Here is a 1,059,144-nt window from a genome sequence, read left to right as displayed (position 1 = left end):
TTTCCAATATAACTGATTAACCGAACAAAATTGTGTACCATGTGTTTTATGTAAGAAGAAACATTTGAAACACCTTAAATTAATCAAGGTAGAACAATATATTCCATTGAGACATCCCCTGAAAAGTATGTGCCCGGTCTATGGATTGTATGTGCAGACATCATTATTTCAATGAGAATAAAGATTGGCGATCATTCATTGATTTCGCACATACTTTGCATATGCAAACCCCCATTGCAAAAATCCATGTAGGTTTGCACATGAATCAAATGAAGACATTATCTTGAGTGTACTGTACAAATTCCATGACTGCTACCGTAACTATGAACAAACTTCGAGAATCTACAGCACGTTTTGGGCTACCAGATGCAATTATCACCGACAATGGTACACAATTTGATTCCAGCTCGTTCGAGGCGTTTTGTAAGAAGAATGGTATCGAACACATCAAGATTCCTCCACACCATCCTTAAATGGACAATCCGAGCGCTTCGTAGATACATTGAAAAGAGCACTGAAAAAAATGGATGAAGACGGATTGGAAGAAGCACTCCAAACGTTTTTGTTCACATATAGATACACTCCAAACAAATCGATCAAAGATATGAAGTCACCTGCAGTGGCCATGTTAGGAAGAAAACTTAAGACGAATTTGGACCTGTTGAAGAAACCAGCACATAAATCGTTTCAGATCAATCATCAGCAAAACAATCAATTCAATCGAGCACACGGTGCGTTTGTAGCTGGTGAAGAGGTATATGCAGAGGTTTACGTTCACAATAAACGATACTGGGCTTGCGGAAAAATCATTGAAAAGAAGGGTAGCGTAACGTACAGCGTGATATTGGATGATGAGAGAAGAAGCGGATTGATTAGGTCACACGCAAATCAATTATGACGTAGATATGGTGGTAATCCAGCCACCCGGAGGAAGAACAATTACCAGTCCTTATGGTGCTTGCAGAGTTTGGCATGTATGACGAAACACCCGAAGTTGACCAATTGGGTTCTAAAATTTTAAATGAAATCTTGTTTATATTTAATAACACGAAAAATCATGTTACTGTAACTACTTTAGCAATTTTTCCCGCTCAAATAATGGCTATAACATGTTTAAACTTTAATTTAAAAATTTGGTCCATATATGAACCTTGACACTTTTGATCATGTTTGACGTTCGCTTAGTCGACAAAAACACCACAGGGGTTTTAGTTCGACCACTGGGGTTGTTCCTATCTGACATTTCGTAAGGGACACGGAAAACAAAATACACCCAAAAATTTGAGTTTAAGCCAAAGGATGTGACAAAATCTAAAAAAATGTTTTTTGGGCTTAAACCAACGGAAAACATTAGAAAATTGAGTAAACATGTGTTTTTGGCCTAAACTTAAGCTGTTGGCACTAAAATTGGGACAGGGCTTTAGGACCCTATTGGATCCAGAATATGAACATCCGTTGGAAGCTCCCGAGTTACAGGATAATTAATTGCAAAAACCGTCGTTAGATGATTCCGAAGTACTCATCAATAGTCCAATTGAATTAGCAGAGTACGGCGACGCAATAGAAGCATCACCAATAGAGTGATGCAAATTTTGAAATTTTTGCTCCCCTATGCTTAAACGATTTTAATTATGGTAAATAGCATCCTTTCAAAGTTTGAAGTGATTCGGAAGAAATTTGACTGTGCACACGCCATTTGAAGTTTATATGGAGATTACTATGGAAAACGCCAATCATCTGTGTTCAGTCCTCTATGTCTTCGTCAAAACATTTTATGGAAAAGTAAACACACTCATCCTATTTGAAAATTTCCCAGATACAACTTTGCCGAAGACCACTTTTTGATAGGACGTCAGGATAAATTGTTATTCATCATCGTAAACTTCGTTTGCATGTAGCATGCTTCACCAACTGTTCGGCAGGCAACAGTGGTACTCCTGGCGGGAAGAATTGATCAAAGTAATCCAGGCTACTATGTTCTACAGCAAAAAAGCAGTGTTGCTCTGAAAGTAATTGAATGATCATCTCAGCATGATATAGACTTTGTTATCAATAATAACCAATTATCCTTACATCCCATCAAAATGTGGTCTTCGGCAAAGTTGTAGCTGGGAAGTTTTCACATTAGATGAGTGTGTTCACTTTTACATAAAATTATATAACGAAGAGATACCCGGATAAAAACGTATCATTCAGTGAATGGAATAAACCATTAATGTACAATATCACGTATTGGATACAATACAGCGTATTGTAATTGAATGTCGAAGCAATATTATTCATGTTTGGATATACAATTCAAAAACAATATAATATATTGTAACAGAACATTGTATTATTTTTAATTGGTTTTATACCTTACAATTTTGGTCAAATTCCTATTTTCGCGTAAAACAACTGTTGCTTTTTTCTATGAAGCTTTGCTGAAAGAAATAAACAAAACAAGTTCAAAAAGCAAGAAATGTTGGGTGGAAAATATTCAAAAAGTAAAAAAAAGTAGTTTTTTAGAGGTCACTTGACATTAGCTGTAACGACGAATGCAACCATAATACAGTTTGTTGAATTGTTTTTGTATTGTACAACAATACACGAATTGCTTATCAAGACAATACATGAACAATATATCGTATTGTATTTTCAAAATGTTTATATGAGAAAATATCTATATTTGTATTGTTACGATACTTAACCACCCATACATTATATTGCAAAAATCTCATATACCATACAGTGAACTGTTCAAAACAATATATTGTACTGTAATTGTATTGTCATTTTACAATATACTGTATTGTATTTCCAATATATCGAATGGTACTGTTTCAATACGTTATATTGTTTTTGTATTGTATTTTTTAACCGGGTAGAGGGCTGAACAGAAAAGATTGGCATTTTCCATAGTAATCTCCATATAAACTTCAAATGGCGTGTGCACAGTCAAATTTCTTCCGAATCACTTCAAATTTTGGGAGAATGATTTTCATCATAATTGACATCGTTTAAGCATAGGGGAGCAAAAGCTTCAAAATTTGCATCAGTCTAATCACCAACATTAACAAATATTGTTATCCCGAATCCATCACCTGTAGTTAGAGAGTCCCGTATACGAAGGCTTCCTGCATTTTTCAAATACTACAGTCTTTTCTAAGGAGGGAGATGTTCTCAACCCAGGTAACCATTAGGCCGTAAAAATTGGCACAACATCGGTTCTATCCAGCTTTTTACGCTAGCTATAAAACAACGAGGGGTGAATGAGTTTTGACATTTCCTTCCTACAGTTTTTATGGTTTGATCTTAGTAGGCAATGAATTGCGTTTGTTGATTCATTTGTCAAAGATTTTCACGTCGTTTGTTATGAATTGCTCAGTATTCAAATTCTCTTAAATGTATAATATTTATCCTAATAATTGCATTTTACTTTATTATTTTAGGTACTCTATTGAAAGAATCATCGTTATTTTCAACTGAAGTCAATCGATTTATAAGAAATATTTGAAAATCAATGCAGTGCTCCGGGGTTTCGCTAGCATCCCCTGGCGAAGACTTGATAGGTTCGCACGGCCTATTGATCAACTCTGGCATGCTGTAGTATCCATTGATGTGTTCGAATTCTTGAACCTTCTTGCGGATCAAAGGCATGACACCGATTCGGGTCAGAACATGCTGTCGGCTTAAACTTTCCTGGAGTACTCCATCGGCAAAGGTTTCCACATTGTCTACTCCCGGTTCGCAGAGATGCCGCATGAACAGTGATACGTATGCTTTGAAGTTAGGTTCTGATTTGCCACGCAATTCACGGACCAACCACTGAGAGTTGAAGGCATCCTGAGGAGGCATTCCGTAACGCATAATCGCATTCAAGAAACTCTTTCTCTGACGAGATTTGAAGCCAAGAACTTTAGTGTTACCACCAACTCGAGCCAAAAGCGGCGGAAGTGAACGGTTATCCTCATTGCCCTGATCTTCTGAATTGCCAGAGTAATCACAATTGTAGTCGGAGACGTTTTCCTGCCAAGTGGAGTCTTCCTTGACCGGATCGGCTTGTATGAGCCCTAACATCATGAAGACACCCATCCACCCAGTGTTATGAAATTTGGGAATGGGCCCTAAGCAGGATCCGAAGTTTCCCCATCTTGCTTGATGATTTCGTTGTCCACAGTGCAGTGAAAATCAATCATTTCATTGCTTCCGATACAAGGATACGGTAACTCAGTGTTATCCATATCTCATGCCTCTCTTATACCGTGGAGAAAAACTTACAGAAAATGAGAATTTGATTTATTTTACATATTTAAAAAAAAAAAAAAACATTCTTCGTGGCACATACTATATTTCTCTCTGCCATAAACCTGGTAATTCTGGTTGAACGCCAGTTTAGATTGTAATAAAATCAAATTGAAATTGTCCAGGATAGCAACAGTTTCAAATCAGAAAAAGTATTACATTAGTTAGCTCTGTGGAAGAAAAATAAAAGGTTTTAACTTAAATGCTTTTCAAATCTTCACACTAAATCAATCATCACAAACTATTTGATGGGGTTGTGAGGATGCGATAAGGGCCGACTCGACACCGCACATTTTGAGGGTTAGAAAGACTTGGTAAATGGTCCTCGATGGTCTCAATCGCTTTAACATCTTCAAGAGGTAATCAAAACTATTCCATCATAAGCCACTTCACCTCGTAGCCACAATTGGCATTAGCTACTGTCCATTGCACCTCATTCAGCTAAAAAAGATTAGTAAATTCTTATTAGTAAATGAGAAATCTGTTTCGTGTTTCGAGATCCTGGAAACAAATGTGAAAAATTAGACATTACATCATCAACAATGATTTTTCTCTGAGAGAGACTCGCGAAGAGGAAAAATATCAACGTCATATGCAGCCCAGATTCCCCTCTCACGAAACGTCAAATGCAGCCCACCGTTTTTATGGCTGAAAAAGTGAAAAGTATTGTGTTCAAAGTAAACTGTTATTAAAAATCTCAGTCGGCGGAGCAGTTTTTTCCAAAGTTGCTGATAAATCTAAGCAGAAGATTAATTATTTCTAATGTCTGCTACGTTTGCTGGCATGAAATTTCACTCAAATGGCTATTTATGATTCGATGTGATGCAAACTTAATCATTTTTTGCTGAGAGGTTCATGTGAGGATTTGAACAGCATGCGCATAATTGGTATGCGCATGCGCATAATTGGTATGCACAAAGTGGAATAAGAAAAAAACTCAGCAATCACAGAAAAAGAAGACCGTCTTCGCGAGTCTCGTCTCAGATTTTTCTTACTTCCACGAAGCTTGCTTCGATCGAACTATAAACATTTATAGTGTAGGCAAGACATTTCAGAAAGGGGTGATTTAAAATTTATGGCATGCTAGCGTAAAAAGCTGGATAGTGTTATAAAGAACTTCTCTCACAGAGCCTATAAACACTATATTCCTCTAAAGTGCTGCATAACAGCCACTTTTGGCGAATTATTTGGCCCATATACTGGCTGCCCCCACTTTCAAACCACGCCCGTGCAATAGACGTCAAAACATTTTTCAGTGGGTAGCACCCACCACAGATAAAAAAGCAAAAAAAAAAGATCTGTTTGTTTTGTTTTTTATCCTACTTCAACCGCTATGAGTCAAAAGAGTGTTATTTTGTTTCCTTCTTTCTCGCACCAATTGCACTAAGGCCATTACATTTTTTCTGTAGTTTTTAGTTGTTTTTGGTAAGCTCAAACGATCGGTTCCAGGCTCGAACTTAGTACTGTTAGTTGTAGAATATTATGTTGCAGCGCTTTTCCAATTGATCCATCCTCTGGTCTGATTAAATCATCGTCTAAGAAGCGTTCTTAAAGCAGAAAAGCGGACGGACAAGTAAGTAAACTTGAAATCAATTTAATTTGCTAATGATTTTCTAATGCTTTTGTTTTTCACCATAGTGTCTGCCAAAAGAACAATCCAGAAAAAAATAAGTGCAGCTGCATTGATGCGAGCCATTCAATCGCAAAATGCTTCGGACGAGGCTACGGATAACTTGCCGGTAGCACCAGAGAAGAAAGATGCTTCATCGCAGACGGAGTCGAATGAATCCGTGGAAGGGAATGATAGCCTGGCTATCAAAATAAACAAATGCCTTTTGCTGTTGTCTCACTTGAATACAAAAGTGGATGCGTTGGGCGCGAACCAATATCAGCAGCCTCGAAGATCTTCAAATGAGCAGATCAATCTGTCGAAGATAACTTTCCAACCCGTTAAAAGTTTGGCCGATTTTGAAAGCTTGGAGGATCGCTGCCGAGATGAATCGTTTGTGAAGGGAATTGTTGCCTCCATTGGAAATATTCACGGTCGTCACAGATATACAAGTCAAGGAGCAACGGTGAGTCTTCGAATAATCGACTACTTCTTCGCTAGCAATTTCCTGCTACAGTGCTCGTGGACAGGTGCTACTCGTTCGTCCGGTAACAAGGAAGCAAAAAAGCAAAAAGTACCGTTCATGAAGTTTGATAGAACGATTGATTTGTTTTATCAAACGGTGCTTTATTCCGACCCATCCTATACGCTAGATGAATGCAAAACTTTTCTGCACCGCTGCTTGAAGAACGCACATCAACGGTTCGCGGAGGTAACCGGAATAAGAAAACCAGTCTCGAGAAAACGGAAGCAATTGACGAACGAAGTCGTTCCACCTGAAGACCGTATGACCGGAGGACAGAGTAAGGATTTCGACAACATTGCAGAGGCAGATACAAGTTACAACGAAGGATCACTGGTAGAAACCAACGGAAATGCATCGTGGCAAGTAGAGTTTCTGGAGGAAGAGGAGAATTTGCCGCCAAAGTGGTTAAAAATTGAAAATTAGCACCGTGGAATGGAACATTGATTGATTTTTTGTTAAACTTTTATTTCAGTGATGAACTTCTAAAAAATAAAACCGAAACGTGAATTCGACGAGAATAAATTGTGGTTTTTATTTATTTCTCAGGAAGAGTATAATGTAACGGTACAAAAATAGTTTCTTCGTGAATTTCTATCGCAACCAGTTTACAAAAAATGCTGCTGAATGGATAAAGCTTACAAGAACTGAAATCGTTGTTTGTAATTGTTCTATAGATATAAAAAACATCTGAGGGAAATGGTTTTTCAACGTGTGCTTCGAATTGTTTCAGTTCTGAACCAACTATACCATCTTCATTCGCGAAGTTCATAGCTACAATTGACTTATCATTTGTAAGGAACCATTTATCTTCGAACTTGTTTGTTAGCCTAAACCCTTCGTATATTGTACAGTACAGAAAGTTATCACCATTAATTCGAGAAGGCTGTTTTAAACTAGGATATGATTGAATGACTGGGCTGTTGTTGTGGGGCTGAGTTTTCTCGGAGATTCTGTTAATTATTTGGTTCAATGGTAACCGTCCAGATCGCACCATATTTTTAATTTGAAATAAGAAATTTTCGAACGGGTATGATGTTAACGAAGATAATGATCCAAATTTTTTGACCTCGTCCACAATATGAACGAGGTTGTGAGTGTTACTCGAAATAACGTGAAAATGTTTGTTGTAATTTTTAATGAATGTTTTGAAAAGGTTCTCAGCCACGGGTAAATATTTCCTATACACGGTGGTTTGAGAATACCCTTTAATGGGTAAAAAAATACCCATTTCCGCTAGAAGTGCCTCTCCCCATTTAATGAGTAAACCCTGTTTACTCATTAATGGGTAAACGCAGTCTATGTCAAAGGATGGGTAAATTTTTACCCATTTTGTAAATCGCGCTCGCGCCATAAAAAGGGTAAAAATTTACCCATTTTGTGAATGATAAACATATATAATTATAACCTCAATATGAATCTTATTAACATTATAATGAAATTAACAAACTAAAAATGTCAAAATGTTTTTATTCAAGGAATTCATTGTTTTTTAAACATAGTCAAAATAATGATACGTTAGATAGATTGCTGCTGGAATAATCTCTCCTTTTTTCTGGTCACTGGTCATAGAAGATGTCTGCGGCAGAAACAACGAGACTACCTGGAAGTATCGATTTTTTGTAAGCAATCAGGCAATCAGTTTATCTGAATAATAGCATGTGCGTTCAAAACTTACCGCTTCTCTAATTCCTTCAACGTGAATACATGGTGTACACAAAGGTTATACCAATGGATATATTAATAATTATTTAAAAATCAGAAATTGGGTCCTAAAATGTTTAATGAATTCTTGTTTTTATTTAATAATACGAAAGAGCATGTTATTGCAACTACTTTAGCAAGTTTTCCAGCTCAAATAACGGCTATAACATTTTTAAACTTCAATTTTAAAAATGGTTTCGAATATGAACCTTGACACTTGTGATCTTGTTTGACATTCACTTTTTCGACAAAAATGCCACAGGGCATATAGTTTGAACACTGGGGTTGTTCCTATCTGACATTTCGGAAGGGACACGGAAAACAAAATATACCCAACATTTGAGTTTAAACCAAAAGGTGTGACAAAATCATAAAAAAATGTTTTTTGTACTTAAACCAATGAAAATCAATTAAAAATTGAGTAAACATGTGTTTCTGCCCTAAACTTAAGCGTTTGGAACTAAAATTGAGACAGGGCTTTAGGACCCTATTGCATGCAGCTGCGGCCAACGACTATGAAATGAATCCCAACAATTTTTTCACCCATAAATGGGTTTAAAAACACTCATTTTTAAAGTGCCTTTCCTTTCTAAAATGGGTATTTATTTACCCGTTTAACATATCTGAATTCACCCATTTTGTGACAGATATCCGTTCTATTTCAAAACGAGTAATTTTTTACCCATTAAAGGGTATTCGCAAACCACCGTGAGTGTTCACTTGAGCAAATCGTGACGGCATAGAACAAACTGATGAAGTTCTCAAACTGAGTTTTATCAACAACATGTTTGAGAAGTGCTATCCCAATATAATTTAGGAAAGATGCGCATTCCGAGGCCTTCCAATGGCAAAGAAATCGCAATCCTCGCACTTTACGATGTATTTCTGACGGTAGCCTTATGTTAGCTAGCATATTGTCAATACTGTCGGTGGTAGATTTTGACCATTTTGCGTAATGCATTTGGCCTTCTTTGTAAATTGTGAGCAGTTTTTTGGTAATACCCAAATGTAACAGATGTAATGAATCAGATACTATTATATCCTCAACCATGTCAATTGGTAAGCGAAGCAGGGGCGATTCAACGCAAATCGTTTTAAGTTTCCCATTGTCTCGAATTTTGTAAGTTTGATGATGATCTCCATACAAACGCTTACGAAATCCTTCATCTGTTCTCTTGGGAGCCTCTGTTAAAGGATACACATTTACGCGTTGTTCCTTTGAACGTGTTCCAACGGCTGTGCACTTCAAACACCCATGGAATGAATTGAAGTTTACCGTTCCTGTAATTATACATGGATATGAATTCATGGCAATAGAGTATCGACTTCAATTACCTTTAATGAAAGCTCTTGCGGGTGAGTCACAAATAAAGGCTCGAATTTTAACCGTCAATAGATTGCTGTTGATTAGGATTCCTGATTTTTAAATTGTTTCCGCTTCATCTGCAAACGGCTTCAAAAACATTTCGACAGAAGTAGGTTTCACTACACTTTTTTATATTAAACTTTGGGAGGGATTATTAGAGTATGTTTAAAACTACAAATGAACTTTAACACTTCACTTTTTGCAAAAAAATAAAATACTAAAATCACTAAGGTGAGCAAATACCTTTAAACTCTAATATGTGTTGCTTATCTTGACAGATAGGCCTATTTCGTCTGCGACTTACAGACTTCTTCAGTGTCGAGCACTCGACACTGAAGAAGTCTGTAAGTCGCAGACGAAATAGGCCTATCTGTCAAGATAAGCAACACATATTAGAGTTTAAAGGTATTTGCTCACCTTAGTGATTTTAGTATTTTATTTTTTTTTGCAAAAAGTGAAGTGTTAAAGTTCATTTGTAGAAGTAGGTTTGCTTTTGCCATGGAAAATGCCAATAATCATTGGCTTCATGGCTGGTTCTTCGAAAACGTTGAACAGAATTGGCCATACTTGATCAGTACCATTTTTGTAAAGCGGTAATCCGTCAATGTTTATATTAAGAGAAATTTTTCTAGGCTGCTTAAGATCATAGAATGCTTGAACCAGACAATCACCTATAACGAATAGAAAACACACCATTTAAATTTTCTTTCATCTTATTTCAATACAAAAACAATATACCCAATCCTTGATGCCAATACTGGCCACCTCCAATTTGGATCAAGTTGGGTTTTAAGCAGTCTTCGCGGATCGGTGGGAAGGCATCGATCTATTGTGGAGAGCCGATTAAGCAGTGGTTTCAATGCTGAATGAGAAACATTGTATTCCAGGCTCCATTTTTGGATGAAAGTGGTTAAAGTTTCATTATCGTCAGTGCAATCCTGCTCAGAGTCTGAGGATCCAGCAGGACTATAGTCAAATGACTCTTCAAGGGCACCATGAACTTCCAACACGTCGGAATCATCGAAACCAAGATCTAGAGCTACTGTTCCCGAGGCTGTTGCATCGTTGCAATCGTTTGCAGAACTATCGATGGTTCCATCGTTCTCTCCGTTATTTTCGGATACTGTGTAACTAGTCGATGGTAGATAGCCATCGTCCAACAATAAATGCTCATACTTAGCTAATTTTCTCCTGTAACTACCACTTTTGAGAAATTTTTGCCAAATCTGACTTCCATCCATTGTGGCTATTTTTCTTCTAATGTTTATTTTGTTTGTTGATTTTTCAAAATGTCATTCACAACAAAGCTTCATATGGGCAGTAGTGAACATCAAATACGGCTTACATTGACTAGGCTTATAAGCACTGTTACATAGCGTTATATACCAATATGGAACCTACATTACTGCTTTAATAACACAAAGCCTTTAGGCACTTGAAAATATGATATGCGGTTTGTAAGCATTAAAAATCTGGTATACGGTTATTATCCAGCTTCCCAAGTAACATTAGTTGCTGAATAACAGTTTATACCACTGAAGTTAGCTTGAGAGTGATTTGTTCAACACTTATTCAGCAAAAATGTTTGTTGGGTTATCACAGTGCTTAATGGTTACCTGGGTACTTAAATAATTATGTAACTTGAAAACAGGTGTCTTGTACAATTATTTATGACTCCATAACAGAGGACATTCGTCACGAAAGATCATTCATTATCACGACGTGTCATAGGTTTTATTCACAAGTACTTCTTAGAACAAGGGCTCCAACTCCATTCAGGGTGAAGCACGACACTTTTCTTAAAGAGAGACTCGTTAAAATCGTCTTCCAGCTCATGCTTGTACCTTAATTAACAGCTCAGGTTTTTTTTTTTGGGAGAAATACTGATGTCCTGCTGGGAAAATTCGGATGGTTCGGCGACATATGCTGCGCGTAATCAAGCATCTATATAGTCAGCTAATGGCAATAACTGCAGAGCAGTGGTTGTGGAAGTTTATGAAATAAATACAGACTAGATTAAATCGTCGATTGAAAGTACACATGCACAGCCATGATGAACTTGGAGAATGACAGCTTTAGAAAAAAAAAAGATCTGATGATGTCTGAGGAAAATCGATGCATTCTGAGCAATCATGAGTAACACTCTTGTTTTCTGAGGAAATGCCGTTTTGAATTTCCCACCATCTTTTACCCAGAAAAGGTTGCACCAATCTGTGATCCGAGCAAATTTGATGAATTCTGAGTAACTCTATGAAGCAATGCATGAGTTCACTAATTTGACGTTTGAGCGGTGTCGAATTCACTCGATGCCATGGTCACGTAAATAACACGGCACCGCTCAAACGTCAGATAGTGAACTCGTGCATCGGTCCATTGAAAACATTCACTCATGTCTTGCCCAATGATAGATTTTCTTGGACATTGCTTCGATTTTGAACAAAAATAAACTGGTTTTGAAAATTTGTAAAACGATGATGGTTATTTCGCCGTTACGATTCGGCGAGGAATCCGATTTATTACGAATCAGTCTACTTCTAAACCCCGGTGGCATTTTTTGGTAACGTTTGCAATGAACCACGCGGATGAACACATCATTTTGATGATGACAGCCCAAAACGATGACGACATGCGATGAATCATTTTGTTATTTTTATTTTCGATATCAATCAACAGCTGCACCTTCCCCAAAGCAGAAAATCAACAAGGAAAATAGTTTTCTCCAGTTTTTATTCGTGTTTTCGGTGTTTTAGTTTGCCATTTCCCTAGAAATTTACACTTTTTACATTTCACGATAATCACTTGTGACCCAGCAGCATAGGAGCAAATCAAATAAAATGGAACAGGAACACATTTTGGCCACATTCAAAATTCTAATAATAGGCGAAAGTGGAGTCGGGAAATCTAGGTAAGTGGAGAAGCCTTTATGATTTTTTTGGGACTGTGGAGGACCGTTGTACCCCGCATAGTTCCCGGTTCTATTTTTAGGCTGGGTGTGACTTGAGAAACGGAAAGTTTTAGTCCAAAAAGAAGTGCAATTCGGGATGTAAACAAAGTTCTGAAACACAATCGGCAAATGCCCTTGAGGAAACATGTACGCAATTTCGCCATCGACTATCGTCGTCATCTATCTATCGTCTTATACGTTCATTCTAATTACGCATAATTTGATTTGATTATTACAGTTTGATGCTACGATTTACGGAGGATGACTTCGATAAGGATCAGGCGCTAACCATCGGAGTAGATTTCAAGACCAAGATTGTGGAGATTGACAACGTTAAGGTGAAACTGGCCATCTGGGACACGGCCGGACAGGAACGGTTTCGCACGTTGACCCCTAGCTATTACAGGTATGAGCCATTTCCAGCCGTTCATTGTTCAGTATTGATTTTTTTTCTTAATTTTCTTTTGATATCCTTTCAATTATTACATTTTTCTTATACCAGGGCATTTTTTATATGGATTCGTTCGGGATTCATCCATAGCTTTTCTTAGGAATAGCTTTAAAATTCCTCCAGCGATTTATTATTACAGTAATTCTCAGGAACTCTTCCAGGAATTTTTCAATAAATTCAAACGGTGAACATTGCATCAATCATTTGATCAATTCATAAGAAAATTGTACTTTATATTTGCAGAGACGCACAAGGCGCCATCCTGGTGTACGACGTTACCAAAAAGGAAACATTCCAGAAGCTGGAATCCTGGCTCAACGAATTGGAAATCTACGGCACACGGAACAACATGGCAAAGATGATCGTCGGCAACAAGATAGACTCGACGGATCGGGCAATCAGTCGGGACGATGGTTTCCGGTTTGCAAAGAAGCATAGAACCATGTTCATCGAGACCTCGGCCAAGACCAACGAAGGGGTGAGGGATGCTTTTGAGGAGGTCGTCAGGAAGGTATGTTGAAATGTTAACAAATCGGATAGGAAGATGTCATCTTGATTCGATTGATTCTTACAGATAATGGAAACGGATGGCCTTTGGGAACGCAACGAATACGGCGATTCGTTAGACCTGAACAGTCGAGGAAACTCGGCAGGATCCTGTTCGTGCTAGTAATCGTCGTCTTTGATCTTATTGTGTTAATATTGTGTGACCATAAGCCATAACAGCGATGCGAGTAGCTTGATTCGTCGTCGTTAATGCGATCATCGTTTAGTTCGACGTCGGTATGTATCAAACCAAATGGATACTGATGGATATTGTTTTATATAAAATCTGAAAAGCATGATACAAAAAAATTCGCATAAACCTATTAGCATTCTGTGAACTACTAATTCGAAGGTGTAGCTAAGGATTTATTTATTAAGCATTAATTTGTAATGGGTTGCATACACTAATATATATCATGTAGAATATAAATTTTAAATGATAAATAAAATATACTCTGTAAATGAAAAGATAGAACATTTTTCTAAACGGTGCCCATTGAAATCTGCCATCAATTTATCTGTCTTCGAATGAAACTAGAATGCTCCAGAGTTTTTCCTCAATGCTTCTCAAGTTCGTCGGATTATTTCCTGAAGATTTTTACTGAGATTTGTCTGCCCAGAGGTCCTTTGATAATTTCTCTAGACATAATTCAAACAATTCTAAATAAATTTTTGAGAATCTATCCAAAATTCTTCGAGATTTTCAACCGAAATCGTTTGAAGATTTATAAAAAAAAATATAGGCATCAGAGAAATTTCTTAGATATAGTTTGAAACCTTTTCTACAATACTTTTTCAGAAGATTTTTAAATAATTAAATAATTTATTCAAAAATGAATCTCTGGAGAGTATCTCCAGATCTCTTTAATTAGAATTAATTCCTCCTATGATGATATCTTCAGAAATCGTTTTAGAATCCTTTGATGCTTTCTTCAGTATGCATTCGAGGGTTGTGCATAAATTTGCCGAAAGCTTCGCAAGGAATTCTCCAGATATTATTTAAAATTTTTCCCAGATATTTTGTATGGAAATTCCTTAGATGTATTAGGAAATTCTTCCAAGGATTATCGTTTCAGAAATCGTTTCAGGAATCATTCAGATATCCTACGACGTCTTTTCCAAAAATATCACAAATCTTCCAGTGGGTTTAAGAAACCCACGTATCGTCTGAAAAGGTTTTTTGCAATCATTTCTCCAGATAAATCTTAATAAATAAGCATGACCAATTTGGAAAAAGTAGTAAATGGGTTGAAGGTTTGCGGAGGTGTTAATAATCTAAGCACAAAAGTCTTTTGGGATGGATTTCAAACAATAAAGAATGTATTTTTATGTGTTATAAATAAGTCGTTGATGCGGGGAGAATTTCCTTCATCTTGGAAAAAATCTTTGGTTGTGCCTTTACCAAAAGTGGCTCAATCAAAGAGACCAGAAGATCGTAGGCCTATCAACATGTTGCCACTATACGAAAAAGTGCTAGAGTTAGTCGTAAAAGAACAGCTATGCGAGTTCCTAGAGAATAAAAACATTTTGATTAATGAACAATCTGGCTTCAGAAGAAATCACTCGTGTGAAACAGCACTCAATTTATTATTATTGAAGTGGAAACGAGCAATTGATAGCAAAAAAGTGATCCTAGCAGTGTTTATAGACTTAAAGCGAGCATTTGAAACTATTGATAGGACTAAATTGTTAGGAGCATTGTTCAAGATTGGCGTGAGAGGTTCAGTCTTGAAATGGTTCGAAAGCTATTTGACCGGCAGACAGCAAACAACCTTGTATGATGGAAGAGAATCAGCAGCCATTGATGTGGAGTTGGGAGTTCCTCAAGGAAGTGTATTAGGACCCTTGTTATTTATTATTTATATAAATGATATTAAGGAGATTATGACGAACGGTGAAGTAAACATGTTTGCTGATGACACAGTAATATTCATTATCGCTAATGAATTTGGTGAGGCGTATAATGCACTTGAAGCAGAACTGCTCAGAGTAAGCAATTGGCTGAAATCTAAAAAGCTTTTGCTCAACGTTAAGAAAACAAAATATTTAGTCATAACTAACAAAATTAAGGAAGGAAATATTCAACCGCTACATATCGATGGACAAGAAATAGAAAGAGTGGATAACTTAAAATACTTAGGCCCCAAGCACAATGTGAACGGCAACGCGGTACAACGGCAAAATGACATGCCCATCTTGATCTACACTTTATGTATCAATCCAGTGTTGACTAAATCCTTTTCAACATTGACTTGACAAGTAGAGTGTAGCTCAAGATGGGCTTGCCGTTTTGCCGCTGTACCGCGCTGCCGCTTACATTGTGCTTGGGGCTTTAGGAGTAATTCTTGACGATAAGCTTTCATTCAATGATCACGTGGACTACACAATAAGAAAAGCTGCACAAAAGCTAGGTGTTATTTGCACAATTAATTCATTTCTAGATGTCGGATCAGAAATCATGCTATATAAAGCAATCGAGGCGTCACATTTTGAATACTGTCCGTCTGTGCTGTTCCTTGCCAACAGAAGACAAAAACGTCGAATGCAGAAAATACAGAACAAGTCTATGCGACTTATACTAGGGTGTCATCGTACAACTTCTTCAGCTACTATGCGTGAGTGTCTCCAATGGATGAATGTCGAGGAGAGGATCATTGTAAGAACATTAGAATTCGTATTCAAAATTAGGAATCAATTACTACCAACGCAAGGCACGGTAAATGGCTGGGCATGGCGTACCATTGGTACCTCGCGTACCTACAGGAATAAAATAGACCCCATTGTGTGGTCCTTAGCCTCTTGCCCAGCAAATCCTATCCCTACCTCCTCGTGGTACTGGCCGGGGTACGAGTAACCTTGGGGAAGATCGGGTAACCAACCCCCGGTGGAAACTTTGGTCGTATGCTGACAGGGAAGGGGGGGCTTGCTTTTGCAAACCTGGAGCGTCTGTACTCCACGTTAGGAGCGGCTCACAACAGCGTCTGTTCCCCATGTCAGGGGCGGCTGATCATCGTCCGAGTGCCAGAGAAGGACTCTAAGCTAAACTGCGCACTATGGCCCTCCGAACATATAGGGGGAATGGTCCTCCGGAAATCTAGGGGGTTGGTGTCAGGCCCTGCAAGCCAGCCGTAAAAATACACCAGCACAGAAACGTCAACGAGAGAATACGGACCGGAACAATCGGCAAAGACCACAGCGACGAAAATGGACTTGCGATTGGAAACTCGGTACGTGGAACTGCAAATCTCTCAACTTCATCGGAAGCACACGCATACTCTCCGATGTACTGAAGATCCGCGGTTTCGACATCGTAGCGCTGCAGGAGGTGTGCTGGACAGGTTCGATGGTGCGAACGTTTAGAGGTAATCATACCATCTACCAGAGCTGCGGCAACACACGTGAGCTGGGAACAGCTTTTATAGTGATGGGTGATATGCAGAGGCGCGTGATCGGGTGGTGGCCGATCAACGAAAGAATGTGCAAGTTGAGGCTCAAAGGCCGGTTCTTCAACTTCAGCATCATAAACGTGCATAGCCCTCACTCCGGAAGCACTGATGATGACAAGGACGCATTTTACGCGCAGCTCGAACGCGAGTACGAACGCTGCCCAAGCCACGACGTCAAGATCATCATAGGAGACTTAAACGCTCAGGTTGGCCAGGAGGAGGAGTTCAGACCGACGATTGGAAAGTTCAGCGCCCACCGGCTGACGAACGAGAACGGCCTGCGACTGATAGATTTTGCCGCCTCCAAGAACATGGCCATTCGTAGCACCTACTTCCAGCACAGCCTCCCGTATCGATACACCTGGAGATCACCACTGCAGACGGAATCACAAATCGACCACGTTTTGATCGATGGACGGCACTTCTCCGATATTACCGACGTCAGAACCTATCGTGGCGCTAACATTGACTCCGACCACTGATGGTGAAACTGCGCCAAAAACTATCCGTCATTAACAATGTACGGTATCGACGCCCGCCTCGGTATAACCTAGCGCGACTGGCCCAACCGAACGTCGCTGCCGCATACGCGCAGCATCTCGAGGTAGCGTTGCCGGAAGAGGGTGAGCTTGACGAAGCCCCTCTTGAGGACTGCTGGAGCAACATAAAAGCAGCCATCAACAACGCAGCCGAGAGCATAGTCGGGTACGTGGAAAGGAGGACATGTGACGATTGGTTCGACGATGAATGCAGGCAGGTTTTGGAGGAGAAGGATGCAGCGCGAGCTGCAATGCTGCAGCAAGGAACGCGACAAAACGTGGAGCGATATAAAAGAAAACGTAAGCAGCAAACCCGCCTATTCCGGGACAAAAAGCGCCGCCTGGAAGAAGCAGAATGTGAAGAAATGGAACAGCTGCATCGTTCACAAGAAACGCGAAAGTTCTACGAGAAGCTTAACGCATCCCGAAAAGGCTTCGTGCCGCGAGCCGAAATGTGTAGGGATAAGGACGAAAGCATCTTGACGGACAGACGTGAGGTGATTGAAAGGTGGAGGCAGCACTACGATGAACACCTGAATGGCACGGAGAACACAGGCGCCGAGGGTCACGACAGCGGAGGAAGTTGCTACGTCAGCACGGCGGATGAAGGAAACCAACCTGCCCCCACATTGATGGAAGTTAAGGATGCCATCAAGCAGCTCAAGAATAACAAGGCCGCTGGTAAGGATGGTATTGGAGCTGAACTCATCAAAATGGGCCCGGAGAGGTTGGCAGCCTGTCTGCACCGGCTGATTGTCAGAATCTGGGAAACAAAACAGCTGCCGGAGGAGTGGAAGCAAGGGGTCATATGCCCCATCTACAAGAAGGGCGACAAACTGGAATGTGAAAACTATCGTGCGATCACTATCCTGAATGCCGCCTACAAAGTGCTATCCCAGATTATCTTCCGTCGTCTATCACCAATAACAAATGAGTTTGTGGGAAGTTATCAAGCTGGTTTCATCAACGGCCGCTCGACAACGGACCAAATCTTCACTGTACGGCAAATCCTCCAGAAATGCAGTGAATACCAAGTCCCAACGCATCACTTGTTCATCGATTTCAAAGCGGATTATGATAGCATCGACCGCGAAGAGCTATGGAAAATCATGGACGAGTACAGCTTTCCCGGGAAGCTCACAAGACTAATAAGAGCAACGATGGACGGTGTGCAGAATAGCGTGAAGATTTCGGGTGAACAATCCAGTTCGTTCGAATCCCGCCGGGGACTTCGACAGGGTGATGGACTTTCGTGCCTGCTGTTCAACATCGCGCTAGAAGGTGTCATGCGGAGAGCCGGGTTCAATAACCGAGGTACGATTTTCACAAGATCCAGCCAATTTGTTTGCTTCGCGGATGATATGGATATTGTCGGCAGAACATTTGGAACGGTGGCAGACCTGTACACCCGCCTGAAACGTGAAGCGACAAAAGTCGGCCTGATGGTGAATGCGTCAAAAACAAAGTACATGCTGATAGGCGGAACCGAGCGCGACAGAGCCCGCCTGGGAAGCAGTGTTACGATAGACGGGGATACTTTTGAGGTGGTTGATGAGTTCGTCTACCTCGGATCCTTGTTAACGTCTGATAACAACGTTAGTCGTGAAATACGGAGACGCATCATCAGTGGAAGTCGCGCCTACTATGGTCTCCAGAAGAAGCTGTGGTCGAGAAAGATTCACGCTCGCACCAAATGTACCATGTACAAAACGCTTATAAGACCGGTGGTCCTCTATGGACATGAAGCATGGACCATGCTGGAAGAGGACCTGCAAGCACTTGGAGTGTTCGAACGAAGGGTGCTTAGGACGATCTTTGGCGGAGTACAGGAAAACGGTGTGTGGCGGCGGAGAATGAACCACGAGCTCGCTAGGCTCTTCGGCGAACCCAGTATCCAGAAGGTTGCGAAAGCCGGAAGGGTGCGCTGGGCAGGGCATGTTGCAAGACTACCGGACAACAATCCTGCAAAGATGGTGTTCGCGTCGAATCCGGTTGGCACAAGAAGGCGAGGAGCACAGCGAGCGAGGTGGCTTGATCAGGTGCAACAAGATCTGGAGAACGTGGGCCAAAATCGAAGTTGGAGAGACACAGCCATGGACCGAGTAAATTGGCGTAACATCGTTAACGAGGTTTTATCAAATTAATTGATGTAATACCAACTAAATAAATAAATACTACCAACGTACTTGACAGAAAATATTCAATATGGAACGGATATACATAATTATAACACAAGAGCAGCATCGGATCTACGACTACCGAACTTTAAGAAAACTGGAACTCAAAACTGTCTCTTTTTCAAAGGATTCCAACTCTTCAACCGACTACCTACCGAAGTAGAGCAGGCAAACAGCATTTATTCATTCAAGAGAATGTGTATAAGATGTGTCAAAGATGGATTGATATGAATCATGATGATGGACATACGCGGGAGCAAGAATGAAAGTTAAAAAGAAAATGAAGAAACATGAATTAAAAACCAAATATCACTATGATAACTCGTCCAATAAGCCTCCCAACTACTAACGAAGCGTATGGGGTGGAGGTGGGACCAAATACGGCCCAATGGGACCATCAGAAAAAAAAAAAAATAATATACATAAAGTCCTACAAAATTGTTTCTAGTTGTATGAAGATTTATTCAGAGTTGTTTTTAAGAAACGTTTCGAGAATTCCTCTAGAAGTTGGTTAAGGTGTACTCATACAATCGTGCAGGTATCTTTTCAAGATTTCGCCGCACATTCTTCAAAAATATGTTTTCATTTAAACAAAATCAAGATACTCAGCACTGTTGGTAAAATGTCAAAAAACTCATATCTCACGCTTCAAAGTTTTCTCGCGTAAGCTGTAGGATCATCACGCAACGAAATTCGAGAGTAAAAAATCCTGTATGAGCGTACTCGTCAAAGAATTTCAGAAATTTTAGGACTTTTCCTAGCATACTTTCATAAATTTCGAATTCATCAATAATTTAACCATAAATCATTCGAGGAATTCTTCCGATATATTTTAAGGATTTTTCCAAAATATTTTTCCGCAGGATCGTCAAATTTTCTACAAACCCCTCCAAGATTTTTCTCCCTGAAAATCATTGGAGATTTCTTTTTTTCTCAGAAGTCCTTCCCAACTAACACAGCTAGCTGTATAAAAGTTTAAAATTCACGATTCATACATCTTCGGTTGTATTTTTCTAGCATTATTGGCTCAATAACATACACTTGTACAGCTGAAAAAGCGCAAAAAATGGCGGCTTATATAACATCTTATCACAGACAAACAGACGTCACACTCTCATCATTGGGCATCGACAACCTTTTGAACGGTCGGTTCAAAAATATGGTAGGTGGCCGATCCACCACCCGCAGCGCTCGCATCGTTTTTGTTCGTGTTTGACGTTTGCACACTACCGCCATCTGTTGGCCTATCGGCCAAACACACCGATTTTAGCAATGGGCGTACATATCCTCGTGACTATGATTTTGATCGACATTGGTTCTAAGTGTTACGTCTGTTTGTCTGTGATCTTATAGATGTCTCGCAATGAATTTAAAGATGTAGTAAATGTGTTCATAAGTCGATTTATAGACGTATTTCAAACATCATAGAAGTAACGTTTGCATTTACATTCCAGTTAGTTATAATTGGGTGTTTGATCTACAATTAATTCTTGCAAAAGACATGCATATTACAATCACTTACATATGTTGAAATCAAGCTACATGCAAGTGATATAACTTGGTAAAAACATCTATATTACAGCAAGATGCAAAAGTTGAAATTAAGCTATTTGCAAGTTATCGAACTTGCGGAAAACATTTGTATTATAAACAACTCATGGGTAAATCCAGCTGCATGTAAAGTATAGTAAATTAAAAACAACTTAAAGAAAAAAAAATCTTCGGAATATATATGGCCTCTTCAACTCGAAAAAAATTCCACTAATGATGAAGCCAATGATCGCCAATTATAAGTCAAATTACAAAATCGGTTTGATTGAATATAAAATTCAACAATGAGAGTCATGTTTTCAATGCGGTTCAAGATACATGGCACAACTTTTCATTTAACTCTCCAATAATTCGTGCGCCATCAATGTAATTGGAAAATGAAATACGAAATCATCAGAATTGCAGTTTTCTTAAAACATTTGTTTTGATAGACAAAACAAACCAATATGGCACTGTGCCGTTGAAAAATATTTGGACAGTTAATATTTTCAACACATACTTGTATTGAAATTCCAAAATGATATGTGGACTGATTAAATTTATGATAATAAATTAAAATTCTACTGGTCACATTAATTTCACCTAATAGTTTTTTAATTTTGAAATTTCCATATTTGAATCAACTAACCAAAGTAAATTCAGATCTTTGGTCTCAAAGTTTAGGGTATTGCTTATTCGCTTTCACAGATTCATATTTTTGATCGGTAGTTTAAAATGCATTCTTTTCTTAACCATCATAGCACGGATGAAGAAATGTGTTATTATTACGTTTAATTTATGTTTTGACGACAGCCTTATAACATGTTTGCAAATATACTTACAATTTACTTCAGTAATACATTATAAAAGCATATTTACAACATACTCTCAAATGAGTTATTATTGTGTATTTCCATAGTCATTATAACACTAAAATAACTGAATTATAGCTTCTTTTCTAGAAAATCAAAATCAATCCAAACGTCAAAATATTGTTTGTTTGTAAACATTCCGGTGATAATTTTCGCGGCATTCAAAAAAAAAAGGCGTTCAATTAAGTTTAACGGGAGTGTGACGAACTGCTGCAAAGGAAATAGGACGTCTTGATACGGCAACAGAACGAATTTATAGAAGTTCAATTGTGGAATTCGAACGAAACAGTCTGAAGTAACGGCAAAAGCAACACGCATATCGATTGAATGCCGAGGCCACTTGAACATGCTGGTCGTTGAGCCACAGCCACCAATGTAGAACTCCATATAGTTTTCAGCTCCCGCAGAACATACCGCTAAAACACCAGCAGACTTGCTTCAAAATGGAGCACAATCATTGCTATTGTGTGACAGAACTTCACAATTATGGAAGTAAACACTGGTAAAAAGGAGCGATTAGAAGTTGTTTGAGTCAAATTGAACAATTTGCTGCTGGCAATCTATGTCGATGTTGACATTTGTGTGAAATCCATTTGATTTGATGATCAATGTCATCAAGTGAGAATTAAGTCTTTATGAAGTTATTTAGATGTACATGGAGCTATAATATTACCTAGACAATTCGTCATTCTTCAAACTGTTCAATAGCTTCAATATTACTCAAGTAGTTATAACTTCCACCAATAGAGCTGTTATATAACATCATTTTCTATCTGCTCTTAGAAAGATGTTTTTGGTGTTACTTGGGTTTGAGGCATAACTCCAACACTACCACTAACGATGCCCGTACTGTTATACCTACCAACGAATAGGACACTACAACTTCAACCGTTTCTCTAGAAATCTTTCAAGAATTTCACCAACAATTCTTAAGAAAATCCACTAATCCTTCATTCATATCATCTTATTAATGTTCGTGAATTTATCTTTAAAGAGTTTAAAAAAAATCGTGTGGTATAATATGAAGATTTTTTCATACTCTACCTGCAGAAGGCTAGTTGATTTATTATTCCAAGGATTATTTTCTCAAATAAACTTTGAGAGTTTCTAAATGTATTTTCCGATAATGTTTTCAAACTTATTCTAAGAATTTGTTTGTTTGTTTTTTGTTGAGGATTCGTTTGAATGCTGTCCGAGGATTTCTATAAAAATCCTTCAGAGGATTCTTACAAAATGTTTAAAAGTTTACCAACATATGTTGCTCCGTACATCCTTCAGACATTTCCTCGCTATCTTTTGATTCTTAAGAAATCCTTTCAGTGTTTCTTAGTAAACACGACGAAGAGTTCTCCAGAAATCAGTCTTGAAAATTCCCACATTTATTTAGAAATTCTTCCAAGATTTTTCTCCATAGAAATCCTTTGAGAATTTCTCCAGCTATCTTCCAAGGAATTTAACAAACTGTTTAGCACAGACAAACAGACGTAACACTTAGAACAAATCTCGATAGAAATCATAGTCACGAGGACATGTACGCCCAATGCTAGAATTAGTGTATTTGGCCGACGGGCCAACAGATGGTGGTGGTGTGTAAACGTCAAACGCGAACTAAAACGATGCGAGCGCTGCGGGTGGCGGATTGGCCACCTACCATATTTTTGAATCGACCGTTAAAAAGGTGGTCGATGGACAATGATGAGAGTGTGACGTCTGTTTGTCTGTGTGTTTAGTTTTTTCTTTGAACCTCTCGAGGAATTACTAATCTTCTCGACATGTTTGTAGACATCTTCGAGGAATTTTTATATATTATCCCTTTGAACATCCTTTCTAAGTATGCTTTTCTCGAAAGTTTTCGAATTATTATTATTATTCTTTTTTTAAAGAGATTTTCTGCCCACGGCTGGTTCATCTCCATGTCTTCGAGTTCCTTCGGAACATTAAAATAAATTGTCTCCTCAGATATCTTTATAACCACGTTTCCGACCATGTGAACAACTCGCTGAAACGAGAACCTTGCAGCGAGCGTTTATTCATGGCTACCAAGGTTGAGAAACAGTGCTTTATAGGATCTGTTTAGATCTTGCAAAGGTTTCTCCACCAAGCGTTCAAGGATTTTCCCATTCATCGAGATAGGGTAGGTGTACCAGTGTTCGTCACTCCAAAGAAAACTTTTTTTTAATCAATTAGAAAACTTCAACCACTCGATAGTTTCTGTAGACAGAACTCAGGCAAGTGATAAAAATGCAATGTCACCAATCAGGATAATCCTAAAAACTATAGTTTTTAGAAATAAAAATCGAAAGATGAAGTTCTCGAAAAGAAAAATAAAACAGTTTGGTCAACTGGTTTCAATTATGGTTGATCCCAAGCTAATTTGTAAAAGCAAAATAACTACCGTTACAATTCACGATGAGCTCACTCCATTATCAACTTATTTACCTTGAGGTTTTTTCAATAAAATATATGAGGGATAAATAATTTAGGTAAATTTGATTCTATTCTTTAATTTTTGGGCCAATGTTAGCGATCATTAGCGAAACTTGGCTTAAAGATAAAAGATGATCACACACAAATTCTTTCATCTGTAAAAAAAAATCAACAACAGTTACATAAACCATAGTAAACCATCGGCAAGTTGAGTTTGAATTTGAAACATTTTTAAATACAATTTATGCTATTGATAACACAGCGTAACAAAAATGACATTTTTGCGTGTCTCAAGAATCAAATTATGTGTCTCTAGTAGATTTAGGTCTGCTGAATCTGATGCCGTTCTCAGAAATGTTCCAGCACGTCACAATTTTTAGCTACAGGTGTCCAAAGTTGTATAAAATACTGGTTTCATTGATGTTTACTTCAAATTTAAACAATGATTTATCTAAAAATATTATGATATAATCTATCAAGCATGCCAAACAGGACTTTAACTTTCATTTTAGATATAATTTGGTTGAAATTGCACGATTAACCCAAGAAACATTTGCCTATTTTATAATCATTTATTAAGCAATTTTTCACAACTACATACTGAATATTTGCTTTATTATATTACTTTGCAGCTGCTACGCACACATTGTTCAAGCAAATCTGGCGAAATTATTAAGCTTCTTATCATTTAGTGACTGTAATCATATATTGTAATGATGTTTATTCAGGTTTCACTTAGCTTAATAAGGATTGATGATTTAACAACGCTAGTTTAACAAACTACATTATTGCAGTTTAATTCAGCATCATGTTTAACAACATTTTAATTATTTCCAAGTGAAGCCTTTGTTCAGGCGTTGTTCACACAAATTTGGAGAAGTTATAAAGCGTGTCGTTGTATATTGACTTTATTCTACAACTTCAAAATCGCTTTATAAGCATTTATCTCAGCTTTTATTCAACTGTCACAAAATTGATTGAAAACAAATAAATGACTAAAAATAGCTAACACTGTATACATCAAATGCAGTGTATACCTTTACCATGAATTAAAAACCACTCTTTTAATAATTACCTGAATACTGGATTCAAACTCGAGACCTTCCCATCGTCAGCGGTATACCTTGCCATCTGCGCCATCCTTGAATTCATATATCAGCCTTCCAGTGCCCAATATAAACCTCTTGTAGCTGATTATTGATCATGCTTGAGCTTCTATTCAACAATAACTAATCAACACGTGCTATGCTGATCAACAACTGAATAAGCACATTACTTCTGTTGCTGTTCAGTATCAGAGGGCTATTTATAGCGCACAGTGAGAAAATTTATTTCAATGCTGGTTAAAAATAAAGTTTATTCACAAAGTAAAAACAGTCTGAAATGATTAATCGAATTTCATAATAAGTTTTAACTTGTTAAAACTTTAATTAAATTGTTCATCTAACTACTAAAATTCATTTATTAAATGTATAATATTTCTACTAGGTTTTTATATATTAGTAAGTTAGTGACGAATTCGCCAAGGGCGAAAAGCCACTCAAAAAAAGATAAATAATAATAATATTAGTAAGTTGAACATTGCAATACATTAGGAATACAAAGCAATTTTTAGATATTTTGTCCGTTTTTCAAAAATTTGGCTATGGTGTGACCTATTTTGTAAGGCTTCTTTGTTGCTGAACAATGTGTTTAGTAATCGTTATTTTCGACTTCTTTGGATGACCTGCTCGGATGATATATCTATGTTGTATTAGGATTTTATAAAATACCTATTCAGCTTTTAATCATGTTCATGTTAAACATGGAAACAGCTGAAGTGCGAAGTAACCAAAACGTTAGTTCGTCTCCTGTACATCAACAATAATTAACTATGTATATGTTTATTTGTGACACTGGACTGTAAGTTGGGTAACCACTTTCATGTAACTATTGTTAAATTATTATTTATACTTCGATTATCATTAAAAATGTTATGATTAGTAACTTTTTCCGATATCAATAACGTCACAGATGATGATCACTACATTTGGAAAAAATATTTAAATTTTGATATTTTTAATCCAATGTGATTCGAACTCTACCCTCGTTGATCCATTTCGTCGCCATTACGTCCATTACGTTAATCCATTCATCGCATACACATCTTGGATTTGATTTGAAAAACATTTGAAACATTTGAAAATAACATAAAATGACATATTACGTTTTGCTTGAATAAGAGCATACTCATATACTGTTATTCACATTGTTTATAAGTTTTACTAATCATGCTGGTCAACATTTTAAGTATTAGACACTGAAACTTTTGTACGATTTGTTGATAATCAAATGTTCAATATTCTACTAAAATGATGGCTACAACCTATAGAAGCTTTTAATCAGTCAATTGTTAAACTTCTTATGTGTTGTAGAACAAAAGCTACTATATTTGCATTTTCGGAGGTTTATTCAGCTCTTATTCAAAACACAAACTGCAAAAGGAATAACAGCTTTTTTATAAGCGGAAAATAATATTGTTCAATTAATGATTCAACTAAAAATTTGTTCAGCAATGGTTGCTGCTATGCAGCTTGTATTAAGCACGTAAGTATCTTAAAAGCTACCAATTGTTCCTTGGGTAAATTGAGGGTCAATCGATTTATTTTTACATGCTTGCCGTCTCCATACCAAATTCTTCGTTTCTCTTATATGGCAAAATACAATACATTCCTAAACCAACAAAAAATGAATTTTGAGTATCGGATTATGAACTTTGTTGATAAGTATTGTTAGACAGATGAAGTTTGGGTTCTGAGGCAAATTAAGCAAATAAATGGCCATACAAGCTGACAAACTTGCATGCAAGTTGGATGAAATAGTCAAATTTAGCATTTTCAACAGCCAATATCTCAAAAACTAGACGTGCTATGATATTTCTGAAAATGGCAATGGATTTTGCAACCCTTAATTACCGCTTATATAAAGCATTGTGTTTGGATGGGCATCTAATTCTTCCGAAAGAGGTGCACTTTGCGAAAAAGGACCACGTGATTATTAAGCTGAAATCGAATTCAGGTTAACTTTTGCGTTCATGAGTTCTCTCATGGCGTAGGGGTAACGCGCCCCAACTAGAGATCGGGGAGTACTGAGTTCGATTCTCACTGAGAAGACGTGTAACTTTTTCGCAAATCTTCACATCAATTTGTCCATCTAATCCAATTGCAAATTATATGTAATGTTTAGCTTTTCGGTAGTTGTTAAACTTCCACTCGGCTGGTTAGCCGTAAACCACGATTCATAATTAAAAACAAGTAATATCAATAACATTTTTGGAAGAACAAAAGAAAAACAGAAAGTTTGTTTCAACAATGCACAAAATGTTCCATGAAGCTCTGTTGAAGAATCTTGTGAAATTCTCAATAATTACTTCACGACAGTAGGAGAGGGACTAGGGAAATTCCCATACTCCCATGAACAAGTCCATTTAACCATCTAACACCTATAAATAGTTCCATTTCCCTGCGTCCCACTAATCCCAACGAAGTGATTTCCATTATCAACGACCTAGATTCTAACAAATGTCTCGAAGCAGACAATATTCCACCATCATTACTTAAGATGAACTATGCCAAAATTTCAACAATTTTATCCGACATGATAAACGAAATTATTGCATCAGGAGAATATCCATATTGCCTAAAAATAGCAGGTATCTCCGATATTTAAGTCCGGTGGTCTTAACTTAGCCTGTAACTATCGTCCAATATCCACGTTTTCAGTATTTAACAAAATTTTCAAAAAGCTTATCGATAACACAATTCTTCAAGCTGTTCAATGTTCTATATCCACTCCAGTAGGGATTCAGGCAAGGTTGCAGTACCACTTCTTCAGTGGTAGAGTTAGTCGACTATGTAATAAGACAAATAGAAGCGAAGAAAACAGTTGGAGGGCTTTTCATTGACTTAAAAAAAGGCCTTCGATACTCTGAACCACAAAATTTTACTGAAAAAATGGGAATACTGTGGTGTTCGAGGTCTTCCCAATCGTCTCATTGATAGTTATTTAACCAACAGGAAGCAATTCGTAACAGTGGAGGTCAAAACTAGCAAAACGTTAGGAAATACAGAGGTGCCACAAGGGAACAACATCGGCCCACCTCTTTCTTGCAGAGATGCATTTGAACGCGTTCTGTTCACGTTCTGTTCAAAGCTTGTGCTCACCAGAGTGCCGTGTTTCTCATGTATACCTAAATGAGCTAGTGTGCCATGCGATACAGTCGACTCTCCACATCTCGATGTTCTACATCTCGATATCTCTCCCTATGTCGATGATTTCATAAGTCCCTTCAGTCTGCATACATTTTCACTCTCCATATCTCGATATCCTCCTTATCTCGGTATCTCCATATCTCGATGTGTTTCTGTTGATTTTTCGTTCTCAATTTTCTCTCCGTATGTCGATATGACCAATATCGAAGGTTACTAGACCAGAGTTTTGGGATTCGAAACAAACTAGAAGCGGAAAATGACGTATGTTTGTGTATTACTTTCTTGGCAACGGAGTGTTTTTCAATCTAGTATTCATCAAAAATTTGTTCTTTGTCTCGATCTCTCCCTATCTCGATGATCCCTTTGATATCGAGATGTGGAGAGGCGACTGTATTTCATATCGCAGCTCAAAGATTATGTGAGACACGAGGTGCGGATACGTACAAAATATATCTTAGTGAGCGAGTCTCATGAGACATCTCGTGAGGCTCGTCACATGCGCTTACTAGGAATACCTTTACGAAGTTATGTTTACCTAGTACAATAACCCTACGGCATACATACCCTATAGCATACGACTTCGGCCTATGCTATGCCTATGCTTATTCGGTGGCCAGCCCAAGTTTATCAATTCAAATTCTAGAATCTCAATCGCGTTGAACCACGTCAGTCCTTTGAAACTGCCTACGGGCAGTTTGATCCATATTTTAATCCCATTTCTTTGCTTCTGAAACCTTCGCCAGCGAGGCTCAAATGCACTGTCACATTGAGATTTTCTCATGAGACGGCGCATGAGCCAGTGCAGATGTGATCATTTGAGCTAGTACATTGTAACATGCGATCTAAAAAAATGTGTCTCACCATAGCACGTGCTCATGCGCGCGATTATTTTTGTGCGCTCATGGCAAGCTGATCTCAAGCTCTTGATATAAAGCGCGTATACATAATGTCTGGTGCCGAGAGCCGTGTTCAAGTTCAAACAATTTGCGATGTTTGATCACAGTGCGCTGTTCATCTCGTGGCAACCGTTACCGTCATTATTTGTTTGCCTATTATGTGGTGCACTGCAAACACAGAAAACCATTTCGAATCGTCTTTGGATTATTCCTAGCAAGTAAAAATTAGTTGTATGTAATACATTAAAAAATATATAAGACTATTATTTCTGTTTTAGGATCACACTTTTTTACATTGGATAGCGCTTGAAATAGGACAAAATTACCGGCTGAAACGGCAGTGTTTGAGACGGTATTTCTAAGCCTCGAGTTTCCGTTGGCTCGATGTATTGGGTTGCGGATCAGTGAATTCTGTCTTGGCACAAAATATAATAAACATCGTTTTACGTTCCTTCCGGATAACTTTAATGATTTTATGAATAAAAGTATGCTATACACATTTGAAAATTGCATTTGTTTTTACCACCCGTAGAACACCGGTGCTGACCCTATGACTGCCATCCGATACTCAACTGCGTTTCGTCAAAGGGCACAGCAGTTTATGTGCAAATATGTTATGATTGTTTTGAAATTATTTCGCTTTATATGTGAGATTCCGGAGCATCAATCCCAGTTGTAAGTTGCTATTCTAAACATCGAATCCGTGCTGTACCAAACTCTTGGTAGATGGTACAGTGGAGTTATAAGGTCGAAAAACTTAATCGCACGTTCGTCGAAATTTTTGGAGATCACAACTCCATGATCAATCTAGTCACCATTTGTGTGTTCAAAAAACTGAACATGAACACGAGAGCAATCAAAGGATCATCTGAGAACGCTCACAGAACATGAGCGTTCAAAATGCATTTCTGCTTTCTTGTATACATCAACGACATTGGGAAGCTCGATCTAAAAGGTATACCAAGACTCTTTGCCGACGACTCTGCTTTCTTTTACCCCGGAGCTGATGACTGATGAAATTGTTTCGCACGTTGAAGATGATCTTTGTATATTCAATGATTATTTTTGTATGAACCTTCTCTTGCAGTATTTGCATATAGTGTGGGGATACGCTTGCAAATCTAAACTCAAAAGATTGCAAATTCGTTGCCTAACACATATATTCAATTTCCCTTCTTTGTATTCCACAGTCAATCACAGAAATCATTGCATTCTTCCTATTCGTGGTTTATGTGAGCTTCAAACTTTCCTGTTTGTCTATGATGCAGTATATAATGATAATACGCCTAATACTTCAGAATTTTTATTGAGGATAATGCGCGACCTATGGCGATTTTTCTTTGCAAAAGTAAGTTTTCTCATAGTAAATCCCATACAAACTTTGAACGGCTGGCGCTAAAATATAGTTTCTCCGATCGAGCTGAAATTTTGCACAGTTGCTATGGGACCTAAATGCAATCCAAAAAGTGGACTGGAGCGAGAATCTAAATTTTGTCCCACACTAATAATCATATCTGTAGTCCTATAAACCTCCGGAGTTCCTTCCAGGGATTTTTATCCACTCTTCATCTTCAACTCACTTTACTACTCCTATTTCAATGTTACTCTGTCTTGTTTTTATCGTTATGATCTTTATCAATATCTAAGGCGAATTCAGGAACACCATGGCGTGAGAGCTAAAATTTTAAGGAAAATGTTTTTTTTGTCTATTATTTATTGGAGTTGAGGTTACAGCCCAATAAAATGCCGAGTTTGATTTAGTTTAACAAATTAACGGAACTTTATTCAACAACGATCTTAACTGTTCGATTTCACTTTTATTTTTGGCGCGAGATGCACAATGATGCTGCTGTTGCTAAAGACCTATAACAGAGAGAGGCGCAACATAAAGAGGTCACCTTAAAGAGGTGCAGAGTGGCATGCTCGTTATCTATATCAACATTATTTCCTTGAAAAATTTTAAGATTTCTGAGAATGTTGCCACATTATTTTAAAGAGGACTGTTTGCGCTCACATTACGGACGGCATCATCGGTTGCTGTTTCGCACCAACCGAGCGGAGTGCATACGAAAGTTGATTCATTCAACTTTCGTATTGTTCATTTCCCGCCTATCCATCTGCATTATCATCAGCCCAGCGTGATGCTTCTCTGCTTTGGCGGCAATATCCAAGTGCGCCAAACTACACAAAGCAGAACGCGCGAATGTGATATTGTTTTTCGTACTGTGCACCTATAAAAGGTGCACCCGATTTGTATGTAGTTTGTAGTTTCATTCGTTCCCCACCGAGTAGGCACGCTGCCTCTCGGTGGCAATAAATTAGTTCGAACTTGAAAAGTATTTCGTTGTTTCTTCGTCGCCTGGACTCCATCCCTTCCACAACACATTGTAGGGCTCCACCTTGGACGAAACAAGGACTAATAAACACTTGGTTTAATACTGGCAAGCAGTCATAGGGTTACCAGTTATAAACATAGTGATTCCCTATTTCGCCCTACGTGATTATTCTAATGTCTTCTAATTTTGAATATTTTTATGTGTTGTAGTAGTTAGATTTAAGATATATCTTGATGTTAAAACATTCGAAAATATTTAAAATGTTAAAGTTATCAAAACTTCACATATACCCAAATAGGGAACCACTATGGCCATAACTGGTACACTTTCCCTAAATCGTATAGTGTTTATCAGTCCTCTTTAAAAGAGAATATTTGGGGTGACGCATATTGATACTCTTGCGAATACCGGCGAGTCCACTCTATTTTTTCCAGTATTTATTCATTCTGACAGATATTCTTTTTAAAACTACGCAATTGAATGTGGAGCATAAGGGGTATTCGATCACCATTCCATCAAATAATCGAAACAGACGGAAATTTATATTTATCGATCTGAGGAGGTCATCAATTCAATTCCAAACCCGAATCATTAAATAATAGAACAATAAACAATTGGATTTAATGCACTTTTGAACTTCCATGTAAAACAATCATCTCCCTCACTTAACTTCAACTTTAATGCGACTATACGCATTGCCAACCACTCCTCTCAAGTTCCAAATATTCTTGAACGTCTCCGGCTGGGAGTTGTAGTTGTCATCCACCGCTCTGGACCAAATTTCCAACTTCTGTCCCGGCTTGGCAGGAATCTTCGCCGTCCACAGGGACCAAGACCAGTGACGTCCCCTGCCGGTGCCCTTCTCCACCTGGTCTAGATCGGCCACTATCCAAGTATTGCCACCGTCAGCCGTTAAATCCACTCGAATAACTTCTTGACCTCCACCGGACCAAGCATAGCCCTTCACAGTGATGAACCCATTGTCCGCCTTGAGTTGATCCCCATTCGCCGGACTGCAGATGGCAGAGGTCACCGGCATGTACTGAATTGCAGGAGCGGACTTAAAATCCACCGTGTCCCAATCGGTGCTGGGGCTGAATGACTTGTAGTCATTCTGCTGCCAATGCGATCCAGATTCCTCCTTGGAGACCACGATACGTCCCACCCATTTCACATTCCGCGATCCGACAACTCCGGGGACGATGACGCGCACAGGGTAGCCGTGATCGCGACTTAGGGGTTCTCCGTTCATTTCGTACGCTAGGATCACGTCTCCACGTGGGTCCATGGCCTTGGATAGAGGTATTGAAGCTGCATACGGAGTGGACGTCGGGTCTACGTCCAGGCCCTCGAAATGCACGTGACTGGTTTCATCCGACACGACTCCCATCGCTTTGAGGACATCCGACAACCGTGGACCGGCCCACTCGGCGTTCCCAACGGCCGAAGGACCCCAGGATAGCCCCTTGATCGGTTTGATCTCCATCATCTCCCCTCGACGGTTGCCTCCGCACATGATCGTCGCAACGACCTTGTGCTTCGGAAGCTTTCGCAGATCGTCGTACTTGAGCTTTTTGCTCTTCGTCTTGTCCGAAAGTTCGACGTCGATCTCCAACTCGTATTCTTTGATGTCCACTTCCGGCACTGGCAAATGGTTCCGCACGTAGAAGAACTCGTTCGGCGTGAGGAACGCATCCACCAGAATCGAAGCCGGTGGTTCGGCATTGAAAGGCCTTTGGGCAGTCGGTTTCAGGATGGCGTGCCGTTTGGGTTCTGCGGCCCATGGGTTGTCCTGATCTTGGGTTGAGATCACGTCGTCTTCCCTGAGGTTCCCGATTCGGAATGTTTCCAGCAGCGTGAGGACTTCCTTGGTGTTGTGCTGCTGGAAGATGTGCCAGAAGGGATCGATGGCGCTGCCTGGGTGATAGAAAGGGAAATCGATTTAGTTATTGGAAATTGAGACTTTCTGCTTAGCGTTGTGTATCGGCACTACGGTCGGACAGCAGTTAGATGCTCTTTACAATCCAGGATAAATAGCAAGTCACCTATTGGAGACTTGGTCACTATTTCGATGCATGTCTTTAGAACTTATGTCTCTAATTTAAACTTTTACGGTCCTCACCTGCAGCGAGCATCACCTTATCACTGCCCGGATGTTTGGGCACGAACGAGGTAATATCGTACACCCCGATGCCGTACGTCACCCAAATGCCCGTCTTAGGGGAATTGTGTTCTCCAACTTGATCCATCGAGTACACCGGTAGGTCCTTGCGTAGCTCTGTGTGGGCCTTACTGATGTCCTGTTGATCGGAGCTAGCCGCCTTGGCGTACACCGTCGCTGAATCATTCTCTGTGTGGGAAAACACGATCTATGTAGCTATAACCGTTTAAGGGTCCATGGAGGAGTTTTACTTACTGAGCTTTTTAACAATCCAGTATGTTAGGAGTGAACTCCCTACTAACGCGGCTGAGGTGGATAGTAGACTTCCACTGGTATCGTGCGATCCTTCCTGTGATCTTGAGCCATATTCGTCGTGGCTCGTTACTCTGCTGTTAACTTTGAACCATCTTAGCTGTTGTTTGTTGATTGTCTTTTGCGAAACCCTAATGATGATAGAGACACAATTTATAAATTTTAATGTGTATTTGAAACTTTGAGAAGTGGCACTCGAAAACTGTAAAACATCACTTCAAATCGCTAGTATAGAGTGAAGCACCTACATTTACATCTAACATATAGTGAACTAGTCTGATCAATATAAGATATTTTTCCGATAGTGAGAGTAGATATCGTGAAGTACGCATGTAGGTACTTATAGAGAATGTCAATATCACTCAATCGATTCCTTTTCCAACAAGTCGAGATTACGTCTCATGCTATCGTTTTGATAGATATTACGGACACTTAAGGTGAAGATGAACCGAAGTCATACTACAAATTTTCAAGAGCACAAATCTGGAGAATCCAACACACGTTTAAGCTGAAAACTTAATCGATTGGTCACTAGCTGGTGGTGACCAATCGATTAAGTTAATAGCTCAAACGGGTACTCGGTTCTACAGATTTGTGCTCTCGAAAATTTGTGGTATGGTTCGATTCATCTTCACCTTAAGGCTAAGTAGCAGCAAAGATGACTCTGCTGCTTGCAACTTCAAAGTGATAAAACCCAGCCTTGATAGTTCATATAGTGTAACATTTGTCATTGTCCCATTAATATAAACTAAAATAATTTAATAAAATTGTAATAGTATTGCGTGTTTAGGAGTTAGGTTTTTGTATTATATAAACTTATTAAAAATAAAACCGCCCATTGACACGCCGTCCGCTACCAACGTCGCTGGTTACCAGCTGCCACAACCACGATATGGTTGGTATACGTGGTTAGCCAGAAATGCGAGAGAGCGGGAGAGAAAACGCCCATAGCTGGGGGTTTTGTTGGAGCTCGACCTCGATGGCTGGGGCAATTGAAATTCAGCTAGCAAGGTGTGCGGATCACATAAAATCAGTCGAAGTGTTATAAATCGTGTCCGTGACAAGGTCTCGCGTGTGCGGTCGATAACCGGGAGCATACTGGGTCCCCCGAGTGCAATAATCCTTCAGAGGAGTCAGATAGTGCGACGATTGCGTTAATTTAAAACTACCTCCGAAACCGAGATACGAAGTGGTGTCTTAAAACAGCCAAAACTCCGCCCCTTTAACTGTGACGCGAGTGACCCACGTTTCGCGCCAAGAATTTCCGCAAGTGCCCTAAGTGTGTGGTGGTCGCTGAGACCGCGTCCCGGTGCCCGTATCCGACGCCCATTCATCCACCGGCGGCGGTGACATCGCTGCAAGCGGAGCGGCGGCGCGGGCGCAACGTAAACTGCTCACGAGTGGCAGAGTAGGCAGCCCCTGAGGTTAAGGTAAGTTGCATGAACCTCTAATTTGTTATAATAGGCTTGAAAAAGTATCACTGTACTCGCAAACATGCATAAAGTATGCTGATACTTTTTCAGTTGTGTCAGTACAAAACCAACTGATTTTCTTTGATTCGAAATCGTGAGATGAATTAGCAACAATCATCAACGACGCGTACAAATTTCAATGACGGCCTACCAGTGGTGGAAAAGTTCCCATCACGAAGCAGCTCACGAGTGTATACCAACGCATAACAAACATCACAGACTCGCGAACTGGCTAGGTGTAAGTAAGTCCGCACCCGTCTGCTCGGGAGAACATGTCAACAAGTTCGGGAACGTTTACTCGCGAGTAATCGAGCAAGGTGTGATTTATTATGATTTTGACAGACAAATTAATTGTATAACCATCAAATCAACAGTCAACTACTAGTTTGTAGTCAAAAACACCATATTTCCCAAAAGAGTCATATTGTCTCTGAACAGCTCCGAACACGTTCGCGAATCATTTTTAGCTTCGATTACTCGGGAGCACGACAGATGCGAGTCAACCAGCGCTTTGACGCTCGGGAGCGTTTAGTTTTGTTTTTGTTCCAGTTCAGCAGAAATGTTCGCCACTTTCCATCACTGCGGCCTACTTCGCCTTAAGGCGCAAGAGAAAATGGCACAAAAGTCAGAACTGAAAAAGCAGTTTTCTCCTTTTAAAACAACAAATTGATGAAAATAAAAACACACAGCCTTCTTATTTGGCAAATATAAGTGCTGTGTGTTTTTATTTTCATCAATTTGTCGATTTATAAAGAGAAAACTGCTTTTTCAGTTTTGACTTTTGTACCATTTTTACTTGGGCCTTAAGGCCTCTGTGAAGTATACTGCCATGAATCGCAAGTCAGTCTCATCTGCATTTTTGTTAAACTTGAATTGAGTTCAGTTTTTATCATGTCTTCCAATGCTTCACTATGCTTCACAGCCCATTTTCTCAATGCCTACTTTTTACAGATGGGACTGACTTCACGGCAGTATAACTCATATAAAATATGAGCATATAAAATAAATTGTTCTGTACGATTCTTCCGCGTTATCTTACTTTGACGACACTTAACTTTCAAATGGTGGGTGATGATTGTAATCTGAATAACCGTCGTTGGGGGTGACAATGGGTCAAAAAGGAATATGTGCGATTTATTTTTTGAATAACTATCGCAATTTAACTCCAATAAACTTCTAGCAATTTAATTTACTATCGTTCTTGCTTGACCCAATCTCACCCCCATTTTCAATGTTTTAGACACTGTACCGAAAGAAATAATTTTTTTGTGGAAAAATCAATTAGATTCCGGAAAATACTTGTGAAGTGTAATGAAAAGTCTTTCAACCTTCTACTAATACAACGATAGAGGTTAAAGTACATGCGTTATACTTTGCACAGGAGAAATTTAATGCTGTAAATTTTATTTAGTTTCAACATACAAGTTTATTGATATAGTAAACAAAAAATACTAATTCTAAAAATGTATATTGTGATGAATTATGTGTAATAATATGTTCCCCAACATATGAATTATTATTTCTAGCGATATCAGCGTTATTAGCTGATATATTACATAAATCATAATTTTCCGTTTTGACTCAATCTCATCCCCTAGACCCATTGTCACCCCCATCGACGGTAGTCAAGTCCATCAGATTATGTATGGTGAAATTCTTATTCGGAGATCGCATTTTCATCCAATCCAAAACATAAAAATACATGTAAAAAGTCATATAACTATCCAATTACTTTTCACAGTAATATAAAGCCAAAAAGTTTTATTTTTGTAATCCATGAATGTTATGGAAATGGTTATCTTCGGCAATATGTAAGTGGTTTTATCGTAGGCACCTGAATTTTGGGGTTTTCCGTAATTTTGAGTGCAAAATAATTTTGCTATATAAACTGACAAGAATGAGTTTAATCAAAATATTAAAATAAGTAGTTTAGAAATTTTATCACTGAAAATTCGGGTTTCCATAGACCCGACCAACAATAGAAACACTAGTTTACTTGTTCTGAAGTCTGGCTAAAAATATACCACTTTTTTTTTAAAGATATTCCCTTTCATTTTCACATAATTATCCCATCGAAAATACTTCTAATGTTATCTGTGATTACGATTTATTCGGATTTATGTTGTCTTTAAGGAATTCTTGTTTAAATTCACATGATCTGAAAAAACTGAATGCATAATGCAAACATTTTGTTTTTTAACAATCATGAAGTTTTGTCTGTCGTGGTTTGAAAATGAGCATGCTCAAAAGTACAGACAAGAAAATGTTGAATTGTTAGATGAGAAATTGGTATTTTTTTTCAGATCTTCCAGTAAATTGAGTGTTTCCTTCACAAGTTATGAGTCGTTGTTTCAAATTTCTCCTATGACTACTAGTATTTTCGCCCCCTTTGTAAATTTTTCGCCTCCACCAAATTAAACTTAAAAAGTTTTCGCCGACCTAGACGTGAAAATCGCCCCCGGGGGGGCGAATTCGCCCACTTCAGGAATCACTGCTCTAGTTTATACTGTTTGCAGAACTCATATGTAGAACATATATTCGGTAAGCTTATTCATAATCACGCAAATTATTTTTAGGGAAAATTGAAAAATTTTATGAGTCATTTTTTTACAAAAATCTTAGTTTTTATAGACTTATTACTATAAGTACCCAAACTACCATTCAAGAATTGCAAATGTTCAAAGAAAAATGCTTATTTTTAGAAAAGTCATCCCTATTAATGATACCCTGTTTTACGGTACTTTGTTACAAAGTTGAACCTTTCTAGCATGCCTACACCCAACCAAAGTGATTGAAAGATTTTAATACAGTTTTGCCTGAAAACCTTTCGAATATTGTATTCTACCGTTGCAGATACAAAACATGCAAGGTTTGTATACGGTATTGGTATTAAAATCTCACATCCCACAGGTTCGTTTATACCTTACATGTATATGCAACGATATTAAACAAATATATTCTACTTCGCCCCATTGTTAGTTATGTAGCATTCTCATTAACGTACAGTCACCCCACAGTTATGGATAGCACACAGATATGGATCAGCGTTGGATTAAAACGGGAATATCTCATCAAATAGAGTTGCAATCACGCAGAACACATGTTCTATATGAGGACCATAAATCTGTACAGCATCACAACCATATAATATGCTTAAGGCGAAGTAGGCCGTCATTGAAATTTGTATGCGTCGTTGATGATTGTTGCTAACTTATCGCACGATTTCGATTCAAAGAAAATTAGTTGGTTTTGCACTGACACAGATAAATTGTTGTTATAGTGTTTTGATCCATAATATGAGCCGATTTGATCCATAATAAGGATCCTCCTCTCCCACTGATCCTCGTCTGTGGGATGGACATCGTTTGAAATTTCTATCGAAATCGACACTTTTCCGAAAACAGGCGGGTATTTTGAGGTGTATTCTCAAAAACAACTATATTCTGCAGTGCCAGGGAGGTAATTTTATTTTGTACAGCGTCACCATGTTTTTTAATCATACTTTGTTCTGAAAAATGACCCTTAGTTGATCCACAACTGTGGGGTGACTGTATTGCCGTCACAACTGTAATTCTTCAATTGCATTTAAGGCTTAAAACAGCATATTGATCAAAGGATAAACATTTTTAGTTTCAATTAAATGGAAAAGTAATAAACTTGTTTATATACTTCCAAGTATTCTTCTTAGCGATGGGCGATTTTGAATCGATGTTGCAAACATCGATTTTTTTGTTCCAATTAATCGATTTTTTGAATCGATGTTAGGATCACTCAAAATCGAGTGAATCGATTTTCTTCTTTCAATTTTTTGTTTCGATTCAAAAGGATGTAATTAAGTAGAATTTTTCAATGATATTACGAACCATGAACCTTGTTCTGCATGAGCCTTGAAGTTTTTGATGCACATATTTTTTATGTCAGATGATGTTTTAATGGAGGAATTGAATAATCAAGTAATTGTATTTGCTCTGAATTCAAAAGCTTCTTTTTGTAAATTTTCATATGACTTCGAAAATCGAATCGATTCAAAAACATCGATTCAAATGTTTCGATTAAATCGGTGAATCGATACGACATATCAAATTTAAATCGATTCAGTAACATCGATGTTCTGGACAAATTTGCCCAACGCTAATTCTCCTACTCATTTTAATTTAAATCAATTCATTTCAAAAATTGAAATAACTTATGTATAACTTATATCGTTCATATCATTTCAGAATCATCACGAATATCATACATATCTTGACCTCCAAGCGCTTTCTCGAAGTGTTTTCTTCAAATGAATGTTCACAATGAAAGAAGAAGAGGTTTGACAAATGAAAGGTCAATCTTATCTTTCGCATTGCCTTATTATCACACAACCAAAACAAAACACCATCAAAGTTAGATAGTGGAATATGACGCGTAACATAACTCCATACATGTTGCATAAAACGCTAATATATCGAGATAAAGTCAATAAATGATAATCAGAAATAACCCTCATTGATATCAACAGTGAATTGACGCAAATTTCTTCATCTTCTACTAAAATCACAAACACAAATCGCCAGCCACAAAACCAACCTGCTCAAGTGGAGTACACCGCGAGACAACATCTTCACTTCTACGCGTTATAAAACCGACTAACGAACGAGCTAAGATAGGTGAAGAAACTCGAATCGCTCGAAAACAACACATTCAAAGGCAGTGACCGGCTTTTTTTTGGGAATTTTGCACACACTTCGTCGCACAAAATTGCCATTAAGTCAATAACAACATAAATGCCCTTGTACTCAGATGGTGGACGGAAAACTGGTTTTGCATCAGAAGGGCATTAGTGTATCATCATAGAATTCTCAAAGGAGTTCTATTTAGTTAGATAGATATGTTTTATTTGTATCTCCAACAACTTAAGACTGTAGCCATACCTTCGCTACTATCATTGTGCACGCTGATAGCAACAGAAGCACGACCGCAAACATGTATGACAGAGAAGGGGAACGCAGAGCAAGATGCCATATTTATGATTTGCCATGTTTTCTCTTATTCAAATAAAACTGTTAGCGCTTAAAATAATTATAAATGGGAAACTTTACTAGACATCATAATCTAAAGTGACCAGACGTCCCGGATTATCCGGGACAGAGCAATTTTTAACTTAGCAGTACAGTGTCAATACTTTTTGTTTCAATTAAATTAGTATTTAGTACATGTTTTAGATTGAATGTGAATATAAATTACACATCAAATATGGATAGCACTTCAATGGGGATGAGATCTAACATGCGTCCCGGATTTTTTTCCGGGACACATCTGGTCACATTATCATAATCATCAAAGACTCACAAAATGATGCAACGGATAAGGTTACTTTATTCAGTAAGCTCTAGTAAAAACTGTACGATCTAATTGCAAGAGAGCTTATGTTTTATATTGTATTATATGCAAATTTAATTAATGTATACTGTGAAAAAATAATAGTCGAATACTTTTCCTTTGGTCGAACTCCTAGACTTGTACTAGCACAAACCCTTTAGTAAACATGTCTTTTCGTCATTCATTTTGAGCCACTTTCCCTAAAAGATAACATAGAAATTGACTTACCTCCCCAGCAGTGCAGGAAATTATATTGATTTATTATCAGAGATTAATAATGCTTAAGATAAGGTTTCTAGGTGTGCCATACATTGAAAGTATAATGAAAGAATAAATTGATGGTATTGTTAGCTGAATTGATTATGGGCAACATAACATAAATTATGTCAATTGGTTTTCTTGCGTTCGTGGATTTATGGAAGGCTCATAATATTTTTCCATTTCAATCCACTTGTATGCTAAAGAAATCCATACAGAGTGTAACAAAAATGACATTTCTGCGTGTCTAAAGGATTAGATTTTGTGACTCTAGTTAATTTTAAATTGCCGATCTTGCCACTCTTAGAAATTTTCCAGTACGTTACAATTTTGAGCTACAGGTCAAAATTTGTCTAAAACACTAGTTTTATATTTTTTCATGAAATTTAAACCATGATTTATAAAACTTTTTAGTGATTTTGTCTACCAAACATGAAAAATAGGACTAAAGCTTTCATGTGAGATAAAACATAATTTAAATAGCATAAGAAAATCGACTTTTTCAAAATACTTGCAGTTTTATTTCAAAATTGTTTGTTTCTTCTATATGGTAAAATACAATACTTTTATTAACCATCAAAAATAATTTTTGAGCATCGAAGGTAGTATTAACTTTGTTGATAAAAATTATTTGACACAAGTTTGATTTATGTGACAAAATAAGCAAATATATCGCCATACAAGTTTAAACTTGCATGCAAGTTTGTAGAAATTGACAAATTTTGCGTTTTCAACTAGAAATATCTCAAAAACTTGACGTGCTATAATATTTTTGAAAATGACTATGGATTCAGCAACTCTAATTTAATTCAATACCGGTTTTTGGACCAAAAAAAAAAATCCGCAATGTTATTTATTAGTTACATGAAACTACTCATTGAAACTAGATGCAAACAATTTGTATTCAACTGAACTTGTATGATGGTCTGACCTGAAACCGTATTTACTGTACGGTACCAATTTATTCTACAAATAATGCGGATTTTTTATTTATTGAAATTAATCTCTAAGCCACTTTGAGCATCCAAGATCACAACGCTTTTCTTGTTAAAGCTCGGACTATAGTAAACAACATTTCATCGCACAAGCCGAGTGGTGTTGCTAAACTAGTTGCATGTAGTCTAGTAGAGACCTCTGTGTATGAATACAGATACTACATTGCGATGTATACTGACAGCCCATAAAAGCATAACAGTCCCATATGGAAAAAAGTAGGTATTAATATAAAATAGCTTCAATGTTAATGTTTGGCTTCTCATACAAACGTGTATAATTTGCTGATTGCTTTCTGGAAGCCTAAGCAATCAAGATGTTATATATTGTACGTTCGGTCAATCATTAGAAAATGCAATAAGCTACTTTCATACTCCGGAAGTATGGTGCATTGGAGCATATCGGGGTGCGAATCGAATGCATCATCGTTGCTAGGTGTCCTTTGATTGTTTTGTCTTACCGCATTTGAAGCACATTTAGTCAAGATTTGCAGCTCAAACGCAAACAGCAATATAAATCATGCTGAGATGATTATTCAATTACTTTCAGAGCAACACTGCTTTTTTGCTGTAGAACATAGTATTACCCGTTGCCAGAAAAATTTTGATTCCTGGAAACTTGAAACACTCAGGCTGCTAAATTTTCCAGGCTGAACATCAAAGTCAGCCTTGTTCGTCGTTGGGTGTGATTGTTTTGATTGGCGTGACAATCAGGAACAAATTTATAGATCACCTCTACGACAGTGATTAAATCACAAAATAGTGTGTGCTATGAAGTATGAACACACGAAGTATTATTGCAATTAATATAATTCTGAGACTAATATTCGAATACGGGTTGAAATAAGAATTTATCAACCACTGTAAAGATGGAACAAGAAACGAACAGTTTTTCAGGATAGAGAGACTATGACTTTTAAAAATGCATGAGAAAATCGATGCGGCCATATGTGGTCACTGACAGAATACGATCTTTTTTAAATTATTTCTCTTGCTTAGCTGAAAATAACAGCACAAAGAGTAGTGGTACTCAGCTAAAATTAATTGACCCTTTCACCAGTTTGGGTAAATATATAGAATAAATCATCAAAATTTGAGGTTCGTAATATTAGAGTGCTTCGAAAAGCCCAAGCAAGACAGTTCGTTTTCGGGACGCCGGCGCGCCGGGAGTTGTTTTTCGTTTCGCGCGTTTGCTGTGCAGTGCTTTGGAGAGCCCAAGCAAAACGGTTCGTTTTTGGAATGCCGAGAAGTTTTACGGTTCGCGTTGTGTGAGTGTGAAAAGATATCTGTCGGCATCATTCCTGTTTCATATTATTTGAAATATATTCATATTTTTTTTCCCCTATTACTAAAAACATCTTTTGAATGGTTCGGCATTATGGATGTTGACGTATTTGTTAAATCTCCTACCATAAACTTCTCGAGACAAAATGCAAAACTAGCTTTAAGTTTAATTTGTATATTTCCTCCTTGTTCATGGATCGCATCACTGACCAGATCTTTTCTTCCCTCACTAATAAACACCCTTCCCGTGATGATTGTGGAGATGCAGAGGTATTCTCGGTCTCTAGAAGCAACAATCATTACACCCTAACATTCCTTCCCCATCCCAACTTACTGTAAGGACTTGGCCGGCGCCGTTATTGATCAATAAGATAAGATCTGCTAAAATTGCACTTCGAGAATAAGCGGACACTCCCATCACTTATTCATTTGGATCGTAGTGTAATTCTTATCAGTTCCGATCAATCACGGAGTAGCAAGCATTGACATGTACAGTCAGTCTATGCTATTCTATGCTAAATTTGAGTTTCGTTATACTAAGCAAAGCTTCGCTGTACTATCAATAGAAAATAATTGGTGTGCATTTCTAGAAATCTAACGCGATTCCATATACAGTAGCGTTGTTGTAAAAAATCTCATTTTTTTCAAAACTGTACGAATATGATTAGAAAGATATGATTCGATCAAGAGACTGTGGCTTTTAACTGCCTTTTTTTTATTAAATTTTCTACAATCGTCATAAACTTAAGCATGCTAAACATGTCTATTTCAAGAATCTTGGGCAAAATGTCAAACTAAAACTTTGCCAGAGTATCTGAACCTGAAATACCAAAACCTTAGAGAATAAGATTTGTTGGTATGAGAAGAAATTTTTTTTGCGGCCCACCAGAGATTGGCCTACGACCCCCCTGGGGGTCGCGACCCACGGTATGTTTAGGTCATTAGTGACTATCTCGGGGAAGGGATTCGATCCCAGGTCCTTGGCGTCAGTTCTAACCACTACACCAGGCCCGTCCCCATTAGTTACTAAATTGTTTGTAACAAAATATATTGGAAGCTTCTTAGAAGATGCTGAAGAATTAGTTGGTTAATCAAAATCTCCTGTGAGAAATCTCAGACTAATCAGCAATGTATTGAATACTTTTTAATGCTGGCAAACATTTGTAGATTACTTATCTCGAAAACACCAAAGATTAGGGCACAGCAAATGAAGTTAAGGTGGAACAGCTTACAATGCAAATTAAATATATTAAATATTGTATCGAAACTTTGAAGGTAGAAATTTTCTGAAATAAGCAGTGAAATTTTCATTTTACGGCTTTGTGCACTAAAAGGAATCTTAAAATAAGAAAATTTGGATCGTTATCTTCTGTTAAATGCTTTTAATCGATTTCTTCTGTTAAATGCCTTTAAAAACAGTGATTTGGGTAGATGTCGGCCGTTTTTGGATTCTGAGATGTTTTACATTAAAACAACAGGATTCCACAGAAATATTAGTAGTATCTTCACACAAACCAGGGTTTAATTTCTACTAGAAAAACTTAGTCAACATTTTCACATAGTTTTGATTTTGATAAAATTTCTTTGTCAGTTTTGGGCGTTGTCATCACGTGGGTATGGACAATGTTCTCACGTGACGAATTTTCGAAGATTTTTTTGATTCTAATTAAATGTAGAGAACATTTCTCACATTACTCCTTGCTAGGTTATTAGATAAGTATTTAACATTGAAATGAAAACAGGAGTGAATATTACATAGTTTCATTAGTTATAGATGAATTCCATGTCAAATCGGTCGGTCGCAGAACTCATGCAAAAATTTATGAAGAAATTATCCATATAGTCATTATGATTCAGAATAATTTCAAGATTCTTATTGTATCATCAGAACGTATTTACTTTGACAAAAAATCAAAATTTTAAAAATCGGCCAAAAGTTGTCCTTAGAAATTTTTTTTTATTAAAAATCTCTTGATCATGAAACTTTGTCCCAATCATTTGTTTACTTTCTATGGTGAAAATTTAAAAAATATTAAAAATGGGATTTTTGAGTAATTTAAATTTAATTTTTGAATTTTTCATAGAAAAACATAAAATATTCTTTCAGTGTATATTTTTCTCTTAAGCCCCAAGCACAATGTGAGTGGCAGCGCGGTACAACGGCAAAACGGCAAGCCCATCTTGAGCTACACTCAACATGTCAAGTCAATGTTGAAAAGAATTTAGTCAACATGGGATTGATAAGTAAAGTGTAGATCAAAAAGGGCTTGCCGTTTTGCCGTTGTACCGCGTTGCCGTCCACATTGTGTTTGGGGCCTTATAGTCCAAACGGTTCATTACAACTTCTTCATAGAGCATTTTTCTCTAAAATGAACAATTTCGGAGTTAGAATTTTTCAAATAAGTTGCATGCAAAAATTTATAGGCCATTTTCAAAAGTTATTCTTGAGTCAAAAAGATCAATTTTTCTATGGAAAACACTTATTCTAGCATACCAAAAACATGTGCAAAATTTAATCCAAATCGAAGACTATCGAGATTTTTAGTTTTTACGACTGGAATTCGTCTATAGTTTTATTCGTAACAAGCAATAATTTCAATTGTTCAAAATAATGTTCTCACTCACTGTTATGAATTTGATTCATCAAAAAATAAACGAAAACGTTTTTATAATAACATTCCAAGAAGGCTCTTATCGAATCATAATAAAATTAGTCTATTAATTCCATGTTGCCATTTTTTATAGAGGTTTTTTTGTTCAAAGTATTAATAAACAGCGTTTTTATGATCCTTGAGGTTTTAGATGAACAATTTTCACAGAAGTCTGAAAAGAATTTCGAAAATAATTAATATAATACATTCCTAGTATAATAAAGTTTTGAGCTTTAAAGAGCGCTCAAATGTGAGTTCAGTGATGCATTTGAACGCGTTCAGTTTGCGTTCCAGTTCAATTTGTTGAACGCAGTGATCAAGTAGGCTTGAACATTGTTCAGTTCAAAAATATGAACCCGTGCAAGCCAAAAATTGAACCCAATAAATATTGACTGGTTTACGACAAAAATCTATGCCAAAGCTTTGTTTTTGATATGCATAACATCGAAGGCTGTATTTTTTTCTCCTCATGAAAGTTCACAGCGATTCATTCATTTATTTCCCAAGTGAGGGCGCCAATCATAACTGCCAACTGAACGGGCCGTTCTTGAGCAACGTCAAGCTCTTGCTCGTAAGTTCACTGTCTACTGCGTTCTCGTGCAAATTTGGCTCGGGATCCGTTCACTTTTGGCTTGCGTTCAGTTCAAAATGCATCACTGTGTGAGTTTGCCAACGGCACCATGAAACCACGCTACGGCTCTGCGTGAGAACGCATTTTCGCAGTGCTGGACGGGTTTGATATTATCGCACGTCTCTTTCTTCTGAAAAAAAGGCTTATGATTATCATCGTGACCGATAATTTAACTCCCAGCAATATTGCTAGCAATGGATCATTGAATGTCACTCATTTGACACTAACCGCATCATAACAGCGGCGCCACCGTATATGGGATTTAATATTGTGACAGCATTGCTGTTCTACCGTGGCTACCGTGGCGCTATCTATGCATTTCACAGCAGCCGTTTTGGTTATTCTAATGATCCATTAGAACGGTTATGCGTATGAAGATAATTTGAAGGGGAGGAGCTGAAACTGCCTGCTACAATATCGGCAAAGGAATTTCCTTGGGTAAATTCATTCGAAATTAAAAGATTAGAAAGGCTACCAGATGGAAGAAAATTTGCTTGATCATGATTACGCTTTTCGTAGATGGAATTCGCCAGGCCAGAATCTCCAACAATGCTCATTTTTCAATTAACGATCGCGTGCTTGAGGCGCACGTAAAAATGGTGCAAAAGTCAACACTGAAAAAGCAATTTTCTCCTTTTTAAATAACAAATCGAAGAAAATAATACCACATAGTCTTTTTATTTGGCAATTAAATAAGCTGTACGTTTTTATTTTCTTTGATTTGTCTGTTTAAAAGGAGAAAACTGCTTTTTCAGTTTTGACTTTCGCACCATTTTTACTTGCGCCTTAAGCACGCGATCGTTAATTGAAAAATGAGCATTGTTGGAGATTCTGCCTGGTGAATTCCGGCTACGAAAAACGTTTCCTTCATCTGCCTGGTACGAGTCTCAGCGATTCGTTTGTGCGAAGAGCAATCCCAAAACTTTGACTTTTGTTTCCTCTGTAATTCGTGCGTACAAACTTTTGGGTATCTACCTTCACAGGACAGACGTCCTTAGCGTGAGAAGAACTTCCGAAAATCATGCATTTAGCATCCATGCGACTATGTTTTCTATCATGACCCCACTTTTGGCACCGACGGCACTGAGTGGGGTTCTGGAAATTTTCTCCAGGTTTCTGAAAATGTTCCTGTGTCAGACGGACATTGAACATAAGTCCTGATTTTTCCAAAGCTTTAATATTATTTAAATCTTTTTTGTTAAAGTGAACTAAATAATATTTTTGAGAAAGCCTTTTTCGAAGAATACCAGATTGGGTTCTCTTTTTCATAATGATTACTTGGACTGGGGAAAATCCAAGTAAATCATTTATTCCACTTTTGATCTCTTCAAGTGACTTAGAATTACTTGAGAAACCCTTTAGGACGAGTTTGAATAAACGTTCAGTTTTGTCGTCAAAAGTAAAAGAACGTGCTTCTTCCCTTCAAGATGCTTGAGAAGAAGATCTTTAAGAACTCACTTGAATCACTGAGCCTGGGATAGAGGCTGCTTCGATTTGTTGTCCGGAAAATTTGTCTAAAGTATTGAACTGATTGCTCATTCCGATGCAATTATCAACATTAACCATTTTACCCTTGAAAGAAACCGCGTATTTCGGAGAAAGCTCTCAGTTAACAATTATGGATGTGCTTATTGGACACTAAGCTGAGAAGCAGGGTCTATCTAAGTAAGGATGTAATGCCAAGAAGAAGAACAAAATAGTTTATTCTTTATTAGTTTTCATACAAAATGTGATTTCGCCCAAGTTTTGGCCAATTATTTGGGTTCCAAATGGAATAAAAAAAGTCACGTTTGGAGAAAAACAAATCACGATGACCGCCCTAATGTAAGCTCATACAAGCATCATGTTTGAAAGAGCAATCAATTAGATTCAATCACCATCGATGATAGCCTACGCGTTGATGTTCAAAAGCAAACAAAGCACAGTGCGCATCGTACCTTCGTGCTGTGCGTACACGAATTCTCTCTGCTCTTGGAAGTTTTCTTAAAAACTACCTAAAGCAATAAAACAGTACTTTTCAGTGCTACACAAACAGTACTTATCAGTGCTAAAATTAAAAACGGTACTTTTCAGTGCTACTTAAACAGTACTTTTCAGTACTATTTTTTCTACTATTGATCCCTTTACGATCCTTGTTTGGACCCGTGCCTTCGATTTTTCGTTGGATCCGTTGGCGAAAGCTAGCGGTGGTAATCCTTCTTGGACACCGTCTAGGGAAAAAACCTCTCGAAGGTCACGTTTCTCTCTTTTATTAACTAAACATGGTATCAACAACTAACAAAAGGAAGGGTGAATCTCTGAATTCACTACTTCCTTCCAAAAAAGTGGGTTTTAAAACTGTCACTACACGTGGCAAGAATGGAAGAAAGGACGCTTCCCCGGAATGCGAAGTTTCTTCCAAGGGTGAAATGAATAATTGTATCGAAATGAGCAATCAGTTCGATGCTCTAGACAAACTTTCCGAACACCAAATCGAAGCAGCCTCTAGCCCAGGCTCTTTGATTCAAGTGAGGAAGCAAAGAGTGCCGCCTATCGTGGTCAGTTGTTCCGAATTTGGAGGATTTAGGCAGGAGATCTTGAACTCCATTAGGGGAATCAAGGTTTCCTTCCAAATCGCAAAGAAAGGAGACTGTCGCGTTTTGCCGGAAACTATTAAAGATCGTGAACTTCTTCTCAGACATCTTGAAGAGAAGAAGCACAAATTTTTTACTTATGACGACAAAACTGAACGTTTGTTCAAAGTTGTCTTGAAAGGTCTCTCAAGTGACTATAAATCACCTGAAGAGATCAAAAATGGAATAAATGATTTACTTGGATTTTCCCCAGTCCAAGTAATCATTATGAAAAAGAGAACCCAATCTGGCATTGTTCGGAAAGGGCTTTCTCAAGAATTTTATTTAGTTCACTTTAACAAAAAAGAACTAAATAATATTAAAGCTTTGGAAAAAGCAAAACTAATGTTCGATGTCCGTGTGACATGGGAACATTTCCAGAAACCTGGAGGAAATTACCAGAACCCCACTCAGTGCCGTCGGTGTCAAAAGTGGGGTCATGGTACAAAAAATTGTCGCATGGATGCTAAATGCATGATTTGCGGAGGTTCTTCTCACGCTAAGGACGACTGTCCAGTGAAGGAAGATACCACCAAATTCATATGCTGTAATTGCGGGGCTAACCATAAGTCCAATTTTTGGAATTGTCCTTCACGCAAAAGGGTCATTGAGGCTCGTGCCAGGCAGATGAAAGATTATATCCGTTACGATAACGGTCGTTTCCGGAATTTGCATGGTAGAGTATCGAACAATGCTCATTTTTCAGTTAACGATCGCTTGATCATGAATCATACCCATCAGGAAGATCATAATCATGCTCATTCACAAACAAATTTTAATCCGTCGGGTAGCCGTTCGAATCTTTCAATTTCGAATGTATCTACCCACGGTAAATCCTTTGCCGATATCGTAGCAGGAAATTCGAACTCCTCCCCTGTTCGATCCATGGGTACCCATTCTACTTGTTTCAAATCAAATGGAAAAAACCCTACCGCCACAGGTAACTCCTACCCCGCTTCTTCGTCTACCGGAAATTCCAATGGGAAATCACATGACATGTCTGCCTCTGATTTTAATTTTCTAACTGAACAATTGAATCTAATGATTGATGCAATGTTCAAAGCCACCACTATGACTGAAGCAGTCCAAGTAGGTGTAAAATTTACAAATCAAATTGTTATTGGATTACGTTTTTCTAATGGATCCAAATAATAATTTAAATATTTTAAATTGGAATGCTCGTTCTCTGAATGGTAAAGAGGACGAGCTGTTTAATTTTCTTATGGTTAATAACGTGCATATAGCAATTATTACCGAAACGTATTTAAAACCTGGATCTAAACTCAAAAGAGATCCTAACTTTTTTGTTTATCGTAATGATCGACTTGATGGGGCATGTGGGGGAGTTGCAATCATCATTCATAGGCGAATAAAACATCAACTGTTTTCATCATTTGAAACTAAAGTTTTTGAAACTTTAGGTGTTTCTGTTGAAACACAGTTTGGTAAATATACTTTCATAGCTGCCTATTTGCCTTTTCAATGCTCTGGGCAGCAAGTTAATTTGCTCCAAACTGACTTGCGAAAATTGACTCGCAATAAGTCAAAATTTTTTGTCATTGGTGACTTTAATGCCAAACATCGGTCATGGAATAATTCTCAAAGTAATTCCAACGGCAGAATTTTATTTGATGAGTGCTCTTCAGGATATTTCTCAATTCAATACCCTGATAGCCCCACATGTTTTTCCTCTTCTAGAAATCCATCTACGATTGATTTGGTCTTAACCGACTCTAGTCATCTTTGTAGCCAACTGATTACTCATGCTGATTTTGATTCTGATCATGTCCCTGTTACATTTCAAATATCCCAAGAAGCGATTCTAAATCCTATCAGCTCCACTTTCAATTATTTACGAGCCGACTGGAATATATATAAAACGTATGTTGACTCTAATCTTGATGTTAACATTTCTTTAGAAACTAAACGTGATATTGACAATGCTCTTGAAACTTTAACAAATTCCATTGTTGAAGCCCGGAGCATTGCAATTCCAAAATGTGAAGTAAAATTTGAATCCGTGATTATAGACGATGATCTTAAACTCTTGATCCGTCTTAAAAACGTGAGGAGAAGGCAATTTCAACGCACTCGCGATCCTGCAATGAAAATTATATGGCAGGATTTGCAAAAAGAAATCAAAAACTTGCTATGCAGTTTGAAAGTGCGCACAATTTTAATTTAGGACTTACTAGTCCAATTGAAAATGAAGTTACTCAGGAGTTCGAAAATATTCTCAATCAAGAGAACGTTTTCGAAAATGCCTGGGAGACTGATTTGGAAGAAGTGAGAACTATTATTAAAAAATTCAAAAACATGAAAGCTCCTGGCGATGATGGAATTTTCTACATCCTCATCAAGAAACTTCCAGAAAGTAGCTTATCATTTTTAGTTGATATATTTAACAAATGTTTTCAATTAGCATATTTTCCTGACAAATGGAAAAATGCTAAGGTTGTTCCAATTTTAAAACCAGACAAAAATCCTGCAGAAGCTTCTAGCTATCGTCCAATCAGTTTGCTTTCCTCCATCAGTAAACTTTTTGAAAAGGTTATTTTGAACAGAATGATGGCCCACATCAACGAAAATTCAATTTTTGCCAATGAACAGTTCGGATTCCGCCATGGACATTCGACCACTCATCAACTTTTGCGTGTAACAAATTTGATCCGTTCCAACAAATCTGAAGGCTATTCTACTGGTCTTGCTCTTCTAGACATAGAAAAAGCATTCGACAGTGTTTGGCATGAAGGTTTGATTGTAAAATTAAAAAACTTTAATTTTCCAACATACATTGTTAGAATAATTCAAAGTTATCTGTCAAATCGTACACTTCAGGTTAATTATCAGAACTCCAGATCTGAAAGACTTCCTGTAAGAGCTGGTGTTCCTCAAGGAAGCATTTTGGGACCAATATTATACAATATTTTCACATCTGACTTACCTGAGCTACCTCAGGGATGTCAAAAATCTTTATTTGCGGATGACACAGGCCTCTCCGCCAAAGGACGAAGCCTGCGTGTCATCTGTAGTCGATTGCAAAAAAGTTTGGATATTTTTTCTTCATACTTGCAAAAATGGAAGATTTCCCCTAATGCTTCCAAAACTCAACTAATAATATTCCCACATAAACCAAAAGCTCTTTATTTGAAACCTTCAAGTAGACATGTTGTCACGATGAGAGGTGTTCCAATTAATTGGTCAGATGAAGTTAAGTATCTAGGGCTCATGCTAGATAAGAATTTAACTTTCAAAAATCACATTGAGGGCATTCAAGCCAAATGTAATAAATATGTAAAATGTCTCTATCCTCTTATTAATAGAAAATCAAAACTTTGTCTTAAGAACAAGCTTTTGATATTCAAACAAATTTTCAGGCCAGCCATGTTGTATGCTGTACCAATTTGGACTAGCTGTTGTAATACCAGGAAGAAAGCTCTGCAGAGAATTCAAAATAAAATTTTGAAAATGATTCTGAGGCTTCCTCCCTGGTATAGTACCAATGAGTTACATAGAATATCCAATGTTGAAACATTGGAACAAATGTCAAATACAATCATTAATAATTTCAGGCAAAAATCGTTACAATCTTCTATTGCCACGATTAATGCGTTATATGTTTAGGTTAAGTTAGGTTAAGTATATTAAAAACGTTTTTTTCTCTTATAAGCAGGTGGAATCAACTCAGCTGTAAAAAAAAAACTGAACTGCTACGGCAAATGAAATGTAATATGTTATTAACAAAATGTTAATTAAATCTTAAATTTGTTTCACCAAATTAGGATGATAGTGTTGCCTTATAACACAGAACACCTAGATATAAGAAATGAATGTAATGTTTGGAATGATACTAATAAAGAAATTTAAAAAAAAAAAAAAAAAAGCAAACAAAGCACGTGATTGCTTCCCCCTTTAGTTCAGTGATAGATCATTCCTCTCTCTACTAAATGAAAAAATCAACATAAAAACATTACACACATGCTGGGATACGCCTAACGCTCATTCAAAATTGTTTGAGGAATGTCAGAGAGCAACTGTGAGAGACTACATAGATTATCCATACACCCCAAAAGCGAGATCATTAGAATGACGCTCTTAAAAATGCTGTCCCCATATATCGTGCCAGTGCCATTCAGACTATAGGATAGGACTACATCACAGCAAGCCGCGGCGCGATCACACGGCGATCGCGACTTTTGGCTGCGAGTTATTTTTACTCCCAGTGTTGCTCGATCGCAAAGCTAATCGCGATTTTTCAACTCGATTCGCGAATCTTTTTGGGAAGTTTTATCGGTTTTATCGAAAATTCCGGTGGATTTTTGAATTGCTCTACAATGGCTATTGAACAGCTTGGCTACAGTGTGTTTTTCATTGCGTTGACCAGCGCGATCGCGGCAGTTGCTCGCCGAGTGAATGATAAATTGTCCAAAGAAGGCCTTGTGAAGGAGCTCATTTTTGAGGCCATCGCCGCCGCGGAACTATGTGGATGTTGCTTCGAACTGATTATTGGTAGGATAGCTGTGAATTTGATTGGCAACTGCATGTTAAGGTGTTGATGAACGACTTATTTCCAGTTGCCGATAACTTTGGTGTGGCGACCTATGCGGTGTTCCTGTTCACGTTGACGATATGGTGGGGACTTCAGTGGGGTAATGCCACTGCTTGTCCCTACACGTATATGGAGCAGATTGTGCAAGGTTGGTTATTAGTTGCATAATAAACCATTTCAGGAAGATCCTTCATAGAGCTTGATTCTAAATGTGATACAATTTATATCTCAACCAAGAAGTGACATTTTGATCTTCTAGGGTAAACTTGGATTCTAATTTGAGAACGATGTTTCGAAACAAATAACTAAGTCTACGGTTGTGGTCAACGAGAGAGCGCGATTCTGTTGTTCTGTGAGTGAGAGAATATTGTAGAGTAGCTAGACCGGACGCATGGCTATGCTAATCAATCACGTTTCGCGAATTGTTTGTGACGTGAATTGAAGAAAATAGTGAGCGCTTTTGAATATTTGTATTCGAGTAGCTCAGCATTGCTTTTACAGTCAAACGTTCATAAGTCGGAAATTAAGTTACCATCGACTCATGGAAATATGGTCGGTTTTCAGACAGACCGGACTAGATGATATTTTGGCGTTCTAAAGATACGTCAAGGACTCCATCAGTTTTGATTTTTTCGATGTTATTTTGAAACAGATGTATCATTAAATAGATAAGTTCTATTATTACAGCAAATATCATCAATATTTTTATATTTTGAATGCCTGGGATACATTTTTCTGAAACCACTAAAAATCACTTGGTCCAGTCGGTCTTAACACCGACCATATCGAGTCATTGAACAGAGGGTCGATGTTCATCAAACTGGAACAAGTGTTTTGTAATGGTTTTGGGAAAACGTACTTGAAATATTGCTGTCAAATGTAATGAATATCACGTGACTTCAACAATAGGGTAACGACTGTTTTTTCGTTCTTAAACGCTAACAGTTGGCGCTAGCTGCAAAAAGTACAGACACTGATAATTTTATTCCACTCACTGATCGCGCTACGCTGGATTCTCAAATTTCTCAATTTTCCAGCACAAGCGCATGGAAGAATGGTAGTCGAAAACTGTCAACACCTATGGAAAATAATGAAACATTTGAATTACAAGCAATCAGGAAACTGGATCGAAAAAGTAGTGATTAGAAATCAATCGTAATGTGAATACAAAACTTTTTGTATTTTGTTCATGAACCATGGCGCTTTCTTTTGCTTTTTCAGTTTTGAATATCGCCCTATTGAATATTGCGAACATGTTCCATCCATGTTGAAAAGGTCATCAGAAAATGTTTTCCCTTGTGACCATTTATGAATTATTATCGGTTGGCCATATTTGATGGTGCTACAGTCAACTCTCTATAACTCGATATTGAAGGAAATTTCGAGTTAGGGAGGTATCGAGTTAGAGTACACATTTTGATGAATCTGAACGCAATTGTTGATGTAATTTCGTTTTATTATTCCGCAATAATTTTTGGGGTTCGATCATCTGTTTGTTTAATCATAAATTTTGCCTTCTTTTCAAATTAGGCTGTTCTTCATACATATACTGTTTTAAATTTCATTATTTAGTAATGCTAAATGTTAACCATTTTTATATTTTCCTGTTTTATCAATTTTTGCAAGGCATGCTATTATAATGATAATTATTTTAGAACTTGCCAATATTTGATCTCTTTTCGAGATATGCTGGAAAAAATATCTCAATCACAAATTTTCCCTTCTTTCGATAATAGACGGTGTTTTTGATGTACACTTCTAAAATTAAAATTTATATTGAATCGTTAAAAAGTTTTGCCTATTTCATTGTTATTTCCGGGCAAAATCATTATTTAGATATTTTTCTATAAGATTATATTCAACTGTTTTATGTGCTCATAATTAGCCATAATATTGTTGTTAATATAACTCTTACAGATTCTAATTTGAATTTGTTTAAACAATTAGTTTTCCTAAGTGTAACACAATGAAAAATGTGAAAGTAGCAATTAATAAGCCCGAAATTGCCAAATACTTTGTATGGGATAAGCAACAGATAGCCGTGACGGTAAACGCGCAGCTATTCAGCAAGACCAAGCTGACGGTTGTGGGTTCGAATCCCACCGGTCGAGGATCTTTTCGGGTTGGAAATTTTCTCGACTTCCCAGGGCATAAAGTATCATCGTACTTGCCACACGATATACGCATGCAAAAATGGTCATTGGCACAGCAAGCTCTCAGTTAATAACTGTGTAGGTGCTCATAAGAACACTAAGCTGAGAAGCAGGCTCTGTCCCAGTGGGAACGTAATGCCAGAAAGAAGACGAAGCAACAGAAATATTGTTTTTTTTTCATTTACCGAATATGTGACCGAATTTTGGAATCATCGCGGTTTGGGAAGTTCTGTACCTTGTATGTATGTAGTCCAGCTCTCTTCTTTGCATTCTGGACGTTGCTCTGCGACATGCCGATCTTTTTAGCCAAATCACGGTTTGAGACGTTGGGATTTGCTTTAATCATCCGCTTCACCTTTCCCTCCGTCTTTTTGTTCTCCGGTCCCGGTTTTCTTCCAGCTCCTTTGCCGTGGTTCAACGTCAACCGCTCCTGGAACCGCTTCAACACTCTGGAGACGGTTGAATGGTGAATGTTCAACATTTTTCCAACTGCCGGTGCGACAGGTCAGGAAATTCCAGGTGTTTGGGAAGAATTTATTCTCTCGACTCGGATTGGTTCACCGCCATTTTCGTTGAATCGAAAACCACAACTTCGAGTTTGACAGCATGTAAACAATACACATCAATGAGAAAGTGTGCAAAATTTGATTGATTTTTAACCAATGGTAGAAAAGTTATGCCTTATTGAATGTGTCGCAATAATTTCGTATTCGCCCTTTAGTGTCGCCCAGCGATCAAAACGTAGTCGTTTTGAGATTCCGTTTGCTGTGTAATCTATCTTTGTATAGATAAGTACTAAGCAGTGGCGCGGAAAGTGGGTAGGATAGGTAGGACATGGCCTACGCACAAAAAAACCTGGGTAGGACAGTCAAAGGGTTGTCCTACCCATGATTCAATATGAAGTGACATCATTACTACAGAATTTTTAAAGCCAGATGTAGATGTTCTTGGATGAATTGCCATCAGCATTTTGACAGTATTTCTTGACAAATTACAGAATTCATGGAAGAAATACCTAAGGAATCGTTAAAACAAGACCGGTAGCATCGTGTACTGAGTATACGCATCTGAAACAAAGCTCGTTTGTTATACACAGCACTAGTTGGCTATGGCTGATGATGCTCTTGATTTCTCCAGGCATTCTCAAGGAAGAAACTATTGACGATCTGCTGAGCAATTCCTACAGAACTTCCGAGGCACACTTTGTAGAAATTCTTTGTTAAATGGTCCTGATCATTTCTGCAATATAGTCCTTGATGAATTCTTATATTTTCCGTGGTTCATCAAAAATAGAGTATTTTTTCATCTCTTCTTCTTTCTGGCGTTACGTCCCAAAGGTGGCAAATCCTACTTCTCAGCTGTTCTTATGCGCACTTCTACAGTTAATAATCGAGAGCTTACTTTGTTCAGTTTTGCATTTGTCTGCGGGTGTAAGGTACGAAGACTTTATGCCCAGGGAAGTCGAGAAAATTTCCTTTATGAAAAGATCCTCAACAGGCTCAACAGGTTTAAATCCTAAACCCACGAAACTCGGTTTGATCTTGCTGAATAGCTGCGTGTTAACCGTTACGGCTACCTGGGCCCCGAAAAAATGATAGAATATTTTGGAGAAATTCTGAAAGAATTCTTGTCGCAAACACAAAAAAAATACTTGCAGAATTGTTGCATCCATATTTGATAGAGTTTATGCACGTTGAACCATTTACCAAGAATATTTAGCTTGTTAACCTTCCAGTCGTCGCGCGGTTTTCCACCGTCAAAACCACCACGCTGCTGTTGTGAACGAAAAGCGAGCTTGATTCACTAGTGTTGTACAAAATACAACAGCGCGACGACTGAAGTGTTAAGTAGTTTCTAGATTCTATGATATCCAGTTTACATCATTGCTATGAATTACAATTCCAATTGAGTTGATATCAGTTTTCAACATATCTGCCAATGACTTGCGATTCACGAAAGTACAGAAATTATTAGTTTCTTCCTTAACAGGGCTGGTACCCAGACAACCAAAATGTACGTATAACAAAATCACCTGGAGGCTTTGTATGTGCAACATTTCACTTATAAGATGTCGCGAAAAGGCCTTCTACGTACAAAAGTGGAGGCGATATGCGTGCATATAATATGTGATTAATAATAACATACAATGCGAGTGTATAAATATTCTACCGAACTAACTTGTGATCTTATGAGACTTAACTTATGATAACAATTGTCGATTTGACAGCTGCTACGGATTGATTCGACTTACTTTGTTTGAGTGTACGGGACGAAACAAAATGTACAAATGAACTCAGAAAAGAAGAAGAAGCTCATCAATCTGACGAGTTTATCAACGGTGTTTAGCGAGTTTGATATAATTAGTATGAATAAACGAGTTGCAACATGAGCTTTCATGCAATTTCTGGTTGTCTGGGTAGTGACTAAGTGTCTTGAAAATATTAACTTTGAAGACCTCTTGTCTGAAAAAAGAGACCTTAAAAAAACAGACAAGAATCAAAAGAGAGATCAAAAAGGGACCAATCTGAACCAAGATAACAAAATAAAAAAAAAGAATAGGAACCAGGAGATAAGATTGTTATTCTTACAAGACATTTTTCTAAGAATTTTTTGAAGATACTATTTTGGGAATTAATCGTATTACTGTTCGTATTTCTACATTATTTCCTCCAGGAATTGATTCAAGTAGAAGTATTTGCCCAAATATTTTCCTCCAAATATTTCTTCAAAAGATCATTTTGTGATTTTTATTGGCTTTCTAAGGAATCATTCAACAATAAATTGAGGAAATCTACTAAGGAAAATTACAGAAATAACCTCAGAAATTTCATCAGGAATTCCTCCAAAGTTCTATCAGTTTTCTTCAAGAAAGTCTCAAGTTATCCCAGAATTTATCTAATGATTCTACCATCCTTTATATTAAAACTTCCTCCAAGATTCTCGTTTAGAACATTTGTAAGACTTCAACCAGTATTTTCTCCAGGCATTTTCCAGGAATTTCACAAAGCTGTCAAGATTCAAGTTCAAGATTTCTTTCCTTCATGAATTCTTCCTTGAAACTTTTTCAGGGGCATCTCTAAGAAAATTACATGATTTTTTTCAGAAATTAATTCAGATTTTTTTCATTTAATTCGGGATGAATTTAAAAAAAATACCCTAAGGTAACATCTGATGAATCCTGATGAGTTCTAGAGTAGCCCTTGATTAACTCCCACAAGGTTGTGTGTAAGAAGTTCTAGACTCTCGAGGAAATCTTGTAGGATTTCCTAACCAAATTGCTAGTTGCTATACTATAGAAATAAACTAATAAAACTAAAATTATCGGACGCAGGAATGATTGATATGATTACAGAAATATTATCCGGTGTGAAATCCCAAATAAATATTACGAAAACCCAGTAAGATGTTACATGAAAAAATATTTGGTAGAAATGCAGAATTAAACCTTGAATTACTACTTCAATTCCTGGGTAATAGTAGGAAACGAAACGAAAATGCCAGAAAGGATAACTAGAGAAATTGGCGTTGAAATTCTTGTAGATCTTCCAGAGAAAATTCCTGAACAAAATCCTTCAAAAACTCTGAAATGAACCGTACTTGATTTTCTTGGAAAAAAAAAACTCTTGTAAGAATTTTTGGAAAATCTCCTAAAGTAACAACTGGGGCAATCCATGAAAGAGTTAGTCAACAAATATCTGGAGGTTTCACTGATTACTTTAATTACTTTCACCATAGTCCTTGTAGAAATGGCTGAACAGTCTAAGGTTTCCCTGTAGCAAATTAATCAATTATTCCTCTAAGCATCCCTCGAAAAAACAACTGGAAGATTTCCTTGGAGAATAAGTAAAGGAATCTGAAGAGGAATTTCTGGAGGGATCTCTGAAGAAGTTCTTAAAAGTATGCAAGATATCTTTATAGGAAACACTAGTAGAAATACTAAGGCTCTTTCTCGTGGAACCTGAGAAAAAAATTTAACTTTAGAGACCTTTTTTTTTTGTTAAAATACAGACTTTAGAGACATTCCGTAAAAAATAGAGACTTTTTAGGGACAGATCTGCTACCAGTTTTGCTGCAAGTTCTGTTAAGATACCTCGGAAATCTTTATTTCAAAACTTTGTGGAAAAAAAAAAACAAAAACTTAAAGTAGATTCACTGTCTTTTGATGTTTTCATAAGGAAATCATTGACTGTTGAGTTTTTCAGTTTGTTCTTGTTTTGGTCAAGACTGTCAAAAGTAAACTGGTCTGGAAAAGGGTATAAATTTTGATTGAATAATAAATCACTTATAAAGTTGAACATACTAATAATATTGCAGCTTTCTCAGTCTAGTGGTAATGACTGACATGAAAACAGTCACTTTCAATTTTCCGTCAAGGATTCCATGAAATTGAAAACTTTCTGAACTTCCTTGGACATACAGATTTTGCCAACATTTGGTACTGTTCTTGGAGGCGGTGAAACAATCAGTCGGAGGCAGACGCTATTCGTCAGCCGGTGGGCTCTGAACTTTCCAATCGCCGGTCTAAACTATTCCTCAGGTCCAAACTATTCTATGTAATGCTATGATCTTATGGAGTTTATCAATGATTGTACGATGCAAAGGTTTTCTTGCTTCCCGTCTAGTGAGCAGTAATTAGGCCACCTATTGATTTTGTTAATCTCCTCCCTTATTATAGTTTTACTTCCTTCCCTGCATAATACACTTAACTTACTAGAAACTTTTCTTTATTACAGGAGAAGTAAGCTTCAAAGAAGCTGCCTTGAAGATTTGGGCCCAGCTGATGGGTGGATGCTGCGTGTATCGCTACGTCCAGCTGTATTGGTGGCTTGAGATGGCTGAAACCCACGAGGGCAGGGCGTTTGAAGAATGCGCTGCAGATTTGAAGGTATTTTCAAAAACTATGGTACCTTAAGTCACATTACTATTTAAAGCATTCATATTTTAGGTCAATTTGTACTTGGGAGCGTTCATCGAGGGATTCGCCACTCTGTGCTGTCGCTTGGCCTCCAAGGTCATTTCGGAAAAGGATGCCAAGTTCGGTGCGTTCATTGATTCTTTCATCGGAACCAGCTTGGTCGTGGCCGCATTCAACTACTCTGGTGGATATTTCAATCCAGTGTTGGCCACCGCACTGAAATGGGGCTGTGCTGGAAATTCAGCCCTGGAGCACATCATCGTCTACTGGATTGGATCGTGTGCGGGAGCTGTGCTATCGGTTCCACTGTTCAAGACCGCTTCCTTCCGTAATATGTTCCTCGCCGATAAGGCTAAGGCCGAATAGAAGGCTTTGTAGTGCTGCACGAAAGGCAGCACTTTAAAATTCGACTCAAAATTATTCTAGTCAGAATATGTGAAAATACTCGAACGAAACATTTTATTTATTGTTAACCCTTAATTGCATGTGCATTTCCGTCCATGAATAACCGGATACTGGAAATTACTCATCTCCAGGTATCAATATTTGTCGAACCTCGAATAAATTAGATTGAAACAAGTTCAAACCACCATCTGTTCAATTTGGTATCCGAAAGTTTTTTTTAGTTTCTTTTTTATTTCTTTATTAGTATTGTTTCAAATATATCATTCATCACTTATATCTAGGTGTTCTGCGATGGGCAACACTATCATCTTAAAGTTATAAAACTAAATTAATCCTTTATTAACATTTTGATAGCAACATATAATATTTCATTTGCTGTAGAAGTTCAGAATTTTCACAAATGAGTTGATTTCACCTGCCTATAAGAGAAATAAATCGCTTCCAATTAATCCTTGAGGAACACTAGCTCTTAGAGGAAGTCTTGGAGTTCTGATAATTGACCAGAAGTGTACGATTTTTTATATAACTTAGCAATATTCTTACAATGTATTTTGGAAAGTTTAATGTCTAGAAGGCCAAAATCAGTAGAACAGCCTTCAGATTTGTTGGAACGTATCAAATTTATTACACTTAAAAGTTGGTGAGTGGTCGACTGCCTTTGTCGGAATCCGAACTGTTCATTGGCTGAAATTGATTTTTCGTTGATGTGGGCCATCATTCTGTTCAAAATGACCTTGCAGTAAGTTTACTGTAGGAGGAAAGCTACGACGATAGCTGGAAGCTTATGCAGCTTTCAAAATTGGTACAACTTTGGCATTTTTCCATTTGTCAGGAAAATAGTCCAACTGAAAACATATGTTAAATATATCAACCAAGAAAGACAAACTACTCTCTGAAATTTTTTTGATGAGGATGTAAAAACTTCATTATCGCCAGGGGTATTCATATTTTTGAATTTTTTAATAATATCCTTGATTGAGAATGCTTTCAACATCCTGAGTAGCTTGATTATAAATTGAACTAGGGAAAGCGTACCAGTTATGGCTATAGTGGTTCCCTATTTCGCCATATGACAAATTTAGCAAAATGTCCAATTTTAAACTTTTTTGAATGGTTCAATCTCAAGTTATAATTGATATCTTACTACTTACACGCGCAAAAATATTAAAAATTTGAAAACAATTGAATTATCACGTATGGCGAAATAGGGAACCACTATGGCCATAACTGGTACACCTACCCTAATAAGTACCAAATTAAAATAGTTAACGCTTCCAAACTGGCTAGCAAGTTTTTGAGCTTTTTCGCAATTCTCCTCTTTCATTGACAAAATTGGCTATTATTTTGAAAATATTAGATAATTTTGATAAATAATTATTTTCAAAAATTTAGATAACTAAATAATATTCGAACGGCTACCCGACGGGAGCGATCGGTAACTGAAAAATGAGCATTGTTGGAGATTCTGCCATTCCGGGGACGAAAAACGTTACCGTTAATCTGCCTGTTACAAGCCTCGACTATTTGTTTACGCAAAGGGCAATCCCAAAAGTTAGACTAATGGTTGCTCCCACAATTGGCGTATACAAACTTTTTGGTATCTTCCTTCACAGGACAGACGTCCTTAGCGTGAGAAGAACCTCCGCAAATCATGCGTTTGGTATCCATGTGGTAAGTATATCTCATCAGGCATAAATACGTTAGGCATAAGGACGTTAGGCATAAGAATGTTAGGCATTATGGACGTTTGGCATAAAACAAATTGCGTGTGTGCCATGATTTTTTGGGCCTATTCACAAATCCCATTAGAGTATGGTGGAGCAAAAGTTCGACCTTAGTGGTATAATCAAAGTTTCCAGAAAAACAATAGCAGTTAAAAAAAATACTCTACAGTGAACCTTCAACATATTGGCTATAATTTTGCTAAACATACTTGTGTCATAATATTTACCCATTTTTAGTTATGACAATTTCAAAATTGATTGTCTTAAACGAACTTTTGCCCCACCGGTGAGGCAAGAGTTCGAATCTAGTGTGGGGCAAAAGCTCGCTGGAAAGTGCCCACTTGAGCCCATAAACAGACACTGTCTCAGAAAGAATGAGAAGAAGATAGTTGCCAACAAGATATTTCGAAAGAATAGCTGACATATAAAGAAGGAAAATATATGATGAACATTTTACCGACGAATTTTACGCTTTATTAACCTTCATCCAGCCAACATACTTTTCATATGCAAAAATACACTACAGTGAAACCTCCATGAGTCGATATTGAAGGGACCATCGACTCATGGAAATATCGAGTCATGGAACAGCAATCCTTTGGAAAGTGGCTTCTAGGGACCATCATAGTAACCATGAAATTCTGTTTTTAGTATGGTTCCATGAGTCGATATCGAGTCATGGAACATCGACTCATGGAGGTATCACTGTAAAATGAGCATAACTTTTTTAATTCTCGATGGATTTTGTTGAAATTTTCAGAACTTACCGAAAAACTCTTCTAATTTATGGTCCAGAAAACTTGAGAATATGGTTCACGTGGTTCCGGAGTTATTCCGGATTGTCTTGAGGTACCAAAATTGGCCACATCGTCCATTCAACGGATATCTCAAAACCCAGATGAGCTAGAAGGTTGGTGTCTTCGGCAAAGTTGTTAATCAGACTAAGGGCTATCTGGCAATAACAAAATTAGCTGAGAATTTCTCCACTAGGTGGCGCTAGGTAGGTAGGTAGGTGCGGGGCCCAGATAGCCGTAGCGGTAAACTCGCAGCTATTCAGCATGACCATGCTGAGAATCGTGGGTTCGAATCCCACTGGTCGAGGATCTTTTCGTAAAAGAAATTTTCTCGATTCCCAGGGCAGGTACGACTGCCATTACTGATTATTACATTAATCTGAGAAACAGGCTTTGTCCCAGTTGGGACGTAACGCCAGAAAGAAGAAGAAGTGGCGCTAGTAACAATTTTCTTCAATCATCTATATCTCAAGATCCTGATGAGCCAGATGGTTGATGTTCAGCAGACTAAGGGCTGTCTGACAATAACAAGGTGGCGCCAGTTAAAATTTTTCTTCAATCTTCTATATCTCAAGATCCTGATGAGCTAGAAGGTTTGTGTCTTGGGCAAAGTTGTTCAGTAGACTAAGAGCTATCCGGCAGTAATAATCCTAATTGGAAATTTATCCGCTTGGTTACGCTAGTCACAATTTAAAAAAAAAAGACAATTTACAACGTCTTCAGCACATAGGCTGTCTTCGGTGAAGTTGTTAAGCAGACCCAGAGCTATCTGGCAGTTACAATCTTAATTGAGAATTTATTCGCTAGGTGGCACTGGTAACAAATTTTCTTCAATCTTCTATCTCTCAAGATCCTGATGAGCTAGAAGGTTGGTGTCTTCGGCAAAGTTGTTCATCAGACCAAAAACTATCTGGCAGTAATTATCTCAATTAGGAATTTATTCGCTAGGTGACGCTAGTTACAAATTTTCTTCGATTTTCTATATCTCAAGATCCTGATGAGCTAGATGGTTGATATCTTCGGCAAAGTTGTTCAGCAGACTAAGGGCTATCTGATAATAACAAAATTAGTTGAGAATTTCTCCGCAAGGTGGCGCCAGTTACAATTTTTCTTCAATCTTCTATATCTCAAGATCCTGATGAGCTAGAAGGTTTGTGTCTTGGGCAAAGTTGTTCAGTAGACTAAGAGCTATCCGGCAGTAATAATCCTAATTGGAAATTTATCCGCTTGGTTACGCTAGTCACAATTAAAAAAAAAAAAGACAAAAAAAAGACAATTTACAACGTCTTCAGCACATAGGCTGCACAGACTGAACGATCACTAACATTAGGCAATGGACAACACGAAACACTCAGTAGCCCAGTGATGATTTTTTTCGTTTGACGAAAAGTTTTCACCGACTGGAGCGGGAATCGAACCCACACCCCGTGGCACAATACGCCTAGTCGACTGACGCCGCTAACCGCAAGGCCACGAAGCCCACACCAATTTTTCTTCAATCTTCTATATCTCAAGATCCTGATGAGCTAGAAGGTTGGTATCTTTGGCACAGTTGTTCAGCAGATCAAGGGCTATCTGGGAGCAACAAATCTTATTGGGAATGTATCCGCTAAGTGGCGTTAGTAACAAATTATCTTCAATTTTGTGTATCAAAAGTTAACAAGCAGATCAATGTTGGGTGACTCCAGTTTGTCTTCGGCAAAATTGTTCACAGCGTGGCGAAAATTTTAAATTCTCATATTTTATGTTCGAGATTTTTCACGCTTGATTCGTAACTTGCGCAGCTCAACAGCCACAATTCATGAGTTGGATCATCAATTTGTTTTATATGCTTTTTTCGCTCAAAGCCTTATATTTTATTTTCGAGATTTTTTGGTGGAGCCTTCCTTCGCCGAATGGTTAGAGTCCGCATCTATAAAGCAAAACCATGCTGCAGATTGGGGCCCAGATAGCCGTAGCGGTAAACGCGCAGCTATTCAGCAAGACCAAGCTGAGGGTCGTGGGTTCGAATCCCACCGGTCGAGGATCTTTTCGGGTTGGAAATTTTCTCGACTTCCCTGGGCATAGAGTATCTTCGTACCTGCCACACGATATACGCATGCAAAAATGGTCATTGGCATAGTAAGCTCTCAGTTAATAACTGTGGAAGTGCTCATAAGAACACTAAGCTGAGAAGCAGGCTTTGTCCCAGTGGGGACGTAACGCCAGAAAGAAGAAGAAGAAGATGCTGCAGATTTCTGAGTTCGATTCCCAGTAGACCCAGGATCTTTCCGTAATGGAAATTTCCTTGACTTCTCTGGGCATAGAGTATCATCGTACATGCCACACGATGTACAAATACTTAAATGGCAACTTTTGCAAAGAAAACTCTCAGTTAATAACTGTGGAAGTTCTCATTGAACACTAAACTGAGGAGCAGGTTCTGTCCTAGTGAGGACGTGATGCCAAGAAGAAGAACGAGCTATGGGCTAGTTAATCTCGAAACCAACGGCTTTATTTCCCTTCAGAAGGAAGTCGTCACTACAATTTGTAATGATTATCTCTTAGATGGGTCGCATCCCAGGTCCTCAGCGTATGTTCTAACCACTATACCGAGTCAGTTTCCACATAGAGTCCTAATTCTTTGTTTTTATGCTAGAATTATAACGAACCTTTCTAATGTAAACAATAACATTTGACAGACACCAAATGTATTTCATGAATGAATATTTTCGACGGCATGAGCGTGAGCAAGTGATTTTGCATCCAAAAATCATTCATGAGTATTTCGAAGCATATCTCAAAAGATTTTGCTTTTGTGGGAGAACCTCATGGTTGAGATTTGAGTGTCAATGTACCAACACTGGATGTTCAATAGATCAAGGGCCATCTGAAATGGAAAACTGAACCAATATTCATTCGCAATATGGTGCTAGTAACCTCTCCAATATTCTGAATTTGGTGATCCTAAATAGTAAAAAATGATTTACGAAACAGTTCAGAGCCCTAATATCTGTCTGACAGTGATAAAATTGATTCCAATTTTGTTTCCTAGATGTCACTACTAGTGACACACGAAAAACAAAATTCCTCACAAACGTCTTTTTCAAACAAACGTTTTGATATTCGGGGATTGCTGCGAAGCTAGGGGATGAATTTTTAATAAGATTTGCAACTGCCCAAATATTCTTGATCTGCTGAACAACTATGTCGAAGACACCAACCCTCTAGCTTATCAATATCTCGTGATATAGGAGATAGAAGAAAATTTGTTACTAGACACTACCAGATAGCTCTTGGTCTACTAAAAGACTTTGCCGAAGACACCAACCTTCTAGCTCATTAGGATCTTGAGATATAGAAGATTAAAGCAAATTTGAAACTTGCGCCCCCTAGCGGACAAATTTCCAATTAGGTTTGTTACTGTCGTATAGCTCAGTGGTCCTCAGCCTAACTTATAGTGCGGGCCATATCATTTTTCTCAGAACATGATGCGAGCCGCACCATAAATAAGAATCATTGGCTTTTCAAAAATGTCCATTTCGTATTACTATAGCTCTTGGCACTTCAACATTTTCATGATCATGGACAAAAACTATAAAACTTCAAACATCCTAATTCAGTGCTATCTTTGAACTGAGGTCCTTATGATACTTTTGTTCAAGCTTGAATAACCATCGTACCTACACTTAACCTTCCAGTCGTCGCGCGGTTTGCCACCATCAGAACCACCACGCTGCTGTTGTGAACGAAAAGCGAGGTTTTTTCAACAGTGTTGTACAAAATACAACAGTACGACGACTGAAGTGTTAAGATAAAAGAATCGCTTAAGAAAATTCTCGCCGATTTCTTGCTGAAATGTTTTACAGCATTTCCGTTTAAATTTACATTTGTTCAATTGCGTACTGCGAAAAGTAAAAAAGCATTTTCTTGGGCTATTTTTCCGAGATTTTCCATGCAACAAGATAGGCCAAGAAATTGTCAGCAGCAAACCTGGCTTTAGAATAAATCGCAGTATCCTATAAAATAAATCACCGAAATTCAACTGTAAACAACAAAAATATATGTGAAATCTAATATTTTATCGACAAACCAGTGAAATCTACTATTTTACCGGAAAAAAATCCGTGAATCTCTTATTTTTCCGGAAAAAAAATCTGTGAAACAAAAAATTTTACTGTATCTTTGTGAAATACTAACGAACAGTTCGGTAACAGCATTATTTTTACCGAACTTCTGTGAAATCATGTGACAACCGCTCTGACAGGCATGAGTTCCTTTTGTTGCAGGTTTTGCGCACCAATAATAAGCAGTGGAAGTAGGCTCAGCAAGCCTGATTCCTGTCCGGTAGTTTGCCAGTTCGATTCCCAGTCTGACCATTTTCGAGTTTTTCTTTATGATTTCGTTAAGTGATTTTACAGAATGAATGGTTATTTTTAACCGAAACGGTGATTTTTCACCAATTGTTGACATTACGGTAAAATTTCACCGTTACCTGAATATGTTTTTGTGTACAGTGCTAAAACCTGAGAAGTTTGAAATTTTGCGTCTCATAGCTGTTCTGAGATATTGAAAACCTTATAGATTTGATGAAGCTTTTTATTGTGAAACTTGAACAAGCTTATCGGCATAGTATTCTCTGAGAAATCAATAAAAAAAAGTTTGAAAACAATTTAAGCAATTTATTTTTAATAATTACAATTCAGAGTTTCGAAGGTAATTAATTACTAATCAATCATTAGTGATCTGGATTTAAAAATATTTCTATGTTCCTTGGGGAACCGACATTCTTCATATAAAATGTCTTCGGCGGCCATTTTGTTATTGATCAATTCATCAAAAAATAAATAAAATAAAATGTAGACTCTACTATGCCAGATAATAAAAAGCGAATCTGAAAAAATCATACAAATCGGTGAAATATTCTTCGTGATTTCAGAAACCTCATGCTCATTACTCAAAGACGGTTGCACTAAATTGCTTCATTTTTTCATCAATGTATTGTTCAGAAGAGGGAATATCTGAATTCTATAAAAAATCTGTGTTGCCCGAGAAATTAACGTGGGATATGGCTACGCGTCAGTCCCTCAAGGAATATAGAAATATCTCCGGATACAGATGACCAATGATCAATATTGACACAGATTCAAAACTAAAAGATTTTTTTGAGAACATTTGAGAAATATGTACAAAAATATCAAAAAACAAACAAGGTATTACGATTTGATTTTTTTTTGTGATTAAGAATAAAGCTGCTAGTAGAGGAATTAAGAAAGAAAACTTGTCATCATGAAAAAACAACTTGCGGGCCAAACCACCCTTATGTACAAAATTTCTTCGCGGGCCGCACTTTGGTGACCACTGATAGCTTTTGGTCTGCTGAACAACTTTGCCGAAGATATCAACCTTTTAGCTCATCAGGATCTTGAGATATAGAAGATTGAAGAAAATTTGTAACTGGCGCCACCTGGTGGATAAATTCCCAACTAATTTTATTATTGCCAGATAGCCCTTACTCTGCTGAAAACTTTGCCGAAGACACCAACCTTCTAGCTCATCAGGATCTTGAGATATCCGTTGAATTGATGATGTGGCCAATTTTGGTACCCCAAGACAATCCGGAATAACTCCGGAACCACGTGAACCATATTCCCAGTTTCCTGGACCATAAAAAAGAAGAGTTTTCGGGAAGTTCTGAAAATTTCAACAAAATCCATCGAGAAACAAAAAAGTTATGCACATTTTAGTGTGTTTTTTGCATGTGAAAAGTATATTGGCTGGATGAAGGTTATGTACCAGTTTTCATGAAAGGCGCATTTTCGCCCGCAAAACTGTTTTTTTTTTGTTTTTTACAAGGGGGAAATCTGCAAACAGAGCCCCTGAGAAGGTAACTCAGGGAATGCGGGGATGACGCACCAACGACGACCCGCTAAAACTAGCCTATGTACTGTGCTTGAGCAATTATTTTAGAAGCAGTGCGCATCGTACCTTCGTGCTGTGCGTACACGAATTCTCTCTGCTCTTGGAAGTTTTCTTAAAAACTACCTAAAGCAATAAAACAGTACTTTTCAGTGCTAAAATTAAAAACGGTACTTTTCAGTGCTACTTAAACAGTACTTTTCAGTACTATTTTTTCTACTATTGATCCCTTTACGATCCTTGTTTGGACCCGTGCCTTCGATTTTTCGTTGGACCCGTTGGCGAAAGCTAGCGGTGGTAATTCTTCTTGGACACCGTCTAGGGAAAAAACCTCTCGAAGGTCACGTCTTTCTCGTTTAATAACTAAACATGGTATCAACAACTAACAAAAGGAAGGGTGAATCTCTGAATTCACTACTTCCTTCCAAAAAAGTGGGTTTTAAAACTGTCACTACATATGGTAAGAATGGAAGAAAGGACGTTTCCCCGGAATGCGAAGTTTCTTCCAAGGGTGAAATGAATAATTGTATCGAAATGAGCAATCAGTTCGATGCTCTAGACAAATTTTCCGAACACCAAATCGAAGCAGCCTCTAGCCCAGGCTCTTTGATTCAAGTGAGGAAGCAAAGAGTGCCGCCTATCGTGGTCAGTTGTTCCGAATTTGGAGGATTTAGGCAGGAGATCTTGAACTCCATTAGGGGAATCTATTAAAGATCGTGAACTTCTTATCAGACATCTTGAAGAGAAGAAGCACAAATTTTTTACTTATGACGACAAAACTGAACGTTTGTTCAAAGTTGTCTTGAAAGGTCTCTCAAGTGACTATAAGTCTCCTGAAGAGATCAAAAATGGAATAAATGGTTTACTTGGATTTTCCCCAGTCCAAGTAATCATTATGAAAAAGAGAACCCAATCTGGCATTGTTCGGAAAGGGCTTTCTCAGAAATTTTATTTAGTTCACTTTAACAAACTAGAACTAAATAATATTAAAGCTTTAGAAAAAGCAAAACTTTTGTTTGATGTCCGTGTAACATGGGAACATTTCCAGAAACCTGGAGGAAATTACCAGAACCCCACTCAGTGCCGTCGGTGCCAAAAGTGGGGTCATGGTACAAAAAATTGTCGCATGGATGCTAAATGCATGATTTGCGGAGGGTCTTCTCACGCTAAGGACGACTGTCCTGTGAAGGAAGATACCACCAAATTCATATGCTGTAATTGCGGGGCTAACCATAAGTCCAATTTTTGGAATTGTCCTTCACGCAAAAGGGTCATTGAGGCTCGTGCCAGGCAGATGAAAGATAATATCCGTTACGATAACGGTCGTTTCCGGAATTTGCCTGGTAGAGTATCGAACAATGCTCATTTTTCAGTTAACGATCGCTTGATCATGAATCATACCCATCAGGAAGATCATAATCATGCTCATTCACAAACAAATTTTAATCCGTCGGGTAGCCGTTCGAATCTTTCAATTTCGAATGTATCTACCCACGGTAAATCCTTTGCCGATATCGTAGCAGGAAATTCGAACTCCTCCCCTGTTCGATCCATGGGTACCCATTCTACTTGTTTCAATTCAAATGGAAAAAAACCCTACCGCCACAGGTAATTCCGCTTCTTCGTCTACCGGAAATTCCAATGGGAAATCACATGACATGTCTGCCTCTGATTTTAATTTTCTAACTGAACAATTGAATCTAATGATTGATGCAATGTTCAAAGCCACCACTATGACTGAAGCAGTCCAAGTAGGTGTAAAATTTACAAATCAAATTGTTATTGGATTACGTTTTTCTAATGGATCCAAATAATAATTTAAATATTTTAAATTGGAATGCTCGTTCTCTGAATGGTAAAGAGGACGAGCTGTTTAATTTTCTTACGGTTAATAACGTGCATATAGCAATTATTACCGAAACGTATTTAAAACCTGGATCTAAACTCAAAAGAGATCCTAACTTTTTTGTTTATCGTAATGATCGACTTGATCGGGCATGTGGGGGAGGGTTGTGCTACTTTTCCCCGAATGTCAGTTCCCCGAATGTCGTTTCCCCGAACTCCAGTTCCCCGAATGCCGGTTCCCCGAATATCCCGTTTCCCCGAATATCCCACTTCCCCGAAAATATTTCTGCACTCATATTTGTCATAACTTCCTACATGTTAGGGTGGTGAACGTATTGGTCATCTGTTATGCACCCTTCTTTATTTGATTAGCGGTTCTTACGAGTTTTACCGTCCTCAGCATTTTTGGTAACATATATATAGCTGAGAATGACCAAATACCACCTTCTTTTTTATTGCTTATCGTTCTTTCTAATTCGCCATCCTGCCACTGAAAACTATTCTAGCACCTATTTGAACTGCAGCCAGTTTTCGGGGAAACGGGCCATTCGGGAAAATGGCATTCGAGGAAACGGGTCATTCGGGGAAATGGCGTTCGGGGAACCGACATTCGGGGAAACGACATTCGGGGAAAAGTAGCACAATCGTGGGGGAGTTGCAATCATCATTCATAGGCGTATAAAACATCAACTGTTTTCATCATTTGAAACTAAAGTTTTTGAAACTTTAGGTGTTTCTGTTGAAACACAGTTTGGTAAATATACTTTCATAGCCGCCTATTTGCTTTTTCAATGCTCTGGGCAGCAAGTTAATTTGCTCCAAACTGACTTGCGTAAATTGACTCGCAATAAGTCAAAATTTTTTGTCATTGGTGACTTTAATGCCAAACATCGGTCATGGAATAATTCTCAAAGTAATTCCAACGGCAGAATATAATTTGATGAGTGCTCTTCAGGATATTTCTAAATTCAATACCCTGATAGCCCCACATGTTTTTCCTCTTCTAGAAATCCATCTACGATTGATTTGGTCTTAACCGACTCTAGTCATCTTTGTAGCCAAATGATTACTCATGCTGATTTTGATTCTGATCATGTCCCTGTTACATTTCAAATATCCCAAGAAGCGATTCTCAATCCTATCAGCTCCACTTTCAGTTATTTACGAGCCGACTGGAATATATATAAAACGTATGTTGACTATAATCTTGATGTTAACAGTTCTTTAGAAACTAAACTTGATATTGACAATGCTCTTGAAACTTTAACAAATTCCATTGTTGAAGCCCGGAGCATTGCAATTCCAAAATGTGAAGTAAAATTTGAATCCGTGATTATAGACGATGATCTTAAACTCTTGATCCGTCTTAAAAACGTGAGGAGAAGGCAATTTCAACGCACTCGCGATCCTGCTATGAAAATTATATGGCAGGATTTGCAGAAAGAAATCAAGAAACGTTTTGCTCAATTAAGAAACAAAAATTTTGAAAATAATACCGGCATTGAAAGAGGAAAACAAATTATTACTAACTAATTGCGAAAAAGCTCAAAAACTTGCTATGCAGTTTGAAAGTGCGCACAATTTTAATTTAGGACTTACTAGTCCAATTGAAAATGAAGTTACTCAGGAGTTCGAAAATATTCTCAATCAAGAGAACGTTTTCGAAAATGCCTGGGAGACTGATTTGGAAGAAGTGAGAACTATTACTAAAAAATTCAAAAACATGAAAGCTCCTGGCGATGATGGAATTTTCTACATCCTCATCAAGAAACTTCCAGAAAGTAGCTTATCATTTTTAGTTGATATATTTAACAAATGTTTTCAATTAGCATATTTTCCTGACAAATGGAAAAATGCTAAGGTTGTTCCAATTTTAAAACTAGACAAAAATCCTGCAGAAGCTTCTAGCTATCGTCCAATCAGTTTGCTTTCCTCCATCAGTAAACTTTTTGAAAAGGTTATTTTGAACAGAATGATGGCCCACATCAACGAAAATTCAATTTTTGCCAATGAACAGTTCGGATTCCGCCATGGACATTCGACCACTCATCAACTTTTACGTGTAACAAATTTGATCCGTTCCAACAAATCTGAAGGCTATTCTACTGGTCTTGCTCTTCTAGATATAGAAAAAGCATTCGACAGTGTTTGGCATGAAGGTTTGATTGTAAAATTAAAAAACTATAATTTTCCAACATACATTGTTAGAATAATTCAAAGTTATCTGTCAAATCGTACACTTCAGGTTAATTATCAGAACTCCAGATCTGAAAGACTTCCTGTAAGAGCTGGTGTTCCTCAAGGCAGCATTTTGGGACCAATATTATACAATATTTTCACATCTGACTTACCTGAGCTACTTCAGGGATGTCAAAAATCTTTATTTGCGGATGACACAGGCCTCTCCGCCAAAGGACGAAGCCTGCGTGTCATCTGTAGTCGATTGCAAAAAAGTTTGGATATTTTTTCTTCATACTTGCAAAAATGGAAGATTTCTCCTAATGCTTCCAAAACTCAACTAATAATATTCCCACATAAACCAAAAGCTCTTTATTTGAAACCTTCAAGTAGACATGTTGTCACGATGAGAGGGGTTCCAATAAATTGGTCAGATGAAGTTAAGTATCTAGGGCTCATGCTAGATAAGAATTTAACTTTCAAAAATCACATTGAGGGCATTCAAGCCAAATGTAATAAATATGTAAAATGTCTCTATCCTCTTATTAATAGAAAATCAAAACTTTGTCTTAAGAACAAGCTTTTGATATTCAAACAAATTTTCAGGCCAGCCATGTTGTATGCTGTACCAATATGGACTAGCTGTTGTAATACCAGGAAGAAAGCTCTGCAGAGAATTCAAAATAAAATTTTGAAAATGATTCTGAGGCTTCCTCCCTGGTATAGTACCAATGAGTTACATAGAATATCCAATGTTGAAACATTGGAACAAATGTCAAATACAATCATTAATAATTTCAGGCAAAAATCGTTACAATCTTCTATTGCCACGATTAATGCGTTATATGTTTAGGTTAAGTTAGGTTAAGTATATTTAAAGCGTTTTTTTTTCTCTTATAAGCAGGTGATATCAACTCACCTGTTTAAAATCTGAACTGCTACGGCAAATGAAATGTTATATGTTGTTAACAAAATGTTAATAAAATCTTAAATTTGTTTTACCAAATTAGGATGATAGTGTTGTCTAATAACACAGAACACCTAGATATAAGAAATGAATGTAATGTTTGGAATGATACTAATAAAGAAATTAAAAAAAAAAAAAATATTTTAGAAACTGCTTTGTATCTCATACTATTCGGGGTAATGGCTCATTCGGGGTAGTGGCGTTCGGGGTAATGACCCAGCCGGGGTATTGGCTTTCGGGGTAATAGGATGGAGCCAGCCTTTTTGACCCTTCCCCCCCTCCGTAACGCTTTTTGTATGGAAAATTTTAAATTTTTGTATGAACATCATCCATTTCGCCCTTGGAAGAAAGTGCGCATTGCGGAGAAACGTCTTTTCTTCCAAATCAAAGGCATGGGTCTAAAAAAGTTCAAAAAAGGGTCAACGGGTATAAAAAGCAACTCTGATAAGTAAGTATATTGTTTTAGACAGTTTTAAAACTTCCATCAGTATCCGAAATTTAGCTCAATGCTCTTCGAACTGTAAAAATTGACCTTGGCCCTGCCGAAAAATTGAACCGCCCAAAAGTTCAAATGAAGTACAAATTCTCATTGCAAAAAAAACTGCTCGAACCGTAACTTTGTCACGGTTCAACTGGGTCACATGTAACAGCAGCAAAGTCATTCGCAAACATAGAACGAGCCATTGTTCATGCCAGCGGGAAGTCTCTCCGATGCATTAAAATCAGAACATTTTCCTACATGGTGCGTGATATGACAGAGGAAAGCTTTCGATAAATGTCTCCAGAATGGTATATAAGCAATTAAATTCTAAGCAGACCGTAGTTAATTTCAACTTAGCCACAATTAGGAGTATTCCGCCAAGAAATGAGACTTTGTAGCGGCGCACTTCCCATTCTCTTGGCGGTGATATTCACTAACCACGTCTGCTCGAAGCAACTCTTCACCAACATGGAAACGTTCGACTTCGAAAGCAACGAAATCGTGGAACAACCGGACGACGAAGGCCTGAGGTCGAACCGTTCGAACGTGGAGCGTATCAACCTGACCTTGCCGGGTACGAAGTGGTGCGGTCCGGGAAACGTGGCCGACGATTACGACGACTTGGGGAAGCACGAGGACGAAGACAAGTGCTGCAGAGAGCACGATCACTGTGACAATATCGCTTCCGGGGAGGAGAAGTACGGTTTGAAGAACGACGACTATTTCACCAGGTGAGAACTATCAGTTAAAGTCGGTTGACAATTGATTGAGATGTTATTTATATGTTTTATCGGCAGGTTGCATTGTAAGTGCGATCGAGACTTTCAGCAGTGTTTGAAGAAGATCAACACCACCCTGTCGAATCGTTTGGGAAGCTTCTACTTTGCTGTGCGAGACAAGTGCTACAAGAAACAGCATCCGATTGTGGAGTGTGGCGAAAAGAAAAATATGTAAGGAGTTCTTGAGCTTGGTTTGAAAGGGTTAATTTTGATTATTTGCTGATGTTCTTACAGGCTATTTCTGAGGCGATGCACTCGGTACGTTCTGGACAGTTCGAAGGATCGTCAGTGGCAATGGTTCGATTTGCCATTCTATGATGATAATATGATCAATGATTTCTACTGAATATTAAGTATGATTGTCCAATAAAGAGACGTTACACCAAATCAATCAATTTATCGAATTAATATTTAGATGGGTTTCCAATTTTTTTCTTCTCCGCTGTAGTCGATCCTAAACTAATTTTACTTAGCAACCCGGAACGTTTTGTCACAGACAAACAGACGTCACACTCTCATCATTGGCCATCGACAACCTTTTGAACGGTCGGTTAAAAAATATGGTAGGTGGCTGATCCACCACCCGCAGCGCTCGCATCGTTTTTGTTCGTGTTTGACGTTTGCAAACTACCCCCATCTGTTGGCCTATCGGCCAAACACACCGATTTTAGCATTGGGCGTACATATCCTCGTGACTATGATTTTGATCGACATTGGTTCTAAGTGTTACGTCTGTTTGTCTGTGGTTATGTTTTTAAGTCGTTTTCAATGCGCGCGGCTTCTTACAAAGACAACAGCCTCTTGCTGAATACTGTTTCCATTTGAAGTTTTGCGACATACGAGCAACGTGACTATCCCAAGCAGTTACCGTCTTTCAATCGCTGCATAACTCTCAATCCTATCAGCTCCACTTTCAATTATTTTCGAGCCGACTGGAAATATGAAATATGAAACATTTATTGACTGTAATCTTGATGTTAATATTCCCTTACAAACAAAACCTGATATTGACAATGCTCTTGAAACTTTAACAAATTCCATTGTTGAAGCCAGGAGCATTGCAATTCCTAAATGTGAAGTAAAATTTGAATCCGTGATTATAGACGATGATCTTAAACTCTTGATCCGTCTTAAAAACGTGAGGAGAAGGCAATTTCAACGCACTCGCGATCCTGCTATGAAAATTATATGGCAAGATTTGCAGAAAGAAATTAAGAAACGTTTTTCACAATTAAGAAATAAAAATTTTGAAAATAAGATTTCTCAATTGGACCCTGGCTCCAAGCCCTTTTGGAAATTATCTAAAATCTTGAAAAAAAAAACCTCAGAAGCCAATACCGGCATTGAAAGAGGAAAACAAATTATTGGCATTGATTTCTCATGAGAGTGGCCAAATTAGGAGTGCCCTGGCCAAATTAGGTGTATGAGAGGTACAATTATAAGGAAAATTAATTGTGTTTCTTATGTTTTGAATCAATTTGGACGAGTAAATGAATGTAGTTCTATCATATGAATGTAATCTATTGAACACAAAAGGTTTCATGCTGATTGACTATGTAAAACGGTGTTTAATCCACTATGGCTACAACTGGCGGATGGCCAAAACCGGTGCTTCTACCCTACTAACCAATTGCGAAAAAGCTCAAAAACTTGCTATGCAGTTTGAAAGCGCGCACAATTTTAATTTAGGACTTACTAGTCCAATAGAAAATCAAGTTACACAGGACTTCGAAAATATTCTCAATCAAGAGAACGCTTTCGAAAATGCCTGGGAGACTGATTTGGAAGAAGTGAGAACTATTATTAAAAAATTCAAAAATATGAAAGCTCCTGGCGATGATGGAATTTTCTACATCCTCATCAAGAAACTTCCAGAAAGTAGCTTATCATTTTTAGTTGATATATTTAACAAATGTTTTCAATTAGCATATTTTCCTGACAAATGAAAAAATGCTAAGGTTGTTCCAATTTTAAAACCAGACAAAAATCCTGCAGAAGCTTCTAGCTATCGTCCAATCAGTTTGCTTTCGTCCATCAGTAAACTTTTTGAAAAGGTCATTTTGAACAGAATTATGGTCCACATCAACGAAAATTCAATTTTCGCCAATGAACAGTTCGGATTCTGCCATGGACATTCGACTACTCATCAACTTTTACGTGTAACAAATTTGATCCGTTCCAACAAATCAGAAGGCTATTCTACTGGTCTTGCACTTCTAGACATAGAAAAGGCATTCGACAGTGTTTGGCAAGAAGGTTTGATTGTAAAATTAAAAAAAACTTTAATTTTCCAACATATATTGTTAGAATAATTCAAAGTAATCTGTCAAATCGTACACTTCAGGTTAATTATCAGAACTCCAGGTCTGAAAGACTTCATGTAAGAGCTGGTGTTCCCCAAGGCAGCATTTTGGGACCAATATTATACAATATTTTCACATCTGACTTACCTGAGTTACCTCAGGGATGTCAAAAATCCCTGTTTGCGGATGACACAGGCCTCTCCGCCAAAGGACGAAGCTTGAGTGTCATCTGTAGCCGATTGCAAAAAAGTTTGGATATTTTTTCTTCATACTTGCAGCCACGGTGCCCCGACAGATTGCTATTATGCAAAATCATTGTCCATCAAATCTGAGCACAGGGCTCGATTCCTGAGGTCATTCTGCACCTCTGGACCGATTTAAAAAAAAAACCCCTAGGAGGAATCTCGAGAAATCTTGATTTGAAGCTTTTGACTAAAAATTTCAATATAATCCTTAATAAAGTTTTGCAATAGCACTGAAAAAATCTACAAAAACGTTCAAAAAGTTGGCCAGACTGTTCTCTATTAGTACAAAATAATAACCGTTGGTACAATTAGAAAATTACAACTGACTTAACATACCGGAGTGACTAATATATGTTTTTTTCATAGTTCACTGGCTTTAATTTAATTTAATTTATTGTTGTTTTCTATGTTGAACCGATTGAAAGATCAATCAAATAAATTAACAATTAACAATGTTGTTATTTCGAAAAATAAGGATCTGAGAATAAATATAGCACAAAAATATGTAGATGATAAGCCATGTGAATTCTTTTAAAGTCGATTAGAGCTAGTATCAACTGTTTGTTTCAAATCTGGAATGATTTGGTTGCTCTGGTATGCTCACGTCAATATCAGAATGAACATACGCGGATGTCTTCCACGGGGCCGCTGACCTCCACCTGAATGATGCAACTTTTTGTTACGGCATTTGCACTAAATGACCAGCTCACTGAAGTTTTCCTATTTTATTCGCTCAATAGTTTTCACTTATGTTTTCAAATAAATGTGCTTAAAGCCAAAAATAAGCGTTTTATACAGGGCAAATTTACAATGATGATTCATTTAGGCATGCTTGCATTCATTGTTGTTCTCTTTGCATTATTATTGAAAACTGATCTAGTTTTCGAAACACTTTTCACTGTTGTAAGATAAAAGATCGCGAGGTGTTTTGTCGAAGTTGTTAACGAAATAACCCAGGTAATATTGCCAGCTTTGAAGAGGATGTAATATTGCCAGCTTTGAAGAGGATGTATAAACCGCATTTTGGTTCAGTAAGCTATCATTGGGAATGGATCTATGAAGTCAGATAAGTCGTTTTACTTTGCAAGTTGCGGGTCGCTAACTGGTAACGTAATCCGTAAAAGGAGATATTCACAACCAGTGTTTTTGCTACACGGGAAAGATTATTATCATACGTCACAAGTGCTATATGGCTCTTCAACAAAATAATCTACATCTCCATCAAGCACTGCTTGAGCACCAACACATCTGAACTTGCTTCTTTCTCTACATGCAACCATATTCGTTTGGGTCCTAGTTGTCCATCTGTAAAACAGTGAAAACCTGCTTTACTACACTGCGATCAACTCCAATGAAGTCATCGTCTGCAAAATCAAGGAGTATTTGCGACAAAACGCAATGTTGAATAGTAAATTCGGAAACTCATTTCTTTCCATTCCATGTAATCTTACAAAAAATAGGCTCCTTGTCAACAATTCTTACACTTGATTATATTTACCAGCTTAATCAGCTTTAAGTCTTTGATATTACCTACAACAGCTAGATTTTTGTTACTGAGTTGAACGCGACCTATAAATCAATAAACAGATTGACGATGAATCCCAAAAAAATAAAACGAAGTAAATGGTTGCAGGTATATAGATTGAAAGTCCTAGTGATATTGATACTGAAGAAGAACTTATTGGGGATTTGTTTGAAGTTGTTAAAGATTTTCTTAATCTTCGAACATTTGTGACAACTGACAATCATGTTTCCCGTGTAGTTATCATCCTGTTGTGGCTAAGAATATTGAACAGGGTATTTTTTACGTAAAGTGCTGCAATACTCGGTGGAAACATAGACGTAAACATCAAATATAGTGCCAGATGGTCACTTAGTGTGAAAGTCGAAAAATAAGCTATACATTAAAAATATTCACCATTGAATGTTTCGAACGTTCCATCAATTGTATATTGGAATTTATTTCTTAAATTTCATTTCATTCAACTAAGCTTACTGGTTTAAGCCATGTTAAAACATACTTAAGTCACTCTGGTATGTTAAGCCAGTTGTAAATATTTCTATAACAACGGTAACCGTTATATACTAGTTGAGAAGAGTTTTGCCAACTTTTTGAGTGTTTTTGTAGGTTTTTTCAGTGCTATTACATAATTTTAGTGTGGATTATATTGAATTTTTAAGCCAGAAACTTCAAATCAAGATTTCTCGAGATTCCTCCTAGAGATTTTTTTTAAAATTGGCCCAGAGGTGCAGAATGACCTCAGGAATCGAGCCCTGTGCTCAGATTTGATGGACATTTTTTTTGCATAATAACGGTCTGTCGGGGCACCGTGTGCAGAAATGGAAGATTTCTCCTAATGCTTCCAAAACTCAATTAATAATATTCCCACATAAACCAAAAGCTCTTTATTTGAAACCTTCAGGTAGACATGTTGTCACGATGAGAGGTGTTCCAATAAATTGGTCAGATGAAGTTAAGTATCTAGGGCTTATGCTAGATAAGAATTTAACTTTCAAAAATCACATTGAGGGCATTCAAGCCAAATGTAATAAATATGTAAAATGTCTCTATCCTCTTATTAATAGAAAATCAAAACTTTGTCTTAAGAACAAGCTTTTGATATTCAAACAAATTTTCAGGCCAGCCATGTTGTATGCTGTACCAATATGGACTAGCTGTTGTAAAACCAGGAAGAAAGCTCTGCAGAGAATTCAAAATAAAATTTTGAAAATGATTCTGAAGCTTCCTCCCTGGTATAGTACAAATGAGTTACATAGAATATCCAATGTTGAAACATTGGAACAAATGTCAAATAAAATAATTAATAATTTCAGGCAAAAATCGTTACAATCTTCTATTGCCACGATTAATGCGTTATATGTTTAGGTTAAGTTAGGTTAAGTATATGGAAAGCGTTTTTTTTCTCTTATAAGCAGGTGAAATCAACTCACCTGTAAAAAATCTGAACTGCTACGGCAAATGAAATGTAATATGTTGTTAACGAAATGTTAATGAAATCTTAAATTTGTTTTACCAAATTAGGATGATAGTGTTGTCTAATAACGCAGAACACCTAGATATAAGAAATGAATGTAATGTTTGGAATGATACTAATAAAGAATTAAAAAAAATCGCTGCATAACGCAGTAGGAGATTTCATCATTTTAGCACTCTTTATAAAAAGCCAAATTATGCTTCCAAGAGTTTTGGTGTCTTCATAAAAGTGAAAATGCGGTTTCGAACAAATTGTTGAAGACACCAAGTTTATAAGTTCATTACTTTAAATACCTATTTGTTGTAAATTACTTTTCGAAAGTATTTTTTTTTTCGATATAATTTTTGCATTTTTGATTTTATAGTTTTAGAATGCTTTAGGAACATTTATATATCGTTAAAGTTCACACATTTTCAGAATACGGCATATAGCGGCATATAGTTTCGAAACAAACAATCTATTGCACACGAAACGCACTACATCGCGGAAATCTGTACAATCTCAAATAGGCAGACACACCGCTGCTTACATACAGTACTGGACAGAACAAAGTACGCATTGGCCGTTTTTCCATACAAAATGGTCAAATTTGGAGGCTTATATCTCGGTTTGTAGATGTCCGATTGACCTGAAATTTTCACCGCAGCTTGAAATTTTCACCGCAGCTTGAAATTTAGTAGGCTAGAAATTTACTAGGCTAGAAATTCATAGTTTTTCATTAACAAACTTTTAAGTTATCGCAAATCTCAAATTTTGATAAAAATGACAAAATTTTGAAATAGAAATAATTTTTTAATGAAAATATTTAGAGCAATATGCCCTTCTGCAAAAAATTGCAATTTGATAAGACACACAAGTTTGCAGAATATATTTTTTCTGTAAAACTGATTGTTTTCAAAATATTTTCAAAATAAAATTATGCCATTTTTTGCAAAATGAGAGATTTTCAATAATTTAAAAGATTGTGTTTCAAATATAATGATATTTCGATTGAGTAAAATCTATGCTATATCTAGGCTGTGGTGAAAATTTCATATCAATCGAATCAATAGAAGCTGAGATTCTTCTTCTTCTTCTTCTTCTTTCTGGCGTTACGTCCCCACTGGGACAGAGCCTGCTTCTCAGCTTTGTGTTCTTATGAGCACTTTCACAGTTATTAACTGAGAGCTTACTATGCCAATGACCATTTTTGCATGCGTATATCGTGTGGCAGTTACGAAGAAACTCTATGCTCTGGGAAGTCGAGAAAATTTCCAACCCGAAAAGATCCTCGACTGGTGGGATTCGAACTCACGACCCTCAGCTTGGTCTTACTGAATAGCTGCGCGTTTACCGCTACGGCTATCTGGGCCCCAGAAGCTGAGATTCAGATCCTCAAACTTGACCATTTTGTATGGAAAAACCGCCAATGCGTACTTTATTCTGCCCAGTACTGTATGTTCCCTGTTCAGTAGACCACATGCACGTGATAGAGCTACATTTATTTACCGTGAATTCGGGGGACATTGATAACCTTGTCAAGTGATTTTATGTCTTGCAAATAATGCACCAAAATTAATGCAACCTGTAGATGAACTTTGTTTGTCTTGAAATAGTGTCGAATTGTTTGTAGTGAAGTTTTTTTTTGTGTCAAAGAATGTTTATTTCCATGAAAATAATGTAAATTTTCAGAACCATGTTTGTTGTGGTGTTAATAGACATCGTCTATGTCAGCCTGAAAGTTTGTGTGGATGTTTAGAACATATACCTAAAACAGATTTCACCATTAAAATTCGTATCAATTTGCTCGTTTTATTGAAATAATTGAATTTCTGCCAAATCTCGCATAATCTGGGATAACGCCCTAAAAGCCATTGGTAACCATGTGTGTAGCTCGTTATTTCTGAGCAAATGAATGAATAAGCATCGAAGCCAACACCACTGGCAGGTAGAGAATGATCCTTTCTTCACCATAGCGTTGTTTAATAACGTGCAACTCCATTCAAATTCTCAGAAACAACGAGACACACATGGTTACCAATGGCTTTTAGGGCGAGATCATAAGTTATGCGAGAAATGTTAGGAAAATCCTTTAGAAATTGTCTACAATTAGGCGATTTCCGCGATATTCTTGGAATTTTATTATTGATCCAATGAAGTCATGCGATGCTCCATTGCGAGCTAGCTCGTCAGCCAATTCATTTACGCGTTTTGGCCGCCCGGCCGTTTTTTTTCTTTTATTTTTATTCGGAACAATCCGATGACTCTAAAGGCACAGACAAGCAGACGTATCACTGACGAAAGCTCCATCGACCACTCATTTAACGATCATGTCAAATTCGCTATGTTACAAATCTCACAACCAGAGGCACGCGTATCGTATTTCTTCGCATTTGAAGCTTCATACTACCGCCATCTGCACGTCTTGTTGCACGAAACAGTATTTTGTGCAACATGATCACCGGATGATGATGGTGTATACTGGGCGATGGATTTTGAATAAATTTGTTGTAAGTGTTACGTCTGTTTGTCTGTGCTGAAGGGATCGGTTCTGCTTTTTAACAAGCAAAAAGATTCTACCGTTCAACGCGTAATCGGTTTTATTTTCATTTTTTTCGGCGCGATATAATATTGTTCAAACTATAAACAAAACAATTTTGCTTTCTTCTGATTGCCGACATTCAAAAGATTAACTAAAAAAACAATTAAACATCAAATACTCTGGAGTTATCGCCGGCTTTTCAGTCTACCGGAGTCATACGGGAGCTTGGTAACGGCACTGGAAAGTCGACCAGAGGAGGACCTTACTCTCGAATTCGTTAAGGGCAAGTTACTGGAAGAGTGGAGACGTCGTGGGGAGCGCCAGGCGGCAGAGAAAGTACTGCGAACCGGTGAGAAATCTAACAGACCGTCATCTACAAGACCGAAAGTAACGTGCCACTACTGCAACAAGGAGGGACACTACCATCGTGATTGCAAGAAACTTGCGATGGACAGTAAGGTTGCTGATCAGAAGAAACCGAAGCAGAAGGTGAAAATGACTACTACTGACGACACGTGCCTTGCTGCAGAAACCGGCGATTTTTCTAAAGGACTGTTGTTCCTCAACTCCGGAGCTACTTCACACATGACCAACGATTTACTTTATTTATTTATTTATTTATTTACACATGACCAACGATGTGGATCTGTTGGAGACTCTGGACACATGACGGCAAGAGAATAGCGGTAGCGGACGGAAAGCGAATCAGGGCCTACGGCATTGGCGTAGGCATGTTTCAAGGCGTCAACGGTGAAGGAAACCCAATGTACATCAAGCTGAGTCAAGTTTATCACGTTCCGGCTCTAGCTGGATATCTTCTATCGGTAGGATCACCGATCAAGGTTTCTCAGTATTTTTCGACAAGCATTCATGCAAGATCCTCAAGAACGGAGATACCCGCATTCTTGGAGAACGGAGAGGCAACCTGTATCATCTCAAGAAACGATCTGATAAGACAATACTAACCACCGACAGTCATCTGAAGCAATGCGCTCATCTGTGGCACCGCTTGTTGGAACACATCAATGCTCCGATGCAATCAAGAAATTCGTTCGTGAAGGACTATGCAATGGAATCTTTATGCAAGATTGCGGCGTACAAATGATGTGTGGAACATGTTACGAAGGCAAGATGGCAAAGCTGTCATTCCCAAAGGCAACCGAAAGCAGGAGCAAAGCACTAGGAGATCTCATCCATTCGGATTTGGCTGGTCCGTTCGAAGTGAACTCTCCGGGTGGAAACCGTTACAGTATGGTACTGGTGGATGATGTTTCTCGCTACACGGTACTGTATCTACTGCGATACAAGTCGGAGGTAGATGAAAAGATCCAGCAATTCGTCAGTTTGATCCAGAACCTGTTAGGCCGGAAGCCGAAAATTTTCCGGACCGATGGTGGAGGTGCATACTTTAGCGACAAACTGAAGAAGTACTTCGCGGACAACGGCATTCTGCTACAACAAAACAGCACCATACAGTCCCCAACAAAATGAGACCGCTCAAAAGAAGAACCGATCGTTGGAAGAAATGATGCGGTGCTTACTGACGGAAGCTAATCTGGAGAAGAAGTTCTGGAGTGAAGCCATTTCAACAGCTAACTACATGCAGAATATTCTACGTACGACGGCAGCAAGTGTGACGCCCTATGAGCTATGGCATGGTCGCAAATCTTCGTATACCCATCTCCGAGTGTTATGATCGTTGGCATGGGGTGTATATTCCAAGCCAGTAACGAAAGAAGCTGGACCGGAAAGCTGAAAAACTAGTGCTGGTGGGCTACGCTGAGGAACGCATAGCCTACCGTCTACTGAATCCGGAAACCAATCAGCATCAGCAGAGATGTCAAGTTCGACGAGTCAATCGAAAACACCAGCAACATGAAGACGGAGAATGAATCGAATGCAGTGGAACTATATATTAAGCTCAATGAGCCGGAAATCGAATTCATCGGTGACGGCAATGAAGAGGATAGCGATAATGTTGCTAGCGTGGCGTCAGAAAGCACATTTCAAGGTTTTCCCAAGCAGCATGCTGATCGTATGAGTGAAGCTGATGTAGAACTGATGTAGTGGCGACTACATGCCAACCTCACGAAAATCTCAAAGATCCAATGAAGGCATTCCGCCAAGGCGACTGTTTCTGTGTACCGGAAATAATGGACTCCTTGAACCGAAGACATTCACCGAGGCCGGGGCAAGTCATGAAAGCGGCAAGTGGCGTTCCGCCATGCAGCAGGAGTTGCAGTCAATTGAAGATAGCGAGACCTGGAACCTGGTGAACCTACCACCTGGATGGAAGCCTGTCGGATCGAAATGGCGGTCGCAGCGAAGCATGGTATGATGTTGCGTCAATATGATGTCAAGACTGCCTTCCTGTACGGCACTCTTAAGGAGGAGATTTACCTCCGCCAACCGCCTGGATTCACTGTGCACGGATACGAGAACAAGGTGTATCGACTCAAGAAAAGCCTATACGGACTGAAGCAATCCTGAAACCACATGCTGCACACTGAGCTGCTTGCGACTGGGATTCCAGAAGTGTAATTCTGACCCATGTTTCTACCAGAAGATCGAAGGTAACCAGGAGTGCTACATACCTGTGTACGTCGACCACCTGATCATCGCCAGCTGCAACGAGCGTACCATCGAGGGAACAGCCAAAAGACTTCAGAAACGTTTCAACATTTCGTAAATGGAAAACGTACACTGACGAGACGTGACGAGAACGGTGATTTATTGTTAAACCAGAAGCGATACATCGATGAAATTTCCAGAACGAGTGGACTAGAGGAGCCCAAGTCGACCAAAATCCCTATCGATACTGGATACTTCGAGCAAGATGAAGGAGAGCTACTTTCGGACAACAAAAACTACCAGAAGTTAATTGCTCAGTTGCTGTATGTGTCGGTCAACACTAGACCGGACATATCGGCGGCTGTCTCCATCCTTAGTCGTAGAACGGGCTGTCCAACGCAAAACGACTGGAACGAACTCAAGCGGGTGGTCCGCAACTTGAGGGGCACCAAAGACTACAAGCTACGAATAAGTAATAACGCGAAATCGGAAGACCTGGTCGGATTCTCTGATTCAGATTGGGCCGAATGCAGAGAAGATCGGAAATCCAACACCGGCTTCGTCATGGTGTTTAACGGCGGAACTATTAGCTGGACGTGCAGGAAACAGACCTGTGTGTCATTGACAACCGCGGAGGCTGAGTTCGGAGGTCACACAGGAGCTGATTTGCTGAAGCGTCTTCTAAACGATTCCAACGAGCAGCAAAGCAACCCTATCATTTTCGAGGATAACCAGAACGTACTGAAGATGCTGGAATCCGAAAATATCAGCAAAAGAACCATTGGGGATTTTTTTTTTATTATCGTACAAATTGGGCCGAAGGGTCTCAGATTTTCATGAAACTTTTTCCACAGGCAGGGCTCATGGATATATGAATAAAAAAAATTGAGAAAAATTCAGGGTCGCCTATTTTTCCGGAAAGCTCAGGTGGAAATTTTTTGTTTTCCCTTGACACTACTTACTTTGAAAAACCATAACTCAAGAACGAAGCATCGTAGAAACAAAATTTTTATATGAAAATTTAAGCAAATTTTCTCAAAAATCCAAAAAAAATATGAACTGGAAAAAGTCCTTACTGATTTGTGGCCGTCCAGTCCGAAGGGGTTACAGCATAAAGAATTGTATTCGTAATATTGAACCACAGACAAACAGACGTAACACTTAGAACAAATCGCAACCAAAAACATAGTCGCGAGAACATGTACGCCCAATGCTGAAATCACGGTGTTTGGTCGATGGGCCAACAGGTGGCGGTAGTGTGTAAACGTCAAACGCGAACTAAAACTATGCGAGCGCTGCAGGTGGTGGATTGGACACCTACCATATATTTGAATCGACCGTTAAAAAGGTGGTCGATGGACATCGATTAGAGTGTGACGTCTGTTTGTCTGTGATTGAACTTTGTCCATTTCAACAGCTTCGGGAAAACTTTTTTCACTTTACAAAAAATAATAACGAGGAATATACAGCTGATAGACAACACTTGCCCTTTCTCACTGCTCTTTGTTAGTTTTTGGTAAACTTATGATTCTCAAGCCATTTCAACGCTTTAAACTTGAATTGGTAAATACCTATTTGTCATATTGTCTACCCATTTATTTAACTGTCAACTTTGTAGTTACCTAACAGGAAAAAATTGCCTACATTCTGATTGAAGAAAACTTTGCTTCTATGTAGTTTCGTTCTTAAGACATTTTTTTTATGAACTTATAAATTTGTAAATATATGGTTCAAACAGCTTATCCTAGCAATATTTGATCATGTTTTAGGAACGAAAAATGAGCGTATTGAAAAATATTGTAGGATTGGATCTTATTGATCGCTCTTTTCAAATATACTTTGTTTGAAAGCTGGAATAGCTAATCGGGTTTTCATAATTTGTTTTCATAAACAGTGAAAAATGTCCTGGGAAACTGATTCCATTTCAAAAATTTCATATTTTTGAGATACCGTAATTTCGGGTGCAATTGATCATTTTTCACGGTTTTTCTAGTCTGTTTTCTATAATGTTAACAATGCCAACCAACTAAATGCAGGAAAACAAGTACGAAGGTGTGCCTCATCGACTCATATACCGAAATTTTCTAACAAATGTCATTTTAGTGTTAACAAATATTTCTAAAATAAAAAATCGGGGAATCTCATTTCGGGGTGAAATTGATCACTTGTCAATGTCATTATTGTTAGTTTTCAAATCAACTCTACATGATACATTTGAGCTCCCTGAATCCAAATATGCTTGTAAAATTCTTAGCAATGCAATATTTATATAAATAACAAATAGTTAAATTTCATGAATTACGCGGAAAACGCCTAAATGTATGCAATTTCCTAAGGAATTCGATGTTATCTAACAGAAATTTAATTATTTCAACCATTTGAGCTATTTGGAACGAGTTTTGGTGATGAAATCTGGTTTGGGGATATATCTCAAGCATCCTCACAAATTTTCAGGTTTATACCATGTTCAAATCCTTGCTTAGAAATAGAAGTTTATAGGTGTTTGTCAATACTGCACCGTGCATGATTTTGAAATTTTACATTATTTTCATAGTAATTCACATTATTCAACGCAAAAAACTTCACAACACACAATTCGACAATAGTTACGACAAACAACGTTCATTTTCTGCAGCTCACATTGATATTTGTGATCCATTACGGATAAATAAAATCGTGTGATACGATGATCAATTTCACCCTTCTGATCAATTACACCCGATTTTACGGTAATTTGATTTTTAAGCGAAAAGGCATGTATGGCAAATCTTTGCATTACATCCAAGAATCAAAGAATCAAAGAAAAGTACATCCTAAAAGTTACCAGAATTGAAGTTTATAAAGTTTCTTTCTTAAAAATATTTTATTGAAAAATTTCCGCGAGTTCGGGCATAGATTATCCAGCTTTTCTTTATAAATTTCCCCAACGGTGGAAAATTTTGTGGAAAACTTTTTCCAGTTTTTATTTTTTGATTTCTGAGAAAATTTTCTTAAATTTTCATATAAAAACATTGTTTCTACAATGTTTCGTTCTTGAGTTATGATTTTTCAAAGAAAAGTCTTATATGGCACATCTGGACATTTTTCACAAAATTGGCCATAACTCAAAAATAAAAAAAAAGTGCATTCCAAAAATTTCAGTGATTAAAGCTTACAAAATTACCTTCTCGAAAATATTTTTTTGAAAATTTTCCACGAGTTCGGGCATAGTTTTTCCGGCTTTTCTTTACGAATTTTCCCAACGGTGGAAAATTTTGTGGAAAACTTTTTCTAGTTCATATTTTTTGGATTTTTGAGAAAATTTGCTTAAATTTTCATATAAAAATTTTGTTTCTACGATGCTTCGTTCTTGAGTTATGATTTTTCAAAGTAAGTAGTGTCAAGGGAAAACAAAAAATTTCCACCTGAGCTTTCCGGAAAAATAGGCGACCCTGAATTTTTCTCATTTTTTTTTTATTCACATATCCATGAGCCCTGCCTGTGGAATAAGTTTCATGGAAATCTGAGATCCTTCGGCCCAAACCCGTACGGTAATAAAATAAATCCCCCATTGCCACTCGGTTTCAATTTGCACGAGACGTGAGGGAGAAAGGAGAGGTCCAATTTGTGTATTGTCCCACTGAAGAAATGGCTGATGACCTGCTGACCAAACCTATTGGAGGAGTTCGGATGGCCAAGCTTCGGACGATGTGCGGATTAGAGGCCACGTGTTGAGGAGGAGTGTTCGTGGATCGAAGCAACACTGTGGTCCTAGAAATTCATCACAGCAACCTATTGTTTTATAGCATGTCAGATCAAATGGAAAAACTTTTGTCGTTCTTTAATAAACCGTTAACTAGAAAAGTTGTCTACCACTTCAGCTCTCACATTCTATCAGGATGTTCCATTTTGCATGAGTCTGCACATATTGATCGTTGCTGTTCTTTTATGCTCAAGATTGATCTGAGCTATCCTAACCGTAGCCACTACCCAAACTAGGCAGAATTAAGCTTTTTGCAATCTCAGCACAAAAAAGACCAGCAGCGAAAAAAACATTTCGGTACCTATTGAAATTCCCCAAAGGCGAAAGAGCACAGAATACACTGTGTGAAACGCATAATGCGAAACCATATAGATAATAATTTGATTAAAATATCAACATATTCAATATCCCACCATTATTTAGCTTCAGGCTTAAGACTGAAGAAGGGCAGCCGATTATCTCGGAAAAACACAAGGTCACCTGCACCATTGCTCCGGGTAGCACAGAAAGCGCACAATACTGCAGAGGGTGCCCTGGTACTCCACAGGCTCCGTTTGCGGTTAGGTTTTTTTAGACTCCCCTAACCATTCATTATTAGGCATGGTACGCATTATACCATAAGTTATGGGTCACCGGTGAGGTGGACTTTTACCACCGGAACAGCCAGTCCATCGTGTTAATTCTTAGCCAATTGGAACAACCACTACCGATACAATTCATGATTCATGCTTTCTTACTTTACGATACATTATTGCATGCAAATGTTTGATATAACTACACACACTAATGAGTAAAATAAAAAAAAATATTGTCTAAGAAACTGGTTAATACCGCCTTTGGGATCGTTCTATAGAAAATTTTAATTTAGGAATAATTGATCAAACACTGTTGCAATTGTACAACGAGGTAACTTTGATAATGCGGGTAACTTTGATAGTAGGAGACTTACAACATACTAAACAAAATAACATAATTTTTGTTAATCAGTTAAGCAAAACTAATGCAAAAGTAAAGAGTATTTGATACTACAATCTGAACCATTTTTTTTTGTTGAAAGCGATAACATTTGTAGCTTTATTTATAAATTTAAAAAAACGATGATATTTTACCATTTACCAACTCAAACAATCTGTTCTATAATCACTATTTGATAAAATTTTAAGGAGTTCGTCGTTCATCCCTGACAGCCCAATTATAGTAGAATATGCAAATCTCTTAGTGATAATCATTTTTACAAATTGGAGCCATTTTTGTAATCAAAGTCAGAAATTTACAAATAACGTTAAACGCCTAGAGGTATGTAACGCCCTATTTGCTCTGAGTAATTCATTCGGGTTTGTTCGAAATATGCGTGGTAAATGACTGGAAAATGCGTACCATTGGTACTTCGCGTACCTGCAGGTATAAAATAGACCCCATTTGTGGTCCTTAGCCTCTTGTCCAGTAACTCCTATCCCTACCTCCCCGTGATGCCGCCTGGGGTACGAGTAACCGTAGGGAAGATCTGGTAACCAACCCTGGTGGGACCTTGGTCGTATGCTGACAGGGAAGGGGGGCTCCTCTCTTTTGAGGGTGTAGCTTATCAGAGCGTCTGTTCTCCATGTCAAGGGCGGCTCAAAACAGCGTCTGTTCTCCATGTTAGGAGCGGCTGATCATCGTCCTAGTACCAGCGTGGGACTCTAAACAGTGCTGTGCACGATGATCCTCCGGCGAGACAGGGGGTTGATGCAGGCCTTACAAGCCAGCCGTAAAAACCATCAGTACAGGAAGCATACTGTTACCGTTGAGAAGAACTTAATTTGTTTATTTATTTTTCAGAATAATTGTTAGTATTTGTTGTTAGTTTGTTGTTTAGTTAAATTAAAATAATTATTAGAATTAAGAAGAAATGTTAGTAAAATTGTTATATGGTTGTTATTATGTTGTTAATAATTGTTAATTAAATGTATCATTCCGGAATTAGTTATAAAGAACAAAATTTGTTAACACACGAAACACATTGAACACGTCTAACACAAATCATGCACGTAGTGAGCCAAAAAGGGGAACACGGTCAGCCATAAGGTATGCCACGTCAAAAAGAGAATACCAGAAAGGGTACGGAAAAGGGATGGGCAGGCTACTGGATTGAAAAGCACAAAGCAAAAGGTCTATCTATTCCAATCTAGATCTCAGCGAGACCACACGGAAATATTTCTAAGTTAAAGTGACCGTTATTAGAAGAGAGTTTCAAGTGCATAATTGCATATGTGCAAATACAGTTTGAATCAGGTATGAATATTGCCGATATCTCCAGAATACCCAATAGCCAGTCTAACGCCCTACCCATAACCCTACTACCAGGACCCGTTATCGTTTGCCTGAAGGTTTTGGCAAAGGCTCCCACGGCCCGTCTAAACCCGTGGTGAACCCCTGAAGGCCCGCCTAAGGTCCAAGGATCACCAAGGACACCAGAAGCCGACCATTTGGAAACCCCGACGCCCTAGAAAGCTGGTACAACCCGTTAGAGTACCGACTCGGAGATCGTTGGAACGCACCAAGTCATCCAAGCCCCGTAGACTTCGCGTGCCGATCAACCCCCACGTGCTCCATTTTCGGCCGGCCACATCGAGACACGACACACCTCACACCCACACCACACCCAGTAAGTCCAATAAAAAGAATTAAAGAAGTTGAGTGCGTTTTACTTGGACCCTTGACGAGCTTAAGCCGACCCTAAGAGTCTCTGTATTTGAGCCAGGTCCCTCCGACCGGCCGGGTAACAATTGACGCCCAACTAAATAAGCTCTGGTCAAGGATTCAAGCAGCCACTCTTCCGGAGTGATCAGAATAATAGGTTATCAAATTAGTGAAATTCACGTTAAATACGTGATTGTGGAAAAAATAGGTTATCAAATTCTAACAAAAGTTTTCTCAAAAATCAAATTAGCAAAGGCAGTGAAATCAAACCGGTAGCACCAATTTGTTCTCGCCGATAACGTGAAAAGTTTCTAGAAAGCATACTACTAGTGCGCGTACCCTCACAAAAGCCCACAGTGTTGCTGTGTATTCACGAAATAGCGATTAATTAGGAAACGATTGAAATTTCAATTAAATTCTTTTGTTAATGGGTCTTGATTCGACTAAATAACCTCCATTGTGAATTTTTCATTGAAAGTGTTACTTGCGATTTGTATTGTGCATGAATAAAGCGATTATCTACACAATAGTCTGCATTGATTTCTTGAATAGCTCAATTCAACGAAACAATGGACCTACAAACAATGTACGCGTCCATGGATGTCTCCCATCTTTCAGTCGATGAGGTAGAATACGAGTTACTAATCAGGAACATTTTGTTTCACTTCGATGAACACGAGAGTATCAAGCGAAGAAAATTCAAAGATAAATTGAAAAGTGAGAAAGAATTGAAAACGTTTGCTTTTTCCCAGCCGTGGCGAAGCTTGGATGAGGAATTAGTCACGATAAGTCTGAAGCTTAAGGTCATAGGTGGTTTGCTCGAGAACCCTAAAACGGATGCTAGACAACGTCAGAAGTTAAAAACGCGTTTAGTTCATTACCGAGTTCGTAATTATATCTTGTCTAAAGCTTCAGGCGCGGATAAATGCAGAAATGAAATCGTAAAAGTGGGATGTCAAGCTACAGAACTATTTCGTAGATTTTTTCCCGAAGTGAATGAGGCTGACGTTCATTCAGAAGATTCCGAACGGCTTGAATCGGATTTGAATAACGTGCTAGAAGAAGTTAGGAGCGAAATCGAAATCTTAAATGAAACTACCGCGTCTGGTAAGGAGATAGAGGAGCATTTAGAGCAGGCAGATTTGCCTAACCAAGTGCTTGAATCAAAAAAGAAAGAGATGAATGAATCGATTAGGAGGTCAGAAGAAATTTTGAAAGTACTTTCGGAGTATGAGGAAGGCAAAAAGGAAAATCCATTAGAGCTTATCGCGGTTTTTAAATCGTTCGTTCAGCAAACGACCGAGCAGCAAAAACAGATGAGAGAGAAGCAAATTGCTGAAGAAGAGCGAAAGATAAAAGAAGCGAAAGATAGCATGGAACGGAAAAAAAGATTGGAAAAAGTTTTGATCAGTTTAAATGATCGTTTGAAAAGAGAGCCAGAAAGTGTTGAAGAGAAAAATCCGGTGAGAGATTTAGAGCAGGAACAAACGAAGGATCTGTTTGAGGATAGGAAGAAAGGGGAGAAAACGATCAGTTTTAATTACGATTCGGATAATTATAGGAATTATCGTAGGAAGGACAGTTTCGAGGAAAGTAAAGAGAAGACTGGTCGTAAATACAAAAAAGAGAGTAGAGCATCCAACATGCCTCATAAGTCGTCCAAACGCGGAAAGAAAAAACGACATCGTAGACCGAGCTTTTCGGCTACATCTAGTACTACATCCGGGACAGAAAGCTCCGAGTTTTCCAGTTCGGAAAGTAGTACGGATTCTTGCAAAGAGTTTAAGGGTAGGAGAGAAAGGAGAGAAGGTAGGAGAAACAGGGATCTGAAGAGAATACCAGTTGCTGAGTGGAGATTGAAATACGATGGGAAAGATCAGGGCCGAAAATTAACTGAATTTTTGAAAGAGATCAAAATGAGATGCATTTCTGAGGAAATTTCTGAGAGAGAGTTGTTTAGGAGTGCCATTCACCTTTTTTCAGGGCGCGCCAAAGACTGGTTCATTGAAGGGATCGAGAACAGAGACTTTCGGAATTGGCATGAGCTAAAAAAGGAACAAAAACGGGAATTTTCACCACCCGATTTGGATTTCCAGCTTGAGGTTCAAGCTACAGAGCGGCGACAGGCTAGGGGTGAAAAATTTACTGACTATCTGCATGATATAATGAAAATTTTCCACTCGATGACCCGCCCGATCTCTGAGCGCAGGAAGTTCGATATTATCTGGCGCAATCTTCGGTTTGAATACAAGAACGCCATGACCGGTGCAGGAGTAAGATCGTTGTCCAAACTGAAAAAGTACGGACGGATTATTGACGAGAATAACTGGACAATTTTCCACAAGTCTCATGACTATATGGCCCGTGGTAGAAATACTCAGGTCAGTGAAGTTTCTGCAACGGATTCGTCGAAGTCCAAAGCGCCTTTCCAAAATCCAAACTCTGCATCACGTGTTTTTACCAGAAGCAAATCTAAAAATGAACCTACAGAGAAAATCAAACCGTTATCGGAGACGAAAACCTCTGGGGAGAGAAAGGAAGAAAAGTCTGCTGATCCAGTAGAGGGTTCTTCTAAGGGCACTTTGATAGCGATGGCTGAAAATTATCGTCGACCTCCAATTGGAGTGTGCTATAACTGCAGATTGAGTGGACATCATTATGCTGATTGTCCCAAACCGAAGGGCAAATTTTGTCGAATTTGTGGCTTTGGAGATGTAATTACTCCCACTTGCCCAGTGTGCCAAAAAAACGAGGCGTTTTCAGCTTGAGGGGGCAAGCTGAAGTAGATCGCCGAAACCCCCCAACTAATGATCGTGTCACTGAAGTACTAGAAATGAGTGGATTTGAACCTGTCTCTGAGAACGACTACTCTCCCGTGTCCAACGTGGATGAGCTTTTCGTTCGTGTTGATGGAGATACCCGACCGTTTGTAAAAGTGAGTGTGCTTGGAAGGGAAATAATCGGTCTTTTAGACAGTGGAGCTCACCGCTCAGTCTTGGGAGCAGGGTGTAGAAAGCTCATAAAACTTTTGAGATTGAAAATGTTTCCTTCCGATACTCACGTACAGACTGCATCAGGGTCCACTGTTAATGTGGAAGGTTTCGTATATTTGCCGGTCATTTTCAACAATGAAAACCGCATTAAAAAAAATTTGGGGTGGGTAATGTCTATTACATTACCGCGGGGTTGACGTAGAACTACGATGATTAATAATTTGATTTGTCATGTGTATGAATTTGTAAGTGTACTAGTTTTGTGTTGTTATTGATCGGATGAAGTTTTCAGAAGTTAACTGTTTTTGGACTCATTTTGGTAGTCCTGAAAAGAACCATTTGTCGTTCTGTGGTTTCGAGAACCAGTGTATGGTGTTCCAGGAATAATCCCAGATGATTGAATTTGTTTGTTTGGTCGTTGCTTCCTTGTGTTGCTTGGTGGGGTGATCGGTTTCTGGCTCCAGCTGTAGTTCGCCAAACTCCTCCAGTAGATTAGATGTTTGATAGCTCGGGTGCTTCGATCGTGATAATCGATTGAATCGGTCCAGTGCTTTGGTCTGTAGCAATATCCATTGCATGAGCATTTAGGCTCTGTACATTGATACTCATCAATATGCAGGCTGGGCCAATATGATCCAGTATTTCACGTCTCAAAGCGTCACTAATCGATGATTGCCTAAGCGCTGCAGCTCATTCCTCAAGTCAACCCTTGGAATTGCTGCCTTTGGCGTGATGGAACTGGGAAGAATTGGTAGAGTTTGTCAAAAATAGTCCTTGCAGTGAAGTAACCCGCGACAAACCAACATATACCAATTGCTGATCCTGGCTTTTGTCATAGTCGTACACGACCTCGGGGAAAGTTCCACCTTGCGACTTATGAACAGTTAAAGCACAGGCACTAACCATCGGGAACTGAATGCGTTTGCATTTGATTATGCCGCACAGTTTGAAAGTAAAATAAAAATTCTCTATACAGGAGTGAAATTGGAATTTCAAAACTAAGAGCCTTACGTTGGCATGAAATATTTTGAACTCTTATAACTGTTTGCTGGTTTAACGAAATTCCTTGAATGGCACATCAATTGAAAGACAAGACATCAAAGGGTCATGTCGTTTACTTACTGAATCCCACTTAACTGTCCAAATAGGTTAATAACTGTTTTAAAAGAGAACGTTGATTTCAAGCAAATTTATAAATAGGGGTGCTAGAGAAAATTTGACGTCATTTGCTTTTAATTCTCCGCTTCGATCGCATCTCAGCAGGCAACAGATCGTCTTGCTCTGACCGGGAGTGCTTCTCAGGCACAGACATCGATAGCGAGGGACCTCCCCGTTTGTCTTGCTTCGCTCAAATCAAACTGTCGAGCGAGCGAGAGAAGATGCCGTCCGAAGCCAAAGTTATCACCGCTGCCGCCGCCAAGAAGAAGAAGAAGAAGAAAAAGCAGTCCACAGGAAAATTTGCGGTCGAACTGTGAACACGGTCGGGCGAGTCATTCTCGCTTTGTGGTTCACCGCTTGTTTGCGTTCACCCAGCCATCGTCATCGCCGCCATCATCAGATTTTGACTTAAGCCTGTTGTGCGCCATCCACGTCACGAAACTTTCGGTTCGTCGTATAAGCAAATAACTTGCTCAAATTTATACATTTGAGTTGAGGATTCCCCGTTTGACCATGGCAATCAACTGATAACATCCCGCAGTGTTATTTATCTGTAAGAGCATCAAAGCTAACAAAGCCATCGACCCTTTTCAGGGTCATCAAATTAGTAGAAAAGAGTTAAAAGAGAAATATTTCGGACTTTATATATGACTTCTTATATTCCTAAATCAATTCCACAGCTTCATACAAAATTTCATTTGTCATGAATAATTTATGACTCAACATTTTGAGACTGTAATCGCGGACGCTGCTGCAGTGCCATCGGGGTGAGTGCTCAACATTCCACAACAATTGTAAAATAGAGTGGCATTTCCAACAGCGTCTTTGATGTTCCATATTTTGTGGGAACACTTTGATTAGCAAAATTATCACATGTAACAAAATTGCGACATATTAAGAATGCTTTTTAAAAGACATTCTCATTGAACAATTGTAATAATTTTGGCACCCATGGATCAGAAATTTACCGTCATAATAAAGAAAACTATTGATTATCAATATCTCGTATTGAATATTTAGTTAATGTCAACCCTTCCAGCAATTCATGTTCGACCAATTTCTCACGCATTAGCATTCTCCGCAATTTTCAAGTAATTCTAAGCCCAACACATTATTGGCACATACCCATTTCCCAGATTGGTCGATCAGAAAGCGAAGAGCACAAATGGGAGGAGCATCGTCTGCTATTCTGAGGTTATAAAACATGCTTCCTTCGTCGGATTCAGTTTCATTCTAATTCCGCTTTCGAGCTGGTAAGAGCTCCTCCGAACTTGCTCAGCGAGAAATACCTCGCTGCTAGAAATCTGCTGAGCTGTCATTCTTCAAGCTGCCAATCCAGCATCTGGTCTGTGAAATCGCTCAAGATTTCTAGGTTGACCGATCCGCGCTTCTAGATTTCGCCTCGTGGTAAACTCGTGGTCACTGCATCCAAGCTCAATCGGCCCTTTTCTGGGCCAACATACGTTCATAAAAGGGTTTATTGGATGATATTTACTGATTTATCTATAATGATCTAAATATCGCGGTATACTATAATTTGGTTCACATAATTTACCCCACATAATTATATGAATTTGAGAATTTACCACTGCAGCGCCGTCGGACCGTAATAACATCATGCTACTCAGCATTGTATGGTATTGCTGTGTGCATTTGAAATGCAAATACCAAATGCGGGAACACCAAATGCGGTAAGATTTTCAACAAGGAAGGCGAAGTCAAAATTTGATTTTCTTTGCTGGGTTGGCGATGATATGCATCATGGTTGCTAAGAATCCTTTGGTTACTTGGTGTTACCGCATTTGAAGTTCAGTTAGACTAGATTTGCACGTCAAACGCAAACAGCAATATTTCTAACAGCATCGTTGATTTATCATATAATGGGGGAACACTTCCTAAATTCTCGAGTATTAAATTGGAAAATGTATTAAAATTGCGACAGATTTTAAATACTGTTCAATAAACTGTTTCCTGACCAATTGTAATAAGCAACTATTGATCTGTAATTTTTCTACATGTTAGTCTATTGCGTTAATATGAGAAATAGGCTATATGAAATTGATGTCTTGGCAAGGGATGTACAAGATGAGCATTATGTATTAATTTTCCAATTTCCGTACTCGAGAATTTTAGAAGCGGGGGCCGTGATGCTCGGGATGGATTGTCCTCCATGACTAGTCCTGGCTGGAAATATTCGTGGGGAGAAACTCGACCCTTTGCTGCTGGAATTTCATTAACAACTCTTTGGTAAAGCAGAAATTTCTGATAAAAGTGAACTTTTTCAAAACAACTCTTATTGATTGAAATATTTATCAACAACTCTTTGTTAAGTAAAATCATCCTTAATAACTCTTTGCTCCATCGCAAAACCAAACCATTTCATTGAATTCATCAAGTACAATAATATGAATGGTAAGGAGAGGCAGATGGTGTATATTTTGCTGGCGTTACTTTCCAACAGGTCGCCGGTTGGCGCTGACTACTAATCCGTCCACTGAATGATTTTCAGTTGTTGCTTTCACTCTCTGGTTTCGTTCGCTACTCGCACACTGCTGTGGCTTTCACGCGCTCTTCTTTGCTGCTCCGCTGCTTGATCCGTTCGTTATGCCGTTCGATTTGTGAATGAGCTAGGAACAGAACAACCAGTGGTTTTATTTGCTCGAGCTCCGTTCACCGATGGCGAGTGGTGGGGCTCTCGCTTGGTTGTTTCGTCACTTCGTTCGCTACTCGCACGCGATTGGTTATTGCTTTCGCGCTATTTTCGTTGATGGTGTGATTCTTCGCTGAGAAAAAAAAACTGCAACTCTTTTGATTTTTCATGCAAAATGACCAACTTTGATAAACTATATCTCAGTTATTTATGGACTGATTTGAATGAAATTTTAACAGAATATCAGACATAACTTAAATTTTACCATATTTTTTTGAGTGATTTTTCCAATCACACGTTGAAAAGCATTAAGGTGCAAGAAAAAATGGCACAAAAGTCAGAACTGAAAAAGCAGTTTTCTCCTTTTAAAACAACAAATTGATGAAAATAAAAACACACAGACTTTTTATTTGGCAAATAAAAGAGCTGTGTGTTTCTATTTTCTTCGATTTGTTTATTTTAAAAGAGAAAACTGCTTTTTCATTTTTGACTTTTGCACCATTTTTACTTGGGCCTTAACGGTTTGACTAAAGAGAATTTTTTGACGATTTTTTATGATTGACATAACTAAACATATTGAAGGAATAGCTTCATGGAATCTTCAGAAAAGTTGTAGATTTTGACGAGATGAATAAGTTTGTTGAAGACAGTTTTTGTGTAAGGCTATCAGATTTTAAGATAAAAAGTTTTGAATTTTTCGTCGAAAATTACAGTTTAGTCAAACCGTTATTACTTATAAACTTGTGATTGGAAAAATTTTCAAAAATATATGTTAAAATTCAAGTTACATCTGATGTTTTGTGAATGTTTCATTCGAAAATATTTCCATAAATAACTGAGATCTAACTTTCCAAAGTTGGTCATTTTGTATGGAATTTCGAAAAAGTTGCAAATGCATGCGAATAAGTTGGGGCCTTCCTTAGCCAAGTGGTTAGAGTCCGCGGCTACAAAGCAAAGCCATGCTGAAGGTGTCTGGGTTCGATTCCGGGTCGGTCCAGGATCTTTTTGTAATGGAAATTTTCTTGACTTCCCTGGGCATAGAGTATAATCGTACCTGCCACACGATATACGAATGCAAAAATGGAAACTTTGGCAAAGAAAGCTCTCAGTTAATAACTGTGGAAGTGTCATAAGAACACTAAGCTGAGAAGCAGGCTCTGTCCCAGTGAGGACGTTAATGCCAAGAAGAAGAAAAAGAAGAAGATGTGAATAAGTTCTCTGTTTATTCGACAAACAAGCTTAATATTTCATGGGTACACAACAGCAACAGAGTAGCGTACACAGGGATTTAGTTGAAATCTGGAAACGTAGCTCAATCTTGAAATCTTGAGCGATTTCACAAACCAGATTCTGGATTAACAGCTCAGCAGGCTTCTAGCAGCGAGGTACTTCTCGCTGAGCAAGTTCGGAGGAGCTCTTACCAGCTCGAAAGCGGAAATGGAATGAAACTGAATCCAACGAAGGCAGCATGTTTTATAACCTTGGAATAGCAGATGATGCTCCTCCCTTTTGTGCTCTTCGCTTTCCGATCGACCAATCTGGGAAATGGGTATGTGCCAATAATGTGTTTTGCTTGGAATTATTTGAAAATTACGGAGAATACTAATACGTGAGAAATTGGTCGAACATGAATTGTTGGAATGATTGGCATTCCCTAAATATTCAATACGAGCTGTTGATAATTAATAGTTTTCTTTATTATGACGGTAAATTTCTGATCCGTGGGTGCCAAAATTATTACAATTGTTCAATGAGAATGTCTTTTCAAAAGCATTCTAAATATATCGCAATTTTGTCACATGGGATAATTTTCCTAATCAAAGTGTTCCCATAAAATATGGAACATGAAAGGCGCTGTTGGAAAAGCCAACTCTATTTTGCAATCGTTGTGAAATGTTGAGCACTCACCCGACGGCACTGCAGCAGCGTCCGCGAGTACAATCTCAAATGGTTGAGTCATAAATTATTCACGACAAATGAAATTTTGTATGAGGCCGTGAAATTGATTTAGGAATACTAGAAGTTATAAATAAAGTCGGAAATATTTCTCTTTTAACTCTTTTCCACAAATTTGATGGCTCTGAAAAGAACCGATGGCTTTGTTAGCTTCGATGTTGTTACGGATAAATAACACTGCTCGGACCAGCAAACCTCAGGGGGCTTCTGGTATTTGCTCCTAACGGGATTGTTTCTTGACCACCAAAGATGATTTCATCACGAGTCGAAATTTTGAAGCGCGGGTCAACAGCTCCTCGGCCGATGAAATTTGCGGCGGCGATGACGATGGCTGGGTGAACGCAAACAAGCGGTGAACCACAAAGCGAGAATGACTCGCCCGACCGTGTTCACAGTTCGACCGCAATTTCTCCTGTGGACTGCTTCCTCTTCTTCTTCTAGGCGGCGGCAGCGGTGATGGCTTTAGCTTCGGACGGCATCTTCTCTCGCTCGCTCGACAGTTTGATTTGAGCGAAGCAAGACAAACGGAGGCGTCCTTCGCTATCGATGTCTGTGCCTGAGAAGCACGCCCGGTCAGAACAAGCCGATCTGTCGCCTGCTGAGATGCGAGCCAATCGGAGAGTGAAAAGCAAATGACGTCAAATTTTCTCTAGCCACCCCTATTTATAGATTTGCTTGAAATCAACGTTCTCTTTTAAAACAGTTATTAAACTATTTGGACAGGTATGTGGGATTCAGTAAGTAAACGACATGAAGCTTTGATGTTTTGGCTTTCGATTGAGGTGCTAATCAAGAAATTTCGTTAAGCCAGCGAAAAGTTATAAACGTTTAAAATATTTCATGCCAACGTAACGCTCTTGGTTTTGAAATTCCAATTTCACTCCTGTATAGAGAAGAGAGACGTACTTCTACGTCAAAAGTGAGTGGTCACAGAGTACCGTCCCAGTAATTAAACCCACTGGGGAAGTACGGTTGTGTTTAGATGCGAGACGCCTAAATGATAGAACAAAACGCGACGCTTATCCACTCCCACACCAAGACAGAATATTGAGCAGATTGGGTGCAAGCAAGTATTTAACTACTATCGATTTGACGAAAGCTTTCTTACAAATACCGCTACACCCAGACTCTCGCAAATATACTGCTTTTTCAGTGTTGGGGAGAGGATTGTTTCAGTTCACCAGGCTCCCATTCGGACTAGTCAATAGTCCAGCTACATTAGCGAGACTAATGGATGACGTCCTGGGGCATGGTGAGCTGGAACCAAATGTGTTCGTCTACCTTGACGACATTGTCGTGGTAAGCGATACATTTGAAGCACACGTCCAAACCCTCTCTGAAGTAGCTCGTCGGTTGAAGGCAGCAAACCTGTCAATCAACCTTGACAAATCTCGATTTTGTTTGAAAGAACTACCCTATTTGGGATATATACTCTCACCCGAAGGCCTGAAGCCAAATCCCGATCGTATCGAGGCCATAGTCAATTACGAGAGACCAGCATCTCTCAAATCGTTGCGCAGGTTTCTCGGTATGACAAATTATTATAGACGATTCATTCCAGGGTTGGTTGGTAAATGGCTGGGCATGGCGTACCATTGGTACCTCGCGTACCTGAAGGAATAAAATAGACCCCTCTGTGCGGTCCTTAGCCTCTTGCCCAGCAACTCCTATCCCTACCTCCTCGCGGTACTGGCCGGGGTACGAGTAACCTTAGGGAAGATCGGGTAACCAATCCCCGGTGGGAACTTTGGTCGTATGCTGACAGGGAAGGGGGGTTTGCTTTTGCTTTTGCTTCTGCAAACCTTGAGCGTCTGTACTCCATGTTAGGAGCGGCTCCCAACAGCGTCTGTTCCCCATGTCAGGGGCGGCTGATCATCGTCCGAGTGCCAGAGAAGGACTCTAAGCTAAACTGCGCACTATGGTCCTCCGAACATTTAGGGGGAATGGCCCTCCGGAAATCTAGGGGGTTAGTGTCAGGCCCTGCAAGCCAGCCGTAAAAAAAAAATCAAGCAACGAATAATCAACGAGAGAATACGAACCTGGAGAATCGGCGAAGACCACAGCGAAGTAAAGGGACTAGCGATTGGAAGCTCGGTACGTGGAACTGTAAATCTCTCAACTTCATCGGGAGCACACGCATACTCGTCGACGTGCTGAAGGACCGTGGATTCGGCATCGTAGCGTTGCAGGAAGTGTGTTGGAAGGGATCAATGGTGCGAACGTTTAGAGGTAACCATACCATCTACCAGAGCTGCGGCAATACACATGAGCTGGGAACAGCTTTTATAGTGATGGGTGATATGCAGAGGCGCGTGATCGGGTGGTGGCCGATCAATGAGAGAATGTGCAAGTTGAGGATCAAAGGCCGGTTCTTCAACTTCAGCATAATAAACGTGCACAGCCCTCACTCCGGAAGCACTGATGATGATAAAGACGCTTTTTACGCGCAGCTTGAACGCGAGTACGACAGTTGCCCAAGCCACGACGTCAAAATCATCATAGGAGATCTAAACGCTCAGGTTGGCTAGGAGGAGGACCGACGATTGGAAAGTTCAGCGCCCACCGGCTGACGAACGAAAACGGCCTACGACTAATTGATTTTGCCGCCTCCAAGAATATGGCCATTCGTAGCACCTACTTCCAGCACAGCCTTCCGTACCGATACACCTGGAGATCACCACAGCAGACAGAATCGCAAATCGACCACGTTCTGATTGATGGTCGGCACTTCTCCGACATTATTGACGTCAGGACCTATCGTGGCGCTAACATCGACTCTGACCACTATCTGGTGATGGTCAAACTGCGCTCAAAACTCTCCGTCGTTAACAACGTACGGTACCGACGGCCGCCCCGGTATGACCTAGAGCGGCTCAAGCAACCGGATGTCGCTGCGGCATACGCGCAGCAACTCGAGGCTGCATTACCGGAAGAGGGTGAGCTGGACGAAGCCCCTCTTGAGGACTGCTGGAGAACAGTAAAAGCAGCCATCAACGATGCAGCTGAGAGCAACGTCGGGTACGTGGGACGGAGTCGACGGAACGATTGGTTCGACGAGGAGTGCCAGGAGGTTTTGAAGGAGAAGAATGCAGCGCGGGCGGTCATGCTGCAGCAAGCGACCCGGCAGAACGTGGAACGCTTTAAACGGAAACGGCAACAGCAGACCCGCCTCTTTCGGGAGAAAAAACGCCGCCTGGAGGAGACGGAGTGCGAGGAGATGGAACAGCTGTGCCGGTCTCAGGAAACGCGTAAGTTCTATCAGAAGCTCAACGCATCCCGCAACGGCTTCGTGCCGCAAGCCGAGATGTGCAGGGATAAGGATGGGAGCATTCTGACGGACGAGCGTGAGGTGAACGAAAGGTGGAAGCAGCACTTCGACGAGCACCTGAATGGTGCTGAGAGCACAGGCAATGAAGGACGGGACAACGGAGGAAATGCCTTCGTCAGTACTGCGGAAGATGGAAACCAACCAGCCCCCACTTTGAGGGAGGTTAAGGATGCCATTCACCAGCTCAAGAACAATAAAGCTGCTGGTAAGGATGGTATCGGAGCTGAACTCATAAAGATGGGTCCGGAAAGGCTGGCCATTTGTCTGCACCGGCTGATAGGCACAATCTGGGAAACAGAACAGCTACCGGAGGAGTGGAAGGAAGGGGTAATCTGCCCCATCTATAAGAAAGGCGACAAATTAGACAGTGAGAACTTTCGAGCGATCACCATTCTAAATGCGGCCTACAAAGTATTATCCCAGATCATCTTCCGTCGTTTGTCACCCGTAGTAAACGAGTTCGTGGGAAGTTATCAAGCCGGCATCGTTGACGGCCGATCGACAACGGACCAGATCTTTACTGTACGGCAAATCCTCCAAAAATGTCGTGAATACCAGGTCCCAACGCATCACCTTTTCATCGATTTCAAGGCGGCATACGACAGTATCGACCGCGTAGAGCTATGGAAAATCATGGACGAGAACAGCTTTCCCGGGAAGCTCACGAGACTGATAAGAGCGACGATGGAAGGTGTGCAAAATTGTGTGAAGGTTTCAGGCGAACACTCCAGTTCGTTTGGATCCCACCGGGGACTACGACAAGGTGATGGACTTTCGAGCCTGTTGTTCAATATTGCGCTAGAAGGTGTTATGCGGAGAGCCGGGCTTAACAGCCAGGGTACGATTTTTACGAGATCCAGTCAATTTGTTTGCGTCGCGGATGATATGGACATCGTCGGCCGAACATTTGAAAAGGTGGCAGACCTGTACACCCGCCTGAATGCGAGGCAGCAAAAGTTGGACTGGTGGTGAATGCGGCTAAGACAAAGTACATGCTAGCTGGTGGGGCCGAGCGCGACAGGGCTCGCCTTGGTAGCAGTGTTACGATAGACGGGGATACGTTCGAGGTGGTCGACGAGTTCGTCTACCTTGGATCCTTGCTGACGGCTGACAATAACGTTAGCCGTGAAATACGGTGGCGCATCATCAGTGGAAGTCGGGCCTACTATGGCCTCCAGAAGAAGCTGCGGTCAAAAAAGATTCACGCCCGCACCAAATGTACCATGTACAAAACGCTCATAAGGCCGGTAGTCCTCTACGGGCATGAAACGTGGACGATGCTCGAGGAGGACCTGCAAGCACTTGGAGTCTTCGAACGTCGGGTGCTTAGGACGATCTTCGGCGGTGTGCAGGAGAACGGTGTGTGGCGGCGAAGGATGAACCACGAGCTCGCCCAACTCTACGGCGAACCCAGTATCCAGAAGGTGGCCAAAGCTGGAAGGATACGATGGGCAGGGCATGTTGCAAGAATGCCGTAGAGCAACCCTGCGAAGATGCTGTTCGCTTCGGATCCGGTTGGTACAAGAAGGCGTGAAAACCTTTTAATGTGATGTTAATAACTGTGGAAGTGCTTATTGAACACTAAGCTAAGAAGCAGGCTCTGTCACAGTGATGACGTATTTCCAAGAAGAAGAAGAAGAATAAGTCCAAAAATCAATGTTTTTAATCATGGCACCATTGCGTCTCTTACAAAGCATTTCTGTTTATTTCAAAAAATTTCTAAATCTGATTTGGCGATGTCATGTGTAAAAACTGTGATATACGTTATTTACAGTATTGGACAAAACATTTGCAACTTTTTCGATTTTCCATACAAAATGACCAACTTTGGTAAGCTATATCTCAGCTATATCAGACATAACATGAATTTTAACATATATTTTTTAATGGTTTTTCCAATTTCAAGTTCAAAAGTAGTAACTGTTTGACTAAAGTGAAATTTTTGACAATTTCTTATAAATTATATAATTAAATATATTGAAGGAATACCTTCATGGTATCTTTAGCACATTAATTGTAGATTATAACAAGAAGAACAAGTTTTCTGAAGACAGTTTATGTGTAGGGTTATCAGGTTTTGAGACAAATAGTTTTGAATTTTTTGTCGAAAATTACACTTTAGTTAAACCGTTATTACTTATAAACCCGTGATTGGAAAAATTATTCAAAAATATATGTTAAAATTCAAGTTATATATGATGTTCTGTGAAAATTTCTTACGAATCGGTCCATAAAAAACTGAGATCTACCTTACCAAAGTTGGTCATTTTATATGGAAAATCGAAAAAGTTGCAAATGTTTTGTCCGATACTGTATAAAATTAACAATTATGCTTAAGTCAGTTATGCAATTAAAATAAATATGTTTAAATTACAATTTTCTCGGACATCACATTGAACAAACGCATTAAGAACATGCACTTTAATTGATAAGGGATAGCAGGTTATTGAAAAGTGGGCAAAAATATTCGAAAAAAATGATAAAAATTGATATTTTCAAAAGGTTTAAAATTTCAAGTGCGGAAATATGCGGAAGAGTTTTATGCTGCAACTGATAGATAACATATGTAAGTTTCACACTGTGGTCGAAACTTTGCCGGATATTGCCGTATAAGGTAACTTTTTCAATACTGAAGTTTACGAAAAATGACTAAAAGTTTGTTTTGCAAAATTGTCTTAAAAATAAACAAATAAAAAATATGTTTTGGAAAATTTTATGCAGAAGCTCTTATTGTATTCATGAACAAAAAGTTCAGTAAAAAATATATGTTTATTTTGGAAAAATTGTCACTTGTTAACAATAATTCTGATCATATAATATTAAAAAATGAAAAAAAAAACATTGAAAAACCTGCTTTTTTGAACTCTTTTAACATTTTTTCAAGGTTATATGACGTCTTTTCAATGTAGCCACAACATGGGGCATACTGTTAGCTATGTTTATAAAATATAGCGGGGTCTAAAATCTTAATTTTTCAAATTCGAAATTATGGCCACGAATTTGTTCTAGGTGCTCCTCTGTGCTGCGGTCCGAATTAATGACATACGTTACACCAAATCCAATCATCCCAATCCAAAAAAACATATAATAGCCCAGAATGCAGAAAACTATTATCAATTCATTCGATCGATTTGCATCAAGTAATTTCGCAAGACTAGTTTTTTTTATTTTGGTTCATCTTTCACGAAACTTCACAGTTTGGATAAAAAGGAAGATGATAAGGCCAATTAGCAGAATCGGGAATTTGAAGCGGTACAAATAGCATTCCATGCATGAAAGGAATGAATTATTTGGTGATTACACGCGACAATGTCTGTTTTTGGGAAAGTCGAATGCATGAATGTTGCATCTCAAACCTGGTATGCTATTTAGTTAGGTAAACTTTATTAAAATGGTGGTGTTACCGTTGAGAAGAACTTAACTTGTTTATTTATTTTTCAGAATAATTGTTAGTATTTGTTGTTAGTTTGTTGTTTAGTTAAATTAAAGTAATTATTAGAATTAAGAAGAAATGTTAGTAAAATTGTTATATGGTTGTTATTATGTTGTTAATAATTGTTAATTAAATGTATCATTCCGGAATTAGTTATAAAGAACAAAATTTGTTAACACACGAAACACATTGAACACGTCTAACACAAATCATGCACGTAGTGAGCCAAAAAGGGGAACACGGTCAGCCATAAGGTATGCCACGTCAAAAAGAGAATACCAGAAAGGGTACGGAAAAGGGATGGGCAGGCTACTGGATTGAAAAGCACAAAGCAAAAGGTCTATCTATTCCAATCTAGATCTCAGCGAGACCACACGGAAATATTTCTAAGTTAAAGTGACCGTTATTAGAAGAGAGTTTCAAGTGCATAATTGCATATGTGCAAATACAGTTTGAATCAGGTATGAATATTGCCGATATCTCCAGAATACCCAATAGCCAGTCTAACGCCCTACCCATAACCCTACTACCAGGACCCGTTATCGTTTGCCTGAAGGTTTTGGCAAAGGCTCCCACGGCCCGTCTAAACCCGTGGTGAACCCCTGAAGGCCCGCCTAAGGTCCAAGGATCACCAAGGACACCAGAAGCCGACCATTTGGAAACCCCGACGCCCTAGAAAGCTGGTACAACCCGTTAGAGTACCGATCTCAACTTCGACTCGGAGATCGTTGGAACGCACCAAGTCATCCAAGCCCCGTAGACTTCGCGTGCCGATCAACCCCCACGTGCTCCACTTTCGGCCGGCCACATCGAGACACGACACACCTCACACCCACACCACACCCAGTAAGTCCAATAAAAAGAATTAAAGAAGTTGAGTGCGTTTTACTTGGACCCTTGACGAGCTTAAGCCGACCCTAAGAGTCTCTGTATTTGAGCCAGGTCCCTCCGACCGGCCGGGTAACAATACAATGTAAATTCGTACCGGAACAATCGGCATAGACCCAGGCATCGAAAACGGACTATCGATTGGAAACTCGGATCATGGAACTGTAAGTCTCTCAATTTCTTGGGAAGTACCCGCATACTTTCCGAAGTATTGAGGGTCCGCAAGTTCGATATCGTAGCGCTGCAGGAGGTTTGCTGTAAAGGGTCGATGGTACATACGTATAGGGATGGTTATACCATCTACCAGAGCTGCGGCAACAGACATGAGCTGGGCACAGCTTTTATCGTGATGGGCGAAATGCAGAGGCGCGTGATTGGGTGGTGGCCAATCGACAACAGAATGTGCAAGTTGAGGATCAAAGGCCGTTTCTTCAATATCAGCATAATCAACGTGCACAGCCCTCACCTAGCAAGTGACGATGACGATAAGGACGCTTTCTACGCACAGCTGGAACGTGAATACGACGGCTGCCCAAGCCATGATGTCAAAATCGTTATCGGAGATCTCAATGCTCAGATTGGCCAGGAGGAGGAATTTAGACCGATTATAGGGAAGTTCAGCGCTCACCAGCTTACGAACGAAAACGGCCTTAGACTGATTGATTTTGCCGCCTCCAAAAACATGGCCATACGTAGCACCTACTTCCAGCACAGCCTCCCGTATCGGTACACCTGGAGATCACCCCAACAGACTGAATCGCAAATCGACCACGTTTTGATTGATGGAAGACACTTCTCGGACATTATCGACATCAGAACCAATCGCGGCGCAAACATCGATTCGGACCACTACCTAGTGACGGTTAAAGTGCGCCAACGACTCTCCGTTGTGAACAACATTCGGTACTGACGCCCGCCACGGTACAACCTGGAACGACTCAAGCTACCCGAAGTCGCAACTGATTACGTGCAAAGCCTTGAAGCTGCGTTGCCGGAAGAGGGAGAGCTCACCGAAGCCGCTCTTGAGGACTGCTGGAGTAGTCTCAAAGCAGCCATTAACAACGCAGCGGAAGGTGCCGTTGTGTTCGTGGAAGGAAATCGACGGAACGGTTGGTTCCACGAGGAGTGTCGGATGGTTTTGGACGAGAAAAATGCAGCGCGGGCGATGATGCCGCAGCAAGGCACCCGTCAAAACGTGGAACGATACAAACAGAAGCGAAGGCAGCAAACCCATCTATTCCGGGATAAAAAACGCCGCCTGGAAGAGTTGGAGTGCGAAGAGATGGAGCAGCTGTATCGTTCTCAAGACACGCGAAAGTTCTACAAGAAACTCAATGCATCCCGCAAAGGCTTTGTGCCGCGAGCCGAAATGTGCCGGGATAAGGATGGAGGTATCTTGACGGACGAACGTGAGGCGATTGAAAGGTGGAAGCAGCACTACGATGAACACCTAAACGGCGCAGAGGAGGAAGATCAAGATAGCAGGAGGAATGGCTTCATCAGTACGGCGAATGAAGGAGACGTGCCAACTCCCACAATAGGTGACGTTAAGGATGCTATCAAACAGCTCAAGAATAACAAAGCAACTGGAAAGGATGGTATTGGAGCGGAACTTATTAAAATGGGCTCGGACAGGTTGGCCACTTGTCTGCACCGATTGATAGCCAGGATCTGAGATACAGAACAGCTACCGGAGGAGTGGAAGGAGGGAATAATAAACCCAATATTCAAAAAGGGTGACAAGTTAGAATGTGAGAACTATCGAGCGATCACCATTCTTAACGCAGCCTATAAAGTGCTTTCCCAGATCATCTTCCGCCGTCTATCGCCACTGGCAAGCAGATTTGTGGGAAGTTATCAAGCCGGTTTTGTAGACGGGCGATCGACGACGGACCAAATCTTTATGTTGCGGCAGATCCTCCAAAAGTGTCGCGAATATCAAGTCCCTACGCACCACCTATGATACCATCGACCGCGAAGAGCTATGGAAGATTATGGACAAGAATGGTTTTCCCGGGAAACTGACTAGACTGATCAAAGCAACGATGGATAGTGTACAGTGCTGTGTGAAGATATCGGGTGCATTATCGGACCCGTTTGAAACACGCAAAGGACTTCGACAAGGCGATGGTCTTTCCTGCCTCCTGATTAATATTGCGCTAGAAGATGTTATGAAACGGGCGGGGTTCAACATGCGGGGCACGATCTTCGATAAATCCAGCCAGTTCATCTGCTTTGCTGACGACGTGGATATTGTCGGAAGAACGTTCCAGGTGGTTTCTGAACAGTATACCAGGCTGAAACGTGAAGCAGATCGGGTTGGATTGAAGGTAAATACGTCGAAGACGAAATATCTGCTGGCTGGAGGAACCAAGCGCGATAGAGCTCGCATTGGCAGATGCGTGATGATCGACGGGGATGAGCTCGAGGTGGTGGACGAATTTGTCTACCTCGGATCATTGATAACGTCGGATAACAACTGCAGCAGAAACATTCGAAGACGTATCATTGCCGGAAGTCGTGCTTACTACGGACTCCACAAAACCTTGCGGTCTGGTAAACTTCACTTCCGTACTAAGTGTACCATGTACAAGACGCTGATAAGACCGGTAGTCCTCTACGGGCATGAGACGTGGACAATGCTCGAAGAGGACCTGCAAGCGCTAGGAGTTTTTGAACGACGTGTGCTTAGGACGATTTTCGGCGGAGTATGTGAGAACGGCGTAAGGAGGAGAAGGATGAACCACGAGCTTGCGCAACTCTACGGTGAACCCAGTATCCAGAAGGTCGCCAAAGCTGGAAGGGTACGATGGGCGGAACACGTTGTGAGAATGCCGGACAACAAACTGGCAAAAATGGTGTTCACCTCAAATCCGGCCGGTACAATACAAAGGGGAGCGCAACGAGCTAGGTGGTTTGACCAAGTGGAGCAGGATCTTGGAAGTGTGGGGCGATCGAGAAACTGGAGGTTAGTAGCCATGGACCGAGTTAGTTGGCGTAACATTGTGGCGCAGGTCATGTCTTGATGGATGTAGAGCCAGCAAAAGCAAGTAAGTAGAAATATACTTTTTTAATTACAAAAACGTTTGATTTATGTTGAATTCAATGTCGAAACGTGAACATCAATCGAAATCTTTTCAAGAATATTATTTGATACCAATTCATACAGACTTTTAACGGTGTTTTTCGTGCATGTTTGAATTAAAAACACTTTTGTAGGTATTTTTTTTCTATAAATGTTGTTAATTTTTGAAAACAATCTAATCCAAATTCTCTGTTAACATTCTTCAATCAAGTTCCAATTGCAATTAAATCGATAACTGAAATACGATGATTACGAACAAGTACTTGTTTCGAAAATATAAAATAAAAATCTTTAAAACAGAATGCACAAATATTTAGATTTTCTTTCAAAAACTTTCAAAGCTACACCGTTCTACGGTACATTCGAATTGTGACTCTAAAAATCAATCATTCACGATGGAGACTTATGTTATTAGTTGGTACAACCCCACAAAACTGTCAGCACGAAGCTAATAGTTTGTCACGAGCAAATACTGAGAAATATTCAACACGAGGCAGCGCTCTATGCCATAAAAACCATGCTGACCGTAACCTACATTGATCTACGTTAGATTGTGTCAAGGTCAGGCAAAGGTCGATGCCCTTCAACTATCATAGGAGAACACCTCTTAAATATGAATTTTCGCTGGAAAGATATGTGGCTTAGCTCTTCAGAGGATCTTCAACTGATTAGTTTGACAATGGCTCAGTATGAACAAGAATTTTACTAGAATTAATTTCCATGATACATTGGTTGCAATCAATACAATGCAGTCACCATTCTGTTTATATTTCTCCCTTTCTCAACAGATGCACATTATGGTGAGGCGGCCATTAGTTTGCCATAATCGCCTGAATGTCGACAATAACATAAAAACTGCGCAGGTCCACAGTCGACAACCGCTGTGATAACAATTGTGAGTCAGAGTGAATCTGGAATGTCCAGTCATGCCGTCCTTATCCTTAGGATGGGGAAAATCCACGACCATCGAACCAGACCATCGAGTATCGATTGAACATTTTCATTTCTACCGTCATCAGTGTTGCATCGCGATCGTACATTCTCTGCCTCTCATAAGCAAAAATTACATCAGACCAAAACCAAAAGCAGGAGATTTTTCCTCCGAACGCTTTCCGGAAAGGGATCTTTTCCCTAGGCCGATTAGAAAGTAAGCTTTTGCGTACGAACGCGTTCCGGTGAATGAATTGAAAAATCGTGTCAAAGTTAGTTAGTTAAATTGTGTAAAAATAAACGTGAAGGAAAATCGAAACCTTTATCTGTGCGAGAAAATCGATAACTAGGCAAAACGGGTGGCCAAACGACGGTCGTGTCGGGACTCGGAACGGAAGTTGCAATAAGACACACATTTTTCTATTATATAGGACTCCGCATCTAGACCAAATTTTACTAGTTGTTACTGTAGTTTTGGAGAACAAATATTGTCCTACGAAGCAGTTCAGTTAATTCGTTTAAAGGGCCCAGACGCGCTAAACCAAGTGTGAGCGAACAAAGATGGTCCTGTAGGAGGACACGACTGAACAACAACGAGGAAAATTGATTTTTTCTCATTGGTGAAAATCCAACAAAACGCGAAAAGGATTCAAAAATAGGTTAAAATTTAACACTAGCATTGAAGCCCATCAGTATTTTTCCTAAAATAGTAGTTCAGTTAAATATAAACCAAAAGTATTAATTGGAAACTAAGAATACCAAGGTGCTAAAGCAGTTACACAAATTTAGGCGTTTACAATAGTTCACAGCCTACGGGAAACGGTTATCGTCGTCGTCGGGTGCAAGAGGCTGCAAAATTTTAGCATCTCCCGTGACATCGCCCTCACACAAAAATCCAATGAAACCAAGTTTCAAAAACGGAAAATTTGCTACATCAATCTATGAAAAATGTCTTTGCCAAAAGAGTGGAATCTCCAGGTGAGTTTGAACTGTATTGTTTTTTTTTTCAATCGCCTAAATGTATACTAAATGTACCTACATGAAGTGCACTGACTGGGAGCAGCCATCAGGTAATTACGAAATAGGTCGTGAAAATTTCGTTTTTCCTTTATGGGGGCTTTTGTTCGGGTTTTCCCGACGGCGTATAGGACAATATGCGCGTTGGTGTTCGTCTGTCTGTCTCAGTTGGTCGACTTCACACACAGCCAGTCTGGTTGTGATAGGTCCCATTGCCGACGAAGGATCCGTCTGCAGAAACAGAGTGGCGCAAGCCAGGCATTGCCCATTACCATTGCGGTTGACACAATTTCCTTAGTAAAATGTGGTAATGCAATTTTTTCGTATGCGGTTGCTATGCAGACATTTGGTCTACGAAATGCATTGCTTCAACTGATTAGGCATTATGTACTCATACATTTATGGAAAATTTAAACTGGATATGTGCACTTCTCCAAAAAACATTAGTATTATTCATAATTTTGAAAATTTTAAAGCCACACGCCTCGTGCATTGAATTGAAGAGGAAGAAACTTTTTACACAAAAGCAATGGATTGATGTCGGGGGTGAACCTGCCTACGGCAGAAAATCCCTAAATAAGAAAAAGGAAAACAATAAAAAAGCAATGAATTGAGAAAAAACCTCATGTCAGCTTAAACTTGGACCAGTGAGCATTTGAGAAAAATTGCAATTTGTTCATCATGCAATAGTAAGATTATTGTTAATGTTCATCTCTTATGATTGCAGCAAGCGAATGAATATTTGAAAATCTGAAATAATGCATTGTTGGTGAACAGAGTACTTCTACAATTTCTATACACGTTTGAAATGGCTATGATTCATCGTGATTCATCACTAAATTAGAACATAGGTTCGATACACACTGGTGCACTGTCCATATTATGCGTTTGTAGATGAGCAATTCTTGCCAAAACTAGGCTGCCATCGGTACAATCCGTTAGAATTTCAATTTCATGTTACTGATCGGTAGTAGGAAAAGTGTACCAGTTATGGTCATAGTGGTTCGCTATATGTGAAATTTTGATTACTTTCAAATTTTAAATCTTTTTGAATGTTTTAACATCAAGATCTATCTTAAATCTAACTACTACAACACAAACATTTTTAAAATTTTGAGACATGAAAGTAATCACGTATGGCAAAATAGGGAACCATTATGTCCATAACTGGTACACCTACCCTATATGGCAAAACTAAAGGTGGTCGTTTCAGTTGGTGGACATATCGTACGTCAGCTAGCCAAACAGTTTGCGAAAATGTCAGTTTTTTATAAATCTTAGGTACCGTAAAACGGGGTAAATTCGATAATGCGGGTAACTTTGATAGTGCGAGACCCACAACATATTAAACGAATAAACGAAGTTTCTGTTAATCAGTTAAGCAAAACGAATGCAAAGTTAAAGAGTATTAGTATGACACTTTATGTCAAAGCTATTTTCGTTGGAATCAAGTGCATTTGAGGATTTATATGCAAATATTAAAAATTTATAACAGTTTAGCATTTTTGCAACGCTTACAAACAATCTGTTTTACTATCACTATTTGATGAAGTCATAATGAGTTCGTCACTTATCCTTGACAGCCTAGTTATAGTAGAACATGAATTCGGTCTCAAATCTTTTAGCGAAAACCATTTTTACAAACTGGAACCATTTTTGTAATCTAAGTCAGAAATTTCCAAATAGCGTTAAATGCCTAGTGGTAAGCAACGACCTATAAATGTTCCATAATTCATTCAATTTTGTTCGATTTATACTCCATTATCAAAGTTACCCCAAAACAGAAAACCGACTTTCGATTATAGGATAAATAATCCATTCAGAATACATCTTTTGGCAATCTTTCAAGTGCAATTGATTGATAATGTATATGGCTAGTGCAATCAATGTGAACATCTCTTTTGGACACGGTTTTTTTTTAAATCGAGTGAAGAATAGAAATATAAAAAATACTCGCATCTAGATTGCTGAGTTATTGCCACACACACAAAAAGTAAGGATCGAGCACACTCACAGCAACTGAGTTAGTAGACGATATATATGCTGCTATAGATTCTCGAAATACCAGCATAAATATTGCTGTGTGCGTTTGAAACGCAAATATCAAATGCGGGAACACCAAACGCGGTAAGATTTTTAACAAGGAAGGCGAAGTCAAAGATTGGTTTTCTTTGCTAGGTTGGCGGTGATGTGGATCATCGTTGCTAAGTATCCTTTGGTTACTTCATGTTGCCGCTTTTGAAGCTCTGTTAGACTGGATTTGCACGTCGAACGCAAACAGCAATATATACAATAAATACAGGTGAAAGTCTACATAATGTTCTGACAGCAATGACAACAGGAATGTTTCCAGTAATTAAAAAAAAGGCTTTCTGCGTACCGTAATCCGGGGAAACATTAATCAGCGGGGTAACATTGATCGGAATGACTCATCTAGTTAAAAGATCAAATAAAGATTTATTGATGAAGCATGTTCGAATCATGAATGGTGCCTCAATTTCTTACATTCATAAGCTAATGAAAACTAAGGTTTTTACCAAAATTGCGTATACTTCATGCATAAATTCGTCAACTTTTTGAAACAATGATTTCTATCATTTTCACTGACACTACCGAAAATTCATGTCTCACATGACTTCTGCAGATGATGTGATCAAGAAAAATGCGATTGTTACTAAATATGACATTGCCGAAAACGATTCCGTTGTCAAATCTTTTATAAGTATATTCAATTAAGCAACATTAACTAATTACAATTAAGAATGTAGAATTTCCTTAGGAAATTGCCTACTTTTAGGCGTATTCCGCGGTTCAAGGTGTTTTTAATTTTGAAATAACTCAAAAAGTAAATGAGTTGTAAGAGGTTGGTCTTCATATCGTCCCATTGATGCTACAACTAGATAACTCGAAATTTGAAATTTTTGACTTCAATATACCAAAACATTTTTCTTAATTAGATCTGTAAAATACCTACAGCTCATAAGCGTGTGATTCAAAATACACAAGTTAAAGTTTATTTTTGAACCATATCCTCTGTGATTAACCGTCACCTTGTAAAACGGTCATATTTTCAAAGTTGCACATCCCAAAATTTTGATTTTCTAGTTATCTAGTTGTAGCATTAAGGGGACGATATTCGGCTTCAGGGGCCATGATTTTAGTAAGTAACGACATTTCCAATATTACCGAACGTTGATCAATGTTACCCCATATCAGCTGAATCAAAAAATGACTTAAACATTTATTTAAACATGTTTAAATCTTTCGAAAAGCAAAATGAAGTATATAGTTAGGAGCGGTGGCTGCCAGTACTTGTTTAAAAAAATATAAAACTTGTAACATTTGTATTGTAAAATGAAAAATTTAAGAAAAACTAAAAAAAATGATCAATGTTACCCCGGATTACGGTACCCTAAAACGGGGTATCTTTGGTAAATGCGGGTAACTTTGATAGTGCGTTACCCACCACATACTAAACGAAATATCATGTGTTAATTGGTTAAGCAAAACAAATGCAAAACTAAAGAATATTAGCATGACACTTCATGTAAGAGCTTTTTATTTTTATTTAAACGTGATTGAAGCTCAGTTTTCCTTTCAAATTTTGAACGATGTCATGGTAGAGTGTTTTGGCGATCTTAAATGAATTATTGCAATTATAAAAAAATATGATTTTTCATTATGAACCTTAAATTTGTTCTCGTGAGCTAGATTTATGTGCTGATTAATTTTAACGGTTATTAATTTCAAAGAAGAGTGCTGCCAAATTTTCCAGTATTACCAAAATTTGACATTGGATTATTTTGAATCATTCATGAAATGAAATAAATTGATAACGTAGTGAAACACCTTACTGAAATATGAGCTCATAATTCAATAGAAAGTTTTAATAATTATCCTTGGTATGTTCTTACTTTAAATCAGTAGAACAGTGAACGGGCAGATATAAGTTTTATATCCTGTAAATAAATAATAAAATAATATGTTATCAGTCCACAGTTCGGGAAGTCTCTCTTCTGCGCTTACGGCCGCCAGTATTTATAGCTCAGAAATCCCGTAGGTACGAACAAGTAAAAGGAACCAGAGTCATAAGGAATACAGCTTGAGATAGGTAGACATGACAATAAGAATAGTTTCCAAACTCTTCGCGGGCCGCACAAGGGTAGCTCTGATCCAGGTTATGCATCGACCCTCCTGGTTTGTTCGTATTTTGATTGCATAGGACTCACAAACAGCAATTACTGCACCTAAGATATAAAAACATAAATCACGTAGTTCAGGACTGCTCTGAATACATGAAGTGTTGAATAAACTTGGCTTTATGATGGTACTCATAGTTTTTTTTATTAGAAATCTGAAATATTTTTTAATACCATTGTACTAAAGATCTAGATATGCATGGGTAATTTTAGCGCACACTATGTACAATCTTATGTAAAGTCGTTGACTTAAGTAAATCACAAACGTGCTCGCTTAGTGTTGCAACTGAGTGTGTATGCAGTTCGCTAATTTCTTTTTGTATTGTTGAAATTGATTAGGTCCACCGTTTGTAATTTAGCAGTTCCAGTAAATTCAACAGAATGTTGATGAATGGCTAAATGTCAAATATTTTTTTTATCACTGATATCTATTAAAGTTTCTGTTGAGTATTTTACCTGGACAAAAACATTGAATATATTTATTCTCAAAATCATCATAGATATTTAACTAAGTTACAATATCGATATTGAAAAATAATTTCGAAATTTATTCGGCTCCGTAATGCCATATGCCTTCCTTAGCCGAGTGGTTAGAGTCCGCGGCTACAAAGCAAAGCCATGCTGAAGGTGTCTACGTTCGATTCCCAGTCAGTCCAGGATCTTATCGTAAAGCAAATTTTCTTGACTTCCCTGGGCATAGAGTATCATCGTACCTACCACACGATATAAGAATTTTTACGAAGAAAGCTCTCAGTTAAAAACTGTGGAATGGGTCATAGGAACACTAAGCGCTGAGAAGCATGCTCCGTCTCAGTGGGACATAATACCAAGAAGAAGAAGAATGCCATATGCAACCTCAGCCCTCAGTTAAACGTAAAAAAAATGATCGATCTTCGATTTCTTCAAATCTGGTTAGTGTTGTTGTAGATTCATGAAAGTCATACTCATACTTAGTCTGATAAGTCGTCTTCATAGGGGTCATCCAAAAATGACACCCATCATTTGGAGGACGGGGGAGTCTATGAAAGCGTGACTGTGCATGTATTAGGTATTGGAAAATGCGTGACAGAGGGGGATCTAGGGGGAGTAAAACATAGGACGTAATATTTGAATACTTCCCTAGAAATTTTTAATAAAAATAATAAAACTTGAATACAGTGCCATCCCGATTTGACAACATCCGCTTTTGACATCATTTTCTTCCCGATTTTGACAAAAAAAATAATTCAATTGATAATTAGGTACTGAAACCTAAAATTTTGAGTTAAAACAAAGTGAAAATAATTGAAAATAAAGCTGATGGTAATCAGCTAAGAAATATAATGTGGAACAAATATACATATGAGTAGAACTCGCATACTTCAATGTTATTGTTCAACTATAGGAGAAGTCTTATGAGGCAGGCAAATTATATAAATTGTTGCTACATTGTTTAATAGGCATCATAAATTGCTGGAATAGGATGGTAATCGACAGTAAAAGCAAATATAATTAAAGCATTAAATGTTAAGATGATCAGCTTTACTGTGTTAATTACAAATGTTTTGTTGTTGTTGTTATTTTTAACATATCAATCGGATTGTGTGTGGTGGTCTGAAGAGCCTGAAAATGTTTTCAAATTATCCCTTGATAATTTATTAGTTAATCCGTATATGATTTTATTGAATAAGTGGTGAGTGATTTCTTTTGGATAAGTAACAGTTCTTGAGGAAAACATAAAGAAACTTTGTTCATAATTCTAGATGACAATTTGGGCAAAATGTTAATAATTGGTTTTGACGTAGTCATTGAAAAACGCTTATAGAGAAATTCAAAGAGCGAGTGAGCCCATGTTAAAAATTCATTGTTGAAATTTGTGTGGTTTCCTCCTTTCTGTAACATTTATCCAACACAGATATTTGGTAATTATATCTAGCAATCTAGACCAGATAGACGCTTTTACTGCAGTTAGAACTTTTTCTGACCACATCCTTGGTCAGTTGGAGAATACTATTGGACTATTGGAGAATATTTGGATGCCTACTTTAGACATTGGCAGGTGCCTACAATTGAAAATTTTATCAAAAATGTTTACTATAATCAAAAATTAGTCAACTTTGGACACATTATTATGCAATAAGAAGAAAGTATTGATGATCACTACAATTCTTTGTAACTTATTCCGCAAAGCTACATTTTTTTCTGCTATCCGTTTTTATTCAACGGATATTACAGAAAATTCCGCAGAAATAAAATTGTATCCCTACTTGTACCGATTGTATTTTTACCGGAAGCATCAATTGGTGAAATCCTTGAGAAAATTCATATGGGCCAAAGCGGTTTTGTAAACAATTTCTTGAAGAATTCGTAAAGAAAATCTATAACGTTACAAAAAAACGATCATTTCATTGAATGAAATTTGAAATTTCAGCAGCAAAATTTTTAATAATTTTCAATTTGTATATTACTTCTCATATTGCTTCAACAACTCCGCCACACATATCTTCTTTAACATGTTTTTTTTCGGGAAATTCCTTCCAATCCTCTAATCATTCATTCTGCAACTCTCAGCAAAATATTTCCCGAATCTCAGCAAACGAACTTAATACTTGATGAGATCTCGTCATTGACTTTATTACTGGGTACATGGCCTTGCCAGTCTCGATAAAAAGTATTAAAAAATTGTTATGATCCAGAAAAGGCATGAAGTTTTTAATGGGCCTCACGATAAATATTTGATGGAAATCTTTCATCTTCTCTTTTTCTATTCATTCCTGACATTACATTTGAACTGTGATAACATTGATTTTAGCATAATAATTAATAAGAACTTCCACTTTTTTCAATTTAGACCTTGTTCACAATGAAGACGTGTAATAACCAGTGAATCAAATTATCATCAAAATAGACAAAAAACAAACAACAAAGCAAGCTCGCTCACAACCGTTTGTTGCAACCGTTGCGGATAAGGACACAATTAAAATTGTTATGACAATCACAGAGTGTAATATTGTTGCAACCTTTTCAACTCGCGTTTAATCAGTTATTTTAAACACAAAACCAAATTTATTTTACGGATGCTGTTTGATAATATGTCAATGTTTACCAAAAAGGAGAAAGTTATAGAAAATTGCAATTCGAAGCCCAGCAAATCGCTGCGCACGTGGTGATCGATCTTTGTCATATTCTGTTCAAGTGATGATAAACTCATGTAGCGGAATAATATTGTTGCAACAAGAATAGGAGGTGACAATGTCTTTGTTGCTGCGTGTTGGGTGACAATTGATTCACTGGTAATAACCAAAATTGCACTCCATGTTCAAGAAATCAAAAAAATAAACCCACTCGAGAGGAACCACAACTGAACCTGTATGCGAAATAAGCTTCTTTCAATATTGTCTGGTTTTAAAGCTGCACATTTGGACTGTAGAACAGTCGCAAATGGTCACTGAAAGAAATAGCACGCTTGTACTGTGTACAACTAGTGTGCTTTTCAAATGGTGCATTTAATCAGTAAGTACATGGTATCTCTGCTCTTGAGTCAAAAGCTGAACTGAAAAAGGCTCACACACATTCGTAAAAATTGGCATGCATTTTCTGATACTTTTACATAAGCATTTCAAAATTCCCGAATTTAGCAACATAAAAATCGCACCATGTTGCCAAAATCGGTAAAGCACTGTTTATAAATTTTTCATCGGTAGAATATTTTGAGGCAAGGATTTTCTGAAAATTTAGACCGTAAACTAAAACCCGCCGGGAATGTATTACTTCGTCTGATATTCGTGATTCATGAATGACACAGAGCCATGTTCTGCACTTTCCGAACTCCCATAACTAAATTTTATATTGAAAATTGTTCATAAACGAGTAAATCACTTAAAATTCCACAAATTCTAGCGGGATTCAAAAATTGTGACTGGCGTGTTTATTTCCCACATATGTATTAAGAATCTCACGCAAATCTCTGATATTTCGCCTTTTTTATAATAACCATATTTATTGAATCTGTAAATGTACTATGGAACTCACTTTTCTACAAATATCTATGTATTAATTTTTAAAATGTCGTTCCTAGATAGCCGTTTAGAGGTATGCGTCTTACGAAATTAACTAAAACTACATCCTCATTGACTACAACAATAATTCATTGATTTATTTGGTTTTTATCATAATCAAGAGAGTTTTTATTGCGATGAAAAGCATTGAAATGGTTAAACATATGGTGTAACTTATCAGCAAAAATATTTTTGTGATGTTTTGTGATAAATTTCATTATATTTTTTTTCTCCTCAAATCAACTGAATATGGTGGGTGATTCAACTGTGTGGGGTGAATGTAACAATATTTTGAAAATAAATTGGAACGGCTAAATGAATGTGTATCTGAACACACAGATTTCGAGAAGAATCTATTTTCGGTAAATGGAAATTCTTAGCACACCGAAAATACAAATCTTCATATTGTTAATCTCTCTCTTGATAATATCAACATATATTTCATATTGCCCATTTACCTTGCGAATTCTGATTAATTTTTCGAATTCTGAACAAACACCATTGCTAACAGTTTCTATCTCATTTATTCTGCACTTGTTCCATAAATCAGCCTAGCTCTAATTGATATTTATAATATCCCAGTAAAACTGTTTGTTCAACGGGTCCTCCTTCTTTCGCCACGTGAACACCTTGTCTTTGGAGGGGTGATCCGACGCATACAGATACTCGCCATACTGCACACTTTCGATCAGGTAGTGCCCTTCCGGTGCGTGTTTTATGTCCCACAGACACTGCAAGCCAAGGGATGGTCCCGGAATCCAGGTCAGAACGGTACGACGGTCCTTGTCGTGGGCCAGATCATCCGGCGCAGCGACCAGCGGTTCGTTGTATTGGTGGTGTATGATCCCGTAGTATTCTCCATCACGGGATGGCACCAGACGCCACTCCTTCAAGTGTGTGTAATCCGAAGTGTCCTGTAGGTTGTTAGGCTTTCCGGTGACCACTCTTCGGTGTTCCGGATCCATCACATCCGTTGCGCAGAGATGAGTGTTGTGGTACACGCTAACGATATGTACCCGTTGGTGATCACTTCCTAGACGGATGGGATGATGGGCCATGTTTTCGGCGGAGACGTTGCACTAAAACTGATTTCAGATGTTCGCTTTCGGTGCCCTTCTGCATTCGTTAATCGCAGCACAATTGGGCTTATCTCTGCATTCTCTTGAGATTTATTTATTCTTCCGAAGAAGCAGCTGGTTGCGTCTAGATTTTTCTGCTGGACTCCAGGCTTTCTTTCCAGAGGAGATACGATTAGTTTGATAATCATATCTGCTCTAGGAACTATCTTGCTGTAAGAGAGTTGGAAAACTGTCGATGAAATGAATCACGCCAAATGTCTCGTAGAACGTCAAAGGCTCTCCAAGGTTGAGTTTTGAATAAATTGAGATTGGTACACATGTAGCTTGCAATATCACAAAACTTCACTCTATGCACATTACTTATTCTAACATATATTAATGATCTACAGCATATGGGTCGTTCCATGCCAAGTGCTCACAGCACGTGTAATCGACTATCACCGAATTGAACCAAATTTTGGTCAAATGATTATTTACTTGATATAGGTAAAATTCAAAGTGTTATGCCAATCAGACCACCACTCGGCCCATGGGACAACCCCCCGTGATAACAAATTTCACAAAAATCCATGATTTGGCTTACATTCTTCAATTCATATCTACGAAACTATTAGATTTATAGAAAAATAACCATCGGCATTTTTGAAGAAAATTCTTATACTATATATACTCGACTGATGCAAATTTCAAAGTTTCTGCTCCCCTATGCTTAAACGATGTCAATTATGATAAAAATCATTCGTGATTTGGAAGAAATTTGGTTGTGCACACGCCATTTGATATTTATATGGAAATTACTATGGAAAAGGCAAACGTTTTGTGTTCAGTCCTCTAACTGCTCGTCATAATAATCTGTAGAAAAGTGAACATACTCTTCTCATGTGAATTCTTCCCAGCTACAACTTTGCCGAAGACCACATTTTGATTGGACATAAGGATAATTTGTTATCGTTGATGACAAAGTCTAAATCATGCTGAGATGACTATTCAATTACTTTCAGAGCAACACTGCATTTTTGCTGGATTACTTTGATCTATTCTACCCGCCAGGAGCACCACTGTTGCCTGCCGAGCAGTTGGTTAAGCATGCAAAATGCAAATCCACTTTATGATTATGAGTAGCAATTTATCCTGACGTCCAATCGAAATGTGGTCTTCGGCAAAATTGTAGCTGAAAGGATTTCACATGAAGAGATTGTTCACTTTTTCATAAAATATTATGACGACGAGATAGAGGGCTGAACACAAAAGGTTGACGTTTTCCATAGAAATCTCCATATAAACTTCAAATGGCGTGTGCACAGTCAAATTTCTTCCGAATCACTTCAAACTTTGGGAGTATTCTATTTACCATAATAAAAATCGTTTGAGCATGGGGAGCCAAAATTTCAAAATTTGCATCACTCTAATATATACTTACATATCTACATACTTGTATATACTTATTTTCAATTTTTCCATCGAATGAGCATTTTTATTCAAAAAAAAAATGGTTCATCGTGTTTATTATAAATATAGAGTTCAGTGGAGGAAAAAAAAATAAAATACTACCCAACAGTAGAAGGATTAGACAACGAAGAAGGATTAAGTCGGTCTAATTCTCACGAGGACCGCATTCAAAGCGGACGTTAAAAGTAAAAAAAAAAGTAATCAGGAAGGTTTAACTAAGATTAACTGAAGTTAAGAAGTGAAGTGAGGAGCATTGAAGCAAATCAGGTATGCTTGTGCCTATAACATAAAAGGTTAGACCTTAGAAGGTATATTTGTGTCAGTACCATTGTACCTTCGTGCTGTGCGTACACGAATTCGCTCTGCTCTTGGAAGTTTTTCAAAAACTATCTAAAGCAATAAAACAGTACTTTTCAGTGCTACAAAAACAGTACATCAACATTACAGTACAGTACAAATGACGGAAAAACTGAAAGTTTGTTCAAAGTCGTCTTGAAAGGTCTCTCACGTGACTATAAGTCACCTGAAGAGATCAAAAATGGAATAAATGATTTACTTGGATTTTCCCCAGTCCAAGTAATCATTATGAAAAAGAGAACCCAATCTGGCATTGTTCGGAAAGGGCATTTATCGAGAATATTATTTAGTTCACTTTAACAAAAAATATCTAAATAATATTAATGCTTTAGAGACAGCTAGACTTATGTTCGATGTCCGTGTGACATGGGAACCTTTCCAGAAACCTGGAGGAAATTTCCAGAACCCCACTCAGTGCCGTCGGTGCTGGGGTCATGGAACAAAATATTGCCGCAAGGATGCTAAATGCATGATTTGCAGAGGAACATCTCACGCTAAAGACGTCTCTCCAGTGAAGGAAGATACCGATAAGTTCATATGCGCCAATTTCGGGGGCAATCATAAGTCAATTTTTGGTCTTGCCTTTCGCGTAGGGGAGTCGTTGAGGGTCGTGCCAGACAGATGAACGATAATGTCCGTTACGATAACGGTCGTTTCCGGAATTTCCGTGATAGAGTTTCGAACAATGCTCATTTTTCAGTTAACGATCGCTTGATTAAGAATCATTCCCATCAGGTAGACCATAATCATATCGTAGCAGGTAATTTGAACTCTTCCTTTTTTCATACTACGAGTACCCGTTCTAATTGTTTCAAATCAAATGGAAAAAAACAGGAACTTCTACTCCGCCTCTTCGTCTACCGAAAATTCTAACGGAAAATCATCAGATAATATACCCATTTCAAGTGATATGTCTGCCTCTGATTTTAATTTTCTAGCTGAACTATTGAATCTAATGATTGATGCAATGTTCAAAGTCACCACTATAACTGAAGCAGTCCAAGTAGGTGTAAAAATTGTTATTGTTATTGTTATTAGATTACGTTTTTCTAATGGATCCAATAAATAATAATTTAAATATTTTAAATTGGAATTATCATACTTTGAATGGAAAAGAGGACGAGCTGTTTAATTTTCTTACAGCTAATAACGTGCATATACCAGTTGTTACTGAAACGTATTTGAAACCTGGATCTAAACTCAAAAAAAATTCAAGCTTTTTTGTTTATTGTAATGATCGACTTGATGGTGCATGTAGGGTAGTTGCAATCATCATTCATAGGCGTATAAAACATCAACTGTTTTCGTCTATTGAAACTTTAGGTTTTTCTGTTGAAACACAGCTTGGTAAATATACTTTCATAGCTGCCTATTTGCCTTTTCAATGCTCTGGATAGCAAGTTAATTTGCTCCAAACTGACTTGCGAAATTTGACTCGCAATCAGTCAAATTTTTTGTCATTGGTGACTTTAATGCCAAACATCGGTCATGGAATAACGGCGGTAGGGGGGTCTGTAGCCTTGAGGTTACGCTTTCGCTTCATAAGCGGAAGGTCATGGGTTCGATTCCCAGCCCCTCCACAAAAAACCCGTCCAGCCACCAGAAGACGCCTCACGGAGGCACGGTCCTTGGGGAGCACATCCATCCTCCGTCAGTATCAGATGGTGACTGAGACAAACTGACCCTCTTCGCAGGCAGCTAGCCTCACTAAATAGCAGAGCTCTCTCCTACCTGCTCGGTGTGAGAGTAAAAGAGTAGGAGAGAGTGAAACAAGATGTAAATATAGATAAGTTGAAAATAGATCTGTATCGATAAAGAAGCTACAGATCAACTGAGTCCGGCACAGTAGGCGCCACGAGCACGGAGTGCCTATAAAATAAAAAAAAATCCAACGGCAGAATTTTATTTGATGAGCGCTCTTCAGGATATTTTAATACCCTGATAGCCCTACATGTTTTTCCTGATTGAGAAATTCATCTACGATTGATTTGGTCTTAACCGACTCTAGTCATCTTTGTAGCTAACTGATTACCTACTCATGCTGATTTTGATTCTGATCATGTTCCTGTTACATTTCAAATATACCATGAAGCGATTCTCAATCCTAGCAGCTCCTCTTTCAATTATGTTTTAGCCGACTGGAATACATATGAAACATATATTGACTCTTATCTTGATGTTAACATTTCTTTACAAACAAATTGTTGAAGCCAGGAGCATTGCAATTCCAAAATGTAAAGTAAAATTTGAATCCGTGATTATAGACGATGATCTTAAACTCTTGATACGTCTTTAAAACGCGAGGAGAAGGCAATTTCAACGCACTCGCGATCCTGCTATGAAAATTATATGGCAAGATTTGCAGAGAGCAATCAAAAAACGTTTTTCACCATTAAGAAACAACAATTTTAAAAATAAAATTTCTCAATTGGACCCTAGCTCTACGCCCTTTAGGAAATTATCTAAAATTTTGAAAAAAAAAATCAGAAGCCAATACCGGCATTGAAAGAGGAAAACAAATTATTATAACAATACTTACTAATTGCGAAAAAGCTCAAAAACTGGCTATGCAGTTTGAAAGCGCGCACAATTTCAATTTAGGACTAGTCCAATTGAAAATCAAGTTGGTCAGGATTTCGAAAATATTCTCCAAGAGAACGTTTTCGAAAATTCCTGGGAGACTGATTTGGAAGAAGCGAGAAATATTGTTAAAAAAAAATTAAAAATAAGAAAGCTCCTGGCGATGATGGAATTTTCTACATCCTCTTCAAGAAGCTTCCAGAAAGTAGCTTATCATTCTTAGTTGATATATTCAACAAATGTTTTCAATTAGCATATTTTCCTGACAAATGGAAAAATGCTAAGGTTGTTCCAATTTTAAAACCAGACAAAAATCCTGCAGAAGCTTCTAGTTATCGTCCAATCAGTTTGATTTCCTCCATCAGTAAACTTTTTGAGATTATCATTTTGAACAGAATGATGGTCCACATCAACGAAAATTCAATGTTTGCCAATGAACAGTTCGAATTCCGCCATGGACATTAGACCACTCATCAACTTTTACGTGTAACAAATTTGATCCGTTTCAACAAATCTGAAGGCTATTCTACTGGTCTTGCTCTTCTAGACATAGAAAAAGCATTTGACAGTGTTTGGCTTGATCGTAAAATTAAAAAACTTTCATTTTCCATCATTCATTGTTAGAATAATTCAAAGTTATCTGTCAAATCGTGCACTTTAGGTTAATTATCAGAACTCCAGGACTCAAAGACTTCCTGTGAGAGCTGGTGTTCCTCAAGGCAGCATTTTGGGACCAATATTATACAATATTTTCACATCTGACTTACCTGAGTTACCTCAGGGATGTCGAAAATCCTTGTTTGCAGATGGCACAGGCCTCTCTGCCAAAGGACGAAGTCTGCGTGTCATCTGCAGTCGATTGCAAAAATATGGATAATGCTTCCAAAACTCAACTAACAATATTCCCACATAAACCAAAAGCTCTTTATTTGAAACCTTCAAGTAGACATGTTGTCACGATGAGAGGGGTTCCAATAAATTGGTCAGATGAAGTTAAGTACCTAGGGCTCATGCTAGATAAGAACTTAACTTTCAAAAATCACATTGAGGACATTCAAGCCAAATGTAATAAATATGTAAAATGTCTCTATCCCTTTATTAATAGCTTAGCTTAGCTTAGCTTAGCTTAGACTGACTACACATATCAATGGTTGCTATTCCGTGATTGACCGAAGTCAGTGAAAATGCACAAAGAATCAACTAGAAGTTCGGCTGGGATTGGCCATAATCTTCTTCAGTGTGCATAATTCAGTGGCTCTATTTATACATGGTCAATAACGACGCCGGCCACGTCCTTGCAGTCAGGTGGGATTGGGGGAAGGAATGTTAGTGTGTAACCTTTGCTATTTGGAGACCGTGTTTGCCTCTGCATCTCCACAAAGGTTACTGGGAGGGATGTTTGTTAATGGGAAGGATCGTTGGGTCACAGGATTCACTTTGATAAGCGATTAGACCATGATAAATAATTATTTGTGAGATATAAACATGCTTATATGTAAATATAATATTTTCATTTGATATGAACAATATCTATGAAGAGAAAAAATATGCCAACACTTGAGGTGACGAACCTTTCAAAGTTTGTTGAATAAAGTGAACCTTTCGGAAGTCTACACTTGAAGTGTCGAAACATTCAAAGTTATATTTTTAATTACAAAAATTAAGGTAAAAATAAGAAGGTGTTTTGAATAAAAAAAAATTTAGACATAAATAATTTATGAATCAGAGTTTATGTCGACACTCACAGTGACGAACCATTCATATTTTTTTGAAACATCATATTCACATCTCATCGTTGAGTGATTCCAAGCAACAGCACCAAAATTTGGTAAATTTTTTAATTCATTTTTTTCTATTGAGCTGAAACTTTGCACAGTTTTTCAGTTCCATCTAAATCGTCATTTTCCGATAAATCTTCAAGTTGAGTCACGACTAACTTTTCAAAAGGGTGTATGTGAAAATGGTTCAAAAATATTCAAAAAGCTGCACAGCAAAAACGGTTCGTTCGATTGTTAGACAACTAAAGAAACAAAGTTAGACAACTAAATAAAGATTCCAAAAAAATACACACAGTAAAAAAAATTTTTTTTTTGCATTAAAAAACAAAATTTTTGACACAAAAACTCAAATATCTCAAAACCCTATCGGAATACCAACGTAATTTTTTGAGGGAAAACGGTCCATTATATTAGCTATCTACCATAAAAATTTGGTGATGGTAAACCAAAAAACCAATAAATGACATTTCAAACATGTCACAATTTTCACATTTAGTAGAAAAAAAAAAAATTTTTTCGGTGTAAATTATTACGGGAACCGCAGTTTGTTGCTGATTTTATTGTTAAGGGCCTTGCGTGAATTAAACAAGTCGTTTTCATGTATTCATTAGTATTATGTATATTATATGTATAAATATTATATGTATATGTATATATGTATAAATTAAAATGAATTAACAGATTACACGAAAATAATTTTTTTTTACCAGGATATTTTTTTTTTAGAGTATGATCGATGAGTTTCTAAATGTTATATATAAACTTTAAAAGTTTTGGATTTGGGTATGCGTTATGAGATCATGAAAACATTTTATTAATACTTATTTATTTATTTATTGTTTTTCAATTTTTTTACAATATCGAACACTTTTGCATCATTATCAGTACAGTTCGAGTATAGTTTTGCTTTAATTTTATGTTCTGACAATGGAATGAAACAGTGAAATTTTTGGGTTCCTTGGATCGTTTTCGCGTTATTATATTGTTCGCTGAGCTCTGATGCCGTTAATTCGTACTCTTCAGTAGTAGTAAAACAAAATGATAATTTTGTTAAATCTTCTTCTTTTCTGCGATTCGCCCAATCAAATAGTTCTTTTGCAGCTTTAATTGGATGCTCACGTTCTTTGGCTAAACTTGCTCTTGTGGCCATGCGCTTTATGGTTCCTCCAATAGCATCACAAGGACCTTTGCCATGTGACGTAGCAAAGAAATGCCATTCTGCATCAATTCCGTACTTTGATTTAAATTGGCATAGGCTCGAAAAATTCTTATGGTTTTTGTACTGCGATGCTGCTCCATCAGACATGAAATATATCTTTCTGATTTCTTTATCCTTATCAACGCGTTAAAAGTTAATCATTTTGGCAATGAACAAATTTACAGATACTGAGTCGTGTCTTAAATCTTCGGAAATTACAATAAAACTAAAATGTTCAATTTGCGTACTTCCATTGAAATAAATAACGAATGGATGAATTGTAGCTTGTTGTACGTTCCAGTGATGGGACTGCACTTCATCTTGCAATACAAAGCTATGGTTTTCAGAAAAATCACAAATGACTAAAAATTCACCATCTTGTAATGTATTTTTCGTATTTTTTAAAAAGCGGGATTGCTCTGTTTTAATAAAGTCGTGAGGAATTAAACTTTCTAATTTCAAGCAAAAAAATGACACAAACTCATCTACAGGTTTTACAATAGTTTCTAGGTCACACCTATCCGTGGTCACCCATTGCTCAAATGATAACTGATCAATATAATTTTCTTCAAACTCAGCGAATAAAGTATTTTCCAATGATGAAGAATCTGGACAATCCGAACAAGATCGTAGATAGCAATTTGATGTTGTATTTTCACACAAAAGACTACCAGTTAACATTTTAATATCCTTTGATAAATTGATTCTTTTCAAACTATGTAAGATTAGGTTAACATTTTCGTGTGTTGTGCACACACAAACATTATGTGTTCCTGAATTGGATAGAAGCTTGCATTGCCTTGGACGAAGGCTTGCAAATGAGGAAAAACCTACCTTAATATTTTCGTTAATTTCCTTGAAGCGTGTATACGCTTCTTTCAAAGTAGTCATCATTAATCGTTTTTGGATCGCTTGACGCTTTCCATCTTTTTTTACAGATACATAATCTTTTTGGCCAGGCATAGCTCTACTTACTTCACCGTCTTCAAAATATTGAATTATTTTTTCTTTTGCCTCATCTGTTAATGAAGTACTCGACCTAGCATTTTTGGTTGCAAGACAGTTATTTTTGAATTGTTTTGCCTCTTTTGCTGTATTTCTATTGGTTTTGAACTCATCAATGGCGTCTTGAATAGACCACGAGCTTGGCAGCATCGACAAAATCAATAATTTTTCTTTCCTTGTCGTGGCTAGATTCGAGAACCTTTCCTTCATATTCATAATTACCTCATCGTAGTCTGTATTTTCCACATCCTCAGGTCCTAATTTGAAGAGGTTTCTTCGTACAGCTTCGTTGATTTCACGGTATTTTTCTCGGGATAATTGACGTAACCCATCTTCGTCCATTTAATCGGAGTCACTTTTATTCCAGCTATCCCTTCGTTGAAGCGTTCGATGTTGACCTTCTGGATGCACTCATCTTCTGATTGATTTGTTGAAACAGATGTCGCTGATGGTACCGTGGCAAGACTATCTGCACTTGGTACTTCTGGTAACTCCTCAGTTGTTGTCGGTGCATCTAGTAATTCCTCAGTTGTTGTTGTTTTCGAACTTCCTGCAACCTGATCCACCGATGATGTACAGATTGCCCGTTTGTCAACGTTTAAACGGCAGGACGTACAAATGCGTAAATTTGTATTCAATGTAGACATTGGAGCATAACCAGCCGCTTTCAGTTTATCTATGGTGCTTTCGGTGAGATTTCGTAGCTCTTTCGAACACTTTTTTTCTGCAAACGGCCAGTTGAGAAAGCGACTACTCATGTTGCTCGTTAGATTTTAATAAACAAAATCACTTTTAAGTTTTTACTGACTAGTTTGGTGTCGTTTGCTTGACTGAAGAAAAATTTTACAATTAAATATTTTATAACCATAGTGGTAGTATATTTTTAGCTTTTTCGTGAGTATGTTCATGGTATGTACCTATCATGTTTTTGATGTTGTTGAAGTTACTCGCTTTCTCCCAAATATGATTAACAAAGTCTATTCTCTACCAAGGCGGGTCTATACCCAGGTGTAATCAGATTTTAACTTTGTGGAGAAAACCAGCGCCGAGAAAACCGACCTGCTTTACGTATACTAGATCACCAGGGTATAGACCCGCCTTGTTCTCTACGAGGTAAACTTTTTGCAGGTAAACTAGTCGTATACCTGTATAGAAAACTTTTTTTGTAGCTTTTGTCTTCAATATTAGATTTCTTATAGGTTTCTTTTATCAAAAGGTTTCAACACTATTGAGAGAATTTTTCTTCAGTTACGTACAATAAAAAATATGACACTATCAAGACTTTAGATCACAACACTGGATCGCGTCTAACTTTCTAATAGATGCTATAATAGTTATGAATAATTAAATAAAATATCATGAATACAACTTGTTAACCTCATGTGGTACCCTTAACAAAAAATTCAGCAACAAACTGCGGTCGTAAAAAAAATTAACAATGAAAAAAAAATTTTTTTCACTAAGTGTCAAATTTGTGAAATATTTTAAATGTCATAACTTTTTTGTTTATTGGCTTACCATCACCAAAAATTACGTTGGTATTCCGATAGGGTTTTGAGATATTTGAGTTTTTGTGACAAAAATGATGTTTTTTAATGCAAAAAAAAATTTTTTTACTGTGTGTATTTTTTTTGGAATCTTTATTTAGTTGTCTAACTTTGTTTCTTTAGTTGTCTAACAATCGAACGAACCGTTTTTGCTGTGCAGCTTTTTGAATATTTTTGAACCATTTTCACATACACCCTTTTGAAAAGTTAGTCGTGACTCAACTTGAAGATTTGATATCGGAAAATGACGATTTAGATGGAACTGAAAAACTGTGCAAAGTTTCAGATATTTTTGAAATGGTCGATCAGAATCGACTTGCATGCCTCCGTGGAATCCCTCCGTTGTAACGATTAACGGTACAGTAATACATATTTTATAGATTAGAAACAGTAGCATGAAACGAGCTCACCAATTGATCCGTCATCAATGAGCAGCAACAATCCTCTTTCAGCTTCAGTCGTTTGCTCGGCTATATAAAAGCACTCAGAGAAAAAAGGCGCGCGACCCGAGAGGGAAAACAACTGACGACTACTCGGTCTTTCTTGAAGCACTGCCCAGGAGCAAGCGTCAATGTCGGAAGATCATAAAGAACTAATCGAAAGCGGCACTTTTCACTTTACTCGATCGACGCGCGACATGTTTGATCCTGCCTTCATCGCCGGCCCCCGCAGGAGCAAGCGTCAAGGTCGGAAGATCAAACACAACTCTGTCTCTATCCCTTTATTAATAGAAAATCAAAACTTTGTCTTAATAACAAGCTTTTGATATTCAAACAAATTTTCAGGCCAGCCATGTTGTATGCTGTACCAATATGGACTAGCTGTTGTAATCGTTGTAATACCAGGAAGAAAGCTCTGCAGATGATTCTGAAGCTTCCTCCCTGGTATAGTACCAATGAGTTACATAGAATATCAATCAAATAAAATAATTAATAATTTCAGGCAAAAATCGTTACAATCTTCTATTGCCACGATTAATGCGTTATATATTTAGGTTAAGTTAGGTTAAGTAAATTGAAAACGATTTTTTTCTCTTATAAGCAGGTGAAATCAACTCACCTGTAAAAAAAAAAACTGAACTGCTACGGCAAATGAAATGTAATATATTGTTAACACTTCAGTCGTCGCGCTGTTGTATTTTGTACAACACTGCTGGAAAAAACTCGATTTTCGTTCACAACTGCAGCGAGGTGGTTCTGACGGTGGCTCACCGCGTGACGACTGGAAGGTTAACAAAATGTTAATAAAATCTTAAATTTGTTTAACCAAATTAGGATGTTATTGTTGTCTAATAACACGGAACACCTAGATAAAAGAAATGAATGTAATGTTTGGAATAATACTAATAGGTTAAATCGCCAAGTATTGAACGGTCTAAATGTTCGCTAATTGTTGAACACGCCATAAGGAATACACGGACTGTTCAACGATAGACGAGGTTTTTAACCGTTCAACATTAGGCGAATTGCCCTAAAGAAAAAAAAAGCTCACAATACTTTCGATGCTCAAAAGTTATTCTTTGATGGTTTCGAAAAGTATTGTGTTTTGCCATATATAAGAAACGAAGTATTTGGTTTGATTTAATCTAAATTTAATCGTGCAATTTCAACCAAATTATATCTGAAATGGAAGTTTAAGCCACTTATTGCATGCTTGGTGGATTAGATCACAAAAAAGTTTGATAAATCATACTTTAAATTTCATGTTAACATAAATGAAAACAGTATTTTATACAACTTTAGCGATCTGTGACTAAAAATTGTGAAGTGCTGAAACATTTCTGAGAATGGCATCAGATTCAGCAACCCCAAAATTATTCAATGTCTTCAAAACAAAGGCTATTAGCACTCCTACGACATTCAATTAGTGGGCCTTATATCAGATCTATAGTTCTACAAAAGATAATGTTACAAAAATCAAGTTTTCTAATAGAGCCACACAATTGCGAACGAATTATGCAATTGGTCTTTGTGTTATAAATGATAATCCAGTGCAGAATGTAGCCCAGCGGCGGAGCGAACAAGATCCAAATTTAATTAGAGAAAAGAACAATTAGCTCCCATGCGCATTCGTCGCTGCTTCGTGTCCTCCGGGCATTGCTGCTTGTCCTGCTCGGGACAATAGACATTTTTTTCTGCTGCTAGCTTTGGTTTGGTTCAAAAGTTTGTATGGTAAGGCCAAGCTATTCAAAGAAAAGTGCATCTTCATCGGTCGGCTATAAAAAGCTGTTGAAAGGCTCCAGAGGCAAGAATAACGGCCACCCACAACCCAACGACCATGGTCGTTGCTAGGATTTCCATCACAAAATCATTTACCAATTTTACGCGAAAAGATTACAATCTCAGGATATCTATAATGACGCCATTATAGTTATGATGCTGATTACACTTTTTGAAAATTTGTAACAACCAGATAAACCACCAGAAGGCAACGGCACCCCCTTGTCCCATTACCCCCTCTCCTAGATTACGCCCATGCCACCGACCGTGGTGCATTGGTCAACCCTCAAAGCTATTACTATACATATACAGATTCTTGAAAAATGAAGAAGAAAATTGCTTGCACCTCGGGGCTGCACATAACAGTAGAAAATAGTTTACTCCCCCTCCAGTCTCGGATGATATCGATTGGTGCCACAGCGCACGGTGAAGGCCAAATTCTGCAGCACGGCTTGGAATGCACATTCTCCGGGGAAAAGTGGAGATCCTGGTCGCTGGCACACCAGAGAAGAAGAAGATGTTCCGTAACATTGTGGGGGTATCGTTTGCTGCTGGTGATGTCTGATGATGCTTGGTGCACTCCGATAAGTGCACTTCTGCTACATTGTTGAAAGTTTGTTATCTCGGAATTTAAACCGTAATAATGTTGTTAACATTGTTTGGCTGTCCGTGTCCTTCTGGTAAACGTGCAATACATAATTTGGTGCTGATGTTGACGACACATGTAGTGTCACAATCAGTGTTGTAAGCAATCATGGTAGTCGACACGTTTTCGCTGATATTCGGCAGCGCTTCCCTTAAACATTCACAACACGAGCGATCAAACGAATGTCAAAAAGGAAAATGTCAATTGAATGCCGCTGACCACGATAGCTTCGCTAGGAAACGTTACGGTTTTGTTTGTTTCTGTTCTGCTTTCACTGTATGTGTGTCACATTCGACATAACAGGCGAGATCTAACTATTAATGTTGTTTAAGATCCTATGTCTGAATTCTATGCAAAACTTATGATTTATGCAAATGTCACCGTGTCAGACGATATTCAATTGACACTTTTTTGTGTTTGTCGACTTTCATTCTAAAGCTCTGCTGTGACTGCTGATCATGGCAACGCAATGAACGTCGCGCAAAGTGTCGAATGTTTAAAGCACTTGTCACAATCTCATATTTTCCAATATACAGTGGTATTCCGTTTTTGGCAACAAAATCAAAATTTTCAGTTGCCAAAAACGGAACCGTGCCTAAATCGGAACCCATTTTTTCCAATTTCAAGAATATTGTTTGGACGTTGTTACATCATCATTATGGATCCAAATAATAGCCAGACTTCCAAATGGTCCATTTCGAAGCGAATTTCCGTAGGAGAGGGCAATGCTATAAATTTGTATACCTGTCAAGTTAATTGTGACAGACGCTCCACACACTTTTGATTGCTAAAGCATCTTCAATGATGTTCTATAAGCTTTATGTATACAATTTGTATACGTAGGCCGTGTGAAAACAATATTCACATAAGTGACCTTTATTCTATAATTAGACAATTCCATAAAATAGTGGAAACATACAGAAATACAATACTATTCATTAGAAACGTATTCCCAAACATAATGATCTTCCTAATGAGCAATACTTAAAATAACAGTTTAAGTCCAAGCGTCAAATTTTACAATGACAATGGTCTAATGGCTATCGCTTATGCGGCCAAATTTGACAATATTCGATCAATTGGAAATGGTTCTTCATGTTCTTTGCATAGTATGGTATTTTATATAAAAATGATTTATTACAATCAAAAGGGCACACAGCAACAGCTGAAATCAATCGGAATATACAAACACTATAATGTTTATCGAAACAGAATATTGACTAAGCATTTATTTGGATTTTCCACAGAAATATGAATGGAAAATTCTCATAGAAATAATTGAAAAATGGTATAGAACAGTGATGCTCAACATGCGGCCCACAAATCGCTTGAGCACCCCAGGATCCTCAATTGTGGCTCATAATTTCTTAGAATACACAAATAAGCTTCTCATCACTTCAATTTGATATGAGTTTTTGAAGCTAAGCTTGCATATTATAAATTAACCATATGGATTATTTGATATTCGCAGTATCCCGCTATGAAACATTTAAATCGCGATAAGAATCTTCAGGTGTCCGTTAAGAATCCACAGAAATCCGCTAACATTCTAAAGTAGTTTGCTAGAAATGGACAGGATCTTGCCTAGAAGTCATATAGGAATATTGCTGCGATATTGCTGAAAATTCTCAAGAGTTTAAAAGGACTTCTGAAACTTCCAATAGCAATCTCATATTCCACTGGAAACTTATTCAGAATCCTCAAGATTTTGCTAGAAATGTTCAGAATACAACTAGAAAATCACAGCATTCCGCTAGAAACTTACAGGAAGTCTGAGACCTTAGGAATGAACAATAAATCGACAGATTTTGCACAGCGTCTCAAGCAATTAATTATAGCTCTTAAGGATCCCGCAAGAAACCTTTAATGACCGATAGGAATACCCAGATTTCACTCAGTAATTTCAAGAAGGACATAGGATCCAGTAAGGATTCTCCATAATATAGTTAGAAAACTCCTAGACCTAGCTGGTGATCCTTGATAGCATTAGGAGCATTCCTCTCCATGTGGCCCGCATGCAGCATAGACTTTTTGTTGCTCTTGTGTCGATGCTTGCGCGTCGTTCAAAAGAGGTTTTCCAAATTCGAAGAAGAATGTGTATCACCTACCGGCATACTCAAGTGGGCTGGTCATACAGCGGGAATGCCTGAGGAAAGATATTGAAACTCTAGTTGAGATACTCAAAGAGATTTATTACTTTATGAAACGTTGCAAACACACGACCTTTTAGAAGTAAATTTTCGCGTACGGTTATACTAGCAGTTAGGGAATATCAACGAAAATTGAGCTCTGGAATGCGATAAGCGTGAAGCTGACTTGTGTTTTAAATGACTAACACAAACGACACACAGATATTTGCAAAAGTTTACAAATTTTATTGGTTTTCAAAAATGTTGCCAAAAACGGATCCATTTTGTTGCCAAAATCGGGGGGTGCCTAAAATGGAACATACCAAAAACGGAGCATGCCAAAAACGGAATCCCACTGTACATGTGAGCAACATATGTACATTATTATTTGTACAACAGCAGGATTATCTCTCAGGTACAGTAAACATCTATAGAGTACGGTTATTTTTCAATGGTTCTGTTGTAGTTTCTCATCATAATAGACCTCTCTTCTTGAATCGAAATATGTGTACCATATAAGTTTACAATGCTAGTGATTTCTGTTACGCAATGCTTCATAACATGACGCTTTTTCAACTTCAACTCTGTGCAGATCTCGATTTTAACAGCACTCGTCATCATGAGCGAAGCGAGGTTCGAACGACCTCGAAGCCTGTTACAGTTAAGGTCCTTTACCCTATGAGAGAGGCTCTAGTTGGTAGAGAAGGTGAGCGCCCCAAGTGAGTACCCAACACTATGAAACAGCAAACATCTCCCATACTGCTGTTCGTCAAGAACTCTTAGAGAGAAACAATCTAGATTACTATTGAGATCGTAAATTGATTTTGATTATATTATTGTTCTCGAAAATAGTTCAGATTATGCTTATTCCACTGTAAAAACTTTCCTAAAAATATGTTTAGCTATTCCAAACCATATACATACATTTAAGATAGAAGCCTTTGATTATAACACTCAAACTCCAGATAAAGAAACGGTCAAGTTGAATGCACCAAAATTATATTACACCCACTAGGCATACACTTAAGCTACACATATCTGGATCGGGGAATAAAAGGAAAATGGACAAATCGGGATCAAGAAAGGGAAAGAAAAGGATTTTTCTGGAAAAAGGGAAAAGAGAGGTTTGCTACCGGTCCGAATCCACTCGAGAGGTCTTTTCCACTTAAACCGTCAAGGTGTTAAGAAGTCCAGCCTAATCAGTGACAGTTTATTAACTCACGTTATATAGTAGTGCTTTGGCCAAAGATAGTGTGTCAGCATAAAGAGAAGAGTGGAAGAAGAAGACTAAGTGTAGACCAGAATAAGAATCAGGTATGAGAATTGAGTGTGGATTCGGTAGCAAAACCCTATACGAGACCCTCTTTCCGGCTTCCACATGTAGGACCCATTGGGATTAATTCCTCGACGCCTTCGCCACCCAAGGCCGCCGCTGGGTTCCCAGTGTTTGCGATTGCCCGTGAACCGGGGCAAACACGTGCCACCAGCCCTTGGAACGGCTAACCATTCCAACCATTAAGGATCGAGCGACCACCCAGCAACCGCTCACCTACCCGCCTGTGAGTGCCCAGAATCGTGCCCCGCATCATCGTTGCTGAGAAGCCCGGTGCGCGTCTCCGACCGCATGCCCCCTCGTGGTTGAGAACGCCACCCACCGCCGTCACCAAGCCAGTCACCGTCCGTCAGCTCCCGTCATCACCGCCCGATCCCCGCCCACCATCGCTTTCCCCAAACGATCCACGCCGGCCGGCCCCCCATACACACACACAAGACTCTTGTAAGTAGTAGTAGTAAAGCAATAAATAGAGCAGTGTAGTAGAGTAGGAGACCTCGTGTTTTGCCTTCTTGATTGGTTTTCCCACGTTCATGCCGACCCTGAGAGAAAGAGAGTGAGTATCTCGAGAGGGAGTCGAGAGGGTAACAAGCCTTTTTTAGACTTTTTTGTATGAAGGGGCGAAAATTAGTGCAAATTTCTTGGGTGGCGAAAATTAGACCTTTACCCTAACACAAACAGTAGCGATATAAGCATTATGCACCCCACAGACGCTCAGACGGTTTGACCAACATTGACTCCGCCCCCCCGGTTGATGCTCATGTTGGTGCTATGTTTGACCGTGTGTGATGCTGCTTGACGAACCAATTGTGAAACCAATTTGACGGTTGACGAATCGGTTCGCTAAAATCAAACGAGTTTGATTTTGCTCAAACCACCGGTGGGCGGAGCCAAATGTTCGACGAACCGATCGTACCGTCTGTAGGGATGTTGCACGAACATCGACGTCATCATGTCAAATTGAAGCTTCGACATCCCATGAACTGCCGATGCAGATGGGTGCAAAATCAAAATGCGTGAATTTACGCAGCGTCGGTGCCATATCAAATGCGCACTATGAGTTTTTTTTTCTATATATTTCACTATCGTTTCCAACAATCTCTTACCGTTTTTTAGCAAATTCACCAGGGATTTTTTATCTATTCCTCAACCAATTTTTCCAGAAATATTTTCAGAGAATCAATCAGCAATTTTACCTGTGATTCCATCAAAAGTTAAACAAAAAAAATCTATCCAGGGATTGTACCAGGATCTGTACAACAGAGATTCCATCAGGAATTTTACCAGGAATTTTTCCAGGTAATCCTCTTGGAATATCTTTAGGAATTCTACCAAAATTCCTTTATAAATCCTTCCGAAAGTTCACCTGAAATTCCTCATGGAATTCTATCAGGAGTTTCTACAGGGATTCCATCAGGGATTCCTCTGAGAATCAGGAGTTCTTCTTCTTCTTGGCGTTATGACCTCACTGGGACAAAGCCTTCTTCTCAGTTTGCTATATGCTAACAGTTATAATGTGTTCAATGAGAACTTTCACAGTTTTCAACTGTGTTGCCATTTTCGCATTCGTATATCGATACTGATACTCTCTGCCCAGGGAAGTCAAGGTCCATTACGAAAAGATCCTGAACCAATCGGAAATTGAACACAGAAATCTTCAGCATGGCTTTGCTTTGTAGCCGCGGACTCTAGCCACACGGCTAAGGAAGGAATCTAGAATCAGGAGTTATTATTAAACACGATTTCATCCAGGCATTCCATCAGGAGAACTTGTAAAGATTCAATCATAAATTTAACGAAGGGTTAAATCAGAAGTTCCTTAGGGTTTTTTTTATCAGGACTCCCTCTAGGGATTCCATCGGACGTTCCCCTAGGAATTCCATCAAGAGTTCTTCTGGTGATTTCATCAGATGTTCGTTTAGGGATTCCATCAGGAATTCTTTCATGGTTTCCATCTAGAATTCCTCCTGAGATTCGATCAGGAGTTCTTTCAGGGATTGCACCTGGAACTCAACTAGGGATTTCATCAGAAGTTCCTCAAGGGATTCTATCAGGAGATATTTCAGCGATTCTAACTGGAATTCCTCCATGGACTCTGTCAGTAGTTGCTCTCCGGATTTCATCACGAATTCCTCCAATGATTCCATCAAAAGATCCTTCAAGAATATCTTCACAAATTCTTCCAAGGATGCCTTCAGGAGTTCCCCCAGAGAATCAATAGCTCCTGTAGGGATTCCATCAAGAGTTCCTTCTGAGATTTTAACCGGAATTCTTCAAGAGATTAAATCAGATGTTCCTCGAAGAATTCCATCATTTTTTTTTTTTTTCTAGAAATATTATCAACAATTCCTCTAGAGATTCTATCCAGAAACAGGAATTCTTTCAGGGATTAAATCACAAGTTCCTAAAGGGATTCCATCAGAAGTTCATCTATGGATTTCATCAGGAGTCCCTCCAATGATTATGAGCTTCTGCAAGAATATCTATAGATAATCTTCTAAGGAATCCATCAAGAGTTCCTATAGGGATACTATCAGGAATACCTTTAGGGCTTCCATCAGAGTTCTTCTGGGGATTGCATCCGGAGTTCCTCCAGAGTTCTTTCAGAGATTCCAAATGAATTTCCTTCAAAGATTCAATCAGGAGTTCCTCCAGAGATTATATCAGGAATTCCTTGAAGAATTCTAACAGGATTCCTTCTAGGGATATCATAAGGAATTCTTCTAGGTATTCTTACAGGAATTCCTCCAGGGATTCCGTCAGGATTTCCTTTAGTAATTGCAACTGGAATTCTCCAGGGATTCCATCAGGAATACCTCTAGCAATTCCATTAGAAGTTTCTCCAGCGATTACATCAGTAGTTCCTTCAGAGATTCCACCTGAAATTCTTCCATAGATTCTATCAGGGGTTCCTCTAGGGATTCCATCACTAGTTATTCTATGAATTTGATCAGAAATACCTGCATTGCTTCCATCAGAAGCTCCATCAACAATATATTTAGGATTTCCTCCAAGGATTTCATCAGGAGTCCCTCCAGGGATTCCATTAAGAGTTTCTTCTGAGATTTCACCCGGAATTCCTCAAGAGATTCTATCAGCAGTTCCTCTAGAGATCATATCAGGAGTTCCATCAATACTTCTTCTAGGAATATCATAAAGAGTTCCTCCATAGATTCTATCAGGAGTTCCTTCAGGAAACCTATCTGGAGTTCCTTCAGAAATTTCATGAGGAGTTCATCTAGATATTTCATCAGGAGTCCCTTCAATGATTCTATCAGGAGCTCCTTCAACAATTTCCTAATATTGCTCCAAGGATTCCATCAGGAGTTCCTCCAGGGATTCTATCAGAAGTTCCAATAGGGATTGTATCAGGAGTACCTTTAGGGCTACCATTAGAGTTCTTCTGAGATTCTGTTAGAAGTGCCTCCAGAGTTTATATCAGGAGTTCCCCTCTACGAATTCCATCAGGATTTCTTCTAGAAATATCATAACCAATTTCTCTAGGCATTCTATCAGGAGTTCCATCAGGAATCTTATCAGGAACTCCTCCAGGGATTTCATCAGTAGTTCCTGTAGCGATTTCATAGGGAGTTCTTCAAGGGATTTCAACAGGATTTCCTCAAATGATTTCATCTGGAGTTCGTGCAAGAATATCTTTTGATATTCCTAGAAGGGTTCCATCAGGGAATTCCTTATGATTTAAAAAGGAATTATAATAAATTCTTCAGAAATTTTAACAGGAGTTTCCTTAGAGATTCCATCAGGAGTTCCTCTAGAGATTATATCAGAATTTTCTTCAAAGATTTTACCTTCATCCTCCAGGAATTACATGAGAAGTTTCTTCGAGGGATAACATCAGGATCTCTTCTGGGAATTACATCAGGGATATCAAGAAGGGTTCCTTCAGAGGTTTCATTAGCATTTTTTTTAGATATTCCACCTGGAATTCCTTATGGGATTCTATCAAGAGTTTCTCTAATGATTCCATCAATGATTACTCAAGTTTTTCCAAGGATTCCATCCGAAGGAGTTCTTCAATATATTTCATTTGGAGTTTCTGCAGAGATTCCATCGGAAGTTCTTTCATTTAATCCACCAGTATATTATCCATTGACTCTATCAGGAGTTCCTCTTGGGATTCAAAACAGGAATTCCTTCAGGGATTCCACTGGGAATTTCACCAGAGGTTCCTTCGTGAATGCTGCAAAGATGAACTCCAATGATCCAATAACGAATTTCCTATGCGATTTGACCACAATTTCCTATATAGATTCCACTAGTTATTCCTTCAGATACTTCAACAGTATTTTCCCTAATTATATCACCTGTAATTTTTCGCGGGAGAAGTTTTTTAAGGAATTTCACAAGTAGTCCTTCTAGAGTTAACACTGAGTTTCGTTTGAATTACCACCAGAAAAATCTACCAGAGTTTCGCCAGAAGTTCAACCATAAAATACCTCAAAGATGTTACTAGGATTGTGCTTCAGGATCATCAGAAATTCCTCCAACTGATATTTACTCAGAGGATCAAACAACACATTTCTCTGAATGCCTTCAGGATGATACCCAAAAGTAGTCCTAAAATATTTTTTTTTAATTTCTGAAAAAAAAAATCCATGGAGTATTTTTTTAGAATTCCTAGGAGGTATCACCAAAAAAATCATTGGAGAGATTCTTTATTATATTTCTGGAAGAACTTTTAAAGCAATCACTCAAGGAGTTTCTTAAAGATTCTGGTAGATTCCTTGGAAAAAAAAAACTTTTAAGAAATACTGTACGGAATTGATGGATAAATTCCTTTAGGAATCCTCGGAGAAATTTATATTAGATTATTGAAGTAATTCTGGACGAATGCCTCGAAAGGTCCCTTCAGAGATACAAGGAAGAATCTTTGGAGAAAACACTGGTGGAATTTATAAAAGAATTCATTCCCTAGAGAAATACCGAAAGATCCTGGGGAATATTCTCAAAAAATTGCAAGTGAAATCTCTAAAAGAATTCTCTTGGAACCCTTGGAGGAATTCTTGGTGGAACCCCTGGAGGAACTTGATGAATCTTTGGATAAATTGTGGGTAGCATCTGTATAGAAATGCCTGATTTTTTGGTGGCATTCTTGAAGGATGCATTGCATGAACGACTGAAGAAATCCCTTGGGAAGTATTTGTATAGATCCCTGGAGAAATCTGTTAAAAAAATACTAGAAAGAATCGCTGAACAAATTCCTGGTGGATTTTCTGAAGTTACTCCTTGTGGTATTTAAGGAAGAATCCTAGGAGCAAGGCCTTAAAAAAGTCCCGGTGAAATCCTTGGGGAATATCTGATGCATTTCTTGAGAAATCCATAGAGAAGTATCTGAAAGAATTCGTGATGTGATTCCTGGTTAACGCATAATGGAATCCCTAAAACTAACTACTAGAGAAATTTCTGAAGAAATCTTTGAAAAAAATGTTATAACAATCTCTGGAGGAATTCTAGGAGGCAGCCTTGGAGTAAGCCCTGAAGAATTACTGAAGAAATTCCTTGAGGGTTTTTGGACAGATCTCTGAAGGAATCAGTGGAGGAAATCCACAATAATTTGTAGAGGAACCTCTAAAGGAATCCTTGGAAAGAATTCCACCTGAATGTATGCCTGAAGAATGTTCCATGAAGCAATTTCTGGTTGAATCCGTGGATAAATTTCTGGAGAAATTATTGACAAAATTCGTGGTAGAATCCCAAGAACCACTTTTGATGGAATCCTTAGTATAATTTATGGATTCCTGGAAAAACTTCAAAGCTGAATAACAAGAGGAAACCACTAAAAGATTCTGGCTAGAATGTCGAAAAAAATCCAATAGCCATTCCCATATCAATGACTGCTCATAATATTTCCCGAAAGAGATGATTTCAGAGTTTTTCCGGAATATTTCGTACGAATTTTAAATATTCATTTCTTCCGGTACTGCAATGTTGAAAGTTTCTCTCTTCCTTTCTGCGATTATTGCCAGAAAATCGCTAAAAGATTTTCCCTCACAGCCACAGCATTCAAAAAAATAACAATCACACATTCACTACACTCTCGGCAAGTCTAAAACCATGCGAAGAAATATCGTGTTGCTGCAACCAACCTTGACAGTTGGTCAAACGGTTGTATCAACATAAACTGGTTTGACTAACTTAGGGGCGGAGTCAATGTTGGTCAAACCGTCTGAGCGTCTGTGGGCTGCATTAGGTTAATGCTTCTACTGTCTAGCCGGAGGGAGATTGCTCGAAGATTTGCAATTGATTCGCACCATCAGTACACCGGCGGCCTGTTCTCTCTAGGAGGGGCTTTTCTCGGCATGAAGCATCACACGCTCGTGATATCACAGCAACTAGCTCTCAGTGCGCATCGTACCTTCGTGCTGTGCGTACACGAATTCTCTCTGCTCTTGGAAGTTTTCTTAAAAACTACCTAAAGCAATAAAACAGCACTTTTCAGTGCTACATAAACAGTACTTTTCAGTGCTAAAATTAAAAACGGTACTTTTCAGTGCTACTAAAACAGTACTTTTCAGTACTATTTTCTTCTATTGATCCCTTTACGATCCTTGTTTGAACTGTCACTACACGTGGCAAGAATGGAAGAAAGGACGTTTCCCCGGAATGCGAACTTTCTTCCAAGGGTGAAATGAATAATTGTATCGAAATGAGCAATCAGTTCGATGCTCTAGACAAATTTTCCGAACACCAAATCGAAGCAGCCTCTAGCCCAGGCTCTTTGATTCAAGTGAGGAAGCAAAGAGTGCCGCCGATCGTGGTCAGTTGTTCCGAATTTGGGGGATTTAGGCAGGAGATCTTGAACTCCATTAGGGGAATCAAGGTTTCCTTCCAAATCGCAAAGAAAGGAGACTGTCGCGTTTTGCCGGAAACTCTTAAAGATCGCGAACTTCTTCTCAGACATCTTGAAGAGAAGAAGCACAATTTTTTTACTTATAACGACAAAACTGAACGTTTGTTCAAAGTTGTCTTGAAAGGTCTCTCAAGTGACTATAAATCACCTGAAGAGATCAAAAATGGAATAAATGATTTGCTTGGATTTTCCCCAGTCCAAGTAATCATTATGAAAAAGAGAACCCAATCTGGCATTGGTCGGAAAGGGCTTTCTCAAGAATTCTATTTAGTTCACTTTAACAAAAAAGAACTAAATAATAGTAAAGCTTTAGAAAAAGCAAAACTTTAGTTTGATGTCCGTGTTACATGGGAACATTTCCAGAAACCCGGAGGAAATTACCAGAACCCAACTCAGTGCCGTCGGTGCCAAAAGTGGGGTCATGGTACAAAAAATTGTCGCATGGATTCTAAATGCATGATTTTCGGAGATTCTTCTCACGCCAAGGACGTCTGTCCAGTAAAGGAAGATACCGATAAATTCTTTTGCGTCAATTGCAAGGGAAATCATAAGTCCAATTATTGGTCTTGCCCTTCGCGCAATAGAGTCATTGAGGCTCGTGCCAGGCAGATGAAAGATAATATCCGTTACGATAACGGTCGTTTCCGGAATTTCCCTGGTAGAGTATCGAACAATACTCATTTTTCAGTTAACGATCGCTTGATCATGAATCATACCCATCAGGAAGATCATAATCATTCTCATTTACAAACTAATTTTAATCCGTCGGGTAGCCGTTCGAATCTTTCAATTTCGAATGTATCTACCCACGGAAAATCCTTTGACGATATGTAGCATGAAATTTGAACTCCTCCCCTGTTCGTTCCATGAGTACCCATTCCACTTGTTTCAAATCAAATGAAAAAAAACCCTACCGCCACAGGTAACTCTTACTCAGCTTCTTCGTCTACCGAAAATTCTAATGGGAAATCATCAAATGTACCCACTTCAAGTGATATGTCTGCCTCAGAATTTTCTAACTGAACAATTGAATCTAATGATTGATGCAATGTTCAAAGCCACCACTATGACTGAAGTAGTCCAAGTTGGTGTAAAATTTACAAATCAAATTGTTATTGGATTACGTTTTTCTAATGGATCCAAATAATAATTTAAATATTTTAAATTGGAATGCTCGTTCTCTGAATGGTAAAGAGGACGAGCTGTTTAATTTTCTTACGGTTAATAACGTGCATATAGCAGTTATTACCGAAACGTATTTAAAACCTGAATCTAAACTCATAAGAGATCCTAACTTTTTTGTTTATCGTAATGATCGACTTGATGGTGCATGTGGGGGAGTTGCAATCATCATTCATAGGCGTATAAAACATCAACTGTTTTCGTCATTTGAAACTGAAGTTTTTGGAACTTTAGGTGTTTCTGTTGAAACACAGTTTGGTAAATATACTTTCATAGCTGCCTATTTGCCTTTTCAATGCTCTGGACAGCAAGTTAATTTGCTCCAAACTGACTTGCGAAAATTGACTCGCAATCAGTCAAAATGTTTTGTCATTGGTGACTTTAATGCCAAACATCGGTCATGGAATAATTCTCAAAGTAATTCCAACGACAGAATTTTATTTGATGAGTGCTCTTCAGGATATTTCTCAATTCAATACCCTGATAGCTCTACATGTTTTTCCTCTTCTAGAAATCCATCTACGATTGATTTGGTCTTAACTGACTCTAGTCATCTTTGTAGCCAACTGATTACTCATGCTGATTTTGATTCTGATCATGTCCCTGTTACATTTCAAATATCCCAAGAAGCGATTCTCAATCCTATCAGCTCCACTTTCAATTATTTTCGAGCCGACTGGAATATATATGAAAGATTTATCGACTCTAATCTTGATGTTAGTATTCCCTTACAAACAAAACTTGATATTGACAATGCTCTTGAAACTTTAACAAATTCCATTGTTGAAGCCAGGAGCATTGCAAAATTTGAATCCGTGATTATAGACGATGATCTTAAACTCTTGATCCGTCTTAAAAACGTAAGGAGAAGGCAATTTCAACGCACTCGTGATCCTGCTATGAAAATTATATGGCAGGATTTGCAGAAAGAAATCAAGAAACGTTTTGCTCAATTAAGAAACAAAAATTTTGAAAATAAGATTTCTCAATTTGACCCTGGCTCTACGCCCTTTTGGAAATTATCTAAAATTTTGAAAAAAAAAGTAAGAGGTTGTTTCCGAGATACGACCGCCAAGTTGACGTTGGATAACGTTAGCTTCTTCTATTTCCTGATTTAGGACCGTCACGAACTTATAAAAGATTTACCCAGAAATCTAAAAATCTAATCAATTTTCAAACTATTTGTTGCATGTCAATTCTGATCTATTATGGATATTGAGTGTTATTATTTTGTTGGTTCGGTTAACATTTCAACACCGATAGAACCGGTCGATAGAAGAAGAAGCATGAGCGGTAACTTTTGCTCTCCAAAAAATATACCGGTAGAACATTAGGTCCATTCATGATCCACTAAGATTGGTTGCTTTAGTGGATTCCGAAGCCAGTTTGAGGTTGAGGTTCTTGTCCATGAAGTCTGCTAACTCTGTGTACTCAACTTTGCTCAAATCGATGTTGAAGTTACCTGTCACGATGATTGGCATGGTCTCCTTTTGATTCTCGAAGAAGTTCCGCGCCATGAAGAACTTCTTCTGCTTCATTGTGGTATCCGGAGAAATGTAGAGGCAAACCAGTAGTGCCCAGCAATTCATTATAGTGATATCGGCAGCGCAAATATCACCATAATCATCTGACAAGCCCAGCTCTACATCATAACAGGTGCAGAGTTTGCGAATCTTGTGCGCCACAGCAATCGTTGTTGTTGGCGGTGAAATCGATCAGGACTTCTTGATTAAGGCCGCACGGGACGGTGTTTTAATCACCCTCTCCATTTGAAAAGTTAATCTCAAGTACCACTCAATATATCGATGCGAAAAATGTATCCCTAGCATTATATATATGTAGTGCACAACCCATTAAATTTTCAGTTTAATCGGTTCACTAAAACTAGAGATTTGCTTCTGCAAAGTTTTGATGATAATTGTTAGAATGAGACAAAAGATAGGGAAAATAACACGGTCTCCCGTGTCACCTTAAGACCGATCTGCGATTCCAGAGCATGACCGTCATGGCCCTGCAGGAAGCGAGCGTGGCCTAACTAGTCAGTTTGTTTGAGGATACCAACCTGTACGCGATCCACGCCAAGCGTGTCTCCATCATGCCGAAGTACATCCAGCTGGCTCGTCGTATCCGTGGCGAACGCGCTTAAATTACATTGAAGCACAATTTCAAACAACAACCCTTTGCAGGGCCACAATTGATTAATTAATTTATTTAGTAATCAATTGTAATTTCGAATGATAAGTTTTCAACGGAGATAAATGGCAAACAAAGTTTTATCTAGGTTCCCAAAAAATCTGAATCAATCACATCCAATCACCAGTAATGTCGCTCTTCACGGTGGATAATTCTCACAACTCTTTCAAAATGAAATGGTCGTCCTGAAAAGGACGGTTGGGGCTACCCGAGCAGGTGGAAAAAGCTGATCAAGATCATATTTTGTTGTTCTAAAATAATTACTGACGATCATAACCAGCTATTGGTTTGTTGGAGATAAGAGATAAAAGATCAAAAATAATATCAAAAATTAATATGGAGAAGTATTTAACAATATCTTATTGAGATATTAAAAGATCAAAACAATATCTGGCAGTTTATTGATTGACCAACAAATCAACAACAAAATATGATCTGACAGATGGCGAAGAATAAAAATAATCAAAAGCCGGCAACCAGGATCAAATCATCGACCTTCAGATCTATGAACAGAGATACTAACCAATCGGCTATGCATATCATTCGAAAGATCAAGGAAATAAGAGCATCATTTTCTTCGCTTTCTGAGACTACCTTTTGCTTGCTCTCAGAGATTGTTCTGAAGTCACACTGTTCGGTTCCGCCATTTTGCTGTTGCATGTGTTTTGTTTCATGCCAAAGAACATATTTTGATCTTGTTTACATGTTTTCAGATGTTGAGCTATAGCGCTGAGATTTATAAAATTTTCGAACATCTTTTCAATATCAAATTGAGATATGCGATCATAATTTGTTCGTTTCGAGATGTCATTTTGATTTTTCTGTCTGCCCGGGTAGTCACCATCGATCGAACTGGGTTGTCAATCTATCGTTAGACAGAAACACACCAAAAGATTACCGAAGACGATTAAATCGAAATGCGGTCGGTAATTTTGTGCTTCCTTGTTTTCGTTGGTTTTCTCACTCCTTCGACGGCAATTTTCAAGGTTTCTAGACGCGTGCTCCACGAATTTGATGGTCTATCTGGATGCCCATGGCCATGATGAGCGATTTCACGGAACCCGCAGCATTTAGCTTGGGTTGGGAATAAACAAAGGCAGAAGCAGCGGCAGCGACGAATGTGTAAAATTTATTCCGATAGGAGTTCTTCTCCAATTGCTGGTCGACGATTGACTGATGTGCGCGGGGCTCATTGAAGCTTGGTTGGCTTCGACTGAACACGATAGAATAAAGAGGAGTAAGAAGAAGACCGAAAGGGGCGTGTCTCTTTGCATGACGAAAGTGGCTAAGATATCGAGCAATGATGTCTGTGCTAGGAATACACAAGAAAAATGTGCTTTTCTATGGAAAATAAGACATGCCTTGATATATATCAATTTTTCAAAAGTTTATTCATGAAAATTAATAGTTTTAATTATTGGAGTCGATTCGTAGAAAGATTTCTAATATTCAATGGTTAGCTATTGATAATCAATAGTTATCTTTAGTATGAAGGAAAATTTCTGATCCATGGATGCCAAAATGATGAAAATTGTTCAATGAGAATTTCTTTTCAGAAGCATTCTAAATATGTCGCAATTTTGTTACATATGTTACCATAATATATGGCAAGTCTAAGAAGCTGTTGGAAATGCCACTCTATTTTACAACCGTTGTGAAATGTTGAACACTCACCCCGACGGCACTGCAGCTACGTCCGCGAATACAGTATCAAATTGTCGTGCTATCAATTATTCATGACAAATTAAATTTTGTATGAAGCTGTGAGATTGATTGAGAAATATAAGATGTAATAAGGTCGGAAATATTATTCTTTTAACTCTTTTCAACACTTTTGATGGCCCTGAAAAGCGCCGATTTGCTTATACGACGAACCAGCTTGAATGTTTCGTGAACCAGACGAATGATTCGTGACGTGGATGGCGCACAAGACCAGCGGGTTGTTGATCACCGGGCATAAGTCGAAATCTGGAAACGAAGCTCATTCTAGACATCTTGTGCGATTTCACCAATCCGACGCTCGATTAGCAGCAGCTCCTCCGATCAGCAACTGCGGTATTTCGTTCCTAGCGGGCTTGCTTCTTGTTGTTGTTGTTGTTTGAGAGGGACTTTAACCCGAAGGTCATTTGTCCCTTTTGAATACTGGCTTGCTTCTTGACCACTGAAACTGAATTTATTACGAGTCGAAATCTGCAAGCGCGGATAAATTTTCGGCGGCGATGACGATGGCTTGGGCGCTTCTCTCAGCGGCAGTAGTTCGCCGCTCGGAGAAGCGCCCAAGCCTTCGGGCGCTGCCATAGTAAACGCGTCGAGCGACGCGTCCGCGTGTGCGAGCCCGCAAAGCAGAATATCAACAACAGGAAATCCTTTGATCGCATCGCGTTCGCGGACGCAGACGCGTTACTATGGCCTCACCGTTCGGCATCGCCGTCGCAAATCAATCTAGCGTCTTCCTCTTCCGACGACACAAATTGAACTGTGAACCGGGTGCAAACGCAAAGCGAAAATGACTCACCCGACCGTGTTCACAGTCCGACCGCAAAAAGAAGACTGAAGGAAGAAGCAGGGTGCGGTGCGCTTTTATAGTGGGAAGCGGAACCGAAAAATGTGCTTGAACGTGATTGGTTGGATAAGAAAGGGGTCAACGTTTTACGATATTTCAATAGTTTGTTGCTAATAATCAATAGTGTCCTCCATTTGAATCGACGCGTAGATAAATTTCCAATCGATTCATGGATAAATATTGAAAATCTATCGATAAATGACTGAGTTATTAGCGGTCAAAACCTGACCATTTTTCGTTACATGCTCAATTTTTCGTTTTTCTGAATTGTACCCCCATATGTTGCCGTAAGACGTTATCCAACGTCAAAAAAACCTCAGAAGCCAATACCGGCATTGAAAAAGGAAAACAAATTATTACTAACTAATTGTGAAAAAGCTCAAAAACTTGCTATGCAGTTTGAAAGTGCGCACAATTTTAATTTAGGACTAACTAGTCCAATTGAAAATCAAGTTACTCAGGACTTCGAAAATATTCTCAATCAAGAGAACGTTTTCGAAAATGCCTGGGAGACTGATTTGGAAGAAGTGGGAACTATTATTAAAAAATTCAAAAATATGAAAGCTCCTGGCGATGATGGAATTTTCTACATCCTCATCAAGAAACTTCACTGCACTCTAAATGACTGACAAATTGAGGTGATTTTCTGACATCGTCAGCTCATACTATGTGAATCTTTACTGTACCTAAACCAATTGATAAGTAATTCACTGCCTTGGTCCCAAAGGTGGATGTCACAACAGAAGGTGCAATTATCGATTATGCTTCATTGGCAGGATTCCACCCACTGCACTGAGTGAGCTACCAACTAAAGTCGCTATAGGTAGCTTCAGCTGTTCATTTTCCCCGTGGAACGGTGTACTTGCACCAGAGTTTCCGCAGGGTATCTACCTTATAACCTTGGCACTTGGCAGTGAAACGATGATGATGAACGAGGACAGGATGATTTGTGACCGTATGTAGGTAGAATCCCCGGAACTATGGCGACGGAGAAGGAAATGAAGTTTTCGTAAGGTGTTAAACCCATTAGCGTCCGATTTTTACATTCTATACTATTGTACAAAGGTCTGCTAGTAAAACAAAGTTTTTAGTGTAATTTGAAAACCTAACGTATTATTGTGAAACTTCGATAATGTGAGTAATATTTAGGACAGCTACCCGTTATATGATGAGAACTAGAAGGCAAACAATCAAAGTCTTCTTCTTGGTAACTCTAACGCCAGAATTACGTCCTAACTGGGACATAGCCTGCTTCTCAGCTTAGTATTTCTATGAGCACTTCCACTGAAAGCTTTCTTTGCCAATGTGCCATTTTGCCATCTTATAAGGATTATTTACACATATAGGGTAAGTGTTCCCTTAGTTGTGGGTGTTCCTATAGTTGCGGTAGTGCCCTTTTCACTAATTTATTGCATTAGCCACAGAACCGACACTACCAATCGACGTATTGGCTTGTTGATACACGGAATAGTTGAAAAGAGCGTCCAAATTGCTTGAAAACTGATGAAAAATCACTAAATTTGCTAAAACTGTTCTTGCTTGTACCAATAGTTGCGGTAAAGTGTTCCTATAGTGGAGGATCCCATAAGAAAACAACGGATACCCAACTATAGGAACACAAATTAAAAATATACCACAACTAAAGGAACAGTGTACCAATAGTGGAGGTATTATTTTTCACTGACATGCCGTGGATTACTACGATGAAATCATTTTTCTCATTAAGTCAATGGTCGTTACTTCCCGTTACAACATCAACATGTGCATTAATTGCGCTTCTTGAATTAAGGCGATTGAATGAAGTTCAATCACGCTTAGTACCTCCACTATTGGTACATCTACCCTAAGTATCGAATAAGGCAAAAGATGATTTAATTATACGTATATTCAGGCTGTCTAAGTAATGCTGTAGTAATTTAAAATTCTGGTCGAACCAATGGTGACAAAAATGGTGTGCAAAACACGAAGACACTTTATGGCCTGGGAAGTCGAGAAAATGTCCTTTACAAAAAGATCGAATCCTTTTCCGGTGGGATTCGAATCCATGACCTCTTGTATAATGACTGAGCGTTTACCGCTACTGATATCTGACCCCCTCCCCCTCAAACTTGATTATATTGTGCTCGAAAATTACATTTCACAAAATAAGGTTTAGGGGCCCAAATAACCGTAGCGGTAAACGCGCATTGAGTGTTTCCGAAACTGCCAAACAATATTCACATACAAAAAAGGTCGATTCGAAATGAAAGCTTTCAGTTAATAATTGTGAAAGTGCTCATAAAAATACATAGCTGGGAAGTAGGCTCTATCTCAGTTGGGACGTAAAATCTGAAAGAAGAAGAGAAAAAGTTTAAGAGAAAAATTACCTTTTGATTGGATCCTTATTTATTTATGTTAAAATGTCGCACAAGGAATTAAGGTGATTATAAAACGAAGCCACACCTCAAATTTTCAACAGCCCAAGACTTGAGAATCAAACAGCGCTTCGCGTTGAAAATCTATCCCAATGGTCACCACCAGCAAGCAAGCAATTTAATTGGTTTTCAACGCGAACTGTTGTCAGATTCTCCAGTCTTGTGCACTTGAAAATTGGTTTTATAATCACTTTAAAATACTTTGACCGTGAAATTACTGTCAATTACTGAAAGTCATGAAAGTAAAAAACTGAAAGTCATAAATTCCCCAGTACATTCGTCGACATCAGCATCGGAAAAGTTTTTGTAAGCAAATACCGATGGATCGTTTGATCGATGAAACATGTAGCAAGGGTTTGTCTCCTACATGCATCATTTCACTCAAGCAACACCGCATTAACATGTAATCCTCGGTTAGATATTGAATTTTAACTGTACAACTCGCAACTAACATAGAAAATCAACTTGCTATGGAATGGTAGGAGGTGGCTCTCTGGGGGTTTCTTTTCTTTTCTCATTTGAAGGCTATCAAATTGCGTGGCATTTTTCTCCACTATAGAGCAATGCGCATAAAAATAATATCTACGTCAATCAGCTTTTTGCAATCATAAATAACAAGATGTTTGCTGACAAGACGGGGCAATATGACTTCAATCCAAGAATCAAACAACACAAAAATGTTGTTCAAGTCACGAAACGACACAGTTTGATGAGAATCGCTTTGGGTTAATTTTTTGCGACATACCAATGCTAAATACCGCAGACTAAACGGCATCGATGCTTCATTAGCATGTTTTGTTGCTCGTGCTGCAAAGAGAAACATTTTGGTGTTCTAACTACAAACGGATTCAGATTGCGTGACAGACTGTCCTTTCATTATAAGCAAATTAAAACAATAAAGAGAATTGAAATATTTGTCATGAGATCATGGTCATAATATTGATGTGACAAATTACATCATAAACATGCAATGTAGTTGAATCTATTTGGAGAAAAATATTGGGAGCAACATGATTTCAAACAAATTAGGTTGTGAAAATGTATGCCCTTCATCATCTAGCTAGGATATAAACCATTTGATAGAAAACTAACAACTAGTAACAGTTTAAGAATAAGATATTCCTTATCTACTAAATTGGGTCCCCTGATTCAGAAAATGACGTCAAAATTCTTACGACTTACATACTCCAAGAGTTTATTAAGCAATCTTGCGATTAGGTATGTATAGTGGGGGACTGAAACCATACAGGCTCAAACTCCGTACACTTCATACAAATAAATAGTAGGCGTTTTGTATGAAGTGGATGGGTTTAGTTTCCATTTTTAGGTGTACGGATTTCGATCCCGCACGGTTTACGTACGTAATAGTTATGTAGAAGGAGCTACCCGGTCAATCAATGTTACGCGCGTTGTCAAAGATAACCCGGTTCACAGAATTAACTAATTGGCTCTGTAAAGCGTTATACGCTATTAAGCCGTAAATAAACGAACTAAGACGAATTATTGTATTTTCGACAGTTTAGTTCCCAGTCAACATTTTGGTCGGTATAACTTGAACTGAATCAATTCCATCGTATAGAATGCATGAAAAGGCTATATACCTACCAATTTTCACCAACGATTTTTCTAATAAAATTCAAAATGGCGGACAAATTCAAAATGGCCGCCAAATTTGTTTAACTTTAAATGAAAGCTATATCCTTTCTCTGTACGATGCCACTAAGTTTGCTATGTCTTCCAAGGGAAATATGAGACATATCACGTGAAGAAATACCCAAGATTTATCAAAAAATGGGGTTTTCAACAAACTGTTTAACTAGCTGGAGTACGAGGGGTCCACCAATTTGAGAAAACCGAAAGGACCACCCTCAAGTTTGATCGAAAACTAGCGATCAGTGACATAAAATTGGAATTCTAACGATGGGTGCCTGGTTTCAGCGAGAATTGCTCTTAGATATAAAAAGAATCTAAAGCAGTTTGATCTGTTTTCTGCAAGAACAAGCCTGAAGGTAATCTGAACCCACTGAACTGATAAACGAATGGAACTCTCGTAACATTATTCAACTAACGAGCAAATCATGATTGATTCCCTTCGTAATTCTGTTTTGTCCATTGCAAGCGTAACGGCACTACTAAGCATAACGGTGGTATTACTGTCCCATTGTCAAGACACCAGTCATTTCAGTTCGCCTATCAACTCGGAAAATCGACTCGTATCATCCTCCCATTTATGCATTGATAGCATTCAACTCACATTACATCCCACCCACTACGACACGATACTTCGAGTTCCTATTTCTACTTGGAGCAAATCCGATCAAGGCCTCCAACAAATGGAAATCGCTTTGTTCGGATACATCCAAACCTCTTTCTACGTAAATTTCATTTACGTTTACATTTACAATCATACGTAGATGTTCTTGGATAAATTTCCATGAGCATTCCTGGGAGTATTTCTTGACAAATTACTGGAAAATGCATGCAGAACTATCAAACGATTCCTACAGAATGCACTAATGATACAGCACGTCTGTTTAAAGTTATAGTAAGAAACAAACGCGCAAAAACTTCTAAGTAGGGTGCTGCTACCAATGCACAGTGGACATTTTTTTCAAAAAATGTCTTTAAATTCAATATCTCTGGATGCCGCTGGAATAAAATCGATCTTTTTACAGCAAAAGAAAGATTTTTTCATGGACTAAACAATAGTGAATTCACTACACGTTATTTTTTCGTACGGTTTTGGCCTTTAAAAGGTCATTTTACCATATTTTTAATGGAAATGATATATTCATAATTCAATATCTTTGGATTCCGCTGGAATAAAATCGATCTTTTTACCGCAAAAGAAAGATTTTTTCATGAGCTAAACGATAGTGAGGTGAGTGTTCACGTTATTTTTTTCGTACGGTTTTGGGCCTATTGAAAATCTGTTTGTATTTCACCGGAATCAAATATAATTTATATAAAAAACTCATTTCTATGAAAAATTAAAATCAGTTCTAACAAAACAAAACTCATGCAAATAAATCGTGTGTCGAGATTATTCAACAAACCATTAATTTGATCATTAAATAATCTCAGCGAAGTCAAGAGAATTGATTTATTGACATCTATTCCCCAGCAATAATAGGGTAAAACGTTTTTCCATTGGTCAGAACCGTACAAAAAAAAGCACGTTACGTCAATACTCACCTTACTACCGTATTGCCTATGAAACAATAGTTCTTTTGTGGTAAAACATCGATTCTATCCCACTGGAAACCAGAGATATTGATTTATGTTTAAATCTTTTCCATTAAAAATAGGGAAATGACTTTTAATAGGTCAAAACCGTAGAAAAAATAACGTGCTGTGAACACTTACTTTGCTCACTTAGTTTTGCCCATGAAAAAAATCTTTCTTTTGCGGTAAAAATTTAGATTTTTTTCCAGCGGAAACCAAAGATATTGAATTATGAATATATTATTCCACTCCATATTATTTCATTCCATACTATTCCATTTGATAAAGGGTAAAATGACTTTTAAAAGATCAAAACCATACGAAAAAGTACCGTACTGTGAAAGCTTACCTCATTATCCTTTGGGCCATGAAAAAATCTTTCTTTTGCGGTAAAAATAACGATTTTATTGCAGCAAAATCCAGAGATACTGAATTATGAATATATCATTTCCGTTAAAAATAGGGTAAAATGACCTTTAATAGGTCAAAACCATACGAAAAAATAACGTGCAGTGAACTCTAACCTCACTATCATTTTGCCAATGAAAAAATCATTCTTTTGCGGTGAAAAGATCGATTTTATTCCAGCGGAATCCAAAGATATTGAATTATTAATATATCATTTCTATTGAAAATAGGGTAAAATGACCTTTAATAGGTCAAAACCGTACGAAAAAATAACATGCAGTGAACACTTACCTCACTATCGTTTTTCCCATGAAAAAATAATTCTCTTGCAGTAAAAATATCGATTTTATTCCAGCGGAATCCAGTGATATTGATTTATGAATGTATCATTTTCATTCAAAATAGGGCTTAATTACCTTTAATAGGTCAAAACTGTACGAAAAAATAATGTGCAGTAAACACTCACCTCACTATCGTTAAGCCCATGAAAAAATCTTTCTTTTGCGGTAAAAAAATCGATTTTATTCCAGCGGAATCTAATCTAATCTAATCTGATTTATAAATGTATCATTTTCATTCAAAATAGGGTAAAATTACCTTTAATAGGTCAAAACCGTACGAAAAAATAACGTGCAGTGAACTTCCACCTCACAATTGTTTAGTTCATGAAAAAATCTTTCTTTTGCTGTAATAAGATCGATTTTATTCCAGCGAAATCCAAAGATATTGAATTATGAATATATCATTTCTATTGAAAATAGGGTAAAATGACCTTTATTAGGTTAAAACCGTACGAAAAAATAACGTACAGTGGACACTCACCTCACTATCGTTTAGCCCATGAAAAAATCTGCCTTTTTCGGCAAAAAGATCGATTTTATTCCAGCGGCATCCAGAGATATTGAATTCAAAGACATTTTTTGTAATGTACCAGTAGATTGGACTATGGAACAAAACGAACATTTTTCGATAAAAACGACATGTGCTATTTTTGGTGGATAGATCGTCTCTAGTTTAGTCGATTTAGCAAATTTTAGCTTTTTATTTTATCAAAAAGTCATATAAATAATAAAGTCTATGTAAAAAAATTGCTCCCTTGCACCAGTAGTTGCCGTCGTGCTCCAATAGTGCGTCAACGGATGGAAGCCGTTTTTAAAATGGATGTATAAAAATGAAGAAAAGCCCTAGAGATGATCTTTATGCTTCATTTGAAAGATATTAATTGCTGTTCCGAGGGAAAAATGTTAAACATTTGTAAAAATTTACCATTTTGTTTGAAATTCCTTGTCCGAACGTCTACTACTGGAGCACTAGCGCAACTACTGGAACACGTGTACCAATAGTGGCTCAAGCGATTTTATGTTGAAAAATTAGTGTTACCACTCTTTTTATATTTTTCCCATATAGTAGAGGTTGAAATCTTCCTGTTGACGCCAAAATATCTCTGTTAAGGCTTTTCGTTATTTTGTTATGATTTTTTATAGCTTAGGTAGTCCACTAATGGCACCGGCACTCTACATTCTCTCCATGCCTACTTTTTTACATATGGGAGTGACTTGCGATTCACGACAGTCCAGAAACTACAGTCGACTCTCCATATCTTAATATGCTATAACTCGACAGGAAAGTCAAGGAAATTTCCGTTACGAAAAGATACTGAACCGACCGAGAATCGAACCCAGACACCTTCATCATGGCCCCCAGTTTATTTAGTATGTATTTCAGAAATTTCATACAAGATGAATTTCGCGGGCTTGAATTCCATTTACATAACAGAAATTCAATTTACGTTAAATTCTTTTTACGTTCCGACCCATTATATAAAAATAGGTTTGGGTGTATAAAGGATTGCTATCCTCATCATCATCATCACCATCGATTCAATTTCCTTTAAGTCTAGACCTCAACGTTTTCCGCACAACCAGATAGCAAAATCAAATCTATAAAGGATATATTGGTCTCCCCTCAGGGCATGATTATTTTTTTGGTTTCCTATTCACTAGGAAGAAAAGCAGTTCTTGTATTCGTCGCCTACCCGTTTCCCACAGGATTCCCAACAGGACAAAAAGGGAGTTTTATAAAAAGATAGAGCTTATATTTAGCAGTGAGAACTCATAGAAGTAAAACATTTATTCCACCCCATGGTTTCTAAAAATAAACATTAAAAGTATATACTCATCATAGCGATTTTAATTGAAGCAGGCGAATTTAATCGATATGCGAAACAAAGCAAGCACTGAAGCACTGAAGTCATCGAAAATTTCTAACAAAATTACACATGCATTACGCAATCAGATATGCTGTAGCCCGGTTTTGGTCAGCCACTCCGCCTACTTGGGCAACTGGCATTTGATGCTTTTATCGTGGGCGAGAATATGCATTACGCGAACATAGTATGAAAATTTCTACCAGTGGCCTTGAATCAACAACGCTTTGCGATAAGGGAACTTTTTTTACGCTGTGATAGGCTTTCGTAGTTTGTTTTCCTTTGCGGGAAATTGACTTTGACCTTCCGACAAGGGCATTCACATCCAATAGAACCAGTCAGTGTGGCGGGAGCGGCAAGAAACGGAAGATTTTTGTGCTTCGCATCAGCACTGGAGAAGCAAGATGTGATGCGTCGCAACTGTAAAGGGATTGTATCATGTGACGAAATTAATATCAACGATGATAAGTTACATTTGAGACGTAATTGTGCCACTTGATAATTTTATGTGATTGTTTAATGTTAAAATTTTGAATGATTCGAATTTTGTCCCAAAATTTGAATCATTTTTTTCTATTCCATCTTTCAATATTATCTAGAATATTGTATTCCTAAGAGCATTTTTCTTCTTTTTATCTATTTGCATCTTTTTTTTAAAGGGTTAACGATTAATTTGTATGTGACAACCACAATAAACTTCAATGGATTTATTTTCAATGTTAGATTCTTTTCAACTTTTTTACGATTAAATTTTTGCTGCTATCACTTTTCAATCTAAATTGATTCTAGTTGCACACACATCTCAAAAATGTAATATATATTATCTAAATATAAAGATGTAAAAAAGTTTTGATACATTTTTTATAACTTTAAAATATGGGAAAAGTCGGATCCAAACTGTGTTTGAACTGTGTCGTCGAACAGACAAAAAGTCTAGATATATTTTGAATCAGCCTCATTTTAATCGAAAACATATTTCCAATAAACAAACATAATTCCAATAAATAATCGAATTTATAACTGAGCAATTCTCGCCGAAAACCAGGCCACCATCGGCTCCCATCGTTAGAATTCTAATTTTATGTCACTGATACTAGTATACGCTAAAACTATAGGGTGTTTCTTTCGATTTCTCAAATGGGTGGACCCTTCGTACGCCAGCTAGCCAAACAGTTTGTGAAAAAGTCCATTTTTTATAAATCTTAGATATTTTTTCGCTTAATATATCTCATATTATCTTTGAAACACAAAGCAAACTTAATGGCATAATATAGAGGAACAATGTAGCTTAAAAAATGTTTGTCGTCATTTTGAATTTGGCTGCCATCTTTAATTTTGTTAGAAAAGCGTTTTATACACCATCAGAAAGCTGAGAAAACACTGAGTAAGATAGGCTACAAAAACCCTATGAAATCAACGATTTTCTAAATCATGTTCTACTATGTTGACGAATATGGCGAGTGAAATCAATGCAAACATCATTTTTGCACAACAAAGAAACAAGTTTTCGATCGTTGATTCTTTCTTTAAGTCGACTGAAGAATAGGAATGTTATTTTGAATGAAAAAAATGGCGTCCATCTTGGATTTTGACGTCATCTTCATTTAAGAAAGTATAGTGAGTTTTTCACTTTGTTAGCTCTTAACATGTTGAATTTCCGAGGCTACCAATAAAAATACAACACACATACTCTTCTTAAAACTTTTTTTCCCTGGGGTTACATCCCTACTAAAACCAAGCCTGCTTCTTTGTTATAAAAGCATAATCTTTTCAATGCATTTTGTAAAGAATGATTCTTCGACATATCTTTGAATTCGGGAATAATGAATAAATTAATTCAATAAATGAAAACTGTCTAAAACCATTGACTAATATAAACAAACATTTTTTTCACCATATGTAGCTGTTCATTTAATGAAGTTAATAGATTGCGCGTTGGGACATTAGGTTACGATGAGATCTAAAGTTTCAATGTAAAATATTGCCAGAAGTGTGTTAATTGTTAATGGAAATCTTAAGCTTTTGAGCTAAAAACAACATCCATATGATAAATAGCGAAATTGAACAGCTGAGAAGCAGGCTTTGTCCCAATGTGGATGTAAATCCAATACTCAGGAGTATCATTCTGGCCATCTTGGAATTCGACGCCATCTTGTTTTTAAGTACACCCGATTCTGTTTTTGCACGGATTTTTTTTACACGGCCGCGCAAAAAAAGTTTCCATACTTTTTTTTCGCCAAAACCTTATTTTTGCATGAAACGTCAAGAAATGGTGTTACTTTTTTTGCACGGTTTTTGAAATTTTGAACTGAAAACTTTTTTTGAACGGTACGCATCCCCCATGCAAAAACAGAATCGGGTGTAGTTGAAATTCCTATAGAAATCCACGGAGATTGTTTCGAAGGAATTTTTGGAGAAATACATGGAGTTATACTCTCACCCATCCCTAAATTGATCTGCATTCGGACGCAGCCGGCGCCGTTATTGTTTGTTATAATAATGAGAGCACCAGTACTTACACATTGAGGATGCTACTGATCCCGAGTAGCGTCTGTTAGTTCCCTGTGTAACTACAGCTGTTCTTGCAATAACGGAGTAGCATCTGCGGGCGGTCAATCATGCTCATGCTCATGCTCAAATACATGGAGTTATACTCTCTTAAGAGAAATGTATGGAAGTGTCCTTACAAAAAACCACTAACGGTTTGCTGTAAGGGCTCTAGAGATACAGCAGGAATGATGAGAGCATCCTTGGAAGATTTCTTGGCGCAATCCTTGTTTGAATTAGTCTAGGAAATCCTAAAGGAATTTCGGGAGTAATTTCCATGCAAAAGCTCTTGGAGATGTATGAACTTTAAGAACAATCCTACAATTTAGAGGATATCTATAGAAATTCCAGGAAGAGTCACAGAAGAAACTGGAAAAAATTTCTTGAAAAATTATTGGAGCAATTCCAGGAAAAATGCTTAGAAGAAAAGCTAGATAAATTTCTATAGGAATTTTTGAAGATATTCCTAGAGGAATCTCTTTATAAATCCCTAAATGAATTCCTGGAGGAATTTCTGTGAAAATACCTAGATAAATGCTGGAGATTTTTTTTAAGATTAAATAGATAAATCCAACAATAAATTGCTTTCAAAATACCTGGAGAAATCTTAAGATAATTCCGGGAAAAATACAGAAGAAACCCTGGAGTAATTGCTAGGCAAAATCCTGAGGGAATTTCGAAAAAATCCTTGAATAAATTTCTGGAGCAATTCCTGAAGGTATCTTTGGAGGTATTCCTTAAGCAATTCTTTGATGAATCTTTGGAGAAACTTTTGTAAGAATTCATGAAGAAATAAATGGAAAAATTGTGGAAGAATCCATGGCAAAATTTCAGGACGAATCCATAGAGAAAAAGCAACAGAAATTCCTAAGAAATTCTTTGAAAAAAGAACTTAATAAATTCTTAGAGGAATCCCTGGAGGAATATGTTAGAATCTTTTAAGAAATCCTTGCAGAAATTCCTGAAGATATCTTTGTGAAATAATCCTTGAGAAATCCCTTAAGAAATTTTCCAGAGAAATTTGTGAAGGCATTTGCAGGAATATCTTTAGGAATTCCTGAGAGAATCCATGGAAAATCATTGAAGAATCTCTTAAGATTCAAATTCTGGATGAATATCTGAGGAATTCACTGTAATAATCCCTGAAAGAATCCTTGGAGGAATCCATGGAGAAATTCCCGGAGAAATCCCTGAAGGAAATCAAGAATGAATGTTTGGAGGAATCCCTTAGAGATGCCTTGTAGAATTCCTAAAGGAATCTCTTGAAACGAGCTTTAAGTTTGTATGAAGAAAATCGACCAAATATATGGGAAAAACAATTCTAATTACATTTTTGACCATAGGCGGTGCTGTAGTCTTTCATTATTGATTTGAAAGTTTTCCAAATTATAGAGGACTGTGAACAAACTGGAAGTCTTTCCGTTTAGAAACAAAAATGATGAACATAGTAAATGAAAAATACGAGTCTAATATTTTTGAATAATGATTTGACTCGCAAAATTTGAGCGAAATGAAACACTTTTAAAATATAACCTTTTATTTGCGAAGCTGCCTGGTATATTCCGGGAAAAATAAAATTTAGGTTTCCATCTCTACTTTATTCAGAGCGCCACCTATGGTAAAAATTGTAATCTGAACCGTTTTCCCATATATTTGGTCTTTTTTTTCATACAATCTTCAAGCTCGTTTAGGCCCACGAACAAATTTAGGAGGAGTCACTTTTTTTTAGTGTGATTACTATGGGCCATCCTATAAACTTAACAAAAAATGTCCAGAGTTCCTATTAAAATTTCAGATAAATCGGAAAGAACGAAAATGAAGAAAATCGGTTTAAACTTTGCATTTGTGTCTATTGCTCTTTTTAAACATTTGATGTATCATGTATATTTTTTAACATTAGGAAGATTAATTGTATGGTCACAATTATACTTAGTGTAACCCATCCCATTATAGTGGTAGTGTGTATAATTCGTGACAGGGTACAGCTACTGTTATAATCATGAATTATATATTGAATCTGCTAGAATTAACTTAAATAATACAATTTGTTTTATAAGGTTTCATGAAAAATCAAGATAAAAATTACTTTGAAGTTGCTGGTTTAATGGTTACCGCTTCTGCTTCATAAGCAGAAGTTCATTGGTTCTATCCTAGGCCCATCCCTTTCCTCGTACTTTGGTTACATCTTTCACTGGCTTCTATCTTCCACTCTTCATCTATTACATTTGAACTATTCGTTTATAGAAACATTATAACACGCCTTTCCTTACGCCTAATACATGGGGTGTGCTAACCAAAAGCAAGCCTCTCTGCCTCAAAATGACTTTTACCCCTAGACCATCCCGCATGAACTGGTGTAGATGCAGAGGTATATCTGGTCTACTGTGGGCCAGTATAAATGCAGCATCAGTTCCTCCCCCTACCCCTCATTGGTCTGCATTGTTGACTAAAAATAGAAGATCACCAGCACTTATACACTGAGGGCATCTGTAAGCCCTAAGCAGTCATCTGGTTGGTTCCTTGTGTAAGTGTAGCAGACCTGGCGATGCTGGAGTAGAACAGGCGGCCAATCAGGCTCAAGCTCAAGCTCAGTCCGTAACAGCTGTCAAATCCACTTTGTTAGCATAAATTAAGTCGAATAAGATTACAGTCTAGCTCGCAATAAAATTTATACACTCGCATTGCATATGCATATGTGACATATGTCAGCTGTTGGCAAATCTTGTACGGACACTTTTCACATATAAGCATCGCATAACGCAAAAGGTGATTTCGTTATACCTACATTCTGATTGTCTTGGACTGAGCTCTATATTTTCCCAAGCCAAGCATACAATATGACTTAAGACCTTTTATAGATCGTCCATAAATTACGTCACTTAAAATTTAGCCGACTGCTCCAGTACTATTTTGCTGTATTTGGCTTATTGATTATTTTGAACTACAATCTATCTATCTATAAACGAAAAACTCCAAATTTAGAAATCAAAAAGTAATATTGAAACTATTTTAGGACTTAGGATAGCTGCACCGGTTTTGACCACATTCCTATTCCAAGCACATTGATATCTTATGGTGTATCAAAGTTAAAACTATAAGGAAAAAATATTTTTCTTTTATCAAATTAACGACGATTAAATGAATATAACTCTATCATGTAATTATGTTCTACTGAACGCAAAATGTTTCATGCTAAATCGCTATGTAAAACTGTAAAACTGCGTATAATCCAATTAACAATTGGCGCTATTACCAAAACTGGCGCTTCTATCCTATGGAAACCTACTGATTCAGAACTACAGTTAGTTAATTGTGGTGTGACTAGTGACTGCAGCAGATCATGAGAGTTTGTTTAAAAGACACGGACACCGTCTTCAGCCATTTAGCTGCACAGACTGTAACTTAACACTAGACAACGGACAAGCATGCTCCAATGGTACAGCCGAGAAACATTCCTCACGAAAACTTTCAATGGCTGTAGCGGGAATCGAACCACACCCCATGACACGATACGCTCATTGCCTGACGACACTAACCGCACGGCCACGAAGCCCACAGAGTTTGTTTATCAACTACTGCTCTGATTAGATCGGGGGGATACCAGTGCATGATAAAACCCAACTAAACAAGCTCAAAACGTGGGGTACAGTATTTACCAAAGACAAAATATTGCTATTGCTATTGGATGTTTTGGGATTGTTTATTACACCTTTAAATTAAGGCACCTACCCGCAATGGGAAATAAAGCGAGATAAATTATTTTTTACATCGCTCTCATTTTGTGGTCAAATTCTGTAATGCCAGATAATCATTAATTAACTAGAAACTAAGCATTCCATTCTCTTCTCCTTCTTTTCCAGGCATCGCAGGTCTGTCTCGATCAACCCATCAGACCCCAGAGTCTCATATCGGACGACCTCGAGATACAGCCAAAGTACGAGAATAAGTTCCTCCATGCCGTGTATCACCCGTCGATGCCGGACCCCTGCCGGGCCCCACTCAATGCGGCCCTGCTCGCCGAGTGTGACAACAGTGGTTCGTTGTTCTCGATCCAGTCCGCACCGGTGGTCCCGACCTCACTCTCTGGCCCTGGCGAGTCCACACTCAACGGAGGCATTCCTGGCAGCCAGCTACCGATCGACCCCATGGGAGTGGACGCCATGCTGGACCGGCAACGGGACTCCTACCCGGGGGCCACTGGCCCTCTCATCAGCCCTCTGCATTGCAACACCCTCCCGAAGGAAGACCACCGTACGGACACCCTGTTGCGACCTTCTTCATTGGCCTTCGACACCGGCTACCACGTGGTCAAACCTCTTGGTGAGTCTTCATTCGACATTATTCGGAGTCTTGAATCTTATGTACCTAATCTTCTGATTCCAGTTGAACCCCAACTGTCCGCCGAGTTGGACGAAGACGACAATGAAAATCTTCTGACTGTCTCAAGCTTAACTGCTAGGCCGTTGATTGCCAAGTCCCGTGAACTCAGAAGCAAAAAGTAGGAAGGACGGATTACTGTTAATCGTTCGACACTAAACTGTTCTGGATCGTTTCAGGGAAAAGCTTATCAAACGCAGAAAGAAGGTATCCACCGAAACCAGCAGCGAGGATGACGAGGAAGGACCTCCGGACGGTGGCTACGGATGGGTGATCGTGTTCGGGGCATTCTCCGTTCAGTTTTGGGTCGCAGGTCTGGTGAAGTCCTACGGCGTTCTATACGTAGAAATCTTGGAAAACTTTCCCGACTCTTCGGCAACCACGGCCTCGTGGATTCCGGCTATCTTATCCGCTTTGTGTTTAGCTTTAGCGCCCGTGTCTAGTGCTCTGTGTCAACGTTTCTCGCCGCGAATTGTAGTGATCATTGGTGGCGTTTTCTGTGCCCTGGGGCTCACGATGAGCTACTTCGCCACTAGCCTGTATCATTTGCTGCTCACCTTTGGAGTACTCACCGGAATAGGTGGGGGACTATCCACCACGCCCGGCATCGTCATCGTTTCGCAGTACTTTGAGAAACGGCGAGCTCTGGCCAATGGAATCACGATCTCCGGTACGGCCGCCGGAAGCTTCATATTCCCCATGCTGATCGAGCGGTTGATCCAGCTGTTCGGCTTTCATGGCACCATTTTGATTTTGGGTACGATCAACGGAATGAGAACAACCTTCGTCCGCCCATCATAGTTTTCGCATGCTGTAAAACACACTAAAATGTACATACCTTTCTTATGGATTTTGCTGAAATTCCCAGAATTTCCCGAAAAAATCTTCTAGTATATGGTCCAAAGAATTTGTGAATATACAAGTGGTTCAGGAGTTATTAGTTACAAATATGATTCAGAATGCGTGGCGCTACGAACAATTTTTCTTCGATTATCTGTATTCCAAGATCCTGATAAGCTAGAAGGCTAGAAGGTTGGTGTCTTCGACAAAGTTGTTCAGTAGATCAAGGGCTATCAAGCAGATCAAGGACAGTGAAAAATATTATTAGGAATTCATCCACTAGGTGGCGCCAGTGATATATTTCAAAAAATTTCAATTTTATAAACCCCATGAGATAGAAAGTTGTTTTGGACAAAGTTGTTCAGCAGACCAAGGGCTATCAGGCAGTAACATTTGGAATTTATCATATTTCAAGATCTTGATAAAATAGGAGGGTGGTGTTTTTAGAGAAATTGGTCAGATGGTCAATATTTGTCTGAAAGTAATAAAATTGATTCATATTTTGTCTAGATGTCGATAGTGGCATTTTTAGAGAACTTATATGGTTCTATCCCGTTAGAATGCTTAACAACTTTGCCAAAGAGATCAATCTGTATCTTAGCTTATCAGAAAAAAAGAAAGAAAAAGGTAAAGGAAAAATATTAATAGCGCCACTTATCGTATAAGTTATCATTCATATGAGTCACTGTTGTATATCCCTTGATATGTTGAGCAACTTGGCCGAAGACATAAATCAGCTAGCTTTTCTGGATCTCGAGATACAGAAGAATGAAGACACGAACCTTCTAGATGATTTGGCCTGTTTTGGTACCCCAAGACAATCCTGAATAACTCCAGAAGCCACTTGGATCATATTCCAAATTCTTCGGACCATCAGAAGGCCGGCTCCAAAGGCTTATTTAACAAATTTCAACAAATCCATCAAGAAACACACAAGTTTACACACTTTAGTGTGCTTTTCAGCATCTGAAGAGTAAGGTTGGGTGGATGAAAGTTAAGTTTTAAGGAATGCAACTAAATTCCCGTTTGACTTCTTCTACAGGTGGATGCATGTTGCACGTGTGCGTGTCGGGAGCGCTCTACCGCCCGGTGGACGATTCAGCGCAGAAGAAGCCAAACCCGCGGGAAATCGCTCCGTACACTTCGCGGATGGATTTCAAGGACAACCTTGGCCATCTTAGCTCCTCGGAGGACCATCTGAGCCGGCGCTGCTTGGAAGATCTGTTCCTGGATGAAACCGTCCGGGCCGACAAGAACCGCAACAGCCTAAACCTAGACGGCAAGTTCGGTAAGTTTGAGAAGTTCCGAAAGCAGGATGGATTCCGCCAGAGAGGATGATCCCGTCATCCTCGCCAGGAATGGCGAAGGCCATTCGTTCCTGCATTTCGTAACACATCAGATGCTCATGTAAATAGTCACGAATCGTATCATTAGCCCATGGAAGATATAGGTCACAGAGACTTTCAGCAAAGTAGGAATGTCTAAAAAAATTTCGTCTTAGGTCAGGCTTAGGTCCAAACGTGCTTTTCACTCATCAGTTCGGTTTTTCTTTGTTAACTTGCAGAAACAGTAGCTAAAATCGCGATACGGGTAGGATACGTTTGGTCTTTCCAAAACTTTTTTTTTAAGTTCACTGTAATTATTTGATCCTAATTTTCGGCATTGATAGACGAGCAGGCAGGTCGTTGCACCCTGTAGGGACAGCAAAAGCAGATCCACCCTCTTGAAGTCTCGGTCTAGGTAAACGCTATTCAAGTCTAGTCGCAACATCTTTCGGTCCCCCTCTCGGTAGCACATCGATAACAAACAAAAATCAGCTGGAATTTTTTTTTAGCAACAACTCAGCAAATGCATCCTAAGCTTTAAGGGTTCTCACCAATTTTTGCCAAAGAAAATAAATTGCTTATAATTTTTCTAGATTTTTTGCAGATCAGATATCTCAGCTGTTCGTAATGACAGTAAAAAGACACATGAATCGGTATACGATCTGCCGAATGTGCATCGCGATATGCCTACAGCACTGCGGGTGATTTGAACCATGTGTGTAATTTACCTTTGAAAAACTGATTCGTATTGATTTTTCGGTTTGATAAGTTTCAGTAAACCTTTAATTCGTATTTTATTCTATTTTCGTTTCAATATTTATTCTATCAATTTATCAACTCTAACAATGACAAGACTTGACAAGAAATACACTCCTGGACATACTTAATTTCATGAAACTTCGTAACACCTTAAATTGCCATACTGTCATTGATTTTTTTCGAACCGGATGGCATATTTCGGTAATAATGGCCCAATTTGGATCCTATACTAAATAAAAGCGACCGACCTTTCATTAAAAAAGGTCAGTATTCACATTAGGGATTGAACACAAATTATGTCACAGTTACATCCTCTGCCCTTCCCCCTTGTCTCGCTTTTTGTAGGACACATTCAAAAATTGTGTAATGCTTGTCACACTATTTCTAACCTTCTTCTCATTTCCCATTTAGTGTGACATGATTTGTGTATGACCCCTAAATTTATCAATTACACGTGGAAAAGTATCAGTTATCTTATACAAATTTCAACATGTAGCTAACAAGTAAAACATTATCAAAACGATCATTTCTGAGGGCGAAATTACCAAACAGGTATTCTAAAGCCCCAGGTGGATAAAATAACTTGCACAAATTCCTCTAAAAATTGAGAGAAGGAGTAGAGGAATGAGGGGCATAATGAACACATGGGGTGAAAAGAACAACACTTCAATCTCTGAGAACTTGCAGGTTTTATCAACATTTTCTACATTGTATGAAATTTGTATTGCATTGCTGTTTGAATTTGAGGTGCAAATCTTCACTTAAATGTCCTTAAAATGCGGTAAGACAAAAAAAACAACCTAGCAACGATTACACACATCACCGCCAACCTAGCATAGATAAGCTTATTTTGACATCGGATTGCCTGTGGAAAATCTTACCGCGTGTGGTGTTCCCGCATTTGATATTTGCGTTTCAAACGCACACAGCAATATATGAACTGTTTGACCAGAGAAGAATAGAGACACAGTAGTCGGATTTAGATTGGGTATCACTTCTAATACTGCATTTACTATAGTGCAAGAGGTATCCAAGTTTGACAGATCGCATTATACTTTTCACGGCATTCTAGATTTGGCTCTATTATCTTATGTGCCATCAAATTTTAGGAAACTGCAAGGAAAATGGAGGTCTTTATTTCGTCTTCGGTTAGACGGTATAAAAGTTTGCTTTCAGGTTCGTTGTCCTTGGAAATTGGACTTTAACTTTTTCTATCTTTGAAATGTGTACACATTCAATCTGTTCGGTAAAAATAACTGGGTTTTTGAACTACCGAAAAAGTCAGTAAACTAAAAAAAAGTCAAAAATCGAAAAACAGAGATTTTTTATTGAAATTTTGCTGAGAGCTGTCTTTTTATATCATATATCGATAAAAAATAACATGGTGAAATTTGCTTTTCAATTACGCGTGGCGATAGTTTTCATTTTACTGACTTTTTCGGTAGTTCCAAAACCCAGTAAAATTTTACCGACCCCAGTAATTTAATCTAAGTGTGTATATATGAGCGACATTTCACGCGTAACATTTGAAAAGAACCTATCTAACATTGAGAGGCTCACTTTGTTTACTTTCTCTTTAATCAATAACTGAGCCACATGAACCTAATCTGTTACGTTTTTGTATGAAACGCTAGTCATGGACATTGACTTTTGTTCAATTTATCAAATGATTAGATAATTAACTAAAGACGCGTGAATCAATTTTCAGTTTTGTTTTCTATACAAAGTGATATGAAGCCGTTCGCTTGATTTGCCGTCCGTTGTATCGTAAAAGACACAACGTAGGAAAGACGTCCTGGGCGAAACAACACATTAACAATATATTCATAAGTTTTCAAAGAAAGTGGATCTTGAGATTTGATCCTTCAAACGTTACCATAATGATTGAGTGTAACAAGAACTTCCCGTGCGGCTTTCATAGAGGCTGTTAGCTTCAATACTAAATAACGTTGCTGATGAAGGGCACACAAAACACCCAACTGACCAATAGAAGAGTGCATGGTGACGTCACGAAAAATTCTCCTTCTCTGTCCCTCTTTCATCACGCTCAATTGACTGTCCTGCTCTTTGACACTCACTGCTGGAATTGTTTAGATTTTTTTTATATGGAGTTGACATTCACTGCTGGAATTGTTGACATTTTTTTTATATGGAGTTTCGAGGTTAGGTCAAGCGTGCAACGATCTATGGAGAGTGGTCCGATTGACGAAAAGCTTCTTCTGACAGGAAAGGAAAGGATGGTTTACTGTGTTACACTTAATGCGTGTAAATTACCGCCGCCGTTAGCGCACGGTTATGAGGCCCACAATAGAACACATTTTCCTATGGGAAGCGTGCGGGTGGTCATCGGTTTTTCAGTTATGTCGCCTAAACGGTAAAAGATACCACTTTGGCGTCTATGGACGAAAGTTAGAGTATGGATTGATGAAACAAAAAATATTATTTTGAAAATTTTTCATGATACAGACAATAGTTTTTCGCTATTTTTCCGACAATTTTCTCCATAGTGAAAAATTTTCCGAGAAATGTTTTTCTTTTTATATTTTTAATAGATTGCTGAGAAAATTTCCTTTCGATTTCACTAAAAAACTTTTGTTCTACGATGCATAGTTCAGGAGATATGAATTTTCAAAATTTGAGGTATATAGAGAAATCGTGAAAATTCATCTAGAGTTTTCCGGGAAAATAGGCCACTATCATTTTTATGAATTTCACTTTTGGTCATGTATCCACTAGCTTTACCTCTGGTGAAAATTTCATGCAAATCGGAGAACCTCCGGCCCAAATTGTCCGATAATTTAAAAAAATGCCCATAAGTATTATTGAGGTGTAGGTAAATTTTAGTTTTTTTTTCTTCTTATACTACCGAAAAATATACACTTGATACTTCATTTTCTCAATGCTTATTTTTGTCGAATGTTATAAATATGCGGTTATGGGCAGATAGATCATTTAGTAAAGTTCAGTGAGGTTTGAAATGATTTTTATCACCAAGCATTGCATGGTGATAAAAATCACGATGTATTACATAAAGGAGTAAAGTTCGGAATAGTGTGATAATTCATACCAAATTATCAAAGTCCTGATACAAAAAGTATATTTTTTTAGTTTAACCCTGTCTCTTCAACAATTTTAATCGACAATGTTGCAAATGGGCTAAGTCTTCCGAGATTGATTAATTATTTTTGTTGCGTTTTAATTGTAAATCGATTGTATTGAAACAGATAGTTTATCTGATCTATTTATCTGATGAGTATGGATTTCGAGAAAATTCCGTTGAAGTTCATAGGAATACTGTAAAATATTTTACCATTCAATTTTTTTCACATTTTTAAGGATTTTTAAATGGTGTTAAGCATTCTCTTTCAAATTTATGTAACCGTTCAGTTACAGAATTTCTAGATTTATTTTAATTTTGTGCATTTTGTAGGGTGAACTGTAGTGTTTTTTTGGTTTGTGTTTGGTAAAATTCGTAATTGTTTGTGACAAGCATAAATTGTAATTTAAATAAACTGTGGATAAAATGGGCGTTGGGTGGAAATCAACTGTGGTAGGAAATGTAGGCAACATGCAAGGTAATGGACGATGTTTATGCTACCAAGGATGGAAATATGGAAAAAAAAAAAAAAAAAAAAAAAAACTACTGTGGAGTGTCTATTGTGTTTATTGGGCTATTGTGGTTTTAAGGCGGTTCAGGATCGTTGGGTACGTACCGTTGCGATGGCGAGCGCTCGCTGATGACTGCTGATGGCAATGGCGGTTGATGGCGTCGGTTGCTGAGGATCGGGTCTGGTGACGGTGGACAAGTGGAATGGCGTTTCCACTGTGAATCGGCCACTTACGTGACCTAGGCTTGGCTAACGGCGTCTTCCTTCTTTGTCGGAATCGACGGACCACGGACGGGACCGTATTGGCCACGCCGAGAAGGGTCCTCCTTTATGTTTAGGGCTCAACGGCCCGAGGATGATCTCTCATACGGTCGGTAAGAATGAGACCTTTTATTAGTGCCTTTTGGTACTGAGCGATAATACGCCATCCTCACAGTCCACACGATTCGGCCTAGATCGGGTATCCGATCTACGCCTAACCGCAAAAGACTACTCTCAGGTCTCATTCTTACCGACCGTATGAGAGATCATCCTCGGGCCGTTGAGCCCTAAACATAAAGGAGGACCCTTCTCGGCGTGGCCAATACGGTCCCGTCCGTGGTCCGTCGATTCCGACAAAGAAGGAAGACGCCGTTAGCCAAGCCTAGGTCACGTAAGTGGCCGATTCACAGTGGAAACGCCATTCCACTTGTCCACCGTCACCAGACCCGATCCTCAGCAACCGACGCCATCAACCGCCATTGCCATCAGCAGTCATCAGCGAGCGCTCGCCATCGCAACGGTACGTACCCAACGATCCTGAACCGCCTTAAAACCACAATAGCCCAATAAACACAATAGACACTCCACAGTAGTTTTTTTCAATAAATTAGATCTTTTTCCTCCAAACACACACACTTCTCAATAGCCAAAGAAAGACCATAGTTCCCGCACACTTAGATCCGCGTAGCCCCTCCGAATTACCCAGTAGCATGCCGGCCCTGCGACACAGTTCAGGGGTCTCATGCTACTGAGCTAGATATCCGGGAGTCTTGGTTCTGCCGTGAGCCTATAGAGCTGCATCAGTGTAAGTCTCAAACAGTCTCATTTATCAGAATTTCAAAAAGGCGTCTGAGAGGAAACTCCTCAAACTTCTGAAAATTGTCTTAATTCTAGGTTAGGGTTTCTCGGCTTCTGTAGAGAAGCTTTCCAATCATATTCTAAATATTTTGAAGCAACTTCGGAGAAGTATCCCTGGACAATACTCTCACATGAAAGTAAAAACATATCACAAATTGAAATACAGCTCTTCTTCTGACCGTCAGAATAATGTTTTCTATTCAGCAATTCTCTTTTCTATGATTTGAAGAATAAATTTGGCACCACAGATGCTATTCTTTTTATTAGTATTACCTTGTTTAGAACTTGTTTCTAAATTTCTCTATGGTAAATTTCCATCGTCCAGTTCTACATCGTCTTTGAGCCACCTGGAAGTCATCGTCGAGCATGGCTGAAAATTTAACAGAACTCTATTTTTGTCATGAAGATTTTAACAATGACTCTATTTCCATCATGAAGGTTTTAAGGATGATATTTAGAAGGGTAATAAAGCCCCGTTCCAATTTTAGTACCAAACGCTTTATTTTAGTTCATAGGCACATGTTCACTCAACTTTTAAATGTTTTTCGTTGGTTTAAGTCCAAAAAAACATTTTTCCCTGTTTTTGAGATTTTGTCACGACCCTTGGTTTAAACTCAAGTTTTTGGTGTATTTTGTTTTCCGTGTCCCATCCTAAATATCAGATAGGAACGACCCCGATGTTAAAAAACTAAACCCATGTGGCATTTTTGTCGACTAAGTGAACGTCAAACATGATCAAAAGTGGCAAGGTTGAAATTTGGACTTATTTTGAAAATAATGTTTAAACATGATATAGTTATTATTTGAGCGGAAAAAATCGCCAAACTAGTAGGAAGAACACGCACTCTCGTGTTATTGAACAAAAACTAGATTTTAAAGGATTTTATATTCAAACACTTTTGAAATTAAAACCGCTTTTAGGTTGTTTGCGTTGTAGGCGAAAAGGTTCGAACAAAGACGAAATAAAGACAAATTCTCGCATAATTTGAGATAACGCTCTAAAAGCCATTGGTAACTGCGTGTGTAGCTCGTTGTTTCTAAGCAAATTAATAAATAAGCATCCAAACCAACACCACTGGCAGGTAGAGAATGATCCTTTCTTCACGATAGAGTTGTTAAATGACGTGTAAATCCATTCAAAATGATCAAAAACAACGAGCTACACACAAGGTTACCAATGGCTTTTAGGGCGAGATCATAAGTTATGCAAGAATTAGTCGGGCTCAGAATGGTTACCACTTCTAGTACTGCATTTGGTCCCATGGTACTACCCCAAGAACTCAAGTTTGATAGATCGCAATGAACGTTCCTCAGTGTTCTAGATTTTGTTCTACTACCGCATGTCCATAAAACTGTTGGTAACTACAAGGAACAAACTATTTTTTCGTCTTTGGTCTGAATTTTCATATACATTTTTGAAGCTTTTGGTTTGGGTTTGCTCTTTTTTTCTGTGATCGAACAGAAAAACGAACGGTCGTTTGCTGACTTTCAGACACGCACAGACTTAATGAGGATAACACGAAAGGTCATAGAACCAAAAAATCCTCAAAAACTGGAACACAATCCAGTTAAACGCGGGCAGTGTTGCATTTTTCTGCTTTAAAAGATTCGTGTTATTCCTCTTCAACAGACAAAAAATATTTATGTTTCAATTCTGTGTGCACTGATTTAAGTTTTTTTATTCGATATCACATTTTTTGCCATTAATATTCATCGGTGTTTCAGATATGATGTCCGTTGAAAATTTGCTATTTTTATCTTTATATAATCTATCCTTGTTTTACCTAGCGTATTCTAATGTGCGCAACCAACCTTCCGAATCCTCAGGATCTACAGATATTATATTTTATACAGGTTACAATATTATCCCTCCAGGTTCATGTAGTGCCATTTAAAAAAAAGCGCCCTTACCGAACAAGATCTCAACTGTAATGTGCTATCTCTTAAGGCATACGAAATATTCCACAACACTCCTAAATAGATGAAATCGCGTAAGCCCTGGGTCTCCTATAACGCTTTAGTGTCTTATAGCAGTGGGCGTAGTAGAAATTCGCGTTATAGAAACGCGTTTAAAAGGCTACCCGGCTGTATTTGAGTTGAACATGAAAGCATTTGTCTCAATTTGCTCTGCAGCATATCCAAATCATGAGCTTATAATTTAAAGTGAACAAGTTATAATTTATATTTTAATAATATTCCGTTCAGTAGACCTTGAGAAACAGTTAAATCTTCAATTTGGTCTATCCCAATATTTTAAATTTCGAGTTATCTACCTAGAGTAATTGATCCATTAGTTGTGGGTGTTCCTATAGTTGCGGTAGTGTCATTTACACTGATTTTATTGAATTAGCTGCAGATCCGACACCGCCAATCGATCATTATTGATACCCGAAATAGCCAAAAACATTGTTCATTTCACTTCAAAATTGATAAAGTGTTCCTATGGATCAATGCACGAGTTCACTATCTGACGTTTGAGCGGTGCCGTGTTATTTACGTGACCATGGCAACAAGTGAATTCGGCACCGCTCAAACGTCAAATTCGTGAACTCGTGCATAGGTCCATAGTGGAAGAGCCCATAAGAAAACAACGGATACCGCAACTGTAGAAACACAAATTAAAAATTTACCTCAACTAAAGGAACAGTGTACCAATAGTAGAGGTATTATTTTTCACTGACATGCCGATGGTTACTGCGATGAAATCAGTTTTCTCATTAAGTAAATGGTCGTTACTTCCCATTACAACAATAATATGTACATTTATTGCGCTACTTGAATTTTAAGGGATTAGATGAAGGTAAACCGTGCTTAGTACCTCCACTATTGGTACATTTACCCTAGTTGTAGCATTTACTTGAAACGTTTTGATAAAACAGCGTCCATTTATTAAGTAACGCAAAAATTGACAATTTTCGACAACGATTGCGTTTTATGCGAAGTAATTTGTCAATAAAATGATTTCATTCGTCGTGTTGTGAGAGTGCTAGGTAATTTTCACTAGTGTATATATGCGACTTCTGGTTGTTTAAGTATACTGAACATATCAACAATGAAGAAAAACTCCTCATCCCTTTCATGTGCAGAGAACATGTTTTTTTGTGCAATCGGGGTTAACACATATTTTCCAATAACTTGGCACATACTTTCCGAGAGGGGCCTTCCTTAGCCGGATGGTTAGAGTCCGCGGCTACAAAGCAAAGCCATGCTGAAGGTGTCTGTGTTCGATTCCCGATCGGTCCAGGATCTTTTCGTAATGAAAATTTCCTTGACTTCCCTGGGCATAGAGTATCATCGTACCTGCCGCACGATATACGAATGCGAAAATGGAAACTTTGACAAAGAAAGCTCTCAATTAATAACTGTGGAAGTACGCATAAGAACACTGAGAAGAAGCTGAGAAGCGGGCTCTGTCCTAATAAAGACGTAATTCCAAGAAGAAGAAGAAGATACTTTCCGAGAGAGCTACATATCAATGACTACATATACTTTTACAGCATATACTTGTCATGATTTTTTACGCATTGGGACATGTGTCCTTTGGCGCAAACAAATTTTGTTACCGAATACATGGTATAATTAAGAATTGCACCAAAGATTTTCAACAGACTACACAAATTTGATAGGTTTATTATAATTTGTAAAAATCGCTGGGCAGTGCAATAAATGTGACCAAGTCCAAAGTAGCCTCGACCACATAGCAATGTATATGAATCCGTGACGCATGACGTACAACACAGTATGGTCGAAAGAACTATGACAAATTTGTCAAATTAAACATAGTATATTAACCCCTGATTAAATTCGAATTTAACGAATATCGCAAGCACGTTGCGATACTGAACAGGGGTATACCACAATCAATTAATGGTCGCAGTGATTCAAATCCCAACGTCAAAAAAATAATTTCATGTGTAGTGATGTTGACTATGTTTTGTTGGAGATATCAGATTAGTGTAGTCGGTTGAAAATCGTTGGCGCAGTTCTTAGCTTTACCTTGAATTCAGTAGTTCTACGATAAAATTTATTTCAGTGTACTTTGAAAGTGTCAAACCATACGGAAATTTGCCAATAAGTCTGTGCGGATTTACCTGGGCGAACAATATAGCAAATCGAAAGTCGTTGTTTCAATTCCAATCAGCATAAATGGAATTGTGTCGACAAATAATATTTCAGGTTTTTATCCATTACAACAATTCGAAGCTGTAATTGATATCAGAATGCTTTATTCCATTAGCTTGCATAATGCTGTATTATATGCATAGCACGTTGCTTTACAATTTAAATGAATGCATAAATATCTGAAAAACTGAATGTAAAAATGGAAAAAATGGCAGATAAGACTCATTATTTTAATATAATCCTCAATCAATTATAAGTTCAATGATTTAGTTACACTTTCTACTGCACAACTTTTTAGTTAGTTACTTTAGTTTCACAATCAGCACATGAATTATATTATGAAACTTGTTGTGTCAAAACAAAATATTCAAAAACTGAATTTGATATATTTCAGTGAAACGCTGAAAAGACTTTATTAATCGGGTAACTAATTTAAATCAAATCTACAACGTGAAACAAATGTGTTCGGTTTTCAAATCTCGTCCCGCGATCAATGACTGAATTCGGATTTTAATGCGCGCATCCTAAGTGTCCCTGCATACGATTAGTGTTCAAAAATACCCTCGAATCACACGTAGAACTTCTATCGAACATAAATAACTCTTTATGTTGCACAAGTGCTGCGTAAATGACATCTTCTCAGAAAACTTCCCGAATCAAACGAAGAAGATCGAAGCGTTCAGTGAAGATGATCAACTCCTAATTACCTTTAGAATAAAAGTCGCGAAAGCCACACAGTGTTTCAAAAGACAGAACCTAACAAGCATAATCATGTGTGACCAAGCGACACTGTCCGTTTTGAACTGACGAATGTTTCGTTACCCATCCCCCCTCCCCCAACGATCTCACCCTCGACACGCCGCCCTCTTCTAGTGAACGTAACGGAAAAGACGCTCCAAGAAAGCGAAGACGAACTGAAAGACATCATCTCGAATGCGATCTTTCTGAAACCCATTGCCTCGATCAAAAGCTGCAGCATACTGCACTCGGTCGAAGATCTGAGCACCGATTCAACGTTCGTGTACAAGAACCGCGGCAGTGGGTACGACTCACAGCGCAACAGCAAACGGCTCAAGCAACGCAACGAAGAGATGTACAACCGGATTCACCAGCAGAAGCATCAGCAACAGGACATCCTTTTACCGCCAAAAACGGAACAGCAACAACAACCACAACAACTACCACCGCAAACCCAGGGACTGACGCAGGATGCAAGCCATGTGGAATCGACGGAGAAGGCCCCCAAATCGGAATGGATCATCGGAGGCGACGGAGGCGGTAACAACAACAACAACAACAACAACTGCCCGCTATCGCAGAACCGCGGCTTGAGCAAGAGCATGATCATTCCGACGCCGGCCAGGGATTTGTCCAACATCTTCGACGACGACGAGTACGAGGAGTACAGCGAGGGATTGTTGGACAAAATCAGCCAGTGAGTATCAATTGGTTGGACACGTTTTCATTCAAATAGTTGTCACAGATAAACAGACGTAATACACCTTAAGTTATATTTGCAACAGTACTGACACAGGCAAACAGACGTTACACTAAAAAAAAATCTATCGACTTTGAAAAGATCATTTCAAAATTATGTTCCATACCGTTTTGTCTTAAATTACGAACAGTCTCTTACAGAATATACAATACACACGGTTAAACAACTCTGTTTTTGTATGGCGATTTGGATGAAATGTTTCACTGAAATATGTCACCAAATTACCAGCAAATGGCAGTCCATTGCAATTCAATTTTAATGTCTTCTAATCTATTTTTATATTTTGGGAGGTGTAATTCTATAGTTCGAGGTCAACTAGCTCAGATAAATTTATTTATTTGAATACGATTTATTCGTGCTGTTCGGAATTTGGATCAATATGCTTGAAATATGAGACAAAATGGACACAGTGTTCGGCATTTTAATCAAAATGATGTTAAGTAAAAAATCCTAAAAAAAAGTTTAAATAAACATTTTAATCGGCACACCCAACAGTTAAAAGTTAAACTTTGCCAAGAAATTTAATCGTTCATAAATATTATTTATGACATTGTTAAGTAAATGTTAATGAATGAAAAAACTTAGAAAAAAATACCTTGAAGCACTGTTAAGAACTGGCTGGATAAATTCGAAGTACACCCAGAACGATTTGTGACGGAGTGATTATCGAAAAAAAAAATGAACATTTAAAAAAAAATCTTACCAAATTGCTTGACGTATACCTGGATAAATTCATTTCTATATAACCTGATAAATCCTTGATTCCAGCAGTTCATTTGTAATCTTTAGAATTTCATTCAAGGACCAGCGAGGAATCAAAAAGATCTCGCCGGTAAACCCAAGGATCCCGTTGAGAATCGTCAGCACTGAAAAATGCTCATAATATTGCTGAGAATCTCAAGATTTTGCAGGAATCTGGCCGCAAATGTTCAAGGCTCCGTTGGAGATTCCCAAACTTTATTACAAATCTTCAGAATTTTGCTTGAAATCTTCATGATTCTGCTGAAAATTCTCAGGATTTTCTTAATACACAACATATTTTAGCAAATAATCATATGAACACGCTAGCAATCAACAGATTTCCCTCAGCATCCTCATGAACCACTTTGAAAGTTTCTGAATCAAACAAATAAATCACAGGATCGCGGTAGGAATCCACAGAATCCAGCTTTAAGTCCCAGGAGTCTGCTAGGAATCTTTAGATTATTAGATTCAAGAATCCCGCTAGGAATGCGTTCGGATTCCTCATGATTTAGCTAATTTTAGCAAAACCGCACAGGAAGCAGTTAGCGGGGTTCAGGCTAGGATCCGCAAAATACCACTAACAATCTACAGGAGCACTCTAAGAATGCTCATATATCACTGAGATTTTGCTCATAATCCTCAAAATCATGTTAATCCCTCACGGATTCAGAATCCTCAGATTACGCTGATAATGCTTAGGATCCAACTTGATACCCCGCAAATATTCCGCTGGGGTTTCGTTGAGAATGAAGTCTCTTTCATTTGGAAATCAAAAATCTTATAATATTTATGTGGCCTGCAGCCGTACTGATAAATCTTGATTTGGCTCGCAGTATGTTCCATGCTGAGAACCATCGCACTAGCGCCTTTTAATGGTCTTGTGGCACTTATTCATGAAACGTGCAACATGGTCACCAGGTTTGGCTTTTAACCTTTCGGTTGTCGCTCGATTTTTTTGTAACGCGAGTAGTCGCGCGTTGTATTTAGTACAACACTTTTGGTTTTTCATGCTCAACACGAAATACCTCTCTTTATTTAATACAGTCGCCTCTTCACATCTCGATATCAAAGGGATCATCGAGATAGGGAGAGATCGAGACAAAGAACAAATTTTTGATGAATATTAGATTGAAAAACACTCCGTTGCCAAGAAAGTAATACACAAACATACGTCATTTTCCGCTTCTAGTTTGTTTCGAATCCCAAAACTCTGGTCTAGTAACCTTCGATATTGGTCATATCGACATACGGAGAGAAAATTGAGAACGAAAAATCAACAGAAACACATCGAGATATGGAGATATCGAGATAAGGAGGATATCGAGATATGGAGAGTGAAAATGTATGCAGACTGAAGGGACTTTTGAAATCATCGACATAGGGAGAGATATCGAGATGTAGAACATCGAGATGTGGAGAGTCGACTGTACTTGAAATTCAAGATTGGCTTATAAATGATAGCTCTTGAGCTATTGAACATTTTGGCGAAGATGCTATGTTTATAAATGATCAGGATCCTGAGATATTTGCAAAAAAAAAGTTTCATTCTCACTAGTGCTACCTGGTGGGAAAATCCCGAATTTCTTGGCTAAAATAAATAAATACGCCATCTTCCTAAGTGGTCAGGCAACTGAGATATCTGCAAAATAAATGTGTCGAGTCTAGTACACGACACACGACACTGAAGACGGCCTTACAATTGAGGTCGAAATACGCGTATCTGTCAAAGGATACAAACTCTAGTGGAATTCAATACTAAATTCGTATTTTTTATCTACTTAAAAGTTTCATGCTCACTAGCGCTGCCTGGTAGAAAATTTTTGAATCATCTAGCTAAAACGATGTTAGCCCTTGAGTTACTTAACAACTTTGCCGAAGACGCCATATTTCAAAATGGACAAGCTCTTGGGATATCTGTAAAACAAAAGTAAATTTTGAGTTAAATGAGATATCATCAGATAGCGCTCCATCTCCAAAAATACATTACTGAAGACACAAAGCTTCGAAGTTATCTGGATTTTTAAATAGACCGATTTCAAATTGTAGTCTATTCGAACCGCATATAGAGCTATCAATAATATGCGACTTATATGTACATAAAAGGCCATACTGTGAACAAAAACTTTTGAGTATTGAACTTTGGAAGATTCTTGAGGAATACATTTTGATTTGGTGTCGACAGATATATTTGTTGCAAAATGATAGCATATAAATCACAACTGTTGTACAAAGTACAACATCGCGACAGCCCGACGGTTAAAGGAAATTGTTCTAATTGTTACGTCTGTTTGTCTGTGGTACTGGAATTCATCTAACAGCAGTGGTCTTGCATTTCCCTCACAGGTACCTGGACATATCATTACTAAAGGATATCACGTTCATTCTAATGTGCCTATCTGTGACGTTGATGTCGGTCGGGTGTCCTTACATGCTGTATTATTTGCCGGCTTACGCTATTTCCACAGGTAAGTGCCACTATGCTGCACAATTTGATGGCGATGAGATAATTAACTGGCAAGATTTTACATTTGGCATATTCTATGTAGTTAGCAATAAGCACAAATGGTTTGATTAAGTTAAATGCGTTTATCTTTACCCTGTCCAAAATGGACGACATTTGTGACCTACTAAACCTGAATTCTGCAGATAAAAATACCTAATTTCCTGAGTGTGGTTTTACACGAAGTAGATACATATGAAAAAATAGTATGGGTCTCATTGCATCGAACAAATGTTTCTTTTTCTGCTAATTTATTTATACCTTCTTCTGTATTTCCTTTATGTTCCTTATGTTTTTGTTATTCTTCTTTTTTCTCTTATTTAAGTTTCATCTTTTCTTTCTGTTCTTTTTTAAAGTGTTCTTATCAGTAGGTTTAGATGTAATCCGAAAATGATCGTTAGTGCAATGACTAGCACTCCAAATACCGTGTTAATGCTCGTCGAATAGAAACCGCCTTTGGCACATATAGTCAGAACCAATGGGTCATTGAATGTAGTTTTTGCAAGTGTTCACCGCATCAAAACAAAGGCGCCACTGTATATGGGATTTAACATTGTGACAGCATTGCTGTTCTGTCAAACACACAAGGCTACGGTGGCGCTATCTATGCTTTCCATAGCGGCCGTTTTGGTTATTTTAATGATTCATTTTTATGGCTGTTCGCTAAAGTAGGCCAGAGTGGATTTAAATAAGAGTGGCGTCAATGTCAAAATTGGAACAGCAGTGAACTGTCATTTCCATACAAAAAAACACATTTCGTAATAAATCTCAGGTATTTCTTCAGGTAATAGTTCTTATATTTCTCTTGAAACACAGGAAATATAGTGACATCGTATAAAAAAAGGATAAAGCTTTCATTTGAAGAGGAACAAATTTTGGCCACCATTTTCAGTTTTATCCCGTCAACTTGTTTTTCTACTATTAAAACTACAGTCGAATTTCGTTCGTTCCACTATCTCTAAGTGGGCTACGTTTTAATTGGGCTCCCGTTAGTTGGGCTATAGTTCACCTAAAACGAAGGCAAACGTCATTTTCTGACACAAAACGCAATTTATCAATGTTGGTAGCTCTGTTTTTCTTTTGTTCTATGTTATTTGACAGCTCAAAACTCAGACCGATTAGTGAAAGTCTCACTGAGTGGGCTACAGGTTTAGTGCAACGAACGAAAGTTGACTGTATGTATCAGTACACGCTTTGCTTAATGTGCAAATAAAGTCTGTGTATGTGCTCTCTAGCCTTATGTGCAGGAGCCTCATTGCTTGCAAGCGCACGGGTGCGCTGTACATTGTCAGCCCAAGTTTTGTGCGCCTTATTTTTCTTGAGATGTGTCTCCATGCGTCCGTCACATGTGCTGTTTAGAATTCAGTGCATTAGGGACCGTTCAAATATTACGTAACGCAATAGGGGGAGGGAGGGGGTCTTACATAGTGTTAAGGCCCATACAAAAAATATAAATTTTCCATACAAAAGCTGTTACGTGGGTGGGAGGGGGTCTGAAACTGACAAATTTTGCGTTACGTAATATATGAATGAACCCTTAATGGATCATTGAAGGTAGTATTTGCAAGTGCTCACCGCATCAAAACAAAGGCGCCACTGTATATGGGATTTAACATTGTGACAGCACTGCTGTTCTGTCAAACACACAAGGCTACGGTGGCGCTATCTATGCTTGGCATAGCGGCCGTTTTGGTTATTTTAATGATCAATTGAAGCATACCGTAAAACGGGGTATCTTTGATAATGCGGATAGCTTTGATAGTGTGGGACCCACCACATACTAAACGAAATAAAATAATATCTGTCTAAGCAAAACGGACGCAAAAGTAAAGAATATTAGTGTGACACTTCATGTCAGAAATATTTTCATTTGAATTGAGAACATTTGAGGCTTAATATACGAATATTACAAACTTATGCAACTTTAGCAATTTCGACACGTGTACGAACAATCTGTTCTACAATCACTATTTGATGTAGTTTTGAATAGTTCGTTACTTATATTTGATAGCTATAATAGAACTTAGATATGGTCTCACATCTCTTAGCAAAACCCATTTTTACAAACTGGGACTATTTTTGTAATTAAAGTCAGAAATTACCATATACAGGTCGGACTCGATTATCCACAGACTCGATTATCCGGGATTCTATTATCCGGAATTTTAAACTCGATTATCTAGAGTATGTTTTTTGATATTCTTGTTATATTCATAAATTTGAGATAATTCAGTATTACAATACACAGGGGCAATTACGGTACTCGATTGAAGCATTTTGTTTTTTCAACAATTATGTCATTTTCATACAGTTTTTTATTAAATTATAATCTTAAAAAACAGTACTGTAAAACAGGGTAACTTTGATAATGCGGGTAACTTTGATAGTGCGAGACCCACATCATATTAAACGAAATAACGAAGTTTCTGTTAGGATAGAAGCACCGGTTTTGGCCATACGCCAGTTGTAGCCATAGTGGATTATACACCGTTTTACATAGCCAATCAGCATGAAACTTTTGTGTTCAGTAGATCACATTCACTTGATAGAGCTACATCTATTTACTCGTCCAAATTGATACAAAACATAAGAAAAACAATTCATTTTCCTACTAATTTTAACTCCCATACACCTAATTTGGCCTGGACACTCCTAAATTGGCCACTCGTATGAGAAATCATGCGATTGGCCAATTTAGAAACCGAATTTAAATCTCTGGCCGAAACTGGTTCCATTGGCCTATATTGACCAACGGGATTTTCAAAGCGAAAAAATGGTTTCCGTAATTTAATCAATTTTGTTCGATTTACACTCCATTATCAAAGTTATCCCTAAACAGGAAACCGGCTTTCGATTATATGGAAAATAATATATCCATTCAGAATAAATCTTTTGGCAATCTATCAAGTGCAATCATTAGCGAGGATATCAGTACTTGTTTTAAAAATATAAATTATAATTCTCTGAAACAGAATGCATAAATATAGAAGTTTTCTTCGAAAAAAAAACTATCAAAGTTACCCCGTTTTACGGTACTTTCATATTTGAGCAATTTTTGATGTGCTTTTCATTAGAAATCCTTTATAAGAGAGATTCGCGGAAGCTGACATTTCTGTCAAAGTGTGAGCCAATCGAGCAGCGAGAGCTGTCAAAGTGTGAGCCAAACGAACATGCGTTATGTTTGTTTTGAACTTTTCTTGAGGAGTAATGTTATCCACTTGAAATTATTTCGGTAAAAGTAATTTTGCATGAAGCAAAATAAATGAAATATTTTTCTTTTGTAATTTTTTTTCAATGCGATTTTTAGTTGTTGATTTTTTGGGCTGTTTATTAGTTTGAATGTGTAGCTCAAAGATCTATAACGAAAAAAAAAATATTTTTAGCGATGAGGAAGTCATGTCCGTGTTACAATATTGTTCTCGACGCCGAGCAAAATCAGCACTGCTGGTCTGTTGCCAAATATTTCCATTTTACTTCCGCGTATCTCTCTATATAGGATCACTACTTTTCATTGGCTCAGCCGATTTCTGCAATGTTTCAGTCAGATTTCAATTTAAATTGAATGCAAAAAATCACTGTTTCATTATATTACGATTCAGTATATCACATGAAAATTTTGTGGATCCGCGATATAATCGAGAAATTATTGTATACCGTAAAACGAGCTAACTTTGTTGTTTCGTACAATAAGAGTAGAAATTCTTTCGACAGAATTGGTTAAAGAAATTCGTATAGCGAGCTATGTTTGAAATAACATTTCTTTTCAACTGCATACAGCGATCAAGATATGCGTTTTTTTTTCTTTTCAGATGCATAGTCCTCAGAACCCTTTAAATGGTTTAAAGCGGTTTAAATATATTCATTCAGAGGACTATTGCATTAATGCAGATTAAGTGAAAAAAACAAATCAGTAAAATAATTAATTAATTAAAATATATTTCATAAAATAAATGAATTTTAATATAAGTTATTAATCAATTAATTTCAAGTTTTGAACAAAATAAAATTTAAGCCTGATTTACTGCTGAAAAGAAATCACTGAAAAAATTTCTCGCCGATTCGTTGCAATTGGGTCCTAAAATTTTTAATAAAATCTTGTTTTTATTTAATAACACGAAAGAGCATATTACTGCAACCACGGTGTGCCAGAAACCGTTATTAACGCAAAAAAATGTCCAACAATTTGGCACCCACCATTCGAAAGATATAGTATTCAAGCATATTCTCCATGACTTTGAAAATATTTTAACGAGGGAATCAAAAGTTATCGTAATTTGAAGGTTTTTAGGATATTTAAGGGGGATTTTCACATACTTACACAATTTTCCCCACCAGTGCATCATTATTAATTTGTAAACTAGCCAAGTAATCATCAGATTTGCATTAAGCATTCAAAACATATGATACCTAAGCATCTTCTCTGAAAATTTGAGATAATTTTTTTCGAAAAAATCAGAAGTTACAGTGATTTGTATTTTAACCATTATTTCTATGGAGTTTAATTATAAGCCTATTTATATGGGTTTGTTATATTAATGTACATAATTTACAAATAAAAACGTCTATAGGACTGACACTTGGCATTCAAAAGATATAGTTGACTACACCCACTCGTTGACTAGTATCTTTGCAGTTAGTCTGAGAAAATTTTATCAAAAGACAACATAACTAGAGCTTTTTGAAGTTTTGGAAAAGCAAATTTTGAATATTTTTCATTGGCACGTTCAATGTTTTAAACATTATTTAATCCAACAAATTATTATCAATATGTTAATCGATGTGATTAAAGAGCGTGATTGACCGCCCGCTACTGCTTCTTTGTGATTACTAGAGCAACTATACATGCACAAGAAATCAATGGATGCCACTTAGGATTTGTTGCACCACCCTCAGTGTGTAAGTAATGGAATTCTCATTCCATGTATTAAACAACATCGGCGCCGACTGCTTCCGACAGGTCAATTTGGGTTGTGGAATAAATGCATTACGTGTTGCTATCTCTGAGAAAGCCGTTGGGATCCTCTGCACTTCCGCGAAAAATCATGGGGAGTTTGGAAAATGGAAAGGGGTTATATTACAGCATTCGTCTTGGTAAACAAAACGCTTAGTTACAAGAGTCCTAGAAAACATCGCATCATAATCACTTTTTACACCTCCCTCCAAACATAATGAAGTCAGCAAAATAATAAATAAAATAAAATAAAAAGTAATTCTTCCATATGTACAAAACTTGAATGAAGACTCAATATGACGACACCTTTGATGATGAACCACTCAATGATTTTGCATGATGCAAATCATGAAACATCAATCTAAAACGTAATCTATCAGTATATAAAGGAGAAGTCGATATTTATAGAATCTAACACTTCAAGGATCTTGTGTTATTATGTAGAATAATCCGAATATGAGACATGTTGCATTTAAATATTCGAAAAACATGCAACAAGGTTTATTTCGACAATAATCGACTACGTACTATTATTTGAACAAATATATAAACGTGACGCCTTCGTTGTCCAAATAAATTCTGAACAATCATATTTAACCCATTTAGAACAGTAGCATGAAAAGATCTCACCAGTTGATAATCCATCCTCGACTGAGCAACAAGGAATCACTTTTAAATTGTTCAGGTTCACCAATATGCTTATTTGGGCCATAACGCAGCAAAACGCCGAAAATGCAACAATTTTTTTTTACACATGAACACATTCGCTTATGCTGTAACGAAGCACTGCCTTTCTTGAATGAAAGATACATGTTCAAAACAAAACTGTTAAGTTAATTTGTGTCGCAATGATAAGATGCCTGTTGCGAACATTATTTTAGACGATTGAAAAAAAAATCTTAAAGACAAATCCAAAACATCTAAATACTCCAGTTATGTTGTATTTTGATGAAGTTTTATCAAACTAACTCTGAAGATGCTTGACTACTATATCTTTTGAATACCGAGTGTCTTTCCTAGAAACATTTTATTTTTATTTGTAAATTATATAAGGTACCGTGGGGTAAGTGGATACAGCAAAATCAATCATTAACTTCATTGTTATGTACAGCTAACGTGAATAATGTAACTCAAACTTTTTTCTGTGGATAACATATAAGGGACTATTATTCTTCAAATCGTCATTTATTTCGAATTTTCTGATTGTTATGTATTGAGTATGAGAGACTTAAAAATTTGCGCCAAATGATCCACTTGCCACACCATGGTGGGGTAAGTGGAGCACCATTAAAAAAAATCTGTTCTCGAAACAAATGTAGTGTGATTATGTTTAATAAGAATGATATTACCCTTGTTCAAGTTATTAGTGCTAGTAATATTACATTTTAATACTTTAAAATTAAAAAGTATCTTTATTTAATCAAAATATAATAAAAAGTATGTATATATTAGTTCATACTAATTTGAACAAAAAAAAACATTGTAACTAGAAAAAATTGGAGAAAATTCATCCATTTATACGCATAAGTTATACAGAAGTATTGTAGGATTATTCCTAACGATATTTTCGAAAAACACTCTTGATTTAAAAACATTAGTTACTTTTAATTTTGAATAACAAACTGAAATCCTTCTATTTTATTTATGAATATATGTTTATCATCCGTCAAGAGCAATTTATATGGTCAAATAAGGTACGATACTTTGCTTTCGATTGGAAAATTAGTATATTTTGCTCTTATACAACTCAGCTTAGATAAACCACGAAAAGTTTCGTGTGAATTTGAAATTATTATTTATTTTATATTTTTTATACCCGAAAGGCTAAAAAAAAACTTTTAGGTGGATTAATTCAAATTTTCTACAAATTCAAGACAAATTCAAGCTGGGAATGGAACAAAATAAAGGAAAACAACATTTGCGGATATTGAAGTTTTTTAAAATTCTCGTAAGCAGTCTGCCAATAAATGATAATTATTCTTGTTCCACTTACCCCACCCCATTAAAAAGTAGGGGTAAGTGTACCATGTCCAATATATTTGTATTTATTTATAAAAATGACATATTTTTCCTTGTGATTCATTCAATTAGAACTGAAATGCTCACTATGTGTCTAAAAAAATAATAGAATTCGATTTTAGAATGAGATACAATGGATTTTTGATTGATGGAAAACAATTTTCAAATTATTTACTTTTTGCAGTTAACAAGTTTGCTTGTGTTAGTGTACGTGTAGTACCAGTTTTGCAATAGTATCAGTGTGGGCGTAAGAATATAACCTAAAACGAAGCAATGGTGCGAAAACATTCAACATATTCAAGTATTTATGCTTTATATTGACAAATGATCCACTTACCCCACTGATACACTTCCCCCACTGTACCTTACTTTAATATAGCAAAGCCATATAAATCAGCTCTTATTTGAACTTCATAGAAATAACGGTAAATATACAAATCAGTGTAACTTCTGATTTTCTCGAAGAAATTATCTCAAATTTTCAGAGAAGATGCTTGGATATCATATGTTTTGAATGCTTAGTGCAAATCTGATGGTTACTCGTCTAATTTACAAATTAATAATGATGCACTGGTGGGGATAATTGCGAAGTATGTAAAAATCCCTTCCAAAATAGCTCAAAACCTTCAAATCACGTTAACTTTCGATTCCCCCGTTAACATATTTTCAAATTCACGGAGAAGATGCTTGAATACTAAATCTTTAGAATGGTGGGTGCCAAATGCTTGGACATTTTTTTGCGTTAATAACGGTTTCTGGCACACCGTGGCAACTACTTTAACAATTTATCCCGCTCAAATAACGGCTATATCATGTTTAAACTTTAATTTGAAAATTGGGCCCATAAATGAACCTTGAGACTCTTGATCATGTTTGACGTTCGCTTAGTCGACAAAAACACCACAGAGGTTTTAGTTTTAACACCGGGGTTGTTCCTATCTGACATTTCGGAAGGGACACGGAAAACAAAATACACCCAAAATTTGAGTTTAAGCCAAGGGGTGTGAAAAAATCTAAAAATATGTATTTTTGACTTAAACCAACGGAAAACATTATAAAATTGAGTAAACATGTGTTTTTGACCTAAACTTAAGCGTTTGGCACTAAAATTAGGACAGGGCTTTAGGACCCTATTTTCTACGACGACTCCCGTTTGAACTGACATTTCGTTTCAACGGCGTATTGCGATTAGAAAAAAGCGCTTACTCGATCGATTCCTTGCAGGAATTTCCCATGCATCAAGATAGGCCAAGAAATTACTTGTCAGCAGCGAATCAGGCTTTATCATGAAACTAGATTAATCATTTCAGTCTGATTTTATTGTAAATGATGAAACCGTCGCCAAAATCGTCGCCAGCCAAGCAACCGCTGTGAATTTGACGTTTCACCAGTCTTACCAACACAATGGCAAATCACCTCCTTTGGTTTATTTTCTGGCATATAACATTTTACCAGTCTTGCCAACACAAAGGAAAATCACCTCCTATGATTGGTTTGCTGGCGACGATTTTTTCAGTCTGTTCGAAAGTTGGCGGCGCGTTTTGTTGCGAATGAAACAGACAATACTTTGTGTGAATAAACCTCGCTAAACATTACTAAAGGACCTATGTACAAATGAGAGATTCTCTCCTCTCTCGCTCTCTTTCAATTATAACAGTGGAATACTAAAACTTTTGGGAAGTTTTTCACTATAGATCGAAAGGCAATTTCCTTGACTAGCGTTTCATACAAAAAACGCAACAGAGGAGGTTAATGTGACTCAGTTATTGATTAAAGAGAAAGTAAACAAAGAGAGCCTCTCAATGTTAGATAGGTCCTTTAGAAAAGTTGAGCGAGAAACAATAGAAGTACCAAGTACCAAGTAATAAACCATAGAAGAAGAATGTCGCTGGCGTCGAAGTAGGAACATCTTTTGCTGGCGGAGATAGGCGGGGTTATAAATATCAACGCGAAAATGTATGTGGTTTGACACTTATGTATTGTCACGCGCCCACCAAATCGGAACGCGCATGTGGGACACGCGACGTGTGACTCGTTCCCGACATAACTGTCATAATGACATGTGTGGCGCTGCATTCTTACGATGTTTATGAACACAGCGCACTATGAACCGATGCTCGAGTTCACTATCTGACGTTTTAGCGGTGCCGTGTTATTTACGTGACCATGGCAACGAGTGAATTCGGCACCGCTCAAACGTCAAATTAGTGAACTCGTGCATGGATCAATGGATCATTAAAATAACCAAAACGGCCGCTATGGAAAGCATAGATAGCGCCACCGTAGCCTTGTGTGTTTGACAGAACAGCAATGCTGTCACAATGTTAAATCCCATATACAGTGGCGCCTTTGTTTTGATGTGGTGGGCACTTGCAAAAACTACCTTCAATGATCCATTCAAAGGGTTCATTCATTTATTTCATTACGCCGAAAATGGCCATTTTCGACGCCCACCCACCCCCTCGTAACGCTTTTTGTATGAACTTTCTACAAATTTTGTATGAGCCGTAACAGATTGAGGACACCCACCCACCCCCTTTAGCGTTATGACATTTGTGAATGAGCCCAAATGTTACCCGCGACGCTTGGAGATTGAGAAAAAATATATTTAAAAAAAAGTTTGTCCTTATTTCTGTCGGATCCATAATACCCAACATGTTTCTGAGCGAGAACAAAGGGAACACCAGCGACATTATTCTTCTATGGTTTATTATTTCTATTGAATAAACTTTGTTTTTGACCAACATAGGCCTTTTCATGTGACAGATCCGTCTATGCATTTGTTTACATTGGTGGAGGACCGGTGCTAACACGGGCCAGTCATTTTCATAGAAGAAATGTCAAAGTGCTTCCCGATCAGCTGATTTGAGACGTCATTTGAATAGGCCTATTGATTAACAATAAGGCAATCCATGAGACAGCTGCGATCAGCTGTTTTTTTTTTTGTTCACCATGTGCTTTTGACGTTTCGTGATCGGAGTGACTTTTCGATTACAAAGGAAAATGTAAAGCTCCGATAACACTCGCATGATTTGTTTACTCTTTCATTTCGATTGCATTCACACTTTTAGCTGTCAGTCCGATCACGAAAAGTCCTCATGGATAGCCTTATGGATTACCTGCTTTGCTCTTGTTCACAGTTGATCAGCAGGAGTTTTTTCATATTATTTTGTATGGGGAAAGACATCCAACTTCAAATATGTTGTGAATGAAAGCTTTAATCGAAAAAAAAAATTGGTAGGCGTGACAGCCATCATCATCACGCATAACCGGTACCAAATATTTTTTCGAAATTAGTTCCCAATTTTAAGAAATAATTCATTAAGAGGCATTTCGCCATACAAATATTTTTCGGGTTACCATTTAGCGTTTTTTCGTACATAGCGCATTTGCGTTACGGTGTGGCGAGTAGCGAATCAGGCCATGCATGTAACCCATTCCTCAGCTACTAATGTTACTTGGGTTGAATCCAGTTACACATAATAAAAGTCCAAGAAATTATATTTTTGTACAACTTTGATCAAGAACATAATGAAATAATATATTAGGTGTATTTTAAAATGATAAAAAACATAAAAGCTCGAAATCATTTTAGAAGTTATGGTCGCCTATTTTTATGAGCTCGACCATTCTCTTAGTCAAACCAAGGAAAACGGTGCGTGTAGAAATATGTCAGAGTGCTTCTTTTATAGTTTTTGTGTTCGTCTCCTGGTGGCGCTGCGCACGCGCATTTCGTGTCCACGCTATCCTTTTTTGGCGACCGAAGGCACACGTCAAATGACGTTTGCAAAATCACAAAAGGTCACCCGCGAAGCAAAACGTGAAAACAGCGAAAACAGCAGTGTTCCTTCGTGCGTGTTGTCCTTACGGTGCTTTCTTTTCGGGAAAAACGTCGATTTAGTGGTAGAACCGGAGTGAAAATCAGTTTTTCCGATGAAACGCGCCTACCCGAAGGACCCGGGTCCGGAATCAGCGGAAAGCAATGGCCATCCGTCGCCTTTTCGACAACCAGCAAGTACGGCACTAATCAACCAGCATCGACAAAGTTTGCCCATCTACAACATCCGGAAGACGATAGTGGACAAGGTGAGGGAATGCCAAACGGTGATTCTGATTGGGGAGACCGGTTCCGGCAAGAGCACACAGCTGCCGCAGTATTTGCACGAAGCGGGCATTCACGGAGGTCGGAAGATTGCCATAACGCAGCCTCGGAGAGTTGCGGCTATTACGGTGGCCAAACGGGTTGCCACGGAACAGGGCGGGACTGTTGGAGATGTTGTGGGGTACTCGGTGCGATTTGAGGATTGCACATCGGCAGCGACCAAGATCAAGTTTATGACCGATGGAACGCTACTGCGGGAAGCCCTGTCGGATCAACTGCTGAAGAATTACAATGTGGTCATTCTGGACGAAGCGCACGAAAGGACCATTGCCACGGATGTCCTGTTTGGCATTGTGAAGAAGGCGCAAAGCACCCGGAGATTGAAGATGTTGGAACCGCTGAAAATTATCATTATGTCCGCTACGATGAATGTGAACCACTTTTCGAAGTACTTTGGAAACTGCCCTACGTTGTATCTGAAGGGAAAGAACCATATCGTTAGGGTGTACCAATCTATGGAGAACATGAACTACTTGGAAGCTTGTATAACGACGATTTTCCAGATCCACGAGAAGGAACAGGAAAGTGGAGACATACTGGTGTTCCTGACGGGGCAGGAAGAGATTGAAGCTACGACCACTTTGGTGCGTAGGTTGGCCAAGCAACAGGTCAATGAGAACTCTTTACGGATGAGGGTCTACCCGATGTACGCTGCCATGTCCCAACAGGCTCAGATGGATGCCTTCACGCCAACTGCACCCAACGCCAGGAAAGTGATCCTAGCTACGAATATTGCCGAAACTTCACTCACGATAAGTGGTATAAAGTATGTCATCGATTGCGGGAAGGCAAAGCAACGGGCCTATGATCCACTAACCGGAATCGACACCCTCAAAGTTTCCTGGATTTCGAAGGCCCAAGCGTGGCAAAGAACAGGACGAGCGGGTCGCCTGGAGGACGGATTTTGCTATCGAACCTACTCTAAAAGCGATTTCCAAGCCATGAAAGAACACAGCACACCGGAAATTCTACGTTGCAGCATTTCTGCTTCCACCCTTCAGCTGTTGGCCCTGGGAATCGACTGCCGAGAGTTTGACTTTTTGGATAAACCACCCCCTGAAGCCATTGAGAGTGCTTTGCTCGAACTCAAAAACCTAGGGGCGATCAACACAGTCAAAGCACCTGCCCTAACCGCCCTCGGGAGGAGAATGGCCAAACTCCCCCTGGATCCCAAGTACGCCAAGATCGTCCTGAGTGCTCCGGACCACAACTGCCTCGACGAAATCCTCACCATCGTGGCCATGCTGTCCGGGGAGAACGTCTTCGTCAACACCAGCCAACGGCGCGAGCAGCAACTGGCCGCCCATTCCAAGTTCCACGCCAAGTGCGGCGATCACATCACCCTCCTCAACGTGTTCAAAGAGTTCCGAACGAAGGACAAATCTAGGAAATGGTGCGTCGACAACTTCCTACTAGATCGCCATCTGAGTCACGCGGCTTCCGTCCGGGCCCAATTATTCGAGATCTGCGCCAAAATGGGCATCCGATCCAATTCCTGTGGCAACGATCCCATCCCGGTCGTGAAATGCCTCCTCACGGGACTGTACCAGAACGTTGCCGAGCTGCAACGGGACAATTCGTACCTCTGTCTAAGTAATCGCACCTCAGCACGGATCCATCCATCGAGTGTACTTTGTGGACGGGCTCGGCCTCAGTATGTGCTGTTCACGGAACTGGTGGCCACCGGGAATCGATACCTCCGGACGGTGAGCGAGTTGGAACCGGAATGGATCGGAGAAGTGGCACCGCACTGTCCGTTTTTGGATCGAATCTCCAGCGGTGGAGGAGGACGAGGAAGTACTAGCAGTTATGCCATGAGTTCTAGCGTAATGAGGACTTTTTGAAGGCAGGTATTTGGTTGATTGATAATTTAAGCATAGGATTCTAATGATCATTATTTTTTGCAGGATTTGTAGAGAAAGTGATAAATGATACACGTACCTCCTAAGTGTATAAATGAAGCGATAAAATGTTCAAAACAAAGGCAATTTGAATAAATAGTACATAAACGAATGTGATTCGAGCCAACGTTGTTTTCAATTTCAGTAGCTTATTCGTTTTAATCGTACCGTCTTGTAAATTTTGGGGTGAATTAAACAGTTTTCGTTCCTGCAATGGACATCCCACCGGGCACCAACCGCAAACGGAAACAAAAAACCCTTACGTTGGTGGAAAAAGTTAAAATTATCGACGATTTCAAAAGAGGAGGTGGATCGCACGAGTCGCTCGCCAGAAAATATGGCGTAGGATCTTCCTCGGTGACTCGCTTCCTAAAACACCGAAAAGAATTACGACAAAAACTGTATCAAAAAAATAATGCCGAAACCTTATTTTGCATTTGCACGCCCCTCGTCAGTTACGGGATGGTGAAAGTTTTTGACGTTTAACTGTTTTTTAACTGGGCTACAGCCCAGTTAGCGAGCACCCAGTTAAAAAGCAGCCCAGTTAAATAGCACCCAGTTATCGAGCATTAGCTGTACAACAAAAAAAAAAAACATTGGCTACTAGTAAGAGGGCGGTGGTCCAATGACCACCGGTTCACTAAGCCAAAGGTCCTCAAGGCGTATCGTATGGCAATTATCTTCCCACTAACAATGCCCAACTCTCCGTGATGTCTATTAGAAGACGTAGAGTTCTCTGCAGTTCTCTTAAGGGGTTATCCATTTTTTGCGTAAGACATTTTTTGGGATTTTTGCCATTCGAAAGCCCATGTTAATTAGAGAAACAATTATAATCTATACTAGTTTCGGACGAAACTTAAATGATTTTGTCTATGATAGCAGCTGCCATTGGATTCCATTTCCATCGTCCTTTCGTTCAAAAGGTATGTGGTTTTCATAATGTGGGATTCCGTTTTTGGCAATAAAATCGAAATTTTGTGTTGCCATTTCAGATATCCATTTGATATCTGGGTGTTTTCCTGCGGGGCTTGCTGGTAATGAAAATGACCTCAGAATGTGTGTGTATTTACTGCCATTCTTGAAATGGGTCGTTGGAATTTCAGTAGAGCTATCACCTTCCATCTCCTGGGCTAAAGTTATCTGCACCTATAAGGTACCGCGGGGCAAGTGGGTAAATGGGGTAATTGAAAATTATTTGTATATCTTACTGAATATGTGAATTAACGTTTTTAACTCATGCGTAAAACTTTGAGGCTATTAAGAACATTACGATAGGTAAGAGATTTTTGAGATTGTTCAACCATTATTGCATATTAGAGCGAAAGATTGTTAACCAATCAATTGCTACTCCGTAACAAGCTGGCGGCGTACAATCTTCTTTTCATGTTTTCGATGTAAAAAAGTTTCGGAAAATAATTTCCTGTACCACTTCTAAGCAGTCTCCTCTGACAGTTTTAAACTACAATCAAAAAAGTTTTAGAATTAATTCGACGTAGACCTAAAAATAACTAAATTGAAACACCGTCATTTTTCTAATCACGTGGGGCAAGTGAAAAGTTTCTCATTAGAGATTGAATTTGTGTTTTCTCTGTGTGTAGCTATAAGTATATAAGGTGCGCAATTAGGCCGGAACAAATTTGAAATTTTACTTTTGTCTCCCCCCCCCCCCCCCCCCCCTTCAAAATTTTCAAAAAGTCAGAAGGGGAAAATAAATAAAATATCTTATTTTCAGTGTAGATTTTCATTATTCTCCGTGATTTTTAGCTAGCTTTGTAATTCGTATTTAATGTATTATATGAGATAACAGGTGTTATTGGATAATAAGTCCTCAATCTGTTTGTTTTACTGTAACAGAGTGGCCTATGAAAATAGATTTTTTTTTATGATTAACATGAATTCTTCTTCTTCTTAGCATTACGTCACCACTGGGACAGAGCCTGCTTCTCAGCTTATTGTCCTTATGAACACTTTCACAATTTTCAACTGAGAGCTTTCTTTGAAAAAGTTGCCATTTTCGCATTCGTATATCATGTGGCAGGTACGATGGCACTTGATGCCCAGGGAAGTCAAGGAAATTTCCATAACGAAAAGTTCCTGGACCGACCATGAATGTTACATTGGGGTTGTTCAAAATTTAAAAAAGTTCGAAAATTCAAGCTCCCATATCTTTGCTACAATTCTTACCATAAAAATAGAGTTTGGTGACATTTTCAGCTTTCTAAGTGGTGATTTGAAGGTGGCCCAAAAACGATGTTGGTTTATATGGAAATTACTATGAAGAAATGTTGAAAAATGTTCCAAGCACGTTAGTACTGGAATGTAAGTACAAATTTATTATCCCATAGTAGAAACTCATTCCTCAAACCATAATAAAGAAGTTTGTTGAAGAGAGTAATTCAATCCGACCGATAGGAGAAAAGATATTCATGAGTTTGTTAGCTATTATTTAGCTTCACAGCCCTGCAATCATCTACAAAAATCCCAAACAAAATTTGCTCATAATGGATTTGTTTCTTCACCAACTTCCGTCATTAAGACTTGAAGAATAATTTTTCCCTATGGGATGATATGTTTGTACTTACAGTACTAATGTAATTGGAACACTTTTCAGAATTTCTGCATATTAGTTTTCATATAAACCTACATCGTCTTTGGGTTAACATTAAATCATCACCTAGAAAGCTGCAAATTTCACAGAACACTATTTTCATGGTAAAGATCAGTGCTGGGAATGGTAATAGGAGTAGGCTTGAATTTTCGCAAAAATCACGTGGCTCTCCCAGTACAGTACCGTTTTGATTCGAATCCCGGACAGCTTCAAATTCCGGACACTCTACTGTGTATGGGAAAGATTTCATTCGAAATGTTTCAAAATATGCCGTCAAAAAGTTCTCAATTTGGAAGATGATTTTTATAAACATTTTGTATAGCAATCCATGAAAATGTATAATGTTTAACAAGTTTTGACGTCTTTCTAACGGCTTGGTGCGTTTAATTAAAGATTCGAATATTTTAATTGTGTTTTTCAAGAGTTGTCCGGAATTCAAATCAAAGTGTCCGGAATATGAAGCAAAAGTGTGGTTGTGTCCGGAATAAAAATCATGAAGAGGCCGAACATTTTTATTGATTAAAGTGAATTAAAGATGTGGAATCCGAATCTTCACCCACCATTCGAAATTTTAGTGTTTGCAAGGCCTGATTACGCTGAAGTATTGTACATAACGATTCAATTTATATCTGTAGTGATTAGTTGTACTTCACTGAAGCCTTAATTGTCCGTAATATGAATCAAAACGGTAGTTCAAAAACGTGAATCTCATCAAGTAGCCTCTGTTGGGTGCACGAATTTTCTAAATCATGAGTGTCATTGAAGGCTCTAAATGCGGGAAATGCAGCGGGAAATAGAACATTTTTCTACAGTAATTTTGGGTTGCCCTTAGCAACGGGTGTTTTGCAATTTTCAAGACATTTTGCCTACAGCAGCTATGGGCGTGAGTTTCACTGGCTTTGTTTGGCTACTGTAGAGTGAATTTCAGATTTTTTCCCAACCCTGGTAAAGATTATAAGGAAGATATGAGAGATTGAATTTTCAAACATTTTTAAAATTTGAATCGTCTCAATGTTACATACATGTTGGACCAAAATGATACAATCTAAATATGATTTTAAGTTGCATTAAAGTGCAACATTTTTGCAACTTCTTGAAATTGTTATTAGCTAGTCTCTAAGAGAACAATTTGAAAGCCGTGCTATGAAAAATGTTATGCGATCGATGTTACGAACATTGAAAAAATGTCGTGTTCTTTATTCAAACATTTTGATTTTACGGATATATGTGGCAAAACATGGTTTTTGGAATGGAATAAAAAATGATGGATTTCCTTGAATTTCCATTTTATTATTTTTGTCCCCCCCCTCGACACATTTTGATGGAAGGTGACAAAAGAAGATTTTAAGATTTGTTCCGGCCTTATCATAGAATAACAGAACGTACTGATAACTCAAGAAACACTATACTCAAAGCGTTAAAAGCTATTATCATGGCATTTCTCTGAAAAAAGGTTGTCAAATATTACGATATTAACATGTGTACTTCGGACAGACGATTAAAAGAAAGACGTTGATTGAAAAGTTCCAATATAAGAGAACGCACGGAAATCTAGTAGAATGTCTATGTAAAGCTAGTTGAAAACATAAAAAATGGAGTATAGGTCTACCCACATAAGAAAGTTTCGAAATACTTTATTGGAGGATTCCGTTTGATTTCTCCCGAAGAGTTATCCGACGTCAAATCGGATTTTTATAAAAACAAATAACGAGCGGTGAAAATTCTACAAAGCAGAAATGCAATTGCTGTCCTATGATGTAAGAAATACCATTGGAAATGTTGCAGTTAAAATGTTGTCGAATCATTTCAACAAATATAACTGAACCGAAGAAACTTCAAGTAACAAGAATAAAATGTTCCATTTTTTACGTGTTATTTATGTTATTGTTCATTGAAACGCCTTAACAAATGTTAAAAGTAATAGGAATCGTGAATATAACTGTTAGTTTTTGAATTTATTGCTCAAATCGATAAACTTTTCACTTGCCCCACTTGTGGGACAAGTGAAAAGTAAAGAGACGTTTTTCAAAAACTTTTTCTGTACTTTTTTCTTCAATTTTACATAAAAATCAATTTCAGCATACTGTTTATATTTGGTGGGAGTCAAGCTAAAAAATATACATGACCACATTTGTTTTAAATTAAAGTCTCTAGAATTTGGAGAAGCCCACCTATGCGAAATCCATTACCCACTTGCCCCACGGTACCTTATAGATATCGAAGGGTATCAATAAATATGTGCAGATAAATTTCTTCCATAAAAGCACTACCGGTGAGTGGGAGTTGGATTGTAAACACACACACACAAAATCGAAATTTTCAGTTGCCAAAAACGGAACCCTTTTTTTATTTTATAAAACACTATTAGGATGTTATTAAATCACTGCTATGCAACCAAATGATGGCCAGACTTCGAAACAGTACAAATCTCAATGTTTTTTTATTTAACATTCAAGAATCCGTAATCGCAATCATCGAACCAGCAAAAGCAGTTTTTCTACTCAAAACCTGGGATGGAGAAACCAATACAAAATTTCTCTACGTCACATTGAGCCGAGATTTTGCTGTCACGAGCTGTCACTGTGAACCCGGATCCTCAACAAACATGATAAAAGCGCGTAACAAGCCAAAGCATATTTTTGCATTTCATCAAAAGTAGCAAAAATCGAATTAGAATCAATTCATGCACATTCAAAAGTAACGTCACGAGCGCGCCGTTTATTCTAATTGAATGTAACGTACTGGAATGAGGCTCTTTTTACTGTTTTCAATAAAACCGATAATTGAACGCATAGAAAACCGTGGCCCTTTTTCAATGTTTGTCCAGAAAGATCGAAAGTACACAACAAATGAAAACTAGCGATTTGCACCAAGCCTGCCTTGATTGTCGTTGGCAAACTGGAGTTATCTTGCAGTTTGAAAAAAAAAGCATCAAATTTCGTGTGTAGTATCTGTGCCTCCCTCCCAGCTCAAAACTAGTCAAAATTTTATTTTCTTTGCTAGGTTGGCGGTGATATGCATCTTGGTTGCTAAGTATCCTTTGGTTACTCTGTGTTACCGCGTTTGAAGCTCAGTTGGACTGGATTTGCACGTCAAATGCAAACAGCAATATTAAAAGTTGCATAATTTAAATGTTTAAACCGTTTAAACATTTTACAGAACATACCCAACGAACAATTGGTAGCTTTTAAGATACTTACGTGTTTAATACAAGCTGCATAGCAGCAACCATTGCTGAACAATTTTTTAGTTGAATCATTAATTGTATAAAATTTCCGCTTATAAAAAAGCTGTACTTCCACTTGAAGTTTGTGTTTTGAGTAAGAGCTGAATAAACCTCCGAAAGTGCAAATATAGTAGCTTTTGTTCTACAACACATACGAAGTTTAACAATTGACTGATTAAAAACTTCTATAGGTTGTAGCCATCACTTTAGTAGAATACTGAACATTTGATTAACAACAAATCGTGCAAAAGTTTCAGTGTCTAATACTTAAAATGTTGACCAGCATGATTAGTAAAACCAGGCCCATGGCACGGGACGACTTTTAGCGTAGTCAACATCTCCATGTGTTTACTCATTTTCGGGTGATTTGAATCGAGAGTGCAATCAGAATGCGAAGTTTTGTTTAATGTTTATGATCCATAATCGAGCAAGTGTCGCAATCAAATCACTGATTGCTTGCTTGGAGGCTTGCAGGATGCCTTTTAATGTTTGCTCTCCTTCCAAAACCATCGAAATGTTGAATGTGCTTCAACTTTTTGGCACATTATTAGCTGATTTAACAATATCAACAATTGATAATCAAACCATAACAAACAATTAAACAAAACAATGGTCTTTATGAGCCTATGCATGCTATAAAACGTTTGACTTTTACTGTGCGCCTTGCTTTCAAGTTGCCCGTGAGAGAGAGCGAGACAGCACCAACACACGGCGTCAGTAAAAGTCATGAGAACAAAAGAATTTATGGCACGTACAGAGGCTCATTTTCACAGTTCTTACAACTGACAGTGGGCGATACTGAAAGATCGAAAGTACACAACAAATGAAAACTAGCGATTTGCACCAAGCCTGCCTTGATTGTCGTTGGCAAACTGGAGTTATCTTGCAGTTTGGAAAAAAAATTGTATCAAATTTCGTGTTTAGTATCTGTGCCTCCCTCCCAGAGTTGAACAAGTCATTTTTCCTTCTATTAAAGAGCCAATATTCCACCATACAAATATATTTGTGTAAACAGATGTATAGGAGACGAACTAACGTTTTGGTTGCTTCGCACTACAGCTGTTTCCATGCTTAACATGAACATGATTAAAAGCTCAATAGGTATTTTATAAAATCCTAATTCAACATAGATATATAATCCGAGTAGTTAATCCAAAGGGGGCCAAAATAACGATTAATAAACACATTGTACTGCAACAAACAAGCCTTACGAAGGAGGTCACACCATAGCCAAACTTTCGAAAAATGGACGAAATATCTAAAAATTGCGTTGTATTCCTGCAATGTTCAACTTACTAATATTATTCTTATTTATCTCTATTTGAGTGGCTTTTAGCCGCGAAATTGTCGCTTGCTTACTAATATATAAAAACATATTGGATACAATCATAACTGATACCACAGACAAACAGACGTAACACTTAGAACAAATCTCGATCAAAATCATAGTCACGAGAACATGTACGCCCAATGCTAAAATTAGTGTATTTGGCCGACGGGCCAACAGATGGCGGTAGTGTGTAAACGTCAAACGCGAACAAAAACGATGCGAGCGCCGCGGGTGGCGGATTGGCCACCTATCATATATTTGAAACGACCGTTAAAAAGGTGGTCGATGGACAATGAAGAGAGTGTGACGTCTGTTTGTCTGTGCTGATACTTTCTCAATACAATTATTCAATTATGTTTTGAAAATATTTCGAATTAGTCTTCTGATATAGGATTATTTTGAAAAACAAACATGTTTCTATAATTCTTAATAGATAGAAAAAATACGACAAATGATTAAAATATTAACATAATAAAAATATAATATATGAAATAAATGGATTTTAGTAGATGAACAATTAAATTAAAGTTGAAATTCGATTAATCATTTCAGACTGTTTTTACTTTGTGAATACACTTTATTTTTGACCAGCATTGACATAAATTTTCTCACTGTGCGCTATAAATAGCCGACTGAATTCAGCTTGCATCAGTACTGAACATCAGCAGAAGTAATGCGCTTGTTCAGTTGTTGATCAGCATAGCACGTGTTGATTAGACATTGTTGAATAGAAGCTCAAGCATGATCAATATTCAGCTACAAGAGGTTTATATTGGGCACTGGAAGGCTGATATATGAATTCAAGGATGGCGCAGATGGCAAGGTTTACCGCTGATGATATGAAGGTCTCGAGTTTGAATCCAGTATCCAGGTAATTATTAGAAGTGGTTATTAATTCATGGTAAAAATATACACTGCATATGAAGTACGGTGTTAAGCGATTTTGGATCATTTATTTGTTGTCAATTAATTTTGTGGCAGTTGAATAGAAGCTGAGATAAATGCTTATAAAGTGATTTTGAAGTTGTAGAATAAAGTCAATATACAACGACACGCTTTATAACTTCTCCAAATTTGTATGAACAACGCCTGAACAAAGGCTTCACATGGAAATAATTAAAATGTTGTTAAACATGATGCTGAATTAAATTGCAATAATGTTGTTTGTTAAATTAGCGTTCTTAAATCAACAATCCCTATTAGGCTAAGTGAAACCTGAATAAACATCACTACAATATATGATTACAATCACTAAATGATAAGTAGCCTAATAATTTCGCCAGATTTGCTTGAACAATGTGTGTGTAGCAGCTGCAAAGTAATATAATAAAGCAACTATTCAGTATGTAGTTGTGAAAAATTGCTTTATAAATGATTATAAAATAGGCAAATTTTTCTTGGGTATTTTGTAGTCAAGGAAAACAGTGCCACGTACACTGCCCATAAACGCATAATTGTCCCATGTGAATAGGAAACCAAGCAAACATGGGACTGACATGTGTTTATGAGCAGTACAGTTGTGTTCAGAATAATAGTAGTGAAAGCCGATTTTCATACAAAATGCTCAATTTTGGCATGCTGTAGCTTTGTTTCCTTATGAGCAATCGGCATGAAATTTTGGCAGTGAACTACAAATATATTCAATTTCATTATCACAAGATTTGAAAATTTTCACACTACCGGCTAAAAAGTTAAGCACCAGGTGGAATCGCTCAAAATAATAGTAGTTTTTCTTTTGTAAATTTTTGTTCAGCAACAATTTTATAAAAAAATGGCTTGTTTATACATTTATAGCATGGGTGGTGTGATAATGAAATTGAGTATATTTGTAGTTCACTGTCAAAATTTCATGCCGATTGCTCATAAAGCTAAGTATGCTGTTCCGCTCAAGAAAAGTAAAAATTTCTGCCCAAGAAATTTCGTGCAGTGAGCTCCATTTGAATTGACATTTCTTTTCAACTGCGTACTGCGATAAAAGAAAAATGCTTTTCTTGAGCATTTCTTGCAAGAAATTTCCCACGCATCGAGATAGGCGATTACTTTTCTGTTGAAGTGCATACTTCGCTTAAGGAAACAAAGTTACAGCTTGCCAAATTTGAGCATTTTGTATGAAAATCGGCTTTCACTACTATTATTCTGAACACAACTGTACTGCTCATAAACACATGTCAGTCCCATGTTTGCTTGGTTTCCTATTCACATGGGACAATTATGCGTTTATGGGCAGTGTACGTGGCACTGTTTTCCTTGATTACAAAATATGTTCTGTAAAATGTTTAAACATTTAAATTATGCAACTTTCAATATTGCTGTTTGCATTTGACGTGCAATTCCAGTCCAACTGAGCTTCAAACGCGGTAACACAGAGTAACCAAAGGATACTTAGCAACCAAGATGCATATCACCGCCAACCTAGCAAAGAAAATCAAATTTTGACTTCGCCTTCGTTGTTAAAAATCTTACTGCGTTTGGTGTTCCCGCATTTGATAATTGCATTTCACAGCAATACCGTGTATTTTTTAAATACGCCGTTTTCCAGGGCTGAGAGACAATTTGCAGGTCTTCTAGGCAATGATATATTCAGTTTGACAAATGTTGATATTGCCTAAGATAGGATATCTCGATATCAAACGTCATACTTCTCATTTACAGTGAAAACTAGATGTATGAATTCTAAGAAAGAGTCTATATTACTTAACATCAGCTCTATTCTGAACGTAGTACAGTAAGGAATGGCGTCCCTTACGGTATATAAAGCACATTAAATAATGTTAGTAATATATTTACCAGAAAATGGAAGTCATGCTATTTAAGCTTAAAATAATAAGAATAATAAACGAAGGAATGTTTTCCTTAGTTTTGGTATTTTGCTTTTTAAGCCTGTTTCGCTGCTGACAAGTAATTTCTCGGCCTATCTTGATGCATGGGAAATTTCTGCAAGGAATCGATCAAAAATGCGCTTTTTTCTGATCGCAGTACGCAATTGAAAAGAACTGTCAGTTCAAATGGGAGTCGCTGTAGAAAATTTCTGCAAGGAATCGGCGAGAAATTTCTTTAGCGATTCCTTTTCAGTAGCAAATCCGGCTTTAGGATTTACAAGAGAAAAAAAAATTTATAAATCTATCCATCTTTTTCATTTTTATTTTACAGCGTTTGGTGGGGCAATGAGAGGGCAAATCAGTCCAAAGCCGGTGGCAGGGATAGGTAATGGCCGTAATAGTCTATGCGGACCGCTTGAACACCATCGGAAAGGATAGTGTAGCACGCCAAAATCGTTTGGGAACGACTGGCGGTCTACTCCGAAAGAATTCCCTATATTACCCTATTAAGCAATCTAGGGACTACCGCATCGCATTATATTATTAGGCGAATGGTTTACGCGCCACCTCGATTGAGGACCATTCGCACGTGTTGAAATGCCTGGTATGAGACCTAACCTCAGGTAGGTTCAGTTCGATCCTTGAAAAGGAAAAGAAAACGGTTTGGCTGTCCCCAATTTCACCCACATGAGTCTTACTGAATGATACTCTTCTCAAAAGACCATAATTGACGACTCTCCCCTAATTGAAACGGTTCAGAAGTTCTCCATGAAAGCTTTCAAGTCTCATCATCGGAAGTTACCCATCACTCAAACCGAATATCGAAACCGTTCTGGAAATCGGTCTACCTTTCAGACTAATCTTCATACCTTCAAATTTAAATTTCGGCGCGCGCAATGAAATCTTTCAGGGAGCTAACCATCATGCTTCAAAATTGGATAAGGATTTAATCGGGAATTTATTGAATAACACAACATTAAAAAAAGGGGTTCTAATTCACAATTTGTATTCAGTTCTCATATCTACCAACTAATACGCTATACCCTATCCTATTCTGTGCGTGTCTTACTCTGCTCCATCCAACCTGGGAGGGAGAAACCGATACGAAATTTCTGTACGTCATAGTGAGCCGAGATTCTGCTGTCACGAACTGTCACTGTGAGCCCGAATCATAAACAACGGACAAACATGGAAAAAGCGCGTAATTTTTTAAAACATATTTTTGCATTTCATCAAATGTGACAAAAAATCGATTGATAAGCTATTCATGCCTATTCAAAAGTAATGTCACGATAGCACCTTTTATTCTGATTGAATATAAAGTACGAATAATTTTACTTTTTCTAATAAAAACGAAAATAAAATGCATAGAAAACTTTGGCCCTTTTTTCATGTTTGTCCGAAAAGTTCGAAGGTACACAACAAAAGAAAACTAGCGATTTTCATCAAGTCTGCCTTGATTGTTGTTGGCAAACTGGAGTTTTCTTGCAGCTTGAAAAAAAAATGTTTCATATTTCGTGTGTAGTATCGGTGCCTCCCTCCCAGCATCCAACCATCTATTGTTCTCCACAACAAAACGCTAGCAATAGCCCGTAGGCGAAATCGAGAACGCCGCAAATCACTGCTGGTCGTTCATTGACGATTCTTTCGTCGGTCACATGTGCACACGGACAAAAAAAATATTGAGCTCTAGTGGTACTTACAGGCGCCTGTTTTCGGTGATGATGAAGCTGGGACGATCGGTTTCGCTTTCTCGATCACATGCTGTCCTGGTAGTCGATCAGAGGGCTTGCTGGATGGGAGGCGCCAAAACTTCTTCTTCTTCTCGCGTTGCACGCTACTAGGGCTGTTGATTCGCTTGGGCACTAGGATGACGTTGTGGCCCCTTCTGACCTAAGCGGATGGTTGGTCAGGGAATTTGCACACCGGAAACTCGATGGAGCAATGTGGCTTGGATGATGGCGGTTGGACACGGAACTAGACTGGAGATAGAAAGCCGTCGTACGGCTGTACGACAAATTTTAAGACACACACTTTGCACGCACAGAATATATTTTTTTACCTTTCTGCTTTCTAACCAGCACACAATTTATTATTCTAATTTTTGCTAACTGATTTGGACTTCAGTTTCTGAAATGAAGCATTACTAATTAGCACCTGAAAGACTTCAATAATATCTAAGCACTACTTTGAACGTCGCGATCACAGGCAGAGCCACACTTCCAACACTTTTTCGAGTCAACGGGCAAATGACAGAGTCTACGGTTGTCCTCAGATAGGAAAGCTAAGAATCTAGATTAACCGGAAATCCATCCGTCCCGAACAATTACGAAAGAGTCGTTAATTATAATTCTTAAGAGAAGAATGCATCTCGCTCTTGTGAATTCCATTGGATCTTGCTTTCCCTTTCCCTCGTCAAGTCCAAGGACACGAACTGAAACCTGACCTTTGGACCTTGACCGAACTCTTAACCTCGGAATCGTTAATTTCTCTCCTGCTTCTTGACCTCGCGAATCGTAATGCATTGCGTCATGTCCTATCAATTGCATACCTATCAGGCGCAGTTCAACTTCTTGGCTTCCTTTGTGCTAATAATATCTTACAGTGGTGACCTAATTTACTGAACTATCGTTTCTTGATGAATTCAATTTAATTTTATTTTTTTATTAAATATTTACAAATTCTATGTACAAAAAATAATTGAAATATGTACATAGTAACAGACGCTTGGCGTACCTGTTACAATAGGAAGGGTTGGGGTAGGGTATAAGGAATTGGAGAAGACTTGACACAGTAATGCGATTAATGCTGCAAAATGTAAATGTTCTAGTACTTAATTTGAGTTTTAAAATTTGATTTGCTTATTAAAAATTTAAAATGGCCTGGCAATTGTTCAAGTTAGGAAGAATGAGCTGATCGTTTTTCAAAAATTTTATAAAGAACAAAATAATAACAATATGAGAGTGATGCTGAGGACTGTTCTTACGATGCTACAGGAGTTTTTGATAATAAATGAACATGACTGTAAAGAACGCAATTCAATCAATGATGATGACTTTACAAACTTTATCTGTTTTTTTCATGTACTGATATGAAATTTTAATTGAGTGCACTAATTGACAGTACTGATTCATATAAATTATTATTAGTTCATTTGTTTGTGTGATTCTGGAGTTGATAATGAATAATTGTAACTCACTCTTGATGATCATACTTATTTGACCAGGATAATCATATCTTTAAGCACCCTTTTCGAAGCTATTCTGTCGAGTTATCCATGTACTGCTAACAATCCTAAAATTATTCTTATTGTGCATGCTATGATTCCTAGTACCGACCCTTTTTGACTAGTACCGGTTCTACGGTACTGAAACTCTCAGTACCGATAGTACCGGTAAAATACCGGTACTGGAAGATTTTTTTTTGCTATAAATATGAAGCATGGATTGGACACCATATTTGAAATTTTTTTTTCAAATTCGTCAATAAATGCTGGAGCTTATTTTTCATTTTTATGAATTATGGCACTAACAAAAATTGATATTAAAATATCAATGAGAAAGCTAACTTAAAAACTCATGAAATGCTCAAAAACATGCGAAAAAATTCTAGTTTCCTCTGACGTGATGGACCACATTCATTCCAACCTGTCATTTGACCATCCGCAGTTGAACATTTTGTGTGAAATTAGGAAAAGTTGCGGATGTATTGTGTAACATAGTGTTTGTGATACTGAAAATCGTTCAAAATGCTTGCTTTCATTTATGAAGCAGGATTTAAAATTGCAAAGCATGTTCAAGAGCTATATTTGTGCGTATTTTTGTAACAAAACTTTCAGCTACAGAGAAAGCTATTTCTAGGTCTATCCGCATGTTGCTCGAATTGTTGCTCATGCATCATGAAGTGTCAACAAATATTTCGCTTTGAACTTGTCACACTCGTAATACACGAGTTATTCCAAATAATTACTATCCTATATATCCTGAAACCTTCCTATATATTTGTTCCTAGCTGTCTAGAAAGCTTAATATTCACCCCATCAGTAGCTTCATTTGTATTCGATAATCAATAATTCAAAAATCCTGTTGGAAACTATTGGATCCAGGGCTGTGCATTTTCAAAAGCATTTTGTGAAACACGATGGCTTGGTTGTGTCGTCTCGATGCACAGTGGTCGCATCCCATACAAATGCTGGCCAAGAGCATAATTCTTACTCAAAACGTTCGAAAATGCTAATTATTTGACAAAACATGATTTTTAGTGGTAATTTGATAGAAATAGACGCTGAAACAGGAAATCGATATTTCCGGTACATTTGACAGAACTAGTTTAAAATAGCACATTTTTTAAATCAATCAATGAAATTCGTATCCAGATCAAAATTGAATGAAACGTCATTATTACGATGCCAATTTGAAGTTAAATATCGTGGGCAAGCTCGATGTGGTTTTGAATCTATCCGGGAGCTTATAATTGTAAAAAACGCGATATTTATAACAAGAATGATGCTCTAATGGGCTGATTCGCAGTGTAACAAAGAAATTGTTTTTCTTATCTTGGCGCAAAGAAGCGCAAGTGAAGCCATAGTACATCGAATACTATGGAATATTTGCCACACATTGAGGGGTAAATAATCATTGACCTTGAAAAAATGCCATATTTTTTAAGAAACTCTATGTTATACACTTCTTAACATTCTCAATTAATAAACATGTCAAATATGTTTCAGAATATCTTCAGAACAAAGCCAAAAGTATATTCTTTGGAATGAGACCGTTTGAAAAAGATTTGGTCATGATTCAGTACAGAAACTGTAATGGCTATAGAACAACCTTCACGAAATTTGAAAAATTCAAAAGGGTCTATTTCAGCTGACATCTTTTCAGGTCACATGTTGTGAAAAATCAAAATATACACCGACCGATCTGAACCTTGAGGGAATTCTTATTCAATACTGAATTAATCAAGAAAAAATATTTTAGACAGAATTTGCAAACTTCTTTTTTTTTTTTTTTTGACTTTAGGCCAGCTTCGGGCCACTGTGCGATGATGACGAACAACTACGTTGTTTCGTTCTTCTTTTCACACTCATTCGTTTCGTTACCTAATTGAATGCAGCGAACAAGAAAGGTGAAATGAAAGAGTAAGAACTTCGTTTCATTTGATTTCATTGAAATCTATCAAAATGTTTCAAATTGGATTTTACCTATTTTTTGCAATAGTAATGTATGTAACTTGTTACGTTATAAATTAAGATAGATAAACTATGCGGGCCACCATGTTGTTAATTTGAAATAATCAGCCCCTAAAATTAGAGACTGCCGATTGAAAGACCAGCTCGCTGCGGTCAGGCTCTGATTTATGACGCGTGATGCACAAGTAGCAAGAAAGAAAAATGAAAGGCTACGCTTGCTGCGATGAAAGGAAAGGTTTGTCGGATTGAAACGAAACATTAGAGTTTCATTTGAAAGGGAAGCTTGAGTCAGTCAGTTGGGGACTGAAAATGCTTTCAATGAAATGGACGGCCCTGATTGGATCTGCTGAATCAGTTCCATTCAAAAACATCACTCTCAGTTTTTTTTTTTTTTTTTTTCAATGTTCCAAAACATGTTTTCAGAGGAAACAAGATGCCAACGATGAGCGTGATTTTAACAATATTATTCGTTGTTAAAAAATGACTAAAAAAGCTAAACAGGTAATATATTTCATTATGATTTACATTATGATATTTTCTTAGACCGAAATTAAGCCAAATGTACGTTGCGCCAGTATCACATAAACCTGCTCCTTTATTACGCTAATGAATCGAAAAATGTAATACTTTACTCGGCAGGTTACACGAAATCTGAGGCAGGTTATCTGGTAGCGGTCAGCGCAGCACTGGATTTGATCGGGCGTTTAGCTCTTGGCTATTTATCTGATTTGGATCTGTTCGACCGAAAAAAGGCTTATATTGTATGGTAAGAGTGTTCACCAAATATGCTCATCAAAACTTTCTCATCCTTCTCTTTCTTTCTCTCTTCCTTAGTATATTGGGAGCCGGCACGGCCGTGCTGACGATCCCCACGAGCGACACGTGGGTCGTGATCGTGTGCAGTGCCGGATGCTATGGACTGTGCCTGGGAAGCTGGTACTTACTGATGCCGGTGCTGCTGGCCGACCTGTTCGGGACGGACCGGATCAGCTCGAGCTACGGGCTGGTTCGGATGTTTCAGAGTATTGGTGCTATCTCGGTGCCACCACTAGCAGGTTTATACTTCGATCCGTTTCGGACCCCCTAGTGATCCAGTTTGAACGATGTGTTCACAGAGTGTGTGTTCAAGACACGAGAAACTAGGATCCGATTCGGTCGAAACCAAACACTACCACTGCCAAGCCGAATGGCCAGATTCTGTATCTTTTCCCTTTCTTTCTCTTTCCGTTCTCTCTTTTTTTCTTATATGCATATTGAAACCGTGTGTCTTCCGTTTCGCCCGTATGTGTCTGGTCTTCCTGGTCGCCTTCAACGTCGCCGTCGTCTCTTCCGCCCTCGTGTGATTCCGTTTGTTCGAAAAACCTAATAAAACTAACTATAATCAAAACCATGTTACACTTCTTGAACACATTAAAACCAAAAACTCTCCAGGTCTTCTGCGGGACTTGTCCGGTGGCTACGAGATCTGTTTCTACTGTATGGGTGTGTGCATGGTGCTCGGTAGTGTCCCGTTGGTTGTGGTCATTATCAAGGATACGTTGGCCCTCGTCGACAAGAAGCTCACGTTGGATCGGGTCGCCTAGATTGGAACTGCGCAACAACGACGGAACACGGCGGATGGAGCGATGAATGTGAGATAAGTATACACATATATATTATTAACTAGGTATGAGATGCTCGTGTTATCGTAATAGTAATAATTCGAAAGACAAGCAAATCACGAATAAACAAACCACAAAAAGAAAAACCCTAGCTAAAATATTTGATGGGGACATTTATTGGTTATTTCTTTTTTCTATTAAAAAGAGGGGGAACCTAAACCGATAATAAAAACGATGGTTCTTCAAAACCTTGTACGTGTAAGCGCGATTGTCGCGCACCTGACTTAACAAGTAACTCTAATTTTTAGCGTATCTAGGTTCTAAGAAATTTGAGGAAAATAAAAGACTAGCGGTAACCGGTTTAAGGTGATAAATTGTTTCCTTTTAAAGAAAGAAAGCTTTGTGTGTCATTTGTAATGTTCATAAAAAAATATACAATGCGCAGACAGATTTGATCGATACAAAGATGACGATCGGACATAATGTCAGCTCTACGTTTGTTGTTCACATCAAGAAAACTCCCTTGTTTCCGATCTCCATTCATATTGTAATTGCGGTATCATCTCTCTGTTATCACTCACGTGTTCACATGTTCCTTGTGGGGTTAGTGTGCACCAACTCTAGACAGCAAACGCAGGATTGGGTGTGTTTTAGCTTGAAGCTACAACAATGGAATTTATTAGAGTTCAGTATGTAATGAAATGTAATGTAAGGTCCAGGGAGAGGTTTACGTTCATCCAAAACATCTAGAACAGCTAGTTTGAAAGCTGCTCTTCGCATGACCCATGTTGATGTTCGTACCGAAGCTTGCCGTACTCAACCATCTCGAACTTCCCGAATCCATTTATTCATTGCTTTTCCGTCAACCACTAAGATCAGGCCTCCTACCCCTATGTCCTTGACGTCCTGGATCCGCTTACATCTGCGCGTGATGACTGGCAGATATTCCTTCAACCACCGATTCCATAATTCACTGGTTATATACCTGAATAGTTTCCAGCTCGATACTCGAACGGGTGTCTATGATCTTCGTAGGCAGGAATTTCAAGCTGGACGACTTCACGCTTCTCGTTAATACGTCCTGACTTTATGGCGAAAATTGTCCAATTCAGTGAAACGGTTGGTTGAATGCTGCCAGACGCATCTCAGGAAGCGGAGACATCGCGAGTGGCCTCGGGGACACTGAACAGTTTCGACCACTGTTGCCACCGGTCATTGATATCATCTTGTTGATCCCACATCGTACCTTTTGCCCAAATATCTTGCAGCAGGATCTTACCATGTACGAAGAAAAGGAGATGAAACCGAGAGGGTCGAATAAGCTCATCACAACACTAGCTATCTCTCGCTTTGCGGGGATGTGATCTTCGATTAGTATACACTACATGTCGTCTCTCATTCCGAACGTATATACGAAGACATCCTCGTGAGTCGGTGGTCTCGGATGGAATCCACTTCATGCCCAGAATAGACTCCATGTTTTCTCCTTGCTCTAGGTCCAGGTTCTTCGGTTCTACTTCACAGGATGCACTGATTCCCTTGAGAACATCAACTTCGTTGGACACGAAGTGAAGCAGCGTAAAACTAGTAATAGAGTGAACTTGCTTGATCTCGCTGACGACCTCGCTCGCCTTCTGGACTGAAGCTGTCTTGGTATTCATTCACGTAATGCTTGTTCTTATAGCTGCTGCTGCGAGAGGATATTCGTTGAAGAACTCCGCGTTCAGGTTCTTTATATACTGTGCGGAGGCGACATTCATCATGAACGCCCTGGGTGGATCCGACGGGTTGTCACGGGACAGAAACCGCTGAGTTTTGTTGCCGCCGAAGATCGTCCTTAGCACTCGGCGTTCGGAAACTCCAAGAGCTTGCAAGTCCTCCTCGAGCATAGCCCACGTCTCTTGCCCATAGAGAACTACCGGTCTTATGAGCGTTTTGTACATCGCCCAAGTAACAATTTCAGTGCTTTTTGATCTTAGATGTTGTGTATGGAGGTTTTATTAGAGATGTATTAATTCCTAACAGATTTAATAAAGCATTGCAAAGTGCTAAACGTTCTTTTCGGTAAAACCCACTTTAAAATACTTTGTAGATATCTATAAGAGCTCCCGTTAAAACTTATTTGCTGGTCATATTTGTTGATAATAAATTGTATTTTGAAGGAGCTGTGTAGTGTCTATTAAAACCTATACTTAAAATCTCATCTTGCTTGTCTTATCAAGGCATAGGTAAAACTTCTAACACTGCACTAAGTCATGTTAAAGCCTTCTTTAATCTCAATTGTCTAATGCATGTTATTGGAATGCAGTCTTCGTGTGGTTATCAATATCATTATGTTGATAATGATAATCATGTAGTGAATTATGAGTTGATCTGAACACATAGAACATAGAAATGGCAAATATTACTCTCGTAGAATTATCAGACTAGCGTATAAAGCATATTTTTTCCATGCTTGCTTGAACTTCCCGTTCTAGTGGGACAACTATGCTGTACACAACAGCTGAGCTACACGAAAAAAGCTCTCATTTTTCAGGCACTTATCACTTACCGTTTTCTGCATCAGCATAGTCGATCAAGTCCGACGGGATTTATTGTAAAAATTTATTCCAATAAAAACAGTTAGGTACATAACAACACCAATTTAATAGAATGAATTGCATCATAAAATTCAATCTTCCGATTTGTTTACGTTTTTGACAGCGCTAGCTTTCCTAAGTGCATTTAGTTTAAATCAAGGCTCCCAAAAAACCTATTTGTCTTAGTGCAGAACAAATATTCTGATTTAGGAATATTTTAGCCAGTGAAGGATTTTGCGCACGGGTTCTTAAGATCAAAAGCGCTTATGAATGATTAATTGTTCGGAATAATCACCATTTGATCTTAAACCATCCCCGACAAGACCTGAAAGATTTAATTGGATGGAATCCATTTTTATTGTCGCCGTTTCGGATTAATAATTACAATATGCGTGGGAAATTTCAATTTATGATTGAGATGAGCATGAAATCATTTTGAAAATGGAGTAGAGTAAAATATTAGATAGCCATTTATGATGTCGTAATTGTGGCGCGTTGCTGCAAATCGAAAAATTTCATGTCATTTCACCAGTAAATATTCATTGGCAGGAATTTCACGCGATCGTAAGGAAATTTTCTGCCACGCCAAAAATGATTATTTTAATTGATTATTATGAGTCGGCAGACATCATGATGGTTTCAATATAAAAAAAGGTTATGGTTTATAGAAAACTTATTGGTTGATGGTTGTTCAATCATAAGCTCTTAATATTGGTTTTATTCCGTGTATTAGGATATCGTAAAAGATCTAATACCGCTAGTTGTGCTTAATAAGGCAATGCAATAGCTCTTATGAATGTTTTTCTAGTATACTACAAGGGTAGATGTATTCATACGGTACAAAACGAAGAAGTTTAGAAACGGTTTTAAGGTATAGTCTTAACAACCTCCTGTAGTGTGGGCCTTTTCGGTCTTAACGGCGTTTTATCAAAAGTTTATTAAAGTTATTAAAAATAATAAGTTTTAAAATGAGTTTTAACGATATGGTGGTAACAACAGCTTGTAGTAAATGAAAAAACTAAAAATGTTACTTGGGCGTGCATTTGGTGCGGAAGTGAATCTTTCTTGACCGCAGCTTCTTCTGGAGCCCATAGTAGGCACGACTTCCGCTGATGATGCGCCTTCGTATTTCCTGACTAACATTGTTGTCAGCCGTCAACAAGGATCCGAGGTAAACGAACTCGTCCACCACCTCGAAGGTATCCCCGTCTATCGTAACACTGCTTCCTACGCGGGCCCTGTCGCGCTCAGTTTCGCCAACCAGCATGTACTTTGTTTTCGACGCATTCACCATTAGCCCGACTCTTGTTGCTTCGCGTTTGAGAAGGGTGAACAAATCTGCCACCGTTTCAAATTTTCTCCCAATAATATCCATGTAGTCCGCGAAGCAAACAAATTGTCCGGATCTCGTGAAAATCGTGCCTCGACTGTTAAGTCCGGCTCTCCGCATGACACCTTCTAGCACAATATTGAACAACAGGCACGAAAATCCGTCGCCCTGTCGTAGTCCCCGCCGAGACTCGAACGAACTGGAGTGTTCGCCCGAGATTTTCACGCAGTTTTGCACACCGTCCATCGTTGCTCTAATCAATCTTGTGAGTTTCCCGGGAAAGCTGTTTTCGTCCATGATCTTCCACAGCTCTACACGGTCCGTTGATGAAACCTGCTTGACTTCCCTCGAATTCGTTTGTTGTAGGTGATATACAACGGAAGAGAATCTGGGATAGCACTTTGTAGGCGGCATTTAGGATAGTGATTGCACGATAATTTTCACACTCTAGTTTGTCGCCCTTTTTGTAGATATGGCATATAACGCCTTGCTACCACTCCTCCGGTAGCTGTTCCGTTTCCTAGATTCTGACTATCAGCCGATGCAGACAAGCGGCCAACCCGTCCGGGCCCATTTTGATGAGTTCGGCTCCGATACCATCCTTGCCAGCAGCTTTGTAGTTCTTGAGCTGTTGAATGGCATCCTTAACTTTCCCCATCGTGAGAGCTGGTTGGTTTCCGCTGTCCGCTGTGCTGACGTAGCCATCGCCTTCGCTGTCCTGACCTTCTGTGCCTGTGTTCTCTGCGCCATTCAGGTGTTCATCGTAGTGCTGCTTCCACCTTTCGATAACCTCGCGTCCGTCCGTCAAGATGCTCCCATCCTTATCCCGGCACATCTCAGCTCGCGGCCCAAAGCCTTTGCGGGATGTGTTGAGCTTCTGATAGAACTTCCGCGTTTCTTGAGAACGATACAGTAACTCCATCTCTTGGCATTCAATCTCTTCTAGGCGCTTTTTGTCCCGGAAAAGGCGGGTTTGCTGTTTCCGCTTCAGTCTGTATCGTTCCACGTCTTGTCGCGTACCATGCTGCAGCATTGCAGCCCGCGCTGCATTCTTCTCCACTAAAACCTCCTGGCATTCTTCGTCGAACCAATCGTTTCTTGAGCTCCGTTCCACATATCCTAAAATGCTTTCGGCAGCGTCGTTAATGGCTGCATTGACTGTCCTCCAGCAGTCCTCAAGAGGGACCCTATCGAGCTCGCCCTCACCCGGCAGTGCTGCCTACGCGTACGCATTCGCGACATCCTGTTGTTTCAGTCGCGCTAGATTGTACCGAGGCGGGCGTCGGTACCGTACATCGTTGATGACGGATAGTTTTGGGCGCAGTTTCACCATCACCAGGTAGTGGTCGGAGTCAATGTTAGCGCCACGATAGGTTCTGACGTCGGTTATGTCGGAGAAGTGCCGTCCATCGATCAAAACGTGGTCGATTTGCGATTCTGTTTGCTGAGGTGATCTCCAGGTTTACCGATACGTAGGCCATTCTCGTTCGTCAGCCGGTGGGCGCAAAACTTTCCAATCGTCGGTCTGAACTCCTCCTCCTGGCCAACCTGAGTGTTCAAGTCTCCCATGATGATCTTGACGTCGTGGCTTGGGCAGCGGTCGTACTCGCGTTCGAGCCGCGCGTAAAATGCGTCCTTGTCATCATCAGTGCTTCCGAAGTGTGGGCTATGCACGTTGATTATGCTGAAGTTAAAGAATCGGCCTTTGATTCTTAACTTGCACATTCGTTCATTGATCGGCCACCACCCGATCACGCGCCTTTGCATATCACCCATCACTATGAAAGCTGTTCCCAGCTCGCGTGTGTTGCCGCAGCTCTGGTAGATGGTATGATTACCTCTAAACATTCGCACCATCGAACCTGTCCAACACACCTCCTAAAGCACTACGATGCCGAAGCCGCGGATCTTCAGTACATCGGAGAGTATGCGTGTGCTTCCGATGAAGTTGAGAGATTTTCAGTTCCACGTACCGATTTTCCAATCGCTAGTCCATTTTCGTTACTGTGGTCTTTGCCGATTGTTCCGGTCCGTACTCTCTCGTTGACGTTCCTGTGTTGATGTGTTTTTACGGTTGGCTTGCAGGGCCTGACACCAACCCCCTGGATTTCCGGAGGACCATTCCCCCTAAATGTTCGGAGGACCATAGTGCGCAGTTTAGCTTAGAGTCCTTCTCTGTCACAGACGATGATCAGCCGCCCCTGACATGGGGAACAGACGCTGTTGTGAGCCGCTCCTAGCATGGAGTGCAGACGCTCCAGGTTTGCAGAAGCAAGAGCAAAAGCAAACCCCTCCTTCCCTGTCAGCATACGACCAGAGTTCCCACCGGGGTTGATTACCCGATCTTCCCTAAAGTTTGTAACGTTTTGATGTATTTTTAAAATAAATTCGAAAAATATTATTAAAACAAAAAAATGAATTGCCTAACTTTGCTTTGCGCATATGTAAATAAGATTTAAAGCTATTTTTATATTATAATCGATAATTTCAATCAAAAGAACCTTTTAGCATTTAAAGAACCATTCACCATAAAGCCTTTGTTTGCTATAAAATTTTAAGCTTTACTGAGATAAAAGCTCTAGTAGTGAGTAGGATTAAATGTAGATGGCCCGTGAAAATTGTATTAGGTAAATCTCGTCTAAACAACTTATACTAGTATGCGTGAAAAGTAAAAAAGCATGAGATATCATTTTTAAGGCTGTTAAAAGATTTAGAATCGTCCATCTTTCACTTTCATCTAAACTCGGCTCTGAAGCAGAAGTTAGTTCCCGTGTTCTAGTGATTTTTTTCTTTTCCAATTAAGGTGTGTAGATTAGTTAGTTAGTTGATTTAACGACTTTTTGTTAAAGAAACTTTATAACGGAATAGTGGTAAAGTGAAATGGCATTTATTAATCTTATTTTATTAGTTACGTTGTTACGATCCAGATTTATCCACGAGGAGCGAAAACTCTGCTTCGTGCGTGTTCGCCCCACTTATAAAAAGGTAATCTACAATTTGAATTCATTTATATTTAATTTAAAACTAATGAAAGATTTGTGTCGGTCCTCAGCGTCCGATAGACGCTTTTTCGTGGGAGCTAGAAGCTCTGATTCAGAAATCCCCCATTGTTCTGCACGCTGTGCACCGTTGGTCCGTGCCGGTCCGCCATTACGGTAGTTAAACGGGAGTAGAGGTTTTTCCGACCTGCTGAGATTCCGAAAGGAGGAGACAGTAGAGTTTCGGACCACGAGCCGACGCCCTATCCCGCAACTTTAGTTCGACCCTCGACGCACGTAGACCCGGCCTAGCTACGCTACTGCTGAGCCAACCCGAGCACCCCTCATCTGGTGACTCCGTCGGCCGTCGAACATCGCATGCATCCGGCGTATCCCTCGGCGACAAGTAACGTAACGCCTCGAGCTCCAGTAGCATAAACCCTGCGCAGGTATGTCGACATACATGGCCATGTTACACACCACAACACACACACTGTACATATCACCCACCCGCATGAATCTTTCCGTAAATAGAAAATGAATACATAGATGAATTCAAGTTAAGTTTACGTTTACGTTTCTTTATTCACGTACGAGCCCTGTGGTATTTTGTAGTCCGCCCAGGCGTTTAGATACATCTCACGTTGCCACTATTGATGCGGTTTCATTCACTCGCTGCTTCGGTGCGTTCACCTCAGCCTTTATTCACTTTGTTTCGCTGGCTATCTACAAAATTCTCCGCTAGAAACCGTTCGATCATAACCCTGTAAATTGCGCTCATGCTTCAGAAAGCTTAGTCGGGCAATTCAATAAACACGACCAGTGGTCTCTCAATAGCGAGAGTGGCGCAAAAGCCACTGCGTTTGCTGCGATTTATTAGAAGATACGACGGACGGTTACAAGTTACTCGTACCCCGGCCAGTACCGCGAGGAGGTAGGGATAGAAGTTGCTGGGCAAGAGGCTAAGGACCACACAAAGGGGTCTATTTTACTCCTGCAGGTACGCGAGGTACCAATGGTACGCCATGCCTAGCCATTTACCGTGCCAGTGTATATTGATCAATGCTTACGATTAACGCAGACATGCTGACGAACCCGACATACACACCTGAATGAGACGAAATGGTCAAAAGTGACTTACTTGATACACAGCTTCTTACTGTTTTCTGTTCACCACGATTGAGTTGTCTGAAGTTCACCGCACGAAGCTCGTCTCACCAACAACGATCAACTCGCCAACATCATCCCAAAGACTCACGTCTCACCGATGCTCGTCCTATCCAGTGTTGGTCTGGTCGGCATCCTCTCACCCGTCGACATTCCATTGCGTGCTTCTCTTTCACTAACTCAGCTGCTTTTACGCTCTTTTTGTTCCTTTGGTGTTCTCACTTTCTTCTATCGCATTGCTGCAGATCTATCCCTATCTTTGCACCCCATGCTCCCCGATTTTTTCCGCACTTGTTCTGCCTCTACGCAACGAGCTCGCTGCGCTTCACGCCCACCAGAGTCGAAACAAACACCATCTTTTCCCTATTCTGTCCGGCATTCTTGCAACATGCCCTTCCCATCATATCCTTCCAGTTTACACCATCTTCTGTATACTGGGTTCGCCATAGAGTTGCGTGATCTCGTTGTTCATTCTTCGCCCAGATCTGATTCCCCGATTGTGCGTATCAGCCGTATCAACCGTTGCAGACAAGTGGCAACTGGCTAGCTCCTCCGGGACCATCTTGATGAACCAACGACACTTCCATTCTTTTGATTATAAACTTGTGCTTCTTCTCCTCTGATTCTTCTTCAATAAGTCCATCGTGTTGATTCTTTACTTTCCGAGCGATAGCTACGACTGAAAAGAAGATCAACCAAAAACGTGATTCGTTCCACATTTTGAATCATCGGCCTTTTGAACCAGTCAAGGGCTTTCTCGTACTTTCTACACAGTCAACCACATTAGGTTCCACACTTTCTTGACCAACTCATTCACGAATCGGCCGCCGTCCGCATGTGTTTATTATGCGTTTTCATGTGCGTCTGCAAAGCTACCAGCTGGATGAACCGTTTGCCGCACAGTTGACACTCGTGCGGTTTCTCACCGGTATGGATCATCACGTGATGCTTGAGGGTTTCCGCCTTGCCAAAGGCCCGGTCGCAGTAGGTGCACTTGAAGTTTTTGATGCCCTGGTGGACGAGCCGCACGTGGCGACTTTTGTTTCCTGATGGAACAGAACAATAATTTAAAAATTAGTTCAATTTACCTTAACTCTCTAATACCCAACCCCGCCTTTAGACGGGGTACACTTTGGAATTTTATGTATTTTTTTCATAGCTCGGATATCAAAATGATTTTATTTTTGGCTTAAACCTTAATTCATAACACGCATATAAGAAAAGTTTTTTATGACTTTTGAAACTTGTTTGTATTTTTGAAAATTGTTCGAAAAATTGTATTCTTATATGATCTACAAATGCCTGGGGTTCATTTAACGTATAAAATGAAAAATTGTACCTTTCATATTTTTCTACTATCAACTTATCATAGAAGAAGAGCCTGGTAGTATTAAAATCATTTCAATCCTGTGTTTCCGTTAATTACACGGAAAACAAAAATATTTCCAGAAAAATATTAAAAATTTAATATTTTTTCTGAATACTGTTAAAACTTAAATTTTTATAATTGCCAAAAATCAGTAATAAGAAGAGGATTCAAGAAAAAATGAAAAAGGATAGGGATGTTCAAAAATAAAAATTATAAAAATCAAAAACCAAAATTCATAGATTTGCGAATAAAAACAAACCATTGCCCAAAACGTGTTTAGAACGATTTTATATAACTAAAACTGATATTTAGATCGAAAAAAAATTTGGGTATTAGAGGGTTAAGTTGTGTTTGTTTGAGTTTACCTGTGCTGAGAAAAACGGCATCACACTGCCCGCAGGGATACTTCTTCTCGCGGGTATGACGGTTGACATGAATTTTCAACTCCGTGGGTGTGGTCTTCTTTGCTCCGCAAATGTGACAAGTATACTGCTTTATTCCTGGTCAAAAGAAGGAAATGAGTGAGTGATGGGTAGCTACAAATTTAGGATTGGTAACGTCTAAGCGTCTAAAATATAGGAACTTTAGGCACGTTATTCCCGTAAGAGAGCTTTAAAGAGACTGAACAACAATCAAAAGAAACCAATCAATTAGGAAATACTTCAGATAGTTTTTATAAGAATTCCTCAGAGAACCCGACCAGACATTCATCGTAGGCTGTTTCTAATAAATTCTTTGGGGAATTCTCGTGACATTGCACCAAAAATTACTCTTTGAATTTTTCACGATTTTTCCAGAAATTTCATCAAAATGTATGTAATTTAGAAGTAATCATTGGATAAATCGGTATAAGAATTACTGGAAGGATCTCTGAAAGAAATCCAGGGAAATCTCTGTGGAAACAATTGAAGATATTAAGTAGCATTTAACTGCTGAAGGATTTTATGAAGCAAATGGAGGAAATCATCTGAGCATTCCTTGAGAAATTAGTAGAAGAACTTCAGGACGAATTACTGTAGCAATATTCAGGAGAATTCCTGGAATGTATTTTAGCACAATCCTCTGGAACACCCCTGAAGGTTTTCCTCGATGAATCTGTTAAGAAATTTTCAAAGAAGCTATATAATAGTCTCGTAAAAATCTTTGGAGCCTAACAACATACTAACAATATTCACTGTTGGGAGAAAAAGCAAAACACTGACTCTTGAAACAATGTTGCTTAAAAGAGACTTTTCAGCGACTAGCATGACAAAATGGTGACCCAGTTTATAAAGAGCGACCTGACATTGCAATAAAACATTATATCTCACCTTCATGTCGCAGCATGTGGAACTTCAGCTTGTGCCGGCTGTCGTGTGACTTCCCACAAACGGAACACGTGTGCTTTCGGATGCCTTCGTGGTGTTTATCCCGGTGTAGTTTCAACATCGAAAAGCTACCGAACACCTTGCCGCAGTACTCGCACACGTGCTCCTGCTTGGGAACCACTTTCCCCAGATGTTTGACATTCTTGTGGGACACCATGCCGGCCAACGTGGCAAACGAGCGTCCACAGTCCGGGAAGTCGCACAAGATCTTCTGCTTGTCCTCCGAGTGCATCATTTCCATGTGTACCTTCAAGTAGGTAAACTTGGCAAACTCCCGGTTGCATTGTTCGCAGGTGGCCGGTTTCAGACCCTGGTGCACTCGCATGTGCGCTTGATAGCGTTCCTCGTTGTAGAAGAACTTGGGGCATTGATCGCAATGGATTTTACTGAAAATAAGAACATTTTAGGGAGTATCCCATAAATGACATAGGTTTATTCTAGATTCGATATGACTCAATACGCTACGTCCGTTAGTTCAGAACATCGCTCAAATCTCGTGAAACCTTCATTTCTTCTTCTTAAGGTGAAACATCTCGGAATCTGAAGATGGCCGACTTGTGCCCCTACTAACGATTTCAAAGGCACTAAACTGGAGAAATAGTTGACAAACATGTCTGGTATTCTTATTTTAAGCTCTCTGCTTGTGCACAAAACCAAAATAAAAAACTGTTGTTTGATAGTTTCTTCGCGAGATTAGTGCTTTGAAGTTTCAGTGCAATCTTAGAAGTTCGATTCCAAACTGTTTCACATTAAAATGCTACGTATTTTATAGACAATAAACCAACATGCTATCTTTGAGCTTGAAATTACTTACCTATACTTCGAATCTTTGGATTTCTTCTCCTTCGACGCTGATTTGGTACTCGACTTGGGGCCTTTTGATTTCGTTGCTTTCGCCTTTTGCTCAACGTTATCATCATCATCATCTTCGTCCTCATCATCATCTTGTTCGTCAGCTGACTCAGCATCCAAGGGTTCCGCCAAACCCGCCTCGAATGTCTCCACTTTTAGCTGCAGTACTTCGGCCGGATTTGGCGCGTTTGGTTCCGATTCATGGGGCACCTGATGCTCGATCTCGCTCTTGATGTGCTTTAGGTCAACAACCGATACGGCCTGGTGGTGGAAATGGTCAATGAGAAATTACTCACCGGAATCCACTGCCCATAATAACTAGGCATATGTGCAGCAAAGTAGCTACAATATTGGACAATACATTTGCAACTTTCTCGATTTTCCGTACAACATTGTCAATTTTAGAGGCTTAGATAATATATAATAACTCATATTATGAGTTGATTGTGGACCGATTTCAGTGAAATTTTCACAGTTCTTCAGATATAACTTGAAGCAACAACTTATACTTTCGAGTGATGTTTCCCAAACACGAGTTCAAAAGCAATAACGGTGAGCTTTTGGGAATTTTTTAAATTAACGTGACTCAAAAATATTGAAGAATAGCTTTATGGTATCTTCAGCAAAGTTGTAAATATAAACGAAATGAACAAGTTTGCCTCAAGTAGCTTTTGTATATGACTTGTCATTTTCAGATAAATCGTTCAAAATTTTCCTTCAGAATTTTCAGTTCATGTAATACGTTTGAACTCGCGGTCCTCAATCTTAAATATATGTAGAGATTCAGGTCATCTTTGACGCAGGTCAGGAAATTCAAGTTATCTCTGATGACTAAGTGGAACTTTAGAAACCATATGCTCGAAACCGGAAATCAAAAAGAGATCGAACAGAAACAAAAAAGAGATCAAAACTTGATAATCTGTTTTTATAAGAAATTTTCAGATATTTTCCAAAAGTATACGTTTATTGATTTCACCAGCCTTCTTAAGGAATTCGCCATGAAATTCGTTCAATATACATTCAAGAAGTCAATCTGTTTTTTTATAGTGATACTCCCAAAAATTACTTCGGACTCTCTCATAAATTTTCTTCGAGAATTAACCAAGAACTTTAGAAATTACTCCGGAGACTCCTACTATAATACTTCAGAAAGTCTAGCAGAAATACTTCAAGAAATTTCCCAAGGATGTTCTCAAAGAATTTATAGATGATTGATGTTTTCCAAGCATGTTTCCAGGTAATCGTCAAGGACACTTTTAAGGTATTGTTGGAGAAATCCCAGAAAAAATACAGAGATTATTGACAAATCAAATAATTAATCGAATCCCTGGATACAATCTTGCATAATTTTCTGGAGGTAATTCTTGAAAAACAGAAAAAACTATAGGAACAATTGTGGATGAAATGTTGGAGAAATTTCTAGATAAATTTCTAAAGGTACTTCATGATGAATCACTGGTAGAATTTATTTGGCAGTTCCTGGAAGAGTTCCCAATAGAATTCCAGGTATTATCCGTTTATGAATTTGGAGGCAATTTATGAGATAACCCGCATATGAATTCGCTAAAGATTCTTCGCACCTTGAGAGATTCTTGTACTTGGAGTACTTGGAAAAATCTCAAATGATTTTTTTTTTCGAGAAATCTGGAATAAATCCTCGGGGATTTTCTCAGAAGAACTCTTGTAGGGATCGGAAGATCTACTAAAGTAACTACTGGAAAAACGGTAAAAAGCTAGAATTTGTGGAAAATGATTTAGGGGAAATCCTGGGATAGCATTTTGAAGAATTTGCAGAGTAGGGTAATAGAGTAACGCCAAATGTTGAAGGGACAATGCATGCTATTTGCTGAACACGCCATAAGGAATACACACACTGTTTTCAACAATAGGCAAGGTTTTTAACCGTTCAACATAAGGCGAATTGCCCTAATCGCTGTGGATATTACTGGTTAGGTATTTAGAATCAGAATTTGACGGTGTTTCAACAGACTAAACCAAGTGTTTTAATGGTTTTAGGAAAACGTACCCCAAGCAATGTCATAATACTTGCATTATTTGCTGTAATCCTGCAAAATATCTATTGGTGATACGTTTGTATCAAAAAAGCATAGGAAAAAATAGAATTGATTGAGTCCTTAACGATTGTTAGGACACCGTATCATGTAGTTAGGTGTATGTGACCATCTGACCATTATTTACAAAAGTTGGGGCCCGGGAGCATAGTCGTTTGGGGGCCTTTTTTCAAGAAAAATATGTTCGTACTATTAAGTCGCCTAAAAAGTAATTTTCTTGGGTAATGTTCTGAGACAGGTTTCAATTACCAGAAGTTTTTGTTTTGTTTAATTTTTTTTATACATGCACTGTTAAAAATAATAAAGATTACATGTCATGTAAACTTCAAATATTACTCATTTACAGAAATGAATTTTCCAGATATTTCCAGGTTCTTTCTTCCAGGTTTAAAAAAAACAATTCCAGGATGAAGGAATTCTCTAAAATACATAAATGATTGACGATTTATTATAAATGACTAAATTACTATTTATTATAAATAACTAAACATTCATTTTCCAAGATAAGTTTTTGAACTCAAATAAAAAAACAATCTAATGATAAATTACGAAGTATTTAAAATTTTGTGATTTTGGTTGTTTCCACGAACTTATCAAATAATCTGAAATTGCCTTTAATCATCAAAGTCAGATATGAAGAAAATATTTCATTCGAAATTAAGAAAAAAGCATTTCTCTTAAAATGGACATCAGCGACGTACCCACAAAATTTTGTAGAGGGCGTTTTGTATTTTTTTTAGTAGAAAAAAAAAACAAACAAAAAAAAGCTAACAGGATTTCCTGGAACCACGGTATGAGAGTTTAATTACTTATTCCAACAGACATTTCTTTAACATATTCCTAATATATATATACAGTTACGACAAATATAACTGTTCTTTTAACTGTATATTTCATTCAGATACTAATGCGAGATCTCTTCAGGTGATTTATTTGTGATTTTTTACGATCTTTCTAAGTAATTCGTTTAGATAACTTCATGAATTCAATCTGGATTTTTTCAAAGGATCAGGACTCCCTCCAAAAATCGTTTCAATTTTCAAGGAAGTTTCAAGTTTTACAGAAATTTATCCATTGATTTCCCTAGGACTTTCTGCAGCATTTTCGTTCCGAGCTTCTTCAAGAATTCACAATTCCTTCAGGAATTCCCCCAATTAGAAAAAAAAGAATTGTCTCAATCATTCCTCAAGACAAAAAAAATCAACGAGAAATTTCTAAAAAACATTCTAGAGTACCCTTTGAATAAACTTGTGTGCGTTCTAAGTATACCTTGATGAATTCCTACGATGATCTCTGAAAAAAAGTCTGGATTCTTCTGAACGATCGGAACAACAAACTAATAATTGATGTAGTGTTAAGGGATGGTACACAAATTATGTCACGCTAAATTTCAACTTTTTTGACTACCACCCCCCCCCCCTTTGTCAAGTTTTTTGTATGAGCACTCCGAATTTTTTGTAAGGCTTGTCACGCTTGGCTTGGCTCCCCCCCCCCCCACTCGGAGCGTGACGTAATTTATGCATGACCCCTAATTGGTATGCAACCTTCAATGAATTTGTGAAGCATCGATGGAGATTTGGAATTTTAATTTGAAAAAATATTTGGGAAATGATTAAAGCGCAGCAATAATATTTTGATTAAATGCTGTTGGAATTTCTGGACAAACTCAATGAGGAAAACCAGATCGAATTTATTGAGGAATTCTTGGAAAGGTTTACAATAGATTTCAACGAATAATGCCTGAAGGAATTTTTGGAGCTATTCCTGAGAGCTCATCTACGATAAATATTTAGAATAATCCTTATGAAAATTCCTGAAATAAATGAAAATAATCGGCGTAGGAATTATTCTGGGGTTTCTTGGAAAAATGTCGTAACGATTTTTTTTTCAAAAACTATAATAAACCTTTGTTGAAGCACTCCTGTAGGATCTTTGGACAAACTCCTAGAAGTAATAAATTGAAAATCGGTGAAAGAACCAGTGAAAAAAACATCTGGAGGAAGTCCTGCGATAATTGCTTGGATTACTTCAGAGTATTTTTCTTTATTATTGAGATTTTCAGCCCTAGGCTGGTTCTACTCATGTTCTTTGGAGCTCTGTGAAAATGTGAAAAAAAAAGGTTTAGTGGGCTAGGATTTTCTTGACCAAATTCTGAAGAAATTCCTTTAATTATCCCTTAAGGAATTGCTGGTAGCATCCCTAAAGAAGGTATACCTGGAGAAATCACTAGAATTTCTGAAGCATTCTTCGAGATCTGAGAATAATATCATTGAGTACTTGTGGAGTAGTCACGTAATAGTCTCTGAAAGCTTTTGGAGCCTCTAGAATGTGGTACCAAGATTCCAGGTAGGCAGATTAGGGCGAAAAATGACTTTAGAGCCCGTCCTGAAACCTTAGAGACCTAGCATCAAAAATATACTTTTTAGAGACTTGCATTAAAATAGTGCCCAAGACTCTAAAAACAGACCTGCTTACTCGAAAAATCTACTATTTTTTGATCTTGTTGTAATTTTTGCTCTTTCCCTACAAAGTTGTTTTATTTTTGTTTTTGTAGAATAGACAAGAAAACATTTTTGAAAAAAAGAAAATGTGATGTTCTCAACCATGTTTTATATGCTCATGCACGACACCCAACTGGAACCGAGAACTGTACTTGCCTTTAAAAACTTGGCAATATAAAGTTCTAATTCATTGTCTTAACATGTTTTATGCTGAATAAATAAAAATAATTAAAACATTAAAGTACTAACTAAGGACATATTCCACCATGTATTACAAATTCAAAATAATTTCCCTGATTGTTGTCAAAATTCCCTGAGAATTCCAGGTTGAATAAAATTCCCTGATAATTCCAGGTTTTCCAGGTTTGGATTTTTAGCAACTATTTTCTTTGCTATTTCATACATATTTGTAGATACTATGTTTTATAATTCAAATTCGTTTTATTTTTATATATGTATCACCAACAGGCATTATTTCGAAAAGTTCGTCCTCGGAGGCTCCTCCATTTGGGTTATAGACAGTTTTATTCAAGTATTTATATTCATATAATTGTAGGCATGTCTGGAAGAGACTAAGTGTCTTGAAGGTAGGAACTTTAGAGCCATCTTGTCTGATAAAAAAAGACCAAATAGGAACCAAAAAGGATCGAATAGGTAGGGGACCTTTCGACTGTTTTGACATGAGAAGTTTTTGTTGACCAAATCCTTCTGAAATTCGGCATTACGAGGCGCTTAGATGCTAAACATATTGATGTTGATGACGAAGAGAAGAAAGCTGCCGAAAATACAACAAGTCACCCTACTAGGAAAACAAAAAAGAACAAGACATTTTTCCAAGAATATTACATACTAACTTTTTTATTTTTGAATTTCTCATGACATTACGACAAGTATTACCTCTTGTATTTCTGTGCCTATGTATTTTATTCATTATTTTCACCAGGAATTAATTCTGGTATTTGCACAAAATTTCCGTCAGATATTACTCCAAAGATATCTTCATGAGTTCATTTAGTGATTTTAACGCGCTTCCTAAGGAATCCCTCTCACAGTTTCGTTGAGATACCTTCAGGAATGTTGCTAAGGAAAGCCAAAAAAGTTACCTCAAATAAGAAGAAATATTTTTTCTTCCGGGATTTTTAACACTTCAGTCGTCGCGCTGTTGTATTTTGTACAACAGTGGTGAAAAAACCTCGCTTATCGTACACAACATCAGCGTGGTGGTTCTGACGGTGACAAACCGCGCGACGACTGAAGGGTTAATAGAAATCTTTTAAGATTTACTACAAAATTGTCGTTTGCGATTTTTCAGAGATTTCTCCTAAGAATTCTCCCAGAAAATCCAGAAATTTTGATGCACGCGATTTTTTTTTTGTTCTATGAACTTCGCCTGGCAAACGTCAAGGATTTGTTTTTTGAAATGTTTGATGATTATTTCAAATCCGGAAGCTATCTGATGCAACTTGACTAAGTTCTGAAGTAAAGTTTGATTCTTCGATGACAATATTACACAGTCAACTCTGGGCGCTTTCGGATATCGTGGGAGATTTACTAGACAAATTGCTCAATTAATTTAAAAAAAATAAAGTTTTAAAGAATGATAGGGATTTAAAAACTATTTTTTTCCTCAGGGATAATTTGTGTAAGAATGATCGGAGATACTGGAATGATAGCTGTGGTATTATTAGATATTAGTGTGAAACCTTAAATGAACTTTTGAAGAACCTATGAAGATCTTTCTTGGGATATTATACGATAAATTGTTTAGAAAAACTGTACGAATAATTTTCGAATGAAATGCTGAAGAAGAATCCCAAGTGGAAAATTTTAGGGGAACTCTTGGATGCGTGTTCAATATTATTCCTTGAATATTCTCTGTAGGATTTTTGGAGCATTTCCTGGGAGTAAATGTGAAAGAATTCTTGTAGAAATTCATATGAAAACGCCTGGAAGAATGGAAAAATTGGAATTACTGTAGATCTTCCGGGAAAAACCTAGACGAATTTATTAAAATAAAGAACTCTGAAATGAATCTTTTTGAATTAAATCCTGAATACCTGTAAAAATCTTTGGAATATCTCCTATAATAACAACTGGAGAAATCGATAGTAGAATTAGTCAAAAAGGATGTAAAAGAAATCTTGAGATAGGAAAATTACTGGGTAGCGTTTAGTGCTCAAAGACTTCCTGGAACAAGTTTAGATGAAATTCCTCTAAGCGTCCCTTGAAGCACCGCTGGAAGCATTGGCGCGTAATAATATCTAAAGATTTCTCTGGAACCTCTAAAATTTGATAGAAGGATTCTTCTTCTTCTTGGCATTAACGTCCTCACTGGGACAGAGCCTGCTTCTCAGCGTAGTGTTCTTATGAGCACTTCCACAGTTATTAACTGAGAGCTTTCTTTGCCAAAGTTGCCATTTTCGCATTCGTATATCCTGTGACAGGTACGGTTATACTCTATGCCCAGAGAAGTCAAGGAAATTTCAAGGAAACACCTTCAGCATGGCTTTGCTTTGTAGCCGCGGATTCTAACCACTCGGCTAAGGAAGGCCCCTGAGAGCCAATCATATATGACGCATATTCAGGGCAAATATGAAATCAGTCGCTGTGAAATAAAAACCCAATGACAAAGTGGATCAGAAGTGCCAAGAATAGGATCCGGCTCTCTTAACATGGATGTAAGCTATGTAAGAAAACGATGTTATCGATAAGGTCAAAATGTGTTAGTATTTACGCTTAAATCTTTGCCTGTAATTCGTTTAATCCAAACTGATTTTGAACCATTCTATTTTTTTTTTCAATGTCGTTTGGTCCATTAAATCCTATCCATGAAAATTGAATATTTTGTTTCAGTATTTGCCTTTAAACTTTGAGCTAAATAGATCTCGCCTAGAGATTCGAATCGCTATGAAAATTTTTAATTATTGTGTAGTAACCTTAGATCTTCAAAATCTTTTGATATGATTAAAAAAGTTGATACAACTTCATCGGTTTCCTAATTCCTAATTTGTAATTTATTGTTTTATTGATTACGTTAGCCTGTCAGTCATAATGTATATCAGGTCAAGGGAACTCTTTTACTATTTATTTTTGGGGTCCATGAAATGTGATGGCTCGGAACAATAGACCCCTCGTACCCCCAAACTCTCGTAAATTCGACCCTGCTTGCATTGAAAGAGAGACATAGTCTCTAAAAAGAAACCTGTTTCATGCCCTGCATCAAAAATGATAATTAAAACCCTTATCCTCTCTTGATACGTTTTGAGCATTAGTAAAAAGACTCAAAAAATCATATCTCCGTTATTTCTGGAGCGATTTTTAAAATTTTACCACCTATGCAACCGGTCACTTCTCTAGTTTCCATATGTCATCGAGAATGTGATATTGGCCACATGGTTCCGGAGTTATTCCGGGGTGCAGTGGGGTAGGTTTTTTCCCGGATGATGATCCACTCACAAAGTGCTTCAGAAACCTGGACTTCGACATGTCATTCTTCATGATTTATCAAGAGGAGGTCACTTTAAAACACTTTGGGCCTTTCTGGCCACTTTGGCTGCATTCCGGTAGTCTTCCGGTCACTTGGTTCCCCTGGGGAAGTGGCCATTTACGGACTGGTTATGAAGCAGGGCTTACGGCATATCAATCTTCAAGATTTAACGAATCAAGTATGTTGATGACCATATCAATTGATTTTGACCACATTGGCCACGTTCCGGAAGTCCTCCGGGCACCTGATCTCCTCAGGAAAGTGGCCATATACGGGCCGGTTATGAAGCAGGGCTTGCGACATATCAATCTTCAAGATTTCACGAATCAATTATATTAGAGACTATTCCAATCGTTTTGGACACATTGGCCACGTTCCGGAAGTCTTCCGGGCACCTGGTCCCTTCAGGAAAGTGGCCATATACGGGCCGGTTATGAAGCAGGGCTTGCGACATATCAATCTTCAAGATTCCACGAACCAATTATATTGGTGACTATTTCAACCGTTTTTGGGCACATTGGCCACGTTCCGGATATCTTCCGGAAACTTGATTCCCTCAGGAAAGTGGCCATATATGGGCCGGTTATGAAGCAGGGCTTGCGACATATCAATCTTCAAGATTTCACGAACCAATTATATTGGAGACTATTCTAATCGTTTTTGGACACATTGGCCACGTTCCGGAAGTCCTCCGGGCACCTGGTTCCCTCAGGAGAGTGGCCATATATGGACCAGTTATGAAGCAGAGCTTGCGACATATCAAACTTCAAGATTTTACAAATCAAGTATGTTGAACACTATATCAATTGGTTTTGGCCACATTGGCCACGTTCCGGAAGACTTCCGGGCACTTGGTCCCCTCAGGAAAGTGGCCATATATGGGCCGGTTATGAAGCAGGGCTTGCGGCATATCAATCTTCAAGATTTCAAGAACCAATTATATTGGATACTATTTATATCGTTTTTGGACACATTGGCCACGTTCCGGAAGTCCTCCGGGCACCTGGTCCCCTCAGGAAAGTGGCCATATATGGACCGGTTATGAAGCTTGCGACATATCAATCTTCAAGATTTCACGAATCAATTATATTAGAGACTATTCCAATCGTTTTTGGACACATTGGCCACGTTCCGGGAGTCTTCCGGGCACCTGGTCCCCTCAGGAAAGTGGCCATATACGGGCCGGTTATGAAGCAGGGCTTGCGACATATCAATCTTCAAGATTTCACGAATCAATTATATTAGAGACTATTCCAATCGTTTTGGACACATTGGCCACGTTCCGGAAGTCTTCCGGGCACCTGGTCCCTTCAGGAAAGTGGCCATATACGGGCCGGTTATGAAGCAGGGCTTGCGACATATCAATCTTCAAGATTCCACGAACCAATTATATTGGTGACTATTTCAACCGTTTTTGGGCACATTGGCCACGTTCCGGATATCTTCCGGAAACTTGATTCCCTCAGGAAAGTGGCCATATATGGGCCGGTTATGAAGCAGGGCTTGCGACATATCAATCTTCAAGATTTCACGAACCAATTATATTGGAGACTATTCTAATCGTTTTTGGACACATTGGCCACGTTCCGGAAGTCCTCCGGGCACCTGGTTCCCTCAGGAGAGTGGCCATATATGGACCAGTTATGAAGCAGAGCTTGCGACATATCAAACTTCAAGATTTTACAAATCAAGTATGTTGAACACTATATCAATTGGTTTTGGCCACATTGGCCACGTTCCGGAAGACTTCCGGGCACTTGGTCCCCTCAGGAAAGTGGCCATATATGGACCGGTTATGAAGCTTGCGACATATCAATCTTCAAGATTTCACGAATCAATTATATTAGAGACTATTCCAATCGTTTTTGGACACATTGGCCACGTTCCGGGAGTCTTCCGGGCACCTGGTCCCCTCAGGATTGTGGCCATATATGGACCGGTTATGAACAGGCTTGATAATTCTCCTCAACATCATCAGAGTTCGGTGACATACTCTAGAGCAGCGTGCTGCCAGTGCCTCTTTGCGAGGGAGCCAAAAAATGCGAAGCAGCGAGGCAACGAAAAATGAGCGAGGAAGATGCAGCACAAAAAAAAAACCGAGTTAAATTCCATCAAAAAAGGGTGCTCTCACAACTCCCCGAGGACTGTCTGTTCGGGCGGCAGACTCGAGAGTTCGTTTGAAGTGTGAGTGATGGTGAGCATCGCAACGAGAGAGAGAGAGTGTCTGAAAAAATTCTCGCATTTTTCTGCACTCTCACTTGAATCGCTTGAGGATCTGTGTTGAAAATTTTGAGTTTATTTTTTTCTCCTCAGAAAAACGGCAAAATCGCCTCCTCTTTGCATCGCAGAGGAGTTTCTATCAAGCCTGGTTATGAAGCAGAGCTTGCGACATATCAAACTTCAAGATTTTACAAATCAAGTATGTTGAACACTATATCAATTGGTTTTGGCCACATTGGCCACGTTCCGGAAGACTTCCGGGCACTTGGTCCCCTCAGGAAAGTGGCCATATATGGGCCGGTTATGAAGCAGGGCTTGCGGCATATCAATCTTCAAGATTTCACGAACCAATTATATTGGAGACTATTTATATCGTTTTTGGACACATTGGCCACGTTCCGGTAGTCCTCCGGGCACCTGGTCCCCTCAGGAAAATGGCCATATATGGGCCAATTATGAAGCAGGGCTTGCGGCATATCAATATTCAAGATTTCACGAACCAATTATATTGGAGACTATTTATATCGTTTTTGGACACATTGGCCACGTTCCGATAGTCCTCCGGGCACCTGGTCCCCTCAGGAAAATGGCCATATATGGGCCGGTTATCAAGCAGAGCTTGCGACATATGAAACTTCATGATTTAACGAATCAAGTATGTTGAAGACTATTTCAATTGATTTTGGCCACATTGACCACGTTCCGGGAGTTCTTCGGGCACCTGGTCCCCTCAAGAAAGTGGCCATATATGGGCCGGTTATGAAGCAGGACTTGCGACATATCAATCTTCAAGATTTCACGAACCAACTATATTGGAGACTATTCCAATCATTTTTGGACACATTGGCCACGTTCCGGGAGTCTTCCGTACACCAGGTTTCCTTAGGAAAGTTGTAATATATGGAATGGTTATGAAGCAGGGCTTGCGGCATATCAATCTTCAAGATGTTACGAATAAATATATTAGAGACTATTTCAAAGTCTTCTGGCCACCTGGTTCACTTATAGAAGTAACTATAAACAAATAAGCTATGAATAATGATTGCGACGGATGCAATCTGCAAGATTTGTTGGAGGCTATTTCAATTGTTTTTGTCCTATTGGTCACATGCCGGAAGTCTTCCGGGTATCTGATTCCCTCGAGATAGATAGGCAATAAACTTATAAATTATGAAATAGGACTTGCGACATATCAATCTTTAAGATGTTATGAAGCAAGTATGTTGGAGACTACTTCAAACATTTTTTTTATATGACGCATTCTGAAGGTCTTCCAGTCCTGTGGGTCTATCGAGAAATAATTATAAATGGATTAACTATGAAACAATACTCAGATTTTAGGATTTTATGGAATATATATGTTGGTGACTGTTTCAAACACAACCCATAATCTGAAAACTTTGTGGTCAACCGATTTTCCTCTATAAAGTATATAATGAAAACAAGAATATGCTCGCGATATTGAAAACCATTTTAAACAATTTTTGCCATATTGGCCATATTCCAGAAGTCTTCAGGATACTTGGTTCCTCTGAAAAGGGGCCATGAACAGAACAGTTATGACACAAGGTTGGGAACATATCAATCTTCAAGATTATGTGTATCACATATTCAGGAAACATTTTCAAACATTTTCGGTCACATTGCTATTTTCTGGAAATCTTCCTGATTCGATAAGAATCTTCCATAAACGGATCAGTTATATGACAAGACTTACAATACATAAATCATCAATTTTTTCCACCATTTTTTTAAGGTTCTTTTAGAATTTTTCTGCATATTTTTTCATGTTATTTACTAGTACAGTCGACTCTCCATTACTCGATATTCAAGGGACCATCGAATCAAAGAATTATCGAGTTATAGAATATACCTATGAAAAAATATCCAAAATCGAAAGAACAAATTTCTGTATTTCCAATACATATATGAGTACTTCTGTAAAAAAGAAATAATATTTTGCCGATATTGTTTTACAAAATTATTTGAAAACTGTTTTCGAAATGCACGAAAAATATCACTTATTTTACCGATAAAATATTTTTTTATTCTAATGTTTTTTTCTTATTTATTAAAACTTGCAAGTATTTATTCACGCCAAAAAAGCATTAGTACAAATTACCCCGAATAAGGAGGATTTAAAAATGGAAATCGAGTTATGGAAGGAAATTTTCCTCTCACATTACATCGACTAGTGGAGATATCGAGTTATAGAAATATCGACTTATGGAGAGCACAACGTATGGAAATTTGAAGGGACCAGAAAATCCATCGAGTTATTGAGTATATCGAGTTATAGAATATCGAGTTGTGGAGAATCGATTGTTATTGATTCAAGACCATCTGAAACAGATTTTTTTTTCTAAATTTCTCATATCAGCTGCTTGGCTATGATCAAAAATGTCACAACAAACTTGATTTAAAAAATTATGGAGATTGATGTTCCACTGATCCGTTTATAGTCACCATTCCAAGGAGCCCGGGGGATTTTTAGATCTTTAGTAACAAAAATGATCAAAATTGTTTGAAATTATCAAAATTGTTTGAAATTATCAAAATTGTTTGAAATTATCATGTAATCCAGCAGAATCCTGTGTGATTATATGAAATATAATACATTATTTCATGATTTCAGACTTAAATTTACATGACGACATGTTCACATCGCATGAATGAAGTTTACATGACGTGTAATCTTCATTATTTTTAACTGTGTAATGCGACTATTTAATAAAAAATACAGTCATCTCTCCCTTACTCGATATTTAAGGGTCCATCGAGTTAGGGAGGTATCGAGTTACAGAACACAAAAGCAGTGCAACTGCGTTCCAAGGGACCATCGAGTTAGCCATGAAAACCACCTTTAACTATGGTTCTCTAACTCGATATCGAGATACGGAATATCGAGTAAGGGAGAGTTAACTGTATATTAAAATAATCTCCAAAATACATGATCTACAAAAACTTGACCATAAGCAATTGAAATAATCTGCAACATATTTATTCGTACAATTCTGTAGATTGATATGTCGCAAGCCTTGCTTTATAACCTGTACATTTGTGGCCACTTTCCTGAGGGAATCAAGTTACCGGAAGATTTCCGGGATGAAGTCAATGTGACCGAAAAGGATTGAATAGTCTCTAACATATTTATTCGTAACATCTTGAAGATTGATATGTCACAAGCCCTGCTTCATAACCGGCCCATACATGGCCACTTTCCTGAGGGGATCAGGTGCCCGGAGGACTTCCTGAACGTGGCCAATGTGGCCAAAAACGATTGAAATAGTCTCCAATATAATTGATTCGTAAAATATTGAAGATTGATATGTCGCAAGCCCTGCTTCATAACCGGCCAATATATGGCCACTTTCCTGAGGAGATCAGGTGCCCAGAGGACTTCAAGAACGTGGCCAATGTGACCAAAAACGATTGAAATAGTCTCCAATATAATTGATTTGTAGAATCTTGAAGATTGATATGTAGCAAGTCCTGCTTCATAACCGGTCCATATATGGCCAGTTTCCTGAGGGAATCAAGTTTCCGGAAAATATATGGAATGAAGTCAATGTGACCGAAAAGGATTGAAATTGTCTCCATCATATTTATTCGTAACATCTTGAAGATTGATATGTCGCAAGCTCTGCTTCATAACTGGCCCATATATGGCCACTTTCCTGAGGGGATCAGGTGCCCGGAGGACTTCAAGAACGTGGCCAATGTGACCAAAAACGATTGAAATAGTCTCCAATGTAATTGATTTGTAAAATCTTGAAGATTGATATGTCGCAAGCTCTGCTTCATAACCAGTTCATATATGGCCACTTTCCTGAGGGGACCAGGTGCCCGGAGGACTCCCGGAACGTTACCAATGTGCCCAAAAACGATTGAAATAGTCACCAATATAATTGGTTCGTGAAATCTTGAAGATTGATATGTCGCAAGCCCTGCTTCATAACCGGCCCATATATGGCCACTTTCCTGAGGGGACCAGGTGCCCGGAAGACTTCCGGAACGTGGCCAATGTTGCCGAAACCAATTGATATAGAGTTCAACATACTTGATTTGTAAAATCTTGATGTTTGATATGTCGCAAGCCCTGCTTCATAACCGGCCCATATATGGCCACTTTCCTGAGGGGACCAGGTGCCCGGAGGACTCCCGGAACGTGGCCAATGTGCCCAAAAACGATTGAAATAGTCACCAATATAATTGGTTCGTGAAATCTTGAAGATTGATATGTCGCAAGCCCTGCTTCATAACCGGCCCATATATGGCCACTTTCCTGAGGGGACCAGGTGCCCGGAAGACTTCCGGAACGTGGCCAATGTGGCCGAAACCAATTGATATAGTGTTCAACATACTTGATTTGTAAAATCTTGAAGTTTGATATGTCGCAAGCCCTGCTTCATAACCGGGCCATATATGGCCACTTTCCTGAGGGGACCAGGTGCCCGGAAGACTCCCGGAACGTGGCCAATGTGCCCAAAATCAATTGATATAGTCTTCAACATACTTGATTCGTTAAATCTTGAAGATTGATATGCCGCAAGCCCTGCTTCATAACCAGTCCGTAAATGGCCACTTCCCCAGGGGGACCAAGTGACCGGAAGACTACCGGAATGCAGCCAAAGTGGCCAGAAAGGCCCAAAGTGTTTTAAAGTGACCTCCTCTTGATAAATCATGAAGAATGACATGTCGAAGTCCAGGTTTCTGAAGCACTTTGTAAGTGGATCATCATCCGGGAAAAAACCTACCCCACTGCACCCCGGAATAACTCCGGAACCATGTGGCCAATATCACATTCTCGATGACATATGGAAACTAGAGAAGTGACCGGTTGCATTGGTGGTAATTTAATTAAATTTTTTTCATTCGAATCGGTACTGTGATCTAGCTTAATAAGGGCCCATTCACAAATTTCATAACGCTAAAGGGGGTGGGTGGGTGTCCTCGTGGTGTTACGGCTCATACAAAATTTGTGAAATATTCATACAAAAAGCGTTACGAGGGGGTGGGTGGGTGTCGAAAATGGCCATTTTTGGCGTTATGAAATTTGTGGATAAACCCTAAGTACATAGTTGATCATTTTGCATGTAAATTAAAAATAGTTGCAAATGTGTTGTCCAATTCTGTAGCCTTAGGCAGACTGTATAGGCACCTATCTTACCTTTAGACTGAGTTGGTCGTACGCCTCCAGGCACATATTCCGGAAGCTGTCGAACAGATACAGCTTATCGCAACAATCTCGACATGCTCCTTCTGGTAGGTTTGCCTCCGATGGCTAGAATCAGAACCAGAGGGTACAATTAGAATGAGAATACTTATACTGAATATTGCTTTAAATATTTCAACACAAACCATCAGCGAAGTCAGCCTAAAGTAAATGCCGGAAACGTACTCAAATTTTTGCAGGTCTTCTTCCGTCGAGGAAATGTTTGCACATACACGGCACGTTAGTTTAGGGTTCATTGTGATGTAGCGAGCACCATGCAGGACATTAAAATAGGTGAAATTCCACTATTTATACAATAGTTTACAAAATTCTATGAACACTTCACTTTTCTGATAACACTTTTAAAGGTAAACACTTTGTTGTTGTTTTGAGCATCGGTCGGATGGCAGATCGGGGACGCGCGACACGATTGTGCAACGTGTCGCGCTACAGATGGAGAGCAGACGAAAAACTGGCATGTGAAACAAACTTTTCATATCGCGTAGTACTCTAGGGTAACGGTCACATTTTGACCCTTAAGGCCGGTTTGCTACTGACAAGAAAAGGAATCGCCTATCTCGATGCGTGGAAAATTTCTCCCAAGAAATGGTCGAGAAAATCACTTTTTTCTGATCGCAGTACGCAGTTGAGAAGAAATGTCACTTTCTTGACCCTTTCAGTCAAGGAATTTCTTTACTTTTCTTGAGCGAAACAGCATACTTAACTTTAAAGCTAAGTATGCTGTTCCGCTCAAGAAAAGTTAAAATTTCTGCGCAAGAAATGGTCAAGAAATTTTCTACAGTGAGCTCCATTTGAATTGACATTGCTTCCCAGAAATGGTCCAGAAAATCACATTTTTCTGATCGCAGTACGCAGTTGAGAAGAAATGTCATTTAAAAGTGTGGATACAGACATTTTATATGTTTGTTAAATTTGGATTCAATGTCCTCAATGTGGTTTTTGAAAGTTAAACTTGTATCTACCATTAGCCCTAGTATTTGAGCAATTTTATGGAACCTGGAGGGATGCGAGTAGAAAATCAACAAGCAGCCAAGCTGCTGTCAAACTAAAATGTTCATAAAATGATCAGAGTACGCCTAGAAATGTACGGTCGTGATTTAGACACGCTACAATTTGTTATACAATTTATGTGACACAAAGACCGCCAACTGTTCAAGAATTCTTGTACTTGTTCCAAATTATGCACAATTCTTGTACAACTGCTCAAAATATGTTTCTAACTCACATACGACCAGAAACTTTCTGATTAAGTCTATTCATTGGTTTCATTTCCTGCATTGAACTGATGGAGCTTTGTGTGAAGTATTTTGAGTGTGCATATTGAATGTGGTTTCCTGAGACAAGCAAACACACAACGGTCAGCACTCGTGGAAAAGATTGTGTTCAATTTGAACAACCTAAATCCTCGAGTCCGCACCCCCTAGATTGGAACCTCTCTCATCGTGACGACATGTCTACTTGAAGGTTTAAAATAATGAGGTTTTGGTTTATGTGGGACAATATTTATCTTTATTTTACTGTTCTCTATAACGACGGTCCTTTGCGATGTCCTTGTAGCAAGCTTCGACTGTATCTGTAATTGTGAATAATTAACTTAATTCGCCAAACGAAACAGAACCATTTTTATCTTCTTCTTCTTTCTGGCGTTACGTCCCAACTGGGACAAAGCCTGCTTCTCAGATTAGTGTTCTTATGAGCACTTCCACAGTTATGAACTGAGAGCTTTCTTTGCCGATTGACCAGTTTTGCATGTGTATATCGTGTGACAGGTACGAAGATACTCTGGGAATCGAGAAAATTCCCTTTACGGAAAAGATCCTCGACCAGCGGGATTCGAACCCACGACCCTCAGAATGATCATGCTGAATAGCTGCGCGTTTACCGCTACGGCTATCTGGGCCCCTTTTTTATTAAAAGAACAAATGGGAAAGTCAACGCATAGAATAATGACAAATGAAATTTCGCTTTTGGATTAAATTACTCTTTATTCACTCATGTTTTGTCTAAACCACATCATTAGACCCATATGCCTCCTGCTTTATGTCCACCCCGTCATCACCATTATCGGAAACTGTTTCTTCGTCGTAGCTGAAGTCACCATCGGTAGTGTCGTTTACGCCGTAAATTTCCTGATCCTGGCCCTGATCTTGTCCGGCACTGCTGCCACCATCGTCAGCTGCTGCCGGTGGCTGCATTTTCCTTCTTCGTTTCCGGGTACAAGCCTCTCGTTGAACGCCGTTCGAATGTAGAAACCGTTTTATTTCCGTCGTCTTCTGTCGCAGATAATCGCTGAAGGCTTTCTCGTTATCCTCGCTGGTGTACTCGAAATCTGCTGCACTCACAACGCGGTAGATGAATCTAACGATATTCGGGAACATATTCTTGAAGCTATAATTTTGATCATTCACAACGGCTGTTTGATCGCCTTTCTTCGTACGACTGTTCCCCTTCCAGGAATAGCAGACCAGCACGGTTGGGGCCATCAATCTTCTGATGACGGTCTTGAAGAACGGAAAGCCCTCACGTTTTCCAGTGAGCTTATAAACTGATTGAATATATCGGAAGAATTTAGCCTCATATTCAGGGTTTGATAGCTTCGCATCCAGCTCAGTAAGCTGTTCTTTAGTTACAATTTTAGGCATTCGCTCGAATTCATCGAAATTCTCGCCACTGCGCAGTCGAAAATCATCCCGATTATGAGGCTGCTGCTGTTCTGCTGGTTTGGAATAAGAGGAATTCAGCATAAACATCTCAATCCGATGCAGTATTGCACTGTGGCCATCCAACTTAGCTCCTAGCTGATCCAACCGATTATGTATGGCAGTCAAATCGGAACTATGAGTAGATCGAGACTTTTCCAGATGACTTTTAGAATGTGATGCACCACTGGGTTTTGGTGGAGACTAGAAAGACGAGATTTCTAACAGAAATAGGCCATCAATCAATTTAACTGGATTTACCTGTGAAAATTCTACATTTTCCGTACCCAAAACAGAGTTTGGTGCAACCATTTCAGCATGTGCTTGTGGGTTTGGATAGTTCATAATATGTCCAAGCGGCTCCAGTTGTTGGATGGTATTTGTTGAATAACTGTTTCTGTAATAGCACATTTATGTCAAGACTTGCTTCCATATTCTTTTTTTCGTCAATAGACAATCATACTAACGATCGTGATTTTATTTATTTATATGTGCACTTCTTATTCAATTTTGCTTGAAATTTTATGAAAATTTGGCATGTTTTCAATTCGCTTGAATAGAAAACTGTATATTGTTTAAAATGTGTACCGTGAGGGCCCCTAACTCTGCGCAGCTCCTAACTCTGCGCACTTTAACCAAAATCCACCAAAATCTGCTAAAATACTTAAATTTTTGTTTACATTTTTTTTTCATATATTGCTACAATAGTAATAAAAAAGTACGCAAAGAACTTTCATGACAAATTTACGTTTATTACTTTAATAAAAAATAAAATAGCTTTAAAAATATTGAAAAACGTCCAAATTGACTGGCCGTTAGCAAAAATGCTAAGGGAGAACCTCATCACTTAAGTCATTTGAAGCAAATTAAAGATAATATATTTTAGATTTTTAGTACGTAGGTACTAGTTTATTTATCGAGTAATCATCACTGGTAAAGTGCAACTTTTTATTTTATTCATTTTCTTATTCTTCTTAAGTGCGCATAGTAAGGAACCATTTTTCAACTATGTTCCTTACTATGCGCAGCAGTTATAAAACGTTATTTTCAACAAACAATCGACCCTCCAGTGGTCGATATTGAAGGGAACCATCGACTTGTCGACACCATCGTGATATGGAATAGGAGTGCTTCGGAAAATGGTTTGAGAGGACCATCATAGTAAGGGAAAATTAAAAAATGACGTCCATCATATTTTAAGGATTTCTACACTTCGTCCCCTCAATCCTTGTCGCGATTTTTTTTTACAGTACCTAATGCATGCATTGTGACATTTTTATAGACTCTTCCTTCCCTCAATGATGGACGTAATTTTTGAATGCTCCCTAACCATGCAATACAAATTTTAATATTTAATAATTTAGATTTTTTGTATAGCTCCATGAATCAATATCGAGGTTTAATCGTATTTGCTATATAGAAACGCCCATAAAGTATTGATCTGCAATAGGAATCGTTCATTAATCGGACCCGAACCAAACCAAAGAAAATTTGGTTTTTATATTTTTTAGTGAAAATACATAAACAGTCCAAGTTAATTTTCCTTTACACGCCAAGGGTGAACAGAAAAAGACGTAGTTTGTGCGCTTTTTGTATGTTGGTTTAGATTTTAGAAAACTAAGTTAATTACATGTTTTGGAAATCATATACACCCCCATTCTTGTTTATGTTCGAATGCGCTTTTGATCGAAAATTTCGCATTCTCGTTTACGCTAGCAAAACCAAATGGGCCATGGATTCGATCGAAAGTTGAATCCGCCGTAAACAAGAATAAGGGTGAAAATTATTAAGATTATTTTGAGAGTTGCCCTTGATGGCATTCATTTACAGTAATTATCATGGATTGAATTATAGATAAAATTCACTTCATTTAGTATGTTAGAGACATTCCACGCTTCACTAGGGACGTAATGCCGGATAAAGTATGAAAATGAAGATTAATTCAGAGTTCAACTGCTAGTAATGCTTTTAGTAAAATACTTCAACTGTTATAAAGAATTTATCGAGTGCGCAGAGTTAGGAACCTAAATGCGCAGAATAAGGAGCATTGCTAAAATGAGTGCGCAGAGTTAGGAACACGGACACCCTTAAGAAAAAATAAAAATTTGCAATAAAAATCATTACTTAGTGAAGCTTTTATATTTTTTCCTTATACATGAGATCAATAAGTATTTGCTCCCAAAATTTCAGACTATTGTGTTTTGTTTTCAATTAATTACAGCTGTTTGAAATTTGAAAAGCCTTAACTGCGCAGAGTATGGCGCCTTCACGGTATCAGCACGAATGTTGGAAAGATAAAGCCTGTTTTATCAGAAGTACAATCGTTAATTTTTGTCTACCTCAGAAAAAAAATACGGGATGTTATAATGACTGAAACATGAATAATTTCTACAGCCCCTATTTGCATAATAGTCCCATCACATGTTCCACGTTATATACACGGGAAAAAATTCTGTGGTAAAAATAACTATTATAGCAGACTACGCCCATTCTTGAAACTACCATGGAAATTCAGACGAATTTACTATGTTTGTGGTACACCCCACCACATTACTGGTACATTTGACAGAAATAATTTACAACAATCTGATTCCGACTACAGACATGGTAAAATCAAGCGCATTTCTGGTCTGCTGAAAATTGCCGATGCGAGCGCTTAAGTTAACCCCCTAAAATGGTAGTTTTTACCGCACAATTTTTTTGCGTGTAGGATTTTCAATATACATGGGACAGTTATGCGAATATGGACAGTATTGGCGCACATCAATTACCTTTGTTCATCCGGATACATATTAAATGCTGTTCTGTTGTGCTGTTCATGATCTGATCCGTACGGATACGTTGTTGTCTGCGAGTAAACGAAATTAAATAAGTCTGATTCAATCATTTATAATTTGAAGGGTTTTACCATTCGACCATACGACGCAATGCAATTCTTTCCAAACCAGTCTATTTCTACCAATTTGCCATAGCAAAATTGACAGACATTCTTGGGCAGCGATGATTCGTCAACGTTCTGAAATAAATATGATGCAAATTTTAGATTAAATAACCTGTGAGCTGAAAACTGCTAAACTACCAGGAAGGACATAGCCCGATGAACCAGTGTAACAATTTCTTTATAGACCTTTGTCCAGCGATGGCGATCGCCAACGATTCCAAACGAATCGATATCGATGGCTATCGACAATCACTGACTGGCTGATCGAGAGACTACGGATGCACCAGTTACTGAAAAATAATGTCCACTCTGACGGAACTCATATTTGAATATTTCTGGTCATCAATGCGCTGACCCTGTAAAACTTTAATTTCCAAGCTATCGTAATGCCACTGATTTTGGGATTGAAGATTTGGATTATTGAAAAATTCACAATGCTGATGTCGAAATATTGATAATCTATTTATCTTAGAGATAAGCACCCAGTTCGATTATGCAAGCATTAAACGATTGTTATTTTCCTAGAAATTGTTCAACCAGAGTGAACCAAATCACTGAACGGTTGTCTTTAATTCAGTCAGAGTGGACCAAGTGCAAATAGTCCATCAAAAAATCGTTCTATTAGAGGTTTGGGTTATGTTTTTTATGAGTATCATTTCATAATATATTGTTTGAAATAACACAAAGATGTGTAGAAATAATGAACCAAAATTTTACCGAGTTAAAAAATTACAAAGTGTTAGACTTTAATCCCATTTGTCTCAAAATATTCCAAATGTCACTTGGTCCACTCTGACTTAACGCCGACCAGTTCACCTTGAAATTTCTTACGCGTCATACTAATTATCTGAAATGAGGAGGTTGAAATCTTCAAAAATTGTTTTAGACGCCGTCCACAAATTACGTAACGCTCTAGGGGGAGAGGAAAGTAGGCTGAAGCGATAAGACTCACATTTTTGTTCATACAAGAAGCGATACGGATGCAGAGGAAGGGAGCAAAACTTGGCAATTCTAACTTTACGTAATACATTGAAGCTGCCTTACATATGGACAGCTTAGCATGAAGCATCAAGATTCTTGGTTTTGTTGAAAGGATCCATTTTTTTATATATATATTTTTTTTTATTAAACCGACAGACTCTGTTCATGTTTTTTGGTAAATATTCTCACTAGAAAACGGCTTATTCTTGACAAACCTTCGATTGACAAAATACGTCAAAATTGAAACTACAGAAAATAGACATAACACTAAGAGCGATTTCCTTCAAAATACATCGCCTATTGGTGTTGATATGTATATATCGCGTCTCCAGTTGAAAGCCGGAATCATCGACACGCGAAAATCCACCTACGATTGACTTGGTCTTTACCGACTCTAGTCATCTTTGTAGCAAATTAGTTACTCATGCTTATTTCGATTCTGATCATGTCTCTGTTACATTTCAAATATCCCATGAAGCGATTCTCAATCCTATCAGCTCCACTTTCAATTATTTTCGAGTCGACTGGAATATATATGAAACATATATGGACTCTAATCTTGGTGTTAACATTTCTTTACAAACAAAACTTGATATTGACAATGCTTTTGAAACTTTAACGAATTCCATTGTTGAAGCCAGGAGCATTGCAATTCTAAAATGTGAAGTAAAATTTGAATCCGTGATTATAGACGATGATCTTAAACTCTTGATCCGCCTTAAAAACGTGAGACTACTATGAAAATTATATGGCAGGATTTGCAGAAAGAAATCAAGAAACGTTTTGCACAATTAAGGAACAAAAATTGAAAATGAGATTTCTGAATTGGCTCTAAGCCCTTTTGGAAATCATCTAAAATTTTGAAAAAACCTCAGAAGCCAATACCGGCATTGAAAAAGGAAAACAAATTACTACCAATTGCGAAAAAGCACAAAAATTTGCTATACAGTTTGAAAGCGCGCACAATTTTAATTTAGGACTTACTAGTTCAATTTAAAATCAAGTTACTCAGGACTTCGAAAGCATTCTCAATCAAGAGAACGTTTTCGAAAATGCCTGGGAGACTGATTTGGAAGAAGTGAGAACTATTATTAAAAAAAAATCAAAAATATGAAAGCTCCTGGCGATGATGGAATTTTTTACATCCTAATCAACAAACTTCCAGAAAGTAGCTTATCATTCTTAGTTGATGTATTAAACAAATGTTTTCAATTAGCATATTTTCCTGACAAATGGAAAAATGCTAAGGTTGTTCCAATTTTGGAACCAGACAAATATCCTGCAGAAGCTTCTAGCTATCGTCCAATCAGTTTGCTTTCCTCCATCCGTAAAGTTTTTGAAAAGGTTATTTTGAACATTTTTGGACCATCATCAACGAAAATTCAATTTTTGCCAATGAACAGTTCGGATTCCGCCATGGACATTCGACCACTCATCAACTTTTACGTGTAACGAATTTGATCCGTTCCAACAAATCTGAAGGCTATTCTACTGGTCTTGCTCTTCTAGACATAGAAAAAGCATTCCACAGTGTTTGGCATGAAAGTTTGATTGTAAAATTAAAAAACTTTAATTTTCCAACATACATTGTTAGAATAATTCAAAGTTATCTGTCAAATCGTACACTTTAGGTTAATTATCAGAACTCCAGATCTGAAAGACTTCCTGTAAGAGCTGGTATTCCCCAAGGCAGCGTTTTGGGACCAATATTATACAACATTTTCACATCTGACTTACCTGAGTTACCTCAGGGATGTCAAAAAATCATGTTTGCGGATGATACAGGCCTAACCGCCAAAGGACGAAGTCTGCGTGTCATCTGTAGTCGATTGCAAAAAAGTTTGGTTATTTTTTCTTCATACTTGCAAAAATGGAAGATTTCTCCTAATGCTCCCAAAACTCAACTAATAATATTCCCAGATAAACCAAAAGCTCTTTATTTGAAACCTTCAAGTAGACATCTTGTCACGATGAGAAGTGTTCCAATAAATTGGTCAGATGAAGTTAAGTATCAAGGGCTCATGCTAGATAAGAATTTAACTTTCAAAAATCACATTGAGGGCATTCAAGCCAAATGTAATAAATATGTAAAATATATCTTCTTCTTCTTCTTGGCATTAACGTCCCCACAGGGACAGAGCCTGCGTCTCAGGTTAGTGTTCTTATGAGCACTTCCACAGTTATTAACTGAGAGCTTTCTATGCCAAAGTTGCCATTTTCGCATTCGTATATCGTGTGGCAGGTACGATGATACTATATGCCCAGGGAAGTCAAGGAAATTTCCATTACGAAAAGATCCTGGACCGACCGGGAATTGAACCCAGACACCTTCAGCATGGCTTTGCTTTGTAGCCGCGGACTCTAACCACTCGGCTAAGGAAGGCCCCCTTATCCCCTTATTAATAGAAAATCAAAACTTTGTCTTAAGAACAAGCTTTTGATATTCAAACAAATTTTCAGGTTAGCCATGTTGTATGCTGTACCAATATGGACTAGCTGTTGTAATACCAGGAAGAAAGCTCTGCAGAGAATTCAAAATAAAATTTTGAAAATGATTCTGAGGCTTCCTTCCTGGTATAGTACCAATGAGTTACATAGAATATCCAATGTTGAAATATTGGAACAAATGTCAAATAAAATAATTTCTTTTTTTTCTATCTTTATTAACGAGATTTTTAGCCCTGGGCTAGTTCATCTCGGGACCAACGGCTTTACTTCCCTTCCGAAGGAAGTCGTCACTGAATTTTTTTGTGACTATTTCGGGGATGGGATTCGATTCCAGGTCCTCGGCGTGAGAGGCGTGTGTTCTAACCACTACACCAGGTCCGTCCCCAAATAAAATAATTAATAATTGCAGGCAAATATCGTTACAATCTTCTATTGCCACGATCAATGCGTTATATGTTTATGTTAAGTTAGGTTAAGTAAATTCAAAGCGTTTTTTTCTCTTATAGGCAGGTGAAATCAACTCACCTGTAAAAAAAAAGTCTGAACTGCTACGGCAAATGAAATGTAATATGTTGTTAACAAAATGTTAATAAAATTTTAAATTTGTTTTACCAAATTAGGATGATAGTGTTGTCTAATAACACAGAATACCTAGATATAAAACATGAATGTAATGTTTGGAATGATACTATTAAAAAGTCCAAAAATAAGGATGGGGTTGGGTGTTGGGTAAATGGAATCGACTTGACATAATAATTGCTGCAAAATGTAATTAATCCGTAGGTCAAACAATTCTATTGATTATTTTAGAGCCTACAAGCAAAGTAATTTAAAATTGAAATAGTATTTTGAACACATAAAACTCGATATGTAAAAAAATTGAAAAAATAGATGAAAACTACTGATGAGTAGATGAATTCCGGAGAACAATTTCTTCGAAGAGAAAAAAAATTCTTCCATTACTTACCAGCCAGAAAATTTTCTTCTCCTCGAAGAAAATACGCGCTGGAATTCACCTACAGATCTAATAAATTTAAAAAATAAACTTAGAATAGCAACATGAGAGATGTGAGATTAAAATTATCTAATTGTGTGGCGAAACAAGTAGTAAAGCAATTAATCAGTCATTGCGTAACTATTTTTCGAAACTTAGTGTTGTTTTATTTGATATTATATATTGGCTTTTCTCGGTGACAACAGACAAAAACAGCATATTTTGCGTTACGCGTTTCGGCTTACTTCACTTCGGCCCTCATCAGACGCAACATGCTGAAAGGAACCTTACAGCTTGGTCTGTCACATAGTTGTGACAGACCAAGCTGTAAGGTTGCGTTCAGCATGTTGCGTCTGATGAGGGCTGAAGTGAAGTAAGCCGAAACGCGTAACGCAAAATATGCTGTTTTTGTCTGTTGTCTCCGAGAAAAGCCAATATATAATATCAAATAGAAGTTCACGGTGATCAATTCAACCAATATTAGTGTTGTTTTGTTGAATGTCGTTGTTGTACTCTGGCAAGTCTTTCAGATGAAATTAACAAATTAAAAACTTATTGGTCAGGATATATCTTAATTGTTATTTGTCGTTAGCGAAATTATAATTCCTTGTCGTCCAAATGCCTACACAAAAAACAAGTGAACTACCTGTGTAACTAACTGTTGAACCCCAGAAATGATTTTTCGTCTCCCAAAGTTTTTGAAGTCAATTTGAGGCGAATATGAACCGAAGCCAAATCTCAACCCTGTAGCTGTCCGGCTCTACAGATCTGTGCTCCCGGTTCATTCTCACCTTAATGTCCCCACTGTAATAACCTCAAAAGCTAACAATGAATGTAACGCAGAGCCCAACCACACCCACTCTTGCGTTACGCTTGTCACATGACAGTACTTATGAATACTTTACTTTCTACGGAATAGCATAGCTGAGCCTTTCGGTTCATAAGACCGATGTATAGAAATAATTTGTTTCGAAATTGATCCTATGACAAATATTTGTGTATGTATGGACCTGAGACGAGACTCGCGAAGAAGGTCTTCTTTTTCTGTGATTGCTGAGTTTTTTTCTTATTCCACTTCGTGTTTATATCAATTATGCGCATGCTGTTCAAATCCTCACATGAACCTCTCAGCAAAAAATAATTGAGTTTGCATCACATCGAATCGTAAATAGCAGTTTGAGTGAAATTTCATGCCAGCAAACGTAGCAGACATTAGAAATAATTGATCTTCTGCTTAGATTTATCAGCAACTTTGGAAAAAACTGCTCCGCTGATCGAGGCTTTTAATAACAGTTTACTTTGAACACAATATTTTTCACTTCTTCAGCCATAAAAACGGTGGGCTGCATTTGACGTTTCGTGAGAGGGGAATCTGGGCTGCATATGACGTTGATATTTTCAGTGTTGTAAGCAATCACGGTAGTCGACACGTTTTCGCTGATATTCGGCAGCGCTTCGCTTAAACATTCACAACACGAGCGATCAAACGAATGTCGAAAAGAAAAAAGTCAATTGAATGCCACTGACCACGATAGCAATGTTAGGAAGCGTTATGGTGTTACCAGACTAACAAGAAATTATTGCCGTGTGTGAGTAAACTGTGGAAATACGAGGCAATGATTCAAAAAGGTGAGCCAACTCACCCATGATTTTTTGACTGCTGAGTTGCGTGATTGACAACTCACGCATAAAAATCTCAAGCGTGAGTTATGAGAAATTGAGTTTTTCATAATACTGCTTAGCTGATGTGGCTAATTTAATAAGGCTGATACAAATATTAAATTTCTTTTATGTCCGAGACCACTTGGAAGGCATGAGGGGGGATAAAAATAAATAAGGAACAAAAAAATAAAAATGAAAAAAAAGTTATTTTTTCGAATTTTTATTTTTGACGATAATTGTTAAACCATTTTCAAACGTCTTCTAGATTATTATTTTACTTGTTTTTTACTTAAAAAATTGAAAAAACCTAACTGATGTAAAAAAAATGATGAATCTTTTTTTTTCTCCCCTTCAAAATTTTAGGATTTTTGCAGGGGGGGGGGGTGACATAAAAGAAAATCAATATTTGTATCAGCCTAAGTATTTCGTTCACACATTGATTTTCTTCAAAACCTTGTCAAATATAAAAAAATTATGGTATCAGATTTATTACTGCAGTGAAGCTGTTCTGTGTTTATTAAGCATCATCATTTCATTCTTTTTATTAAGTGAAAAATTAATATCAAGGTCAGAATTCCCAGAGAGTGAAATACTTTATACTACTACAATACCGATCACATAACATCACCTAATCATGGAACGGCATTTTGTTTTATTTTTAAGTGAATGCTATTGATCGCCTTTTGCTCCTATCCGCAACTCGGTGCACGCGCCCTGTTGGGTCTCGAAAAACCTCGTAGAAGATTACAAACCGTCAATGGCATTCGCATTAACCCACGTTGCACATTCAAGGGTCTGATTGTACTCATAACCCACCCTTAGTTTGTAATCTTCTCACCAGCTTGAAATTATACTTTCCTGGAGTATAAATGATTTCAATGAATGGTAACCATATTATGTAGTAGTTTGAATAGAATTACTAAATCAGAATACCCAAAAAAATCTGATTGTAATAAAAACTATGCCATTGTTTTGAAGTTCATGCAACCTCCAAGCAATACTACAAAATACAGCGATCAAATATTTAAAATCATCGCTCCCTGGAAAATATATTTTCAAGCCCAGGGATTTGCTCGGTCTTTAATTGAGCAAATCTCGCATAACTTCTGATCTCGCCCTAAAGCCATTGGTTAAGCCATACACACTAGGCCGTCCCTTATTTTTCAAAAATGCGAAATGTTATAAGTTCGTCATTGTAAAGTGCTCGCTTCAGTAAGAAAAAAAACAGGTAAAAATTTGAAGTCCATACGTGGACGCTAAGTGGTCCCCCAACGACCCTAAAGGTATTTGGTGTAGATGACCTCCGTGCGCCAAATCGTGCTCGCTGCTCTAGTGTACGCAACATGAGTGCGAAGAGCCACTAGTAACAAATTGATAATCAGCATATAATTTTGAGTAAAATAATATTTTATACTGTGGATATCTTCATAACACTGCATCCTGACATAAAATTCATAACTACAAAGGGATCGTTCAAATATTACGTAACGTATCAGGGGGAGGGAGAGAGTCTTCCGTAGTGTTACGGTCCATACAAAAAAAAATCATACAAAAGCTGTTATGTGGGGGAGGGAGGGGATCTTAATTTTTTTTTTTTTTTAATTGGTTTTATTGTGGTCAATTCATTGGGAATACAGTTTTAAAATTCTAAATCTAGGTGAAAATTCAAAGCGTTTACATCAATTCTATCGTTACATGAATTAACAAAGCAGATGTAATTAATAAATGAGCGCAATATTTTCACTCTCGTTGGACGTCCTAATCCTGCCAGAGCAGGTCTCGCCAGGTCTTCAAAAGTGAGTCGTCTCCATCCATTTATCAGTCCCGCAAGCCTCTGCTGCAGACTCGTCCATGCCGGGCCGACACGAGCACAGGTACTGAATTTGTGTTGGAGAGTTTCAGTCGTCTGGTTCCCACAATGCGTGCAATTTTCGTCTGCCACTCGCTGCATCGCGAATAACAGTTTGCGATGTTCAGTTTTGCCATTTACTAGCAGATAGAGATGAGTGCGCTGCGTTGATGTTAGCTTCTTGTCTGCTATATTTCGCCACACGCGTGGCCAGTTGCATGCTGGATTGTTGCGTTCCACCTTGGGCAATTCTGTTTGCTGAATGAAATGCCGATGGATGAGATCGGCGGAAGGGTTTTGTTGAATGAGGTGTGGAATTTGGGAATAATTTGAAAGGATTATTTTAATGTCGGGATGGTCTATGGGAATTGCTGGGCGGGGATGAGCGTGGAGAAGAAAGGATCTGTAGTAAGGAAGGGAATCGATCTCTTGATGGTGTCTGTTGATGGCGAGAGATTTCGCCTTCAAGGCTGGCAAATGCAGATTCAGTCCACCGTGCTCTTTGCTGCGAGCTAGCTGCATGATCGGGACGCGGGCGACTATCCCTCTCCACAGGAACGCACCCATCGTGGAGGTAATTTTCGCCGTGTGCACTCCTAATGGTGGTAGCACCGACGAAAGGTACCACAGCTTTGAGGTACCAAAGGTGTTCAGCATGATGACCTTCTGCTGTAACGTAAGCGGGCGCAAGGATTGCAGCCACATTTGCTGCGAAAATTTCCCCATCATCGCGGTCCAGTTGACCTGAAACGGATACAAATTCCAATGAGGTACCTTTAATCTTACGGTTTGGGAAGAATTTGCGATACGTATCTGCGGAAATTAAGCTGCGGCACGCGCCACAGTCCGCTTCGAATTCAATTCGACGACCATCGCATTCCAGCGACACGAATTCCGGCGAATCCAACTTGTTTAGCGATCCGAGAGTTGGACCACTGCTTGCCTGCTCCAGGATTGCCAGACTGACGCTAGACTGACATTTTTCCTCTGCTGATTTGGCTTCGAACGACGACGACAACGTGGACGCTGCTGCTTCCACTGGACCACCGAGCATGTTCAGGCGTAGAACCTCGACGGCCTCGGACATCTCAGCGACTCGATTACTTCCTCCGGGCTTCTTGGTTTGCTTATTCTTCGATCGACAGCATGTTGACACGTGACCTTCCTTTCCACACGAATAGCACGTCCAGCTCCGCGCTGGGCACGTGTTTGGATCATGGAGACGATTGCACCGAAAGCATGGTTTCGATGGTTGCTGACACGGACGACTTGTTTTGCTCTCCTCCTTCCCTGGGTTGCTTCGCTTGACTTTAAGCTTCTGGTGGACTTCTTTCCGAAACGTTCCAATTTTCTGCGGTGATTGGGTTGACATCTCTTTGTTTTGACTCAGAGCCGCTTCCCAACTTCGAGCTAGCGAACATGCTTTGTCGAAGGTTAGGCCCGGTTCAGTAAGTAACTTTTTCCAGAGACTCTGGTCACGAATACCAGCGACAAACTGGTCTCGCAGTGCATCCGACAGGAATGCAGCAAACTCACATGTTTGCGCGGTCGCTTTCAAGCTTATGATGAAATCGGTGATGCTTTGGGACGAAAGCTGCTGACACTTCCTAAACTTGTACCGCTCTGCGACGACGTTAGTGGTGGGGCCAAGGTGTTCCTTTAGGAGCTTGACTAGATCGGCGTACGACTTTGTACGAGGATCTTCCGGAGCACACAATCGGGTTGCGATCGTGTACAGACTGGGACCAGCGACTGTGACTAACACGGGGACTTTTCGATTGTCCTGCGTGTCGTTCACCAAGAAGAACATCTCCAGCCGGTTGATGTACTCCTCGAAATTTTCACCCACGACATATTGCTCGATTTGGCCAAACATGCCAGCACGAACGACAGGAACTACGCCGCCAGCTTCGAATTTCACTGCACCACTTGATTCACCTGCCTCATTCGCCATGACGACTAATCGAATGTGAGGTTATGTTCACGAACACGTGTTACCGACCGGTTCTTCACTTCGATTTTTTTTTCACTACCTACACACAACGCACAACTAATCACGTTTTAATCCTCGTCGCCAACTTGAAATGTTGGGAGGAAGTAATAAAAACACACGCGAGACTATAATTCGGTTACTACTAATTGATTAATTTATTATTCTAATAGTTTCTTCTTGTGCGTCTGCACTGGTCGACGGTCGGTCAGGAAAGGGACCGAACGGAAGTCAGCATGTGCTGAGCAACCTAACTGCTATAATTAATTCTATAGCAACTCACAGTACAATTAACTATTGCTTAAGGCAACACTATTTGCCATAACTCATCTAGATATACTACAATACGGTTTTGAGAAAATTAATTTAGAAGAATCACAGCCTGTCTTCTAAATCTGTATTAAAATAAATCCCCTTTTTAACATTTTTATACCGTGTCCATCGCTTAAATTTTGCATGCATTCAGCTCGCGTTGAAATACTAGATAGTTCCTATTGTTTCCCACAAAAATTGTATGACAAAATGATAAGTCGTTTCATTCAGTTACTTACGACGTTTTTGTACCAGTGTAAAATCGACTCAAGTAGTGTTTGGTTTTGATTCGTGGTTAAGTCATTTTGTCTCCCATACAACGGAGCGGCGAAATTAGCGGTTAGGTTGCGAAAGTTGAAAATCTTACTTTCGTCGTTTTGTAAATCCGGAAATTAAACGTTCTAAAACTGAAAAATAAAGTTGATTTAGAGCGGAACGTGTAGAATTTCGTCTGCGGCACACGTAGGATTGATAAAGTAAGTTTGTTAACGTTTCTGACTTGAGTCTGTTTGAATAAGTCTTCGAGAGTTGTTAAGAAACTATTAACAAAATTATATTGCTTTCTTACAGAAGTGATCATATATGTAACGGAAATACAAAAATTTGTTCCTTAGATTTTCGGATTTTTTGCGTCGATATATTCTATAACTTGATAATTCTATAAGTCGATGATCCCTTGAATATCGAGTTATGGAGAGTCGACTGTATATACCATGATTTGCTCTCAAACCGCTCTACCTTAATTAATACGATAAGATATCAGTCTGGTCAACATCTGTGACATTATTTACAAAACATGTCAACTTCAGAACAAAATTTGTTCAGCAATGATTGAAAATGCCCATAAATTACATCTAGTGATCCTATATATAAAGGATCCTATATTATAAAGGATTTCTAATTACATCGAAGATATTTCGATCTTTTCGTTAAATACCCAAACCTGGAACTGCTCAAATCTCCCCGTAGAACCATACCTGAAGATCCGTGATCTTGTAGTACACAGCGGCCACCTCGGCAAACGGTTTCGGGTCGTTCGGCACCACCAGCGGAACGTTCCCACAAACTCGACAGGTGAAGCTGGTCATACTGTTAAATTAGTTGTCCTCATCATTTAATCACACTGAATAAAACTGTTTCCGAGTGCTTCGCACATTCCGGAAACGGATGAGCACTATAAGACTGGATTTTTGCTGGTACTAACTCCGGAAAATCGATTTCTTCAAACGGCTTTTGATTTGGTGGCTTTTCTTCTTTTGCTGACGCTGTTTATTTACATTTTACGACCCGACGAGATGCGACATGCGAACGACGACCGCGATATTTCTTGCGACAGTGCGACAATACACAGTGGCCGTACTTCAAAGAAATGTTGACCAAAAGTGCAAACCTCGCTTAAATCGATTGACATTTCTAAAAGCCACAAGCATAATGATAGCGGAGTTGTCAACGAATGAAAGTGAACCAAAACACATATCTCGATTAATTTATGATCTCGCCCTAAAAACCATTAATAACACAGCGTAACAAAAATGACATTTTTGCGTGTCTCAAGAATCAAATTATGTGTCTCTAGCAGATTTGGGGTTGCTGAATCTGATGCCGTTCTCAGAAATTTTCCAGCACATCACAATTTTTAGCTACAGGTCGCCAAATTTGTATAAAACACTGTTTTCATTGATGTTTACATGAAATTTAAACAATGATTAATCAAGAAATATTATGATCTAATCTACCAAGCATGCAAAATAGGGCCTTAACTTTCATTTCAGATATACTTTGATTGAAATTGTACCACTAAATTGAGGTTAAATCGATTTTTTTAACATGCTTGCAGTCTCCATACGAAATTCTTCGTTTTTCTTATATGGCAAAATACAATGCTTTTCTAAACCAACAAAAAATTACTTTTGAGCATCGGAACTATTATGAACTTTGTTGATAAGTATTGTTATACACATGAAGTTTGAGTTCTGAGGCAAATTAAGCAAATAAATTGCCATACAAGCTTGAAAACTTGCATGCAAGTTGGCTGTAATAGTCGAATTTGACATTTTCAACAGCCAATATCTCAAAAACTAGACGTGCTATGATATTTCTGTAAATGGCAAGAGATTCAGCAACTCTTAATTCAGTAAATACCGGTATTTTGGTGCTTGAGACAAAATCGTGTTCCGCAGTGTAACCAAGCTTATTGATATTGATTAAACGAATGAGTTTTCACGTTATTCAACAATGATACGATGAAGAGAAGATACTTATCTGTCTCCCAGTGGTGATAGGTATCCATTCTTTTGCATAAAAACAACGAGCCACACAATCGAATACCAATAGGCGAGATCATAAGCAATGCAATATATGATGTCTATATATTATTACTTAATGACGAATTTAGATTAAATGATTAGAAATACCTAAACAACACATAATTAACAAAAAGTATTCGAGGTTGGCTCGTTTCGCATTTTCAGAATTGCTTTTACTGTTTCAGGCCAAATCCGTACCAATTCAAACTTCCGGATGAATCCTTAACAGACGTGACGATTCGATGTGAATCGAGCACTGGTGGAAAACTGCTGGCGCTTGTCACGTGTCCGATTTGTGGTAAAGGGATAAAGCTAGTGAGAAACCCGCCTAACTCGTGGCCTGTTTCAAATTTTGAGCAGCATGTAAATACACACGGAAAGAATTATCGAAGATCGCAAACAATACATGACAGACAAGCTTCTCTAATTTCTACAGAAATTAAACCAAGTGGTATATTAATGTCATATTATATATGCTGTGTTTTCTATTAATTTTAATTTGCTCAATTTGTATTATAGAACCAGAGATTCCTAATGAAGACAGGTATGATGATACTAATGATAACATTGGCCAGACAAGTTATACAAGTTTCGAGGAACTTAATGAGCTATCAGATCCAATATCAATATCCCCATCTATGCAAGATTCGGAAAACTAAAAAAATGGTACGATACGGGCGATTGTTCCATTTTGTCCAACCAAGCCCACCCTCTCCTTGATCAATATAATGCTATAGAAAATAATAACAAAAATCGTAAAAAATTTGGCGAAAGGTATAGCAATACGCAGAAAGATGTAGCTACTTACGAGTATATTTCGATGGGAAATTCTTGTCATACATTCAAGAAGGCAAACATGACCATTGCAAGCAGAAGCACAATTTTGCGGCATATTACGTCAGACACACAGAACGTTCAAGAAGGTAAATGATGATGATGATGATGATGTAAAATTTATCCTACTTTATGCAAATTGAACTGTTTTTTGATGTTTCTTTAATGAGATTTGTAAATCATTGTTCGTTTTGCTCTTGAAAATACAAGTAAATGTTGACAGTAAACAAAAATATACTGTCCCTCATTCAATAGGCATTATCGATGTAACAGGATTGAAAAACTACCTACAAGAAAATAACTTCCCATTAGTGATCATGCTGGTTGAAGATGGAACGAAGGTTTTGCAACAAGTGCAATATGATTCGAGATCGGATTCACTGACCGGTTGCGTGTCTCCATTAAATACTAACGGAATCCCGGTTCAAGGACATTATGATGCTGATGATGCATACGTGGTGGCAAACCACCTAAAAGATTACAAATTGGCTGATACAGCATATGTGCAGCTAGCATTACCATTGGCCATTGGTGCAGCGCCATTCGTTTTGTACTATGCAGGAACAGACAACACATTTCGTTCAACAGATGTTGTGAACCGGTGGAAATATACCGAGAAGCTGCTGGAAACTGAAGGTATTACAACGATTGGGTACAGTTCAGATGGTGATCCGAAACTGGTGAAAGCGATGATGTCCCGAACCGAATTTGTTTCACGCATGGAAATATCGTTGTGGGGAAGGTGGTTCATAATGAACAATGAACATGATCCAATTTATGTGCAAGATTCCGTCCATCTGATTAATAAAATCCGAAATCGAATCTTCAATACAGACATGATTATTGGTTAGTATATTTATTTGCTGATTTTTTTATTTTTTCTATTGAGTAGCGAGAGTGTATGTTTATTTTCAGGTAATTTTACAATCACTAAAACTCACTTGCATGATTTACTTGGGCATTCTAAGGACAAACATGGTCTTACCATTTCCGATCTCAACCCAAAGGACAAAATGAAATTTTCACCGACTGAAAAAATAATGAAAGAAGAACTGATCAAGTTTATGGAAGAAAATATCCCAGATTCTGACGGAACCGTTTTGATGTTGAGGTGCATGCAAAACATTCATGAAGCTTTTTCGAATGTCGATCTACCACCACTGGACAGAATTTTTAAACTATGGTAAGATTGATAAGAGTTAGTAGATAAGCAACAGACTCTTACTCACCAAGAGCAATCTCTTGTTCCACAAGTAGTCGCTCTTGGTGGCTATTAATGACTGTACTTGATCAGACAAACATGAGTTTATTTGATTATTTGTTTAAGATCAAAATTTAAAACATCATCTCATGGTATATAGCACTGAATTGCATTCAGATTTTCGAACGACGACTTTCGCTGCTGTTTCTATATGTTAAACATAACATTGAAAGTAGTCAATTTGAAAGTTAATACAGCGCGCTGATCCGGTGGATATGTTATACCGCGCACATGTTGTAAAGTTTCCGAAAAATGAACGCATTTACCCCAAATCCTATACGGCGAATGCTTCAGGAAAAGAAACAACCGTGTTTTATGAAATAACACAGTGTTATCTACCATAAGAATGAGGTAAAAAGAAAGCAAACCGCGTTTTTTCCTTTTCTCAAAGGAAGTTTTTATTGTTGTGTTTATTTTTTAGAACAAAAATAATATTAAAACCTTTACTTTTTTGCTCCTTTGCACTAGTTTTAGTGGTACGTTCCTATAACAGAAGTTAACAAGTATCACTATCACTATAATACAATGATTTTATCATTCTAGGATTATGTTTTACTTGAAAGCTTTCGAATCGCGTTTTCAGATATGACACACTGTTATTTATTGAAGACTTTTCATTCCTTAACCTGTTACTACAATCTTTATCACTGGCACATGCGATCTATATGGACTTATTTAAATTTGCACATTTGCGACTTAACTATCCAAGTGGATGTTCGAACAACTACCAAAAATCTAGACATTATATATACTTTGCTGTTCGACTAAATGTACCAGTTGTCCATATAAAATAAAACAAAAAATACTCATAATTACTGCTTTGTAGGTACGTGCTATTCCTATTCCGTGGATGGCGGAACTGGGTAAAACTGCGCTCCGGAAACTTGAAGAACTGCATCACAACCAACGTGTATACATGTCTAGAGTTAAACGCTCATGGTTTGATTTTGTTGATGGTCAGATGTAGAGAGCGTAATGCTCCGGAACAGTTTTTGATCTTGTTTTTTTCAAGCCAACCAGCGGAGGAGCTATTTCGGGAGTTACGTTCTATGACAACAACAAATCATACCCAAGTAGACTTTACAATGAAAGAGTTTGTAGAAAAGCTTCGAAGAGCTCAAATGAAACTTCGTATAGCGTACCGAAATAAAGATATACTAAAATTTCCTACAATCTCTCGGATGGAATCTAAGTACAAGCATATCTATCAATTGTCGTCCAATAGAGAAATATTGGAAACAATTGAGGAAGCACTTGAATGTGCTTCCGGATTGCTACAGAAACTGGGAATAAGCAAAACAGAGCTGTCATTCGAAGACTCATTGATTGAACGGCAATCATCTTTTGAATTTGTATGTACTGGAGACGATGTTTCAGACATTTCAGAAGAATTCTCCAGTGAAATGTTACCCTTGAACGAAATGAACGAAGCAGTGTTCGAGGAAGAAAGCGCATCAAATAGGATATACGACGCAAATTTATTATTCGCCAATTTCAATGGCGAACTTAACTTGAAAAGTAGCGCAACAAGAAAAAATACATTCAAAATTCGAGACTGTAATGGGAACATTTTATTTATTAAAAAATCGACATTAGTCTGGATGCTAACCAACGGTCGATATAGGCGGACTGCAACTCGAGTTGCAAGGTACAGGCAACCAAATGCAAGCCGAGAATTTCCTGAACCGACTATGCATTTCAATGTGGATGAAGCACTGACGGATACAGAACCAACCGATACAATAGAATAACTGTAGAAAACTTTAAGTGTACATCATTATTGTTACATTAAAACCTAAGAAAATATATTCAATAGAAGATTGTTTGAATGTTATATTCTTGCATAATTTATTGAGAGAATCCGAAAGATATTGTAGGAGAAGTGTGTATCTCGTTGCTTCATATCGGACAGGGTGTGGACCATTAGCGATTTCAGCTCCGACGAGTCCATGGTTAGCCAGGGGCTGCTGATGTTGATCTCGCCTATGCTGCCCGAGAGTTGAAACGAAGGAACCGCCTGAACGCCACTGGGTCCCGGCTGAGGCAGTAGATCCTAAGGGTCTATGAGATTGTTGGTTGTTCATGTTGGCGGGTGGTTGGAATTGTTGTTGGGGTTGATGCAGGTACATTTGGGATTGGCCATTGGTAGGGGGCAGTGTGGGAAAGGCGTACTGATTCTGGAACTGTTGGGTGCCCCCCAGCAGGAAATCTGGATTCATCACATTGGGTTGATAGCCGCCCGGTGTTGGAGTCACGCTGGTTCTGCCGGCATTGTAGGGAGACATTTGTCCGACTGGGGTGGTGTTGCCGTAAAGTGGGGATCGCTCAATCGGGGACGGGGACTCGTTCGGTTGACGGTAGTTGCCAATGAAGTTAAACGTTGATAGCTTCTCCCGGCACATTGCCCAACGTTGCATAGTACGGATGGCGGGCTGCTTCTGGCATGTGTACTGGGGTGTCCCCTCAGGTGTTAGGCTTGCGTTTCTTTCGTTTGGCTGAGTCAAGGGGCGTCAACTCGAATGGCAGCGGTTCGCTGGTAGCACCGTCCGATGGCCTCTTCAGTTGAATGTTCATCATGACAGGATGTTCCATTTCCAGCGTTCGGTATCGGGGCGTCCGGAAGCTGATCGCCACCTGCTTGTGCACGTTGGTATGCTGGAACTCACCGTATTCTTCCCACACGATGTTACCGTGCTGTTCCTCGTAAAAACGCACGGCGATGTCCTCTTTGGCGACCTTCTCACACAGCAAAACAATCTCTCTTCCACCGGCTACATCGGACACCAACTGGACAACTGGACGGTGAATCAAAGCTATGCTCCTGTTCAAGAAGCTCCAAATTATCATCAACCTTACTGTCCACATAGAGGTTGCTTTTTGATTAAGTCGATACCCAAATGCATCCGGTTCTCAACTTAGTGCACAGGTACTGAATGTTTCAAGCTCCTCTCCAGTTTGACACTTTGAAAAGAACAACAACCAATTGTTGGAGCAAGCCATGAATTTCGAATTTGTCGAGTGTGCATTTACGTGCATTTAAATGCATGAAATTATTCCGATTCATCAGATGCATCAGAAGTGATCCACCCCTTGTACCTGCCACACGATATACTAATGCGAAAATGGCAACTCTGGCAAAGAAAGCTCTCAGTTAATAACTGTGGAAGAACACTAAGCTGAGAAGCAGGCTCTGTCCCAGTGAGGACGTTAATGCCAAGAAGAAGAAGAAGGAAGTTTTTTCACCTTTTGGCATGTTCATTGACTTGGTTTCGCTCTGTGAATAATAAATTGAGACAAAAAATAAAATCTCTTGCTTAAAGGGTGCAAAATACGACCGGTATTCTAGTCCCCATAAAGCGTGCAACACGACTCCCGCGCGACAGTCCATGCGACAAAGCAATGCCGGGCATGGTTACAAACTGAGAGTTGCAAATACGCAAGCGCGAACAGCGCTCTGAGTTCGACTCTGGGCTACGCGTAGGGAAATGTCACTTTTCGTCTGCGTGTGTGGGTGGGCGACAAACAGCTGATCGCGAGTTTTTGGGATTGAAGATACCGCAGCAGAGCGGTCTTAGCCGTCCAAGTGACACCACAAACAAAAAAAAGATACCGCAGCAGGGGGTTTGTAGTCACTATCATTCCATTTCACAGTGTGTGTCCACATGCGAAGCCGTAGACAGCCAGCAGCCCCGTTCACAGAAGCCAAGTGCTGAGTTGAGCGCTGCGGAATAGTATCAGCATATAGTGAATTTCTAGTGCTAGTTCAATTACAATCTAGTTTATACAGGTTCGGTGCAATAATCTCCATAGACCAGTTACTGATAGTGCAGCAGTGCATCACCATTGCAGTTCGTTCTCAAGTGCAACAGGAAGCAGTGAGAACCAGCACCTCGTGAGCGATTCCTTCTTCCTTATTTGGTATAAATTCTCAGTTGAGAACACATTGGTTGATTTAGCTTTAATGATATATTTTTCACAATTTTTCAGAAGTACTTTAAAATATCAGCGTAACTATGACGGAATTCCAAACCAAGTATAACATTATAGATGAGAAACCTCCATTCAATGCCCCCCTCAAGGCTCAGTATAAGCAGTAAGTATCATAGGGGACATGATCCAATTACACTCCATAACAGCATTTTTTATTGGAAATGTAGAACGAACTTTCATTCTACGTGGGGTAAAGAACCTAGGAGTGTTTATTTTTTTTTATGAAGTGGACACCTTGTTGATAATATGGTAAGCGGAATAATATGGGCATACGGGACAGTATGGGCCACCTATGATTTGAGCTTGAAACACAGATTTTGACCTCAAAAACCTTAGAACTCCATAAAAAATGCTTCAACTAGCCACCACCGCGAAAACCGTGCAAAAATCTGATTTTGTACTTTATATATTCACCTACACAAATATGCAAATCTGTTGCTGCTACGAACATCTTATAGGATTTTGGAGGTAAACATAAGCTTAGCATAAAGTTTTGTCTATTGTATTGAGATTTTTTTCACAGCAGTTTGTTCTTCCACTATCGATGGGCATTTTTTTCACAAAACTCTATAGATTCTGGATTAACAAGAATTTATACAAAACTTGATGGAACGGGACATTTTGTTCATAACCGATCAAAGCTACCATAGCACGAAAATGGACAATAATTGTTGAAAGCTATTACCAGAATTTTATAACTCACAGTACATACAGCCTTCTTATATTCTATCTTAATTAAGGCTAAGTAGCCCGTCATTCGTTTTGGCAGCAATGATGACTTTGAAACTTGCAATTTCAAAGTGATATAACTCGGTTTTGAATGTTTATATTCACTTGAAAAAGTATCACTGTACGCTCTAACATGCATAAAGTATGCCTATAGCTATGTCTTTGCAAAACCAACTGATTTTCTTTGATTCAAAATCGTGAGATTAATTAGCAACAATGATCAACGACGCGTACAAATTTCAATGACAGCCTACTTCGCCTTAACGAGATTTTTAGCCCTTAGAACTGGCGTGTTTTACACGAGAATTGTCTCCTCGCTATACTGCCCATAACTGCATAACAGTCACATTCGACATTTTTGTCGATTTCGAGTTAATATCGTGGAGAGTCATCAAATGATAAATACTTTCGATCAACTTACTGAAATCTGTGAGATTGTTCTAGAAAATTCGAAAAAAAAATACCAAGTTGTTTTGTCACATTGGCAAATGTAACCGCATAAAAGTCACATTGAGATTACATGAACCTCGTAATGCAGTGGCAACGAAATTTCTATCAGAATTATTTTCTGACTATTCACCCAATACTCAATACGAGTTGTACAAAATTTCAGCCTCAAATACGCATTTTTGAATTTTTGGTGATTTTTTTAAATTTTTTTCGCTCCCATACTGCAATAAAATGCAAAGTTGGTATCCCATTTACTCAATGCCTACTTTTGTCGAATGTTACAAATATGCAGTTATGGGCAGTAATAAGAGACCGACACTTTTCACCTCATGCCACTCGTAGAATAACCCCAATTCAGTGAAGAAAATATGATAGGAATTGATCATGGAGCATAGAAATTGTGCGAGTAGCGAATCATTTGGCATAATGTTACATAAAGGACATTTGGAGTAATTGCCATTTGGTACAATAGTTATTTGACCTAATTTCGTATTATGTGAAAAGTACCTAAGGGTCCTTTGACAGAATATCGAAAAGTTGCATAATGCATAATGAATTTGTAGAAAAATATAAAAATAATCATTACGGTGCGGTTATTTTTAATTATGGGACCATTTAACTTGCTGTTTTTTTATTTATTTATTTATTTTTTTTTTTTTGAACAAATCATATTGTGTCAGGGTTTAGTAAAAAAAAAAAAGAATTTTGCTTTGAAATTCAAAGTGGGACGGTTATGCCTAGAAATACCGAGTTTTGGGGAATTTCTACGCATAAGAGCCCCACTAATTTTAGCAGACCAGTTTATGTACATTGCTCTTGACGATACTTGTGACGTAAATTATCGAAAGTGGATACACATACCTATTCCAATTCCCGATGTAAAGGGGTCTGAACGAAGGCTCATGTGACATGCTTTTTTTATTATTTATAGTAGGGTAAAAAAGGATTCAAATCCTGGCCTGTTGTGTGTTGGCACGGTATGGGACTCACGTTAGGCGTGCTTAACCACTAAAAAACTTTCCCTACTGCTCCTGTGCCTCGATACCAGATAGAGTAGTCCCCGGCGGTGGATCTATCCTACTCCAATGAAGATTTCCCCCGCGGCGGAAGATCTCCCGAACTGATGCTATCCGGGCAAATGCCCTGCGATTCCGGTGGTGGGAAGCTTCCGGTTCATAGGCGCCTCGACGATCATTTGCCGGTGCAACAATGCGATCTATTCAACTAGTCCCCGGCGGTGGACTTAGCCTACTCCAAAGCTGGCCGGGCAGATGCCGAGGTCGCTCCTGCGATTCCGGTGGAGGGAAACTTCCGGATCACAGGCGCCGCGACGACCATTTGCCGGTGCTATTACGCGAATTACTCACCTAGACCCCGGCGGTGGACTCAGCCTACTCCGACTCGACGGTGGTCGGCCAAGTGCCAGGGTCGGTACTGCATTTCCGTTGGAGGATGGCTTCCGGTTTGCTGTCGCCCCGACGACTAAAAACCGATACTAGGCTACGCCCGCTCTGCTCGGTCTAGTCCCCGACGGAGAATCTAGCCTACTTCGATCGCGACCCAGAGCTCTCTGGTCTTCACGCCATCTCCTTTTCAGCAACGACATGATCGCCGTTATTCCCCTGTTCACCGCATTCCAGGTGCTTTCATGGTGGCACATGTTCTGCACGATGTTTTCCGGATTTAGGAAGCTTGCGGTTTCTGGCATCATCTCGCTTCGTATATCCCTGAATTATCCGAGGGCAGTCGAATATAACATGCTCCGGTGTCTCCTCGATATTTGGACAGGCCGGACAATGTGGAGATTCTGCGTGTCCGAATCTGTGCAGATATTTCCGGAAGCATCCATGGCCTGACAGAAATTGGATGAGGAAGAAGTTAACTTCTCCATGTTTTCTGGTCGTCCACACCGACACGTTAGGAATGAGCCTGTGGGTCCACCTTCCTTTCTCCGAGTTATTCCACTCCTGCTGCATCCTGGCCATTGTGTCCAACCTAATGGTATTCCTCACATTCCTAGTGTCCCTTTGCTGGTAACATGCGATGTTCTCAGCCAGAGTGATGCAGATGGGGATCATTCCGGCGATAACGCACACTGCCTACGATAATAGCCATGAGCCGGCGCGTACCTACCAGCTTATCTCGGTTACGTTTGGTTCCCAACGCTGCAGCCCAAGCCGGGACTCCATACCTCAGTATAGACGATGAAACGGTCGCCAGAAGACGCCTCGTACTGCTTCTTGGTCCTCCAATGTTAGGCATGATCCTAGCTACGGTGTTAGCAGCTTTCGCTGCCTTTTCGCAGGTATAGTCTACGTGGCTGTTGAAGTTAAGCTTGTTGTCGACCATTACTCCAAGATGCTTTAGAGAGCGCTTCGATGGGATTGCGTGCCCTCCGACGTTGTTCTCCAACTGCTGAACCTCCTTGCAGTTGCTGACCAGCACCACCTCCGTTTTATGATGATCCAACTGCAGCTTGACTCCAGTCATCCACGATTCAATGGTGTCTAGCGATTGCGCCGTCAGCATCTCCACCTCCTCCGCAGTCTCACAAGTTATCGCAAGAACCCGACGATCTCGACTCCATTCGGCAAGGTTAGCACTCCATCGTACATCATGTTCCACAATGTTGGACCAAGTATGGATCCCTGTGGAACTCCCGCCGTGACTTCAAATGATATCCGTCCCTGGTTTGTGTCGTAGATCAGTACCCGGTTCTGAAAGTAACTTTGCAGAACTTTACACAGATATCCGGGAACCCTCTGCGGCGATAGCCTCCCAACTGGCACTGTTGAAAGCGTTATTGACGTCTATTGTTACAACAGCCTCCTCTGCTTACACGCTTTCTCCGCGCACGCGATGACTGCCCGAATAGCATCCACCGTCGAAGTCTTTTTACGGAATCCGAACTGCCTTTTCGACAATCCATTCCCGCCTTCCGTGAAGATCGTTAATCTGCCGAGGATGACCTTCTCCAGAAGTTTGTCAAGAGTATTCTTCTTCTTCTTCTTGGCATTAACGTCCCCACTGGGACATAGCCGGATACTCAGCGTAGTGTTCTTATGAGCACTTCCACAGTTATTAACTGAGAGCTTTCTTTGGCTAAGTTGCCATTTTCGCATTCGTATATCGTGTGGCAGGTACGATGATACTCTATGCCCAGGGAAGTCAAGGAAATTTCAATTACGAAAAGATCCTGGACCGACTAGGATTCGAACCCAGACACCTTCAGCATGGCTTTGCTTTGTAGCCGCGGACTCTAACCACTAGGCTAAGGAAGGCCCCAAATTGCCAAGAGTATCCAGCAAGCATATTGGTCTATATGAAGCAGGATCTCCTGACGGTTTTACCGGTTTAGGCAGTAACACCAGCTTCTGCACCTTCCATCTGTCTGGGAAGCAGCCTTCCGCTAGACACTTCTGCAACGCTGTCCTGAATATGTCTGGAAACGCCAAGATTGCTGCTTTTAGCGCTACATTAGGGATACCATCTGATCCGGGTGCTTTGTTCAGCTTCAATCCTTTCGCAACCGTTATCAGCTCGGCGTTAGACACTATACCGGCATTTTCTTCGACCGTTCACTATCGCCTTCAGTTTGTCGGGACACATTTCAGCTGGGGTAACTGGCCTCTTGATCTTCGCCATCACTACTCGATAGGCGTTGCCCCAGGGATTTGCGTCAGCTTCCCGGCACAACTCCTTGTAGCAGTTCGTTTTACTCGTCGCTATTTCCCGTTTGAACGCGGCTTTGGTCAGTCGGTAGGTCACTTTACGCTCTTCCATACTGGCTTCGGATCTAGCTCTCTGCACGCGTCTTCTGGCTCTTAAGCAGGCTGCGCGAAAGGTGCTGAGTCTGTCGTTCCACCAGTACGCAGGACGCCGTTGATTCCTTGGCTCCAGTTTTCTCGGCATAGTTGCGTCACACGCTCTCGCCAACGCTTCTGTCAGCTCTTCGGCATCCATGTTTGGAGCGTCACTTACTGCTCGGAGTGCTTCGTGGCTCATATGACATGTAGCAATGTGGAGCCGTATATGAGTATGCGAATGAATGTGGCTAAGAAGGACGCACAGGCGCTTGAATGCAAAGTTGTGGGAAAAGTCGTATGAAAGAGGAAGAAAAGGTGAGAGGTAGGAAGAAAGAGGGAGAGAGATACATTTAGCTATTCTGACCATGTTCGCATAGTGGACGTAAGCGCCAAATGATGAAAAATGCATTTTGTCATTGCTATATATTCTTTACCTAATGCTACACTTGTTGGACATGCGAACAGCACTTATTTGTTCGAAAATGTTTGAAATACAAGAGGAAAATGAGAACATATACCACCTTTTTTGAACAAATATGGGGTCCAACGTACCATGACAGTGACCAGATGTTTACGTGAATTAATGTGTTTAATCATTCATCAAACTAATTACTTGTTCAGATAAAATGATGTATGCTTTTTAACTGACAAAAACAAAAATTCTACGCTTCGTGCAGTAGTTCCTCAAAACAAAAGAGCCAATGAAACGAAAATAATCTCGGATTAAACTTTATATTTTCTTACCATGGTTAATCGTTTTTCTATGTCACATTCTATTTGCTGGGGGAAGATCAACATCACTCTATAGCCTACACTAGGCCGATGGTTCTGGAAATGCTTCCGGATGCATACCCTCGAAAATCTTGATACCTATATTGATATGAATCCGGACACATTCAGAATTAGCCACTCTCTCCGAACCTACCATAGTAATTCTGAAAAAAGCATCGCCTTAAAATCTTTACACCGAACAAAAAAAAAACGAGCGACAGAAGAACTGTGATTTAGACATGAACTTGGAAAACCCGGTACATCTAAGGTGTCCGGTGGCCAATTAAAACACGATCAAATTTGTTGTCGAGTGCTTCTGGAATTTGATTATTTTTCAAAAAGCTGCATATCTCAATCATTTTGTCTATCTCTATACTTAGGTACTTAGAACACTACCCAAGCAATCAAAAGTTCGGATTTCACTTAAGCAGTGAACTTTAGTTCTAGTAGGTTTTGAATTACCATTGAATAAGAGAACACAACGATTACTAACAGAACTTGATTCTCGAAAAAGTAACTCTTGTACTTATTAGCTACTAGAAAGTTCAGACCAAATTCGAGTTGAAATTTTGCCCTACTTCATGGTAAATGAATCATTCTATTTGAACAACTTTATGAACTTCAAGTTCGATTAATTATTCAAATAGTGAGCTGCTTTAACAAGACATGCCCTTTTATCTGAACTTTTGGTTGCTTCGGTATGGTGTGACACAAGAATGTTCCACATGGGATGTGAACCCTAAGTAACAAGATGATATGAAAAAGATTTTACACAAACTAATAAAACCTACAAATCTAGCACTTTATTTGAAATTGATGCTGAGAAATACATAGTAGGACATATATGCGTAGAAATTGAGTAGCGAGACAGTTATGCGTAGAAATTCAACAGTGGGACAAATTGACTTGGTATGCTTTTCATAGAGTCTTCAAACAAAGTATATTATATGAAATTGTTTTCTAATAATATAAGTTAAAATAGACTATTTGACAAAAAAAAACTCAAAAATGTCAAAACATGGGTCAATTATGCGTATAACGGCAGTTGACAAAGGTATAAAAATTGAATGCACCAAGAAAGCACATGGCTTGTGACGCTTTAGAATAGCCCGAACAAAGGCAAATTTAGGACGAAAATTATCCAAGAAAGTTCTAATACCTCCAGGAATTCATCAAGTGATTCTTCTATCGATTTCCCCAGGACTTGCTCTAAGAACAAAAATTTTACTAGTTATTTCGGTATATGGACAAAAGGTCGAAAGGACAAAAGGACGAAAGGACAAAAAATCGAAAATTATTTGCTTGGTTGGAAATTTTCCCTTTGAAAAAAGTTTTTCGACCTTTTGTCCCTCCTTTTTTGTTCTTCGACCTTCTGTCCTTTCGACCTTTTGTCATAGATTCAGTTATTTCTCCAGAGATTTCCTAGAATTTCCTACAAAATTGTCTTTCAGAATTTTATTAAAATTACAACCAGAAATATCTCTAAATATCTTCAAGAATTACGCCAGAAATTTTTCCTAATATTCCTTTTTTTTGGGAATTTTCCAACGAAGTTTTCAAAGATTTTTCCAATGCTTCCTTTTAGGAATATCTCCAGAGAGTCGTCAAGAAAATTTTCAAAATTATTGAAGATTGTTGTTAATCCAGGAGTAATCTCTGTTGAAACTTGCTGAGAGTAATGCTTGAATGAATAATTATTGAAATCGGCGTAGGAATTCTTGTAAGGATTCGGAAACGAATTTCTTCAAAAACTCTGGTATAAACTTTCGTGCTTTTCCTCTGATGAGCTCCCGTAGGAATCTTTGAAAGATCTCCTAGAGTAACTACTAGAAAATTTGGTTGAAGGATTAGTGGAAACATATCTGGAGGACACCCTAGGATAGTCCCTGGAAAACGATATTCAGAGTAATCTCTGTGAAAATTACTGGAGCTAGTAGCGTTGGAGTACTCAAGGACTTCCTGGCGAAAATTCTGAAGAAATACCTCTTAGCATCTCTTGAAACATTGCTGGAAAATTTTTGGAAAAATTTGGTGAGATATTTCTGGAGGGACCCCTATAGGAGTCCCTGACGAAATGTCCGGAAAAATCATAAAAAGAGTTTCTAAAGCTTTTCCACTAGAAATTTAAGAATAATTTCTTAAAAATCATATGGAACAGCCTCATAATTGTCTTTAAAGGTTTCTCTGAAGCCTCTAGAAGTTTGCGTCAGGGTTCACTACAAGTAAAATAAGAAAAAGTGACTAGGCCTTTTTTGATTAAAATAGAGATTTTAGAGACCTTCATTAAACATAGAGACTTTTCAGAGACTTTCATTAAAACAGCGATCAAGTTTATAAAAAAAAAAGACCCGGTACCGGCACCCTACCAGTCCTGAATAATGAAAATTAAAAAAAAGGTAGTTGTGTAAAAAAAAGTAACTTTGTACCGTGTCGCTGTTCGGTCATTGAGCATAATGTGTGTTTTTATCTTGAGGATTGATTTTTCACTAAGCATAAAATTGTAGTCTACATTAACGTACATCTTCCATTTCACAGAGGCTTCGCGTTCTACACGATGAAGGAACGCCTGCCGATAATCCTGACGCAGGTGATCGATCAGCTATCCAAGGACAAGGAGCAAATCGTGCAGCACTTTGGTGAGGTATACCGCCCTTCATCTCCCCTCTCGCAAGGTAATTAAAAATGCACCAATTTGTTAAAACTCCCATTTCCCACCTTGCAGGACGCCCGCGAGGAACTCAAGCAAGCGATCGGTGAGATCTCCAAGCTCAAGTACGAACTGCAGACGGATAAGGAGTTTACGCCAATTGCGACCGAACTGGGCGACGAGCAGGTGTGGAACGATTTCATCGCTGGACTCGGCAACGATAACAGCTACTACTCGGCTTGCTGGCTGTACGCGGAGACCTACATGTACCGGCGGTTGAACAACATCTTCGAGAGCACGTGAGCGTCCGGGGGTTCCGGGGATGCATGGTTGGATACGGAAGGTTAATTGGTTTTGTTGATTCTAGAACCTTGCTGAAGAAGCTGGATTACTTCCAACAGCAGAAGCACAAGTCGTTAACGAACTCCTACGATGCGATGGGCGCCGTGATGCAATCGATAGAACACTTCAATAGTGAGAAGGCTAGCAAGAGCGAGGCGGAAATTGGGGAGTTCTTCGTAAAGATGTTGAAGGTGAGTGCTAGTCGAGATGTAATCAGGGGGTTTTGAAGAAACTGAAGAAGTTGAAGATTTCGTGATTATTCTTCGCTAAGTGGTAAAGAATAAAGAAGTTATAATGACAAGCAAGTACTTGTTCGGCTCACATTGTCAAGATCGTCATTGGAGATGTAACTGCTCCATATAATCAGGAAGTGATGTTCAGTCCGACTACTGGAAAGTCCACCAATTGACTAGAACTTCATGCTAGAACTTCATAAACTTCATTTTCTAGTAAAACTTTCTCCTATTCTTTCCCAGCTCAACCTGTGGGGCAACCGGTGCGATCTCTCCCTCACTGCCGGCCAGGACTATCAACAGGACGGCGATCCTTTAAGCTTGCTGGAATCCTGCAACAGCTACATCGTCAGCGATCACAGTCCGGCCGTCTGGGACCACGTGCGACAGCTGAAAGCCAGTAGTCCCGTCGTGATCGACATCGTCAACGACAACTCCGGCTACGAGCTGTTTACCGATCTCTGCCTGGCGGACTTCATCATCGAGCACGGGCTGGCGTCGCGGGTCAACTTCAATGTGAAGGCAATCCCGTGGTACATCTCGGACGTCACTCCCAAAGACATGCAGTGGACGCTGAGCACACTGATGGCGCACGAAAACCCGCTTCTGTCCGCATTTGGCCATCGGTTACAGTCCCGGTTCGATGCCGGAACGCTCCATCTGAAAGAAGTGAACAACTTCTGGACGTCGCCCTACGAGTTCCACCGCATGCAGGACATCGAACCGACATTGTATCGCGAATTGGGCCAGTCCGACCTGCTGATCTTCAAGGGCGATCTGAACTACCGAAAACTGCTGGGAGATTTCAACTTCCCCTACACGACACCATTCCGGGACGCGCTGCGGGGGTTCCATCCGACGGCACTGTGCTCGCTGCGAACGGTCAAGGCGGACCTAATTTGCGGACTGACGGAAGGGCTTTCGGACAAACTGGACGCCAAGGATAGCTGCTGGATGACAACCGGCGAGTATGCCGTGATCCAGTTTACCGGCAAATGAGAGGCGTTTGAGTCGAGTTTTTGTTTTACTTTGAACGGAAGTTTTTAGTGTATTTTTATTTTTAAATATCATGGTTTGAAAAACCTGTTTTCAAAGATTTTTATAACAAATTTAGATATCTGTTGGTCAGTTATGTGTCTCTCTTCATATTAGTCAAACGTAAAACAAATTTGAATGTAATAGTTACGTGCTTGTCAGTGCAAATAAATTACTAATAAATACCAGACATCTTTTGCTAATTTATTGGAATCAGGCAACGGGTGAGAGAAAGCAGAAAATTGTACGGCTTTTGTTGCTTGCACTGTAAATTTCATCAACACTCCAATAAGCCAAGCTATTTCTAGAAAACGATCGTATCCTGATCTTCAACCGAGTAGAAATCCAAACTCTTACCGTGGTTGTCCAGCGGAATGCGTACGTCCCGTTTGCGATCGAGCAGGGAAAGCTGCAGCGGATTCGGGTGCTCCGATGGGCCGAACAGTTTCATGATGAGATTCTCCAGCGTTTGCAGATTGATCCTTTTGGGGACTTTCTTTTGGCGCGTCTCGCCGGTCCGTTCGTTCAGCAGGTGTAGGTTCAGCATGTTGGAAACGGTGCGGTTGTCCGGGAGGAATTGTTCCGGACTGCCAAGTCCTGGTGAAACATGGGTTTGAAAGAAAAAGATTAGGGCAGGTATATTATCTTGAATGGAAATAGTCAAATGGATAACATAGTTTGGACCACAAATCTCGACAAATTGATTTTATGGATTTTAATAGAATCCGACATTTAAACAAATGATCTTTCCATCGATTTCGCTAGTATTTCGTCCAAGAATTCCGTTTAGGACGTCTTCAAGAAATCAAGCAGATATGTATTACAAAGATGTCCTTCCAATTTTTTTTTTGTTTTGGATTTTAGCCTCGGAAGTGGCCATTCATCCTTTAAAATTTTATTTCTAAACAATGTCTTAGCTACAGTTCATAATTTGTTGATTAATTCAGTTTTCCTCAAGAAATTTTCCAATTTTTTCTCGTTTTCTTCTTCGTTTGTCAAAATATCACCTAAAGTTAACCCTAGTTCACATTCCTTCCTTTGATCTTCGTAAGCCCTACAGTCCAAAAGCAGGTGAGTTACTGTAACAGGAACTCCGCATGTTGGGCACACATTAGTTTCACGGTTGAACAGATGTTGATGGGTCAATCTTGTGTGACCGATTCGTAGACGACTGATGGCCCTCCTCAGCGTTGGGTTTTGTCGGTCCTTCCACTGGAGTGTTGTTGCTTTAATGTTTCTCAGAAAAGTTGTACTATTTCTCCACTGGTTTTCCCATGCTAGTCTTATTTCATGTTTGCAACATCGTAGTGCGTCCTCAGCAGGAATGTCGCAGTTATAAAATTCGTCATCTTCGCCTGCTTTGGCCAGAGCATCTGCTTTTTCGTTACCTGAAATCCTCGTATGTCCCGGAATCCAGCATAAGGTTAGTTGTTTTCCCTTTGCGACTGTTTCAATTTCTTGTACCCAAGAGTGACGAGAGTGGCCCTTTTCTAGAGCTGTCAGAACACTCGCCGAATCTGTGAATATAACTGTAGCTGATTCGTTCGAACAGGTTTTGGCGATTGCAAACCAATTGGCTTTTGCTTCCGCAGAGAATATAGAGCATTCTTTGGGTAGCTTTTTACTAAAACTTTCGTTTTCTGTTGCTACACCAAAGCCTACTTTGTATCGGTCCACTGAGCCATCCGTAAACACGTGTTGGTACAGCATGTATTTAGTTGAAGTTAAGTATATGAACAACTGTTGAGCTTTTGCTGGTGGGTCACCAACTTTGAATTTCTGCTTGATCTCCCAGTCGATTCTAATTCTTGGTTCATTCCACGATCTGTCACCGATCCGGTGCAGTATTGCAATCCTGGGTAATTCTTGCTGGGTGAGTTGTTCATAAGCGTTTTTGGCTCTTTCAACCGATGGGTAGGTTGTTATCGATTGTGATTGGGAACAGTTTTCAGGAAAAAGCTTAGTATCTCTCTCCAATAATCGAATGGCTTTGGTTATTTTTGTGAGAGTTAGAGTGTATTCAATTGTCCAGCTAGCATTGTTTTAAGCGTTCCACCGTTCATTCTATTTCCAATCACTTTGAGGAAGTTAAGCACAGTCTGAACGATGGTTCGCACGGCTGCTATGTGTCTTTTGAAGTTGAGTCGTTTATCTATTATAACTCCTAGTATCCTTGTATACGCTACTTCTGGAACTACAGTGCTACTAATTTCAATTGGTGGAACTGCTGGGTGTTTCCGCTTTCTGCAAATGTGCATACAACTTGATTTTTCAGCCGATATAATCATTTTAGTTTGTTCAGCCCATAACCCTAACGTCGAAGCTGCTTTTTGATTTTTTTGGCGCGCCAATTTAGGGTCCTTATCGATGGCCAGTAATACAACATCATCAGCGTAGACGAATATTCGTATCCCTTTCGGTATTTTCTCAAACACGGTCTCCATTAAAACTAGAAAAAGCGATACTGAGAGAATCGAACCTTGTGGGACTCCTGTTTCTTGAGTTCGACGCGTAGATTGCACGTCGCCAACCAGTACTCGAAAACTTCTGTTAGACAGAAAACTTTTGATGAAGTTGAGCATTTTACCGTTAACTCCCCAGCTCGTGAGTTTTGCAACGATTTGATTTCGGTCAGCTCTGTCATAGGCTTTTTGCAGATCGATGGACAGTAATTCACAGTGTTCGCCTTCGTCGAATGGTTTACGTAAGTCCTTCTCCAGTGCCGCAAAGTACGTGTCTACTCCTTTTCCTCTTCGAAAGGCGAATTGATAGGAATTAAATTTGTAATGGTTTTCAATGAAATCAACTAGCCGTCTATTCACCATCCTTTCAAGAGTCTTATTAAAGCAGCTTAGCAGTGTTATCGGGCGTTGGTTGCCAATTTGTTTAGGATCTTTTCCTGGTTTTGATAAAGGAACGATCAATCCTTCCTTCCATGCATCCGGTATGCGCCCGGAGTTCCAGAGATGATTGATTGTGTTCAACATTTGCATTTTTATTCGAAACGGGAGATGTCTTAGCATCGGATAACTGATGTTATCGATGCCAACCGATGTGTTCCCACCTTTTTCGAGAGCCCACATGAGCTCGTCGATGCTAAAAGGAATGTTGATTTCTTCGTTGGGGGTTGTAACCGGCTCTACACCGTATTCAATCGTCAAGCAAGGATCTGCAGATTTTGTAACTAATTCGAAGAACTCCGCCAGATGTTCGGCAACCTGTACTGGGTCTTCTACAGTTTCACCGTCGATAGCTAACACTTGTCGTTGAAAACTTCTCTTTCCGCAAAAGGAATTTCGTTGGCTGGACATTATGGGTTGAATCCAGAGACAAACTTGTTCCACGAATTGGTTTTTGCCTCTCTGACGATCTTTTTTGACGCGTTTCGTGCCTGTTGAAACTCACTTAAGGTGATTATAAAACAAAGCCAAACTTCGAATTTTCAAGTGCACAAGACTGGAGAATCTGACAACATTTCGCGTTGAAAATCAATCAAACTACTGGTTTGCTGGTGGTGACCAATGGGATAAATTTTCAATGTGGAGCACTGTTTGGTTCTCAAGTCTTGTGCTCTTGAAAATTTGAGGAGTGGCTTCGTTCTATAATCACCTTAAAGCCTGTAGTCTGCGAGGATCGTTTTCGCCCATCCTTTTAAGTTTCCGAAGTTTTTTCCGCCTTGCTCGTATTGCAGCATTTACTTCTTGGTTCCACCATGGAACAGCTTTGCGGCCGATTTTTCCAGTCGTTTGTGGTATGCTTTGCTCCGCTGCGTAGATGATGTGCTGGGTGAGTTCTTCAATCGATGGAGCGCTACCACGTGGAATTCTTTCCAACAGTATATCCTCAAACTCTACCCAGTTTGCCTGATCATGTAACAACGCCTACGATGATGAATGCTTGTGATGTTGGCTACAGTTTCGAGGATCAGTGGAAAATGATCACTGGTGCGGTTATCCTCATCAACCATCCACCGGAGTCGCCCTGCTAGGTTTGATGATGTTATTGATAAATCAATTGCTGACGTGTTTCCAGTACGAGGGTCCAATCGCGTGTGTTCCCCAGTATTAAGGATGGTTAAATTATGTTTCGCTGAGAGCTGTTCGACTATTGCTCCATTGGCATCAGTTTTATGCCTCCCCAGAGTAAGCTATGGGAATTAAAATCACCCAGCAGCACGATAGGAGAAGGTAGTTCCGTTATCAGTTGGTCTAACTCATTTTCTAACTGGTTTGGTGAAGTATGGCAAGGTATGTAGATTGAGACATAAGTAGCGCAGATAGGATGGTTGACTCTGGCGATGACTTGCATTGATGAATTCACATGCAGAAAACTATGCGGGACTGATTTACTAACAGCAAGGCCCACTCCGTTCTGAGATGGTGATGATGGCCCCGATAAAAATTTCCAATTGTACTCGGCATGAGAGAATCTATTCATTATTTCGTACCGCGACAGTGGAGTTTCTTGTACCGCGATTATGATTGGTTGATACTTTGTTACCAATAGTATGAGTTTAGCATATCGTTCTTGAAGACCATTTACGTTCCACTGAATAGCTACACATTTTTCAGCTGGGCTGCACGTGTTTCGAGTAGCACGTGTTGACTCGACATGTTCAGTGTTCTAAGAGGTCGACTGTCTGGTAGTGGTTCGCAATAGGTGTGAGTGGTTTTTCGAATGATCTGGAATATGCATTGGACCTGATGTCTGCCCGTAAGAAGATATTACATTGGTACTTGCCTGTAAGTACAGGCCCCCTGTACCAACTGCCGCCAAAGGCTCTTCAGTGATATCTGGGACTTCTCTGGTCGGGGTCGGTACAGGGAAAAGGCCTGGGGTTGTGTAAACCCTTGGAATCGCTGAATGAGTCACGGGGTTGCTGCTGTTATTCGGTGTGGGGCGTTTTGATACAGGTCGGGACACTGAAATGTGCGAAGCGTCTGTTGTCTGTTCGTGATTTGGTATTGTATGGGTACTTGCCTGTGAAAACAGGCCCCCTGTACCGCCAAAGGCTCATCAGGACTAGCTGGGACTTCTCCGGTCAGGGTCGGTACAGGGAAAAGGCCTGGGGTTGTGTAAACCCTTGGAATCGCTGAATTATCCACGAATATGTTGCTGTTATACGATGTGTAACTTGTTGATGGAGACTGGATGATTAGAATGTTCAGAGCGTCTGTTGTTTGTTCATAATTTAGAATTGAATGAGTACTTGCCTGTGAGTACAGGCCCCCCACACCAACTGCCGCCAAAGGCTCGTCAGAAAATTCTGGAACTTCTCTGGTTGTTGCAGGGAAAAGGCCTGGGGTTGTACAAACCCGTGGAATCGCTGAATGATTTGTGATGTTGTTGCTGACGTACGATGTGGAGCTTGCTGGCTCATGAGGGTTGCTGACGTGTTTTCCATTTTTGTACAATAACTTTTGACTTCCATTTTTTTGATTAGTTTTAGGATTCATTGTTTGATGTTGTGTTGGTAGTGTAGCTTGCTATTGCCAGCATTTTGATGGGGTTTAATTTTGAGACATTTCTTCATCCGGTCGTGCTTCGGAAAAGCCTTCTTCTGAAGCGGTTTCATCTCCTGAGACTGGATTCGAGGAGATTTCAACGTGTTTTTTCTTCCTGTTTGATTTTCGTAGTTTGGCCGGTTTTTTCGGAGGACTGGAAACGTGTCGCTTGATTTGCTGTTTTGCTTCGCTGCTTGAATATTGTGCACTTTTTCTGCTTTCAGACGTGTTACGGTGTTGCTGCCTTGTTTGCATTTTTGATATTCCCGGCAGTTGCACTGTAGGAACACTTGCCACTATGTCACTTGGGGCTGCACATTGGGGCTGCTGTTTGAGTTGTAGTTGTAATTGTTTAGTCGTTTCAGCAAGTTCGTTAACTGACTTCCGCAAGTTGGTGATCTCATTTCGAAGTTTTTCGTTTTCTACAATAAGAGCTCTGTTCTGCTCTTCCTGTAGTTTTAATTGTTGTTTAAGCTCGTTAGTCTCTTCACCGGCAGCTTGAACGTTAATCAAACGTTGCTGAACGATACTGGCGAAACTGCCTTTCGAGCTAGTGATTCTGGATCTATGTGCTTCTCTTGCTGCAGCATAAGTCAGACCCTCGTCGACCTTAATTTTGATGACCTCTTGCTCCCGTCGATATACTGCACATGTGCGACTGGTTGGTTTTTCGTTTTCTCCGCAATTTTTGCAGTAGGGTGTACGATTACAATTTTCCATTTCATCGTGTATAGTAGAGCAGTTCTGGCATTTTTCCGTTTCCTTACAAGCTGTCTTAGTATGACCATAAGACAGACACTTGTAACACAACAAAGGGCTGGGATAGTAAGGGCGCGTTGGCACTTGCAGGAGTCCGAGTCGAACGTAACTTGGTGGGGCAGGTCCGCGAATAGTGAGTATCATCGTCCCTGTGTTGACAACATTTTTGCCAATTCGTTGTGTAATCCTTCGAACATCCGTTACATTTTGATCCTGGAGTCTTCTGATGATATCATCTGTAGATGTTTCTGCAAAATCCCAACATGTGACAACACAGCGGCAAACATTACGCGTTGGATGATATACTACTTCTACAGGTATCATCGATCAATCGTTTGAGACTCAAGAGGTTCTCAACCTGTGATTTGTTGCGCACTTCAAGGGTATATTTCGTACAACGTGATTCTGATTTTGCCCCAGCAATCGGGCCACCGGCAGCCAGCTCGACAGACTTTTCTATGACCAGCGGTTTTCTCGCAAGAGGGGTATCATTAGCACCTCTTAGTAACAAGAATTGGGCATCACCGTATTGATCGTTCCTATCCATCCATATTGGCAATGTTCTCTTGTTTCTGTTTTGTTTATTTGGCAAATTGAAACCACTCGTGCTTGCTCCTGGGTCTATATCGGGAAGCACGGTTGGTGGTGTTTTGCCGTTCATTTCATTAGAGGTGAAGTACTATCGCAAACAGAGAGTCGACTTCTATGTGGATAGAAGTTCGCTCACAAACAGTCGCTCAGTCACTCGTCAATTGCTGTGGATGCTGCGTTTCTTTGCAGCGGTACAATAGTTAAAGCTAACTAACACATGCAGTCTTAACAATAATTGATTCGTCTCTATGCACAAGATGTCCACTGCTCGGTACGTTTATTGCAAAAATATTTTTTTCAACTCTAACCGACGCGTTTGGAGGAGTTCGGACTGAAATTTTGTGAATATACGGGCTACACCATCTGGCGACGTGTTAGTCGTAGTTCCAGCTATTATCGCTGGCTATTTGATGGAAAAAATAGTGAAAATAATCGAGGTAAGTCGCGCAATGTAACTCGGACCTGGATACACTGACAAAACTGTGTCCTTCCAATGATTTCTTTAATTATTTTTTTTATAAAATTGTCGTAAAAAAATAGACTTTAGAGACCTTTAATTAAAAATAGAGAGTCTTTAGATACTTGCAATGAAATAGAAACCAAGACTCTAAAAAGAGACCTGCTCTGCTACCAACCCTGAGCAGTGTTAATACATCGAATCTCAATCAATACGCTCTCCCGGGAGAGCAAACTTATTAGAGATCTGCTTCGCAAATTTAGATTTTGAAGCAAAATCACTCAATCAACTCAAACCGTAAAAAATGATTCAGTCGCAAAACTCGTGAAACCCGAAGTTGTTGTTTACGTTAGAAAGGATTAACATAATTTTACCAGACTAACAAGAAATTATTGCCGTGTGTGATTAAACTGTGGAAATACGAGACAATGAGTCAAAAAGGTGACCCAACTCATCCATGATTTTTTGACTGCGGAGTTGCGTGATTGACAACTCACGCATGAAAAATCTCAAGCGAAATTGAGTTTTTCACAACACTGACCCTGGGCTTAAATTTTTGGATGGTTATCTGAAGAAATCTTCTGACAAATATTTGGAGGATCATTTTCAGGTGAAATATAGTGTCTGAAACTCAAAGCTGAAGAAAGGTTTTGTTTCAGCGGGAACATAATATCAAGGAAAGCTTATAAGCTGAAAATTCTTGAATAAACGCTTACATTATACAACGTCTAACATTCTGTCTGATTCTAAATTCGGAGATCATTACAATTCGTTCAGTAGAAGGCAGTTCTTTTTAATCTACGATCATGGATTCAAACATTCACAACATATACTCACGTTCCATCACGCGCGGATACATCCGGTGCGCCTTGAAGAACGCCTTCAGCTGCTGGGCATCAGTCCTGACCTGGGCCCACTGGACCGCGTACATTTTCCACATGTCGCACTCCGAGTCGCGTCTCAGTTTCTCAGTGATAGCCGACCGATTGAACATTTTCAACCCGCCGATGGAACCAACGACCCGGGCCACCGTTTCCTCGTAACTCACCCGCGGATCCGGATCGATGGTCAAATGCTCCAGGGAGGCCAATTTGTCCAGCTCGTTAAATGCAGCACACTGGTTCACGATGGGATTTTCCCTCAGGTAAAGTACTTGAAGCTTTGGAAATAGCTCGGTCTTTTCCGTGTGTCGACAATCCGGAAATACGATTTCCTCGATTCCATTCGCATTCAGAGACAATTCTTGCAGCGCTGGAAGACGTCCCAATGCATGAATCGATTCCCGTCCGCTTATGTGATTATTCTGAAGATCCAAACTGCTCAACTGTGTCAGCGCAAACTCGTAGCTTTCCTCCGTTACCAGGCATAGGTCGTTATCTTCCAGGGACAGGCTCTCGAGCAGCGGCCACATTCGGGCCAGCCGAACGAGCTCCGGCCACGAGCCGAGGGCACACTTTTTCAATATCAGCTTCTTCAGATTGTGGAATTTTGTTACGAGTGAAGAAATCTCCTCCTCTGTTGGCCGTACCAAACGATTGTTGGACAGATTGAGTTCCTCCAGGGTCGGAATCTGTGCCGTTATTTGGCCGACGATTTTCCAGTTCCAAATCAACGTCGCGGAAACATCCAACGAGCGTAGACGTTTGAAGCTGGACAAATCTCCGGCGGAATTCACCGGAGAGTAAGCCACCGAAACGTCCACCAGGTGGCTCAAGTTGCTCTGTTTGCCACCGATTTTCTCCATTCCGACCACCTGGAATGCAAGCAAAGAGGAAGGATATTAAATTTTGATCATCCCAAGATACCCGTTTGACACATCTTCAAGAATATAATCAGTAATTTCTCCAGAGATGCCTTCATGGATTTCTTGGAAATTTCTCAAGGAAGTCTTCGAAGATTTTTTCCAGGTTTTGTTCCAGATATAATTGGTTGAAATTTGGTATAAAATTCGGGAGGTATTTCGAGAAGAAATCCTGTAGTAACCTCTGCCAAGTTAACTCTAAAGTAAAGTATAAATCTCTGAAAAAAAATACTGGACTCCTGATGAAATCTTTTAGTATTTACTACACAAATTGCTTATAGATAGTTATGACCGAATCTCTCCTGAAGAATTATTTTTTAAATTCTGTGGAAAACATGGGACGGAATCACGGAAGTAATTTCTGTACGAATCATCGGAGGTGTTACCAGAATAATTTCTGTAATATTTACAGGTGTGATGAATGAGCTCTTCAAGAATCCATAAAAAAATTACTAGTATGTATTAACCCTCTAATACCCAACCCCGCCTTTAGACGGGGTACACTTTGGAATTTTGTGTATTTTTTCGTAGCTCGGAAATCAAAATTATTTTATTTTTGGCGTAAACCTTGACTCATAACTCGCATGTAAAAAAAGTTTTTTATGAATTTTGAAACTTTTTTGTATTTTTGAAAATTGTTTGAAAAATTGTTTTCTTATATAACCTATAAATGCCCGGGGTTAATATAACGTGTAATATTAAAAATCATACCTTTTATATTTTTCTACGATCGACCTTTCACAAAAGAAGAGCCTGGTGGTATCAAAATTATTTCAAACCTGTTTTTCCGTTAGTTACACGGAAAATAAAATAAGCTCCGAAAAAAAATTGAAAATTTAATATTTTTAAAAGTACCGCAAAAATTTAAATTTTTATTATTGCCAAAAATTAACAACCAGAAAAGGTTTCAAGAAAAAATGAAAAAAGCTAGGGATGTTCAAAAATAAAAATTATAAAAATCAAAAACCAAAATTCAAAAATTCATAAATAAAAAAAATAATTGCCAAGAAAGTGTTTAGAACGATTTTAGATAACGGAAAATAATATTTAAATCGAAAATAAAAATTTGGGTATTAGAAGGTTAAGGTGAAACATCTCGGAATCCAAAGATGGCCGCCACAATGGCCAACTTGTGGCCCTACTCACGTTTTCAAAGGCACTAAACTGGAGAAATGGTTGACAAACGTTACTGATCTCTTTAATGAATGTTCGAATCCTCTGAGCAGAATCTCAAATAGAGAAACATAAAAGTAGATGGAGTACCGTGTACCTTTTAATTCCGCTCCTAAATGCTACGAAATACGCGTATCTGTCAAAGATAAGCATTTAGGAGCGGAATTAAAAGGTACACGGTACTCCATCTACTTTTATGTTTCTCTGTTACTGATCTTCTTATTTTAAGTTCTCTGCTAGTGCACAAAGCCAAAATAATAAGTTCATTGTTGTTGGATGCTTTCTTCCCGAGATTTGTGCCTTTGAAGTTTCAGTACAATCTTAGAAGTTGATTCCAAACTGTTTCACCTTAATAGAAATGTTATAAGGGACTCCGCTTGAATTCATTGAGGAATCATAAGGGGAGTTCTTAATAGAGAGGAGGATTTTTGAAGCTAATCCTGGAAGAACCCGTGGTAGAACTTCCGTATAATCTGTATAAAAATGCCTGGAAAAATCAGTGTAGGAGTCCTCATTAAACGAAACTCTGGCGTAAACTCTGGAGGAAAAAATCTCCTGTTGGCATCTTTGGAAGATCTCCTAAGGGTGTCAACTCAATTATGAAAATAAATTTCCCTGACCTTTAAATAATATGCTAATATTTTGTTTATGAGATGATCCAGCCTAGGCCTGAAAATCTCATATAACAAAGAAAGAAGGACGAAGATTCCTGATGTCTCCCTCGCATTTGTCACGCCTCCAACAATACGCTAAGGATCTAAAATTTAATCGAGGAGATTCATTCAAACAACATTTTTAGAATTTCTGCTTTTTATGGATTTTCTGGTTTATCAAAAAATGTCTTTGAGTACTTATTTGGAAAGCCTTTCTTTCGAGGAATTATTCCGAAAGGAATTTGATGAGGCACCTTTAGAAGAATCTTTAGAATTTCTGGAGGATTTTCTGAGTATATTCTTGGAAATAAAATGAAAAAAGCAGGAAAGAAAGCTCCTGATACAATCCTGAAGTAAAGCTCGAACCCTAATCCAGCAATTTTCTAAAATTTTAGGAAATTCAAAATTATAGTTATTGTTTTTTATTTACAAAACCTCATGCCTTAAAAATACGGTTTTGATTTATCTTCACCTAAACACAAGAAACCTCATTTGTTATTCTCTAGACATATATCGTTTTACCAGTTTTACTTCTAAATTTTGAGCAAGCTTGTGAAGATAAACATGATTGCATAGAGTAACCTCCATTTTGTTCTCAAGTTTTTAAGCAAAACTTGCAAAATTAGGCATCAACGCATTGATCTAGAGCACTTAAAAATTGAAGATTTTTAAGCAATCTATGCCAAATTCGAAGAAGTTGTTCGAAAGCACTGTTCAGAAGCTAAGTATAGGTAGTAGAGTTTACTCTAGTATGAATAAAAGCGTTTTCTCAATTATAAAGCTGCTATTTTGAACGATTGATTTACTCATTTCGTGCAGAAATCATATTAATATAATTATACATTATATATAAAAATATATTAAATGTTTACATGATTATTGTACTTCTGGATTAGCCTAATCGATTAAATTGTAGACGATCAACTCGTATGATGTTGTAGTATATTATTGATAGTTTTTCCCTGACCTCGAATGAAACACCCTACCTTTCCAGATCAACAATTGAATTCCCTGACTTTCCAGGATTTTTCAAATAGTCGACTCTAGACTAGAAGGAGCCTAGAGTAAGCAAAAATCTATGGTGAACATTTTTAGAGTATTTTCTGAGGTAATTACTGAAAGTAGTAGCGTTGGAGTGCCTAAAAATTTCCTGGAGCAAATTCTTAAAAAAAATCCTCTTGCCATCTCTTGAGGACTGGAAGACTAGTAGAGGAAGAAATAGTAGAGGGATTTTTGGAAGGATCATTGGAGAAATTTCTGAAAGTATTCCAGAAAATGTTAGAAAACCACTAATCACTAATCACTAATCGAAAAATTTCTGAAAAATTTGAGAGAAACATCCGAAGAACTTTTGAATTGTTGCGTAAGAGCTTCCGAAGGTGTCCCTGAAACCTCTAGAATTTGGCACTCGAATTCACTGCAACCAGCAAAAATACAGACAGACCATTTTGGTTGAAAAAGCAACTCTAGAGACCTTTCATTAAAAATATACTTTTTAAGAGTCGTGCACTAAAATAGTCTCTAAAAAAGGCTTTGATAATCTAGTAAGTTGGATGAGAGTGACAACTAAAGTAATTGATGAGAGAATTAGTGGACAAATCTGGTCTAAGCTTGGATAGTCACTGGGAAAATTCTCAGATGATTTTCCCTATGAAAATTGGGAAAATCTAGAAATTACTCCGAAGGTTCTTTCAGGAGTCTATTTAGTGATTTTTACGATTTTCTTAAGGAACATTTCCAGGAATTTATTTTTCGGTACCTTAAATAATTCAAACTGGATTTTTTTAGAGGATAACAACAGAATTTTCCTCAGAGGTTCCATATGGAATTCCTCTAATGATTCTATCAGACATTTTTCAGAAAGTCCTAGCTCATCCAGAAATTTATCAAGTAATTCCTCCACCGACTTCCCTAGAACTACCTCCAATATATTCGAATTTAAAACATCTTGAAATTCAACCAGTAATTTTTTCGGAGATGCCTCCTGGTATTTCTTATGATTTCCTACCAAATTGGCCTTCAGGATCAAGATTTCAACCAGGAATTTCTCTAAGTATACCTGCAGGAACTATTCCAAAAATTCCTTCACAAATTGCTAAAGAAATTATTTGACAAGTTTTCCAGTCTTTAAGCGGCATTCTTCCAGTGATCTCCAGGGAAATGTCAAAGATTTTTTGAATCCTGCAGCAGTGTCTGACGATACTGGAATAATTGCTGTAGTGTTAAGAGATGGGATCTTTATTGCTCTCTTTCAGATGCCAAAGAGATTTTAATTTGTGAAATCTTTGGAAGAACTGCAGGAGTAAAGCTTGGATTGAATGCTGGACAAAATCCTGGAAAAAAGTAGAGAAATTTGGAACGAATATCACAGTTCTATTAAAAAAAGTTCTTAATAGATTTCCCAAATAATCCCTGGATGAATTTTTCCAGCGATTCCTGGGAGGAAAGCGTGGATGAATTTTTGAAGGAATTTTCAAAAAAATGCGTAGAATAACTCTTCAATTTGGCGTATGAAATCTCGTAGGCCTTCTATCAAAAGTTCATGCAAGAATTGCTCTAAGAACTTTGGAATAAACATTCGTGGATGTTCTTGGAAGAACTTGTGCAGGAAATTATGCAAGATCTCCTGGACTAAAAACTTAAGTAAAACAAAAATAGTGGAAAGATATCTGGAGGAAAACCTGGGATAGTCTCTAAGAAAAAAAATGAAGTAATCCCTGTGGAAATGACTGGAGTTAGTAACATTGGAGTGCTCATCAATTTCCCGGAGAAAATTCTGAGGAACAATATCTGGAAAAATGGAGGAGGAATGTTTGCAGGAACTTTTAAAGGGATTTCGTTGAAAACAAGACTTTAAGAACCTCTCATAAATATAGAAACTTTTCAGAGGTATTAAAAACCTCCATGTTCTTTGCAGTCGTCCAAAATTTTATGATTCATAAGGTAGTAGAGCAAAATCTAGAATGCCGTGAAAAGTGTACCTACCAGGGATTGAATCCTGAGAAAATTGAGAGAATCTCTCTCGTATCGCTCTCTGTAACTATCATAACATGCTGCACATTATGAGAGACTGTTTATCGTATACTGCTACAACTTTGATCATATTGGGGGGATAGTAGTGCATGATAAAACCCCTCTAAGCATACTCCAAGCCTGGGGGACACTATTGCTATTGGAAGTTCGTGGATTGTTTGTCGTGCTAGTAAAGAAAAACACCTATCCCCAACGGTAAACAAGCGAGAAAAATAGATTTTATCATCGCTCTCTCATTGGGGCTCTCGCTCGCTGCTTCCATTTATCAGACTTGTTACACCTTGCGATACAAAGACGATCGTGGACCGCAACAGATGGGATGTTTTTCTTTGCTTGCTTTGATCGTGCTTCATACTCAAATGAGAGCGAATTCTGCAATGTCTGGTACCTACTGCGATCTGTCAAACATGGATGCCTTTTGCAGTACCAAGGGACCAAATACGGTACAGTCGCCTCTCCACATCTCGATATCGAAGGGACCATCGAGATAGGGAGAGATCGAGACAAAGAACAAATTTTTAAAGAATACTAGATTGAAAAAACACTCCGTTGCCAAGAAAGTAATACACAAACATACGTCAGTTTGCGCTCCTAATTTGTTTTGAATCCCAAAACTTTGGTCTAGTAACCTTCGATATTGGTCATATCGACATACGGAGGAAAAATTGAGAACGAAAAATCAACAGAATCACATCGAGATATGGAGATATCGAGATAAGGAGGATATCGAGATATGGGGAGTGAAAATGTATGCAGACTGAAGGGACTTATGAAATCATCGACATAGGGAGAGATATCGAGATGTAGAACATCGAGATGTGGAGAGTCGACTGTACTAGGAACCCAATTTGAACCCGACTACTATGTCTCTATTCATCTCTGTTAAAATAATGACCAAGTCTTTGAAAATAGACCTGCTCCCAACCTAGATTGGTAGAGAATCTTTTTCAGGTCATTCTCAAAGCCACCCCTTCTTTGTGAAAATCCTGACTACCCTTGATACCAATCACCTAATTTATCATTAAAACTTCACCCCCATCTCTTACCTCAAACAGTGACGCATGAAGCTGCTTCTGCACTTCCATCATCATTTCCGCGTCCAGACGGAGTGTGTCCTCGGTCACAATGTACTTGTCATGGATGGCCTCCAGCAGGGTCCAAAACGAGGGGATCTTCTCCGGACGAATCATTGACCCTGAATTTTCGGCGCTACAAATGGAAAGAAGAACAGAATCTCCGTTAGAAGAATGTGATCATAAGCTACAGTGACTCGAATCCATATTCGTACATGAATCTGTTTTTACATTCAATTGAAAAAAAACTATCAAAAATACGTTGAATTTAAAATACTTTATCAATAATGAAGGTCATAGGTGTCATCTATAATTCGATAATAATAAAATGTTTTCATTTACTTTCATCATTGCTGTGATGGAAAAGTATTAAATTCATACATTTTAATTATCATGTATCGGTTTTACGGCTTACAAGCCGACTGGAAGTTTGAACAACTACCGTAAAACATTGCATATACTTTGCAATTGAATTAAAAGGACAAATTAATGTGAAATTTGCGAAAAAGTTACACGTCAACTTTTCTCAACTTCCCAGGAAATAGAGTCACACGATATATACTCATGGCAAACAAAGCGCTCTGTTAATAACTGTGGAAGTGCTCAAAAGAACTAACTAAGCTGAGAACCAGGCTCTGTCCCTGTCTATGTGTGGTTGTTTAAGCATTCGTTGTAGAAACGCGTTTTTTGTTGTGTACAGGCCCTGAACCCGAGACGAGTTTCTAATGAAATCCTTTTTTTTAATTAAGTCTTTGTTGTACCTTCCCAAAAAGTTTCGTTGAAGTTGTCTCTGAAAGTAGGTTGAAGATTTCTGTGGAAAGTTTATTGTATTATTGTAGGAAGTTCTTTGGCAATTTAACAAATCTGCCAGATTGACTTATCCATCGGTGAACTGAATACACTCGGTCCAAGTATTTTAACACTAAAGCGGAGCCGGAACATACTAGGAAGAACACAGAAGCGTGCCCTGGTGGATAAGTCAATATTCGCCAAAATTTGTCCAAATATCCCGGCCAGAAAAATCATCTCATTGTTTACCAAGGTCTGCTAGGTTTGGTTTTAAATATATGGGAATTTTCCAACGTAAAAGTTTACATTGTCCTTATTCCATACGGAATATACAGAAATAATTGTTGCCAGTAATCCCTAATTTGGTTTCCTTCACACAGAGAAATCAAACATCGTTTTGACAACACAAAACGAATGGCCATGAAGCCTCAAAAGTTTGTCAAAAAGGGCTCAGAAACGATATATTATTGTTTATCTATGTCGTGCTTGAAAGGATCAATAGTTCCAAAACCATTTTCAAATTAGAGAATAATTCCTATTTCCAAACATTATACCAATGTGATCGAACGAATTTTGAAAATAGTAAAAAAAAAACATATTCACGTTGATATGTGCTAATCTAGATTTACATATATAACTTTGCCTTTCATTCATCAAAAGATTTTTTCAAATTTATTAAAGAAAACTCAACGAGGAATTTCTAAAGAAAATCCTAGAGTAATCCCTGATGAAACTTGAATGCGTTCTAAGTATGCTTTGATGAATTCCTACGATGATCTCTGATATTATTCTTGGTGATATTATTTTTATGATTTTTTGAATTTATTGCCATGATAACTGAAAAACATTCAAATATCTCAAGACTTTTTGAAGAAATTCCTTGAAGAAATATGAACAGAATCCCTGAAGAATTGTATGTGTTTCTGTAGTAATAACTGGAGTGGAACTTTGAATGTGGTTATGAAGATTCCATGGAGATTTGGAAATCTTATTAATTTATTTTGAATTATTCAAGAAATGTTTGAACTGCAGCAACGAAGTAATCTCTGTGAAAATTACTGGGGGTTGGAGTGCTCTAGGATTTTCTGGACCGATTTCTGAAGAAATTCCTCTGAGAAATCACTAGAATTTCTGAAGCACTCCTCGACATCTGAGAAAAATATCATTAAGAACTTGTGGAAAAGTCGGGTAATAGTCTCTGAAGGTATCTCTGATGCCTCTAGAATTTTGCACCAGGATTCAAAGAAAAGGACAAAATGGTGACTTTAGAGACCATTCTAATTAAAATAATGACCAAGATTTTAAAATGAGACCTGCATACCTGAGCAATTTATTATTTCTCGTACCAGTTGAAATTTATCTTTATTATTTATGACGAAAAAACAATCGAAATTTTAGGCTTCGTGACCGTGCGGTTAGCAGCGTTAATCTTTTAGGCGTATTGTGCCACGAGGTGTGGTTTCGATTTTTTTAAAAGAAATGTTCTTTAACACACTTGTTTTTAATTATGAATCGTGGTTTTACGGCTAACCAGCCGAGCGGAAGTTTAACAACTACCACTTGCACATTAGATACATTCACATTAGATGCTTTTTCGTTGATTACCTAAACTCCACATTGGCGATCCAGCCAGTTTTCTGCTTTTTGCGGAAAGATACCTGGCATTTATTTTTTATATTTAATGGGAGGAATCACCCTGCAGCGTTGCTAAAGTCAAATAGTGAAGGTGAAAAAGTGGAGTTATTTTGTTTTCGGCTAGTGCTAGTGTTATCCTAAAAGTTCCCTGGGTTGAAGAAAAACCGAGAATTTCGGTGGCGTGCTAAGAAAAGTGAACAGAGAAGGAGCAGGTTGAGTCGTGTTGTTTTGCTATGAGCAAATGTCAGATCGGATGATTCCAGCGTGTTGTTTGTCGTGGGGTAAGAGTAGCCCCCGGCAATGTCCGCTGCCCAAAAGACAGAGTTCGTTGATCTTGCTGTTTTGCTTTGTTCAAATATCGGATCAGAAGCTTACAGCGTGTTGTCTGTCTTGGGGAAGAGAACCCCGGCAATGTCCGCTAACGAAAAGCTAAAATGAATTGATCGTGTTGTTTGGCCATGCGCAAATGTCAGATCAGAAGATAAAGCGTGTTGTTTGCCGTGTGAAAGAGGAGTCCCGGCAATGTCCGCTATCAAAAAGTTAGTTTACGTTGATCTTGTTGTTTGCTATGTGTATATGTCAGATCAGTAGCTTAACGTGTTGTTTACCGGTGAGAAAAGAAAAGCCCCGGCAATGTCCGCTGACGAAAAGCTAAAATTCGTCAATCTCGATATTTTGCCATGTGCATATGTCGGATAAGAAGATTAAAGCGTGTTGTTTGCCGCGGGGAAGAGGAGTCACGGCAATGTCCGCTGATGAAATGACGACACATGCGTCGAGTCTATTGTTGATCTATTTACAAATGTCAAACCAGAAACTTTAAGCATGATGTATGCCATAACATAAGAGACTTGTTGACAGAAGAGTTTTTACCCCTCAATGTTGCTCTTTGCAAATGTAAAGTCCACTTATGGTACAGCTTGAATCAATCGATTATTTTGCTTAAAATTTGAGTGATAAACACAAACTGCTGAAAAACCAGCGCCCTCTGGTGAAAAAAATTCCAGTCATGTACTCTTGTGAAGTTTCTTAGAATAATAAAGTACCAAATAAAAATGATGTGAGGATTCTAAGATTGATTTAATTGCCGGCCAAACCTAAAACGAGTGAAAATTTAATACAAGATGGATGTATGACCAGTATTACACACTTAAACGGTTTCGCCGAGAACCCAACAGCTGAAATCTCGGTAATAATTTGACGATTCTCGGTAAAACTTTTACCGAGATCTCGGTAAATGTTTACCGAATCTCGGTAACGTTCGCCGAGATCTCGGCAAAAAATTCGGATTGCCGAAATCTCGGTAAAATAAGTACCGAGATTCGGCGTTAAAATTTACCGAGCTCTCAGCTGTTGGGTTCTCGGCGAAAAATTTTACTGAGGTCGGTGAAATAATTTAAGTGTGTACAGGATGAATGTAAAGGTGTCCCGGATATAACGATGAAAAGCACGGTCAAAACTAGAGATTGACAATATGAATCATTTCAATTGACGGTTCTGGATCCTTATGAAAATATTAGGTTGATAGCAAGAATTTATCTAATAGCGTAATACTATTTCGTCTTTGGTGAAATTTGCGTAATATAGAGTTTTGTTTCTTCGAAGTTGTGTGTAACCAAAATACAATGGAACACAAAAGTATTGTTTACAAAAATAAATTACACAAAAACGGGAAATTGGAGAAAAGGAAAAAAAGATTTTCTAAAATATATAACGAGTATGACCATTCCAAATTTGATGTTAAAAGTACATCAAGTATTCATGAGAAGATTTTTGTAATTAAGCATAGAATATGGATGATTTTGAATGGCATTACAGAATCATCAAAATAACTGTATTATCTTTTTAAAATGCAAATAAGAACTTTGAATGAATAAACTGATTGAAATAAATTCAAATGGAAAACTATGCTTTTAATAAGAATCATTTTCGCTTATCAATTTTGGAATTTTGACGTCTTTTAATTTGAAGAAATTCAAATTTCTTTGGAGTAGAGGGAGAATGTGGGATACAGAATCCACTGCGCGGATAAGTGGCATGAGGGTTAATCACAGCAATCGGTTTTAGACGTTCTTCTGTGATGCGGACTGTCATATTGCACATTAGATGCATTCACACTCTGCGTCACTTGCGATTCGATACTTGGCTGGGTAAGTTGTGTGAGCATCGTGTGGAGGGTGATTCCTTTCTCGTTGATTATCTAAACTCCACAGAGGTCTGCGATCACATTTTTATAGAGGTCAATGGGTGACCTCCGTTGATATTTTTTTTTTGTAAAAAATAGTTTTACCATAGTAAAACTCATGTAAATTTTGAACGGTTGACGCTGAATTATAGTTTCACCAAAGTTGTTTTGGGACCCAAACGGAAAAAGACAAGTGGCTTGGACCATTGAGCTCTCGCCGAGCGGTGTTACGAACACATGCGCAAATTTGCTGGTTGAAAATACAGCCGTTTGATTTTGCTGGGAACAGCTGATCTTTGTTTATATTTTCAACCAGCACTCTTTAAATAATGTTAGTGACATGTACGTGTATGTACACGAGCGCAGAAACCATAATGAATTTGATTGTTGTTCCGAACTAATGGACAGCTTGGTATAGCATAGTAAGGGTAATAAAAGATTGACCATCTGATGAAACAGACTGGAATATAGCATGCATGCATACTTGCAGGCGTATTTCGGGGATCTGATATTTGCTTGCATTAAAGGAAATTATTGATTATCACTTATAGGTATACACATTCAATAAGCGAAAAAATGCATAAGTCACATATAAACTCTTAAAATTGTATGATATGACCGTCTTTTAGGGAAATCATTGTAAGGATATTGAGATAACGCCCCTGTCCAAATTATATTCACATGAAACTGTCCAAAATGTATATTTGGTGTCTGAAATGTAAATGACGCTAAAACGCTATTTTGGAATCTAATTCTACAGTTTGTAAGCTTTTTCTCCCCAGAAACTCAAAATACAATGAGACATTAAGCATATAAATAACAAAACTTGATAAAATATAAATATCATATCCTTAGCCTGTCCAAAATATTTCATTTATTCTATTTGAATAACAAAACTCTCAGTTCAGGTGCTTTTCACAGACAAGTTTGAAATGAATCTTTTCCTATTGTTCAGAACAAAACGTTGCTATATGTCGATAGAAAATAACATTTGAAAAGAGTGTTGACGTTATGCCAAACTAATTTTGCGAATTTTTTTTTTGTATGGTATTCAGTTGGAGCTGCCTGACAGCTTAACTTGTCAAGCCTGAACCCTCGGTCTGGCTTTTGCCAAGTTTCCCCTCTACCAGGACCAATACTCAGACGAACTAGGCAATGGCGCCCACATGAACACTGTTTTTTATTAGTATTGTGACGTGGTAGTTTTTGAAAAGTACCCATATTTCCTTGCTTCTGAGAAAAGGAAGCATTATGAAAATCAGCAGCTCCATTAGAATTTGTTTGAAATAGTAGTGCATTACTAATACTGTCTAGTCGAAATGGTTTTGAATAATTTTTCATACAAGTGCTATTCTGATTACTATTGTCTTTTACGTAAGATTAGAGTCTTAAATGTCAAGTGTCGTCAAGTCTTAACAAAATTAGGCTGTTTAGTAGTAGTTCTAGTTATTTTCATTTTTTGTTGTTAAAAGTATTTATTGGTCATTACGTTCATATATCCTTAAAGAAAAAAGTCGCTTTCCTTGTCTGTTCAAACTAGCAAGTGTACCCTAATGATCGATCTCAGCGTCTTACTTTCCATAGTCATTTTTATAGTGCATATTGAAGAGTAAAGGTACCTTAGGCTTCTATTACAGTCTCCTACAAGATTCACTTGTCGGTGGCAAATGCAATGCTTCACAACTCCTACTTTCTACTTGTAAATTTTGCGAAAATGAAGCTGGAATTAGATTATTTATACCGCTGTTACAAAAGAGGTATTTCTTATTATGGCAATGTAAAAACCATATTAAAATAAGATTGTCGCCACGTATTTCTACTCAGTGAATCTACTAGTCATTTTCCTAAGAGTTCCTAAGTATTCCCTACGTCGTATATGATAACGATGTATCTAGCTAGCTAATAGTAAGAGTGGCTACGGATCATTCTGGTTAGCAAAAGGCAAACTGAACGTCACCAATAGTATTAATGTCCACTTCGAATAGATTAATTATTTGAAATGGGCATCAATTCTATCAATGACGCAGAATGTCCGTTGGATCACATCCGAGATATCATTGCGTCTATGCCATATGAGTTATGACGCGGCTTTAAGCAAAACATGCCGAAATGTGATACCACCACTACAGGTTACGCCTTTGGTTTCCATCATATGGGCTAATGGATTATGCTCTCCCATCGCGACAAGGTCGCATAACCAAGGGGAGGGTAATTTTGCGAACTTTTCTTTTAATCTTTATTAACAAGATTTTTGACCCGGGGTTAGTTGAAAATTCATTAAACCGAAACTTTTTCAGTACTCTGAATTTCATTCTTATAATAGATTCATCTACAAAATCATGGAAGAAGCGATAATTTTCATTAATGTGTTTAAGTTATAGATATATTTGCTTATATAAGGCTAAATTTTAGACCCAAATTCATTACTTTTCCATTAGGTATATCAAAGATCAAAGGAAATAGAAGCAGTTTATGATTGTCGAATAATAGATGGCACTTCTTCTTCTTCTTTCTGGCGTTACGTCCCTACTAGGACAGAGCCTGCTTCTCAGCTTAGTGTTCTTATGAGCACTTCCACAGTTATTAACTGAGAGCTTACTATGCCAATGACCATTTTTTGCATGTGTATATCGTGTGGCAGGTACGAAGATACTCTATGCCCTGGGAAGTCGAGAAAATTTCCAACCCGAAAAGATCCTCGACCGGTGGGATTCGAACCCACGACCCTCAGCTTGGTCTTGCTGAATAGCTGCGCGTTTACCGCTACGGCTATCTGGGCCCCTAAAAATAGATGGCACTTATGACCTTCATTATTGATCAAGTACTTTAAATTCGACATATCATTTGAAAGTTTTTTTTACGATCTCTACGTGCACAGTGCCTTGTACAATTCTGAATTTGAGTCACTGTAGGAAGAGGAAGATGACTCATTCCCTGCTCCCCTCCCCCAACGAACAGTTACCTTGTTTGGAAGTATTCCACTCCGTTCACAATTCCGGAATGTTTTCCTCGCTGGGGATCGTCCCATTCGACGCCAACCCATTCGCCCTCGGTGTTGGCCACCTGGAACATCGTCGCAAAACAATATTAGGAGTATTGTTAAAAAACCATCATCCGCCCACGAATGAAAACGGAACAAAACAAAATTGCACGTACCTCTCCAATGTAGCGGATGGTTCCGTAATGTTGTCCGATGCGGATTCGGACGCCCACCTCCAGATGATTGGGTGGAATCATCGATCCGTGTGACTGGTGTACCGTTAGCGAGCAGATGTGAAACGAAAAAGTGTCCTTTCACTGGCGATGCGGGGGGAATTTGAGATTTTTCTGAACAGTTGTTTCTGCACTTAGCTTTCTTTCGAGAATAATGAAAACGAAACACTGACTGATGATGGTTGGTATCCACTTCGTAAGTACTATGCAAAAGGATAGGACAAGTAATGGTCAAGAAATACTTCAGCTGTTCAAATTACTTGAGCTGTACACTGTAAGCTCAAAGTACCCTTTAAAGGGTAAAAAAGTACCCTTTATGAGAGAAACTAGTTTAACTCATAAAAAGAGTAAAGGGCCCGTACTCTTTAAAGAGTAAACGGCTTGTACGTCAAACCAACGAGTAAATTTTACCCACTTTCTGAAATACATCATTTTGAAAACAGGGTAAAATTTACTCTTTTTTTATGCGATTTCTGAATTAAATTTCAAAGTAATATTCAACAAATGGTAACGGAATAAAATATCGATTGATTGACACGTAATTTAACTTTATTCAGCAATGAAAATAATAATACTCGAAACAAACACACCATCTCGGGGCGGGAGAACGTTGACGACATTGGCTGGATCCTAGTAGACATCGTTTCTCCCTGGAAAATCATGGCGCAGTAGTTTCATCCTTCATTCGAGTTGTTCGGGAATCTGGTGTCCGGCCGTTATTTTAAGTTGAATATACACAGCCTACAATCACACCACAAAGTTAAGCTTGTGTTTAAATCATTAAGAAGATTAATTTATAGTACTTACTCGTTTTTAATGATTCGCACCATCTCTCCACATAAACAAACTGCTTCAGGTTACACTGATGCTGGTTTTATGAATAATCATGCTTAAGACAATTTTCACCCATTAAAGGGTAACCTCAGCATACTTGTATATGGGCACATTTTACCCTTTATTGAAAATTTTTAATTACCCGTTATTTTGACAGCTGCATATATCAGGAAAAAATGGGTATTTTTTACTCTTTAAAGGGTAATGGCGAGTTTACAGTGTATCCAGTTGACAAGTAGAGCTGATTTCGTAACATTGGTAACGCCTGCCGTACAAATCAAATGGAGCTGTCACTATTCCGTACGGATAAATGTGCCGCTCAATTATTCCGCAAGTAAAAGTGACACTTCGCTCATTCTGGATCAGCTGTCAAAATTACTTTGGTAATTAGCAACAAATTGTACTTGACCGCTTAACTTAGGATGTGGATACTAGGCTTGACGGGGGGATGTCATTGAACAGAGAAAGAAAACAAACACGGATTTAGGCGTTACGGAAGACGTTACTGTGAGTTATGAAAACTGATGACTGGTATCCTGGAGGAGCTTACAAAAATGTCGCGAGTCGAGCTGTTTATGAGCCATTTTACGAGACGTTTCGGAACAGCTGATCGCCGCAACGGCGTCAATTGACAGGAGACCTGGGATTAAATCCAGCGTGATTTTCAATAACGCCTCATCTTACCAAACGAGGACATGGAGAAAATGACAAAAATGAGATCCAAAAATGTTCGTTACTGCAACATTACACCTAGTTATTGTATCAGCTACCTCTTTGTTACCCATATTGCACATAAAAAAGCATTTTTGTGATCAGAAATATTTTAATAATTTTTCTCCATTTAAGTTTTCGCCTGGATGAAAAGCTACGCTAGAAATGCGCACAGTCATCAACCATCATCATCGCGAAAACTGACGCCGATGATTGAAAAATCCCAGGTCTCCTGTCATTTGACCAGGCTTCGTAAAATGGCTTATAATATTATAATATTCTACAGTTGAGGAAATGACGGTTGCAGCAGTTTTGATGTAATATTCAACAACTTTTTTCTTGCTGTTTATACTTCGCTATGAAGCTCTGCACAAAAATGTACTCCTCTCTTTCACTCTTTCATGAAATTTGTAAACAACAAGCCCAGTAAAGTCAAAATCCCATGCAAATTCAAAATTGTGTAGAGCCCCTATGGCCTCTGCACTGTATTGATTTTGCAAGGGATTTTGACTTTTATTGGCCTTGTTGTTTACAAATTTCAAGAAAGAGTTAAAGGGAGAGGTACATTTTTGTGCAGAGCCCCATGGGGTTCCAGACCGTTACACGTATATAATTTGGCCATTTATGGCCGGTACGCTGATCATAAGCTGAGACGAGACTCGCGAAGACGGTCTTCTTTTTCTGTGATTGCTGAGTTTTTTCTTATTCCACTTTGTGTTTATACCAATTATGCGCAAGCCGTTCAAACCCTCACATGAAGCTCTCAGCAAAAAATGATTGAGTTTGCATCACATCGAATCATAAATAGCCGTTTGAGTGAAATTTCATGCCAGCAAACGTAGCAGACATTAGAAATAATTATTCTTCTGCTTAGATTTATCAGCAACTTTGGAAAAAACTACTCCACCGATTGAGGTTTTTAATAACAGTTTACTTTGAACACAATACTTTTCACTTTTTCAGCCATAAAAACGGTGGGCTGCATTTGACGTTTCGTGAGAGGGGAATCTGGGCTGCATATGACGTTGATATTTTTCGTCTTCGCGAGTCTCTCTCAGATCATAAGTACTGTGCAAAAGGAACACGGAGAAATATTTTTACCTAATTTTTGAGTTTACTTTACCCAAAATTAAGTATATCGATTATAGTTTCAACCCAAAATCTCTCGGTTTTCTCTTTCTCCCACACGAATGTTGTCAAAAATAGAGAGAGCTGCATCTACCCAATGGGGGTACTTTGGCCCAATAAGCCAAATTTGGGTAAATACAACTTTTCTTCAGAGTCTATGAATGGAGAGTTGCGCGAAGAGACTTCTTTGAATGGTTTTTCTTCTTCGTCTTCGAAAATAGCCCCTATCTGTTTTGCTGGTCTGCTCGATAGGTAGACGGTTTGACAGTTCGATAGGTAGATTTGGTTTCACTCTTCGCGCAACTCTCCATTCATAAACTCTGCTTTTCTTATGTTTGGGTCGAAAGAACTCAATTTTGCGTTAAATCAACCCAAAATTGAGTATATTTTTCTAATGGAATTAAAGCCAAACTACCTAGTGGGGACCTTGGAAATTTAGCCAAAATTGAGTTATTGGGCTCAACTACGGAATTGCGTTGAAACAACCCAAAATTGAGTTGAATTGGGTCCTTTTTTAACATTTTTTAATGAAAACTTGTTTTTATTTAATAACACGAAAGAGCATGTTACTGCAACTACTTTAGCAATTTTTCCCGCTCAAATAACGACTACACGCAGCGAACTGGACTATCGAAATTCATACATTTTGCCTTATGAAAGATGGAACGATTATCGCAATACGAACGCTTTATGTATCGTTTTAGCATCACTCCATATCAAGGCGTCGATAGGCGCAGGATGTACGCACGAGCCTATCGATCGCAAGGTTCTTGGTTCGATTCCAGGTTGCCGCGAAAACTATTTTTGTTTTCAAATTTCGGTTTCATAAGGCAAATTTATGAATTTCAAACCGATTCCTTGTGGCGAATTTTCATAAGGGGTTCCTATGTTTATCGATAGTCCATTTGCCTGAGTGTATATCACGATTAAACTTTAATTTAAAAATTGGGTCCATGAATGAACCTTGACACTTTTGATCATGTTTGACGTTCGCTTAGTCGACAAAAACACCACAGGGGTTTTAGTTTTAACACTGGGGTTGTTCCTATCTGACATTTTGGAAGGGACACGGAAAACAAAATATACCCAAAAATTTGAGTTTAAGCCAAGGGGTGTGACAAAATCTAAAGAAACATAAAAAATGTTTTTCGGACTTAAACCAACGGAAAACATTAAAAAATTGAGTAAAAATGTGTTTTTGCCTAAACTTAAGCGTTTAGCACTACAATTGGGACAGGGCTTTAGGACCCTATTCCGTCTCCGTGAATGATTCCGCTATCGAAATTACTTTATGGTTGGTATCCACTTCGTAAGTACTGTGCAAAAGGATAGGATAAGTAATGGTCAAGAAATACTTCAGCTGTTCAAATTACTTGAGCTGTATCCAGTTGACAAGTAGAGCTGATTTCGTAACATTGGTAACGCCTGCTGTACAAATCAAATGGAGCTGTCACTATTCCGTACGGAAAAATGTGCCGCTCAATTATTCCGCAAGTAAAAGTGACACTTCGCTCATTCTGGATCAGCTGTCAAAATTACTGTGGTAATTAGCAACAAATTGTGCTCGACCGCTCTACTTAGAATGTGGATACCAGGCTTTAAGCAAGAGATTTTATTTTTTGTCCCAATTTATTATTCACAGAGCGTAACCAAGTCAATGAACATGCTAAAAGGGGAAAAACTTCCTTCCTCTTCTTCTTGGCTTTAACGTCCTCACTGGGACAGAGCCTGCTTCTCAGCTTAGTGTTCTTATGAGCACTTCCACAGTTATTAACTGAGAGCTTTCTTCGCCAGAGTTGCCATTTTCGCATTAGTATATCGTGTGGCAGATACGATGATACTCTATGACCAGGAAAATCAAGGAAATTGCCTTTATGAAAAGATCCTGGACCGACCGGGATTCTAACCCCGACATGGCTTTGCTTTGTAGCTGCGGACTCTAACCACTCGGCTACGGAAGGCCCCAAAAAACTTCCTCTACGAGATAATAATGCCTACATGGTGATGTATAGTCTAAGATACGTCGAAAATAATTCAATTGTACAGCACTGTTTCCCATTATGTTGGACCCCACAATGCATTTTAGATCATCAATGGATGTATTTTGGACACCAGGCATTTACATTCGATTGGAGACAAAGTCTGAGATACTGTTCATCCATATGCTTTATATAGGTTTTAGCTGTACGCTGCTGAGAAGTAGAGCTGATTTCATAACGTCTGTAACGCCTGCCGTACAAATCAAAGGGAGCTGTCACTTTTCCGAACGGAAAAATGTGCCGCTCAATTATTCCGCAAGTAACCCGAATAAAAAATACAATACAAAAACAATATAACGTATTGTAACAGTACCATTCAATATACTGGAAATACAATACAGTATATGTAAAATGACAATACAATTACAGTACAATATATTGTTTTGAACAGTTCGCTGTATGGTATATGAGATTTTTGCAATATAATGTATGGGTGGTTAAGTATCGTAACAATACAAATATAGATATTTTCTCATACAAACATTTTGAAAATACAATACGATATAATGTTCATGTATTGTCTTGTTTAGCAATTCGTGTATTGTTGTACAATACAAAAACAATTTAACGAACTGTATCATGGTTGCATTCGTCGTTACAGCTAATGTCAAGTGACTTCTAAAAAACTACTTATTTTTACTTTTTGAATACTTTTCACCCAAGATTTCTTGCTTTCTGAACTTGTTTTGTTTAGTTCTTTCAGCAAAGCTACATAGAAAAAAGCAACAGTTGTTTTACGCGAAAATAGGAATTTGACCAAAATTGTAAGGTATAAAACCAATTAAAAACAATACAATGTTCTGTTACAATATATTGTAAATTTTGCACCCTATCGGACGCGACGATTTGTAATCGTCGCCGGTGAAACCGTCGCCAAAATCGTCGCCAGCCAAGTAACCGCTGTGAATTTGACTTTTCGCCAGTCTTACCAACACAATGGCAAATCACCTCCTTTGATTTATTTTCTGGCATTTGACATTTCACCAGTCTTGCCAACACAAAGACAAATCACCTCCTTTGATTGGTTTGCTGGCGACGATTTTTTCAGTCTTTTCGAAAGTTGGCGGCGCGTTTTGTTGCGAATGAAACAGACAATATTATATTGTTTTTGAATTGTATATCCAAACAAGAATAATATTGCTTCGACATTCAATTACAATACGCTGTATTGTATCCAATACGTTATATTGCACATTAATGGTTTATTCCATTCACTGAATGATACGTTTTTATCCGGGAAAAGAGACATTTCTCTCATACTGAATCAGCTGTCAAAATTACTTTGGTAAAAAGGAGAAATTTTACTTGAGTGATTTACGTTTCAGGTCCGTACTTGGCTTTAGGCGGCATCCACAAATTACGTAACGCTCTAGGGGGAAGGGGGAGTAAGCTCAAGCGTTACGGCTCATACAAAAATTTGAAATTTTTCATACAAAAAGCGTTACGGAAAAATATCCAATTTTAGCGTTACGTAATTAATGGACGCTGCATTACGGCAAAATCATATGAAAATTATATACGCGTAACGCACTGTCCAAAATACATAAAACACCCTACTCGTGTTTTAGAGTGCAGAATAAATCATAACGTTTAATTCTCGCAGCTTGACGGCTGTTGTCTCTAATCTTCATTGAAGTCATAATGCTTGGTAACGCATTGCAAAAATAACAAAAAAAGTAGAAACGTCAAAAACAATAAAAACACAAACATTGTGTGCTTTTCTTCAAACAAATCCAATCCTTTCGGAAAAAAATCGCTTCAAAACTAGTTTTTTTATCGCTAAAATCAATAACTACATCTCCCATCCACGGCGTATTATTTCAACGGTATGTATTGTTTTTCTGGCCAAATATCAATGCTGAAAAATAATCAGTTTCACTGGTTGCAAAGGTCAGCGGCGATTTCCCACCAGGAACCATGAGCAGCGGATTTGTGACCGAAACGGAACTAGCCGAGGCCAGACGCATCCGGCAGGAAGAATGGGAAAAGGTCCGCACAGCAGACCAACCCATTGGTAGGTTTCTACCGCGATATCATTCATTATATAAATTTCAAAAGTTTTGATTCTGCAGAGGCACCGGAAGAGGAATACGATGCCCGCTCGCTGTTCGAGCGATTGCAGGAACAGAAACAGAAAAAGGACCTCGAGTACGAGGAGGCACACAAGCTAAGTAAGACGATTCGAAAATCGACCACGGATGGGTTCGCTTAAGTGATTCTTTCTTACTTGCAGAAAACATGATCAAAGGATTGGATGACGACGAGGTGGAATTCCTGGATCTGGTGGACAAGAACAAGATGAACGCCGAGCGGAAGGCACAACTGGAAGAGGCCAAGGAAATGAACGAGTTTCGGCAGCAGGTTGCTTCCCTGCAGGAGAAACGGATGGATGAGGTAAGGCGGAATCAGGGTGTGTGGACTCGGGAATATATGCGGGGAGAAGTTGGAAATTTTATTTTCAATCGGAAAATTCTTTTGGTATAAAAAATTTGCTCCAGGAAATCCTTGAGCACTCCAACACTCCTTGAGCTTCAGTAATTTTTCCAAAGATCTACAGCAACCAATCCAGTGATTCCTCCGATCACCGCTACACAAATTTCTTCAGAGACTTCTTCCAATAGCTTTGAAGAAATTCCTGCAGGGTAAAGATTTCTCCAGAAATTCATTTAGTGCCCGTGTAATACCTCCAAGAATTTTATTTCTGATATCTATAATAATAGAAATTACCTAAGAGATTCCATCAGGAATTCCTCCAAAGATTCTTTAAGATATTTTTCAAGGAAGTCCCAAGTTCTCCAGGATTTTATACGGTGATTCTTCCATCGATTTCTTTAGTATATCCCCCAAGATTTACGTTTAGAAAATCTCCAAAAAATATGAGCAGGATCTCTTACACTGAGCCAACTCCCTCGTTCAATGCTATATGGTAGTCATATAAATCTGCACTATTAGATTTTCCTATGAAAGTAACCGAAGAACGAAAATGTATATTTGAAGTTATATGCGTAACATATGAGATGGCTCTTCTGTATCCATGTCAGTGTTATATGCAAATATATTACGATCTACGAACCGCGCGAGCAGGTGAATATCATTTGCATATTTAGTAAATGCTATCGTAATCAAACTGAATATTTATATGTAAAAGCAATATCTTCTGAGTGCATCCAATGTACTTTTTATTGATACTTCGAGTAGTTGAAACAAAATATCAACAAATAACAAAAGTTGTTTTTTTTTTGTAAATAATTTTGTTTCCAATTCATTATTTACGTGTTATTATTAATAACTTCTAATGTTTAATTCCTTTTGTTTGTCCACCTATGAAAAAGCTCAGCATCTTGTCTAATGCATTGCCGTTCACGGAGTCGGGTGTCCTTGAATGTTCACTATTTTCCTTCAAAATAAACAAATTCAAATTCGGCGTCAACATTTTCTGTTCAGTAATATTTTGTTAAAAACATATAAAGCTTGAACTTACTTTCCATCGCCAATAAGACCTTAATCTCAAATGTTTGATCCTAACAATTTCCAATGCGCCGCTTCCATTTTTTAAATGAAACCTTGAGTAGAACATTCTGCAAACTTAAAAAAGAACAATTCAAACCAAACTTCATAATCAAACCAATGATACTAAACTTACCATTCTAAATTAAAAGATAATAAACAAACTATTCTTATTTTGCTAATTTTTCAGTAAATTTTCTGGTTTGCATCTGTTGCACTCACTGGGTAAAATCATAGTGATAATATGAAGAATACGCATATAACAAACGCGATGTCATTGTAGTCGTCGAAACTATGTACGAAACATGTACCGGTTATATGTCTGATGCATATAGCTTCACTGAAAGCCAATGACTATAATGTTCATTAGGACTCCATTGAATCAAAAGAACTTTGCAGATGATACGCATAGGAATCCATATAATTTTTAAGCAACAAGGATGCAGTTGAATTATATGAAGTTTCTAATAAATTTGCCTGTTCGTTTTATTTCAGTGTAGAGCAACAACTGGAGTATTCGGTTGAAGAATTAGTGAAAAAATACCTAGAGGAGCTCCTAGTATACTGCCCATAATCGCATAACAAACAGTCCCATGTCGACTTTTGACCGATTTGCGTTTTTTGCATAAATCAACTCAACATCGTCAGAAGATCGATAAAAACTGCTAAAAAAGTAGCCTAGTAGTAGTAGTTCCTAACTTGTACAAAAAAAAACCATTTGTGTTGTCCCATCTTGAAAATATTCGCATAACAGTCACATCAAAGTCCATATAGTGATCGGGCTCAGAATGGGTACCACTTCTAGTACTACATTCAGACTCTCGATACTACTAGCTATTCACTGATGTGTAGCGAAGTAAAGAGAAATCAATTATACAGTGAAACCTCCATGAGTCGATGTTCTATGTCTTAATATCGACTCACGGAACCATACTTAAACAAAATTTCATGGTAACTATGATTATACGCTCAAACAGCTTTCCAAAGCATTTATGTTCCATGACTCGATGTTTCCATAAGTCTATGATTCCTTCAGATATCGACTCATGGAGGTTTGACTGTATTTAACGTTGTTTGGACAATATTTTTAAATTAGTGGATATCACACATAATTATGTATTTTCAATTACGATGCATTACAAATTTTCATTTTAAATAAGGCTTATACAAATGTTAATCTTCTTTTATGTCCGTAGGTAACCATTTGGGTGGTAAGAGGGGAATAAAAACTAATGAGCAACACAAAATAAAATAAAATAAAGTTCGTTTTACATTTTTTATTTAAATTTTGTAATGATTCTTTGCTGGTGCTCAGGAATATCGAACTAAAACTTATTTTTGCGTTTTTCGATAACTGGTAAAATTGACTTAAGGAGTACTTGCTTGTAAGTGTGCAAAATAAAAACTGTTCAATGCGAAAGCAAGATTTCCATATAAAAACAATCAGAGACAACATCGTCTTCTTCATTCATCTGCTTATTAGGAGAATATAGAAAGACTTTGGCTCGGCACATCCTACGAGCCACTGTATTTTAGATCTGCGGTCAAGGCTTACAGAAGTTGCCTGAAAAATTTGTTTCGTCATTCTGGATCTCCCATATAACAGATTAGCTAAGTTGTTCTGGAACATCTCGAATCATTTCCATCGGATTCCATTTCCGCATTATCCAAAAGATGATCATCTGGGTCTCTCATGACTGGGACTCATGACTGTAAGCGCATTATACATCATAACGTGTGTTTTGAGAAATCATTCAATCCGATGTTTTTTTTTATCTGGTGATTCATCTATGGACATACAGTATACTATCCGTAACTCGCTATTCCGTATCTCGATATCGAGTTATAGAATGTGTAGTAAATGTGGGTTTTCATGGATACCTCGATGGTCCCTTTAACCAAAGTTACCCTGATTTTGTGTTCTTCAAAACGATATTTCCCTAACTCGATAGTCGCCTTAATATCGAGTTACGGAGAGTTGACTGTACTATAATAACTAAATTTTTACGGCCAAACAACATAAATAGCAAATGAAACAACCAGTGCATTAATAACAATGAGTGTTTTAGTAGCTGTCGAACGAGCCGATGAACACGATGGGACTGGTATGCAATTACATTGGTATATTATATTGTATATAATCGCATAACAGTCTCGCTACGATTTTTGTGCATTTTAAGGCAAATTTTCAACTTGAATTCAAAAGAAATTTATTAGGTTTGTTCGTGTACTCAACAAACAGTGATATGTAGCAATTTAACACATTTTAGGCCAAATAAAGACTCAAAATGGAGCGAAATTGTTTCCACATTTCAATCGTCTTTTTCTCAGTTTGTCGTTTTCCAACATGGGACTGTTGTGCAAAGAGGGGCAGTATAGTCTTTGGAAAAAAATCGGGGTCATTCTTGATGAAATAAGTACGTAGTATCGCTGGAGTGCTCATGGAATTTCCTGCATGAAATCCTCTAAGAATCTGATGAAGATTGAAATTAAACGAATTAGTCCACCCTAATCTGACCACATGGTGCGTCATCAATGTGTGCGGTGTATATACCTTCGATGAGTGACCGCAAGTATATTGGTCACTACTCAAGTGAAAGGTAGAACTAAATACTCCATCACCCAGTTATTTTTGAGCTCTTGCCCTTAAGGCACAGACAAACAGACGTAACAGCTGGAACAATAATCAATTTAAAACATAGTCATGTGAACATTTACGCCCAATGCTAAACATACTTAATTTGGCCAACCGTGAACTAGGTGGCGGTAGTTTGCAAACGTCAAGCTCGTGCAAAAGCAATGTGAGCACCCCTAGTGACCCGTCGGCCAACTACCAAATTTTAGAATTGGGTACTATTCTGCTGCGCGATGAAAATAATTAGAGTGTTACGTCTGTTTGTTTGTGCTGAAAGGTTGCCACCGATCCTCCTGCCGGTTGAACCGTGGAATAGTCTCTCCAGCCCGTCAGTCCAAGTTCCCAAAGTGCCGTGTTAACTCGCTACCAATCGTGCGTCCTCCACAAGAAGTGTGTGGCCGGCCGCCGTGGTGAGCCTCTATTGTTCCGTCGTCGCAAATCGCCAGTGAGTATTTGGCTCTTGGCCGAGAAGACCACTGCGGTGGAGAATATAGTGCCGTCGTACAATACCACCAACAACGTTCGCTACAAATCCGTCCCTCTGGTAAAAGAGGAGGACTGCCAAGATTCGCCGGAATACCCATGGACTAACAGGTATTGTGCTAAAATAAGAAAGTGGGCGCCATACCGATGGTAATCTAGTGACTCTATTATCACTAGAATCATCTCTCCATTTTACGGATTGACCTTCCGAACACCAAATTTAAACGGTGAAGAAATCCCTCGAATTGCCAGCATACCATAAGCTCGAACAGAATCTTTTGAAAAATCGCTGGAACAATTTCTGGGAGAACTGTTGGAGGAATCTCTAAAAGAATTTATATTTCTAGTTTATTTTAAAGTATCATTTTTTTTCTGGGAAAAGGGCCCCCACATTTGTAAATCCGGCCCTGATAACAGTGCATACACTGTAAGACCAAATTACCCTTTAAAGGGTAAAAAAGTACCCTTTTTGAGAGAAACTAGTTTAACTCATAAAAAGAGTAAAGGGCCTTTACTCTTTAAAGAGTAAACTAGTGATCCTATATAGAGAGATACGCGGAAGTAAAATGGAAATATTTGGCAACAGACCAGCAGTGCTGATTTTGCTCGGCGTCGAGAACAATATTGTAACACGGACATGACTTCCTCATCGCTAAAAATATTTTTTTTTTCGTTATAGATCTTTGAGCTACACATTCAAACTAATAAACAGCCCAAAAAATCAACAACTAAAAATCGCATTGAAAAAAAATTACAAAAGAAAAATATTTCATTTATTTTGCTTCATGCAAAATTACTTTTACCGAAATAATTTCAAGTGGATAACATTACTCCTCAAGAAAAGTTCAAAACAAACATAACGCATGTTCGTTTGGCTCACACTTTGACAGCTCTCGCTGCTCGATTGGCTCACACTTTGACAGAAATGTCAGCTTCCGCGAATCTCTCTTATAAAGGATTTCTAGAGTAAACGGCTTGTACGTCAGATCAACGAGTGAATTTTACCCACTATCCAAAACATTTGTTTTGAGAAACAGAGTAAAACTTACTCTTTTTCCAGATATGAAAATTCTATTTGATTTTAATATTTTCTTCTCGGTTATAAAAATATCAACTAAACAAACATTATCATAAACATAACTTTTATTGAATAAAATATTTGCAAATAATTATTGTTCAGGTGTGGGAGCATAATTAATTGGTTTACGTTGAAACCAAACTGACATCTACTTTTAGCGATTTTGACATGCATACGGGATGTATATGGCAGCAAAAGTATCCTGTAATCAAATAATTGTTTCTTTATAATCAGAACACTAGAGGGAAAGAAATTATACCTACCATTGATCTATCCAAAATTAAAAAACACTCATTTCATCGTGTTACTGCAAGAATGTTTCTGCTTCGTAAAGAACTATTATAAAATTGCAATATTTTTTTCACCCATTAAAGAGTAAGTCCGTGGAATATATAAAAGGGTATAAAATACTCTGTATCTGAAAACATAAAGTACCCATCATTTTGACGTTTCCATATATCAGCAAATAGTGGGTATTTTTTCCACATTAAAGGGTAATGCCGAGTTTACAGTGTAGGTGTTAGAGGGTTAAATTGAAAACACAACGCCACTTGATTTGTGCAGACTAAATTTCCATTTATTTCAAATATTTTGTGCATTCAATTTTACCATGGCACTATTTCGACAGTAAAAATTACTATATCATGGTCAAAAACTTACAGCAGGTTAGATTCGAACCGAGGATCTTGTGTTTGTCAAGCGCGAACGCTTACCGCTCGGCTATCGATGCGGTTGGATCGAGAGGGAGCAAAACGCAAATAAAAAGCTTTCTTGATAGCTCAATCGTGATTGGAATAGTAAATTTAAAAACTTGTTCATGGTTCAATGCTTGTTTCAGTGTATATGCAGAGGAGGAAGGGGAGGTCTAGAAATCCCGAAAAACGATGGACGTCATATTTGAAACTTGCCAAAGGGTACACATCCTGCGTTCACCATTGGCGTTTAGCTTTGACTGTTTATGAATTTTCCCTAAAAAAAACGGAACATTTAAACAAGTTAATAACAGTACTTTTTTATCATTTTCCTTTACTCGATATTGACTCATGAAACCATACAGAAAATCAAATTGTTTTTATTTTATGGGAACATTCAAAAATGACGCTCATTGTTCGGATGAGAAGGGAAGTCTACGAAAGTGTGACACTGCATGCACTAGGTACTGTAAGAAGCGTGACAGGAAGGGAGGTGGTGGAGTGTCTAGAAATCCCAAAAAATGGTGGACGTCATTTTTCAATTTTCCCTTACTGTGAGGGTCCCCTCAGACAAGTTTCCAAAGCATTTTTATTCCATATCTCGATGGTGTCGATGGCTCGACGGTTACTTTAATATCGACTTATAAAGAGTTTATTGTGTGTTGAAAATAACGTTTTATAACTTCTGCGCAGAGTAAGGACCATAATTGAAAATATATTCCTTATTATGCGCACTTAGGGGCGATTTCTTCACCTTCGCTTAAGCCGTAAACCAAGTTTACTCATATAGTTAAACTGGGTTTAGGGCTTAAGCGGGCAACTATAATTGCTTATTATTAGATTATTAAACTAATGCCTACGTACTAAAAATCTGAAATATTTTCTTTTTAATTTGCTTTAAGTGGCTCAAGCCTTCTTCTTCTTCTTCTTGGCATTAACGTCCTCACTGGGGCAAAGCCTGCTTCTCAGCTTAGTGTTCTTATGAGCACTTCCACAGTTATTAACTGAGAGCTTTCTTTGCGTAAGTTGTCATTTTCGCATTGGTATATTGTGTGGAAGGTACGATTATACTCTATGCCCAGGGAAGTCAAGGAAATTTCCATTACGAAAAGATCCTGGACCGATCGGGAATTAAACCCAGACACCTTCAGCATAGCTTTGCTTTGTAGCCGCGGACTCTAACCACTCGGCTAAGGAAGGCTCAAGCCTTAGAAAATTTTTGGTTTATTAAAGCGCATCTTTTGAGATAGAAAAAATATATTTTCATAACATTTAGATAGACATATGGTGTCTTCGGCAAAGTTATAGAAGTGGCAATTTGAAACAACTTTGTCGAAGACACGATTTTTCCATTTCTAATACTTTTTGAGATTTATACCGTTATATGTAAATGACCCTTGAAAATCACATTTTTTTATTCCAAGATTTTTATCATTTTTTGGTTTTTTTTACAAAGTCATTTGTCGCATGAAAAACCGTGTTTTTTGCTAAACTTGTCATTACGCTATGTTTAGAAATTACAAAGTTATTTAAAATTACTCGTTTTTGTGGGTTTCGTAACCATGCAGCTAGCGACATCAGTTCCGTTTAGGCGTGGGTTCGATTCCCGCTCCAGTTGGAGACAAATTTTCGTCAAACGGATAATTCTTCACTGGTCCACTGGAAGTTCCATGTGTCCTTTGTCTAATGTCTAATTTGAGTTATGTTCAGTCTGTGCAGCCTCTGGCTGAAAACGAGGTGAACTCAGTGTTGCCACATTTTTTCCGAATCTCATCTGTGTTTTTGGCCGAAAAAATCTTTTTTATCTTAGGACAACCTCCAAAAATCTTGGTAAAAATCTGTGTTGTCTAAAAATCCAGAAGGTAATGTTTTAGTTCAAAACGAAGCTTTGCATACGTGTTATGGATGTATTTGGCATGTCAACAATTATTATTTTAATTAATTCTGCTAAAAGTAAATTAAAAATGCATAATTCGCGCATAATCTGTGATAACGCCCTAAAAGCCATTGGTAACCACCTGTGTAGCTCGTTGTTTCTGAGTAAATTAATGAAAAAGCATCCAAACCATCATTACTGTCAGGTAGAGAATGATCCTTTCTTCACCATAGAGTTGTTAAATAATGTGTAAATCCATTCAAATACTCCAATGGCTTTTAGAGCGAGATCATAAGTTATGCGAGAATTGTTTCTGAAAGTTTAAAATACTTAAGCTTTTGAGGAAAACTAAACAGAGTAATGGCAATTCAGCTTTATATCTTCCAAAACTGTATCCTAAACTCGTGAAATGTTCTTAAATCTTAAAAAAAATTTATATTCTCAAAAATCTGTGATCTGTGATCACAGATATCTGTATGCAATAACAGGAAAAAATCTGTGTAATTACAGATAAATCTGTGTATGTGGCATCACTGGGTGAATTGTTTTTTAAGGTATAGTTTGGGCCCCAATATCTGCTTCCAGCGCAAAATGGCGCAGACAACCCTTACATAAATAGAGATAGAAAACTATAAAGGACGAATGTCGCTGCTGTTCCCTTTGTTCTCGCTCAGAAACATGTCGGGTACATAAGTGTCAAACTGCATACTTTTTCGCGTTGACATTTATAGCCCCGCCTATCTCCGCCAGCAAAAGCTGTTCCTGCAGCGACGCCAGCGACATTCTTCCTCTATAGTTCATTACCTATTATATTTGTTACGGCATCTCACACCGATCCCGTACGGTTAATCCACGATTGAATACCCCTCGAAAGAAGACGGATGAATGACAACTGACAACGAAGTGTCATGCAGCGCATAATACGAGGTTGAAGGAAAAACAGCCGGATAGAATTGAATCAAAAGGCACTGAAGCTACACACATTTTCTTTCTCCCAAAATAAGATAGTTTAGTGAATTATTGGATTTATTTCATATTATAAAAAACAGTGGCAAATAGCCAGAGAACAACTGTTCTCAATTCTTCAGTGGAAATCGAGAAATTGTTTGAGGTTAAAAGATCCCTGTTTGGCTCAATTTGAGTAATTTGAAAGGCTTTCGATTGTTGGGAAATTAGGAGAGTATCAAGAGACCGATCTTTTAGCTCACACAACATAAACGCAAAACTGTGTTTGCTTAAAGGACCTTGGAAGCTCCACCGCCCAACAAATCTAAAAGATCGTTCAAGATCGTAACGACATCAACATGTCGAAAAGCACCAAGAGTGTGAAAAGTACGAAGAGTAAGAGGAGCACTCGGAGCGCCAAGAACCACTGCCAGGCTTGTAAGGCAATCGATACCGATCGGATGGTCAGTTGCTGTCACTGCGGTTCCTGGTGGCATTTTGAATGCGTGGGCGTCAACGATAGCATCGCAGAGCCAGACCGGGTGTTCAATTGTCCAAAGTGCCAGAAACCATCCGTACAGGTCCCGGTACGGACAACAGTGGGAAAGGTGGCACTAAGCGTAAACTCATCGACTTCTAGCAGAGCAGCGAAGGCACGATTAGAGCTGGAGAAACTCGAGGCCCAAAAAGCTTTGGCCATGAAGCGTCTAGAACTTCAGCGACGGGAACAGGAGCGCAAGCATAAGGAAGCGGAGTTACTATTCCAGCAGAAGAAGGCGCAGGAAGAGGCATCACTCCAACAGCTGGAGCTACAATTGGAAGAGACGATGATGAACGAATCATTCCGCCTACGGGAGATTATCGCCGCAGAAGAGGAGGAGGACGACGACAACGAGAGTGTTGAATCCGTGCAAAGCTCATCCAGCAAGGTTCGACAATGGCGAGCTTTTAATTCGACAATGGTACCCTCGACGGAACAGGCTCCGAAAATTGCACCTACCGACATCGAAACTACGACAGCGACCGGAATAATCCCGGCTGGGCAGGACGGCACCAAGCAACCAACTAGCAATCAGGGATTTCTGGAAGAGGCTATGGCCTCGGCGGTATCAGGTATTTCGTTAGGGCAATCAGGTATGGAACCAACGTTAGGAGGAATAATTGGTCGGATAGAAAGCACCATTGCACCGACAGGTAGTATGAGCAACACGGGTCTTCCAGCAGCTCCCCCAGGGTTTAGCTTAAGTAGAAACTATACTCCACTAAAGCAGGCGTCTAATGATAGTTCTAAGACTCCCATTGTTCCAAATCCTGACTCACTCTCGTATCTCCGTCAATCCTTCGTGTCCAATCCCTCGGTCGGTACCCCGGTTGATATTCTGTCAGCAAACGCGCAATTGTCCGGTTTGAACACTGTGAACCAAATCAGTGCGAATCATAGTGGTAGTGCATTAGCAGTAGCAGATCGACTACGAGGATCATTACCACGGCAGTCGAATCCTGAACGACTTGAAGAAGGGCAACAAAGGGAACAGTCCGTAGCACCGAGTCAACTGGGACCGCAACGAAATCTAGATCCAGGACCATCGATACCTACTCAATCAAGGCAAGGACAACGAAATGCCCTGGCGGAACCACCGTGTGTACAATGGGAGCCGCCGAGAGATCCAGATGCGCCAATATTCGAGCGAGCTGTATTTCCAGTAGTACCGGCGTACTGCGGACCAACACCTCAACAATTGGCTGCCAGACACGTGATGAACAAGGAGCTGCCAATTTTTACTGGTAATCCGGAGGATTGGCCGCTATTCATAAGCGCGTATTACAACTCTACCCAAGCGTGCGGCTTCACAGACGCGGAAAATCTGGCAAGGTTGCAGAGGTGCCTAAAGGGTCATGCTTTTGAATCGGTGCAGAGCCGACTGCTATTGCCGTCAAGTGTTCCACATGTTCTCGCTACTTTGGAGACACTCTATGGCAGACCGGAGTTGCTTATTCATGCGCTACTGCAGAAGCTTCGACGAGTTCCTGCACCGAAGCAGGATAGATTGGATACGTTGATCGGTTTTGGTATTGCGGTGCAGAACCTCAGCGACCATTTAGAAGCTGGAAGACACGAATCGCATCTCAACAACCCGATGTTATTGTTCGAGCTGGTAGAGAAGCTTCCAGCAAACATGAAGCTGGATTGGTCGCTGTATAAGCAACGATGTGGCGAAGTGAATATTCGCTCGTTCGCCCAGTATATGCAGACTTTAGTACGTGCTGCAACCGACGTCACTCTCCAATACGATCCAAGACAGCAGCAGTCTCAACAGCAGCGGACAGCCAAAGAGAAGAGCAGCAAAGATAAGAACTTCTGTGGTGCCCACGCTGCAGAGGGTGCGGCGAAAATGGAAGCAGTTGGAAGTGCGACGTACTCATCAAAGGCAGCTTGTCTAATCTGCAAGAATCCAGATCATCGAGTTAAGGATTGTATAGAGTTCAGCAAGAAAAGCGTAAATGAGCGCTGGAAACTAATACAGCAGTTTAGCTTGTGTCGTCTTTGTCTGGGAGCACACGGAAGGAGACCCTGTAAAATTCGCAAGCAATGTGACATGTCTGGGTGCCAATTGCGTCATCATCCGTTGCTGCATTCTGAACAGAAACTAGGAGGCGAACGAAGCTTGGATGATAGCAAGAAAAGCAGACGAGACAACAACGTCAAGATAGAACGAAACAATTCCGTGCATGAACCATCTGAAGCGAAGCCGAGTGGATCAAAAGTCGTTACCAACTACCATTTCAGCGGGAAAACGACGCTGTTTCGGATAATCCCAGTGACACTCCACGGGAACAACCGTTCCGTGACTGTATTCGCCTTTTTAGACGACGGATCGGAGAAAACATTGGTGGATGAAGAAGTGGTGAAGCAACTCGGCGTTGTAGGAGAAAAGCAGCCGTTGTGCCTCCAGTGGACCGCAAACGTAAAGAGAACGGAAGCAAATTCTCAACGAGTCGCTTTAGAAATTGCGGGGCGCTCAGGTTCAGCCAAGCATTCCCTGTCCGATGTGCGCACTGTAAGTAAGCTGGAATTACCACGGCAGTCGCTACGATACGCTGATTTGGCGGAAGCATTTCCATACCTAAAGGGTCTGCCGATCGAAGATTACGATGACGCGCAACCTCGCATCCTCATTGGCAACGATAACGCGCATGTGACATCAACATTGAAGTTACGGGATGGACAGCCGGGCGAACCGATTGCCGCCAAATCACGGTTAGGGTGGACGGTTTATGGATCCAGTCTAGAAAAAACAGTGGACAGAGTTCACAGTTTCCACATTTGTGAATGTCAGGAGGACAATCAGACGTTACACGGACTGGTGGAGCAATTTTTCTCGGTGGAAAGCCTGGGAATATCCGAGACGCCGCCTGTAGAGTCCGCTGAAATTCAACGATCCAAGCGGATTCTTATAGAAACAACCAAGCGGGTTGGTCAGCGATTTGAGACGGGGCTTCTCTGGAAGTATGACTATTTCGAATTCCCGGACAGCTACCACATGGCAGTTCGGCGACTGCAATGTTTGGAGAGGCGCATGCAGAACGAAACAGTCATCGGAGAGAGTGTTCGGAAGCAAATGTCCGAGTATCAGGAGAAGGGATACATCCATAAAGCGACCAAGAAAGAGCTCGATGACTCGGATCCAAGGCGTACTTGGTATTTACCGTTAGGAGTGGTAATCAACCCGAAGAAGCCATCCAAAATCCGAATTTTCTGCGATGCAGCCGCAAAAGTGGATGGAATCTCCCTTAACACGATGTTGATGAAAGGGCCCGATCTTCTAAACACGCTACTAGATGTACTCTTCGCTTTCCGAGAAAAGCGTGTTGCTCTGTGCGCAGATCTGAAGGAAATGTTCCACCAGATTAAAATTCGACCAGAAGATCGACATGCGCAGCGCCTGCTCTGGCGTGAGGATCCCGCTGAAGCACCCGATGTCTATCTAATGGACGTCGCCACATTCGGAGCTACATGCTCACCGTGTTCAGCACAATTTGTAAAGAACATGAATGCAGAAGAACACGCCAAGGAGTACCCGGCCGCAGCAGAGGCAATCATTCGAAAGCATTATGTGGATGACTATTTAGACAGTGCTGACGATGAAGAAGAGGCTGTGAAACTAGCACAAGATGTCAAACATGTTCACTCACTCGGAGGATTCAATCTACGAAACTGGCTTTCCAACTCCAAAGATGTTCTCGCACGGGTCGGGGAGGGAGATCCAGTCCCAAACCTCGTCACGGAGAAATGCTTACAGCTGGACAAGCATAGCTCCACTGAACGCGTACTTGGGATGTTTTGGAAGCCTGAGGAAGACGTGTTCACGTTTTCCACCGCTGTGGCCAGCGAAGCAGATCACCCAACAAAACGACAAGCGCTACGAGTGGTCATGAGTCCATTCGATCCGGCCGGACTGTTGAGCTTCTTCCTCATACACGGCAAGATTCTGATACAGGATTTGTGGCGGGCAAAAACAGAATGGGATCAGCCGATACCAGAAAAACTACTCGGAAAGTGGAAGCGGTGGATCGATTTGTTCCGCTACATGGATCAGATCAGCATTCCGCGTTGCTACTTCCCCCAACGTTCGATACAGGACATCGGTTCATTGCAGCTGCACATATACGTCGACGCAAGCGAGGAAGCCTACGCGTGCGTTGGATATTTACGTGCTCTGTTTCCCGACGGGATTCACGTAGCGCTGGTTGGCGGAAAGTCAAAGGTGGCACCGCTAAAGGCACATTCTATTCCACGGCTGGAGTTGATGGCCGCGGTTATCGGCGTGCGCTTGGCCAAGACCATACTAAACGGGCACTCGCTAAAGGTCGATAAAGTATTTTATTGGAGCGACTCAAAGACGGTACTCGCTTGGATAAACTCGGACCACCGCAACTACCGGCAGTTTGTCGCATGCAGAGTGGGAGAGATCCTGTCAAAGTCGAGAGCGGAACAATGGCGTTGGATATCTACAAAAAAGAACGTTGCAGATGAGGCGACCAAGTGGGGCAAGGGTCCCTGTCTGTCTAACAATAGTCGATGGTTTCGTGGAGAGGAAGACTTGTATCTGCCGGAAGAACAGTGGATAACTAAAGTGCTTCCTGCCAATCAAACGACGGATGAAGAGCTGAGATCGTGTATGGTACACCGCGAAGCATTAGCGCCACAACTTGTCAAATGGGATAGATTCTCAAAGTGGACGCGATTGCAGCGATCAGTAGCGTACATTCATCGTTATGTGCAAAATTTGCGACGTACTGCGAACAAAAAGCAACGTATGGAAGGATTGCTTACGCAAGAAGAGCTAAGTAATGCTGAAGCCACAATATTCCGCTGGACTCAAAGCGAAATGTACTCGGATGAAGTGACAGCTCTTGTTAGTGCGAGGAACGAGCGTACAAATCAACAGGTGCGGCTGGAAAAGACCAGCTTAATTCGTAAGCTGTCGCCGTTCATGGATGAATCGGGAGTAATTCGTTCAGACAGTAGAATAGCTGCCGCCACATATGTTTCGTATGACACGAGGTTTCCCATCATTCTTCCCAAGGAACACCGAGTTACACATTTACTGGTTGAATGGTTCCACCAGAATTATCTGCACGCCAACGGAGAAACAGTCGTGAACGAGATAAGACAGCGCTTCCACATCTCCCAGCTTAGATCGTTCGTCCGCATGGTAGCTAGAAAGTGTATTATGTGCAAAGTGAAGAAGCCGATTCCAGCGATTCCCCGAATGGCCCCACTACCTGCGGCCCGGGTACAAGCCTACGTGCGTCCATTTTCTTTCGTCGGTGTCGATTACTTTGGACCAATCAGCATCAGAGTAAATCGTACCATCGCCAAACGGTGGATCGGGTTGTTCACTTGTATGACCACTCGAGCAGTCCATCTGGAGGTCGTCCATACGCTATCAGCAGAGTCCTGTAAGATGGCTATCAGGCGCTTTATCGGACGCCGAGGAGCACCAGTTGAGATTCGCAGTGATAGGGGCACGAATTTCGTGGGATCGAGTAACGAATTGAAGAAGGAAATGGGCAAAATCAACCACCAGCTGGCAGAAACATTCACCAATGCAAATACGAAGTGGGTATTCAACCCGCCAAGTGCACCGCACATGGGCGGGGCGTGGGAGCGTTTGGTGCGATCAGTAAAAACCGCACTTGCCGCGATGGATACCTCACGAACACCGAATGAGGAGACGTTGGCCACAGTATTGATAGAGGCTGAAAGTGTAGTTAATTCCAGGCCGCTTACATATATCCCTCTGGAGACGGCGCAGCAAGAAGCTCTCACACCGAACCACTTCTTACTTCTTAGTTCGAATGGAGTGGCGCAGACTCCACGGCAGTTGACAGACCCGCAACAAGCTTGCAGGAACGACTGGAACCTGTGTAGAACGATGGTTGATCAATTTTGGCGCCGATGGGTACGAGAATACCTTCCGACCATCGCACGTCGGACCAAGTGGTTTGAGGAGGTTAAGCCAATCGAAGTCGGGGACTTGGTCGTTATAGTAGAGGAGAAGATACGCAATGGATGGGTGCGAGGACGTGTAGCCAAGATCTCAGTAGGACGCGATGGACGCGTACGAGAAGCTGTAGTGCAGACTGCGGACGGCATGGTTCATCGACCGGTTTCGAAGCTAGCGAAGTTGGATGTAGCAGTGAGTAAAGCCGAGCCGGAGATACCGGACCAGCCTTACGGGTCGGGGAACTGTTACGGCATCTCACACCGATCCCGTACGGTTAATCCACGATTGAATACCCCTCGAAAGAAGACGGATGAATGACAACTGACAACGAAGTGTCATGCAGCGCATAATACGAGGTTGAAGGAAAAACAGCCGGATAGAATTGAATCAAAAGGCACTGAAGCTACACACATTTTCTTTCTCCCAAAATAAGATAGTTTAGTGAATTATTGGATTTATTTCATATTATAAAAAACAGTGGCAAATAGCCAGAGAACAACTGTTCTCAATTCTTCAGTGGAAATCGAGAAATTGTTTGAGGTTAAAAGATCCCTGTTTGGCTCAATTTGAGTAATTTGAAAGGCTTTCGATTGTTGGGAAATTAGGAGAGTATCAAGAGACCGATCTTTTAGCTCACACAACATAAACGCAAAACTGTGTTTGCTTAAAGGACCTTGGAAGCTCCACCGCCCAACAATATTATTATCTACCTATGTGTAGAAATATAAACGAGCTTGAATACATAGGTAGATAGTTAGGGATTTGTATAATATTATTATCCCCCTTTTCAATTTTTGACCAAGCCATGACAGGTATACTCCTGTCGAAATTTTCCTAAGTAGTTTGATTGTGTAGGTACTTATCTGGTGTTAGCATTTAAGGTAGAGAGATGCGACGATTTCTTCAGTGGATACGAGTAACTGACACTGAAGAAGACTGCAAGTGGTAGTCGATATACGCGTATCTGTCAAAGATAAGCATTTAGGAGCGGAATTAAAAGGTACACGGTACTCCATCTACTTCGAAAAAAATGGTTTTGAACATTTGTAAAACAATGGTGGTTATTTTCCTCTTACATTCCATTTAATCTCTTTACAGCAAATTCAGCAACAAATATCAAAACCGAAGCCAGCCAAAGCCCCCATTGTATCCAGTCGATTGTCACAGAAGAAAATCTTAGCCGGAGTCGTGGTTCCAAAGCGAAAGCGTGAGGATGAACCGGTGACCGCACCAGCTGAAACAAAAGAACCTGCAGCAAATGGCCAAAAGAAGGACGGTAATACCGCCAGTGCTTCATCAGAAGTGGCGCCCGCCGCGAGCAGCGAAATGGCCAAACCCGAAAGCCGAACCACCGGCAACAAGAAGCTGAAGAGTGGAGCCATGCAGGTCATCGGCATCCTTCCGGGGTTGGGATCCTATCGGGAGTCGACCGATTCCGAGGAGAGCAGTGATACGGACTGCGACTGCGACACCGGCCACTACGACTGGGTTGGGCGGAAGATCGTCAAGAAAGCGGAAGAGAAGTGAGCAGGGGGACATTGGAATGTGTGGGGATACTAAGTACTAAGTTGGAAAGGCGAGAAATATATGTCAAGCTTTGAATTGTGATTTATGAGGTCTTCTTTTTCTTTAATTGATTAATTATCATATCATATCCCATTAGTGTGTATTTGTTTGTGTATTTTCTACACCACCAGGAGGTGCATTCGTGTCGGCGTTGTGTAGAATTTATAATGTGTTGTTAGTACAATTCAATTTCCGTTACAATTGCTTGTACAATCTGGTATCATACAAGAATTACATTAGGTTACTTTTTTTATCATTTACGAGTGCACTCCGTGCGGCTTGTTGCTCAAAAACATAATTTTGTGTCCTTTTTATTATCATTTATCGGTTTTACGACTAACCAGCCGAGTGGAAGTTTGAACAAATACCGTTAAACCACAGACAAACAGACGTAACACCACAGACAAAGTTAAACTAAACATTATATACTTTGCAATTGTAAATGGAAATTTGCGAAAAAGTTACACGTCTTCTCGGTGATAATCGAATTCACGACTACCTGTTCATTAGATAAGGCGCGTTACCTCTACACCACGAGAGGACTCATGAACGCGAAGTTAACCTGAATTCGACTCAATAATCTCGTGGTCCTCTTTCGCAAAGCGCACCTCTTTCGGAAGAATTAGATGCCCATCCAAACAACGCTTTCAAAAAATGCGTTACAAGGGGGTGGGAGCCAAAAATTATTATTTTTGGCGTAATGAAATTTGTGAATGAAAAAGTTGAAAACTACTTTTATTTTTTAGCTCTTACCCCCTAAAGCCGACCCTCGTAAATGACATGCCCAACGGACTTGTACATTTTCGTTTGACCAACCACCCCACATGAAACAAACCGATCGAATTCCGTGCGCCAGAAAGAGACCACCCCAGGTCGCGAAGTTTTTCCAGCGAACTTCATTCATCAGCAGCAAACCAAACCAATCTCGAGTCGCAAGAAGTTCGTGCCGTGCGTGTTTTCCGTCGTCGTCTGCGTCTTGGTCCGTTTCGTTTCCTCGAAATTGAATAGCGTGTCACCGTCGGGAAGCCGTTTTCCGTCGCGAATCGCGTACCGAAGTGCCTTCCGCAGTGGGTTCCGTTTCCGGCGTGGGATGGGGCCGCCGATTTTGGGTGTTTTTTCGGCGTAAAAAGTGAACAGAAATTTTCTCGGGGGTGTAGTTTTATTTTTTGTTCTTTCATTTCGTGTGTTGGGGCTAGGCTGAAGAAGAAGAACAAACGGAGCAGTGGTGGAAGAAGTTTGAACGGTGGAGTGAAGAAGATAGGGATATAGTTGCCTCTCTGGTGGACATCACAAACTTTGATAGTTGCTTGTGTTGGTGTAGCAGACGCGTGTTGAATGTGTTGGTAAGTATGTTTTGACGTTGAGGGGTCCCTAAATGGTGTTGTCCGGTGCCAACAAATTAATTTTGCAATTTGAATTTATAAGCACTGCAAACTAAAAGGGTTTAGTTCTCACTACAAGATATCTCTTAATTTCATCGGTAATCCCTTAACAAGTTGGCTACGAATTATGAAAAACTTTTCCTTTCCTCACTAGTAATGAATTCCTACATGGAAATTGGAAGATTATCTACACGAATTCTTACAACATTTTTCTAAGAAATTGTTACTCCGTAAATTTTCCCCATAATACATTGCAAAAATATACCAGAAATTTTTTAGGAAATACTCCAGTGACGCCTCCACGAATTGCCTTTGTAATTCCTTCAGGGATTTTTTTTTTAGAATTCGTTCAGGAAGTTAATAAATATATAATTTTTGAGTTTCTCTAAGGTTTTTTTTTCAGAAATTCCTTCTCAACAAAGCCTATTTGTAGAACATAAACATCTAGGAATCTCTTAAAATTATTCTTCTAGATATACTCCAATTATTTATTCTAAAAATTCCTTCAGGATTTTTTTTAAATTCTTTTTAACATTTACATTTGACCAAGGATTCTCTATTTATGCATTGAAAATAAATCCTTCGTGTATTTCCTTCATAATTCTTCCGAGAATAACATATTAATTTCTTTAGGGGTCATGCATAAATTACGTCACGCTAAGGGGAGGAGGGGAAGGGAGTGGTCAAGCCAAGCGTGACAACCCTTACAATTTTTGGGGGTTTCATACAAAAAGCGTGACAAGGGAATTTAGCGTGACATAATTAGTGTACCACGTCTTAGAGATTACTTTTGATCTCTTAAGATTTCTTCAGAAATCACTGCACAACATTTATAAAGCATTTTGACATTGATCTTTATAAGGGCTTATCTGACGAAAACGATTTCTCATCAATCATTTTTTTAACTAAATACCTACATCGCCAAATTAAATGATGCCTCGAAAAATTTCTTTAATATTTTCCTTTTGGGTCTCTCTCAAAATTATCTAGGATATTTTTTCAAACATTTCATTAATACTTTTTTAAAACACGGCCACCGTCTGCAGTCATTTAGCTGCACATACTGTAACTTAACACTAGATAACGGACAAGCATGCTCCAATAGTACAGTCAAGAAACATTCCTGACGAAAAGTTTCAATGGCTGCAGTGGGAATCGAACCCAAACCTCATGATGTAATGCGCCTGCCTGACGACACTAACCGCACGGTCACGAAGCCCACTAAGAGAGAGTTTTTCTTCATGTGTTTCCTCTAGGAACTCTTCCAAAATTTACACCAGGAACCACTATTCAGTAATTACTTCAAAAGTGCTGAGTTTGCTTAGCGTTGACCACCACCGATGTAAACAAATGCATAGTCGGACCTGTCACATGAAAAGGTCTATATTGAAACACTGACATGAGTTCATCGTTGCTAAAAATGTATTTTGTTTCGTTTTAGATCTTTGAACTACATTTCAAAACTGACAAACAGCAGAAAAAATCAGCAATCTAATATTGCAATAACAAAAAATTAAGAAAACACATATTTCATTTTTTTTCTCTATGCATAGCAGCTTTTATCGAAATAATTTTAAGTGGATTACATTAGGTACTCCACAAGAAAAAGTCCAAAACAAACATAACGCATGTTCGTTTGGCTCACACTTTGACAGAAATGTCAGTTTCTGGCATCTCTCTCATAAAGGATCACTAGTTCGAACTCTCACCAGTGAGTGACCAGTGAGTTAAATTGTCAGCACAAATGGCTGTGTGGTTTTCTAGATTTGTGGTCTTGAAAGTTTGAGGCTTGGCTTCGATGAATCTTCACCTTAATCCAGTAACCATTTAGGACAGGGCTGCCCAACGTACGGCCCACGGGTCACATTTGCCCCGCCACCTCATTTTGTGCGGCCCGCGAAGAGTTTCAAGCTCCCTCCCATATCTGGTCCATTTGTAGCACAATCTACTAGATGTTTCAGAATTACAAGGCTAATTATTACAACTATACATTCTTCAATTTTAAGCTATTTTATTCTGAAGATTCTTCATCAAATTTTTGTTATCCTTCTGAATTTGCTTGCCAGTTAACGATAATGTACCGTCAAAAACTTTAGTGAGTGTGACATTCACGCATTGACTACCAATACCTTCATGCAACAAAAACATTCAAGCGATACTGAAAATAAAAGTCACGCGCGACTGTAACTTTTTTTTTGCTCAGCTATAAATATATCATGGTTGTATTGAATTACTGTACAGTGAAACCTCCATGAGTCGATATTGAAGGGACCATCGACTCATGGAAATATCGAGTCATGGAACAGCAATCCTTTGGAAGGCTGCTTCTAGGGACCATCATAGTAACCATGAAATTTTGTTTTTAGTATGGTTCCATGAGTCGATATCGAGTCATGGAACATCGACTCATGGAGGTATCACTGTAGTAGGCAAAGTGTACCAGTTATGGCCATAGGGGTTCCCTATTTGGCTATATGCGACATTTTGATAACTTCGACATTTTAAGTCTTTTTGAATGCTTTAACATCAAGATATATATTAAATCATACTACCACCAGTGCACCAGATTCCGCTCATTTAAGGGAAGTTATGTGTTCAAATGTTTATTATAAAATAGCTATTGTGTCGATCAATAATATTTGTATGTCACAATGTAGCTCCAAGTATAGGCAATAAGCGGCAGAAAATAAAAAATTTGAAAAACTTTCATAAATAAAATTTTTTATTGCATTTATTACTGCATCTAAGTGTTCCTATTTCCGCTCACGGTAAACAGATTTCGTGACGAACTTACTAAAAAATGCATTATTTCGAATTTCGTTTTTTATCCTGATATGTTTTATGGTCAAACCATAGATACTACTGCAATAAAAAGGGTGTATACTAAAATCAACATTTCTTTAAAATTTTGTTTAATTTTTTGAATGAGCGGTTATTGGAACACACAAAAATACCTAGTAATCAAATAACCGCTCACGAGGTCTTGTGTTTTCAATATAAAGAGTTATTCTATCAAATGAAAATATTGTCAGAAGACTTCATTTGAAAGTTGTTAATCTTCTATATAAATAAAAATGGAATGGTGTTTGTATGTCACGAAATGGGTAGAGAACGGTCCAACGGATTGTCACAACTCTTTCACTGTTGCATTAGCCAAGGGTTCCGACGTGTTCGTGCGTAGAAAAAGTTTAGGTAAGTCTTCGGAATAGTCTTAGAAACGGGAGGAAACTAATGTGCCATTTTTTTTTGGGAGATTGTATGACATTTTTCAATAGCCTACTTGATGGCAAGACGAAGTTTGCCGGGACCACTAGTATGACATAATAATGACACGAAAAATCAATTTTTACACTAGTGAGTGGAAATAGAGGCATGAGCGAATACTTGTACACTGATGGTACTACTACAAACAAAAAAAATTAAAATTTGAGGACAATAAAGTAAACACGTATGGCGGAAAAGGGAACCACTATATCCATAACTGGTACACTTACCCTAGTCGTTACCCTGTATTTTCATAATGTGCCGCTCAAAATGTGCACCGATGGCACCGATTGGTTTTTCTTTTTATCCTTGTGGATGAATCATATATTACCTAACAAAAAACCCCACGTAACAGCTTTTGTATGGAAAATTTTATTTTTTTATATGGATCGTAACACTACGAAAGACTCCCACCCTCCCCTGATGCGTCACGTAATATTTGAACGATCCCTAAAGGCGGCGTATGTGAGTTTAGAGCTGTGATCAAGTGGCAACTTGGATCACAAACAAGCGCGAGAAGAGTGCTTGCTACGATTAAAGCTGCGTCGTGATTGTTTTTTACATTCATTTTGCACTCCCGTCATGCTCGACAGCATAACGTTCATGGTAGGTTGAAAAGAATGGCACGCTACTCTTATTCATGTCAGGTGATACATTCACGACTGCAGTAAGAGCAGGTCCGTCACACTCGGGCTCAGATTGTGTACCACTTCTAGTACTGCATTTGGTCCCTCGGTAGTACAAAAGGTACCCAAGTTTGACAAATCGCAGTACACTTTTCACGGCATTCTAGATTACCTTATGAGCCATTAAATTTTGGGCAACTTTAATTTGTATCTTTAATTTGTTAAATTGTAATCAATGTATCAATAGCAACCCAAATGTCACAAGTGAATGTTTGGAAACCTCCTGCATGTGAATGTAACAGCAATGCGACAATAGCATAAAAAATGTACTTTACGTTTCACTGCCCGAATAAAAAATACAATACAAAAACAATATAACGTATTGTAACAGTACCATTCAATATATTGGAAATACAATACAGTATATTGTAAAATGACAATACAACTACAGTACAATATATTGTTTTGAACAGTTCACTGTATGGTATATGAGATTTTTGCAATATAATGTATGGGTGGTTAAGTATCGTAACAATACAAATATAGATATTTTATCATACATAAATTTTAAAAATACAATACGATATATTGTTCATGTTCTTCTTCTTTCTGGCGTTACGTCCCAACTGGGACAAAGTCTGCTTCTCAGATTAGTGTTCTTATGAGCACTTCCACAGTTATTAACTGAGAGCTTTCTTTGCCGATTGACCATTTTTGCATGTGTATATCGTGTGGCAGGTACGAAGATACTCTATGCCCTGGGAATCGAGAAAATTTCCTTTACGAAAAGATCCTCGACCAGTGGGATTCGAACCCACGACCCTCAGCATGGTCATGCTGAATAGCTGCGCGTTTACCGCTACGGCTATCTGGGCCCCATATGTTCATGTATTGTCTTGATTAGCAAATTGTGTATTGTTGTACAATACACAAAACAATAGGGTCCTAAAGCCCTGTCCCACTTTTAGTATCAAACGCTTAAGTTTAGGGCAGAAACACATGTTTACTCAATTTTTAAATGAATTTCATTGGTTCAAGTCCAAAAAAAATTTTTTTTTATGATTTTTAGGATATTGTCACATCCCTTGGTTTAAACTCAAATTTTGGGTATATTTTGTTTTCCGTGTCCCTTCCGAAATGTCGAATAGGAACAACCCCAGTGTTAAAATTATAAGCCCTGTGGCATTTTTGTCGAAAAAGTGAATGTCAAACATGATCACAAGTGTCAAGGTTCATATTTGGAATCATTTTTAAAATTGAAGTTTAAAAATGTTATAGTCGTTATTTGAGCTAGAAAAATTGCTAAAGTAGTTGCAAGAACATGCTCTTTCGTATTGATAAATAAAAACAGGAATTCATTAAACATTTTAGGACCCAATTCAACAAACTGTATTTCAATTAGGGTAGGTGTACCAGTTATGGACATAGTAGTTCCCTATTTCGCCATACGTGATTACTTTAATGTCTTGAAATTTCGAAAACTTTTGTGTGTTGTAGTAGTTAGATTTAAGATAGATCTTGATGTTAAAATATTCAAAAAAGATTTTAAATGTGAAAGTTATCAAAATTTCACATATGGCCAAATAGGGAACCACTATGGCCATAACTGGTACACTTTCCCTAGTGGTGAAAAGTATAGAATTTGTATTTTGTATGGATTGTCCCCCAACTTACCGGATATTCATGCCAAAAGTAGCAAAATAATTTTAACTTTTATAGAAGTAAAGATATATTCGTCGTTACAGCTAATGTCAAGTGACTTCTAAAAAACTACTTATTTTTACATTTTGAATATTTTTCACCCAACATTTCTTGCTTTTTGAACTTGTTTTGTTTACTTCTTTCAGCAAAGCTACATAGAAAAAAGCAACAGTTGTTTTACGCGAAAATAGGAATTTGGCCAAAATTGTAAGGTATAAAACCAATTAAAAACAATACAGTGTTCTGTTATAATATATTATCTTCTTCTTCTTCTTTCTGGCGTTACGTCCCAACTGGGACAAAGCCTACTTCTCAGATTAGTGTTCTTATGAGCACTTCCACAGTTATTAACTGAGAGCTTTCTTTGCCGATTGACCATTTTTGCATGTTTATATCGTGTGGCAGGTACGAAGATACTCTATGCCCTATTTTATGAATTTTATGAACTCTATGAATAATTGTAACAACCAAATTTCTCTAAATTTTTCGTATGTTGTTTACGCATTTAGAACAAACAGACTTATAGATTATTTATTGATGTAAGAACAACTTTGAAATTTATCGTTAGATTTTTTTGTTGTTTGAGTGTTTCGAAGCCAAACCACCTATTTTTGAAAACAATTTTTTAGTTATCTATATTTAATCATTCGTCAATCTTTTATGTATTCTGCAGAATTTCGCACAACTGGAATTATTTTTAAAATCTGAAAAAAACCTGGAAATATCAGGGAATTTCATTTCTGTAAATGAGTAGACACCCTGTTTGTACATAAGAATGATTGTAACAAATATGAAGCAGCTCTTAAGGCAGATTAAAAGATTATAAAATTTAATACAGGGTTCTCACATAAAAAGGTGAAGATGAATCGAAGCTAAACCTCGAATTATCAACAAATAAAGAGAACCAGTCACTGGATACTCGCTGGTGTTGACCAAACAATCAAATTTCCAGTGCAAACGGTTTCCTGGTTTACTAGATTTGTGCTCTTGAAAACTCGAGGTTTGCTTTCGATGCATCTTCACCTTAACGGCAAACTTGATCAGGATACTTACCAAATATTGAGCGAAATTTCACAAAGTTTTTCGTTTGTTACACAAAATCCTAGGCAGGTTTATTACCGAATCCAGGACATTATCCTGTGAAAGTTTCTCACACAATCCTTAGTGATTTTTTTTACAGAATTCTGAGCAGGACAAACTTCTTCAGATTCTAAAACAGGATTTTATATTAGGTTTTGGGTGGGGTTCTGAAGAAATCCTAAGGACAATTTTCACATTCGGGAATTCATTCTTAGAATACTCTGAAGAGGATTATCGAATAATACTAGATGAGATTCTGGAATCCCATGAAAATTTTTGATAGAATTCGGAGAATGTTTTTTTTTATATAAAATCCTGGACAATATTCTTACAGAGTTCAGAACATTTTATCAAAGAATGCTGGGCTGGGCGTCATCATGAGCACAATTCTCACAGAATCTTCGACAAGATTATCATAGAGGCGAATATCTATTTTCAGTTTCTTCAATGAACCGATGCACGGGTTCTGTTGGGTAGTCTCAGCTCCGGAATGTTTAGACACTTATTGACAGCAGATTCTGTTTGTCCTAAAGAAATCTTTAATTAAACGTAATTTCTACAGAAGTTAATCTTTAATTAAACTTTTGGATTTGTACTGACAATTTTCTGGACAGATCCCTAAACGAATTTCTGGAGTTTTGTTTAGAGGAGTTTCTGGGAAAAATCTCTGGAGTAATTGAGTTTGTGTTGTACACGTCGGAGTGCTAGACGAACAAAATTGTAAGAAAATTCGGTAAATCTGACGATCCTTCTTCGATGCAATCAAACATTCTGAAGTATGTGCTTCAAAGATGGAAAAAAATATAGTAATCTACGGAAATAATGGCAGCATCATAAATTTTACTGCAATTGACAAAACAATTTCCAAAAGATTTCCATTGACATATTTTTGTAAAGATTTTTCAAGAGATATTTCATTAGAAATGCTTTCAGCCTATTTCAACCAGATATTTTAATTGTTTGGATATTCTTGTGAGTAGCTTCATTGGATTTTTTTATGATTTTTTTTTTCTGAAGAAACACTTTTGGTGGAACTCGTATAGGATTTTCTGGTAGAATTTTGAAGAATCCAGAACCTCGAGGAAGAAATTCTGATAGTGAAATTTTGAAGTAATTACCTGAGAACTTCTAGAAGGTCTTTTAGATAAAATTTTCGAAGGAATGTTTGACCGAATTTCTTAGTTCTGATGGAACTCTTAGTGAAATACTTTAAGCAATATTATGTTAATTTTTTGAATTTTTTAGATGAATCCTAGATGTTTAGACAGAGTTCTTTATATGCACTTCCATCAAAAAATCTTACAGGTGAATGTTTTTCAAAAAATATTTTTAAATTTGTAACAGATATTTCACCAGTAATAGAACTTAGTCAAATGTTACTTTCTCATTTTTTCCAAAATAATTATTCTTGAACATACTTAAAAAAATTCCCGATTGGTAGTATGGATACTCTAAAGGCCATTCCTGGAAATTCTTTAAAAATTCTACCAGAATAATTTACACGAATTATGCCAGAAACTTCACCAAATAAACATTACCAAAAGATTTTACCAGTGATTTTTCAATAACTGTAGTTAAAAACTCACGAGCTTCAGCATATATCCCTCAATGATTCAGGATAACATATCTTCAGTATTAAGTTTCCCTTGCAATACAATTAATTGCGCAAGACGACACGTCGACAGGTAATTTAAAAAAAAAAAATCTTTCAGATGAACAATGCTGCGAAATTCTCAACTTTGGTTTGCTCTAGTGTTGTTCCCTTTTAAGCAATCGAACCTAAATTTCCTCTGCAAACTACAAAAGGTTAATTTCCATAATTTTTCTAAACCCCTGCCAAAAAGTGAGATACTAGGCGAAGTTGTTCGAAATAAGTCTCCCGGCAAGAATGCATGTTGATTTTTTTTTTGAAAATTACGGGGTTTCTGCAGAAATCTGCAATGGGGCTCTGCACTGTTTTGATTTTGTACGGGAATTTAACGTTTACTGGCCTTGTTTACTCATTTCGCAGAGGAGTGAAAGAAAGCGATTGATTCTTGTGCACAGGCCCCCATATACTTCTATGAAAAATAGAGGTTTTCCTAACGATAATGTAAAAAACATAACTGATTCATCTCTTAAGCGTTACACTGTAACTAGGTATTATTACCAGGTATTATCAGAATTTCTATGAAAGCATTGTTTGAACTTAAACAAAGGAAAAAAAGCACTGGACGAGAAAATTCTCTTTAATTAAAATACTTTCATTATCTTTGATAAGCGATTACCAGTGATTTTCTAATGGTGGTAAGCTCCATCGAAGTTAATACGCCAATCGCGTATTATCCTCGATTATACTATGGTAAAATCGAGGATAATACGCGATTGGCGTATTAACTTCGATGGAGCTTACCACTATAAGAGTTTTGAATAAATCTTAAGAACACCTGGAGGCTTTTGTGAACCTTCAGCAACTCATACAAATAATGTGCTGGAAATACATAAGCACGTTTAGGAAATTCTGGTAAACCTTCTGGAACTTCATAACATTTAGGAGTTCAAATTCTTCAATCTACAATAACACCTAAGACACGAAAGGTTTTCTTTTTGTTCAAAAACATTTCCGTAACATCAGTAAATTATAATATTATCTTTAATTCTTTATGGAGGACAATGAGACAACCTAGATTGTTCAAGTTGTTCAATGCGTTCAATCTATTTGCGCAACCAAGACTTGAAAGATGTTCCATTGAATCCAATTAGTTTAGGCTAACTGCACATGTCTGTGGTTGTTATTGCTTCCATAAATGGTTTCATGAATTCCATCAAGAATTTTTCAATGGGTATCTTGCTGAGCGATTTCTTTGAAGGTTCTTAATGAAGTATTTAAATGCATTTGCCCAAAAGTTCTTCCCGAGATATCTCCGAGATCACTTGTTGACCCCTAAAACGGTCATAGTGTCCGTAGAGCCTCATCACTTTCCGACGAATCCATCATAAACTTATTCAGCTCGATATTGTAAGGTATTAAAATAAGATTCTAAATTTATTAGAACACTCATACATCTTACTTGCTGATACAATAGTGTAAGAATTGATAAACAATGAAATAACTATTAATTGACAATCAAAACTTTCTTTTTTTTTTATTTTGATTAATTCAGCCAAAGTTTTGTTCAAGCAAATTATGTTTATAGCATTTATTCCTATCCAAAACATTGAAAGAAGTGGTAGGCGGGAAGTGGTTTGGAATTTTTGCAAACGAAAAATAAATATTGTGAAAAATTTCCTTAGGAATCTGTACACGAATTATTGCAAGTGTTCTAATAATTAAATTCCGGTAAAACTAGCTGAAGGTTTTCTTTTTTTTGTACCGCAAACATCTGAAGGTATCTAAATAGGCATACGAAGATGTTGTGGAAAATATACGGGAAATTCGACTGCTTTACCACTGACTTTGAGCTTTAGTGAACGTTTAGTTCACGAATACTAGTTTTATTCATAGAAAAATCCTACAGAGATGTTTGGCAGTTTTTTTTCTTACAATTGTTTTTGTAGAACTGTACGTTGGAAGAAATTGTTGCAGGAATCCCAATCGAGAATCGAGGCGATAAATGACTAATTACCAGTGGATTGCTAATGATATTTGACTGGATTATATAAAAGATCCTTGGATTTTTGTTTTGTTTTTGGGATTCCTAGCAAAAGCCTAGCAGTTGAAAATTCTTCTTGAAATTCTTCGTTTTGTAGGTAGAGCCCTGGAAATGTTAAGCCAAGATATTCAGAGCAACTACCTAAGCTTCTGGCTAAGGAGGGAATTACATGGGTGTATCAAAAAAACAGAATGTATAAAAAACCTTTAACGCATAGCTCAAGAATTCTTCACTCCAACAGACCACTCCAAATTGTATATCGAAACCTAACGCAGTGTTTCCCTTCATAATTTCTCTTCCCAAACGCAGATAACCCATCCGATATCGCCAGCGAAACCAGCCAGCAGCACAACCAGAAGCATGATGACTACACCAGCCGCCGCCGTCGTCGTCGTTGGGTGATGTGTGATGGTAAATTTTCCCCGAGATTGTGCTACTCCACCCCCTTGACCACCCCCGCCGTCAACCCACCCACCAAACGAAGTTCAGTGTGGTGGTGTTTATTTCCGTGTAAACAGATAAACACCGAACCGAAAGTTCCACCATCATCATCAACAGAAGAAGCAGCAGCAGCCAGAAAGGCCAGCAGCAATTTCTCTCTAGTTGTTCCCTGCCGGAGGAGGAACATACGTGTCTGCGTTTCGCCGGAATGGATTCGAAGCAGCAGCAATGGGAGTGGTAGTGGTGCGGGTTCTCCGGAATGGGCTGGCTGCATCACGACAACGACATCAGCGACGACTACACCGTCCAACAATTACTCAGCGAGTGCTGTAGAAGTGACAATGAGTATACGGTTCGTAGTAGGGATGGTGGCCTGTATTGGTGAACTACTGACGGTGGGCGAGTGGCGCACGCTATATTCAAAGGGGGTTTAAATGCAACTTTCAGATTTTCTTCCACAGTAATAATAACTTACTTGATCATAAAAAAAACAATCTAGTGAAAACCGCAAAATATTCTATTTTGTCTATTTTCAAAAAAATTCTTTTGATGTTTTCCATAGTAGCCCTTAAATTAATATTGGGTAATTTATGTATTCTCGGCAGTCTATTTGCTAGAATCATGCCTAGAATTGAAGCAGAATCCTACGCAGAATTCTGTAAGAATTGAGCCCAAAGTTTTGTCAGAATCTTGGTCAAGATTTATTTTGTTATCCTGTCCAGGAATCTGTGAAATAGATGTCTAGGTAACTATGAATACTAGCAGAGTTCATCTCCTAGATTTATAAAAATACCTTGCCGAAGAGTTTTGTTTCAATATTTTGTTTCAGACTCAGTGTTTATTATGTCGAATATACTGGTAAAGATACTGTATGAATCTTGCCCAAAACTCGTGAGAAGCCTACCCAAGCCTTCCATAAAATGCATGTCGATTCAGTTTAATTTTTTGGCAGGTCGTCGTCTCGTCGAAAGAATGCACGACTAATTTCAATCCAAAATCGTTAATGAGCAATTTTTTCTTCATTCCGTTTGCTACCCTTACTCACAAGAAGAAGTCTTTTATACAGTAAACGCTGGCTACGCACGAAACAACGAATGCCATAACATAATTGCTTTTATTGACAAGTAAACCCGATCTCCTCATGATTCTATAATATCTTGGTAAGCGCGTGGAGTTGGCGATTCAGAGATAGTTTGTTCGATTTCAGACGTGTTTTGCTTTATTAAAAAAATGCTCATAATCTGTCGAAGACACGATCCATATTTTTAGTCGGCTCAGTGCTCCCGAACGAAGATTCGCCCATAACGAAGGAATCCTATTTGTTCGTCATGGCGCCGATCCAATGTGACCGGATCTCTGCGACAAATCGTCATCCGACGCTGGTTGAGTGACGATGACGATTCTTCTTTTAGTTTCGTTGCCGACTTTTCCCATTTGACGGCGACAGGGTAGACACTGTTTGTGAGCATCCTACCCAAAGATCTTGGTTGAACCTTTCTATGAATTGTGCAAAATCATCACTCAAGATTTTATGAGACCTTGTTCATAGTTCAATTAGCTTTGACCACTCAGACCAACTACTTTCGTTGATTCTTGATTAAAATAAAGTATTTTTAATTAATTTGTGAAAAATGGGCTTTCATATTACAAACTTCAAAACGGTCTTTTCACTCTTTTTTTCTGAAGAACAGTTCTATTGGTCTCAGAAAAACTTCGACATTCGAAACATCAATATATTTGTATTATTTGCTGTAAACTTATCTATTTAATGATACATTTGTATTAAAATAACCTCGGGAAATTTAGAATTGATGGAGTTCTTCACGTATCTTGAGAGCGCCAAAATATCATCTGGTCCGGTCTGTCTGAACACCGACCATTTGAGATGTAGAGTGATTAGAATCCAGTTACTTCATTTTCAAAAATTATTTTTTTTAGCTTGAAATCAAATAAAAAAGGAAATAATTGGACTTGGCATGTTCTTACTTCATGTTTTTGTCAATTTACTACCAACTACCAAACATTAAAATTGATATGAGACAAGTTTTCGAACTATTCGCGGGCCGCAAAAAAATAAGCCGAGGGTCGAATGAAGAGAAATTTATTTATTTTTTATCTGAAATTCAGTGAATTTCAATTGAGGTCAGGGAAAGCGTATTTATTATGTTACAATATCAATGATTTTGATTTGACTGAACTTGTTTGATTGTCTACAAATAGAGGGTCTTGTTTCCCGGACTCGAAAAAATCCCGGGATTCGGGATTTTATTTTTCAAAATCCCGGGATTTCCCGGGATCCCGGGACAAAAATCAAATGATTCCAAAACTACTATAGTATGACTGGAGCGGGTATTGAAGCAAGGTTTAGTTTTATAGAGCAGTGTCATTATAACCGAACCTGTTTTTGAAGGTTAAGTCGAATTAAAATAGATAAAACCAATGCTATCTTAGATTTCATTCAGCAATATTCAACCTATCTGCAGTTGAAGTCAATGGGCATTTATTGAAGTTTATTTGAAACGAAATTCAAACCTGAAACATAAGGTATGTGATACAATTTTCTCTCAAATTTTAGCATTAATTATTTACATTCTTGTGTCATATGGAATCTTCATGCTCTTAAATTACACAGCGTAACAAAAATGACCTTTATGCGTGTCTCAAGGATCAAATTATGTGTCTCTAGTAGATTTTGGGTCACTAAATCGGATGTCGTTCTCAGAAATGCTCCAGCACGTCACAACTTTTAGCTACAGGTCGCCAAAGTTGTGTAAAACACTGGTTTTAATGATGTTTATAATAAATTTAAAATATGATTTATTTTTGTGATATAATCTACCAAACATGCTAAATACGACTTGAACTTTCAATTTAGATGCAATTCAGTTTAAATAGATAATGCATGCTTTTTTAACATGCTTGCAGTTTTTATATAATATTCATCGTTTCTCTTATATGGCAAAATACCACCAAAAAATAACATTTTACCATCGAAAATATTATGAACTTTGTTGATAATTATTGTTTTATACATGAAGTTTGAATTCTGTGACAAATTAAGCAAATAAATTGCCGCATAAGCTGGCAAACTTACATGCAAGTTGGCTGAAGAGTCAAATTTTGCATTTTCAACAGTCAATATCTCGAAATTTAGACGTGCCATGATATTTATTAAAATGGCAATGGACTCAGCAACCTTTAATTAAGTAAATAGCGGTATGGACCGATGCACTAGTTCACTATTTGATGTTTGAGCGGTGCCGTGTTATTTACGTGACCATGGCAACAAGTGAATCCGGCACCGCTCAAACGTCAAATTAGTGAACTCGTGCATTGGTCCATGGACTAATGCATGAGTTCACTTCTTGACTTTTGAACTGTGCCGTGTTATTTATGTGACCATAGAAACGAATGAATACGGCACCGCCCAAACGTCAAATTAGTGAACTTGTGCATCGGTCCATTTTGGTGCTTGAGACAAAAACGTGTTCCGCAGTGTTATTGGCATGACAACCACAGGTATGTTAGTCCTAGAAAAGTGTAAGGTACGCTGGGCAAACTAAAATGGTTATGGGAAGATAAATCGGCATCGATAAAATTTTAATGTGATGAAAAATTCAACCACCCAAGCATTTTTTAACAAACGGAAAAAAAACCTTATAGAAACCTACTATAGTTTATTGAAAATTACGTTACTAGTATACCAGAAAAAAGTATAAGCATAAGTGGCCTTAAACCTCAATTGAAACGCTTATTGAGTAAGCTAAATACAATTACTAAAATACATTCTTGCATCAACAGTCACCATAAAAACTTGCAGCTTATTTTGTACCATTATTAGAAAATAATACAACATTTTTTCTAGTTCAACATACAATTTCGGGAAATCCCGGGATTTTCGAAAATATCCCGGGATTCGGGATTTTTTGGATCCCGGGATTTCCCGGGATTTTTATCCCGGGATTCCCGGGACAAGACCCTCTATCTACAAAGCGTTTCATGTTTCAGAAATACAGTTGACTACTACTACTTTTGTTATTGTTATTGATTTAATATATTTATCTAACCATCTGGACATATCTTTGGATTGTTCTACAGTGATCCCTCCATGAGTCGATGTTCCATGACTCGACATCGACTCATGGAACCATACTGGAAACAAAATTTCATGGTTACTTTGATGGTCCCTTCAAACAGCTTTCCAAAGGATTGCTGTTCCATGACTCGATATTTCCATGAGTCGATGGTCCCTTCAATATCGACTCATGGAGGTTTCACTGTATATAGTTTCAAATGTATGAGTTAATACTGTTCATGTATAATCAAGGACAAAAGGTCGAAAGACAAAAGATCGAAAGAGCAGAAGGTCGAAAGGACAAAAGATCGAAGAACAAAAAGAAGGGACAAAAGGTCGAAAATATGTTTTTAAAGAAGGAAAAATTTCCCACCAAGCAAATCACTTTCGAGCTTTTGTCCTTTCGACGTTTTGTCTTCCGACCTTTTGTCCATAAACCATTTATGTACTCATGAGCAAATCGAAATCAAGAGCGAAATTGCCGTTTCTCCAACCAAGCTGGGTGTTTCAATTTCCAACGCGCATTGTACTTCTTTGCAGAGCGCTAACTTGTCGCGGCAAAAACGGCAACAGATTGAATCACTAACGATTCCGTTTGCCGAAGCTAGTCGATTAGAATAGCGAATGATTTGTTCTACATTCGTGTTTGAGTGCTGATGAGTGCTCACTGAATGGAAATAGACCCGAAGGAATCATTCTGTGAGTGCAAATCCGTTCACTCAGCTGAATGCATCCAGTGATTGAATGTCGGTTCTCAAACGTTTGCGATTCGTCGGGATTGCGCTGACCTGAGTAGTGCTCGGTTGTTGCTGAACATTCGGTGGCATCAGATACTTTTCTATTTTTTATCCGTAGCGTTCGGATGAGTGAGTTAATTTTCCAATGCATGCTCATGAGTACTCATGATGTTTACATTAATGGAGATTCCGAGATTTTTGGACGAAAGGATTAATCATTCATCTAAAAATAGCAAAAGCATCTTTGAGAGATCGCCTCATTTTAAATACTTATTAGGGTTAAATGTATCAATCATTCCTAGTATTCTTTAAATTGTATCTTTTGTGAATTAGCAAATCAAAGAATTTGCAAACCCGCAAATTTGGCAAATGTATAGACATTTTACAACTGGAAAAAATACTAGAGTTCTCTACAATGATGTCAAAACTGTTCACAATTTTCCTCAGAATATAATGGGAATTCTTGCATTATGATGCACGAAAATCTGTAGGGAAATAGTTTTACGGGTACTTCTCGTTTTAATATAATTTTAGTTATGTAAGACTACAGTGTGAAAATCCATGAAAAAATAAACCGAAAATTCCACAAAAATGAGAGGATAAATTAATATTTTTTTTCTAGGTTCTCTACAAAAAGTTTTTTTTTAAACTTCTTAAAACAATATTCAAATCCAAAAAAAGCATTTTAAGGACATCCATTGAGGATTTTTCCAAAAACCATCCGAGAATTCTTTCAGAAATTATTGCATTATTGATTTTTCTAACGGCTTCAAAACTTTCCTGCAAACAATATCAACCGTTGTTTTTCTTCAGGATTTTTTACCTAGATAGGGAGACTTACGGCTTCGGCACCTTGCGACTGTTATAGGCAATCAAATTTCAAACGGCAAATACACATTATTTTACTATTATTTTACTATCAAAACACAACAATGAAAACATTCCGATGATTCTTCGTTCTGTCAGTTACCCGCTAACAAGATTTCCGATACGGAACAAACAATTCTGGACAAACATTTGAAAAGGGCTCAAGAGGTCTTGAGCCTTTTTTCAGAAACGGTGCTGTTGAGCCCTTTTTAGCCCGCCCACGCAAACTAACACCACCATCAGCAAGATTGGTGTTAGCTCTTCCTGATAGTGGTATTGGTGAGCGTGATCGAGTTGAATTGGGCTCAACAGCGGCTTGCGAAGCCAATGTTTACCAATGTCGATGTGCCCTTTTGAAATGTTTGTCCAGAATTTCGCCAAAGATGTCAGCAATTCAAATGAACACGCCTCAAAATGCGACTGATTTGGAGCTGCTGAAGTGATTCGTTTGCAGCTCTTATGGGAAAGCTGCCGAAGAGAATGAGGCTGCCGACAATAGTCACACTGACAAGAGATGTTCGCAGCGTTGTAAAAACGTTTCCAAAAAGCTTTTAACAAGTCTGTCGGTGTGAATCGATAAAGGATTGATCAGCGCATAAATGTAAACAAACAAACAAAAGACTGATAGTAAATCTTCGAGCTGTTTAGTAGTATACCTATAAGTAGATGAAAAAACCGAATTTAGTACTATACCATTTAATTCCACAAGAGTTTGTATCCTTTGACAGATACGCGTATTTCGATTAGAAATCCTTTATAAGAGAGATTCGCGGAAGCTGACATTTCTGTCAAAGTGTGAGCCAATCGAGCAGCGAGAGCTGTCAAAGTGTGAGTCAAACGAACATGCATTACGTTTGTTTTGAACTTTTCTTGAGGAGTAATGTAATCCGTTTGAACTTATTTCGGTAAAAGTAATTTCGCATGAAGCAAAAAAAAATGAAATGTTTTACTTTTTTGAATTTTTGTCTATGCGATTTTTAGTTTTTGATTTTTTTGGCTGTTAATTAGTTTGGATATGTAGCTCAAAGATCTATAACAAAACAAAATACACTTTATAGCAATGAGGAAGTCATGTCCGTGTTACAATATTATTCTCGACGCCAGCACTCCTGGTCTGTTGCCAAATCATTCCATTTTACCTCCGCTTATCTCTCTATAAAGGATCACTAATTTCGACCTCAACTGTAAGGCCGTCTTCAGTGTCGTGTACTAGTGTCGAGTCTAGTACACGACACTGAAGACGGCCTTACAGTTGAGGTCGATAAACGCGTATCTGTCAAAGGATACAAACTCTAGTGGAATTAAATGGTGTAGTACTAAATTCGGTTTTTTCATCTACTTAAACAAAAGACTGCCGGGAATACGTAAGTTCCCCTATTTTCGATCATTCTTTAAACGAACTTTTGGGGGTCTGGTAAAGTTTTGAAATTCTAATGCTGCCTGATTTTTATGATGAAGGCACTTGAATTGGGTTTGACAGAAAACCAGGACGAATTCCTGACACAACGACAAAGAGATTTTTTTTATTTCTTAAGTTATTTTAAAAGTAGCTCAACAAAACTCTTTTACAAAAGAAGCCTGAAACTTCTGTGTAAAATTATTTATTAAATTTACCAGACACTTGCTCAGGAATTATGTCTATTAGTTCACCAATTAAAATGTGGGCTAATTGGATCAAAATCAATTTCATAAAATATTAATTGAGAGTCTTCAGCGCTATGATTGTTTTGGATACTCATACGAATAAAACCATTCTCTTATTACTGTGGCCTGATTTTTTTCTATCTTTATTAACGAGATTTTTAGCCCTGGGCTAGTTTATCTCGGGACCAACGGCTGTACTTCCCTTCCGAAGGAAGTCGTCACCGAAATTTTTAGTGGCTATCTCAAGGATGGGATCCGATCCCAGGTCCTCGGCGTAAGAGGCGTGTGTTCTTACCACTACATCAGGTCCGTCCCCATAACGTGATTTCATTTTTGTCCATTTCATCGAAAATAAATAGAGCTTCGGAAAAAAAGGCTAAATTTTACATACATTCTTATTAAGATTTTTTCCTCTTCTACTTTTTAATTCGCGATTCTGCCAAGAATTCCATAAGGAATACATCTTCTTTTGCAAGGATTTCACCAAAAATTCTGCCTGTTTTACCTTTGTAGATATATTCTCAAACTCTTCCTGGAATGTTTCAAAAAATGTCTAAAACTTTTATTTTAGTTCGTTTCAAAACTCTTTGGCATATGGAAAAGCCTCAATTCATTTTGGCGAATAAGTTCACCATTAACGACAAAGAATTTTACAATGAATTCTTTAGAGTTGATGAATTTTTAATTTTTTGGATCTCTTCTCTACTAATTGGAATCCGAGGTTTAAAATTGTAACACATGCCTTTTATTCGTTGTGTACCAGATTTACCAGTTTTTTAAGCACAATCTGTCTCTTTATGGAGTTTCATGTCAAATGTAATTCAGAGATACTATTTGTATACGTTTAAAGCTAACTATTGGAAAATATTTCAAGTTACTAAAGTTAGTTTAATTTTAAATTCTACATAATGTGAAGGTTTGTTAATACATATTCCTGATTATAAGGACCGTGTTCTGGTTTAGAACATAACATTCGGATCAATGGTTGTAGTTATGGGGTCGCTTGTTAGTCACTTTTTGATCACTGTTTTAATATTTTCAGTAACTAAAGTCATGTTTTGCTACCGTGCCGGAAATGCGCAAAGTATCTCTTCTTGGAGACAGCCCTACATAAAATCCCATCAGCAATTCGTCAGTTTTTTAGGAGTTATTTGAAGATGTCCTCAAAGTATTCCCAAGGACACTACCAAAAATCCGCGAAGGACTTGGCAAAACAATTTTCAAAAATATACCAGAAATCCCCAATGGATACATTTAGGAATTATCTTAGTCTTTATTTTCAAGCTCAAATGGTATCGAATTAGGAATGGCGCACGGCAATCTCTTATAGGAAGAGTGATATAAAAAGTATTTTATCACTTTTTTCATAAATAAAAAATAATGATTTAAAATTTTAAATGTCAAAAATTTGAAATTCGATAATAATGCTAGTAAAAGGTTCATCTCATCAATTAAAAAAGACTCTTATGACAGGGTGGCCACCAAACCGGAAAAAACGGGAAAACCGGGAATTTGAGATGGTCACCGGGAAAATCATGTTGAACAAACATCTTCAAGCTCTAAATCTATAAAGGAGCTGTCCATTAACAACGTGGTCATTTTTTTTTACCGAATTATAGACTCCCTCTCTCCCCCTCGTGATCATTTATCCATACAAAAAACAAAAGTAATTTGTATGAACCGTGGTCATTGACTGGACCCCGCTCCCTCCCATTAATGTCCACGTGGTTTGTGGACGACCCCAACTTACAAAAATAAGTTGTAGAAAGATGTTATGGCTGATGATATTGCCATTAAGCATTTGTAATTTTGGACAAATAACTTTTAAACATCATTTTATTTATTGAACAATGATTTAATTTAATTTAGAAATAGTCAATTTTTCTACACTATACTTCTCAGAAACTTTTCTCACTGATTAGCAATGTTTGGAAATATTAAATGATTTTTTCTCTTACTTTCAGGGCTTGCATTTTTCTTTAACTTATTTGGCTCGAAGTTTTGAATCAGAGTTTCAAAACTTCGTGCAAAAGGATCAGGCTCTGAAACATATTGGATTGAAAATTTGCTTTAGTCACTGAAAAAAAAATGAATCAATCCAAAAATAATCCTTTATTTATAAAAGTTTCTAATGTGTCTTCAGTTATCTATTTCTATGTCGATTATTCGATAGAATAATATGTACATATGTACGTTAACATGTGTGGCTTTGTTTGTCCTTATTTTATTAGGAATTGAAAAATTGTTTCAATGAGGTTACACAAAAGAGGCATATTATTGATTCATATAACCCTGCTAGCTTTTAAAATAAACCCCTGTCGAAGTGAATCGAAAGTGCCAATAGAAACCGCCCTATTAGCATAATTGAAGAGGTTAGGAGCAAAAGGGTGTAAGTGACAAAAACTTTTAAGTTTTTTCGGCAAGACAGAACAACAGTACGAATTATATTATTTTTCCTATTGAACGGAAAAATCACCTCAAAAAACCTTGAAAACAGTATATTTTAGTACATTCAACTAAACAATCGACCAAAATGTTACTCCTTTGGTTTTGGGCTACTCAATTAAAAACCTGGAGAATTTTGAAAATAAAACGGGAAAACCGGGAAAAAAATCGGGAATTTCAAAACGGATTTTTAGTGGCCACCCTGTTATGATTAACCCGTATAGGCCTGAGTGAAAGCATAAAATACTAAAACCCTTAGCACTCAGCGAATACTTAACGGATTCAAAAAGTTTTTTGTCAGTATACTGGCCCACATATCTAGTATCTAGAATCGGCCGAAGGAACTCGGGTATACTCTTGTAGCCGGAGTTATTGCGGTGAGTCACTGGGTCAAGTCGGGTTGAAAAAGGCGATTTTTCGGGACATGCCAAGTTATCTTTATTTATTTCCAATAACATTCATTTTATTTCCCATGAATCATTAAGATCTGATATTCACCATTATAAATGAATAGTTTTGCACCGTTTAGAGGGTAACAGATGCTGCCACTCGGACTTAATGTCCTGAAGAACCGGCTCTAGATTTTTTAGGTACTAAACCGTTTCAAATCTCTAAATGTATAGATCGAACATAATAGTTCACTAAAATGCATTCCCATAAGCTTGGCACAGTTGTTAAGATACAAACCGTTTCAAATCTCTAAATGTATAGATCGAACATAATAGTTCACTAAAATGCATTCCCATAAGCTTGGCACAGTTGTTAAGATACAAATTGTGCACTTTATCATAAATTTGAGACATCCTGGGGACCCGAAAATGGTCATTTGTAGGATCAATAAAATGCAGTTGACATAATTATTCAATTTAATAAATTATCAGAAGGTTTACGCTGATGCGTTTTTCTTAAAACTCCTTGATATAGTGGCCACATGTTATCCGGTTCCGGAAATTATCTGAGACTTAAAAGTTGCCTTCCTATAAGGGCACAGAAGCACAAAACCCTTGTCATCCGACCTGACCCAGTGATTCATCGCAATAACTCCGGCCACAGGAACATTTCCGAGATTCTTTGGCCACTTTTAGAAACTAGATATGCGTACGAATATACTGACAAAAAATAATTGAAATCCGTTAAGTATTCGCTGAGCGGTGAGAGTTTTAGTAATTTTTCTTTCACTCAGGCCTATACGGGTGTAAGACTTCGCAGATCTCCCTGAGAAATCGTCACGGCACCCTAGTGGTCCGCGGACCACCGTTTGAGAAAAAATGCAATAGATATGCACAGGCATTGCAGAATTCGCTCTCGTTTGATTTGGAAGCACGATCAAAGCAAGCGAAGAAAACATCCCATCTGTTGCGGTCCGTGATCAGCAATGTATCACAAGTTGTAACAAGTCTGATAAATAGGAACAGCGAACGAGAGCCCAAAGAGAGAGAGCGATGATAAAATCTTTTTTTTTTTGCAACTTCTCATCGTAATATGCTGTTTTTCATCACGTCAATCTGTCAAGATATGGCCTACTTTTCAGCACTGAAGTATGCAGTGCGGTAATAGTCATTACGCAATTGAAACCAATGCTTTAATGATTCGTTACGTAAGGCTTTCTCATTACGCAACTGTATTGAGCTACGTAATGAATCATTACACAACATTTTTTTCAGAAATGGTAAAATAATGGTGAATGCATTCCGATATAATTTCTGATACCCTCAAGTGGTCTTCTACGAAATTGCAAAAAAATGTTGTACGTAACTCGTTGCAGAACTGGATTTTTACAGCACACGTCGTAATTATCCTACTCGGCAAGCTCCGTATGATATGACTTCCGCCAGCAATGGGGACACTATCCCTAGAACTGGAGGGGGTTAAGGGTTTTTATCGTGCACTGCTATCCTCCCGATCTGATCAAAGTTGTAGCAGTATACGATAAACAGTCTCTCATAATGTGCTGCATAGTATTATGGATCCGACAGAAATAAGGACTAACATTTTATTTCAAATATATTTTTTCACAATCTCCAAGCGTCGCGACTAATATTTGAATAGTACGCTGTGTTCATAAACATCGTAAGAAAGCAGCGCCACACATGTCATTATGTTATGTTATGTCGGGAATGAGTAACACTCGCGTGTCCCACAAGCGCGTTCCGATTTGGTGGACGCGCGACATTATGATAGTTACAGAGAGCGATACGTGAGAAGAGAATCTCAGGATTTTTTCTCAGGATTAAATCCCTGGATATGCATAACGTTATGTATGTTGTAAAATGTTGTAAAAATCATTCTGTTTTTTTTTAGGAAATTTGCTTAAATGTCAGGAAAAATCAGGTAAATTTTTAAATTGAGTCGACATACTACGAAAAATTTCAAAAGAACATTAAATCTGAAACCATGTTCAATCTGAAACCACTGAAACCATGTTCAATCGAAGGGCTTAGCTAAAAGGGCCTAACTGGTTTGAAGATTCACAAAGGGCCTATCTGCCGATGATGTTGGAATTCAACAATTTTTACGAGTTGTTGTGTTATTTGAGATTTGAAACATTATGGGCCACGCAACAGACTTTAATGGGTTTCGAACACAGGTATGAAACTAGTAAAAATGCGATTGGGTTTAAAATAGGAAATATATAAATATGGTACGGAATCTTCAATTGAAAATTTCTCAATATTTACGTTTTGCAGATAGGCCCTTTTCAAATGTTACGCTAGATTTCTCAAAAAATCCAAGGTAGAATATTTTGCAGTTTTCACTAGCTTGTTTCTCCAAAACAAAAGCAACTTCTAATGAAACAAAATCTGAACTACTCGAAAGTTGCACAATAACCCCTTTTGGGCATAGCGCGATGCGAGACCTAGCAGCGCTTCCATCCGAGTGAATGCGTGTGAGGCAGGCCAGCCAGCCAGCCAGTCAGTCAGTCAGTCCATCGCGGTCCATGAAACGTCTCGTCGAACTCGAAGTCGTCGTCGCTGTCGTCGTCTTCGTCGCCTTAATACGTGTGTTTCTTGTTTCCCAGTAGTGAGTGTGATTTGCTATAACTGAGCGATTCAGGATTGGAATTTCGCTAGAGAAATTGAAGAAACGGGTGGATTTTGCACCCTCCTCACCAGTCCCCAGCAGCAGTGTGCGACGGGAGGGTCCTCCCCAAGCCGATTCCAAGAAGAATGTTGAATTTTTAATGTCCTATTTGTACTGGGGGTATCCAGAAGGAAGAGTGCGAAGAAGTGGGGGTAGCCCATCCCCCCCTCCGTGGATTAGTAGCGGAAGCGAGTGTTGTACGTTGACGGATTATCGCCCGGATGTTTCGTTTGATGGAGGTGAAAATGTAGACCACAAAGTGAAATTTTCCGATGATCGCCTCCGACAATTATTAGCCTCCCTCTCCATCTCCATCCCCCCTCGGGTGGAAATCCGAAGCGGAGATATCGAAAATAAGCGAAATTTATATGTAGGAAGAAAAATGTTGTGCGAGCGCAAATGAGTAAGATGTGAAAAAAGTTATATGAAGAAAGAGATGTAGAAGCAAAAAAATATTGTAGAGTGAGTATCCGTGTGTTGTCTGGCTGGCCACAACCAGCACTGGAGAAGATTTACGCGCAGTTGCGATACGAGAAAACGCGTAACGTGTGTGTTGGGAAGTGGAAGGAAAAGCCGTGAGCCAGTAGAGTTATTAGTGTGAAGGAATGGAGAAAAAATAAATCCAAGTGGAAAAAAAGAGTTTTTTGTGCCTCAAAGTTTATTCGGGTTTCGGGGGTTTTCCCCGGGTTGTCTTAAACCCCCATCTTTCAAAAGTGTGTCCGTACCTCCAAGTGTGTACCCAACTATACAGAGTGTTAGAAGAAACAAGAAGAAGACCAACCCCTCCCCCCTAAGAAAAAAGTGCATCCAGTGTACCAATCGAAATCCCAATTACAACAACCCGACCAGCCGTAAATAATTCCGTGGAATCTACGGTGGATTGAAACTGCGATTTCGCTTTCGTGCTGTTTTTTCACTGTTTCGGAACCGGATTTCAGCTGAGTTGTGCCCCGTGCGCTGCCTTTTTTAAATGGATAACAATATACCGTCGTCTGGACCGACTGAAAGGTAATTGGATTGGGTTGTTCCGTGGGGAGAATTACTATGTATATATATATGAATGTCTGTGCCTTCCGATATGTGTGGGTATGTAGGGGTACTACGAACGAACTAGCGAGCGTAGTTCGATCGATTTCTGTTTACGTTAGTTTACGATTACCTACGGTTGGATCATTGCGCTGCCACCCGTGCACTTGTTTGGTTGGTTAAGAATGGTAGAATGCGGTGAACTCCCGTTTCCACCAGTTTTTTCTGTCTCAAACATTATGATGTCATTATTGGCGCTCCAAGATGGCAGGAGACAAATCTCAGTAAATACGTTTGTGCGGATACTTCCCTAATTCATAGTGTTGTGCATCGATGCTACTTATCAGAGTGGCCATAGCACCGGGAAAAACGTAAATTCGAATAGACGATAAGACCCTTGATTTTGCGATGTCCACCGGGAAAATATTATCGGACTCAACATTTCACAGTTTTAAATTTACAAATAAATGAAAATCATTTGTAGTAAATCATCACACGTTCGATTCTCAAGCTGATCAATAAAATTTATACCACTCATTTTGAAGGAGCCAAACTTTTCGAAAAATCGAGCGAAAAACAAAACAAAAGGTTTTTGAGAAATTGAATAACGTTGCTTAGCATCCATGCTCAGGAAGCTTTCAGGATTTTGTCGGGATTGTAATTGATTTTTGCCCAGAGTTACGTCACAATTTACACATTTAGTTTATTTGAAAAAAAAAAAAAATGCTTCTATGGACTCTTTAAGAATGATGTCCTGGATATTACATATAAGAATGTTTCTTAGAATTATGTTTGAAATCTTAGCCTTGGCTGTTTGGTCTTCTGTCATATTCCCAGACAGTATATTTTGAAGAATCCGGTCCAGGGTTCTGTGAGAATCGTATTCAAAATTTCGCGAGAATCTTTTTCATGGTTCAGTGGAAATTTCATGCAGGATTCGTCAAAACTGACTCCGGCGGAACTCCGGTCAATGTACATTTTAAAATCTTTGAATCTGTGAGACTGCTGTGCTTAGTTTAATGTGAATCTTGTTCAGATGTCTGTCAGAAGCCTTTTTTGGACTCTGTCAAAATCACGCCTGTAATTTACGTAGAAATCCTGCCCAGAGTTCTGTGCGAATTGCGTCCTGGAATCAATGGCGATTTGCTAGGATTATGTGAAATCTTTCCAAATATTCAATGAGAATCCTGTCCAAGTTTTCAGTGAAATGAGATCCAAGATTCTGTGACGATTCAGCCCATATTTTCAGAGAAATCTGACAATTTTTGTGATAATTCTTCTTCTTCTTCTTCTTCTTCTTCTTCTTTTTTTCTGGCGTTACGTCCCCACTGGGACAGAGCCTGCTTCTCAGCTTAGTGTTCTTATGAGCACTTCCACAGTTATTAACTGAGAGCTTACTATGCCAATGACCATTTTTGCATGCGTATATCGTGTGGCAGGTACGAAGATACCCTATGCCCTGGGAAGTCGAGAAAATTTCCAACCCGAAAAGATCCTCGACCGGTGGGATTCGAACCCACGACCCTCAGCTTGGTCTTGCTGAATAGCTGCGCGTTTACCACTACGGCTATCTGGGCCCCATTGTGATAATTCTTATTTTGTCTAAATCCCTCTCAAGATGTGTCTAATTTATACTCAGGATTCTGTTTGAATCTACCCAATGATTGAGAAGATTGATCTACAATAACTTTTCCTAAAGCTTTTTAAAATAATCTTTCCGATGAAATAGCTAAGAACGGCATGAGAGAGATTTTGTTTTGTTTCCCTTCATTCCTAATAAATCGTAATTCTAAAGATTATTTAAATTCCATAAATTGTTTAGAATCCAGCTACTAACAAGTATTTTCAATATATGGATTTTTTTGATTACGTGTTATATTAATAAAATTTTGTATAATCGGAAAAAAGTTTTAAAAGCCACCAAACTTAATCTGTAATCTTCAAAATTAAATAAAAGGTTGAAATGGGCATAAACTGTGGTGCACAAATAAAACAAACACATGTGTGAATGTTGAAACTTCAAGTTTGTAGAGCACTAAAAGGGCCATATTTGAAGCCGTGGGCCGCGCAAAACGCAACGCAGATCTCCAAAAAGTTTCTATTGGAATTGTCCCAGGAAACCATTTAGAAATTTCCCCAATGGAAATTCTTAGATGAATTTCCCCAAAATTTGCTCCAGGAAATCTTTGAACACACCAAAGTTTTTGTCTTCAGTAATTTAGACAGATATCAATCCGAAAACTGAACATTTTAAGCAAGTTTTATATTGTGATTCACATGAGATAAAAGGTTCCAGTCTTCGGCAAAGTTGTTCGAATTATCAAGGACATGCGGAAGGCATACCTTTCAATAAAAAAAAATCGCTTGGTATCGCTAGTGAACAAATAAAATTAAAAAAAAATTCAAGTGATTTATATATTCTGATTTAAATAGGATAGAAAATGCGAATCTTGAATATCCAATGATTTAGATTAACCCCTCTACCGGCAGCTACATGTTCTACCGCAAAATGAATATTCAAATCGTTATAACTTTTTTGTTTTTTAATATTTTTGCACCATTTTTCTCAAAAAAATTCTTTTAATTTTAGGATCTGTGTCGATATTGATCATTGGTCATTTGGTTTTGAAGATATTCCAAAATTCCTTTTAGGGATCGACGCGTAACCAAAACCCCCCGGTAATTTCTCAGGCTACAAAATTTTAATCGTATTTGGATATTCATTCTTCGTAACAATTGAGAGTATGTTGTGAAAAAACGAAGCAATTTAGTGCAGCCGTCTTTAAGTAATGAGAATTTAGGTTTCTGGAACCGCGCTGGCCAAATAAAGATCTTAAAAACTTCAAAAAACATCATATCGTAATTTTTAGATATCTCCAAAAATCATTAATTGATTTGTATGATATTTTCAGAGGAACTCCTTATTACCTGGCATTGTATAGCCCACACTTTATTTTTTTTTGATAAATTGACCTAAAACAAAATGGCCGCCAAAGACATTTTATATGGAAAATGTCGGTCCCCCAAGGAACATCGGAATATCTTCGAAACCAGATCACCAATGATCAATATCGACACAGATTCCTTAACTGTTTGAGAACTTGTGTTTGAGAACTTGTGAAAAAATGGTGTGAAAATATTGAAAAACAAAAAAGTTATAACGCTTTGAATATTTATTTTGGGGTAAAAAATTAAGCTGCCGGAGGAGGGGTTAAATTTAGATTTAATTTAGCTGAAATATAGAGTGATTCAAACCTGAAACTTTTGAATATAATGTGAGTCAGGCCTGAATCATTTAATTATGAGGTAAATTAGACATGATTAGAAGATTCCAGAATCTCTTGGAAATGAAGTGAATCAGTACTAAATTATTTGAACACGAGAGAACTAGACCTGAATTATTAGAAAATGAAGTGAATCAGTCCTAAGCCGCTTGGAAATGAAGGGAATCATACATGAATCACTGGAAAATGCAGTGAAACAAAAATGAACAATTTGAACTCGGAATGAATCAAACCAGAATTGCTTGGATATGAAGTAATTCAGACCTCAAACCTAAAAATTGAAATCATCAGACCTTAGTCACTTTAACAAAATGTATAACATAACTTAATTACTTGAAAAAGAAGTAAGTCGGACTCGAATCACTGAAAAATGAATTGAATCAAACTCGAAACACTTGAATATGAAGTAAATCAGAGATACATCAGTTGTAAATGAAGTGAATCAAACCGGAGTCACTTAAGGCTGAAGTAAATCAGTAATGAGTTCCTCAAAATTGAATCAGCCCTGAATTTGTAGAAAATGAAACACTTGAATATAAAGTGAATACCATGAATCAGGTGAATATGCTGTGAATCCGACATGAATCACTTGGAATGAAGCGACTTAAACATGAATCACTGGAATATGCAGTGAATCAATCCTTAATCACTTAAATACTGATTCACTTCAGAACCAGTCCTGAATCATTTATATATGAAGTGATCCAGATCTGAATTACTTGAAGTGAAACAGACATGAATGACTTTAAATCACTAGATCATTGAGTGAATCAAAACTGAAGCAGCTAAATATGAAGGGAATCAGATATTAATCACTTGGATATGGAGCGAATCAAGCATGAATTACTTGAATATAAAGGGGTCGTCCATAAACCACGTGGTCATTTAAGGGGGAGGGGAGAGGTCTGGCCAATGACAACGGTCAATGCAAATTTTAAACATGAAGTGGTGATGATTTGAAGAGTTGAATATGTTGTGAGTCAGGCCTGAATCAATCGCTCATGAAGTAAATCATACCTGAATCACTAGGATATCAATCAGATCTGAAACACTTGAATATACAATGGATCAGATTTGAATTATTTGAATATGATATAATTCGTACCCTATTTACTTCGTTCTTTTTTATCAAAATTATGAGATAGAACTACTGCCCATAACTGCATAACAGTCACATTCGACATTTTTGACAAATTGGAGTTAACACCATGGAGTTAATACCATTTATCAAATGATAAATACTTTCGATCAACTTACAGAAATCTCGTGTTGTTCTTACGTTAGCACAAATCACACAAATTGATAGTTACAGAAATCTGTGAGATTGTTCTACAAAATTCGAAAAAATGACCAAGTTGTTTTGTCTCATTGGTAATTATAATCGCATAACAGTCACATTGAGATTATAAATGAGCCTCGTAATGTAATACCAATGAAATTTCTATCAGTATTTTTTTTTGACTATTCACCTAGTATGCGATATGAGTTGTACAAAATATCAGCTTCAAATAAGCACTTTTGAGTTCCTGGTATTTTTTAGAAATTTTAGTTTCCTCCCATACTGCCATAAAATGCGAACTTGGTATTCCATTTACTCAATGCCTACTTTTGTCGAATGTTACTAATATGCATTTAAACTTGATCAATAGCGCCACCTGACGGCAAAATTATTAAAAAAAAAACTGTCTGCCTTTCGGATGTCCAAGACTTTCCGAACAACTTGGTCGAATGTTTCACATATTTGATTTATATACTTACTAGTGCCACCTAGCGGCAAAATTGCGAACAAAATAGTTTGCCTTTCGGGTGTCCTTGACATCCTGAAAGACTATGCCGAAGACTCGAATTTTCTATCTCATGCTTAAAATGTTAAATTTTACGAGCTCACTAGCACCACCTAGCGGCAAAATTTGGAGTCAAATTGTCTGTCTTCCGAGTGTCCTTGACTTTCTGAACAACTTTGCTGCAGACTCCGAATTTCTATCTTATGTAGATCACACTATGGAATTAGTTTAGAACGCTTAATATTACATATTCACTGGCGCCACCTTACGGCCAAATTTTGAACCAAACAACTTTGCTGAAGATTCGAACTTTCTATCTCATGTGGATAACAAGATAGAACATGCTTAAAAGTGAAATGCACTCCTGAAAAATATATTCGGAAAAATATCTGAAGGAAACTTCTGGAAAAAAAATATTTTCTGACAAAATACCTTGAGAAAATCATGAAAAAACGTACAATACGAGCAGTGAAGCTTGTAAATGAAAATCATTTCTTATAAATATTCTTAGTAAAATTCGTTTATAAATCCTGTTACTATTCTTAAGACACTTATCAGCTACTAGCCCTGTATTAATATCCTTGGCAGGAACATGTATGATATCGTTTTCGTCAGTTTTGAACAGAAAAACCACTGTTGAAGTTTCGATGATGACGATGATTACAATGACGGTACGTTGCTAACGTTGCTTGGTAAATAAGGGCAGCGAACAGAACCATAAAGAGAGAGAGTGATGATAAAACCCGTTTTCCACGCTTATTTACCATTGGAAGTAGGTATTTATTTTACTGACACTATAAACAATTCCCGAACATCCTATAGCAATACTGCCTCCCAGGTTTGGAGCTTGTTTAGATGGATGTTATCATGCACTGTTATCCCTCCTATCTAATCAGAGCTGTAGCAGAAGATGATAAATCAAGCGTGTGCTAGAATAAGGGCGTAAGTCACATGATCGATTTCTCTTCATCGATCCTCTCTTCTGTGAATAAAAGTGACAAGATGCGGGTTTGTTAGCACTTTTTCACTTCAGACCGCTTGGCTGCGATGCAATCTTGCGTTCTGGCGTGAAAAAATGCTGACAGACTTGCGTCTTGTCACTTTTTTTCACAGAAGAGAGGATCGATGAAGAGAAATCGATCATGCGACTTACGCCCTTATTCTAGCACACGCTTGAAATATACTCTCATGATGTGTTGTGGACAGGCTTGAGAACTGTGATCACAATTTGTCACAGTTCATCGGTTCTGCCAGTCAACCAAAACACAAAGCAGAAGCAGCATCAATACCATCAGGTGTTGCGCTGCCAACGGTTCACACACTGCTTGGCTGTTTTTGTCTCTCCACTATGACCGTTTTCGGGCAGCCATCTCGAGGTGAATTCTCGAAAACTTATTCAAACAGACTCAAGTCAAAAAAGTATACAAACTTACTTTATCGATTCTACGTGTTTCGCAGACGAAATTCTACATATTTTGCTCTAAACCAACTCGGTTTTTCACTTTTAGAACGTTTACTTTCCGGAATTACAAAACGACGAAAGTAAGATTTTCAACTTTCGCTACCTAACCACTACTTTCGCCGCTCCGCTGTATGGAGAGACAGAGTGACTTAACCACGAATTAAAACAAAACACTACCTGAGCCGATTTTACACTGGTACAAAAACGTCGAAAGTAACTGAATAAATCGGCTTATCATTTTGTAATATTTTTTTTGTGGGAAATAACAGGAACTCCCTAGTTTTTGAATGCGAGCTTATTGTATGCAAAATTTAAGCAATGTACACGGCGAAAAAATGTGAAAAAGGTGATTCATATTAAAACAGTTTTAGAAGACAGGTTGTGATTCTTCTGAATTAATTTTCTCAAAACTGCATGGAAGTTACTTACGTCGATTTGAAAAAGTAATCAAGAATTATTGGAAAAAATGTTAAATAATTCAATCGCTAATATTTCGCTTGTGTTTTCAACTAATTGATATCTATTAGCGTTAACAGCAAGAGCACAATCATTCAGTTGCGATACATATAAACAAGTTCAATTTCATGCTGCCTTTATCGAGCAAAAATGCAAAACCCCGAAAACCGGAAAAATCGTGTCACCACTGTGCTCGAGTCATTTCGCATTCGGGTTTGAAAAAACGTTGCGAAGAAGAAGGTTACAGTTTTGAAGAGCCGTGACATTTTTTTGTTTTGAACGGTCATGGTTTGCTTCGGATTTTGATGGTCGTGTAGAAAAATGTGAATGTCGAGGTGGTAAATGTTCGCTACAGTACATTTCTCATCCCTGGTTGTGGATCATGATTTTTACAGAGAGCGATAAGTGAGAGATATTCTCATTGTTCTCTGAATTGAATCCCTGATGAGAGAAAATGATATCTATATCTGGTGCTAATCGAGGCTGTTCGTGGTTTCGAGAACAAATTTCAAGGTAATATTCAAAAATATAAAGGAAAATGACCAACGATAGATCATTTTCATCTAAGCACCAAATGAAAGGGGAGAGTAAGCTTTCATTCGGTGGGTATTTTGAGGTCACTTATTTTTTTTTTAATAATGTTTTTGAATGTTGTTAAATACCGTGACACCATGGCTCACTGAAAACAGCGTTTCGTATTTTTTCTGCTATCCATTTTGTTAAACAATTTAAACGTCCATATAACACCATTTTCATTCGAAATATTTGTACTTGACCCAATCTTGAGATTCAGCAACAAATATTCGTGAAATATTTGTGAAATACTCTTTGGTTTTCAACTAACATTACTTGCTCTAGATACAAACTGTTTAGTATTACAAAACTCATGGTTTGCTCAACAAAATCATTTGTTGTTTTCTGCAACAAAATGGTTTTGATGACTCATAGCATAGAAAATCTTGTATTTATCTCAGGCTATCGCATCTTTGGTAAAATGCATGAAACTGGTTCGTCAAATGTACTAAAGATCTGAAAATTCTTATTTTTTTTTTCGAAGAATTCTCACAATGTTGTTTTGTGCAGAAAACAACGAATAATATACGAGTATACGATTTCTTGATGTAAACGAACACTTTGCGAAAAAAAACAGGCTCTGTCACTGTAGTGACGATATTAACAATCCCAATTTCACCGCTGAGAAGTGCGCTTGTTATAAATCCCTTGTTTTTTTTCTGAAATTTCTGGTACACTGTTCTCTTACAGGAGTTCATGAGGCATTTCGCAAGTAGTTTCATCGGAGATTTTTCAAGATTTCTGTTAGAAATGCCTTCAAAATGATTGTCAGAAATTACTCCGAAAGTTACTAAGATTTTTTATTGGAGTTTCCCTGGAAGAATTTCTCAATAAATTCCTTAAAAAATCTTTGAAAAATGTCTGTTCAATCCTCGAACCAATATCAGGAGATAGTCCAGGAAGAATCTTCGGTGTAGTTCATGGATTTGGCGTGGGTTTAAAGTGGGTATTTGCTTAATTATCTACCTCTGATGATTTTCACTAAAGTTCACGTATTCATCAATTTTCAGTGGATCTGTGAATTGAAACACTCTCATACCATTCCGTAATCAGTTCAGGTAGATAGATGCAGTATATTATTTCATATAAGATAGTAAATGATAATCAACACAGACTTCTCAGAAGTCATCTGATTATTTCCGGATCTCAACCCAGTTCTTCTGAAATCTCGGCTCCAGGTGACTTTGAGTTAAGGCTCTATTTAAAATCGGTCATTTGCCAAAATGAAAATAGCAGTTTTCTTCCGAACGGACAAACATTCTAGTAAAATAAAAATGTCCGATTCTTCTTTTTAAATTATGGTTATTATTTTTTCTAGGGAGACTTCAATTAATGAATGTCTCAAACAATCTCTCAGAAATTCCACGATCATTGGCGGATTTCGATGAAGATCCTTGGAACTATGCTTCTGGCTAGATTCTGTGATGTACCCATACATGGTTTTGTGTTTTGTAAAGTTTGAAATAGTAGTAATTAACAGTAATACAGAAGAAGATTGTGTAACATTGGGAATGATTGGAATCGGCTTAAAGTGGATTTGATTCTACAATATTGTGTTTTTAATCTGTAGACTGATCTTTTGAAATAAGGAACACTCTTGATTTGAAAATTCCGCGGTATCATATTTTAGACACTTTGGCAGCTTTGTTCATATGGAAATGGAAACATAAGACCTGTTCTACAATAACAAAAAATGCAATACACGAGGCTTCTGAACAGAAGCAAACGGCATTTATAGAATTACCTAAAAGATATCGGCAAAACAACCTTCTACGACAGAAGAAAGAGCACCGCCTTTGTCCAACGATGTCGCCAGCGAATGTTCGACACGCAATCGGACAACGTGACCACTAAACACAGCACTACACACGTAGATACGAGCGAGAAAGATTGCGATGAGTAATCGCGTGAATTTATCGTTTTTGCTGCAGTCATCAACTTGGCGAATGCGTACAGGTATGTGTTCGCCTTGGTAAAGTGTTGAGTTCTGCCACAATTCGACTCACCTGCCCTGCAGTCTCTATTGCGTCTGCTACTAGATACTGATGTTTGTTGCTTGCTGCGCTAATGGCATATATATTACAACATTCATTGGATGTACTGTTAGAAATCGGTACCAACTTCATCGGGCTGTCATAAAGCAATAAAATCCGGTGATCGCACCAACGATGGCGTTGACAGGGTTGGCAGCAGGTCTCTTCTTACAGACTTGATTACTATTTTAATGCAAGTCTCTATTTTTAATGAAAAATCTCTAAAGTCTCCCTTTTAACCAAAATGGTCAATTAATTCCGATCCATTTTTTTCTTGTCTCAAGATCATTCTCCGTCAACCGGGAAAATCGAGACCTGTCACTTTGAACAAGGTTAAAAAAGTAACAAGGACTAATAAGTGTTCCTTTGATTGCTATAATATCACGTTCTCTTCATTTTAAGCAGTCAGGACTAGAGTTCATTGATAGATCATTAACCCATGACGCACCATGAAATGGTGATCTACCTGCGTTATGGTTCATCCAAGGTTACTTCAGAATTTTCTTTTAGAATTATCTTCTGAATATGTTCAAAAATTTCTCCAATATCTGAAAAGTTTTCTTGGCGTAGTCTATTCATAGTCCTGAAAATTATTTCTTGGGACATTAAGTTTGGAATTTCTTAAAGAATCTCTGGAGTAATTCCTGTAGGTATCCTTAGAGAGATTCCTGGTTTAAGTCTTGAAGAAATCCTGTACGACATCTTTGTTGGAAACCGTTATGGTTATGGCCACTTTTTGGATTCAGTTTGGTACCTTTTTTCATGCCAGAGATCTCTGAAGCTCTCGATACACTTAGCCGCTACCATCCCTGCGCCGTTGAAATCACGAGACATTCACAGCTCAAGTATGGAAGGTATTTGACGACACAACTAGCAGACTACTAGATAGAGGAGGCATCAGTATCCGCGAACTGCGCGGCGTGTGAAATGTGATAAGTGGTATATGGCAAAGCGCGAGAAAGATCGTCGTCGTCGTCGTCGTCATCCCGTGAAATGGAACAAGTGTTGAAAGCTTTCAAAGTCATCCGCTCATTGTACGGAGTCGCGACCTTGGTCTGAGTTGGATGATGGAAAGCCAACTAATTTGCACATTCTGTTGAACTGAGGGCTTGTTTGCTGATGGATGGTTGCGCACGGTTCGGCTTATTGTGGTGTCGTTGCGAATGTTCTGGTTGGATTGCCAGAGCCGCTGTTCACAAATTGAAATGGACTGTCACTTCGAACAAAAGATTTGCCTAATTGTTACTGCTGTTGCGAAATGACTCCGAGTGACTTTTCCATAAATAATGGAACCGGAGGATTGTCTGGTCAAGTCAGTTGGCAAACTATTAACTGAACAGATTGAAGTGGGCTTCGTAGCCGTGCGGTTAGTGTCACCGAGGCATTTAGCCGCATCGTGCTAAGGAGTGTGGGTTCGATTCCCGCCTCAGGCCGAAAAACTTTTCGAGGGGAATGTTTTCCGACTGTGCCACTGGGCGTTGCATGCTAGTCCGTTGTCTAGTGTGGTGCTTCCTTCAAAGGGCAAATAGCCCACTGGAAGCATTAACGTGTAGTGTCTACTATTAAGTTGACCACTTTGTGATCATCAAATTGGTAGCCTATATTAGAATGTTGCTAATGAACTGAGTAAATGTAATCTCCAACGAGTTATTCACTATTTCTTCTGAGATATGAGTACTGTAATGTTTTTATGTTTGTCAATGTTAGAAGGTAGAAACGATTGTTAAAATCTGATCAGTTATCTATTATTTCATCTGAACATTGAATAATGGAAACGCTAAATATTTACTTAGAGCAGCGCTGAAAGCAGGTTTTTTTTTAAGCTTTGTCACTTTCTCATGGAAAAATGACCTCCGGGTTGAATTCCCTCAAGAACGAAAAAGAAGAAGAGAAGACTTGATTACTGTTTTAACGCCAGTCTTTACAAAATCTCTATTTTGAATGGATGGCTTTTAAAGTTTCGTGTTAACTAAAAAGGTCTCTAAAGTAGTATGATTTTCCCTTCACTGCTTGCAGTAAATCATTGTGATAATTTCTAGAGACTCTATTAAATCCTTCGGAAACTCTTACGCAACCGTTCCACATGTTCCTAAGGATTTTTTCTCAGATTCAAGGAAAAGCTTCAGGAATTTTCGAGGTGTATCCACAGACATTTCTTCCATACTTTCAAAGAACCCCCAGAGGATCACTCTGGAAATTGATTCAGAAATTCAATCATAAATATCTTCATAGGTTTTTCAAGGGATTTCATCATATTTAACCCCATGAAATCCTGGAGAACTCTAACGCTGCTATATTCAGTAAATTTCTACCGATTTTTGCTTTTTATAATCTAGGAGATCTTCCAAAAATTCCTTCAAAAGTTCTTCTAAGAAATAATCAAAAGATTATTGTAGAGTTTTTGAAGAAATTCGTTGAATGATTTTACCAATAAACCCTTCAAGAATGGATTCCCTCAGAAGTGCTTACGTTGATTTTCGAATTTATGCTTCCATCCATTTCTATATGAATCTTTAAAAAATTGCATCCCCAACGTTTCTCCCAGGAATTGATCCAAAATTATTCCAGAAAATCTATTATTAACGCATCCAAAGATTGTTCAATCAATTTTACCAAAAACTCCTCATGAAATGCATTCGGAAATTTCTTTCGGCTTTCCTAAATATTCCTGTAAATATTCCTCGCCAATTTTTGAACGACTAAAATGCTCGCTTTACGTTGAATACACCCCAGCAAATTAACTGACTGTTGAACAATATGCAAGATTCTTAGCCGTTCAACAATAAGAGAATTACCCTCACGGTGCTCCCCTGACCGTTATTATCAGAAAAAATCTCCATCAAATCTGTGCTCACCAGTCGTTTTCTATAGCTAAGCTGCATGGCCGGGCAAAATAAAAAAAAATCGTAGGGCCCGTTTCGAAATTACGCCCTTTGGAATATGTAAGTCCACTAATTCAAAGGAAACCTGAAATATTAAAATGGGTTTTCATTGACCGTGATTATCAGACGATATAATACATCAAAACTCGATTCCAAGTTGGTTTATTTCGTTATTTGAAACCTCTTGGTGGAGTTTGAATGAGAAGATAGACGAAATTTTGAGTTACGCCCTTTTTGAGGTGTAACCATTGAACACACTAATTTTAAGTATATGAATTAGGCATTCTAATACCGTTCAAATGAATGATACATGGCATTTACATGTCATCTAAATCTTTCACAATTGAATAATTTTCCAAAGGCTCAAGTGCTGTAAAGCATTCCCAAGTTACATTGATATCTGAATAACAGCTTATTCAGCTAAAATGCAGTTTATACAGCCTATTTTCAGCTGAATACACTGTTATTCAGCCACTAATGTTACCTGGGTTACGGGTCATTTTTGTGTCATTATTATTATTCATAAAATAATACCCCGCCGGATGTTCCGGATAACTTTGTACTGCCCCAGCACTTAAACTTCAATTGCTGAGTAATGCAAACCAGGCCATAGACACCCATATATCAATACACAGTGTTCTTCGCAGCAGGGTGTCCCGGGCGATAAGTGAATATCGCCCACTGTCAGTTGTGACAACTGTGAAAATAAAGACCATTGCTTTGTTAAATGTTCGTTATGGTTTGGTTATTAATTTTCGATATCGTTAAATCAGAGAAATAATGTGCCAAAAAGTTGAAACACATTCTATATTCACTATTACGCTGAATGCTTTTGTCCCGAATTTATAACTTCTCGTGATAATAGAATTCGAAGTAATGGCATTCATGGAACTGGAGCTCGCGGTGATAGTCTTCAGGTATTCGGGGTAATGGAATTCAAAGTTAAGGGGTATAATTTCAAAAAGATATATAAAATATGATGAAAACAGAGTTGTTCATAGATTTCATGTAAATTTTGGTTACCGGAAAATCGTAAATTTTCTATGACTCCACTATGGGCGATCAGGTGGCCAATAATCAAAAAATGACTTACTCTGATAGGCTATTCTGGTACATCAACACATAGTAAACACATATATTAAGATATTCCTGGAATAATAGAGCAAGATCCTTTGTAGTTTCATTGATACAGTATGCCAAAGTTAGAGTTTTTAAGGAAAAAACAAAGAATTCAGTACAAATACAAGGTATACGTTGGATGGGATATACTGCAGAATCGTAATATTTCATGCATATCTTTATACCTTGTTCGAAAGCTTACTAAAAGAACAATCTAAAAAATAAAACAAAATAAAAATTCGTACTTTAGTTCAGGTAAATGTGGGGACTACACAGAAAAAACATATTCGATTTTTTACCGAAATTGTACAAATCCCATACTTTTTTGTCTCAAGTTGTCCCAGGCCAAAATTTAGACGGCGTTGGTGGTCTAATGGTACCGCTCCTGCTTTATGAGCAGAAGGTCATGGGTTCAATCAAAGGCCCGTCCTTTTCCTCGTACTTTGTAGATGCATCTTTCACTTCCTTCTATCTACCACTCTTAAGGGTGTCTACTACCTGGCAAGGCTGGTAGCGAGTCACTTTTTAGTGACTTGGTCACTTTTTTGAAGCCAGTCACTTTAAAGTCTCTTTTTTGAAGCAATATTAACTAAAGTAACTTTTTTCGTCCAAAAGTCACTTTTTCAACTATTTTGAGCTAAATTTAAATGTTTTTTTTACAATTTTGGCTAAGTTTTAAGTTAGGTCATCACCAGAACAACTTCATGTCAGTATGAAAATATTGGTTCTTGGTTCTCTTGTGAAAAAGTTAATCTTCCATAGAGTTCTATGTTATTTGTAATAGTACAATAGATTATTATTAGTATGGTGTAAGTTCATTGTTGTAAAATTAAAGGTTTAAATGTTTAGTATTCCCTTTGAATATCTCGTGCATTTTATTTTATTAGGAATTTTTATATCTGATGGTAATTATCCACCACCAGATATAAAAATTCCTAAAAAAATAGAATGCACGTGATATTCAAAAATAATACTTAACATCTAAACCTTTAGTTTTACAACAATGAACTTACACCATATTGATGTTTATCTGCGAATACTACGTGTTAAAATATGCATCCTAATTATTCTCTTTGTATTCGAAATTCGTTTTATTATCTGAATCATCCTAGTAAAGAGCATATCAGCTTTTTAAAACTTTAAAAAAATCTATAATATAGATATGTAACACTAAAACGCAAAACAAAGAATAATTATTTAATGTTCTATTTGAAAAAAAAATATCATACTTCATAGGACAGACTTTATTTGCAAACCAAACCATTAAAAATGGCCGAATAGACCTTGACTAGAGTATACTTCTTTTTCTCTTATGCATTCATTTAAGCATCTATTTAGGAATGTAAATTATCAATTGTTTCTAGGAATAAATTTTGCAAGAACCTCTTTCGAAGCTTATTGAGAATGCTTCCTAAACATATATTCATGGGATAATACATACGAATGGTATTACAGAAATGCTTCAGAGAGTATGCTGTTTCATTGAATCGCTCATGGAATCATGTATGCTTTCTTAAAAAAAAAGTGGGGAGTCGGAGCATTCTCTTGGCTTTTTTGCATCACTTCGGAAGGTGGTTTTTTGAAAGCCACTAAGTTTATATTTGACAAAAAATATGCGCGGAATTAAAGTAAGTTTTTATTACATAATTTGTGACTTTTCGACCGACTTTTTCCCCCAATGTCAAGTGAATGAATGAAAGTGAATTTGTCGAAGTAATTTTGATTGAAATATTGGAAACTTAGTGCTTATAACTACATTGGCAGCATAACTTAGAAGAATAGCCTTTAAGCCTATCGTCTTTATGCTAAATGTCCATTCGGCCAAACGTACCGGCCATTAAACTTACCGATGGAAAATTTCAATTTCAACCTGGTTTGAGTCAATCAGTTGTTCTTCCTTAGTCGGCGTCTCAAAATATTGACCTTATTTGGTAGAAGTGTTAACCCTTTCTTTTCCACAGCTTTGTTCGACAATTTAGTGTGTGTGTGTGTGTGTGTGTGTGTGTTTGTACAATCCACCTCCCACTGACCGGCAGTGCTTTTATGGAAGAAATTTGTTTGCAGCTATTTATTGACACACATTTATGTCTTTATAGATGCAGACAATTTTAGCCCTGGAGATGAAAGGTGATAGCTCTACTGCAATTCCAACGACCCATTTCAAGAATGGCTGTTCATACACACACATTCTGAGGTCATTTTCATCACAGCAAGCCCCGCATGAAAACACCCAGATATCAAATGGATATCTAAAATGAGTTCACACTTCCCGAATCGAAAATTAGATTTTCGACCCTGGCACGTATCTAGTGGTTTCAAAAGTTGTATAGTTCAGAACGATCTCACCAGTTTTTATTGTAGTTAATTCCATCGCCATTTTATGTTCACCTCACTATGAACACGATTAACAGCTGACTTTTTTGCTCGTCCTGTAGGAGCGAGGAACACACTTCCTGACAATCGATCGTGACACGCTGACAAACGTAATATATTCTAAGGCTTATATGTTTTGACTATATCCACTATCATCATTTCACAAAGCTATTTCTCTTTTCACATTTTTCGATAGGTGGCATAGCACCCCCATCCGTTTCCATATTTCACCAGCCGAATCTTAAATCGCGAAAACGAAACCCACAGCTTTGTTCGACAATTTAGCAGTCAAAATGGTGTTTCCAAAAAAGTGTCTCAACAGAAGTTGTTATTTGCTACAATTATCCAAAATCACTATACAAATGTTTGATTGAAAATCAATAGTTAGTTGTTTGTTTTTTAATAGTTGGACCCTTATGTCACTTATTTCGTTGTTTTATGAGACAAATAGACGTATAAGTTCATTTCAATCATTATTGAACTAATCGTACTAATTCGATTTAGTCGGCGTTTGTCAAAAATCGTTGGATCACTTGTGCTACCATGGAAAAGAGATGGTTAGGAATCTAATATAGCCAAATGTAAAGTAACCTTCTGTGAACATTACATTTGATCAAACTTCATCTATACGCTTATATTTTCTCTAGACTTAATCTTAATTTTTATCGACTTGAAGTCATGGACAAATTTTGGGACCTACACAGTTTACAATGAATTTAATTTCAGCGGTTTTTAAGGTGTAATTTTTTGGGAGTTTGAATGAAAATTTGAAATGACATAATTTTTTTAATTCACAAATATACCAAAATCTTATTAAAATTAACGTTACAAAATAAATGACTTCGGTTATATAGCATTTTTCTAAAATGTTTTAAAGATTAAAAATTGCTAAAAATATTTTTTTGCGTAAAAGTTAACTTCTCGGTAAAAAAAATGTAGGCAATATCTTATTTTTAGAAGTACAATAAAAAAATCCTAATTTGGTACTCAACAAGACCTATTACCTGCAGTAGATCATATTGGATATTCCCTTGTTCATCGTAAACAGTGTAATAGAACTGAAATAAAGCTGATTAGGGTAACCAATATATTTTGGACCCCTATTTATTTTGGACCCCCTGAGCCATTTACCTGCAAATTTAACAGTTTAAATCGAAAAAGCAACTCATTTCGCATGCCATTAGGAAAGATAGGATTACTCCGCGCTTGCATCAACGGTTTGTAGATAGAAAATGTGTTTATTTTATTTGAAATTCTTTTAATTTAATCGGTTCACTCATGCAACCGTTACAATACGTTACACACAGAAATTGAAGCCGTCAGAATTTATTAAAATGTAAACAAAAACTTTTTTCAAATTTCTGAACCATAGGCATAGAATTTCTTCGGTTTTGCATTGTCAATCGATTGATTAGACTATGGGCAAGCATATTATACAACCAGTGTCGTGGACTTTGTCGCCAAACGATAAAAAATGCCGGGTCTCCAAAATATATACATTAAGGGTCCAAAATAATGAAAAACAGTGTTCCACAATTCAATTATTTTCGACGTTTTTTGGATCCTACATGACCGTATGGGCATTTTTATTTCGTAGATAATTTTTTTCTCCTTTTTGGGACAAAAACCTAAAATCACTTCCTTAGGGGGTCCAAAATACGACCGTTACCCTACGTTTTGATTTTCAAGTCACTTTTAGTCACTTTTTCGAGAATCAGAAGTCACTATTTAGTCACTTATTTCTCAAATCTGGTCACTAACATAACTTTTTTTGGCACCACCTTTTGCTACCAGCCCTGTACCTGGAAAGACCTGGAAAACCTGGAATTATCAGGGAATATTATTCAACCTGGAAAAAAACCTGGAGTTCTCAGGGAATTTGAATTACAATGAGGGAAAACATTTTGAGGCAGTAATTCATGGTAGAATATGTTCACTACAAAGGATTTTTGCGCCAAAATCCAGAGATTACCATCACTTTCCAGAATACTCTCTTCAATTAAAAAAAATTCGGCTGCGCAGTATAGGATTGACACATCTAAGCCTGGGGGTAGGTTTCTTTTTAGAGACTTGTTCTCTATTTTTATTTAAATCTCTAATAAGTCTCTATTTATGATGAAAGGTCTCTATTTTAACCAAAATGGTCTTTAAAGGATCTCTTTTCCCTATCTTGCTTGTAGTGAATTCTGATGCAAAATTCTATGAGGCCTCGAGAAACTTTCAGAGCCTGTTACGAGACTATTCAACTAATTCGTTCAGAAATTCTTCACATTCCTTTAATTTTTTTTTCCAAGGACTATTCTAGGACTTCCTCGAGGTATTTTTTCACTAATTCTTCAACCGAATTTTCCAGCTGTAACTCTATCAGATCTTCCAAAGATTCCCACAGAATATCTTCCAAGAAGCCCGCAAAGGTTAATTCATAACTTTCTACGCCATTATGTCCACATTCACTCCGAAGAATTATTACAAAAATTCCTCGAGTAATAAATCAGTAAATCTATTAGAAACACTTCATATTCGACCTGTGTTTCGTGGTTCACTTTCTCTATTATTTATTTTTGGAATTTCCTCTGTATTTCATCCAAGGATTACATTTGTTCCAAACATTCTTCAATGAATCTAATAAAAAATACCATAGAATTCTCAATAGTTCAACTAACATTCCACATTAGTTACTACTTTAGCTATTTTTCCAAGCAATTCTCCGATCATTTCTACACAATTTCTTAGCGATTTCGGAGTTGCTTCACAGACATTCAATATTGTTTTGTTTTTCTTTTTTTCTCAATAATCTTAGCAATTATTCTTAAGTTTTGTCAAGAGTTTCTCTAAAAATCCTCATTTATTAAGAATGACTTGAGAACTTACTCAAGTTTTGTTTAGAGGCTACTCTAATTTTTGCTTTGGAAATTCGTCACAAAAAACTCTTGGAAGAATGCTTGGAAAAATCTGTGAAAACTTCATTGAGATATCTCTTAAATTTTCTGAAGGAGTTACTGTTACTGGAATTTCCAAAATATTAATTACATGCTGGTCTACACAAACTGAAGATTTCTCTGTAAATTATTATTTTTTTGATCGCAAACTGTGCTAGTGAAGTAAAGACTCATCAGCTGTCATTACCCTTCAAAAACGAAACAAATCATGCTTTGGGAGCTAATCAGAGTTTTCCAAACTGACAAAGATAGACATTTAAAATTATGCTCTGTATATGCTACGATTTTGAATTCCAGTGAACAAAATATTAACGGATGTTCTAATCTTTGCATTATTTTCTTCCATTTTGCTTTCTACGTCGTTCATTTAAAAAATATTCCATACACTGCTACCCATAACCGAAAACTCATCTCGTAAAGTATTCCTTGACGTATACTTCGCTTCGATATACAATAGGTAGCAATCAGTTGCTACAAGCTCTAATTTGGTTATATGTTGAAATTAGCTCCGTAATGCCTTGAAACACTTGAGCCATTGAAAAATCAGTTGATTGGAAAAAAAAGTTTTACGGGCATGTAAATGTCGTTGAAAACATTTGAATATGGTCAACGATATTAGAATGCCTAATTATTCTACCTCAAATTAGTGTTTTTAATTATTACACGTCCAAAAGGGTGTAACCTAATTTTTTTATCCTCTTATTCAAAAATCCTCCCTGAAGCTGCAAATAACTCTTCTTCTACTTTCTGGCGTTACGTCCCCACTGGGACAAAGCCTGCTTCTCAGCTTAGTGTTCTTATGAGCACTTCCACAATTATTAACTGAGAGCTTACTATGCCAATGACCATTTTTGCATGCGTATATCGTGTGGCAGGTACGAAGATACTCTATGCCCTGGGAAGTCGAGAAAATTTCCAACCCGAAAAGATCCTCGACTGGTGGGATTCGAACCCACGACCCTCAGCTTGGTCTTGCTGAATAGCTGCGCGTTTACCGCTACGGCTATCTGGGCCCCTATATAACTATATAAATCAAATTTGATTCAAATTTTAATGCTATATCAATTCTGATAAGCACGGCCAATGAAAACTCGTTTAAATATTTTAGATTTCCTTTGAATTAGTGGACCTACACATTCAAAAGAGCTTAATTTCAAAACGGATTTTTTTTTTCAAATTTTGCCCACACATGCAGCTTAGCTATAGAAAACGACTGGTGAGCACAGATTTGATGGAGATTTTTCTCTGATAATAACGGTCAGGGGAGCACCGTGACCCTAGTTTCCTAAACATTGGTTGAGCCATGTTAAAAATAAAATCCATGGGTTCTGAAAAGTTCATTTGAGGTTTCACACCGGCAAATACTATAACAATTATTGCTCCGATAATACCTTCAATTTTTTACAGGAATTTGTCAGAGTTTACTTTAGGATTTCCTCTCGGATTTTTTTTAGGAATTGCGCCAATAAATTCTAAAAAAAAAAATATCTAGACAATTGATGGACACTACAATGACAGCTCAGGCGAAATTGTTCGCCCGAAAAAAATATTTTTTGTGATGTGTACTTTACTTTTGACTTTACTTATTACTTTTCTTCATCTTATCTTGCTTTTTATCCATATGTATTAGTTATCACATACAGGTATACCCCTCGTCTTCAACTTGTATGTAAGTTCTGACACCTTGCTTACGAACATTACATATAGAGTGACAGACAGATAGATATATTACGACAGACCACGGTTTTTAAATATAGTAATATTTTACAACCAGGGGGCCTTCCTTAGCCGAGTGGTTAGAGTCCGCGGCTACAAAGCAAAGCCATGCTGAAGGTGTCTGGGTTCAATTCCCGGTCGGTCCAGGATCTTTTCGTAATGAAAATTTCCTTGACTTCCCTGGGCATAGATTATAATCGTACCTGCCACACGATATACGAATGCAAAAATTGCAACTTTGGCAAAGAAAGCTCTCAGTTAATAACTGTGGAAGTGCTCATAAGAACACTAAGCTGAGAAGCAGGCTCTGTCCCAGTGGGGACGTTAATGCCAACAAGAAGAAGAATATTTTACATATTGGCTTGTTATTTTCAGCTGTCTATACCAAAAGTTGCTATTATGAGCAGTGGTGGAAATGTTCGCATCTCGAAGTACCTCACGAGTGTAAACGAACGCAAAACAAGCATGAGGGACTCGATAACAGATTTGGTGTGAACAAAGTTCGCACCCGCCTGCTCGGGAGAACATACCAAAAGAAATAGCAAAAAGTTCGCGAACGTGTACTTGCGAATAACTGAACAAAAAGTGAGTAATTATAGTTTTGACAGACAAATCAATTTGGATTTCCTTCGAATAGACGGTTTGTAGTCAAAAACCTTTGCAAGCCAGAAACCTCGGAAGAGAAATAGCGTTTTTCCCAAAAGCGCTATTTACTCTGAGTATCTCCGAACACGTCACAAATCACTTTAGCTTAATTTACTCGTGAGCACGACAGATGCGAGTAAATCAGCACTCTGATGCTCGCGAGAATTCTGTCTTGTGTTTGTTCCGGTTCAGCAGATATATTCACCACTTTCCGTCACTGATTATGAGGCTTTTGTCATTTGCTCTAACGGAGCGACAAATAACACATTTACGCTTGTTTTATCGTTTTTACGTATTCAGAAAATTAGTTTCGTGTCTCTGCTCAAAGACGTGCATCAAGATTGAGATTTTAATGAATGCTTATATTCATTTCGTTTTTGGTTTTTTTGACTGTACATTAAGCGTGTGCTAGAATAAGGGTGAATGCAACCTGCTTGATTTCTCTTCATCGATTCTCTCTTCTGTCGCTAAAGGTGATAAGAAGCAAGTTTAGCATTTTTTCACTTCAAAGCGCTTGGCAGTGATGCAATCCTGCAAGGCAAACCAGATAACCTCTCTTTCATACATTTTCCAACATTCAATTACTTAACAAGTATTTTAATGCATTTAATATGAGCAAGGAACAAACTTAATACCCAATTTCATGCTCAAAGCTTTTGAGGATAACTCGAGTGAATAGAATGAAGTTTTAAGAATTGTTGAGGTCGTTCCATGCCATTTTTAAACAAAACAGAAAATAGAATCGAAAATAGCTCTTTCTGATATTCTAACTCTCTGAGCAGAATCTCTGATTATTCTGAAATCCACTTTTCCATTCTCTTTACAAGCACTAGTTTGGACAAACTTAATTTAATTGCTACTCTCAATATTGATTGATATGTTTTTGATAATCGAACGTGTAAGTAATCGGATGATCTCACTTCTATTATTTAGATATTTTATTTCAATGGGAGATTAGTCTTTTGAACTGAACATAAAACATCTTCTGATCTAATGCTTCACCATGCATTACATCATCCAATTCAAAGGTACCCTCACGTGCTCCAAAATAATCAGCCTCCCCGGATAGCAATGAACTCCACAACCGTGTGTACATAACCTTTGCGCGCCTATCGATCCAGCTGCCAATGTATGACAACCTGAGGCCACCCTACCGACGACAGACAACACAACCAGCAACCGTTTATCGTTTAAGTCGAAGTTTATGCTTGTACTTCCCATATAGTGGCCATTCCAGCGCGAGTAAAAGTACTTAGCTCGGCGTAATTCAACGAGTTGCGCGCGCTCCTAGCTTTTTGTCGAGTCAAGTAATCATCTGTTGTCTGTCGTCTACCTTAGCCCGTAGCAGGCTTAGGGCTCACCACTCGTTCGTGATAGATGATTTAATTCCAGGGATAAAATTTGCATTTCCAACGAGCCGTTGAAAGCATACAGACACACACATGTATCTAAATACTTACCATTCGAATGTGTGTATACAGTATTGGACAATACATTTGCAACTTTTTCGATTTTCCATACAAAACGATCAGCTTTGGTAGGCTTGATCTCAGTTATTTATGGATTGATTTGCATAAAATCTTCACAGCATGTCAGACATACCTCGAATTTTAACATATATTTTTGAGTAATTTCTTAAATAACTCAGATCGAATTCTCTAAAGTAGACACAGTTGGTATGGAAAATCGAAACAGTTACCAATGTACTGTCCAATACTGTAGATGTAATGAGAATTTCCATGGCAGTCTAGTCGATTGAACGTCGCGCGACTAGTTGCAAATTTTACGCTCGTTGACTTCAGTGACAGCGGCAATCTTCGAGCAGCAGCTTGACTCCATCATACCTACTTAGGGGACTGCTAGAGGAAGATGAACATTGTGTGAGGGTGGTCACTACACTACGGGTCCAGCAATCCGCGCTGACAGTTTGTTGTTTGCTTGGAATTATGGTCGATTTTACGGCTCGATGAGATGTCAACTGGGCGATGTGTGACATCACATATAGGGGATTACCTCATTTGCTGGAATCACATCGCTGCCAGTCGGTCGTGTCTCATTTGAACACACCTAATCTGAGGTCTGCTTTCGAATTTGTCTTCAAAAAAGTATTGAAAGAAAAATTATCAAACTGAAGATGAAAGGAAGAATCATATCTTCTTCTTCTTCTTGGCATTAACGTCCTCACTAGGACAGAGCCTGCTTCTTAGCTTAGTGTTCTTATGAGCACTTCCACTGTTATTGACTGAGAGCTTTCTTTGCCTAAGTTGTCATTTTCGCATTCGTATATCATGTGGCAAACGATGATATCCTATGCCCAGGGAAGTCAAGGAAATTTTCTTTTACGAAAAGATTCTGGACCGACCGGGAATTGAACCCAGGCACCTTCAGCATCAATTTGCTTTGTAGCCACAGACAAGTCGAGTTTCGAATTTGAAATTGTCATTGAATCAAATATTTCGTTCGAAATTGTTGGATTCCGATAGGAACTTTGAGATTTACAGAAATAGAATAATTTATTGCAGTCATAGCAATCTCATCGGAATAATAAACTAAAACCTGGAAACCTAAAAGAAGTTTTGAAATTTTAGAATATTTAAATTTCGGGTCTGTATTTCCATAGACTTTATGGAATGTTCTGGCAAATTTTAGGTTTCTGAGAAAAACTCCTGCAATTGCAATGAATGAAAATGCTGTGATTCCCATGGGTATTCTGTGAGTTGAAAGATTCCGGTAAAGTAAAAGTTAAAAAATAATAGTTCTGAGATTTCTAAGGGTGTGTTGAAATTTTGGGAGGAGATTCGCCACCTATTTTTCGCCATGGTGTTCCTGATTCGCCACTCTCAATAAGAAATCAACGTAGGTGGCGAATTCAGAAATCGAAATTAAAAACGTGGCGAATACTTGTACAAGTGGTACAGTATTTGCCACATCAATTTTTAATACAAAAGCTAAGTTTATGATTAGTTTTTATATTTTTCCTGCTGAGCATGGATTGAAAGCTTTCGTTTGACGTATTGACAGTAATAAAAGGTCTTTGGATTTATATTTAAACGATATTTTTCCTTAGGGTGACCAAAACTGGTACACCTCCCCTATCATAAGGATCTGTTGGCGAATTCCGGCCGGTATTTTCTTCGAAGAAAAGAAAATTTTCTTGCTGGTACGTAATGGAAGAAAATTTCTTCTCTTCGAAGAAATTGTTCGCCGGAATTCACCTACTGGTTTATCAATAGATTTTTTTTGGAGTTTCGTGAACTGCAGGGTAGAGATGGGCAAAATGGTTCAAATTTGGGAGCGAATCGAGCACTCACAAAAGTGAATCGACTCTTTTGATCGATTCAGTGACTCATTTAAACAATCATAATTAAATCATGTATTTCATATAAGAAATGCGATATGTAACAATTTTTGAACGAGATCATTTTTTTTATAAATCTACATCAACTATTTACACCTAGACATGCACTTAACTATAAAAATCCCAACTTAAAAAAATCCAGGGTAAATTTTAAAGACTCATTTTTTTAAAATGAGGTGCTAGTGAATCGTTACTCTTTTGAAAAGAACCGTGATTCGTTCACTCAATTTTGAGAGTCGACTCTTTTGAATGATTCGCAAGTGAGTTGCCCATCTCTACTGCAGGGGCCCAGATAGCCGTAGCGGTAAACGCGCAGCTATTCAGCAAGACCAAGCTGAAGGTCGTGGGTTCGAATCCTACCGGTCGAGGATCTTTTCGGGTTGGAAATTTTCTCGACTTCCCAGGGCATAGAGTATCTTCGTACTTGCCACACGATATACGCATGCAAAAATGGTCAATTGGCATAGAAAGCTCTCAGTTAATAACTGTGGAAGTGCTCATAAGAACACTAAGCTGAGAAGCAGGCTTTGTCCCAGTTGGGACGTAACGCCAGAAAGAAGAAGAAGAACTGCAGTGGGAGTTAGGTTTTTTGAACATTGTTCTGAAATTCCGAGACAGTGCTGGTAATGGTGCAGACATTCTGGATTTTGTTTTGTCCATCCAGGTATTTCAATAGGAATTTTGGGATTCTGGAAAAATCGATTGCATGCTTGGTTTCCGCATTTGAAAAAGTATCCATCTAATACTTTGGTTTGAACTACTGGATTTTGGTGAGGAATCTTCGATTCCAAAGCATTATGTAATTCAGGATGAAGTCCTTTCATTTGGATAGAAATCTTGAGTTCTCTGAGATTTCAAGGGGTTTTCAAGGGAATCATGGGATGATGAACTCCTATAATTCCGGTTGTAATATTTGGATATCGATAAAAATTCTTGGATTCTGACAGGGATTTTGAGATTAGGATGGAAGTTATGGGATTTTTGTAAAATTATTATGAAATTACGACCTCTTATTGGGGGTGAATTCATATAGTTATGTGTTTGGTGTAATTTCAGGAATTCCGATATATTGTGCAGGTATCCAATGGAAAACTCGAATTCATAAAATAGGAATATGAAAGAATCTTGGATATATAAAAAATGTCAAGAAAGAATTATGAAATACCTCAACAGTTCTAGAATACCGATAGAAACACTTGAAAATCGCTTGAATTATGGTGGGAACTTCGAATGAATTGGCAGGGAGAAACCAAGGATTTCTCCCATAATTACCGGATTCCTATTGAAATGGTAGGTTTTTCTTTGAAATCTTGTGATTTCCTCCAAATTAAAACTGAAGTTTCCCACGATGCACCAGGACCTGGACTTTCGGAGTCCAGTGGTTTGCATAGAAATCGAAGGAGATCTTGCCGAAATCTCAATCCGGTGCCTTTTGAAATTCCAGAACTCACATCGGTATTCGAGAAACAAACAAAATTCTTAGGTTTTGCTTCCGGAATCCGAATGTTCGTATTGAAATCCCAGGATTCTTCGAAATGTAAAAAAAATCTTTAGAAATTATACCAGTATCACCGGAATTATTGAACACCCTGAATAAATGCTACTGAAATCGTGGAATTTACAACCGAAATCTTAAAATTTCCGTCGAAATACCAATACTTCAGAAATCGAAGGTTTGTTATCCAAATTCCATCATTCCTTCTAAAATTTTAAGATTTATTTTGAAACTCCAAAATCACAAAATTCTCTGCAATGTTCCAGAATGATCTTCGGAATTCTGGAATTACCACAAAAACACCTGGATTCTTACCGAAATCTAACAATTTTCTAAAACTCTAGCAACCTCCTAAATCATAAAACACTCCAAATAAAAACCAGAACTCTCAATTTCTACTGAAATCCCAGAACTCCCATCAAAATCGCAGAATTCTTACAGGAATCCAAGGATATCAACTAGATGCCCAGAACTCGCGCCGAAAATTCTGATCTCCCTTTGAAATTCAGCATTCGCACCAAAAATTTCTAAAAACTCTCACAAAACATGCACGATTTCTGTAGGTTCCTATAAATCCCTGATTTCTTACTAAAAACCCATAACTTTAATCGAAAACCCAGAATTCATATAAGAATCCTGAGAGTTCCTACAGGATTTACAGAAATCCTTGAAAAAAATTAAAAATTCCCACCCATAGAAATCTCAGAATTGCTTTCAGGGCCAAAGAACTCCCACCAAAACCAGTACAGCACAGCACAGAATTCCAATTGGAGTCCCAGCAAACCTGACATAAAATCTCAGGGTAATTGTGATTGAAATCATGGATTTCAACTGGAACTCAACATTGCCCCTCATAATTTCTTCCGGAATCGTAGATTATCTTCAATATATATTAGGGTTCATTGGAATTTCAGAGTTCTCATAGGTATTTCAGAATTCTTACTGGAATCCTAGAAAACTCTATAAATCTTCGGAATACCAACAATTTCAACTGAAATCTCAGAACAAAGAAGTTTTGATAACTTAGAACTTCCATTGCAATCTCAAAATTCATACCGGTGTCTAGGAGCTTCCTCCAAGATTTCTGAACATCAATTGGGATCCAAAATTCAAAAATATGGAACATGCTTAAACCATAACCTTAAACCACTAGAATTCCTAACTCCCACTAAAACTAACTCCTATCGAAAGTCCAAAATTCCTTTTGACTGTAATATTTCTTACCAGAATCGAAAAATACCCTGGAATATCTACATGCATGCAAGAAATATTCCTACTGAAATCCCAGGATTTCGGGTTCCAAGAATTTCCACTGATTTCCAAAAATTCGTATAGTAACCCTAAAAGCTTCTACCGGATTCTTGGTAATGTCTTCAACATATCAGGAATGCTTTTTGGACTGACTTATGGCCAATATTTTGCCATCTATAAAAGCCCTTCTAAAAAGTTCGTACTCACTGCTGTCCAGATTAGTTTCAGAAAGGCCAGACAGGTAGGAACTCTTCCATCATTGTGATATATGTGGAAGATGTAAACTGCTTTGAAAACAGCCTCTTTGCGGTGGTAAGCAAAATTTCTATAGTTTTGCATGAAAAATCATAAAAATTTCAAACTAAACATCGAGGGGGATGGGCAAGGGGGGATGTGCCAACTTCCAGCGCCACCAAAAACATAAGCCTAAGGGTTTGCTGCCGAATGCTGGCTACAGAATTCGATTTGATTCGTATATGACTGAGATACCGCCATTTTCACATGAACACTCCTATATAAATCCGGATTCACCGCTGTCCTCTTCCGAGAGGACCATAATGGTCCAAAATGCCTACGTTGGTCTGCATGACATTTTTGTTTTCATGATGCTTAGTAACATTGCTATAGAAAAACACAAAAAAGCCAAGGTTTTTCGAGTCAAACAAAAGCGGGGAGGGGTATGGAGGGATGGGTCACCCATCAATACGTAGGTACACTAATCTCCTTTCCATAACTTTTTAAACTGAGAGCTTTCTTTGCCATAGTTGCCATTTTCGCATTCGTACATCGTGTGGCAGGTACGATGATACTCTATGCCCAGGGAAGTCAAGGAAATTTCCATTACGAAAAGATCCTGGTCCGACCGGGAATCGAGCCCAGACACCTTAGCATGGCTTTGCTTTGTAGCCACAGACTCTAACCACTCGGCTAAGGAAGGTCCCTATGAACATTTTTTATACAAATTGTTGCCTCAGTAAATAACTACACAATGAACATAGTCAAAGCAATCTCAACGCAACCTTTTGAAAAAGTTCAAGGTTAAGATGAATCGAACCTAAAATAGATTTTAATGTCGTCATTTGAGCTGCACATCTTTTTTTAATATTCCATAAACGAAGCGTAAAATAGTAACATGAAACGAGCTCACCAATCTGCAACTAATGCACTGAATTATCCGTTTGTGTTCGTTGAGAAGCTGATTCAAATTATTGGCAACGTTACGTACATTGTTCACTTACTAGGTAAATCGATACAAATTACTGCAGACATCTTTCTTCTTATTCTTCTTCTTATGGACATAACGCCCAAACTAAGGTAGAGCCTGTTTCTCTGTTAAGTGTACAATGAGCACTTCCACAGTTAATAACTGAAAGTTGCCATTTTCGCATTCGTATATCATGTGACCTCTAGGCTGAGGAAGGCCTCACGTACTCATAACATAAAATGTCAATAGTACATAATTTGTAAATGTAAACAATTGATTAGTCTGAAAATTGATCGAGTGGTTACTTGTTGCTAGAAAGCTGCTTGATTCTTTATAGGTTCGTACTTTTCGTAGAATAGAAGTGTGGCTGCCTTGTGGTCTACATTATCATTATTATTAGAAAAAGAAAACAATTCACGGAACTGATAGCATTTCAACCCTAATTTGTGCCGATTGATCGCCCCGAACGGTAGCTGAAATTTGTGACCCGATTTCCTTATTTCTTTCTGCACCACCAGCTGCAGTCATTGTACACATTTATTGTGTTATCGTTATCTTTCGAATTCGTTTCTAGCTGTCAGATGAAGTTAGATAATCCAGCAGCGCCACATCGAGTTTATATGACAACAGCAACCGATACATGTATGTATACAATGGAATTCAATTACGATTACGTCGTCGACTGTGTCAATACAGATCGACTCGAATGAACATCGCGAAAGATCCGATATTCCTTTTGTCAAAGTCCGCAATACTTTGCGCTGCGCGCACAGACAAAAGCAATTATCCACACAGAACATAACAGTTCTCGATTACTTTTTCAAATCGACGTAAGTATCTTTCATACGGATTTGAGAAAGTTAATTGAGATGAATCATAACCTTTTTTCTAAAAATGTTTCAAAATAAATATCCTTTTTAACATTTTTCGTCGTGTACATTGGAGATTTTAACACAAAAAGTTGACGACAAAATGATACACCATTTTGTTTGATTACTTACAACGTTTTTGTACCAGTGTAAGCTCGACTCAAGCAGTGTTTTGTTTTGATTCGTGGTTACGTCACTTTGACTCTCCATATAACGGAGTGGTGTAAATCTTGCTTACGTCATTTTGTCAATCCACAAACTAAATGTTTTGAAAGTAAAAAGACACATAATTTCAGAGTAGAATGTATAGACTTTTGTGTGCGGAATACGATAAATCGACAATCTCAGATTGTTCACTTTTCACACAGATAAGTCTGTTTGAATACTTTTTCGAGCATTAATCGTTCGCGCAATGGCGAAACGAGAGCTTGGTGCGATGACGACTTCAACGATGGAGAGCTGATGACGATGGCACAAAGCCGGGCGTGGTGCACCGATCCATAAATTATTGCAACCTGACGAAACTGAAAGGGAAACTTGCTGAAATCAGCACTTTTTGTCGATAGGGGCCAGCAGCTCGACTAGATACACTTTTTTACGCTTTTTAATTCATTCCACCGTAGCTTGCTGGGTACCATACCGACACGGCGTGACCGGAGCTGGCTGGAAGGCTGCAAACATAGGCGTAGCCTAGATTTTGATCAGAGGATGGGGGTTTGTTGAATGACCTCATACACATTTGTAATCATTTTTGTATAGTGAGTTCGGTAGGAATTGCATGACAGCTCATTTGTCAGTACTGTACCCATTTGTTGCAAATTTGACCTTTAGTTTTGCCAATTCTTAGACGGAAGGGGTATGTGGTCCGCTTTAATAATATATTTTGAGTATTGTGCAGAAGTAGTTTTATAAACATGACTTTTTACAATTTCCTTCCCGCTGTTTTACACGCAGCGAACTGGATTGTCAAAATTCATACATTTTGCCTTAAGAAAGGTGGAACAATTATTGCAATACGAACGCTTTATGTATTGTTTTAGCATCACTCATCATCAAAGCGTCGATACGCGCGTGGTGTACGCTCGGGTCTATCGATCACAAGGTTCTTGGTTCAATTCCAGGTTGTCGTGTAAACAATTTTTTGTTTTCGAATTCTGCTTTCATAAGGCAAATTGATGTGGCGAATTTTCATAAGGGGTTTCAATGTATTTCGATAGTCCATTTGTCTCAGTGCACTTAAGCCCTCTAGATACGCCCCTGGGCGCAACCACACCAAACCGACCAGCAACGTAAAGGTGTATCTATCTCTATTTTGAAACAATGACTGACTTGTGCATACGCGGCGGCATTCTTCCTCCCGGCTTGGTCAGCAGGTTTATTAATGCTGCCGTTTCGTTAGTTTTTATTCGTCCTTTCGTTTTCTACGATTTTTCGCTGGTTCTTTGAGGAGACTTTAACTTTTGATTCCTCTTCGTCGTCCAGCAACGAGGTGGATTGTCTGCGGCGATCTTTGGGCGATATCGCGATGATGATGTTTGTTTACGTCGATGGTCAAACGGGCGGGCAAACAATGCTATAGGAATGTGGGCCTGATGATTTGATGGGGAGGGGCTTTGGACTGCTGAACTCATTACTGGGGGTGTTCAATTTACCGGAAAATTAAACACGGCCGCGCTACTGACTGCATTGCACACTGATCCGAAACGCATAATTTAGGGTTTCCACGGCGTGAAGTTTTAGTAACCCAATTTTCGACCATTTGAATGATAATTGTTGTATGCACCGAAACGGTGTCCATGAGCAATGAGGACCTAGAAACGTGTGTCCGCGAGTACCTAGTTCTCGATAACAGTGTTTATTGGGGGTTGATTCTTAAGTGTATTTTTGCAGAATACAAACTGTTGACTGACTTTTTAAGCTATTCGAGCAGCAGAACGAAACTTAGTAAAATACGGACCTGTAGAATTATCTTAGGCAATGTTTCCACTAGAACGTGGACTGTCGCCTAAGTCTAGTGCTCTTGAAAGTAATTCATTTCATTTATTTTAGTTAACATCTAAACAGATAGCACTCACTGTTACTTTGTATTAGACGCATTCTCTACTAACATATGTATCGTCACGTTATAAGCACAAGATCTGCCGCTTTTTGAAATTTGCGGTCGACAAGGTCCCTATCATCCGCGAAGCATACAAATTGGCTGGATCCGTTGAACACGGCTCTCCGTATTCTAGCGGATACCAGATGACTGGTTAAGACTAACAGACACCCTCAGTGTATAAGTGCTTGTGATCTTCTATTTTTAGGCAACAATGGCGCCTGTCACTCCAGAATGCAGACCAATGAGGGGAAGCGGGAGGAATTGATGTTGCATTTAGATCTGGACCACAGTATTTACGCCAGTTCATGCGGGGAGGTAATTTTATGGCAGAGAGGCTTGCTTTTGCTTAGCAGACTAGCTATGTATCAGACGCAAGGAGAGGCGTGCTATAATGATTGAAGAATGGAACCGTAGGGAAACGATTTCTTGTCCGTCGCAAATGCTACACGGTGTGTTTCGTAGAACAAGTTTATTACAAAAAAATAGGTAAGTCTGAAACTTCTCCACAATAAAGTCTAGGTTTCTCGCGTTCATTTGCTGCTAAAACCAAAATAATCGGTCGTGGGGTCCAGAGTAATTTGTTTTTTTGTTTGATTTCGAGAGACTTGCACATATGTTTGAATTTGCCTATCTATGTGTTTATGTACATTAGGGTGGTTCAATATTAAAAAATGTTTGAGAATTCAATCTCACATATGTTCTTTACTATCCTTACTATAAAAATAGTGTTCTGTGCAATTCGCAGCTTTCTAGGTGGTGATTTAAGGTGGCCCAAAGACAATGTAGGTTTATATGGAAATTACTATGAAGAAATTTTGAGGTATGTTCCAAACATGCTAGTACTGCAATGTAAGCACAAACTTATTATCCCATTGTAAAAGCCCATTCTTCAAACCATAATAAATAAATTTGCTGAAGAGAGAAATTCAATTCGACAGATAGCAGAAGAGATATTCATGAGTTTGTTTGCTATTATTTAGCTTAACCCCTCTACCGGCAGCTTCATTTTTTCAGCAAAAAAATATATTTGAATCGCGATAACTTTTTTGTTTCTCTATATTTTTCCACCATTTTTTCACAACTTCTCAAAAAACTCTTCTACTTTTGGAATCTATGTCGGTATTGACCATTGGTTAACTGGTTTTAAAAATATTTCGGTGTTTCTTGGGGGCCGACACTTCCCATATAAAATTTCAATATGATGTTTTAAGAAGTTTTCAAGATCTCGTTACGGCTAGAGTGGTACCAAAAACATAAAAGCTCATTGCTTAAAAACAGTTACACCGATTTGTTTAATTTCTTCACAATAGACTTTCATCAAAGTTTAGTTTTGAAAAACGAATAACCGAATATGAGAAAAAATCTGTTGCCAGAGATAATTACGAGAGTTATGGCTATGCGTCGGTCCCCCAAGGAATTTTGGAATATCTCCGAATATAGATGACCAATGCTCAAAACCGATACAGATTCTGAAAATAAGAGATTTTTTTGAGAAGTTGTGGAAATTTTTTTCAAAAATATTGAGAAACAAAAATGTTATCGCGATTTGAATATTTAAAAAAAATGATGCTGCCAGTAGAGGGGTTAATATGGGGTTATACTACTGCAAACAAGTACAAAAATCCCAAACCCATTTTAGCCTCATGATGTTAGTTTCTGATCTTTTCATAAGCACTGTGCCATTGAGAAAATAACATAAAAATATAAGATTTGAAACTTCTCAAATACCATCCAAATTAGCGTATTTTTCAGCACCATGGTACAAGTATATTACATGCCTTATAACAAGGTTTATCACATGCGAAGCTACTACACTATTAGTTAATTAGAATAACTGAAATTGTGTTGTTTGAAAGGCGGATAAGTCACTTTTGTATCTAGGGGTCATGCACAAATTACGTCACGCTCCAAGGAGGGGGGTTAAGCCATGCGTGACAAGCCTTACAAAATTATCGGAGGACTTTTACAGAAAGTGTGACAAAGCGGGGAAGGGGATCGAAAAAATTGAAATTTAAAGTGACATAATTTGTGTACCATCCCCTACGAGTAAAAAGAGGAATCTCGCATAATTTATGATCTCGTCCTAAAAGCCATAGCTTGTTATTACTGAGCAAACGAATGGATTTACACTTTATTTCACAATGCTACGACGAAGAGAAGATCCTCCTCTGTCTCCCAGCGGTGACAGTTGTTATTTTGGTCCGTTTATCTGCTTAATAACAACGAGCTATACACTCGGTTATCAATGGTTTTAAGGGTGAATATACATAGAAGCCAAACCTCGAATTTTCAAAAGCACAAGTCTAGAGAAGCAGACAACCGGTAACTCACTGGTCACTCGCTGGTGGCGACTAATCAATAAAATGTTCAACGCAAAAGGTTGTCAGGTTCTCAAGATATAAATCTACAAACAAGCTCTTGAAAATTCGAGGTTTGATATCGATGCATCTTCACCTATTGAAAATATTTCCTTAAAACTTTTTACATCATTATGACCAATTTAAGTACGATTTTCAAGGTTTTTCGTGGACAATAACTAAATTGACGTTTGAGACAGTTTTGCAATTATGGTTGGTTGGTTTGACTTTATTAACGAGATTTTTAGCCCTGGGCTAGTTCATCTCGGGACCAACGGCTTTACTTCCCTTCCGAAGGAAGTCGTCACTATAACTTTTTACGTCATAAGTGACTATGTTGGGGATGGGATTCGATCCCAGGTCCTCGGCGTGAGAGGCGAGTGCTCTAACCACTACACCAGGTCCGTCCCCTTTTTGCAATTATGCGTATATCATATGTCATATATGCTTATTACAGCTCTTTTGAGCAAGAACAACTTTACCTTACAAGCCAAGGTGTTCAAATGGTTTGATCTTGCAGTTTGTCCCGTATCTATGTTCAACGCAATGTGTGTCGGTACAAAAACACATATCCATGAATACTTCACACAAAATAAAAAAAAAAATGTTCTGGACCCCCCGACCGATTATTTTGATTTTGGTCGCAAATGAAAGAGCAAAGTCTAATTGTTTTTAGTTCGAAATTTCAGACTTACCTATTTTTTTTAATAAAGTTACTCCACACAGACACCGTGGCTATAGATCAATTGTGAAGGATTAAGAGTGAAAGATACAACTACAAAGTACGAGGAAAGGGACGAGCCTGGGATTGAACCCATGACCTTCTGCTTTTTATGCTTCAAAAGCAGAAGGTCATGGGCTGTAGCAATTTGAACATAGACCCCGTCACTATTTCAAAAGTCTGTTTTTATAGGAAGATCTTCAAAGTCTATTTTTAACCAAAATGGTCTCTAAGTATTTTTTTTTCCTTTACCGTGCAGTGAATGCTGCTGCAAAAATTAAGAGCAGATGAAACCTTCAGAGACAGTTACGCGACTATTTCACAAGTTTTTCTGGATTTTTCTCAGAAATCATTGAACGCTTAAACACTACTACCTCCAGTGATTTTCACAAGAATTCTTTCGAGTTTTTTTTTACCAGGTACTATCCCAGAATTACCTCGAGACTTGTATTCTTCAGCCGATTTCTCCAGTTGTTAAGATTTACCAAAGATTCCTACAGGAGTTCTTCAAGGAAAAATCGTGAAGGTCAAGTTTGAAGACATTCGTTTATCGATTTTCCAGAAATCCTAACAAGAAATCTTCTAGGATCCTGGATGATTTCAGGAAACCGGTATTCCAAATATTCAGAATAACAAAATATTTGCATTATTAGCCGTAATATTGGAACTTATGTTTGACAAAACATTTAGTCCGGTGCATCTGTATACCTTTTTCAATTGATTTTGATCGGACTTCTTGACATTTAAGCCTTGTAAAAATAAATTAAAATCCCCCACAATACTGATCTTTCTGATGCAATTTCAATACAGATGTTTCATCAAACAGATAAGTTCTAATATTACGGCGAGTAATACAACTATGTAGTTATTAGTAATTTTTTGAGTACATTATTATTTTAGTCCAATCATATACCGATTAATTTATCCACAGCGTGGCAATTGCTTCAAAAATATCTCCAGCTATTACTACAAAGAATCTATTAGGAACTCTTTCAGGAAATTCGACTGGAATTCTTCATGATTCGCATTTCTGAATTTCTCTCCTACGTTTCATTCAAGGGTTACTTTCGCAGTTCTTCCAAACGTTTCTCGAGTAAGTAAATATAATCTTCGTTGATTCTTCGAGCGTTCATTTAAGACTCAAATTTTTTCTTTGCAAATTTCTTCAGAGGGTCCGTCTTGTATTTGCCAAGGATTTGTTTCGGAAATCCTACAAGATATTATCCAAAGATTCAATTTATTATTTGTTCATTAATTATCTCAGAAATTAATCTAAAAAATCCTTCAAGATTTCCCAATGAGTCCAGAAGTTTTTATCAAAAACCCTTGCACTAGCTTGTTATGTATTTCTGAACACTTCTCATTAGAGATTACTTTAGGGGTTTCCTTGAGAAATGCTTCTAGGACTTCCCCAAAAAATCATTTTTCACAATTTATTGGAAACGTTTTTAAAAGGACTCTTTGAGAACTTCCTTGATTTTTTTATAGAATTTAAGAAGGAATTCATTAAAAAAAACTTAGGAGCAATTTCCGAAGTAATTTCTGAAGGTAACCTGAGAGTAAATCCTGGTTTAAATCTTAAAAACATCCTAAAAGACAATTTTGGAAGAAATCCTAAAAAAATTGAGGCATCTCTGGAGAAATACACGTTAAGTTCTTGAAGATTTCCCTGAAATGAACACTGGTGTTCTAGAGAATTTGTTTGAGTAATTTCTAAAATAATCATTGGTGCTGTTAAATTTTTGGAGTAATTTCTGAGATTATCCTACGAAAAAAATCAAGATTGAATTCTTGATGGTTTCTTTAACGACATTTTTGGTGGTATTCCTTGGGAAGCCCTTGAAAGAAGTACTAAATGAACAATTTTTCGGAACTAATTCTAAAGGAAACTTTGTGCAAATATACATAGTAACACGAGCGGTAATAGTTGATGTAATGTCACAAGGATTTTAAAATGAAACTCCTAAACATCTTTGTGAAATATCTAGTCAGATTCTCTGATAAATACTTTCAAAAGCTCTTGTCTTGTCTTGTTCTGTTTGCTTTTTTTCATTGGTCCTGTTTCATATTTTTTTAGTACCTATTTGGTCCCTTCCTGATTCCTGTTTGGCCTTTTTTTTTAAATTTTTAAAAATATAAATTTCAATTTTTAAGATACTTAGTTGTTACCAGCTCTATATTTAAAAACTGTTATTTGTTCAAATATTACAAGTTTTGATTTTTTCTTGATCGTTTACATTCCATCATTTGCAGCACAGAAGTTTACCAGTTTTCTCACCCCATAGTCCGATAGCTGAAGCAGAATACAACCTGACACACATTGACAGCAATTTTGTAAAATTGACTTCAGCAATTCCGCTAATTGTATCACTTGTAGTTACCCACCGCAATTTATGCGACAGACGACGACGACCCGCACGGGTGACAAATATGATGATTTATGAGTGACCACCTTCCATCTCTAACCACCAGTGAGAACCGTTTAGGGAAGAGTTGTCAACTGTGGGAAAGATTTAGGAATGACTTGCGCTCTTATTGCCCGTCGCTGTAGAACTAGATTGAAAATGAAGTAACCAACGTTTGAAGCTTGCAGTTTTAGTCTGTAGCTTCAGTTACAGCAATTTTACTGCGAAAAAATATGTTATTTCTTCTTCTGGGCATTACGTCCTCATTGGGACAGATCCTGTTTCTCAATTACTAACTGAGATCTTTTTTGTCAAAGTTGCTATTTTGCATTCGTATATCGTGTGACAGGTACGATTTTTATGCATAGAGAATTCAAAACAGATGTCATTACGAAAACCTGGACCGACCACACTCTTAAAAATAATGAAAATTACTGCGGACGTAATTCACATTATGACTGAATGACACATGATGTAAGTGATGAAATGAAGTAAAAATGTGTTCTGAACGATGTATTGAACGAAAAATGTAATTTTACATGATGAAGGACATGAATACGATGCCACTGTGATTGACATTTCCCGAATCAGACACCATGGTATTTAAAATGTGACACAAATTCACGTCATTTGGCTCGCTTCTTTTATGTGCATCCAAAAGACGTAAAATCACATGATTTTTTCGGAGTGTGCAGGTATCGAACCCAGACATGATTTTATTTTGTGGTCGTGGACGTTACCACCAGGCTATGCTATTTGTACGTAAATCAAGTTGAAAAACAAATATTTTTGTTCGAAATGTCTCACTTTTACCTATCCTCCCTACATTGTCCAACATTGTGTCCCATAGAACAGGGAGCGGTTTGGTCTGGCCCCCGAGCAAACAGTTCCGTCGCGGAAACACCTGTTCACCCGTTGCCAACGAAGCCGTTCTGTTGTCTCTTCTCGCTTCAAATCATCCAACTCACTCGCATTTGTTTATGGCGATAAATTTTCCAACCAAACTAACCGCCGACCCCTCTGATCGCCACTATGTAACCTAACGCCGTACCGGCCGTGGTAGCACGTGTTATGGGTGCCCGCTCTTTTTTTTCGTAATAAACCATCCGGTACGCAGCGTCGCCTCTAGCTGGCACCGATCGATCACAGTCACAGTACCCTAGCCTATAAATTAGAGTGGGACATTTTAACATGCAAAAAATAATAAAAAAAAACATAAAAACCATAAGTTACGCCCCCAATTTTGTACTTTGGACCCCAGAAGCTACTGTGAACATCGATCAAATGTATGGAAAAGACAGTTGCAATTACATTTTTGGACATAGGTGGTGAAGTAATTGATAATGATTTCAGCGTAACATTTGAAAAGGACTTAACTACAAAATATAAACGAAATCGATTTTTTACTATTTTTATCAATATCGAAATGACTGATTGTTGCTTAATAATATCATAAAATATTCACAGAGCGAATACTCAGTTTTACTCATAAAATGCAATGACCTGGATTTTTTTCTGAGAATGGGCCTATAGATCATGGAAAATCAGAGAAATGAATTCTCAATGAGCCACCCTACTATACCTATTCGGTTCACCACCGATGGTCCATCGGCATTTCCATTGGCGACTCGCGTCCGCTGGTTGATGGGGATGACGCGTGAAAAAACCGCGGGTATTTATGACGAGCGCGAGTGGCATCGCAAACCGAATGCTCCACTTGCCACCCTTCCCTAGCGCCTGAGCCTAAGCTTAGCACCACTGAGCCGGGCAGCTGACGACGGAGTCAATCAGGAAAATTGCAACTCAAGCTCAGAATTATGCCAATATTTAAAACCAGGGATTGTGCTCTTCTCACAGAAAACAAGTATTGCATTCATACCAAATTCTCATTTGAAAAATGCTGCCTCGCTCTTTTTAAACTAAAAGCCGTATCTGCTGGATCCCCAAAAAGACAAGATTTTGTCTCCTAACCACTCAACCTGTCATTAGATTATGCCTTCTTCTCTTACGCCTGATATATTGGCTACATGTTAACCAAAGCTAACTTGTGCCATAAACAACCTTACCCTTTGAAAACGTTTGCAATCCGCATGACGAACAAACACTCGCTCTGTATTCTGTTTTCAAAAATATCTTGAGTTCTGTAAATTTGTTGAACTAGTTATGTAGCTTCACAATTGCCTTTCAATCTGCCTCAAACTTGTAGGCTATAAAACTTTGACAGCAGTTTTTTAAGACCTAAACCCAATGCCTTTTCGATAATGGATATCGTGTTTCATCGAACATGATTTCTTTGAACTCAACAAATTGGTAGAATCAAATTACACCTCATAAGTACACTAGCTTGTTAAGCATCTGAAATTTATTGATTTGAACATCTCAACGGTTAGGCAAATCAAAAATATTGTGTTAAGAAGAAAGCTCCAATTTCGCCCCTAAGTTGAATTTGGCCGAGAATGGAAACCATCGTGAAGGGGGATAAGTGAGCGCTAGCGGACGCGTCAGCAGTACACGCCGATAGTATAAATTTCCAATTTACATCATTTCTAAAATTATATCTGTCCGCGCTAATAGACACAAAAAGCGTGATTTTTTTTTTGCTTGCTCTGGTCCGATGGCCCTGCAACAGTAGCGATCGGTGTTTCGGAGATTTCGCTGATGAAGAGGGTTGGTTCTGTGGGTGATGTGTTCCAAAGGAATATTATTTATGGGCAGTGTCGTGCCACAACAACCGCATTTCGTGGTTGTTCTAATATACTATGCAACAAAAGGATTGTAGATGAGAAATTTTTGGTACGCAGTTGGACATAGAGGTGTTGTGTTTTTCAGCTAACATCGATGAAGGAATCCTACATTAATACTTCGTGACGACATCTTACTATGCTTTGATGAGAGGGCTGGTAGCGAGTCACTTTTTAGTTGCTTGGTTATTATCTTCGAGTTGATCACTAAAAATTCACTATTTTCAACAAAAAGTCACTTAAGTTTCTGTTTTCGGAAGAATAGTCACTAAAGTCACTAAATAGCACTGCTGGTCAGTGGGAGGTGGATTGTATATACACAATACACACAATAGTCACTAAAGTCACTATTTTCAAGTTCTAGTGATAATGAAATCTAATCTTAAACCGCAAGACAATAATGTTTCACATTTTTTGTTATTCTAAATACAAACACTTTGGTAATGTTTCATTTGGAAATCAAATTTTCAAGAATTGCACGGATTATAGTGGCTAACATAGAAGAACTCCATAGACATAGAATTTCTAATTTTGGAAGCCGAGACATTTAAATAAACAATAGCTGAACTTGCTCGGTATTTTTTGGCAGTAAAACAAATAGAATCAACAACCTACATTCTGAAAGAATCTTAACAATTCTCTTTCGGAAGGTAAGCCTGAGATTCTCGAAAATTTCAACCAAACATTATTTGAATAGTTCAACAGAAACTTATCCAGGAAGGACTAACGCTGAAATTTAATTCGAGGGTGCAATATATTGTTAGGAATAGTTCTAGAAATTCAACTAAAATACCAACAAATGAGCCACATTTATCCGCTGATAAAGCTTTAACAAATTCTCTCCCAAGCCTTCGATTAATAATTTCTATATCAAAAACGCGTTCCTATAACAATACATTTCTATAAATAATACAATAAAAAAAGTGGGACGGATTCCGGTTTTAGGAGGAACGATGGAACTCACACCTTCATTTGTGATTTTACGTAAAAGTGATGTTCTACAAAGTTGTTCCTATTTTAGAACCATTTTTTGTGGTCGGAACGGAAATGAGGGTTGCCCTCTGTAAAAAAGATAATCACCAAATCTTTTTTATTTAAAGGAATATTTGTATAGTTTGTTCGACAAAATAATGTTTGTATTTCAAAAGATTTTAAAGTATTGGAAGACAACTTTGCTGGGAAACTTGAAATAAAAAAATATCACAAAAACCTACTTTTTATGAGCGAAAAATGCTTTAAAATTGTAAATTTTAGAGCTAGAAAAAAAACCTGTTTTGTCAAATCAGCTTAAAATTTTCTGAACTTCAACTTTGTAGGACAAACTAAACCTATATTCCTTTAAATAAAAATGTTTTGGTGATTATCTTTTTTTTTACAGAGGGTCACCCTTATTTCCGTCCCGACAAAAAAAAAATGTTTCTAAAATAGAAACAACTTTGTAGAACATCACTTTTACGTAAAATCACAAATGAAGGCGTGAGTTCCATCTTTCCTCCCAAAACCCCAATCCGTCACATTGTGCAATGAGGAGAATGATATCCAATACGCAATCTCAAATGCAAAATCTTCATCTTCAAGATGCTTCACGTGTAATAAAATTTAGAATCAGGTGGACTGAATTCTAATTACAATCTATTCATGACCATAAAATCTCTCATCTCGGATAGATAACTGTTTAGAATATTTAAAATTAATGCAGCTCAATAATTTCTTATTTTCTTTTAGTTTTGAAGTCACAGTTCATTCAGTTTCTGCTCAATTTTCTACTATTGAGCTTGATAATAGTAGTATTAATGAGGGAGGTAGTATTTAATCATTTTCATTTTGATCATTTTCACAAAAGTCACTATAATTTTGCTGTCTGCTCGCTACCAGCCCTGTGATGAGCTTCTTTCAACAAGCCTTCAGTTTCTGGGTTGATCTTTTATAATCTTCACAGGTCAATAAATTACTCTACCGATATCTTTTAATCATGTTGCAGTAAGCTTGCAGAAATTTGTAGAAATATTTTCATATTTTCAAAGGATTTCTTGAAGAATTTCTCAAAGATTTCCACAATAATTGTTTCAAACATCCACGAATGTTTATTTGCACATCCAATATAATATAAGTCAAACTGAGAACAAGGTTAAAGGCAATTGAGTCGTCAAGCGAACGTAAGTTTTTGCAAATGTGATAATAAATAAGAATTTCAAGCCAATTGCAATTAGTATTATGCTTTTTGCCTTTTTACCTATTTCTTGCAAATAATGCAAATAATTAGTTATGGTATGAGAAAATCAGACAGAAATCTTATTGTGTAAATCGTACATATTAGTAGTTTCAATAAATGAAATCATTATTCTGCGTCAGCGATCCACCTGAACTCACTAAAGATCTAAAGATTTCGGATGTTTTTTAATAGTGCTTTCGCATAAATTAGCCAAAAACTAGTAAAGATCATAACTAAAGCAAATTTCAGTTTCATTCTCCCAACGTGATACGATATCTATAAAAACTGCTCTGGATTGATCCCACAGAGGCTCTGGAAAAAAATCTGTACAAACTCTGAAAGATAGACACTTAAAAAATTTTTAAATAATAATTCCAAATAATTCAACCGAAAGTTTTTGCATATTTATTTTGTAATTTTCTAAATTGTTAACAATTTATCAATAACGGAGAGATGAAAATTGTAATTTCGACACTACATCAAAATACAATGTAAATCGCCAAATAATGGCTGTTTACGGTCGCCATATAGCTGGCGATAACGGTCGTCATGTAGCACATATTTTTTATATGTTACTTTTAATCTTCCTGGGACCTCTGTATGACACGTGAGATTTTTTTGTTCATTTATCATTTCCTGTCAAGCGTTATCTGTTGCAATCATCGCTACTTTGCACGAGAGGTGTAGCAAGGCTGGTAGCGAGTTTCTTTTTCGAAAGTAATTCAATGGAAGTCTCTAAAGATTCTCTATTTTAAATGGAGACTCTTGAGAGAGATCAAAATGGTCTTTCAAGACACCTTCTTGCTTGCGCACAATTTTAGGAACACCAGAAAAACATTTAAAGATTCTTACGCGAATCAGGTTCTTGAGGAATTTATTCTCAGATGCCTCAAGTAAAAGTTTCAGGAATTATTCTTGTGATTTCTAAAGAGATTTCTTCTAGAATATTTTCTGAGATTAATCCGGGCACCCCTCACAAATTTCTCTAGAGCTCTTTACGGTCGTCATTTAGCACATATTTTTTGATTTCTAGAATATTTTTTCTGGACTAAACCGAGCACCCCTCATAATTTCCTCTGAAGATTCCTCATGAATTCTCGCAAAGATTTATCAAGAGGTGTTTAGAGAAATTTCTCCAGACTTTGCTCCAGGAAATCCGCGAACTCCACAGGCATAAACATTATTGCTTAAGAGATTTCTCCACTTTTTACCCAGTGATTTATCCAAAGATGCTTTCAGGAGTACTTCCAAGAAAATCCTCAAAGGTCTATTCCAGAATTATTCTTGAAATCTTTTTTAGGTATTTAGTAGTCTGCAATAATTCCTCCAGGTAATTTCAGCAAGTTTTCTTCGTGAATTCATTCTCGATTTCTCTCGAAAATAGCTCCAAAAACTCTGAAGGAATGATTTCGGTCAATCAAATGAGAACACACCCAAGGATTTCAAAATTAATTTAATCAGGGATTGTTCATTAATTTGCTCCAGTTTTTTTCTTTAATTTATCCAGTATTTCAACCAGTGATTCCTATTGTAATGTTATCAAAAATATCTTGGGTAATTTCTTAAGTAAAATAGTTCAAAAATTTAATTTTGAATCATTTTGTTTAATTGGTAAGATTTGTGGTTGTGTTCTTCAGTAAACTTTAAAAAAATGTTATTATGAACAAATTTGCCGGATACACTTTTGACCTGATTCTTCATTTGAGCTTAGCAAATTGATTCTGAATGTTTTAACATAGAGTAGATGTGAATGTGAGTTTCAGAAGTGTTGTAGAGGATGTAATAATGCACATTTTTGCTGAACATTGCAAGTTTGTAATTTTGAACTTGCAAATAAATTAAGGTATAAAATTAAGGAATGTTCAGACGCTCATAACTCATGGTGTTGATTCGAAAACATGTTTCTTTAGGCGGCATTCTAAAGGCCATATATTAGGCAATTTTTGATTCAAAAACTGTGAGAACGTATTTTTTAATATGCGAAAATTAACTTCAAAAATATCTTTGAAAAATTCACATGTAATTCACAAGATTTTCAAGTTATCGGCGTGCTGTTCTCAGCAAAGAACAGAGTTGACCAGTTTTCCTGCTCAAATGTTGATTCGAATCATTGTGCATTGATTCTTTAACATTTATTTTAAGGGTTTACACCAGTGATTCCCAAAGTTGGCGAATTCGCCCTCCGGGGGGCGATTTTCAGGTCCAGGGGGGCGATAATTTGTAATTCTGAATCTGGGGGGCGAAAACAGTAGAAAGGGGGCGAAAATTTTGTTAGTATTAGGATATTCATCATAGACAAAATGTGAGCTTTATGGCCGTGCGGTTAGTGTCGTCAGGCATTTGGCTATATCGTGCCAAGGAGTGGGGGTTTGATTCCCGCTTCAATCCGGGAAACTTTTCGTAAGGAAGTGGTGCTTCCTTATAATGACTTTACCGTCCACTGGAAGTATTAACGTGTTGGTGTGGTGTCTTAAAATAACTTGGCTAGATAGTCAATCATCATACGTTAGTATTATCCATTCATTTTTTTCTACTTCTAAAACACGAATGTGCATCTAAGAATTTTCCCGATCGATAACGTTGATCTCAATAATTCATGGTTACAGATATCATTAGAAGCATTTTAGAAGTAAAATATGTGAGAGTTCATAATAATCGTCACACTAAGTTTACTTGCACAAGCTTGGCAATGCAAATCTCGGATTTTTAATTTCATCCGAGATTCAGCTAGCAAAATGCCTTCGTTACGATGGTTACGAAGCATGATTCACTGATACTGGGCTTGTATTTCCTGAGATTGAACAGCAGGATATAGAGCAACATTGCTTTGATTATCGTAGTTTAGTGAAAAGCCTGTAAACTACGGACTTTTGCTAACGTATTTCGGACAGATTTTGTTGATATTAATTAGTAAAGTATTATAATAGATTTGTTGATTTTTAAAAGTCTATAAATGTGATAGTTTTTAATTACTCATTTATATATATGCGAGTCGAGAGCATGTTTATCACATTTTAAGTTCTACACCAGTTAACTTTACATTTTGACCAATTTACGGTACACTTATGCTAAGATATTGATAAAAACTTCAACATAGCATAGCTTTAAATTTAAATATTTAAACTACGTATCAGTGGGCGGCTGCCACACGATATACGAATGCGAAAATGGCAATTTTAGCAAAGAAAGGTCTCAGTCAATAACTGTGGAAGTTCTCATTGAACACTAAGCTGAGAAGCAGACTCTGTCCAAGTGAGGGCGTAATGCCAAGAAGAAGAAGAATCTGGGGGGCGATTCTAAAATATGTTGGTCTCAAGGGGGCGAAAGTCAAAAAAGTTTGGGAAACACTGGTTTACACCATCAAATTTGACAGGAATCATATCAATCACTTTGAAAAATTATTTAAAGATTTCATCCGATGTTCGATTGATTTATTTTTCAATAATTATACTCAGGAGTTTTTTTCAGGGAGCCAAAAGGAATTTCTGTAGAAGTTTCATAATTGTTTTTATAGCATTTATTTTAGAAATATAACCTGGAGGTATTTTTCAGGATTAAAAATAATTACTAAAGATTATCCTTGACAATTCCTTAGAGAAATTTCTGTATAAATTCCTCAACAACCTCCTTTAGAAATTTCTAAGCGTTTTTCTGGAGAACCTCCTGCTGATATCTTTGGCAAAATTTCAATTGTTTTGGATTTTCTCTGAAGAATTTATTGGTTGAATTTTTCGATATATCTTATAACCGGAACTCAGGAAAATTTGTGGAAAATGACTAACAAAGTTCCTTTTTTGAAAAAAGGATATTTGTTTTGTTAATTTCTGCAGACATTCTTGGTAAAGTCTTTAGAGCAATTTCTGGACACATCCTTAAAAAAATCAAGGTAGATTTTTTTAAGGAATGTTGATCAACATTCATGGAGGGATTCTTAGTAGGTCCGTGAAGAGAACTTCAGTCAAATACCTGAATGAGCTTCTGACGAATATTTTTAAAAAAGTCATGAGAAAATATAGAGAGTAAAACTTTACAGTATCAGTAATACTTTCCGTTATTTCATGAGTAATATCTGTCAATAATAATAAAAAAAAACTCTTAGAAATATTTGATATTTGACTTCATATTTATGCTCATGAATATTTAAGGTTTGGCTTCGATTTATCTTCACCTTAACAGACGCTAGTTTAACACTCAACAGATGTTCTAGACTCTAGAATCTAGAGCAATCTTCGGTAGAAAGTCAGAAGGAATCTCCGATCCATTTTGATAAAAACCTTAATGCATCTCTTTCATGAGATAAGTGTGAAGGTTTTTTTTCCAAATCCAACCAACGTAACTAAAGAAATTTGAAAATGCTCCAAATATTTTGTCCGACATCTTAGTGATATTTGGTTAGTAATTTCGTTAGAAATTACTGCAAAAATTTAGAAATGCGCCAGACAGTAACTTATCCAGTAACACCTCGTAGGATCGCTTGTTTGGATTTTAAATGTTTGCATCTGACAGATTCCGCAGGAATCTCCGAAATTCATCAACGAATTTTTAAGCATTCTGCCAAAATTAATTCTATTTGAATTGTTCCAGGAATTGGACTAGAAACGTTAAAAGATTTTTTCTCGAAAATATGTTTTGAACACCTCTACGATATCTGAGAAATCTTCAATGAATGATCCCCAGTATCCCCTATGTATCATGATTCTGAAAAAACAACTTAGTTCGTAATAAGTTGAATTCAGAGACGTCTGTTCAATAAATTATGAAAAAAAATCGTTTTTAGGTGAATTGGGGCAAATATAACCATAAAACTATATGCTCCCACTACCTCCTATCAATGAGGCTAGCGGCAATCGATCATGTAGATCAATATCGTGTACCCAAACTATAGCATATCTTTTGGAAATGTTTGAAATTTGTGATTTAAGAAGGTAAATTATTCACAATATTTTGCATGAACAATAATTAATAACCATACATTTTGTAAAAATTTTACTACAATTTGTTTCTGCAACAAAAAAAAAACAAGTTGAAAAAAAAAAACAAGAATTCCTCATCAAAAATATCCGATTGTACATTTGGCCTCATAATCCACTAAATTTACATCTTTTTATCACGTTATCTGTAAAACATTGGAAACAGGAATAATGAAATTCGTGGGAAATATTCTCCACAATAAAACAGTTTTACACGAAACAACATGAAAATCTTGTCTTTCCAAGGAATTGGGGCAAAACGGGCACCATAGCTTATCTCAGAGCTGTCCCACGTACATGAAACAATCACCAATCGATTCTTCAGAAAATTTCATTTCCGTTGAGCTATAAAACTTATTTTTAATCTTTCTATTAAGAGAGTTATCAATTGTTTCCACCTTTGGGTTCGAATTTCCCCAGTTCTACCGGAAACGCAACTGGTATTTTATCCCAATTCGCAGTAAAGCCCCAAAACCAGCTGCAAATTTCTACACATTAATCCCACATTACCCAATCAGTTCTACGAAACAAGCCGGCACAAACTGCTCGGCCCATTCGCCTGATATCAGCCAATAATGGACGGGCCCTGCAACTGGATTTTTAATAAAGACTATAAATAGCGAACGGAGTGGTGGGTACCGTAAGCCGGGGTAACTTTGATTATGCGGGAAATTTTGATAGTACGAGACCTATGATAAAATAAAAAAAAATCGATTAATCAGTTAAGCAACGCGAATACAATTATTATGAGTATTAATATGACACTTCATGTCAGAACTATTTTCGTTAAAATTGGAATACTGATTGAAATTTTAGAATTTTTGAAATGATTACAAACAATCTGCACTCTTAAAAATAATGAAAATCACTCCGGACGTAATTCACATTATGACTGAATGACACATGATGTAAATGATTAAATGATGTAAAAATGGGTTCTGAAAGATGTATTGTAAGAAAAATGTAATTTTACATGATGAAGGACATGAAAACGATGTCGCTATGAATAACAATTCCCGAATCAGTATTTAAAATGCGACACAAATTCACGTCATTTGGCTCGCTTCTTTTATGTGCATCCAAGAGACGTAAAATCGAATGATTTTTTCGGAGTGTGTGTTCTACGATCACTTTTTGATGAAGCTTTGAAGAGTTCGTCAATTATCCTTGGTAGAATAGTTATGGTGGAACTTGAGGTCAGCTTTAAACCTCTTAGCGAAACTATTTTTTACAAATTAAGGCAATATTTGCAATAAAAGTCAGACATTTTCATGTAAAAGTTGTCGCCTTAGAGATATTTTTATTCTTCTTCTTGGCATTACGTCCTCACTGGGACATATCCTGTTTCTCAGCTTAGTGTTCAATGAGTACTTTCACTGTTATTAACTGATAGCTTTCTTTGCCAAAGTTACAATAACTAAGTTGTTAGTACATGCTTCAAAAATATAAATCAAAAATCTTTAAATAATCAGTTTTTTAAGAAAAAAAAAACAGTCTAAAGTGTCCTAATTTCACGGTACTCTTGTTAGCCCCAATGCATTGCCAACTAACGCCGCTTTAGTGCGACGATAGGCAAGATTGTGGTTCCTTTTCTCGGTATCAGCAAGCAAGCACTCTCCCCAAAGTGGAGAGAGTGAGACGGCGGCGGTCACCTGAAACGCAATTGTGTGTGCTGCACACAAAAACTGAATGGGAGCAAAAAAGAGAGAAGGCCGTCCGGGGGCAGGCAGATAAGCAGTGACATGCCCATTTTTTGCCTTCATTTTATTATTATTACTATTGTTGTGGAGCGGCCGCTATTATACCCCATTATGTGTGTGCTGTGCATGTCCCTGGCCAAGAACACAGGGTTTGACGGTGCCAAAGTACAAGGTGCACCGTAATAATACCCGTTTGTGAAACATATCACCTGACCAATACTTTGGCACACCTCTAACGGTTCATGATTTATCATGAAACGGCTGCATTCAGGCGGAGGATCTGTTAATATGTTTCGGCATATTATCAGGTCCTCTTCGAACGGAGGGACCGCCAGGGCTCATTAGTTACTTATAAACCAGTGCTGATTGTTGATGGTACAGTTCGTTTACACGAGCTGTACAATCCTTTGTACTAATCAGTAATGGTGGTTAAGTTTCGAAGCCAACGTGTGTTCAATCGTTTTATAATGCAACATAAGAATGTGTGTTTGGTGAAACTCTGCGTTACTCGTGGTTATAAAATTAGTGATTGTGAAAGTGCTAATAATGTTGTTTGAAAAAATGCATTGTGATGAAAATTTGAAAATGGAATTAGAAGAGATTGTGATAGTTTTGTAAATATACAAATAATAATTATATGAACCCTACTAGTTTAATAATGTCCATAATATATTTCGCAATAATTTCTCTGAAGATAAACACTATGGTGTGAACAACTAACACATGTATGATAAAAGTGTTTATAATGATAGCAAGTGCAGAAGAATGGATCGAAGTGATTTTTTTTTACAGTAACTTTCTTGATCGTTGTGCTAAATCGTAGTTTGAATAGTAATGACTCTACAGCAACATAAACAATAAACAATTTAAATTGAATATCTTTTAATTACTTAGTAATGATAACAGATGGTAAATGATAATAACATTGAATTTATATGAAAATGGTTTGATGTAATTTTGATGAAATTTTGTAGTTGTGATAGTGAAAAGTGATATACCTAATGGATAATATATCTAAAGTGTTTTACGTTGTTGATGAGTGATATTCGGTGGTATACGTGTTAGTGTCGATAGTGAGTGATGAAATGAAATGGGGAATGAGGACCTTTTAATAAAACTATTTCGTTCTTCACTTTAACCACTCTAGTAGCATTTCGGGCCTTATCATAGTTTGATAGTAGTCTGAACTACTAGACTGCAAAACTACGGCAAGGGCTGATTGCTGCTAGAGTACACAGTGACCATTTGAGCAACATTGCTTAGGAACGTCTGTGTGATGAACGCAATAGAGGCTTATAAAAGCAAATGCTGGGAAGGAGCTTAGGGCAGATTAAGAGTGCCAGTACTACCCCTATCGCTACCAAAAAAAAAAAAAAAAAAAAAAAAAAAAAAAAAAAAAAAAAAAAAAAAAAAAAAAAAAAAAAAAAAAAAAAAAAAAAAAATTATGTGTGTGCTGTGCATAACGACGATAGCCATTTTTCTCACTTTGCTGATAAAAACGAAAAGAGAACTGAAGCGTAACATGCAAGAAAAGCCTAACTCGGAAACATAAACTAATTGGATGTTACTGCCTCCATCCAAAACATTCTGATCTACTGATAAATGGTACGAAGGTATTATTTGATTTTTTCAAACAATGTTTCCAGCAATCATGTTTATATGAAACTGTGTCATGATAAGCATTTTATAATTCTTGAAGTTCAAAGATCTTAAGAAGAATCTTAATTTCTTCATTAGTACCATTCCAAACGTAACATTAATTTCTTATATCTAGATGTTCTGTGTTATTATACAACACTATCATCCTAATTTAGTAAAACAAATTTAAGATTTTATTAACATTTTGTTTACAACATATTACATTTCATTTGCCGTAACAGTTTAGATTTTTTACAGGTGAGTTGATTTCACCTGCTTATAAGAGAAAAAAAACGCTTTGGACTAACTTAATCTAACTTAACCTAAACATACAACGCATTAAACGTGGCAATAGAAGATTGTAACGATTTTTGCCTGAAATTATTAATTATTTGATTTGACATTTGTTCTAATGTTTCAACATTGGATATTCTAATACCAATGACCAGAGAGGAACACCACTATACCAGGGAGGAAGCTTCAAAATCATTTTCAAAATTTTATTTTGAATTCTCTGCAGGGCTTTCTTCCTGGTATTACAACAGATAGTCCATATTGGTACAGCATACAACATGGCTGGCCTGAAAATTTGTTTGAATATCAAAAGCTTGTTCTTAAGACAAAGTTTTGGTTTTCTATTCATAAGGGGATAGAGACATTTTACATATTTATTACAGTTGGCTTGAATGCCCTCAATGTGATTTTTGAATTTTAAATGCTTATCTAGCATGAGCCCTAGATACTTAACTTCATCTGACCAATTTATTGGAACCCCTCTCATCGTGACAACATGTCTACCTGAAGGTTTCAAATAAAGAGCTTTTGGTTTATGTGGGAATATTATAAGTTGAGTTTTGGAAGCATTAGGAGAAATCTTCCATTTCTGCAAGTATGAAGAAAAAATATCCAAACTTTTTTGCAATCGACTACAGATGACACGCAGGCTTCGTCCTTTGGCGGAGAGGCCTGTGTCATCCGCAAACAAAGATTTTTGACATCCCTGAGGTAACTCAGGTAAGTCAGATGTGAAAATATTGGCTTTTTTTGGGGTTTTTTTGGCCCCAAAATGCTGCCTTGAGGAACACCAGCTCTTACAGGAAGTCTTTCAGACCAGGATCAGGAGTTCTAATAATTAACCTGAAGTGTACGATTTGTCAGATAACTTTGAATTATTCTAACAATGTATGTTGGAAAATTAAAGTTTTTTTATTTTACAATCAAACCTTCATGCCAAACACTGTCGAATGCTGTTTCTATGTCTAGAAGAGCAAGACCAGTAGAATAGCCTTCAAATTTTTTGGAACGGATCAAATTTGTTACACGTAAAAGTTGATGAGTGATAAGCTACTTTCTGGAAGTTTTTTGATGAGGATGTAGAAAATTCCATCATCGCCAGGAGCTTTCATATTTTTGAATTTGTTAATAATAGTTCTCACTTCTTCCAAATCAGTCTTCCAGGAATTTTCGAATATGTTCTCTTGATTGAGAATATTTTCGAAGTGCTGAGTAACTTGATTTTCAATTGGACTATTAAGTCCTAAATTAAAATTGTGTGCGCCTTCAAACTGCACAGCAAGTTTTTGAGCTTTTTCGCAATTGTTAGTAATATTTTGTTTTCCTCTTTCAATGCCGGTATTGGCCCCTGCGGTTTTTTTTTTTTTAATTTTTTGATAATTTCCTAAAGGGCTTAGAGCCAGGGTCCAATTGAGAAATTTTTGTTTCTTAGGCCCTTATCACATGTTATACCAGAACTCCGAAACGACCCAAGAAGACGACGCCCATTGAAGGCGCTTTTGCGCGTCGATATTTATAAGCTCCTCTAGATGACGAGGGCCCAAATAGCCGTAGCGGTAAACGCGCAGCTATTCAGCAAGACCAAGCTGAGGGTCGTGGGTTCGAATCCCACCGGTCGAGGATCTTTTCGGGTTGGAAATTTTCTCGACTTCCCAGGGCATAGAGTATCTTCGTACCTGCCACACGATATACGCATGCAAAAATGGTCATTGGCATAGTAAGCTCTCAGTTAATAACTGTGGAAGTGCTCATAAGAACACTAAGCTGAGAAGCAGGCTCTGTCCCAGTGGGGACGTAACGCCAGAAAAGAAGAAGAAGAAGAAGAAGATGACGATGGCCGGCCCAAGACGATGATGATGATAATGTTTGCGGCCCGCATTTTGTGCCAACACCATACAACATCAACAACAACCAGCAACCAGCTGGATAAGGCGATTAGGCAATCCGTCCATTTGAGGACATTCACCGGGCTGCTTCTTGGCTGGCTGAATGATGGAGGAACACCATAACGAGATGTGAGTTTATTATAGCAGATAGAGAGGGAAAAAAGGCAAACGAGTCAATTGCCCCGATATGCATCAATAAACGTTACATCAGAGATGTAATTTGCAGAATTTGCGTTCATTACGAGGATGACCAAACTGGAGGATGGAAGCATAGTTGGACGAGCAAATTTGTAGACGAGAATGACTTTAAATCTAAAAATGGAAAATCAGTAAAAACTGTTAAACATATAATCATTTACAGCTAATTCAGTTTACCGAGTTCACGGGCTCTCAAGCTGTCGAACTACAAATCCATTAGCGTCAGTAGCGCATCGCAGTCTGAGCTGCTTCGACCTGCTTCCTCCACATTTCGTTGCAGCATCTTAGACACACGTTACCGATCTTTACCCGCGGTATGACGACAATCCACGTCAAAAGCTTATCGCCCGGGTCAGATCTTACTGTCCTGGGTAGCAGCATTTGGAACTGCAACATGGAACGGCCACGATCATCGTCATCGTCGTCGTGATTGAATGCGATGGTGTACACACTTTTGGCAACAGTCCCGTCATCGCCTTCGCCTTCGCGTTGCACAGTGGTTCGATTTCGATCGTATGTCGGCCAAAACCTCATTTCTCAACTTTCATTTATCGAATTTAACGAAACACATCAAAATTTGAGTTCCTCTTGGGGTTCTCTTAGAAAACCATTTAAACTAAGCCCGTAGGTCTTATTCAACAGATCTTTTGGAGTTTTGTTGGGCTGATCTTAACAGAAAATTACTCAAACAATTTATATCAGATTGTTAGAGAAATCCCTTAAAGGATTCTGTCAGAGAATGCCTCCGATTTTTAAATTTATACAGCACTAATTACATACAAATTTCAATTGTAATCTTAAATTATCAACCTATTCTCTAATAGTTTGTTTAGGATATTTTTTTCAAGAGTCTCATCGGAATTCTCCGTGCTCGAAGAGTTCACAAAAAAAAAAAACCGTTGCAACCTCTGAGGCTCTTCATAAAGTCTTCAGATTTCATCAATAAGTTTTTCAAAAAGTCTAACGAAATGTCTTAAAGGAATGCTTAAAAAAATCAGTAAAAATAATTCATGATTTTCTACAAAGTCATTAAACGATTCTCCCCAGTAGGAATCAATAGAATCCTAGTGCTTCATAAGATCTTTTATAAGCAATTACACATGATTCAATTGGGAAAATGTTCTAAACGATTTATCAGCAGAGCAATCTACATTTTCATTAAAATCCACCAGAGTATCATCTAAGTATTTTCAAGTTTTCTTAATAGTGCTAGCGATTTTTCAAAGATTTTTTTAAAGAAATTTTTTAACAGATTTACTACAGTATTTTATTATCAATTTTTAAACTTTAAATTAAATTTTTTTCCGAGCGTAATTCTGGAATTTTTCCATGAATAATTTAAAAATTCCTTATGGACTTTTCACAGATTACTCTACTAAACACTGCCTATTTTTGTCCAACTATTTAAAATAAATGATAGACTTTTAGAGCAACACATAAAAAAGAAAGTTTTAGAAGAACTTCCAGAGAGCTTGTTGGATGGTTCAACTGAAAAAATCACACAACTAGGGTCGTCATGTCTATTACGGCTTAAACCAGCCGACGGTGTTTTGAAAAAAAAAAAAACCTGAAGGTCGTAAACACAAAAGTCAATTTGGACAAATTAAGATGTAAAATTGTAAAAAACAAAACGTGATAGTGTCGAAAATAAAAGTGTCGATAGTGAGTGATGAAATGAAATGGGGAATGAGGACCTTTTAATAAAACTATTTCGTTCGTACTCTAATAGCATATCAGGCCTTATCATAGTTTGTCTGAAGTAGTCTGAAGCAAAGGGCAGATTTGTTCAAATTGACTTTTGTGTCTACGACCTTCAGGTTTTTTTTTTGAAAAATTCAGCTTATGTTAAATTTAAAAAAAAAAAACATACTAAATTTCTATCAAAAACCTCATATTTCACCGTAGAATTTCTTGAACTTTTTCACGAAATTCCTGCCGAAATGTCTCACAGAAAAACTGAAGCTTAATTTCCTTCGTCTTCCATAATGGATAATGATTTGAACGGTGGCGTTTATACGGACAGATTAACTGATGGTATTTATATCAAACATCGTACAATATTTTCTGCAGGAACTCTAAAGTTTCCGCATAGATTGAATCAGAAACATATTTTTTTCTTCTATCGGAAATTCCAAACGACCTTTTTGGTGGAGCTTTTTTCAATTGCTATGGTTGAACTATTTAGGATTATTAGAAGTTCTGAAGTTGAAGTCCTAGGAGTGCCCGTAAAAGTTTAAGGCGAATGGTATTGGCAATATTAACCTTTCGGTCGTCGCGCGAATTTTTGTAACGCGAGTAGTCCCTTGTTTGTGAATATCCCACGAGTCTGACCACTTAGAAAAATGACGTCTTCGGCAAAATTGTTCAGTAGCTCAAGGACTATCATTATTTTAGCCAAGAAATTCGGGATTTTGCCACCAGGCGGCATTAGTGAGCATAAAACTTTTGTTTCGCAGATCTCAGGATCCTGACCACTTAGAAAGATGGCGTCTTGGGCAAAGTTGTTCGGTAACTCATGGGCTATCATTGTTTGAGCTAGTTGATTCAAAATTTTGCCACCAGGCTGCGCTAGTGAGCATAAAACATTTGTTTCGCAAATATCTCAGGAGCCTGATCACTTAGAAAGATGGCGTCTTCGGCAAAGTTGTTCAGTAGCTCAAATTATTTCGTTGTTTAATCCTTAAAGTTCGAGGTTTTGTAAAATAATGATAGTCCCTGAGCTTCTGAACAACTTTGCAGAAGGTGCCTGTCTAAAAAGTCTAGATTCTGCAGCATCCGCAGAACAAACATTTTATGCCCACTAGCGCCACCTAGTGGCAAAATATCCTTTTTCTTGGCCCAAATTATGATAGTCCTCGAGCTACTGATCTACTTTGCCGAAGACACTATCTTTCTAAGTGGTCAGGCTCCAGAGATATCTGCAAACAAATGTTTCATGCTCGCTAGTGCCACCTAGTGACAAAATTTTGAATCAACTAGCTCGAACTATGATAGTCCTTAACTTACTAAACAACTTTGCCGAAGACGCCATCCTTCTAAATGGTCAGGATCCTGAAATATTTGCAAAACAAAAGTAAAACTTCCATGCTCACTAGTGCCACCTAGCGGTCAAATTCCAGATTAAATGAAGTGCCATCAGATAGCGCTTCACATCCAGAAAAACTCCTACTATAGACCTCAAGTTTCTATATTATCTGGATTTTGAGATACAGTAAGGACCCGATTTTGTCAGCCCCTCGATTAACTTTAGGCTGACAAAATGGGGAACCTGACAAAATCGGGTCATTTTATTTGGTTCCTGTTTTTCAAATTTTGATATGTTACATGTTTACATGGACTTTTAAGAGGGCAATGGACATTGGCGTAGTCAGTCTCCCTTATATTGTTAATATCGATTTTTTAACACTTAATAAAAGGCATTGCCATTGCCCCTTTGGCTACGCCCATGCGTGCATGACATCAAACGTCATCATCAATTTTAACGTAAACGTGGTAAAACATGACGATAAAATTTTTTTGACGAATTTAAAATAGGCTGACAAAATCGGGTCAAAAAGCTGACAAAATCGGGGGTAGACAAAATCGGGGGCAGACAAAATCGGGGCTGACAAAATCGGGTCAGTACTGTATACCGATTTCAAACTGTGGTTTACTCGAACCGTATATAGTTCGTTCATTATTATGCGACTTCCATGTACATTTGTTGACCTTACCGCGTTATAGGGGGCCTTACTGCAGGGCTGGTAGTAAGTCACTTTTTAGTGACTTGGTCACTTTTTTCGACCTGGTCACTAAAAAGTCACTATTTTCGACAAAAAGTCACTAAAGTCACTATTTTCAGGAAAATGGTCACTAAAGTCACTTTTTTCGTGATCAGATGATAATGAAATCTTAGACAGGGATAGCTCTTCAAACATAATCAACAAGAAATGGATATTTATCATTATCAGGGCAACTAAAGTGTGATTTTGAAATCAAAGTGTTAAGATTCTTGACTCAAGTAAAATAGAGACTTCCGACTAACTTTCTGGAAGAATTCAGGTGAATATTCCCTAGACATTTCCAACGGAAAATGTAAAAATTTCCTGAGAAAAGTTTTGGAGAAGATATTGGCAAAACTTAGGAAGCGACTTCGGGAAGAAATTTTTGTCCGAAATATTTGGATAAATTTTGACACAACGCAGGACTAATATCTAACAGACGTGCTGAATAAATTACCAGTGAACTTTCTGCAGTAATCTACGGCTATAGAAGGAATCCTTAACCTGCCTCCTGAAAGAACATCATCAAAACTCCACTATATGCCTATATACTATAATATACTATAATAAGCCAAAGACGATTACAAATAACAACAAAAATTCAAAAAGTTTGTCATAAACTCGTCCAGGATTTCAATAGCAAGTACTAGTTTTGCTAGGAACCATTGCAGATATTACATTAGATATTCCAACATATAAACTATACATGTTTTCATTGATTACCTTTTGGCAGTTTTATACATGACTATGGTCAACTCTTTCTATACAAAAAAACACGTTACTCTAATGAATTCTTGAACATTATGAGACGATAATAATTAATTAAAGATGATATCAGTGACTATTCCCTAACATCAAATCCACCTGTTTATGGAGCAACTCATATGAGTAAAACATATGCGATTTCTATAGTTTATTGTTTGCTTTATGATCTAAGCAGTGGCGCAACCAAGGGGGGGTTTTGGGGGTCAAAACCCCCCCCAGAGCCGAAAAATTATATGGCTTGCCAAGTACATTTTTTAAATGCAACACTAGACATCATACAACTACAGAGCAGTAACTTAGTTTGATTCGTATTAACACTGGGAATATTAGTGGTTTTCACAGTTATAGTCAGGAATATTAGGGTAATAGGGGTATTCTTGTTTACGTTTGAATGCGTTTTAGATCGAAACCCGTTTTGCATTCCCGTTTACGCCAGCAAAATCAAGTGGGCCATGATAATTTTTGTTTATTTTTTTTTAATAAATCGTGAAAATAGGTTGTTAAAAGCTTTTGGAACAATGTGACTCGGATTTGTCCATAAGAAATATGGATGCATTAGCGTCCTACTCAATATCAAATCAATCGGATTACAAAATCATCCAAAACAAAGTTTGTAAGATGTGACAATTAGTTTTCCACTGCAGTTTTAGTTTTTTTCAATGTTGATCTACTTTCGACCTACTGCAACAATAATGTTAATGATTTCTATTGCAAATTACTGCGCTTAAAGATTGTTCTCGAAGTCATTCTCATTGTTGCAAAACTCGAAAACATATAAAAAACAACACAGGAGAGACATATAAGGAACAGCACAGTAAAAGAGCGGATGAATAGCATCACTATAATTTACTAAAATAATTCTTAATTCATTTTACCATGCCAAAACATAAAACTTACTTAAATGCTTCAACTCGATATTTTAGATCAAAAATGTCTTCTCAAAAAGTATTTTAGAAATTGAAAAACCCCCCCTAGAATCAAATCCTGGTTGCGCTACTGGATCTAAGTATTTAAAATTAGTCATTTTAAGGGTTGTAGATCAGATAAAATGTGTGGTCTCAGTCGCCACTGAGTGATATGATTGTTTTCAAAACCTAATTTAGTTATTGAAACGATCAATTGAAATATAAACATTTTAAGTATGCATGGAATTATTTTCTAAATCTTTATGCAAGACATTCATCGAATTTGGTTTGTCTCGAGTTCGCCAATAATCAGTTGTGTTCTAGAGTTACCGTTGTTTATTTGGAAGAAATGGTTTAACTTTACAGAAATTCTGTCGAAAATTTAGCTTGAGTGTTAATATTTCGTTCGTTTTTGAACTTGTAATTCTGTAAGGATTTTTTTTTCAGAATACTTTGAAATAAATTCACGATTTTCACCACAGTTTTGTCTTCAACCAACATTTTTCCACCGATTTATTCCACAGATTTGTTGAGAAATGCTTATAGTAATTCTTCAAAATCTTTAATGAATTTTACCTGTTAGTTCATCATGAACAGGAATTATGCTAAACATTCTATCACGTGTACCATAGTTCATGTATTTGATTTTTTTTTCGACTGAAATCAGAAATATAAAATAGTAACCTATATTAAGTTAATGATCGTCTCGTAAAAAATGGTATGTGAAATCTTCAATGAGCCATCTTTTTGTCTCATTCCGGATAGCTTATTGCTTAAGATTTGAAATTACTGCAGTTCTTTACATTCTAAATTCACCCAATATGTAGATTGGCTACACATATAACGTATTTTCATTTCTAGTCATTTTAATGACTAAAACTTGTAATTTTGAAGACACTTCTAGGTCACTTTTTGGTCACTATTTTGATCATTTTGGTCACTAAAGTCACTATTATTTTGCTGTCCAACTGCTACCAGCCCTGCCTTACTGTAAATAAAAACTGTCGAGTATTGTTCTTAAGAAGATTCTTGAGGAATACATTTTGGTTTGGTGTCGATAGCTATCTAGACATCTAGATATCTTTGTTGCAAAATGATAGCATATAAATCACAACTGTTGTACAAAGTACAACAGCGCGACAGCCCGAAAGTTAAGAACATGTCTTCCATCAGAATCGTTTTTAGAAACTCTTAAAATCTAGCAGAATTGCTTATTTGACATCTGGATGCTCCCAAAATCCGCCAAAAAGCCTTTAGGAACTCCGCCCTAGAATTGCACAATAATTGTCAAAAATTCGCTAAATATCCCTCCACAGATTCCTTTACCGCTATGCTAGTTTCAAGCATTATTATTTCTTGGGGGTTTCAACAATTATCCACCGAAGATTTTAAGGAAAATATAATAGGTTATAAAGCAGAATATTTCGTTTCATATTTTTCAAAAATGCGAAATGTTCATCATTGTAAAGTGCTCGTATACGTAAGGAAAAAAGCAAGGTAATATTTTAGGCCCGTACGTTGGCGCTAAGTTCTCCCCTACGGCCCTGAAGGTGTCAGGTGTAGCATTCTCAACCAAGAGAGCGTTTTTGAAAACTCCTGAGAGACTGATTTGGAAGAAGAATAATAAAAATAATCAAAAATATGAAAGCCCTGGCGATGATGGATTTTTTACATCCTCATCAAGAAACTTCCTGAGAGTAGCTTATCATTCAGCCATACCATGAAAAAACGGTCTAGGGGGTCACCGAATTTGCTATTTTGTTCCTTATCCGAAATAAGGATATACGTGTTTTTTGGATTTTTTGATTAGGGTGACCATTTCCGAAATAGTGTGACCAGAAAAATCGCGACGTTGCCAAATTTTTATTTTTTGTAAAATCATAACTTGACCGATTTTCAATTTTCTTGGACGAAATGAAAGCTAAAGATTTTAACTTTTCAAGAAATAAATATAAAATTAAAAAAAAATGGTTTTTCACATAAACAAAAAATCCGTTTTTTCGTGTTTTGAAGGCCTCGGGACCAAAGGAGCTATTGCTGTTCTCATTTTTTCTTGAATGTTTAGAAAATTTTACGTTTACTTTCAAATTTTCAGCGATGTATTGTTTTTAGTTTTTGAGTTTTTTTTTTTTTTTTGAAAATAAAAAATCAGTCATTTTTTATCGGCACACAATGTTGGTCTCTGCGCATTAGATTTTTTATTTAAAAAAAAAATCATAACTGTTGAACAGCTCAACCGATTTCCAATCTTTTTTATGGAATGAAAGCTTAAGGGACCTTCCTTAGTCAAGTGGTTAGAGTCCGCGGCTACAAAGCAAAGCCATGCTGAAGGTGTCTGGGTACGATTCCCGGTCGGTCTAGGATCTTTTTGTAATGGAAATTTCCTTGACTTCCCTGAGCATAGAGTATAATCGTACCTGTCACACGATACGAATGAAAAATGGCAACTTGGACGTTAATGCCAAGAAGAAGAAGAATATTGAGCAGAATGATGGTCCATATAAACAAAAAATCATTTTTTGTCAATGAACAGTTTTGATTTCTCATCAACTTTTACGTGCAACAATTTTGATTCGTTCCAACAAATCAGAAGAATATTCAACTGGTCTTGCTCTTCTAGACATGGGAAAAGCATTCGACAGTGTTTGGCATGAAGGCTTGATTGTAAAATAAATAAAAAAAAACTTTGATTTTCCAATATACATACACCGTACACTTCAGGTTAATTATCAGAACTCGAAGTCTGTAAGAGCTGGTGTTTATCAAGGCAGCATTTTGGGGCCAATATTATACAATACTTTCACATCTGACTTACCTGAGTTACCTCAGAGATGGCAAAAATCTTTGTTTGCGGATGATACAGGCCTCTCCGCCAAAGGACGAAACCTGCGTATCTTCTGTAGTAGATTGCAAAAAAAGCATATGTTATCATCATACTTGCAAAAATGGAACATTCCAAAATTTTTCACGGAAAGTCATATCCACAGTTTACTTGAAGAGTTGTATAAATTTCAAAACCAAAAGAATCTGTTTCAAACTTTGCATTTTAAACCACTAAAATATTTAAAAAGTCTAGAAAAATATTATCGTTCGGGGCAAACTTTTTCGATTTATTTAAGATTTTTCCCATCTTCGAACCACTGTGCGTTGGCTCGGTCACCCCAGGAAGTCCGGAGAGAGAGTTGACTTACGTACTGCAGACGAGTGCTTGTTGATGAGCCGCCTCTGCTGTTAGGGATCGCGAATGTGCGCGATGGCGATGATCTTCATCATCATCCTCCTCGGACCACCAGAGAAAGAGCGGGTGGGTGACACAGGTTTGGAATTCCATCACACGGAAACGTTTTTTCGATTATCATTGCTGCAGCGAGGGAAGCTCGACATGAAGAAGATGGATCCACTGCCCCCGGCAACTATCTTCCGCAGGCAGCAGCAAATAATGGATTGCATAGTCGCGGATCGCGGAGTATGTACAGTATTGGACAATGCATTTGCAACTTTTTCGATTTTCCGGACAAAATTGTCAAATTTAGATAATCCGCTGAGATATTTGGGGGCCTTTCTTAGCCGAGTGGTTAGAGTCTGCGGCTACAAAGCAAATTGATGCTGAAGGTGTCTGGGTTCGATTCCCGGTCGGTCCAGAATCTTTTCGTATAAGCAAATTTCCTTGACTTCCCTGGACATAGAATATCATCGTACCTGCCACATGATATACGAATGCGAAAATTACAACTTAGGCGATAAAAGCTCTCAGTTAATAACTGTGGAAGTGCTCATAAGCACACTAAGCTGAGAAACAGGCTCGTAATGCCAAAAAAAGAATCTGAATTATTTATGGACCGATTTGAATTAAATTGTCTCAGACATAATTATTTTGTAAGGAAAATCTAGAAAGTTACAAATGCATTGTCCAATATTGTACGTATTGAAGCGTGATGCACAGAGTACCGACTAACCACCGCAATGTGGCCAACTTACGCGATAAAAGACGTGCGATAGGGGCCTAATAGCTACCATATTGGCCATGTTTACCGTCAATTCGGTTCCATGCGCGCGCGCACGAGGATTATATGACCGACTAATTGGTCGGATGAGATGAAGTAGAGCTGGCATGTGTGACTGATGTAAGATGTGTGTTTTTTTTGTTTCTCAATCTGATATTGAATCGGTTGCTTTCAGAAATTCAAAAAGAAAATGGTACAAATATGTTTTTCATACATTTGGGGGAATCTAAAATACGTAATGAGTTACGATGAGGCGAACTAGATGTCAAGAAGAAATTTTAGCACACTGGCACTGATTCTTTGTCGATCAAGATCGATGGTTTCATCTTACGTGACATCATCCTCTCAAGCCAGGAGGTGACTCGAAACCTCTTTAGGTCACCTGATGCTGTCACACACTAGCAAATTGGTCATCTTGTTCAGTGATTCCCAAAGTAGGCGATTTTCCGGTTCAGGGAGGCAAACAACATTCTTGGCATTACGTCCCCACTGAGACAGAGTCTGCTTCTTAGCTCCACAGTAATGACCTTAGAACTTTCTTTGCCAGTGTTTCCATTTTCGCAGTCGTGTATCGTGTGGGAGGTGCGAAGATACTCTATGCCCTGGGAAGGCAAGCAAATTTCCATTACGAAACGATCCTGGAGTGACCACGAATCGAATTGCTTGGTAGCCGCGAACTCTAACTATTCGGGTAATGACATAAAGCACATTATTCATTCATTCAATTTGCGTATTTGCATGTATTCTACTGCCTTTTAGCTTAAGTTCAAATCACAAGAAAATAGAAAAAAAAAAAAATCTCAAAAATGTTGTAGAAAATGCTCAGTTATTATGCTCTTGTTTTATATAAAAAATATCAGTCCTGCTTTCTTTTTACAAATTGAAAGTATTATAAACGTATAGGAAATGTTTGATCCTAAAGGATAATTATTCGCAATACGGTACATATGCGTAAACCAAAACATTGCAGATAAAGTAAATAACTAAGTAAACATTTCCATAATTAATTTTGCCATGGGGTCCAATTGAGTGAATTGCTTAACACTCGGCAATAAAATTCTCTTCTATGAGATGCATATTGTGGCCGAAAAAGAGCCTCATAGTTTAAGAAACTTAAAAAATTGAACCATTAGACCTAGAACAGGATACATCCTCAAATTTAGGGTTAAACCACGTTAAACCCCAGAGCTGATATCTTGGAACAAAATTTTAATATAAAACCACATGACATTCGAAAAATTTTCGGCTGCGTGGCCTGTTACAGCACAATTATTACTATTAATTAAACATAATTCTTTCCCAATAAACTTTTTTTTCAGTAGTACGTATCAATTGCTGGATGAGTTCCAAATAATATAATTCAAGTTATGTTATCACAAATTGTTATATCTTATATTTGAAATTTTTATTATTTGGTGGATTTTCAGATATTATAATTTAATCATTTTTACTGAAAATATAAAACGTTTATTGTGAGTGCAATTCCAGAACTTTTAAACTGTTTAAAATAAACTTTTCGAACAATTCGTCAAAGTGTAGTAAAACTTTTATTTTGAATAAACTGGTGAACTTAAAATTTGTGCTAAATATTAAGTGTTGCAAGAAAAATGGTGCGTTCACATTTTATAATGATAATTTGCTTCAAATACCCAGGTATGCAAGCAACAAGTAGCGTCTCATTTTTAGGTTTCATGTGTGATATATTCTGTGGATTCGATCTGTGGATCGATTTGTTCCACTTGAATGGAGTTCCTGAATTCATTGAAAAGCCCTTGGTCCAGTCTGACTTAACACCGACCACCTTAAGCAAACTCAATTTCTAAATCAATTTCAAATTGACCTATAAGAAGTAAACTGCTTTCCAAGCACGCTACAAATTGTAATAATTTGTTTTCGAAATAATACTTCAAGTTCTTTTCAGTACAATTTCCAATATTCCATCTTTTCGAGGAAAATGCCAAAGTGGAAAAAACGATTCGCTGACAAACAAGCAGTGAATATATCTCCCGAATGATAATATAGGAGGTCGTAATCATTTGGTCGCATAATCCTTTTATGATTGACCATAGTTTAAATTAAACACACTTTTCAATGTTTTACTTACAGTACTAGACAGAATTTAATACGCAATAATCATCTTTCCATACTAAATGGTCAAGTTTGGAGACTTGGATCTCGGCTTGAAATTTCTAACGCAGCTTGAAAGTAACTTCAAATATATCAAACTGAAAATTCACAGCTTTTCATAAACAAACTTTTGAGATATCTCAAATTTCGATTAAAACGATAACATTTTGAATTAGAAATAACTCTTAAATAGATACATCAAGAGCACAATGCCCGTCAGCAAAATTGTACAATTTGATAATACATTCAAGTTTGTAAAATAACGCTTTGCAGTAGAATTGATCGTTTTCAAAATATATACAACATTAATTTATCCCAATTTTTAACAAAATTAGAGATTTTTAATAATTCATAAGTTGGCTAATCTAATATTGTGATTTTACAGTTCAGTGAAATTTATTACACTTATTAGCTGTGGTGAAAGTTTCAGATTAATCGGATCACTAGGAGACGAGATTCAGTTCTTCAAACTTGAGCATTTTGTATGTAATACAGCCAATTCATACTTTATTCTGTTCTGTACTATATATGTTCGATTAGAAGAATTTCAAGAGAAATTACTCAAAATATTTATTTGAATTTTTTTTTATTATTCGAGGAAACAGTAATCAATTTTTTTATTTTACAAAAATATTTTATTTCTTAATGCAAACGTTCTTTTTCTTCTTGGCATAAACGTCCCCACTGGGACAAATCCGGCTACTTAGTGTTCTTATGAGCGCTTCCACAGTTATTAACTGAGAGCTTTCTTTGCCTAAGTTGCCATTTTCGCATTCGTAGATCGTGTGGCAGGTACGATGATACTCTATGCTCAGGGAAGTCAAGGAAATTTCCATTACAAGAAGATTCTGGACCGACCGGGAATCGAACCCAGACACCTACAGCATGGCTTTGCTTTGTAGCCGCGGACTCTAACTACTCAGCTAAAGAAGGCCTTCTATGCAAACGTTGTATGTTTTATATTTTACTGGTCTACGAAGATTGTAACTACACAAAGTACTTAACATTTTGGAAGTAGGAAACATGTCAAAAAAATAGTTTGATTGAGATTTCAATATTGCTTATTTTTTGTAACTACCATTAGAAGCATTACAAACATAACAACATTACCATAAAATGGTCTCTAAATGAGTGGTTTTCTGGGTACGCCACTTCTAATTTATATTTCTCGGCTGGCTACTTTTTTAAATCAACGTAAGTAACTTTCATACGGTTTTGAGGAAATTAAAGAATCACAACATGTCTTCTTAAACTACTTTATAAATGCACAGTTAATTAATGATCATGTAGGCAATTTCCGCCTAAGGAAACTTGCTGTTATAAGGTTTCAACGTTTTGAAATTCACATGTAAACGACGAAACACGTGTCAAATGTACAAATTGAAATTGAAACTGCGAAAAGAAACCACGTTCTCCGTTAGGGATCGAACCCACGACTCCCTATTCGCTAGATGGGCGCTTCAACCTACAAGCTACGGAGCCCCTTGAGAGACCCCGACGCTCGAAGGCGAACTGAACTCGATTACCCCACATGGGATCATCATTTCGCAGTCTAAACTTCGTTCGGATATATGAGATGTATATTTGACACATACATCGTCGTGTACCTGTATACATCGAAGCGAGTGCTTTTAGACTTAAGATCAATTGTCATTGGGGTGGGAACTTCACCTGTTGACTAAAGCAGTAAATAAATAAATAAATGTAGGCAATTCCCCTCTAAGGAAACTTACTGTTATAAGGTTTTAACGTTTTGAATTTTACTTCATAAAGCTTTTAAAGTTATTGAGTTTAGCTTTATAAAGCTTTTCAACATATTTTCGCCGTGCACATCGCTTAAATTTTACATACAATCAGCTCACGTTAAAATAAACTAGGTAGTTTTTATTATTTCACACACAAGTTTTATGACAAAATGATAAGCCATTTTATTCAGTTTCCTACGACTTTTTTGTACCAGTGTAAAATCGACTCAAGTAGTGTTTTGTTTTGATTCGTGATTAAGACGTTGTGTCTCTCCATACAACGGAGCAGCGAAAGTAGCGTTTGGGTTGCGAAAGTTGAAAATATTACTTACGTCCTTTTGTAATTGTATTGTCCTTAAATTGAAAAATCGAGTAGGTTTAGAGCGGAACGTGTAGAATTTCGTCTGCGAATCACGTAGGATCGATAAAGTAAGTTTCTTCTGAGACTGTTTGAAAAAGTTTTCGAGATTTGAATTTAATTTTTCTTTTCCAAAATTATATTTGAATTGCATTTTTTTCTTGACGAATCTATAATTAATATCTCCTTGAAGATTTTCCACAATTTTGGATTAGACAACCAATGCTTTTAAAATTTTCTAATAATTTCACGGTTGTAACGGAAATTTTGCGATTGTCGTGCAGTTAGCAAATTGTACCCTTTTGTACAAATTTGACCGTGATTAAGTTGTTGCTAATAAATATTTGAGTTTTCGTTAGATTTTCGAAAGTTTCAAGATTTGAATACCATTGCAATAAATTGGTAAGGATAGTGCAGAACCTCTGGAAACGGATTCATCTCTTAATTTGTGTAAGATGCTCAACTTGCGTATTACGCATAAACTTAAATTGTTTTGGCAAAAGACTGATTCTCTATTGTGAGAAACATATTATATGATATAATCGTTAAGGTTTGAAACTTGTACCCTCTTCCGACAGAAGACCTATTGTATAAGTACTTGTCCACGATAGACTCAAATTATGCCCTGTTTAATACTTCGATTTGCGAAATTACTTTTGAATTATGCGAAATAAGTATGTATAGACATTAATTTCTCTAAGTCATCATTGAGCGTTTTTTATGATTCTCCATTATTCATTCTTAATTTGAACATGACTTTTTAGTGAAACATTTAAAAGGTAAGGAGATCAAAATACAAGAAATTCAGAATAAAAACGGAAGAAACTCCAGGATACAAGGAAGGTTACAATGTGGCAGTTAAATCCTGGCAAACATTATGTTATTGCAGCTCATAGCAAATATTCTTATGTTAACTATCATTAGTTTTTAAGTGCTCCAACTCTTTAAATCTCATTTTTTATCAAAGCTTTGTTTGAACTCTTCTTACGTTAATAACATTTGTACTCTCCAAAAATTTGAGAATTTCCTGAACACCAGTGGTTACAAAACTTATTTCAATTTCTTTTCGAAAAAGTACAACTGTAGAAGTCTGTCGAGAGACAGAGTGAAAAAAATTGTTAACACTTTTTTCAATAATGAGAATTTGTATTGCTTGTGAGGTTCTTAAAAAACCACACAATTTTGTTATTCACCTATTTTTTTGAAACAATTTTACCGAGAGAGGGCATGTTATCTCTAAACTGAAATGGCGATCAAAGAAACTTCATATATAGTTGGGGCACCCCAAGAAACATCGGAATATCTCCGGGACCAGGTAGACAATGTTCAAAATAGTCAAATTTTATGTACAAAATAATTTTTACTAAAAAAAATGGTCAAAAATACTTTAAAACAAAAAAGCCTTGATACTATTTTGTTGGCTAAAAAATAATGCTGATGTTAGAGAAATCAAATATTCATATTTCTCTATGGCATTTATAATTCATGATTCCGAATGGCTGTGCATAACTATGTGTACCAGGGATTGAAATCTAAGAAAATTTAGAGAATCTCTCACGTATCGCTCTCTGTGACTATCTTATTATGCAGCACATTGTGAGAGACTGTTTGTCGTATACTGCTACAACTTTGATCAGATCGGGGGGATAAAAGTCCATGAGGGGTTTCTAAACAAGCTAAACCTGGGGGGACGCTATTGCTATCGTAAGTTCTGAACTGTTTATCGTGCCAATAAAGTAAAACCCCTACCCCAACGGTAAACAAGCGGTAAAAATGAATTTTATCATCGCTCTATCTCTTTAGGGCTCTCGTTCGCTGCTCCTGTATATCAAACTTGTTACTACTTGCAATACATTGCCGATCATGTACTGCAAAAGATGGGATGTTTTTCTTCGCTTGCTTTGGTCGTGCTTCAAAATCAAATGAGATCGAATTTTGCAATGCCTGGTGTGTACACATTGTGTATACTACACAATCTTATAAATAAAATTAGAAAGAAAGAAGCACCGGTTTTTGGCCAGCATAAGAGAAATTTGTTTCAAAAAATATATGGGAAGCCCTATATCTACTGCAAATAGGTAAATAAAAACTTTCAATTTATCATATGTATGAAAAATGCCGGAACTGGTTAGAAACCATTTTTTCGCATTCCAATATAGGCCATCAGATCCCGTTTCAGCCATAGACGTGGCTTCGGTTCCTAAATTAGGCAAGCACATTGATTTCTTATGAGAGTGGCCAAATTGAGAGAACTCTAGCCAAATTAAGTGTAAGGAATATAAAATTATAAGAGAAATGACTTATTTCACATATTTTTGAACTAATTCTGGCGAGGAATTGCATATAGCTCTATCATGTGAATGTGGCTTTACTGGAAACGAAATGATTCATACTGGTTTTCTATGTAAACGGTGTTTAGAAAATACAAAAATTGTGTCTAAATTCAAATAAGTAGTAAATTGCATATTCTCATGAAAACCGAGAATATGAGTTATTGCCTAACTTTCTTCGAACATTTTTTTTTAAGTTCTGAAGAGAAGGCAATTCAAAAATATGTTGACCTTCAGAGAACGATAGTTCAGGAAAGTTTGGAAAACACTGATCAATTCCATTGTCGACGTCAACCGACGCTTTCGCAGCACCTCGTTCGTAATATTCCGTACTATGTGATAGTTGTTGATAGACCCCAACTTGCGCTGGATGATGGTGATGATGCACACCGACAAGCGATCGCGACACCGACGACGACAACGACATCTATAATGGCGGGCGGGAATAGTAAATTAATCTGTTTCGTCAATCATCGAGTCAATTAAAAGAAATTACCGCCGCCACTGAAGTTGCACCGGTAATTAGCGCAGTAGTGGAAGGGTACCGTTGTTGTGATGCGATGCGCGTGATAGTCATTTCCTTCAAAGTAATCGCTATTTCTTAGTCAGCAACTTGGATTTATGTGAAACCAATGGCGGCCTTGAGTAGAGTCATTTTTGACCATTAGCTAGATGTAGGTATGTAGCAATAGAGTGGTTCAAAAAATCGTTTTTGCTCCACACCGCTCATTCGATTCTAAATCAAATTCTGAGTGTCCTCCCAAAATTTGAGCTCATTCGGTTGAAAACTGAGACTGCACAAGCCCATTAAAGTTTATATGGGAATTACTATGGGGAAAGCAAGCAGTTTATACAACCGGTCATAGTGTTTGCCCATGTGATCTTGGGGATTAGAGCTACGTTGATACTGTGAGATAAAATAATCAGCTACAACTTTGCCGAAGACCGTTTTTAAATCGGACGCCCCCTGTCGTATTTGTATGAAACTGCGAGATGAATCAAAATATTCACTACCTCCAAAAATTCTACGTTGTATGTGGATGGATCTTTTGAAAATATAATTCTTTGTTGAAATCATTGCAAACTCGACAAATTTCAAGAGTTCGTGGAGCTATCAAAGAATCAATATTAGTAGTTTAGATCTGGAATACCTCATAGCAAAAAAAAAAAAAACAGATCATGTTTAATATTTAGTGCAATATGTACCTACAAATTATACTTAAACTTTATTTAATAAAATATATGTATGACTCCTCTAGCTATAACCTGCTAAAAAAAACGGCTTCAGGTTTATTGATGTTGTAACTTAGTTTTAATTAAGTTAATATTAATTAACAAATCAATAAAATGTTGAAAGCTGTAATGTTAGAAAACGACACTGCCCTTTGCCACCCGTTTCTAAATTGCTCTTTTTTTCTTTTTATTCACAGGTACTGCAAACAACGGACTTTTCGATTAGGATTGTGTAGATTTTTCTCATGTTATGCAAGTATTATGTCATGTTCATTTATGGTATTTTTATTTTCTTAATCAAGCACATTTTCAAATCTAAATCCTGATTTTTTTGCACACTCACATTTTCATACGCTATTTTAATTTGGGTACAATTTACAAATGAAACTAAGCTAGAGCTAAGCTAAAGCTAAGCTAGAGCTAAGCTAAAGCTAAGCTAGAGCTAAGCTAAAGCTAAGCTAGAGCTAAGCTAAAGCTAAGCTAGAGCTAAGCTAAAGCTAAGCTAGAGCTAAGCTAGAGCTAAGCTAGAGCTAAGCTAAAGCTAAGCTAGAGCTAAGCTAAAGCTAAGCTAGAGCTAAGCTAAAGCTATGCTAGAGCTAAGCTAAAGCTAAGCTAGAGCTAAGCTAAAGCTAAGCTAGAGCTAAGCTAAAGCTAAGCTAGAGCTAAGCTAAAGCTAAGCTAGAGCTAAGCGAAAGCTAAGCTAGAGCTAAGCGAAAGCTAAGCTAGAGCTAAGCGAAAGCTAAGCTAGAGCTAAGCGAAAGCTAAGCTAGAGCTAAGCGAAAGCTAAGCTAGAGCTAAGCGAAAGCTAAGCTAGAGCTAAGCGAAAGCTAAGCTAGAGCTAAGCTAAAGCTAAGCTAGAGCTAAGCGAAAGCTAAGCTAAGCTAGAGCTAAGCGAAAGCTAAGCTAGAGCTAAGCGAAAGCTAAGCTAAGCTAGAGCTAAGCGAAAGCTAAGCTAAGCTAGAGCTAAGCGAAAGCTAAGCTAAGCTAGAGCTAAGCTAGAGCTAAGCTAGAACTAAGCTAGAGCTAAGCTAGAGCTAAGCTAGAGCTAAGCTAGAGCTAAGCTAAAGCTAAGCTAGAGCTAAGCTAAAGCTAAGCTAGAGCTAAGCTAAAGCTAAGCTAGAGCTAAGCTAAAGCTAAGCTAGAGCTAAGCTAAAGCTAAGCTAGAGCTAAGCTAAAGCTAAGCTAGAGCTAAGCTAAAGCTAAGCTAGAGCTAAGCTAGAGCTAAGCTAAAGCTAAGCTAGAGCTAAGCTAAAGCTAAGCTAGAGCTAAGCTAAAGCTAAGCTAGAGCTAAGCTAAAGCTAAAGCTAAGCTAGAGCTAAGCTAAAGCTAAAGCTAAGCTAGAGCTAAGCTAAAGCTAAAGCTAAGCTAGAGCTAAGCTAAAGCTAAGCTAGAGCTAAGCTAGGCCAAGTTAAATCTAAGCTAAAGATAAGCTGAGGCTAAGTTGAAGCTAAGCTTAGGCTAAGGTGAGGCTAAGCTAGAGCTAAGCTAAAACTAAGCTACAGCTAAGCTAAAGCTAAGCTAGAGCTAAGCTAAACCTAACCTGAAGCTGATTAGTTACAAATTAGTAAAATCTGAGTTAAAACTAGACAATCAGCTTAAGTTTAATCTGAATCAAAGGTTAATGCATCACGTCAGACCATGACCTTCAAACAACATCTGCATAAATGGTGTGAAGAAAATCCAACATTTGCCTCTCAAACTACCAACATCCTATAGGTAATGAGCAACCGGGTCAAGTCCAAGTTTACACCCAAGTTCACAACCGCGCGAAGTACAAGCGGCAAAATTGTTGTTGTTGGCAAGTAGGGTGGAAATCCGCGATCGGGAGGAAGTTCATTACAGACAAACCGTTTAATGATGCGCAGTTCCCGTACGAGAAAGACGCGCGCGCTTCGGTAAATGCAACAAAACAGCAACCACAGCGCGGAGAGACATAAGCAAGACCAAGTGTTGTGGTGCGATTCGCTAATGTGTAATGATCTGTTTCGATAATTTTCACTTCATCGCTGCCGTTTGCGTGGTTTTTCGAACTCTTTCGCACACTGTCGACGGAGCTTTCTCGTACTCATACTCATAAAGCCGTACGAACGAAGGGAAAGATCCCGTGCGAATTCGCAGACCATTTTGCGTTTAACCCGTGAAGACCCGGGACGATGATTATACTTTGCTAAAAATTCTATACTTAAATGAGTTTTTATTTTTTTAGGAACCAATTTCTTTGAAGTCATGGAAATAAGTCGTGCTAATGCAGCCAAAAATACAAGATTCGTTCAAGTTTTTACCTCAGATTTCTAACGCCTCTTCTTGTATGTTTTTATCCTAAAGAGTCAACTCAAATTTTATTACACGATAAAGTTTGCGAAATAGATGTTATAATTAACTTACCCTCAAAAATAATTAGAATGCAATTGGGCGACTTTTTGGGTAATCTACGCCATTCAAACTATTCTGATGCTATGAGCTTCAAAATCTATATGTTCTTAAGTAGTTTATACAAATTTTAGCAAAGTAAGATCGTCCTGGGTAGTTACGGGATAACCAGTAGAGCTGAATGGAAAATGCAATCACACAGCACAGCATTCATCATCTTATGGTGTCGCTTCAGAACTTGGAGACACGAAGGATGCACAGGGAAGCGAGGGGAAGTTCATTCAATTTCACCAACGCCATCATCATCGTCATTTCTCTCGAACACAGTTCAACCGATCGTGTAACAAGCTGGTAGGAGGTTAGGCATTAGGGTGGACCAAGGTGATCGCAGCATCGATTTCATGTACCTTGAATATTTATTCTACAAGCTTTATATTCCACAGTTATTAACTGAAAGCTTTCTTTGCCAAAGATGCAATTTTCGCATTCGTATATTATGTGGCAAGTACGATGATACTTCATGCCCAAGAAAGTTAAGGAAATTTCAATTATAAAAAGATCCTGGACCGACCGGGAATCGAACATAGACAACTTCAGCATGGCTTTGCTTTGAAGCCGCGGACTCTAGCCACTCGGCTAAGAAGAGCCTCTGTTATTTTTAACTGCTGTTGATATAAATGTGTTATAATCTTTTTATTCTACTCGGTTTGGATTGAACGTGTCGTTTCCCATGTTTCGCCATCATTGAACCTAAACCGAATGACGTTCAGAGAAGTGATAAGGACTGTTCATTTTATAAAGTGGACACCTTGTGCATGCTGTATCTTTTTTATTTACCAATGAAATTTCAATCGGTTTTCTGCACATCGTTCGACTAGTATTGTACAATGTTGTGATAAAAAAAAAATCTCCAAAATAATTAAAATTCACACAAATATGGGACAACGATTATAACGGTCGATTTTTGGAGGTTATCAAAAACAATGATTGTTAGAAATTGGCTTAAAAATTCGATAATTTATATTTTTTATTTTCAAAAAAGGCTTGTTCTTCAAAAGCATCATCAATCAGAAGCCTGATGGAAAAAATCAAGTAATTTTTGGAGCAACAATTTTACAGATATAATAAAATCATTTTTCCCCTATATATTTTAGAGAAAAATATTTTACATTTCAAGGGAATTGATATGAGTAGAATTTTTTGGCTAAAAGTATGTCCTGACGGAAGTGCTAATGCAGTGTTAATATGAAAAATAACTTACGCCTTCATAGAGTTAGTTATTTAGTCCCCACGCCACATTTAAGGCACAATATAAACACAATTGCTTTATTCTCAGAAGACCTTTCAAAGTTTATTGAAAATCATCAAAATTGGCAACACTGCTGTAATAAAATCGATTTTATTTTCCTCATGTTATTTTCATAATATGTCATTCTAAGATTACCAATTGAAATATACGGAGAAAACCGTTTGCAATTTGCTGTATATCGATAAATATGCGTACATGATTTTAAAAGTATGAGACTTTTTAGTAAAACTACCATAAACAGTAAAATTTATACTTAAGACTGTGGTTTAAACTCACGATTTAGCTCTCGTTTATACAAATATATATTCTTTAGCAATCCAAACTAGTTTTGAACACGCTTTTTACTTTTCTCTTTTGCTGGGAGTGAAAGGATGGTGTATCAGCGAATTTCACCATAAATGGGTAAATCACTAAAATTACTAATATCAGAGAATGGTGGCATATAATTGATTTTTTCAAAGCTTTACCTTTAGTAGAATAGTGAAGGATACAAACATACTATTTGTTCATAAAAAATAGGATTTTTGTTTTGCGAAAACTAATGCTAAACTTTGACGAACTGCTTTTCTTAGTAGTTTTTGGAAAAACTATTTAGCTCTTCAACCAAAAGCATTTTCTGAGATCTTTTATGTTCCTAGTACATTCTCAGCCACCTCCATTTTTTTAATCCCCAAAGATTCTTCGAAGGAATTTATAGGATTTTTTCTTGTACCTCTTCTGGAAAATTCGTCCAGGAATTACTACTGAACATACATAAAGAACTCTTCTTCAATCAAAAATTGTCCATGGGTTCCATGAATACAGGAATATCCTCAAAAGCCTTTCCAGGAAGAGTAATATCCAGTAATTCGTCTCAGAACTCTTTAAGGCATTATTCAGGAATTTTCTATAACTGCATCCAACTATTCTTTCAGGAATGCGTCTAGTAATTTCTCAAAAGATTTCTCGTGACGAGGCTGATAGCAGATCTCGTTTAGGCGCTTGGTCACTATTTCGATACAAGTTTCTAAGGTATTTATTCTTAATAAGTGGTAATTAGTTTGAAATTGTTGTATCGCGGTTATTTTTAGTACCGACAAAAAAGTTTGTGTATTTTAAAACTATATAAAACAGGCATAGTGACGAACTATCCATAGTTTGTTTGCAAATTACATAAACGCAATGTTGTATTTTTTATCATAAGCATAAAACGAGCTCACCACTTAGTAATACATTCTCGACTGAACACGAAAACCTTTTCGCAGACACATAACCCAAACCGGACACGATTGATCTTGGTTCCGTCACTAGCTCGAAAAGAGCATGCAACAGAATCAAAAGACTACACACTACTGTTTTTTAGTCAAAATAGCCTCTTAAGTCAGAGGCCTCAGAGAGACCATTATAAACCTTTACGTGACTATTACACATGTTCCATTGAGATTTCTACTCAGAATCCTCAAGTAAATTCTTCAGGAATTCTTCTATCTAGAATATTTTCGGGGACTTCTGTATCGTGTACGAGACGACTTTACCAAAGGTTACTTCAGGATATCCTTTAGAAACAACTACGGGATTTCTCCAATTTCTCAATCCAATTCTGACAAATCTCCTCTTCAATTACCTGGAGATATCCCTGAAAGCTTTCGGGAATAAATTGGTTGAGCACTTGCTCAGGAAATTTCTCAAACAATTTCTTGATGAATTCCTAAAAGAATTTTAGGGGGAACCTTTCGAGTAATTCCTGAAGCAATTAAATAAATTTATAGTTGACTTATTTCCAAATGCAGGACTGATTTGAAATCAGCAATAGCATACGAGTTGGTTGGGTTTGGCATAACGTTATTTGGTCGAATACCTTTATATGTTTGGTAGCAAACCACAAACAGCAAATAATTGGGCACATTTCTCTATTCTCTATGTAAAATTCATCATTGCACTTGCATGTGATCTAACTGATATTAACCCTCAATATCCCGGGACGAATCTTGAATTTTCAAATGGTCACCATTTGGAGGCTAGTTGATTAATTAAATTGAAATAAATTTATGTCATTCCTCCTGACCTCGCCCCCTTTTCTGGATAGTGGAAAAAGCGTGGACACGAGGGGTCTAAAATGTCCCTTATCATCAGTTTATCGGATATGAGCTAGAAGGTTGATGTCTTCTGTGAAGCTGTTCAGCAGATCAAGGACTATCTGGCAATGGGAAATTTATTGAGAATTCAGCTGCTAGGTGGCGCCAACAACACATTTTGTTCCATCATGTGTATCTCAAGATCCTGATCAGCTATAAGGTTGGTGTCTTCGGCAAAGCTGTTCAGCGGATGAAGGACTATCTGCCGATGCAGAATCTGATTGAGAATTCATTCAGTAGGTGGCGATTGTAACAAAATTTTATTTAATTTTCTGTATATCAAAAACCTTATCAGCTGGTGTAAAAAATATGATTCGAAACATATCCGCTAGGTGGCACAAGTTACAAATTTGCTTTTTTCTTCGATGTTTCAAGAACCTTTCCACCTAGAAGGTTGAATGTCTTCGGCAAAGATTTTTAGCTGATCGAGAGCAATCTGGTTTTGAAACACGTGATTTAAAATTCATCCGCTAGGTGACGCTATTGTTTATTATAAGACATACCTCCTGACCCTTTTCTGGGTAACGGAAAAAGCGAAAACTTAGAAAAGGGGGTGGGATTAAGAAGGATGATACACCCAAGAATTGTAAGACCAACTAACTGCATTTACTTCAAATTTATTTCAAATTAATTTATCATCTGGTCTTTAAATGGTGGTCATTTGAAACATCAAGGTTTGTATTGGGCATTTGAGGTTTAAAGTCACTGAGCCAATTCGGGTAAAAAGTACGTTTTGCAATCGTATTACAGAAGGAATCCAGTGTTAATATGCAAATCCATTTACTGACGGATGTTTCAAGTTACGAATGATAAGATTTGAAACAATTCCTTTATTTTTTGCTATGAATAATCAGGACTGTAAATTCCTCCGAACCATTCCAATCAAAGATAAAAAATGCCAAGTTCAGAAGTATGGAAAAATGACATTTTGGTCAAACAATAATTCCAAATACTGTTGAATATGTCCATAGCAACAGCTTCTGTCGCTTTGCCACTGCTTCCACTTTTTGAGGATTAAAGTGTGAGAGAAACGTTGACGTGTTATTTGCTTTGCTTTATGCAGAGGGCTCACTTCAACAAAAAAAAAAAAAAGAATGAAAGTTTGGATATTCCATCTAACGTTTGTTAGATAGTAATACAAACATATTCCTGAGTACCTTGGAGTACTCGACTGTAGGTCTGAACCTTGATTTTGTTAAACTGTAAATGTATAACAGAACTTGCGTGCATGGAACAACTGCAAGCTATATAAACTCATATTTTGTCATATGAAACTCATACATATTCCTGAGTATATTGATTGTACCCCGTTTGGCATAAAGTCGTTTGGCATAAGGTCGTTTGACAGAAAGCCGTTTGGCATAAAGTCGTTTTGGCATAAAGGTCGACCGTATATATTGATTGTGACCGTTTGGCATAATTATTGAATTAGAATGGATGTCGGCATTTTCTAAGTTTTTATCGAGATCAACATCACCGAGCCCATAGCAAACATTTTCCGTAGATTCTTAATAAGCATGCTGATTGTTCAGAGATATTCCAAGCTATGAATGTCAAAAATTGTAGTGATATTAGAGAGCATTGCTAAATAAAACTTGTGACGGGTCTGGTGGAAGATGTTTTCAGAATAATAATTTTCTCTACATCCCAGAACATAGAGTATCTTTGAGCTTGTTGCGATATACATATTTGAAAATAGTAAATTGGCAAAGAAAGTTTGCAGTCATCAATAAAGGGAACGCACATAGTTTGCAGCAGATCAAGCTCTGTCCCAGTTTGGACGTAACACTTGATAAAAACTACTTGGTTAACCTTCCAGTCGTCGCGCGGTTTGCCACCGTCAGAACCACCACGCTGCTGTTGGGAACGAAGAGCGAGGTTTTTCCACCAGTGTTGTACAGAATACAACAGCGCGACGACTGAAGTGTTAAAGAAGGGAAAATTTATTTGAAAAATTTTATCCCAAGATCTATAATTACAGCATAATGCAAAAATAGCCTATATACGAGAGCAGATTATTTTTCGTTGAAAATGTTTAAGACTCTAACGCAAAAAAAAAACCTTCTCACAGCATAACTCAAATGAACAACACATTTTTTTAAAGAAATTATTGTGGCAAAACTTTTGAACGATTCAATATAAATTTTAATTTTGGAAGTGTACATCAAAAACACTGTATATTATTGAAAGAAGAGAAAATTTGTGATTGAAATAATATTTTTTCCAGCATATCTCGAAAGGAGATCGTGTGTTTGCAAAAACAAAAAAATGTAAAACATTAGCAAATTTTAAAGTAATTATCATTCTAACAGCACGTCTTGCAAGAATTGATAAAACAGCAAAATATAAAAATGATTAACATTTAGCATAACTTAATAATAAAAATAAAAAAATAGTATAAATATTAAGAACAGCCTATTTTTCAAAGAAGGCAAAATTTATGATTCAATAGAAGATTAGACGCCAAAAATAATTGCGGCATAATAAAACAAAAAGACATCGAAAATTGCGTTCAGCATCATATAAGTGATTGTGCAACTTATCCCCGAATGTCGTTTCTCCGAATGTCGGTTCCCCGAATGCTAGTTCCCCGAATGACCCTTTTCCCGGAGTGTCATTTCTCCGAAAAGTTGTGCAGTTTAAATAGGTGCTATAATAGTCTTCAGTGGCTAAAGAACCGCCAATTAAATAAAGAAGGGTGCATATCAAATGGCCAGTTCATTCACCACCCTGAAATATATAAAGTTATGACAATTATGAATCCCAATGTATTTTCGAGGAACTGGAGTTCGGGATTACGATATTCGTAGAACCGATCTTCGGGGAAAAGTAGCACAACCAGGGATTGAATCCTGAGAAAATTGGAAAGAATCTCTCACGTTTCGCTCTCTGTAACTATCATAACATGCTGCACATTATGAGAGACTGTTTATCGTATACTGCTTCCTTTTTGATCAGATTGGGGGGATAGTAGTGCATGATAAACCCCTCCAAACATGCTCCAAGCCTGGGGGACACTATTGCTATTGGAAGTTCGTGGATTGTTTATCGTGCCAGTAAAGAAAAACACCTACCCCCAACGGTAAACAAGCGAGAAGAATGAATTTTATCATCGCTCTCTCTTTGGGGCTCTCGCTCGCTGCTTCCATTTATCAGATTTGTTACACCTTGCGATACAATGACGATCGTGAACCGCAACAGATGGGATGTTTTTCTTTGCTTGCTTTGATCGTGCTTCATACTCAAATGAGAGCGAATTCTGCAATGCCTGAGCACAACCCATCGAAGTCATCGATTTCTCGTTTCGGTGATAACTTGAGCTGATTATTATATCGATTGTCGCCATTTTGTGAGATGGAAACAAAAAAATATCTAAAAATAAAGCTCTGAAGAACAGCCTACGTATAAAAGAAGGTGAAATTTATATAAATTTTAAATCAACAGTTTTGTACCTTTAATTATAGTTTTATCATATTTAAAAAAAAAACATATAATGTTTGAAAGAAGGGTAAATTTGTGTTAAATATATCAAAATCTTCAGTGCAAAAATTTATTCCAATAGCGGAACTTAAATAAAGAATAAATATTTGAAAGAAGGGTAATTTCTGGATAAATTATAAAATAGTATTGGCAATAACTTTCCTAATATGCTTTAGTTTATTCAAAAGCATATGATTGTTGAATAAAGTGACGTTTTGTATCAATTGTTATCATCAGAAAGGCTCAATAGAAACGTAAAAACGAATGCCATCTTAAGAAATTCTTGGTTTCAGACTCATTATGCCAAACGACTATTATGCCAAACGACCATTATGCCAAACGACTTTATGCCAAATGACCATTATGCCAAACGGCTTTATGCCAAACGACTTTATGCCAAATGACCTACCACCGAGTATATTGGTTAAGCTGGTTGAAACTAGATCTTAAGTTATTAGAGCTGTAAACTGTTACTGTAAGAATGCTTATCAAAACACTACGTAGAAGAAGTTAGCCAAATTTTAGTGTAAACTCAAATTCAACGAGAAAAGAAAACAATTATAACTCCGCCATGACAAACCACTATTCCTTGATCACTGAACTTATTTTTTTCTGGCGTTACTTCCCAGCTGGAACAAATCATGATGCTCAGCTGTGTAGCAGAATTGATTATTAAAAGTTGTGAATTAACTAGAATGGAGAATACAGTCTTAGTATAATATCCTGGTCCGTAGTTCTAGAGAGTAGTAGAGTAAAGTGGAGCAAAAGTTCGAGTGGAGTAAGAGTTTCTTTTTAAGATTTCAAACTCAATTCAAAACAAAACTTATAAATGTCATGGTGGTTCGAATACTATTCAAGTAGGAGACTTTCATTCCAAATGTTATTCCGATTATTATGGTTGAGATTTGGAAAAGTTATGGCTGTTTGTTGTTTTTTGACGTGAATATTGTAATTTTTGGTCAAACTTTCGCTTTACGGAACCAAATAAAGATAAAATCTTTTTCAATATTTTATGTAAGGACGTTTCTAGGCCTACAATAAGGATGGTTTGAGGTGCATTAGTTTTTGCAGAAATGATTGGAAACAATTTTTGACCCATAGTGGGGCAAAAGTTCGACCCATGTATAAAATCACGGAAAAAAATCAAGTTACCCAAAATCCACATAGAGTAAAGTGGGGCAAAAGTTCGAGTGGGGTAAGAGTTTCTTTTCAAGATTTCTAGCTCAATTCAAAACAAATCTTATAAATGTCATTGTGGTTCGAATGCTATTCAAGTAAGAGACTTTTACTCCAAATATCATAAAAATCAATTGAGATTTGGAAAAGTTATGGCTATTCGTTGTTTTTCGACGTGAATATTGTAATTTTTGGTCAAACTTTCGTTGCATGGAACCAATTGAAGATAAAATCTTTTTAAATATTTTATGTAAGGGCGTTTCTAGGCCTATTATAAGGTTGCTTTGAAGTGTATTAGATTTTGCATAAATGCTTGAAAACAATTTTTGGCCCATAGTGGGGCAAAAGTTCTAATCAGCGGGGCAAAAGTTCGACCCATGTATAAAATCACGGAAAAATTTGCTAATTGCCTAAAATCCACATATTATCTTCAAATTTAGTTATATTTGTCTGATCGTGTGAAAACTGTCACCAAAATTTTACATTTCCACTTAGTTTTGCGAAAAACTGCTATTTTTGAATATATTACAATTAACCCGGTTTTGGGCAATTTTTTGATGAAAATTTAGTGTGTATTTTTCGGCAAACTTAAGTTTACGGCTGGTGTAAAGTATGCCTGTCATAAAAGGATCGATATTTTGGGTTTCAGCCAGCGAACTTTTGCCCCACACTAGATTCGAACTCTTGCCCCACCGGTGGGGCAAAAGTTCGAATAAGACAATCAATTTTGAAACTGTTATAACTAAAAATGGGTAAATATTTTGACACAAGTTTGTTCAGCAAAATTATAGCCAATATGTTGAAGGTTCACTGTATGGTATTTGTTTTGTTTTAACTGCTATTGTTTTCCTGGAAACTTTGATTATACCACTAAGGTCGAACTTTTGCCCCACCTTACTCTATTATCTTCAAATGTATCGTTATTTGCCTGACCGTGCGAATAATGTTACCAAAATTTTACATTTTCACTTCGTTTTGCGAAAAACTGCTTGTTTTTGGGTATATTGAAATTAACCCTGTTTTGGGCAATTTTTGGATGAAAATTTAGTGTGTATTTTCCGGCAAACATAAGTTTACGGCTGGTATGAAGTATGCCTGTCATAAAAGTATCAATATTAAGTATTTTAGCCAGCGAACTTTTGCCCCACACTTAAATTCGAACTCTTGCCCCACCGGTGGGGCAAAAGTTCGTTTAAGACAATCAATTTTGAAACTGTTATAATTAAAAATGGGTAAATATTTTGACACAAGTATGTTCAGCTAAATTATAGCCAATATGTTGAAGGTTTACTGTATGGTATTTATATTGTTTCAACTGCTATTGTTTTTCTGGAAACTTTGATTATACCACTAAGGTCGAACTTTTGCCCCACCTTACTCTATTTGATTCGTTGAATCTTATATGCTCCTTTGTGGGCGAGCGACGGAATCCGGATCGTGCCCGGTTTGCGTAGTAACCGTACTATCGGTATCGATTATCCGTGTATATGGTCACGTATTCGTTTCAAATTATATCTTTATCATTTACCAAAACGAATCCTTTCCCATATCCATACCACCAGTGTTTTCTTGTGGAATTGCAGAGGACTCCTCGGATCCCATAAAGCAAGTAACACGTCAACATTCGCCTCCCATTCCCAAATTGACCTGCATTCTGACGCAGCCGGCGTCGTTATTGTTTGTTATAATGGACCAATGCAGATCACTATAATTTTTATGAAATAATTGATTTCCAGGATTTCTAGGAAGCCAATAGTTATGTAAAGATATTTACTTATCAATCTTCTAAGATTTAAGATCTTCTACAAGCTATAAAATATTCCAAAATTTGACATTTTAGTTCAAGTCGCACATACTTGACTCAATAACCGCAAGACTGATGTCATCCATTGATCGACTAATTCAGTACTGAACAGGCGGAGACGATTGACTCGTAAAGTGTTATGTATCTATCGATGAGCGAACCTCATCATCAGTTGCTTCGGTGGACAATTATTCAGCGACGGAAGCGTTGTTTGTCTTTGACGAGCAACGCTAAACATATCTGCTCACCATAATCATCATCGCGGCACGGAAGGTGCAAACTGAAATGACCTAATCGGGTGAGAAATCATTTGCGCGAGAAGGTAAAACCCCCCAGAGTAATTCACCTAGCGGTAGCATTTGATTTCCTCCATTTCCTAGATAGGTGTATCATTTATCAGTTTTATAGATGGAGACTACTGAAATTTCGTCACGATAAAACCTAAAACCAGGTTATAGACATTATTTCAAGGTTTTCAGCTGGTTTCAAAGGATTACGAATCTGTCATCGACTTTCAGGTCTAAAAAACAAGCATTCATGATGCTTGAAATTCTAAGTTAAGGTGTTTATTCGATCCCTAATTGAATAGGAGAACATTCCCGATCATCGCCGGTGACGGTATCGATTCACATCGATTTAAAGGCCGTGCACAGTTGTTCAGACTAAAAAATCATTTTGCAAAATCTGACTCTCAATATTTTACTTATTTCTAGCCATAAGTGTGTTCGAAACAGTGCTGTGCAAAACTCAAATTGTCATAACTCACGATTGATTTTTTCCATACATGAGTTGTTATTCGCGTAACTCAGCAGTCAAAAACTCATGAATGAGTTGGTTCATGTGTTTAACTCATTTCCTCGTATTTCCACAGTTTTCTCGCTCAAAGCAAAAATTTCTTGTTTGTTTGGTAGAATTATAGTTATCTTTTCTAACGTAAGTAACATCATTCGGTTTTTAAGAGTTTGTCGGCTTGAGTGTGATTGAGTGATTTTGCGTAAAAATCTCATGCATGAGGATTGCGAAGCAGTTTGGTCTCAAGAGAGAACTCATTGATTGAGCTTTGAGAGTGAATCTCTCAACACTGTTTGGAACATGATCTAGGATTAAGGCTAAGTAGCCCGTCATTCGTTTTGGCAACAATGATGACTTTTCAGCTTGTATTTCAAAGTGATAAAACTCAGTCTTGTTAGTTAATATTGACTTCAAAAAGTGTCACTGTACGCGCTAACATGCATAAAGTATGCTGATACTTTTTCAGCTGTGTCAGTGCAAAACCAACTGATTTTCTTTGATTAGAAATCGTGAGATGAATTAGTAACAATCATCAACTACGCGTACAAATGTCAATGACGGCCTACTTCGCCTTAAATACCCCATTTCTTTGATATTCATTATTTTTATTTTTATGGAACGAAATTCAAATAAAATGCTGTTTTTTCATACATTTTGAGGCTCTCAACTTTTTTGAAGAAATAAATAAATAGATGCTAGGTAAATTAATGCAATGAATCTTATCTAATCAATTCCTTAGTCTTGGAAGCTGAAGGGAAACTGGACCTCTGTGCCGCGCACGAGAACAGTCCAGGAAAACTGTTCCGTGGAATAACAAACAATTGGCTCGGGAAATGATTAGCCTGCTAGTTCTAAGGTGACGATAAAGTGTCATGATGAGAAATGGTGGCAACAGCAGCAGGTGCCGGTTTGTCAGGTTAGCTGACTGCTGCTCCTAGTAGTCAGTCAGTTAGCCGTCCAATATGGGCACACGGAAAGAAAGCGGTTTCTTTTGATGCCGCGCGATTATCGGTTCATTGTTAATAGGATTGAATAGTGGTGGTGACCTCGGTTGTAAAACTAACTGACTGGCGAAGAACGAAACGGCACAGGCTGAATGGGGAAGTCGGTATCGTGATCAAATAGAGAACGAGTTTACGTTTCTGGGTCGATATCGTATCCGGGAAATAAAACATCGTCTTTTGTGAGGATTTAATTGGGAAAAGAAAGAACATGATTTTGACCAGTTCACTAGATTTTATTTTCGTTGGGTAAAATGCTGAGTGATCAGATTCGAAGTTTGTGTCAAACAGAGACGGGCGTCGGTACTGTACGTTGTTTTGTGCGGCGAGTTTTGGGGACAGTTTTACCATTACCAAGTAGTGGTCAGAGTCGATGATAGCGCCACTACTGGCACTATAGGTCTCTTCTGACGTCGATTTGTGATTCCGTTTGCTGTGAGCTAGACGCCCTTAGTAGGAAAAGTTCCTCTAGAAATCTGTTTTTCTTATTCATGCATTAATATTTGGTATCATGGCCTCACTGTTGGGTTCTACATTTGACCCCTTTCCCCAGAATTATCAAAATAAAATCTTTTATCACTAGATATTATTACCAGACACGGAATAAGGTTATCACTGCTAACCCAAGCGCTGACATCCACGGAGGGCAGAATTGCTGCCAATCAGCGGCGTGAAACATAAATCTATCCACCCGTATAACTATATTACGGTCCTACGAACGTTTTCACGCACAGCCATAATCACACGACGGCAGCGGCGCCAAGCGTTGATAATGGGGCCCAATTTTCTCACCTGCCCGTCGACACCGTTTTACAACCTATACAAACACACAAATAAAAGGCACGGCGCATCGTGCCCCGCAATATAAGGTTCCGTAGAATCGCCGCCTGAATCATCATCATCATCACCATTAGCCAGCGTAGGCGCAGGGCTGGTGGCGACTGAGTGTCTTGAAAATCGGTAAAGACCAAACGTAAATTAATATAACAGAAAAAAAACATTAAGGTGAAGATGAATCGAAGCCAAACTTCAAATTTTCAAGAGCACGGATCTGAAGAACCAAACTTCCGTTTAAGCTGAAAACTTAATCGATAAGGTTTTCAGCTCAAACGGAAGTTTGGTTCTCCAGATCCATGCTCTTGAAAATTTTAACTTTGACTTCGATTCATCTTCACCTTAATCAGTAGAGAGCTTGACGCCCTATCGAATCTGACTAGATATCTCTCTAAGATTATTTGAAAGATATTATTTGGACATTTCTCGTGACATTACCTCAAGTATTAATGTATTATGTACTTTATCATGATTTTCTCTATAGTACTTCGGATACTACTTCGAAGATGTCTTCAACAGTTCATTTAGGGTTTTTTACAGACTTTCTAAGGAATTCCTCCAAGTGTTTTGTTTTAGATACCTTCAAGAATTCAACTTGGCATTTTGTTAAGGATTGTTAGATATTTCATCAAAAAATTCAGCAAAAAATCGTTCAGAAATTATTTATTAATGTCCTAAGTTCTTTTTCCTTTGATTTCCCTCCTTCTACAGGGTGTCTACTACTTGGAAAAACCTACAATTCTCAGAAAATTGTAGTCATAATCAGGGAAATTAGTTTAAATTAGTAATACATGGTAGAATCTGTCTTTTTTGCGACACAATTTTTTTTCTATCAAAACATTGTTTGGCTGTGTCGCTCTTATAACGCTTCTTGAGATGTTCAGTCCTTTAATTTTTTTAATCATTTTTGTTTATTCAGCATAATACATGTTTAGACAATGAAGTAAAACTTCCAGTCCCAGTTCCAGTTGGGTGTCGTTCATGAGCATATAAATCATAGTTGAAAACATTACAATTTTTTTCAACAATGTTTTCTACAAAAATAATAAACTTTGTAAGAAAAGATTGAATATTTTAACAGCTATGAAAAATTATACAGTATTGGACAAAACATTTGCAACTTTTTCGATTTTCCATACAAAATGGTCAACTTTGGAGACTCAGATCTCAGTTATTTGTGGACCGATTTAAATGAAAATTTTCACAGCACGTCAGACATAACTTGATTTTTTACATATATTTTTGAAAGATTTTTCTAATCACGAATTCAACAGCAATAACAGTTTGACCAAAGTGATTTTTTTTTAATTTTTTTATAACTTGCGTAACTTAAAAAGTTGAATGAATACCACTATGATGCCTTCAGCAATGTTGTAGATTTAGACCATATAAACAAGTTTGCTGAAGACGGTTTATACGACGGACGTTTCTATTTTCAGATAAATCGTTTAGAATTTTTCGTCGAAAATTACACTTTAGTCAAACCGTTATTACTTTTGAACTCGAAATTGGAAAAATCTTTCAAAAATAAATGTTGGAATTCAAGTTATGTCTGACGTATTGAGAAAATTCCGTTCAAATCGGTCCATAAATAACTGAGATTCAAGCCTACAAATTTGACCATTTTGTATGGAAAATCGAAAAAGTTGCAAATGTTTTGTCCAATACTGTAGATTTAAAAAAATCACAAATTAGCTGGTCTGTTTTTAGAGTCTTGGTCACTATTTAATACATGTTTCTAAAAAGCCCATTCTTGATGTTAGGTCTCTAACGTCTCTATTTAAATCAAAATGGTCTCTAAAGTCATTGTTTTGCCTTAATCTGCTTGTAGTGAATCCAGGTACTACATTTTAGAGAGACTCCATAGAAGCCTTCAGAGACTATTACGGTCGCACAAGTTCCTAATGATATTATACTTAGGTCCTGATGAATGCTTTAGGAATACTAGTGATTTCTCCAAATATTTTCAAGTACTCCTTCAGGAATGCTTAAAGAAATTTCTTCAGAATTTGATCCAGAAAATCCTACAGCACTCCAACGCTACTGCCTTCAGTAATTTTCACTGAGATTACTCTGAAGAATACGAGTAAACCAGGATAGGGCTGAAAATCTCAATAATAAAAATAAAAAAAAAAAAAAAAAAAAAAAAAAAAAAACAATTAACCCAGGATTACCTCCAGATGTTTTTTCCACTGGTTATTTCACCGTTTATTACTTCTAGGAGATATTCCACAGACCCTACCGGAGTTCTTCCACAAAGATTAATTCCAAAGTTTTTGAAAAAAAAATCGTTACATTTTTCCAAGAAACCTTAAAATAGTTCCTACGCCATTCTGGATTTTTTTTATTTATTCCAGGCATTTTTATAAGTTTTTTTTTTTAATTTATCGTAGATGAGCTCTCAGGAATTGCTCCATTCCTTCGGACATAATTTGATGAAATCTATTGCAAACCTTTCCAAAAATTGCTCTATAAATTTGACCTGGTATTCTTCATTACGTTTCTCCACAAATTACTTCAGCATTACATCAAAATATAAAAAAAATTAATACTACAGCAATTATTGAAGTATAAGAATCTTGAAATTTTTCAGGAGATCATAGTAGAAATTCATCAAGGCATATACAGAGATAAAAATATTTAATTTTCAATGTAGCGTAAACAGAAGAGTTTAGTGAAAGTAAATCAAAATCATCTATAGTTATGGCATCACGTTTAATTTTCAACTAAAGATGCTTAAATGTTACATGATCGTGTAAATTTAAAGTGCATTCGATTGAAAAATAGGCGATTTGTGGTTGACATTTTAGTTTATTTTGATGCTCCAAATATGTGCATGAAAATAAACTGAAATTTAAAACATATTTTTAGCTGTGTAGAACGCATACAACTTTAATCAGAGTTGACTCTAGGTTTTTTTTCAATTTTTCGTGAATTTTTACAATTTAAAAAAAAAAAAAACGGAAAAAGACCCTTGCCATTTCTCTAGATTTTCCCTTGATGAATGATTAGGAAAAATCGTTGAACTTGAAAACTTCCTTGAAAAATTAAACGTTATTTGGAGAGATTCCGCATTCTTAGAAACAATCCAGAATTGAATTCATGAAGAAAGTCTTCACAGTAATATGTGAATGAAATCTACAGTAAAACGAGCAGTTATACTTGTTGTAATGTCACGAGGGATTCCAAAAGAATCTTTCAAATATTCTTAAAGAAATGTCTGTTAAAATAAGAAAATTAAACTCTCGTGTCGTGGTTCGTGTTAGGCTTCTTGTTTGTTTTTTTTTCAGGTGAGCTCTAAAGTTGTAATTACCAGCCCTGATTTCTCTATGATATATGAAAAAACACAAACGCTCTTCAGAATATTTTTTGGGTACGTCGCTGATGTCCATAAATCTGAATCCCATTTTAAGGGCAAGGCTTTTTTTTTTCCTAATTTCGAATGAAGTATTTTCTTCATATCTGAATTTGATGATTAAACGCACTTTCGAATCATTTAAAAATCATTCTGGGTTTTCGTGGAGGAATAACCCTGCTGAACTCTGCATACAACATACTGTCGTGCATCTTGTTTAACGCCCTGAGACCGCTCGAAGAGTCCTTCGTCGACGAATACCAGGCTGGATTTCGTGAGGGCCGCTCGACAATGGACTAGATGTTTACCTTGCGATGATCTTAGATAAATTCCGGGAGTATAACTTGCAGACTGTTTATCGATTTCGAGGTGGCCTACGATACAGTAGAAAGAAATGAGCTCCGTCGGATGATGTCTGAACATGGTTTTCCGTCGAAACTTATTAGGCTGATACGTGCATCGCTGGCGTTCGTGCCTCTGAAGAGGGAGACAGCGAGAATAGGCCCAACCATTAATTCTACCAAACCGAAGTACATGGTTGCAGGTAGAGATAAAGGTAGACTTGGTGTTGTAGTTGCTGAGGTAGTGTTTGATAGGGATGTCTTTGAAGTTGTTGAAGAATTTGTTTACCTTGGGACACTTGTATTATGCGACAACGACGAATCGTGCGAAGTGAAAATACGTGTTACGGCTGCGAATAGGGCTTTCTGTGGACTACGTAACCAGCTTAGGACCCGTATCTTGCAAAGATGATCTTGTGATCCTAAACGTTCGGGGCAACTGAAGAAGACCCAAAACCGACGAAGATGGAGCTCTACAATACGCCCGGCAATGGCGTGACGCTACGCTGTAGCCATCTAGATTGTTAATAATGGATAAATTACACTAAGCATACATTGCAAAATTGCTGGAAGATAAATGTAGATAAATGTCTGAATTGATAGTAATTTCTTGAAAGTATTCCAGAAGAAATATCAGAAGAAAACACTAAAAGCATTCCTGAAGTTTTTATGTAGAAGTCTGGGAAAAAAACCTTAAATAACCTATAAAATTATCCAACAAGATTTACTGCAAGCAAACTAAGGAAACAATTAACTTAAGAGACCGACCATTTTGGTTAACATAGAGACCTTTCATCAAAAATAGAAACTACGTAGGAACTTGCATTAAAATAGTGACCAATTCTCTAAAAAAAAAGACCTGCTATCAGCCCTGCTGCGTAGGGCGTAAGGCTTCCAATCAGGAAAAAACCTGAAGGCGCCGCCAGCCACCACAGTGCTACGCGTTACATAATCACGCGAAACACAACCACTAGGTGTAAGTACCTATAAGCCTACATGATGTGAGGCTAAGTGCAAACACTCGGAGTGCAAAAACCAACAACGGTGTGGTCATCCGATCGCCATGTTCCGTCTCGTCCAGCTCCGGCGTCTAATTAAATCATAATTATATCAGAGGGTTTCTATCGGGTTGCCGTCGTCGTCCAATTCGTCCAGCACCAGCGCAGCCCCTGTGCTAACAGAACGACACGGAAACTCAACTCAATGGGGCTATTTATTGCACACCGAGGAGAAATAAACTCTCGTTTAGTTCGTAGTCTTTCTTCTGGGGAATAGAGGTTCGCAAAATATATTCGGAGGCCCATTCAGGAGGAGTTTCCTGCTATTGATGAACTCATTAGTATCGATCACATGACTTTCGTTCTCCTGGATAGAAGCAATCAAAAACGTAGTGAATCTCAATATGACAATAGTTTTTTTTCTTGCAAATTCTTATCATTATTATTATTACCATCTCTTCATATAAAGTATGTGTGTAAACAAACTTCATTCGTAAAAAACAGAAGACTGAAACGAGCTCACCAATACTTCATTGTCAACAGGGCAGCTTCAAAGGGTTTTTAAATAGACATATATTTCTGCGTGAAATATTTTTCATAATACAACATTTTGCAAATGACATAACATGTTTTTCCACAATTGAGAACCTCTGTTTCAAACACCGATGCTGCTGGTGGCACTCTCGGATCGAAGTCAATTTGCACCATTAGCTCGTAAAACGTTTTCTTTTAATTAGGAATCGGACAACATACCTCTCTTTGCTTGTTCGCTATACTTCTCACTCCATCAAGTGTTCGTTCATTGGTCCAGCGAGCATCCAGTCGTTATCGACAACAATAATAATAGTGTAATAGTAACGCCTGTTTACGCTCCAGTGTGCTATGTACACACACGATTTGGCGCTCGAGTGCAAACAAACCTCCCATGATTGTAGTAAGCTCCTTTACTCCACCATTCGCCAGTTGTTCGACCGCGGCGAAAATTAAGCAAGAAAAATAAAATGTAACATGCAACCAATAGTGGTTCGGTATTGCACGCAAACCAAATCATAATGTGAAACAGTGCCTTACTATGTAAACACGGCGCCATATGATAGCTAAATTCTGGACAAATTTTTGAATTATGAAATCTTACAGTGTGATAACTATTTCCTTGTCTGTAACATAAATGATCGTGGAAAAGAAATGTTTTTATGAACTTCAATTTCTAGTGTATATCAAGTTATGTCCATCTATATATTATTCGGCCTGGTCATTAATAAGTCACTTTTTGTGAGAAATAGTCATTAAAGCCATTTTTTTCTGGAAAAAATGATGACTTAAATCACTATTTCATTGATCTGATGATAATGAAATTTAAGGCTGGGTCAAGAAAAAGTTATGAAGACAAATAGTGTGTGTTTTAAAATCAAAATATCGAGACATATAGGGATTTCTTGCTCACTTTCTGGAAGAATTTAGGAGAATACTTCGGTTGGTTGGTTGGTTTGACTTTATTAACGAGATTCTTAGCCCTAGGCTAGTTCATCTCGGGACCAACGGCTTTACTTCCCTTCCGAAGGAAGTCGTCACTATAACTTTTTACGTCATAAGTGACTATGTCGGGGATGGGATTCGATCCCAGGTCCTCGGCGTGAGAGGCGAGTGTTCTAACCACTACACCAGGTCCGTCCCGAGAATACTTCGTAGATGATTTCGTGTAGTAAGTCCAATTGTTAAAAATATGCTGGGAAAAGTTTTGGAGAAGATTCCGGCAAATCTTAGAAAGTAACTTTGTGCTGATTTTTTAGGACGAGATCTTTGAATATAGGGGAACATGGTCCAAGACGCACTGATGGGGTAAAATGGCTCACCTCATTAAATCATTCATAGAACGTTTCAATTTGTATTCTTCGCCAAACGAACTTAAAATATGTTTACCCAAGAGTTGCTTCCACAGCCCTTGGACATAAACTCATAGATTGTTCCCTAATTTTCCGGTGAAATTCAAAATTGTACCCTTTTTTGCCTGAATATTAAGGTTTTCCGAAGATTTCAATAAGCGTTTCCATACCACAGAGCAAACTCATGGAGAAACATGGTTGCTAACTACTTGTTCTCCATACTAAATGGCATTCTACCCCATCCATTTGGTCATTTTAAACCACGATTTAAAATCATAAAAAAAAAACTCAAATTTGGGAAATGTTTTCATGATGGTAGCTAGCAAATATTGTAAAGTTACTGTTAGGATTTCGAATGGCGTTAAAATGTGGATCTCATTAAGAGAAAACGACGCAAATCCATAAAGTGGCATTTTGGACCATTTGACCCTATTCTGGCGAAAACCAGGATCGACATCTGACGGACCTGCTGAATGAACTGCTAGTGTAATTTCTGCAGTAATCTGCGTCTATAGAATAAATCTGTCAATATGTAAAAAAAACATTCAAAGAAAAAGGGGCACAGTAAAAAAAAATAACGTCCGTGGGCCATTTTTAAATGTTCCCTGCTTGTTTTTTTTTTCTCGTACCGTTCCCAGTATTCCTATATTTCAAATTAAGATCTGGTATTTCTATATTAAAATGAGTTTAAAGTTGCGGATTTTTGTACTATTCCTTTCATTTATGCTAGGAATCTTGGTTTGGATTATTTAGGAATACAGTGATTTTTGTTGGGAATCTGGTAATTTTTCTTAGGATTTTTGTTGGATCTAAGTAAGAATCTTGAGGTTAATGGGATTCTAATTGATATTCTAAGATTCTGGCAGGAATTTTTGGGATTATCATCCCGAAAATTATTATTATTATTATTAGCTTTATTAGGGAGATTTTCAGCCCGTGGCTGGTTCATCTCCATATGGAAAACCCGAAAATTGTTACCAGTATATAATTCATACAAGAATTTCTCAAAGATTTCATTTGCAGTCCATAGCATTATCAATGGACGAAGGTTCGTAACAAATTTGCAAAAGTTCCATTGGGGGCACAAAGATTCCTAAAGAAATCCAATAACATTGTATCGTTTGCCACAGTTTCCATAAATGATTCATAATTGAATTCCAAAAACTTACACACGAGTACCAGAACTCTTACCAGTCTTCTGAAACTTAAAAAAAAAATCCTGAAATGACTGCCGGAATTTTCAAAATGCCTTTCGGAATCTTAGAATTCCTGCAGGCATTCCGGAATTTCAAAAGAAACATTTAAGGCGAAGCAGACCGTCATTGAAAATTATTCGCGTCGTTGATGATTGTTGATAATTTATCTCACGAAGTCGTATAAATGAAAATCATTTGATTTCGCTCGGACACAGCTGAAAAAGTACCAGCATACTTTCTGCATGTAAGCTTGTACACAATATTGGTGCTGATATTATCATTTTTTTTGAGTGTTTTGAAAGAAGTTTGTTGTTCATTGTAGAAAATAAATAATGCATCTTTTTTCTTGGCCTCAATAATGGAGGCCTCAAAATTGTTGCAAAATTTTTAATAAATTTTTTAAAATAACTTGTTAAACCTAAGAATCTTTGATTTTGAATCTAAAACCGAAAAAAATAGTTTGTTCCTTAATTTGTCTAAAATATCTTCGATCAACAGCAGAGGATAATTATCTCTAAGAGTATCTTTATTTAATTTATGAATCTACACACATTTAAATAGCACCAACCTTTTTTGGGTATCAAAACAATCGGACTAGCGAAAGGAGAATCATTTTCTTTAATAATGTTATCGCGTAAAAGTTCTTTAATTTTCTCATCTATTTCAGATTTTTCGGCTAATGCTGAGTACCTGATTTCAAACCTTTTTTAACGGTTGCTTAATATCAAAAACTTTTAAATTTACCAGTCCATTCAATACGTCCAGTTCAGTCAGATTGTCTTTTGTAGTGCTAATTGGGTTTGATCCACAGCAAGCTTTATTTCTCCTAGATAATTGGTGGCCAATGTGATGTTCTTGTTGACGACGATCTTGATGCTGCTTATGATGAATAACGGAAGCTGGTATGACTTGCTGACAAAGATTAATCAACGAAAAGACATATTGAGATCTGAAACTTTTGCATTCTTGCCTGGTTCTTCAATTGTAGTTCGAAGGGATCCCCGATAAGGTACTCAATCAGTTCAGATTCAGAAAGATGTAATGGCATCGCAAGTATCTGTTTATCGATACAATGCTGTCCGAAAGGCTCACCGAGCTTCTCAATTTGGACGAGTCGTTGACCAAAGTTCTGCGTTTCCCGTTAGGCGTTTCAAAATGAGCAACTTCATTATTTCGTCATCAATCTTGAAAACCTTTTCCAATTGCTTCACTACATTCTCGAAGTATTCAAAAAAATGCTGCTGGTCCCAGAGCAGTTTGGTAGTAGAAATAATAATTCATCCAGTTTGATTGATTGAGCAGAAAACCATTTTTCTTGATGGAATTCGCTTGAACTCCCGTAAACTGCCTTCCGACATACATTTTCTCTGTTTGAAATTGATAATTTTGATTGAGGTTTGTTGATTCGCAAAAGGAGAATCAGTTCCGAAGTTTTCCAAATCTTGCATATCCGAAGAGGTCTGGCTGCTTGAAATGTATTGAATTGCTAGTCATTACAATTTATTTCATTTCTAGCCAAAGTCATTGTCTACTGTGATAACTGCATACTCAATTATTACTACAAACTGCTAACTATGAAGTCAACATGGCTGCCAAAACGAAGGACAGGCTACTTTGGCTTAATTCCTTCTGGAATTTCAGAATTACTTCGTTGAAGTCAATTTTTTTACGGGAGCCCCGGGATTCCCACCGCCATTCCAGTATTACATGGTCAGCGTTAGGTCAGAGTGGATCAAGTGACATTTTTCATATATTGAGAAGAATAGCTTAAATTAATCATGGAAAAACAGAACGATTTTCAAATGGACTATGTGCACTTGGTCCACTCTGACTGCACCAAAGAACAGTGATTAGGATCACTCTGACTGAACAATTTCTTGGAAAATAACACAGATAAAAATATTTAAATGTCAACGTAGTGTAAACAGAAGATAATAGTAAAAGTAAACCAAATTCATCTATTGTTACAGCATCACGTTGAATTTTCCATTAGAGATTCTTGAATGTAACATGATCCTGTAAATTTAAAGTGATTTGTCGTTGACATTTCAGCTTATTTTGATAATAAATCTTCGAGCTGTTTAGTAGAATACCTGTAAGTACATGAAAAAACGAATTTAGTACTATACCATTTAATTCTACTAGAGTTTGTATCCTTTGACAGATACGCGTATTTCGACCTCACTGCTCCAAATATGTGCATGAAAATAAACTGAAATTTACAAAATATTTTTAGCTGTGAACAATCATTTTATGTTTGCATGTTCAATCTGGGTTCATAGATATACAGACACAAATTTAGGGCGTAACATTCGACATAAAAGGCAAAAGATCAAACTCTTCATGTTGTTTATGATTCGATATGTCGGAATTCTATGCAAAACTTATGATTTATGCAAATGTCATCATGTCAGACGACTTTCAATTGAAAGTTTTTTGTGTTTCTCGATGTTCATTCTATCGTTCGTGCTTGGTGTGAGAGGTGTGAAGGTAGCGAATGAATGCAGAAAAATAAAATGACAGCTGACCATGACAACGAAGCGAACGTCGTAAAAAGTGTCTAATGTTTACAGTGGTAGCTGGGTGTAGTAATTTTGCATCTAGTGACAGAATAATGCAAATTTTCCCAAGTTTTGTAGTAGGTCCACTCTGACTTAACGCCGAAGACATGGAATGAAAATCATAAAATAATTATCATTATTTACATATTGATACAAACATTCTAAATTCCCAATGAAACCCCTGTACTCACACTTAAAAAACGGATTACGGTGAAATTTAGGGTGAAAAATCACCGAACAATCTGTATATAATCATAAGGAAAACTTCGAAAACAGTCCGACCGGAAATTGAACTCCCGACCTATCAATTAAGAAGCAGGCTTGTTACCACTAAGCCCGCTTTCACTGCGTGCTAGTGGTATGCAAAAACTGGAACAAAATGAGCTCATGCCTGACAGAGCGAGCGGCTGTCTCATTATTCCACAGAAGTTCTGTGAAAATAGAGCTGTCATCGAACTGTTCGTTAGTGTTTTATAAATGAGCGGTTCCACGCCGTTTCGCAAACCCGATTATTTTTGTATTTTTTGAATCGCCTGAAAATTTGCATACAGATTCTTTATGACCAAAAATGCCATTATGCACTTTCAGACCGCCATTTTGAACCTCGCCTTATTTTTGAGAAGGGCGTATCGGAAAATGCATAGCAAATCTTCAAAAAACTGTAACTCGAAAACGGTTTGTCTGATCGATTTAAGATCTTCTTCAAAGTTGTAGGTTTTGCTTAGGACTAAGAAAAATATGCACGGTAAAAAAGAGCTACAGATTATTTTTTATTTCAAAAACAAAATTTTAAAATCGATTTTCTCCAGAAACGCAGTTTCGATTTTTTTTATTTTTGGATATGTTTTAGGGGACAACTCATGTGATTTATTGCACAATGTTTAAAAATGGAAGAATTATGGACAAAAAAGTTATGATTTTTTAAAACATTACAGATTTTGAAAAAAAATCGAAATAGAGGAAAACAATAATTTCTTATGTGATTATTTGAAAGTACAGAAAAATTGCAATCGAAAAGTACTTAAGTAAATTTTTTCTAGGTTGCATCAATTTCGAGATATACTCATATTTATATAAAATTTTCAAATAAAAAAAGTAAAATAGGCCCTTATCAAACATATTTCGTGTTTCTCCATTCCAGAAATATTTTATTTTGATTGAGTGAATCGTAGCTGAATTGTTCATTGTTTGACCAAAACCTTTGTCCAAAACCAAAATTTTGTCCAAAACCAAAGTTTTGTCGATAAAATAGTAGATTTCACAGGAAATTATGTATATTAATTTGTTTGCAGTTTAATTTTGGTGATATATTTCAAAGGTTCTAAATGTGTATTTTTACTAAAATGCAGAAGTTTCTAGAATCTTAAAATTACTACGAAAATTTCAGGATGTCGTACGAAATATCAGAATGCTTCTATCACTATCAAAAATTTTGAAGTTTGATATAATTTCGGACTAGAGTTTTCAATCCCGGGAAAATTTCCCGGGATTCCCGTTTCCCGGGAAATGATTTTCTGTTTCCCGGGATTCCCGTATTTCCCGGGATTTCTGTAGTCCCCGGGAAGCTCTATTTAAATACAGAATGGACCATGTATATTCAGTTAAAAACTATCGCACAGTTTACTTTTCATATCATACCAAACAATGTCCTCACTAGAAGAGATACGATGTGTTTGTGAGTTAAAATATTGGTGAAAACCAACCGAAAAAAGGGAAGAAAACGGGATATATTTCACTGACATTTTATAGGTGATTTCTACATGGCTTACTTCACTGCCTACTGGTTGGCAATATAACGTTTACCGGGACAACTAGTTGGCAATACAATATGAAGAAATTTTCGAATAATCTATTTCATGATTTGAGTAGAATTATAAAGTTTTCAAGGTTTGTTCTTGTTTTTTTTTATTTTAGTTTTGTAAAGATTTATTAAATGTTGGTAAATATTATTTGAACTTCATACGATAGCTCCACATATAATTTTGCTTAATTTTATAAACTTTTTTGTTAAAAAGCCTAGCAAAAAACGAAGCAAATATTTTTGGAGGAACATAAATAAATTACTCATAAAAAGAGAGCACCAATCGTGCAAATGTAATGGGTTAAAATAAAACATACATAAAATAAGACATTATTTCAAAAAACTTCATCAAATTAGCATAACTTTTACGTTTTTAGAATTTCCCGGGATCCCGGGAATTCCCGGGAAATTATAATTTTATTTCCCGTTTCCCGGGAAGTCAATTCCCGGGAAAATTGAGAACTCTATTTCGGACATAATTTCAAACCTGCTATAGAGTGGCCATAGTCGCCAGTAGCTTTAAAAATGCTCCGGAACCCCAAATTGGTTGGTAAATGGCTGGGCATGGCGTACCATTGGTACCTCGCGTACCTGAAGGAATAAAATAGACCCCTTTGTGCGGTCCTTAGCCTCTTGCCCAGCAACTCCTATCCCTACCTCCTCGCGGTACTGGCCGGGGTACGAGTAACCTTAGGGAAGATCGGGTAACCAACCCCCGGGGGGACTTTGGTCGTATGCTGACAGGGAAGGGGGGTTTGCTTTTGCTTTTGCTTCTGCAAACCTTGAGCGTCTGTACTCCATGTTAGGAGCGGCTCACAACAGCGTCTGTTCCCCATGTCAGGGGCGGCTGATCATCGTCCGAGTGCCAGAGAAGGACTCTAAGCTAAACTGCGCACTATGGTCCTCCGAACATTTAGGGGGAATGGTCCTCCGGAAATCTAGGGGGTTGGTGTCAGGCCCTGCAAGCCAGCCGTAAAAAATCAAGCAACGAATAATCAACGAGAGAATACGAACCGGGACAATCGGCGAAGACCACAGCGACGTAAAGGGACTAGCGATTGGAAGCTCGGTACGTGGAACTGTAAATCTCTCAACTTCATCGGGAGCACACGCATACTCGCCGACGTGCTGAAGGACCGTGGATTCGGCATCGTAGCGTTGCAGGAAGTGTGTTGGAAGGGATCAATGGTGCGAACGTTTAGAGGTAACCATACCATCTACCAGAGCTGCGGCAATACACATGAGCTGGGAACAGCTTTCATAGTGATGGGTGATATGCAGAGGCGCGTGATAGGGTGGTGGCCGATCAATGAGAGAATGTGCAAGTTGAGGATCAAAGGCCGGTTCTTCAACTTCAGCATAATAAACGTGCACAGCCCTCACTCCGGAAGCACTGATGATGATAAAGACGCTTTTTACGCGCAGCTTGAACGCGAGTACGATAGTTGCCCAAGCCACGACGTCAAAATCATCATAGGAGATCTAAACGCTCAGGTTGGCCAGGAGGAGGAATTCAGACCGACGATTGGAAAATTCAGCGCCCACCGGCTGACGAACGAAAACGGCCTACGACTAATTGATTTTGCCGCCTCCAAGAATATGGCCATTCGTAGCACCTACTTCCAGCACAGCCTTCCGTATCGATACACCTGGAGATCACCACAGCAGACAGAATCGCAAATCGACCACGTTCTGATTGATGGTCGGCACTTCTCCGACATTATCGACGTCAGGACCTATCGTGGCGCTAACATCGACTCTGACCACTATCTGGTGATGGTCAAACTGCGCCCAAAACTCTCCGTCGTTAACAACGTACGGTACCGACGGCCGCCCCGGTATGACCTAGAGCGGCTCAAGCAACCGGATGTCGCAGCGGCATACGCGCAGCAACTCGAGGCTGCATTACCGGAAGAGGGTGAGCTGGACGAAGCCCCTCTTGAGGACTGCTGGAGAACAGTAAAAGCAGCCATCAACGATGCAGCTGAGAGCAACGTCGGGTACGTAGGACGGAGTCGACGGAACGAATGGTTCGACGAGGAGTGCCAGGAGGTTTTGAAGGAGAAGAATGCAGCGCGGGCGGTCATGCTGCAGCAAGGGACCCGGCAGAACGTGGAACGCTATAAACGGAAACGGCAACAGCAGACCCGCCTCTTTCGGGAGAAAAAACGCCGCCTGGAGGAGACGGAGTGCGAGGAGATGGAACAGCTGTGCCGGTCTCAGGAAACGCGTAGGTTCTATCAGAAGCTCAACGCATCCCGCAACGGCTTCGTGCCGCGAGCCGAGATGTGCAGGGATAAGGATGGGAGCATTCTGACGGACAAGCGTGAGGTGATCGAAAGGTGGAAGCAGCACTTCGACGAGCACCTGAATGGTGCTGAGAGCACAGGCAATGAAGGACGCGACAACGGAGGAAATGCCTTCGTCAGTACTGCGGAAGATGGAAACCAACCAGCCCCCACTTTGAGGGAGGTTAAGGATGCCATTCACCAGCTCAAGCACAATAAAGCTGCTGGTAAGGATGGTATCGGAGCTGAACTCATAAAGATGGGTCCGGAAAGGCTGGCCATTTGTCTGCACCGGCTGATAGGCACAATCTGGGAAACAGAACAGCTACCGGAGGAGTGGAAGGAAGGGGTAATCTGCCCCATCTACAAGAAAGGCGACAAGTTAGATTGCGAGAACTTTCGAGCGATCACCATTCTAAATGCGGCCTACAAAGTATTATCCCAGATCATCTTCCGTCGTCTGTCAACGAGTTTGTGGGAAGTTATCAAGCCGGCTTCGTTGACGGCCGATCGGCAACGGACCAGATCTTTACTGTACGGCAAATCCTCCAAAAATGTCGTGAATACCAGGTCCCAACGCATCACCTTTTCATCGATTTCAAGGCGGCATACGACAGTAGAGCTATGGAAAATCATGGACGAGAACAGCTTTCCCGGGAAGCTCACGAGACTAATAAGAGCGACGATGGAAGGTGTGCAAAATTGTGTGAAGGTTTCAGGCGAACACTCCAGTTCGTTTGGATCCCACCGGGGACTACGACAAGGTGATGGACTTTCGTGCCTGTTGTTCAATATCGCGCTAGAAGGTGTTATGCGGAGAGCCGGGCTTAACAGCCGGGGTACGATTTTTACGAGATCCAGTCAATTTGTTTGCTTCGCGGATGATATGGACATCGTCGGCCGAACATTTGAAAAAGTGGCAGACCTGTACACCCGCCTGAAACGCGAGGCAGCAAAAGTTGGACTGGTGGTGAATGCGGCCAAGACAAAGTACATGCTAGGTGGTGGGGCCGAGCGCGACAGGGCTCGCCTAGGTAGCAGTGTTACGATAGACGGGGATACGTTCGAGGTGGTCGACGAGTTCGTCTACCTTGGATCCTTGCTGACGGCTGACAATAACGTTAGCCGTGAAATACGGAGGCGCATCATCAGTGGAAGTCGGGCCTACTATGGCCTCCAGAAGAAGCTGCGGTCAAAAAAGATTCACGCCCGCACCAAATGTACCATGTACAAAACGCTCATAAGGCCGGTAGTCCTCTACGGGCATGAAACGTGGACGATGCTCGAGGAGGACTTGCAAGCACTTGGAGTCTTCGAACGTCGGGTGCTTAGGACGATCTTCGGCGGTGTGCAGGAGAACGGTGTGTGGCGGCGAAGGATGAACCACGAGCTCGCCCAACTCTACGGCGAACCCAGTATCCAGAAGGTGGCCAAAGCTGGAAGGATACGATGGGCAGGGCATGTTGCAAGAATGCCGGACAGCAACCCTGCAAAGATGGTGTTCGCTTCGGATCCGGTTGGTACAAGAAGGCGTGGAGCCCAGCGAGCTAGGTGGGCGGATCAAGTGCGTATCGATTTGGCGAGCGTGGGGCAGAACCGAGGATGGAGAGATGCGGCCACGAACCGAGTATTGTGGCGTGAAATTGTTGATTCAGTGTTATCTGTGTAGATGTTAACTAAATAAATGAATGAATGAACCCCAAAAATCTTGAAGTTTGTCACTAATATCAATATAGTTCCAAACATGTTGTGAATCAGCCATATCTTTCGGAGTACTTGAAACCTACTATAGAGTGGTCATGACAGCCAGTAGTTCTGGAAATGGTTTCGAAAGCATTACATTCAAAATTCCTAAAATTGGATACCAATATTCGTATGGTAGAGCATATGGTACAGTTCCTAATAAGCCACTTTCCCCAGGGCACCTGGAACCTACAATAGTCTGGTCAATGCATCTAAGGGTTCTAAATATTTTCCCGAAAGCATCATATTGAAGTTTGATGTCCACTTGGAAATAGTTTCGATTGATTTATACATGATTAGAAATACAAACATGGCTGATCATACTTTCTGGTCATATCTCAGAGGATTTCGAACGAATCTTAATGTGTCCAGCAGTATTCAACTTTCAATTGATTCTAGTCTCTTGGGAAAATGTTATCATCTATAGAACTTCACACCGTACAAAACTACAAGCGACAGTAAAAATGTGATTTCTACATGTTCTCGTAAAATCCGGAACATCAACGGTATCTGGTAGCAAATTACTGAAACTTGTTCAAATTTCCCATCGGATGCTTCCGGATGGATCCAATTACATAAATTTTTAAAAAAGTTATAAGCTTTTGAAATTAGACAAAATTTTGCCTATCTCAATAATTTTGCATATCCCCTGTATATTGAGAGAACATTTTCAATGCATTAATGATTCTTCTCTTTCTTATATTCATGAGTTAATAAAGGATAAGTTTTTTGCGAAAAATTGAGTATTGTTTATGCGTAAATTTTTAAACATTACGAAATGAGCAAGGAAAAAGCGATTGTTACTAAAAGTGGCCAGCAAAACAGCAGCAATGTATTTTTCGCAGCATTACATGAAAGTCTGTTTAGCGTCTTGTACTATAGTTCTGATTAGATTGGGGCGATACCAATGTATGATAGAACATATCTTAACAAGCTCCAAACATGGGAGACATTATTGCTAACGAATGTTCTGGTATTGTTTATCAAGCCTGCAAAATAAAACACCTGCTCCCAATGGTACATAAGCGAGAAAAATGAGAATCAGCGCTCTCTATTTGCGGCTCATGTTCGCTGTAGTTATTTATCGCGCTAGTTACAACTGGCGAAACATTGCCGATAATGAACCGATACTATATCATATTTTTTCTGCTTGCTTTGATAGTGCTTCGAAATCAAATGAGAGCGAATTTTGCAATGCCTGAACCCAATACATTTTTCGATATATACTTCCTACACAAATTATTTATTTTAATTTAGTGGATATATAAAATACCCACCAAAAGATTGGAACGATTTGAGTATGCACTTCAAAATTCTAGTAAATTCACACATTGGAAATTTATTCAAGCACTTTTTTCCTATGCTCATTTGTTTTACTGACAGGAAATAATAATCACTCTGTTTACGTAAACTCAGGTGCAGAATTTATGCAGAAAAGTATTGCAAATCAAATGCCATTTGAATTGATTTGAAGAAATTAAGTAACGAAGTCAGTTTCATAACGCAAGATATTATTCCATAATAATTAAAAAGAAGCATTCAAATTGAACTTATTACGCTTTTCCACGCCTCGTAATCAAGATAAAACCTAATCTAACCTGACTGAGCGAGCACGCCGCGATTCCAACACTTTATGGCTTCAATTTTCGCAACAAATCTCGTATGTCACGTCTGCCATAAACACCGTTGTCCATGGTTCGTAACCGGTCGAAGAAATTCGGACCATAATCCACCACCCTCATTAGAGGGGCCCGGCTGCCAAAACTGACCGCTAGACATCAGACACTAAGTGGACGCAAGGAGAAGTTCCATCGCAACGCAGCTTCTCTGTAAGTTGTTGCCCCATAATTTATCATCCGTTAGAGCACGATGATGGGACGAAATTAGATTCTCCGACTTGGTGATATTTCGAATACCACGACGATGGGCACTGGAGCGTTAAGCGGAAACTGTTGCTGATGATAAACTAAAGCTGTGGACCTTTGCTAGTTAGACACAGCCGGTTGGTAATATCTTTCCATCTGCAGTTGGAGAAGTTGCGTTTGCTGATGTTGTTTTTTGGTAACTGACTAACGTGTGACCACATTTTTCGCATTCCATGTCGTTGCTTCGCGCTGGCTGGCTGACTGGAATCTTAATAGCGACGGAACTACTAACGGTGTATGGATCAAATTTGTTGTCATTTGTTTTTTTTTATCAAAGAAAACCGTTATAGGGTACGTGAGACTAAAAAACTCATATGAATATGGAGGACACAACTTTTCATAATCGATTCACCTACACACCCACACAAGTTGAGCAGCAGACGCTTTTCCAGCTGGGAAGAAATGCCAAAAAAAAAATTTAGTGTTTAAGGGACACTTGTTTGAGTATAGTCGAGCACTATGAGATTCGGAGGAATATCAGAGGGATACTATCGTACACACTCCGAAAAAATCATGTGATTTTACGTCTTTTGGATGCACATAAATGGAGCGAGCCGAATGACGTGTATTTATGTCACATTTCAAATACCATAGCGTCTGATTTGGGAAATACCGATCATAGTGACATCGTTTTTGTGTCCATTAACGCGTTAAATTACATTTTTTGTTCAATACATCTTCAATGACACATTTTTGTGTCGTTTTATCATTTACATCATGTGTCATTTAGTCATACTATGAATTACGTCCACAGTAATTTCCATTATTTTTAAGAGTGTACGACCGTAAGATGGAGAATTCTATAAGCATAATAAGCAAATAAATTCACTTTCTATAATTCTGCAACTATCATTATCTGTTGAAAGCTTGTAGTTTCATTTTGCTCATTATTTCATTCAGAAAAACACATATTTTCGACATTCTGACACGTTTTTGATTGTGTGTTATTTTTTCTTCTTTCCATGTTCCACTTTTACTTTGTTTTCACTTGGCTTCTGCATGAATCGCCCTCCTGTCTGCCTGTGAGCAGGTCGCCATTGCATCATCACCACAGCCGTACCTCGTCCAACAGCAGCAGCGTCAGCAACAACAATCTGAACGGCAACTCGACGGCAGTCCACCACCATCAGCAGCGACAGCAACGACCTCAAACACTGACCCCAACTCGGGACTCGCCGAAGAACGCGCCGGTGCCAATGTTGACACTGGTGCTCACCGTTAACAAGGATGCCAACGGGTACGGGATGAAGGTACGTTCTATGCTGCATGCAACTTTTACGCGACTCGTTCGCAACTTTTACGATTTGAACTATTTTGAATGTTTTCCTGTTTGTTTTATTTTTTCTTTCTCTTTTTTCGTTTGTTAAATGTCTGAAGGTTTCCGGTGATAAGCCGGTGTTCGTGGAAAGCGTCAAACCGGGTGGCGCAGCGCAGAAGGCCGGTCTGATGGCCGACGATATGATACTGAAGGTAAGATATTACAACATTTTGCCACCAAACAACAACCACACATTATGTGAATGTAGACTAGGGTGCGGCTTCATTTTTCGAAACTTCTCAAAACCTCTTCTTCTTCTTTTTCTTTCTGTTCGGTAGCACTTTTCTTTTGTGTGCTACCTCCCAATGGACCGCCATCTTAGGACATATGTCCAACCTGATCTATTTTTATACTCCATAGAGTTTACAATTCGTTTTCTTCTTTATCGACACTGCGGTGTGTTTTGTTTTTCAGTCCGTAGACTTTACAATCGTTTGGCGTCCGTAAACTTGTTCATTTCTTTTACAGTCAGTAGACTTTATTCTGTCTCGCCACCCCTGGAGTAAGTGGAAACTGAACCCAAGACCTTCTGATCCATAGCCGAACAGCGTAGACCACTATTCTACACCCCCCTTCTCAAAACCTCAGAAACGAAATATTCGCTCTGGATTCAAATAACACGAAAAGTGAAACTTCGAAGTTTGAGCCAAAATATTAGGATTCAGAGGTGGCGCAAGCGACTTTATTCGACCGATCCAAATCATTGTTTTTTTTTATCCAGAAATGAGAAGACCCAGAAATTTTGACTTTTGATCGCTACGCGAATCTTGAAAACAGTTAGTAGCCCTTCAGGAATTCGTCTATGAATTCCACTTGGGATTCCTCCAGGGATTCTTTCAAGAAATCAGGATTGCTATAGCAGGGATGGTAGCAAGTCTCTAATCACTATTTTAATGCAAGTCTCATAAAAAAATCCGTTATTTAATGGAAAGTTTCTTAAGTGTTTTAAATCAAAGATTTTAATTCAAAGATGTCTATGAAACTTTTCCATGATTTCTTTAAGAATTTCTTCACAGATCTCTCGAGGGAAAGCTGCATGTATGCTCCACAGTTTTTTTTTTCAGGAATACATTCAGGTACTTCTTTATAAAAAAAAATCATCTAAGCAATTTTACCAGATACTTAGATAGATTCCTGCAAGAAATCTAGGAATTTCATTCAAATATTTGTTTCAGTAATGCTTCTATCGATTTCTCCAGTTGTTACTCTGATGATCTTGGGAGAAATAGCTGGAAGTATTTCCGTCAGAATCGCTGCAAAAAATCCTAGAAGGGAAAACTGAAAGAATCTATTAAGGATTTCCAGGAGCAATATTTTAAGGAGTTACTAGAAGAATTTCTGGACGAATCTCTGAACGAAATTCGGAAGGAATCCTTAGAAGATATACATGGATAAATATTTTTAAGAATTTATTCCTCAGAAGCATTTCTGGAGGGTTTTAATAAAATTAAATGATGTAATTTTTTGATTTTTCTGGAGGAATACCTGGAGGAGCTCCTGGAGAAAATTCTAGAGGATTATAAGAGAACATTCTAAAGAAATCGCTAGATGCATTACTGGAAAAATATGCCTGCAAAAATCTCTGGCGAAATTCCCAAACCAACCTGAGGAGGTTGTTTTAGAGGAATCTTCAAAAGCATATAGGAGACATATTTGTAGGAATTCCTGAGGGAAAACCAGGAGGAATTTTTGAAGCATTGAAATCTGAAGGAACACATTGAGAATTTCTCGGATGAACATCTGAAATCATTTCTGGGTAAAATATTTGATAGATTCCCTGGTGGAGTTACTGAAGAAATCTCTAGCAGAATTCCTGGAAGTGGTGGAATCCCCGGAGGAATCTATGATGGAATTCCTGGAGGAATGTTTCGTGGAATCCGTGATGGAATTTCTGGATGAATCCCTGTTGAAATTACTGTAGAATCCCTGGTGGAATTTCTAGAGGATTCCTTTGTATAATCATGAAGGAAGCTCTGATGGAATTCCTAGTGCAGGACTAGTATTGGGTCTAGTGCTTTCAAAAGGAGACCGAAAAGATACTGAACGAAAATAGAAAGAGATCAATAAGAGACTAGTAAATACTCCTATATTAAAAGAAAATGTTTACAAAATCTTCAGCAACCCGAACCAGATCTTTTAAAGACTTTTTTGTAGATTGCTCGTGGAATTGCGCCAAGTATTACTCTATGTAATTGTATGTAATAAGTGAAGGTCCAGGATCAAATTCTAAGGTGCAATCACTCATGAACCTGCTGATAAAATACATAATAAAGTCTTTCAAGAGAAAACCAAAATTTTAGAAGGATCTTTTGAATTTTGAGTCTACCTAAAAAAATATCAAATGTATAATGGAAACATTATCGAACGAAACCCAATACCCTACAGGGATTTTATGAGAATCTCTTAAAATAAAAATAATTGTGAAAAATATATGAAAAAAAAGACGACCGGAGGAATAATTGCTGTACTTCTTTAAGATGCAAAACCCTGATTTATCTGTTGAAGAATTCATGAGCAATTCACTTGAGAAACTACTCGTGTTATCTTCGGAAGAGACTGCAAGAGTAATCCTTGGATAAAGTACTTAAAAACCTTTTCAAGAAATCTCTGGTCGAATTTTTGGGGAAGTTATGGAAATGTTGCTAACAAATTTCGTGTAATGATCCTTGGAGGAATAAATTGAGCAATTCTATGGAGGATTATCCTGGAGAATTACTGAAGCCATAAAAACTTCTCGAGGACTTATTGTACGTTATTCTTGGATAATAAATAATCAAATTCCTTCAATCCTACAGTAAAGCTTTGTGGGGTTTCAAGGGTGAAATCCTGTAGAAATATTTGGAAGACAGTAGAGATATTCCACCTTGGATTTCTCTAGGAATTCATCTAAAAATTCTTGCTAGAATTCCACCAGGGATCAATTCAAGAATATCTCTAGGAATATCTAAGATATCTGAGAATATTTTTTTATGAATATTTTCCTCCTGTGATACTGCTATGGGGTTATTCGGATTCACGTATGGCTGTAGATATTCTGTCAGAGATTGCTCCAGGAACACTTTAAGGAATTTCTTCAAGAATTCCTCCAGAAATTCGAGGATCATTCCACGATTACAGCAATCTGCCATGACTTCCAACGTTCCAACTGAACGTCAATCAAACTTAAATTAAATATGATGGTAAAAACCTAAACAGGTCGAACTACTGCAATGGGTCGATTCTTACAAAATCCTGTACATCAATTTTGATCGAAACTTGGGTAAAATTCTCGCAAAATTTTCAGCAGTATTTCTTGGAATTCTCAATATCAAATAATCATAAAATTCTAGGCAAGGTTTCCAAATAATCCTGAGTGGTTTTCTGACCAAATTATGAACATGATTCATGTACAATCTTTGACAGATATTTCACAGGTTTTAGAATGACGTTTCCGAGGATATCCTAAAAACAATTCTTACAGAAAATTGAGTTGGATTTCCGCAAGATGTCAACCAAGATTCTCAGGATAACCCTAAGCAGGATTATCAAATAATGGAGAGTGGGATTGTGATGAAATTGATGATGAAATGAGTAGGATTCTTATAAAATGCTTGACATGATTGTAATATTAGATTTAGAGAAGAATTTTAAATGATTCTTTAACTAAATTCTAACGTAATATTTAACACAACTCTTTCGCCAGATCAATAGGAAATACTGAGAGGGGTTCTTACTGAATCTTACTGAATAAATTTTGGTTTTCTTATTCTTTTTGACAAGAAAGTTGGAGATGCTCTGGCCCGCCGCGCAATATTGCTTCGGGGAATTGGCCCGCGGTTCAAAAAGATTAGGCAGGCCTGCTTTAGAGGCTCCGCTAGGAATTCCTACAAATATCCTACCTGATATTTCTTCGTGAGCTTCTTCAATGAATCCTCCCGGAATTTCTCCAGTGATTCTAACAGTAATTCCTCAATAAACTTTTCCAGTTATTCCTTCTAGTATTTCTTCATAAAATTTTCCAAAAAATCTTTCGGCAATTCTCCCAAGGGTTTCATCCAGTTATTTCTCCTTTCTGGATTCCTTCTGTAATTCCTCTTGAGATTCTTTCAAAAGTTACTTACTCCAGGGATAAATCCAGAAATTCCTCCCAAGATTCTTCGAGGGTCCAGACATTCCTCATATGATTTCTTCCAAAGATTCTTCAAGGGATTTGGTATTGCCAGAAATTGTTCTAATAATTTCCCCTGGAATTCTTCAGAATTTCCTCCCATGATTTCCACAGAAAATCCTCCGGGGATGCTTCAAAGATTTCGTCCTAGGGTTCTTGCGTCAATTCCTCAAGAGAGCTATCCAGGAGTTTATCGCAGTGTTTGTTTCTAGTTATACTAATAAAAATTGCTTCTACTTTTCAAATAGCTTTCGGAATGCCTATAGGTATTCTTTTAGAGATCGCATCAGAGATTCCTTCAGAAATTCCTCTTGAAATTGCTCTAAGCATTCTGCTACGAATCCCTCAAATACAATTCCTGGGATTCTTTCAAGAATTTTTTCGATAGATTATTATTAAAAAAAAAAAGATTATTTTAATAATTTCTGAAGAATTTCTTCGAGAATTCCTCTGGATTTTGTTTATGTTTTCATAAGAACTCGTCAATCTATATCGTCAAAGAATTTCTCCATAGATTCCTTAATGGATTTTTCAACATATGCAATACATTTTATACAGCGTTCAGACGATTTTCAAGTCCCAGAAAAATTAAACCAATTCCTCTATAAATACCACCAAAAGTTTCCCCAGAATTTCCTCTAAGGATGCTTCCGGGTATTTCTTCCTCTTTTGCAAAAATGTCTCGGGATATCTGAATAAAAGTTCAGGCATTATTTAAGTAATTTCACTTGGCAATCCCTCAATATTTTTTTTAATCATTGTAAAGATCCTAGAAGAAAATTCGAGAAATCTCTCCAGAAATGGACTCTTTGAAAAAAATTCTAAGTGAATCTATTGAATAGGTACGTGAAAATTTCTACAAAAAATTTTCGATCCTTATGTGGATTTCCCGTAAGGATTCTTCAGTCAAATATTTGATTGGGTACTGAACTTGTTAAAAACTTCGTTAGGAAAACAGTGGAAGATTTGTTCGAAAACTTCATTCAGCAATCCCTGCATTCAGCAAAACTTGAAATTCTTACACGAGAAAAACCTGAACGGAACCTTAGAGAATTCGCTGGATGTATCCCTAGAAGAAGTAATACGTGGCGGAATCCCTGGGGAAATCCATGTAGATACTAATCGAGGCCTTAAATAATATTACAGTATAATTACAAGACAAATATCTCGGAAAGATCATCAGACAATCTCTGGAAGAACTTCTGGATGAACTCCTGGAGTCTGGAGCTCATTTCACAGAATCCGATAGCAGTCATAGGTTCTTATTGTTCGATGGTTTGTGATCTTTTTGCTTATGGATAAAGAATTATGACTTTCTAAAAAACAAATTCTTTCGTTTTTTTTTTGTATTTCATTCCACACCTCTTGATTTTAACGCAGATTTTGAGTGAATTATGTTGTTAGTGTACCTTCCGAAATGTCAAATAGGAACAATCTTAGTGTTAAAAAGCAAAACCCCTGCGGATTTTTGTCGCAGCAGTTAACATCGAATGATGCTCAAAAGCGTTAAGATTGTAATTTCGACGCATATGACCTTTTTTTTGGTTTGTCTATAGCATGGTGTCTATTTGAACGTTGATGATAAATTATAAATTTTGAGATGATGGTACTCTATGATGTTTTAGAAATGACCTTCAAGTCATGAAATTTGGGCTTCTTCTTCTTTCTGGCGTTACGTCCCCACTGGGGCAGAGCCTGCTTCTCAGCTTAGTGTTCTTATGAGCACTTCCACAGTTATTAACTGAGAGCTTACTTTGCCAATGACCATTTTTGCATGTGTATATCGTGTGGCAGGTACGAAGATACTCTATACCCTGGGAAGTCGAGAAAATTTCCAACCCGAAAAGATCCTCGACCGGTGGAATTTGAACCCACGAAATTTGGGCTGTCGTACCATTAAAACGCATGAAATTATAAATGTGGCGTAAACTTGTTCCTTCTGTAATAGGTTCCAGGCCTCACGATGTCTCCAGAATGACAAGAGTTACAAAAAAAAAATCTCTATTTCTTTTCTGTTCAAAATTGGGGCTATCGATTGGCTTCAATGCATAAGGAAGCTTGAAACAATCAAATTATTTTAAGAAGCATTGGAATCGCCATACAACTCTCATAGCAGGATCGCGAGTGCGTTGAAATTGCCTTCTCCTCACGTTTTTAATCATCGTCTATAAGCACGGATTCGAATTTTACTTTACATTTTTGATATTGCAATGCTTCTTGCTTCATCAATGATATTAGTCAAAATTTTGAGAGCATTGACAATATCAAATTATCAATAAGAAATACTAAGATCAAGATTACTAAGACCAAATCAATCGTAGCAGGGTTTCTATAGGAGGAAAAACAAGTAGGGTACGTATTGAATTGAGAAATATTCTGAAGAGCACTCATCAAATAAAATTCTGCCGCTGGAATTACTTTGCGATTTACTCTATGAGCGTTGCTTTGCATTAAAATCGCCAATGACCAAAAAATGACTTATTGTGAGTCAATTTCCGTGGGTCAGTTTGAAGCAAATTAACTTGCTGCCCAGTGCATTGGAATGGAAAATAGGCAGCTATGAAAGTACCGTAAGGACGCCATTCACCGCTCATTTAACAGCATTTCGACATGCTGTCAAAAATCGGCTGTTTGATATTTTTCACAACTTTTTGCACTATACGCAAGATTCAACATTTGTTTTTGTAGGAAAAAAAAAATAGAAATGTGAAAAATGTATAATAGTACCGAATGACATTTATGCCAATGATACAGGTCTAGGGCGCCATTCATTGCTCATCTGATATATGAGGCCCTATATACAGCAATAGTTGCAATGAATTTACTTCCATTAGCTGGTTGTATTCTTTGTACTATAGTACGACAACATATTGATGCGTGGCAGCTGGGAAGCATTGTTCGATCTACCATAATAAAATCATTGTTAAACTCATGTTTATCGCCTTAAAAAGCCTAAAATTATTTTTTAGTATTTATCTATCATAAGAAATCATATGAATTTCATTCTGATACAATCCATTTTGGTATACTCATACACGCTAAACTGTTATTGCGAAAATTTGTGCAGATTTTTCGAAATAATTCAATGCGCGGTGAATGGAGCATGAGCGGTGAATGGCGTCCTTACGGTATATCTACCAAGCTGTGTTTCAACAGATACTCCAAAAGTTCCAAAAACTTCGGTTTAAAATTACGAAAAAAGTTGATGTTTTATACGCCTATGAATGATGATAGCAACTCTACTACATGCTCCATCCCGTCGATCATTACGATAAACTAAATAGTTTGGATCTTTGTTGAGTTTGGATCCTGGTTTCCAAAAAAGTTTCAGTAATAACTGCTATATGTATTTTATTAGGTGTTACAAAATAGAACTAGTTAGACTAGGTTTGATTTTAGTCAATTTTGATGTTCTACAAACTTTTCGTGAGTTTAATTAAAAAAATGATGTCAAAATAATCAAAACGTTTTGGAAAATGGAAATATTGTGCAAAGTTTATTGCGTAGATTGAAAATCACCTTTTAGTCGCTTGCGTCACATCCAAATCTTGATAGTTTCGGCTCAAACTATGTCGTTTCTCCTTTTGACTTGAATTGGATTTGAATTCAGGAGAGCATACTAACTTTTGAATTTTAGAATAATCTAAAAACAAGTCGCACCCTAATGTAGCTGCTAGTTGTCGATGTAATTTGCGTGTGGGCGTCCCTGTAGCGCGCGCCGCCGTCCATATAAAAAGCTGCTGTCAGCGAATTTCTCTTTCTGTAGGGAATGTGCGTGACGACGTGCGGTACAAAGAGCAAAGGTGTTAATGAATTTTACGGCATTCTCCGTGGTAGCTTCGGAGGAGGGAGATAGCACTGACCTGACTCAGCAGTAGCACATCAGCCATTCACCTGCTCTGGGGTTATTTGCTTTTACCGAAGTTTTGTTTTTCTAGACACACCTCAGTTCTGTTTTTATAGACGCTACAGAGGTGATTGGTTGCGTTTTAATCAAATGGGCAATTTTCACTTTTTATTGTAACAGAGAAGAAACATCTGCAGTAATCGTGTCCGTGTGCTCTATAACATAGGTTTAGGTCATATGGGCCTTTCTTAGTCGAGTGGTTACAGTCCGCGGCTACAAAGCAAAGCCATGCTGAAGGTGTCTGGGTTCGATTCCGGTCCAGGATCTTGTCGTAATGGAAATTTCCTTGACTTCCCTGGGCATACCTGTCACACGATATACGAAGAACCACTCCATATATCGACGTGAAATGTATCACTATGATTCTATATATGTAGTGCACAACCCAATACATTTTCAGCTCCATCGGTTCGCTAAAACTCGAGATTTGCTTCCACAAAGTTTTGATGATAATTGTTAGAGTGTGACAAAAGATAGGGAAAATAACACGATCTCCCGTGTCTCCTTAAGAACTGTGGAAGTGCTCATAAGAACACTAATCTGAGATGCTGGCTTTGTCCCAGTGGGGACGTCGTCTAGAGTCGATTTCGGGACCCTATAAAAGGATATCACTTCGATAATTGTAATCCATATCATGCGACACATCAATCTTCAAGTTTTTTCGGCGAGGTGTAATATGATCCATATTGAGTTATTTCTTGCAACATAGGGTCATTTACAAGTACTCCGGGATCGCCGGAGGTAGGTCACTTTTGATTCTGAGAACTGTTCGAAAAACTGTTTAAGAGATTCCTTTAGAAATTCCTACAATTTTCCTTCTGGACTTTATACACAGTAGCTAAGATATTAGAAAGATTTCCTCAGGAATCATCTCAAGAGTTGTCAAAAGAATCGACCAGTAATTTTACTAGGATGGTAAGCATTTGGGCCTTCCTTAGCCGAGTGGCTAGAGTTCGCGGCTACAAAGCAAAGCCATGCTGAAGGTGTCTGGGTTCGAATCCCGGTCGGTCCAGGATCTTTTCATAATGGAAATTTCCTTGACTTCCCTGGGCATAGAGTATCATCGTACCTGCCATACGATATACAAATGCGAAAATGGCAACTTTGGCAAAGAAAGCTCTCAGTTAATAACTGTGAAAGTGCTCAAAAGAACACTAATCTGAGTAGCAGGCTCTGTCCCAGTGGGGACGTTAATGCCAAGAAGAAGAAGATGGTAAGGATTCCCCAAGAAATTTCTTCTTCAAAGATGGACTCCAGTATATACACCCTTGATTTGCCCTAAAAAGTTTTACATTTTATTCTACGAATTGGCCCCGGTAGGCTTTCTGGGATTTCTCCAGGAAGTTTGTAGAAGATCTTACGAGGAATTTCCCTTAGCATTACATTAAAAATCCTACAGTGATTACTGGAAGATTTTCTCTAAGCAGTACTCTGTAATTTCACTAGAGATTTTTACAAGAATTTGTTGTACGAATTCTCTCTCAAATATTCTTAAGGACTTCTTAGAAAGTTTCTCAAAATGTTCAGCAATTTTAGAGGACTCCTTAAGTTAATAGTCCAGGAATCATCTCTTGAGCGATTGTGATACGCAAGTCTTATTGGTTTTGAAATATACAATTGGGATGATTTCAGGAGTTCAGGAAACTTTCGGATAAATTTTCAAAGATTTTTTAGAGGATTTATACATATAGCATATTTTTGAATACAGCTCAATAATTTTCATTATTGAATTTATTTCAAATTACTTTTAATTATTCAATTGACTATTGTTGAATAAATTATTGATGGTTATCCTATTCCAAGGGCATGCAAATATTTTTCCTTACACTTATTACATTCTGCTTAAACCTCTACCGCGCATTATACTAATCCACCTTTCTCATTTTGTTTTTCTCTCCCCCGCGTAAACAACTTGGCTGCTGCTGCACTCGCTATAGGTTAATGGAACATCTGTACGATCGTCGACGCATACGAACGTGGTGGAGTTGATCAAAGGTAAACAAATAGTCTTTTAAGTTGTAAACCCGGTGTGCGATGCAATATGCGGGGAAAAGCACGAAGCCAAATGAAAAATCTTCAAGCTCAGCTCAAGCGAGGAAATGCGTCTAGGTGTGTGTGGTGCAATAGGATGATTTGTGATGGTTTAACGTTAATTTATAGCACACGTTTTTGAGATTTAAAATTCCGTACACTGCATTCTACAAGATGTACTACATCAACGGTAGTTTGCGTGAAGAAATAATTAGTTGTTTCAAAACAACAAATGTGCATTCTACTGTTTCCGACTACTGTATTTCTGATTCTGACCGCTTGTCACATTGGTAACACTTTTCGCCACAAGGTGCACGAAAGCCTAATTTGTAGTAAGATTTTCAGATTCTATGACATCTTTGGATGATCTTAAAAGTGTTTTTAAGAAAGGTTGACTAAACTTTAAAGATTTCGGCTTTCAGTCACGATTATTTAAAATCATTGCCAACGTTTCGATTCAGTTGTAGGGATTTTTATTCAAGGCTCGATAGGAAATTGATTCCTATCGATCCCTGAAGAAGATCTTAACTACTAGATCGGAACGTTGGCAATAATTTTAAATAATTATCACTTAATTGTGACTGAAAGCCGAAATCTCCAATTACCATCATTTAACAGTTATTTTTGTGGTTATCCTTGACCACTATCTTATGATACCTTTATCAAATCACTGAAAAGGTTTTAAATAAGTATTTCTGATGGATTATATTAAAGACCCTTGGCAGATTCTTCTTAATGTGGTTAATAGATTTGTAATCTGATGTCTTGAAAACAAATATAAAGCAAATACAGCTAATACAATAAATTAAGCAAATATAGAATGACTTTTAGCAAATTCTAGGTGAATTTATTTATAGATTTTTTAGCAGATGCTTCATAATTTTTGCAGAGGTAGCTTATAACTTCTAGCCTCCCCTTATTTGTGCTAATGTATCCAGGGGTAGTAGCGACTAAGTGTTTTAAAAATAGTAGTTTTAGAATCCTTCTGCCTGGAAAAACGAGTCTAAACATTAACCAAACAGGAACTTTCAAAACAATAATTACTAATTATATATCTGTTCGTAATATTACATTTCAGAATGAATTCAACAAGTTGTTTTCAGTGAATCAAAAATTCATACAAAAGTTGTTTTTCGCAAACTCCTCAAAAAAGTCATTGCAGGAATTTAATCAGCAATTCTTCCAGCAGTTTCTATAGGATTTCCTCAAAGATATTTGTTTAGGAATTCCTTTGAAATCGTTTGTCGTTCAGTATTTCTTTGAGATTTCAATTAGAAATTTCTCTAGGATACCTTCAGAAATTACTCCAAAGATTCTTCATAACATTTCCTTGGGATTTCCTTAGGGCATTCTTTTAGGGGTATCTCCAGGGAGCTGCCAAGGAAATGAAAAACATGGAAATTTATATAAAAAAACACCGGGAGCTATTTCTAAGAGAATTCTTAAAGACATGTTTGATAAACCCTCTGTAGAAATTTCTGATGAAATCCTGCAACGATCTTTAAAAGATCTACTGGTTTGTTGCGAAAGTCTTGCTACATTTTCTGGATCAATTTCAAAGATAATTATTGGAAAAATAATATATTGAATTCCTGGATCCAGAATTTAAATATATCTCGGAGAAATAACTAATTACTGGTGTGAAATCTAAAATGAACTTTTGAAAAATCCGTAAATATTTTTCTTGAAAAATTACTCTAGAACTGCAAGAGTGAAATACTGAAAAAATACGTAGATAAATTTCTGAAAACATATTCCTAGAAGAACTGTGGATGTTTTCTTGAAAAAAATATTACCAAATTGTCTGGAATAATTCTGGAGGCATTCTGGTAGGGTTTCCTGAAAAATTCCTTAACGAATTTCTTTATATACTCTGAAAATAATCTTTCTGAATTTTTGGAAGAATTCCTATAGAAGTCTTTGGAGTAGAGAAATCGATAGAATAGTTAGTGTAAAAATCTATGGGGAAGCCCTTGGATAGTCCTTGGTGATATTTTCAGAGTAATAGTTGATGGAATTACTGGAGGTATAGAAACGTTGGTGCGCCAAGGATTTCCTGGAGCGAATTTTGGAATAATTTCTCTAAGGCAGCGTCCATTTATTACGTAATGCTAAAATTGACAATTTTCGACCCCTTCTCCTCTCCAAAACGCTTTTGAAAATTTGAAAATTTGAAAACTTCAGGAATTTTTGGAGTAATTTATGCAGGAATTACCCAATAAATTGCTCAAAAAATCCCTTATCAATTCTACAGCGCTGGTAGCAGGTCTATTTTAAGGTGAAGATGAATGGAAGCCAAAGTTCAAATTTTCAAGAGCACAGATCTGGAGAACCAAACATCCGATTGAGCTGAATGCCTAATCGATTGGTCACCACCAGCTAGTTTTCAGCTTAAATGGATGTTTGGTTCTCCAGATCCGTGCTCTTGAAAATTTGAACTTTGGCTTCGATTAATCTTCACCTTAAGAGACTTGGTTTCTATTTTAAAGCAAGTTTCTAAAAATCTAAAATGTCTCTTTTTGTAATTAAAGGCCTCTGAAGTATCTTTGTAAGCAAAATGGTCTTTAAAGTAATTATTTTCTTTCTCCTTCGATTGGAAATACGTAATCAAAAATTTCCGCATGCAATTCTCTGAAAATTTTCAAAAGTGCTATTCCACGATTACCTTCAGAGATTTGACCACCGATTCCATATTCCACCGATTTTCCCAGTAGTTACTCTTTAGTAGATTTGGCTACTTTATAGTAGATCTTCCAAAGATTCATACATAAGAGTTTTTGAAGAAATTCGTTAGGTTTTTTTCCAGAAAATCCTCGTGAAACCCCTCCAGAAATTTCTCAAGGAGCTCCTATGCTTTTTTTCCTGTAATTCCTCTAGAAATTGTTCTCAGTGTACGGAATTTCCACTGATTTTTACGAAAATGAATTCCTTTCTCACAACCATTTTCAGTGAAAATCTACCTTGCAAAACTTCTCGATTTTTCAAGAGTGTTTAGACGAAGTTCTCCAGAACTTGCTTCAGGAAATTCAACGTAACTACTTTCAGTAATTTTCACAGGGATTACTCTGATAATTTTTCCAGATATAGATTTCCAGGATTTCCACCAGAGATGTTTTCATCAATTCTGCCAGTTCTTTCAAAGATTCCTAAAAGTGTTCTTCGAATAGATTTTTGTAAAGAAATTTTAAGGATTTGCTTCAACATTTGTCAAGTAGTTCCTCAAGTAAAATTTCCATGAATTCTTCTAAATTTAATTTGAGATTACACTGCAACAAATACTATAACAATTAGTTAGATCATTCCCACACAAATTTCTTCGGAGTTCAATGTTCTGAAAGAAACAGGTTATTTCAGTTATCTTAATGGTTAACCCTTAAAATGCGTGGGCGACTTTGTTGCACGTTTTTAATCATATCTTTTGACTCAATAGACCAATTCTCAAAATTTTAACAGCTTTATTCAGGGAATTAGTTGCACCACAAGTATTTGGATACCGGTGGCCAATTCGAATACATAGCCGGAAATGTAGTGTACACCTCCTATTCCAAGAGTGATTCTTGGTATAATTTCAATATCTTTCGAATGTATTTATGTCAACGTATATTAATATAGTATGTATTAAATCTAGCAATCACATGTAAGCTATTTTTAAATCACAATAAACACTTGACCATTTGAGATGTAGAAGGCTGGAACTCTCATTATGCGATTTTGGAAACCCGACCCATATCTAATTTTGTTTTCTATAGAAACCAGATTTACTCGATACAAGGTGACCGTCGGAAGCAATTATGGTCATATTGAATACTTGTGACCATTTTACGGCTTGTTTAAGAACTCTTTTTTTTGGTTTAAAAAGGTCAAATTTTACCATTAAAAAATAATCATTACCCGAAATTTAAAAAAATCACTGTTTCAGCAAATTAAAACTGTTGTAGGTCAATTTAAATCATTCTGGACATATAGATACCATTTTAGGCTTTGTTTGTTTGAATACCATTTAGCTCTGGTATTAAAATCCGTAATTAGAAAAAAAAATCGCGTTATTAAAGTTTTGGCCTCCAATATTCTTCTTCTTCTTTCTGGCGTTACGTCCCCACTGGGACAGAGCCTGCTTCTCAGCTTAGTATTCTTTATGAGCACTTCCACAGTTATTAACTGAGAGCTTACTATGCCAATGACCATTTTTGCATGCGTATATCGTGTGGCAGGTACGATGATACTTTATGCCCTGGGAAGTCGAGAAAATTTCCAACCCGAAAAGATCCTCGACCGGTGGGATTCGAACCCACGACCCTCAGCTTGGTCTTGCTGAATCTACGCGTTTACCGCTACGGCTATCTGGGCCCCTTATCTAAACATTAAAAAATGTCAAGTGATTATTGTGGTTCAATAAGTGTCCACATGCGATCGCTAGAATTGATACATACTATATTCGTATAGGATTCCATAAACACATTCGTAAAATTCCATAAATACATTCAGCGAAATTTGATCAAGAATCACTCGTGGAATAGGAGATGAACACTACATTTCCGACCGTGTATCCGGATTGGCCATTGGTATCCAAATCCTTGTGGCTGCATATGGAGGTGCAACTAATCCCTTTCACAAAACCGTTAAAATTTTGAGAATTGGTGTCAAAAGATATGAGAAAAAAAATGCAACAAAGTCGTCCACGCCTTTTAAGTTCATTAGAAATTTCTACGGAGGTTTCTACAGAGATTACCATAGGATTTGTTTTAGAAATACCTCCCGCATTTCTCAGGAACTTCTTCAATAATTTAAAAAATGTGTATCCTTGATAATTTCCTGGAAAAATGGCTGCGATGAGAACTTCCGTGGTAAATCTCTCAAAGAATTTCTGGAGATCTTTTTGAAGGAAATTTCGGAGGAATCTCTTTAGTGATTTCAGAAGGGACCAGAAATCTCAAAAACCAGAAATCTCAAAAAAATCTTGCACGACAATTTTGGAGTAAATCCTAATAAATAAATGGATGAACCTAAATTAAAAATATTCATAGAAACGCCTATCTGACACGATTTTTTGAAAATTCCTAAAAAGCTTTGCTTACTGTTAGGATTATTTTTTGTTTTCTTAGTTCCCGCTTGGTCTGTTGTTGGTCTTTTTTTCAAGAATGAGGACTCAACATTTCTTATTTTCGAGACACACAGCCCTGTTCTAGGAAGTTCTCTAGTGATTGTTCAATGGATTCTTAGAAGAATTTCTTCAGAATTTGCTCCAGGAAATCCTAGGCCAATCCAGTAATACAATAATTCTCGAAAACTTGTTCAAATAGTCTCAAGTCAAAAAAGTGAAAGAATTTACTTTATTGATCCTACGTGTGTCGCAGGCGAAATTCCACATGTTCCGCTCTTACCCAACTAGATTTTTCACTTTTAGAACGTTTAATTTCCGGATTTACAAAACGACGAAAGTAAGACTTTCAACTTTTGCAACCTAACCACTACTTTCGCTGCCCCGCTGTATAGAGAGACAAAGTGACTTAACCACGAATCAAAACAAAACACTACTTGAGACGATTTTACACTGGTAGAAAAACGTCGAAAGTAACTGTATGAAACGGCTTATCATTTTGTTATAATTATTTTTGTTGAAAATGATAGAAACTATCTAGTTTTTGAACGTGATCTGATTGTATGCAAAATTTGAGCGATGTACACGGCGAAAAAATGTTAAAAAGGTGATTCATTTTAAAACTGTTTTAGAAGACAGGTTGTGACTCTTCTCAATTAGTTTTCTCAAAACCGTATGAAAGTTACTTACGTCGATTTGAAAAAGTAATCGAGAATAGTGTTAAAAATTTACCCATTGACTATCGTTGAACTCCCTGCAGATATTTGTCTACTTGCTCTATCCACCGATGGATCATTGAAATAATGAAAACGGTCATCACTCTCTTTACCCTCAGCCCGAGACCAACTATGAATTTTTAAATGGTCACATTTCGGAGACCAAAAGATCTGGAAATAAATTTTGAGGTAAATACGGTTAGTTGGTCTCACAATCCTTGGGTGAGACATCTCCCCTGACCCTTCCCCCTTTTCTAGGTAACAGAAAAAAAGCGTGGACGCGAAGGGTCCCAAATTGGTCTTAAACAGATATATGGATATTGATATGAGCTTGTGTCTTCAGCAAAGTCATTCAGCAGGTCGAAGGCTATCTAGCGATGATAAATCTAATTGAGAATTCGTCCGCTATGTGGCGTTAGTGATAAATGGTATTCAATCATTTGTATCTCAAGATCCTCATCAGCTAGAAGGTTTGTATCTTCGGCAAAGCTGTTCAGCAGATCAAGGGCTATCTGACGGTGAAGAGCCTGATTGAGAATTTTCCCGCTTGTGAAAAATTGTGTTCGATCGTCTGTGCCTCAAGATCCTTGTCAGCTAGAAAATTAATGTCTTCGTTAAAGATATTCAGTAGATTGAGGGCCATCTATAGATGATGATAAAACTAATTGAGAAATCATCCGCTAGTTGGCGCTAGTAACATTTTTTTTTCAATTATCTGTATCGTAATATCCTTGCAAGCTAGGAGATTAGTGTTTTCGGCAAAGCTGTTCAGCAGATCGAAGGCTATCTAGCGGTGAAGAGTCTGATCGGGAGTTCATCTGCTAGGTGGCGCAATCTTCAATCTTCTCTACCTCAAGGTGTAAACATATTCAGCAGAATGAGGACAATCTGGAGGTGAAAAATATTGGCGTCAATGTATGGCCGATCAGAAATTCTTACCAATGCGTATTCAAACAATTATAAGGTGTACCATAGCCTGAAGCTGGACACCCAAAAACGCTGATAAGGTTTGGAATGGCTGTACAAAACCTGATTTGACACATGACCGTAAAAAAACATCAACAATATGCAACAGTATTGTTGCTCAAGATGCTTATCAGCTAGAAGTTTGGAGTCTTCGGCAAAGATATTCAGATGATACTGATTGGGAATTCGTCATCTAGGTGGCACTTGTAAAAATAAATTTTCAATTTTCTTTATTTCCTTAAATGGGATTATTTGGAGTTAAGGTTGTCATCAGCGCCACCTAGCGGATGAATTCTCAATTCGATTTTTATCGCCAGATAGTCCTTGATCAGCCGAATAACGTTCTAGTTTCTAGTTTCATTTGGAAGTTGAGATATCCGTTTGAGGCCAATTTTGGATCCCTCGTGTCCACGCCTTTTCCGTTACCTAGAAAAGGGGGAGATGTCAAGGGGGATGTCTCGCCCAAGGATTGTTAGATCAATTAACTGCATTTACTTTAAAATTTATTTCTAATGAATTGATCTACTGGTCTCCGAATTGTGGCCATTTAAAAATTCATTGTTCGTCCAGGGATTTTAAGAATTAATAAAGATAAAGTTTCCACACATCTTGAAAAAAAAAAGTTTGGCATGATTTCTGCTTAATTTTCTCAAACCTCACAGGGTATGTATTGCAATTTTTTTTAAAGAAATTCCCTATGAAGCACGTAAACGAATCACTAAATATACTCCTGAAGAAAACATGTGAACAATAGCTGAAGGAAACTCTGGGCAAACACCTGAATTAATGTTTAAATGAAATTCATGGAAAAAGTCATAAAAAGTACATAAAGTAATACAAGCAGTAATGTTCACAAGAAATTCATATAAAAAAAAATCTTTGGAGAAAAAATAAAATGGTTAGGCGAATTATCTGATAACTTCTTATAAAAAAAATATTTCATAATTCCTGGTTGGTTTCATCTTGTTTTCTTGGTTCCTGTTTGGTCTCTTTTTAGTCTATTTTTATCCTTGTTTGATCTCTTTTGTTTCCTCTTTCGATTTCTGTTTCGTCTCTTTTTTTCAGGCATGAGGTATTTAAAGTTTTTATTTTTAAGACATTCAGTCGCCACCAAACCTGCCTTCTTCAGGTAGTACCTTGATATCCCACTCCGACTATAGAAAAGCGGTATGAAGAACGGAAAAAAATGTGTATCCGCCCCCGTGTATGTGTAATGTATTTTATTACGCATAATAAAACGCACATTTGTGTCACTTTGGCGGTGTTGTTTTAAATTCTGCGCTGGCCATGCATGCTCTCTCTAAACGAGTGCGCGTTACGTTGGTAGGTATTTCACTGTCCCTGTGACGGCGGTGAAGAGTTTGGTTAGGTTTCACTTTCCTCTTGCATGGTTTGTTTGTTTGTTTATGTTTTGACTACTGTGCTGGTAACGAGGCGGAGGCAGAACTATGATGATTGGTATTTATTTTGACTGCAATGCTATTGCTGTCAGGGGCGGCACTGTGTATGAATTTTGTTTATTGCATTCCAATGTCATACGGGTTTCATTTATGTACACATAAGCTAGCAAACCTTGGTTTAATAAATGTGATTATTTGGAATGGGTTGTTTTTAACTCACGTTTCCCTAAATCTGGGCAAAATTTCAAACTTGATTGTTTTTTTGTAATTTCAAGTGGCTTTTGAAACTTGAAAACACGCAGATTTCCATATAAAAAAATGTTGCTATGTTAGTGTTATTGTGGTTACTAAAAATTGGGAAAAATGAAAGGAATGTTAAAAAATAATAATTAAAAAAAATAAGGTTGAAAATAAAATTTTGAACATAAGAGGGTTAATTTGACAAAACTAGATGATAGAATTCATCATCGATTAAGAGTAAGCAAAACATTGCCATGTCATGCACCATATACAAATATTGAATATAAATCAACAATCGAACGATGAAAAATCTGATTCCCATAAAACGCTTGAACTGAGTTTCGAAATCCATCGTCTTATGACTGATACATTTGACATAAGAACACATTATTATTCATCTAACAAAATCTCTTTCTCTATTTTTCCCTCCGCAACTGTCTCCACGGCACGGCTTTGGATTGGTGCACACGCTCCACGTGAACCGAACGACAGCTTCCGACATAGTTGAACTGACGGTGCAGCGAAGCCACAACAGAATGCAGCGGCCATCGCCTTCGACCACATCCATCACGCCGACGACGCCAATTGCGCCCCGGAACTCCATCACCGCCCCGGTTCCCGTTGATGTAAGTGAAATTTTTCCGGTTTTTAACCTTTGCCGTATTATTAAATAGCGATATGAAAACACCGTCACTCTGCAATACACATGTGGCACTCCGCCCATGTCTATCTGTGAGTGCCACGAGCGCACTAGTTTACAATGTCACCCACGCGAGATTTGTAGGGGAATGTGGGGCAAGAGTGACACCCATGGCATTCAATCATATACATAAAATCCCAGAGTTGTCTGTCTGTCAGTAACGCTTTGAAATGTTTCATCGAAAAGTTTCGTTGAGCACTACAACATCAATTTAAGAGCACTACAACAGTACATTTTAATATTGGAACATTACAATTGCAAATTGTGGAGTACTACAAAAGCTCTTTGGCAGAATATTCTGGAGTTTTCTGGAACTTTGTTCATTCCAATTCGTAGAATATTCTCGACCATTGTCGTCTGATTTGAAATTTGGTTGGTGATCAAAACGTCAATAAATCAACTTCAAGCAAATTGCAGTTCAGTCGAACTTAAATCGGGTGTAAGTTGAAAATTTGAAACGGTTTCTCCAGTTCCATCTCAGGTTCAAAAACGAGTTCGACATATGCAAAAGCAGGATAAACATAAATGAGATGATTGTGCGCCAAATATTCGAGTTATATTAATTTACATTGAAACCTCCAAGAGTCGATGCTCAATGACTCAATATCGACTCATGGATGCAAGTTTAATACAAAATTTTATGCTTACTATGATGATTGCTTAAATCATTCCTGTTCCATGACATGGTAGGGTGCAGAACCACTTCGGCACTTCCAAGATTCATTTTGGCATGGGGGTTTTTTCTCAGCCGAATTTTCTGAAATTTTGTAATAAGAAGCGCTTCGGTACGACACACATTGTGCCCAAATATGAGCTCTGTAGCTTTTAAAAAACCCCACTGCCGAAGTGAATTAAAAGTGCCAAGAATAGGGTCCGGCTCCCTATTTCTCTGAGTCGACAGTTTTCACAACTGTAATTTTTAAAAATGACAATGAATCATACTACACTACAGCAGCTATTGGGGAGGATATGCTAGATTTTTTGGTACGATTCTACTCTTCAATTCATAGAATCTTCTGGAACTTTTGAAATATTTCACAACACAAGAAACACTACAACAGCATATAAGGCTATAATTATTTCAGATTAGAACACTACAGCAGTATTGAGGCCACGTGCTCGATGGAGTATTGCCTGAGCATAAATTTGGGAGATTTTGAGGTATTCAGTATCATGCGATTTGCAAGATTATAGGTAGCTTTTCGCTTTAGGCTGTGAACCGTTTCACCAATTCGTTTAACTATTATTTAAAATTTGACATTTCGATAGTTATTTTCCCTCAAATGGTTAAATTGAACTTCGCGGTCAACCCATTTGAGCTTTGACAGTCGAATAGTTATTTCTGAACAAAGTTGACAGAGGATTAGTTATTCTCAAATTCTCTGGAGCGGAAAATAACTTTCGATCTGTCAAGTTTAATCATGCTTCAGAGCAGGGTTACTTTCAACCGGAGGGGAAATAACTATCGAGCTGTCAAATTTTAAATAAATGTTAAACGAATCGGTGAAACGGCTCACACCCTTAAGATATCGTTGCAACGTGGCTAGCCACGTCGGGTAAGCTAGTTTTTAGTATAAAGATCGATTTGTAACTCTGCAAAAGATGACCTTAGCAACACAAAATAATCTTTTGAAATACGTGTTTTATTTTAGTTCTTTTTTTATTATTTTTTATTGGTATCATTCCAAGCAGTACATTCATTTCTTATATGTATTTGTTCTGTGTTAGAAAACACTATCATCCTAATTTGGTAAAACTTAAGCATTTATTAACATTTTGTTAACAACATATTTGATTTCATTTGCCGTAGCAGTTCAGAATTTCTACAGGGGATTTAATTTCACCTGATTATAAAAGAAAAAAAAATAACGCTTTAAACTTAACCTAACTTCTTAGATATACAACGCATTTATAGTGGCAAAAAAAGATTGCAACAATTCTTGTCTAAAATTAATAATAATTTTATTCGACACTAGTGGTCTCGGCAAACTTCTTCTTGCCATCAAGTAGGCTGTTCCCCCATACAAAATGACCCATTAGTCTTTGCCCGATTTCCCGATTATTCCGGAGACAACATTTCGCATCCCTTGCACACTTAATTGTCAAATTTGTACTCGGTAAAACAAATTAACGAACTTGGCCATCATAATTTGACTGAATTCTCGCTGAAATTTGACATTTGAACCAAATTGACAGATGTGCCGAAAATCGGTAGTTTGTACTAATTACCGAAATTCAGTAGTTTATTTTCCCAGAGCATTCGACAAACGAATGAGTTTACCGAGATTCGGAAAAGTGCATCTGTCAAAACTTTAAAACACGTGCAATCGGTGAAAGAAAAAGTGCTGAAGTAATTAGAGAAGTCGGATGTCATGTTAATTATTGAAATGAAATTTGTTTTCTGATATTCGTTTGTCACTGAGGTCAAATCCGTTTTTCATTGAGTAAATTTTCGATTTTACTTGTCATTTCTGTATAATTGTGTTCTAAATCATTCAAATTGGACTTCAAATTTGGGGGTCAGCTGTTGGGTTCTCGGCGAAATGTTTTGTCGGCCTCGGCGAAATAAATTAAGTGTGTGTCAAATGCAACAGTGAAAAACTTACGTCAATCCGTTCATCCGTTCTCAAGCCATTTCGTGACATACAAACACCACTTCATTTTTATTTATATATAAGATAGATTTCTGGATTACTTTTCCAAATCGACGTAAGTAACTTTCATACGGTTTTGAGAAAATTAATTAAGATGAATCACAACCTGTCTTCTAAAACTGTTTTAAAACGAAACACCTTTTTAACATTTTTTCGCCGTGTACATCCCTTACATTTTGCATACAATCAGCTCGCGTTCCAAAACTTGGTACATAGTATCTATTATTTCCCACAAAAATAACTATAACAAAATGATAAGCCGTTTCATTAAGTTACTTTCGACGTTTTTCTTCCAGTGTAAAAGCTGCTCAAGTAGTGTTTTGTTTTGATTCGTGGTTAAGTCACTTTGTCTCCCCATACAACGGAGCGGTGAAAGTAGCGGTTGGGTTGCGAAAGTTGAAATTCTTACTTACGCCGTTTTGTAATTCCGGAATTGAACGTTCTAAAAATGAAAAAAATCTAGTTGGGCAAGAGCAGAACGTGTTGAATTTCGTCTGTGAAACACGTGGGATCGATAAAGTAAGTAAGGCTGGCCTTAACATTTGTTTGAAGATCAAAAGCTTGTTCTTAAGACAAAGTTGGTGGGGTAAGTGGATCAGCTATAAAAAAAACTCTATTCTTAAAACAAATGTGATGTAATCATGTATAGTAAGAATGCTATTACTGTCATTCTTGTTATATGTGCTATGTTATATATTTTGATAGCTTTAAATTTAAAAAAAATCTATATTTTATCAAAATATTATGAAAAATATTTGTACATTAGTTTACACTTATTCGAACAAAAACAAACACTGTAACTAGAATATTTTGGAGAAAATTCATCCATTTTATACACCAGAGTTATACAAAAGAATTGAGGATTATTCCTAACGATGTTTTCGAAAGACACTCATAGTTTAAAAATATTGAGTACGCAATAAATAGTCGACTAGCTCGTACTAAGGTTGGAACAAGAATGATCAAAATTTATTTATTAATGTAGTTGATCTTCACAATTTTCCGATCCTGTGCGTCTCGGATGTAGTGATTACGAATATCTATATGCTTTGTCCTTGGGGTGTATCCGCCATTCTTTGCTATACAAATGGTGCTTTGGTTGTCACAGTAGAGATCTATTGGGTGTTTACCGTCTGCAACACGAGTCCATGCCACCAGGTTTTTTATTACCGCTTTTTTCAGGAATTTGAGAATTCAGAGATTCACCCTTCCTTTTGTTTGTAGTTGCAACCATGTCTAGTGAATAATCTGAAGAATACGTGGCCTTCTAAGAGGTTTTTCCCAAGACGGTTTTTCCCGTTAGCTTTCGTACTGAAAAGTACTGTTCTAGTAGCACTGAAAAGTACTGTTTTATAGCTTTAGCTAGTTTTGAAAACTTCCGAGAGCAGAAAGAATTTGTGTACGCGCAGCACGAAGGTACGATGCGCACTAATTAAAAATATGAGAAATATGTTGTTTGTCTCGATCTCTTCCTATCTCGATTGTCCCTTTGGAATCGAGATATGGAGTCGACTAGCCATGGTTCCTTTGGCATATTTTTGGAAAACTTCTTCAGTAGTCAAGCGTTTGAAACTTCTTCAAATTATTTATGAAGCTAATGTTACGAAAAAAAGCAATGACGAGTTTCGAGATTAATATGAAGATTATTAAAGAATGACACCTAAATCTCTGACGCAAAAAATGCTACAAAACAATACTTTATGTAGGTAAGATAAATTTGAAAAACTGAAAGACTATGAAGACAAATTGAAGATACCTACTAGTTATGTTTGCTAGTCCTTTCTTCTTAATATGTAATTCTCCATTACTTGTTCATAATTTTACGTATGAATCGCGTTTAATAACTTCCCTATTTTTCCATTTTGCAGTTCGCCAAGCAGCGCGAGATGGAGGTGCAAAAGATGCGGACCCTGCGGCTGATGCTGGAGCAGGAGAAGAAGAACCGGGACAATCTGATCGCCAGCAACAAACAGGGCACACCGGAATGCATCCGGGCGGAAACCAACATCAAGAAGCTGCAGGAAGAGCTGACCCAGGTGGGCGGAGAGGTAAATTCGCATGCCACCCTTACTCTATTTATCCAACAATCATTTGTTACTGAATATTTTGTTACCGCAGAATAGTCTGTTTGCCTGCTTGGCGTTTTATTTTTGTTTTTGGATCGCCGCCTGTCTTTCCTCCTAGTTCGAGTTCCAGTTAGTTAGGATGTTTTGATTATGGCCCGCTTCGGGCTGAGCGATCCACCACATATGATATCATCGAACGGAATGTGTGTGAACGTGACCGGTGTGGGTTTGCGAGATGAGGTTTTTCGTTTTTTCATTTGTTCGAATATTGGTTTCTCCCTGTCTTCCTCCTACTGCCTTTCCTATGGCGAATCCATCAAACTGACGAATGTTTATTAGTTGAGATGAAACTCCCGCGCTTGAGCGTAAAGATCTGAACTCGGCGCCAAAACAAGGCATTTTCGCGGATGATTTTTGCTAGGAACTAACTTCAACAGTCTTATGGCCGAATAAAAGTAAACATGTTAGAAGCTACATCATATTATTACGAGCGACGAAGGGAAAAGATCGAATGGATAAAATGTTAGATGAATTAGTCTGGCCGATAAAAAAATCGCAATAGAAATTAATCGTGGGTTTCATTTATTCAAAGATTGTCTCCAGCACCAATATTCATTAAAAAATTGTGTCGTGATAGTATTTTGCAAGTCCAACCCTGAGAAAGAATCTTAACAATACGTACAACAATTTGGGATTGAAACGGATTAATTCCTGACTGGTCCGCGAAACAGCGTTGCCAGGATTGATTACACTGCCGAACACATTTTTCTCTCAAGCACCAAAATACCGCTATTTAATCAATTAAGGGTTGCTGAATCCATTGCCGGTTTTAAAAATATCATGGCACGTCTAGATTTTGAGATATTACCTATTGAAAATGCACAATGGACCGATGCACGAGTTCACTAATCTGACGTTTGAGCGGTGCCGAATTCACTCGTTGCCATGGTCACGTAAATAACACGGCACCGCTCAAACGTCAACAGGTGAACTCGTGCACTGGTCCATTTGACTATTTCAGTCAACTTGCATACAAGGTTGCCAGCTTGTATGGCAATTTATTTGCTTAATTTGCCACAGAATTTAAGCTTCATGTGTGAAACAATACATATCAACAAAGTTTATAATATTTTCTATGGTAAAAAGTTATTTTTTTGTAGTTCAGAAAAGTATTGTATTTTTCCATATAACAGAAACGAAGAACTTTGTAAGGAGACTGCAAGCATGTTGGAAAAATCGATTTAATCTAAATTTTATCGTGCAATTTCAACTAAATTATGTCTTAATTGTAAGTTCAAGTTCCATTTGACGTTCTACGTGGGTTAGATCACAAAAAAAGATAAACCATACTTTAAATTTCATTAGAACATCAATGAAACCAGTGTTTTATACAACTTTGGTGACCTATAACTAAACATTGTGACGTGCTGGAACATTTCTGAGAACGGCATCAGATTCAGCAACCTCAAATCTACTGGAGACACATAAATTGATCCTTGAGACACGCAAAAATGTAATTTTTGTTACGCTGTGTTATAGTACGGTAACATCGGTAACAACATTCTGTGCTCTGCTCTTCTTTTCATTTCTATCGAGGCGTACCAGGTTTTTGGCAACACAAAGATCATACGAGAAGAGAAGAAAACTAACAAGAAGCCAGTTGTCACATCTTGTCTTTGGTCGGACCAACATTTAATTTTTTGAAAAATAAAACAGTAAACTCTCCCTAACTTGATATTTTGTCTTCCGTAGTTCGCCACTTCGTACGTGGGTTTAGTGTTGCTACATACTCTTCACGCCTTCATATGTATCTCTTCGTTGTACTATTGTAGCATTTGCCATCTATCTAGTCGATTAGTTGGGATATGCAGAACTAATTCTGGAATAAGGTTCAGTGGATATCCCACCAGAAAATGTCCCGGTGTTAAGGCCTCCGTTCTGCTAGAGAGTGCGCCGAAAGGCCTTGAGTTTAGGCAGGCCTATATTTGAGACAAAACCGTCGAACATTCTTCAAATGTAAGCGGTTCGGAGCCTAAAACTGCGATGATGTGCTTCTTGGCGCTTTTTACGACCGCTTTCCAAATCCCACCACGCGGTGCGGTGCCGGCGGCGGAGAGTTAAAAACCCACTAGATGCCTTGATTGGCGATGAAGTGGTCAACCGCCTTACTGTTGTTTTACAATGATTGCTGGATCTCTTGAAGCCAACGATTCACCAACACGATACCACGATTCTAACAAAATTGATACCGTTGTCGGACCAGATTTCGTTGCGTTAGCCGCGTCTCCCGATGGATCGCTTGAGTTTGGCGAAGAAAACGTTACTTAAGAGGTCACTGGCGGCCTCTAAATGCACCGCCTTGATGGCTATGCAGGCAAACACGGCCAAACATCCCTTAAGGGCTTAAGGCCTTAGTTCCCTTTATTTTTCTGATGCACATTGCATGTATCTTGAATGGGCCTACTTAATCCACGCCGACGTGAGTGAAAGCACTCGTTGCCATTACACGATGTACTAGTAGGTTGCCCAAGAGCTGATTGACGGTCTGTCCCTTCAGTACCACGCATCGAACGCACCCACGAACTGTTCGTCGAACTGCGAGCTTCAGTCCAACAGTACAATATTGCTGATTCACTGTTGCTGTCAATAACATTAGACCTGCATGTAGGTTCTGAAGGTAAAGCTCTCATAGAAGCAGTTTCGTCAACCGATGGTCACGTGGAATACTATGGGGCATTTCACGTTGAACGAGTAGGGCGATTTCTGTAAACGACCATCCACGCGCATTGTTCCGTTGTCGTTCAAGAATGGGTGTATTGATTATAATTTGTACGTGGTCGGCAACTCCTTTCCCTTAGCGAGTATCTCTATTTCTTGTTTGTACACGACGAATTGTGCAGCTATTGTTAATAACATTTTCTTGACGTTATCGTGGCTTCCAGACGATAACCTCTTACAGCTTGTAGTGAACGTAACTGGACCTACCGTAACTGGATCGTCGATTAAGCAATTCCATCTCGCTCGACGTCATAACTGCTTCTGATGGTAATCGAAATAGTGTGTAAAGCCTTCAGTTTACGTGCTTCGAAACGATACTGATCGACGATTAGCCAATGGGGTTTTGTCTTGCAAAATTCTTCATCACTCCGGAAGTCACTCCGGTCCGTTGAACCTGAGATCGAACGATACAAACTCACAGGGTGAACGTTCTCGAGAGCAGGTTCAGCGGTCACGAGGTAGAAAATCAAGAATGTCAAAAGTACGGTTAGCTACGTACGACTTCCACTTGGGCGGATGCGGAGACATCCACTGCAGTACAATGGTGTTGTCCGTCCATGTCCAGTATTCTACTGCGATGTGAGAGAGTGCTCGAGAAACTCGCTGCATGAGTTTTACCAGTAGAGCTGCAGCTTTCAGCTTCTAGCTTGGTATCGAAGCCTGCTTAATTCGAGCGACCTTAGTCTTAGCAGCAACAAGGTTTACGAGGATGTTTTCATCCATTGCACGGCTGTACTCCATCGCGCACCATAAGCTATTTCGGATGCGTCTGAATATCTGTGCAACTTCATCTTCCCGTTGAAGTTTACGATGGTGGTATATGAATCTCTTCCAAAAGAAGGAGTCTTTCCTTAATGTGGACCTACACTATCGCAGGCAACGGGTTATCCCAGTAGTTTTAACTCAGCCACAGTTGTTGAAAAAGATTTTTTATCTTTCGATAACCGGAGACAGTCACCTGTACAGATCAAAAAGCGGAGGACAGTTGTCTCTTATTGTAAACACTGTCTACCGATATGCTGACCGTCGTTCTTAGGTAGCCAAGAGCCTTTAAAGCATCTGGCAGCTCCGTTATCTTCATCTACATTGGTATTTGCTGCAAGTACTCACTGTCACCCAGCATCTCTGGTCGATTAGTCGTCCACTTGCGTAGGTTGAATCCCGCGGACTTTAGGATCTTGTTACCTGGTCTTTCAACTTCCTTGCCTCATCAATGTTCTTCGCGACAGATATACAGAACATGTCGAGCACTATCCCCTCGGTAACGACTAGCTTCTGGATTTACAAACGGCAGGCCCCCTGAGAAGGTATCTCAGAGAGTGTTGCTGCACCAACGACGACCCACTAAAACCAGTCCATGCACTTAGGCTTACCAGAAGGATATTTCAGAAAGGAGGACATTTTGCATTACTCGGTTTGAAAAAGGTGGACATTTCTGATTTTAGCGTACTAAAAAATATCTTTTTCAATTGAATTAAAAAAAAATACTTTTGAAAAATTACTGATATTTAAATGATTTATTGGCAAAACTACATTCTCCACTAAGATAAGTTCTGATAAAACAAAAATAAATATGTTACCGCGCTTAACAAACCCACTTAGAATTATTAAATACCCTGTCCATGATTTTGTGAGAATTCAGTGTTTATTTTATCAAGAATACTGCTAAAAAATTATGTAAGAATCCTGCCCAACACTTCTCAAAATCCTGCACAAGTTTTTCACAAAATTCATGTCAATGGTTTTGTGAGAATCATGCCCAAAATTTGTCATGGATTTTTTTTCTAATATTTTACCCAGCGTTTTGCTTGAAATCTCACAATAATTGTGCGAAATTACCTGGGCAGGTCTGCCAGGGGTAAACTCGCCTAAGGTAAAAAGGTGCTGTAAAAGATAAAAAATAGTTTTCTACTTTCTTCAACACAAAATTTTAAATAAGAGCAACAAAGCGTCTAATGTCATGTTTGTATTTACATTAAGAACAAAGGTGTAGCTCTTGCTCTTAGAAGTCCAAAAAGTTTTAATTTGTGGTGTTTTGCACGAACAGAACATTCATTTAATTAGGCCTTTTTCAGACTTTCTGAAAAGTGGAAATTTGTATAACACATTTGTTTTGCTTGAATAAATAAATTCGTACTTTTTCTGAGAAAATAATATCTAATTTCAAATAATGATGATTTTTTAAGGTTAAATTAAGGGTGTTAGCTTGTTTGATGATTTTTTTTTAATTTAGGTGAAACATAAATGTGAAAATGTATTTTGGAAAACACAAAAACATTTCAGCACTCCAATGATCCCCAGACAGCATGCAAATGGTCACTGTTGACTAAAAATGCTCAACAAGATGACTTAACCGAGGAAACAAAACTATTTTTTTTCTGCAATCAAATATTATCTAGAAAAGTAACTAATAATACTGATCGATGTACAATTCAAACGTTTTTCAAAAATATTACAAACATTACATTTTATTTGAAGTGAAATCTCCTCCATCCTCATCTAAGATATTCTAACAAAAAGTGGGTATGAAATTCAATATTACATTACTTGAAAAAAGGAGGGGGAGGACGGGAGGACATATGATCAAAAAGGAGGTCATGTCCTCCCAAAGGATACCATCTGGTAAGCCTACATGCACTATACATGAGCAATTCTCGCTGAATTGGCCTCAGACCCTCATCCTCCCGGGACCACCTTATGGTATTTCTTCGAGGCCAGTACATATAGTAACACATGTAGCAGAAGTAACCTAGGCAAACTGCTTCTCCCAACCGACTTAAACAATGTTACAAGGGATCAGCCTCGGTAGGGCTAATCCTCTGCAGCCAACTCTTGGTCAGCGCTCCATAGGCGCTGCAATTTTAATATAATGTGAGTGACAGCCGTAGCCCGTAGTTACGTACTACATAGTAGTGGGGTCGTTATGCAAAACAATTCGTTGGTAATCTCTGTCTAGTGGATGAACCCACACTTGACGAAACATCTTTTTGGCATCTGCAGCGAATGCAACCTCGATCGACCGGAAATGCCAATTATCATCGAACAGATCTTGATTCACGTTTGGTCCGGGTTAGAGCCGCTCGTTGAGAGAGTCACCAGACCCCGATGCACTAGAGGCATCAAAAACTACCCGCAGTTTAGTTGTTGAGCTATCTGCCTTAATCACTGCATGGTGGGGTAGGTAAAAACATTTGTCAACTTCCATGCTTAGCTCACCCGTAGGTACCTGCTCCATGTGACCCAGTGCCAGGTGTTCTTGCGACGAAGTCCGACTACTGTTGACGGAAGCTTGAATCACGTTCAAAGCGTTTCTCCTAGGACCTCAACCGTTGGGTGGTGCGAGTGATTCTCCTAGCGTTAGCTTCGAATCGTCGATAGCCAATCGAACGATGAAGCGTTCCCGAATCTTCACGTGTAGTCGTGAACCGAAAACACTCAAGCGCAGCCTGCATCTTATTGCCAGCGTGCATCTTCTTCATTGGATCCTTTCGCTGACCATCTGTCGACACTTTCTTCTCGTCGGTGTGATTGTCCAAAAACTTACTCCCTTGAGTACTCTTAAGAGTATCTTTAAAACCTTTAGCACAGAATACGGTAATTCTCAAGTTTTTTTTCGGTAACATCCAGCTATTTAACCATAAGTTACTTCAATCTTTCAAGTATTCTAACAAGTGTTGCATTTTATTTTTGTCAGGAATTTTTTTTTCAGGGTGTCTACTACCTGGTAAAACCTGGAAATCCTAGAATTCTCAGGAAATTTCGGCTACACTCTGGGAAATTATTTTGCAGCAATAGTGCATGGTAGAATATGTAGTTTTTGTGAAACCATACTATTCAACCAAAAAAATTTTTGGCTTGGCCGCTATCAAAACGGTAGTTGTCATGTTTAGTCCTTTTAACTATTTTTATTTATTCAGCATAAACATGTTTAGACAATGAAGCAAAACTTAAGATTGCCAAGTTGGTAAAAGAAAGTACAGTCTAGTTCGGTGTCATTTATGAGCATATCTATCTATCTATCTATATAAATAAAAATGGAGTGGTGTTTGTATGTCACGAAATGGCTCGAGAGCGGGTCATCGGATAGACGCAAGTTTTTCACTGTTGCCCTCCACAAGGGATGCGACGTGTTCGTGCGAGGAAAAAGTTCCGAAAAGTCTCCGGAACAATGGGGAAAACGGGAAAAGACTAAGGTAACATTTTGTATAGGGGATTTCTTGACATTTTCCATCAGCCTACTTGATGGCAAGACGAAGTTTGCCGGGACCACTAGTAAAACATAAATGAAAACATTCCAATTAAAAAAAACAAAATTGTTTGTTATACAAAAAAGTAGGCAAAGAGAAAAAAAAACAAACATAGTATATTTTGAAGGTTAGCAGATTTTTTTTATAGTCTTGGTCACTATTTTAATGCAAGTCTATATTTTTGGATAAGGTCTCAAAAGTTCCTATTTTAATAAAAATGGTCGCTAAACTCATATTTATAATCTGCTTTCAATACTTCTCGGTGCAAAATTCTAGAGACTCCAGAGAAACTACAAATACTGTTACACGATTATGCCACACGTTCTTAATGATTTTTTTCTCAGATCCCGAGGAATGCTTCAGGAATTCTAGTAGTTTTTCCAATGATTTCTTCTGGAATACTTCCAGGAATGCAACCAGCGATTTTTCAATAAATGCTTAGAAGATTTTTTTTTTTCAGAATTTGGTCCAGAAAATCCTAGAGCACTGCGCCGCTTCCACAAAGGTTTATTCCAGAGTTAAAAAAAAACCTGCAGTAATTTTCACAGAGATTATCCTGAAACAATCCTAGCGATCATCCCACGTGTTCCTCCAGATTTTTCCCACTGATTTTTTGTTACTTCTGGAAAATTATGCACAGATCCTTCTGGAGCTCTTCCACTAAGGTTTATTTAAAGGTTTTAGAAAAATAAAATCGTTTCGGCATTTTTCCAAAAAACTCTATAATAATTCCTACGTCAAGTTTTTCGTTTATTCTAGGCATTACCATTAGAACCCTTTTTCAAAATTTATTCACCGTTACTCTAAGGAATTGCTCCAAAAATCCTTCAGGCATTGTTCGATAAAATCGAACTTATAAACTTTTCCAAGAATTCCTCGATAAGTTTGACTTGGGATTCCTTATTAAATTTCTCCAGGAATTCTCTAAATGCCTAGAGTATGCCTACAGTATTTCATCAAAATATTCCTGTGGTTCAAACATTTCTCGAATAATTTATCAAATGAAATTTTCAAGTCTCAATGGATTCTTCTCAACTTCATTCGATGCACCAGTTAATACTATAGTAATTATTACAAGGAAATAATTTCCGAATTTCTTCCAAAAGTCCTGTAAGACTATTCTAAGATTGTAATTTTTTTCAGTTATATTAAGAGCAATATAAAGAGAATCCTAGAAAGCGGATTTCGACATTTCTTGTGTTTCTCAAAATTCTCTACAATAAAAAATGTGACAAATTTCCTTGATCTTTTCCTGGAGACATCCTTTGATAAATGATTGGAAAAAATATTTAAATACTTCATTGGAAAACTTTATCAAACAACTTGGAGGGATTTCTGAAGGAGGTTAGAATTCTTGAAAATGTTCTAAATCAAATTTCTGGAGAACTTATAGATTCCTTGAAACGATTTTTGGACGGATTCCTGATCCTCAAAGTAAAATCCAGATCGAATTCATGAAGGTATCACAAACGAAATTCTTGGAAGAATTACATACAGAGCTCGTGAAAAATCACAAATCATACTCCTGGAAAGATCTTCGGAGTAATATGTGAATACGTCCATGAGTCGGAACCATACTAGAAACAAAATTTCATGGTTACTATGATGGTCCCTAGAAACAGCTTTCCAAAGCATTGCTGTTCCATGACTCGATATTTCCATGAGTCGATGGTCCCTTCAATATCGACTCATGGAGGTTTCACTGTAATATCTACAGCACAACGAGCAGTCGTAATGGCACGAGTACTTTTCTGATGTTAATAAAACTGGATCCCATTTTAGGGAAAGTCTTTTTTTTTCTTAAGTTCAAATAGTTTATTTTTAATATATTACTTTGATGATGAAAAAAGTGCCTTTCATCATCATTCATTCACCAAGATCATTTGATAATCATTCTTGGTTTTCGTGAAATTATAACAAAATTACCAATTACCATTTTAAACAATTGAATATTTTTTATTGAAGTGATAATACATATCGTTAGACTTTTTCGTTTAAGTAACTCTTATCCTTTTTGTTTAAGTAACTCCTACCTTTGAAAACACATTTTTAGTCATTATTTTCCAGAACCTGGAAGAATCTGGAAATATCAAGGAATTTTACTTCTGTGAATGAGTAGACACCCTGTTATTACAAACTTTATCTAAACATCTTGCAGAGATTTCTCATTTAAACATGATTTATTTTTTCAACGTTATTTTCAGAATAATGCCAGATAATTTTCATAAAATGCTTCCTTCAGATTTAATTGCAATTGCAACCTCTAAGACCACAAAGCAAAACTATGCTGAAGTTTTATGGATTAGATTCCGAATCTGTCCAGGATCTTTTTGTAATGGAAATTTCCTTGACTTCCCTGGACATAGAGTTTCGTCGTGCTTGCAAAAAGGAATGTTTGACAAAGAAAACTCTTAGTTAATAACTGTGGAAGTGCTCATCATACTATGCTCAGAAGCAGGTTTTACCCCAGTGAGGACGTAATGTCAAGAAGAAGAATGAAACTGTAGGAATACTTGTAAAGTTCCTACAGAAATCTTCAATATTTAGAGTAATATTTGTGCAGGTTTTTGAGCAAGCACATGTGTTTTTGAAGTTGCTGTTGTTGTTTATTTATTTATTAACGTGAGTTTTTAACCTATAGTCATTCGACTCACGCTATGTTTTTGAAGTAATTTCTCCAGTTGTTTTTAAACAACTTACCGTAAACCGTAAAATGAGCTTATTGTGTAGATTGTCAAACAAACAATTCCATGGGTTTCCAGATAGTCCATTCGATCTTTCCGTCTTCGACCGTTGATAACCCCATCGTTCAAAACGTCAGCACGTTCAATTTCGCACCTAATCCATCACAACCATTCCTACTGAACTGATGCATTCATGCCGCCACCTCAGCTGATTAATTGTATTAATTCATTATCGGTGTCGCGATTAACTTGTATTGTCTTGCCACACGCGCTCCATGTTAGTTAACCTCCCTAATTCGTTTGTTTGGAAAGGGTTCCATTCGTAACGCTCATACCGGTTGACCATCTTCTGTTTTCGTCGTTTTTGTTGTATGCTGGAGAGTGTGTATGAAACATTGTGGATGGTTGATATGGCGCTCGAGATATCGAAAATGTTTTGTTATGTTATGTTTTAGTAGATCTGGAAGATGAATGCGCTCGTGTGTGATTATTTCTTTGTATCAGTATCATATTTAGACATGTTACAATATTTATTCATATCATATACTCTGTCTTGCTGTTTGCGCTAGTTCGTTCCATTGTCACTTGAATGAATAATTTATGTTTCATTTTAATTGTTATTACGTTTAGAACTTTTTTATATATAGAAGTCGTGGTTGGTGTTTTAGTTCGGAATCTATTTGAAGTATATACTTTCTTGAATTCTTATTTTGTATCTAGTTCGGTTTGAGCGGAATACACGTTGTCTCTAATAGTAGTCAGTGTAATTGTATATTAGGAGATATTTGTGGCCAACAGGATCCACTTTGGATTTACAGTGTAGGGAAGGTCTCCTCGATTCAATAACATTTGGACAATTTCAATCATTTTTGCAGATTAGCATAACCTCTAAACGCACCGCATAGACCAAGTAATCTTCGCACCAATAGGATATAAGATCGACTTTACTCCCTTTCACATCTTCGAACTACTTCTTCGCCTTCTAAAAATATTGACTAGGCGTGCGTGCTGCCATCTTGCAGAAGCACGCAACTGCACTTCAGCCTGCCTTCATCAGTGTTGTTAATCGCGAGGCTGTCGCTAAAACCTATATAACACCAAACATAATCAAGAGTAAAAGTCTTACACACACCTCACTCCCACCACACGTGTCGTTTGTCTTTTTCTTCTCTCTTTTTTTTCCATTGCAGGATGCCTCATATCCACCATTTTCATCCGCCACTTCACCACTCTTTCCGCAGCCCCCGCCACAAAACACTTCCACACCGGCATTCCTATCCCGTTTCCCTCGATCACTGTCTTCTCTGAGTCTTGGAACGAAAAAGAAATCCATCGACAAAGACACCGGCGGAAACCTGCACATAGGTTCGCCGCAGATCACCGGCCATCATCATCCCTCGGTGGGAACACCGGAATGTCTGAGTCCGGTCAGTCCCGGAGCTCATCCGAACCACAGTGGGGGGCCCTTCGGGCACGGGTTGAACTCATCGTCGGGTAGTACTGGAACCCCCTCCAAGAAGAAGTACAGCAGTAGCAATGTATCGGACCGGAGTCACAAAAGCCAACAGGACACTCCGCCTCCGTTGCCCCAGAGAAACATTCCAAAACGATCGGATTCGTCGCTGGATTCGGTCGACACCGTCGGATCCCGAAGGAACATCGTGGTATCCGATTTGGACCATTCCGTACTAGGCGCCGCCAACCCCGGAAGCGGTAAAGCTAGCAACAGCAACAACTCCGGAAGCAGTAAACCTGGAAAATCCAAGCGTAAGAAGAACGGTAACCTAGGGGAGATGAAGGCTGAGCAAACGACGATGTACCATCACGGTACGGAACGAGGGGGAGGTGGGGAGTTACAGGCAGAACCCCCACCGTTACCACCCCGGCAGCCCGGCATGATGGAAGTCAATCAGAACATCATTCTGAACAATGACAACATTGCCTTTGGCGGTCAGAATTGCAACAACAGCAATAACCCCAATGGGAACAACAACAACAGTCGGGTCAACAGCCCAGATATGCGACCGCCCCCGAACAGTATTAACACGCTGATGAGCTATCCCCTGATTACCACTTGCACGCCGGTACGGGACAGCATGGCCGCAGCGTTCCCCCTGTCGCACAGACCCAACATTGTCCACCAGATGCAGCAGCATCAACAGCAAGCCGTAAGTAGAGCTTCAGCCTTAATCTCTCGCCTCTCTCAGCATCACCACGCCCTCTGTGCGCCCCCCCTAGTCTCGGCCCTTTCCTTTCTTTCTTTTCCCTGTTGCACAGTGATCTCGGATGATGAAAGTACGTCAAAATTTCAAATAAGCACTAGTACTAACATTGAGCAAGTCGCTCAAATTCGTAGGCGATGCAGTTCTAAGCCTTTGTTTTAGCGTTACTTAAGGCAAAGTAGGCCGTCATTGAAATTTGTACGCGTCGTCGATGATTATTGCTAATTCATCTCACGATTTTGAATCAAAGAAAATCAGTTGGTTTTGCACTGACACAGCTGAAAAAGTATCAGCATACTTTATGTATGTAAGCGCGTACAGTGATACTTTTTCAAGTCAATATAAACTATCAAGACTGAGTTTTATCACTTTGAAATGCAAGCTGAAAAGTCATCATTGTTGCCAAAACGAATGACGGGCTACTTAGCCTTAAGACAGAATGTTAGGACAAGACATGATTGACACACCATGTCGAGAGTTGTCCTATCTACGTCCTTACGATAGCTGGGGATAAGAAGGGATAATAAGTTGGATGCCCACTCGAGACAGACATCGCGGAAATGAATCACTATTGTATGCGATATGGTCATCATCTAGGATTTTCATGTAAGAGACGTGGTTTGGTTTGAGCTTATGTCTTTTTTTAGTGAGCAGAAGTGGTAGAGGCATCGGTCTAGCCATTAGACCAACGACCCCTTCAAAACTTCATAAAATCGTACATAATATCTGAAATCGATCATACAATTAGCAAGCAGATTGTCATGAATCCTATCGGATTATATCGTGAATAAGATCATGTTGGATTTTGCCTTGGGTTTCTAGTACCGACCAATTTGCTGAGTACCGGTATTACGGTACTGCAGCGTTCAGTACTGGTAGTACCGGTAAAATACCGATACTGGCACTGATTTTACTAATTCGAGAAAAATACTCTAGTTTTGATATTTCTCATAACAAAAATGGATATATCACGATTTTCACTTCTGTTTGAAAATAAAATTCAACTCTTTTTAAGAAATGAAATATTTCAAGTTATAATGTTCGTTGAAAAAAATATTACGAACAGCTTCCAATACCGGTCACTCTACTTTGCGTGGGAAACATTTCGTAAAAAATGTTTCAACTCTTGCCATACAGAAGTCCTTACGGTTGAGGCTCGTTTTAATAAGTATTTCATGTAGACATTTATAAACATTTATAATGCCCTACTGCGTCAGACGTCTCTCTAGTGATTTGGCGACTTCAAAAAGAATCAAAATATTGATATTGATCGTCCAAGAAGTTTTTGTAATTTTACATTCATTGAGTTATCAACTACTTAACATATTATTTATTCGTAGCTCATGTGACAGAAAGTCTTTCTTCATCAACTATTATTAAGGATAATGTGAGAGCATCGCTCTAGATAAGAAAACGCAATCTCAGGTTATCAAAGCTATACATTGCATGTTTTTCAACCACCAGTTTGGGTGACAAGATATAAATATTGAGTCCTTATTGTATTTTTTTTCAAATTTTTCATTTCAAAAATTGACAAAAAATATAATTTATGGGAAATTTTAGATTACCAAAAATACTGGTCAGCTAATGAAATTATCGCGAAAATGAGAAGGAAATGGAGTAACGAGAAGTTGGCTTCCTCGTTTTCTACTCGTATTGATTGTCTATGAGGTTCCTTTTATATACAAAATTTCTCCTTCCTTTTGTACAGCTAGCGTGGTCGTGTGGTTAAGGTGCGCGCGCTCTGAAAACCATGAACAGGGGTTCGAATCCCGTCGATGGCAACAATTTTTGTTGTTTATCGCGTAATAATTATCGCGATGAATTTAAAGCCGAATAAGTTGGATCAGTGATAAAACAAAACTGATCGATCATGGCTTATGTCAGTACTACGATAGCATAATTTCCTGCAAAATGCATAATTTACTGCAGAAACTTTTCCGGATAACCGGATATACCAATTTCTCTACAACTTCCTCAGAACTAACTGCAGATATTTGTCGAAAAAGAACATTAGAAATTCTATCAAGGATTTACCCAGGAATTACTTCGACGGCTTCTCAAACAATAATTTAAAAAGTTGCTACAAAATTTTCTTGTGGAAATTCTTCAGAAATTCCTTCTGTAGATCCAACGCTGATTAGAATTGATCCCAGAAATTTTCCAAGGGCATTCCAAGGAATTCATTCAGAAGTTTATTAAAAAAATCTTGAGGGATTTTGTTCTCTAAATATCTTACACTGATTTTTCCGCTTCTCGTGGAATTTACCAAAAAAAAGATACAGGGATTCTGTCGGGTATTTCTCTTCATAATATTTCAGAAATTTCGGAAGGACTTCTTCCAGGAATTGTTCATATTCTTCCAAAGATTTTCCAAGGAAATCCTTCAAAAGTTATTTTCAGGAATTTCTCAAGGAAAACCCTAGGGATTGTTCCAGGAATCGTCCAAGAATTTTTTTTAAGAAATTCTTTCACGAAATCAAAGATTCTTAGATCTTGCCTTCCTGTTTCTCTTAAGTAAGTAGGGGAAGAGCACCAATTTCGACCCATCACTAATTTTCGACCCATCCAGACGTTTTTGGCCAACTCTGTATGAAAATCCAAAAATCGGCACAGAATTCTTGTAGGTCGAAAATTAGGGTCCTATAACACTTCCCCGAATACATTACCCCGAAAACCAGTACCCCGAAAACCAGCACCCCGAAAGTCATTACCCCGAATGTAACGTTATCCCGGATGACACATTACCCCGAATGGTAAATTATTCCGAAAAACAAGTTCCCTGAATGCGACACTTCCCAAGAGCATTAATTCAAATCAAAATCAATTGATAAAGTATATTTTGAAGTAGAGAACACTTCGTTCTACTGAGGAGAAGTTTCCCATTCCCGGAGCTTTAGATTCTCTTTGTCATATGTGTTAGAGACAATTTGATCGACAATAACCTCCAATCTTCATGCGGACTATTCGGGGTAATAGATTTCGGGATCTATGTTTTCAGGGTACTTGACCATTCGGGGTATTGACTTTCGGGGTGATGGTTTTCGGGGTAATGGTATTCGAAGGAATGTTATAGGATCGAAAATTAGTGATTTTCCCCTACTCCAAGAATTTACAAGATGTTTCTGGGATACCTTCAAAATTTCTCAAAGAATTTGTCCAGAGATTCTACAAGAAGTTTCTCTAAAGTTATCAGTACACGGTATTTAATATTTGGCTGGGTTCTGACAGTTGTCCAAACATTTGTTTGACTCTATAAGTATTTATCTAGTGTCAAGCAAGTCTTTGAACTGCTTTCAGATCATAACCAAATATGCGACATCGTGTACTATCGTGATGCACCATTAACCGAAAGCTTGAGCAAGACCAAATACGCAAGTACTATTTTCATTAGGTTTTCCTCAGATTTATTTGAAGTTCAATTATACTACAGTACATTATGCTACATAAAATCTTGGGAGTAATGATGAATTTCATGGTAAAAACTACTATAATGTGATGAATGTCGTTTAAACAATACTGCATTTCTGTATTGTCCCTAAATCTGGACATCTAAAGCAAGTTTTGGCTATCCGGACACTACTCAATCACAATCCGGAGAGCAACATTTTGAAGTTGAACCATACTAGAATATTTTATAGAGCTAAATGTAAGCGAATTTATGTCGTAATTACCTTTCATAAAACTGTTGGTATCCAATGGACCAATGCACGAGTTCATTAATTTGACGTTTGAGCGGTGCCAAATTCATTCGTTACCATGGGCACATAAATAACAGGGCACCGCTTAAAAGTCAAATAAAAAACATTTTTGTATTTGCTTCTCTGTAATTGCAAAAACAGCTGTACTTACACAGAGAACCAACAGACGCCACTCAGGATCAGTAGCAGCCTCAATGTAAAAGTACTGGTGCTCTCATTATTATAACAAACAATAACGGCGCCGGCTGCGTCCGAATGCAGGTCAATTTGGGGTTGGGGAGGGAAACGTTGGCGTGTTATTTGCTTTATGGAAGCCGAGGAGTCCTCTGCACTTCTACAAGAAAACACTGGGAGTTTGGATATGGGAAAGGTTTGGGTAAGAGTTTCGTTTTACTAAACGATAATATGATATTTGCAATGAATACGTGAGCATACTTACGGATGAGTTATACCGATAGTTCGGTTACTAAGCAAACTGGACATGATCTTGATTTCGTTGCTCGCTCCACAGGAGCGTGTAATAGATTCAACGAATTAAACACTACTGACGCACTCCGATTTTTTTTTCACCCGCATAACGCGAACCGGGCACTATTGATCCGGATTCCGTCACTCGCCAACAAAGGAGCATGTAGCAGATTCAACGGATCAAACGTCTTGATGTTTGGAAATGAAAGGAAAGTTAAACAAGTTCTGCTTAGGAATTGGAAATATTTGAATAATTGAGATATTGACTCATCCTCAATACTTAAAAGCTATGATGTTAAAATAATCTTTGAATAGTTCAACATCTATTCAGCGCTAGATAAAATTGCAAAACTACAGTCGCCTCTCCACATCGCGATATCGATGGGACCATCGAGATAGGGAGATATCGAGACAAAGAACATTAATTTAATGAACACTAGATTGGAAATCACTCCGTTACTAGGAAAATAAAAAACAAACGAACATCGTTTCGAGTTTCCAAATTGTTCTGAATCACTTAAATCTGGTCTAGTAACCTATGATAATGTTCATATCGACATATGGAGAGCCACGTACCAAACAAGAGAGTGAATGCCAACAGTCATAGGACTCTCCGATTGCAATGTGCCTCGAATTGTTATGGTTCACAAACTGTTACACTCTCTGAATATGGTTCGATCGGCTTATTCTGATCGAAATACAAACACTGCTTCTAACCATCTAAATCATCACTTGAGATCACTGTCCACTTCTCTGTCCAGACTTCCGTAATCTATCCTTTAGTCTCTACCACCACTTCCGATGGACCCCCATCCCACTTTCAGTAGCCCTAATATAAGACGCACACCCCACCCCTTTGGGAAAGCACCTAGCACTTCTACGGTATTCTTGTGGAGTATTGGATTTCTTATGCTGTTAAATTTTTCGCAATTTAGTGGTCAGTCGGGATAAAGAAATACACTCTCCCGTAAAGGTTGTTTTGTACATATCCCCCTCTCCCAAAACACATAATAAATCAACACACATTACCCACTACTACACTGAAAGCATCTGAATTGTGCTTCGAAACGCTGCTGCTCATCGGAAGAATCTAAAAACGACTGTGCGCTACTGCTGCCGGCCACGTTAAAACCAAAGGCGAATTTACAGTGGAGATGTTGTGGTTGTGTTTGTTGTGAGTGACTAACCTTTGGTTGTGAATAAAATGCGCTTTACTAACATTTTCGAGCTATCAGGTACGGTTATCTCTATTGTTAGTGTTTAACCACCGTACCGTATTGTACAGATTTATTTTCAGGTCATGGTAGTGGAGTTGTGGAGACGTGCCAATGGTGTTAGGTGATTTTATTTTATTGCGATATTTTTGATGATTAGTATATAGTTCTGAGTTTTGTCTGGTGCGCAACCGACTCGATACGATTTAAGCGCCGTTTTTACTGTGTTGTTTTTTGAGACATTCTAAAGTTTTGACGTTAAGATCTATTGCTCAACTCGATGTCAAAATCTTTACTTCCCTTTCCGGTCACCAATGTGAATAAAATAGGTTATACGTAAATGTCTACCTGGGAAGATATGAAACTCTACTTTTGTTCCTTCATATAATAGTATTGCAAATTCAAAATATTAGAATATAGGGGTCATTCCACAGGAGGTCAAATTGCAAACATATAATTGACCATCGGGCAACACTTCCCAATTAGAACCAAAGGAAGTTGAATATCTCGAATCTGCTTCAATTGCGATCTGAACACCGTCTCTCCCCCCTCTAATAGCGTGGTGTAATTTATGGATGGTCTATAGTTCAAGAGGGGTTTAAATGTTTTATGTAAGGTTCAAATTTCTTTTGTTACCTGGAAGCACTGACAATGTAGAATTAAACAATAGCGTTAGCGTAGTTACGGTATACTTCGTAGATTGGATACTAGCAACATTCATGTTTTTTTTTGATAGTCTCATCTAGAATGCCTTCAGGACCAAGGCTAGGGAATAAGCCTTGATCCAATCTTAGCACTTACTTAATGAGAGGCCTCCGACTCAGCGACACCCTCATAAGTGCTACGGAGTTGGGGTTGGGAGGGGTATTAGGTCATCAGGATTCGTCTGAAAAGCTAGCGATAGACCCAAAGTAGTTTTCGTTTATTTGTTTTTGATTTAATCCATTGAATGCCAGCAATCAAAAGAGGACAAAGGTTTGATTTACAGTATAAAGAATGTTGTTTCACGTCAAAATAGTCGATCACGCGTTCAACGGTAATAACGATCCGCTTTCTAACTAGTAAAAAGCAGAATAGATCCCTCCAGGGTCATCTAAATCAGAAAAAAAACTTTGTGTATGATTCACATGGAACTGTCATTTACATGAACATACAATCGACCAAAATGCACTCACAATGCATAGCCTATTCCACGATAAACGACCGGTTGAAACGAGTAAATTGCCGCACTTCAAATAAGCGAGAGAAAAAAACACCTGGGACAACCACAGAAACATGCCGCACTCCGAATCGCGAACATTTGATCACGAAACTGTTACATCTAAAACAAATTCGGGTATTCTGTTTAAAAGGAACGGACTCACCAAATGTTTGCAGCCTCCGGAATAAAAGTTACTTATTCCCCCGCCGCGGCGCCGGTCAACGTCCACCCTTCTTCTTCTTTCTGGCGTTACGTCCCAACTGGGACAAAGCCTGCTTCTCAGATTAGTGTTCTTATGAGCACTTCCACAGTTATTAACTGAGAGCTTTCTTTGCCGATTGACCATTTTTGCATGTGTATATCGTGTGGCAGGTACGAAGATACTCTATGCCCTAGGAATCGAGAAAATTTCCTTTACGAAAAGATCCTCGACCAGCGGGATTCGAACCCACGACCCTCAGCATGGTCAACCCTAATTTAAAAATTACCAGGAAATTACCAGGAACTCAAAACTGCTTATTTGATGCTGATATTTTGTACAACTCATATCGCATACTAGATGAATAGCCAGAAAATAATTCTGATAGAAATTTCACTGCTATTGCATTATGAGGCTCATTTATAATCCCAATGTGACTGTTATGAGGTTATAATTACCAATGTGACAAAACAACTTGGTATTTTTTCGAATTTTCTAGAACAATCTCACAGATTTCAGTAAGTTGATCGAAAGTATTTATCATTCGATGACTCTCCATGGTGTTAACTCCAATTTGTCAAAAATGTCGAATGTGACTGTTTTGCAGTTATGGGCAGTGCAGGGGAGTCAGGTCCGTCCCACTTGAGCTAACATTGGGTACCATTTCTAGTACTGCATTCGGTCCCTTGGTACTGCAAGAGGTACCCAAGTTTGACAGATCGCAGTACACTTTTCACGGCATTCTAGATTTTGCTCTATTACCTTACAGTGATTCAATTTCATTTTCGTACGGGCACTGTTTTCATATCAAGTTGGTATAAAACTATTACATGGTGCATGAACTTCGATATACTTTATCAATAACGAATGTTATAGGTGTCATCTATTGTTTGGCAATGACAAACTGTATTCATTTGCTTAAGTCTTTGGAATAATGGAAAAGTATTGAAATTGTGTATATAATTGACCCAATGCCATATTCGTACACCTAACAAAAAAGAAATATACAGCATTCAAAACTAATTTTTAATTGACTAGATGATTACTTAAGCTCTTCGTTGTGTTGTTCAGATGCAGTAGAATACATTTGGAAAATTTATAAGCGGACATATTTGAAACTTAAGTAAATTTAAGAAAAATACCAGTTTTCCCATGTTTTTTGCTAAAATACTAGGTAAGTCGAACAATAAATTGCATTTTTTTCAACATCACTTCTTTAAGAATGATAACTGCGAATATTGCACAAGTTTCAAAAAAATATAATCAGTTTTAGAGTAGCTAGGAGTGGATATCGACAACTTATACTTTTGAATCTTAGGTAATATAACATTTATAACAAATCCAAAACCAAAAATTTTAGTCAATTTCTTTATGTTTGGCTCCTAAATGTATATACATAATCCATAGTTAATGTTCCTATCAAAACATTTCGTAATTATTATTTTTAATTTACATTTTACTACTAAACATGATTATAGAGATTTATAGAATAAATATTATTGCCATAACCGCAACACAAATGATGAAAACAACAGGATATATTCTATTAAATAGTATATCAATGCTCTCTGCTCATTCAAGTTATCTTGTATTTTTCTTAAAAAATCAATAAATTGCCAAATAGGGTGCTATTTTGAATATAATTTGAATATTAATTCAAAAATAATTGAATATTACGATGACATCAATTATGTGGAGGTATGTACAGCGTAGTTTAGGGTACTTTATTGCAAAACAAAGTTCGTAGTTCGAATTGTGTTTACAGACAAATTCAAAATTAACATTTACCTGTTTTTAGAATGAAAATTTGGTTTACATTGAATAAAAATATAATTTTAGAAGAGTTTTGAACTTATGGCACAACAATTTTCTGAACTCAAAAGGGATAAAAACTGTTTATGATTCCTGTGAACTGTATATATTTCAACTAAATTTCTATCAGAGCTTACGAGTATAATCTATAGATTGGATCCAATGACAAAAACAAACGTTATTGTTTGAATTATTGGATTTTATAGCAACAATCATTGGAAAACTGGCATTTCTCATAATTTTACCTAAATTTTATATATGTCCACTAATAAATTGTCCAAATGTATTTCACTACATCTGAACATCATAATAAAGCACTTCAGTAATCAAATAGAACTTCTAAATTTAGTTTTGAACGTTGTGCGTTTGAATTTTGGTAGGTGTACGAATATGGAATTGGGTGAATTTTAGACATCAATTCAATACTTTTCTATTAATCCAAAGATGAATGTAAATGGAAACATTTTGTGATTGGCAAAAAATAGATGACACCTATTACCTTCAATGTGGATAAAATATTTGTAGCTCAATACTTCATTTAACAGCTTTTTACTAACTTGATGTGGAAACAGTATCCTGTACGAATATGAAATTGGGCCACTGTATGTGCTATAAAATTTTGGGCAACTGCAAGGGACATGGAGGTCTTTATTTTGTCTTTGGTGGAGTGGCATTCATAATAGCATTATTCATAGTGAAATGCCACGAATAGCCACTTGTTGTGTTGATTGGTTTTTAATTATGAGAAAATAATAGAAATATCTTATTTTTCCCTAATTCAAATTGTAAAACATTGAATTAAAAATTAGGTAAGGTACCGTGGGGCAAGTGGGTAATGGAATTCGCATAGTTGAGATTCTTCCAATTCTAGGGACTTTAAATTGAAACAAATGAGGTTGTGTATATTTTTTAGCTTGACTCCCACCGTAAGCAGCATGCTGAAATCGATTTTTATGAAAAATTGAAAAAAAATACAGAAAAAGTTTTGAAAAATGTCTTCTTACTTTTCACTTGCCCCAAAAATGGGGCAAGTGAAAAGTTTACCGTTTTGAACAATAAAAAAAACAAACAGTTATATTCACGATTTCTATTGGCTTTAACACTTGTTAAGGCTTCCCAATGAACAATAACATAAGTAACATGTAAACAAAGAAAATGTTATTTTTTTAACTTCAATTCTCTTCTGTTCAGTTATGTTAGTTGAAATGATTCGACAACATTATAACTGCAACATTTCCAATGTTAGGTCTTACATTATAGGACAGCAATTGCATTTCTGCGCTGTAGAATTTCCACCGCTCGTTATTTGTTTTTGAGAAAGTCGGATATGACGTCGGATAACTCTTCGGGAGAAATCAAACGGAATAACGTTTTTAGGGTCTTTTTTATGTGGATAGAGGGTTGTTAACGTTAATCAACGATTAACGCCGTTAACGTTAGTTTTTCTCGAGATCAACGTTAACGGCGTTTCTTTGATTTTTATGTTTGTTAACGTTAGCGTCAACGGGTTGCGTTGAATTAACGTCAACGAACATCGTTTATCTTATCGTTGATTACTGGGTGACCTGTGTAGATGCAATGAAAATTTTCGCTACGGTGATAATCAAATTGTCTCCATGCAAATACCGTAACCAAGGAAATTGAAAATAAAACCTTGTTTACGGGTATTAAAGGATGCAAGCAGCAAGGGTCAAGATCAATTTTGTACGAGTGGAAGAGAAATCCGGACGCGTTGCAAAATCTGTCAATGACGATGAAAGGGGGAAAAATGAAGATCTACCGATTCATGTCGCCAAGTGGTCCTTTCGCCGAAAACATTTTCAAGCACTTGACACTGGTTTCCGGGAAGTGAAGGCATTTTCAAATCATAAATTTTATGGTTGAATGACTGCATGGATAAGGACAAATGAAAATTCTTGCCGCTCACATCCCAGACCTAAGCAATTGAAAATTGTGTTGCATAGGCTTGAACATACACATGTGGAAAATCATCTGGTGGTCACGAAGCTATTTCCTGCAAAATTAGTTCATCTAGTCAGTGGCAAAAGTAAGTAACCAAATACTATTTTTCCACACAAAATGCCTATGTTTTGGGACTTGTATCTCAACTTCTGGTAGTTCGAATTGACTGTAATTTGAATGCCGAACTACAAATGACCTGAAGTTTTATCTATAGCGAATTCTTTATATTGCATTGCAGTCATTTACCAAAGAGTTCCAGAGGGTTGATCAAAGACAAAAGCAACTGAGAGATTCTTTTACCTAATTAAAAAACGATATGTTCTGGGTGGTTAATCTCCAAAGTTCACCGAAGTTGTTCACATTCAGAAGTTATGTAAATTTGCAGAACAAACCACTTGGGCACTTCCATGAACCACTTTGGCTTGGTTTTTTTTTCTCGGCCGAATCGTCTGAAACTTTGCAATAGGAAGCACTTCAATACGACTCATATTGTGGCCAAATATGAGCTCACTAGCTTCCAAAAATCTACTGCTGAAGTGAATCTAAAGTACCAAGAATAGGATCCGGCTCCTTACCATTTGTAATCGAATTAAAAAATCTCAGGTCCTTACTTTTGTCTTTGAACAATCCTCTGAAACTCTTCAAAAATGATTGCAATGTGATAAATTCACTAAAAATAAAACCGGTTATTTATAGTTTGTCATTCTTATTTCAAGGCAATTCGAACTAAACTGAAATACAGTGCCTCAAAGTTGCTAATTTTGTAGGGAAAAACAGGATACAAGCTTTTGACTTTGACTGAATTTAAAAAAAAGTTCACTCATTATGAAAAAGAAAATGCAATAAACTACATGTTCAGTCTGAACAAGTCTAAGCACAACAGATAAATAAACCGAAAATTTATTTTTAACTTATTTGCTGTTTTATTTCTTGCCTCTCGCTACATTGCATATCCTTCTTGAAACTTGGAGTTTAAAGTTCATAATTAACGCAAAAAATTAACGTTGACCGTTAACGTTAAATCAACGCCAAGCGTTAACGTTAACGTTGATTAACGGCTCCGAAAAATCAACGCAATATTCGTTGATCGTTACAATTAACGTCAACGAATCAACTAAACGGCGTTAATCGTTGATCAACGTTAACAACCCTGGGATAGACCTATACCCCATTTTTATGTTTTGAACTAGGTTTACATAGACATTCCACGAGATTTCCGTGTGTTCTCTAATATTGCAACTTTTCAGTCAACGTCTTTCTTTTAATTGGCTGCCCGAAGTAGACATATTGATATTGTAATGTTTGGCAACATCTTTTAGAGAATTTCCATGATTTCCAATAGCTTTCAACGCTTTAGTATAGTGTTTCTCGGATTATCAGCACGTTATGTTTTTCTATGATAATTGCGAACCATGTTTACTTATGGCTACTTAAAGAGAAAACACAAATTCAATCTCTAATGATAAACTTTTCACTTGCCCCACCTGATAAAAAAATTGACGATGTTTAAATTTAGTTATTTTAGGTCTACGTCGAATTAATTCTAAAACTTTTTTATTGCAGTTTGAAACTGTCACAGAGGACAAGCAGTTTTCTCTTTTTAAATGGACAAATCGAAGAAAATAAAAACACACAGCTCTTTTATTTGCCAAATAGAAAGGCTGTGTGTTCTTATTTTCCTCAATTTGTTGTTTTAAAAAGAGAAAACTGCTTTTTCAGTTCTGACTTTTGTGCCATTTTTTCTTGCACCTTAAAATTTTATTAACATTTTGTTAACAACATATTACATTTCATTTGCCGTAGCAGTTCACATTTTTTACAGGTGAGTTGATTTCACCTGCTTATAAGAGAAAAAAAAACGCTTTGAATATACTTAACCTAACTTAACCTTAACATATAACGCATTAATCGTGGCAATAGAAGATTGCAACGATTTTTGTCTGAAATTATCTATTATTTTATTTGACATTTGTTCCAATGTTTCAACATTGCATATTCTATGTAACTCATTGGTACTATACCAGGGAGGAAGTCTCAGAATCATTTTCAAAATTTTATTTTGAATTCTCTGCAGAGCTTTTTTCCTGGTATTACAACAGCTAGTCCATATTGGTACAGCATACAACATGGCTGGCCTGAAAAATTGTTTGAATATCAAAAGCTTGTTCTTAAGACAAAGTTTTGATTTTCTATTAATAAGGGGATAGAGACATTTTACATATTTATTACATTTGGCTTGAATGCCCTCAATGTGATTTTTGAAAGTTAAATTCTTATCTAGCATGAGCCCTAGATACTTAACTTCATCTGACCAATTTATTGGAACCCCTCTCATCGTGACAACATGTCTACTTGAAGGTTTAAAATAAAGAGCTTTTGGTTTATGTGGGAATATTATTGGTTGAGTTTTGGAAGCATTAGGGGAAATCTTCCATTTTTGCAAGTATGAAGAAAAAATATCCAAACTTTTTTGCAATCGACTACAGATGACACGCAGGCTTCGTCCTTTGGCGGAGAGGCCTGTGTCATCCGCAAACAAAGATTTTTGACATCCCTGAGGTAACTCAGGTAAGTCAGATGTGAAAATATTGTATAATATTGGTCCCAAAATGCTGCCTTGAGGAACACCAGCTCTTACAGGAAGTCTTTCAGACCTGGAATTCTGATAATTAACCTGAAGTGTACGATTTGACAGATAACTTTGAATTATTCTAACAATGTATGTTGAAAAATTAAAGTTTTTCAATTTTACAATCAAACCTTCATGCCAAACACTGTCGAATGCTTTTTCTATGTCTAGAAGAGCAAGACCAGTAGAATAGCCTTCAGATTTGTTGGAACGGATCAAATTTGTTACACGTAAAAGTTGATGAGTGGTCGAATGTCCATGGCGGAATCCGAACTGTTCATTGGCAAAAATTGAATTTTCGTTGATGTGGGCCATCATTCTGTTCAAAATAACCTTTTCAAAACGTTTACTGATGGAGGAAAGCAAACTGATTGGACGATAGCTAGAAGCTTCTGCAGGATTTTTGTCTGGTTTTAAAATTGGAACAACCTTAGCATTTTTCCATTTGTCAGGAAAATATGCTAATTGAAAACATTTGTTAAATATATCAACTAAAAATGATAAGCTACTTTCTGGAAGTTTCTTGATGAGGATGTAGAAAATTCCATCATCGCCAGGAGCTTTCATATTTTTGATTTTTTTAATAATAGTTCTCACTTCTTCCAAATCAGTCTCCCAGGCATTTTCGAAAACGTTCTCTTGATTGAGAATATTTTCGAAGTCCTGAGTAACTTGATTTTCAATTAGACTAGTAAGTCCTAAATTAAAATTGTGCGTACTTTCAAACTGCATAGCAAGTTTTTGAGCTTTTTCGCAATTCGTTAGTAATAATTTGTTTTCCTCTTTCAATGCCGGTATTGGCTTCTGAGGTTTTTTTCAAGATTTTAGATAATTTCCAAAAGGGCGTTCCCGTCAGATTTTCGTCTTTTCTTTTGTTATTTCAAAGATTGGTAAAATCAAATAATTGAAGGAATCGAAAAGATTGCAAAAACGTTTTGCAGACGTTGGTGTATGTAGTGCATAATGTTTTTTTTTTCTTATTTAAACTTCGAGAGTGTTAAGTAAATGGCGCCAATGACAATGTTCTCCAGTTCATATAATAATCAAGAAAGCAAGCAAATAGAGTGGGGTTGATGCCGTAATTGTGACTTCAGTTGACGATGGATTACCAACTTTTGGTGAGTTCGTTTCATGCTTGTGAAAATTCAAATTTATATCGCAATGATTCATTTATTTAATCGTTAGAGAAACTATGGATGGTTCGTCACTGTAAGTGTCGGCATGTGCCCTTATTCCTGTTTAAAAAACACAAAGATGTGTATGTACTCTTTTATGTATTTGTCGCAGTTATTGAAAATAATGTTCAATTTCTTTATTTCTATAATTTTACGGTAAGATACTTTAACACTTTAACACTATGTATGATATATTACTATATATTGGGTATTGGGGAGGGGTAGCCTAACGAAGTTAATTGAACTGTTGACTGGATGAAAGTGCGTGGGGTCGCCAGCCTTTTGTCACGAGAAAACAGCCTTAGTGTTGTCTTCCAATGGTCTTCAAAGATATTACCTAGCCCTGCTACAACAAACCATCAGGTAGATCATAACATCCCGGTATGATTCTGCAGCCATAGGTAATCCTTGCGCTGATGGTGGCTAAATAATCATCATCATCATCATCATTTTTCGCAATTAGTTAGTAATAACTTGTTTTCCTCTTTCAATGCCGGTATTGGCTTCTGAGGTTTTTTCAAGATATTAGATAATTTCCAAAAGGGCTTAGAGCCAGGGTCCAATTGAGAAATTTTATTTTCAAAATTTTTGTTTCTTAATTGAGCAAAACGTTTCTTGATTTCTTTCTGCAAATCCTGCCATATAATTTTAGTTTCTAAAGAAATGTTAACATCAATATTAGAGTCAACATACGTTTCATATATATTCCAGTCGGCTCGTAAATAATTGAAAGTGGAGCTGATAGGATTGAGAATCGCTTCATGCGATATTTGAAATGTAACAGGGACATGATCAGAATCAAAATCAGCATGAGTAACTAATTGGCTACAAAGATGACTACAGTCGGTTAAGACCAAGTCAATCGTAGATGGATTTCTAGAAGAGGAAAAACATGTAGGGCTATCAGGGTATTAAATTGAGAAATATCCTGAAGAGCACTCATCAAATAAAATTCTGCCGTTGGAATTACTTTGAGAATTATTCCATGATCGATGTTTGGCATTAAAGTCACCAATGACAAAAAAATTTGACTTATTGCGAGTCAATTTTCGCAAGTCAGTTTGGAGCATTTTAACTTGCTGTCCAGAGCATTGAAAAGGCAAATAGGCAGCTATGAAAGTATATTTACCAAACTGTGTTTCAACAGAAACACCTAAAGTTTCAAAAACTTTGGTTTCAAATGATGAAAACAGTTGATGTTTTATACGCCTATGAATGATGATTGCAACTCCCCCACATGCCCCATCAAGTCGATCATTACGATAAACAAAAAAGTTAGGATCTTTTTTTAGTTTCTATCCAGGTTTTAAATAAGTTTCGGTAATAACTGCTATATGCACGTTATTAGCTGTAAGAAAATTAAACAGATCGTCCTCTTTACCATTCAGAGAACGAGCATTCCAATTTAAAATATTTAAATTATTATTTGGATCCATTAGAAAAACGTAATCCAATAACAATTTGATTTGTAAATTTTACACCTACTTGGACTGCTTCAGTCATAGTGGTGGCTTTGAACATTGCATCAATCATTAGATTCAATTGTTCAGTTAGAAAATTAAAATCAGAGGCAGACATGTCATGTGATTTCCCATTAGAATTTCCGGTAGACGAAGAAGCGTAGTTACCTGTGGCGGTAGGGTTTTTTCCATTTGATTTGAAACAAGTAGAATGGGTACCCATGGATCGAACAGGGGAGGAGTTCGAATTTCCTGCTACGATATCGGCAAAGGATTTACCGTGGGTAGATACATTCGAAATTGAAAGATTCGAACGGCTACCCGACGGAATAAAATTTGTTTGTGAATGAGCATGATTATGATCTTCCTGATGGGTATGATTCATGATCAAGCGATCGTTAACTGAAAAATGAGCATTGTTCGATACTGTACCAGGCAAATTCCGGAAACGACCGTTATCGTAACGGATATTATCTTTCATCTGCCTGGCACGAGCCTCAATGACCCTTTTGCGTGAAGGGCATTCCCAAAAGTTAGCTTTATGAGGGCCCTTGCTATTGGCGCATTCAAACTTTCTGGTATCTTCTTTCACAGGACAGACGTCCTTAGCGTGAGAACCTCCGCAAATCATGCATTTAGCATCCATGCGACAATTTTTTGTACCATGACCCCACTTTTGGCACCGACGGCACTGAGTGGGGTTCTGGTAATTTCCTCCAGGTTTCTGGAAATGTTCCCACGTCACACGGACATCGAACATAAGTTTTGCTTTTTCTAAAGCTTTAATATTATTAAGTTCTTTTTTGTTAAAGTGAACTAAATAAAATTCTTGAGAAAGCCCTTTCCGAACAATGCCAGATTGGGTTCTCTTTTTCATAATGATTACTTGGACTGGGGAAAATCCAAGTAAATCATTTATTCCATTTTTGATCTCTTCAGGTGATTTATAGTCACTTGAGAGACCTTTCAAGACAACTTTGAACAAACGTTCAGTTTTGTCGTCATAAGTAAAAAATTTGTGCTTCTTCTCTTCAAGATGTTTGAGAAGAAGTTCGCGATCTTTAAGAGTTTCCGGCAAAATGCGACAGTCTCCTTTCTTTGCGATTTGGAAGGAAACCTTGATTCCCCTAATGGAGTTCAAGATCTCCTGCCTAAATCCCCCAAATTCGGAACAACTGACCACGATAGGCGGCACTCTTTGCTTCCTCACTTGAATCAAAGAGCCTGGGCTAGAGGCTGCTTCGATTTGGTGTTCGGAAAATTTGTCTAGAGCATCAAACTGATTGCTCATTTCGATACAATTATTCATTTCACCCTTGGAAGAAAGTTCGCATTCCGGAGAAACGTCCTTTCTTCCATTCTTGTCACGTTTAGTGACAGTTTTAAATCCCACTTTTTTGGAAGGAAGTTGTGAATTCAGAGATTCACCCTTCCTTTTGTTTGTTGTTGATACCATGTTTAATTAATAAACGAAAGAAGACGTGACCTTCGAGAGGTTTTTTTTTTTCCCAAGACGGTGTCCAAGAAGGATTACCACCGCTAGCTTTCGCCAACGGGTCCAACGAAAAATCGAAGGCAAGGGTCCTAACAAGGATCGTAAAGGGATCAATAGTAGAAAATAGTACTGAAAAGTACTGTTTTAGTAGCACTGAAAAGTACCGTTTTTAATTTTAGCCCTGAAAAGTACTGTTTTATTGCTTTAGGTAGTTTTTAAGAAAACTTCCAAGAGCAGAGAGAATTTGTGTACGCACAGCACGAAGGTACGATGCGCACTGATGAAAGAAAAGTTGTGTTTATATTCTCTCAAGCGTTGGATGTCATTGAGATTTATAGGCAAGGATATCGTCGGCTTGGCATATAATTGGAAAAAGTCTCTTGTCGACTACGTAATACCTTAAACTACTTTAAATGTGCGTACGATTCTCACATCGATATACTTTCACGAAAAAAGGACATAAGGTACGAGGTCCGTCTCGGCTGCAGACTTAGCTCAATACTATGGTCAGTTTATTATTTTAAACAAGAAACTTTTTTCGATTTCATATACAAATATTCATAGTACCATCAGTGCACCAGTATCCGCTCATGTTCCAGTAGCCCGCTCACACTGAAAGAAGATAAGTTTACACAAAGTAAATTTGAAAACTTTAGCCGCTATACGGTTCAAATCGAACGTATCCTATGGCACTACCACAGATAAACAGACGTAACACTTAGAACAAATCTCGATCAAAATCATAGTCACGAGGACATGTACGCCCAATGCTAAAATTAGTGTGTTTGGCCGACGGACCAACAGATGGCGGTAGTGTGTAAACGTCAAACGCGAACAAAAACGATGTGAGCGCTGCGGGTGGTGGATTGGCCACCTACCATATTTTTGAATCGACCGTTAAAAAGGTGGTCGATGGACAATGATGAGAGTGTTACGTCTGTTTGTCTGTGGCACTACCCTTTCCATCAACATTCCACAACATCCCGTAATACCTATGAGAGGTCGTAGAGTTCTCTGCATCTTTCTTAAGTAGGTGTTTAATCCAACATCCTTCCCCATTCCCCAGCTTTCGCAAGGACGTGGCCAGGACAGCTCTCGACTATTGGGGGACGCGTCAATCTTGTCTGAGAGTTAGAGGTTGATCCCAAATTTCTGACTTTGGTAACGGACGGGAAGGAGGCAACCCTCATACACAGGACTGTACCACCTACGAATTTGTGCGAAATGCTTAATGCTAATGCTGAAAAATCGTTTAACGGTACCCAGAACATAAAGTTCACACTCCTCTATCATTAAAGTCAACTCTGCTTTACTCGGTATTGAAGGGACGTAGAGTCAAGGAGGTATCGAAATACAGAATACATATGTTGAATTATTGAATTTTTCATTATTTTGACGAAATATATTCGAATAATTTATTAGATTAATGAAATTTGGGAGAGAAGAAATAAAGTGTTTCGAAACATTTCTTGAAAATATTGAATTAGAGAGGTAAAAATGCATAGGAATCTGGAACACCGAGTTATAGAAATATAGACTAACAGAGCATTCCATCGAGTTAGGGAACATATTGAATCGCAGAACATTGAGTAAGGGAAAGTATTTCGAATGATAATGCTATTGACAATGTTGTTTGGTAAGTCAATTGCTCTCAATTTTACTTTTTGCTTACTAATTTGCTTAAACAGAGATCCGAACCGTATAATTGTTTCAAGTAAGTACATATGGACATTCACTGATCCACGCTCACCAATAACGAGAGCAAAAAGTAAGTGTGCCACATACATAACATCAATGAATGCTTCAACCAACGGTACTAATGCATTTTGGCTGCGTTTTAACTGCATGATCTGTTTGAACCTTGATGTTTTTGCTTGCTTTCATATCAATTGTAAACCCTCCATTGTTTTAATGCATGCCTTCCCCCGATCAGAATTTGAAATGCCTGGAGATCGTCTGTAGAACCCAACGTCGATAGTTCCCCTATTCGTCCCGTTTGAAACGCACCAGTGTGTTTTGATTTCCCCGAGTTCCGTTTTAGTAATTACTCTGCAATACAATTTCCGTGTGGTGTTCAATTTAGCGCGGGGGGTGTTGTATTCTTCACGCAGAGTTGAATGAATTTACAAATTTTCTACGATTTTAACAAGATTTTCTGCTCATCCCCTCAACAGGCTTTGAATGCGACCCCGCAGTCGGCCCACATCAACCAGTCCATCAACAAGAAGCACCGTCGGATAGTTTCCTCTCCGGAGAACATCAGCTCCAAAGACTTTGGCGACCATGCGACGTCCGGTTCGCTAGTGCCCCGTCACCAAAAAACCTCGTCCGACTCGTGGGACAAACGGTCGCAGGAAATAACGCCCCCTGGGACACCCCCGCCTCCATATCTGAGCTCGTCGATGCTCGGCAGTGGTGTTGGTAGCGGACATTTGCACCACGATCACACCACTGCCGGCGATTTGGCAACATCCAACGAGAACCTCCTGCATCATCAACCACATCAGTACCAGAGGCCGGCTCCGGCGATTGCCCAGCAGCTTTCCGGAGCCGCCACTACTACCATAGTGGCCGCCCAAGCCAACGTGGCCCAGAAGCCGATCATCTCGATGGAGGATGACGAAATCTCCGATCAGGAGAGCTTCATCGAGGAGCACGGTCCGTTCCGGTCGTTGGCACAGCTACTGGAACCGGCCCACTCGGCCCACCTAGCAGTATTTCTAAATTTCGTACTTTCCAACTCGGACCCGTCGCCGTTGCTGTTCTACTTGATCACTGCGCTGTACAAGGAGGGCAGCATCAAGGATATGCGCAAGTGGGCGTACGAGATCCACTCGACGTTTCTGGTTCCTGGGGCGGTAAGTGCTCATAATGGCTGATTTTTATTAACACTGCCTTTCATAATTATACATGATCACCTATAATTTTTCGTATGAAGGTAAATTTGGGTCTACCACAAAAGGCCGAATCCCAAAAGGCCAAAACATACAAATACCTAACTAGGTATCAGATTTTTCCTACTTTATTAATATCTTTCTGTATGCGAACATTAAAGGTGGTCATATAATTATGAAACGCGTCTACTAAAGTCATTATCACATTGTCAATATTCCAGCCCCTCCTGTGGTCCAACGTGGACGAATCGTTGGCCCGCGAGATTGACGACATTCTCCAGAAGGAGAACGACAAGGTGGAAATCTTGCGGAGGGTATTCTACAAAAGCCGCAACAAAGCGCGGGATTACATCAACACCCAGCTGCAGGAGTTTCAGGTGAAACGAACCGCTGGCCTCGGGACGATGTACGGCCCCACGGACCAACAGCTACAGAACGCCAAAGGTGACAAAGTCAAAGAGCAGCGGATAGTGGAGGAAACGCTGCTACCGAAGCTGCAACAGTATTTGTAAGTTTGAACTGTTACGTTGCTTTTCATTGGCTAACATTAACAATCATCCAATTGCTAGGGAGGAAATCGAGAAGGAAGCGCCTAAGGAGTGCCCAAAGAAGCTGGCTCTGTGTGCGGCGCTGTCTACGGTGTTGCAACGGTTTTTCGTGACGCGACCCAACACGGGTAGTCCGATCGATAAGGTGCACCACTTTGTCAGTCGGGAGAAGAGCTTCAAGAGCCGGCTGATGACGAAGCACCGCAAGCAGGACATCCTCGGGCACAACCTGCGGTTGCAGCCGTACTACGAGGTGACCCGGTGTAACCACTGCCAGAACATTCTCTGGGGTGTGAGTCCGCAGGGTTATCATTGTTCGAGTGAGTTTAGAAGCTCCCCAAATTACAAGATAACATTGAATCTAACATTTCCCTCAATCAACCTTTGCAGATTGTGAGCTGAACATCCACCGAGCCTGTGCCAAGGATCTGAATGAATGTTGTCCGGGACCAACGCCGCTGAAAAACGATAGCAGTAAAATTACAAAGCTGATGGAGAAGATATCCAGCCGGAACCATCATCAAGGTGAGACTTGTTTGTTGGAAAATCTATTGAAAAGGTGTCTGAACGAGTTTTTCTTCTTTTTTAGCCGATCGAACGCGAAGGCATGACGATGATGGTGCCGGCGAAGACGGTTTGGGAGTCGGTAAGTACCCTTTAATTTTCAGTAATGAAATATTAGTACAATCCTATTCGATATGCATTTTGTCTCATTTAATAATTGTCAAAAGTTTTGAATGTTTTAATAACACTACGTACGATTTGCAGGATCAACTAAAGGTAAAGATATCCCAAGGTACCAGTACTGTTCTAGATATAAGAGATCGAAAAACATACCAAACATTACCGAGATTACCTCTTGAATATGATAAGATATCAAAACCAATAATATGCCCTTATAAAGTGGCATTACCATTTGAGATTGTTCCACACATATGTAGATCTCTTTACACGCGTTGCGGACTCTTCTGGTACTTCTTTGGTTGAAGCATTGAACACCTTCCTTGATGAAGAGCTCGATGGACGTCATACCGGCTATGATGCGCACGGTCTCTTTAGAAACCATTCGGTATGCGCTTGCTACTCTTAAACACAAGATCCTATACGTGTTTTCCAACCGCTTTAGGTTTCTACTCGTTCTAAGCGCTTTTGACCAGACTGGTCCTCCATACCTTAGTATGTTTGAGTTTGCGTTTCTTGGCAATTACAGCAGAGCTGTTAGACATCATCCTCGAAAGCGCCGCTTTAGACGTAGATGCCCTTTTACAACTCAACGTGGTTAGCGAAGCTGAGCTTGTCATTGATCATTACCCCAAGATGCCTAAGGGATCGCTTGGACTCTATGGTGCAATCACCTACCTAGACCTGCTCGGACTTGCGGTTGTTAACCACCACTTCAGTCTTGTGACGGGCCAGTCCTAGTTTCCTAGACTTCATCCATTCCTCAACTATGGTGATAGAGTGCGCTGCTGTCTACTCTACTTCCTCCATCGATTCACCATAGACCACTAGGGTGATATCGTCGGCGAAGCCAACAATCTTAACACCCGTCGGAAGGGGCAGCCTCAGTACGTCATCGTACATCGCAATCCATATCATTGGGTCCAGGATTGAGCCTTGAGAAACTCCCGCGGTAATTCGAACGCATTTCTTCCCCTCCTCTGTATCATACAGTAGAATCCTACCATCAAAATAGCTTTCTAGAAGCATACACAACTTCATCGGTACTTTGAGGCGGTGAAGTGCGTGTGCTATTGCTTCCCAGTTTGCGCTGTTGAACGTATTCTTCACATCCAGAGAGACAACCGCGCAGTAACGGATGCCGCTCCTTTTATGCTCGATTGCCACCTCAGTCGTCTGAACGACCGACTGGATAGCGCCCAGAGTAGATTTAGCTTTCCTGAATCCAAACTGGTTCTTGGACAGGCCGTCCGCACCTTCCGTGTACGGTACCAGTCTGTTGAGGATCAACTTCTCCAATAACTTGTCAGTCGTATCTAGTAGAGTCTACTACTAAGTAGACAGATAGGTCTATACGTCGACGGGTCACCTGGTGGTTTCCCCGCCTTTGGTAGTAGCACCAATTTCTGTCGCTTCCATACATCTAGGAAGATTCCTTGATCAATGCAGTGTTGCATCATGGTTCGGAACATGTCCGGATCCGCATTCACTGCCGCTTTTAGGGCAACATTCGAGATATCATCGGGTCCCGGTGCCTTGTTTGACGCGAATGATTTCACGACCTTTGCCAGCTTCGTTCGTGACCCTCGCCATTTCTCCTTCATCTGCCGCATACGGCGCTGGGGGCCATGGGCTTGTGGGATCATGCGTTTTCGACTCTTGATTTCCTTATTGAGAGCTAACTTCTCTCTCTGAATGCTGCACCGCGTTTTTATCTGTGCTTCTGTGCGTGCGCGTTACATTCTTCGTCTAGCCCGAAGGCAGATCGCTCGAAGATTTGCTACCTGCATTTTATGGAGGTACTCCCTATTGCGATCCATGGCCTCGATTAGTCCCGAGCCATCGGTCACCTCACTTGTTGCACTGGAGCGGCCAGTGCCTGCCGTCATCACAGTATCTAGGCTTTTGCCCACACTGTTTTCACTAAAGTTGATGTTGGTCGCCTCCTTCAGAATTTAGCAAGCATATTTGGATTCGGGGAATTCAAATTCAGTATGTAGAGTAGTTTCAAAAACTAATAATAATCGTTTTGACAAGTGATCAATTTCACCCCGATATGGGTTTCCCTATTTTTTTATTTCAGAGATGATTTTTAGCACAAAAATCACATCTGTTAGAAAATTTCGATACATGAGCCAATAAGGGTCACCGTCGTACTTGTTTTCCTGCATTTAGTTGTTTGACTTTATCAAAATTATAGTAAGCAGACAAGAAAAGCCGTGAAAAATTATCAATTTTACCCGAAATTATGGTAGGTTCAGATACCAATTTTAAAGATTTTGAGTCTAATCACGGCTTTAAATTTATAAATATTTATATCTCTATAATACTCCATGAATTCTGACATCTAATCAAATATACTCAAGTTTGTTGGCTTCCAAAATCTGGCTTTTAACTTGTACACACTTTCTTACGAGCAGTTTAAAATGCATACAGAGACCTTCTAAATAGTATATACAGTTACAGGCTAAAGACGCACATTTTTCAGGTTTCAACATTTGAGGTATTTCCATGAATTTTGTACAATGAGTAAGCCAAAGATTTTGATTTTTATTTACTTTTCAAATCGATGCAAATATGTATTAATTTTCTTTTATGTTCGAGACCACTTTGGAGCCTCAAGGGTGGGTAAAATATTTGGGAGACAAACAAATTAATATACAGTGGGATTCCGTTTTTGGCATGCTCCGTTTTTGGCATGCTCCATTTTTGGCACCCCCCGATTTTGGCAACAAAAAGGATCCGTTTTTGGCAACATTTTCGAATAACATTAAAACATTTCATTCTGTGTAAATATAAACATGCCTGTTGCTTTAGTCATTTAAATAACAGGTCAACTACACACCGATTTTATTTCAGAGCTCCAATGTCGTCGATAATGTACCAAATCTCACCAACTACTAAGGGCTTACGAGCTTATTTGCTCCGGGATGGTCATTGGCTATACATTCGCAACGTTGCATAAGGTCATTAATCTCCACCAAAATCTAGAGACCAATCTTATTTCATAGGCATTCATACTAAGTGGCCAGCCCACTTGAGTCTGCCAGTAGGTGATATACTAAAAAAAATACTTTTCTTCAGATTTGGAACAGCTTGTTTGAACAAAGTACAAGCATCGACAAGAGAAACAGTAAGTCTTTGACTCACACAGAGTTACAATCATAAATTTCGTCTCACCTTATTAGTTCACTGTTCTTAATATTATGAAGTTACATGCATTGCAAAAACACACCGCATTAATAGATACAAGTACAGCAAAATGTCGTGTATCATAACTTTAATAGAATTTCATCAAATAAATTGCGTTATTTAAGTGAATTGCAGAAATATGTTTAAAAAAAAAACAGTCTTTATTTTACTATATTGTACTTTATGTTTTTAAGAATTCCGGCACCATTACAAATGCGAACACAGTACAAACTACACTTTATTCTCAATAATATCGTTGAATCGTGCGATAAATACGATTTATAGTGTTTTAACTTTTTTTCTGTGGTATTAGTATGTATATTGATCCTTCTGCGTCAACTATTCAGAGCTCTGGTCCCTCTTTGTTAGAGATTCTGTAAGACGTTAGATTTGTTAAGAGACGATTAAGAAATCTAATCTATATTGGTGGTTATGTCCAAATCAGATAATTTTTAATGAACTCTTAGGATTTCTAGGGTATCCTGTAAATTCCTAGCGGAATAATGTGTATTTCTAGTGGTTTTTGAGTATTTCAGTCGAAAACTTGGGGATTTTGAAAAGATTTACAGAAAATTTGAGGAGTGGTAATAGTAGCATAAGAAATTATTCTAAATTTTCATAGGAGACTTGAGAATTTTCAGCAATATCGCAGCGGAATCCCAAGATGTTAATTCCCAGTAAATTCTTCCAGAGAATTCTAGGTGAGATCCTACGGATTCCTAGCAAGATGCTTCAGAGCCTTAGCATTTTTCTGTAGATTCTTTGTGAGCACCTGAAGAATCTGATCAGGCACTTGCGGTTCGATAACAGGATCCTGTAAATTTCCATTGATTTCATAAGGTAGGTGTAAAACAAATATCAAGCTCAATTAAAACTCATTTCAAGTTAAAATGATAAGAAGCTTGTTTGTGTATTCTACAAAATTACATCATGAAATGTAATTATTTATGTTTGCCCTTTTGACTGCAGTCAATCATTATGAATGTTATACTTTATCAGAAATATAAATTGAAGGAGTATTTCCAAACTTACCGAATTTCGTAAATTTTTACACTAAAACCTGAAAGTCAAACTGATTTTTGATGTTCATTAAATTAAGAAAAAACCTCATGCTGTTTTGCAATACCCAGCGCTGTGTAACAGTTGAGCAATACATTTTATTTTTTGGTATTCTTACACAGTTTTAAGAAAATGACCAGTTCTTGAATCACAATCACTTATGCGATTATTGATTCTACATATCCCACTTATACAAATATAAATCTACTTCTAAAAAATCATTGAAAACATTGAGGTGTAAACAGTATGTAGAACGGTTGCCACAATTAATATTTCGGGGCTATTGATTTATACCATACTACCTACAATCCTACGGAAAACTGCTTCGAAGTGAACAGTTCCGACGTGTCGATGTCATATGTTTACATAAGAATGATGTAATAACATTCTGATGCTGTTTTCAAAACCAACAGTAGAAAAACAAAATTTAAAATAAGGGTTCCGATTTTGGCACGGTTCCGTTTTTGGCAACTGAAAATTTCGACTTTGTTGCCAAAAACGGAATCCTACTGTACAAAAAAAGTTAATTTAACAAATTTTCGTTATATGTTTTTATTTTTAACAGCAACTGTGAATCGAAATTCCTTCAGATTTTTTTTTTTTGAATCATCTGAAAGTACCTACCAGATATCATCGAAATTTATTCCCGGGCGACTTTAAATAATTCATCAGTATATTTCTTAAAATTTGGCCTGGTAATTTATATGAGTATTTAACAAACATTTTTTTAATAATCGTATCCAGAGATTCGTCTAAGATTTTGTTTAAAACACGAGAAAATATTTGTAAGACTTTTGTATTTATTGTTTCAGGAGTTTTTGCAGAAATTCTAAAAGGATTTCTTCAGAATCAACATTAGCAACAAACCCAGAGAACATTTTCCAGCGCTTACATGTAGAAACTCCGCAAAATATTCTAAGCAATGATACCAGGATCCTTTCCTTAAAACCACTTGAATACTGCTAGTAGTAATTTATCTGGCGATCCTATATAGACGTTAATTCATTTAGGAACTTTTAAAAAAATTAACACGGGATTCCAAAAAAATCCAACTGCATTTTTTAAGAATTCTTCAAGAATTTTTACAGGGACCATTCTTAAAATATATCAAGTTTTCAATCACAAATTAAGTAAGACTGAAGGGATTTCTTGGTGTAGCGTTGGTGAATAAATTCTGTGATTTTCTCTAGTATTCCTTTGCCAATTACTTCAGGGGTTATTCAACGAATTATTTTATTCATTTCAAATATACTTCTTGAGATTTATCTGAGGATTTCTTTTTTCTTGCATTCATCCTTGTAGCTTTAATTCCTCAGATAATTTTAAATCCTTTCGGATTCGCCCTTCATATTTTCCAGAGAGCCTTTCTTGAATTCGTCCATTACTACAAAGAGTTCTTCAAGTGATAAAAGCAGTTTTCTCCCCAGAAACTCCTTACCGATTCTACCAGTTTTTTTATATTTTTTTTTATTACTCTTGCAAAATTTCTCTAAGACTTCTTTTATATGGACTTTATAAAAAATCCGAGAGTATAAGGAATTTAGACAGAGTTCCACGAAAATATTTTTACTTCAGAAAAATCTCTGCTTGTTATTTTTTCAATGTATATTTCAAAATTTTCTCTAAGGATACCTCTTTGAGTTTCGCTGGGAATTCTTAAAATAATAATATCATTAATAAAATCAATCATTTTATCTTGATTGCATCCTAGATCTGCATCAAAAGCAACAACAAAAATCAGTGATTAGCGCAGGGATTTGTTCAGCGATTTCAACAGATACTTATCTAAGAATTATTTCAAGATTCGTTTCACGAGTCTTTAAACACCCTCCCCTTGGTTATGCGACCTTGCCGCCATGGGAGGGCATAATCCATTAGCCCATATGATGGAAACCAAAGGCGTAACCTGTAGTGGTGGTATCACATTTTGGCATTTTTTGCTTATAGCCGCGTCATAATTCATATGGCATAGACGCAATAATATCTCGGATGTGATCCAACGGACATTCTGCGTCATTGATAGAATTGATGCCCATTTCAAATAATTAATCTATTCGAAGTGGACATTAATACTATCCGCGAGGTTCAGTTTGCCTTTTGCTAACCAGAATGATCCGTAGCCACTCTTACTATTAGCTAGCTAGAAACATCGTTATCATATACGACGTAGGGAATATTACTCTGAGGAAAATGATTAGTAGATTCACTGAGTAGAAATAAGTGGCGTCAATCTTATTTTAATATGATTTTTACATTGCCATAATAAAAAATACCTCTTTTGTAACAACGGTATAAATTCTCGCAAAATTTATAAGTATAAAGTAGGCGTTATGAGGCAATGCATTTGCCACCGAAAAGTGAATCTTGTAGGAGACTGTAATAGAAGTCTAATGTAACTTTACTCGTAAATATTCACTATAAAATGACTTGACTAAAAGTGACTTTTTTCTTTAAGGATATATGCACGTAATGACCAATAAATACTTTTAACAATAAAAAAGAAATAAACTAGACCTACTACTAAACAGCCTAATTTTGCTAATACTTGACGACAATTGACATTTAAGACTCTAATATTACGAAAAGACAGGAGTAATCAGAATAGCACTTAAATAACAAATTATTCAAAACCATTTCGACTAGACAGTATTAGTAATGACACTACTACACTACTATTTCAAACTAATTCTGATGGAGCTGCTGATTTTCACAATGCTTCCTTTTCTCAGAAGCAAGGGAACATGGGTATTTTTAAAAAAAACTACCAAGTCACAATACTAATAAAAAACAGTGTTCATGTGGGCGCCATTGCCTAGTCCGTCTGAGTATTGGTCCTGGTAGAGGAGAAACTTGGCAAAAAGCCAGACCGAGGGTTTAGCCTTGACAAGTTAAGCTGTCAGGCAGCTCCAACTAAATACCACAAAAAAAAATCGTTTTACGAGTCTTTAAACAGTTTAACTAGGAATAATCATGAGCATACTACTAAATACAGTTCAACATAGAGACAGTTATCAAAAAATATCTTTAAAGATCCTTTTAAAAAGAAACATATAAAAACTTGTGTTTTTATATGTATGTTTTTTCTACAAGACATAGCATAAAAACTACTTCATGGTGGGAATCCTGGCCAGGGCTGGAAAGCGTCAAAGCAAAAAGAGAGTTTCAAATTCTCTTTCATTTTTCCGTCGCTACGGCTTGTGATGGAATCGTAAACTTGATAATTTTTAGTTCATTATGGGGTATAATTGTTATTTATATCACTGAAACCATGGAAGGATACCCATCTAATTTATCAAACACATTTACTTCCCGAAATTCTCCAAAATGAGATAGAAATTTTATTAGCAAAAGAACATTAAAATTGCTCTCGTGAGAGCTCCGTCATTGCGACGTGATGAAGTGAGAGCATGAAATATAGCTTCGCCTGGTGACAGTGAGAAAACTCGTTTCGTCAGTGTCGCAAGTCGGTCATGATACTTTACAGCCCTGATCCTGGCTATACCCTCGAATGGGTGAATTTTTACCGGCAGAATATTTTTTGACATTTTAATCACGAAAATTTCTTCTAAACGTTAAACGTTTTCGAATGAAAGGCATATTTTGCAAACCTCTATTTGAGGGGCCCCCAAATCTACTTCCGCACCGGGCCACCTAAACTCTAGCTACGCCACTGCTTCTGTTTAACTCATGTGTATAAAAAGGATAAATTTTCATCGACATATTCTACTGACAATGCGTTTTTTTATTTGAATTAGTGTGAACTAACCCCACCATGGTGGTACAAGTGGATCATTTAGCGTAAATTTTCAAGTCCCTCTTACTCAATACATAACAATCAGGAAAATCGAAACAGCTGACGATTTGAAGTATATTAGTCCGTCATTTGATATACACAAAAAAAGTTACAATATAATTATTCACATTAGCTGTACATAAAGATAAAATTAACTATTGATTTTTCTGTATCCATTTACCCCACGGTACTCTACACTCAACTATCAAATGCAGCATTTCAGGTTTAATTTTTTTAACACATCAATATGAAATTGGCCATTTTTTGCGCGTTCCAGTCTTTATACGATGAGTGCCAAAAAGGTTACCTTCAATGATCCATTACATCAGCATCATGTAAATTTATGCGAATTGTCGCGTAATCAGTTAGAGTCCATGCTAGATTACACGATGTGTAGCGGAAACTTACATGATGTTATTGTAATTTTACACGATGTGACGTATAAATTTGCGACATCTGGCATTCCCTTCATGTGCATTTTACGCTCAAATTTACATGGAATTTTCTTTCTGTGCAGTACTCTCAAGCTTGACATCTTTCCTCAACCTTTTTCTTGTAAATTGGGGTAATTTTTGGCCATTTAGTTCGGCAAAGAACTAGATTTTTTTTTTCTTAATTTTTGTTCAGCGCTGATTCCGTACCTGACAAATCAGAAGAATTCTGTAAGGTACAGTGGGGGAAGTGTATCAGTGGGGTAAGTGGATCATTTGTCAATATTAAGCATAAATACTTGAATATGTTGAATGTTTTCGCACCATTGCTTCGTATTAGGTTATATTCATACGTCCAAAATGATACTATTGCAAAACTGGTACTACACGCACACTAACACAAGCAAACTTGTTATTGGCAAAAATTGATTAATTTCAAAATTGTTTTCCATTAATCAAAAATCCATTGTATCTATGTCTAAAATCGAATTCTATTAGTTTTTTCGACACATGGTGAGCATTTCAGTTCTATTTGAATGAATCACAATGAAAAATATGTGATTTTTATAAATAAATACAGATATATTGTAAATGGTACACTTACCCCTACTTTTTAATGGGGTGGAGTAAGTGGATCAAGTATTATTATCATTTATTGGCAGATTTCTTACGAGAATTTTAATAAGTTTTAATATTCGCAAATGTTGTTTTCCTTTATTTTTTTCATTCCCAGCTTTAATTTGTCTAGTTGACTATAGAGAATTTGAATTAATCCACCTAAAAGATTTTTTTAACCTTTCTGGTATAAAAAATAAATAAAATAATAATAATTTCAAAACTCACACAAAATATTTTCGTGGTTTATCTAAGCTGAGTTGCAAAAGTGCTAAATATACTAATTCTCCTATTGAAAACATATTGTCGTACCTTATCTGACCATATAAATTATACTAGACAGATGATACAAACGTATTCATGAATAGAATAAAAAGATTTCAGTTTGTTATTCAAAAATAAATGCAACTAATATTTTCAAACTACGAATTTTCATTGAAAACATCGTTAGGAATAATCATACAATGCTTCTTATAACTTATGTGTATAAATGGATGAATTTTCTCCAAATGATTCTAGTGGCAATGTTTTTTTTTGTTGTGTGAATTAGTGTAAACTTATGTATACATATTTTTTAATATATTTTGATCACATAAATATACTTTTTAATTTTAAGGTATTGAAATGTACCATTACTAGCACTTATAATAATAACGAGAGTAATATCATTCTTACTACACATAATTACATTACATTTGTTTTGAGAACAGATTTTTTTCTTTTGGTGATCCACTTACCCCACCATGGTGGGGCAAGTGGATCATTTGGCGCAAATTTTTAAGTCCCTCATACTCAATACATAACAATCAGAAAAATCGAAATAATTAGTGATTTGAAGTATATTAGTCCCTCATTTGTTATCCACAGAAAAAAGTTGGAATAACATTATTCACGTTAGCTGTACATAACAATGAAGTTGACTTTTGATTTATCTGTATCCACTTACCCCACGGTACCTTAATATGATCCAGAACGTTTCGAAATTACAGTTATTTTTTTCATGGAGGAGTAAAAGCCGTAAAAACGTCGACCAATAAGAGCTTTTGGCCGCTCCCAGTTTTGTGCGACCAGTTCCGATAGGGCACCGCTCCACGAATGCTACTAGGAACTGCTTCAAGAATTGCCTCAGGAATTTCCCCAGGGATTGCTTCAATAACTCCTCCAGGGATTCGTTCGGGAGTTCCTCCTGGTATTCTTCCAACAATTCCACCAGAAATTTCATTAGACATTCCTCCTCTTTATTGATTTTTTCCGGGTTCTTTCAGGGATTCACTAAATATTTCTCCACGCTGTCGAGCACTCGACACTGAAGAAGTCTGTAAGTCGCAGACGAAATAGGCCTATCTGTCAAGATAAGCAACACATATTAGAGTTTAAAAGTATTTGCTCACCTTAGTGATTTTAGTATTTTATTTTTTTGCAAAAAGTGAAGTGTTAAAGTTCATTTGTAGTTTTAAACATACTCTAATAATCCCTCCCAAAGTTTAATATAAAAAAGTGTAATGCAGTTATTGTTCTCAAACTTCTAAGACGACCTTTCTCTGTCGAATGCTTACAGGAATCACACACCCAAATATGTTGCTATGTAGTCAAGTACAACCTTTGACATACGTTATTCTTACAGATTTCTAGATAGATAGAGTGTCTATTTTATAAACCTCCCATACGATATGACCAAGGGGTAAGGGTCACGTCTCAATAGTCCAGTGAAATCCTTGAAGTAAATTCTGATTCTGAAGAGATTCTAGGAAAAATCCTTGGAGAAATTCCTAATGGGATCTGCATGAATGTCTATTAGGATTCTTGGATTCCCGAACTACGGCAGGAATCGATGGATCCTGGTGGCATTCCGGAAAGAATCCCGGCAAGGATTCCCGGAGGCATCTCTAGAGGAATCGTTAGAAAACTTGTTATGATGTTGGATACCTGAATTGTTAAAGCAATCTCAACAGAAATTACTGACACAGTCACGAAATGAGTGAGTCTAGGTGTTTCCCTAAAACTATTACTGGAGGAATTGCTTTTAGAATACCTGAGATAATTTCCAAAGGAATCCTTCAAAGTATTCTTGAAGAAGTATCATGAATGCTCCCTTTAGGAACCCCAACATGAGTTCCTGAATTAATCACTGTAACAAAATATAGGATCTTAGGAGATTTGCCGGGGAAAATTCCGAAAAGTACTCCTGTAGGAATATCTGAAGAATAACCCGGAGGAGTTTCTAGAAGTATGCCTGAAGGAGCTTTGAAGAAGTTTTTTTTATAGAAATCACTAGAGACATCTTTGGAGCATTTTGTGAAGGTCTCAGAGGAGAAGTTTTTTTTTTTGACAAATCCTTTATAAAAGAGTTTGTTGAGGAAATTCTGAAGGAATTTAAGGAGAGAATATCATGTAAGAATTCCCGGCCGAATTCAAAAAGAAATTATATGTGAAAAAAAAGCAGCAGAGTTGTAGATTAGATATGATCTAAACTATTCTAGAGACAATTCTCTAATTTGAGTATGATAACCCCTCCTGGACGGATAAGTAAAAATTCTTCAAAAACTCTTTATTGTGATCTTGGATTGAACCCTGATGTCCACATCATTGCGCATGCTCCCAAAACTTTGTGAATGAGAGCGCCGCATCTACTCGTCCGTATCGTTCTTTCAGTTCGTCGTTCGTTTTTCCCATGATCACACTTACCACCTTCCACACAATAATGATGGCAATGACGATGATGCCCATGGCAATTTCCTTTTCCGAATTTTCAGAAAATGGGAAAAACAAATGTCTCATCCAGCTGTCATCAATTGGGAACGGAGTGTCACTCGCACCCCGACTAGCTGAACCTAGCAGAAATATAGCTTGATGTGTTGTTTAGTTACATGTTGAAAAATGAAGGTTTTTCTGCATGAGTCGTACAGTCTGTGCTGAAAAAATCAAGTTTTGTAACAGTTGCGCACTAGTAGTTTTCGAATATCATTTTTGTAATTTCGTAAAAGATCACTCGGGATACACTCATCTTTATTTTTCATTTTCTGAAAATTGTTGAGTAATGATTCAAATTAATACGTAATGCAAACGCGTTGCGAAATTGATTTCAGTTACTTAATGACTAATGAATTATTATAATTCAGTGCAGGAAAGTAGGCCATTTCATGGCAGATTGGCGTGATAACCAAATAGCCTATTACTCAATTTGATACATTTATGATATAAATTTGACATGATTTGCTAGTCGGGACCCTTGCGGACGATGGATACGCGGAATCGTGACGTGAAGAAGTGACATTTCTGGAGGAAAATTCTCGGTGTGAGATGCACTCTGGCATTGAGGCAAATCCCTCACGATTTAACATTGCAATACGATGAGTGTGAGATTAATTTGGTAATTGTGGCGCACTGCATGCTACAAACCAGTCGGAACACGATAATATTTACCCAAATTGGTTTTATCGCTCAATAAGTTCGCGCTCTCTCGCGCGATTGATGAGGTAATAAATCTCGTAAAATACTTGGTAATTACTCGCTCCCACCATATCCAGACCCAAAGCGTTGAAAAATCGCTATCTACGGTACCGAAGTGGCGTTTTATGAGCCCCCGAATGACGTTTGCTCTGTTTGAACTGTTTTGTACTTTGGCAAGCTCATCATCGTTATCGTAAGCATTACTAAGTCGCTTCATAGGCAGGGCGCCACAAAAAGAGATCAACAGCATTACGTCACCCTCTCCGTTGTAAGTCCCAAATCACGGCACGATTTCCTGTCGAAATATGTGCCTTTTGCATTCCTGTTGGCGGCAGTGCACGAAGTTCCATAAAATTGCTGAAAGTATTGCCTATTTGTGACTAAATTAATTGAAACCAGCCCTCTCCCACGACGTGACGACGGCCACGATGACCATACGAAAACGCTCTGACTGTGCTGGGCTTAGAGCGCTTTCCGTGCATTTATTGCAACACATCCATATAGGGCAAAGTGGTTCAAAATGCACTGTTGGGGTAAAATGGCCCAGTTTATATTTTATTGAAATTAATAATATTCACAGTGCTTTCAGGGATGGTGGCAGGTCTCTTTTCAGAGACTTGGTCTCTGTATTAATGCAGTGGAAAATCTCTATTTTAATGAGACCTTCTAAAGCTTCTATTTTAACCAAAATGGGCTCTGAAGCCTTCGTTTACCTTATTCTGCTTGCAGTGAATTCTGATGAAAAATTCTAGTACAAACTTCAAAGACTTCTTCTTCTTCCTTTTCTTCTTGGCATTAATGTCCCCACTGGGACAGAACTGGTTAGTGTTCTTATGAGCACTTCCACAGTTATTAACCGAGAGCTTTCTTTGCCAAAGTTGCCATTTTTGCATTCGTATATTGTGTGGCAGGTACGATGATACTCTATGCCCAGGTAAGTCAAGGAAATTTCCATTACGAAAAGATCCTGGACTGACCGGGAATCGAACCCAGACACCTTCAGCATGGCTTTGCTTTGTAGCCGCGGACTCTAACCACTGGGCTAAGGAAGGTAAAACAAAATTATTTCTCCGTAAAATACGATTGAGCCTAAGTTGGCAGTTTGAACCATGTTCCCCTAATTCAAGCAGTATGTTCCATCCTTGACCTTCTGCCAATTTTCTGATGGTTTCGTTCGCGTTTGCCCTTTACGGGGCGGTCTGACCACCTAAAGTCATACAACTCAGCATGATGCGTGACACCGTTAAAAAAGGAATCGGAATCACACCAAACTTCTTTCATGTTCGAACTTCCTGCCCCATGAGGTGGTCGCATTCGTTAAAATTTATTGCAAATAACGAGATGCAACTCGATTCATACTTCATTGAGAATTGGAATAAAAGAGAACTGCAAGTTGACGTCATAGGAATAAGTTCCGTAAAGTATCGTGTCGTGAGGTTAGGTCGCTTGTGTACAATTTGATGCAACCGCGCAAACCGGCAGACTGTGAACGCTTGCGAAAGCGAAACCACAATAGAACGTGCAAAGTTGCGGCGACATCAATCATCGGCTTCGTTCGATGTGAGTAATCAAATTGTTATCGAATGTTTAAAGCGGGGGTCATCCTATGTCTGATGTCACAATTGGCCCTTGCAAAGCTGATTCAGATGCTTAAGTGAGCTGCTTATTACTTATACGATGTTTGTGAAATCTATTATCAACTTTCATCCTGCTAAATTTCATGAAAAACGTCCATTATTTACCAAAAGAATCCTTCAGGTCTTTCTATAGAAGCACCGTCAGTATTCTTCTAGGGATTCTTCTGGGAAATCATCAAAGAATCCTCTCAAGACTCTCTTTCGAATTACATCACCAATTCCTTCAGTTCTTACTGCAAGTAGTACTTATTACTGCCCCAGGAGATCTTCCAGGTATTTCTACTGGACATCGTCAAAGAATTCTTATGAAATTTGTATAGGGATTACTGTGGAACTCCCCGCATATATTCTACCAGTGATTGAAAAGATTTCTCAAAACGTATTTACAGCAATTCATTTTGGGATAAATCTGAAATTGCTGGGACATCTTGTGTAATCACTTTTGTGAGTTCTCAAAGGATTCTTCCTCTAGTGAGGCTTCTGGGAAGGACGTAATCCCGGTCGAGCGTCTTAAACCTAGAAGCGAACAGCTGTACCAATACTTTCTGAGGGTTTCCGCAAAGATTACAACAGTTCCTCCAGAAGTTCGTCTAGTAAGGACGAACTTAATTTGTAAAATGAACAGCTCTTAAACAGTTTCCATGCATATAATATGAGAAATCTTATGAAAAACTTATAAAATGGGGAACTTGGGTAAAATGGGCATATTAACGATTCGTGCGGTCAGTTGCAACAGCTACTCTTATATACTCAGGTATCAGGTATCACAAGGCCGGCTCCAGAGGCACGTGCCCTGCCATTTGGGAGATTTGTGCCATCGCCATGTTTGAGCCTATTTCATCATCTACCCGATGGGAGAGGAAAGGGAAGGGAAAGATGGGAGGAAATAGAAGTGGGATCCCTTGAAGAGGGAAAATCGCATAAGCGAATTAAGAGCATGTAGCTCCATACCACAATGGGTTCGAACAGCGCCCTAAAAGGACACTGCAAAACGCGTGAGCGTAAAGAGAGCCTATAGCTCATTACCACAGCGGGTTAAGAATAACAGAATGTCCTGAAGATTCAGGCTTCTGAATTCAGTTTCACTTAATAAGTGTTTACCAAGTAATTGGAATCGCATTTGCGCAAAAACTGGACAGTTACATATCAGGTGATACGAAGTTCCATAATCGGAGTCACAACTACATATCACACACAAATGAGTCAGCACGCTGAATATTTGCCATGTGATAGTTGAGTCGGCAGTGGCCTGTCAACGCTCTGACCAAGAGACTGCAATTCTGCTTTGACAGATTTGTTAAATACTTCGCCACCCTTGGAGATGGCTCAGTAATGTACAATTTTGTTTGACGACATGACTCCAAACTATTCCAATATTGCTTGTGCTGAGTTGCCGCCCAAGAATTTATCTGAAGCTTCACCCAGCACTTCGAAATTGGAATAGCCGGCTCAGGGCCAATGAAGTCATGCGATGCTCCATCGCGAGCTAGCTCATCAGCCAATTCATTTCCAACGATGGAAGAATGGCCAGGTACCCATACAAGGTTTACAGAGTTGACTGAATTCAGTTCCTCAATTTGAGTTCGACATGCGATAACAAGCTTCGACCTTGAGTTGGCCGAAGCGAGAGCTTTTATAGCAGCTTGACTATCTGAAAAGAAGTATATGACTTTACCCATTACGCGCTGTTGAAGTGCTGATTGCACTCCACACATAAGAGCAAATATTTCCGCCTGAAAAACGGTGCAGTTTCTACCAAGTGAGTAAAACTGATTCAACTTTAGCTCACGAGAATATACTCCTGCACCAGCTCTACCTTCAAGAAGGGAGCCATCAGTGTAACATACTATATTGTTTGATATACTTCTTTCCAAATAGCCAGACGTCCACTCTTCCCGTGAAGGGAATTGTGTGATAAATGTCCTGTAAGGAAAGTGACAAGCAATTGTGAGATCACTTGGAGCAAGGACAATTTTGTCCCAATTCACCAAAAGTGGAAACAACGAAGTGTGTGTAGATCTACGATTCACTGGATTTTTCTCCAGTAGATCCAGTACCCATAAACGGTAAGAGCAAGAAAGTGCTTCTTGTTTAAGATATATGTGTAGTGGCGCAACGTCGAAAAGGGCCTCGAGCGCTGCTGTGGGAGTTGTAGAGAACGCACCAGACATCGCCATCAATCACATCCTTTGGAGATGGCCCAATTTTGATTGGATTGTTCTCACTTCGCCCTTTTGCCACCACACAAGACATCCATATGCCAATATTGGTCGAACAACTGTTGTGTAAATCCATTTGATATATTTGGGTTTGAGGCCCCAAGTTTTACCAAAGATTCGCCGGCATTGACCGAAGGCCATGCAAGCTTTTTTGACTCTGAAATCAATGTGAGGTGTCCATGAAAGTTTGGAATCTAGAATGACTCCGACATACTTTACTTGATCAGTCACATTAATCTCAGTGCCAAACAGACGTAAAGATCGAATTCCATCGCGGTTTCGTCTTTCCGTAAAAAGAACAATAGATGTTTTATTCGGGTTAACCGAAAGGCCATATTGGCGACACCAACTCTCGACTACCTGAAGAGCACTTTGCATCAGGTCGAATAGGGTGCTTATGCACATACCAACTATCAGAGCTAGATAGTCGTCGGCAAATCCATATGTTGGAAAACCGCAATTATTGAGTTGCCTTAATAGCGTATCTGCTACGAGATTCCACAAAAGTGGTGACAAGACTCCCCCTTGGGGGCATCCGCAAACACTCAATTTTCGAATCGCTGCTGAGCGAATGCTTTCTCGATATCGTATACAACTTTGTGTAAAAGAGTCACCGTGGACTTTTCAGATTGGTAAGCATGTTCATTCACATGAAGAGGCATGTTTGCAAAAAAAACATTACGGATGTGATGATCGATAATACGTTCCAGACATTTCAGAAGAAAATAGGTTAGACTGATTGGCCTGAAACTCTTCGCTGCTTCATACGACGCACGTCCTCCTTTCGGGATAAACTTTACAGTAATATCACGCTAGGATCTGGGAATATACCCGGTAGCAAAACTGCTTACAAGTAGCTTTTTCAAAACATGTTTGATAAACTCAAATCCCTTTTGGAGCAGAACAGGATAAATCCCATCCGCTCCTGGAGATTTGAAAGGAGCAAAACTATTAAGTGCCCATTGAATCGATTCAGTAGTTACGATACTGCGAGCCTAGGCCAGAGACTCGTAACTACATGAAAAGACATTTGGTTCATCCGTAGATGCTATGTCCACACATCCGGGGAAGTGTGTATTGAATAAACATTCTAAAACTTCTTCATCGGAAGAAGTAAAGTCACCATTAGGTAAGCGAATTTCGTTCACTTGGAAATCCTTAGATTTTGCAAGGATTTTGTTCAGCCGACTGACTTCACTCAAACTGGAAACATTTGTACAAAGGTTTTTCCAGCCGGATCGTTCAGCCAAGAGCCTTCTTGTAAGCCTTGCGAGCCGACTTGAACGACTCTGATCCAGCTGAACGGCGTCTGTTCCAACTCCTTCTACATTGTTTCCTGAGTCTAGTCAGATCGGAATTCTACCATGGGGTCCCTCTTGTAGTCTTTACAGACCGCAGAGGACATGCTTCTTCAAAAACTTCCATAATGTAGGATGTTGTAGTATCAACGGCATCATCCAGATCACTTGGATTTTCAATGGACGGAGAATATTCATGAAATTTGGCCGCAATAAAAAAAAAAAAAAATTCAATATAGAGTTCCCAGTTTGTTGATCGGGGATTCCTAAAACGCAAAGTCTGCGCAGTTACATTTGAATGTTCAAAGAAGATGTAGCGATGATCAGATAATGATTCCTCATCTGATACATGCCAATTCATCAACTCGTGACTGATTCTATTCGAGCAAAGCGTTATGTCTAACACTTCTTCTCTATTAGAAACCATGAAGGTTGGGCGATTGCCTATGTTAAGTAATCCAAGGTCTGTACTACTTAAGTATTCCATCAGACTGGAGCCTCTCAAATTGATATCTGAGCTGCCCCAGATGATGTGATGAGCATTGGCATCACTGCCCACAATCAGCGGAAGGCCTTTTGTTACGCAGTGTACGACAACTCGTTTGAAGTCATCCGTTGGGGATGACTCATGTGGTAAATATACCGAACAATAGACGTATTTCCTGTTGAGGTCACCAACAGAAACATCAATTGTGACAGCACATACATCTCTGGTCGTCAACTCAGAAATTAGTGTAGCAACGAATGCTTTATTAACGAGCACGCATGCGCGAGGCATGGAGCGCGAGTTTGTCATTTCAAGTTTGCTGAAAGTAGCAAAAACTGGGTCCACAAGGTTACCTAGATAGAAGTTTCCTCTACGAAAGTAGGGTTCTTGAACTAGCGCCACTTGGGCTGCACCATTTTGCATGAGTCTGCAAAGATTGATCGTTGCTGTTCTTTTATGCTGAAGATTGATCTGAGCTAACCTAACCGTAGCCACTACCCAAACTAGGCAGGATTAAGCTTTTTGAAATCTCAGCATGAAAAAGACCAGCAACGAAAAAACCAGATCGGTATCTATTTAAAGTCGCCAAAGGCGAAAGAGCACAGAATACACTGTGTAAAACGCATAATGCGAATCCATATAGGTGATAATTTAAATTAAATGTCAACATATTCATAATCCCACCCTTATTAAGCCTCAGGATAGAGACTGAAGAAGGGCAGCCGATTATCTCGGAGAAACACAAGGTCACCTGCACCATTGCTCCGGGTAGCACAGGAAGGACTCAATACTGTGGAGGGCGCCCTGGTACCCCACAGGCTCCGTTAGTGGTTAGGTTTTATTTAGACCCCCCTAACCATTCATTCCTTATATACTCAGACTGTTATCGCTTAGAAAATATTATTTCAAAAGCTCATGAACAGTTTGTCTGCTTATAATATGAAAAATTCTATAATAGTGCGGTCAGTTTTAATTTATGCACTCGCTTCTCTAGGCTATTACAGCTTAGAAAACATTATGTCAATAGCTAATAAACGGGTTTCATGCGTATAATTTGATAAATCATATGGAAAAAGCTGATAAAATGGGGAAATTGGGTGAAATGAGCGTGATAACTATCCGTGCGGTCAGCTTAAACTCTTGCGCTCATCTAATCAGACTGTTAACGCCTAAAAAAATGTTATTTTAACAGTTTCTCTGCATATAATATGAAAAACCCTATCGAAAACCTGAAAAATTGGGGAATTCGGGTAAAATGAGTCTACCCGAGAATTCAGTTTAAATTCATACACTCGCTACTCTAGCCTATTATCGCTAAGTAAACGTTATACCAAGAGCTAACAAACGGTTTCCCTGCATATAATATGATAAATCTTATGAAAAAACCTTATAATATGGGGAATTCGAGTGAAATGGGCACATTAATGATTCGTGCGGTCAGTTGCAACACCTGCTCTTATATACTCAGATTGTTATCGCTTAGAAAATATTATTCCAATAGCTCATAAACAGTTTCTCTACTTATAATATGAATTTTTTTTATCAAAAACTCGATAAATTGGGGAATTCGGGTAAAACGAGCTTGAAACGGATCCGTATGGTCAGTTTTAATTTATACACTCGCTTATCTAGGCTATCACCGCTTAGAAAACATTCTGTCAATAGCTAATAAGCGGGTTTCCTGCGTATAATTTGATAAATCACATGGGAAAAGCTGATAAAACGAGAAATTTGGGTGAAATCGGCATGATAACTATCCGTGGGGTCAGGTACAGCTCCTGCACTCACATTTTCATATTCCCATCGTCTGAAAATCGTTTTTTTTAGCTCATACACAGTTTCCCTGCATATAATGTGAGAAATCCTATCAAAAACCTAATAAAAATGGGGAATTTGGATAAAACGGGCATTACAACGATCCGTGTGGCCCTCAGAACCACTTTCAGCCAATTATTTAGACGTTTTTATAAAAGATACAGGTATTTTCTCAAGGATTACTCGTTTGTCAGAAGATACAGAATTCTTCGTCGGTTTGTTACCTTTTTTTTCCACTATACGGTGGGGAGAGAGTTCGAATCTAGTGTGGCGCAAAAGTTCGCTGGCTAACCTACAAAATATTGATACTTTTATGACAGGCATACTTTATATCAGCCGTAAGCTTATGTTTGCTGAAAAATACACACTAAATTTTCATCAAAAATTGCCTAAAATAGGGTTAATTATAATATACCAAAAAAATAGCACTTTTTCGCAAAACTAAGTGAAAATGTAAATTTTCGTGACATTTTTCGCACAATCAGGCAAATTTCGCTAAATTTGAAGATAATATATGGATTTCAGGCAATTTGCATTTTTTCTATTAGTTTATACGTGGGTCGAACTTTTGCTCCGCTGATTCGAACTTTTGCCCCACTATGGGCCAAAAATTGTTTCCAAGCATTTATGCAAAAACTCACGGTGCACTATATTAAAAAGGTGATATATTCCGAAAACTGACAGCTACTTGACGACGTCATTCCGATTTATGACCTTCAACAAATTTACGAAAAAAATGATCTAGTGGTCCGGTAGGAATATGGTACGATAGGAGAGACGACACATGTTTAAAATCAAACTTGATACTTACATCGGTAAAGAGCTTGCCTTGTTAATTTTTACATGAAATGTTGAAAAAGATTATATCTTTATTTGGTTCCATGCAACGAAAGTTTGACCAAAAATTACAATGTTAACGTCAAAAAACAACAAAGAGTCATAGCTTTTCCAAATCTCAATCGACTTTTATGAAATTTGGAGTGAAAGCTTCTTACTTTAATAGCATTTGAGCCATCTTGGCATTTATAAGTATTGTTTTGAATTGAGCTAGAAATCTTAAAAAGAATCTCTTGTCCCACTCGAACGTTTGTCTCACTTTACTCTATGCTTAACCCTTCAGTCGTCGCGCGGATTGCCACCGTCAGAATCACCACGCTGATGCTGTGTACGGTAAGCGAAGTTTTTTCACCACAAAATACAACAGCGCGACGACTGTTAAGACGGACGAGTTGAATGGAAGTTTTATCTATTGTTTTATTACCGTTTTGATTCATATTACGGACAGCTTCAAATTCCGGACACTCTCGTTTGTATGGGAAACATTTCACACGAAATGTTTCAATTTTCGCCATCCAAAAGTTCTCATTTTCGAGGCTCGTTTTATTAGGTTTTTTCCATAAATATCATTGCAAATTTATAATGCCCAACTACCTTAGACGTCTCTTAAGCAGTTGAACGATTTCAATTGATCATTTGACTGTTCCATTAATGATTATCATGAGCTGTCCGTAATTCGAATCAAAGCGTCCGGAATATGAGGCAAAAGTGAGGGAGCGTCCGGAATAAGAATCATGAAAAGGCCACACGTTTTGATTTATTTAAAATTATGCAAGTTGCGGACGCGTATTCTCTACCCACCATCCGAATGTTAAGGGCTTCCGACGCTCGATAACGCTAAAAAATCATACAGAATGATTTATTTTGTATGGTCCAAGCTGGGTTATACTTCACTGAGGCCTTAAGTGTCCGTAATATGAATCAAAACGGTACATGATGTTTAGAAACCAGATTTCAAATCAAATTCCCCAAGTCTCGCGCGGGACTGAGAGGGTTCTTGTTTGCAAAGAATACATAAGTACGTTTGTGTCTCGAAAGTGCGATGTCGCGTCTGCCTCAAGCCATGCTGTTTGTTCGGCTCCGTAATCACAAAGTGCAAACATCGAACGAAAACGACGCGAGTGGCTGGTAGTTTCAAGATTTTGCCGGCGTACATAGAACCGTATGTTTGTAGATTATAAACTTCGGTTTCTATCACACACTTACGGCAGGCACTTGAGTTCGCTATCAACATTGAAGAAGATGATGTGGTACTCAACCAGCTGCTCTTGGTTTGGAACCTAACATCTTAATCGCATCATCCTGAGAGTGCGAGAACCCAACTCCGAGTTTGCCGCCGTTGTTTAGATATATAGTCTAGGTCATCGTATCGGTAATGTAGCACGAACACATACAGTATTGGGCAATACATTTGCATAAGACATATGTTTAAAATCAAGACATGCTGTGAAAATTTCATTCAAATCGGTCCATTAATAACTGATGTCTTGCAATCATAAGATTATCATTTCGTATGGAAAATCGAAAAAATGTCTACTCTATTGCTCAACACTGTCGTATGAAGGGATAATATGAAACACGTGTTAAGTCATCCAACTAGATGTGCAAGTACGGGACCACTCATATCGATCGGTAGCCAACGCTAGTTGGTTTATTATGATTTCGATTTTCACGGCCATCACTCACTTGTTGAGGCGATGGTGAGTCTGGGTATGCGCACGGCGCGCGAAGATCATTTGAACGATTCTTCCATCGCGCTGCTGTTGAAGATTTTGCGAATTTTTGTTCCAGCTTTCAGCTGTTGGACGACTGTTAAGTGTGACCAACTCTCTTGTTGAGTTCGAAAAACCTTAATTGATATCAGCTGTTCGATGGATTTCATTTTTCTCCAATTTGTGCACTCCCTTGAATCGCAAATCAGTCCCATCTGTAAAAAGTAGCCATTGAGAAAATGGGCTGTGAAGTTTCTAAACTCGTTTTCCATACGAGTATTTGAAAAAATCATGAGGATTGGAACATGTTTAAATCTTAACGAAATTTTCAGAATTTGCTTTTTACTACGATATGTTTTCGAGAAAAATATAAAGATAATCAAAACACGGTTCATTTGTGTGTTACATGATGCAGAAATCTTTTGTGGGACTGATATGCGGTTACTTTCATTATGGGACAATTTGACTTGCTGTTTTTTTTCCTAATTTTTCCGAACAAATCATATTACCTCATTAGTGCAGCTGAAAGAGCATTGAAAGATATGTTGAAAACTGAGCTCAATTCAATTTTGACCAAATGCAGATGGGACTGCGATTCACGGCAGTGCATCAAGTTCAAGTGTCCAACAGTTAAGAAAAAAATGTTGATCTGAATTTGAATCAGCAATGATATAGCTGGTCTTGCTCTACAGGTCATATTACCACGTCGCCAGGAATTTCAAACATTACCCTGTGGAGCAGTTCTTGAGAACACGTGTCGATTGATGTTTTGCTCGAATCTCACGTCTCATTTGCAGTCAGCGTCGTCATCATCGACGGCATCTTTAGCGCCGATTTTATTGAAGGGGCATGTATGTTTTTGGCTACATTTTACTATTCAAGAATCTTTATAATCGAACATTTGGGGATTATGTTTTAGAATGTATGTGCCCTAAACTTGTTCCTCCCCTTGGTTATGCGACCTTGCCGCGATGGTAGGGCATAATCCATTAGCCCATATGATGGAAACCAAAGGCGTAACCTGTAGTGGTGGTATCACATTTTGGATTTTTTTTTGCTTAAAGCCGCGTCATAATTCATATGGCATAGACGCACTAATATCTCGGATGTGATCCAACAGACATTCTGCGTCATTGATAGAATTGATGTCCATTTCAAATAATTAATCTATTCGAAGTGGACATTAATACTATTGGTGACGTTCAGTTTGCCTTTTGCTAACCAGAATGATCCGTTGCCATACTGTTAGGACTATACACCATTTCAATGATTTCTATAGACCAATCCAGTTGCCTGCGTAGTAGTGCAATGTTGACAAAATTTTCTTTGTTTGCTGTGAGAACTGTCACAACATTGCTTTTGTTTGCTGTGAGAATGCAAATATAAACAGAATTGCTGCAAAACATCCACTTCCTTATTGGACTGACGTTGACCCAAAGTTCATTGACGTCAAACAAACATCGATACGTTTTCATTCTGAGGAAATCGACTTGTGTAAGATTGACTGTGCGTTGGTATTCGTGGCAGTTTGCTTGGGGACCTCTATTTATCTGTTTAGAAACTGGAGACACAAACACTCACAATATCAAATACTTACTAGCACCACCTAACAGGAAAATTCAGAACAAGACAAATGTCTTTTTTCGCAAGGGGATGTCGCGCCACCGACGATCAACTAAAACCTGGGAGGGAGAAACCGATACGAAATTTTTGTACGTCATAGTGAGCCGAGATTCTGCTGTCACGAACTGTCACTGTGAGCCCGGATCTTAAACAACGGACAAACATGAAAAAAGCGCGTAATTGATCAAAACATATTTTTGCATTTCATCAAATGTGACAAAAAATCGATTGATAAGCTATTCATGCCTATTCAAAAGTAATGTCACGATAGCACCTTTTATTCTGATTGAATATAAAGTATTCAAATACGCATAATTTTACTTTTTCTAATAATAACGAAAATAAAATGCATAGAAAACTTTGGCCCTTTTTTCATGTTTGTCCGAAAAGTTCGAAGGTACACAACAAAAGAAAACTAGCGATTTTCATCAAGTCTGCCTTGATTGTCGTTAGCAAGCTGGAGTTTTCTTGCAGTTTGAAAAAAAAAATGTGTCATTTTTCGTGTGTAGTATCGGTGCCTCCCTCCCAGACTAATACCAGCCCATGCACTGTACGTAAACAACTCAAGTGGTGTACAGAATGCACAGACATTTCCCTTGGCCTCAGACCCTTATCTCCCCGGAACCACCTTACGGTATTTCTTCGGAGAAGGGCCAGTGCTTATAGCACTTAATACGTGTAGCAGAAGTAGCCTAGGCAAACTGCTTCTCCTAGCCGACTTAAACAATGTTACTAGGGACCAGCCTCGGCAGGGCTAATCCTCTGCAGCCAAATCTTGGTCGGCGCGCCATAGGCCATAGGCCATAGGCGCGCCATTCTAACATAATGTGAGTGACAGCCGTAGCTACTGAATTCCAGCACTCAGCATCCGCACACATTCTCTCTATAAGATTGTCGGGGGACGTGTCCCCTCCGCATGTAGTGAGCATGCGACCTCTCACAACAATGAAATGGGGACAATCGAACACGACATGCTCCGCTGTTTCCTTCACACCAGCACAATTGGGGCACGTAGGAGATTCTGAGTGCCCGAACATATACAGGTACTGCCTATAGCAACCATGTCCTGATAGAAACTCCGTCAGGTGGAAGTTCACTTCCCCGTGGTTTCTTTCTGACACATTTGGTATCAGCCGATGGGTACATGTACCTTTGATGGAGTTATCCCATCCCTGCTGCCAACCTCCTAGCGTTGTTTCTTCACACGTATTCTGGACTCCTCTGGTACTTCTTTGTATGAAGCATTGAACATCTTCTGTAGGATACCTACTTCTTCTTCATATTGGCATTACGTCCCCACTGGAATAGAGCCTGCTTCTCAGCTTTCGTATATCGTGTGGCAGGTACGATGATACTCTATGCCCAAGTAAGTCAAGGAAATAACCATTACGAAAAGATCCTGGACCGACCGGAAATCGAACCCAGACACCTTCAGCATGGCTTTGCTTTGTAAACGCGGACTCTAACCACTCTGCTAAAGAAGGCTCCATGTAGGATACCTAGACCGGTGAATAGCCCATTGGCTGAGGAAATCGATGGATGATAGGGGGCCTGGCTCTAGTTCTTCTTCCACAGGCATGACACTTAAGGTGAAACATCATAGAAGCCAAAGATGGCCTACTTATGCCCCTACTCACGTTTTCAAAGGCACTAAACTGGAGAATTAGTGGGCAAAAGTATCTGATCTTCTTATTTTAAGCTTTCTGCTAGTGCTCAAATCCAAAATAAAAAGTGCACTGTTGGTGGATACTTTCTTCGCGAGATTTGTGCCTTTGAAGTCTTAGTGCAATCTTGGAAGTTGATTCAAAACTGTTTCATCTCCACCTTCCGTGTCAGCGTATATTCGGGTATCCGCAATATTTCTGCCCTCAAAAATCCAGTTGTACGTTGCTTTGTTGGAGTAAACTGCCGTGAATCGCAAGTCAGTCCCATCTGTAAAAAGTAGGCATTAAGAAAATGGGCTGTGAAGTTTGCAAACTCGTTTTCCATACGAATATTCAAAAAAATTGGAATATGATCAAATCTCAATGAAACTTTCACATTTTGCTTTTCACTACGATATCTTTCCGTAAAAAATATAAAGATGATCAAAACCCGTTTTTTTGCGTTACACGGTGCGGAAATCTGTAGTGGGACTGATATGCGATTACATTTCATTATGGGACAATTTGACTTTCTGTTTTTTTCCTTCTTTTCCGAACAAACTTCATTATCTCATTAGTGCAGCTGATAGAGCATTGGAAAATATGATGAAAACTGAGCTCAACTCAATTTTGACAAATATGCAGTTGGGACTGACTTGCGATTCACGGCAGTAAACGTGTCAACCGTTGCCAAATAGCAACGCGACGAATCAATGTCGGAAAGGAGTTGATCGTAGAAACACTCCTGTCATTGAAAATTTCGACTGCCGATGCTGTTCTGACAACTGCAGCATGCCTCCTTCTTCTTCGCCTTCCTCATTCTGAGTTATATCAGGGACTGGCCAGCTTTTTCGATCTGTTGCCAACCAGCAAGGATCATTCCACCATTTCTTGATTTTTTTTGGTCCTACTCATCTCGATCTCAGATCAGCTGGTTTACCAGCACCTGGAACGTGCCTCCATTCGCAGTCTTCCGTTAGCGCTTGAATTTTAGCCACTCTGTTTGCGACGAACTCCGACCACGTCGACGAAGTAGCTTCAATCCACCGTAGGGCATATGTGGAATCCCCCAGAATGTAGTTTAAACATTAAGCTAGGTAGCCTGATGAACCTTATTGAACAGTTGAGCGGCAAGCAAGGCACCACAAAGCTCCAACCTCGATATATATTGGCTTTTAAGAGGAGCGACCTTGTTTTTTGATACAACACTCGGATCTTAACATTTCCAGCCTGGCCTTGATTACGAATGTAGAAGCATGTACCATATGCCTTGATTGACGCATCCGAAAAACAATGTATCAGCACCGATACGGCGCCAGAAACAATTACACAACGGTCGAGTCGGTCGGATATGAAATTTTCTCCAGGACTCACCTACCGTCTAAGGTAGCGGTTGAACCCAGTCTAACTTCTTGCTGTTTTCGCCCACCAATGTTCACAATAGTTGCATAAACACCTTTGCAGCTGTTTTTGTAGCATCAACAAATCCAAGCGGATCGAAAAGAGTAGCTATTCGGGATCCGCAGGAAGAACTTCAAATTGGAACCGGAAAATGTCCTTTTTAGGCAATCCTAAAGCCTTAACTGGCAAATCAGGATTGAGATCAATTTCATCAGCCGCACGAATCGTTAGATTATCGTCGGAAATGCCGTGCAGTACCTCTGCACAATTCGATGCCGATTTCCTGAATCGAAAACCGCCACTACTTGTCATTCCGTCTAGTTGGTTCTGCAAATTCTTGGCCTTCTCCAAGTTATCGCAGGCAGTTATGACATCATCCATGTAGGTGTCTTCTGTAATTGCCTTCACTGCTAGCGGATATCGATCTCCTTCATCCAATGCCAGTTGATTCAATGTACTAGTCGACGAGAACGGAGCCGGTTTCGTTCCATATGTAACCGTGTTCAACTCATACACACCAACCTCTTCCAATGGTGACGGACGCCACAGGATCGATTGATATGATCTATCTTCGTGATGCACCAAAATCTGCCGAGACATTTTCTCCACATCAGCTACCGGCAGAATCTGCTTTGTACATTGTTCAACGAGAATCTCGCAGCCGTTTTACAGGATGCGTCAAAAACTACTTGGACTTTGGTAGTGGTGCTGGCCTCCTTGACCACTGCAGTGCACTGGATGATGGAAAAAAAGCATCGTTTTGTTGATTCTGGATCATTTTCGACCTTCCGCATGTGGCCCAGTTCCAGGTATTCCTCCATGAAGGCGACGTATTGCTCACGGAGGTTAGCGTCCTTTGTTAGCGTCTCCATTCGGTACCAAGAAAACGTCTAAATGCACATTTGCCAGCTCTACATATAATGTGGCCAGTGATTCCAACAATAGTTGGCCTTTATGTTTGGTGAAGCGGCTACCCCACTCCACAGCCCATGCATTAAATTAACCAGCTATCACTACTGGCTTCCGATTAGCTAGTTCGGCTATCATCCTGTCGATCATGTGGGCTACGTCGATGTGATACTGCTCAGAGATCTCACATTAACCTCGTCGATAAAAGTTGCTTATAGACTGCACGCTTTTGCTTGGCGCCCATCATTAAGACTAGGATCATTTCACCAATCCTAGTCAGCCGTATGCTCCGCAATTCTGCGCCCAATGGCGATAACTTCCACCGTGCTTCGCATCGCCTTCAGAACCTCGGCGTATTTCGCTGCCTCCGTTTTGATAATGAGGGCCTCGTCTAAATTCCTACGTTTCGCTGTTTTCGGTTTCCTCTGTTTTTTTTTTCTTATTTCCAACTCGTATCCACGGGCTGCTGTTGCTTTGCGCCCGTGGTTCCTGTGGATGCACTGCCTGGTTCGGGTTATCCCGTAACTCCTTTTTCTTGGCTTTCTTGGCCTCTCCTTTGTTGCCATGTCCTCTTGATCGGGGAGCTTGGCTCGTGCCAGCTTTTCCGCTCTGGAGGACGGCCACGTAGGTCACTTTTCATTTAGCAACCATACGTCTTTTCGCCACGTATTCATCCCAGAGTTGCAAAATATCAGTCATATCAGCTGATGGCTGATGTACTAAAACCATCAATATCAGCTGCGAACTAACACTATCACTTTGATCTGACAACCAACAGCAGTGATGCGACACCGCACTCTAGATCATAATCACTGCAGAATGAGTGATCACGTGGTAATTTTCCACGCTATTAATGTTTTTCAGTGACCTACACACAGTTTCAATCCATCTGCAGCACTATCAAGAATATCGTACCATTTTATTTGCTTAATTTAAGGCTAAACTTAACCCATCAGTGATTTCCATAGTCTATCGCCATCAATGCACTGGTGATTGAGTAGACAGCATGATGTTGATGATGGAATGATCTGAATTCTATCGCAGTCGGCCTGTACAAATCAGCAAATTTCAAGCATTGATAGGGACAGCGAGTAACTCTGATTCATCCTCGGAAGGTCCCCTCTTTCGCATCGCGTATCGAATAGTCTCATCTGATATATTCGCGTTGCCTGTGAAGGAAAACACTTTGGTCTGACACGACTTAGTATCTCTTTTACCTTTTACCTTGCCAAGTTGTTCCTTGGCTTTCCCGTAGTCCTGCTTTGCAGCTAGGACTGATTGTCGCAATTTCAGTAGACTTGTTTTCAAGTCCTTGCTGATATTGCTTTTGCTCTTAACAAACTCGTCGATGACATCGAGTTGCTCAGCAGCTACCTGTGTTTTCGAGAGGTCTCCCTATTGCGATCCATGGCCTCGATTAGTCCCGGGCCATCGATCACCTCACATGTTGCACTGGAGCGGCCAGTGCCTGCCGTCGTCACAGTGTCTACGCTTTTGGCTGGAACTTGCCTGGAACCTTAGCCGGTTACTGATGGGTTGAGAAGCCTCTCCTTCACATTCCACTACCTAGTTGTTTGTTTTGATGGATCATCTCTTGTGGGTTCCCCTAAGAGTCGCTATCCATCTCCGCTGGAATAGTCGCCTTTGTGAACCCATGATTATCGGTATAGAACCTATGAAAAACGTAAAGAAAAAAAAAGTATGAAACGAGCTCACCATTCTTCCGAGAACAATACCCAGCGTCTATTTCCTTTCAATTCAGCCTCACTTCTCACAGTTCAACTGAATGAAATATAGAATGATTTCCATTTTATGATGTACAATCGATGAGTTTTCTTCTTACTGATAACTCATAACGATGTTAAGCACGATACCCCTCCAACATCTACGCCAATGCATCTCCAATCTTTCTACAGTCCAGAATGAGCAATTGCACACGAAGCGCAGCCAGCGCTTCGCCGCATCTCCCAAGCCACGATGATCATCGTTTCAAGCTCAAACTCGGAAGGCGCATCATCGCTGCTGCTCCTGCGCTGATGGCCGATCTCGACAGAGCGCGGACAGCGATGACAAACACGGGCGAATAGGTATTCCTTCCTTTCATCATCGGAGGTCCGCGGCGCTACTCAGATGACTACGACGACGACGACTAAGACATTTTCGCCGTGTAGAAATTCTCCTTCCTTTTTGCTCGGTTCAAGTTCAAACCGCGCGCGCCGACGAATGTGTCACTCACGGTGCGCAGTGGTTCAGATTGACTAAAAATCTTGACAGAAACTACGCATTTATAATATTTTACGAGTTTCTGGGTTTCAGATTTTATTTTGAGCACAGTTATCACTTTTTTATATCATTGAACAAAATTTCTAAGAAGTAAATAAAAACCGAGTGATGATAATAAATCTTAGAGCTGTTTAGTGAAATGAAAACCGAATTTAATACTTCATATACTATTGAATTCTACTAGAGTTTGTATCCTTTGATAGATACGCGTAATTCGACTTCAACTGTAAGGCTGTCTTCAGTGTACTAGAGTCGAGTGTAGTACACGGCACCGAAGACGCGCTTACAATTGAGGTCGAAATACTCGTCCACAATAATAGTTGATAATTTAGAAACCAGGACCTCTGTGCAGCGTTAGATGCGGCGGTTCCCAGTTGTTCTGTAGAGTTTCACGCGCGCAGTTTCAAACTTTCGCGAGAGTCGCTCGGTCGGTCGGTTTGTGCCATCCAGTACTCGTAAGAAACGCGTGCGCGTGCGATTTGTGAGGAGGGGTGCGTACCCTACGTTGGATCTTGTGAGAAATTTTTCGGGTGATTTGACGTACGTCATTGCGTCGGATTTTTTTTTCGGTGTGTTGTTCGAGGATAATAATTGCGTGAATATTGTCTGCAATTATCAGTGTGAGATACGACCTAGTTGGGTATAGCCTTGTCGTATGGGGGATGTTAAAAAATTGTACGACGAAGGTTAGCCCTCTCATTGCCGATTCCTTGATCAGTGCTAGTGTTGTGCTTGTGTGTACGTAGCAATTAAAACTAATTGTAACGATTCCACAGTGTTTTAAATCTTCGGTTTCAAGATCAAAATAAAGGAAGGAATATGGATATTTTATGTGTTCGAAGTACATATTCTAAGTTTGATGATCATTCCACCTAAAAGAGAATTAAAAACATGTTAAAAATATAACACAAATATTTCAATTTTTTTCTTCCTTGAAATCAATGATTTAAAACACTGTGCAATTCGCGCAAATTTGCCAGCAGTCGCAATATACTTCTAAACTCATCGAATTGAAGGAACACCCACATATTTGAGGCAGATAAAGTGATTGTGACAAAAAAAGGTCAAACTAGTGCCGTGTAGTGAAAAATTTATCATCGTTCTCATCAGCAACGCAAATTTATGCTTCATATCGGATCACAACTGCTATCCGAACCGTTCGTGTGCGGATCGCCATGAAGATTGTTACTTATGAATGAATTCCCGTCTGCTTGAACATCTTATCGTTTGCCACAAACATTCTCTCGTTCACCGTCTGATGAAAATTCACACAAGATGAAATCGTGTTATTTTGAGCTAAAAACTGAAGAAAGTCGCACACCGCTCCCGAGAGGAAAAAGACACGGCGAAGAAAACCGACCCTTAAGCCAAGGAAAATATTTGGGATGAGAATGTGTTCAAACGGGGGCCTTAAGTGTGAGAGGAGAGGCGAGGGACCAGTTGTTGACATGGTTTACGGGGGGAGATGTTTGGTGAATCCGGCGAAGACGACGACGACGTCTTGATGGGGCCAAATGGTCAACAGGTTTTCGAATTTTTTCGCTCTCTAATGGAGTCAGTGGCAAATTGTTGACATCAGATCATCGTTTAGATTAGGAACACCCATATACATACTCTCCTCGTGTTGGAACACAACCCGGCGGTGTGATTTCCCATTACATTGATGATCACATTAGATCATCATCTGCGAAGGTGCCTGATGTCACACTTGGCGTGCAGATCCTGAAATGATTTTTTCAATTAGGTCGTATTTGCCCGGTTTCGTTATTCGTAAAACACATAAAAACTGACACTATCTTGAAGCGGGCTTGTTCGGTGAAAACTTGTGACGTTGATGATAAGGCTCTCTTGACGGATGAGGATTTGACTTATTCATTAACATTTCCTGTACGAAATTTTATTACATTCTGAACCATTCGGAACCCAGTTTAGAATAGAATTTTCGCTTTCCAGATAATGTCGATTATCTGAGTAAGCAATAAAGCTCAATCAATTATGGCTGCTGACAGCATGCTATCAACAAGTTTATGTTTACGCGATAACTTCCACTAGCTGAGTACAAAACAGTCGTTATTGATTGAGACAGGGAGCGTACTCTTCCATTGAAGCATAGTTTTTAATCACTTCAGAATAAAATCTGGGTAATGATCACAAGTCAACAACAAGAGTGTAAGAGGAATATACTATACCAATACGTAGGTCGTAGATTATTCTTTCCAGGAAAACGTTACGATGTTGTTGTGTGGTGAGCTCGTTTTATTTTATTTTTGCTTTTCTATGTATTCAGACGTTATTATTTATTTATTTAGTTGGTGTTACATCAATTAATTTGATAAAACCTCGTTAACGATGTTATGCCAATTTACTCGTTCCCTCCAACTTCGATTTTGACCCACGTTCTCCAGATCTTGTTGCACCTGATCAAGCCACCTCGCTCGCTGTGCTTCCCGCCTTCTTGTGCCAACCGGATTCGACGCGAACACCATCTTTGCAGGATTGTTGCCCGGTAGTCTTGCAACATGCCCTGCCCAGCGCACCCTTCCGGCTTTCGGATACTGGGTTCGCCGTACAGCCTAGCGAGCTCGTGGTTCATTCTCCGCCGCCACACACCGTTATCCTGCACTCCACCAAAGATCGTTCGAACACTCTAAGTGCTTGCTGGTCCTCTTCCAGCATGGTCCATGCTTCATGTCCATAGAGGACCACCGGTCTTATAAGCGTTTTGTGCATGGTACATTTGGTGCGGGGGTGAATCTTTCTCGACCGCAGCTGCTTCTGGAGCCCATAGTAGGCGCGACTTCTACTGATGATGCGTCTCCGTATTTCACGACTCACGTTGTTATCAGCCGTTAACAAGGATCCGAGGTAGACGAACTCATCAACCACGTCAAAAGTATCCCCGTCTATCGTAACACTGCTTCCCAGGCGGGCTCTGTCGCGCTCGGTTCCGCCATCAGCATGTACTTTGTTTTTGACGCATTCACCACCAGGCCGACTTTTGTCGATTCACGTTTCGGGCGGGTGTACAGGTCTGCCACCATTCCAAATGTTCTGCCGACAATATCCATATCATCCGCGAACCAAACAAATTGGCTGGATCTTGTGAAAATCGTACCTCGGTTATTGAACCCGGCTCTCCGCATGACACCTTCTAGCGCGATGTTGAACAGCAGGCGCGAAAGTCCATCACCTTGTCGAAGTCCCCGGCGGGATTCGAACGAACTGGAATGTTCGCCCGAAATCTTCACGCTATTCTGCACACCGTCCATCGTTGCTCTTATTAGTCTTGTGAGCTTCCCGGGAAAGCTCTTCCATGATTTTCCATAGCTCTTCGCGGTCGATGCTATCATAAGCCGCTTTAAAATCGATCAACAGGTGATGCGTTGGGACTCGGTATTCACGGCCTTTCTGAAGGATTTGCCGTACAGTGAAGATTTGGTCCGTCGTTGAGCGGCCGTTGATGAAACCAGCTTGATAACTTCCCACAAACTCATTTGCTATTGGTGATAGACGACGGAAGATAATCTGAGATAGCACTTTGTAGGCGGCATTTAGGATAGTGATAGCACGATAGTTTTCACATTCCAGTTTGTCGCTCTTCTTGTAGATGGGGCATATAACCCCTTGCTTCCACTCCTCCGGCAGCTGTTCTGTTAGCGTTAGTCAGCGTAGTTACGGTATACTTCGTAAATTGGATACTAGCAACATTCATGTTTCTCTTTGATAATCTCATTCAGACTGCTTTCAGGAACAAAGCCAGGGAACACCTCCGGCAGCTGTTCCGTTTCCCAGATTCTGACAATCAGCCGGTGCAGACAGGCAGCCAACCTCTCCGGGCCCATTTTGATGAGTTCAGCTCCAATACCATCCTTACCAGCGGCCTTGTTATTCTTGAGCAGGTTGATGACATCCTTAAATTCCCTCAATGTGGGGGCAGGTTGGTTTCCTTCATCGGCCGCGCTGACGTAGTCACTTCCTTCGCTGTCGTGACCCTGTGCGCCTGTGTTCTCCGTGCCATTCAGGTGTTCATCGTAGTGCTGTTTCCACATTTCAATGAACCAATGCACGAGTTCACTTTTTGACGTTTTAGCGGTGCTGTGTTATCTATGTGGCCATGGTAACAAGTGAATTTGGCACCGCTCAAACGTCAAATTCGTGAACTTGTGCATTGGTTGATCACCTCACGTCCGTCCGTCAAGGTGCTTCCGTCCTTATCCCTACACATTTCGGCTCGCGGCACGAAGCTTTTTCGGGATGCGTTAAGCTTCTCGTAGAACTTCCGCGTTTCTTGTGAACGATACAGCTATTTCATTTCTTCACATCCCGCTTCTTCCAGGCGGCGCTTTTTGTCCCGGAATAGGCGGGTTTGCTGCTTTCGTTTTCTTATATATCGCTCCACGTTTTGTTGCGTTCCTTGCTGCAGCATTGTTGCTCCAGCAGTCCTCAAGAGGGGCTTCGTCAAGCTCGTCCTCTTCCGGCAACGCGTATGCGGCGGCGACCTTCGGTTGGGCCAGTCGCGTTAGGTTATACCGAGGCGGGCGTCGATACCGTACAATGTTGATCACGCAGTTTTGGGCGCAGTTTCACCATCACTAGATAGTGATCAGAGTCAATGTTAGTGCCACGTTAGGTTCTGACGTCGGTTATATCGGAGAAGTGCCTTACATCGTTTTGAGACTTCTAGTGTTTTATAGCCGAAAATGTTTCTATAAAAAATATGTGTTTTGTGTTTTTTCTATTATACATCAGAACATCGATTTATTCGAAGAATAGTCTGGTTATCTAAAAGCTGACTTAGTTTGCAAAAAAAAAGTCTGCTATTTTATAACCATAAATTTGTTAGTTTCTCTGTATTTTTCAAATTCCTAAACGGTTTTTATTTTCTGCTTTAAGATTTTCCACTTTGTCGCAGATAGAGTAAATGTACCATTCATGATCCAAAAGCCACTCAAATAAACATAAATAATAATAACAATAATCCATATTATACCAGGAGGAAATTTAAACTCCAACATGATTGTGTTTTTGTTTCATCAATTTTCAATCAGATTAAATGCAATTCTCAGAGCAATTTGTCTGTAAATTCCTTTACCCATTTTTCAAAGAATTTTTTTTTTTCAGAATACGCTCTATAATCTTCTTGCATCCAAAAGTTACTACTTCCAATAATTTATCCTAAGAGATCCTAAAACAGTCCTTCATTCATTTTTCCACTAACTCTTCTTCCGATTTCTCCACCTGTTGCTCTCTTTTTTTCAACGATTTTTAAAAGATTCCCCTGAAAGCTTTTCCACAAAAAAATCCACAAAGGTTTATTTCATAGTTAAAAAAAAAACGTTTACATATTTTTTTCAAGAAGCCCCAAAGAAATTTGGTTGTGATTTTTTTTTCAAAAGTTAACGTTAAGTTAAAGTTAACTTAACGTTTTCTGAGCACAACAGTATGTTTCCAAGATTTTTTGCACTTTGTAAGCATGAGCAATTAATAACAATTCAAAAACAATAAAATTTCGCGCATTGAAAGACGGATAACCAAATGACAGCTCACTTTTTAACATAACTTTGTGTAGATTCGGTTCAACATGAACAGTTTGTTTACGAATTGCAAAAAAAGACTATGGTGCGAAAATCAACACTAGATTGTCTGGACGAACATGCTGTAGTTTGACAATGCCATATTGTCTTTCGGCATTTTAGTGCTCTTAATAAATAGCGTCCTAATTATGCTTCCGCAGGGTTGGTAGCAGGGTTGACGAAAACCCATAAAAAATCAATGCTGTAAATATCGTCATCTATGTTTGTCCTCTATGACTGACAAACACACCACGGCGAAACAAAACCGTAAAAAGTGTGCGATGAATTAACATTGGCTTCTAATCGTCACCGAGCGCACAATTGCAGACATAAAGAATCTGAGCTACGAACTGCTAGTCAACAAGGAGCCTTATATTGCACACTCTCAAGGTGTTGTGTTAGATGAGTTGGTAGGCGCGTGTCCCTAATGAGCCAAAGGTATTTTGTTCAACTCCAAATCCTGCTGATGTTTTTTTTGTGAACTTGTTTTGGTCGACTATTCAATTAACACCGATCAGTTAGAGGCTAATAATAATAATACAATTTTACGGATTTACCCCCCTTACCCCCCATGGTAAGATTTTTTGTATGGAAATTGAATATAATTTGCATGGTGCATAAGAAACCTTAAAATCCCCCTCCCTCATAAATCCTTACGTAATTAATGGATCACCGCTTACCTACCTTGCCTAGAACAAGATTAACGTGGTCAACGAGTAGAGAGAAACGACTAAGATTTTTCGTTGCGACTAGGAACTTGGTTGACGGTAGTTGAGCGTCATTAGTTGCGCTGAGCTGAAGTAGTGACGGAAACTTGTTAACGTTCGTCATCGTCACTGATAGTCTGTCATTCGACGACTAATAACAACTCTGCTTCCTAGCTTTTTGGTGTTTTCTAGAAAGTTTTTTGGCAAGCAAATACGATTCTTTTGTGAGTGTGCTTGCCTAAAAGTGAAATAGGAAATAGTTTTCGATATTCTAAATATACAAGGTTTGTGTAATCATAAAGGTAGTAGAAAATACTGTTTTAAACAACTTTGTCCAAGACACCAAGTTTATAACTTCAATATTTTTCAAGATGTATTCAAGATAATAACCCCCAAAAGTGGGGTTTTCGATATATTTTTTTTTGATTCCACACACTCGTAACTAAACAGGAGGCAGAAAGATTTGTAGATTAAATTATGTGCATATGAAAGTAGAAGTTCTTGATTGTAAGAGAATGTAAGACATGTTTGAAGCAGTAAAGTTTAGTTAATCATTATTGTCATTTAACGGTACTGCCGATTGTTTGTAAATGTTAGTGAATTATTCTCTAATTTTACAATATCACAACATTTGTTAGTGAGTGTGTATTCGATGCGAAAAAAAACTCTTTTGTCACACATTTATCAAATCGTGGATAATGCATAATTTCATTTTTAACTGTTTCAAAGTGAATATAACTGATAAATTCGTTAATGTTCTGAACATGTAGGTGTTTCATTGTTCAATTCAACTACATATTATAATGTGTTAAACATACATCACATTCTCTTACAGTTTGATTATTTTACCGTTATCTTATATTCAATAACATGCTCTTTCATATACCATAATTTGATCTGCATCTGTTTGCCTCTTGTTATGTTACACTATGCAACAGTTGTGTCGAAAAAACAACACTGAAGGAATCATTCCAGGAAATATATTTCAACCCTTCTAGAAATTTCTCAATAACAAAGTTTATTTAAGGTTTCATGCCAGCAAATTATACAGAAATTATTCCAATTCATCCGAAGCTTTACAAAATTCTGCAGGAATACCGTCCTATATTTTTCAAACATTTTTTTTTCAGAAAATTTTGCAGGACCTTATCCAGGAGTTCAGTTTTTTTTTTCAAATAATTATCATATAAATTCATCTAAAAATCCTGTCAAGACTTTTTCAAAAGTTCAGAATTTTTTTCCAGATATCACTGCAGGAGTTCATCAGGAATTTCTACAGAAGATTCGTAAGAGATAACTTTATGATTATCTTTTCTTGTAAACTTGCCTTGACAATTCCTTTCAAACCTGGATTGTTCGTGGAGGATTTCTCAAAGCAAATGTAGGAGTAGTTTTTGTAGCGAGGGGTAGCGTTAAAAAAAACTCCTGATTGAAATCTTGAAAATGCCTTGATCTACAATTTGGAATGATATCCTTAGAAATTCCTGGAGACATCACTGGGAAAATTATTGGTTGCATTCTTGAAGATGTACTACAAGAAATTCTTGAAGGAAACTCTTGGGGCAAGAATTCTTGGAGGACTTGGGACTGTTTGAGAAATTTAAAAAAATCTTTGTGAAGCAACAGAATAATATCTGAAGACCACATTAAGAAACTATCCGCATTAATTTTTGATTAAATTTTTGGAAAGAATCGTGAAACAATACACTAGTAGTAAAACTTGTCGTAATGGCACAAAAAATTTTAAAAAAATCTTAGAAATATTCCTCAGGAAATGCCTTGTTGAATGCTCTGATAATTCCTTTCATATTCTGATTCCATTGGTTTCGTTCTCCTGATTGATTTCTATTGGTTCATGTTCGATCACTTTTTCCAGGCATTCAATCTCTGAAATTCCTATTATCATCATTAGTCGCTACCAGCCCTGAATGAATGCAAGACATTGATGTCCTAAAGATCAAAATGAACTTAGATTTCTTTATGCGACGATACCCCTTTTGGAATATACACATTCGGCATACGACATATTTGTTAATTGTACATTTGGCCGAATAGGGTATTTGGGCGAAATAATGCGAAACAGCCTGGAAGATCAACTTTCATCAAAGAAGGGTGTTGTTTCGGATTTCTATGTCTACGTTTATCAAAACTGCTTGTTTTGGATTACCCGACGTTTCGGCTGGATTTATTTAGCCTTTATCAAGGTTGATTATATTCCTCAAAAAATCAAATAATTCCGGAACGTGACGTAATCCAAAACTAGTCGTGTTGATAACCATGGACTGAGTAAGCCAAATCTGAAGGAATAGCTCCATTCCAGTCGACAATCTTCAATAAATAAAAAAAGGGGAAATTTTAGATTAAAATGAATTGGGTTTGAGGAAATTAATTGATTCTTCACTGATTACACAAGATATCTGCAGGCTTTCCGATGCTTTATTTGGCAGATACCTTCTTGAGGATAAACGTGAAAAGTACTTGGAGTTATTGGACGAAATTTTTCAACATTTTTTTTTCGAAAACCTCACCTGAAAATTTTTGGTTGGATGTTGAAATGATCTTTTTGCAATTATTTTGCAATCCAATCAACTTTTCATTGAGAAGATGCACGACATAACAGCCTGCTTTTCTTACAAAAAAAAAAACAACGCTGAAAGTGCTACTTTTCAGCACTCTTTTCGGTGCTGAAAAGTATCACTTTTCAGTACTGTTTTGGGAGGCGTCATCTTACAATTCCTGACAAATTGTTGTTATGATTCATTACGCAACTCAAAACAGTTGCGTAATGAGAAAGCGTTGTGTAATGAGAAAGCGTTGCGTAATGAATCATTACAGCACTGGTTTCAAATGCGTAATGACTATTCCTGCACTGCATTCTTCAGTGCAGGAAAGTAGGCCGTTTCATGACAGATTGGCATGATGAAAAACAGCCTATTACGATGAGAAATTGCAATATAGTAGTTTACGGAACCAGAGTTGCTTGCTGTCACTATCAACGCTTAAAATTTGCTGATTTGTACAGGCCGACTGCGATACCATTCGGATCAATCTACATCATATCAATATCATGCTGTCTACCCCATCACAAAGGCATTGATAGCGATAGATTATAGATATCACTGATGGGTTAAGTTTAGCCTTAAATTAAGCAGTTGAAATGGCAATTCATCAGTACGATATTTTTGACAGTGTTGCAGATAGGGTGAAACTATTTGTTGGTCACTGAAAAACAGTAATAGCATAGATAATTACCACGTGATCACTCATTCCGCAGTGATTATGATCTAGAGTGCGATGTCGCATCACCGCTGTTGGTTGTCAAATTAAAGTGATATTGATAGCTTGCAAGCAGTGAATCAATTGTTACCCAACACGCAGCAACAAAGACATTGTCACCTCCCATTCTTGTTGCAACAATATTATTCCGCAACATCAGTTTATCATAACTTGAACAGAATATGACAAAGATCGATCACCACGTGTGCAGCGATTTTCTGGGCTTCGCATTGCAATTTTCGAGAACTTTCTCCGAGTTGGTAAACATTGACACATTATCAAACAGCATCCATAAAACAAATTTGGTTTTTTGTTTAAAATAACTGATTAATCGCGAGTTGAAAAGGTTGCAACAATGTTGCGCTCTGTGATTGTCATGACAATTTTGCTTTTGATTGTGTCCTTATCCGCAACAGTTGTGACAAACGGTTGTGAGCGAGCTTGCTTTGTTGCTTGTTTTTCGTCTATTTTGATGACAATTTGATTCACTGCTTGCAAGTGATAGTGATAGTTTTAGACCATCAGCCATCAGCTGATATGATTGATATTGAGCAACTCTGGTTTACGGAACAAGTTACAGAATGATGATTTTTACAGCACGAGGCTTGCCGAGTAGGATAATTGCGACGAGTGCTGTAAAAATCGAGTTCTGCAACGAGTTACGTAAAATTTTTTTTGCAATTTCGTAGAAGACCACTTGAGGGTATCAGAAATAATATCGAAATGCATTCACCATTATTTTACAATTTTTGACAAATTGTTGTGTAATGATTCATTACGCAACTCACAACAGTTACGTAATGAAAAAGCGTTGCGTAATGAATCATTACAGCAGTGGTTTCAGTTGCGTAATGACTATTCCGCACTGCATACTTCAGTGCAGGAAAGTAGGCCGTTTTATGACAGATTGACGTGATGAAAAACAGCCTATTACGATGAGAAATTGCAAAAATCTCTTTTATTTCGTTTATTCACCATTGGAGATAGGGAAAGTGTACCAGTTATGGCTATAGCGGTTCCCTATTTGGTCATATGTGTTTTCTCGAAAACTCTCATATTTTGAATATTTTTTGAATGTTTTAAGATCAAGATTCATTTTATAACAAACTAATAAATCACACAAAATGATTAAACATTTGAAAATAATCAAATTATCAAGTATGGCGAAATAAGGAACCATCATGTCCATAACTGGTACACCTACCCTAGGTTGTTTTTATTTTATAGGCGTGATAAACGATCCTAAAACATGGGATAGTAATACTGCCCCATGTTTGGAGCTGGTTTAGATAGGTTTTATCATGCACTGTTATCCCCCCGATCTAATCAGAGCTGTAGCAGAAGATGATAATCAGAATTTCGTGATGCGTTGCGGATCATGATTGTTACAGAAAGCGATAAGTGAGAGATACTCTAAATTTTCGTAAAACTTTATGCCTGGTTCCTGAACATGATTCCTGTTGTATTCCTACCGAGAACCTTTTTGGAGATTCCTGATAAAATACAGTCAACCCTCCATGAGTCGATGCTTCATTACTCGATATCGACTCATGGAACCATACTTGAAACAAAAAAAAAAAGCAAAGAGGTTACTGTAATGGTCCCATTGAACAGATTTTCAAAGGAAATCTGTTCTATGACTTGATATTTCTATGGGTCGATGGTACCTTCAATATCGACTCAAGGAGGCTGCACTGTATTTGCCGTGTTCCGGGTAGAATCTTTGCAGGATCTGTGATTTTTTACAACATCTTTTGAGTAGCAGCTGAAAAATTGGAAATGGTTATTATAATGTCATCAATGCTCGGGGAAATTACACCAAATTGTACTATACCGTTTGGGATCAACAAAATATTGCGATATCAATTGACATTCTGTCTAATGGTCGACAAAGCAAATGAAATCATCCTGAGATATGTATATCTACTCAGTACCTATACAAAACTAATCTGAAGTCGCGCATGTACACACTTTTCTCAACAACCGTTTTGTTTGTTGTTCTTGTAGATTTTCTTCTTTCTTCTCACAAAGATGACGATCACGACCAACCGACTGAACCTTTCACTTTTTACGGTTTTTATTTTTTGCATGAACTGCTAGAAACAAAATTCTTGAACCTCTCTGTTGGCGTCCTGTCCCGTGGTGACTTGGAAGGGGTCCACCAGAAGTGCGCGGGGGTTTATTTATAAGCTTCGTTTTTCGCCCCGACTCTGAGGCTGGCTTTCCACCTCGGAAGAAACAGAATTTTCCTTTGCGAATCGGCTGTTTTTCATTTTTCATTTTCAACTGCCGCTCTTTCCCTCCCCTGCCCTACACTCCCATACAAATGAGCGGAAATCCATCAACCGTCATCAACGCTTTTACCGGTTGGAGTTTTCATGCTGATCTTGGTCATGACGAGATCCATCACATCCAATACAGCACAGGTTGGGTCCGGCTGATCGCTGGATGTGTGTTCGCGGTGCCTCATTTATCGTTATTATTGTTAAATGAGATAGGCATTCAAATTGACAGTTTTTCATTCTACACCCATGAATTGATTTGAAAAAATCGTTAGGCGAAATTTTGAGTTACGCCCTTTTAAAAATGTAATGGTAAAAATAATTGTTTTGTTTTGCGTTATCCAAAATCGTCCATGTATGTTTTCAACTACAGTCAACAAGTTCAAAGTCGAATAGTACATTTCACACGTGTTCAGTATGTCAAAATATTAGAACAATATAATTTCCTGGGCTTGAATAGCCTAAAACTGGGAAAACTAAATGTCCAACTTTATGTAGTTGAAAATATGCAGAGACGATTTTCGGTATTGAAATAGGTACAACGATTATGAACTGAAATCAAATTATTTTGACAGTTATGCATTAAAAATGTTTTTTTTTTTATAATAACGTCAAATGAAGCACCGTGGTGTTGAATGGAAAATCCGTTCTGAAGCTGCGCTGTTTTGAGGGGTGTGAAAAATTGCAAAATTAAAATGTTGTTGTTGGTTGGTCGGTTTGTGTTGGTCGTGTGTGTTTACATCTTCAAACGAGAGGGCGGTGGACTTGGCAATCATGGTCGTCTTCCTCGTCGTCGTCGTTTCGGATCGGATCCAAGAGCGTGTATAGTGTGCAGTTTCACGGTTTTGCACAAAGTTCACCTTAACTAATCTGAACGGAGGTTTATTTGAGTTGTAATTTTCAATCGTGTCGATAGGCAAACCAGTTCCGGTAGTTGCAATGATTTGACAAGGCAATTGTGAAGTGAACTCCGCACCTCCATCCCCGTGAAGATGTGGTTCCGGGCGGGGAGTTTCCCCGATGATCGGTTCAGTGTTTCTACGCTGAAAAAGCGGATGCGCAGGAAGAACAAAAGTGAAGAAAAACCGGTCGCGGAGAAGAGCTCCGGAAGTGATGCCACGGATGCCAAGTCGGCAAGTGTAGCGAAGAGTAGTGTCGTCGGTGATGGAGGGGACTTTTCGGAAGTACACGCTAGTGGGGAGAAGAACCACCATACTTGGCCGAAAGTCGTTCGACCTCCGAGGACGTACAAGAAAAGTTCATCAAAAACCAGAATCGATGCAGGGAAAAAGGGGCCAACGTTGCCGATCTTGGACACCAAAACCACCACCAGTGCGGCCACAATTAAAAACTCAAAGTCCAATACCAATCTGAACATCAATACGCTGATCAAGAACAAACTGAACCACAAACATGTGCCGGTGTCGATCCTGAACAAGATGATGCACAACGGAGAGGCCGCCGCCAATGGGCCGTATCCGCTTGTGTCGTCGAAATCCGTAAGATTGATTTCAGTTAATGTCCTACAGCATTCCCATGTCAAATCGGTTCGGCGAATTTGTGAATCTATTTGAGCTTGTTCTGGCTGATATCCAAAAATATTCGTCAACCGCATAGTCCATGTCTAGGTCAGAGCGATTCATTTTTTGATGTTTTCAGAACTGTAACTTGAACTTATAAACGTGGCAAAATGGAAGGACGCACGTTTATTCGCCAAGCACGATTCTTTCTCAGTGTGAAACCGAAACTGATGAAATTTGTATAGAGGTTGATTGCTCATCTCGATTTCAATTCGACGATTCAATTGGTGGAATAAAGGTGATCAGTTTATCCGAATGTGGTAATTTTAAACAGTAGATCTTGAACTCCATTTCGGGAATCTAAAAGGCGGCCTTATAGATTGTAATGAAATAAGTTTGTTCGTTTTGCTGGAAATCATTTAGGATTTTGAACTACTTCTCAAATATTTTAAAGAGAATACGAACATTGTTTCACTCACACAACAAGTCTGCCAACTTAAAGATCAAAAATGTTGGAAAGATTCAAATATGGCGTCAATTGATTTGCGAAATTTCTAGACTCCATCCCCCCCTTGTCACGCTTTTTCCAATATCACACTTTCATAGAAACCCCTCCTCCAAATGATGGACGACGTTATTGAATGATCCTTTTCTTGAAGCGTGGTGGAAATATAATTATTTCCGCTATGTTCCACAAGTGCCAATCATGTTGTTTTTACTCCGGGTAACAATTACCTGAAGCAAATTCTGACTAACGTCGAATAAGATGTCTATTATCAACTATCGAAGCTAGAAACTCCACAAAAGTGGTGGTAATACTCCCCTTTGGAGGCACCCACAAACACTCAATTTACGAATCACTGCTCAACAAAATATAGAAAAGAGATCTCGATTTTGTAGGTAACTGTTGTAGGTAGTTCATTTTTGACATTCGCCAGGAATGTCTTCTCATAATCCTCGAGGAAAAGCTTCGCGAATTCTTCTGTTGTTTTTTTTTTCCAGAGAATTCTTTTGGAACATTTTCATGGACTCCAGAAATTCCTCTGGGGACTTCTCCAGCAGCAATTCTTCCAAAATTTTATCCAGCGGTTTCTCAGAGGTTGCTAAGATGAACTTCTCCAGCATTTGATCCAAGAAATCCTTCAGCACTCCAACGCCACTACCTTCAGTAACTTTCAAAGGGTTTACTGTGAAAGTTTTCCCAAGGACTCTCACAGGATTTTTTTTTCAGAGATTTTTTCATCCAATTCTTGAGTAGTTTTGTAAGCAAAATCTTCATGGATTATTCAATTGCTTATTAAAAATTTCATAAAAGCCAATACAGCAGCAATTATTACAATAAGTTCTCCGATCATTCTATCACATATTTTTTTCAGAAATTTCGACCTATGTTGTTTCAATAAAGTCCTTCAGAAAATCTTTCAGGAATTCGAATGACTTAGCCTTGAAAGTCCAGGAAATCTTTGCAGGAATTCACCAAGAGTTTCACCAGGGATTACTTCCTTAAGATTTTTTTTAGAGAATTACCGAAGAAATTCCTGAACGAATATTATAGGGTTTTCTGCAATAATTCCTAAAGGTATCATAAGAGACATCGTGGTTGAAATCCTTAAGAAATTCTAAAAGAAAATATCGTAGGATATGCTAAAAAATCCTTGCAGGCATCTCTGGAGTGATTTCTGGAGAAACCGCTGGTTGAGAATTTCTGAATCTGTCTTCCAACGATTATCTTGAGGAATATCTGAAAAGAATGTTTCTAGGAGGAATTCTTTATAAACTCCGTGAAAGAATCTCTGTGAAAAGTGAACTCTGGAAAAAATCTTCCGAAAATACTCGAAAGAAACATTGAGCAAATATTTAAAACGATTTCTGATGAGAATCCTGGAGAAAATCACGATACTCCGAGCCAAAGCTGCAGACTCGTCCCTACATGAAAAGACATATGGTTCATCCGCACATTCGACGTCCATATGCATACACAGTCCACTCTCCATATCTCGATATTCAAGGGACCATCGACTTATAGAATTATCAAGTTGTAGAATATACTGACACAAAAAATTCTGAATTCGAAGGAACAGAATTATGTATTTCCAATACTTTTATGATCACTTCTGTTACGATGCAATATTATATTGTTGATAGTATTGTGAATAGGATTATTGGAAACTTTATTTTCAAAATGCTCGAAAAATCATGTAATTTTTACTGTCTATCCATATTTTTATTTCCATGATTTTCAACTTTCAAGTAATAATTCACTTTCATACAAAAAATAGTCGAAGTTTCCTTAAACATATCGAGTTATGAAGAAATATCTTTCAAGTGATATCGAGTTATGAAAATATGGGCTTATAGAGAGCACGGGGTATGGAAATTTGAAGGCAACGTAAAAACCTTCTTCTTCTTCTCCTTTCTGGCTTTACGTCCCAACTGGGACAAAGCCTGCTTCTCAGATTAGTGTTCTTATGAGCACTTCCATAGTTATTAACTGAGAGCTTTCTTTGCCGATTGACCATTTTTGCATGTGTATATCGTGTGGCAGGGATGAAGATACTCTATGCCCTGGGAATCGAGAAAATTTCCTTTACGAAAAGATCCTCGACCAGCGGGATTCGAACCCACGACCCTCAGCATGGTCATGCCGAATAGCTGCGCGTTTACCGCTACGGCTATCTGGGCCCCAACGTAAAAACCATCCAGTTTTATATTATCGAATTGTGGAAAGTCGACTGTATTTTCATAAGCGTAGTATTTTATAATTCCACTCAGAGCATCAAGGCGACGGGGTTGGTGGTCTAATGGCTACCGCTTCTGCTTCATAAGCAGAAGGTCATAGGTTCAATCCCAGACCCGTCCCTTTCCTCGTACTTTGTAGTTGTATCTCTCACTTGCCTCTATCTTCCATTTTTAATCTATCACATTCAAACTATTCGTTCATAGCAAACGCTAGAACTAGAGACGGGCAACAAACCGTTTCCCCAACGCTTCCATTCTTCCATCATTATAGCACGCCTTTCCTTACGCCTGATACTTAGGCAGTCTGCTAACCACAAGCTCAAACCTTTCTGCCATGCCTTTCCCCCAATCCATACACTCTCGCATGAACTGGCGTAGATGCAGTCGGATTTTACGATCTACAGTGGGCCAGTATAAGTGCAACATCAATTCCTCCCCCTTCCCCACATTGGTCTGCATTCTGACGTGGCAGGCGCCATTGTTGCCTAAAAATAGAAGATCACCAGCACTTATACACTGATGGTGTCTGTTAGTCCCAAGCAGTCATCTGTTTGGTTCCTTGTGTAAGTACAGCTGATTTGGCGAAACTGAAGTAGCATCCACGGGCGGCCAATCAAGCTCAATTCCACTCAGAGCATCGAGGCTTTGTCCAGAGCTCCTCCAAAGATTTCTCCATTCATTGCTATATGCATTCCATTAAATATTCCTTCATATATTCGACCAATCTTCCAGGGATTCCTTCAAGAATTTTCCTCAACGAATTCTTTAGGAGTTCCATCAATATTTTCATAAGGGCATGGATTTCTGCATGAATTACCCCAGACTACTCTAAAAATTCATCTAGGAATGCGTCCTAGAGTTCGTCCAGGATCATTCATCTAAAAAAAATCTATCTATTCCTTCATAAATTACTGTCTCCTGGAATTTATTCTGGGTGCTTATAAGAGTTCCGCTTATACTTTCTTCTGTAAATCTTTCAAATATTTCATCAGGGATTCCTCCATGCATATCTCAAAGATTACAAATAAATCTTCTAAGAATTTCTCCATAGATTCGCATAGATATTCATCCATAGATTCTTCCAGAAATTCCTCTAGTGATTTCACTAGAAATAGCTCCTACTTTTCCGTTATAGGATTTTTTCTTGTTTTTTCCAGAGATTCCATCATTATTTATTTCTTCCATAGATTTTTTCAGGGATTTTGTCGAAAGATCTTCAAGCTATTACTGCCTAGAGTTCCTTACGGAATTCCGCTTCAAATCCCTTCGATATCTACATCTATTTTGACACAGATTCCTCTAGGAATACCACCAGATATTTCTTCAAGAATTCATCCAGAAATTGGTTCAGCAATTCATTTATTTCTCCAGGTATTCTGCATAGTTCTGCACTCTAAAAATTTCGCCTCAAAAGCTTCCAATAGTTTCTCCAAGGATTCCTCCAGATATTCTTTCAGGGTGTTTTACAAGAATCCTTCCACAAATTACTCAAGGGAATACCCCTGTTATTCTTTCTAGTATTCCTTCGAAAAGATATCAACATATGTGTCCAGCAAATTCAGCAAGGGTTCATCCAGTTATTTCTCTTGAGATTACTTCAGCTATTCTTCCAAAGAATCAATGATAGAAGGTCGATAGGACAGAAGGTCGAAAGACAAAAGGTCGAAAGGACAAAAGGTCGAAGAACAAATACGAAGGGACAAAAGGTCGAATATCTTTTTTCAAAGAAGGAAAAAATTCCCACCAAGCAAATCACTTTCGACCTTTTGTCCTTTCGACCTTTTGTCTTTCAACCTTTTGTCCTTTCGACGTTTTGTCTTTCGACCTTTTGTCCATAAGCCCTTCCAAAAATTACTCCATGGATGGATGGAATCTGTCCAGGATTTTTTCCAGAGATTCCTCTAATCATTCCTGAAGGTATACATAGAATTTTTTTAGAGGAATCATCCTGGAGGAACTCCCAACGTTTCTTCCGAGATTGTCCAAGGAATTCTACCAGAAGTTCTTCCAATAATTCCTTCTGGGATCTTCTAGAAATTACTGAGGTTCCTCTAAAAATTGCCCTAAAAATTCCTCTATAAATTGTTGCTGATGTTCCAACTAGAATCCCTCTATCCAGGAATTTCCAGGAATTCTTCAAGAGGTAATTTATCTCAGATAATATTTTTTCGGAAATATCTCAAATTTATTTGATCAATTTTCGGGGTTTCCTTCAGAAATTTCTCTTCTAGAATTTTTTTAGGTTTTTAGAGAAATTTTTTCAGGGATTGTTTCAATGGTTTCTTCAGGAATGTACTGCAGAATATCCTTTAAAAATTTCAATAGTAATATCTGTAACAACTCCCAAAGAGTTTTTCAGACAAATTTTCATAAACTTTTTAAAAATAATTCCAAAGAATCTTTCAGCAATTTTCCTAAGATGTTGTCCAGGAATAATTCAAACTTTCTTTAGGGGTCTATTTTGTAATTCGAGCGAATTCACGTGACTCGTCCGTAGTCATTGTCGATCAAAGTAAGCTTGCATATTTCAGATGTCACCCGTCGACCCCCATAGTAATCCAGTCACATAGAGTGACAACTGTCGATAAACACGAGTGACAGAGCCAAGTCGAGCGAAATTTCAGGTCGACAGTGATTCCAGTCGAGTCGTTTTTGATCGACTCGACTTATAAAATAGACTTATAAATAATTTCTAAAAAAGATTGGTACTACAAAATTTCCGCTATGAATTATTCCTGGTATTTCTTCAGGATTTCTCCCAGCCTATAGAATTGCAGGTGGAATTCTAGACCAGTGATCAGCAAAGTGCGTCCCTTTGTATGATTTTGTAACACCCGGGGCCAACATTTCTGAGATTATTCAACTCAAACATTTCTGAAGTGTGTCTGAGTATCCGAAATTTGTGCATATGTTGAAGATTTCTTGAATCTAGAGAGGTTTTTTAAGGCCAAGAGGTTGTAGATCGTCCAGAAAGTTCTAAACGACACTGAGAATGCATTTCTTTATGTTCTGGTTAGTCTAAGTTAGTCTCAGAGACAGAGGTCTTGAGGTTTATCTTAGATCTGGCAAAAGATTGTAGAATTCGGAGAACATTGGTGATATCTTTGAATTTTGCTTAGTTGATTGATAGCATCGACGTTATGCTAAAGTTGCGTTTTATCTTTCATAGGGTGCAGAACCACTTGGGTACTTCCATGATTCACTTTAGCATGAGGGGGTTTTTTCGGCCGAATTGTCTGAAACTTTGCAATACGCTTCAGTGCAACGAATATTGTGGCCATATATTAGCTCTGTAGCTTTCAACAAACCCCACTACCCAAGTGAATCAAAAGTTCCAAGAATAGGATCTGGCTCCCTATAATAAAAAATCCATATGTTTTAGCTCTTGAAAAACAATGGATTGGTCACGATATATCCAACCCCAATTCAATTATTTCAATATCATATCATCTAAATTGTCAAGTGCAATCTAATCAGAAGCTTCATTGAGATTTATTACAGATTCATAAATATTTTTCCATATTTTGCGTCCCACGTTCTTTTCTTAAAGTACTGAAGTGGCATGCATAGTCAGTTAGGCTGAGAACCACTGTCCTACACGAACACGGTTCAAGTATTCTTGGATGAAAATAGTGGAGGAAACTCTGAAGAAATCTCAGGTTAATATTTTAAACACCCGGGAAAAATTTCCAAAAGAGCCCTTCCTGTAAATGCTTAGAAATTCTAAGGAAAATTCCTGAAAGTGGAATCTTTCAAGGATTTATTTTTCAAATATTGGGGAAGCACAAGTAGGAATTTGTGTAAGAATTCTTGAAAGTTTTCTTGAAATTTCTCTGAGAAATCGATGGAGGGCTTGTTTGAAAAATTCGCTAAGAAATCCCTGAAAACATTTTTGAAGGACTTTTTGGAGAAATGTCTGAAGTAGGAATTCATAAAGAAAGCCTGAATTTTGAAGAATTCATCCACGAGGAAAGCATGAACGATTTCTAGATAATTCTCTTGACGAATCTTCAATGGAATTTCTGTCGGAATCCATGGAAGATTCCTTGACAATTCATGCAGCCTTGAGAGCAATACGAATATAAATTCTCTATACAGAATTTCTTCTGGAGAGGAATTTCTAGAATCTGCTGGTAAAACCCCTGAGGTCATTTCTAATAGATTGCTTGGAATGATTTTTGGAGGAATCTTTAGACATTTTCTGGAGCAATCTCCAGAGACCACTCGAAAAAACTTCTCGATGATTGGAATATCTCGAAGAAAACATAAAAAAATCCCATGTATGAACTTCTTGAAAAATCTCCAGAGTCATTTATTGAGGAATCCCCGTAGGTCGTAGTTAATCTTGAAGAAATGACGCAATTTTAATATTGACTTATGGAGGAAGTGCTGACCAAGGTATTTTTGGATAAATTACTGGTGGAATCACATGAGGAATCCCTCGAGAAGTTCCTCAAAAATTCTCTGAACGAAATTCTGGAGAAACAGTTCCAAGAATCCGATAGCGGTCAGAAGTAACCTGTTTTTATGTTTGGTCTATGACGTGGTGTCTACTTGAGTCTGGATGAAAAATCAATAATTTTGAGCTGTCGAATGATCGCACTACGATGTTCTGTTAATGCCCGTACCACGCCTTACTGGTAGTATTGTCAGACCTACACTCAAATCTCAATCAATGAGCACTTCTGAGAAGGCAGATCTGCTTCGAAAATTTAATGCTTGAGTTTTTTTTTTATACAAAATTACTCAATCACACTCAAGCTGTTAAAAATGATTCAGTCGTAAAACCCGTCGAAAACTCGTGAAAATCGAATGTTTCTGCCAGACGAACAAAAAATCATCGTTTCATGCAAGAAAACCGTGGAAATACGAGACAATGAGTCAAACAGATGAGCCAACTCTTTCATGATTTTTTTTACTGCTGAGCTGCGTGATTGACAATTCGCTCGTGAAAATTTTCAAACGTGGGTTATGAGCATTTGCGCTTCTCGCAACGCTGCCTACCGGATAACAAAATGTTCTGGCGTGGCTAAAACCAATACTCCAACAATTCTAATTTTGTAAATGCGAAGTTATTCATTTAAATACGAATTATTCGTACTGTTCGAAATATAAGACAGACTGAACATATGTTCGGCATTTGAAGGAAAGTATTATTCCATATTTTTGCTTGAAATTGAAAGTTAGAGGTGATAAATTATGTTTATCATCACACTCAATGGTTTACAGTTAAGCAGGGGTTGAATTTTGAATTGTGAGAAAATTGAGAGTGTCTCTCACTTATCGCTCTCTGTAAGTCATGATCCGCAACACATCATGAGAGCCTGTTTATCGCCTACTGCTACAGATGTGATTGTATTGGGGGGATAACAGTTCATGATAAAACGCATCTAAGCGAGCTCCAATCCTGGGGATTGTTTATCATGCCGGTAAAGTAAAACAAATAAGCGTAAAATGGATTTTATCATCGCTCTCTCTTTGGGGCTCTCTTTCACAGCTGTTACTTATCAAGCTTCTTACAACTTGCGAATCATTGCCGATCATGAACCGATACAGATGCGTTGTTTTACGTCGCTTGCTTTGATCGTGCTAAATCATTTGATTCTGCAATGCCTGCAATTTAATGTTTAAAAAATATCACCTAATTTATACCTAATTTATAAAATACTTTTTTTGTCAGTATACTGCCCACATATCTAGTTTCTAGAAATGGCCGTAGGAACTCGGGAATACTCCTGTACTCGGAGTTATTGCGGTGAGTCACTGGGTCAAGTCGGGTAGAAAAAGGTGATTTTTTGGGACATGCCAAGTTATCTTTATTTATTCCGGGGACCCGAAAATGGTCATTTGTTGGTTCAATCAAATACAGTTGACATAATTATTCAATTTAATCGATTATCAGAAGGTTTACGCTGATGCGTTTTTCTTAAAACTCCTTGATATAGTGGCCACATTATAGCCGATTCTGGAAATTATTTGTGACTTGAAATTTGCCTACCTCCAGGGGCACAGAAGCACAAAACCCTTGCACGGTGTGCTGGAACACACATATTATCGAACTTGCATGAACCTCCGATCTTTTTTCACTAAAAGTTAGCCTTGATAGTCAAAAAAAGCTTGTAGTATATTAAAAAATCTTTCATCGGCAAAAAATTGGAAAAAGACGATTTTTGTATTTTTACCCTTCTCCCATATATGAGTTCATAGGAGAATATTAGAGATACACTAATATGATGACTTTTAACGGCTTGATGATCAATTTGACATATCTTTAACATGAATGAATTCTTAGATGTTTTAAATTAAGCATCATTTCCTACATACACTCACACAATATGACCAGCCCATGGTGGTATGCCGTATTTTATATAATGGAAATTTCACTTTTCACTTCAGAAAAGCTCATACGAACGCTTTGTATTCTTCTTTCTGAATCAAATAAGTAATGTTTTACGTATACGGTAAAGTTTTCTAATCAGAATAGGAATTCCCAGAAATGGATACACATGGCAGTATAGGCTGTATTCATGTGCTTATACGCGCAAAAGTCTTGAGAGAGAGTTCACTATAACATGATTAACAGTAAACGGCTTATATAGCCTTAATGTGGTCTCAAGCTCATCGTGATACAAGTTTTGTGCTGTCACTAATGTACTCAAATGCAATGCGCACATTATATTTAGGGTTTGAAGTGCCTGATTTTGAGTAAAAGGGCTGGATTACTTCGGATCGACATTATGTCGTCACTCCAATTATTTGTCATGAGATGAATAATAAATGTGGCGATGATGACAAATCGATCCAACGTAGTTCAGCACTTTTGTTCAAGACTTCGCATTTATGGAGGGGGCAAATTTTGCGAAATAGACACAACAATTTCAATATCCAACATGGACACATACATTTTAGTATCGTAAAACGAGGTATCTTTGAAAATGCGGCTAACTTTGATAGTGCGGGATCCGCAACGTACTAAACAAAATAACAAAAATTATGTTATTCAGTTAAGCAAAACGAATACGAAACTAAGGGGTATCAGTGTGACACTTCACCTCTGAGCTGTTTTCGTGCCAATCGAGAGTATTTGAGGCTTTATATTCGAATATTTAAAAATGATAAGATTTTGGTACTTTCAAAACGCTCACAAACAATCTGTTTTACTATCACTATTTCATGAAACTATAATGAGTTCGGTACGTATGCTTGATGGCCTAGCTATAGTAGAACATGAATCCGCTATCAAACCTCATAGGGAAAAACAGTTTTACAATTTGGAATCATTTTCGTAATCAAAGTCACAAATTCCCATATAACATTAAAAGCCTAGAGGTACGCAACGCCTCATGTACTTTACGGGATTCATTCGATTTATACTCATTCATGTTCCAAAAACGATTGATTTATGGTGAATTCAATGTCGAAACATGATTATCGATAGATATCTATTCAGAGATATACTTTTATACCCATTATTATCAATTTATGATGGTGTTTATCATGTTTGTTTTGACTGAAAACCGTTTTAAAGATGTTTCTTGTTCAATAAATTCTGTACTTTAATTGATAAAATCTAATCCAGTTTCTCTTTTAACACTTCAGTCGTCGCGCTGTTGTATTCTGTACAACACTGGTGGAAAAACCTCGCTCTTCGTTCCCAACAGCAGCGTGGTGGTTCTGACGGTGGCAAACCGCGCGACGACTGGAAGTTTAACATTCTCGAATCCAATTCAAACTGTGATGATGTCAAACAATAGTTTGTTTTGGATTTTCATGTGCTTATCTACTCATTATCAATGTTACCCCATTACCAAAAACTGACTTTCGATTATATGAAAAACTATAGATTCATTAAGATCGAACCGTTATGCAATCTTTCATGTGCAATCGATAACTAACAAACCAGTGCTTGTTTTACAAATAAAAAATAAAATATTTAGATTTTATCTAAAAAAAAACTATCAAAGTTACCCCGTTTGATGGTATGTATTTAGTTTTAAGTATATGAATGTTAGCAGGGATACGTTAATGATGTGAGGTTTTAGCAAACGCACCCAACCAGCGCCTGCAAGATTTCCATTTAAATCTGCATGACAACTTTACAAGTATTATATAATATTGTTACTCATACAATAAATATAAGACTACCATAGTTTTTTTTTTTTTATTTTCACATCTTACATTTTCTGTATAAACCCTGTATATGTAACGATATTTTACAATATTTGTATGCGTTCTTGTTTTGGATGTAGACATACTGTATACAGGTTTACGTAGAATCTTCCTCCATCTTTCAATCAAAACAAATGTGAATAACAAGACCAGCTAGATGTGAACACACCATACAAAATTTAAACAGTACATTGCCCTATATAATTGTATGGCGGTTTATTTTAATGGTTGCATGTAATTATACAATTGTCTGTTATCTTAAAAAAGCTTCATGTTCAATAACGAACTCCAATGATTTCAATAATTCTGTAGAATAGGAAACATTGATTGAAACTTGATAAGTTGTAGTATGTTTACCTTAATAAATTTATGTAAAAATGCGATGTCGTTAATAAACGGCATACCACCATGGGCTGGTCACCTTGTGTGAATGTAGGTAGAAATTATGCTAAATTTGAAACGTCTTGTAATCGATTCGTGATCAAGGTATATCAAATAAGTCTTTGAGCTATTGCAATGCATCAAAATTAGAGTAACTCTAATATTCTCCTATGAACTCATGTATGGGAGAAGGGTAAAAATACAAAAATCGACTTTTTTCAATTTTTTGCCGATGAAAGATTTTTTAATATTCCGCAAGCTTTTCTTGACTATAAAGGCTAACTTTTAGTGAAAAAAGATCGGAGGTTCATGCAAGTTCGATAATATGTGTGTTCCAGCACACCGTGCCTTGTCAGCCGACCTTACCCAGTGATCCACCACAATAACTCCGGCCACAGGAACATTCCCGAGATTCTTTGGCCACTTTTAGAAAAATAACTAAAACTCTCACCACTCAGCGAATACTTAAAGGATTTCAATAATTTTTGATAAGTATGCTCGTACACATACAAATTGTGTACGAGCATACTTATCAAAAATTATTGAAATCCTTTAAGTATTCGCTGAGTGGTGAGAGTTTTAGTAATTTTTCTTCCACTCAGGCCTATACGGGTTAAAATCGTTCATTTTGTGCGCTCAAAGTCTAAGTGGAACAGGTTTTATTATTACCGGCAGTCGGATGCGACCGAATCCATCACGTTGGCAACCCTGTTCAACAAGCCAATAAAACGCCCAAGCGAATTCCCATCCAATTTTCTCCGCCGTTTTACCGATTTGACATGGAAATCGCGCTCACAAGTCCAAATATACCGAACCAGTTTTTCTCAATTGCCTTTTTCCGTTCTGCCCTCCCTCACTTCGGAATCACCCACCGCGTTTTCCTCCTCCTCGACGCAACTGTAAACAACGATCGCCACCCACCCCCGCCTTTTGAAAACGCGCTCGGCGATCATCTGACGTTCGGCATAATGGTTGCGATCACTCGCGGCAACATCTGTTCGCCGCTTGAAACTCTCACACACATACGCAAAGCAGATAAACAACTCCCGGTCGCAGTTTGCCACCAGCACCAGCAACGTCCCCGGCCACAAAAAGTACAAACTGGCCAAAACCAAGTCCCGCAAGAATTTGCACCAACAGCTGCAGCACCAGCAGAAACGATCCTCGATTACGGCCCCATCTTCCAAGACGGTGGTAGGGTCCTCGCAAGATCAGGAGGAGGATGATGGCGAAGAAGCAGGAGAGGAAGTGGCCTCCCTCGGCGGCAATGGTTAGTATGGGGGTAGAGCTATTAATCGCCACGCTTTGTAAACGGCGGTAGTTTTGCGTTTTTCTTATAAAGGAATATCGTCTCAGTTTACTTTGAGGTGAGTTCCAGAGGCAGCAATAGAGTTCTTGAGAAGGGGTGGTTGGTAATCTCAATAGAATGTTGGGTCAATTTTGACAGTCAATCAATTGTGGACCGTTTCACATAATTTTATGGGTGGACGTTTGGCATAAAGATAATTATATGCCTTCTGTTATGCTATCTGTTATTATACGAAACATTATGCCAAACGTCTTTATGCGAAATAGGTCACCTCCAACAAAGACATTGTCCTCTCCCATTCTTGTTGCAAAAATCTTTTTCCGCAACAACAGTTTGTCATAACCTGAACAAACAGTGATATCATGACAAATAATGATTGTTAGTCGAACCTGGTGGTTTGAAACCAACAAACTGTTTTGTTGACTTAACATGACAAAAACTATGTGCCTGAGTAGAATGTTGATTCTGCATCTCGTAGATAAAATTTCAATTGTCGCTCTTAGATTAATTGGTGACTCTTGGAAGCCTTCTTCCACTTCTCGAAAGACCTGTGTATTACCTCTAGGAGTACTTCCTGTTACTTGTTCGAAAATAACTACAAAACGAGTGCTATTTTTACTTCATAACTTTTAACCGACCGTGGCGGAGAGGATCGCATTACATTATTGACAAACGCGTCACACAAGGGAGCGAATGAGTAATGCCACTGCAATTTCATCTCGTTCGTAGAGTTCAATGAAAAATGCTAAGTAGGAGGACAGCATGCCGTCGTCGCCTCTTGCTGGGAAAATATTTCCCATCTGACGTGTACACGTCGAGTGTTTACCAACAGAAGGTTGGCGATGTGACGCACTCTCTTCGAACTCCTTAGCACATGACAAAATGCATATCGAAATGGATTCCACAACTTGTAGCGATTCCGTTAATCTTTCCATTTTTTCCAACTATTCAAGATCGTCCCACCAGTATATCGCTGGCCCGGCAACCATCCGACCGGAGGCAAGACTTCAACAACAGTAGCTACCTGGGCGGAAATGTTAGTTCCTACACCGACTACCTTAGCAATTCCACCGGTGATCCGGACACCTTCGCGCCAGGTGGCGATAACGATCAGTTTAGAGAAAGGTAAGCTGCGACGAAATGCTCCGAAATGAGCATATCAATTCAAACAATTTTTATTTATATTTTTAGTGTCAAATCCAAATCGGCTCCGGTTTCGGTCAATCGGTCCGAGTCGTACAAGGAGCGCTCGCAGAAGAAAACCCGCAATACCCGCCGGAAAACGTCGGACCCCAGTCTGACGAAAACGACGTAAGTACCCTGGAAAATTGTTATTTTGTTCTTGATGACCACTTATGATTGTCACAACTCATCGCCTGGACCTTGAAAGGATTTTTAACAACGATTAATTAATCGTCAAATGAAAAGCTTCGAGAAGTGGAGTGTCCATTTTCTATTTCTATGCCCTTATTTCTTAAATGGATGACTTTTCGACACCCTGCGCACCCTTTTTTGTATGATTGTTCTAAATGTTTTGCATGAATCGTAACACTTTGGAGAACATCATCCTTACTTTTTCCTAGTAGGGGGAGTCCAAAACATAAAAAAAGTCTGAACAACCGTTTGATAGCTGTTGCATTGACCAGAGATTTCGCTCTGACCAATGATTGGTCCGCAATCAACTAGAGTTCCTTATTGTGCACAGCAGTTGGTTTATATAAGTATTCTATATCGTTCTTCCAAGAATTTGGAAACTTCCAGAAGAAATTCTTCCAGATTTTTCACGAATAATTCAAGTTTTTTCCGAGCATTCCTTAAGGAAATCTTTGATTCCTCCAGTAAATTTGACAAAATTCATCCAGGGATTCCCTTTAGAAATACATCCAGGAACTCTTACAATCGTCCCTCCAAAAAATTCTTCAATGTATTCCGTTTGAAGTATTGCTCCATAAGGAATAACATCATGATGTTTCTTTAAATTGTAGCTAAAATTACTCCATAAACATCTTTTACAATTTATTCTGCAATTTTTCGAGAATTCCATCAATTCAAGACCAACAATTGAAAAGGCCTCAAGTCCAAAATGTAAACAAAAAGGTTTTCTGTTTATTTTAGTGCATAAGAGCCTATTCTTACTAAAACATATAATAGTCATTTTAAAATATGCTTACAAGTTGAAAAAATTACATTTTTTTAAAGGCCCCATCTCATTTTACGCTAACCAGGATATTCGTCGCAAATGCGGCCTTTTCTCAAAAAGGCCTTATTTCTATATCTGACGGAAACCGAGTTGAGGCCTATTAAACAAACATCGAAATTGCAATGTAGATTGCGAAAAACGTTCCAAATTCACTTGTAGATGCAGATTATACTACGGAGCGACTGCACCTTGTATTATTTTACACAGTGATTGTCTCAACGGCGAACATGATCAAGTTTTCCGTCGGGTTCCTGTAGACTGAGGTATTTTGTATAATACTACCTAATAATACCTGTGTCAGCCTGTATGTACTTCTCTTGCTGTAGAGATCTCCATGTAACTTAATTCACCACTTAACACTCTTCTACACCTCAATTTTCTTATTTCATCATCAATTTTGAATGATTTTCAAAAGGGCACATCTAAAGATAATGAAACAATAAGCCACAACTAGAGGGCCTGAACACATTTTAGAGTAAACAAAGACGTCAACTCACAGGCCTCAACAGTGTCGGCCGGCGTCTATGGGCACAAATCAAAAGGGCTTAAAAGCTTTTGATGAAATGAAAGCCTCATTTTCTTCAACTCGTTTTTAGTAGAATGTTTGCCTAAAATGATAGTAATGAATATTCATTGCTATAAATCAATTTGTTCAGCGACTTTCTGGACAATAAAAAAAAACATAATGCCTAAATTTAAAATATAAAATTGATTTATTGTATGACAAAACAAGATTGCGTTTTTATCTTTGTTTACTTTTTGGAGATGAGGCCTTTTGAATTGTTAGTCTTGAATTCTATTTTTATTCATCGTCTAACAAGATAGCCGGTAAACGCGCAGCTATTCAGTTAAGCAAAACCGAGTTCCTAGAATTTCCCATCCCAGCGGTCGAGGATTTTTTCGTAATGGACATATTCACGACACCTCTGGGCAAGGAGTATCTTCATGCCTGCCACACGATATACAACTGCAAAAATGGCCAATTGCCATAGAAAGCTCTCAGTTAATAACTGTCGAAGTGCTTATAGGCAGTGTTGTAAGTAATCACGGTAGTTGACACGTTTTCGTTGATGTTCGGTAGCACTTCCGTTACACATTCACAACACGAACGATCAAATGACTGTTGGAAAGAAAAATGTAAATTGATGCCTCTGACCACGATGGCTTCGCTACGAAACTTTACTGTTTTATTTGTTTCTGTCATTTTTTGTAATAAGCGCTACTTTCACTGTATGTATGTCACATTCGACATAACATGCAAGATCAAACTATTCATGTTGTTTATGATCCATTATGTCTAAATTCTATGCAAAACTTATGGTTTATTCAAATGTCATCGTGTCAGACGACATCCAATTAACAGTTTTTTTTGTGTTTCTCGACGATCATTCTACCGCTGGTGCTGTGTGTATGAGATGACGATAGCGGATGAATGCAGAAAAATGAATGAGTATGAGAACGTCGCGAAAAGCTTATACATACACTAAGCTAAAAAACAGGCTATGGGCTTTTTGGAACTTAATGGAAAGAGCAGAATATTAGTCAAACAATTCCACTTGTTACAACATCACGAATATTTCTACAAATTTCTGATATGTCAATTTGAATTTACCTTGTGGAATTACACCTAAAACGTCTTTTAGGTTTAATCATAGAAATACTTACAGTTAGGGCAAAAATAAATGGTACAAGGTACTCCAATCTCCTTTTTTGTTTCTCTATTTAGATTCTGCTCAAAGGGTTCGAATACTTTACAAAGAGATAGAAATATTGTCTAAAATTCTTACAGGTTTTATGACAAGACTTCTACCCAAACTTCAATAACTTTTCCTTGAAATATTCTCTTGATATCTCATATCTCACGATTGAAATATAAAACCTGATATTTTTGTGCGGCTCTATCATAAATTACTTCATGAATTTCCACAAGAATTCCTCTCATGAATTTTCTCTGAAGATAGTTGATGAAAAACATCTATCCAAGCATTTCACCAAAGGTTTTTCCAGAGTTATATTATATAATACCTCTAAGAACTCTTCTAAGAATTCATCGAGTGTTTCCCTCAGAAATTAATCAAGGAATGTCTTCTTGGGGCGCCTTCTTTACCCAAGTGGTAACGTCCGCGGAGGATGAATGAATCCTGAGATTCCAGTGCAGATCCTAGAATACAGTATGGATTCTAAGATTCCAGTGTAGATGCTAGTATTTCAGTGCAAATTCTTTGATTCCATTGTAGATCTTGGGATTGTAGTGTGGATCGTAGGATTTCAATGTGAACCGTGAGATTGTAGTGTGGATTGCAGAATTCCAGTGTGGATCATGTGATTTCATTATGGTTCCTTGAATTAAATCCTGGGACTCCAGTATGTATTCTTAAACTTCAGTTTAGATCCTGTGATTCCAGTGTGGATTTTGGAACTCCATAATAGATCCTCGGTTTCATTCAAGTGTGAATTCCGATATTTTCGTGTGGATCTTGGATTTCCAGTGTGGATATTAGAGTTATAGTATGGATCCTGAAATTCCACACGGGAAAAATCTGTGGTAAAAATTACTATGTAGCTGACTATGCCCATTCAGAAAAAAGTACTATGTTTATGGTACATCCCACCATCTTACTGGTACGTTTGACAAAAATCTTTTTCGTTAATCGGATTTCTATGTAGTTGGATGGTAAAATCATGCGCATTTGTGGTCTGTTTAAAATTGTAGTTTTACCGCACATTTTTGCGTGTAGTATTATTTCTGAAATTTTGGTGTGGGTTTTGGGATTCCAGTGTGGAACATGTATTTGCATGTTTATCCCTAAGATTCCAGTGTGGATTCTGGTATTCCCGTAGGGATGTATGGATTCTAATGTGAATCCTCATATTTCAGTATGGATCTTGGGAAAACAGTATGAATTCTGGTAAAGATGGACAAAAAATGGGTGAAATTATGAAAAAAAATCCACGTGCTCTTCTGGGATTTGAACCCAGGACTCTTGTATGCTAGACGAGCGCTTTACCAACTAAGCTACCGAGCCACTTGGTGACCCAATAACTGATTTGGTTACAAGTTTAGAATTCAAATCCCCACACACCATGCAGATCCCTTTCATAACCCACATCCATCCATCTCATGTTACACACGCGGGCAGAGCGAGTGCGTTTTGTTTAGTGTTGAAACTATTGTTCGTTTAGTTGGGGAATAGATTCTCGTGCACATTTTCAACGTGGAACAATAAATACTCACACGTCAGTTTATACGGCCCTTTCATAGCACGCACCTTGCATTCAATGTACAATCCAACATAATGCGTTACATGTGCGTTACTTGTTGGTTTTGTTAGCTACGACGCCATCCAATATATGGCAAACATGGTGGGAGAATATTTTGGTGTGATAAAATTATTTAGGTGTGAGTCTATTAGAGGGCAAAATCCTCAATATTTGCCTATCATAATATCTACATGCGCTCGTCTAGCATACAAGAGTCCTGGGTTCAAATCCCACCCGAGCACGTGGATTTTTTTCATAATTTCGCCCTTAATTTGTCCATCTTTACCACGCGTAATGAGTTAATCAATTTAATAACCATGCGGATTAGATTACCGAACAGCTCAATATAAGCGTCAATTTATATTAGAGTGTACTGCCTCTCTGTAGAAGTCATATCGTCACTTGAGTGAGAAAGACACGTTGATAGCCTTCCCACATCTTTACTCTTCCACAATACAGTTGTTGTGGAAGCGATAACGTATCTGCAGTTGTTCTATTAATTACTCCGATTACTGCTATATAAAATTCTCCAGATATCTCGCTCGAGATATTTGACGGATTCTAAAAAAATCCCCAGAGTTTTGTTTCGTAAATATTGTTCCAGCAATTTATCTGGACTAGAATATCTAGAGAATCCTCTAAGCCTTCCTGAATGGTCCAGGATTTCCTTAAGAATTCCTCCTTATCAGGTGTTTCTCATGAGTTTCATAAGAGAGACCTGCCGGATACTTTTTCCAAAATTTCTTTCAATATATTCAACAATTCACTAAGGAATTCCTGAGGAAATTTCAAAGAGAAGGCCTGACTCAAAGAATTCCTTGGAAAGTGTTCAAAGAACAAATATGTATTACAAATATGATAATATGTGCAATCATTGATCATTGATGATCATTGAAAAAAATCTAGAAGGGTACTTATGGATTCCTGACAAGGTTCTTACATACTCTAGATAGATTTGCAGAAATCCTAACGGAAATCGAGGCGATACCAGTTATCTGAAAGTTCGCTGAAACACCACTGAAAAAGTAATTAGTAGATTTCCAGTGGACCAATTTCATACAAGTTATACATGGTTTTCAAATCCGCGAAAAATTCATTAGGGATTCAGTTTTGCGGATTCTTGTAGTTATTGATGATTCTTGGTGAACCCTTGTTTGGAATACTAGTTATACTAGTCCACGAGGTTCGACTAAGTCTTTATGAGGTCACTGAAGATATGTGGTATGATTTTTTTTTTGTAGATTTACAGCAAACTCTTCCGGTCTATGGACAAAAGTTCGAAATTACAGAAGGTCGAAAATGATTGACAAGGTGGGAAACTTTTCCTTCTTTGGGCTTTGGAGATTTTTTATGTTTTGTCCTTTCGAACTATTGTCTCGACATTTTATCATAGATTCAATTCTTCCAATCATCACCAGCAAATTTCTTGTAATAATTCATTGCAATATCTTTGCTGGATGAATAAATGGAGAAATTCTTCATATATTCTTCAGCAGATTTTTGTTTAGCTCTAAACGAGATTTTTGGCAAAATCTTCAAAGGATTCCTTAAAAGATGCTTTTTGGATTTCTGTCAAGAATATTAACCAACTTTATAGAAGAACAATCAAATGTTATGGCGATATATCGTTTCTGTTGTATTTGGATCTTTCAAGAGGTTCACTAGATCGACAATTTCTCTTCAGATCAGCCATAGGCTAAAGCCTGTCCACGATAAATTTCGGACACTGATGGCGGGTGTACCACAGAAAGTTCGAGAATTTTACAGAAAGAAGGATTAACATCCTTGTCAACTGTTTATTTTGTAGATATAACTCTTTTATTTTGAAATAAACAATTGTTTTTGTTGAATTATGAGTAACTTTTTTTTGCTGCCATTATTTGGGTGTCCGAAATTTAACGTGGACAGGCTTTATGTGTAGCGCATAATTTTGAAGGAATTTTTAGAAGGCGAAATCTGTGACAATTTTCGGATTTTTATACAAAGTAGGCCTAAAACGTATGAATGGGTCGAAAATTAGTGCTGGGTTGAAAATCGGTGCTCTTACCCTAGGTTGACTATTTAACTTTGCCCTTTTTGTGGAACTATGGTCTAAATTCAGATAAACAGAGCAGAATTTTGTTCATATAATTCCAAGATGTTTTTTAATTTCCTATGAATGCTACTGCCCATAAAGGCATAACTTAGATACAGCGAAACCTCCACTCAACAAGAATTGCTTAACTACAGTACATGGGCTAGTTTGCAAAATAACTGAGCGAATTACGGATACATAATATAAACCGTCTATCTAATACGTTGATGAACGTGTTATCATGAGAATTATATCTATTAATTGGGCCAAACCCTAGAATCAGCATGCAAAAAAAAAACAATTATACTTTACAACGGAAATGTCCTTTTATACTATACACACAGCACTTGACAAGACAAGTGTGCCAGTTTTCCACTCAAGAAGCATTTTAATCTAGTGCTCTATATTGCCGGGTATGTGATGCACTACCACAACCAGTCATAACTCATAGGTACATCCATGCGCACCAATTTGTGTGAATAGCTATATTAAAATGCGCTGGACGGTATTTCCCTATGACGTCCACTAGATATCTATAGGTAAACCATTTCCAGTCGGTCGATGTCCGTCCACCTGCTGTACTAGCCAGAATAGACAATGGAATTGTGACTTACTTTATCCACCACAACTCCGAGTTGTCATATCTACCGTCCTGCCATGCCGGTGTCCTAGTCACATGTTGGAGCACCCCAATTAGGTCAAAATGCACTTCCATTCTCCTACCTAATTCCGAAGCGACCGTTGTTGGTAGGTATCCTGAAAGGTTGAGTTTTGCGCAAACTCCTCCCAGCTCTTCGTTTCGCAACCATCCGCAAATGTTTGCAAACAAAATCGCGTTTTCCTTTCCTCCTGAACCACAAGTCAATCTATCGTCATCAGGTGGTATTTATGATACGTCTTCTTTCGCCGGCGAAGGTTGACATTTGGTTCTTCTTTGTAAACTGGTTTACAGTTGCACAGCTCAGTCAACGAAAGTTTTCCATGATTGTTCTGGTGGTATGTGGTTGTCACACAAAAGGACAACACAAATATCAAGGTAGGATTAGCCAAGTTTACTGTCGAAGACAGCGTGGACTAATGAGATTAAGCCAATGTGCGAATTGCATTATGGTTATGCAAATTCAAGCTGAAATAAAAGCAAGAATTTGTCTTCTACGCTACTGGTCGTATGCGAGTATACCTTAAGACGTTATACATTGCAATGTTCAATATTTCAATTAAAGACATGAATTTACCACTGTCTATAAAACAGGTTTGGTGCTGACAATGGTCAACTTGTTTGGACAATCCTGAAGCTCTACAACTTCCCTCTGAATTGTTGGTTTTCATGGTCCGCCAAATTGACGTAGACATCTCCTCCGTTCGATTGATTTGTACTGCCTGCGCTCTCATCGCCATTCAGGTGTTCATTGAAGTACTGCTTCCACTTTTCAATCAATACACGTTCATCCGTAAAGATTATCCCAAATGTATACCTGCACATCTCGGCTAACCGCTTTGAAGCGTTTGCTGGATGTATAGAGCTTCGTAGAACTTGCACGTATCATGAGAAGGACAATTCTTATTCAGGAAACCTTCTTGTTTTTTTCAGAAATTCGTCCAGACTGAGGATTTTTTTTTCTACCAGTGCTAGCTGTTGTTTGTTTGGTTGTCTCGCAGGAAACCATTTTCAAGATGCACACATGAAATACTTCACACAAAGTTTCTGCAGTTTGATGCAGGCGATACGTTTAAAAATCAGCTTAATTAGATAATTTCCGATCGTATGTTAGTTAATAATATATTTCACAAAAGTTCTGAAAACTTACGCATCAATAAGACCAAGTAAACGAATTTCAACAGTTGATAGTTTTTGTGTCACATAAAATGTATAGCAGTTTTTAGCGTGACGAATCAATGACCGCACACTCCTAGGCATACTTGGATCATTTTGATGAAATTTTTTGCATAACAGCAGCCTGGCTTTATATCGGGAATCGAACCCACATTTCGTGACACAATATGGCTAAACGACTGACGCCGCTAACCGCTCGGCTACGAAGCCCACAGATAGGTCTATACGCCGACGGGTTACCTGGGGTTGGTAGTAGCATCCATGTCAATTCCAAACATCCGGGAAGATTCCTTGTTCAATGCAGCGCTGCATCGTGATTCTGAACATGTCCGGATCCGCATTCACTGCCGCTATTTGGGATAGCCAATATTTGGGATACCATCGCCGATGATCGGGTCCCGATGCCTTGTTTGACGCGAATGATCTCACGACTTCTGCCAGCTCTTCGTCACCGTCGCCACTTCTTCTCCATCATTTGCCGCATACGGCGCTGAGGGCCATGGGCTTGTGCAATGATGCGGGAAGAGTACATCGATTATCGATCGCAGCAACTCCGGCGACTTCTCTTGGGGCGCTATGGTACCTTTGGTCTTAGTCATTACCACTATCAAAGCATGCCCGTTTTCGACTCTTGATTTCCTTTTTTCCTTCTTCGCGTTGCATTCTTCATCTAGCCCGAAGGCAGATTGCTCGAAGATTTGCAATTGATTCGCACCACCAATACACCGGCGGCCTGTTCTCTCTAGGAGGGGCTTTTCTCGGCATGGGAGCATCACACGCTCGTGATATCACAGCAACTAGCTCTTCACCGTTTAGGTCCAGAGTGTTCCGTTCGCGCCTCAGGGCTTCAGTGAATACTTCGCCGTCGAAGCGCGCTGTTTTCCATCCTCGGGCTTGGGTCGAGTTACATCGCGCTGCCTTCCGCCCGCCTGGTATTATACTATAGCGAATCGATTGATAATCGCTATGAGTACAACGCGACAGTTCATGGTACCTAAAAGGTTAGGACTACAAAACGTCACGTCGATAATCGACTCTGCACCATTTCTGCGGAAGGTACTCACTGTACCCACATTAGCCAGCTCTAAATTTAACGTGAAGATGCATCGAAGCCACCTCGAATTTTCAAGAGCACAAATCTCGAGAACCAGACAACCGTTTGTGCTGTGTAAGCATTCCGTTTTGGCTGCTTTCATACTCCGTTTGTACCCGGACATTTGGGTCCGCCCGTTAAGTGTCCGTTGTCTGCTCTGACGACACATATTAGGCACTTAGCGATTTGCTTACAATCGCTTGCCCTATGGCCTTCGGTGCCGCATTTTCTGCACATCTTACTTCTGTCGGGACCATTGCAATTCCACGACTTATGGCCCTTCCCGAAACACTTGAAGCAAACTTCAGGAGGCTGTTGTATGCTCAGCCGGCAAACCGACCAGCCTACCTGGAGTATGCCCAAATTCTTTGCTTTGTTTGCCTCTGCAACCGGCAGCCTGATCGCCGCCACCTGGGTGCCCTGCAGGCTTTTTCTAAGGTGGATGGCTTTACTGGGTTCGTTGATGACACACTGCTCTTTGAGGGCAATCGATACTTCCGCTACATCGGTGATCTCATCCAGAATTTTACACTGGAGAGTCGCTTCAGCAGTCAGGAATCATACATTAACCTCGTCGCCAAGCACTTCTTGTGCCAGTTGCTTAAGTCCATGTGCAGCCTTTTGCTTGGCGTCCTTCTTCAAGACTCATTTCACCAATCCTAGTCCGCCTTATACTCCGCAAATCGCTTCGTATCGCCTTCAAAACCTCGGCGTATTTCGTTTCCTCAGTTTTGATAACGAGGACTTAATCGATCTTTAGTTGGTATTAGCATCCTGCGCAGAAATAGGATCTGAGCTGCTGGACATCTAGCTAGGGAAGTAATCCAGCTGGAATTTTGTCATCTCCGCTTGATCTAGGCGGAGTTCATCTTTATATTATTATAGAGTTTGGCTCCTGAACTGCTAGCAACCTATCCTTTAACAGTGGGCTATGCGCTAGGACGCACCTGGCATTCACTTGACGGCTCCATCCCATTACCCCGAACGCCATTACCCCGAACGCCACTACCCCGAACGCCACTACCCCGAACGCCACTACCCCGAATGGGTCATTACCCCGAACGCCACTACCCCGAATAAGCCATTACCCCGAATAGTATGAGATACAGTACATGTTCCATCCCATTACCCCGAACGCCATTACCCCGAACGCCACTACCGCGAATGGGTCACTACCCCGAAAGCCATTACCCCGAATGGGTCATTACCCCGAACGCCACTACCCCGAATGAGCCATTACCCCGAATAGTATGAGATACAGTACAGTATCTTGTTTTGCGTGCAAAAATGCGTCTCTAATGAAGGTTGGTAATTAATGGCACGTAAAATTCGTAGGTAAAATGTTCATCATATATTTTCCCTTCAGCTATTCTTTCGAAATATCTTGATGGCAACCATATTCTTCTCATTCTTTCTGAGACAGTGCCTGTTTATCAGCTCAGTAGGCACCTTCGCCATTCAAGGGTTCATTCACAAATTTCATTTCGCCAAAAATTGCCATTTTTAACACCTACCCACCCCCTCGTACTTTTTTTGTATGGAAATTCTACATATTGTGAATGGGCTGTAACATTTTGAGGACCACCCACAAACTCTTTTGCTCCCTTCAGCGTTACGAAATTTGTGCAATAGCGGAACGGTCGTCTATTAGGTTTGTTTTTAGGCGGATTCCATAGAACAACTTTTGCAGCGACTATCTCAGGGTGAACTTCCATTACCATCGTTTACGAAACAAAATCTTTAAGAAGATCTTAATCTTAATGCCCGACACCTATAAAATGAGTAAAGGAAGTGGCTACCAACGTCCAATAAGAGACTTTACTACATCCTAATTTTGTACATATTATAGCTATACTTCTCATAATAAATTCACCCTTCTTTTAGAAATAGGCTGTTCTTCAGAGCATTGCAATGTGGCTGTGTGAATCTTTCCAAAATTAGAGGACAAAACTTAGTGTGTAAAAATTATTTGCTGAACAACTAGCTGCTTTTTTATCTTCTAATATTTGACAAATACATTTTTGAGCCAAACTCGTGAAATACTCAAAATGAATCGCACAATTATCTCCCCACTCTCTAACTAGAATATGTCTCAAAATGTTATCCATTCGGGGTAATGGCGTTTGGGGTAGTGACGTATTCGGGGTAGTGGCGTTCGGGGTAATGGCTTTCGGGGTAGTGGCGTTCGGGGTAGTGGCGTTCGGGGTAATGACCCATTCGGGGTAATGGCTTTCGGGGTAGTGGCGTTCGGGGTAGTGTCATAGAATCCACTTGACATCAGAAGCATATTGCCCGATTATATTGAACATGGCGTCAGTAGCTTTCTTGAGCTGTTCACGACTTTGACTCGCAGACTAGCGGAAATCTTGACGGCAAAGACGTCGTTTGGATACTGTAGCAGATGGCTTCACCAGGCTGAGACCTGTCTGGAGTGCGAAAATCAGGCCGTTGGAATATTCTCCATATATTTTAACAAAGGTGCTGTTCACATTACGAACTACGACTATCAGTACTGCCCAGTTCAAAACAGATTCGGATGGTATAAGACTTTTGTCTAGGATTTGCTGAAGCTCTATTTACCATTTTGGGGATCAGCGCGTAAACTTAGCACCTGTAGTACGGGTCACTTCGTGATGTGTACTGCATGGACATGCTTCAGGCTTCAAACACAACTTCACTAGGTACACTAGTTTAGAGTGTTGTGGAGCTCTTCAGGAAATTGATGGAGTCCTTCCGCGGTGTTATCAAGTAATTGATGGCTTGCACTTATTGGGCTATTGATCGAAACAGATCCATAGTTTCAGATCAGAGTTTTCTGTAACGCAGAGAATACTTTTTTCGATAGCGTCTTCTTCAATGTTGAGTGTCGATCAGGATTCAGTTTAGGCTATGATGTTGCATCATTATGGAGTAGACGTAGAACATCATCGGCTATCCGTAACTCAAATCACTAAATAGCAAGCGTTTACAGTTTCTGGTGACAGCTTCGGATACATGTTTGATATTGAAGCGGTTGAGAAATACTGAAACGAACTTCCATTTGCTGCCGATATTACATATCGTGCAGATACTTCTGGTTCCCATGGGCTCCTTCATGCCTTCGTTGTGTGCTCTCTATTTTAGGATTATTTTTTTTGGTATTTGAACCACTGCAACCATAAATTGATCTATTGTGGTATACCCCTGTTTACTATCGCAACGTTCTCAGTACGGAGAGTTACCATTCAGGATAACTGCCGTTATCTGATGATGCGAGGTATCCCAATCCGGAATGACCTTTAAAATGAATTTAACTACTAGATTAGGGTTCTGTAGCCAAATTTCAGAAGGATTTAGAATGCCCTTGTTGAAATATTTTTTCCTACTTGCAAATAATGCTGGACAGTCACAAAGCAGATGTTGAGAGGTCTCTTTTCCACAGCCTTAAAACCGACAGACATCAGTTTGACGGTTGTAGGACATTTCCCAGAAAGTCAAACCCCAGAACGACATTCCCCAGAATGACGTTCCCCAGAATGGGACATTTCCCAGAAATCCATTCCCCAGAATGGGACATTCCCCAGAAAACCATTCCCCCAGAATAGGACATTCCCCAGAATGGGTTTTATACGTTTGTAAAGAGTGGAAATAAATTGGTAGTTTAGTTTTTTTTTGGCAATAAGAAATGTACCTACTGAATTGATTCGAATTCCCAGAAGCTTCGAATTCCAGACACAGACGTCAATTCACCCAAAATATTATTTTGTCAAATTCATTATTATGGATCTCAAGCGAATAAAATCGGAATTGAGTTAAAAAATCTTTTGAATGGCGAGTGTTTGCTTCCTTTTTCTCAGGCAAACCATCTAAGCTGCCATCCATCCTGGTTTGTTGCAGTCTTTCATTTATTGAATGGAGAATCTTTAAATCAAAATTCTTTGAAATTAACCACCTATGGTCGGAAATGTAATTCGAACCATTTGGACGATTTTTATATTTTTGACGATTTTCTCGTCGAAAAAGTTAAAATTTAGCGTGACATAATATGTGTACCATCCCTAATTATTTAGACAATAAACCTAGGAAGAACAGCATATGTTCAAAAGAAGGGAGAATATGCCATGAAAGCCGAAAAACAAATTCCGTTAATTTACTTTGTGACATATTACACTACAGCAATCTCCCTTTGAAAGTACAATTAGAAAGAACAGCCAATTTTAAAAGAAGGAAGAATAACTATGAAAACAAGAAAACAATAGCTTGGATCAAGTTTGATCATAAAACACAGTATGGAATATGTAGAAACAGCTTATGTTAAACGGTTGAGCTACTTTTCCTCGAATGTCGGTCCTGAGATTATGGTTGGGTCTGCCGATGAACCACTTAGCCACAAAACCACCTTTTTCCCCCTTCGTGATTTTTTGACCGTACAAACTTTTTGAGATTTGTATGCCACACCCCCCCCCCCCCTCTTCCACAGAAGACCAAGTGATTTATGGACGGCAGCTTAGATGGTTTGCCTGAGAAAAAGAAAGCAAACACTCGCCGTTAAAAAGATTTTTTAAATCAATTCCGATTTTATTCGCTTGAGATCCATAATAATGAATTTGACAAAATAATATTTTGGGTGAATTGACGTCTGTGTCCGGAATTCGAAGCTTCTGGGAATTCGAATCAATTCAGTAGGTACATTTCTTCTTCTTCTCTTCAAAAAAATATTTTTTTTATCTGTTGAAGATAGACGGTCGGTGTCTTCAGCAAAGTTGTAGCACATGTTAATTCAAGACACTTTGTCGAAGACACCAAATTTCTATCTCTTATACATTACAAGATATGTCATTTTTTCTTAAAATGACCCTTGAAAATCAAAATTTTAGTATAACTTTTTTCTAACATTTTTGACATTTTTTGTGCCTTCTACAAAGTTGTTCAACTACCAAAACTACTTTTTGCTGAATATTGCAACTTGCTCTCTCTTATGGTAAAATAGTTATTTTTAAATAATCGATTTTTATGGGGCTTTTTTGGACTAATAGCATTAGTTTGGACGCAAATTGACGCACTTTGTGATTTTGGAAGGGCTATTTTATGACTTTCAAATGATACTAAGAACTTTTGGCCAGCAGCGGTCTATTGATTGTTTTGTTTTAACTAGTTAAACCATAAAAATGCATTTAATTGCGGTTTCACGGCTTTTTTCTCATTTTCATTGTGTTACAGGGTGTCTACTACCTGGAAAAACCTGGAAAACCTGGAATTATCAGGGAATTTTATTCAACCTGGAAAAAACCTGGAATTCTCAGGGAATTTCGATTACACTCAGGGAAATTATTGCGAAACAGTTATGCATGGCAGAATATGTCCTTTTTGTAACACAAAATCCTTTCAAGCAGGACTTAAGATTGCATGTTGGTAAAGGCAAGGACATTTCCCAGTTCTAGTTGGGTGAGAGTAAAAATTACAAAAGGTACGAATAGTACATAATCAGATAGGTAGGTCTCTTTCAAGAGGACGGAGACGAACCAGCCACTGGCTGAAACTCTCCTTAATAAAGATAAAATAAATAATAAAATAACACTTTCAAGAGTCTTGATCACTATTTCAATGCATGTCTCTGAACAAATTCTACTTATGGTTAAGGTTAAAAAAAAAAACATTTTAATCAAAATGGTCTCCAAAGTCACTTTTTTGTCTTAACCCCCATGGTAGCTTCAGAGCTCCATTAATTTTCGACGAACCAGATGAATATTATGTATTAGAATATCATTCAATGCTCCTCAGATTATTCCAAAATATGACTTACTGTTTCAACAGTAAAATTATTCATAAACAATCAAATTACTATTCAAATATAAAAAAACTGATTTGAACAAAATTAGAGCACTTAAAACATTGATGATTGTGTTATTTCTGTAATAGGTAAAGATAGAGAAGATATGCAAGCTCCGCTTCAAACTACATTAGATAGTTTGTCTTCATGGGCAACTGATTTAGGAATCGAATTTTCACCAGAAAAGACTGAAATGGTTGTTTTTTCTAAAAAACATCATCCAGCAAAATTTGAACTACAGCTATCAGGGAAAAAAATAATCAATCTTTATCCTACAAATACTTGGGTATTCGGTTAGATTCCAAGTGTACATGGAAAAAACATGTTCAATATATAAAATCTAAGTGTGAGCAAAGAATAAATTTTATCAGGTCCATTACTGGAAGTTGGTGGGGAGCTCATCCAGAAAATTTAATTAGGTTGTACAAGACAACGGTACGATCTGTGATAGAGTATGGAAGTTTTTGCTTTTATCCAGCTGCACGTACACATATCCTTGTTTTAGAAAGGATTCAGTATCGATGTCTTCGTTTTTCGAGTGTTCCTCCTTTAATGATTAGGTTCTATGAGCTTGGGAGTCGGTTTCTAATTCGCAGTGAAATCATGAATCCTATTATCATTGCAAACTTTGAAAAACTTCTGCAATTAATGGTACAGTCCAGACGAATGCCACTTTATTATTGGCACATGTCTGAAGATATTTCACCTGATATAATCGATTCTGAACTGCTCAATATGAATTTTCTTCAGTTAAACAACGATAAAGTTACATATGACATTTCTATGAAACAAGAAATAAATAATATTCCAGATTACTTGAGATCCAAAATAATACCTTTGATATTTTCATCGAAATATGGAAGACTTTCTTCTGACAAATGTTTTTACACTGATGGCTCTAGCATAGATAATAGTGTAGGTTACGGTGTTTTCAATGAAAACGTTTCTACATATCATCAGCTTAAGAATCCATGTTCAGTATTTGTTGCGGAGTTGGCAGCGATATATAATGCTTTAATTATCATCCTTAATTTATCGGTTGGCAGCTATTACATATTTTCCGACAGTCTTAGCTCTATTGAGGCTTTAAAATCAATAAAACCACAAAATGCAACATATTTTATTATTGAAATAAGAAAACTATTGAATACATTAACAATGCGCTCTTTCAGCATCACTTTCATATGGATACCATCGCATTGCCTCATCAATGGTAATGAAAAGGCAGATATTTTAGCAAAAAAAGGTGCCATAGTAGGTGAAATTTTTGAAAGAAAAATTGATTTTAGGGAGTTTTTTCAAACATGTCGTCGGAAAGCAATTGCTGAATGGCAAAGATCTTGGGATGAAGGATCTATGGGACGTTACATATACGGTCTTGCACCAAAAATATCAAAAAAATCATGGTTTAAAGATTATAATCTGACTAGGGACTTTATTAAGGTTATTTCTAGACTAATGTCGAATCATTGTAGATCTAAGGCTCACCTTAAGCGTATTGGTTTAAGTGATACTAATCATTGTGACTGTGGTGAAGGATTTGAAGTTATAGAACACGTTGTTTGGGTTTGTTCTAAATATGAAGTAAAAAGACAAGAATTGATTGATTCCCTTCCTGTTTTATGGAAACCACCCAACGCAACAGTCCGCGATGCTCTGTTTTCTCGCAATCCCAGTTTCCTAAATCCTATATATAAATTTCTAAAAGCTATTGACTTTCCTATCTAATTATTGTCTTTAACAGTGAATTACTATTACCTGCGACTTGAGTGATTGACGGATGTCTTAAGCCACATATCAAACCGATTCCGTTTCCTCAAATTTTCCTCAAGCCACCATCTTGAACTGCACGACGCCTCCAATAATACCATTGAGCTGATCATCACTATCTCATCTGAGCAACTTCACAAATCCATTGAGAAGATGGAGTGACAAGAGAACCGTCCTACGATGCATCCCAAGCCCCGAGTTTAGAACTTCTAACTTGTCGTGAAAGTATGACAAGATGTAGAAGCTAAACAAAATTATTACAAACATTGTATATAACGTTATTGAATCGGCCCCTAATACTTTATGGTAAGGGCCTAAATAAAGATAGGTTTAAGGGTTTTATGCCTATAGGAGAAGAGATTTTTTTTTCACTCCTACAGGCTTTCCCTCATTCCAAAAAAAAAAAAAAAATTATAAAGAATAGTCGATCAAAGTCGTGGGAAAAAGAGGGTCATTGTTCATTCTAGTGCAACGTTTTAGAGGCCAGAAAAAACATTCAGAGACTATTATGTGACTATTTCTGCAGAGATTCCTTCTGGAATACTTTCAGGAACTCCACCAAAGATGCCACAAGTAATTCATCAATGGCTGCTTGGAGGAGTTTCTTCAGAATTTAGTCCAGAAAATCCTAGAGCACTCAACGCTACCTGCAGTAAATTTCATGGAGATTATTCTGAGGAAAAAAATCTCAAGATTTCCTCCAGATGTTTTTCCACTGATTCTTCTCCAATTTCTTCAAGTGTTCTCTAGGATAGGTCCTACAGAAGTTCTTCCACAAAGGTTTATTTCATTTTATTTATATTTGAATTTTTGGTTTATATTTTATTTATATTTGAAAAATATCATCCAAGAAATTACAATAATTCCTATGCCTTTTATTTTTCATTTGATCCAGAAATTTTTATAAAGATTATTTAGAAAAATCCTCCACAATAACTCTCCGCAATTGCTTAAAAGGCATTATTCGATGAAATAAAAAAAATCTTCGATAAATTCCACTTGACATTTATCATTATGTTCTTCTTAAAAATTCTGCAGCATTTCATCAAAATATTATTGCTGCAGTTCAAACACTTCATTAATAATTTTTCAAATACAATTTCTCATTCTCCATGGACTCTTCAAAACTTCATTTGAGGTCCGGTGTGGAACCTTAATACTACAGCAATTATTACAGTTTTTCTCCGATCATTTATTGATAAATTTCTTCAGGGATTTTATCCGAATTTTCGCAAAAAGCTTTGTTGGACATTTAATTATTAAGGCATACTTAAAACTCACATAAGTTTATTCAGAGATTATTCTAGGATTTTCTTTACAAATTCCAAACGGATTTTTCAAAAATTGATGCAAACGAATCAAAAAAAATTCTAGATGTTTTCCTGGAGCAGGGAATGAATCCTGAGAAATTTGAGAGAATCTCTCACGTATCACTCTCTGTAACTATCATAACATAAAGCACTTTTTGAGAGACTGTTTATCGTATAGTGCAACAAAATTTGATCAGATCGGGGGGATAGCAGTGCTTGATAAAACTCCTCTAAACAAGCTCCTAACCTGGGGGGCACTATTGCTATCGGGAGTTTGGGGATTGTTTGTCATGTCAGTTAAATAAAACACCCATTCCCGAAGATATCAACAAGGAAAAAAAAAATAAAAAAAGCCCTCCAGAGAAATATTCTGGGTACGTTGCTGGTTATCGATAAATCTAAATCCCATTTTAATGGAAAGGTTATTTTTTCTTCAAGATCAAATAGAATATTTTTTCATATCTGATGTTGTTGATGATATATACTTTCAGATCATTATTTTTAAAATATTTTAAGTGTTTCGAAGCCAAACTACCTATAATTGTAAATAAATTTTTAGTCACCAAAATTTAATCATTCGTCATTTATGTATTTTAGAGCATTTCTTAAACCTGGAATTATTTTTCAAAATCTGGAAAAACCTGGAAATATCAGGGAATTTTATTTCTGTAAATGAGTAGACACCCTGTGTTATTTCATATGACACATGCTGCATTTGGTACGTTATGGTCATTTTCATTATTTTTAACTTATTCCCTCACCTACAGACTTCATTTAGCATGGAAATGTTTTTCTTTTTTATTTTTGTTTTGGTCATAACGTTTGACCCAACTTTTTATTCTCCATAGAGCGTTACGTAATTTGTGAACGATGTCATTTGTTTGTCACGCAACTTTTATTTTTGTTGCTACCATGTAATGTCCTTGTTCCTTTCAAAATCTCGCGACACGCAACATAGCTATAAAAATCGTTTTCGTATTATACAAATTCTTCTATTCTATTTGTTCCTACACAAAATTTAAATTCGTATTCTATTTGTTCCTACACAAAATTTTAACAAAACTGATCATGAATAACATGTGTGCCGACATTAGCACATGAAACTTTAACTTCAGTGCATGTTTTTGAATTCTATTATAACCAGGGCTGTTGAATGTCATGAATATCACGTGACTTTGACATTTGAATATTGCTAATATCATCCTATCCTGTGGAAAAAGTAATCGGAAAATGTTTTTCCCTGTGACTTTTTCCGAATTACTATTGGTTGGCAATATTTGCTGATGCTAAATTTCAAGTGGAAACGTGCTATAAGCATTTTAATTTTTCAAAAATTTTGAAATTTGACAGCACTGGTTATAACTGTTAAAAACCCCGTGAATTTAGTGAGAGCTGTTGAAAAATGTCTGGTTTAACAAATTCAACTATAAATTGAATTATAAATTAGTTGTACCATTCCTTATTACAATGATTAATCATTTTTATTTGTTTGTTTAATTTGTTTACCGGCAAAACAGACCGATCAGGTATCAGGTATCAGAAGGCCGGCTCCAAAGGCACGTTCCCCACCAGTTGGGAGATTTGTGCCATCGCCATATTTGAGCCTATTTCATCATCTACCCGATGGGAGAGGAAAGGGAAGGGAAAGATGGGAGGAAATAGGAATGGGGTCCCTTGAAGAGGGAAGATCGCATAAGCGAAATGAGAGCATGTAGCTCCATACCACAATGGGTTCGAACACCGCCCTAAAAAGGGCACTGCAAAACGCATGAGCGTAAAGAGAGCCTATAGCTCATTACCACAGCGGGTTAACAATAACAGAATGTCCTGAAGATTCAGGCTTCTGTATTCAGTTTCACTTAATAAGTGTTTACCAAGTAATTGGAATCGCATTTGCGCAAAAACTGGACAGTTACATATCAGGTGATACGAAGTTCCATAATCGGAGTCACAACTATCACACACAAATGAGTCAGCACGCTGAATATTTGCCATGTGATAGTTGAGTCGGCAGTGGCCTGTCAACGCTCTGACCAAGAGACTGCAATTCTGCTTTGAAAGATTTGTTAAACACTTCGCCACCCTTGGAGATGGCTCAGTAATGTACAATTTTGTTTGACGACATGACTCCAAACTATTCCAATATTGCTTGTGCTGAGTTGCCGCCCAAGAATTTATCTGAAGCTTCACCCAGCACTTCGAAATTGGAATAGCCGGCTCAGGGCCAATGAAGTCATGCGATGCTCCATCGCGAGCTAGCTCATCAGCCAATTCATTTCCAACGATGGAAGAATGACCAGGTACCCATACAAGGTTTACAGAGTTGACTGAATTCAGTTCCTCAATTTGAGTTCGACATGCGATAACAACCTTCGACCTTGAGTTGGCCGAAGCGAGAGCTTTTATAGCAGCTTGACTATCTGAACAGAAGTATATGACTTTACCCATTACGCGCTGTTCAAGTGCTGATTGCACTCCACACATAAGGGCAAATATTTCCGCCTGAAAAACGGTGCAGTTTCTATCAAATGAGTAAAACTGATTCAGCCTTAGCTCACGAGAATATACTCCTGCACCAGCTCTACCTTCAAGAAGGGAGCCATCAGTGTAACATACTATATTGTTTGATATACTTCTTTCCAAATAGCCAGACGTCCACTCTTCCCGTGAAGGGAATTGTGTGATAAATGTCCTGTAAGGAAAGTGACAAGCAATTGTGAGATCACTTGGAGCAAGGACAATTTTGCCCCAATTCACCAAAAGTGGAAACAACGAAGTGTGTGTAGATCTACGATTCACTGGATTTTTCTCCAGTAGATCCAGTACCCATAAACGGTAAGAGCAAGAAAGTGCTTCTTGTTCAAGATATATGTGTAGTGGCGCAACGTCGAAAAGGGGCCTCGAACGCTGCTGTAGGAGTTGTAGAGAACGCACCAGACATCGCCATCAAGCACATCCTTTGGAGATGGCCCAATTTTGATTGGATTGTTCTCACTTCGCCCTTTTGCCACCACACAAGACATCCATATGCCAATATTGGTCGAACAACTGTTGTGTAAATCCATTTGATATATTTGGGTTTGAGGCCCCAAGTTTTACCAAAGATTCGCCGGCATTGACCGAAGGCCATGCAAGCTTTTTTGACTCTGAAATCAATGTGAGGTGTCCATAAAAGTTTGGAATCTAGAATGACTCCGACATACTTTACTTGATCAGTTACATTAATCTCAGTGCCAAAAAGACGTAAAGGTCGAATCCCATCGCGGTTTCGTCTTTCCGTAAAAAGAACAATAGATGTTTTATTCGGGTTAACCGAAAGGCCATATTGGCGACACCAACTCTCGACTACCTGAAGAGCACTTTGCATCAGGTCGAATAAGGTGCTTATGCACATACCAACTATCAGAGCTAGATAGTCGTCGGCAAATCCATATGTTGGAAAACCGCTATTATTGAGTTGCCTCAATAGCGTATCTGCTACGAGATTCCACAAAAGTGGTGACAAGACTCCCCCTTGGGGGCATCCGCAAACACTCGAATCGCTGCATGACGCAATGTCGAGAAGAGATGTCGGTTTTTGAGCATTTGATGAATCCAATTGGTAATCATTGTAGGTAGCACATGGTTTCGTGCGGCTTCCAATATGGCATCGAAAGACACGTTGTCAAAGGCACCCTCAATATCCAAGAAAACACCCAAGCAGGATTGCTTCTGAGCGAAGGCTTTCTCGATATCGCATACAACTTTGTGTAAAAGAGTCACAGTGGACTTTCCAGATTGGTAAGCATGTTGATTGACATGAAGAGGCATGTTTGCCAAATAGACATCACGGATGTGATGATCGATAATGCGTTCCAGACATTTCAGAAGAAAAGAGGTCAGACTGATTGGTCTAAAACTCTTCGCTTCTTCATACGACGCACGTCCTCCTTTCGGGATAAACTTTACAGTAATATCATGCCAGGATCTGGGAATGTACCCGGTAGCAAAACTGCTTACAAGTAGCTTTTTCAAAACATGTTTGATAAACTCAAACCCCTTTTGGAGCAGAACAGGATAAATCCCATCCGCTCCTGGAGATTTGAAAGGAGCAAAACTATTAAGTGCCCATTGAATCGATTCAGTAGTTACGATACTGCGAGCCGAGGCCAGAGACTCGTAACTACATGAAAAGACATTTGGTTCATCCGTAGATGCTATGTCCACACATCCGGGGAAGTGTGTATTGAATAAACATTATAAAACTTCTTCATCGGAAGAAGTAAAGTCATCATTAGGTAAGCGAATTTCGTTCACTTGGAAATCCTTAGATTTTGCAAGGATTTTGTTCAGCCGACTGACTTCACTAAAACTAGAAACATTTGTGCAAATGTTTTACCAGCCGGATCGTTCAGCAGAACGAAGAGCCTTCTTGTAAGCCTTGCGAGCCGACTTGAACGACTCTGATCCAGCTGAACGGCGTCTGTTCCAACTCCTTCTACATTGTTTCCTGAGTCTAGTCAGATCGGAATTCCACCATGGGGTCCCTCTTGTAGTCTTTACAGACCGCAGAGGACATGCTTCTTCAAAAGCTTCCATAATGTAGGATGTTGTAGTATCAACGGCATCATCCAGATCACTTGGATTTTCAATGGACGGAGAATATCCATGAAATTTGGTCGCAACCAATTCAATATAGAGTTCCCAGTTTGTTGATCGGGGATTCCTAAAACGCAAAGTCTGCGCAATTACATTTGAATGTTCAAAGAAGATGTAGCGATGATCAGATAATGATTCCTCATCTGATACATGCCAATTCGTCAACTCGTGACTGATTCTATTCGAGCAGAGCGTTATGTCCAACACTTCTTCTCTATTAGAAACCATGAAGGTTGGGCGATTGCCTATGTTAAGTAATCCAAGGTCTGTACTACTTAAGTATTCCATCAGACTGGAGCCTCTCAAATTGATATCCGAGCTGCCCCAGATGATGTGATGAGCATTGGCATCACTGCCCACAATCAGCGGAAGGCTTTTTGTTACGCAGTGTACGACAACTCGTTTGAAGTCATCCGTTGGGGATGGTTCATCATGTGGTAAATATACCGAACAATAGACGTATTTCCTGTTGAGGTCACCAACAGAAACATCAATTGTGACAGCACATACATCTCTGGTCGTCAACTCAGAAATGAGTGTAGCAACGATTGCTTTATTTACGAGCACGCATGCGCGGGGCATGGAGCGCAAGTTTGCCATTTCAAGTTTACTGAAAGTAGCAAAAACTGGGTCCACAAGGTTACCTAGATAGAAGTTTCCTCTACGAAAGTAGGGTTCTTGAACTAGCGCCACTTGAGCTGCACCATTTTGCATGAGTCTGCAAAGATTGATCGTTGCTGTTCTTTTATGCTGAAGATTGATCTGAGCTAACCTAACCGTAGCCACTACCCAAACTAGGCAGGAATAAGCTTTTTGCAATCTCAGCACGAAAAAGACCAGCAACGAAAAAACCAGATCGGTATCTATTTAAAGTCGCCAAAGGCGAAAGAGCACAGAATACACTGTGTAAAACGCATAATGTGAATTCATATAGGCTCCGTTAGCGGTTAGGTTTTATTTAGACCCCCCTAACCATTCATTCCTAGGCACGGTACGCATCACACCATAAATTAGGGGTCACCTGTGAGGTGGACTTTTACCACCGGAACAGGCAGTCCGTAGTGTTAATTCTTAGCCAGTTGAAACAACCGCTACCGACACTACGCGGCTATGTAGGCTGCTCGGGAAAAATGTCTGGTTTAACAAATTCAACTATAAATTGAATTATAAATTAGTTGTACCATTCCTTATTACAATGATTAATCATTTTTATTTGTTTGTTTAATTTGTTTACCGGCAAAACAGACCGATGCTTGAAGTAGAAGGGAACGTGGAAAAGAAAGCAGTGAGGATTGTTTATCAGCCATGATTTTGAAATGAGCAAGTTTGTTACGCTTTTCCACTAACAAATAATAGTTGCATGACAAACAAATGACATCGTTCACAAATTACGTAACGCTCTATGAAGATGCAAAAATTGGTGAAACGTTATGACTCAAAGAATATTAAAAAAGAAAAGCATTTCCATGCTAAATGAAGTCTGTAGTTGAGGGAGTTAATAAAAATATATTGAAAATTACCATAACGTATCAAATGCAACATGTTTCATATGAAATAACGTAATGAAAACGATAAAATGTCGTGAAACCGCAATTAAATGCATTTTTATGGTTTAACTAGTTAAAACATAACAATCAATAGACCGCTTCTGGCCAAAAGTTCTTGGTGTCATTTGAAAGTCATAAAATAGCTGTTTCAAAATCGCAAATCGCCAAGTGCGTCAATCTGCGTCCAAACTAATGCTTTTAGTCCAAAAAAGCCCCATAAAAATCGATTATTTAAAAATAACTATTTTACCATAAGAGAGAGCAAGTTGCAATATTCAGCAAAAAGTAGTTTTGGTAGTTGAACAACTTTGTAGAAGGCACAAAAAATGTCAAAAATGTTAGAAAAAAGTTATACTAAAATTTTGATTTTCAAGGGTCATTTTAAGAAAAAATGACATATCTTGTAATGTATAAGAGATAGAAATTTGGTGTCTTCGACAAAGTGTCTTGAATTAACATGTGCTACAACTTTGCTGAAGACACCGACCGTCTATCTTCAACAGATAAAAAAAAAAATCTCACTTTTAGGTGATTTAATCACCTGGCCGCTAGTATCAAAAGAAGCGCTTTTACAAATCAAGAAACTTCCCTGAACAAACTTTTTTGCTAAAACCAACGGTTTAGACGCTATTTTATTTCGATCACAAAATCGACAAAAAAAATCACTGTGCATTCTGGGGAATGTCCTATTCTAAGAATGGTTTTCTGGGGAATGTCCCATTCTGGGGAATGGGACTCATTCAAAAATAATTATAAAGGTATCAGATTTGACATCATATAATAACGATATTCACCTCACTGAAAAACCTCAAGACCTCCGAGCTAAAAGTTTCGTCAGTTCTAATTTTCAAACGTGGTTTTTTAAAATCTTAGTTTTCGTTGATATTTTCACTTCAATTGAGCTACGTATCAACCCGAACACTCAGATTTACGCTCATTGGCGTAGCTAGAATTTTTTTCTGGAGGGGGCCTAGGGGGGGCCTAGCAAATACTTCTTTTACAGAAGTAATGCCGGTCCCAATAATCATGGTTCTCACAAATTTCTTAGTTTTAACAGATTTGTATTGATTTTATTTATTTGTTATTTTGTCTCATTTCGTGGCACATGGGTGATGTTTGTAAATTTCAATTTTCGCTACGGAAAACATTTATTCTTTTTGTAATCCGGTCAAAATTCCTTTAATTCTAGCAAAAAAAAAATATCACAAGGAATGTCCTTTGTGATTCTTCCACGTTTTTCAGGTGTTTAACCATGTCCTTTGAAGAGATTCCTCAGAGAATTCCTACGGAAATTTCTTCATGAATTATTTTCGTACTCTTCGGCGCTTTCTTCAAGAACTCCTTAACCAGTTTACATTGAGTTTGTCCTGGGATTCCCACGGAAAAGCGTTCTGAGACTTTCTAATCTCACTAAAATATTTCACGAAGAAACTCTTTTGAATTGTTTAAAAAACTCATTGGGAATTCCGCCAGAGTATGTTTTAGAAATTATGTTAATAATTTCTCCTGTAAGGTTCTCTACGCACTTATTACGTATAAATACCAATTGTTAGTTTAAAATATCCTGCAGTTGTTCATTAGCAACTTGTTAAGGAATTACTGAAGATTTCTCCCAGAAAATAGTACAAAGCAAGGATTCATTCCACGAATTTTTCAAAGAGTTCGCCTACAGTTTTTATAATTTTGCTTTTATAAACTTCCAAAATCTCCTCTGCAGGATTGTTTGAAAAAATCTCAGCAAACATTTTCCAGACTTCCTGCATAAATTCTTCCACGTGTTACTCTAAGGATTCCTCGTAATATTCCACAAGAATTCCATTAGCAATTAAAAATAATTCAATTGGAAAAATGTTAATCATGATTTCTTAAAGAAGTTTTCCGCATATCTGTCTGCATTTTTTCACAGATAATTATTTTTTTGGAATTCTCTAAAATCAATGAGCAATATTCCGTAAAAAACTGTCTCGATTTTTTTTGTTCATAAATTACGAAATGTTTGAATTATTCTAACAATTTATAAAATTCCTAGCGGAATACGTTCAACTGTTCTTTCAAAAACTCTTCCGTGAAAATACTCAGAGAATTGGCACGTAATTTATTCTTACAGAATTATATTATTGTTTCCGTAAGATTCTTCCGAAAAAAATAACAGAGATTTATCTAAGTATTTTCCGAAACTTTTTTTCGTTAAACTGCACTAACGATTTTTTTGGGGAATTTTTCGAAGAAATTTTCATCAGATTTACTAAGATTTTGCAATTCATTCTTGAACTTCACAAAAAACTTCTACAACAACTATTTTTTGGGTTTTAGAAATAACACCATTTTTTCCGAATTGTAATCTCAGGCTTCTGTTATAAATAATGTTTTGGTTCAAAAATTACTCCAAAAATATATCAATATCTTTAGAGATTGCTATACAAATTCCTTAGATTCCTAAGGAAACACTTACAAAAAAAAAAAGGTTTGAAAAAACTTTGTTGGTATTTTTTAATAATTGCAGCTTAAATATAATTCGGAAAAAATACCTTATTCCTGCCGTAAAATGCAAGAATTTAAGAATTCTGAAACTTGTTGACAATGTAACCTCACAGAAAAGCTTAGGTGGTCCTTGTCGAATTTACTACAAACAATCTTGTTATTTTTTCTTAGTCTTTTTTAATAGAAAATGATTGGTGTTGAAACAGATGGACTTTTTATTGAAAGTAGTACTGTAAAAGTTTAACGCGAAATATTGCCCGTATATTTTTAAAACATTACCAAAGGTGTAATGTGGTAAAATTCATAATGTAAGAATTTAATGAATTTAAATCTTAGGGGAAACTTTAACATTACTTTGAAAATTTGTTGAGGAATTCCTGATCGACTCTCAGAAATCAGGAACGTATACGTATATGTATAAGAATTTTGTATTTTTTCAAAACGCTTACAATTTACCGTTTTAAGATTCTTCAAAATGTTGTTTTTTGGAGTATGGAAAGATTTCTGTACGAAGTTTCTCAAAGCATCATGTGAAGGAATGATAAAAACAAAATATTGAAGCTGGTGCAACAGTAGATGGGCAATGATACATTGAGAGATAATTTATAATCTTTTCTCTAGAGGTGCAATTACATGATAATTTAAACCTTTCTAATGAATTTACAAATAAAACACAAAACTTATCAAGAAGTTCCTTCGGATCTTCATTAGATATTATCCTTGAAATCTATTCTTTCTTGACTTCTGATTTTCTAGAATTCTGCCAGAAAACATCTAGAAGTTCGAGGGCGGAACAAAAAATGGACTCTGACACACTATCAAATACATTATTTTTAGAGAAGTGTGTTAAGGAAGATCAATACAAATTTCTTCATGAATATCTTAAAAAATGCTTTCCCCATTCTCAGTTATTTCGCTACAAATTCTTTTACCGCTATGCTAGTTTCGAAAGCTTAAGTTTGTCTAGGGTTTTTCAACAAATTTCCTCTGAGAATTCGAAGGCAAGAGACATTTTTAAAATCAATGTTTTTTTTCCAATCTGGGGATTTGAATCAACATTTCAAGAAAAAAAAAATAAAAGAATTTTTGACGTAATTTGTGACAGATTTTGGAAACATTTCTTAAGGACTTTGATGAACTTCGCGAAAAAAAATTTTAATAACAATTTTGTGAAAACTACAGAAATTCGCAGAAGAATTTCTAGTAGAATTTTCAGCGAAATACCTCAGTATTAGATTTGACAGAATCAATTATTTTTTGGAGAAATTGTGAGGGAAAACTGAACTTTTGAAAGATTGGGTAACATATTTTAGGTAAATCTGAGAACATATTTCGGAATCAATTTGCTAATAAAAAGTAGACATGGACAGGGCAGGAATGGATGTCCAATAGGAAGACTTGTTTTGAAAGGATGAACAAGTCCCACAATATTATTTGACTAATTTCCAAGATATTTGCAAAATTTCTGAAGCCACTAAAATTGTATAAAGAACATCTAAGAGTTTTTTTTTTAAATATTTGCTAGAAATTATAAGATTTCTTGAAAAAATATTGTTTAAGCAATGAATTTATTCATGCGAGAATACTTAAAAAAATAAATCAAAATCAAAGAGAGAATTTATTGCTGAAATAAAACAATATGGTCGATTTTGTTACATTTCACACCAGGTTAAATTTCTTTCATTTATCTGAAGAAAACTTGGCTATGCCGAAATTTATGAGGATAAAAGAAATCACCGGACACCTCGAACAGGGTATCCTAAAAAAAATAAAAACAGTGCATATTCACTTGCTTTATACTGAAACAGAATTATTTGGATTACACAGCGTAACAAAAATTACATTTTTGCGTGTCTCAAGGATTAAATTATGTGTCTCTAGTAGATTTGGGGCCGCTGAATCTTATGCCGTTCTCAGAAATGTTCCTGCACGTCACAATTTTTAGCTACAGGTCACCAAAGTTGTATAAAACACTGGTTAAATTGATGTTTACATGAGATTTAAAGTATGATTTATCAAACTTTTTTTTGCTTCAATCCAGCAAACATGCAAAATAGGATTTCAACTTTCATTTTACACACAATTTGGTTGAAATTGTATGATAAAATTTTTATTAATCGATTTTTTCTACATGTTTGCAGTCTCCATACAATTTTTTTTGTTTCTCTAATATGAAAAAATATAATACTTTTCTAAAACACCAAAAACAAACTTCTGAACATGGATAGTATTATAAACTTTGCTGATAAGTGTTGTTATACACATAAAGTTTGAATTCAGTGGCAAATTATTCAAATAAATTGCCATACAAGCTGGGAAACTTGCATGCAAGTTGGCTGAAATAGTCAAATTTTGCATTTTCAACAGCCAATATCTCAATAACTAGACGCACTGTGATATTTTTGAAAACGGCAATGGATTCGGCAACCCTTAATTAAGTAAATAGTGGTATTTAGATGCTTGAGGCAAAAACGTGTTCCACTGTGTTATTAAGAAAAAAAAAAGAAATTTTAGAAATCAAATTTCCAGGATATTGACGCTCTTTTACACCAAGGTATTTTTTTTTGCAACTGAGATGTCGAAAAATTGCGCTTATCGCATACAACGAGAAGCTAGTTCTAACAGCAGTCAATTGAACGACAGCCGGACGGTTAAGCTTAAGGCGAAACTGGATTGGATTTCCATGTTCGGCTTTCACGAATTTTCATATTTTTTTGGTTCATTATTTTCAAAATCGGTTTTCGTCGAAAGATAGAGGAAGGTTCAAGGTATCTTCTGATTTTTTTTCCTAGTGGAAAATGTTTTCCGTTTTCGAGATTACCATTTTCCTGTGAAATTTTTTTGATTTCCCCTGAGCCAACTTTTGGCTTTGCACGCCGATATCTCGCAAAGTTGATATGGAAACGCAAAATTTGGAACTCGTCCAAAGATGGGGAATTTTACAAGGAACATATTCGCCGAAGACACCATATGTGGAAAATGCGTTTTTCGCGAGATTACCATTTTTCTAGGGAGCGTTCCACGGAAATTTTCATCACCCAGTAGTATCATACGCATGCGTGTATGTGTAAAACAAAAAACCAGCAGCAGATGACCGGTTTGCTCGGTCGATTACGGACGGCACAAAACGGAGAACGAAAATCATCAAGGACGGGTGGGATATTTGAACAGATTCCTGCAGCAGCAAACACATTTTAGCCATAGACTGGCGGATTGATGCAATGAGAGAGTTGGCATCATTCCTTCTGTCCTCGTTTGCCTGTTGCATTCGTACAACCGTTGTCAATTTGTTTGGCTCTATAAAATCCTCATTCGCAAGTCTATAGAAATAGTGGCTATACTCGCTATTTGCATTGCGTTGAAGCGTGAGCGTAACTTATATTTTGAGCAAATCGATTTACTCTGTAAAGGATTTATTGATGTGAATATCAATAATTTGCAACAAGTTTGTTCATGGTGGATCAGATTAGATTATATTCTTAGAAATTCAATGGCTATAAATTCAAAACTGCTAGTTTTGAGTACAACCAAGAAATACATACGAGAAGCAAATTGTTTCTAAAAATGGAGGAACTGTTTAGGACAACGAAAAATACTGAGATTTCCTTTCCACTTTTGGTCGATTTACAAATACTGGGGATAATTTAAGTAACATAAGACAGTCTGAGAATAATCGGATTTTCTATATTGTTTTCTGGATTAGTAGTGAATGCTCAGGAATACTGAACGAATGATTCTGGCAGTGACATATATGATTTTTGCAAATATAAAGAAATACTGGAATAGTTTATTGATGAATTTTTATCACATAATGATTAATATGTGCAACATGGGAATACTTCAGTTTCACTGTGAACTTCTTCAATAATTTTCAAACTATTCGTTATTGTTTCGATCTACTGGAATAATATTTAAGTAAATCAGTGATTCCCAACCTTTTTGAGGGTGCGACCCCCTATGAATTTTAACAAACTTTCCGCGGACCTCTAAAAGTGATTGAGGGATCAATGCAAGAATTCTTCGAACACCATTCGAAGTTCACTAAAAATCTTACCAAGAGTCATTCAAACATCTTAGTAAGGTTTGATAAGAACTTTCTAAATGATCATACCACAATCCAACAAATATCAGTTGGTTGAGAAGATTTCAACAAAAACAACCGACAGAAATTTTTCAAAAGTTTTTACAAGAGTACCCATAATCAAGATTAACCCGAGAAACGTTGTAAATTTGTTTTACAAGATGTGAAATATTTTTTCGGGTATACCCAAGGCTTCTACAAAAATCCGCGAAATCAAAATATCTAATGATTCCATCTATGCAACTGCTTCGAATATACTAAAATAATTTTTTAATGAGCTTTTAAGAAACCAGAAAAAAGTCATTGGAAAAATTCGTAAAACTTTCCATCATTAACTCTACAGAAAATCTTGTCCGATATCCGTCAAGAATTATACTGATGGAAATAGTGAAGAATCTCATTTTGTTTTTTTAAATCCCGTCAATATTTCGCTGAGGAACTGCTCAGAAGCTTTTCGAGGATCTCATCAAGGATCCAGGATGCCAGGAATTTTCTAATAACAATGCTATAGAAATGATGTTCATTCTGTTTTCTAGTTTGCACTAAAAAAACATACAAATTTAGTGAGGTAAAGTTATACTGCGCATCCCGCTAATTTGAACGATACTCCATGTAAACCATCGGGGCTTATTTTTAATTTGAACTTGTAGTTACCCTCAGCACAACGAAAAAAACTAGTTTGTTTTGGATTCTGTGTCTTGTTTCACAACGTTCCATTTCTCTTCAACCATTTTTAATTTGAACGATTGACGGGGTCTTCCTTAGCCGAGTGGTTAGAGTGCACGGCTACAAAGCAAATTCATGCTGAAGGTATCTGGGAAATTTCCTTGACTTCCCTGGGCATATAGTATCATCGTACTTGCCACAAGATATACGAATGCGAAATTGGCAACTTTGGCAAAGAAAGCCCTCAGTTAATAACTGTGAAAGTGCTCATAAGAACACTAAGCTGAGCAGCAGGCTCTGTCCCAGTGAGGATGTAATGCCAAGTAGTAAAAATGATGGGATCGAGTCCTTTTAAATAACGATCACTTGTAAAACAAGCGATGTTATAAATTCCTCTTATTTACTTTTCAATTCAAAAATGACACTTATTTAAAACAGCTTCGCGGACCCCCTGAGAAATCTGTACGGCCCCCTAAGGGTCCACGGACCACCGGTTGGGAAACTCTGAAGTTAATAGGAAGGATAATTTTGACATTATGTTTAAAAGTAACAATAAATTATAATATTTTCAAATTATTGGTACCTAATAAAATCTTCTGAGAGTAATATTGAGAGAAATAAATATGGAAGTGTTGAGATTATTTCACAATTCTTCGAAGAATACGAGATTATCTTTATTTTTTGATGTATGATCAAAACTATAGGTTGGAAATTTGGGGGATATAATAATGTTTAAGGCTTATGACAATTTTTTGGATAATTTTAATGTTGTTTGTGAATAACGTGGTATTTTTAGGATATTTTCGCATGATTTATGAATGATAACAACTCTTAGGATAATATTTACAAGATATAGGAACGCTTGGGAATTACATAGGACTCTCCAATTCTTGAATTTTTTGAGGAATACAGGTATTTAGATTTTTTTAATTGGTGAGAGGACGAAAAATCTAGGAGAATATTTGAAAGGAATGAGAAAATTTGAAAATATTTTTCAAGTTATTTAAAGAAAGCGGTGTATTCTGACAATATACCTAAAGATTTGGTGAGTGATCAATGCTTCTGGAAAATTATTTTAACGAGTTAGAAAGATGTTTCTGATATTATTTTTGAGATTTGTCTTAAACCCTTTAAAAATAATCTCGACACTTGTTTTCAACATTCAACTTTGACCAAATGTTTCCAAAGAATCTTTTAGAATTAGGACTCATCAAATATTGAAAAATATTCTTAAGGTTGTATTTGGTTCTCAATTCGCTCAGAAGTATTTTATGAATTTCTCATCAACATTCCAAATTTGTCCGGAAATTCTTCCAGAAATCCAAAGCAGTAACCAATAATTCATAAACAAAGGAATAAAATACTATAATCTTAAACTAATTTTGAATATCTAGAATACTCGAAAACTTTTATTATATAATAACCAAATCATTAATACATAATGAGTAGTCTGTAATGCTTAGAATGCAATGTTTAGAAGTAATCTAGGCATTTTTGGTTCTCCATTCACATTCCCAGTTTATTCAAACATTCTCTCAGAAATATTAAAGCATTCACCAACTATTCTGGATTTAAAACAATTTTCTATCGAACTTCAAAAAGTTTGAAATAATAGTGAAATAATAATTGTTAACGTTCAGCGTTCATATATGCATTTCTCAAATATTCCGAAGTATTCATCAAAAAATCAATAGCAATCGTTGTAAGCTTCAACAAATTCACAAATATTCTACAAAAAATCTCATTCTTCTTCAACATTCCCAGATTGTCCAAGCATTTTACCAGAATTCTAAAGAATTCACCAATAATTTAGAAACAATTCAAGTACCGTAATCCGGGGTAACATTGATCATTTTTTTGAGTTTTTCTTAATTTTTTCATTTCACAATACAAATGTTACAAGTTTTATATTTTTAAAACAAGTACTGGCACCCACCTCTCCCAACTATATACTTTATTTTGTTTTTCGAAAGATTTAAACATGTTTAAATAAATGTTTAAAGTGATTTTTTGATTCAGCTGATTTGGGGTAACATTGATCACCCAAGTAAACAACGTTCGGTAATATTAGAAATGTCGTTACTTACTAAAATCATGGCCCCTGAATATGAAGACCAAACTCTTATAAGTCATTGACTTTTTGAGTTATTTCAAAATTAAAAACACATTCAACCGCGGAATACGCCTTAAAGTAGGCAATTTCCTAAGGAAATTCTACATTCTTAATTGTAATTAGTCAATGGTGCCTAATTGGATGAACTTATAAAAGATTTGACAACGGAATCGTTTTTGGCGATGTCATACTTAGTAACAAGCGCATTTTTCTTGATCACATCGTCTGCAGAACTCATGTGAGACATGAATTTTCGGTAGTGTCAGTGAAAATGCTAGAAATCATTGTTTCAAAAAGTTGACAAATATACGCATGAAGTAAACGCAATTTTGGCAAAAACCTTAATTTTCATTAGCTTCTGAATATAAGAAAGAGAGGCACCATTCATGATTCGAAAATGTTTCATCAATAAATCTTTATTTGAACTTTTAACGAGATGAGTCATTCCGATCAATGTTACCCCGCTGATCAATGTTACCCCGGATTACGGTATATTCTGTAGCCTTCAATAAGTTCAAACATTAAATTTAAAAAATGATCTATGATAAAACTTCTTCATTCCCAATTTGTCTCGAAATTTCTTCAGAATTCCAAAGTATTAACGAACAATTCAGAAATTTTCTGTCATCCTTAATTTATTAGGAAAATACAATTAAAAAATCTCGTCAGCATTTCAAATATGTCCAGACATATTTCAAGAATTCCAAAATATTTTCAAATAATTCACAATAAATCTTAGGGTTCCAAGTGATACATATTCTAGGCATAATGTTCTTCAATACTTATTTCTGATTCATTGGTGAATAGTCTGGAATTCTGAAAAAATGTCTGGACTTATTTGGAATGATGACGCATAACGAGGGATTCTTAGGTTATTTCTGAACTAATTGAGGATTACAGAGAACTTTTAGGTCATATTTGATTTTTTTTTTTAATGTTTCATATTTGTTGATGAATACTCTGGAATACTGAGAGAATCTCAGAATGAATTGGGGATGTTAAAGAATAACCAGGAATTGATAGATTAGTTCGTAACCAAATGAAGATCACATTAAACTCTTCGAATATTTCTGAATCGTTGGTAAATACTTTTGAATTCTATGATAATTTCTGCATAAATTGGGATAATGACAAGAAATCCTGAGGATCGCCAAGAATTATAAAAATATGTTTGAATTGTTGTTGAATACCTGGTATTCTTAGAGAAAGTATAAAAAAAAATGGATGTAGCCAGGTAATGACAAATTCCTGGAATATATCTGAATCGAACATAGATCACGAAAATATTCTCTCTGAAAGTATTTCAAAATATAAAGACGAAAAAACAGCGGCTGAAAGCTTGTTTTTCCTAAAGATAATCAGTTTATTGTTATTTATTTTATTTCTGAATATATGGTGATTAATTTAAAATTCTTATAGATTGTCTGAGCAATTTGGAAGTATTGATAGCAACGAGAAATTTCTTGAAAATTTCTTAACTAATTGAGAATCACAGAGAATTGGTAAATTATTACAGAATTGTTATTGTATATTTCGGTATTCTGAGAGAATGCCTGGGCATTTTTGTAATTTTTGTTTGTAATACTTTGAAATTCCCGAAGAATGCCCAGGCAAATCGGGATTAATGATGATAACGAAAAATTGCTTCTTGACGATCTCAGAGAACAATAAAATTATTTTTGCATTATCCACATTTTTTCAATTGCTGTTGAATAATTTGGAGATTTGAGATAAAGTTTCAATTGAGAATGTTGAAGGATAACGATCAATTCATAGAATATTTCTTAACTATTTGAAGATCACCGAGATCCCTGAGAGTATTTCTGAATTGTTGGAAAATACATTAAAATTATGGGAGAATGTCTGGACAAATTGGAAATGTTGAAGGGTAACCTGAAGGTTAACATAGACCTCTAAGATCTCTGATAAGAATAACGAGAACTTTCGACTTTCTCAAAATATTTCTGAATGTTTTTTTTTAATTGTGGAAAAATAATTTGTAACTCTCGCTCTGGACTAATCTTAAATGTTGAAAAATAACAAGAATTACCTAGAATATTTATGAACTAAATGAAAATCACAGAAAATGCAAAGATTATTTCTGAATTTTAAGTGAATAATTTGGAATTCATGAAGAATGCCTGTACACATTTTGAATTATCGCGAATTCAAGAGATCTCTAGGATATTTCTTAGCTAGTTGAGGATTACAGGAAACTTTAAAATTATGTTTAAAAATGCAATGTTGATTTTGGATTGTTCGTAAATACTTTGGAGGATTGAGAGAACGTCTGAAAAATTGAGAATGTCGAAACATAACCAGAAATTCATAGAATATTTCTGAAATTGTTGGGGATGCGAAACTCTGAAATGTTGGTAAATATCTTAAAATTATGGGAGAATGTCTGCGTCATTTGGTAAAGTTGGAAGATATTAAAAAATCAGAATATGTTTAAGCTAATTGAGAACCACATAGATCTTTGAGTATTTATGAATTGTTGGTTAATACTTTGAAATTCATACAAATTTAAAATGTTAGATTCTTAGGTTATTTCAGAACAAAATATAAAAACAAAGAATTTCAGGGATATTTTTGAATATTTAAGATGATTGTTTAAATGTTGATATGTACTTTGGAATTCTGAGAGAATGTCTGAACTTATTTGGAAAGTTGTACATAACGAGATATTCTAAGAATATTTCTTAACCAATCAAGGATTGCAGAAATGTTCAAGCATATTTCTGAATTGTGTTAACAAACTTTGGCAATCTGAGAGAATATCCGTACAAAATGGGAATGCTGAGAGGAAATTGTTTTGAACATTTTTGTTCCTATTGAGGATTTTAGAGAACCCTGAGTGTATATTTGAATTGTAGTTGAACGCTTTGGTTTTATGTGAAAATGTCAAGACAAATTTAGAATATTTATGATAACGAGAAATTCGTAGAATATATTCAAACTAATAACGTAACACAGTGATCTCTAAGAGTGTATCTAAATTTTTAATTAATAATTATTATGAAATACTGAAATAATGTCTGGGCACTTAGGGAATGTTGAGAATAACGAAAACTTTGTAGTATATTTCTGAATGTATTAAGCATCACAAAGAACTCTTGGATTATTTCTGAATTGTTGCTCAATATTTTGGAATCCTGGAAGAAAAACAAAGGCTGATGATAACTCACCAAGGATTTCAGAGAATTCCAGGATTATTATTAAATTGTTGTTGGATACTTTGAGTATCTAAGAGGACGTCTGGAAACAAATGTTATACGGAAAGATAATGAGGGATGACGATTCATGTAGATTCTGAACTCATTGAAAATAACAAAGATTGCTAAGATTATTTTTGAATTTGTAAGATGATTTTTCAATTGTTGATGAATACCTTGGAATTCTGAGAGGATATCTGAAAAAATTAGGAGTATTGAAGTATAACGAAAAAATCCTAAAATATTTTTTAATTAATTAGCACGCAGAAAAACCTCATAGAGTATTTCTGAGTTGTTGATGAATGCTTTGAGAATCCTAAGAGAATATCTGAATAAATTTGGGGACGTTAAGGAATTACCAGAAATACTTAGAATATATCTGAACTAATTGAGGACCACAGAAACCTCTAAGCGAATTTTGGAATTGTTGAATACATTAAAATTCTGAAAACATGTCTGGGAACATGGGAAATGCTGATGATGACGAGAAATTTCTAGTATCTTACTGAACTTATTCAAAATCATAAAGAACTGTTGGACTGTTTCTGAATTGCTGGCCAATTCCTTAGAAACTCTGAATGAAATTTTGGACAATTTGGAAATGTTGATGATCCTAGACTATTTGTAAATTTATAATGGATTTCAGATAATGCTGAATTATTTTCAAATTGTTGTTGAATACTTTGATTATCACAGAAATAAATTAAAGTATTTCTGAATTGTTGATGAATAATTTGGAATCCTGGGAAAATGTCTGAATAAATTTGGAATATATAAGCATTATCAGAAATACCTAGAATACTTCTTAGCTTATTTAGTATCACATAACTCTCTGAGAGAATTTCTGAATTGTGGGTATGTCTGGGCACGTATGGATCTTTCATGGTAATTAAAAATTTCCGGTATATTTCTGAACCTATTGAGGATCACAAAGAACACTTTGCTTATTATTAAATTGTTGTTTGATAACTTAGGCATTTTTTGGACAAACTGGGAATGCAGATGATAACGAGAAATTTTTAGAAAATTTCTAAACTGATCGAAGATTGTAGAGAATTTTAAAATTATTATTAAATTGTTGTTAGATACTTTGAGAAACAGAGAGAAAATCTGGAAAAAATTGGAATATTGAAGGATAACTAGAATTTCCCAAAAAAACTGAGCTGATTGAGCAGAAATCTATGATAATATTTCTGAATCGTTGTTGATTACTTTAGAATTCTGGGAGAATGTCTGAATAATTCGAAGTGTTGAAGGATGACCAGAAATTTCCAGCATATTTCTAAATAATTGAAAGACTATACAGAAGTATAAGATTACTTCTGAATTATTGGTGAATATATTGGAATGCTTGGAGAATGTATGGACAAATTTGGAATATTTACGGATAACATGATTCCTAAGCTGTTTCTTAACACAAGAAAGATTACAGACAACTTCAAGTTCTCTTGGAGTTCTGAATGTCTGAACTTATCTGAAATGTTGAGCATAACGAGACATTCCAAGAATATTTTTGAACTAATTAAAGATTGCAGAAATGTTCAAGGATATTTCTAAATTGTTAGTAATTTAAAAATCTGAGAGAATATCCGGACAAAATGGGAATGTTGAAGGAAAATTTCAGATCCTATTGAGGAGTATAGAGAACCCTGAAGAATGTCTGGACGGATAACTAGAGATTCGTATGTTAATTCTGAACTAAGTAGAGAATTACCTAAAATATTTCTAAGCTGAATTAGGACTACAGAAATCTCCGAGTTATTTTCTAATTTGTTAGCAAATAATTTAAAATTATGCAAGAATGTTAGGACACTTATAGAATGTTGCTGAAAAATTTATTGTATATTTCTGAACTTATTGAGGATCTTAAAGAACTCTTTGATTATTTCTGAATTGTTGTTGAATAACTAAGAAACTCTGGATGGAATTTTGTACAAATTGGGAATGCAGATGATAACGAGAAATTCCTAGATTTTTTTTAGATTATTATTAAATATTTTGAGAATATGAGAAAACGTCAGGATAAATTTGGAGAATAACGAAAAATTTAAAAAAAAAATCTGGTCTAATTGATCAGAGATCTTTGAGTAGGGGGAGATCCCCCAGTACCGGACACTAAAGCCACTAAATTCATAATTCGAAAAATATTGATATGATGGGCTCGTGTTACCCATTTATGATAAATATTATCATTTTTATAGTGTACAAAAATAAATTTGAAAATATAAATATGAATTTTGACATTGAGTTTTGATGATGTATTTTAGTATCAAATTGATCGATCTTGAAAGGTGGCACCCAATACCGGACACGGTCTGGAAATGCCTCGAATTCTGTAAATTTGAACATCATTGAATGTGTACACTATAGAAATAGTTTATAATTACCAATTCAATGCAATTGCAACATTTACAAAAATAATTTGAGTTTTTCTTAGTTTGCAAGATGTCCATCAAAAACCTCTTTCATATATGATGAAAAACAGCACATTTTACGATGTTGTTATGAATGTTCATTCTTCTTAATTTTGTTGCATGTTTGATACTATGGTCGACGGAACCCATGAAAAATGAAAGTATTTTGAGACACTGATGTAATAATTACAAAGATATCATATAACAAATCAAGCTGTCCGAAACTGAGGGACAGGAGGTGCTTAACCAAAATTGTAATCTGTCCATATTTACTTCAATTATGGTACAAAATACATTCATACTATCAAATTAGGATTATGTTCGATCATGCTTGCGGGATCCAAAGTATTTTTTCATATTCAAAATAATTACTAAATAGGCTCAAAATTAAGAAGATACGTCAATTTTTTAAAGATTTTCAAACTTTTCTACTTTTTTAAAAAGGGATGCATGTTTCAAGGATGTGTGATTCTACGCAAACATTAGTCTACATAATAGCTTTCTTTTCTACTAATACACCATCTTGATTGGACCATGATTTCTCAATGTTTCGACTTTGTCCGGTATTGGGTGCTGTCCGGTACTGGGGGATCTCCCCCTATTTATGAATTATTGTTGAATACTTTGGAATTCTGAGAGAATGTCTGAATAAATATGGAGTGTTGAAGGATAACCAGAAATTTCTAGAATATTTCTGAACCATTTGAGGATTACAGAGAACTAAAATATCATTATGAATTATTGGTGAATATATATAAGTTCTCAGAAAATGTCTTGAAAAATTTAGAAAATAAAAGAATAACGAGATTACTAATTTGTTTCTGAAATCATTGAGGATTACAGAGTTCTTCAAGATAACCTTTGAATTCGCAAGGATTATATCTGAATTGTTTTCGAATGTTTCCGAATTCTGAGAGAATGTTTGAAAATGATTTGAATGTCGAAGGATAACTAGATATTCCAAGGATATATCTGAACAAATTAGGATCACACAGATCTCTGAGAATATTTCTTAGTTGTATTCTTAGTATTTGAATACTTTGAAATTTAGGGAAAATATCTGAATAAATTTTAAGTGTGAAAGAATAACCAAAAAAATTCAGAATATGTCTGATTTATTTTAGGCTTACAGAGAGCAACAAAATTACTTCTGAATTGTTGATATATAGTTAGGAATTTTGAAACAATGTCTGAATAATTTGAAAATGTTGATTTCTCCTGGAAATTCTAGAAATATTTCTGAACCAATTGAGGATAACAGAGATCTGAGGCTATAGATAATTTTTGTCAAATATTTTGAGATTATGAGAGAATTTGTGGACAAATGTTAAACTTATTGTGCAACACAGAGATCTGTGAGAGTGTTTCTTAATTGTATTTGAATACTTTGGAATTCTGAGCGAATGTCTGAACAAATTTGAAATTTTGAAGGATTATAAAGAATTCCTAGGATACTGCTTAACTAATTGAGGATCACAGAGAGCTATAAGAATAATTTGGAATTTTCAGATGGATGGATGGAATTTTTAGAACTTACAGATAAGTTCTCTTTGATTCTCAATAATTTTAAAAATAAACTAAGAATATCTCATCATCCATCATCATTGCAAATATGTCCCGACATTCTTTCAGAATTTCAAGCTATTCATCAATAAATCAGAAATAATTGAAGAAGTCTCTATAGATCTCAATTAGTTCAGAAATATTTTAAGTATTCCTTCAACAGTCCTAATTTGTTCAAACATTTCCTCTATATTCTTCCAACGTATTTACCAACAATTTAGAAATTCTGTCAGAGTCTCTTTGACCATCTAGTTATTTGCAACTTTCCCAAATTGTCCAGATATTCTATCAGTAAAACAAAGAAACTACCAACAATTCATAAATACTCCCAGAGGTCTATGTGATCCTCAATCATTTTGAAATAAATTCCAGAAATTTCTGGACATCCTTCCACATTCCCAATTTGTCCATACATTTTCTCATAATTTCAAAGTATTTTTCTAAAAATAGTATATACCCTCAGAGATCACTGTGATACTCAATTGGGTAAAATAAATTTTATAATGCCTCAATTTGTTTTGGTATATCTTGGAAGTTTCTCGTTATCCTTCTTAATACTAATTTTGGTTACGCATTCTCTCGAAAAGAAAAACAATCTTGAAAATACCAAAATATTCTTATAGTTCTCTGATCCTCAATTATTTAAGCAATATTCTAGGCATTCATGATATTTCTTCAAAATTTGAAATTCGTTCAGATATTCTTTCAGAATTCCAAAGTATTCAATAATAATTTAGAAATACTTTCACAGATCTCCGTGTTGCTCAATTAGTTTAACGTTTGGCCACAAATTTTGTCATAATTTCAAAATATTATTAAAAAACTATTTAAAGACTTAGAGATTTTTGTTATCCTCAATTGATTCAGAAATATTCCAAGAAATTCCAGGGGAATTCAACATTCTCAATTTATTCAGACATCGTTTCTAAATTCCAAACTATATATCAACAATTCAGAAGTATTTATGTTGCTCTCTGTAAGCTTCAAATAAATCAGATACATTCTAATTTTTTTGGTTATCTTTTATCACTTTAAATTTAATTAAGATATTCTCTCTAAATTCCAAAGTATTCATCAGCAACTAAGAAATATTCCCACAGATCTCTGTGATCCTAATTTGTTCAGATATATCGTAGGATTTTCTCGTTATCCTTCGACATTCAAATCGTTTTCATACATTCTCTCAGAATTCGGAAATATTCACAAACAATTCAATTACAATCTTGCGAACTCAAAGGTTATCTTGCAGAACTCTGTATTCTTCAATGATTTCAGAAACGAATTAGGAATCTCATTATTCGTTTATTTTACAAATTTGTCCAGACATTTTCCAACAATTAGTTCTCTGTGATCCTCAAATGGTTCAGAAATATTCTAGGAATTTCTGGTTATCCTTCAACACTCCAAATTTATTCAGACAATCTCTCAGAATTCCAAAGTATTCAATAAAAAAACAGAAAACTTCTTATAGATCTCTGCTGAATAAGTTTAGATTTTTTAAAGAAAATCTCGTTATCCTTCAAAATTTATCCCGACGTTTTCTCAGATTCTTAAAATATTTAAAAATAATCTAAGAGTTCCCTGAAATCTTCGATTAGTTCAGAAATATTCTAGGAATTTTCAGTTGATACATTCCCAATTTGTCCAAAATTTCTTCCAGAGTTCCAGAAATAATCAAAGAGTTCTTTGTGATCCTCAATAAGTTCAGAAATATACTGGAAATTTTTCGTTATCAGCAACATTTCACACTTAAAATTTATTAAGATATTTTCCCTAAATTTCAAAGTATTCAAATACTAAGAATACAACTAAGAAATATTCTCAGAGATCTGTGTGATCCTAATTTGTTCAGATATATCCTTGGAATATCTAGTTATCCTTCGACATTCAAATCATTTTCAAACATTCTCTCAGAATTCGGAAACATTCGAAAACAATTCAGATATAATCCTTGCGAATTCAAAGGTTATCTTGAAGAACTCTGTAATCCTCAATGATTTCAGAAACAAATTAGTAATCTCGTTATTCTTTTATTTTCTAAATTTTTCAAGACATTTTCTGAGAACTTATATATATTCACCAATAATTCATAATGATATTTTAGTTCTCTGTAATCCTCAAATGGTTCAGAAATATTCTAGAAATTTCTGGTTATCCTTCAACACTCCATATTTATTCAGACATTCTCTCAGAATTCCAAAGTATTCAACAATAATTCATAAATAGGGGGAGATCCCCCAGTACCGGACAGCACCCAATACCGGACAAAGTCGAAACATTGAGAAATCATGGTCCAATCAAGATGGTGTATTAGTAGAAAATAAAGCTATTATGTAGACTAATGTTTGCGTAGAATCACACATCCTTGAAACATGCATCCCTTTTTAAAAAAGTAGAAAAGTTTGAAAATCTTTAAAAAATTGACGTATCTTCTTAATTTTGAGCCTATTTAGTAATTATTTTGAATATGAAAAAATACTTTGGATCCCGCAAGCATGATCGAACATAATCCTAATTTGATAGTATGAATGTATTTTGTACCATAATTGAAGTAAATATGGACAGATTACAATTTTGGTTAAGCACCTCCTGTCCCTCAGTTTCGGACAGCTTGATTTGTTATATAATATCTTTGTAATTATTACATCAGTGTCTCAAAATACTTTCATTTTTCATGGGTTCCGTCGACCATAGTATCAAACATGCAACAAAATTAAGAAGAATGAACATTCATAACAACATCGTAAAATGTGCTGTTTTTCATCATATATGAAAGAGGTTTTTGATAGACATCTTGCAAACTAAGAAAAACTCAAATTATTTTTGTAAATGTTGCAATTGCATTGAATTGGTAATTATAAACTATTTCTATAGTGTACACATTCAATGATGTTCAAATTTACAGAATTCGAGGCATTTCCAGACCGTGTCCGGTATTGGGTGCCACCTTTCAAGATCGATCAATTTGATACTAAAATACATCATCAAAACTCAATGTCAAAATTCATATTTATATTTTCAAATTTATTTTTGTACACTATAAAAATGATAATATTTATCATAAATGGGTAACACGAGCCCATCATATCAATATTTTTCGAATTATGAATTTAGTGGCTTTAGTGTCCGGTACTGGGGGATCTCCCCCTACTCAAAGATCTCTGATCAATTAGACCAGATTTTTTTTTTAAATTTTTCGTTATTCTCCAAATTTATCCTGACGTTTTCTCATATTCTCAAAATATTTAATAATAATCTAAAAAAAATCTAGGAATTTCTCGTTATCATCTGCATTCCCAATTTGTACAAAATTCCATCCAGAGTTTCTTAGTTATTCAACAACAATTCAGAAATAATCAAAGAGTTCTTTAAGATCCTCAATAAGTTCAGAAATATACAATAAATTTTTCAGCAACATTCCATAAGTGTCCTAACATTCTTGCATAATTTTAAATTATTTGCTAACAAATTAGAAAATAACTCGGAGATTTCTGTAGTCCTAATTCAGCTTAGAAATATTTTAGGTAATTCTCTACTTAGTTCAGAATTAACATACGAATCTCTAGTTATCCGTCCAGACATTCTTCAGGGTTCTCTATACTCCTCAAAAGGATCTGAAATTTTCCTTCAACATTCCCATTTTGTCCGGATATTCTCTCAGATTTTTAAATTACTAACAATTTAGAAATATCCTTGAACATTTCTGCAATCTTTAATTAGTTCAAAAATATTCTTGGAATGTCTCGTTATGCTCAACATTTCAGATAAGTTCAGACATTCAGAACTCCAAGAGAACTTGAAGTTGTCTGTAATCTTTCTTGTGTTAAGAAACAGCTTAGGAATCATGTTATCCGTAAATATTCCAAATTTGTCCATACATTCTCCAAGCATTCCAATATATTCACCAATAATTCAGAAGTAATCTTATACTTCTGTATAGTCTTTCAATTATTTAGAAATATGCTGGAAATTTCTGGACATCCTTCAACACTTCGAATTATTCAGACATTCTCCCAGAATTCTAAAGTAATCAACAACGATTCAGAAATATTATCATAGATTTCTGCTCAATCAGCTCAGTTTTTTTTGGGAAATTCTAGTTATCCTTCAATATTCCAATTTTTTCCAGATTTTCTCTCTGTTTCTCAAAGTATCTAACAACAATTTAATAATAATTTTAAAATTCTCTACAATCTTCGATCAGTTTAGAAATTTTCTAAAAATTTCTCGTTATCATCTGCATTCCCAGTTTGTCCAAAAAATGCCTAAGTTATCAAACAACAATTTAATAATAAGCAAAGTGTTCTTTGTGATCCTCAATAGGTTCAGAAATATACCGGAAATTTTTAATTACCATGAAAGATCCATACGTGCCCAGACATACCCACAATTCAGAAATTCTCTCAGAGAGTTATGTGATACTAAATAAGCTAAGAAGTATTCTAGGTATTTCTGATAATGCTTATATATTCCAAATTTATTCAGACATTTTCCCAGGATTCCAAATTATTCATCAACAATTCAGAAATACTTTAATTTATTTCTGTGATAATCAAAGTATTCAACAACAATTTGAAAATAATTCAGCATTATCTGAAATCCATTATAAATTTACAAATAGTCTAGGATCATCAACATTTCCAAATTGTCCAAAATTTCATTCAGAGTTTCTAAGGAATTGGCCAGCAATTCAGAAACAGTCCAACAGTTCTTTATGATTTTGAATAAGTTCAGTAAGATACTAGAAATTTCTCGTCATCATCAGCATTTCCCATGTTCCCAGACATGTTTTCAGAATTTTAATGTATTCAACAATTCCAAAATTCGCTTAGAGGTTTCTGTGGTCCTCAATTAGTTCAGATATATTCTAAGTATTTCTGGTAATTCCTTAACGTCCCCAAATTTATTCAGATATTCTCTTAGGATTCTCAAAGCATTCATCAACAACTCAGAAATACTCTATGAGGTTTTTCTGCGTGCTAATTAATTAAAAAATATTTTAGGATTTTTTCGTTATACTTCAATACTCCTAATTTTTTCAGATATCCTCTCAGAATTCCAAGGTATTCATCAACAATTGAAAAATCATCTTACAAATTCAAAAATAATCTTAGCAATCTTTGTTATTTTCAATGAGTTCAGAATCTACATGAATCGTCATCCCTCATTATCTTTCCGTATAACATTTGTTTCCAGACGTCCTCTTAGATACTCAAAGTATCCAACAACAATTTAATAATAATCCTGGAATTCTCTGAAATCCTTGGTGAGTTATCATCAGCCTTTGTTTTTCTTCCAGGATTCCAAAATATTGAGCAACAATTCAGAAATAATCCAAGAGTTCTTTGTGATGCTTAATACATTCAGAAATATACTACAAAGTTTTCGTTATTCTCAACATTCCCTAAGTGCCCAGACATTATTTCAGTATTTCATAATAATTATTAATTAAAAATTTAGATACACTCTTAGAGATCACTGTGTTACGTTATTAGTTTGAATATATTCTACGAATTTCTCGTTATCATAAATATTCTAAATTTGTCTTGACATTTTCACATAAAACCAAAGCGTTCAACTACAATTCAAATATACACTCAGGGTTCTCTAAAATCCTCAATAGGAACAAAAATGTTCAAAACAATTTCCTCTCAGCATTCCCATTTTGTACGGATATTCTCTCAGATTGCCAAAGTTTGTTAACACAATTCAGAAATATGCTTGAACATTTCTGCAATCCTTGATTGGTTAAGAAATATTCTTAGAATATCTCGTTATGTACAACTTTCCAAATAAGTTCAGACATTCTCTCAGAATTCCAAAGTACATATCAACATTTAAACAATCATCTTAAATATTCAAAAATATCCCTGAAATTCTTTGTTTTTATATTTTGTTCTGAAATAACCTAAGAATCTAACATTTTAAATTTGTATGAATTTCAAAGTATTAACCAACAATTCATAAATACTCAAAGATCTATGTGGTTCTCAATTAGCTTAAACATATTCTGATTTTTTAATATCTTCCAACTTTACCAAATGACGCAGACATTCTCCCATAATTTTAAGATATTTACCAACATTTCAGAGTTTCGCATCCCCAACAATTTCAGAAATATTCTATGAATTTCTGGTTATGTTTCGACATTCTCAATTTTTCAGACGTTCTCTCAATCCTCCAAAGTATTTACGAACAATCCAAAATCAACATTGCATTTTTAAACATAATTTTAAAGTTTCCTGTAATCCTCAACTAGCTAAGAAATATCCTAGAGATCTCTTGAATTCGCGATAATTCAAAATGTGTACAGGCATTCTTCATGAATTCCAAATTATTCACTTAAAATTCAGAAATAATCTTTGCATTTTCTGTGATTTTCATTTAGTTCATAAATATTCTAGGTAATTCTTGTTATTTTTCAACATTTAAGATTAGTCCAGAGCGAGAGTTACAAATTATTTTTCAACAATTTAGAAGAAAATGTTAAGAAATATTTTGAGAAAGTTGAAAGTTCTCGTTATTCTTATCTGAGTATTTACCAACCTATTATAAAAGATCTTAGAGGTCTATGTTAACCTTCAGGTTACCCTTCAACGTTTCCAATTTGTCCAGACATTCTCTCATAATTTTAATGTATTTTCCAACAATTCAGAAATACTCTCAGGGATCTCGGTGATCTTCAAACAGTTCAGAAATATTCTATGAATTGATCGTTATCCTTCAACATTCTCAATTAAAACATTATGTGGATAATGCAAAAATAATTTTATTGTTCTCTGATATCGTCAAGAAGCAATTTTTCGTTATCATCAACAATCCCGATTTGCCTGGGCATTCTTCGGGAATTTCAAAGTATTACAAACAATTCAGAAATTCTCCTATAGATGTCTATGGTGCTCAATAAATTGAGCAATATTCCAGGTATTTCTGGTTATCTTTGAAAATTTCTAATTCGTTGAAACATTCTCCCAGGATTTCGAAAGTAAATTGTTGATCTCTAAAATAATCTTGTTAATTCAATACTGATCTTAGAGTATTCTGTACTCCAAAATTTGTTGAGAAACAACCTAGGATTCTCTCTGTTATCGTTAACATTCCAAAGTTGTCCAGACATTCTCTCAGAATACCAAAATATACAACATCAATTCTGAAATAATTTACCAATTCTCTGTGGTTCTCAATTAGTTAATAAATTTTCAAGAAATTTCTCGTTGCAATCAACACTTCCAAATTACTCAGACAATCTATAAGAATTTTAAATTATTCACCATCTATTCAGAAATAAAATAAATAACAATAAACTGATTATCTTTAGGAAAAGAAAAGCTTTCAGCCGCTGTTTATCCGTCTTTATATTTTGAAATACTTTCAGAGACAATATTTTCGTGATCTATGTTCGATTCAGACATATTCCAGGAATTTGTCGTTACCTGGCTACATTCAATTTTTTTTGAGACTTTCTCTTAGAATACCAGGTATTCAACAACAATTCAAACATATTTTTATAATTCTTGGCGATCCTCAGGATTTCTTGTCATTATCCGCATACTCAATTTGTGCAGAAATTATCATAAAATTCAAAAATATTTACCAACGATTCAGAAATATTCGAAGAGTTTAATGTGATCTTCATTTGGTTACGAACTAATCTATCAATTTCTGGTTATTCTTTAACATCCCCAATTCATTCTGAGATTCTCTCAGTATTCCAGAGTATTCATCAACAAATATGAAACATTAAAAAAAAAATCAAATATGACCTAAAAGTTCTCTGTAATCCTCAATTAGTTCAGAAATAACCTAAGAATCCCTCGTTATGCGTCATCATTCCAAATTAGTCCAGACATTTTTTTCAGAATTCCAAACTATTCACCAATGCATCAAAAATAAGTATTGAGAAACAACTTAGAAATATATTGTCATATATATTGAGGTGTTCGGTAACCAAATCCCACTCGCTCTACGCGCGTGTGTGTACATGAAATTGATAAATATGGGTTGTAGAAAGCTAAGGGCAAATATGATCTCAACATCGATGTTACTGAATCGATTCAAATTCAACATGTCGAATCGATTGACCGATGTTTGCTCCTAAAATACGACCAAATGCAATTTCGCACGATTTCTTAATTGTTTCCATTGAATAACGATTGAAATACAAAATTATATATGAAACACTTACAGGCTTATTCAAATCTAGGTTTATGATTTATCAAGTCATTAAAAAATACTTATCAATTTCTTCCTCTTGAATCGAAACAAAAAAATTAATGAAGAAAATCGATTCAATCGATTTTTTGTGCTCCCAACATCGATAAAAAAATGAATTTTCGGAACATCCATTCAAAATCACCAAAATTTTAAAAACTTCAAAATAATCTTATAGTGCTCTGTGAAGTTCAGAGCTTTTCTTCCCTTTCTTACTATCCTCCAACATTCAAATATGTCCACAAATTCTCTCAGATTTCCTAAGCATTTGCCAATATTTCAGAAATACTCATCGAAATCTGCTTTGAAAAATCAGAACAAATTGAGGTTAAGAAATATCACATATTTCCAATATGTCCAGGCAATCCCCCAGAATAGCAAAGCATTCACCAACAATGCAAAAATAATCTGAGAGTTGTCTTTGGTTCTCAATTAATTCATTTTATGCTTCAACAATCTGATACTGATGGAGAATGAATGGACTTCCCCGCTATGTGGTTTCTTTCGATGACAAAACGAAGTTTTTTATGGAGGTGCTGAAAATCGAACCCATGATCACTAATTTTTTTTGCAATAGGGTCGATGTACCAATATCCGCATAGCTTAGAACAAAAAATCGTATAAAATCGACAAACGCTACCGTCATTAGTTTTTCAACATCTGAAAGCTTTTTATCTTGGATTTGTGGGAAAAATATGAAAACTACGAAAACTCAAATGTTTGCATTTATTATCGCGTGTGCCACTATAGGAATACATGTGCCTATAGTAGCTCTATTTCTAATTTCTGTTCCTATAGCACTAGCATCACGGCGTTGGCAAAATACTTATCAAAACCGTATTTTTACAAAACTTTTATATTTTTCCTACAAAGTGTGGATCAAAAGCTTTCGTTTGATGAAAAAAAAGTTGTTAATTCTTCAATTATTTTGTGAAATAAAAAATAGTTTCTCTCAGTAGTGCTACTATAGGAACAATAGGTTTACTATAGGCGCAAGGGAGCTCAAATTTTAAGCAAAACTAATTATTTCGATCATTTTTTGAACAATACCAAGCTGTGTATCAATGGTACTTAGATAAATAGCTCCTGACCTTCATGTCAAAAAATGTTTTGAAAAGGATTATAGCTAAACCGCCGTAAAAAGCCACTAGTGTGACTATAGGGTACTGTCCACTAAGGGAGCACCAACCCTAGATATAAAAAAAAATGTTGCTCACATTTTGTTTGCCGACAAATTGTTATCGTTTTTTTTTCAATTTTTATCAAACGTTTTGCAATACTTCTTACAATTTCTTTGATACTATTGAAATGGAAAACTAGCCTATATGATTTCAAAGCCAGGTAGATCGAATTTTCGATCCACAAAATATAGTTTATATCTATGCTATATAGTTCGTCGGAGATAACAATTCTCAAAAACTCATATCTATGATTATAGAGAAATTGACTAAAAATTATGATATTTTGCTCCACTGTGACAGGCTACCAAGGTCGTTCAGCCCAAAGTAAGTTATTTCAGTTCCTTGAGTAATTGTTTTGTTAATGTCCACCCAATTATGGCATTCTTATAATTTCCATTATCTGAATTACACGCGATTACAATACTCCCCATAGCGGTACTTGGATGAGCTCACTACTACCAAGAAAATTTGAATTTGAAAGCTGGCTATGTTAATCCCAACGGAAAAGCCTCCAGTTTCGCCTTAAGGTTGTCGCGCGATTCAACGAACTCAGAACCGCCACGCTGATGCTGTGTAACTCAAACGAGATTTTCTCTCTAACATAAAATAACGTAACTACTGAAGAGATTTTTATCAATAACAAGAGTTATGTAAATTGATTCAGAAGATTTTGCTCCATGTAAAATTGTTACTTTTTTTTTATTGTCATCAAAAATTCTGGGGGGGGGGCCTGGAAGATTCTGGAGGGGGCCAGGCCCCCCTGGCCCCCCTGTTCCTACGCCAATGTTTACGCTCTTAATCGTCCGTGCGTGATAAAAATTCATCGAAATTTGTTTTTCTTCGATATGGCCGGTACGCTGATCATAAGTACTGTGCAAAAGGATAGGACAAGAAACAGTCAAGGAATGATTCCACTACCGAAATTACTTGAGCTGTACGCTGCTGAGAAGTACAGGGTGATTACTATATCCTGACAGTAAAATAAGTAATCATAAAAAAAATGGTTAAATGAATTTTAATTACCAGTGCATATCCAGTTTAGGGCATCTATAACATTTGTCTTTGCTATACATAGATAACAAATTATTTTTTTTACCTAAATTTCCAGCCACAAGCATTGTTTCAGAAGCATTACAGTTAACACGCACGTTATTCAAAAGCATATATTTTAACCAAAAAATACATATTTTTTTCGCTAAAATTTTCCATAATCAGTCTCATTCTTTTTCCTAGTAAGTCTAAAAGATTGTGGAAACATGCTGTTTCAATCAGGCAATTTTTTCAGCAAAGTTTAGTCAAAAATACATATCTGTGGAAAACGTGCGTGCCAAGTGCAATGCCTTTAAAACAACACATATGACTAAAAACTAAGGTAAATGAAAAAAGATTTAATCTTTACTTTGTCAAAACAAACTTTATAGATGTGCAAAACAGGATGTACACCGGAAATTAAAATTCATACATACATCTTTTATCTACGAACATTTACTTTACTGACAGGAATTAGTAATCACCCTGTAGAGCTGATTTCATAACGTCGGTAACGCCTGCTGTAGAAATCAAATGGAGCTGTCACATTTCCTTACGGAAAAATGTGGCGCTCAATTATTCCGCAAGTAAAAGTGACACTTCGCTCATACTGGATCAGCTGTCAAAATTACTTTAGTAAAAAGGAGAAATTTTACTTGAGCGCTTTACGTTTCAGTCCATGGACCAATGCACGAGTTCATTATTTGACGTTTGAGCGGTGCCGTGTTATTTATGTGACCATGGTAACGAGTGAATTCGGAACCACTCAAACGTCAAATTCGTGAACTCGTGCATTGGTCCATAAGTGTAAAACAATTTTTTCAACCATAATAAAATATTGTCTACAACATGAAACTTAACAAACAAACAAAAACTTCAATAGTAAGTATTAATAAAATAATTATATGTTGTGATAACAGCGCCACTAGTATTCTAGTACTTATATTTATATTGGTAAAAGGCACGGTGCTCATTTTACCACCCCTGTTCATTTTACTTGATGCTTGAAACAGGGTAGATTTTTTTCAAAGACACCGACAAGTTATTGCTTTCAATGAACGATTTGCCCTTTGAAGGAAGCATCACACTAGTCAACGGACTAGCGTGCAACGCCCAGTGGCACAGTCGAAATACGTTCCTGACAAAAAGTTTCCCGGACTGAAGCGGGAATCGAACCCACCTTCCTTGACTCGATGCGGCTTAATGCTTGGAAACACCAATTGCACGGCCACGAAGCTGCTCTAATTAATGATATCTGGTATATCTGACACCTTTTTTATGAACATGATTATTTGCTTTTAAGTTTCGCCAAAAATTATTATTTGCAAAACCAAACCTTCGAAAGCAGGTGTTCTACAATTCTCTGGAAGGCAAATTTCGACTCGACCAACCACCACCAAAGTCGATGACGACAGCCACATATTCCTCCAACGAATGCTTCGCCAAAACAAATCTAGAAAAATAAGACATACTAAAACCAACCGACATGAGACTAAACCATTATCACTATAGTAGCTTCTCCAGGCAGCCAACCACCTTTCCCTCCACCCACTTCTACTGCTTCTTCTATGCCCGGTGGGTGGCGTTGGAGGGAGGATGAAAACGATAACATTTGCCTCCGTCCGGCGAAACCGTCGTCTTCTGCCTTCTGGCTGAGGGTGGTGCAGAGCAAAGATATAGGGGGTGGATGGGATGGATTTTGCTTTTGCCAGCCCTGACCGCCTCAGAAATGGTCCCGGTCGGTTAGTTTACGTTTGATCGTCGGTCGTTTAGTGTCAATCCTCGGACGGGCCAAACAAGTCTGTGTACCTTCGTGTAGTTAGCCAGCTGGTCCGACGGAACCGGAAAGGACGTGGAGGAAAGGGTTTTGTGTCCCATAAGTTTGGTACGACCGGTGGAAGAGCTGCGGTTAGCGCGGGTTTATTGCAATTTTCGCGCACGGTTGAGTAAATTCGTTGTGCCATTTGAACAACGAGTCGAATCGACCTGCACCGGAGTAAATGCAGAGGGATATGGAGAAAAAGTGGACTGTAGAGGGGCAGACGTTAAACAGGATCGATCGACTTGTGTACTGTGGATAAAAACACTAAAATTATGGTCAAAATTGCTCTAAAAAAATTGGATAAAAATCGAATCGAAATCGAATCGAAATCGAATCGAAATCGAATCGAAATCGAATCGAAATCGAATCGAAATCGAATCGAAATCGAATCGAAATCGAATCGAAATCGAATCGAAATAGAATCGAAATCAAATCGAAATCGAATCGAAATCGAATCGAAATCGAATCGAAATCGAATCGAAATCGAATCGAAATCGAATCGAAATCCAATCCTAATCCAATCCAAATCCAATCCAAATCCAATCCAAATCCAATCCAAATCCAAATCCAATCCAAATCCAATCAAAATCCAATCAAAATCCAATCAAAATCCAATCCAAATCCAATCCAAATCCAATCCAATCCAATCCAATCCAAATCCAATCCAAATCCAATCCAAATCCAATCCAAATCCAATCCAAATCCAATCCAAATCCAATCCAAATCCAATCCAAATCCAATCCAAATCCAATCCAAATCCAATCCAAATCCAATCCAAATCCAATCCAAATCCAATCCAAATCCAATCCAAATCCAATCCAAATCCAATCCAAATCCAATCCAAATCCAATCCAAATCCAATCCAAATCCAATCCAAATCCAATCCAAATCCAATCCAAATCCAATCCAAATCCAATCCAAATCCAATCCAAATCCAATCCAAATCCAATCCAAATCCAATCCAAATCCAATCCAAATCCAATCCAAATCCAATCCAAATCCAATCCAAATCCAATCCAAATCCAATCCAAATCCAATCCAAATCCAATCCAAATCCAATCCACATCCAATCCAATCCATCCATAATCCAATCCAAATCCAATCCAAATCCAATCCAAATCCAATCCAAATCCAATCCAAATCCAATCCAAATCCAATCCAATCCAATCCAAATCCAATCCAAATCCAATCCAAATCCAATCCAAATCCAATCCAAATCCAAATCCAAATCCAATCCAAATCCATCCAAATCCAATCCAAATCCAATCCAAATCCAAATCCACAATCCAATCCAAATTCCAATCCAAATCCAATCCAAATCCAATCCAAATCCAATCCAAATCCAATCAAATCCAATCCAAATCCAATCCAAATCCAATCCAAATCCAATCCAAATCCAATTCCAATCAATCCCAATCCAATCCAAATCCAACCGAAATCAAATCGCAATCCTATAAAAATGCAATTGAAACTCATTCGAAATACAATGAAAAACCGAATTGATATCGAATCCGATTTCAAAATCTAATCTTGCTCTTATCCAAATTCTAATCCAAATTTTATCCTAACTCGTCCACTTAGTTTTCGATCTCTTCCACTGTGCAATTCCTAGCAATTTTAATTGTGCTAAATTAGTTGGTTCAATTGCGAGTATCTCGGCTCACCTGTGAATGGGCTTTTTGGTGTTTCGAACGATTTTCGGCCGTCTCTTAGGTCTGGGGTGTCTGTTTTTCCTCGAAGTGATATGGTGGCAGCTGCGGTTAATTTGCGTTTTATTGATGTTTTTTGGCCAAGCTGGGCGAAATTCGAACAACCGAGCGAATTGAACACGCGTCGTGAGAATGAGTAGGTTTTCGAAGTGATCCGAAAGAAGATCGATATGCGGGACTAGGAATGTCGAAAATTTCTGGTTCTGGTCTGTTTCGCGCGTCGAGAATTTGAAACACTTGAGATTTAATAGCTACCAATGGATTTTGGATGGTACGCTAATTGAATCGGTAATTGATGGCTAAGTTCGACCTGGTTTTTGCAAGCTGCACTGGGATAAAATGTGTTTCTGGAGTTGACTGAAAGTGTTGCTAAAATTTACCTCAATAAGCAACGACAGCATCGATTTCTGGATTTATCAAATTGTTATGATTGGTTCGTGACACAGCTTTTATATATCTTGAAAATTATTCTTATATTTCATAATTTATAGGCTAAAATCAGCAATGAATTCGAAATGGCCAAATTGAACTTTTCATGTTGCATGCTTCCTACTACATTTCCGTCCAAAACTATGTCGCTTTACCTTATCCATCATCTCATCAATTTTTCCTCGTTTATTTTCCACGTTCGCTTTCCGATGTAAACTTGACTGTCTGACTGTGGAAAAAAAAGTTGCTAAATAAACACCTCCGACCTCCGGTTTGGTCAGTCACGCCATTCCGGGTGTTGTTGATACCTCGTAAAATACTGAACCAACTAATACCACCACCACCAACCCCACAAACGGTTTCGATTCGATTCGTTCCGTCTCATGTTGAAGTTGTGTTTTTCTACCACGGAAAAATCCGCGTCGTGGTGGGTGTTTATTTTCCGCCTAGCTGCTTTCCCAGCTTCGGAGGTATAGTTTGGTGACGTGATGTGATGTTTTCAGCTGGAAACGGCTATCAGAGGCGATGTCAGAGAATAAGGTGTTCAAAGGAAAGGTTGTTGGTTCTTGTGAATCTCAGGTCAGCAGCCCATTATTGTATATCTGTAGATTGTTTAGAATGCATTTAGAAAAACAGATTTGCGAATGAAACTTCTATCATATTCTATACTAGATTCACAGTAATGACCGGATTTTGTCAGCCCCCAATTTTGTCTACCCCCGATTTTAGCACCCTTTTTGACCTGATTGTGTCTACCCCCGATTTTAGCATCCTTTTTTGCCCGGTTTTGTCAGCCTAAAAATATATTTATTTTAATAAGACTAAACAAGTCTATACTGGCAATCTGGGTGGTGCGAACTGGGTATCAACAAGCAGCCAGGCTGCTGTCAAGTTCAAATTGTTATCAAAATGATCCGAGTATGCCTAGAAGTGTGGGTCATTATTTCGTCACTCTAAAACATGTTATACATTGTATGTGACACAGAAACAATCAACTGTTGAATAAACGTTTTACTTGGTCTTATTGATGCGTAGCATTTTCAGAACTTTTGTGAAATATAATTATTCTAACATACGGTCAGAAACTATTTGTTTCAGCTGATTCATTGGACTTATTGCCCTCATCAAATTGCAGAAGCTTAGTGTGATGCATTTTAAGTGTGCACCTAGAAAATGGTTTCCTGCGATACAAGCAAACAAACAACGGTTACCGCACCCCTCAGCTGGAAATATTGTGTGCATAAAGTCAATTATTACCTTTCCCATCTAAAGACCGAATTTTGAATAATTATAATTCTTAATAATTATCCAAGAAACTTATCAATGGTACCTTGGATTACGACACATAGAAAATGGACTTGATATCGACTCATGGAACCATACTAGACTCGATATTTCCATGAGTCGATGGTCCCTTCAATATCGACTCATGGAGGTTTCACTGTATTATCATAAAACTAAGATTTTAAGTTAGAAAAAAAAATTGATATAAGTCGAAATTTTTTTCCCGATTTTAGCTCTTTCCCATTTTTGTCAACCCTAAATGCAGCATGGGGCTGACAAAATCGGGACATTACTGTATTTGCAAATATTATTCCTGGTTTTATTAAGGTTTTAAAACAGTGCTAGAAAGAATTTCTGGACATTCTAACTGTGAGAACTCCAACATACTTTAATTAAGATATAGGGGTGATGCACAAATTATGTCACGTTGAATTTGACAATAGTCGACCGCCCCCCCCCCCCTCATTTGTTATGTTTTTTGTATGGTACACTTTACATGATCCTTTCCCCCTACTGCTTGTCAACTCATACTTTGCATTATAACTATGGTTGGTGAGTTAGTAAAGAGATAGTTAATGATTTCTTACATTTTTTCATTGAAGGTTCTTTAAACTAATCGTTGATTTTTTGGGGACTTGTTTGGTAGATTTTTCTAGAAAAATCTAAAAGTTCTAGTGAAATGCTTTGTAGACTTCTGGCGGATCTTATAGATCAGGCCCGCCCAACCTTTTCGAACCGTGGGCCAAATCGCGGAAACAATTTTGTGTCGCGGGCCACATTTTTAAAAGCACTAATATTCGCATGAAGTTTGACAAAAGTCAGTAAACAAAGTTCAACAAAGAATGAAGTAAATTTCCTTTGAACAAATAAAAAAAAAACAGATAATTGCTGCTAAACATCCTGCTGGATATTGTGAGAATCCCTTTCATAATTATATAATAATGTTGCTCATCATATTTTGAAGAATTTTGGATCCTGTCAGAATAATATACAGGATTTCATAAAAATCATACTCCGAGTTCTGTCAAGATCTGACCTCGTATTATTTGCATGACCCAAAATGTACTAATATCCTGATCAAGCTTTTACCAAAATCTTGGTCAGAATGTCCAGAATCATTGCTCAAAATTTTATTATAAATTTGCTTAAGGTTCTGCTAAATCTTTCATAATGTTTCATTGTAATCTGGCCCAGGATTTACAAAAGATACGTATTGAATTTCTTGAAAATTCTGACTAGAAGTATATAGAACAGTAATGTCCCGACTTTGTCAGCCCCATGCTGCATTTAGGGTTGACAAAATCGGGAAAGAGCTAAAATCGGGATAATTTTTTTTCAAGTTTTATTTTAACTCAAGGACTTAATTTTATGATTTTACAGTCATCTCTCCCTTACTCGATATTGAAGGGACCATCGAGTTAGGGAGGTATCGAGTTACAGAACACAAAAGCAGTGCAACTGCGTTTCAAGGGACCATCGAGTTAGCCATGAAAACCAACTTTTACTATGTTTCTCTAACTCGATATCGAGATACGGAATATCGAGTAAGGGAGAGTTAACTGTATTATTCAAAACATTGTTTTTTTACCTCCATTTTTTATGTACCGTAATCCAAGGTAACATTGATAAGCTTCTTAGATAATTATTAAGAATTTCAAATAAAAAAAATCGATCTTTAGATGATTGTATAGACGTGGCCAAGGTCATAATTGACTTTATGCACCCAATATTGCCAGTATAGACGTGTTTAGTCTAATTAAAATAAATATAAATTTTAGGCTGACAAAATCGGGAAAAAAGGATGCTAAAATCGGGGGCTGACATAATCGGGTCATTACTGTATATTAAAGCAAAACATTTTTTTTGGCGGTTGCAAAGTGAATCGAATTAGTTCGTGATACTCACATGTGAGTATAGATGGTTTATGTCTAGAGAGAGCAGAAAGTTACGCATTTTAATAAAATAAAGCTATTTTTTGGCAGCTAGCAGGAAAGTACCAAAGTGAGTCGGAGTTACTTATTCGGTCTTTCACGAATGTATAGATTTCTGTGATAATTTTGATATCCCTCCAAGCATGATTTTGCTGCGATTTTTTCCCCCGATTAGACTCAATGATTATCACAGTACGATTCATTGCGCACAAATCACACAATTGCGCACAGCAAGATCTGTTTAATTAGGCAGGCTAATTGGCCAACTATCAAAAAGTTGAAAGAACCTATCTTATGACAGGCCTTGCTTGTATACACTTGTACTACGAAATTATATGCGAGATTCGACTGTGATAATAAGAAATTTGGGGTGAGTCTGAATAGGTGCAAAAGTCACAATACTTTTGAGTAGATTGGAACGAGCGTGTACCAGCAGGCTTTATTTTACCCAAAACGGCAGTGTTTGGATTTTGTTCCGAATAACCTGATCGAAACATATTCTGAGATTGTAACAGTTCGTGGCACATCGTAATCGGAGAGCTCTATGAATGTAAACATTCACTCTCTCGTTTGGTACGTGGCACGAGAGCGTTCAAGAGCGGTACCTCTCACAAACGGAAACAGTATTGAGCCATTCGGGTGGTTTATGTTATGCATATAATTGGTAATAACTTTCATATTTTCTGGTAATACAGCCTTTAATTCAAACACCCCTTTGATTGTAAACATAGCACAATAGAAAATATTCGCCTCTGTTTTTTTTTATCAGAATGAGAATGTGTCAGCGAATGTTTCAAGTGGTGACATACAGTAATCGGCACCAAACAGTGGGTGGTGTGTGTCTGTTTTGTTTTGGTTCTGACTCGTTATCTTCCACGGACGATGAATGTCATACGTGTTGTATGAATACAAGCGGATAAATGGGTTTAAATTATGGCTCGTGTGTGTGTCACACACATTTTCAAAGCCTGCAAGGCGGATTCACTCTGGTTCTGGCTACAGAGTACAATGCGCACACCTTGATTTTACCCATCTTGATCTGATAGAGAGAGCAAACTCGTACCACAGACAAGCATACGTAGCACTTAGAACAAATTGCGATCAAAATCAAAGTTGTGAGGACATGTACGCCCAATGCTAAAATCGCTGTGTATGGTCGATGGACCAACCGGTGGCGGTACTGTGCAAACGTCAAACACAAACAAAAATGATGCAAGCGCTGCGGGTGATGGATTGACCACCATTCGAATCAACCGTTAAAAGCGTGCTCCATGGACATCGATGAGAGTGTGACGTCTGTTTGTATATGCTCGTACTCGTTGGCTCTAGTGGAATGCACACCTTTCATTTGACAGCTCTTATTTTCTGTGAAGCTCTGCAAACATCCCACCATTGTTTTCAGAGTGTATTAAGATGGATTGCTCCGTCAACGCAAGAGCAACATTTCGTTTTTCGCTTTGCTCTTTGGAGCAAAGAGCTACAAAGAGGCAACGAAGAGTCTGGAAATGCTGTTCCCCGTACTGAGAGAGAGGAAAAATTCTCACTCTCTTTAAGGCTCTGGCAAGGTGTTTGCATTGTACTCTGTAGCCAGAGTACAAGTGAAGTAAACGTGCCTTGGGCTCTAGTAAGAATCGATAATTTCTCGCGTCATTTTTCAAAAGGACCTATGTAATGAGAGATTCTTTCCTCTCTTGATTTTGGAAAGTTTTTTTCACTATAGATCAAAAAACAATATGCTAACGTTTCATACAAAAAATGCAATGAAGGGGTTAAGTGGCTCATTTATGGATTAAAGAGAAAATAAGCAACAGCGGAAACCAACCAGCTCCCACGATGGGGGAAGTTAAGGATGCCATTCAACAGCTCAAGAACAACAAGGCTGCTAGCAAGGATAGTATCGGAGCCGAACTCATCAAGATGGGCCCGGACAGGTTGGCCGCTTGTCTGCATCGGCTGATAGTCAGAATCTGAGAAACGGAACAGCTACCGGAGGAGTGGAAGCAAGGCGTTATATGCCCTATCTACAATAGCGTTGGGTGATTTTGAATCGATGTTCCGAAAATCGATGTTTGCTTTCCGATTAATCGATTTTTTGAATTGATGTTTGGAGCACCTAAAATCGGGTGAATCGATTCTCTTCATTCGATTCTTTGATTCGATTCATTTTGTTGAAATCGTTAAATATTTTTTAATGGGTTTGTGAAAAGGAAACCATATTTTGAACTAACTTTGAAGTAGTAAATTTGTTTGATCGATTTTTGAAACTGATTTGATTAAAAGATGTTGAAATCGAATACAAATGCATTTGGTCTCATTTAAAGCTTCATAAATGTCAATTTTCATCCGATTCGAAAACATCGATTCGATTAACATTCAGTAACATCGATGTTTTGGAAAAATTTGCAACCGCTAATCTACATAAATGGCGACAAACTGGAGTGTAAAAATTATCGTGCAATCACCATCCTAAACGCCGCCTACAAAATGCTATCCCAGATTCTCTTCCGTCGTCTATCACCTATACTGCCCATAAAAGCATAACTGTCCCATATGGAATTAGTAGGCATTGAGAAACTCAAAGTTTCAAAGTTTGTCTTCTCATACCAATGTTTATAATATTCTAGTACATTTCTGCATGCAATTTTCTTCTAGCATCACTGCACAGATAACTCATTTTGCTTCTATTGGTCATCAAAAAATATAATCATGAACACAATTCATGCTCGGCAATTGCTATTCGTGTTGAAAGTTCATATAAAGACTGTTATGCCTTTATTTTTCAATATGGGACTGCACCAACCTCATATTTTTCCACAACATTTTCAAACAAAGTGTGTCAATTTTGATATGTACAATAAAGTATATATTGATACATGAATGTTGCGACGAAAAAAGGTGTTGGTTCGAAAATCCATATGGGACTGTTATGCTTTTATGGGCAGTATAGCAAACGAGTTCGTGGGAAATTATCAAGCAAAGTTTCATCAACGGCCACTCGACAACGGACCAGATCTTTTCCGTGCGGCAAATCCTCCAGAAATGCCGTGAGTACCAGTTCGAGTCTCGGCGGGGACTACGACAGGGCGACGGACTTTCGTGCCTGTTGTTCAATATTGCGCTTGAAGGTGTCATACGGAGAGCCGGACTTAACAGTCGAGGCACGATTTTCACGAGATCCGGACAATTTGTTTGCTTCTCGGACGACATGGATATTATTGGGAGAAATTTTGGAACGGTGGCAGACCTGATCACCCGCCTGAAACGCGAAGCAACAAGAGTCGGGCTAATGGTGAATGCGTCGAAAACAAAGTACATGCTGGTTGGCGGAACTGAGCGCGATAGGGCCCGCCTAGGAAGCAGTGTTACGATAGACGGGGATACCTTCGAGGTGGTGGACGAGTTCGTCTACCTCGGACCCTTGTTGACGGCTGACAACAATGTTAGTCGGGAAATACGAAGGCGCATCATCAGCGGAAGGCGCATCATCAGCGGAAGGCGCATCATGGGCTCCAGAAGAAACTGCGGTCAAGAAAAATTCCCCCCCGCACCAAATGCACGATGTGCAAAACGCTCATAAGACCGGTAGTCCTCTATGCACATGAGGCGTGGACTATGCTCGAAGAGGACTTGCAAGCTCTTAGGGTTTTCAAACGCCGAGTGCTAAGGACGATCTTCGGCGGCGTGCAGGAGAACGGCGTGTGGCGGCGAAGGATGAACCACGAGATCGCTCAACTCTACGGCGAACCCAGTATCGTGAAGGTAGCTAAAGCTGGAAGGATACGCTGGGCAGGGCATGTTGTGAGGCATTGCAAAATTGTATGACAAAATGATGAGTCGTTTCATTCAGGTACTTACGACGTTTTTGTACCAGTGTAAAATCGACTCAAGTAGTGTTTTGACTCGTGGTTAAGTCACTTTATCTCTCCATACAACGGAGCAGTGAAAGTAATGGTTAGGTTGCAAAAGTTGAAAATCTCACTTACGCCGTTTTGTAAATCCTGAAATTAAACGTTCTAAAAGTGAAATCGAGTTGGTTTAGAGCGAAACGTGTAGAATTTCGTCTGCGAAACAGGTTGGATTGATAAAGTAATTTTGTTTACTTTTTTCGAATAAATGAACGGGGCCATCAAGTTAGGTATCGCGATACAGAACATAACTGTATGATAGTTTTTTAACAGCCTGCAAAAATTTAAAAATGTATTACCCTCAAATTGATTGTTAGTTTTTATTTTATTATCAACATAATAATAATTATTTTTTAATTAATTGATTACATTTGAAAGATATTTGTAAATGTTCATGGAAATATCGAGTTTGAGAGGTATTGAAACAGAGAACATCGAGTTAGAGAGGCCCTTACTGAGGTATTAAAGTATGCTAGAATGACCGCGCATTCTATCAAGTTAGGGGAAATATTGAGATACAGAATATCAAAAATTCCCACAAAAATTGTATGACAAAATGATGAGTCGTTTCATTCAGGTACTTACGACGTTTTTGTACCAGTGTAAAATCGACTCAAGTAGTGTTTTGACTCGTGGTTAAGTCACTTTACTGCCCATAACTGCATATTTGTAACATTCGACAAAAGTAGGCATTGAGTAAATGGAATACCAAGTGTGCATTTTATGGCAGTATGGGAGGAAACTAAAATTTCTAAAAATTACCAGGAACTCAAAAGTGCTTATTTGAGGCTGATATTTTGTACAACTCCTATCGCATACTAGGTGAGTTGGCAGAAAATAATTCTGATAGAAATTTCATTGCTATCACATTACGAGGCCCATTTGAAATCTCAATGTGACTGTTATGCGGTTATAATTACCAATGTGACAAAACAACTTGATATTTTTTTCGAATTTTCTAGAACAATCTCACAGATTTCAGAAAGTTGATCGAGAGTGTTTATCATTTGATGACTCTCCATGGTATTAACTCCATTTTGTCAAAAATGTCGAATGTGACTGTTTTGCAGTTATGGGCAGTTTATCTCTCCATACAACGGAGCAGTGAAAGTAATGGTTAGGTTGTAAAAGTTGAAAATCTCACTTACGCCGTTTTGTAAATCCTGAAATCAAACGTTCTAAAAGTGAAATAGAGTTGGTTTAGAGCGAAACGTGTAGAATTTCGTCTGCGAAACAGGTTGGATTGATAAAGTAATTTTGTTTACTTTTTTGACTTGAGTCTGTTTGATTAAGTTTTTGAGAAATCACGAAAATCAAGAACGTTCGTTTATCATAATCGAATAAATGAACGAACGGACGTTTCTAGATGTTTTGTTCATTTAGGAGAAAACTGCTTCTTAAATTTTGGCAAATCATCAATTCTGAATAGAAACTTTGAGCACTAAGTAAATTATTGGTTGTCGGCTATCTCAGTCCTAATCTGCGAACGTTTTAATTTATTTTTCCCGACGTTTCGGCCATTTGTTGTGGCCTTTTTCAAGGGAAAACTGTTTTGTACAAATATATAATTAGTTTTAAATTTTGTTAGTCTTATCTAATTTGTCTCACATGGTCAAATGTTGTTGTCGTTATTAATTTAGCTGTTCTATGTGTCCAGTGTTCATGATTTTGCTTTTTTGTACTAATTTTGGAACAGTTTATATTGGTCACTTTGTCACAGTTTTAATTACAGTCGTAACTTCCAATGAGCACTAAGGTTTTCAAAACAAAAATCTTGACAACTGTGAGAATAAACATAAGCGAGCATAAACGTGTAAACTGTTCATCCCGCAGAGTACGTACGCTCAGTTTGTGTGTGGGTAAAATTGCTTATCTTTTGTGGTTGACCGTTAAAAGAGATTGAAAAAGAGGTTAAGTCAAGAGCAAGGGAGAAGTCTGCTTACATGTTTTCATGTAGTGATCGCACGATCCACGTGTTTGACGCTTTCAACTATCGGCTCTCTAATTATTTTATCTTCTTCTAACCTTCAATAAACCTATGATTTCCAATCGTTGCTCTAATGAATTTTCATAGATTTTTTTTGAGCCTCTGTACATGCCATAAATTCTTTTGCTCTTTTGACTTTTACTGTGTGCCGTGTGTTGGTGCTGTCTCGCTCTCTTCCACGGGCAACTCAAAAACAGGACGCACAGTAAAAGTCAAAAGTTTTATAGCATGCGTAGGCTCATTCGATCCTTTCGTTTGTTTTGAATATCTCACTTCGCCTATGCCTTATACTGCCAGTGTTGCCAAAACAGGGATCACTAAAATACATACCGTGCACCCCTGCTAATTTGAACGATACCTTTGGAAACCATCGGGGTTCATTTTTAATTTTTGCTTCTAGTTACCCAACCAGCAACAGAAAAGCGTATTTCTGATTACCTTCATGCTTGTTTTGCTTTGATTCTGCGTTGTGTTCGAAGCTATGTAAATTAAACTTCTATCTGTTCCAAGAGCAGAATGACGTTTTAACCAATTATAATTTGAACGATGTGCAGATTAGCGGGGTACTAATTAAAAAGTGTTCATATGAAAAGCGGTCAATCCAACGGGGGCACCCGGTATACAAAAAATGGATCATGGGTCTGTCACCAATCCTGTTAATTCCAATGTTTGTGTGGGCCTTTTTGAAGCTTATCATATTCAAAATAGGCCAATTTAATCCGTGGTCATTACACCTGTGATAAAAGTGTTAATAAAAACTCAATTTTTGGCATGTTGCCAAAATCGAACGGGCACTTTATAAAGCCTTTAGATGATATCTCATACGGGCATTTTGCATCTATAAGTATTGCATATCGCATAAGGGAATTTTGTAATGTTTTTTTACGTCGTTTTTTTTTTTAATTAGCGCGGTTTTTTACGTCGTTTTTTGAATTTACGTGGGACATTGACAGACGTAAAAAAGTACACATACATGGTGGTTGTGTGGGTGCTAAAGATGCTGTTAGAATCATGTCTTAAATAATTAAGCTTGTTGATGAGTTCATGAATGCTGTTGTCGGATATGATAAAGGTTTTTCTCTCCATGTACAATATTCTTCAGTGTTCGTTTGATTTTGGCAACACGGAAATGCATATAAAAAAAGAACATGGGTCTGTCGCCAATCCCATTAATCTCAATGATTCTGTGGGTCTTTTTAAGGCTTACCATGTTCAAAATAGGTATATTTAGTTCGTGGTCATTATGACGGTGGTGAAAGTTTTAACAAAAACAACTGTTCGATTTTAGTACGGTTCGATTTAGGAAACATGAAAATTTTTGTCTTGTTGCCAAAATTGAACGGGCACTGCAAACTTCAGGAACTTGAAAAAAATATTAATTTTATTATTCAGAGTATTTACAATGAACACCACATAAAATTTTCAAAGTGGTTCATCCAGCCATCCGTTAAGAGATTTCTTTATGAATATGTACTTTCAAGAAATCATTCTGATAATTGCCCAAGGATTCCCTTAGATATTCTTCTGGGAATTCAATCAATGTCCATTGATTTCTTACAAGTATTTTCAAAACGATTTTCTGGAGAACTTTTCCAGGGATTCCTCCAGAATTCATCCGCAATCCTTTGTTCCCTTATTACTGGGATTGTCGATAGATTTCTTTTTCAAAGATTGCCAGAGTAAAGAATATCTCCTGGACATTCTGAAGGGATTTCTTTCTTTATTCCCTAATATATAACAAAGATTTTTTTCCAAGAATTACTTCATGAATTCCTTCAAATAGTCCTCCAGGTAATTTTGAAATGATTACTACAAGATCTTTTACGTTAACCAGCCGAGTGCTGAAAGACTCATTAATGAAGACAATAACAAGTATAATACAAGAAATCTCTCGGTAATTTCTTCGGGTATTCATCCAGTTATTGATTCTGTTATTTCACTATGGAGCTTATTCTGGGCATCCCTTCGAGAATTCTGCTAATAACCATGTTGAATTTTTTTTTTTTTTTTGGAATCTCCAGAAATCTAACTACCAATGCTTCAACGTCATTAACTTTACGGAGATCCCCAAATATCCTGACAGAAATCCATAAATAATTTTGGTTTTCCCAAGAATTGAAGGGGCCATCAAGTTAGGTATCGCGATACAGAACATAACTGTATGATAGTTTTTTAACAGCCTGCAAAAATTTAAAAATGTATTACCCTCAAATAGATTGTTAGTTTTTACTGAGGTATTAAAGTTAGTTACTTACTAAGGTATTAAAGTTTGCTAGAATGACCGCGCATTCTATCAAGTTAGGGGAAATATTGAGATACAGAATATCAAATAAAAGAGAAATGACTGTAGCAATGAATTCGCGATGATATCTTTAAAGAACTTACCAGATATCCTTTATGAATTTCGGCAAGAATGAACTGTTAATCTTAAAAAATAATTCACATAAATTGCTTCAAAGACTTCACCAGCAACTTGACAATCATGTAAAATAAATCCAAAACTAGATTGTTTGTATAATTTTAGGTTGAATTTGCAAAGCATTTTTCAAAAAAATCATCAAAAATTACATTTAAACCTAGTGGTCCTGGCAAACTTTGTCTTGCCATGAAGTAGGCTGTTGGAAAACGTCAAGAAATCCCTTTTGTTGTTCCGGAGACTTTCCTGAACTTTTTCCTCGCACAAACACGTCGCATCCCTTGTGGATTGCAGCAGTGAAAACCTTGCGTCGATCCGTTGACCCGTTCTCGAGTCATTTCGCGACATACAAACACCATTCCATTTTTATTTATATAGAAGATAGCTAAATAGATAGATATAGATCTGCTATAATCGTTCTCATTAAGTTATAAGGAATATCTCTAAGAGATGGTTGTGCTACTTTTCCCCAAATGTCGTTTCCCCGAATGCAAGTTCACCGAATGCAAGTTCCTCGAATATCTCGTTTTCCCGAATAGCCCTTTTCTCAGAAAAGTTTTTGGAACTCATTACTGTCTTAAATATTGGGTCCATACAGCCGCAGCCGATTGCCGGTCGAGGATCGTTTCGTAAAGGAACTTTTCTCGATTCCTAGGGCATAGAATATCTTCGTACCTGCCACACGATGTACACATGCAAAATGGTCATTTGGCAAAAAAAAACTCTCAGTTAATAACTATGGAAGTGCTCATAAAAACTCATAAAAAAGCTGAGAAGCAGGCTTCATCCCCGTTGAGACGTAACGCCTGAAAGAAGAATAACTGTCTTAACTTTAAACATTTCAACGTTGTGAACGAACAGGTCATCTGATAGGGTAGGTGTACCAGTTATGGTCGAAAATATTAAAAATTTGAAAGTTACCCGAATTTTGCATATGGCCAAATAGGGAACCACTATGGCCATAACTGGTACACTTTCCCTATGCACCTTTCTTTGATCGGTGGTTCTTTCGAGATCTTGCCAGAAATTCATTAGGAATGCTACAAAAAATTCTGAAAGTCACATTAACTCCTTATGGTACAACTCAATCAAAAGTTTCTTATTTTCATTTAATCACTACTGCATGGGAACGCGGAAATTCCGAAAGCATGGGAGAACGTTGGGAATTTTCCCCCATGTTTCGCTCATCCTGTAAGAATCCTGCGTGGGCATAGCCGTAGTTCAACATAGCGCGACTTCCTGTCGTCGGCCTTATTCTTATGTTTGTAAAAAAGGACAATTCCTTGAATGACATCGAGCCTCCTCGCAACTCCGTTGAGGTGTGAATAGCAAATGTGAGTGTATGTAACAAAACGTGTGTGTTCCCCTTAATGAATGAACAATTAACGTCAGGTGATTATACCTCCGCATGGTGATGGAAGGATACTCTCCGTTTCTGGATAATTGATTGAACGCCGGGAAGCACCGAGAAGAAGACAACTGCTGTTCCTACAAGGCAAGGCGAGCGTGGGTGTTTCCGATAACTATTTGCCGGGAATGGTGTAACGGATGACGAACCAAGGGTTTATTAGGCTGTCGTTTCAGAGCCTGAGCAGGAAATGGTCCACACCCATCACCTGCCTGTGCGGGAACCGGGACCTATGTTTCTAATGGCAGAGCATCACCCAGCAGTGTGAGAGTGATTGTAATATACCTGACTGGCGTCGGCGTTGGCAGGGCTGGTAGCGAGTCACTTTTTTTTGTGACTTGGTCACTATTTGTGACATTTGTGCGCTTATTAAGCCTTAAGTTCTCTTTTTCACGTTGTTGAAGGGACCATCGAGTTAGGAAATCATCGAGTTATAGAACACAAAACCAGTGCAAATGCGATCCATGGGACCATTCTTAGCATTTGTAGTTTTGAAGCTACTATTATTTTACAGTCTGGTCGCTACCAGCCCTGGTCTCGTCATCCTCGTCATCATCACAATCGCCAAACGGTGTGGAAGAGAGTTTACGTAGTGTCTCTGTTGTGTTTCTACATTTCGTCGATGGTGGTTCCCATCATGGAAAGGGATTGGCCTTAGCTTGCAGCACGTTGCTGTTGGGGGAATCGATTTTACTTACCCTGGTGCGCGGGGATCGAACCCAAGGAAGCACACGTGCGGAAGGGATATATTTAGAGTGACAATGAAGTCATCGTTAGACGAGGTGGAGGTGGAATCGGTTCTCAGTGTTTCTCAAAGCGTGAGTGTTCATGGGCGATCATTGAAAAATTAGCTGTTGTAATACCATAAAGAAAACTCTGCAGAGGATTCAAAATAAAATTTTGAAAATCATACTGAAGCTCTATCCCTTTTATAGTACTAATAGAATATCCAAAGTTGAAACATTGGAACAAATGACGAATAAAATTATTAATAATTTCAGACAAAAATCGTTGCATCCTTCTATTGCCACGATTAACGCGTTATATATTTGGGTTAAGTTTATTGAAAGCGTTTTTTTTTTCTTATAAACAGGTAAAATCACTCACCTGTAAAAAAATGAATATGCTGTTAACAAATTGTTAATGAAAGCTTAATTTAGTTTTACCAAATTAGGATGATAGTGTTTTCTAACACAGAACACCTAGATATTGAGTAATTAAATGTTATGTTTGAAACGATAAAAAGAGTGCAGTGCTTCTCAACTTGTGGGTGATTATTGCAAACCGCAAGCTTTTCGGTCATCTGCTGCACAGTGGTATCCAATTGATCAGCAAAGAGATCACGGTAACCACTGATTTGATAGAAAATTCACTATTTGCCAAGATCAAACAATTTTCACTTCGTTCAGGAAAAATAATCTGATAAAATAGTAATACCCCCGACCCTCAACGGAGTAACAGTACTAAATGTACTGCTCGTCTCCCAAGGAATCGAAATCAAAATAAATATTCATTCGCGCGAAAACACGCGCATTAACTTGCGGTGCCGCCTAATGGATACCACATGAGCTCCAGGAAGAGCTCGAACCAAGTTCAATAACAACAACCCTTGGGCGCGTATTTCGTCGTCTTGGAAGAGGAACCCTTTTCTAATTACCCCCAGAGCAATAATTGATGGTCAACAACAACAGGAACAGGAAAAAACTATGTCAAGGTTTCCATAACATGTGGATTACGCTCTTTGAGCCGAATTCAGTGAAACGTACCTTCGGTGATTGCTTTTGGAATTTCCTTCCCGTGCGTAGCTAGATATTTACCTGTTTGGTTCGTTATTGCTTCCTCGCCAGTAGGATCTATAGGAGTTTTTGGATTCCATCCACGCCACATGGTGGTCGGATCTATTTTTAGGAAAAACATGACTTCAAAAAAGTGTGAGTTCTATTTGCACACGTAGACTGTGTTGTTGTTGGTTGCACTTGCTCTAGCTTGGTTCATTCAACTGTTCGCCGTTGGGAAAAACAAATCGTTATCTTTAATTGCGACGTCGGCATGCCGTTTGATATTGGTACCTGCTCGGAATCGAAATCGACCTGGAAAATCAATACAAGTTCAGTGACGTACCGAACTTGAACTCTCCTGAATGAGAACTTGAAGTTACACACACTTAACCCCTCTACTAGCAGCTTCATTTTTTACCGCAAGAAAAAAAATCAAATCGTTATAACTGTTTTGTTTCTCTGTATTTTTGCACCATTTTTTCACAAGTTTTCAAAAAACTCTCCTAGTTTAAGAATTCATGACGATATTGGTGATTGGTGATGTGGTTTTAAAGATATTCCAATGTTCCTGGGGGGACCGAAATTGTCCATATAAAATGTCTTAGGCGGCCATTTTGTTTTACGCCACCTTATCAAAAAAATAGAATGTGGGCTATACAATGCTATGTTATAAGGAGCTACTCTGAAAAAATCATATATATTCGGTCCCCAAAGGAATTTCGGAATATCTCTGGATCCATATGACCAATGATCAATGCTGACACAGATTTTAAAACTAGAAGAGTTTTTTAAGAACTTGTGAAGAAATGGTGCAAAAATACCAAAAATCCCAAAAGTTATAGCGACTTGATTTTTTTTTTTGTAAAAATGAAGCTGCTAGTACAGGAGTTAAAAGTGAATTTTCCAATTGAGATATGTTTTAGATTTATAAAATAAATATAAAAAATAGTCACCCCTATTCTTGTTCACGTTCGAATGCTCCTTCAAAATCAAGTGCGCCATGGATTTGAACGAATAGAATTCGATCTAAAATTTGATCCACCGTCAACAAGAATAAGGGTGAATATATAAATAGCATAAAATTTATGAATTAATAAATCAGCAACCGCCTTTTTAGAAGTGTTATTTCAAATTTCATCAAGAATAGAACCACTTCTATGCTTTTTTTAATACTAAAATTAGTAGCTCGGGGTACATCACTAAGAACTCTTATGGAGACATTTTTTTTTTTAATTTCTTTATTAGTATCATTCCAAACATTACATTCATTTCTTATATCTAGGTGTTCTGTGTTATTTGACTACACTATCATCCTAATTTGGTAAAACAAATTTAAGATTTAATTAACATTTTGTTAACAACATATTACATTTCATTTGCCGTAGCAGTTCAGTTTTTTTACAGGTGAGTTGATTTCACCTGCTTATAAGAGAAAAAAAAACGTTTTTAATATACTTAACCTAACTTAACCTAAACATATAACGCATTAATCGTGGCAATAGAAGATTGTAACGATTTTTGCCTGAAATTATTAATGATTGTATTTGACATTTGTTCCAATGTTTCAACATTGGATATTCTATGTAACTCATTGGTACTATACCAGGAAGGAAGCCTCAGAATCATTTTCAAAATTTTATTTTGAATTCTCTGCAGAGCTTTCTTCCTGGTATTACAACAGCTAGTCCATATTGGTACAGCATACAACATGGCTGGCCTGAAAATTTGTTTGAATATCAACAGCTTGTTCTTAAGACAAAGTTTTGATTTTCTATTAATAAGGGGATAGAGACATTTTACATATTTATTACATTTGGCTTGAATGCCCTCAATGTGATTTTTTAAAGTTAAATTCTTATCAAGCATGAGCCCTAGATACTTAACTTCATCTGACCAATTTATTGGAACCCCTCTCATCGTGACAACATGTCTACTTGAAGGTTTCAAATAAAGAGCTTTTGGTTTATGTGGGAATATTATTAGTTGAGTTTTGGAAGCATTAGGAGAAATCTTCCATTTTTGCAAGTATGAAGAAAAAATATCCAAACTTTTTTGCAATCGACTACAGATGACACGCAGGCTTCGTCCTTTGGCGGAGAGGCCTGTGTTATCCGCAAACAAAGATTTTTGACATCCCTGAGGTAACTCAGGTAAGTCAGATGTGAAAATATTGTATAATATTGGTCCCAAAATGCTGCCTTGAGGAACACCAGCTCTTACAGGAAGTCTTTCAGATCTGGAGTTCTGATAATTAACCTGAAGTGTACGATTTGACAGATAACTTTGAATTATTCTAACAATGTATGTTGGAAAATTAAAGTTTTTTAATTTTACAATCAAACCTTCATGCCAAACACTGTCGAATGCTTTTTCTATGTCTAGAAGAGCAAGACCAGTAGAATAGCCTTCAGATTTGTTGGAACGGATCAAATTTGTTACACGTAAAAGTTGATGAGTGGTCGAATGTCCATGGCGGAATCCGAACTGTTCATTGGCAAAAATTGAATTTTCGTTGATGTGGGCCATCATTCTGTTCAAAATAACCTTTTCAAAAAGTTTACTGATGGAGGAAAGCAAACTGATTGGACGATAGCTAGAAGCTTCTGCAGGATTTTTGTCTGGTTTTAAAATTGGAACAACCTTAGCATTTTTCCATTTGTCAGGAAAATATGCTAATTGAAAACATTTGTTAAATATATCAACTAAAAATGATAAGCTACTTTCTGGAAGTTTCTTGATGAGGATGTAGAAAATTCCATCATCGCCAGGAGCTTTCATGTTTTTGAATTTTTTAATAATAGTTCTCACTTCTTCCAAATCAGTCTCCCAGGCATTTTCGAAAACGTTCTCTTGATTGAGAATATTTTCGAACTCCTGAGTAACTTCATTTTCAATTGGACTAGTAAGTCCTAAATTAAAATTGTGCGCACTTTCAAACTGCATAGCAAGTTTTTGAGCTTTTTCGCAATTAGTTAGTAATAATTTGTTTTCCTCTTTCAATGCCGGTATTGTCTTCTGAGGTTTTTTCAAGATTTTCGATAATTTCCAAAAGGGCTTAGAGCCAGGGTCCAATTGAGAAATTTTATTTTCAAAATTTTTGTTTCTTAATTGAGCAAAACGTTTCTTGATTTCTTTCTGCAAATCCTGCCATATAATTTTCATAGCAGGATCGCGAGTGCGTTGAAATTGCCTTCTTCTCACGTTTTTAAGGCGGATCAAGAGTTTAAGATCATCGTCTATAATCACGGATTCAAATTTTACTTCACATTTTGGAATTGCAATGCTCCGGGCTTCAGCAATGGAATTTGTTAAAGTTTCAAGAGCATTGTCAATATCAAGTTTAGTTTCTAAAGAAATGTTAACATCACGATTGGAGTCAACATACGTTTTATATATATTCCAGTCGGCTCGTAAATAATTGAAAGTGGAGCTGATAGGATTGAGAATCGCTTCTTGGGATATTTGAAATGTAACAGGGACATGATCAGAATCAAAATCAGCATGAGTAATCAGTTGGCTACAAAGATGACTAGAGTCGGTTAAGACCAAATCAATCGTAGATGGATTTCTAGAAGAGGAAAAACATGTGGGGCTATCAGGGTATTGAATTGAGAAATATCCTGAAGAGCACTCATCAAATAAAATTCTGCCGTTAGAATTACTTTGAGAATTATTCCATGACCGATGTTTGGCATTAAAGTCACCAATGACAATAAATTTTGACTTATTGCGAGTCAATTTACGCAAGTCAGTTTGGAGCAAATTAACTTGCTGCCCAGAGCATTGAAAAGGCAAATAGGCAGCTATGAAAGTATATTTACCAAGCTGTGTTTCAACAGAAACACCTAAAGTTTCAAAAACTTTAGTTTCAAATGATGAAAACAGTTGATGTTTTATACGCCTATGAATGAAGATTGCAACTCCCCCACATGCCCCATCAAGTCGATCATTACGATAAACAAAAAAGTTAGGATCTCTTTTGAGTTTAGATCCAGGTTTTAAATACGTTTCGGTGATAACTGCTATATGCACGTTATTAACCGTAAGAAAATTAAACAGCTCGTCCTCTTTACCATTCAGAGAACGAGCATTCCAATTTAAAATATTTAAATTATTATTTGGATCCATTAGAAAAACGTAATCCAATAACAATTTGATTTGTAAATTTTACACCTACTTGGACTGCTTCAGTCATAGTGGTGGCTTTGAACATTGCATCAATCATTAGATTCAATTGTTCAGTTAGAAAATTAAAATCAGAGGCAGACATGTCATGTGATTTCCCATTGGAATTTCCGGTAGATGAAGAAGCGGAGTTACCTGTGGCGGTAGGGTTTTTTCCATTTGATTTGAAACAAGTAGAATGGGTACCCATTAGACCTGTTCATATTTAAAAAAATGTCTGGAAATCTACCGGTCAAGCAGTATTCGGAATTGTCATGCTAAGAACAATGGCTGGTCAAATTTTCAGCTCATTTGATAAAGATTTCAGTATGCTTCAAGTTGAAAATGTGTTTTTGGGCTTATTTCAAGGTTTGAAAAATCATAACTAGCATGTGGAAAATCAAAACCACTTGCTATTACCACTATTTGAAAGCTAATTCTATTCTGTTAAAGTTTGTCGAACACGCTAACAAGATTAAATTGAGTTTTAACATCGTTTAATCCTTTCTCAATATACATGGTATATAAAACATGCATTGGTATTATTTTTTCAGGCCCTAGTCAACGGGAATCAAACATAATACATTTATGAATTCATTGACCATCAACAGATTACATGTTGCTAAAGGCAATAAATTACAATAAATGCCCAAAGATCGAGCACCGCATCGCAACCTGATGATAGTTAAGGCGAAGTAGGCCGTCATTGAAATTTGTACGCGTCGTTGATGATTGTTGCTAATTCATATCACGATTTCAAATCAAAGAAAATCGGTTGGTTTTGCACTGACACACCGGAAAAAGTATCTGTATGCTTTATGCATGTTAGCGCGTACAGTGATATTTTTACAAGTCAATATAAACTATCAAGGCTGAGTATTATCACTTTGAAATGCAAGCTGAAAAGTAATCATTGCTGCCAAAACGAATGACGGGCTACTTAGCCTTAAATCATGCATGACACATGTACCGGAAACGAATGAATTGAACAAGTTAGCATTGCTTTTGCTTTCCGAGTGATGATTGTTTTGATCGCATTTCACTGATCATTTAGAACGATTTGAAAACAATCATCATCATCTACTGAGAAAAGGCAGTGCTAACGTGTTCATTTTTTGTATTCATTGAAGCTCACGGTGATGCTCTTGGCTCACCCACAGTGGATTTACAAATGTGCTTCATAATAACCTATTTTTTACAATTTATTTTCGTAAGATAAATGGTTACTTTGAACGGGATTGACTTTTAGATATGCATTGTCATCATGTCTGGGATTTAAAAATCCGAAATTTTCATGTAGGCATGCTGTTCAGTGAAAACAATTCCCGAAAAAAGAGATTTTCAAGAACCTTCAGATACAAACCTCAACCAAACTATATTAAAACTTGCTCCAATCATAAAATTGTGTTCGGCAAAAGTTCGTAGAATTGGATAAACTACTATGTAGAAGTATTTCCGATAAATTTTGATGTTTCGTTCGGTAGTTATGATTTTTTAAAGCTTGAAAATAGCCCAAAAACACATAATTGATTTGAAGCACAACTAAATTTACTCTAAATTGAGTGAAATTTTGGCCAGAAGTTCATTTCGCAATGAAAAATCAAAGTATTGGTTGACTGGGGAGTTTCCAGACATTTTTGAAAATATGAATAGGTCTAGTACCCATGGATCGAACAGGGGAGGAGTTCGAATTTCCTGCTACGATATCGGCAAAGGATTTACCGTGGGTAGATACATTCGAAATAGAAAGATTCGAACGGCTACCCGACGGATTAAAATTAGTTTGTGAATGAGCATGATTATGATGTTCCTGATGGGTATGATTCATGATCAAGCGATCGTTAACTGAAAAATGAGCATTGTTCGATACTCTACCAGGCAAATTCCGGAAACGACCGTTATCGTAACGGATATTATCTTTCATCTGCCTGGCACGAGCCTCAATGACCTTTTTGCGTGAAGGACAATTCCAAAAATTGGACTGATGGTTAGCCCCGCAATTACAACATATGAATTTGGTGGTATCTCCCTTCACTGGACATACGTCTTTAGCGTGAGAAGAACCTCCGCAAATCATGCATTTAGCATCCATGCGACAATTTTTTGTACCATGACCCCACTTTTGGCACCGACGGCACTGAGTGGGGTTCTGGTAATTTCCTCCAGGTTTCTGGAAATGTTCCCACGTCACACGGACATCAAACAAAATTTTTGCTTTTTCTAAAGCTTTAATATTATTTAGTTCTTTTTTGTTAAAGTGAACTAAATAAAATTCTTGAGAAAGCCCTTTCCGAACAATGCCAGATTGGGTTCTCTTTTTCATAATGATTACTTGGACTGGGGAAAATCCAAGTAAATCATTTATTCCATTTTTGATCTCTTCAGGTGATTTATAGTCACTTGAGAGACCTTTCAAGACAACTTTGAACAAACGTTCAGTTTTGTCGTCATAAGTAAAAAATTTGTGCTTCTTCTCTTCAAGACGTTTGAGAAGAAGTTCGCGATCTTTAAGAGTTTCCGGCAAAACGCGACAGTCTCCTTTCTTTGCGATTTGGAAGGAAACCTTGACTCCCCTTATGGAGTTCAAGATCTCCTGCCTAAATCCCGCAAATTCAGAACAACTGACCTCGATAGGCGGCACTCTTTGCTTCCTCACTTGAATTAAAGAGCCTGGGCTAGAGGCTGCTTCGATTTGGTGGTCGGAAAATTTGTGTAGAGCATCGAACTGATTGCTCATTTCGATACAATTATTCATTTCACCCTTGGAAGAAAGTTCGCATTCCGGGGAAACGACCTTTCTTCCATTCTTGCCACGTGTAGTGACAGTTTTAAAACCCACTTTTTTGGAAGGAAGTAGTGAATTCGAAGATTCACCCATCCTTTTGTTTGTTGTTGATACCATGTTTAGTTAATAAACGAAAGAAGACGTGACCTTCGAGAGGTTTTTTTTCCCAAGACGGTGTCCAAGAAGGATTACCACTGCTAGCTTTCGCCAACGGGTCCAACGAAAAATCGAAGGCACGGGTCCAAACAAGGATCGTAAAGGGATCAATAGTAGAAAAATATTACTGAAAAGTACTGTTTTAGTAGCACTGAAAAGTACCGTTTTTAATTTTAGAACTGAAAAGTACTGTTTTATTGCTTTAGGAAGTTTTTAAGAAAACTTCCAAGAGCAGAGAGAATTCGTGTACGCACAGCACGAAGGTACGATGCGCACTGCAACAGGCACCCTTAGTGTATAAGTTCTGGTGATCTTCTATTTTTAGGCAACAATGGTGCCTGCCACGTCAGAATGCAGACCAATGAGGGGAAGGGGAAGGAATTGATTATGCATTCAAATGGCTCCCACGGTTGACCGTATATACCATATATGCGTCAACGCCAGTTAATGCGGGAGTAGAGGGTCTTGTCCCGGGAATCCCGGGTCAAAAATCCCGGGAAATCCCGGGATCTAAAAAATCCCGAATCCCGGGATATTTTCGAAAATCCCGGGATTTCCCGAAATTTCATGTTTAACTAGAAAATGCTGTTGTATTTTTTTTTTTCAAATAATGGCACAAATCAAGGGACATGTTTTTTTTGTGACTGTTGATGCAAGAATGTATTTTAGTTATTGCATTCAGCTTACTCTTCAAGAGTTTTATTGAGATTTAAGACCACTAATGCTTAAACTTGTGTTTCTTCGGCATGTTAGTTACGTAATATTCAATAAACTATAACAGGTTTCTCTACGGTTTGTTCCATTTGTAAACAATTGATTTGGTGGTTGATTTTATTATCTTCCTGTAACCTTTTCAATTTGCCCGAAGTGCCTTACACTTTTCCTGGTCTAATGTGGCTGTAACGTCTAACATGGCTAATCATTTAAAAGCATGAATATTCCCTATGACACAACAATCTAAATAAGGTGCACAATCGTGAGAGTGGATTTTAAAAGATTTCTTTGCAAAATTTGAAAGTGATTGGTATTACCTACACCTTATGCATCACGATTGATTTTCGATTCAAATTAACTTAAACAAATTACCATTAAATTTGATTGCAGACAGGTGAAAGTTTGATGAATTTCTAAGACTGCATTGTTGTTTTCCTAAAAGAATTCAAGAAGAAGAATTCACCTTTAAAAAACAGGTTCGGTTATTATAAAACTACTCTTTGAAACTGAACATTGCTTCAAAACCCGCTCTGATTGTTCTGTAGTCGTTTTGGAAATATTTGATTTTTGTCCCGGGATCCCGGGAAATCCCGGGATTTTTAAAATAAAATCCCGAATCCCGGGATTTTTTCGAGTCCGGGAAACAAGACCCTCTATGCGGGAGGGTGAACGTGTGGGGTTTTTTAGTAAGCGCATGTGACGAGCCTCACGAGATATCTCATGAGACTCGCTCACTAGGATATATTTTGTAAGTATCTGCATCTCGTGTCTCACATAATCTGTGAGCTGCGATATGAAAAATCGCATGGCACACTAGCTCATTTGGGTATACATGAGAAATACGATACTCTGGTTTTATGGCACAGAGGCTTGCTGGTTTGGTTAGCAGACTGCCTATGTATCAGGCGTAAAGGAAGGCGTGCTATAATGATCAACGAATGGAAGCGTAGGGAAACGGTTTATTTCTGTCCGCTTCGGGTTCTAGCAAATGCTATGAACTGTGATAGATACATCAACTATGATAGTGAAAGATACAACTACAAGTACGATGAAAGGGACGGACCTGGGATTGAATCCATGACCTTTTGCTTATGAAGCAGAAGCGGTAGCCATTAGACCACCAACCCCGTCTAGAAAAAAACGGATTTTTTTTTATGTAAAAAACAATTTTTGTGAAATTTTAATATTTTTTTTAAGTCAAAATCTTTAGCTTTCCTTTTGTCCAAGAAAATTCTAGAAAGTTCTAGAAAGTCTAGAACTAGATGTTTGAACATTCAAAGCCTGATTTTTAGAGCTTTAAATTTTTTAATTTTGTTTTTAATCACTTTATTTTGAACATTCTCTACAATATTTTTTCATCTTTTAATTTGCTTGATTTCTTGAATGTTTGGAAACGTTCCATTAAAAAAATGCTCAATTTAATGAGGTTTAAATATGTACCGTAATCCGGGGGCAAATTGATCACTTTTTACAATTTTTTGTTGTGTTATCCTTCGGAATTCAAATAATGTCGAACAAATTTCGGAGAAATCAGTACTTCGTTAAACTTTATCAGTTTATGTGATCGAAATTTCATGAAATAATATTTAACATATTATAAACAAAGTTTTAATATCTAAAAATAAAAATGACACGCTGGGGCGAAATTGATTCATATCCATATCTACTAAATGTGGGTCTCCTGAATCTGAAAATGACGTCAAAATTCTTACAACTCGAGTATTCAATCATTTTATTGCAAAATTAAACTTTGGAAATCTGCCTAATACGCCTAAATTGTGGGCAAATAACTATACTTGTTATGTTGTATGATATTAAAAATGAGTTCAGTAGTTCATACTTAAGCTTACACAACACTTTAAACACTCAAAGTTAGCATGTAGGCGTAGCACCAGTGGATTGTTTAGCACCGACCTTTTCAACTGTGTTGCTCACACCTTCAAAAAGTGTGAATATTTCTATACAAACCTGAACCGTATAAAAATGAAATAGTTCAAAATCATCATTAGACATCCATAAACTAGAAAACATGGAATGTCTGTGGTGCATCCTTGGGAGGAAATGTTTTTTGGTACCGACCTGATCAAATTCACCCCAGTGATCAATTTTCCCTCGGATCACGGTACGAGAAATCTCGCCAATAACATTCTTCACTCTTATATGAACAGAATAGAATTTATATCAGGTTTAAGCAAATGTTGTCGGCAACCGCAATATTGTTGAACCATAAAGTGGATTTTCGCAAACTCTTGAGCATGAATTTCATACATGAGAAACATTTTAACAAATATTAGGCAGGTTAAAAGCTAATAAAGTTCAATACAGGATTTTTACATAATTTGCACGGACAACGTGGGTAGGAATCTCACAAAGCGTTGAGCAATATCTATCTATCTATATAAATAAAAATGGAATGATGTTTGTATGTCACGAAATGGCTCACGAACGGGGCAACGAATTTGAATGATTCTTTCTCAATTTTGTTCGTCAAGGGTTCCGACGTGTTTGTGTGTATAAAAGTTTCAGGTTGTTCACCGGGAAAGTAGGAAAAACGGTTCTGAACGGAACTGTCATTTTGTATGGGACGATTCATAGCGGTTTTCAACAGCCTACTTGATGGCGAGACGAAGTTTGCCGGGACCACTAGTTTGAAATAATTATAGAGCAGAGTTCTGACGAAATACAATTTTCACAGCATTCTTCACCGGATTATCGCAAAATTCGGGACAACACTGGTTAATGTTTTCAAACAATACTAGATGAGATTGGAACAGAACCTTACGACAGTTTCTGATAGAGTTCTGAGACAAAATACATTTTAACAGGTTTCAGGTCAGAATTTTTAAAATAATCTGGGCTGGATTCATACGTGATCATAGTCACAATTTGAACTTAATTATCGAAACTATCACAGAAGCATCTGAAAGCCGTGTAATAAAGATATTAAAAATAATGCATTATACCATTTTTTTTTACAATTGTCGCATTGAAAAAAAAATTGGCCTGCCGCACAATATTGCCCGCGGTTCAAAAAGGTTGGGCAGGCCTGGTATAGAGCATAAGCATCGTGAGAGAACTCCGAATGTTTTTCCTAGGGAAAGTCAGCAGGAAGTACTGAAAGTTATCTATTGAGATAAATAAAGTAATATTACTGGTAGAGGCTTTAGTAGTAGAGTTCAAAGGCGAATATTTGTTGTAACCTTTTGAAATATCTTGGAGAAACCCTTGAGTCAGGGCCGTGGCGTATCCTATCAAAGAATTTTTGCTGAAATTTCTTAAAAAATACAAAAGATTGTCTTTTGTACTTTAGAAAGAAATACGTTTGATGAATTTTTTTCCCAAGAAAACACTAAATTTTTGTACAAATATTTGAAGGTATTCCTTAAGAAACTTTTACAGGAATCTCGAATTAAAATCCTGAGGAATTCCTGGCGAGTTATACTAATCTCACAAAAAACGTTTTGCTGAATGCCTGCAAAATCCAGGAGTTATTAGTGGAAGAACGCTGGATTAATTTCTCCTGTTGATTTCGGTCCTATCATTAGCTTGGACAAAATCCCCAGTCAATGGAAGCGCCACCCATCAAATCATCATACTTTTTGCAATTCGTCCGAAACCGTTAAATGGACCTTTTACCTAGTCAAAAAATTGAAATAGGTAATATTTTTGGACATTTTGCCCAGCGGTTTTGTGAGAAATGTATGCATAATGGCTTTGATATCATTGATTAGAACATCGACCCAGATTCAAACTACTTCTCGGTACTTCATTGTTTAATAAAATTTCTTTACTCGACTTACGAAGAGTTGACTGTATTCGCACAGCTGTTTACAAGACATCGACAACAGCTGTCGTCACAAAAGAAACAATGGCACCTGTTGTTTCTCCGTTCTCACGTGGTGCTCTTGTTGACATGTTTTACTTTTAATTGACCGTTTAATTTTTATTTGTTAAAATAAGTATTAATTAGTTTTTAAACCATGTTTTACCCGTGTGAAAATCGTGGCATTTTCGGAAAGCAATATTTTAGCTTATGGAACACAGTTTTCAATCGATTGATAATCCTTTCTGTTTCTAATCGCATTACCGTCACCCCAGATTGATATCCGGTTCGACCGACCTTCATGTGGCCCTATTTAGGTAACTACCAATTGTGCTAATTATCCCTGATCTCATAATGAGGGCACACACTTGTCAAACGTGGATTTAGTTCTCAAAGTCCAATTTGAAACTCCATGATTTATGGAAGCATTAACCCAAATTCGGAACAGCATTCGCAATCATAAAATGAGGTTATGTACCTCATCCATCCGACTGGTTGGGGTTGGGGAAAGTGCATCCTGTGGTGGGTTCTCGGTATCGTTCTCCATCTCTATCGGTCCACGGTTGTTGACTAGTAGAGAGCGCAGTAAATCATTTACATCTCTGCAGTAGTATAGCCGGCCAGCGACGGGTATCGTCGAACGTGACAAATGGCGAATTCTGCACTGTAGTTGAACCATCTCAGGAGAAACGACCCCAAAGTTGTCCGGAAGAAATTGAAACGAGAACAATCAGTGGTGCACTTTTCGGTGCAAGACCGGTTCAAGATTCGGTCCAAGGCGATGAGTTGTGAAAATGAGGGGTTAGATCCAGAATCTTGTGGAGTTTCATGACTGTCTACTAATGAATGATTTATTCTCTTATCTTCAAACAGTGACGAACAGAACGAGGCCTCATCGCTGATTAACAACTACTCCAGCAGTTCCACATCTAGTCTTCCACTTGCGCTGGACAGCAGGTCGACCTCGCTCGAGGCGGTCGGCCCGACGGGAGCCTCGGCTGGTCCAGGTGCTCCCCCGGGTTCAGCGGTCCAATGTTCCAACACTTCGGCCAACAGTTCGGGTCTGTTCGGTTCTCCCGGCGGGGCCAATGTGGCCAACCTGAGTGCGTTCGGCGGCGGTGGTCCGACGATATTGCCCACGGCTCGCGAATGGGTCGACAGCGAGGACGAAGGCACTGTCGAGCTAGAAGTCGACTGGAGTTCCAACATACCGGCGGACATACTCGCCAGCCTCTGTGATGCCGAAAAGAAACGACAGGAAGTGATAAATGGTTAGTATTGATATTATTGAGTGTAAAAACTATTTGAATAATAATCAATAAATCTCTTGCAGAAATTTACCAAACCGAGCGAAATCACGTGCGGACGCTGCGGTTACTGGAGGGCATCTTCATGCGGTCCCTACAGGCGGAACCCTCGTGCAACGACCTGCTGCAGCTGTTGTTTCCGCCCTCGTTGCGGAAACTCCAGGAGCTGCACAGCACCTTCGAGGGCTATCTGAAGCAACGGCGGATAGAGCACAGCAACATCGTGCGGGAGACGGGCGATCTGCTGCTGTTGATGGTAAGTGATCTGGATTTCTCCAAATAATAAAAATTATTATAATTTATATTTTTTAACAAACCGGGAAAATATTTTATTTAAATTATAAGCATCATTGACGCCCTTGGCGAGTGCACCGCTATTCTCCAAATGATATCATCTCAATGCTTAATACGGTTTGTTTCTATTGTAGTTCGAAGGTCAATCCGGCGAGGACCTGAAGGAGCACGCTGCCTATTTTTGCGCCCGCCAGCAGATCGCCCTGGAAGCGCTCAAGGAGCGGCGGAAAAAGGACGACAAGCTGCAGCAGTTGCTGATCAAGGCCGAATCGCACAAGGCCTGCCGGCGGTTACAGCTGAAGGACCTGCTTCCGACCGTGCTGCAGCGGCTAACCAAGTACCCGCTGCTGTTCGACAACCTGTACAACTTCACGATGCGCGTCCAGCCGGACAACGAGCAGGAGGCGCAAGCCATCCGGAAGGCTCTCGAATCCTCCAAACGGATACTGGAACACGTCAACAAGGCGGTCCGGACTGAGGAGGACAACCATAAGTGAGTTGCGATTGATAGCGCCGCAGGGTAATGTGAATTGATTGTTTCATTGATTGTTTTTTTCTTCCTTAGGCTAATTACCATTCAACGTAAGTTAGACCGAAGTGGGTTAGATAAGGACGCTCCTAGTGAATTTAAGGTAAGTTGGTATATCTGGTCAAACATTGTTCTTAAAAGCTTACTGATTTCATCCTCGAAACCCACAGAATATAGACTTAACTGTACGTAAACTTATCCACGATGGAGCGTTAACGATGAAGAAGAATCCAGGGGTGCAATTGCATGGACTGTTATTCGAAGATATGATGGTTTTACTACAAAAACAGGTACACATATCTATCAAAATACTGTCCAAGTTCATCCTACACCTTATCGAACACCATCTTTCTTCCCGTCCGCAGGATGACAAATACCTACTCAAGTACCACTCTAGTCCCGGTCTCGGCGGTAGCGAGAGCAAAATCACCGAGGGCCGCTTCAATCCGATCACCAAAACCAGCCTGATACTGGTGCGGCAAAGTGCCGTCGACAAAAACACGTTCTTCCTGATCAACACGATCATGTCGCAGATGCTGGAGCTGACCGCACCGAGCAGCACCGAGTGCAAAGCGTGAGTAGTTGAAACTTTTTCTCTATTTTTCTATATCCGTATCGAATGAATCATATTCCACGGGGACAAAAAAAGTTTTCAGTTCAAAATTTCAAAAACCGTGCAAAAAAAAGTAACACCATTTCTCGACGTTTCATGCAAAAATAAGGTTTTGACGAGAAAAAATGTATGGAAACTTTTTTTGCACGGCCGTGTAAAAAAATCCGTGCGGAATCGGGTGTAATACGTTTTTGCGCGCCAGTGATTTTCTATCCCAGCTTTTGCGTGTTGGTGCCGTGGTTGTTACTTAAATCGAGAATGGATTACCAACTGGTGAGCTCGTTTCATGTTTGTGATAACACAAATTTGTATCGTTCGATAACATTTTAAATTGAGGCTTAAGATTTATCTGTCAATGACATCAGAGATTTCTCCATTGCTTCTACAAGGTATATAACGAAGGGCTCCTAAAGCAATTCTCCAAGTAATTCTCACAAAATTTCTCCAGGGTTTGTCGCATAAAATTTACTCAGAGTTTAATTTAATATCCCTTCCTCATCCGATAGTTTTCAATATATATTTCTCCAACAAGAGTTTTAGAAAATTCCCATGCAAATTATCTTGTGGTTTACCCAGTAATTTCTCCCAAAATTCTAGCCAGAACTTTTCAACAGAAACCTCTCGAAAATACGCCACAAACCGTTCCTATTGTTTCTCAAGAGTAATGATTTTTTAGAATTTTAAAGTTTGGGAGATTCTTTCGAGAGTTTTCTCCGTGAATGTCTCTACAGCTTTCTCTATCGATCTTTCTGAATTTATTTTTAAAATTGTTTATGTGTTTTTTTAACTCCACTTTAAATTCCTTCAGGTATTGTTCCATTGTATCCCTCCAAAACCAACTTGAGAAATTTGTCTGTAAATTACATCAGATTATTTTCAATTGCTTTCTCTCAAAATATTTCAAAGGAAGCCTATAAGACTTTTTCCGAAAAAAAAACACTCGTTTTTATTGCTCAAAACAATAAAAATCAGAATTTCCTATTATCCAGCACTGTATGCAAAAAAAAAAATTAATGATTACTGCATGATTTTTTTCAACAGACTCCTCCGGGAATTACTCTACGGATTCCTTCTGATATTTCTAATGAGTAGGTACTTTTCAGCATTTTACAGATTCGTAGATCCTTCCAAGAGATGATATCGTGAATTTATCTACAGATTTCTCAAACGATCTTGCTGATTTTTTTAGGGAATTGTTCAAGTGTATCTCCGAATTCTCATAGATTTTTTGCTCCATTGTATTCCACCAATTCTTTATCTATGAATTCTACCAAAGATTTTTTCCATTTCCTGCTCCAGGAATATTTCGGATAATACCTAACGAAATTCATCCAACTGTTCTTCCAAATTTTCCTTCAAGAATGTATCTTATAATAAGTCAAGGGTTTTTTTTCATCTTCTATCTGGTGTTACGTCCCAACTGGGACAAAGCCTGCTTCTCAGATTAGTGTTCTTATGAGCCCTTCCACAGTTATTAACTGAGAGCTTTCTTTGACGATTGACCATTTTTGCATGTGTATAATCGTGTGGCAGGTACAAAGATACTCTATGCCCTGGGAATCGAGAAAATTTCCTTTACGAAAAGATCCTCGACCAGCGGGATTCGAACCCACGACCCTCAGCATGGTCATGCTGAATAGCTGCGCGTTTACCGCTACGGCTATGTGGGCCCCGACATGTTTTTTTTCACAATTCACCCAGAAAATTATTGTAGGGGTTTTTCTTAAAAGAATCTCTTAGATTCCGTGATTAATTGATTCGAGAATTTGCCCAAAATAAAATGGTAGAGGCATGACATTTTTTCAGGAGTTTATTCTATAATTGCTGCAGGAGTTCATTCTGGATTCCTTTTAGGAATATCTTCTGAAATTTCCGTTCTCTTTGGATTTTCTCCAGGAACACGTTTTGGAAATTCTACAGAAGTTCCATGTAGAGTCTCTCCAGGAGTTCAATCTGTAAATCTTCCAGGTCTTCCATCGAGAAATTGTGTAATCGTTCCACCGTTCTACCTGTAATTCCATCAGAAGTTCTATCTGGAGTTACTCCAGGAGTTGCTTTTGAAATTCTTTAGAAACCCCTTTTGATATTTCTCCGAAAATTCAATGCGAAGTTACTTCAGATTTCTTCTGCAATTCCCACGGGAGGATTTCTTTATGACAGTTTCTCCAAAACTACTTTTGGAATTTCTCCTGAAGTTCTGTGCAAACATCCACCAGGATCTCTTTCTGCAATATCTGGGAATCCTGGATCAGCTTGAAATTACTTCAGGAATTGTTTCTTATAGAACTGCTCCAGAAATTATGGGCTTCGTGGCCATGCGTTTAGTGTTGCCAAGCCACATCAAGTCAAGGGGTATGGGTTCGATTCCCCCTTCAGTCCGGAAAACTTTTCTTTTGGAATGTATTCCGACTGTGCGTTGCATGCTAGCCCGTTGTCTAGTGTGGTGCTTCCTTCAAAGGGCAAATCGTCCACTGGAAGCTTTAACGTGTCGGTGTCTTTAAAAAAAAATCCTCTAGAAATTCTACTTTCGCCAGCAGTTCCATCTGGATTTTTCTCGGGAGGTGCATCTGTTTCACCTGGAATTCCTTCAGAACTGCCGTTTAGAACTTCGCCAGGTCTTCTATTTGAAATTTCTTCAGACATTCCATATGGAGTTTTATCAGAAGTGCCTTTTGAAGTTCTTTCAGGAGTTTAGTCTTAAATATCTTAAATAGTTTTTTCCTTGTTTTCTCCCAGGAGTTCTACTGGAATTTCTTCACAAGAAATCATTAAATCATTCATTAAGAATTCATGGCAGAATTTGAAAATATTTGATGGGGCCTTCCTTAGCCGAGTGGTTAGAGTCCACGCCTACAAAGCAAAGTCATGCTGAAGGTGTCTGGGTTCGATTCCCAGTCGGTCCAGGATCTTTCGTAATGGAAATTTCCTCGACTCCCCTGGGCATAGAGTATCATCGTACCTGTCACACGACCCAAGTAACACACATGTCATAATTGAGCATTATCAACTCATATATGACCAGATTTGGTCATATTTCAGTCAAAAATGCTCAATTATAACATGTGTGCTACTTGGGGATATACGAATGCGAAAATGACAACATTGGCAAAGCAGCTCTCAGTTAATAACTATGGAAGTGCTCATGAAACCACTAAACTGAGAAGCAGGCTCTTTCCCATTGGGGACGTAATGCCAAAAATAAGAAGAAGAGTTCCATCTAGAATTTCTCCAGATTTTTTTCTAGACTTCCCCTAAGAGTTCTTTCCGAAAGTTCTCCCATAGCTCTTTTCGGAATTTCTCTAAAAGTTTTGTCAAGAATTCTTTCTGCAATTTCTGCAGAGGCTACTTCCTGGAATTCTTGAATCACTTATTTGGAGTTCATTCCGCGATCATTTCAAGAGTATCTTCTGGAATTCCTCGTGGAACTCTATTAGTTCTAGAATTTCCTAGGAATTGTTTATGAGTTCCATAAATAGTTTCTCTAGCGGTTCCATCTGGAAATCTTCCAGCAATTCCATCTTGATTTTTCTAGGAAGGTGCATCTGTTTCACCTGGACTTCGTTCAGAAGTTGCATCTAGAATTCCGTCAGAAGTCCTGTCTGAAATTTATCCAGATATTACATGAGAAGTTTCTCCAGAAGTGCCTTCTGGAGTCCGTTCTCTCATTTTCGATCTGGTATATCTCGGGAAGTTTTTTTTTCTGTCTTTCTACCAGGAGTCCTATAGGATTAATTTCACAATTCAATTGTGTGGAAATACATAGAAGAATTACTGTGGGTTATCGAAGAAAGTCGTCAAGAAATCATCCAGAGGCTTTTTAAAATAACTTCTCCAGCAAAAAAAAAACAAATGAAGGTGTGATAAAACTCTTAGAAAAACCTCGAAAAAAAAATACCTGGAATCATCCATTTTTTTGAAATATGTAAATAGTAGCGATTTTCTGATAGGATGTGTCAACATCTCGAAATGAATTTTCGAAAACTAAAATCATTTAAAGAATCTGATAAACCCTAAACCAAATACATTCACAAAGCTGTACTTTTTATAGAATCCATGACAAAAGGGACAAAAGGAAGTCGAAGGGACAAAAGGACGAAAGACAAAAGGACGAAAGACAAAAGGTCGAAAGGACAAAAGGTCGAAGAACAAAAATGGAGGGACAAAAGGTCGAAAATGTCTTTTCAAAGAAGGAAAAATTTCCCGCAAAGCAAATCATTTTCGACCTTTTTAGTGTTTGAGGTGAAATCTAAATAAGAAGATCGATTTATCACTGACCAACACCAGGTGACATAGTTCGTAGTAAATGTCATTGTTATATGAGTTTGTCATCTTTTCAAATCCTCTGCCAACAATGTCCACATCATCTCCGAAGCAAACAAATTGACTAGATCTGTTGAAAATTCTTCATCGGCTGATATACGTTAAACAATAAGCATGAAGGACCATCATTTGTCGGAAACAATCTGGAGTGTTCGCTTTAGATCTTCATATATTGCCAAGTGGACCAGAAAGCAGTTTTACGCAGAACGATGCATTTTGAGCTAATAAAACATTTGACGAAAACACTCTTCTACAAAGTTATTTGTATTAGGCCCTTTGTTTGGTGTTATTCAAAATAAGGATTCACATTTTCATAGAAATGTTATAACTAACTTTTTTATTAATAGAAATTATAGTATACATGCTTCAGCAAAGATGTGGACCATTCAATTTCATGCAACCTTGCCGAACAAAGTTTTTTTGTATCTCTTAAATTGGCCGATTGAGAGCTTTGTTCCTACGGCGACATAGGCTGGTTTAAACCTGAGAGAGAGGAGACAGCTGGCTTAGATTGCGAACTCACAAAAGTCAAAGGAACCTGTCACCAACTGTCACTATAAAACCCACATACTCGGAGAGCAGAACATGAAAAAGTGTCAAAATTCAAGTAAACGTAATTAAAATATCTTGGTGTTTTTGATGATTTTACATTTAAAAAAGCGAATACTTAAATATAGTTGTGTGTTGGCGAACTGCAATTGATTTTTTTTTGTATTCATATCTATTTTCATAGTGAACAACATGAATTAAATATGATTTTGACCAACATAAGTTCATCTGACCTATGTGCACTACCCAAGAACTAAAGAAAGAAGTCAAAAAAGGCTAGAAAACAGTTCCAGCTGTCAGTGAGCTTCTGGCTCTAGCGTTCTCATTTCTAATATCTCATCAAAGTAACTAGTAGTCTATAAAACACATTTTGCTATCTCTTTCTGCTTGGGAGTAATTGAATTTTTTTCGCAAAAACCTTTGATTCAGAATATCTTTGCTTTGAGCAAACATAATAAATATCTCTAAGAGCCAATTTATTCACCTTCGCTTAGCCCGTAAACCACGTTTACCCATAAAGTTAAACTGGGTTTAAGGCCTGAGCGGTGGTGAAGAAAGCGCTTATAAATCTTTAAATAAATGACGGCACTCAAAAGGCAAAATAAAATTTTAGGTATATTATATATTAAAAATAACAGATGTGTTATTGTTGTAACTCTAATAAAATGCCTTGAAAACCAAACTTTTTCTATCAGAAAAAAATCAATAACTCGCATGAAAATTTTCGTTTTCTTAAGTTCGTTAATAATAATCGTGACGAAAAATCTTGACTAAAAGGATATGGCAATAAAACTATTTCGAAGGTTTTTATCGTATGCTTTATTATTTTATTATTTTTCATTTAGAGCATGAAAATTAAATTTTAGACAAAAACGATCTAGGGTATGTGTACCAGTTATAAACATAGTGGTTCCCTATTTCACCATACGTAATTACTCTGAAGTCTTAAAACTTTGAAAACTTTTGTATGTTGTAGTAGTTAGATTTAAGATAGATTTTGATGTTAAAACATTCAAATAGATTTAAAATGTGAAAGTTATCAAAATTTCACATATGGCCAAATAAGGAACCACTATGGCTATAACTGGTACACTTTCCCTACTGCAAAACTATTTTAAAAATGTAGGTTTTTAGTCGGTATTATCTAAAACTAGGGTGGTCCACAATATCACATAAATAATCTTATCAACATAAATAATATAAACAAACTATAAAATATCACATAAATGATATAATCAACTATAATCTTATTTGCAAAAATAATGGTTTCTTCTTCTTCTTCGGCAAAGTTGTAAAAAATCAAAAAAAGTGCCTAAAAAGTTTGTTTTGTATGATCGATTTAGCGATATTAAATGATATAAAATGTATGTTGTTCTAGGCATTTTATTAGAGTTACAAAAATAATGCATCTGTTATTTTTTGAAATAATATACAATTTCATGATGCCTTTTGATTGTCGTCAAAAGATATTTGTTTTCGCAATCACTTTTTAATTATCACTTATCGATTTAAGGTGATTATAAAACGAAGCCAAACTTTTATATTTTCAAGTGCACATGTCTGACAACCGTTCGCGTTGTAAATCGATCAAATTGCTTGCTTGCTGGTGGTGATCAAGCGGATAAATTTTCGGCGTGGAGCGCTGTTTGGTACTCAAGGCTTGTGCTCTTGGAAATTCGAGGTTTGCCTTCGTTCTATAATCATCTTAACGGCTAACCAGTCGAGTGAAAGTTTGAACAACTACCGTAAAACTAAACATTGCATATGCTTTGCAATTGGATTATATAGACAAATTGATGTGAAATTTGCGGAAAAGTTACACGTTCCTTTATGGAAATCGAACTCACAATTCACTAGATAGGGCTCGTTATCCTCGGAAGAATTAGATGCTCAAAGAGATTGCCAGTTTCTTTTATCACTAAATTACGCATTTTTCAAATCTTCTTCTTCTTTCTGGCGTTTACGTCCCCACTGGGACAAAGCCTGCTTCTCAGCTTAGTGTTCTTATGAGCACTTCCACAGTTATTAACTGAGAGCTTACTATGCCGATGACCATGTTTGCATGTGTATATCGTGTGGCAGGTACGAAGATACTTTATGCCCTGGGAAGTCGAGAAAATTTCCAACCCGAAAAGATCCTCGACCGGTGGGATTCGAACCAACGACCCTCAGCTTGGTCATGCTGAATAGCTGCGCGTTTACCGCTACGGCTATCTGGGTCCCATTTTTCAAATCTCTAAAAGTGTTTTATACACTACTTTGATGAGATATTTGGAAAAATCGGTCAATTCAAGAGATACAAACTATTTCTACGAAAATGCAGAACACGTTAATTTTTAATAACACTAAACAAAGGGCCTACTACCAACTGATACAAACATTTTGTAGAAGATCATTTTCGTCTAATGTTTCATTCTAAAGCCTAAAATGCATCTTTCTGCTTTCTGTTTTCTGGACCATGGTGCATTGTGTCACCCATCGTTGGTCGCTATTATCAATCTTGTAAGCTTCCCTGAATATCTTTTCTAGTGCAACTACAATCGTATGGCTTGAAATAGAGAAGAAGGCTTTGCATTGGCACCTGATGATATTCACGACTTTTTGATGGATATTGCTGTATAGTAAAGATCTGGTTGTCGTAAAGTACCGTTTTGATTCATATTACGGACACTTAACTGCCCATAAAAGCATAACTGTCTCATATTGATTTTTGAACCAACAGCTTTTTTCATCGCAACATTCATGTTTCAATATACACTTTACTATACATATACAAATTATTACACTTTGTTTGAAAATTATGTGTAAAATTATGAAGTCCCATATTGCAAAAATAAAAGCATAACAGTTTCCATATGAAATTCTAACCCCAATAACAACTTTAGAACTCGATATATGTTCAAATTTATTTTTTTTTGCTGATCGATAGAAGCAAAATAAGTAACCTGTGTATTGGTGCTGAATGAATATGACAAGCAGAAATTTTCTGGAAAATACAAAGATTTGTATGAAATGACAAACTTTAAACTTTGAGCGTTATTTTCTCAATGCCTACTTTTTCCATATGGGACAGTTATGCCTTTATGGGCAGTTAAGGGCTCAGTGAAATATAACTGTTCATAAATCACATAAAATAAATCATTCTGTGTGATTCTTTCGCGTTATCGAGCCCTCAAAACACCTAACTCTCGAATGGGGGATGAAGATTTTGATTCCGTAACATGAATAATTTTACCACTCCAGTCGTCGCGCTGTTGTATTTTGTACAACACTGTTGAAAAAACCTCGATTTTTTTCAATCACAACAGCAGCGTAGTGGTTCTGATGGTGGCAAACCGCGCGACGACTGGAAGGTTCAATACATCCGATTCTGTTTTTGCACGGGGGATGCGTACCATGCAAAAAAAGTTTACAGTTCAAAATTTAAAAAAACCGTGTAAAAAAAGTAACACCAGTTCTCGACGTTTCATGCAAATATAAGGTTTTGGTGGAAAAAAATGGATGGAAACTTGTTTTGCTCGGCCGTGTAAAAAAAAATCCGTACAAAAACAGAATCGGGTGTAAATAGAAATGTGTGGACTTTTGATGGTTCTTATTTCGGACGCTGACTGACTTTTGCCTCATATTCCGGACGCTTTGATTCTTATTCCGGGCAGCTAATGGAAAAGAGAATTCATCAATTGCAACTATCAAACCGATTAAGAGACGTCTAAGGTAGTTGGGCATTATAAATTTGCATAGATATCTATGGGAAATAATGATTAAAATGAGCCTCGAAAGTGAGAACCTTTGAGCGGTAAAAATTGAAATATTTCGTGTGAAATGTTTCCCATACAAAGTAGCGTGTTCGGAATTTGAAGCTGTCCGTAATATGAATCAAAACGGTAATGACCGTTGTCGATTGACCTTCGACGAAGCCGACTTGAAAACTTCTTATGAATTCGTTTACTTCAGGTGAAAAACGACGGGAGATGATCTTTGGAAATGATTTAGAAGTCTTATCGCCTTTCTTGCGATGAGACGTATGATCACTTTCTCTCATTCCTGGGGTAACTATTCCATTACCCAGACTATACTTATCAACTGGTGCAGACAAATGCCCGTAGAAATTTCCTTTGTTATCTAAACCTTCACTTTCTGCGCTCTCTTTGCCATTGAGGTGTTCATCAAAGTACTGATCCCACCTTTCAACCACCTAACGTTCATCCGTCAAAATGCTTCCATCTTTGGATCTGTCCATTTCAGCGCGCAGCATCACACTATTTCTGTTTAAATCTAAACTAAAAATTGTTTCAAATCCAATATTTGATTAACCACCTTATTGGACCAAAGCTAGTTCAAACCGGTCAAAAATCATTGCGTTGTTCTTCCCAACTGCCATTTGCTCACTCACAACCGAATCACTCAAAATTCCCGGTACCCGATCATGACCGATCGATCTTACTTCAATAACATTTATGTTGTTTTAAGGAAACACTCAATCCTCATCCACCCATACAGCCCAGTACAGTACTCTGCGTCGTTGTGCACTTATGCGTGGGAACTGACCCGTTTAGGCGGAAATTTCCTACACACGTCGTCGTCGTCGTCGTAGGATGGATCTGCTTCCCTGCACCAAAAACAGCGACAATCGCAAAACCGAAGAGAATCTCTTCACCGCCGCCACCGCATCTTGCGTTCCGTTCGGTGTGGCGTATACTTATTTTTAGCAAATGAGAATTAGCTTTATTTTTGTTCCGTTTCCGCTCCGTTTGTGTACTCATTATTCGGTGCTAAATTTAGTTGTAACACGAATCGATTCATTATCGATGATTTACGCCCGCGGCGCGGGAGCAGTAGTCCTCCTTCGACGCAGACCGACGGCTTCGCCTGTTCAACTCATCCGAGTTTCCCCAGAAGAAAGCACCCAATCGTCGAAGAGAAGTCACTCGTGCTGAAAATCACTTTTCTCATCATTAGCAGCAATGGCTTCGAACCCGTCCAGGTGTTCCCAACCTCTTCAGAGTTTCGGACTCTATAGAGTCCAGAGTTGTATACAACTTTCTGTGATGCATTGAAAAATATGTCTTTAAAAGTTTTGAAAGTAAAATGGTTATCTTATAAAAAAATGAAGGATTAGATTGAATTTTATGCACTAACTCATCATAGTGTTAAATAAAACCTTGAGGTTTTGACTATTTACCGGAAAATTATAAATAATAATAATAATAATAATTGTTATTATTTACCCATTGTCTAATAGGTCTAATAGGTCTTCACGATCCCCTAGGGGTCCGCGGTCCACCGGGTGGGTAAACACTCCCCTAGTCGTTGCGTTGCGTTGGGATTGGAGTGAGGGCAAACAGTTTTCGAATAGTAGACAAATTTGCATTCTATGCCCGCGCACAAAGAGGGTGCAATTCAGTTTCGTGTCATAATTTACATTACAAATGCCATTAACTAGCGCACAAGATCTAAACTGTAACTGCTGCTGATCGACCAACCGGAGGATGGACACGTTACAGTCAATTGTTTGGATAATTTTACAGATAGGCATGTCCGATGGGTGTGATTGGTTTGGACGGCAAATGTAAATATTCAAATACCGGCAATGAATCAACTTTGTCTCTCGGTCACTAGGGCTTTGTTGTAGAACTATAATGCCGTAAAATATCTCATTCTAAATCATATTACAAATCGTCTTAATATTTATATTTGATGTCGAATTCTCCTGTTTTCGATGGTCTTCTTAAGAGTCAATCAAATGGATCCAATCAATGGTCTTGTCAACTTGACAGTATTATTCAATCATAATTGAACTATAAACCATTACTCACGCAATTCCATCTCCCTTGTCCTCCAGAATTTTGAAGAATCCTGGATCGCTGGCATCAATCCTATGATTGACTTTTGTTCAAGCATTGCTGAATTCGCTCTCATTTGATTTTGAAGCACGATCAAAGCAAGCGAAGAAAAACATCCCAGGGCCCATCCCATCCAACGAGGCTCGCCGAGTTGGATAAATCAACGAGTGCTGAAAAAAATCGAGTTTTGCAACGAGTTGCATACAACATTTTTTGCTATTACGAAAAATTCGTTCAAGCTGGATCATTTCCAAAAGCACATACAAACATCTCAACAGAAAACACGTGGGCGCACATCCTTGTGTAGTATCATTACAGTATTTTTCAATCGCGTAGGCTGCGACATAGTAGTATCTACGAATGTCACAAATTTATAATTATCTCGTTCACTTCATACAATAGAAATATTAGTAGTAGAACGCTAATGGCGTTGTTGTCACAAAACTGATTTTAATTATTATTACCTTAAATTATGGATTTCCATTGTTTGTTCAATACCATGTCGTTGTTTTGGTTTCAAAAATAAAACTGACACTTTAAGGACCGGTACTCAAGCTGTCAGTTCGTGGCAAACTAGATGTTGGTAACACGAACAGCAGCGACATTAGCATTCTTAGGTTAATGCTTCTACTATTCATACAGACCAATGTTCCCTATTGAAGAACAGAACAAATACGTACAGTAGCGGGTTCTGCTGCCACTTCTACGAATGCTGAACGATCTGTTCCCAAACAAGAATTGTCAGATCGGTCTGAAAATGCAGTTCGCCCAAAATGGATTTTTCTCGGTATCCATTCAAGATACCCAATGTCAATACCAAATGTGTTAGATTGGTATGAAAGAAACCATGGGGAAGTGAACTTTCACCTGACGCAGTTTCTGCAAGGACATGGTTGCTATAGGCCGTACCTGCCTGTCCCAATTGTACTGAGAACTTTCCAAGTTTCATTTCCAATCTGACACACTTTCTAGTGAGCGTTTCACTACAGATAAATTAGCACACTCAGTCTAGTAGAGAAAATATGACCATTATTTCCCATGTGTCACGACGCGTGCACGGAGATGCGATTTTGCCGCATCGCCACACTGAAAAGCTTTAGCACCCTCACATCGCCGCCATCATCTTCAAGCTCAACGACACGCTATCAGCTAGCATTTTGTAGCGCTGGAGAAGGTAACACTAAAAGAGCAGGGCTAATGCTACTTGCAGGGCTGGTAGCAGTTCTCTTTTTAGATATTTTACAGTCGCCTCTCCACATCTCGATATCGAGATAGGGAGAGATCGAGACAAAGAACAAATTTTTGATGAATACTAGATTGAAAAACACTCCGTAATACACAAACATACGTCATTTTGCGCTCCTAATTTGTTTTGAATCCCAAAATGTTGGTCTAGAACCTTCGATATTGGTCATATCGACATACGGAGAGAAAATTGAGAACGAAAAATCAACAGAAACACATCGAGACATGGAGATATCGAGATAAGGAGGATATCGAGATATGGAGAGTGAAAATGTATGTAGACTGAAGGGACTTATGAAATCATCGACATATGGAGAGATATCGAGATGTAGAACATCGAGATGTGGAGAGTCGACTGTATTATTATTTTATTTGTTAGTTTATAACTCCTTTTATATGAATGGTCTATAAAGATTATTTTTTCCCAAAATGGTCTAGAGAGTCACTTTTTTCCTTTGTTATGCTTGCAGTGAATCCAGCTGCAAATTATTTTGGAATACTTTCTGAGACTCCTTCAGAGATGACTTCAGTAATCCATCTAGAATTTACTACACCAATTCTCACAGGAAGTCGTAAGAAACTTCCTCTAGCGATTTTCAACGGATTCTTAGAGGATTTTTTCCAACGCTACTACTTCCAGTACTTTCCACAGGAAATTAACTAGTTTCAGGGAATATTCTAGGATTCCTTGCCGATATTTTTTCACTAAATCTTGAAATGAATTATCTAGTTGCACTATGTTTGTCAAGGAATTCCTCCAGAAAATCCTACAGTATTATCTAGTGATTCCTCTTATAATTTTTAATAATCACAAGAAATTTATTAGAAAAATCTCCAAAACTTTCTCATGATTCAAGGTTTTTTTTTCAGATGTCTATAATCAATTCGCTCTCACTTGTAATCGAGAGATACAAACGCGAGCGTGTTGGGGGTTTGGCATCTAAGTCCGAAAAAGACACGGATTTGCGAAAAGAGACGTGTTGATGGTTAGTACTCGGATTCAGTTTGGCTTTCTATTCCGCAGAATCAAAAGGTGTTCTGTAGCTTAGTTGGTTAAAGCGTTGGTCTAGCGTACACGGAGCCGTGAGTTCGAGTCTCACTAGAATGCGTATTTTTTCGCAAATTCATGTCCCAATTTGTCAAACAAACACACTGTGTCTTCTGATTACAAGTTCCCAAAAGTACTTCCAGAAACTTTATTGAAATGTTTTGTCGGATTCTGGTAAACCATTATCAAAACTGTCATCTCCTGGTTCCTTTCGTTTCCTTTATGTTTTCTTGATTCTTGTTCCTGTAGAGATGGTCTTTTTTTGTTTCTGTTTGGTCGCTTCTTTCTGACATGAAGTATCTAAAGTTCTTATTTCAAGCCGTCACCAGCCCTGTACTTCGCGCCGATCATGCTTTCACACTTCCTTTCCATTAACAAAGCATGTGCGCCACCATATCATCACCCAGATCTAGGCTAAAGTGGTACGAAAGTGCTGTGCACGTATGGAAAGCAAACGCTCATTTTTACCATCGTCGTCGCCGGCGCTAGCATGTCAAAAATCATTGTTTCTAGCTTAGTTGACGGCGGGGGTGTCCCACTGTGAAGTTTTCAGTTCACTGAACTAATCGGATCCGCGGCGATAATTCGTGGGAAGACTTACTAGGTACGACTACCGTAATTTCGGGTGAAATTGGTCACTTTTTACAGTTCTCTATGTCTGTTTTCTGTAATGTTACCAATAATGGCTTTAAACTAAATGCAGGAAAACAAGTACCATGGTGAATCTTGACTCACGGCTCATGTGTCGAAGTACTTTATTAAAGGTTATTTTAATGTTAAAACTTAAGTGTCGATATGTTCAACGTTTGTACCAAAACAATTCATCATGCTTCAAATTCGAATATGCTTGTTAAATTGATACCAATTAATAATATACAGTATTGGACAAAACATTTGCAACTTTTTCGATTTTTCATACAAAATTACCAACTTTGATAAACTATATCTCAGTTATTTACAAACCGATTTGAATGAAATTTTCACAGAATATCAGACATAACTTAAATTTTAACATATATTTTTGAGTGATTTTTCCAATCATAAGTTGAAAAACAGTAACGGTTTGACTAAAGTGATTTTTTTGACGATTTTTTATAATTGGCACAACTAAACATATTAAAGGAATACATTCATGGTATCATCAGCAAAGTTATAGATTTTGACGAGATGAATAAGTTTGCTCAAGATAGTTTTTGTGTAGGGCTATCAGATTTTGAGATAAAAAGTTTTGTCAGTTACATCAAAATGAGCAAATGTGTTCAAATTTTGATAATTTATTCACTTTTGGAGCTACATTTTAAGCTTCCCAATAAACTTTCTGACTGTTACAATGTTTAAATTCTCGTCCAGAATCAGAAGTTTCTGAATGTATGTCATCATGTTAGGTATCATGATTTAGGAATTTTACATTGTTGACAATAGTTGAAACAAAAAAGTTCATATTATATATGTTATGGTAGTAACAGAGTAATCTGTTTGTATGAAATAAATTCGTGTGCAACGGTGATCGATTTCACCCGAATTTACGGTACATTATCAGCTTATGAGAATTACTGGATTTTGGTGCGCGAGTCGCAAAAAAGTAATGCTGCGCAATTTTACAACTGTCTCTGTCGGTAATGATAGCGCATATCAAATTTTATCAGTTTCATCTGCGTCATTATCGTTGCTAATGTGTCGCCGTCTTTTCACTGCAGTCTATTATTAGTAGTTCCATGGTCTCTGATTGCCCATTTTCCATCATTTGCATAGTGGATGATGAGTTAGGGGCTGAAATAACCATGATGGTGAACGCGCAGCTATTCAGCAAGAGCAAGCCGAGGGTCGTGGGTTCGAATCCCGCTGCCGGTATTGGAAATTTTCTCGACTAAAAGGGCTGCTTGACTCACGATGTTGTCAATTGGAAAAAAGTACAGTTAATAACTGTGGAATTTCTCATAAGAACACTAGACTGAGAAGTAGACTTTGTCTCAGTTAGGACGTAACGCCAGAAAGACCAAGAAGAGTGATGAGTGAAGGGATGCTGCTTTATTACTCCTCCTCTCAGGCTCACCTCTCTAGCGAGCAATGAATGCTAAGCAAGTGCCCTATTTACGATGCAGTTGCCAATCATCGACGAACCAACTGGGACGTAAATTCCAGGGATGGCAATGGCAAATATGTACGGCAACTCTCTCTACCTCTTTCTCTGTGTGTCTCCTACCCCTGGCAAACTCATTATCATCATTGAAGAGTGTATCAATAATAAGTGCACAGGCGCACGATGGTACTTCATTTCAAGTTTATTTACTTGGCACATTCCTCACCGCTGCAGCTGCTACCAACAACTAGCTAGATATACCATCGGTCCAGAAACCCAGTCTTCTTTACTAGGTGAAGCGACGACGGCGGCTACAAAATGCATGCGTACGTTTATGAGTTTGGCACGTGCTTAAGCCGAGTTCCGGTGTCTGTCCGGTGCTCGTCACTTCTTGAAATCGAACAAGATATGCCGTATCGTGCGCAAGGTTGCCGTTACCTGTTTTGCCATGCCACTCCAGTAGAGTTGACTATTTTGTTATCTTCTTCAGTGAACGCAATGGTCGAATGTATTCGCCGATGAAGGACTCCTCGAGCGGTATCAGTCTTTTAAACAGGATGCGTATATTCCTAAGTATTCTGTCAAAAATTCTTCAGAGAGCTTCACTGTAGCTTTCTCTAAAATAGCTATAGCTTTTCTCGAGAAATCGATCCAGTTAGTTAGCTGACCGCTTCTGAGAAATTTTCGAAATATTGTTCCAGTATTTTTTTTTCGGAGATTATTCCGAGAATACCTACAAGAATAGATCAAGCGATTCCTCGAAGAAGTTCATATGAAATTTCTTTAAGACCCTTTACAGGAGTTTATTTCTCTTTTTATGAGTTCGTCCAGTGATCTTTTCTTGGATTGTTAATCATTTGCATAGAGAGTACTCTATGTCTATGTCTTCTCGGAATTTCTCTAAGGAGTCCTGCAAAGTATCTTCATAGATTTTTTCAGCTATTCCTTGATGATTTCCTTCAGTAAATCCTGTTCAAATTTCTCAGAGAGTTCATCCAAATATTTTTGCAAGGACATCTTTAGGTCCTTTCATGTTTTGGGCGAGTATCATTCCAGGAACTATTGTTAGACTTTGTTCAGAGACTTTACCAATATATTTCTCTAAGAATTACTCTATAAGTTCTTCCAAGGATTGCAGGAATTTCTTATAGAGATTATGAAGACTTTCCTACAGAGAATACTTCAGAAATTTCCCAAGGTTTTTATACATTGTTCTTTCAGAAACATCTCTATGAGTTCTCTTCTTGAGAACTACTACTCAACTTCCTATAGTGATTCCAATAGCATTTATTTTAGGAATACTGAGAAGCATGCTTTGGGTCAATTATGGGACGGGACATTGAAAGAAGAAGAAAATGAAGATGTGCTACGGTTATGTTTGATAATTTTTTCTTTGTGAACTTATATTGGCCAATGATGTTTGATGAGATCTTTCTATTTTTAAAGTATCATTGTTTTACCCATTGTATTTACATTATTGCTTTTAGTATCCCGATCGTTTTAATTGATCTTCTTCTCTTAAATTCAGCAATTACTACATAGTTTTCACCGTTGATTGGAATGCTATTTTCCAACACGCCAGAAACCGTATCCAACCTGAGTAATTTGCCTTCCAGTGCCAACCACCCAATGCCAGATCTTCCAGCAAAACAGTATTAATTAATTCCAATTTTCCTCGGTTACCGGGTAGCGGCGCGCTGCTAATGGATCTTATTGAAAATTCACCAAAGGTCGATTGATTTACGAGCTAATTAGTACCACCCTTGATTTCCCTGCGCGAAGCATAATGAATTCATTTCCCTCTCGTTGTCAACCACCGACTCACCATTACCATAAATACAACCAGAGCAATGCTGCCGACTGACTGACTAAGTAACTGACTGTTTTTAGTGTGTGGATACTAACTGTTGCTCAGAGATGCCGACACAAGCACAGTGTTTTGTTTCGTCGATTTCATGCGTTTTTCTATATTCATAAATTACTCTCTTTTCAAGGGGCAGTTAAGCCGCATAGCTGCTTCCGGTGCAAACAAACCCTTACAAATTATAAACAAATTATCAATTATTTATGTAATTCAAGTGATAGACAGTTGCGATGTTCAACAAAAACATGTGTTACAATACAAACACAAAAAATCGTTAAAAAAATAATTTTTTGACTCGTTTTTTAAACAATTTAATACACATTATGTACAATTTTAAAACTTTTTTCTTGTCTCATACAAAGTTGTTAAACATATTAAAACACGTAATATTGCTGAACATTCCATTATTTAAACTGGCTATCTCTCTCAATTTGTTGAAAAAATATTGCACGGCAGACCAACTTTCTAACGATTCTAACGCGTGGTAAAGATGGCTAAATTATGAGTGAAATTATGAAAAATATTCACGTGCTCAGGTGGGATTCGAACCCACAACTCTTGTATACTAGACTAGTGTTTTACCGTCTACACTACCGAGCCACTGGTAAAGCACTCATCTAGCATACAAGAGTCGTGGGTTCTAATCCCACCTGAGAATGTGGATTTTTTCACAACTTCACTCATAATGCATCCATCTTTACCACGCGTGATAAGTTTATTATTCTTAAAACCATGCGAATTCGATCACCGAACAACTTAATATATGTTTTTTTTTTCTCTGGATTGTGTAAAATTCAGTCATGGAATCTTGCCGAAGAATTTATGAGAATTATGCAAGATCTAGAATAAGATTCTAATCCTACTCAGAATTTGTTTCTAGATTTCTGCAATTATTTCCTGGTCGAATTCCACATAAGGTACCGCGGGGCAAGTGGGTAAATGGGGTAAGTGAAAATAATTGGTATATTTCACTGAATATGTGAATTAAAGTTTGCGTAAACCTTTGTGGCCATTGAGAACATTACGATAGGTAAGGGATTTCTGAGATTTTTCATTCATTATTGCATAATAGAGTCAAAGATTGTTAACCTGTCAACAATCCCTTCGTAACAAGTTGGCGGCGTGCAATCTTATTTCAATATTTTCAGCGGAAAAAAGTTGTGGAAAATAATTTTCTGTACCACTTCTAACAGTTTTAAACTGCAATAAAAAAAAGTTTTAGAATTAATTCGACATAGACCTTAAAATAACTAAATTGAAACACCGTCAATTTTCTAATCACGTGGGGCAAGTGAAAAGTTTCTCATTAGAGATTGAATTTGTGTTTTCGCTTTAGGTATATAATTTCAGTTTTGTTTATCACAAAGTTAACACAGTAAAAAAATCCTAATAAAATAAAACTAATGACTCAGAAAAAATATTATAATAAACATAATAAATCTTTCATCTCAAGCTAGAGCTACACTCCCGTGCAAAAGTTGAGGGTCATCCGCTAAAAAGATACAAAAGAGTTTTGTCCATATCTCTGTGAGCGACATTTTTAAAAACTGCACTAAAACATGTCTTGTGACATGAGAATCGTAATCTTGGAAGAGCACTTCCAGAGCATACCCGGAAAAATATGAAACCTATTCAAAATCAATAAAAATCAAAATGCAGAGGCATTTCCGAAAAAATCTCCGAAGGTTTTGTGGAAGTTTCCCAGAAGGATTTCTTGAAGAATCCAAAATTTTTTTGGGAAGTATCCTCGAAAGACATCTTGAAGATTTCCAGCAGCCTTTTCGGAAGAGCTCCAGAAGAAAAGTTCTAGAAGGATAACCAAAAGAATCTCAAAAGTAATTCCACAAAAGCCCCATTAAAATTTTCGGAAGAATTCCAAGTTTCTTGCGAAGAGTCGTCAAGAAACATCCGGAAGTCCTGGGGTATTTCCGGAAAACCGATTTGTTCCAATTCCAAGCACTATGGGCGAAACTAGATTTTTTTTTCCACAAAGTGTACGACTGCTTGTCACTCGAACTTCGCACCATGTCTAACGTTTGGTGACTTGGTAGACAGATAGATTAAGCTCTTCGAAATATTATAAGAAGGGTATTTAAGGATTCTTGGCATTGTTATTGGCGAGATTCTTGTTAGATTTCCTTTTAGATACATGGCCAATTTGTTTATGAGATCTTTACTGGAACCCTTACCGATACCGAACCGATAATTCTCGATTACTTTTTCAAATCGACGTAAGTAACTTTCATACAGTTTTGAGAGCGTTAATTAAGAAGAATCACAAACCTTTCTTCTAAAACTGTTTTGAAATGAATCCCCTTTTTAACATGTTTTTACCGTGTACATCGCTTAAATTTTGCATGCAATCAGCTCGCGTTAAAACACTAGGTAGTTCCTATCATTTCCCACAAAAATGTATGACAAAATAATAAGCCGTTTCAATCAGTTACTTACGACGTTTTTGTACCAGTGTAAAATTGACTCAAGTAGTGTTTTGTTTTGATTCGTGGTTAAGTCACTTTGTCTCCCATACAACGGAGCGGCGAAAGTAGCGGTTAGGTTACGAAAGTGGAGAATCTTACTTTCGTCGTTTTGTAAATCCGGAAATTAAACGTTCTAAAAGCGAAGAATCGAGTTGGTTTAGAGCGGAACGTGTAGAATTTCGTCTGCAAAACACGTAGGATTGATACAGTAAGTTTGTTAACTTTCCTGACTTGAGTCTGTTTGAATGAGTCTTCGAGAATTGATCAATTTCTTCAAAGTTCCTCCTGAGAGATCACTGAAAAGGTTATCAGTAGATTGCTTTTATGGTTTTAGTGAGTATTAGAATAGATCCCTGGCTGATATTGCTTGAAATTCTTAGTACAATGCTAAACCAAAAAAATTATTGGCAAATTTCTTGCCATTTTTTTTTTAAATCATGATTAGATTGATGAAAAATTCCATTAGGAGGATTTCTTTGGTTATTGATGATACTGATTCTTGGTGAAGCCTTATCTCGATTGCTAATTAGAGTAGTCCTTGATCTATAATAAATGTCTTATGGAGTAAAGAAATTTTTTATGGATTTCTTCATATTTACAGCGAATTCTTCTTACCATACCCAACATATTTCTCGAATTATTTTTTTTATGAATTCATGACAAGCTCTTTGATAAGTAAATAAATAGCGAGGTTCTTTAGGTATTTTTATCCAGATTTTTTATTCATGCAATTCTTGGAAGATGCAATTTTGGATTTATGTTTAAAGTGTTAGCCAACTTCATCGGAGATAAAAACAAAATGTATTTAAGGATATCGTTTCTATTAATCTCTCCTTGTATTCAACATGAGTTTCACTAGATCAAGAATTTCTCAAGGAAGGGCCATATCTTACGCATAGTTTCAAAAGACATTTTCACAAGGTAATAGTTTAACTATTGAGCATTGCTCTTTTGTGGAAATATAGTCTAAATTTAGATACACAGTGCAGAAATGTGTTCATATGATTCCGAATTCTCTCTGAACTGTCTATGAGTTCTAGTGGATGGACGGTCTTTAGATATATCAACAAATACAGGTCGGACTCGATTATCCGGAGACTCGATTATCCGGGATTCGATTATCCGGAATTTTAGACTCGATTATCCGGAATTTGTTTTTTGATGTTCTTGTTTTAAATTTTTTATGCATAAATCTGAGATAATTTGGTATTGCACTATAAAATATGAATTGTTTTGCAGTTTTGAACGTATTTAAGAAAAGGGGGATTTGAAAAAGTGTTTTTTTTGTGTATGCTGGTCAAAAAAAAAATTTTCTTGTGAAGACCCCTACTGTTCCTAGAAATAATTTTTGGCTACCCCACCGCATCATATAAATAAAAAAGATAATATTTAAGTTCTTTTATCGAAGATTTAAATTTTTTATTAGTAATTCGATTATCCGGAAAAAAAATGTCCAAGGCGTTTTTAAAATTTAAACCGTTTAAAGCTTATAACATTTTTTAAATATAAATAAAAATAGTTTATAAATAAAATAGTTAAAGTCCTCCAAATTTGTATGAGAAAATTTGTTTCTCATACAAATATGAAGGACTCCAAGGTTATTTTGCCATCAGTCAATATTTTGGGCAACCGGGAAAAATCCGAGAATTGGAAAATTGGTTTTGAATGGACACCCTGAACAGCAAAATTTCTTAGACTGGAATTGCATGAAATTTAACAATTAATTGACTATGCGAGTAAACTACCAGTTTGTGGCAAAAAAAAAACTCTTGAAAACCAGAAACCTCGGAAGGGAAATAGCTTTTCTTCCCGAAAGCGCAATTGATTCTGAACAGCTCCAAATACGTTCACGAATAATTTTAACTTCATTTACTCGCGAGCACGACAGATGCGAGTAAATCAACACTGATGCTCACGGGAATTTGGTTTTGTTTTTGTTCTGGTTCAGAAGACATGTTCGTCACTTTCCATCACAGCTATTATTTCCAATACGCAACTCATTTCCAATATTATACTTAAAACATAAGGAAATACTCTTAATGCCTGCTGAAAATAAAGATATGTGCCGAAATTCTCAATTTGATAAGGCTAGTCTGCGCCGGAAGCAGGTATGTGGGCTAAAACTTGAAAAATCATGGAAAACAGTTGATTTTTATGAGTCATTCACATATAGATATGCCAAATAGCATAGCATAGACTGACTGTACATGTCAATGGTTGCTACTCCGTGATTGATCGGAACTGGTAAGAATTGTACTACGATCCAAATGAATAAGAGATGGGAGTTACCGCTTACTCTCGAAGTGCAATTTTAGCAGATCTAATATTATTGATCAATAACGGCGCCGGCCAAGTCCTTACAGTCAGTTGGGATGGGGAAGGAATGTTAGGGTGTAATGATTGTTGCTTCTAGAGACCGAGAATACCTCTGCATCTCCACAATCACCACGGGAAGGGTGTTTATTAGTGAGGGAGGAAAAGATCTGGGAGTCACCTCTGGTCGGTGATGCGATCCATGGACAAGGGGGAAATATACGACTTGTATTTAAAGCTAGTTTTGTATTTATGTCTCGAGAAGTTTTTGGAAAAAATACGTCAACATCTATAATGTCGAACAATTCAAAAGAAGTTTTTATTAATGACGAAAACTGATAATTGCATGTATATATTTTAACTTATATGAAACAGGAATAATGCCGACACTTATAGTGACGAACCATACAAAGTTTGTTTTAATATTACTTAAAAGTTACGCTTTTAAGAAAATATGTGTTATCACAAGCATGAAACGAACTCACCAGTTGGTAATCCATCCTCGACTGAACACAAAACTGACACTGACAGCAAAACTTCTTGGCGTCCCGAAAATAAACCGTCTTGCTTGGGCCTTCCCAAATACGTACCCAGCAAGACGCTCCAAAACAGGGAGAAAAAAAATTCTCCGGCGACGAAAACACGCGCGAAACCGTCAGCAAAATCAATCGGACACGCAAAACCGAACTCAATCACATATCTCGCGAAACATTACTAAAGGACCTATCTAACAATGAGAGGCTCTCTTTGTTTACTTTCTCTTTCATTAATAACTGAGTCACATTAACCTCTTCTGTTGCGTTTTTTGTATGAAACGCTAGTCAAGGGAATTGACTTTCGATCTATAGTGAAAAACTTCCCAAAATCATTAGTATTCTACTGTTATAATCGAAAGAGAACGAGAGAGGAGAGAATCTCTCATTTGTACATAGGTCCTTTAGTAATGTTCCGCGAGATATAGATATGCCAAATAGAGTAAGGTGGGGCAAAAGTTCGACCTTAGTGGTATAATCAATGTTTCCAGGAAAACAATAGCAGTTAAAACAAAACAAATACCATACAGTGAACCGTCAACATATTGGCTATAATTTTGCTGAACAAACTTGTGTCGAAATATTTACCAATTTTTAGTTATAACAGTTTCAAAATTAATTGTCTTATTCGAACTTTTGCCCCACCGGTGGGGCAAGAGTTCGAATCTAGTGTGGGGCAAAAGTTCGCTGGCTAAAACACAAAATATTGATCCTTTTATGATAGGCATACTTTAGACCAGCCGTAAACTTAAGTTTGACAAAAAATACACACTAAATTTTCATCAAAAAATTGCCCAAAACCGGGTTAATTGTAATATACTCAAAAATAGCAGTTTTTCACAAAACTATGTGGAAATGTAAACTTTTGGTGACAATTTTCACACGATCAGACAAATTTAACTAAATTTGATGATAATATGTGGATTTTAGGCAATTTGCATTTTTTTCCGTGATTTTATACATGGGTCGAACTTTTGCCCCGCTGATACGAACTTTTGCCCCACTATGGGCCAAAAATTGTTTTCAAGCATCTATGCAAAAACTAATACACCTCAAAGCAACCTTATGATAGGCCTAGAAACGCCCTTACATAAAATATTGAAAAATATTTTATCTTTAATTGGTTCCATGCAACAAAAGTTTGACCAAAAATTACAATCTTCACGTCGAAAAACAACAAATAGCCATAACTTTTCCAAATGTCAATCGATTTTAATGATATTTGGATTGAAAGTCTCTTACTTGAATAGCATTCGAACCACCATGACATTCATAAGATTTGTTTTGAATTGAGCGAGAAATCTTAAAAAGAAACTCTTACCCCACTCGAACTTTTGCCCCACCTTACTCTATCTCAAAAAGAATTAGAAACAGGAAAATAGTGTCTTCAAATAAAGATGCTTCAAATTGTCATTTACACAACTTTGTTGAAGTTTGTGGTTTTCTAAAAGAAATTTCATGATTTTTCAACATTCATATAGACATATGGTGTGTGGCTCCATCCCATTACCCCGAACGCCATTACCCCGAACGCCACTACCCCGAACGCCACTACCCCGAATGGGTCACTACCCCGAAAGCCATTACCCCGAATGGGTCATTACCCCGAACGCCACTACTCCGAATGAGCCATTACCCCGAATAATATGGGATACAGTACAGTATCTTGTTTGCGTGCAAAAATGCGTCTCTAATGAAGGCTGGTAATTAATGGCACGTAAAATTCGTCGGTAAAATGTTCATCATATATTATCCCTTCTTTTATATGTCAGCTATTCTTTCGAAATATCTTGATGGCAACTATATTCTTCTCATTCCTTCTGAGACAGTGCCTGTTTATCAGCTCAGTGGGCACCTTCGCAATTCAAAGGTTCATTCACAAATTTCATTTCGCCAACAATTACCATTTTTAACACCTACCCACCCCCTCGTACTGTTTTTTTGTATGGAAATTCTACATATTGTGAATGGGCTGTAACATTTTGAGGACAACCACCCACAAACTTTTTTGCTCCCTTCAGCGTTACGAAATTTGTGAATGGGCTTTAATAAAATAAGCCTTTTATTGACTGACAGGAATTCGAATCCATAACCATCAATATGGTGTTGCTTAACAAAAGCGTAATCACCGGTATTTGGACTTGTTGGTGGTGTTCATATTTCAATATTTTTTTTGAACAAATATTTTTCTTTCTTATGAATAAAGCTTGTTACAGTGATCATTCACGTCATAGCTGCAAACATTTCACCAGAAATTTGCCCTTCTTTTTTAAATAGGCTGTTCTTTCACGTTTTTGTTGGATAAGCTAGTCACTAATATTTCCATATAGAACAGCTTTTTATAAAGGAATATATCTTGAAGGCATTCACTAAAGTGATTTCTGCTATGATTCTAATCGGAAATTTTCCCTTTCTTTTATCTTCTTGTATTGAAACAGACAGGTCTCTTATGGATTTACTCACCACTTTTCTGCCATCATCATTTCTTCATTATCTTGAATCAAAAAACTTTTTTTGTGGTTATCTCACAGAAATTCAAATTAATGATCCCACAAATCAACAAAAGTTCTTACTGTAGCGTCAATCAGAGGCCGCCGATTTTTCTAACATGTACAAGTGTACAAGTGCGATAGCGGAACGGTCGTCTATTAGGTTGGTTTTAAGGCGGGTTCCATAGAACAACACTTGCAGCGACTATCTCAGGGTGAACTTCCATTACCATCGTTTACGAAACAAAATCTTTAGGAAAATCTTAATCTTAATGCCCGACACCTATAAAAATGAGTAAAGGAAGAGCCTACCGACGTCCAATAAGAGACTTTACTACATCCTAATTTTGTAAATATTATAGCTATCCTTCTCATAATAAATTCACCCTTTCTCTTCGAAATAGGCTGTTCTTCAGAGCATTGCAATGTGGCTGTGTGAATCTTCCCAAAATTAGAGGACAATATTATCTTCTAATATTTGAAAAAACACATTTTTGAGCCAAACTCGTGAAATACTCAAAAGGAATCGTACGATTATCTCCCCACTCTCTAACTAGAATATGTCTCAAAATGTTATCCATTCGGGGTAATGGCGTTCGGGGTAGTGACCCATTCGGGGTAGTGGCGTTCGGGGTAATGACCCATTCGGGGTAATGGCTTTCGGGGTAATGGCGTTCGGGGTAGTGGGATTCGGGGTAGTGGCGTTCGGGGTAGTGTCATAGAATCATGGTGTGTCTATCTGAATGTTAAATAATCATGAAATTTCTTTGAGAAAACCAACGCAAAATCAACGGATTGGAGGCTTTTAAAAGCGCACGAAATCGACGAAACAAAACACTGTGACTCGGAATGCTTCCGTCTTCTCCGCACTCGATCGACTTCGCCGCGGTGAGATTCATTCGCACCGCACGCAAGCCAACAGCGCCACAAGCCATCCGTCGTCCTCAGTTCAGCGGAGCTTCAGTCGGAGTTCGGTTGAGTTTTTCCAGTGAGCGCGCGGAAAAATCGTTGTTTTGCGTTCGGTTGATTAAACGCGTCGTGCGTTGTGTCGAAAGGTTCTCTCTCTCGAGTTGAGCTAGTACCGTTGCGGAGCTCTGCGGAAGGAAACTAGACCTGACTGACCCCCGATACTGAGTAATCGGGTAGGCTTGCAACGATCGGTGATGGACTTTTACGGAATTCCGGCGCGCGAAGATTGATGTGCAACTGGGAGGACCGGTTCTAATCCGTTGGTGATTTGGTTTCGAAAGGGGAAATGAGTTCGCCTCGACGAGCGCGGGTTGATTGACAAGTTGAAGAGTATGTCAAACTAACTCAAAGGCAGGCTTCGTCGGTGGTTTCGGCTAAACAGTGGCTAAAGTGTGAGAAGAAAGCTAAAGAATTTCGTGTTTTTTTTCGGTGGGGGAGGTCAATGTCATTAGTCATGTGAACAAGTGGGTGATGAATCGATTGTCAAGTAGACAATCAGTTTCAGAATTGATTACAAGTGTATAAATATTTAAATTAAATGAAAAAGTTGAAGAAAAGTAAAACAAGAAAATTTTTAAAAACCGAAAAAGTGGAAAACGTGAAGCAGAAAAGATCATAAGAATCAAACAGAACTCTGAACAGACGATTACCCCTGAATACCTAGGACGATCTTATTGTGCTAAAAATGTTATAATATTATAACTTCCTAATAATTCAGGTACAATTGTCTTCCAAATTTTAATCTATCAGTCAGTTGCAATACTGATTACTATGTACCAAAGCTTGTAACATGTCTCTTTTTAGAGACTTGGTCAATGTTTTAATACAAGTGTCTAAGATGCCTCTATTTCAATTCGAATGGAAAATAAGTTGTAATGTGAAAAGTTTAAAAGCAAAAGTACTGAAACAAAACAATGATGTCAACTAGTTAGAAATTCAATTAATTTTAACAAGCCACGAGCTCACAGTAGGTATACCTTACAGTTTAGGTCGAAAACCTTTGGGGGTTTACATTTATATGCAAAATGTACATGAATCTCTATAAAATCAGGAAAAAACGGGACATAATTATTACAAAATTTAGAAAAGAACATATACATTAATCTCAATGGGTTCCAGACGTAATTGTGAGATGAATTCTCATCCTGGACAGCATTCTTACAGGATCCTCAGCAGTCATTATTTTGTATTATAAATTCGTTGAATTCGGCTCCGTTACGCCTAATGGCGCTTGAGCCTTTGAATGAATAGTTAAGTAAAAATATACAATCACTACCAGCCCTGGTGTATAAACAGTTTGAATAAATGGAAAAGTTGAAGAGAAGTACAACAAAAAAAAACACAGAAAACTCTAAATAGGAGATTTAAAGACCTGAAAACAAAAACAGATCAAAGACTGCGTGAGAGGGCAAAGTTTACATTCCATCGCCTTTCAAAAACGTGTGTACCGCACACCTTTTCCATAGTGTCCACCCTGTTTTTGTGCGAGACGGCAAAACAAAAACACCCAATCTAGCGGAAATTGAACATTTGCCTTCCTAAAGTATCCTATTTCTGGCGGGTGTGTGCCTGTGTTTTGCTCGGAATATGTTTGCCAATTCATGCCTACTGGCCTGGCTAGCCCCACTCCAGCTGACCGACGGATGATATTGGATACTGGAACCTGGCTAGCGCTGAATTGACTGACTGGCGGCGGGTGGCGTTCGTTGTGTAAACTCGGTGAAATTTATTGGATTCAATCTCTCTGTTTTTCTCTATGGCTGACGGACGCGCACGCAAGGAATACCTGAGGTCTGGCGAGGCCTAAACGATTGTGGATCTATGTTGCGTTTTGTACTTCAGAGGTGTACACAATGGATGTTTGTATTATGACGTGGTTCGGAGGTACCCGACGATGACGATGAATGGTCGGAGATTTGTATCGGGAGTTTATTTTTCTCGCTCCTTCTGGTCGTAAAAAATGTTTACGGAATTCTTATCAAAAAATTTCTTTCGGTGAATGCCAGAGACCAACTGTTGAACTGAATACAGTATTGTATTATATTGAAAGATGTTGGTTTCAATAAATAACTAACTCTACCTTGTTTTCCGCCAAATGCATGGTAATTGGAAAAATACTTTGAGTATCTAAGATGGAATTCCTTAACCTAGTGGTTAGAGTCAGCGGCTACAAAGAAAAGTCATGCTGATTCGATTTCTGGATTCCATTCCTGATCAGCCCAGGATCTTTTCGTAAAATTTCCTTTACTTCCGTGGGCATAGAGTATCATCGTACCTGCCATGCGATATACGAATGCGAAAATGGTAACTTTGACAAAGAAAGCTCTCAGTTAATAATTGTGAAAGTGCTTATTGAACACTAAGCTGAGAAGCAGGTTATATCCCAATGGGGACGTAATTCCAAAAGAAGAAGAACTCTAATGTAAATCCTAGAGACTTCGGAGATTCCTCCGCCATACACTCACCAGCTTCTTCAGGATTTCCTTCCTGATTCCTTGAGGAAAAAATCAGGTATTCTTCCCGCGATTCCCTCAGGAATACATTGAAAGACTCTGGAAATTATTCTAAAGCTTCCTCCTGAGATACGAAGGTCTGCCATTCTTCCACAAACACACTCATTTTTTTTCAGTAACCAGTAGGTTTTCTCAATATATTACCCCAAGGTTTTCTTATGAAGTTTCCTCAGAAATTTCCTTCTTACTTCCCCCAGCATTCCATTCAAGATTACTCCATTAGACAGAATCAAACAATTCTCTAGTAATTAAATTGTCAGTTAGGGTTTTCACATAGATTAGATTGTAGAAAAGTTTGATGAATCATAGTTTGAATTTCATTTTAACACTAATAGCATTCTGAAAGCAGAATTGGATTTAACAATCCCGAATACCGTTTTGACTCATATTCCGAACACTTAAGACCAACAGTGACTTCAAATACATCTGATTGGCATAAATTGGCTGATATTTGTTTAAATTTTAATTTCATCGCAAAGGTTAACTGTTAGCTATTGGGTGTACCAATAATAATGTTGATTTAATTAGTTTCAGTATTGTTTTTACATGACAGTATGAAACAACATTTTGATTCAAATGCCGAACACCTTGTTCATTCTGTCTCATATTCCGAACACCTTGATTCAAATTCCGAACAGCACGAATAAATCGTATTCAAATGAATAATTTCACAAATTAATTTATCTGAGCTCGAACTAGAGAATCATCACTACTCCCGCGGTATAAATTAACATTACTTTCAGGTCTTCAAATTTTGAAAATTTTATGTGTTGTGGTAGTTAGATTTAAGATATATGACGGATTTCACGCCAACTCGACACGCCTTCAGAATTCAATGAAACTTTCTGGATGTCAAAAGTATGTGAAACTAAGATACTTTACATGTTTTCTTTTTTCAAAATAGATCTAGACTAACATTTGGAAAGGGTCAAAGTTTTTTTTTACTTTTTTTTTTATAAACCCGTATAACTCAAAAACGCTAAGACCTACAAAAAAGTGTTGTATGGGGGACTGTCGTGAAATTTCCTGACGTTTTAGAAAAAAAAAAAATGAAAAAATAAAAACATTTTCTACACTGAAAAAAAAAATGATTCAAAACTTTATAGTCGATTTAAAAAAAACGGCCAGATTTTTATCATCCTTAAGCAAAAAGTTTCGTAATTAAATTTACTAAAAGTCGTCCATACATTGCAAATTGGGCATATTTTAGAGAAAAAAGTTTTTCTAACATCAAATTTTTAAGGTCCAAAATGAATTTTTTATTTTATTATTTTTTTTTTGATTTAAATAGTCTAGTATGATCATATTTTCAAGTGATAAATGAGTTTTAATCACAAAATAGATCATGTTTGTTTTATTGGGAGTAGTTAAAAGAAATAAAACGGAATTATACAGAGTTTTTTTTTAATTAAATTCAATTGATCTCGCACCAAACCGCTTATAAGAAAATCAACTCCGTCTAACAATCCGATGGGTTTTTTATGGTTGGAAAGATATCACAATAATATTTAATTTCTAATTTGGTCAAAGCCAATCTTAACAGGTGTCTGGAAAGGGTCAATATTATGCTTATGAAAAAAGTCGTGGTTTGTTTTTATTTTTATTATTGCTATTTATCCTAAAACGTAGTGTCTGCACATGAATATTTACATTATTTTTGGGCTTTACTGAATAAATTGAGTATTTTTGGTTCATCCTCTGAATTGGTATACCGTTTGGCTGTAATTTGTGTATCACTAATAGGCATAAAACAATGTTATTTTTGGGTACCAGGGACAGTTTTAACCTTATCAAAAAATTCCACCAATTCCTCTGACATTTTAACATATTGTTCATTTGATATATAACAGAAATTTAATTTGGTGATACATGTATCATTTTGTTTCACTGCCCAGTCGAATAGTTCTCGCGGAGTTGCGATTGTGTTTCCATAGTATTTTGCGAGACTTGCTCTTTTTGCCATTCGCTTGAGAGTGCCACCAATAGCGTCACAGGGGCCTTTGCCGTGGGATGTGGCAAAAAAGTGCCACTCTGCTTCCAATCCATGTATTTTCTTGAAATTACATAAGCTGACATTTTTTTTTTATATAATGAGCTGCAGCTCCATCTGACTTAAAAATAACTTTTGATTTGTTTAACAAAATATATCAATTTTGAAATAAAGAGCTGAACTGCTACTGTGTCATGGGTCTGATATTATAATAAAACTAACATTTTCCAATTTATTATCTTTTTTATGGTAAATCTATAATTGGTGTATCGTTGCTTGGGAATTATTCCAATGATATCCTTGAGCAGCGTTATAATTTTCAGAAAAGTCGCTAATTACCACTATTTAACCTTGTTTTAAGGAGTCTTTTTTATTTCGTAGAAAAGCAGACTGTTATTCGCAAATAAAATCATGAGTTATGAGCTTATCAACTTTCTTTAGGTAGACAAACATATTCATTAATTCTTATTCATCTGGCGTTTAACGCAGGTACGTTTAGTAAGTTTTTTTTTCACAAAACTTTTTCTAGAAGAGAATTTAATGGGGTATGGATAAGGTTGTTACTTTTCAATGTTTGCAATACTGTTGTGATACCTTTCAAACCATAAAAATCCGTCGGATTTTTAGACGGAGTTGGTTTTCTCATGGGCAGAGGCGAAGTCCATTGATTGTCTGCATTTAAAAAAACATAATCACTGTATAATTCCGTTTTTTGACTATTCTCAATAAAAAATACAATCTATTTTCTGATTCAAACTCATTTATCACTTGAAAACACAATCATATTTGACGGTTTAAAACAAAATCTTTGAAAAATAAATTTCAGTTTGAGACTTAAAAAATTTGAAGTTAGAAAAACTTTTTTCCCTAAAATATGCCCAATTTGCAATGTATGGACGACTTTTAGTAAATTTAATTACAAAACTTTTTGCTTAAGGATGATCAAAATTTGAAATTGCCGTTTTTTTTTAAATCGACTTTAAAGTTTTGATTTTTTTTTTTTCAGTGTAGAAAATGTGTTTTTATTATTTCTAAAACTTCAGGAAATTTCACGACAGTCCTCCATACAACACTTTTTTGTAGGTCTTATCGTTTTTGAGTTATACGGGATTATAAAAATAAGTAAAAAAAACTTTGGGACTTAAAAATTCGATGTTAGAAAAACTTTTTTCCCTAAAATATGCCCAATTTGCAATGTATGGACGACTTTTAGTAAATTTAGTTACGAAACTTATTGCTTAAGGATGATCAAAATCTGAAATGGCCGTTTTTTTTAAATCGACTTTAAAGTTTTGAATATTTTTTTTTTTCAGTGTAGAAAATGTGTTTTTATTTTTTCCAGGAAATTTCACAACAGTCCCCCATACAACACTTTTTCGTAGGTCTTAACGTTTTCGAGTTATACGGGTTTATAAAAAAAGTAAAAAAAAAACTTTGACCATTTCCAAATGTTAGTCTAGATCGATTTTGAAAAAAAAAACAAAGTATGTAAAGTCGCATAGTCTTCACACCCAGAAAGTTTCATTGAATTCTGAAGGGGTACTGCCAATCCATTTGTCGAGTTGGCGTGAAATCCGTCATATCTTGATGTTAAAACATTCAAAAAGATCTAAAATGTGAAAGTCATCAATATCACATATGGCCAAATAGGGAACCACTATGGCCATAACTGGTATATAGAATGATCCAAATTGTATCGCAGTCGGCCTGTAGAAATCAGCAAATTTTAAGCATTGATAGTGACAGCCGAGCAACTCTAGTTGTTTGTTTTGTTTTTATTATTCTCTACTCCACAGCAAAAAATCAGTTGTAAAATTACGTCATTCTAGCTGCACATCAGTCCCGTCGCAAATATGATGCACAATTATATCATTTATACGGATAAAACCAATGTACTACTGCTGAAAATCGAGGTTTAGCTATTGATAGAACCGGTTTAACGATTAGACACAAAAAAAGGTAAAAGTCTGGCCGGGAGTTGAACCCTGGTTAAGCGAGTGAGAGTTGCGTCCAGTACCTCTCGGTCATCACATCACGCTGACGGAAGTGAGTTTAACTTGATACAAGTTGTTGTGCTGCTACTCGAAATGGGTTTCTTGTCATTTTCGTCGAATTCGAATACCATTTGAGCGGATTATTAGGTGGTATGAGAAAAAAGCGTTGAACTTTATTACATGTAGCATCTACTCAAAAACAAAATCCACAAAATTTACTACACTTCTAATATGAATAAAAAGCCTTTCGACGTGCAGTACGTACTGCTTACGAACATGAGCTTTTACTACATACGGGTAGCAGTGACTGATGCTGCACGTTAAGGAAGTTCCATTAAGAGTGCAGCATGATTCAGCACGTAAAGAAAAACCTATTTAGAGTGATGCTTAAAATTATTACAATCATGCATATGAAGAAAATGCATGGAATCTAATCGATTACGCGACAATTTTCACAAATTCATGAAGATGCTGTAATTTGACAAGATTTGTAGTATAAATTTTGCGATCAGTCTAGTATTCTCTTTATATGTATGATTTTATGATGATCGTACATCAAATAATTTCCATGGTGGTTTTCGGTCTTCGCCAACGTCAGTGTTCTACGAATTTAATTTTAGCTTAAAACTTATGAAGAGATCTTGAGATTACAGCTATCAAACTGGGAATCACATATTTCCTAGCATCAGTACTGAGATTCTGGTGAAATTGCGGTAGAATTTTGAGGCTCCCCATGTGTTGAATTTCGGAAATCATAAGTGTTTCTGTGATATTCTCGTTATTTCCGTGGGGTTCCTGATAGTATCCTTGAAATTTCTAGAATGTAGCGATTTTTATGGGAATTGTAGTGACTCCGATGGTAGTCGTTAGAATTCAATGAGGATCTCCCCTAAAACACCAGGGCTCCCTGTGAAATTATTAAAATTCTTATTGATTACACAAAAAAAAATCCCATTGGAACCTAGAAAATATTTACCGACATTCAAAAGCTTTGAAATTCCAACGGAACTGGAGATCAACGGAATCTTAAAGGTTTTTATGATAATTCCAAAGATTTATTTTCCAAATATTCACACAATAATTCGCAGGAATTCCGCCGAAATCTCATAGATTTCTACAGAAATATCGTTTCAAAGATACCCACAGAATTCCAAGAGATTAATAACCGGTATCCGATTTCCACCCGAATACTAGAGTTTTTACCAGATTTCTGATATTTCTGCAATATTCCTAGAATGGCTTTTAAAATTTTAGAATTATAATTAAAAATCCGACATGCCTAAAGTTTCCGAAATTCTAAAGGAAATTTGAGATGTCAGAATTCACACGTAAAATTCAGAATCTATATAAATAAAAATGGAATGGTGTTTGTATGTCACGAAATGGCTTACGAACGGGTCAACGGATTTGAATTATTCTTCCTCAGTTTCGTTCGTCAAGGGTTCCGACGTGTTCGTGTGTATAAAAATCCCAGGATATTCACCGGGAAAGTTGAAAAAACGAGCGCGAACGAAACTGTCATTTTATATGGGACGATCAAAAGCGTTTTTCAACAGCCTACTTGATGGCAAGACGAAGTTTGCCGGGACCACTAGTTACTTAATAAATATCTGAATTCCCACCGACATCTTAAAATTCCTAAAAAATAACACAATTATCGTAATGCCAGAATTCACACGGATATCCCAAACGGCTGGTAACCTTACCGGAATCACAGAATTAACATGGCGAATGTTTTCGTAACCTCAGAATTCCTAAGCAAAACTCAAAATACCTTCCGAAATATCAAAACTCCACGATTTTTACTCAAAAGCAAATTATACCATTCAATTCCGCAATCTCAAAGCATGTGTAGCTACCTCTGAAGCCAGTAGCTTTGTAGTAAATGCTACCTTTATTCATAGCAACGCGTTGTTTGTAGTATGTTCGAAAGGTGTAGAAAGGAAAATGACACAAACATGTTCCACTCGTGTTCCACATGTAGCGTTTACTACACACTCAAAGAAGAGATCTGGAAAACGTGAACTGTCAAAAACACACCATGAACTACCATCATGTTTACATGAACGTTCTCGGAACTAGGCAACGCGTTAACATAAACATGATCTAGTCCACGGTGTATTTTTGCTTGTTGACGAGTTCACGTCTGCTGTTCACGGATACGAGAACGGATTTTTTTCTGTGTACCGAGAATGTAGTAAACTCAACTTTACTACATTTTTTTTCATACCACCCATTGTAAAATGGATGTAATCGTATTCACTTACATCCAGTTCTTGATACATAGCCAAAAATTACGTCGGCCGTTATTATTATTTTTTTTTGCTGTGTTTGAATGCCTGAGTATCGCACGCTAAAACCGTTTCATCTATCCTAAATGTATATGGTGAGCTCGTTTCATTTTAAACTTTTCTCGTTAGGGCAAGGACAACCAAGATTGTACCTTCCACGAATTTCTGATTTATCTATGAATTATTTGATGATCGAATAAACAAAAGACACATACTCAATTTGTAATTATAGAGGTACTGGTTTATCTTTTCTGTGATTTCAAATCAGCTGCAATCTCCAGTAACTTTATAGACATGTTCGTTATAACTAGTCCGTTGACAACTGATGCATTGCATGTGCATCATTTCAAGCTCAATGAAGTGCAATAATCTTCCTCATAGTTTTACCCTGCTGCTGGAGCTGCTGGACCACACATGTATCTAAACTGGAGAGCAGAAAAAAATGCTCATTGAAACGTCATCATCACATATTCATATCCGACTTTCGTTCGCTCGGCTAGAGCCAACTTCTCTAACGGTTTGATGAGGGTATAGACATTTGATAGACAGGTATCCGGTCGGTCGGTCGATTCGTTTGCCAATTAAATTGTTATCATTCTGCTGTGTGATTGTGGGGATGGTGACATTGCCAAAGCCTTTTCTGTACGTAGACATGCATCTGACTGAACAAAACGCGTTGTTAGCTACGACAAGTTTAATATTTTAATTGATGATCACCCCGACGGCATTGGGGTGGTACTGTAGTCCCAACTGTAACTTATTAGTCAGACGCTCCTTTTTACGTCGTTTGGGGCGCCCGCATTGGAGTGCAAATCTGGTTTCCCGATCATCGCCCCAAAACAAGAGATTGGAAGCGAACAAGCAAAGTTGCCTTTTATTAAACCGATGATGATCGATAATTCCGGCCGAGGCGATTGTAATTTTTACGAGCTGGGGTGTTGTTTCCTTTTCAGTAAAAAACACTACCAGACGCGACTCGAGGCAAAGTGGGTGCACTCCATACCAATTCTGGACAAAAGTACACTTAAAATGTTCAAAATCATAATTCATTAAACTAATTATTACTAACTAGTGGTCCCGGCAAACTTCGTCTTGCCATCAAGTAAGCTGTTGAAAAACGCTATGGATCGTCCCATACAAAATTATAGTTACGTCCACGCTCGATTTTCGACTTTCCCGGTGAATATCCTGGGATTTTTATACACACAAACACGTCGGAACACTTGACGAACAAAATGGAAAAATAATCATTCAAATCGGTTGACCCGTTCGGAAGCCATTTCGTGACATACAAACACCACTCCATTTTTATTTATATAGACTAATTGCAAAAAAAGCTCAAAAACTTGATAATAAATCTGAGAGCTGTTTAGAAGAATACCTATAAGTAGATGAAAAAACCGAATTTAGTACTATACCATTTAATTCCACTAGAGTTTGTATCCTTTGACAGACACGCGTATTTCGACCTCAACTGTAAGGCTCGTCGTCGAGTCTAGTACACGACATTGAAGACGGCCTTACAGTTGAGGTCGAAATACGCGTATCTGTCAAAGGATACAAACTCTAGTGGAATTAAATGGTATAGTACTAAATTCGGGTTTTTCATCTACTCAAAAACTTGCTATGCAGTTTGAATGCGCGCAAAATTTTATTTTAGGCCTTACTAGTCCATTTGAAAATCAATTTACTCAGGATTTCTCAATCCAGATGACGTTTCCGAAAATTCCTAGTGGAATTTTTGGAAGTCCAAGTCTGAAAAACTTCCTGTAAGAGCTGGTGTTCCTCATGGCAGTATTTTGAGGCCAGTATTATGCAATATTTTCACATCTAACTTACCTGAGTTTCCTCAGGAATGTCAAAAACCTTTGTTTGCGAATGACACAGGTTTCTCCGCCAAAGGACGAAGCCTACGTGTCATCTGTAGTAGATTGCAAAAAAGTTTGGATATTTTTTCTTCATACTCACAAAAGTGAAAAATTACTCCTAACGCTTCCAAAAAAATAAAACCAAAAACCCTTGATTTCAAACCTTCAACTAGACATGTTGTCACGTTCAGAGGGGTTCCAGATGAAGTCAAGTATCTAGGGCTCATGCTAGATAAAAATTTAGCTTTCAAAAATCTCATCGTGGACCTAGTCAAATGTAACAAATATATAAAATGTCTGTATCGTTTTGTTGACTTTTGGCCAACACTGGGCCACTGTGCAAAGATCTTCTTTATGACCGCCATGAGATCACTTACTTTGTCTTGTCTCCTCATCAAGGTCCCCTCTGCCAGAAGAACTGCAACTGACTCAGATTTACGAGATTGCTGGAGTCGTGATCCAATTGTGTAGAATTCTTCGATACCGAACGAAGAAGAACACGCAGAAATGTCATCTCCGAAAAGCGTGTAAAAAGCTCATCTCAATTTCATTGCGTCATTTCTTCGGGTGGTGGATCTTAAAAAGAGAATGGGACACATTTTTCAAGATGAAATGATACGCGCGCGGGGTACGGTGACCGGTATTGTTTCGGACACAATGGCTCACGCTATCACAGTTCGTGAAATCTGATCCCCCAACAAAGTTGGGAAGTGTGTCGCCAAGAATGTGCTGCAATTGCACTAAATTGCGCGAGGTGAGCGGAACTGAAAATAATCCACCCTCTCTTGATGTCATTTATTATCCGGACCACTACTGACACCTATGAAACTGATAAATCCAATTACATGTCTTGCAGTGCAATCAAGTGTAAGAGGAGAATGGGGAGAATGGTTTCCTTAAAAGAAATGGCTGTTCTTTTTCCTATTCTTATTCCTTTATTTAGTACAGTTTTCTTGCTAGTATTATATCAGCTAGTACATATTAGTACAGCATACAACCTGGCCGTCCTGAAAATTAGTTAGAAGATCAAAAGCTTGTTGTCAACACAAAGTTCTGATTTTCTGTTAATAAGTGGAAACAGACATTTCACACATTTGTGAAGGCCTGAGTCATCCAAAAACAAAGGATGAAGATGAAGAACACCAACTCTTACAGGAAGTCGGTTAGACTTGGAGTTCTGATGAATAACATCAAGTGTATAATTTGACAGATAATTTTGAATTATTCTAACAATATATGTTGAAAAATTAAAGTTTTAGGACTTTTCCAACCAAACCTTTATACCAAACACTGTCGAATGCTTTTTCTATATCTAGAAGAGCAAGACCAGTTGAATAGCCTTTAGGTTTATTTTCAAAATGTTTGTTTATCAATTCATAAAATTTTGTTTTTTTTTGTGGATCCTGCCATATATGTTGCAAAGCAGAATCACGAGCACGTTGGAATCGAATTCTTTCCACGTTTGTAAGTCTAATCAAAAGTTTAAGATCGTCGTCTTTAATAACATATTCAAATGTAATTTCATATTGTGTTTCTGCAATGACCCTTACTTTAAAAATGGAGTTCCGAGAGCATTGTCAATATCAACTTTAGTTTGCAAAGAAATCCTTAATGCAGAAAGTCACGATTACTATTGATGTTCCATTGAATGTTCTGATATGACAGTCAATTGAATTATAGAACCGTCCAAAAGAATGTAACAATTACAATTGAAATAGCTCATTTTCATCTAGTGAACCTGAAGCCTGTCATCGTTGCCAATCGGTAATTACATCAAGTCGTCCCATAGATTGGTTGTGGGGTCCAACCGCAGAAACGATTGATCGCACTTTGTTCAGAGTGTCAGGTTTGATTTAATCGCTCTTCCCGTCTGGCCTGCGGTTGTGATTTCACTTTTTTTTTCCGACGGCACGCGTGCCGTATTTACCTCTGTGGGGATATGCAGCAGATGCTACTCAAGTTTCTGATCGACGGTATTGCCCCTGTCAGTTGGTCGATCAGTCTGGCAGCAAATTTTGATCTGATTATGAGTTGCTCATCTTCTTCTCATCTTCTACTTCTTCTGCTTCTCACCTTAGTACTCTTATGAGCACTCAATATCTATTACGTAAGAGTTATCTCTACCAAAATAATTGACGGATTGGGCCCAAAAGATTAGCGTATTCTCCCAGGTATTCCTTGTTTTCTTCGACCCCTAATTCTTCGACGAAACCATGGTAAAACTCTTGGTTGGTATCTGGACAAGCCTTTTTGGCATTTCTCCACAGTCCATGTGAGATCTTCGTTTGATCCTTCCCAAGATTCTTCGCATTATTGATGGTTTCCTTGTGGAATTCTTAGGAGGTTCTTAGCGCTATCCTTTGTGAATCTCTGTAACTGTATATTGAAACTTCTTGTAGAAATTCGCTTGATCTTTGGTTAAACGTGGTGATATTCATAAAGGATTTTTATTATCCCTGATTAATCCATGAGAAATTGCTACCATCCTTACCAGACTCCTGGTGTGATTTTTTTACAGAATATTGGGAAAGTTCCATGAGACATTTTGGTAGTTGAAATTTAGGAATTCTCTAAGAATAAACCAAAGTTATCACGATGCATCTTTTCTATCAAGTTAAATGACAAAAATATCAGCATGCACGCTGCACAGTAAAAAGTTTAGTCTTTCATCATAAATGCAAGCATCAATCGATCATTTTTGGATACACCAACTTTCTTTCAATAACAACAACCAACAACAGCAACAACAATTGAACTTCCTGGTAATTTTGATGTCCCATCAGTTACTGTTCTACTATCTATTACAGACATCTACCCAGACTTTGTAATAAGTTCTTCTTCTTTTTCTTTGAAGTTGTAAAAAGTTGTCAGATAAGATCAAGAAGGAATTTAGAAACAATAAGCTTTATGACATTCTTGAATCTCTAGAACTCGAAAAGAAAAGGATTTGAGTGGGGAAGCTTCTGATAAAAGTAGGGGAATTCAGGGTAAAACCAACACCCTAAGCTAATTGATAAAATGTGTGTACTTTCGCTTGTTGAACGAACCTAAAATTGTAGTAGAATCACATATTGATTATAAATCTATCAATCCTTGCGATCGCTGGATTATATATTAAGGTTATATAGTGATTTAAATCAAATTGATATTTCATCATTTTTAGGTGAGACAATTGAGGGTGCGGGTAAGATCGACACCCTTTTGGGGTAAGACCGACACAAGCACTTTGAATAGAATTTATACGTTGTGAACATCACAATCACATGGCATATTAGAAATAATTCTTCTTCTAAACTTGACTTTCGACTTTTATGACCCCTTTCTCTAAAGGATTATGCACATATTACCGCCGTGCGGGGTGACATTGGGCCTAGGGGGTGACTTTGACCGCCTCTTTCGATGCATCTCATGGCTAGTAGAAACGTCAAAAAACTAATCTATGACCATTAATTGGCTATTTATAACGTATTCTTGAAACTTGACACATTGTTTTCATTATTCTGGCATTAGCTTGCTGTAAAAACATTGGCCCAAAGTCATTCTTATGGCCCAATGTCACCCCGCCTTACGGTACGTAAATTATTGAAGAGAGGCCAAAGATCCAATAAATATATGTGAAAATTTCAAATGTCCCATGCTAAGATGATAAAGTTGGAGTGACATATGAATACGATTTATTTGTGTTCATGGAATGTTTACGAAGATGAAGTTGTGGCGAATGATTGGTTTTAAAAATAAATACTGTTTCATTTTAACAAGACAGAAAAGTGTAATTATTTTTAGTTATTTAAAACTGTCGAACCTCATGGTTTGTAAATAAACAATAAGATTAATTTATGTGAAATCATTTCAAATTCTTTTAATTCTTCAATTTCAAATGGAAAACATTTCTTCAAGTTTTATCAAATAAGTTTGAACGTGAAACATAGAAATATTTTTTTAATACATTATGATAGCTTGTGGCGAGTCATATAGTGTCATATTTTACATGTTAACAAGTTCGTCATCCATGAACTTCACTGGAAGTCGAAAATAAAGACTCACATAAACTACAGAGGAAGTTTTCCGACAAGAAAGATTCCCTGAAGTAAGCTTTTGAAGCAAAGAAAGGTGTCGATTTTACCCCAAATGAAAGTGTCGATCTTACCCCGAGAGGACATTTATTTTTCAATAGCGTTTTCAGCTGTCGAAAAACCAAAAATAAAATTCACCTCCATGTTGTATGTACGTAATAATAGTAAATGATGATGTAGACGCAGAACAAATAATGACATTTTAAAAATTTCATATGCGAAATAGTTAAAGAATAACAGCGAAATATTGCAACTACTGTTGCTTCTATGTTATCCTATATGATTTTGTTGTTTATGTTGACAGTTTATTGGTAGCGTCAGTTGTAATGTCATCCGAAACACAACATTTCACAAGTACAGATAGAGCGTGGTGGAAACTGCATGAAAATCTGCTCAAAACTTGAAAAATGAAAGGGTGTCGATCTTACCCACAGTGTCGGTTTTACCCTGATTTCCCCTATTGAAACAAACTCATGACGAATTCCATCCAGAATGAGTCGAAAAAAATAAAAATCGTGCTCGATAGTCTTTGGATTAAATTTTGCACATGTTTTTGGTATGGTAGAATTAATGTTTTCCATATAAAAAAAATATCATTTTGACTCAAGTGTAACTTTTGAAAATGGCCTATAAATTATTGCATGCAACTTTTTTGAAAAAATTTAACTCCGAAACTGTTGATTTTAGAGAAAAATGTCCTATGAAGAAATTGAAGTGAACCGTTTGGACTATAAGAAAAAAATATACACTGGAAAAATATTTTATTTTCATAGAAAAATCAAAAATAAAATTTAAATTTTTTTTCGAGTTTTAAAATTTGATTTGATGCAGTAAGCTAGAGACGTTCAGATACTTCCAATATATCGGAATATCGATATTTTACTTTCGATATTCGATATTTTGGTATCGATATTTCCTATTCAATATATCTGTGGTATCGATACTTCCTTCCGATATATGGTAAACCAATATTTGGGTAACAATTGTAGGGCTTTCTTCTCAAACAATTGATTTTTAAATATTTAAAAGCACTTCACATACCAATTGTTATATTGTTATTGTATCGTAAAAGAAGATATTCATATCCATATCGATCAACATTTCGATGATATTGAGGGTTCAAAGAATTTTTTGTGAATCGTAGTGAACTCAACTTCAGTAAACTAAGAGATTTAAGAATTTCGCTCCTTTCAAATATATCATATGATATTGCGATATATCGATATTTTGATTCAATATATCGGTGGTATCGATACTTCGATTCAATAATCGTATCAAATCAAATATCGATACTTCGCAATATCGGAATGTCCCTACAGTAAGCATCTTGAAATGATTCTAAGCCATAATTATTATATGAATAATTTCTCTAGAAGTAGCCATTTTCAAATTATATCGAGTTTAATGCAAAAGATATTGTTTAAATATTAAAATAGGCCATTTTCATTAGTTATTCGTGATTCTGCATCAAGTAAAATAAGTAAGTGAAAAGAAATACGGTATTTACTCTCGAAAACGTATTATTATTAATAAAGAAACGCGAGTAACTTATGAAAATGGCCAATTTTAATATTTAAACAATATATTTTGCATTAAACTCGCAGCACCTTACGCTCAAAAACCCCGAACGCTTTCCGGTCGACCTCTTATAAGAGCCGTAAAGAGCAACCGGGAGGATCAGTGCCTTATATAGCGCGAATTTTGTCTTCGTCTGCAGGCTACGGGCTCAGTTTTGAACGGAGCCCGTAAAAAGCCATATTAGCAGCTGTAAGACGCCTTTTCACCTCGCGAGTCACATCATTATCGCACATCACTAGAGTACCAATGTAAATAACTTCTTCCACTACTTCAAATCGTTCACCACCCAGCAACACTACCAACATAACGATTGGAACCACGCTGTCTACCGACGATCATGTACTTTGTTTTGCTGGTATTGACGGTAAGTCCAATCCTCGCAGTCTCTCTTTTGAAAAGCACGAGTGTCTCTTCCACGGCTCGACGATCGATTCCTATTATATCGATATCGTCCGCAAAACCTAACGTGATGATGGTACCGCTTCTTTGCACGCCTGCTCTCCTAATAGCTCTCTCGAGGGCAGTGTTGAACAAAAGGTTCGAAAGCGCATCTCCTTGCCTCAATCCATCTAAGGTTACGAAGGAGGTCGAGATCTCATCCGCACACTTGATTTCGATCCATCTAACGTTGCACGAATCAGTCTAATCAGTTTTGTTCTATCAGTATCTGTCATAATTCATTTCTCTTCACTGAATCGTACGCCGCCTTGAAATCAATAAACAGATGATGAGTCTGCAAGTTGTATTCCCGGAACTTATCAAGGATTTGCCGCAAGGTAAACATTTGATCCGTTGTTGATCGGCCCTCACGAAAACCAGCTTGGTATTCGCCGATGAAGTACTCCTCAAGCGGCCTCAATCTGTTGAACAGAAAACGTGACATTATTTTGTACGCTGAATTGAGAAGCTTTATTTGTCTGTAATTGGCGCACTCCAGTATGTGTCGCTTCTTATACAGAGGGCAGATGAGGCCAGCTAGCAGGCAGTTTTCTTTCTCCCATATCCTTAACAGAGCACGGTGCAGTATTTCGTACAGCTGCTCCCCACCTTGCTTGAGCTCGTCGGGGGCTTGTTTATCGTCGCTGATGGTTAATCTGTTCTGAGACACGCTGATGTTCTCTCCGTTCAACTAATGCTCAAAGTACTCTTTCCACCTGGCAGCCACCATGGCTTTGTCTGTCACCAAGTTACCTTCACGGTTATTGCACATGACGGGAGACGGTGCTGTTTTTCTCCGCACACCATTGACAGTTTCGTAAAATCTCCGCATATCATTTTGTTCCATACTGTTCTGCACCTCAGTAATGATATCTTCATACTACTTTTTCTTTCTACGGTGGATTCTTTTCTCGGCTGCTCTCGCTTCCTTGTACCGCTCTCTGTTTTTCCGGGTACCAGACACTTACATCCGGCTTCTGGCAACATTCTTGCCTTGCTCATCTTCCACCTTTTGGCACTCCTCGTCAAACCAACCGTTCCTAGGTCGTCTCTGAGAAGTACCTATCACATCTCGTGCTGCTGTGCTCACCGCTCTGTGGATAGATTGTTGCGCAGATTGTTGAGGTTGTCATCTACGTTTGGTTGAGGGGGATTACTGCCCATAACTGCATGTTTGTCACATTCGACATTTTTGACAAATTCGAGTTAATGCCATGGAACGACGTCTAATCGTGAATACTTTCGACCAACTCAATAAAATCTACGAGATTGTTCTAAAAGTTCGAAAAAATATCAAGTTTTTTTGTCACTTTGCTAAATATAACCGCATAACAGGCATATTGAGATTATTCATGGTTCCAATAATTTAGCAGTAATGAAATTTCTATCAGATTTGTTTTCTGTCTATTTACCTAATATTACCGGTGGGCTGTAAAAACAATTCAGCTTCAAATAAGTATTGTTGTATTTATGTGAAAGTATATGAATACAGTTGATACATACTCTTGCGAGCTCATGTGGAACATTTTTGAACCAAAATAATCACTTGACCACTTGACATGTTCAGATACAAGATACCGGAATTCTTGGTATGCGATCCCAGAGAACCAACACAAATCAAATGTTGATTTTCATATTCTGCCAAACATAATCATATTCATTCGACAAAATATGGTCATTGGAAGCGTTTCCGGTCATTTTACATATAGGTAACCAACATTAGTCCAGTCTCAGAACCAGGATTTTTATTGTTAGAAAACATTCATTATGCGTAACATCAAATAACACTGTTTCAGGAAATTGGAACTTGTAAAGTTTGAGGCCGTTCAGTTCCTGCGATAAATTTGATGAATTCTGATTAGAATCATTATAATGATTATACATTAGACTGACAATTCTGTAAGGATTCTGAGAGATCTCTAAGAAGATTCAATAGAAACTTTATAGGATTCTCATCCTTCCTTCCAGAATTCTCAATGGTTCAAAATGAAAAAAAAAATGATTGGAACGTTGTTACCAAACTTAAGTTCCAGTATAAAGATTGAATAAATCAAAAGTACTCAAATTTAACTTCCAATACTTTGGCCTATGCGAAGCAATTGGATTTTATATTTCACGTGATGAGAGTTCCTCCTCAAGGCTTCAGTGTGTTTTTTTTTTGTTTTTTGTTTTTTACAAGGGGGAAATCTGCAAACAGATCCCCTGAGAAGATAACTCAGGGAATGCGGGGATGACGCACCAACGACGACCCGCTAAAACCAGCCTATGCACTGTGCATGAGCAATTCATTTAGAATTGCTCAAGTGGTGAACAGTGCATCGACATGACCCTTGGACTCAGACCCTCATCTCCCCGGAACCACCTTACGGTATTTCTTCGGGAAGGGACCAGTGCATATAGCACAACACGTGTAGCAGAAGTAGCCTAGGCAAACTGCTTCTCCTAGCCGACTTAAACAATGTTACAAGGGACCAGCCTCGGCAGGGCTAATCCTCTGCAGCCAACTCTTGGTCGGCGCGCCATAGACGCTGCAATTCTAACATAATGTGAGTGACAGCCGTGGTTACTGCATTCCAGCACTCGGCATCCGCACACATTCTCTCTATAATATTGTCGGGGGACGTGTCCCCTCCGCATGTAGTGAGCATGCGACCTCTCACAACAATTAAACGGGGGCAATCGAACACTACATGCTCCGCTGTTTCCTCTACACCAGCACAATTGGGGCACGCAGGAGATTCTGAGTGCCCGAACCTATGTAGGTACTGTCTATAGCAACCATGTCCTGACAGAAACTGCGTCAGGTGAAAGTTCACTTCCCCATGGCTTCTACCATACCAATCTGACACATTTGGTATTAGTCGATGGGTCCATCTACCCTTAGTGGAGTTATCCCATTCCTGCTGCCAGCTTCTGAGCGTTTCCTCTTTACACGTGTCGCGGACTCCTCTGGTACCCCTTTGGTTGAAGCATTGAACATCTTCCTTGATGATGAGCCCGATGGGCGTCATCCCGGCTATGATGCACACGGCCTCTTTAGATACCGTCCGGTATGCACTTGCTACTCTTAAGCACATTATCCTGTACGTGCTTTCCAACCGCTTTAGGTTTCTGTTCGTTCTAAGCGCTTTTGACCAGATTGGTCCTCCATACCTTAGTATGGATAGCGCCACGCTTGCCAGCAGCTTGCGTTTGCTGGCAATTACAGCAGAGCTGTTAGACATCATCCTCGAAAGCGCCGCTATAGCCGTAGATGCCCTTTTACAGGCATATTCAACGTGGCTAGCGAAGCTCAGCTTGTCATCGATCATTACCCCAAGATGCCTAAGGGATCGCTTGGACTCTATGGTGCAATCACCTACCGAGATAAGCGCCCGTTGCTCGGACTTGCGGTTGTTGACCACCACCACCTCAGTCTTGTGACGGGCCAGTCCTAGTTTCCTAGACTTCATCCATTCCTCAACCAGGGAAATAGAGTGCGCTGCTGTCAACTCTACTTCCTCCATCGATTCACCATAGACCACTAGGGTGATATCGTCGGCGAAGCCAACAATCTTAACACCCGTCGGAAGGGGCAGCCTCAGTACGTCATCGTACATCGCATTCCATAACAGCGGGCCCAGGATTGAACCTTGAGGTACTCCCGCGGTAATTCGAACGCTTTTCTGCCCCTCCTCTGTGTCATACAGTAGAATCCTACCATCAAAATAGCTTTCTAGAAGCTTACACAACTGCACCGGTACCTTGAGGCGGTGAAGTGCGTGTGCTATTGCTTCCCAGCTTGCGCTGTTGAACGCATTCTTCACATCCAGGGTGACAACCGCGCAGTAACGGATGCCGCTCCTTTTATGCTCGATTGCCACCTCAGCTGTTTGAACGACCGACTGGATGGCGTCCAGAGTAGATTTACCTTTTCTGAATCCAAACTGGTTGTTGGACAGGCCGTCCGCACTCTCCGTATACGGTACTAGTCTGTTGAGAATCAACCTCTCCAATAACTTGCCCGTCGTATCTAGTAGACAGATAGGTATATACGCCGACGGGTCACCTGGTGGTTTCCCCGCCTTTGGTAGTAGCACCAATTTCTGTCGCTTCCATACATCCGGGAAGATTCCTTGATCAATGCAGCGTTGCATCGTGGTTCTGAACATGTCCGGATCCGTGTTCACTGCCGCTTTTAAGGCAACATTCGGGATACCATCGGGTCCCGGTGCCTTGTTTGACGCGAATGATTTCACGACTTCTGCCAGCTCTTCGTTCGTCACTCTCGCCACTTCTTCTCCTTCATCTGCCGCATACGGCGCTGGGGGCCATGGGCTTATGGGATGGTGCGGGAAGAGTACATCGATTATCGATCGCAGCAACTCGGGCGATTTCTCTTGGGGCGCTATGGCTCCTTTGGTCTTAGCCATTACCACTCTGTAGGCGTCACCCCATGGACTAGAATTGCCACTCTCACATAGACTTTCAAAGCATGCCCGTTTTCGACTCTTGATTTCCTTTTTGAGAGCCAACTTTGCCTCTCTGAATGCTGCACCGCGTTCCTCTCTTTGTGCTTCTGTGCGTGCGCGTTGCATTCTTCGTCTAGCCCGAAGGCAGATTGCTCGATAATAACACCACGTCAGTCTTGGTTTCCGAGACTGACTGCCAAAGCAGCTGCTGGGCTGCATCACAGTGGTTTAAATTTAACTGTGTTACTTCCGTTTTGGCTGCTTTGATACTCCGCTTGTGCCCGGACATTTGGGTCCGCCCGTTAAGTGTCCGTTGTCTGCTCTGTCGACACATATTAGGCACTTAGCGATTTGCTTACAATCGCTTGCCCTATGGCCTTCAGCGCCGCATTTTCTGCACATCTTACTTCTGTCGGGACCATTGCAATTCCACGACTTATGGCCCTTCCCGAAACACTTGAAGCAAACTTCAGGAGGCTGTTGTATGCTCAGCCGGCAAACCGACCAGCCTACCTTGAGTATGCCCAAGTTCTTCGCTTTGTTGGCCTCTGCGACCGGCAGCCTGATCGCCGCCACCTGGGTGCCCTGCGGGCCCTTTCTAAGGTGGATGGCCTTACTGGCTACGTCGATGTCACACTGCTCTTTGAGGGCAGCCGAGACCTCCGCTGCATCGGTGACCTCATCCAGATTTTTACACTGGAGAGTCGCTTCAGCAGTAAGGGATCTTACATCAACCTCGTCACCAAGTACTTCTTGTGCCAGTTGCTTATAGACTGCACCCTTTTCCTTGGCGTCCTTCTTTAAGACTAGGATCATTTCACCAATCCTAGTTCGCCTTATGCTTCGCACGTCTGCGCCCAATGGCGATAGCTTCTCTGTGCTTCGCATCGCCTTCAGAACCTCGGCGTATTTTGCTTCCTCCGTTTTGATAACGAGGGCTTCGCCTAAATTCCTACGTTTCGCTGTTTTTGGTTTAGCGCTCTCCTTGGGCTCCGTTTTCGGTTTCCTCTGTTTTTTCTTATTTCCAACTCGTATCCACGGGTTGCTGTTGCCTTGCGCCCGTGGTTCCTGTGGATGCACTGCCTGGTTCCGGTTAACCCGTGGCTCCTTTTTCTTGGCTTTCTTGGCCTTAGGATTGGTGTTGGCCTCACCTTTGTTGCCATGTCCTCTTGATCGCGGGGCTTGGCTCGTGCCAGCTTTTCCGCTTTGGAGGACGGCCGCGTAGGTCACTTTTCCCTTAGCAACCATACGTCTTTTCGCCACGTATTCATCCCCGGAAGCTTCCCTTTTCCGCATCGCGTATCGAATAATATCATCAAATATATTCGCGTTGCCTGTGAAGGAAAACACTTCGGTCTGACACGACCTAGTGTCTTTTTGGCCTTCTACCTTGCCCAGTTTTTCCTTGGCTTTCTCGTAGTCCTGCTTTGCAGCTAGGACTGATTGTCGCAATTTCAGTAGACTTGTTTTCAAGTCTTTGCTGATATTTGTTTTGCTTTTAACATATTCGATGATGACATCAAGTTGCTCAGCAGCTACCTGCATTTTAGGGAGGTACTCCCTATTGCGATCCATGGCCTCGATTAGTCCCGGGCCATCGGTCACCACACATGTTGCACTGGAGCGGCCAGTGCCTGCCGTCGTCACAGTATCTAGGCTTTTGCCCACACTGTTTTCAATAAAGTTGGTCGCCTCCTTCCTTGGCGGGAATCTTAGCCGGTTACTGATAGGTCCAGAAGCCTCTCCTTCACATTCCGCTGGTTGTTTGTTTTGGTTGATCATCTCTTATGGGTCCCCCTAAGAGCCGCTATCCATCTCCGCTGGAATAGTCGCCTTTATGATCCCATGGTTATCTATGCAAGCAGGGAGGCCATGCTAGGGTTGACATAGTCCTTTATGAGGTACTATGTTCAGAGCCAGATCGGCGCAGGTCAGGTAATGGCATCTGAGCCTACTCCCGCCCAGTTGGAACAACCAGGCGACGGATTTGGAACGTACTCTAAGGCCTGCCACGGTTTTACGGGACGGGGGCAGCCTGCGCCCCCGTTTCGGGCCAGTGTCACCCGACCCTACTAAGGGAGTAGAATGTCGCCGCTGTCAGCCTCAAAGCATATTATCCAGTACATATACCGTTACTTGTCCTTTGTCGTGCGCTGCCAGTATACATAATTGGGGCCGTACTGGCGTTGGTCCCAATGTGCTCGAAGCACTCCTACTCGTAATTCCATGCCTTGTCCGTTTGTATCGCGACCAGTATGCCATAATCAGGATCTCACTGGTATCAATCCTGATGTGCCGGTTGGCACTCCTGTTAGTTTGGGCTATGGTACTTTAAGCGGCACCGGTCGCTGTGACAGAGTTGCATTCGGATTTTTGTGGTTTTTATGAAGGTTCATCAGAGCCCACTGCGAACTTCACCACATCCTGGGCAACTCCCCAACTCGCAGAGGTCCTGGGGGGGGGGGGGGGGTCCGTTAAGCCCCTGGACTGTCGTCCCTGCTGCCCCACAGGCTTCAGTGTGTTATATTAACAATTCGTATAAGGTACCGTGGGGCAAGTGGGTAATGGATTTCGCATAGGTGGGATTCTTCAAATTCTAAAGAAAATCCTGATTCTCATCAGAATCTTTTAAAATTCATAAAGAAAATACTGAAAAAATCTCTTTCAAAATCACAGGATTTCAGATGCGATCTCTGCAACGATTCCGATGAGATTCCTAAAAAGTTTGGAAAGCGTCGTGGAAAGATTAAATGTGACTACTGCAAAAATACGTTGAAATGTAAAAGGAATTCTTATAAAAGTTCGAACAGATTTTTCATGATAATCCTGGAAAGATCCTAATCATAATACTGGAAGGATTTGAATACAAATCCTGGATGGATTCTGTTGCGAATATCTTTCCTGAAAGGATTCTGTTGTGAATATTTACCATGGAAGTATTCTGAAGACAAATTTGGAAAAAAAGTTTTGTTGAGTAACATGAAAGCATCCATATGAGAATACTATAGAGATTCTGATGAAAATGCTGGAACAATTCTGATGAGAATCCTGGTACAAGATTCTTGGAACTATTCTGATGCGAATTCCCATCGATGCTGATGAAACCCTGACAGGATTATGTTGAGAATCGTGAGAAGATTTCTGATTTCCCACAAGGATTCTAACAAGCACCTCGAGATAATTTTGAGAGAATTCTGAACATAATTCTGAGCTTGTTTTGATGACAATCCTGCAAGAAATTTTATACGAATCCTGCAATAAATTTGATGAATTCTGATTAGAATCATTATAATGATTATACATTAGACTGACAATTCTGTAAGGATTCTGAGAGATCCCTAAGAAGATTCAATAGAAACTTTATAGGATTCTCATCCTTCCTTCCAGAATTCTCAATGGTTCAAAATGAAAAAAAAATGATTGGAACGTTGTTACCAAACTTAAGTTCCAGTATAAAGATTGAATAAATCAAAAGTACTCAAATTTAACTTCCAATACTTTGGCCTATGCGAAGCAATTGGATTTTATATTTCACGTGATGAGAGTTCCTCCTCAAGGCTTCAGTGTGTTATATTAACAATTCGTATAAGGTACCGTGGGGCAAGTGGGTAATGGATTTCGCATAGGTGGGATTCTTCAAATTCTAAAGACTTTGAATTATAACAAATGAGGTCATGTATATTTATTAGCTTGACTACCACCAAATATAAGCAGTATGCTGAAATTGATTTTTATGTAAAATGAAAGAAAAAAGTACAGCAAAAGTTTTTGAAAAACGTCTATTTACTTTTCACTTGCCCCCCAAGTGAGGCAAGTGAAAAGTTTAACGTTTTGAGCAATAAATTCAAAAAGTAACAGTTATATTCACGATTCCTTTTACCTTTAACATTTGTTAAGACATCCCAATGAACAATAACATAAATAACATATAAACAAAGAACATTTTATTCTTGTTATTTGAAGTTTCTTCTGTTCAGTTATGTTTGTTGAAATGATTCGACAACATTATAACTGCAACATTTCCAATGTTAGTTCTATTATAGGACAGCAATTGCATTTCTGCTCTGTAGAATTTTCACCGCTCGTTATTTGTTTTTCTGAAAATCGGATTTGACGTCGGATAACTCTTCGGGAGAAATCAAACGGAATCCTCTAAAAAAGTATTTCGAAACTTTCTTATGTGGGTAGACCTATACCCCATTTTTTATGTTTTGAACTAGCTTTACATAGACATTCCACGAGATTTTCATGCGTTCTCTTATATTAGAACTTTTCAATCGGCTGTCCGAAGCACACATATGAAAATCGTAATATTTGGCAACCTTTTTTTAGAGAAATGCCATGATAATAGCTTTTAACGCATTGACAATAGTGAATTATCAGCACGTTCTGTTATTCTATGATACTTGCGCACCTTATATACTTATATCTACCTATAGAGAAAACACAAATTCAATCTCTAATGAGAAACTTTTCACTTGCCCCACGTGATTAGAAGATTGACGGTGTATCAATTTAGTTATTGTTAGGTCTATGTCGAATTAATTCTAAAACTTTTTTCTTTGCAGTTTAAAACTGTCAGAGGAGACAACTTAGAAGTGGTACAGAAAATTATTTTCCGCAACTTTTTTCCGCTGAAAATATTAAAATAAGATGGCACGCCGCCAACTTGTTACGGAGTTATATTTAACAGGTTAACAATCTTTCGCTCTATTATGCAATAATGGTTGAAAAATCTCAGGAATCTCTTACCTATCGTAAGGTTCTGAATGGCCTCGAAGGTTTACGCATGAGTTTAAAACGTTAATTCACATGTTTAGTAAAATATGCAAATTATTTTCCATTTACCCACTTGCCCCGCGGTATCTTATTGTAAAAAATATTAATTCAAACATCAAAACCAATTACCAAAGATCTTGGGTTCCTATAAGTTCAATATGTCCTAACTTTAGCTCTAAAAGTGTTCATCAAATGAAACAGTGTTATTTGATGTTTTGCATAGTGCCTGTTTTCTTATGATAAAAAATGGTCTTTTGGAACTCTGAAATTAGTTATGGCTTCTATTCGTAATATGAATCAAAACGGTAGCTAGGAGTTCTAAAAAGAACAAATGAATTGTTCAAAAAATAAGATAAGTTTCTATATGCTGTCTTATGAAAATGTCATAAATACACTATTAAGCGGCCCATGTATCTAAATGTAACTAGCTTTTCATGGTCCTAACGAGTATTTAAATAATGCAACCATTGTCTATGCAAATTAAAGCAATCTTAAGCAATCATCAGGTTGAACATTAAATAAAAATAGCTTCGACTCGTCACAATTTCCAATCCGAGATGATAGGGTTCGATTATCGTGCGGGTTGACGACGATGGCTATAACTAACAAAAATTAATAACCCATGAATAATGAATCCCCATTTTTCACATCCCCATCGGTGGGAGTCAACCGAACTGAAACCCTTGATCGAATGTTGCCCACCTTGAAGCTTGTGGGGAAATATCCTTCGAAGCTCCTTCCCTTTTTTCGTCGTCTGTCTGACATTAATCATGCACACGCCACTTCGATCCTCTCCGAAACCATGTTACGTAGTAACAAATTACACCTCTCAGTGTTTCAGTTCATCATCGGCGAGTACCGTAAACCAGAGCAAATTGATCAGTTTATTAGATCTTTCTGTTATACTATCATGACGATTCCAGATGTCCAACTAATTTCGAGGAAACCAGTACTTCGTTATACGGTTTAATGTTAAAACAAAGATTTTTAGTCTGCATGTTTTCATTTGAAAATATGTAAACTAATCTTTTCGAAAAGCAAAATATTTTAATATCATAAGAATCCAAAAAAAGGAAAACATTGAATATCTGTAATGCGAATGAAATATTTAGCATTCTTGAATTGTAATTCTATAAAATTTGCCCCGGTTTACGGTACCTACCTACCATAATATACCTGACCTCAGTCAGTCCAATTTGTCCCTTACACCCGAAGAAACAGGTAAATTGTCCTTCGGAAATTGCGTGCCACGACCACAATGAACTCCTCCAGTGAAAACGTGATAATAATACCGTACCATTGAATACCTGTTCCACTGACGGATGTGTTGATCGAAAGAATCGAACGAAATGAATCTGACTGTCCCGGTGGTGTCCGGGAGGTTGCGACGGAAAAGCATTGCCGCCGAAGTGGTTCACTGCATAACTGACCTACGGTTGGACAGTGACGAAGGTGTCTCCAGTAACCACCATCACGGCAAGCATGGCAGCAAACGGCGGGGTAGCCTGGGTGGGGAACCGGTGCGAAGGCCATCACTCGTTTCCAGGTACTTGGTTTGATGTTCAAGCTGTGGAATATGATTCAGTAGATTTTATTGTAGAAGAATTTCAAAATTTGGAGAATTGTTTTCTGGAGAATTTTGCAGAACAGCTTATTCTATTTCCACCATTTTTGTCCATTACAGATGGTTCCGACACATATCGGAAGCAGCCGACGCGTACAAATTGCGTAAAGGAGCACACGACTACAGCGAGGACACTTCCGGTGTCCACGGTCAGCAGCCAAAGGATAGCTTCGAAACGGTCACCGAGACGCAAAAGATCGAACAGACCTCGACGCCGATCGATCGGTTAGAGCGCAAAGACAGCAGCCATCAGTGTCGAGCCGTCAGTACCAGTGGAGGACCTATCGGAAGCCATGCAGGGGGACACGCAACGGTTCCCAACAGTCACGTCAGCGTTGGCGGTGGTGGCCTTAACAACAATGAAGATTCCCTGCCCAACAAAAACCATCACCGGACGGCGGCAGTGGACGAGAACGATGACAACGTCGAGAATGAGGAGAAGGAGTTGATCAAACGGCAAAGTCTGCTGGCGGCTCAAGATGTGCCCAGCGATGACGACCGGCCCAAGGACGAAGCAGACGAACAGGGTGGTCAACAGCAGCGGGGTCGAGGGGGGGTCGTGAATAACACGCGAACCCTGACGCAGCAGTGTTCGCTGGTTGCCCCCGGGGAGATCCACGTCAGTGTCAGCAGCGCCCTGACCGCCGAACCGGTATTGACACCTTCAGGTAAATATTAGTCGAGTCGAGGGTGCTGTCTCTCGAGGGATTTCTGACTGACATTGACCTGCTTGCTCCTGGACTCTTTTTTATGAAACACTTATTGGACACGAGAGCGTGGGAGGAGGTTAAATGGGTATATGTTTATCCGATCGACTGTGAGTCAATTGAATTTAAATGAGGCCACCCCCGACGAATGATTATCGGGAAGTGGAGATCGAAGCATCTAGCTGTAACAAAAAATAATGCGTTATTCATCGAGGAGAATCCATAAATTATGACATGCATTGAAAATGGATGGTGTTTTGGAAATTATATTAATTCTCTGAAACTGTTTAAAAAATATGTTCTTCTATTCCCGGCACTGAAGAATCAAGCAAAGATTCTCTTTGTTGTTCGATCAAGACCAATCTTGAAATGAATATTACTGATATAATCAGTATGCTCTAAAGAACTAATGAACGCTTTGGACGAATGTGAATTATTCTTTAAAATATTATAGATTATTGCGCAAACATGTTTTGTTATTTACAACAATGTGATACAATGTAAGTTTATTCGAATAGGAGAAAATTCTGCAACATACTGACTCTACTTTTGATGACGCTTCGTCCTTCCAAGACATGACTTGTGCCACAATTTCACACCAACAAACTCGGTCCATGGCTGCCAGCCTCCAGTTTCTTGATCGTCCCACACTTCCAAGAACTTGCTCCACTTGGTCAAATTATCTAGCTCGTTGCGTCTCTCTTCGTGTTGTTGCCCGGCATTCTCACAACGTGCCCCGCCCATCGTACCCTTCCAGCTTTGGCGTCTTTCTTTACCGTAGAGTTACGCCAACTCGTGATTCATTCTTCTTCTACATACACCATTTTCACAAACTCCGCCAAAGATTGTCCTAAGCAAACGGCGTTCAAAACCTCCTAGCGTTTGCTGGTCCTGTTTGAGTATTGTCCACGTCTCATGCCCGTAGGGGACTACCGGTCTTCTCAGCGTCTTCTAGATGGTACACTTAGTACGGAGGTGAAGTTTACCAAACCGCAAGGTCTTGTGGAGTCCGTAGTAAGCACGTCTTCCGGCATAGACACGTCTTCGCATTTGTCTGCTGCAGTTCTTATCCGAAGTTACCAATGATCCGAGGCAGATTAATTCAATCACCAACTCGAACGCATCTTCGTCGATCATAGGGTTACCATCCGTCCTGATTTAACAGGACATGTCCTGATTTTCAGCTTTTATCAGTTAAAATTGTTTAACAAATCCGATGAGTTTTGCACGTTTATCCGGAAATAATTAAAATGTCCTGATTTTTTCAACTGATCAGATGGTATCCCTAGTCGATCATCACACGACTGCCAATGCGAGCTCTATCGCGCTCGGTTCCTCCATCCAGCAGATATTTCATCTTAATCGTACCTACCTTGTACCTCAGGCCTACCCAACCTTTTTGACTTTTTATCGAAATTAATGGTTGGTGCGTTCGCAAGAATAGACCGATATGAACAAAATTAGTCTCAAATGAAAGCTTGGTAGTATATTTGTCTAATCCATGCTGGAAATTTAAAATTTATATCAATCTCTTTGCTACCGATGCAATTAAGTCCAAAAAATGATCCGGCCCGCGGGCCGGACTGGTTTTTACCTTTGCACGCATCGCTAGCGAAGAGTTTGATATAAATTCAAAATTTCCAGCATGGATTAAACAGATATACTACAAAGCTTTCCTGCTCATACTCGCATAACAGTCCCATTATTATGCGAATATGGGCAGTTTCATTTGAGACTAATTTTGTTTATAATGGTCTATTCTTGCGAACGGTGCGTTCGAGAAGTATTGCCCAAGACCGACGAAGATGGAGCTCTACAATACGCCCGGCAATGGCGTAACACTGTAGACTTCAAGGTACAACAAGCCTGCCCAACCTTTTTGGCTCTTTCTCGACATTAATGTCGAGAAAGAGCCAAAAAGGTTGGGCAGGCTTGTTGTACCTTGAAGTCTACAGTGTTACGCCATTGCCGGGCGTATTGTAGAGCTCCATCTTCGTTGGTCTTGGGCAATACTTCTCCAGTTGCCTCGTACGTTTAGGGTCGCCAGGTCCTCTTCCAATGCGTATATCCAGCGTATTCGTGGTATTCCACGAAGTCGCCGGCCTCTGTCTGGTTCCCTACTAGTAAAAAAAATCTTCAACAACTTCAAATACATCCCCATCAAATACAACCTCAGCCCCTGCAACACCAAGCCTGCGTATATATCTACCTGTAACCATGTAACGTAAGGACGCCATTCACCGCTCATGCTCCATTCACCGCTCATTGAATTATTTTGAAAAATCTGAACAAATTTTTGCAATAAAAGTTATTAGCATGTATTAGTATACCAAAATGGATTGTATCAGAATGAAATCCGTATGATTTTTTATCATATTTTATTTATAAAAAAATAACATCAGGCTGTTTAAGGCGGTAAACATGAGTTTAACAATGATTTTATTATAGTAGGTCGGAAAATGCTTCTTAGCTGCCACGGTTTAATATGTTGTTGTACTATAGTACAAATATAACAACCAGCTAATGAAAGTAAATTATTTCCAACTAGTGCTGCATATAGTGCCTCATACTTAGGATGAGCGGTGAATGGCGCTCTAAACATGTATCATTGGCATACATGTCATTCGGTACAATTGTACATTTTTCACATTTTATCTTTTTTACTACAAAAATAAATGTTTTATCTTGCGCCTAGCGCAAAAAGTTTCGAAAAATATCGAACGACTGATTTTTGACCGAATTTAACATGTCAAAATGCTGTTAAATGAGCGGTGAATGGCGTCCTTACGGTACTTCGTTTTGGTAGAATTAACGGTCAAGCCGATCCTTGCTGTCTCCCTCTTCAGAGGCACGAAGGTCGATTCCAATAAGGTCGATATCGACCGCAAATCCAAGAAGCATGTGCGACCGTGTGATGATAGTGCCATTTTTTTGCATGCCAGTTCTTCTAATAGCACCTTCGAGTGCGATGTTGAACAGTAAATTTGAAAGTTCGTCTTCCTGCTTCAATCTGTCTAACGTCATAAAAGAGGACACCTTATCTGCAATCCGAGCATTAGATTATGAACCATCCAGCATTGCACGTATCAGCTTAATTAGTTTTGCCGGAAAACCATGTTCAAACATTATCTGCCACAGCTCGTTTCTTTTCACTTTTCACGTACGCTGCGTTGAAATTAATAAACAGATGGTGAGTCTACAAGTTATACTCCCGGAATATATGTAAGATCATTCGCAAGGTAAACATCTGGTCCGTTGTAGAGCGCCTTCCACGAAAACCAACTTGGTATTCGCCGACAAAGGACTTCTCGAGCGGTCTCAGTTTGTTAAACAGAATGCGCGGCAGTATTTTGTACGCGGAATTCAGCAGGGTAATTCCTAAGTAATTCGCATACTCCAATCTGTGCCCTTTCTTTTAGATTGGGCGTATGAGGCCATCCAACCAGTCGGTGGACATTTCTTCGTCCTCCCATACCTTCAAAAGTAATCGGTGAATCGACTGGTAAAGCTGCTCACTTCCGTGCTTGAGAAGCTTGATAGGGATCTCATCATTCCCAGCAGCCTTATAGTTCTTCAGCTCGCTGACAGCCTTTTTAACCTCTCCTACTGCCGTGAATCGCAAGTCAGTCCCATCTGTAAAAAGTAGGCTTTGAGAAAATGAACTGTGAAGTTTCCAAACTTGTTTTCCATACGAATATTTAAAAAATTCCAGAGTATTGCAACCTGTTCGAATCTTAAAGAAACTTTCATAATTTGCTTTTCACTACCATACCTTTCCGAGAAAAATATGATGATGATCAAAACACGTTTCATTTTTGTGTTACACAATGAGGAAATCTGTAGTGTATGCGATTACTTTTCATTATGGGACAATTTGACTTGCTGTTTTTTCCTACTTCTTTCGAACAAATCTTATTATCTCATTAGGGCAGCTGAAAGAGCATTGGAAGATATGTTGAAAACTGAACTCAACTCAATTTTGACGAAAATGCAGATGGGACTGACTTGCGATTCGCGGCAGTATATCCGGTGGGTCCACAGCTTGATCGTCATCATTGCTGAAAGTGCTCCTTCCACCTGGCAGCCACCGCCGTTTTATCGGTCAGCAAATTCCCATCTCGATCATTGCACATGGCGGGCACTGGTACGGTATTGTGCCGCGCGCCATTGACCGTTGCATAAAATCTCCGCATATCGTTCCGGTTCATGCTATCCTGAGCTACCACACTTTCCTCGTGCTGCCTTTTCTTTTTGCGGTGGCTTCGCTCTTCTTCGGCTCTCGCTGTCCTGTACCACTCTCTGTTCTGTGGGGTACCGGCCACAATCATATGGCTTCTGGCGGCATTCTTCACGTCTGTCACTCTCTCACGCTCTTTACCAAACCAGTCGTTTCGTCTTCATAGTTGACCCGTGCCAATCGAGTCCCGCACCAATGTGGTCACAGCTTCGTGGATAGGGTCCCACAGGCTGTTGACATCTCCAGAAACATCGATACTTCCCAACTGCTCGTCTAGCTGCTGGCGGTACTGTGCAGCTACCCAATCAGTCTACAAGCGTTGGATATTGAAGCGTAGCGTTCTTTTAGTTCTGAAACTCGTGTCACTGCGCTCGAGTTTTAGCTACGACGAGATAATGATCCGAGTCGCAACGAAGTTCGATATTAGGACCTCGGAAGGTCATCTGAATGTCACCCATCCACGTGGTTTATTATCCCAGCACGTGGTTTATTTGGGAGCAGGCAGGTGTTTTTGTGGATACTCTTTCGTGCGAAGTAGGTACTGCTGATTGCCATCTCTCTAGCAGCAGCGAAGGTTACTAGCCGCAGGCCATCATCTTCTGTACCGTAATTTCGGGTGAAATTGATCATTCTTCATGATTTTTCTGGCCTGCTTTCTAAAATACTGTTAACACAATACAACTTAATGCAGAAAAACAAGTACGACGATGAATCTCATTGGCTCATGTACCGACATTTTCTAACAAATGTGATGCGCTAAAAATCATCTCTAAAATAAAAAGTCGGGAGATCCCATTTCGGGGTGAAATTGATTACTTGTCAATTTGATTATTGTTAGTTTTGAAATCAACTCTACATACTTAATTTGGATCTCCTAAATCTGAATGTGCTTGCAAAATTCTTAACAAGACAATATTTATAGAAATAATCAATAATTAAATTACAAGAATACCGCGGAAAACGCCTAAATGTAGGCAATTTTCTAAGGAATTTCGTGATATATAACAGAAATTCAATTATTTCAACAAAACGAGTGTATTGGTACGAATTTTGATGGTTAAATCAATTTTGGGGATGTATTTCAAGCATCCTCACAAATTTTCAGACTGAAACCATGTCTACATCCTTGCTTAGAACTAGAAGTTCATGGATGTCTTTCAATACCACACCAAACATGATTCTGAAATTTTACATTATTTTCATGGAAATAAACCTTCTTTGACACAAAAAACTTCACAACCCACAAATGGACAATATTTAAGACTAAAAACGTTCATTTACTACAGGTTGCATTGGTTTTGGTGCACTATTAGTAAGAAATAAAATCGCGTGACATGGTGATCAAATTCACCCAACTGATAAATTTCACCCGAATTTACGGTAACGGAATGGAGGCTTTCCGTTCCAATGACGTGTCGGAAGTAATCTTTTTTCCTTATCTGCGCATTTGCGTCGCCGATGACTATCTTGACATCTTGTTTTGGGCAATCTCCGTAGGCCTTATCTAGGCTCCCATAGAACTCATCCTTCATGTCATTGGGCTTATCGTTTGTTGGCGCATATATGCTGACTACAGCCTGGTTGAAGAACTTGCTCTTTATTCTCAACACACAGATTCGGTCGCTTACCGGTTTCCACAGATTAACTCGCTTCATCTGCTTCCTATTCATTATGAAGCCAACTCCACGTTTTGCTCTGTCGCCACCGCTGTAGTAGATGTGATACTTGAATGAAGTGTTGGCGACGGGATCCACTGCTCAGAATTCACGCTCTCCGGTTTGCGGCCAGCGTATTTCCTGGATAGTTGCCGCAGTTCACGAGCTAGGAGCGACTTTCCAATCTTTATCCTTTATTCGTTCTTGCCGGGTATGTTGCCGTAAAATCAATTCGTTTGCTCTATTTTTGCCTTTCTTGGTTGGTGAAGAGTTTTTGATAGGCCACCTAACCAGAGTTGCGCTACCTACATCGTGCTAGAGAAGCTGCCTCCTCGGTGCTGCCAGCATTGTCAGTGTGTTCTTTACATGATAACCACGGTCATAGCCATCACAGCTATGCACCTTTATCAGGGCTTTGGACCTGTAGCTCTGGTTCTCAACAGTTTCAGTTCTTTCGGACATGGCACTATGGTGAGCCGTCATGCGCTAGCGATGTTGTCTTCAACGTGTTTAACTTCAGTCCAACACTTTCTGTTTCACTTTTCACTTTCAGTTTTCAAAACAATAAAATTACTATGGAGATATTTTTTAAGAATTTCCGGGAAAATTTCAAATATTCGTTTGGAATTCTGATATTCTGATACAATTTCCCTGTGATTCTTCGGGAAATGTTCTTGATTTTTTTTTATTTGATTGTTAGTTTCCATTTTTGATTTATCAGTTATTTTTTGTAATCACTCTTCAATTTATACGGAAATTTCTTAATGAAACATCTGGAAAGCCCAATACTTAAAAAAATCCAATAAGATTCAACGGAAATCTTTCTAATACTCTTATAAAAGTTTTTCTGGAATACAGTCGACTCTCCACATCTCGATGTTTTACATCTCGATATCTCTCCCTATGTCGATAATTGCTTCGATCCCTTCATTCTGCATACGATTTCTTACTCCATATCTCGATATCCTCCTTATCTCGATATCTGCATATCTCGATGTGTTCCTGATGATGATCCCAATTTTCTTTCCATATGTCGATATGAACATTATCAAAGGTTACTAGACCAAATTTAAGCGCTTCAGAACAATTTGGATACTCGAAATAAAGTTTGTTTGTTTATTATTTTCCTAGTAACGGAGTGATTTTCAATGTAGTGTTCATTCAATTAATGTTCTTTGTCTCGATCTCTCCCTATCTCGATGGTCCCTTCGTTATCGAGATGTGGAGAGGCGACTGTAGTTCTGGAAATTCCGTTTGAAATTCTTCCGAAAATCTTTCTGGCGTTCTTCCGAGCATTGCTCTAGATCTAATCCGGAATATTTTGAGTAATTCTTCTTGTCTTAGCGAATGTTTCCAAAAACCCTGGAAATTTCCTCAAAATCTTAAAGGGATTCTTCCGAAAAAACTTATGGGATTCTTTTGGATATCACTATTAAATGCATCAAAAAATCCAATTTGTAATTCTTCCATAAATCCTCATGGGACTCTTCTAGATTTTTACGAAAATCCTTAATTAATTCTTCTAGAAATCCCCCCAAAATTAATTCAGAAATGTCTCTGTGATTCTTCCCGAAATCCTTCTACAAAGAAATTCCCAAAGTATTTTCAGAAGAATTCCAGAAAGTTATTCGGAAAAGTCCTAGAATTATTGTCTGAGGAATTCCAGTGGTATTTCCAAGAGAATATCAGAACGATTCACGGTAGAATCCCAGAAAACTTCCGTTAGCAACCTTGAATGATATCAGGATGATTGGTATTGAATCTCAGAAGCGTTACGGAAGAACAGAAATAATTCCCGAAAACAATCCAGAAGAATCTTTGAAAGACATTATGACACCTTCCAGCAAGATTTCCGGAAGAAATCCAGAAGTATTTACGGAAGAATCCTAGGTAGATACTCTATAGAATAATCACACGGAGATTTCTTGAAAAGTCCAGGAGGAATGCCCAGAAGTAGTAATTTCGGAAGAACTTATGAAAGAATCTAGTAGGAAATATTCTGAGTATCCTCAGAAAGATTTACAAAAGAATACCATTAAGTTTTCCGAAAGATTCATCCAAAGACATCCGGAAGAATTCCAACAGGGATTTTTGATATTTCAAATTATTCCCTTCCTCGTATGATTCTTTGCAAGTGCTTTACAAGATCCTTAGCCAGTTCTAAAAGTAAATATTGATATAATTTTAGAAATATTCTCAATAAGAACTTGAAGGATTTATGATAAAATCTTTGATGAGTTCCTGGTTAAATCTTCGACGGTCTTTGATGCATCCTGGCAAGATATTTAGTTCGTACAGTAAACTCTCCTTAACTCGATTTTAAAGGGACCATCGAGTTAGGGAGGTATCGACTTATAGAACATAAAACCAGTGCAATTGCGATTCAAGGGACCATCGAGTTAGCCATGAAAATAAACTTTTACTATGGTTCTCTAACTCGATATCGAGATACGGAATATCGAGTAAGGGAGAGTTAACTGTATAATCCCATGCTCTTTATGGGAAGATTCATATTGGGCTTCTGGGAGACTCTTGGCATCAAAATAATACAATATGGTTATTATTTTGAGTTGACCCGCTTTATTCGTCAAAGTACAGAACTACGGGAAGTCTCTCCTCTGATTTCTAACTAGAGATCAGGGAGTCGTGAGTTCGATTCTCACTGAGAAGACGTGTAACTTTTTCGCAAAACTTCACATCAATTTGTCCATTTACTCCAAACGCAAAATATATGTAATGTTTATCTTCTTATTGTTCTTTTTACTGAAAAACAAAACTGCTCAAAATGTCGACTTTTGTGTCTTTTTGGCTCATAGATTTATTCGATTGAAACAGATAAGGTACGTTGGAGTGATTCTATGTATCAAGCTTTTTTTTTAACAGCTCACACTGCATTCTGAGTGAACTAGAATAGTATTGTCCTTGCTCCAAGATGTCTTACAATTGCGTGTATTTTTTCTAATAACCAGTTTTCCACGCACCTTCCTTAAGGAAAGAGTGGACTCCTGGTTATATGAAATAAGTTTGTCCCTCAACATTGTAGGCTACACTAACTGCTTCCTTTTTTGAAGTTGAGGCTCTTACTAGTGTCTATTCTTTTGATCTAAGGCTGCACCGGTTATACTTTAGGCACTGTACTCAGGATAAATATTCGCTCTGTGTAATAGTTATTAGAATATAATTCCATACTTTCAGATTAATCCAAGAGTTTCATTAGTAAAACTAATGATAATTAATCAGTTCACTATTGAACAACCAACTGTTTTTGAAACTGATTTCGGAAACAAATAGTCCGTTTACAACATTGTTTGTTTAAGCACTTATTATGAAAACGCTTTTTTCGTAAAGAAGTAGTGGATCAAAATCGTGGGAAAGAAGGAGTTAACTCAGTGATGCCTCAAATGGGAGAATTTATTCCCATGCTGGATTTCGTAGAACAGTCCGTGGAAACCAGTTAATCGAGTTCCGGACGTTAGCTCCGACGAAGCTTCTAAATTACGCGTCCTAGCCTTATTGGAACTACACACATTTGACCGTCTTTTTTATGAACTTTAAAACACTCGAAAAATCTATATACATTAATTACGGAGTGAACTCTCCTCTAACTTATCTTCAACTTATTCACAGAAGATATTCGTGAACTTTCGTTTGAAAAAAAGACGAATGGCATTTCAAGTTCTTATTTTTTTAATTCATATAAAAATGACAGTCGGTAAACTTCTCATGTTACTTTCCTTTTTTTTCCTGTTGTCCAACTCGTCTCTGTGCTCTCTACGTTTTTAATCTACGCAAATTTCATGTATTTTTATGGACTTGATAGAATGCACGGATGATACCTAATGATCCATTGCCAGAATCAATAAACAGATCAATCTCGAAAGATCGCAACCTAAACAAACGTACACAAGTTCATCTCCTTCTCTCTCGGCATTCACTCGTCCCAGTCGGTATGATCTAATTCACGATCAAGCGTTGATCGTCTCGAAAGCAATGTTTATTATTCATATGAGTTTTGGCAACGATCGCGTCCGATCCTCGTGTTGGATGCAAAACAACGCAATGCTTCCTTCCATCGCCATAAATTTGAATTGAATCAGCTTACAATGTCCGAATTGGGATAACTTTGTTTGAATTGACTCGGGGTGACACCGAAGACAAACATACTACATTTATTGACTGGAAATGGACAGACTTCTTCCCCCGAATCTGACGATGACCAAGCCTTGCGCAGAATAAATAAATCAGTAACGATCTTCCCTCTTTACCCCCGCAGAAAAACTTCGCCGCCTTGACTTGGCCATCCGGAAGACGCTGGTCGAGAAGCAGCGGGTCGTATGTGATATGTTCAAAGTGCCGGATGAGCACTTCCTGGCGATCGCGGACATCGCCGGTCAGCCGGAAGCGCCCCAAAAGGAACCGACCGACATCATTCTGGCCGCCTTTTCCCACATCCAATCGTTGACGGACGTTCTCAACGAGCACATGCGGGTCACTCAGAGCCAGGAGATCTCGGCCGTCTCCACGTCAGTCTGTGATGAGTGCAATTGCAACGTGAATGGGGGAGTTGCCGTTGGAAGCAATGGTACGCCGCCGAGTTCCGGTGTCGGGACCAGTGCCGGGCAACCGGAACTGAATGGCCTCTCGGCGATCGATCCCGCCAATAGCAGTAGTAGTAGTATTAGTAGTAGCGGAAATTCTCAGATAACCACTGTGGGCGTTCCACCGATTGGGGCCATTCTGCAGCAGCAGGGCGATCAGGTCAGCATAACCGAGGACGAGGACGGCTACTGCGAGATTGATGAAGTTCGGTAAGTGACCCTCAATACTTGGCCCTTTTCCATCCAGATTTAACTGATTGTCTACTGTTTTTCTCGATTACAGAGCTGCAGCCGTGCTGTTGGAATCTCAACGGGAAGCTGGAAAACTCAAAAAGGCGGAAGCGGAAGCTAAAGCAGCTGCAGCAGCAGCTGCGACTGCGGATTCCTCTGCAACCCTTGACGATAGCGGAGGGGGACCCAAGTCACCGGATTCGCATATCGAAATCAATGATAATTATGATAGTACTCAGGTGAGTTTCTTTCGAATCCATATATGGTAGCAGGTCTCTTTTTAGAGACTTGATCACTATTGCAGCGCAAGCCTCGAAAAAGTCTTTATAATTAATAAACGATCTCTAAAGCATCTTTTATGACCAAAATGGTCGCTAAAGCCACATGTTTCATAGAGGCTCTCGATAGAACTTCAGACACTCTTACGCGATTATTTTACAGGTTCTTCCGGAATTTTTTCTCAGATTTCTCAAGGAAAAACTTCAAGAATTCTTCTAGTGATTTCTACTGAAATATTTTCAGGGAATGCTCCAGAATTTTCTTAAAAAAATCACCTAGACATTCTCCCATCAATTCTCCCAGGTATTTTTCAATCGATGCTCAGGGAAATATCTCAAAAATCTGCTATCAGAAATCCTTGAGCGCTCCAACGCTACCACCCCCAGTAATTTCCTCAGGGATTATTCTGATGAATTTCCCACGGACTATCCCTGTATGTACTTCTTTCAGAAAGTTTCCTACTATTTCTTTCTTCGAATTTCAATTGTTACTCCAGGGATCTTAAAAAGAATTCAACTGAATTCCAGGAAAATCCTCAAAGTTTTTTTTTTCTAGGGATTTTTTTAGGAAATCTCAAAAGAAGTCCTCCAGGAGTTCCTACGCCGATTTTGCCAGGAATTCTTTCAACAATTTTCATTGGGATTTTCTTAAGAAATCATCCACGATTTCTCCAGAGAATTTCTTCAAAAATTCCTCCGGAGATTGTTCCAGAAAATCTATCAAGAACTCATTCAGGAAGTTTTCAATAATTTTGACCAGGACCAGGAATTTCTCATGAAGTTCTCCCAAAAGTTACTCAAGTCAGTTCTCCAGTATTTCATCCAGTGATTACTTCTCCAGTTCTTCCGCATTCAGCTGTTATTCCAGTAATTCCTCCCAACATCCCCAGATAGCGGCAAACGAGCAGCCATCCAGCAAGACCAAGCTGAGGGTCGTGGGTTCGAATGCACATGCAAACATGGCCAATTGGCAGAGAAAGCTCTCGGTTACTAACAGTGGAAGTGCTTATAAAAACATTAAGCTGAGAAGCAGGCTCTAAATACCGGTTAGGACGCAACGCCAGAAGGAAGCAGAAGAATCGCCAGATATATTGTGGGGATTTCGTCCGATGTTTCTCAAGGAATTCCTCCAGAAAACCCTTGCAGAGTATTGGCCTAACTTTCACCTTGTCAGGCTCAACCTCCAAATGTTACAATCAAACTTTTGTATGGGGAGAACTTTAAGAAATGTTGTTTAGAGGTTGGCTCGTTGAGATTACTGAAAAAAAGTTCGGATTGAGTGAGTATAGACTGTAGTAGATTTGTTAGATCATAAGGACCTGAATTCCAGGACGATTTAGATGACTTCTAGTACCCAAATTATTTTCAAAAATGTGTGGACATGTTTGTTAAGGCTTAATGAGTGCTATAAACCACTAAACGTAGACATCATTCACTTAAAAATAATGTTTGAACCTGAGTAGATGATGGCCAAAATTTCAGAATGTTCTGGAGGCCTTAGCATTATTCAAGGTTAATTATAGATTTCTGAATCCACAATATACCGTAACTGTTACAAATAACATGAACAATTTCGTTACCAAATGATAAAAGATTTCTAAAAAGAAGTTTATGTAATTTTTACTCATTACTCATTAAAGTACAACTATTTTTTCAGAAATTACTCCGATAATTGCTGAAAAATTTGTGTGACAATTCATTGGAAACCTTGTAAATATCCCTAAATAAATCTTTGAAGAGAAAATCGTTAGAAAATTTCTAAAATACTTTCTGAAGTAATCTAAGAAAGAATCACTGGATTTATTTCTAAAGTAAAATTCCTAGGTGAAATCTTAAAGAAATCTTGTTGAACAATTTTAGATCAAATCCTAAGAAATCAGTGGAGGCATCTCTTGAGAAGTAACTGAAAAGCAGAAAATCATGAAAAATGTGGCACAGTACAGTACAGTACTGTTGGGTTTTTACAGTTTCTATTTTTAAGACACTTAGTCGCTTTTCGCCCTGGTCATAGAAAAACATACTATCCAGATTCTCTGACAAAATCTCATTAAAACTTTTTCTTCATGGTTTATGTTTAGTTTTTTTATGGTTTTCTTCTTGTAAAATCTCTTTTTGATATTCCTGTTCGATTTCTTTATATTTTTTCAAGCATGATGTCTTTAAAGTTCATATTTTCAAGACACTCACTGCCCATAAAAGCATAACTGTCCCATGTTGATTTTCGAGCCAACACCTTTTTTCATCGCATCATCCATGTTTTAGTATATATTTTACTATGCATATAAAAATTGACACACTTTATTCGAACATGTTGTGAAAAAATATGAAGTGGATGCAGTCCCACATTGAAAAATAAAGGCATAACAGTCTCTATATGAACGTTCAACCCAAATAGCAACTGTATAATGTGAATTGTGTTCACGTTATATTTTTTGCTGATAAATGGAAGCAAGATAAGTAATCTATGCGGTATTTCAATGAGAATATGGCATGTATGGGGCCTTCGTTAGCCGAGTGGTTAGAGTCCGCGGCTACAAAGCAAAGTCATGCTGAAGGTGTCTGGGTTCGAATCCCGGTCCGTCCAGGATCTTTTCGTAATGGAAATTTCCTTGACTTCCCTGGGTATAGAGATCGTACCTGCCACACGATATACGAGTGCGAAAATGGCAACTTTGGCATAGAAAGCTCTCAGTTAACAACTGTGGAAGTGCTCATAAGAACACTAAGCTGAGAAGCAGGCTCTGTCCCAGTGAGGACGTTAATGCCAGGAAGAAGAAGATTTCATGTAGAAATGTACTAGAAATTTATGAACATTTGTATGAAAAGACAAACTTTAAACTTTGAGCGCTATTTTCTCAATGTCTATTTTTTCCATATGAGACAGTTATGCCTTTATGGGCAGCTCAGTCGATACCAGGGAATATGCTTATATAAACAAATTCTCGATACCAGTCCTGTCCTGAATACAGGACTCTTCTTAAAGACTAGGTCTTTATTTTCATGCAAGTCTCTATAGTCTATATTTTTAATGGTAGGGTTACAGTCGCTATGTTCTCTAATGTCACTTTTTCCTTGTTCTGATAGCCGATAACCCTGGTGCAAAGTGTTTGAGGCTCGAGAAAAACCTTACGTGATTATTCCACACGAACCGCAATTTTTTTTTCTCACATTGCTCAAGCAGATGCGTCAGGAATTCTTCGAGTGATTTCTCCAGACATTCGCTACCTGCGATGCTTAGTGATTTTTTGAGGAATTTCTCCAGTATTCATTTCAGGAAACACTTAGGCCCACCAATGCCACTACCCTATGTAAAATTTCCCCAGAGACTATCCCTGGGATTTCAGAGCCTTTGAAGAAATTTGTTTTGGGATTATAAAGAGCCCCTAAAGAATTGCTCTGCCGATTTTCCCAGTTATTCTTCCTTTTCATATGTATTCCTTAAAAAATCATCTGCGATTACTCTAAAGAATTGTTCTAAACAGTTCTACAAGGATTTTTCGAAGAAATCTATTAGGACCTCATTCAGGAATTCCTCAATAAATTCGACCTGAAATTCATCACGATGTTCCACCGGAAATTTCTTCTGGAATTTCTCCAGCTTTCCATTTAAGGTTTATCCTGAAGATCTTCAAAATATGTCTCGAGTAAAATCCCCACAGATTTTTCACAAGTTTCTTGAATAGAACGATTCCTGAAAGAGTGTTAGGCGAAATATATGGACTGATTCCTACTGATATCCCTTGAGATATCCTTGGAACAATTCTTGGTTGAAATGTTCTGGGGAAAGCATCTCTGCAGAAATTACTGATTCTGTTCTTGAAGATTTTTCAAAACAAAGATGGCAGCCCTATGGAAATGGATGGTAGAATCGTTGTATAAATGTCTGAAGGACAAAGTAATTTTTATAAAATTAGTTGAAAGAATTTTTGGAGGATTTTCTTTGGCAATTTCTGTGCACCAAAAACTGTAGGCTGAGTTTTAAAGGAAATTTTTGAAGGAATTCCTTGGAAAATTGTGCTGAAGAAATCTGTTGAAATTCGTGGAGAAAATAATAAAAAAAAATTATAGTTGTCATAATGCCACGAAAAATTTACAAAAAAAAAACTGCAATTCTTCGATAAATGGCTGGTCAGATTCTTTATCGTTCCTGTTGTCTTTTTATTTTGTTCCTTTTTGATCTTTTTTAAGGCAAAATTTATCAAAAATTCCTATTTTGAAAACACTCAGTAGCTACAAGCCCTATGATTACTGTCTTAAATGCTAAATGTTTAAACATGACTTGTTTTTTTTTCAGAATCACCTGCAGCCTAAATTCATCGGAGTGGATATGTGCGGGAGGAATCGGCTACTGCATGCATCGTCTCTGGTGCCAACCGTACCGTGCCATTTAATAGCGAGCTACGTGTCTGGTCTGAACGCGCAGATTTCACAGCTATTGGTTAGTATGATTTTTTCTACGCATTGGCACTCCAACATGTCGTCGATATATTTCCAAATCTGTCCTCTTTTCTCTTTCCCCCTTTAGCCAAAAATTAGTGAACGAGACTTGGAGCGAGAACAATTGAGACGGGAGAATCAGCAGTTACGGGAACTACTGAATGCAATGCATCAGGAGCGAGTTTTAGAAACACAGGTGAGTGTCTGTCTGGCTTTTTCAATTTAAAATGTTCAAAATTGCACATATGCTGCCGTGAATCGCAAGTCAGTCCCATCTGTAAAAAGTAGGCATTGAGAAAACGAACTTAGAAGTTTATTTAAAAAAATGTTCACTCTGTTATCGGCAGGTATTTCAAAGTAATTCCACATATGTCCCCACTAAAGAAAAATCTAGTAAAAAAATATCTTGTTTATTTCATACAAACCGAGGAAACCATCAGCAGCTTCGTAGTCGCGAATATCAATGTTACCCAATGTTTTGGGGCCTTCCTTAGCCGAGTGGTTAGCGTCTGCGGCTACAAAGCAAAGCCATGCTGAAGGTGTCCTTGTTCGATTCCTGGTCAGTCCAGGATCTTTTCGTAATGGAAATGTCCTTGACTTCCCTGGGCATAGAGTATAATCGTACCTGCCGCACGATATACGAATGTAAAGTGACCCGACGTCCCGGATTGTGCGGGACAGTCCCGGATACAAGATCCTTGTCCCGCATTGCCAAGCGTCCCGGAAAACGTCCCGGATTTGATCAGTCTATAAACAATTATTTGTGATTTTATCATGTGTGTCTGGTTTTTGGGATTTAAAATACTTGTATGCACTGTAAATGTTATTTATACTGATGGCAGACATTTGTGCACACAGTTTAACATCTTAAAGTGAATATTTAGACAAATTAAATTCTTGATGTGTACTTCAATTTCAGAACTACAGAGTCAATATTGTGCATAATTCATTTAATCCATAGATTTTATTGAACAAGCTTCTGCACAATTTCAGTAAAATCGATTGAACAAATATCTGATTTTGGGAATGGCAGACTTATTACTTTTTTTCTTCCTGTGCGAATCTCTGTTTTTCTATTTCAACCGAGATTCAGCTAAAGGTGTCAGGTTGCTTAGCTGTTATATTGCTTATATGCTTTTATACATCTCAAATAAGGTACGCCGGGGCAAGTGAGAATACGGGGTAAGTGGGGCATTTCATCATATCTCACTTAAGAAAAGTTTTTCATGGGGGTATTCTTCTAGAAAGTTGAAGATACAATGACAAGGAATGTATTTAGTACTAAACATATTGTTATTTTTATTACCATGTGGTTCATGTACCAGTTGTCAGTTCAGCGCCATTTTCAACTTGCATGACAAATTGTGACACGTTTCACGTCTTGCTTTGACTCGCAAAAATTAATTGTTTTTTAAATCGAATTTCCATCAGTAAGCTACAATTTTAAGTATTATTACAAGCTGCTAACGATAAACCAGTATTTTGTTTTCATTTTATATGAAATTTTTGATGGTCTATCTTACCCCACAATATGTTTATACCCGGGGTAAGTGGGACCTATCAAAACAAAAATCAGAATCAAAACTTTTCGTATACGTTTCATACATTTTCCTCGAGAGTAGAACAAAAACATTCAAACAAATGATTTTTATCAAAAAAAAAGATCAATCTCAAATTACGTAATTGTATAAGAAAGAAAAAAAGTGTAATTATTCTTATTTTTTTATTTTTTTTATTTTTGAAATACGATTTCAAAATTGAACAAACACAAAGATGAAATTTGAAATGCATCATGAAAACGATTACTTTTCTATTTTAGTTGAACTTTATTTGTTATTTCTACCAAATTAAGTAGTGATGGAAAACAATCCCGCCCCATTAAGTGGTTTTCTGCCATGCATATAAATAATAACAAAACATATTTATAATTTCGTCAATTTTTGATTGTTTATGTGCTACAATTTAATTAACAACTTATAAATGATATATTTTTTGAATTTTCAGTTCATATTAAATGTGAGGTGACATACTATTAAATAAAGGTTTTCTTCCTAAAACGTTACGTATTTTATGGTTGATCCCTTATGTACATCAAATATGCACTAAAAATTAAAAATCTATGATTTATCAATCGTTTTATTGCAATGGTTGACTTACTGATGTGGATTGACGCATGAAACTGGATGGGTCCCACTTGCCCCGTTTAGCGAGGTAACTGCGTCCAATATCTCGTTCTAAAACTTTCCTCCAAGGTTTTCACAATTTCGAAATTATTCGATCAGTTTCATGCACACACCAGCAAATATGTTGCCAAAATGTGATTGTGTTGTTGGATTTGAAAAATATTGACATTTGAAAATTTTATTGAACAATTTGTTTGAACTATCGTTTTTTTCGTTCCCACTTGCCCCGCGGTACCTTACCGTAATTAAGGGTGAAATTGATAATTTTCCACGGTTTCTCTTGTCTATTTTCTATAAAGTTGATAATGCCAAACAACTAAATGCAGGAAAACAAGTACGATGGTGAGACTCATTGGTTCATGTATCGAAATTGCTAAGAAATGTCTCTAAAATAAAAAATCAGATGATTTCATTTCGGGGTGAAATTGATCAATTGTCAATGCGATTATTATTAGTTTTCAAAACGACTCTTCATAATAAATGTGAGCTCCCTGAATCCGAATATGTTTGTTGTATTCTTAACAATACAATATTTATAGAAAATAATGAATAATTAAATTTCAAGAAGTACGCGGAAAACGCCTAGATGTATGTAATTTCCTAAGGAATTTATCAATATCTAACAGAAAGTCAAATATTCCAACCGAATGGGCAAATTGGTATGAGTTTTGCTTATAGAATCTGGTTTAGAGATATATCTTAAGCATTCTCACAAACTTTAAGGTTTATACCATGATTATATCCTAGCTTAGAACTAGAAGTTTATGGATGTTTTTCAATACTGCACCTTAAATGACAATAGTTACAACAAACAATTTTCATTCACTACAGGCTACCATGGTACTTGTGCTCCATTAGGACGAATTAAAGTCGTGTGACACGGTGATCAATTTCACCCTACTGATCAATTTCACCCGAATTTACGGTACTTGTTTTTGTGGCATCATGAGAATATAATGCCAATAGCCAATAGTTGCTAATTGCACGAAATTTAAAGTTACAAAAAATGAACTTTTTCTCACACATTTCATGCAATGAGCTATTAAATTTCTACTTCAACATCGTATAGACAGTCTTGTCATTTTACAGTACATTTTTGATATATAAAATTTATGTCCCGGATTGGAGCCAAATACATCTGGTCACTTTATGCGAATGCGAAAATGGCAACTTTGGCAAAGAAAGCTCTCAGTTAACAACTGTGGAAGTGCTTATAAGAAAACTAAGCTGAGAAGCAGGCTCTGCCCCAGTGAGGACGTTAATACCAAGAAGAAGAAGATCAATGTTACCCGCCGGTAAGCTGTGAACCGTTTCTCTAATTTGAGCTTTGATATTCGAGTAGTTATTTCAGATCAAAGTTGACAGATGATTAGTTATTCTCAAATTCACGGGAGCAAAAAATAACTTTTGAACTGCCGAGTTTAACCATGCTCCAAAGCAGGGTTATTTCTAACCGGAGGGGAAATAACTATCGAGCTGTCAAATTTTAACTAAAAGTTAAACGAATCGGTGAAACGGTTCACAGCCGAAATGTTTGTTTTTGCAAACCGTAGTTTTGACATCGTGTGTCGATCAAGTGAATTCTAGCGTAACATTTGAAAAGGGCCTATCTGCAAAACGTAAACATTGAGAAATTCTCAATTGAAGATTCCGTACCATATTTATAATTCCTATTTTAAACCCATTCGCATTTTTACTAGTTTCATACCTGTGTTCGACACCCATTAAAGTCTGTTGCGTGGCCCATTATGTTTCTAATCTCAAATAACACAACAACTCGTGAAAATTGTTGAAATCAAACATCATCGGCAGATAGGCCCTTTTATGAATCTTCAAACCAGTTAGGCCCTTTCAGTTAGGCCCTTTGATTGAACATGGTTTCAGTTAGGCCCTTATATAATTTGCTAATTTTATTGATTTTTGAATTGGTTCGCATAAATCTTGAACAAAATTTAGCGATTATGTGAAAAAACACTATATAATAGCTATATATTGGAAATTTTCGGTTGAAGATTCAGTAACATATTGATTATTCCTACTTCAAACCCATTCGCTTTTTACTAGTTTCATACTTGGGGAAGATCCAAAAATGACGTCCATCGTTTTTCGGGATTTCTAGAACCCTTCTACCCCCTCTGTCACGCTTTTTCTAATACCCAATCCATGCACTGTCACATTTTCGTACATCCAGCCATTGGAGGAGGCCCCAATTGATGGACGTCATTTTCGGATAACCCTTGTGTTCGACACTTATAATGGTCTATTACGTGGCTCACAACGATTTGAATTTGAAATAGCACAACAACTTGTAAAAATAGTTCAATTCAAACATCATCCGCAGATAGGCCCTTTTACGAATTTTCAAACCAGTTAGGCCCTTTTTGAATTTGCTAATTTTATTGATTATTGAAGTGATTTGCATAATTCTTCGACAACATTTAATGATTATGTGAGAAAACAACACAATATCATACAAGCTACATATTGGAAACTATTCTATACCAAATCAGCAATATATTGATTATTGATATTTCAAACCTATTTACTTTTTTTACTAGTTTTATACTTGTGTTAGACACTCATTATGGTTTATTACGTGGCCTAGAACGTTAGTAATCTCAAATAGCATAACGACACGTGAAAATGGTTGCATTCAAATATCATCAGCAGTTAGGCCCTTCAATGAATCTTCAAACCAGTTAGGCCCTTTCAGTTAGGCCCTTCGATTGGACATGGTTTCAGTTAGGCCCCTCCAGTTAGGCCCTTTTATTAAACATAGTTCCAGTTAGGCCCTTTTGGAATTTGTTGATTTTATTGCTTATTGAAGTGATTTTCATAGTTTTAAAATAAAATAAAGCGAGAGAAAAACAATGTAATAGCTAAATGTTGGATATTCTCGGTTGAAGGTTCAGTACCCTATTGATTATATCTATTTCAAACCCATTCACTTTTTTACTTGTTTTATACTTGAGGGCCTTTCTTAGCCGAGCAGTTTAAGCCCGCGGCTACAAAGCAAAGCCATTCTGAAGGTATCTGAGTTCCATTCCCGGTCGGTCCAGGTTTTTTCGTAATGAAAATTTCCTTTACTTTCCTGAATATAGAGTACCTTCGTACTTGTCACACGATATACGAATGTGAAAATGGCAACTTGTCAAAAAAAGCTCTCAGTTTATAACTGAGGAAGTACTCATTGAACACAAAGCTTAGAAGCAGGCTCTGTCCCAGTGAGGACGTAATGCCAAGAAGAAGTATAAGAAGAATTCTTGCAGGGCTTTTACAAAAACAAACGAATTTGTTTTTGTGAAAATCGCGACTTTTGGAACTCGATCCACAACTAGAGGCAACAAATAAAAATTATTCAACATTTTTAATGTAATTGATTTTTTTTCAGGATAAAAAATCAGTTTTTCAACTAACTTCGCATTAAGATTATGATAAAACTAGTAAAAAAGAGAATGGGCTTGAAATAGGAATCAATACAGTACTGAATCTCCAATAAAGAATTTTTAATATTCAAAGTTGATTTTCTCACATACCTAATCGATTGATTTTGATCTAGAACTTTGAAAATCACTTCAATAATCAATAAAATTAACAAATTCCAAAAGGGCCTAACTGGAACTAAGTTTAATAAAAGGGCCTAACTGGAGGGGCCTAACTGAAACCATGTTCAATCAAAGGGCCTAACTGAAAGGGCCTAACTGGTTTGCAGACTCGTAAAAGGGCCTATCTGCCGATGATGTTTGAATTCAACCATTTTCACGAGTTGTTTTGTTATTTAAGATTTTACACGTTATGGGCCACCTAGTAGACTATTATGAGTGTCGAACACAAGTATAAAACTAGTAAATAGGAGAAAGGGTTTGAAATATGAATAATCAATATAGTACTGAATCTTCAATAAAGAATTTTCAATATTCAATGTTGATTTTCTCACATAATCGATTGATTTTGTTCTAAAACTTTGAAAATCTATTCAATAATCAATAAAATTAACAAATTCCAAAAGGGCCTAACTGGAACTATGTTAAATAAAAGGGCCTAACTGGAGGGGCCTAACTGAAACCATGTTCAATTAAAGGGCCTAACTGGTTTGAAGACTCGTAAAAGGGCCTATCTGCCGATGATGTTTGAATCCAACATTTTTTACTAGTTTTTATGTTATGTTAGATTTAAAACGTTACGTGGCCCAGTAATAGACTATGAGTGTCGAACAAAAGTTTAAAACTATTAGATAGCAATGAGTTTAAAATAGTAACAATCAATATGTTACAGAATCTTAAATCGAGCATTTCTCAATTTTTACGTTATGCTGATAGACCCTTTTCAAATATTTCACTAGGTTCCATTATGTGAGAAAAACACTATACAATGGCTAAATATTGAAAAATATGGAGGAAAATTAAAAATGCACGGAAGGGCCAATCTGATTTTGATGGAAATTTTCAGTTAGGCCCTTTTATGATCAGTTAGGCTCTCTTAGTTTTATCATTTTCAGATAGGCCCTTTTAAATTTGAATAAAATTACCATTAATAATGCATTTTGCATGCCCGTAAGAGTATGTAGGAGTAATTTACGTAAAAAATTATACGAATAATGAATAATCAAGTTTGTTTACATTTTGCAGTTAGGCCCTTTTCAAATGTTACGCTAGAATTTGCATTTGGGATGAATGATAATTAGAGCGCGTGGAAAGATACTCGGGATCGAAGGAGCGTCAAAGCTTTAAAAGAAAAGTGACAGGAAGACGTATGCCTCAAGGTATCTAGAAGGGAGGTAGTCCAATGTGTCAGATTTTCCATTCCGCCATTTTGAAATACTAAATGACAGCTGGCAAGTTTGTTTTGATTGTGAACTAACACTACATTGAAACAACGTATCCTAAAAAATATTCTTCGACGAAGTTCACTTATCAAGAATTAATTTCACTAAATTCGTTTTTTTACCAACTTTTAAAATTTGTTGTAACACCGAACAGTCCATGCTTTGTCTTTCCGAATTTGAACAGATATGATCTTGGATATTGTTCTCAATCAGAACATCTTCTGCGATTTAGAACACTGAAATATTACATTGATGACGAGAGTTCGAGTCGCGACGAAAAACTTTATGGATGCAGGAGACAATTTTTACTTCACTGTATTTATGTTTGTTGGAGTAAACATTACCTAACAACCCCATAGAAACGGTAGCGTGAAAACAGTGTACACAAACCCGCCAGCTAACCAACTCGCCAGCTGTCACTTAAACCTTCTCCGCAGCTAACTACACCGCGCACCCACTGACTGCTTAGATCAGTAAACCTGTCATTATAAAAACCTTGGTATGCCTCCTTGTGACAACTTGAAGACAGTTTTCCTCTACGATTCTTGCAACTATTACCTGAAATTTCCGTCAATGCTACCGAATATGTATCGTAACGCCAGAAAGAAGAAGATGTATCGTAAGGCATCGTAAATAGTTCTATGTATCACGTCTATTTGATTTGATAATGAACTCCACCAGATTAATGATAATCCACCAGCCTTCCTTAAGAAACACTGAAAATATTCCACCTGGAGATGCTTCAAAAACTCCGAAAAGATATTCAGTAAGATGCTTAGCATGCTGAGCATGAGCATGAACATGATTGAACGCCCGCAGTTACTACTATGTTATTGCAAGAACAACTATACTTGCACAAAGAACCAACGGATGCTACTTGAGATTAGTTGCACCCTCAGTATGGAAAAATTCTCACTTTTTGTGCTGCGAAATACGTTCGGATGCAGATCATTCTGGAATGGGGAGGAAATGTGGACGTGTTACTCGCTTTAAGGAAGCCGTTGAGTCCTATGCGCTTTCACGAGAAAATATTGCTCTTTCAGTTGAAAGATAAAAAGGTGTAATACGCCCCCTGAGGGAAAAACTGATCTATAACAATAGCAAATGCATCACTTCTAAAGTTTTCTATGTCAAAATGTTGCTTACTTAGTTGGCCATGCTCTGCACGCAACTTTCTTTTTCCAGGTTGCTTCAAAAAAGTGTACAAGATGTTTTTTTGCAAACGGTCCCAATGTTTACGTTTCAAAACAACCCGGGCAATATGCCCCTCTCGTAGAAAAAAGGTCCACACGTTATAGAAATGTTTCCAAGGAGAATTCCACCACCTGCTTATCTTAAAAGGGTCCATTAGCAGTCGTCTTTCAGTAAAAATTTTTGTATTAAATACAATAGTAAAGAATGGGCTTCATCCCCCCTGAGGCTTGCTTATCAAAAGCAAATTTTTAAACCAAAAACCTGATTTTCGATATTTTTAGAATTTCTATTGATTGTTTATACTTTTCAAAGAACATTTATGCGCAACATCATTTTTTGCGAATATTCAAGATATGTAATCATATTTACGTGTGAAAGAAGCCTCAATCCCGTGAAAATGAAGAGGGGCGTATTACACTCAGTTACCCTACTAATGAGATACTATGATTTGTTCGGAAAAATTAGGAAAAAAACAGCAAGTCAAATTGTCCCATAATGCATAGTAATCGCATGTCAGTCCCACTACAGATTTCCGCACCGTGTAGGTGTAACACAAAAATGAACCGTGTTTTGATCATCTTTATATTTTTCTCAGAAAGATATCATAGTGAAAAGCAAATTGTGAAAGTTTAATTAAGATTCGAACATGTTCCAATCCTCTGGATTTTTTTTTTGAATATTCGTATAGAAAACGAGTTTGGAAACTTCACACCACGTTTTCTCAATGCCTACTTTTTACAGATGGGACTGACTTGCGATTCACGACAGAGCAGTAGTTAAGAATTTATGAGAATCCCACACCTGATGTGTTGGGCCAGAAGTGCTTAATTTTGTGCGAATCGTATTCGAGACTACGAAACTGCTGATGTTTTCTTCGGTTTTCTGTGAGAAAAACAAGGAGAGATATATTTTTTGCTTTTTTTTCACGCACACGATGACAGTTTTTTACGAGGTTTTCCATAAGTGCTAGTGCTTTGTAAATCTCTTTTTGTTTCGTAGTCGCGAATTATATTTAGCGTAACTTAGTTTAAATGTGAATGCAAAATTCTGACGTACTAGCCAGTCGCTCTTGAAATAGATACCACTTCTGGTACTACAGTATCCAAATACAATTTTTTGATCTTTCTAGATTTTGTTCTATATGATCGTATAACCAATGAATTTTAGACAAATCGACATGATTGCTTCATTGGGCCCAAGTTGACATGATCGATTTTCTTTTCGCTCTTTTTGGCTAATAATTTTACCAAATCGGAGAAATCGGTAATGTTTCTTGCTTACGAAGCAAACATTTCGTTATTTTTCATCATACAGATCGACTGGTTTCAAGTTTTATTTTAACTTAAGAATTTAGTTTTATGATTTTGTTAATATAAACATTGTTTTTTTTTTAACTTCCATTTTCTATATACCATAATCCAAGGTTTCTTGGATAATTATTAAAAATTTCAAATAAAAAAAAATCTATCTTTTGATGATTGTATAGACGTGGCCAAGGCCATAATTGACTTCATGTACCAAATAGTGCCAGTATAGACTTGTTTACTCTGATTAAAATGAATATAAATTTAAGGCTGACAAAATCGAGCAAAAAGGATGCTATAATCTGGGGCTGACAAAATCGGGTCATTACTGTATTATTTTTATTCGATTGGATAAAAAAACTTAATTTGGACAAATTTTACTAGAGAATCGAGTTTTAAATTTGACAGCTTTTCCCAACGGGATGATATCAGGTACCCAAGATAATTAATAGATTACCATTAGGGGAAGGCGGGGCAGTATGGTCATACGGGGCATTTTGGGCCACCCTTCATTTGAGCTTAAAAACCGATTTGGATCCCGATAAAATTAGGACCTCATAAAGTATGCTTCAACTAGCCACCACCGTGAAAACCGTGCAAAAATCTTATTTTGAACTTCATATATTCATGGAAATGTGAATGTTTATGCTGCTACGAAAATCTTATAAGATTTTGGATGTAAAAATAAGCTATGCATAAAGTTTTGTCTATTGTTTTCAATTTGTTTTCACAGCAGGTCATTCTTCCATTATCTATAGGCATGATGTGCACGAAATTGTACAGATTCTAAAATAAATTTTTAATATACCTAAACAGAACTTATATAAAACATGTTGGAACGGGGCAATAGGTATGGTCATAGCCAGACAATGCTATCTTATTACGAAAATAGATAATCAATATATGCCATTTTTGCAGTTTCATTGCAATATTTTATAACCGCATGTGATTTTGATTAAAACTAGAATTTTTAACTGGTTAATCTTATTTGAACAAAAATGTCAGCAAAACATACAATTTCATGATTCAAATCAGACTTTAATCCAGTTTTTGTATAAAACCCTCTCATATATATTGTCTTTTTCTACATTATGTCTTGGAAACGATTTTTCTAATTAAAATAATAAGATTTAGTATGGTGGCTCATATTGCCCCGTAGGGGGGACCATTTCGCCCCATACAGTGTAAAATCACACACAAAATAATGTTTTTCAAAAATGCTCACGAGAAAATTCTAAGTATTTTTTTTACAAAATACAACTGTGGTATGGAAATATATCCTACTACGAACTACAAATTAACCTTATGGAACGATTCAATTGTATTGTGTTTCTATGCTTTTCAAGACATTTTGCTTAGGTGGATCATACTGCCTCTATTTTTTTTTTGTTTTTTACAAGGGGGGGATCTGTTTGCAGATAATGAGAAGATAACTCAGGGAATGCGGGGATGACGCACCAACGACGACCCGCTAAAACCAGCCTATGCACTGTGCATGAGCAATTCATTTAGAATTGCTCAAGTGGTGAACAGTGCATCGACATGACCCTTGGACTCAGACCCTCATCTCCCCGGAACCACCTTACGGTATTTCTTCGGGAAGGGACCAGTGCATATAGCACAACACTTGTAGCAGAAGTAGCCTAGGTAAATTGCTTCTCCTAGCCGACTTAAACAATGTTACAAGGGACCAGCCTCGGCAGGGCTAATCCTCTGCAGCCAACTCTTGGTCGGCGCGCCATAGACGCTGCAATTCTAACATAATGTGAGTGACAGCCGTAGTTACTGCATTCCAGCACTCGGCATCCGCACACATTCTCTCTATAATATTGTCGGGGGACGTGTCCCCTCCGCATGTAGTGAGCATGCGACCTCTCACAACAATGAAACGGGGGCAATCGAACACGACATGCTCCGCTGTTTCCTCTACACCAGCACAATTGGGGCACGCAGGAGATTCTGAGTGCCCGAACCTATGCAGGTACTGTCTATAGCAACCATGTCCTGACAGAAACTGCGTCAGGTGGAAGTTCACTTCCCCATGGCTTCTACCATACCAATCTGACACATTTGGTATTAGTCGATGGGTCCATCTACCCTTAGTGGAGTTATCCCATTCCTGCTGCCAGCTTCTGAGCGTTTCCTCTTTACACGTGTCGCGGACTCCTCTGGTACCCCTTTGGTTGAAGCATTGAACATCTTCCTTGATGATGAGCCCGATGGGCGTCATCCCGGCTATGATGCACACGGCCTCTTTAGATACCGTCCGGTATGCACTTGCTACTCTTAAGCACATTATCCTGTACGTGCTTTCCAACCGCTTTAGGTTTCTGTTCTAAGCGCTTTTGACCAGATTGGTCCTCCATACCTTAGTATGGATAGCGCCACGCTTGCCAGCAGCTTGCGTTTGCTGGCAATTACAGCAGAGCTGTTAGACATCATCCTCGAAAGCGCCGCTAGAGCCGTAGATGCCCTTTTACAGGCATATTCAACGTGGCTAGCGAAGCTCAGCTTGTCATCGATCATTACCCCAAGATGCCTAAGGGATCGCTTGGACTCTATGGTGCAATCACTTACCGAGATAAGCGCCCGTTGCTCGGACTTGCGGTTGTTGACCACCACCACCTCAGTCTTGTGACGGGCCAGTCCTAGTTTCCTAGACTTCATCCATTCCTCAACCAGGGAAATAGAGTGCGCTGCTGTCAACTCTACTTCCTCCATCGATTCACCATAGACCACTAGGGTGATATCGTCGGCGAAGCCAACAATCTTAACACCCGTCGGAAGGGGCAGCCTCAGTACGTCATCGTACATCGCATTCCATAACAGCGGGCCCAGGATTGAACCTTGAGGTACTCCCGCGGTAATTCGAACGCTTTTCTGCCCCTCCTCTGTCTCATACAGTAGAATCCTACCATCAAAATAGCTTTCTAGAAGCTTACACAACTGCACCGGTACCTTGAGGCGGTGAAGCGCGTGTGCTATTGCTTCCCAGCTTGCGCTGTTGAACGCATTCTTCACATCCAGAGTGACAACCGCGCAGTAACGGATGCCGCTCCTTTTATGCTCGATTGCCACCTCAGCTGTTTGAACGACCGACTGGATGGCGTCCAGAGTAGATTTACCTTTTCTGAATCCAAACTGGTTGTTGGACAGGCCGTCCGCACTCTCCGTATACGGTACTAGTCTGTTGAGAATCAACCTCTCCAATAACTTGCCCGTCGTATCTAGTAGACAGATAGGTCTATACGCCGACGGGTCACCTGGTGGTTTCCCCGCCTTTGGTAGTAGCACCAATTTCTGTCGCTTCCATACATCCGGGAAGATTCCTTGATCAATGCAGCGTTGCATCGTGGTTCTGAACATGTCCGGATCCGTGTTCACTGCCGCTTTTAAGGCAACATTCGGGATACCATCGGGTCCCGGTGCCTTGTTTGACGCGAATGATTTCACGACTTCTGCCAGCTCTTCGTTCGTCACTCTCGCCACTTCTTCTCCTTCATCTGCCGCATACGGCGCTGGGGGCCATGGGCTTATGGGATGGTGCGGGAAGAGTACATCGATTATCGATCGCAGCAACTCGGGCGATTTCTCTTGGGGCGCTATGGCTCCTTTGGTCTTAGCCATTACCACTCTGTAGGCGTCACCCCATGGACTAGAATTGGCACTCTCGCATAGTCTTTCAAAGCATGCCCGTTTTCGACTCTTGATTTCCTTTTTGAGAGCCAACTTTGCCTCTCTGAATGCTGCACCGCGTTCCTCTCTTTGTGCTTCTGTGCGTGCGCGTTGCATTCTTCGTCTAGCCCGAAGGCAGATTGCTCGATAATAACACCACGTCAGTCTTGGTTTCCGAGACTGACTGCCAAAGCAGCTGCTGGGCTGCATCACAGTGGTTTAAATTTAACTGTGTTACTTCCGTTTTGGCTGCTTTGATACTCCGCTTGTGCCCGGACATTTGGGTCCGCCCGTTAAGTGTCCGTTGTCTGCTCTGTCGACACATATTAGGCACTTAGCGATTTGCTTACAATCGCTTGCCCTATGGCCTTCAGCGCCGCATTTTCTGCACATCTTACTTCTGTCGGGACCATTGCAATTCCACGACTTATGGCCCTTCCCGAAACACTTGAAGCAAACTTCAGGAGGCTGTTGTATGCTCAGCCGGCAAACCGACCAGCCTACCTTGAGTATGCCCAAGTTCTTCGCTTTGTTGGCCTCTGCGACCGGCAGCCTGATCGCCGCCACCTGGGTGCCCTGCGGGCCCTTTCTAAGGTGGATGGCCTTACTGGCTACGTCGATGTCACACTGCTCTTTGAGGGCAGCCGAGACCTCCGCTGCATCGGTGACCTCATCCAGATTTTTACACTGGAGAGTCGCTTCAGCAGTAAGGGATCTTACATCAACCTCGTCACCAAGTACTTCTTGTGCCAGTTGCTTATAGACTGCACCCTTTTCCTTGGCGTCCTTCTTTAAGACTAGGATCAGTTCACCAATCCTAGTTCGCCTTATGCTTCGCACGTCTGCGCCCAATGGCGATAGCTTCTCTGTGCTTCGCATCGCCTTCAGAACCTCGGCGTATTTTGCTTCCTCCGTTTTGATAACGAGGGCTTCGCCTAAATTCCTACGTTTCGCTGTTTTCGGTTTAGCGCTCTCCTTGGGCTCCGTTTTCGGTTTCCTCTGTTTTTTCTTATTTCCAACTCGTATCCACGGGTTGCTGTTGCCTTGCGCCCGTGGTTCCTGTGGATGCACTGCCTGGTTCCGGTTAACCCGTGGCTCCTTTTTCTTGGCTTTCTTGGCCTTAGGATTGGTGTTGGCCTCTCCTTTGTTGCCATGTCCTCTTGATCGCGGGGCTTGGCTCGTGCCAGCTTTTCCGCTTTGGAGGACGGCCGCGTAGGTCACTTTTCCCTTAGCAACCATACGTCTTTTCGCCACGTATTCATCCCCGGAAGCTTCCCTCTTCCGCATCGCGTATCGAATAATATCATCAGATATATTCGCGTTGCCTGTGAAGGAAAACACTTCGGTCTGACACGACCTAGTGTCTTTTTGGCCTTCTACCTTGCCCAGTTGTTCCTTGGCTTTCTCGTAGTCCTGCTTTGCAGCTAGGACTGATTGTCGCAATTTCAGTAGACTTGTTTTCAAGTCTTTGCTGATATTTGTTTTGCTTTTAACATATTCGATGATGACATCAAGTTGCTCAGCAGCTACCTGCATTTTAGGGAGGTACTCCCTATTGCGATCCATGGCCTCGATTAGTCCCGGGCCATCGGTCACCACACATGTTGCACTGGAGCGGCCAGTGCCTGCCGTCGTCACAGTATCTAGGCTTTTGCCCACACTGTTTTCAATAAAGTTGGTCGCCTCCTTCCTTGGCGGGAACCTTAGCCGGTTACTGATAGGTCCAGAAGCCTCTCCTTCACATTCCGCTAGTTGTTTGTTTTGGTTGATCATCTCTTATGGGTCCCCCTAAGAGCCGCTATCCATCTCCGCTGGAATAGTCGCCTTTATAATCCCATGGTTATCTATGCAAGCAGGGAGGCCATGCTAGGGTTGACATAGTCCTTTATGGGGTACTATGTTCAGGGCCGGATCGGCGCAGGTCAGGTAATGGCATCTGAGCCTACTCCCGCCCAGTTGGAACAACCAGGCGACGGATTTGGAACGTACTCTAAGGCCTGCCACGGTTTTACGGGACGGGGGCAGCCTGCGCCATTAACCCACTCGCCGTTTCGGGCCAGTGTCACCCGACCCTACTAAGGGAGTAGAATGTCGCCGCTGTCAGCCTCAAAGCATATTATCCAGTACATATACCGTTACTTGTCCTTTGTCGTGCGCTGCCAGTATACATAATTGGGGCCGTACTGGCGTTGGTCCCAATGTGCTCGAAGCACTCCTACTCGTAATTCCATGCCTTGTCCGTTTGTATCGCGACCAGTATGCCATAATCAGGATCTCACTGGTATCAATCCTGATGTGCCGGTTGGCACTCCTGTTAGTTTGGGCTAGGGTACTTTAAGCGGCACCGGTCGCTGTGACAGAGTTGCATTCGGATTTTTGTGGTTTTTATGAAGGTTCATCAGAGCCCACTGCGAACTTCACCACATCCTGGGCAACTCCCCAACTCGCAGAGGTCCTGGGGGGGGGGGTCCGTTAAGCCCCTGGACTGTCGTCCCTGCTGCCCCCATACTGCCTCTATCGACTCTATCAAGCGATTTGGGACGTATTTGAGGGTTTGTCCGACCTTTGTATGAAGGCTCGCCACTGTGAATCGTCCGTCCCGAAAGGGATCAGTCAAAATAATCCAAACGTCATTGTTACGTGAAAAATCACGTAGATGATTCCAAATTCATTTTACCTCCACTTCACCTGACCAAGATAAAGATCACTAAGCCATTCATAACCACCAATCAGTTACTCGGTAATTGTTACTAAGGTTACCTTTCGCACTTACGTGAAATTCACGTAGGTGCCTAAGTTCATTGTGACATCAGCATATTGTACGTACATTCGGTGTTAAGCTCAAATCCTAAGATGGTGCCCGCTTGTTTTTTGAAGAACTTAAGAAGCTGCTGAACTTTAAACTATTAGATTAGATTGATTGATAGATTGATTTCAAGGTAAATATGCTTTGAATACCGAAGAATCCTTGCATTACTTCAAATTTTATACCTTATTTATAACATCTATCAATTATAACACGCGAAGGCTACAACAAGACAGACCAAACTCACAAAAATTGGGAAACAGGATTCAAAATGCTCAGATTGAATATAATAATATCACAATCTTTAAAGTTTGTTTATATTTTCTAATTGGGAATTAGTTTTATTCCAAATCCTATTCGAAATAAGGTTGCTTTTGATTCACTCTAATCAGACTTGTTAGTAAAGACACGTCTGATTGTGAACAGGTTTGAACAAGGAATGATTTATTGGGGTATTATAAATTCATGGCTTACTTCAACTCAACATCCCCCCTTAAGCTATAATTTATTAACTCCTAACGATGCCCTTGCTTCCAATAACTTAGGGGCTGGTACCGCTTTGGTGAGGATATCTGCCAGTTGATCATTCGAAGCGACATGTTTCAATCGTATGGTCTTCTTTTCTATCTGCTCTCGAACAAAGTGATGCCTTATATCAATATGCTCGCTTCTTGGGGAATATCCCATCTCTTTTTCTGCTAGACTGATGGCACTTTTATTGTCACAGTTGATTAGGAGTGGTGATGAGATTCCTTCAAGTTCAGCAATAAAGCCTCGCCACCAAAGCGCTTCTTGAGTCACGGCCGATAGTGCCATATATTCAGCTTCAGTAGTGGAAAGCGCAACAGTGGGTTGTTTACGCGAACTCCAAGCTACTGCTCCACCATTTTTCAGGAACACATATCCACTAGTTGAGCGCCTCGTATTCACATCATTTCCCCAGTCAGCATCGGTGTAAGCTTGAAGTTGATCGGCAGTATTCTTCGCATAAGTGAGCTTCCATGTTTTTGTTCTTTCTAGATACCTCAAGATACGTTTCGCAGCGATCCAGTGAGCCTCTCCGGGGTCTTCACAAAAACTACTCTCCAGGTTTACAGCATGGCAAATATCTGGTCTTGAACACTGAGCCAGGAACTGCAAGCTTCCGACTAACTGCCGAAAAGGAATGTTCTTCATTTTGTCACGTTCAGCTTCCGTCTTAGGTTTCATTTGACTTGTTAACTTCTGATTGGGATCCAAGGGAGTTTGTACGGAATTGCATCCAGTCATATTGATTTTTTCCAGCAACTCGTTTACAGAACGTTCTTGATCGATGGTGATGAATCCTTCTCCTCTGGTAATCTTGATTCCCAGGACTTGCTTAGCCTCTCCTAAGTCCTTCATTCGGAATTTCTTGGCAAGGTCTCGTTTCACAGCTTCGATCATTTGGTCGTTGGTTGAAAAAATCAAAAAATCATCAACGGTTGGTTGGTTTGACTTTATTAACGAGATTTTTAGCCCTGGGCTAGTTCATCTCGGGACCAACGGCTTTACTTCCCTTCCGAAGGAAGTCGTCACTATAACTTTTTATGTCATAAGTGACTATGTCGGGGATGGGATTCGATCCCAGGTCCTCGGCGTGAGAGGCGAGTGTTCTAACCACTACACCAGGTCCGTCCCCCTAAATCATCAACGTATATTGTCACGATTAGAACTTGATCTCTTTCAATGTAGTAATAAACGCAGGTATCAAATTTCGATCGCTTCAGGCCCATTTGTTTTAATTCGCTGTCCAGTTTGAGATTCCAAACGCGGCTGGCCTGTTTCAATCCATATAGCGCCTTTCTCAACATACACACTCGGTTTGTCCCATCTTCGAAACCTTCAGGCTGTTGCATGAAAATTTCTTCGTCTCCTAAATCACCTTGTAAGAACGCAGTAACTGCGTCCATTTGATGAACTTCCATGTCCAACTCAACAGCCTTGGCCATTAGATACCGAATTGTTGAATATCGGACTACAGGTGAATACGTCTCGGTATAATCTACGCCTTCGATTTGAGAACAGCCTTTAATAACCAGTCTCGCCTTGAAACGTTCGATCGATCCTTCCGAATTGGTCTTGATTTTGTATACCCATTTATTTCGTAATGCTTTTCGCCCAGCTGGAAGTTGCGTCATAATCCACGTACGATTTTGCATCAGCGCTTCATACTCGACGTTCATTGCATCAATCCATTGCTCCCTGCAACATTGTTCCACCGCTTCACGGTATACGGAGAACAAAATATAGTGTTCGTAATCATTTTTCCGGTCAATTTAACTATATTTTAAGGTTGATTTGGAGATAACTAAAAATATAGTTGAATTGACAGTATATTGTTAACTATAACTATACCATATAGTTGTTGACAACTATATTTTTGATTGAATTTACAAACGTCAAACGTCAAAATTTAACTATATTTTAGTTGACTCAAAGTGAATTTTATTGAGTTTACAATATTTTGCAATGTTTACTCAGCATTTTGTTCTGCTTTATCAACATATCTGAAAAGATTCGGTGCTGCTTTATCGATCTAAAAAAACATTGCAAAAATTAAAACAAAGGGCGAGTCGACAACCTTGATATGTGGTCTCCTGCGTGAGAGGTGGTCATCTTAGCACCTACACTATTCCTTGCAAGTTAGAAGTAAGAAGATTTGTGAGCATGACTTGAAGTCTAGGGAGGTGAATGTTTCCGAATAGTGATAATTATCAAAATTATAATTGTTATAAGTACAAGTGGATAGCTCAATCAAAGAAGTGTGTGTATTTGATTTGACGTTAATTTAGTGTTGGCGTAAGTTAATTTTATTTCGAAACAACTATTTGTGCGTAAGTTAAAGAAATTGACAGGATTGTAATCTTAACATACAGAAATTCTTCTGCGTGTACGTGTTAGGTTCTTGCAAAACATCAGTAGCCTTCTGCGTGTCATTAAAACGTTGACCAACCTGTCCAGCTGCCTGGCGACAGCTTCGCTCATCAGAACTGTCCTGTGAAATGGCAAGTTTCAGAGGAAAGGCACTGTAGGTTACCTCATAATCAAAATACTTGCCTGGGTGTTGGCGCTCCCTCGCGCTGCGCCTTACCACACTTTGTATCGGTGGCACTGAAATTTGCGGAGGGAGCGCAGTGATGCTAGCCGGCCCCACAACGGTTGCATCGAGCTCATCAACGGTCGATTCGTAGCCGTCCATGCTTTCTTCGTCGCTTCCATCATTTTCATCAACTGCTGGTGCTACATTCGGATTTGAGTCTTCTGCACATTCAGTTAAGAGCTCCATGTTATTTACGTCTACTGCTTCTACTTGATCACGATCGCTACTAATCATGCTTTCATCGATGATAATCACGTCTCTGCTTATAAATACCTTACCCAGTCTCCGGATCATACAGCCGGTAGCCCTTGGAATTCGTTGCATATCCAATGAACAAACACGCTTGAGATTTTCTATCCCATTTCTGTCGCTTATTTTTCGGTACATGTGCCATTGCTTTCGCACCGAATGTCAGGTGTGATATATCTGGTCTGACTTGAGTGAACTTCTTGGTTCTTCATCTGTTTCACATTGGCGCTGAATGCGGCGTTTCTCGAGCTCTTACTATGATGCGGTCCAGCACTAGAATCTTCATTCATGCCTTTCTGAGGACAGTCCGAAGCAAAATGTCCAATCCGTTTGCATTTAAAGCACTTGACGCTAGATTTGTCCTTCTTGGGCGGCTTCTTCTGAAAATTACTTACGAAAGCACCATCCGATCCACAGGACTTGGGAACGCTCGTGATTTTAAAATCTTGCAGAATTTTTGATTTTACTGCATCCGCTGTTATCTTGGTACCCGAAGCTTCTATACCCATAATCATCGGCTCGTAGTTTTCTGGTAATCCCTTCAGGAGCAAGCTTGCTAGCCACGTATCATCCACCTTGAAGCCTGCCTCGGCCAATTTGTGGCTTGTCAACATAATTTCATTTACATATTCTTCAACCGATTTGCATTCCGCCAACCGAATACTCGTGAGCTTCCGCAGCAGACCCATACGGCGAGTCATCCCGCTGTCCTGGAACGCGCTCTTGAGATTCTTCCATGCTTCATGTGCAGTTTTGGCTTCTTGGACTAGACTATAGTTGATCGGTTCAATACTTAAACAAATTGTAGCTAGAGCTCGCAAAGAGGCTTCTTCATCAACCACAGCATCATCCGCAACATCCACAACATTCCAGGTTCCTTCCCGTATGAGTACCATCTTCATTCCGAACGCCCAGGAACTGTAGTTCTCTCGTCCTCGAAGTCTCTCCGTAATGGGCAAGGAAACACTGCTTGTGAATCGCTGGGTTGTTCTGGGTCTTTCAACATGAGATCCATCCGGTAATCCGGAGCCACCTTCTCTGGGATTCAGCATAGTGAAAACTACGTTTGAAAAATTTTTGCTTTGTTCAATAATTAGCAACCGTAGCTATGGTGCATGTGGCCCATAACCTGTTAGTAAAGACACGCCTGATTGTGAACAGGTTTGAACAAGCAATGATTTATTGGGGTATTATAAATTCATGGCTTACTTCAACTCAACAAGACTAAACACGTCTTTACTGGCAATATTGGGTGCATAAAGTCAATTATGACATTAACCACGTCTATACAATCATCCATTGATAAATTTTTTGCAATTTGAATATTATAATAATTATCCAACAAACTGATCAATGTCTCCTTGGATTACGATACATAGAAAATGGAACTAAAAATAATTGTTTGTTATGAATAAAACCATAAAACTAAGGTGCCTATTTTGTAAATCTAGCAGATTTATGTGACTCGTCTGTATTCATTGTCGATCAAAGCAAGCATGCATATTTCAGATGTCACCCGTCGACTCCCATAGTAATCCAGTCACATAGAGTGACAACTGTCGAAAAACTCGAGTGACAGAGCTGAGTCGAGCGAATTGTTCGGTCGACAGTGACTCCAGTCGAGTCATTTTAATCGATTCGACTTATAAAATAGACCCCTAAGTTTTTAAATTAAAATAAAACTTGGAACCAGTCTAAAAACAATTTCCCGATTTTAGCTCTTTCCCGATTTTGTCAACCCTAAATGCAGCATGGGGCTAAAAAAATCGGGACATTACTGTACATACTTTGTTTTTATTCAAAACGTCTTCTTAATACCAACTTTTTTGTGCATTTATTCCACCAGGAAACTACGGAAGCACCCGTACTGACTGACCCGGAACCATCGGCACCGGAACAACCACCGCAACAGCAGGAGCCATCCCTTCCACAACCGTCACCAGCCCCACTCCCGCCTTCGTCTGAAGCCGTTATCGCCGTTAGCAATGTAAATGAGTGAATTTTCCGAACCCTTTTCCCCCCAAATCCCGACATTGAGCTGTGACCAGATCATCAGAACGACATCATATCCCTTGCGCCTGAACGTATGCAGTCGCAGTGACCCATTCCAGATCACAAATTTTGGCGATCAAGCATCAAAAACAATTGAGCGGTGATGCTTTCAACAAGTTATGGACTAAATGCCTTAACAACAATCACAATTGGCGTTGGTCGTAGTACTCGTCATCTTCGCTGTAGCCGTTGCCATGGCAGCGTACGTAAACGTGTGTTTTCCCAGGTTGCTTGTAGTGGATTTACGGAAACGCACGCACGTAACACGGTAAAAAGATATCATGCAAAAAATAATCAAAAGATCACAAGCAATTTTACCTTCTAGTAGGCAAAAGAAGAGAGCGAGGCCCAGATCATTGGGGATTATGAGAAAAATTGATTAGAAAAGTCGGAGAACGATGTAGGATTTAGATAGGAACCGAGTCGAATGAGTACACGCCGGATTAAGTTTAACTTATTACACAAAGTCCTCCCCAAAATGTATTTTTTTAGATCATCAATGTTGTTTATTTGTTCTATTTTATTTAGCTTTTTGTTTATAGGCGATTAAAATGATAATTAATAAAAAAAATGGAACATGCGAGATAACAACATAACCAACACATGTGCAGTTAACTTTTTTATTTACTAATGAAACGATTCCAAAAGTGACAGTTGTGTATTTCTCGCCAAGTTTTACTCACTTTTGCTGTTAAGCTGTTTCGCTTACCCCTACATTTCCACTTAGTTTTGAAAGGAGCAAACCGTGCACGAGTGATTTTCTATTTCGATTTTTTTTGTGGAACGCAGAAACAAAAGTCAATATGAGCGTAGCAAAAAAAAAATGGTTATGTAATTTATCCAAAATATTGATTGTTTGATTTTTAAAGTGTACAAGAGAGAAATGTGCGAAAAATGTGAGAGAGCGAAAGCAAGAGAGTGTATTCCGAAAGGAGCAATTTAGATTATCGTGTAGAAAGGATCTATTATTTATTGTATATTTTCGCACCCATCTCCCAAAAAAATGCCCATTTTCTTGTTCATAAGGTCATAACCAACAGAGACATATATATTGGTAATATTTCAGACAAAGAAAACCACTTATAGGTACGAGATAGGCCAGCCTAGGGCTGAAGAGCTACTTGAACTTCACTTAAAAGCAACCGCATTCAGACAAAAGGAAAGCAAAACTCACATAAAACAGCAAAACAAGCAACGGAAAAATGTTGGAAACAGATGCCAATAGGATGGTAGCAAGTTGTAAATAGCAGCCTACAGAAAAAGATAAGAAAATACATAATTGCACTCATTCAACGAAAACAGAATAATCCACATAGAAGTAACCCACAAGCTTGAAAAGTGTGCAAAAAAAGTGGTACATAGCGGCGAACCAAACAAAAACACAAAAAGTAGATCACGGTGTTAAAAAGAGCATTAGATTGGACGAAAAATTGGCACTGAAACATCAAGAAATTAACAACAGTAGTTAACCATAGTTTGTGATATGCGATGTTTTATACGAACACAGGCATACAATTGGTAGACCGTATTCATTTACGTTGGTATACTTCTCTCTGGACAAAAACAGGGTTCCAACGGTCGCCATGTCAGGGTTCCACATTCTTCCATTTATTCACTCGTTTGTACTTATCCAATCCCCCCGTCCCAATGTCGAAATGTCGGTGTACTTAGCGAAAACCTTCCAAATTTGTTGCATCCTTCCAATGAAATGTACGCTGAATTGTGTGCGTGTGTTTGTGCTTAATCAGCTCTACATGGCGACCGTGACTATCCTCGCACAAGCCGACAATAATGCGATGATTCCCTATAGATGTTCTCTGGTTTTGGTTTCAAATTCATGCATTTTATGACGAACTGATATTTTTTGTTGGAGTCGACGAGAAAACGACGTTATTTGGTAGTTTGAACTATGTTTCTGGTAAAATCCTGTAAATTAATAGCAATTTATCGTGAAATATCGAAGTAATTTGTGAGAAATCGATTTGTTTCAATTCCGATCCAATATTACTTCGATTTTGGATCAATTCGATTCAATTTCGATTCGATTTCGATTCGGTTTTGATTGCGATTCCAACTCGATTTCAATTTGATTTAGATTACGGTTTCGATTTCGATTCGATTTCGATTCGATTTCGATTCGATTTCGATTCGATTTCGATTCGATTTCGATTCGATTTCGATTCGATTTCGATTCGATTTCGATTCGATTTCGATTCGATTTTGATTCGATTTCGATTCGATTTCGATTCGATTTCGATTCGATTTCGATTCGATTTCGATTCGATTTCGATTCGATTTCGATTCGATTTCGATTCGATTTCGATTCGATTTCGATTCGATTTCGATTCGATTTCGATTCGATTTCGATTCGATTTCGATTCGATTTCGATTCGATTTCGATTCGATTTCGATTCGATTTCGATTCGATTTCGATTCGATTTCGATTCGATTTCGATTCGATTTCGATTCGATTTCGATTCGATTTCGATTGGATTTCGATTTGATTTCGATTCGATTGTGAAATCGATTTTCGATACGATTTCAAGCTTCATTCGATTTCGATTTAAGTTTTTCGATTTACGATTCTGTTTTTTTTTCGATTTTTTTTCGTATTCTTTCCCTCTGTACCAAATAGCATCATTTTTGTCGACTACCTCCTAATCATTTCGCCCATGAAACTTCAAACCTCCAACAAGAACTGAATGTTACTAGGAAGCACTCCGACTCCGATATTCTTACGTGTCGTAGTGAGATAGTGCATAAAACATTTGCCTTAATTCAATGTGTAAGCGTCGTACTTTTATACACAACCGGGGGACAGCCCATTTGCCTTTTCCATGAATTGATGAAATCATCCACATTTGAAGGATTTTTTTATAGAAAGAGTATTGTTCTTTTTGAATGTCGATATCGCCCTCTTATGGGTGTAACTAGTGGAAGTGCCCTTTCGACACATGTCTAATGATTTTGATTTCAATAATTGATGCAGACCCAATGATTTATATTTTGAACGTTTTTCCTTTCGTGACATATTTTTTAATTAGTTTCGTAATTTGGACAAATTTGACATATTTTTGACAGAATTAAACACAAGTGAAGAATGCGAGTCTAAGTGTTGCCAGAAATGCTTCATATTTGTCCAAGACTGAATAAAGTCGTATTGCGGAACAGTTTTCAAAAATTTGTCAGATGATCGAAAAACTAACACGTAAATGTTAGAAATTGAAATTATGTTGAAAAAGTAACATCTGACAGAACTGATACCTACATTACATAATGTAGGTTTGTAGAAAAACAAAAAAAAAATCAAAATTTGTATGAATTGTAAGAAAAAACATCAATTTTAGTAGAAAAAATGCAGTGCGTTGTAATATGGTACCTACACACTAAACAAAATATGCTAAATTTACACCAAAAATTATCCTATACTCAATGGAATGCTCTTTTCTAAGCTTGACTCACTCAAGCTAAGCATCGATTTGTTCTTATTTTTTGCTGCAGCCATTATTGTACCATAGAAAAGTAAATTAACCTTATCACTCGAAATACACAGCAAACACAAAACAACACAAACACATAAAACAAACACACCAAAAGATAAGCAGTTTTAATGCAACTTCTACTACTAGTACTATACACAACCATATACCAAGTAATCTGTTGAAGCATTTCAAAAACTTAGAAAACAGAAAAAAAAACACCACAAAAATAAGCCCAATCTGTTAAAACAACCGAACATCTTTAAGCAAATGCTTATGCTAAGCAGTGAATACTAGAAACAAGCACTCTAAGCCTATAAACAAGATCCGAGAGAAAGCCAACAGAAAAATAAGGCAAAGTAAGCCAACTCAGAAAACTGGAAAGAAGCGAAAAAAAGTATTATTACACAGAAGCATGTCAATTTCCCGCTGCTGCCCGTAATGGGATATGTGTTTGTTCTGTCTATCCCCTTTCAATGTCTTTCTTCTTCTTCTTGGCAGTTGTAGTTTAGTAGTGCATCGATATTATCGCGAGAATGTTTTCCGGGGTTGCAGGGCAACCTTCAGAGGAGGTATTCTCAATTTTAAGGGTGGGGGCCTGCCCCCTAATTTGAAAAAAGCTCTGTTTGTGTCGTGGAAGCAACACGGCCGCTTCTCCCATACTTCCTCTTTGTGCAATGGATTTCTCTTTTTTTTATTTAGTTTCCTTATTTTGAAAAGCATGTAGAAATCGGCCTTGGAACGGCCGTTCCGAATATTCCTTTTGTTGTGGGCAGTGTTTGTTCCTTATGTGGCATGCGGAAGTTGGTGTTTCGTATAAATAAGTTCTTGTAAAAATGAAAGTATAATATTTAATAATGGAAGCGAAAGTAAAATAAATAAAAAAATGCATACAAAAATATACGAAAAATAATGTAAAAATCAAACGATATGAATCATTGATGATGACCAGCTCCAACTAATAGGGAAATATCACATTTATACCATTCGCAGCAAGTACACACTCATAGCCAAGAAAAAGGAGCCACGGGATAACCCGAACCAGGCAGTGCATCCACAGGAGCCACGGGCGCAAGGCAACAGCAACCCGTGGATACGAGTTGGAAATAAGAAAAAACAGAGGAAACTGAAAACGGAGCCTAAGGAGAGCGCTATATCGAAAACAGCGAAACGTAGGAATTTAGGCGAAGCCCTAGTTATCAAAACGGAGGAAGCGAAATACGCCGAGGTTCTGAAGGCGATGCGAAGCACGGAGAAAAATCTGGATGAGGTCATCGACGCAGCGGAGGTCTCGGCTGCTCTCAAAGAGCAGTGTGACATCGACGTAGCCAGTAAGGCGATCAGGCTGCCGGTCGCAGAGGCCAACAAAGCGAAGAACTTGGGCATACTCCAGGTAGGCTGGTCGGTTTGCCGGCTGAGCATACAACAGCCTCCTGAAGTTTGCTTCAAGTGTTTCGGGATGGGCCATAAGTCGTGAAATTGCAATGGTCCCGACAGAAGTAAGATGTGTAGAAAATGCGGCACCGAAGGCCATAGGGCAAGCAATTGTAAGCAAATTGCTAAGTGCCTAACATGTGTCGACAGAGCAGACAACGGACACTTAACGGGCGGACCCAAATGTCCGGGCACAAGCGGAGTATCAAAGCAGCCAAAACGGAAGTAACACAGTTAAATTTAAACCACTATGATGCAGCCCAAGAGCTGCTTTGGAAGTCAGTCTTGGAAACCAAGGCTGACGTGGTGTTACTATCGGACCCATACCGCATAGGGGGGCTGGGGGCAAGAAGGACACCTTAAGATATATAGGTTCAAATCATGGTTGATAAGTACAATTTTTGAAGATTATTCCAGTGTAGGGGCAAGCTCATCTCTTGTTCTAAAGGATGTTATCGATAGATTTCAAAAATATAAGAAACACATGATGATTTGAGATTTTTGAAATTGTCCCTTCTTATGAGGTTTTTAAACGAGGCACGGGGCAAGAGTGCCACTCGTATGGGGCAAGAAGACCACCAGAGCAAAATGCCACAAATTTTGTATATTATTATTTCCCCGCCTAAACGATAAATTGTAGAGTAAGTAAAGATAAAAACTGAGGGATAAAAGTTGACTTATAGTTAAAAAGTAATTAATTTAGTTTTTATCTTATTTGACTGTAACAATAATAGTAAAAAAAAATCAGAAACCATTTCGAATGTCCAAGATGGTTTATTTTGATTTTATTTAGTAGGAAACATTGATTTAATGCAATATTAAACAAGACAAATAAAAGTTCATTTGATTTTATATGAGAAAATTGCGGTGTCCCTTTTGCCTCATAAGACATAATGTTATTATATATGTAAAATTTAATGTCAAAAGGACTTTTTCGAAAAAAAAAAATCCTCACAGCTATATTAAACAATTGAAAACCATCAATACTGTGCGGAAAAATCAATATGTTTTGTATTTATTTGGAGTCAAACCTTGTTTTCCAGTCTTACATTCTTATAATATTTCGCATATTTTGCGTTGGTGAGTTAAAGACATTTTTCTATTTTTTTGTACTAAACATTTTTAACTGTAATATTTACACAACCCTCAATTAGTACTCAATTTATACTTATCCTGCGTTAAACATCAAAAAATTGATCTGAACTACGTGAAATTAGAGGTGGCACTTTTGCCCCGGGTGTCCTTCTTGCCCCATGTCCCCCTACCAGCCAACAACGGGAACTGGGTGGCGGATAGGTCTCAAAAGCAAGCAGCTATAGGGACGACAGGACGATACCCAATCCAAGAAGCAAGCATGGGAAACATTCACTCGAATATTGCATTTCTCTCGCTCACATCCACAAGCGGTCAAGAGCGATATTGCCGTTTCTCCGACCAAGCTGAGTGTTTCAATTTCCAATGCGCTTTCTTCTAGTTCGCCGAGCGACAAGTTAGACAAAAACGGCAACAGAATGATTCACTACCGACTCCTTGTGCCGAAGGCATCCGATTGCTGTAGCGAATGATTCTTTACATTCTGATTCCGCACGAGAGGCATTCGTATTTGAGAGCTGAAGAGCGTTCACTGACTGGTAATACACAAGGCGAAATGTTTCAGTGAACGCAAAATCTGTACATTTCGCAGGAAGCTTTCAGTGATCGAATGGCAAACGCGTTCTTTCGTGTCTCCAATTGAAGAGAGGATAGGTGCTCTCTCCGCTCAGTATATCTTTTCATTTTCGGTTTATCTCAATCGTTTACGATTCGTCGGGATTGCGCTCACCCTAGTAGCGTTCGGCAGTCATTGAACATTCGGTGGCAGCAGATACTTTGCAGATGTTTTATCGGTAGCGTTCGGGTGAGTGAGTGAATTTTCCCATGCTTGCCAAGAAGTAGTCTCTATTTCAAATGACGGTTTTGCTATAGCAAAAATCAACGGCGTGTTCTTTTGCAGTTGTTACGCGCCCCCAAGGTGGTCGATTGAGGAATTTTCCCACATGGTCGACAGGATGATAGCCGAACTAGCTAATCGGCAGCCTGTAGCGATAGCTGACGACTTTAATTCATGAGCAGTGAAGTGGGGCAGCCGCTGCACCAATCAAAGAGGCCAGCTATTGTTGGAATCCCTGGCCGTATTACATGTAGAGCTGGCAAATGTGGGTACAGTGAGTACCTTCCGCAGAAATGGTGTAGAATCGGTTATCGACGTGACGTTTTGTAGTCCTAACCTTTTAGGTACCATGAACTGGCGCGTTGATGACGGTTATACTCATAGCGATCATCAATCGATTCGCTATAGTATAATACCAGGCGGGCGGAAGGCAGCGCGATGTAACTCGACCCAAGCCCGAGGATGGAAAACAGCGCGTTTCGACGGCGAAGTATTCACTGAAGCCCTGAGGCGTGAACGGAACACTCTGGACCAAAACGGTGAAAAGCTAGTTGCTGTGATATCACGAGCATGTGATGAAAGAGAACAGGCCGCCGGTGTACTGGTGGCGCGAATCAATTGCAAATCTTCGAGCAATCTGCCTTCGGGCTAGACGAAGAATGCAACGCGCACGCACAGAACCACAAAGAGAAGAACGCGGTGCAGCATTCAGAGAGGCAAAGTTGGATCTCAAAAAGGAAATCAAGAGTCGAAAACGGGCATGCTTTGATAGTCTATGCGAGAGTGCCAATTTTAGTCCATGGGATGACGCCTACAGAGTGGTAATGGCTAAGACCAAAGGTGCCATAGCGCCCCAAGAGAAGTCACCCGAGTTGCTGCGATTGATAATCGATGTACTCTTCCCGCACCATCCCATAAGCCCATGGCCCCCAGCGCCGTATGCGGCAAATGAAGGAGAAGAAGTGGCCAGAGTGACGAATGAAGAGCTGGCAGAAGTCGTGAAATCATTCGCGTCACAAAAGGCACCGGGACCCGATGGTATCCCGAATGTTGCCTTAAAAGCAGCAGTGAACGCGGATCCAGACAAGTTCAGAACCACGATGCAACGCTGCATTGATCAAGGAATCTTCCCGGATGTATGGAAGCGACAGAAATTGGTGCTACATATAGCATATAGCACAACACGTGTAGCAGAAGTAGCCTAGGCAAACTGCTTCTCCTAGCCAACGCAAACAATGAGTCGACGGGGGACATCTGAAATATACATGCTTGCTTTGATCGACAATGAATACAGACAGATACAGAAGAGTTACATGAATCTGCTCGATTTACAAAATAGGCTTCTTCGTCTATGAATATAACCGTCATCAACGTGCTAGTTCATGGTACCTGAAAGTTTTCCATAAAAAGGTTTTCCCTACTATTCCCTTCTTGGATCCAAAGGACTGGTTATTGATCAGTATGGAATTTCAAATGGCGATGTGGCAGCATGTGGCGAAATTTGGTCACAGCAAATACCAGAGTGAGTGCTTTCTTCTTCACTTGACTGTAGTTTAGCCCGGATTGTGTCATGTGTTCTTAAAACGTGAGCAACAGCTTTAACTTGTCCATCAGATGCATGATAACAGCATCGATTCCAGTTTTTGAAGCGTCTCCAGCTACGATGATGTCCGAACGTGGATTGTAGTGAGTTAGAACCAGGTCGGATTGGAGTACATTGTGGATATTTATGAAAGCCTCATGACACTTTTGATTCCAGACGAATTGACTGTCCTTTTTCAACAAGTTGGCCAACGGTCAATTAAATAATAGCAGCTCCGAGGAAAGATCTGACTGGTTTATACTCTTAGCCAAAGCAGTAGAACTTAAAATTTTGACCAATTTTGCCAGAAAAAGTTTTTATGCAGGTCAAAATTTGACCAATCTAGAACATTCCTACACGGGAAAAAATTCTGTGGTAAAAATAACTATTTTAGCTGACTACGCCCATTCTTAAAACTACCATGGAAATTCAGACCAATATACTATGTTTACGGTACACCCCACCGCATTACTGGTACATTTGACAGAAATAATTTACAACAATCTGATTTCAACTACAGACATGGTAAAATCAAGCGCATTTCTGGTCTGCTGAAAATTGCCGGTGCGAGCGCTTAAGCTAACCCCCTAGAATGGTAGTTTTTACCGCACAATTTTTTTGCGTGTATTCATCGCAGGGTGGTCCAACAAAAATAAGTTTTTTAACTATTGTTTTTTTAAATATTAGTTCCTAGTCAAAGTCGTCTATGAAAGACTTTTAGAACTTAACAAAACGCAAATTTTCATGCAAAAATATTGATGATATCTATTTTAGTTCAAAAGTTATAAAGTTTTTGTGATGAAAAATATTTGTTTTCAAGACATTTTATTAGAGTTACAAAAAAAAACACATCTGTAATTTTTTGATATACAGTTAAACCTCCATGAATCGATGTTCCATTGCTCGATATCGACTTATGGAACCATACTAAAAATCTAATTTAATGATTACTATGATGGGCCCCTCAAACGGCTTTCCATAGCATAGCTGTTCTATGACTCGATATTTCCATGAGTCGATGGTCCCTTCAATATCGACTCATGGAGGGTTGACCGTAATATACAATTTTAATTTGTCTTTTGAGTGCCGTCAAAAGATATTTTTTATGTTTGCCCCAATCACAGATATTCACAATCAAAGTAGGCATGATTTAGAGCGAATTTTTTCATTGAATACTTTGTATGAAACACTTTCAGAACATTCAATTTTGCACATGTTTGCTGAAGACACCAAAGAGCTATTTCGGTTATTTTTCAAGTTATGGACAATTTTCGTTTAAAAATATATTATTTTCAAAATTTTGTCAATTATTCAAACAAAAAACGTCATCACAGTTGATTTCACCATAAACAGAGAAAGAGATATTCTTTCTAATGGTGACAAAAGATTGAAAATCCGTTTGCGCCTTTTGGAGATATCGGCATTTGAAAACAACAATTTTTGACGTTGGATAACGTCTTACGGCAACATATGGGGGTACAATTCAGAAAAACGATAAATTGAGCATGTAACGAAAAATGGTCAGGTTTTGACCGCTAATAACTCAGTCATTTATCGTTAGATTTTAATATTTATCCATGAATCGATTGGAAATTTATCTACGCGTCGATCCAAATGGAGGACACTATTGATTATTAGCAACAAACTATTGAAATATCGTAAAACGTTGACCCCTTTCTTATCTAACCAATCACGTTCAAGCACATTTTTCGGTTCCGCTTCCCACTATAAAAGCGCACCGCACCCTGCTTCTTCCCTCATTCTTCTTCTTGCCGTCAGACTGTGAACACGGTCGGCGAGCAAATTTCGAGAGTCATTCGCGTCCTCAGTTCAGTTTTCAATAGGACGCGAATACAACACGCATTAGAACCGAAGAACCACGCATTTCGGAGCCGCAGCATCTGAAGCCGCTCATTTGAGTGCACCAGCCAGCATAATCGTTTTCGGCCAGAAATCGTCGCTACCAGCCAGTGCTCCGCTGTCATTGCCATGCGGGAGGCTTGCGCGGTCATTCTGGTTCATTAGATCGAGCGGCACAGCCGTCACCGTCCGTGTAATATTCCCTAATTTGTACGAGATGGCTGAAGAAAATCGACCAAAGCCGCTTGTTGAAGCGCACATCGTCATCCGCACCGCAAATCTCATCGGGCGAGGAGGATTGAAACCAGTGCGCCATCAAAATGTGTCCGTGTTACGCAAATTCAACAATTCAATCGGCCCTTTTCAGAGCCAACAAATGTGTTTTAAAGAGTTGATTGTGTAATATTCCCTAATGTGTTTACCACATACTTGCTATAATCTCTTAATTCATCTCATAGCATCATACAATAATTGATTTATTACGAATAATTGACAATACGGCAATTTGAAGCTGTTTCCGAGGATGCTGCTGCAGTGCCGTCGGGTTGCAATAACAGCATAATGCTAATCTGTACATCCCTTACCCAGACATCAGTTTCATATAGCCTATTTCCCAGATAAGAAAACGAAGAATGTGAAAGGAGGAGCATCACCTGCTATTCTAAGGGTATAAAACATCCCTCCTTCGTTGAATCTGGTTTCATTCTGTTTTCGCTTTCGAGCTGGTAAGAGCTCCTCCAAACCTGCTCAGCTCCTCGCCACCAGAGGCAAGCTGTTGTTCGAGATGGCTGAAGAAAATCGACCAAAGCCGCTTGTTGAAGCGCACATCGTCATTCGCACCGCAAATCTCATCGGGCGAGGAGGATTGAAACCAGTGCGCCTTCAAAATGTGTCCGTGTTACGCAAATTCAACAATTCATCAATCGGCCCTTTTCAGAGCCAACAAATGTGTTTTGAAGAGTTGATTGTGTAATATTCCCTAATTTCCCCTCAATCAACAAAATCAATGAAAAAGAGTTATTTTGAATTAATACATTTGAAAAACAATTCTTCAATATAATCGCCTAAGCTTCTGAATACATGTAAAGTGATTATTTTGTATTAACACAAAATAATAACACACAATGTCTATAATAAATCAGAATTGACATGCAACAAATAGTGTGAAAATTAATTGGATTTTTAGCAAAAGAAATGTTTCATAAGTTTGTGACTGTCTCAAGCCAGCAAATAGAAGAAGCTAACGTTATCCAACGTCAACTTGGCGGTCGTATCTCGGAAACAACCTCTTACTTTTTCGAAGAAAATTTCTGATAACTCTGTAACTATAAGAGATAGAACGGTAGTTTCTTCGGCAAAAAGTTGCAAAAGTTCATAAAGTGCTCGGAACAAAGTTTTTGCGAGAAATTATCGTATAAAAAGTTATCAAGAAAAAACAGATTGTTCAGTACCATCCTTACTTTTTTTGTTTAAAAAAAACATAAATCGCAAACCATAAAAGATAGGAATTTGGGTTCTTCGGCAAAGTTGCTCCAAATTGGTTGTTCTAAAGCATTGTGTAGTCCTAAATGCGTCAGCAAAAAAGTTTATGTGTCTCGTAAACCATGGGAGCCACCCTAATTTCACATCACTGAAAAAAATGTCTGAAAAATATGGAGCCGTCATGTAGGGTCAATAGGGGCAGTATGGTCCACCTAAGCAAAAGTTCTTGAAAAGCATAGAAACATAATACAATTTAATCAATCCATAAGCTTAATTTGTAGTTTGAAGTATCTCTTTTCATACCACATTTGTATTTTGGTAAAAAGATTACTTACAAGGGAAGGTCACGATGGTGTTACACGGGGTTTCCAACCGGACTATTTTTGTTAGATTCTACATGTCGAAATATGAAAACCCCCAAAGCCTTTCGGGTGATGGACCAGTGGTGTAGCCAGGAAGGGCTCTGAAAGGGTCGATCATGTACGAATATAATATTATTGAGTCAATTGAAAATTTATCTAAAAGATTTTTCTCAGTATCTATAACGATAGAAATGAACAGAATTGTCATTAATGTTTGTTTATAATTTATTTTTATGCCATTGGCGTAACTAACATGGAATATGGACACCAAAACAAATTTGGTTTTATTAGAATAGTATACTAACAAGAAACCCATCCCGATTGTGTCTATGGCATGGAAAAAATACATTTTAAAGATACATTAATGTCAATTCTGTTCTCTACCATCACAATAAACACTAAAACATATTTTTGTCAAATTTCCAATTTGCTTAATAGTATAATATACGTACAAAATTTCCCCTTTAGAAGCCCCTCCTGGCTACACCACTGGTCCATCACCCGAAAGGCTTTGGGGTTTTTCATATTTTGACATGTAGAATCTAACAAAAATAGTCCGGTTGGAAACCCCGTGTAACACTATCGTGACCTTCCCTTGTTAGAATTTTTTTGGGAACATTTTTGAAAAACACTATTTTGTGTGTGACTCTACACTATACGGGGCGAAATGGTCCCCCTTACGGGGCAATATGAGCCACCATACTAAATATTATTATTTTAATTGGAAAACCGTTTGCAAGGCTTAATTTAGAGAAAGACAATAATGTATGATAGAGTTTAGTACAAAAACTGGATTGAAGTCTGATTTGAATCATGAAAAGGTATGTTTCGCTGACAGTTCAATAAATCATGGTTCTAAGAGCTTCAGTTTCCAAACATAGTCGTTCAAATAAGTTTAACCAGTTAAAAATTCTTTTAATTGAAATAACGTGCGATAACAATATTGCAATGAAACTGCTAAAATGACATGCCATTTTTGGTAATCTATTTTTGTGATAAGATAGCTTTGACCGGCTATGACCATATTGCCCCGTTCCTAAATGTTTCATATAAATTATGTTTTATTGAAAATTTATTTTAGAATCTATACAATTTCGTGCACATAATGCCTATGAATAATGGAAGAACGAACTGCTGTGAAAAAAATTGAAGTCAATAAACTAAACTTTATGCAAAGCTTATTTTTACATTCAAAATCTTATAAGATTTTCGTAGTAGCATCAACGTTTCAGATTTTTATCGATATATGAAGTTCAAAATCAGATTTTTGCGTAGTTTTCACGGTGGTGACTAATTGAAGCATACTTTATGAGGTCCTAAGGTTTTCAAGATCAAAATCTGTGTTTGAAGCTCAAATGAAAGGTGGCCCATTTTACCCCGTATGACCATACTGCCCCTATTGACCCTATCTAAAATTGACGGTTTAGGCGCAATCATTTATGTCTTCCTAGATATGGCTTTGGGACCAATGTGCAGCGTAAGTAACCTAATCAATTGCTTCGTTCTTCACAATCCTGAGGCAATCGTTGACTGAACTCGTGTCCGAAAACGGATTTCAAATTCTTCACTAGTTCTTCGAAGGTGAAGTCTCGTGGGTGTTGTGGCGGAGATAGTTCAAGAACTTTTCATGAACTGGAACGCTGAGACTCCGCATGAGCAGGCGAATTTTTGTTGCATCATCCAGCTCTCTCTCGTCGGCGCTGAACAAATCTTCATACTTCTAGAACCATCTTTCAAACGTCATACCGGCTGCTGGGCCACTATGAAATTTTTTGATTGTCGCGATGATCTACTCAGGCGTGTTTCTTGATTGACGTTTGAACCGACGACCGACGGAGAAAACCAAACTAACGTACACAATCTCCCTTACAGTATTTACCTCACATGCTTCGGAAGTATTGTGATAGCAGAAAAACGTAACTACAATATTATGGCATAAAAATGAATATTCCTTTATTATAGTCCCTCTTTATATTATAATGATATCATACACTTATAAAGTTTTCCACATATATCCACGTAGTTATAACGCATTCTAACTACATGCGAATCAAATTCTATAGCTATTTGTCTCCCAGTCGGAAAATACTTATCAACTGATACATCTACTGGCCTAAATACTAACAATAAGTCTTTCCAATACAAACCGTCCTTTCTACCCTCCCCCATCTCAAGAGGTTTCCATTCCAACCCGATCTTTCTTCTGTTCCAGCTTGACGATCCCAAAGCTCCCGAAGAATCGTTCCTTCTCGCTCATCGGCTGCTGCCGTTCGGCAACCCTACGGAAATCCGGCTTAATGCGCATGTGAGTTCCCCCGGGCTGCAGCTGCTGCTTGTGGTGAACTTTGGCCACGTGCTCGTCCAGTTTGACTTTCTCGTTGAAAACCTGCGGGCAAGTGGTACACTGGAAGATGTTCACCTTTTTGGACACGACGATTCCATCGCCCGGCCGATGGATTCTCAGATGTGCCGTTAGGGATTTCATCTCCAGGAACTGGGCCGAGCAGACCTTGCACTTGAACATCATGGATCCGTGCTCGCCCGGTCGGATATTCTGTGCGGAATGTGTAAGTTCGTGCTTCTGCAGCAGGCCCCGGTAGCTGAAGCGCATCCGGCAAACCTTGCACTCGAACGGTTTCGACTCGCTATGGCTGTTTTTGACGTGCTGCAGCAGCAGAGAGTTGTACATGAATGTCTTATGGCAGATATCACATTTGGGCACGGGGGCACCGGAACGATTCTTTTGGGTAGACTCGGAGTCCATCGGGCCGAGGAGCTGCGCTGGATCCAGGTCTACGATCATCACCGAATCGTCGACGGCGAACGAGCTGTCCGTGAAGTCATTCATCGGGGAAGTCGAGTCTGCCGATTGAGCTGTGAAATGGAGAGGAAGGTTAGAATTAAACGAGCAGAAGGTACAGGCAGGTTTTATATTCAGGGCTGGTAGGGACAGAATGTTTTAAACATAAGAACTTAGACTAGTGGTTTTCATAACGTGCTCCGCGTAGCACTTGGTGTTCCGCAAAGGTTTGGCAGGTTGTACCAATATCTTGAAATATCTCAATTTTTGCTTCTGCAAACCTAGAGTGTCTGTTCCCCATGTCAGGGGCGGCTGATCATCGTCCGAGTGCCAGAGAAGGATTCTAAGCTATACTGCAAACTATGGCTCTCTGAACATTTAAGGGGAATGGTCCTCCGGAAATCTAGGGGGTTGGTGTCAGGCCCTGCAAGCCAACCGTAAAAATACACCAGCACAGGAACGTCAACGAGAGAATACGGATCAGAACAATCGGCAAAGACCACAGCGACGAAAATGGACTAGCAATTGGAAACTCGGTGCGTGGAACTGCAAATCTCTCAACTTCATCGGAAGCACGCGCATACTCTCCGATGTACTGAAGATCCGCGGTTTCGGCATCGTGCGAACGTTTAGAGGTAATCATACCATCTACCAGAGCTGCGGCAACACACGTGAGCTGGGAACAGCTTTTATAGTGATGGGTGATATGCAAAGGCGCGAGATGGGGTGGTGGCCGATCAACGAAAGAATGTGCAAGTTGAGGCTCAAAGGCCGGTTCTTAAACTTCAGCATCATAAACGTGCATATCTCTCACACCGGAAGCACTGATGATGCAAGAATGCAAGCAGGTTTTGGAGGAGAAGGATGCAGCGCGGGCTGCAATGCTGCAGCAAGGAACGCGACAAAACGTGGAGCGATATAAAAGGAAACGAAAGCAGCAAACCCGCCTATTCCGGAAGAAAAAAAGCCGCCTGGAAGAAGCGAAATGTGAAGAAATGGAGCAGCTGCATCGTTCACAAGAAACGCGAAAGTTCTACGAGAAGCTTAACGCATCCCGAAAAGGCTTCGTGCCACGAGCCGAAATGTGTAGGGATAAGTACGGAAGCATCTTGACGGACGGACGTGAGGTGATTGAAAGGTGAAAGCAGCACTACGATGAACACCTGAATTGCACGAAGAACACAGGCCCAGAGGGTCACAACAGCGGAGCAAACACGGCGGATGAAGGAAACAAACCTGTCCTCACATTGAGGGAAGTTAAGGATGCCATCAAGCAGCTCAAGGACAACAAGGCCGCTTGTAAGGATGGTATTGGAGCTGAACTCATCAAAATGTGCCCGCAGAGGTTGGCTGCCTATCTTTTTTTTATTTATTTATTTATTTATTTCGTCAATCAATAGTAGACTACACATTTGCTTAATTCTATGTTGTATTATATCTTAAGGAATTAAAATATTGTCTTAGCTTTGTTCGCGACATGGTCAGATCAATTTCTGTGCAATGCTGATTATAAAGAGACATCATTCGATTCATTGGGCCGAATTTTGCATAGTTAGTTCGATGATTATTTGATGCAAACAAATTCCGATTTCTTAACTGTCTAGCGGGCGTGTAGAAATTCAAACATGATAAAAGATTGGTGGAATCAATACGCTGCGATACAATATCATTGATGAATGAAATCATGGCAATTTCGCGACGCTCATTTAAGGTTTGAATATCGATAAGCATGCATCGAGCCTCGTATGATGGCAGTGGAAACGTTGTCCAGCCTAATTTGCGTAAGGCATATAAAAGAAATTGCTTCTGTACTGATTCGATTCTATCACCATGTATTTTTATATGCGGAGACCACACAATACTACAATATTCTAGAACTGATCTTACATAAGCAATGTACAAGGTTTTAATCGTATATGGATCCCGAAAATTGTAGCTAAAACGCTTAATAAAGCTCAACATATTGGTTGCTTTATGGATAATCGTATTATAATGATCAGTAAATGTAAGTTTAGAATCTAATATGACACCTAAATCTCTAATCATATCGCACTTTTGAACAATTTGATTTCCTAAAGAGACAGTAATCTGTGGTGTATTCCGTTTTCTACTATATGTGATTAAATTACATTTTTTGACGTTTAATTGAAGTAAGCTTTTGCTACACCATTTATCAAATATACTTATTTCATTCAGATAAATGTCGCTATCTTTGTTGCTATTGATTTCCATATAAAGTTTCATATCGTCGGCATAAATCAGAATTTTAAGATGTTTAAGCACATATGAAATATCGTTAACAAATAATATAAATAACAATGGACCTAAATGCGAACCTTGGGGAACTCCTGATGTAACGTGAACAGGTTTAGACATTTTCCCCTCAAATCTAACTATTTGTTGGCGATCTGTTAAATAAGATTCAATCCAGTTGAGGAGTCTCATCGCAATTGCCATTTTATTGAGCTTGAAAATCAACATAGGAATGTCTAGTCTGTCAAATGCCTTACTAAAATCGGTGTAAAGTGCTTCGACGTGGTTACCTCTATCCATTGCATTCAAAGTGTAATTTACAAATTCCAAAAGGTTTGTTGTAGTAGAACGACCTTTATAGAAACCGTGTTGTGTATTCGTTATTCTATGTTTTATTTGGCTGAACACATTTTTATTTATAATTGATTCAAATAGTTTTGGAATGGATGAAATAATAGCAATTCCACGATAATTTCGAACATCAGATTTTCTACCAGACTTGTAAATGGGTATGAGATACGATCTTTTCCATTCTTTTGGAAATCTGCTCATTTCAAGTGACTTGTTGAATAGCCAAAATAATGGTGCTGTAAATTCATTAGCTAAGTTTTTCAGTAAAATAGGTGGGATTCCATCTGGCCCTGATGCTTTGGTGGAATCTAAATTCTTCAGTCCTGTTAAAATGTCCTGTAAAAGTATTTGACTTACACCGATATCGCTTGTAAAATCAGGAAAACTAGAAAAATATTCAAAGTCACGATCTTTATCCGAAAAGTTAGTAAATGTCTCTTGGAAAAAAGTAGCAAAAAGATTGCACATACCATCTGGATTATCAGCTGCTCTATCATCCAATGTCATTTTAGATGGAAAATTGTTAGACTTCATCTTCGATTTAGCATAATTGAAGAAATTCCTAGGGCAAGATTTTAAATTATTTTCTTTTTTTGTGTTGTACTCTTCAAGCGCAGCGGATATTGCTTGATTAAGTTGGTTGACAATATACAAATAATTTTCTAAACTTTCTCGAGATTTTTGTTGCCTGTAAATTTTATGAGCCTTTTGCTTACGATTTTTTAAATACGTTATTTGCTTATTAATCCAAACAGGGTTTTTTGACCCATTTCTACGACGTCTTCGCAATAAAGGAACTTCCATTTGAATAATTTCCGACAAAATTGAATAAAAATCCGTCACTGCGATTTCTAAATCTCCCTGGTTTTTCAAAACGGATTGCCAATCTATTCTATTTAATTTTTGTTTAATTCCGTCATAATTAGCGTTTTTATAATCAAAGAAATTCTCAAAGTCACAGTTGTCAGAATTGTGATTATTGTGAACAAAAATTGAGTACTCAATAGCTGTGTGAAATGCTTCATTTTTCCATAGTGGAGAAACAGATTCATCAGAGGCGTCCCGTGAGGAATTTGATTACCTGTGCACTGACTCGCACAAACCGTTCATTTTGAATTATGAATACGAATTTTTCAATTGATTTTTTTAAATGTATTTCAGCTTAAAATGTAATTTCTTATTATTAACACCTTAAAATGTAATTTCCAATACTGTATGCAATCTTGAAGTGTCTGGAAGCTATTATATTTGTTGCATATTGGACGTATTTTTTGTTTGTTTTCTTCGTTTCAATCACTAGTTGTAAGTTTTAAGAATTTTGGATGATTCCAATATACAATGTTTAGGGAAAAGGAAAATACTCAAAATTTCGCTGATACCAAGGCGATGAAAGAAAAATTTTGCGTATTAATCGCGGTCCTATAGTTTGATAATATTTGACATAAAAATGTATATATACAGTAAAAATGACCTTTATATGCATAAATTTCAATCATTTTGCGAACTGAGATAATAATTTTAATATCACATTATCAAATTTAAAGCAAGAAGAAAGACGTTTAACTTGAAACTAAACGATTAGCACATTTTTTATATGAAACCTGGCTTACAAACAAAAAAAAAACATTCTTATAAGCAAAAATCTGAACCTTTCTGAGATTATCATATAAACCTTCAGATTTCAACTATTTACGCGTTATTTTCCAAGTTTCGCGATGAAGGATAAATTCCGTGGATTTCGCGAAATTCCGAATCTCTATTATTCCTAACGTTGTTATTCTATATAATAATTCTTATTATTTACAGCTTGTCAATTGTATCACGATATCTTAGCTTTTTGACGATGTCCAGCGTTGGTACATCTCTTTGTATACTTTTGTGGATACATCAAAGCTTTCAAGTGAAATGATGACTGACTGTTGAACGCTGAAACCCACTTTACGCCCACCGCAATTTATCAATTGTCGGTCTGTTGAGCAAGAAAAACAATATGTTTATAACATCTAGTATCCAATCAATATTGCGCCTACTATCGCGCGACACCTGGAAGCTCCATGCAACATACATACACACAAAGCATGTATGGCGATGACGCTTTCTCTTCCAACAGCAGACGTCGTGACGCCAGTTGCGCGCGCTTTCTCAATTCTTGCAAACCAATGCGAGCGTCATGGGCAATTTCTCTCTCGGGTGCACAAATTGGAGTGAACCAGATTTTACCTATACAACGCCACTGTTGCTCTAGAAATGTCAATACAAATGCACATTCCTGCTGTGTCCATACACGCTGTTTTCGTGCACAAGAAAGAGTGCACGGCTGAAATGAACATTCTCTGCAATACGATGGAGACGCATGGCAGTTTGTCTTGTTTGCTTCGCTGTTTTCGCTTGCTGGTTGAGCAAGACCATGGGAGGGAGAATCAAACGGTTTGTTCACTGAGGGCGAAGGACCAGTTGAAGGTGAAGAAATCAAACAATATTTTCAAGCAACTACACATTATGAATGTTGGAAGTATTGAGAATTATAATATATATTTAATTTGTTAGTTTGAAATCTTTGACTGTGCAGTGCACCAAGTGCACCTTAGGACGAGACGCCACTGAGATTCATTCACACAGAAATCATGAACACCATAATGTTTGAGAATAAGAAGTCCAAATAACAGTTTTGCCGGTTTTTCACTGGATCCTTGTTAACGGCTGATAACAACGTTAGTCGTGAAATACGGAAACGCATCATTAGTGGATGCGGAGTACTATGGGCTCCAGAAGAAGCTGCGGTCGAGAAAGATTTACTTCCGCACCAAATGTATCATGTACAAAACGCTAATAATACCGGTGGTCCTCTATGGACATGAAGCATGGACCATGGTGGAAGAGGACCTGCGAGCACTTGGAGTGTTCGAACGAAGGGTGCTCAGGACCATCTTTGGCGGTGTGCAGGAGAACGTTGTGTGGCGGCGGAGAATGAACCACGAGCACGCTACGCTCTACGGCGAACCCAGTATCCAGAAGGTTGCGAAAGTCGGAAGGGTGCGCTGGGCAGGGCATGTTGCAATACTGACTACCGGACAACAATTCTGCAAAGATGGTGTTCGCGTCGAATCCGGTTGGCACAAGAAGGCGGGGAGCACAGCGAGCGAGGTGGCTTGATCAGGTACAACAAGATCTGGAGAGCGTGGGCCAAAATCGAAGTTAGAGGGACAGAGCCATGGACCGAGTAAATAGGCGTTACATTGATTGATTGATTTGACTTTATTAACGAGATTTTTAGCCCTGGGCTAGTTCATCTCGGGACCAACGGCTTTACTTCCCTTCCGAAGGAAGTCGTCACTATAACTTTTTACGTCATAAGTGACTATGTCGGGGATGGGATTCGATCCCAGGTCCTCGGCGTGAGAGGCGAGTGTTCTAACCACTACACCAGGTCCGTCCCCTATTAGGCGTAACATCGTAAACGAGGTTTTTTCAAACTAATTTACGTAACATCAAGTAAATAATAACGTTCATTCGGGAAAATTGGTCTCCCATCAAATCGCTATCGTTGCATTTGATTAGTATTCGTCCGTATATAATTAACATTTACTATCTATCATGGTTAAAAGATGCTTGGAGATAGATTTTATTTATTAAGCCTCAATGATGTTGGTAGTTAAAAACAAAGTTAAATATACGAGTCGAAACAAGAAGAGTCTAATCTACAAATAACACATATGGAAGTCAAGATCTAAAACTTAGCGTTAGCGTAGTTACGGTATACTTCGTAGTTTGGATACTAACATTTTTTTTTTTTTTTTGATGATCTCATCAAGACTAATTTCGCGAACAAGGCTTGGGAGTAAACCTTGAATCAATCTGAATATTCTTGTTTCAAAAGCATAAAAATCGCTATTTCTGGCCACGCCCATGTTTACCGTAACTTGGGATTGGGGAAGGAAATGTTGATGTAGCACTTACTAAACGACAGGCCTCCGACTCAGCGACACCCTCATAAGTGCTACGGAGTTGGATGTTGGGAATGGTAGGTGGTCAGGATTTGTCTGGAAAGCTGTCAATAATGAACCCAAGGTATTTGTTGTTTAAGTGTTTCTAATTTAGTCTCGCAAGAGAAAACACATTTGATTTATTTACAATATGGATCACTATGTTTCGAGTTATAAACATCGACGTTTAAAACTGATTTTTAGCGAGAAAAAAAAAGACAGACCAAATCATTGTAAGGTCTCGGGTTATTCCGAAAATGTTTAAACAAACCTAAAACTAAAATAAAATCCGCGTAACTTTTGTCGTGGTATAATGGAACAAACTCACCAAATTTCTGCCTGTAACATCCGCGAAATTCCCTTCGAATATGTATATCATCCGAATCTTATGGACCAAATTCCAGCTTTGGTCACTGCACGGAAGCCACATTTTCCAAACGTTTTCAATGTTACACCACAAATCACTTTAATAGATGTAAAAGTTTAATTTAAGTGATGTTGGAGAAACTGAAAAACGGAATTTTGACGGGAGTGAAAGTCTATGGAAGTCAAGATCTAAAACTTATCCCAATGCACATTCTATGTCGTTGCCAGTTGTTTCGTCCAGATGACATCTGTGCTACAATTTGTCAACATGGACTACAACATAGCTCTGTAGGTTATTTCCAAGAAGTGCATTCATTAACATATGTTTTCATGTCGCTTCTCCATGTGTAAACAAGAATCCGAATTGCTCAGGACTATACAAACATGACTACGGGAGGAAACAGAGCGGGCAACATATTCCTTCCAAACATTGGCAAAACTAGAGATGAAATTTGCGCTACGGGGTCCAGCACAGACAAATAGGCTGTCATGCAGCTCCAGCTGAACACCCCATAAAGAAAAGCAAAAAAAACTAAACACGTATAGGAAACCGTAAAAATGAATTGAAATTATTTCATATTACATTGCAAAGTCAAATGTTTGACTATTATTGTTTATAGAAATTGCTCAGTGAGAGAAATGGCCCTGCCCTTCAATTCAGAAAGAGGTATGGGCGCGTTCTGCGAACTCGGCCGAGTCAGATTTCTTGTGTGAACAAGTTACAACATGGACGTTCTAAAGTGCCGGAATGAAGTGTTGTGCTTGTGGTAAGCACTTGAAGATGGGATGGAAGGTCATTACTCGCATTCGAGTTTTACTTCTGTTTCTATTAAAATTAATATACAATAATACATCCCCCCCGAGAAAACAATGAGTGCCACTTAAAAGGTAAATCAGTGTAAGAGAGTGGACTGCATTTCTTAAAAACTTCGACATAGGTCCTATCTCCGAAAAGACCACTTAACCAGGGAACCGATACCGGATGAAAACACACTGCTTAACAGTTCAAACTTCTATTTACACCTATTTACATAACTTTAATTTTAAGGGAATTCACTTTGCTTTAATTGCGACTACACGTCTTAACACGTTGGAAGCACGGCGAACAAAGATGTCTTCCAATCGCGGGTAGAAACACCCTCAAATTTTACGCGCTCGTTTCGTGCGGCTGCGGCTGGTGGCTTAACACGTTGTCCTTTCGTGCATCACGCAACTCAGCAGGTTGCGGCTGGGCGATGCACTCACAAAATATTCATTCGGGGCGAACGGCTCGAACAATCAGTTTAACAAATTATTTACCTAACAACAATTTTTTTCCACAGAGCTACTATTTATAAAACACGATAACTATACAAGAAAGAGCTCATTATAGAAATTTGGTGGCCATAGAAGCTTTGCACTTTTAGTATCAACAATTAGGAAGGCTACACGGATGGCTTGTAAAAAAGAATTTTCATGTTTAAAGCTACACGATTGAATTGCGATGTTCAAGGCATGGCTTAGTAAATTCGCGCTTTTCGCGACAGTATTTGTCAGTATCCGCGATTTCCGCGACTGGCAGTGTAAATCCGCTACAAATCTGCGAAAATCACACAATTCTCGTATGTCATAACAGCCCTGAAAGTGTCATCTTCTATTATTGTAAGTAGATTTTACTGAGTACTAAAATTTAGTCTAAGATATCTGTCTCTTGACGCATAAGTACGAGATATTCAAAAAAAAACACTCCGCAATATAAGAAATCCCATGAGCCCTCAACCGTGTCTCATATAAGTGCGCGTTATAGGAATGGAGACTCGACTGTATAAATGCTCGACATAACACTCACCCTGTTGCTGCCCATCCTGCGCTCCGGAAACGATATTCAACTCTAGCTCCTTGTGAAGTTTTCGCTGATGCCGAAGCAGTAACTCTCGCTCCTCGAACTCCTGTTCGCAGATCATGCAAACGAACGCCACGTCGGCATCGCTTTTCTTCTTGACGTTAATCGAGGACATATCGTAACTGCTGGCGGCCACCATGAGTTCGCTCTGGCCACTAGCACCACCTCCGCCGAAGTGAGCTTGGGATTCTTTCTTGATGAGCAGTTCCAACTCTTGGCGTTGCTCGCGCTCCTTCTCAAACACCAGCAGTTCGTGCATTTTCATGTGCGTGTTCAGGACACTTTCCCGCGCGAATGCCTCCGAACATATGATACATTTGTACTCGTTTCGGTCTTTGTTTTCCGAGTTCTGCAACTCCTGCGGGTGGAACCGGCGAACGTGCATCGTGTGGGCCCGCTTCCCAGGAAGTTTCTCTTCGCAATACTCACAAGGCCAATCGTTGTCCTGATCCTCGGCCGACTTCTCCTGGTGTACTTTGGCATGCTGGGTCAATTGGGACCGGTTTGGGAACCGATAGAAGCAAATATCACACTTAAAAGGCCGATTGTATGCCACGTGGACGCTTTTGTGCTTCTTGAAACGGACAAGAGAATTGAACGTTTTGGTACATATTTTGCAGGTGTAGATCGTTTCACCGGCTTCGTCGATTTCCTCGGAATGATCGTCAGGTTTTAACACTCCCACTCCGTGGGTTATGGCTTTGTGTCTTATGAGACGGAGTTCCGTCGTCAAAGTGTAATGGCACACGTCACATTTGAATGGCTTGGCCGGGTCGTGTTTGGTAATGATGTGCGACCGGCACTGACTTTTGTACGTAAATTCCTGCTCGCAAATCCCGCAGATGTGGCCACCCTTGTCGTTTGTTTTGTAGTTCTCTTCGAAGAGCGTCTCATTCGGGTCCACTTCCTCTTCGGCGGGGGCCATTTCCTCAAGCAGCTCGCTGTTTTGCATTGTACTTTCCGCCTCCGGCAAATAGTGATCCGAAAGCAAGAATGAGAAATTTGTCGCATCAACGGTGGAGTTTTGGTTGAAGTCTTGCTCATCTGGGTCCAGCACTTCCTGCTTGATTCGGATTTCGCCCTCGGGAACTGGTTGTTGCTGAAAAAGAAACGAAATGGGATGTAATATAGACATCTGTTATTTGTTGAACAGTTCGATTCCTAATAGAATCAGACTAGACATTTTTTTAAGCATGTGTTCAACATTTTTTTTGGGAATTCCCTGTGTACAACATGTAGGTACAACTGTTTTTTCATGAATTTCCTCTATGAATTTGATCAGATGATCTCTCTATGATTTTTCTATTATTTGCCAAAACATTCAGATATCACCCCAAAAACACATTCTTCATCTTTGAGGATTTGTAATCTTAGAATTATGGATAGATATTGATAATTCTTGCATATATTTAAGTTGTACAGGGTGATTACTAATTCCTGTCAGTAAAGTAAATGATCGTAGATGAAAGATGTATGAATGAGTTTTAATTTCCAGTGTACATCCTGTTTTGTACATCTATAAAGATTGTTTTGACAAAGTAAAGATTAAATCTTTTTTCATTTACCATAGTTTTTAGTCGTATGTGTTGTTTTGAAGGCATTACACCTGGCACGCACGTTTTCCACAGATATGTATTTTTGACTAAACTCCGCTGTAAAATTTACCTGATTTAAGCAGCATGTTAGCACAATCTTTAAGACTTACTAGGAAACAGCAAAAGACTGAATATGGAAAATTTTAGCGAAAAAAATATGTCTATTTTGATTAAAATATATGCTTTTGAATAACGTGCGTGTTAAGTGTAATGCTTCTGAAACAACGAATGTGGCTGGAAATTTAGGTAAAAAAATAAATATGTTATCTTTGTATAGTGAAGACAAATGTTATAGATGTACAAAACTGAATATTCACTGGTAATTAAAATTCATACAACCATTTTTTCTCTATGATTACTTATTTTACTGACAGGATATAGTAATCACCCTGTATATGTACGTCCCAAATGTGCAAAATATGAGGCAAATCCATCAAGAAATAACAAAAATGCTTGAATAGCGAAAAAAGTGTGACCTTCAAGACAAAAAAGGGGGTACTTTGGACATTTTCACAATTTAATAATGAAATAATTTTTCCTTATAAATTTAAAACTTATTCCACCTTATTCTATACATTATCGTCCAATATGATGTTATTGGACGTTTTTTAATTAATAAAAATTATTTAGGAAATTGCAAAGCTCGAAACAATTACACATATATAACAAATTTCAACGAAACATGCTATTCACTATTTTCAGTTTGCAGTATGAAACTTAAACTATCAACTTTGTCTTAAATGGAACTTATCAGTTACGAATGCTTGATTTTATCTTTACTGTCAAAAAATGTAAAAAAGTAAGAGGTTGTTTTCGAGATACGACCGCCAAGTTGACGTTGGATAACGTTAGCTTCTTCTATTTCCTGATTTAGGACCGTCACGAACTTATGAAAGATTTACCTAGAAATCTAAAAATCTAATCAATTTTCAAACTATTTGTTGCATGTCAATTCTGATCTATTATGGATATTGAGTGTTATTATTTGGTTGGTTCGGTTAACACTTCAACACCGATAGAACCGGTCGATGGAAGAAGAAGCATGAGCGGTAACTTTTGCTCTCCAAAAAAATATACCAGTTGAACATTAGGTCCATTCATGATCCACTAATATTGGTTGCTTTAGTGGATTCCGAAGCCAGTTTGAGGTTGAGGTTCTTGTCCATGAAGTCCGCTAACTCTGTGTACTCCTCTTTGTTCAAATCGATGTTAAAGTTACCTGTCGCGATGATTGGCATGGTCTCCTTTTAATTTTCGAAGAAGTTCCGCGCCATGAAGAACTTCTTCTGCTTCATTGTGGTATCCGGAGAAATGTAGAGGCAAACCAGTAGTGCCCGACAATTCATTATAGTGGTATCGGCAGCGCAAATATCACCATAATCATCTGACAAGCCCAGCTCTACATCATAACAGGTGCAGAGTTTGCGAATCATGTGCGCCACAGCAATCGTTGTTGTTGGCGGTGAAATCGATCAGGACTTCTTGATTAAGGCCGCACGGGACGGTGTTTTAATCACCCTCTCCATTTGAAAAGTTAATCTCAAGTACCACTCAATATATCGATGCGAAAAATGTATCACTAGCATTATATATATGTAGTGCACAACCCATTAAATTTTCAGTTTAATCGGTTTACTAAAACTAGAGATTTGCTTCTGCAAAGTTTTGATGATATTGTTAGAGTGAGACAAAAGATAGGGAAAATAAACACGGTCTCCCGTGTCACCTCAAAACCGATCTGCGATTCCAGAGCATGACCGTCATGGCCCTGCAGGAAGCGAGCGTGGCCTAACTAGTCAGTTTGTTTGAGGATACCAACCTGTACGCGATCCACGCCAAGCGTGTCTCCATCATGCCGAAGTACATCCAGCTGGCTCGTCGTATCCGTGGCGAACGCGCTTAAATTACATTTAAGCACAATTTCAAACAACAACCCTTTGCAGGGCCACAATTGATTAATTAATTTATTTAGTTATCAATTGTAATTTCGAATGATAAGTTTTCAACGGAGATAAATGGCAAACAAAGTTTTATCTAGGTTCCCAAAAAATCTGAATCAATCACATCCAATCACCAGTAATGTCGCTCTTCACGGTGGAAAATTCTCACAACTCTTTCAAAATGGACTACGAAAAAGCTTTCGACCGACTCAATCACGAAAATATGTGGGGTGCCCTGAGACGCAAGGGTGTTCCTGAGAAAATCATCGGCCTCATCGAAGCGCAGTACGAGGCCTTTACGTGCAGAGTATTGCACAACGGGGTCTTGTCTGAACCCATCCGGGTTGTAGCTGGAGTGAGGCAAGGATGTATACTATCACCACTACTGTTCCTCATCGTAATTGACGAGATCCTGATAGGCGCCATTGACCGTGAACAAAACCGTGGGCTGCTGTGGCAGCCTATTACTATGGAGCACTTAAATGATCTCGATTTGGCTGATGATATTGCTATATTAGCTCAACGGCGCTCTGATATGCAGAGTAAGCTAGACGATCTTGCCGAACGCTCCTCAGCGGCAGGTCTCAACATCAATGTCAACAAGACCAAACCGTTGGATGTAAACACGGCCGGCCCTTCCAGCTTCACAGTAGCCGGGCAAACAGTGGAGAACGTCGAAAACTTCCAATATCTTGGTAGCCAACTGGCGTCTGACGGCGGTACCAAGATCGACATAGGTGCACGGATCAAGAAGGCGAGGGCTGCTTTTGCGAGCTTAAGAAATATTTGGAAGAACAGTCAGATTAGTCAACGCACCAAAATTCGAATATTTAATTCCAATGTCAAATCTGTGCTGTTATATGCCAGTGAAACGTGGTGTGTATCAGCGGAGAACACTCAACGGCTGCAGGTGTTCATCAACAGATGCCTGCGGTATATAATTCGGGCATGGTGGCCACACAACTGGATTTCTAATGCTGACCTCCATCGTCGGTGCCACCAGCAACCGATACAAACCGAAATTCGACAACGAAAGTGGGGGTGGGTCGGCCACACTCTACGTCGGGGCGGAAACGAAATCTGCAAACAAGCGCTGGAATGGAATCCAGCAGGACATCGCAGCAGAGGCAGACCCAGAGGATCATGGCTGCGCAGCCTCAACAAAGAAATAAAAGAAGTCGACGGCAATTTGACCTGGCCGCAGGTCAAGGCGATAGCTGGTAATCGCCCAGGATGGAAATCTTTCACGTCGGCCCTATGCACCAGAATGGGTGCCCAGGACCCATAAGTAAGTAAGTAAACAGAATTCACATGATTTTTACTACATAAACTAGATTTTTCAAAATGCTTTGTGACAAAAACTACTTAATTTCATCAGTTTTATCTTATTTTGCTGACAAAAAAATAATTTGTTAAAATTGTATGAATATTCTGTAGGAATTTGTATATGTGCACGGTGAATGGAGGCCGCACGGTGACTGGTGACTTAACGGTACCTCACTACCGATTTGTATCTTATAACTTTTTTGAATATGTACATTGTAGTTGAAACCGTAAAATCTTTGATCTAGTGGTATTGTTGTTGTTGTTGTTGTTTGAGAGGGACTTTAATATCTGGTGGTATTCGTTTACATTTGTGCTTCTCCATGTGGCAGATTACCCCGGGCAGCGCCTGTTTCAGCTTTCAATATGTTGTTTGCTGAAAATTGGTTCAATTAGGTTGCATTGACCGTTTCGAATTCTAGAAATCGACAATCGTTGCGTTTCAATATCCAACGCCTGTCAGCAGATGGTGTAGCAGCGGACTACCATCAAAAGCTCGACGAGCGGATTAGCGAAATCGACGAACGCGTCAACCTCAGCGATCTGTGGGAGTCAATCCACGGAGCGGTGAGCACAGTAGCGCGAGAAGTACTGCTCAACGGAGACCAAAGAACGGTTGGTTCGACGAGGAGTGCCAGAGAATGACGAACGAGAAGAACTTGGCTAGAAGCCGGATGCTGGTGTCTGGTACCCGTCAGAGCAGAGAGCGGTACAAGGAAGCAAGGGCAGCCGAAAAACGGATCCATCGCAGAAAGAAAAAGGAGCATGAAGAGGCAGTAATTGTTCAGGCGCAAGAAGCTATGGAACAGAACAACATGCGACGGTTCTACGAGTCCGTAAATGGTGTGCGGAGAAAAACAGCGCCGTCTCCCGCCATGTGCAACGACCGCGAAGGAAACTTGCTGACGGATAAAACAATAGTGGCCGCCAGGTGGAAAGAGTACTTCGAGTCATTGTTGAACGGAGATAATGGAAGTGGATCTGGTAGCAGAATTCAAATCGATGATGGACAGGCTGTGGAACCTCCAACGCTAGATGAGGTAAAAAAAGCTATCAATGGGCTGAAGGACAAGCTCCCGGACGAACTTCTCAAACACGGAAGTGAGCAGCTGCACGAACTCCTTCACCGTATCATATTGAGGATATGGGAGGAAGAACAAATGCCTACTAGTTGGTTGGAAGGGCATCGACTGGAGTGCGCCAATTACCAAGGGATAACACTCCTTAATTCGGCGTACAAAATCATGTCTGGAATTCTGTTCAACAGATTGAGACCGTATGAGGAGTCCTTTGTCGGCGAATACCAAGCTGGTTTTCGAGAGGGCTGATCAACGACGGCCTGCGACAAATTCAAGATAAATTCCGGGAGTACAACTTGCAGACTCATCATCTGTTTGTAGATTTCAAAGCAGCGTACGATTCAGTGAAGAGAAACGAGTTGTGGCAAATTATGTCTGAACATGGATTTCCGGCGAAGCTGATTAGACTGATTCGTGCAACGCTTGATGGATCGAAATCAAGTGTGCGGGTGGTGGACGAGTTCGTCATCGTTCGTAACCTTAGATGGATTGAAACAGGGTGACGCTCTTTCTAACTTGCTGTTTAACATAGCGCTCGAAGGTGCTATCAGGAGAGCCGGTGTGCAGAGAAGCGGTACCATTATCACACGTTCTCATATGCTCCTTGGCTTTGCGGACGATATCGACATCATCGGGATTGACCGTCGGGCAGTGGAAGAGGCGTTCGTGCCTTTCAAGAGGGATACAGCGAGGATTGGGCTTACGATCAACATCACAAAAACGAAGTACATGATAGCTGGTGGTCAACGTGGGTCCGGGCGTGTTAGTGGTAGCGAAATGGTGCTACGTGGTGAAAAGTTTGAAGTGGTGGAAGAATTTGTGTATCTTGGAACACTAGTAACATGCAATAATGATGTTACCCGCGAGGTGAAAAGACGTATTGCAGCTGCGAGTCGTGCTTTCTACGGGCTCGGTAACCAGCTGAAGTCCCGTAGCCTGCAAACGAAAACAAAACTTGCGTTATACAAGACACTGATCCTTCCGGTTGTCCTATATGGCCATGAATCATGGACATTGAAGGAAGTCGACCGGAGAGCTTTCGGGGTGTTTGAACGTAAAGTGCTGCGAACAATACTCGGCGGTAATCTAGAAAACGGCATCTGGCGGCGTCGCATGAATCACGAGTTGTACCAAGTGTATAGAGAGGTGGATATTGTCAAGCGCATAAAACACGGCAGGCTGCGTTGGGCTGGTCACGTTGCCTGTATGCCGGAAGAACGACAAGCAAAGATAATATTCAACAGAGAACCCGGACGAGGCCGCCGACTTCGTGGCAGGCCGCGCACACGATGGCTTTTTGCAGCTGAGGACTTAAGGGCACTTAACGTTCAGGGCGACTGGAAGCGATTGGCCCAGGACCGAGCCAATGGAGAAGACTCATCCATTCGGCGCAGATTCATCTTAGCGAATTGTAGCCCATCAAATATCAAGTAAGGTTCCATTAAAGGAACCCACGGATATTAGCAGCTCAACGCATCCCGCAAAGCCTCCGTGCCGCGAATTAGGGTGCGTACACACCAAATTTTTATGGCTGTAAATCAGCAAATTTTTGCTGATTTTTTTGTGCTGTAAGTTCAGCAATCGATCCAGCAAAATAAAATTTGCTGAACTGATCAGCAATGCTAATTCTCATCCAAATGACAGCTGGGTTACTGACCATTCAGCAAAGTGAATTTTAATTTGCTGATTAATCAGCACTAGGTTATTTGTTATTCTCGTGGGATTTCTTGCTGATTTCCAGCTATTTCAGAACGCCAGCACCCGGTAGATGAAAAATTTTAGGTAATATTTGTAAAAGTTGTCATAGAAACAATATAAAATGCGAATGCGTTGTATGTGATAAACATTTATTTAAAAATAAACGCAATTTTCTGCGCTCTGGGGGAAAATGGACACCGTCTCCCGTAACGGTAATGTTGCCACCTAGAAATAAACATTTTGATATTTATTGGACCATGAATATCATAGTGAATGTTTAGTACTTACCAAATATGATATTACGAAAAATATAAATAAATATATGAATGTTCGGGTAAACATTTTTTTCAACTCAATGCTGATATTGTAAATGAAATGAGTGGGAGAATTTTTTTTTCTTTTTTTTTTTTAATTTTTCGGGTGACAGACAAAACAGTTTGCTGATACGAGTTCAGCAATAATGTTTGCTGGTTTACAGCAACATTTCAAATGGATTGCTGGTTATCAATCATGTGTCATATAAATTACTGAAAATCAGCAAAACTGATGGTGATGACAGGTATCCAGCAACTTAGATTGCTGAATTCCAGTAAACAATTTCAGAAATGCTGCTGCCCATACTCGCATAACAGTCCCATACCAATTTTGTCAATTTTTGAGTTAGCTCCCTGAATGGTGTTTATTTTCAGTGTACTTTCCAAAATCATGCTTAAAATTGAACCTTTGTATGGACAAAATGAGCAAAAAATACCAAACCATGTGCGTCCCATATTGAAAATACCCGCATTACAGTCCCATTAGTTGATTATAACGAAATTGAAACAAACCCATTTTGATAATATTTTTTGTAATCTTGCATCGTGGTTTTCATTTTATTAAAAGAAGGAATAATACAAACTATACTGATTAAAACCATGTTCATTCACGAAAAATACTTATTCTAGCTTGACATGAAAGTTTTCTAGAATGACTTCTGTTGCGATAAGTGGTAGAACCACAAATAAAAGTATATATCCTTGCGAGGCTAAAAAACAATAAAAATAGATTCTCTTTGAAACATGGTTTGGCCAATTGGCAACTTATTAGAATAATTGTCAACGAAATATCCGACAGGCTCAACTTTCATCGGTATGAAAAGGGAGGCTTATCGCGCACATCGCCATTGGTATCATCGACAGGATTTTCATAGACGTACGGATTATATAACATCTAATGCCGAAAAAGGATGGTTCTGGGCACACAACAGTATTATCCACGCATGGGAAATCGCATGTTTGAAGCGATTGTTGTCATAAAGATCCAAAACTTGCTCTATTAATTATATTCCTCGGTACGGTTCAAGTTCAACGTTTCTGTGCTGTGGGTGGATTCAACCAAGAGGCCGACAGAAAAAGACAAATCAAATTTTCAACACTATCATTGTATAATGTATAAAACCTACCACCGAAATATTTTTCGAAGTAAATTTGCAATTGAAACATGCGAGTACTAAAAGTTTCAGAAGGAAAAATGTCTTGCGATCAATTGTAAACTTCAATATTAATGTGTCAACGTGCGTGATAACAAAGTAAGCGAGTCCCAAGGAATGGGACTGGTATGCGGGTATATTTGCGGTTGGCTAGTGAAGTACTCGGATATCGAGTCCCATTGGCTTGTGTCCCAGATTTGGACTTCAAAAACAACCATTTTAACCGTGTTACAGTTGTTGACGATTTTATAATATTGTAATGATAGTGTGTAGAGTAATACTACCACGATTTATTGCTATCAGCAGCCTTGGAACGAACACATTTTCAAATATGTTTAGAAGCGTTTTTCTCGACATGACGATTTTTCTAATGGGACTGTATTGCGAGTATGGGCAGTGCTGTATATCAGTAAAATAGTGTATTGCTGGATTGGTTTCAGCAAACGAAATTGCTGGAAGATTGATCGAAAATTTGGTGTGTAGGGATAAAAAACAGTACATCTAGACTGATGAACATGTGGTGATTGAAAGGTGAAAGTGGCACATCGATAAACACCTGAATGGTGCTGAGAGCGCATGGATGACTGCCATTGCTTGCACAACGGAGGAGATGTCCACGTCAGTTCGATGGAGGACGGAAACCTTTCATCCATTCCTCTAAGGGATGTTACGCATACTGTTTAACAGCAATTCAGCACAAGGTCAATTTAGTACCTAATAAGGTTGAATTTGGAACTGAATTCATCAATTGACCCGGAGAATGTGACCATTTGCTTACACCAGATGAAAGGCGCAATACTGGAAATAGAGAAGTTACCGGTGAAGTCGTCCGAATGTGAGGTAGACCTTAGCACTCCCCTAAAACGTAAGGCATCAAATAAATTTCATTCCTTCTGAAACATTAATCCATTAACGCACAGGGATTTATTTTCAGATTATAAGCCTCAAACGACCATATTTGCAGATCAGTTTCTTTTATGAATACAGTTTCGTTTTAGATAATATGGATGGATAGTATCTTTGGCAAAGTTATAAAAGAGCTCAAAGGCTTTCTAATGACAGGGTTTTTGATTCATTTTTGACTTTGGCCACTAATTTGCGCAGTGAGCAAACACTATTTCAATTTATGAGTTGTTTTGTCAGCAGCTCTTGTCGGCATCACCACGCTCGTCTTTGTCTTACGTTACAATAAGCCTGGTTTCCAAATCACAGATTCATGAAGGATTGTAGAATAGATCTTGGAAGCCAGGGTGAATTCTGGGATCTTAGAATGGATCATGGGATTCCAGTACAAATCATGAGATTCCAGTGTGGATCATGGGTTTTTCAGTGTGGATGCTGGTATTTAAGTAAAGATTATTTGTTTCCACTATGGTTCCTGGGATTGTAGTATGGACCCTGGGAGTCTAGTGTAGATCCTGGGTCTCCAATGTGGATTTTGTGATTTCAGTGTAGATTGTTTGATTCCAGTGTGGATCTTGGGATTGTAGTGTAAATCGTAAGATTTCAGTGTGGACCCTGGGATTGCAATGTGGATCATCGAATTTCAGTTTGGAACTTGGAATTCAAATGTGGATTCATGGATTCTAGTCTGGATCGTAAAATTTCAGTGAAGATCATTAGATTGTAGGATATCAGTGTTGATACCAGGAGTCCATTGTAAATTCTGGTATTGCGGTGTGACTCGAGCGTTACGACCCATACAAATTAAAAAAAATCCAGTCACAAAGCGTTACGAAAGGAAGGGGAAGGGGGTTAAAAATCCCAATTTCAGCGTTACGTAACAAATGGATGCAGCCTTATTTATTTTTTCAAACAGCGGATGGCCCACCATACGTATAATCGGTGTTTAGGTTTATCAGTCATGTCGAAAAAATATTCTGCATTTTTCAAGCTCTGTTTCAAAGTCCACATTGGGAACCCCTGCCCTCCGAAAAGTAAACAACGTTCATACCTTCTTCCTGATGGCTTCAATTCGCTCCCGCAGCTTATCGTCACTGCGCAGGCAAGTCCGGTGCAACTCGTAGGCGGCCAACAGTCGCCACTTGCACCCAAGGCAGATCCGTTCCGGGGCGCCCCCAATGGCCAGCGTTTCCCTTTGCCCCAGAGGAGCACAAATGGCCACCAGCAGATTGAACAGGGTCTGTTCCTCGTAATCGCTGACGGGGCTGAAAATGGATTCCATCGGGGCCATGGTCGCTCCTCCGCTAAGCAGGCAGACACGGCACACGTTGGGACCGGATGCGGCCACTTTCGTCGCTTGGGGCGTCGGATTGTGGCTTATCGAGGCGCGGGTTTCCATTTTGTTTGGCGGCGGCAAGTGACGATTGTTTTTGTACCTAGATACTTTTCAGGGCAAATAAATCACAACGCGAACAGCACAGCCACAGGAATGTTTTTTTGTTTTTCGCATGCGAACAAAATGCGGACGCTTCAATCCGATCACAGAGGAAGCCAAACGAATGAGAAACAACGCGACCGAATTTTTTTGCGAGTGGTTTTTTTGTTGCCTGGCGCGATGCGTTTTTTCCTTTTTTTCTGCAGAGTTGCAGTTTGACACTTTCAGAACGAAAAAAAAAATGAAAGTGATTCTACAGTGACGCTTGAGTGACGGTGCACAGTGAACAAAAATACCGATTTTTTGTTATTTTCTGGACAAACCCCATTCAAGGCTGTGAACCGTTTTACCAGTTCGTTTAACTATTAGTTAAAATTTGACATTTCGATAGTTATTTTCCCCTCAAATAATTAAATTGAACATCGCGGTCGACCCATTTGAGCTTTGACAGTCGAGTAGTTATTTCAGAACTAAAGCCTGATTCGCTGCTGACAAGTAATTTCTTGGCCTATCTTGATGCATGGGAAATTCCTGCAAAGAATCGTTCAAGGAAGCGCTTTTTTCTGATCGAAGTACGCAGTTGAAAAGAACTGTCAGTTCAAACGGGAGTCGCTGTAGAAAATTTCTGCAAGGAATCGGCGAGAAATTTCTTTAGCGATTCCTGTTCAGCAGCAAATCAGGCTTAAGTTGGCAGATGGTTAGTTATTTTCAAATTCACGGGAGCAGAAAATAACTTTCGAACTGTCAAGTTTAACCATGCTCCAGAGCAGGGTTATTTCTAACCAGAGGGGAAATAACTATCGAGCTGTCAAATTTTAACTAAAAGTTACACGAATTGGTGAACCAATTCACAGCCTAAATGTGAGTCCTTGTCATGATATGCAAACAAGGTCTACTAGTGATGGATATCGCCATTGTAAAACACGTTCAAATCATGTGTAAAAGTCTTTGCTATCGAACCAAAGTCAATCCTTAACAGAATCACAAGTTTTTCACGTCATTTCACCTTGCAATAGACCATTTCCGTCAGATCTAACCCCCAGTTTTTGTATTTTTCTTCGAAAGACAATCATTTTTAATAGATATCAACGCTTTTAGATTGGACTATCGAAGTTCATACATTTTGCCTTTTGAAAGGTGGAACGATTATTGCAATACGAACGCTTTATGTATCGTTTTAGCATCACTCCACATCAAGGCATCGATAGTGTACGCTTGGGCCCTAGAAAATCAGCTCTACTTCTCAGCAGCGTACAGCTCAAATAATTTCGGTACCGTTTCTTGTCCTATCCTTTTGCACAGTACAGTCAACTTTCGTTCGTTGCACTAAACCTATAGCCCACTTAGTGAAAGACTTTCACTAATCGGGCTAAGTTTCGAACTGTCAAATAACATAGAACAAAAGAAAAACACAACATTGACAATAGGGTCCTAAAGCCCTGTCTCAATTTTAGTATTAAACGCTTAAGTTTAGGGCAGAAACACATGTTTACTCAATTTTTAATTGATTTTCATTGGTTTAAGTACAAAAAACATTTTTTTATGATTTTGTCACACCTTTTGGTTTAAACTCAAATGTTGGGTATATTTTGTTTTCCGTGTCCCTTCCGAAATGTTAGATAGGAACAACCCCACACTGAAACAAGCGTTGCAGTAATGAGAACCATGAACGTGTTTTTAAATTTACTATTCCAACCACGATTGAGCTGTAATGAACGCTTTTTATTTGCGTTTTGTTCCCTCTCAATCCAACCGCGTCGATAACCGAGCGGCTAGCGTTCGCGCTTGACAATCGCCAGATCCTCGGTTCGATTCTGGTCTGCTGCAAGTTTTTAACCATGACATAGTAATTTTTACTATACAAATGGTGCCATGGTAAAATTGAATGCACAAAATATTCTAAATAAATGCGAATTTAGTCTGCACAAATCAAGTGGCGTTGTGTATTTAATTTAACCCTCTGATATAGTATTTTCAACCGCAACGCTGTTCTCAGTGCAGTGTTCAAACTATATGCCCTGTGGCATTTTTGTCGAAAAAGTTAATGTCAAACAAGATCACAAGTGTCAAGGTTCATATTCGAAACCATTTTTAAAATTGAAGTTTAAAAATGTTATAGCCGTTATTTGAGCTGGAAAACTTGCTGAAGTAGTTGCAATAACATGCTCTTTCGTATTATTAAATAAAAACAAGAATTCATTGAACATTTTAGGACCCAATTGCGTCTTATGTCAGAAAATGACGTTTGCCTTCGTTTTAGGTGGGCTAAGGACTGTTCATTAAAGAAAGTGGACATCTGATTGTTAACATTTTGGTGTGAAAATTCCAAGGAAAAAATTCAAATTTTGTTTCAGTGTGTACTCAAGTGTTTATTTTGACAGCAGAAGAAAGTTGACATCAAACAGTTGTAAATTCCGAGCGATAGATCGGTTTAACATGGCGACACGCAGATTTTTTCTGCACAAATGGTGTTAAGAAAAGCTGTCGTTCCGAGATTTGGCTTAAATCGCGAAGTGTCCAAATTCCAATTTTTCAACACTGTATCGAAAACAGATGCTTATGACGACGTGCAATACATCCGAACAGAAAAATTTGGGAAAAAAGTTTTTTATGGCAAGTAATTTGCTCCTGCGGTATGAGCCTCTGTACGTGCCATAAATTCTTTTGTTCTCATGACTTTTACTGTGCGCCGTGTGTTGGTGCTGTCTCGCTCTCTCCCACAAGCAACTTGAAAACAGGGCGCACAGTAAAAGTCAAACGTTTTATAGCATGCATAGGCTCATGAAAAGTACTACATTTTTCACAACGGGTTCAATCAACGGCGAAAATTACAGAACTGAATGCATTTAAAAACGTCTTCTGCCCATCTATTTATTTATTTATTTATTTATTTATGCCAACAGGTAAAATATTTACCCCAGTGACTAGTTTAGCATGACATTAAAAGTAAAATAATAAAATTACGAACAGGAGAAAAAAAAATTAACACAAAATTCTATGGAAGTTACACTTATTTGCTACGCGGGACATATTGAAGTCAAAGACACGATAACATTGATTGAAAACACGGCACATGCTACGCATAGGTTCATGCAATCCGTAGTTCGTCCTGGCTGGAGAAATGGTCAAAAACGAGTGCGAGCGTAGGTTGCGGCTGGGTATGTTGATATTCACCAGACTAAGCAGCGTTGGACAATCAATGTTGCCTTGCAGGAGGTCTCCAATAAAGCAGCACTTTGCAACGTTTCGTCTATCTATCGAAAGTATAACAAGCCTCCATTGTTTTGGCCAGGCCTAACATCGACTCACTATGCTTCAGCTACTTTGGAGATGATCAAGAAGGAAAAAGTCGAATTTGTTTAAACATGGCAGATTCTACCATGGATTTTTTCAAGAAAATGTGGTAAGCAACACAAAGAAAAGTTACGTAGAAAGTTGTGCAGAATCCGATGGGAGGCATCAAGAGAAAAGTCAGAGCATTATCCAGAAATGCTCAATAAATGTTCAAACTTATGTGAATTTGGTTGAGATTACTCTGATTTCCATGTATTTCAAGAGAACTCATGAATTTGTTCGAAAATAAACAGTTTGCTTTAAAAAATACGTGTCCACTTTCTTAAATGAACAGTCCTTATAGCCCAACTAACAGGAGCCCAAAATAAAACGTAGCCCACTTAAATATAGTGCAACGAGCGAAATTCGACTGTACTTATGATCAGCGTACCAATAGGCCAATAGGTTCAAAAACAAATCCAACCTTGACGAGGAACAAGGGGGTGGTCACTCTACGCACTTCATTCGGCACAGCTGCGCCTTCAAAGCGCCAACGTGCGCCAAGTGCGCCAAACGTGCTATAATACTACATGCCATAAAAATTCAATGAACTGAAATTTTGGAAAAACTTTCTCAGCAAGCATTGACATTTTATTTAATTTTCAATAACTGACTTATTGTTTGCCTCTTGTTTGAGATGGACTGAATTTTGTATTATTTTTGTCAGGAAGTGCTTCTAATGGAGCGGTGGTATTTATTTGATGATGCGTTTTACATTATTTCAGGGGAACACGGGAATGGAATGACCCACACTAATTCCAAGACAATTGCGCTATGTCAATGATTATGTACGAGGGCGCGGTGGAAGGGAAAAGGGTATTTGTGTTGAGCTTGAAGAGAGACAAGAAAGAACATCCCAAGAAGATGTGAGTCATATTTTGGTATTCGCCGTAGTGTGGGTTTTTGAACACCATGGAGTACAATTTTGGGAATTTTCTGAACTAGAGAATATTCAATGAAGAGGGGGGTACAGACATTCTGCTGTCGGTGCTTCGGGGCCTTTAACCTAATATCACAGACAAACAGACGTCACACTCTCACCGATGTCTATCGACCACCTTTTTAACGGCCGATTCAAATATATGGTAGGTGGCCAATCCACTACCCGCAGCGCTCGCATCGTTTTTGTTCGCGTTTAACGTTTACACACTACCGCCAGCTGTTGGTCCATCGGCCAAACACACCGATTTTAGCATTGGGCGTACATGTCATCGTGACTATGATTTTGATCAGGATTTGTTCTAAGTGTTACGTCTGTTTGTCTGTGCTAATATGATGAACCGCATGAATTAACGCTTTTGTTTAGAAGTTCACTGTGATTTTTATAGCAACCCATTTTGGAAAGCTGTGCCAATCAGTGCGCCGAAATGTGCCATAACTGCGCAAGGCACACTGCGTAGAGTGACCACCCCCTTGACGAGGAACCATTTTCTAACTTTTTACCGCACCTACAATTTAGCTTTTTAAAAGCGCTAATGGCTGTCGTAAACAGGCTCGCTTTCTGGCAGAAATTGGTCGATTTTACATTTGGCTTGGATCGTTTTATATTGAGTGGATCCAAGCTAAACGTCAAATCGACCGATCCCTGCCAGAAAGTGAGCCTGTTTGCGGCAGCCATAGGCCAGGAGAAGTGGATGAACTTGTCATTCATTTTCCGGTCAATTTTCATACAAAATCTACTTTTTCTCTGCTATAAATTCACTCTAGGTGAACCACTTCCCCTGGCCTATGGACCAGTGCACGAGTTCATGAATTTGACGTTTGAGCGGTGCCGAATTTACTCGTTGCCATGGTCACATAAATAACACAGCACCGCTCAAACTTCAAACTAGTGAACTCGTGCCAAGGGGTGGATCACTTGTTCAGTGTACATCGAATGTACATCAAATTGCATCAGATGCATTTTTTCGGCATCCCAATCAACTTAGCCCTGATCCGCACCATCGTGTCGTGCAATAGTAACGCATCGTTGTTTGCTGTGGAAGTCTTATTTTCCTTTCTATTTTCTATTCTCCAACTAATTACAAACTTCATTCATTTCAGATTACTAAAGAATGGAAAACATATACTAATATTTGAAATGCATGCATGTTCGATGCCGTTAATAGGTCTCTGAGGCATCAAGTTTCTGATTACAGTGCTGTTTAGAAGCAGGAGTAATCGGACCATCTTTCCCAAGTAACCCATAGTCCGTGCCTTACTGATGACGGAAAGAATTCTGCATCTGGGAGCTTTTCAATTAAAATCTAAGTAGAAGTATAGCAGCAAAAACTATGTTTATTATTTGCCTTAATAGTTTGTTTTATTTCTTTCAATGCCGATAGAGGACAAGTAGGGTATGATAAGCTCTAGGGCCTTAACGCCATGTTTCACAACCAGGGATCCGCAGACTCCCGGCCATGTAGAAAAATCGCCGGAAAGAGTACCCAAGTAAAACATGACGTTGATAAATCTTATACTTCAGGGAACATTGCCTTGAACTTTCCATTTATATTTCTTTGACCTACTCATACAGAAATACATACAGAAATAATTCATAAATTCATAAATGCCAGCAAGTGGCCAACCAATCATTATGCTGACGGGATATAACGATATCGGATTATGAGGGTCATAAAGCACGTAAAATAGTCACTTCCGGATGTAGTCCTGTTTACATAAAGTTGCGCTTCTCCGTAGCTGAAGTTATACTTTTTGATGAAGCTGTTACCCAAATACCTATATCGGGTTCTCAACTTAGTTCACAGGAACTAAATGTGTTTAGTTCCTCTGGTCAACCATTATTGAGGGAGTATGGAAGAACGAGTTTGACACTTCGACAAAAACAACAACCAATTGTTGGAGCAAGCCATGAATTGAGAATTTGTCGAGTGTGCATTTACGTGCATTTAAATGCATGAAATTATTCCGATTCATCAGATGCATCAGGAGTGATCCACCCCTTGACTCGTGCACTGGTCCATTGGCGATCGTAAAAACTGGATATTTCCCTGAGTTTTATAGGCCAGGGGAAGTATTTCACCCAGAGTGAATAGGACCTATGCACGAGTTCACTATTTGACGTTTGGGCGGTGCCGCGTTATTTATGTGACCATGGCAACGAGTGAATTCGGCACCGCTCAATCGTCAAATTAGTGAACTCGTGCATCGGTCCATTCCTTGGTCCATTCCCGTTAGAAGCTGCAGCATGACGTCATCATAAATTAGTTCATGTGCGAATAGACCGATGCACGAGTTAACTAATTTGACGTTTGAGCGGTGTCAAATTCACTCGTTGCTATGGTCACGTAAATAACACGGCACCGCTCAAACGTCAACGGGTGAACTCGTGCACTGGTCCATGCCCAAGACAAGACGTGACAAATCAAAGTACAAAAACGAAACCACTTCTCATTGGTCGTTTTGGCAAAGGCCTACTCTCACATCGTTGAGTTAGATTGCAACAGGGCACTTTGTTGCTAGCTCGGCCGTGTTGCTAGTTCATAAATTAAAGATTTTATCAAAAGTTTGAAAATTTTTCATGAAATCTTTTAGTTTCAAATCTATTTATATTCGATGTTAAGTTCAAAGCATGTGCTCCTACAATACCAAGTAAGTAAAAAATACCTAATAGAGACAAATATAATGGGCTCATTCATTTATTTCATAACGCTAAAATTGGCAATTTTTGACACCCACCCACCCCCTTGTAACGCTTTTTGTATGAATTATTGATATCAGCAGAGCTTCTAGACTAAACGTCTGGTTTGGTTAGTGGTAACAGTAGGAATGATGAAAATTTTATTACATACTAATCATGGCATACTACAGCTTGTTGTCCTAAGTTGCTATGCAAAGTGGTCGGTTGCTATCTAACACGCCCGCTCAACCGAACAATCCTAACTTATCTCTAAGTGTCTCAAATGGTCCACGCGCCAAACCTTTGGTGAACAGGTCTGCTACCTGTTGGCCTGTTGGTATGTAGTGGATCTTGAACAGCCCTTCCTGCAGCTTTTCACGGATGAAATTGTAGCGTATGTCCACATGTTTCATTCGCTTGTGGTCACGGGGCTCCTCGGCAATACAGATGCAGGATTGGTTGTCTTCGAATAAGGGCACTGGATGCTGCAGTTTGACACCAAGTTCCAGGATGAGATTTCGCAACCAGATGGCTTCACACATGGCATTGCTGAGAGAGACATACTCCGCTTCCGTCGAAGATAATGCCACCGTAGCTTCACAGACAAACAGACGTCACACTCTCATCATTGTCCATCGACCACCTTTTTAACGGTCGATTCAAAAATATGGTAGGTGGCCAATCCGCCACCCGCAGCGCTCGCATCGTTTTTGTTCGCGTTTGACGTTTACTCACTACCGCCATCTGTTGGCCCGTCGGCCAAATACACTAATTCTAGCATTGGGCGTACATGTCCTTGTGACAATGATTTGGATCGAGATTTGTTCTAAGTGTTACGTCTGTTTGTCTGTGGTAGCTTGTTTGCGAGTCATCCACGAGACGGTCCCACCGAAAACCTGGAAAACATTTCCTGAGATCGACCTGCGGTCATCCGGATCGTTGCCCCAGTCAGCATCAGCGTATCCTTCCAGAGGCTTCGAAGCTTGCTGTCTTTGGAAAATCAGTCCGTGATTTGCGGTTCCTTTAAGGTAGCGAAGAATCCGTTTAAGATTACTCCAGTGTGCGTCCGTTGGTGCTGATTGAAATTTGCTGAAGAAGTTCACCGCTGCACAGATATCCGGTCTTGACGAAAGCGCCAGATATGACAGACACCCGATCAGCTCGCGGTAGGGCTCGGTAGTCAATGATTCACCTTTGCATCGCTCCAATTTGAGATTCGGTTCCAGTGGTGTCGTTGTTGGTTTGCAGTCGTTCATTCCAAAACGTCGCAGCAGGTCAGCGATGTACTTGGGTTGACTTATCTTTAGTAGTCCCTTTCGTCGGTCTCGATCAATCTTCAGGCCCAGAAACGTCTTCATCTCGCCAATGTCCGTCATTTCAAATTTTGATGATAGTTTCTTCTTTATTTCAGCGATTAGGTCCAGTCTGCTCGACACCAGGATGATATCATCGACATAAAGAAGGAGATAGACCACTTCATTCCCCTGTCGCCGCCAATAGAGACAGCTGTCCGTGTTCGAGCGTTGGAAGCCCAGTTGCAGGATAAAGTTGTGGAACTCCGAATTCCAGCTTCTTGGGGCCTGCTTCAGTCCATAGAGCGATTTCTTCAGCCGACAGACAAGGCCGGGGTCAGTAGGCTCCAGTCCCTCGGGTTGTCGCATGAAGATTTCCTCCGTCAATTTTCCATTGAGGAACGCGGTTTTTACGTCCATTTGATGGATGTGATACCGCATTTGATTTGCTACCGCCAGTAGCACACGCACCGTGGCTCCCTTTGCGACTGGTGCGTAGGTCTCGTCGTAATCGAAGCCCTTCCTCTGGGAATAGCCCTTTGCGACCAAACGGGCTTTGTAACGGTCGACATTCCCAGCTTCGTCCCTCTTGATGCGGAAGACCCATCTGCAGTCGACGATGTTCTTTCCTTGTGGCCGCGGCACAAGTTCCCAAGTCTCGTTTTTGCGCAACGATTGCAGCTCACTTCCGATGGCCTGCTTCCAATCGTTCCAGTCGTCTCGTCTCCGCAGCCCGTCAATCGTGGTCGGCAGGTTGTACACAAACATCTCAGCGTTCAGCGCAAACGCCATCGTCGATTTACCGAAGCCATCAGAAACACCTGAGAAACATTCAGCAGCAGTAGTTGCTCTTGAGCCGGTAATGAAATCTAACAACTTACCGGGAAGTCTGCGCTCCCGTTCGCTGCGCCTCGTGATCACTTCTGCTGGGCAGTTGTCACGTTCTGGTTGCGAAGGGAGCGCGCTGTCGATCTCGTCGTCGCCGTGGTTGCCCTCGCCATCATCGTCAGTGACTTCACTGCCTTCCTCATCGGTTAGCTTTTCTTCAGGTTGATTCGCAATCGCATCCGTAGGCTCCGTCATGTCCAATTCCTTTACCGAACGGTCTTCTGATACCTCCGATTCCGCATAACTTCTGTATAAGACTTGAGTGACCGGCTTCTCTTGCTCAGAACCACTTCTCTTCTCGTCGAATACCACGTCTCTTGAAATGAGAATCTTCTTCTTCTTTGCGTTCCAAATGCGATAGCCATTCGTGGTGTAGCCTACCAGAATATTCTTCTCAGAACGTGGATCCAGTTTGGTCCGCTTTTCCTTTGGAATCCAAGTGTGCGCCACTGATCCAAAAACACGCATCTTGTCGATATTCGGTTTCTTCCTATACCAGGCCTCAAATGGAGTTTTCTTCTCTTTCAGCGCTGCCGTTGGACTACGGTTGGTCACGTATGCGGCGGTTAGTACCGCCTCACCCCACATGGATTTGGGCAAACCAGCATCCTGTATCATCGCACGGGACTTCTCCAGAAGGGTGCGATTCATTCGCTCTGCTACACCGTTCTGCTGTGGGCTGTATGGAACGGTTGTTTCAATACTGATACCTTTTGAGCGACAAAACTTCTGAAACGATCCTCCAAGATACTCCCCGCCGTTGTCGCACCTCAGTCTTGCCACACGAGTGCCGAAGAAAGCCGTAACCCGAGCGTAGTACTCCTCGAATTTTTCCTGCACCTCATCCTTGCTGTGTAGAAGGTACACGACCGTAAAATGGCTATACCCGTCGATGAACGTCAGAAAGTAACGCTTGTTATCCCAGGTCCTCGGAGTGAACGGGCCACACACGTCCGAGTGGATTACTTCCAACGGGCGCGTCGCACGCCTCTCTGCAACATCGTCAAACGGGTTTCGGGTTTGCTTCGCCTGTATACATACCTCGCAGATGCACTGATTTGGCCAGTCGAGAACCTTCGTCGACGTTTCCACCATCCCATGCTTCCAAAGAGTTTTCATACTTGCTTCTCCCAGATGGCCAAGACGCCGGTGCCACAAATCGAAGCAATCTTGCTTTGCGGCCATCGCGCCAGGTTCAACCGGATCGCGGAAGACCAATTGGAGTACGTCAAAGAGAAGAAAACGGCCAAGGATGTCTGGGATGCCCTACGGAACAATTTCGAACAAATTGGAATCGCTGGTAAGTTGATCCTGAGGAAGCAATTTCAAGAGCTGAAGCTGTCCGAAGGTGGTGATGTGAAGCAATTCCTGCTGAAGTTTGAGAAGGTTCTGCGAGAGCTGCGAGCGGTAGACGTGAACATCCAGGAAGAAGACGTCGTTTGTCAGCTGCTGCTGGCACTTCCAAAATCGTATGATGCGCTCATTACTGCACTGGAGACGATCCAACCACAACAGTTGACTCTGGAGTACGTGAAGAAGCGCCTATTGGACGAACAAGTGAAGCGAGCAAATTCAAACCGCGGCGGAGATTTCGGCCAGGCGAGCGACTCGGCGTTTGTCGGAAAGAAAATGGGGTTTAAGTGCTTTGGATGCGGTAAGTTTGGGCACAAGAGAGCCGAATGTCCGGAAAATTGTCCTCCAAACGAATCTGGTCACCAAGGAAACCGAAAAAGCGGAGGGAAGGTTAACCGGAAGCAGAAATATCGAGCGAATGTTGCTGAGGAGTCGGAAGTCGCGTTCGTCGCTACCGCGACGGGAGATTGTTTGTCGGCTTCTATGGAAACAGAAGATATGAAAATCGATTGGGTTCTCGACTCGGGATCCAGGGCCCATCGAGCTTCGAGCTTCTTCTTCTTCTCGGCACGCACCTCCGCTGTGTCCGTCACCAGATCCTTCGAATACTCCTCCTCGTCGATGGCCTTGGTCAAACATTCCAGCATGTTCCTGTCTTCCAGAAGTACTTCAATCCGGAACTTCCAATTACCAAAGTTGGTTCCGTCAAACAGCCAAAGCTTTTCTTCCGACATCTTGAAGAACTGATTCCTTTCTGTCCTGGGCCGATAACCTATTGATATCAGCAGAGCTTCTAGACTAAACGTCTGGTTTGGTTAGTGGTAACAGTAGGAATGATGAAAATTTTATTACATACTAATCATGGCATACTACAGCTTGTTGTCCTAAGTTGCTATGCAAAGTGGTCGGTTGCTATCTAACATGAATATCATTCAGTTTTTGTATGGACCGTAACATAGTTTGGACACCCACCCACCCCCTCCAGCGTTATGAAATTTGTGAATGGGCCCAATGGAACTTGTGTCAATTCTCTCTGTAATACCGTCGGTTTTGAATTTCAAACTGTTTTTTTTTATATATAGCATTCTCTATTGCACTAAATGAATGAAGCGTTCAAGAAATACTAAAATTATGAGACTTGATATTTAAATTTGTTCACAATATTTCTTCAAAAAGGATACTGGTAACACTGGCTCCAGTATAAGGCTATCCATGAGAACTTTTGGTGATAGGTCTGACAGCTAAAAGTGTGAATGCAACCGAAATGAAAGAGTAAACAAATCATGCGAGTGTTATCGGAGCTTTATATTTTCCTTTGTAATCGAAAAGTCACTCCGATCGCGAAACGTCAAAAGCACATGGTAAACAAAAAAACCAGCTGATCGCAGCTGTCTCATGGATTGCCTTATCGTCAAGGTTATCCACTGAAAAACAACGGGGCAGTCTTTCATGAGCTGTCACGTCCTGTCCTAGGTCCATGCTACACATTTTTGTGTCGCCTTTGTTTAGCGTGAATAAACTCGTGTAAAGGGCTAACACTACGGCCATATTTGTCTGCAAACAACAAACAAAAATTATATTTACAAAACACGTTTTTTGTTGTGCGAAATCAAAACCAAAAGTCTGGCAAGATGGACCGTGAGCGATCTTAGCCGTCCAAGTGACACCACAAACAAAAAAAAAAACCAAAAGTCAAATCACATTTTATTAATTTTAAAAGTTCTTTTTTTTAATGGAACCTGCTTCCGAATTCCCCGGTATCTGCCGGGTGTGCCTATCCCGTTCCGCCAACAATGATAAGTATCGTGCCTTGTTCAAGGTGTCCTTAATCTGTGGCCAAAAACGTCGATTTATGGACCTCTTGCTGGAATTTCTCCCGGTGCTGGAGGTAAGACTATAAGCACGATCCAAATTCTGTAAGAAAAAGTACTCCTTATTCAAGGAAGATTTCGATTTCAGATCTCACAAGATGATAAGTTACCAAAGTACATATGCACCAAGTGTTCGTTATCGTTGAAACATTTCGTAAGCTTCCGGAATCGATGCCTTAAGGCGGACAAAGAACTGAGGGAACATCCGGAGCGTTATATTTCCATTGAGCTCGAGAAGCCTACAATTAGGGCAGATTTCTCCGAAGAAAGTGACTCGGGAGAGGTAAATGAAAGCCACAATCTTGCCACCGTAGAGGTTCAAGAACCGTCGCCGAAAATCCGGGATAACCTAATCGAAGTGGTTGACAATCCCACCGAGATATTTGAAATACGTTCGGTTGATCCCCCGGAAGGCAACGACAAAAGTGGCCTGTTTGAGTGCGACCAGTGCCATAAGGTGTTGGGTACCAGCAGGTCCTTCAAATGTCACATGCAGCTTCACTCCGAGCTAGCCAACTTCCTGTGCCAGAGCTGTGGCGAAAATTTTAAGACGAAGATGGCCTACATTGGGCACATGGCCAGTCACGATCCGGAGCGGTTCAAATGTGACGTTTGTGGCAAATCGTATCGCCAGGCCGCTTCCCTCCGGAATCATAAGCTCAACCACAGCCAGGAGAAGCCCTTCGCCTGCACGATTTGTGGCCACTCAACAACCCAGAAGAGTGGCCTTAAGAAGCACATGTTGACCCACTCCGAGAGCAAGGCCTTCGTGTGCGACCTTTGTGGTGATCATTTCCGGTTCTCTAGCAATCTCCAAATGCACAAACGCCGGAAGCATACGATGGTGAAGGACCACGTTTGTTCCCACTGTTCGAAGGCGTTCGTTTCCCGGGATGAGCTGCTGAATCACCAGATGTGCCACACGGACGAGCGACCATTTGAGTGCGAGCTGTGCCGGAAGACGTTCAATCGGAAGAGTTCCCTGCAGTTCCACCGGAGGCGAAAGCACTCGATGCTGCCGATGCATGCCTGCAACGTTTGTGGACGGGGTTTCAGTCAGAAGGTTTCGTTGCAAATGCATCTCAAGACGCACGTTTTGACGGATTGAAGAAATGTAGATTGATCCTTTGTCGGATTGAACGAAAAGAATGCCAGAAAGTTTGGAATGCAGAGCTGATAGCAGATCGTTTTGTTAGTGCAAGTCTCTCAACTTATCTCAAAGATTGCGATTTTCCTTATTCTCCCTGAAACGCTTCCAAGGATGTTCTTCAGAGCGGGGTAGCCGAATCATTGTTTCTTTTTACCAAATTTATATCGCAAAAAAACGAAGTTTTATTCACCACCTTACATCTAAAACGTCACACAAAGCCAGTCCAGCTTCCCCCCAACCCGTTTACGAAGCCCCTTCGATGGCAACTTCGGTAATGCCCTGCACGTAGAATGCGCCCTCGGCCACGTATCTCCGGAGCTCGGACGCCGTCTGCTCATCGAACACCGTGGACGCGGCCAGCACCCGGATGACTTCGTACTTGTCCAGCACCACATCCTTGTCGGCTTCCTGCTTCCGGTCCAGAAGGTACTCCACGAAACCACCCGTGTTCAGCAAGTAGGTTTGTCCCCAGCGGTGTCCCACAATGGCTTTCAGCAGTCCCAAAGCGGCTCGCTTCATGTCCGGGAAAGGATTCTTGATGTAGTCCATCACCAGGTTGAGATTTTCCTGCTCGGCTAGGTTGCCGTACCATTCCTGGGTGATTGATCTGGAAGGAAAAACCGCCCGTATGTTTTTAAATCCTCCATGATCTAACCAACTAATCCGAATTATCCTTTCCCAAGAAAGTTTTCAAATAATTTTACCAGGATGGTCTCCAGGAAAATAAAAAGATTGGACTCGGAAAAACTGCACTTTGCTCTGGGTGTAACTGTAGTAGGCCTAGCCTAATTTGAATTTATCATAGTAGGCCGTGCCTGTAAATTAGAAATTGTTATAGCCGTAACCAAGGCCAAAAGTCGTTACCAAGGAAAAGACTATGTTGGTACGAGCTATTCGGGTTAATTCTACGAGTGGCGTAACATGAGAATTGTCGGTCTCGCATAGCGAGGTGACAATTCTCGACTCGAGTGAAGTGAGTCGCCGTGTAAATCAAATGGAGAGTCACTTCATTCGAGTCGAGAATTGTCACCTCGCTATACGACACCGACAATTTGTGCTTATTCTGCGCGGCGTGTGAGTAGAGACGAGTCGCTCTCACCGCGAGTGACGTGAGACGACTAATGTTAATTAAATGGGAGCGAGTCGACAATTGTCACCTCATTCGACTCGTGTCACCTCACACGCCACGCAGAATAGGCACGATTGTCACTTCACGCCATTCGTAGAATCAACCCAATTGTTTTATTGAACTTGCTTGGTTGGTGGTTGGCTAACTAATGACATATTATTTTCTAATTTACAGACACGGCCTACTATGATAAATTCAATTCCCACCCCCTTCACCCCTTAGCAGTAAGGGAAGCCGTCCACGGACGTAAAAAGAATAGGAAAGTCTACGGACACACACAAATCGATAAAGCAGATTTGAGCATTGTAAACTCCACGGAGTATAAATAGAAATAGGTTGGACATATAGCCTTAGATGCTGGTCCATTAGAAGGTGGGTTCGCACAAAAGAAAAGCACCACCGATCAGAATAAAGAAGAAGAAGAAGATAAATTCAAATTAGGCTAGGCCTACTACAGAAATAATATGTTATTAGTTAGCCAACCACCAACCAAGAAAATTCAATAAACACTGAGCGAAATCTCCCTCCTTGAATTGAACGATTTGTAATTCACATGACTTCAAATCTTCATCTCCCTTGTTTTGAATGAATATACAACAATATGATGCATCCAACGCGTATCGAACAAAAATCATCCAATTCGGCGATGACTTCTTGTATATTTCCATATGACAATAAGCAGATGATTAAATTATGATAACGAATATGAATAACATCAATCTAAAGAATGATTTTAATTCCTTCCATGTCCCAAATCAATAATCATACATTCACAGTCCAAAAAGTCATTCAGAAGACTGGCGGTAAACCGTAAACAATACGGAATCGTCCTTTCACTCCTTAAGCTATCAGTACACTTTGTCAAGTGTGCAAATATTTGGCTATTTGACGTTTCAGACGTTTGCCTAACGTTTGCCGTTTGACTATTGTTTGCCAAAGGTCAGTACACTGAACACAATCTCCCGCCATGAACTGAATGATTCGTAATTCACACGGCTGCATATCTCAAAATTCCATATTTTGAATGATTTTGAGTGAATATGATGCATCCACTTTTTGTTGAACAAAAATCATCCGATTCTAGGATGGCCTTTAGCATGTATCCATATGTAAATAAGTAGATATTTGAATTATGGTAACACGAATGAATAATGTGCTACTCTTAAAGGAAAATATGTTCTACCATGTCCCAAATCGAAAATCATGCAATTATCTTCTGAATGTCATATTGAAGACTAATGATCCTAGACATAAAATCATCCTTGTCAATCGTAGTGAAAAATGGTGGTGGCAACAGTTCCAGCTTGCAGAGTTCGGAGTTTTCCAATTGATTCCACAGGTAATTGTACTTTTTGATGAACTTATTTATATCTGTAGCAACTGATCATTATTTATAGGAGCACCGAACATCGTTTCTTGCTGAGGATGAAGGGTTGTTTGTGGATTAAGGACTCGTTATTCAAACAGGCACCTCAAGCCTAGTCACGATGGTTGCCGATTTGTGATTCATTAATTATTATACGTTTGATGCAGCTAAACAGTCCGTGAAAATAAACATTTATGTGCGTTGAACAGTTAAGAAGCCTTTCTCTTCAATTTGAAACCATTTAAATATTTTATTGGCATTTCATTAAATTTGTTTACATTTAGGTGTATGATGATCATTCAATTGTCGACCACTTTTGGAAACAGAAAATTCATTTTAAGATTGGATGATATTCATTCAGTGTGATTTGTAAACAGATGATTTTCATGCAGATGAAAATCATCTTAAATGTGTCTGAAAATAGGAATGGGGCTCGGATGAGGCAAAAATCATTCAATTTATGGCGGGAGATTTCGTTCAGTGTACACGGTGGACAAACATTTGACAAACTCTTATTTGTCCATGTTTGCCACTCGAGAACTGAACGGAGTTGCAAAGTTGACCAAATAAAACTTGTTTTGGCATACTTTTACAATATATATTTCCTCATATCTTCAAGTATTGGCTATTACAAAGTTAGACAAATATTTGCACATCAATGTTTGTGCAAATATATTTGGTCAGAACACAAATTTGTCAAAATTTGGCAAAAATTTGCACATTTGGCAAAGTGTGTACTGATAGCTTTAGCTTAAGTATGGCGGCAGCAGCGTGGTCAGCTACAAATTTTCCCGGATTTTACAGGTAAATTGCCGTTTTTGGAAGAATAATCCAAAATTATCCTTATTAGCAGCATTCGTTTACTACTTAGGACTTGATTCGACGGATCCAAACCCGAGTCCACACCATCAATCGCGTGATTTCAGTTCCATAGTCCCCAGTACTCAGAAAGAACGTTGTTGGCAGGTGTCTTTTTCTTGCTGTGAACGACGATGATTGTTTTTTTCTTGATAATAAAGGACATAGTAATGGATGTTAAACCAATGTGTGGTACTTACTTATTTTCGATTGGAAATCTTTTAAATTTTCAACTGGTATGCAATCGGGGTTGTTTACATTGACGAATGATAATCATTCATTTTGAGACATCCATTGGAAGGATAAAAATCATTGCAACATTGGATGATTTTCGTTTGGTATGATTTGTAAACAGATGATTTTGAAGAGGATGAAAATCATCTTGATTGCGTCTGAAAATAGGTATGGGGCTCGGATGAGGCAAATATCATTCAAATCATGGCGGGTGATTTCGTTCAGTGAAGGCTCCCCCAAATCTAAGCGACTTTTTACGGCGACAGCGACAAACAATCGCCGCGATTTCGCTTATGTTTCGCTGCAAGAATTGTTTGAAGAGCGCGTCTAAGCCACAGCGACGCGATTTCACAGCAATTCGCGTCGTGTCAGTCAAGATGGTTACACAGAAGAGTGCTTGCAGCAACGCAACAACGAAATCGCGGCGATTTTTTGTCGCTGTCGCCGTAAAAAGTCGCGTAGATTTGGGGGAGCCTTAAAACATTAGTCGTACCAACATCGTCTTTTCCTTGGTAACGACGTTTGGCTTTGGTTACGGCTATAACAGCTGGCGACGAGAAAAATTTTGAAAGCGACTCGAAGACCGCGGATCTGAAGAACGCCATCCTGCAGCTCACCAATCTCAACGCGCGACAACAGCAGCAGATTAAAAACCTGGGGCACCGAGGCAATTCGATTGCTGGCAGCGAGAAGATTATCGAATCATTGGCAAGCGGAATCCAGGATTTCCAGTACGATCCGGACGGAGGCGTTATCTTCGATAGCTGGTACGCAAGGTATGAGGACGACATCACGCAGGACGGCCAATCTCTGGACGATGCCGTCGGTTCATCCCGGTCGAGCTCAACGGTGTAACAATCAAGCTTCAGCACCATCATATCGAGAGATACTTGGATCAGCATCAGACAGCCACTCAACCGACGGAAGAATCTGCTATCACGGCTTCTGGTGGCAACCTCGCCGAGTTCCAAGCCGAGATCACCATCAAGAATGTTACTAAAACCGGTCGCATTTCCATCTCGGACAGCGCAGAATTCAACGTTCTTGGAATCGAGACTATGGATCTGTTCGATCTGTGGTCCATACCGATCACCAGCTTGGTCAACACCGTACAACATCGTCTCGACCAACATTCCGATCTGATCAGTACGTCAGTCAACTTAAGCAACACTTCCCGGAGGTATTCCAAAACACGCTGGGTAAGTGCACCGAAGCGCAAGTAAAGCTGTACCTGAAGCCTGACGCACGTCCTTCCTATTGCCCGAAGAGACCAGTGGCGTACGCTGCACTCCTCAAGGTAGATGCAAAACTCGAAAGGCTCCAGAACAACGGTATCATTTCTCCGGTTCGATTCTCGGACTGGACAACTCCAATAGTCGTCGTGCGCAAGGCGGACAACATATCAGTTCGCGTGTGTGGTGATTATCCGAAGGGGCTGAACAACGCGCTACAATGTGACCGCCATCTGCTGCCTTATCCTGATAACTTCTTTACGGAACTGGCTGGGGCACGCTATTTCACGCATCTCGACTTATCCGACGTAGGTCGAGGTGGAGGAGGAATCACGAAAATTGCTCACCATCAACACACATCGTGCCCTTTTCCAGTACAACCGACTGCCCCCTGGAGTCAAGTCGGCACCCGGCGTTTTCCAGCGCATCATCGACAGCATGGTAGCCGGCATACCTGGATGACATCCTCATCGCTGGTCGCACGAAGCAGGAACACGATCGCAATCTGCACGTCGTTCTCGAATGTATTCGTGAGTATGGTTTTTCACTTACGTCTCGAAAAATGCCGTTTCGCACTCTCCCAGATCGAGTTTCTGTGACACATCGTGGATAAAGATGATATACGACCCGATCTATCGAAAACGGAAGCCATTACCATGATGCAGCCACCGAAAGATGTTCAGCAGCTCCGCTCTTACCTCGGTGCTGTGAATTACTACGGTCGGTTCGTCAAGCAGATGAAGAAGCTCCGGGCACCCCTGGACAATCTGCTCAAGAAGGATGCCCGCTGGAATTGGACCGACGATTGCCAGATTTCCTTCGAGCAGTTCAATACCATTCTCCTCTCCGATCTGCTGCTTACCCACTACGACCCTTCGAAGGAGATCATCGTCGCTGCAGATGCATCAAAGTACGGTCTTGGCGCAGTTATCATGCATCGATTCCCGACCGGTGAGGTGAAGGCAATCGCTCATGCCTCTCGTTCACTGATACCAGCAGAGATAAACTACGGCCAAGTGGAAAAGGAAGCATTGGCGCTGATCTTCGCAGTCACTCGTTTCCACAAAATGCTCTACGGACGCCACTTTCTCCTACAGACCGACCATCAACCACTCATCAAGGTTTTCGATTCAAAGAAGGGGATTCCGGTATACACAGCAAACCGCTTACAACGCTGGGCCTTAACACTCCTGCTGTACGACTTCGACATCAAGCACGTTTCGACAACGAACTTCGGCTACGCAGATTTCCTGTCCCGATTGATGTCAGCACAACGTAGACCAGATGAAGATTACGTGATAGCGGCCGTGCGCGTCGAATCCGAAGCAAAAGCAATTCTCGACGACACCATCAGCATTGCTGATTCAGCAACCTTCCAGTCACGCACCAGATGATAGTGGCTGAAACGCGAAAAGATCAAGTTCTCCAGCAAGTGGTGAATTTTCTTTAAGAAGGTTGGCCGGCCCATGTGAAGCAAATTGAAGATCCTGACGTCAAAAAATACTTTGCTAGACGAGATGGACTTCAAATCGTCGACCACTGCGTCATGTTCAGCGAACGAATCGTCGTGAAACTCAAATTTCGCAAACGAATTATTCGACAGCTACATCGTGGACACCCAGGAATGGACCGGATGAAATCTCTAGCCCGCAGCTATATCTACTGGCCTAATATGGACGACGATGTAGCGCAATTTGTTCGTCAGTGCACCGCGTGCGCTGAAGCAGCAAACGTGGCAAAGTGTCCACATCGATTTTGCTGGCCCAATCGATGGGTACTACTACTTCGTCATCGTGGATCGTACGCAATCCATCACCACAAACTGCGTTTCGGCAACCCGAAAACTTTGGTCTCGGATAACGGCACACAATTCACCAGTGTGCAGTTTCAGCAGTATTGCAGTGAAAATGGTATTGCTCACCTTCGTACTGCTCCTTACCACCCGCAGTCATACGGCCAAGCGGAGCGATTCGTCGATTCCCTCAAGCGTGGTCTCAAGAAGCTTAGTAAGGGGGAAGGCTCGCCTATATCGTGTCCCTGCACACGAACACGAGGTCGAAGCTGGTAAGATCGCACGTCAACCAAATGCGCCCACGCTACGATTCCGACGTGCCAGAGCTAGCAACGCACCAACTACCATGGGAAATCCTAATAGAGGAAGTGAAATCGCCAGACCGGCTGAAGCAGCACTACTCCAAGCTCCTATTTCCGCTGCAGGCATCAAAATTATCAGATAGACGATGATACTATCATCTATCTGATAGACAACGGATACTATCAGTTTAGCCAGATGATACTATCCCTTCTTGTCTATCTCTGATAGTATCACTGAGAGAACGGTTTCTATCAGAGATAGAGGATAGAGAGATAGTATCCCTATCCCAAAAATTTCTCATGATGATACTATCAGTACAACATCTCTCAATTGATAATGATAGAGGTTCTATCTCTATCAATTGATAATATTATACAATATAAATTGTTGGACTATGGGCATAGAAAATTAACTAAATTCCATATTTAGCGGCTTCAGGAGTGTAAGAATTGTTGGAAACCCATGCAATATGGGTATTTTCGGAACGGGCGCGATGAGGGGATGACGGAAATCGATGTCTGACGCCATTTTGAAATCCAAGATGGCGGCCTCCAGATAAGTAAAATCATTGGAAACCCATGTAATATAGGTATTTTCCAATTTATTTCCAATGATTTCACTAATCCGGAGGCCGCCATCTTGGATTTCAAAATGGCGTCGGACATCGATTTCCGTCATCCCCTCATCGTGCCCGTTCCAAAAATACCCATATTGCATGGGTTTCCATTGATTTTATTAATCCGGAAACCGCCATCTTGGATTTCAAAATGGCATCGGACATCGATTTCCGTGATCCCCTCATCGTTCCCATTCCGAAAATACCCATATTGCATGGGTTTCCAATGATTTCACTAATCCGGAGGCCGCCATCTTGGATTTCAAAATAGCGTCAGACATCGATTTCCGTCATCCCCTCATCGCGCCCGTTCCGAAAATACCCATATTGCATGGGTTTTCAATGATTTCACTAATCCGGAGGCCGCCATCTTGGATTTCAAAATAGCGTCAGACATCGATTTCCGTCATCCCCTCATCGTTCCCGTTCCGAAAATACCCATATTGCATGGGTTTCCAATGATTTCACTAATCCGGAGGCCGCCATCTTGGATTTCAAAATGGCGTCGGACATCGATTTTCGTCATCCCCTCATCGTGCCCGTTCCGAAAATACCCATATTGCATGGGTTTCCTTCTTCTTCTTCTTCTTTCTGGCGTTACGTCCCAACTGGGACAAAGCCTGCTTCTCAGCTTAGTGTTCTTATGAGCACTTCCACAGTTATTAACTGAGAGCTTTCTATGCCAATTGACCATTTTTGCATGTGTATATCGTGTGGCAGGCACGAAGATACTCTATGCCCTGGGAAGTCGAGAAAATTTCCAACCCGAAAAGATCCTCGACCGGTGGGATTCGAACCCACGACCCTCAGCTTGGTCTTGCTGAATAGCTGCGCGTTTACCGCTACGGCTATCTGGGCCCATTGATTTTATTAATCCGGAAACCGCCATATTGGATTTCAAAATGGCGTCGGACATCGATTTTCGTCATCCCCTCGTCGCGCCCGTTCCGAAAATACCCATGAGAACATACATTGAGTTATTTCTATTAGCTTGTTCCCATTATGCGCAAGATTTTGGTTTCGTTTTTTTTGTTTCAATGATATAGGATAGATAGGGATAGCTATGGAAATTTGCTGATAGTATATTTTTCCCCAAAGATAGATGATAAAGATAGGCTTGATCCATCAGTGATGGAAAAATGCTGATAATATCTCCATCCGTCTATCAATTGATAGAGATAATAAAGTCTATCTTCTATCCATCATTTTTCAAGAAGTGATAGTATCCCTATCACTACCCATAGGCCAGGAGAAGTGGTTCACCTAGAGTGAATTTCTGTCAAAGAAAAAGTAGATTTTGTATGAGAATTGACAGAAAAATGAATTACAAGTTCATCCACTTCTACTGGCCTATAGGGATAGTATCATTTGATAGTATCAAAAGATAGACGTGATAATGATAAATGATAGGGATAAATTTGAAGCCTGTTCCGCTGGCCTTCCAATGTCGGCTTCACTTGAAGTTGATTGTCCTGACGAAGGTGCATCGGGAACAAGCCATGTGTCACCGATTGAAGCCGTAGAAGAAATCCAGTCTGCACCGGTGGATGTGTCATCTTACCCAAGTGGAGAATTCCTGAGACGTTCCGGACGCGAAGACCATCGAGCGGCGCGCTGTAAACGGCCGAAAACCGAAAACGGAATACCCAGAGAAGGCGCGGAAGATAAGACAGTACTTTAATAATAACCCGAACATTTGTACCAGAGACGTGGCCAGAAGATCAATTCATCGAAGTGTTTCGTCCAGCAGACCATGAGGCGGGCTGGGCTACGTGTTTTTAAGGTCAGGAAGGCGCCAAACCGGACTGACAAGCACGGTGGCCGATTTGCGTACGCGGAAGCTGTACCGTGAGTGGCTGGTCAAGGCAGGCTGTGTCGTCATGGACCACGTACATCAAGGTGGACATCAAACGAATCCCCGGCCTTGAGTTTGAGTCGGTACGTCCCGCATGGAGGTTCCGGAAGAGAAAGTTTTACAAATTTGCGAAGAAGTACCCGGTGTGGCAGGCGATCTGCTAGTGCGGACGGTACAGCAAGCCGTTCGATACAACCGGCACCATGAACGGGCAGATTTATCGAGAGGAACTCTTGCAGAAGCGCTTGCTGCCTTTCCTCCGCTCTCACTGTGGTCCCACCCTGTTTTTCTTGTTGTTCCTTTTGTTCTTGAGGAAATCAGTGAAAGAACTAGTAAACATATCTGGAAAAAACACTAAGAAAGTCTCTTGGACAATTTTCCTTATGAAAATTACAGAAGATAGGAGCGTTGGAGTGCTCAAGGATTTCCTGGACCAAATTCTGAAGAAATTCCTCTAAATATCTTTTAAAATGTCACTGGAAAAATTTCTGCAGCACCACTAGAACAATGAAGATGAATCGAAGCCAAACATCAAATTTTCAAGAGCACAAAACTGGAGAACCGAGCATCCGTTTCAGCTGAAAACTAAATCGATTGGTAACCACCAGCAAATGACCAATTGATTAAGTATTCAGCTCAACGGATGCTTGGTTCTCCAGGTGCTCTTGAAAATGTGAAGTTTGGTTTCCATTCCCTAATTCTAGAATCCGTGTAAAAGAAGCCGTATAAATTCCGAAATCCGTGCAAAAAAATACCGTGGAAATTTCGAACGCCCTGTAAATAGAACCGTGTAAAAAAGCCATGTAAAAGTATTCCAGAAAAATCTCCGTAGAAATCACTAGAATACCTGAATCTTTTCCTCAAATAATCTGAGACATTCCCGAGGAACCGGTGACAGTGAAAAAATCGCGGAACAGTCTCCGAAGATTTCTCTGGAAATTCTAGAATTTGGCACAGGATTCACTGCAAGTAGAAAAAGGAAATAGTGACTTCGAACACCGCTTTGGTTGAAATCGAGGCATTAGGGACCTTCCGTTAAAAATATGGAATTTTCAGAGACTTGCCTGATTTGAAATACATTCTTTTCCGGTGTGTTTTACAATTTCCTGGACAATTGGATGGACACCCTGATATGCTTTCCCAACTTACGAAATCTGATTATCAGCAGAATCCACAGCAAACATCGACCGCAGGCAGCCGAGCAAGCGAATCTTCAAATCGTTCGGCAGATTGCGGATCACTTTGCTAAAATGCTGCAACGTCTTCTTCAACGCTGCCCCGTGCTTGTAATGGAGCTGCCTTTTGCCCTCGTTCGCTGCCGCAATGCATCCCAAGGTATCGTAAGCCGTTGGCAGTATCGTCATATCCTCCGAAGCCAGACAATCGAACAGCATTTCGATAACCTTCGGATAACCGTCGTAGACTTTAGCCGGATGAATCGCCGCAACTCCTCCGTAAAACTTCATCAAGCCTGGGATCAAAATGGTGCCCAACGGATCTTCACCCAGGCCTTGGATTTTGACCATTAGCTTGTCGAATACCCCGTTGTTCTCCAGATAGGCCATTCCGTGGTTCCCCTCGGAGAGTTCCGACAAAATTTGCAGAACATTAAGCTGCAATAGCACATCTTCCCCGTCCAATTCTTGAACCGCTTTCTTCAAGAACTTATCCATTGCCGCCAAGAGTTCCTCCGACTGTTTGGCCAACCTAACGGCCAGCTCATACAACCGGCACCGAACCACATCCCCCTTGCCAAGCAGACCCTCCAGGTTCTCCAAAACGCTTCTCAGCTGGACAAACCGCGGCAACATCAACCGCAAAAGCTCAATCGCTGGCGTTCCGACACTGGTATCGTCCGAGGCCAAACACTTGATCACCAGCAGGATCAGCGTTTCATTCACGAAACCATCGACCGAGCGCGATTGGACGATTCGCCGAAGCTCCCGCAATCCGAAGGCCTGCACCCGGGGATTGACGTGACTCAACGATTTCTCGATAACGTTCTTAACCTCGCTGGACTCGTCGATGGCCAGGGTGCTCATACAGATCGAAAGAATGTCGCACGCTAGCAGCGTTTGTTCGCTGTGAAATAGTAGTTAATGTTAGCACGCAGCAACCTTCCCAGAATTCATCCCACACAAACCTGTTGGCATCCTCCAGGCAGTTCAGCAGTTCCGGCGACTTCAAAAAGCTGTTGGATATGGCGGAGGCGTTGCTGGACGAAATCAGTGTGTTTTTGATCTCGGTCAGAGCGGTTTTCCGAGTCTGTTCCAGCTGCAGATTGGCCAACAGCTCCTGGCACAGGTTCTCATCCATTCTTGCTTCGGTTTTGGACTGGTAATTGTGGGACAAGTTATAAGGGAACTGAATGATTTTTAAATTTTGTTCTTCAACTGAGCACTGTAAACAACACCGCAAAATCGCTAAGCACTGACTGAATGAAATCAAAACACCGAGCTGATGGAACGCGTGAAGGGCTGATTTGGCGCGCGTTTGTGATGGAATGAACTCACCGTGCAATGTGATGGATTTTACTAAGGTGGCGCAGATGATTGAAGCGTGCCACTAGTTCTCTCTTTCATTCTCCCGCTGTTCTTATGCAGCGCAAATAGTGACGTCACTATTTGCGCTGCATAGGCCTATTCACATGACGTCTCAAATCAGCTGATCGGGAAGCACTTTGACAGTTCTTCTATGAAAATGACAGGCCCGTGTTAGCACCGGTCCTCCACCGATGTAAACAAATGCATAGACGGATCTGTCACATGAAAAGGCCTATAAGAACAGCGGGAGAACAAAAGAGAGAACTAGTGGCACGCATCAATCATCTGCGCCACCTTAGTAAAATCCATCACATTGCTCACCGTGCACCTCCGTCAATTAAAACGGTATTTCACGCAAGGTTCCGGGTCATTTGGCCAAAAGGGTTATTTGGCCGAATGTCGTTTGGCCGAAATTGAAAACAATAGTGAACACATGCATTTGTAACAGAAAAAAATAGAGACATAGTAGTCTGGTTCAGATTGAGTACCACTTCTAGTACTGCATTTGGTCCCATGTAGGCCAGGGTAGACGCGTCACGCGAAGCGACGTGAAAATTGCCTGGGAAGGATGGGCCGTATGAATAAAATGTAGTAAAGTTGAGTTTACTACAATCTCGGTAGTAAACGCTATATGTGGAACACGAGTAGAATATGTTTGTGTCATTTTCCTTTCTACACCTTTCGAACATACTACTTACAACGCGTTGCTATGAATAAAGGTAGCATTTACTACAAAGCTACTGGTAGTTAGCTTAAGAGGTTGCTACTCATGCTTTGAGATTGCGAAATTGAATGGAATAATTTCCTTTGAGTAAAAATCATGGGAAAACGATATGAGTTTTGATATTTCGGAAGGTATTTTGAGTTTTGCTTAGAAGTTCTGAGGTGACGAAAACATTCGCCCGCCAATTCTGAGATTCCGGTAAGATTACTGGCAGTAGCAATTTGTAATATCCGTATGAACTCTGGCATTACGATAATCATGTTATTTTCTAGGAATTTTAGGATGTCGGTAGGAATTCACATATTTATAATGTAATTCTGAATTTTACGTGTAAATTCTGACATCTCAGATTCTCAGATTTCCTTTGAAATTCCGGAATTCCTGTAGGAACATTGGGATTCCGATAGGGATGTCGGATTTTTTATGATAATTCTGGAAGTTTAAATACAATTCTAGAATTGGGGTGGGAATGGGATTCCGGATATTAATCTCTTAGAATTCTGTGGGTATCTTTGAGACGGTATTTCTGTAAAGCCCCCAGCACAATGTGAGCGGCAACGCGGTACAGCGGCAAAACGGCAAGCCCATCTTGAGCTACACTCTACTTGTCAAGTCAATGTTGAAAAGGATTTAGTCAACACTGGATTGATAAGTAAAGTGTAGATGAAGATGGGCATGCCGTTTTGCCGTTGTACATTGTGCTTGGGGCCTAAGAATCTATGAGATTGCGGTGGGATTCCTGCGAATTATTGTGTGAACATTTGTAATTCTGAATACAATCTTTGTAATTATTGTAAAAACCTTTAAGATTCTGTTGATCTCCAGTTCCGTTGGAATTTCAAAGCAAAGCTTTAATATAAACCTTTTGAATGTCGGTAAATATTTTAAAGATTTCAATGGGATTTTTTGTGAAATCGATAAGAATTTTAATAATTTCAAAGGGAACCCTGGATTTTTAGGAGAGATCCTCATTGAATTCTTACGACTACAAATGGAATCACTACAATTCCCATTAAAATCCCTACGTTCTAAGTTCTAGAAATTCCAAGGATACTATCAGAAACCCCACCAAAATAACGAGAATATCACAGAAACACTTAGAACTTCCGGAATTCAACATGCTGTTAAGAAAACACACGGGGAGCATCAAAATTCTACCTCTCTAAATTCTATTCTCAGTATTGGTGCTAGAAAATATGTAATTCCTAATTTGATAGCTGTAGTCTCAAGATCTCTTCATAGATGTTAAGCTAATATTAAAAAAAAAACATCAATCGCTGGCGTTGGCGAAGACCGAAAACCACTCAGAAAATTCTTTGATGTACCATCATCATTAAATCATAGACATAAAGAGAATACCAGACTAATCGCAAAATTACACTACAAATCTTGTCAAATTTATGATTTTGTGCAAATTGTCGCGTAATCGATTAGATTCCATACATTTCCGCCATATGCATGATTGTATTAATTTTAAGCGTCACTCTGAATAGATTGTTCTTTACGTGCAGAATCACTCTGCACCCTGAATGGAAATTTCTTAACGTGCAGCTTCAGTCACTGCTCATGTTCGAAAGTAGTAAGTACTACATGTTCGAAAAGTTTTTTATTCATACCAAAAGTGTAGTAAACTTTGTGGATTTTGTTTTTGAGTAGATGCTACATGTAGTAAAGTTCAACGTTTTTTATTCATATCACCCAATTATTAATAATGAAATGTCAAACTCCAAAGGACTTTCGTGTTGCTTCGCGTGACGCGTCTACTCTGGCCGACACCATACTGTGCGCGCTCACGGGCGCGCTGTACATTGTAAGACTTTTTTTTGGCGCGCCTCATTTTTCTTGAGATGTGCCTCAATGCGATCTCATTCGCTGGTTGGGAAATATTCTAACTAAAAAGCACTCGAATGTCAAGAGTAGATGTCAAACTGATTTTGACGTCTGAGCACCGTCGCATTGAAGTTTTCATATATAGAACAAATGCGCATGTATATGTGCAAATTGTGACTTTTAAAGCAAATTTTGCTCTCCAGCTGCGTGAGTCTGGAGCATTTTCACCAGCTGTCAGTCGTTCCAACTAACGGGTCGGATTTGCTAGATGGAAGGCAGTCGTGTTCCAACCAGCGAATCCCCGCTGTAATTGAAGTGATTACAAAAATTTCCAACGAGGATCAAAATTGTAACTCTTGGATGGCGAGTCTTCGACCATATCATGTAGGCCATCTAGACACTTGCATTATGAGGCGAAAATAGTTTTAGAGGCTCTTCGTTACTAAGCAGTTGTTTCACAACTTGGATACCAATGGTGAGCCGTAGCACCGAGCAGCGCATGAGACGAGTCATCACCTAGCGCGCGCTTTTAGAATTTTCGTGAGCCTCCGTCTAGCGCAGCACACTATAGGATTCCGATGAGCTAGGAGACAGTTTGGTTGGAGGCTCGTCAGTACATTTATGTGCTCCTGAGAAATATGTTACTCTAGTCCCATGATACCAAAGACGAAATAAAGACCTCCATGTCCCTTGCAGTTGTCCAAAATTTTATGGAACATGAGATGCTGTTGCTGTTCCGCTCAAGAAAAGTAAAAATTTCTGCCCAAGAAATGGTCAAAAAAATTTCTACAGTGAGCTCCATTTGAATTGACATTTCTTTTCAACTGCGTACTGTGATCAAAGAAAAATGCTTTTCTTGAGCATTTCTTGCTAGAAATTTCCCACGCATCGAGATAGACGATTACTTTTCTGTTGAAGTGCATACTTCGCTTAAAGAGTAAGCTGTGTTTACTCATTAAATGTAGAGAGGCACTTCTAGCGGAAATGGGTGAATTTTTACCCATCATGGCCGGTACGCTGATCATAAGTACTGTGCAAAAGGATAGGACAAGAAACGGTCAAGGAATGATTCCGCTACCGAAATTACTTGAGCTGTACGCTGCTGAGAAGTAGAGCTGATTTCATAACGTCGGTAACGCCTGCTGTACAAATCAAATGCATCTGCCACTTTGGGTTTATTCACAAATTTCATAACGCCAAAAATGGCCATTTTCGACACCCACCCACCCCCTCGTAACGCATTTTGTATGAATATTTTTCGAATTTTGTATGAACTGTAACATCCTGTAGACAACCACCCACCCCCTTCAGCGTTATGAAAAATGTGAATGGGCCCTTATACGGAGAATTAACGTGAAGCGCTCTTCAAACCGATTTTACTGATAATGTATTAGCACAGACAAACAGACGTAACAGCTAGAACAATTATCAATTTAAAACATAGTCATGTGAACATCTACGCCCAATGCTAAAAACACTTCTTTTGCCCAACCGCGAACTAGGTGGCGGTAGTGAGCGAACGTCAAAATCGAACAAAAGTGATACGAGCGCCATGAGTGGTCCGTCGGCCAACTATCAAATATTACTCAAGTAACCACAATCATTATATTATTGCATTAATTTGGTCGAAAGTCAACATTTTTTGCATTAATAATGTTATCATGCACTTATTCAATAACTGTCAAGCAATGATGCATTTGATTAACATTGTAAATGCTTTGTAGCATTATTTTAATATAGCATTATGCTAAGCGTTTAGAGTGAATATATAGTTATGCTGTCATACAAGATTACATAACCTCATTAAACGCACTCGAATCTGTAATAAATAAGTAAGACGATCGAGCACGTTCGCACTCGCTCATTACGTTTTGTGGGATATGGAAGAATAATGAAATGACTTTCTTTCATCTCGAACCCCCATTTCATGATCTAAGGATATATGTATTCATTCAGAATTGTTATATTTTATCTATGAGACTCTTTTATTCATAAGGAGCGAGAGGAAATGTCGATCAATTTCTCTCCCCTGAAATCTGTTTAATGCGCTAGGGCTTTGTTTTGTGGGTTAAATTCTGTTATTTCCTCTATGAGAAAGAAAGGTTGATCAAATTGTTTCTATTGATGTTTCATTTGGTGTGGAAAGGAAATCAATCGCCGAAGAGTATTGTTTCTATTCGTAATAACTGGGCGAATAGTAATGTTAACACACTCAGTGGCTTCGTTTATAAGGAACTTTTATCCTACCTTATTACATCAGCAGCTTTAGCACAGGACACCAACGCGCCAGGCATCCAGCACACCATTATCCTAGTTGTGGGTTCGAATCCTAATTCCAACAAAAAAAAAAAAATCATTAAGCTGGTAAAGAAAACCATTGAAAGGTAGTCAATGGATTCATTGTTTTGTTTATTTTTAACGCAAGCCCTAAACATACATTATTTTAAGCTAATATACATCATGAACCCTAAATATACAAACATAAATGCTTTAGTAGGGCTTGTGCATTAAAACTGCTTTACCAAGTATTGCATTCATTTGGTTGTTGTGGGGCCCTTTCCCACTTTAATTATGCTTTATAAAGCTCTTAAAGGTTATGTCACTTTACAACAAAATCTGATAGCATACTATAGAGCAAACATAAAGTATTCATATACAGCTTCGTGGTTACTTGGGTAGAATTAGGCGCTATTCTGCTGTGCGATGAAAATAGTTAGAGTGTTACATCTGTTTGTCTGTGCTATTAGTTTTCAGTTGTATAAAATGATTTTTGTTTTAATTTACAGGACCTACGTTACATACTGATACCAGTCCAGCCATTACATCAAATTCACCAGTTTTGTCAGTTTCGCCCCTTGGCGAAAAGCACGCAGAATAGGCCTTTTCATGTGACAGGTCCGTCTATGCATTTGTTTACATCGGTGTAAAACCGGTGCTAACACGGGACTGTCATTTTCATAGAAAAACTGTCAAAGAGCTTCCGGAACAGCTGATTTGAAACATCATGTGAAAAGGCCTATTATTGCTCAAATTTATTTACATTTTGATCATTGGCCCTTTAGAATTAATAGAAGTGTGAACACGGTTGTTTGCAAATACCCTTTAATGGGTAAAAAAATACTCATTTTGGAATAGCATCAATATCTGTCAGAAAGCGGGTAAATTCAGAAATGTAAAAAGGGTAAATAAATACCCATTACAGTACAGCAACTGTAGTTTAAAAATGGGTGTTTAAAAACCCATTTATGGGTGAAAAATAGTTGGGAATCATTTATAGTAATTTGAAGCAGCTGTGCGACGCAGTCTACGCATGCAAAATTAATGAAATTGTAGTTAATTGTTTGTAGGTTTTACTTTTTTATACAACGTTTACCGATGAAAGGAAACAATGAAGTGGTAAGTTGTGAACTTAAACACCTTTATACATATTAACTGATAATAATCTTGAAATACGCATAATTTTCAGGTTGTCTCGTTGTTCCTGCCACCGTGCCTGTAGCTGACATGATCTACTACCAGCGACCATCGAAAGGAAGTAACTGTTGGTGCAGAAACAGTATAAATATCTTTATACATTTATCAAGCGTATAAAACGATTAATTGTATTAATAAAAACTATTATTTTAATTCAAATATTTATTTATTTCATAAGTTATAATTTGAGGTTATAATTATTTATATCTATTAATCGCAAAAAGGGTAATTTTTTACCCTATTTATGCCAAAAAGGGTAAATTTTTACCCTTTTTATGCCGTGAGAGAGATTTACAAAAAGGGTAAAAAAATACCCATTCATTGACAGAAACCGCTTTTACCCGTTAAAGAGTAAACCGTGTTTACTCTTTAAATGTGGAGAGGCACTTCTAGCGGAAATGGGTGAATTTTTACCCATTAAAGGGTATTCGCAAACTACCGTGAAAGCCTCCTGAACGGGTCCCTCGGTAGATGCAGTTTCGTTTTCCATTTCGATCCTCAATGTGTCAAAAATCAATTCTTCTTTACCGATGACTGACGTTTCCATCAAAAACGCGAGACGCGAGAGACTTGATGCAGCTGCGAGAACGTGATAGCAAGAAAATTAAGCGCGATCGATTAGAACGCCAAGCATACGATTTCCCGTTGGTCGGAAAAGACCAGCAACCGTTTATTATTTTCCTGCAAACACATCGTCCGTCGTCGTCTTGTTTCTTGTTGTTGGCTTCTCTCTTTTCGGTCAAAGTCGTACATTATTTTAAAATGGCCGTCCGCCAAAGTCACGACGGATAACGAGCGAAAGTGTTGTGCGAGGTTTATTCGTGAAAAAAGTGTTTCTGATGGCGTCTGGAGTCACGTACGCGCACGTTAAGCACTGGTGTTGTTTTTGGTGAAGGAAAACAGTGCGTCCCGGTGACGGAAGTAGCCGAAATCTGACTGGGAAATTGATCCGCCGGAAGGTTGGAACCATTTTTTTTCTTCCTACCACTGGGAAGACTGAAAAAGCCTCTCGGAGTCCGGACGCGAAAAAACTTCCCGGGAGCGTTTTTTTTTTCGTTCTGCTGGTGATCTGCCTGTCTCTTCTCGCGCAAGTGTTTTCTGTGTTGCTTCTCGTGCTCTCTCGTTCTTGCGTACTGAGTTCGTGTGGCCGATCTTTTTTTTGTGTGTTTTCCACTTGTGGGAGTGTGCGTGAAAAGTGGCGTAATTGCGTGTGCAAGTGTATTGATGCAATCGGTGAAAAAAGCTTCATACGCGAGCAGCCCCCTCGACAGTGTTGCCGTGTTTGCAACTTGGATTTGGGAGTAACTGTTATCAAAAATGAGAGACGTTTCGTCGGCAAGGTGTTTACTCGGGTGCTGAGTCGTTTTCATCGTAAAATCAATGCTGCCAAGTGGTAAGATATATTTTACATTGTTTTGTTTCACGTTATATTGGTGTTGGAATCGATTTTGTTATACTCTCATTGTTTGTTTGTAAAATACTTAGTTTTCCAAGTTTCCTTGTTATTTTTCAATTTATTTTTCCTTGACCAGACAAAAGATTAATCCACTGGGTTTGCGTGTAACTAATAAAAAACAAATATAAATTTTGGTAGATTATACTCTACACAACATAATTTATTCAGTGTTTACTACATTGTACTATACTATAGCAAGCATTGGGTATCAATATTTGTTTTAAAAACGAAGAAAAAATGAATAAAATTTAGTACATACCATTTCAAGCATAATTCTTCAATCCGACGTATCTGCAAAAATAAACAAACCGAGATTTGCTTTGCATGGGCTTGACAAACTCATAATCTACATATTGAGCCAACAAAAGTATTCCTAAAACCATTTTTCGATTTTTGAAAATAAATTTTAATTCTGCCCTATGTGCACTTTACTCAGTGTTTTTAATTTGGCTACATACACCCTGTGTTTGTAAAGCGACTCAACTGTCAACATTTTCATGCTAGCACATACACCGTACATATGCTCATAGTAAAGCGACCTATATTCCGAATCAAAACATAACATTTGAATCAGCAGATACGTCATACCGTTTCCGAATCACTAAACATGTTGGAAATCGAGAAATTCGGATTCCTACAATTGTAGCTAGCTGACGCGTCGGCAAACTGATGTGGAACATCATCAGTATTCAGTTCTAGACAATGTTTCTTACCAAATTTCTCACAAGAACTGTTCTCCATCTACTTTTGTTACTCACAGCTCCGTCCGGTGCTCCTGTTAGTCGAGTTGAAATTAGAAACATTCGCAAACCAATGTTCGTTGTAGTTGAACGTAGAAACTGTCGAATTAACGAACTCTATTAGGTTTTAAGGGAATTTGCAAATCGGTGTATGTGCAACTTCAAAACAATACTGGTGTATATGACGTGACGCATGTGAAAAATGAACTGTCAAACCGACGCATTAAGCAAGGTGTATGTATCAATCAAGGTATGGTATCGACGAATCATCATGGTGTATGTGAGCAGCACAAAGCAAAAGGGTTTATTCGATAATTTCACCAGTTTTTCAATCTAATTCAAAACGAATCGTAATTGTTTAATAGTGGTTAGAAACAGTGTTCTTTTTTTCAACTTGTAGAAGACACAACAATAGAAAAAATGCAAAACATTTTAAATAGGATTTAAAATGCTTTACAATATATTGCATCGCATTTTTCTCGAATCCATCCAAATGTTAGATACGCCGATTTGAAAAATTAGGCTTGATTTATTTGTGCTGTTCGGAATTTGAATCAAGGTGTCTGGAATATGAGACAGAATGAAAACAGTGTTTGGCATTTGAATCAAAATGTTGTTCCATACTTACATTTTCCTTGACCTGAAAAATCGTTAAACTGTCAGGGTATCGTTGTAACTAAATAAATTACAATTACTAAAACTAATTAAATCAACATTGTTATCGGCACACATAACAGGTGACAGTTGAGATTTGCGAAGGAATTGAAATTTTCACAAATATCTGCTAATTTATGCCTATCAAATGCATTTGCCTCATGTGTCCAGAATATGACAAAACATTAAAAATCATATAAATTTAGTCGTCAATCATTTTGTTTTTGGGCATATATCCGCGAAATTTTTTCGAATCTCTCAGGAGTATCAGAAGAAATTTTTGTATGCATCGCTGACGTAAGAATTCCTTGCAGTATTGCCTAAAGTAAGTACTGACAGAATCCGAGAAAGGATGCCTGTAAAAACAAGGCAGGCCTGCAAGGATTGAAAATTGTATGACAAATTCTTGCCTATTGCATAGAGGAATCCCAGAAAGAACTCTTATGGGATATTTCTGATAAAACAACGAATTCCTGAAGAGTCCATAGAGTTGTTCCGAAAGAAATACTCTAAGAAATCTTTGGAATAAATTCTCTGGGTATTGGAAACAATGTTTGGAGGTGTCCTTTGTAAAATTCCTAGTCGAATTCTTGAAAAAATTCCTGAATTGATTGCTGTAGGAATTGTCATGGAATCCTTAAAGAATTCCTGACGAAAGTGTACGAATACATTTCCGGAACTTCCGGCACAATTTCTTTAAAAATTGCGCAATGAATTTGAGAGATTTATAAAGTAAAGTCTGACAAACTTTACTAGTTTAAAAAAGTTGTTTTCATCTAAAAGACAAGTTTAACACTGAAAAGATCTTAAAAATCAAATCATCTTCAAAATAGCGCCACCAATATTCCTGGAGTTTTTGTGTGTCTTATTATTAGTTTAAATAAGTGGTTTTTATCTAAAAGACAAGTTTAACACTGAGAAGATCTTAAAAATCAAATCATCTTCACAATAGCGTCACCAACATTCCTTGAGTTTTTGTGTGTCTTTCAATTGTTCAGCAGAACTGCAATTGATCAACACACTGATTTCTGCAAACTGTTTTGGGTCGAAAACCCCCCTTAGTCATAATTTGTATCTTTTAGCCAGGGACTAAGGAAGTTTAACGAAATTGCTAGTTAAAATCTTGATAGACAATTTTGCACAAAGTCAAAATCCTAAGAAATCCGCGGGAAATCAATCTAAAAATCACAGGATGAATTCCTGGAGGATTCGGGAACTCTTGAGGAATTTCTAAAATAATCATTGGAAGAATAATTCTTATTCCTGGTGCAATATTTTCTAGGGTTATCCCCAAAATAATCCAGTTTACATTTTTGATGGTAGGTATCTTGAATATGATTTCAGTACAATTTCCTAATCTGAATCAGAGTTGCACAATATCAGTCATATCACTGATGGCTGATGGACTAAAACTATCGATATCATTTTGATTGACAACCAACAGCAGTAAAGCGACACCGCCCTCTATACCATAATCACTGCAGAATGAGTGATCACGTCAAGGATCACGTGGTAATTATCCAAGCCATCCATCCACAGTACTGCCAAAAATATCGTACTGATAAGTTGCCGTTTTTTTAAACTTAATTTAAGACCCAACTTAACCTTTCAGTGATATCCATGTTCTATCACCATCAGTGCACTGGTGATGGAATAACCAGCATGATGTTGATGGTATACATACAGGTTGATCTGAGTTGTATCGCAGTCAGCCAGTCGAAATCAGCAAATTTTAAGTCTTGATAGCGAGCAACTCTGGTCTGAATCACTCAATGAACTCCAGAAGAAATCTTCGCAATAAAATCTGAATAAATTTTTTGGTAAAGTATATCTATTGAAACTTTACCAAAAAAAATGTTTTGATTGAAGTTAATCTGTTGAAACTTCGGAAGAAAATCATTAAAAATATCTACATATAGTAATATATGCAGTAATACTTGTATTTATGTCACAAAGAATTTAAATAAAAATTGAAACATCGTTGAATAAATGTCTGGGTGAATGCCTAATGAAAACTTCTATCCTACACAATTAAATGCCGAATCTCGGTTACTTTTAAGCAAAATTTTCACAGCCAAGTATTCGGCAAAAAAAAAAAAAAAAATCCTGGAATCTCAGGAAATAAATGCCGAGTATCAGTTAATCGTGCTTCGTTGCAAAGCAACCGGACCATTTGTTAGCTGAATCTCGGTTTAAACTGGAAACCGAGATTCAAAACCGAAAATTCGTGTGCTTTTCTGAATTCAAATCACATCAAATGGAAACCCTCAAATTTTGAGCGAAAACTATTAAGATTTAGAGGTGGCGCAAGCGATTTGAAGATGAATTTTCGTGTTATGAAATATGAACTTCAATGAAGTCTGCATAAGTTTGTTATTTTCCAACCAATTTTTAAGTTCTTGGCATGACAGTTTGAACGTTTATTACTGCATAAGCGTGAGAAATTTCGCGTGAAATTATGAAACGTATATTGTCAATTCATTATTATAATTATTCATTTTGTTTATCGTGCCGTTTCGCGCTTGACGAGTTTGGTACTCCCATTGTCATTTTTGATTTCAAGCGCTGCCGGGGCTCACTGATTGAGATTTGAATACATATTAGTCTAGCATCAATGAACTTAATGATCAAAACTTGCTTACAGTTTGGAAAAAAAAAACTACCTTGAACATATATTTGAACACATTTCTTCGAGTTCTTGTACAACTTTTATTTCGGATAAACTGATGAAAATGAAATTCGAGCTTCCTACATATTACGCTTTGCAAATAAAATTTTGATTCTTGGAAAACCAAAAACTTATTTAAATATTTAAGTTGGGTTCAAATTTTGTAAGGATTAATTTTGCTCGAATTTGTTGAATCGAGATTTGTTGTTTGTATTGAACAATGTTTGCAGCAGGTATGCAAGCAACAAGCTGGGTCTCAGTTTTTCGATTCGATTTTTTGTAGTTGACAGCAAGTTGCCTGCTTTTCAAGCTCGGCATATTTGTACTGGACTATGAAGAATACTGACGTAATGCTGATTTAAATATAAAATAATTCAAATAAAATCAAAAAAATATATTTCATAAATTACCATTTTGATTCATATTACGGACACTTAAGGCCTCAGTGAAGTATAACCCAGCTTGGACCATACAAAATAAATCATTCTGTATGATTCCTTAGCGTTATCGAGCGTCGGGAGCCCTTTACTTTCGAACGGTCAGTGAAGAATATGCTTCCGCAACTTCAATAATTTTGAATAAATGAAAATGTGTGGCCTATTCATGATTCTTATTCCGGACGCTTCCACACTTTTGCCTCATATTCCGGACACTTTGAATCGAATTCCGGACAGCTCATGATAATCATTAATGGAACAGTCAAATCATCAATCGAAATCTTTAAACCACCAAAGAGACATCTAAGGTAGTTGGGCATTATAAATTTTCAAAGATATTTATGGAAAAAGTTTACTAAAACAAGCCTTGAAATTGAGAACTTTTGAACAGCAAAAATTGAAACATTTCGCGTGAAATGTTTCCCATACAAAGTAGAGTGTCCGGAATTTGAAGCTGTCCGTAATATGAATCAAAACGGTAAATCAAAACGTGTGGCTTTTTCATGATTCTTATTCCGGACGCTCCCTCACTTTTGCCTCATATTCCGGACGCTTTGACTCGAATTACGGACAGCTCATGATAATCATTAATGGAACAGTCAAATCACAATTGAATTCGTTCAACCACTTAAGAGACGTCTAAGGTAGTTGGGCATTATAAATTTGCAATGATATTTATGGAAAAAACCTAATAAAACGAGCCTCGAAAATGAGAACTTTTGGACGGCGAAAATTGAAACATTTCGTGTGAAATGTTTCCCATACAAACGAGAGTGTCCGGAATTTGAAGCTGTCCGTAATATGAATCAAAACGGTATATTGAATGAAATACATGCAATGTGTACTTTCATGTGGGTTATATTGAATTAATAACAGATCAAGACAGGTGTTTTCCTATTTACCGAAACTTCAGAAGTCAATTGAATTCAAATTGATCACATTTCAAAATTATACCTGTTTGTTATTGAAATAATCGTTTAAGCTATATTAAATAGATTTGAGGACCCTCAAAATCCAATATGATGTAATTTTTTCACGCATCAGAGCAAACTGCGAAAACGCCCAAATGCAGAAAGCTTTTCTCGCTGACAAAATAATGCGATGAATATTTCTCACGAATTCTAATTTGGGAAAAGTCCTTATCATTTGATCACATCACATGATTCTCTTTATAATAGGTTACACAGCGTAGCAAAAATTACATTTTTGCGTGTCTCAAGGATCAAAATATGTGTCTCTAGTAGATTTGGGATCGCTTAATCTGATGCCGTGTTCAGAATTATTCCATTGAATTTGTTAATACAAATACTACAGTCGGTATTTTCCAAACTAGTACTGAACTAACATGATTGTGACTATTTCAAATTGTGGAAGTCTAAAACATATTACAGAATTATTTGAATGATATATCAATTTTATCGATTTTTTTGTAAGTTTGCTTTCTTATATGAAGAATATTCGGGAATGTAGAAAATACCGTTACAAACTAAATTTATGATCTCCAAAACAAGATGGTATCTTCAGCAAAGTTGTAGATTTTAACGAGATGAACAAGTTTGCTGAAAACAGTTTTTGTGTAAGCCTATTAGATTTTCAGATGAATAGTTTTATATTTTTCGTCGTCACTTTAGAAAAAAATCCTTATTACTTTTAAACTCGTGATTGGAAGAATTATTTAAAAATATATGGTAAAATTCAAGTGATGTATGATGTTCTGTGAAAATTTCATTCAAATCGGTCCATAAACAACTGAGATCTAGCTTACCAAAGTTGATCATATTGTAAGGAAAATAGGAAAATTGTAAATGTTTTGTCCAATACTGTACTTGTTGGTTTATATCGTTCATGAAATACATATAATAAATAACCATTCTTGCTGATTGCTGTGGGAAGTGTCGAAGAATTCTTTAAAAAATCCTGACGTAGGGAATTCAGATGATTCTTTGTTCTATCCGCTTCCCGCTGGCGAGATTTCCGAGACTGCCAAAGAGATTCACCGGCAGTTGTTATGGGAAAGTTGCCGAAAAGAGTGAGGCTTCCGACAATAGTCGCACTGACAAGGGATGTTCGCAGCGTTGTAAAAACGTTTCCAAAAGCATTTTGATAAGTCTGTCTGTGTGAATCGATAGAGGATTGAGCAACGCATAAATGTAAATAGACAAACACGGAATTTGTCTGCTGATGTCCGAGAAAATTACAAAAGAAGCACGGCATCGGCTTAAGCTGCCGAGAATACGTAAGTTCCCCTATTTGTTGTATTTTCGGTAGCTTTGTGCACTTTGTCATGGGTGTTTTTCGGCAAGCTAGAATTGATTAGTTCTTCTCGCAATTCTAAAGGATCAATCCTTAGATCGTTTGATTTTAGAGAATTCGATTTGAATCTTGTTCACCACAATTTCCAACTTGCTTTTTGTTAGCGTACATTTGCCTAAGGCTTAGCCCTTTTTGATTATACAGACCAATGGCAGTTTGAGAACTTTTTGGATCGTAGGCCCTCATGATGGAGAGAGATCCGATGATTGGTCGTTTTAAGCAGGAATAGCTATTGAATAGTATCATAATCAAATTTATTTACAATTTGATCGTTGGCCCTTTTTCGAAGTTCAGTAGAAATAGCTGCAAGAACTTCTGCCTTAAAGGAAATCCTTGAGCATTATAACGCTACTGCCTTCTGTTATATACCCATGGACTACACTGAACAATTTTCCAGGGCTTATCCCCCAGGATTTCCTCCAGAGATTTTTCCAGTAATTGTTGCACTAATTCTACAGTTGTTACTATAGACAGTTTTTCTACAGATTTCTGGAGGAGTTCTTCCAAGAAAATCCACGAAGATTTCTTCCAGAAGTTCTCACGAAATTCGTTTAGGGATTTTTCAGGAAACCCTATGAGAATCCATCCAGGGTTCCTTATGAAGTTCCAACAAATATTTTTTTTACGAATTTCTGTAGTATTTCATCGAAGATCGCTCCGAAAATTATTACAACGTTTCTGGAGTAACTTGTCAATTAAAATTTGCATGTATTCTCCAAATGTCATTTGCCCTTCAGGTTTGGAGCTTGTTTAGATGGGTTTTACCATGCATTGTTATCCCCCCAATATTATCAGAGCTGTAGCAGTAGCCGATAAAAAAACTCTCATGATGTGTTATGGATCATATTTTTTTACAGATAAGCGAGACAGGGTGTCCATTCATCCGGGAAAAGCGGTAAAAACCCGGGCATTGCAAATGACCGGGAGAAATACAGGAAATACCCGGGAAATTGAGGACGCACTGGGAATATGCACCAGAGAATTTTGTCAATGGATTGAGTGCTAGAGAAATAGTTAACGGTTTCTGGTATATGTTTGGCCAAAAAATCGTTGATTTCAAGAATACATCTGTGGCAGCTTTTTTTACAATAATTGTAAATTGCTAATTATCGTTACCAATTTCTTGATTATCTTGTGAATTTCTGGCTAAAAATGTTAAGCACATCGGCGTAAACCTTCTGAGAAACGCTTGAATTGCATAACCTTGTGTCCTGCATTTGATCTTTGAAATAACCATTTTGGGTCCCCAGCATGCTTCAAATTTACAACAAAGTGGCCAATCTGTAGCTAAACATATTATATTATAAACGGTGCTTACCTCTTCATTTATAATGTTGAATATCAGATCTTAATGGTTTATGCAAATTAAAATGATTGCCATTGCAAATAAATAAAGACAACTTGGCGAGTCCCGAAACTAGCCCTTTTTTACCCGACCTGATACAGTGACTCACCAGAATAAGGACTGTTCATTTTATAAAGTGGACACCTTGTGCATGCTGTATCTTTTTAATTTATGAATGAAATTTCAATCGGTTTTCTACACATCGTTCAAATAGTATTGTATATTGTTGTGATGATAAAAATTCTCCAAAATAATTAAATTTCACACGAATATGGAACAACAATTAGAACGGTCGATTTTTGGAGGTTGTCAAAGTCAATGATTGTTAGAAATTGGCTGGAAAATTCGACAATTTATAATTCTTATTTTCAAAAAAGGCTTGTTATTCGAAAGCATCATCAATCAGAAGCCTGATTGAAAAAATCCAGTTATTTCTGGAACAACAGTTCTACAGATATAATAAAATCATTTTCTCCTATTTTTTTAGAGAAAACTATTTTAAATTTGAAGGGAACTGATATGAGTAGAATTTTTTGGTTAAAAGTACGCCCGGACGGAAGTCCTAATATAGTATTAATATGAAACATAACTTACGCCTTTATAGAGTTACTTATTAAGTCCCCACGTCACATTTAAAGCGCAATAGAAACACAATTGCTTTATTTTTTGAAGACCTTTTATAGTACATTGACAATCATCAAAATTGGCAACACTGCTGTAATAAAATCGATTTTATTTTCCACACATTATTTTCATAATATGTTATTCTGAGATTACCAATTGAAATATTCGGAGAAAACCATTTACAATTTGTTGTACATCGATAAATATGCGTACACGATTTTGAGACTTTTTAGTAAAACTACCATAAACAGTAAAATTTGTACTTAAGACTATGGTTTAAAAGCACGAATTAGCTCTCGTTTGTACAAATATAGTTTCTTTAGTAAACCAAACCAGTTTTGAACACGTTTTTTACTTTTTTCTTTTGCTGGGAGTGAAAGGATGGTGTATCAGCAAATTTAGTCATAAATGGGAAAATCACTAAAATTACCTAATATCAGAGAATGGTGGAATATATTTGATTTTTATAAAGCTATACCTTCAGTAAACATACAATATATTCATAAAAATTAGGATTTTTGTTTTGCGAAAAATAATGTTAAACTTTGACAAACAGCTTTTCTTAGGAGTTTTTGGAAAAACTATTTAGCTCTTCAACCAGAAGCATTTTCTAAGATCTTATATTTTCATAGCATTGTAGAATAATAGTTTAACGATGCACAGAAAACCGATTTCGATTTTATCAATAAATAAAAAAGATATAGCATAAACAAAGTGTCCACTTTATAAAATGAACAGTCCTTATCTCCGACCACAGGAACATTCCCGAGATTCCTTGGCCACTTATAGGAACTAGATGTGTGGGCCAGTATACTGACAAAAAAATATTTGAATCCATCAAGTATTCCCTCAGCGGTGACGGTTTTAGTATTTTTGCTTTCATCCAGGCCAATACGGGTTAATGAATTTATGGAGAGTTTTTTATGAATGCGTAAATGGCAAAGTCTTTAGGTATTCTTGGTCAGATTTTTGTTTATTTTTTGACAACATTCCTTGCACAATCTTCAATGGAATCCTGCGATGGTTCTTCTTCTTGGCATTACGGTCCACTCTGGGACAGAGCCTGCTTCTTAGCTTAGTGTTCTTATGAGCACTTCCACAGTTATTAACTGAGAGCTTTCTTTGCCAAAGCCATTTTCGCAATCGTATATCGGTAGACCGGTAGTCCTCTACGGGCATGAGACGTGGACAATGCTCGAAGAGGACCTGCAAGCGCTAGGAATTTTTGAACGACGGGTGCTTAGGACGATCTTCGGCGGAGTATGTGAGAACGGCGTATGGAGGAGAAGAATGAACCACGAGCTTGCGCAACTCTACGGTGAACCCAGTATCACGAAAGTCGCCAAAGCTGGAAGGGTACGATGGGCGGGACACGTTGTGAGAATGCCGGACAACAATCCCGCAAAAATGGTGTTCAACTCAAATCCGGCCGGTACAAGACGAAGGAGAGCGCAACGAGCTAGGTGGTTTGACCAAGTGGAGCAGGATCTTAGAAGTGTGGGGCGATCGAGGAATTGGAGGTTAGCAGCCATGGACCGAGTCGTGTCTTGAAGGACGTAGAGCCAGCAAAAGTAAGTAATATCGTTTGGCAGGTACGATGATACTCTATGTCCAAGGAAGTCAAGGAAATTTCCTTGTTTCTGTCATAAAGATCTCTTTTTGGATCTAATGAAAGCTGCACAATACAAGAATTTCATGAGAACAACGCTAATTTGTTGAAAAATCATCTGAACTAAGATACACAGAGCAGATTTTTTTTAAATAAAATTTCAAATTTTCTACGAATTTCCTATGAATTTTCGTGTTTGGATGGCATCGTCCGTATTTTGGCCCTTTCGATGGGTTATTTCTACCATTCATGGAATTCTAAAACCCCAATGCGATTTTTGACACCAAATTTTAATTGATATATCGAATAGATCGAAAAGTTGATCCAAGAGTAACTACAGCAAAATATAAGTTTTGACTATTCGTATAAGTTTGCGTAAAACATCTTTATTGTCGGTCTTTTAGATTTTTCAACCAAAATATTCAAAATTTTATTTATTTTTTCATAAAATTCTTCTCAGATTAAGTCGATATTTGAATATTTTGTATGACAAAACGAAAAAGGGGCACTTCTTTTTGATTAGTTCTGTATTATTTAATATTTGACATAGAAATGCAAGGAAATTGAGAATTTATGACCTCCTTCTAAGAGTTAGTAATTGGATTCAAATAATATACTCTGTTTCATTCTATATTCATGGAACTATAAAGCAATTGTTAACCCGTATAGGCCTGAGTGAAAGAAAGAATACTAAAACTCGCACCGCTCAGCGCATACTTAACGGATTTCAATTATTTTTTGTCAGTGTACTCGTACACATAACTTGTTTCTAAAAGTGGTCAAAGGATCTCGGATATGTTCATGTGGCCGGAATTATTTCATGGATCACTGGGTCAGGTCGGGTGACAAGGGTTCTGTGCTTCTGTGCCCCTGGAGGTAAGCAAATTTCAAGTCACAGATAATTTCCAGAATCGGCTATAATGTAGCCACTATATCAAGGAGATTGAAGAAAAACGCATCAGCGTAAACCTTCTGATAATCGATTAAATTGAATAATTATGTCAACTGCATTTGATTGATCCTACAAATGACCATTTTCGGGTCCCCGGGATGACTCAAATTTATGATAAAGTGCATATTTTGTATTTTAACATCTGTGTCAAGCTTATGGGAACGCATTTTAGTGAACTATTATGTTCGATCTATACTTTTAGATATTTGAAACGGTTAGTACCTAACAAATCTAGAGCCGGTTGTTAAGGGCATTAAGTCCGTGTGGCCGCATCTGGTACACTCTAAACGGTGCAAAACTATTCATTCATAATGTTGAATATCAGGTTCTAATGATTTATGCGAATTAAAATGATTACCATAGGAAATAAATAACGATAACTTGGCATGTCCCAAAAAATCACCTTTTTCTACCCGACTTGACCCATTAACCCACCGCAATAACTCCGGCTACAGGAATATTCCCCAGTTCCTCCAGCCACTTCTAGAAACTGGATATGTGGGCCAGTATACTGACAAAACAAAATTTGAATCCGTTAAGTATTCGCTGAGTGGTAAGGGTTTTAGTATTTATGCTTTCACTCAGGCCTATACGGGTTAATATTTCCCAATATTATACAAATTATAGCATGAAATAGTGTTCTGAACCTTGTATTTAAGAATATTGCATCATAATCCATAATTTGGAATCGAATACCTCGAAAGAGGAATCAAATGTGTATCAGATTTTTTTTATTAAAAATGTTCAAACAATATGAAGTCGCAGAACCATGAGGTCAGCAGGTTCTAAACAATCAGGTATCCGGGGAAAATCCGGGTTTTGGAAAATAAATATCCAATGGACATCCATTGGACACCCTGGAGAGATACTCTCAATTTTCTCACAATTCAACTTCTGATTCTCACACACATTTCTTTAGGAATTCCTTTCGATGTTTTTCAAGAAATTTGTTCGGAAAATCCTGCAGGATATTATTCATGAATTCGATAAGTTAGATAATCTTAGGAATTTATCTTGAGCATTCTCCAAAACTTCATCAAGAGTACACGAGTTCCTTTGGAGTTCCTTGCAAGAGTTCACTGGAAGGTTATATTGAAGATTCAGAGATTGATTCAGAATATCGTTTAGAAATACTACCTGGATTTTTATTGTTTTCGATATTTTTACAATAACTTCTGCAAAATTTCCTTGACAGGAGGCATTCCTGGATAAATTACTTACTTAGAAAACTAATCTTGCTAAGAAAACTTCTGAAAGAATTTCCGGAGGAATTCCTGAAAGTGTATCCTTAGAGTAATTTCTGGTTGAAATCTTATGAAAATTCTGAAGAATTTTGGAGGAATTCCTAAGATATTACTGGACGTGGTTTTACAGTAATCTTTGGAGCAAGTGTTGGTTGAATTTTTGAAGAAGTCTCACACAGAAATATATTAGAATTTTTAAAGGATTCCCTGGAGTAATTTCTGAATTTATACTTATAAAATTTCCAGGATGAAGCCGTTGCGGTAAACATGCAGCTATTCAGCAATACCAAGCTGAGGGTCTTGGGCTCGAGTCACACTGGCCGAGGATTTGTTCGGGTTGGAATTTTTCTTGACCTCCCGGGGCATAGGGTAGATATACACATCCAAAAAGGTCAATTGACTAAGAAAGCTCTCAGTTAATAACTGTGGAAGTGCTCATAGGAACACTAAGCTGAGAAACAGGCTCTGTGCCAGTTGGGACGTAAAGCCGATAAAAAGTATCTTCTTTTTCGTTGAAAATTCTGTTATCAAAAGATATTCAAAAACTTGTTCATAACAAACAATTGGTTCCTACTTGAAATCTTGAAACAAACTCAGATCATATTTGAACTAGTGTGATAGATTTCGATCGTCATTGGATCTATTTCAATACCCTGTGAAGTGCAGTCCCGGCAACACGGCAGCCGAATATAGTACATTTGGTTGGAAACCCCCAAAGAAATTGTGAAGAGGAAAAAAATGTAGAAGCATCAGCAGCAGCAGCAGACACAAAACCTTCAAACGGCCAAGAGTAGAGAGCATGATTGGGTGTTTGCGTACGCGTGTATGTTTCTCTTGTTCGAAATTATCATCTTCAATAGCATCAGCAGAAGCAGCAGTAGCGGTGCTGGATGCCAGTTTCGTCCAGGGTAGATGTACCGTAATTCGTCGTAGTACCAGTATTCGTCGCCCCGAAACATTTTGATTAAAATTTTTACTCCATTGCAACGCAATGGTGTTTCTAAATTCGCCACCCTTAAACGAAATCAATGTAGGTGTCCCATGGTTGGTGATGCAATCTATGATATCTCGCGTAACAGTTCTAAAGGGCCAATAATCAAATTGTAAACAAATCGGGTTTTGATACCATTCGATAGCATCTCCCAACACCCACAAACTATGCAAACATTGTCAACATAATCATAAAACTTACCGTAATAAACTCGATTTTCAAAACGACCAATAACCGCATTTTTTCAAATCATGCATTGGCCCCCACTCGAAAAGGCCAATGATCGATTCTCGCTCCATCAAGAGGTCCTACAATTGGAAAATTTCGCAAACTGTCATTGGCCTTAGCATGGTGAGAGGCCAATGACTCTCTCTTGTTCATTCATTGAAAACCGAAAAGGCCTAGCCTTGGGCCAAGCAATCTAAAAAAATTCAATTTGGCCAATAAAAAAGGCCCATGCCTTGTTGAAAATCGAAAATGGACCAAGCATTTAACCTCATCCTTTTTTCCACATTTTTGTCAGTTTTCCGAATAAAATCGATTATTAGCGTGTAGTAATAGTAAATCGTCACTCAACGAGCAAGAAATCACACTGATTGACTTGAACACTGATAAATAGGAATTGAAAATGTGGTGAACAATATTCAACTCGAATTTTCTCAGAGTCAACGATCTGAGGATTGGCCCTTTTGAATTGTTACGCGAGATATATTCACGCCTAACCGGATTCGCGATATAACTCGATAAACGCAATAAACATCGAACAAGTGTTCAAGAACCGAAATATGGCTAATACTGGTGCAGGAATTCGCTACCTCTATTTTGAATACGAAAACGAAGTTTGTGATCAGTTCTCATATTTTTCCTAGTAAACATGAATTGAAAGCTTTTTTAACTTATTGACAGTAGATACAGAATATTATTGACTGATTTTAGAAAAATACGTTTGCTTGAAGTGGCGAATACTAATACATCTACCCTACGCAGTGTGTTGTACTGTGAACTGAAAGATCTCTACTCTACTCTTCACTTGCTCGACTCAACCGCGGCCGCAGTGTAGCTATTATACGCTCTCTACTCCACTTTATCAACCATCATCATCGATGAACTCCGCGTCATAGTCGACGTCTTAATCGTCACGTCGGCCTAGCTAGTTGTGACCGTGATATTCATGTAAAGCACACAACAATAATTATCGCATTGCCCGAATGCAATCCCGACGAAAAGTGTCCCGCGTGAAGAATGCAATATATCCAGCGTGTGGTGATTATTTATGACAGGAACCACAAACCGAAGAACAAGCAGAACCAGAAGTGAAGCAGGGGCAATAGGTGATAATATCGGATCGGAAGGACGACGATCGGTGCTGCTAGGGAAAAAAGTGAGACTCCTTTTGCAAAACACACGCAAACAGCACATACAAAGGTAGTGGTAGTGTCAGAAGAGTATCAAGAGAACACGGTGGGTCTTCGACCGTTGCAAGTGATTGAAAAGGTCTGTGAGAAACTGGAGTAGGATCCGTGTTTTATACCGATCATTTTTGAGGGTTGGTAAAATATGGTAGAGTAAAGCATAATTTTTAAATGAATCGTCATTTTGCGCGTTTTATAGTGGAATCCTATGATAACCTACGTATGAGAGTCGGTGGTCTAATTGCAATCGCTTCTGCTTACTATGCAAAAAAAGCCATGAGTTCAACCCTAGCCCCACTCCTTACATAAAAAACCTGAACTTTGACCAAACTTATCCTACCACTGTTAAAAGTAAAGAAAATTGCACGTCATGTAAACTTCATTTATGCGATGTAAACATGAAGTTCTATAAATTTAAGTATGAAATCATGTAAATATGTGTTATATGTCATGTAATCACACAGGATCCTGCTGGATTACATGGCATATCATGTAAATATCCATGATATTACACGCTCTAATTATGTGCATTATATACACTCAGCTAAGCTCGGTCAATCTTCATTCTTTTTCCAAGATCCGTACAGCCGAGCGGTCAGCGATTGAATTTTAACTGATATGACAGCAAAAATCAAGTTTGTTTAAAGCAGCACCTTTAGGTACCGCTGACAACAAACGTCACTTTGGCTGAGATACCAGCAAATGAACTTTAACCGAGATTTGCACTGCTCAGATCGGCTGTTTGATATAAGTGTGTATGTCTCAGTAATTTACGCGTTTCGTACGAACTTTGTATGGTAATTACAAAATTTCTAAATCTCATGGCTTCCTTAGCTGAGTGTCTGGGTTCGAATCCTGGATGGTCTAAGGTCTTTTCGTAATGGAAGTTTCCTTGACTTCCCTAGGCATAAAGTATTCGTACCTGCCACACGATATACGAATGTGAAAATGACAAGTTTGGCAAAGAAAGCTCTCAGCTAATAACTGTGGAAATGCGCATTGAGCACTAAGCTGAGAAGCAGGCTCTGTCTCAGTGAGGACATGACGCTTTGCTTTGTAACCGCGGACTCTAAACACTCTGTGTAACGCTTCGTCGAAGGCCTCCGAGATGGCTTTATCCAATGCATTATTCACGTATAAAGTAACCAATCAACGAATCTCAATTTCACTACTTCTTCGACGCCTTCTCACCACTATGCCGCAGTAACACCAGATACATGCATTTCAACGTTTCTGGAAAGTTGCCTTCGTCAAGACATATCTGAAGTATCTTCATTAACGTGTTCGGATATGCTAGGATAACAGCTTTCAATGCCATCTTCTGTATTCCATCTGGACGAGAGGCGTTCTTTGGTTTTAAGTGCTGCGCCGCTTCTACAAGCTCGGTGCTGGGACTTTTGTTGAACGGTGGTCACCTTCAGTCCAGACAAGCTGGCATGACGGGCCTATAACCTTACCTATAACGACTTTGTATGCGTTACTCCAGACACTGGTGTCGACTTCCTGAAAAAACCTGGAAAGTCAGGGAATACAATTTTTGACTTGGAAAGTCAGGAAAAGTCAGGGGATGGGCTTGCTTAGTGTTATCCAATTTCTTACATATTCTGAATCTGCTTTTAAAATTGAACTAGAATCCAAAATTTCAAAAATTTTCGTGATCTGGAATTATTTTTAAAACATGAAATTAGTATGGAAATCACTTTTGAATCACCCCTCGGCAAATTTTACTTCGCGATGAGCTGTCATTATGTAGGGGAACTTACGTATTCACGGCAGCTTAAGCCGATGCCGTGCTTCTTTTGTTATTTTCTCGGACATCAGCAGACAAATTCCGTGTTTGTCTATTTACATTTATGTGTTGCTCAATCCTCTATCGATTCACACCGACAGACTTGACAAAATGCTTTTGGAAACGTTTTAACAACACTGCGAACATACCTTGTCAGTGTGACTATTGTCGTCAGCCTCATTCTCTTCAGCAACTTTCCCATAACAACTGCTGGTGAATCTTTTCGGCAGCTCCAAATCAGTCGCATTTTGAGGCGTGCTAATTTGAAAATTAGGACATCTCCGGCGATATCGTTTGTTTAATCTCGGAAATCTTGCCAGCGGGAAGCAGGCAGAACAAAGAATCATCTGAATGTTTCCACTGATGTGTTTTGATAGAAAAATACTGTGTATTTGGCGTTTGAAATTTGGTTGCCGATAATAGTCGAATGGTGCCGAAGCCGTAAGTCTCCCTAAATTGAAATGTCATTGAGTCGACGGATTGAAGTCTATTTCAATCATTTATAATATCAAAATTAAGATATTGAAGTTTTGAGCCTGTTCCATGAAGGCCTCATACAAAATCGTAAAAATAACCGAAGCCAAGCTGGTACCATTGTCTAATTAAGTTGTCACATGACGTCCGTAGTTTAAATTATAAAAACAAATTGAAATAGAGGATTTATATCGATTAGTTGGGTAGAAGTTGATTGAAAAGGAAGTTGGGGTATTTTTTATCCAAATTGGGCCAGTGACCCACCGGAATACATCCGAACAGATGGTTGTTTTCAACCAATGATGATTGAAAATCTAGACATTTAGACGATTCCATTCGAACTAAAACGAAGGCAATCCGTCAAGAATTGCCGAAATGGCAGAAATTTTAACATTTTCCCATTTGTTGGATCTTTATCAAGAGCTTTCTCATACATAAGCCCAGTTTTTTTTCTTTTTTTGAAAATTTCTCCAGAAGTTCTGGAGATTAATTAGTCTCTCAAAATTCCTCGATTTGTTTTGGAAATCCAACACATCATTGAAAAGCAGAATTTTCAGGAATATTCTTAGAAATAATTTTAAACTAAAATAATTATTAGCGCATTAATCAATTCCTGAAAGCATTTAGTTAAAAAGATTACAAAACGAAGTAAAACCTCGAACTTTCAAGAGCGTTAGTCTAGAGAAGGAAATGGCGCGCTGAGCTTAAAATTTGATCACCAGAATGCAACCAATCCATCAAATTTTTAACGCCGACGGATGTCAGGTTATCTAGATCTGTGAACTTGAAAATTCGAATATTGGCTTTATTTTATAATGTCCTTAAGATGATTATAATTCGAAGCCATACCTCAAATTTTCAAGAACACTAGACTTGAGAACCAAACAGCGCTCCGCGTAGCAAATTTATCTCATTGGTCACCACCAATTCTGGAAAACGATTGGAAGGTCAGGGAAAGTCAGGGAATTTAATTTTCAAAATACAGTCGATACCCTGTGTCTGCATCTCGACATTGCTTTTTGTAGCAATTTGACGTACTAATGTCGTTTTCACTTTAAGGTGTAGCACTACATCGGATATCCCAACAGCACAGCAAATACTGTTTAACCACTACATAAATTGTTTGTAAACTAACATGATGTAGAGCGCTACAGCCGTTTTCATTAGGGTGTAAAAATGTAGTTTTGTTGTATCAATACACGGTAAAAACGAAAACGACATAAGTTTGACCTTCCGTTGTAATGCGCCTTCGGAAAGCCGCGTTTAGCTCCTCCGTCTATATCCCGCGTAACAATTCTAAAGGGCCAATGATCAAATTGTAAACAAATCGGGTTTTGAGGTATCAATAGCATCTCCCAACAGTCATTGTTTGTGCAAACATTGTCAACATAATCAAACTCAATTTGCAAACCAATCAATAATCGCTTTTTTTTTCTAAATCATTCATTGGCCCATGCTCGAAACGCCCAATGATCGGTTCTCTCTTCATCAAGAGGGCCTACAATCTGAAAATTTCGCGAACTGTCATTCGTCTTAGCATGGTGAGCGGCCAATAGCTCTCTCTTGCTCATTCATTGAAAACCAAAAGAGCCTACCCTTGGGCCAAGCACGCTAATAAAATTCAATTTGGCCTATAGTAAGCTTTGGAAAATTTAACGATCATTGACACCCGACCTATTCGCGACTACGAAACCAAAAGAGATTTACAAAGCACTCGCACTTATGGAAAACGTCGTAAGGAACTGTCACCGTGTGCGTGAAAAGAAAAAAGGCAAAAAATATATCTCCTTGTTTTTCTCACAGAAAACTGAAGAAAACATCAGCAGCTTCGTAGTCCCGAATAGCTTCATCTCATTTATCCGCCTGCATTCATACAACACCCATGACATTTATCTTCCGTGGAAGATAACGAGCCATAAACGAAAACAAGACAGACACACACCACCCACTGTCTGGTGCCGATTACTTTGTGTCACCACTTGTAACATTCGCTGACGCACTCTCATTCAGAGTGAAACAGAGGCGAATATTTTCCATTTTCTGTGCTATGTTTACGACCAAAGGAGTGTTTGGTGATACAATAGATTATAAATACGTTATTAAAGACAAGAAAATATGACATATTTACCAATTTTATGCAAAAAATAAATCACCCGAATAACTTGTTACTGTTGTAGTCTTTGAGAGTTGCTGCTCTTGAACGCTCTCGCGCCATGTACCAAATGAGAGAATTAATGGTAACATTCATAGGGTTCTCCGATTGCGATGTTCCACGAACTTTTATGATTCACGAATTGTTACACTCTCTGATTATGGTTCGATCGGCTTATTCTGGTCAAAGTCCAAACACTGGCCTATAGAAAAGGCCCATGCCTGGTTGAAAATCGAAAATGGACCATGCATTTAAACTCATCATTTTTTCCACATTTTTGGCAGTTTTCAGAGTAAAATCGATTATTAACGTGTAGTTATAGTAAATCGTCACTTAACTAGCAAGAAATCACATTGATTGGTTTAAACACTGAGAAATAGGGATTTAAAAAACAATATTCACATCGAATTTTCTCAGAATCCACGATCTGAGGATTGGCCGTTTTGAATGGTTACGCGAGATATCCTTACTCTCTGAGTCCAGCTCCTGTCTCCGAGATAAGCAGTGAATCACGCGATGGCTACAGGTTAGGTTTACTCGCAAACTCACCAGTTCATGTTCGTCATCAGTAAAGATGTGCAGAACGTGACATCGATGATGAACTTCTCCCGTTTCTTCGTATTATGCTGGCGTAGACTTCATTGCACAAGCTTACATCAAACTTCGTTAGAGCTCTTGCCGAATATACTACTTTCTTGCATTAGTAACTCTCCTGCACCACTAGAAAGCCCAAGTGTTCGTTGAAAACTCCTTCCATAATTATCGGTCTTTGCTCTAGGACCACTTTCGATGTGTGTATCAACTGCGTTGATATTGGCAATCTTTGGATTCCCCGAATTATCCACCACTTCTTAAATAGGAAATCTGTCCATAATTTTTATCGCAGCCTTCTCCATTTCATCCGTCACCCAGTTGCCGTTATCATCCAGAACGTGATGTAGAGCTCTGCTATAATTGCAACGTGACACATCTTTTCTATCTTTGACCGTCATAAAAGGTGCTGTGCAGTGTCCCAAATTATCCAGGTTTATCTTGCTCATATGGTCTGCTTCTGATCTATTGTCAGCTTTCTGTCATTTGATGGTTCGGCATATAATGCTATTTATTATCTGCGGGCAGTCTCTCGCAAGTTTACCCATCGCCATCGCCCAATAGTTCCAGCTCTTTTTGGATCAGTACAGGCCTTTGCATGCGCTTGTTCGGTGTCCCAACAGCTGAAACTTTTTTTTTACTCGTTTGTTTCTTTATTGAACTAATGAATCCAATGTCGGTCATACTACAGCAAGCGAATGGATGGAAACGGTAACAGCAGAGTCGCCGGGAAGAAGCGAAGTGCGAGGAAATGGAGGCACTGTACCGGTCTCAAGAAACGGGAAAGTTCTGCCAGAAGCTCAACGCATCCCTAGAGGCTTCGAGCCGAGAGTCGATTTGTGTAGGGATAAGAATGGAGGCATCTTGATGGATGAACGTGAGATGAATAGTGGAAGTAGTATTTCGATGAACACCTGCATGATGTTGAGAGCGCAAGGTGTAAGGATCAAGGCATCGGAGAAAATGTCTTCGTCAGTTCAGCGAACGATGAAAGCCATTCAGCCTCCACTTAGAGAGAAGTTCAGAATGTCGTTTAACAGTACAAGAACAATAAACTAGCTGATAGTAATAGTATACATCTCTGACACAGCGTCGACAGGAGTTGTTGAACGATCGTGATTACCGGATAGTGGCTTTTCAAGCTGCCTAGGATACTAAAATGGAAACGATGATATCGAAGCTGAATTCATCATTATGGGCCCGGAGAAAGAAAGACGTCGACACAATAATTCGATAATATTGATCGCGTAGAGCTATGAAAAATCTTATACGAGAACAGCTTTGTTTTCACAATTGTTTGAAGATTTCAGGCGAACACTAATTAGTTTGAATTTTGCCGGGACTACAGTAAAGGTCCGTGGTACGGTTGCTTATTATTCAACATTACCTTAGAGAGCGAGGGAGTTATGCGACGAGCCAGATGTCGCAGCTGACGAACGATTTTCAACAGATCCGGCCAATTTGTTTGCTCCGCGGATGATATGGACATATTCGTTTGACCATTTGAAAAGACAGCAGAACTGTATACCAGCCTGGAACGTGGGGCACTAAAAGTTGGACTGGTGGTAAATGCTCCGAAGACGAAGTACATGTCAATTTGTGAAATTGAATGCGACAGATTTTGCCTTGAAAACAGTGTTACGATGGACGGGTGAATGAGGTTGTGAATGAGTTCGTCTACTTTGGATCATTACTGACGGCTAATTCATAGTGGGTGGTACTACCCGTTTTTAAAGAATCCATCTGAGAGAGAACCTGCTCTTCAGCTTAGTTCTACAAACAGTTCCTCAGTTAATTACATTTCATTGTCAAGCAAACGGTTTTGCATATATGTAGATAGTTTGGTAAGTACGACAACTCTATACCCTGTGATGTACAAGATATTCCCAACCTGAAAGGACACTCAATCGAATCAGGATACAAATTCTTGCTCGATTGTTAGTTTAAATATCTTAGAATGAAACACTTCATTATATAATTTCCTAGCTGCGCCGTTCAGAAGAGACACCGCGAGGAAAATCATCATTACTATATACACCGCTCGATTGTACCAGCAACCAAACGATGAAGCAAGCAAGCAAGCAAGGCAGCGAATCGCTCAGGTGGAAAAATTGCCGATTTGCAATCGTCCTCGGGTTGCCGCAGCAACGCAGCCACTATCGAGCCCACTATCAGTGCGCGAATGGTGCCTAATTTGCGGCAGGGATCGATGATTATTATTTTTGTCGGTAAAACATTCCATACTCTCCGGTCTGTCTGCCTAGCAGTCAGTAGCAGCATAAATCAAGTTCGGCACACCATGTTGAAAAAGAATAGGAGATTTTGAAGCAGTTGCACACGCATTCACCTGTATGAAGCGAGGACCGTCGGTGTGTTGGTTAATTTCGTAAAAACAGTGTGTAAACGTGAAAGAAGAGAAAAAGTGAAGAGCGAACCTTTATGGTGGAAGATATTTTTTTTTGGGTGAAACAACAGAAGCAGCAGCCAGAGTATGGTGAACGAAGTACGTAGAGTAGGAGTAATAACGGAACATGGGAAGAGACGGTAGGAAGCGCGCACACAACATCGACCGTCACCCTCCGTGTTCTCTGTTCTTCTCCCCTTGGGTAGACAGAGAGGAGGAAATGGCCTTACGTGGTCTCACTCAGTTGTGATCAACACGGATAGGTAGTTGGGAAAATTGGGGTTGAATGATAAACCTTTAAACTAGGCTAAGAGGCCTTCCTTAGCCTAGTGGTAATGTCTGTGGCTACAAAGCTAAGCCATGCTGGATCCAGGAACTTTTCGTAATAGATATTTCCTTGACTTCCCTGGGCATAGCATAGAGTATCATCGTACCTGCCACACGATATAATAATGCTAAAATGGCAACTTTGACAGAAAGCTGTCACTTAATAACCGTGGAAAATATCAACACTAAGCTTAAAAGAAGGTTCTTTACCCGTAGATACGTAATGTCAAGAAAAAGAACGTTTAAACCTGATGTGCTTGACAGTTGGCAGTCAATTATTCTGCTTGTTACGATTTCTTTAGTTGCTACAAACGTTAAGTGTTCTGCCGTAATATGACGAAGTGATGTAGTAGACGACATTTAATTTTAAGCTTATGTGAACTGGTAACGTGTGAAAATCTCCTAGAGCTGTGATATAGAACCTTACAAAGGTACATACATAAATTATCAGAGGAAGCAAATGATTGCAATAGTAGTAAAATTTAGCATATTTTTGGCATAAACGTATTGAAACGTACGTAACATTGTTCATAATAATGTCATGTACTGAAATATAATCGCAATTCATTATTCGACTCGGTTATCCCCTATACTCGGTCAATGGCAATATTGGCCGTAAGCAGAGTGCACATCAGGGAGAAGACGCTCACATACAGAGAGCTAGAGACCTGTGACGACGTCGGTCTTGTCGGTGGTAATCAATGTAGTTAGGTTAGTTGGTACGCTCGTCGGATGCGGTGTCACAAATACTGGCACAGAACAAGTTAAATTTACACCCGCGCGCGTCCCTTTTCTTCCGCCATCGAGCGCGGTTCGGTTTTGGTGGTGCCTCCCGATGATGATGACGGCTGTGTTGTGTTGTACTACTCTCGTTGATCGGTCGGTCGGTGTGTATGACGACGGTGATGATACTAGACTCTACGAAAAAAAAAAATCACCGTCCGTCCAGCCACCACAGGCCAGCATCAGAGTTGCCAGAAGAGAACATCGGCCCATGCTTCATCTATGGGTAAAATGAAAACTAAGATTATAATGTTATATTTATTAGATCTTCTGCTTCTTTTCTGGCGTTACGTCCTCACTGGGACAGAGCCGACTTCTCAGCTTAGTGTTCTTATGAGCACTTCCACAGTTATTAACTGTGAGCTTACAATGCCAATGACCATTTTTGCATGCGTATATCGTGTGACAGGTACGAAGATACTCTATGCCCTGGGAAGTCGAGAAAATTTCCAACCCGAAAAGATCCTCGACCGTTGGGATTCGAACCCACGACCCTCAGCTTGGTTTTGCTGAATAGCTGTGTGTTTACCGCTACGGCTATCTGGGCCCTATGTTTATTAGATGTTTTTGTTGATTAAAAAATCAGTTCACCCAAGTTTTACTGGGTGTCTACTACCTAAAAAAACCTGGCAAAACCTGCTTGCAGTGAATCCTGGTGCAACATTCTAGATGCTCTCAAGAAACCTTCAGAGACTATTACGCGACTATTCCAAAAATTCCTATTGATATTTTACTCAGATCCCGAGGAATGCTTCAGCAATTTTTCAGAGATTCCTTCTGGAATATATTCAGGAGCTCCGAGCTCCTCCAGGGACTCTCAAGGAAGGATTTCTTCACTCCAATGTTACTACCTCCATTACACACTTTCACAGAGATCACTGTGAAAAATTCCTGTCGATTATCCCAGGTTTTCCCCCAGATGTTTTTTCACTGATTTTGTTGGTATTTCTAGGAGATTCCCCACAGATCATACAGGAGTTCTTCCACCAAGGTTTATTCTAGAGTTTTTTTTGAAAAAAAAAATTTTTTTTTTTGACTCTTCTTAGAAACTCTATAATATTTCCTACGCTGATTTTTTCATTTATTCTAGGCATTTCATAAGGATTACATTTGAAATTTATCTATGTTTACTATCAGGAATTGCTCAAAAAATTCATTAAAGCATTATTCGATTGAATCTATTATAATTTTTTCCAAGAATTTCTCAATAAGTTCAACTTGGTTACATTTTTCTCGGCATTTCTCCAGAATTACATCAAAATATTATTCCTTCGGTTCAAACATTTGCTCGAATAATTTTTCTAACAAAATTTCCAAGTCTCCATGGATTCTTCACATGTATTCAAGGTATCACACCAGTTAATACTGCAGCAATTATCACAGTTATTTTCTGTCCAAATTTCTTCAAGAAGTCGTGTAGGACATTATTCAGAAATTCGATTTTTTTTTCAATCATCTTAGCAATTTATCAAGAAAATACTCCAGGAGTTCTTTCAGAGATCATCGTAAAAATTCATCAAGTCATACATAGAACTCACACAAGTTTGATCAGAAATCCAACGCGGATTTTTCAATTTAAAAAAAATCTGATAAACTTCTTTTACATTTCCCTGGAGACGTCCTTTGATAAATGATTGGAATACATCCTTAAAGACTTCCTTGGGAAACTTTGAAAAAAAAAAAAATCAAAAACGGAGGAATTCCTGAAGGAACTTTGAATTCATAAAGATGCTCTAAACGAGAATGTTGGAGAAAGTCCTGGGAAAATCAATGAATAAATTTCTAGAGAACTTGAAGTTTCATTGAAGGATGAAACGAGATTCCTGATTATGTATTAGTAAAAATCCAGATCGAATTTATGTATATCTTCATTGAATTCAATTGAAAATTACTTAGAAAGTTCACAAATCAAACTCCTGAAAAGATCTTCGGAGTGATATGTGAAAGAAATCTACAGCTAAACGAGCAGTTATACTTGTCGTAATGTCACGAGGAATTAAAAAATAAATAAGTAAATGTCTGTTAAAATGAGGAATTAAACTCTCATGGCGTGGTTCCTGCTAGGTTTCTTTTGGTTTCCAGGTAGGAGGGTTCTAGAGTTGTTGTTTCCAAGACGGACACTACCAGGATCAGCCCTGATTTCCTCCAGATATTATTTATAAAAAAAAATACAAAACGCCCTCCAGAGAAATTTTCTGGGTCCGTAGGGAAAGCCTATTATTTCCTAATTACGAATAGACTATTTTATTTATATCTTGCATTGATGATTAAAGGTATTTTTAGATTATTTGATACGCATTCTTGTTTTTTCGTAAAATATCATAAAAAATCACATTTTTTCTTAGTTTGTTTGCACATTTAGAGCAACAAGATATTTTCTATATTAAAACATAATTTTTTAGTCATCTTATATGAAAAATTCGTTAATGATTTACCTGGAAATATCATGGAATTTCATTTCTGTAAATGAATAGATATCCAGTATAATAACATTATAAATAACATCAAATCCCAATATTATATCCACGCTCTCGCTTTTTTATTTCAATCATAATTTTTCCAAACGACGTATTTAGCACTCGGAAAGATTCGATGGTTGGCAAAAGAGGCAGAGAAATACTGAATTGACGAGCCCGAATCTCAAATGACACACACGTAATTTATTTTATGCCAAACGTCCATTAACAGCTGTTATGCCTAATGTACACTGATAGGCAAAATAAAGTGCCCACCTTACCAGTTTTCGAATTTTCCTCATTGATTTGGTTCAAATTAAAGTTAACACAGTTGAATCTTTTTTGATATTTTATTTTTGATATTCTTTTAAAGTTGCACTTACGAAATTTTGATAAAAAAAGAATTTTACTCAAAAAGAAAATAAATTTGTGTTGGAAAAAAATAGTGACAAAAAAAAGTGCCCACTTCCTTCTTGGCCCCAGAAAAGATGATTTAAAAATAAAAAGCAATTTAATAGTTAATGTGTCCTCCTTTAGCCTTAAGGACTTGTTGGAGGCGCTTCGGCATGCTTTTCACCAGGTTTTGTAGGTGTTGTGGATCTAGTTCTTCCCAGACGCGCTCCAAGGCTTCAAAATAATTATTTTTGTTGGTAACACCAGTTTTGTCAACCCTGGCATCGAGAATTGCCTACAAATTCTCGATGGGGTTGAGGTCTGGGCTTTGTGGAGGCCATTCTAGCGGTTTAATCCGACAAGACCGGAAGAAAGACTTGGTCTTCTTGGCAGTATGCTTCGTATCGTTGTTCTAGAGAAATATGAATTTCTCTTCAAGGCCCGTCTGGATCAGCGAATCCTCCTGATTTTCTCTCAAGATGTTGATGTAGGAATCTGCCGTCATTATCCCGTCGATTTTAACGAGGCTTTCTACTCCACTCCATGAAAAACACCCCCAGACAAAAACACCATCACCATCAAGAAGGAAGTGGGCACTTTTTTTGTCACTATTTTTTTCCAACACAAATTTATTTTCTTTTTCTTTGAGTAAAATTCTTTTTTTATCAAAATTTCGTAAGTGCAACTTTAAAAGAATATCAAAAATAAAATATCAAAAAAGATTTAAGAGTGTTAACTTTAATTTGAACCAAATCAATGAGAGAAATTCGGAAACTGGCAAGGTGGGCACTTTATTTTGCCTATCAGTGTATTTATGTATAATGTCCATTATGCCTAGCATCCTTATGCCTAATGAATGAGATATGCCCATTCACACAGCTCCCTGCGCGGGTTTCTTACTTGATCCTGGGCATGATTTTCACAGAATGTTGGGAAAGGTTTTCACATAATACTGAACAGTCTCATCAAATAATATTTAGTGAAATTATAACAGAACGAAGAATTCTAACGAATTTTTAAGTAGGATTCTTATAAAATCTTGGACACTCTACTCTAAAAGATCAAGCAAGATAAAAAAAGATTATCACATAATTATTAACATTTCACAGAACTTTGTTAGAAATTCCTGAGTAAAGTGCACAAAAGCGATTTTTTTAAATTCAGGGGTATATTTAAAAAAATGGCTTGCCTGATAGTATTGTTTTTACATTTGACCCATAATTCAAAAATGTTGGTAGGGTTTAGTGTAATTGCACAGTAGTACACAGGGAGCCGGATCCTATTCTTGGCACATTTGATTCACTTCGGCAGTAGAGTTTTTTGAAAGCTATTGATCTCATATACACTCCCGTGCATAAGTTTGGGTTCACTCCCTAAAAACATACAAAAGTGTTCAGTCCATATCTCTGCGATTACACGTCCAATTAAAACTCTCCCTCAACCTCATCAGCTCATTCTAATTGTTTCAAGGCGCCATTTCCCATTCGTACACATCCAATACCTTTGATGAGAAATGTCTCTGCCCTCCGGCAGATTGGTAAAGAGATTATGTATTGTTGACAGTGAATCAAATTGTCATCAAAACAGACGAAAAGCAAATAACAAAGTTAAACTCTCTCACAATCGTCTGTCCCAACTTTAGTGGATTGGGATACAATCAAAAGCAAAATTATCATGACCATCACAGGGAGCAACATTGTTGCAACCTTTTCAAATCGCGATTAATCAGTTATTTTAAACACAAAACCAAATTTGTTTTATGGACGCTGTTCTATAATGTGGTAATGTTTACTAACACGGAGAAAGTTCTCAAAAATGGCAATGCGAAGCCCAGAAAATCGAAGCGCACGCGGTGAGCGATGTTTGTCGTATTCTGTTCAAGTGGTGATAAACTGTTGTTGCGGAATAAAATTGTTTCAACAAGAATAGGAGATGACAATGTTTTTCCCAAGTAGCACGCGAAACATTTTCCAAAGAGATGCTTTTCAAAAATGGTATTAATCACGCATCAATAAAAGCATCTGTAACTTACCTGGTTCTAGTTTGGTTACATATCAATATCAAGGCCCATGAAGTTTCATTGCCTTTCAAATGAACATGCATTTCTCTCCTTGTTTGACGTTCAACATTTTTGAAATTACAAGATTTGCTGCAAATGTCCTTTACAAATAGCAATGAAGTCAAATTTATCAATATGTTTTCAGCAACTTTTCAAACAAACTTTTGAAACTTCTTCCAAAATGCCGGTTTTAATGTTATGTTTCAAATTACTTTCATTTAAGACATCCGCAATTTGCATTCATTTTGCGTTCCCATACACACAACTCAAGTAGATTCGTCCTAGTTGCGAGAAAGTTGCACTAAACTACGTGTACGACAGCTACAAGTTTGTTTCAATCCAGTTGCAATATAGTTGAGTTGCACCTTACGTATCATCTAAGTTTTTGCGAAAAGTTTAGATTATTTCAGGTGTCGCCTAATTTCGCCAGTAATGAACTTGTATTCCGAAGGGTGCAGTAAAGTTATAAGCAACAAGCTTTGAGCCATGTGATCGCTTTTATAGTGCATTGGCGAAGCAATTGTTCGAAGAGCTGGTGGAGTAGTGAGTAGAGGAGAAGGTTGATGATCTTGAGATCGGAAGCTCGATTTCCGTTCATATTTTTGTTTTCATTTTTTTCTTTTAAGTATTTTGCAACAAATAAGCAATTTCGATATAACTTGATTATGTTGTTTTGTCCAACTTGAGAAGATTCTCCTTACAGAGCTTCACATTCCCATAAGCCTACTTTTGGTATGTGGATCTAAAAAGCTAATGAACACTTTCTAAGTGCCAAAGATGTACATACCAAATAAATACTTGATATACTTATTAATTGATAATACCAATTTCACATCAAACCTCTACCAAAACCAAATAACGAACATGTCACTTAATGTAATTAACCTTAAGCTTCAAATATTTACAACTGAGAAATAACTTAGGAATTATTTGGAAACATTTTATTGCTTCTTAATATTTTTTATTCTCACAATTTTAATTTTACAGCGCCGTATACATCGATGCTGGAATGTCGTTGAATATCTTGTTTTAATGCCCAAAATAAATACAAGAAAAAAAATAAATGTTTTTATGGTTACGATAAGGTTTGCTACTCGCTAGAACCGGTTCAAGGTCTTCGTTTTGATAGACATGATCCATCCCCATGAAAATGTTGCCAATTACATGGTATAATTAATCAAAAAGTTCACATTCCTCATTGCCGTGAAGAACCTTCTTTTAACTGAAGTTATAGTGGAGCAATCTACTGAAACTGACGAAAGAGTTGAAGTTGGGTTCCGAATTTCCCAAATTTTCGCATGACGTACTTGGTGGGCGACCCCAAAACGAATGCTGGTGCGAAAGTAGCTTACCCACCTGGCAACTCTGACTGGGGATCGCTTGGCAGCTATAGGTATATCTGCTACACCTCTAGTGTCAGCGCGCTCGAGAGCCACCACGGTATTTCGCGTTATGTTTTTTTCCTACTTCCAAACTACTACCCTCACACAACAACACCGTCATACTATAGCGTTATTTTTTGTTGCTTTCGTTTCCTCGTTTGATTGTTGGTTGGTTGATTCGTTGTTGGTTTGCTTCTGGGCCTGATGGTTGGATGTCTCCTTCTCATCCTCATCAGCATCATCATCCATGGTCTTCTTTTTGGTTTACGGATTTTTTGTCTTTCTCTTTTTTCTTTTCATGAAACTGAAGCTGCGAGTCTCATCGCGAACTCTCCGGCTCGGCGCGCGGATTTCGATTGGATGGATGATGGGACGGTTCATGGCTTACCGAGGCCTGGTGTGGCGATGCTACTGACTACTGTTGGCTTTACCAGCAATGTTCCTGCTGCTTGAAGAAGTCAAGTGTCCGAAGAAGTGCGCGCTAGTAGAAGAGAGTCGAGAAGAAGAAAATACCTATCAGTGAAACCAAATTTAACGCGAGAAGAAGCACAGTAGAAGCCAAGTAAAGTAAAATAAGAATCAACTTCTCTACTTTTCAGCGGTATAACCGAGTGTAACAGCACACGCGGAATCAGCTAAGCAAGAATCAATAATTTCCTGAGTGAAGAAGTGGGAAAGAGAAAAAAGTGGAAAAAGTGCAATAATATTATATTTTCTGTGTAATCAAACCCCCTGGTCGTTGAAACAGCTTGGGCATGAAAACAGTCCAAACTTCGGAAGAAGATAGATAGTGACGGAGGAAAAACGAGTGTAAAGAGAGAAAAAAAAACTCACTAGATGAGCAAATTTTTTGACAGAAAACAAGTTAACCGAGTATTAGGAGGATAAAAATACGTGCCAGTGTGAAGAGAGGGAGATAGTTAAAGAAAAGTGTAAAAAGCTAAAAAAAACGAGATCATTGTGTTTCCATCTTGTTTTCTCTGCCTATTTTTTTTTTGTTTTTCGGGGCTGTACAGTTAATTAGTGTATTAAGATGAACCGGAATTTGGAGTGTTCCTGCTGCTTTAATACCAACTATCACAACGGTTGCTGGTGCTATTACTTCAATACGAACCAAGCCCGGTGTGGTTCGTCGTCGTCGTCGTCGTCATCTCACCATCATCGTCATCAGCATCCCAAAGGAGCAGCAACCGTCGTTAGCTCGTTGTTGTCCTCGTAGGGAACCATCGTAGTCGCAAAACCCACCCCCAATTCTCGTGCATAGCATACACACAAAAAAAAACACACTGGGTCGCCGACAAGCACGCGCTTCTTCTTGAAGACTACACAACCGAAGAAAGACCAACAAAAGAGCACACGCATCACGTAAGAGAGACATTGTAACTGTTCATAAATACGAAAAGAGGTGGCTTGGTGGAAGACGCGAAGCGAAACAATTGCCGTTTGTCGAACCCCTCTTCGAAAGGAGATTTCGTCGCAGCGCGCTCCGGTTTAGAATATGATAGGTAAGTCCTTTTGGCCCATTTCTCTCCCGCCACCGTTATGACGGGTTTTGTTTGCCGAAATAGCAACGCAAAAATGACAGCAACAGCAAAATTACAAGGGGATGCAAGAAGTTGGGATATTGATTTGGAATTTGATTGACCAGACCCGCAACTAGAACGGCACGTGGTTCTGTTTTATGATTCGTCTGGATTATTGAAGTTCAAAGACTAACTATGTTGTAACTAATATTATGACCCAAACAAGGATAAGTTTCGTGTATTTCTTGATCTGTCTATTACATTTCAATAGATGATTGTTGATACTTACAAATACAGATGTTGATATACATACTTCTTTCTTTTCCTTCACCAGAAATAACAGAAAAAAGGTGTGATTGACTTCTGAAAAAATACGCTACTACGGTGTTCATTTTTTACATCTAATTGTAAATTTTGGTATTAAATGCTTTCCGGAGATTCTTCAATTCAAATATTTCAGATCATTCAGTTTCAAACAAGCTACTATTTTATGCAAACTGTAGATGTGTCCTAGATCATCTGAATTCGCAGAAGAGAGGATCTTTGAAGGGAACTTGAACATGTTACCTAAGTTAGTGGGTTTCGTGGTCGTGTGGTTAGTGTCACCGAACATTTAGCCGCATCGAGTGTTGTGGGTTCTATTCCCGCTTCAGTCTGGAAAACTTTTCGTCAGGAATGTATTTCAACTGTGCCACTAAGCGTTGCATGCTAGTCCGTTGTCTAGTGTGGTGCTTCCTTCAAAGGACATAACCGTCCGCTGGAACATTAACGTGTTTTTAAAAATTCGTAATTTTAAAATATGCTTAACGACATGTTTATGTTGGAAATATACATCTCAAGTAATCTTTTTTTCGAATTTCTACAGGAATTACGCCATTTTCTTCTATAAGTTCAGGAGTTCTTCAAGGGATTTCCTCAATTTCATCCATCATTTTGAAGACAGTTTTGCCAATTACTCCAGAAATTGTTGACAGAACACTATGTCAGGAAGCAATAACTCGAATCTTCAAAAGTCTTCAAAAGTATTTTAAACCAAAAGGATCCCTTTTTGCTTGCAATGAAGCTTGGTGCAAAATTTTAGAGGCTCCAGAGCAACCTTCAGTGACTCATATGCGACTATTCCGCAGGTTGTTCCGCAATGCCTCCTGAGATTTCTCTAGGAATAGAGTCAGGAATTATTCGCGTAATTTCGCTACAGATTTCTTCTGGAACACTTCCTAGGATTCCCACCAATTCTTCTAAGAATTCGTCCAGGATTTTCAATGGATTCTTAGAGGCATTTATCCAGAATTTGCTCCACCAAACCATTGAGCACTCCAGTAGTTTTTTCCACTGACTCTTCTACCAATTTCGCCGGTGTTACTGTTTATTTTCAGATCTTTTGAAGATTCTTAGAGAAGTTCTTCCAAGAAAACTCACACCGGTTTATTCCAAAGTTTTCAAACAAACTCGTCTAAGAATTTTATTTCCAGATAATTCTATAATAATTTCTGTGGCACTTCACACGTTTTTATACGGGATCCGTCCGAGAATTCATTTACAGTTTCTCCCTCGAATTGCTTAAAAAATTCCTCCATACTTCATGAAATCTTTTGAGAACTCTCAGCGATTTGGCCAAAACTTCATCATGGCAAGCCTTCACAAATTTCACTAGGTTTTTCTCGAGCATTTCCATCATGAATCAATCCTGTAGTACTTCTACTTGAAGTTTCAAGTAAAATCTCCATGGATACTTTAAAAGTTCATTTAAGGTTTCACATCAGCAAGTACCTCATCAAATATTACAGTTATCACAAATTTCTAAAGGGATTTCGTCATATGTGTTTCAAGAAATTTTTCAGGATATTATTCAGAAAATCCTCCAAGATTTCTCCTCAAGAATTTCAGACATTCTTGCAGGAGTTTACCAAGAATTTCTACTGAAGTTTCATCAGAGGTTACTTAAGATTTGCTTCAAATTTTTGAAAAAAAAAGTGACATAAGGATATTTTAGACATATTTAGAGCTGCCTTGCAAGATTCCTCAAAGAATTCCATGAGGAATATAAGATGGAATCTTCGGAGTTATTCATGGAAGTATCCTTTACTTAGATTCGTGGTTTAAGACTTTGTTGAGAAATTTCCTGGTGGAGTTTCTGGAGTAATTTATGGGCTTTCCTTAGGAAGTCCTTTTGCTAAATTAACTAATTACTGAATAAACTTTCATAATAATTTATATAATGGACACTTTGGGCAAACACGAGAACTAATTTCTAATTGTTGTAAAAATCATGAACACAAAACAAGTAATCTAGCAGTAGTAAGAACTTACGTATTGTTGGCCGATTTGTACTCTTCATGATGGGGGATTTTTGTCGACCAAATCTTATGAAAGTCAGCTATAAGAAGAGCTAAAAAACCGAAAGCATTGGTGCACAATTAGAGACAAATAGATTTTAAAAAACTATCCAAGACGAAGAGAAAAAAAACCCAAGTCACAACTCAATTTTAAAAGGATTTTGCCCTTTTTTCAAAGTTTTTCAGAAAATCTGACCTAGTTATTTCTATGGATTTGTTTCTGGAAAATACATCTAGACAACAATTTTCGTCATGAGCCTCCGATTGCATCAAATGTCATCAATTTTCCAAAAGTTCAAGCTTTTCAATTCAGGCTGAATTTTTCAATGCTTAGGGCAGGGGACGGACCTGGTGTAGTGGTAAGAACACACACCTCTTACGCCGAGGACTTGGCATCGAACCCCATCCCCGAGATAGTCACTCATGACAAAAAAAAAAGGTTATAGTGACGGCTTCCGTTGGTCCCGAGATAAACTAGCCCACGGCTAAAAATCTCGTTAATAAAGAAAAACAAAAATACTACTTAGGGCAAGTCACGAGCCAACGCCAAAGAAAATAATGTTAAGAACTTCCCTCGGAGAAAAGTCTAGTTTAAGTCTCTGATTCTCTGTCTTCCCAGATTAGGAAATAAGAGATGTGTCTTTTACAGGGCTGTTTGCAGGTTTCTTTTTAGAAACTTGGTTCTAAAATGAATGCAAGTCTCAAAAAAGTCTCTATTTTTACTAGAACGTCTATAATGTCTCTGTTTTCACCAAAACTGATTTATGAAGTCGCTGTTTTCATTCTTTTTTCAATGATTTATAATTTGAAGTATTTAACCATGAATTTTCACATAGATTACTCTGAAAATTTTCCGAAATGCTGTTCCAGGATTCCCTCCGTTTTTCACTAATTCTAGATTTTTTATTAGTTACTAGTAGTTTTTCTAGTAAATCTTCCAAAGATTATTACAGGAGTTCTTCCAAGATAATCCCCAAGGACTCAATCCAAAGTTCAGACGTCAATTTTTCAGTTATTTCTCCAGCCATTTTCATATGAATTCTTTCGTGAATTCATCTACAGTTTATCTCGAACATCCTTTGAAAATGTCTCCAAAGGTCTTTGGAGGGTTTCTTGATGGGATCACCGAAGTAGTTTCTATGATTATACTCAGAAAAACTCCAGATTGAATTCTTGAAGGTATCAAAAACTAAATCCTTGGAAGAATTTCTTATAAAGTTCTTGAAAATTCACAAACAAATGCAGTAATGTCTTTAAAATGTCCATGACAATTTTCTGGAAAAAATCTTGGTAATTTCTTTGAGAACTTCCTTGAGCAATATCTGAAAGAATTTCCGCTGGATTTTGTATGTAAATCATAGGGGGATTCTCTGAAATAACATCTAAAGTTATTTTTAGAGATATACTTAGTTGAAATCTTTGAAAAACTGAACCACAATTCGGAAGGAAATCCTCAAAAATCAGTGAAAACATTGTTGGAGAAGTTATTGCTAAGGTCTTGAAACTTTCCCAAACTACAGTCAAACCTCCATGAATCAATATCTGAAGGGACCATCGACTCTTGGAAATGTCGAGTATTCGAACAGAAATGTATTTGAAAGCTATTTGAGCGGACCAGCATTACATTTTTTTTTAATTCATGGAAGGGAGAGTATGTTTCAGAAAAAAAACTACTAATTGAACTTTAACACTTAACTTCATTTTTGCAAAAGAAAAAATAAAATACAAAAAATCCAAAGTAAGGCGTTCAAATACCTTTGAACTTTAATATGTTGCTTATCCTGACAGATTTTTTTTCTCGGATCATAAAATTTTGATTTTAGTATGGTTCCATGAGTCGATATCGAGTCATGGAACATCGGCTCATGGAGGTTTCAACGTAATATCTTAGACGAACTCCTGGCGGAATTCATTAGAGAATTACTGGATGAACCTAGGATTTTCTTGGGAAAATCATGCTGGAGTCGCTGGAGTAATTTCTTGGGTTATCCTTAAAAAAATATGTTGAATTCCTAAAGGTATCTTGAACTACTTTCATGGAAGACTTCCATCAAAAGGCCGTTAGAGAATCAATAATGTATTCTTTAGGTAAATACCTGCATTAGCTTCTGATGATACTCCTGGAGCAACTATGTTGCTAGTAGTGTACGCACTCATTTTTAAGAGTATTAAAATCTTCATTTATAATAAAAACCATAAAAAGTTTAAAAATTTACTAAATAAATAATTTTTCATTAAAATCGTTATAGGAGGTTTGACTGTATTGCCCAAACCATTTCATATTCACTCAAACACTCAATATGAAGATTTTTTAATCACGACATAACAATAAATCTAGTATTACCGTATAATTTCAAGCTTTTTACAGTAATGCACGGTAATGGGAACCATACATATTGAAATGGGTCCATTTACCGTGCATTTGGGTTTTGATTGAAACACAAAAAAAAATATAAATTGCATAAAATTTCATTGCTCATAAGATGAAATACATCTAACTAGTAGTATCCACAATGTAAACTTGTTGGAATTTTGAAAAATTTCATACTCTAACGTTAAAATGAAAAATGGTAATTTTTGGCGTTTCCACTAAGAATGTTGAAAAATCTTATTATCAAACAGAATTCACAAGATTTTGACTACATAAACTAGGTTTTTCAAAATGCTTTGTGACAAAAACTACTTCATTTTATCAGTTTTATCTTATTTTGCTGACAAGAGAATAATTTGTGAAAATTGTATGAATATTCTGTAGGCATTTGTATATGTGCACGGTGAATGGAGCCCGAACGGTGACTGGTGACTTAACGGCATTCTGATTTCTATTTGGATTAATTTTGTTTTTTTATCCTTGTCCTTTTTTGTTTCCCATACGGTATCTTTCTGGTATCTTTTTTGTTCCTGTTAGGTCTCATTGTGGTCTCTAATTTCATGCATAAGGGCTCTGAAGTTGCTATTTTAAAGGTACTTAGACGCTACCAGCCCCTGCCTCTATGGCCAGCCACTTGTATGACATTTTTAACATGTTTTTGGACACTAGAGCAATAGAGTAATGTATGGTCTTTCGATTCCGTTGCATGCGCCTGTGGGGAGAGCGACGGAATCAAGTCTAATCGTGTTCGGTTCGCGTTGTACGAGTAGAAAAAGATATTCATGTTCAGTTGAGGATGGATTGCCAACTGGTGAGCTCGTTTTATGCTTATGATAACACATTTGACAACGTTACGTTTATGTGATTTAAAAAAAACCCATGGATTAGAGTGTTCATTTCCCGGCTATTTTGCTTATCCCGAGATTCGGGATGAAAGTTGAAGCATGTCCCGGGAAATCTCGGGATTCCGGGATTTCTCAAATTTTTAAGAAAACTAATATTTTTGTTTAAATGAAAGTAAAAAATATTTAGAGAGTCAACTTTTCAAGATAAAAAAAAACAATTGTTACATATTATATTTTAAATATGAATTTTTATTCAGATAAACTAACTAAACAAAAATCGAAGCTCGTCTTGCTTATTTTAATTTCTCTATAATATAAACGTAAGTATGGTACATTTAAGTCATAATATTAAAACAATTTGCTTCAGACATTCGAAAAATCATCAAAACAACAACAAATAACGAAAAAACGTTTCAATGTCATTGAAGGTACTGGAGTGGATCATGCTGAAAGTTAATTACTGAAAATTATCTGCTTTTTCGTTTCGGTTGATTTTTTAGTCTAGACATAAATCGACTAATGTTGAAAAAAATGCCATGAATAACTTTTGCAATCAAACTAATAATATTTTTACTTATATGTTAATTTGGTCTTTTCATACAAATAATTACATATTCTTCTATGGCCTTCTACCACCATAGAAGATGTTGTATCCATCCTTGTCGAGATCGTAATATTATCGGACAAAGCTTGAGTTTAAGAATAGATATCACTGTTTTGTATTGAAATTTAATGGTTTTCAATTAATTTTACGTAAATTTCGGGAATCCCGGGATTCCTGGGACGTTCCCGAGGCTATATCCCGGGACGTTCCCGAGGCTATATCCCGGGAAACGGGAAATCCCGAAATTTGCCAGATCCCGGGATTTCTCATCCCGGGATGTCCCGGGATGGACACTCTACTATGGATGATTCGTTACTTCAAGTGTCGACATGAACCCTTATTCCTGCTATAAATGGTTTTAATATACACGTACCTTTATATTTTCGTCATTACTAAAAAAAATTAAAAAAAAATCGACATTATGAATGTTGACCAATTTTTTTAATCTTCTACCAGTATCTACCATTATATTTTCATCGCGAGATAAGAAATGCATACTACCTTTAAGTAAGTCTTATTTTTCTTCGTTATCCATCGCATCACTGGGAAAATGTGACTTCCAGATTTTTTTCCTCTCTCACTAATCAACCTTACCTGTGGTGATGCAGGGGTATTCTAGGTCTCTAGAAGCAACAATCACTACACACTAACATTTTTTCCCCATCCAAACTGACTGTAAGTACATGACCGGCGCCGTTATTGATCAATATTACAGGGTGACCAGCGCACCGGGAAATCGGGAAAACCAGGAAAAAGCCGGGAATTTCGAATCACCGGGAGAAAACCGGGAAATATACGGGAATTTCAATTAGCACCGGGAAAATTTTGTATACCAAGTAATGTTTTAACCAGCACGATCTAAACTTTAGTGGATATTTACAAAAGCTTCTGAATTCGAATAAATCAATAAAGTCAGGAACATATTCTTTTTATATTATTTTGTTTCATGGCTGTAGCGGACATGTGACTCAAAGCTAAAGGGAGTCTATAGAAGCAAATGATGGAAATGAATAGGTGGATAGGCGTCGCAAGGGAGCGACAAGATTGAAATTTAATTAGGTGGTGAAAGTTGAGCAAGCCATTTTAAAGTAACTAAGCATCAAAGCATCCTGTATTTTGCCTAGCTTCTCTACTGGAAAAGGGTAGAGTAGCAAAGCTAGGCAAAATACAGGACGCTTCGATGCTTACTGACTTTAAAATGGCTTGCTCAACTTGGTAAAATTCTTATTTATTTCAGAATTATGACTGTTATTTTTTGTCAGAAATAATTGCCCTGAGAAAATGTTCCAGATTTGTGGGGATCAAACATAACAAAAAATTCGATGCTGATGACCATGGAACGAAATGTTGAACAATTGATAAATTCATTTTTATGTCTATCAAATCTGTGACCGTTTGAAATTTAAACTATGATTCATTCAAAGATTGACTCGATCCCATCATTTAAAAAAGGGTCACACTTTTTTAACACTGAACTTTTTTTTTTATAAAAAATTCCACGATTACTTAAAGTGATCGTCGTAAAATATCGTTTCATATATTGTCGCGTCACCACCCATCCGGATCGCGCCAGTGAGACTCGCGACGCACCTCAAGTCGCCGCTTTTCGAAATCAGTTTTTAAATGTGGCGCTGCATTTTTACGATGTTTATGGCGCTGTGTTCATTGAAATATTAGACGCTTGAAGATTGACAAAATAATAATTAAAAAAAGATTTGTCCTTATTTCTGCCGGATCTATTATATCAAACTGGAATTTAGCAGAACCAGTATAAGCTCAGAAAATTTGAATGCACAGCAAAATATATGATTTCCGTCTACCCCTAATAGAAATGCTTTGGTTTATGACCAAAAAACTCGTACTTAAAAGTTTTTAAAAAGGGTAAAAAAATCGCAATAATGTTTCTTAGCATATCATCAAACCTGGAATATTTTTGAAATACCGGGAAAAAACCGGGAGAAAATCGGGAATCTGAAATTGACTTTTCACTGGCCACCCTGATATTATGATAGCTGCTAAAATGTGCACTTTGAAAGTAAGCTGAACATCCCTTCCCTAATTCATTTGGATCGAAGTGCAATTCTTACCAGTTCCGATCAATCACGGAGTAGCAACCATTGACATATACAGTCATTCTATGCTATAAATGCGTAACATAAATTTCATGTAACTATTTGAAACAAATATCCATAATTGCAGATACGCCGTTATTATACTGAACGAGAGTAATGTCGGATCGGATTATCTGAGAAAGATTGAATCGATTTAAAGAAAACCTTTTCGAGTCTCTTTTGGTTTCTGTTTGGTTCTTTTTTATTATTTGTGTGCTTTCCCAGAGAAAACGTTCGCCACTTTTCCCCAAATCACTATTTTCTAGGAAAATCCTATGAGAAACTTCATTGAGTAATTCTTAGCATAATTTCTATAAAATTTGTCTGAAAAATCCTAAATATATCAAAGAAGAAGTTCTGAAGGAATTCCTCAAGGCTCTGGGCTACAGCAATTCTTTCTGGAAGCTTCATTGGAGTATTCTTTCAGCCAAAACTGAAAAAATATTTCAAGTAAGTTATTATCCATGAAATAAACTTGATATGCATTTGTTTGATGACTTAAAGAAGAATTCCTGTGAAATCTCCTTCGTTTTTGTTTTCCAAACAGAAATGAAATTAGTCCGTGTCAACAGTTTTACCTTGACAAAGTGGTACGTATATTGGTATTTCAGCAACCTAAATACCTGAATTCAAACCAAATACCGATTCAACCAGAATCATATCATTAATATATCTTTAAACCGAAGTGCACTCCGAATCCGTTAATGCAATAAGTTCACCTTGTTTAACAAGGCTCTGAAAAGGCCACAAGTTGAGTGCAATCCACCAGCCTCTTAAATTCCGATTTTATCCGTCACGCAACAAAAAAAAAAAAAAAACAGAAAAACGAGAGCAAAAAACTTTTTGCATGCGACAAGTACGCAAAAAAAACTTTTCAATGAATGAAGCCTCTTCTGAAATTCCTGTTTGTTTACATTCGGATCATGCGCCGTTCCTCGCGCAAATATTCCGTTTCGAATCCGAGAGACTTTTTACACGGTGTGCTCCAGCAGCGAGAAAAGCGGTACATACAGGGCTGGTAGCGAGTCACTTTCTTTTATGATTTAGTAACAATTTTCCACCTGGTCACTAAAAAGTCACCAAAGGCTCGTTACCAAAGATAATTAGGTGACCTGATTTTTAACTACGTGCTATACATGATAATCATATCATTTCTGGCGGATAACAGAATGACATATCAAAAAAAAATGCTACATTTCAATACACAGCTTAAAATATGTTGTAAATTTCAGTTTATTTTCATGCACATATTTGGAGCATCAAAATAAACTGAAATGTCAACGACAAATAACTTATTTTTCAATCGAGTGAACTTTAAATTTACACGATCACGTAACATTCGAGCATCTTTAGTTGAAAATTAAACATGATGCTGTAATAATAGATGAATTTGCTTTACTTTTACTAAATTCTTCTGTTTACACTACATTGAAATTTAAATATTTTTATCTGTGTACCCATTTTCTTTTATAGGCATTTATTTTGAATAATACTTGTAGTATCGAAGTCACTTTCTAGTCACTTTTGGCCATTATTTTGATCATTTTAGTCACTAAAGACACTATTATTTTGCTGTCTGGTCGCTACCAGCCCTGTACAGAGCATTTCACTGTCATCCTGTGACTGTGTCCTCCCGCGCGTGTCGTCGGTTGTCGTCGTATAGTCAGTCGCGGATGAGCCTGTCTGCCCTTTCCACCATCGATGCACCAACACGACTCAACAACGCAATGCACAGTGGTCCAGAAAGTAGATCAAATCAAGTTATGTCCAAAGAACCGTGAAAATCTTTTGAAATCGGCCCATAAATAACTCAGATCTAGGCATCCATACAAGGCGTCAGGAATTATTTTAGTAATTTATCTAGAGACTTCTTCGAAATACTTTCAGGAGTTTCTTGAGGCATCTTTCTACAAATCCCTCTGGAGATATCCCACAATTCTTTTCCAAGATTTTTCGAGAGATTTATTCGGAGTTTTTTAAGGAATATTGAATGAAAGCTATACAGAGTTGAAAAGGAAATCGAACGTGGCTACCCCCAGTAATTTCAACAAAAATTACTCTGAACCCAGATACTATTCCAGGATTTCCTTCAGATATTTACAGATTCCATCTATTTTGCCAGTAGTTATTCTAGCAGATCTTCTAAATATGTTTACAGTTCTTGTAAGAAAATCCTCAAAGGTTCATTCTAGAGTTTTTGAAGAAATCTGTTAGGAAACTCTACAAGTATCAAGGAATTGTCTCGGAAATTGCTCCAGAATTCTTCCAGAATTTATTTCAAAAAAAAACCTCAAGAGCTCTTCCAGGAACTCCTCAATAAATTCTATCAGAAATTCCTCATTATGTTCCTCCAGATTTTTTTCAAGGATTGTTTCCAACATTTCGTCCCTGTATTACTCTTGCAGTTTTTCTTAACAGCTCTCGAGTATTTTTTTTTTAATAAAAAACCACATGAATTCGTCCAAATTTAATTTAAGGAAATACTGAAGCATTTATTCCGATTATTTCTGCCGAGATTTCTTTAGATTTGTTTTAGAGATGGTTGTTTAAGGATTTTTCCAACAATTTCTAAAGACAAACCTCGACTTTTTCCTGAAGAAATCCATGAAAAAATTCTTGGATTATTTTTAAGCACCCTTGTAGGCAATTTCTGGAGTATTTCCTGAAGGAATCTCTTCTAGGTTAATTTCTGACAATTCCTTAGAAAATTGCAGACTGAAATTAAAAAAAAATGTTGGACAAAATCCTAGTAAAATCAGATCACTTCACGAACTCCTGCAAAATGATTTTCTTGAAAAATCCGTGACAAAATCTTTGGATGAATTTCTGAAAAAATAATGGTGGAATTTCTGAAGTAATTGCATAAGAAAATTCTGGAAGGTATGTTGAACTAAATACATGGAGGATTCCATTAGATGCGCATCAGATTTATGGCAATACAACGAAACTAACAAGAAAGCATTTGTCTCATGTCGTCTCAGCGTTACACGATCAATAAACAATTTCTAATACCTAAAGAAAACTCTGGGCAAATAACGTATTTAGTTTCTGCTGCAATTCCTAGAAAAGATCGTGAAAATGCATACAATAATTCTTGTCTTAATGTCACGCTGGTAATACTTGTGGCAACACCAAAAAACTTCAAAATATCCATAGAGAAATGCCTGGTCAGACTTTCTGAAAAAAATGTTATGAGAACTCTTGTCTTCCTATTCCTTCACAGTACCATCTATTTGATACCTGTTTAATCTCGTTATTCAAGCATGAGGTTTCTAAAGCACATATTTTAGTCTCCACCTACCATGCTTTTAGTAATTATTTATGTATTAGTTGCAAGAATACGTGCAAATATAATACATATATTTTGACGACATTCAAAGGAAAAAATAAGTTTATTTATGAAGGAGTAACTTTGATTAGAAGAAAGATAGAAACATTATTGTTGCATGAAAATTTTCGTGTTTTAAGTTCTGAAAAACGTTCTAGACTACTTGAGAGATGAGAAATTAATATTAGAGAAAACTAGAGTTACAGGTTTTGTCTATAGTTTCATTCTGAAGCTCCATATGCATCTTTCCGCCTAAATACTTATGCCTTCTGGACCATAGTGCTATGTGTCGCAGTGGTTAGAGCGTTCAGGAAACTAAAAATTAAATTCCGCGACTACAAAGCAAAACCATGATGAATTTGTATGTGTTCGATTCCCAGCCAGTGCAGGATCTTTTCGTAATAGAAGTTTCCTTTACTTCCCTAGTATCATCGTGACAAAGAAAGTTCTCAATTAATAACTGTAGAAGTGCTGTTAGAACACTAGGCTGGGAAGCTGACTCTATCCCAGTGAAGACGTAATGCCAATAAGAAGAAGAGATCTATGACAAATATATTCCAAATTTAACAGTCATTCAAATCATTCATGATCTCATTTAGTTGGACCACGAATCAGACATTAATCTGTTTCAATTCAATTCAATAGACGTTGTTGAGGAACACATTCGGAATCCTAAGCTCGTGTTTTAAAACGAAATCTGTTCTGAAACCTTACTGTATAGGACAGAATCATAAAGGCCTTCAGGGAAAAATACTTCATTATTATAAAGAATCATAAGGATACTTGCAAATTTATGAAAAGTGATTTCGCCTAGGTCGAATCAATAAAATAAATCTTATCACGCTATAGACCACTGTGCGCTGAATCCCTCGGCCTTCCTATACCGACGATTGTGATGGCAACGAGGACGACGACGACAATAACTAGGTGAAACATTCCGTTTCTGACAGAATAAGTAAGTGACGGAAAAAAAAATCTTTTCCTCTTGTGTCTACACAAACTCACATCGTCGCAACTTGGATTGTCCTGAGCTGCGACTGCATGTGAGATGGAACGAGCTCGACTTTCGTTAGAAAAAAGACCCCCAACTCAGGGTCCCCAAGATAAGAGTGCAGCGGTGTTAGTATGACAAATTGAACTAACAAGAAGGATGATCTTTCGTTTCGCGGTTAGTTAAATTACTGTCGATTGGTAACTTTTGGAATCGTTATCAACAACCTTTAAAGCACGCGTCCGGGTGTCCAGGTTCACTACAGACTACTTAGGGAGCCGTATCCTATTCTTGGCATTGCAGTAGGGTTTCTTGAAAGCTACAGAGCTCATATTTGGCCACAGTATGCGTCGTACGGATGCGCTTCTTATTGCAAAGTTTCAGACAATTCGGACGAGAAAAAACCCCCCATGTCAAAATGAACCATGGAAGTGCCCAAGTGGTTCTGCACCCTACTATGTACACAAACCGTCCTGTTTCGATCAGCAGTTGCCAAATATTCTTGGAACAGCTGTTCGACAAAAATGAATTCTCGCGTTTAGTAGCATAAACTTATCTGAAATAATTGATTTCTCTTCATCGATTTTTTCTTTCTCATTAACATGATGATAATTATGAAATTCTTATGCTATTTTTCGTCTTTTGACATTCTGCCTTATGGTTTTCGATATCACTAAATAACCTAGGTTGCATTTTACTATGCGCTAAATAAAGTTTTACGTCAAATTAATTTCATTTTGTTTCATTTGAGTTAGTCTTGCATACTGTGTAAGTCAATTTCGACTAAATTATAAGCTATATTTGTGTTGCAGATAATTTAGCGATTTATTCACTCAAATAGATTAAAAATAAATCTCAAAAATTCAATATCATAACAACAAAACAATCAAAAGATAAATCATTCTGAACTTGGCTAATACTTGTAATGTATTGAGTTGGGAACTTCAAAAAAGGATATACATACAAGAGCAGTCGATGCTTAGAATAATGCAGAGGGAATCCGCGAGCGAATGAAATCCTGCACAACCATACGCGGACGAATACTTACATACGGATGCGGTGGTGTTGTGTGAGCAGGACTCCCGCTCGTTTTTATCAGTTTTCGTATTGCTTTGTGCACGTCAAATTACATAGAGGGGTAGATGAGTGCGTAAACTTAGAATTGATCAGTGCACATTATATTCATTGATTCATTGATTAATGATAATCACTCTATTTTGTGTGGGACACGAAGCTTCTTCGTCCAAACGTTTTCTTGGGTTATGGTCTACGTTGAGCAGAGCCTACTGTTTAGTTCAGCTTTGTGTACTCCAAGCACTTCCTCAATTTTTAGCTGAGAGACAGCAACATAATCTATGCCCTAGGAATTTGATTTTCAATGATTATCATCTAAATGAGACATAACAATATTTTCAACCTGAAAAGAGTTCTAGCTTCATTCTTTGGGTCTACCGCTACGCTCCGTACATAAACTACGTAAACCAATATTTGACTTTATCAAACCGTCTCTCTTCTAAAGTAAACATAGAATTTTTTATATATTTGAATATTTAATATAAAATCATATTATACAATGAACCACTGAAAGAAACCATGTCAGAATCATGACAGCAAACATTAACTGAATGTGATATTTTTTTTTCTCAAATATCCTCACGATGTAAAACTGCGGTTTAAGTTCATTTTTAGGTATCTGTGGAGTGATTTCATATCTCAGCCTACGTGAGATAAGCTTTTTGATGACGAAATTGAAGCTGGAAATTGATCTGTGATAGTACAGTCGAAGGATCATCAACTGGTGAGCTCCTTTCATGCTTTTAATAAAAACAAATAATTTGAAGCTTATGAAAAGATTACAGACTGAATGTACGTGACTTATGAGAACAGTCAGACCCTTGAATATGCAATGTGGGTTAGTATATGAGAATGCCATATACGGTTTGTAATTTTCTACAAAGTTTTTGGAGCCCCAACAGGACGCATGCACCGGGTGGAAGGAGCAACAGGAGATATTAATCGCTGAACATTCGCGTAATGTTTCTTCAAGCCTTAAGATTTCAAGGTTTAGCAGTTTATTATCGAAACTAAATTTTGTATTACAGTTAAACCTCCATGAGTCGATGTTCCTTTACTCGATGTCGACTCATGGAACCATATTCAAAATCAAATTTCATGGTTACTAAGATGGTCCCCTCAAACGGCTTTCCATAGCATTGCCGTTCCATGACTCGATATTTCCATGAGTCGATGGTCCCTTCAATATCGACTCATGGAGGGTTGACTGTAATATTCTGAGGCTTAAACCTGACGTAGAAAATATGTATCTACAGTACATCACAGACATTTCTCACCGAAAGTTAGAAGAATTTCGGTCAGAGGTTTGTAAGAAATTTTCGGCGAACATTCAGACAAAATTCAAGCCTGAATTATTTGACCGAGTTAAGCATTCAAATAAATTTTGACGCAAACTAGGATCAATAACTGCCATGTAATGTTATCTGACAGACCAGCTGAATAATTTGCTGATGGCGGTTCTACATAAATTTTTGGCTGTAAGGAATATCCAACCTGCATTTTGTAAGAATCGCAACAACCCTCGGAAGGTAATCCAGAACGTTCAGATTTTCCAACCAGGCATAATTCCAAGACTCTCGAAATAATTGTTCAGGGTTGCAGTAATTTTCTAAAAATGATTTTAGAAAATTAGCTTAAAAGAGTTAATTAATTTAAGAGGTGAACCCGCCTAAGGCTGAAAGCCTCTATAATATGGAAAATCAAATCAGTTAATTAATTTGGATTTTGCTAGGAATTTTTCCTGCATCCAGAAAATCTTTCAGCAACTTGTCTGCTGAAGTCTTAATCGAGGACTTCGTATGGAACTCTTTCACTAATTTGTCCAAAAATGTCTTGAGCAATTCGATTTGCACCTCTATAACGATTGATTTTTTTTAATGAATGCAAGACAATGAAGTTATCATAAAGAGTTTTTTTTTCAGAAATTCTAGCCTATATTTGTCCCGTAAAAATAAGAATAGAAATATCCAGATGTTTCTCATACATTATAATTATTATAATTAAGTAACCTGGTTATATTACTAGCCATTTACGGCAATAAAGTCCCAACTCGTATGGATAACAGTTGAGAAATAATCAAAATTACTTTAATTCTCTATCTTTTTTATTAATATAATTTTTTTTTCAAGGATTTTTTGGACTACTTTTATTTTCAAAGTCAATTTTTAGTCACTGAAAAAAAAGACGCTAAAGTCACTACTATTTTGCCTTCTGGCCGCTATCAGTCCTGTTGTCTACTATAGCTCTCACATAACATTCGAAGTCGAAACTATTGAATTGGAGTAACATTTATAAGCTATGCAACAGTTGATGAAAAAGGAAGGTGGTTTTTTTCCCGATCTGGCCCAGTGACTCACCGGAATAATTCCGGACCGGTGGACATTTCCAAAACTTCCAATGGTCCCTCATATATCAAGACATCCAGACGATTCCATTGGAGCTGTAACGAAGGAAATTCGTTAAAAATGATCAAATGGCAGAATTTTTTGATTTCATTCGCTACGTACGGGTCAATAATCTTTTGTCATATCAATGCAAATTGTATTGAAACTCTCATATTGAGAAAACCAAATACTTAATCTAACTGTTTCGTAGAGGTAAAATAAGTGGAAGCTTAATTGGAATATTTTGGATAGTTCGATAACTATGCAGGGACCTCGGGTTAATAACAATGCTTCGCTTATTGATTTCGGAAGATCAATGCTTTATTTTTAAAAACTTTAATTCTAATCAGAATCCTGGAAAGATTCTCATTAAAATCTCTTCTCTCATCAGAATTGAATCATCGCTGGATCCTTTTCGAAATCCTCTCAAGAATTCTATGAGGATTCTCATAAGAATCTTCTCAGGTTTCTCATCAGAATCCTCTCAAGATTCTCAAAAGAATCCTCCCAGTGTGCTCATCAGAGTCTTTTCAAATTTATCATCAGAATCTTTCCAGTATTGTCATCAGATTTGTTCCAGGATTCTAAAATGTCGCAAATAAAAAAAAATCAGGATTCTCATCAGAATTTTCCCAGGATGCTTATCAGAATTTCTGATATTTCATCAGAACCTTACCAGGATACTCATCAGAATCCTTCCATGATACTCATCAAAAATTTTCCAGTATTCTCATCAAAATCCTTCCAGGATTCCCATTCAAATTTTTCCGGGATTCTCATCATAATGAGGGTCTCGTCCGAATCCTTTTAGGGTTTTAATCGAATCCTTCTAGGATTCTCATCGAAATCCTTCCCGGATTCTCATCATTTCATCATAATCCTTCCTGGATTCTCATCATAAATCTCCGGTATTATCTTAGCAATTGTGGCTCGTTCTAGGATTCTTATCTGCATCTTTCTAATACGGTTGCCAGAATCCTTTCAGGATTTCTATCAGAAACCTTATCAGAAACATTCCGGAGATCTAATCAGAAACTTTTCCTCCAATAGTTTCAATTTTCTTAAACAGTGTTGTTTGGTGTGTTGTTATGATAAAATGTGTGAGCGGCTATCGGATCAGTAGGTATTTTTGTTTGTTCCAATAGCCTCTCATGCAAAAAAAAAAAAAAAAATACCGAGATTAATAAAAAAATCTTAGTGTACAGCCTTTTTTATTGTTGTTTACATATGGTTTGACCATAAAAAGTATCAGCATGAATAAAAAATAAAAAAAATGCATTTTTAGTATGTTTGTAATGAAATCTAGTATATCGTGAGCGGAAATAGGAACACTTAGAGGCAGTAACAAATGCAATTAAATATTTTTTATGAAAGTTTTTCACATTTATTTTATTTTTCTACTGAATACCTATATTTGGAGTAATATTGTGACATGAAAAATAGTATTGATCGATTCAATAGCTATTTAAAAGAAACATTTGAACAAATGAGCGGAATCTGGTGCACTGATTGTATATTTCAACCAAGTTCTAACTGAATTAATCCCCCTGTACATTGGTTTTTCGATTCTTTATCCACTCGTTGCAAGCGAGAGGGCAGGGGTGCGACTGAAGGGATAAAAAAGAGAAAACAAAAACCGGTTCATGCACACCAAAAAAACCGCTGAACATAGAACAGAACGCAGACACGAGGATGCTGGTGGGTACTGCACGGAGGGAAGCTCCTCCTGATCGCGCGAAGCTTTGCTTCTTGCGCGCCAGACACTATCAAGTGAGCAAAACAGAGCATCGCTGCCGTTGCGCGCGTGTGATGGATATATTGCTGGTGCCCAGTGCAGTGCTGCCAATGAATGGGAGGAATGTCAAAAATTGGGCACTGATTTATATATACACTTCCTGATGTTTTAAATAATTGATGGTTTTTTGCTTTGTTTTCATTGATCCATTTTGCGTTAATTGCTATTTGTTGTACAAGTTGTGGTGGAATGCTCATTGATTGCCTTTAAAACATTCATTTTCTACTTGTAGCGAGCCCTTGTGCAAAATTGTAGAGGCTTCAGAGAAAGGTTTAAAGACTTTTACTCGATTAATTTACATGTTCTTTAGGAACTTCTTCTTAGATTTCATGAGTAAAATCTTCAGGAATTCTTTTAGTGGATTCTTCAGAAATTTATTCTGCAATACATTCGGGGCTCCTCATGACACACCTTCGAAAATTCATCTAAAGATTCACCACCAATTTTCCCCAAAAATGTTCCACTTTCACAATTGTTGAAGAAATTTGTTTACGGTTTGTTTGGATAACCATACAATAATTCCTCTAGGGGATCCTATGCCGATTTTTTTCCAGCTATTAAAGATTGTTCTGACTACGCGAATTCAGCGATTTTCGCGGATTTTATGCAATTTTGGAAGTCAATTTTGACCTTTCGCGCAGATTTGGCGCGGGTTTAGGTTAGACCATCGAAATCATACATTACTTAGTCGAAATGTTAAATAGTGTTCTTTTTTCTTAAGCATTTGGTATGGATGCCGTTGCGATGATTGGCGAGGATAGCTCATGAAAATTGCAAAATATAATATTGAAAATTGATTTTTCTCTGATTCTATAGAATGGACTTCGGTACCTTGTAAAAGTTGAAGAAAAAAAAACACATGCTTAGCAAAAAACAGTTTTTTTTTCTTTAGTGCGCTTAGAGTATTGAATGAAATATTTGTTAAAGTTTGAAGAAACTGTTCATACCGCAGGATTTTTTTAGAAAACTCGGAATATCATTTCATAAGAGAAAGTGTTGCATGAAATCTTGAAGAGGTTTCCATGTCCATTCTCCCTAGATGCTATTTCTACAAAAAATGCTGTAAGCATCTTTGCAGTGAAGCCTGCTGTAAATGATTGAGAGTCAAGTCCATTGCTTTAGGAATTCTTCCAATGATTCTCAGAAAATCCTTCAAAAATACATTCAGAGCCTCATTCAAGGACTCCTCCAGAAAATCCTCAATAGATTTCTCCAAATATTCTTGCAATTAGCCTTCCTAAAAAATTCTCTCGATTTCACTAGGTATGGTTCAAGGAAGTCTTCAAGAACCTTTCAGCAGAACAATGCTGATAACTCCAATAATTTCCACAGATTGTTCTGAAAATTCTCCTTCTTAGTATCTACTCCATGGATTTTTCGAATATTTTTTATTACTTTTTCTCCAGTTGTTACTCCCGGAATTCCTCCAGGAGAATCCACAAAGCTTCATCTATTTTTTTCTAGATATTTATTTAGGGATTCGAAAAAATCCCTAAGGATTCTATGTAGTGATTTTGGGAGATAATTTGATTAGATACTGGAAAAAAATGTTGTAAGAATTTTAATAATAAATTAATGAAAACTTTAAGTAACTGGGAAAATGTCTGAACTAATGTTTGATGAAATTCCTAGAGAAAATCATAAACAAATATGTAAAAGTAATATCTGGAATATTATTAAGATGTATCTCTAAGAAAATTCTTAGGGATAGCCTTAGAGCAATTTCTGGTCAGATCGGAGAAATGCTCATTGAAAGTCTACTTCAAGAATCTTCTTGATTCCTGATAAATATCGTTTTTTTTTTTATTCCTTCCTGATCCCTTTTCAATTCTTGTTCGGTCTGGTAAATCTAAGATTGCACTCCAGCGAAAGCTATAGCCATTATTCCAGTAATTCCTCAACGCATTTTTTCTATAAAATGCACTAAGACTTACTCAGGACTCCAAGATATCTTTTTTGGAAATCTTCCTTGCAGGAGGTTATTAAAATTTTACGCATTTTTTTAGGATTTTGAATAATATCCTTGACAATTTCCTGGAGACATCCCTAAAATAGTTCTTTGAGAACTTGTTTGGTCAATTTCTCTATGAATTACTGGAGTACTTTCTGAAGAACACTATGGAATTATTCCTGCAGGTTTCAATTTTAGAGGAAACCCTAAAAAAGGAGGCATTTCTGAAAAAAAAAACAATAAATGCATCTCTGAAACAAAAGCTTGAGATCTTTAGGATGTCCTTCATGGGAATTTTGGATAAAGTCCTAGCGAAATCGATGAAAGAATTACGGGACAAATTCCTGGACGACTTCGGACTTTCCAGAGAAATTTGTGAAGGAATATTGGAAGAATCCATAGAGACATTCCTTGTGGAATCTCTGAATTATTTTTTTGGACTGAATTCTTGAAGGTATCAAAAGAAATTCTTGATGGATTGTCTTAGAAAGGGTCTGTGAAAGAATTACTAAATTAATTCCTGAAAGAATCTTTGGAGCAGTGCTGGAAAGCGTCAATGTAAATAGAAGGTGTCGCGCGACTTTTACATATATGCTTCCCTTACTGTCATCGGACGACGAGACAATGACAGAAGTTTTCCTCAAATTCTCTTTCAATTTTTCCGTCGCTACGGCTTGTGACGGAATTGTAAACTACACAATTTCTAGTTAATTAGCTGATATGATTGTTATTTATATCGCTGGAATCATGAAAGGATATCCATTTTACTTATCGAATACATTTGCTTCCCAAAGTTCTCCAAAATGAGATAAAAATTTTAAAAGCTAAACAACATTATAATTGCTCTCGTGAGAGCCCTGTCAGTGCGACCTGATGGAGTGAGCACATGAAATATAGCGTCGCCTAGTGACAGTGAGAAGACTGGTTTCGTTAGTGTCGCAAGCCGCTCATGATTCTTAACAGCCCTGCTTTGGAGTAATACTTTAAGGCAAATATATCAAATATTATCTGATAAAATAATGAAAGAAATTACGAAAACTAAACGCCCAGCTATCCAGAAAGACCAAGCTGAGAGTCGAGGGTTCGAAACCCACTGGTCGAGGATGAAAATAAAGGAAATTTTCTCGATTCTCAGCGCACAGAGTACCATCGTTCCTGCCGCACGATAAATACATATGTAAAATGGTCTATTGGCAAAGACACTTCTGTGCAAGTGCTTATGAGAACACTAAGCTTGGAATCAGGTTCTGTCCCAATTACGACATAACGCCAGCAAGAAGAAGAACGGCAATTTTAGAGGATAGCCTAGAAGAGGAGTCGTCTCTGACAAATCAGTGGATACATTTCCTAAAAAATAGGTACTGCTTGAAATCTTTAAAATGTTCTGAACGGAAATTTTGGGCATATGAAAATTGCTGGAAGACTTCGGGCTGTGTAGAGAAATTTGTGAAAGATTATTTGGAGGAATCCTTAGAGGTATACCTTGTGGAATCTCTGGAGTATTTTTTGGACTGAATACTAGATTGAATTCTTAAAGGATTCCATTTGAAACAATAACACGTACAGACGCGATTACTACTTGTCAAATCTAGGACGTAAACGTATTTCAAGGCGATTCATGGAGAAATGCATTAAATAATCAAATTGAGAGTTCTCCGAAAACTCATACAAGAATTTTGATATAAAGAGATTTCTTCGTGACTACTCTACAGCTTCATCAGCAATTTCTACATACCTTAAGCGTAAGGTATCCCTTCAGAAATTATTCAAAAAATTCCGCCAGTAATTCTATCAGGGATTCGATCAGAAATTCTTCCAATTCCTCAAGAATTGCCTCTAGAATCTGATTTGCTGGCCTCTAGAATCGGATCTGGTTTGCTACCAAAATATCCTCATGGATTCTTCCAGGATATCCTTTAAAATTGCCTGCTGGAGGGAGTTTCTCCAAATACTCTTTTTGCAATTCTTCCATCACTTCCTCCAGGAGATTTTCCTAAGAATCCTACATAAATTATTGCAGTGAAACACACAAAGGTTCATTGCAGGGTTTTGAAGAAATTCGTTCAGGGATTTTTCCACGAAACCGTATAAGAATTTCTTCAGGAACTCCATCGCCGATTTTTTCAGCCATTTTTACAGGGCTTTTTCAATAATTCCTCCATAGATTCTACAAATAATTGTTCACCGGGAACAGGCTTGATAGAAACTCCTCTGCGATGCAAAGAAAAGGCGATTTTTCCGTTTTTCAGAGGAAAAAAACTGAACTCAAAATTTTCAAAACAGATCCTCAAGCGATTCGAGTGAGAGTGCAAACAAATGCGAGAATTTTTTCAGATATTCTCTCTCTCTCTTGTTGTTATGCTCACCTTTACTCACACTGCAAAAGAACTCTTGAATCTGCCGCCCGAACAAAACAGTCCTCGGGGAGTTGTGAGAGCACCCTATTTTTTATGGAATTTTACTCTGTTATGCTTTGTGCTGTATTTTCCTCGCTCATTTTTCGTTGCTTCTCTGCTTAGCATTTTTTCGCTCCCTCGCAAAGAAGTAAAGGCAGCACGCTGCTCTAGAGTATTCCACCGAACTCTAATGATGTTGAGGAGCATTATAAAGCCTGATCGGGAATCCTGCATTATTCCGATTTATTCCAAAATAATAATAGCAACTTTTCAAGAAAATGTTCCACAATTTCCTTAGGCAATTACTCCTGGACATTATTCATGGTTGCCTACAAAAAAATCCTCCAAGATTTTTCACTAAATTTGACATGTTTTAAAATAATTTCCCAGGAACCGTTAAGTGTCCTTATTCCGCGCAATTGGTCCAAAAATCCAAAACACGCGGAATTAGGGTCTTATATGCACTGATGAATTACGGTACTTTACGATAAATTCTTTCACATTTGTTTAAGAATTTCTACCAGGTAACGCTAAAACAATTAGTCCAGTTATATCTGCACAAATTTCTTCAGGTCCTAGGGTTTCACGGATTCCTTTTGAAGATATGAAAATTTTGATTGGTATATTTTTCAACGATTATTCTAGCACATTATCTTGAAAATCTTTGTAAGAATTTTTAGAACTTCCTTAGAAATTTTCTAGATGAATTTTAGAGAAATCGCTAAGGGATTTTTTGGAGGAAGGCTTGTAGAAATTTCTTGGAGTTGATATTAATCAATACTCAACTATAAATTGACGCTTATATTGAACTGTTCGGTAATCCAATCTGCATGGTTTTTAATTTAATTAACTCATTACGCGTGGTTCGATTCGAATCGCACTCGCTCTGCACGTGTGTGTAGTATATATGAGTTGGATTGATATGGGTTATGAAATGGGTCTGCGTAATCTGTGGGGATTTGAATTCGAAACTGGTAACCTTCTGAGTTATTGGGTCACCAAGTGGCTCAGTAGCTTAGTTGGCAAAGCGCTCGTCTAGCATACAAGAGTCCAGGCTTCGAATCCCAGCCGAGCACGTAGATTTTTTCATAATTTCACCTATAATTTATTCATCTTTACCACGTGTAATGAGTTAATTAAATAAAAATCAATTGAGAAAATTCTTAAGAAGTTCGAGTGTTGATAAAGAAATTTCCAAACTTTGGAAAAGCCATGGAGCCATGTGCTATGTTTGATTCTCCGATTGCGAAGTGCCACGAACTGTTTTGGTTCGCGAACTGTTACACTCTCCGAATATGGTTCGATCAGCTCATTCGGATAAATATCCAAACACTGGAAATTTCACAAAGAATTTTTGGAAAAAAGCATCAAATCTGAAGACATCCTTGAAATTCATGAAGGAAATTGTATGAAATTCCGTAGAAGGATCACTGGATGAATTCCTGACGAAATTCATTACGAATTTCTTTGAGAAATTTGTGGAATAATCTCAGAAGACATTCCAGTAGTAATCCTTGAATGAATCTTTGAAACAATCCTTGAGGAATGTTGGTTGATATCCTTAAGAAATCCGTAAATCAATCACTGGAGCATATGTTAGTTCTTAAATTTTATAATATTGTCAACTACTGCTGTCATTTTTGCTTGAACGCAAAAACGTATCTAACCCCACAATCATTTCTTCTTCTAATCCATACAGTGAGTCGTCGTGGAGTGAATGCTGGACCGGCATTGAGCTTGCCATCTACACTGGAGGACTCTACGAATAATTGGAAAGGAACACCTTCGGGTCCCTCCGATCCGTCACAGCAGCCCGGTGGACCGGGAGGACCTGGTGGCCCAGGCGGTGGTGGCGGAGGTCCCGGAGGTGGAGGTCCTGGCGGTCCGGGTGGAGGTGTCAACAACTTTGGCGGACCCGCGGGAGCGAATAGCTTCGGTGGGCCCGTGTTTCCTGCCGCCGGTCAGGGATCCCCCGCGGGCGGATCCGCGGCCAACAACTACCAAAATGTCCCGCCCGGTACTGGCTCGAATACCCCGCAGTATACGGCGTCTCCGGCGCCATCGGGTTCCAGTACGCCCGGTCCGGGGCCACAAAATGTAGGCTCTGGATTCCCACCACCGAATGCCGGCGGAGGCGGCCCCGGTCCATATAATGGTCCCGGGGGAGGCCCAGTCGCTGGCGGCCCATTCGGTTCACCGTCCGCTAATGGTCCACAGTTTGGCCGGCCGGGTAGTTCCGGTTCGGCCTTCGGCAGTGGACCACACTTCACGTCGCCGGGTGGCCCCGGTAGCTTCGGTGGGCCACAATTCGGTCTACCTCCCGGGTCGCCTTTCGGGCACGGGCCTAACGGTCCGCAGATGGGCGGCCCCATGAATCAAGGACACATGATGAGCGGTCCGCAGCCAGTCGATCGGATGGATCAAAGGTTCGTTGGAATAGAAGTGGTATTTTATAAGATTTAAATTTAGGTTTGCTTACAGTCAATTGAACGTTCCCAGAAGGCATGCTTACTTCGGACAACCTGACTATAGAATATATGAATTAAATAAGCGATTACAGCAAAGAACTGAAGTAAGTCTCTTGGTTGATGGAGGCGAGGTTTGTATAAAATTCAAATGTGCTAAATGATTTCTATTCCGAAAACTATAGGAAAGTGATAACTGTTGGTGGGATTCATTCGCGAATGAGTTCTTTGAAGACGATGCAACCCTAACACTAACATTTTGTTTGGAAGATGGACCAAAAAGATATAGTAAGTCTTGACCAAGTTGTACTTCATTCAACGGAATTAACATAATACCTTTTTCTCTAAATTGCAGCTATAGGACGCACACTAATTCCTCGTTATTTTCGAAGTATCTTCGAAGGCGGTGTAACGGAACTGTACTTTAACCTGAGACACTCCAAAGAGTCGTTTCATAACACATCCATTACGTTAGACTGTGACCAGTGCACGATGGAGACGTTGCACGGGAAACCTATGTACACCAAGGTAACGACAAAAACTATTTACCAATGGGAAAAGTTAACCAAACCCAGAGTGGCCACACAATCGGGAAATGTGGGAAAAGGTGGTCGGAAATTGGAAACCACCGAGAACTATAGGGGCGATGGGGGCAATACCAACTAGGATTTGACAAAATATTTGGTTTAATGTCCATCAGTGGTGATTCCCTAACCTCAAATCTACGATCAGAAATTTATAATTTTTCACAACAAATGGGCTTTTTCTGAGTAGGGAATGGTTTCAATTTGATCATTTATCTCTAGCATTAGATTATAAAATTGTAAAAATATTAATTTAATACCCGGGAGTTTGGAGCACACAAAGGGAAAATATGTATTTATATTTTCAATGTATATGTATTTTCAATTTCAACTACTATCGGCAAAACTAGATTTTTTTCCAGGAGGTAAAAACTGTATCAGCTGATGGAGAGATAGTTCACAATTTAGATCCTTGCAACATTTCTAGAAGGATAATTGTGAATTTCGATTCCTTAGGGATCTTGATGAAATTCTTGTTAGATTTCCGTTTAGGTTTAGAGCAATTTTTTATGAGAATGAAAAATGGAATCTAAACGCGAATCGAGCAGTTAATTGACCAGTTCTTGAAAGCTCTTTCTGACAGATCACTGAAAAGGTTATTAGTAGATTGCTTAAGAATTCCGTTTGACGGATTTCTGAGATTATTGATGATACTGATTCTTGGTGAAGTGTTATCTGGATTACTGGTTTAACCTTTCGGTCGTCGCGCGATTTTTTGTAACGCGAGTAGTCGCGCGTTGTACTTTGTACAACACCCTTGGTTTTGCGAATATCCCAGGGGCCTGACTACTTAGAAAGATGGCGTCTTCGGCAAAGTTGTTCAGTAGCTCAAAGGGGTATCATTGATCGAGTTAGTTGATTCTTAATGTTGCAACCAGGTTACGCAAGTGAGCATGAAACATTTATTTTTCTTATCTCAGGATCTTGACCACTTAGAAAGATGATATCTTCGGAAAAGTTGTTCAGTAGCTAAAATAATGATAGCCCTTAACCCTCTAATACCCAAATTTTTATTTTCGATCTAAATATCATTTTTCGTTATCTAAAATTGTTCTAAACACGTTTTGGGCAATGATTTATTTTTATTCGCAAAGCTATGAATTTTGGTTTTCGATTTTTATAATTTTATTTTTGAACATCCCTATTCTTTTTTATTTTTTCTTGAAGCCTCTTCTGAGTACTGAATTTTGGCAATAATAAAAAATCACATTTTTACGGTACTTTTGAAAATATTAATTTTTAATTTTTTTTCGAAGCATGTTTATTTTCCGTGTAACTAACGGAAAAACAGATTTGAATTTATTTCAATACCATCAGGTTCTTCTTCTGTGAGAGGTTGATTGTAGAAAAATATTAGAGGTACGATTTTTTATATTACACGTTAAATTAACCCCAGGCATTTGTAGATTATACAAGAATACAATTTTTCAAACATTTTTCAAAAATACAAAAAAGTTTCAAAAGTCATAAAGAACTTCCCAAATATGCGTGTAATGAGCCTAGGTTTAAGCCAAAAATAAAATCATTTTTATTTTCGAGCTACAAAAAAATACACAAATTTGCAAAGTGTACCCCGTCTAAAGGCGGGGTTGGGTATTAGAGGGTTAAGCTACGCATCAACTTTGTCGATGATGCCATCCTTCTAAAAGGTCAGGATCCTGAAGTATCCGCAAAACAAAAGATTCGTGTTTACTAGCGCCGCCTGGTGGCAAAATTTTGAATCAACTAGCTCGAACAATGATAGTCCTTAACTTACTGAACAACTATGCCGAAGACGCCATCTATCTAAATGGTCTGGATCCTGAAATATCTGCAAAACAAAAGTAAAAGTTCCATGCCAACTAGTGCCACCTAGCGGTCAAATTCCGAACTAAATGAGGTACCATCAGATAGCGCTTTACCTCCAGAACAACTTTACTGAAGACCCCAAGTTTCGAAACTCGCTGGTGGTGACCAATCGATTAAGTTTTCAGCTCAAACGGGTGTTCGGATCTCTAGATCCGTGCTCTCGAAAATTTGAGGTTTGGCTTCGATTCATCTTCACCATAACTAGTCCTTGATATATGACAATGCTCTTATAAGGCCCCTGACACGATTTTGCATACACGCAGCGAACTTAACAATCGAAATTCATACATTTTGCCTTATGAAAGATGGAACGATTATTGCAATACGAACGCTTTATGTATCGTTTTAGCGCTTTCTCAAAAAAAAATTTGAGATCTTATGCCGCATGTCATTGCCTCACACAACTACACTTGTAAATACAAATAATAATACTTATAATTTTGTTTTAAAACCTGAAAAATACTGGAAATATCGGGGAATTTCATGTCTGTGGATATGTAGACACCCTGGAAAGGCAGTGAATTAATTTTGTTAATCTTTCTTCGTAGGTATGTTTTTCTTATTCAAAGTCAACCACTTTCACTGGTCTAATTAGCTTATCCGCATTTTGGTTGGTAGTGTACTTCGCAAAGTCCAAGAAAGCGGTTTGGCTTTTTGCATCGCCGGAGTGAAAATTTTATTTGATTTTCGTGTCTCGGTGGGCAGCTTCTTGTTGGACATTCGAGGTTGAAATATCTACTGGTGAGTTCGTTCCATGCTTTTGTTTTGTATGATTTAAATATGGTGGTTCTCTTTATTGCTTTATAGAGAAGGACACTACATTGAGGTATTTGTTCAACAAACAGTATAGAGAAGGTTACTTGAAACGTTATTTTGAGTTCAGAGATGCGTAGAACCTTGCGATCGATTGGCCGGTGTGCACACCACGTGCCTATCGACTCCTTGATGTGTTCATTCATTTATTTAGTTAACATCTACACAGATAACACTGAATCAACAATTTCACGCCACAATACTCGGTTCGTGGCCGCATCTCTTCATCCTCGGTTCTGCCCCACGCTCGCCAAATCGATACGCACTTGATCCGCCCACCTAGCTCGCTGCGCTCCACGCCTTCTTGTACCAACCGGATCCGAAGCGAACGCCATCTTTGCAGGGTTGCTGTCCGGCATTCTTGCAACATGCCCTGCCCATCGTATCCTTCCAGCTTTGGCCACCTTCTGGATACTGGGTTCGCCGTAGAGTTGGGCGAGCTCGTGGTTCATCCTTCGCCGCCACACACCGTTCTCCTGCACACCGCCGAAGATCGTCCTAAGCACCCGACGTTCGAAGACTCCAAGTGCTTGCAGGTCCTCCTCGAGCATCGTCCACGTTTCATGCCCGTAGAGGACTACCGGCCTTATGAGCGTTTTGTACATGGTACATTTGGTGCGGGCGTGAATCTTTTTTGACCGCAGCTTCTTCTGGAGGCCATAGTAGGCCCGACTTCCACTGATGATGCGCCTCCGTATTTCACGGCTAACGTTATTGTCAGCCGTCAGCAAGGATCCAAGGTAGACGAACTCGTCGACCACCTCGAACATATCCCCGTCTATCGTAACACTGCTACCTAGGCGAGCCCTGTCGCGCTCGGCCCCACCAGCTAGCATGTACTTTGTCTTGGCCGCATTCACCACCAGTCCAACTTTTGCTGCCTCGCGTTTCAGGCGGGTGTACAGGTCTGCCACCTTTTCAAATGTTCGGCCGACGATGTCCATATCATCCGCGAAGCAAACAAATTGACTGGTTCTCGTAAAAATCGTACCCCGGCTGTTAAGCCCGGCTCTCCGCATAACACCTTCTAGCGCAATATTGAACAACAGGCACGAAAGTCCATCACCTTGTCGTAGTCCCCGGTGGGATCCAAACGAACTGGAGTGTTCGCCTGAAACCTTCACACAATTTTGCACACCTTCCATCGTCGCTCTTATCAGTCTCGTGAGCTTCCCGGGAAAGCTGTTCTCGTCCATGATTTTCCATAGCTCTACGCGGTCGATACTGTCGTATGCCGCCTTGAAATTGATGAAAAGGTGATGCGTTGGGACCTGGTATTCACGACATTTTTGGAGGATTTGCCGTACAGTAAAGATCTGGTCCGTTGTCGATCGGCCGTCAATGAAGCCGGCTTGATAACTTCCCACGAACTCGTTTACTACGGGTGACAAACGACGGAAGATGATCTGGGATAGTACTTTGTAGGCCGCATTTAGAATGGTGATCGCTCGAAAGTTCTCACAGTCTAACTTGTCGCCTTTCTTGTAGATGGGGCAGATTACATCTTCCTTCCACTCCTCCGGTAGCTGTTCTGTTTCCCAGATTGTGCCTATCAGCCGGTGCAGACAAATGGCCAGCCTTTCCGGACCCATCTTTATGAGTTCAGCTCCGATACCATCCTTACCAGCAGCTTTATTGTTCTTGAGCTGGTGAATGGCACCCTTAACCTCCCTCAAAGTGGGGGCTGGTTGGTTACCATCTTCCGCAGTACTGACGAAGGCATTTCCTCCGTTGTCCCGTCCTTCATTGCCTGTGCTCTCAGCACCATTCAGGTGCTCGTCGAAGTGCTGCTTCCACCTTTCGATCACCTCACGCTCGTCCGTCAGAATGCTCCCATCCTTATCCCTGCACATCTCGGCTCGCGGCACGAAGCCGTTGCGGGATGCGTTGAGCTTCTGATAGAACCTACGCGTTTCCTGAGACCGGCACAGCTGTTCCATCTCCTCGCACTCCGTCTCCTCCAGGCGGCGTTTTTTCTCCCGAAAGAGGCGGGTCTGCTGTTGCCGTTTCCGTTTATAGCGTTCCACGTTCTGCCGGGTCCCTTGCTGCAGCATGACCGCCCGCGCTGCATTCTTCTCCTCCAAAACCTCCTGGCACTCCTCGTCGAACCAATCGTTCCGTCGACTCCGTCGACTCCGTCTCACGTACCCGACGTTGCTCTCAGCTGCATCGTTGATGGCTGCTTTTACTGTTCTCCAGCAGTCCTCAAGAGGGGCTTCGTCCAGCTCACCCTCTTCCGGTAATGCAGCCTCGAGTTGCTGCGCGTATGCCGCTGTGACATCCGGTTGCTTGAGCCGCTCTAGGTCATACCGGGGCGGCCGTCGGTACCGTACGTTGTTAACGACGGAGAGTTTTGGGCGCAGTTTGACCATCACCAGATAGTGGTCAGAGTCGAGGTTAGCGCCACGATAGGTCCTGACGTCGATAATGTCGGAGAAGTGCCGACCATCAATCAGAACGTGGTCGATTTGCGATTCTGTCTGCTGTGGTGATCTCCAGGTGTATCGGTACGGAAGGCTGTGCTGGAAGTAGGTGCTACGAATGGCCATATTCTTGGAGGCGGCAAAATCAATTAGTCGTAGGCCGTTTTCGTTCGTCAGCCGGTGGGCGCTGAACTTTCCAATCGTCGGTCTGAATTCCTCCTCCTGGCCAACCTGAGCGTTTAGATCTCCTATGATGATTTTGACGTCGTGGCTTGGGCAACTGTCGTACTCGCGTTCAAGCTGCGCGTAAAAAGCGTCTTTATCATCATCAGTGCTTCCGGAGTGAGGGCTGTGCACGTTTATTATGCTGAAATTGAAGAACCGGCCTTTGATCCTCAACTTGCACATTCTCTCATTGATCGGCCACCACCCGATCACGCGCCTCTGCATATCACCCATCACTATAAAAGCTGTTTCCAGCTCATGTGTATTGCCGCAGCTCTGGTAGATGGTATGGTTACCTCTAAACGTTCGCACCATTGATCCCTTCCAACACACTTCCTGCAACGCTACGATGCCGAATCCACGGTCCTTCAGCACGTCGGCGAGTAGGCGTGTGCTCCCGATGAAGTTGAGAGATTTACAGTTCCACGTACCGAGCTTCCAATCGCTAGTCCCTTTACGTCGCTGTGGTCTTCGCCGATTGTCCCGGTTCGTATTCTCTCGTTGATTATTCGTTGCTTGATTTTTTTACGGCTGGCTTGCAGGGCCTGACACCAACCCCCTAGATTTCCGAAGGACCATTCCCCCTAAATGTTCGGAGGACCATAGTGCGCAGTTTAGCTTAGAGTCCTTCTCTGGCACTCGGACGATGATCAGCCGCCCCTGACATGGGGAACAGACGCTGTTGTGAGCCGCTCCTAACATGGAGTACAGACGCTCCAGGTTTGCAAAAGCAAACCCCCCCTTCCCTGTCAGCATACGACCAAAGTTCCCACCGGGGGTTGGTTACCCGATCTTCTCTAAGGTTACTCGTACCCCGGCCAGTACCGCGAGGAGGTAGGGATGGGAGTTGCTGGGCAAGAGGCTAAGGACCGCACAAAGGGGTCTATTTTATTCCTTCAGGTACGCGAGGTACCAATGGTACGCCATGCCCAGCCATTTACCAACCTTGATGTGTGGTGAAGCTAAAACGATACATAAGGCGTTCGTATAGCAATTATCGTTACAGCTTTCATAAAGGCAAAATGTATGAATTTCGATAGTCCGGTTCGCTGCGTGAAGGATTGCTAAAATCCTTGAGTTTCTCGCACGACTTTCAATAAATAGACAGGAAAGTTACCCAGAAACATCTTATGGAGAATAGCGTCGTGCCACACCGAGTCGTACGCTTTTTCGACGTCGAGGAGAACCAACCCCGAAGATTTTCCTTGCTGGAAATTTTGCCTCACTTCATTTACCAAACGGACAATCTGATGACTTGTGGAATGGCCTTTGCGGAAACTAAACTGATCATGTGGAATGATATTAGTTGTTTCCAGGTGTTTTTTTTTTCAATGCGCGCTAGTATTATGCACTCAAAGAGTTTACTGACCGTTGGTAATAAGCTAATTGGCCTGTAGTTTGATGGCAATGTGGAGTCTTTGTTTGGTTTAGGAATGGCTACAACTATACACTCAAAAAAATTGCTACGTGAAAAATCACGTAGATCATTCCAAATTCATTTTGCTTTCACTTCACCTGACTAAGATAAAGATCACTAAGCCATTCATAACCATCAAATAGTGAATCGGTAAATGTTACTGAGGTTACCTATCGCACTTACGGGAAATTCACGTAGGTGCCTAAGTTCATTTTGACATCTGCATATTGTACGTACATTCGGCGTTGAGCGCAAATCCTAAGATGGCGCCCGCTTGATTTTTGCAGAACTTCAGAAGCTGCTGAACTTTAAACCCTGTGATTTTAAGGTAAATATGCTTTGAATACCGAAGAATCCCTGCATTACTTCATATTTTACACCTGATTTATAACCTCTATCAATTATAGCACGCGAAGGCTGCAACAAAACAGAACATACTCACAACATTTGGGAAACAAGATTCACAATGCTCAGATTGAATATAAAAATATCACAATCTTTTAGGTTTGTTTACATTTTCAAATTAGGAATTAGTTTTCTTCCAAAGCCTATTAGAGATAAGGTTGGTCTATATTCTAGTTATTTTAATGCGAAACCATCTAGGTCCTATTGAAACGCTTCGTAAAGGCTACCGGGAAATCCACGGAGCTCTTACTTGTAGCGCCGGTGGAATGGACGAAGTTCAAAAGTTCATGCGTTCATTCTGGGCTACCTATGATTAACGTAAGAGCTACGTGAAAAGTGCGATGGAAAAAAACCACGTATGTTTTCACGTAACAATAACGTTTGGATTATTTTGAGTGTAGCTTGTTTCCAACTGGGTGGAAAGGGTCTACCCCGTTTGACATAATGCCATTTGGCATAATGCCGTTTGGCATACAGTCGTTTGGCGTAATCGTCGTTTGGCATAACAGTTGTTTGGCATAATAGTCGTTTGGCATAATAGTCGTTTGGCATAATGGTCGTTTGGCATAATTTGAAAAAGAAAGATACTGTAGTGGTACAGTTATATACGGGACCATAAGATACGTCATAAAATACCATGTTCCTTTTTTTTTCAAATGACATGGGATAACTTCTTCTTCTTCTTCTTTCTGGCGTTCTGGCAAACGATTGTACCCCGTTTGGCATAAAGTCGTTTGGCATAAGGTCGTTTGGCATAAAGCCGTTTGGCATAAAGTCGTTTGGCATAATGGTTGTTTGGCATAATGGTTGTTTGGCATAATGGCCGTTTGGCATAATGGTCATTTGGTATAATGGCCGTTTGGCATAATGATTGACTTGGAATGAATATCGGCATTTTTGAAGCTTTTACCGAGATCAACATCAACCAGCTCATAGCAAACTTTTTTGGTAGGTTCATAACAAGCTTGGTGTTTGTTCAGAGATTCTCCAAACTATGGAAGTCAAAATATGTTGTGACATTAGAGAGCATTACTAAACTACTGGTGAAAGATAATTTTTCGTATAAATTGTTTAAGGATTTAACGCAAAAAAAAAAATTCTTCTCACAGCACAACTTAAATGAACAACACATTTTTAAAAGAAAATATTTATGGCAAAGTTTTTCAACGATTCAATATATATTTTGAATTTGGAAGTGTGCATCAAAACACCGTCTATTATCGAAAGTTGGGATAATTTTTTAATTAGGATAATATTTTTTCCAGCATATCTTGAAAGGAGATCATGCGATTGCAAAAAAAAATATGTCGAATATTGACAGGTTCTAAAGTAATTATCATCATAACAGCACGTTAGGAGCCCAGATAGCCGTAGCGGTAAACGCGCAGCTAATCAGCAATACCAAGCTGAGGGTCGTGGGTTCGAATCCCACCGGTCGAGGATCTTTTCGGGTTGGAAATTTTCTCGACATCACAGGGCATAGAGTATCTTCGTACCTGCCACACGATATACATATGCAAAAAATGGTTATTGCCATTGCTCTTAGTTAATAACTGTGAAAGTGCTCATAAGAACATTAAGCTGAGTAGCAGATTCTGTCCCAGTGGGGACGTAACGCCAGAAAGAAGAAGAACAGCACGTCTTGCAAGAATTGATAAAACAGTTAAATATAAAAGTAGTTGACATTAAGGTTTACCAAAATATAAAATTTAAAACAGAATAAATATAAAGAACAGCCTATTTTTAAAAGAAGGCAAAATTTATTATTAATTCAATATAAGATTGGGCGCCAAAAAATATTGCGGCATAATAAAACGAAAAGACATCAACACTTGCGTTCAGAATCATCAAAGTGATTGTGCTACTTTTTCTCAAAATTTCTCCGAATGTTTGTCCCCCGAATGCCAGAACGATAAGCAATCAAAAGAAGGAGGTATTCTGTCACTCTCGGCTGTACACATGTTGGCAAACATGCTGAGGACGGTAAAACTCGAAAGAACCGCCAATTAAATAAAGAAGGGTGCATATCAGATGGCCAGTTCGTTCACTACTCTAAAATGTATAAAGTTACTACAATTACAGTGCTAACAACTTTTCGGGGAAATGGGATAATCGGGAAAACGGAATATTAGGGAAACTGGCATTCGGGGAACTGGCGTTCGGGGAAACGACATTCGGAGAACCGACATTCAGGGAAAAGTAGCACAACCCATCGAAGTTACTGCAGTAATCGATTTCTCTTTTCGTTGATAACTTGAGTAGATCAATGCCGCTTTTTTGTCAGGCGAAAACAATAAAATATTTTAAAAATATAGCTCCAAAGAACAGCCTATGTATGAAAGAAGGTTAAATTTAAATTAACAGTTTTTATACCTATAATTATGGTTACATCATATGAGGAAATAAACAGAACGTTGAAAGATGGGTAAATTTGTGTTAAATATATCAAAATCTTCAGTGAAAATATGTATTCCAATAGTGAAACTCAAGAGTAGAACTAATATTTGAAAGAAGGGTTATTTCTTCAGAATTCGGAACAAGCCTGATGTCATCAGATAGATCCAATAGAAACGTAAAAACGAATGTCATGTTAAGAATTTCTTGGTTTCAGACTCATTATGCCAAACGACCATTATGCCAAACGACCATTATGCCAAACGACTTTATGCCAAACGGCTTTATGCCAAACGGCTTTATGCCAAACGACTTTATGCCAAATGACCTACCACCCTGGCAAACTGATCATGTGGAATGATATTAGTTGTTTCCAGGTGTTTTTTCAATGCGCGCTAGTATTATGCGCTCAAAGAGTTTACTGACCGTTGGTAATAAGCTAATTGGCCTGTAGTTTGATGGCAATGTGGAGTCTTTGTTTGGTTTAGGAATGGCTACAACTATAGCTTGTTTCCAACTGGATGGAAAGGGTCTACCCCGTTTGACATAATGCCATTTGGCATAATGCCGTTTGGCATACATTCGTTTGGCATAAAGTCGTTTGGCATAATCGTCGTTTGGCATAACAGTTGTTTGGCATAATAGTCGTTTGGCATAATGGTCGTTTGGCATAATTTGAAAAAGAAAGATACTGTAGTGGTACAGTTATATACGGGACCATAAGATACGTCATAAAATACCATGTTCCTTTTTTTTCAAATGACATGGGATAACTTCTTCTTCTTCTTCTTTCTGGCGTTTCGTCCCCACTGGGACAGAGCCTGCTTTTCAGCTTATTGTTCTTATGAGCACTTCCACAGGTATTAACTGAGAGCTTACTATGCCAATGACCATTTTTGCATGTATATATATATCGTGTGGCAGGGTACGAAGATACTCTATGCCCTGGGAAGTCGAGAAAATTTCCAACCCGAAAAGATCCTCGACCGGTGGGATTCGAACCCACGACCTTCAGCTTGGTCTTGCTGAATAGCTGCGCGTTTACCGCTACGGCTATCTGGGCCCCGTAGGCGTTGAATATATTTTTGTTCAAAATGCGCAATAATATCCCGGACACAATGACCCCGGGAGTCATGTATAATACAATTCCGAAAGAGCTTTATTGGATATTGGTTTCCTTGAAAAAATGAGGATTAGAAGTATGTCCTATCAATAATTGACAACGGAATGTACGATCGTGAGCAGTTTATGCACACCCCTTTGCTTAATCGAAGGAATTTGATTAAATTCAATGTTTTTCACAATTATGCCAAACGGCTATTATGCTTAATGACAATTATGCCAAATGGCCGTTATGTCAAATGGCATTATGCCAAACAGCTATTATGCCAAACGACTGTATGCCAAACGGCATTATGCCATACGGCATTATGCCAAACGGGGTAGACCCGGGTGGAAAATAGCATAGTTTGAGACAAGTTGAAAAAATTTTTTGCTAGAAACACAGAACCTTTCCTTGGAAGGTGTTTCAGAAGACAGTTCCTTATCCCATCGTGGCCTGGAGCTTTTTTTGTTTTTAGATTACGGATTACTTTGCTGACTTCTTTAGGTTTCACTAACCAAGAATAGTCTGCTGCTGGTAATAGTTGGTTGATTTGATCGACAGATCTTCCTGACGGTTTCGACGGTTTCGACGGTTTCACTGTCGCCATCCATGGTGTTATTTTGCGATTGGGCAAAGCTGTCTGCAAGTAATTTAGCCTTCTCTGTTGGTGTAGCATAAAGCGTGTTTCCACTTCGCAGTGGTGGGCTGTATTTGCATTTGTTCCTTAACGCTTTGGAAATACGCCAAACGGAATGGTCTCGGCGGTCGATTGTCTGCAAAGTCTCAACAAATTTGTTGTACCTAGCTTTTGCACATTGCTCTTTAATATTGTTGTTAAGAGATGAAACTATTTCCATCAGCAAAGGGTCTCTGGTCCTCATCCACTGGCGTCGACGTCTGTTTCGCAGTTGAATTAGGAGTTTGGTTACATTCGGGATACAGGTAGGCTTACCAGATGGTATCCTTTGGGAGGACATGTCCTCCTTTTGTATCATATGTCCTCCCGTCCTCCTTTGGGCTGAAAATGTCCTCCTTTTCTCAAGTAATGTAATATTGAATTTCATTATCATTATCAATTTCGTTATCTACTATTTCGTTAGTATATGTTGGGTGAGGATGAAGTAGATTTTTTTTTTTCAAACAATATGCGATATTTTCTACATGTTTGTAATATTTTTAAAATACTTTCGAATCGTATATGGATCAATATTATAAGTTTCCTGTGCAGACAATATTTAGATTTTGCAGAAAGATTTAGAAATTGTTCAAATATTAGTCATTTCTTACCAACATCATTTTTCTGAAACAGTACGAGTCTATTTATTCAAGCATAACAAATTTATTATACAAATTTCCACTTTTCAGAAAGTTAAAAAAAATACCTAACTAAATGAATTTTCCGTTCGTTCAAGAAATCACAAATTAAAACTTATTGAACCGCTAGGAGCAAGAGCAACAGATTTTGAACACGAAAATGGCAAAGCTTCTAACGTTGCTCTTGTTTTTAGGTTTGTGGTAAATAAAGTAGAAAATTATTATTACAGAGCGCATCTAGTCCAATTCTTTCCTTTGTCTTTTATTTTATTCTCAAACTAAACATTCAATAGAATTTCAAATTTAGAAAATGAGTGAATGTTTAGTAGCTGGATTCTATGCATTTATGTATTTTATATCTGTTAGAGCTGTTCTTCATGAAATTTAGCTTGAAGTTGAATTTGAAGTTCATAATGAAGAAGCCCATTTTCCACTTTATGATATAAAAACGGAATTTCCGTCGAACTTCCCTCCCCTTGGTTATGCGACCTTGCCGCGATGGGAGGGCATAACCCATTAGCCCATATGATGGAAACCAAAGGCGTAACCTGTAGTGGTGGTATCACATTTTGGCATTTTTTGCTTAAAGCCGCGTCATAATTCATATGGCATAGACGCAATAATATCTCGGATGTGATCCAACGGACATTCTGCGTCATTGATAGAATTGATGCCCATTTCAAATAATTAAACTATTCGAAGTGGACATCAATACTATTGGTGACGTTCAGTTTGCCTTTTGCTAACCAGAATGATCCGTAGCCACTCTTACTATTAGCTAGCTAGATACATCGTTATCATATACGACGTAGGGAATACTTAGGAACTCTTAGGAAAATGACTAGTAGATTCACTGAGTAGAAATAAGTGGCGACAATCTTATTTTAATATGGTTTTTACATTGCCATAATAAGAAATACCACTTTTGTAACAGCGGTATAAATAATCTAATTCCAGCTTCATTTTCGCAAAATTTACAAGTAGAAAGTAGGCGTTGTGAAGCATTGCATTTGCCACCGAAAAGTGAATCTTGTAGGAGACTGTAATAGAAGCCTAAGGTAACTTTACTCTTCAATATTCACTATAAAAATGACTATGGAAAGTAAGACGCTGAGATCGATCAGATAAGGAAAGCGACTTTTTTCTTTAAGGATATATGAACGTAATGACCAATAAATATTTTTAACAACAAAAAATGAAATTAACTAGAACTACTACTAAACAGCCTAATTTTGTTAAGACTTGACGACACTTGACATTTAAGACTCTAATCTTACGTAAAAGACAATAGTAATCAGAATAGCACTTTGAATGACAAATTATTCAAAACCATTTCGACTAGACAGTATTAGTAATGCACTATTATTTCAAACAAATTCTAATGGAGCTGCTGATTTTCATAATGCTTCCTTTTCTCAGAAGCAAGGGAATATGGGTACTTTTCAAAAACTACCACGTCACAATACTAATTAAAAACAGTGTTCATGTGGGCGCCATTGCCTAGTCCGTCTGAGTATTGGTCCTGGTAGAGGGGAAACTTGGCAAGACCGAGCAGACCGAGGGTTCAGCCTTGACAAGTTAAGCTGTCAGGCAGCTCCAACTAAATACCATACAAAAAAAAAAAAAAAAAAAAAAAAAAAAAAAAAAAAAAAAAAAAAAAAAAAAAAAAAAAAAAAAAAAAAAAAAAACGAATTTCCGTCGAACTTTAACGAAAGTTTTGAGTGAAATGGGTGAAATAAAATCTCACTAGAGTATCTCAAAATCTAGGGCGGTAATTTCACACAATTCTCGGATGATTTCAAGCAAATTCCTGGGTAAAATTATCTAAAATATTAGAAAGATTCCATGAAAAATTTTGGACACGATTAAAAACCATTGACATGAATTTTATGGAACACTTGTGCAAGATTTTCAGAAGTGTTTGGCAGGGTTCTTACCGAATCTTTAGCAGTATTCTCCTGCAAAACCATGGACAGGGCAGTCACAAAATTCTAAGTGGGGTGTCAATAGAGTTCTGAGCAGGGAAACACCAGACAGCGGTTTCAAAGATTCCTGGACAGGATTACAAAACAAATCTTGATTCTTACATTATGCTATTCAAAATTTTCACAAGTTTCTTATAAAACCTTGGACAGATTTTTCAAAATAAAGGACATCACTCTTTTAGAATCTTGAACAGGACTTTCAGGAACAGTATGGATTCTGAAGGAATTCTGAGTCGTTTTCTTATAAAAACTTGGACTCTATTTTCATAAGGCTCAGGATAAGATAGACACAAACACTCGGATAAGGTGCTAAAAGACAAGTATCTTTTTCAATTTTTCAAAGTTCAAATATATTTTTATTGACTGACTTTTGTTCAGTTTCAGGTAAACAGATTCGTTAGTGGTCTTAAAAAAAATGACCCGCCACCAAATTTGGCCCGCGGTTCAAAAAGGTTGGGCAGGCCTGCTTTAAGGTTTGTTTAGCGCGGTAACATTTTTTATCAGTACAATCTAATCCAAAAAAATGTGGTATGGTAAAATCTGAAATGTCCTCCTTTTTCAAACCCAATAACACAAAATGTCCTCCTTTCTTAAAAATCCTTCTGGTAAGCCTAGATACAGGCGACTTCGTAAGGCCTTGGGACGATTGTCGGAACTGCAATACGTTCTGCTTCTAACACGCTGTTTTTGAAATAATCGATGGCAGCATCGACCCCTACTTCGTCACGAATGCCCGTTATCAGTGGATCGGTTATATTGAGTTTGGAGTTTACTATTCTTTGGAACGTAATCCAGTTGGCTCGTGCATAGCATCGTACAGTATGCACGAGTTGCTCGGGCTCTCTAGAAGGCTTGATTTCGAATGTTACAGGAACGGACGACAACTCGTTCTGGGTTATACTGGCTTTGTCATGTCGAGCTGATTGTTGGTTAGTACTAAGTCTAGTGTAGATGGCTTACCACGTCCAAAAGGAATGAATGTCGGAGAGTCTGGATAGCTGACATAGAGACCGAGACGAGCCGCTTCCTGCCATAACAAGTTGCCTGCCCTATTGCCTTTGAACAATTCCAGCGGCGGTGTCTAGCGTTCAAATCTCCAACCAGAAAGAAAGGTTCGGTACGATTGGAAAGAGTACGGATATCACGTCGAAAAAGTGACCAATCAGCAGAAACATTTAATTGGCTGTACTGTAATTCCTTTCGGGTTGCTATTAGGACGCCTCCACCTCTGTCAACCTCATCGTTCGTAGGGCGATCGAGACGGATGCAATGGAAATTCGGATGGAGGAAAGATATACTGGGACACAGCCAAGTCTCAGTGACGACTGCTACGTCTATGTTATGCCGTTCGGCGAATTCGAAAAACTCCAACTGCTTACTGTGAATGGATCTCCCATTCCAATTAACCAATCGTAACGTGGCTGTATTAGACCTTGTAAACGTATGTCAAAATTAGCTCGGAAAGAGCTAGAAATTGTTCCGTTTTGCTTCGGCAACCCTTCAGTCGCTGAAATAAATCCTTCGCCAAACACATGAACTCGGTGACACTGAATAGATCGGCGCTTTTTTCAGCAACGTATTGCTGAGTATTTGGGCGTTGAGCTCGACCTTGAAGAACTTGGGAAAAAGTCAAACCGCCGACATTATTTGGTTGACAGTTGTGACTCGGTTCGCTGGCGTGGATACTGGCCGATCTACGATTTTCTGGTTGCGATTGCGAATGAACACCAGTGACGTTTTTCTTGGAGCGCATTCGTTTCGTTTCAAGTTCCTTAATGTAGTTTTTGCGAGCTGGACAGCCACGAAAATTAGCAGTGTGATTGCCACTACAGTTTGCGCACCGAATTCCGTTACGCAGAGTTTGTCTTTCAGCAGTATTGAGGTCTTTCAGGGCAGCCTTCGTCGGTAATCTACAGCTGGTTGTGGTATGTTTCTCACCGCATTTTACGCACAGTGGAGAAACATTACAATGACGCATGCCATTGCCAAATTTTTGGCAGCGATAGCATTGTACCGCATCAGTTGCTCGCTTTGAGAAAAATCTCCATTTCACAGTGGTGCTAAACAAACCAGTGATTTTCTGGAGCTCAGTGAGTTTTACCGAACCTTTTTCTAAGCACAGAAGATACAGCACACTCTCCTCAGAGCCGAACACTGCTAAAAAAACACTTTCATTTCTAGTGGGCGAACACCATGCAAGTGCAATTCCTCCTTCAATTCATCCAGATCGTACAACGGCAGCCCAGAAAGAATGATACGTTACTGGTTGTTTACTTGTTGGGGTGTGTGTGAAAAATGTCTTGTTCCCATCACTAAGCGCTTTGATTGCAGCGTTGAAATAGTCTTCGTTAGAGACGGTAAGCTGAGTCCCCGATTTCACAGCCTTCATGTGATATTCGGTCTGGGGAATATTGGCCAAATTCAACAGCTCGCGGGTTTGCTTTGTGCCAATATTGATAATGGAGGCGGCACTTCTTCGTGTTGATGGTTGAGGCAACTTGGGAATTTACATTCACATTGGTCGAACGTACTTCATCTGGATCCATGTCGGCCAGGAGATCGAACCTGTTCTCAGTTTCTACCATAGGCTGAGGCTGCAATTGCTGACTGGAGATCGAATCATATTCAGGCAGAGAGTCGTTGTTGTTTGAAAATCGTCGCCTTTTATTTGCTTGGTCATGATCACAGTCATCCATCGATGAGGTTAGAAACGACGAAGGGTTTGATGAATCAACATAATTACGGCGAATAATTATGTTTGATCCACATCTTTGGGCCGCAGACGACTGCCGCTAGCCACTTTGATAACTTTCGAGATTTAATCATGCAAAAATAATCGATTGAACCAAAATTAATTGTAGCTCTTACGTCCACACTCTCCGGTTGACAGATCGAAACTCAAACGTTTTATGAAATATCGTAAAAACGCGTCAGTCACGTGGGAAAAATGCAGAAATTACAACACTGATTCTCGGTAATCATGCATCCTGAAACCTAATCGTTTGTTCCCCTGCCTTCCAGGTCATTACCGAGGGACGCCTAATACTGGAGTTCACCTTTGACGATCTGATGCGGATAAAGTCATGGCATTTTGCGGTGCGGGCGCACCGGGAACTGATACCCCGCTCAGTAGTGGCAATGCATACCCAACAGCCGGACCCGTCGATGCTCGAGCAGCTGACGAAAAATATCACCCGGCAAGGAATTACCAACTCGACACTAAACTATCTGCGCGTGAGTGTGATGTTTTATAGACATTATCGGGAGGAGCGAAACGCGGCATCAGTTGCACGTCCCGAAAGGGTGTTCCTCCCGTAGGAACTCCCTTTCGGGGGGTGATTCTGGCCGCCCCACACATTTCCGATTGTTTTAACGTGATTTTCCTTCTCCATTGTCTTCCCCCTTGCAGCTATGTGTGATATTAGAACCGATGCAGGAATTAATGTCTAGGCACAAAGCGTACGCGCTGAGTCCGCGCGATTGCCTCAAGACGACCCTGTTCCAGAAGTGGCAACGGATGGTGGCACCGCCGGGTAAGTTGTGTTGGACGACCGATGACCGTAAAGTACTCAAAGAACCTAACCGTATTCCAGACGCGCAACGTCCAGCCAACAAACGGAGAAAACGCAAGGGCTCCAGCTCCGGGGCGGGGGCGGGCAACGCTGGACCACCGGCGCCGAGTAAAAAACGATCACCCGGACCGAACTTCTCGCTGGCGTCGCAGGTGGTGAGTGAAAAACATTTATATTTTGCTTTTACTAGGTATATTTGAACTATTTTTTTTTCGTTTTCCTTAAATTTTGCTTTTATGTTAGCATCGCTTATCTCGTATTACCTACCTAGTTTAACCCGTCTCCGCCGTGCAAAAAGAAAAAAGTTCAAATTGTTGCTGTTTCGAAAGTGTGGATCTCGATCTGAAAATATATGATTTAGAATCACTGATCTAGATGAATTGTTGGGATAATAACTCACTGAATTTCATAAATAATGGCTGGAAGCATTTTTGTTAGATTCCCTTTGAATATTGACTATGAAGTTGAACTAACCTTAACACTTTTATTACAGCAGCTAATCTTCCGAAAATAATTTTTACTTGTTATGTGCTTTGCAGGACGTAATGGTGGTAGGTGAACCCTCCCTGATGGGTGGCGAATTTGGCGACGAGGACGAACGGGCTCATTACCAGCTAGAAAACACGCAGTACGATGCGGCCAACTCCCTAGAGCATGAAAGTCACAACGCGTTCGGTGGTCACAACGATTCGCCGATGACGGGTCCGGGTGGCCCTGGTGGTCCCAACTCGTGGCAGGTGGATCGGGGCGGTGGCCCGGGGGTGCCGAACAATAGCGGGCCGGCCAGTCAGGATTCGGACAAGAAGAAGCCCCTCGGTGTCCCAGTGACAGTTGTAATATTATAGGGTGAAGGAGGAGAACCCGTTAGAGCAGAGCGGAGCGCACCCTAGCTGCAGAGCTCTACAAAACTACCCGCCGCCCCCTCCCTTCTTGGAACTGGCACCGTGACCCCGCGCATACATACCAAGAATTAGACCGCAACAAACAACCGGAAGCGAAGCGAAGCAACAGCAGCAACAAAACCGAATGCTCATCATCTTTCCTGCACGATTTCCCGTCGGGGTCTTAATCCGGTATCCGGATTATCCGACGGCGACGTGGGACGGACGGACGGGTAGCATGCGCCATCATTGCCCGGTTTCGGGACCGTTTTGCGCGGAAAGTGAGAGAAAGGACCGCAACGGATCCGGAACCAAACCATTTTTTTCGTTCTCCTGCGGATAACAGGATTTCCTATAGTGTTTATCGAATGAGCGAGATATTTTGGGACGAGGTCGCGTGAAAATACTTAACATTTTGGCCGCTACGCTCCGATTTTTGTAAGGTACTGTGCAGATTAGCTGCGTCCACCGCTGCCGGAAAGTTGGTGGTCGCGCCTAAAGTTTAGGTTATTGGAATAAACATTATCTTTTATTCATTGATTGTAGCAAAGGCTTGGTGGTGTCTTGACATTATAATTCATTAATAATTTATCGAAATTTCAAATTGGTGGCGTTTCTGTTTTTAGATTTGGGTAAGGAAGAAACAAACCAAGTTCAGAAAAGAGTTCAGGGATCGCTTTACGAAATTGAGGGTTAGGAATATGAGTCTGTTTAGAATTTGTACCAAAACAACGGCACATTTGGGATCATTCTTCGAGTTTTCACAAAGATTGTCATGGCAAATCTATCTGGGATTCTCCCAGGATTTTCTCCAAAAGTTAAATTTAAACCAGATATTCTTCTGCAGTTTTTCTCCAGTCGTTACCTACTCCAGGAGATATTCTGACGATTTATTTTTTCACGAAAACCTCTCGAAGGCTTGCGTTGATTCCAGGGTTTTTGTGTAAACTCGCTCTGGGTTTTTTTTCATGAATTCCTGTATGAATCTTCAAGTTTTTACTGTGGCGATTTTCCAACCATTTCTACAGGGATTCCCTTAAAAATTCCTTCACTGAATGTACCGGTAAATCTATTAAGAACTTGTCCAATATTGTTTTAGAATTCAAATATTCGTCCAGAAATTCCTAATGAAGCTGCGCAGATTTGTCTAGGAAAAAAATCGTGAGTTTTTCTCATGTAAAGTCTCCACGAATTGTTCAAAAGTTTCAACAACAGTTCTTCCGACTATTACTACACATTTTTCAGCAATTCTGTGCGATTTTCATCTGGTATTCCTCCAGTAGTTTTCATTATAGATTACTTTCACAAATATCTTCAAGCATTTCTTCAACAATCGCTCCAATCATTTTTGAAAAATACCTTACAAAATTCCCTGGAGAACGCTTAAGGAGGTTTCTTTAGATAAGATCGTGATTGGTTTTCCAAAGAAGTAATGCTTCTGCAAAGAATCTTAACTTGGGTGTTTACATAGAGAATACCTATTTGAAGAAAATCTCAGAAAAAATAAGGGATGAATTTCTGAGGGCCAAGGATTACCTCGAGCAATTTCTGGAAGAAATTTTAAAAGAACTTCTGCAGAAGTCTCTAAAGAATTACCAAAACTAGTGATGTTAACAATCGCAGTAGTTGACATGTTTACGTTGACATTCGACAGCCCTTGCCTTCAGCATTCACTAAACGAGCGATGAAACGAGCGTCGGAAAGAAAAATGTCAATTGAATGCAGCTGACCACGATGGCGTTACCAGAAAATAGTACGGTTTTGTTTATTTTTATCAATTTTCGTAATAACTGTTACTTTAATTGTATGTGTGTCAGATTCGACATAACAAGCAAGATTACAACGCAGACAAAATTAGCTATTCTTATTGTTTATGGTCGGACATTTTTTAAAATCTATGATAAATTCATGATTTATGAATATGTCATCGTGTCAGACGACATTCATTCCACAGTTTTTGTGTTTCTTGATGTTGATTATACCGCTTATGCTGTGTGTGAGAGGAATCGTTAGCGGATGAGTTCAGAGAAATCATTTGACTGCGGGCTGACCATAAAATCGAAACGGACGTCGCAAATAATGGGAAACTGGGAACATCAGTGAATGGATTCCGGAAGAAACCTTTAGAGTAAAAACCCAAAGCAAACTTTGAGAAAATGCTTTTATTAAGATTTGATGCAACATCTTGGGAAATCCCCAAAAAAGCTCAGAGACGTACCCTCAGGAAAACGCCTAAATTTGAGGAATCCTGATTGAACTCGTAGAGCACTCCTGGTAGGATTTTGGCTACTGTACGGTCTCTTTTATAGAGTCTCGGTTATAGGGAAGTTCAGCGCTCACCAGCTTACGAACGAAAATGGCCTTAGACTGATTGATTTCGCCGCCTCCAAAAACATGGCCATACGTAGTACCTACTTCCAGCACAGCCTCCCGTATCGGAGTTCACCCCAATAGACTGAATCGCAAATCGACCACGTTTTGATTGATGGAAGACACTTCTCGGACATTATCGACGTCAGAACCCATCGCGGTGCAAACATCGATTCGGACCACTACCTAGTGACGGTTAAAGTGCGCCAACGACTCTCCCTTGTGAACAACATTCGGTACCGACGCCCGCCACGGTACAATCTGGAACGTTCGTGGAAGGAAATCGACGGAACGGTTGGTTCGACGAGGAGTGTCAGATGGTTTTGAACGAGAAGAATGCAGTGTGGGGCGATGATGCTGCAGCAAGGCACCTGTCAAAACGTGGAACGATACAAACAGAAGCGAAGACAGCAAAACTCATCTATTCCGGGATAAAAATCGCCGCCTGGAAGAGTTAGAGTGCGAAGAGATGGAGCAGCTGCATCGTTCTCAAAGAAATACGTATGTTCTACAAGAAACTCAATGCATCCCGCAAAGGCTTTGTGCCGCGAGCCGAAATGTGCCGGGATAAGGATGGATGTATCTTGACGGACGAACGTGAGGTGATCGAAAGGTGGAAGCAGCACTACGATGAACTGGAAGAGGAGGAAGATCAAGACAGCAGGAGGACAAGTTAGAATGTGAGAACTATCGAGCGATCACCATTCTTAACGCAGTCTATAAAGTGCTTTCCCAGATCATCTTCTGCCGTCTATCTCCACTGGCAAGCAGATTTGTGGGAAGTTATCAAGCCGGTTTTGTGGACGAGCGATCGACGACAGGCCAAATCTTTATGTTGAGGCATCAAAAGTGTCGCGAATATCAAATCCCTACGCACCTATGATACCATCGACCGCGAAGAGCTATGGAAGATTATGGACGAGAATGGTTTTCCCGGGAAGCGGACTAGACTGATAAAAGCAACGATGGATAGTGTACAGTGCTGTGTGAAGATATCGGGTGCATTATCGGACCCGTTTGAAACACGCAAAGGACTTCTACAAGGCGATGGTCTTTCTTGCCTCCTGTTCAATATTGCGCTAGAAGGTGTTATGAAACGGGCGGGCTTCAGCATACGGGCACGATCTTCAATAAGTCGGAAGAACTTTCCAGGTCTGAACAGTATACCAGGCTGAAACGTGAAGCAGATCGGGTTGGATTGAAGGTAAATACGTCGAAGACGAAATAACTGCTGGCTGGAGGAACCGAGCGCGATAGAGCTCACATTGGCAGACGCGTGATGATCGACGGGGATGAGTTCGAGGTGGTGGGCGAGTTTGTCTACCTCGGATCATTGATAACGTCGGATAACAACTGCAGCAGAGAAATTCGAAGACGTATCATTGCTGGAAGTCGTGCTTACTACGGACTCCACCAAGACCTTGCGGTCTGGTAAACTTCTCTTCCGTATTAAGTGTACCATGTACTAGACGCTGATAAGACCGGTAGCCCTCTACGGGCATGAGATGTGGACAATGCTCGAAGAGGATCTGCAAGCGCTAGGAGTTTTTGAACGACGTGTGTTTAGGACGATCTTCGGCGGAGTATGTGAGAAACGGCGTATGGAGGAGAAGAATGAACCACGAGCTTGCGCAACTCTACGGTGAACGCCAAAGCTGGGCGGGATGGGCGGTACATGTTGTGAGAATGCCGGACAACAATCCCGCAAAAATGGTGTTCACCTCAAACCCGGCCGGTACAAGACAAAGGGAGCGCAACGAGCTAGGTTGTTTGACCAAGTGGAGCATGATCTTGGAAGTGTGGGGCGATCGAGAAATTAAAGGTTAGCAGCCATGGACCGAGTTAGTTGGCGTAACATTGTGGCCCAGGACATGTCTTGAGTAAACTATAAGGAAATTGCATAAGGTCGATTGGCATAAGGTCAATTGGCATAGCCAGAATTATATCCCTTCTTTCAAAGATGCTTGTTCTTGATAAACATAGTTATGCCAAATGATCATTATAAAAAAGGACCGCCAAATGCCCTAGACCTCTGAAAAAGAGCCATCTGTAGTCATTTCAATTTTCTTTTCCGATCTATACCTTTTGGGGTTAATGAATGGAATCCCCTAGAGAAAAATTGGAGCAAATACTCGAATTTTGTTCTATTGAAGTTTCTGGAAAATTCGCATTTTTTTTAGAAATGTCCTGGTGTAATTCTCTAAGGAGTCAAATTATTATTATTATTATTATCAAATTATGCCAAATGGCGTTTTGTCAATTTTGCGTTACTGCCTGAAATTATAATGTCAAGAGCCGTTTCTTTGCTACCATCAATGTATAAGGATTAATCAACCAACAATGAAAAACAATATTTAGCCACAAAAAAAAGGAAACCAATGCCGTGATAAAAGTAAACCAGTTTCGACAAGAGGAATTTTGCAATATAAATATGTAGTTTTTTGTTTTTCTCTTCTGTACGAGGAAGACATTGCGTGACAGACAGACAGGACAGGAAGGGATCGAAGCAGATTCCTAGAATCGATAGAATTGGTGGGGTGTGGACAACATTAGTGTTAAACTGAAAAAGGTAAAGTAAATGCAAACCGGGGACACTTTTAGACAAAAAAAAAACAGAGCAGAGCAGAGTAACGTGTTGCACAGTAGTTGTAGGAATCCGCGGAGCGAAAACGAGAACGATCGTGTGCATGTGTGCAACTGTTGACGAAACCAATCCTTAAGCTTAGGTGTAAATCTTAGTCGAGCGGTGTAAATGTGGGAATCTACTACTATTCGTTTTTAGTTCTTTATTTTCCTCGTGGTAATGAATGTCGAGTGAGAGTATACATGGGACTTACTCGTAAGGATACCTTTAGTTCGTTTATATTTTTCGATTATTTATTAAACAAAAAAAAAGCTACTTGCTAAAACCGAACAACACAAATTGATGGTGATTCTCGTATGAGTCACCTGAATGGGGCGTGTTAAATATGTTTGGGAGGTCAACACTTTTGAAAACGACAAATTGCCATTTTACCATGGCCAACAGCCGATGTACCGGATCCACCTACATCAAAAACTTTTGTAAAAATCATCAAACAAAACATCCACTGTACTGCTCTAAAAACTATTCAACACACAAATTTATAACAGGAACTAAAATGCGATATGGAATTCCGTAAACAGGTAACAAGACACAAAACTACATTTAAAATCCCATAGGAAAATTACACTTCGAAGAAACAGACACATACACACACAAATGCACATTGTAATAACAAACTTAAAACAGAAAAAAAAAACTATCAGAATGCTGGAAATGGACGATGCGAGTGCAGTAAACTACCCGAATGAGAAAGTACTAGTGTATCTTAAAAAAAAGTCTAGTATTTTAATGTATTAAACATAGGAAAATTAAAGAAAAACTATTCTCTAAACGGAATGCAACAAAACAGAAGACGTGGTTAAAAGTAAATTTAAATAAAAAGCGTTTTCAGGCAAGCAAGGGCAAGAATAAAGCAAAAACAAGTGGAAAACTAAATTATTTTAATCAAGAATCTCTTTTTACAAAAACCCAGAAAATCACGACAAAAAGAGGACATACCCCCGTTGAACGAACAAAAAATGATGAACCAGAACTAAAACGATACGTGTAAAAAGGTAAATACTCTAAAACTAAGCAAAAAAATCGTATGTACATTGACAAAAAATTGAATTCAACCTAATAAACCAAGAAATAGCGAAAACCAACGGCAGAACAACACTAAAGTAAAAAAAATATCGGAAAGCGAACTGTAAAGTAAAATTGGGGAAAAGATTTGTGGAACTAAAAAAAACAAGCAGAATTATTCTGAGCAGTAATTGGCAAAACGGAACAATAGCAAAACAGAAACAAAATAACAGACGGTAGAGAATATGGAAAAGAAGAGAAGGAAAACCGAAAGAGATGAAGGAAGGGAAATAAAAAAAACATCGTCAGTATTTGTTATATAAACAATCATTAAGAAGAAAAAGAGTGATCATTAAGGAAAAATCATTATTTTTACGTGTATATCTTATTATTATTATTATTGTAATTTAAAGAAAAAGGAAATAACAGAAAAAGTGTTAGTAAATCATAATTTTACGCGAAAAAAAAAACAATGAACATCCAAATTTGATGCGCAGGTGTCTGTGTGTTGGGAAGTGGAAGCGAAAGAAATTTCCTTGCGACAAAATAGTGCTTTCAGAGCGTTAAATGCACGGGTGTGCTATTTTGGTAGTTATTTGATACACATCCTCATCTAACTCATCATTTTAATACTGCTTTAGCGTCAACACCAATAGGTCTTACTCCATCTCTACCTGCAACCATGTACACCGTCAAGCCTATCATCGTGCCTCCTCTTTAGTTAGAGATCTCGTCCGCCTTATAGTTTTGTTTGGTTCAGTTAGCCTTTTCAATCCAGTCACAGTCACTCTTCTTCATCGTTTAACAACTGCTGCAAGTGCTTTTTCACCTGGCAGCCATCGCCTTGTGCTGTGCGTCGTTAATCGTTGCGCAAAATCTCCATATATCGTTCTAGTCTATGATGTCTTATGCTTCAGCTTTTACAGTTTCTGGGCACCGTAAAATGGGGTGAAGTTAGAGAACGATCGTAGCAAGCGGTAATCGCGAACCGACGTTTTTAAAATCTTGCTACTATTTTTCTCGTGCTTGACAACTTTAGATTCGGCTGGCGAATTTAAGTTTGGCCGATGATTATACCTATAAGCAATGTGTTTGTGGCAGGCATTGCAGAATTCACTCTCATTTGAGTATGAAGCACGATCAAAGCAAGCAAAGAAAAACATCCCATCTGTTGCGGTCCACGATCGTCATTGTATCGCAAGGTGTAACAAGTCTGATAAATGGAAGCAGCGAGCGAAAGCCCCAAAGAGAGAGCTAGCGTTAAAGCACTATATTTCGACCCATGAAACCAGCAAATGTGATGAAAGCTCCTATAAAACCTGCAAAAATACCTTAAATAATATTCAAACTTGACAATTGAATAAAAAAAACATATTGTTTGTTCATGTATAGCTGCTTTCAGGTGATATTTCATTGTATGTTTTGTATTTTTCGGGATAAATGGCTTTACCTTTTTGTGCTATATTTCGACCCAGTGTTTCATTTTTCGACCCATACTTGTGCTAATTTTCGACCTGCAGCATATTGCAGCAATATATTCGTTGTATTGTATGAGGAAAAGACTAATTTATGTAATTTATTTAAAGTTTGTTCTTGTCTCACTAAAGGGAATGGAAATCATGTGTTTTTTTTTTTTCATTTGAGTCCATTTTATTTTGAAAAGCGAACGTGGGAAGATCAAGGCATTTTCGGCCAAGAAGAGCAGACGTGGACACTAGTTGATTTTAGTACCGTAATCCGGGGGCAAATTGATCACTATTTCACAACTTTTTGGCATTTTATCCTTTGGCATTCAAATATTGTCAAATTTATTTCGGTAAAATCAGTACCGTAAAACGGGGTAACTTTGATAATGCGGGTAACTTTGATAGTGCGAGACCCCCAACATAGTAAACGAAATATCGAAGTTTCTGTCAATCAGTTAAGGAAAATGAATACAAAAGCAAAAAGTATTAGTATGACACTTCATGTCAAAGCTATTTTCGTTGAAATCGAGTGCATTTGAGGATTTTTATGCAAATATTAAAAATTTCCAAGATTTTAGCATTTTTGCAACGCTTACAAACAATCTGTTCTACGATCACTATTCGATAAAGTCACAATGAGTTCGTCATCTATCCATGACAGCCTAGTTATAGTAGAACATGAATTCGGTCTCAAATCTCTTAGCGAAAACAATTTTTACAAACTGAGACCATTTTTGTAATCTAAGTCAGAAATTTCCATATAGCGTTAATCGCCTAGAGGTATGCAACGCCCTATAAATGTTCCGTAATTCATTCAATTTTGTTCGATTTGTACTCTATTATCAAAGTTACCCCAAAACAGAAAACCGACTTTCGATTATATGAAAAATTATCTATCCATTCAGAATAAATCTTTCGGCAATCTATCAAGTGCAATCGATAGCTAGGATGTCAGTACTTGTTTTAAAAATATAAATTGTAAATCTTTGAAACAGCATGCAAAAATATTGAAGTTTTCTTCGAAAAAACTATCAAAGTTACCCCGTTTTACGGTACTTCATTGATCTCTATCAGTTTTTGTAATCGATTTTTTATGAAATAAAATTTAACATTTCATAAAATTAATTTTAATATCAAAAATTGAAAATGACACATTGGGGCGAAATTGATCACTATATAATAAAGCATATTCAAGAATTTAAAATTTCCCTATCCACTAAATTTGGGTCTCCTGAATCTGAAAATGATGTCAACATTTTTACAACTGGTGTATATCATCATTTTATTGCAAAATTAAACTTTGGTAATCTGTATAATACGCCTAAATGTATGCAATTTCCCTTGGAAAAGCACGTTGTTCAACAATAAACGGTTTTACGAGCAAAAAACTATTCTTGTAATGCTGTACGATTTCAAAAATGAGCTCAGCAATTCACACTGAAGCTTACACAACATTTTTAACACACAAAGTTTGCATGCAGGCTTAGCACCAGCGGATTGTTTAGTACCGACATTTCCAACAGTATTGTTAACACTTTCGAAAACTGTGCATATTTCTATGCATCATTAGACATCTATGAACTAAAAAACATAGCATATCTGTGATGCCAGAAGAATGAAGCATCCTGGAACTGAAATGCTGTTTGATAGCGACCTGATCAAATTCACCCCAGTGATCAATTTGCCCCCGGATTACGGTATCAATAAATGATTTTTTCGTGAAAAAACACACAACACACCATTTTATTTAGATCATATATTTCATTTGATTATTGTGTAATTGAAACAAAATTAACACAAAACTATTCTTTGGCTATTTAGTACCGTAATTTCTGGTGAAATTGATCAATTTTCACGGTTTTTCTTGTCTGATTTCTATAATGTTGACAATGCCAAACAACTGAATGCAGGAAAACAAGTATGAAGGTGAGCCTCATTGACTCAAGTACCGAAATTTTCTAACAAATGGTATTTTAGTGCTAAAAAATATGCCTAAAATAAAAAATCGGGAGATCTCATTTCGGGGTGAAATTGATCACTTATCAATGCCATTATTAGTTAGTTTTCAAAACAACTTTACATAACAAATCCGAAAATGCTTGCCAAATTCTTAACAATACAATATTTATAGAAATAATGAATGCCTAAATTTCAAGAACAACGCAGGAAACGCCTAAATGTATGCAATTTCCTAAGGAATTTCCTTATATATAACAGAAATTCAATTATTTCAACCAAATCTACGAATTGGTACGAGTTTTGGTTATGAAATCTAGTTTGGGAATATATCTTAAGTATCCTTACAAACTTTCAGGATTATACCATGTCCAAATCCTTGTCTAGAACTAGAAGTTTATTAATGTTTGTCAACACTGCACCGTACAAGATTTTGAAATTTTACATTATATTCACAGAAATAAACATTTTTGAACGCAAAAAACTTCACAACACACAATTTGGACATACTAACGACAAACAACGTTCATTCACTGTAGGTTACATTGATATTTGTGCTTCATTAGGAAGAAATAAATTCGAGTGACACAGGGATCAATTTCACCCTACTGATCAATTTCACCCGAATTTACGGTACTCGATTTTGTCTGCTTCTTAGTATTCGGCTTGGATTTTTTCTAGCTGTTTTGGTACATGATCTTGATGTTGGTTTTGCTGATTCCTCTTTCGATATCGTATGTGTTACGGTTTCCACGTAGAGCCAAAACTGATTTTGTTTTAGGATTGCGGTAGAAAGACGTTTTGTTAAAGATTCTTTCTGGGTCATTCAGTATGTCTGAGTGCCCCTACGCATTCAAATCATCTTCAATTTTGGCAAACCACTTTTTTATGTCCGACTGAGAAATCATTCGTGACGTATTCATGAGTTCGAATTGTTATGTTTGGTTGTTTAAGACAATTTACAATGGTTTTACCTGGCCGATTTTTTTATAATTGTTAGGCTTTTCTGTAGCATTAAGTAACCCTTTAACAGACTCCGAAACTGAGTCGCGTGTCTCTGGCCATCCCCGTCGCTGACTGTTGAATATCCACTTTTCGAGTTCTGCCTCCTCTTCCATAGGCCTATTCACATGACGTTCCAAAACAGCTGATCGGGAAGCTCTTTGACAGTTCTTCTATGAAAATGACAGCCTCGTGTATGCACCGGTCCTCCACCAATGTAAACAAATGCATAGACGGACCTGTCACATGAAAAAGCCTATTGTTAGTATTGTGGCCGGTCCAGAACGAAAGACTGACTGCGATTTCTTCACCAATCTCGAATATATCGTCGATATCGGAATTCCTTCTTTATTGACTACCTTTGAAACTACATCCTGGATGTCGGTTTGTGCATATAAGTCTCTGTACTTTTCGGGACGCTGTAATAGGTTAATACATATAATTTTGATGGAATTGAAGTAAGATCAGTATTTTTGATGAAAACCGTTGAAACAGGCGATTTAACTTTACAAAATAAGCACACCCGTATGCACGTATTGTTACTTCTGATGGTGGGTCGAAAACTGAAACACATCGTTTGCTGAAATCATGGCATGCTTTTTCGACCGGTCGAAAATTGAAACATGGTGTTTCAATTTTCGAACAATTTTAAACGTATAATTAAATGTATTTATGTTTATAAATGAATATAATTCAATACAATATGCTTAAATTTGGTCTATTTTTGTCAACCTTCATTGAATAGGTATTTCTTTGATCAATTTTTATACTGATTTGAGTCTTTTGCATATCTGATGATTTTTCATCATTGGAAGAATACAGGACTGATTCAGACACCTGAAAATCAGATAAATGAATTAAAGATGAAAGTTAAGTTATATAAATACAAGTTTTATTAGATCATTACAAGTATAACAGCAATGGCACATACCAATGATTTATGAAGGTTTCAAAATTTTAAATAGTATTTTAAATCACGTTTGTTCTATCAATGGTTCGAAAATTAGCACAGGGTCGAAAATTAGATCCCTTACCCTATGATAAAATCAATTTTTCTCGCTTGTTTACCGTTGGGGATAGGGGTTTTTCTTTACTGGCACGATGAACAATCCCCGAACTTCCAATAGCAATAGTGCCCCCAGGCTTGGAGCATGTTTAGAGGGGTTTTATCATGCACTACTATCCCCCCAATCTGATCAAACTTGTAGCAGTATACGATAAACAGTCTCTCATAATGTGCAGCATGTTATGATAGTTACAGAGAGCGATACGTGAGAGATTCTCTCAATTTTCTCAGGATTCAATCCCTGGTTTATGGTGAAAATTATAGTTTGAATCATATAACTAAAATAGAGAAGGACGAGCATATCGGTTGCCGGAGGAGCAATGTGTTGTGGTTTGCCGTTGGGACGTTCGATTTCTTGCTAGTGAAATTACGCTACTGCCTCAAAAAGTTTGCTATTGCTTTGCACCCGTCGTTCCTGTGGAAGCACTGCCTGGTTCGACATATCCCGTGGCTCCTTTTTCTTGGCTTTAGACGTGTTGGCCTCTCCACTGTTGCCATGTCTCCTTGATCGCGGAGCTTGTCTGTTTGTCTGTGGCTGAACGTTAGCCGTGAAATACGGAGGCGCATCATCAGTGGAGGTTGGGCCTACTATGGACTCCAGAAGAAACTGCGGTCAAAAAAAGATTCCACGGGAAATAGACTAACGTTGTTGTGAGCCTTCAACAAGGATCCGAGGTAGACGAACTTGTCCACCACCTCGAAGGTATCCCCGTCTATCGTAACACTGCTTCCTAGGCGGGCTCTGTCGCGCTCAGTTCCGCCAACCAGCATGTACTTTGTTGTCGACGCATTCACCATTAGCCCGACTCTAGTTGCTTCGCGTTTAAGGCGGGTGAACAAATCTGCCACCGTTTAAAATTTTCTCCCAATAATATCCATGTCGTCCGCGAAGCAAACAAATTTTCCGGATCTCGTGAAAATCGTGCCTCGACTGTTAAGCCCGGCTCTCCGCATGACACCTTCAAGCGCAATATTGAACTACAGGCACGAAAGTCCGTCGCCCTGTCGTAGTCCCCGCCGAGATTCGAACGAATTGGTGTGTTCGCCCGAGATCTTCACACAGTTTTGCACACCGTTCATCGTTGCTCTAATCAATCTTGTGAGCTTCCCGAGAAAGCTGTTCATCGCAGTGCTGCTTCCACCTTTCGATCACCTCGCGTCCGTCCGTCAAGATGCTCCCATCCTTATCCCGGCACATCTCAGCTCGCGGCACGAAGCCTTTGCGGGATGTGTTGAGCTTCTGATAGAACTTCCGCGTTTCTTGAGAACGGTACAGCTCCATCTCTTGGCATTCCACCTCTTCCAGGCGGCGCTTTTTGTCCCGGAATAGGCGGGTTTGCTGTTTCCGCTTCTGTCTGTATCGTTCCACGTTTTGCCGCGTACCATGCTGCAGCATTGCAGCCCGCGCTGCATTCTTCTACTCTAAAACCTCCTGGTACTCCTCGTCGAACCGATCGTTTCTTGAGTTCCGTTCCACATATCCAACAATGCTTTCGGCAGCGTCGTTAATGGCTGCTTTGACTGTCCTCCCTCATCCGGCAACGCTGCCTCAAGATGCTGCGCGTACGCATTGGCGACATCCGGTTGTTTCAGCCACTCGAGATTGTACCGGAGCGGGCGTTGGTACCGTACATCATTGATAGCGAATAGTTTTGGGCGCAGTTTCACCATCACTAGATAGTGGTCGGAGTCAATGTTAGTGCCACGATAGGTTCTGATGTCGGTTATGTCGGAAAAGTGCCGTCCATCGATCAAAACGTGGTCGATTTGCGATTCTATCTGCTGAGGTGATCTCCAGTAAAATGCGTCCTTGTCTTCATCAGTGCTTCCGGAGTGGGCTATGCACGTTGATTATGCTGAAGTTAAAGAATCGGCCTTTGATTCTTAACTTGCACATTCGTTCATTGATCGGCCACCACCCGATCACACGCCTTTGCATATCACCCATCACTATGAAAGCTGTTCCCAGCTCGCGTGTGTTGCCGCAGCTCTGGTAGATGGTATAATTACCTCTAAACGTTCGCTCCAATGCTCCTGTCCAGCACACCTCCTGCAGCGCTACGATGTCGAAACCGCGGATCTTCAGTACATCGGAGAGTATGCGAGTGCTTCCGATGAAGTTGAAAGATTTGCAGTTCCACGTACCGAGTTTCCAATCGCTAGTCCATTTCCATCGCAGTGGCCTTTGCCGATTGTTCCGGTCCGTATTCTCTCGTTGACGTTCTTGTGCTGATGTGCTTTTACGGTAGGCTTGCAGGGCTTGACACCAACCCCCTAGATTTCCGGAGGACCATTCCCTCTGAATGTTCGGAGGACCATAGTGCGCAGTTTAGCTTAGAGTCTAGAGCTGTTGTGAGCCGCTCCTAACATGGAGTACAGACGCACGATGCACGAAACGCTTATAACACCGGTAGTCCTCTATGGGCATGAAACGTGAACGATGCTTGAGGAGGACTAATAAGTTCTTGGAGTTTCCGAACGCCGGGTGCTTAGAACGATCTTCGGCGTCGTACAGGAGAATGCTGTGTGGCGGCGAAGAATAAACTACGAGCGCTCTATTCTACGGCGAACCCAGTATCCATAAAATGGCTAAAGCTGGAAGGATACGCTGGGCAGGGCATCTTTCAAGAATTCTAGACAACAATCATGTAAAGATGGTGTTCACTTCGAATCCGGTCGGAACGAGAAGGCGTGGGGCGCAGCGAGCTAGGTGGGTTGACCTAGTGCACCAGGATCTGGAGAACGTGGGTCGCGGTCGAGGATGGAGAGAAGTGGCTTTGAACCGAGTGAATTGGCGAGGTTTTATCGAGTTAATTGATGTTGAACCAAATAAACAATAATCTAATCTAATCTAATCTAATCTAAGCGCTTGCACAGCCAATATTGAAAAGCATCGTGGAAATACCTAAATATATTCAGGTATTTTCTTGTCAGTATTAATATTTGCACAATATCAGCGATATGATACAAACATTAAAATGGCCAGGCCCACTGTGCAGACTTTGGGGTAGAAGAAAATTGAAAAAAATATAACTATTAGGTTATTCACGCATGAATAAACTAATGGACAATTTCTTAGCAATGGGGGATTATCTGCTCAACAGACCCCAGACCCTGAAGTTCCCGGAGTGTGGGGTTGGGGACCGTTTACTACATGCAAAGCAGCAGATAGGACTACATCCCCGACCCACTTAAACATTCCTATTGCCGCCAAACCCTTCGTCTCTCCGGGACCACCAAGAAGGCATTGCTTCGGAGAAAGGCTATTGCACATCGCAACCTTAAGGTTAGCTGCGTAGCCATGCAGCAACGAACATCGATGACACGCTTAAGGGGGGTCCACCAAGGTAGCATGCTGGCGCTTTGCCAGCTTCCCGGGTGGTCCTTACCTCCCATTGTCCGCTGAAGGCGGGCAGGGTCAACCACAACGCCCGCGCTCAGCTGTGCCGCAAGTATCAAGAACTGATACTGCGTGCTCCGCTATTTGACCTGCTGATGGCTCAGCTAGCACCAGCTGGGATTGCTGACGAAGGGGCCTCCACCTGCCCCGAACAACCAAAGGCTCGTATCCAACCCAGTAGACCAGCGCCACGACAGCAACGCTACCAGGATGTTCTCCCCGCGGCCACTTAATCGCTGTAAGGGTCGATTTCGACCGTAGGGCACCGGTATGACCTACGTAGCCGACTGCGACCCTTGGACCACCTGTTGCTTAGCGTCTGCACTAACCACTCCTCGAGTCCACTCGCCACCTCCTTTGTAGCTCCAAGGGTGATAGCCGATGAAACGGCATTCCAGCTAAGCACGTCTTCACACATCCTCTGAACCAGATTGTCCGGAGTCGTGTCCCCACCGCATGTGGCAAGCATGCGGTCACGCATTGTGCGGAAATGCGGGCACACGAACAAAACGTGTTCCGCCGTTTCCTCTAAACATGCACAAACTGAACATTCGGGAGAACCCGCATGACCGAAACGGTGTAAATACTGTCTACTGTCTACTGTCCATGTCTGACATGGCGCGAAAGGACCTGTGTCAGGTGGAATGTCAGTTCCCCATGGCGCCTATTGACCCAGATATCTACCCTCGGAATCAACCTGTGGGTCCACCCTCCTTTGATGGAACTGTCCCACGCACGCTGCCATCTGACCATAGAGGCCAGTCTGGCAGTATTGCGTATGCCTCTTGTGCCGCGCATTTCGAAGCACTCTATGTCCTCCATAATGAGGATACGAATAGGCGCCATACCAGTGATGACGCAGAGTGCATCGTGTGACACGGTACGGTACGCGCTCGCAACCCTCAGGCATATTAGTCTATAAGTACTCTCTAGCTTGCTACGGTAGCTATCGCTGTCAATTCCACTTCTGCGATCGATTCATCGTAGACCTCCAGCGTAATATCGTCGGCAAAGCCAACGATGACCGCACCCGCCGGGAATCTTAATCTCAACACATCGTCGTACATGACATTCCATAACACCGTACCCAGGATGGAACCTTGAGGGAAGCCTGAGGTTATGTGAAAGCACTTCCGACCCTCCTCTGTGTCGTAGACTAGTACCCGATTCTGGAAGTAACTCCCGAGAATCTTATACAGGTACTCGGGTATCCCCAGACGCAGGAGCGCATCAGCAATAGCCGCCCAACTAGCACTATTGAATGCGTTCCTTACATCCAGAGTCACTACTGCACAGTAGCGAATCCCCTTCCTCTTACGCTGGGATGCTATCTCAGCGGTTTTTTTAACCGTCAAAATAGCATCTACCGTCGACCTCCCTTTCCGGAAGCCGAACTGGTTGCTTGAGAGACCATTTACACCCTCGGTGTACCTCAACAGTCTGTTGAGGATGATCTTCTCGAGCACCTTCCCCGCCGTGTCGATCAAGCATATTGGTCTACATGCCGACGGGTCACCGGGTGGTTTTCCCCCCTTTGGCAATAGTACCAGGCTCTGCCGCTTCCACACCTCTGGAAAAACTCCCTTGTCCAGGCATAACTGCATGGCAGATCTGAACATCCCGGGAGCCTCCGCAATTGCAACTTTGAGGGCCAGAGGGAACTCCGTCTGGACCTGGTGCCTACCTATTCTGAGGGATTATGCAATCCCTGCAAGTTCCTCATAGGTTACTCTCTCCGCATCGCCAGCCCTAGTCCCTAGCTGTCCAACGAAAGGAGGCCAAGGACTGGGGTTATGGCGCGGAAAAAGCCCCTCGATAATCCCCTCCAGCATCTCTGGAGATTGCTCTGTAGGAGCCATTGCACCTCTTGTCTTTGCCACAACGATCCTGTAGGCATCGCCCCACGGATTCGCATTGGCACTCTGACAGAGTCCCTCAAAGCAGGCCTTTTTGCTTGCCCTTATCTCGGACTTCAGCGCACCTTTGGCAGCAGTGAATACCACCCGTCGTTCATCTCGCTCCTCCTCAGTACGTGCTCGCTGCATCCGCCTCCTGGCCCGTAGGCAGGCGCGGTGCAGGTTCGCAATCGCTTGAGTCCATCAGTACGTTGGTAGTCTCCCATTCCTAGGGTGGACTTGCCTACCAGCTCGTCCCCGCTTAAACCGAGTAGGTTACGCTCACGGTGGAGCGCCTTCTTCGTCATTGAAGTACGAATCGTGAAGTTTGGACCTGCACTATTGTATTACAGTTAAGATTTGTCGAATAACTTCCGAGATCCGTTATTGTAAAATATCAGTGGATCTTCATGAACATAGGTTTGTGATATCCTTAAACACAATATACTACGAACAAATGTTGGCTCAAATGTTTTTCATTTTCTTTGTTTACCCGTCGTTTAACATCGTTGTTCTTATCACAAAAGTTGCGTGTGAGGAGGAACGCCCAAGATGGTCAAAGATGGCATTTTACGTTCCCCGGTTCCGTTGACTGTGTGGTTGGTTGGTTGATTGTGAGTGACTTAGAGTTGTTGTAATTCCCGAGATGTTCGCTGTGGTCCGTTTGCCGATAGCGTTGAGTTGGGTTGGGGGCAGATGTCCCTTCTTACCAGGCGTAGTTGATTCCGAGTCCGTTGCTGTAGGTCATGTGAGCGACGGTTGGGGCAGCAGAGTAGGCAACTCCCAGCAGAGCTGGAGCGGCGGCAACGGCCTTGACAGCTGGGGCACCATAGACGGCTGGGTGGGCATAAGCAGCGTGGGCGTAAGCTGGGGCAGCGTAGGCAGCTGGGGCGTGGTAAGCTCCGGGGTAGGCAGCGGCAACGTGTCCAACGGCCAGTCCTGGGTTGCTGATGCGGACATCGGACTTGCTCACCGACGAGTATGGGGTGTCGATGGTCTTGGAGTGGGTCGAGATCTGGCCCAGGTTACCGTAGGTACGGAGGATGTTCGACTGCTGGCTGGTGATGGCTGGGGTGTGGATTCCGGCGTAGGTTGGCCCAGCTGGGTTCAGCGAGTAAGCGGCCTGGCACACGGCGACGGCGGCAGCGAAAACGACGAACTGGAAACGGAAAGCGGAGATTTGAGTATTGGTACAGTTGGTATTGTACAATACATTTTCATCATTTCGATTTTCCATATGTACAAAATAGTTTATTTTGGTAGGCTCGATCTCAATTATTTATTAACATTTTTTGTAATATTATAAATATTTTATCCAAGCACGACTTTAAAATTAATAACAAAACACCTATACAAAAAATGTCTTCAGCAAACTTTTTCATATCGTCTAAATCTATAGCTTTACTGAAACAACTCCTTCGATTTATTAAGTTATGTCCATTATTAAAAAAGTTAAGTCCAGTCGTTATTGCTTTTGAACTCGTTATTAAAACAAACATTGAAAAATGTATGTTGAAATTCATGTTGAGGGAGTTAAAAGCAAAGGGGTGTAAGTGACAAAAAACTAGTATTGAGAAAATCGACTTCGAAGTTTTGTCTGCAATTTTTCATTCCATACTCAATGTATGAGAGCAAAAAAACAAGTTAAGGCGAAGTAGGCCATCGTTAATAATGTAAACTGGGCATCGATGATTGTGGCTATGGACCAATGCACGCCTTCATTCTTTGACGTTTTAGCGGTGCCGTGTTATTTATGTTACCATGGAAACAAGTGAATTCGGCACCGCTCAAACGTCAAATTAGTGAACTCGTGCATCGGTCCATAATTCGTCTTACGGCTCAAGAATCCATCATTCAATCATCAGCAATCATCGAAAATGAAAAACCATTATTTTCGTTCAAATTTAAAGATATCCTTATAAGAATCTATCACTGCATTACAGATAACAAGTGCAATGCAATGATAGATTTTTATGTACATTTCTTCGGTTTTGAGCAAAAAATAATTGAAATTAAAATCGCTGGAAAATCAGCAGGTTTCTACTGAAACTCACGAATTGACTTGCTGAAAACATCAGCTCGGCATATTTCAGAAAAATATTGCTGATTTCAGCAAAAAAAAAAAAAAAAATGGTGCGTATCGAAAAACAGCGTTGGTAACTAACTTTTGTCATTGACTGTATATACTGTAAGTTTTTTAAATCCAAAAATACAGTTTCAATTAGAGTTTATGAACATGAAAATGATGTCAAATTTCATCCAACTTCAATTATGGTTATCAGAAACTAAGTAGATGAAAAACCGAATTTAGTACTATACCATTTAATTCCACTAGAGTTTGTATCCTTTGACAGATATGCGTATTTCGACCTCAATTGTAAGCCCGTCTTCAGTGTCATGTACTAGACTACCCTACACTAAAGACGGCCTTTTAGTTGCAGTTGAAATACGCGTATCTGTCAAAGGATACAAACTATAGTGGAATTAAATGGTGTAGTACCAAACTCGGTTTTTAATCTACTTATATGTATTCCACTATCAGCTCGAAGATTTATTATCAGAAATTGTTAGATATCGAGTTAGAGAACCATAGCAAAAGTTGGTTTTCATGGCTAATTCAATGGTCCGTTGGATCGCATTTGAACTGTTTTGTGTTATCGAGTTATGGAGAATTGACTGTATCAATATTCATAACATAAAAAAAAAATTCGATATCAATTTGATAAGATTTTTAAATCAGATTCTTCTCGAAAACACATCACTTCACGTTTTCACACTACCACTTACTTTGAACATTTTGAGCGGGTTTTTTTTGAGAAATAAATAAATAACTTAAGAGTATTTGACTACACGAAAGTGCAACTATCAACTGATAACTTTATTGCAACATTCGATCGCTTTATATAGTCGCCGTCTCCGATATGGAGAACCGCGGTCGTCGAAAGTGACACAGCCCGAAACGCACCTCTTTTTTCGCCTATGACACCGTTTAGGTCGCTTGTAAAATAAGATTAGAGAAAAAAAAAAACATCTAAGACGACGGTGACACCGACCCGAGTGCATTGAATCCCATTCTCGATATCAAAAGGCATGCGTGTGCGAAAACAAGAGGAACATTGCGATCGGAACCATACCTCGATAGGGGAGACCGGGGGATCAAGTTCCCCGATGTGGTGGCTGTAACTCTACAGGGGAATCCTAATTTGACGAGATTTCTGTATAGGCTCTCAAGTAAACATGTTTTGTAAGATCACACATTACGAAATAATTATTAATTGTGTTGAAAATTCTCTAAATTTTATTCTTCCAATGACTTGTCTAACGAAACGATTAAAATAGTTAGGTGCCACTTGATCTCCTTTTGAGCACATGTACTAAAGGAATAGTTATAGACCAGTTTCACGCAAAATCGTATTCCAAGCTGGCAGCACCCTCTCAGGCATCAAAGAAAATTTCTGGATGTGTAGACATTGACTAACTAAGCTACTTTGCACACTTAGTTTTTCCAAAATGTATCTGTACTTTCTTTTGGAAAGGGAAAAACTTCTTTACCAGATGTTTTCAAATGTGATTGAAAAATGGCAAATCTTACAAAAAAATGTTGCATGGATGACTTGTAGATAATTGTCTACATTTTTTAATAGAAACACTGAAAATTACTAAAAAATCTCATTCAAGGCCTACACTAAAAAAAGTGGATTTTCAAAATTAAAAGTCGATTAAATAAATAGTCATTTTTTATTAAGATGAAATATTGTCTCAAGACAGACACTTAAGTTTACTACCAACCATTGCGAGATAAGCACTTTTAGGAAAAAAAAGTTTTTAACAAAACCTTCTTCTTCTCTTAAATAAGCCCTCCAATCCTCCTGTAATTTGACATGAATATCACCATAAACCCAAGAGCTAGCTTGACACAAATCCTTAAAAGGTCTTGCAAAAAATCTGCAAAGAATTAGATATTCGACAGAGATACCACGAGGTTCGGAGGGAGATAAAATAAGAATAATGGTTTCCTGAGTGAATGTCTTTGGCAGTGTAATCATCATTGACAGAAAGTTTTTGAAGGTAGCTAATTGAAAGAAAAACTGATTTAAATTATATTTTGCAACAATAGGTTCATTTAAATAAAACTGCAAACTGTTTCCACATTATTCACAAGAACGGATACTTTTGGCCTTAGTGAATCATGGAAGTGTATAACTAGCTCTGCACCCTATCAGAAAAAAAACTTTTTTGTTACAGTTCCGTGGCTCCCCTCAGACGTCGTTTCGGATTCATAACGTTGAAATAGTCTCTCGTGTAAGTCTTGCACAGACCTATCAAACTGTTTTAGAGTTCGAGAAAAAAGGGTGGGATCAAGTTCTCCCCAGTCCCCCCTACGTATACGATCGGGTCTGGGTGGACCCCTTCGCCACAAGATAATAATGCGCGCGGAGGGCCACCAGAACGACGAGAGCGCGAAAACAACGGACGCATTAGATCAGAACTAAGAACAGCGCGGTGCGGTGCCCCTTCACCAGACGCTAAATTACCCGCCACTTGATTGCATCTCGTGCCTGCGGTCACACGTACAGCACGTGCATTGTGAGGATACGCTGGTGTGCGCAGTGAATAACATTTCATGAACCTAGCCCATGACGAGATCTTTGTATATCCTTTATTATTCCTTTTTTCTTCTTCTTCTATTTTGCATTACCTCCTCACTGGGACAGAGCCTGCTTCTAGTGTTCTTATGACCACTTCCACAGTTATTAAGGGGGCAGGATCCGTCATTGATTTCGGAATTTTTAAAAGCAGTTTTTTCATTCAAAATTAAGACAATTTACATGAAAATGTGTTTATTGTATTCTATTCTCCAACCGAAATACAGTGAACACATTTTCATCGAATAATTTTTAGATTTGGGCAGAAAAACTGCTTTTGAAGTTTCGATGATGACGATGATTACGATGACGGAGCGTTGAGCGTTAACTGAGAGCTTTCTTTGCCTAAATTGCCATTGTCGCATTCATATATCGTGTGGCAGGTACGATTGGAGTCTATGCCCAGGAAAGTCAAGGAAATTTCCTTTACGAAAAGATCCTGGACCAACCGGGGATCGAACCCAGACACCTTCAGCATGGCTTTGCTTTGTAGCCGCGGATTGTAACCACTCGGCTAAGGAAGGTCCCACAATGTTTAGCGTTAAATTGTCAATTTCACGTGATAAATATTTCTTATCAGAAAAGAAAAACATAACGCTGACATCATAAAACTAACAATTGATTAAATCTTCTGTTCACCAAGCAATTCGCCTTCGTTAAAATCGTAGTGGTTTGTCTTTGTCCTTCACACTATTTACTATTTGTTTAAAAAAATCGAAAATAATATTATTATTTACTTTAGTTTCATTGTTTATATTGATAACTAGTGGTCCCGGAAAACTTTGTCTTGCCATCAAGTAGGCTGTTGAAAAACACTACAGATCGTCCCATACAAAATGACAGTTCCGTTTGAGCTCGTTTTTACGACTTTCCCGATGAATATCCTGGGATTTTCATACACACAAACACGTCGGAACACTTGACGAACAAAACGGAAAAATAATTATTTAAATCCGTTGGCCCGTTCTCAAGCCTTTTCGTGACATACAAACACCACTCCATTTTTATTTATATAGATAGATTGTTTAGTTCAAGTTTTAAGTTTAAGTTTTATTTCAAATTAAACATTTGGGATTATACTTGAGACTGATCGTTATTGATGAAAAGTTAATGTAAACATGAATCTAAAGCAAATCTCAAATCTACTCTTGAAGGTTTCACATCTAGAGAACCAGACTCCTATTCAAGCTCAAGACTAAGATTGTTGAAATAATTTAAAAGCATATAGAAAAAAGAGCATTTGTTAAAATAAAGCGTAGCACGCAAAGGGATAGTACACAAAGTATGTCACGTTAAATTTCAACTTTTTCGAGAAACATGATATGAAAAAGTCCTAGATAAACATCTCATCAAGCAGAGTATGAGAATTCCTCTCATGACTCTTAGCCTTTGAATTTCTTTAAAAAAAACTTAAACAATGCAAACAAGATATGAAAAAAGCTTAAATCGAACATTTTTTCTAACTTTTAACTTAGGGATCATGTAGCATAGCATATGACATTACGGAGCCGAATAAATTTCGAAATTATTCCTAATTTAATCTTTGCAACCTAGCTATCTCTGTTGTTTGGAGACCTATTCGTCTTTGGACCAATAAGCTAGAGAAAAGTTCAGTTTTTATTTATTATTTATTTTTTAAGATGTACAAGCGTGATCAATGGTCTATCGATAGTTTTTTAATATGCTACAGTCTCTTAACCATTTATCTAAGTCATCGGTATATGTTATTGGTTTGTACGGATGTTTTTGGTCTTGGGATTCACGATCGTAATGAGTGGTTTAAGGTTAGTTTTAAAATACTACAACGGTCCGTAATAATTCATGTGAGTAAACGGTGTATTGTATCAATTTGTGTGGATGTTCTTGGTCCCTCAATATCTCTATTGAATATAGGCCTTAGGTCCAGGATCTTTTCGTTGTGTAAATTTCATTGACTTCCCTGGGCATAGAGTATCATCGTACCAGCCACAGGATATACGAATGCGAAAGTGGCAACATTGGCAACGAAAGCTCTCAGCTAATAATAAGGCTCTGTCCCAGTGGGGGCGGTTATGCCAAGAAGAAGATAGGCCTTAGGATCTACCAGAGTAACCAAATATCAATAGACTCTTTTTTGATATGACACAGACCCTTATCTAATCATAGCAGTAAAATGAGTATTGTTATAATTTGTTCCAATGTACTAGGTCCTCCAAGTACTTCATCGAGTGTAGGCCTTAGGATCTACAAGCGTAACCAATTATCAATAGATGCATTTTTGTTATGGGACAGTCTCTTAACCATTCATATAGGCCTTGGTAGTTGTATATTGGTGATACTCACTTATGGCATATAATCTTAAATCTTCATATAAGCAAATGGAGCATTATACTGATATGTACCAATGTTCTTGAATTTACTTGATAAAATAGGGACGTCAATTGAATTTGAGTAAACATAGGATTCGTTAATTGAGGTTTTAGTGAATTGGATTCCAAAATGGCGTCGGACATCGATTTTCGTCATCCCCTATTCGTGACCAATCCAAAAAAAAATATTGCATGGGTTTCCAACAATTTCCCCAACCGAAGATCGCCATATTGGATTTCAAATACCCATATTACATAAGTTTCCAACGATTTTCCTTAGCCAGTGGTCGCCATCTTGGATTCCCAAATGGCGTCAGACATCGATTTTTGTCAAAGGGAAACTGTAGTGCATTCAACTACATTTGTCAGTTGAGTATGACAGAAAATTAGCATTTAATAGCAAAATGTTGAAAATTTGCAATGCAATGAAGAAATATCGATATACACAATTATAAGAAAAAAGATACTTAAATATGATAAGTGGAATCTAGAAACTATAAAATCAAATATTTAATATTGCCTGGGACTGACAAATTGGAGCCGCTAAATCCGTATACTAGGCATTACGTGATTGATTGTGATAAAGAAGCTTTTAAAAGTATAAGACGGAATTATTATCATCAACGTCACCATTTGAAGACCATGATTGTTACTTAACCTTTTGGTAGTCGGTAGTTTTACTTTGAATAACATACTTGGTTTTTCACGTTCAACATGAAATATCTCGCGTTCCAGATCAAATATAGAAAATCCATCTTCGACAAAGTTGTTAAGGAGTTCAATGGCTGACATACGGTGCTTAGTGGGCCTCGTGGCCGTGCGGTTAGTGTAGTCAGGCATTTATGCGCATCGTGTCATGGGATGTGGGTTCGATTCCCGCTTCAGCCATTGAAACTTTTCGTCAAGAATGTTTTTCGGCTGTGCCACTGGAGCATGTTTGTCCGTTGTCTAGCGTTAAGTTACAGTCTGTGCAGCTAAATGGCTGAAGACAGTGTCCTTGTCTTTTTATTCAGTTTCGGAATTCCACCACCAGGTGGCGCTAGTGTGCATGAAAGTTGTTTTTGCAAATATGTCAGGAGCTTGACCAGTCTTGGCGTCTTCGCAAAGTTGTTCATAAGCTCAAAGGCTATCATTATTTGCCAAGAAATTTGAAATTTTGCCACTAGGCAGCGCTAGTGAACATGGAACTGTTTTACGGATATCTCAGGATCCTGACCACCTAGAAAGATCTTCTTCTTCTTCTTGGCATTAACGTCCTCACTGGGACAGAGCCTACTTCTCAGCTTAGTGTTCTTATGAGCACTTCCACATTTATTAACTGAGAGCTTCTTTGCCAAAGTCGCCATTTTCGCTTTCGTATATCGTGTGGCAGGTAAGATTATAGTCTATGCCCGGGAATCGAACTCAGACACCTTCAGCATGGCTTTGCTTTGTAGCCGTGGATTCTAACCACTCGGTTAAGGAAGACCCCAAACTAGAAAGATGCATAGCTAAAATTTTTTTCGTAAATTTATGTATATTTTCATGCACATATTTAAATTTAGCCATTGGATGACGCTAACACTGCGGAACAAGTTTTTGTCTCAAGCATAAAAATACCGCTATTTACTTAATTAAGGGTTGCTGAATCCTTTGCCGTTTTTAGAAATATAATAGCACGTCTAGTTTTTGAGATATTTGCCGTTGAAAATGCTAAATTTGCCTAAATCAGCCAACTTGTATGCAAGTTTCTCAGCTTGTATGGCAATTTATTTGCTTAATTTGCCACAGAATCCATACTTTATGTGTATAACAATACTCATCAGCAAAGTTCATAATATTTTCGATGCTCAAAAGTTACTTTTTGATGATTTAGAAAAGTATTGTATTTTGCCATATATATAGAAGAAACGAAAAGATTTGAATGGCGACAGCAAGAAAGTTGGAAAAATTGATTTAATATAAAATGTATCGTGAAATTTCAACCAAATTATATCTGAAATGAATGTTTTAGTTCTCTTTTGCATGCTTTCTGAATCAGATCACAAAAAAGTTTGATAAATCATACTTAAAATTTCATGTAAATATCAATAAAACCAGTGTTTCATACAACTTTGGCGACCTGTAGCTTAAAATTGTGACGTGTAGGGACATGTCTGAGAACAGCGTCTGATTCAGCGACCTCAAATCTACTAGAGACACATAATTAAATCCTTGAGACACGCAAAAATGATATTTTTGTTACGCTGTGTAATGAACATGAAATATTCGTTTTGCAAATATCACAACAGCCCGATCGCTTATAAAGATGGTGTCGTCGGTAGAATTGTTCAGTAGCTAAAAGACTATCTTTATAAAGGCCTTGAAGTTGGAGATTGACTAAAATAATAGCCCTTGAGCTACTGAACAACCTAGCAGAAGACGCCATACCTACAAGTGGTCAAGATCCTGAAATATAAAAAAAAACAAAAGTTTCATGCTCACTTGCGCTGCCTGGTGGAAAAAAATTGAATTAACTTGTTCGAACAATGATAGCCTTTGAGTTACTGAACAACTTTGTCGAAAACGCCTTTTTTTCTAAATAAACAGGTTTCTGAGATATCTGCAAAACAAAATTAAAAGTTCCATGCACACTAGTGTCATATAGCGGTCAAATTCCGAATTAAATGAGGTCAGATAGCGTTCCTCCTCCAGAACAACTTTACTGAATATTACATGTTTATAAATTGTTTAGATTTTGAAATATATTGATTTCAAATTGTAATCTACTCGAACTGTATATAATGCGTTCATTATTATGCGAGTTCTATGCATATTTGTTGATTTTACCGCATGTATACTCCTTTATTATGCGGTATGCCCAAGTAAACAAAAACTGTTAAGTATTGTTCTCAAGAAGATTCTTGAGGATTACATTTTGGTTTGGTGTCGATAGATATCTATGTTGTAAATTGATATTACATAATTCACACCTGTTGTACAATGCAGGGCTGACAATCGTCATCCATTAACTCTGGCAGGTCGTCGTCTTGTCATCGACGAAAGAATGCACGACTAACTTCGATCCAAAATCTTTAACAAACATTTGTTTGCTTCATTCCGCTTGCTCACCAAACGACGAATGCCATCACATAATTGCTTTTATTCGCGAATGAACCTGTTCTCCCCATGATACTACTATACACAGCTAAAAATATGTTGCAAATTTTAGTTTATTTTCATGCACATATTTGGAGCATCAAAATAAACTGAAATGTCAACGACAAATCGATAATTTTTCATTTGAATGTACTTTAATTATACACGACCATATAAAATTCAAGCATATTTAGTTGAAAATTGACCGTGATGCTGTAACAATAGATGAATTTGGTTTACTCTTACAACATTCTTCGGTTTACACTACATTGAAATTTAAATATTTTTATCTGTATAGCTCTGTTGGTAAGCGCGTGGAGTTGACGATTCAGAGATCGTTTGTTCGATTCCACACGTGTTTTGTTTTTGTTTTATTATTTCAAAAATGGCTTATAATTTGTCGGAGACACGATTCAAGTTTTTAGTCAGCTCAGAGCTCCCGAACGAAGTTTTGACTATAACGAAGGAAGTTTATCTATTCGTGATGACGCTGAGCCTATGTGCCGGATCGCTACGGTAAATAGTCTAGCAACGCTGGTTAATTGACGATGACGATTCTTCTTTTAATTTCGTCGTCGACTTTTTCCATTTGACGGTGACGTTTGTCTACCCTGGTACAAAGTACAAAAGCGCGACAGTCCGAAGGTTAACAGAATATTTGACATTAGTTTAAGTATCAAATCCTTAAGTGCATTTTTTAACTTCAATTTTAAGTACTATTCCAAAACTCCTCAAAAATCAATGAAAGGATCAAAATGTAATATTATTGTTGCATAAATTAGCTCAGAACTGTAGATCAGAAAAAAATCATGTATTTCATTATGGATTTTATCAATCTTTCATAGTGATTTTCATTTATAACTTCAATGCCTATGATGCTGTGAACCAGCTCTACATTCAACGCATTTTCATCTGTCAACAATAATAAAATGTAGGATATTTACGGTTGTTTTTATATTCCTTAGCACAGATATTGGAAGACTCGCGATTTGCAGAGATGGACATTGATCGTGACTTCATCTAAGTAATCAACGCATGTACTAGGTTGGTTCATATTTCACAAACATAAATTACTACAGCAATAACAGGTTATCAAAATATCCATCTTGTTGTTAAGGACTGCTCCGAATACATAAAGTTTTGAAAAAATTGACTGTACGAAAGTAACCTTAGATTTTTTTTTAAATCCGATGTGTTAAATTGATACCATCGTATTATAAATCTACACTTTCTTGGGTGCATAGGCAAACTATGCACAACCTTATGCAAAACAAATGTAGTTGTCTCCAGTAAATCACAGTATTCAGCGATGCAGCTGAGTATGAATAGAGTTCGCTAATTTCTCTAGTTTGCATCGTTGCAATTGATTATTTGGTTCTTCCATTGTAATTTAGCAGTTTAAACTTATTCAACAGAATGTTGATGAATAGCTAAATGCCAAAGAACATTTATTCCCAAAGCCATCATAGATAGCTGAGATAAATGTGTTGTTTGAATATGTTGCTTTGTGATATAAAAAAATCAGAGTACCATGTTTATTGATTGCACTGTGAGCAAACAAAAGGTCAAACAACTATTTGATGTTAAACTAAAATTCCACGCTGCCAAAAAAAAAAAATAAAAAAATGGTTGCGATCAATGTGCCCAGTCGGACCCGATCATTATATTGCCATGGGCCTTAGCTGATATAATGAGGCATCAAAGTATACTATGTACGGTTGCCGAAAAATGCCGACTCAGGAGAAACAGTAGAAGCATTAACCTAAGAATGCTAATGTCGCTGCAGTTCGTGTTACCAACATCTAGTTTGCCACGAACTGACAGCGTGAGTACCGGGCCTCAAAGTGTCAGATTAATTTTGAGAACCAAAACAACATCATGGTATAGAACAAACAACGAAAAACCATAATTTAAGATAATAAAAATTGAAATCAGTTTTGTGACAACTACGCCATTAGCGTTCTACAACTAATGTTTCTATTGGAGAAACTTTGCACTTGCCCAGAACAAACATCGTGTCACAGCATTCATGTTCATAAATTGCACATTTATTTTTTTTTTAATGCACTCTGTGCTCGTGGCCACTACTGTGCCGGAATCTGTTGATCTGTAGCTTCTTCTTTACCGATACAGATCTATTTTCAACTTATCTATATTTACATCTTACTTCCACTCTCTCCTACTCTTTTACTCTCACACCGAGCAGGTAGGAGAGAGCTCTGCTGTTAGTGAGGCTAGCTGCCTGCGAAGAGGGTCAGTTTGTCTCAGTCACCATCTGATACTGACGGAGGATGGATGTGCTCCCCAAAGCACGGTCCTCCGTGAGGCGTCTTCTGGTGGCTGGACGGGTTTTTTGTGGAGGGGCTGGGAATCGAACCCATGACCTTCCGCTTATGAAGCGAAAGCGTAACCTCAAGGCTACAGACTCCCCAAATTGCACATTGAGCATAGAAATGGTAAAAAAAACTGATATTAATGGTAAAAAAGGTTGAATTTAAAAATTCAACCGCTAAAACGAAGTCAAAAATATTAAGTATGTCCAGCAAAGTTGTTGAAAATAAGAAGATCTGAAACTTTGCTGCAATAATAATCGCCCTACAAATTTTCTTAAAAAAAATGTATTTCTCGGGTGCCCTATTGAGGCTAATTGAGCAATTATTGTCTTATTATTACTCGGGATGCTAATCCGAAATAATGCCCCGATGACACCTATGGGCTAAAACGCCTCCAAGCGGTTTTGACCGTAAATTTTCCGTTCCGTCCCGCAGTGGGGCACCCCAGAAAATCCGGGCCTGCATACAGGGTGTATTATCCGTACAAACTTTGAAGACACGGCTTTATGCAATCAAGTGAAACAAATTCTACATTCTTGTCAGTGCTGGGAATGGTAATAGTAGTAGGCTTGAGTTTTTGCGAAAATCACGTGGCTCTCCTAATAAAAATTAAAATTGTGAAACTCATCAAGTAGCCTATGTTGGGTACATGAATTTTCTAAATCAGGAGTGTCATTGAAGGCTGCAAATGCGGGAAATGCAACGGGAAATAGAACATTTTTCTACAGTAGTTTTGGGTTGCCCTTAGCAACGGGTGTTTTGCTATTTTCAAGGCATTTTGCCTACAGCAGCGATACGCGTGAGTTTCACTGGCTCCGGTGACTGTGATTCGCTACGCTTGCCTACTGTAGTGTGAATCTCAGAAATTTTCCCATCTCTGATTCTTGTATGGTTTAACCTTAAAATGGCGTGGACGACTTTGTTGCACGATTTTGCTCACATCTTTTGATATTTACATTTCGAATGTATTTATGGGACCGTTTATGAAGATAGTATGTTTAAAGTCTAGCGATCACATGTGGACCACTTTCGAAACATAATAATAACAATAATATAAGAGGCCTCCCAAGTATGTTATTCATCTATCAATGTTACTTGGGCTCTCATTATGATATTTTGGAGAACCGACCCAAATTAATTTTGTTTTTCATAGAAATTAGCTTTACTCGGTCAAAGATAACCATTGGAAGCAAATCTGATCATATTGAACACTTGTAACCATTTTTGGTCTAGTTTTAGTACCACGTTTTTGGTTTACAAAAGTCAAGCTACTATCAGAAAATGATCATTATTCGAAACTTAAGAAAAACACTGTTTCAGCAAATTAAAACTGTTGTTGGTAAATTTTGGACGTTCTGGACGTAAAGATGCCATTTTAGGTTTTGTTCAGTAGCTCCGGTATTGAAATTCGGAATTAAAAAAAAATCGCTTCATGCCGGCCTCCTATATCTTAACGTGTCACATGGTCAAGTAATTATTGTGGTTCAAAAAGGGTCCACATGCAATCGCTACACATAAAACATACTATCTTCATATACAATCCCATAAAAGCATTCGAAAAATATTGAAATATTATACTCATGGAATAGGAGGTGTACACTACATTTCCGTTCGTGTATCTGAACCAGTTAAAATTTTGAGAACCGTTAAAATTTTGAGAATTGGCCTATTGAGTCAAAATATATGAGCTAACAGAGTTGTCCACGCCTCTTAAGGGTTAATATCTTGACCTATTACATACATAAGGAGTCAGTTTGACACATTTCTTGTTTCAAATATTTGTAAAACTAACCTATATGTGTTGAGCGGAATTAGCACACGTCGTTTTTTTGAGATCTACGACGGAATGGAAATGTCCATCGATTTCCACTGAACCGTAAAACTTCCTATTTCTAGCCTTTCTAGAATCTAATGGCCTATAGATTACTTTAAATAGTTATAGGATATTGAGATTAATCTATTTTAGATTGAAGGGGGAAACATATTGAAGCTGGCTCCGGAAATAGCACCTCTGAAATAGCGTCTCCAAAAGAATCAAATTTGCGTATCTCGGTAAAAAGTAATCGTTTAGAAATAATTTTAAATTTTATTTTGTGTTAACATCTAGATTTATTGAAAAGGGTACATGAATATTTTTTATAATTTTAAATGTGAGATAATATTTCCCATACTTTTTGTTACGATAAATTACGAATACACTATAATTCGTGCAGGAATCTAAACAAGTCCGGAGAAATCACCAGAGGCACTAGAAACAGGAACAAAAGTTCCTGGGAAACATTTTAATTAGAACTCCTGAGAGGTTTGCTGAATTTTTTGAGGAATTCCCTGATGAGTCTCTAAAATAATTCTTGAAGAAATTACGGATGAATCCCCGAGGCAAGGAATTCATCCATAGTTTCTTCAGGAGGAATCTGTGGATTGCTTTCCCTGGAATAATTTCTGAATAGAACACGGGAGAGTTTGAGCTTGAGCTTGAGCTTGATTGGCCGCCCGTGGTTGCTACTCCAGTATTGCCAGATCAGCTTCACTTACACAAGTAACCAACCGAATGACTGTTTTGGACTAACAGACACCCTCAGTGTATAAGTGCTAGTGATCTTCTATTTTTAGGCAACAATGGCGCCTGCCACGTCAGAATGCTGACCAATGAGGGGAAAGGGATGATGCATTGAACTGGGTCCCACGTAGACCGTATATACCACTGCATCTACGCCAATTCATGCGGGAGTGTATGGATTGGTGGAAAGGCATAGCAGAGAGGCTTGCTCTTTGGTTAGCAGACTGCCTAAGTATCAAGCGTAAGGAAAGGCATGCTACTATAATGATGAGATAGAGTGAAGCGTAGGGAAACGTTTTCTTGTCTGTTTCTGGTTCTAGCGTTTTTGCTATGAACGAGTAGAATGTGAGTATGAAAGATTGAGAGTGGAAGATAGCAGCAAGTGTAAGACACAAGTACAAAATACGAGGAAAGGGACGGGCCTGGGATTGAACCCATGACCTTCTGCATATGAAGCAGAAGCGGTAGCCGTTAGACCACCAACCCCGTATAGTTTCAGAAAAAGAACACGGGAGACAGTGTAAAGTGTTTCGATGACGAATTCCTGGATGCATACTTGAAGAAATACTTGAAATCCTGGAAAACATCTTTGAAAGAGTACATTGAAAGGGAAATGCCACATACGATGTTATGCCAAGAATCACGGTGTACTATATTAAGAAGGTGATATATTCCGAAAACTGACAGCTAATTGACGACGTCATTCCTATCCACCTCGAACAAATTTGCTAAAAAAATGATCTAGTGATCCGAAAGGTATATGGATAGGAGTGACGTCACATGTTTGAAATCAAACTTTATATTTACATCAGTAAAGAGCCTGCCTTGTTAATTTTTATGCCGTGGCCAAGAATAAGAACACTTTTAACAAAACTTATAAGAATACTGTTGGTGTTTAATCCATTGTAAGCCCCTCATCTATGTCGGAACCCTCCCAACGTCACCGATCACGATTAACTATCGAGCAAAAATTCAATCATCGACCGCTTGCTTCCGCTGCAATTGTAAACCCCCTTCGGCCCTCAGAAAATCTGCGTTCACTCTGTAGTAAACCAACCAGCCTGCCCCTGCTTTCCATTGGGTGTGTGTATGTCTCGTGAGTTGTAACGTGATTAGGCTGTTTTGGGGGAGATACATGATACATTTTGTTCTAATGCACCTACATACATATTGCACTATTTGCCCTCCTGGCAGCCCCCAGCATTATACGCAGTGGCGAAAAGCCGAACAAGACCCTCAAAAATATCATATTCAAAATATTTTTATTTTGTTCTTAATGTACTTGAACTGAGAAAAAGTCAAATTTTCAACTCAATTGAACAAAAATTAAGTTGTCATGAATTTTTCAGTAGTTAAATTTTAATCAAATAAAAAGCGCTCCAGTAAGACGCATATTGTGGCCAAATATGAGCTCCGTAGCTTTCAAAACACCCCTCTGCCGATGTGAATCAAAAGTGCCAAGAATAAGATCAGTTTTCGTATGTAAAAATAAAGGTAAAAAATTGAATAAGCATACCAAAATTGTCGAATGGTTGAATTTTCCGTCGTTTTACAAATATTCTGAGATTTTGTCTGACTTGTGTATGGAGGCTCGCAACTGTGCTATGGTTGGGACCAGACCAAGAGACAGGAGTGGTGATGACGGATCTAGAAACGCGTATTATGCATATGACATTGCCGTGGGGGACTGCAGCGATAAGTGGAAGGTGTCTAGAGAACACGACCGCCCGGCTGGATCGAACGAATCGAACGGATCTCCCAGATCGATGACGACGACTAAGGCTAGCTGCTGCATTGGCTGATGGTCTTGGGTCAGCCCAAATGTATGATTTTGAATTACATTTCGCGTTTTACGGATTCGGATTTTTTGACGGCTGTCTCAAATGCATTGGATTGTATGATTGTTTGCACCTAATTGGGCAGTTTTGAAATGGAAAGGTTTTAGGTGGGTGGAATAGATTTGAATTCATTATGCACTTATTTGTGCTAATATGATGTCATTCATAATCGATAATCATATACTGAACCATACAGAGAAATCGTCCATGAACCACGTGATTCTTTAGAAAATGTGGGCACGGTGCCCCGACAGACCGTTATTATCTATTTACTTGTTACTTGATTACTGTCAGCTTGTCAAACTAAAATGATCATTGTGCTCTACGTTTCGTACGATTATCTCAAAGTGACAAAACATGTGTAGATTTTCGTAGAGATAATCATTCGATAGGTTCGTCGCTTCTGGTAGCATAGAAGTCACTCAAAATTTTGTCTGACTTCGTGCCTTCACCCCACCAATGCCGTTCTGTAGCTACCCAAGCCATTCGATCGACACAAGTGCTTATTCTTGTCGTACGCTTTGTGCCCTCATTGCCATCGGTGTAATTCCGTCAAAGCTCAGCCGATTAGATCCTAAATTGCAATTTAATTGCACTAATCGACTAACCTACCGAGAGTGCTTCTGTTAAGATTGAACATTATTTTCCATTGCCCATGGCAGGCCTGCTTCTGTTTGTGCGTGCGTGTTCCTTTGGGTCTCTGAGCACCGAAATGGCATTGCTGGTTCAACATGAAACGCACAGCTGACAGGATGTTCGTCAGTTTTTATGTATTTTGATCAAATTAACTGATCATTATCACTCAGCATGATGCGTTTAGGATGCAAATATCTTATAATGCAGATAATAGAAATTTAAGTAAATAGAAAAGATCAATTTCAATTGCACACAGATCATGTGCCCCTTCCAGCTGTCTGCAAATTTCAAGTGCAACAATTGCCCTTCCACTTGCGCTCACTTTCAAGCTAGACTGTGCTAAAATATTGGGATCGCCTGCCTGGCTGCTAGGGCGTGTCCATGCTGCGGATAAATTTCAGTGCAAGTTGCGTGGTTGTAATGCGAGCACGTAAATCTCCGCGGTAGACACTTCAGAAGTCGCCGAGCCGAGTATGGGTGGTTCTTTGACCCTTTCGTGCGTACGGTCGAGAGCTTATCATAGGTGGTAATACAACAACCCCTTCAAACGAAAGCGATTGACGTGGTGATTGAGTTGTCGCTGACAGTAGGCCAATCGATCACCGCAATGTGATTTTGTTTGAACAATCTATCACCAGTATCATAGCATGTAGAACGAGTCGCGAGTCAGCTGCTGTTGACCTTGATTGTTCTGCGTTCTGGTTTTAGCATGATGTTTAGAATTAAATCAAAATTTCAACTACTATTACAAATACAACTGTTTGCCTGAATAATTTAGACATACATCTTTGAGCCTTTTTAAACTTTATTGGGAACTGAATCAATTCAAAAAATATCCAATCAATAATTCAAACGTCCCCAGATCTTTGTTCGAAAATTTACTTTTTTTTAACTTTTTTTTTATTATTTTTAAATATCTTTTAATTTTTGTATCAGTATTATTCCAAACATTACATTCATTTTGTATATCTAGGTGTGCTGTGTTATTAGACAACACTGTCATCCTAACTTGGAAAAACAAATTTAAGATATTATTAATATTTTGTTAACAACATATTACATTTCATTTGCCGTAGCAGTTCAGATATTTTACAGGCGAGTTGATTTCACCTGCTTATAAGAGAAAAAAAGTACATTTTCAATTAACTTAACCTAACTTAACCTAAATATATAACGCATTAATTGTGGCAATAGAAGATTGTAACGATTGTTGCCTGAAATTATTAATTATTTTATTTGACATTTGTTCCAATGTTTCAACATTGGATATTCTATGTAACTCATTGGTACTATCTGAAGCTTCAGACACGAATGCCATGACAAATGGTAAAGTGTCTTAAATAAAACATAATAATAATAATAATAATAATCTGAAGCTTGAATCATTTTCAAAATTTTATTTTGAATTCTTTGCAGAGCTTTCTTCCTGGTATTACAATAGCTAGTCCATATTGGTACAGCATATAACATGGCTGGCCAAAATTTGTTTGAATATCTAAAGCTTGTTCTTAAGACAAAGTTTTGATTTACTATTAATAAGGGGATAAAGACATTTTACCTATTTGTTACATTTGGCTTGAATGCCTTCGATGTGATTTTTGTAAGTTAAATTCTTATCTAGCATCTCTCATCGTGTCAACATGTCTACTTAAAGGTTTCAAATAAAGAGCTTTTGTTTTATGTGGGAATATTATTAGTTTTGTTTTGGAAGCATTAGGAGAAATCTTCCATTTTTGCAAGTATGAAGAGAAAATATCCATTTTTTTTACAATCGACTACAGATGACACGCAAACTTCGTCCTTTGGCGGAGAGGCCTGTGTCATCCGCAAACAAGGATTTTTGACATCCCTGAGGTAACTCAGGTAAGTCAGATATGATATTGTATAATATTGTATAACATTGGTCCCAAAATGCTGCCTTGGGGAGCACTAGCTCTTACAGGAAGTTTTTCAGATCTGGAGTTCTGATAATTAACCCGTATAGGCCTGAGTGAAAGCAAAAATACTGGAACCCTCATCGCTCAGAGAATTCTTAACAGATTCAAAAGATTTTTTGTCAGTTCACTGGGCTACATATCTAGTCTCTAGAAGTGGCCAGAGGAACTCGGAAATATTCCTGTGGCCGGAGTTATTCTGATGGGTTACTGGGTCAAGTCGGGTTAAAAAGGGTTATTTTTTGAAACATGCCATGTTACCTTTATTTATTTGCAATGACAATCATTTTAATTCGCATAAATCATTAAGATCTAATTTTCAATATTATAAATAATGTTTTTGCACCGTTTAAAATGTACCGGATGTGGCCATTCGGTCGTAATGCCATGAAGAACCGGTTATAGATTTGATGGATACTAAACCGTTTAAAATCTCGAAAAGCAGAAATCAAACATAATTGTAACCTAAAATGCGTTCCCATAAGCTTGTGACAGATGTTCAGATACAAATTGACCACTTTATCGTAAGTTTGAGACGTCTCGGGACCCGAAAATGGTCATTTGTAGGATTTATCAAATGCAAAACTCATAGTTATCCAATTCAATCGTTTCTCAAAAGGTTTACACTGATGCAATTTTCTTAAAATTCCGTCATGTAGTGGCCATATTATAACCGATTCCGGAAATAATCTGTGACTTGATATTTGCCTACCTCCAGGGGCACAAATGCACAGCACCTTTCTCACCCGACCTGACCCAGTGATCCACCGGAATAACTCCGACCACAGGAATATTTCCGCGTTCCTCTGTGCACGTTTAGAAACTAGATATGTGTGCTAGTATACTAACAAAACAATATTTGAATCCATTTAGAATTCGCTGAGCGGTGAGGGTTTTAGTATTTTTTCTGTCACTCAGGCCTATACGGGTTAACCTGAAGTGTACGATAACTTTGAATTATTCTAACAATGTATGTTGGAAAATTAAAGTTTTTCAATTTTACAATCAAACCTTCATGCCAAACACTGTCGAATGCTTTTTCTATGTCTAGAAGAGCAAGACCAGTAGAGTAGCCTTCAGATTTGTTGGAACGGATCAAATTTGTTACACGTAAAAGTTGATGAGTGGTCGAATGTCCATGGCGGAATCCGAACTGTTCATTGGCGAAAATTGAATTATCGTTGATGTGGGCCATCATTCTGTTCAAAATAACCTTTTCAAAAAGTTTACTGATGGAGGAAAGCAAACTGATTGGACGATAGCTAGAAGCTTCTACAGGATTTTTGTCTGGTTTTAAAATTGGTACAACCTTAGCATTTTTCCATTTGACAGGAAAATATGCTAATTGAAAACATTTGTTGAGTATATCAACTAAGCTACTTTCTGGAAGTTTTATGATGAGGATGGAGAAAATCCCATCGTCGCCAGGAGCTTTCATATTTTTGAATTCTTTAATAATAGTTCTCACTTTTTCCAAATCAGTCTCCCAGGTATTTTTGAAAACGTTCTCTTGTTTAAGAATGCTTTCGAAGTCCTGAGTAACTTAATTTTTGATTTAAGTCTTAAATTAAAATTGTGCGCACTTTCAAACTGCATAGCAAGATTTTGAGCTTTTTCGCAATTAGTTAGTAATAATTTGTTTTCCCCTTCAACGCCGGCGTTGGCTTCTGTTTTTTTTCCGAAATTTTAGATAAATTCCAAAAGGGCCTAGAGGCAGTGTCCAATTGAGAAATTTTATTTTCAAAATGATTTTTTCCTAACTCTGAAAAACGTATCTTTATTTCTTTCTGCAAATCCTGCCATATAATTTTCATAGCAGGATCGCGAGTGCGTTGAAATTGCTTTCTCCTCACGTTTTTATAGTCACTTGAGAGACCTTTCAAGAAGACTTCGATCAAACGTTCAGTTTCGTCGTCATAAGTAAAAAAAATGTGCTTCTTCTCTTCAAGATATTTGAGAAGAAGTTCGCGATCTTTAATAGTTTCCGGCAAAAAGCGACAGTCTCCTTTCTTTGCAATTTGGAAGGAGACCTTGATTCCCCTAATGGAGTTCAAGATCTCCTACCTAAATCCTAGAAATTCTGAACAACTGACCACGATAGGCGGCACTCTTTGCTTCCTCACTTGAATCAAAGAGCCTAGAGGCTGCTTCGATTTGGTGTTCGGAAAATTTGTCTAGAGCCACGTCCGCGGACCCCCGACCAAGTTAAAAGCACGCTGAAACGAACACCTCACAGCGAGCCGTTTTTTCGCTGTTACCAAGGTTGAGAAACAGTGGTCTAGAGCATCGAACTGATTGCTTATTTCGATACAATTATTCATTTTACCCTTGGAAGAATGTTCCCATTCTGGAGAAACGTCCTTTCTTCCATTCTTGCCACGTTTAGTGACAGTTTTAAATCCAACTTTTTTGCAAGGAGATTCACCCTTCTTTTTGTTTGAAGTTGCAACCATGTTTAGTAAATAAACGAAAGAAGACGTGACCTCCTAAGAGGTTTTTTCCCAAGACGGTGTCCAAGAAGGGTTACCACCGCTAGCTTTCGCCAACGGGACCAACGAAAAATCGAAGGCACGGGTCCAAACAAGGTATCAATAGTAGAAAATATAGAACTGAAAAGTACTGTTTTAGTAGCACTGAAAAGACCGTTTTATTGTTTTATTGCTTTAGGTAGTTTTTAAAGGAAAACTTCCAAGAACAGAAAGAATTCGCGTACGCACAGCACCAAGGTACGATGCGCACTGTTTGAATATTTACTAATATTATGAAATCTTTTTGACTCGTCAGAATATAAAAAACTATGTTTTCTCATGCAGAAAAATCACATAGAGACACAGTATAAAAACGGATCGCATGGACACTTATTTGGCAAATATTAGCTGATATGAAATATTAGCTTCCATGTGGATCGTTAGTTTCTTGTTCAAAGGGATGTTTTCTTCAACTGGTTAATTGTAACATATTGGAAACATAAAGAAGTTGACCATTAAGGTGACCAATCGCTTAAGTTTTCAGCTCAAACGGGTGTTCGGTTCTCCAGATCCGTGCTCTTGAAAATTTGAGGTTTGGCTTCGATTCATCTTCACCTTAAACTCATTTCCCATGTGAGGCCAAACGTGGCCATTTATAAACCCCCATTCCCCATATCCATTGAACAAGTTTAATTTTTCTATTAAGTAAAAGAACAATTTATTCATACATTTATGATAAACAATTTTGCGAAACTTTACAAAATGTCTTTTTTTCTTTCTTTAAACAGGTAGACATCAAAAAACAAGTTTTTTACTTATTTAGATTATATTGCAATTTTTATTAGAAATTTCACTTCTTCTTCTTCTTGCTGGCATTACGTCCCCACTGGGACAGAGCCTACTTCTCAGATTGAGTGTGTGGTTTTTTTTGTGCTCTCCGAACCATTGTGCACAACCCAAACATGGGAAGAAGAAATCAAAGAAGCCTAGAAAACAAGCCAGTAGTCAGTGAGCTGTCTCCTCTCTCTCAGATAAAAATATACCGCAACTAAAGGAACAATGTACCAATAGTGGAGGTATTATTTTTCATTACCGTTTGTTACTGCGATGAAATCATTTCCTTCTTTAGTAAATGGTCGGTACTTTCCATTAAAACATTAAACATTCAATGCGCTTCTTTAATTTTGAGATGTCAAGGTGAAACAGTTTTAATCAACTTCAAAGATTGCACTAAAACTTCAAAGGCACTAATCTTGCGAAGGAAGCATCCAACAAGAGTGAACTTTTTATTTTGGCTTTGTGCACTAGCAGAAAGCTTAAAATAAGAAGATCAGGAATGTGTTCCGTCTATTTCTCCAGTTTTGTGCCTTTGAAAACGCGAGTAGGGTCACAAGTCGGCCATTGTGACGGCCATCTTTGGATTCCGAGATGTTTCACCTTAAATGAAGTTGAAGGATGCTTAGTACCGCCACTATTGGAACATTTACCGTATTTAATGAGTGTGACCAGTGTTGACCAAATTTCCCCGAAATTCGAATTGTGAAGCCATGAACTGTTATAACTGTGCGTTGTATTCCTGAGATGGAGGGGGAGGTGGTTGGGCTTGAGTGTTGCACATGGGATCCGACAGTTTCGATCTCGGTGGGCCGCAATTCAAGTTTCTATGAAATGATTCGCACTCACTCACTCACTCATTTCATTTCACCAAAACTTGAATTGAGGCTCTCTGGGATCAAAATTGATCGATTTTGTGTGCAGTACTCAAGCTTAACCATCTGCTTTTCTTTGCTATCTTAAGCTAAATATGCTGTTTCGCTCAAGAAAAGTAAAGAAATTCCTTGACTGAAAGGGTCAAGAAATTTCCTTTTTACCCTTTGAAGTGACATTTCTTCTCAACTGCGTACCGTTTTGTCTCAAATTCCGAACAGACTCATATTCCGAACACTCGATTTTTGTATGGCGATTTGGTTGAAATATTTCGTTGAAATATGTCACCAAATAACAAGGAAATGGCTGTCAATTGCAATTCAATTTTAACCTTTCCAATATAATTTTTACCGCGGGAGTAGTGATGAGTCACGAGTTTGAGACCAGTAGAACAAGCTGAGATAAATTTATTTGCGAAATTATTCATTTTGAATACGATTAGGGTAGAAGCACCGGTTTTGGCCATACGCCAGTTTTAGCCATAGTGGATTATACACCGTTTTACATAGCCAATCAGCATGAAACCTTTTGTGTTCAGTAGAACACATTCACATGATAGAGCTACATTCATTCACTCGTCAAAATTGATTCAAAACATAAGAAAAACAATTCATTTTCCTTATAATTTTAACTCCCATACACCAAATTTGGCCAGGGCACTCCTAATTTGGCCACTCTCATGAGAAATAAATGCGATTGACCAATTTAGGAACCGAAGTTAAATCTCTGGCCGAAACTGGTTGCATTCGCCTATTTTGACCAACGGGATTTTCAAAGCGAAAAAATGGTTATAGCTCAGTTTTGATATTTTACACACATAATATGGATTGAAAGCTTACTTTTGACATATTTGTAGTATAAATACGGCTTCCCATTTAATATTTATTGACTTTTTCTCTTAGGCTGGCCAAAACCGGTGCTTTTACCCTATTCGTGCTGTTCGGAATTTGAATCAAGGTGTTCGGAATATGAGACAGCATAAGCACAGTGTTCGGCATTTGAATCAAAATGTTGTTAAAACTTTTACGTTAAAACAATACTAAAACTAATTAAATTAACATTATTATTGGTACACCTCACAGCAAACAGTTTGGCTTTGCGAAGAAATCAAAATTTACACAAATATCAGCCAATTTATGCCAATCAAATGCATTTGAAGTCACTGTTGGCCTTAAGTGTTCGGAATATGAGTCAAAACGGTACTGCGATCAGAAAAAAAGTGTTTTTCTTGACCATTTCTTGGAAGAAATTTTCCACGCATCGAGATAGGCGATTACTTTTCTTGTCAGTAGCAAACCGGCCTTTAGGAGGATAGAGCATGGTTGTAGTAGTTCGTGGCTTCGTAGTTCGGAAAATGTTATTTCGGGGAGATGAATCTGAGCAACACTGAGTGTGACAACGCTTGTACATGCAAGCATGCTTCAAGAATGACACGTTAGTTTATAAAGTCTCTAAAGATGGATCGTTTATATTGATTTATGGGTTTATTCACAAATTTCATAACGCCAAAATTGGCCATATTCGAAACCAACCCACCCCCTCGTAACGCTTTTTGTATGAATATTTTACAAATTTTGTATGAGCCGTAGCACCACGAGGACGCCCACCCACCCCCTTTAGCGTTATGAAATTTGTGAATGGGCCCTAGGCAGAAGATTAAGGGCCCTATTTTATAAATTGAGTCGATCAAAATGACTCGACTGGAGTCACTGTCGACTAAAACATTCGCTCGACACGGCTCTGTCACTCGAGTTTTTCGACAATTGTCACTCTATGTGACTGAATTACTATGGCAGTCGACGGGTGACATCTGAAATATGCCTGCTTACTTCGATCGACAGTAATTACAGACGAGTCACATGAATATGCTCGATTTACAAAATAGACCCCTTAATTCTTACTCAGCTTTTGAGAACAATTTTGTTGTAGCGTGGATGTCTGTCCTCAGTGATACAACCATAATATCTCATATTTGGGGTCTATTTGAAATTTCATAAGAGTCATTTGCGAAAATAAGTTAAGAACGAAGAGATGGAAGTTTAAAGCCCGTCAAATGCGTGTTAAGTTATTAATGAACAACGTAAAACTCAAAAAAAATACACCTTACTGGTATGCGCAACATACACACTTAAACGGTTTCGCCGAGAACCCAACAGCTGATATCTCAGTAATAATTTGACGATTCTCGGTAAAACTTTTACCGAGATCCTGGTAAACGTTTATCGAATCTCGGTAAAACTTTTACCGAGATCTCGGTAAACGTTTACCGAATCTCGGTAACGTTCGCCGAGATCTCGGCAAAAAATTCGGATTGCCGAAATCTCGGTAAAATACACAGTTAAAAATAATGAAGATTACATGTCATCTAAACTTCATTTATGCCATGTAAACCCGAAATCATGTAAATTTAAGTCCGAAATAATGTAAAAATGTGTTATATGGCATGTAATCACTCAGGATCCTGCTGGATTACATGACATATAATTGAAGTTTACATGACATATCATGTAAATATCCATGGTATTCCACGCTCCAATTATGTGCATTATATGTCTCAGAAATTTACACGTTTCGTTCGAACTGTGTAAGTACCGAGATTCGGCATTAAAAATTACCGAATTCTCAGCTGTTGGGTTCTCGGCGAAAAATTTTACTGAGGTCGGTGAAATAATTTAAGTGTGTAGTACTACTAATGTAAATCTTTGTGGATGGTCCATTTTTCTCTATTTTTTTTAATTTTTCTTGTCAAATGCTAAAGCTCAGGAATGATATGTATTTTTTATTGGATCTTACCATTTCCATAGGAACTCATAAGCCATGGAAATATATTGGGATCGTTGATTGAGCCATTTTCATTTAAATTCCCATGCAAAACTCCTTAAAATGGCTTGTAGAAAACAAAGATATTGCTGCTGGACAGTTCGTTTGAACACTTTTGGGCAAATCTTTTTTTAAAATCGGTCGTACATCAGGCGGAATAAACACGGATTATCCGTTCCTATCTCAATAAAAGCGGAATTGCTGGAGAGTAGATGGTCTATGGAGGATATATTTCTTCACGAAAAACCTAAAAAGACACCATTTATTATCGAGTAGACGACAAATCAAGTACTTATTTACATACCTAATCTAATCTAATCTAAGCCAATAATGAAAAGCATCCTGGAAACACCAGAATTTCTTCTAGTGTTTTCTTGTCAGCATTAATATTTGCAGCATATCGAAAATATGATACAAGTATTAAAATGGCCAGGCCCACTGTGCAGACTTGGGTTTGAAGGTAATTGCGAAATTCACGGCGATCAAATTATCCACGAATGAATAACGTGATAGACGAAAATTTTTCAATTTAAGGAAAGAAGAAACGGGGACAACCGTACCAACCGTTTCATTCAGGGAGAGATAGATCGAATCGTTGGAAGTGGCGTTGCTAAGAAAGTTAATGCACACTCCATTGTTGAGATCGGTTTCCTGGGATGGGACAAAGTTATTTCTTTCTTATGTCCTGGCATTATAGCCTCGGCTAAAGCGCCGTTACTCGCTCTCTGAAACGAAAAAAAAACAAATTGTCCCTCTCCCATTATATAGAAATTTACTTTAGTAAGCCAAAACCATCGATCATCAACTTAAAAAACCATTATCACTAGTCTTCTACTAAATTAAAGGATGGTAAATGGAAAGCTCTCACCGAACACTGTCCTGTCTGAACAGGAATTGAATGTCCGCTAGGGGTACACTGCTTCATTCATCGAAACCGTAGTAGCTGTCCTACTGCTTTTTCTTGAAGTCACCAAGCTTGATACTTCCAACACACTGTTAACCCTTCAGCTTCGGTCTTGACTGTTGTACACATTTTTCATTCATTTTTAAGCACTATCCACATTTGATCACTTCAACTATGTTACTTTCATAAAACCTAATATGAAAATTGATCAGCCGAAACACCAAACTATTGTATTTACGCTAGTGAGAAAATCCGTGACAGGAAAACAAATCAAGTACTTATTTACATACCTGTTGGCTGAAAGAAAATCACAATTCATTCATGAGGATTCCATCCTGGGATTGAATCCCAGAACAAATCTCGCTCACTGAGATCGGAAAAATCAGGATTCAAAACGATCCTGCAAACTGAGATGAATTCATAGCATGCTTGTTTAAATCTGAGAGTAGAAAGATGATCTTCGAAGACTGCTTTGAATCGTTTTAGTGTCTTGTGCGCGATTATTGTTTTAACACTCAGAAATAATCACGCCGAAAACATCACAACGATTTGATGTAGGTGAGTGGATTTACAAGATTTTTTGGTGTTATCTTCAATGCACAGAATACCATGTAGAATACACTTTGTAAATCAATCTTAATAGCTATCGATCTGATCGAAAAATATGTCGCGACAAATAGGGTGCAAAATTTGTAATATCGGTTTCTCAAAAAAAAAATGGTATTTATAAAATCTAAGAAAATATGGAGAATATAAACATATTACCGCTTAAACTTTATTCGTTTTCAATAAATTAAATTTTGCATAGTTTTATGGACCACACGGTAACAGCGTTATCACGTTATTACGAACGTTCAGCTCCATTCACAATGGGTCGACACTCAAAGCATTCAGTTCCAGTCACACCGCGAAACGTCAAATCACCGTATGCGAACTTATCTCGCGAGTCGCGACTTCACAACCACCATTGCATAAAAGGTTTCGCGGTGGTTCTTTTGTGCTCTACGTCGTCTTTCATCACTAGTCGGTTCAGTTAGTAGTCGCGAAGGTGTTCGAGAAGACGTCAATCTGCCAAGTAAGTCGTCGTCGCCGTCGGAGTCAAAACGTTTCGTTTTGCGTTGTGCGAAGTGTGGCCCCTCCTTGGACTTTTTTTTTTATTGTAAGAGTATCGAGCTAGTTTCGTGGCCTACTGTGCGAAAGAGGGTTTCTTTAAGCCATTGTATTTGAACGTCGTCGTCGTCGGCGGTAGATCTAGATCGTGGTGGGTTTTCGGGATCCGTTCTGCGAGTTTGGTGTGGATTTTGGAAGATTTCCAGTGCCGTGTGGTGTGCCAATAGTGGTCTAATTGTTAAAAGTGCGTGAAAAAGAGGAAAAAATCCAGAAAAAAAAAGCTCCGACCAGCTCGTGGATTGTGTGCAATTGTTCAGGAAAAGAAGAAAACGGTGTATGTCTTGTCGTCTCGTCTGTGTGATTGGATATAATGGCGAATGTTGACCGAGTTGTGCTCAAAAGTGCACTTATTCTGCTGATATTGCTGGCCGATTGCCGTGTCAACTATGCGGAAGGTGAGTTGTCCAATCACGGTTCTGCCGTGATGGAATCCATTTCTATCGGTCGGTCCCGGAAGTGAACATCACTGCAAGTGCAGTTCTTCTGCTTGGTTTTATTCATGTTGTACCACGGTATTTTTCTTTTTTTTGCGTGGTGAAAATGTTCTTAAAATATAAGAAGTGGGAGATTTTCTTTACCTTCCTTTGCACCAGTTTCTAGTTGTAGTTGTTGCTGTTCACGATACATACCGAAAGAGTGTAACCCGAGCTGATGAATAAGGCGAAGCACTAAAACGAAAGAGAGACAAGGACAAGATAGCTGAACGATCCTACTACGATATGGCGTACACACATGCGGATATGCAATACATACACACATACCTTGGTGATTTTGCTGCCGCATACCATCACTGGATCGGCAGATTGCTATAAGCAATCAACAGACTTCGCAGTCAATCATCGGTGATGGTCAATATCTTGGACTGCCAATTCTCCACTCGTAGAGTACAAGATTGCAACATCCCGGCCGCTTTATGATAGTTGGCGTTCCATCCGCAGCACACAATGATTGGAATTTGATCATTTACAGTGCGTTCCATTCGTTTCGATAATTGCTATCTAAAAAGTAAGAGATTCCGAGAACATACTGAGGATAATCTATTGCGAAGATATGCTTGTTGGAGAAGTAACAAGTTGGACAATGTCCCGCTAAGTAGCGCTGTATCATCACTGTTGAGACATGTATTTAACACAGCCATGGACCATTGGATAAATCAACAAATGACATTCGATTTCCTACCAAAAGCATCGGAATGCTGGCAAGCTCGAAAATTGGAGTACTAAATAGTCAATCAGGAAATGACAGAATGGATTGCTTCAAAAAACGATAATAAAGAAACAAAAACAATCCACAACTAATATCAACGAAATATAAATTAGTTTGTTGACAAATCAGTTAATAAATACAGACAACGTTTTACGGAAAAACTAAAACATTTGACGTTGAAAAAATGGACTAACGTCCACAGAGATATACAAATCCCAACAAATAAAACGAACATCTCTCTACCATCAGATAGTTATGACCTATTGAAAGCTGGCTACTTACAGTCACTCCATATTAATGGATGAACTAAACGTACAAAATAGAAATACCTATCTGGCACTGCAGAACCTAGTTGTCTTGAATAAAACTTAAATTCAACGAATATTTGTGAAGAAGTATTGATTTCAAGACAATTTTCAAACGTTCTCCATCCTACAGATGTGTATCAGTCATGCTAGAAAGAAGATGTGTATCTGAGAAAGAGGTGGGTTCTTATTATGAATCGAACGAATTCCATGTTATCAGCCTCCTGACACCGCCTATACAACCCCATTGAAAAATAACGAGCAAACATCTATGGTTCCCACTGACAGCTCAATGTGTGTAAACAAATAAACGTTTGAGGAATAACAATCGAATATTCGAACGAACAAACGGTTGCAAACTATTGGATTGTAGTACAGCAAGTCAATTTGGGTTGATGAGATTAGCTAGAAACACATTTTAGTATTGAAGGAAAAACTCCCTAATATGATTAGGTCAATGTACGTTGTTGCTCTTGAGTTTGATGCTGACCACGAAAACATGGCTGCCTTGCACCGGGTGAAAGCATACGTTTTGGTATTTCTTTTGAAATCGTCTTATCTTTGATTCATAACTAATAGGTGTTGGGACCAGACATCATGTATACGCGCTTCACATCAAGAGCTTGAGATCAGCTTGCCATGAGCGCACAAAAATAACCGCGCGCTTGAGCACGTGCTATGGTGAGACACATTTGTTTAGATCTCATGTAGCAATGTACTAGCTCAAACGATCACATCTACACTGGCTCATGCGTCGTCTCATGAGAAAATCTCAATGTGACAGTACATTTGATACTCACAGGCGAAGGTTTCAAAGGCAATGAAAAGGGAATAAACTATGGATTGAACTGCCTGTAAGCAGTTTGAAGGACTGACGTGGTTCAACGCGGTTGAGTTTCTAGCATTTGAATTGAAAAACTTGTGCTGGCCACCGAAAAAGCATAGGCATAGCCCAAAGCCGTATGCTTCCGTAGGGTTGTTGTACTAGGCAAGCATAACTGCATAAAAGTATTCCTAGTAAGCGCATGTGACGAGCCTCACGAGATGTCTCATGAGACTCGCTCACTAGGATATATTTTGTACGTATCTGCATCTCGTGTCTCACATAATCTGTGAGCTGCGATATGGGATATCGCATGGCACACTAGCTCATTTAGGTATACATGAGAAATACGACACTCTGGTTGGGACAGACTGGACCAAGTGTTTTTCAATGATTGCAGGAAATCGTGCACCAGGCATTCTAAATATTTTATTCATTTGAGGTATTATTCAAAATTTTGATGAAACATCTGTATCAAAATAACTCTGGAAAATAAGAATGGAGATTTTGACTAGTCTAGTCTGGTTAGTCTAAAAAACTATGCTATGTGAATCAGCTTTCTTAGGATTATGGTTTATTTTCAACAGACGAACAAACAAAAATGTACCAAAGGTATCATATAATTAATTGGGAAATTGTGTTAATTAAAAGTTACATACGTAGTGCACGCTATGTCTCAACCAGCAGATTATGCAAATCGAATGTACCTCGGATTTTTTTTCCGCTAGGGTTCAGTATTTGGGTTATATTTTCATAATCAAAAGGTTTTAAAATATTCCATCGGTGTAATTTTGATTTTTTACACTTTTTAGCTATTTTTTCATATAAAGACTATGAAAATCAATGATAATCTCGCTTTCCTGCACATTTCAGCCCATACAAAATGTATGGGAAAATTTTCACCGATGGAATATTTTGAAATCTTTTGATTATGAAAACATAACCCAAATACCAAATCATGCTCTGCAAAATTGGGACCAAATATGAGATCTGTAGCTTTCAAAAAACCCCTCTGCCCAAGTGAATCAAAAATGCCAAGAATAGGATCCGGCCCCCTAAGTAAAGTAAAGAGCAACTTGGGCACTTCCTTGGTTTACTTTGGTATTCAGATGAGCCACTGCAACTATTATTTTGATCTGTTGTGGTATTACCACTAATCCTTAATTGTTGATCCTACATATAGTGCATGTCACATTCCTCCATTTCCATTGGTGGGTAATAAAGTATCGATTTCTGTACAGTTCTTGATTAAATTTCTCAGAGATTGATGGGAAAATCGAAATTGATGTAAAGGCCCGACAAACCAGATGAGACTAGGGTTCAGATTGGTAGATCTTACACCGCAATTCATCACGAAAAGGTAATCCAAACACGTTACGGCTCATGGAGCACTTCCATCCGACGCATATTGTGACAAAATATGAGCTAAGTATCTTTTATAAAACTCATCTGCAGAAGTGAATCAAAAATGACAGGAAAAGGATCCGGCTCTCTAATTGGCGGTAATTTGTTGCTTGGGACGAAGACTTTATCTGTTTGTTTCCGCATGGCACAATCGTTTGCTTTATTCTTGAGAGAAATAGGGTAACGGTCGTATTTTGGACCCCCTAAGGAAATGGTTTTAGGTTTTTGTCTCAACTGATTGATTGCACAGCGTAACCAAGTCAAAGAACATGCCAAAATGTAGAGATACACTTCCTCTACGAGATAAAAATGCCCATACAATCATGTAGGGTCCAAAAAACGTCGAAAATAATTGAATTGTGAAGATATGTTTTTCATTATTTTGGACACGCCAACACATTTTGGACCCTCAAAGTATATATTTTGGACCCCCGACATTTTTTATCGTTTGGCGACAAAGTCCACGACACTAGTTGTATAATATGCTTGCCAAAAGCCATATCAATCGATTGACAATGGAAAACCGAAAAAAAATTATGCTTTTAGTTCAGAAATTTGAAAAAAGTTTTTGTTTACATTTGAAAAATTTCTGACGGCATCAATTTCTGCGTGTAACCTGTTGTAACGGTTGCATGGATGAACCAATTAAATTAAATTAATTACAGATAAAATAAACACATTTTCTGTGTACAAACGCTTGATGCAAGTGCGGAATAGTCCTATCTTTCCAAGTGGCATGCCAATTGAGTTTGTCTTTCGATTTAAACTGGAAAATTTGCAGGAAAATTGTCCAGGGGGTCCAAAATATATTGGTTACCCTACGAGGTACGCTGTTTAGGAACATCCCCAACAGCTTAGCCTATTCAAACAGCTCGGGACACCAAGAGACGTTTATATCGCTTTATTATTCATGAGAAAATGTTATCCGAGCAGTCGTACTTAGTTCAAGCATGTTCCATCACAAACAGTTCGGTGTTAGTGTTAGTTAGAGAAGAAATCTCAATTTGAATCGCTTCTAAACTTATGTTGTAATCTCCGTCCGTACGGTAAGTAAGAGATGACTACTGCTGATAAGCAAGATATTCATCTCTTCTGTAACGAGATCAAGCTACGCAATTGTCGCTTCTCAAATCCACTACTTATTTACTAGGTATAATTGTCGATCGAATATGTTTAGCGACTAATGCAACTAGAAAAGAAACCGGCGCAATTGAAACATTTAGCACTGCGCCGTTAATTGCAATCGGATTGTTCATCGCATGCATCTGTTTGACTGCGGTAAATATGGCCCTGGTAGCAACATTAGGCAGTTTTACCTAAGTTCTACCTTAAGCTAATTTTTAGAATCATCATATCGGCACATTCAAAATAACTCTTGGACTGAAACTAATTGATCTACTAACGATTTTGTACTACTACTATTAATAAAATAGTAAGAACAACCTTAAAATTATTTTTAACTTCAATCGAAGGCCTCAAAAATTAAGAGATAGAATCGTATTTCATAATCCTTGCCTGCTATATAGAGCTATTCAAACAATTAATAGCATTGTTCCATAACACAATCAGCCGCAGCGGCAAGCGCGCAACTGTTCAGCAAGACATATACAGCTGTTTTAGACGAGCAAATGTGTAATTTCAAAGAATGCATTCTGTTCATGTCAAACGTCCATTATGCGAAACGTCCACTGATATAAGTATGCAAAATGTACCACCTCCCCAGCAGGACCATGTTGAGGGTCGTAAGTTTGAACATTTCCGGTCGAGGACCTTTTCAGGTTGAAAATTTTCATGATTTCTCAGGGAAAGTAATGCTTACCGATAACTCGAAACTTTTGAGGTGTTGCAATATTCAAGACGAGTGAAGTGATGTCATACTTTTGACGAGATATATACATATGTTTCTCACGGTAGAGTAAAGTGGGGCAAATTTCTCAAGATTTCTAGCTCAATTCAAAACAAATGTTGTAAATGTTATGATGGATCGAATGTTGTAGAAATCGATTGAGATTTGAGAAAGTTATAGCGATTTGTTGTTTTGAGACATGAAAATTATAATTTTGGTCGAACTTTCATTGCATGGAATAAAATTAAAATAAAACATTAACAGATTTTTTATGTATGTAAGGGCTTAGCAAGGCCTATCGTAAGAATGCTTTGAGGTGTAGGGTCAGTGTTCCCTTAGTGGACAGTCCCCTATAGTCGCACTAGTGGCTTTTTACGGCCGTTTTGCTATGAATCTTTTCAAAATATTTTTTGACATGAAGGTCAGGAGCTATTTATCTAAGTACCATTGATACACAGCTTGATTTTGTTCAAAAAATGATCGAAATAATTAGTTTTGCTTAAAATTTGAGCTCCCTTGCGCCTATAGTTGACCTATTGTTCCTATAGTAGCACTACTGAGAGAAACTATTTTTTATTATACGAAATAATTAATGAATTAAGTACTTTTTTTACATCAAACGAAAGCTTTTGATCCACACTTTGAAGGAAAAATATAAAAGCTTTGTAAAAATACGGTTTTGATAAGTATTTTGCCAACGCCGTGATGCTAGTGCTACTATAGGAACAGAAATTAGAAATAGTGCTACTATAGGCACATGTATTCCTATAGTGGCACAAGCGATAATAAATGCAAACATATGAATTTTCTCAGTTTTCATATTTTTCCCACAAAACCAAAATAAAAAGCTTTCAGATAATGTAAGAATAATGACGCTAGCGTTATTTTTCGATTTTTTACAAATATTTGTTCTTAGCTATGCGGCTATTGGTACATCGACCCTATTATTTTTTCATCAATGTTTGGAAACCAATTTTGATCCATAGTTGGTCAAAAAATCGAGCCCTATACTATCTCACATCACCCCAAGTGGGGCAAAAATTCCCTTAAGACAATCAATTCTGAAACTATTACAACTAAAAATGGGTAAATATGTTGACATAATTTTGTTCAGCAACATTGAATCCAATATGTTGTAGGTCCATTGTGGAGTGTTTATTGCTATTGCTATTGCTGATATAGTCCTTCTGAAAGTATTGTTTATACCACTAACGTCGAACTTTTGCCCCACCTTACTTTATATAAAGATATCTATAATTCGTGGAATTCCTTTAGTGTTTTCAACGCTTTTTCTCAAAAATATCTCATGATTTCTCTAGATATTTCTGTAGAGGATTTTTAGAGGAGTCCTGCAACAAAAAAAAAACGATTATAATTTCACAAGAATCCCACATTGGAAAATCTTTTACTAATTTCTCAAAGTTTTCTCTTACTTTAAACTTATCAGAAACTAACTAGTTTTCCAAGAAATTTGTTTAAAAATTTAATTTAAAACTTCTCAGAGGAATTATCCACAAATTTCTCATAGGTTTCACGAATTATTTATCTAAGAATTCCTCTGTTGATACCTTCATGAGTATCTCTAGATATTTCCTACGAAATTCCTTAAAAGATGTCGTAGTAAATTACTCGTGAAATCACACCCATAATTTAATAAGATAATCTTTAAAGAATTTTTCCAAAATTTTCTTGAACGATGCATGATGAAATGCGTTTAGGAATTCCTCCAAAAACATATCCTTATGTACCACAGATAGTATCTGCAACAACTCTTTCTGAATTTTTTGAGTAAGCATTGAAAAAAAAGCATCGATGCATGGAACTCTGCAGTAGTCCCTGGAGGTATTGAAGGATTTTTTTTATAAAATAATGTTAATATTTTAGAACAGATTATAAAAAAACCTTGAAGGAATACTTTGAAAATCCCTGAAAGGATTTTGAATACTAAACTATCGTAGTGATATTGTTCGGTAAGTGCTGTAGACATTTTTCTCTGAAGCGTTGGAAGAAGTATCCTGGATTACTTGCTTGTGTAGTAGGGTGTGGCTTATTTTTCAAAAGTTTTCAAAACCAAAAATTCGTGTGCTCTACTGAATTCAAATCACATTAGAAGCGAAACCTCGAAATCTGAGCCAAAAATATTAACATTTAGAGGTTGTGCAAGCGTCTTGAAGTTGAATTTTCAGGTTATAAAAAATGACCTTCAGTGAAGTACACATAACTTTGTTATTTTTCAACCGATTTTAAAACTAGCATCAATACCTTCAAAATTAAATTTGTAAAAACTTTGTTGAACACCAAATTTGTCTAAAATCAAAACAGGTTTTAGTTAAAAGTAATTTATTCCAAATTTTTCCTTATTTTACTAAAAATTTCAACTTGGTTTGACCATAAATTCATGATTACTCAACTGATTCCAAATCTTTTTTTTGTTTTTTGTTTAATACCTAAGTCAAAAATATGTTTTAGAAAAAAATGTTGTATGTACAGTTTGAAAACAAATAAATTATCTTCAAAAGTATGTAAAAATATTCGGAATCGATTGAGTTTTAATGAAGTTATGGTCAAACAAAAATGGTTTTTTTAGCAAAATGAGGAAAAATTTGGATAAAAGTATTTTTGACTAAGACAAGCTTTGATTTTAGACAAATTCGATGTTCTACAAATTTTTTATAAATTTAATTTAAAAGAAAATGGTGAAATCGGTTGAAAAATAACAAAGTTATGTTTACTTCACTGCAGGTCATTTTTATAACTTGAAAATTTACCTTCAACACGCTTGCGCCACCTCTAAATGTTAATATTTTTGGCTCAGATTTTGAGGTTTCTCTTTTAATGTGATTTGGATTCAGTAGAGCACACGAACTTTTGGTTTTGAGAACTTTTTAAAAATAAGCCGCATCCTATTGTGTGAAAAGCTGGCTGGAAGAATTTCTGGAGGAATCCCTGAAACAATGTTTCAAGGCGAATAAAAATGACATTTTTGCGTGTCTCAAGGATTAAATAAGGTGTCTCTGGTAGATTTAGGGTCGCTGAATCCAATGCCGTTCTCAGAAAAGTCCCTGCACGTCACAATTTTTAGCTACAGGTCGCCAAAGTAGTATAAAACACTGGTTTATTTGAAGTTTACATGAAATTTTAAGTATGATTTTAAATCGAATCCAGCAAGCATGCAAAATAGGACTAAAACTTTCATTTCAGATATACTTTTATTGAAATTGCACGGATTAAATCGATTTTTCAACTTGCTTGCAGTCTCCATACAAAACTTTGCGTTTCTCTTAGGGTTCATTCAAATATTACGTAACGCAAAATTTGTCAATTTTAGACCACCTCCCATCCCTACGTAACAGCTATTGTATGGAAAATTTTAAATATTTGTATGAACCGTAACACTATGTAAGACCCCCTCCCTCCCCCTGTTGCGTTACGTAATATTTGAACAGCGCCTTATATGGCAAAATACAATACTTTTCTAAACAACCAAAAAATAACTTTTGAACGAAAGTATTATGAACTTTGTTGATAAGTATTGTAACACACATATGAAGTTTCAATTCTGTGGGAAATTAAGCAAATAAATTGCCATACAATCTGGGAGACTTGCATCTAAGTTGGTTGATATAGTCAAATTTTGGATTTTCAACTGCCAATATCCTAAATATACTAGACGTGCTATTATGTTTTTGAAAACGGCGATGGATTCAGCAACCCTTAATTTAGTAAATAGCGGAATTTTGATGCTTGAGGCAAAAACGTGTTCCGCAGTGTAATTAGACCTGTTGAAAAATGCTTAGATGAGGAATATACCTGCAAGAATTGCTGTAGGAATTTCTCGATTAGTTTTTGGAAGAGTTGCAAATTGCACGACCTAATAAGGGTCACAATAATCACGAAACATCCCTTTAGAATGCGAATAGAATCTATTTAGTATTTTTTGAAGTAATTCAAGAGGGAAAGCTTGGAAAAATCTTCGATGGAATTTATTTTAAAATGCTGTCTAGCGACCCATTTTTTTTCGCTGGTTTCTGCAAAATTTTGCTGAAATTTGCAGCAAAACTTTGCTGAATTGTTCTGCAAATTCTGCTGATCATCAGCATTGGTTGGTTGAGTTTCAGATGTTTTTACTAATTATCTGCGATTTGGATTTCTGAACTCTTCAGCTCGGCAAATTTCAGCAAAATATTGCTGAATGGATTTGGTGCGCAGATAGCCATTGATCTGCTGAATATCTTCGCAGAAGACACCAACCTTCTAGCTGATATATCAAGCCTCGGATGGTTTCGAGAAAAATGCGATGCAACATATTGTAAAGAATTTTAAATCCTGCTTAAAATGTTTTGCTTTTTTTCTATTGCTGTGTCTAGTAGAAGTTGAAAAAAAGCACACTGTTTCGAACCACTATTAAACAATTTCGATTTGTTTTGAATTACATTGGAAAACTGGTAAAATTATCGAATAAACCCTTTTGCTTTGTGCTGCTCACATACACCATACCATACCTTGATTGATACATACACCTTGCTTGATGCGTCGATTTGACAGTTCGTTTTTCACTTGCGTCACGTCATATACACCAGTATTGTTTTGAAGTTGCACATACACCGGTTTGAAAATTCCCATGAAACTTAATAAAGTTAGTCAATTCGTCAGTTTCAACTTTCAACGACAACGAATGTTGGTTTCCGAATGTTTCCAATTTCAACTAGACCAACAGGAGCACCGGACGGAGCCGTGAGTAACAAAAGTAGAAGGAGAACAGTTCTTGTGAGAAATTTGGTGAGAAATATTGTCTAAAACCGAATACTGATGATGTTCCACATCAGTTTGCCGATCCGTCAGCTAGCTGCAGCAGTGGAAATCCGAATCTCTCGATTTCCAACATGTTTAGTGATTCGGAAGCAGTATGACATATCTGATGTTTATAATTTTAGGTTTTGATTCTGCATATAGGTCGCTTTAGCATATGTACGGTGCATGAAAAATGTTGACAGTTGAGTCGCTTTGCAAACGAAGGGTGTATGTAGCCAAATTAAAAACACTGAGTAAAGTACACATAGGGCATAATTTAAATTTCTTTCTAAAAATAAAAAAAAAAATGGTTGTAGGAATACATTTATAGACTCAGTACGTAGTGCGTTTGTCAAGCCCATGGAAAGCAAATCTCGATTTGTTTATTTTTGCAGATACGTCGGATTGAAGAATTATGCTTGATATAGCATTTTTAGGTAGTCAGTTTTAGGCTATGGCACACTTCATAATGAGCCATTTTACGAGACGTTTCGGAACAGCTGATCGCTGCAACGGCGTCAATTGACAGGAGACCTGGGATTAAATCCAGCGTGATTTTCAATAACGCCTCATCTTACCAAACGAGAACATGGAGAAAATGACAAAAATGAGATCCAAAAATGTTCGTTACTGCAACATTACACCTAGTTATTGTATCAGCTACCTCTTTGTTACCCATATTGCACATAAAAAAAGCACTTTTGTGATCAGAAATATTTTAATAATTTTTCTCCATTTAAGTTTTCGCCTGGATGAAAAGCTACGCTAGAAATGCGCACAGTCATCAACCATCATCATCGCGAAAACTGACGCCGATGATTGAAAAATCCCAGGTCTCCTGTCATTTGACCAGGCTTCGTAAAATGGCTTATTTTTTGAGTAACGCATTGGTAATAATGCTTGGTCGACCTAATGTATGGCCGCCAATATTTTTCACCTCCAGATATTAACATTCTAGCTGATAAGGATCTTAAGATACAGACAATTGAAGAAATTTGTTACTAGCGCCATCTAGCGGATGAATTCTCATTCAGATTCTTCTCCGCCAGATAGCCCTCAATTTGCTGAATATCTTTGCCGAAGACACCAACTTTCTAGCTGATGAGGATCTTGAGGTAGAGAAGATAGATGATTTCTTTTTACTAGCGCGACCTAGCGAATGAATTCCCAGTCAGACTCTTCACCATCAGATGGCTCTTGATCTGCTGTCAGCTTAACCGAAGATATCTTCCTTCTAGGTGATAAGTATCTTAAGATATATAAAACTGAAAAAAATGTCACTAACACCACCTAGCAGAAAAATCAGGCTCTTCGCCGCCAGATATCCCTTGATCTGCTGAACAACTTTGCCGAAGACACCAATCTTCAAGCTCATTCGAATTTTGAGATATCCGTTTGAGGCCAATTTTGAACCCCTCGTGTCCACGCTTTTTTCGTTACTTAGAAAAGGCAAATGAAATGAAATGTAATTTTGGCAAATGAAATTTGAATTTGATAAGATGCAAATTCTAATCAGATCAAATTACTGACTACATAAACATTTTCAATCAATTGAATTTAGCATCTTGCATTTTGCAATTCCAACTTAAACTGCGCATATTTACATTTTCAAACTGAATGTTCTCTGGTTTGCTGGGAGGTTGCATTTCATCACAATTTTATGAAAAAAAAAAACATCCAGGAAAAGCGTCGTTGGAGAGGTTCTACGGGGAATTAAGTGATTTTAATAACATTATCCCATAACAATCATATAATGAGTCTCAAAATATATTTTGAAGAATTTATGCAAAAATCGGCAGAAAAAGTAGGGAAGCATTTTCTATGAATTATTAAAAAATTTCTTGAAGTGATTAAAACAATATAACTAAGACGATCTCTTAAACAAATCAAGGTTTGATTCCTGGAAGTGCTCGAGAGAGAATTCCAGAAGAAATTTCCTTCAGGTTATGTTAAGAATTGCCTAAAGGTGCTGTTGGTGAAATGGTTAGACGAACAATTGGAGAAATCGCTAAGAAAGTTAATGAGTTTTTAAGCAATCCTCTCAAAAATTTCTGGAAAGAATAATGTCCTTGTCTTTTGGATTTTTTTTTCTATGAATTTTTGTCCAGAAAATAATCAGAAATAAATCCCGAAAAATCCTTAGAAATTTGGAAAAAAAAATCAGTGACGCGACTGAAAGGGAAGTAAAGCCGTTGGTCCCGAGATGAACTAGCCCAGGGTTAAACATCTCGTTAATAAAAACTAGTTGCTCTGTGTGCAAGATCTTAACAAAAACTCTGGTGAATTTCATAATAACAAATTTTTGACAGATTCCTTGCAACCCGAGCAGAAGAAAATAATTCCTGAATACCAAACTAAGGTATTCCATACCAGATTATTTACAATACTTACAACCTGAATGAGGTATGAACGAGCCCTGCACAAGAGGTAAAATACCTCAAATAATATCTGAAGCATATTCTACGAACACCAAACTGATAATTAGATCAGGTATTGTAATACCTCAAAAATACTTGATGGATTTTCATATAAAAGGGAAATTTTTCAATAGTAGTTCAATATCTCCAGCAGACCACAATAGCTCTCTAATACCTCAATGAAGTATTTTTAATTATTTTCAAGATTTTTGTCAATACTAGTATAATACCAAATTGAGGTATGGACAACTGAACAATACCTAATTTTGGTATGATACCAAAATATGGTATGCAAAAGTTAATAGGGAGTTGTTTGTTCCTCCTCGGGAAAACTGAACAATTTCTTCCTGTTTTTTAGTTGGGCTCAAATAAATTTAATATGACGCACTTTTAAGGGTAGGTATGAATGTTAGAATCAATCTTAGAACAAATCTAACAAAATATTAACCTTTCAAACAAACCAGAAGAGTTGCGTTTTCCGAAAGAAGACTATGCGATTGTTGAGTTGAAATCGAATCAGGTTACCTTCTGCGTTCATGAGTCCTTTCGAAATTTTACTGGAAAATTAAGGTGAAACTTCTCAGAATCCAAAGATGGCCGAAACAATGACAATTACTCACGCTTTCAACGGCACTAAATTAAAGAAATAGTTGACAAATGTTTTTGATCCTCTTATTTTAAGTTTTCTACTAGCGCACAAAGAAAAAATAAAAAGTGCACTGTTGTTGGATGATTTCTTCGCGAGATATGTGGCTTTGAAGTTTTAGTGCAATCTTAGAAGTTGATTCCAAAATGTTTTACCTTAAATACAACCTTCTAATAAAAAAGTTTATCCAAAACTGTCTCATTGCTGGTAACTTTCTCCTACTCACAGAACCAGGTGTCTAATAGCGTTATCTTTGTTCTCAGATCATAGAAGAATCCAATGGCATTCCTTTGGCTTTGATCATCATCTGCAAGCCTGGAATAAATTATGCCTCTTTCATTCTACCTTTCAACCCATGCAAATCGCACAACCAAAGGAAAATTTCTTCTCCACCCCATGGCGCTAATGGTATCTCAAACATCAGACAGCCACAGTGGCACCTCGGCAAACCACACCGGTACTGCGCCGGCATATGTTTACTCAACTGTGAATTCTGTTCCAAGCTCGATCCGCGTTGGTTGGGGCAGGAAGCAATAAACTAAATAAGACGATTCCCTTTTTGAATTCGCGCGCGTTCTTTCGTGCGTAGCGCCCGTCAATTTCCAATAATGGCTTCTAGCCATCATTGGAGAACACTTCGAGAGGGATTCGCGAAAAGGGCCTATCTGACAAATCAATAACAATAAGAAAATAACCAATGACATTTTCATGTGCAATTTTTAATCCCAATTGGAGAAAATATACTCCAACTTTAACTATTTCACATTAATACACATTTCATAAATCTAGTTCCAAAATCCCCATCAATACCACACACATCTCCTTAAATTTTCCTAGCTATTTCGTAATAAAAAAATATTATAAGGTTTCGCCTTAAACGCACTTAAGAATGCCAGTATCGCCCAATGTTATGAGCCTGTAATCGATATTATTTTCAGTGTCGCCTATTATTTTTGCGCCGTGTTTTCATTCTGGTTTCAATTAAGCCCGCCATGTACGCCTTGTTTATGTTTTGTTTGTAGTGTCGCCGTTTACTCTCGCCGTGTTTTGATTTCGATTTCAGATGCGCCCATCACTTTGATAAACAAAAACACAGGCGTAATCAATACAGTGTGTGGTTTTGCATGAGGTGAAGTTTCGTCTTCTACAAATTTGCGTTTTTTGAATAGTTAAATTATCGAAAGGGGAAAAGTTCAAGTGCAGTGAATAGACAATCAAGCTACAATTTCACCGCTATAGTTTCCTAAATTGTGTACATTTTGTCAGTTTCGCCTAATTCGCGAATCTTTCTAGACTTGGAACTTTGCCCTCTCGTTCGATTGCCGGCGGAGGACGATCATTGCTCGTTGATGGATGGACGATTCGATTATTGCGGTATTGTGTTTATTTAGATTTGCAACCCGTTCGGTGTCGGATTGTGTTTCGGATGTTTATCACTGTTCTCAGACGAAATAGTGTATCTTCCACACGATACACGTTTGTGCAGTTGAGCAAAGCTCTATTGGGTTACACGTGTTTTTAAGGTGAAGATGAATCGAAGCCAAAACTCAAATTTACAAGAGCACAAATCTGGAGAACCGAATATCCGTTTGAGCTGAAAACTTAATCGATTGGTCACCACCTAGCTAGTGACCAATCGATTAAGTTTTCAGCTTAAACGGATGTCTGGTTCTCCAGATTCGTGCTCTTGAAAATTTTAGGTTTGGTTTCGATTCATCTTCACCTTAATGAAATAAATAGATCTCTCTTTCTAGATTATTGCATGAGTACCGTAATGATTAAATTATTAAATTCTATGTATCAAATTCGAATCAGTTATTATAAATGACGATCTTAAACTTTTGCTCCGTCTTAATACGTAAATATTTTCAAAATTAAATTGAAAAACTTTAACAACTACCACTCGGCTGGTTAGCCGTAAACCACGATTCATAATTAAAAACAAATATGAAAAACTTTGTTTCTGAATTAAAAAAAAAAAATTGAAAATAAAATTTTACGATTGGACCATGGTAAGCTTTTTTGGAAATTATTTTGAATTTTCAAAACGCTTCAAAAGCTAATTCCGGTATTGAAAAAGGAAAATCTAATATTATTAACTAATTGCGAAAAAGCTAAAAACTTCCTATGCAGTCTGAAAGTCCGCACAGTTTTAATTTTGGATTCACTAGTCCAATTCAAAATGAAGTTACTCAAGATTTCGAAAGCACGTTAAGTCAATTTCTATGAAATATGAAAGCATTACTTAACTAAATTGTTTTTCAACATAAATGCCCAAAATCTCAAAAACTTTGGTTGCAAAAAAGCTAGTGCTTTATAAGCCTATGAATTACATGCACCATCCAGACGATAATTTAAATAAACAAAAAAAAATGTATCCTTTGAGTGTGATCCAAGCCACGATCACAGGGTTTGACGGTGCCAAAGTAGAAGGTGCACCATAATAATACCCGTCTGTGAAACATATCACCTTCCCAATACTTTGGCACATCTCTAACGGTTCATGATTTATCATGAAACGGCTGCATTCAGGTAGAGGATCTGTTAATATGTTTCGGCATATTATCAGGACCTCTTCGAACGGAGGGACCGCCAGGGCTCATTAGTTACTTATAAACCAGTGCTGGTTGTTGATGATTTAGTTCGTTTACCACGAGCTGAAGCATCCTTTGTACTAATCAGTAATGGTTGTTAAGTTTCGAAGCTAACGTGTGATCAATCGTTTTATAATGCAACATAAGAATGTGTGTTTGGTGGAACAACGCGTAACACTTATTGTTATTAAATTTAGTGATTGTGTTGGTGCTAATAGTGTGTTTATAATAAAATCTAGGGTGATGAAAATTTGAAAATGAAATTGGAAGTGATTCTGATAGTTTTGTTAGAAATATGATAATGATGATGTATAATGATGTGAACTCTACTAATTTAATAAAGGCCATAATACATTTTGCAATCATTTCTCTGTATATAAACCAGAGTGTCGTATTTCTCATGTATACCTAAATGAGCTAGTGTGCCATGCGATATCCCATATCGCAGCTCACAGATTATGTGAGACACGAGATGCAGATACGTACAAAATATATCCTAGTGAGCGAGTCTCATGAGACATCTCGTGAGGCTCGTCACATGCGCTTACTAGGAATACTTTTATGCAGTTATGCTTGCCTAGTACAACAACCCTACGGAAGCATACGGCTTTGGGCTATGCCTATGCTTTTTCGGTGGCCAGCACAAGTTTTTCAATTCAAATGCTAGAAACTCAACCGCGTTGAACCACGTCAGTCCTTCAAACTGCTTACAGGCAGTTCAATCCATAGTTTATTCCCTTTTCATTGCCTTTGAAACCTTCGCCTGTGAGTATCAAATGTACTGTCACATTGAGATTTTCTCATGAGACGACGCATGAGCCAGTGTAGATGTGATCGTTTGAGCTAGTACATTGCTACATGAGATCTAAACAAATGTGTCTCACCATAGCACGTGCTCAAGCGCGCGGTTATTTTTGTGCGCTCATGGCAAGCTGATCTCAAGCTCTTGATGTGAAGCGCGTATACATGATGTCTGATATAAACATTATTGCCTAGTTCTTCAAACATGCATGATAAAAGTGTTAATAATGAAAGCGAGTGCAGAAAAATGGATCGAAGAGATTTTGTTTTCCTGTAACTTTGTTGATAGTGCTAAATTGTAGTTTGAATAGTAATGACTCTACAGCAACAAAAATAATGAAACATTTAAATTGAATATCTTTTAATTACTTAGTAATGCTAACAGATGGTAAATGCTAATAACAATGAATTTATATGAAAATAGTGTAATGTGAAAAATGATATAATGGAAAGTATATCTGAAGTGTATTACGAAAGTTGATGAGTGGTAATCGGTGATAAACGTGATAGTGTCGAAAATAAAAGTGACGATAGTGAGTGATGAAATGAAATGGGGAATGAGGACCTTTTAATAAAACTATTTCGTTCTTCACTTTAACTATTCTAGTAGCATTTCAGGCCTTATCATAGTTTGATAGTAGTCTAAAGTACTAGACTGCTAACTACGGTAAGGACTGATTGCTGCTAGGGTACACAGCGACCATTTGAGCAACATTGCTTAGGAACGTCTGTGTGATGAACGCAATAGAGGCTTATAAAAGCAAATGCTGGGAAGGAGCTTAGGGCAGATTAAGAGTGCCAGTACTACCCCTATCGCTACCGAAAAAAAACAATTAAACTAGATAACTACGATTATTTGATCCACCAAACATCTTATCATCACTTAACTTTTCTAACAAACGTCGCCGTAAAATGCTCGGCATGTACCCGAGCACGACTGATGATGGATGGATTGGCTATGATCACGGTTAATGTTGTGTAAATTTTGCAAACAGTGAAAGCAAAATAGAGTTCCCCGCTGCATCATTATTGCGCGTGGAAGGAAAGGTAGATTACCCAAAGCCTTTATCGCTCTCTTCATGGGAAACGCCGACTCGTGCGCGTCGTCACCGTCGTCATCACGTCTTCGGATGGATCGAACGAAATGGAAGAAAAAACTCTCAAATGCATTTCGCCCAGGCACCTGAAGCTGTATCTCGTGCATTCAGGCACAATCATTATTTGCATCGAGTGTGTGTAATGCTATAAAGAAAGCAAATCACTAAAAACAAAAGAAAGGCCAAGGCGGGCAGCCAATCTGCGCTGTTTGGGGGGATGATCTCACTGCTCAATGCGCCTTCCAGCGCACAGTGGGCGAAAAGCTGACCAAAAGTATCAAAGAATTCTATATTTAATGTTTCTTTCGAATGCTAATATTAATATATCCCGTTTCAGAAAGGAAAAAAACCTACACGCTTAAACGAAGTTACACAAAATTGAGTACGACTCACACAAAATCGAGCACTTCAGCAAAGATTCAGACAATTCGGCCGTGAAAAAAACCCCATACCAAAGTGAATCATAGAAGCGCCCAAGTGGTTCTGCATCCTATGATTTTTTTTTAAATTTCTTTATTAGTATCATTCAAAACATTACATTCATTTCTTATATCTAGGTGTTCTGTGTTATTAGACAACACTATCATCCTAATTTGGTAAAACAAATTTAATATTTTATCAACATTTTGTTAACAACATATTTTCCTTTTTATTTGCCGTAGCAGTTGATTTCACCTGCTTATAAGAGAAAAAAAAAAACACGTTTTCAATTTACTTAGCCTTACTTAACCTAAATATATAACGAATCGTGACAATAGAAGATTGTAACGATTTTTGCCTGAAATTATTAATTATTTGATATGACATTTGTTCCAATGTTTCAACATTGGATATTCTATGTAACTCATTGGTACTATACCAGGGAGGAAGCTTCAGAACCATTTTCAAAATTTGATTTTGAATTCTCTGCAGAGCTTTCTTCCTGGTATTACAACAGCTAGTCCATATAGCATACAACATGGTTGGCCTGAAAATTTGTTTGAATATCAAAAGCTTGTTCTCAAGACAGAGTTTTGATTTTCTATTGATAAGTGGATAGAAGCATTTTACATATTTGTTACATTTGGCTTGAATGCCCTCAATGTGATTTTTAAAAGTTAATTTCTTATCTAGCATGAGCCCATCTTCATCTGACCAATTCCAGTTTTGGTTATGTTTATTAGCACTGCGACGGACATATTCAGATAATCGCATTCCGTGGATTTTTCTTGCAGAGTAAAATTTCCTAGATACACGTATTTCGACCTCAGCTGTAAGTTAGTCGCCGTTAAGTCAGAGGGGACCAAGTACAAAACTTGAGAAAATTGGATTATTCTCTCATTAGCTGCAAAATTTCTTTACACTTTGATCAGATTTGAAGAATGCTGTAAACTGCGAGAGATATGTAATAAATTTACTTTGGATGATCAACAAAAATCGATAAAAGTGTGCAGTCAGAATGGACCAAGTGCTTATTACCCTAACAGCGAAAATGATCAGCGCGCTTAGGAATGCGAGGAAATGAAAGACATTTCAGGAGATTTGTCAGATTTTTCGACATCGAATCATTCTTCTACTTATCCATCAATAAAAATTTATAAATATTACATGATTCGATGCATTTGATTTTGATTTTTGACCATTTACCATATTCGGATGGGTCGTCAGAAATTGCAAAAAATTCTGTGCAGACAGAGCGGACCAAGTGTTGAAAAGCAATAAAATGATTGATTACTGCATTTTTTGAGTCAATTTCAGAGTCCGATAGAAGTTTACGGTAGTTCTATGGTGTATCTATGGCATGTACTACGATCCGCTTATTGGACCAGCATATTTTGGTCGGTACTCAAGATTTTCACTTGGTCCACTCTGACTGAACGCATATTTGAATATTTCTGGTCTTCAACGCCCTGACTCTGCGAAACCTTAATTTTCAAGCTATCGTAATGCCACTGATTCTGGTAGCTGGGTTATTTAAGAATTTACGATACTGTTGTCGAAGGGTCTTGATAAGCTGTTTATCTTAGAGATATGATGTTAATGATTGTTATTTTTCAAGAAATTGTTCAGTCAGAGTGAACCAGCTCACTGAACGGTGGTCTTTGGTTCAGTCAGAGTGGACCAAGTACACATAGTCCATCAAAAAATCGTTCGATTAGAGGTTTGGATTATGATTTTTCATGATTATCACTTCACATTATATTGTTTGAAAGTAACATAAAGACGTGTAAAAATATTGAACCGAAATTTAAATGATATCAAAAATTACAGAGCGTTAGACTATAAACCCATTTTTCTCAAAATATCAAAAATGTCACTTGGTCCACTCTGACTTAACGCCGACCAGTTCGTCTTCAGTGTACTTCGTATGCTAGACTCGAAGTCGAGTCTGCCTAACGTAAGGAAAGGCGTGCATTAATGGTAAAAGATTGAAAGCTTAGGGAAACGGTTTATTGACCGTCTCTAGTTCTAGCGATTGTTGTGAACATATAGTTTAGGTGTGATATATTAAAAGTGGAAAGATAGAAGCAAATGATATATACAAGTACGAGGAAAGAGACGGCCCAGAGTATGAACCCATGACCTTCTGTTCATGAAGCAGAAGGGGTAGCCATTAGACCACCAAAGATAATTGGGGCTAAAGGGACATCATGAGTACAATTGCGGTAGTCTGTAAAGACATGGACAGGTTTCTAAAAAACAATCTTATTCATAATCAATTCAAATTATCCTGTGCATTTTTATTATTGGAGACCAATCAATTCATTTTCATGAAAATAAGAAATTAGGGGTCTAATGGGCATTGCGAGTAAGTTTCTGAAGGGATGTACAGCGACGAGTAATCGGTTTTGTGATCGCAGCCAAATTATCTTTTTCTTCGCTTAATTGCTACCTAAAAATATCCGCTGCTGGTGATTTTCCAAATTTGAATTAGTGATAAATCTGTGTGTGGTGGCCGTTAATCAAAATATTCATTAAACTGTGAAATTTCGGCATGAGTAGTTTTCATCATAAAGATTTGCTTGTGATTAATTGTTATAGTTACCCTTCGGAATCGACACCATGTCTCTAAACGTCAAGACCAACAAACCACTCACTCGCTCGGGTTCAACGTCGTCTGCATCATCCACCAACAATGAGTTACCAGCACAACGTGCCGTACCTGAATTTGCAACCATCGCGAGTCTGGACGATTTATGGACGAGAATTCAAGGAATGTTTGAGAGGACCTATGAAAAAATTGAGAGCAGTAAAACCGAACTTGCTGAACGCATTACTGTTGTTGAGGGCCAACTAGGGAAAGTGAGAGAGGAGTGTTCTAGTAGGGTCGACAAGCTTGAAGAGACCTTAAGTGGAGTACGGCTAGATTTGGACCATACCACGGAGGCAGTACATCGTATGGAGAAAAATGACGAGTTAATCATTTCTGGGATTCCGTTTCAAAATAATGAAAATCTGGCTAGTATCTTTCTAACAATTTCTCAAAGCATTGGCTATTCTGAGGATAGCTCTCCTTTTGTAGAACTTAAACGCAGAGGCGTCGCGTGACCTAATTATCCACCTGTGCACTGCTTACTTAACTTTATCTCTTTTTTTTGCAATATGTATGCTCCACGGACCAAATTTTTTAGTATAAAGAGCGTAATCACCATTCTCCAATATGTGTTTTTCTCAGCTTTTTTCAATCGAATTAAATATTTTATATTTTATTTAGTAATCAAGCTCTTTAGTTGAATTTATCAGTAGAGTTGTGTATTGGTATCCAATTTATGTATTCTAAATCTTCGTTAAAATTGAACTAGAAACCTGTTTCAACATTTTCCGTGCCCTGAAACTGTTAATTCCCCTTGTAAAATTTTACTACAGGACGAGCTGTCGGGATGAGATGTCTTTCTTCTTCTTTCTGGCGTTACGTCCCCACTGGGACAGAGCCTGCTTCTCAGCTTAGTGTTCTTATGAGCACTTCCACAGTTATTAACTGAGAGCTTACTATGCCAATGACCATTTTTGCATGCGTATATCATGTGGCAGGTACGAAGATACTCTATGCCCTGGGAAGTCGAGAAAATTTCCACCCGAAAAGATCCTCGACCGGTGGGATTCGAATCCACGACCCTCAGCTTGGTCTTGCTGAATAGCTGCGCGTTTACCGCTACGGTTATCTGGGCCCCTGAGATGAGATGCCATTGAGCCTGAAATTTGAGCTTGAAATCTATTTTGATCATTCAGAATATCCAAAATAAATGTCGAGCGTAATAATATCGTTCAAAACAAGAAAAAAGTGCGCTTTCGATCAATGGATCATTAAAATAATCAAAACAGCCGCTATGAAAAGCACAGATAGCGCCGCCGTAGTTTTGTGTGTTTGACATAACAGCGATGCTGTCACAATGTTAAATTCCATATACGGTAGCGCCGCTGTTTTGATGCGGTGAGTACCGAAAGAGTTACCTTCAATGATCTATTTATTCGTGATCAAACGTCAACATCCCACCGCAAAATCGTTAATGTTTGGAGGTGGTGTTTTCTTCCAAAATGCGAAATCATCACCTCCAACTTAGTTCTAAACCCACCGTTATATGAATAATGGGGGCGCGTCAGTCGTCGCAAATTTCTTGTTAAGCAGTCAATAAAAACCGGTAAATTTGTCATCGCAAAATAACCCAATAATCAGTCATCATTCAATGGTGAATTCTGAAGAAGTAGTGGTTTCAAACTAATCTTGCAATTTAAAACTGTGACTATCTATGCTCACCATGGTCATGTATATCTTTACATAGAATTGAACCAAAACAGTTTGCATCTTGTAAAATACTCGCTTTTGTTACATGTAGAACAAGCGTGGTGACGACGATGGCGCTGGGGGTAGGCGCGTCCATTCTGCGATTAATTATTGCAAACACTACTGCGCAGGATGCGAAAAGCGAGGTTTGATTACTAAAAGTCAACTAAAAAATAATCCACCTTCCGCTGTCTGAGACACACCCGCGCTTCACACCACAAGCATGGTGATGCTTAGAGTCTAAATTAAAAAAAAATGCTTGCTCTTAGTTTCTTTAGTGATGCTGATTGCTGATGGCGCGAATTCCAAAAGAGAGCAAGCAAAATGAATCTCTCTCGTGGATTGATTTCTCTCTTTTCATGCCCATCTGCACTCTCACACTGGTCGACTTGGTTGCTGTAACAAGATGTGCACTGGTCGGAGTTTACGCTTTGGCTACTCAGACACTGGCATTTGTAGTTCGAAAAGCTCTCTACCACATTGGCAGCATTGCGTGTACGATACCGGGCAGCCCGTTTACCGATGAAAGTGCACACGTTGGGTTTCATCGTCCCAGTCAACAATGTGTAGCGTGGGATAAAGTGTTGCGTAGCATGTTTCGCGCTGTGCGCGAGCGAAAGAATACTCGCGGAACATTACTAAAGGACCTATGTACAAATGAGAGATTCTCTCCTCTCTCGTTCTCTTTCGATTATAACAGTGGAATACTAAAGATGTTGGGAAGCTTTTCACTATAGATCGAAAGTCAATTTCCTTGACTAGCGTTTCATACAAAAAACGCAACAGAGGAGGTTAATGTGACTCAGCTATTAATGAAAGAGAAAGTAAACAAAGAGAGCCTCTCAATGTTAGATAGGTCCTTTAGTAATGTTCCGCGAGTTCTCAGATCGTGCGTCGCACGAAAATGCCTATTTCATTTAATTTGCAAAGCAAAATTTAACAACTATTTTGATCAATGTAAATTATTTAGCAAACTATTGATAATAGTGATACTTGTAAAGGGCTATATTTTGTTAGGTGAATGCATTATTAAATTGCCATTGATAAGTTATACATATTGTTGGCGGTCAGGATGAACGAGATGCCACCTGTGCAGTGCACATGTTGCACATGCGGACGCGACGCCTCTGCTTAAACGTTTAGCTCGACAACCTATTGCCCGTGGTGCGACTCCCCCAATTCTTTGTCAGTTTGCCCATCGTCTCACTAGAAACGAGTTCTATCGAAAGTATTTTGGTAAACGTAACCTCAGTCTGCGTAACATTGGTTTCGAGAACGATAATAGAACCTTACTAGCAAGGCTAGGTCAATTCGTACTCAGGCAATCAAGCAGAAGAAGCTAGGGCGTATACAGAGTGTCACTACGCGAGATGGAGTAGTTTACGTTAAATTTAGTGGCTCTGGGGAACTTGATGCTATACACAATATCCAACAACTGAATTAATAAGAAAATTGTTATACTATATCAGTGGTGGGCGTTTTTCTTTTTATCATTTACCTAATAGCAATCACCGTAGCTAATTTGATTTGGCTGTAAATTAATGTGCAAACGATATTCGAACTATTTTTTTTTTTAATTTCTTTATTAGTATCATTCCAAACATTACATTCATTATTTCTTATATCTAGGTGTTCTGTGTTATTAGACAACACTATCATCCTAATTTGGTAAAACAAATCTAAGATTTTATTAACATTTTGTTAACAACATATTACATTTCATTTGCCGTAGCAGTTCAGATTTTTTACAGGTGAGTTGATTTCACCTGCTTATAAGCGAAAAAAATTTACTTAACCTAAATATATTACGCATTAATCGTGGCAATAGAAGATTGTAACGATTTTTGCCTGAAATTATTGATTATTTTATTTGACATTTGTTCCAATGTTTCAACATTGGATATTCTATGTAACTCATTGGTACTATACCAGGGAGGAAGCCTCAGAATCATTTTCAAAATTTTATTTTGAATTCTCTGCAGAGCTTTCTTCCTGGCATTACAACAGCTAGTCCATATTGGTACAGCATACAACATGGCTGGCCTGAAAATTTGTTTGAATATCAAAAGCTTGTTCTTAAGACAAAGTTTTGATTTTCTATTAATAAGGGGATAGAGACATTTTACATATTTGTTACATTTGGCTTGAATGCGCTCAATGTGATTTTTGAAAGTTAAATTCTTATCTAGCATGAGCCCTAGATACTTAACTTCATCTGACCAATTTATTGGAACCCCTCTCATCGTGACAACATGTCTACTTGAAGGTTTCAAATAAAGAGCTTTTGGTTTATGTGGGAATATTATTAGTTGAGTTTTGGAAGCATTAGGAGAAATCTTCCATTTTTGCAAGTATGAAGAAAAAATATCCACACTTTTTTGCAATCGACTACAGATGACACGCAGGCTTCGTCCTTTGGCGGAGAGGCCTGTGTCATCCGCAAACAAAGATTTTTGACATCCCTGAGGTAACTCAGGTAAGTCAGATGTGAAAATATTGTATAATATTGGTCCCAAAATTCTGCCTTGGGGAACACCAGCTCTTACAGGAAGTCTTTCAGATCTGGAGTTCTGATAATTAACCTGAAGTGTACGATTTGACAGATAACTTTGAATTATTCTAACAATGTATGTTGGAAAATTAAAGTCAATTTTACAATCAAACCTTCATGCCAAACACTGTCGAATGCTTTTTCTATGTCTAGAAGAGCAAGACCAGTAGAGTAGCCTTCAGATTTGTTGGAACGGATCAAATTTGTTACACGTAAAAGTTGATGAGTGGTCGAATGTCCATGGCGGAATCCGAACTGTTCATTGGCAAAAATTGAATTTTCGTTGATGTGGGCCATCATTCTGTTCAAAATAACCTTTTCAAAAAGTTTACTGATGGAGGAAAGCAAACTGATTGGACGATAGCTAGAAGCTTCTGCAGGATTTTTGTCTGGTTTTAAAATTGGAAATGGTCAGGAAAATATGCCAATTGAAAACATTTGTTAAATATATCAACTAAAAATGATAAGCTACTTTCTGGAAGTTTCTTGATGAGGATGTAGAAAATTCCATCATCGCCAGGAGCTTTCATATTTTTGAATTTTTTAATAATAGTTCTCACTTCTTCCAAATCAGTCTCCCAGGCATTTTCGAAAACGTTCTCTTGATTGAGAATATTTTCGAACTCCTGAGTAACTTGATTTTCAATTGGACTAGTAAGTCCTAAATTAAAATTGTGCGCACTTTCAAACTGCATAGCAAGTTTTTGAGCTTTTTCGCAATTAGTAATAATTTGTTTTCCTCTTTCAATGCCGGTATTGGCTTCTGAGGTTTTTTCAAGATTTTAGATAATTTCCAAAAGGGCTTAGAGCCAGGGTCCAATTGAGAAATTTTATTTTCAAAATTTTTGTTTCTTAAATCTGCAAATCGTTTCTTTTATTTCTTTCTGCAAATCCTGCCATATAATTTTCATAGCAGGATCACGAGTGCGTTGAAATTGCCTTCTCCTCACGTTTTTAAGACGGATCAAGAGTTTAAGATCATCGTCTATAATCACGGATTCAAATTTTACTTCACATTTTGGAATTGCAATGCTCCTGGCTTCAACAATGGAATTTGTTAATGTTTCAAGAGCATTGTCAATATCAATTTTAGTTTCTAAAGAAATGTTAACATCAAGATTAGAGTCAACATACGTTTCATATGTATTCCAGTCGGCTCGTAAATAGTTGAAAGTGGAGCTGATAGGATTGAGAATCGCTTCATGCGATATTTGAAATGTAACAGGGACATGATCAGAATCAAAATCAGCATGAGTAACTAATTGACTTCAAAGATGACTAGAGTCGGTTAAGACCAAGTCAATCGTAGATGGATTTCTAGAAGAGGAAAAACATGTAGGGCTATCAGGGTATTGAATTGAGAAATATCCTGAAGAGCACTCATCAAATAAAATTCTGCCGTTGGAATTACTTTGAGAATTATTCCATGACCGATGTTTGGCATTAAAGTCACCAATGACAAAAATTTTTGACTTATTGCGAGTCAATTTTCGCAAGTCAGTTTGGAGCAAATTAACTTGCTGTCCAGAGCATTGAAAAGGCAAACAGGCAGCTATGAAAGTATATTTACCAAACTGTGTTTCAACAGAAACACCTAAAGTTTCAAAAACTTTAGTTTCAAATGACGAAAACAGTTGATGTTTTATACGCCTATGAATGATGATTGCAACTCCCCCACATGCCCCATCAAGTCGATCATTACGATAAACAAAAAAGTTAGGATCTCTTTTGAGTTTAGATCCAGGTTTTAAATACGTTTCGGTAATAACTGCAATATGCACGTTATTAACCGTAAGAAAATTAAACAGCTCGTCCTCTTTACCATTCAGAGAACGAGCATTCCAATTTAATATATTTAAATTATTATTTGGATCCATTAGAAAAACGTAATCCAATAACAATTTGATTTGTAAATTTTACACCTACTTGGACTGCTTCAGTCATAGTGGTGGCTTTGAACATTGCATCAATCATTAGATTCAATTGTTCAGTTAGAAAATTAAAATCAGAGGCAGACATATCATCTGATGATTTCCCATTGGAAGTTTCGGTAGACGAAGAAGCGGGGTAGGAGTTACCTGTGGCGGTAGGGTTTTTTCCATTTTGATTTGAAACAAGTAGAGTGGGTACTCATGGAACGAATAGGGGAAGAGTTCAAATTGCCTGCTACGATATCGGAAAAGGATTTACCGTGGGTAGATACATTCGAAATTGAAAGATTCGAACGGCTACCCGACGGATTAAAATTTGTCTGTGAATGAGCATGATTATGATCTTCCTGGTGGGTATGATTCCTAATCAAGCGATCGTTAACTGAAAAATGAGCATTGTTCGATACTCTACCAGGCAAATTCAGGAAACGACCGTTATCGTAACGGATATTATCCTTCATCTGCCTGGCACGAGCCTCAACGACTCTTTTGCGTGAAATGCATTCCCAAAAGTTAGCTTTGTGAGGGCCCTTGCAATTGGCGCATTCAAACTTTCTGGTATCTTCTTTCACAGGACAGTCGTCCTTAGCGTGAGAAGAACCTCCGCAAATCATGCATTTAGCATCCATGCGACAATTTTTTGTACCATGACCCCACTTTTGGCACCGACGGCACTGAGTAGGGTTCTGGTAATTTCCTCCAGGTTTCTGGAAATGTTCCCACGTCACACGGACTTCGAACATAAGTTTTGCTTTTTCTAAAGCTTTAATATTATTTAGTTCTTTTTTGTTAAAGTGAACTAAATAATATTCTTGAGAAAGCCCTTTCCGAACAATGCCAGATTGGGTTCTCTTTTTCATAATGATTACTTGAACTGGGGAAAATCCAAGTAAATCATTTATTCCATTTTTGATCTCTTTAGGTGACTTATAATCACTTGAGAGACCTTTCAAGACGACTTTGAACAAACGTTCAGTTTTGTCGTCATAAGTAAAAACATTGTGCTTCTTCTCTTCAAGATGTCTGAGAAGAAGTTCGCGATCTTTAAGAGTCTCCTTTCTTTGCGATTTGGAAGGAAACCTTGATTCCCCTAATGGAGTTCAAGATCTCCTGCCTAAATCCCCCAAATTCGGAACAACTGACCACGATAGGCGGCACTCTTTGCTTCCTCACTTGAATTAAAGAGCCTGGGCTAGAGGCTGCTTCGATTTGGTATTCGGAAAATTTGTCTAGAGCATCGAACTGATTGCTCATTTCGATACAATTATTCATTTCACCCTTGGAAGAAAGTTCGCATTCCGGGGAAGCGTCCTTTCTTCCATTCTTGCCACGTGTAGTGACAGTTTTAAAACCCACTTTTTTGGATGGAAGTAGTGAATTCAGAGATTCACCCTTCCTTTTGTTAGTTGTTGATACCATGTTTAGTTAATAAACGAGAAAAACGTACCTTCGAGAGGTTTTTTCCCTAGACGGTGTCCAAGAAGGATTACCACCGCTAGCTTTCGCCAACGGGTCCAACGAAAAATCGAAGGCACGGGTCCAAACAAGGATCGTAAAGGGATCAATAGTAGAAAAAATAGTACTGAAAAGTACTGTTTTAGTAGCACTGAAAAGTACCGTTTTTAATTTTAGCACTGAAAAGTACTGTTTTATTGCTTTAGGTAGTTTTTAAGAAAACTTCCAAGAGCAGAGAGAATTCGTGTACGTACAGCACGAAGGTACGATGCGCACTGATATTCGAACTATGATTAGCTTTAAGTTTATGTTCTCTTTTACTGTTATCACTACAAATACACCTTCTCACACTTCAAATGTGGTGGTCATTAAATTCGATTATGGATAATCTTCATACTGACGTTCACAATGCCTTGAATAATCTCTCAATACCTCGAGCCGTAATTGATACGGGTACAGCAGTGCGCTTGAACGATGTTTTTGCCAATATGTCGTATGATGTGGTCAATCATGAGCCTACTTTCTTCTTCAATTCCGGTAGTTCATTATTGGATTTGCTCATCACGGACTCTGCTACTTCAGTGTTGATGTTTAATCAGATTTCAATGCCAGGTATTTCAAAACATGATCTTATATTCGCATCGCTGGATTTCGATCGCGATTCTCAACAGGCTGGTTTTTGGTGTAGAGATTATTATAATTATGACGCCAACGCACTCCACTCTGAGTTTAGAAATTTCGACTGGAATAGTTTTCTGCAAATTGATGACCCTGATGTTTTACTAAGTGTTCTCAACCCTCGTTTAACCGACTTGCATGAACGTTTCTTTCCAATGAAGTTCAAGAAGTTCAAGAAAAATCCCTGGTATAGCAGAGACATTGAGAAGGCTACACTCTTAAAAATAATGAAAATTACTTTGGACGTAATTCTGTTTATGACTGAATGACACATGATGTAAGTGATGGAACGACACAAAAGCGTGTCCTTGAAGATGTATTGAATAAAAAATGTAATTTTAAATGTTGAAGGACACGAAAACGATGGAACTGTGATCGACATTTGCCGAATCAGACACTAACGTATTTGAAACTCGACACAAAGTTACGTCATTCGGCTCGCTTCTTTTATGTGCATCCCAAAAGACGTAAATCACATTATTTTTTGGTACTGTGTATGATAGATAGAGATCTAGCATATCGTATTTGGAAAAGAACCAGAAGTAGTCAGCATAGAGCAGATTACAATCATCTGAGAAACCGTGTTAACGATCTCATATCCAAAGCCAAATGCGATTGCGATAGGAGAAGATTGAATTTGACTCTACCGTCGAAACAATTGTGGAATAACGTAAAAAGTCTGGGAGTATCTCATAAAAAGTCGTCATCGCAAAATTGTGCTCATTCATCTGATGTTATTAACGACTATTTTTGTTCCAATTTTTCTATTGATAACAGTAAAGGTTCATACGTTCGAGGTGTTTCGCCAGGCGGTTCAGAATGCTGAAATTGTTAATGCAATCTTTGGAATCAAATCAAATTTCACCGGACTAGACAACATTCCAATCAGGTTTATCAGAATCATTGCCCTTTATGCTATTCCTATTTTCGAGCATGTTTTCAATAGAATAATTTTCTCGGAAAATGACAGAATGAACTTCTTAAGTCCTTTTCAGTCAGGTTTCAGAAAATGTCATAGTACTGAAACTGCACTGATGAGAGTTCACGACGATATTGCACAGACAGTAGATAAGAGCGGTATTACTGTGTTGCTACTGATTGATTTCGTAAAAGCATTCGATAGTGTTGTACAGGGGCCCAGATAGCCGTAGCGGTAAACGCGCAGCTATTCAGCAAGACCAAGCTGAGGGTCGTGGGTTCGAATCCCACCGGTCGAGGATCTTTTCGGGTTGGAAATTTTCTCGACTTCCCAGGGCATAGAGTATCTTCGTACCTGCCACATGATATACACATGCAAAAATGGTCATTGGCATAGTAAGCTCTCAGTTAATAACTGTGGAAGTGCTCATAAGAACACTAAGCTGAGAAGCAGGCTCTGTCCCAGTGGGGACGGTAACGCCAGAAAGAAGAAGAAGTGTTGTACATAGGAAACTCGTTAACAAATTAAGTACATCATTCAGTTTTAGTGTATCAGCAACTATTCTAATTAGAAACTATCTGTCAGAAAGATCTCAAGCTGTATTTTCTAATGGTATATTATCTCCTTTCAAACCTATAATATCTGGTGTTTCCCAATGATCAGTTCTTGGACCGCTTCTGTTCTCTTTATTTATAAATGACTTGCCTTCTGTTCTCGATTTTTGCTCTGTCCACCTATTTGCAGATGATGTTCAAGTTTATCTATGTTCCAACTATTGATATTCGTAATATGGCCGAGAAGATCAACCATGACTTGTATAAGATCGTACAGTGGTCACGAAAAAATTCACTGCCAATCAATCCATCTAAAACGAAAGCCATGCTCTTGCACAAATTGAAATCTCCTCCAAATCCTCCTTCTTTGAATATCGATGGGGTTGAAGTTGAGTTTGTGAGCAAGGCTAGTAACTTGGGAGTTGTATTTAAAAATTCGCTTGAGTGGGATGGACATATAAATTCGCAGTGCTCTAAAATATACAGTTCCATCAAACGCTTGAACCTTACTACTAGACACCTAGATATTCCTACAAAAAAACATCTGTTTAAGACATTTTTGCTCCCTCACTTTATATATGGCGACTTCATTTATTCAAATGCGTCAATTAGCTCTCTCAATAGACTACGAGTCGCCTTTAATGCGTGCGTAAGGTATGTTTATAATATATCGAGATTTTCACATGTTTCGCATCTTTATACGTCAATGATTGGTTGTCCATTTGTAAATTTTTATAAATTGAGGTCGTGTGTGACGCTTTTCAAAATAATTAAAACTCAAGCTCCAAACTTCTTATTTTCTAAACTATCACCTCTTAGAGGCATACGTACAAGAAGTTTTTATGTACCACGACATAGTTCCATTTATTACGGCCAGTCATTCTTTGTAAGAGGCATCGTGAACTATAACAATCTTCCGAATAATATTAAATCTTGTGAATCGACCACTCGTTTTGAAGTGAGATAATATCATATTTTCAGTAGATGTGTAGTGATTTTTGTAAAGAGAACATTAGTAGTTAAGTTACGTAAGAATTATTGTAAAACCTATTACTTTTTCACATTGTAACAATTTAAAAGGCAATGCCTTACGTTACGAAGAGTCAATAAATAAATAAATAAATAAATAATCCTGTGGCTGTCTGCGAGGGATCACACCAAGCTCTGTATATTTTGGAAGCATATTGAGACCACAATCAAATTAGACTCAAAACATGATTAATTTTTGGAAAACTTTGGAAATATAAAGCCCTGTAAATCAATTTGCAGTCGCACGTGGCGGATGAAACTATTTTTCATTCAATTTTTTGGAATTTTTCCTTTCGGAAATCGATATTCACACTCAACAACGATATGAGATTCCTGCTTCTGGTCAGTTTTTGCCCATTGTGCAGCGCGCCAAGACGGACACCGCGGCCGCCAGATGGAAAACCCTCAGCAATCTTTCGCCGCGAAATGAATGACGAACTCGAACGTGTGCAGTGTTCGCGGTCTCGAGAGGAGAAGAGAAATAAGGCGAGTAATGAACAGTTAAAATGTGTTACACAAAAGCTGTGTGATGTAATGATCTTCCGTCAGTCGGCGTCGTCGTTGTGGTCTTCGTGGCCGTCACTTATTCACGATAAGTGTTGAGCAGCGAACATTTTTGCCCAAGTAAAGTAGGTAACTGCTGGATGATACGGCTGAATCGTTGGCCAAAGTGAGGCTTGAGGAAACTTGAAGGGGAAAAAACAAGAGCACGTCGTCGGTAGACATAGTCCAAAGACTGCTCATTATTGACAAACTGTGTGCGATTCGCTTAGATATTTGTAGGTCTTGCGTTTGGACGAACGGCTGACCGTCCAATCGAGGGTCGTAAAAAAGACCACGACAACAAAGGAAATAGTCAGTGGCCTGGAAAGCGTTTTTGTTTTCGATTGAGGATGGCCAACATAGTGCACATAAAATGGCCAGATTGGGTAATAGTTATTTGTTATATTGAGGGGACTAAGCAGGGAGTCCTCACCTTTCTCACACGACAAATGACGTGCGGGAAAGTCATTAGAGGCCAAAGCTCACTAAATTTGAAACACTAACCCAGTGGTCACCAAACTGCGGCCCGCGGGCCGCATGCGGCCCTCGTGAAAGTTTTGTGCGGCCCGCGAAAGGATTTTGAATAGTCGTGTGATGCGGCCCGCGAGCTATAATTACTTGGTGACCGGCATCAACTAAGTTTTCGGAAAACTTTTCTTTCGAACCAGTGTGCTCTGCGTTGCCCATGTTGAAAACTCGAATGATTATCTGGAAATTGCATATAATGCGATCTGTCTAAGGAATTTCAAAATTGTATGGAATCTTCAAACAAAGCCTTGGTAGTCTGAGGGCTTCTGATATGTATCGAATCTCCAAATATTGATTGGCTTTGTGAAAACTGTTACTTTTTGCTTTTTTTTTTTTTGCTACATTCAAGTTCTATCGAAAAAACGTTTTTTCTGAGTTTCATGGATGCTTGAATGAAGTTAGCAATTTTGGTGTCCAAAAATCTTAAATATTTCATCGAAGCGTTTTTTTATTTTGACTTTGTTGATAATGTTGGAAGATTTTGAAAGTTACGAGCACTTCATGATAATCCAGATGTTTGCCCTCTTCAATGGCTACTTATGGGAAAAGCTCGGGAGAACCCAGAGATTTCACCTTTGTGTTCATACCGTGTGTCCCGCTAACAATTTTCGTGGTGAAAATCTTGAAAACCTCATGTTTATAGATTTCAGTATTGGATTATTATAACAAATTGTCCAAAGAAAGTTCTCTCACGAGATACGAATACGATTTGAATAACTGCGAAAACCTACAAGTTATTTTCAAGATCTTCGGCACAAGAATTTTTCATGCAACATTTCGTAACGATATTTTTTTTTGCAATCCCATAGGAAGCCGTTCAAATAAATTTATTTTTATCTTGCGGCCCGCGCTATGTTTGAAGAGCATTCAAGTGGCCCGTACGATCGGTTATGCTGAGGACCACTGCACTAACCAGAGCAGCGTCCTGATAGAAGCTATATCGAATTCGATTTCCTGATGAGTTGTGGCCTAATGATATTTTTAATTGATACAAATACGATAGAAATGCTATCTTCGTGGTCATATGGTATATTGTGCCGTGGAAAAATCAGTAATCTTTCAAATATTATATTCAATAATGATATAAAATAATATAATAAAACGAGCTCACCAACATGCTATATCCTTCTTTTATATCCACTAAGTTTCTTTTGTGTTTTAAGGGAAACATGATACATATCACGTGAATAAATAGCTAAGATTTATAAAAAAATGGGCTTTTTCGCAAAGTGTTTAGCTAGCTGGGGTACGACGTGTACACCGATTTGAGTAAACCGGAACAACCACCCCCTAATTTTAGCATATACTAATTATCACTAATATAAAATTGGAATACTAACGATGTGTGCTAATGGCGACCTGTTTCAGCGAGAATTTTTTTTTGTATTATTTCATCCAGAATTTTCTCGAAAAATTGATCTATGGAGAAACTTAACGCTGAATTCCTGATTACCTGATAATAACGGAAATAATTTCTTAAAAGTCTGTCAAAAGAGCAATTTTCAGATGAATTCTGGTGTGGAATCTTGAAACCTTTTCTTCTTTTCAAAAATTGAAGTCTATGACGTTCACTAGAAAGTGTATGGATGAACATCAGTTGAAAGGTGGAAGCAATACATTAACGAAACACAATATCATGATTACACTGTAATCATTACAGTTTGAGATCGTGCTGTCTTTTGCGTTAGTTTGTGCTTTGAAGTTGTTGATTTAACCGCTCCAGAAATCTTATCTGGCAAGAACAGTCGAAAGTTGTTATAATTTCAACACACATTTGAGTATTAATGCTAATGTTCCAACTTGGACGTCAGCAGTGTGAATGATTGGACGAGTAGAGGTATCACTAAACCCAGTTACTGCCCTATCTTAATGCATACAACATCTATAAATTCAAAGCACCGCATTACACCCATTGTTTACGCTGCGAGCATGTATATTGTTCGTAAATTTATCTATCCTTCATATCAGTCGAACGACTGTTCATTGCGTTTTTTTCAGCACCCCCATTCAATGCCTCCAAAGCGTGCAAACTTCCACCTAATCTACCCATTAACAGACTGACTTCGTTTAAGGCTACACTGCCCATGTTCTCATAATCGACGTAAGCACCACTGTAGTTTTCAGTACATTTTCGTTATGTGAGCGACAAATAACGAATACCGTAAGATTTTAAATGCGCAGACATCTAGATTAGGGATAAAACAAACGCCATATTGATATCAAATCGTGGTATTCGGAATTACCTATTAGCTTAATGGTACTATTAGAATGCCGAAATCATCAATGGCGTTTACGTCGATCATGCTATCATAGGCAGTAGCATTGCGAACTGCTTTTACTTTCTTCCCCGCATATAATGTCAAGTGTGTTGCGTTGCAGCGGCGCATGCTGCGATTGCGACGAATTGCGAACCGGTGCAATGGATTGCGCGAGCAGCAGCTTGTCAGTGCGCGCAGTAACTAATTAAGCTTCCCCGAATCAATTAAATCATTACTCTCGAGCATAGCGTTTTTACTTCTTTTTTCATCTGTCTGCCTTCCGCGGTTGCCAAACGTGGTGCTCTAAGTCAGTCGTCGTAAGCCGGACAGCTGGTGTCTTTGTTTATGTTAGACCGTGCGTTACACATATACGTCATTCATTGGATGGTAAATGTTCACTAATGTGACCCAGTTTTATATGAAAAATCGAACTGTAAAAACCTCAAGTTACACCCCAACATTTCACAGTAATTTCCCAATAGACCGTTAATCCAAAATGAAATCGTGATATTTGTTCAGTGATGTCATGTGAAATACTTATAGAACAAGGATCGAACATGATTTTTTGCTGAAAACTTGCTTTTCATTACGATATGAGTAATTTCAGTGAGATGAGTAACGTGGAGATATAAACCATATAATATTAGAAATGTTTACGGTGCTTTACAGGTACGTTATCAATAACACTTGTTTTCAATAAGGTGCAATATACTTTATTTTTGGAAAAAAATATATGAAAATTCGCACTTTTTGTTTGGAAACTGCATGAATGAAATAAACAGTCATAATTCAAAACTCGATATTCTACAAACATTCACTTAGCCGAAAAAATGTTCACCTTCCAAATCCTTTTGCGCAATCTTTTAGGACATTTGTCTATATGGTTATATTACATTTTGCAAATAAATACAGCAGCGACAGAGTGGATTTAGATAAGAGTGGCGTCAATGCCAAAATTGGAACCGCGGCGAACTGTCATTTCCATACAAATCCGCGATTCAATCGAGCAGGAGACCTGTCAAAACTGGAACATGAAGTCACCCTTGTTTACAAGCACTCTAAGCAGCGACTGTTTGCGACTAGATTGATGGTAATCGCCTAAGCGTCGTATGTCCAGTTAATCAAAACATACATATCTCGATTAATAACAATTGTTGGCTGTAAAGTTTCCTCGTTTTGAATTTAAAATATATAAAATCAAAGCATGCTGCTCAAAAATATGCATAGGAAGTCCTAATTGGGCAGTTTCTGCGACTTTGTTCACTTTTTTGGTACACATATGTGGATAATGTTAAAATCACTTAAGTCAATACTTTGCATGTAGAACATGAACACATATAAAATAGCATGAATTTATGACTAATTTATCGTCTTTCGTGTAAATGAACGCCCAAACAAGCAAAAGTTTAGATAAAAGAGCACGTTTTGGATGAACCCGTTAACGCATAAGGTATCACACAATTGGGATTCAGTTCCGTATTAATTATGGATAGTTGTGTTCCCATAAATTGAACCTTATTTCACAAAAAAAAATATGTCTATGGTGAAGATCCAAAAATTTCTTGAAAGTATGTTGTCTTATAATTTTATAAGATTAATTTCAAGATCTATCAAATATATTTTCATGTTAGGCGACCCATTACAAAACAAAAACTAAAGATAAAGAAGTTGGAAAAACTGAAGGAGAGTGTTCGTTCATAGATTACGTTAGGCACTCAGGGGAGGAGAGGGAGTTTCAGGGAATTGTGACTACCTATATAGGGGGAGATCCGCCAGTGCCGGACAGCACCCAATACCGGACAAAGTGGAAACATTGAGAAATCATGGTCCAATTAAGATGGTGTATTAGTAGAAGAGAAAGCTATTATGTAGACTAATGTTTGCGTAGAATAACACATCCTTGAAATATGCATCCCTTTTTAGAAAAGTAGAAAAGTTTGAAAATCTTTAAACAAATGACGTATCTTCTTAATTTTGAGCCTATTTAGTAATTATTTTGAATATCCCTGGGCAAAGGCACAACCTTGTGATCAGCTTGATTGCTGTCAGGTCTCGGGGCTTAAATGTATCTTTACTCTGAAGAGAAAGATGCACACTAGTGGTGCCAATGGTGATAATAATCAAAAGTGTTTTCTAATGGACACTATTGATTACCATCGCCGTGAACTGATACTTTACGTGGTCTATGATGAAGCGGCCCTTGTTTGTTTTTTCTATACGCATTTTATTTATACTTCCAGACACTCATCCGGAGCATTATTTTATTTGTTTTAATGTGCATCAAAACCTCCTAACATTGAAGAAATCGCGCTGAACAGGAACACACATGGCCGTACAAGGATACAGCAGAATCTTATTAAATCCGTTTCTTATACCAATAATATCACTATTTACTAATTTACTAATTATAACACTCTCTTCTCGTCAGCTAGCGTCATCTCAGGATTAAGTTTTTCATCATAGCATTGAATATATTATAAAAACTGATAAAGTGTTCAAATTGAAGCATGGAACATATGCGTTATGAAAGAAGTTTTATGCTGGTCAAACGAATGCTGTCAGACTAAAAAACTTGTGACTAATCGCTATCTCTATTTATAGGTACCCGTAACCGCAAATAGGAATAGTAGCTCATGAGAAAAAAACTAGGATATAAGTGAGTAGGAAATAATCACTAACACCCCCAACACTGAAAAGGTAAGCACATATACTATTCCATTAATTCCATTCTAAAATAAATCTGATTAAGGAGTGTTATCTTAGACGCGTACTCGGAGGTAGTTTTAGTGAAAACAGGTAGCCCAGTGTAAGTGATTAGTATAATCTGCGCTTGTGATTGCTGTGCGATGCGCTTCATTGTTGCAGGACATTGTTCTCATTATTATTGCGGCCTTCAGCCCCTCGACGAGATCACCTTAAGAAGCTATATGAATAATCTCGTTGCTGGTTTTGAAAATAGTGATAATGTAATAATATAGTGAGATGATGTTATTGTGTCGAATAAGTTTGTGTGGTTAATAGTAATAAGCTACAAAGATGGTGATTATTTGAGTGATGATAGTTGGTGATATTATAAATATTAGTGATATAAGCAACAAAAACCTTACTTTTATTTTAATGAATATAATGATATTGAGTGTTGATATGATTTATTTATTACAGTGATTATTTTTTAATGAGAAGTTTTATACTTTAAACTTGATAGAGCAGTAGTGTTGTGTTGTGGCTGGGTTATAGATGTGATGTTAATAACAAAATTGGTACAGATAATGGTGACGCTGTTAGTAGAAATTCAGTTGATAATAAAGATAGTGATATCAATACCAGTGAATAGTGCTATGAAGTAATCTAATAGTTATCAAGTGAAGTGATAGTGTGAAAAGAACGTTTCCCACCTTCTACCGTAACCTTCTGAGACAGATCGCAACAGTGTCTTCTTGGAAGCCATCTTTCCGTGCACGTCTGGTGAACTGCTTCAGAAGGATTACGTCCTCTTTTCTATCTAAAGTCTAGTTTAGAGCTTTGGACAGTATTCACTGTACGGCTAGCAACATACAAAAAAAAAAAAAAAAAAAAAAAAAAAAAAAATTTAGTAATTATTTTGAATATGAAAAAATACTTTGGATCCCGCAAGCATGATCGAACATAATCCTCATTTTATAGTATGAATGTATTTTGTACCATAATTGAAGTAAATATGGACAAATTACAATTTTAGTTAAGCACCTCCTGTCCCTCAGTTTCGGACAGCTTAATTTGTTATATGATATTTTTGTAAGAATTGCATCAGTGTCTCAAAATACTTTTATTTTTCATAGGTTCCGTCGACCATAGTATCAAACATGCAATAAAATTAAGAAGAATAAACATTCATAACACCATCGTAAAATGTGCTATTTTTCATCATATATGAAAGAGGTTTTTGATAGGCATCTTGCAAACTAAGAAAAACTGTAATTATTTTTGTAAATGTTGCAATTGCATTGAATTGGTAATTATAAACTATTTCTGTAGTGTACACATTCAAAGATGTTCAAATTTACAGAATTCGAGGCATTTCCAGATCGTGTCCGGTATTGGGTGCAACCTTTCAAGATCGATCAATTTGGCACTAAAATACATCATCAAAACTCAATGTCAAAATTCATGTTTATATTTTCAAATTTGTTTTTGTACACTATAAAAATGATTATATTAATCATAAATGGGTAACATGAGCCCATAAAATCAATATTTTTCGAATTATGAATATAGTGGCTTAAGTGTCCGGTACTGGGGGATCTCCCCCTAAAAATTGTGATACACCCGATTCTGTTTTTGCACGAGGGATGCGTACCGTACAAAAAAAGTTTTCATTTCAAAATTCCAAAAACCGTGCAAAAAAAAAGTAACACCATTTCTCGACGTTTCATGCAAAAATAAGGTTTTGGCGGAAAAAATTGTATGGAAACTTTTTTTGCACGGCCGTGTAAAAAAAAAATCCGTGCAAAAACAGAATCGAGTGTATAGGGGAATTGGAGAAGGATGAGACTTAATTTCATTTCTGGATTGCGATATAAGCGGTGCAAATGTTTTAATAACACGGCGCCATCTTGGGAACGTTTTCCGAACTATTAAGGTTTTGGGAGAATAGATATTATTCAGTTGATCAACTTTGTCGAAAACACCGATTCGGTATTTCATCACTGAACTGAGATATGAGCATATAAACTGTTTGTCCACTAGCGCCATCTTGGTAGTGTTTTACGAACTAATAAGCTTTTAGGTTAATAGATCTCGATTAGTTGTTCAACTTTTTTGAAGATTCCAGCTTTATATCTCATCACTGGACTTGGATATAAGAGAATTAAATGATTACCCACTAGTGCCATCTCGAGAGTATTCCCCGAACTAATAAGGTTTTAGGCTAATAGGTCTCATTTAGTTGATCACCTTTGTCGAAGGCACCGTCTTTGCATCTCATCACTGGACTGAGATATGAGCAAATAAATTTTTTGCCCACTAGTGCCATCTTAGGAGTGTTTTACACACTTATGAGCTTTTAGGCGAATAGGTCTCAATTAATTGTTTGACTTTGTTGAGGACACCAATTTTGAACTGAGATACTAGCGAAAAAAATATTTTTACGCCAGAAATTTATATTGCTCTTACATGCGACTTTGGTTGGTATCTGTGCACTGCCTGGTGAGTGAATTCTGAATTAAAACTTCCACCAAGCTGAAGTCAGCAGTCCTGTGATCAAATTTGTAGAAGACAGTTTTCTTCTTTACGTCTTCAGTATCTACACGGAAATTTGCGAATACTCTTTAATGGGTAAAAATTCACCCATTTTCGCTAGGAGTGCCTCTCCATATTTAATGAGTATACACGTTATACTCTCTAACGGACAAAAGCAGTTGCTGTCAATAGATGGGATTTTTGTAGAACTGTCGAATGTTTTACAAAATGGGTTAAAAAATACCCTTTTTGGCAAAAATATTTTGTTGGGCGTTTCAGTATAATGCAAACAAGGGAATTCTATCATGTTAAGTAAAACTATAAATATTCAACATCAAATAATTTATTTGAATCATTCATCATATATTTATAATATGTTATATTTTTACGTCAGCTATAAAACAACGGGGGGTGAATTGATTTTGACATTTAATGCCCATCATTTTTATGGTTTGATCCTAGTAAACAATGAATTGCGTTTTTTGATTCATTTGTCAACGTTTTTCACCACATTTGATATGCATTCTAAGTATCGAAGTTCTCTTACGTGTATCTTCATTATTCAAATAACTGCATTTTATTATATTATTTTAGGTACCCTTTCAAAGGATTCATTGACTAATGTTTGTCGATTAATGAGACATGGCGCTGCTACAAAAAGCTCTGGATTAAGAACGAGAATATATAATTTCATTGTTTCTGCCACATAGAACCAATTATCGATACCTACTGCAAAGCAAACTTTGGAATTATTTTCTCATTCTTCTCTCACACAGTGAAGAAAAACAAGTAAAAGAGCGTTAAATCTGTTTCTTATATGGGAAGTTGGTTCTTTACATACTTTTGAGTCGATGCGTCAACGGTTCTGTAAATAAGCTGATAAACATGAAAAACTGATAACTGGACAGTGAATTTGATAAACGATCAATACACGCATTTTAGGTGGCACTTACTAATACATTGACATTGACTACATCCACTACAAGTATTCTTTGGCAAACTATTTGAACAGATTTTAACTAGATTTTAACTAGCGTTTTAAGGAATAGAATGATTCTCTCTTGGATTGTTAGCATCTTCTAAATCATCAAAATTACTCTAGTATTCCCTTCAGATTGTAGGTACTATTGGCATACATTTGCTATTGTCCACTGCTCCTCATTAACCTAAAAAATAGATAAGTAAGTCAATTAAACAATGAGAAATAAATTTGATATTTCAAGGTCCTGAACAAAGGTTAAATAATCTGACATTACTTTGTCAACAATAAAAAAAATCTTTCCAAAGTTTGCTTTGATCGAACTATAAAATTTTATAGCGTTGGCAAGGAATGTCAAAAAGGGATTATTCAAAATTTATGGCGTGCAAGCGTAAAAAGCTGGATATATATAATATATGAGAGATAACATTCGTTGTTTTGTCCTTCACAGCCACATTTGAAACCCTTTAAAATGAAACATAAAACCTATTTCGTTTCAATTGTTTATATTATTCAATAAGCAACGTTTAAATGACTTACTTGAAGAGCTAAAAATTTCTTGAGGATATCCGAAGCAGACAGGATGTGCAGAAAATCCTTAAGTAGTCGATATTGCGATGCATTCTATAAAAATGATGTATCAAACACAATGCCAAATCTAAACTCAATGTCAGAGGGACTAATCTTCTGATATTTAACGAATTTAACGTGAACTTCAAAAATGCAACAGAACATCTTGCAGAAACGGTAGAAATTCTCGAAACACTGGAGTGTACCCGAAACACAACTCAAGTGAGTGCTATAATAAGGACGTAAGTCGCATGATCCATTTTTCTTCGTCGATCCTCTCTTCTGTGAATAAAGGTGACAAGATGCGGATTTGTTAGCATTTTTTCACTTCAGACCGCTTGGCAGCGATGCGATCTTGTATCCTGAGCTGAAAAAATGCTGACAAGCAGAAGAGAGGATCGATGAAGAGAAACCGATCATGCGACTGACGTCCTTATTCTAGCACACGCTTGAACTGTTAAAATGAACTTGAGTACGTGCGTGATTTTCACGTTAGAGATACAAACCACCTGCGGTAGAAACGACAAGCATTCCATTTCATATCCATCCATGCTCCGATAATTATCACCTTCGACAGATAAATTCTGGTGAATGAACATTGTTGCAAATCCACGTGATTTTTCACGTAGCAACGACGTGTGGATTAGTTTGAATGTATGTGTGGGCTATGTAATAGTAGTTTACGGAACAAGTTGCAGAATGATGATTTTTAAAGCACGAGTCGTAAATTTATATAAATACGACGTGTGCTTTAAAAATCGAGTTCTGCAACGAGTTAAGTACCACATTTTTTGCAATTTCGTAGAAGACCACATGAGGGTATTAGAAATTATATCGGAGTGCATTCTCCATTATTTTACAATTTCTGAAAAATAGTTGTGTTATGATTCATTACGCAACTCAAAACAGTTGCCTAATGAGAAAGCGTTGCGTAATGAATCATTACAGCACTGGTTTCAGTTACGTAATGACTATTCCTGCACTGCATACTTCAGTGCAGGAAAGTAGGCCGTTTCATGACAGATTGACGTGATGAAAAACAGCCTGTTACGATGAAAAATTGCATAAAATTAATAATCGCATAAGTGGATTTAATTTAAGAACTAGAGATTTATATGAAACTGGGTAAAAATACAAAAAAAAAACAGTGAAATCTATTACTGTATTCTTAAAGACGTTTTTTTTTTTCAAAAAATGCACTGGGTTTTACAAAACTGCATGAGTTGTTTTTAATTTATTGAACCTAAAAAATCAGCTTAGCTCCAACGTTTTGACAAAATTTGGTAAGGGATGGTACACAAATTATGTCACGCTAAATTTCAACTTTTTTGACCCCCTCCCCCCCCCCCCCCCCTTTGTCACGTTTTTTGTATGAGTCCTCCGAAATTTTTGTAAGGCTTGTCACGCTTGGCTTGACCACCTCCCTACCCCCCCTAAGAGCGTTACGTAATTTGTGCATGACCCCTAAGTTGGAACGGCATTTTTAATTTATCTTTATGACTATCTAAAGCATCTCATAACGAACAATTAATCTATCTATCTATATAAATAAAAATAGAATGGTGTTTGTATGTCACGAAATGGCTTACGAACGGGTTAACGAATTTGAATGATAATTTCTCCGTTTTGTTCGTCAAGGGTTTCGACGTATTTGTGCGTATAAAAATCCCAGGATATTCACCGGGAAAGCCGGAAAAATGAGAGAGGGCGGAACTGTCATTTTGTATGGGACGATCCATAGCGTACCACTAGTGCAGCAATAAATACGACCTGTGATTTCGTAGAAATCACAAATGAGCTACTTATAATTTTATGAAATCAACGGAAATTTACAGGATCCTGCTATGAAACCTCAACAACCCGATTCCTAGGTGCTTGTAGGGAAACTACAGGTAGACGCTGGACTCTGAAGCATCTGGCTAGAAATCAACATGGTCCGCCTAGAATTCTCAGCATCTCGCTTAGGATTTCAACAAAATTTACAGATGCCAAAAAAATAGCTAAAAATTTTAAGCATTTCGCCTAAAAATTCCGCAATTTTGGATAAAATCCACAAGTCTCAGATGAAAATTTTCAAAAGTTTATTTTAAAAGTTTATTATATTCGCCAGAAATACTTAAAATACCACTAAAATGCACAGTAACCCGCTTGGAATTCACAGGACGCCAAAGAAATCTTTAGAGTTTATTAGAAATTATCATATTTCGCTCAGTATCCCCAATAATTATTTATACATTCTCAGCATCCCACAAGAATCTGCCAGTGTCCGGAATCTCCAAACATTCGCAAGAATCCTCTGAAAGATTTGAAAAGCCCTCTGCAAACCAAGAGTCCCCATAGGGATTCTCGGGATTCTCTAGAATACAGTTAGGATACTTACTGGCCTAGCTCGTATGGAACATTGTGATTGTCTCAAAAAAAATCTCTTACAAAAAGGGAACGTAGCTCGAATTGTTTTTTTTTTGCATCGCACGCTTCAATGATATTATTGAGAATAAAGTGTAGTTTGAACTGTGTTTGCATTTGGCATTAAGGTGGTATTGAATAGCGCATTGGAATTCAAAAAAAAAAATCTTAAATATAATGTGTGCCACCTACTGGCAGACTCAAGTGGGCTGGTCACAGTAAGAATTCCTGACAAAAGAGGTTGGTCTCTAGTTGCGATGCCAAATTAATGACCTTGGAACATTTCGAATGCATGATCAATGACCATCCCGAAGTAAATGAGCGCGTACGATGGATTTTAGTAGTTGGTGGGATTTAGAGAAATATCGACTATGAAGGATCTGTGGAATGTAGTCGGTTTGTTGCTGACCTGTTCTTCAAATGCCTAAAGCATCATACAAGATTATGTTTAAAAAAAACTTACAAATTTTAATGGTATTCAAGAATGTTGCCAAAAACGGATCCATTTTGTTGCCAGAATCGAGGAATGCCAAAAACGGAGCAACTTCTATCTTTGATTTGGATGGTATATTTCTTCTGACAACAACGTTAAATGAAAAGCCGTACAAATCTAACTTTTTTGTTTGAATGTGTTGACCTCTATCTTCTTATCTTATCCCAGACATGATGACGGCATGTGCGCTAGGCTTAGAGTTGATGGATACCGCTCAAATTAGCAATTGACTGTAGTTTCATCATTATGGGCCACCCTAATGTGCACTGTTCTATTCCAGAGGTTTCCAATCATTTCAAGCTTGTGAAAATGAGATAAAATTATAAAAAGTGATATTTCGTCGATTTCGATAACAAATCCGTCTTGTCTCGTCGGTTTTACAGATACCGAACTTTATTCTACAAAGAAACAACCAACGTCGTGTTGCACACAGATGCAGCATGCCTCTTCGGTTGCAGTTGCACGCGACTGTTGTTGATCGCAGATGCACACGTTTGTCGATAAAAGTTGCTGCCGCTGTTGGTGGTCGTGACAGGCGGCAGCACAACCCGAGCAGGAACGAATTACTTGCACCTATCACTGCTGCTTATAACTGCTTATTTGTAATATTCGACATTTTTGACGATTTGCGGTTAATTTCGTGAAGAGTCATCGAGTGATAAACAGTTTCGAGCAACTTACTGAAATTTGTGAGATTGTTATGGAAAATTGGAAAAAAAATACCAAGTTGTTTTATCCCATTGGTAATTGTAATCGCATAACAGTCACATTGAGATTACACATGAGCCTCGTAATATAGTAGCAATAAAATTTCTATCAGCATTATTTTCTGACTATTCAACCAATATTGCAATATTAGCTGTACAAAATTTCAGCCTCAAATAAGCACTTTTGAGCTCTTGCTAATTTTTAAAAATTTTAATTTCTTCCCATACCGTGATGCATCAATACCCGGACACTTAAGTAGATACAAGTATTCGAACCCAGTTTTAGACAAGTATTTTTCGATTTAATTTGAAATGTAATATTGATGCATTTAGATATATACCAGATCTTAGTATAGACGATGATTTTCATTTCAAAACCTATGAAAATATAATGAAAAACATTAAAATAATCAACCATGTCTTGTCCCTAAATCCGGACATCTGATGCATACCTTGGTTTTAAATCCGGACACTTGTGAATCAAAATCCGGACTAGTGTTGGGCAAATTTGTTCAGAACATCGATGTTACTGAATCGATTTACATTTGAACTGCCGAATTGATTCACCGATTTAATCGAATCGTTAGCATCGATGTTTTTAAATCGATTCGAATCGAATGCAAATTGAAATTTATAAAGTTTGAAATTGAACCAAATGCATTTGCATTCGATTTCAACGTCTTTCACTCAATCAGTTTTTAGAATCAATCGAGCAGATTTACTACTTTAAAACTAATTCAAAAGTTGATTTCTCTTCCACATACTTATTAAGAAATATTTATCGATTTCAACAAAATAAATCGAATCAAAAAATCGAACGAAGAGAATCGATTCACCCGATTTTAGGTGTTCCAAACATCGATTCAAAAAATCGATTAATTGGAATGAAAACATCGATTTTCGGAACATCGATTCAAAATCGCCCAACGCTAATCCGGACACCTGTATCGCAACATAAATTATTGGAATAAAATCGATAAAATTGCATTTTAATTAACTTTAGGGATCATTTGATGTAGGCGTTTGATCTGTGAGGCACGTAAAGAAATAAATTTCAGTGAGTTTGTGGTTCATTTACCTCTACTTGTTCAGGAGTCTTGCGAACACATGCGATTGGGTACTTGGTGTTTAATAAGCATCAAATAACACATTGCACTGATTTTCTTAGCACTTATAATCACTCGAAACACTTTAATATTGATATTTTCTGCCTTTCCGGTATAATAACTTTAAAAATATTGGCATACAAAAGTAAAACACAATGCTTTCCAATGATGTCCGGATTTCAAGCCACTTGTCTGCAATTCCGGACAGTCTCTTTTTATACCACTTAGAGTATATTTTCACGTTTTATCACAAATGTAGCGCTTCAGAACATCGAAATAGACGTTACGTTCACTTATTATTCAGAGCACTTCGAAAATTACGTTGATTAATCATATTATTGTCAACTGAACATTGCAACGCGTAGTTGTGCGTTCGTCAAGGCTTTCTTTTGAACATGATCAACACTGCAGAGAAATCACGTCAAACTGGAGCTGCACTTTTGTTTTTATTTTTATTAATTATCAGGCAAAGGTAACTAGATCATGAATGTAACTTAAATGCTTAATAGGCTTGAAAGAAGAAGTAATGGATAAAATTATACAAAAGATTGCTCGTTTCTACATTTAATTAATGATAATTATCAGAGTGTCCGGATATTGGTACCGTCCGGATTTTGATTCACCACGGTACTGCCATAAAATGCACACTTGATATTCAATGCCTACTTTTATCGAATGTAACAAATATGCAGTTATGAACAGTATGCATACCATTTGTTTGGTATTATACCACAATAAGGTATTGTTCAACATTCCAGGTGTTTATAAAACCTCAATTTGGTATTGTTATGGTTTTTAAAGCTTGTTTAAAATAATCAAAATTGCTGAATGTATTGAACTACTATCGAAATTTTTTACATTTATTTGAAAATCCATCATGTTGAGGTATTGCAATTCTTGCTCCAATTATGAATATCTTATTCAGGTTGTAAGTATTGGAAATTATCTCTTATGGGTCACCTACAGCTATTTCCTCCTGCTCGGGAAGCGATGGGTCCGCCTCCACCAACTGATGTCATCGTCGTCATCATCATTTGACGCCGCCACAGCTCAGCCACTATAGTGCCAGTATACCTACTGCCGCCGTTGTTGTCTTTCACCAGTACAACAAACTTGCTAATAACTTGCGCTGGGTTCGCTCAATTAACCCCGGAGATCTCTGGGGGATGATTGCGTATAGCGGTTTGCCTTTCCTCTATGGATGTTGGGGTTGTGTACTGGGAGGTAATGATTTCTCTTGGAAATGAATTTTGCGATGGATCATTCAGAGAGTCAAATCTCGTGCACCTATTCCAGTTTAAGAACTGTGCAAACGTCTGTTTGTGCTTGTCTTAAAAAAAAGACATGGATAGATGCATGGACCCTTTCCAAAAGTAACTTTTAAGTCAAAATGATCGCTTTATGTATGGAAAACACTAATCACACCTATCACATGTGTAAAATTTCTGATTAAGATTACTGATAATTTCGAATAATTCTGGATAGAATTCGTTATGTCAACTGACAAATAATTGAACGAAATAATTCAACTATAATGAACTATTATTTCTAATATTTCTACATATTTGAATACTGCTTATTTGTCTAACTGTATTTTTTCTTCTTCTTTTTTTCAGGTAATGCCACCAAGGATACATAAGTTATACAGCTAAAACTTTAATCGTGCTTTAAATCGTTGCTACGAATTAAATTTTCCTATTTTGAATATGGTAAGCCTAAAAAAGGCCCACAGAAACTTTGAGATGATCAGGATTGGTGGGTCAATCACCCATTTTTTTGTGTATGCATTTCCGTGTTGCCAAAATCGATCGGGCACTGTATTATAGTTCTTGCACACCGAAAATGAAAATCATCTTGTAAATATCGAATTTTACTTTAGTATTTCAATGTTAACATGATGCAGCACAGATATATCAGTTAACTCCCCATAACTCGATATAACGTGTCTCGACATCGAGTTATAGAACCATAGTAAAAGTTCAGGGTGTCCATTAGGGCGATTCAAATTTTAAAAATGTTTGAAAATCCAATCTCCCATATGCTCCTTACCATCCTTACCATAAAAATGGAGTTCTGTGAAATTTTCAGCTTTCTAGGTGGTGATTTAAAGGTGGCCCAAAGACAATGTAGGTTTATATGGAAATTACTATGGAGAAATTTTGAGAAATGTTCCAAACACGCTAGTACTGTAATGTAAGTAGAAGCTTATCATCCCATATTGAAAACTCGTTCTTTGAAGCTTAACGAAGAATGTTGCTGAAGAAACAGATCCCTTTTGAGCTAATTTAGTTTGGGATTTTTTTACATGTTTGCAGGGCTATAATCCCATATTAAGCTAATATTAAGCAAACAAACTCATAAATATCTCTTCTGCTATCCGTTGGATTGCATTTCTCTCTTCAGTAAATTTCTTTATTGTGGTTTGAAGAATGAGTTTTTACTATGGGATAATAAGTTTGTACTTACATTACAGTACTAGCGTGTTTGGAACATTTTTTTTTTTTTTTTTTAAGGCACTTCGTGCTCGTGGCCACTACTGTGCCGGAATCAGTTTATCTGTATCTTCCTTACCGATACAGTTCTATTTTTAACTAATCTATATTTACATTTGCTTTCACTCTCTTCTGCTCTTTTGCTCTCACACCAAGCAGGTAGGAGAGTGCTCTGCTGTTGGTCCAATCGATTTCCATAAGCCATAGTCCATTGCTCTCGCGGTGGTTCGTTTTGCCGTGTTCCTGAGTCGTTTGAGGCTAGCTGCCTGCGAAGTGGGTCAGTTTGTCTCAGTCACCATCTGAAACTGACGGAGGATGGATGTGCTCCCCTCCTAAGCATGGTCCTCCGTGCGGCGTCTTCTGGTGGCTGAACGGGTTATTTTTTGGAGGGGCTGGGAATTGAATCCATGACCTTCCGCTTATGAAGCGAAAGCGTAACCTCAAGGCTACGGACCCCCCTATGTTTTTGGAACATATCTCAAAATTTCTCCATAGTAATTTCCATATAAACCTACATTGTCTTTGGGCCACCTTTAAATCACCACCTAGAAAGCTGAAAGTTTCACAGAAGACTATTTTTAAGGTAATTATGGTGAGGAACATATGGGAGATTGAATTCTCAAATATTTTCAAATTTTGAACCGCCCTAGTGTTCATCCATCCGGGAAATCCGGGAAAACCGGGAAAAACCCAGGAATTACAAATGACCAGGAAAAATACGGGAAATACCCGGGAATTTGAAGAACACCCCGGGAACATATGTATTCCAAAAATAAGACTACTTTTTTGTTTAAATTTCATGCAATAGGTTTTTTTTCAGGAGGTGAACATTTGCCTGTCACTCGTACTTCACATCATGCCTAACTTGTAGTGAGTTGGTAGAGAGATAGAAACATTTCTAGAAGGGTACTTAGAGATTCTAGGCAAGATGCTTGTTAGATTTCCATTTGAATTCATCGCAAATTTTTAATGAGATCATTACTGGCATCCTAACGGAAATCGAACAGTTTCTTGAAAGTTCTTCCTGAGAGATCGCTGCATCAGTGGCGCAACCAAGGGGGGGTTTTGGGGTCAACAACACCCCCCCCCCGCCCCAGAGCAGTAAAGAATACAAGAATTTTCTAATATATTTTATAAAATTCAACACTGCAATCCACAAACACTGGAGCAGTAAGTTGTATTAGCAGTATTGTTCTTCTATTTTGAAAACCAACGAAATGTTTTATTATAACGAAAATTTCTCGATTCTGCTAATGAATGAATATACTAAAGGTTGTCGAGGAGAAGTTCAAAATCTTTTTTCAAACAGCTGATTGATGCAAAATCCGATGCTTCCAAAAACTGTTAGCCGGCTCAGAGAGTACATGGATTCCCGAAAAAGTTTCAAATAATTGAAAAAAAGGAGATGACAGTTTCGTGCTAAAGTTGAAAAATCATAAATATTGTATTGAATTGTAAATCCGGCTTGTAGACGAGCTGGAAATGCTTCAATGTTTGCAATGCAGATTTGTATTTAATCAACTGCAAGTAATAATAATATTCGCGAAACTTTTTACTGTAAAGTTTAAACAATTTCAAACGTATTTAAGAAACAGTACAGGCACAGAGTGATTAAACGCTATCACGCTAATTTATGTGCATCTAAATATAGCTTGAATGAAATTTTGAACAAACTACGAAGACTGTAGCTTTAACCGATATCAGAATATTGTAATCTAGTTTGACCATTCATATTTTAAACGCAAAATCCCCACTGATTTTTGTAAAGAATATTTCTTTGGAACCCGTTCTTCTATCCCTCACAAGCGTGGCAAATTTCACCATGTACTACAGAAACCTTTTTACTAGTTTGTATGAAAATGCATGCCTAGGATCAGTCTTCTAAGATCATCCTTCTGCTCCAAGATTCAAATAAGCATGCTTTGAATTCAGCTCAATGAGCGGGATCGTTTTGAATCCTGAATTTTTCAATCTCAGCGTGCGGGATTTGTGCCAGGATTCAATCTCAGGATTGAATCATTGAAGCGCACTGGAGATTGATTGAATATAAGAATACCTACAGCACCCTCCCCGAATGAAATAGTACAAAATGTTCCTCGTGTCCAATATGAATATTCGACGTTTCTATGGGGATTGGGAAGCATCGAGCCTATGGAACGAGAAGCGCAGTAGTAAGGAAAGCAATAAAATTATATCGGTCATCTGAAACGTCCAAGATTTGTATCAAACCACCCTACTAGTTGGCTCTACTGAAGGTCATTACCAGCCAAATATTTGACCGTCACAGCACTATGATTGGTAAATTAAGTCGTGGTCTTGCGGATGTCAATTCTAAAATTCTGATACCATTTTATTCATATTCTCTGATTAAAAGCAAGCGGTCCCATCTAAATGGGAAGTCATTTCAGTACATATGTTTAGGTCAGAAGGCTGTCAGAAATTGACTATAGACTCCTGCAAAACGTCCTGTCTGACAAGAATATTCAGTTAACATTGCCAGAAATATCAATGCTGACTCGATTCATTTTACCATCAAACAATTGATCAAGGATTGAATCCTAGGATTCAATCCTCCAATACACGTGGCATGATTCATTGCATGCCTGGATTTGAACCAAAAATGCGCGCGAAACAAATCTTGCTCTGGTGATTTTAAATCTCAGCAGCTCTTGGAAAGGGATTTTTTGAAGACTGCCTAGGATAGATCTGAGACGAGACTCGCGAAGAGGAAAAAAAGCAACGTCATATGCAGCCCAGATTTCGCTGTCAGATGCAGCCAGTTGATTTTGTGGGCGAATATGTGGAGAGTATTGGAATCATTAATAAAAAAAATAATTCAGCGAAATATTCCATTTGATTTGCGCTGACGAAACTAAATCGAAACAAGCAAAACATTTGTTATTGCAATGTTTACTGCGTTTGCGGATGTAAAATTTAACTTGAAAAGGTTTTCTGAACTTGGAACGATGCAATCGCAATTCATCTTTGCCATTGAGTTCATGTAAAAGCTTGAACATCTTGCTCACAAATTTGTGTAAACACAGAATCGAAGAAGAAAATCTTAGCAACCGTAGAAAAAGAAGACCGACTTCGCGAGTCTCGTCTCAGGGATAGATGAAATAAGCTTAAGTTTACAAATGTTGTTTCATGTTTAAGCGATAATCTTAAAATATTTTTAAATGTGTCTACTCGAAATGTTTTACCTTCGTTTTATTTTTCAAAAAAAAAAAATGTCTTTATGTTTACAAAACCCCTTCTAGAGCCTAATCCTGGTTGCGCTACTGCGCTGCATTGATTATTAGTAGATTGCCAATATGGTTTTAGTGGATTCTAGAAAATACACTTGGTTGATTTTGCTTGAAATTCTTAGTACCGGAATCCGGGGTAGCATTTATCAGTTTTTTTAATACTTCTTAAATGTGAATGTTGCAAGTTTTATAGTTTCAAAACAAGTACTGGCATCCACCGCTCGTGACTGTATATACAGTATTTTATTAATTGAAAGATTTAAGCATATAAGGACTGTTCATTTAAGAAAGTGGACACCTAAATATTAGCATTTTGGTGTAAAAATTCCATAAAAACAAATGAAATTTTGTTTCAGTGTGATCTCAAGTGTTTATTTTGACAGCAGACAAGAGTTGACATAAAAAAATTATAAATTCTAAACGTTGGGTCGAATTGACATGACGACTCTCAATTTTTTTCTGCACAAATGGTGTACAGAAAAACTGCCGTTCCGAGATTTGGCTTAAATCGCGAAGTGTCCAAATTGAATTTTTTCAACGCTGTGGCCAAAACAGATATTCCTGACGACGTACGATACATCCCAACAGAAAAATTTGGGAAAAATGATTTGGTATGGCAAGCAATTTGCTCCTGCGGTATGAAAGTACTACATATTTCACGACGGGTTCAATCAACGGCGAAAATTACAGAACTGAATGCATTAAAAAATGGCTTCTGCCCATCTACTGAAAGCATACTATGCCTCCATTGTTTTTGCCAGACCTAACATCGGCTCACTATGCTTCAGCTACTTTGGAGATGCTCAAGAAGGAATAAGTCGAATTTGTAGAAAAATGATCGAATCCATCAAATTGCTCAGAACTACGCCTCATTGAAACATATTGGGCAATAATCAAACGGCATCTTAAGAAGGATGGAAGAGAAGCAAGCTCCATCGATTTTTTCAAGAAAATGTGGTCAGCGGTTCAAAAAGCGGTTCGAAAAGTTCCGAAAAAAGTTGTGCAGAATTTTATGGGAGGTATCAAAAGAAAAGTAAGAGCATTCTCCAGCAATGCTCAATAAATGTTCAAATTTAGGTGAATTTGATCGAAATTACGTTGATTTCCATGTATTTTAGGTAAACTCATGAATTTGTTCGAAAATAAACAGTTTACTGTAAAAACACGTGTCCACTTTCTTAAATGAACAGTTCTTATTTCAAAATTGAAAACACCTTGATTCGTGGAATACGCTTAAAGGTAGGCAATTTCCTAAGGGAATTCTACATTCTTAATAATAATTTGTCAATGTTGCCTAATTGAACATACTTGTAAAATTTTGACAACGGAATCGTTTTTGGCAATGCCATTTTTAGTGACAATCGCATTTTCCCTGCTTTTATCGTTTGCGAAACTCATGTTAGACATGAATCTTCGGTAGCGTCATCCATAATGATGGAAATCATTATTTCGAAAAATTGACAAATTAATGCACGAACTTTGCGCAATTTTCGCAAAAACTTAATAGATTTAGCTCATGAATATAAGAGACAAAATCACCATTCATGCTTTGAAAATGTCCGATCAATAAATGTTAATTAGAGCTTTTTACGCGATGAGTCAATTCGATCAATGTTACCCCGGATTACGATAGATTCGTAAAGGTTGGCGAAAAAATAAGCCAAAAAATATGTTGGCTTAAAACAGTGATTCCCAAAGTGGGCGAATTCGCCCCCCTGGGGGCGATTTTCAGGCTCAAGGGGGCGAAAATTTGTAAAACAGAATTTGGGGGGCGAAAAATCAAGAAAGGGGGCAAAACAGCTAACATGGGAGCATTCGAAAATAATTACTCATAACCTTTGGAAGACACACATCTGAAGGTTAATCAATTCTAAACTTAAATATTTCCAGGACTATTTTATAGCGATCTTAGGATATCTCTAATCATGGTCGTTTTAAAATTATTATAGACAACATTACATGATTGTCAAACTCAAAATATTTGTGTGAGCTTCCTAAATATCATGTGAGTATTACACAGAAATTGATTTGACCATGTCACGAGCGAAGCTAAGGCAATATTTTAAGTCCCTTAGATATAATACAACATAGTATTAAGCAAACATGTAGTCTACAATTGATTGACGAAATAAATAAATAAATAAATAAATAAATAAAGTTTTAAGAATGGTCAGCATTTGAGATTTTCACGAGATTTTGCAGATGCCCAATATATATAAGAATATTTTTTTGTATGTGAACTTTAAGGTTTGGAAGTTAATATTGCTGGCATCCAGATTATTACAAAATAAATCAACAGTACCATTTGTGATGTTTTTAATCATTTTTCAAAAAAAAAAAATGGAAAATTTAGCCTACAAAAATCGCGTTCCAGCGATGCCAAAGACAAAAAAACTCTATTATTAAATAGATATGAAGAAATTTCAGATGTGCGTTGAATTTGTACCTCCAGAACGTCCGAAAAAATCGAGTTTTTCTTGGCGTTAGAAAAACACCCTTTTGATAAATTAAATTGAAAAATGAGTTGAAAAACATTCTGGATTTTCATATAATTTTCAGGATTTTTGGATTGGATAAAGGAAAGCGTTAGAAACGTCAGGCATTTATTATTCACAATTTCTGAAAATAATTCCAGTAATTTTAGAAATAGCAGATAAATGACAATTCACGGGGTGAGATCTTTCAAAAACGAACGCCTATGAATACATTACATTTGTTAAGTTGAAACTGGACCAAACTTTTACCGACTAAATCAGTGGCCTGCAATGTACGCAACATACTTTTAAAATCGATATTATAATTTACAGCACAGGTCACTGATATTTAGGAAAATATTTTTAAATGTACATAATAGTTATTGTATTATGATTCTTTGGATATGCTAGTCAAATGCATTTTTTGAACTTATTAAAATATTTGAATCACATATCAGGGCGGCGATTCCAGATGAATATTGGCCTCAGGGGGGCGAAAGTTGAAAAAGTTTGGGGAGCACTGGCTTAAAATCTGGCATGTTCCTTGGTAGATCTATTGAAATCCTGGACAGATTAATTGAAAGTTCCGGTTGTCGGATTTCTGGGGTTGTTGATGATACGGATTCTTGATCAAGTCTTGTCTAGATTACTAGTTTGACTAATCCTTGATCTATGACAAAGTTAGACCCCTGACGAGATTTTGTATGGTTTTCTGCAGATTCACAGCGAATTTTTCCAATCATACCCAAAAAAATGCATGAAAAGTTTTTTGATGAATAAAAAAATAGCAGATCCATGACCAGATTTTTGTAAAGTTTTTGACAAGATTCTTGTCCAGATCTTTTGAAAGATTGCTTTGAAGATTCAATCTTGGATTTATGTCAACAGTTTTAACCAGCTTCACAGGAGAACAATAAAATGTATTTGGAGATATCGTTGCTGTTAAAAAGAACTTTCCTTGGATCTAACATGAGTTTCACTAGATTGAGTAATTCTCTAGGCACCAGCAATGAATCATGTTTAACGTATAATTCGCCCAAGTAACATAAGTAGCTGAACAACAGTTTGGTTAACTTAAATAAGCTTTAGAATGATTTTTTCAGCTCTTATTCAGCAAGCAAAAATGTTTGTTAATCGGAAAGCATTCTTAGAAGGTTCATTCACAAATTTTCATAACGCCAAAAATGGTAATTTTCGACACCCACCCACTTCCATGTCACGCTTTTCAACGATTGAACATTATGAAATTTGTTAATTGGCCTTAATGGGTTGGTTATTGAACCTCGCCCTTTTGTGAAAGTTTAGATAAACAGAGCTGAATTTTTAGTATAATTCCAAAATATCTCTGATCTTTCTATGAATTGTAGGGGGAAGACAGACTTTTAAATACTTTAACAAATATTTCATATCTATTTTGTCTGCCCTCACAAAATTCAAGCCGTTCAAAGCTTAAAGTGTTTTATAAATTTAATAAAATATAATTCATAAATAAGTAAGATATTTAGCCAAATTTGTCAATGAAAAAAAGACAAAAATATCAAATCGCAGGATCATTTTTTTAAGTATTTTGGGCATCCGGGAAAAATCCGGGAATTGGTAATTATTTAAGTGCCACTACGCATCCTGCCCACTGCGCTTACGCTCGTATAATACTAAACTATATTGTTTTTGTACATGCAAACAGACTCTTCCAAAAAGAGATGTAGCTTCGACAACATGAAATTGTCATGTTACCGAAATCGAATGTGTCTTGCAATATCAGCCGATTAAAGCCGTCGTAAAAGCACATGTTCAGCCATGGGTTTTTACTTAGCTGCTCGCAGCTAACACGATCTCATCCTTTCTGCTTTTGCCTTTCTACCTTGGGTTGCTTTGATGCACATTCGCCAGGAGATTTTCAACAACGATTGGTATTGAATGCGTCATAGCAACCTTGGATGGCATTTGAAGAAAACCGGCTCAGACGCACTAACTATCGCGACATCGAACCAAAGACGCGACGCGTGACGCCGGTGTTGTTGTCAATGCTTCGTCAGCGATAGTTAGTTTGCTAATTGGAGGGGTCAAAGGGGCGTTTTGTTCCTTTTTATAATTGTTAGTTTTTTTTTCCTTTGCGCTGATGTATAAATTTACAATGACTGAAAATCATATTCGTACAAGGCACTATTTTCACATCAAGTGTAAGTCAACAACTATTAAACGATATATCAAATTCAAAATACATGTTTAACAATGAACGTCATAGGTGTCATATCAAAGACGAAATAAAGGCCTCCATGTCCCTTGCAAGAATATGTATTTGAGTCATTGAAGCGTGAACTAGAAATTGTATGGAACGTTAATAAATTAGTTTACATTAATTTTTTGAGGAATTGCTATAAAATTGTGGTGAGGTGACATCTTAAATAAATGTTTCGATTTTGAATATTGCCTAAAATCAATACTCATTACATCATTTACATAATTGTTGGTTAACTACGCCGATTCATCCGCACCCGTAGTGGCTGCATTTCCTGCGGAAGATAATGATTTCGTTTTGATTTGCTTGGTTGGAAATTGCCTCATGCGTTTAACACAGCCTACAGTATTGGCGGCAAATTGCAGTTTGCGGTGAATACTGCCGCCACATTGACAGTAAGGTCAATGTGGCAGTAATCCCACACTGATAGCCACAAGGGAGACGAGAGAAAGTTCCTCCTATCACTTCAGATCACGTAAACCCAAGATTGCGGTATAACATTCATTCAGTGCTCTTGCATTGGAATGAGTTTCTGTGCAATTTGATGCAACACCCCCGTCTTGCCGGTTGAATCGATAAGAGAGCTAGTTGATGGACTAATTGGCGTCCAACGGGAGGCATGTGTATACAAACAAAAAGTAACCTTTTCTTATCTACTCTTCAGCTTGAAAAAGGAAAGACAAGAGAAAAGCATAAAGAGTCCTGCCCAATCTGGGAAACTACTAGAACAGAGTTCGTTGAAATTGCATTTACATTTCATTTACCGTAGCAATTTTGAATTTTTACAAGTCAGTTGATTAAAAAAAAGAGAAATCTGTTTATAAGAGAAAAAAAAACGCTTTCAATCAACTTAACCAAACCTGACCTAAATATATACCGTATTTATCGTGGCAGAAGAAGATTGCAACTTTTTTCGTCTAAAATTATTAATAACTAGTGGTCCCGGCAAACTTCGTATTGCCACCAAGTTGGAGAAAAAGCACAGAATACACGCATAATGCGAAAGGTTATTATTTAAATTAAATAACAACTTTTTTATAGTCCCACCCTTGTTCACCCAGGCTTGAGACCGAAAAGAAGTAATTTGAAGATCACACAAAGAAAGTACCTAGCCTCAATGATTTGAATCTTAAAGTTACATAAAACCAACCAAGCAAGTAGCCCAAAATAGAAAGATAATCACTTCGATCTCCATTGCACAAGTTAACCAGGTGGGTAATAAGCAACAAGATCGGTATGACTTTGGCAAAACAAAAATATCAATCCGTCTGCCTACTACATTCACTCAATTTGGCACAAGGCCACGACCGCGATTGTGGCGTTTGATTCCCATCTTGCCTCGAATGTATTGGAGAATTGCTTGTAATAGTATGGCAGGCATTCATTACCGCACATGTTTGGATTGTTCAATGGATCATTTTTCCAATTATTTCCGCTCCATTCGAGCGCTCTCCGAAGCGCCAAACCAAACAACACATAGGTACGATTATTACCGCGGAGGATTCCCGCTTTCATACCCGATGGGGATTCCACAGGTGTTATCATGCACATGCTTTCCAATGATTTTCCAATCAAACTCGCAGTTTGATCGATATTTAGCTCGGTGATAAGAGGATCCCGTTTATCGTGTATGAATTGCGAAACATAAAAAGTAAACCGTCAAGTAGCGTGTCGTTTTGGGACCATACTCAACGTGTGGAGGTATATTCAATCTAGGTATATGACGAAAAAGCACAAACTTTCGATGCCTTGAAAACTTCCGCTATACCGGGTACCCCCGTTGGTTTGACCACATTTAATCTGCAAACTTTTTAATTTGTACCCCGCTACTTTGCACATCGTTCAAATTAAAAATGATTCAAACGTCATTTTGCTCATGGAACGATGCGGAAAGGAACGCAGAATCAAAACAAAACAGTGAACGACGTAACCATAAATATGTTTCTAGGATGACTAGATGTTCAAATTAAAAAATAACCCCGATGGTTTGCATGAGGTACCGTTCAAATTAGCGGGGGTGCGCAGTACATCTTAAGAGGAAAATAACCATCATCGTTTTACAAATTTTCAAAACCAGTTTTTTCGCTCAAAATTGAAGCAATGTTCAAGATAATCTATCATTGCACTGTACTTGCTATCTGTAATGCGATGATAGATTTTCATAAGGATTCAATTGAATTTGAACGAAAAAACTGGTTTTTCATTCTTGATGATTGGTGATGATTGAATGATGGATTCTTGAGCCTTAAAACGCTTTCCAGAAATTAAACTAAAGATTTGAGTATAAACAATTGAAAACTTTTCGATACCGTCTATAAAACCATTGTAGGAAACAGAGCTATCTTCTTTTTCTCCTTGGCATTATGTCCTCTCTGGGGCAGAACCTGCTTCTCAGCTTAGTGTTCTTTTGAGCACTTTCACAGTTATAAACTGCGAGTTTTCTTTGCCAAAATATTCATTTTTGCATTCGTATATCGTGTAGCAAGTACGAAGATACAATATGCCCAGGGAAGTCAAGAAAATTACCATTACGAAAAGATCCTGCACCGACCGGCAATCGAACCCACAAATTTAACTAGAAATATTCTCCCTTTTATGCCTACTTACCATATTTTGATATTATACCACAAAAAGGTATTTTTCAGTTATCAATACCTCATTTTGGTATTATAATGGTATTTGAAAAAATGTTTAAAACAATTAAAAATACTTCATTTTGGTATTCGATAGCTATTGAAGACTGCTGGAGGTATTGAACTACTATTGAAAAATTTCACTTTTATATGAAAATCCATCATGTATTATTTAGGTATTACAATACCTGATCTAATTATCAGCTTGGTATTTGTAGAATATGCAGAAGGTATTATTTGAGGTATTTTACCTCTTATGCAGGGCTCATTCATATCTAATTCGGGTTGTAAGTATTGGAAATTATCTGGTATGGAATACCTCAATTTGGTATTCAGTTGTTCTTTTCTTCTGCTCGGGATGAGGACATCATCATGCAGGACGGCCAATCTCTGGACGATGCCGCCCGTGTGAGGTTGCTTTTTCGCAAGCTAAGTACACCTTTGCACGACAAGTATGTGAACACGATTCTTCCCAACCACCCCGGGACTACTCGCTGGAGGAGACCGTCACGAAGCTGAAGAAACTGTTCGTTCGACAGAAGTCGGTCTTCCATTCCCGTTACCAGTGCCGTCAATATGCAAAAAGTGATGCGGACGACTTCACCTCGTATGCTGCCATGGTGAACGAACACTGTGAAGCGTTTCAACTTTCAAAGCTCACCGCGGATCAATTCAAAGCGCTACGTTTCGTATGTGGATCGCCACGAGATGCGGACATCCGAGCCAGATTGATTTCGAAGCTGGAAGCCGACGAAACCGCAGTCAACGAACTAGGAGAAGCCACCAGCAAGGTTACCCTGGAGAATCTAGTAGAAGAATGCCACCGTGTGGTCAACCTCAAGCAGGGCACACTGATGGTGGAGAACAAAGAAGCACGCAACGTCAACATTGTCTCTCGCAACCTGAAGAATCCTTTGAAAAGCAAGTCAGTACCTAAAACGCCGTGCTGGAAATGATGTGTCCGTGAGTGTCCGTTCGCATCGCACACCTGATGCAAGCAACAGGGACACAAGGAATGGTACTGTTCCAGCAACAAACCCACAGCTTCGAAACCATTCAAGCATTCGAAGCCCAAAGATAATGTCAAGACGAGAAGCATCCACACGGTTCGCAACATCGACCCATAACGCGGGTAGATCACCTTTTCGTGGTGCGTTATGGGGTAAAGATCTACCAGTGAACCCTAGTCCTGACTGCTTCAAACGAAGAGAACAGGATGTTATAGTAATCAAAGGAACACTTTCAGTCCTTGTTACATTTTAAACCTTGTTGAAAGTGACAAGTCTCGGTTTTCCCAGTTGCCGAGAATGATCTTGAGACATGGAAAAAAATGAGTCGAATTCAACAATTTGTTTTCTAATCTTTTATTTATTTCGTTCTCTAGTTTGAAGAAGTAAGGACTAGGATTCTGATGCATTGACAATATCGGTGTAATTTCTTGGCTTTATCGAGGGATCCGATTTTGCCTGATAAAGGGGCGCGCCTGTGGAGAGTGCATGCTCCACACTCTTCGAAGGGTAGGAACCTTTCAGTTAGAATCCTTTCCTGTGATCAAGTTAGGAATTACAACTGTAATAAAACCGAATGCTTTATCACTTCTCGTTAGTGACAAAGTAAAACGACATGCACTACACAAAGGACACGGGATATACTACAATAGATCAACTATTGGTCGCAGTGGTTTATGTTCCGAACAGAAAAAGAAACATTGGAAGCAAGCGGAAGTTCATCCCGGTCGAGCTCAACGGTGTAACAGTTAAGCTTTAGCCCGACTCAGCGTCCGACATCACCATCATATCGAGAGATACTTGGATCAGCATCGAACAGCCACCCACTCAACCGACGGAAGAATCTGCTATCACGGCTTCTGGTGGCAATCTCAACCTTCTCGCCGAGTTCCAAGCCGCGATTACCATCAAGAATGTTCCCAAAAACGGTCGCATTTTCATCTCGGACATCGCAGAACTCAACGTTCTTGGAATCAAGACTATGGATCTGTTCGATCTGTTGTCCGTACCGATCACCAGCTTGGTCAACACCGTGCAACATGGTCCCGACCAACATTCCGATCAGTACGTCAGCCAACTTAAGCAACACTTCCCGGAGGCATTACAAAACAAGCTGAGTAAGTGCACTATAGCGCAAGTAAAGCTGTACCTGAAGCCTGACGCACGTCCTTCCTATTGCCCGCTGCACTCCCCAAGGTAGATGCAGAACTCGAAAGGCTTCAGAACAACGGAATCATTTATTATTATCTTTATTAACGAGATTTGCAGCCCGAGGCTAGCTCATCTCGGACGGAATCATTTCTCCGGTTCGATTCTCGGACTGGGCAGCTCCAATAGTCGTCGTGCGCAAGGCGGACAACATATCAGTCCGCGTGTGTGATGATTATTCGACGGGGCTGAACAACGCGCTAGAATGTGACCGCCATCCACTGCCTCGTCCTGATGACCTCTTTGCGAAACTGGCTGGCTACTTCACGCATCTCGAATTATCCGACGCTTACCTGCAGGTCGAGGTGGAGGAGGAATCACGAAAATTGCTCACCTTGAACACTCATCGTGGCCTTTCCCAGTACAACCGACTGCCCCCTGGAGTCAAGTCGGCACCCGGCGCTTTCCCGGCGCGTATCATCGACAGCATGGTGGCCGGCATATCTGGAATGCATCTCGTTTACTGCACGCAAAAAAATCCGTTCCCATTATCATGAACAAAAAGTCATGGTAAACGGAACGCATTGCTTGTTCGATTTTGTGATTCAGTTCCAAAAAGCGTGATTCATTGTTTATCTTTTTCGTGAACGTTGTCACTATTCTAAGAACACAGTTCTTGTCTGTTCCTCTTGCATGCTTTTTCAGTAACGCTTTCTATACCATGACTCTGAAATCACGATATCCAGAATCTACAAAATCATATTCGCGATTTGATTCCCGATAACAAGAACTATGTTCATGCGCGCTGTCAAAACAATAACGCGTGCGCAAAAAAAGCAAATAAACAGTAATCAACAAACCGATTCTGAATTAGAGTTACAACTCTGTTTTTGCTTCTCAGTGATTTTTGTGAGTGAGATTATTGAGTATCATATAACGAATAGTTATTTCTATTGCTGTTGCTGCAGAAATCGTGTGTGTGTGTTGCTAAGGAGCTATCGGAATTGGTGCGGGAAATTGTCGTATCCCTTGAGTACGTAGCATTCAACAGCACTGATTGCTAACTTGTAATAGTTTTTCTGGTTGTGCAGTTTGAGGATTCACAGGTCAGTACTAATATGAAATGCACCCGAACGCTGTAATTCCTACATAACTGAAAATATTATAGAATTATTCATCTTAAGGAAGCGGGTCATAAAGTGTTTAATTTTTATTTGTGATGGTGATTCATAGTTTCCGAAACACCATCATGAAAAATGTTCCAGCTTCCAAGAACAGTATTCTCGATTACCAGAACAAAAATCACGGTTCCATGATTTGCTTTCGTTTCGCAGGCGTTACGAATGATTTGTATATTCGTTCGTTTGTATTGTGTTCGTTTCCACAATATGCTCTACGGACGCCACTTTCTCCTACAGATCGACCATCAACCACTCGTCAAAGTTTTCGGTTCAAAGAAGAGGATTCCGGTATACACAGCAAATCGCTTGTAACGCTGGGCCTTGACACTCCTGCTGTACGAATTCGACATCAAGCACGTTTCGGCTACGCAGATTTCCTGTCCCGACTGATGTCAGCACAATGAAGTTCATCTGGTCTGGATTACTTGATAGCGGTCGTGCACGTCGAATCTGATGCAAAAGCAATTCTCGACGGCACCATAAGCAACCTTCCAGTGGCTGAAACGCGAAAAGATCCAATTCTCCAGCAAGTGGTAAATTTTTCCCAGGAACGTTGGCCGGCCCATTTGAAGCAAATAGAGGGCGAAGGTGCATCGGGAACAAGCCCTGTGCCACCGATTGAAGCCGTAGAAGAAATCCAGTCCGCACCAGTGGCTGTGTCATCTGACCCAAGTGGAGAATTCCTGAGACGTTCCGGACGCGAATCAAGACTTCCCCGATGGCTTTCTTCCTACGACTTCTTCTAAGAGGGGGAGCCTAATTTGAATTTATCATAGTAGGCCGTGCCTGTAAATTAGAAATAATATGTCATTAGTTAGCCAACCACCAACCAAGCAAGTTCAATAAAACATTAGCTCGTACCAACATAGTCTTTTCATTGGTAACGACTTTTGGCCTTGGTTACGGCTATAACAATTACGCAACTCAAAACAGTTGATTAATGAGAAAGCGTAGCTCTAAATATAAGCTATTTAAATTTAAGAATTAATTTAAAAATAATATTATTCTTACTAAAATAATTACTCATAATATATAACTTACACGCAAAAAAATCCGTTCCCATTATCATGAACAAAAAGTCATGGTAAACGGAACGCATTGCTTGTTCGATTTTGTGATTCAGTTCCAAAAAGCGTGATTCATTGTTTATCTTTTTCGTGAACGTTGTCACTATTCTAAGAACACAGTTCTTGTCTGTTCCTCTTGCATGCTTTTTCAGTAACGCTTTCTATACCATGACTCTGAAATCACGATATCCAGAATCTACAAAATCATATTCGCGATTTGATTCCCGATAACAAGAACTATGTTCATGCGCGCTGTCAAAACAATAACGCGTGCGCAAAAAAAGCAAATAAACAGTAATCAACAAACCGATTCTGAATTAGAGTTACAACTCTGTTTTTGCTTCTCAGTGATTTTTGTGAGTGAGATTATTGAGTATCATATAACGAATAGTTATTTCTATTGCTGTTGCTGCAGAAATCGTGTGTGTGTGTTGCTAAGGAGCTATCGGAATTGGTGCGGGAAATTGTCGTATCCCTTGAGTACGTAGCATTCAACAGCACTGATTGCTAACTTGTAATAGTTTTTCTGGTTGTGCAGTTTGAGGATTCACAGGTCAGTACTAATATGAAATGCACCCGAACGCTGTAATTCCTACATAACTGAAAATATTATAGAATTATTCATCTTAAGGAAGCGGGTCATAAAGTGTTTAATTTTTATTTGTGATGGTGATTCATAGTTTCCGAAACACCATCATGAAAAATGTTCCAGCTTCCAAGAACAGTATTCTCGATTACCAGAACAAAAATCACGGTTCCATGATTTGCTTTCGTTTCGCAGGCGTTACGAATGATTTGTAGAACATAGTTCCGGATTCCGTGATTTTTGTTCATGGTGTATTATTATATAATATTCGTAAAGCAAAAAACTGCTTGTTCTGGGTTTCGTGCCTGGATGTTCTCATATCCTGGAACGGTTTTGTTTGCGTGTAATAAATAAATTTTTAAATTATTATTTCAGTTGCGTAATGACAATTCCCACACTGCATACTTCAGTGCAGGAAAATAGGCCGTTTCATGACAGATTGGCGTGATGAAAAACAGCCAATTACGATGAGAAATTCAAAAAAAAAGGCTATTACGATACTGCTCAATTCCGTGCAGAAAAGTATGCCGTTTCATGTCAGATTGGCGTTACCATGACCCCACAGTTATGGATCAAATAGTGTGGAGTCCAACCTATAAAATTCAATAAAACGACATGGAAAACGTAAAATTGTAATTGAAAAGCACGAATTGAATCGTTTCGAATCGGAACTTCGATTAGTAAACTGTTTTGAGTGTAAAACTTACATAGGATTACAAAAAAATTAAAAATTGCATCGGTTTCTGAAAACCATATTATGGATCAATTTTCATATTATGGATCAAATTGTGACATATTACGGATCAGTGCGCAAAATCAAGAGATTTTGAACTCAATGCATCTGTATTGCATGATTTGGTGAAAGTTAACAATGTGTCACATATTACTGCAAAAAAAATAGCATTGTTAGAGCTAGAAACAAGGGTAAAATGTCCTTTTTTGTGATATACTGCATTGTAGTAACTGAGGCATGAACTGTTTTCGCTCCACACCAAGTTTTCCACCCATTTTTGTCTGCTAAAATCTGAAGTTTACCAACCTTGATGTTGTTTTAGTTTTATCCTTAGTGCTATTGTCTGAAAATGTCGAATCCAATGCTTAAAATGGTAGAAATCTAATTCTTTGGTAGTGTTCCATAACCGTGGTAAACAATCTTTTCATGGTCCATATTACGGATCACTAGTTAGAAGTGCTAATATTCGGTATTTAGAATCAACAATCAAGAAAACTGTTTTCTAAAGATGAATTCACAATAAATCGAAGCGAACGAGCATGTTTTATGGTATAACCTTTAAATTTTGCCACCTGTGGGAGCTTATGAATGCTGACGGCACTTCTTACAGAAAACGACCATATAATGATAGCTGTGTGGTACCAACTAAACATTTGTCAAATACACCGTTATTAAGCGGTTGAATGTTGTGTTTAACTTTACAAATGCTAGAAGACAAATAGTATAACATGGGAAAAATATGTTTTACGTCAACGTTTATGTTTTGAGCGAGTTATCCGATGTTGAACGCCAAAGTGATCCGTCACTGTGGGTGATCCGTAACTGTGTGGGCATGGTATAGCAAACAGCCTATGGACCAATGCACGTTTGAGCGGTGCCGTGTTATTTACGTGACCATGGCCATAAGTGAATTCGGCACCGCTCAAACGTCAAATTCGTGAACACGTTCTTCTTCTTTCTGGCGTTACGTCCCCACTGGGACAGAGCCTGCTTCTCAGCTTAGTGTTCTTATGAGCACTTCCACAGTTATTAACTGAGAGCTTACTATGCCAATGACCATTTTTGCATGTGTATATCGTGTGGCAGGTAGAGATGGTCGGGTTTCGGGTTTTCAAACCCGAAACCCGACCCGAACCCGAACCCGACGGGTTCGGGTCGGGTTCGGGTTTGATCTTCTGTGAAAAAGTCGGGTACGGGTCGGGTTCGGGTTTGATCACGAAAAAAATATCGGGTACGGGTCGGGTTCGGGTTTATAGAGGCTCGGGTTTGGTTCGGGTTCGGGTTTGAATAACGTTCGGGTTGACAACGGGAGCGATTACCATATTTTTATGGATCAATTATACGAGAACATGATATTGAAAAACTATGGTACGCTTGACGAGTAAAGACAACCCTACATCTGCGTGTATCATGACAACCACACTCGAGACAAACCACAAATGTCAAGTAGTGCTCGTGTCGTCTCGCCATAATCATTGCCGGTGATTTTTTTTAAGAAAATAAACAGTGAAAAAGTGGTTTTAAAAGTGAAAATGGCTTCAATTGCTGGACCTTCTAAGCAATCAGCTGAAAATGCAAAGTCTGTTATTGAGTCGTTGATTAAATCAAAAAGTGATCGAGTGAAATTTGCAGAAAAACCGCGAAGCAAATCGGACGTGTGGAAAGCGTTTCAAACGGTGGAAGTAGACGGAAAAATGGTGAATTTTGTTCGGTGCTGTGACTGCGGAGTATTGTTAGCATGGAATAGTGAGAAAACCGGTACAAATTCACTGCGCACCCATGTCTCCATACACGAACGGGAAGTTAAAAAGAATGAATCTCCGAAGAGCCAATCAAAAATCACGGCCTTTGTGAAAAAAAGCAGCGTTTCCGTGAGCGCTCCTGACAAGGAAATCATTCGGTTGAATCAGGTTGTAGTTCAAGGCTTTGCTGGTGATCTTATGGCGATAAACAGTGTGGATGGATCGGGTTTTCGAATGATCTGCCAAGAGTTTTTAAATTTTGGTGCTGCATTCGGACCCTGCGATGTGGATAAAGTGTTACAAAGTCGGCATACACTGAAACGGCAGCGACTGGAAGAGGTAAGGTCGAAAATTTTTATGAGAATTAAAGGAAGCATAGAGCAGGCCCTATCATTCCCGAAAATGAGCTTCACATTCGATTTGTGGTCAGACAAATACAAACAGCAAAATTTTTTGTCTCTGACTGTTCACTATTTTGACAAAGCTGGAAAATTGCGCTCTACCTGTCTGGGATTGATTGACTTTGAGGAGAAAAAAACTATTGAGAACATTCGCAGCAAAATAAAGATTAAGCTTGAAGAATTTCTTGAAAGCTCTCCAAAAGTCGACCTGGTAATGTCAAGTTCAGTAAGCGTGACGGACGGAGGAAGTAACGTTAAAACCGTCTTCGCTCAAAGATTTGAATGTCAATGCCATTTGATGAATTTGATTATTACTCACTTACTTGAGGATAAAATTGCAAAGGAGGACTATGCAGAAGTTGTCGACTCATTGGAGGCACTGAAAAAGCTGGTAGGTTACATGAAGAGATCTGGCAACAACAGCAAGTTGTCAAAATCCTTGAAGCAAGTTGTACCCACTAGATGGAATGGAATCTTGGCCATGCTCAAGTCTTACAACGATGTGTCCGTAGAAGTTCAAACCATTCTTCTCGAGGCAAAACAGCAAACACGTCTCTTTGGCATTAATGACAAGATGCATTCGGAGCTTATTGAACTTCTGCAACCATTCGAAACGTTTACAAACACGTTGAGCCAGGATAAAAAACCAACTTTTCATTTGATTTCGCGCATACACAATCATCTTATCAAACACGTCATAAGAATGAAAGAGCGAGATGATGTTGAGCTCAATCAAGCATTTTATGAAAGATGCTTGTTGTTATGTAAACGCTACTTGCAAACACATATGATGCATTACTGCGCAACATTGCTCATACCAGTGTAAGTATTTGTATTTTATTAGTGTATTGCTTGTTTGTTTTTGGAAAAAATAGTTTACAATGTTTTTATTAGGTACCGACAGCTGAAACACACCGACGAACTTACTAAGAGTCGCGTTTATGACGAATTTCGCCGAATGTTGGAAAATGTTCGATTGGACGCAGTTGAACCGCAGGTAGATGTGACCCAGCCCTCTAAGAAGAAACCAAAAATTCTGGATGAAGATTTTGATTCCGCAAGCGATGATGAATATTTGGAACCAGACGTTCAGCTAAATGAGCTGGACTGCTATCTAAAGCATCATTTTTCCAGTAAGTTGTACCTGTATGTTTGATACACTAATCTCTAACCTTGATCCTTTTTACATAGATCGAGACCTCGGTGTAAACCGAATTGAGGATTTTGATGTTGAGCAATTTGATATTGCTAACTTTTGGCAAAATCATGCTCGTACGTTTCCACGTATTTCGATGATCGCTTCATGGTTGCTAGCAATACCCGCCTCGTCTGCATCAGATGAACGAACTTTTTCCTCAACCGGTGCAACATTGACCCCGAGACGCACAAACCTGTCAGCTGGTACTCTTTCGGCATTGACTTTCATACATATGAATAAGGATTTTTGGGTTGACGGTTGAACGTTATTCATATATAACATTAAGAAATATCGACATTTGTAGCAAGCTACTCAAACACTTGAATCAACACAACAGTAAAAACACTGTTGATGAAATCATTTTTCGATACTCTAATATCACAACCAAATGTTACAATTTTTCAAATGAATTTTTCGTAAAATAAATAAAATTAAAAGCATCGATAATCTATGAAAATGTTTCAATTTATACTCATTCCTTCATATATACATTTCACTCTGTGGGGGTATTCATATTCATATTCTTGACTGCTTTCTGTTCGATATATTTTGAGACCTGAACATTTATATAATACTTAAAATATTGTTAAGGTCATTTAAGAATAAATATTATTTTTGTTAAGTTAAAAACTCGTCAAATTTGTATCAAGCTAATTGTTATTAAAATTTCGGGTTCGGGTCGGGTTCGTGTTTAATAATAGTCGGGTTCGGGTCGGGTTCGGGTTTCTTTAAAAAAAAAAATTCGGGTTCGGGTCGGGTACGGGTTTTATGCACCAATGTTCTGTCGGGTTCGGGTCGGGTACGGGTTTGACAAAGTAAAATAAATCGGGTACGGGTCGGGTTCGGGTCTGTAAATTATGAAACCCGACCATCTCTAGTGGCAGGTACGAAGATACTCTATGCCCTTGGAAGCCGAGAAAAATTTCCAACCCGAAAAGATCCTCGACCGGTGGGATTCGAACCCACGACCCTCAGCTTGGTCTTGCTGACGCGTTTACCGCTACGGCTATCGTGGCCACGTGAACACGTGCATCGGTCCATTACGATGAGAAATTGCAAAAAAGATATTACTCGATTGTTTGTATTACTGTAGCATCGGACATTATAGAAAAAATATATAATTAATTAGCACGAAACACGTAAGAAAACGTTATTTCTACTATAGAGCTACCTCCACGAAGAGAGCATGAGCAAGCATTTCATAGATTTTCAAAAACACGAGCTGTTTTCATTCTCATGCTCAGGCAGCCACAATACGAATTACGAATTCCAATATCCTTCGCTTCAGTGTGTAGTCGAGGTCGAAACCCCAGTCAACCGCCAAATTGTGTCTCTGAACTTTGATTGTGCTTCGTTTGAGTATTCGATTCCGTTAGACTCTTTCCTGTGTATAGAGTAAGGTGGGGCAAAAGTTCGACCTTAGTGGTATAATCAAAGTTTCCAGGAAAATAATAGCAGATGAAACAAAACAAATACCATACAGCGAACCTTCAACATATTGGCTATAACTTTGCTGAACAAACTTGTGTCAAAATATTTACCCATTTTTAGTTATAACAGTTTCAAAATTGATTGTCTTAAACGAACTTTTGCCCCACCGGTGGGGCAAAAGTTCGAATCTAGTGTGGGGCAAAAGTTCGTTGGCTAAAACACAAAATATCAATACTTTTATGCCAGACATACTTTATACCAGCCGTAAACTTAGGTTTGCCGAAAAATACACACTAAATGTTCATCAAAAAATGCCCAAAACAGGGTTAATTGTAATACACCCAAAAAATAGCAGTTTTTCGCAAAACTAAGTGAAGATTTAAAATTTTTGTGACATTTTTCGCACGATCAGGCAAATTTCGCAAAATTTGAAGATAATATGTAGATTTCAGGAAATTTGAAAAATTTTCCGTGGGTTTATACATGGGTCGAACTTTTGCCCCGTAGATTCGAACTTTTGCCCCACTATGGGCCAAAAATTGATTCCAACTATTTATGGAAAAACTAATACACGTCAAAGCATCCTTATGATAGGCCTAGAAACGCCCTTACATAAAATATTGAAAAATATTTTATCTTCATTTGGTTCCATGCATCGAAAGTTTGACCAAATATTACAATATTTACGTCGAAAAACAACAAATAGCCATAACTTTTCCAAATCTCAATCGATTTTTATGATATTTGGAGTGAAAGTCTCTTACTTGAATAGCATTCGAACCACCATGACATTTCAAAGTTTTGATTTGATTTGAGCTTGAAATCTTAAAAAGAAACTCTTGCCCCACTCGAACTTTTGCCCCACTTTACTCTATAACTTTCACTTCAACCTCGCAAAAATAAAACATCCAACACGACGACGGCGACCTTGTTTCGATAGACCGATTCTCTGCTTTGTTTGCTCGCAAACAGCGATAACCTGGCAGTTCTCACATTACATTACGTATATTCTTTGGGTTCAATCGAGGCAGCAAACCAATTTGCTCACCACACAGCTCAATATCCATCCATTCACCCGCTACTACTGGAGCACCAGTAAAAAACAGAGAGAGATAATAAACGAAACAGCTGATACACGAAAGCAACCCGAAGCAGCAGTAGTATATTTTTATCTAGTTTGTTGCAAAGCAAATCCATAAGATTTTACCATCTGCTTCCTATGAAGGGGGTCGGTTGATCGGCCTCCGAGTAATCCACAATGGACGGGCTCCATAGAAAGAGGCGGCCAAAACTAAGAGAAATGTTTTTTTTTTTTCTATTTTTCATTATTTGAAATAAACCTTACGTATTATATTTTTATAACCCCTAATAGAATGAAATTAAATTTATCCAACCTTGATGTAGTCAAATCGACTTATAAATAGAAACTGATGAATAAGATATTTTAAACAATGCAACATACATATATTTTGAAGGAATTTTTATACTACTATAATTTTTATTTCTTCGAACACATTTTGATCAAATACAAACACAATTTGTATGGACCGATGCACAAGTTCATTATTTGGCGTTCGAGCGGTGCCATGCTATTTATGTATCCATAGCAACGAGTGAATTTGGCACCGCTCAAATGTCAAATTCGTGAACTCGTGCATTGGTCCATATTCAATCGATATGATTTTTATTTTGACTAGTTTTAGCCAAACCTTATTTTTTCGGAACATTGTGACAATCGTGCCGTTTCAGCAATGGTAAATCACTAGATATTCTATGTGCAACTTTCTTTTATGCCTTCACAGCATCTTCTTTACAGTTGACGCGAGTCGTAAATCTCCGATCCAAACAATGGAGATACCTCCCCCACTTCCAGTTTGATCTTGTGGGTGAGTGCTAGCAAAACGATGCAATTTGTATGGCAACCGCGGTTCAGCTGATTTAGACATTCAAAAGCGAATGGTGGAGCAGCTGATGGTTATCTTGGTTCCTCTCACTTAATTGATGCCTTCTTCTGTGCTTTGGGCATTCGAACGAATTCCATAAAATCTTAGACATTGTTCAGATGTATTTTATTGTTTTTTTTTTAAAGTACTTGATGTAAAGTAGAACACCAAAATAGATATAAATTCCAATGTTGCAAAACAATTATATCCGTGTAAATTTGGGGTGGCCTACAATGATCAAACTACAAAATATTAAGTTACACCCCCCATTACAATGATATCCTGCAGCCAGTTGTCTGAAATTGGGGGATAAAACATGCAAGATTTAAAACATATATTCCCACTTACTCTATTTCCGCTTATTCTCCAAGTGCACAAATTAGCAGATCTCACATTACAATAACAACGTCGGTAAAGCTCGCACAGTCAGTTGGGATGAGGGAGAATTGTTATGATGTGTGTATCGATGGTTTATACTAAAATCTGAAAACACCTCTGCATCTGCACAATAATCACAGAAAGGGTGTTTGTTAGTGATGGATAAAAAAAATCAGGGAATCACCTTTGTACGGTGATACGAACCGTGGATAAGAAGGAAAAATACGACTCTCACTTGAAAATAGTTTTGCATTTTTGTCTCTCGGTAAAATTATATTGATAGAGGATTAAAAAAATACGTCAGTTTTCATAATATCGAACTAGTCAAAGGTTATTTTAGGAATGATGAAAAAAGAAAGGTATGTGTAATTATATAAAACAGGGATAAGGTATGACGACACTTTTAGTGATGAACCTTCCATAGTTGGGTTGAAAACTACATAAACGTAATGTTGCAACCATAAAATTGTGTTAACATAAGAATGAAAGAGCTCACCAGTTGGTAATCCTGGACTGAACACGAATATCTTTTCGTACTCGAACGAACGAACATAACGAAACGATTGATCCTGATCAGTCTTCAAATTTGCCTTTGCTTCGCGTTGATTTGATTCATAAAACAACGAGAAAGAGAATGCACGATCCTTATTTTTCAATCCAACAAGGCTTTGATTTGATCCTATCATTTCGGTGAAAATACTGCATCATTTTGCTGAATCATTTGTGACTCATTCAACAAGGTAGACTAAGCTGCAGAGGGATAACTAGCATTGTTGGTAGGCCTAGCAACGCTCACTGTTTTCTTTTCATCGTGAATTCACGAAGTGTGCGTCAATGGTTAACAAGTGATAATATTTATCAAAATGGTACACGATGTTGTGTGAACAGAGTTATTATTCAGAATTCAACTCATCTATGGTTGTTGCTCTACGCACTACTATTCCTGTTATTGAGTATCAGTTGAATTTGCTCATGCATTTTATAGGTACTCTATGCCCTGGGAATCGAGAAAATTTCTTTTTACGAAAAGATCCTCGACCAGCGGGATTCGAACCCACGACCCTCAGCATGGTCATGCTGAATAGCTGCGCACCGCTACGGCTGTCTGGGCCCCACTGAAGATTATTATAGCATCTATTTAAACTGCACCACTTTTCGGGGAAGTCGGTCATTCGGGGAAATGATATTCGGGGGAAAGTAGCACAATTACTTCGATGATTCTGAACGCATTTTTTATGTCTTCTCGTTTCATTATGCCGCAATAATTTCTGGCATCCAATCTTCTATTGGTTCAATAATAAATTTTGCTTTCTTTTAAAAATAAGCTGTTCTTTATATTATACTGATTGAATTTTTTTTTTATATGTTGCTAGCCGTACAGTGAATACTGTCCAAAGCTCTAAACTAGACTTTAGATAGTAAAGAAGACGTAATCCTTCTGAAGCAGTTCACCAGACGTGCACGGAAAGATGGCTTCTAAGAAGACACTGTTGCGATCTGTCTCAGAAGGTTACGGTAGAAGGTGGGAAACGTTCTTTTCACACTATCACTTCACTTGATAACTATTAGATTACTTCATAGTACTATTCACTGGTATTGATATCACCATCTTCATCATCAACAGAATTTCTACTAACAACGTCACCATTATCTATATCAATTATTATTAACATCACATCTATAACCCAGCCACAACACAATACTACTGCTTCATCAAGTTTAAAGTATAAACATTCTCATTAAAAATAATCACTGTAATAAATAAATCACATCAACACTCAATATCATTATCTTCATTAAAAGAAAAGTAGGATTCTCGTTTCTTATATCACTAATATTCAAAATATCACAAGCTATCATCACTCTAATAATCACAATCTTAGTAGCTTACTACCATTAACCACACAAAATTATTCGACACAATAACGTCATCTCACTATATTATCACATTATCACTATTTTCTTAGTAACATGATCAAAACCAGCAACGGAATTCTCGCGTAACATTACTAAAGGACCTATCTAACATTGAGAGGCTCTCTTTGTTTACTTTCTCTTTCATTAATAACTGAGTCACATTAATCTCTTCTGTTGCGTTTTTTGTATGAAACGCTAGTCAAGGAAATTGACTTTCGATCTATAGTGAAAAACTTCCCAAAATCTTTAGTGTTCCACTGTTATAATCGAAAGAGAACGAGAGAGGAGAGAATCTCTCATTTGTACATAGGTCCTTTAGTAATGTTACGCGAGAATTATTCATATATCTTCTTAAGGTGATGCCGCCGAGGGCTGAAGGCCGTATAATAATGAGAACAATGTCCTGCAACAATGAAGCGCATCGCACATCAATCACAAGTACAGATTATACTATAATCACTACACTTACAAAAACTCAACCTCGGCGAATAAACTGTTGGAATTTTTTTTTTTTTTAACGCGCCGATAATATGTCATTACTAGGATCTGTTATAAGAAGAAATTTGTTCTTGACGTTGTTTGAAAACTCTAACCGACACTATCAGATTATTAAAATTGTAGTAATCTCTGATAATTTGGTGTTTTAGGGTAATGGAATATAATATGTGCTTACCTTTTCAGTGTTGGGGGTGTTAGTGATTAGTTCGTACTCACTTATATCCTAGTATTTTTCTCATGAGTTACTACTCCCATTCACGGTTACGGGTACCTATGAATAGAGATAGCGATTAGTCACACGTTTTTTTTTAGTCTGACGGCATTTTTATAATATATTCAATGCTATAATGAAAAACCTAATCCTGAAATGACGCTTGTTGACGAGAAGAAGATGATATAATTAGTAAATTAGTAAATAGTGATATTATTAGTAAAAGAAACGGGTTTAATAAGATTCTGTTGTATCCTTGTATGGCCATGCGTGTTCCTGTTCAGCACGATTTCTTCAATGTTAGGAGGTTTTGATTAAACTGTTACCGGATGAGTGTCTGGAAAAATAAATAAAAAACGTATAGAAAAAACAAACAAGGACCGCTTCATCATAGACCACGTAAAGTATCGGTTCGCGATGATGCTAATCAATAGTGTTCATTAGAAAACACTTTTGATTATTATCACCATTGGCACCACTAGTGTGCATCTTTCTCTTCAGAGTAAAGAAATAATTAAGCCCCGAGACCTGGCAGCAGTCAAGCTGATCACAAGGTTGTGTCTTTGGCCAGGGATTTATACTGTTTGAAATTTTATTATTTAGTTAAGCTAAATGTTAACCATTTCTATATTTTGCTGTTTTATCAATTCTTGCAAGACGTGCTGTTCGAATGATAATTACTTTAGAACCTGCCAATATTCAACATATTTTATTTCCAAACGCATGATGTCCTTTCGAGATATGCTGGAAAAAATATTATTTCAATCACAAATTTTCCTTTCTTTCTATAATAAACGGTGTTTTTGATGTACACTTTTAATTGAATCTTTGAAATGTTTTCTTTTAAAACTGTGTTTTTATTTGAGTTATGTTGTGAGAAGATTTTTTGCGGTAGAGCCTTAAACGTTTTAAACGAAAAATAATCTGCTTTCGTATATAGGTTATTTTTGCATTATGCTGCACTAATAGATCTTTGGATTTGAGCTTTTAATATTTTGCAAATGAATTTTCCCTTCTTTAATCAAGTAATTTTCATCAAGTTTTACGTTCAAACTGGGACAGAGCTTGATCTGCAGCGAAATATTATATGAGCGTTCCCTTCATTAAAAACTACGAACTTTCTTTATCAATTCACTATTTGCAAATATGTACATCGCAACTAGCTCAAAGAGACTCTATGTTCCGGAAAGTCAATGACTAAACGGCCATTATGCTAAATAACCATTATGCCAAACGACTTTATGCCAAACGGGCTACAATCATTTATAACGCATGTGTATTGAACAGCTGCCAAACAAAGATTTGCTCTAGCAACAGAACAAAGTTTTCATTTCAGGGATGAATTATTCTAAAAACAATGAATTTCTGGTATTTTGAATAATTGTTGTATAGCGTTGAACGAACCCATTTAGATTTATGTACAAGTCCCTCTTTGGATTGATTCTGTAATAATTATCTTCCTTTAAAAACTAAAGATTTCGTTGATATTGTGAATCTATCTTGAAAATATAGTGACCGGCGAAAAAAAAGATCATTTTGTCGTTTTTCATACAAAACTTGGATCTTGACTCCTAGAGTTCCGATTGATCTAAAATTTCTTCCGCCACTAGGAAATAACTTGAAATTTGTGCAGTTAATAACTCACACCATTTTGATCACACACTTTAAAGTTATCGCAAATGTCCCATGTTTAAAAAAATGTCAAAATATTGGTTTTGATATATTTTGAAAAGTATTAATTTTACAGAAAAAAAAACATTGTTCTACTTACTTGTTTCTATTATTAAATCCAACATTTTTGCCAAAGAGCATATTGCTCTGAATCCTTTCGTTTCAAAAATAGTTCAAATAAAAAATGTGGGTAATCAAAATGCTTAAATACAGGGTGCGCAACATCTTTTACGTCGGTATTTAAAATCAAATAACTTTGTTTAAAATTTATCATTTTCTATACATGGGGTAATTTGTGCTGGTATGACCCTTTACAATTTATTTGGACTATTACATGAAAACAACATCAATTAAGCGGCTGCCTTTATTGCACGCTGCAAAATGCTGCATTTTTCATTACTCTTTCCTATTTTTTCAGGAGATTTTGCGATAATTTCGGCAAGATTGTTTGCCTTTAACTCGTCAATGAGTCGAGATTCGCTGGCATACACCTTGCTTATGAAAGAAACTCAAAAAAAAATAAGTCAAATCGGGAACCCGAATTAAAAATCAAATGTCTCTTCTTTTTGACATCAAACATCCAAGGAATTTTCTTTGCAAAAAACTAAACAGTTTGATTTACGACTGTTTCCAAAAAGAATGGCTCAATGAATGTTTTGGCATGAACGCCAGCCCAATGGCGTGTCATGCATCTCGAATAGATTTGCTGTTGCTGAAGTGTGCCATTTTTGCTTATTAAGTCCGCAAATGGAGCCGGTTGACCATGATATTTCCATGGATATGTACAATGAGTTAGCACAACTAAAATACTATTTTCAATATAAAGCGTCACTTTTTTGGCGCATTTCGGTTAAAAATTGTACTGAATTGAAGTTTCCAAAATATGTCTAACCAAATCCATCAGTTGATAAATGTCAAAGTTATTCAATGTTTGCATACGGACATAAAAGATGGCACACCCTGTAGTAAATGAGAAAGCTCTTGAAAGTGAGGGATGAATGACGTTAGGATTAAAGTCCCGTAAAACAAATTAGTAGACCACGTGAAAGTTTCCCGAAGGTATAAACTATTTTTTAGATTAACTTGAGTAATTTTGTGATAATAAATCCTTGAGCTCGTAAAAGTTATTGGTTTTTCGAACAAATTTCAATCATTTTTGTTTTGTTTGTTTGCTCTTAAACTTTAAACTTTTCGACATATTTTCCACAAGATTGCTACTTTGGTACTTTTCCCCGAACGCCAGCTCCCCGAATGACCCTTTTCCCTGGAAACTGATGCAGTTCACAAATACAGTAGTTTCTCGATTTTATCACTATTCGTTTTAATATCGCTTCATTATATCATTCTCGATTTCAGCACGGTTTTCTGTTCACTTTTGTCACGCCCCTGTAATTGAATGAAATTTTTACATTTTACATTGAAAAATAATCCCAAACAATTATCATATATTTATTTGACTTGTCTCCATACGTGCTTTTCATTTCATTCGCTCTATTTCTATAACATAAATCTCAAATTTTGATGAACATTATATAGCAGAATAATACATTTTCGTTTTATCACGCTTCGGTATATCACGCCAAAAAAAATTTGGATCCATGATATAATCGAGAAATTACTGTATACTAGAATAGTCTTCAGTGACATGGTGGCAAACTAGAAAAAAGGATAAGCAATCAAAAGAAGGAGATATTTGGTCATTCTCGACACCCAGGACGGTGAAATTCTACAGAACGCAAATCAAATTTACGAGGAAGCGTATCAGATGACCGGTTCATTCATCACCTTGTATTTGGGAAGCTTGCATTTGGGGATTTGACAACCGTAGATCAGTGTATAACTGGTATGTACGTACATGATCGGGGATAATTTTGTACCGTCTGGTCAGCCTAGCTAGGACTTGATCCTTCGTAGTTCGGCGTTGCCTGATACCAATACCAAAAACAAACTTTTCCTGAAAGTTTGTCAGGCGTAAATGAGCAACTTCAGTTCAATAATGTCGACTAACTACTAGTTATTACATATAGCTTTTGGCCTAAAATCCTTAATTCGCAGTTGTTTCGACATTATTAGCATAAAAGCGTATCTTAACTGATTAATTTGAACAAAAATGGAATAAAGTATCGCTAAAAGCTTGATTAAACAAAAGAATTTCAAAGCACCATTTCAACTTTAGAAATTATTTAACTCAATATGTTGTTTTGAACTAAACAGGAGTAGGGCTGAACCGATCTATGTTACTAGATAAATAGTCTGTTTCACGGTGCCATACTTTCAATCACGATAACACACTTTTGAGAATTCCACTTAGCCGTGCGATTTATAATATTATTGTACGACTCTAATTATTACACTTAATCCACCAGCACCGTACTTAAGCCGCCAACATTCACCCCTTTCACTGGCCTCTACAGCAAAAGTAGGCATGCAGAAATGGGCAGTTCCTCGCGATATTGTTGCGATCATTTGTGCGATAATGAACCAACCGCCTTCTGAAACCGGTTTATTTATAAGTAAATGCGTGACATGTGCGACAACAGGCGGCGAAGCGTGTAACGATCCGATCCGTGATAGACAAATTCTGACCACAAGTCGCAATCGCAAACACAACTACCAGCTATCAGGGAGATTAACGACGCCGGTCCCGCAAAGGTGCCGGATGATTGACCGCTTGACCTGTCTGGCGCCGGCGTCACATTTCTCTCAGAGGAGTAGGACACACGCTATGTCCAAAGGGGAGTATTATGCAACTTACGTGTACCTCAGATTTACTTTCACAGAAATTGCTCATAATCGTAAGGACTAAGCTTGGTTGAAAATCAGAAGCCTGTTCTTAAGACTCCGTTTTGATTTTCTGCTTATACCATGACCCCACAGTTATGGATCAAATAGTGTGGAGTCCAACCTAAAAAAATCAATAAAACGACATGGAAAACGTAAAATTGTAATTTAAAAGCACGAATCGAATCGTTTCAAATTGGAACATCGGTTTGTAAACTGTTTTGAGTGTAATATTTACATAGGATTGCATAAAAATTAAAAAATGTATCGGTTCCTGAAAACCATATTGTGGATCAATTTTCATATTATATTACGGATCAGTGCGCAAAATCAAGAGATTTTCAACTCAATGCATCTGTATTGCATGGTATGGCGAATGTTAACAATGTGTCATATATTACTGCCAAAAATAGCAGTGTTAAGCCCTCAGTACACTGTTTGTCAAGTGTGCAAATATTTCCGCACGCATAAACCACATGCAAACATCGGTCTCAACAATGACAAAACATCTGAAGTGTCAAGTGGATATTGAAGTGTTAGTTTATGCGTGTGGAAAAATTTGCACACTTGGCAAAGAGTGTACTGAGGGCTTTAGAGCTGGAAACAAGGGTAAAATGCCCTTTTTATGGTGATACTGCATTGTAGTAACTGAGACATGAACTGTTTGCGCTCCACACCAAGTTTTCCACCCATTTTTGTCTGCTAAAAAATGAAATTTACAAACCTTGATGTTTTATTAGTTTTATCCTTAGTGCTATTGTCTGAAAATGTCGAATTCAATGCATAAAATAGCAGAAATCTACATTCTTTGGAAGTGATCCATAACCGTGGTAAACAATCATTTCCTGGTCCATATTATGGATCACTAGTTAGAAGTGCTAATATTCGGTATTTAGAATAAAAATTCAAGTAAAATGTTTTCCAAAGATGAATTCATACTAAATCGAAGCGAATGAGCATAAAACATGCTACAACATTTGAATTTTACCACCTGTGGGAGCTTATGAATGCTGACGGCACTTCTTACAGGAAACGACCATATAATGATAGCTGTGTGCTACCAACTAAACATTTGTCAAATAAACCGTTATTTAGCGGTTGAATGTTGTGCTTAACATTACAAATGGTAGAAGACAAATAGTATAACATGGGAAAAATATGTTTTACGTCAACGTTAATGTTTTGAGCGAGTTATCCGATGGTGAACGCCAAAGTGATCCGTCACTGTGGGTGATCCGTAACTGTGTGGGCATGGTATATGGATACATTTTATATACTCGAAACATTTAGCTTGTGATGATGTGTTGCGTGCAATGTGATTTTCAAAAGTTAATTTTTTATCTAGCATGAGCCCTAGATAGGGGAAAAGCACTAATTTTCGACACACAAGAATTATGTGCCAATTTTCGGATTTTCATATAAAATCGAATGAATGGATCGAAAATTAGTGCTAAGTAGAAAATTGGTGCTTTTCCCCTACTCAACTTCATCTGACTAATTTATTGGGACCCCTATTATCGTGACAACTACTTGAGAGTTTCAAATAAAGAGCTTTTGGTTTATGTGGGAATTATTCCGTTTTGTTATCACTCTTATGTAAAAAAATGTGCTTCCTCGCTTCAAGACGCTTGAAGCTTGTTTCTTATAATCACGAACAACTTCATGTAAAAGAAAATCTGAGGTAAATGAAACTTGCATAATAATTCCCTCTGGGCATAGCGTGGGATAGTTGTTTACTGTAATTTCACGCTATGCAGGCCATTTGCTCTAACTGGCTTAGCGATTGGGGGTTCACCCAAACACATAGCATGTCTTATCTGTTGTACATTTTTATATAAGAAAAAAATAAACATTTTCTCGCTTTATTGACAATTTCTGTCTGCTTGTGCTTTATTTTTTTTCAGATTCTACCACAGCTGTCCGCGTGAGGCGACAGTCGGATCCCCCGAAAACATCTGCAGCCGAAACGCCTCCGGTGGACACTTCGCAAACGGTCAGCCAAAAGGCTCCGCTCAACGAGAACAAAACTAGTGCAGCGAAGCAAAAACTGCTGAACGAGAATCTAACCGGGAAGAAGTTGGCGGCCAATCTCAATGGAACCATTTACACGGATCACCTGCTCGGGTACAATGGTACCGGGCAGCGGAAGGACTACAACATCGTGTCGATCAAACCGGGCGCGGAACCGACAACCGTTCCGACCGTGGTCCAATCAGGTAGCAGTTCTAACGTTTCGATCGAATCAGTTGCCAGTGGCGATGGCAAAAGTAAACTTATAGCGCGACTTTTTTCTGCAGCTGATATCGGCAATGGCAATGTGTCCATGACCACGACTACGGTAGATCCATTGAGTGCAGCCATCAACATCGATACGGTGGAACAACCGGAATCAGAGCTGAACGCTACGCTACAGAATTATAACATCACCAAAACGCAGGAAGACTATCACACGTACTACAACAGCGTGTGGACAACGGACAAGAATGCCAGCGATGCGTACTGGAAGCGGTTGGACAACATGAACGTCAGCAGCTTGCTATCAAATTCGCATCGGAGAGCTACGGTAGGTTGAAGTGTCTATTTCTGTTAAATCTAAATCCATGGTTTTAGCCGGGAAGACACAGGATTGGCCGTGGCCACCACACCTAGCGCAATATATTTCGAAATAAACTTGGTTTCTTTTAAGGTTACTAGAATAGAAAGGAATCTCTCCAAGAATATTTTTTTTTTTTTTTTTTTTTTGTCGGTAGCGATAGGGGTAGTACTGGCACTCTTAATCTGCCCTAAGCTCCTTCCCAGCATTTGCTTTTATAAGCATCTATTGCGTTCATCACACAGACGTTCCTAAGCAATGTTGCTCAAATGGTCACTGTGTACGCTAGCAGCAATCAGCCCTTACCGTAGTAGTTTTGCAGTCTAGTACTTTAGACTACTATCAAACTATGATAAGGCCTGAAATGCTACTAGAGTGGTTAAAGTGAAGAACGAAATAGTTTTATTAAAAGGTCCTCATTCCCCATTTCATTTCATCACTCACTATCGTCACTTTTATTTTCGACACGTTTATCACCGATTATCACTCATCAACTTTCGTAATACACTTCAGATATACTTTCTATTATATCACTTTTCACATCACACCATTTTCATATAAATTCATTGTTATTAGCATTTACCATCTGTTACCATTACTAAGTAATTAAAAGATATTCATTTTAAATGTTTCATTATTTTTGTTGCTGTAGAGTCATTACTATTCAAACTACAATTAAGCACTATCAACAAAGTTACAGTAAAACATAATCACTTCGATTCATTTTTCTGCACTCGCTGTCATTATTAACACTTTTATCATGCATGTTTGAAGAACTAGGCAATAATGTTTATATTCAGAGAAATGATTGCAAAATGTATTATGGCCTTTATTAAATTAGTAGAGTTCACATCATTATACATCATTATTATTATATTTCTAACAAAACTATCAGAATCACTTAGAATTTCATTTTCAAATTTTCATCACCATAGATTTTATTATAAACACACTATTAGCACCAACACAATCACTAAATTTAATAACAACAAGTGTTACTCGCAGTTCCACCAAACACCCATTCTTATGTTGCATTATAAAACGATTGATCACACGTTAGCTTCGAAACTTAACAACCATTACTGATTAGTACAAAGGATGCTACAGCTCGTTGTAAACGAACTGAACCATCAACAACCAGCACTGGTTTATAAGAAACTAATGAGCCCTGGCGGTCCCTCCGTTCGAAGAGGACCTGATAATATGCCAAAACATATTAACAGATCCTCTGCCTGAATGCAGCCGTTTCATGATAAATCATGAACCGTTAGAGGTGTGCCAAAGTATTGGGAAGGTGATATGTTTCACAGACGGGTATTATTATGGTGCACCTTCTACTTTGGCACCGTCAAACCCTGTGATCGTGGCCAGGGAGAAAGGAATCTCTCCAAGAATATTATCACAATTTCTACAAGAAATCCTCTAGAGATTTAAACTTGTAGGAACGCTCCAAAAATTTCTCGAGGAATTATTTGAACAAAGTCCTCAGCGATTCCTTCAGTCATTTTCAATCTGATGGAATACTTAAGTAGAAATATTAGACACAACGGAATGCTCTGCTCGAGAAAAATCAGCCTCGAGTTGACGAATTGGCATGTATCAGATGAGGAATCATTATCTGATCAGGGCTACATCTTTTTTGAATATTCGAATGTAACTTCGTAAACTTTGCGTTTTGGGAATCTAAGGTCAACAAACTGTAAACTACCTATATTGGATTGGTTGAGACCAAATTCTATGGATACTCTCCGTCCATTGAAAATTCAAGTGATTTTGATGATGGTTTTGATAGTACTTACTTACTTATTTGGCTTTACATCAATTATTTTGATAAAGCCTCGCCAACAATAATTCGCCAATTCACTCGGTTCATGGCCGCTTCTCTCCATCCTCGACTGTGACCCACGCTCTCCAGGTCCTGGTGCACCTGGTCAATCCACCTAGCTCGCTGCGCTCCACGCCTTCTTGTTCCGACCGGATTCGTAGCGAACACCATCTTTACAGGGTTATTGTCCGGCATTCTTGCAACATGCCCTGCCCAGCGTATCCTTCCAGCTTTAGCTACCTTCACAATACTGGGTTCACCGTAGAGTTGAGCAAGCTCGTGGTTCATCCTTCGCCGCCACACGCCGTTCTCCTGCACGCCGCCGAAGATCGTCCTTAGCACTCGGCGTTCGAAAACCCAAGAGCTTGCAAGTCCTCCTCGAGCATAGTCCACGCCTCATGCCCATAGAGGTCTACCGGTCTTATGAGCGTTTTGTACATCGTACATTTGGTGCGGGGGTGAATCTTTCTTGACCGCAGTTTTTTCTGGAGCCCATAGTAGGCACGACTTCCGCTGATGATGCGCCTCCGTATTTCCCGACTAACATTGTTGTCAGCCGTCAACAAGGATCCGAGGTAGACGAACTCGTCCACCACCTCAAAGGTATCCCCGTCTATCGTAACACTGCTTCCTAGGCGGGTCCTGTCGCGCTCAGTTCCGCCAACCAGCATGTACTTTGTTTTCGACGCATTCACCATTAGCCCGACTCTTGTTGCTTCGCGTTTCAGGCGGGTGAACAAATCTGCCACCGTTTCAAATTTTCTCCCAATATTATCCATGTCGTCCGCGAAGCAAACAAATTGCCCGGATCTCGTGAAAATTGTGCCTCGACTGTTAAGTCCGGCTCTCCGCATAACACCTTCAAGCGCAATATTGAACAACAGGCACAAAAGTCCATCGCCCTATCGTAGTCCCCGCCGAGACTCGAACGAACTGGAGTGTTCGCCCGAGATCTTCACGCAGTTTTGCACACCGTCCATCGTTGCTCTGATCAATCTTGTGAGCTTACCGGGAAAGCTGTTCTCGTCCATGATTTTCCATAGCTCTACGCGGTCGATACTATCGTATGCCGCCTTGAAATCGATGAACAAATGGTGCGTAGGGACCTGGTACTCGCGGCATTTCTGGAGGATTTGCCGCACGGAAAAGATCTGGTCCGTTGTCGAGCGGCCGTCGATAAAACCTGCTTGATAACTTCCCACGAACTCGTTTGCTATAGGTGATGGACGACGGAAGAGAATCTGGGATAGCACTTTGTAGGCGGCGTTTAGGATGGTGATTGCACGATAATTTTCACTCTCCAGTTTGTCGCCCTTTTTGTAGATAGGGCATATAACGCCTTGCTTCCACTCCTCCGGTAGTTGTTCCGTTTCCCAGATTCTGACTATCAGCCGATGCAGACAAGGGCCCATCTTGATGAGTTCGGCTCCGATACCATCCTTGCCAGCGGCCTTGTTGTTCTTGAGCTGTTGAATGGCATCCTTAGCTTCCCCCATCGTGGGAGCTGGTTGGTCTCCGCTGTCCGCTGTGCTGACGTAGCCATCGCCTTCGTTGTCCTGACCTTCTGTGCCTGTGTTCTCTGCGTCATTCAGGTGTTCATCGTAGTGCTGCTTCCACCTTTCGATCACCTCGCGTCCGTCCGTCAAGATGCTCCCATCCTTATCCCGGCACATCTCGGCTCGCGGCACGAAGCCTTTGCGGGATGTGTTGAGCTTCTGATATAACTTCCGCGGTACAGCAACTCCATCTCTTGGCATTCCACCTCTTCCAGGCGGCGCTTTTTGTCCCGGAATAGGCGGGTTTGCTGTTTCCGCTTCAGTCTGTATCGTTCCACGTTTTGCCGCGTACCATGCTGCAGCATTGCAGCCCGCGCTGCATTCTTCTCCTCTAAAACCTCCTGGCACTCCTCGTCGAACCAATCGTTTCTTGAGCTCCGTTCCACATATCCGACAATGCTTTCGGCAGCGTCGTTAATGGCTGCTTTGACTGTCCTCCAGCAGTCCTCAAGAGGGGCCCTATCGAGCTCGCCCTCATCCGGCAACGCTGCCTCAAGATGCTGCGCGTACGCATTTGCGACATCCGGTTGTTTCAGTCGCTCGAGATTGTACCGGGGCGGGCGTCGTTACCGTACATCTTTGATGACGGATAGTTTTGGGCGCAGTTTCACCATCACCAGGTAGTGGTCGGAGTCAATGTTAGCGCCACGATAGGTTCTGACGTCGGTTATGTCGGAGAAGTGCCGTCCATCGATCAAAACGTGGTCGATTTGCGATTCTGTCTGCTGAGGTGATCTCCAGGTGTACCGATACGGGAGGCTGTGCTGGAAATAGGTGCTACGGTGCGCTGAACTTTCCAATCGTCGGTCTGAACTCCTCCTCCTGGTCAACCTGAGCGTTCAAATCTCCTATGATGATCTTGACGTCGTGGCTTGGGCAGCGGTCGTACTCGCGTTCGAGCTGCGCGTAAAATGCGTCCTTGTCATCATCAGTGCTTCCGGAGTGTGGGCTATGCACGTTGATTATGCTGAAGTTAAAGAATCGGCCTTTGATTCTTAACTTGCACATTCGTTCATTGATCGGCCACCACCCGATCACGCGCCTTTGCATATCACCCATCACTATGAAAGCTGTTCCCAGCTCGCGTGTGTTGCCGCAGCTCTGGTAGATGGTATGATTACCTCTAAACGTTCGCACCAATGCTCCTGTCCAGCACACCTCCTGCAGCGCTACGATGTCGAAACCACGGGTCTTCAGTACATCGGAGAGTATGCGAGTACTTCCAATGAAGTTGAGAGGTTTGCAGTTCCACGTACCGAGTTTCCAATCGCTAGTCCATTTTCGTCGCTGTGATTGTTCCGGTCCGTATTCTCTCGTTGACGTTCCTGTGCTGATGTGTTTTTACGGTTGGCTTGCAGGGCCTGACACCAACCCCCTAGATTTCTGGAGTACCATTCCCCCTAAATGTTTGGAGGGCCATAGGGCGCAGCTTAGCTTAGAGTCCTTCTCTGGCACTCGGACGATGATCATCCGCCCCTGACATGGGGAACAGACGCTGTTGTGAGCCGCTCCTAACATGGAGTACAGACGCTCCAGGTTTGCAAAGGCAAAAGCAAAAGCAAACCCCCCCTCTTCCCTGTCAGCATACGACCAAAGTTCCCACCGGGGGTTGGTTACCCGATCTTCCCCAAGGTTACTCGTACCCCGGCCAGTACCACGAGGAGGTAGGGATAGGAGTTGCTGGGCAAGAGGCTAAGGACCGCACAAAGGGGTCTATTTTATTCCTGCAGGTACGCGAGGTACCAATGTTACGCCATGCCCAGCCATTTACCGCGCCATGATTTTGATAGTACAACATCCTAAATTATGGAAACTTTTGAAGAAGCATGTCCTCTGCGGTCTATGAATACTACAAGAGAGACCCCATGGTGCATCTGACTAGACTCGGAGAACAATGATGAAGGAGTTGAAACAAACGCCGTTCAATCGGGTAAAAGTCGTTCGAGTTGACTCGCAATGTGAGCCAACTTGAACGACTTTTATCCGATTGAACCGTCTTGAAGGCTTTTCGATCTACTGCTCTATGGCTTGTGATCTGGCTGCAAAAATCTACAAATGTTTCCTGTTTGAGTAAAGTCAGGTTGAAGTAAATCGTTGCAAAATCTAAGCATTTCCAAGTGTACGAAATTCGCTTAGATAATGGTGACTTTACTTCTTCTGATAAAGAAGTTTAGGAATGTTCATTAAATACACACTCCCTCAGATGTATTTTCAGTCCCTGGCATCGGCTCGCAGTATCGCTATACTGCCCATACTCGCAATACAGTCCCATTAAGAAAATCATCATGTCGAGAAAAAACGCATTTAAACATAAATGCAAAAGGTTTTGTTACGCCGCTACTGACTTATCATTGCATTATAAAAAAAATGTATAATCACTAAAACATAGGTAAAGTGATTTTTTATGTCCAAATCCTAGATTCTACCAAATGGGACTTGTTTTCCGAGTATTTCTCTCGTTAAGGTGAATATGAATAGAAGCCAAACCTCAAATTTTCAGGAGCACAAATCTGGAGAACCGAACTCCCGATTGGGCTGAAAACTTAATCAATTGGTCACAACTAGTGACCAATCGATTAAGTTTCCAGCTCAAACGGATGGCTGGTTCTCCAGATTTGTGCTCTTAAAAATTTGAGGTTTGGCTTCGATTCATCTTCACCTTAAACGCAAATATACCCGCACACCAGTCCCGTCACTTGTGACTCGCTTATTTTGTTAAAACAAATCTTGACACATTTATTCTTAAACTAACAATAGATATAGATTTTCGGTAGGTTATAATTGCTTCATTAAATAACAACAGTGATCGTTAAGAAGATATCTTTGGATATTTGACCGGTGTAACCAGCCAATACTAAAATTGCTCTGGATCCATCTGCATCCAAGATGTATTATAATCAAGCTGATTCTATGACACTACCCCGAACGCCACTAACCCGAATGGGTCACTACCCCGAACGCCATTACTCCGAATGGATAACATTTTGAGACATATTCTAGTTAGAGAGTGGGGAGATAATTGTACGATTCCTTTTGAGTATTTCACGAGTTTGGGTCAAAACTTATAAAAAAGCAGCTTGTTGTTCAGCAAACAATTTTTACACACTAAGTTTTGTCCTCTAATTTTGGGAAGATTCGCACAGCCACATTGCAATGCTCTGAAGAACAGCCTATTTTGAAAAGAAGGGTGAATTTATTATGAGAAGGATAGCTATAATATGCACAAAATTAGGATGTAGTAAAGTCTCTTATTGGACGTCGTTAGCCACTTCCTTTACTCATTTTTATAGGTCTCGGGCATTAAGATTAAGATCTTCTTAGAGATTTTGTTTCGTAAACGATGGTAATGGAAGTTCACCCTGAGATAGTCGCTGCAAATGTTGTTCTAAAAACCAACCTAATAGACGACCGTTCCGCTATCGCACTTGTGCATGTTAGAAAAATCGGCGGCCTCTGATTGACGCTACAGTAAGAACTTTTGTTGATTTGTGGGATCGTTAATTTGAATTTCTGTGAGATAACCACAAAAAATTTTTTTTTTTTTTTGAAACAAGATAATGAAGAAATGATGATGGCAGAAAAGTGGTGAGTAAATCCATAAGAGACCTGTCTGTTTTAATACAAGAAGATAAAAGAAAGGGAAAATTTCCGATTAGAATTATAGCAGGAATCACTTTAGTGAATGCCTTCAAGATATATTCCTTTATAAAAAGCTGTTCTATATGGAAATATTAGTCACTAGCTTATCCAACAAAATCGTGAAAGAACAGCCTATTTAAATAAGAAGGGCAAATTTCTGGTGGAATGTTTGCAGCTATGACGTGAATGATCACTGTAACAACGTGATGCTATGACACAACCTATATTCATAAGCAAGAAAAATATTTGTTCAAAAGCAAAATCAAAATATGAACACCACCAACAAGTCCAAATACCGGTGATTACGCATCTGTTAAGCAACATCATATTGAGGGTTATGGGTTCGAATTCCTTTCAGTCAATAAAAGGCTTATTTTATTAAAGCCCATTCACAAATTTCGTAACGCTGAAGGGAGCAAAAAAGTTTGTGAGTGGTTGTCCTCAAAATGTTACAGCCCATTCACAATATGTAGAATTTCCATACAAAAAAAGTACGAGGGGGTGGGTAGGCGTTAAAAATGGCAATATTTGGCGAAATGAAATTTGTGAATGAACCCTTGAATTGCGAAGATGCCCACTGAGCTGATAAACAGAACTGTCTCAGAAAGAATGAGAAGAATATAGTTGCCATCAAGATATTTCGAAAGAATAGCTGGCATATAAAAGAAGGGAAAATATATTATGAACATTTTACCGACGAATTTTACGTGCCATTAATTACCAGCCTTCATTAGAGACGCATTTTTACACGCAAAACAAGATACTGTACTGTATCTCATACTATTCGGGGTAATGGCTCATTCGGGGTAGTGGCGTTCGGGGTAATGACCCAATCGGGGTAATGGCTTTCGGGGTAGTGACCCATTCGGAGTAGTGGCGTTCGGGGTAATGGGATGGAGCCAATCAAGCTAGTTTGGAACATACTGTTGTCGGCTAAGTTGTTGGAAATTTCCTAGATATGGATAATTCTACTTTGTGTTCTGGATCATCTTATTTCGCACTCTTCGCAGCATTTGGTGTGGCAATTACTCAATTTGGCCAACCCTATCGATGATACCAGTGTGGCGATGTGCGCATTTACACTCCCGTGCATAAGTTTGGGTTCATCCCCTAAAAAACATGCAAAAGTGTTCTGTCCATATCTCTGTGATTACACGTCCAATTGAAACTCTCTAAGCCGCATTCGAAAGGCAATGAGTTATTCTTACTTCGTATGTATTTTTCCAAAAACATTCTTTGAACTTTGTATACTAAATTTTTACTTAAAGTTGTGACATTTTAGCGAATTTCCTCAGCTTTGGATCGACCAAAATTTAAAAAAAGCTGTCATTAGAATCGTAATTGTATATTCTTTGAAGGGCACTCACGATTTTTTTGCTCGCTGTGCTCCACGCCTTCTTGTACCAACCGGATCCGACGCGAACACCTTCTTTGCAGGGTTGCTGCTCGGCATTCTTGCAACATGCCCTGTAAATCGTATCGGTTCGCCGTAGAGTTGGGCAAGCTCGTGGTTCATCTTTCGCCGCCACACACCGTATTCCTGCACACCGCCAAAGATCGTCTTAAGCACCCGACGTTCGAAGACTCCAAGTGCTTGCAAGTCCTCCTCGAGCAGCGTCCACGTTTCATGCCCGTAGAGGACTACCAGCCTTATGAGCGTTTTGTACATGGTACATTTGGTGCGGGTGTGAATCTTTTTTGACCGCAGCTTCTTCTGGCCATAGTAGGCCCGACTTCCACTGATGATGCGCCTCCGTATTTCACGGCTAATGTTATTGTCAGCCGTCAGCAAGGATCCAAGGTAGACGAACTCGTCGACCACCTAGAACGTATCCCCGTCTATCGTAACACTGCTACCTAGACGAGCCTTGTCGCGCTCGGCCCCACCAGCTAGCATGTACTTTGTCTTGGACGCAATCACCACCAGTCCAACTTTCGCTACCTCGCGTTTCAAGGTGTACAGGTCTGCCACCTTTTCATATGTTCGGCCGACAATGTCCATATCATCTGCGAAGCAAACAAATTGACTGGTCTCGTAAAAATCGTACCCCGGCTGTTAAGCCCGGCTCTCCGCATAACAGCTTCTAGCGCAATATTGAACAACAGGCACGAAAGTCCATCACCTTGCCGTAGTCCCAGGCGGGATCCAAACGAACTGGAATGGTCGCCTGAAACCTTCACACAATTTTGCACACCTTCCATCGTCGCTCTTATCAGTCTCGTGAGCTTCCCGGAAAAACTGTTCTCGTCCATGATTTTCCATAGCTCTACGCGGTCGATACTATCGTATGCCGCGATCGATGAAAAGGTGATGCGTTGGGACTTGGTATTCACGACATTTTTGGAGGATTTGCCGTACAGTAAAGATGTGGTCCGTTATCGATCGGTCGTCAACGAAGCCGGCTTGATAACTTCCCACGGACTCGTTTACTACAAGTGACAGACGACGGATGATGATCTGGGTTAATACTTGTAGGCCGCATTTAGAATGGTGATCGCTCGAAAGTTCTCACAATCTAACTTGTCGCCTTTCTTGTATATGGGGCATATTACCCCTTCCTTCCACTCCTCCGGTAGCTGTTCTGTTTCTCAGATTGTGCTCATCAGCCGGTGCAGACAAATGGCCAGCCTCTTCGGGCCCATCTTTATGAGTTCAACTCCGATACAATGCTTACCAGCAGCTTTTTGAGCTGGTGAATGGCATCCTTAACCTCCCTCAAAGTGGGGACTGGTTGGTTTCCATCCTCCGCAGTACCGACGAAGGCATTTCCTCCGTTGTCCCAACCTTCATTGCTTGTGCTCTCAGCGCCATTCAGATGTTCGTCAAAGTGCTGCTTCCACCTTTCGGTCACCTCACGCTCGTCCGTCAAAATGCTCCCATCCTTATTCCTGCACATATCGTCTCGCGGCACGAAGCCGTTGCGGGATGCGTTGAGCTTCTGATAGAACTTGCGTGTTTCTTGAGACCGGTACAGCTGTTCCATCTCCTCGCACTCCGTCTCATCCAGGCGGCGTTTTTTCTCCCGAAAGAGGCGGGTTTGCTGTTGCCGTTTCCGTCTATAGCGTTCCACGTTCTGCCTGGTCCCTAGCTGCAGCATGACCGCCCGCGCTGCGTTCTTCTCCTCCGGAATCTGCCTACATTCTTCGTCGAACCAATCGTTCCGTCGACTCCGTTCCACGTACCCGACGTTGCCCTCAACTGCATCGTTGATGGCTGCTTTGCAGCCTCGAGGTGCTGCGCGTATGCAGCTGCGACATCCGGTTGCTTGAGGCACTCTAAGTCGTACTGGGGCGGCCGTCGGTACCGTACGTTGTTGACAACGGAGAGTTTTAGGCGCAGTTTAACCATCACCAGATAGGTCGATGACGTCGTGACGTCGATAATGTCGAAGAAGTGCCGTCCATCAATCAGAACGTGGTCGATTTGTGATTCTGTCTGCAGTGGTGATCTCCAGGTGTATCGGTATGGAAGGCTGTGCTGGAAGTAGGTGCTACGAATGGCCATATTCTTGGAGGCAGCGAAATCAATTAGCCGTAAGCCGTTTTCGTTCGTCAGCCGGTACGCACTGAACTTTCTAATCGTCGGTTTGAACTCCTCCTCCTGGCCAACCTGACCGTTTAGATCTTCTACGATGATTTTGACGTCATGGTTTGGGCAGCTGTTGTACTCGGGTTCGAGCTGCGCGTAAAAAGCGTCTTTATCATCGTTTATTATGCTGAAGTTGAAGAACCGGCCTTTGACCTCAACTTTCACACTCTCTCATTGATCGGCCACCATCCGATCACGCGCCTCTGCATATCACCCATCACTATAAAAGCTGTTCCCAGCTCGTGTCTGTTGCCGCAGCTCTGGTAGATGGTATGGTTATCTCTAAACGTACGAACCATTGATCCTTTCCAACACACTTCCTGCAATTCGCGGTCGTTCAGCACATCGGCGACTATGTTCCGTAGTCAGGATTTACAAAGTGGAAAATGATCATCGATCCCAAACTAACATCCTGTGAAAAAATGAGAATTTTTGGTGAAGGTTTAGAGGTGGCGCAAAGGGCGTTAGTGCATTTTTCGCATTTCAGTGAATTCTGAAAAATTTTGGTTTGCTTTTCAGCTTGTTCTGGTGATTTTAGGACTCTTAAGGGCAAAAAATCACCTCAAAATTACGATATCTCTACTCCTTTAGATGATATTTGACGAAATATATTTATGCATGCGATTTTTGGCCCTTGAATAGGTTACGTTGACTGATTATTGTGAACCCGAATAAGCATATGAATAGCTCAGGAGGATTCCTATGCTAGTAGAATGGAAATAAGAGCGAAGAAGAATGAGAGGAAGAACAAAGAACACAGAAGAATGTAAGGTTTTTTTTTTTTTTTGTTTTTTACAAGGGGGAAATCTGCAAACAGATCCCCTGAGAAGATAACTCAGGGAATGCGGGGATGACGCACCAACGACGACCCGCTAAAACCAGCCTATGCACTGTGCATGAGCAATTCATTTAGAATTGCTCAAGTGGTGAACAGTGCATCGACATGACCCTTGGACTCAGACCCTCATCTCCCCGGAACCACCTTACGGTATTTCTTCGGGAAGGGACCAGTGCATATAGCACAACACGTGTAGCAGAAGTAGCCTAGGCAAACTGCTTCTCCTAGCCGACTTAAACAATGTTACAAGGGACTAGCCTCGGCAGGGCTAATCCTCTGCAGCCAACTCTTGGTCGGCGCGCCATAGACGCTGCAATTCTAACATAATGTGAGTGACAGCCGTAGTTACTGCATTCCAGCACTCGGCATCCGCACACATTCTCTCTATAATATTGTCGGGGGACGTGTCCCCTCCGCATGTAGTGAGCATGCGACCTCTCACAACAATGAAACGGGGGCAATCGAACACGACATGCTCCGCTGTTTCCTCTACACCAGCACAATTGGGGCACGCAGGAGATTCTGAGTGCCCGAACCTATGCAGGTACTGTCTATAGCAACCATATCCTGACAGAAACTGCGTCAGGTGGAAGTTCACTTCCCCATGGCTTCTACCATACCAATCTGACACATTTGGTATTAGTCGATGGGTCCATCTACCCTTAGTGGAGTTATCCCATTCCTGCTGCCAGCTTCTGAGCGTTTCCTCCTTACACGTGTCGCGGACTCCTCTGGTACCCCTTTGGTTGAAGCATTGAACATCTTCCTTGATGATGAGCCCGATGGGCGTCATCCCGGCTATGATGCACACGGCCTCTTTAGATACCGTCCGGTATGCACTTGCTACTCTTAAGCACATTATCCTGTACGTGCTTTCCAACCGCTTTAGGTTTCTGTTCGTTCTAAGCGCTTTTGACCAGATTGGTCCTCCATACCTTAGTATGGATAGCGCCACGCTTGCCAGCAGCTTGCGTTTGCTGGCAATTACAGCAGAGCTGTTAGACATCATCCTCGAAAGCGCCGCTATAGCCGTAGATGCCCTTTTACAGGCATATTCAACGTGGCTAGCGAAGCTCAGCTTGTCATCGATCATTACCCCAAGATGCCTAAGGGATCGCTTGGACTCTATGGTGCAATCACCTACCGAGATAAGCGCCCTTTGCTCGGACTTGCGGTTGTTGACCACCACCACCTCAGTCTTGTGACGGGCCAGTCCTAGTTTCCTAGACTTCATCCATTCCTCAACCAGGGAAATAGAGTGCGCTGCTGTCAACTCTACTTCCTCCATCGATTCACCATAGACCACTAGGGTGATATCGTCGGCGAAGCCAACAATCTTAACACCCGTCGGAAGGGGCAGCCTCAGTACGAGAAGAATGTAAGGTGGAGTGGGTTAACTGGATATATGAGATGTGATTATATGCAAGTTTAACACTAATTTAGTATTTTAGAATGTCCGTTTGATATAACTCCAGCCATTGCTTTTATAATGTGACTGATAATTACAGAGGGGGGCCTACATCCATACAGGCTCAAAATCCGTATACTTCATACAAATAGAAGGCGTTTTATATGAAGTGGAAGGGTTTATATTCATTTCTTAGGTGTACGGATTTTTATCCCGCATATCCTTATTAGGTAAATCAATAAACGATTTCTGCTCTTTAGCAATAACAATTCTTCTTAGAATTCCCACAGGAATTTCTGGATTATGATGCCATTTCAGCACTCAATTGCGTTTGAGCTTTCAATACTTCACTTTCGCCACAACGCCTTCAACATAACTCCGGACAAACGAAAATGCAGTTGAACTTCAATACATCGTTCAACACCTGTATTTGAAATCGATGTATAGTCAAAATTCAAATTAGTTGCAAGACACAAAACACTTGAAAATCTCTCGAATAAAACCAAAATTAAGTCATCACAGTTCTGAAACATGTTTTTTAGGAATATCGACAGAGCTACATGAAGGAATTTTCACAGGATATAAATGCTTATATACATTTGTTATGAATTTAATAAATACTGCGTGATTCTGAATTTCCAGGATGTATATTTTGCATCGGTCCCTTTCGATAAGTTGCTATCAACATTCAGGAAAAAAAAAACAACCGAACGATTATTGAACTACAGCAGTAAAGTGTATCTATGGACATGCATTTATCTATAGGCCTATTCACAAGACGTTCTAAATCAGCTGATCGGGAAGCTCTTTGACAGTTCTTCTATGGAAATGACAGGCTCGTGTTTGCACCGGTCCTACACCGATGAAAACTAATGCATAGACGGACCTGTCACATGAAAAGGCCTATATCTACCAGGAGGATAATGATGAAACTTCCCATGGAGTTGAAGACATTTTAGCCGTTACTGCAATTTTTCCATAAAGCGTAATCTAAAATCGTATGCATGGGTCAAAAATAAGTGCTCTTCAATATTTCTAAAGTAGGTAATATTAAAAAGAAGTCAATATAATCATCGTTTTCTACTAGAACTTTTCTCCATTGCGTTAAGTCTCCTCCCACCTGTTTAACCCACCCCACCTTACATTCTTCTGTGTTCTTTGTTCTTTCTCTCATTCTTTTTCGCTCTTTGCTCTATTCAAATAGCATAGGAATCCACCTATATATGCTTATTCGGGTTCATAATAATCAGTCAGCGTCACCTATTCAAGGGCCAAAAATCACATGCATAAATATATTTCGTAAAATATCATCTAAAGGAGTGGAGATATCGCAATTTTGCGGTCATTTTTTGCCCTTAAGGGTCCTAAAATCACCAGAACAAGCTGAAAAGCACACCAAAATTTTTCAGAATTCACTGAAATGGGAAAAATGCACTTACGCCCTTTGCGCCATCTCTAAACCTTCACCAAAAATTCTCAGTTTTTCACAGGATGTTATTTTGGGACCGATCATCATTTTCCACTTTGTAAATCCTGACTACGGAAGATTTTTGGAAATTAGCCCCATCCTAGTATGCGTGTGCTCCCGATGAAGTTAAGAGATTTACAGTTCCACGTAACGAGCTTTCGATCGCTAGGGCAGCGTCCATTTATTACGTAACGCTAAAATTGAAAATTTCTGACCCCCTCCCCCCCCTTCCGTAACGCTTTTTGTATGATTTTTTTTTCAATTTTTGTATGAGCCGTAACGTTTGAGCCTACTCCCCCCCTCCCCCTAGAGCGTTACGTAATTTGTGGATGCCGCCTAGTCCCTTTACGTCGCTGTGGTCTTCGTCGATTGTCCCGGTTCGTATTCTCTCGTTGATTATTTGTTGCTTAATTTTTTTTTACGGCTGGCTTACAGGGCCTGACACCAACCCCCTAGATTTCCAGAGGACTATTCTCCCTAAATGTTCTGCAACTTGGTCTTGCTGAATAGCTGCGCGTTTGCAGCTACGGTTTTTTGGGCATGGACTTACATCATCTCAATCCTTTGGATAGAGCCTATTGGTATATGTGAAATCTAATCTAATCTAAGCGCTTGCACAGCCAATATTGGAAAGCATCCTGGAAATCCCTAAGTTTATTCAGATATTTTCTTGTCAGTATTAATATTTGCAGAATATCAGCGATATGATACAAATATTAAAATGGCCAGGCCCACTGTGCAGACTTTGGTGTTGAAGACAATTGATAAAAACATGACGATTAGGTTATTCACGCATGAATAAACTGATAGGCAAAAAAATTTCAATTTTAAGAAAGAAGAAACGGGGACAACCGTACCAACCGTTTCAATTCAGGGTTATAGGTAATATCGTTGGGAGTGACCTGGGAGGGAGAAACCAATTCAAAATTTCTGTACGTCATAGTGAGCCGGGATTCCGCTGTCACGAACTGTCACTGTGAGCCCAGACCTCAAACATTGGACTAACATGGAAAAAGCGCGTAGCTGATTAAAACACATTTTCGCATTTCATCAAAAGTGACAAAAATTGAATGAAAATCAATTCATGCACATAATGCAATTAATGTCACGTGAGCACCTTTCAACTGATTGAATATAAAGTATTGAAGAACGCATGATTTTACTTTTTCCAATGAAAATTAATATTTGGTGCATAGAAAACTGTGGCCCTTTTTCCATGTTTGTCAGGAAAGATCGAAAGTACACAACAAAAGAAAACTAGCGATTTTTCCCAAGCCTGCCTTGATTGTTGTTGGCAAGCTGGAGTTATCTTGCAGTTCAAACAAACTTTGTTCTATATTTCGTGTGTAGTATCGGTGCCTCCCTCCCAGGGAGTGACGTTGCTAAGAAAGTTAATGCACACTCCATTGTTGTTCTCCTGGGTTGGGACATAGGCATTTCTTCCTCATGTCCTGGCTCAAGAGCCTTGGTTCAAGCGCCTTTGCTCGCTCTCTGAAACGAGAAGAAAACTTATGTTGCCCCTTTCCCGCATAATGTATAAAATGTTGTAACAAAAATAGATTAGGAATAACAAGAATATGAATACTTGATTCATTTGACCAAATATCAGACAATGTGTGTAATTTGATAAAAAAAATTATAAAATTGAGTATTAAAAACGATCTCATCAAATTCCAGTAGTACACCAACGTCTGGTGTGATTGTACTCCTGGATTGTGGGTACTGTTGTTACCACCCCTATTGGTATATGCGAAATGAACTAAAAGCCGGAAATTTGTTTGTAGACTTACGTTTGACGCTTACGAGGAAAAAATGGCCAACCGAATGACATTTTTGTCTACTGTCCCCTAAACGGTCAAGTCTTTTTTATTCGATTCTATTTGGTAAATCATGGGGCCTTCCTTAGCCGAATGGTTAGACTCCGCGTTACTAAGCAAATCCATGCTGAAGGTGTCTGGATTCGATTCCCGGTCGGTCCAGGATCTTTTCGTATTGGAAATTTCCTCGACTTCCCTGGGCATCGAGTATCATCGTACTTGCCACACGTTATACGAATGCAAAAATGGCAGGTTTGGCAAAGAAAGCTTTGAGTTAATAACCGTAGAAGTGCTAATTGAACACTAAGTTGAGAAGCAGGCTCTTCTCCAGTGAGGACGTAATGCCAAGACGAAATTTGTTATCAACACATGTTAGTGTTAGTTAATAAAACCTCTTTTTTCTCTTGCTTATTTATAGACGGTCCTGCTATCCTTTGATTTCCCGTACTATGGCTACCCGATCCGGAATATCACCATTGCCACCGGAGGTTTCCTATACACTGGCGACTACGTACATTCGTGGCTCGCCTCGACTCAGTATATTGCGCCGCTGATGGCCAATTTCGATACCAGCCTTTCCAACAACTCGTACGTGAAATTCCGTGATGACGGTAAGATGCCCCACTAGATTCTCGAAGCATTTCAAAACAATCCATTTCCTTTCAGGTGAAACCTTCACGGTGGTGTGGGAGAACGTCTCGCTGCAGGATCGCCCGGAAAACGGTTCCTTCACGTTCAGTGCCACGCTGAACAAGTCCGGCGACATTGTGTTCGCTTATCAGACCATTCCCATCGATATCGAGCAAATTTACGACGATAAACATCCGGTCAAAGTGGGACTTTCGGATGCGTACATTATCGATAAGACCATTTTCCGTGAGTAATCGGACATGATTCCGTTTTGATTTGGGGTGATAACTAATGGAATGAATCTAATGTTTGCAGGCACCAAGCAGAAAACGATCTACGAGTATCACAGAGTCAACTTTGGCCGTGCGAAGGTTCTGAACAACACACTGATTACCTTGTATGCTCAGCCCACCTGTTACAGCTTTAAGGATTGTCAATCCTGTATGAACCATGAGGGTGCTGAGTTCAAGGTTGGTATATTACTCACTATCGCCAAATATACATTGGAACCTCCTGTTACGTAAATTTTATTTGCGTAATATTACGTGGAGGTAACTTCTATGCATTTGTCGAATAAGTCTTTTTTTTTCTATCTATATGATATGAATTGATGAAATTTCAAAGAAACTTAATTAACAAAAACGAAGGTTTTAGTGTAAAACTATAATTTGCGAATTTCTTCCAGTGTATTTGGTGTCCCACTCTGAACCGATGCTCGACGGGAGTCGACCGCAAGCGGCAAGACTGGATCCAGAAGGGTAAATTGTCTTTCATTAGCATCTCGGTTCAAATCACTTAGCCTCGTTCCCCCCAGGTTGCGACAAGACGCAGATCATGGAGATCTCCGTCTGTCCGGCGCTCGGCCAGAAGGGCAACAACTACGGGGAACCGATTGAGATCAGTACCGAGGGTAACGACACCAACGGCACCTATCGGCACGAATCCGAAATCCAGCCCTCCAAGGGTAACACCAACAAGAACAAATCGGATCTGCATCCGTCCAGCGGGGAAGACGGGGTGAACAAGGTGCCGGCTTTCCACGCGGCCATGGAGCAGGAAAGCTCGAGCAGTAGTCTGCTCGTCACGATGATGGTCATCTGCGGCATCCTGCTCAGCTGCGGATGTTGGGTTCTGTACGCGTACCGGAATCCGCACACCAAGAGCGGTCAGCTGTTAATCAGAGTGAGTATTGTTCGATAATAGTTTACATGTTTATTATATTTGCTCCTAAAATGATGTAACGTTCTTCCATTTTCCACAATGCTAATAAAAGATGCAAAAGGTATGGAAGGTTGTAGAAATTGTTGAATCATCATTGAATGATTTATAATTTTTATTCTCACACATGAATTCCACATATTCATTCATTTCTTTTAATTTTTATGATTGCAATTTTGAATACTTAGAGAAAGGAGCACAAACTTGCCATTGTTTATGCTAGGTAAATGAAGTACAAGATAATTACTTCAACGATAAGATTTACGAAAAAAATGTACAATTCTGGGTTCGTTTAAACCACTTCTTGAGTCATAAAATGGGGATGTATGTATTTGATTACAAACTAATCTTCAATAGTTGTCACATAAAATGTGGCATAATGCATAATCAAAAATATTATTAATTGGACAAACGCTCCCTTAGTAGAGGTAGCTTCAATACTGGTGGTAGTGTTTTTTGGCATGTTTCGCACTAATAAATAATTATGTGATATTTTTCTATGGAGTACGATGTGGAAATGATACAAGTAATTGAATAATATTCATAAAATTTAACCGTAAAACTATTTAACACAATTATTTTGCTTAAAATTTTTGCTCCCTTGCACCTATAGTGGCGCATAGTGGAGGGTCCCATAAGAAATCAAAGGTTTGCGCCACTGAAGGAATAGGGTGGGGCTTATTTCCAAAAATCTTTCGTAGTCAGGATTTACAAAGTGGAAAATGATCATCGGTCCCAAAATAACATCCTGTGAAAAAATGAGAATTTTTGGTGAAGGTTTAGAGGTGGCGCAAAGGGCGTATGTGCAGTTTACCCATTTTAGTGAACTATGAAAAATTTTGGTATGCTTTTCAGCTTGTTTTGGTGATTTTAGGACCCTTAAGGGCAAAAAATCACCTCAAAATTGCGATATCTCCACTCCTTTAGATGATATTTGACGAAATATATTTTATGCATGCGATTTTTGGCCCTTGAATAGGTTACAATGACTGATTAATATGAATGATAGAAAGAACAAATAACACAGAAGAATGTAAGGTGGGGTGGGTTAAACAGGGGGGAGGGTGTAACTGATGATATTATATTAGAATCAACTATGGAGCCGTGAAAATATCTCAGTTGGATGTATGAGATGTGATTATATGCAAGTTTAACACTCATTTAGTATTTTAGAATGTCCGTTTGATATAACTCCAGCAATTGCTTTTATAAACTGAAAGTAATTCAAGAGGGGCCCAAATCCATACAGGCTCAAAATCCGTACACTTCATACAAATAGAAGGAGTTTTATATGAAGTGGAAGGGTTTAGATTCATTTCTTAGGTGTTCGGATTTTGATCCCACACGATATATCCTTATTAGGTAAATCCATAAACGATTTTTGTTTTCCAGCAATAACACTTCTTGTTAGAATTTCGACTGGAATTTCTGGATTATGATGCCATTTCAGCAATTAATTGCGTTTGGGGTTCCAATAGTTCACTTTCGCCACAACACCTTCAACATAACTTCGGACAAACGAAAATGCAGATGATGTTCAATACATCGTTCTACATCTGTATTTGAAATCGATGTGTATAAACAACAGCAGAAGGAAAATAAATCGGTAGTCAAAATTCAAATTAGTGCACGAGCTTCTATAGGGTGCAAGAGATAAAGCACTTCAGATTGAAAACCTCTCAAATAAAACCAAAATTAAGTCGTCACAGTTCTGAAACATATTTTTAGGACAGAGCTACATGAAGGAATTTTCACAGGATGTCCTATGTATATATAAATAATTATATAAATTAGTTATGAATTTAAAAGATACTGCGTGAGGCTGAATTTCCAGGATGCAAATTTTGCAACGGTCCCTTTCGATATATTGCTATCATCATTCAGGAAAAAAAAACAACCAAACGATTATTGAACTAAAGCAGTAAAGTGACGTGCATTTATCTATATCTACCAGGAGAATAATGAACTTCGCATGGAATTAAGGACATTTTAGCCGTTATTGAAATTTTTCCATAAAGTCCAATAAAGTTGCAATAAGTTCCAATAAAATCGTATACATGGGTCGAAAACTAGAGATGGTTAAAAAATTGGTGCTCTTCCCCTTCTTGAAGAAAAATTGCTCGAAATATTTCTGAAGTAGGTAATATTAAATAGATCTACAAATGAACTTTAACACTTCACTTTTTGCAAAAAAAATAAAATACTAAAATCACTAAGGTGAGCAAATACCTTTAAACTCTAATATGTGTTGCTTATCTTGACAGATAGGCCTATTTCTAGGCCAAGTCGAGCACTCGACACTGAAGAAGTCTGTAAGTCGCAGACGAAATAGGCCTATCTGTCAAGATAAGCAACACATATTAGAGTTTAAAGGTATTTGCTCACCTTAGTGATTTTAGTATTTTATTTTTTTTGCAAAAAGTGAAGTGTTAAAGTTCATTTGTAGTTTTAAACATACTCTAATAATCCCTCCCAAAGTTTAATATAAAAAAGTGTAATTAAATAGATGTCAAGGGGTCGGACCTGGTGTAGTGGTTAGAACACACACCTTTCACGCTGAGGATCTGGGATCGAATCCCATCTCCGAGAAAAAAAAAATGAAGTCAATAAATATAATCATCGTTTTCTAGATTCCTCAGTTACGCTCAAGACATCACTAGTTTCACCCTCCCACCTGTTTAACCCACCCCACCTTACATTCTTCTGTGTTATTTGTTCTTTCTCTCATTCTTCTTTGCACTTTGTTCCATTCTACTAGCATAGGAATTCTCCCCAGCTATTCATATGCTTGTTCGGGTTCATATTAATCAGCCAGCGTAACCTATTCAAGGGCCAAAAATCGCATGCATAATATATATTTCGTCAAATATCATCTAAAGGAGTGGAGATATCGCAATTTTGAGGTGATTTTTTGCCCTTAAGGGTCTTAAAATCACCAAAACAAGCTGAAAAGCATACCCAAATTTTTCAGAGTTCACTAAAATGGTAAAACTGCACTTACGCCCCTTGCGCCACCTCTAAACCTTCACCAAAAATTCTCATTTTTTCACAGGATGTTATTTTGGGACCGATGATCATTTTCCACTTTGTAAATCCTGACTACGGAAGATTTTTGGATATAAGCCCCACCCTACTGAAGGAACCATTCTTAAAACATACCTCCACTAAAGGAACAGTGTTCCTATTATTGGTACAAGGCTTATTGTAGGCGAATTTCAAATGAATCGTGATTTTTATACATTTGAATGATAGAAGGATTTGATAGCTATCGAATGATACGTTAAATTCATATATTTCATGATTTTATCACCATGTTTTAATAGTTTTCCCTTAGATGCACCACTAATGGTACACTTGCCATATTCAAAAGATTTTATTGTAACAATACCATCTTTTCCAACAGGTTTAGCTTAAAGCAAAACGCAATTGTTTACAATTCACTTACAATTGTTTATTGTTTTGTACCATTTATTCGTAAATATCATTCTTACAATAACGGGGGTCGTTATATACCTTTAAAATAATGTTTTTCATACTACATTCAGACTAAAACTATAGAATTTGTGATACATTTATAGTAGGTATTATCACGGATAAAAATGCGGCACTCAAAATAAGGAGAAAATGTCATGATTTTGGGAGGAAGATGTATTTGCATGTCATGAAATCATGAATCTTTTTACCGTAACGCCAGGTGTACGTTACGTTTCCAAAGTGTAAATTCAAATAATCAAACTATGTATGCTGGAACCATGAATAAAATTCATGAAAACATAAAAACTATTCATAGATTTAGATACTTGTGTTTAGATTCCAGTTTTGGTGATGAAAAGTGAAAATTTAAGTCATGAAATCATGAAGCAGGATCATGAAATCATGAACTAACTTCATGAAAACATACAAACGTCAATTTTGATCCCAGTATATTTGTCATAGGTAAACAAATAAAATGAAGATGGATTTTGTGCCGGTAGTTTCGGAATAAACCGTGAGAAGCGTTAACTTAACCTCAACAAGTGCCACATCTTTGGCAGAAATGCGAACATCCGGTGGTTGGGTTTGCACGCAAAAATGTCATTTCAAACATCAATTGAATTGGCACATCGTCCCTGGGCTGCGGGCGTGGAAAATTGTAAAGATAATCCGGCTGCCGAAGGTTTGTGTGAGCTGCTTTATTGTAAGATGTAGACAATGCATCACATCAGATCATTAAAAATCGCCGACGAGTTTGTCAAGCAAAACCTTCGTTAATCATTGCCCAGTAAGGAATAATTAACGTGAAAGCTTGCAAGTACAATTTCGCAAATCTAATAGCACCGACAGTCATTGGGTCATCGGGAATGTCATCGATATGATGGCAAAGTTTGGACGAGCATGGTATTCAAATTAACCTCTTCCGTAAACAAAACTTATTTATAATTTCACTGAAAAAAAAACACTAACGATCGCAAAAGACTTAAATGAACAAAAAATGACGGTTGGATTTATGTAACGCCCTGAGCACACAAATTCTTGAATAATAGCCATGATTTGATGACTTGTAGTCATTTTATTATGAAACATAAAATTTTATGATTTCATGACTTTCTGTTCATGATTCCGGCAACGGATTTTTTTTCCGTGTATTGTATGTTTATTTTTATTGTTGTTTTAGAGCATTTTTCACGCAAAACAATAATAGTAGTTCCCGCTACAAGCTGCTGATCATTTTTACAGCTCAAGTCGTACATTCATCGAACGAGACTGGCCTTATAGGACAATTACGACGAATTCTGTTAAAATCGAGTTCTGCAACGAGTTGCGTACCACCTTTTTTGAAATTTTCTAGTGGACTTGTGAATATCAGAAATTATATCGGCATGCATTCATCATTATATTAAGGTACCGTGGGGCAAGTGGGTAATGGATTTCGCATAGTTGAGATTCTTCAAATCCTAGAGACTTTAAATTAAATCTAATGAGGTTGTGTAGGGGCCCAGGGTCGTGGGTTCGAATCCCACCGGTCGAGGATCTTTTCGGGTTGGAAATTTTCTCGACTTCCCAGGGCATAGAGTATCTTCGTACCTGCTACACGATATACACATGCAAAAATGGTCATTGGCATAGTAAGCTCTCAGTGAATAACTGTGGAAGTGCTCATAAGAACACTAAGCTGAGAAGCAGGCTCTGTCCCAGTGGGGACGTAACGCCAGAAAGAAGAAGAGGTTGTGTATATTTTATAGCATGACTCCCACCAAATATAAGCAGTTTGCTGGAATTTATTTTTATGTAAAATTAAAGAAAAAAGTACAGAAAAAGTTTTTGAAAAACGTCTCCTTACTTTCACTTGCCCCACAAGTGGGGTAAGTGAAAAGTTTATCATTTTGAACACTAAATTCAAAAACTAACAGTTATATTTACGATTTCTATTACCTTGAACATTTGTTAAGGCATCCCTACTAGAGGCATATAACAAAAATATATAAAAAAATATTAGAATATGATATGCATATCTTATCATGATATAATTTTGTTAGGCACCGTTATTTAAAGAAAATATTAAAACAGAAAAATAACATAATACGTTATATTTATTGAATATATTTCTATTTGATTATTTTTAACAATTTTATAAAAAAAAATTAAATACCTACATATGGGGGAGTATGTAAGAAAAGTCTATAGAGTTTCTCAAATTATCCATGTGGTAACAAATTAATATTTAATTATTGACTAAATTGCAAGTGAGGGAGGCTATGATGTCCCCAATGACAGATTCCTCCGGGAAATTCCGGTGGTCTTAAAAGTGGCCACTGTAGTCAAATATCCACTTAAGGTCTACAATAGCCCTATTTAGCACGAGACATAAAAAATGAACCGTCGCACGATATGTATTGGAGTTCAATTTCAATTTTCCCTAATTACAGGTTCCCTCTGGAACATCCGGTGGTCTCAAAAGTGGCCACAATATTTAAATATACACATTGAGTCTACAGTTGCCCTATTTACGACAAGACATGAAGAACGAACTGTCGCATGATATGCTTTGGTGTAAAAATCGAAATATCCCCAATGATAGGTTCCTTAGGGAACTATAGGAGGTCCCCAAAGTGGCCATTCTAGTTAAATATCCATTTTCGGTCTAAAGTTGATCTATTCATGACTAGACATGAAGAATGACCCGTTGCACGATGAGTATTGGAGCTCAATTCCAATTGTCCCCGATCATAGGTTCCCTAGGAGACACCCGGTGGTCCCAAAAGTGGCCAATTCAAATAAATTCCCATTTTGAGTTTACAGTTACTTTATTTACGACAAGGCATGAAGAAAGAGCCGTCGCATGATATGTTTTGGTGTAAGAACAGAAATGTCCCCAATGACAGGTTCCTCCGGGAAATTCCGGTGGTCCCAAAAGTGGCCACTGTAGTCAATTATCCATTTTAGGTCTACATTAGCCCTATTTAGCACGAGACATGAAAAATGAACCGTCGTACGATATGCATTGGAGTTCAATTTCAATTGTCCCTAATTACAGGTTCCCTCGGGGACATCCGGTGGTCCCGGAAGTAGTCACTGTAGTCAACTATCCGTTTTGAGTCTACAGTTGCCCTATTTACGACAAGACATAAATAATGAGCCGTCGCATGATATGCTTTGGTGTCGAAATCGAAATGTCCCCTATGCAAGGTTCCCCCGGGGCACTTGGCGGCGCCATGAGTGGCCAAATCTGTACAAGACTCTTTCTCAATTTATAATAGGGTATTTTATGATAAGCTAGGGAGAAAACAATATTGCGCGACATATTTTGAGTGAATAAATTGTTTGATCCCAATTCGGATCCACTACCGGCACCGATTCCGGGGAAATGGCCATATCTTGGTTGAAGGATCGATCTTAATACCTGGCGCACCAATCGCTTCAGAATTTGATCTTCTATTTTCATGTGTAATAAAATTTTGAATTTTTAGCCGAGACCTTTGCTAAAAACATGTCATAATTTTACTGCATAACACATGCTTCCGGAAATCCGGATTATCACCGGTATCCGGTGGTCATAGTTCATCTCCGAGGATGCACCTCAAAACTAGATTAGTTGACCCGTCCATTACTTCTTAAAGAATTGAAATCGGTCAATTTTTGTCAAAGTTACAGCATTCCAAAGTTGGCCCAATTTTTGCCTGTCCCAGTTATTTTGACAACCCCCTGTATATCAAATATTCCATCATTTGCGATACTTTAAAAATGGGGAGGGTGCAAAAAAAGGGGGGAGGGCTTCCTGCAAATCTTATTACAACTCTTCATATTGGACTTAACGTTTAAAACATTATATGGTACATGAATTCCGCTGTCCTGAATATAAAACACTGTGTCGGTTTATTGATCAGATTAGATTTTTAATTAAAAAATGCAAAAAGTTCAAGTATATTTTAAAAATGACCTGGGGCAGACACGAACATTCTGAAAACGCCATTATTTTTGTTTATTTTTATACTTTCAAGCCCGGGTTGTCCAGTCTCTGTGCATTCAGATCGACTTTTTTTTGTCGAACAGTGTAATTGATAAAAAAACTCGTAACTGGATGTGCTATTCCGTATATCAGACAGTATTATAGTTTTGATACGTTGTATCAAAAATTATAACTCAGTTTGATGTGTTTTGATATATATAAAACATATTTTGTTATATTTATGTTACAATTCATAGAACTTTTTGTTATAATTTTAGTGATTTTAACAACATCCTGCATTAAAATTCTAACAACCTATTTTCGATAAAATCTTTATATCATAACTTCATAATGTGATATAATTTTGTTATGTATCCATTGTCGGGATCCCAATGAACAAAAACATAAGTAACATGTAAACAAAGAAAATTTTATTCTTGTGTACTTGAATTTTCTTCTGTTCAGTTATGTTTGTTGAAATGATTCGAAAACATTATAACTGCAACATTTCTAATGTTAGTTCTTGCATCATGGGACAGCAATTGCATTTCTGCTCTGTAGAATTTCCACCGCTTGTTCTTTGTTTTTAAGAAAATCGGATATGACGTCGGATAACTCTTCGGGGGAAATCAAACGGAATCCTTCAATAACTTATTTAGAATATTTATGATGTGGATAGACCTATACCCCATTTTTTTTTGTTTTGAACTAGCTTTACATAGACGTTCCAAGAGATTTCCGTGCGTTTTATTATATTGGAACTTTTCAATCAACCTTCCTTTTAATCGGCTGTCCGAAGTAAACATATTAATATCGTAAAATTTGACAACCTTGTTTTTTAAAGAAGTTCCATGATTTGGCCATGATAATAGCTTTTAAAGCTTCGAGTATAGTGTTTCTTGAATTATCAGTACGTTCTGTTTTTCTATTATATTTGCGAACCTTGTATACTTAAGGTAATTCGCTAATTGTTGAACGCTACCCACATGTTGAACGATCTGTAGAAACCATGTTAAAACAGGAAATTGAACCATTTTCATACAGTTTCAATAAATTATACAGATTATTTTGTAAATAAGCTGTCCTTTTTTTTTTTTTTTTTTTTTTTTTTTTTAAGGCACTCCGTGCTCGTGGCCACTACTGTGCCGGAATCAGGTGATCCGTAGCTTCTTTACCGATACAGATCTATTTTTAACTTATTTATATTTACATCAACTTTCACTCTCTCCTACTCTTTTACTCTCACACCGAGCAGGTAGGAAAGAGCTCAGCTATTAGTGAGGCTAGCTGCCTGCGAAGAGGGTCAGTTTGTCTCAGTCTCCATCTGATACTGACGGAGGATGGATGTGCTCCCCAAAGCACGGTCCTCCGTGAGTCGTCTTCTGGTGGCTGGACGGGTTTTTTTTTGTGGAGGGGTTGGGAATCTAACCCATGACCTTCCGCTTATGAAGCGAAAGCGTAACCTCAAGGCTACAGACCCCCCCTGAGCTGTACTGTTGGACACAGTAAATTTGATTAGCACATTAATTTCTTAAACGAAATATTTATTGCAAAATTTTATCGGTAGTGTGGTGTACAGAGTCTGCATTATGATAACTAAAGTAAATTAAAATAAAATGCTCATTCCGTGCATGTCACAATGAGAAAAAGAAGGTCTTAATTGTTTCAGTGTTTCTTGATTTGTTCTTGACACGATGAGCTTTCTATACGACCGACGTGTGGGCTAGCGAAAGCTCATGTTCGGGTTTCTTCGAATCGGCTCAAATATGATGCCAAACACACAGCATTCGGTTATGTCAAGGCAAAAAGAAATGTGCGTTCAATGGAACGCTTGCACACACACCTTCAAACATCGCAGAGAAAGATGAATGAGGGAGAATGGAGAAGAACTATTCAATGCATGGGTGTGAAGGAAAGCACGATTGATCGATTGATTGTTTAACGATAAACTTGCGACGATCGACGCGCCACCATATTTCATATAACGGAGGTTATTAGAACTAACTTGGAGGTGATGATTTGGAGGTTATTTGGCAATTTGGAGGTTAAAATCACCTCCAAACACTAGCGATTTTGCGGTGGGATGTTGACGTTTGATCACGAATAGCTGATGAATATGTATGCGAGACTGATTCCAAAGAGTGGAAGGGTTCTGATCGGATGGCATTTCAAACTTCAGTTTGTTAACGGATTTTGCGGCGAACGCATACCATCTGTGTTCGCGTAAAGTTATTTCGCGGAGTTGAGTGGACTGGCGTCAGTTACCACAATGGCGCAACTTGGTAGGTATTTATTGAAGGAAGTACGGTTGTTTCATGGAGCGATAATTCTCCATACTGAATTCATGTGGAACGGCCACTTTGCAATTGAACTCTTACGGAGCGACAGGTCTCCGATATAATTTTTCGAAGCGACAGTTCTTCGAATTAGTATTTTCCGGAGCGACAGGTCTCCGAGATGCCATTTTCGAAGCGACAGGTCTTCGAATTAGTATTTTTTCTGGAGCGACAGGTCTCCAAGATGATATTTTGAAGCGACAGGTCTTCAAATATGTATTTTCCGGAGCGACAGGTCTCCGAGATGCCATTTTCGAAGCGACAGGTCTTCGAATTAGATTTTGTTTTCTGGAGCGACAGGTCTCCAAGATGACGTTTTCGATGCGACAGGTCTTCGAATTAGTATTTTTTTCGGAGCGACATTTTGAAGCGACAGGTCTTCAATAAGAATTTTCCCGAGCGACAGTTCTCTGGATTTGGATTGGATTTGGATTGGATTTGGATTGGATTTGGATTGGATTTGGATTGGATTTGGATTGGATTTGGATTGGATTTGGATTGGATTTGGATTGGATTGGATTTGGATTGGATTTGGATTGGATTTGAATTGGATTTGGATTGGATTTGGATTGGATTTGGATTGGATTTGGATTGGATTTGGATTGGATTTGGATTGGATTGGATTTGGATTGGATTTGGATTGGATTTGGATTGGATTTGGATTGGATTGGATTGGATTGGATTGGATTTGGATTGGATTTGGATTGATTTGGATTGGATTTGGATTGGATTTGGATTGGATTTGGATTGGATTTGGATTGGATTTGGATTGGATTTGGAATGGATTTGGATTGGATTTGGATTGGATTTGGATTGGATTTGGATTGGATTTGGATTGGATTTGGATTGGATTTGGATTGGATTTGGATTGGATTTGGATTGGATTTGGATTGGATTTGGATTGGATTTGGATTGGATTTGGATTGGATTTGGATTGGATTTGGATTGGATTTGGATTGGATTTGGATTGGATTTGGATTGGATTTGGATTGGATTTGGATTGGATTTGGATTGGATTTGGATTGGATTTGGATTGGATTTGGATTGGATTTGGATTGGATTTGGATTGGATTTGATTGGATTGGATTGGATTTGGATTGGATTTGGATTGGATTTGGATTGGATTTGGATTGGATTTGGATTGGATTTGGATTGGATTTTGGATTGGATTTTGGATTGGATTTGGATTGGATTTGGATTGGATTTGGATTGGATTTGGATTGGATTTGGATTGGATTTGGATTGGATTTGGATTGGATTTGGATTGGATTTGGATTGGATTTGGATTGGATTTGGATTGGATTTGGATTGGATTTGGATTGGATTTGGATTGGATTTGGATTGGATTTGGATTGGATTTGGATTGGATTTGGATTGGATTTGGATTGGATTGGATTGGATTTGGATTGGATTTGGATTGGATTTGGATTGGATTTGGATTGGATTTGGATTGGATTTGGATTGGATTTGGATTGGATTTGGATTGGATTTGGATTGGATTTGGATTGGATTTGGATTGGATTTGGATTGGATTTGGATTGGATTTGGATTGGATTTGGATTGGATTTGGATTGGATTTGGATTGGATTTGGATTGGATTTGGATTGGATTTGGATTGGATTTGGATTGGATTTGGATTGGATTTGGATTGGATTTGGATTGGATTTGGATTGGATTTGGATTGGATTTGGATTGGATTTGGATTGGATTTGGATTTTGGATTGGATTTGGATTGGATTTGGATTGGATTTGGATTGGATTTGGATTGGATTTGGATTGGATTTGGATTGGATTTGGATTGGATTTGGATTGGATTTGGATTGGATTTGGATTGGATTTGGATTGGATTTGGATTGGATTTGGATTGGATTTGGATTGGATTTGGATTGGATTTGGATTGGATTTGGATTGGATTTGGATTGGATTTGGATTGGATTTGGATTGGATTTGGATTGGATTTGGATTGGATTTGGATTGGATTTGGATTGGATTTGGATTGGATTTGGATTGGATTTGGATTGGATTTGGATTGGATTTGGATTGGATTTGGATTGGATTTGGATTGGATTTGGATTGGATTTGGATTGGATTTGGATTGGATTTGGATTGGATTTGGATTGGATTTGGATTGGATTTGGATTGGATTTGGATTGGATTTGGATTGGATTTGGATTGGATTTGGATTGGATTTGGATTGGATTTGGATTGGATTTGGATTGGATTTGGATTGGATTTGGATTGGATTTGGATTGGATTTGATTGGATTTGGATTGGATTTGGATTGGATTTGGATTGGATTTGGATTGGATTTGGATTGGATTGGATTGGATTGGATTTGGATTGGATTGGATTTGGATTGGATTTGGATTGGATTTGGATTGGGGATTGGATTGGATTGGATTTGGATTGGATTTGGATTGGATTTGGATTGGATTTGGATTGGATTTGGATTGGATTTGGGATTTGGATTGGATTTGGATTGGATTTGGGATTGGATTTGGATTGGATTTGGATTGGATTTGGATTGGATTTGGATTTGATTTGGATTGGATTTGGATTGGATTTGGATTGGATTGGATTTGGATTTCATTTGGATTTGATTTTGATACGGATTTAATTTGGATTGGAAATGGATTGAATATGGATGGGATTAGGATCAGTTTGGATTTTGATTGGATTTGGATCGGATTTGGATTGGATTTGGATTGGATTTGGATTGGATATGGATTGGATATGGATTGGATTTAGATTGGATTTGGATTGGATTTGGATTGGATTTGGATTGGATTTGGATTGGATTTGGATTGGATTTGGATTGGATTTGGATTGGATTTGGATTGGATTTGGATTGGATTTGGATTGGATTTGGATTGGATTTGGATTGGATTTGGATTGGATTTGGATTGGATTTGGATTGGATTTGGATTGGATTTGGATTGGATTTGGATTGGATTTGGATTGGATTTGGATTGGATTTGGATTGGATTTGGATTGGATTTGGATTGGATTTGGATTGGATTTGGAGTGTATTTGGATAGAATTGCATTTGAATGAATTTGGATTGGATTTGAGCTGGATTTAACTTTGGTTCGGACTTGATATGGATTCAATTTTGATGGAACTGGAGTTAGATTTGAATTGAATTTGGATTATATTTAAATTGAAATTAAGTTTTATTAATATTGGATTTTGATTTTATGTTGATTTGGTTTAGATTTGACTAGATAAGTATCGAATCTTCGGTAAATTTAGATATTATCTATATATGATTATTAAAATTGGAATGTATTTGAATTGGATAAAGATAGATTTGAATTCAGATTGAATGTGAATTGGATCGAATTTGAGTCAAGTTGGATTAAAGTTGAATGTGTCTAGGACTGAATTATTTTTTTTTTCGAAATTGAATGTAGCCCGTATTGGATTAGAATTTGTTTTGGATGGAAGTTCTGATTTAAGCTTGGATAAGTCTTTATTTAAATGTTCGTATCAATTTAAGAGTAGAGATGGGAGCGATTGTGGTGTACAGAGTCTGCATTATGATAACTAAAGTAAATTAAAATAAAATGCTCATTCCGTGCATGTCACAATGAGAAAAAGAAGGTCTTAATTGTTTCAGTGTTTCTTGATTTGTTCTTGACACGATGAGCTTTCTATACGACCGACGTGTGGGCTAGCGAAAGCTCATGTTCGGGTTTCTTCGAATCGGCTCAAATATGATGCCAAACACACAGCATTCGGTTATGTCAAGGCAAAAAGAAATGTGCGTTCAATGGAACGCTTGCACACACACCTTCAAACATCGCAGAGAAAGATGAATGAGGGAGAATGGAGAAGAACTATTCAATGCATGGGTGTGAAGGAAAGCACGATTGATCGATTGATTGTTTAACGATAAACTTGCGACGATCGACGCGCCACCATATTTCATATAACGGAGGTTATTAGAACTAACTTGGAGGTGATGATTTGGAGGTTATTTGGCAATTTGGAGGTTAAAATCACCTCCAAACACTAGCGATTTTGCGGTGGGATGTTGACGTTTGATCACGAATAGCTGATGAATATGTATGCGAGACTGATTCCAAAGAGTGGAAGGGTTCTGATCGGATGGCATTTCAAACTTCAGTTTGTTAACGGATTTTGCGGCGAACGCATACCATCTGTGTTCGCGTAAAGTTATTTCGCGGAGTTGAGTGGACTGGCGTCAGTTACCACAATGGCGCAACTTGGTAGGTATTTATTGAAGGAAGTACGGTTGTTTCATGGAGCGATAATTCTCCATACTGAATTCATGTGGAACGGCCACTTTGCACGAAAATTTCAATTCTCTTAGAAAAAACTTAATCTGGGGCTGCTATGAAATAAGCTGTGTAGTAAAACATACTACGTATATTGGGTTAAGCACCTGTTACAGTGCTAAAAATGTAACAGGAATAATAATCGCCTACGGTGTTGAATGCTTTTTTTAGCAACCTTTCTATCAGAATTTTCATTAAAATCAAATAACATAAAAACGTCTTTCTTAACCGTTCAACATTTGGCGATTTACCCTATAGCTACCTAAAGAAAAAAAAAACTCAATCTCCAATGAGAAACTTTTCACTTAGCCCAATTGATTCGAAAACTGATGGTGTTTCAATTTAGTTATTTTCAGGTGTATGTCAAATTAATTCTAAAACTTTTTTTATTGCAGTTTTGAAGGGACAACTTAGAAGTGGTACATACAATTATTTTCCGTTGAAAATATTAAAATAAGATTGCACGCCGCCAACTTGTTACGGAGTGACAGTTGACAGGTTACCAATATTTCGCTCTATTATGCAATAATGGCTGAAAATCTCAGAAATCTCTTGCCTAACGTAATGTTCTCAATAGCCTCAAAAGTTTACGCATGAGTTCAAAACGTTGATGCACATATTCAGTTAAATACATCAATTATTTTCACTTACCCCATTTACCCACTTGCCCCGCAGTACCTTACTATATTATGATATTACTATTACTATGAGAAATTGCACAAAAAAGAAGGTTTTATCTACTGTTTCTCCACGAACTTTTACTTTGCCTTATTATACGTTGTGATAAACATTCCCGCGTAAAATAACTTAAACAGACACCAACACGGTAATACTTCTAGTGGGCGATTTACCCTTTGAAGGAAGCACCACTCTGGACAACGCCCAGTGGCACAGTCGAAATACGTTCCTGATGAAAAGTATTTTCAGTGCGCATCGTACCTTCGTGCTGTGCGTACACGAATTCTCTCTGCTCTTGAAAGTTTTTTTTTAACTAATTGAAGCAATAAACAGTACTTTTCCGTATTTGTTTTCAACTATTAATCCCTTTACGATCCTTGTTCGAAACCGTGCCTTCGATTTTTCGTTGGATCCGTTAGCGAAAGCTAGCGGTGGTAATTTTTCTTGAACACCGTCTTAGAAAAAAAAATACTCTTAGAAAGTCACTTCTGCTTTCGTTTATACACAAACCATGTTTGCATCCACGAACAAAAGGAAGGGTTACACGGTGTGCCAGAAACTGTTATTAACGCAAAAAAAAAAATGTCCAAGCATTTGGCACCTACCCTTCGAAAGATATAGTATTGAAGCATTTTCTCCGTGAATTTCAAAATATTATAACGAGGAAATCGAAAGTTATCATGATTTGAAGGTTTTGAGCTATTCTGGAAGGGATATTCACATGCTTCAAAATATTCCCCAACGGTACATCATTATTCATTAGTAAACCACCGAAGTAACCATCAGCTTTACATTAAGCATTCAAAACATGTAATATCCAAGCATCTTCTCTGTAAATTTGAAATAATTCCTTCGAGAAAATCAGAAGTTACAGTGGTTTGTATATTTACCATATTTCTATGAATTTTAAATTAGAGCTTTTTTATATGACTTTGTTATAATGATGTACATAATTTACAAATAAAAATGTTTATAGGACTTACACTCGCCATTCGGAAGATTTAGTAGTCAAGCATCTTTGCTGTTAGTTTGAGAAAACTTTATCAAAAGACAAAATAACTAGAAGTCTTGGATCTGTCTTTATGATATGTTTTTCAATCGTTTAAAATAATGTTCGCAACATGCATTTTATCATTGCGACACAAATTAACTTAACAGATTTGCATTGAACTTGCCTTGGACAAAAGTCAAAATATCAACTTTCATATTCGACCGAATCAAGTAGGCCATGATGTTAACATATGTTTTGAGCGTGTAGTACAGATATTAGAAAGTTCGTGCAGTTTTCAAAACAAACCAAAACACCACGTGTTGACAAGTAGTTTCATCGTTCTATATTATGCATTGTTTTTGTGTCAATCCAGTCCCTCTACAATTCGCTTCATTCCCATCCTTATTATATTTTCAAAATGAAAATCGTTATGGACCGTATTGAAACAAGTAAGTAGGAGTCATTCCATTTAATTTTCTGTGATATATTTTAACAATTGTCGAAATAGATGCTTCTGAACTACATGCTTTTATACAGAAGAAAACTAAAACACTTATCATCTTTTTACCCATACAAAAAAGTACCTCAAAGTACTTTTCTGAAAAATAAAATTTGAAGTATTTTTTAAATTCTGGAAGTGATTCCAACTGCATATGTTTGCCAATTGTATGTCATCTTATGATTTTTAAGATATGCTGCCACAACCATCAATAAAAATTGTTTCGAGCAGTAGTTTTCTGCCGTTGAGACCCAATCGGAAAAATCATGTTCTGAATTTCATGTACACTCCCGTGCAAAAGTTTGGGTTCACCCCCTTAAAAACATACAAAAGTATTCTACCCATATTTCTGTGATTACACGTCCAAGTGAATTTCTCTAAGCCGCATTCGAAAAACAAAGAGTTATTCTTACTTTTTCCCTAATTTTTCCGAAAACATTTTTTGAGTTTTGTACACTAAATTTTTACTTAAAGTTGTGACATTTTTCAAAAAGCACACTGAAAAATGATTTCTAATTTCCTCAGCATTGGATCGACCAAAATTTTAAATCAAAGTGTCATTAGAATCGTAATCTTATATTCTTTGAAGAGACTCCACGAAATTTTGGCGGGAAAATCTGAAAACTATTCAAAATCTATGAAACAGTCATTCAAGTCTTCGTGCAAAAGTTTGGGTTCACCCCTCAGTATGATGCAAATCGTGCAAAAGTTTGGGTTCACCTGAGCCGCACGCAAATCATTTTTGTCAATATCTTTGCCATTTTTCAACCGATTTTAATAATTCATAGCTTTTTCAAACGCAAACAAATGGCGCAGACATGATTTCACAGATTTTTCGTGTTTTAAGTATGTTTAGGTGAACCCAAACTTTTGCACGATACATCATACTGAGGAGTGAACCCAAACTTTTGCACGATGACTTGAATTACTGTTTTATTGATTTTGAATAGTTTTTAGATTTTTTCGCCAAAATTTCGTGAGCGCCTTTCAAAGAATATAAGATGACACCATGTTTTAAAATTTTGGTCGATTCAATGCTGAGTAAATTAGCAATGTTTTTTCAGTGTGTTTTTTTAAAAATGTCACAACAAAATTCTAAAAATGTTTTTGGAAAAATACATACGAAGTAAGAATAACTCTTTGTCTTTCGAATGCGGCTTAGAGAAATTCATTTGGACGTGTAATCCCAGAGATATAGACGGAACACTTTTGTATGTTTTTCAGGGGATGAACCCAAACTTATGCACGGGAGTGTACAGTTGTTATGGCACTGATTCTTTCTCCAAGATATTTGAGAACGAGCTAAAGACGTTTTGCAAATTTTATTGTTGCAAATAAACCAAAAGTGGGCTAAATGTGGAAGATCATACAAAATTTTCGTGAAGCAAAACTCCGACTGGTTAGCAAAACCAGTTCAGCTCCCGCGCAATCAGGAAACTGACGATGCAGATATTATTTCTAGCTCGGCTGCGAAGGCTGGCATGGGGCCTCACAAACCGTTCAATGAATGTTCAAGAAAAACTAAAAAGGGACGTGTTGCAGATCTTATCAACGAAGAGCTCGCATACGCTGACAATTTATCAAATTCTTCGAGTGTGGATCAAGTACAGGTCATGACTGCTGCACAGGCATTAGCTTTGAACATTGATTTAGATCTGTCGGAACGAAAGTACAATTTGCTTCGAACCACTTTGAACGAATTACATTCGAACTTGCTTCCTAGCCTTTATGCGCTAAAGCAAGAGAAACAAAAAAATATTCCGAAACCGATTTCTGCATCAGAAACAGCTGCTACAGTCGATCTACAACAGCTCAAGAATTGTACTGCATCCATTATCATGAAGGATATCTCGTTGGAAACTTCTACTGCTGTAAAACTTTGCAAGTGGGGCTTCGATGGAAGTTCAGGACACAGCATGTACAAACAAACATTTTCGGAAGCAGGAAAATCGGATGAAAGTTTGCTGATCGGAACCATTGCGACGTTCCGTTGAAAATGATCGAAATAAAAGAAAATAAAACTCTCTGGTCAAAGACATTTCAATTTTCTTTTGTAGCAATAATTCAGTTCTCGTAAATGAATTGTGTTGCTAATAAAAAGGAACTTTATTCAACCTTCTTTATTGAATTTCATTTTATTCATTGGAATAATCCGTACTTCAATATTTTTATAAAAAGTTGGTTATTGAGACACTTTTATTGTAACGCATGTCACATACATCGTTCATGCAAACGACTCAAGTACTTTTTCATGCATTTTTATTTTGAACATTTCTTCCAAGCGAGCACTGTTCTATGGTGTCAAATGTAAAATTTGACGTATAAGCCACTCATGTCATTAATGATGTAATATGTGTCATTTATGCCAATAATGATTTTTTTTGTGTATAACGATATACTCCTCAACATCGTAGGGCAAAACCACATAAAACATCCCGTTATGACTTTTGTCCCCAAGTGCCATACGTTCGAAGCACTGTGCATCGGGCGGTCAATCACGCTCTTTAATCACAATGATTAACATATTGACCAGAATTTGTTGCATTTATAATTAAATATTCAAAATTTGCTTTATAATAGGTCCAAAATTTCAAAGTACTCTAGTTATGTTGTCTTTTGATAAAGTTTTCTCAAACTTACTGCAAAGATGCTTGACTACTATATCTTTCGAATGCCGAGTATAAGTCCTATGCATATTATTATTTATAAATTATGTACATCATTTTAACAAAATCATATAAAAAAGCTCTCTTTAAACTTCATAGAAATAATGGTAAATATAGAAATCACTGTAACTTCTGATTTTCTCGAAGGAATTATTTCAAATTTACAGAGAAGATGCTTGGATATTACATGTTTTGAATGCTTAATGCAAAGCTGATGGTTACTTCGGTTGTTTACTAATGAATAATGTTGTTGTTCTTCCTCGCCGAAAAGATCCTGGACCGACCGGGAATTGACCCAGACACCTTTAGCATGGCTTTGCGGAGTCTAACCACTCGGCTAAGGAAGGCCCCTTTCCGCTATGGGTGCTTTGATCATGGAAAAGGACTTCCCGGTTGCATAGATCAACAAAACTATATTAGGCTATCATTACCATTGAATTACACAACAGTTCAGAATTCACAGATAAATAAAGTTAACCTACTTGCAAGAAACAAACATTATTAACTTGGATATATCGATTTTGCTCCACACCGCTCATTTAGTTCTAGGTCGAATGCTGAGTGCCTTCCTCATTTGGAGGAAAACTGAAACTGCACAAGTCATTAGAAATTTGTATGGGAATTACTACGGCAAAAGCAAGATATTCACTCGATTTGTTATAGTGTTTTCCTATATGCAATTGAGGGGTTAGTATAACGTTGAAACTGTTTATCAGTTTAGACATGTTTATCCGTTACAATATTCACGAAGACCGATTTGAAAATGGTCATGTCAGTAATAAATGTATTTGGCACTTACCGTAACAATTGAAGATTACAACGATTTCTGTCTAAAATTGTTCATAATTATACTCGAAATTTGCTCCAGTATTTCAACATTGGTTATTCTACGTAATTCATTACTATTATATTACTAGCAAGGAAGTTTCAGAATCATCTTCAAAAAAGGAATTGTGATTCTTCTAGTTCAGTATACAAAATAGCCGGCCTGAATATTTGTTCGAAGATTAGAAGTTTATTATTAAGACAAAGTTTCAAATTTCAATTAATTTGACACGCTGGCTTCGCCCTTTGGCGGAGGGGTTTGTGTCATCCGCAAATATAGATTTCTGACATGCCTGTGGTAACTCAGGTACCCAGACAACCAGAAATCGCATAAAAGTTAACGCAATAACTCGTTGATTCATACAAATTACATCAAACCCGCAAAACACAGTGGATAAAATCGTCAGATTGATAAGTTTCTTCGCATAAAACGCATTTTTTCTGAGTTCATTTGTACATTTTGTGTCGTCCCGTTTTCTCTTACAAAGTAAGTTGAATCAATCCGCAGCAGCTGTCAAATCAACATTTGTTATCATAAGTTAAGTCGCATAAGATCAAAGGTTAGTTCGGTAGAAAATTTATACACTTGTATACGGGATAAAATCTGATTCCCAAATCATGATTTACTAGTTATGAAATTCATAATTTGGTTAGGTCATGATATCAGGACCACAAATCATAGTTCCTGGAGCCATAATCATATTCCTCATAAGCGTAACATCCAGACTGACAACACTAAATGGGGTGCATTGCATCAGTTCATTTGTTTTGATTCCAACAAAATAAAGTGGTAGTGTGGTATGATACGAGATTCTCAATACGAAGGTTCTTGGTTCGAATTGAGATTCGAACCATATAGTCAAGCTTTTTATTTTTTTTTATACCCGATTCTGTTTTTGCACGGGGGATGCGTACCGTGCAAAAAAAGTTTTCAGTTCAATATTTCAAAAACCGTGTAAAAAAAGTAACACCATTTCTCGACGTTTCATGCAAAAATAAGGTTTTGGCGGAAAAATTTGTATGGAAACTTTTTTTGCACGGCCGTGTAAAAAAAATCCGTGCAAAAACAGAATCGGGTGTATGTTGTCGATCATAAACGGATGCGCGGCTCATGATGTTAGGAATGTGATTCATGATTTCGAGCTATCACGCACCAAAAACATAACGCGTGTGTTGGGTTACGGCAATTTGACTCATGATATCATGAGTCCAAATCATAGTGTATTTTCATAAGCTGAAAACACTCTGAAATCATGATATCATGAGTCATAATCTTGTTTCTGTATTCTGATTTCTACCCGTGTATGCTATTATTCATCACATAATATATGCACGTATATCGCCTTCACTTTTGTACGTAGAAGGCCTTTTCGCGACATCTTATAAGTGAAATTTGGCACATGGAAAGCCTCCAGGTGATTTCGCTATACGTACATTTTGGTTGTCTGGGTAAGTAAGATGTTAAAATATTGTACAATATTAGTCCCAGAGTGCTGCCTTGAGGAACACCAGCTCTTTAAGGAATCCTGTTAGACTTGGAGCTTGATAAAGGTCTCAGCACAAGCTATGATGTTTCGAGTTTTCAAAGTATTCGTATGCTAAGACAAGACCGGACAGGTCAAAGTACAAAAATGAAACCAATTGCCTGTCAAAAAAGACCACTTCTCATTGGTCGTTTTGGCAAAGGCCTACTTTCACATCGTTGAGTTTGATTGCAACAGGGCACTTTGTTGCTAGCCCGGCCGTGTTGCTAGTTCATTGGTTAGAGTTTTCATCAAAAATTTGGAAATTTTCAATAAACTCTTTTTGTTTTAAATCTATTCAAATTCGATGTTAGGTTCGAAGCATGTGCTCCTTCAATGTTAAAATACATAAAAATGCCTAATAGAGACCAATATAATGGAAATTGTGTCAATTCTCTGTCGGTCTTGAATTAAAACCTAATTTGGTTTTTAATATAGCATCCTGAATGCACTAAATGAATGAATCGCACAAGAAACAATCAAATTATGAGCCTTTATATTTGAATTTGTTCACAAGATTTGCTTCAAAAGAATACTGGTAACACTGGCTTTTGTATCGTCAAGGTTAACGACTGAAACACAACGGGGCAGTCTTAGTTGAGCTGTCACGTCCTGTCCTAGTTCGTATGTATGCCTCTGCACATGCTGTGCAGCCTTAAATACATATAAATTCCATCTATGTAACATTTTGAAAATTGAATTACGTAATTTAAGTGAATGGAAGATTTGATACATCTTGGATATTGAATAATCACTAACGCCACCTTTCTGAAATATTCCAACCTAATACAGTCAACTGTCCTCATCTCGATGTTCTACTCCCAATATCTCTCCCAATGTCGATGATTTGTTCGGACCCTTCATTCTGCATACATTTTCACTCTCCATATCTCGATATCTCTCTATCTCGATGTAATTTTCATTCCAGATTTTCTCTCCGTATGTCGATATGCCCATTATCAAAGGTTACTAGACTAGATTTTAGGGATTCAAAACAATTTGCAAAAACGAAATGACGTCTGTTTCTTTTAAATTTTCCTAGTAACGGAGGGGTTTTCAATCTAATATTAATTTAAAATTTGTTCTATGTCTCGATCTCTCCCTATCTCGATGGCCCCTTCGATATCGAGATGTGGAGAGGCGACTGTATGTCTTTCACTAGATAGGTCTTCATTTTCTGAACTTTTCTTAAGGCCTCACGGGACGTCATTATAATCACCCTATCAATTTGAAAAAGCAAATCCCAAGAACCAGTTCATATATCGATGCGAAAAATGTAGCACTTTGATTCTATATGTGTAGTGGACGACCCATTAAATTTTCAGCTTCATCGGTTCACTCGAGATTTGCTTCCACAAAGTTTTGATGATAATTGTTAGAGTGAGACAAAAGATTGGGAAAATAACACGGTCTCCCGTGTCACCTTAAAGACATCAGCCTTTTCAAAGTAGGGATTATGAAACAAGTGCATACATGTTTTGGGGTCCATTGGACCCCAAGTATCAGAAACGGACTATCATTTAAGGCTACGATTCCTAATCGAGGGTCCTCGTACCTCTGAGAGTGTAGAATTCTTGCTGAAAAGAGCACATCTCCGTGATTCCTCTTCCGTGCTTGATAGGGAATAGTGATTTAAGGTACCCTGTTGAGTGTTGAAGAAAATATACCTTAAAATAGAGTTAGACTAAGAATATAAAGAAGTGGTTATGATGATATGTGAAAACATTCTCGTGTACTTCGGAAAGACTTTTTGTCTAGCATTACGTTTTAACCGGAAAGCTTCTCATTTTAGTCTTCACAATTCACCATTAAAAGCTTAGAGAATATGTCAATTGATACCCTATGCAGTGTTGTTCAGACTCACTTCCCCGAAAATAAAATTTTCCGAACTACGAAGCCACGAACTACTACAACCATGCTCTATCCTCCTAAGATAGAAAAGCAGATGGTTAAGCTTGAGTACTGCACACAAAATCGATCAATTTTGATCCCAAAGAGCTACAATTCAAGTTTCGGTGAAATAAAATGAGTGAGTGAGTGAGTACGAATCATTTCACCGAAACTTGAATTGCAGCCCTCCGAGATCGAAACTGTCGGATCCCATGTGCAACACTCAAGCCCAACCACCTCCCCCTCCATCTCAGGAATACAACGCAAAGTTATAACAGTTCATGGCTTCACAATTCGAATTTCGGGGAAATGAGTCTGGTCAACATTGACCCTATGTCCTATGATGTCACGAAAATTTCCTATATGGACCAGAATTCGAACCCACCACCCTGGTCCTGAATAGCTGCACTTTTACCATTATGGCTATTTGATATTTGAAAGTTTATTGGTTAAATTTCATGGTATTCCTAGAAATTGAGGTTTATTGTCAAACGTCTGTCAGCTATTAACCCCTCTACCGGCAGCTTAATTTTTTACCGCTAAAAAAATATTCAAATCGCGATAACTTTTTCTGTTTCTCGGTATTTTTACACCATTTTTTTACAAGATCTCAAAAAAACTCTTCTAGTTTAAGAATCTGTGTCGATATCAGTCATTGGTGATCAAGTTTTGAAGATATTCCAATGTTCCTTGGGGGACCGACATTATCCATATAAAATGTTTTTGGTCAATTTATCAAAAAAAAAAAAAAAATAATATGTGTGTTATACAATGCCATGTAATAAGAGCTACTTTGCAAACATCATACAAATCGGTTCAGTATACTTAAAAAAATTGAAAATTAGGACCAGAAACATAAATGCTCATAACTCAAAGATGGCTGCACCAAATTGCATCATTTTTTTCACAACATACTCGCATTAATGTTTCCGATGTATGAATATCCGAATACGATAAATCATTTCATAATCAAATCATAAAGTTATTTACGTGGGTTATGGCTACGCTTCGGTCCCCACGGAATTTTGGAATATCTTTGGATCCAGATGACCAATTATCAATATTGACACATAAAGTTAACTCTCCCTTACTCGATATCGAGTTAGAGAATCATAGTAAAAGATGGTTTTCACGGCTTCACTCAATGGTCCCTTGGAAGGCAGTTGCACTGCTTTTGTGTTCTGTAACTCGATACCTCCCTAACTCGATGGTCCCTTCAATATCGAGTAAGGGAGAGATGACTGTATTTTTAAACTAGAAGTGTTTTTTGAGGGCTTGTGAAAAAATGGGGCAAAAATATTGAGAAACAAAAAAGTTATCGCGGTTTGAATATTTTTTAACAGTAAAAATAAAGCTGCCGGTAGAGGAGTTAATATCAACTTCCATCACCACTAACGTCGAGTTGCCACGAGTACCCTGACTCCATCCCGTACTAATTTTGGTACTCAAGAAGTCAATACATTGTAAATAATACAAAAATGAATTTCGGCTCCGTAAAGCGTTAAACGCGATTGAGCCTCAAATAAACGAACTAGTAATAAAAATTAACTTCCATCAATCATTTTCACAATAACGTTTCAAACATCTGTAGATCATCTTCCCCGAAGTTCATAGACATACCAATAATCTCTATTATTTTTCATCCTTCCCTCCACAGTACCGCCCCAACAAGTGGTCCTGGCGGCGAGGAGAGGCCCGCTACACGGCCGCCACGATCCACATGTGAGAACGGCATCACGAAGATCATCGTAGCCGCCATCACCAACACCAACAGCAACAACCGTTGTACCATCCACAGCATCCCGAGTACCATCGGCCGCTCGGAATGCTGAATCTGGTTGGCAACGAGGAGGAACGGCTCCTCAGCTATCTGTACCAACTGGACGAACCAACTGGGGATGCGGCGGCCACTGGCCACGGACTGGAGATTGCCGACTACACTTTCACGACAGAGCTGGGTGACTGAATGGGCGTATGTATGGGTGCGTGTTGTAAGACGCCGAGCGGAAGAGATAGGATGTGAGGGAGAGAATGTGATGAGAGGATGCGTTTGTGGTGAGACATTTCTTTGTTATGTTTCTATTTTATGAAAAATCGACACAGAAAAAAATACTTAACCCTTCTAAAGATGATAGGAGCAAGTCCAGGGGCATTAAACCCCGCCTTATATTCCTGATTTAAAAAAAGAGAAATTGCAATTATTATTAGTGTTTTGTTTTCTATAATCTATCTTTCAATCAGTTGTAGTGATATTTACACTTATATTTTAGCTAAACAGATAATCTGTCCAGTTGTAATGTTAAGTTAGAACCGATTGTGAAAATACTAAGTTTGCCCTTCTTCCCATTTCGTGCAATTTTCCAAAAAAAAAATGTCAACATCAACAATTGCAATTGACAACCATTGTCACAAACCGGAGCAGCGTGAAATATGATGTGATACCTATTATTTCTCTTTTAAAGACATTTATAAACGTAAGTTTCGGATTTGGCAGCCTAAATTTTACACTCAAACTGGATCGCTCTTTTGTATTATCGACACTAAATTGATTGTAAAACATTTTTCCCACACCGAAAGAAATGTATTAGATTTTTTTTCGTATTAATTGTACACACTTTGAGCATTATCAGGAAAAGCATAATCAATAATTTTCTAAATAGAGAAAGGACTAAACGAAACCGATAGGAACTAGACGATACGACTACATGTGCAAAAAGATGAAGAACCTAATGCTAGTAAAATATTAATTATACTCTACAAACCAAGTAGTCAGACACTTTTAGAAATAACGCAAAACTAAATTTGAAACACGCAAACTGCAATTTTAATCGCTTAGCTTTAGAGGTGGCACACACAAACACTGGAACGCAGATGGCACGCACTTAATTGTAAATTAAGAAACGAAAAAATAACAATACTGAAGAGCTAAACCACATCGGCTATTGCTGTATCTTAACAGACTGCGCTTTTATGCTTGATGCACCAACTGACCGCAAAGGTGGCTCATCTCCCGGCATGTTTTCCGCTTACTGTCTGTACTGTTTGCAGTAGATCTGAACGATATACTCACTTCTATGCGGAATGGAACGATTGAAAAGTCAACCACCAACTGAAGAAACGACCGTCCCCACGAACTTTGGGCCAAATTGTAGACGTAGATCAGTATGATGATGAGCTTCATTACAACCTAGAAAAGACTAATTTGCTCACTTTGTTTTTCAAACAACGTTTCCCCATATCGTTTCCCAACGAGGAAGCAACGACTTTCGATAGTGCCTTATGACGATCGGGTGATTTTGTCCGGAAGTTTATTCTTTTTATTGTGTTGTAATTGTCTGATTCAGTTTCTCAATCGATTTTTAGCTTGGCCTATTAAATTACTGGTAGAGGAGTGGACCCAGGTGGACATTGGAAGCGGAATTTTCCGTGCAATCAGCTGGATTTGATGGCTTTCATGAAATTTACTCATATCTACACCTACCTTCAGGATAGAACCCCAAACCCTTTATTTTTGCACTGGACGACGTTAGAAGGAGTATCGAAGCAAGATTTTTTGATAATGCTTTCACACCCACACTCAGACATGTAAGTTTAGCAAAAAGGAGGGCAGTAGATACAAGTGAACAATAGAACCGAAATAAACTGATGAAAAATTGATATGCGAATTGTTTTATCCTGCATAGAATTGGAAGAAAAACAAACCCCCCCTCCCCCTATCAATATTGATCTTGACTGCACTACTCCCCCTACTGACTTTTTTAAACTTAGAGGAGGCTTCCGAATAGGGTCCTAAAGCCCTGTCCCGATTTTAGTGCCAAACGCTTAAGTTTAGGCCAAAAACACATGTTTACTCAATTTTCCAATGTTTTCCGTTGGTTTAAGTCCGAAAAACATTTTTTTATGTTTTTTAGATTTTGTCACACCCCTTGGCTTAAACTCAAATTTTGGTGAATTTTGTTTTCCGTGTCCCTTCCGAAATGTCAGATAGGAACAACCCCAGTGTTAAAACTAAAACCCCTGTGGTATTTTTGTCGACTAAGCGAACGTCAAACATGATCTCAAGTGTCAAGGTTCATTTATGGACCCAATTTTAAAATTAATGTTTAAACATGATATAGCCGTTATTTGAGCGGGGTAGTTGCTAAAGTAGTTGAAGTAACATGCTCTTTCGTGTTGTTGAATAAAAACAAGATTTTATCAAACATTTAAGGACCCAATTGAAA

At 38.2% G+C, this 1,059,144-nt stretch overlaps 18 protein-coding genes, 1 long non-coding RNA gene and 1 pseudogene across 41 annotated transcripts; 12 read left to right on the top strand and 8 right to left on the bottom strand.

Annotated features, from left to right (window-relative positions):
• The first annotated feature begins 12,130 nt into the window (after nt 1-12,130).
• On the top strand, nt 12,131-13,895 carry LOC110678484 (ras-related protein Rab-18A-like). Its single transcript, XM_021851437.1, has 4 exons — nt 12,131-12,391; nt 12,669-12,836; nt 13,125-13,392; nt 13,456-13,895. The coding sequence occupies exons 1-4, from the start codon at nt 12,321-12,323 to the stop codon at nt 13,549-13,551; spliced, it is 603 nt and encodes a 200-aa protein (XP_021707129.1). The 5' UTR covers nt 12,131-12,320; the 3' UTR covers nt 13,552-13,895.
• Nucleotides 13,896-32,491: 18,596 nt separating this feature from the next.
• LOC5563763 (probable sulfite oxidase, mitochondrial) lies at nt 32,492-40,639 on the bottom strand. The gene is made up of 4 exons (XM_021850417.1): nt 40,415-40,639; nt 34,317-34,504; nt 34,023-34,250; nt 32,492-33,817 (listed from the first exon to the last, which is right to left on the bottom strand). Exons 1-4 carry the CDS (start codon nt 40,444-40,446, stop codon nt 32,562-32,564), a joined length of 1,704 nt encoding a protein of 567 aa, XP_021706109.1. The 5' UTR covers nt 40,447-40,639; the 3' UTR covers nt 32,492-32,561.
• A 13,119-nt stretch (nt 40,640-53,758) lies between these two features.
• LOC5563997 (aquaporin-11) lies at nt 53,759-61,837 on the top strand. The gene is made up of 4 exons (XM_001648269.2): nt 53,759-54,143; nt 54,209-54,331; nt 61,070-61,221; nt 61,282-61,837. The coding sequence occupies exons 1-4, from the start codon at nt 53,969-53,971 to the stop codon at nt 61,615-61,617; spliced, it is 786 nt and encodes a 261-aa protein (XP_001648319.1). The 5' UTR covers nt 53,759-53,968; the 3' UTR covers nt 61,618-61,837.
• Nucleotides 61,838-75,873: 14,036 nt separating this feature from the next.
• On the top strand, nt 75,874-76,709 carry LOC5563762 (phospholipase A2). The gene is made up of 3 exons (XM_021851770.1): nt 75,874-76,274; nt 76,341-76,493; nt 76,557-76,709. The coding sequence occupies exons 1-3, from the start codon at nt 75,928-75,930 to the stop codon at nt 76,666-76,668; spliced, it is 612 nt and encodes a 203-aa protein (XP_021707462.1). The 5' UTR covers nt 75,874-75,927; the 3' UTR covers nt 76,669-76,709.
• A 37,146-nt stretch (nt 76,710-113,855) lies between these two features.
• Nucleotides 113,856-215,059, top strand: LOC5563757. Its single transcript, XM_021853744.1, has 10 exons — nt 113,856-114,778; nt 167,843-168,302; nt 168,366-168,480; nt 168,539-169,116; nt 170,242-170,487; nt 181,006-181,567; nt 184,718-184,839; nt 213,724-213,850; nt 213,919-214,139; nt 214,516-215,059. The coding sequence occupies exons 1-10, from the start codon at nt 114,749-114,751 to the stop codon at nt 214,665-214,667; spliced, it is 2,613 nt and encodes an 870-aa protein (XP_021709436.1). The 5' UTR covers nt 113,856-114,748; the 3' UTR covers nt 214,668-215,059.
• LOC5563992 (putative ATP-dependent RNA helicase DHX33) lies at nt 195,642-198,029 on the top strand. 2 transcript variants are annotated; one of them, XM_021853745.1, is made up of 2 exons: nt 195,642-197,856; nt 197,914-198,029. In XM_021853745.1, exon 1 carries the CDS (start codon nt 195,778-195,780, stop codon nt 197,848-197,850), a length of 2,073 nt encoding a protein of 690 aa, XP_021709437.1. In that variant the 5' UTR covers nt 195,642-195,777; the 3' UTR covers nt 197,851-197,856; nt 197,914-198,029. The 2 variants fall into 2 exon arrangements, with proteins under 2 accessions (XP_021709437.1, XP_001648316.1); XM_001648266.2 differs by having other exon boundaries at nt 195,643-197,852; nt 197,914-198,024.
• Nucleotides 215,060-221,302: 6,243 nt separating the features above from the next.
• Nucleotides 221,303-222,136, top strand: LOC110678434. The gene is made up of 3 exons (XR_002501604.1): nt 221,303-221,397; nt 221,503-221,579; nt 221,647-222,136. It is a non-coding gene; the product is annotated as an uncharacterized LOC110678434 (long non-coding RNA).
• Nucleotides 222,137-223,527: 1,391 nt separating this feature from the next.
• Nucleotides 223,528-242,213, bottom strand: LOC5563996 (gastrula zinc finger protein XlCGF57.1). Its single transcript, XM_021851954.1, has 6 exons — nt 241,969-242,213; nt 241,778-241,891; nt 226,290-226,588; nt 225,419-225,861; nt 224,474-224,608; nt 223,528-223,785 (listed from the first exon to the last, which is right to left on the bottom strand). The coding sequence occupies exons 1-6, from the start codon at nt 242,077-242,079 to the stop codon at nt 223,553-223,555; spliced, it is 1,335 nt and encodes a 444-aa protein (XP_021707646.1). The 5' UTR covers nt 242,080-242,213; the 3' UTR covers nt 223,528-223,552.
• Nucleotides 242,214-243,802: 1,589 nt separating this feature from the next.
• On the bottom strand, nt 243,803-259,013 carry LOC5563994. Its single transcript, XM_001648264.2, has 5 exons — nt 258,697-259,013; nt 247,451-247,558; nt 247,314-247,390; nt 244,804-244,939; nt 243,803-244,746 (listed from the first exon to the last, which is right to left on the bottom strand). The coding sequence occupies exons 1-5, from the start codon at nt 258,805-258,807 to the stop codon at nt 243,847-243,849; spliced, it is 1,332 nt and encodes a 443-aa protein (XP_001648314.1). The 5' UTR covers nt 258,808-259,013; the 3' UTR covers nt 243,803-243,846.
• A 4,927-nt stretch (nt 259,014-263,940) lies between these two features.
• LOC5577580 lies at nt 263,941-265,182 on the bottom strand (annotated as a pseudogene).
• A 459-nt stretch (nt 265,183-265,641) lies between these two features.
• On the top strand, nt 265,642-276,311 carry LOC5563760 (protein-glutamate O-methyltransferase). The gene is made up of 6 exons (XM_021848551.1): nt 265,642-266,038; nt 266,108-266,213; nt 274,402-274,507; nt 274,589-274,812; nt 274,881-275,046; nt 275,332-276,311. Exons 2-6 carry the CDS (start codon nt 266,134-266,136, stop codon nt 276,085-276,087), a joined length of 1,332 nt encoding a protein of 443 aa, XP_021704243.1. The 5' UTR covers nt 265,642-266,038; nt 266,108-266,133; the 3' UTR covers nt 276,088-276,311.
• On the bottom strand, nt 276,163-299,242 carry LOC5574299 (tubulin-specific chaperone E). The gene is made up of 5 exons (XM_021848550.1): nt 298,933-299,242; nt 298,739-298,839; nt 291,141-291,303; nt 284,272-285,187; nt 276,163-276,720 (listed from the first exon to the last, which is right to left on the bottom strand). The coding sequence occupies exons 1-5, from the start codon at nt 299,011-299,013 to the stop codon at nt 276,428-276,430; spliced, it is 1,554 nt and encodes a 517-aa protein (XP_021704242.1). The 5' UTR covers nt 299,014-299,242; the 3' UTR covers nt 276,163-276,427.
• A 6,124-nt stretch (nt 299,243-305,366) lies between these two features.
• Nucleotides 305,367-323,041, top strand: LOC110679379 (protein FAM192A). Of its 3 annotated transcripts, none has more exons than XM_021853828.1 (5): nt 305,367-305,527; nt 305,592-305,715; nt 305,774-305,872; nt 305,935-306,095; nt 322,528-323,041. In XM_021853828.1, the coding sequence occupies exons 2-5, from the start codon at nt 305,619-305,621 to the stop codon at nt 322,954-322,956; spliced, it is 786 nt and encodes a 261-aa protein (XP_021709520.1). In that variant the 5' UTR covers nt 305,367-305,527; nt 305,592-305,618; the 3' UTR covers nt 322,957-323,041. The 3 variants fall into 3 exon arrangements, with proteins under 3 accessions (XP_021709520.1, XP_021709522.1, XP_021709521.1); XM_021853830.1 differs by having other exon boundaries at nt 305,378-305,527; nt 305,597-305,715; XM_021853829.1 differs by having other exon boundaries at nt 305,378-305,527; nt 305,575-305,715.
• On the top strand, nt 310,152-744,698 carry LOC5577203 (rho guanine nucleotide exchange factor 11). Of its 9 annotated transcripts, none has more exons than XM_021853821.1 (28): nt 310,152-310,437; nt 334,990-335,473; nt 347,909-348,978; nt 452,892-453,111; nt 453,239-453,331; nt 463,171-463,228; nt 472,177-472,310; nt 476,907-477,086; nt 488,004-488,981; nt 508,526-509,209; nt 509,467-509,753; nt 509,815-510,113; nt 510,184-510,318; nt 510,383-510,439; nt 567,788-567,959; nt 568,026-568,145; nt 650,509-650,906; nt 650,969-651,198; nt 651,371-651,729; nt 651,802-651,868; nt 651,936-652,055; nt 652,131-652,339; nt 705,771-706,378; nt 716,583-717,117; nt 717,191-717,377; nt 721,711-721,854; nt 721,942-722,049; nt 743,057-744,698. In XM_021853821.1, the coding sequence occupies exons 3-28, from the start codon at nt 348,941-348,943 to the stop codon at nt 743,207-743,209; spliced, it is 6,573 nt and encodes a 2,190-aa protein (XP_021709513.1). In that variant the 5' UTR covers nt 310,152-310,437; nt 334,990-335,473; nt 347,909-348,940; the 3' UTR covers nt 743,210-744,698. The 9 variants fall into 9 exon arrangements, with proteins under 9 accessions (XP_021709513.1, XP_021709511.1, XP_021709515.1 ...); XM_021853819.1 differs by lacking the exon at nt 310,152-310,437 and adding an exon at nt 323,901-324,338 and having other exon boundaries at nt 347,912-348,978; XM_021853823.1 differs by lacking the exon at nt 310,152-310,437 and adding an exon at nt 323,901-324,338 and having other exon boundaries at nt 476,907-477,074.
• A 12,621-nt stretch (nt 744,699-757,319) lies between these two features.
• On the bottom strand, nt 757,320-778,702 carry LOC23687844 (zinc finger protein 189). The gene is made up of 3 exons (XM_021849562.1): nt 778,084-778,702; nt 766,973-768,125; nt 757,320-758,265 (listed from the first exon to the last, which is right to left on the bottom strand). The coding sequence occupies exons 1-3, from the start codon at nt 778,429-778,431 to the stop codon at nt 757,562-757,564; spliced, it is 2,205 nt and encodes a 734-aa protein (XP_021705254.1). The 5' UTR covers nt 778,432-778,702; the 3' UTR covers nt 757,320-757,561.
• An 11,832-nt stretch (nt 778,703-790,534) lies between these two features.
• On the top strand, nt 790,535-791,932 carry LOC5574296 (gastrula zinc finger protein XlCGF46.1). Its single transcript, XM_001661293.2, has 2 exons — nt 790,535-790,840; nt 790,912-791,932. The coding sequence occupies exons 1-2, from the start codon at nt 790,685-790,687 to the stop codon at nt 791,929-791,931; spliced, it is 1,176 nt and encodes a 391-aa protein (XP_001661343.2). The 5' UTR covers nt 790,535-790,684; the 3' UTR covers nt 791,932.
• Nucleotides 791,933-792,181: 249 nt separating this feature from the next.
• On the bottom strand, nt 792,182-803,816 carry LOC5574292 (26S proteasome non-ATPase regulatory subunit 5). Its single transcript, XM_001661292.2, has 3 exons — nt 803,502-803,816; nt 802,508-803,440; nt 792,182-792,580 (listed from the first exon to the last, which is right to left on the bottom strand). Exons 1-3 carry the CDS (start codon nt 803,672-803,674, stop codon nt 792,217-792,219), a joined length of 1,470 nt encoding a protein of 489 aa, XP_001661342.2. The 5' UTR covers nt 803,675-803,816; the 3' UTR covers nt 792,182-792,216.
• A 6,804-nt stretch (nt 803,817-810,620) lies between these two features.
• LOC5574293 (LIM domain-binding protein 2) lies at nt 810,621-888,445 on the top strand. Of its 9 annotated transcripts, none has more exons than XM_021853928.1 (10): nt 810,624-811,322; nt 841,495-842,689; nt 866,593-867,319; nt 867,363-867,465; nt 867,544-867,646; nt 867,714-867,886; nt 884,893-885,105; nt 885,281-885,404; nt 885,447-885,598; nt 885,983-888,445. In XM_021853928.1, exons 2-10 carry the CDS (start codon nt 842,683-842,685, stop codon nt 886,286-886,288), a joined length of 1,908 nt encoding a protein of 635 aa, XP_021709620.1. In that variant the 5' UTR covers nt 810,624-811,322; nt 841,495-842,682; the 3' UTR covers nt 886,289-888,445. The 9 variants fall into 9 exon arrangements, with proteins under 9 accessions (XP_021709612.1, XP_021709619.1, XP_021709617.1 ...); XM_021853929.1 differs by having other exon boundaries at nt 810,634-811,322; nt 885,465-885,598; XM_021853920.1 differs by having other exon boundaries at nt 810,621-811,322; nt 867,375-867,465; nt 885,281-885,598.
• Nucleotides 888,446-903,597: 15,152 nt separating this feature from the next.
• Nucleotides 903,598-906,011, bottom strand: LOC5574294 (cuticle protein 67). Its single transcript, XM_001661289.2, has 2 exons — nt 905,916-906,011; nt 903,598-904,287 (listed from the first exon to the last, which is right to left on the bottom strand). Exons 1-2 carry the CDS (start codon nt 905,922-905,924, stop codon nt 903,835-903,837), a joined length of 462 nt encoding a protein of 153 aa, XP_001661339.1. The 5' UTR covers nt 905,925-906,011; the 3' UTR covers nt 903,598-903,834.
• A 25,439-nt stretch (nt 906,012-931,450) lies between these two features.
• Nucleotides 931,451-1,058,578, top strand: LOC5574298 (plexin domain-containing protein 2). 4 transcript variants are annotated; one of them, XM_021851994.1, is made up of 10 exons: nt 931,453-932,004; nt 1,013,110-1,013,421; nt 1,013,503-1,013,768; nt 1,030,357-1,030,549; nt 1,030,605-1,030,814; nt 1,030,884-1,031,038; nt 1,031,254-1,031,326; nt 1,031,383-1,031,750; nt 1,031,842-1,031,850; nt 1,056,579-1,058,578. In XM_021851994.1, the coding sequence occupies exons 1-10, from the start codon at nt 931,920-931,922 to the stop codon at nt 1,056,645-1,056,647; spliced, it is 1,740 nt and encodes a 579-aa protein (XP_021707686.1). In that variant the 5' UTR covers nt 931,453-931,919; the 3' UTR covers nt 1,056,648-1,058,578. The 4 variants fall into 4 exon arrangements, with proteins under 4 accessions (XP_021707685.1, XP_021707686.1, XP_001661338.2 ...); XM_001661288.2 differs by lacking the exon at nt 1,031,842-1,031,850; XM_021851992.1 differs by having other exon boundaries at nt 1,013,110-1,013,768.
• Nucleotides 1,058,579-1,059,144: the final 566 nt, after the last annotated feature.

The sequence above is a fragment of the Aedes aegypti genome, chromosome 3 (assembly GCF_002204515.2).
Source record: "Aedes aegypti strain LVP_AGWG chromosome 3, AaegL5.0 Primary Assembly, whole genome shotgun sequence".
In the NCBI taxonomy this organism is placed as follows: Eukaryota; Metazoa; Arthropoda; class Insecta; order Diptera; family Culicidae; genus Aedes; species Aedes aegypti.
Note: the sequence above shows the minus strand (reverse complement) of the source record. Positions and strands in the feature narration are given on the sequence as shown.

Bases quoted from the DNA above. Each gene is read 5' to 3' on its own strand.
- LOC5577203 (XM_021853821.1), top strand. From the start codon at position 348,941: ATGGATAACAATATACCGTCGTCTGGACCGACTGAAAG. The intron at 477,087-488,003 runs GTAAATTCGCAT...TTTCCATTGCAG, and splicing joins TGACCCAGGTGGGCGGAGAG to GATGCCTCATATCCACCATT. The intron at 651,730-651,801 runs GTGAGTTGCGAT...TTTCTTCCTTAG, and splicing joins ACTGAGGAGGACAACCATAA to GCTAATTACCATTCAACGTA.
- LOC5563762 (XM_021851770.1), top strand. From the start codon at position 75,928: ATGAGACTTTGTAGCGGCGCACTTCCCATTCTCTTGGCGGTGATATTC. The intron at 76,275-76,340 runs GTGAGAACTATC...TTTTATCGGCAG, and splicing joins AACGACGACTATTTCACCAG to GTTGCATTGTAAGTGCGATC. The intron at 76,494-76,556 runs GTAAGGAGTTCT...ATGTTCTTACAG, and splicing joins TGTGGCGAAAAGAAAAATAT to GCTATTTCTGAGGCGATGCA.
- LOC5563757 (XM_021853744.1), top strand. From the start codon at position 114,749: ATGTCTTTGCCAAAAGAGTGGAATCTCCAG. The intron at 168,481-168,538 runs GTAGGAAGGACG...GGATCGTTTCAG, and splicing joins CGTGAACTCAGAAGCAAAAA to GGAAAAGCTTATCAAACGCA. The intron at 184,840-213,723 runs GTAAGTGCCACT...TTTACTCGGCAG, and splicing joins GGCTTACGCTATTTCCACAG to GTTACACGAAATCTGAGGCA.
- LOC5563760 (XM_021848551.1), top strand. From the start codon at position 266,134: ATGACGGAATTCCAAACCAAGTATAACATTATAGATGAGAAACCTCCA. The intron at 266,214-274,401 runs GTAAGTATCATA...TCCATTTCACAG, and splicing joins CTCAAGGCTCAGTATAAGCA to AGGCTTCGCGTTCTACACGA. The intron at 274,508-274,588 runs GTATACCGCCCT...CCCACCTTGCAG, and splicing joins TCGTGCAGCACTTTGGTGAG to GACGCCCGCGAGGAACTCAA.
- LOC5563992 (XM_021853745.1), top strand. From the start codon at position 195,778: ATGAAACGCGCCTACCCGAAGGACCCGGGTCCGGAATCAGCGGAAAGC.
- LOC5574298 (XM_021851992.1), top strand. From the start codon at position 931,920: ATGGCGAATGTTGACCGAGTTGTGCTCAAAAGTGCACTTATTCTGCTG. The intron at 932,005-1,013,109 runs GTGAGTTGTCCA...ATTTTTTTTCAG, and splicing joins CCGTGTCAACTATGCGGAAG to ATTCTACCACAGCTGTCCGC. The intron at 1,030,815-1,030,883 runs GTGAGTAATCGG...TAATGTTTGCAG, and splicing joins TATCGATAAGACCATTTTCC to GCACCAAGCAGAAAACGATC.
- LOC5574293 (XM_021853920.1), top strand. The intron at 867,320-867,374 runs GTTCGTTGGAAT...GTTTGCTTACAG, and splicing joins GTCGATCGGATGGATCAAAG to TCAATTGAACGTTCCCAGAA. The intron at 885,106-885,280 runs GTGAGTGTGATG...TCCCCCTTGCAG, and splicing joins CGACACTAAACTATCTGCGC to CTATGTGTGATATTAGAACC.
- LOC23687844 (XM_021849562.1), bottom strand. From the start codon at position 778,431: ATGGAAACCCGCGCCTCGATAAGCCACAATCCGACGCCCCAAGCGACG. The intron at 768,126-778,083 runs GTATGAACGTTG...TTTCTTTTTCAG, and splicing joins TTGAAGCCATCAGGAAGAAG to CAACAACCAGTTCCCGAGGG. The intron at 758,266-766,972 runs GTGAGTGTTATG...TCCATTTCACAG, and splicing joins GCAGGATGGGCAGCAACAGG to CTCAATCGGCAGACTCGACT.
- LOC5563997 (XM_001648269.2), top strand. From the start codon at position 53,969: ATGGCTATTGAACAGCTTGGCTACAGTGTGTTTTTCATTGCGTTGACC. The intron at 54,332-61,069 runs GTTGGTTATTAG...TCTTTATTACAG, and splicing joins TATGGAGCAGATTGTGCAAG to GAGAAGTAAGCTTCAAAGAA. The intron at 61,222-61,281 runs GTATTTTCAAAA...TTCATATTTTAG, and splicing joins AATGCGCTGCAGATTTGAAG to GTCAATTTGTACTTGGGAGC.
- LOC5563996 (XM_021851954.1), bottom strand. From the start codon at position 242,079: ATGAACCCTAAACTAACGTGCCGTGTATGTGCAAACATTTCCTCGACG. The intron at 224,609-225,418 runs GTGAGATATAAT...TCTTTTGACCAG, and splicing joins CCACATGCTGCGACATGAAG to GAATAAAGCAGTATACTTGT. The intron at 223,786-224,473 runs GTAAACTCAAAC...CTGTTCCATCAG, and splicing joins TGCCGTTTTTCTCAGCACAG to GAAACAAAAGTCGCCACGTG.
- LOC5574292 (XM_001661292.2), bottom strand. From the start codon at position 803,674: ATGGATGAGAACCTGTGCCAGGAGCTGTTGGCCAATCTGCAGCTGGAA. The intron at 803,441-803,501 runs GTTTGTGTGGGA...ACTATTTCACAG, and splicing joins TGCCTGGAGGATGCCAACAG to CGAACAAACGCTGCTAGCGT. The intron at 792,581-802,507 runs GTAAGTTGGGAA...TTTTCCTTCCAG, and splicing joins TCTGCTGATAATCAGATTTC to ATCAATCACCCAGGAATGGT.
- LOC110678484 (XM_021851437.1), top strand. From the start codon at position 12,321: ATGGAACAGGAACACATTTTGGCCACATTCAAAATTCTAATAATAGGC. The intron at 12,392-12,668 runs GTAAGTGGAGAA...TGATTATTACAG, and splicing joins AGTGGAGTCGGGAAATCTAG to TTTGATGCTACGATTTACGG. The intron at 12,837-13,124 runs GTATGAGCCATT...TTATATTTGCAG, and splicing joins TTGACCCCTAGCTATTACAG to AGACGCACAAGGCGCCATCC.
- LOC5563994 (XM_001648264.2), bottom strand. From the start codon at position 258,807: ATGACCAGCTTCACCTGTCGAGTTTGTGGGAACGTTCCGCTGGTGGTG. The intron at 247,391-247,450 runs GTAAAACCCTTC...GTTTACTCGCAG, and splicing joins TTGCGTCGTATGGTCGAATG to ACAACAACGTATCCGTACGG. The intron at 244,940-247,313 runs GTAATTGATGTG...GTGCTATTACAG, and splicing joins ATGTATCCGGATGAACAAAG to AAACAGTTATTCAACAAATA.
- LOC110679379 (XM_021853828.1), top strand. From the start codon at position 305,619: ATGAGCAGCGGATTTGTGACCGAAACGGAACTAGCCGAGGCCAGACGC. The intron at 305,873-305,934 runs GTAAGACGATTC...TCTTACTTGCAG, and splicing joins CGAGGAGGCACACAAGCTAA to AAAACATGATCAAAGGATTG. The intron at 306,096-322,527 runs GTAAGGCGGAAT...ATCTCTTTACAG, and splicing joins AGGAGAAACGGATGGATGAG to CAAATTCAGCAACAAATATC.
- LOC5574299 (XM_021848550.1), bottom strand. From the start codon at position 299,013: ATGATTCCACCCAATCATCTGGAGGTGGGCGTCCGAATCCGCATCGGA. The intron at 291,304-298,738 runs GTAACTGTTCGT...TTCCATTTGTAG, and splicing joins GTGGAATACTTCCAAACAAG to CGCCGAAAATTCAGGGTCAA. The intron at 285,188-291,140 runs GTAAGAGATGGG...CTTGCATTCCAG, and splicing joins TTCATGCGTCACTGTTTGAG to GTGGTCGGAATGGAGAAAAT.
- LOC5574296 (XM_001661293.2), top strand. From the start codon at position 790,685: ATGGAACCTGCTTCCGAATTCCCCGGTATCTGCCGGGTGTGCCTATCC. The intron at 790,841-790,911 runs GTAAGACTATAA...TTTCGATTTCAG, and splicing joins AATTTCTCCCGGTGCTGGAG to ATCTCACAAGATGATAAGTT.
- LOC5563763 (XM_021850417.1), bottom strand. From the start codon at position 40,446: ATGTTGTCTCGCGGTGTACTCCACTTGAGCAG. The intron at 34,251-34,316 runs GTAAGTAAAACT...TTTCCCACACAG, and splicing joins CTGGATTGTTAAAAAGCTCA to AGAATGATTCAGCGACGGTG. The intron at 33,818-34,022 runs GTGAGGACCGTA...TCTATCACCCAG, and splicing joins TAAGGTGATGCTCGCTGCAG to GCAGCGCCATCGATCCCTTC.